Source organism: Rhinoderma darwinii, chromosome 11, assembly GCF_050947455.1.
Source record: "Rhinoderma darwinii isolate aRhiDar2 chromosome 11, aRhiDar2.hap1, whole genome shotgun sequence".
Classification (NCBI taxonomy): domain Eukaryota; kingdom Metazoa; phylum Chordata; class Amphibia; order Anura; family Rhinodermatidae; genus Rhinoderma; species Rhinoderma darwinii.
The window spans coordinates 56040012-57076684 of record NC_134697.1 but is presented as its reverse complement, the minus strand read 5'-3'; the positions used below and the strand labels follow the sequence as shown (position 1 = coordinate 57076684).

Here is a 1036673-nt window from a genome sequence, read left to right as displayed (position 1 = left end):
GACAGTGAATTGTGATTCCACTGTCCGCAGGCATGCCAGGAATGCTTCACACTGCCTGCTGACTCAGAAAAGATTAGAGAGAATGGTGCTGCCAGGTCATGTGCAAACATACTATTTTAAGGGAATCAGGTCCTCGCAGTGAGAAAATAACACCTTTATTTGCCACCATTCCGCGAACGTATGCCTGTAGCACTATATATTTGTTATAGAAGCTGTACAGAATATTGCTCATGGTGGGCAACATTAGAATAAAATATACGCATCATCTCTTTATGTCCTCTTAATGACGAAATAGTGGGGATATGAGGACAATACTGCAAATATCAGTCAGACGAAGAAGGAGGTTATTGCTTGCATAACCTCTGCCAAAGTAGAATACCATGTATTTCCTTAAGCCATTTTTACGTTAATATATACCATCAGTGAAATGAGTCTTATCTATAGCATTGAAAGGAAACAAGTGGTGAATAATGAATTTAAAATCTTAAAAGTGTGGTGTCATAATTGAACCCCTGTCAATACGTAAAATGCTGTGGCGATCCGCCCGTCCATGTATTACATGGCTGGTCAATCATTTCAATGGTTGGCATGTAAAGCTATAATTCCTTTGAAGCTGCCGCTGCGGGAAAATAAGGGACCACACAGAAGGTCCCCAAAGGGTTAGAGTAGTTATAATACTAATAATAATACTTATAATACAATTTGTTGTCACACAATCCTGTATATAGTCCCTCAATAGCCCCTCAAACATTTTCCCCACGATGGATGTTAAGCTTACTGGTCTATAATTACCCGGGGAAGACCTGGAGCCTTAGGCTTTGTTTTTAAACTGGGTTGTCTTGGTGAGACAACCCCATCTATCCAAAAATATAATAAAGCAGCCATTGTGAAACTGAATTAAAACAGAACATTTTTCATTCTTGCCTCTTTTTTTTTTTTCACAATTTCTTGCCTTTATTTTGCTTGGTTTGTGTTATAATAAAGTAGTTATCTGTAAAAACAGGGGCATTCACCATCTTAATCATGTGGCTCAAATATATCCCATAACCCCCCACACTTCAAATCATTGAATGGGCAAATTATTGTGTCCCCCTCCTCAGTATTCACTTTGCAGCTCTGTAGCACTGACTTATCATATGCTCCTTTAATGGATGCAGAGCACTGACTGCCTCAGAGATACAGTATACAGTCATGAATAAAGGCCAATACAGTCTTTATGGAACAGTCAAACAGTCCATGGCAAATATACTTTAGCCAGAGGGCAGTTGGGACATGCACCCTGGTAGAACCAATAGGCAAAAATGTAGGTAAGTGAAGCCAAAGAGAGAGGTTCACTTAAATGAACTGTACATTCCCCTACGTTAATAGTGGAGGACATAAGCTATGCATTTCTGGTGGGAGTCATGTATATACTTTCCACTCCATTCTGCATATTTGTATAGCCACTCTCACCATGTAACCTTTCACCACAAAATGTTCCTCGTCTTTAATTATATTACCATAGCCTCTTTTTTTAAGCGATACCTCCTTATGACTTCTCACGGCTCTAGGGCCTCACTCTACAGACCCTTTGGCAAAGGTCCTAGAATATTAGGAAGTGGTTTTATATCCTGCTATTTGAGATACCCTGTATAAGTAGACACAGTTAAGGATACCCACCGCAATCTAAAATACCCACTCATTTTCCAAGTAACTTCGAGGTGTGAACTATGCAGCTGAGCGTCTGTTCACAGGATAAGCAAAAGCAATTGATCCATATTAATGTTTTCATGAGAATTTTTTTGGGGTTTAAAAAAAATAAAAATAATTATATTTAAACAGATGTCAAAAGTTTACTAAATCCATTTGAGAATCCATATTTGGATTGTTCACTTGAACCATTACGGATTTATTTAAAGGGGTTGTCTAAGATTAGAACATTAAGCATCTTCATTATAGTTTATACCTAATAATTTTGGTTCCACTAACTTGTCTTGATAAAGTAATGTAAATAATTCAGTAAGGCTCTGTTCACATCTAATTTTATCCCTATATTTGACGTGGAAGTCAGGAAAACGTATGTGATATTTTAGTGGGATCCCCTTGAATTGAAAATTGTATTAAACTGCCCCAAAATATCCCAAAACACACACTTGTTATACATCATGCCCTTTATATCCAATGGTATTGGTATACCCAATATTGAGGACCGTGGACCAGGTCCTATTGAGGCGTGCACCCAGCTGTGGAATTATTCTCCTTTATACCCAATGGACATTTTGACTTATACATCTGAAACATTTTCCCACATATGTGCTTTGTGATGAACATAGGGTACAAAAAACTAGATGTGAACATAGCCTAAGCAATAACATGCATTATGTATACTTTACTTTTGCAGATATTTGGCAATTTAATATTTTGTTTATTTTCATTTTATATTATGAGATCTCATGTACAAGTTAGTGGTACATATTGTATTTTATTACTAAAATTTATATACCATGAAAATGCATATGTGATTATTTTGCAAAGGAAAATCTCTCTCATAAATGTGAATGAGGTTGTTTCTGCAGCATGTGCATGGGATTTTTACAAACCTGATTCAGATGTATGGAATAAACTTTTGCCACAAAAATCTGCCACTTGTGAATAAAACCCATGTAAACCATCCAACTGCTACCACCTAATTTTGGTCCACCACATACATATACACTGATCAGCCTCAGTTTTAAGAGTATGTGCACACTTGGCGGATTAGTTTCGGATTTTCTGCAACAGATTTCATTGCAGAAAATCGGCAGCATATTACAGTAGCAGCAAAGTGGATGAGATTTGAACAAATCTTATCCACACGCTGCAGAAAATATCCACTGAGAAAACGTGCATAAATTGACCTGCGGTGCATTTTTTAAATCCGCAGCATGTCAATTTATGCTGCGGAATCGTTGCACTTCTATTGCGGTTTTTCTCCATTGAGCTCAATGGCGAGGTAAAAACCTGCAACAAAATAGAAATTCTTGCAAATTTTTGTGGCGGAAAATCTGAAATGAAAACGTTTTCTTGTTTAAATTTTAAGTCTATACTCAGGGGCGTAGCTAAAGGCTCATGGGCCCCGATGCAAAAGTTCTTATTGGGCCCCCCCCGCAAACTTCTCATGGCCGACTGTCCGCAGCTTTCAGCTGCATCGCTGGGTCTTCTAAGTGACAACAATGCAGCACTAGAAGCCAGGGGCGTCACTAAGGGCTTATAATGTTAGGGGAATTAGCACCAATACATATGTGTCCGCCCCAAAAAATGTGTGTGTGTGTATAGGAGACAGCGTAGCATATCTATAGCACTACGACACTATAAACTATGGATAGGATTAGATACATTGGCTCAGCAGACAGTATCACACATGATAGGATTAGATACAGTGGCTCAGCAGACAGTATCACACATGATAGGGTTAGATACAGTAGCTCAGAAGACAGTATCACACATGATCGGATTAGATACAGGACTCCGCTCGCTGACATTACGGCTCCAGTGCTGGACCCAGGAAAGGTAAGAATAATAATTTTCCTTCTTTATGTGTTACTAATTATTTTTGTGTGTTTGTGTTTTTTTACAGGTTCGGTTGTTGGACTTCGGATACGAGGACTTCAATGACGGCGTTTTTTTTATTCTCAATAAAATGGTTAATGAGGGTTGTATTTTCTTATTTAAATAAAATATTTTTTCTATGTGCTTGTATCTTTTTAAACTTTATTATCACCGCCTTAGTAATGGCCGCTGGCTGATTGGCAACCTCCATTACTAAGGCGAGGCTTAATGTTAGCAGGTGCAGAGGCGAATACTAACCCCCATTATTACCCCGGTACCCACCGCCACCAGGGGTACTGGGAAGAGCTGGGTACGAACCAGTACCCGTCCATCTGTAGTGACGGGCAGGCACCGGGGCGGCCGCAGGCTGGAAGTATTAGGCTGGGGAAGGCCAAAAACAGTGGCACTTACCACCCTTGTAATGCTGCCTGCTGCTGCTGTGTTGTATCTGGCTGGTTATGAAAATTGGGGGGGACCCGACATCGTTCTTTCCAATTATTTTTTATTTTATTTTTTTAGAATGACGTGGGGTCCCCCCCATTTTTCATAACCAGCCAGATACAATAAAGCAGCAGCAGGCTAGCATTACCAGGGTGGGAAGGGCCACTGTTTTTGGCCTTTCCCCTCCTGATAATACCAGCCTGCGGCCACCCCAGTGGCCGACAAGCACTACATATGGTCAAGTACTGGATCGTACCCGGCTCTTCCCAGCACCCCTGGTGGCGGTGGGTACCGGGGTAATAAAGGGGGTTAGTGTTAGCCTCTGTACCGGCTAACACTAAGCCCCGCCTTAGCAATGGATGCTGTCAATCAGCCGGCGGCCATTACTAAGGCGGTAGTGATATAGTTTAAAAAAAAACAGACATAGAAAAAATATTTTATTGAAAACCCACACAACCCTCATTAACCATTTTATTGATAATAAAAAAAAAAAACGTCATCGAAGTAGTCCTGGAATCCGACGTGGTCCAACGACCGAACCTGTAAGAAAACACAAAAAAAACAATTAGTAACACATGTGTTAGGCTTAGATACAGGGCCCATGTGTGATACGGTCTGTGGGACCCTGTATCTAAGCCTACCACAACGTAGGCTTAGATACAGGGTCCAGCAGACAGTATCACACATGGGCCATGTATCTAAGCCTACCATGTGATTGGCTTAGATACAGGGCCCAGCAGACAGCATCACACAATCTGTGCTCCTATCTCATGGGCCCTCTAAGCCTGCTATATCGTAGGCTTAAAGGGGTTGTGCAGTCCCTAAACATTGATGGCCTATCCTCAGGATAGGCCATCAATAGCTGATGTGTCGGGGTCCGTCTCCCGGGACCTGCCAATCAGCTGTTTTGAAGGGGCCGCAGCACTCGTACGAGAGCTGCTTCCCCTTCATTTCACTACTCGCTCACACTGTGAATCGCTGACACCGATTCACAGTGTGACCGGAGTGAAGGGGAAGCACCTCTCGTACGAGTGCTGCGGCCCCTTCAAAACAGCTGATTGGCGGGTCCCGGGAGTCGGACCCCGCCAGTCAGGGCTACTAATCTTACCTTCCTCTTCAGGCACGGCGGAGGTCCTGTCCTCTCGATGTTGTGCGCGGCGCATAACGCTGTGACGTCATGCGCTGCGCACAGCGCTTGACGTCAGGACCTCCGCTGCGATCCGGAACCAGGACTTTTTATTGATGTGGTGCGGGGGACTGCGGGGACTTCAGGGCCCGGTCGCAATTGCGACTGCTGCGACCCCCTATAGCTACGCCAGTGTCTATACTTACTCCCTGGCTTTGTCATACTTACTGCTCCTTGTTCCCCTGCTGTTCTCTGTGCTGCTGGCCTCTTGTGCAGCATCGTCGCAGGTGGACATCTGCGAGGAGACCAGAGGGACGCAACGCTATGGCAATGTCAGTGAAGGGAAGTATTGGCTTTTTTTTTTCTCTGCTCTGTATTCCAGTGGCAATTCCAGCCGAAAATCTGCATCACAAATTGGTGCGGTCTTTCAGACAGAATTCCCTGTGAGTTCTAGGTCGGATACTCTTAACTTTTACACAGCGTATTTGACCTGTGTGAACATACCTAAAACCACTGACCGGTAATGTGATTATCTCGTTGTAAAGGCACCTGTAAAGGTGGGATATATTAGGCAGCAAGTTAAGTCAGTTCTTGAGTTTCATGTGTAGGAAGCAGGAAAAGTGGGCAAGCATAAGAATCTGATGGACTTTGACAAGGGCCAAATTGTGCTGGGTAGACGACTGGGTTAGAGAATCTCCAAAATGGCAGCTTGAAATGATTGGAATGCCAGTCACGATAGACGATCATTAAGGCCTCATGCCCATGACTGTTCGGTATTAGTATCAGTATAGGAGAACAGTCCGTTAATGCGAAAAATAGGACACCTACTTTTTGGGGGTCATTTCTATTGCCCGAACACACACACACGTAAATATACGTGAAGGTGCCTGTGGCCTATAGAACTTAATTGGTCAGTATTTTATTCGTAATTACGGATCCGTAACTTTCTGATATGCAGTGGTTAGTATCTACCAAAAGTAGTCCAAGGAAGGACAACTGGTAAAGTGGTGACAGGGTCATGGGTGCCAAGGCTCGATGATTTGCGTGAGGAGCAAACTCTAGCCCATCTGGCCTGATCTCAAAGAAAAATTACTGTAGCACGAATTGCTGAAAAAGTTAATGCTGGCTAAATTAGAAAGTTGTCAGAAGACACAGTGCATCGCAGCTTGTTGCGTTTGTGGCTGCGTAGCAACTAAATTGTCATAGTGCCCATGCTGACCCCTATCCACTGCCTAAAATGTGAGAATCAGAACTGGACAATGGAGCAATGGAAAAGGTGGTTTAGTCTGATGAATCATGTTTTTATTTACATCATGTGGATGGCCGGGTGCATTTGCGTCACTTGGAAAAAAGATAGCACCAGGATACATTATAGGAAGAAGGCAAGCCGGTGGAGGCAGTGTGATGGCAACAATATGGCAACAATATTCCCTAATGGATAATGCACCCTGCCGCACTGTAAAAATGGTTTAAGGAACGTGATATATCCTCTATGGGCTGGAAAAACAAGTTTAATTTCTGTAATTTGCGCGGTTACATGGATCAAAAGGGGATGTTCAGTTTAGAGCACCCACTTCCATATACTGTACCATATTAGGAAATTCAGAGTTTATATTGGGTATCCTCTGTTCTGGATCCTCATCTCTTGGCCAAAGTTGAGAGCAGTTACATGAGCATAATGTCCTTCAGTAGACAGACAACCCATCCATTTGAATAGGCCCTGAGTAATGCTTAATTTCCCCTGTGTTGGCATTGAACGGAAGTTGAACAATTGCTAGTTTTCCATACAGATTATTGTCAAGGGAACCTTCTAACTAGTAGGGATTGTCCAAAGTGGGGAACCCATTTAAGGGATCTTCTGCTAATGTCTGCGACCATAGGACTACTTCAAAGGTCCTGTAGGGTCCATGCCTCAAAGGGTCAGCTGTTTTGGCAACCCAAGCCGGACCTACACAATATTAGGACAGTAGATTTAATGTTCTAGCTGATCACTGTAATTCACTCACTGAAAGGCCCCTAGGCACTGTACTTACAATTTTTTGAATAAGGGTAAATAAAGGTTCAGACAACTACAGGAATCCCAATTTACTCTGCACCCATAAAGTTGCCCTGACCCATTTCGTTTTATATTATATGCAGAAACACGAGCACCTGAAACATTTACATTCAGTAAATTAATAATTACCAGGAATTTTACCATTGTTTTTAGTAATTTATTTTACATTTTGCATAGATTTATAAATATATTAGTAAAAAAAAATTAGGGACTATTCATGTGGATGGATCACCAAGGAAGTAATATTCCTAGTTTCCTCTGATAGAATTGACTCATTTATGGAAAGCAATGTGTATCTTTCCTCTGATAATAGTACCTTCTGATTTTGAAAGCAATAAATATGAACTAGCAATAGTGTATTATGTTTTTAATAATTACATAGACTGCTATTTCATAATTTTTTTTATTTATAAATTACTAACAAATTCCACAGTACTATACAGTGATACTTTCCTGGGTGCCAAAAATAACTTAACAAAAGCCTAGGTTGGATAGAACAGTTTTCTATAGTCAATTGAATTGATTTTGATAATACAGAATTCTGTACAAAGATATCTTTATAAGCAAATTATTTTCAAGATTCCATGTGTCTTGTTAGCAAAAATACAATTCAGGTTAAGTATGTATGAAAAAATATAGGCAAGAATACACTATTATTTTCTTATCCTTTCCAGGATAAGCTACAAAAATAAAGTTCTACATAAAATCAGTTGAAATAAGTTCTAGAAGGATCTGATAGTAAGAGCTTCATTTCCATTATAGCAAATAGGCAAGTTAAAAGTCCAAACTAGTAGTACAAATATAAAATGTGTTTTTGACACATTGGAACAGTGTATCTAAAGTTCTATAACAAATACCACATCTGTCGTTTCTGACGGCATGCTGATCAATTGGGTTAGGACAATCATAACTATACATAAGAGGTAATACTCTTTATACTAAATTACTACAAAACAAATATAAATTTGCTTAATAAATAGATTTTAAAATGACTACTTCTTGATTTTCCCTAAATGATAAAAAGAATAGAGCATTGTGTAGTATGTCTCTATAGTAAATGAATAGCACGTTCAATTCCATATCTAAGGACTATTTTTTCTTCTTTAAAGTTATGCAAAAAGTTATCTGAAATTATTGCATTTTTCTCCACTCAATATTTCTGCAAATAGTTTTTTGAAATTGTGTGGCAAATATATAGTCAATTTTATTAAAATCCTCAAAAGTTTATAAAAGTGGAAAATAATTTCCAAATTAAGTTTCATTCACATTACTGCATTTAGATTTTCATTCTATCAATCTCTTTCACAAAAAAAAAACAATCCCCTGGTTCCAACATTTTTGAATGGAGTCATGAATATGGCGTCAAAAGAAACAACGTGAACAAAGCCTTAGGGCTCATGTACACGGCCACATCACAGCTCGGTACAATAAAAATTGACTCATTGCAACCTGTGGGGTTCTGTAGATCTTGGACTTCATAGAGGCATAGGTTTTTCTTATAGAATCTGACAGAAAAAGATATCAGGCATGCTCCATTGGATGGAGGCCTTATGCGCATGACCATATTATGGATCCAAGTTATACAGATCCATAATATAGTGCCCGTACAAATTGTGTACCTCCAATGTCATATTGAGGTTCCATTCCATGGATTTATATGGAATTTCATGAGAAGAATTTGTGTCTTACTCCATTGCATGCCATATAATGGTGGTATTCTCTTGTAGAAGTATTTTTTCTAGAGAATACTGCACCTCACAGAGGTACTATATGGCAGCACACTGAGTGCAAGACTTCGTAGTACCTACTGTCCAATAAAATGAAATTGCAGATCAAGCTAAAACTTAAAGGAGAAGTCCTCATGTTTGGAGTAGTTAGATGCAAATGGTGCACTGAACATCTATATACTATGTCCTGTACTTAAATTGATGGCAGCTCATATGGTATTGATTTTGCATCTAGCAGATGTGTTTGGATTTTAAATATAGGCCGGTAAGTTTAACCTCTATTGTGGGTAAAATTCTTGAACAGATGCTATCCTGAGGATAGGCCATCAATTTCTTATGACTGGACAACCCCTTTAATGGGAATTGGTGGATTGCAGTACCAAGACAGGTTATCAGACTTCGGGTTATTTCGTTTATACAAAAAGACAACTTAGAGGCGATCTAACTACAATATCCAAATATATGAATAGACCATACAGAGATCTTTCTAATGATCTTTTTACACCCAGGAATGTAACATGACAAGGGGCCATCCTCTATGTCTAAAGGGAAGAAGGTTTAACCATCCTCACAGACAGAGATTCTTTACTGTGAGAGCAGTGAGACTATGGAACTCTCTGCCTCATCATGTTGTGATGGTTGTTTCAAGAAGGACCTGGATGCCTTTCTTGAACGTTAATATTACAAGTTCTGAACACTAGCTTCTGGAGATCAGATGTGGCAAACAGAATAAATCCTGGAATCAATTTTCTGAGTAACGAAGGAATTTTTTCACCCTAATATGGGGCAATTGACATCCACCTTACAGGGGTCTTGCCTTCCTCTGGATCAACACAATATAATTATTGGTTGGACTCTATTGTCTTTCTCCAACCTTATCAACTATGTAACTATGTAAGAATTTTATGACCGATCAAAGGAGAAGGGGAGTTGTCAAAAACATAAGGTGCCAAAGTATTTCTATTAACTAAAATATTTGGTCGGAGAAAGGGCTTCATCAACTTTGGGAAGTTTTAGGCGGCATGCATGGAGTCTGTATGGTGGCACACAAAGTTCCTACAGCTCCCTTCTACATTTGCTGCCACTGTATGGCTTCGTATTATGGATATATTCTCCCCTAGAAGCAATGCTGTTTTATAATATGGGATATGATGGAGCCACAATTTTCAGAAATGGATTCAGAGGCATACGGAGGTAAGGTATGGCCCGAACAAACTTCCATGGGAGCCATATTACGTCTCCATACAACTTAGACCTTATATTGAACCATCATTCGGCAGTATGCATTTGACTTTATGTATCCTCTTTATATGCCCACCATATATGCGTAATCTTGCTGACGTTAGACACTACTCCTGAGTATCTAGCAATTTTGTATGAGGTGGTATTTGCAAAGTAAACTTACCAATTAATTTATTGGTGCTGATATTTTATCAATTCTGATAAAGAGTTTATCATTTTGAAACCTTTGTACCAATGGGCCACAAAACAGCACAATATAAAATATAAACATAGAAATAATACCTTTACTCGAATACATATTGGAATGCTGAATAAAAACAAATGTGTTTTATTGGAAAAAAATAAACGCTGTCCTTTAACAAGTAAATTATTTTTATCTAAAATCAGAGTGACTTGTTAAAAAGTAAAATAAAATATAATATTTAAGAATTACAGTGACATGTGTCAAGCAGAATGGTCTGTCAAATACCTCTTTGAGGTAAAATATAATTCAGAAGGGAAACCGCATCTTATAATGTGACCAGTCAATTAACATTTAATTCCTCACACATTGATTCATACCCAAGTAGACTTGAGAAGACATTAATGTGCCCCCATTTGGAACCTTTCAGTCATTAAAGGGGTTTCCAAGAGTTTAAAAAAAAATTAGAAAGACAATAGGAAATGTGCTAACATTAAAAAAAAAAAAAATCAATAGTCACCTGTTAAATCCCTCACCGTTAATGCACGGTGGTCCCTGACATTTTATGTTTACATTTCTGCAGCGATCATGTGCTGTACATCGATCACTGCAGCCAATCACTGGCCTCAGTAATGCTTGCATGTACAGCACAGGATCGCTGAGGTCAGTGATTGGTGAGTATTGGTCTTTTTTTTTTATAATATCCTATTTCCTACTGTCACTTTAATTTTTTAAACTCAGAGAAAACCCCTTTAAATCTGGAGTGCACCAACCATGAGGAAAACTACCCTTCCCTGACTGTTACTGTTGGGCTTAGTGCTGAAATTCTAAAAATGCTACAGAGTAATACAACTGCCTGACCCCTCATAGTATGTTGCATGCATCACATTTACTTGTCTTTATCCCACATGTCTAATTGGGGGTAAGAAAGGCCATTTCAATTATTTCCTGATCAGGCAGCAGAAAGGTTAGAAACGTCTGTGCATTAAATATATATATTTCTATAGATCTACAAAAAAGATTTCCTTTTTTTAAAAAATAACTTTCCCCTATTTCTCCATCACCTATGCAGAGATTTGGTTTACTGCCCTAGCTTAATGCAATGGCAAAGGCTGTGTTGCCCCCGTCCCCCACAATATAGGTTACAGGCCCCAACAGCCCCTCTCTGGCTACACCCCAGCCCTACACAATAGTGAGAACAAATCAAATTGAATTCTAATTTGTTCACTTACTTTTAGAATGATTTTAGAAAGGCTGCCCTCAAGGTCCATAATATGCCACAAGCAAGATTTCTGTACAATACAGAAGAATACCATCTTAAAAAATATTAATAGCTTCCAAAAATAAATTTCAAACCGAAGATTCTAGATATTGTCATGTTCCTCAAATAATGCACCCTAATTATTTTCATAGATTTTTTTTAAACTTTTTTATTAGTATATATTTCTAAAATAATCTGAACTCATCACATATTCGACAATAAAAAACACCAACATTTGTACAAATCTTCTCTGGTCATATACAGTTTGGCAGTATTTGTGTCATATCTAGAACACATTTACGGTTTACTTTGGAAAGCCCATAGCAATTTTACGCTTTATGAAATATTAACACAATGGCAGTAATAATGGAAAGCTCCTGAGCATTAAGTATAGAAATTACACAGTCTCTCATGAGTAAAGCCAAGTATAGCCCTTTCATGCATATGAAACCATTGGATATACTGGTTGTAGGATAATTTACTCTGACGCAATAATAAAACAAACAATAACAACAATGGATGTATGGAGTGTGCGGTCATTCCGTGTCTACTGGGGTCAATGACAATACTGCTTTGTCACTTCCAATGGTATTTTTCATGCACAATTTTTAGGATTATTGTGACCACAAGAAAAAAAAATTTGCTTGTCTTTTTCAAGACCTTTTTCTAATGATCCATATAAAAGGGAGATCTATCAAGTAAAGATAGAGAAGGTCTCGCAGTCCTAAATAAACTCTCCTCGGAAGGGAAGCAAGTTGGAGTTTTGCTGTTGCCAACGATAGCGCAGCCGAGACAAAGGCTGATCATCCACATTCTCAAATTCACTGAAGCCCAGTTGATTGAGTACATCATAAACTCCAGCTTTGGATGCCACCTGCAAACAAACATACATTCTAGGATTAAATAGGACACTGTGTTTTTGTGCATCCGAAAATTTTCTTTTACATGTTTAAAACGATTTAATGTTTGACATATAAAAGCAAGGAAACACAGGACAGTGGGAACTGATGAAAACAAGTGAACTGTGGCATTTGCCACTTTTATCACGCGATAAAACATCATAAAAAGAAATATAGTTCATTAGTAACAAGTCTGAAGGTACAACAATAGCACAAGATATAACAGATCATTCATGAACGCAAAATTCAACCAGTTTTTTTTTCATTTTCATTGCTGATCATTTTGTGTATTTACGCTGGAGAATCATCCTCAAAACTCCCAATTATTGTTAAGATCCTGATAATTATGCGTTAAAAGGTCTTATGGAGTTGGCCTAAAGATAAGCTGATGACACGTTGTCCCCCTGTCGACACCTCCAGTGATCAGCTGAAATCTGCAGGCGGCAAGTGTTCCAATCCCTTTTAGCACCTCCACGGGAGAAACTAAAGAGGCTATGTCACTTTTTTTTTTTATAATTCCCTATCTCCTAACTAATCTAATAGGCCTATGATGCTGATAACTACAGTGTAATTTTTTCTCAAAAACTTTATTATTTGCAAAGTTATGAGCATTTTTCTAAATATGCCAATTTGGCTGTACTTGCCAAATGGGAGGTTACTCTTTCTTTTCATTCTGGGCGGTGTAATGTTTTCTGTATGACTCTGTCCCATCGTCATACAGCTTCTCCCCCTTCCTTGCCCAGCAACACAGTGATCATATAGTATACAGCTTCCATTCCTGACTGTGTTTTCAACTGTGGGTACCCTGCAGTTGTTTCACAACTGCGATATTGGTGCCATATGAAAGATTAGAATCTCATCTTTCATATGCCACCAGAACCGCTGTTCTGGGTGGTTCACAGCCAGAGATATGGCTATTTGAAGTGATCCCCCGTCCCTCCAGCCTGAGTCTCTCACACTGGGTGAAGCGGCTTCATGCCGATAGGACAATATCAGAGGCTGTGAGGCAGCTCCACCTCAGGAAAATTGCTGTGGTTGACACCCACTTGTCTAGTATAGCCTCACTTGCATATTTAAAAAAAAAGCTCATAACTTTTAAAATAATATTTTTTTTGGGACACAATTTTCACTAGCATTATCAGTGTGATAGTGCCTATTAGATTAGCTGGGAGATAGGGCATTACTAAACTAGTGACATATCCTCTTTAAGCATTACACAGTCCCCATTGAAATTAGTGGACTGTCTGTATAATACACAGACATTACGGTCCTCCAGAGCTGACTAATAGACATGACCCTGAATGGGTCTAAACCATACAACCCTTTTTAAGCAGATCTGATGGAAAGGAAACTACTGTAAATATTAGGGACACAAGGAGCCCTAGCAAGTTTTGCATTGGTTAATTTTTAACTTGTATCTTGTACGAATTTTCTTCATATGCCTTTTAAAAAACAACATATTTTCTCTCTCCTTGCATGCCAAGTGGATGAACTCTTTTTGGAGTGGAGTGATGTTCTGTCAGGATTAAGGCATAGATTCCACAATTGCAAATTTCTAATTAGAGTATCTTAAAATCCACTGTGGTTTTGCCTATGGCAAATCTGAACCATGGTCCCCCCTCCCCTCTTACAGCATGCAGTCTCACAGATAGGGGACAAAGCGGCAGTGTCTCCCCCTGTCTACAATCTTACTTTATAACTCTAGACAGATATTTTAGTCTGCGGAGGATTCTGAAAATTTACAGAAACCTGCAGACAGAGAAAGGGAAATTCTAGCTTGCTGGAAGGTGATGAATAGCAGTTCAACGAATATATTACAAAAGTTTAATTTGATCACATGTACTTCTGATCTAAAAAGAACTATAGCTATAGGTACACTATTAAGCTGGCCTTAAGACGACGGAATGTTAAGGATTCCGGGTGACTTTTTTATTTATGTGTATATCATTCTTGGGGTCCACTAATCATTATCGATTATATTATAATTTAGGGCTGATTTAGTAAAAGTCATATTTACGTAATTTATGTGCATTTTGCCTGACTTACTAGAAGATAAGGTAAAGTGGAATCCAATAACATTTTATACTTGGTCAGCTTGTAATATGAGGAAATGGCAGCAATATTTAGGATGCGTTGAGTTGAATCATCAACAGAGCTCTTGTTTTCAGAGACTTGTACTTCAGAAAAAGGGATTGTGAACTGTACGACCAGTCACTTTCGTACTGCAAGGCACAGGAGTCTGCATATTTGCTGCCAGCACATTCGCCCTCTGTTTCATGAATAAGATACACTGTTCCAGGTCCTGGGAGAGTAACAATTGGCATCTATAATCTGCACTGCTTTACTAATAAGTTTCACTGTAGATTTGGGGAGGCACTGGGGAAAGAGGGTGTAGAAATCTGGATTGTTTACGCAAAGGTTTTGGCAGCCATCCATAAAGAGTACTGGATCTCCCCTCCTTATATCAAGGTCTCTACGCTCCACAATTTGCTTTTCAATTTTTAATTTTACCTTTCAAATAATGATTAAGACATAACAGTATCTATGAGACTATTTTTAATCTTTTATTTGGTAATACTGCAAGCCCATATTACTTTACATAATACTTCTGGGCCACAAGTTACTATAGCCATGTAAACTTTCCCCTAAGCATAGCTTAATAGACGGTCTTGTACTAAACTGGTTTCTAATGCATGTACGTACGTACGTACGTACGTACGTACGTACGTACGTACGTACGTACGTACGTACGTACGTACGTACGTACGTACGTACGTACGTATGTATGTATGTACATACATTGTATATTTACACACACACACACACACACACACACAGACAGACTTTTTCATGTCGCTTGCCTATAGTTCATCTCTGAAAAGGTAATTATTGAGGACCTGACATGTCTGTTTTAGTACATACTTGTATTCCCCCTTAAAAAAAACTCTGGAGCTTTTCTTCTTAGAACTCTTTATTGTGCCATTCCTCTGTTATTCATCCTAGAAATTTATAAATAAATTGACCAATTCCCTTTGGTAAAGTTCTAAAAAAAGATGCCCCAGCATTGTTTGGCTACAGTTACACGACAGTGGAAAACAATGGCCATTAACCCCTAGTCGCCAAGGGGTTAAAAACTGATCAACTGTCCATTTTTCATGACTGTTTTGCATCAGTGTGTCTCCAAATTTTCTTCCATTTCCAGTCAGTCTGTCCATTTTTAATGGCTGTTTTTCATCCGTTTTCCATGGCCGGTATAAGAACTGATGGATTTAATTTGTATGGGTTGTTTTTTTTGTCCAAACCCCCTGAAAACACCACAGTGTCCATGAATATAGTGCTGCAATGCCCCCATAGACAGTGTCACAATGCCCACTGTTGATAGTGGCCACATAGATAGTGACACAGTGCCCATGTAGATAGCGTCACAGTGATCCCCCTTGAAGACAGACCCCACCCACAGATAGCACCACCCCCTGTAGATAGTGCCACACACACTAACCCCTCCCCTGTAGATAGTGCCATTGGGGCTCCCTTTAGGAGCGGAATCCCCAGCCAAAGCATTGCCAACTATGTGGTCTGGGATTCCGCTCCAGGAGGAACCCCTGATGTCACTGTCTATATATGGACATTGCCTTGAGGGGCGCCCTCTAGGAGCGGAATCCCTAGTTAGGGCGTTGCCCACTGACTGCATTAAAAAAGGCTGAATGAATACAGCCCTAGAACTACATTGTTCCGAAAACGGCCGTGTGAATGTAGCCTTATTTTGTGGGGAATTCATGTATTTACTACAGCTATGTGCATATCTTAATTGTCGCTTCCATTTAGAACCGCGCCTAAAACAGACTTGTCAGGAGAGCAGACAGGTCCTTTTTAAAGGATCAAGACCATTTATTAGATTATGGATTACACCCATAAAGGGAGTGCTGGTAATCAGTGTGCAGGCGTAGGAAGACCAGACTCTGGTCAAGCATTAAAAAAGTTTACCACTAAATATTAAAGAAGATGTCTGAGCCCAGTGCCCCTCCCCCTTCTGTCCTTTGGCGACCTCAGATAGGGCAGCACAGGAGATCTGACAGATACGCACACAAAAGGTTTATAGCGGATTTTTTAGCCGACAAGTAAATAGGTGTGCTCTTATTTTCCGCTCTGTGGTATTTTGGCATTTGGAAGGGTTTGTTATACTTTACACTGTGTGTTGTCTTTGGCACACTTCTGTACATGCTACAATGTTTCCTTGTTGTCAGTGAAAATACAGAAGTTTATTAAAAGGGCGAGACTGATAGGAGTTTAGTAAAAAAATACCTCCTTTCATAAAAAAATAAAAATAAATACATATTCTGTATGCAGGCTTCCTGAATGTTTCGCTTCTAACAACGATGGGTGCAAATAAGACATATTTTGAGTGGTGGGATATTTACAATATAATTTGTAAGGAAACTTTAGCTAATTTTATATATATATATATATATATATATATATATATATATATATATATATATATATATATATACACACACACACACACACACACACACACACATAGCTCAGTTCCCTACAGACCCCATACTTATGAAGACTACAGTATTTCCGATTGCATGTAGAAAACCACTTCCCCAGAGCTCATTCATGGGCTACTTCCTCAATTGTCCTATGATGATTCTCTACTTAAATTTATCTCTGAATATCCCAAGCTTAAATTTGTAACATAATTGACATATTATATTGCTATTCTATTTTATTTAATTACAGGACCCCTCTAAACTTTGTTGTTATAGCAGCTCTTCCAAACTGCACCAAAAGCATATATTTACCCTGGGCTGCAACTGAAGATCAGTATGTAATACAAGGTACATAATACAATGTACTTACAAATTTACCCAACTTTCTTTGTGTGTGTGTGGACGGGCTTGTTTCTTGCAGTTAAAAGTATTTATTGGCCCCATTTCAGAGTCCATATAATTTATTGATTAACTTTGAGCAATGGAAAAAAAAAAACCTGCAATTCCACCATTATTTTATTTTTTTCTCCCATGCGGTATATGAAAACTTTATTCTATGGTTCGTTAGGTTTACAACCATACCAAATGGAACTATTTTTTTTTTTTATGTTTTAGTACTTTACTGAATAAAAGCATATTTTATGGAAGGAAAAAAAAAACAGAATATTTTTATTTTTCCGTCGACATAAGCATATGAGGGCTGATTTTTGCGGGATGGGTATTTTTTATTTTAGGTACATATAAATTTAGTGTCTGACTTTTTTATGCGGTTTAAATAATGGGTTTATCTTTTTTCTATGGGTCGTTACAACTGTGGCAGTACCGCAGATTTTTTTTATACATTTTTTGATAAAAAAATAAAAATAAATTTTCTTGGGGGGGCTATCCTGTGGATAGGTGATAGTCTTTTATTCTGGGAATACCCCTTTAAAAGGGGTTTCCAATCTTAAACATTTATGGCATATCCACAGGATATGCCATAAAAGTCTGATAGATGTGGGTCAGCACTTATCTCTAGAACAGGGCCCGCTAAACCCTGGTCTAGCTTACTCGGCTCTAGCTGCCTCCCGGCCACATGCTGGTTAGGTGGTTGGGAGTTCTGTTAACACTCGAGCTCACTGAGCTTCGCTTTTCCATAACTCCCATAAAAGTGAATGGGAGTTATGGAAACAGCGTAGCACAACAAGCACTCTGCAGTTTCTGTAACTCCCGACCACCTAACCAGGAAGTGGCCAGGAGGCAGTGGAGCCAAGTAAGCTAGAACAGAGTTTAGGGGGCCCTGTTCTAGAGATAGGTGCGGGTCCCACATCTATCAGACTTTTATGGCATATCCTCTAGATATGCTATAAATCTCCAAGATTGGAAAACAAAACCCCTTTAACCCCTTCGACATTTGACGTATTCACATGCCAAACTCGGGTAGGGGAAGTATGGAACAGGTTCACGGAGTGAACCCGCTTCATACGATGCCGATGTTGAGCGGCATCGCGCTCGAGGGCAATCCCGCTAGTTTAACTTGTTAAATGCCGCGGTCAATAGCGACCGCAGCGTTTAAATTGTTAGAGGGGGTGAGCTTCTCTAAAAGCTCATCGCGCCCCCCGCAATGCAATCGCAGGGGGGGGGGGGGGGCAATGGTTGCTATGGCTGCCTGGGGGCCTAATGAAGGCCCCCAGGTCCGCCATCTTTGTGCTCCTATTAAGCGCTGCCTCAGGCAGGGCTTAATAGAAGCCTGTCAGAATCACGATATACTGCAATATATTAGTATTGCAGTATATCGTGCAAGCGATATAGGTTGAAGTCCCCTAGGGGGACTAATAAAAGAAAGTAAAAATTAGTAAAATAAAGTTGTTCTTTTATGTAAAAAAAATTAAAAGTTCAAAGAAAACCCCCCTTTTCCCATTTCCCCCCTAGAGCATAGTAAAAAAATAAATAAACAAACATAATTGGTATCACCGTGTCCGTAAAAGTCTGAACTATTACATTATATCATTTAACCCGCACGGTGAACGGCGTAAAAAATAATAATTTGTAAACGCCAGAATCTCTATTTTTTATTCACCTAATCTCCCACAAAAAATGAAATAAAAACTGATCAAACCGTCGCATGTACACCAAATTGGTATTATTAAAAACTACAGCTTATCCCGCAAAAAAATAAGCCCTCATATCACTTAATCGACGGAAAAATAAAAAAGTTATGGCAACTCGGAATTTGCTGACAAAATAAATTTGTATTTTTTACACTTAGGTTTTTACTTGTAAAAGTAGTAAAATATAGAAAAAACGATATATATTTGGTATCACCGTAATCGTAAAGAATACATTTAACATGTTGTTTTAATTGCACAGTGAATTCCGTAAAAACGACACGCAAAAAAGCATGGAGGAATGGCTGTTTTTTTAATTTTCTACCCCACAAATACATTTTTTTCCTGTTTCCTACTACATTATATCGCACAATAAATGGTGCTACGAAAACCTACAACTCGTCCTGCAAAAATCAAGCCCTCAGTCATAGGACTATATCGACGGAAAAATCAAAAAGTTACGGCTTTTTTAATGTGGGGAGGAAAAAACGAAAATGAAAATCTGAAAAAGGGCTGCGATGGGAAGGGGTTAAGTCAATGGGGCTGAACTGCAATACCTCACACAACCTGGGGACAGGTGTGGCAGTGTTTTTGAAAGAAAGCAGCCATGTTATTCGAATCCTGTACAACCCCTTTAAACTGAAAGATTAACCAAACTTTTACAACATAAAAGTAAAAAACAGTAGTCATTAAAACTAGTAAACTAGAAGCAAACAATATTGTCATGCTTCATTAACTTTGTAATGTGTTCAAAATTGTAAAGTGTCATCGAAAGGTCAGTCTGATAGACGATCTACATGAATTTCATAAGAAATATGTGAATATATATCAATGCCCAAAAGAAGCATCATGCACCTATTGAGAAACTGGGTTTAAGACAAGTGGGTTCCACTTCTACTGGGGCTAGTCTGCCCTGAATAACTGGAGTTGGCAGATGTGCCTTTCATCTCTCAGTTTAGAGATCAGTCTTGTCACTATGTATTAGTAAAACTAGCAGAGATGGAGGGCCAGGGGCTTTCCCACAACCCAAAATCAGCAAGTCTCCAATACAGCTCCAGCAGTATGAAACCAAAACCATAACTGCCGGCTGCTTGTTTCCTGCTGCATTGTTTCATTTGACAATTGATGTATCTTCATTTCAAACCGCATGAAAGATAAAGTGTTCAATTGATGAATAATGCAGGTGTTGATGGGCAAATCTAATTGGATACCCTGGAACAGTCCAGCAAAGATAAAAGTCGCTTAATGCCGGATCCCATCAGAACAGGCTTGCACTAGACCCACCACCAAACTCATTCAAAATGTGTTAAACCGTTTTTTTTTTTGTTTTTTTGAAAGACGGTCCCATAGCTAAATTCATAAAAACTGTAGATGGATAGCAGGAACTGGATTTACTTTATATATGTGTATAGTGGACTTGTGCTGTGTGCATTGGAGCTTTTTTAGGAAATGAGGATTGTATATATTTATGACCTTTAAACTATTTTAGATAGAGAGTCAAAGGGACTATATCATATGGGTATTTAGAAGGTTACAGTATTCCGGATAAAAGCTTTATTATAGGTCTAATAATATTTCCTGTTACTTGTAAAGTGCCAGCATGTTCAGCAGTCACATCCCCAATGGGGCCCGCAATCTAATTTTTCCATCTATGAAGCAACTTCGTAGGAAGCCGAAATACCAGTATTTTTGTAGTGTGGTAGAAAACCGGAGTACCAAGAGGAAAGCCATGTAAATATGGGGGATAATCCAAACTCCAGACAGATGTTTCCCTAGATTGGATCCGTATCCAGGACCACAGTGCAGTGAAGCGACAGTGCTAATAACTACTAGTGCTAAATACATATATATTAAGAAAAAAATACAAAACATAGTATGGGTAGTATTTTAGAGTAAAGACTTTTTTTTTTTTTACTTGAGTGATTCAGAGATGTTAAACTTCAGTAGAACACCATTTTCATATAGAGCCACAGACAGACAATCTCACCAAATTATTATTTTTTCTTTAATAGAGTGATTAAAGGGTTTTCCCACTATAGCTGGGATGGCTTTTTGCTAGGGTATGCCATCACTTCCTGATCGGTGGCGGTCCAACTTTAGGGAACTCCACTAATCCTCACAATAAAGGGGCCCTTTCACCATTTTTTTCCTGCACACTGGCACTCCTGTCCACTTGCTGTGCAGGGAACTACTACAACACCGCTTCATCTTCTTGAATGGAGTGTTGCAGTTCCATGTACAGAGGGTGAAGGGAAGAAGCAGGACTTCGGTCCATTTGAGATCTAGGAACCCCAGCGATCCTTAGAATTAACAGACTGTTAAAATATACAGTTGTATACTCTTATTTGCAAAGAAAACTATATATTAGTCATCAAGCCTAAATGAGATGTGAACTGGTTAGACAGAATGTTAGGGTGCATGGGTTTTACCACGAGGGACATTTATGACATATTCACAGGATATGCCATAAGTGTCAGATGCGGGTCCCACCTATCTCTAGAACGGGGTCCCCTAAATGGCCATCACACGGACTACATATACGCTCGTCTGTATGAGCCCTAAGAGTATACCGGAAACAAACATTCAACTTCTTCTTATATCACCCTAGTGGCCGCAAAAATCGCAACATTGACTATTTCTTGCGGGCTTTACCTCCCTATTGAATTCAATGGGGAAAACCCGCAACAGGAAAGAAGCGATTCCGAAGCAGAAATTGTCATGCTGCAGTAAAAAATAAAAAAAAACACACTCCATGTAGTGGAGAAAACTAATAACTTGTACTCAGACAGTTTTGACTGGGAATGAAATAAACAAAAGGTGTTCAATGTCTAATACGAATATATTACTACTGTAATCCCACCCATTGAAATACGGTGACCTGTATTAAACTCTGTATGACGTAGTATATAACACAAAATAACACAACCTCTATAATGTAACATTCCCGTTATGTAATACTATACTAAGCAAGTATTTCTTTTTTCAATTAATCTAGATAATCCTTAGGGTATGTTCACACGATGAGCCAAAAACGTCTGAAAATACGGAGCTGTTTTCAAGGGAAAACAGCACCTGATTTTCAGACGATTTTTGAGCAACTCACGTTTTTCGCAGCATTTTTCGCGCCGTTTTCTCAGCCGTTTTTGGAGCTGTTTTCAATAAAGTCTATGAGAAAACGGCTCCAAAAACGTCCCAAGAAGTGTCCTGCACTTCTTTTGACGAGGCTGTAATTTTACGCGTCGTCTTTTGACAGCGACGCGTAAAATGACAGGTCGTTGGCACAGTACGTCGGCAAACCCATTGAAAGCAATGGGCAGATGTTTGCAGACGTATTGGAGCTGTCTTTTCTGGCGTAATTCGAGGCGTAAAACGCCTCCATTACATCTGAAAATAGGTCGTGTGAACCCAGCCTTAAACTACAGCCCTCTGCAATATATCAGGGCTTTATAAAGAAGATCAATGACGACAATATTTTCCTGATTTTACTATAATTTACTTTGCGTCTTATGGTTAACGCGTGCCTTGTTCTAGACCGTTCGCTATATCATTTGTATTACATTAATATTGCTCAGACATCTTTCTTTTTACAGTCTCATGAAGTTAACTGGAAAAAGGAAACTAGCTGGAAACACGAGTACATTTGGGAATGAAACCGTTCCTGGCAAAAACTGATTTCTAATGAATGTACATAAATTCCATCTTCCTCTGTTTAAAACCAGCTGACCAAACGGTAGGGCCCAAAACAAATTTATCAACAAAAACAATCCACAAACCAAACATGTTAGAGTTCAGTATGTAGACAACGCTGAGACAATAGGAGACCTAGTCCGCTCACAGATTCTCCTTGAAGGATAGCAAGGAGAGTACTAAAAGTTAGTGTTCACGGATCACACAGCTGTACCAGAAACCATAAAACAGTCAAGAGCAAGCAATGGAGACGTTCTCATCACAGATTACATGGTATGTGTGCTCACTGAACTGTTTACATCGGACAGCAGCTGTCTACAACTGCCGGAATACCAATGGTCACTGCAAAGTAATGTGGAATCCAACACTCATTTACTTATCCAAACTAAGAGAGGCCTCCACACATTGTTTCATTTTGTGCCTCAGAATACCAAAGTGACAGGACATAAATTTGCCCTAACCCACATATTAACAACACAGGTAGAGAATAATATATATATATGACGAGATAAACACGAACTGCAGATTAGATAAGAAGGATTAGAGATCAAGTAAAATTCACAGCCTCATGAAGGCCCTTTTAACTGGGCCAATTAATCAGGCAAATGAGTGTTTACAGGAAGCTCATTCCTGATTATTGCTCTGTGTAAACACGGCAACGATCAGCCGATGAACGAGCAAACGCTCCTTCATTAGCCAATTGTATCATTTATGCAGCTGAAAATATTATCGTTGTCGGGACCACATCTCCCTGTGTGCTGCCGACATGATAGAAGTGTATGGGGAACGATCGTAGAAATGAACGCTCATCTCCACACATAGCTCATTGTGAAAGGAGCAAACGAGCGCCGACCAACGAGCTGTCTGGTTGATCGGCGCTCGTTTACATGGCCCAAGTCAGGCAGTGTAAAAAGACCCTTAGTTCAGATTTGGTTAGATTTCAACAAATAAAATCTGATAAGTAAAACAGATGTTCTTCATAATTTCACTTTATAAATGAACCCTTCAGAGACACAGCCAATTGTCATTTTTTCATTTTTGTTTTTCAATCGTTGCATTTCAAAAACCATACCTTATTATTTTCCCCTTCGACATAGCCATATGAGGGCTTGTTTTTTTGTGGGATGAGTTATACAGACAGATTGCCTCATTGTTTTTTGGGTTTAGTTTTTATGGTATTCACCGTGTTTTAAAAACAAAATGATAACTTTATTCTGCGGGGTAATACGATTACGGCGATTCTAACATTTATATAATTTCTTTATGTTTTACTACTTTTACAAACAATTTGTTAAAAAAAAATAAAAAAGGTTTTGTGTCGCCAAAAATTTCCTGGTATACGGCTGCGTTGACTCTGGACTTGATATAACACGGTGAACTAACACTGCTGCTCAGTGGTCCAAAGTCCTGTTTTCAGAGTCTGGAGGAAGAGTGGAGAGGCAGCAATCCAAGTTGCTTGCGGTCCAGTGTTAAGTTTCCAGTCAGTGATGGTTTGGTGGCCATGTCATCTGCTGGTGTCGCTCCACTGTGTTATATCAAGTCCAGAGTCAGCGCAGCCGTCTACCAGGAAATTTTCGAGCGCTTCACGCTTCCCTCTGCTGACTAGCTTTATGGAGATGCTGATTTCAATTTCCAGCAGGACTTGGCACCTGCCCACACTGCCGAAAGTGCCAATACCTGGTGTAATAACCACAGTATCACTGCGCTTGATTGGCCAGCAAACCCGCCTGACCTAAACCACATAGAGAATCTATAGGGTATTGTCAAGAGGAAGATGAGAGACACCAGACCCAACAATGCAGACGAGCTGAAGGCCGCTATCAAAGCAACCTGGGCTTCCATAACACCTCAGCAGTGCCACAGGCTGATCGCCTCCATGCCACGCCGCATTGATGCAGTAATTCATGCAAAAGGAGCCCCGACCAAGTATTGAGGGCATATACTGTACATACTTTTCAGTAGGCCAACATTTCAGTAATGAAAATCATTTTTGAGATTAGGTTTATATAATATTCTAATTTTCTGAGACACTAAATTTTGGGTTTTCATGAACAGTTTGCCATAATCATCAACATTAAAAGAAAAAAAATGCTGGAAAAAGATCACGGTGTGTAATTAATCTATTTCACTTTTTGAATTGAGTAATTAACTTTTTGATGATATTCTAATTCATTGAGTAGGACTAGTATACACACACACACACACACACACACACACACACACACACACACACACACACACACACACACACACACACACACACACACACACACAGTATACTTGTGCATGTGGAATCACAGAAGTTTGGGCATCCAGACAAAATGCATTAAGTGTTACCATTCATGATATAACCACATTCTCACAATTCAGATAAGTTCCTAGAAGTAGTTACGCTTTTCTCTAGAAATGAAAACATATGTGCCATGCTGTTCTGCTTCAGCACTGCAGGAGACCTGATATTTATTTAACAAATTCAGCTCTACTCCGATTCTAAATGGTTTGGTGTGTTGTGCCCTGCTGCTTATTTGATATACTTCAAAATTGATGGATGGAGAGAATAGGAGTATGTCCATAGCACAAGTAGGGTAATGGAACTGCACATCAGAACTAAATTACAAAAACTGTATAACTATAGAAAAATCCCTTTAATCCGGTCTTACCATTACCTTATATGTGCCAAATTATCAATAATTGCAAATAAAGATAGCTTGACTGAGGTAGGAGAAAAATGTATAAATTCAATTTAAAAACCCCCCCAAAAAACAGCACTTCTTGCCTATAGGCTGTGTCTGGTATTGCAAATCATTTAAATGGGGCTGATCTGGAATACCATACATCACCCCTGGAGTGGCGCTGTTTCTGGGGGGAAAAAAGTTATTTGTTTTTTATCTTGAACAACCCCTTTAAATAGTCCTTCAGGCGGACATGTATCCCAATGGCAATTACCATGCAGCTTGATTATATATATATATATATTTGTTTGATTTTAAATTAGTAGTCTTCAAAACTGACTGAGGTTTATCAGACAGTTGAGAGTTGAATGTACAAACAAGTGGCAGACTATTGGTATTGCCATAAAATGAAATGGCCAAGGCTATGTACACCTCCGTAAGCATTTTTTTTTTAAATCAATGTATTTTGTGTGTATTTTGCATACCTGATACAAAAAAGCTGTATCTTAAAAAAGTAAACTTTTTTTTTATAAAAGTGAATTTGAAAGTTGTTTAAAAATACATTAATTTAATAAAATAACATTTTCTTACAAAAGGTGCACATAGCCAGGCCTTTTTTATTAAAAATTATTTTAACTTTTTGAGATACAGCTGGTTTGTATCCAGTATATAGAGCAGCTGCATCTAGCGCTGCAGCCTGTATCCATCAGGTCAGCTGCACTGACGGGTTCAGGGACAGCGGGTTCTGCATGTCTCTAGACACGCAGGATCGAGCTGTTAACGATCACATCGAAGTTCATAACTTAGATATGATCGATTACAGGTGTATCCTGCGTGTCAGCCACATGCAGGACCCGCTGTCACTGCATCAGTCCCGCGGACCTGACGGATTCAGGACAAAGCGCAATATACAGCTGATCTGTATACAGGATACAAAGCAGCTGTATCTCAAAAAGTTAAAATAATTTTTTATAAAAAGTATTTAGAAAGTTGCACCAAACACACTGACAGACATTTTTATTTAGAAAAAAAAATAATCAAAAAAGGTGTACATAGCATAATAGTACATGGTAATTTAGGGTTCTGGCCTAGGGTCAGAATTTATTTGGAGCTATGGTCTGGGGTTTACATTTTTTTGGGATATGACCTGGGGTCTGAATTTATTTATGAGTTCTGGTCTGGGGTCTGAATTTATCTAGGTCGTCTAGTTTGGGGAATGAATTTATGTGCGGCTGTGGCGCCAGGAGCAGAACAGGAGCTGGGAGAAGTATATAGAGGGGTCTGGACAGGTCTCGGTTCTGATTATTTAATGTATCGGGTCTACAGTAATTTAGGTGTCTGGTTTGGGGTTGGAATTAAGGGGGCATGGTATGGGGTTGGAATTTATTTAGGGTGTCTGGTTTAGGGTCTGAATTTTTGGGGAGGTCTGGTGTTTATTTAGGGGTCTGCGGTCTCATTTATTTATCGGTCTGGTCTGCAATTGAAATTTTGGGGTCTAAATTTATTTATGGGTCTGTTCTGAGGTCAATTAATTTACTGGTCTGGTCTGGTGTGGTCTGGGCTCTGTAATAATTTAGGGGTCAGGTCTAAAATAGTTTAGAGGTTTGGCGTTTGAATGTATTTAGCGATCTGGTCTTCGGTCTGATTTAATTTAGGGGGTTAGTTCTGGTCTGAGCTCAGTGTTGCTATAGAGCAGGAGTGCACAACCTTTTATGGTCAAAGGGTCACTGTCATATTGTGCTGTTCCCAAGGGCCACAATAAGGGCTAGTTCAGAGGGCGGATTTTGTGTGGCGGGTCCAGCCGCAAAATCCACCACAGAACTGTTCCGGTCAACGGCAGGAAGATTCATCCCTCCCTAATGGGAGGATCGGGTGGAATCCACCCGAAGATCGAGCAGGACGCTTCTTTTTTGCACTAGCAGGAAAAAGAAGCATCCCACTCCCATTGAAATGAATGGGAGGCGGAATTTTGCGTTGAAATCTGCCAGCAAAATTCCACCGTGTGTACATACCCTAATACTTAGTTATATCCATCCGGGACATTTATGGGTTATCGACAGTACATGCCATAAATGTCTCACAATTGGTGGGGTACACTTTTTTTTACGCCCCCCTTCTAGATTTCTATCCTGATAACCCGCTAGTTCCTACTCTTATTGCTTAGTGTTGCGTGAATGAATGAGGCTAAAGGTTGCCTTATCTCAAACAACGAGTTTGTAGGCAAACTGATGGAAGTGCTCCTGCTAGCAAGCTGACCACCACACTACACTTAATGAATTATTGCACTGCAATGTCCATCTAGCTATTAACTCCTTCACGACTGACGCATGTCTATATACGTTCCAACTGCCGATGCTCCGTGCAGTGGTCACGTATATAAATGTTGACAGCGCGTAACCGGGTTTAATGAGTGCAGTGCTGCTTCAGTGTGAACAGCGCTGCACTCTCAGGTCTACCAGGGCTTTAAAATCCCCGGAGCACACCCTCCACTGTAGATAGCGCCACACACTGCCCCCGCAAAACCCCCTGTAGATCGCGCCACCTAAGCTCCCTCTAGGAGCAGAATCCCTGGCCAGCGCTCTGGCCGCATATTCCCCTCCTAGAGAGAGTCCCCGATGTCTCAACATCCCCACTGTAAATAGTGCCAACCCCCCCTGTAGATAGCAAGCGTCCCCGCTATAGATCGCATCGAACCCCCCTTCTCCACGCTACCTAAACTCCCACTAGGAGCGGAATCCCCGGTGTCAGATCGCTCTGTGCCAGGAATTCAGCTTCTAGAGAGAGCCCCTGACATCAGGGTCCAGTGTCAGGAGCGCTCTCTAGGAGCGGAATCACCGCCCAACACTCTGGCCGGGGATTGCGCTACTGGAGGAGAAGCCCCTGGCATCACTATTCATATATGGACAGTGACGTCAGGGCTCTCTCTTGGAGTGGAATCCCCGGCTGATATTCTGACCGGGGATTCCGCTACTGGAGAAGCCCCTGGCGTCACTATCCATATATGGACAATGACGTCAGGGGCTACTACTGGAGCGGAATCCTCTGTCACAGCGCTGCTATCTACAGGGGGAGTGGCACTATCTGCAGGGTGGGTGGCGCGATCTGCAGGGGGGGTGGCGCGATCTGCAGGGTGGGTGGCGCGATCTGCAGGGTGGGTGGCGCGATCTGCAGGGTGGGTGGCGCGATCTGCAGGGTGGGTGGCGCGATCTGCAGGGTGGGTGGCGCGATCTGCAGGGTGGGTGGCGCGATCTGCAGGGGGTAGTGCTGTCTGCAGGGGGTAGTGCTATCTGCAGGGGGTGGCGCTATCTGCAGGGGGGTGGCGCTATCTGCAGGGGGGTGGCGCTATCTGCAGGGGGGTGGCGCTATCTGCAGGGGGGTGGCGCTATCTGCAGGGGGGTGGCGCTATCTGCAGGGGGGTGGCGCTATCTGCAGGGGGGTGGCGCTATCTGCAGGGGGGTGGCGCTATCTGCAGGGGGGTGGCGCTATCTGCAGGGGTGTGGCGCTATCTGCAGGGGGGTGGCGCTATCTGCAGGGGGGTGGCGCTATCTACATGGGCACTGTGTGTGGAACTATGTGGGCACAATACACTGTGGTGTTTTCATGTGGCTGGGATAAAAAAAAAAATTTGTATAATTCATTCATTTTTTCATGAAAAACGGATGGCAGATGGCGATGAAAAATGGGCAGATGGCCGGAAAATGGACTAAAATTTTGAGACACATTGATGCAAAACAGCCATGAAAAACTGACAGTTGATCCGTTGTGAACTGCCCTTTTTTTCAAGGAGTCTAATAGCCTCTTCACTCTCCCCTAACAGCAAGCCAGGGTGACAGAGAGAAGACTACTAATTGTTAGAGCCGTACAGTGTGTGTATATATATGTGTATATATATATATATATATATATATATATATTAAAAAATTACGAAAAAAGTGTTTGTTCACACTTTTGTGATCTGTCTGCTCATAAAAACATGGAATTAAACTAGTCTGGAAAATGAAAGCCTCGTAAGTCTTGTAAAAGACAAAGTACAAATAGTTGTGATATTCAAAGCGGTTCCAAAGAGATTAATGATATTAATTGTATAAAGAAGTGCATATCAGAAACAGAAAATTTGACCTGGACACAGGGGCATCAATGACCCTTGGTCATGAAAGTGTTAAACTATCTAGCTTTACAAAAAAAAACAACAAAGAATATGAAGATTCTTGCTGGGGAGCCTATGAGTATCTAATACGGAGCCGGACTACAGAGGAAACTTTAGTCAGAATTCACTAATTAACCACAGAAATGTACCAGCAGCAAATAAACCCAAGAGTGAAGCAGGACTAACATGTAAATCAAGATAAATTACATTTATTTAGATCTTATAGCGATTGGCCCCAAATTGTTTAAAGGTGAACTCTCACTATAAAAGTTTACGTTTACGTTTATCTTTGTCGCTGGAAAAAAAAATTGTATTTAAAAGCGAAGTGCAACTTAAGTCTTGAATGTTCACAACATTGTTGTCCGTTTTTTGCTTCTTTCATTTTCAAGATCTGCTTTCTCTGAAGTGCTGGTTTGTGATGCTGCTAGCTCTGAGCTTAGTGGGTGTTTCCTATGAAGCATACTCTCTCCTCCTTTCTTCCGTGAATGCTCTAGCCTGTGTGCCTGTCTCCTCCTTCCCCTTGCATTACACTGAAATGGCTGTATAGGAGTTTGATGAGAAAATAAAGCTCAGAAGTCTTCTTAGGGATTTAATCTGCTGTGAACAACAATCTAATTTGCCCTGTCCAAAGAAGCACAGGACAGAAGGAAAGTAGTAATACACCCTATGTGTAGTTCTGATCCTGCAGTCGTGTGTTTGTATAGGAGCTGTATACAAAAAAAAAAAAAAGTCACTATTTGCAAAGTTGCTTCATTTTGTATTTTAGATTAATTGAAAAAAAAAAAAAAAAAAAAAAGAAAAAGTTGCAAATGTAGTCACACTTTTAAACAAAGTTAGTTAGATCACTAACCTAAAGAAAGGGTTGATAAGGTCTGACCTTTTCTTTATTACTAAAACCGTTCTCATTGTATTAGTGGGTCCACATGTGCAAATTTGAAATATTTCGCTATGCCAGTTTTCCAATTTGTTAAGCCCAACCCAATTTTAGGACATAACATAACTTTAGAAAGGATGAATATTAACCCCTTAGTGACCACCAATACGCCTTTTTACGTGATTCACTAATGGGCTTTAGGCTAGGCTGACGCCTTTTCACGTCAGCCTAGTCTAAGTCCTGCACGGGTCTCCCGTGCAGGTAGGAGCCGGGGCTCTGCTGTCTGATCACAGCTGAGCTCCTGCTCCAACGCCCGCGATCGAAGTTTACTTCGATCGCGGCCGTTTAACCCGTTAAATGCCGCCGTCAATAGCGACCGCAGCATTTTACTTTGTTTACAGAGGGAGTGAGCTCCCTCTGTCACCCATCGGCGGCCCGCGAATGAAATCGCGGGTCTCCGATGGGGTGTCATGGCAGCCGGGGGCCTGATAAAAGCCCCCAGGTCTGCCCTGGACATATTCCTGTTAGGACGCACCGGAGGCACGTCCTAACAGATTGCCTGTCAGATTTACACTGACAGGCAATAATGCTCTGGTATATGAAGTATACCAAAGCATTATAGCAGCGATCGGAACATCGCACAGTAAAGTCCCCTAGTGGGACTAATAAAATAAGTAATCAAAGTGAAATAAAGATTATTAATAAAAAGTACACATATATGGTATCGCCGCGACCGTAATGACTCCATTAATAAAGTTAATATGTAATTTAAACTGCAAAGTGAACACCGTAAAAAAAAAACGCAAAAAAACATGGCGAAATTGCAATTTTTTTCCATTGCCCCCCAAAAAAGTCATAATAAAAATGAATCAATAAGTCCCATGCACCCCAAAACAGTACCAATCAAAAGTACGTCTCGTCCCGCAAAAAACAAGCCCAAAAAATCACTACATTGATGGAAAAATAAAAAAATTACGGCTCTTGGAAAGCGACGATGCAAAAACAAATAATTTTAGTTCAAAAGTGTTTTTATTGTGCAAAAGTCGTAAAACATAAAAAAACCTCTACATATGTGGTATCGCCGTAATCGTACCGACCCATAGAATAAAGTTAACATGTTATTTACGTCGCATAGTGAACGGCGTCAATTTAAAAACGCATAGAACAATGGCGGAATTTCAGTTTTTTTTTATAATCCCCCCCAAAAAGGTTAATAAAAGTTAATATAAAAATTATATGTACCCAAAAATGGTGCCATTAAAAAGCACAACTAATCCCGCAAAAAACAAGTCCTCATACAGCTATGTAGACGAAAAAATAAAAACGTTATAGCTCTTTGAATGCGACTATAGAAAAATGAATAAAATAGCTTGGTCATTAGGGCCTAAAATGGGCTGGTCACTAAGGGGTTAACAGTAAAAAAAAAAAAAAAAGAAAAGACCTTCAACTATGACATTTGCAGAGCTGAAGTGTAAACCAATGTGAATTTATAAAATCAACCTCCATCTTTGAATCTCAGTTTTTACATACATGTCTTATTATGCAGCGTTATCGTATCCAGCATGACATGATTTCCAATAACGCTGGATTATGAGAAATGTTTTTTGTTTGAGTGTGTTTTTGAATGTTTTTATTATTCTGACCACACCTTCAGGCTACTTTCACAGAAAAAAGGCAGTCAAAAAGGACTGTTTTTAATGACCATTTGTCATCCGTTAGCCATCAGTTTCTCACAGCAGTTAAAAAAAAAGACGAATACATTTCTTTAGTCAGGGTTTTTTCTTTATCCCAAACCCTAGAAAACACTGGTGCCCATGTAGATAGTGCCACAATGCCCACTGTAGATAATGCCCACATAAAAAGCACCACAGTGTACCCTGTAGATAGTAACCACATAGTGCCACTGTGCCCATGTAGATAGTGCCACACCTCCCCTAAGAGAGAAATCCTAGGGCAGAGCATTGCCGAAGCTCTGTCACTGTCCATATATGGACAGTGACGTCAAGGGCTTTCCCAAGACAGAAGTCCCGGCCAGTGCCCTTGTGAGGTCCAGGATCAATTTTTAACGGCCGTGACATGGATGGCTTTCTGAAAAATGGCAGTTAAAAATAAACCTGATCCATTGACTTCTAGGAGGGCCATGATAAATCGCCAGAAATAGAACATGTGAATACAGCCATAGAATTTCATTGTTCTGAAATATCCGTCACACGGAAGTATTTAACTGCCGTGTGAATATAGCCTAAAGGTTTCTAAACGGCAGATATTAATTAAGGTGAAGACATAGTTGAAAGCTAAATGGTAAATGTGTTACGAGATCTGGACTTCGGAAAGGTTTGATTTTCCACGTACCTCATACATCCACTTGCTGAAAGGTCTCTGCCAGGTCTCCTTCTTCTCCAAGTGAAGGTAAGCATTAAAGAGGATCAGGTATATATACCGCTCCAAGTACTGAAGACTTCGTAGCTGAAGTAACTGCAATTCTTTCACATTTTTGGCTGTTTTAATCTGTCAAAACAAGGAAACTACAGTGTATTAACAACTTAAACCAATCTTTGGTGAATAATAATATTTAGGCCTGGTTTAGAAGGCAACATTTAATTGCACATTAGAAAACTACTACTCCCAATATTCGCTAACAGCAACTTGTCCACCAAAAATACAAAATGCATAATTTTTGTATGTTGTGCTATTATCTTCTTATTTCTACTGGATACCAGAGTTGCTATTTCATATTTTGATTTGGAATTTGATTAATATACCTGGTAAAACTAGCCCCAATCGACAATACAGAATGACGGTCAGCACTCGTTAACTCCATTTAAATGGAGCATTGATCGCAAGTATGGGGGACTAACTATTGTTAATATGATAATTTGCCCCCAAACATTTGCACCTTGTGCTTCCAAGAAGCGGCCATAAAAGATCCGATCAACCGCCCATAAAAGATCCGATCATACTTGATCTTACTTTACATTGTATAAACTGTACAAAACTAAGGCAGAAAAGAAAATTTGGTTGAGACGCAAATTGCTACATGTGTTAAAGAAATTAACGCTTATATGCAAGACTCTGATGAGGATGTTAGAGGCTTATTTTCTAATGAAATATATATTATGGTAAGCTGTGAAATGCATTCAGATCTGTTGGAAGGCTGCCATTCCAGCAACCAGGGTCTCATTAAACCTTACGACTCTAGTGCAGAGTGTTTATTTTGTTTAAAATTCTTTATTAACAGACTGCCATAGATTCTTGGAGGTAATCAGTTTCTGTGCTAAAAAGTTTTGCCCTTATGGAGAAAACGACATTATATGCTGTATAGTGGGTCTGCTAACTTAATGCTGACAAAGCTTATTGCCATGCAAGATAACAAACATACCGAAAAGAACTAGCAACTTACTGCAGCAATTCCCTTTTGTATTAGTGATTTACCCATGAAGTTGTATTTTTGGTTATATTGTAGGAGGAATTTTATTTTTCCTATATGACCTTTTTGTATAACACGAACATTGCACTCACAACAGCCTATCACCATTGGGGATCTATCCCTATGTCACACGAGTCGATTTAAAAAAAGAACAATTCAAACACAGGCAGGACAGCTGAAACATACAAATTCCAAACATGTTGCCCGGTTTAGAACCCATGATTCCAGTGGTAACCATTGATCCACAATTCCAACCACAAACGGACGTGAATTCTGGATTTTTCTTTTCCAATGAACGAAGTTCAAAAAATAATGGATATTCATGACTGGACTCTGTATCATAAGTTTCCATTCATAAACTAAAAATTGGGTATTTCACAGAAGACATTTAAAAAGGCTAAGGGTCAACCAGTTTGAGATCACTCTTGTAATAATATTTTCTCATAAAACCTGAGTGAACCAAAAAATGGCTACACATATTCCTATACCTACAATTTCTCTACTAAAGTCTTCCAATAGGCCCCTTGTATTAACAACATGAATCAATTATATAAGAAAGCAAATACATTCAGCATGTTATTTCCTAAACCCGCTTTATTTTCATAATATAAATCATAAGAAAAAGTGGATATATCAATGCAAATAGGATTATATAAAAAAGGTAGAAAAATCTTGTACCATCACTAGTCAAATGATTGTTAAGGGCTTAATTACATCTGCGTTGGAGGCTCCGTTAGGAACCTCAGTCACAGATCCAGTCCAAAAAAACAGAAACAATAGCCCAGCGTGCTGCGCTATTGTTTCTGGTAAAATGACAGACACCATAACCGAAAAACAAGACGGAACTCAGTCATTCAAGGTTCCGTTGGACGCCAGTGGTGCCTATCTTGCAATGAAACCGCTTCTTCCAGTATTTTCATTGTACTGCTACTCTGATGGAGCAGAGTAATGGAAACACCAAATGCAGATGTGAACAGGCCCTAATATAGCAATTAACACAATTTTGTCTTCTCCATAATGAGTCCAATGCAATTGTTTGAAACATAAAATTAAAGAATACATTTTGATAGAAATATCTACTTTCTTGGATAAAATGCAAGCTTCAGGATCCAACACTTGTATCATTATACCTCCGCAAATGTAATGCATTATTAGGTTAGTAAAATTATATTTCCTCACAATATTAATGTCACCTGATAAAATGGAAATTAACATGTGACTCTTGGCTCTATCACTAGTACCAGTTCACATTATTTGTCAAATGTTTTGCTTGACTATACTGGAAAAGCATGTGCATTTGGGAAAAAAAAATTCCTCACTATAGATGCCTACGAAATATATTAACCCCTTAAGGACATGGGCAATCTTAGTTTTTGCTCCCCGCCTTCCAAAAGCCACAATTTTTTATTTTTTTATCGGCAAAGCCATAGGAGGGTTTGTTTTTTGTGGGACAAGTTGTTGTTTTTCATGACACCATCTATCGTACTGTATAATGTACTGGGAAACTGAATAAAAAAATATTTATGGGGTGAAATGAGCAAAAAACAGCACATACGCCATATTGGGGGAGGGGGTTTGTTAAAAAAAATAAAGTGTTTAGCCACATTCTGAGAGCCATAACATTTTTTTACGTTAATTGAGCTATTGAGGGCTTATATTTTGAAGGGCGAGCTGTAGTTTTCATTGATACCGTTTTGGGGTACATGCGTCTTTTTGATCACTTTCCATTCCATTTTTATGGGCAGCTAAGGTGACCAAAAAATAGCAATTTGGGAGTTTTAAATATATTATTTTACGGTGTTCACCGTTAAACTATTTGTAATAGTTCGGACATTTAAGGACACGGCGATACCAGTTATGTAAACTATTTTTTTCTTTTTATATTTTTTCTTTAGGGAAATATGGGTATAGGTTTTTTTTTTTTTACATTTAATAAAGTTCCTTAAAGTCCCTAGGGGACTTGAACCAGCAATCACTTGCATGGTTATACTGCAATACTAATGTATTGCATTTTACCACTATACTGACAGTTTCCTTTGAAGGAGTACAAGGATGGCATACCTGGGGGGCCCCAGGCTGCCACGACTATGATAGTCACCCCGCTGAATCTTACATTCATAATAAGGGTATGTGCACACGACCAATTTTCAGGCGCAATGGAGACGTTTTACGTTTTACGCCTGAAAAGATGGCTCCAATACGTCGGCAAACATCTAACCATTGATTGCAATGGGTCTTACGATGTTCTGTGCAGACGAGCTGTCATTTTACGCGTCGCTGTCAAAATACGGCACGTAAAATGACGGCTCGTCAAAAGAAGTGCAGGACACTTCTTGGGACGTTTTTGGAGCCGTTTTCTCATAGACTATTGAAAACAGCTCCAAAAACAGACCAAAAAGCGCTGTGAAAACGTCGCGAAAAACGTGAATTGCTCAAAAACTTTTGAAAATCAGGTGCTGCTTTCCCTTCAAAACAGCTCCGTATTTTCAGAAGTTTTTTGTTAAGCGTGTGAACATACCCTCATGGTTTCAGAGTTTCCCACTGATGACTTTTCTACCCATCAGGGTGTCTATAGGGGGTGCAGAGGTAGCGGTCACAAAAAGGTTACTCTGCAACATAAGACACTGATATTAAAAATGGTGGCACATGATATGCGTATTAGGTTGGCGCCACATCCAGCGGTCAGCCGCTTTACAAGGCCTAGCGCTCACACAACAGTCCCCAGCACTGCTCATGTAAGAGTCAACTTGATCCACCATGTATTCAATTTACATCCATCTTATCCATACCATAATCCATTCACCTTCCCTTGGGATGCTAGTAAAAGGGACCATCTGGTACTATACCTTCCATGAATAATTATGTGTATAGGTTGTATATGGGGCAATGCTGCCCTATAACCTGGTTACCTATGTAGGATTCTGTAAAATCATGCATTAAATAGTAATATGTATATATTTATGGATAAAATTAATTAACTTTATTTATTAAAATATAAATTATCTAGTAAGATGTATACGAATGGAACTTATAGATGTTAGACTGTCAGGATACCATGCGATCCATTGTTTTCTGTTCCTTAACCACTATTTCCAGATATTTAAGTCTTCATAGGGGCGTCTCTTCCCCAGGTTGACACAATTTATAGAATTGAGAGAGGTTTACGTGATATACATATGTACCACTATTTCACCTACTATATGTGAACGCATAACACATAGATGGATATAACATACATTTCATCATCCCAAACATGTAATTAAAAATCTCCCCATAGGGAAATATATTAGAGCTAAACGGATATGTACAAACAATGACCACTATTTACGGGAGTGTGGTACCATAGACACGAGATTACGAGTGAGTACTCAAACACAAACCTGATCAGAGCCAAAACAATCACTGACATAAAAAATAGACATCAATACTTCTAAAATTCGAAATAAATCACAGTATAATAAATTAGTGTTTTATACGGTTTTCAATGCCGATTATAACCAAGTTACTAGTGTAATCAAGAAATATTTACCAAACCTGTATAGGGATGATTCCCTACGGAAAATCTTGACACTGGATGCAGTTTTGTGTCCAGAAATTCTATGCCAGTAGGGAAATTGATTTCCCCAAGTGATTTTTGCAAAATAAGTAATACAAATGATTCTACGTGTAGTTGGCGGTCAATACATAGTTCACAAAAATGTGCAGGTCAACGTTGTCCATTTATGTGCAATGTTAACATTTTTCCATCCTATGCTAATAATCAGCAAAATTATATACAAATATATTGGCTGCACAACGAGACATCTGAGAAAACGCATTTGTGAATATTTAACAGATATCTATCACCCAAAAAAAGTAACGTTTCCAGGGCATCAAAACATTTTATGGATACACACAAAGGGGACGGAATGTCACAAGCTTTTCCTTATAAAAAAAAGTATTCAAACCTAGTAGAGGGGGGGGGGGGGGGTTGGAGAAAAATATTGCTCAATGGGGAAGCAATGTAGATTTTGAAGATGGACACAAGATTCCCAGAAAGTTAAAATTATAGAGCGGATCTAATGTATATTTACTAACTACCTGTTCAACCCTTTTCCTCACCTAATATGTAGATCTCAGGAAAGCGAAAACTTAGTGTCCACTACTCTACTATGCGATTTGCATGCATATGTACCCCTGATATTGCATAGGTTGTGCACCCAGTCTCCTTTTTCCCGATCTGTGCCTGGTCTCACACCTGAAAATTTCAAATTTCAAATGGAGTTAAGGCAGTAGAGGAGTCTCCCAGGTTTTGGATAAACTCATGATTTGCATATTTATATTCGATTAATATTACCATGTACGAAATAGAATAGTATACAGAGTACGCGTAACTAATAAATGTTTAATTAATCTATACGTGTATTACCTGCCAGACGACCCTGAAGAGGTCAATTTATTCCTTATGGTCGCATGCTTTTCTAACACCCGATTTATAAATCAGACCTCACATCAGAAGAGTAGCTATGAGTAAGAACCAACAGGTTTGAAACCCGTAAGCGTTCTTTGCCCGGGATTTAAATTTATTTGTTTTAGGATGTGTTACTAATAAAGCCGCATTGAATTTTACTGCATCGAGATCCGGACCAACCTCTATTATTTCAGGATCCTTGCTTATCTCCGATGTAGATCTCTTGTCCGAGAGCACCGATCAATAATGGGCATGGTATCCAACTCTACATTTGTGGTGAGTGGACCAATTTTTTCATTTGTTCGTATTAACAATTTTTTTTTCCACTGTATGTGCCCAGCAATGAACTAAATCACTGTTCACAAATGGATTCAGACAGACCTCCTGTTCGGCGGTCAGTTTGCATTTTTTACTTCACTGTTTAATGGAAACCAGCAGCCATGTTAAAGAGGCTCTGTCACCACATTATAAGTGCCCTATCTCCTACATAATGTGATTGGTACTGTAATGTAGATAACAGCAGAGTTTTTTTATTTAGAAAAACAATCTATTTTCACCAAGTTATGACCTATTTTAGCTTTATGCTAATGACTTTCTTAATGCCCAACTGGGCGTGTTTTTACTTTTGACCAAGTGGGCGTTGTGGAGAGAAGTGTATGCCGCTGACCAATCAGTGACCAATCAGCGTCATACACTTCTCTCCATTCATTTACTCTGCACATAGTGACACTGTGTTGTTCACGATGTGCAGCCACATAAACACACATTAACGTTACTCAAGTGTCTTGACAGTAAATAGACATCACCTCCAGCCAGGACACGATGTCTATTCACAATCCCGACACTTCGCTAACGTTTGTGTGGGAGTTAAAGCACAGCAAGCGTAATCTCTCTGTAAACTGTCATTTACAGCGAGATCTCGCAAGATTATGCTTGCCTTGCTGTAAGTCCCACACAAACGTTAGCGAAGTGTCGGGATTGTTAATAGACATTGCGTCCTGGTTGGACGCGATGTCTATTTACTGTCAAGACACTTCAGTAACGTTAATGTGGGTGTATGTGACTGCACATAGTGAACAACGCAGGGTCACTATGTGCAGAGTAAATGAATGGAGAGAAGTGTATGACACTGATTGGTCACTGATTGGTCAGCGTCATACATTTCTCTCCACAACGCCCACTTGGTCAAAAAGTAAAAAACACGCCCAGTCGGGCATTAAGAAATCCATTAGCATAAAGCTAAAATAGGTCATAACCAGTGGCGTAGCAGCCGTAGCGGCTGTTACGGGGTCCGCGGCATGAGGGGGCCGGAGGCTCCGCTAGCTGCCGCTATGGCTGCTACAGCGTGACGCCACTGAACACTACGGCAGAGCAGGGAGGTATCTCCCCGCTCTGCCATTAAAGAGGTTGTTCCTACAAAAGACACGTATCCCCTATCCACAGGATAGGGGATACATGTGTGATCGCTGGCAGTGATAGGGAGAACGGGTGACCGAAAGTCCCCTGAAGTTCTCCATGAGAAACCTCAGACTTCTGGGGTCTGTGTCGGCAGCTCCGTAGAAATGAATGGAGCGCCGGTCGCGCTTGTGTGCATGCGTGACCAGCGCTCCTTTCATTTTTATTGAGCTGCGCAGACTCTGGAAGTCAGAGGTTAGTCATGGAGAACTTCGGGGGACTTTCGGTCCCCCGTTCGCCTTATCGCTGTGGATAGGGGATACATGTCTTTTATAGGACACACTATAGGTCAGATTTTTTTTGGGTGTTGGGGCTGTATGGCGTTACCTACAGGGGAGGCTGTATGGAGTTACCTACAGGGGGAGGCTGTATGGAGTTACCTACAGGGGAGGCTGTATGGCGTTACCTACAGGGGAGGCTGTATGGCGTTACCTACAGGGGAGGCTGTATAGCGTTACCTACAGGGGAGGCTGTATAGCGTTACCTACAGGGGGGGCTGTATGGCGTTACCTACAGGGGGGGCTGTATGGCGTTACCTACAGGGGGGGCTGTATGGCGTTACCTACAGGGGGGGCTGTATGGCATTACCTACAGGGGGGGCTGTATGGCGTTACCTACAGGGGGGGCTGTATGGCGTTACCTACAGGGGGGGCTGTATGGCGTTACCTACAGGGGGGCTGTATGGCGTTACCTACAGGGGGGCTGTATGGCGTTACCTACAGGGGGGCTGTATGGCGTTACCTACAGGGGGGCTGTATGGCGTTACCTACAGGGGGGCTGTATGGCGTTACCTACAGGGGGCTGTATGGCGTTACCTACAGGGGGGCTGTATGGCGTTACCTACAGGGGGGCTGTATGGCGTTACCTACAGGGGGGGCTGTATGGCGTTGCCTACGGGGGGCTGTATGGCGTTGCCTACGGGGGGGCTGTATGGCGTTGCCTACGGGGGGGCTGTATGGCGTTACCTACAGGGGGGGGCTGTATGGCGTTACCTACAGGGGGGGGCTGTATGGCGTTACCTACAGGGGGGCTGTATGGCGTTACCTACAGGGGGGCTGTATGGCGTTACCTACAGGGGGGGCTGTATGGCGTTACCTACAGGGGGGGCTGTATGGCGTTACCTACAGGGGGGGCTGTATGGCGTTACCTACAGGGGGGGCTTTATGGCGTTACCTACAGGGGGGGCTGTATGCCGTTATCTACAGGGGGCTGTATGGCGTTATTTACAGGGGGCTGTATGGCGTTATCTACAGGGGGGCTGTAAAAAAGGCACTATCTACAAGGGGGGGTTGTGTGACAGCCAGGGGAGGGGGGCCCCAGTCAAAAGTTTGCTATGGGGCCCAGTCTTTCCTAGTTACGCCCCTGGTAATAACTCCGTCAAAAATGATCATTTCGCTAAATAAAAAACACTGCTGTAATCTACATGACGGCGCCGATCACATTATGTAAAAGATAGGGCACTTATAATGTGGTGACAGAGCTTCTTTAAAAAAAAAAAGTTATACATACAAGCCTATCTTATAAGGTTCCTTGAAAGTAGTTTATCCATTGTATTTATTCAGTGATGTAACATAGAGGGTGCAGTTTATAGACCCCTCTACCATATGCAAGGACTGGTTGCAAGCAGTTCTATAAATGACAAGTGATGATTTGGATGGAAGGGTTGGCACATATTTTCTATTGGGTTCAGCAGCTTCAATCTAAATGTCTATATTTGTCATCTTCCGTCAGACGAACACTGGGTGAGGCTATTAAAACAATTTTTTTTGGTAATGCTCATTCATATTATCATTCATGGTCCTGTTTGCTCAAATACCTGCATGTATTGTATTTTTATAGGGTGACAAATCACAATGACGTCGGGCTAAAAAAACATTAATAGAGCCACTCTTTCCAAAATCTTGTCGTGCACGTATTAAAATAGAGGAAGTTATGGAAAAATTTTACCCTAAAGCACTGTGATCCATCAACTCCCTGTCAGCAGTACATTCCCCATAGGGGCACGTTCATTTCTGACATACAAAACAAACTCATTAAAATGGACTTGAAAACATGGAAAATTTTACCATTGCAATGTGTTTTCTTTGCTCTTGCCCAAAGAGCACAAATAAATATTTCTGCCAGGCAAAAAAAAGAAAGAAAGAAAAAACAACATGCCAAGGATATCACAGCGGTGGAAATAACATAACCTTCAGATGTCTCACTGTCCCCCAGTCATTCTGACCTCATTGTTTCTGAATCCTTAAAATAATAGGATTAATTCATGCACACAGCAGTAGAGGTACATGCGTCTTTTATTCTTTTACCTCTGCAATACCACAAGCATATATCGGTGGTAGGTAGATGGCTTTGTCAGGGCCGTAAGGCAAAACGTGTTGGACAAGCAGATTGGGCCAGACATTCAGACTGCTCTTCAAACACTGTCATGTGACACTACTAGTCCAATCAGCATAGCCAACATGTTTTTCCTTATGGCCCCTGACGAAAATCAACAGTCACACCACTTTACATGAACTGGGATTGCAGAGACCGGTAACTGGACTTTGCAGATGAATAGCGAGAAATGTATTAAGTAATTTTATTGCCATTAATTAGATCTGAAATCATTTTGATATGACTTTATATATTCCATATTTGTAGGGTATGTGATATAGGAGAGCGGAGGTTCACATATTTATTAATTAGGCAGTAAAATTAGCTGCACCCAATCCTGTTAAAGGAAACCTTCATACAGAGTACCTTTGCTTACATGCTATAATTGTTGGTAAAAATATTTTAATCAACAATAATCAAAATGGCCAATGCTTCCCCTGACATATCTTCAGCTCAGCCTCCAAAGGATTATGATCCATTATCAATATCTCAGAACTAAGAAGCACAAGAAGCTGCTTAAAAAACACAGTTCAGACTGGCAGGAATCCTGCTGGAAGAACAAACGTACCCCTCTAAAATGTGCAGGGAAATGAATCTGCAAAACTGATAGGAGTTAAGAAGGGTCAATTTCATGCATGCTCCTCTAGGTAGACCTCCTACCGAAGAGGCAGCAACTTTCGGCTTACTTTGTAAACAGAACATTGGCCATCCACAACAAGTCAACTCAACTTTTAGCATTTAATCATTCTAGTTTATAACCTGGCCAAGGCTTTGCAACTTGGTTGGTCCACTGCCAACACTGACATTATAAGACTGGCTCATACCTCTGCTGATGACCTACAAGTAATTGGCAGATGTTTTAGTCCCACCTGAGCTTTACTGTCACGCATTGTTGAACCTACTATTGCCAATGTTTTTTGTTACTATGGAAATCAAATGACATAATCAAGACTTCAAACCACAGGGACTAAAAGGCAATGAAGATGCCATTATAAATACTGAGTTTAGGAAGGACAAGGATGGATTAGTCTATATGACTGCCAAAAACTGTATCCATTTGGATTATAAGAAATTGCAGGAAGTGTAAAAATAGTCTTGGTCATTCCAATAATTTTCTGTACCACCCAAGTTACTTTCAGGCTAATGTTACATGAGTGGCATAAAGTCGATAAGAGGTGCTGCTGCACATAAAATTTATCCTGTGACATTTCTTAGTGACAATATGACCTTTATTATTATTTTTGTGTATGAAGAATTTCCAAACTAATAATAAAACAATTTAAAAAAAAAACCACAGAAAATGCATGCTGCGTGAAATTCACTGTCCAGATAACATTTAGATTCTGATTTCTGTCAGGTGCAATGCGGTCATGAAGACCTTGTGTGAATTAAAATGATACGTATTCATGCGTACACATTTACACCATTCAGCCATAACATTAAAACCACTGACAGGTGAAGTGAATAACATCGATTTTCTCATTGAAATGACACCTGTCAAGGGGTGGGATACATTAGGCAGCAATTGAACAGTCAGTACTTGAAGCTGATTTGTTGAAAGCAGGAATAATCGGAGCAACTTTGACAAGGGTGTTATTGTGATGGCTAGACTATTGGGTCAGAGCATCTCCAAAATGGTAGGTATGCAGTGGCTAGTACCAACCAAAAGTGGTCAAAGGAAAGGTAACCGTTGAACCAACAAGAGGGCTGTGGGAAGCCAAAACTCTCTGATAAACATGGGGAGCAAACGCTACCCCTTTTGCCACAATCCCACAGAAGCGCTACTGTAGCACAATTTGCCTAAAAAGTTAATACTGGCTATGATAATAAGGTGACCGAACACCAGTCATAGTGCCCTTGCGGACCCCTGTCCACCACCAAAAGCACCTACAATGGGCATGTAAGCATCAGAACTGGACCAATGAGCAATGGAAGAAGGTGGCCTGGTCTGATGAATTATGGTTTCTCTTAGAGTATGTTCACACGCAGTGACCAAAAACGGCTGAAAATACGGAGCTGTCTTCAGACGAAAACAGCTCACGATTTTCAGACATTTTTGTAGCAACTCGCGTTTTTCGTGACGTATTTTACGGAAGTTATTGAAGCTGTTTTTCAATGGAGTCAATGAAAAACGGCTGCAAAAACGTACCAAGAAGTGACATGAACTTATTTTTCGCGGGCGTCTTTTACGCGCCGTATTTTGACAGTGACGTGTAAAATTGGGAACAGAACACTGTAAAACCCATTGAAAGCAATGGGCAGATGTTTGTAGGCGTAATGGAGCCGTTTTTTCAGGCGTAATTCGAGGCATAAAACGCCCGAATTACGTCTGAAAACACTGCGTGTAAACATACTCTTACATTACATCACGTGGGCAGCCGAGTGCCTGTGCATTGACTCTCACATCACTAAGGAAAGCTGGCGGAGGCAGTGTGATGCTCATTGCAATGTTCTGCTGGGAAACCTTAGGCCCTGGCATTCATGTGGATGCCACTTTGTCACGTACCACCTACCTAAACACAGTTGCAGACCAAGTACACCCCTTCATGGTTACGGTATTACATAATAGCAGTGGCCTCATTTAGCAGGATACTGCTCCATGCCACACTGCAAAAATTGCTAAAGAATAATTTGAGGAACTTGACAAAAGAGTTCAAGGTATTGACTTGGTCTACAAATTCCCCAGATCTCAATCCGATCAAGAATCTGTGGGACATGCTGGATAAACTACGCTAATCCATGGAGGCCCCACCTTACAATTTACAGGAGAAGGATCTAATGCAAAGTCTTGGTGCCATATCCCACAGGACACCTTCAGAGGTCTTGTGGAGACTGTGCATCAACGGGTCAGAGTTGTTTTGGCGGCACGAGGGGGACCTACACAATATTAGTCTGGTGGTTTTAATGTTATGGCTACAAAGGAAGTAGATATTCTGTTTGGTGATTTGGATCCAGACAAGGTCTCCATGACGTTTTTGCATCTGACAGAAATCAGAACAAGACATGTCATCAGAATCTCTCAGCAGTGCAGCCTCTGGCTTTGGCTTGTAATTCTGAGTGAATGTATCTTAGGTATTATAAAAAAGATGTTATAAAGGTATTATAAAAATGATTTTAAAAAAAATGTAGATTCCTTTTATGGTTCAGTGGCCCTTTACAATAGTATCCTCATAAGCTCTAAGCTTAAGTTAAATAAAATGGTTTTGACCTAAGTGGTAACATTCATTAGTGCTATGACATCCCTAATGCCACAAGTATCATAGGCGTAGCTAGCTCAGGTGGAAGCAGGTGGGGGCAGCAGCCCCAGGCCCACTTACATGGTGTGGCCCATCCACGTGGCATGGCCATAGGGTTCCACAATTACAACCATGCCTGTAGGCCCTCCTAGCCACACTAAGGCTGACTGTACTCACTTCTTGAATAAGCTCCTTCCTTACACAACGCAACGCTCAGCTGCGTTTGTATCTTCAATTCTGCTCCTGTCTCCTACTCTGGTTCCTCAAGTGTTCTAAGGTGCTGGAATGGTAGGGTACAAGGGAGGAGAATTTAAAATACACACACTGCCAAATGTGGCACTGTGTAAAGGGGAGCTCATAAATGAAGCAAGTACAGTCAACCTACTGTACAAAGGGGAATTATTACTTAGGCATTATTACCTTGTAGGGGCACTAGTATCTTGTGGGGGCACAAAGGGTTACTATGGAAAGCACAAAGTGGGTATTATTACTGAAAATTGCACAAAGATGGGCACTATTACTAAAATGGGCGCCAAACATAAACAAAACTATATGAATTTGGTATCACCGTAATCGTATTTACCCGCAGAATAAAGTTAACATGTCGTGTTAACACTTTAACCACTTTTTTTTTTAAATTCTTCCACTGAAATAAATAAAAAAAAAGCAGCTTTGCAAATAGTCTTTATTAAAAATCCTCTACTGATTTTTTGTATACAGCTCCTATGCAGAGTTCTACATCTCCAGATCCTGCAGTCATGTGCTATTCCACTCTCTATCCCATTTTTTTGCTTTCCTACAGACAATATAAGAGAGAGAGCAGATCAAACTACGTTGGTGGACTAGAACCATAGAGGATCATTGGCCTGCATTGGAGCTGCATACACAACGCAGTAAGATTTTCTTTAACTAAGACCATTTCATTTTTTATTTTAGATACATTTGTTACCTATTTTTTTTTATTACACTAATGTAAGTTATCCTTTAATATTAGTGTTACTTATTAAACTGCTCCTCTTGTGATCTTTCATGGAGTTCAATTTTTCTGTTCATCAGTAAGTTATACAGTAAAGTTTAAAGGGGTATTCTGACCAAATACGTTTATGTAGGGCTGGGCAATTAATCGAAAAAATTAATCTAAAATCGACATTAAGCACAATTAATCGACATCTTGCGAATTTAGGTTTTATCAATTATTTTCTCCCGGTTTAAACTGTATCTTGAGGACGCAGATACATTTGAATTCAATGGTAGAACAGGGGACCATAAGGACGCTGTTCTACCATTCACTATGTATTGCCGGACACAAGGCAGTGACGTTATCACGGCTGTCTGCGCCGAGTTGCATAGACCAGAGACATCTCCTCCACTCATCACTAAAACGGTGTTAGGTTTGTATGTATATTATTATTTTTATCGGGCACTATTAGGGCTGTGTGGAGGCAGCTATGGGGACATGATACTGTGCGGAGGCAGTTATAGGGTCATTATACAGTGTGGGGAGCACTCATATACTCTGAGAACAGTGTCAGGGGGTTTATTATATACAGCAGGCATGCAAAAAGGGTTGTGGCCTAAATAATCGTTCAATAATCGCAATCGAGGTTACAAGTTCAATTAATCGTGATTTTGATTTAGGTCATAATTGCCCAGCCCTACATTTATGGCATATCCACAACTCTGGGAGCAAACTTATAGCAGGCAGGTTTGCTGGGAAAATTGAATGCCTAAACTTTTATAAACACATGGGTCATATGGTGTAACAATCTATTGCATACAATATAATGTATCTAACTAAAAATTGAGGAATCGCTGTTTTTTTTTCCTATTCCACCCCACAAATATTTTTTTTCCAATTTCCAACAACATTAAATGGTACAATAAATAGTGTCATACAGCAAGTTTGTTGGAAAGATAAAAAAAAGTTACGGCTTTTGGAAGGTGGGGAGAAAAAACGAATGTGAAAATCTGAAAAATGGCTGCGGCGAGAAATGGTTAATCCCCCCTGAGACAATGATCTAAGAGCAATACAAATTTTATTTTCCATTAGTAAAATAAAAATAAACTAATATGTTGAACTTGAAATGTAAGTAAGTCGACTAGGAGGTAAAAACATGCTAGCACGCTTTCCTAGACAGTCCATGGATAGAAGGAGAAAAGATACAGATGATGTGAACCTAAATCAGAGCCAGCAAGAGTAATGGCACATAGGCAGGAAAAAGTACCAGCTGGTACTGCTTCACATCTGTAGAATAGAACGAAAACTTTACACAAAACACTGAGCCGCTCTCTGGCAGATAAAGATATGTAAGTGGATAGAAACATTCAGAACTTAGAGAATAGGTTTGCATGCTTTTCTAGAGCTCGCATAAGCCTTTGCATACGCAGAAACTCAGGAATTTGCAAACAAGGGCAAAATTTAAGGGAGAATTTTGGATCCTCCCCCATGTGATCTTTGGCATTTGTTTCTGGTGGTATTTTTGTGTGATGTCCCACTAGACCACTTAGGATTCACTTGGATAGCAATAAGTGCGCTTTACAACTTTACTTCTACGCTGGACAAAAAAAAAAGCTAAACTCCAGGCAAAAGTGAAAAACCACATTGGGTTGTAGGTGTTCTCTAGCTGTAAATTGTTAACGTTTTTGCATTTACTCTTATAATATGGATTCTAAGTTGGGGCAGCCAGTTGGCAAGTGTAGCTGGAAATAATGCATTGTGTGACCATATTAATATAAAAAAATAGGGAGTTTCTACATTTCCATGGTAACATTTTCAAGGTTAATGATCAGTGGTTTAAAAAAAAAAAAAAAAGATATATGGTATGCCCTTTAGAAAGTTAAAAAATGTCTTGCTGAAATCAAGTTCTGTTCACATCTGCACTGTCGCTTTAAATTTAGAATGGTAGCCATGATGCTGGATCCATCATATTACAGATTCAAATAGCAACGTCAGACACCATTATAATGGGGTTTTCCGGGGATCTATGAGGTTTTTAAGTGATTTTGACTGTAAGAATAGTGCTGCATGCTGTGCTAGTCTCGCCATTAAGAGTGACGGAAACCTTGACATAACCTTGAACAGAGCCCTGAGAGCAGTTGTGAACATAGCCTTGGTGACCTCCAAAAGGAAAAAAAAAACAATACTTGAAATCAGGAACTAAAATATACGAAATTAATTTGGATCCACAATGCGCTGCCAAAGCAGGCGATAACCCACCCTGCTATAGGTCTTGTCTAAAATTTTCTGGGGAATACATTTGTGCGCTAATCACAGCCAAAAATAACCGCATTACTACAACTCTTCACATTTTCTTCTGTACTTTTTTTGCAGAGTGGATTTTTTTTTTTTGAGGAACATTTCTAGGAATTGTGAGGTACCACAGTTAACTGCACACACCCTCTCATTAGGCATCATGGAACCACACATAGTCCCTGCGTCTCTGTACATCAGAGCTGTGGAATCTTCATGTGCTGCAATATGGTGCCACCGTATGACACCATATTAAGGAAATATTCACCCCTTAAAGCAATGCTTCTAGGGGGAAATAGCTCTATTATACGGCACCAGATGGAATAGGCCATAAAAAATATTTGAAAAATCTGTAGGATTCATAAGGAATTTGAGAGAAAAAAAAAAACGCTTTTAAAAAGCAGTAGAATTGTACAGTCCTGCCACTTCCTTCACATTTTAGACTGGCCCGAGAACAAAGGCCCTGGAGGGAATGCATTTCAGAATGGGCTAAAAAGCAAACACATTATTACAGTCAATCAAACGGCACCCTCTGACGCAAATGGATCAAGAAAAACTGTAATAAATATTGCTTGCATTTTGTTTCTTATTTTTTCTAGCAGTCTAAAATTCCTTGAATACTTCCAAATAAGAAACTATTCTGTTTAATAGCAATGCTGATGAAGCAGTTTGAGAGATCCCGTCTGCATCTGTATTTAGGTTTCAGTGTCGGCCCATTATACTTCCTGACAATTAAGTAATTTGGGGCCCGACAGAGGGAAATTATTTTTCTTAGTATAAAAATGTTTTTCATGGCGCAGGATTGTAAGAATATTGCAACCCAGAACAGTGTGTGAGAGCCATGGTGGTAAGCCACAGTCCTGAGGTTCCTCGGTCTCAGGAATTATTGTGCTATAGAGCACCTACTATTCTTATAGATGTCTTTATAGTCGTTTTTTGTGTGTGGGGGGGGGGGGGTTAATAATACATAATGCACAACAGTCCAAAACAGTGGATTAGCACACAGATCTACACCTGGCACTGCAACATTTTGGTCAGATTTGGCAAACAATCGCATTTTTTAACCATTTTTTTTTTAATTGTTCAACTCAGTGGCGTAGCTCACGTGGAGGGGGGATGGACAGTGGCTCCCACCACGACCGGCGCGGCCATACTACAGTACTATTCAATCTAGTAAATGTGCCACATGCTAGGCACGTCTGCTAGAGTACGCCTCGGATGCTGCCTGTCAGGAGCAGAAGAAGCCTGCGTGTGAGGAGAGGGTAACCAAGCACCCCTCCCCCTATGTATAAAGTTATGATGGGGTTTATACACGGGGATAATGGCTGGTATATACAGGGATGATGGCTGGACTACCCATCATCCCTATACATAACAATCATCATCCCTGTATATACCAGCCATAATTCCTGTATATAACCCCCATCATCCCTGTATATACCTGTCAGGCAGGTATATACAGGGATGATGGGGTTTATATACAGGGATGATGGGGGTTATATATACGGGGACGATGGGGTTTACATACGGGGACGATGGGGATTATATATACGGTGATGATGGCTGGACCAGGCATCATCCACGTATATAACCCCCATCATAAGGATGATGGGGGTTATATACGTGGATGATGCCTGGTCCAGCCATCATCACCGTATATATAATCCCCATCGTCCCCGTATGTAAACCCCATCGTCCCCGTATATATAACCCCCATCATCCCTGTATATAAACCCCATCATACAAGGGTAAGCAGGGCCGCCATGAGGAATTTCTAGGCCCCATACAGCCAAAGAGATGGGCAACGGAAAGTATGGCGCTCATGTTTGTACGCTATAAGAAGTAACTGATTTTGGTACAGACTTCAATTACAGTGAACGAAACCATGGAGCAGTCAGTGACCGATTGATACCCTGGATTTTATTGAATTCAGCCAAAACGCATCCCACTGATGGCATATATCGCCTGGGGAATGGCCCAGGGGAAACTCCTGAAGTCACTATTCTTAAATGGACAGAGACGTCAGGAGCTTTCCCAGGGCCAAAGTCCACAGGCAGAGTGTTTATGATGCTCTGCCTGGGGACTCCAACATTTGGAAGCTCCTGACATCACTGTCCATATATAGTGTCGTCCGAGGCGGTATACGTTTCTATGAACTTAGATGTGATCGGTAACCGGCGGATTCTGAGAGTTCCGTGCACTGGGGGAGCACTGGGTTTGGTCCCACTCAGATACGTTTCACCCCCCCCCCCCGTGCGAAACCCCTAGCTACGCCTCTGCTTCCACTGAAATAAATGAAAATGCAACTTATCTATTGCAAATAGTCTTTATTAAAAATCTTGTACTTTTTTTTCCGTATACCGCTCCTATGCAGACTTGCGTCTTCATGGTTACAGACTACACAATTTTCCAGTGTGCAGTCAGATCCTGCAGTCATGTGCTATTCCACTATCTACCCCATATTTTTTTCCTTCCTTACAGACAATAGAAGAGGGAGCAGAGTGGGGAGAAACATATGACTGCACGATCATACTACGTTGGTGGACAAGAACCATAGAGGATCATTGACCTGCATTGGAGCTGCATACACTACGCAGTAGGATTTTCTTTAAGACCATTTCATTTTTTATTTTAGATTCATTTGTTACCTATTTTTTATTACACTAATGCAAGTTATCCTTTAATATTAGTGTTACTTATTAAACTGCTCTTCTTGTGATCTAAAATTTCATGGAGTTTAATTTTCCTGATCATTAGTAAGTTATACAGTGAAACCTAAAGGGGTATTCTGACCAAATACGTTCATGGCATATCCACAACCCTGGGAGCAAACTTAAGCGTACCGGTGTGCTTGGAAAATGTAATACCTAAACTTTTATAAACGCTTGGGTCATATGGTGTAACGCAATTTATTGCATACAATATAATGCATCTAACTAAAATAAACACATTGACGGTATGTTTTTGGACTGTAAAAATGATTCGGAGTACAGATGATATCAAGATCGCAACACTATACCACCATACTGTGTACTCATTCTTCATTACATTATGATTCTATCAGTGGCTTGGGGCAGGAAAATTGTAGTGTGTCATGTACTGCCCCCCTCATGGTCTGGATTTCACACAATGTAGATTGAGAGTAATAGGGTTATACCGTTGACTTCTGTTAATGGAAGTCTGAATCCCCATATGGGATGTGTAAAGGGGGGTGGTTCGTGATACTCTACCATGACATGGAGTAAGAGACTGGTTTGCTGTTGGGTGAATTGGGCCACTGAGACAGGTAGGAATTGGGCCTTGAGGGAGCACTAGCAGTCTAGGCAAAACTTCATTTGGAGTATGGTCTATAACGAATCTGTAATTTTTTTCATCTTTAGAATTGCTGTGTATTAAAGTGTATTTGCTTGAACCCATATAATCCCTTTAATAATAATTACTTCCTGGAAAGAAATAGATATTGGCAGTGAATTAATAAAATGTTTATTATCTCCCCACAAGCCAACGCAATCACAGCTAGTAGTCTAGCACAGTCGTTCTTAATTTAACGACATATGATACTGGAGACTAGAGATACCCTTCTCGAGAGATGAAGTCCAAACCAATACCACATACTGTTGACATGCTGACAGGGATTATTGCAAAATAATACAGTGCACTCTGCCAGTATAACCCAGAACTTAGCTGGTAGGGTCTACTTTGGGTAACTTTAAGAAGAGAGTGTAGATTTTACAATGAGGTACACCATGTTCTAAACACAGAGCTCATTTGAAATGCCAAAGTGGTCAATCCACAGAAATTACAATTCCAGAATAAAAGTGGTTAGTATCAAGTTACAATGTATTCAAGCCGCTGCGAAATGAAGTCCAACAATTCTAGATTTAAAAAAAAATTAGCTTTTTATTTTGTGGAAAAAGTAATTCAAGTGGCCAAAACAAGTACAAAATAAAGTGGGTTTCATAATAAAAACGTAGATGGCAATTACAGCTGGAATGAAGGCTTATCTCTTGGGACCTAAATGCTTCACTTTGTCTCCTTCTAAAGCTAAAACAATGAACATATTATACTTCTCTTTCCTTTAAGACACCAATTTTCTTTTAAAAACCAATCTCGTAAAGAAAAAAACTTGTATAACCTCAGTGTTGCCCTCTAGGAAAAAAAAAAAAAAGACACGTACCACTTGCAAGGATTGCGAGAATTCGGACCATGTAGGAATTCTTGCAATAGTCACACAACTTTTTTGTCCCATTAGGAAACATTCCGTTCGCAATAACCGGTGATTTTACTGGAACCAAAAGATGTCTTGAAGCTCTAGACTTATTTAGGGCCTGTTCACTTCATCGTTGCCCTTCTGTTGAGGAGTTCTGTCAGAGGTTCCGTCAGGTTAACCCCTCAACGGAAAGGCAAACCAAAACCTCAGCTTCCGTTTCCCTCACCATTGAACTCAATGGTGACGGAAACCTAGATAATGGTTTCCGTCTGTCACTGTTGTGACAGGGTTCCGTTGTTTTGACTGCACTATTGATTGTCAAAACGACCGAACCCTGTCACAACGGTGACAGACGGAAACCATTAGCTAGGTTTCCGTCACCATTGAGTTCAATGGTGAGCGAAACCGAAGCGGAGGTTTCCGTTTGCCTTTCCACTGAGGGGTTAACCCGATGGAAACCTCCTACGGAACACCTCAGCGGAAACGAACGGTGATGTGAACACACCCTGAATCGTTATGTAGAACAACCGTGACATTACTATGATGCAACTATTTAAATTTTAAAGTATTATAACACTGCAAAATGTAAGAGAATTAATAAAAAATAAATGAACTAAAAAAATGTTTCATGCAACATTTGCATTATTTGTAGATGCTAGTAGTGCGGACAAACGGTGTATTTTATGTAAGGTTTATTGGCACTCAAGAGTACGACCTTTGTTGTAACCTTTAGATGTGCAACATTTATAAAAAGGTTACAAAATATAAAATTAAAAAGAAGGGTCTGGGGGTGGAAAATGTCTGTAATATTACCTGACAGAACAACAGGTTGGATAGGGCCAAGGAAAAAAATAAATAAATAAAAAAAAATTATAGGCAGGTAAAAGTAGTCTTCCTTTAATAAATTAGGAAGCCGGTGGAGAATATTTGGAGGTTTTATATAAACAACTTTCTGCCCAAAACCACTCTTGACACCCCAAGAATGCAGTAAGCAAGTATTTTGCACGTGGGCCAGGACATATCAATGGATGAGTAGCTATAGGGGACAAATGAAAAACTTAAGAATAGCACAAATAGTCTATTTTCTTGCCCTCCCTTAGGTCTTTTCCTTGCTTGTTACCAGAATACGAATACAACATTCCCACCTCTAAAAAGTGCGCCGTCAGAAGGTGTTATCCAATGGGTCTACTTTATCATAGAAGAGACATTTCTTGTAAAGTAATTTTCCTATTGAATAACAAAGATGACCAGTCCAGTAATAAAGTTGTATACATTATTGCATATGGCAGTGGAGTGTGCATAAAGCTATACGGCAGTAAATGAGTCCATTATGGCTCCATACCATAGAGAAGTATACTATGGTGCTCCATGGGATGCCATATGTTTGAGATATTCTCCCCAAGAAGAAATTATTCCATATTAAATCGGGAGCGTACAGAGGTACAGGAGGGCCCCATAACAGCGTTCTACAACTGTTTGTATGGAGCCATAATGCCTGTGCATGAGGCTTAAAAGCTACTGTATATCCAGAACAAAACCTCTTGGATGACAGCACAGCTACTACCTGGGCAGCCAAAATTAAATCACTGTACATAATGGTCATGTGGTATAGATATATATACCTATTTTTTTTAATTAAAAAGAAAGAAAAACCATGTAAAATTCTAAAGGCAAAAATAGAGCATAAAATAATTGTTAGAAAGTATGTACATATATTCTAGTCTATTTTCCCAGACTATATCAAACTTCGACCAATTTTGGTTTTATTGTTATAGACAAGGAATGGGGCTTGAAATCTGTAGCATTTGCTAAATAAATCAATATAGATAATGGTTCAAGCACTCTAACCACGCAAATCAGATTCGCAAGAGTCAAGAGACGCTTCTCTGCTCAACATGTAGCTTTAATAGACTACATATTGGCTTTTATATGGTGCTGATCGGAGTGGAAAGCAATAACTAAGAGCAGGGGTGAATAGAGTTAAACATGCAACATCAGGAAGCACTTTTCTACTCGGGAATTGCAAATGTTTGGGAATGCCTACTGGGCATAATGAATGAGGCTGAAAACTGAAGGTAATTCAGGAATTAATTAGATGCTTTCCAAGAAGGGGAAGCATTAAAACTCAAGGGCAAGTTTAACCACTTGGATTGACCCTGTGCGTTTTCACAAATAATGAGATCGTCTCAAGTTCAGATGTTCCTGACAGGATGAGAAGCTTCATATATAGTCTCTCGTTGCTTCACCAATATTCAATATATTTACGGTTCGTCCCAACCACGTTATTATGTAACCTTGATTATTATCTTGAAAAATAGCCTTTCACTCCTACTAATTCACGTTTCACTCTTCGTATTCCACAGTAGCAGTCGGGGCTTACGTATTTTAAATTGAAATTTTAAATGTATTTGAAAAATACACAAGAAGGCCTGCTTCGACTTGTAGTTTTTTTTTTTTCATTCTGAAATGGTTTCATTAGTTGCATGATTGGTTTCGAACAAGGATTGCATGAAACTTTGTTATCACCTCCCTGAAAGGCAGTGACAGCAAAAAGCAACATGTTCACAGTAGGAATAGGGTAGAGGTAAAGGTTATTTTCACCCCCCCCCCCCCCCCCCCGGATAATGGTTGGAAATAGCTTATGTCGATCATTTTCTGTCATTGTTATAACATGACAGGGTCTTTAGAATTTGAGACACTGATCAGATTTACTGCTAGAGGAAATACTGTACACTATAGGGCACCTTAAAAGGCTACGTAAACCTTTGAACACTTTTTTTTTGTTTTTAATGAAACGATGTATCATGGTGTTTTAAGCAACTTTTCAATTGTTTTTTTATTAAAAAAATTTATAAAATAAAAAAAGTTTACTTTTTGAGATACTTGTGCTTTGTATCCTGGATACATATAAGCTGTATCTTGTGCGGGACTGACAGCTTCGGTGACCGTGGATTCACTTGTCAACGATCACATCTAAGTTGACAGCTTAGATGTAATCGATAACAGGTGGATTCTGCGTGTCAAACACGCAGGACCTGCTGTCACCGAAGCCGTCAGTCCCACTGACCTGACAGATTTAGACAACATCTTTCGTCTCCCTCCAGGCCGATGAGAAGTCCCAGTCGTCGGATCGGTAGTAGCAGCAGCCTGGAGGGAGACGAAAGATGTTGTCTTCAGACGCAGGGATGAAGGACCTGTGGGCAGAAGTGACGTCACAGTGCGGTCTCGCGAGACCGCGCTGCTCAGTGAATCTAGCTTGGGTGTAAGGCAGAGTGGTGCATGATGCGTATTGGCCAGCGTCATACACCTCTTTGTCATACGCCCACTTGGTTGAAAATTAAAAAACGCCCAGTTGGGCATTAAGGACCTCATTTGCATAAATGTTCTAAACGCCATAACTTTGTTAAAAAACATTGTTTTTAAAATAAAAACACATTGCTAGTAACTACATTCCAGCGCCGATAAACTGATGTAGGAGATAGAGCATTTTTATTCTGGTGACAGAGCCTCTTTAATAAAAAAAACAATTAAAAAGTTGCATTTCTTTCTTCTTTTTTTTATTAAACTGTGTTCAAAGGTGTACATGGCCTTTAAGGCACGGCTGTATTTGAGATCGAGGTCACACAGAACTCGAATAAGACACCAAGAAAAATATATTGACCCATACTGCACATGACCATCAGTGACAAATCTTGATCTGCTCCAATGTATGCCATATTATAAAGCTATTCTAATTTAAAAGCCTTAATGGAGGCACCATATTGCAGCACACATGGTGGATCTATATTATGGACAGGTAGTATAGCCCATGCCCCACTGTACGTGTCCGCTCAGACGGAATAAGTGTGCATAATCCCTTAGTGTTTTGATTTAAACATGTTCATCTAAAATACTAGAGAATTTAAAGAGAATGTATAGTCAGAAAATTTGTTTTTATATTAAACATGTTTTTCATATAACTACTAAGTCTGGTATCTATGGGTTACGGACATGGTACAACTCTATTACCACTGTTAAAAATAGGACACAGAAATGAGCAAAATGAGTCCACTATGCATAGTCCTCCCTGCACAGCGATCTCTGTATGTCACAGAGCATGCCCACAACACTCTCATAAAAGTCAATAGGTTGTTTTTCACTAGACACAAATAAATTAAAAGTACACGCCTATACATTCATTATCGTGTTGGGAAACCACCGTGCCAAGATTCCGTTTTGTATGTTAGATGTTTAGAATAATCTTAGCTTAATGTTCAAGTTGATGCTTGTGGGATTTCATGCTTCCATGGATCTAGGGAACAATTTTCCTATGGTTACAGAAAAGATTAGTAGGGTTTTTCTCTCTTTATATTAGGAAACCTTGTAGGGTGGTGGTGCCTGGCTAAAAGTTGATTAAGTCTCCATGCATTGCAAGAAATCCTTACAGAGCTGCCTATACTCTCTAACAATTCTGTGAATGTAATTACACACAAATAAAGAACCTTTTCATATAACCCAATATGATAATAGCCATTTTTAAACCCATTTCATATTAAATGAACCACAAAGCAGCTGCTATAACTTAGCTACTTTCTAAACGGACCTACAAGTGGAAGAAAAGGTTAGGACCTTTTACTGAAATTATTCCCTTTACGAGTGGGGAGAGTTTAGGATTATCAGAGAGAGTCCGGATAGGTAAGCAAACGCCTGAAACTGCTCCCTACCATCAACAGAACACATACAAAACAACTGCTAGGGAAACGTAATAATCGGGCCCCACAATGATAAATGTAATGGGGTCTCACTCTCCATAACGAGGAGTTCAAGAATTAAAAAAGGTTTATCTTGATCATAGTCTTCATTTTGTTTCTTGGGTTTTTGCTTCTTTCCTTGGCTTCTCAGCACATTGCATTTCATTATCCACTTCCTTAAGATCTGCCAACCATTTTTTCTCACCCCTCCATCATTCAGTGCTTACTTGCTCTCTCATCTCGAAGACTCCTCTTATAGAGCATGTGGACCTCCACAACAATTGGGCCCCATGACAGATGCCATGCCTGCTGTCCTGACAACAGCCTCTCCCTCTCTCAAAGCGCAGATTGCAGGAACATAAAAAGTACCTGTATTCTGCTGACAGTGGTGGGGAGAGCCGCTGCACTGTTTTTGATTTCCCTGCACCCGTCCCCTATTATTTCCCAATTGCTCCTGCTCGTAAAGCGAGCAAACGGTTCACCAGCGGAAGTATCTTCTCATAAGCATATGTTGAAATCTTACATGGCAACAATCTTACATGATAACAATAATAATTCTCAGTGAAACCCAGAATAATAGCAGCACTTGAAAAAAAATAAATCAAAACAATATGAGGATTTCCACCCAAAACATAACATTGCCCTTATATTAGTAAATCAGTAGCAATAGCTAAAGTTTGATGATTATATTTTATTTACGGGTGTTAACATTTTACAAATTTTCCTGTTTTGTTGTAGAGCCATTTTCTTGCAAAGTTGGCAACCATATGTGCAGGCCCTATTGGTTGTCAGCCTTGCGTTAGCTTCTCTGAACCTTCCGACAAACTGACAATTTACGATCTATCAGTAAGAGCCTGTTCACATCAGTGTTCGGGTTCCATTCAACCTTTCTGTCAGAGGAACAGATGAACGGAAAGCCAAATGGAAACTATTGCTTCCGTTTGTATTACCATTGATTTCAATGATCATGCTACCATTTCAGTATATTTCCGTTTCGTAAAGTTTTCGTTTTTTGCATGGAAACAATAGACAACTTCATGAACTGTTTGTTCTTTATGAAGGCTGGTTGAAGCACACCAGTGGAAGAGGGGTAGTTCTACAAACACAAATTTAGTAGCACTGGCCACACAGTATGAATGTTGGGCCAAGAATTAGCCACGTTGGAGATATTGGGTACTTCCAGTGGAAGGAGATTATCAAACGTCGAGAAATCTTAATACAAATAACCCAAGTCTTCCATTATGGATGGATTTGACACTGGACTTACTGCACAGTACTGTGGGACATCTGCCAATGTACTTCCGCCTATTCAGATGCAGGAGTTTACAACTGGTTTACTAAAGCTGCAGCACAATATAGTATAAATACAATGTATTGCCCTTGTTTAAATGTGCACCTCCAAATTTTGGCAAGTCATGATTTTAAATAAAAATTCCTTATCCCACAACAACACTTTAGCATTATTTTGGAATAACATTTGTCAAAATGATCATGTAACACCACAATCTACTTTGGAAATTGTTAATGGAAAGTTTTGTACCTGTGTTTCCTGCACACAAGGTTTGCATAATAATGTTTTGAGACATAGCGGGTTTAACACAGGAAGAGAACAGGATGCCCATAAATACACCCATATGGTGTCAATTACTGCCAGTGCCAACCAACAGACAAAAGAGTAAAAAGGTCATATCCATCAAACTTCCATTGTTCCCAGCTCCTACACATATTGAGAACCAAAGTATATTTAATGAATGGTCGTGTCCTTAACACCACATTATCATACTGAATGACAGGTATATTTTTATAATTGTAAATCACGAATGTGCTGTTCATGTAATAAATCATTGCACCATTATATCTGTTCACTAAATGATACCACATTGTGACATTTTAGAATTAACCAATATAAAGGCAAAACACACCTAAAGTAAGAAACATTAATATTACATAAGGACTCTACATATCATATCTGTATCCATAACATGGCTTTTTTTTTTTTATCTGAACACCTATAAGTAGCGGAGTTAAAGTTCTGAATGAACATGCTACAGAACTACAGAAACACTGCAGTATCACCCAGTGGAGAAGAGAAGAATTACCAATTATGATAAGATACATGAAAGTTACAAAGCATCAAGATGACCTTCTCTGTATGATCTACAGATTTTCTGTAGTAAAGTTATCGAATGTTATGACAAATGCCTAAACACATCCAAAATCAATGGATCTACTATGTATACTAAAGTTTTGGGGGGGCTTTTTCCCCTAAAATGTGATCCCATTTGATACACCCTCTAATCTTGGGCAAAGGAAAACATAAGGCTTTAAGGATCTGCCAGGCACAGCTTCTGTATCCACGCCCATAGGTAATCAGTCTGCACCTGCTTCTATGTCTGTGAGACTGACTCCATCTTCCACCACTCAGGATGGCAGGCTTAGGAGTGGGAGAGCCTATCACAGCCTGGCCAGACGGAGCTAGCTCCCGCCCTCTGTCTATTTATACCTGCCTTTCCTGTTCCTCCTGGCTTGTGATTCTTCTTGTTTTGTTTCCTGGCCCTGCTGCAGCTTCTTGAACCATTTGACCCTGCTTCATATGACCCTGGCTTACGGACTACTCTCCTGCTCTGCGTTTGGTACCTCGTACACTCCTGCTCTGACTCGGCTTGTTCACTACTCTCCTGCTCTGCGTTTGGTACCTCGTACACTCCTGCTCTGACTCGGCTTGTTCACTACTCTCCTGCTCTGCGTTTGGTACCTCGTACACTCCTGGTTTGACTCGGCTCGTTCACCACTCTTGTTGCTCACGGTGTTGCCGTGGGCAACTGCCCCTTTTCCCTTGCTTCTGTGTACCCTTGTCTGTTTGTCTGTCGTGCACTTATTGAGCGTAGAGACCGTCGCCCAGTTGTACCCCGTCGCCTAGGGCGGGTCGTTGCAAGTAGGCAGGGACTGAGTGGCGGGTAGATTAGGGCTCACTTGTCTTTTCCTTACCCCCATCATTACACTAAGGGCTCATTCAGACGAGCGTGTTCCTCGTACGTGGGCTGTGCATTGAAATAGCTCGCAGCACACGGACCAACTCATTTCAATGGGGCTATTCAGACATGCAAGAGTTTTCACGCAGCGTGTGTCCATTTCGTGAAACTCACTGCATGTCCAATATTGGTGCATTGAAGTCTATAGGTGTGTGAAAACCACGGACAGCACACGGACGACATCCGTGTGTGCTCCGTGTTTCACACATCAGTTACATAGAACAGTAGAATTTTTTTTTATTTTTTTTAAAAAGTGCTTGCATGGACGTGAAAAACGCATGCCACACACAAAGCACACTGATACCAATACGCAACGCACAGTGACATGGAATGTAGGAAAAACGCTGCGTTTATTACACGCGCAAATCGGACACTCGTCTAAATGCAGCCTAACACAGCGAGCATCTTCTAAATCAGCAAGAAATTGATGATGAGCTTCATTACACCTCCTATGTGAAGTAGTAGCTTAAAAAATGTGAAGCTGTTACTAGTATATTACATATATGTAATGACTAGACTATTTCACCCTACAGCTCAGTGACAGAGGATAGATAATCTGAGCATTGTTTGGGCAATGTTTGGTACCCCTGGTTCAGCCATTCATGCTCGTTGAATGCTATGGACCTATTTCGCCCATTAGCGAACCCATCTTCAGACCAGCTTGCATAGACAAGACATTTGTAAGCCAACAATTCTTCTCTTGCAGCTGCAGTCACCAGTCGATGACCTTCTCTTTAAACACCAAGTATTTTGGGAAGAACTAGAGATGAGCACATTAAAAAAAATACTACAAAACCGCTGTGTATGGAATGAAATGGCAGAATGAATAGACAGTAGGTGTGACTGGCAGAATGCCATACATGTACACAGAAGAAGACCGGAACGGAAAAGGGAGAAGATGTCCATGAATCTTTTTAAATGGAGGCACATTTTAAACCGTACGGCTATACCAAATATTGAAAGTGTCCTTTAAAAACGACACATTTTTACAATTTACTTTACTAGAAGTAAAAAAAAAAAAAGATGCTACCCGGAAGATACTGTCTGTGGAAAGAGATCCCAAACTATAATGCCAGATCTGCAATAACGCAGTTTGTTTTAACTATAAGGAAAGGAATGCTACAAGTTCCCCCTTTCTACATATCACTTCATCATTTCTAGCTCGCAGGGCTTGGAGATCATACATTTGCTTTAATTATTACTGAAGAACATAGTTCAACATCTCAGTTCATGAACAAAATAGCGAACACTTTTTGCTTATGAGGCCAATTCGACAATTCTACATAGAAATTATATTCATTTTACGCTTACTAGAAACCCAGATGTTATAAGCTCTAATATGAACGGCTACTGTTATCAGACATCTTGTCGATCTGTTTACGATTACGGTCCCGTGAGATTCCACCAGCCAGCGAGCAGCTGCCAGAGTTGCATAAGTTTATTTCTTTGGAAAGTGGGATCACGGAAGATAATAAAATAAAAAGCAATAACAGATCTGCACAAGTTTAAATACCACTTCGGAAACGGAGAAATAGTCACAACAAGAAATACTAATGAATTGTAATGCAAATATAAATATATACCATATGTACAGAAAGATGATGAATGATCAGCTTACAATAAATATATTACCAGAGTAAAACACATTGTCAGTTATGGAGAAAAGATCTACAAAATGTCCAAGCAAAGCCGAAAGTGGGCACTATGAGTGAGCCTTCTCTGATTATCCTCACTATATAAAGTTTTTCTAAGTGTTCAAAAGAGTTAAAATTTTCTTTAATATGAAAGATTTACTTAATAAAAAAAAAAATCAGAAATAAAATCCAGGCTTTACAACATCAACTTTTCAACGCAAAGGAAGGTAAACCTTCGTGAACCAAGGTGTTTTGGGGCGCAAAACAAAAGCCCCCAGAGAAAATAGCTGCCCCCAGAGGAGACCACGTGGCAAAACTCATGTCAGGGCTGTGGAGTAGCAGGTGTTTTACTTCCAAATACTTTGTTTGACGTGATCTTCAGAATGGGTCAATATGCAACTTTTGATTCATAACCCACTTGTATATAACTTTATATATGCTATTGATTGATGCGAGTCTCAATTAATGTTTAGAATGGAAGTTTAGGGCTACTATATGTCATCAGGAATTGTCTATAGGTATTGATTGGGTGTCACCTACTGCACCATTATATGTTTTCATTAGCAGGCTTTAGTCTTTAATATATTACAAAAAATCCTTTAAAAACAATTACCGTATATATCGGCGTACAAGACGACTTTTTACACCCTTAAAAAAATGTCAAAAGTGTGGGGTCGTCTTATATGCCGGATATTGTCTACATTAGGGATGCACGTTGCAGCCGCACAGCTCAGTATAGTGACACATGAATGTATGGGAGCGCGGCTGCGGCTGTGTAATTCAGCCACAGCCCCGCTCCTGAGTCATGATAAGTTCGCGGGGTCAGGATGATGCAATGCGGCCAGCGCTGCACTAATGAGCGGCGGCACTGGAGACAGAACATGGCGGGCGCGCTACAAAACACCCCCATGTTCTGTCTTCAGTGCCTGAACTGCCGCTCATTAGTGCAGCGCCGGCCGCATCACCTCATGCTGACCGCGCGCGCACTTCCTGTCAGGAGCGGGGCAATGGCTGTATTACACAGCCGCAGCCCCGCGCTATAACGGCGGAGATCAGAGAAACCTCTCATCTCCGCCGTTATTCCCCTGAATGCTGCGATCACAGCTGACTGCAGCATTCAGGGGAAAGTGAGAAGGGGGGATGCCCCTTGATCGCGTCACAGGGAATTCCTGTGACGCGATCGAGGGCCATACCATATATGGGCAGACAGCCCAGGGTCTATTGACGGACCCCAGGGCTGTCTTACCATATTTCATGTTGTTAGGACATACCCAAGTATGTCCTAACAACTGCCTGTGTATTATCCGTCCACAGGTTAATGTACTGGCACATATCTGATATATGTCAGTACATTAAAGTTTAAAAATAAAGTAAAAACAAAGTATTGTTAAATTTTAAAAAAAATACACCTTCACCTTTTTTACAATAAACATTAAAATAAAAAAATGAAATAAACACGGCTTTCATTCACTTATTAATGTGAGGCATGAGGTGCGATGAATTTACCCTCCATGTTCCTCACATTAATAGTAATTAACCCCATCATGTACCTCGCACATTAACCCAATATGACTGAGAAACATGATGGGATTAATTACTATTAATGTGAGGCGCGTTCAAAATTCATCACACGTCGCGCCTCACATCAGAAAACGGAAGAATTTTTTTTTATTACTGTTGGCAAAAGTATCGAAATTGGTATCGAAATCGCAATACTAAACGAAGTATCGGTATCGAAGTCCAAATTCTGGTATCGTGACATCCCTAGTCTACATATTGTCTACACACAGGTTGTGTGTTACCTTGTGAGCCTGCAGTCCGGTACACAGGCTCCCGGGATGCACGGAATCCGCCACGGAAATGAGGGAAGCCGGTATTAGCCGCCAGGGAACATCTCTGTAAGATGCTCTGGCCCGCCCTTTCCTCTCATTCCCTGCCTCTCAGATCTCGCGCGATGAAGCAGCCTATCTGCGCATGCGCGAGTTCAAAGAGACAGAGAGTCCTGGGTCCTGCCGCCGATGGCCATAGTGAAGCGCTCCTGCACGAAATGGTGAGTATATCTTAAATTCTATATTTTAAGGGTAAAAGTTGGGGGTCGTCTTATACGCCCAGTCGTCTTATACGCCGACATATACGGTATTGTAAATTATTGCATACAGGCTATATAGTGATCTATTTATGCCTTCTGTGCATTTGTCGAAGGCTACATTCACACATGATAGGGAAGAGTGGCCGTGTGACTGCAGTTTCTTTAATGGTCGTCACACGGCCGTTTTCAGAACGATGTAGTTCTATGGCTGTATTCACACGGCCGTTTTTTTAACGACCTAGGAATACTGGCCATCAAAAAAATAGGACGTCCTATCTTTGCAGTTTTTACAGTCCGAAGGCCCCTAAGAGCTTAATCGATCAGTTTTTAGCAGTCATTTTTCCGGAATCAATCCTTGTGACGGACATCAAAAACCGATCCTGGCCCTCACAAAAGGACCCCTGGGCACAGCACTACTTTAAGCGCGGAGTCTGGGGAAGCCCCTGTTGTCACATATATGAACAGTGATGTCAGGGGCTCCTCCAGGAGCAGAATCCCCTGAAACTCTCTGGCTGGGGATTCCGCACGTAGAGTGAGCACCAATGGTGCTGTCTACAAGGGGGGGGGGGGTGTAGCGCTATCTACATGGTGGGGTGTGTGTTTTTTTTTCGTTTTTTTTAACGACCATTAACAAAGGATGGCAAACGGATGACAAACGTCCATTAAAAACGGACAGACTGACTGGAAATGGATAAAAATTTTCAGACACACTGATGCAAAACGGCCATGAAAAACTGACAGTTGATCTGTTTTTAATGGCAATTTTTTTCCACTGTCATGTAAAAGTACCCTAAGGTGGGATCTATAGGTTTAGATAGCTTCTTTGTCTGTCTAAGGCTTAGTTCACACCGTCGGTTTGTTCCATTGTTCTCCGTCAGAGAAGCAGAATAAAGGAATAACGTAAGCAACGGTTCGGTTGCACAATGGACACTGCCGGCGGCCAACAGAACCCATTGACTTTAATAAGTTCCATCGGTTTTCTGTCGGGGGGCCCGTAATTTTACCGGAGACAATAGCGCAGCTGTGTCCAACTACTGTAACAGAGTGTGGAGTGGAATGTTTTTCAGTTCCGCTCTCAGGTTTATCCTAGGGGTCCATGGAGGTCCTATCTATGTTGGCTGCACAGGTAATCATGTCCCTGAGCAATTACCCCTAAAACCAGCCCTGTAGAAAGTATATTAAATAAATTCAGTAAGGACCTGATGACTGAAGAACTTTTCAGCAGAATACAGGCTGTCTTCCGGTAGCCCGTGCTGGCACTGTATTGACAGAATGCATGTGCCTCTAATGAAGGTTACAACAGTTCCAGTAAAGTGTTTTTAAATATCAGGGTTTCGTACGTGATCAGTTATAGCAGTTTATTCTCCTTTACCCTAATGTGATTTATACTTAGAAAAAAGTTTCAGTGCTATATTAACTACTTGCCAACCTTACAGACTTGGAACGTGTAAATCAACGAATGTCAGTCCAAACCCAATACCGTGCCAGACATCCTCTCATTTGCATAAAACAGCTGTCAATAACCCAGAGGCAGGAGGCCATTCACGAACTATATACTGGCAGCTACACTGGATATCTTTCCGCTGAATCATTCCAGACCACCTGCTCATTTTTCATATGGCAAAAATCAGGCAAGATATTGGACAGTTTTTAGGGCCAGTTAGGAGACATGACTCATACCAAATATTTTCAGCAGGTGTCTCAGCCTTGTATGCATTGGCCCGGATTACAGCGGTGCCAACAAGCAGCAGCTAATGAGTATAAGATCACGTTACTGGAGAGCAGTTTCGACACAATTAGGCCTATCACTGATACACGGAGCTGGGTTTTCGGAGATGTTGCGTATGTGTGAAATGAATAAAAATATGTTAATGCGCAAAAGAAACCAGAGACATAATTAGCATGTTTACATGTTAAATGAACTTGAGCCTAGTAAGAACTTTCTACGATGACCCTCTAACCTAGAAAGAGACAAATATAACCCATTTATTGCAATATTCATTTCTAACCTAGCTTCCGGCTATCGATCCGTAAACACTGTAAAAACCGCAACAGATTTACGGATCGGAATTTATGCTCCCTATTGAAGTCTGAGGGCCAAACATACAGCATCTCCGCAGAAAACCCGCAAGAGAAATTGACGTACTGCAGATTTGAAAGTCGCACCACAGAACACTTTCCACACGACTTTTCTGCATTTTTTTCCCCTGCAGCGCGGGCATGAGATTTTCGAAATCTTATTCACTTTGCAGCTACTGTAAACGCTGCAGAATTTCCACAGCACTCTGCTGCGGAAAATCTGCAGCGCTTACGCTAAGACTTCTCACAGCTGAGTGTTTGCTACAATATATACAGCCTAGACAACCTTTTAAAATTCTCGTCACATTGTAACACTACTTCTTTGCTAGGGGGGTTGCTGTGGCAAGTTATGTGTAATCCCTGCCTAAAAATGAAACTTGCCCTTTTGAGCTACTTTAAAGAAAATATTAGAGAATAATTTAAAAAAAAAAAGCAAATTACTTTGGAATCGCTTCCGCTAACCACTGGAGTAATCTGAATATATTGGAGGGCCACTGAGGGAAACTGAAATTCTCATCGATTTCCTCGGAAATCGATCAACTGGCTACAGACGGTGTATGCAATGAAAGGGTTCCAGACGGTCATAAACTAGTTGAAAGGCAACTAAGCCGTAGTGAATCAGATATTTCCCCTGAGGTTTTGCAGTACATCTGGATCAGTATGCAGATAAACAAAAAAACAATTCCAATAAAAAAAATGACATTGACCAAAACTCAAAGATACAACTATATGCATAACAAGTATATGACCAGAAGAAGGAAACCTGACTACTCACCTGCCTGTATGTACTAATGATGATCTCTCGCAAGTGATAATGCATGGGAGTCATGGTTTCACTAACAGCGTCAAGTGCCATGTCGACTTCTTTCTTCATTTTGTGTCCATCTGGCAGTAGCTGAACAATTTTCATCACTACCTAAAACATAAAATACACATAGAAATGTATTACTACACCAAAACGATTTCAAATGGACTAAGCAAATCACAAATTTGGGGAAAGTTCCACTGGATGTAACCTTTCCATCACAGGAACCGATGAGCGGAAACCTTTATTACCATAGATTTCACGGCTAATGCTTCCATTGCAGTTGGTTTCCGTTCCACAAGGTTTCCATAGTAGTCTACGCTATTGTTTTCGTGAAAAAAATGGAACGGACACAAATGTAAACTAACTGCAACGGAAGAATTACCATTGAAATCAATGGTAATGCAAACAGAACTATGGTTTCCATTTGGCTTTAGGTTAATCTGTTCCCCTGACGGAAAAGTCGAATGGAACCGATGAACGAAAGTCTAACGCTGATATCCCATGATCCCAACAGATGTAAATGTGTCAAAACAAATCATACAAAAGTAAAAACAGTACTAAAAAAAAGTGCACATTGTTGCCCTCTAGTGGCGGCTAATGTGAAGTGATGACCATACACCGCAACAGTCTGCGGAAAGCCATGAGGCTCATTTTGTATGAGCAAACTGGGCCAAAGTTTTAAGACAACCCCCTACTGTCTGTACTTACCAGTTGGGTTAAGAATACCACTTTGATTTTAAAAGGATAATCATTTGGTATGGGGTTATGATATTAAACATATTAAGATATTGCTCCAATTTTGGCCAATGTGTTTTATTGGCTGCACTATTGCAGTGTATACGGCCAACCAACCTACAAAATAAAAACCTTGTATGCTTCTTGATGTGCTCACAAAAATATAATTTGAAGGCAAACAGGTTATATTAGCTGCCAAAGAGATACAATCATATGGTCACTATATATAATCCATCCGTGTGCCTATCGCTGGTCTATCACTGGACAAAGTTGATCTCTGCAGTTACGTTTTTATGAACTTGTAGCATGTAAATGGTAAAAACGCCGATAATGCCCTATGCATGCGTTAGCCTTACAATTTCTTCTGGAAAAAAAAATATGATTTTACAATGAAAAATAATTAATGGAATTAGATAAGAAAAGTGGAGCTTCTACTTCCAGCTTTAGGTCAAATGGGAAAAAAAAAAAGGATAACATTTTAAAGGGTGTGTTAAATTTTACCCAATCTTTTATGGAAGGGCACATACATGTCATGGAACCAAGTGGTCAGGGAGCTGGAAACCGCTACTTCAGACATTAATGAAAACATTGGGGGAAGCCTAGAGGATGTTGGTGGACATCATTTCCCTTACATAAGCTAAAATACTTAAGCACATCTTGTGTGTTTAACTGCTACTTCCTGTAAAGAGTATGTGGGAGGTCCTGCTGCGGCGCGCCACACTTCTCCACGTGGGAGTATTCATACTGCAACAAATAGTACCTGGCAGTGGATCAAGCTAAATAATAGGAGATTGTGGATTAGACCCTACTGCAAACTGACATGGAAACCTCGACCGCACATTCTCCACCTAGTGGGTGGCATGAAGAGATTTGGCATGAATGAGAATAACGCATTAAAAAAAAGAAGGCATTAAAAAAAAGAAGGCAACGCCTTATTTGTCACGTAAAGTAACATAATACATATTATCATGCCTGCTCATGTTGTATTATTTATTGCACTCCTTTAAGGAGAGCCACAATGCGAAGACATAGATTTAGAACTAAAAATCAATCCTCTTAAATATAGAGAATATTCATTCCACTTACATGCACAGTGGTTATTAAGAAACATTAAGATTATACTAGATTAGATCCAAGAGTACGTGACTATCTTAAAGAGACGGTTCATTTTTATACATCGTGACATGATATGTAAGATGATGTCATCTGTGGGTCTGTGAGTAGGAACCCCCCCCCCCCCCAATTATTTCTAGAATGAAGGGGTTAATGGTTTGCCCCATTCAAATCAATGGGACTTTCTCATTCTTTGAATGGATTTCAGTGGTCTGAAGATTTCCAAGCTAAGAGTCGCTGGACCTCTGTGCCCAGAAGAGGATCACAGAGCCCTTCCTTCTAGCGATCAGAAGGGACCCAGCTCACAGATACCTTCATTACACTTTATTCTTTTGCTTGCAACACAAATCACAGCTAAGTGACTGGCATATTCTTCATTCTTTATAAATCAGGGGCGTCGCTAGCACCAGACATCCAGGTATATGCCCCAGATTTTTTTGCCTGGTGAGCTGCATCTCCGGGCAAGCACCACATTTATGTCCGGCACCTCAATACTGGAAGTGACATGCAACATGAATTTTTTAATTTTTTGGTCTGTGGTACACTCTGTTTTGGGACACAATTAACAATGAGGGCAGTCTGGGGAACCTTTATTACTAATGGGGGCACTCTGAACGAGGCACTATTACTATGGCAGCAATGTGCGGAGGCACTATTACTATAGAGTACTGCTTAGCACAATATTATTTTGGCTTGACAAATATTATATTTTTCTGGTCTCTTAGGGGCCCTTTTTACTCTCAGGGGTGAGGAGTCAAAGATTTCTGGTGGCAAACTCTGCAATATCATTCCCAGGAAAAGTAATCATGGAGATCTGGGACAGATAGAGAAGACTCCATTTAGAAAAGACGTTGTCACCTGTGAGTCACTGAATTTAAATGTTTATTCCTCCTCTGGCTGTGTGTGATTAGTATCTTCTAATATGTGTGATGGTCCCCAGTTGCCGGTATTAGTTGATGACTGTATTATCATATATAGATAAGTGTTTATGACAGGGCAAATTGTTTGGGGTCAGGTCTAATGCGGGACAAACATTTATAGATAGAGGTTCCAGGTCTCACAGCACTAAATTTAATTGCAAAGTAATATCCAGAAAAAGTGCACTTCTCAGGTGGTGTACCCAAAGTTTCCATAAGATTTTAAATAGTGATGTTGTCTTTGATAGAGATATACAGTATTTTTTTTTTTTGGGGGGGGGGGGGGGGGGGTTGCCTTGGGGCTTGTGCTCCTATCAATGCCCCGGTTTATAATTTACTTTCATTCTGAGATTGTAAGCTCTAGCAAACAGGTCCCTTTTTCGAAGTGTCTACAATGTTTCAGTATATACATATAAATGGAAAACGGCTGAAAAATATTTTGCCGTTTTCATTAACGTTTTTAAGCCGGCCATACATATAAAGGTAGCTGTCGGCTGAAGAGTAGTTTTGCTGACAGTTATCCTACCCAACTCCCACATAAAGACGCCTGTTCACCTTGGCCAAACGTGCATGTTGTTTTTGCATGAGAGTGAGAGATAAATGGCTGCTAGACAGCCCTGGCACTGCTTACATCCTAGGGAAAAAGGACCCTTGTTCCTCCAACAAGATACTTTAGGGATAGTCTGGGACTTTAAAGTTGGCCATATTTTTAAGAGGATCCTGCCAATTTTGACGGGATCCACATACATTCTAGTCTGTGCAGTGCAGAAATAAAATCTGTTGTTGCTATCTGGAAACTGCCAACAAGGTTTACATGTTAATCATATGGATGTCCTTGTGTTAATAAGCAGAGATGCGCTGTATAAGAGAGGTTTGATAATGCGATTATAATTTCTATTATATATTGTGTTCCAATTCCTCACCATTATAAAGATCTTGGTTTGCTATTGTGAATGGGACCATTCTATTTTACAGGCTGAAAACCTGTAAAGCCCTATTACCTTTAAGGCTCTGTTCACACTTGAGTCACAAGTTCTGTTTTAATATGGTCCATAAAAGATGATATGCATCCGTTTGGATCCATTTTGGAACCAATCCTTTAGGTTGCCTTTTCTTTTTTCCAGACAAAATAATGCACTAGACTCTCAGAAACGAGAAGCAATATTAGTTCAGGGTGGGGTATTGAGCCTCTGAATACAAGAATGTTTGTTTTTAATCGATGACTACAAGTAGTGATCTTGAAAATGGTGAGCTTTTATTAAGATTAGATTATGTAAAATTAGAGAGATGTTACAGGGGTTGCTCCAACCTTACAATCCGTATCTAGATGTCCTATTAAGGCATGTGGACATCGTGAGGAAGCTCAACTTGAAGTTATATGATGATAATCAGAATATTAGAATAAAGTCGCTGGTCTGCCAGGTAGTAATAGGTCTTCGTGAAGTAGTCCTATGTTCATTTCTACACATTTACGGAGTAGACGTAGTAACAAACTTGGAAAATAATGACATCACGACAGTAAACGCCTACAAAGAAAGATCAACGTGCCAATAATAACCACTATTTTAGGAGACCAACTCGCACTTGTCCCTGCCACAACAGCCAATATAGACAGAGTAGTATTAAAGATGCGGAGACTAAGAGAGGCGATGTACTGGAAGCGTCTTACCTCAAATTCTCCTTTGGTATATTTGGCATCTGGAACACTAACAATTTCATCCTCACTAATTTCAGGAATGCTCTGCAATAAAGATAGAGAAACGGTTTGTGAAATGGAGCGCACATTCTGTTGTCTGGATCCCTATTACACAACATTAATGCAAGTCCGCTTTAAATTATATTAAAATTATATTATCTGACATTGTGAACATGGTGGATATAGTGAGAGGCTGGAGAGAGAGATGAATCTTCAAAGGGTTCACCAACTCATTTTTATTTTTCCTTCACTTAAGTGGTAAAACTGCCATAAACTTAAGACCCCACAGTAATCTGAGACAGACTGCTTGCTGGGGAAAACCTCATTGAAAATACTGGTTCCTAGGAGGTGTGTTCCTAGCAACCAGATTGACAAACATGATTCACAGCTGTGGATACAGCAGCTGACAGGGAGGAGAAAGCCAGCGTTCCATTGGCCACATCATTCTGCCGTATGAATTAGAATTTTTTAAGAAGAATATAGGTGGAGTAAAAAAGTTTTACACACAGTGTATTATATACATTAGTTTAATATTTGCATAGGATATGTGGTGGTGTTTCCCAAGATTGTTTCAGGGGAAGTAATGGTGGGGGATATGCTCCACATATGGTGGGCAAACCCAGTTGTCCGCTCGCTCTTGCAGTCTCTTCTCAATCCCTTGGAAATCCTTCTCCATAAACTATTCTCATTTAACCAATTTGCCTTACTGTTAAGCAACAATTTTTCCATGTATACATTTTTTTTATTATGGTGGCCACTAAAATTCATGTTGGACTGAACTCTCTTCTTCTAGGTAGATCAAACCAGGATTAATAATATTCTTATGAAAAAACAGAAGCCACTGGTATGGCGGTTGGATTATGCATGTGATGACTATAACTCAATCTGCCTTAAAGGGGTTGTGTCATGACAGACATTTAGGACATATCCACAGGATATTCCATAAATGTCTGAGAGATGCGGGTCCCAGCCCTGGGACCTACACCTATGTTCCGAACATGGGTCCCCCAACGTCTTGCCTGGCGAGGTGACTGCTAGCTGCTGCATCAAGGCTGGAATCTGTGCACAGCAGGACGGGTTTCCAAAAACAGTCGAGCTCGCTTTGCTATGCAGTTTACTTAGCTCCAATCTTCTATGGGAGTTATGGAAACCACGTAGCTTGGCACACTCGGCTATTTTGAAAACCTATCCTCTTGTACACTGATGCTTGTCTGGATGTGGCAGCCGGCAGCCACCTCACCAGGCAGTATGGGGTTGAGAGACCTCCACTCGGGAAATATGTGCGGGTCCCAGAGCTGGAACTCACATCTATCAGACATTTATAAAATATCCTTTGTATATGCCATATATGTCTGTCATGACACAAACCCTTTAAGGCTACATGCACACGTTGCGTATTTTGCTGCGGAAAATATGCTCCTAAACCGCAGCAATACGCAGGAAATTGGCAGGTAAAAACCGCACCTAATCGTGCGTTTTTCTATGCGTTTTCCGGTGCAGTTTTCACGTTTTGATGCATTTTTCAGCGCGTTTTCATGTTACGGATTTTGATGCGATTTTCCACAGCACTAGGCAGATACAATTCGCAAGCGGAAATGCAAGGAAAATTGACAAGCTGCAGATTCTAAAATAGATCAATTTCCATCCCGAAAAACACTGCAGCGTGTACATGAGATTTCCTGGCATCTCATTGACTATACTGGTACTGTATTACGCTGCGGATTTGCCACAGGCAAAACCGCACGTAATACGCATCGTGTACATTGAGCCTAACGCTGTCATATTAGATGTGTTTACTTGCGGTATTACAATATATTACATTGTACCATAAATGTACTTTTCACTTACATGTGTGATATTGTGACACCTCCTGCAGCCCCCACTGGACATAACATCCACCATAGCTGTATACGGTTTTATCCTACCATGTTTTACCTATCTTAACACCCTGCCTTTCTGAACTACCCACTACGTGGGGACAATAGTGCATCCTTCATACATAAAAACTTTTTAAAATGAAAAAATGTGGGTGGAGAACCCCTGTATATAATAAGGATTTGGTTAATTGCAATAACTTTTGTCAGAATTGCAATTAAATCTTGGTTTCAGCTTGTGTTCCAATAAAGAATGATATTGTTTTCTGCTAGTCGAGTGTTGGAATCCCGGCTCCTTCTAAATCTCATAAATCAGAATTGCTCAGTATGTCCCCATACATGGCCAGTTCATTGCATGTAGTCATATATATTGAGCCACGCATGGTCATTAAACAAATAACTGAAGGAGTGGATGATTCTGAAGACGGATACCAGTAACTTTACATGAAAAAGACAACTTGTTTTCATACTTCACCTATTAATATACTTTACTTAATGACTTGATACGTACATTGAAGTGCCAAAGTGTTAGTAATGCAATGACCATTGCAGTCGTCGTCCTTCCTTTGCCACCATGACAGTTGAATACAAAAGCTGCATTGGAGTCCTCAGCAAGTACGTTCTTCATTGCCTGAAGAATCATGTCAAAGTCCTGCAAGACCGATAATATACTGTTCAGCATTATAATGGATTTTTATTAAATATAAATAAAATACAAAAACACAGAATAGGAGCGGTTAGCGTGAATTGAAGGAATCCAGGCTGCTGTGCATAGACAGATGAGGAGTTCTAGACTCCACTTCTAAAGGGGGAAATTCTGGGAATTCGAAAAATTTAATTCTCCATCTTCAGGTTGACTCTCATTCCAATACAAAATGCAATTTTATTTTCCATCTCTCAGAATTGTTCAGCTCCTACAGGTATATACTTATATGATCAATGCCTGGACAACACTATTAACAAAAGGGCGCAGAAAATTTGTGGCATTGGCTTGCTATATATATATATATATATATATATATATATATATATATATATATATATATATATATATATATATATAAAAAAAGAGAAATACAAATTGTAAAGTTTGTATCCCCCAACAGTGGTTACCGGAAGACACGAATTTGTATAGATGACATCATCCTCAAGGGGGGTTTCTCACCATGAAGACAGCCAGACACACAGCTGACCACTACGTATTCGTTAACCAGCTGTTATTTCTAGGGAAAGTCTCGTCCAGCCATACACATCTCCTGAATAAATGGCTGTCCATGTAATACATGGAGGAGCCGGTCGAGCAGATCTTTGCTGGCAGCTCCCGGTTCTAACTCTAAGAGGGAGGGGTCTGAAGCGGGGGACCCTGCTCCTAAGAATCCACTGCTGGAAAGTGAACTTTCAATATAATAAGAGAAGTAAATTCAGCAGCAATGTTTAACCATAAATGAATGATTAATGCAGAAGTTGTAGGAAAGCCCCAGCGTTAGGACAACGTGCCTCCTACCCCATGATTTATTTAATTATTGCCTCCTTGTTACCTGTTCCCTGGGAGCACAGAAGTCAGAAATGGGGATTCTTTTGTACACCAGTCCTGGGTATGTGCTTCTTTGCTGGCTAAAGATTTCTTGCATTGTCCGACACGTTTTGAACATCTTCATTTGCTTCTCCTGTTCAAGGAAAACCTCCAGCCACTTTTGGGACGTTAGGATATGATTTGCTATTGTGGCTTCTAATTTCTAACAAAAGAAATAAAAGGATATAAATACATTTGTTGAGTACAATTGTTTTCATTAAAAACAATACTGATATATGGTACTGTAATTAATACGGTATGGCAGTATGTAGTACCATGTCCAATTGTGACTAAGTTGTAAAAACATTTAAAAGGATTTAATATGCAGAAGTATAAATCCCTTTTTTCAATTTCTGGCAAAATGTTAAAAAAAATAATACATATATACAGTGAAGGAAATAAGTATTTGATCCCTTGCTGATTTTGTAAGTTTGCCCACTGTCAAAGACATGAACAGTCTAGAATTTTTAGGCTAGGTTAATTTTACCAGTGAGAGATAGATTATATAAAAAAAATTAAAAAAAATCACATTGTCAAAATTATATATATTTATTTGCATTGTGCACAGAGAAATAAGTATTTGATCCCTTTGGCAAACAAGACTTAATACTTGTTGGCAAGCACAGCAGTCAGATGTTTTTTGTAGTTGATGATGAGGTTTGCAGACATGTTAGATGGAATTTTGGCCCACTCCTCTTTGCAGATCATCTGTAAATCATTAAGATTTCGAGGCTGTCGCTTGGCAACTCGGATCTTCAGCTCCCTCCATAAGTTTTCGATGGGATTAAGGTCTGGAGACTGGCTAGGCCACTCCATGACCTTAATGTGCTTCTTTTTGAGCCACTCCTTTGTTGCCTTGGATGTATGTTTCGGGTAATTGTCGTGTTGGAAGACCCATCACGAGCCATTTTTAATGTCCTGGTGGAGGGAAGGAGGTTGTCACTCAGGATTTGACGGTACATGGCTCCATCCATTCTCCCATTGATGCAGTGAAGTAGTCCTGTGCCCTTAGCAGAGAAACACCCCCAAAACATAATGTTTCCACCTCCATGCTTGACAGTGGGGACGGTGTTCTTTGGGTCATAGGCAGCATTTCTCTTCCTCCAAAAACGGCGAGTTGAGTTAATGCCAAAGTGCTCAATTTTAGTCTCATCTGACCACAGCAACTTCTCCCAATCACTCTCAGAATCATCCAGATGTTCATTTGCAAACTTCAGATGGGCCTGTACATGTGCCTTCTTGAGCAGGGGGACCTTGCGGGCACTGCAGGATTTTAATCCATTACGGCGTAATGTGTTACCAATGGTTTTCTTGGTGACTGTGGTCCCAGCTGCCTTGAGATCATTAACAAGTTCCCCCCATGTAGTTTTCGGCTGAGCTCTCACCTTCCTCAGGATCAAGGATACCCCACGAGGTGAGCTTTTGCATGGAGCCCCAGATCGATGTCGATTGACAGTCATTTTGTATGTCTTCCATTTTCTTACTATTGCACCAACAGTTGTCTCCTTCTCACCCAGCGTCTTACTTATGGTTTTGTAGCCCATTCCAGCCTTGTGCAGGTCTATGATCTTGTCCCTGACATACTTAGAAAGCTCTTTGGTCTTGCCCATGTTGTAGAGGTTAGAGTCAGACTGATTAATTGAGTCTGTGGACAGGAGTCTTTTATACAGGTGACCATGTAAGACAGCGGTCTTTAATGCAGGCACCAAGTTGATTTGGAGCGTGTAACTGGTCTGGAGGAGGCTGAACTCTTAATGGTTGGTAGGGGATCAAATACTTATTTCTCTGTGCACAATGCAAATAAATATATATAATTTTGACAATGTGATTTTTTTTTTTTTTTTTTATATATATATATAATCTATCTCTCACTGGTAAAATTAACCTAGCCTAAAAATTCTAGACTGTTCATGACTGACAGTGGGCAAACTTACAAAATCAGCAAGGGATCAAATACTTATTTCCTCCACTGTATATATATATATATCTTTCAGCAGTTAGTTCATTATATCGGATTCAAGGGATGGCCAATATGACTCCTATTAAAACTCCCACAGGGGTTTCCGCCCAGCATTCCCACGGTACATAAATGGGGTGTCCCATTTGGATGACTCCTTCTCTAATTGAAGACCTGTTGACAACCATCTGATCATTGCGGGGCCAGCAACTGAAATCCTCGACGATTAGCTGTTATCATGAGCTGAAGTTTTGCATGGCTGCATATTTCTCATTCAGAAACGTAGTATTATCTGATGCCTGTTTAAATGAATGACCAACCATGTAATACTTGATCGTTATGAGTCCTCCAGAGCAGAAAATGCAATTTGCAGTGGCTCTTTACTCTGGCTAAGGCCCCCTGCACATGGCCATAGCGGTGTGCATGACCTGTGATTACAGGCTGTCAGCCACATTTGCGGGCCATGCTCCCATTATAAAGTATGGGAGCACGGTCTGTAAAAAAAATAAAAAAAATAGGACATGTACTATTTTTTTTACGCAACCTTTCTATGGCCCGGACACCTTCCCGTAAATATACGGGAAGGTGTCCGTATTATGATCCGCAATTATGGTCCGTAATTGCTGATCAAAACTGCGGTCATAGGTTCCCAAGAAGGAGACCACTCTCCATGATGTTCATATGCTGCAATAAGGTATATAGAGAGGGATTGCCCTATTAACCCCTTTAAGTGCAAATGCCTTTGCTAGTTAGGAGTCACTAAAATTTGATTGACAGACCCAGTGAAAGCTGTAATGGTGACCATATTGGTTGTCACCCAACATTTGCAAAAACACAACATCATTAACATTTAAAATCAGGGGGGAATGTTCTTTATAAGTCCCGGAATCATTCAAATGTGTTTAGTTGAACAGTTACAATTTGTATTAGCAGATTTATTCCGGTCTCAAAAACGTGAAATGATTACTCAACAGTCGCAAACAACTATATCCACATACACTATATAGACAAAAAGTATTGGGACACACCTCAGTCATTGAATTCAGGTGTTTCATTTAGTCCCATTGCCACAGGTGTATAATATCAAGCACCTCGCCATGCGGTCACCTTTACTAACATTTGTGGAAGAATGGGTCGTTCTAAAGAGATCACTGATCTCCAGCGTGGTCCTGTAATAGGACGTCACCACTGTAACAAGTCTGTTTCTGAAATTTCTTCCCTAACAGTTGTTGCAAACTGGAAGTGTTTAGGAACCACAGCAACTCAAACCTGAAGTGACAGACCACGTAAACTTACAGCGCAGGGTCGCCAAGGGCCGTGGCATCATTTGAGGCATTAAAGTCGCCAACGCTCTGCTGACTCAATAACTGCAGAGATCCAAACCTCCTCTGGAATTAACATCCGCACACAAACTGTGCGCCATCACGGATCAGCTGCATGTAAGCCTTACATCGCCAAGCACAATGCCAAGCATTGGATGGAGTGGTGTAAAGCTGCCGCCACTGGACTCTGGAGCAGTGGAAACGTGTTCTGTGGAGTGATGAATCGCGCTTCTCTATCTGGCAGTCTGATGGACGAGTCTGGTTTTACAAATTCCAGGAGAACATTACCTGTCTGACTACATTGTATCAACTGTAAAGTTTGGTGGAGGAGGGATAATGCTATTGGGTTGTCTTTCAGGGGTTGGCCTAGGCCCATTAGTTCCATTGAAGGGAAATCTTAATGCTTCAGCATACCAAGAAATTTTGGACAATTGTAGCTTCCAACTTAGTGGGAACAGTTTGGGGTTCAGCCCTTTTCTGTTTCAACATGACTGTGCTCCAGTGCACTATGCAAGGTCCATAAAGACATGGTTGAGTGAGTTTGGTGTGGAAGAACTTGACTGGTCCACACAGAGCCCTGACCTGAACCCCATCCAACACCTTTAGGATAAACTAGAACAGATATTGTGAGCCAGGCCATCTCCAACATCAGTGTCTGACCCCACAAATGATCTTCTGGATGAATGGGCAAAAGTTCCCACAGACACTCTCCAAAATCTTGTAGGAAGCCTTCCCAGGAAAGTGGAAGCAGTTTTACTGCAAAGGGGGGGACCAACTCCAAAATAATGCTTATGGATTTAAAATGTTACGTCATAAAAGCTCCTGTAGGGGTAATGTGTAGGTGTCCCAATACTTTTTCCCATATAGTGTTTCTCTATGTAATACCCTCAGCTTTTTACCAGTATGGTGAATGTTATCATGTACTACAAATATAGATTATTGCTCATAGCCTACAGACTGGACAATAAGCTACAATACATATTCATACACAATCTGACTGAAAAAACACAGTCTAAATACAAAATATTTAGGATCAAGGAATATATTACATTTCCAATAACGCCTAGTTCACACCGAGTTTTTTTTGCAGGCAGAAAATTCTGCCTGGAAAAATCAGATCAGTTTTTTTGGCACCACATGCATTTTTTGCAGCGTTTTTCTTTTTTACGTCATTCCTCTACAGGCAAAGGAGAAAAACGCGTCAAAAAACACTGCGGCCATTCGCTGCGTTTTTTTCAGTCTCCCATGGATTTTAATGGGGTTTTTGAGGCGGAAAACGCCTCAAGATAGGTCATGTCGCTTTTTTTCACTGCGAGTGGGAAAAAACGCCTCTGCCTCCAATTGAAATCAAAAGGAGGCGTTTTTGGATGTTTTTTGGTGCGGTTTTCGATGCGGTTTCCGCGTAAAAAAAACCCGGTGTAAACAGGGCCTAAGGAGGCCGTATTTTAATTGTTATTTATTGCTGTAATTAGTCATTGCCTTCAGACGTTCTGTTGTGGTCATATTTATACCTGAATGAATGCTCAGTTCATCAGTTTGTTAGGAACGAGTGGCATCACTGATACATTGTTTAGCGTTTGTGCAGTGGCAGAAACCAGTAATATCCACTTTGTTTATACTGCCCTCTGGTGTCTTTGATTTTAGTTCAGTCTCCTCTTTTCCTAATCTAATGTATCTTTAAAGACCCTATTTCCATGAATTATTTTTGAAAGAATCACAAACCCAAATAAAAAAAGTGGTTAAATAATCTGTCTTAGTTAGAACATAGTTTATACCTGTGGCATAATACTAGACAGACACAGCCTAATAATACAATACTTATTACAGAAACAAGCGGCAGTCCGGTCTCGCTTCAATTACTTATCTTAACCCCTTACAGTTCAAGCCATTTTTTCGTTTTCATTTTACACTTCTATGAGCCATAACTTTTTGATTTTTCCATCAATGGATTGGTGTGAAGGCTTGTTTTTTTCAGGAGGAGTTGTAGTTATAAACCATTTAAAGTACCATATAATGTACTGGGAAACTGAAAAAAAATTCTATGTGGGGTGAAATTGGAAAAAAAGTATTCCTCCATTTTCTTTTGGGTTTCGTTTTTTTTCACCGTGCGGTAAAAATTTACAAATTTACTTTATTCTGCTGGTCAATAAGATTACAGCGATACCAGATTTACATGTTTTTTTTTTAATGTTTTACTTCTTTCACAAAGAAAAAACTACTAGTTAGAAATTTGTTTATTTTTTTTCCATATTCTGAAAGCCATAACTTTTTTATTTTTTTGTCGATTGAGCGGTTATTTTTTGCGTCACGAGCTGTGTTTTTTTATTGGTTCCATTTCGTAGTGCAGACGACTTTTTGATCACTTTTTATTACATTTTTTTTCACCACTAAGTTGACCAAAAATGAGATTCTGGTGTTTTTATATATTTTTTTCTTTTTAGGGCATTTACCATGCGCATTAAATAATGCTATATTGTAGTAGTTCGGACTTCTATTGATGCAACTATACCAATTTTGTTTATTTTTTTACATTTCTTCAGAGGAAAAAAGATGGGAAAAGGTTTTTTGTCTTTTTTTAACTTTTCATTTAAAAAAACAACAACATTTTCACTACGAAAAACTTTGTTTAACTTTTTTTTTTTACACATTCGATTAGTTCCCATAGGGGACTTGAACCAGCGATCATTGAACCGCTGGTACAGTACACTGCCATACTAATAAATCGCAGTGTATGGTCAGTTTCACCGGCTTCTGTTAGACATGGCTTAACAGAGGCAGAGTGAAGGCAGCCTTCATTAGGCCCCTGGGCTGCCATGACAACCATTGGCACCCCATTATGGTGTTGTGGGTGCTCCGATGAGCATTTAGAGGAGGCCGCCCCCCCCCCCCATCTATAACCCCTCAAATACATTTGAGGGGTTAAACGGCCAGGAACAGCGCAATCGCTGTTCCTGCAAGTTAATACAATAATGTAATACACAGCTGACATCCGCAGTGCATGGAGAGCGCTCAGTGCGTGAGTGCGCCCCATACTTCTCCCCCTGCACCTTGACATGCACTTACGTCAAGGTGCGCTAAGGGGTTAAGAAGAACAACAGACCACAAGTGATATCATACCTGCCCCCTTACATTATATGATTGTCAAAATTAACAGAATCTATCAGATAATGTCCATGGGTAGCTTTACTGTGTAGTGCCACATTTGGGCAACTTTTGTCCCCATGTAAAAACTTCAAAAATGTTACCTGCAAGTCAGTCATTATCTGCAATATATTTTCTTGACAAATTCCCTTGTCACTAGGAAGCATTAACAACTAGGTATCATGCTTGCTAAAAAACAGAAAATCAGCTGCCATGCTTACTCACACACAGATCTATCTAAACATTCGCATTCTAGAAATAAAAGGTAACTGGATTACAATCGGAATATTAGAAAGGCCTATTTGGCATGAGGATGATGTACTGTAAATGGTGTATATCGTTCTATAAAGTTATCACCTCCAGCTGCTCCGGTGTATTGACAGGTACGGTAATATGTTGTTCCAAGTTGCCCTGCTCCCTTGGAGTATATATTTGTTCATTGCCTTCCAGCACAACATCTTCTCGAAGGTTCACCCATAGAACATTGGAATATTTCCTCTTTGCATCCGTCAAGTAGTTCAGAACACAACCCGTGGCCTGAATACAAAGCCAACATGAGTGTTTTAGCGCTTCTTAAGAAAAACGAGAACAGAAAAGTAGGAACAATACGTGTTACAGCTTCCTATACTCTGTATATATCGGAAATACGTCTGCACTCTAGCTGAAGTTTTAATAACTATCCTAAGGCCTCATGAGGTCTTATTGGGATCTGGATCATATGCCACCCATAGAATTCTATACGCTCATGTTATAGCTCTGATTTTACGCTGGGACACCCAGAAATAAAAAGAAAAAAAAATCAAAGCATATCCTACTTTATGGCCTATTATGAAGTTATTCTCATACGGTAATTCACAAATGCACCATATTGTGGCGCACTCCACATGCATCCATAAACCCTTAAAGTGATACTTTATGTATCAGATCTTGAAAAACATACCCTTTTAATCTAAAACGTAAAAGATTTTACTAGGACAAACAATCTCAGCAAACAAATTCTGTGGGAAATATATATATAAATTAAATAAAATAGCATAAATAAAATATCAAAATATATATTATATAAATTATCAAAATAATATAGAATAACATTTATTTCCATATGTAAGAAACTAAAAACTACTAAGAACACACAAATCCAAATACAACCAGACATGCATTTATATAAAAAAATAAAAATAACTTCTGGGTAAAAAATATTTCTGAACTGTGATGTCCCCTTGACTTTACCCCAAAATACTTACAGTCTGATTGTAAAATACCAAACAAGTTGTGAGATGGGTGAAACACATCACCCATAATGTCGCTATTCCTGCGCAGACAAGGGCGCTCGTAAATATGATCTACAGTGTACATATAAATATTCATGGTTTTTCCCTGCAGCAAAAAAATGATTTGAATTTTTGGTTTTCCTTTTGAGTTCCTTTGAACTTCATGAAAAGTTTTGTTAAATTGGACTGCACCTTTGAGTTTGGTTGAGCGGTGCCATAAATAGCCATCTTGGGTACCCTTCGAAAGTTAGCAACATTCATTTCCTTCACAGTGCTTAGAACATCAGGTGAAAACCGTTCATCCAATACCTGCAACAGAAAATAAATAAGGGTATTAGGTATAAGAGGATGGATGGATGACATGTATCCTAAGAGTGATGAAAAATGGCTACCATGAAAGTAATGGTAGAAATGAACGCAGCCATGTGTATAATGGTCATATCTTGGTAGACCAAGCTTCTCTCCCAGTGTTGCTCATTCACTTTAGATAAATGCCGTCTGACAATCTAATGTGTATTGGGGCATCCCGACTGTCCCCAAACAGACACTGGCGGAAAGGAGAAATGTGCATGTTGAAATCCATGCTTTGCTGTGCGAGGAGAATCTGCTGTCAGAAATGTCCGGCAACAGCTTATCTGCCTCTTCCTATTAGAAAACACATACATGCTTGGCCAATCCAAGCGTGCAGGTTTATAGAAAAGTCGTGGGAGATATTGGATGCCCAAACGAGCATTCAGTCAACAGCTTTGTTATGTGTAGCCTTTTCAGCTCAAAATGTATAAGCAGATTTTAATGTGTTTCGTAATGCAGGGTGTGAAGTACCGCATCTTTCTAAATACCCTACCGGTGTTAGTCCCGAGTAGGCCTCTGCACCTCAGGAGGAACTCGTATATAGCCAAATTATTAGAACCATGTACACTTTTGTTGTATATACGAATTCACAAACATTTAGCTATCTACCATGACTGAGGCATGCATAATTAGGCATCAGGCCACAAGGGGTTATTTTATCTTTGTTAGAAAGCCATTAAATATATGTGTACAATCACGGAGCAGAATAGAACTATAAACCATTTCAAGCATGACATACAAACACAGTTAAAAACACGGCATATATTAGTACACATCAGTACTTACCAATACCCGTGTTCCTTTGATTATTAGTTCCCCAGATAAAGTAAGTTCAGACAAATTCATGGTTGCCTGAAGTCTGTAAATCCAAGGATGCATACACATCCATCGAGTAAAACTCAGTGCAAAAGCCAAGGGATACTGAAACGAGGACATGAATGGATAGTTTGTTAAATGCATAGGTGGTAGGTAAAATTAAGTAGGGATATGTATTGCTTACAAAAAAACTTCAATGGGTGGTAGTCAATGTGCCTATTTTTGTCCAACTGGCCAAAGTTGTCATTTTTATAAAATAGAATTGGGGGGAAAAAAACAACAACACAACAACCTTGATACTAATGGCCAACTCAACTTTTAGGGGCACCTGCATTTACATAAAATATGGAACTTCAAATCTAGTAACTATCAATCCCTCCTGCAAAAAATAAAATTAAATATTAGGCAACTTTGCAGGATCTACTGCGGTTTCCTATTGGTTCAAAACAACCTCAGATTATGTTATGTCTATGGTAAGTTTGAAACACTTGGTCAGTCCAAAAAAATAGTACCTCTTCCAAATCCTTTAATATTTAGTAGCAAGTTTATATATTTACATAGATAATCAGGTATTCATGACACAATTCATTGGAGGGGTCATGAACCAAAGGCAACAGACAAGAAGAATCCCCAAACTATCTACATTGTGGGAATCCAGATAAGGTTTAAGGGGTGAGAGAATAATCCTAAAGGCCCTTTTACACGGGCCAACTATCAGGCAAACGAGTGTTCACAGATCATTGCCCTATGTAATCAAGGCAACGATTGTATCATTTATGCAGTGGAAAATATCGTTGTCGGCAGCACATCTCCCTGTGTAAACAGGAACACGTGCTGCCGACATGATAGAAATGTATGGGGACGAGAGATTGTAGTAACGAGCGCTCGTCCTCAAACATATTCCCTTGTAAAAGGAGCAAATCAGCGCTGATCAACGATCGTTGATCTGCGCTAGTTTGCAAGGCCCGTGTAAGAGGACTCTTACTCATGCAATTACACAAAATGTACCTTCAATTTTGCTTACCTGTTCATGAAGGTAGAAGTTGAAAGCTATTAGGTAAAAGTAGCGCTCAAGACTATTGAGGGTTCCTCTGAGGAAATATTCTTTGGTACTACTTCCCTGAAAGAACATAAGAGTAAGTCATTCTCTTCTCTCAAGTTATTAAAAATTCTAAACAGCAGTTTTTGTATACCTACTTGCTGGATAACAATTATTACGGCCCCTATTATGGCTCACACAGGTGTTGTCACTGAGCTTTTCCATAGAGAACTGGGTGACAACCTATACGAGAGCTATAATAATCCCCATACTGAAGAGATGAGCAAATAACTTTGGCTAATTTGCAGATTTGACAGTCCATACAATGAGAGAATTGAGTCACCTATTATTTTCCTAAAAAGTGAATCTCAAACCTGGTAAAATTGATACCTCAATGTATCCTAATGGTTGGTGAATTACAAAACATCTCGAGATAATAAAACAAAGCCAGATAAGTAGCATTAAGGTCCAAGGACCCGGATGTTTATTCTAGAACTAGGCCTATCACGTGATGTTACTGGCCATTGTAGATTAGGATATCACACTTCAGTGTGCAAATACACAATAATTTTATATAGTAAAAGATAAAGCCCACGGATGGCGCTGCTGTTCTCCTATGCTCATCGTCTGTGTGGAACCCCCAGGTAGCGGCGTAGCTATAGGAAATAGCAGTTGCACAAGGACCCTGCTGCATCAACCACTTCGGGGCAAAGCCATTTTTTTATTTTTCATTTTAGTTTTTCACTCCCCGCATTCCAAGAGCCATAACTTTTTTATTTTTCCATCAATAGAGTGGTGTGAGAGCTTATTTTTGCGGGAGGAGTTGTAATTTCTTTTGGTACCATTTATATTTCCATATAATGTACGGGGAAACTGGAAAAAATTCTTTGCGGGCTGAAGTTGGAAAAAACTGATTCCTCAATAGTTTTTGGGGTTTTGTTTTTACGGCTTTCACCGTGCGGTAAAAACAACAACTTATCTTTATTCTGTGGCTCAATACGATTACAGTGATACCAAATTTATATAGGTTTTTTTTTATACTTTACTACTTTTAATTATAAAAACTTTTTGTTAAAAAAAATAAATAAATGTTTTGTGTTGCCACATTCTGAGGGCCATAAAACTTATTTTTCACCAATTGAGCGGTGTGAGGGCTTATTTTTTGCGGGACGAGCTGTAGTTTTTATTGGCACCATTTTTTGGTACGTAGCGTAGAACTTTTTGATCCCTTTTTATTACATTTTGTTTGAGAGCCAAGTTGACCAAAAAACAGCGATTTTGGCATTTTATATTTTTACAGCGTTCACCATGCACATTAAATAACGCTATATTGTAATAGATCAGACTTTTAGAGCCGCAGCGATACCAATTTTAACTTTTTTATTTTTTACATTACTTTAGGGGGAAAATGGGAAAACATGTTTTTTTTTTGAACTTTTAATATATATTTACTTTTTTTTTTTACACAATTTATTAGCCCCTCTAGGGGACTTGAACCAGCGATCGTTAGATTGCAGGTACAATATACTAATAGTGTACTAATATACTACAATATATTATATACAATATACGACAATATACTAATATATGTATATCATAATTTTTACAGGCTTCTGTTAAGCACTGCCACAGAGGCAGAGTGAAGGCAGCCCTGGGGGCCTTCGTTAGGCCTCTGGGCTGCCATAACAACAGTCGTCACCCCACGATCTCACTGCGGGGAGGGGGGGTGATGTGCTGTTGGATGGTGGGGTTGCGTTTGACCGTAGCATTTGAGGGGTTAAACAGCTAGGAACTGCCCGATCGCTGCTCCCGGCTGTTAGTCCAGGGTGTCCGCTGTAAAATACAGCCAACACCTGCAGCATATGGAACGCGCTCAGCACGTGAGCGCACTCCAAACATCACCCCCCGCACCCGGACGTAATAGAACGCCTGGGTGCGCGAAGGGGTTAAGGGGCCCAAAGGCCTTCACCAGTTTTATAAATTGCACAAGGTAGGTGGGGGGTACAGTTACAGATGTTGCTTTGAGGCCCAGGAGCTTCAAGTTACTTCACTGTCCACAGGCATAGGAGACTTAATGGCTCCCTCTAAAACAGATCTGTTGTAGAACTGAGGACATAGACTGAAATCTAGCCAAAGAGACATTTGAATGAGTTTTCTTCATCCTCCCCTTCCCCATGTTGATAGGGTTTTCCTCCTACATGCATCTGTGTGTACTACGCTGCAGAATAAGTTGGTGCACTATAAAACTACAGATATTAAATAAAAGTAGAGGTATGCATATTGATATATCATTTGTCTGAAATGTTCCATTTTAACTATAATATTGAGTTATCACTGCAGACTCGTATTAAACTCCTAACATAACCAGTTTTAAATGCACACAAATACTTAATAAATCAGCATTACGGAATCACTCCAGACACCCAACCAGTGCTAAAACAGTTAAAGTGTTCAGTATGACGCCTGCTAGATCGCTGCGGCTTATAAAGTCTCATTCCTTCCTGATGTAAATCTTATGTGTTTAAAAATGTTATTACTAATGTGAGCTGTGAATAAACAGCTATGCAGATTCAATTTATGGTCAAGTCAAAAGTAATTTTCCATGGTCATCGACCTCATGCAATGTTCCCCCAATGGACCTCATCCCCACCGCTGAACTACATTGTAACTGCACTGGTCACTAAAGAGTTAAGACGAAAATACATCTATGGATGGAGGATTTCTTAGAGAACAGAAGTACTTAGTTACGAACAGTTCTAGGAAAACATCTAGCTCCTCATACTAACAATTCATTTTAAAATAACACAGGCAGACGACCCAGTGTGGTTCCATGGTGAACATTGTTGTTTTGTAACACTGGGTCCTTAGGGGGGGGGGGGGGGATCTGCTTTTCAAAAACTACGATATCTCAAAGAAAACTTATCCCCTTTAAAGGCTATGCATCCTTTTTGAAAGTAAATTTTTTTTAAAAAAATAAATAAAAAAGGTCAGTCAGTGCGATGACTGCAACATGCTAAACAGTTTTTATTAAAAATTAGTTTTACTTTTTCAGATACAGCTGCTCCGTATACTTTATAACTTAGATGTGATAGATTATAGATGGATCCTGCGTGTCAGAGACATGCTAGACCCGCTGATACTGAACCCATTAGGTCCGCAGGACTGGCTTATTTAGTTCATAGCGAACTATACAGCTGCTCTGTATAGAGAATACAGAACAGCTGCATCTCAAAAAGTAAAACAAATTTTAATAAAAACTATTTCGAAAGTTGTACTAATTACACGGATTGACCTTTTTATTAAAAATAAATAAATAAATTGCCTTTCAAAAGACGTCCATAGCCTTTAAAGAGGTTCTCGGTTTCTTGAAAAGTTGGGAATAGAGCAAAAATAGATAATAAACTTTGCAATATACTCGCCTTCTGAAATCTTCCTCTGTACCCTGAAACGGATTTCCATTGCTCTTGGGCTTTTGCTTTGCTTCAACAGTCACTTGGCCGCATCCTCCAATAGTAGCAAGATGTGGTGCCCTTTTTGTCTCTAAAAGCTTTGGAGGACTTGGCCATTTGATGTCACATGGAGGAAGCAACACGCAGAAGTGCCCAGGAGCAACGGAGACTAGTGGCAGGAGAAAGAGAAAAATGTCAGAAACTCCATATATTTCAGTTTATCATTTTTTAATTCCCAACAGGTTGTCATAAATTTGAAATAACCACTAATCTATAATCAACCAAGGGGGCCATGTCATCTACAAACAAGATGCGCTTAGTAACGTCTCTCCAAATGGGAGTTCAGGGTTGCACACCGCAGGTGCAATAGCACCCACATGCTTGTGTTTTTGCCTAGATGACAGATTAGCTTTAAATCAACTTTTTATGAAATTGGCCCTAGTGTGTATAGCCCTGATGTAGAGAAACTAGACCGTAAGCTCCATTTGGGGACAGAGACTGATCTGTGTACAGTGATATATAATGTATTCAAATGTTAGTATAAAAGAAGTCACCTATATACCAATACTCTTAGCTGCCCACTAACCATTAGGGCCCATTCACACGAACGTGAATAACGTCCACGTGCTGCACATGGAAATCACGCGCAGCACACGGACCCATTGATTTCAATGGGGCCGTTCACACATGCGTGAGTATTCACGCAGCGAGAATCCGTTGTGTGAAACTCACTGAATGTCCTATATTAGTGCCTTTTCACGCACCTAGGCGCCCATTGAAGTGAATGGGTGCGTGAAAACCACGCACTGCACACGGATGCACATCCGTGTGCGGTGCGTGATTTGCGCATCAATTCGATAAAAAAAAAAAAAAAGATGTGCTTTGTGAGTGCGTGAATAACGCATGCCACTCTCAAAGCACACTGATGCACTGTTCTAGGTGGTCCACAGCCCGAGACAAAGCGACTTTAAGTGATCTGCCTTCCCTCCAGCCTCAGTCTCTCACACTGTGTGAAGCAGCTTCATGCTGATAGGACAGCGTCCGAGGCTGTGAGGCAGCACCACCTCAGGAGAATCACAGGTGTTGACACCCACTTGTCTAGTATAGGCTCATTTGCATATTTAGAAAAAAGATCATAACTTTTAAAATAACAGAACTTTTTGGGACACAATTTTCACTAGCATTATCAGTGTGACCGCGCCTATTAGATTAGCTAGGAGGCAGGGCATTACTAAACTAGGGACAGATCCTCTTTAAGCAACATTGATATATTGAAGGACTCTTCTGGATTACATAGGTAAGCATTTTATCATTGTTGCTAATATAAACCTGATTAGCATTAGTCGTATCCGTTAATTATGGATTTGGATAATACAGATTATTGACAGGCTTATCAGAGATTTAAACCTGGATTTTATCAAAATTGATTTCCGCACGTGTAACTGGATAAGGGGTTTGCAATAAATAGGATAACAGGCAATTAAAGCTAAATTTCAAACAGTCCATTTCCACTTCACTTCATTTCTGGATTACTAAAATTAAATAACCCACATAGCCACTAATACAGCCATCATAGGGGTTGTCACTCAGGCCAAAATGGCCAATCTGAAGTCACTTATAAGAGATATAATGAACCATCATTATATTTCCTACAAGCGAATCAGGCTGTCACCTAGCCTCCCAAAAATAGGATGACTAAACAACTATCAACATCTGTAAAAATCTACTTATAGACTATATTAAAAATACAATGTTCTGTATATAAAACACTGAAAATACTCATATAAGAAAAAGAAATGTGAACCACATCGTATAAAAACTACCCAAGAGCACTAGGTGGCGCTATACTCAATCTAATAAAAAAAAAATACATAAATAAACCTATATATGGTATCTTCCTCCACCTTTTACAGTAATTAGTTTGTGTTGAATACATTGTTCAATATAAACACACAGAACAAGTTAAAAAAAACTAATTAAAATGGCGGGTGAAGAAATTCGGGCAAAACAGATAACATTTTAACAAAGACATCACATCAAAAATATGATAAATGTAAATGTGTGCAACATGTAAATCCTTTAAGTCTTGTAAGTTATGAGGTGAGGCCTCCATAGACCTCCGGTCTGGAGAATTTGGAGACCAAGTTAACATCTTGAACTCTGTCATATTCCTCAAACCGTTCCTGGACAATTTTTGTAGTGGCGCCCCGTGGATCCTGCATTTTCTTCTTTCTGTCGTTGGTATAATTTTTGCAGTGTGGCAGGGCGCATTATCCTGCGGAGACAGGCCACTGCGATTAGGGAATACCGTGGTCTAGCCTACTTCCCATGGTGCATCGTGGTGCCATCTCTTCTCCACATCGATGCACACACATATTCTCATGATGTAATAGAAAATGGAATTCATCAGCCCAGGCCACCTCCCATTGCTCCATGGTCCAGTTCTGATCCCCATGTGCCCATTGTAGGCACTTTATGCAGTGGACAGGGGTCAGCATGAGAACTCTGACTAGTTCGTGGCTATGCAGCTCCAAATGCAGCGAGCTGCGACACACTATGTGTTCTGACACCTTTCTATCATAACCAGCATTAACTTTTTCAGCAATTTGTGCTACAGTAGCTCTTCTGTGGGATCGGACCAGACAGGCTAGCCTTCGCTTTACCACACACATCATTCAGCCTAGGGCCATGACCCAGTCACCAGTTATCATTCCCCAGACATCTTTTGATAAGTACTAACCACTGCATACCGGGAAAATTCCACCAGCCTTGTGGTGATGCTGTAACCCAGTAGTCTAGCCATCACAACTTGACCCATGTCAAAGATTCTTATGCTGGCCATTTTTCCTGCTTTCAGTACATTAACTTCAAGAACTGACTGTTCACTTGCTGCCTGATATATCTCTCCCCTTGACAGTTGCCATTGTAGTGACATAAATCAACATAATTCACGTCACTGGTTATGGCTGAAACGTGTATATAGCGTTTGATTTTGCACCAAGAGCTTGACCGAGAACAGAATGAAATTCCCACAGCTCATTTGTTGCCCTCTCCAAATGCCACTGTAGCCCATGTAAAGGCGAGAAGGGCTTAACAGAATAACAAAACTATTAAAAAACATTTGACATGTTATAGTGACATATCAAAAGTTTTGATTGGTGGGGGTCCGAGCACTGAAACCCCCATCGATCGCTTCGTTTCTGATCGCAGCATTTCAATTTCTCTTGCGGATTTTCACAGCAGATTTCAACTCGTTTAATGAGGGATGAAATCCGCAGAAAATTCCACTCTAAAATCCACATAAAGATTTTGCAGAAGATTTGCGGTAAAATCCGCAGGCGGATTTGCAGCGGATTTTTTCGCTACGTGATCTACGCATCTAGTCTGATGGGATAACCGTTGAAATATAGGAAATGAAAAAAGTCTATGCTCCTTGTCCTTCTTTAGGCTGTGGCTAAAATAAATTTTTTAAAAGATTTTCAAGTGATTTTCACGTTACTTTATGAAGGAAAGAAGTAGCTACTACTTCCCTACACACATCAATTTATGATAGACTTTTTATCGCTCAATTAAATTTTTTTTAAAAAAGTAGACTTGTCAACCTAAGAGAATATTTTACCACGGAGCTGATAAATCTGGCACATTATGGAGACTTCAGAGTTGTCGCAGAAATTTCAGGAACTGTCCCATTCATCTGAATGAGATTTGCAGAAATCCCTGCACATCCTGTAGAAACAATCCCATTCATCTGTATGGTACGGATTTTCAGCCACAGACATTCGGCAACCAATCTGCCGCGTGTGAACATACCCTAACTTCATCAGAATGTTACAAATTACGTTTAGTCAGGTCCAAAACAATGGATAGGCAGCAGACTCAGACATATAGCAATCATTTATACAGCTATAGATCTGGTTTATGACAAATTTATGGGATGCCACAGGGCCCTCGGAGCGAAACCTTTGAAGCTGCCTTATTATGGTCCTAGGGTGACACATCAGACACACACGCACCACATGAGACCCCACAGGCTACCAGTTGGACATCTCTGCTTTATCATTTATTTTAAGAGTATGAGTATACAAACATTCGGCTGGTCTGAACAAGTACAACATGTTCTCATCAGATGACACTATCATACACAACATCATGCATACTGTGCTAATGACAAGTAGATCTCTTGATATCTGCTATCTAAAGATCCACTCTCCTAAATCAGAAGAAAGGATCAGGGTGATTGAGTAACAGAATATTTTATCAGTCCTCAGAAGATGCATATGCTGGGACCGTTAGAGGTTTTGACATCTTCCACAAGTTCTAATCTAGACATGCGTAGCATGAATACAGTATGTTCTAACCACACTGCTGTGACGGATACTCCTGAGCAGATGAAGATAGATTTCCTTGTGAGTGCACTCTTGGAACAGATTTGGAATTCCTGAAGCTTCCTGAATGATAAATATTATATGAGAGATGCGCTGCGATTCTTAGCATCTCCGAGGGAACTTGTCACCCAGACACTTGCTTTTGCTGAATACGCCTTCCTGACACTGTTTACATCGGTCTGTCCTGTTTATACTGCTCGCTTGGATTGTTATGTAGCAGAAAAGACACAACTTCCTTCCTTTCTTAAACTAACGGCCCCAGATCTGCTAGCAGAACCCGTGATGTGGACATTGCGGTTAGATAATGAGGAGGTGGATTTTCTGCTAGCGGCAGGGGAAAAGACACCTGTCTGAGCGCAAACAGCAAAGCGGTCACAGGAATAGTCCTGTACACGTTATGCTAGGGATGTAAGGAATAAACAGGTCGCTAATGAATATTAGACAGAACTACTTTTTGGCTTAGGGACATAGTACAACAAAGTAAATACGTTACAACAATACTGCATCTGTTCGAACAGATCGACTACATGGGAGACTCAATTTACCTGAATTTGGTAGTCTTCACCAATGCCCTCCAGCCTCTTCTTGCATTCATATATGGCTGACTTGATATCATGCATTTCCGAACATAAGGAAATCGCATGGTCCACCTAGATCAGAGAAAGCAAACTTGTCAGCAGGTATTGGTTACCAGCATGGTCTGTTAGAGAAGGAACACAAATACAATGAATATTATTATTATTTTACTAATAGTAAAGCTGGATATAGACATGGTGATCATTTCAGGAATCCTACAGAAAAGAAAATTTTGGAGATCAATTTTTACTTCTAAGCTAAAACGATCATATAAAATCTCATCATACCTACCAACATTAGAATCCCCATGGAATGCACAGAAATTTCCACAAAATATCCCCAAAACACCCACTTGTCTGAATTTGCATAAACACTACCACCTTTGAGGTTCGTTTGCTAGACTATCCCATGAATAATGGGATGGTTGGAAACTAGTGCAGACAAGAACTGGAAAGTGTGGCATACAGCAACAGAATTCACCTGATATTTTTCCAAAGCAGGTCAGAAGATTAAAGCAATGATCAAATTGTCCTATAGAACTGAATGCTGGTTATGGAAACAGCGTAGCTCGCATGCTAGGCGGCTGTTTCCGTAGTGGCCATTCACTACTATGGAATTTACAGAAACAGCGTAGCTCAGCGATTCATGGTCCGGAATCACACGCTTCAGCTGCAACACAGAGCAGTAGAACAGGGTTTAGGGAGCCCCATTCTAGAGATAGGTGCGGGTCCCAGAGGTGGGACCCACATCTGACATTTAGGACATATCCTGTGGATAGATCGTAAAGGAGTTTTCCCATCGGAGACATTTAAGTACTCCGGTTTCTTTCCATACTCCCAAAACATACTGATTGTGGACTTCCAGTAAAATCACCCGAGTCTGTAAAAGATGAGGAAATTTTAGGAACCCCACATGGGCAATACAAAAAGGAAACCGTACTAATTTTTCATCTAGAAAATATTTCCAATTGTTGGAAAACAGCTGAGCATGTACGTTCTATTAAGACCATCATATCCATTTAAAAAAGGTCATGAATTAATTACTTCTCGGACTCAGAATATATCTTTGTATACTATTTTACAACAACAAGGTTCATATGAAAAAAGCCATGCAAGCAATATTTAGGATGTATCGTGACCATGTCATGCACAACGACATAAAAGTAAATGTTATGCAACTAAATAACTAATTCAGATTATTTATTTTACAGGCGATTCAGCAGGAAATTATTTTCCCTAAAGAAACCAGAGATTAATCTTTGGGGATTAAATCACAGAAAATTGTGCAAGGTAGGACAGTTTTTAAGAGGGATTAATCTCCAGAGAATTCATTGCAGAGATTAAGCTGCCTGTGTTGTTCAGCCCGTAATTACATACATGCAGTTAGCCACACATTATATAGAACTATACATTATGTGGGAAAGACAAAAACGTAAGAAAAATAAGTTTTTCAAAGAACGCTTGTTTCTGAAAGTGTTGGGTATGTGCCAATGTCACACTATATGTATTATGTTTATGTCCAAGTGTCCTGCAACTTGTGTTTCTCCCCATACAAGTTAAATGAATGCAATTTTCCATTCTATGGGGTTTAATCATCATTATATCTATGACTTTTTGTACCATTCAGCTTCATGCAATCACATTTATCACACACACAATGCAACCCAATACATTCACATGCATCACACACAATGCGATCAAATGCATTCACACTTATCAAATACATGACACCCAATGGTGTTCACATGTATTAAACCCACAATGCATTTCATATGTATCACACACCATGCAAACCAATGCATTAACATATAACACACACACACACGCACACGCGCGCACACGCACTATATTCTCATATTTATCATGCAGCATGCAACCCAATGCATCATACACAATGCACATGTACAGTATAACACGTATCATGCAACACAGTAAGTATGTCACAAAGTGACCTCAGCGCAGACTTTAATCTTTGAATGTGTCGTACTTTTTTTTCTTCTTCGTTTTGTGGAAATTTGCATTATGGAAAAGTCCATCCATTATCAATCCAGATAAGATTATGTTTTACATAATGTTTTTGGTCTTACATTTAGCGTATTCACCCTGAAAAGCTCTCAACATAATTGTTACACGTAGGCTGCGACGGATGCCTTACAATGGCATCCATCACCCACAGACTACTATGGGATACTTTTAAGTTATACGTCATGAACTCTCATAATGTATACATTAAACTGTAGCCATAATTGCTTATGGATTACTAATGCCACTGTTCAGTATCTGTCACAGGCATCAGTCACCCATAGGCTATTATGGCATCCGTTTAATGTATACATCATGAAAAGCTATCGAAATGCTCATGTCATATACGTTTCATGGATACATGTGACGTATGCCATACGTCACCCATCGGCTCCCAAGTTAAAAAAAAGTTTAACTTTTTTTGCAGGATCCCGTTGTATGGGATAGTGTAGTCTACACAATATCATGCTTAAAAAAACAAAATGTTCAAAAAAAGTATACCAACATTTATCAGACTGACAAGGCCAAAAGGACACTTCTTTGGCCTTCGTTGGCTAATGGAGCCCATGGATATGTTTAGCATGTACGTCGGGGGCTTTACTGGCTAACACGCCAAAGGTAGGGCAAAAACGTGATGTTTATGGGGTCAAAGTCACATTGTGTAGGAGAATGCTAAAATAATGCAAATATTTTCACAACAAATATTTTGTTGTGAATCATATCAATACTTACCTCTTCAACTATTTGTTCTCCATTTGGTACCATATTGATGAAGTTTTGTATAATATGAAAACGACCCTTCGGCAAGGAATCGGTGCTCTGGGGGATGCTGAAATACAAACAGATTTTACTCAGAAAACAATTGAATAAAAATGAGTTTGAAATCAAATATTTAATGAATAAAAGAATTTAGCGCCAAGTACAACCCGAGAGACAGGTTTATCAATTCAACACATAAAATACCTCAGTTACTAGCCAGACATCCCAACTAAACAAGGCATATGGACCGTAGAGAAATAACTAGAACAAATCCAAGTCATTCCGTCTGCCGAATTACACTGGTATATTCAATCATAAGCTTCTACAAGACATTACCATAGAAACCAGCTCCTGTCTAGAAGCCTTAGGCTTCCTACACACACATTTTGCCTGGCGTTTTTTTGGCCGAAGTTTCTTAGTAAAATGATACACGCCAGTTTAATGGTGTTTTTGGTGGCGTTTTTTTGCAAAGAGTGTGTTTTACTATCTGTGTTTTTTTATAAGTAGCGTTGCATTACAAATCATGTGATTCAAAGACCATGTGATGCAATGATTCCACTTTGCAAAACATGATTTATTCTACAAAAAAAAAACGCCACTTACATAAACCCATACGTTCTGTTGAAGAGGTAAAAAAAAGGATGGAGTTCTATGGGAGAAATAAAGTCACTAAATGCTGGAAAAAGTCAAAGTCAAACAAAAAAAAAAACAAAAAAAAAAAAAACATACACCAATGAATAAATTGCCATGTTAATAGAGCATTTAATAATTGCCTATTAACTTCAAGCCAACATCTGACCGAAAAAGGACAAAAAGACAACTTGGCATTTCTCCTAAAATAGCTGTGTGTGAATCCTCTTTTAAGGTGGTTTTACACCGACAGGTAAGCTGCAGATAAAAGAATGGCAATCGACAATATAGCACGTTGAATGGCGCTCATTTAGCTCAGTTTACATGGAGCCATCATTGTACTTGATGGGTACAAATGAGATCGTTCTTCCCCATACAGTTTGCATCATTGTGGGCAGCACATCCCTTGTTTACACGAGGAGATGTGCTTCTGACCACAATTATTTTTTTGCCACATTAAAAGAGGTGATCAGTCGGGGAAATGAGCATTTGTTAGTTTGTCGGCTGATCGCTGGGCTTTTTTACACTGGCCGATGATTGGAAACAAGCGCTTTGTTCTTCCGATCAACAGCCCATCTGATTTATATTATCTTCAGGCTCCATAAGAATGTGGAACATTCAGGGTGAATGTTGTTGCTTATGTATTTACTAACAGTCATTAGTACAGTCGGGGTAAGTGCTATGTACGCACTATGAAGATTTATCAAAACTGGTACGGAGAAAAAAAAAAAAGGAGTAGTAGTTGCCCATAGCAGCCAATCAGATCACTGATTTATTTTCCAAAGGGCCTTTGAAAATGAGAGCTGGAATCCAGGAACCAGAAAATCTCCACTGTTCGGTATAGGTCTAGCGTGCCATAGACTTCTAGTAACCAAACAAAAGACAGAGCGTCCTTTTAGCAGAAGTTTGGCGGGTGTACCTAAAGCAACTATAGAACTTGCCATTTTGCAGCCTTTTATGCCCCAGACATATTGTTGCATTTGTCTGGGGCATACGTTCTCCGACACATCCAACCGATTGTAATGCCCGAACGCAGTGTGAATTAAGGCTAATTAGACTAACCAAAAACCAGCAAGTAAGACAGAAAGCAAATAGAAGACCCTGGTCCAAGAGCATGTGTCCTCTACTTGTGTTTGAAGACCACGGTGGCGAGTACTGAATTGTTTTTGTTCGGATTTGTATTATAGGTATTAAAATGAACGTCAGCCCAAATTGCTGCAGTCACATAAGGCTGGATTCACTCGCTACAGTGTAAATATTTCAGCATCCAGATTTACAGCATTATACTGCGCTCTCATGGATTCCAGAACAAAAGATCTGCAAAAAAAACCTCAACCAATAGGATCAATCCTGGAGAACTCACTTCTGTTTTTCAGTCGCACTCTTTCGGTGATACAGAATCAATGTTCCCAGAATCATGGCTAAGTTCGTCCTACCAACTCCTGTCTGGCAACTAAAAAGCAAAGCAGGTGGGGGGCAGCTGGCATCATGAAGCAGCAGGAGGCAAGGGTTTTCCTGAAATGCAGAAAGCATGCATTTAATTGGAGAACTAAATAAAATATTTCCATATTGGCATCAGTTCTATATTTTTACATGAATAAAGTGTCTAATTTAGGGTTCGTTCGCATCTGCGCTGGGACTCTGTTCATGGGTTCCATTGGAGCTTTCCATCAGGGGAACCCATGAACAGAATCCAAACTGAAACAAACAGAAACCATAGGTTTCCGTTTGCATCACCATTGATTTCAATGGTGACAAATCCGGTGCAAATGGTTTCCATTTGTCACTGTTGTGCAAGGGTTTCGTCGTTTTGATGTAATCAATACCATAGTCGACTGCGCTATTCAGTCCGTCAAAACAACGGAACACTTACACAATGGGGACAAAAGGAAAACCAATGGTGATGCAAACGGAAAGCTATGGTTTCAGTTTGGATTCCATTCAAGCTCAGACGGAATCCATGAACGGAGGCCCAATGCAGATGTGAACGAAGCCTTAACGGTACAGACTACACGCCAAAATGAGCCAGTGCACATCAAGAAACAAGGCTTAGAAATAATTCACGATACCAACATTTTTGAAGCAGTATTTTATTTTTTTAGTTTAAATGTTAAGTTCTAGCTTTCAGAATAAGCTCAGGGCATCACACCAATGCTGATATAATACAACATCTAAATGCTTTAAAACGGCTGTATTAACACAATAGAAGAAAAGACAAAGAAGAACATGGCAGGAATTGATGACTTCTCCTCCACAAGCAGAACAGGGTTTACCGTGAAGAAATATCACTATGCATGTATATGATGCCCCCTGTAATTAAAGCATACATAAAAGACTTTTGGCATTATATATTTTTAAAAAAGGAAGTGACCATTGACCATATCAATGAAATATGTGGTCAAATGAAACAACCATTTAATAGTTTAGTCCAATTAAAAAAGGCCTTACCCAAAAAGTTGACCACTTTGTAAAGCTTATGAAAAGGGTACCTAGAGTGTTTCTGAATTTTTGCCTCCCGACAGATGTCTAAATCTGACATTAGGAGACGCAGCCAGCAGATCAGGCGGTACTGTTGCCGAAGCAAGCGTATGACGCCCAAAGCCTCTCCCGCATAGGAGCTCTGCCAGCAGACAAGCAAAACTGTAGGTTACCTTTAACTGTAAAAGTCCTGTTTTAATTGGTAATATAAAGAAGCACCAAATATTTGTCTATGATCACACCATGCAATATTGGTAATGGACAATTTATTTATCTTTAAAGTTAATTCCTAGTAAAAATGGGTTTGAAAACAAAAACCTTAGGGGATTTTGTAGACAAGAACTACTTTGAAGAAGAGAAGAAGTTTAATTCGGGAGCAGATACACAGATTGGGCAAGTTCACATAAAAACACAGCTGTAACTCAGTGATATTTGCCAACTTCAAACAACTTCTGTAAGTGCAGTGATTCACCTCCTGGCATTGCTTGTATAACTATTATGGTATTGTGCCAGATTCAGTTCTGAAAGTATGCAGTGTAGGCTAAAGTTCAACCTAATATATTTGTATGTAAAGGACTACTCATACCGGTACGTGTTACAATTTGGTATTTAATAGACTTGAAAATCTGCTCCAAACGGTATACTTTTGGAGAGTTTCACCTTGTAGTCAAATGAAACAGCCTGATCTTCCTTGGATGCACCCAACATAGAAAGATCTGTACATAGGGAGAACAACAAAGTTTCCTGATACATCCGTATCATCATAGGGAATAAGGTACCTATGCAGGATGCATCCAAGAAAGACCAGGTTGTTCACTTGGGCTGCAGGTGCAAAAGCAGATGATAGTTTACGAAGGGTTGTGTACGGAGGGTACAAGGTCTAGTGAAAGTGAATGTTCACTTTGTGTCCGGTGCAGCACATGAAATACAAGAACTAGTTTCAAACTTCGTTCAGTAAAAATACAGGCAATCTGTAATTACTACTACTTTGCATCAAGTGTAGTTTACATGTGAGCAGTGCCAACAATCTACAAACTCAAGAATTAGGTCAACCAGAAAAGTAATTGGATGGTAATATAAACGTTTTACTCACCCTGAGAAAATTTACAAAAGCATCAAACTGTGATTCCAGTGGTGCACCATCTACTGGTAGGGGCAAGCGATGGTATCTGTGAATATGGATGTGAAGCCTCATTAATTTACGTTAAGAAAAATAAAAAGTTATATCTCAATAAAATTTATAAAGCCTATACAAAAAAACATCACAGCAACACAAACATGAGAATGTTATTGTAGATCCTTCTATATCTAAAGAAAATGTTTAATAAAAAATGGCATCAAATATAGAACAGGTGGAGCAATTTAAATGCCACTCTGGATACCCTATGTGTGAGTTTTAAAAATATCCTGATCTAACCCACTTATTTATTTGCAGGAGCATCTCCTTTATTCAACATTCTCTCTATGACATTGGATTCCATTACGTATTTGTTAAGCTAAGTTCACACTAGCATTGTCTCCCATTTAGGTGTCTTCCGTCAGAGGAAGAGATGACCGAAAATCCAAAACGGAAACGTTTTACAACACTTATCTAAGATACAATTGTGAAAACTTCTTTGATCAGTTAGGGCACAATGGTAAAAAATGGTAACGGTCTTCACTTTATATTATATATATATATTTATATTACACAAAAATTGGGAGAACCCAGCACTATAAAAAACAACTCAAAATCAGGCCATGTGCACGATTCCACAAGGGATGAATCAATTCCTTGACTGGAAAATAGAAATTAACGTTGACCAAGGTAACCGCACCAGGACTGCAAGTAAATGCAGAGGTGTCGGTTTTATTCACCACGAAGTGTCCAACGTTGCGATTCACATCTGAACCTTTCTCAAGCCTTGGCTTGAGAAAGGTTCAGATGTGAACCGAAACGTCGCACTCTTTGTGGTGAATAAATCCGACACCTCTGCATTTACTTGCAGTCCTGGTGCGGTTACCTTGGTCTACGTCCATCTGTCTCTATCTACATATACACACATATACTGTCATTCTTAAAAATTTCACAGCTTCTGAGACTTACCTGTAGGAGGGCTGTAAAAAGACAGGCCTGTTGTAAACTTCCTCTGTCACGTGTATATCTTCTTCACACTCAACCTTTACAGAGTGCGGCTCGTCCTTAAAATGTTCAATGTCGTTATATACATAATAACTGTTCCCGCTCAATTGCGCAAAGTCAAAAAGCTAGACAAAAAAGGATAGAAAAAATTACACAAGTAAGGCTTATTTCACATGCGTAATAAAAGTTGCATGCATTTTTTAAATCTTTTTGTCATATACGCCATGTAATTTTGTGTTTGTTCCCACTTAAAAAGAACAAACACAAGAAGGAAGTAGTAGCGAAGGACTGCAGTGTCTTCTGGCGCTAGTTGTGAGGGGCTTGGCGGGGGGGGGGGAGGCGCTGTTTTGTCACAATATCTGGGTAATTTCCCATATATGATTAAAAAAAAAAACTTATAGGTAGGCTTTACATTTTCATACGTCATCCATTTACTTCAATACAAATAAAAACATATATGTTTGTTTTTTTAAAGTACAGTACTGAAAAGCATAGTATACAACGCTTTTCAGGACTTTGAAAAAAAGAAAAGGATAGGACGTAAGCACACAAAACATATGCACAAACTACACTATTGGGGCATCCATCATGTCTGTAGGAATCAATGTACAGGCTGTGGCGCACATTTCCATAATTCTTTTTCATGTCAAAATGTGCACGTCAGACGTACAATAAAAACGAGATGTGAACGGAGCCTGAATCCGACATTAAGTTTCAGGCAAACATAGGGGTAGTACATACTGAGTATTTTGGCACTGTTTTTGACGCTGAAACCGCGCCAAAAATCACCCAAAATCGCATCCCATTGATTTCAATGACGAGACATGCCCTTTCTTTGGTCGTTTCCTTCTCTAACCTCCCATTGACATCCGTGTGCTGTCCATAGTTTTCACGCACCCATTGACTTCAATGGGCAGCTAGGTGTGTAAAACGCACCAAAATAGGACATGCAGGGAGTTTCACGCAACAGACTCTCGCTGCGTAAAAACTCCTGCATGTCTGAATAGCCCCATTGAAATCAATGGGGCTGTGGGCTGTGCGTTACTTCAACACAAAGCACACGGATGAGATTCATGTATTTGGCCTGTAAACCTCACATTAAAGAGGATCACCAGTCTTATGTAAATAACGCTCAAGGACAATTTAGGCAACTAACAAACAAATCTTTCAATTCCTCGCCATTTTCAAGAGTTATGCAGCTGCTGTGTTTATCTCTGTAGATTATTTAGAATGATTACATTGTAGCAAACCTTCAGCTGTGAGAAAACAGAGACCTTGAAAATAGGGAGGAATTGTAACAATACATATAGATATATATATATATATATATATTTTTTTTTTTTTTTCTGGAATGCCCTTTATGGCTTAAAAGTGATTGCAAAGGGGGGTGGGGGAGATCGTAGAACCAATAGAAATGTATAATCATGTACCAACCCAGTGTTTATATAGATAAATCAATTGTAAATAGAACAGAATACATTGCCATAGTTCAGTTGATCCATTTAGGGCTTGATGGCGATTCCACTTAAAGGGGTCCTATACTTTTTCTATGCTATCGAGTGGGTGCTCCAGGGCTTGCTCTTCTACAGCTCCAAAAGTCATGCAGCTCCACAATAAACCCCCCCCCCCCCCCAGTCCAGTTGACCCCATCACAGGTCCTGCAATCACTGCGGGGAGGCAGTATTAGGAAGAGGTGTATATGTGAAAGCTGTGAATATAATATGTGATTTAAAACTAGAATACCTCTTTCCGAATTGCGAGTTCCAAATTCTCTACTCGGAGTCCTTTCTCCAGATTGTGCAAATTTTCATGCAAATTCTCCTTCCTTCTGGGAGTATAAGGCACAAAGTCACTTTCCAATCTCAGGAACAGCACAGGTTCTTCACGGACACAGACAAACATGCATTCCTGCATTAAGATACAACAAGGATTCCAGGTCTTATTAAGGCTTGATGGATATAAAATTGACTTTAAGTGTAAACATAGGTTTCCGTAAAAAGCAGAATGTGATTTTCTGAAGGAACTTCAGACATTTTAATTGCATTTTTACATTTTAGGTCTACTCTGTACTGCAATTGAACAGAAATTCATATTAGTATTACACATATATGAATTCTTTAGAGGTTCTCCCACAAAAAAATTTTGCTGGAAAACCTGATTAAGACTGCAGCCTAAGATGACGGGCCGTTTTTCTTCTTCTCGTCTATCAACCAAAGTAATGGAACCAATATCGCACACTGTGAATGCTAGTGATACTCTGTCTAAAAAAACAATGGGGGGGGGTGGAAATATATGGTTACCGTCTTAAAAGATAGACCGTATAAAACTAGTCCAAACAGGCAGATATTGCACTATATGATTCATTTGGCACATCTTGCTAGACGTGTTAGACATTGTCCTCTTCCGTATGCCACCACTTGGCTTATTGACTTAACATCAATATTTTGCTACAAAAAATTGCGCAAACCATTAATAAAAGTGGTTCATTTTAAGACTCCTCTTTGCCCTTTTTTTTTCTAGAAACTTTTTGAAACAGTCTAGGAATGTGCAAAACATATAATAAATTTGTCACAGAGATTTCGCTCAGTAAATCGCCCTAGTGAGTACGTCCCAAGCAACCAGTCTGTCTCAGATAACGGAGGCCTTCAGCTTAAAACCAATCTGCAACTAAATGGAAAGAGGCATAGAAGCGATAAAGGAAGCTTGAAGAACTTAAACTACTTCTTTCTCTACGATCTTTTTGTTAAGGTGAAGAACCTCTTTTAAAAGGTTCTGTCATTAGAAAAACTTATCTTTATACAAAATAATAGTGATGGAACAGGATCAGCTCCCTCAGTGGTCGGGTTTTAGCGGCAGATATGCAGAAGATGTCTCTTTACATCCCCATGTTATAATGTAGACACCATACACGAGCAATAGAAAAAGTCCCAAAAACTTTTGGAAAGTTTCACCATTTTTTCTTTGCCGGAGCTAGTGTTCCCACTTTCAAGGAAACAACTTCATACAGGTCAGCATAAAGTCAGAAGTATTCATTGGGGTTTTTTTTCCCCCAGAAAAATAGTCGGTTGTCCTATGATAATTCATGCCCACCTTTACCAACATAGGAATAATGGACACTACTTTTATTTGGTACCTTGTGTCCATCATTCTGGAGCTTCTGCAGTACTTGTTTGAAGCCATTCAGGCTGGGCTGACCCATTCCATATACTTCATATCCTCCTTTTGCTTGGCGGAAATTTGGTGCACCGAAACTACTTGTAGTGTTTAGAACATCTAACTTGCTGTACACATCCCATACCATAAAAAATTTACCCTAAAAGAAAGAACAATTAACACATTTTTATAAATGTTTAACTACTAGTCACAGACATTCTAGGCACGTTCTCAAGGGGATAACTGAAAAATATGATCAATATTTCTATATTCTGCAGTTTTTTTTTAAACAAATTATATTCTACAGTATGCTCTACGGAAAGTAGTCCAACATCTCTTCTGCCAGACACCCTCACCCCATTTTGCCATAACATAATTACCCCCTGCCCACTCTTGCTAATAAGGCCTCATGCACATGTCCGTATCAGTTTTTTTGTCCGCAAATACAGATCCGACGGCAAGGAATACATATTCGTAGCGGTCTGCAATTGCGGAAGCGTCCATAGACTATGGGCGAGTCCGTGCCACAATCGTGGACAAGAATGGGACATATTCTATATATTGCGGATCATTTCTACGGCCCAGACACACATTCGTATATATACGTAAAGGGGTCTGTGGCCAATAGAAATGAATACGCCACAATTTACATCCTTGTTGCCGTGAGAACCAAACGAGGCTTTGCAAGGTTTTGTACATTTTACAGGAATAAAATGTGAACCGTTATTGGCTAGAGTGGGCAACTAGTGACCCAAACAAAATAACAACTACCGTAGCCAATAATCTCCCATACAAGACAATGCGAGTGTTTAAGTTGTTGCTCATAGTTGTTGACAATAATCATAATGATTTTTCATGGTAAATATAAGGCTGGATTCACACGAGTTCATTACGTCCGTAATTGACGGACGTATTTCGGCCGCAAGTCCCGGACCGAACACACTGCAGGGAGCCGGGCTCCTAGCATCATACTTATGTACGATGCTAGGAGTCCCTGCCTCGCTGCAGGACAACTGTCCTGTACTGAAAACATGATTACAGTACGGGACAGTTGTCCAGCAGCGAGGCAGGGATTCCTAGCATCGTACATAACTATGATGCTAGGAGCCCGGCTCCCTGCAGTGTGTTCGGTCCAGGACTTGCGGCCGAAATACGTCCGTCAATTACGGACGTAATGACCTCGTGTGAATTCAGCCTAAGAATCTTTGTTGAATCGGGGCTCTTTGCATCTGTTTAAGCTTTATTTATTAAAAGACAAACCTTTGCTTTGGTCATGTTGACTTTGACTGTTTCAGGTCATGGGTCATGCCGATTAAGCACGCACTATAAATCTCACCTGTACAAGATAGTGCTCCGGCATGGTCTCAGAAATTCTCCCAACAGAATAATTGGCTTTAAGCAAATCATCATGAATCTGGAACTCTTCTTTGCAATTGTATCTGGAAAACAACAGCTCATCCTTTAAATTTTGAGCTTCTATGGGCAGGTCCCTCTTCTTCTGTGTCTTGTTACTGGTATGTTTGAAACTGTATCCTTAAATAATAATTTTTATTTTCTTACCCATTTATACCACCACGAAGAGGGCTACAATTATATAAATGATATTGACATTTAACGGGGCCCTACGTTTAGTTATCTATATGGTGTGCAACAGTAGCAATTGCACCTGGGCCCTTGTGCCACACATGAAGACACTAGTATTAATATGGCACATGGTAGCTGGTGGTTACAGACTTTTCCTTTGGGGCCAAGGAGTTTCAAGTCACACCTCTGGTTGAAATCTAAAAGTGTAAATGAGCTACCATGAGAAGGTACAAGGTAAAAAATAGTAAAGATTACATTTTCTCCTATTCATGGATAATACCATTATTTGTATCCAATTTGGCTTTTCACCCTGTTGTAACAGTATAGTGTGTTATTATTGTAGGAGGTACATTACTGTTACTATATTGTTACGGAGGGAGAAAGTGGAAATTAACTTTGTTTCCACGGCAAGCTTTAAGAAATTCTCCAAGACTAAAACATTGATTCCTTACTTTAAGATAGGCCACCAATGTGTGATCGGTGGAGGTCCAACTCCCAGGACCCCTGCCACAGCTGGAGCACTGCTGCCCCTTTCATTTTATCCAGACAACAGCTCATCGCTATGTGCAGCAATGACACTGCAGCTCATCCCCATTCACTGGACGGACTTCATTATAATGACCGGCGGAGAGTCGGACCACCACCGACAAAACATTGATGGTCCTAAGGATAGGCCAACACGGTTTAGTCCTGGAAAACCCTTTTTATAGATGCATCTAAAGATTTTACATTAGTCATGTCCAGTTACGTATTTGAATCCACATGGTTTATTTTTGTTTAATTTTCTCAAAATAATTTGTAAAACAAGCTGCTATTTGGTGATTTTTAACATGCATTAGATACGCTTATGTTCCTTGTTAATTATTTTTTGGGGAATTACCCTCTACATGAAAAAAAATCATAGTTTATTACTGTGCACATCACTAATTCAAAGAACAGCAGTATACAGTACTCACGTTATAACAACTGGAGCCACCTTGTTGGTAATTATGGATTTGGCCTTGTTGTGAATGCTCACGGTCTGAAAAGAATGGATGCTAAGCGAGTTTCTGTCTTCTGCACCTGAACTTGTACTGCCATTTCCTTGGAGGCTGTCACTAGGGGGCACTATGGGGGCCGGCTGTTGAGCTGTGCTAGCAGTCGTACCCATACTCCACAAACGCCTTGAGGAAAATAAAAAAAATCATCATAAACAAAAGCTTGGAACGAATAACAAAAAGATACCATATTGTAGATTGACCTTTTTTTTTTTTTTTTTTTAATTACATGCCACTTCCAACAGCAGTTGTAAATCATTCATTTCCTACTAAGCAATGTTAGTCTAAGGGCTTATTTAGACGAACGTGTAATACGTACGTTCAATGCGCGGGATTTTCACGCGCCTCGCACTGACCTATGCTAGTCAATGGGGCCGTTCAGACAGTCCGTGCTTTTCACGCAGCGTGTGTCCGCTGCGTGAAACGCACGACATGTCCTATATTTCTGCGTTGTTCGCGCATCACGCACCCATTGAAGTCAATGGGTGCGTGAAAATCACGTGCAGCACACGGAAACACTTCCGTGTGACGTGCGTGATTCGCACAACAGTAGTAAAAAGTATGAATGAAAACAGAAAAGCACCACGTGCTTTTCTGTTTACAAACATACAGAGTGTCCTAATGATGGCGGCTGCGCGAAAAATCACGCAGCCACGCATCATATGGTGATGACACACTGAGCTGTTAAGTGCCTTTTGTGTGCACAAAACGCCGCATTTTTTTGCGAGCGCAAAACGCATATGCTCGTGTAAATCCGACCTAAAAGTTCTGAACATTCAGACAAGAGGTCCAAAACTTTGAACATTGCTCACACGTTACTTTTGTTTCCACATGAAATGCTACACAGACCATTCATCAGATTAGTTTCCTAACGAAGCACGGAAATCTCAGAGACTGCATAGAGCTAGATTTAATTTACAGATGTTCTAACTGAAGGCTGCAGTCAATGAATAGGTACATTTACCAGTCATCTAATAAATTGCAGTTTTGAAAATATAACGTGAGTGGGCAAGAGAGTTTGAGTTCATTTGCTTCAGATTGGCACACCATCGTGGTTGGAGTATGCTGGTAGTTGTAGTCCTCTCCTCTTATACCTCCTCTCTGTAATGTCCTCTGATATCCCATAATAACAGCCTGGACATGCTAGGAGTTGTAGTTCTCTCCTCATATACCTCCTCCCTGTAATGTCCTCTGATATCCCAGAATAACATCCTGGACATGCTGGTAGTTGTAGTCCTCTCCTCTTATACCTCCTCTCTGGAATGTCCTCTGATATCCCATAATAACAGCCTGGACATGCTGGTAGTTGTAGTTCTCTCCTCATATACCTCCTCCCTGTAATATCCTCTGATATCCCAGAATAACATCCTGGACATGCTGGTAGTTGTAGTCCTCTCCTCTTATACCTCCTCTCTGTAATGTCCTCTGATATCCCATAATAACAGCCTGGACATGCTGGTAGTTGTAGTTCTCTCCTCTTATACCTCCTCCCTGTAATGTCCTCTGATATCCCAGAATAACATCCTGGACATGCTGGAAGATGTAGTTCTCTCCACTTATACCTCCTCCCTGTAATGTCCTCTGATATCCCATAATTACAGTCTGGGCATGCTGGGAGTTGTAGCTCTCTCCTTATATCTCCTCCCTGTAATGTCCATTGATATCACATAATAGCCTGGACATGCTGGGAGTTGTTGTTCTTATACCTCCTTATTTATTCCTTCCCCAGGGGTAAGCACACTATCTCTCTGTGATGGTCACTTTACTAGAGGGGCAGATGGTCATTTTATAGGGGGGGGGGGGGGGGACTGAGGCTGATGGTGACTTTACTCGGGGGGGGGGGGGGGGCTTGGTGCTTCGAGAACTGAACCACCACTGCACTACAAAATAGCAAACACGTTTGTACATGACGGGGTGTTTTGCTGTAATTATGAGGGTTTTTTTTCCCAAGTCGAGACCAGGTTCTTATTTACAGTTGATCACTGTATAGATCTATGCTGGTTTTGTCACTGAACCGGGAGACTAACAATGTCCAAGGACATTCAGTGCTGGAACTATGGTTTTGGTAGTACTGTGGCCTATTATAAAGCCTTATGTACACAACCATATTATAACTCTTTTGTACGAAGCTATAAAACAAACCAAAAATAAATAAATCAGAGGAGGTGCTCCAATTTTTTTTATTTCTGTCGGATTCCATACCAATGTAACAAAAACAAATGGTGACATGAGCCGTCACATGCAGGACCGCCTAGACTGGATGCAATTGTAGCACACTAATAACTCATACAGAACTAATACTCAGACACTGGACGTAAGCAAGAAGGTTTCTCTTCAAACAGATCTTGAAAAAATGTTGAAGAATTTAAAACACAAAAGGGAGAGATATATCAAAACACAGGAAAAGCGGAGTAGTTTCCCATGGCAACCAATCAAGTTGCTGCTTTCATTTTCCAAAGAGCCTCTGAAAAATGAGAGCCAATATCGGATTGGTTGCCATGGGTAACTACTACAATTTTCCTTTGGACCAGTTTTAATATAACTCCTCCAGTGTATATTAGAAAGTTGCAGAACTTTTGACTTTACTATATTTAAACTTTATTTACATAGAACCGGAAACCCCTTCAAAGTTTTCAATGTTAGAAGGAAGAAATGTCCTAAGACATGGTTACACATAGAAACCAGTCTGCTCCCACATTAAAGTGGTGGTCAGTTAAAAAAAGAAAAGAAAAAAAAAAGAAAAACTTTTCTGAATACATTCATTCTGACTTAACAGAGGAGAATCCCCCCTTTCAGGACTACAGAGATAGTCTGTAAATCTGGAGGAGCTGGGATGCCCATACATTGATACGGCACCATTGACCTCAACAGTGTAATGCTGCAGGGAAATGAAACACCTGCTGCCAGATTCTCCCACAGATTACAGCTAATTGCTGGGTGTCCAAGCAGCAGGACATGTGATCCACTTATTGTCACAGGACATTTTAACAAAAAGGGATTTCCAAAGCAGAAGTTAAAAAAAAAACAAAACATCCTGCTCTAGTATCAATTTTGTCAATTCCAAAGAAATTAAATAATAATAATAATACATTAGGCCAAAATAAGAATGTACTCCCCATTATAATAAACTTCCAAAACGTATCAAGCAAAGACTAGGACCGGTTAGTCAAGCATTGGCATTAACAACATCACTGCTTGCTCCTAATGACTTTATTTTTGTTGTGTCCATATGAGGATGTCATTTGTCCGCTATTTCCTGCCCATGCTATCAATGTGCAGCACACTCGTAGACTGGTGATGAGTAGAATTGTGTTACATTGTCCTGTACTGCCAGTCTGTATCATTCGAGGAAGTCCCCTTTCCATAAATATGTTATCGTCGGGATTTCCTTTATCCATCTTAGAAAAGTCTACACAAATGAATGTGACAAATTACATAACTGGTCCTGCTGGTGTGCGCGCAAAGTGGAGTCCCTCAAAAATAATTTTCCATTGCAAAACATAAATATATGGAATGTCTGTTCCTATTAAACTTTACATTTGGGCTTGTATAAAAAAATGATCTGCATTTGTATTTGGACAGTTTTAGGTTTCGTATCTATCTCTCTCTGTTCACCGTAGCATCATGACTTCCATTCTGAACGGATCCTAACAGATCTCATTGACTTACTATAGGGTCAGCTATACATAGACGCTATTCTGAAGATAAAAATAACAGAACCCCTGAAAGACACAAATGCAAACAGAACCTTAAGCCCCATGCACACGAACGTGTTTTTGCGGCCGCAATTCCCCCGAAAAGCCACGGGAAAATTTCGACCCCATTTATTCCTATGGGCCCATGCACACCACCGTGGTTTCCACGGTCCGTGCATGGCCCAGGAGCCTGGACCGCAGAAAGAACGGACATGTCTTATTACAGCTGTGTTCTGCGGGCCAGGCTCATAGGAAATAATGCACGTGACCTACGATTTGTGGGCGGCTCGCGGGTTTCACTCCGCGGCCGTCCGACCCGAAAATCACGGCCGTGCACATGGCTACGGTCGTGTGCATGAGGCCTAACAGTATACATTAGAAAATCAAAAATATTTAAAACCTGTATTTAGAGGAGACGAAAATGTTGGGAAAAATGTTTCTAAAAATGAATCATTTTATTAAAATTAATTTAAATAGTAGGTTTGTCTTCAGAGCACATCATCAACTTAGTGGACGAAAGACGCCACCAAAACTCAAGTCATGTCCTTTCCTCATCTTGCACATTATAAAACAAGACAGTTTTATCTGCCCTCTGTACACTTGAACAATGCTCAGTAGTTCACATGGAAGATCAGATCTTTGTAATGCCAAGGCCTGGATCACAGCAACTCTCCACGGACAGAAATCTAGTTCTCATCAGAGGCCGCACCATAATAGGCAGCGTTTATGTTATCTGAAGAAAGCATTAATGAGGTCTGAGTCCCGGGAGAAAAAGTGATGGATTAGAAGCAGCAAGTGTCAAGTATGAACTTTCTTATTCATAATAACCCGAAAAATTGTCCTGTATATTATAAGTGTGTACACTTTCCATGGTTATAGAGACTCCCCTTTGTCACCATAAGGCCCTGTTTACACAGTTTTTTGCGGCAGCAACCATGCAAAGAATTGGCCAGAATTGCCTCCCCTTGATTTCAATGGGAGGCAGAGGCATTTCTTTCCTGCGAGCGGAAAAACCGCTCGCAGGAAAAAGAGGCTACATGCCCTTTCTGCAGCCAAAAGGCGGCAATGAAGAGTCAATCCACGGTAAATACAAGCGCACTATATTCATTAAGCGGATATGTAGTTATGCACAAGGCCCTGTTCACATAGTTTTTGCCCTACGTTTAGTGTATATGTCGGAAAAGCTACGAACTAACTTACACGCTAAACGTGTACATAGGGCTCCATTGGCCCGACGGAGTCTAAATGGTAACATTTTGGCCTCCATCGAGCTGGTACATGTTAGTACAACTTATTTTTGAAGGATGGGATGGTAATTTATGATATACCATCCCGCAAAAGAAAACGTATACCATAGACAGCAATTTTACTTTTTCCCTTTACTTTTGTGACCTCAGACACAACTATAAACAAATATTTGCATCCTATTAAAAACAAAATCTGCTAATAGGTTTGCATATAACCCAATAAATTAGTGAACCCCAGAAAAGTCTGCAACCCTGTACAAAGGATATGCTTCTAACCCTTTATGAAGATCAATGTAAGTGTTGGCTTCTCTCCCTAAGGCAAATAAATATCCGAAGGTAAAAAATAAAAAAATAATCTAGAAATCTCTCTCGTTACATAATAGTGACTAGAGAAAATACAAAGAAAAAAAGAAACCGTCCGGCGCTCATAGTGCATCAACTGTGGGTACGGAATAGACGGGACAAATAGGAGCACAACACCCCTTGATGTGTTTCTGTAAACCACGGGACTGCTGCTGATAATCTGTTCTGGGGCCAACAAGGACTCCGTAAATCGATATTTGTGAAAATAGGAGAAAAAAGTTGATTTTTCTATAGCTTAGCACTGTCTGCTCTGTCTAACTCTCCGTGCCCCGCAGATTGGAGAACCACTCCCCCGTCGGTAATTGTTTGGAGTTTTTTTCTGTTTAATAAAGTGGTGCTGAAGTGGTCAGCTCTCAATGTGTTTTATCAGCCGGAGGAAGGTGTTGGTCCGACCTTGAAACGTGTAGCTATACTGCCAGATCAGAAATAAACACATATTTTGCAAATAACACTCTGGTTCAAACCAATTTGTCCAAAAGTTTCCTCCTTCTAACCAGAGTGGTTCTCCAATCTACCGGGCACTGAGCCCTAGACAGAGCAGACAGCGCTGAGCTATAGAAAAATCTGCTTTTTCTCCTATTTGCACAAATAGTTACATAATAGTGAGAAGTTTCTATTTTTGTCAGGATCTGAAGATCCACCAGAAATCTTAGGGTTCGTTTACACAGCCAGATTTCCTATCCAGTAACTAGCGCAGATCGAAGAGTTCAGCTTATCGATCGATGCTCATTTACATGGAGCAATGATCACAATTATGGCGACGATCGACTGTTAATACGATCGTTCGTCCCCATAGATTTGCACTTTGTCGGCAGCACATCCCCTGTTTACAAAGGGAGTTGTGCTGCTGACAAGCGACCAAATAATTCTTGGCTGTATAAAAGATATGATCAGCCGAGGAAGAAACATTTGCTTGTTCGCTGATCGCTGCCCTGTTTACACAGGGCAATGATTAGGAACGAGAATTCGTACAAGCGCTCGTTCTCCCGATCTTTGTCCCCGTGTAAAATGGCCCTTAGCCCAACATCATTGAATAGGTTGGATGCTCTACTGTCAAATCCTTCCTTTCACGAGCCGATTTATTCTCATTAAAACGGAAAACGTCTTTGCTAACACAATTGTTTATTAATAAAATCGGTGTAGAATGTGCACACAGAATACAGAAATGCAGTCCAATGGAAAATAAACAGGTTGCTTTGGTTAACCAAACAATTGTTCCGTTGATTGAGCATTATTCCATTAATTATGATCTGTTGGGCTCAGAACTGTTTAGTGATATGAGAAGAGCTGTAGTTATTCATTAGACACAAGTCGTTAATTAGCAACGAACAAAAGAATAGTATAAATTAAAGCTGTACTGCAAGACAAAAGCTCAAGGGACTCCATGCCTAAAACAGGTTGTAGTCAATACGGCCATATTAATTTGTTATGGTTGCCATACACAGTCTAAAAAGTTAATCAAAATGGACGATTTCAACAAGAAACGATCATTCGTAAGAGTAATTTAACGACGAATGATTGTTATAGCCGACCGATGGCACAATCACCGTCTGGAAAATAAAGTCTGTGAAAAAACAATCCACACTAAAAGAACAATCATCCTTGATCCCAGTTTCACTAACCACGTATGACCAGTTTGGACAACTGTAATGGCCAATATGGACTAAAATGTGTATGGCTGCGTCGGCGTAACAATCGTTCACGAGATGATCATTCATTCAACGGTTCTTCAACCATCAACCTACTTCTATCTAATGAAGTCTTGCATTCCTGTAACAGACAGGTCTTATAACTATAGGCACTAACGAAGTATGTCGATTCTGCAACCTCAGGAAACCGGTCGCTAACTGAACCAGTGGAGCTACAAGTTAAAGCTCACTATGGAGCCCCATAAAATATTATCCCTCACTAACCAATAGAGCAAAAGATGATGAATGGTGTATACAGGATACATGCGAATTATGAAATTCTCACCTATGGTCAATTCATCTTCTAAACCAGACAGGGAAACGTATGGTATTAGGGTATGTTCACACCTAGTATATACGCTGTGGATTTTCCACTCCGGATTTGCAAGCAGAAATTCTGCAGAATAGTACAGTAGCAGCAACGTGGATGAGATTTTAACAAATCTCATCCACACGCCGCAAAAAAATAGTTACACGGAATGTATGCATTAAGTGACCGGTGGTGCAGATTATAACTCCACAGCACGTCGGTTTATGATGCATATTTGCTGTGCATTGTTTGCAGAATTCTCTATGGAGCTCAATGGGTAATCAAATCGTGCAACAACTACTATGGTTTGCGGAATTTGCTGCGATTATGCTGCATATTCGCAGCAAATTCTGCAGGTTAAACAATAAATAAAGCCTATACTTACCTCTTGCGGTGCTGCCACAGCAATGCGTCCTCGCTCTTCCTGACTGCTCTGTGTCTAGGCTGCCCCCTGGAATGACATTTCATTACATTACTCTTGCAGCCGATCACAGGCTGCAGCAGTCACATGTAATGAAACATCGTCACAGGAGACCACCACACAGCAGTCGAAAAAGAAGGAAGCGTTGCTATGGCAACGCTAGGATAAGTGTGTATAGGACTTTATTTCTGGAGCCCATTTTGCACATTGGTCAATCTGGCCGAATATATGCACCCAATTAAGCACCATTTGGTGTGAATATTAAACTGGATTTCCCTATATGTTTTGGGTTTGAATACACAGCAGACTTTTCTGCAGCGTATCTGACCCATGTGAATAGAGCCTAAGGGCTTCTTCAGACGACAGGGAAAGTCGGCCATGTGACAGACATTTTTTTTTCGGCCGTCACACCGCTGCATTAAAATGAATGCACGTCTACGGGGCTATTCACATGGTCGCTTTTCACCGTGGGAACGGCCGGGAAAAAAATAGGACATGTCCTATTTTTGCCCGTTTTCCTGGATCCCTCAATAGACGTAAGTCTATGAGAGATCTGTGAAAACGGTTCCCGCACGGGTGCAAATCGGTTTTTCAAGGTGGATTGGACACTCGGTCGTGTGAATAAAGCCTAAGGGTATATCTACAAGCGGAAGATTTGCTGAAGGAATTTTTACGACTGTCCCAATCACATGCTGCAGAAACAACCCCATTTACATGTATGAAATGGATTTTAAATTTAAAGAGGCTCTGTCACCAGATTTTCCAACCCCTATCTCCTATTGCAGCAGATCAGCGCTGCAATGTAGATAAGACTAACAGTTTTTTTTTTTCAAAAACGAGCATTTTTGGCCAAGTTATGACCATTTGTATATTTATGCAAATGAGGCTTTCCTAAGTACAACTGGGCGTGTTTACAGTAAAAGTACAAGTGGGCGTGTATTGTGTATGTACATCTGGGCGTTTTTACTTCTTTTACTAGCTGGGCGTTGTGAATGGAAGTGTATGATGCTGACGAATCGGCATCATCCACTTCTCTTCGTCAACACCCAGCTTCTGGCAGTGCACAGACACACAGCGTGTTCTCGAGAGATCACGCTGTGACGTCACTACCTGCCCCAGGTCCTGCATCGTGTCGGACGAGCAAGGACACATCGGCACCAGGCGACAGAGGCTACATCGACTTACCTGCAAACGCCGATGCTGCTGCAGAATCAACTGTAGCCTCTGGTGCCGATGTGTCCTCGCTCGTCCGACACGATGCAGGACCTGGGGCAGGAAGTGATGTCACAGCGTGATCTCTCGAGAACACGCTGTGTGTCTGTGCACTGCCAGAAGCTGGGTGTTGACGAAGAGAAGTGGATGATGCTGATTCGTCAGCATCATCCACTTCTATTCACAACGCCCAGCTAGTAAAACAAGTAAAAACGCCCAGATGTTACAAACACAATACACGCCCAGTTGTACTTTTACTTTAAACACGCCCAGTTGTACTTAAGGCTAATTTGCATAAATATAAAAATGGTCATAACTTGGCCAAAAATGCTCGTTTTTGAAAAAAAACAAAACAACATTACTCTTATCTACATTGCAGCGCCGATCTGCTGCAATACGAGAAGCAAAAATTCCTGGACAAAAATCTGCTGCGTGTAAATATACCCCAAATAGATGTAGTCTGAAAACATCGTAAGTAAAGAGCTATGACTGGATAGCTTCTCAGAGCTCCAGCCAAATCTTTGTGCATTAAATACTGTTTTAGGTTTCTGAAAAGCTTAAAATGAAAAAAAAATAAAATATGATGGATATTTCTGGGAGTAAATGGAACAACAATTGAAGATCAGGTATTATTTTAACTTCGTAGCACAAATGATATTTTCTGAAGTTCTGTATTGAAAGGGTTGTATGAAATTTAAAAAAAGGATCTGTATTTTTTTTCCCCACTCTTGTCCTTGAGCAGTGTTTGATATTACAGCTCAGCCACCTTCAAGCGTTCTTTCTGGGGGACTAGACTTTTTTTTTCTTCTAGTCTCATAACCCATTTAAAATACTTAAAAACGATGAACACATGTTTAGTCTACTCTCCAGACAACCTCATGGTAGTGAAATCACAAGATGTAAGTTGAGACAGAGGTATACGGTCACCTGACACAGGTTTTCTGACTATTATTTGCATTAGTAATTACTTTGTACTCCTTGGCATATAGCGTGCATTGTTCTCTACATAAAAAGTACATGACCTGCTCATAAACACATCACCAAAATATTTGCAAAGTTTCTTCTGTTTATAAGAGGATAAAATGAATCCACGTGGCTCAGCCACTAAAAGGACAAATCAAATAATGTTTTTCATACACCAGATAAGGTTTGTGTAATACATTCGGTTGGAAATGTCTTCCCCCAGAATTCCGGATTAATTCGGAGAGGCTCTAACATTGTGGCACACATTGCATTTTATGCCTATACGCCACTCTAAACTGAGGGGCAGATAAAAATCTCGCCGTGAATCATGGGCCGTCATGTTAATTCATGCTGGCGCTGGTTTGATTCATTCAAACGGAGCAATCGTTGCAAGTAGGGGGAGGAACAATCCTTAATACGATCTGTCGTTCCCATACATTTGCATCTCGTGAGCAGCATATTACCTGTTTACACAGGGAGACGTTCTGCCGACTAGCAAACGCTTTCTGACCACATTACAGATCCAGTCACTCGACTGCTGCCCTCGTTCACCCGCTCATTTGCCCATGTTAAAGGGCCTTCATTTTACATCAAGAAGCCTTATTCCACCTGCACACTTAGCAGATTTGTTGTGGATTTTCCATTCGGATTTGCAGGCAGAAAATCTGCAGCGGAAGACTGTTGTAGGCAAGTGTACGAGATTGAAAAATTCTTATCCACATGCTACTGAACATTTTCCGCACGGAAATGAAAGAAAGCTGCAGATTTTCACATTCTGTTCTACATGTTTACTGCGTATTTCGCCATTTTCACTATAGAAGGGGTGAAATCCTCAGCAGAGTTTGCACGTAACACACTATGGAAATGCTGCAACAAGTCCGCTACGTGTGTGGGTACTTCTTAGGCCTGTGCACAGAGCCTGTAAGGCGACACACAGTCCCTGCAGTTTCATACTACAGAGCCTCCCTGCAGCACCGTATTCTACATATAGAAGCAATGCTTTTCGTAATATGGCATGCAGTGGAACATACCACAGTTTTTTCCTCTGATTTCTAAAAATAAATAACGTATGCCTCTGTATGCAATTAAAAGCACATGGAGGTAAAGTATAAGCCTATGGATTTCTATGCATGCCATACTATGGCAATAGCATAAAGGCAGACCATGCAGAGAGTGAGGAGACCGGCCTTGGTTGGTGCCATACCTTTTGCTACTGAGAGGCAAGAACCTCTCCAGAGGGACTGTATTGTTAGCAAACAGGAGGATGTGAAATTGACAAAAAGTTCACAGAAAGGACATGCAAGGGCAAAGAAACCATAAAAAAACACCAGTCTGTTTAGTCCTGGATGGTAAAACCTGGCACCATAAACAGAGGGGGGGGGGGGAGAGAGCGGCGTATTAATGTTCGCTAAGTTGCCCTCTCTAAGACCATGTTCACACCTGCGTTGTTTTTGCGTTGTCATTCTGTTCTGCTCCATCAGAGGAGCAGAACAAGGGCATAACGGAAGCAACGTTCCGTTGCACAACTGCCCCCGGCAGCGCCCGACGGAACCCATTGACTTTAATGGGTTCCGTCGGGGTAGCTATTGTCTTCGGTAATCTCTGGTAATCCCTGCCGGATCTGCGACAGAGGCCCCTAACGGAGCCTTCAACGCAGATGCGAACGAAGCCAAAGTTATATACACCCCTGTTCACAAGCTTACAAAAGTTTGCCATTTATAAAATGCAGCTTCATAAAGTCATATTTTATTCCTTTTTTCTGCAGATGCCTCAGAACACATGTTCTAAAAAAAAAAATATATGCCTCATAGCACAACTATCCATTAAATATCATAATACAGGTTAAATCTAATGCACCACTATCATGTCATGTGGAAGTACTATGAGGAGCGGTAAACGTACCACTGAGCCACAAATGTCTGTGTGTGGCAACAATAGAAGCGTTCACCCGCACAGCACTCATCATCCCCTCCAAGGCATCACAAACGGCTTACTTCAGTTTATGGATGGATCCTGTAGTCTAGTAAAAGAAATAATGCAGCATTGGAATGGCACATCCTTCTGGGAACTAGAAAACCCTCAAAAGATAAAATGACTTCCATAATGAAAAGCTCTATTCATATCATTTATATGCAGAAATCCTCTAACATGCCTGGATGGAAGCACAAGAGAACGTCATACTCTAAAGTGCATCGACAATATTTTTTCATTTTGATAATGGACAGAGAGAATACATTGATTTATCAAAGAATGCAATCCAATATGGAATACATCCAGTAAAAGGATTTTATTCCTTATACTGTACTTTGTTATTGAGGTTAATCCAAGCAGAAACATAAGTCCCAAACCTTCTCTGCGCCATATTAAAGAGCATTTCCCTTTAAATCATAAAAAAAAATATTAAAACATGCTTTGAAATAAATTAATCCAGCAATATTCCAATCTGCCAGTTTGTTCTCAAACAATATGTCGCAATAGCAATGCAGCCCCATTTACTGCTAATATTTTAGTTTTTGAGCATGTCAATCCAAAACCTATATATTAGTCAGGAGTGGCAACGAAAGTTTGTTAATTTAGTGTGTGTTTGTTTTTTACTTAAAGGGGTTCTGTCACCAGATTATAAATGCCCTATCTCCTACATAATCTGATCGGCGCTGTAATATAGAGAACAGCAGTGGTTTTTATTTTGAAAAACGATCATTTTTGAGCAAGTTATGAGCAATTTTAGATTTATGCTAATTAGTTTCTTAATAGACAACTGGGCGTTTTTTTACTTTTTACCAACTGGGCGTTGTACAGAGGAGTGTATGAGGCTGACCAATCAGCGTCATACACTTCTCATTGTTCCAGCCCATTGTTACAGTGTGATTCTGCAGTGAAAGAAGCTGGGTTGGAACAATGAGAAGTGTATGACGCTGATTAGTCAAAAGTAAAAACACGCCCAGTTGTCTATTAAGAAACGAATTAGCATAAATCTAAATTGTTCATAACTTGCTCAAAAATGATAGTTTTTCTAAATAAAAACCACTGTTGTTATCTACATTACAGCGCCAATCACATTATGCAGGAGATAGGGCACTTATAATCTGGTGACAGAGCCTCTTTAAGAAGAGCCTCTTTAAGAAGGTGTTGTCTGGGCATGTGGTGGTTTTTCATACTGATGACCTATCCACAGTATAGGTCATTAGTATATGATTGGTGTGGGCACGACACCAGTACCCCGCACCGATCAGCTGTTCCAGCTACCTTCAGCACTGGAGGTTACGCAGTGGTCGATTACTCCGTATACTATATAGCGGCCATGCTGGGTTACTGCAGCTCTGCTTCTATTTCACATGAAAAGGAGCACAGCTGCAGTGTTGCAGCACGGCCGCCATACAATACACAGAGTCATCTTCTTCCGGCACCGACCACTGCATAACTTTCGGTGCTTGAGGCGGCTGGAACAGCTAATAGGTGTGGGGTCCGGGTTATGGGCCCCCACCAATCCTAAACTAAATGACCTATACTCTGAATATGTCAGTATGAAAAGCTGCCCCATGCCCAGACAACACCTTTAACGATATTGGTATTTTTCACTTTTGTTTTGCTGGCCTTTTTTTGCAAAAGTGACAACAGGATCCGACGCCACAATTGTTGTCACTTTTAATAAGCTTCTCAGACATGTATGACTTTCACATGGAGCAAATCTGATGCCGAAAAATCTGCAAAACGATGGAAATTTTGATGTGGATCTCGATCGGCATGGAGCACGCAAATAACATACACAATCCTGTGTGCCAGAAGATATACCCATGTCAAAAGTTTCTTTGTGTCTCATTTTGAATAAACACCTGCAAAAAAGTATAAGGGGGTTTGATAAATATTACAGGACTTCTTTTTAATTGAATTATGCCAGAAAACCGGCATTATCGCATCAAAATATCCCCATTGTGTGGCACATCACAATCCTTGAATAAGTAGAAAATCATTTTAATAAGTGGCGTCATCGCCTAACAATAAATGAGATAATATAAAATAATCTGGCACTGCCCCTACAGCAGCTGGAGCCACACAACACAAAGGAGATGGACTGTATTGGGAACACATAGGTGTGAATTTCAGCGGTGTGCCTGTGTACTATCTCATGAGAGAATCCACTGTATTTGTTCACCAAGATTCTCCTTAACCATCACGTGATATAAATTAACATAGATGTCAAAAGACTTTAACACCTTTGAGCTGTCAGGTTACAAAATAACTGTATACAAAGCAATGCCGACTAGACAGGGCACAGAATTGCTCCCTGCAGGTAAAAGGTGCCAAGGATTGTTTCCTTAATACAACACTAAACACCTGCTTTAATGAGATTAAAAAAAGCACTAAAACCCAAGTCCATACAATTAAAGGGGATCGGCTATTGTCCTTCACAAATATGTATCTACAAGGTGTCTGACGACGTAAGATCCAGTAGTGATCATGCCGACAGACATTTATTTTTTCAAATTCCTATCCGTAATCCCGTTGAAGAATACTACAGTAAACTTGTCCTTAAAAATTAAATGGCTGATAATGGGGAACAATAGCATTCAACTGCACTGCAAAGAGAGATAGGATAAACTGGCCATGGCCTAAAGTCCTTTTTACACTGGCCAATTTTTGGGTGAATGAGCCTTTCTGATCATTGCCCTGTGTAATCAGGTCAGCGAACAGATGATGAACGAGAAAGAGCTTGTTTGACAGCGGATCAGATCTTTTACGCGGCCAGAAAAATAGTCGCTTTTCGGCAGCACATCTCCACGTGTAAACAGGGAATGTGCTGCCAACAGGAGGAAAAAAGTATGGGAATGAACATAATCATTCATCCCCATACTTGCGATCATTGGGCCATGCAAATGGATAAACGAGCAGCGATCGACATGCTATATCGTTGATTGGTTCTCATTTAAGCGGCAGAATATCTGCCTGTGTAAAGGACTTTTAGGGTATTTTTACACACAAAAAAAAAAAACGGCTGAAAAGGTGGCGGAGCCGTTTTCAGGGGGAAAACGGCCTCTGATTTTCAGCCATTTTTACAGCCGAAAACGTTTTGAGGTGTTTTTGTAGCAGCTTTTGGAGTGGTTTGTCCATTGACACAATGACAAACCTCCAAAAACATCTCAAGACGTGACATGCTCCTTTTTACCCGCCGTTTGTTTAAAACAGCTGTGTAAAAAAACGCCCCGTCTGAACTAAACGCTGTTTTCCCATCAAATTCAATAGGCAGATGTTTGTAGGCAATCAGCTAGTTGTTTTTTTTTAAGGCGCATTTCGAATAGCTTACTCGCCGATATATATGCCTGAAAACGCTGCGCGTGAACATAACCTCAGGGTCCTTTTACACGGAGATAAATCTGTAAAATTGACTGCCGATGGAAAATATAGTGAGTGAGTCTATGTTCACACATTACCATTTGTTGCAGATTTTAATTCAGATCTTTCAGCCAAACCCAGAAGTGGTTTTAAAAGGAATGGGAAATATAAAGGAAGAATCAAAAATTCTTTTATCATGGCACCTGTTTGGAAAGTACACTTGGCTAAAGGTAGGGCAGGTTATCCTTTTCCCGGGCACATAGTTTCTAAACTATCCCGACTGTCGTTACGTGACTGCACGGTGACCAGCCAATTGCTGCAGCGTCTGCTGTGTGGACTGGAAGTCCCTTTCACTATGTATTCCTATGAGACGCCCAATGTGAGTCTGATATAAATATAAAGTGAAAAAGACTTCCAGGTCACAAAGCAGACGCTGCAGCAATCGGCCGGGGACAGTGCGGTCACGTGACATAACGACAGTCGGGATAGTTTAGAAACGAAGTGCCTGGTAAGAGGATGACCTGCTCTACCTTTAACCAAGTGTACTTTCCAAATGGGTGCCACAATAAAAGAATTCACCGGAGTGTCCCTTAAAGCAATACATTATATATCTAAGCTTTGCTATGCACTTCACTGCTGCCTGCCTCAGTAACCAAAATAATATTACACTTTTCTTCCCAAGACGCTGTATTACGAAAAAATTTCAATTCTTTTTGCAGGTTCTATAAAATGAGATGTGCAAGGACTTGAAATGTCGGTGTCAAATAGATTAGGACAATGGGTTAGCAATAAAGTTTCCTCTTGAGAGTAGATAAGTGGTACAGAAGTGGTACAGATATTAGTAGCCAGTTCCTAAATAGACTCCACTGGCTGTGTATCAGCTTCCTATAAAAGCCACATGAGTATTTGTTTCGACAGCAAGAACGAGCTTGAAATACAAGTAAACGTCTAGAAGCACAAATGTTGTAGCCCGCTGAGGAAACACTGCAGTGGAGGCGCATTTACACAAAGACCTTTTTGAAACCATCGACAAATAATCGTCTTACAGTGAAGGAAATAAGTATTTGATCCCTTGCTGATTTTGTAAGTTTGCCCACTGTCAAAGACATGAACAGTCTAGAATTTTTAGGCTAGGTTAATTTTACCAGTGAGAGATAGATTATATTTAAAAAAAAAACAGAAAATCACATAGTCAAAATTATATATATTTATTTGCATTGTGCACAGAGAAATAAGTATTTGATCCCTTTGGCAAACAAGACTTAATACTTGGTGGCAAAACCCTTGTTGGCAAGCACAGCAGTCAGATGTTTTTTGTAGTTGATGAGGTTTGCACACATGTTAGATGGAATTTTGGCCCACTCCTCTTTGCATATCATCTGTAAATCATTAAGATTTTGAGGCTGTCGCTTGGCAACTCGGATCTTCAGCTCCCTTCATAAGTTTTCGATGGGATTAAGGTCTGGAGACTGGCTAGGCCACTCCTTGACCTTAATGTGCTTCTTTTTGAGTCACTCCTTTGTTGCCTTGGCTGTATGTTTTGGGTCATTGTCGTGCTGGAAGACCCAGCCACGAGCCATTTTTAATGTCCTGGTGGAGGGAAGAAGGTTGTCACTCAGGATTTGACGGTACATGGCTCCATCCATTCTCCCATTGATGCGGTGAAGAAGTCCTGTGCCCTTAGCAGAGAAACACCCCCAAAACATAATGTTTCCACCTCCATGCTTGACAGTGGGGACGGTGTTCTTTGGGTCATAGGCAGCATTTCTCTTCCTCCAAACACGGCGAGTTGAGTTAATGCCAAAGAACTCAATTTTAGTCTCATCTGACCACAGCACCTTCTCCCAATCACTCTCAGAATCATCCAGATGTTCATTTGCAAACTTCAGACGGGCCTGTACATGTGCCTTCTTGAGCAGGGGGACCTTGCGGGCACTGCAGGATTTTAATCCATTACGGCGTAATGTGTTACCAATGGTTTTCTTGGTGACTGTGGTCCCAGCTGCCTTGAGATCATTAACAAGTTCCCCCCCCGTGTAGTTTTCGGCTGAGCTCTCACCTTCGTCAGGATCAAGGATACCCCACGAGGTGAGATTTTGCATGGAGCCCCAGATCGATGTCGATTGACAGTCATTTTGTATGTCTTCCATTTTCTTACTATTGCACCAACAGTTGTCTCCTTCTCACCCAGCGTCTTACTTATGGTTTTGTTGCCCATTCCAGACTTGTGCAGGTCTATGATCTTGTCCCTGACATTCTTAGAAAGCTCTTTGGTCTTGCCCATGTTGTAGAGGTTAGAGTCAGACTGATTAATGGAGTCTGTGGACAGGAGTCTTTTATACAGGTGACCATTTAAGACAACTGTCTTTAATGCAGGCACCAAGTTTATTTGGAGCGTGTAACTGGTCTGGAGGAGGCTGAACTCTTAATGGTTGGTAGGGGATCAAATACTTATTTCTCTGTGCACAATGCAAATAAATATATATAATTTTGACTATGTGATTTTCTGTTTTTTTTTAAATATAATCTATCTCTCACTGGTAAAATTAACCTAGCCTAAAAATTCTAGACTGTTCATGTCTTTGACAGTGGGCAAACTTACAAAATCAGCAAGGGATAAAATACTTATTTCCTTCACTGTATGTGTAAAGAGATCTCAACTAATGTATGGATGAAGCACGTAAAGACTCGGGAGGCAAGGATCTCCTCATAAGCCCCTAGAGAGAGTAATTGGTGGATGTCTTATGGTTGGTGAGGGTCCAAAAGGGACCACTAAGGGAGGGCCAACGGACCGAGAGGGAGTATAGTGAAATACTACAAAAGTGCTGCTTGCCATAAATAAGAGACAATCTAAAGCATCACCAATAAGGGTATGTGCACACGACAACGCCAAATACGTCTGAAATTACGGAGCTGTTTTCAGGAGAAAACAGCTCCTGAATTTCAGACGTTTTTACAAGTGCACGCGTTTTTCGCGGCGTCTTTTACGGACGTAATTGGAACTGGTTTTCATTGGAGTCAATGAAAAATGGCTCCACTTACATCCCAAGAAGTGTCCTGCACTTCTTTGACGCAGCTGTAATTTTACGCGCTGTCTGTTGACAGCGACACGTTAAATGACAGCTCGTCTGCACAGAGCATCGTAAGACCCATTGCAAGCTGACGTATTGGAGCCGTCTTTTCAGGCGTAAAACGCCTCCATTACGTCTGAAAAGAGGTCGTGTACACATACCCTAATTGTTCCAACCAACAAAACAGGTTTTTTTATCAATGAGAAAGGATTGTTTTATCAACAAAAACATAGCGGCAATGATCATCTGTTGGGTTAAAGTGTAGCTAAACTTTCGGCAAACTTCTGACATGTCATAGTGACATGCCAGAAGATTGGATTGGTCGGGATCCGAGCACTGAGACCCCCACCAATCGCTAGATCGAAGCAGCAGAAGCCTTCGTGTGAGCGTTCAGCTGCTTAGTTTGTTTGACTTTTTCCGGAAAGCCGATGTATCGGAGTACGGGCTCATAGACTTTGTATTGAGTCCGTACACCGATACATTTATTTCCAGAAAAAGCCGAACAGACACGAAGCAGCTGAGCGCTCACATGAACGCTTCAGCTGCTTCGTTCTAGCGATTGGTGGGGGTCTCAGTGCTCGGACCCCCACCAATCCAAACTTCTGACATGTCAGAAGTTTGCCGAACGTTTAGCTGCACTTTAAGTGTAAATAAATACGTGCATCTGTATGGCTTTCTTAAGATATCATATAATGCAATGAGCTTCTGAAGCTTTAAAATCTATCAGGGTGGACATACCATATGTGCAACCTGTGCAGCTACATAGACCCAGCTGCTAAGGGGGCCCTCTGCCATCTAAAGAGCTACAAGCGGCATCCTATTGTTTATTAGAAAGCACAGAAGGGACGGAGCGAATGATCTTTAAAGCTCACAATTACTGGTGCCTTGTTGGAGAGACATTAGGGAATACTCTAGGATAAGGGAGATGCTCTGTGACCCAAATTTTGTTCTTGCATAGGGGCCCTGTGCTGTCTATGCACGCCACAATAATATATATTTATTATGGGGAAGTATTTTAAAACATTGACCAGTGAAATACATTTAAGGCTATATTCACATCTTCGTCTGGACTTTCCGTTGTTCTGCTGTGTCAGAGGAGCAGAAGGGAAAACTGGAAATGACGGATCCGTCACACCACAGACTTCACTCGCAGCCGACGGAACACATTGACTTTAATGGGTTCCGTTGGCTTTCCATCGGGGTGTCTGTGGTTTTACCCCGAAACAATAGCGCAACATGCTTAATCTCGGCCGGATCTGTGACGGACGCCCCTAATGGTGTCTCCAACACAGATGGGAAGAGAGCTCAAACTACCCAATAACAAACACAAACTTATAAAGAACATTCTCATATGCCGGAAACACAAAGCTTTATTAAAATGGAACATATCAAAATATGAGAAGTAAAATAGCAACCAGTTGGGCATTGCAAGTAATGGAAAGATTGGCTCATGTTCATTTTGGCCAAATATGTAGGTAGTTTGCCTATAACAAGGTTCGAACGTTAAACCCTAATGGATCTACAAAAATGATAGCTAGATTATAAAGAGGAATATCTAGCAAATAGTCAATGATTAAACAAAACATTTAAAGCATAAACGTAATACCAAAATCAGGTCAGCAGGTGGCACATATCCAGATTCCATTTGAATGGTCTCGTCAAATTTTATTATTTTTTTTCTAATATTTTATAACTTTAAACGGACTATAAAACAGGGGCTACACACAGACTTTGTGTAGGGAGATTTTCTGATTTTAGTCAAGCTACAGCGGTCACTCAATAGTTAAATTGGAAATCTTACGTCTGTGTGTAGCCTTGGCTTTAAGAATAAACTACGAGTTCTCTACGGATTATACAGAACAGTCATATATAGATATAGCAGAGCTGAATTTATCACTTAACCATTTGGCCGGCTTCATTTCTGTAGCGTAATAACTCGCTTAGTTAAGATAATAAGGTTTCCCTACATGCAGTCCTATGTAAAATCACTGAAACACATTCAAGATTGTTAATTGTCAAACTCTGCTCTGCTTCATCTTCAACTATCAGTTATAGGGTTAAAGCAATAAAAAGGTATCCAGTTGCGGTGTTGCTACATACCATAGGGAACATGTGGTTCCATAGCAGCTGCAAATCCACATGTTGCCGGTCAATATCATTGAGCTAAACGTCTTTACAGTAATATCACACTGCATTAATGACCCGAACTCATGTAGATCAGAGCATGTACCAAACGTAAGGCGGAGAAGGTCATTAAAACTGCTTTTCTAGCACAATGCTACTAAATATAGGCATGTGTCTAATGGAATCAAAAATCTGAACAGCTGCAGGATACATCTGCCTTTACTTCATTGAAAAAGGAAGCAAAATTACAGATCTGACCTAGTTATTGTCATGTGTACAGTGTGTTCCAATACCCCCGGAGGCATTTCCTTTGTCTGTGAATATGGAAGCCAATGCTACAAAGCTGGAAAGGTAGATAGACCACTGCCTAAACATGCCTGGTTTTTCGGATTACCAAGCAGTATAGAAACCACAAATGGATACGAACAATTTAGGCGTTGCCCCAATTTCTAAACACAATTCCTGTATATTACATATTTTTATACATCCTACACCTGTACTGCCAACAAGTTCAGATTTATTAATGTAAGGCAACAGGGAATTTTCAATTTCTCAATGTTCCTTGCAAGTCTGTCAGCAGACATTGACCTGCTGACAGATTTGAAGGGGAACAATGAGGAATTTGAAAAATGGAATTCCTTGTAGCTCTGCATGAGTAAAACCAACTATTAAAAAGGAGCAAGTATAATGATATTATTATTACTTATAATACTAGATCATGGAATTGTTATTTGAGCACTTCTATAATATATTCTCGTAGGTTCACTAAATTGTTTACATTTGTTGCACTGGTATCTTGGTACTAAGATTGCCCATTAACAATTTACATTTCTTTTGTACGTATATTCTCCAGTTTGAGCAGTGGGCTACTGTACTCGACTACACAGTCAAGCAACACAGTAGGGGGTAATAAACTGGTGGCCTTTGCTGCTACTATGAAATTGGCTATATGTGGTAAATTGTGCTTCAGGAAGAGACTAAAACATGTTTTAAATTTAAAGAGGCTCTGTCACCAGATTTTGCAACCCCTATCTGCTATTGCAGCAGATAGGCGCTGCAATGTAGATTACAGTAACGTTTTTATTTTTAAAAAACGAGCATTTTTGGCCAAGTTATGACCATTTTTGTATTTATGCAAATGAGGCTTGTAAAAGTCCAAGTGGGCGTGTTTAAAGTAAAAGTCCAAGTGGGCGTGTATTATGTGCATACATCGGGGCGTTTTTACTTCTTTTACTAGCTGGGCGTTCTGACGAGAAGTATCATACACTTCTCTTCAGAACGCCCAGCTTCTGGCAGATCAGACACACAGCGTTTTCTCGAGAGATCACGCTGTGACGTCACTCACTTCCTGCCCCAGGTCCTGCATCGTGTCGGCCACATCGGCACCAGAGGCTACAGTTGATTCTGCAGCAGCATCAGCGTTTGCAGGTAAGTAGCTACATCGACTTACCTGCAAACGCCGATGCTGCTGCAGAATCATCTGTAGCCTCTGGTGCCGATGTGTCCTCGCTCGTCTGACACGATGCAGGACCTGTGAGTGACTACACAGCGTGATCTCTCGAGAACACGGCTGTGTCTGCACTGCCAGAAGCTGGGCGTTCTGAAGAGAAGTGGATGATACTTCTCGTCAGAACGCCCAGCTAGTAAAAGTAGTAAAAACGCCCCGATGTACGCACATAATACACGCCCACTTGTACTTTTACTTTAAACACGCCCACTTGGACTTTTGCAAGCCTCATTTGCATAAATACAAAACTGGTCATAACTTGGCCAAAAATGCTCGTTTTTTAAAAATAAAAAAACGTTACTGTAATCTACATTGCAGCGCCTATCTGCTGCAATAGCAGATAGGGGTTGCAAAATCTGGTGACAGAGCCTCTTTAAGACCATTTCATTTAACATTTTACAAAAACAAGATCTTCCGACTGCAAGCCTTCTAATATTAAAATAAACCAAAAACAAATATTCTGAGTGATGGGGCCATGGAAGAGAAGGTTTATGGAAGTGTCCAGCAACTCACCATTGTATGAGCAACGTGCTACAGAAGCATCAGGAAGTGACCTAATAACACTTTGCCATTTCCCCTTGTACATCCTGAAAAACCACATCTTATAGTAACAAAAACATCAAGCTCCGACAGAAACGATACAAGAACTTCCATGTATACTATCTAGAACTGAACTAATGACTATATATTACTAAATGAATCGCTCCATTGACCAACCAGAAATATACTCCAGTGTTTCCTTATAACGTGATTCACCAAAACTCTGCTGTCAGAATATATACAGTAACACAGTGATATATGATGTCACATCAAAGTGTAGCTTAGATTGACTACCCGCGTAAGAGAAAAATGTATCATCAAATCAATGCTGGATAAATCCGAAGCCAGGCTGACAACGAGCTTTTAAAGTTCTGCTGGTGCCGGACTTGTAATATACTCCTGTTAAAGGGGTATTACCACCATTAAAAGTGATTGTACAATGCTACGATATGCCATCACTTTATGATTGGTGGGTTTCTGACTGGCTCTGTCCACAGCGTCCACCCACTGCGCATGTGAATGGGTCTATGTTGGACAATTGGTACCAGCAACGGTGCATAGGGAAAATTTGTGACGCCTGCTTCATTTTGGAGATTGGTAGGGGTCCTAGAAGCAGTGGCGTCACTAGCACCGGGCATCTGAGGCCCAGACCCTGGATTTTTGTCCCAGTGCTCCGGATCCCCAGCAGTGCCCCCGATCCCCAGGTGACTGCCACATTCAATTGTACATGCAATTTTTTTGTCCCATCTCACAGGCCGCAGGACTGAGGGGGCTGTGAGACGTTGCAGCTCCGTTTGTCGTGGGAAAGGGGCTAGGTAAATATAACTTTGTTTGGAGGGCACTATCTGCAGGTGTCGATGATTAGAGCCACCAGACATAACTTTGCTTTGGGCCCCAGAAATGCCAAATTTGCCCCTGAGGGTAAGTACAAGGATACTTATAGCTGGGGATCTGAATCTAAGCCTATCACGTGTGATACTGTCTGCTCAGAAAAGGTATCCAATTCTATCCAGTGGAGTAGCTAAAGGGGCTATAATCTTGTGGATATGCTGTCTCCGATATAGATATATTATACATATACACACACTTCTCAACATTGAAATTGCAATACCAAGAAGGGCGAGCCGTAAGGTTATGCAAATTGAAGTAGCAGGTGTCACTAAGTTCTGCAAACGATCAAATTTCCAAGCTCCTAGCTCCAATGTGTGGCATGTGGAAGGGGCATACAAGTCAGATTGAAAGCAAAGTTTTTTTAGCCACATGAAACCTCAAAAATCAGATCAAGTGGTGTGGGATGATTGTGCGATGCCTCCTATTCGGCGATGTGCCAGTTATCACAAACAGAGGGACAGAACCCTTTAACTGAGAGACCTTGTTTTATCACTCCAGCAGATCGCTACATGCCTAAGCCGAGATGTCAGCACTGTTCAACGTTGGTCGTCCCGGAGGTTGGGAGAAAAACAAACGGAAATGACAGCAAGGAGTGTGCGGAGGTTAACCTCTGCATGGATGGATCATCTGATTGGAATAATGGCACATAGTGATCCATTCTGTACTGCAAATGAAATTGGACATCACATCCCAAGCCTAGGGGGGGCAACCAGTGTCGACGCAAACCATCAGAAGGCGTTTACGACATTGGGCTATGAGGCAGACGTCCAGCTACAGGTGTTCCACTGTTCACATGCCACCGATTTCAAAGGCTATCAAGGTGCACAGCAAGGCGGCAGGAATGGAGATCTATCCTCTTCAGCACTTTTGTCTCAGCCGCAATGATAGCCGCAGACTGGTCTGGACAATACGTGGGCAACGACATGAAGAGGCCTTCACGGGAATGTCACACCAGTCCTACTCCTGGGATTGTGTGGGGTGGCATAATGTACGGTAGTTGGACCCCTCTAGTCTTCATTTCAGGTACACCAACAGCTCGCTTTACATTGATTTTGTCATAAAACCAGTGTCCCGATCCGTGGGTACGTGGACCCACTGGGCCGCACCACCGTAGCGGAGTAGCAGCTGGCCAAACAACAGTCTACAAAAGTCTATGCAAAGTCCTAGCACAAGAGTACCTGTAATAGTCCAGACAGTAGCAGAGGCTTAGGCACAGATGGACTTGAAGCTAGAGGACGCCAAACGTGGTGGACGATACCAGGCGTGGCAGATGACACCAGGCGTGGTGTATGGCAACAGACATGGCAGATGACAACACTAGAAGCGGCTCAGGAACAAACACAGCACGGGATACAGGTAGCAGGGCACAGGAACACTGGGAACAGGATACGACTAAGGGACCATTTGCTAAGACTAACATGGGAATACACAACGCTCGGGCAAGGAGTGAAAGGGCAGAGCCCTTATATAGTCCAGGGTGATCTGAGGAGGATTTTGTAATTATATTCATGTGTGTGCACTGGCCTTTTAAGGTCGGGAACGAATGTGCGCAAACACCCTAGAGGCCAGTGCAGAGCCGGGCAGATGCGAGCGCTGGCGTCTCCTGGGAGGGAGACGCTGGCCCTGACACGGACGTTACAACCAGTGGTACGGCCATTTCTCCAAAGTGTTCCAGAAACTGTTTTTCAACAGGACAACGCCAGGCCGCATGTTGCTCGTGCTACTGTGTGCAGCCTGCGTGCCCTAAACGTGTTACCATGGCCTGCAGCGTCTCCGGACTGGTCTCCCATCGAGCACACCTGGGACGTCATCGGTCGGCAATTGCAAAGGGAGCTGCCAGAAACATTTCTCGGGACTTGTGCCCCTAATCTTTTAAGACCCTAGCAATGCCCCTGACTAGCAGTCAGACCCTACTAAATCAATCAGTAAGCAATGGCTATATAAGGATTTGCCTTTATTCTTATCATGGGAAAACCCCTTCAATGCCAATGAGGCGAAATATTACTTAAAGGGGTTGTCCAACAAAAAGAAATACAATTATTTTTCTTTTCTGAAATGAAGAAACTTTCTAATATACTTTCTATTTCAAACCTGCACAGACTGCAAATTTTCAATTCCTGTCGCGTGGACATGTAATTTCGGAGCTGCCTTTAGACCATGTGAAACACTTGGAAAGTGTCAGCAAGTTTTTGGAAAACTGTAAATGGACATCGTAATCCTACATTGTCAGACTGGAAACAGTGGCATATAAAAAAGGTATTTTACAACTGGACCAAAGAGAAAAGCAATGTTGACAATAACAACCGGATTCCGCATTGAAATTATAAGTGCATGTTAGAAAAACTAAAAGAACTATCTGATCAGTTGCTAAGTTTAATTTATTTTTTAATTTTTTTTTTTATATTGGATTAACAATTCGTAAACAAAATACAGACATAAAAAAGTTCAGAATCATTCAATAAGAGTACTAGACATTGAGAACAGGTAGGCTTCCACGATAGTTCCAATATAGTGACCGTCCAACATATCAATCAGGAGTAGGCAAATAAAACGGAGTAGAAAGTAGATATGGGAACTTTCAAACGTTACCAATGTAGAGTAAATGCTCGGCAGAGAGAAAAACACTGATGTTCGTTCCCTCCACAAGAGACTGCCTGCATCACCTTTTATGAAGGAGAAGAAAGACAATACAAGAGACAGAGGGGTAGGAGAAGGAAGGACGTGGCGAATCTGGACTCTGATTTTCAACGATAATATAAAGAAAAGGCAGAGGGTCATTTGGTAGCTGCAGGTCCAACAGAAGAAAAGAGTAAGACTGCCAGGGGAGTACTGCAAGGTAGAACAGATCTAGGGGAAAATCACTCCTCACAAAAAAGGTTAGTGCATTATGGGCAATATAAGCTTACCAATGTGTGGTATGTGGAAGATGAAAGGGACGTATTCCATTGGAGCCAAGTATTTATGTAACGGGTGGTTGCCTCTAGGGTTTGGGCAATAAGATCCTCCATCCTCCGCACCAATGCAACCTCCTGGAACCATTCATCCAGGATGGGGGGGCTCTGTTGATTTCCACTTATGTGGAAAAATTTATTTTGGTGCTTGTGATAAATGTCTGGTGAGTGATCGTTTATATGCGTACATGGTCATGGGGAACATAAACAACAGTGTCGCCTCAGGGGAATCAGGGACCAGAACCCCAGTGGTTTTATGAGCGACTTAATAACTGCCTTCCAAAAAGACCTCGGTGAGGGGCGACCCTACCATATGTGCATCATAGAGCCACCAGGTGCGCCACACCACCAGCAGCAATCAGGGACCGAGGGATACCACCTATGGAGTAACGTTGGGACACGTTACCATCTGGACACAATTTTAAAGCTGGTTTCTTGAGCACGAGTGGCTATAGAAGCCTTATGGGAAATATAGAAGCATCTATTCCACTGTGCGTTACTGAATAGTTTACGCAGTCACGTTTCCAGGCTTTGCAGTATGGGGGGTGGGCGCTGTTGTGTACGTTGGGTGAGAAGCAGATGATAGAGTGTGGAGATAGCATGTGTGCAGGGGGTGTGAGGGAGGTGCAGAGTCGCTCAAAGTCAGTCAGCGAGCGGTGGAGGTTTGCGTGTTTCTTCGTAGTAGCGTAGAGATGTTTCAACTGGTTGTATTCATAAAGTTGACGAGTGGAAGGCATGGCGTTCGGTAATATTGTGGTCAGTGGGTGCTAAGAGGAGTCAGAGAGGACATGTGTAAAATAGAGGGGACGGTGAAGGGAGCCATCGAGAAATAAGCGGTGGGCTTGGCCAGGGGAAATCTGGATTGTCAGTAATTGGAGTGAGTGGACCTAGAGCATCTATGAGGGATCCATCCAGTCCCGCTCAGTGTAATGCCATAAGGGTTTGTGAAATAGTGAAAGTACGGAGTGTATTTCCGTGACGTGAGTGTTGTATGAAGGGGAGGGTAGAGAAAGCATTAGGGCAAATGGCTTGAGCAAGGCACAGCCATGATTTAGAGTTCCGGTTGTGAAAGAGATAGAGGATGCGCGCGTGTGTTGCTGCCAAAAAATAGAGACGGCAATTCGGCAGACCCACCCCACCCGAAGCCTTAGGGCAAGTGAGAACAGCCCTACTTATCCGAGGGCGACCTGAGAACCAAATAAAAGATCCAAAACATCTTTGGATGCAGAGCCAAAAAGGATGAAGGAATGAGGATGGGGATGGTCTGTAGGAGATATAATAGTCTGGGAAGCAGTGTCATTTTCAAAATGTTTATTCTTCCAAACCAGGAGAGGGGGCTGTGGGAGTGTGGCAACATGACTGCAAGATCAGACTACACAAATGGTTTATATGGAGACATAAGTCTGTATAGGAGCTGTATACACAAAACAGAAGTCGATTTTCAAGAACTGCAAAGTTGCTTTGTTTTATATTTTGCATTGGAGCCAAATTACATGGTGTCTCTCAATTGGACTTAAATTTTAGCAGTGACCCAGAAAAGATGTCACACTTGCGTTGTAGAAGGCTCCTTTCACACTAGCATTAAGCTCCATTTAGCTCTCTTTCATCAGAGGAAGAGATGAACGAGAGTCCAAACAGAAAGCATCGCTGCCGTTAGAATTACCATGGATTTGAATAGTAATTATTTTGTTTTAGATGCATTCAGTTTGCCTCCAATCGCTAGGTTTCCGTTTTTTTTTTCATGGAAGCAAAAGTTCTGAAGACTGAAATTTTGCTTCTGTCAAAAGAAACGGAAACTTAGCGAACTGAGACGAACGGAAAGCAACTGAAACAAAAGAATTGCCATTGAAATCAATGGTAATTCTAACGGAACCATTGCTTTCCGTTTAACCTTTCTATCCTCTACTCTTTCGGTCAGAGGAAAACATAATAATGGTAGTTTGAACTTAGCCTAAAGTGTTTTTTTTTTTATCTTGGACCATCCTATACACACCAAGGGTAGGTATAGATCAGCATCTGTGAAAAATACTGCATATACGGTTTTGGTAGTGGCTGATTCATAGCCAAGGTTCAGCCACAAACAATAGGAAGAAAGAATCTGTGGATAGGTGTTAAGGAGGAATGATCTTGTAGTAAACTGCTGTCTGTGAAGAGCTACAAACTTTAGATTGCAGCCGCTGATCTCCACATAGATGATTAGAACATGAAGCCTACCACAAAGACCAGTGCTATCTGTCCTTGCCATCTTCCTGTTTATCCGCTGGGTGTAGAAATGTCTGCACAGTTATTAAAGCTACAAATCTAGCCAAGAGATACATCCTTTGCTGCCGGAAATTTATGCAATCTGTCACATTTTCCAGCCAAATTTTTTCCTGTGTTATTATGCCTATCATAATTAAAGTGAACCTGCTGGTCATAAATACTTCAAGACAGGTAAAAAAAAAAAAAGTCAATTCTACATAGCTCATAAACTAAAATTCCCATATCATTAATAACGCCACACTTTAAGAGTATGGACACATTTTTTTTCTAATATCTCGCAGACAATCACTACATTTTTTTACAATTACATGTCTTACTATTTATTATAGCTGTACCTGTTACTAAAATCAAGCTTTTTTTTGCCGTGGTCATTCCTAGTTCAGTGTAGGAATGCCTTGTTATGTGTAGAGCCAAGAAAGCACAAAAGCATCCATGGACTACGTGTGATCTAGGGACTGTGCTGGAGCAGACAAATTTAAACGCGTAGTTGGCCCCTACTTATTCTGGAGTTCAGGGGTTTCAAACCCACCCATTGCAAACCGGTACATAAAATCAAACACACAGCCATGTAATCTGGCTATGGTGAATGTCATGAGAACGTAACCTACCGCATAGTGCCTACTGTCAAATTTGGTGGAGGAGAGGTAATGGTCTGGGGCTGTCTTTCATGGTCTTGGCGAGACCACTTATTTCCAGGGGATTGTCCCAAGATTAAACGTTATCCTTTAACCACAGAATAGGCGATAACAGGCTAATCTGTGAGGGTCTGACCACTGGAACTCCCACCGATCACAAGAACTGGGTCCCGTCCCTCCGAATAAATGGAGCGGAAGGGCGCATGAGCCCCTGCTGCTCCATTCATTCTCTATGACACTACCAGAGATAGCCGTGCGCTGTACTCAGCTATCTCCGGCAGTTTTATAGAACGTGAATGGAGCGGCAGTGCTGCTCCATTAGTTTGGAGGAACAGGAAATCTTGTGATCTGTGTTAGTCCCAGCAGGTGGAAACCTCACCGATCAGCATATTATCACCTATTCCGTAGTTAGGGGATAACATTTAATCTTGGGACAACCTCTTTAATGCTACATCATACAAAGATATTTTAGGTCAAGATATGCTTCCAACTTTGTTGTAACAGTTTGGGGAAGACCCTTAACTGTTCCAGACTGTGCCACTGTGCACTAAGCAAGCTCCATAAAGACATGGTGTGCCGGGTTTGGTGTGGAGGCATTCAAGTGGCCTGCACCGAGTACTGAAAAGAATAATTTATATTTCAAACCATAAAAAAAAAATTATGTGGTTAGCAAGTAGTATTAGAACTTATTTTAGTTTAAGTGTTCTAGAATGGACAGACTAAGGGCTCATCCACACAGACGTATTACGGCTCCATTTATTATAGGGCATAGGACTGCAATTAGCACTCCAATGTACTTCTGTATACTTCTGATTTAACACGGAGGCATACTGACCTACAAATGGAGTCTGATGGAGCCTATATGGCAGCGCATGTAGGTTGTGTGGCTCCGTGCGCAGGGTTGTACCCGAGCCCTTAAGCACATACGATGAGTGTTCTGATTTTGTTGAACACTCTTCCAAAAACAAATACATTTCCCTAATCGATACTGGCGGTATCGCCAGAAATATCATGTCTTTGCATTGCCCCAGCCCCCAGGTATTTTTTCGGCTTTTATACTAGGAGAAAAGTTTAGCCTTTTACTGAAAGTAAAAAACAATATTCCAAAGTTACAGACAACCCCTTCACTCATTGACATAAATTTTTATTTTTTAGTAAAACATTATTTCCATTTAATAAGATACAAGAGAATAAACCTTTAATATTCTATACATAAATTTATGTCTCCATGAATCTCAAAACACAATAAATCACTTTAACCGTGTGTCTTTTATATTTTAGCTTTCCCGTCCCTCCTTCCCTTTTCTTAATGTATATAACTGTACATCATTTCAACATTTTAAAATCATATTTCAATTTAATTAAAACTATAAACATTGCAAATAGGACAATAAAAAAATAAATCTGTAATGCCAACGTGCTGTAGACAGATCTTTTTCACAAAATAAATATTCTGATGCAGTCGGAGCGGATTTGTACAAAGCCCTGAGTCATCACATAGAAGAAAACCTGTGGCTTTCATATTTTCTCACACACAAAATAATATGTGCAGGAAGTTTTTTATCATCATGTCTGGAATTGGGCATTTGGCATCGGTACAATCGTTCACATAAAATGCCAAAACACAGCCTTCCTAGGCGTTAGAGGAGATGTAGTTAGGAAATATGTGAATTGGCAACTATTAAACACTGATGTCCCATAATATGTAGTTCAGACTCAGAGTTTTCCAAGCTCAGATTTTGCTGCAGAATTGCACTGCAAATGGTAAAAAAAATTAAAAAAAATATACCCTGTACTTCCGCAAAATATCAGACATGCCCTGAATTCCACACAGATTTTTTTTTCCACTACATGCAAATGGCGTTTTGAACATGTATTGTACTGGAATTTGCCACAGATTTTAGGTGCGTAATCCAAGCCAAAAATCTGCAACACAATGGTAATGTCTAAACATGGCCTATAGATCTTTCTTACCAGAAGTGGATGGGATATGCCATCACTTCTTGCCGATTGGTAAAGGCTGACAACCGCATGGACCCATCGATCACCAGACTGAAATGGCTGACACATCACAAGGAGCTGTGGTACTTCACAGAGTGCCCTCATTCTAGTAGTTAATGGGCGTTCCAGGGGTTTAACCCAAACCGATCAGTAACGGCATAAACTAGCAATTTTCTGTCACTTGCTTAGGTGGGCAAATCCTTTTAAAGCTTTTTAGACGTAAATCCGGGAAACACATTTTAATTGCTTGGAGATATCCTTGAAAACAGAAACCTACCCCATTGTATAAATGAAAAATGTTACAATAAAGAGGACTCATTTATACAAGCTGGTCACACATGGACCAATATTTCTACCAATCCCACAATCGGACTGATGATTGGGACTATTGATTCTGATGAGAAAAGAGTCTGATGGACAGAAATCCAGATATTACCTGCCCCCTCATCACAATCATCAGTCTGATCGTGTGAATTGTATAAAAAATTGGTCAATGTGTTGCCAGCTTTACTGGCCCTCTGACATAAATAAATCTGTTCTGTTGACATGCTTCTTAATTGTACAATTTTTACTATATACAATGGGAAAGTCTTTTAGCAGAAGTACATTTAAAATGTCCCGGGCCAAATGCCCTATTTATGAAGCCTCTTACCCACTCTTTGCGATCTTTGAAGTTTTACCAGCATGTTTTGGAGTAGAAAACTGGTGGGAAACAATGCCAACTTGGCACCCATGTTTATTAATGAGGCATGCGCCCTGTTATTGTATAAGCTGCACGGGGAGAGACTGGCACACTGCTCGGATGGTGCACCAGTATTAACAATAATACCTCAACGTGTCTTTTACCCAATATTTTATTGTGTCAGGGCAAAACAGAAAACTCCTTGGAACTACAGAAAAGTCTGGTAGCACAATAGTTAAAAGAGCCCTGCATTATGTCACTTCTAAGGTTTGTCTGCAAAATAGCTTTCATCACGATCATTCAATAATCCACAACCAAACAAGTTTAAGCCAAACAATGATCATGTTTGTAATATTTAATAAGCAGACTTTCTTTGTAGATTCGAACTTTGTCAGGAGACATCTGAAATGCAAGAAACAGCCCCAGGCTGCTCAGCACACTGGAGAGAACAATGCAGGTCAGACTAAAACTTGCTCAAAAGCAATTAACTGATCCAAAAAAATGACAGCATAAAACATGGTATAACTTTAGAAAACATAATCCCATAAAATCAAACGTGAGAAACATTAAACATCACAAACCACAAGTCGATCATAACAAACCATAAAGGAAACTCGACAAGTTCTGCTGCATAATGACACTAAAGAGACTCCAGAATTAATTAGAGTACATGCTGTTGGTGGCAAAGTTTCTACAATTTCGTCCCATATAACTGTGCGTGGGCTTAACACAATTGTGAATCCTGATCTTATAAACATTAGTCATCACGTTGTGTATTGGTGAAAACAACATACGATCAGCAGTCCATGAATAAAGCAAGGCTGGCCATACACATTAGACAGCTGTCCCTCATGGTTCCCACAAAAAATACATGCTTGGCAAGTTTCTTTCAATGGGGAGGGGGGAGAAGCTGCTGCCAGACATCACTTATCTTTAGGCGGAACAAAGAATCGGGCATGTTATAGTCTGATGTCATGGCTGCCCCCATACACATGGGCTCAGCCAACTAATCTAAGGCTACATTCCCACGGACGTGACAGATTTACACGCATAAATCGGTCGATGTGCGTTGCGTTTTTGCATCAGTGTGCTTTGCGTGTGGCATGTGTTTTTCATGCACTTTTTTTTTTTTCCAATGTAATTGATGTGTGAAACATCCGTGTGCTATCCGTGGAAATGCACCAACATAGGACATGCCGTAAGTTTCACGCAACGGACACTTGCTGAGTGAAAACTCCTGCATGTGTGAATAGCCCCATTGAAATGAATGGGTCGGCGTGCTGTGCGTGGTTTCAACACACCGCACACGGACGAGAATCACGCTAGTCTGAATGAGCCCTAATACATATGGCTAACTAGCAAGGGATATTCTGTGCATTGCGACTAGATTTGATCGCTTCTAGCGACAATTCCTATTTGTAGGTTGTCAACCCAGGAATGAATGACCTCTCATTGTCCTGCTCAACGCCATGAAGGTATTGTTCTTTTGACAACTAAAAAAAATTATTATTTTTTTAAATAAAAAAAAAACGCATCACATGTGGGATTGTAGCATGTAAAGCAGTCTAAACTTTAAATGTTCTCACACTCATCCGAAGGCTGGATTCCCAGGAGCGTAAACGCTGCGGAATTTTAGCAATGGAATTCTGTGTGGAAATTTCTTCGGGGGAACAAATGAACGGAGAGACAAAACCGAAAGTATCGTTTGCGTTTGCAATACCATTTATTTAAATGGCTTATTTTTGATGTTAGTGTTTCAGTTTGCCTCCATTCCGCTAGTTTTTTTTTTTTTTTCACGCAGCACACTACGCTATTGTTTCCGTGAAAAAGACAGAAACTATACTTTCCGTTTGTCTTACCCTTCATCTATTCCTCTGACGGAACATATGAACAGAAAGATAAATGGAAGGTCAACGTTGATGTAAAAAGGCACTTTGAAAATTTCATGCAGAAAGAAACAAAACGCGGAAAAGTTGTAGATGTGGTGCGACTTTCAATTCCACAGCATGTCAATTTATGCTGCGGGTTATGTGCGAAGAGTCTGCGTGTTTGGCCTATACTTTAATGCGGAGAATAATGTCTGCAACATATTTGTTTTGTTGTGGATTTTACAGCACTTACACACCGGAAACGCAGTAAAAAACCGCTGAAAATCCCCAGATGCACATATCCGCAGGAAAAACCGCTGCGTTGCTGCACCAATATGCTCAGCAAAAACGCACTTTGCAGCAGATTTCTGTGACCGATTTATCCACGTTTTTCTTTAGATTCCGCTGCAGAAAATCCCCAGCGTATCTTGTGTGGGAACATACCCTAAGGGCGTAGTCACGTGGCGCACTTCCACTGAACTTCTGCAGCTTATCATTACTTTCCAATGAACATCAAAATATTCTGCAACGCAAAAACTAGAGAAATCTCTCTGCATTGCAGAATATTTTTCCCGTCGTTTTACGCAGCATATTTTTACACTGCGGAAATACATGCAAATACGCCACGTGCGAGTGCACCCGGATTGTTCATTTGTGCCACCGGCAGTGCCTTTATTGTCTGGATTAGTTAATAGTTCGCTGGGTTTAGGTGGAGCCCACATTCCGAGGCAGGCACGATAGTGCGGAAAGGCGTAATTCCTTTGCATTGTCAACTTTGTGCATGTCCCTCGCGTAGTCATGCCGTTTTTGCATTCGGTGACAAGTTAGATTAGTATACAAGGGAAGGGCGCTCAGACATGGAATTAGGACCCCCTACATGATGCCCACATGCACCCAAAGAGCTAAGAATGTAAGTTTCTCTTCCTTGTTTCATTTCCGAGAAAGGTAAAGACTGGCAGAAAACATATTATAGTTGTTTTATGTATTATACCCAATTTAAATGAAAATAAAGCATTTATCAGTGACAACCCCGAGGCAAATCTCTGCAAGAAAATATGAATAAAATATTACAATTGTGCCATCCAGCTAACCCTTGTGAACGATATGAAGTGTAAATTCTAAAATGTCCATAACAAAAGCATATTATAAAGTGGCGATGTTGTATTCCTTGCTGGTAGCGTACCTCATATTATCCTGGCCTTAGATAGATTATTCTCTTTGGATCCATCTTCAGAGACAGAAGAGAAGTACAGCACGAGCCTGCAGAGCATGACACTGTCCGACACGGTCTGACAAAGGAACTGCCTATTTTGAAAGTGAACGCTGCTATTTATTTCTATTCATAGAATGCCACCGCTGTCTGATTAGAAAGTTGAGAAACAACGCGGAGCTTCTTTTTTCCAGTACTATGTTTAGAAAAGACCTTGCAGGTCCAGTGTTACAAATGGCACACAAAGCCAGTCTCTTTTGCAGTGAAGCTTTCCTAGTACTTCTGAGCTGGGAGCAATACATCTGTCAGGGGCATAGCATTGGCAAACAGCAAGTTTCTATTTTCCTACATGCCTATAATAATGTTTTGAAAATTATATGGTACCAGTAAAGGTAAAACTGCATTACAGGATAAGGCCTCGTGTACATGGCAGTATTATGGTTCCGTGCTGTAGGGGCACCCACACCACCCTACGCCTCTGATTTCATGCCATCACAGAGCTATTCCGCCACATACCAACTCAACAGAGCTCTGCTTTGTGCTGTGTGCCGAAAATGGTTTCTATGGCTTTGTCCATGCATTTCTTATTAAATATCTCTTTTTCTATTTCTCAATATTTAAGCTACACTGCCAAAAAGGGACAGCTGTGATCTAATAGCACCTCGCGGGCCGTTCCCACAAACCAGCTTATTCTGACACCACAGAGATGGTGCGGGCTCAGGAGCTGTGAACGTACCATCACGTGGAATTTTTGTTTGTATTACAGAGCCAACACCCGCCCCAACGGCCGGGATCGGAGAGGACTCTGATCCCGACCGTTTAAACTCTCAGAGGCTTAGAGCAATAGTATAAATACGCTGAATACTATGTATTCCAAAGCAATATACAAGCAAACGAACTAAATGATAGTAAAGTATGAAAAAAAAAAAAATCATCATAATGACCTAAAGAATAAAGAAAACGCATTTATAAACACAAGGTGAATGTCCTTAAAGGGGTTTTCCGACCCGAATTATTTTTTTTTAAAAAGGTCTGGGCGCACTTAGTATCTTCCAATATCCCCACCCCCCCCCCCCCCCACCAATACCTTCTTCTTGTTTCTGATGTTTTCCTCACGATTCCTCTTCTTGTTAATTTTGCCGATTGTTTACATGCAGGAGTTCCGGTCCACGCTAGTTTCCGGTCCCGCCTAGACTACATTTACCACAATGCATAGAGCTGGTATTTCAGCCAGCTCCTTAGCACACCTCCTCTGTTTTCAGAAAGACCGCACATTGCACTGAGCATGCGTGGAGGAAAGAGTTAGTTCGAACCACGCATGCTCTTTGAATTATTGAACCTATCCGGCCCCCACCCTTGTACATGACGTCAGTAATGACGCTCCGTACATCGAGCAGGCCGGAAGGAAGTGTGGACAGTGAACGGACGGGAATTCACCGGAAGAGTGAATTTCAGATGGGGTTGGCGTCATGTGACCCCGCGATGCAATCGGGAAAACCGTGCAGATTCTCCAGCGTGAGTAAATTGAAAAGTCACTTGTATTGCCAGTTGTAGGAGATTGACCATCACGTCAGGTTCCAGAAAACCCCTTTAAGGCTATGTTCACACGGAGTATTTTGGGGGAGGAACATCTGCCTCAAAATTCCGTTTGGAACTTTGAGGCAGATTTTCCTCTCCCTGCACGCCGATTTTCGCGCCGTTTTTCGCCTGCGGCCATTGAGCGCCGCGGGCATAAAACAGCGCGAAATACGCTTTCTCTGCATCCCATTGAAGTCAATGGGAGGTCAGAGGCGGAAGCGCCCAAAGATAGGGCATGTCGCTTCTTTTTCCCGCGAGGCAGTTTTACTGCTCGCGGGAAAAAGACGCCGACGCCTCCCATTGAAATCAATGGGAGGCTTTCTCGGGCCTTTTTTGCCGAGTTTTGCGACGCGGTTTCTCGCGTCAAAAAACTCAGCAAAATACCCCGTGTGAACATAGCCTTAAAGAGAAGGAAAAAAACTTGTGATGGTGCGGGCAAAGCCCCTGAGCCCCCACCAGAACTGTGGCATAATTTGACGACCTCTGGCATGGGCTAATAGGCAGATACCGATGGAAGACCGGTATCGGCCTATTAGAAATAGGAATGATAAAAAAAAATTCAAATGGAACAAATACGCACATGTCAAATATCTAAACATGTGCTGGAAGGATGCGGCCTATTTTTACATTCAGGACCAAGCAAGTTTTTTTTTTTGTTTTCCCATTATCACATTCCGAGATAATATATATATATATATATAATTGTATTTTTTTTGGGGGGGGGGGGGCATGGGAAAAACAGCAATTATGCCGTATTAAATTGCCGTTGGCCTTGCAGCACAAATAACACGTTGCCTTTATTCTATGGGTAAGTTTGCTTACAGGGATACCAAATATATATTTTTATGTTTTACTACTTTTGCGCAATAAATAGCACTTTTCATGGAAAAAAATTGTTTTTATTTGGCCGCACTCCAATAGCCATAACCTTAATTTTACACCGCAGTATGTAGTCTAGTTTTTTGCAAGACAAGTCATATTTTTTCATACAACCATTAAGGGGCGACTAACTCGCAATTTTGTATTTGGGGGGGGGGGGGGGTGAAAAAAAATAGAATAAATTTCACAGTTAATTTACTTTTTTTTACGCTGTTCACCATCTGATTAAAATAATTGACCACTGCATCTAAGAGGTTAAACATCCAGGGTGCATCATAAAAAACGTACCGGACACAATATATCTATAGTAGATGATCCAGAACACTTCTGTTGCCAAAATAGTTTTAAAGGGATGAAATGTACGAACATTAACAGAATCAGCTCACTTGGGCCATACACCACCAAGAAAATATCTCTGGAATGTGCCGTCCTAGATACTGCAGTGTCTGCCTATGGTAAGGCGTTATACCTACTTTACGGTTTCATAATCATTATTAGATTCCATGGGTTTAGGTAAAGTTTCTCCCCAAATAACATGCCGCATTAGTTTACTTCTTTATCTTTCCTATCATTATTACCTTCCCCGGCCTCATGCTCACAGCAGAGTCGTGTTTGCAGAGGCTGACAGAAGCACATGGAGTCGTATGATGTCAAGTAGTGCTCCGTACAACGAGTGTTACAGAACTTTTCTCCGCTTTGCACAACTTGGTGGCCAATATGCATTTATTCATAAGGCCTTACTTGCAATACACATTCCATTTAAAGGGGTTGTCCAATTTCAAAAACTCATTTTCATAAACCATATTAGGGAGATAATTCAAGTGGGTTCCCTGTTTAGGATCCTCATCTCTCGTCCAGAGAAGAGAGCAGTTGCAAAGTAGGTCTCTCATTCAGATAGTTCATTGATTTGAATGGGCACGGTGTTCATTTGCCCTTTGGTGGCGCTGAAGTGATATTGAATGCTAACTGCTAGGTTTCCCCACTTGTGATAAGGGAACCTTCTAACAAGTAGGGATTGTCCAAAGCTGACGACCCCTTTAATAAAGAATAATTTTTTTTTATTACACAAAAAAAGTCCAGTAGTAGCCATAACATTGGCACGTTTATCAAATAACACACTAGAAAAAAAAATGGCGCAATTAACATGCACCATGTTAATAAAAGACGCGTGTCTGCTTCTGTGACAAATACGACAGATATGAAAAAAAAAAAAAAAAAAAAGACAAACACACGCCAGCGCTACCACCAACAGATGTACAGCTGCAAATAAATGTGTGAGCCTGCCAAACACATTAGGGTGGTCTAACATGCGTAGATATTCGCCCGTGTTTAACCACCTTTAACAAGTGATGATCAACGATACCATTTTTTGGCCGCATAAAAGTTGCGATAAGTCGATGAACCAGAGTTTTGCTCGTTCATCGGCTGATCGTCGCCCTGTTTACACGACTCGTTCACCCGATCATTGGCCGTGTAAAAGGGCCTTTAGCGAAGAACGATTGTATAGTTAGATACCTACTGTGCAAATACATCTGTTCATAGTCCTATCTAGATATGAAGAAAAAAAATATGATACAAAACATCAACCCTTTATTATTGACTGGCTCCATTTTATGACAGTAGAAATGGAGGCCAGGCATGCGGTAGCATTAGTGTAGTTCACACAAATTCAGACAGAAAAAACACAGAATGTTACAGTAGCAGCAAAGTGTATACAATTTTCACAAATCTCATTCACACGCTGCAGAAAATTTCCATGCGGAAATTGATCTGCGGTGCAGATTTTTAAATCCTCTGCATATAAATGTCTGTTGCAGATTTTATGAGGGGTAAAATGTTGTTATGGATTCTCCACAGATTTCCCTCTACATGTCTGTGGTTTAGTACGTCTCCAGTTACACCAAATGTATTTTACAGCGTGCGCGATTTTATATAAAACAGCTAATTTTTCTTTCTAGAATGTCACTCCTACAACGCTACTGATAAACGTGCCCCATTGTGTATGGTTTTAGTCGCTTTTTCTTCCTTATAATTAACCTTTGTTAAAACTAATACTTTAATAATACAAAAGCTGTGGAAGTAGCGTGTGATATCATTAATTTCATGTTATAACAATATAAACTACGTTCACACATTGCGTAAATATTACACTGTGGAAACGGCCTTTAAATATGTACTAAAATCCGCAATGAAATACGCATGTATTTCGTTGTTCATTTTGGTACGGAAGTTAGCCGGGGATTTTCATTGCAAGGAATGAAATCCACTGTGAAAATCTGCAACAGAGCATGTTTTGAATTTGAAAATTCGCAGCATGCCTACAATCCGCATGGATTTATTACGCTGTGAGTGAATGCGGTTTGGAAAAACCACATTCACTACCATTGTACTGTACTTTGTTGCGGAATTTCAGTGTGGATTCCGCAAAAGAAATTCTGCAACAAATAGAGCAGGTTCAAACACAGTTTCTTAACATTTACGTACATGTTGTGCAAAGAGAAATTAACCTGTATTGCACAAGTAAAAAACAAAAACAAAAATTAAATAGCACTGTCAGTTTCCCTGCAACTCAGGAAGTAGAACTGTCTAATAGAGAGGACCGAACTGAAAGAAACTCTTAGACCATATTGTACCGTACCTGAATGTATTTTCAGGTAAACTTTGAAGCTACCTGACCAATTTAAAACTTTTGTAGTTTGTAACATAGATCTGACTGAGTTTATGAGGAAGTACCACAAAACCTGCACTGATGAGGGATAACAAGACGGAAACAGTAATTTTGGCCTGTATACACCATTAGTTTGATAAGAGTGATTAGAAAGGCACGCTATACTAAAATTAAAATATAAACCCCTTGTTTTTGGGATTTATGATAGAAGTGACGACATGTAAATACCTTCTGTATTAAGAAGGCAGTGATGTCTTTCCATGGAGGGCGTTATGGTCCCTTTCATCCCACAACCTTACTGCTTTTCCTGTCTAAAAAAAAACAAAAAAAACTGCTTTTCAGAAATAATAAAACACAGATTTAATTTTATTATTTGGTAAATCAAATTGATTTTTTAAGCCTTTAAATCTGCAAAAATATCAGAAGTATCACTAAGGATCACCAGATTTAAAGGTTAATTAACAGTAAAGCCCTTAGAAGTTGTCTGGAGTTACCTTTACCTCAGTATGAAACAGGACTATTCTTTTTACTATCAGTATCTCAGACACGCAGGACCCCCTGACACTTAACCCGTCAGTGCCGCTTACCTGACGGATACAGGTTTCAGCGCTAGACACAGCCGCTCTGTATACAGTAGAGATCATTTTAAATAAAATGTAAATACAAAAGTTGCACCAATCACACTGATACGTTTTAAAAAAAAGTTTTCAAAAGGTCTACATAGCCTTGAAGCATGTAAACCAGGAAAGCTCCGATGTACACGCTAAACATGTACATACTTTAGGATTACATTAGCCCGATGAAGGCCTAAAGAGCGTCCTTCTGAGGCATCAGTTTAACGTAAACGTTGGAAGCTTTTCCAGGTGTAAACCGTGGTCATAAACGTGATGTGAACAGGACCTATTATGGCATAAGAGGTAACATTATCTTTTTCTTTTGGATTCTGAATGAATCCGAAAGAGAAAACGTTTCTGTATGAAATTGGAGGGATGGTCTCAAAGATTGCCAATACGGCTGTGTGCATGAACCCTCTCACATGACACACATACAGAAAACACTGCCCTCTTCAGCTCCTGTTCCCTAGGCTCCCTGCATACGGGACGTAAATGTTGTGGATTTTCTGTGCAGATTTGCGCACGGAAAACTTGCAGCAGAATATTTTCTGCATGGAAAGAAGGATATGCAGCAATATCCACACATAAGTCTGGGTTCCAACAGGTCTGATATGTTGCATAAAAGTATGCAGCGTATCTGACCTAGAACCCGCATGGAATTCTGACTGAAAAACCTCACCAAATTGTGGAATTTCCCCTGCGGAATCCATTGCTCGAAAAATAAAAATAAGTCTATACTTACCCAGGCCATGGTGATGGCGACACGTCCCTCTGTTCTCCGTGCAGTCCAGCCTCCCGGGATGACGCTGCAGCCCATGTGACCGCTGCAGACTGTGATTGGCGACAGCAGTCACATTGGATGAAACCTCATCCCAGGAGACCAGCATGGATGAAGAACAGAAGCAAGCATCGCTATGACGACAGCTGGGGGGGGGGGTATTGGCTTGTTTACTAAGTTGAATCCAGAAAAAGGGTGTTTTTTTTCTCATTTGCCTTTGCGCTGCAAAAGTCACAACACTTAGCTTTTTTGTGGGTTTAATATCTCATTGAATTCAAAAGGGGAAAATCCGAAACAAAAGAGGAATGAATCTGCAGCATAAATTTACATGTAAATGCTGCAGAATTTCCACACAGAACTCCATTGCGGAAATTCTGCAGCATTTACACTATGTGGAAACCCAGTCTAACACATACAGATTTTGCACAGATTTTTGTAAAGACGGGGTAGGGAGACAGACAGGTGAGCCCTAATCTAGCCGCCACTCTGTCCCTGCCTACTTGCACGGCCCGTCCTAGGCGACGGCGTACAACTGGGCGACGGTCCCTAAGCTCAATATGTGTAAGACAGACAAACAGACAAGGGTACACAGAAGCTAAGGGAAATGGGGCAGTTGCCCACGGCAACACCGTGAGCAACAAGAGTAGTGAACGAGCTGAGTCAAACCAGGAGTGTACGAGGTACCAAACGCAGAGCAGGAGCGTAGTCAGTAAAGCCAGGGTCAAAATGAAGCAAGGTCAATAATAATAGCAGGAGCAGCAGAGCCAGGAAACAGGAAAGAATCACAGGCACAGACAAGCAGGAAATGAGGGTATAAATAGACCGAGGGCGGGAGCTAGAACCGTCTGGCCTAGGCTGTGATAGGTTCTCCCACTCCTCAGCCTACCAGCCTGAGTAGTAGCAGATCGAGTCACTCTATCAGACTTAGGGGAGATTCACACGAGCGTTGCGTTTTTGCGCGCGCAAACAACGCGGCGTTTTGCGAGCGCAAAAACCATTTGACAGCTGCGTGTGTTATGCGTGTCTGATGCGCGGCTGCGTGATTTTCGCGCAGCCGGCATCATAGAGATGAGGCTTGTCGACGCCCGTCACTGTCCAAGGTGCTGAAAGAGCTAACTCTTTCAGCACCCTCGACAGTGAATGCCGAACACAACAGCGAAAAACATGTAAAAAAAAAAAAGATAAAGTTCCTACTTACCGAGAACTTCCCGGCCGTTGCCTTGGTGACGCGTCCTTGGTGACGCGCCTCTCTTGACATCGGGCCCCACCTCCCTGGATGACGCGGCAGTCCAAGTGACCGCTGCAGCCTGTGATTGGCTGCAGCCTGTGGTTGGCCTGTGATTGGCTGGAGCTGTCACTTGAACTGAAGTGTCATCCCGGGAGGTCGGACTGCAGGAAGGAGACAGGAGTAATCGGTAAGTTAGAACTTCGTTTTTTTTTACAGGTTCATGTATTTTGGGATCGCAAGTCACTGTCCATGGTGCTGAAACAGTTTAACTCTTTCAGCACCATGCACAGTGAATCTCTCCCGACGTCGCGGACCGGAAATTTTTTTGCCGGGTTCGGCCAAAACGAGTGCTTTTCTGTTTCCATTCATCCTTTTGACAGCTGTTGCGCAAACACGCAGTTCGCACGGAAGTGCTTCCGTGCGACATGCGTGGTTTTCACGCACCCATTGACTTCAATGGGTGCGTGATGCGCGAAATACGCAGAGTTATTGAACCTGTCGCGCTTTTTGCGCAGCAGACAAACGCTGCGCAAAAAGCACGGACTGTCTGTACTACCCCATAGACTTGTATTGGTCCATGCGTGCCGCGTGAAAACCACGCGGCCCGCACGGACCGAATACACGCTCGTGTGAATCCCCCCTTAGGAGCAGGTGCAGACTGATTAACAACGGGCGTCGACACAGAAGCGGTGTCTGGCAGATCCTTTACAATTTTGCTGCCGGTTTGCTGTAGGAAAATGTGCAACAAATCTGCTATGTGTGTGTGTGTACTCTAAGGCCTGATTTACACGAACGTGTGCGTTTTGCGTGCGCAAAAGGCACGTAACAGCTCCGTGTGTCATCAGCGTATGATGCGCGGCTGCGAGATTTTCTCGCAGCCGCCATCATTATGACACTCCGTTTGGATGTTTGTAAACAGAAAAGCACGTGGTGCTTTTCTGTTTACATTCAGAGTTTGACAGCTGTTGCGCGAATCACTCAGTTCGCACGGAAGTGCTTCCGTGCGGCATGCGTGGTTTACACGCACCCATTGACTTCAATGGGTGCGTGATGCGCGAACAAAGATAGGACATGTCGTGAGTTTTACGCAACGCACTCGCGTTGCGCAAAATTCACGCACTATCTGCACTGCCCCATAGACTAACATAGGTGCGTACGACACGCGTGAAAAGCACGCGCGTATATTACGCTTGTGTAAATGATGCCTAAGGGTATGTTTAAATGTTGCGGATAGCTCCCGTAAACTTCCACCAGATATCCGCATGCATGGCCGCCATCAGGGCAGTACTACTAGTACTGCCGTCAGGGGCCCTCACAATGCTCGCGGCCCCTCTGCATACCTGTTGCTTCACAAACAGAACGGGGAAGATGCAGCATGAGAAGCAGAAGCTCCGTGTGGAGATTCGGCACCCCAGCTTCTCTATACAGCCGATCGGACCTGTAGGCTGGTGAGTTTTTCACCTCCCCCCCCTCTCCATCCTGCTTCCCATTCCTCCTGACCCCACTTGTAGAATGTATAAAGTATGTTAAAATTTTTGTTTTGTTTTGGTTTTTTTCATTTTCCTAGTGGTTTTTTTTTTGCCACGATTTCCGCAATCGCAGCAAAAATGGCGCAGTTTTGCCGCGATTAGATAAAAATCGCAGTAAACCGCGTGATTTGTGCCCCGATTACGAAAATTGCATTTTAAAAAAAAGATACAAAACATGAAAAAATACTGCTGTTAGGCTATATTCTCACAGTAGATGACCTAGAAAAAATACACGCAAAACACAAAGAATAATGAAAATAGAAAAATACGTCATTGTAATACATGATAAAGAACAATGGACAATAGATTAAAAGGAGGAATCCATAAACCACAGTTAAAAACGGGACAAGAGACTGCTTAACTACTGAATAAATACAGAGTACAGGTTTGTATCCATAGCAGGCCTTCAGAAAAGTGCAAATGCAGCCCAAAAGAGGGCATGAAGGTAATGTGATGACCAAATATAAATGCAGCAAAGTGCTATATAAACACAAGTGTATATGATAATATTAGGTTTAGGCAAATATGTGGTCAATAAAGACTGAAGGAAAAAACAGTTGTCTGCAGAGTTTAACGCAACATATCAAGCAGGATATATCATACCCATGGCAGATACGGCAGGGAACACAGCCAAAGTCCACCCCAACGCGCGTTTCGGCGCAAATGCGAAGGCCAGACGAAGGCCAAAATGAAAAAGTTCTGTCTCTCAGAATATGGCGGAACAAGATATTTTTATGTTTTAAGTGGTAAAACATAAAACAAAACATTTGGTATCGCCGTAATCATATAAACCTGTAGAATAAGGTGAATATGTAGCTTTAACCGCCTGAAGGATGCCGTAAAAACAAAACCCCCAAAAAGTGGCGTAATCGCTGTTTTTTGCCCATTGCACCCCACAAATATTTTTTTTTTCAGCTTCCCAGTACATTATGCGGTACAATAAATGGTGCCTTGAAAAACGACAACTTGTCCCGCAGAAAACAAACCCTCATATGGCTATATAGACGGAAAAAGAAAAAAATTATAGCTGTTAGAAGGTGGGGAGGAAAAAACAAAAGTGAGAATCCGAAAAATGGCCCAGGAGGGAAGGGGATAAATCCGCTGCATGCCTATTATGTTACAGAATTGTAACGGATTTCATCCTTTCATCCTGGAAATCCCTAGCAAATTCTGTAACGCACACATTGAGGAATTTGGTGCACAAAATCTGCATCAAAACCGCAGGTACGTATTTAGGTGCGGTTTTTACATTTTGATGCGGAATTAGGTGCAGGTTTTATGCTGCAGATTTTTTATTATTTTTTAAACTAGTCAGAAACAATTCGCAAGTGGAAACGCAAGATAAATTAACGTATCATATTTTCAAATACGCACCGCAGGTAAATTTTTGTGCAGAAAATGCGACATGTAGATGAAATTTCTTGATCTCATTTACTTTGCTGGTCCTGTATTATATGGCGGATTTGCCGCATGTAAACATCTGCGACAACTTTGCATGTAGTAAATATTGTGTGCATTTGGCCTAACAGAGTTTTTTTTTTAGCTCACCCTAAGGCCCCATTCACACATGTTGGATTTGATACGGATTCCGATGACATGCCTATGATTCTGCATCCCATGCATATGAGGTTTCTGCAACCCAGTTCACATGCTGCAAAAAAATTTCCACATGTATTTTTGTCCGCACCATGAAAAGAAATCCACTGCAGCAATAAGCAGCATGATAATTATATTACATGGAAAAGCAGAGGATAATCAACTCTGAATAACAATGGGACCCAGGCCTTGTTCACACAGTTTTTTGCAGGCGTAAAAATCTGCCTCGAAATTCCTTCAGGCTTTCTCTGCCTCATATTAATGTCAATGGTAGGTCAGAGACGGAAATGCCCGAAGAAAGGGCATGTCGCTTCTTTTTCTTGCGAGCGGTTTTTTCCGCTTGCGGGAAAAAACGCCTTCGCCTCCTGTTGAAATCAATAGGAGGCGATTTCGGCTGTTTTCTGACGAAGTTTCCAACTAGGTTTCCGCTGCAAAAGATGCGGCAAAAAAACGCTGTATGAACAGGGCCTTATTCTTGTGCGGATCTGCTACACGCTTGTGTCACATCTGCGGCAGAAATCATAGGGAAAGCCTCCAATTTTTTCTGTTGAAAAACACATTGAACTTTAATGGCAACGTAAGAGCGGAGCATTAGTGCTCCTTACAGCCTCACAAGCGCTTCCCCCTCCCTTAACATCATGTTGTTTCCCTAAGTTTATGGTGTACGTCAGGAAATCTCCTAACGTACACTATAAACAATGTAGATGATAATTCACTGGGCTCCATTATGTCCTATTAGCCTCCGTCGGGCTGGTAGATGTCGGTTTACCTTATTTTTGAAGGATGGAATAGAGTAGTAGACTTTGCTATTCCGGAGTCCCCAAGCAGCATCACAAGTGCTCTACCCGTCGACTTTGTCCCTGGGAAAGCTCCTGACATCACTGTCCATATATGTAAAGTGACGTCAGGGGATTCTCCAGGGCCGGAATCCCTGGCGAGAGCGTTGTCGAAGCTCCGGCCGTGTACTCAGGCTTTGCAAAGCTACGGACGTCACTTTACATATATGGACATCAGGAACAGCGCCATAGTCCCTGGGCAGAGCGCTTTTAGAAGGCTCCAGCCCTGTTCATGGACAGTGACTTCAATAGTTTCCCCTGGGCTATTCCCCAGGCGATGTATCCTACTGTATGCCATACAGTCGGATACGTTTTGGCTAAATAGATCAAAATCCAGAGCATTAACCGGTCACTGCCTGCTCCAGGGTTTCCTTCACTGTAAATCGACAGCACCAAAATCAGTGCCACAATTTCCGTTGCCCACCCCCGGTAGTGGAGGGGGGGGGCAGACATCTTGGATGTATGGGGCCCAGAAATTCATGATGGCGGCCCTGTCCGCATGTGCTTGGAGATGCACATTCAGATTTCTCCCATTGAAATAAAATGGGTGAAATCTGCAAAAATCATCAACTGATAAGACACGCCGTGATTATTTTCACAGCATATAGAAATTCTATCCACATGCGTCCTGGTATGTTCAGTGGTGATTTTTGGAGCAGAATCTGCAGCGTCTACTTGACGACTACTTGGTCTCGCCTGGTTTACAAAAACAGAGAGAAGCTTTTTTCTTCAGGATACAAGATCAAATAAGATTTCCGTAAAGAACGCTTAGCACAGTTATTTGCGGTTGTAAATTTGTAGCAGGAGGCACACCAACTTGTTACGTCATTTTAAGTTGAACTTCACCATTTCTCCCCTGTACTTATGTTCCTTGCACATCGGTGCATTCTAATAAATAAGACAGTTTCTTATTTCCAACTTCCTTGTAACAAACACTTTCAATGCTTTGCAAAACAGAAAGCGGCTTGCATCATGCACTATTTCCTGAAAATGCACCTTTGAGGCAGCTTATCGAAACTATTCAGCGACTTCCTGCCTAGTTTATTCTGAAAAAAAAAAAACACAAAAAAACAAAACAATGAATGGCCCATTCTGATAAACACTGTGGCCAGATTTACTAATGAAAACCTATAGAGAAAAGATGCCATGAAAACATTTCATTTTGGGGGAAAAAGTAGAAAAAAACCTTTATTGAGTTACATAATAAAAACAAAAATGCATACCATAAAAAAATCCACAACCAACAGGATAAAAAAAAAAAGGACAATATATATGTCACAAGATAACCTCCACATAAGTGTATATAGACCAACGCAGTGTAAATACAGTAAGGGCTTATTCAGACGAACGGGATATACGTCCGTGCAACGCACGTGATTTTCACGCGCGTCGCACGGACCTATATTAGTCTATGGGGCCGTGCAGACATGTGCAGCGTTGATCCGCTGCGTAAAAGTCACGACATGTCCGTTCTTTGGGCGTTTTTCGCGCATCACGCACCCTTTGAAGTCAATGGGTGCGTGAAAACCACGCATGTCACACGGAAGCACTTCTGTGGGACCCGCGTGATTCGCGCAACAGCAGTGAAAAGGATGAATGAAAACAGAAAAGCACCACGTGCTTTTCTGTTTACAAACATCCAAACGGAGTGTCATAATGATGGCGGCTGCGCGAAAAGCACGCAGCCGCGCATCATATGCTGAGGCCACACGGAGCTGTTAAGTGCCTTTTGCGCAGGCAAAACGCCACGTTTTTTGCGTGCGCAAAAAGCACACGCTCGTGTGAATCCGGCCTAAGTATTAAATGCGTACAACAAATGCAGTAATGGCTAATAACATATACCAGGTCAACACAAACATAGAGGTAACATTGGTAGCAAAAAGTGATAGTAACTACCAAAGGTAACACGTACCCATGATAAGTGTTGGAGACCATACACCTCGAACGTCCGCCTCCTACTAATATGTCTGCGACTAGAATGAGTCGAAAAATACACAATATGTCACATTTTGGCGCATTTCATTTTAAAATGGATATTTGCACCTATTTAGACATTTTAAAAATGGGTGGGGCTTAACAGAAAGGGGGCATGGATTAAAATGTGCCAAAATTGTGGCGCAAATTAAGCCAAATCAAAAGTGGTATAAGGCCTTTTCCACATGGCAGTATTTAGGTTAGTATTTTGCATCACTATTAGCAAGCGAAAACCAATTGTGGAACCTACAAAGGGAAAAAGGATAATGAAATTATTTTCGCCTCTTTCATGTTTGGACCTACTCCTGGTTTTGGTTTTCAAATACTGAAACATACTAACCAAAATACTGCCATTCGAAAGAGGCCGGAGGCTACATTCACACGAGCGTATGGGTATGTGCACACGATGAGAGGCTTTTACGTCTGGAAAGACAGACTGTTTTCAGGAAAAAACAGCTGCCTCGTTTCAGACGTAAAAGCTCCTCCTCGCATTATGCGAGGCGTCTGTGACGCTCGTAAATCTTGAGCTGCTCTTCATTGACCTCAATGAAGAACGGCTCAAATTACGTTGCAAAGAAGTGCCCTGCACTTCTTTGCCGAGGCAGTCATTTTACGCGTCGTCGTTTGACAGCTGTCAAACGACGACGCGTAAATGACAGGTCGTCTGCACAGTACGTCGGCAAACCCATTCAAATGAATGGGCAGATGTTTGCCGACGTATTGGAGCCTTATTTTCAGACGTAAAACGAGGCATAATACGCCTCGTTTACGTCTGAAAATAGGTCGTGTGAACCCAGCCTATCAGATACACGCGCGTTAAAAACGCATGTGAATCTGGTCCGTGTGTGCTGCGTTATGCATCAGTGTGCTTTGCGAGTGGCGTGCGCTATTCACGCACTCGCAAAGCACATCTTTTTTTATTTTTATTTTCAATTGAATTGATGCGCAAATCATGCGCCACAAACAGATGTGCATCCATGTGCGGTGCGTGGTTTTCACGCATCCATTGACTTCAATGCGCACGTAGGTGCGTGGAAATGCACCAATATAGGACATGGAGTTTGTTTCACGCAGCAAACTCACGCATGTGTGAACGACCCCATTGAAACCCCATTTCCATGCGCAGCACACCGTCGTTATTCACGTTCGTGTGAATCGGCCCTAAGGAGGAGATAACGGTTTAGCTAGATGCACCAAGTTTAGTATGAAGCATGTACGACTGGGATTAAAAAAAAAAACCGTGACAAGAAAGCGCAGGCAGGGCAAAATCTGCCTCAAAATTCCTGAAGCAATTTTGAGGCAGATTTTTTCTGCCTGCAAAATCCTCTGTGTGAGTGAAAAGATTTGCACCTCTTCCGTTTCTTGGCTTCCAAATGCGGATGCAAAATACTGACGTTTGAAAGCGCCCTAAGCCCTAATGCACACAAACGTGCTTTTGCGGCCGCAATTCCCCCGAAAATCCACGGGAGAATTGCAGCCCCATTCATTTCTATGGGCCATGCACACGACCGTGGTTTTCATGGCCCAGAAAGAACGGGCAAGTCTTATTACGGCCGTGTTCTGCGGTCAGCGCTCATTGAAAAGAATGGCCACGGCCATGTGCACGGCCCGCGATTTGCGGGCGGCTCGCGGCCCGGAAATCACCGCCGTGCACATGGCTACGGTCGTGTGCATGAGGCCTAAAACGTAGTAAACACCAATATATTTTGCTCCTTCCCAATGACCTCACTGACCCATTCTGAGTTATTGAAATTGCCTGCACATCTCAGCCAGATACCAGCAGTTGTGGTGCATTTCATTTGCCCGCCCTTTTAAACAATATGGTGCTCCGTATGGCATTGTATTTTGGAGATAAATTATAGAACTGCAAACGTATAAAATCAGAGGCAAAGCAAGTTCTTATTCACACAAACGTGTCCTTTTTGCGTGAGTAAAAAATGCAATGTTTTGCGCGGGTTGCAGTTCCGTGTGACATCCGTCTGCGTTTCTTACATGCGTATGTCATGCGTTTTTTACATCAGCAAAAAAAAACAAACGAGGAAGGTGTTTTTCTTTTTATCATTATCTCTTTAGCAACTGTTGCGTGAATCACACACAGCACACGGATGACGTGGCTCTAATAGACAAATATGAGGTTACTTTTTATTTTCACTCTAGGCGGTGTAATGTTTTCTGTATGACGGTGTCCAATCAGCAAACAAGTCTTCTCTTCACAGCCCAGACTGATCTCCGCTTCAATCACAAGATCACGATGTGTTGCCACTTCCGGCCTCAGGTCCTTCACCACAACGACTCAGCGGTACTCCAAGAAGACGGTCCCTACATCGTCTCCAGCCATGACGGGCGACTCATCCACAGCAGCAGCACATCATTTGTAAAATCAACGTTTTTTGTTGTTTTTTTTAAAAAACAAATCACACTGTAGTTATCAGCATCAAAGGGTCTATTAGATTAGTTAGGAGATAGGGAATTAATAAATTAGTGACAGAGCCTCTTTAAATCCACTCATGGTCTTGGCTTCAAGAACTGGGAAAAAAAAAAAAAGGAAGGAGAAAACCCTGAATACAACCTGCACTTGTGGATACACCCCAATACGGTTATTTGAGGCCTCAGGCTAAGGCCCTGATTTTGATGCGGAAACCGCGTCGGAATCAATGGGAGGCAGAGACGTTTATTTCCCGGGTGGCTTTTAGGCACTTCTGGGGAAAAAAATCTGCCGCGCTCGTTTCCAAGTATTTTTAGCAGGGTTTTTTGCATGTGGTCCTTGCATTAGTTTATTGGCTGCGGGCGAAAAAACGCTGCAAAAAAAGGCCAAAATCTGCCACAAAATTCCTTAAGGAATTCTGAGTCAGATTTTTTTTCTGCCTGCAAAAAACTGTGTGAACAGGGCCTAAGGTTGGTTTTACTCAAGCATATTTTGGCAACATAGATCACTACGATGCGGTTAGTTCGGATCATTAAACTAGAGTTAGGATTTGTGCCGATTTAATGCTTTTGGAAATCCGACCTTAGGCCTCGTCACATGAAGTGAAATTTGTGCCGATTCTTAATCGTTTTCCACGTCCGATTGCTTTTAATGGGAAACCGTCCTGTTTTGACTGGGAGGAATTTTCAGCAAATCGCCCTGCTGAAAAAAATTACAAGTCACTCTTTGATGCAGTTTTCATGGCATATTCCATTGCGAAAACAGCGTTGGGTAGCCACACGCAGAATATCCCCAATTATCGCGGCTAATCTGCATGTAGAAACGTGGCTGTTTTTACTTAAAAACTGTGGTAGATATCCAAGGATCAGCCTTTGATTTCTGCCAGGGACTCTCGGCCAAATCCAGGCCTGATTTTTCCTCAGGAAAGATCTGTTGTGTGAACAAAGCCTGAGGCTGTAATGAAGCAGCATTTTAACCCCCTCGGTTCTACTGAACTAAACCAAGAACAGCATGGAACCCTTTGATGATCTAAGCTCTGTTAAGTAGAATCGCAGGGGGGTGCGTCTGTTACATTGTTGTGGCTGTCAGAAACCCTGTTAATGGACGCGCAGGTAAAACGTCCCTTTATCTGCAAAATAGTGTGGCCATTATTAATACAGCCTTTATGGCCGCACGATTTTGGAAGTAAAGGGGCATTTTACCCGCAATAACGCGCGGCCATTAACAGGGTATTTGACAGACGTGCCGAACATGATGCCAGCACGGTTGTTGGCCACATTGCGACCGTGTCAGGGGCCGCCGTGTGGCCTTACCCTTATAAGGACGCAAAAATGCCCCCTTTTCAAACCAGCCGAAGGCCAGGATCACACAAACAATTTGGATGTAGTTTTCGGCTAAGTATTTTGAGCCACAGAAAAGAGATTCATCAGTCTTTACTTTATACCTTTCCTTCCTTTTGGATCTACTTCATCTGGCTTTGGCTCAAAAAAACGGAGGCAAAACTGTGTGTGATCTTGACTTCGAGTCTATGGAGGAATGCTGGAAGGGCAAAAAAAAATAGGACATGACCTATTTTTTCACGGACCCTTCACACGCTCAGTTGAAACAACGGTCGTGTGAACGTCCCCATTGAAATACAGGAGTCCGTGTGACCACCATTGTTTTAATGGCCATCACACAGGCTACATATACACTCGACTGAATGAGCGCTCAGGTTGGATTTGCACACAGTGTTTTGTGCATTTTTCGAGATGTCTTTAATTGTGTTTACGTTTTTTAGTGCTGCCAGATGTTACAAGTCTATAGTGAAATATAAAACACACTACATACAACTGCGTTTTGGTTTGTGGCATTTGAGGCAATTTCGTTGTCAGTGGCTAGTTTTTCCAAGAGCTGTACTCTAGGTATATCATATTTTTGTGATTTTTTTTCCCATAGGCGTTTCAATGAAACTTCATAAATGGCAGACGATGCGTATTACATAAAGATTTGCTGCACTTATTTTCCTGTAGCAAATCCACCGCATAATACAGTACCAGCAAAGTAAATGAGATTTCAGGTAATCTTATCTACGCGTTGCAGATTATTTCCACAAGTAAATTGATCTGCGGTACATATTTAAAAATACGCAGCATGTGAATTTATATTGAGTTTCCATCTTAGAATTGTATCTGCCAATTTAGTAAAAAAAACACACACCAAAATCCGTAGAATTTAACCATATCTATTTCCGCATCAAACCGTAAAAACCGTAACTGAAAATGCATAAAAAATACACACCATTAGGTCTTATTCATACGAGCGTATTTCCCGTCCGTGTTACGTGCGTTAAACAACGGACATCACACGAATCTATGCAATTCAAGGGGGCCATTCAGACATTGTTTTTCATGCAGCGTGTCCACTGCGTGAAACTCACTGCACGTCCTATACGTGTGCGTTTTTTGCGCATCATGCACCCATTGAAGTATATGGGTGCGTGAACAAAACGGACACACACGCACAAAACGGACACGTTCGTGTGAATAAGGCTTTAAGTGCAGATGTCACCTGAGGAATTACCTATGTTAATCTGCGGTTTTGATTTTCTGCACCAAATTACGCAATGTGTGCACGTAGCCTAAATTTTTTTTTTCCACCATTGTGATTGATGGTATGGTAATAGGATATGCCGTCAACTTCTGAAGGGTTGAGGTCCGATACTGGAGCTCTTCTATTTTTATTTCATTTATTGCATGATCCCTTGTATGCTGACTACTCCCCAAAATAACTATAGAAGTTGTAGTTGATAAACTAGTCCTTGGCCCAAATCTCTTCTCCGCACAGTCTCCAGGATAAAAGGATGTGCAGTGAATAAAGGGTAGGGTGTAGAGTTTCAGCACAGGGAAGGGGCACAGAAGGAAATACAAAACCACAATAGCTAATGCAGGGGGTTGGGAGGGTTATAAAGGGGTTTGTAAGTAGTGGGCAGCAGTCAGTGTGGGAAAACTTTCAGCCTGACTTGTACAAGTATTCTGAATCATATGTTCCTGATCTCGCTGTGTACCCAGCTAAAGCAACCTGCAAAACGGACGTCATTAACACTGCATATCGTTTAACTCCTTCCTGCTGGCACCAAACATTGCACTAAAAAGTGGCAGTCAACAGTAAGGAGAGTGTTTCAAAATAACTAGTTCTTTAAATCAGGAGAAAACGTTGAAAAGAAGATGTTAAAATAGAAAATCGGACTTCTAGAATGGGAGCATTGAATTAACATTCTGCGTTTCCAAGTCATGACCCAAGTTCAAAAGAATAAATAGTGAGTGACATTTGTGTTTTGCTATTCCACAGAAGCTCCATAGAAAATGGAAACTTTAATAGGCCTGTGATGGATCGCTGGCCTGCCATGATGACTAGGGCAGGAATGAGAATTCCTCCTTCTGTGATAATTCAATTGCAGATAAACCCAAAATAAATTGAATTTAGGCTTTGTTCACATCTGCACTGGAGTTTCCGTTAGGGGCCTCCGTCACAGATCTGGTCAAAAATTCGGGACAAAATAGCGCAGCATGCTGTGCTATTTTGTCTAGTAAAACCACATACACCATGGCGGAAACCCTACAGAATCTCCGTTGGACGCCCACGGTGTCCGCCATGCTACGAATACACTGCTTCCGGTATTTTCGTTGCTCTGCTCCTATGATGGACCAGGGCACTGGGAATACGGAACGCAGATGTGAACGAGGCCTTATATCGTATACACACACCTGTTTTGCAATATGCAGTCTTGTAGGGCACACTAATATATATATATATATATATATATATATACACACACACACACACACACACACACACACACACACAGATGTAGCCAAGTTTATCGTGACTGATAACTTGCTGCAGCATTAAACATCACACAACAAAAGCCATTGAAAAAGTAATGTTAGAGTTTCTTGCCAATGTGCACTCAATGCGTCAAGATAAAGATGGACCTATAAGTACTTGGCATCATCTGATTGGTTAATGTGTGTTAAGTGAAGGCATGAACCTATAAATAAAGGCTCCGTCCACAGGCATTTTAGATTTCTGTACATCAAACCATTATATGTGCAATCTCTCCCGATCGGTCATTTTTGTAAATATGAATGAATCCTGGACAAATTCTGTTATGGAGAAAAGGAACTCAAGAGTGATGGAGTTTAATCTCACAATGGCTACATCTATATATCTATCAATCTATACACATACACTTGCCTAAACAAACTTTTCTCAGTGCATGTAGTTATGAACCACAATTGTCAAAAAAATAAATAAAAGGCAAGATAATAAGAACATAAAACAAACAACAAGATACAAAAATAGAACAAAATAAAAGACAACCGCTTTTAAAATAGATGGCGCTAGAGAATCAATATATGGGAACGCTCAGAGCGAGATGCGATTCCTTTCTACATGTACAGATGGCCTGGATAACAAACACATGTGCTCGGGATTGTAGAAATGCTGGTACTGTAGGTCACATTGCACACAGTGTATCAGATTGGGAGGATACAGCCCACACTTTATAAACTGCAGCTGTAAAACAACTGGTGGAGAATTATATATATATATATATATACATATATACACACACACACACACACATTGAGGGTCATACTGTGCTATTTATTGCTGGACTTTTCCAACATTGTGAGATGTTTGAAGATTTAGCAAAATATTTTATGCAATAGACACAATGAATGACAAGTCGAAAGCGTCAGAACATAAATGAACCAAACGAACTTTGTGCGTATGCCATGTATATGCGCCATTTTACGACATTGCCCATAATCTTTTTTTTTATATCCGATGACGAAACATTACAGACATTTCATATATGAATTTTGAACCAATTTAGTTGCTGGACGATATATCACCTATAGGGATCAAACTGCTAATCCGTACCGGTTTGCTACACTATAGCGCCCTGTATACTGCGCGCCATGTTACTCCAGATATAAAACAAATAAGTGAACAGATAGTTGCCAGCAATACCTGATATCCAGCTGCCCAGCTGTTCATTCAGCTTCCTCCCAGCTCTGCAAACAAGGCTGAAATGAGAGGTAAAAACCAGGAAATGGAAAGAAAATCTTCCTTTATCTCACAGGATTTCAAAGCCCCTCATGCCTGATCCATGCAGCAACTCCGCACCAATGTCCCAGTCCCAAGTGTCACACAAGTTTCCTTCAAAGGAGTTACTGGGGGCTGGGCAGGGAGGTAGCGAAGTGTTTCCCCTGCTCGGGGCTGCACACTGAATTAGAGAGCAGCTCTGCTGAAGCAGTGTATTTCCCTTCATAATAGCCTTGACTGTCTGTGTGCTGGAGGATGTGGGGGAGGGCTCACGGAGAAGAAGGTCTGCTCCATCTGCGAGATCTGGCCAATCAGAAGACTTGGCACTACTGGCTGTAGAAGCCGCACATACAAGTAGTGAATACACATGATGCTACCTACGCAGAAGAAACACAAACTGCTGCTCTTAGGCCGGGTCACCACGTAGCGTAAACACTGCGAAATCTCCGCAACGGATTTCTGTGCAGAAATTCTGCAACATTTACAGTAGCAGCAAAGTGGATTAAAAAATCTCATGCACAAGTTGCGTAAACATAACGCAGCGTAAACGTTAATAACTTTACCTGCGGTGCGGAATTTAAATCCGCAGCATGTCAATTTCTGCTGCGTTTTAATTGATTTTTTCATTGTTTTGGGTTTTGCCCATTTAATTCAATGGGGATGCTAAACCGGCAACAGAAATCCAAGTGTTGTGAAAAAAATAAAAAATAAATACTTACCCAGAAGTCTGTGTTTCTTCGTCCAGTCCGGCCTCCTGGGATGATGTTGCAGTGGGATGATGTCACAGGCTGCAGTGGTCACATGGGCTGCAGCGTCATCTAGGGAGGTCGAACCGGACTGCACAGGAGGGAGGCGTCGCCATAACAACAGACTAGGTGAGCATGAGCGTTTTTCAACCACTGCTTTCCACAGCAAAAAATCCATCACACAAAACGCACCACAATGTGTGGTTTTTCGGACGGTATTTATTGTGGGTTCCAGGTCGAATGCGCTGCGCAGTTTTTACGTAGCGTATCCAAATCGTGGGAACCCAGCCTAAAGCCGGGTTCCCAAACAGCGTAAGCACGGCAGAATTTCTGCAATGGAATTTGTGAGGAAATTCTGCAGCATTTACAGGAGCAGCAAAGTGGATGCAGCCACACGCTGCAGAAAAAAAATTGCAGAAAAGTCATGCGGAATGTGTTCTGCGGTGCGACTTTCAGATCCGCAGCATGTGAATTTATGCTGCGTATTGTATGCGGAGATGCTTGGCCAATGTGTTTGGGCCATAGACTTCAATGGGCAGCATAAATTCTGCACTAAAATACACAAGTTGAGTTGTGTTGCGGTTTTTACATTGATTCCACAGCGGAAGGCCAGTACAAAATGCAGTAAATCTGCAGGTGCATACATAGTTCGCTATAATCAATGTTTGACAATAATCCGCAGGTAAAACCACTGTGGAAAATCTGCGGTGTTTCCGCAGCAATATATGCCGTAAAAACTGAAGATTTATGTTACTGATTTACCTTACATTTTTTTTTTATTCTACTGCAGAATTTCTGTTGCAGAGCATCTGCAGCGTTTCCTGCCTGTGGGAACATACCCTAAGGCCTCATGCACACAACCGAAGCCATGTGCACGGCTGTGATTTCCGGGTCGGCCGGCCACGGAGTGACAGCCGCGAGCCGCCCCGCAAATCACGGGCTGTGCACATGGCTGCGGCCATTATTTTCAATGAGCCCGGACCGCAGAACACGGCCGTAATAAGACTTGCCCGTTCTTTCTTCGGTCCAGGCTCCAGGGCCATGCACGGACCGTGAAAACCACAGTCGTGTGCATGGCCCCATAGGAATGAATGGGGCCGCATTTCTCCTGTCGATTTTCGGGGGGGAATTGCGGCCGCAAAAGCACGTTCGAGTGCATGGGGCCTAAGGCCTTGATCACATAGTGCAGAAACCATGAATTCAAAACCAGAATTGGATCCAGAGTAGCAGACCTATTAGACCTTCCTTTTATATATTCTGTTTAAAGTGTAGCTAAACGACCAAATTTTGACATGTCATAGTGACATGCTAGAAGATTGGATTGGTCGGGGTCTGAGCACTGAGACCCCCACCAATCGCTAGAACGAAGCAGTTGAAGCGATCGTGTGAGCGCTCAGCTGCTTCGTTTCTGTTCGGCTTTTTCCGGAAAGCCAATGGATCAGAGTACGGGCTCATAGACTTTCTATTGAGTCCGTACACCGATACATTTATTTCCGGAAAAAGACGAACAGACACGAAGCGGCTAAGCACTCATACGATCGCTTCAGCTGCTTCGTTCTAGCGATTGGTGGGGATCTCAGTGCTCGGACCCCGACCAATCCAAACTTATGACATGTCACTATGACATGTCAGAAGTTTGTCGAATGTTTAGCTCCACTTTAAGTTCTGTTCCCTATATTTGGATTAAAAAATACATGTGAAATCTGCAGGAAATCTGCACTGTGTGAATATGGCCTAACTGGAACAAGATCAGTCAGCACTACATTGCCATGTAATTCTCAGCCTATGGTCTCCTTGACACGCCAGTATTTTGGTCAGTATTTTACATCAGTGTTTATGAAACCAGAACCAGGAGTGAAACAGAAAAAGAGAAAAAGTATTGTCAGAGTAATAAATCTAATGCCTATTACATTTATTTAGATTCCCCAATCTAATGGCCACTATACTAGGTTAGGGAGGGATAGGAGGATCCGAGTTTTCACCTTCAGAGGATATCGGTTCCCATAGGGATAGAATAGTTGGATGCAGTATTTTGTCAAAAAGAGGGGAACTGTCAGAGTATTAAATCTAATGCCTGTTAGATTTATTTATTGTATTAATATTAATACAAAATGACTGCATTATATTGTTTGAGATATGTATTAGATATGTTTTTAATCTTCTCTTAAATTAATGTATTGCCTATCATCTAAGATAGGGTAAAGATGACATCATCTGGTATTCCAAACTGATGAGTACCAGGATTTATATATATTAGGAAGAAAGTCATTACCTTATATGGAAGTATATTTGGGTGTATACCTATATGTACTTGGCATCATCTGATTGGTTAATGTGTGTTAAGTGAAAGTATGAACCTATAAATAAAGGCTCCGTCCACAGCCATTTTATATTTCTGTACATCAAACCATTGTATGTGCAATCTCTCCCGATCGGTCAGTTTTGTAAATATGAATGAATCCTGGACAAATTCTGTTATGGAGAAAAGGAACTCAAGAGTGATGGAGTTTAATTTGACAGTATAATGGAAAGAATTCTACCTCTTTGCGTATTTTGGTCCCACTCCTGGTTTTAGCTTCCAAATACTGACCAAAATACTGCCGTGTGACAGATGCCTAATAAGTTCTGATGGGGTGTGGGTAAGGCTGTGTTCACATCACGTTTGTTGACATGCCCATAGATTTTAATAGACAAATGTATGCAAAAGGAAAATTTGCATGCAATATTGAAAGCATAGTCAAGAAGGCAATCCTGCAAAAAAACACATACTGTCCTTTTTACAAGGGGAGTCAATGACAGACGTATGCAACTGCGGCTTCAAGCTAAGCATTATTTGGAAAAACGCCACTGCAGTTTTTGATGCAGTTTTTTGAGCCAAAGCCAGAAGTGGATTCAGCGACACAGAGAAGTTCTTCCTTTATGTTTGCAATTCCTTTTGAATCCCCTTCTGGCTTTGGCTAAAAAAAAAAACGGCATAAAAAGCCTGCCACAACCACGCATGTTTTGCACTAAAATTTGCCTTTCTACCCCGCTGTCTACACTTTTTAAAAAATGGGTAATGCTCAGTGGAAGGCGCAGGGCCAACAGCGGCCCAAAAAGATGTCTAGAATTTACATCAGAAACTGGTATAAATTATAGCGGAAATCTACGCCACAATCTGGCCCAAGATGCAACACATTTGTTAGAGGTGTGCACCTCTTGATAAATGTATTGCATCTTACTCCTGCGGGCTTTAGTTTAAGATTGGCGTATGAAATGACATTCTTAGTAAATCCGGGCCAAAGTCTCTTTAGGATAAACCTTTGTTACTAAGGAATTGGGACATACCTCTTAAAGCTGACCTGTCACTAGCCCCTACAAGGTGAGTTATTAGACTCACGTAATTGCCCCTGTGTCTGTGAGTCCAGCAGTGTTTGTTCCTTTCTTGTGCGACCCCCAGTTGTTGAGATATTGCCCCCTCTTTATTTATTAAACAATATGTAAATGAACCGCTGGCTAGCCAAGTGGGTTTGGCCGCCAGAGATTCTCAATGGCAGAGAGCCTCTGATGCTGACCTATCAACGTGAGGCTGTTTCCACTGTTGTCTTGCAGCCCGGCCTCCTGGGATGACGTTTCATCCCATGTGACCGCTGCAGCCTGTGATTACCTGCAGCAGTCACATGGGATGAAACATTATCCCAGGAGGTCAGCCTGGATAGAGAAGCAGAGAGATCTGGGTAAGTAAAATACTTTTTTTTTTTTTCTCTGAGTTGTGCTTTCGGACGTGTTTTACCTTCCCATTGAATTCAATGGGGAAAACCCGCATAAGAAAACCAGCGATTCCAAAGCCTAAAGTTACATATTGCAGATTAAAAAACGCACCGCAAGTCAATTTATGAACGTTTATTCGGCGTATTTTTTGACACAGCTTGTTCAAATCTCATCCACTCTGCTGCTACTGTATTATGCTGCGGATTTTCCCCAATGAAATCTGTTGCAGAAAATCTGCACTGTTTATGCTCTGTGCAGATATACCCTAAGAATGGGATCAAATCCCATTAGGACAGAGCAGTGAACCTTTCAACCTTCTGCCGTCACTTTTGGTGGGAAACGCAGTCGTACTCATAAATGGAGCTGCACTTAATTATTTTTTTTATCACAGACCATTGATGGCATGTTGATCTGAAATGCCATCAATGTCTAATTGGTTTGAGTCTGACCACCAGGATGCCCACATTTTCTAGAAAGCGAGGGTTGCAGTGCCAGGTGAAGCACAGAGGGCTTTTAGTTTTTTCTAGCATGATGCCACTCCTGACCAGATGGTGTACAGAGAATTGCAATACAGCCCCACTACAATTAATGGGGCTTTGTTGCAATTCCTACTAAGCACCTGTTTGGGAGTGGGGATCTGTCAGGGAAAAATAGATGGGGCCACTTTGCATTTTCTAGCATTGTGGCCCCTTTGTTAATGGGGAACCTCGCTGTCAGATACCCACCAATCAGACATTAAGAGGCATATCCTATCTATATGTTATAAATGTCCGTGGTGGGGAAAAAAAACCTTTAAAAAGATCCAATAAACATAAAATAAGTTTTTTTAGTATCAGCTTGACTTTAAGTTGTTCTGTGTTTGATGCAATGATGTGAAATAGACCTATGATGTAGAATAAACCTTTCTATATAAAGAATACAAGCTAAAACGGCTGATCCATGAAGCTGGGTGGATATTGTTTAATGCAAACAGGGGCTCCCCACCCAGCATTACAGACAGCTTAGGTGATTGTTTTAAAGCAGGACATAAAGGAAATGTGTCACCTAGACTACCCTTTTTGAAAGCGAAGCTGGTTCTGGTCTCTGTAACTGTCAGCAATCAAATGATATTGCCAGGGCATAGCCGCATTTCCCACTTATTGTAGCATTACTAGCCATCCACGTAATGCATGGATTGACTGGGTTTGAAATTGCAGGAGCTGCTTTACAGACCGTCTGTCCGTTCTGGCCTTTAAAGGCTATGTACACCGTTTGAAAGTATAATTATAATTATTTTTTATTAAAAATTATTTTTACTTTTTCTGATACAGCTGCTCTATATTCTGTAAACAGAGCAGCTGTATCGTGCACTAAGACATGAATCCGTCAGGTTAGCAGCACTGATAGGATTCAGTAAAGGATACAGCTGCTCTGTATACAGAATAATAAGCAGCAGTATCTCAAAAAGTTAAAATCCTTTTTAATAAAAACTAATTATACAGTTTCACAAAACACACTCATTGAAATTTTTATTAAAAAAAAATATTTCAAAGGTGTACATAGGATGTACTTATCGTAGCCTTTAATGACCCGCTAAATTTATTATTGATCATGATCTTCTTTACATTTGAAAATTTTAGTATGACCAATATTTTCCATGATCAGAAAACACATATTCACTCTAAAAAGATGGCTCTGGTTAGAAGCAAATGATGACAATGTAATGACAAAGACACGGCAGGATATGAGCATCAGACAAACACGCTGCAATACCCCAGGGTACAATATCCATTGTGTCAAAAGAAGGTGAACACTACATGCTTCCTACCCATTGCACTAAAAATATTTGTCTAGCCATGTAAGGGCACACAAACCCTAATGTTACAAAGCTTCTTTTCTTTAAAAATAGAAACAGCAAAAGGAAAAGTAGCTTGCAGAAGAGCAGCAAACTAACGCTGCAATTTGTCTCTTTCAACGTGGAAACCATTTATTGTTACAACATGTCTGCAATCATTGGATAAACTCAGCGCAGAACATCTGAAATGTGAGTAATGTCAGATTGGGGTACAACCAGAGGAAAATATTCTGTGGGCTCACCACCCTGGCTCACTAACTCTGCTGTGATCACTGCACACACAGATCAACATATTTTAGATGGTCGTACACATTAGATGAACATCGTCCGAAGCCGCCGATTTCAGCAGGACCAGCCAACTAGTAACAGGATCAGTGCCACAGGATTGGAGGACGGCTGATGTTGTACCAATATTTAAGAACGGTAAAAAGGTGGAACCGAGTAACTACCGTCCAGTAAGTTTGACATCTGTGGTATGTAAAGTATTTGAGGGTATTCTAAGAGATGAATTACATACGTATATAGCAGAGAAAAGTCTAATAACTGATAACCAGCATGGATTCATGAAAAACACGTCATGCCTAACCAACATGCTCCGTTTATATGAGGAGGTAAGTGCAAATCTGGATGTTGGTCATGCGGCTGATGGGATTTATTTGGATTTTGCAAAAGCATTTGATACTGTTCCATACAACAGTGTTGTTCTGAAGCTACAGATGCAGGGACTAGGGACAATGTATGCAAGTGGGTTAAGAATTGGTTAAGGGACAAAAAGCAAAGAATTGTTATAAATGGAACTTACTCAAAATGGGTTGAAGCCATCAGCGGGGTACCACAAGGATCGCTGTTAATCCCAATTCTTTTTAATCTCTTTATTAATGACCTTGTGGATGGGATTGATAGCAAGGTGTCAGTTTTCGCTGACGATACAAAACTTTGTAGGATACTTAAAACTCAGCTTGACTTTTATAACTATGACTGAAATATTACAGAAAGAGCTAGATAAGCTGGCAGCATGGGCAAAAACATGGCAGATGAAATGTAATGTTGATAAATGTAAAGTAATGCACTTCGGACGCCATAATAGAATTAATTCATATACATTAAATTGAATAAAACTGGGGATAACGGAACAAGAGGAGGACCTGGGTATTCCGGTAACAAATAAGCTAAGCGGCAGCACTCAATGTCAGGCAGCAGCTGCAAAAGCAAATAGGATTTTGGGGTGTATAAAAAGACAGCTAAAAACCCGTGATTCAAATGTAATATTAGCACTCTATAAAGCCCTTGTAAGGCCACATCTAGAATATGGAATTCAGTTTTGGGCCCCACTGTTAGGGATCTGCCAGGTACTTCCTCTAGCTATACTCCTGGGATTAATCAATCCACACCTGAGGCCAGACCTGTTCGACTGACACCATCTCCCACCAACCAGGGTGGCAGGCTCAGGAGTGGGAGAGCCTATCGCGGCCTGGTCTCTCTGAGTTAGCTCCGCCCCCTGCCCTTTATTACCTGCCCTGTGCTCTCCCTCAGTGCTTGTAATTCTTTTGGATTCCTGGCCCCACTGCTGCTTGCTCCAGCCTGCTTCTGCCGTGCTTCTGCCTTGCTGCAGTTCTGCTTGACCTGCCTTGCTTGCCCTGGCTTGCTTCTGTCTCCGTGCCCGCTCGGGTGTACTCACTTCGTCCTGGTCCTGACTGTTCGTTCGCCGCCCCGTTTCCTCGTGGCGTTCCGTGGCTACTGCCCCTTCCCTTGCGTGTTCCCTGTTTGTCTTCCTGTGCACTTAGCCAGCGTAGGGACCGCCGCCCAGTTGTACCTCGTCGCCTAGGGCGGGTCGTTGCAAGTAGGCAGGGACAGGGCGGTGGGTAGATTAGGGCTCACTTTCCCTTCACCTCCTTCCTGCCATTACATAATTACAAGCCCTTACCTAGTCTACCATTTCTCCTACGCTGACGCTATCATGGACCCCCTTGAGACCCTGACCCAGCAGATGCAGGGCCTCTCCCTACAGGTCCAGGCCCTGGCCCAAAGGGTCAATCAGGGTGACGCTGCTTTAGTAGTACCCCTCACCTCACCTCTAGAACCCGACCTCAAGTTACCTGACCGTTTTTCAGGGGACCGTAAGACGTTTCTCTCCTTCCGGGAGAGTTGCAGACTGTATTTCCGCCTAAAGCCCCACTCCTCAGGTTCCGAGAACCAGCGGGTGGGTATCATCATATCCCGACTCCAGGAAGGGCCCCAAGAGTGGGCCTTCTCCTTGGCTCCTGACGCCCCTGAACTTTCCTCTGTTGATCATTTACGACGAGACTGACAGGACTGCTTTAGCCGAGAGTCAGCTGGTGACCTTACGTCAGGGTAGGAGACCGGTTGAGGAATACTGTTCTGATTTTAGGAAGTGGTGCGTAGCTTCTCAGTGGAACGATCCGGCCCTAAGGTGCCAGTTTAGGTTAGGATTATCTGACGCCCTGAAGGATCTGCTGGTTAGCTACCCCTCGCCTGACTCCCTTGACCAGGTTATGGCCCTAGCAGTACGACTTGACCGACGTCTCAGGGAACGTCAGCTAGAACGCTTCAGTGTGCTCCCCTCTGACTTTTCTGCGATTCCCCCCGAGGTCCCGTCTCCTCGCCCCTCCACGGAGGACTCGGAGGTACCTATGCAACTCGGGGCCTCCATGTCCCCTCGACAACGTAGGGAGTTTCGCAGAATGAATGGTCTCTGCTTCTACTGTGGGGACGACAAGCATCTACTGAACACCTGTCCCAGACGCAAGAATAAGAAGCCGGAAAACTTCCGCGCCTAAGTGATCATCGGGGAGGTCACTTGGGCGCACAGGTATTTCCCGTTAATGTGAAACGCAATAAAATTTTGCTTCCCTTTCAGGTCTCGTTTGCTGGCCGGTCTGCCACGGGCAGTGCTTTCGTGGATTCTGGCTCATCTGCTAATATCATGTCTGTGGAATTTGCTATGTCTCTAAAGATGCCTTGTATTGATTTACCTTATCCTATCCCTGTAGTAGGAATCGACTCAACCCCCCTTGCTAATGGTTATTTTACTCAGCATACTCCTGTTTTTGAACTCCTGGTTGGCTCCATGCATTTGGAGCAGTGTTCTGCACTGGTGATGCAGGGATTATCGTCTGATCTGGTTTTAGGCCTTCCCTGGTTGCAGTTGCATAATCCCACATTTGATTGGAATACTGGGGATCTCACCAAATGGGGTAATGAATGTCTTATGTCATGTCTTTCTGTTAACTCTATTTCTCCCCGGGAGGAGGTAAACACGCTTCCTGAGTTTGTTCAGGACTTCGCCGATGTGTTTTCTAAGGAGGCCTCCGAGGTGTTGCCCCCCCATAGAGATTACGATTGCGCTATCGATTTGGTGCCTGGTGCCAAGCTTCCTAAGGGTAGGATATTTAATCTTTCATGTCCTGAACGTGAAGCGATGAGGGTGTATATCCAAGAATGCCTGGCCAAGGGTTTCATTCGCCCCTCGACTTCTCCTGTAGGTGCTGGCTTCTTCTTCGTGGGGAAGAAGGATGGTGGTCTTAGGCCGTGCATTGATTATCGTAACCTGAATAAGGTCACCGTAAGGAACCAGTACCCACTTCCTTTGATTCCGGATCTTTTTAATCAGGTTCAGGGAGCCCAATGGTTTTCTAAGTTCGATCTACGGGGGGCATATAACCTTATCCGCATCAAAGAGGGGGATGAGTGGAAAACTGCGTTCAACACACCCGAGGGTCATTTCGAATACCTGGTCATGCCCTTTGGGTTGTGTAATGCCCCTGCTGTCTTCCAGAATTTTATTAATGAAATCCTGAGAGAGTACCTGGGTAATTTTCTTGTTGTGTACCTTGATGACATACTGGTGTTTTCCAAGGACTGGTCCTCCCACGTGGAGCATGTCAGGAAGGTGCTCCAGGTCCTTCGGGAGAATAATCTGTTTGCTAAGACTGAAAAATGTGTCTTTGGGGTACAGGAGATACCATTTTTAGGGCAAATCCTCACTCCTCATGAATTCCGCATGGACCCTGCCAAGGTTCAAGCTGTGGCGGAATGGGTCCAACCTGCCTCCCTTAAGGCGTTACAGTGTTTTTTAGGGTTTGCCAACTATTACAGGAGATTTATTGCCAACTTCTCGGTCGTCGCTAAGCCTCTTACGGACCTTACCCGCAAGGGTGCCGATGTCCTCCATTGGCCCCCTGAGGCCGTCCAGGCCTTTGAGACTCTCAAGAAGTGCTTTATCTCGGCCCCCGTGCTGATTCAGCCCAACCAAGAGGAGCCATTTATTGTGGAGGTTGACGCTTCCGAGGTGGGAGTGGGGGCCGTCTTGTCCCAGGGTACCAGCTCCCTCACCCATCTCCGCCCCTGTGCTTACTTCTCTAGGAAGTTTTCGCCCACGGAGAGTAACTATGATATTGGCAACCGCGAACTTCTAGCCATTAAATGGGCTTTTGAGGAGTGGCGGCACTTCCTGGAGGGGGCCAGACACCAGGTAACGGTCCTTACGGATCACAAGAATCTGGTTTTCCTAGAATCGGCCCGGAGGCTTAATCCTAGACAAGCTCGGTGGGCACTATTCTTTACCAGATTTAATTTCTTGGTTACCTATAGTGCTGGGTCCAAGAATATTAAGGCTGACGCTCTGTCACGTAGTTTCATGGCCAATCCTCCTTCCGAGAAGGATCCCGCTTGTATTTTACCCCCTGGTATAATCGTCTCTGCCACGGATTCTGATTTAGCTTCTGATATCGCGGCTGATCAGGGTGCAGCTCCCGGGAACGTCCCTGGGGACAAACTGTTTGTTCCCCTGCAATACCGGCTGAGGGTACTCAGGGAAAACCATGACTCCGCTCTATCTGGTCATCCTGGCATCTTGGGCACCAAACACCTCATTACCAGAAACTATTGGTGGCCTGGGTTGCCTAAAGATGTTAGGGCTTACGTCGCCGCTTGTGAGGTTTGCGCTAGGTCCAAAACCCCTAGGTCCCGACCTGCGGGCCTACTACGTTCCTTGCCCATTCCCCAGAGACCTTGGACCCATATCTCCATGGATTTTATCACCGATTTGCCTCCATCTCAGGGCAAGTCGGTGGTGTGGGTGGTAGTCGACCGCTTCAGCAAGATGTGCCACTTTGTGCCCCTTAAGAAGCTACCTAACGCCAAGACGTTAGCTTCTTTGTTTGTGAAACACATCCTGCGTCTCCATGGGGCCCCAGTCAATATCGTTTCTGACAGAGGGGTAAAATTTGTTTCCTTATTTTGGAGAGCTTTTTGTAAAAAGTTGGAGATTGATCTGTCCTTCTCCTCCGCCTTCCATCCCGAAACTAATGGCCAAACGGAAAGGACCAACCAATCCCTGGAACAATATTTAAGGTGTTTCATCTCTGACTGTCAATTCGATTGGGTCTCATTCCTTCCCCTTGCTGAATTTTCCCTGAATAACCGGGTCAGTAACTCGTCAGGGGTCTCCCCGTTTTTCTGTAATTTCGGGTTTAACCCAAGGTTCTCCTCCGTCTCCCCTGGTTGTTCCAATAATCCTGAGGTAGAGGAGGTTCATCGGGAACTGTGCACTGTCTGGGCCCAGGTTCAGAAGAACCTAGAGGCGTCCCAGAGCGCACAAAAGATTCAGGCGGATAGTAGACGTTCTGCTAACCCCCGGTTTGTCGTCGGGGATTTGGTCTGGTTGTCGTCCAGGAACTTGCGCCTTAAGGTCCCGTCCAGGAAGTTTGCTCCCCGATTTATTGGACCTTATAAGATCATTGAAGTCCTCAACCCTGTATCCTTCCGTCTGGAGCTCCCCCCATCCTTTCGCATACATGACGTCTTCCATGCCTCCCTCCTTAAACGCTGCTCCCCGTCCTGGTCCCCCTCGAGGATACCTCCTGTTCCCGTTCTCACCCCTGAGGGGGTGGAATTCGAGGTGGCCAAGATTATGGACAGTAGGATGGTCCAGGGCTCCCTCCAGTACCTGGTCCATTGGAGAGGATACGGGCTGGAGGAGAGGACTTGGGTACCTGCCCGTGATGTTCACGCTGGGGTATTGATCAGGAGGTTCCACCTCCTCTTCCCCACTAAACCGGGTCCCCTTAGTAAGGGTCCGGTGGCCCCTCATAAAAGGGGGAGTACTGTTAGGGATCTGCCAGGTACTTCATCTAGCTATACTCCTGGGATTAATCAATCCACACCTGAGGCCAGACCTGTTCGACTGACACCATCTCCCACCAACCAGGGTGGCAGGCTCAGGAGTGGGAGAGCCTATCGCGGCCTGGTCTCTCGGAGTTAGCTCCGCCCCCTGCCCTTTATTACCTGCCCTGTGCTCTCCCTCAGTGCTTGTAATTCTTTTGGATTCCTGGCCCCACTGCTGCTTGCTCCAGCCTGCTTCTGCCGTGCTTCTGCCTTGCTGCAGTTCTGCTTGACCTGCCTTGCTTGCCCTGGCTTGCTTCTGTCTCCGTGCCCGCTCGGGTGTACTCACTTCGTCCTGGTCCTGACTGTTCGTTCGCCGCCCCGTTTCCTCGTGGCGTTCCGTGGCTACTGCCCCTTCCCTTGCGTGTTCCCTGTTTGTCTTCCTGTGCACTTAGCCAGCGTAGGGACCGCCGCCCAGTTGTACCTCGTCGCCTAGGGCGGGTCGTTGCAAGTAGGCAGGGACAGGGCGGTGGGTAGATTAGGGCTCACTTTCCCTTCACCTCCTTCCTGCCATTACACCCACATTGTAAAAAGGACATAGGAGAACTGGATAGGGTTCAAACGAGATTATTAAATGGGATGGGAGGTGTCGCTTACAATGAAAGGCTAGAAAAATTGGGCTTGTTCAGCTTGGAAAAAAGACGTCTTAGAGGGGATCTTATTAATATGTATAAGTATATGTGTGGTCAATATAGAGAACTAGCACATGATCTGTTCCTTCCAAGGACTCTACAAAGGACCAGGGGACACCCATTGCGTGTGGAAGAAAGACGTTTCAGACATCAATATAGAAAAGGGTTCTTTACAGTTAGAGTGGTAAGCTATGGAATGCCCCTCCCGAAAAGGTAGTGATGGCAGATACGTCAGCATTTAAAAAAAGGCTAGATGCCTATTGTTTTACGAATAGCATTGAGGGTTATAATAATCAAGCAATGAATGACGGGTAATTTATTGAGAAAGGTTGAACCTGATGGACCTATGTCTTTTTTCAACCTATGTAACTATGTAACCATCTAATTTGCCGCCCGCAGATGTTGGATGAAAAAAGGATGGTGCTTGTTGAATTTCAACATGCCCGATCCTTTGTTCTCATGGGAGATTAGTCGTCGCCTGAGGTGTCTGGACGCGGTTTATCCCCCTCTGCACATTGTGAACACATGCACGTTTGATCGAGCCGCACGTGCTGGGAAAGCTTTCAGATGAACAAGCTTATGGCAGATATTTATTTAAGGTGTATAGCCATCTTAATAGGGTATATGTGAAATAACCCTAAAACAGGAACTCCAGCAGTCGTGATCCTTCTCATTGTCCCAGTCATCTGGGGTTGTCTACTACTGGACTTTGATGACTCTGTTGTGGCTGGGTCCTATTATCTTGGGCCTGCTGGAGGAACCATACCAATTGGAAAAAAAAAATTGCCATTCCTATTTTGAGTAGATGCATCCTGGGTGAGATACCTGATACTTCTTCTAAAATCTTAATTAAAATACAAAAAACTCCATGCACTGATAAAATGTTTCACCAACTCTCCTGTTCAGAGTCCCCCTGGACTGTACCTATCATTGTTCTGTCTGATCAATCCAGTACAAGAATAGTATGCAGTAAAGACGTAGGGCTCATTAACACAGGGCACAGTAGCAATAAAGACCGGTAGGTACTCTGTGTCGTATCATGATGGACAGAGGCACTATATGCAATGCCTATAAGGTAAAAACACCTCTGTAATAAGGTATGCGTTGGAACATGGCACAAATTTTTTTTCTCACAGATTACATGTAATTTTGGAAGTAGACGGCAGTACAGTATGGGAGCATAAAATTCTGTGGGCGCTATATCCAAAATACAGCAACAAGTATCTAATGTGTATGGGCAGCACTTTACATTGGCAGAGCAGTAGTAAAGAGGGGCATGGTGATGTACTGCTGCATGCGATTTCAATGTTGTTTATAGCATGTAGAAAGCTGGTAACTTTCTGATTTTGGGAAGGTATATGGTTGCAAAATATGTGGTTCCGTTTAAAATAAAATGTCTTTAAAGTCATGCCAATATTCCTCAAGAGGCCTTATTACTTTTGCCATCTGAATCCATTTTGCCATCTGAATCCATCTGAAGCTGCTTAGGCCACATTGACCATGTGTGTAAAGGAAGCCTTAAAATACAACACCCAAAAGGCAAGATGACATAAAGAAGAGAAAGCTAGCAGTGTACTTAATGGAGAGAATATTTATTTAATATGCATCAAATAGTTATCTAATAATGAATGAGATACTTTATAGCAGATCTTCACAAGGCTGCCTGGGTGTCATACTATTGTGGAAGAAGAATGAAGGATCCCTGGTTTCCTGATTGTGGATGCCCGTTGAGTAAGATTTGGGGGTGGGAATTTGATCTAGCCGTTACATTTTAAAATAGTTTTCTCACTGAGACAACAAATTTTTAAATTGCATTTCCCCAGCGATAGGGTATGGGATCCTGCAAGACCAGCTGACATTGCCAGGAGAACCGCGGTACAATGAAACATAACATGATGACCAATAGATATAATAAAACAAATGCTCCAGAGCTGAAAGCTACATTTGACTTGTCTCTTCACCCTAGATCCTCCTGGTTGGATCCCAACCGGGGGAACGTCTATTTAAGTTGCACATGCCAGGGGCATAGTGAGTTTGATTGCACCAAGGCCCTAGAGTCTGATGGTCCCAAAAGGTCCCTCTGCCCCATATGAGGAGACCAATACTACTATTAAAGTGTGATAACTAGGGGGCCCTGTTAAAGATTTTGCATTTGGGCCTAGGAGCTTCAAGTTATGACTCAGATACAGACCCTAAAAGTACAATTGACAAAGGGGTTATTTAAAACAGACAGCACCTTTAAAAGACCTTGCTTTAAGGGAACCTGTCACCAGCATTTCTCCTATTGAACTCTACTCACCCCTTGCTGGCCGCTGCTGTCAAATGTTCATTGGCCTTATCCCCTCTCCTAAACTCCTCCTCTGACCGTAAATAAGGGTCTGCAAAGATTTTGCGCCTTTTATGGTAATAATCCGGCAGTCTGGTTTGTTCCTCTTCCTATGCCCGCCCACCGCTGAATACCGGCCTACCCTGAATGCCGAAATCTCGTCATGTATGGTCCGAAACCCTTCTCTGCTTCGTCTGGGCCTCAAATCTAGTTACTGCATATGTGCCACTATGGTGTCCCGTTGTGCGCATGCACTAGAACAGGACATCGATGCGCAAGCGTGGGGTTTTCTTGTGTGCTTGGGGTGGCCAGGATCTGTCAGTCAAAAGTAAGGAGGCGAGTTTAACTCGGTAAAGCTTGAAGAATGAAGATATGATTCTTTTCGAACTAAGATATGATTCTTTTATGCTCATTAGCATACGGTGCAGGAACACTAAAAAAACTGAATACTAAAGATACAGAGTTTACTCATAAAGTGGGTCCCTACACTACTGGTTGCAGCACCGCATGTCGGTCGCTGCCACTGCAACACCACTCCTGCAGAAGCAGCAGTCCAGAGGCCCAAAAGCACCCATGATGTCAGGCTACGCCAAGCCTCCTTTTGCGTAGCAGCTATAGATCAATATATTACAAGTGGATGTGCGATCCATGTCTAGTCTCACATACTGAGTCTATGTCTATGTTGCTTCAAAATTTTGTATTGTCTAATAAAAATAATAGAGCAAGAATAACTGATTGAAATGCAATAATGGGAAAATACAAAGTTAAATTATAAAGCTTGAACACCACCATTAGACTTCTGTCAAAATACAGTATACTATGTATTGAAAAATCATTGAGAACACAAAAAGCCGTAAAAAGATCAAATAAGATCTTCTGAATTTAGCTTTACTCCCACCTAATGGCAAAGACTAAAACAGCATGAAATAATATCTAACAAAAATCTTACGGTTTTAAAATGTTCAAATTTGCGAAAAGATTAAAAAAAGAATAGCGGTTCTATGGTTCAAAAAAATCTCCAAACTAATAAAGCACATGAGAGCTGTAACTTTATAATATCATCTCTATTGCATTTTAGTCCCTTAGCTGTAAAGTAAGGATCAGCCGCTGCAGAATCAGAGCAGTATTTGTGTACATCCATCTCATCCATATAGACGGGATATTTGCATAGATCTCTATTGAAGTTTTCATGAACAAGTCTGCAACGTAAAGGAATGAAATAAGGAGTCAGAATGAAGGATCCCTGGTTTCCTGATTGTGGATGCCCGTTGAGTAAGATTTGGGGGTGGGAATTTGATCTAGCCGTTACATTTTAAAATAGTTTTCTCACTGAGACAACAAATTTTTAAATTGCATTTCCCCAGCGATAGGGTATGGGATCCTGCAAGACCAGCTGACATTGCCAGGAGAACCGCGGTACAATGAAACATAACATGATGACCAATAGATATAATAAAACAAATGCTCCAGAGCTGAAAGCTACATTTGACTTGTCTCTTCACCCTAGATCCTCCTGGTTGGATCCCAACCGGGGGAACGTCTATTTAAGTTGCACATGCCAGGGGCATAGTGAGTTTGATTGCACCAAGGCCCTAGAGTCTGATGGTCCCAAAAGGTCCCTCTGCCCCATATGAGGAGACCAATACTACTATTAAAGTGTGATAACTAGGGGGCCCTGTTAAAGATTTTGCATTTGGGCCTAGGAGCTTCAAGTTATGACTCAGATACAGACCCTAAAAGTACAATTGACAAAGGGGTTATTTAAAACAGACAGCACCTTTAAAAGACCTTGCTTTAAGGGAACCTGTCACCAGCATTTCTCCTATTGAACTCTACTCACCCCTTGCTGGCCGCTGCTGTCAAATGTTCATTGGCCTTATCCCCTCTCCTAAACTCCTCCTCTGACCGTAAATAAGGGTCTGCAAAGATTTTGCGCCTTTTATGGTAATAATCCGGCAGTCTGGTTTGTTCCTCTTCCTATGCCCGCCCACCGCTGAATACCGGCCTACCCTGAATGCCGAAATCTCGTCATGTATGGTCCGAAACCCTTCTCTGCTTCGTCTGGGCCTCAAATCTAGTTACTGCATATGTGCCACTATGGTGTCCCGTTGTGCGCATGCACTAGAACAGGACATCGATGCGCAAGCGTGGGGTTTTCTTGTGTGCTTGGGGTGGCCAGGATCTGTCAGTCAAAAGTAAGGAGGCGAGTTTAACTCGGTAAAGCTTGAAGAATGAAGATATGATTCTTTTCGAACTAAGATATGATTCTTTTATGCTCATTAGCATACGGTGCAGGAACACTAAAAAAACTGAATACTAAAGATACAGAGTTTACTCATAAAGTGGGTCCCTACACTACTGGTTGCAGCACCGCATGTCGGTCGCTGCCACTGCAACACCACTCCTGCAGAAGCAGCAGTCCAGAGGCCCAAAAGCACCCATGATGTCAGGCTACGCCAAGCCTCCTTTTGCGTAGCAGCTATAGATCAATATATTACAAGTGGATGTGCGATCCATGTCTAGTCTCACATACTGAGTCTATGTCTATGTTGCTTCAAAATTTTGTATTGTCTAATAAAAATAATAGAGCAAGAATAACTGATTGAAATGCAATAATGGGAAAATACAAAGTTAAATTATAAAGCTTGAACACCACCATTAGACTTCTGTCAAAATACAGTATACTATGTATTGAAAAATCATTGAGAACACAAAAAGCCGTAAAAAGATCAAATAAGATCTTCTGAATTTAGCTTTACTCCCACCTAATGGCAAAGACTAAAACAGCATGAAATAATATCTAACAAAAATCTTACGGTTTTAAAATGTTCAAATTTGCGAAAAGATTAAAAAAAGAATAGCGGTTCTATGGTTCAAAAAAATCTCCAAACTAATAAAGCACATGAGAGCTGTAACTTTATAATATCATCTCTATTGCATTTTAGTCCCTTAGCTGTAAAGTAAGGATCAGCCGCTGCAGAATCAGAGCAGTATTTGTGTACATCCATCTCATCCATATAGACGGGATATTTGCATAGATCTCTATTGAAGTTTTCATGAACAAGTCTGCAACGTAAAGGAATGAAATAAGGAGTCAGTCTATCATACCGGACACAAACAAGTTTGTTTGCATTATCACTATTTCATATTGCGGTTCTCCTATGACAAGCTAATTTGGTGGTTCTCACAGCTGGAGCGCCCCGTCATCTGCTTCTGTCGATGCAGGGAGAATGAAGTATTACACTGCACCTATTGAGATCAATGAGTATTTGATTTGGTGCCAATGGTTCTCTAGAACGCAGAGCCGGGACATTTGGGATAGTTGTCCACTGCAGTTCTAGATCACATATGGTTACATTATAATAATAATAAAAATAATAATCTTTATTTATATAGCGCCAACATATTACGCAGCACTTTACAATTTAGAGGTAACATGAAACAAACAATATCAGACATTACATAGTGACAAAGTTCATTTGCAATTCAAACCTGAGGAGTGAGGACCCTGCTCGCAAGAGCTTACAATCTATGAGGAAAGAAGGGAGACACAAAGTGTAACAGTGTTTGTTCTGTACAATGGTCCGGCCATTTTTATACACATGGGGTGGTAACATAAAGCTGCATGAGCCGGTCACCAGCCAGTATCCGTGTATGACGGACATAAAGAGAAGGAGTGTGAGGGAATCTTATTCTGATGACTAATCTAAAAGGGGGGCCATGGAAAGGAGTCAGATTAGGGAATGTTATAGGCCTGTCTAAATTGATGTATTTTCAGGACACGTTTAAAACTGTGGATATTGGCAATTAATCTGATTGTCTGGGGTAGCGCATTCCAGAGGACGGGTGCAGCACAAGAAAAATCCTGGAGACGGGAGTGGGAGGTTCGGATTATGGAGGATTTTAATCTAAGGTCGTTGGCAGAACGTAGAGCCCGAGTAGGGTGGTGGACAGAGATGAGGGAGGAGATGTAAGGAGGTGCAGCACTGTGGAGAGCTTTCTGGGTGAGAGTAATAAGTTTGAATTTTATTCGGAAGGGGATGGGCAACCAGTGCAGTGACTGGCACAGGGTAGAGGCGTTGGTGTAGCGGTTGGTCATAAATATGAGCCTGGCTGCTGCATTGAGGATAGATTGGAGAGGGGAGAGTTTGGTGAGGGGAAGACCGACTAGTAATGAGTTACAGTAGTCAAGACGAGAGCGAATCAGAGCAACAATGAGAGTTTTTGCGGTTTCCTCCGTAAGAAAAGAGCGGATTCTGGAGATGTTTTTGAGGTGAAAATGACAGGAGCGTGAAAGTGATTGTATGTGAGGATTAAAGGAAATATCTGAGTCAAAAATAACCCCCGAGACAGCGGGCGTGCTGCTTTGGAGTTATGACAGTGCCACACACAGAGATGGAGACATCAGGTTTAGGGAGGTTAGTAGATGGAGCTCAGTTTTAGAAAGATTCAGTTTCAGATAGAGAGAGGACATGATGTTAGAGACAGCGGACAGACAATCACTGGTGTTCTGTATTAGAGCAGGGGTGATGTCACGGGAAGAGGTATATAATTGGGTGTCATCAGCATAGAGATGGTACTGGAAGCCAAATCTGCTGATGGTTTGTCCAATAGGCACTGTGTAGAGAGAGAAGAGGAGCGGACCTAGGACTGATCCCTGAGGAACCCCGATAGTAAGGGGAAGAGGAGAAGAAGTGGAACCAGCAAATGACACACTGAACGAGCGGTCAGAGAGATAGGAGGAAAACCAAGAGAGAACCGGGTCCTTAAGGCCAATACAGTGGAGCATGTTAAGTAGGAGTTTGTGGTCTACAGTGTCAAAGGCTGCAGAGAGATCCAGAAGAATCGGGAGAGAGGATTTACCGTCCGCTTTAGCCGCCAAGACATCATTTGAGACTTTAGTAAGGGCAGTTTCTGTGGAGTGTAGAGTGCATTGAATAAAGGCAGCTGGCCACACGTCTGAAGATATCTCAAACCTTGTCATTAAAGGGGAAACATTAGGATATAGGGGATTCACTGAAGTGATATATGAGTAAAATATAACATTTATTAATAACTCTCTAAAAACAGGGGTACAATCACCACTGTGAAAAAGCCCCACCGTGTGTATAAAAACGTATTAAACAATGAATACTGAGTTCTGATTCAATTTGTGAAACCTCTATAACTCAGTATTTGATAAGAATCTCAATACGGAATCAGCATTTGAAAAATGGGCATAACATTAGTCTTGACCCTAAATCACACTAGAGTCCGTGATAACCGCACCGGAATCTCCTAATGTTAAGGTATACAAACAATGCTACTGTTCCCTATGCTAAAAAATTCCTACTAACAACCGACCCTACGCGTTTCAATACTCATCATCAGGGGTCTGTAGCTTGGTCACTCTGGCCAGGATGCCAGCGATATTTAGTTCAGCAGCAGATATTCTGCTGTACACCATGGAAGCATGCTCACATAGATGTCAGCGGCATAGATCTGCTGAACTAAATATCGCTGGCATCCTGGCCAGAGTGACCAAGCTACAGACCCCTGATGATGAGTATTGAAACGCGTAGGGTCGGTTGTTAGTAGGAATTTTTTAGCATAGGGAACAGTAGCATTGTTTGTATACCTTAACATTAGGAGATTCCGGTGCGGTTATCACGGACTCTAGTGTGATTTAGGGTCAAGACTATTGTTATGCCCATTTTTCAAATGCTAATTCCGTATTGAGATTCTTATCAAATACTGAGTTATAGAGGTTTCACAAATTGAATCAGAACTCAGTATTCATTGTTTAATACGTTTTTATACACACGGTGGGGCTTTTTCACAGTGGTGATTGTACCCCTGTTTTTAGAGAGTTATTAATAAATGTTATATTTTACTCATATATCACTTCAGTGAATCCCTTAATTTTCCTATGTTGTGGGAGCACAATTGTATATATCGTTGAAATACAGTGAATGAAACATTAGGATATAGGAAGATAATTCTCCAATAGGCAAAAAAATATTTGCAATACTGAGCTCTTCTGGCAGAAGCGCTCAATATCTCCCGCAACATGGTCCGATTTTTATATAATTCTAGTTTAGATGGCAGGTAGGACTGTCTGTATTATAATAAGACATATGTTATGGTCGCCCCTCGAGACAGGAGCGGCCACTCACTGTGTCAATGTTAGATTTGGCTAGAGCTAAACCAGAGGGCGGAGTCTAAAGGATTTTACAAATTTCACCTTAAAATATCCCTCACGGATTTTGTGCAATGACTCCCCAGCTTGATTCTCCGAAGTAGATGGTGCTTTAAAAGCAAGGTACCAGTATTGATAAACAGAAGCGTAGTCAAACAAATCCGAGGTCAAGGCTGGTAGAGTTCATGTAACACGATAAGGGTGTGCGTATTTGCCATACGCCAAGTGGAAATTGGAAACGGAGTGTGAATTCAGCCTAAAGCTGGTATGACAGGGCCCAACGTGGGCCGTGTAAACGAGCGCGATCAACGAGACAGCTCGTTGATCGGCGCTCGTTTGCTCCTTTCACAAGGTGCTAGTATGGGGACGAGTGCTCATTACTCCGATCACTCGTCCCCATTCATTGTCATGTCGGCAGCACATCTCCCTGTTTAAACAGGGGGATGTGCTGCTGACAACAATAATAGTTTCAGTATTTGAAACAATACGATCAGCTGGTGAACAAGCGTTTGCTCATTCATTGGTTGATCGTTGCTCTATTTACACAGGGCAATTATCAGGAACGAGTGTTCGGTGAACGCTCGTTTGCCTGATACTTGGCCAGTGTAAAAGGGCCTTTACACAGATACAGAGAAGGGCAACAATGAAACAGTCCAGGCCAAATCTAGCAAATATTAAACACCCTCACAAATGGACAGAATCCAAAGAACTTTATTGCTCAGGCAAAGAGTGGCAGTCTGTGAAGGTTTAAATATTCAGAGGTGATCTTCAGCAGGGCTGTACCTTTAAGATGAAGGAGAGTGCGCGCACGTCGCTATGGAGAGATTGACGGGGCAGGGTGACAAGGAGCAGGACATCAAGTCGCGCAGGTAAGTGCAATGGTCGGCGTCACGTTATAACATGTAGCTGCTTTATAGAAATAACTTTTTCTGGGAGAGACTTGCTTTGTGTGATATGAAAAAAATATTTGACATATATAGAACTTCAACCACCATTGTATAAATTACTCCAAAAAGTTTTATAACTTTGCATATACTTTGTATTAACTATCTTGCACTGATAAGTTACAGCAATACTAAAGCTCACCACACACCTTATATAAAAATCGGCACGCAGATGAACAACCAGTCAGCCCTCCATCTTTACTGTAGGCTGACTTATCGCCAACACTACAGATGAATGGCAGTGAATGTAGCAGGAGTTAGGGTGCAGTCACACGTGGCATACTTGCTTTGTATTTACAAACTTTACAATGTAAGCCTATGGGAAAAATATTCTGCATGCAAGAACTAGAGAATTCTGTCTGAGTTGCCGAATATAATTTTTTTACTTAGGCATACATTTTCTGCAATGTATGTTTATGCCTCGGAAATACAAAGCAAGTAAGCCACGTGTAAGCCACGTGTTACGGCAATCTCTTCAGTGTCTGTTCAGAACTTGTCCTGGTAATTCCTGGTAATTTGTATTCTGGTAAATGTAGACTTAGTATATAGTACACCAGGCACTGTACAATAATCTTACAAATCCTAGGGAAATCTCTCTCCATAAAACTAGTTTTTCCTTTCTGCAACTTCCTTCCATCTATCCATTTCCTGTCCTTTACAAAAAAAATTAACATCCTCCTAATGAAACCTGTTGTCATCGAAAAGCATGAACAATGATAAAAGACAGGAAAATGGAGCATCCATGACCTAAACACTCACCAAGCAAAACAAACAACATCCATACAGATTTGGCTACTTTATGACGCCTCTCACATTTTGCTATTGAATTTATTGAATTTTAATCAGACCCAAGTGCAATGTAACACAAAATAGGAACCTACAGTCTAAGGCCTCGTTCACATCTGTGTCAGGCTTCCGCTCATGGGTTCCATTAGACCTTTCCGTCAGGGAGACCCATGAACAGAAACCAAACGGAAACCATAGCTTTCCGTTTGCATTACCATTGATTTCAATGGTATCGCTTCCGTTGCAAATGGTTTCCGTTTGTCTCCGTTCCGTAAGGTTTCCATTTTTTTGCTGGAAACAATAGTGCAGCCGACTATGCTATTGATTCCGCAAAAAAACAAACGGAAGGAGTGGATTGGGTAAAAAACAGCAATTCCACTTTTGTGTTTTGGGTTTTTCCACACAGAGGCATCCAGTACAAAAAAAAAAAAGTACACCTATACAGTGTCATATGTCAGAGACTCACGTCTGAGGTATACGTCTGGAAGTCTCCAAGACGTGACCAAGACGGGGAATTGCTCCTGATCAAGGAGACATGTGGTCAATACAGCACATCTCCATGCTTCTGGGCAGACAGAGGACCAGTGGGTGACACAAAAGATGTTCTTGCCATAAAATTAAACCATGCAAATATTGTTCCCTCATGGTATCATATAAAAGAAGGCACGCAAATATCATCAGTTATTACAATCCAAAATGACTATTTGTTTGTTTTACAATGCAAAACATCAGAGAAAATAATATAAAACAAATAAAGATCGTCTATATTTTCATAAACATTTTACCTACAGTACTCTAATGTCTAATATTGAAATATAAAGAACCAACAGTGCATTTCATTTGTTAAGCTGGCCATACACTATTTATACACTAATAAGAAACACCTCTTTTGGGATCTTTAAACTTCTTGTTTCATTATATTGCCCTGATGTACACCACCAATAGTAGAGATTAAATAAAGAAATGGGGATGTGGAAAAGAGAAAGAGGGCAAGAACTAAGAGATCACTAGATTCCCTAGGGTGTTCCAAAAGGGACCATTAACCCTATTTCTATATGGTAATCCATATTTACTATAGCCGTTTTTTTAATGGAGATCTGGTGATCTAATGCTTCTTGCCCTCTTTCTCTTTTTCACATCCCCTTTCCTTTATTTAAACTATTTATACACTATTATGTGCCAAAGCTAGCTGAACCTGTGGGGTCGACCAACAATTCAATGTTTATGGAAGTCTCCTGACAGTCCGCCAACAGCAGATGTTGTGAGGGAAAGAAGGATCGGGCATATAGGATTTCAACAAGCATGATCCTTTGTTTCCAATGGAGATACTAGTCCTTCTCAATGAATTAGAATATCATCAAACAGTTAATTTATTTCAGTAATTCAATTAAATAAGTGAAACTCCTATATTATATAGATTCATTTATTTCCAGCATTTTTTTTTTCTTTTAATGTTGATGATTAAGGCTAACAGTTAATGTAAACGAAAAATTTAGTCTCTCAGAAAATTAGAATATTGGGTAAAAGTTGAAGATTGTAGACTCATGGTGTCACACTCTAATCAGCTTATCAACACAAAACACCTGCAAAGGTTTCCTAAGTCTTTAAATGGTCCAACAGTCGGGTTCAGTAGGCTACACAATCATGGGGAAGACTGCTGACTTGACAGTTGTCCAGAAGACAGTCATTGACACAAGGAGGGTAAGCCACAAAAGGACATTGCTAAAGAAGCTGGCTGTTCACAGAGTGCTGTATCCAAGCATATTAATGGAAAGTTGAGAGGAAGGGAAAAGTTTGGTAGAAAAAGGTGCACAAGCAACACGGATAACCGCAGCCTTGAAAGGATTGTCAAGAAAAGGCCATTCAAGAATCAGGAGGAGATTCACAAGGAGTGGACTGCGGCTGGAGTCAGCTCTTCAAGAACCACCACAGACAGACGTATCCAGGACATGGGTTACATGTCGCATTCCTTGAGACAATGTCAGACGCGTCTTACCTGGGCTAAGGAGAAAAAGGACTGGTCTGTTGCGCAGTGGTCCAAAGTTCTGTTTTCAGATGAAAGTAAATTTTGCATTTCATTTGGATATCAAGGTCCCAGAGTCTGGAGGAAGAGTGGAGAGGCTCAATCCAAGTTGCTTGCGGTCCAGTCTGAAGTTCCCACAGTCAGTGATGGTTTGGGTAGTCATGTCATCTGCTGGTGTTGGTCCACTGTGTTACATCAAGTCCAGAGTCAGCGCAGCCGTCTACCAGGAAATTTTCGAGCACTTCATGCTTCCCTCTGCTGACAAGCTTTATGGAGGTGCTGATTTCATTTTCCAGCAGGACTTGGCACCTGCCCACACTGCCAAATGTACCAATACCTGGTTTACTAACCACAGTATCACTGCGCTTGATTGGCCAGCAAACTCACCTGACCAAAACCCCATCGAGAATCTATAGGGTATTGTCAAGAGGAAGATGAGACAAGAGACCCAACAATGCGGACGAGCTGAAGGCCGCTATCAAAGCAACCTGGGCTTCCATAACACCTCAGCAGTGCCACAGGCTGATCGCCTCCATGCTACGCCGCATTGATGCAGTAATTCATGCAGAGTCGGAGCCCCGACCAAGTATTGAGTGCATATACTGTAGAAACTTTTCAGTAGGCCAACTTTTCAGTATTAAAAATAATTTTTGAAATTTGGCTTATATAATATTCAAATTTTCTGAGACACTAAATTTTGGGTTTTCATTAACTGTTAGCCATAATCATCAACATTAAAAGAAAAAAATGCTGGAAATAGATCACTCTGTGTGTAATGAATCTGTATAATATATGAGTTTCACTTGTTGAATTGAATTCTTGAAATAAATTAACTTTTTGATAATATTCTCGTTCATTGAGAAGGACTAGTAAGCTGCTGCTAGAGGTGCCTAGAAGAAGCTTATTCCTCTCTCTTCAATAAAAGAAAGTTAATAAAGGGGTCAGAGTTAATTATTTTTGTCTGATCTGGGGTATGAATAATTTGGGGGTTTCATCAGAGGTCTAGAGACAGATTTAAGTGTCTGATCTGGGGTCTTATTTAGAGGTCTAATTTAGAGGTCTCGTCTACGGCCTGATTTAGGGGTCTGGTCTGGGGACTGATTTAGGGGTCTGGTCGGGTCTGATTTCGAGGTATGATATGGGGTCTGTTTAAAGGCTTCTGGTCTATGGTCTGAACAATTTAGGGGTGTGGTCTGGGATATGATTTAGGGATCCGGTTTTAGGTCTGATTAATTTAGGGGTCTGATTTAGGGTTCTGAATTAATTTAGGGGTCTAGTCGGGGGTCAGAGTTATTTTTTTTGTCCCAGTATTTTCTAGTTCCGCTCCTGCAGCAATCCAGTTGTAGTTAAAAATGTATCCTTTCGTTAACCAAATAAAAGCGATTACATTTTTAACTACCAGTGGAATTCTTTAGTTTATCTCTACAGTTGAAGGATCAGTTGTACTGTATACTTCTCTTGTTAATGCTAGCAGTGTATCAGGGGTCATAGCATAGTAGTTGGGGTCAAATATGTGAGTGCATTGCTTGAAAAATTCCTGAATTGTCCAGCAAGCACAACCTGCAAAATTATGGTAGACATGGTAAAATGAGACCCTCAGAGCATGCCACATGACATATTTCCCCTATGATCAGCTCTGACGGACTCATCTTACTACAGCCCCCAAAGCTGTGTGTTAGTAAATCTTTATTGGGGACCATCAGGCCTAGAGACGGGGCAGAAAGGACCTGCATTTACTTCAGGTGTAAATTTACGCAAGTCTTTTCTGCACTAAAAACCTCCAGCGGTTCAGCATGTGAGTCATGGGCCGCTGACATGAGTCAGGGTAGCAGGCTTACAAGTTTTGCTATGGGCCCCACAATTACAAGTTCTGCCCCTGATGAGGCATATGTCCCAGACATACGAACCTTATAAATTACCTTATATCAAGTCAAGTCTCTAATGCAGAAAGCCCCCACCTACTCTGCTACTTAGTATTACTGTGAGCAATCTATAGGTGACATCATACCATACATTGAACACACATTAAAGGAACATGTTATGGCTGGTTTAAACATGGACGTAGATTGAGGCGACTCCTCATTTCTGGGATTTCACATGCTAATTAATAAACAAGTATTAGAAGACATACCTGTAACTAATGGATTGAGAAGCTCTGATGTAAAAGAAAATGTGTTTTTTTTTAATGAATTGGGATTAACTGCTTATCCGCCAATTAACTGTTTGAAACTTTTCACCACTGACGTGAGCATTACAGTGGGGGAAATCTCACTTTAGACTAGGACTCTCGTTTCGCCTTAGCAAGTAAGATTAAAGGGATTTTCTAGGGATCTCATTGATGCGGCTGTTATCACCAGAGAAACTGCAATGTAAATGCGGTGATGATGGCAAAATCAAGTATTAAACCGTTTTCCATCTATCTATCTATCTATCTATCTATCTATCTATCTATCTATCTTCTATCTACCTATCTTCTATCTACCTATCTATCTATCTATCTATCTATCTATCTATCTATCTATCTATCTATCTATCTATCTATCTATCTATCTATCTATCTATCTATCTATCACAGTTTGCGATAAACTCAAATACTGGTAAAGTGAATAGTAACAACTACAACTAAGGTGAGAGTAGTTCCTACGCACAACCACTCTATATAGTTATGTTTTGTCGGTTATTTGTTGATCTTTATACACATGATTTATATGAAGGATGATATAATGATAAAAACTGTTTGTGATGTAAAAAAATACTTGTCTTTGTTTCTTCGGTTGTTCAATTTGTCTGCAGCTATTTCGTAGTTATGTCAGTTTGTGCAAATGTCAAACATTACAGCTCTAGTGGCAAAAAAACAACAACGTAAACATATAGGAGGATACAAAGTAGAGTAGTAAACAGCACCAGTAAATCACAAGCCACCAGAAGAACATCCTCTGCATCAGGGATGGGACGAGCTCTCTTGGTACCTAAGGCAGTGTTTATAGAATGTGCCCCCCCCCCCCAGTCCATGAATTTCAGTTTCAGCATGATCGCTGTCAGATAGACGATCAGTCATTAAACTGCTCCCTGGCCCACTCAGGGCTCATTCAGACGAGTGTATTCCTCGACCATCTGCTGCGCATTAAAATAATTCACAGCACACGGACCCATTCATTTCATTGGGGCTATTCACACATGCGTTGTTTTTCCGCGAGTGTCCGTTTCGTGATACTCACTGCATGTCCTATATTGGTGCCTATTGAAGTCTATAGGTGCGTGAAAACCATGGACATCACATGGACGACATCCATGTGCTGTTCTGGTTTCACGCATCAGTTACTAAAGAAATGTAGAGAAATAAAATAAAAAAGAAGTACTTGCAGAGACGTGAAAAACGCATGCCACACGCAAAGCACACTAATACCACTTCGCAGCGCACACGGACAAGAAATGTAGGAAAAACGCAGCATTTTTTACACATGCAAATCGGACACGCTCATCTGAATGTAGCCTAAGGGTAGCGCTCATTGGACCCCAGCGGCTATAGTATTATCAGCAGCTTGGTCACAGTGTCCAATTGACTATACAAAAAATTTAAAAGCAGAACATTTTTTTCATCTATATATTGTAACCCCCTTCCTCAAAGGTGCCCTAGGCAGCTGCCTACTAGGTGTCTCCCTCGTTCCAGACTGGCTTTTAAATCTTGCCAGTCAGCAGGGAATAGATGACTTTGAAAACAATTACTGTTGGAACAAATGCTTTTGGTAACGTTGGACCATGTATAAATATATGATGAGAAATGTTACACAGTGGGCTGTTCAGTCTACGCCATCCAGAAAAAAATCATACATAAACCATAGCACATTGGTTATCAGTTTTGACTCATTTCCTCCCCTGGGATTGTCTGCTTTCCACAAATCTTCCTTCTTATTAGGGATCTATGGCTTTCACCAAAGGCACAGAGTTTCTGGAGAATCCTGTGGCCTGGAGGAAGGATGCAAGTATTTCCTTTAGTAATGATAAGATTTTGGGCACCATGTATATAATACACGATAAGAAGTGGAGGGCGCTACTAAAAGGTAATGCACATGTACTGAAAGGACATTTTGCAAATGGAAGTATGTTTTAGAGTAGACAGTGGGGGGAACATTTTACCAGGGTCAGAAAACTGGCGTAAAAAAGTAGCAGATTTTGGCGCATGCCATAGTTGTGCTTAAGTTTACGGCTTTTTACTTTTTTCACCATTTTTCCAAGCTGCCGAGAAAATGGGGCAGGGCTTAGCTGAAGGGGACGGAAAGACAGATTTACTATAATTTACTCCAGAATTTTGGTGTAAATTATAGTATGAAATTTGAGCTGGCAAGCTCAGGTAGCAGGTGCCCCCTGTTTTAGTAACACCATGGATTCTTCTTAAATTGGTTTTATGTACATTAACCATATTCATTGTAAAACGAAAAATTCTACAACTTTCTAATAATCTTTATGTTTATATTTTTTGATGTCTGCTTGCAGTCAGTGAAATATATTTTTTTTATTAATTTACATTCAGAGGCTAAAGACCTGATAACACAGGCGTATTACGTTTTTACATAAATAATATTACAGTTTTCCTATCTCCAGAGCAGGTATAAAATTAAAGATCTGATTTGGTTTCTTAGTTTTTTTGTGTTAGAACAGGTTTTTTTTTTTATATAGCACTGACAGCAAACAGATGTCTTACAAATGAATTGATAAAGTATATAACAAAGTTCCATGACTTTTCATTAAACAGTCAATAAGCTTTATTTATATAAAACTGAAAAACCTCTTTTACGGCATTTATTCTACACGTGAAAGGAGCTGCCCTTGACTTTCCACTGAGGGCAGTAATGCAGAATAAAAAGATAAGACACGTTCAGGAATTAGAATCACAAATAGAATCCTGTGTTCTAAGTTGAGAAAGAATCATGCTGGGAAATAGTTCTATTGATACAACATTCGACTTTCGGTTCCATGTTATCTCCAATATGAAATATTTTCTCATATAATATACATAGAAAATGTGTTTCTTTAACACAGTTCTTAATTCTACTCTTGAGAATACTGTAAATGTCACCAGCTGTCATTTTGTACTTTAGTAGGAATTTATCGTAATCCTCTTTTATGCAATAAAAAAACAATTATTTCTCTAATGATGTCTTTATTCCTCCCACACATTTCTCTGCCTCTTACTCATATACTTCAGCATTATGTTGTTCTCTTGGCGTCTTTTTATGGCATGTCTTAGGAAATTCAGACAGTCTGAAAAGATCTCGAGAATACAACCCACACTCCACAGCAGAGGTGCACAGAGGGCCACATGGTCAGGTTGTACCACTCCCCAAGAGCATTCCCATCTGAGACATGTATGCCTAATAAGCAGTGCCAGCCACACAGTGCCCCCTTTAGTGCCAGCTACACAGTGCACCCCCATTAATGTCAGCCCCACAGTGCACCAATAACATGGCCAGCCACACAGTGTCCACCATTAGTGCCAGCCACACAGTGTCCACCATTAGTGCCAGCCACACAGTGTCCACCATTATTGCCAGCCGCAGTGTCCACCATTCATGCCAGCCACACAGTGTCCACCATTAGTGCCAGCCACACAGTGTCCACCATTAGTGCCAGCCACACAGTGCCCCCTTTAGTGCCAGCTACACAGTGCACCCCCATTAATGTCAGCCCCACAGTGCACCAATAACATGGCCAGCCACACAGTGTCCACCATTAGTGCCAGCCACACAGTGTCCACCATTAGTGCCAGCCACACAGTGTCCACCATTATTGCCAGCCGCAGTGTCCACCATTCATGCCAGCCACACAGTGTCCACCATTAGTGCCAGCCACACAGTGTCCACCATTAGTGCCAGCCACACAGTGCCCCCTTTAGTGCCAGCTACACAGTGCACCCCCATTAATGTCAGCCCCACAGTGCACCGATAACATGGCCAGCCACACAGTGTTCACCATTAGTGCCAGCCACACAGCGCACCATAAATACTCACCTGACTCTTCTCCCGTGCTGCATGCTGCTCCCTGCTGCTCTTCTCCTTAAGGGTATGTTCACACGCACAAGTAAAAACGTCTGAAATTTACGGAGCTGTTTTCAAGGGAAAATGGCCTCTGATTTTCAGCTGTTTTTTAATCAGATTTTGGAGCTGTTTTTCCATTGACACAATGAAAAACAGCTCCAAAAATGGCTCAATAAGTGACATGCTCCTTCTTTTTACAGGGCGTCTTTTTACTCGCCGTTTTTTAAACAGCGGCATAAAAAAAAACACCCCGTCCGAACGAAACAACATTTTTTTCATTGATTTGTCTGCGTTTAGCTACCGTTTTTCCAGGCTTATGTTGTGGCGTTAAACTCTGCATGTGAACATGACCTAAGGCCCCATGCACAGAAATGTGTTTTTGAGGTCACAATTCACATGCAAATCTGTGGGGGAATTGTGCTCCCATTCATTTCTATGGGCCCATGCACACGACCGTGGTTTCCACATTGCCCAGGAGCCTGGACCGAACAAAGATAGGTCTTATTACGGCCGTATTTTGCGCTCCAGGCTCATTGAAACGAATGCACACGACCATGTGCACAGCCCACGAATGACACTCCGCAGCCATCCGAGTCGCAAATCATGGGCCGTGCACACCACTACGGTCATGTGCATGAGCCCTAACATGGAAGATACAAGTGAGCAGCCACTAGAGGGCGGTCACATATAGCTTCCAAGACCTGCACTGATATTTATGATCAGCACAGGAAAGAGAAGACGGAGCTGCCATCTAATCAGGCACTCTATTCTCTGTTATGCGCATTTCCTAGTTATGCCCCTTCTTTCAACTCCCCAGGCACTAATATTTCGGTAGTATAGTATATTTTTTCCACCCACCAAGATTTCAATCCTGGATAGCGTCCGAGAGAACGCCACTGATGACTGGCCATAAAACAATATTTATTTCATATTTAAACAATCACTAAACTGTTCTACACACAAAAATAGTAAAAAGTGATTTGTGTTCACCATTATATGTACCCAGTCTCCAGAGATCAGGATGATGACAAGACACAGCTGGACCCTGAGTGACAAAGCCACATGAGACACAACATCCCCGAAAGACTGAATTAATGAGCAGCAGCAATACATGACCCTGCACCTCGGATCACCCCAGCAACTGTTCCAAAGGCATCTGGCCCATCAGTCAAAACCCTTCCCCCACCAACTCCATTGTATCAGGATGCAGCCATAAGGGTCACATCAAGACAATCGGAGAGACTGAGGGGAAGAAAAATAAAATGACCAATTACAGAAGAGGAATATTCTATGATTTGTATTTTCCCTCTAATATAACAAACAGCAAAGTATTTGTGTTGTGCACATTTATATCTAAAGCCCGTGAATAAATTGCATGTAAGGCAGTTTCTTGCTTCTTGTGCATTGTTTCAACGCTGAGAAAGTAGTTGAAATCCTTGTGTATGGTTTCATCTTTACATACATTAAAGGGATTATCTCATGAAGACAACCATCACCATTTGCCTTATTACGGCATACAGACATCATAAAAGAAGTCCCAGATCGTTCATGTATTACATGGTTGGTCATTAATATGAAAGGCCGGCATGTCATACTACATTTCCCCTACAGAGGTCACTGAAGGACAAATGTATGGCCTGCCAGGGCTTCCAATCCGCTATTACCGCCAGGGTTTCAAAAGCCGGACCAATGGCAGATTGCTGATTGCTGGGGCGGCTGTCTTAAGAGATGGGATTGTCTTGATGACACGCTAGGGGCTCTAGTGACATGTGGTCGCAGGCGAATCACTGTAAAATCAAGGTAGTACTTTAATGCAGCCTCGATGTTTCCTTAAGGGAGGGTTTAGTAAAAACTCTGCCGCCAATTTTAACTCCACAAATGACGCCAGTAAATATAATATAGCAATGAAAAACGTCTACAAAGGAAAATAAAAACAAACCAAAAAACAATAAACAGCTTTAAAAAGAAGCAAATATTTTACTATCCGAAATGAAAATGAGCTTTATTATGTGTTACATTTGAACAGTTCCATTACACAGGTAATACAAAAATAAAGTTTCTACAAATGTTGTCACTGTCCTAGTATGTTTTTATTACAATGATGCAAACATGCCACAACTGACTTGTACTGCCACCTGCTGGACGAAGGTGTAATGTACACAGTCCAAATAAGTGTGTAGTGTTTTATTGTAAGTGGATACAGTAACTCAGTGCTCCTTAAACTTTTTCTACTGTGGCCTTACCAACATGGTGATGACTGGGCCATTTGTGGTCGAAGTCCATGGCAAAATGAAACATATTAATTAATTTACTTTTCATTTGTCTCCTGAACCCTGGATAACATAAAAATAAGCACAAATCAGCAGGATTGTACCAAATTGTTAGTGCTAGGGGGAGATCTTAATACTGTAAGGTCGTCTAGGGAGGATAGGAGCGCATTGTCTATTTCGCATAGGCATAGGGATTTGATCCTGACAGAATTTTTGAGACGCACTGCCCTCACAGATGCTTGGAGGTGTTTACAACCTGATGCTAGGGAATTCACACATTATTCCCATGTCCATCAATCGTGGTCGCGTATCGATTATTTACTGGTGAGTGATACCTTTTCCCGCCGGTTACGTGACGCGACAATAGAGGACCTAGTCATTTCTGATCATTCCCCGGTTACAATTACACTGGCCGACACAGTAGCTAAGGGACTGGATTTTATATGGAGGTTCCCCTCCTTTCTGGCGAAGGATGAGGGCTTCTTACAGAAGCTAAGGGGATGGTGGATGGAATTTGATGGGGATAATGCGTCACATCGTTCGGACCCATCGTTGTATTGGCGTACAGCTAAAGCGGTGATTCGCGGGAAAATTATGCAATTTATGTCTATCCTTAAACGCAAGACTACCGAAGGGTATCAGAAGGCGAGCGAGAGATTGCGGTGTGCATAAACGGCATTCCTACAATCTCCGACAACGCCTCTGGGGGATGAATAGAGGGAAGCCAAGCGGCAATTTGATCAATGGTTAGATAAAAGAGAAAATATTTATCGGTCCCAATTTGACACTGATCTTATGCGGCACGCCTAGCGAGGGGGAGGTATACACCGTCACACATTTTAACCCTTAAAGATACCAACGGCATTCCTACATCGGATCGAAAAAAAATTAACACTATTTTGCGTACATATTACCAAGCCCTTTACTCAGATACGCCCATTGACTCCCAAAAAGGTAGGGAATTCTTGGAGAAGGTCAGTCTGCCTGGACTCACTCAGGAGCAGAATGATTTCTTGAGCGCAGAGGTCACATTGGAGGAAATCACGAGTACCATTCGGACCCTATCTAATGGAAAGGCCCCGGGGCCAGATGGGTTTACGGGAGAATTTTTTAAGTCACAGAGGAAGTTAGCCCCATCTTGATGGAATACTATAACGTTTTACTAACGACATACTTTTCCAGCTGAGGCCAAAACAGTGCATATAAAGGTGTTGCCCAAGAAAGGGAAGGATCCTCTTGACCCGGGGTTCTATCGCCCTATATCATTGATAGACCAAGACCAGAAGTTACTATCTAAAATTTTAGCAAATGGCTTGGCTCTATTTTTACCTACATTGGTGGGAAAATCCCAAGTGGGCTTTGTTAGGGGTAGGGCAGCAGTGACAAATCTGCGAATGGTGTTGACGGTGCTAGAAACAGTCAGGCACGATCCCCAGCCAGCTACCCGGCCGGCACTCTTGGCGTTAGACGCAGAGAAAGCTTTCGATAACATCTAGTGGGGATGGTGCTGGATAAGATGAATGTCCAGGGAGCCTTTAGGATCTTTCTGAAAGGTGTTTACGCTAATCCCCAAGCTCGCATTCATTCCTCTGGATTTCTTTTGGCTCCCTTTCAATTGTATAAAGGGACCCGTCTGGGCTATCCCTTGTCTCCACTATTATTTAATTTAGCACTGGAACCTATGGCTAGATTTCTGGAGGAGTCCGCAGTGTTCAGAGGTATTCAGATGGGGTCTTCGGAGGTTAAGATAGCCTTATTTGCTGACGATGTTATACTTTTTATGTCAAATCCTCAGGAGCACTTACTACCGGTTTTTCGTTTTTTGCATTACTTTGGGCAGTGCTCGGGGGAAAAAGTCAATGTAGCTAAAAGTGAATTGCTGGAGTTGGGTAAACCGTTACCTAGGACCTTTTGGCAATCCTTGGGATGTGGGATATCTCCGGTTAAACAGTGTATTACTTATCTAGGCATTAAGATAGGGAAGGTGCCTGAAACCCTGTATGGCCTGAATTATCCACCGCTATTTAAAAAAATACAGGCGGAACTCACAAGATGGCGTCAGTTGCCGTTATCCCTTCTGGGGAGGTGCCACTTGATTAAGATGGTTAGTTTCCCTAGACTTTTCCCTTTCAAACACTCCCGCTTTTGCTGAAGCATGTGGATGTATCCAAATTGAATTCTTCATTTACAAAATTCATATGGGCAGGAAAGAGGCCTCGCATTGCAGTCACTAAGCTTATGCTAGGTAAACATGAGGAGGGGCTGAAGTTCCCAAATGTCAGGGGTTATAACGTGATATGTCTCTTCCGCCATGTAGTGGCTCCATGAAACGAGTCATTATTCCAACTTAGACCTGGAAAGGGCGTATGCCTCACCCTGGAATTTGAAAGCCTTGTTACACTGTAGAGTTGCTTCTCTTCCGTGCCGTCTCAAAACCTCCATTGTTCTGAGGGACACAGTCCTAGCCTTGAAAGCGGTTCGTAAATTCTTTGACCTGCCTCACTTACTCTCTAAACATATGCCGTTGTGTGGACATCCGGAATTCTTACCGGGAGTAGACAGTGGGGATAGATTTACCTCCTGGGGGGATGCAGGCCTTCACTGCGCAGGTGACCTTATGCATGAAGAGGAAAGGAGATGGTTAACCGGGTCGGAAATCAAAGCCAAACTTAGGCCTTCAGAAGGTAATTTTAATTTTCTCCAAGTTCTCCAGGTGCATTCATTTTGTACATCTCGGCTAAGGGATTTGAATAAAGAAGCCACCACACATACTCTGGATGAGGTCATAGGTCCACCGTCTCTTCGGGAGACTATTTTGAGGTTGTATAGAGCACCTGGGGAATGTTTTGTTCGCCCACATCCACGATCTATGTTCAAAGTTTGGGAACGATGGACTCAAGATCCGGCTATAGGGGAGACCATATTGGAAGGTTGGGAGACGGTACGGAAGGTTATTGTGAGCGAGAGCTGGAGGGAAACCTATTTTTAGTTAATGCATTCAGCTATATATGGCTTTAATATTTTACCTTCACAGTCCTTCCCCGATCGCATCACTGGTTGCCCAAAATGCAGCACCCCTCTGACGAATTTGTGGCACGGAGTATGGGGTTGTGCTCATACTCAACGATACTGGGTGATGGTACACAACTATATTTCGGATCATTGGAAGGCAAAACTTCCAATGACGCCTCAGGCACTGCTGTTCCATCAGGCGAGACCGCCAGAGGACGATGGTACCCCCCTTGATACACACAATTTTACTGGTGGCCTTGAGATGCCTGCTCTGTAGATGGCTGGAAGCTGACACGCCGGGTCTTGACATGATCGTGTTACGTTTGAAACAGTTATTAGCTCTTGAAAGGGTGGAGGTGGAAAGGCAGAAAGAAACGGGAGCTAAGAAGCTATTTGCTAAATGGCGAATATTTATTGAATCGCAGTGCACAGCTGCCGAGGTGGCAGAAATTGTTACGCCTTGTAGGCACACAGCGTGGTATCATACGCAGCTTCTGGCAGGGAATTTAGGAGGCTTGCAACTTTAGCCTTGATAGGGGATGGTAGTTGGGAGATCTCGGGCTCTCGTTAGCACTGGTTTCTTACTATTATAGTCTAGGCGCTGTTAATGTTTGCTGACCTAAGTCGTGTTCAGGGGTAGAAGAAGTCCTGTTCTTTCATTTGATATGGGAATCGAGACATATGCCATGATTGTATGTTATTTTGCAGTTTCGTGTTGTTCACTTGTGACGCAACTTTTATGTGATATGTTTATAAGAAAATGTGAAAATTGTCAATAAAAATGATGTTTTAAAAAAAAATAAAAAATAAGCACAAAGAGACTCAATTGTGTTGCTTAACCAGAAATTGCTGCAGCAAGCGAAAGAACTGTTAGGGTATGTGCACACACACTAATTACGTCCGTAATTGACGGACGTATTTCGGCCGCAAGTAGTGGACCGAACACACTGCAGGGAGCCGGGCTCCTAGCATCATACTTATGTAAGATGCTAGGAGTCCCTGCCTCTCCGTGGAACTACTGTCCCGTACTGAAAACATGATTACAGTACGGGACAGTTGTCCGGCAGCGAGGCAGGGACTCCTAGCATCGTACATAAGTATGATGCTAGGAGCCCGGCTCCCTGCACTGTGTTCGGTCCGGGACTTGCGGCCGAAATACGTCCGTCAATTACGGACGTAATTAGTGTGTGTGCACATACCCTGAGGCTTATGATCATTTCTGTGAAACCTGCCTCACCAACAGCTAGGGGGCGCCTCACAGTTTGAGGAGCATTGGTATAGCTAACCCATACTGGATACAGTGTTATACTAAACTACCTTCACTATTCACATCAAACCATGACAAAAGTGAGAGCACAGAAAAGGCGACACAGGTTGACGTAAAATTGCAGCATTACCATGACGTGCATGCAACTTCAATGTTTCCCAATGGGAAAAGAAATTACAAGGAATTTTGCTATGTTTGGAGTTTTTCATGATTTTTGCAAGGTCGCTTGCAAATTTAATTGAAGTTGCATACAAATCGCAGTAATAATTTGCAGGCAACTGCATGTCAAATACTGAAGCCACATCAAAACCAGTACGTGATAGGCTGGGTTCACACCACCTATTTTCAGACGTAAACGAGGCGTATAATGCCTTCTTTTACGTCTGAAAATAAGGCTCCAATACGTCGGCAAACATCTGCCCATTCATTTGAATGGGTTTGCCGACGTACTGTGCAGACGACCTGTTATTTACGCATCGTCGTTTGACAGCTGTCAAAAGACGACGCGTAAAATTACAGCCTCGTCAAAAGAAGTGCAGGACACTTCTTGGGACGTTTTTGGAGCCGTTTTCTCATAGACTCTATTGAAAACAGCTCCAAAAACGGCCAAAAAAACGGCACGAAAACGGCGCGAAAAACGCAGCGAAAAACGTGAGTTGCTCAATAAGGGTATGTTCACACGTAGTCAACAAAAACGTCTGAAAATCCAGAGCTGTTTTCAAGGGAAAACAGACCCTGCTTTTCAGACGTTTTTTTACCAACTCGCATTTCTCGCGGCGTTTTCACGCCGTTTTCGCGGCGTTTTTTACGTCCGTTTTTGGAGCTGTTTTCATTGGAGTCTATGAGAAAACAGCTCCAAAAACGTCCAAAGAAGTGTCCTGCACTTCTTATTACGAGGCGTAATTTTACGCGTCGTAATTGCCGTACGACGCGTAAAATTACGCGTCGTGTGGACAATACAGCGTTACACCCATAGAAAGTAATGGGCAGATGTTTGACGACGTATTTGAGACGTATTTCCAGACGTAAAACGAGGCAAAATACGCCTCGTATACGTCTGAAATTTGGCCGTGTGAACATACCCTAAACGTCTGAAAATCAGGTGCTGTTTTCCCTTGAAAACAGCTCCGTATTTTCAGACGTTTTTGGCTTAGCGTGTGAACATACCCTAAATGTTTCCTTAGACGCCGGGTACTGCAGCAACCCAGAAGGAAGCGTGGAGAGGATGGGAGTAGTAGTGGTAGTAGTAAAATGCGGTGTTCACAGTGGCTAGGGTCGTCTCACAAATCTTCTCTCACTCCCAGGGCTGGCACAGTGAAGAGCTGGTGCACTATAGGATGGTGGTAGTAGTAGTAGTCCCCCGGGGCACACCCTAGGATATTTGTCTCCCAGCCTGGTGTATGTTGGGGTGCCCTTGATGGCGTAGTGCAATAACACTTTTACCTTTACTGAAGACTGTCAATTTTCAACAGTCACAGTTGTGGTTGTAGCAGATTTCATAGGAAACAGTGCAGGACTCACTTCTTTCCTTTCCCTCTTGATCATCTATTCTAGACATGCAGTTCCCAGTTGCAGTTTGCAGAATTTTTGCTTCTGTGAAAAAAAACTGAAACCTAGCGAACAGGGGCAAACATAATGCATCTGAAACAAAAGAATTACCATGGAAATCAATGGTAAATCTAACGGAAGCGATGCTTTCCGTTTGGACTCTCGTTCATTTCTTCCTCTGGCAGAAGAGAGCTAAGCGGAGCTTAACGCTAGTGTGAAAGGAGTCTTAAGTAGTGTAATTATTCCCATACACTACAGTACAACTCATTGACAAACTTGTTTACTCATATTATTACCATCATTTTAACATCAACAAGTAATATTTGAGTTACATCACATTTTGTAATGTCATAATTCCAATACTTGGTAACTGCCACAAGAGGGCGTACTGGGTTTCTCAAGAGACCTTTTCTGTATTTTTACATTTCTTTGGCTCTATTTCAATCCTATCATTCCATGTACTGTATATATGTTTTAGGTGGAAACGCTCTGTTATGATGTCATATCACTCACTATATGATACATTCATTTTACTATTAGGCTTAGGGACCACACAAGGCAATGCAATAAGATTCAAGTGAAATACTGAAGAAAATTCCTATCAGGTGTGAAATCGTGTCCAAAATATATCTATGCCACACATGCAGAATGATGACTACATAGCGCCACACATGCAGAATTATGACTACATAGCGGAGGAATACAGGACATAATTGTTTCCTTCATACAGTTCTCCGATAGTGTGAAGGTCTTTTTTTTAAATAAGAAATGTTTACGTTAAACTATAGTTTTTTTATTTTTTTATTGAAGTGAATGGCAGATGGATCCAAATTAATGGGTATGCATTTGCATACGTTTGTATCTGTCTGAAGAAGGAAAAGACAAAAATAAACTTTACTTCCTCTTTGAAAAAAAGAACAGATCTGTAGAACAGATACCAACTGCTTTTAGGGCCTTTTTATACCGGCCAAACGAGCGTTCACAGAGTTCACATTGTAAGGAGGGCAACGATCAGCCGATGAACGAGAAAATGCTCATCCATCCGCTGATTGTATCGTTTTAAATGCCAAAACTATTATCGCTGTCGGCAACAAATCTTCCTGTGTAAACAGGGAGACGTGCTGCCAACATGATAGAAATGTATGGGGATCGGTGAAAGGAGCAAACAAGTGCCGATCAATGAGCTGTCTCATTGATCGGCACTCGTTTACACGGCCCACGTCAGACCGTGTAAGACCACCCTTTGTTTCACAACTTTTCTTATAGTTCAGTGCAATAGTGGCATACAGTTTACTATATACAGGGGGGGTATGTGGCACTATCTACATGGGGTGCATGTGGCACTATCTACAGGGAGGTGTGTGGCATCATCTACAGGGGGTGTGTGTGGCATCATCTACAGGGGGGTGTGACATCATCTACAGGGGGTGTGTGTGGCATCATCTACAGGGGGTGTGTTTGGCATCATCTACAGGGGGTGTGTGTGGCATCATCTACAAAGGTGGTGTGTAGCATCATCTACATGGGGTCTGTGTGGCATCATCTACAGGGGGTATGTGTGGCATCATCTACAGGGGGGTTGTGTGGCATCATCTACAGTGGGGCAGCATGGCATCTACAGGGGGCTGCGTGGTACTATCTACAGAGGGCATTGCGGTATTATCTACAGGGGGCATGCGTAACAATCTACAGGGGGCACTGTGGCATCATCTACAGGGAGCCGTGTGTGGTATTATCTACAGGGAGCAGTGTGTGGCAATATCTACACGGAGCAGTGTGTGGCATCATCTACAGGGAGCAGTGTTTGGCAATATCTACAGGGAGCAGTATGTGGCAATATCTGCTGGGGCAGTGTGGAGCGCCATCTACAAGGGGCACTGAGTGTGGCACTATCTATGTTGGTTTTAACACTACCAGTAGTGGTCAGCACATATCGCCAAGCCCTAGCGATACAGGGAGACATCACCTGCCTGTAAACAACCGGAAAACCAGAGAGAGATACTGGCTACCAAAATAGTTGTCAGACAAACCAGTACAGAAGTTTTGTTGGTTTTTTTGTATGCAGAAATTTTGGAAAGCCACACCCACCAGATAAGCCACACCCCATAAGACACATCCACCAAAGACGCCACACCCTAAGTGTCCCTGGATAAAAATTCGAATGCTGGCAACTATGAAAGTCTATGCGGTGTATTTTTTTCATATTACACTCAGTGGCAAGCGTATGTGACAGTTTAGGCTATGTTCACACCTGCGTTGTGACTTTCCGTTGTTCTGCCCTGTCAGAGGAGCAGAACAAGGGAATAACGGAAGCAACGGTTCCATTGCACAACGGCCACCACTGGCGGCTAATTGAACCCATTGACTTTAATGGGTTCCGTCGACATTCCGACGGGGTGTCCGTGGTTTTACCAAGGTCTTAAGCAAGCAGTTGCGTACGTTCAGTGGAACAGTTTCACCAAAGTTACACCAAACACTGTGTAACAATAGCCTAATATTTTATGAGGGAACCCCGTGAACCATCTATTGTCAATATTTCTGTATTTTTCTAGAATACTGTATACATGAAAAGATAAAAAGCAGCCACGAGAGCTGTAAATGTCTAGTGAATATGGCGCCAGGATTTTGCTATGAGTCATGTTTACAAACCCTAATCTTTGCACCTGGATGAGTTCACCTCCACAGCTCTACATCCAGTCCTGCGGCCAAGAATTATGTTGTAACACAAAGGCGCAGCTGGGAAGGCAACAGGGATTGTAAATAAAGTTATCTTTTGAAGTAAACTCCTGCGTTATTGTTTTTAGTTTGGTATGTATTTTTATTATTTTATTTTTTATAAAATGAAAATGATGCATCTCGGGCATAAAGAATTGTTGTAGTGGTTTATTTGTGTTAGGGTATGTGCACACACACTAATTACGTCCGTAATGGACTGACGTATTTCGGCCGCAAGTACCGGACCGAACACAGTGCAGGGAGCCGGGCTCCTAGCATCATACTTATGTACGATGCTAGGAGTCCCTGCCTCGCTGCAGGACAACTGTCCCGTACTGTAATCATGTTTTCAGTACGGGACAGTGGTCCTGCAGAGAGGCAGGGACTCCTAGCATCGTACATAAGTATGATGCTAGGAGCCCGGCTCCCTGCACTGAGTTCGGTCCGGTACTTGCGGCCGAAATACGTCCGTCAATTACGGACGTAATTAGTGTGTGTGCACATACCCTTAGGGTATGTTCACGCAGCTTAGCAAAATACGTCTCAAAATACGGAGCTGTTTTCAGGCGAAAACAGCTCCTGATTTTCAGACGTTTTTGTAGCAACTCGCGTTTTTCACTGCGTATTTTACGGATGTTAGTGGAGCTGTTTTTCAATGGAGTCAATGAAAAACGGCTCCAAAAACGTCCCAAGAAGTGACATGCACTTCTTTTTCGCGGGCGTCTTTTTACACGACGTATTTTGACACCGACGCGTAAAATAACACCTTGTGGGAACAGAACACCGTAAAACCCATTGCAAGCAATGGGCAGATGTTTGTAGGCGTATTAGGGGCGTTTTTTCAAGCGTAATTTGAGGCGTCAAATGCCTGAATTACGTCTGAAAACAGTGTGTGTGAACATACCCTAAAAGTAAAAGGGGTTATCCCTAGTGGACAATATCTTTCTTAAAAGCAAGCTGCCCTAGTGATATCAGCTACAGATGGCCACATATTTCAATACGGGAACAGTGGTACTTTACATTGCTTATTCAAATGAATGAGTGACAATGAAGGACATGCTTCTTATCCGTCATCCATAGGCCCTAATAGGACATATGGTCAGGGGTTGTGATGTTGGGACAACGCCTTAAGGCCGGGTTCCCACGTAGTGTAAACGCTGAAACAGAATTCCGCAAAACATTTACAGTAGCAGCAAAGTGAATGAGATTTAGAAAATCTCATGCCCACGCTGCGGAAAAAAACCTGCAGTGTAAAAGTTCATAAATTGACCTCGTGCGGATATTAAATCTGCAGTATGTCAATTTATGCTGCGTTTTCGTTTCTTTTCTGTTGCAGGTTTTCCCCTTTGAATTTAGTGGGGATACAAAACATGAAACAGAAAGTCTAGTGTTGCGACTTTTGCTACAGAATCGCAGAGATTCCGCCGCAAAAATAGCAAGTAAGAATAAAAACGTTATACTTACCCAGAATTCCCTGCTTCTTCTCCAGTCCGGCCTCCTGGGATGACGTTTCATCCCATGTGACTGCTGCAGCCAATCCCAGGCTGCAGCGGTTACATGGCCTGCAACGTCATCTTAGGAGGACGGACTACGCACAGAAGAGAGGGAGGGGTTAAGCATAACTTATTTTTTTTAAGCACTTCTTTCCGCAGCGGAAATGTGGTGCGGTTTTTCGGACTGAATGTGCTGCGGGTTCCAGGTCGGATACGCTGCACAGTTTTTACGCAGCGTATCCGACCCATGGGCCTTAAAGACCTGGCCTTAAGGCTGGATTTACATGAGCATGTGCGTTTTGCGCGTGCAAAAAACGCGGCGTTATGCACGCGCAAAAGGTACTTAACAGCTCCGTGTGTCATCACAATATGATGCGAGGCTGCGTGATTTTCGCGCAGCCGCCATCATTATGACACTGTTGTATGTTTGTAAACAGAAAAGCACGTGGTGCTTGTCTGTTTTCATTCGTCCTTTTTACTGCTGTTGCGCGAATCACGCACGTCACACAGAAGTGCTTCCGTGTGCTGCGCGTGATTTACACGCACCCATTGACTTCAATGGGTGCGTGATGCGCGAACAACGCACAAATATCGGACATGTCGTTAGTTTTACGCAGCGGACTCACACTGCGTGAAACTCACGGACAGTCTGCACGGCCCCATAGACTAAAATAGGTCCGTGCGGGGCGCGTGAAAATCACACGCGGTGCACGGACGTATTACACGTTCGTCTAAATAAGCCCTAAAGATGATACATGATAAACATCAGACTCAACCAGTTCCCACAAATAACAATTTAAAAAAGTTTTTTTTCTTTTTCGGAAATATCTTATTAAAAACTAAGATGGCGGATGACATGGCTTAACTGATGACAAGTTGTTTTTTCCCTAGTGTACAGCTTAATAGTAATTTAAGACATCATGGTGACTTTCTAGCAATGAAAGAAGGGATACAGAGACATAAGAGTTCTTAAAGCACACGTTGCTCTTAATATTATATTAATATTCTTGTAAGAGCTTTACGCCAAGGCTGCCTGTCCCTGTACTGGATACGAAAGCCTTTATTTGGCTGGGAACATGAACATTTGGACAGTTATCACACAACCTGTAGCATGGACCCTGAGAGGTCTGGCTGCAATATTTAACATTTTTGCGTTTTGGGTATTTTTTATTTCTGTATAATTTTTTGGTACATAAAATGTAGCGTTTAATTCATATTTATTTTTATTTTAAAGCAGGATGTGCAAAACATTTATTCCACCATTGATTTTTCAGTGTTTTTGATTTAAATTAAGTTTGCAATTTATTATATACGTTGTAAGGGTTAAGGGTATATATTATATATGTATTTTTATGTACTATTTTTACTAAAAATAGTTGTTTATTGTTTTTTTTTTTTCATATGTGTGTTTTTTTTATAATAAATTATTTGTTTAAACTTAGTTCTTTTTTTGGCCCACAAGGACTTTTTTCATTATAATGCATTTAAATACCTATGTATTCCAATGCATTACTGCCTGTGCATGTGAAATGCTGTTAGGGCATACCTCAGAACTGCCCTGTTGGCTTTTGTTGGGCCCAGGGTTGTCCCTTAAAACCATCAGCCCTGGTGATCGCCATCGCTGACGATCAGATACAATAGATATACCCCTCCCTTCTGATTCCGCTGTTGATTGAGGCATCACAAGGGTTAACAGCCGGGATCAGAGTAGTCTCCAATTCCGGCCTTTGCCGCTGGGTCCATCACAGCCGATCCCAGCTCCCATTCCCCGCAGGGGGTCACACAGACAAACACTGTAACCTTTCGATCACAGCACTGTAGATGTACATCACTGGGCAACAAGATCTGGCTCCCTGCGCTGTAAATTTGCAGCGCATGTCACTAAGGGGTTAAGTCATGAGCATAACTACCAGTGTAGCAGCTGCTTATCGGCCCAGCAACTGAGGGAGCCACAATCACAGTTAAAGGAAGAAAGAATGAGAAGAAGGTAAAGGGGCTGTAAGAGATTAGGAAAAATGGTCCGCTTTTTGCCCAAAACAGCGCCACTCTTGTCCAGGTGCTTTGCCTGTTATTGCAGCTCAGTCCCATTAAAGACAGACGAAATGTAGGGCGATTAGAGGTCAGTGAAGAGAAGGGAAGATTTAAGGGCTGGAGAAAAGACTACTATTTAGCAACTGTCCATCATTAGCTGCTGAGGGTGGTTATAGTGGAATAAGGGCCCTTTTCCAAACTTTTCTCCTGTGGTCAGTCGCACCTATGCCTTAAATGCTAAACATTTTAGCCAAACCCGCCGATGTAGGTGGGATCAGTCATCTATTCAATGTATATGGCAGTCCCCTGACTTTCTCCAACAGTTGATTTCAGGGGAAAGAAAGTTTGGGTATGTTGGATTTCAACATGCCTTATCCTTTGTACCTGTGGGAGATAAGCCGCTGCCAGAAGTGTCTAGCTGCGGCTTAGTCCCCTCTCCATATTGAATTTAACATGCACATTTGTATGCTTATGGTGAAGTTGGGAGGAAAAGCTATCGGCTGAATGAGCATTCAGCTGGCAGCTATCTAAAGTGTATGGCTAGTTTAATACTTTAATATGACATAGTATCAGTATATATTAGAAGCTGGTTTCACACGTGCATTACATTTTAAAGACATATATTCCTTTTGTTTAAGTGTTACTGTATGGCTAGAGCTACATGGCGACTTTGGCTGCATCACAGGTCGCACAACTGAAGATCGCTGTGTCGCACTGCCAACATCGCAGGTAGTGAAAGTGAATACAGTCTTTGCGACCCACAAGTTGCAGCGACACGACAGTTGCAAAAAGTCCAGCGGGTTTGGATTTCTTGCGACAGGTGTCGCGGAAACTGGTGATTAGCAAAGCGACTTCATTCAGTTTCATTACCTGTGATTAAGCATGTCACAGCGATCTTTGTCCGTGCGAACCGTGTTGCGGCCAAAGTCACCATGTAGCCCTAGCCTATATGGTGTTATTTACTATACATGTCATTCAATGTAAACATTTTAACTGTTGCAGCAGATTTAGGGTTCATTCAGACGAGTGGGTATCACGTCCGTGTGACGGCCGTTAAAAACAAAGGCCGTCACATGGACTCATGTATTTTAATGGGGCCGTTCACACGGCCATTGTTTCAACGGAGCGTGTGAAGGGTCCGTGAAAAAATAGGACATGTCTTATATTACTGCGTGTCACACAGCCCTTTATAGACTCTATTCTTTGGGGGATCCGTGACAACGCTTCCCGCACGTCCATTTTTCACGTCCGAGTTTGCCGACGCTCGTCTGAATGTAGCCTTAGACTTTTTACCATTTATGCCTATATACAAACCCATCTTTGAGAAATCTTCATCCACAAGGCTGATACTAGATCCCACCCTTCAAGGAATTGTATTTTGAGTGGATTATCACACCAAGCTATTGTCAGAAGACTTTCACACCTTGCAGCTGTCCATAGACATTAGATATTTGTCTACCAACAATCTACTGTCTATGAAGTCTGGCTCTGCACGTGCACATTTGGCCAAACAAGGGTGTCTATAGACATTAGAGGAAGCTCTTCTAAACCCGCTGATATCAGCAGGACTGGCCGACTATCTAATGTATATGGGGATGTCTCCACCCACTCCTGATGGCAGATGTCGGTGAAAAGAAGAAACGGTATGTTGGATTTCCACATACTAATCCTTTGTTCACTCAAGAGATAAGAGGGGTCTGACAGAGACTTATTTCCCTCTCCCCATTGAATAGGGGATTCGGGGGGAATAGCTGTCAGTTGATCTTGAACTGCCGAGAAGCTGTTTTTATCAAATTATATACCGCATTACCACATAAAAGCCAGTTGCATCAGTGATGTAGACAGGGAAAGGTACCTAGTGCATGTAGATACCAATTATGTTCAGTAGACCCTCATACTCATTCTAGTTATTTTAGAGGGTATTAGATGGCAGTAGTACCCTACCACTACTATTATTAGTATACCATACACAGTGGAATGTAATATTTTTTTCAGCTGAAGCTTAGTCTTATGCAAATGAAAGGAAATAAGTGTGTCACCATGTCACCTAAGGGGACATATGGCTCATGCTTAACTAGATATACAGCGAGTGGGACAAACATAGAGTTTCCAGACATCAATTAGATTTCTGATATTACACAAGGTACCTACATTTTTTTCACTGCTAGAATATTTCTTGTTAAATTTGAGGTTTAAGGGTTTTAATACATTGACCATTGTAAAGGATCTGCCAGGCACAACTTCTGTGTATACTCCCATAGGTAATCAGTCTGCACCTGAGTCTATGTCTCTGAGACTGACTCCATCTTCCACCACTCAGGATGGCAGGCTTAGGAGTGGGAGAGCCTATCGCAGCCTGGCCAGACGGAGCTAGCTCCCGCCCTCTGTCTATTTATACCTGCCTTTCCTGTTCCTCCTTTGCTTGTGATTCTTCTCGTGTGGTTTTCTGGCCCAGCTACAGCTTCTAACTATTTGATCCTGCTCCATACTGACCCTGGCTTACTGACTACTCTCCTGCTCTGCGTTTGGTACCTCGTGCACTCCTGGTTTGACTCGGCTCGTTCACCACTCTTGTTGCTCACAGTGTTGCCATGGGCAACTGCCCCTTTCCCTTTGCTTTGTGTTCCCTTGTCTGTTTGTCTCGTGCACTTACTGAGCGTAGGGACCGCCGCCCAGTTGTACCCCGTCGCCTAGGGCGGGTCGTTGCAAGTAGGCAGGGACAGAGTGGCGGGTAGATTAGGGCTCACTTGTCCGTTTCCCTACCCCCGTCATTACAACCATACTAATCAATACCCAGAGGGCTGTAGATTACAAGGCTAACTGATATTAATGAGGATGTCCCACCATTAAATATCATATTCATTGAATAGATCATAAAAAATTAACAATGATTGCCATTTACATGCTGTTAGAAAAACCGATCCAATAAACCGTTACCACACTTACTTACATAGTATGTCACCACCAGGTGTTAAAAGTATATAGCAATGTGCACGTTCACCTACTGAGCTGAGTGCTGGAGGACACCCATGCTAAGTTATTATCCCCACAGGCAGGTTTCTTGCATAGTGATCCTTTGTTCACTTCGGAGTAGCCAATAGAAATAGCTTTCCTCCCTGCTTGTCAGGGAAGGAGCAGAGCCTCTACAGTAGCATGTCAGTATAGCTGAGAAAACGGCTTATTCTCAGCTTATTGGGATTGTAAAAATCTGCACTTTGATAGCACTTATGAACCTTGTACATGGCCACTCAGTCTTTATTGCTTTATTTCCTTATATTTGAATTTAATTTAATTTTAAAAAAATGTAATAGAATTTTTTAATTTAAAGACAGAAGGGACTATATGTCAGCTGCCAGAAGGGGGAAGGAGACTGATTCTGCTCAGAGCTCAAGAACCACAGATTTACGGCAGCACCAAGGGGGACACAGGGAAGCAAAAAAAAGATAAAGTGGTATTTTTAGATGCTAGAAAAACGGCAAATTACTTTAAAATCACTATTAACAGTATTTTTAGACTCTTAATAAAAAAAAAAAATCATGTGAGAATCTCGTTAAGTAACAAAGATGGAGTGGTAGGGAAATAAGATCACATAAAGCCAACAGGAAATTGTTCTGAACTACCAAGGCACGCGGCCTGTTATGAAGGGTAAATGTGCCTTCAAATCAGATCATTACACATCAAAGTCATCCACAGAAGTGATCTGTTGAAAGTGATTAATTTGCAGTAGAAATATTTATCATAACCATAAATTACATTAATATGTCAAATTACCAGGCTCTTCTTTTGCTTTTTGCGATATGGACACAGGATTTTGATATGATATAACAAATTGAAGGTGTTGCTTATAACAAAGTACGACCAGTGTAGTAATTAATAGCTCTAATTAATTAAATCAAAATTTACGAGTGGTCTTACTGAAACAACAGGACATGATTGTCATGATGTGGCATGGTGTAAAAATCACGCAAGGCCAGCCTTGGCATCCAGAGAATACATGTACATTGACATCCCCCCACTATGTCACCATACAGAACCTACACAGCACCCCAGTTGTGTGACAGTACCTTCTATCTCTCAAATCTTCCAATGGCAACAGAGCTTGTCTGTCTAAAATGGTAGGTCACCCCTTTATATTTTTCTTCTGGTGGTTGAAATTGTATGTAGGTGAAATGTATACTGTCTAAGATGGAAAGACAACTGTGTGCACTGCTAAAATCTGTCTCCAATGATGGTTCTGTTGAAATTATTAATAACATGTCTGGAAATCTTTTTTTCCCCAGATGTCTGACATTTTTTTCATATTTAAAGTGTATGACTATGTCATTGTGGATAAACCTTAGACAAAAGAATATAACCAGTTTAATGTTTGACATCTGTTGCTTACTTTATTTGCTCAAACTGTACATTTCTATTAGTATTACCAGTGGTAGTAGTTGTAGCAGCAGTTTAATGTACTAGTGAATGAGAATTGCTTTATACAATGCACCATTTCTATCTACTACGCATGGTATTTACATTTCATATCGCTGAGAATTACAGTAAAGTTCACTCAATACTTTTTATGTTTTGCAATTCTTATACACTTTTTCTTTTTCTTTTTTTTTTATGATAGAAATCGGCACAGATTTTAGACAGGTGAGACAGATATATCTTACTGTTCTTATTTTTCCTATCAAAAAGAAAACCGTAAGACTATAAAAGTTCAGTGGTAAATCCCTCCCTCCGTACTAAAAAGCATAGTACATAAATCAGATCTTTTGACTTTCTACACCAGAACCCGGCTACCACTCTTGACAAACAATAGTCTTGACTTCCATTGTATAAGTTAGTGAGTGTCATCTGTCAACATTACCAGAAAAATACAATAAAATCACTTTATTCTCAAATCTGGTCTTGTAAAGTTGCCCAGGTACATTAGATAAAATTCGGCCAAACCCTCTGTTTTCGACAGAATCGTCCTACAATCGAATGTGCATGGTTCTCTCCCGACCATCCCTTAATGGCAGATGTCGGGGAAAGAAGGTTTATTATTCCTCTCTCACCAATTTAATAAACATTATGCATATGGAGGAGCCCGAAGAAATAATGGACAGTTATTTAATGTATATGTCAACCTTATGACCCCAGATCATGTTCTGTGGCAGAAATAAGAGAGAGGCAAATACAATTTCAGAAGTCAGATTAAAGGAGTGTGTGTGTGTGTGTGTGTGTGTGTGTGTGTGTGTGTGTGTGTGTGTGTGTGCGCGTGTGTCAAAAGCACAACTCCTGTTTTTTGTTTTTTTACCAGGAACTGCATTTGAAAATAACCCATTTTAAAGAATCTATCTATCTATCTATCTATCTAATATCTATCTATCTCATATCTATCTATCTATCTACAGTATATCATGTATCTCATATCTATCTATCTACCTATCTCATATCTATCTATCTATCTCATATCTATCTATCATCTCATATCTATCTATCTATCTATCTAATATCTATCTATCTATCTAATATCTATCTATCTATCTATCTATCTATCTATCTATCTATCTATCTATCTATCTATCTATCTCATATCTATCTATCTATCTATCTATCTATCTATCTATCTATCTATCTATCTATCTATCTATCTATCTATCTATCTATCTACAGTATATCATGTATCTCATATCTATCTATCTACCTATCTATCTATCTATCTATCTATCTATCTATCTATCTATCTATCTATCTATCTATCTATCTATCTATCTATCTATCTATCTATCTATCTATCTATCATCATCTCATATCTACCTATCTCATATCTATCTATCTATCTATCTATCTATCTATCTATCTATCTATCTATCTATCTATCTATCTATCTATCTATCTATCTATCTATCTATCTATCTATCTCATATCTATATATCTCATATCTATCTATCTACCTATCTCATATCTATCTATCTATCTATCTATCTATCTATCTATCTATCTATCTATCTATCTATCTATCTATCTATCTATCTATCTATCTATCTATCTATCTATCTATCTCATATGTACCTATCTCATATCTATCTATCTATCTATCTATCTATCTATCTATCTATCTATCTATCTATCTATCTATCTATCTATCTATCTATCTATCTATCTATCTATCTATCTATCTATCTATCTATCTATCTATCGTATATCATGTATCTCATATCTATCTATCTATCTATCTATCTATCTATCTATCTATCTATCTATCTATCTATCTATCTATCTATCTATCTATCTATCTATCTATCTATCTCATATCTATTTATCTCATATCTATCTGTCTGTCTGTCTGTCTGTCTGTCTATCTACATTCTTCCCTTAAGAATTTGCCTATTTAATTTAACTACTTCTAAAAATAAAATTCACAAACTAACACACAGCTAGGATGGTCTTGGACGACATCTCAGGAAAGCATAAGTTCTTAGCCAAAAATATTTTCAGGAAATGTTACGTTCCCAGATATACTCAGATTTGCTGAGCATGTGCAGATTTTTCAGAGCCTCTCCAATTACCAAGAGCCACAGGAAAAACCCCAAAGAAATGAGGTAATGGTACAACGTCTCTAGGGAGAAAAGCTACGCTTCACACTAGTGCTGTTTTAAGCAACTTCTCAAAAAAGTAACAATAGCATCTCGATACAAATAACATATCTGTATGTGTCACATAAAAGAATGCATAATTTAGCATAGTTTATCCAACTGTAGACACTCTTTGGGTATGAGGACCCTTATTTCAATCAAATTCCTTTACATGCGTTGAATATAAATGAGCCAGCTTAGCAGTATACTATTGTCCTGAACTTTTATCTGAGCTTCCAATCTGCTTAAAAATCACTAATCAAGAGCATGACCAGTAAACATTCAATATTTGGCTCCTGAATTCCCACCCTAATTGGTGTCTGGAGGAAATCCCCCTATTAACACTGTCAGCAGAAGCATTTAAGATAATGGATGAGGAACTTGGAGTTGGCAAAGCTTTGAAAGGAGGTCATTATTTACAATTAAAAGGGATGGCGTAAAAGTTAGACGAGCTGGGAACACCAAGTCTCAAACTAATAGACTAGTATGGAAAATGATGTGTAAGTAGAGTCAGCTGGCTTAAGTATTATTACATGTTACACACATCTGTATCACCACCATATAGTCCACCATCCTAATACAACCAACTGGGTCAATAACACATGAACATCTGTGCTCACCGGCACTCATCCCGTGTACAATTCAATTATATATTAATGCACAGACTTTATTTAATTATGGATAATTAATAACTTAACCCAAAGAGCTGACAATCATCCATACAGAGAATGGCGGTACTTCTGAATATTAATAAGAGAGTACTGAGCAGTAATATTTTCTTACCTTGGTTGTGAATGCTGCATGGTTGAGACTTGTTTATGCAACCGATGATAATTTGCCCTTTTAAAAAAGACACCCTAAGATAGAAATGACGGCCATTAGATCAAAGCATATACAAAGTGAAAGGCAACAGGTTGAGTGTAAGTGCAGACATACTAAGAGGGTAGCACATAGGCATTAAAGGGAAGTTAGCAGTGCAGGAGACTGTCTGAGTAGTTTGGCAAAAAAGATCAGACAGACCCACTCAGATAACAGACTGGGGGAGGCACAAAGAGTGCAATGATATAGGAGTAAGAGACAGTTACTTGTATATGCAGGACTGAGACAGGGGATTTCAAGAGGGAATCAACTCACAGCTATACAAAATCCAGATTATGATGGGGTAAGGGTTTCCTCGCTCCTTGATTCGGGGCAGCTTCTCTCCTGACTCTCCCCTCCTCAATACTGGGGTACCCCTTACTTCTTGTATTGTCTTCTCTAGCTGAATACAGATGTGCACAGAGAGGCGGGATCCTTCTTGCAGTTCTCTGCTCTCAGTCTGTACACGCTCCTCCCAGGAACACCATCACACTGGAATTAGGAGGTGGGGGGGGGGGGTTAACTGTGAAACCCCGGCTTGCATAGACACCCAGTCTCACTTCAAATACTGAGCTTGTTCTGCACTATGAATGCCCAGCCCTGCTGATGTTATCTTCTTTACATTACACGTAGTTTTACATAGTAGCAATTCTGCGTCACACAGCAACGTTATCTTCTCAGGATCTTAAACATTTTGGGTGATGTAGGTAAATTTTTACAGCTATATCTTACTTCCAAAACGCCCTAGTAATAACCAGGTTCACATATCACTTGTAAAAATAATTTTCTCTTGCATTTTCTCTTTTTAGTGAAGGTGCAATCGAATCTTAGAGAAGAGAAACAGATGACGTAATGTAGCATGACTGTGACGGTGTTAAAATACAACGGACTAATTGAATTCCACCTTAAAGTGGTTTTCCCAACATTTATGGCATATCCACGGCATATACCATAACAGCACTTGGACCTGTACTTATCTCCAGAACGGCGGTCACCGCACGAGAATGAATATACAGGTGGCTATATGACTCTCTCCATTCATTTCGATGGGAGTTACAGAAATAGCCAAGCTAGTGGGTTCCGTTGTTTTCAGATCTTCCATGTAAATGAACCCATAAGAGACAGACAATTTTTGTTTTTTAATTTCCGTTTCTCCATCGTCACTTTCCAAGAGCCATAACAGTTTTAGTTTTCAGCTGTATGAGGGCTTGTTTTCGGCGGGACAAGTTGCATTTTTTAATGGTACCATGTAATGTACTGGGAAATGTAAAAAAAATATTTGGTAGCGCATATCCGGTATACATGTACAGCGCATGACACTAAGAAGTTAATGAAGAGTACTGTGCAGCCACCACTCTATTCATTTTTTACCTTGATGTGGTGACTGGTGACGGATGTCATGGAGAGAAGTGCGGCATTTATCAGGCATTAAATCTCCACCATACTTTGACTTCTGCCTCTTCCCTGTTTGCAGAGCCTTTTTTCTATCTCTCGTTAACTTGGCTGATCGGATCGTGACAGAGTGGCTAAGGTTTACGCTCCGTTAACGCTGTTTGGTGGTGAGTCCTCCCAGTTGACAATTTATTAATGTATTAGCATTTTAGCCGCAGAAAATAACGGGCTGATGGCAGGGGAAAAGAGTCACGAAGAAAGATTTCAAAAAAGGCTCTGCAATCAGGGGAATGGCGTAGATTACACTTTTTTGGGAACATAACAGGTTCTCTTTAAGAAATGTTCAGTTAGACATGTCAGAAGATAGCACAAGGTGATATTGGGTGAACCTCAACCAATTCCTAAAAAGAAGGGTTCGTATTAAAAGGCCTTTCTGAGCTTGTTGGAGATTCTCATAACTTGTCCTTCACAGGGCTTTTTCAGATGTGCCACTCAGGGGTGTAGCTAGAGGGGGCTGGTGGGGCATTTCTCCAAAGTGCTGGGTGCCAAGGGGGTGCGCCACCAAACCACTCTGCCTTGGCCAGAGTATGAGAGAACTTTTTTCCCCGGGTGAAGGAATGCCAAGCAGTGACACTGATGCCACTGATTTTGTGTCTGTGCAGAGAGTTTTATCAAGTATTAGGGTATGTTCACCAAGGCCAGCATAGGTGCGGAACTTTGTTGTGTCAATGACATGTCAGATTATAGCTTAAGGTGGGATTCATATATAACTGTTATGTTATGTCTCTTTTTGAAAAACGTAACTTATTAACGCATCTGGATGTACAGTACATGTACAGCCTGGTGATCTTACTCATATAGTTTTGGTATTGTGCCCACGCAATCATCCGTGGGCAGGCAGCTGTGATTGACAGCAGCGCTCCCTCATTAACAGCTGAGATCTGAGAAACCAGTGTGCTGCCTCACTGTGAACCTACAGTAGATATCCAAGATTTACATTAATGTACAGACAGCTTGGGTATTTTGAAAGGACCCTAGGAGTGTCCTGTGATAACACCTTAAGCTGGCCACAGATTTTAATACAAGTCACACACTCCAGTTTTTGGAGGATCAGGAGCCTGAGAGTACCACAATAATAAACATAGGTTGCCGCTTCATGTGTCTGACTGCGACTTATCCCTCTCTCCCCATTAACATATACATGCACACTAGAAATCCAACGGGTATGGCCGGTTCTAGGTTTGCCCCTAACATTTGCCTGTGCATATGATTATGCACGGCTATAAAACTTAAAGTTTCAATTTAAAAGAAAAAAGTCACAAATAAACACAATAGACATGAAAAAAAAAACTTATTTGCAATAATCACAGAGAAAAATAAAACACCACAAAACTGCAAAGCTGGCATATACCCTAATGGCTCCATCACTGATACATACAGCTGGCAGCGGTAATAGTCGTGGATATTTCATGAAAAAGGGATATCCATTTCCAAGGTCTACTGTATGTCTGCAAGTGTGCGACTATCAATAGGGAAAGCACATATATTATCCAGTTTTAATTATATGGTTACATGCAGTGTATACCAAAAAATAGGGAACAATAACAACAATACAATGGTAATAAGAACTATTCCCTCTGCTTTTGTTTTGGAGCACAGGGTCACATTTCACGGACAATAATGTGATTTTAACCTTTTGTTATGCAGAAGTGTGTCAGCTCCATTGTACAACACTGCAAGGGACTACTATAAAGCATATTGAATTGACTAAAAGCCCTTTTACACGAGCCAATAATCGGGAAAACAACCACTCATATGTGTAAACAGGGCAACGATCAGCTGATGAATGAGCAAACACTCATTCATCGGCTGATCGTTTTGTTTATGCAGCAGTAAATATTATCTTGTCGGCAGCACATCTCCCTGTGTAAGGCCCCATGCACGCGACCGTAAAAAAAACTCCGTAATTGCGGACCTCAATATGGTCCACAATTACGGTCCGGCCCGGTTCTATTGGACGCGGACACCTTTCCGTACCGCTACGGATAGGTGTCTGTGCCGTAGAACCATGTTAGGAATTATGGAGCATGTCCTACTTTTCGATTTTTACGGGCCGTGCTCCCATACTTTGTATGGGAGCACGGCACGAAAATGCGGCAGTCGGCGGTCGGCTGTGCTCACAATCGCGGGCCGTGATTATGGGCACGGCCGTGTGCATGAGGCTTAAATAGGGAGATGTGCTGCCAACATGATGGAAATGCATGAGGACGAGCGATCATAGTAACGAGCGCTCATCCTTATTCATTACTGATCATTGCTTCTTGTGAAAGGAGCAAACAAACGCAGATCAACGAGCTGTCTTGTTGAACGGCGCTCGTTTTTATGGCCCATATTGGCCGACATAAAAAGGCCCCTTATTACATGCATGTTTCCCAACACCTAACCTATTGTATAATGCTAGTGGCTTGAGAAACTGGCACATTGTATAAAGAGAAATTAAGCAATTACATTGTAGTTCCCATGATGATAATTGCTGATCATGTTGGGTTCCAGCAGAGATCTGCTTGTTTTGTTCTCCAAAGTAGACAACTGCTTTAGACAGGGTTGGACTGGCCTACTAGAGTACCAGAGTATTCTACAATGGGCCTAGGTTCTGACACAATTATGGGCTTCAAAGGTCCAGCAGAAGACAACCCCATTTAAAGCTGATTTGGAGCCCAACATTTTCTACTACTGACAATTTTTATGGGTTGATCCACAAATAAGTGTCACGAAGCGGGTTAGTGGACCCACTAGGCCGTACCGCCGTAGTGGCAAGGCAGCTGGCCAAACCACAGGAAACCCCAGAAATACAATGTCCCGCACAAGGGTACCTGAATAGTCCAGATGGTGGCCGCAGCTCTGGCACAGATGAGATGGGTGCAGCGGATGGCGCCATACGTGGCGGATTACACAGGAGCCACAAGTTGCGCCAGACGTGGCGGATTCCTCCGGACGTGGCAGATGACACAGGACGTGGCAGATTCCTCTGGACATGGCAGATGACACAGGACGTGGCAGATTCCTCTGGACGTGGCAGATGACACAGGACGTGTCAGATTCCTCTGGACGTGGCAGATGACACAGGACGTAGCAGATTCCTCTGGACGTGGCAGATGACACAGGACGTGGCAGATTCCTCTGGACATGGCAGATTCCTCTGGACGTGGCACGACTTGATACTAAGGCAAAGCATGGGAAAACAGGAACGGGGAACAAGGCACGGGTAACAACAGGAACGGGAAACACTAAGGGACCATTTGCAAGACAGACTGGGAAAACTAACAACGCTCAGGCAAGGATTAGAAGGCCAGGGGCCTTCTTATAGACCAGGAAATCGTGGCAGTTGATGATGATGACGATTTCCTTATTGCACGCACTGGCCCTTTAAGGCCGGGCGCGAGCGTGCGCGTGCACCCTACGGGACACAGCCGAATGGAGCAGAAGTGAGCGCTGGTGTCTCCTAGGAGGGAGACGGGGACCAGCGCTCACAGATGCATGCCTGCGGGCGTCGGGAGGTGAGTGAACCCGACGGCCCGCGGCCATGGACGCTACAATAAGTGATTGCAATGCATTAATGATATAGCCAGTGTGAGCAATGAAAAAAATTACGATGTAATTAAAAGTGGACATGCACATGTTCTATACGGATTAATGGTACTCCCTCAAAACTGTTCCTTTTCTGAGCCTGCGGTCCACTAAAGGAACGATTATGAAGGAGTACCGTAGTCGACTGTGCTATTCATTCTGTCAAAACGACGGAACCCTTAAACAACAGTGACAAACGGAAACTATTTGCACCGGATTCGTCACCATTGAAATCAATGGTGATGCAAACGGAAACCTACGGTTTTCGTTTATTTCAGTTTGGATTCCATTCATGGGTTCCCCAGATGGAAAGCTCTGATGGAACCAATAAACGGAGTCCGAACGGAGATGTGAACGAGGCCTTACATCTAATTTCACCTGTATATATTTACCTAAGATAAGGTAAATATATACAGACCCAGAACCAAGCTCAGTACATAAATATACAGCCCCAGAACCAAGCTCAGTACATATATACAGTGCCAGAACCAAGCTTAGTACATAAATTCAGCCCCAGAACAAAGCTCAGTATATATATACAGCCCCAGAATCAAGCTCAGTACATAAATATACAGCCCCAGAATCAAGCTCAGTACGTAAATATACAGCTCCAGAACCAAGCTCAGCGTATAAATACAGCATCAGAACCAAGCTCAGTACATAAATACAACACCAGAACCAAGCTCAGTACATGTATACAGAACCAAGCTCAATACATAAAAAGAACACCAGAACCAAGCTCAGTACATAAATACAACACCAGAACAAAGCTCAGTGCATAAATACGGCACCAAAAGAAATCTCAGTATATATATATATATATATATATATATACAACCCCAGAACCAAGCTCAGTACATACAGTATATACAGCCCTAGAACCAAGCTCAGTACATAAATACAGCCCCAGAACCAAGTTCAGTACATATATACAGTCCCAGAACCAAGCTCCGTACATAAATATAGACCCAGAACAAAGCTCATTACATATATACAATGCCAGAAGCAAGCCCAGTACATAAATACAGCACCAGAACAAAGCTCAGTACATATACACTACCGTTCAAAAGTTTGGGGTCACCCAGACAATTTTGTGTTTTCCATGAAAACTCACACTTATATTTATCAAATGAGTTGCAAAATTACTAGAAAATATAGTCCAGACATTGACAAGGTTAGAAATAATGATTTTTATTTGAAATAATAATTTTCTCCTTCAAACTTTGCTTTCGTCAAAGAATGCTCCATTTGCAGAAATTACAGCATTGCAGACCTTTGGCATTCTAGCTGTTAATTTGCTGAGGTAATCAAGAGAAATTTCAACCCATGCTTCCAGAAGCCCCTCCCACAAGTTGGATTGGCTTGATGAGCACTTCTTGCGTACCATACGGTCAAGCTGCTCCCACAACAGCTCTATGGGGTTGAGATCAGGTGACTGCGCTGGCCACTCCATTACAGATAGAATACCAGCTGCCTGCTTCTTCCCTAAATAGTTCTTGCATAATTTGGAGGTGTGCTTTGGGTCATTGTCCTGTTGTAGGATGAAATTAGCTCCAATCAAGCGCTGTCCACAGGGTGTGGCATGGCGTTGCAAAATGGAGTGATAGCCTTCCTTATTCAAAATCCCTTTTACCTTGTACAAATCTCCCACTTTACCAGCACCAAAGCAACCCCAGACCATCACATTACCTCCACCATGCTTGAGAGATCGCGACAGGCACTCTTCCAGCATCTTTTCAGTTGTTCTGCGTCTCACAAATGTTTTCTGTGTGATCCAAACACCTCAAACTTCGATTCGTCTGTCCATAACACTTTTTTCCAATCTTCCTCTGTCCAATGTCTGTGTGCTTTTGCCCATATTAATCTTTTCCTTTTATTAGCCAGCCTCAGCTATGGCTTTTTCTTTGCCACTCTACCCTGAAGGCCAGCATCCCGGAGTCGCCTCTTCACTGTAGACGTTGACACTGGCGTTTTGCGGGTACTATTTAATGAAGCTGCCAGTTGAGGACCTGTGAGGCATCTATTTCTCAAACTAGAGACTCTAATGTACTTGTCTTGTTGCTCAGTTGTGCAGCGGGGCCTCCCACTTCTCTTTCTACTCTGGTTAGAGCCTGTTTGTGCTGTCCTCTAAAGGGAGCAGTACACACCGTTGTAGGAAATCTTCCGTTTCTTGGCAATCTCTCGCATGGAATAGCCTTCATTTCTAAGAACAAGAATGGACTGTCGAGTTTCACATGACAGCTCTTTTTTTCTAGCCATTTTGAGAGTTTAATCGAACCCACAAGTGTAATGCTCCAGATTCTGAACTAGCTCAAAGGAAGGTCAGTTTTATAGCTCCTCTAAAGAGCAAAACTGTTTACAGCGGTGCTAACATAATTGCACAAGGGTTTTCAAGTGTTTTCTAATCATCCATTAGCCTTCTAACACAGTTAGCAAACCTAATGTACCATTAGAACACTGGAGTGATGGTTGCTGGAAATGGGCCTCTATACACCTATGTAGATATTGGATTAAAAACCAGACGTTTGCAGCTAGAATAGTCATTTAGCACATTAACAATGTATAGAGTGTATTTCTGATTAATTTAATGTTATCTTCATTGAAAAAAACTGTGCTTTTCTTTTAAAAATAAGGAAATTTCTAAGTGACCCTAAACTTTTGAACGGTAGTGTATACAATACCAGCACAATTACAGCTCAGTACAGAGATTATTTGCAAATTCAGTTTATTAACCCCTGCCAAATAACTTTTCACAACATAAAACGACAGCTCCCAGTATAGTCTGAACAATGGTAAGGATATGCTGGGAGTTGCTGTTTCACAAAAAATAATTACTACTGTTGTGTCCACGGTCGTTGACCGCCGGCACATCCAACCTACTGGAAGCCGCAACCGAAAATCACTCTTCATGCCGGCGTCTCCCTCCCCAGAGATGCAGGCACATGCGGCTGCAACCTCCACACTGTATACCTGTATGGTGCGCGTACGCACGCTCATTCCCGGCCTTAAAAGGCCAGTGGATGCACCAGTTTTTAGTTCCCCGGCCAATCCCTAATACATCCTGGACTATAAAAAGGGCTCTCCCCTTCCTCTCCTGGTCTGAGCGTTGTTGTGTCTACCTATGTTCATTAGCAAATGGTCCCTTAGTTGTTTCCTGTTCCCAGTGTTCCCGTATCCTGTTATTGTGATTGTTCCTGAGCGAAGTCTAGTGTTGGAGTCGACTTCATCCTCTGTGCCACGTCTCATCTGCCACGCCAAGTGTCATCTGCCATGCCAAGTGTCATCTCTGCCGTGTAGTCTGCTATGCCATAGTGTCTGCTACACAACGTGTCTGTCAGAAACTTCTATACATGTACTCCAGTTCTAAAGACTGTTATTGACTTTTGTATGGCCAGCTGCTACTCCGCAACGGCAGAGCGGCCTAGTGGGTCCACATACCCCAAAATCGTGACAACTACCATCCGTCATCTCGCTGCAGATCATACAGTGACTACAGTACTCATCAGTCACAGGGAGAATAAACATTTACATTGAATGACTCACAGGTGGCATCTCAGATTCTTTTTCGTTCTTTTTCTCTTTTCTTCTCCATCCAGTCCAGACCTCTATGATGACTTCTCCTGGCCATGGCTCATTTCTGCAGAGTTTGCCTCTCAGATGTCTCCAGCTCCTCACTTTTCTAACATTTCCGCACCTATAAACGAAGATAAAATTCTCATGGTGCCACACATTACGCCCCTAAATATAATAGTATCACACACTGCACCCCTGAATACAATAGTACTATACACTGTGCCCTGAATATAATAGCACCATACTCTGTCCCAATTAATTAAATTGTGTCAAACACTGTAAAGTAAAACACCACACACACACAGACAATGCCCCTATAGATAGTGCCAGTCACAACACCCTCAGTAGATAGCGCCAGTCACAATGCCCCCTGTAGATGGCGCCAGTCACAATGCCCCCTGTGGATAGCCCCAGTCACACTGCCCCCTGTAGATAGCCCCAGTCACAATGCCCCCTGTAGATAGCGCCACTCACAATGCCCCCTGTAGATAGCGCCAGTCACAATGTCCCCTGTAGATAGCGCCAGTCACAATGTGCCCTGTAGATAGCTCCAGTCATAATGAACACCCTCTACATATTGCCCAGTGTAGATAACACCCCCTGTATATAGCGCCCCCTGTAGATATTGGCCCCTGTAGCTATTGCTCCCTGTAGATAGCGTCCCCTTTAGGTATTGCCCCCCAACGCTGCCCAGAGAACAAAGAAAAAACATTATCACATGTCCCCGTTCCCGCGCCGTCCTCCAGCGACACAGGACTGGTCAGAGACCAGGCGGCATCATCCAGAATAATGGCGCAGTCGGTGTGATGACATTATCGCCTCAACTGCGTCATTAGTAAATTGCCGAATGGGAGGAAGGGAACGGATAGTTCCCTGTCTCGCCAGCGCTAAAGTAAGCAATTGTATCCTTGCTCTAAGGACGCAAACACAATTGGATGAGATGAGAGGTCCCACTTCACCTCGGTTCCCTGAACCGGATGTAATTTTAACAGCCGATACGGGAGAACCGGGGTAAACTGGGCCACCTTTCAGCCTCGGGCACTGGGCACTTGCCCAGATTGCCCTCATTATAATCCGCCCCTGGCATCCTGCAAAGTATGATGTACTTTTACAGCTGCTGAAACGATAGATTTCAGCTTTGGTAATTAAAAACATTGACTAGTAAATCTTAAATCCAGAGGATGACTTAATATAAAATCCATCTTGTGAAAAGAGCAGCTAATATCACCGACAAATATCAATATATATATATATGTTTCTGGAGTTTCTGAGAACTGGAGATAACTGAGATTAAGTAGTGATCATGAGACAGACATTGTTCTGGACTTCCTTTCAATAATCTTATTAAAGAAAATTACAGTCGGCCTAAAGACTGAAATAGCTGATAACGGAATAATAGATTGTAATTATCTGTACAGCATATGAAGATAATATTTATCTTAGATGGAGTGTAATGTATAGTGTAATGTTGAGTGTATAGGGTAAATTCCACAGTAAATCTACAGCACAATACCTGGCATGTAGATTCTGGTGCGGAATCATCACATATTAACTGCAGATTTGCAGCAGAATTCTGGCCAGATTTCTTCTGCCAAGTTTGAACTCTTAAGGGGGTTTTACACTGGGTGATTATCGTGTAGATGAGCCTTCATATAACGTTCGTTGCTGATAATTGTTCTGTGTAAACAGGGGCAGCGATCAGCAGATGAACGAGCAAACGCCCCATCATCTGCTGCTCGTATCAATTTAAAAAAGTTAAATATTATCGTTGTCGGCAGCACATCTCTCTGTGTAAATAGGGAGATGCACTGCCGACATGATAATAATGTATGGGGACGAGCGATCGGAGTAACGACCGCTCAACCCCATCCATAGATCCGTGTGACAGGAGCGAACGAGCGCGTCGATCGACGCTCGCTGCACCGGCCGAGTGTCGGCCGGTGTAAAATGCCCTTTAGATTGACTAGTGTAGGAACCCTATTCTTGTGACACCACAGCAGAGCAGAGAGTATATTTTTCTTTTCCTCAGTCAAATATAAAGTCTTTATTTGGGTGTCCTATTATGTATGCCAAAGTTACATGATTGAATGACCATATATAGTATAAGAAGATCACCATTTTATATGCTGAATTTAATAAGGTTGGTTCTTCTGAGGTTTCCCAGCTGTGGTAGCATCGCCCTTTTTATTGTGAGATACAGGTTGAGCATCTTCTGCAGACAGCTGGAAAGGGACAAATGACTGTAAATATCAGTGTCTGTTTTTTTGGCATTAGAATCTACACTAAGGAACACTCAAAACTGAATTGACTAGTTAAAAACTGACAAATTGGCATCCCAACTTGGCCCTTTAGTAATTTTTTTGTAGCCAGAGATCATATACCCCAACACAAGCAAATATATCTGACTTTAATTAACAGAAGTTGAGGAAATATATGTAGCAATATGTACTTCATGAATAAAAGTATGTGGTCACCTCTTGTAATTTGTGGGTTTGGTCATTTCAGTAACAGTTATTGCTAATAGTAAAATTACGAGTTACCGTGACCATTGCACATGTTCAATATTTCTTCATGAACAAGAAATTTCAGGCAAAATGTCAGAATTCTAATGATCATTGCATTACTTTGCCACTAGAAAGGCGTTCAGTGACATTCAATGTGGCACTCTCATAGGATGCCATCTTTGTAATAACTTAGTTTGTCAGATTATGTCAGGATTCAGAACTCCTGTGTTCCATTCAGTAGCTGTTCTCATTGTGCCATCAGGGATGATAGACAGCTCTACTGATGAATCTATTTTTCAGGTTTTCTTGATTCCTGCCTCTATTGATTTCTTGCTTTGAATGGTTTCACCCTTCTGGCTTACTATAAAAGCACTTCCTGATTGCCAGACTATTGAGCTACCTGCCTCTAGTCTGGTTCCTTGCTGCTTCCCTACAAACTGTTGGTGCTTATTTGTGTACCGAACTTGGATTGTTTCCTGACCACATCTCTGGCTCAAACTACAAACTGTTGCCGCTAATCGGTGTACCAAACTTAAATTGTTTCCATAACCACATCTCTGCCTCACGCTACAACCTGTTGCCACTTATCTGTGTACTGAACTTGGATTATTGCCTGACCACGTCTTTGCCTAAGGCTACATTCACACGAGAGTATCAGATTCACTTCGCGTGAAAAACCCGCGTGAATGTGGTCCGTTATGCGAGTGGCATGCGTTATTCATTCGTTATTCATTTTTAAAAAAAAATATTTTCAATTGAATTGATGTGTAAATCACGCACAGCACGCAGATCTGCATCCGTGTGCTGTGCGTGATTTTCATGCACCCATTGACTTCAGTGGGCGATAGGTGCGTGAAAAACAATATAGGACATGCAGTGAGTTTTACGCACAGCACACGGACGAGTTTTACGCTCGTCTAAATGAGCCATTACTCTACAAACTATTGCTTCTTATCTATGTACCGAACCCGGATTGCTTTCTGACCATGTCTCTGCCTCACACTACAAACTGTTGCCACTTATCTGTGTACCGAACTTAGATTACTTTCATAATTGGTCTTTGCCTTTATCTACAAACTATTGTCACTTATTTGTGTCCCGAACCCAGACTGTTATTTGACCACTCTTGCTATTATGACCCTCCTGCCTGATTGTTTTAGACACTGATCTCTGAATATGCTACAGAGCTTGTCCCGGTAGAGCTGTCCAAATTAACTATAATATTTGTGAAGTGGAAACCTCTTGTAGCAATGACAGTTCAGCCACAAAGTAGTAGGCCACACAATGTCATAGAATCTGTCAACAAGGGGTAAAGCACATAGAAAGGGAAAATCCTATGCCCCCATCTGCAACAACCACTACCAAGTTCAAATCTGCCTCTGAAAGCAGCATCTCCACAAGAATGTCAGGAACTCTTTGGACCAGGTTTCCATGGTTGAGCAGACACACACAGGCTTCATATATACAATTTCAGTGGTTTGGACAGTTTCTTAGAAAAACAAGGTCTATAAAAAAATTATCTGATTGTCCTGCACATCCCTGACTTTAGGCTATTTAAAAACCTTTGGGAAGAATTAGAATGTGACTCAAAAGCTTATAGAATGTGCCTGATCTCACTAACGATTTTGTTGCTGAATGGTCATGATCCCTCCCCATAGTCGTGTTGCATAACCCCAGTGTAAAGCTTTTCTAGAAAAGTGGAGCGTGTTACAGCAGCAATGGGGGGGACACAATTCTACTTTAATGTCCATGCTTTAGAAATGAGATATATAGCACAAGCACATATCAATGTGGTGTCTAGTCCCCATTCATTAGGTCATGTAGTGTATGTGTGGTTAGATTTTCTACCATGACCCCACTTTGTGAAAAACTGTACATAATAGAATTATTTGATTTAAAATGGTTAACACATTGCACCTTACATTTGAATCTTCAGTGGGAAGCACTGTAATTTGTAACAAATGTAATACAACTAATATAAGTGGCACATACTTCAATGATCTGATTCCTACGATAGCCAGAGAAAGAACTAACCGGACGGCACAATTTCACCAAGAACACCCCACCTTTGACTTCAGCAAAAAATTGAGTGTTTAACTGGCCCCAAAAATTAGGTGCCTCTAGCTAGTCCAGTGGATAATTCTCTGGATAATGTTTTAGCTGATTGGCAACAGCAAATAAAGTCTATTTAACCATACAGGGAAGGGTATAAAGTTGAAAAAATGAAGCAAGGTGCAGCAGTTCAGAAGTTGGCAATGGGAGTCAGGCAAAGACTGATGCAGGACAGGGCTGCGACATAACGTAGTCAGGAATCAAGGGGTCAGTAACGAAGACGTTGCAGAGCTGGGTATGCAGTTCAGTCGAGTCAGTTAGTAGAATAGTCAGACGAGCCAGAGTTCTGTAACGGACGATGTAGCAGAGTTGAGTATGAAGTACAATCAGGAGTCAAATTAAAAGTCAAACAAAATAAACAAGGTAAAAGAGCCCAGCTAGGCTATACACCTAAATAAATGGCACTGACACCAGTGTAGTAGGGATTTAAATATTGTGCTCTGTGTCCCTATTTGCTGGGCGACCAAGCTCTCAGCTGCATGGCATTGGTGCCTTCCCCACTGCAATACTTATTGCGGTTGAAGGGGAGAATTAGGTGATTTCTCACTGTCATGTGCGTATATTAATAGGTTTCTCCAGTTATAGAAAACTTCTGACATGTGATAAACATGTATTATATGTATAGAGAGCTGGACCCCTACCGATAGCTAGAACGAAAGGGCTTACATTACAGTCTTTGGCGTGTCTTCAAGTCTCCCAAATAAAGCCGACGTGGCACACTTCAATCCAGTGATCTGTGGGAACTTCTGACATGATTAAAATTATTTAGTAAAAAAACAAAACATAACTGTGGGTACATGCAAGAGACTTGACTAATTGACACACAAACACGCACGCACGCACACACACGCACACACACACACACACACACACACACAAAATTTACCATGCCAGAAGTATTTGGACAATGACACAATTTTCAGAATTTCGCCTTTGTACAACACTACAAGTTCATTTAAAACAAAGCATTGCAGATGTGATTTAAGTGGAGACTTTCAGCTTTAATTCAAGGGGATTGACAAAAATATTACATTACCGTTTAGGAATTACAGTTATTTTTTACATAGCGCCTCCATTTTCACAGGCTTAAAAGTAATTGGACTAACTAACATAATTATAAATATAAGGATTATTTTTAATAATCAATGACTGCCTGTAGTTTGGAACCCTTAGATATCACCAAATGCTGAGCTTCCTTCCTTGAGATACTTTGCTAGACCTTTGCTGCCGCCGCCTTTAGTTGCTTTGTGTTTGTGGATACTTCTGCCTTCAGTTATGTCTTCAGTAAGCGAAAAACATTCTCAAGCGGGTTTAGGTCACGTGACTGACTTGGCCATTGAAGAATATTCTTTTTTTTTTTTCCCTTGAGAAGCTCTTGGGTTGCTTTCGCGGTATGTCTTAGGTCCTTATCTATCTGTACTATGAAGTGCCTTCCTTTACATTTTTGCAGCATTTAAATAAAATTGAACAGAAAGTCTCGCTCTGTAAACTTCAGGATTTTCTCCTGCTACTTCTCTCTGCAGTAACATCATCAATAAACACCAGTAATCTAGTTCTAGTGGCAGCCATACATGCCCATGCCATAACACCGCCTCTACCATGCGTGACAGATGATGTGGTATGCTTCGGCATACTGTTCCCTATCCATCATTCTGGCACAAGTAAATCTTGGTTTTATCTGTCCCAAAAATCTTTTTCCATGACTGGGCGGCTTTTTTCCCTGATGTTTTCTAGCAAAGTTTAATCTGGCCTTTTAGGTTCTTGAGTGTTACCAGTGGTTTGCATCTTGAGGTAAAGTTTCTGCTATCTCTCTGATAGTTGTTCTGTTCTTTCAGCCTAATGATGGTCTCCTTCACGTGCATTGACAACTCTTTAAAGTGCATATTGAGAGTTCACATGAACAGCTACCTACTGCAAATTCAACACTTGGCATCAACTCTAGACCTTGTATCTCCTGAATGTGTCATGAAATAAGGTGGGAACCGACCACATCCGGCCATGAAACTTCTTATCAGTCAATTGTTCTATTACTTTTAAGCCTGTGAAAATGCAGGGACTATGTAAAATATGTTTGTAATTCCTAAACAGTTAATGCAATATTTTTGTTAAACCCCTTGAATTAAAGTTGAAAGTCTATACATCAATCTTGATGTCTTTGTTTCAGGTCCATTATGGTGATGTGCGGAGTAGAAATTAGGAAAATTGTGTCATTGTCCAAATATTTCTGGACTCTGAACTAATATATATAAACCAGCATTATTCTATGGGATTGGGTTCTTGCATTAACCCACATATATGTTTTGTGGGGTGACTTGTTGGATGGGACCATTTTTTGTGGTGTGTCCATGTTTTGAATGTATGTTATAAAGGATACATTATTCATCGTAATTTGGTTGTGTGTCTGTTGAATGTCTTCCCTCTATTCTTCTTTTTTCTAATCTATCTATAGTCATTTTTCATAACTGGAGATACACTTCAAGCAATAATTTTTGATTAAAAAAAATCAGAAAAAATTAGTAGGTTACGGAAAATCAGTGATTTATTAGGTGCAACAAAAACCGAGCAAGAGTTTTTAATGCTCCCACTTTCTGCCTTATGATAAAATGATCTAGTTTCTCTACCATCCAGCTTTACTCTCTTACCCCTTATTACATCTGGTAAAGTAAGTGCAAGGCAAGAATATAAAAAGGATGTTTACTGAATCTCATCCTTTTATTAGAGACGACTATGACTGATCCTGTCTTAATGTTCACAAAGATAACAATCGGAGCATGTCGCCAGTTATTGCAGATTTTTAAACACTGTTACCCAAATACAAAGACATTAAGTAATTAATGTTTATTGCACTAAGAAATGTAACATCGAATGTGTTTGGATGGAGACTCTGTGGTTTTAGTAGGTACTTGAATAAATAATATGATGGAAGTGACTGTGCGAAATAAGCTTGTATTTTACAGATCTATATTTACCACTTTTCACATTCCTTCCCTATCTGCAAACCACATACGTTTCCTTTCATCTTAAATGTAGTGTACCTTGAAGAATACAAGTCCGCAGACTGAAATTTTAACCCTTAAGTTTTCATGAAAATATATATGTATAAAAAGAGTCTGTACTGTGTACATAGGTTACAACTCTATATGAGTCACGTCACTAATTTTTAGTTCCCTGAACAATGAAGCTCAAATGTAACTGCAAGTCCGGTGACCATAAACAAAATTAAATCCATCGCAATATAATCAATATATTGAAATATTTTGCTGCATTGGATGTTTTAAAATGAACATGAACATATGAACAATATGGTACCATACGAACCTTTCTATGGATGCACAAACTCAAGTTCCATGTATATTTTATTCTGTATAATTCCATATGGTGTTCAGTACAGGTACTGTATGTTCCATATAATGGCACCTTAATGAGCAAGCCATTATTTTATGCACATGGACTACATAGAAAACTAAACCTGGGATATTTCTTTGGTATAACATGAGCACTGTATAAGGACCCATGCACACGACCGTGCCCTTAATTACGGTCCGTGATTACGGGCACAGCCGGCCGCGGACACAGCCGTCCACATTTGCGGGCTGTGCACCCATTATAAAGTATGGGAGCACCGTCCGTAAAAAAAAAAATAGGACATGTCCTATTTTTTACGGAAGGTGTCTACGGCACGGACACCTTCCCGTGTCAGCCATAGAAATGAATGCATCCGTAATTATGGACCATAATTACGGTCCGTAATTAAGGACAAAATCTATGGTCGTGTGCATGGAGTCTTATGGATCGTACCACGTGGAACTGGGACAGACCTGTAATGCAGTTGTGGCATGTGTCTTTAGATTGAATTTAGTGTTCAGGTGTTTGTGCAAGATCTCTCCATGAGAAATATTATATGAATTCCTTCAAGTAAAAACACTTTTCTACTAACTGAAGAAAAAACACTTCTGGTAGAATGTTAAATGTAGAACCCCATCCCCAAAATGTATATTCCTTGTAAAAGGAGTATTTACAGGATATGTCATAAATGCCTGATAGGTGCGGATGACGGTTTCTAACTCTGAGACCCTCACCTATCTGTGGAATGGAAGGCCCGTGACCCCCTTTACCAATTCTGTGTAGCTGCTTCCCCCTTTGCATGCAATGGAGTTGTATTTGTGTGTGCATGCAAGTTTATTCAATAGGGGAGAGGCTCTTTTTCCTTTGGAACTAAACCTGTTTTGGGCTAAAATCCGCACCTTGTGAACACACTTTTATATAGACTCTGTAGAGAATATATCAGGGACCACAACTATATGGACTACACATTTTGTTAACAAATATTGCATCTAAGAGCAGATATGTGTCCTCTTCATGAAAACCTGAATTTATGTTTTATTATAATCTCAAATTTAATCTATCCAACATTCCTATAGAATGTATTTTGGCCCTGGGTATCTATCACATAGGCTACGCATAGTTCACACATCGATGTAGACAATAATGGAGACAAAAACAGACATTACATTTTGCTGTAAATAACAATAAAATAGTGATGAACTGACAAAAGGAATTGAGGTAATCGAAGGAGACAATTATTTCACGGAGTGCACAAAAATCTTGCTTCATCTAGTTTGGGAGAAAGAATACTCTAAAAATAGTAGAAAAATACATATGGTGAATACAAATTCCTGGGCATTGCTAGTAGAGCTAAAGCTGGCCATACAATTTCTGATCGACTTGTCATTCACAGTTGAGCTATGAAGGTTGTTATTTTGGACGACAACGCCATAAGTTAAAACGACTGGTCTGGGTTATTGATGGGATGCCCCTGACAACAACCAAAAAAAATAAAAGCACAAAAAGGCTCTGACAGCAGAAAACTGCTTAAATCAGCCTTTTTGGCCATTCAAACTCAGTGTATGGTAAGCTTTAGGCCATAAATGTAACATATTATCATTAAAATATGTTCTTTTCAAATTTTGATTATTTAAATTTGAATTAAGGGAAAACTTGACACCTATTACAACCTTAAAATGGATTAACATAGACAGATTTTGTCTACCAGTCATGCCGATATCATGTGGAGGGTTGTTCAGAGCTGGTCATTGACACACACAAAGAGACTGAAGCAATAAAAAAACAATCCTATTCCATAATTGAGTCATCGGTCGGGTCACTATTGACATGCTACAGTTATTGTGATAATGACGATTGTCATACAAAAAATTAGTAAAGGGGGTTTTATACTGGCCAATTATTGGGCAGACAAGCGTTCATAAAACGCTCATTGCTGATACTTTCCCTGTGTAAACAAGGCAGCGATCAGCAGATGAACGAGTAAACGCTCTCTCATCTACTGATCGTATCGTTTTAAAATACTGAAATATTATCGTTGTCGGCAGCACATCTCCCTGTGTAAACAGGAAGACGCGCGGCCAACATGATAATAATGTATGGAGACGAGCGATCGGAGTAACGACCGCTCGTCCCCATCCATAGTTCCTTGTGACAGGAGCAAACGAGCGCCGATCAATGAGCTGTCTCGTTGATCGCCGCTCGTTGCACCTGCCAAAATTGGCCGCTGTAATAGGGCTCGAGTAGATCAGATACAATTTTCTGAGATAAGAAATATTTAAAATCAATCAATTATTTAAACAATAATTGATTAATATTGGTCTGAATGGTTCAATTGGAGCAAACGTTTGTAAACCCATTATTAGTTTTGGTCCCTGTATCACCATTTATTTCAGCGACCCCTAGAACAACAGAGAATTCTAACATTAGTTCCCAGCTTTTACAGCATTATTTTCTACCTGTCTCCCCATTGACTTCAAAATAAATAACAATGCATGATAAAACATACATCATTCCACTGAAAGCAATGGGGAAATGTATAAAAGCCTTGTAACCAATGACAACTAAAGCTGTTTTTCAAGAAGAAAAAAGAAACTGGATTGTCTACAAAGTTATAGTTTGTACACAACGTTAAAGAGACACTTGAGCATTTTTTTTTTTTTTTTTGGACATATAATGGTGTCTCACCAGCAATATTCTAGCAGTGTCATTTGCTTCTTCCCAGATCAATATCATCCAAACATTTTAAACCCTTTCATTATGGGCAGCTGTGCCATGTGATCCTTTGTCTCATCACCAGTCTAGAGCTTGCACCTCTATGTATACAGTGAGTCATTCTCACCTATGTGGAGGAGTTCCTGTGAATTAGAGGATTATATCAGCATCTGTCGAAACCCCCCCCCCTGACACCTCCCCTCCCCATCAAGCTTGCCATCCTTATTCCACTGTATCCCCCCCCCCCTCCCATGCGTAGAGTGCAGCTGAAGAGATAATTCCTGCCCTATCTAAGGGAGCAGGAGTGCAGTGATATAGTGAGTGAGTCCATACAATGATTCGCTGCAGAATTATAAAACTGACCCCTGACTCACGCTGTCAATATTATCTGTGAGTGCTGTGTGCAGAGACAAGTGTATTTCTATGACATGTTGCTTCAGCCTTTCTCCCCTGCCTCCTGCTTGTAAGAGCTGACAGGGAGAAACCAATCATAAGAAGAAGGCAAGGGAGACATGCTGAAGCTGCATCTCATAGGATAAACAGTAGACTCTGCAGTGTAATTTATGGGAGTTTTATATGACTGAGCTCCTTCCCTTGCTGTCCTTAGAGCAAGTGCAGTGTGATGAGACTCCGCCCCCTCTGCCTATGAAGAGCCAGAGGCAGAATGGGAAATGTAGGCTGCAGGGCTGCACAATAGACTGCATTAGGAGAAATGATTCAGAGGGGAAGAAGAAGTCAAAATGGTGGATGACCCATATATGGCACATTAACTAAAACCTGTATACACAAGGCATACAAAACTGCCTTTACTTTATTCTTTAATAATAGCCTATGCCGCACTATACAGGCAAAAAATAATTTACTGGAGTCATTCATTAAGTTGGACAAAGACTGAGAAACATGATATGAGTTACCTCCCCTCAGTCCACCATAAGCATATAACATCTATGGGGAGAACTGAAATGAGCGGCTGCCAGTCACATCTGGTGCTGCTTATTTCAGGTGAAATATTAGCTACAGTTAAATTTGAACTCAACCTGCCTGATCCCTGTTTTCCCCTATGGTCAGATCTGCTGACAAAAATCTGTCTATGGCCTGCTTAAAGATCTATTGCTGTTTTTCTCTGTTTTTGGAGCAATAATTATGGAATTATATGAGAAATATATTCTGCACTCTGTGACTTTTATTTTCTTTCAGTAATTTAGAAGCTGTCCTGAATTGTATCTATTTATATTAACAAAATGGATGCTGATGAATATTGATTATAAGGACCACCCTTGTCCAGCCCTCTTAGAATACAGGATTTAGATTTTGATTGGTCAATCATGTGATCTCACATACTTTGATTGGTAGTCATGATTGGTCAGAGCCCTTATTGCAGCTCCAGCCTTTAGACTAATTTAGACACAAGCCGCCCCTTCAGACTCATACACTTCAAAGTGAAAGTTGTTATATAATGGCACAAAAGAACACAAAAAAAAATAAAAGATATAATTTGCCTGAATATATCATAAACTAATACTGATTACACCCTAAAAATTAGTGAGTACTACACTTTAATAGGTTGACAAGGCCTCTGAGGGAGGGCGAATTTTAATGAGGGGGAATTGTAGGACTGAAAGTTGTATGGTCCGTGGATGCAGGGATTAAATCTATTGTCTATACGACACTGTGGAGTATGTAGTGCAAGATAAGTAAAGATGCCAAATAAATAGTGACCATAGGACTAAGTAAGTAAGTGGCAAATTTTAAATACATTTATACATATATATGGTAACTTTGCGGAATTCTTGTAAAATGTTTATGTTACAAAAGGAAAAAAGCTATAAATGGCTTAGTCCTTCAGTTTGGGGGAATTACTTTGTTCATTATTTAGCTACAAAAAAAACATGGTTGCTTGCCTCCACTTTATACCACAGGTTTTTTTTTTGTCCTACTTTTAGTTCCTTTGTTCCTTAATAATTGAATTCTGCACACCCCATATGTTATCCAAGAATATACATGTGTAAGAAATTGATGCACTGCTGGAATATGTCTGGAGCCAAGAGTAAGGAAACATCTAAACAAAAGAGTGACGAGGGCTGAGTCCAGTCTTATAAATATATACATTACAGAAGTATGAGAAATTCAGTGTCATTTATTTCCTTGCAATGGGATCTATCCAGGAAGCTAACGTCCATTGTTTTTGTTAGAGCAGACACATTTGAATTTACATTTTGTGATGGCTTATATTTAAAATAAAAGTGAATCAGAAAAGACAGTAATAACAAATACTTCCAAAACACATAGGGGGCGATTTATTAGGACTGGTGTTCCACACGCCAGTCTTAAACTGAAGTTAGTTAAAGTAAAATGCCCCAAATATATTAAAAGGCGCACACCTTCTTATAAATTTGGCAAATTCTTAGACTGTCCTAAAGACAGAAAATAAAATCTACGACAGCTATGAACAGGCGTAAAATTTGCGCCATTTTTGTCTCTAGTAATAATAAATCTGTCGTAAAGTTGTTGGACATGCCTCCTCCTGGTTAACCCCATCCACTTTTATGGCCAAAATGTGCAACTTCTTTACGCCACAAAACTGGCATATATCACTTGATAAAATTTGCAAATCTTATGCAAAAAAAGAATGTTTAAATGGGTTATCCAGGCTTTTCGAGTAAAGACCATCGATGCATGATCTGTCTTTGTCTGACCCCCGAGACCCATGCCCATGTCAGTGTTTATTTCTTATCAAGCCTATTCAGCCTGCTCACTTGAATGGGCTGAGCTGCAGTACTAGGCACAGCCGCTGTAAAGGATCTGCCAGGCACAACTTCTGTGTATACGCCCATAGGTAATCAGTCTGCACCTGAGTCTATGTCTCTGAGACTGATTCCATCTTCCACCACTCAGGATGGCAGGCTTAGGAGTGGGAGAGCCTATCGCAGCCTGGCCAGACGGAGCTAGCTCCCGCCCTCTGTCTATTTATACCTGCCTTTCCTGGTCCTCCTTTGCTTGTGATTCTTCTCGTGTGGTTTCCTGGCCCAGCTACAGCTTCCTACTGTTTGATCCTGCTCCATACTGACCCTGGCTTACTGACTACTCTCCTGCTCTGCGTTTGGTACCTTGTGCACTCCTGGTTTGACTCGGCTCGTTCACCACTCTTGTTGCTCGCAGTGTTGCCGTGGGCAACTGCCCCATTTCCCTTTGCTTTGTGTTCCCTTGTCTGTTTGTCTCGTGCACTTACTGAGCGTAGGGACCACCGCCCTGTTGTACCCTGTCGCCTAGGGCGGGTCGTTGCAAGTAGGCAGGGACAGAGTGGCGGGTAGATTAGGGCTCACTTGTCCGTTTCCCTACCCCCAATCATTACATAATCATAAGCCCATATACCTAGTCTACCCTGGTCCCTGACACTACTATGGACCCCCTTGAGACCCTGGCCCAGCAAATGCAGGGTCTCTCCCTACAGGTCCAGGCCCTGGCTCAGAGGGTCAACCAGCCTGACGCTACCATGGTAGTGCCCCTCACCTCACCTCTTGAACCCCACCTCAAGTTGCCTGACCGGTTCTCAGGGGACCGGAGGACTTTTCTCTCCTTTCGGGAGAGTTGTAGGCTCTACTTTCGATTAAAGCCTCACTCTTTAGGTTCTGAGAGCCAGCGGGTGGGTATAATTATGTCCCAGCTCCAGGAAGGGCCCCAAGAGTGGGCCTTCTCCTTGGCTCCTGACGCCCCTGAACTTTCCTCCGTTGATCGTTTCTTTTCTGCTCTCGGACTCATTTATGACGAGACTGACAGGACTGCCTTTACCGAGAGTCAGCTGGTGACCTTACGTCAGGGTAAGAGACCTGTTGAGGAGTATTGTTCTGACTTTAGGAAGTGGTGCGTAGCTTCTCGGTGGAATGACCCTGCCTTAAGGTGCCAGTTTAGGTTGGGTCTGTCGAACGCCCTGAAAGACCTGCTAGTTAGCTATCCCTCTTCTGACTCCCTAGACCAGGTTATGGCTTTAGCGGTACGACTTGACCGACGTCTCAAGGAACGACAACTTGAACGTTTTTGTGTTTTCCCCTCTGACTCCCCCATGATGCCTCCCGAGGTCCCGTTGCTTCGCTCTTCCACGGAAGACTCGGAAGTACCTATGCAACTCGGGGCTTCCGTGTCCCCCCGTCAACGTAGGGAGTTGCTCAGGAAGAATGGTCTCTGTTTCTATTGTGGGGATGACAAGCATCAAGTGAACACCTGTCCTAGGCGTAAGAATAAGCAGCCGGAAAACGTCCGTGCCTAAGTGATCATCAGGGAGGTCACTTGGGCGCACAGGTATTTCCCGTAAATATGAAACGCAATAAAATCTTGCTTCCCTTTCAGGTCTCTTTTGGTGGTAGGTCTGCTACCGGCAGTGCCTTCGTGGATTCAGGGTCTTCTACTAATATCATGTCTGTGGAATTTGCTATGTCTCTAGCTATGCCTTTGATTGATTTGCCTAAACCTGTCCCGGTAGTGGGTATCGACTCCACTCCTCTTGCTAATGGTTATTTTACACAGCATACCCCTGTTTTTGAACTCCTTGTTGGCTCCATGCATTTGGAGCAGTGCTCTGTACTGTTGATGCAGGGGTTATCGTCCGATTTGGTTTTGGGCCTTCCCTGGTTGCAGTTGCATAATCCCACATTTGACTGGAATACTGGGGAGCTTACCAAGTGGGGTAATGAATGCTTGACGTCATGTTTTTCTGTTAATTCTATTTCTCCCCCTGAGGAGGTGAACACGCTACCTGAGTTTGTTCAGGACTTCGCTGATGTTTTCTCTAAGGAGGCCTCCGAAGTGTTACCTCCTCATAGAGAATACGATTGCGCTATCGAATTGGTACCATGAGCTAAGCTCCCTAAGGGTAGGATATTTAATCTTTCTTGTCCCGAACGTGAAGCCATGAGAGAGTATATCCAGGAATGCCTGGCCAAGGGTTACATTCGCCCCTCTACTTCTCCGGTAGGTGCTGGCTTCTTCTTCATAGGGAAGAAGGATGGTGGTCTTAGGCCATGCATTGACTACCGTAACTTGAATAAGGTCACTGTAAGGAACCAGTATCCCCTTCCTTTGATTCCTGATCTCTTTAATCAGGTTCAGGGGGCCCAATGGTTCTCTAAGTTTGATCTACGGGGGGCGTATAACCTTATCCGCATCAAAGAGGGGGATGAGTGGAAGACTGCGTTTAACACGCCCGAAGGTCATTTCGAATACCTCACCATGCCCTTTGGGTTGTGTAATGCTCCTGCGGTCTTCCAGAATTTCATAAATGAGATTTTAAGAGATTACCTGGGGGTATTTCTTGTAGTGTACCTTGATGACATACTGGTGTTTTCCAAGGACTGGTCCTCTCACATTGAGCATGTCAGGAAGGTGCTCCAGGTCCTTCGGGAAAACAAACTGTTTGCGAAAACCGAAAAATTTGTGTTTGGGGTACAGGAGATACCATTTTTGGGTCAAATCCTCACTCCTCATGAATTCCGCATGGACCCCGCCAAGGTCCAGGCTGTGGCGGAATGGGTCCAACCTGCCTCTCTGAAGGCGTTACAGTGTTTCTTGGGGTTCGCTAATTATTACAGGAGATTTATTGCTAACTTCTCGGTCATCGCTAAGCCTCTTACGGACCTCACTCGCAAAGGTGCTGATCTCCTCCACTGGCCTCTTGAGGCTGTCCAGGCTTTTAAGGTCATTAAGAGGTGCTTTATCTCGGCCCCGGTGCTGGTTCAGCCCAACCAAATGGAGCCATTTATCGTGGAGGTTGACGCATCCGAGGTGGGAGTAGGGGCTGTCTTGTCCCAGGGTACGAGGTCCCTCACCCATCTCCGTCCCTGTGCCTACTTCTCCAGGAAGTTTTCGCCTACTGAGAGTAACTATGATATTGGCAACCGCGAACTCTTAGCCATTAAATGGGCATTTGAAGAGTGGCGCCACTTCCTGGAGGGGGCTAGGCACCAGGTAACGGTCCTTACCGACCACAAGAATCTGGTTTTCCTAGAATCTGCCCGGAGGCTAAACCCGAGACAAGCTCGATGGGCGCTATTTTTTACCAGATTCAAATTTTTGGTTACTTATAGGGCTGGGTCTAAAATATTAAGGCCGATGCACTGTCGCGTAGCTTCATGGCCAGCCCTCCTTCGGAGGAAGATCCTGCTTGTATTTTGCCTCCTGGTATAATCATTTCTTCTATTGATTCTGATTTAGTCTCTGAAATTGCGGCTGGTCAAGGTTCAGCTCCCGGGAACCTTCCTGAGCACAAGCTGTTTGTTCCCCTGCAATACCGGCTAAGGGTACTTAGGGAAACAAAGACTTTTTGTGAAATACAAGGATTTCCTATAATAAACATGTCAGGAGAGGTGACACATTCTCTATAAATCTAGTGACTCACAGGTGACGAAGTCTCAGATTCTAGTATTTTTTTTTCTTCTCCATCTGGTCCGGACTTCATGACAACTTCTCCCGGCCATGACCCATTTCTGCAGAATTTGCCACTCAGATGCCTTCAACTCTTCACTTTTCCAACATTTCCACACCTATAAACGAAGATAAATTTATCATGGTGCCACACACTGTGCCCCTAAATGTAATAGCACCATACACTGCGCCCCTGACTATAATTGTGTCAAACACTGTAAAATAAAGCACGACATACACACAGCCCCTGTAGATAGAGCCACACACAGCATCTTGTAGATAACGCCACATACAGCCCCGTGTAGATACCGCAACACACAGCCCCTGTAGATAGCATCACACAGTCTCCCCTTGTAGATAGCGACACACACCCCCCCCTGTAGATAGAATCCCACATAGCCCCCTATAGATAGGGGGACACTGCCCCCCTGGAGATAGCTCCACACATAGCCCCTGTAGATAGTGCCACACACAGCCTCTGTAAATAGCACCACACACAGCCCCTGTAGATAGTGCCACACACAGCCCCCTGTAGATAGGACCACACACAGCCCCCTGTAGATAGCGCCACCCACAGCCCCCTGTAGATAGTGCCACACACAGCCCCCTGTAGATAGTGCCACACACAGCCCCTATAGATAACGCCACACACCCCCTGTAGATAGCGCCGCAGACACCTCCTGTAGATAGCGCCACCCCCCTGTAGATAGCATCACACACAGCCCCCTGTAGACAGCGCCACACCCCCCTGTAGATAGCATCACACACAGCCCCTTGTAGATAACGCCACACACAGCCACCCATAGATAGCATCACACACATCCCCCTGTAGATAGCATCACACCCCCCCCTTAGACATCGTCACACACACACCCCGTAGATAGCGCCACACACAAACCCTGTAGATAGCGTCACACACAGCCCCCAGAAGATAGCGCTACACACAGCCCCCTGTAGATAGCATCACACACATCCCCCTGTAGATACTGCCACCCACAGCCCCCTGTAGATAGCAACACACACAGCCCCCCATAGATAGCATCACACACATCCCCCATAGATAGCATCACACACATACCCCTGTGGATAGTGTCACACACACAGCCCCCTGTAGATAGCATCAAACACCTCCCTCTGTAGATAGCTCCACACACGTCCCCCTGTAGATAGCGCGACACACAGACCCCTGTAGATATAATCACATGCAGCCCCTGTAGATAGCACCACACACAGCCCCTGTAGATAGCACCACACACAGCCCCCTGTAGATAGCGCCACACAAAGCCCCCCTGTAGTTAGCGCCACAAACCCCCTGTAGACAGCGCCACACACACCCCTGTAGATCGCGCCACACACCTTCTGTAGATAGTGCCACACACCCCCTGTAGATAGTGCCACACAGCCCCTTTTAGATAGTGCCACACCCCCCCTGTAGTTAGCGCCACACACACCCCTTGAAGATAGCGCCACACACACCTCCCTGTAGATAGCTCCACCCACACCTCCCTGTAGATAGCGCCAACCATACCTCCCTGTAGATAGCGCCACACACCCCTGTAGATAGTGCCACACACACCCCCTGTAGATAGCGCTACACCCAGCCCGCCGTAGATAGAATCACACACAGCCCCCTGTAGATAGTGCCACACCCATCCCACTCTAGATAGCGCCACACACCCCTCTGTAGATAGCGCCACACACACCCCCTGAATATAGCGCCACACACACCCCCCTGTAGATGGCGACGCAGCCCCCCCTGTAGATAGAATCACACGCAGCCCCTGTAGATAGTTCCACACACAGCACCCTGCCCTGTAGATAGCTCCACACACAGCCCCCTGTAGACAGCATCCCACACACCTCCTGTAGATAGCGCCACACAGGCCCCTGTATATAGCGCCACACACAGCCACTGTAGATAGCGCCACACACATACCCCTTAGATAGTGCCACACAGCGCCTCCTCCCCTTGTATATAGTGCCACACAGCGCCTCCCCCTTGCATATAGTACTACGCCGCACCTCCCTCCCTTGTATATAGTGCCACACAGCGCCTTCCCCCCTTGTATATAGTGCCATACAAGCGCTCCCCCCTTTATATAGTGCCATGTAGCGCTCCACCCTTGTATATAGTGTCGCACAGCGCTACCCCCCTTGTATATAGTGCTACACTGCGCTCCCCCCTTCTATTGTATAGTGTCACACAGCACCCCCCTTCTTGTATATAGTGCCACACAGCGCTTCCCCCTTTTTGTATAAAGTGTCACACAGCGCTCCCCCTTCTTCTTGTATATAGTGTCACACGGCACTCCCCCCTTCTTGTATATAGTGTCACACAGTGCTCCCCCTTCTTGTATATAGTGTCACACAGCGCTTCCCCCCTTCTTGTATATAGTGCTACAAAGCGCTCCCCCTTCTTGTATATATTGTCACAAAGCGCTTCCCCCCTTCTTGTATATAGTTCTACATCGCTCCCCCCTTCTTGTATATAGTGTTACACAGTGCTCCCCTCCCCCAAAAAAATTTATTAAAAAAAATAAAATAGAAAATATTTCACTTACCATGCCCCGTTCCCACGACGGACGGAGTGCTACACATCCTGGCCTTTAAGGATTTAAAGGAGACATCCACCCAAAAACGAAGAAAATTATTATTTCGATTGAGTTTTAGTGTTTTACCACCCAATAACACTGCACTAACCAGGTTTGATGAGAAGATCAACCCCACCCCCACAACCTGAGAAGATTGTTAGACCCTGCCTTTTTTTTATAGAAGGAATGACAGGTCTGCGGCATAATTTTGTTTCCTGTCACTTCTGGTCATTGAATAATGCTCCCAGAAGAAATGAAGAGAAGTACAGAAGAGCTCATAGAAGGGAAGTATACCCACATTTAGCTTCAAAACAGTAGCATTGTTTAAGGCCCATGTACACGGTCCAATAATTCTCAGAACAAGTGTTTTAACGAATGTTCGATCCTGATCATAGGCCCGAGTAAACAGGGCAGCGATCATCCAACAAATGGGCAAATGTTCATTCGTCGTCTAATGACATCACTAGTGCTGCCTATAAATCATTGTTCTCAGCAGCACATATCCCCATGTTAATTATTGTACATCCCCATAGAGTAAAGCATGGGCCAGTGTAAAAGGGCCTTTGAACAAACGCTGATTGATGATATAACATGATATCAAAAGTACAGTTTGGGGGTCACCTAGGTAATAGTGACCACTGCATAATAATTTTTCATGTATCCTTTAATAAGATGTTTTCTAGAGAACATACAAAAAACACTAAACTTCAAAAAGGCCAATTTTCATGGGATAAGGGATGACCTTGAGGGCATAAACTGGCTCGTCTTTTCCTTACTAGTGCGCATGCGCCATCTCTAACTATGGACCTCCTAGCTGGTATAATCTCTGATAGGTCAATTTACATGTTCATTAAGTTAGTAAGGGGCTCGACCGCCGCTTATAATTACGATTGGCTAACTATACGGACACACCCTTGTGTTCGTCATTGCAAGTTTATAAAATAAGGGGATGTTTGCAGTGCGCCATCATTATCCCTGGAAACCCCTGCAGATGCTACATATGTATTGAAACATGTCGAGCGGGCTTACTATTTTTAATACAATGCTCAGCCGCTAGATACAATTGCCTCTATTAGTTAGTGGAGATTCAGCGTTCTGCAACCGCTGACTCCAATTGAATATACTGGTCTAGATTAAAATGGGCTATTGATAGCTACCTCGCAGGGAACTTGCCCAGGAATTCACCTTCTAGCAGCAGGCATTGCTCATTTTAATAATTGTTGTTCATCTATTTGCTTATTATAGCATTTAAAGTTTTATTTTTATTTTATTTTTTATCGATCATAGGTAGTTGGCAAATTAGGGCTACTTTTGCCTTCGGGCATTGTTGTTAGCAATTGTTTATGTACCCACCAACTACCAGGGTCTTTTGTGTTGTTTTGTTAGTAAACTGGGACAATGTCCTCAAAAATAAAAATACACAAACTAAATGGGACATTTTTAAAAGCCTCTTAAATAGGTCCTGTGAAAAATATATACCATAGGGGAATAAACAAGCTAGAAACAGGATGAAACTGATGTGGTTCAATAAAATAGTAAGTGGGGGCAATAAATGATAAAAAGAAAGTGTTCAAACTACTAAAGCAAGATGGTAGTGACGAGGCATTAAATAATTATAAAGAAAAAAATAAGTTGTGTAAAAGACAAATAATGGCAGCAAAGATTGAAACAGAGAGACTTCGCCAAAGAAAGTAGAAAGATTTTCAAATACATAAATAATAAGAAACTGAAAACTGAAAGTTTTAGCCCTCTCAAAAATAATCTGGGTGTAATGGTCGAGGAGGATGTATTTACACATGAAAAGCCAATGTCAGATGACATGATTAGGGATAAAGTAAATTCTCCATTAAATGTCTCCTGCTTAACCCAGCAAGAAATGCAGAGCCGCCTTAAAAACGCTAAAATCGACATATCATCGGGTACAGATGGTATTAACCCCGTGTTCTGCAGGAATTAAGTACCGTGATAGACAGACCCTTATTTCTGATATTTAAGGATTCTATCATGACTGGGTCTGTTCCCCAGGACTGGCTCATAGCAAATGTGGCGCCAATATTCAAAAACGGGGTATAAAAGTGAGCCGAAAACTATAGAGCTGTAAGTTTAACTTCCATTATGGGTAAAATATTTGATGGTTTTCTAAAAGATGCTATTCTCGAGTATCTCAATGCAAATAAACTGTTAAAGCAGCATCGGCATGGGTTTATGAGGGATCGGTCCTGTCAAACCAATCTGATTAGATTCTATGAGGAGGTAAATTCTAGACTGGACCTGGGTAAGGCTGTGGATGTGGCGTATTAGACTTTTCAAAGGCGTTTGATACTGTGCCGCATAAAAGGTTGGTATATAAAATGAAAATGCTGGGACTGGGGGAAAATATGTGTAATTGGGTTAACATTGGGCTCAGTGATAGAAAACAGAGGGTGGTTATTAATGGTACATCCTCAGAGTGGGTCACAGTTACCAGTGGGGTTCCAAATGGGTCAGTATTGGGCCCTCTTTTTGTTTTATATGTTTATTAATGACCTTGTTGAGGGTTTACAGAGTATAATTTCAGTATTTGCAGATGATACTAGGCTCTGTAAATTTATCAACACAGAGGAGAATAATGTAATAATACAGAGGGATTTGGGGAAGCTGGAGGTTTGGGCAGAGAAATGGCAAATAAAGTTTAATGTGCATAAATGTAAGGTTATGCACTTGGCAGAGGAAACAAATGTTACAATTATGCATTAAATGGTAAATCACTGGGTAAAACTACCACTGAAAAAGATTTGGGGATATTGGTGGATAGTACATTTACCTTTAGCAACCAGTGCCAGGCAGCTGCTGTCAAGGCAAATAAAATCATGGGATGCATCAAAAGAGGCGTAGATGCTCGTGACAAGAACGTAGTTTTCCCTCTATGTAAATCACTAGTCAGACCACATATGGAATATTGTGTACAATTTTGGGAGCCTGTGTATAAGAAGGACATGGCTGAACTAGAACGGGTGCAAGGAAGGACGACCAAGGTAATTAAGGGAATGGGCGGATTGCAGTACCAAGAAAGGTTATCAAACCTGGGGCTATTCAGTTTAGAAAAAATACAGCTTAGGGGTGATCTAAAGACAAGGGGGCATTCTCTACGTCTAGAGGAAAAAAGGTTTCACCATCACCACAGGATGTTGTGATGGTTGATTCTTTGAACAATTTCAAGAAGGTTCTTGATGCCTTTCTTGAAAAATATAATATTACAGGTTATGAGTACTATATGCTGGAGATGGGATGTTGATCCAGGGATTTATTCTGGTTGCCATATTTGGAGTCAGGGAGGAATTTTCCCCTAATGAGGCAATTGGCATCAACCTCATGGGGGTTTTGCCTTCCTCTGGATTAACACGGTACGATTATTGGTTGGACTTGATGGAACTGTGTCTTTTTTTAACCCATTAGTGACCGCCCCATAGTGTTTTTACGGCGGCCACTAACGGGCTTTATTCCGATGCAGTAGCCTTTTTACGGCGCTGAATCGGAATAAGTAAACAGAGCAGGGAGCCGTTAAATCTCCCTGCTCTCAGCTACCAGAGGTAGCTGAGGGCTTGGGGCATCCCTGCTGTAACGGGTGAGATCGATATCAGTATCGATCTCACCCATTTAACCCTTCAGATGCGGCGCTAAATAGCAAGCGCCACATCTGAGTTGTTTTGGAGAGAGGGAGGGAGCTCCCTCTCATCCCATCAGCACCCAGCAATAACAGCACCGAGTGTCTGTGTCTCCGATGGCAGCCAGGGGCCTAATAAAGGCCCCCAGGTCTGCCTGTAGTGTATGCCTGCTAGGCCATGCCAGAGGCATGGCCTATCAGATACCTGTCCGTTTTACACGGACAGGCATAATACACTGCAATACAGAAGTATTGCAGTGTATTATAAATGTGATCGTAGGATCGCATAGTGAAGTCCCCTAGTGGGGCTAGTAAAAAAAAAAATGAAAAACCCACTTTTACCCCTGGCAAACTTTATTATTAAAAAACAAAATAAAGTTAAAAATTTACACATATTTGGTCCGTAACGACCCCAATTATAAAGTTATTACATCATTTAACCCGCTTGGTGAACATCGTAAAAAATAAAATAAAAATCAATGCAAAAATTGCTGTTTTCTTTGAATCCTGCCTTAAAAAATATTTGATAAAAAGTGATCAAAAAGTTGCATTTACTCCAAAATGGTACCAATAAAAACTACAAGTCGTCCCACAAAAAAAATCCCTCATACAACTGCATTGGCGAAAAAATATAAAAAGTTATGGCTCTTCAAATATGGAGACACAAAACAAATAATTTTGAAGAAAAAAAAAATGTTTTCACTGTGTAAAAGTAATAAAACATACAAAATCTATATAAATTTGGTATAGTTGCAATCGCAACAACCCGCTGAATAAAGTTATTGTGTTATTTATACCGCAGGAAAACGGCGTAAATTTAGGACGCAAAAAAGTGTGGCGAAATTGCAGGTTTTTTTCTATCCCCCCCCCAAAAAAAGTTAATAAAAGTTCATCACTAAATTCTATGTACCCCAAAATGCTGCTATTAAAAATTACAAATTGTCTTGCAAAAAACAAGACCATATACAGCTATGTCGACGCAAAAATAAAAAATAAAAAAGTTATAGCTCTTTGAATGAGATGATGGAAAAAACGTAAAAAAAATGGCTTGGTCGTTAAGGTCTAAAATAGGCTGGTCATAAAGGGGTTAAACCTTATCAACTATGATACTATAATCGGCTCTCTTTAATAGGCCCTTTTAGAAATCTGCCAGTGTAAACCAGACTTTAGATTTGGGATTATGAGTTTCCATAATCAAAAAACCCAGCTGTAGAGTTTAGCCCATGCTATGAGCATGGAATATCCTGGACTCATGTACTTCACAAATGGACAATGACTTGATATTGTTCAATACTACAAAAGAGAAAAACAGACACGGCGCCACATAGTGCAGATTATACAGGAGGTGTAAGAGCAACTATATTATTAATAAGTGCTCACCTTAGAGTGTTTAATACTGGCAGGTACAACACTACGAGAAAGATGTACTATGAAAAGAAGCTGCTGCCTGGTCCAAAGACGCAACAAACAAACAATACCTATTAGCCTGATGAAGACGGCGGTCCGGCGCCTTTTTGGTCCCTTTTCCTCTCCTTGCAATTATTATTGATATTGTTCAAGAAGTTTCAAAAAGTTTGACCAAAATATTTCTTTTTACATTTGTGGCATGGCTATAGAGGGTGCAGAGGTTGTAGTCGCTCCCAGGCCTTGATGCCTGAGGGGGCACGGAAAACATCAGTACTACACATTGACAGTTAAGAGATGTGATGGTGTTCCATGATCATTTCATGATAATGTAGTCATGTCTTATAATAATCTGTATCTATAGAGCCTATACAATGTAAAGTTATTCTATGAGACAGTTGGGCAGGCCCAGAAGTTTCATCTGTAATTTTTCTATGGAACTAAAGTACAGAACATCTGCTTTATGCAGGAAAATGTCTCCCTCCTTTCTATGCTGTCAACTATGAAAATAGGAGCGCTAAGTAATTCCAGTATCTGGTATTTATAGCATTTATTGCAACAATTTAATTTAGTAATTTAGAAAGAAAGCTTGTAGATATTATATTCGCATGAGCAACTGATATTCAAATATTATTCGTTTTCACCTTACTTTGAATGTTTATTTAACTTTACTTTGTTGAAAAAGTTTATGATTGTTTCCAGATGGGAGAGAGTTGTGGAGTTTTACAATATTTGTGCATTAAACTGAAATATCACAGTGTATGACGTTATGTACATATAAAGCGTCCTGTAAATCATGTGTGTTACAGCTGGGTTCTTATTAAGGAGACTACTAGTTTATTTGAGTTAGGCTTCATTCACACCTGCGTCGGGGTTCCGTTCATGGGTTCCGTGAGACCTTTCTGTCAGGGGAACCCATGAACGCAAACCATAGCTTTCCGTTTGCATTACCATCGATTTCAATGGTAACGCTTCCATTGCTAATGGTTTCTGTTTGTTTCCGCTCTGTAAGGTTTCTGTTCTTTTGGCAGAATCAATAGCATAGTCGTCTGCTCTATTGATTCCGCCGAAAAAACGGAAACCTTATGGAACGGAGACAAACGGAAACCATTACCAACGGAAGCGTTACCATTGAAATCAATGGTAATGCAAACGGAAAGCTATTGTTTCCGTTTGATTTTCGTTTATGGGTTCCCCTGACAGAAAGGTCTCATGGTACCCATGAATGGAACTGTGACACAGGTGTGAATGAAGCCTAAGGCGTTATTTTTATTAATCAACATATCCAATATGTACAAAATAGATATGTTTTATTATTAGAGAACAAACCATAAAAGGGGTAATGGTATAATCAGTATTGTTTCTGTAAAAACTACTATTTTTGCTATAAAAAATACCATAGCTGCATAGAAAAAAAGGGGGCAGAGGAGGACGAGTACTTTTGAAGGTAGTAATATAGGGGAAAGTATTATAATAATATTGTTCAGCACTACAACACAGTGAGTGTACACTCACCTGATTGAGTTGTGCTCCACATAGGCACAACTTTATGTAGCACTTCTCTATTTTATAGACCTGTCATTGGGACATCTGAGCCTCTTGTCACGCTGGTGCTAGCATATAATCCATCCATCTGGTCCCAAAGGTGCCTTTTTTCTTCAATCCTATATCTGAGTGAAAAATGGCATAGTCTATAACAGGCACTGCTCTTGATTCCCAAGGATCAAGCCAATCTTGTCAGTAGAGAAAACTATGTGTTTCAACCTGATGTGTGGGAGGGGATGAAACACAACATACAGCAAAAACAGAAAAAGATTGGATTTGCCTGATGATTGGAGATCAAGAACAGTGCTCATTGTAGGTGCTAAATTTCATGGACATATGATTGTAAAAAATACTGGAAAGTTTGCCGGAACTCCCAATGGAAATTTACAATGCATTTGTGAGCAGAGTCTTATCATAGTGAAGTTCATGCCTCTAGTGTGCACACACTGAATACCAGAGATGTAGGCATCAATTACAGACCATGGCATAAGATAATCAACTTGCATAAGTAACAGTTAAAGGGGTTTTCCAGTGAGAAGAAATTGATAGCCTATCTTTGGGATAGGGCGTCAATATCTGCTTCCCCCTTATTCCCTTTACTACTCTGTACTTTGAAACGCTGACACACTTGTAGCGGTGGTTCACAGTATTATAACCTTCTGCTATTCAGTTGAATAGGAAATGGATGTAATACTGTGAAATGCCCCTTCAAAACAGCTGATTGGCGCCGATGCCGAGAATCGGACCCCCGCCGATTAGATATCGATGGCCTATCCTAAGGATATGCCATTAATTTCTTCTCACTGGAAAACCCCTTCAAATGAATCACTTAATTAGTCCTTTAATGAATATTACTTGGCTATACAAGTAACTTCAAGAGTATGTTCACTTTAAGGGTATGTTCACACGCAGTAGCAAAATACGTCTGAAATTACGGAGCTGTTTTCGCCTGAAAACAGCTCCTGATTTTCAGACGTTTTTAACAACTCACGTTTTTCGCTGCGTATTTTACGGACATTATTGGAGCTGTTTTTCAATCGAGTCAATGAAAGACGGCTCCAAAAACGTCCCAAGAACTGACATGCACTTTTTTTACGCGAGTGTCTTTTTACGTGCCGTCTTTTTACAGCGATGCCTAAAATTACACCTCGTGGGAACAGAACATCGTAAGACCCATTGCAAGCAGTGGGCAGATTTTGTAGGCGTAAAACGCCCGAATTACGTCTGAAAACAGTGCGTGTGAACATACCCTAAAACGTAAACCTAAATTATTAAAATGTAAATGTTCCCCTATAACAGCTGCTAAGAGCTGGCATGAGGCGGTCCAGACTACACAACAAAGCTTCTATGGGGAGCTGTCCAGACTGGACAGCCAGATCACTGTTATAGGGGGTCCAGACTACACAACAAAGCTTCTATGGGGAGCTGTCCAGACTGGACAGCCAGATCACTGTTATAGGGAGTCCAGACTACAAAGTCAGGCTTCTATAGGGGGCACTCTAGATTACACAGCCAGACTGCTGTTGTAGGGGTGGTCCAGACTATACAGCCAGGCTTCTGTAGGACCTTCACCACACACAGCAGTTACCCTCAATATCCCATTCTTCAGGGTCTGCGATGTTGATATAAGTAATGTAGTTTAGCAGGGGCATCACATTTAAGAGTTGCTCTAACTGTCCCTATTCCTGACTATGACATTGAGTAAGTGGTCAAAAGTTGTTTTTTTTCCACAAATAGAGGCTTTGAAGTTCTAGCACTTGTGAAGCTATAATAACCTTCATTATTCATGGAGTTTGGTAGCTAAGCAAGGACATTACATGGGAGAGCTGCTATTAACTAGCCATAGATGTGAGAAAATATTTTCCGAAATGAACAATTTTAAATTTTCCCCCCAATTATCGGACATTGATTGGCCACATAGTAAGGCTGTGTTCACACGAGCACATTAACGTCCGTAATGGACGGACGTATTTCGGCCGGAAGTCCCGGACCGAACTCAGTGCAGGGAGCCGGGCTTCTAGCATCATAGTTATGTACGATGCTAGGAGTCCCTGCCTCTCTGCAGGACAACTGTCCCGTACTGTAATCATGTTTTCAGTATGGGACAGTTGTCCTGCAGCGAGGCAGGGACTCCTAGCATCGTACATAAGTATGATGCTAGGAGCCCGGCTCCCTGCACTGAGTTCGGTCCGGGACTTCCGGCCGAAATACGTCCGTCCATTACGGACGTTAATGTGCTCGTGTGAACCCAGCCTTAGGTTTCAATGACCGATGTCTAACAGACAATCGGTTAAAATTTTAATCTTTTGTGTTGAATTTTTTTCGCTGGTAGTTGGCCCTAATCTGTAATCTATGGGGCTGGTCAGGTCAATCGGAAGTTATATAAAGGTGTGCTTCCTCCCATCTTGCATGTCTATAGCCGGCTTTAGCTGTCCCTATGCCTGACTGAGGTCAATGTGTATTTGAGCAAAAAAGACTATTGTGAATTTATGACAATTATGTTATTATAACTACACCCTACAGCTTTAAATGATCTTGAATTGCTTGGTGAGAAATGACTTATAGCACTTTGTCCGGTGTCTTACATATTAATGAACACTTACTCTGCAGGGAGTAATTACCTTAAGGAGACAAGTGTCTGCCCGAAGCCATAGGTGTCTCCACCCAATATCATGCATTTACAGCCTTACAACTAGAATCAATGTATGCTCTGTAATTAAGAAAAAATAACAATACAGGAAATTACAAATTGGCCAATTTAGAGTCGGGATCTTGGTGTATTCTGTCAGTGTAGCTACTGTATAGTGCAATTAGAGAGCAAACAGAAATCATCTTAGTGGATCATGAATATGATTCTACAGTAGTAGTTTAAGAAAATAGTGTTTTCACAATGTGAACATACAAAGTATAGAGAATATATTTTGTTTTCATTTTGCTAGTCATTTTGCTAATACTTGCCCCTCTGAAGCTGATACCTCATGTTGCAAATTGGCAACAACTGTGTGAACAACTTGCAAGCTCTTCATACAAAGCATAGGGATCAAAACAAAGGTGCGCTAATGGATTTTTTTTCATTTAAGCTGCTCATTAACATTAGACAATCCTCGGCCAAACTCAATGAATTTGGCAGGATCGGCTGACGGTCTAATGTATATGGGGGCCACCTGACTTTCTCCCAATAGCAGATGTTTGGAGAAGGAAGGATCAGGCATGTTGGACTTCAACATGTCCGATCCATTTTTCCCACAGGAGATAAGGCCACTTATGCTGAGTGTGCATGTTAATGGGGAATTTGGAAGAAATTGCCCAATTCTTGTTCCTACCATAATGGAGAGTTGGGAGGCCCTCATACATATTAGATTGGCATCAACTAAAGAAAATTCAAGTTAGCTGATTGTTCCCCTTTGTTATTTAATGGTGCACATACATACTCAAAGACTGTAAATTAATTCTGCTAAAATTGGCCAGACTGGATGGAAAACCATCTAAACAATCATTTCCTAAGCACATTGCTAATAAAAAATAGATCAGCATTAGCAGTATGATGTGTCATCCTGAAGAGCTTGGAGTCTTCCAACAAGTTATGACCCTTTTACATGGGCCAGTGATCGGGTGTATAAGCGTTTGGACGAACACTCGTTCTTTATCATTGCCCTGTGTAAACATAGCAGCGATCAGGTGACAAACGAGCAAATGCTCATATGTTGGCTGATCAGATCTTTTTTGTGGCTCAAAAAATAGTCGCTTGTCGGTAGCGCATCTTCCCATGTAAATAAGATGTACTACCGACAAGATTCCATATGTACATTTCAATCATTGCTCCATTTAAATGGAGCAAACGAGTGCCAATTGACAGGCTGTATCGTCGACCAGCGCTCGTTTACCAGACGAGAAACTGCCTATGTAAATGCACCTTTAGTTGGTTGCATTTTTGCCCTAAGAAATGTCTAGGACAAGAGCTGCTCCACCATAAATGGTAGGCCGCTGTAGAGCATAAAGCAGGACCACTATGTGCTTTTCCTAGTGGCAAGATTTACTAACAATTTCCAAATTGACTCTGGAAGGAAAATCATGTCTCACATGGTTTTAGAATTTCACATTCAGTCCCATTTTAAAAATCGCTTTGTTTGCATAAACCAACCTTCCTGAGATGAAACTATACTAACCACTAGTTTTCCATGGTTCCGCTGGTCAAGCCTTGTGTATCCAAATTGCGTTTCTGTTGCTTATACCAACCAGAGTTCTGCTTTCACATAAGTCATACTCATATAGGTGCTCCAGATGTTGGCTTCAAAGATACACATGATGCTGTAATGTCCATGGCTGCGGGCCGTCAGCTCCAACCTCCCCCTGACAGCCGCAGCCACGAGTCGGCAAGCGCTGGCCCCAGCCTCCTCCTCAGGAGACGCCAGCGCTCGCGTCCACTCACCTCAGCCGGATCCCGTAAGGTGCACGCGAACGCTCATGCCCGCTCTTAAAGGGGCAGCGCGCACCGGACATTCTGATGACCCTTGACCTGTGAGTACCCTGGACTATGAGAGGGGTCCAGCCCCCTGCTTCTATGCCTGAGCATTGTTGTTGTTCCCTATTGTTTGTCTATGTGATGGCCTCCTAGTGTGTTCCAGTTCCAGTACGTGTTCCAGTTCCTGTTCCTTGCATTTTAATACCTCCCTGTCTAGCACTGTGTTGTGCCAAAGTCGTGTCGTGCTGTTCCACGTCTGACCTGCTTCACCTCGCCTGACGTCTACCTGCTGCCCAGTCCTAGCCGAGCCTGCCTTGCTACTGTCCGAGCTGCCACAGGTACCCTATACGAACTATAGACATTGTCCTGCACCCTGTTGGCCAGCTGCCTTACCGCCAAGGCGGTACGGCCCAGTGGGTCCACAGACCCTTCGTGACAGTTGCACCTACATAATATACTCTTTCTGCCGTACACACATTTATAATCCTATGGCTTATTTAATTATTTTCTGCAGAAGGTATAGATTTTTTGTCATCTATGCTAGCTAATACAATGATATTGTTTTGCTTACATAGTTATAAAATTAACAACTAGATTGGTTGCCAGTTTTCACAGCAGATGTATCTAACATCTAATGTCCTATTTATCAATGTACATAGCTGTAAGTACAATAGAAGTAGACCATGCAGCTGCTTAGGGGCTGATGGAAAAAGGTCTTATCAAGGCTCAGGTTAACCCATCTTTTTCCTAAATAGGTGATGAAAATCTAAACTGGCAGTGCAACCTTAGCAAACAGGGGGTAAGGTGTATCATACCTAGCATTTCTGTAACTGTTCCTATCCTAGCAAATTCAGACCTTCATGCAGATAATTATTTACCAAGCCGTCCATCTGATTTTAGAAACTGGCTAAAGTAAACCCAACTCTAGTCATATATTTGGTCTTAATTCCTATTGAAGTCAGTTGCACATGATCTAGTTGTCCAGATATTTTGTGCTTCAAGAAAAGAATCAAGGTTGACTCATATTGATCGGCTTGACTGTGTCTGTGATTTGCTGTTCACCATAAGGCTGGGTTCACACGAGCACATTAACGTCCGTAATGGACGTAAGTATTTCGGCCGGAAGTCCCGGACCGAACTCAGTGCAGGGAGCCGGGCTCCTAGCATCATAGTTATGTACGATGCTAGGAGTCCCTGCCTCTCTGCAGGACAACTGTCCCGTACTGTAATCATGTTTTCAGTACGGGACAGTAGTTCCACGGAGAGGCTGGGACTCCTAGCGTGGTACATAACTATGATGCTATGAGCCCGGCTCCCTGCACTGTGGTCGATCCGGGACTTCCGGCCGAAATACGTCCGTCCATTACGGACGTTAATGTGCTCGTGTGAACCCAGCCTAAGGATAAATAAGAAAGCAGCATATACATTACACATCACATTCCTGGTGAATACTAAACTGTCAGTAAGTACCTAATATTTTGTCTTTACAATTATAATAGTTTAAACATAAATTTGCAGATTTGAGTCAGTTTCCATTCTTGTTACCAAAACTCATTAAAATATGTCCCAATTCAATATACTATATTCCAAAATAACTATCGTAATGTAATTTTCCCATTAATAAGGACATTTGTTCAGATGCAGCTTTGCAGTTGGACACTATAAAGATTTATTATGTATAACAGAAAAAGAAAAACTTGATCCAGCGCTGGGTTTAAAAGGACGTAATATTCCAAATATATTAAAAAGTCCATATCACTGTTGCAACACGCCATGTGTAAAGACAAGTGATTTGTCTGAAACGCGTAGGCCTGCTATCTGATGCATCCACCCCTTTGTATATGGACTTTTTAATATATTTGGAATAAAGTTGGAATATTACTTCCTTTTAAACTGGATAAATTTTCTATTTTTCTGCTTTGATCTTTATCGTGTGCCGACACGAGGATTCGTGTGCTGTCTGGGCTCGGACATAGGATCGGTGAGCTGGAGGATTCCTCTCCCATTTACTTCTACTTGTTCTATACATCTAACTCATATATGAAGTCTATTATCTTCTCTAATCCATGTAAACAAACACAAAGAAATGGCCAGACGAAGGTGTTACTTTTTCTTTCGTTTCCAATAGGCTTAGGCAGAATGACCAGTTAATTGACTTGTGAATATGCATTAGCCATTCAAGTGAAGCCCAATAAAAGGCCAGGGCATGCTGTATGCTGTCAGAGAAGACCAACACACACACACATTCAGGGTGACAATGGCTCTCTCTTCCTATTGTATTATACTATTACTGCTCATACCTAGCGTAATCTCAGTAAAAAGCTACCTTAGATCAGATTCCGGTATAAAAAATGCTGTGAACAGGACGGACAGAGCAGACAGCAGGGTTGTTGACTCACCACATCCGCCCAAATTCATGCTCAGCCTCTTCCAAAGTTTTCATCGACTGGAGTCCATGCATGGCGTAGACCTGACTCCAGCGGCACCACGTGGATTTTCATCCAGTCCACAAGCTGATATTATAAGGAGCCTTGCAGCTAAAAGTAAGAATTACTCTATTTAGTCTGTCTTCAAACCTTAGATGTGTATTTCTTAGATCACAATAATTGTTTTATGTTACTCTAAGTAAGCAATAGCACAGGTGGAATTACAGTGGTGTTTTTTTGTTTTGTTGCATGACTTTAGAAATCTAACCTGAACATTATAATGTTTGCATACTAGATGCTAATACTGTTTGTGCCAATTGCCAATATTATAACCAGCCTTGTTATAATAATATCTGACCACTAATTTGCTATTCATTGCATTAATACTTGTATTAACCCTGTCTTAGAAGAATGGCAATTAATGGAGATATATTACTGAGCCGATGCACTAATTAACTTTATTGCTTTTAGGAGGCAATTTAATGTATCTAATTGTGTCTCGAAAATTGCAATGTATTGTATAACAATAGCTTTCATGAAGAAAGGCAAAATATCGGTTCAAGCATGTTTGTGGAAACCTAAAGGTGAAATCGACCTAAAGACATGTCAGAAGGCCATAACAGCGGATTTGGTGAACTCCAACCCCTGACAATTTCCTAAACTATAGAATTCCTGAGCAAATACTAATTAAAAACAATGGCAATATGCTTAGGATGTAAGAGAGCTCCAGTAATAAGACTTATGTTCTGCAAGTTGGTGTTGATGCACGATACTGGAACCCACTGATGTATTTATGACATGTCAGGAAACCCTTTTCTTTACTACTATTTGGGGGTGGGGGGGGCGCACATTACATAACATTTTAGAGAATTTAAAAAAAAACGGCAATACCCATATATATTGTTATTAAGTTATTAATAGAAATGCTCATGATAGTGTCAAGAACGAGTAGGCAAAAAAATGAAACATTTTTATTATAGGCTATTGCCTACTTCCCAAAAAAGAGACTATAAGACATAAACGGTGGCAATGCATAAAAATCTGCCATTTGAAGCACTATCCTATTTTTGATAGTTACCATTGCTAACGTAATCAATTCCTTGAATAACAATATATTAAGGATGTACTGTTCAGCCAGCTCCCTAAAATTGTATGTAATATGTTACCCAACCAAAGGTGCAATGTAATTCAAATACAACCCCTGTACTCCAAATATTAACAGACATACATGATACTAGATTATTTGGAGAGCGATTTTAATATTTAATGGAAAGTTATATCCAAGTTACCAAAATAATATTCTTCAGTCAAAATGAACAGCGTCTTGCATTTCTTATCTAAGCATTGAATAAATAAGAATTAGGATTTGGTGGGAACCTATTAACTAGAACTTTCAAGGTGTCTGATAGTCTGGGGTGATGATAGCAGTAATGACAATATGTGATAACAGATCTGTGTGATGCTGCTACTGTGTGTAGATATAATATTACATATGGCTATGTTCTTCAATATTTGCTTAGGAATAACACTGCAATGTTCTGAGCTTTATACTGAAGACCATATATTATAAAGTGCTGACGTATGCCTTTGTCTCTTTTGGGAATGCTTTATAAAATAGGATTTGCTCACAAAAGGAACCATAGGTTGTACATATTCCTGTTCTACTTTGATGTGTTTGGAGACCATCTAGTATAAATCTGCAAACCAGACACACTTTAGAGAAGTCCTAACACACAGCACTAATACACATCCTTTTCTTGGACATGTCTGAATGAGGTCTCATCAGAAGACTTCTGCCGACCTTGAGCCCCTCAGGAGTCCTCACCAGCATTGTTCTCTTACAGACTTAGAGCAGTCGATTGAGGCGCGGGCGGGTCAGACAGTCCTATAGAAAATCCACAAGTCCTGCACCTCTGCAATCCACATCTGAGGGCATTAAATTCAGCAAGGTCTTGATTGGATTACTTCAGCAAGAAGTCCCCTCTGCCCTGCCCTTGTCCACAGGCTCCCATAATGAATATTTTTACATGTTTATTTCTTAATATAAACTTCATGTTTTCCTGTCTATAATCTAATATATTTTAATTCAGCCCAAACTATTTAATATGTACTCCCTAAATATGCAAAGTTTTGGAGTGGACATAGTGTGGATATATTGGTGTATGGCAGTCTTTCAGTAATGTCTCTAATCTATATTTATATAAGTAGTTTAGTATATTGTGATCAGTAACATGAATTCTATATTACCAGTAATAATTGATTAAAGGGGTTGCCCACTTTTAAAATGTTTTATTAATTTATTTATAGAATAGGAAATTCATAAAGATTTCTAATATATACTTATTTAAAATTCTGTTCACATACCTTTCTTATATCAGGGCAGTTGCCTTTGACTAAGAAAAAAAAATGGTATAGCCTACAGATAGGATAACTGAATGGACTAAAGATGGTGGCAGTCATGTGACCCACATCATGTGACCCCTGGCTTTCAGGTAACACTGTGCAGGTATACGACAGGTGAATAATAGGTTATTGTGGAGCATAAATGATCAAGTATTCCTACATACAGTAGCATCTCCTCATCATGTCCGTGTCTGTGAGGAGCAGCTCTTACATTCTTCCCCCTGTCTCCTCTGTGTTTTTTTAAAAATATTTGACTTTATTAACAACATGACGTCCCATAAAGACAGGCAGCCATATTAAAAATCATCTAGAGACAGTGACTACACGCACAGTGAAGTAGCTGTTCATCATTATTCCACTATTAGTCCTATTCACTTATGATACTATTATATGGCCCGATATGGGCCGTGAAACGTGCACCAATCCACGAGACAGCTCGTTGATCAGCGCACATTTGCTCCTTTCACAAGGATCAATGATTTCTTATGTCTGGGGACGAGCGCTCGTTACTCTGATCCCTCATCCTCATACATTTTCATCATGTCGACGGCGCATTTCCCTGTTTACACAGGGAGGTGTGCTGCCGACAACCATGACTTTTAATGTTGCATAAAAGAGCAGATGAGCCGATGAATGAGCGTTTGTGTGTGTGTGTGTGTGTGTGTGTGTGTGTGTATAGGGGGGGTCATATGATGTGTGTGAGTGTGTGTAGAGGGGTCATATGACTAACGCCATGTTTAGTCATAGTCAGTTAGCCTGTGTATGCATTATAAAGGACTAATCTGTGGGCTATACCATTGTACTGTGACAGGGGCCTCATGCACTATAAGAAAAGTATGTGAGCAGAATTTCTAATACACGTATATTACAAAACTGTATGATTTCCGATTCTACAGATAAAAAAATAAAAAAAATAAAAAAACTGGACAATCCCTTTAAAACTAGGACTACTCAACAGGCTTAACTGTATGTAGTCCCGATGTCAGTCTAACAAAACAGACGGCTTGTGATTTTTCAGTGGTACCTGGACAGCCTATTATTGTTCTCATTTGTCTCAAGTGTGCAACATTTATGCAGTCCTTACTGCAGGTCAAATACCATAGAGGATGACCAGGCGGGTGCTGTGGGGCCCATGAAGAGATAGTAGGATTGTACAGGACTCCCGTTTGCAGAGGAAATGCCATGATAGCAAAGAAGGGGGCAGGGAATTGGCCCAAGAGTCATGGAAAGGATGTCTCTAGCTCTAGCTTATTTAATGCTGTGTAGCCAGACATTACCCAAATAGTATTCTATAAAGTTATACCAGAGGTGTAAAATGGGAGGGCTAACTGTGGAAAGTGCCGCATGTGTAGGGTGCCATGACAGGGACCAAGAAGCCATTTTGCTGTGGCTAGGGTATTTAGGTACAGGGCTAGACCAGTGAACTAAATCTTTCCCCCTAAAGCCTAGCTATAAGTCTGGATATGCAGTAAATTACCTATATATAAATAATTTACAAGTAGGTATTGGTTAAAAGACATAGCATATAACAATAAATAGTAGTCAAATTTACAGAGAAATAGGCCATTCAGCTGTGCTTCTATATATGCTGAACTGCATACACAGCACTTACAGCTTCTACATTTATTGTGTTTTCTGGAAGGATTAGTTAAGTGACAACCACTTTGTATGTTGTTTAAAACTTGTTTGCCACTTTTACAATTGCAAAGAAAGAAAGCGTGAAAACAAATCCTACAAGCATAAATTCACACATGGTCTAAATCAAATTAACAAAATCGAATCCCCCAACTACTAATACAAATAAGGTACACAAGGGGCGATGAAATGCGACAGGAGGTTGAAGTTGGTTGATGTAACAGGAAGATCCTTAAAGAAGATTCTTTGTTATAATATAGACTATGTAAAATAAATATAAAAAACTTTAAAACTATTTTTAATAATTCATTGAGCTGTATGGAAATACTTGTAGTTAGTGTCTCGGCAATGAATCAATTGCTTAACAGATATATAGTCAATGACAGCCAATGCCGAAGATAATGTTCTCCATTGTTATCATTCAGACTCACTAATGCAAAATGTTTTTGACTTTACTGCTTGCTGAACAGCAATGACAAAATACATATTCAGGCCATTGCTTAGTGAAGGACAGAACTGCCAGTGATTGATATGACTGAATCTCCATGCTCATTTGGAGATCAAACTTCCTATGGTGAAGAAGGACTTGGAGGGTTCTTTACAGTTAGAGTAGTCAAACTATGGAATGCCCTATCCCAAGAGGTAGTAATGGCAGATACTATGTCAGAATTTGAAAAAAGGCTAGATGATTATCTACTGACAAATAGCATTGAGGGTTATAATTTATCAAGCAATGAATGACGGGTAATTTATTGAGAAAAGTTGAATTTGATGGACCTGTGTCTTAATCGGCGATAACATAGTGGTCATCAATTCAGTGCTATATTAAGTATGATGATGGTATGCTGCATAGGGAAGACAAAAAAAACCCAGAAATTAGATAACACACTGGTCATATGACCATATTTGACTTATTATTAATATTATTATTAGTAGTAGTAGTAGTAATAGTATTAGACCGGATTCACACAAGCGTGTTCGGTCCGTGATATACAGACCGTATGCAAGCAGTATTTCCCGAACCGAACACACTGCAGGGGGACGAGCTCCTATCGTCATAGTTATCTATGACGCTAGAGGTCCCGGCCTCGCTGCGGAAACCTGTCTCGTACTGAAAACATGATTACAGTACAGGACAGTTTTCCCGCAGCGAGGCAGGGACTCCTAGCGTCATAAATAACTATGACGATAGGAGCCCGTCCCCCTGCAGTGTGTTCGGTTCGGGAAATACTGCTTGCATACGGTCTGTATATCACGGACCGAGCACGCTCGTGTGAATCCGGCCTTAATATTCTTAGTATTTTTGGTAATCTGTAGTGATGATGAATAGAATAAATGTAAAGTTGACACCTGTACAGATCCCTATGGCATGACATAGTCTAAAGAATCATATTGGGATGGTGCATACTTAAAGAATTAGAAAATATAGTATATTGATATGTTATTGAATTGCTGTTAGTTCCATTTTTATCAAATTGAATTTCGTTTTTATGTTCTTTCATTTAGGCATCGACAAAATGGAAGGAAGATGTGTCCTGGTGTTTGACTTTTCATCACTTGGCCATGATGAGGAGCTTCAGTTTGCAGAAGTCCGAATTAGAAAATCAGCAATAGAAAAGCCTTTAGGCGATGATACACAAGTGATTATGGATGTTTTTCATCACGATTCAGGATGCCAAAAGTCTGATGAGCTATGCAAAAACATTGTCAATTTGGGCAGGTTTAAAAGGGAACCTCGATCAAGAGCTTCAGAAAGTTGGATTGTGGTAGATGCTACGGAAATTGTCTCCAAGTGGTTTGACATTTCTAATAAATCTGGTATTCACCCTGCAAAATTTAAAGAAAGGTTCCTAGGACCAGACAGTGCCAAAAACAGATACAAAGAGCACACATCTGAAGATCAACAGGTGCTGATGTTTGTATATTCCAATACTTCCAAAAAGGAGAGGTCCTTGGTGACTGCCACGCTCCTACTAGATGCCACACAATCGAAATACCTTACTACAATGCAAGCCATGAAAAACAGCACAGTCTCCAGAAGACGTAGAAGAAGCCACATGATTAGAGACCACATGTTGGGCATGAAGCAAGCTCCACCTGTTGACAATCTAAGCAATCTTTGCAGACGAGTAGATTTTATTGTAGATTTCAAGATGATTGGTTGGGATGCCTGGATCATCCATCCAAAAAAATACAATGGCTATCGATGTGAAGGTACCTGCCCAAGTCCAGTGAATGAGAGTGTCAAGCCAAACAATCATTCATACCTGCAGGTAAGGAGATTTTATCAGTTAAACTAGTTGTAGGAATATATATATATATTCTATCAACTTTTATAAGCAACCTCAAGTTGAATTGGTTGCAGAGGAAAGATGCTGTCCACATAGTTATGCCTCATGCACACGACCATGTGTGCCGGCCGGGTCACATCAGTGATCCGTCGAAAGATGGGACATGTCCTATCTTTCCATGGATCGGAAAGTCGGGTCCGTTTTCACCTGCTAAAGTGAATGAGTCTGTGAAAACTATCGGGTGCCACTCGGATGCCGTGAGAAACGGCCCGTATGGCACTCGGTCGTGTGCAACGGGCATTAGATTACCTGCTTTGCTTATGGTCCTTATTGTACTATGTTAAATATTAGCTTTCAATTAGTACAAGTTAATTCTATTAATCAAGGTGCATTTATGGCCTCAGTAGTACGGTAGTTTGGGATTTTTCAAGGGTAGAAAGTAACCACTACAGCAAAGGAACTTTCATTTTGAACTTATAGGTAGAGTTTGACCTTCTTCAAGCTTGTTGTATCCTTGGCCACTTGCTGTGAGGAAAAGTGAGATAATCTCGCATTCTACACTCCTCAAGACAATCAGCAGGAAGTCCTGTACAATTAGCATATGGCAAGCTTCTTGTTTAAATTAAACAGATTAATGGCATCCTTTAGCAAAGTTTAATGTGGTGACAGAGCCTCTTTAAGGTTGAGATCACATGGCGCAGTCAAAATGCATTTGTTTGCTGTGAACTGTGGCAAAACCGCACCAATCTACTCAGATTTTAACAACATTGCAGCATACTGGGTGGTTTTGCTGCGATTTGCAGCAACAAAAAAACACATTTTGACTGCGACGTGTGAACCCAGCCTAAAGAATGTGTTGTAGAATAATTGTATTTAATCAACACAAAAAAATTATTATATTGATTTATGATGGTGAAGTAACTCATACATATACAGTGTTGGACTGGGGTTCGTTGGACCCACTTGAAGGGATGATTCTGAGGGCCCTTTATCTATAGAAAACATGTGCACGTCCACTTTTAATTTCATCATAGTCCATATTGTTATCATACACACTGGACATTTCATCAATTAAATCAAATAAGTTATTTGTGAATCATCCCATAAGAAATAGACCCTAGTGGAAATTGATTGGCTCCAAAACAGTTCTAAATGGGGTTTGTTTTCTGCGGGACCTTTAAAGGGTAACTAAACTGTCAAAAAACTTTTGACATGTCATAGTGATATGTCAGAAGTTTAGATCGGTGAAGGTCTGAGCACTGAGACCCCCACCGATGGCTAAAACGAAGCGGCAGAAGCGCTCGGGTAAGCGCTGAGACGCTTAATTTCTGATCAGCTTTTCTTGGAAAGCCGGGCAGTAGGCGTACAGGCTCATAGACTTTTTATTGTGCCCATACACCAATTGCTTGGCTTTCCAAGAAAAGCTGATCAAAAACTAAGCGGCTCAGCGCTCACCCCGAGCGCTCCTGACGCTTCGTTTTAGCGATCGGTGGGGTCTCAGTGTTTGGACCCTCAGCAATCAAAACTTCTGAGATGTCACTTTGAAATGTCAGACTTTTTTTAATGTTTAGTTACCCTTTAAGGCCCATTAATGTGTTAGAGCCTCGGCCCACCGGAGGATCGTCTGGTTCTCTGGTGGGCCAGTCTGATCCTGTACATATATTTATATTTTCCATAACTACCTCAGATCAAGAAAGGTCTTCTAATAAAACCTTCTATGCAAAGGGCTGGATTAAGGTTGGTGGAGGCCCCTGAGCAAAAAGTTCAGTCCACCTCCTGACCCCCATCTGACCCCCTAGTGACTCACTTTAGCACACACATTCGGCTCCACCTCTTCTCGGCTGGATAGAATTGCCGAATAGCCATCAGGAGATCCCTGTTTTCCAGAGAGGTGGATCTGCCAGAGGTGTACATTTTATAAACTAGCCATATAAATATTCAAACCAAAAACGAGAAAAAATGCAAAACTCAATTGTAATGTATCAAAATGTAAAATATATAATCTTTATTGAGAATACTAAAACAAAGCATATAAAAAGGTCCACGGACACACTAAAAGAAAGACGCACATCAAAAGACTCCTGCACATAAAGTGATAAACAATATCTACATGAGTCAGGAAATAAAGTATAGGATATAAATGCAGAAAAGAATGTACAAATGTTTATATATAGATATATATTCAATAATGAACTGCATCACAAACTGATTCTGAAGAAAAAATAACCATACTGACCCATAAGGTGCTGGAGCGATTGATAGACGTCCACCCCGATGCCTTCGTCTGGAGATGGTGTCATACTACTACATACTGCCTTTTAAAGATGGAACTAACCAATTGGATTTGTCAAGGGCCAGGTGTATATGTTCAAATATTTATAATGGTGCACTTAAAGGTATGTTTATCGGACGCACAAACACAGCGGCTCGCGTGCCCCGTGCACATGTTGTAATGCACTCACTTAAAGGGCCACCCATTTTACATATTGGGGCCCTTTTAAATTTATTCTAAATGTACTTACTTATAGTTTCATTGAATTTAAGAGATAGATAGATAAATAGATGATAGAAGCCTGGGCAAGCATTGTGGGAGGAGGAGGCTCCCTAGATCATCAAGGTGGTAGAGGACCTGAGACACGTGCCATTCCTATTTAGTCCCTCAAGCTTAGATCCAGCTTGTTTGGTTTTAAGGCTCTATGTTGTCCAAGAGACCCAGCAGAGTGACACTTGTTCTACAGTTCATATAAAACTCAAAATAATACTTATAATCTACATATGAAGACATCTACTATATTTCACCAGAAAATGATTAAAAATTATCTATAGTATCTTCTGGATTCATATGTATCCCTATCTATGTTTATATTGCAGAGCTTGGTAAACCTGTATAACAATAGAAAAGCCCCAGAAGTGTGCTGCGTTCCCACCAAGATGAGTTCCCTCAGTATGGCGTACTATGATAATATGGATATTGCTTTCCAAGTCCATGAAGCCATGATAGTAGAAGAATGTGGATGCCAGTAAAGTATAAAACAGCAAGTATTCACTATTTTCCACCTTGGCACAATTGATCTGACACTGCAGCAACATGGAAACGATGGATATATTGCCATGACGGTTTATTAAGATCGCTCTTGTGGACATCTTGTACATAAGCATCATAATAATGGGATCACTACATGATGATGACTGAACATACCGCACATGGACAGAACGGTTGGGATTCCCAAACCACTTTTTATCAATGTTATTATGTAAAAATGTATATAGATATAAATATATAGTTATTTATTTATTTTAAAGCAGTTTTATGTAATGTATATTTAAAATAAAGCAATATTTTAGATATTCTGTTCAACCTATTAAATAGACTTAAGAAACTTGGTAAAGTTAAAAATAATATATATATTATATGTTAGAGAACTTTCTATATTAAATGTACTGTGGGGCAATGGAAGCAAGCCCTCTAAGGGACACAAAATTGTAGTTGTCACTTTTAATTCCTGGAGACCATTACCCAGGAGCAGGGAGACCCACCTTACATTTAATAGTAACACATTTGTCTTTACTGGTACAAGGCAATATGGGGGCAAAATCCTAATCTAACCCCGACTAAAAGCCAAGACCTTAACATTTTGGATCATGTGAAGATTATGTCCCCCTAGGACATAAACTTCACTTGACACAAGTGTTGTTAAAGAGGCTCTGTCACCAGATTATAAGTGGCCTACCTTATACATGATGTGATCGGCGCTGTAATGTAGATTACAGCAGTGTTTTTTATTTAGAAAAACTATCATTTTTGACGGAGTTATGACCTATATTAGCTTTATGCTAATGAGTTTCTTAATGGACAACTGGGCGTGTTTTACTTTTAGGCCAAGTGGGCGTTGTACAGAGGAGTGTATGATGCTGACCAATCAGTGACCAATCAGTGTCATACACTTCTCTCCATTCATTTACACTGCAGATAGCAATATAGCTATATCGCTATGTGCTGCCACATAAACAAACTATAACGTTACTGCAGTGTCCTGACAATGAATATACATTACCTCCAGCCAGGACGTGATGTGTATTCAGAATCCTGACCACTTCTCTGCACTTCTCTGTGATTTACAGCATAGCAGGCATAGTCTCGCGAGATTACGCTGTAAACTGTCATTTACAACGAGATCTCGCTGTGGTGTGCAGTAAATCACAGAGAAGTGCAGAGAAGTGGTCAGGATTCTGAATACACATCACGTCCTGGCTGGAGGTAATGTATATTCATTGTCAGGACACTGCAGTAACGTTAGTGTTTGTGTATGTGGCTGCACATAGCGATATAGCTATATCGCTATGTGCAGAGTAAATGAATGGAGAGAAGTGTAGGACGCTGATTGGTCACTGATTGGTCAGCGTCATACACTCCTCTGTACAACACCCACTTGGCCAAAAAGTTAAACACGCCCAGTTGGTCATTGAGAAACTCATTAGCATAAAGCTAATATAAGTCATAACTCAGTAAAAAATTATTGTTTTTCTAAATAAAAACACTGCAGTAATCTACATTACAGCGCCGATCACATCATGTACAATATAGGGCACTTATAATGTGGTGACAGAGCCTCTTTAACACAAATGAAAGTAAAGATTATGTCCCTCACTAACCTTCATTTGACACAAATATATATAGACAGTGCCGTCAGGGGCTCCTCCAGGAGAGGAATCCCCGGCCAGAGCGTCGGCATGGCTCTGGCCAGGGATTACAGTCCAGGAGGAGCCCCTGACGTCACTGTCCATATATGGATAGTGATGTCAGGGGCTCCTCCAGGATAGGTATCCCCGGCTAGAGCGTCGGCAATGCTCTGGCTGAGGATTCCACTCCTAGAGGGAGCCCCAATGGAACTATCTTTGGGGGGGGGGTCACTATCTATAGGGGTGTGTGTCACTAATTGTAGGGGAGTGTATGTGTGGCACTACCTATGGAGGGTGTGACACTATCTAAAGGGGTGTGTGGCGCTATCTACAAAGGGATGTGTGGCACTATTTACCAGGGGGGGTGTGGCACTATCTCCAGAGGGCACTGTGGCACTATCTACAGAGGGCACTGTGGCACTATCTACAGAGGGCACTGTGGCACTATCTACAGAGGGCACTGTGGCACTATCTACAGTGGGCACTGTGGCATTATCTAGGGGTATGTGGCACTATCTACAGAGGTCACTGTGCCATGATCTACAGAGAACTCTGTGGCAGTATCTACAGAGGGCACTGTAGCACTATCTACAGAGGGCACTGTGGTGCTATATACAGAGGGCAATGGGGCATTGTCTACATAGGGCACTGTGGCATTATCTACATAGGGCACTGTCGCATTATCTACAGAGGGCACTGTGGAACCATCTACAGAGGGCACTGTGGCACCATCTACAGGGAGTACTGTGGCACCATCTACAGAGGGCACTGTGGCATTATCTACAGAGGGCACTGTGGCATTATCTTTGTGGGTGGGTGGGTGGCACTATCTACAGAGGGCACTGTGGCATTATCTACAGGGGTTGTGTGTCACTATCTACAGAGGGCACTGTGGCAATATCTCAAGAGGCAACTGTGGCATTATCTAGAGGGCACTGTAGTATTATCTACAGAGTGCATTGTGGCGCTACCAAAAAAGGGTCTCCCCAATCTTGACATCCTTGTGTCTGCCAAATGCTGCCAACTAAGCTGCCGGACTGTGACACTTAAGCTGGAAAACTGGATTGTTAAAATAGGCACGTGGAGTAAACTCACACATTTCCGGTAAGTTTAAACCTATCAGTATTATTATAGTAATGTAGTAGTGTTATTGTAATGTAGTAGTGTTATAGTAATGTAGTATTATGATAGTAATGTAATATTGTTATAGTAAAGTAATATTGTTATTGTAGTGTAGTAATATTATAGTAAGGTATTATTGTTATAGTAAGGTAATATTATAGTAATGTAATATTATTATAGTAATGTAGTATTGTTGTAGTAATGTAGTGTTATAGTAATGTAGTATTATTATAGTAATGTAATATTATTATAGTAATGTAGTATTGTTGTAGTAATGTAGTGTTATAGTAATGTAGTATTATTATAGTAATGTAGTATTGTTATTGTAACGTAGTATTATTATAGTAATGTAATATTGTTATAGTAATGTAGTAGTGTTATAGTGATGTAGTATTATTATAGTAATGTAGTATTGTTATTGTAATGTAGTAGTGTTATAGTAATGTAGTATTATTATAGTAATGTAGTATTGTTATTGTAATGTAGTATTATTATAGTAATGTAGTATTGTTATTGTAACATAGTATTATTATAGTAATGTAATATTGTTATAGTAATGTAGTATTATTATAGTAATGTAGTATTGTTATTGTAACGTAGTATTATTATAGTAATGTAATATTGTTATAGTAATGTAGTATTATTATAGTAATGTAGTATTGTTATTGTAACGTAGTATTATTATAGTAATGTAATATTGTTATAGTAATGTAGTAGTGTTATAGTGATGTAGTATTATTATAGTAATGTAGTATTGTTATTGTAATGTAGTAGTGTTATAGTAATGTAGTATTATTATAGTAATGTAGTATTGTTATTGTAATGTAGTATTATTATAGTAATGTAGTATTGTTATTGTAATGTAGTATTATTATAGTAATGTAATATTGTTATAGTAATGTAGTATTATTATAGTAATGTAGTATTGTTATTGTAACGTAGTATTATTATAGTAATGTAATATTGTTATAGTAATGTAGTAGTGTTATAGTGATGTAGTATTATTATAGTAATGTAGTATTGTTATTGTAATGTAGTAGTGTTATAGTAATGTAGTATTATTATAGTAATGTAGTATTGTTATTGTAATGTAGTATTATTATAGTAATGTAGTATTGTTATTGTAATGTAGTATTATTATAGTAATGTAATATTGTTATAGTAATGTAGTATTATTATAGTAATGTAGTATTGTTATTGTAACGTAGTATTATTATAGTAATGTAATATTGTTATAGTAATGTAGTGTTATCATAGTAATGTAGTAGTTATTGTAACGTAGTATTATTATAGTAATGTAATATTGTTATAGTAATGTAGTGTTATAGTGATGTAGTATTATTATAGTAATGTAGTATTGTTATTGTAATGTAGTAGTGTTATAGTAATGTAGTATTATTATAGTAATGTAGTATTGTTATTGTAATGTAGTATTATTATAGTAATGTAGTATTGTTATTGTAATGTAGTATTATTATAGTAATGTAATATTGTTATAGTAATGTAGTGTTATCATAGTAATGTAGTAGTTATTGTAACGTAGTATTATTATAGTAATGTAATATTGTTATAGTAATGTAGTGTTATAGTGATGTAGTATTATTATAGTAATGTAGTATTGTTATTGTAATGTAGTAGTGTTATAGTAATGTAGTATTATTATAGTAATGTAGTATTGTTATTGTAATGTAGTATTATAGTAATGTAGTATTGTTATAGTAATGTAGTATTATAGTAATGTAGTATTATTATAGTAATGTAGTATTGTTATAGTAATGTAGTATTATTATAGTAATGTAGTATTGTTATTGTAATGTAGTATTATTATAGTAATGTAGTATTATAGTAATGTAGTATTATTATAGTAATGTAGTATTGTTATTGTAACGTAGTATTATTATAGTAATGTAGTATTGTTATAGTAATGTAGTAGTGTTATAGTGATGTAGTATTATTATAGTAATGTAGTATTGTTATTGTAATGTAGTATTATAGTAATGTAGTATTGTTATAGTAATGTAGTATTATTATAGTAATATAGTATTGTCATACTAATGTAGCAATATTATAGTAATGTAGTATTGTTATTGTAATGTAGTATTGTTATAGTAATGTAGTATTATTATAATGTAGTATTATTATAGTAATGTAGTATTGTTATAGTAATGTAGTAGTGTTATAGTGATGTAGTATTATTATAGTAATGTAGTAGTGTTATAGTGATGTAGTATTATTATAGTAATGTAGTATTGTTATTGTAATGTAGTATTATAGTAATATAGTATTATTGTTATAGTAATGTAGTATTATTATAGTAATGTAGTATTGTTATAGTAATGTAGTATTATAGTAATGTAGTATTACTATAGTAGTGTAGTATTATTATAGTAATGTAGTATTGTTATAGTAATGTAGTATTAGTATAGTAATGTAGTATTGTTATAGTAATGTAGTATTAGTATAGTAATGTAGTATTATTGTTATAGTAATGTAGTGTTATAGTAATGTAGTATTGTTATAGTAATGTAGTATTATAGTAATGTAGTATTGTTATAGTAATGTAGTATTATAGTAATGTAGTATTATAGTAATGTAGTATTGTTATAGTAATGTAGTATTGTTATTGTAATGTAGTATTATTATAGTAATGTAGTATGATTATAGTAATGGAGTATTGTTATTGTAGTATTATTATAGTAATGTAGTATTGTTATTGTAGTATTGTTATTGTAATTTAGTATTATTATAGTAATATAGTATTATTAAAGTAATGTGGTATTGTTATAGTAATGTAGTATTGTTATTGTAGTATTGTGATTGTAATGTAGTTTTATTATAGTAATGTAGTATTGTTATTGTAATTAGTATTATTATAGTAGTGTAGTTTTATTATAGTATTGTAGTATTGTCATTGTAGTATTGTTATTGTAATGTAGTATTATTATAGTAATATAGTATTATTAAAGTAATGTAGTGTTGTTATAGTAATATAGTATTGTTATATTAGTTCAAATAACTAATTGATTAACAATAATTTTGTATTGTATCAAATTTGAAAGTAATCTGGCCTGTGAACTTCACATTTTTTCTGTGTGGCCCATTTACCCGACCGAGTTTGAAACCCCTGGTCTAGGACATAAGCTTCACTTGACAAAAATGTTGTTAACACAAATGAAGTATATGTTCCCTGTCAATATTTTTTTAGTGATAACAATTTATTTATTTATAAGTATAAACAAGCATAATCATACTGCATAATCCTAAACAGCAAACTGCTCTGAAATATGCTGAAGCTGAGTGTTAAATGCGTCTTTGCCGGACCGATCTCTCCACATGAATTCTGTAAGATTTGTAGGAAGCAAATCACGAAGAACACCCCTTTTCATCTTGATACAAGCCTTACATTTATTCCAGTAAGACTCTATATGTTGTGTGTGGGCACCAGTTAGAGAAACAAATAAAAAATTGGGATCACTGTGATTGACAGGACACGTTGATAACTCAAATTCAGTGCAGGTTGAGTATTGTTGTAGGCAGCCCAGAAATCACTGCACCGTCGAACCTGGGCGCACCACACGTCGAATAATAGGAAGGAGAGTTACAGCACTTCTATCAGGAACAACTTCCTTGTACCCAATAGCTAGCGTTGTTGCCGTGTCCACAATCCCAAAGACCCATATTTCGCGATCCGGGGTACAACCACAATGATATTTTATTTTATGACTAAAACAAGTCTCATCAACTTGAACATAATGACTGGGGCCACTAAGCAAAACTGGGTTAGTACAAAAATACACTCTCAATGCTTCAAGATAAAAGTTAAAAACGTCCGCTATGGTGCTGTAACGTCTGTGGTCGCTGACCACAAACTCCTTCCATCCAGTCGACGCCCTTCTCTCAAGAGATGTTTGCACATACGGCCGTCCTGCTCCACAGTGACCAAGAGGGTGCGGTCACGAGCTCAGTCCAGACTTGAGAAGCCAGAGCGCAAGCATGTTTGTGATTGAGCTAATTGGTCCAGAGTACCCTGGGCTATAAGAAGGTTCCAGCCCATCCTCCCATGCCTGAGCTTTATTGTGTATTCCTAGTCTGTCTTGCATATGGCCCCCTAGTGTTTCCTGCTCCCAGTGGTCCTGTTTCCTATACTTGTATCCTGATCTAGTGCCATGCTGAGCTGTAGTCGTGCTGTGCTGTATACCACGCCTGTCCTGCTTCTCCACGCCTGACGTCCACCTGCTGCCAAGCCTGCCTTGCTACTGTCCGAGCTGCCACAGGTACCCTATACGAACTATAGACATTGTCCTGCACCCTGTTGGCCAGCTGCCTTACCGCCAAGACGGTACGGCCCAGTGGGTCCACGAACCCTACGTGATAGGTGCGTACGTTATTCCAGTCAGTTGTGCACATTGTTTTGCAGAGGTTTTCCAAACACCGGAGGTCAGTAATGTGTAGACACTTTTTCAGAGAAATGTGTGATTTTTCAGAGAAAGCGCCCTTTCTGATGGATACACATGATGACACAGTTCTTATAAATACAATTCCAAGAATATCCATCAGAATATGGACGACGAGTGACCAACGTGGAGGTTGATGGCAGTTTTCGCAGTCCAGATTGTTTGCAAGTAAAGAGGTCCTCGAATTCATGAAACAGGAATCGGTTTTATTTGTACCTGCTATAATAGACTGGAGTGTCTTCTCAAAGAAATGTCCATCCATTTTAATTTATGGGCAACAAAAAATGGCAATTAATGGTGGAGATTTATCAAACTGTGTTAAAGTAAGAATGTCCTTTGTTGCCCATAGCAACCAATCAGAGCTCTGCTTTCATTTTACCTGAGCTCATTAATATATGAAAGCTGTGGGGTTGCTATGGGCAACAAAGGACATTCTTACTATAAGACAGCTTGATAAATCTTCCCTAATGTCATTGAGGAAGCGGGGGTCATAAACTTCACTTGTTCAATCAGGGAGGGGGACATAAACTTCACTTGTTCAATCAGGGAGGGGGTCCTAATCTTCACTTGATCCAACATTTTCCCTCAGAATATCTGGGCCTAGTTAGAAGATACTGAAGAATTTAAAGTTTTTGATGTGAAAGTGAAATCTTCTGCAGTGATTTCATGTCAGAAAGACTCCTATATACTATAGCTGTATATCAGAAAATGTTAATTCTATTTTCGTAGGGTCTAAATGAAGAAACTCCTGCCTTCTTAACCCCTTCCCAACATTTGACGTATCCATACGCCAAACTCGGGTAACGGAAGTATGGAACGGCCTCATGGAGTGAACCCGCTCCATACGATGCTGGTGTCGGCTGTTTGTTAGAGTTCAGAGTAACGTGCGGCATCGCGCTCGAGCGTGATCCCACTAGTTCAATTCAGTAAATGCTGCGGTCAATAGCGACCGCATTTAAACCGTTAGAAAGAGGGGGGCGACCCCCTCTAACAGCTCATCGCGCCCCCCGCAATGCAATCATAGGGGGCGATGGTTGCTATGGCTGCCTGGGGGACTAATGAAGGCCCCCAGGTCCGCCATCTTTGTGCAACCGAGGCAGGGCTTAATAGTTGCCTGTCAGAATCACGATATACTGCAATACATTAGTTTTGCAGTATATCGTGCAAGCGATCTAACGATCGCTGGTTGGAGTCCCTTAGGGTTCGTGAAAAATGAGTTTGCTTTTTTTTTTGTGTCAATTTTTTTTTAAAAGTTCAAAAAAACTCCCCATAGTAAAAAAAAAAAAAAAAATGAAACATAATTGGTATCGCCGTGTCCGGAAAAGTCTAAACTTTTACAATATATCATTATTTAGCCGGCATGGTGAACGCCGTAAATTTTTTTTATTGTAAACGCCAGAATCTCTATTTTTTTGGTCACCTAATCTCCCACAAAAAAATAAATAAAAAGTGATCAAACCGTCGCATGTACCCCAAAATGGTATTATTAAAAACTACAGCATATTCCGCAAAAAAATAAGCCCTCATACCACTTAATCGGCAGTTTTTACTTGCAAAAGTAGTAAAATATAGAAAAAAACTATATATATTTGGTATCGCCGTAATCGTATTGACCCACAGAATAAAATTAACATGTTGTTTTAATTGCACAGTGAATTCCGTACAAACGGCTCGCAAAAAAACATGGAGGAATCGCTGTTTTTTCATTTTCTACCCCACAAATTATTTATTTCCCGTTCCCTAGTACATTATATGGCAAAATAAATGGTGCTACGAAAAACTACAACTCGTCCCGCAAAAATCAAGCCCTCCCAGTACTACATCGACGGAAAAATAAAAAAGTTATGGCTTTTGGAAGGTGGGGAGGAAAAAAACGAAAATGAAAATCTGAAAAAGGGCTGCGGCGGGAAGGGGTTAAACTTATATAACAGGAGAAGGTTAACTACCAATTGTGAGCCAAAATACTGGCAAACTGGCATTCAGGAGCCTCAGTCATGGAAACATAGAAGCAGTTTTCAAATATAAACCCAATCCCTTATCACTATGGCAACAACTTCTATACCAACCCTGTTGTAATCTCAGAACATTACTATGCCCAGACCTAGTGACCGCAATGACGTTCCTAACTGTACTGCTACCAGCAGATTATCTCCATGCCAGGCTAGAGAACTTACACAATAGTGCAGCCTCAGATATTCCATACTGCAGTGCACTTACAGTAGTACAGTAAAATAGCAGTGTCCGCACCAGATAATGTCTTTTCCATGGTCCAAGTTACATTTTAACAGCAAGTCAGAAGCCATGTATCTATCTCTTCCTGTGCCAACCTCTTCTGTGGGATTGGCATTATGTGGGTGGGAGACTCTTAAAAAATTTAATGCATTTACCATCTCCATAATAGATCTGGGAGATATGGCGTCCGGCATTAGGGACGGATAACAGTATCTTTTTAATCTAGTGAAATCCAACCCATAGATTCTATAAGTAATGTATATGGTGATTTGAATTGGCCTATTATACTGGTGCCATCTGAATGATCTAATCTGATTACATATGGGCTATCTGCTAATGGAGGTATATATCTTTATGAGGCTTCTAAACACAAAATTCTCCTGAAGAACCAATGCAAAGTAGGCGAAATGCGCTGAGATACAAATAATCATTGTGTAAGGGCGGATTCACACGAACGTGTGCGTTTTGCGCACGCAAAAAACGTGGCGTTTTGCGTGCGCAAAAGGCACTTAACAGCTCCGTGTGTCAGCCTCGTATGATGCGCGGCTACGTGATTTTCGCGCAGCCGCCATCATTATGACACTCCGTTTGGATGTTTGTAAACGGAAAAGCACGTGGTGCCTTTCTGTTTAGTCATAGTTTGACAGCTGTTGCGCGAATCACGCTCGTCCCACGGAAGTGCTTGACTTCAATGGGTGCGTGATGCGCGAAATATGCACAAATATAGGACATGTCGTGAGTTTTTCACAGCGGACTCACGCTGCGTAAGAATCACGCAACTGTCTGCACAGCCCCATAGACTAATACAGGTCAGTGCGACGCACGTGAAAATCACGCACGTTGCACGGACGTATATCCCGTCCGTCCGAATAAGCCCTTAGGCTTATTTCTTTGTAGGTTTATCTATATGTTAATACTATCGCAAATATAGATGACCAAGTTGTGAGATTTATCTGAACATTGGTGTCATTTTTTCCGTTTATCAAAGGTGGTTTTAAACTAAAGATTATTACTAAAATATTATGTTTTGGTCTTTTTTGTTAGTGATTAGCACCAGCTGTGGTCCCAGTAATACAATAAGGGCGGATTCACACAAACGTGAATTGTGTCTGTGCAGGCCGCGTGGTTTTCACGCGGCACGCATGGACCAATAGAAGTATATGGGGCAGTACAGACAGTCTGTGCTTTTTGCGCAGCGTTTGTCCGCTGCGTAAAAAGCGCGACACGTTCAATATCTCGGCGTATTCCGCGCATCACGCACTCATTGACGTCAATGGGTGCGTGAAAACCACGCAGGTCGCACTTCCCTGCGAACTGCCTGTTTCGCGCAACAGCTGTCAAAAGGATGAATGTAAACCGAAAAGCACCACGTGATTTTCTGTTTACAAACATCCAAATGGCGTGTCATAATGATGACGGCTGCGCGAAAACCACGCAGCATATGATGCTGCCTCACAGAGCAAGTAAGTTGCATTTGCGCAGGCAAAACGCCGTGTGTTTTGCATGCACAAAAAACGCCACGTTCGTCTGAATCAGGCCTAAGGGTAAGACCACACGAAGCGGCTCAGACACGGTCGCGACGCGGCCAACAACCGCACCGGCACCATGGTCGGCGCGGCTGTCAAATACCGTTAATGGCCATGCGTTATTGCGGGTAAAACGGCCCTTTACCTGCAAAATGATGCGGCCATAAAGGGTGTATTAAGTACTGGCCGCACAATTTTGAAGACAAAATTTACCCGCAATATCGCACGGCCATTAAATAAGGTGTTTGACAGCTGCGCCAAATATGGTGGTGGCGCGATTGTTAACCGTGTCACATGTCCTTGTGGCCTTACCTCAATTGGCCCCCACCAGAGTGAGTATGCGTAATCATGTCTAACCATCTATTGGCAAGGGACTGCAGTTTGCATCAGGGAGCTCTCATGGCCAGAATTGGTCAGTTTCACTCCGAGTTTCTTATGAATCCCATATGCGTTTCTACCAATTTAACTTTTGAATGAAAGTTATATTTTAATACAAGGTTTATATTTGTACTGACTTTTTGTAGGACTACTAACTTACAACGTGGGCCCCGGGAACCTATAGTCACTCGGCACAATGAATGTGATCTCACTTAATGCTTGACATTGGTTTGGCATGGGTTTTGGGAATCAGGAGACAGTGAAAAAGTGGCCACAAGCAGAATGATTGGTAACTGGAAATGAACCATTCTTGTTTCTTCTAGGGTGTTGTCCAGCACGTCTGTTCTTTTTTTCTCTATATATCCATACCGTATGGCAACCTGAAAACTATGAAATTGCAGAAGGGAAATGTACCGATAACTACTTTACTATAGTCTGCATTTCATCACATCATAACTATAATTCAGCTGTGACATTTCACAGAGACCTTAGTGCAGGCCCGGAACCAGAGCTTAATAACAGAACTGAATATGCAATGATGAATGCTCTGGTTCCCCTTATCTAAACCCATTATGTAATACAGAGCAGGAACAGTCATCCCATTAGAAGCCACAATACAATGAGAAAATGATGCGCAGCACAGATGCATGCTGATCTAGACTAGGACACAAACTAGGTGAGCCTACATATAGACCACTCGCACTAATTTTTTTAAAAAAAAAATAGCTACCTGTTTAAACTATCCAGGCATATATATATATAGCCCTGATATCTTAGAAGAAATGAGCCATAGGTATGTTATTTGTCTCTTCACATACTCCGCTTTTTCTGCAGAATCAGACTCCATTAAGATTTACCTCCACCTTCAGAATAGAGCGGCGCCTGCTTCAAAAGGCTTCATAGAAGACCCTTAGTTGTTCCGAGCATAGCGCTTTCTGTCATATCCATAGCTTTGAGCAAGATGGCAATGCTCGAAACGTCTTCGTGTCTTTTGTTTGATGGCTGACTGGTAATAAGATGTGTTGTCACAATGCCGGTGGTTTCTCCAGTTGTCTACTACTTGCACAAGTCCCGTTTTTGACACCCCTGTTTCTCTTGCTTGACTTGTCTTTATTCAAACTTCGACTCCAAAAACCTACTGACAAGTTAATTTGCTTTTTATGAAACCGCCACTGGATTGTGTATGTGTGAGATCGATCGTAAGCCCCACTAGGGACAGAGACTGATGTTAATGGTAACAATCTATGTACAGTGCTGCAGAATATGTTGGTGCTACATAAGCAACAGAAAAGAAATAATAAAGAAAAATTTTTTAAAAAATCAGGAATCACCATTCTGACTAAAGGCCTATTTACACGGGCCATTTATTGTTACAATTGATTGCAACCGTAATTGGCCAGTGTAGAAAATGGACTAGATTGATCATAGTGAAATTTACATTGACTTTAGGCCTTGCTGTATAACGCACTGCTCTCCTGGCTGCCATTGATCGGCCACAATGACTCTACACGCGTATCTTTCCTTTTACTCAGATAAGTAAAATATTGTATATGTTAAAGCACAAGTATGAAGCCAGCCTTAAAGTGAATATGCACCCTTTATTACCAATGTACATAATGGAGCTCCAACCAATAAAAACATATATTAATAAATTAATTATCACAGAATGTTAAACCTATTTCTGTGTGTGTGTGTGTGTGTGTGTGTATATATATATATATATATATATATATATATATATATATATATATATATATATACACATACTAGTCCTTCTCAATTAATTAGAATATCATCAAAAAGTTAATTTATTTCAGTAATTCAATTCAAAAAGTGAAACTCCTATATTATACAGATTCATTACACACAGAGTGATCATGTTGATTATTATGGATAACCGTTAATGAAAACCCAAAATTTAGTCTCTCAGAAAATCAGAATATTAAATAAGCCCAATTTGAAAAATGATTTTTAATACCGAAATGTTGTCCTAGTGAAAAGTATGCACAGTATATGCCCTCAATACTTGGTCGGGGCTCCGACTCTGCATGGATTACTGCATCAATGCGGCGTGGCATGGAGGCGATCAGTCTGTGGCACTGCTGAGGTGTTATCAATGCGGCGTGGCATGGAGGCGATCAGCCTGTGGCACTGCTGAGGTGTTATGGAAGCCCAGGTTGCTTTGATAGCGGCCTTCAGCTCGTCTGCATTGTTGGGTCTGGTCTCATCTTCTTGACAATATCCCATAGATTCTCTATGGGGTTTAGGTTAGGCGAGTTTGCTGGCCAATCCAGCGCAGTGATACTGTGGTTATTACACCAGGTATTGGTACTTTTGGCAGCGTGGGCAGGCGCCAAGTCCTGCTGGAGAATGAAATCAGCATCTCCATGAAGCTGTCAGCAGAGGGAAGCATGAAGTGCTGGGAAATGTCCTGCTAGACGCTGCGCTGACTCTGGACTTGATATAACACAGTGGACCAACACTGTTGCTCAGTGGCCCAAAGTCCTGTTTTCAGATGAAAGTAAATTTTGCATTTCATTGGGAAATCTCGGTCCCAGAGTCCGGAGGAAGAGTGGAGAGGCGTCAATACAAGTTGCTTGCGGTCCAGTCTGAAGTTTCCACAGTCAGTGATGGTTTGGGGGCCATGTCATCTGCTGGTGTTGGTCCACTGGGTAATATCAAGTCCAGAGTCAGCGCAGCCGTCTAGCAGGAAATTTTCCAGCACTTCATGCTTCCCTCTGCTGACAAGCTTTATGGAGATGCGAATTTCATGTTCCAGCAGGACTTGGCACCTGCTCACACTGCCAAAGTACCAATACCTGATGTAATAACCACAGTATCACTGCGCTTAGTTGGCCAGAAAACTCGCCTGACCTAAACCCCATAGAGATTGATGCAGTAATTAATGTAAAAGGAGCCCCGACCAAGTATTGAGGGCATGTACTGGACATACTTTTCAGTAGGCCAACTTTTCGGTACTAAAAATCATTTTTGAAATTGGTCTTATATAATATTCTAATTTTCTGAGACTCTAAATTTTGGATTGTCTTTAACTGTTACCATAATCATCAACAGTAAAAGAAAAATATGCTGGAAATAGATCACTCTCTCTATGTGTAATGAATCTATATAATATATGAGTTTCACTTTTTGAATTGAATTACTGAAATGAATTAACTTTTTGATGATATTCTAATTCATTGAGACGGTCTAGTATATATACAGACAAATAAGAAGTTAATTAGTACAAAATGTTAAACCTAATATATCTTTTTTGCGGTTGGGGCTGTTTCTCCTGATCAAGAACTCCAACTGAATAGACATAAATGTAAAACTAAACTTGATGGCTGGCAGCTACCACTAGAGGGAGCTTCAGAGTTAACGGTATAGTGTTGAATTCAATGATAGAACTATATGGAGAATGCTCTCCTTTTGAATGTATGTATATGAAGGGGGGTGGGTGTGTTTTTCTCTCTTTAATCAGCACCAAATTTTGGAGATAAAATGGCATGATGATAAAAAGAAGCAGAATTAGGGCACGTTTACATTGCTTATTTTCAGCCATTTTTCAGATGAAAATACGGAAGCTGAACGCCTCCAAACATCATTCCGACGAGGCAATTCTTTATTTTTAAGCAGCCTTTTGAAAAAAACTAAGTGCATGTCCCTTCTTGAGCCGTTTTTGGAGCGGTTTTTCATTGGGTCAATAGAAAAACAGCTATAAAAACAGCTATAAAAAAACATAAAAAAAACACTTGATGCTTAAAAAGCGGCTGAAAATCGGTAGCTGTTTTCCCTTGAAAACAGTTCCATATTTTACAGCCGTTTTTGTTTACTTACTTTCAGCCTGGTTACACAAAGCGATTGCTAATGAATGATTGCAAAAATAGCAATTATCGTTCCATATTGACGTCTGTTTACACTGAATGAGAACATAAGTTTCTTGCGTTGGAAATCATCACTTCTAAGTCGTGCAAGAAGTAGGGGACACATTGATGGCAATATGACTGAAGGATCAGACTACAGTTTCTGTCATCTGTTACCATGGAAACATAGGTCAGCATAGGAGCTGTAGACACAAAATTATATCAGCTTTTCGATTAAAACGGCAAAGTTCCTTCAGTTTTCATTTTCGATGCATTGAGCGGGAGGTAGGAGGGGTTCCTATGGTGGATATTCCCTTTAAACCCAACTTGCGCATATGAAGTGTGACCTTCTAGAAGTAGAGACGGAAACTTCATCTTCATCAACTATCCTTGGGCGCATCTACAGCCTTCCTGCCAGCTGGAAATAGACATGAATCCATCCACATACGATATTGAAGTTTGCTTCACCTGACAGTGTCTCCTAATGCGGGCAGTCACCATCTTATTAACATTTTCACCTTATTTCAGTAGGGTGATTATTGGCACACCCTATCATATGACAGATGTCAAAATACATCTCACTAAGTCCTCTTTTTCATGGCAGCATTTAGATCGGTATTTTGCTTCAGTATTTGTAATCCAACACCTGGAGTCTCGGCTACACACAACAATAATTTGATTTGCACCTCTACCGTGTTTGGATCCACTCCTAGTTTTAGCTCATAAACATGAGAGCAAATCACTGTAGTGCTTTAGGATTTATTCACAGTTCTGTATATCAGGTCTGCATGAACTGTTTTTTCATTGATCAAACAGGGGCAACATATTTAAAAGGTTTTTCTATACATTTTTGCTATTTGCTTTTCTATGCGCATACCGTTTTTTCAAGTAGCGACATGCTTCATTGGATCTGTATTATTACCGCTTTTAGCCAATAGAAGAAAATAAGTTGATTTTAAAAACGCATGTTCCGTTTTTGCATAGTTCACATGCGTGTATTAGTTTTCTTTTTTTTCCATCCGTATCTCAGCAGCCTCGCCAAAAACCCTCAAAACTGAAAAAATACAGATGTAAAACGGACAAAAACTGATACAATTCGTAAATAAAAACAAAACAATTAAATAAAAATCTGTATTGCACATCTGTATTTTCATATGGGTGTGAAGGAACCCTTAAACAGACTTGTTCATCATGATTTGTATAGATCAGGGGAATTTCTACTTTCTTACAGAAATACAATGAAAAAAATTGTGTAGTACCGCGTTAGCCTGAACTTAAATGTTGTGCTCTTTTCTAAGGGCCTGTTCACATCAGCATCAGGCTTCCGTTCATCAGTTCCATTCAACATTTCCATCTCCGAAACCGATGAACGGAAAGCCAAACAGAAACCCTAGTTTGTTTGCATTACCATTGATTTCAATGGTAATACTTCCATTGCGGTTGGTTTCCGTTCCGTAAAACTTCAAATTTTTTCCATTGAAACAATAGCATACTCTACGGGATTGTTTCAGCAAAAAAATAAAAATAAATGAGGGATCCCGTAAATGTGTTATCAGCATCTGCTGCAAGGTCTTAACCACACACCTTCTGTATGTATTGAAGATACATTTCCTAGTTATTTCCACAAAACAAGGTTGGGCCGCTTCCTTTAGAAACAATGCTTCCAAGAACAGAAATGGATTTTCTGGAGTATGAACACTTAAGTAAGGCAAAGCTCATAATCTTGGGAGGTGTCCAGATCTCTGAACTGTGCAGATGGAAAATCAGAATTAAAAAGTTGAAGATGTCCCTTTAAAGTGTGTAAATAAATATATGAAATTACATTTAAAAAAAACAATGTTGAAAAACTAAACTAGTGGGTAGCTTGGAGACAAGTCAGAATTTTTTAATTCTATTTTGGAAAATAGTGTTTTATAGGCACATAATGTACATTAGTAGTATATACTCTGCAGTGGGGAAATTTGGTCTATCTAGTGTAAGTTTATTTTGCATGATTTTTTTTTTTTTTTAAAACCTACTTGAGTAGGTGACCCATTTCAGGTTTTGGCATTAGGCTATGTTCACACGCCCAAATTACGGCTTGAAAGGGTTTACAAACATCTGCCCATTGAAAGCAATGGGCTGACGTTTGTCCGTTCACACGAGGCGTATATTTACGCGTCGCTGTCAAAAGACGGCGCGTAAATAGACGCCCGCGTCAAAGCGTCGTCATGTCACTTCTTCAGACGTAAAATGGAGCCGGTTTCCATGGACTCCATGGAAAACCAGCTCCAGTTACGTCCGTAATGGACGCGGCGTTCGAGCGCCTGCACATGCCGTTACGGCTGAAATGACGGGGCTGTTTTCTCCTGAAAACAGCCCCGTAATTTCGGCCGTTACGGACGCTGCCGTGTGAACATACCCTTAAAACAGATGCAAAATACTGACCAAATCTGCACGGTGCAAGGAATGGAATACAAAATACAAAAAAGAGTTCACAGCTGGACAGACAGATGTTTTTCTGCAGGAGGTCTTCTTTAAATAAGCACAAAATGGCCTTTTAAGGAAGTCTTTTGTTGAGGTGGCCATGTACCGGCTCGCCCTCTAACGTGTATGGCAGTGTCCAGACTCCCACCAACGGCAGATGTCATGGTAAAGAAGCATCAGACATTTTGGAGTTCAATATGCGTGTATCTTCTTGCAAACACCCTGTGGATCCACCACTGGACAGCGATCAACCGACAAACAAGCAAATGCTCATTTTATCAGCGGATCAGATCTTTCATGCGACCCACAAAAAAAAATAAAAAAATGGATGCTTGTCGGAAGTCCATCTTCCCATGTACAGAGAATGTGCTGCCAACAAGATGCAAACATATCGACGATCATTCGTCCTCATACCTTCCGATCATTGCTGTTTAAATGGAGCAAACTAGTGTTGATCGACATGCTCTATTGGCGATCGGGGCTTATTTACCGGTCACAAAATCTGCCTGTGTAAAGAGAGCCCTCACTCCTTCTCCCTTCTGAGAACACATGCACGCTGAGCCTTGTATGTATGAGGAGTGGGGGGGGGGGGTGGTTAGGAGGAATGCTGTCAGCCAACAGCTGTCTAGAATGTATGACCAGCTATAGGTCTGCTTCAGTGTCCGTGCAGGAAACGCACCCATATATTTGATACCCATGCTGCTTAGTACATGGAGAAACTGGGGTGTTGCGTAATCATTTTACATGATCGAACTAATAAAAACATAGGAGCCCATAGAAGACCGCTCATATATATATATTTTTTTCATCATAGTACTTAACACAATATAAAATAAAGTGAGAAAAAAAAATTGTAAGACGGCAAACAAGACTTTAAAAAAAAAACGGACATAAATTTTTTTTTCTTCAGAACAATCCTGATTTTAATTTACATGGTTTGGTGGTAAAAGGTCAATTTTGCAATGAAGTGTGCACTAGCTTCTCATACATAAGAAAACATTCATTCTGTTCACTTGCTGACCCCTGCAGGCCATTTTATTAACTGCACAAGTCCGCTTGCAGTGTTATCAGCTGGTGCTATAAATTCATCTGCAGCATACAAACAATGATTTCAAGGCTTCTAAATAAAAAGGAGAACTTTTTTTTTTTTTTTTAACACAAAATTATTCCGTCCATTGTGTGAAAGTGACATGAACTCTTAGGCCCTGTTCACACGGAGTATATTGCAGGCAGAAAAAATAAAAAAATGTGCTCTAAATTCATTCAGGAATTTTGAGGCAGATTTAGACCTGCCTGCACTTTCTTGCCCTGGTTTTTGGCCAGCGACATTGAGCGCCGGACAAAACAATCGAAAAATTTATTTTATGCCTCCCGTTGATTTCAATGGGAGTTTAGAGGTGGAACCACGGCAAGAAAGGACATACCGCTTTTTTCCCCCTGCAAGCGGCTAAAAGTGCCAAAAAACCTGAGCCTTCTGATTTTCAGATTTAAAACCATGGCTTGTAATTATCGTAAATGCCATATGAACCTACTGACACAGCGGCACCAGCTAATAACTAAGACGTCAACCAGCAGCCACAGTGATGTGGATGGACATCGACCCTGTTTTTAACGTTATTAATGAGACTGGAGGAATTGCTTCTGTATTCAACTTTATTGAGCATTACTGTCAATTATTAATAGTTAATTAGTCCACATAGCCAAAGCTACCGGTTGTCATAATTACATGCTAACCAGATATACTATAAAGTGGGAGGCACCTTCTCCGAAAGATTTTTTAAGGCGCAGATCAGAGTACCCAAAATTAACCTTTTTTTAGTAATAATTCAGCTACTTAAAGGTAAACGGTCACGTTGAAAACGCACGCCAATCTGCGAGCAGCATGTTATAAAGCAGGTGGAGATTAGTGGATTTATATAAACTGTTGTGGGGAAAGATTCAGTACAATGTATATTTTCTTGGGAGTCCAGTGGGCGGTCCTACTCAGGGCTTGACAGTTATTTCTGTAGGAAAAGCTGTCAGGAGTAGGACCGCTCACTGGACTCCCAAGAATGGAGTAAGCAAGGAATTCAAATAATAAAAAACACAAGCTATACTGACCATTTCCCACAAAACTTTATATCAATCTTCGACTTCTACTCTATAACATGCTGGTCACAGGTTCAATGTGACGGGTTCCCTTTAAACAATAAAAATGCTCCCAAGCAAAGGAAAAGTGAAGCTATAATACTTTGTGACGCAGCGTCACATGATCACACACACTTGATATATCAGACATATTTTTAAGTCAGTTTTACAGTCCTTTACAATTCTGGGCCTGCATAAGAGCAGCGATGTACAAAAAACAAAGCATTTTAAAGATGATCTGTTATAGGAGAATAATTTTATTTAAAAAAGGGAACCGAAGTAAAAAAACTGGAGTTCCCCATTTTAATTATACACGAGTCCTAGCCACGCTGGTAAGTAAGCAGTCGTTTTAATATGAAAGGCCACTGCTTAGTAAGGCTCTGTTCACATCTGCGTTGGCGTTTCCATTTTTAACGGAACCTTTACATTTAACGGTAATGGGTGCAAAAAATAAAAAATAATCTGTGCATAACGCAACACACACGGACCCGATTCACACGCGTTTTTCAAGCACATGAATCTGATACACTCGTGTGAATGAGGCCTAAGGTTAAAGGCTATGGAAACCTTTGAAAGGCCAATTTTTATTTTATTTAAAAAAAAATTTAAAAAAAGTTCAGTGTTTGCAACTTTACAAATACTTAATTTTTTTTAACTTTTTCAGATACAGCTGCTATGTATTCCCTATACATAGCAGCAGTATCGGTTGCTATTCACGGAATCCATCAGTCCCACCGACTTGCTTTTCAAGGGTGTACATAAAGAAAAATCAATGGGTACTTTGAAAAATAAAATTGTCAGTTTTTCTATTCCTATGATGGAACAGAATAACATAAATACAGATGTGAACAGAGTCTAAACAGCAATGGGTGACAATACTGAACATGCAGACCAGGCTTTTTCTCTAGAATACAGATTAAGAACTGGAGTCAAGTAACTCCTGTACACCTGGCCCAATTTCTGAGTGAAAGGAAGATGGTGGCTTTCACCTTGCTCACGGATTCAAACATTTTAGAGAAGCCAAGAGAGAAACGAGTAGGCCCAGCGTTACAATGTAAGACTTTTTTTTTTTTCCCCCCCAAATAATGTAGCTCACACCAATACCAGTCCTGGATTTACAAGCAATCTAAACCTTTTGAAACTGGGGGTGTAAAGGTTTAACTCCCTAGGTCAGTTTTGCAAAGCATTAGGGTACTTTTACACAACCCAACGTGGGCCATGTAAACGAGCGCTGATCGATGACACAGCTAGTTGATTGGTGCTCATTTGCTCCTTTCACAAGAAGCTAGCATGGGGACGAGCGCTCCTTACTCAGATCGCTCGTCCCCATACATTTCTATCATGCCGGCAGTGCGTCTCCAGATGTGCTGCCCACAACGATCATATTTAAGGCATTTAAAACGATACGATCAGCCGATGAATGAGCGTTTGCTCGTTTATCGGCTGATCGTTGCCCTTTTTGCCCAGTACACGGATCCAAAAGAATCCATCAGGACAGATATAGAGAGTTACTCAATATTTTACCATCCAGATCTTGGGCTCCCAAGTCACAGTTAAATGTCCCTACATTAAATAGTTCTCCTATAGCAAACCCGCTTTATAATGGTCTGGTTGACCTGGGAGAACAAACTACTATTTTAATACCTGAGTTTTAAAAATAAAAAAACTGCATGGGGTCAGAATTAGCCTATGTGCCCTAGTAACGTCCAGCCCTTATGTTGCTTACAATGGCAAGAGGGCTACATTGACTGAAACTGAAATGTGATATCGCCCAATGCAAAATAGCAATTACATCAGATTGGTTTGCGCTCAGCAACTTAACAATCCCATAACCCATTTAGCATTTTTCTCTCTTATGTCTGGTTCCCTTTTCATATGGTCTACCATGTATTATTTCAGACACCCTCACTATAGTGGGGAAAACAAAGGATTTGTCACAAATTGATCAATGAAAAACATCACTGTAAAATTTCACATAAACAAAGTTATCCTATGAATTTTTTTGGCTAAAGTAATTCTTTAGATTCAACAGTGTACAGTAGCAAGAATTCTGTTGAAAAAAAGTTTAAAAAAGGCTGGCCATGGCCATAAAGCATCCCAACATGCTCCAGAAAAAGCACGAGGAAGGGACCAACCACCATTTGTCCCTTTACAATGACCATCTATAATATATATCTAGTATTAATTCAAGTTCATGCTTTTATCAGTCTGCATTTGTCTTTCATCATATGAAAAAACAAAATAAGCATATTCCAAAAATACTAAATTCACAAATAACCACATCCATTGGACATAATACATATCTTGATAATATTGTGGGCATAACCCCCATACTCCTTTCTGTCCTCCCATCCACTGTTCTGCTTTTCAGATTATTAAATTTGAAAGGCACTTTCTAAAGCAATGATTTCCAATCTTTTTACCATGATAGAACCCTTCAAAAATAGGTTTGCCATCCCAGGAAACTCTACTCCTAACTCAAGCAAGCTTAAAGAGGCTCTGTCTCCACATAAGTGGCCTATATTGTACATAATATGATCGGCGCTGTAATGTAGATCACAGCAGTGTTTTTTGGTTTTTTTAGAAAAACAATCATTTTTGACGGAGTTATGACCTATTTTAGCTTTATGCTAATGAGTTTCTTAATGGACAACTGAGCATGTTTTACTATATGACCAAGTGGGCATTGTACAGAGGAGTGTATGACGCTGACTAATCAGCATCATACACTTCTCTCTCCATACATTTACACAGCAGATAGCAATATAGCTATGTGCAGCCACATAAACACACTATAAAATTACTGCAGTGTCATGACAATGAATACACATTACCTCCAGCCAGGACGGGATGTGTATTCAGAATCCTGACCACTTCTGTAGCGTCTGTGATTTACACAATAGCAGGCGTAGTCTCGCGAGATTACGCTGTAAACTGTCATTCACAGCGAGATTTCGCTGTGCTGTAAATCAGAGACACTACAGACGTGGCCAGGAGAATGAATATACATCACGTCCTGGATGGAGGTAATGTATATTCATTGTCAGGACACTGCAGTAATGTAAGTGTGTGTGTGTATGAGGCTGCAGATAGCGATATATATAGACTCGCTTGCCCGATCATAGGCCAGTGTAAGGGCATTTACTGTCAAAAATACCAGTAGTTAAATGGGCCTCATTATAAGTCAATGGGGTTTATTAGGATTCTTCAGTAGCCATTCAAAAACCCATCCTGCATAGCAGTCATGAGTGTTAAAAACAAGAGCCATGATGCTTGCGGGAAAAGAGCCTTCTGAATAGCGCCAACAATAATATTTATGTATGCACAATCACTTCAGTTCAACAATAACCAATAGTCTTATCGTTTATCATTGACCTTTTTGCACATTTAGACTAGGCAATAATGGTTACAGAAGGGAAGGGAATCGTGCATGTAAAAGTAGCTTCATATATTTAATTGAACTGAGCACGTGTGCCCAAACCCATATCCAAAGGATAAAGAACGTGTATATATAAAAATCTATTCATCATCCATGCAGATGCACCATGTAAACAAATACAATAGCATCTACAGCCACATTTCCAAGACTCGCTTCTCAAGGACAGAGAGCACCAAGTATGAGAACGTCATGTACTCTGTGCAATAGACTTATTCCCAGAAAACTTCCATGATATGTCCTTGCATGTAAATAAGCTGGCTTCCCTTCCTTAAAGGGAACCGGTCATCCATATTATGCTGCCCTCACTGAGGGAGACATCTGTCAATCAGCAGAGTAGGTGTAGCTAGCAAGAAGTGGGTGGAGCTAGCAGCAGCCCATGAATACACCAGACTTCTTTTGGCAGCGCTGCCTGGGCTTTCAATGATAGTTCTCATAAAAGGGTTCACATAAATGACAGACCACTGAAATTAGTGCATCTGTCACTACATTATGCCGTCCTTAGTGTTTGATTTTTAGCTTGGTTCTGTCATTTTATCAACTTGAAATCGTCATCTTCAACCCAAGTCATTTTGCAGAAAACACAAAAAAAACGTTGCACGCAGCACTACTTTTTCCGTCAAATGTGATGGAAGCTGCGATGGAGGCTCCTAAATGCGCCTCTAACGCAAATGTGAACAAAGCCTAAGCCTCACTTCTGTTCCATTTAATTTTGCCTTATAAATCAAGACTTTCTATCAAAGTAGGAAAAATCTAAAAACTAAATTAAGAATGATCATTATAACATGGGAGTAATATTTTAATAAAATCTAGAAATGTATGCTCCTATAAAACAAAATAGGAGAAACCAGGCTAAATACACCAAGCATTGTTTGCTTGTTTTTAGAATTTTTTTTTTTATAAATTCCGCTGCTTTTAAAACATACCATGAAAAAAAGCGATCCAAAAAGGAAATCATGGGAAACATTTATTTTTTTTTTTATCAGGGGCAACATGTCAAAAGCCAACTAAAGAGCGTGGTCCTCAAGCTCTAATCCTATATAGAAGAACTCTTAGGGCTTGTCGACACGCTGCAGAATACAGTAGCAGCATAGTGAATTAGATTTAACCAATCTCATCCACATGCTGCGTAAAATTTCCGAGCCAAAACTGACCTGCGGTGCGTACTTTCCGGACGGCAACATGTCAATTCCTGCTGCGGAAAGTGTCCAGAATTGCTGCGTTTTTTTTTATAGGATATGTCTCCATATCCTAACATTGGGAAAAACACGGCAATTTACGCACCACTTTCTGACGTAAAAACCCCAGTAAATGGTGCGTTTTTGCCGCAGCGGAAAGCCTTTGACTTTCGACGGAATTGCTGCAGAAATTCTGGCCCTGAGAATTTCACTACAAATAGAACCCCAAATTCAGATGTAGATTGTTAAGGAAAACAAAAAAGGAAAAAAAAAAAAAATCTATAAAAAATAAAATTTCCCACGGCTTGGATTTTGTTCAGATTTTTCAGAGCAGAAACAGTAATCCAGAGAAGCACATAATGCAACGTTTATTAGCACCTAATAATCATTTCAGTCCTGAACATCAACTCAAACTTGATCATGTTTGGCCAATACATTTTACTTTTAATACCCCTCTATATCAAACAAGAAATATATTGTATGGTTTTGGACACTTAGGTGTTCAGTTTAGAAGTGGTTTGAGGGAATGCCAAACTGGTCATTGAAAATTGACTCTTATACAGACTGATATTAACGGTCACACTATCAAAATGCAACTCTCCCTTCACACTTCAGTTTTATTCTGAAAATGCACTTAGTGACCCTTTCAGAAATCTCTTCCTTCCTTTACAAGGGCAAACATCATACTTGATCTATTAAGTACTGTGCCAGAAAACGTGATAATCCTGAAGTACATAGATTGTAAGGCATAACCTTGAAATGGAGAAGTCATTATGGCAATACAAAGTTATCCACATTGTTGAGAAAGCAAAGGTGTTAAACCCTCTCTCAGGCTTAGCAGACTTCTTTGTTTACAAAATTGTAAGTAGGAATTAATTGAAATAAATTCAATCCCCATGTAATTAATTTAAGGACAAAGTCAAGCCCAACCAAACCAATGATGGACATGGATTGATAATGTCCAAAACAAATACATTTCTATAACAGGCAGCAGGGGACTAATGTAAGACTTCAAAAGGCGAAGATCTTCAGTGGCCCTATGAAAATAAAGCCAAGATCTAAGAAGAGCAACAGGGACAGGACTTTACGGTTCCTTGCTTACCAAGAGATTATTTTTTGTAGGTGAGATGGCTATATAGGGATTTAGGCCAAAATGTTACAAACCAATTTATCCACTATGGCCTGGGCATCTTTCCAAACCATGGGGCAAATCTTTAGTGGAATTTGACAAAAAAAAAAAAAAGTGGGGTGTGTAAAAAAAAAGTATTATTCATTTATGCCACCCATCGTTCACATGTATTTGCAAAGCTACAGTACAAATTTGCAAACTGTATTTATTCCCACTTGCCAATGTCAAGCCATTTAAATCAGAGTCACAAGTCCCTTCACCACCTCCACACTTTATGGGAGTGGGATCAATCTTGGGGTAGGAAAAATAAAAAAAAAAGGACGATAAAACAAAACAAAGGGAGCCTAGTTGCGTTGACCTTTGGCACCTGGAAGGACTGTTTGCTAAACGCATTACAGCGCTGTTGCCTGTTTTTCATCAAGTGATCCTATTGGCCTCGTCAGGTACACGCAAAATTTTGAGTGCTTGCCAAGCATCCGGGAGGTTAGATGTCCATTTCAAATTGAGCATCTTCACCTGAAGACAACAGGAAAAATTATGAAAAACAATTGTCAAAACACACTATATACACATACATACACCGAAAGGGGGCAATAACTGATCACTATTCTTAAAACTTATAGTGGTCAGATTTTCTATGATCAGCTGTTTTGAAGGGGGTGCAGCGCTCATGAGCGCCACTTCCCCTTTTCTACTTGCTCACTGTGAATCTTCGACACACATTTAGTGGTGATTCACAGGTATTGCAGCCTTCTTTTCCCATTAAAGTGAATTGAAGAGGGCTGCAAGACTGAATTGTCGACACAGATGTAGCAGCAATTCAGAGAGCAAGTAGAAATGAAGGGGTAGCAGTGCTCGTACGATGACTGCAGCCCCTTCAAAACAGCTAATCGGCGGGGGTCCCGGGAGTCGGACCCCGACCCATGAGCTATTAATGGCCATATTTTTAGGGACTGGACAACCCCTTTAAGTCTAACTTTACTGCTAAGTTGTTTGTTCAAAGATCTCAATTTGAGTAGACTAGAGGAAAGGGGAGACAGAAAGAAAGTGTTAATAAAAAAATAATAATTTTTTTTAACTAGTTGCCAACACAGGACGATAACACTCGTCCTGAGCGGCGGGTACTTCGCGCATTAGGATGAGCATTCGCGTACTGTGTGACAGCAATGTCCGCGCGAAATAAGGAGAGGGCAAAGGCTGTAATACACTACGGCCTACAAACTGTACCCCAAAGGCAGACGGTGGTGGTGGTGGGGGGAGAATTGTACAGGTTATATTTTAACGTGGTACCCACAGAAGATAAACATGCACCTTTGGGAGAGGCTTATAGTGCAGCCAGGAGAAATAGCTATCGGACAGCAGCCATCTTGTGCTCGGCCAGCTTAAAGACATGCTAAAAAGTACATCTTACCAACAGCAGCCTTTCTGTCATGATTGTTCAAATTGTTTGTTTCTACTTTAGGCTGTACTACAACGGCACTGGGGCTGGTCACTCCAGGAATATCTGGCAAGCGGCGGGGAGGGGTCTGAGCCAGGGGGGAATTGCGACGGTCCAAAAGAAACTTGCGATCATAGATGATCCTTGTACCTAGAGAGAAAATACGGGGAGGAGTTTAGAAAAAAAAATTACATATAAGACGAATAAAACCTAACAAAATACCAATTTGCATTTCTCATTATTGTTTGATTGTTCATAATGTAAACTTTATAGACAGTACTAATAAACTATTCAGTTTATATTTTGTATAGCATTCTAGTTCCAGCAAAAGAAAATTACTTTCTCTCAAGTTATAGTCAATCCTTTCCAAACCTATTAGCACAGCACCACAGAAGATAGCTCAGAGTAAAGCGGGCCATACACTAGAGATTTCGGATGGCTGACCAGGCCAATTTAGTCAATTTTCTGCCGACTTTTGGCACCTATTCATGACATGAGCGTGCCAGATGCCACCCAAACACAGATATCTGTGGAAAAGTCGGCGTCGGGTGCAGTCGTTGGAAAGTCACTCATGTCTAACAGATCTCCATCACATTAATAGAAGGCAAGACCAGGCCACCGATCATGCCTAAGATCAGTTAACTATTTGAATGTCATTCAGGAAAGAAATGTCTGAAGTCCCTAGCATATGGCCAGCTTAAAAGGGGTTGCCCAAGACATATGAAACAAGGGCAGCGGGCAGGGTATGAGCTAAAATAAGAAAAACAAGTTATACGCCCCTACTAAATCCCCCGCCGCACCAGTGGTCCCTGTTGGTCCATTTACCTTTACAGGAAGTGATGACCTCCCGTTCGGCTGCAGCCAACCACTGGCCTCCGGGATGATGCGCCATTCTTGCCAGAAACACCACTGAACCCAGTGATTGGCTGCAGCCGAACAGGACGTCATCGCTTCCTGTAAAAATGTACAGACTGGCGGAGACCACCGAAGCAACATCTCTGGATTTAGTTGGAGTAAAACTAGTTGGTTTTTTTCCGCCCATAATTTGCCCTCTGTCCTTGTTTTACATGTGCCATACAATCCCTTTACGGCAATATTATTAAGGCTTTTAAGAACAACTCTGGGTATTCTAAGCAGACAATTACTTCTAATAAAATCCGTTAACTTTTTACCTTTTAAACACACTGGCAGGATCAGAAAGTTACATGCATATCTGGAAATACTTATAAACTGAATTACGGACATAAGTTTGCTGCTCGAACTGTAAGTAACAGTACATAGTCCACATTGTAGATCAATAGAACCCGGTTATAAAGTAGTGTGGTCAGGAATAAAGTAAGTCATCATTGACATTGAAGAATCACACACAGCATAGAAAACTCATGAAAAGGGCTTTGAAAATGGCAAAGCTCTTATTTGGAAAAGGTCCAGCCTCGCTCTGCGGCTAGTGGAACAATACAAAGTCTGATCAGCAACTCTGCATGTCCTGATTTCACACACAAAACTCATCTTCGATAAGAAAAATATTCTTCATGTCCCTGCTACCAGGTAGGCAATATGGCTCAGTTTAAAATAAATGGTTGAGGGGGGGGGGGGATTGAAACACCTAAAAATTGGCCTCCATTTTTTTTAAATCTGACATGTGTCATTTTATGTAATAATAACTCTGAAATGCTTTTGCCTATCCAAGCGATTCGGAGATTGTTTTCTCGTGACATATTGTACTATGTTAGTGGAAAAATTTGCTCAATAAATGTATTGCTTATTTGTGAAAAACACAAATTAGCAAAAATGCTTTTTATATTTTTAAATGTATCTGCTTGTAAAACAGATCATACCACAAAGTAGTTACTATATTACACATTCCATATGTCTACTTTATATTTGCAGCGTTTTTTGAACATTTTATTTTTTTAGGATGTTACAAGACTTAGAACTTTAGCAGCAAATTCTCGCATTTTCAAGAAAATTTCAAAAGGCTATTTTTCAAGGACCAGTTTAGTTCTGAAGTGACTTTAAAGGGCCTTAAGTACTAGGTAGACCCCATAAGTCACCCCATTTTAAAAACTGCACCCCTCAAAGTATTCAAAACCGCATTCAGAAAGGAATTACTGCAACGTAGAGGGGAAATGTGCAAATTTTTTTTGCTGAAATTTGAATACATTTTTTTTCTTTAGCACAAAAGGTCTTACCAGGGAAATGCAATTCCATATTTATTGCCCAGATTCTGCAGTTTTTAGAAATATCCCACATGTAGCCCTTGTGCGGTAATGGACTGAAACACAGGCCTCAGAAGCAAAGGAGCACCTAGTGGATTTTGGGGCCTCCTTTTTATTAGAATATATTTTAGGCACCATGTCAGGTTTGAAGGGCTCTTGCGGTGCCAAAACAGTGGAAATCCCCCAAAGTGACACCGTTTTGGAAACTACACCCCTCGAGGAATTTATATAGGGGTATAGTTAGCATCTCGACCCCACAAGTCTTTTGCTATATTTATTGGGAGTTTGTCTGAAAATAAAAACCTTTTTTTTCAGCAAAACATGAATGGAGAGAAGTGTATGACGCTGATTTGTCAGCGTCATAACTTCTTTTTACAACACCCACTTGGTCAAAAGGTAAATAACGCCCAGTTGGTCATTATGAAACTAATTAGCATAATTATAACTTGCTCAAAAATTATAGTTTTTCAAAATAAAAACCACTGTTATCTACATTCCAGCGCCGATCAGATTATGTAGGGGATAGGGCATTTATAATCTGGTGATGGAGCCTCTTTAAGGTTGGAGAAGCAGGAGGTAAACTGTCCCTTTCTTTCCAGTAGGTTAAATTTTAGCCAAGCAAATGGAAGCATTAGTTGGCTAACTAATGGTCCGTTATAATGAAAGGTTAAAGGAACTGTGTCACCCCAAATTTTTTTTTAATATGTTAAAGATGTTAGTGCTTTATTAAAAACTTTTGGATTAATTTGTGTGTTTGTGTGTTACTTTTTTTTATTTTTACACTTTTTCTTCCCTATGGGGGCTGCCATTTTTTTTTCCATTTCTGTATGTGTACAGACATGGAATACGGCAGCTCCAGTCCCATAGGGACTGCGAACGGGGCCCGTTCCATCCACTATCGTGTACGCCGCTGTGTGGGAACGGCGCATGCGCCGCTCCCACACAGTTCAATTTGAAATGCGCGTTGTCCGGTGCCATTTTCCTGTGGACCGGAAGTCCCGGCCGGACAGTAAGATTACTACTTCCGGTCGCAGCTTCCGGACTTGTGCACATGGAGCACCGGCAGCAGACGGAGCGGATGGACCGGAGGGAGCGGCAGGTAAGTTATTTCTATGTATGTTCGTGTTTGTGTGTTTACTAAATGGTGACACACAGTGTAGGAGGTTAGACCGTTCAAACCCCTCGTTTCTCCCGGCACTAGCCAGGATAAAGGAGGGGGGGATTCTGAGAGCTCACTAGAGCGAGGGATTTTTACCCAATTTTGCAGCATAAAGCAATGTGGTTGCTTTACAACATGCAATGCTGAAATTTTGGGAATGGCTCCATCTAGTGACCAGTGCTGGGAAATATTATAAATTTAATCCAATTTATAATATTTCCTGACTCGTGAAAAAAAAAATAAAATAAAATTAGAACAATGTTTAATCACCTATACACTAACTGTTTAATTTAAAAAAAAAACAACATGTTTTGCTGGCAACACATTCCCTTTAACCCCTTCCCGCTCCTTGACGTACTATTACGTCATGGCAGCTCTATCGTTCGCGCTCCATGCCGTAATAGTACGTCTTGCAGTTAGAACAGCGGTGCGCGCGCCCGGCGCGTTCATGCGCTGTGATAGCTGCTGTTTCTGACAGCAGGCTATCACGGCATAATGGGACGGGACCATTTACTATGGTCCCGCCTCGCCGATCGCCGCTATTGGCTAGTCAGTGAGTAACTAGCCAATAGCAGCGATCGGTCTCATTCAGCACAGCAGTGCTCGAGCCCGGCGTTCCTGAGCTGTGAAAGCTGCTGTTTCTGACAGCATGCTATCACAGCATAATGTGCCGGGACCATTTACTATGGTCCCGCCTCGCCGATCGCCGCTATTGGCTAGTCAGTGAGTAACTAGCCAATATCAGCGATCGGTCTCATTGAGCACAGCGGTGCGCGCGCTCGGCGCGTTCATGAGCTGTGATAGCTGCTGTTTCTGACAGCAGGCTATCACAGCATAATGGGCCGGGACCATTTACTATGGTCCCGCCTCGCCGATCGCCGCTATTGGCTAGTCAGTGAGTAACTAGCCAATAGCAGCGATCATTCTCGTCACTTCCTCTCTCTGACCTCACATCCTGCTGCAACCGCCCTGAACGCCCTGTTGGAGTTAGCGAGGCGTTGAGATCGGTTGTGAGCAGAGAGTCAGAGAGAAAAGAAGTGAAAAAAAGTGAAAAAAAGTTTCTAAAACAACGTTTTTTTTGCTTCCCACCACCCCATCCACTACCCACTCCTGTTCCCTTCCTCTGAGTTCTACCCACGTTTTTTGGTCAGTGATCTCCTATCACTGACCACTTTTCAGTCTTCAGGACCACATTTCTTGGTCCCTGGGGATTTTTTTTTCATTTTTTTCTATATAAAACATAAAACAAAAAAAAAAATATAAAAAGAAAAAAAAGAAACAAAAAAAAATAGTTAGTTTAGCCAATTTTGAAAATTTAACTGGTTAGTTTAGTATTAGGGTTAGTTAGTGTCAGGGAACCGTCAAAAAGCGTAGTTAGGTATAGTGTCAGGGAATTTAGCGTCAGGAATCGGTCACCGTAGATAGGCTTAGCGTTAGGGATCCATCACCGTAGTTAGGTTTAGCGTCAGGGAAGCTCGGAATAATTAGATAGGTTTAGTGTCAGGCACCCGTCACCGTAGTTAGGTTTAGTGTCAGGGAAGCTTGAAATAATCTAGATAGGTTTAGTGTCAGGGAATCGTCGCCGTAGTTAGGTTTAGCGTTAGGGAAGTCCACATAAAATTTAGTTAGGTTTAGTGTTAGGAACCCTCGCCCTAGTTAGCTTTAGTGTCAGGGAAGTCCACTTGCTCTCTAAAAACAAAACACATTTGTGCTATCCTATTGCTCCCAGTTAGGGATTTATTTTTTTGCTGTATATAAATTTTGTCTTAGCACAACAAGCATGTCCCAACGGACATTTACTGCTGAAGAGGCGTATGCATTTCTGGCCTCCGACACAGACTCGTCGGATGGCGATACACTATTTTATTTGTCTACCTCCTCATCCAGCGATGAAGAGGAGGGACCCCCTAGGAGACGCCCCAGGACCACCACCATAGTAGAAATCCCTGAGAGAAGTGACCCCACAACAAGTGATACCCCTGAGCGAAGTGACCCCATTTGGACGCCCACACCAGACCATTATGAACCCCAAATCCCTGAGTACACGGGCAGCCCAGGGATAAAATTTAACACGGCAGGGTTCAGTGAGATGGACTTTTTCAAGTTCTTCTTCACTGATAACTTTATAGAGCTAATGGTCACCCAGACTAATTTATATGCCCAACAGTATATCACCAAGAACCCCAACTCATTTTATGCCCAATCCCAGAGGTGGACTCCTGTAGACGCAGCAGAGTTGGGCAAGTTCTGGGGACTGCTCTTGAACATGGGGCTTCTAAAAAAGCCATCCATTAGGACCTACTGGAGCACGGACATCCTATACCACACCCCGATGTACCGTATGGCCATGTCCAGGATGCGTTATGAGGCAATACTTCGCTTCCTACATTATGCCGATAATGAGCAGTGCCCACCCCGAGATGACCCCAGTTTTGACAGTTTATATAAACTGAGACCCTTATTAGACCATATCAGTGCCCGGTTTGCCCAAGCATACACCCCCGAGAAGTGTATTTCCATTGATGAGTCCCTGGTACATTTTAAAGGGAGGCTTCAATTCCGCCAGTACCTGCCAAGTAAGAGGGCAAGGTATGGCGTGAAGTTGTATAAGCTGTGCGAGAGTGCATCAGGGTATACATATAAATTCAGGATATATGAAGGGAAGGACAGCAGTATTCAGCCCCCAGAATGCCCCCCCTTACTGGGAATTAACGCAAAAATTGTGTGGGATTTGGTGCACCCACTGCTGGACCAGGGTTACCACCTCTACCTGGATAATTTTTGTACCAGCGTCCCGCTCTTCAAGTGCCTCGCTTCCAGAAGGACTGCGGCATGCGGCACTGCTAGAAAAAATCTTAGAGGCCTCCCTAAAACACTGCTTGGGCAAACACTCAGAAGGGGTGAGAGCAGGGCACATTCTAGTAGCAACATATTGTGTGTCAAGTACAAGGACAAGAGAGATGTCCTTGTATTGACAACAATACACGGCCACACCAGTACCCATGTACCTGTACGAGGTACCAGTACAGAGACCCCCAAACCAGATTGCATCCTGGACTACAATAGGTACATGGGAGGGGTGGACTTGTCAGATCAAGTCCTGAAGCCCTACAGCGCTACGCGGAAATCGAGGGTGTGGTATAAGAAGCTGGCCGTGCACATCATACAGATGGCATTGTACAATGCGTACGTGCTACGTCGATGTGCAGGCCAGAGGGGAACTTTCCTGGAATTTCAAGAGGTGGTTATAAAGAACCTAATTTTTGGCGACCAGGAAGGAGGGGCACCCAGTACTTCTGGAAGCGGGGCCACACGCATCGTACCAGGGCAACACTTTCCAGGAGAAGTTCCCCAAACTGGCAAGAAGGGAAAAAGTCAAAAGAGGTGCAAAGTGTGCTATAAGAGGGGGATAAGGAAGGACACAACATACCAATGCGACACGTGTCCCGAAAAACCAGGGCTCTGTATGAAAGATTGTTTTAAAATTTACCATACATCCCTTGATTTTTAATTTACCCTGATGCACTCCGCACAGCTTATCCCCCTCATCTTTCCCTTTTGAGCCCTGCCATGTGCCCAAGCAGCAAATAACAGCCACATGTAGGGTATTGCCGTACCCGGGAGAACCCACATTACAATTTATGGGGTGTATGTCTCCAGTGGCACATGCTGGGCACAATATATCAGACACTGAAATGGCATATATGCATAGGAAATTGCAAATCTCACTTTGCACCATCTGCTGCGCATTACCTTTTACACAATAACTGTGGGGTCAAAATGCTCACTACACCACTAGATGAATGTCTTAAGGGGTGTAGTTTTTAAAATGGGGTCACTTCTCGGGGGTTTCAACTGTACTGGTACCTCAGGGGTTCTGCCTACATGACTTAGCACCAGAAAAGCTCCAGTAGGCTAAATGGTGGTCCTTCCCTTCTGAGCCCTGTCGTGTGCCCAGGCAGCTAATAACAGCCACATGTAGGGTATTGCCGTACCCGGGAGAACCCACATTACAATTTATGGGGTGTATGTCTCCAGTGGCACATGCTGGGCACAATATATCAGACACTGAAATGGCATATATGTATAGGAAATTGCAAATCTCACTTTGCACCATCTGCTGCGCATTACCTTTTACACAATAACTGTGGGGTCAAAATGCTCACTACACCACTAGATGAATGTCTTAAGGGGTGTAGTTTTTAAAATGGGGTCACTTCTCGGGGGTTTCAACTGTACTGGTACCTCAGGGGCTTCTGCATACATGACTTAGCACAAGAAAAGCTCCAGTAGGCCAAATGGTGGTCCTTTCCTTCTGAGTCCTGCCATGGGCCCAAACATCAGTTTATCACCACAAATGGGGTATTGCCGCACTCAGGACAAATTGGGCAACAAAATGGGGTGTTTTATTCCTTGAGAAAATAAGAAATTTTGAACAAAAATTACATCTTAATGGAAAAAATATCATTTTTTTAATTTCACAGCCCAATTCAAATAGGTGCTGTGAAAAAACGGTGTGGTCAAAATGATAACAACAACCATAAATGAATTCCTTGAGGGGTCTAGTTTCCAAAATGGGGTCACTTTTGGTGGGTTTCCATTGCTTTCATACCTCTGGGGCTCTGCAAATGCGACATGGAACCCGAAAACCAATCCAGCAAAATCTGGACTCCAACAAACACATAGCGCTCCTTTCCTTCTGAGTCCTCCCATGGGCCCAAACGGCAGTTTATCACCACAAATGGGGTATTGCCGCACTCAGGACAAATTGGGCAACAAAATGGGGTGTTTTATTCCTTGTGAAAATAAGAAATTTTGAACAAAAATTACATCTTAATGGAAAAAATATCATTTTTTTAATTTCACAGCCCAATTCAAATAGGTGCTGTGAAAAAACGGTGTGGTCAAAATGATAACAACAACCATAAATGAATTCCTTGAGGGGTCTAGTTTCCAAAATGGGGTCACTTCTGGTGGGTTTCCATTGCTTTCATACCTCAACACCTCTTCAAACCTGGCATGCTGCCTAAAATATATTCTAATAAAAAAGAGGCCTCAAAATGCACTAGGTGCTTCTTTGCTTCTGGGGCTTGTGTTTTATTCCACGAGCGCACTAGAGCCACATGTGGGACATTTCTAAAAACTGCAGAATCTGGACAATACATATTTAGTAGTATTTCTCTGGTAAAACCTTCTGTGTTACAGAAAAAAATGGAATAATATTGAAATTCAGCAAGAAAAATGAAATTTGCAAATTTCACCTCCACTTTGCTTTAATTCCTGTGAAATGCCTGAAGGGTTAAAAAACTTTCTAAATGCTGTTTTGAATACTTTGAGGGGTCTAGTTTTTAAAATGGGGTGTTTTATGGGGGTTTCTAATACATAGGCCCCTCAAAGCCACTTCAGAACTCAAGAGGTACCTTAAAAAAAAGGCTTTTGAAATTTTCTTAAAAATATGAGAAATTGCTGTCTATGTTCTAAGCCTTGCAACGTCCAAGAAAAATAAAAGAATGTTCAAAAAACGATGCCAATCTAAAGTAGACATATGGGAAATGTGAACTAGTAACTATTTTGGGTGGTATAACCGTCTGTTTTACAAGCAGATGCATTTAAATTCTGAAAAATGCAATTTTTTCTAAATTTTCTCTAAATTTTGCAATTTTTCACCAATAAACACTGAATATATCGACCAAATTTTACCACGAACATGAAGCCCAAAGTGTCACGAGAAAACAATCTCAGAATCGCTTGGATAGGTTTAAGCATTCCGACGTTATTACCACATAAAGTGAAATATGTCAGATTTGAAAAATGGGCTCTGAGCCTTAAGGCCAAAACTAGGCTGCGTCCTTAAGGGGTTAAGGAGGTACTAATGTATAAGATTCCCCTACAAAAAGCTCAGTGGGTGCATCTGAATCCATTAAATGACCCCGACTTGATGTCCAAAAGTTTGTTTTCATGTTACTGCTAATGAGTGTCTGCGTCCTCTCAGCCAATCAGAAGTTCCTAAAGAGGCTATCAAGTCTCTTACGTGACCCATCTGAGGGCAGCATAGGATAAAGGTTGCAATACTGAGCTCTGTGATACATATTTCCTAATGGTCATATTCATCATTTACATAAGATTCCATTCACACTTTTTGCTGCAACTTTTGCTAAAAAAGAAATAAATATCGCAGGAAAACCCGTGATGTGACCGCAATGTGTAAGATTTTCAGACTGATGTTTATCCACTTACACCACTTTTATAGACCCTTCCCAACATAATAGGGTGACAGATACACATTAAAGAGGCTCTGTCACCAGATTATAAGTGGCCTATCTCCTACACAGTCTGATCGGCGCTGTAATGTAGAGAACAGCAGTGGTTTTTATTTTGAAAACGATCACTTTGAGCAAGTTATGAGCAATTTTAGATTTATGCTAATTCGTTTCTTAAAGACCAACTGGGCGTGTTTTTACTTTTAACCAAGTGGGCTTTGTACAGAGGAGTGTATGACGCTGACCAATCAGCTTCATACACTTCTCATTGTTCAAGCCCAGCTTCTTTCACTGCACAATCAATCACACTGTGCTGTGGATCATGCTGGGCTGGAACAATGAGAAGTGTATGTAACGGATTGGTCACTGATTGGTCAGCGTCATACACTCCTCTGTACAACACCCAGTTGGTAAAAAGTAAAAACACGCCCAGTTGGTCTTTAAGAAACTAATTAGCATAAATCTAAAATTGTTCATAACTTGCTCAAAAATGATCGTTTTTCAAAATAAAAACCACTGCTGTTATCTAAATTACAGCGCCAATCAGACTATGTAGGAGATAGGACACTTATAATGTGGTGACAGAGCCTCTTTAAACAAGGATATCCGAGATGCACACTGTGTTCTTACTGAACAGAGCATCACATGAGACCCAACAATAACTTGGCATGATGTAAAAGTTTTCTACCAAACCTTGTGACACTGAGAACATTGCTTGGAGAGCACCCAGTGAAGTAGAAACTATATGGAAGGTAAACATTACAATTCGAAAACGTACACCGAGCCAAACAAAAGTTGACTACATCTCATATCCGTAGTTTAAAAATATTTTCCATATTGTACAGTAATAAGAGCTTGGAAAACACAGAGCTTTGTATATACACTGTGTAAAAATAAAAGCCGGAGTCTGAAAAAGAAAATGTTATTTATAAGTCTGGGGCATAAACATGGTTAGCGACTGAAGATTAACTGCACGAACGTCTCAGGCTGGGTTCACACGACCTATTTTCAGACGTAAACGAGGCGTATTATGCCTCGTTTTACGTCTGAAAATAGGGCTGCAATACGTCGGCAAACATCTGCCCATTCATTTGAATGGGTTTGCCGACGTACTGTGCAGACAACCTGTAATTTACGCATCGTCGTTTGACAGCTGTCAAACGACGACGCGTAAATGGACTGCCTCGGAAAAGAAGTGCAGGGCACTTTGCCACGTAATTTGAGCTGTTCTTCATTGAACTCAATGAAGCACAGCTCAAGATTTACGAGCGTCTCAGACGGCTCGCAAAATGCGAGGAGCATTTACGTGTGAAACGAGGCAGCTGTTAACAGTCTGTCTTTTCATACGGAAATGCCTCTCATCGTGTGAACATACCCTAAAAGTTCATGCTGCTGCCGTCCCTCGCCCGTGCTTGGCATGGATTTTCTGCTTTTTGTATCAGCGCAAGCCTAGCATATTGAATATTTTTATAAACGTTTCCGCTCATTCCGGCTGAGAAACTCATGAAAAAACAGCACAGTGTGAACAAAGCCTATAGCAAGTTTGAGCATAAAGCCCTAAAACAGTGGTTCTCAACCAGTGGCTCGGGAGCCACATTTCTTCATGTGTGGAAGGTGGCTCTTGACCATCACTCCTAGTTTAATACGGCTCACAAGGTTGGGGTCCTCTGCCTTAGAATATATGGTACAACACAATCAGTAAAGCACCAGAAGAAAATTGTACAGAAACAACTAAAAGTTATCAGAATCATCGGGTTTAACAGTTTTTCTCTTTAAATAAAAACGAACAACTTCGACACACTCGACTGGCTTTATAGCAGTTTGTGGAGAGCTGGTCTTCAGCCTCAGGCCTGATTCAGACGAATGTGTCAGTTCTGCGTCCGCAAAAACGAACCAAAATAGGACATGCAGCGAGTTTCACGGAACGGACACACACTGCGTGTAAAACCACAGACGTGTGAATAGCCCTATTGCATAGTTCTCAGCACCCAGACCAAAACTTCTGAAATGTCTCTAACATATCAAAATGTTTTTGGAACGTGAAGTTACTTTTTAAATGCAACAATGAGCAGAATAGGAGAGAAAAGTCTCACACACAGTATTTTGGCTTCTTTCATAAGGCAGGTGAGATATTTACCTTGTGAACTACCAGGTGGCCGGACGTACATTAGCAGCTGATGTAACACTGCCGGTTTACTTTCTTAACTCGGTGCCCATGCAATCTATTAATCACCACAGAATGACCTTACTTTGCAGCATTTTATTACAACGGGAGTCCAGGTGCATTTTTTTTCTTCTAAATTTATAAGTAGACACTGGAGGAGATTTATCAAGTAGGGCAGAGAAAACATGGAGTAGTTGCCCATAGCAACCAGCTTCTATTTTCTAAACTGTCTATAGAAATAGCAGATTGGTTGGTCTGGGTAGCTACCCCACATTTCTTTTGCACTACTTTTGATAAATATCCCCCAGAGTATATTGTACAAATCTAAAGCGGGACATACACATGGTCCACAACGCTCTTCAGACTTCCAAGTGTGCATGTTTATAAGGATTGGCTTAGCATACATGTTTATTTGGGAGGTAGAGAAGCCTTTGCCAGACACTTCTGGCAGCACTTTATCTTCCGTGAGAATAAAGAATCGGCATATTGAAATCCAACAGCTCTAACCTTCATTTCCTTGATGGCAGAAATCGAATTTAGCCGAGACATATTTAATGTGTAAGGTCAGCTTCAGCAATAGACTGCTCCTAGGAAGAGATTATGGTTAGCTACTAGGTTAAAGGGGTTATCCGGGATGTAAAACAGGATTTTTTTTATTAAGTCCTGGAAATTAAATAAAACATCAAACATTTACCTCTCCTGCCTCCAGCTATTCAGTGCTGTTGCTCTGGTGACAATCCTTGTGGTTCTTTATATGCACGTGGCATGTGACCGCTGCAGTCAGAGACCTCAGCGGGGCTCACTGGTGAAGAATCGTTTTTCTGACATTATGCCAGAAATTTAACATATGGCCTCCGATTCATGCTACGTGCATGTGAACGACCGGGACTGCCACTGGAGCGACAGCACTGGATGGACGGGGGCAAGGTTAGGTAAGTATTTGTTTATTTATTTATTTCATTTCCAGCCCCTAATAAAAAAAAGAAAATCACATCCCAGATAAGGGCCTGTTCACATCAGCGTTGGCTTTCCGTTCCGGGGTACCGTCTGAGGTTTCCGTCGGGTGAACCCCGCAACGGAAAGTCAAACTGAAATCACAGCGTCCGTTTCAGTCACCATTGATTTCAATGGTGACTGAAACATTGCTAATGGATTCCGTCGTAAAAAACGAAATCTTCCGGAATGGTGACGAACGGAAACCATTAGCAATGTTTCCGTCACCATTGAAATCAATGGAAACGGAAGCTGTGGTTTCAGTTTAACTTTCCGTTGCGGGGTTCACCCGACGGAAACCTCAGACGGAACCCCGGAACGGAAAGCCAATGCGGATGTGAACAGGCCCCGACCTCTTTAAGGCCCATGGCAGTAAGCAAAAACTAAGAGTAGGTCCAAAACACAGAAGAGGTACAAATCCTTCTCTGTGTAGGTTTCACTACTAGTATTGGATTAAAACTACGGATACAAATAAGCAAGTGTGAATGAGGTCTAAGGGTCCTTTTATACCATCCAAAGCGAGTGCTGATCAATGGGAGGGCTCGTTGATCGGCACTCGTTTGCTATGTATGTGGACGAGCTCTCAAATCACTCGTCCCCATAAATTTCCATGATTTAGTCAGCAAATCATCCAGTTTACACAGGGAGATGTGCTGCCGACAGCTATAATATTTTGAGCTGCATAAACTATACAAATCGACAGCTTATCACAATCGAAAGCTGGCCACTGACAAAATGCAAACTGTTTGGGGACGAACGATCGTATTAACGATCAATCGTCTCATTTCCCAATCATTGCATGTAAATGGAGCAAACTATCTCCGATCGATATTCTGTTCTTGTCCATCGGCTCTAGTTACCAGGCAAAAAAAATCTGCCCGTGTAAAACCACCCGTAAAAGGCTGGATTCACACATTTTTTTTAAAACCAGGAATCGATACAAAAATGGGGATGGCTACAAGTCCATTCTTTATATTTTTCCTTCCTCTCTCACTTCTGGCTTTGGCCCAAGAAAAAACTGCATCATGGGCTACGTTCAAACAGGGCAGATAGGCTGCATAAGAGGTAGACAAGGAACTCTTGCCGATAAACCGCACCAAATTGTGGTGCAGTTTTTCAGCCGGTATGTTCGATATGAAAAACTGCATGTGCATATAACATAACATACCCTCGGACGTCCTGCAGGCAGGCCTCCTGGGACTACGTTTTATACCATGTGACCGCTGCAGCCTTTGATTGGCTTCAGCAGTCACGTGGGATAAAACATCAACCCAGGAGGCCGGCATGGACAGCACAGAATTCTGGATCAAATTTTTTCCTGAATTTTTTTTTGTGCCACGGAATCTGCCACAAAAACGCAACATCTGATATTTGTTGCAGGTTTTACATCTTCACAGAGACATCAATGTGGAAAACCCGCAAACACACACAGTGGTTACGTACATAAAATGGACATGCTGCGGATTAAAAAAATTAATAAAATGAAACGCAGGTCAATTTGAGCGTTTTTTTCCACTCATTTACGCAGCGTGTAGATGAGATTTGTTCAAATTTAATCAACTTTGCTGCTACTGTACTACTGTATTATGCTTCGAAATACGTTGCGGAAAAACCGCAGTATTTACGCATCATGTGAACTCTGCCATAATGTGAAGACAGGTTACATTCTAGAACGATAGATGCACAATAAAACATTGCAAACTGGGTTTCCACAAGTGATTGCATCAGGCAAAACCGAGAAAACCACAGTGTTTAGCAGTGCATAAATATATACTGCATACTGTAGGCAGCAGCCAAGGTTTGGGTGTCCGCCAAGTAACACAAAACACATTACCATTTGGCATTTACGACCCATCAAAATATTAGCTTTGCTCTAAATACACTTCAGTAGAAAACCTGAGTGCTGATAAAATGATTCTGCCATTGGCGTGTGCAACAGATTCTAAACCCAAACAATACATCTACGAAATCACCCTGTAAATGGCTCCAATTACAGCTATACAAAGCTCTATTAACCGCTTAACGACCGCCCATAGTCTTTTGATAACAGGCGGTGCAGGTGCTTAGTCTACAGCGACGTCTTTTGGCGTCGCTGTAGAAGAGGCTGATGAGTGCTCCTGTGAGTGCTCATCCTCTAAGCAGGAGCTATAACTAACAGCTCCTGATCTTAGAGCAGCCTGCTAAATACAGCCGGGGGTCGGAAAACATTCGGACCCCGGCTGTTTAAACCTTTGATTGCCACAGTCCGTGACTGGCAAGATCAAAGGGAACTCCTCTCTTTGATAGGGTCACTGGAAACCCGGTGATGTAATCAAAGAGAAGGGAATCCCTCTGCAGTCAGCCCTACAAAGGACCCCAGGGTGGTCTGTTCCGTAAGACTGCTGTTAGGGCAGCACATAGTGTACCCTAACAGCAGCCGGTGTCATAGTAACAGTGTAATGTATTAGCATACAGGAGGATGCTAATACATTAAGTACATAAAGTTATAAATAAAGTTATCCCTTAAATGGGAACAAAAAAAAAAAAAGTTATGGCTGATGAAAGTCAGAGGTAAAAACAAAAAAAAAGTAGCTGGTCATTAACGGCCCAGACATTAAGGGGTTAAGCCAAGGGCATACACGGCGGATTAGTAGCAAAATAGCTGTGGATTTTGTGTGTGGAATACACACAGAAAATCCACAATTAGGCCTCATGCAGATGGCAGTGTTTGGTCCGTGATATATACAGACGGCATCTCAGCCGCATTTCCCGGACCAAACAAAGTTCAGGGAGTCTGCATAGTTATGTATGACGCTAGGTGTCCCCGCCTCCGCAGGAATACTGTCCCGTACCGAAAACATGTTTCAGGACATAATTGGCGTGCACAATGGCAGACCTGAGTGCCTTCATTGGGCCCCCAGGCTGCCATGATGACCATTGGCACCCCCTCATTCTAAAGACTTGAGAAGACTCTAAAGAGATGCCGCTGTCGCTATTGACCATGGCATCTAAGGGGCTAAACGAGCAGGATCCCGTTGTTACACTGAAGTGTTGGCTGTTACATACAGCCAACACACTCGTTCTAGGGAAAGACGTCAGCCCGTGAACCCGCTCCATTCTCCCCCACCCAACCTACGCCTTATATATTCGTCAGATGTCAAAAAGGGGTTAAGGTGCCTTAACACAAGCAGTTAAGTATTTACACACAAAAACACCTATCATAAAAAAATGCATCATTTGGTCATAAATTGATCACTTCTCCTGTGGATCTATGAATAATTTTCTTATTGGGACCCCTTTCACAATGTCACATATCTGCTGTCAAACAATGCAGGTTTAAATACACAATGTCATAACGACCAATGATTATTTTTATGTTTGTAGAAACGATTATTTGTATGATCAATGAGAGCTTTAGGTTCAGTTGCTACACCCGTTTACAGTAAACTCACTCTTGTTGTAATGTGACCGATTGTGTAAATAGGCTTTTACAGCGCACTGATATAAGTCCTATCCCACCTCACCAACTCCAAAGCTGAAGAACACAGAACGGACTGCACTATAGAGATGGTAAGGGTCTGTTCTGCACATCACTAGCATCGCAAGCCCAGTGAATTGTTTAAAGAGGCTCTGTCACCACATTATAAGTACCCTATCGCCTACATAAGGAGATCGGCGCTATAATGTAGGTGACAGCAGTGCTTTTTATTTAGAAAAACTATTACTACGTTATGAGCAATTTTTGCTTTATGCTAATGAGTTTCTTAATGCCCAACTGGGTGTGTTTTTACTTTAGAGTAAGTGGGTGTCGTGGAGAAGTATATGATGCTGACCAATCAGCGTCATGCACTTCTCTCCATTCATTTAGTCAGCGCATAGTGACACTGCGTTGTTCACTACGTGCTGTCTTATACTGACACATTAACGTTACTGAAGTGTCTTGACAGTGAACAGACAATCCTCCCAGCCAGGACGGGATGTCTATTCACAATCCCGACACTTCGCTAACGTTTGTTACAGCAGAGCAAAGCGTAATCTCTCTGTAACCTGTTATTTACAGCGTGATCTCGCAAGATTACGCTTGCTCTGCTATAAGTCCCACACAAACGTTACCGAAGTGTTGGGAATGTGAATAGACATAGCGTCCTGGCTGGAAGGAATGTATATTCACCGTCAAGACACTTCAGTAACGTTAATATGTTAGTATAAGACAGCACATAGTGAACAATGCAGTATCACTATGCGCTGAGTAAATGAATGGAGAAGTGCATGACGCTGATTGGTCAGCGTCATACACTCCTCTGTACAACGCCCACTTGGTCTAAAGTAAAAAACACGTCTGCTACAAGCAAAAGCATATATATATATATATATATTTTTTTTAATGGCAGTGGATGAGCAATGGCGCGGCCCCCCTGGACGGTTCTCACGGCACCCCGGTTGGGAGCCACGGATTTAGAAAGTTGCACCAATTACACTGATTGACATTTTTATAAAACCAAACAAAAATTTAAGAAAAGGTGTACTTCGCCTTTAAAGAAGCACTCCCATGAAAATTTTTATTGCATCTTGTACATGCTATTTATTTACCGAGCATCTAGTTTTCAAAACACAGGCTCCATTCGGCTCCCCCGTGCGGTCACGTGATCTCTATTCTGGCTGGCCGATTCACAGTGTCTTGTGTGGACCGTAAGCCAGTTTCTCTACGCAAGTCTACGGAGCCTGCCTTTTGAAAACTAGACGCTCGGTGAGTAAATAAATAGAATATAAATGTACAAGATGCCTATTACAAAATCGGTAATGCAAAGATTTTCATGGGAGTTGTTCTTTAAAAGTATGAAAAGGATAATCATCTAATAATTTGCCTGTTGCTGGCATCGGCAGGTACGCAACGTTCTTAGTAATACAGATTTCAAAAACAGTAAGTCACAGCACGTCACCCACAACAGTCTGGTTAGTGTCTTTAGTGACATTTGTCTTCATTTAGCAATTATGAAAAGCCATTTCCTACTCTGGAAAAAAAACCACCATTTGAGACAATTGTAGTCAAGTGTCATTATTCAGACAGCGTTTTCTCACCTGGTAGAAAAAAAAATAATAAAAAAAGATATCGGCCTCAAAATTCCTTCAGAAATTTTGAGGCAGATTTTGAAATGTCATGTTTGTTTTAAGCTTCTATTTCCACTTCTTTTTTTTTTTTTTTTAGTCGAGTGGCCAAAAGCCACCTGGGGGAAAACGTAAGAAAGAAAAACCTCTGCCTCCAATTAAAATCAATAGGTGGTGATTTGGGGCGTTTCTTGGCGCCGATTCTGATGCGGTTACCCTTCTAGCGTGTAATTGACAAATAAAGTATGTTTCCTCGTGACTCGGCCGGGGTCTAAATATCTAGACTTCTGAACATTTACCCACCGTGCGTGCAACACACCAACTTGTTGTTGTGTAATGTCATGCTCATTTACAAACCGTGGGGGAAAAGATTTGGAGATACAAGTCTGTGGTCCCTGGTCTTTACCCACATTGGAAGCAGGAGCTCCAAAGTCATAAGGACATCATTTCTGTGAAGCTTCCCACAGTGATGGACAACTGAAAACTATTTGGGACCTTTGCCAGAAAACTGCACAGTGAGCAAAATACTTCTTCTCCACATGGTCCCATCCATTTCTATGGAGAGTGGCTACATACATGCCCTCTCCAGTACATTTACTGTGTACCCCTGGTGGTCACCATGAGGGGACTCCTCCGTTGCCTGGAAACATCGCAGAGAAGAGAGGCACAAGGGTCAGGATTGTGTTTTCAAATCCAGCCTTCATTATGGAAACGAGCGCACCAGGAGAACGACAGAGCTAATAAACCTAGAAACGTGCTACCGGCGAGTAAGTTCTATTTGCTCACTGTTCATTTCTATGAAAGGCTATTATTGTTTGTCACGGCCACTAACAAAAAAGAAAATAAAAAGTTAAAACCGGCTGCTGGATTACTGTGACTGGCATGTAAACTGCGTACAATTGCGGCATGTTACATTGGTTGGCATATTAGAGATATTTTTCTTCAAGATGCACTGTTCTCGTAGTCAAAGCCCGCGATTGCGGGCACGGCCGGCCACCTGCATTATCGGGCTGTGGTCCCAACAAAGTATGGGAGCACAGCCCGTAAAATGCAAAAGAACAGACTTTTCCATAATTTTCGGAACATTTCTACGGCACGTACACCTATCCATAGCGATACGGAAAAGGGTCTGCAGCCAATAGAACTGAATGGGTCCGTAATTGCGGACCGTATTATGGCCCGTAGTTACGGACAACTTTAACGGTCGTGTGCATGGGGCCTCAGTCTAGAACAGCGCCTTAATACGGGGCCACACGGATCTGCCATGAGGATGAGGCTAAAAATAAACTGGGCAGAACTAAAGTTCTTAATAAATACCTATTTATTTTTTTTAACACCATGTCATTTTTTATGTTAGTCAGTTAATATCTTTATAGCAGTGGAAACAGTGTTTCTGACAGAGCTCCAAATTGATCAAATTCTACCACCGTCTTAGTCCCCATGCACACGGCCATGCCCGTAAGCACGGCCCGTAAAACGCAAAAGAAAGGACATGTTCCATAATTTTCTGAACATTTCTACGACGCGGACACCCATCAATAGCTATATGGAAGGTGTCCGCAGCGAATAGAACTGATGGGAGCCGTAATTGCGACCGTATTACGGAGATTTTTTACGGTCGTGTGCATGGGGCCTTAGGATTCATATTTACTTTTTTCTTCCAACCACCACTAGAAGGAGCTTGGGAGCCAACAGGATACTTACTGATCAATCATCTCAAATGTATTATATTGTATTCAGAAAGCAGGCTACCCTAATTCTGTAGAACAGAGGACCCTAACCTTTTGTACCCTGTGAGCCACATTCAACTTTGAACGGTGGTCAGGAGCCAAAATAAATGTAAAAAAAATAATAATATAGGTAGACCTATTAAGAAATTATATTTTAATGTAAAATAGGTTTGAATATGTCTGCAATATTTGCAGTCTGGGTGTTGTATTGTATTCAGTGCATACGGCGATAACAGATCTCCTAGGACGAGTCACATGTGGCTCCTCAGCCACTGGTTGGGGACCACTGCTATAGAACAATGTCAGGGTAGACTATAGTTATTCAGCCCTGACACTATCAAAAGTGACTGTGCGACAAGACAGTTTCTTTAAGGAACAAACAAAGCCATGCAGCCGAATTGGAATCTGCAGTTAGAAAATTTTCTGTGCCGAAAACCAAGTGGCTCATAACAGTACTACTTGTAATGATTTCATGGTCAGTCTCAGCTGTAGCCTAAGGCTATGTTCACACGGCCTATTTTTGGCCGTTTTTCGGGCCGTAAACGCCCGAAAATAAATCGGAAGCAGAACGCCTCCAAACATCGGTGCAGGGCTCAGTGCATGAGCCTGCTCCATATACAACCCCCACACCACGACATGCTATTAAGTCGTGATGCGCGAAGATGTTAATGCACAGCGGATGGTGCAAAGCGAAAATGAAAATTTGCCACTGATATGCCATTTTAATGCACAATATGTTGTTCCCAGTTTGTGCCACTGAAAGACAAATACAGTCTCTATTGCCTCAGCGCTCACAAAAAAAGCAAGTAAATATATTGCAAGTTGAATCGATTTATTCACAAAGCTGTATATCATATATTACATCATATGTAATCAGCTTTTTTTATATGAATACAAGAATAGAAGCGACTTAATGAACTTTCGGCCAATGCACAGCCTTTATCACTGTCGCAGTGAGTCACAGGCCGGTTACCAGAGAGACACCTGCAAAAAACGCTCACAGACGCTGCAGTTATTCAGAGACTCTCATTTAGCGCCTGGAACAAGTTCGCTTTATTTTTTCACGGTTATTGATTCATTGCAACGCAGGGAGAAAAGTGATGAAAATTTGAGTTCAGGAAATACACAGACACTCGGACCGTTTTTCACGGCCCGAACTTTATCGTGTGCAAGGCGTGTGATAAGGAGGAGAGCAGCACGGACTGGTTAGGAGGTTATCGGATAACTTTAACACTTACTGCTTGAAGTCTGTGTACTCAGATGTAGAAGGAATATGTCTAGCCTTAAAGATATGCCTGTTCCTTTAAATGTATTGTACGGTGCATGCACATCTGACATTCTCTAGAATGACGTGCAGAGACCTATACATTTGAACACCAGGGGGGGCTATTACAAGTAGATGATCATATTTCTGTAAGGAAACTGTTTTAATAACACTTTACGAAGTTACTCTAAAATGTAGATCGAGTTTATATATTGCCATTTCTATTGATGGCACAACCGCTTTAATAAGTTTAAATAGAAAAAAACAGAACAAACGCATTTCAGTTTTTGCCTGGGTAGAAGAAAATATGCAGGGTGCAGGTTATGTGCACACGGACCTTCACGCTGTACCCTTCTGTAGAATTACTTACTGATAATGACAGGCTTTAAAAGCATATATAGGTTTTACTATTTATATTTACGTTTTTCTCCCACAATTACATGCACTACAGCATTTACCCATTTTTAGACCATTCAGGATTTTAGAATGCGGAGTGGCAACCCCTACATACCGTAGCTTTGGAGTGCCAGTATCAGTTTACAAAGATGACATAAGTTGAGCAGAACTTAAAAGGGGCTCTCTGGGACTTAAATATCCATGGGGTATCTTAGGCCATCAATGATTGATCAGGTGGTTTGTAATCAGAGACCCCCACAAATCAGCAGAACAAACAGGGCCGCATTGCTACTATGAACATAGTGGCTTGTCAGGACGGGCGGCTCTGCCTGCAGCTTGTCCCATGCCCTTTGGATAAGGTGCAGTACCAGGCACAGCCGCTCATATGGTCGGGCTGCTGTGCCTGTGTAAATAATAAAGGGGGACGCAGTGCTCAAAGAAGCGTTGTGGCCCCTTTGTGCTGATTGGTAGGGGTTCCAGATGTCGGACCCCACCAAATATTGATGATCCATCCTAAGTATAGCCCATAAATATTTAAGTCCCGGAGAGGTGGTCAAAAACACTGTGGCCAGACGTTAATAGTTTAGAGTCTATATGGAAATAGGTGAATGCCTACATACATAAGGCAGAATTTCTCTTCTATCTTCATTTAAAACAAACTTTAAAAACGCAGACCAAAAAAATTAAACTAAAAAATAAAATAAAATATTAAAGTGGTGTGTGAATGAGGCCTTAAGGCATCCTACAGGTTTATAAAAAGCTGCCAAATAGCAGCAATTGGAACTCTCTAAGGCCCTGTTCACACGGAGTTTTTTGACACGTTTTTTGACGCGGAAAACGCGTCGGAAAACGCGCCAAAAACGACCCAAAATGACTCCCATTGATTTCAATGGGAGACGGAGGCGTTTTTTTACCGCGAGTAAAAAAAACGCCTCGCGGCAAAAAGAAGGGACATGACCCTTCTTGATGCGGTTTCCGCATCCAAAACCGCATTGAAAGCAATGGGGACACGTCAAAAAACACCTCGAACTAGTGAGGTGTTTTCTGACGAGTATATTGCCGAGTGTTTTGGAGGAGTTTCTTGCAGGAGTCGTCTCCTGCTGCTAGTCCAGCCCAGCAAGGGGCTGTCATTTCCCGTCTGCTCGTGGAGCCTGAAAAACATCGTGGACAGAACTCAGGGATACAGAAAACCGAAGTCCTGCATCCAAATCGAATACAAGTAAGTGCAATTGCTCCTATGTTCCATACATGCTATACATGTATGGAGCTGTGCATTTTTTTTTTTAGAATTATTTTTTTTTTAGATTTTTTTATTTTTAATTTTTTAATTTTGTTATGCAGTTGTTCATGTATGTCATCTCTTTTTTATTTTGTTTTAACATTTCAGGAACAGAAATGACGACAGCAGAGGTGTACCACCGAATGGACATTGATGTTGGGAAATTGATTCAAGAAGTAAGTATACTTTTTTTTTTTAATGTGGGCCTGTTCACATCAGCGTGGTTTCCGCTGAGGGGTTCCGTCGGTGCTTTCAGTCAGGGGAACCCCTCAACGGAAAGGCAAGTGTGAAGTGGTGACAGATCCGTTGCTAATGGTTTCTGTTTGTCCCCGTTGTGCAAAGGGTTCTGTCGTTTCGACTGAACCAATACCGCAGTGTAGGGAATCCCATTAGCAACGGATCCATCAGCATTGAAGTCAATGATGATGCAAACAGAAAACAATGTTTTTTTTAATGTGGGCCTGTTCACATCAGCGTGGTTTCTGCTGAGGGGTTCCGTCGGTGCTTTCAGTCAGGGGAACCCCTCAACGGAAAGGCAAGTGTGAAGTAAGTTCCGTTTGCATCACCATTCATTTCAATGGTGACAGATCCGTTGACAGAAGGATGTCAGGCTGGGTTCACACGACCATGTTACGTCCGTAATGTACGGAACGTATTTCAGCCGGAAGACCCGGACCGAAGACAGTGCAGGGAGCCGGGCTCCTAGCATCATAGTGATGTACGATGCTAGGAGTCCCTGCCTCGCTGCAGGACAACTGTCCCGTACTGTAATCATGATTACAGTACGGGACAGTAGTTCCACGCAGAGGCAGGGACTCCTAGTGTCGTACATCACTATGATGCTAGGAGCCCGGCTCCCTGCACTGTCTTCGGTCCGGGTCTTGCGGCCGAAATACGTTCCGTACATTATGTACGTAACATGGTTGTGTGAACCCAGCCTCATGCGTGTGAAAACCTCGTCAAAAACAGCCTGAAAAACCGCCTGGAAAACCGCCTCAAAAACCACATCAAACATGAAAACCTCCAGGGTCAGTTTTTACAGGAGGAATTTTCCTCCTGCAAAAAACTCCGTGTGAACAGGGCCTAAGGCTATGTTCACACGGGTATTTTGCCGAGTTTTTTGACGCGGAAACCGCGTCGCAAAACTCGGCAGAAACGGCCCGAGAACGCCTCCCATTGATTTCAATGGGAGGCGTCGGCGTCTTTTTCCCGCGAGCAGTAAAACTGCCTCGCGGGAAAAAGAAGCGACATGCCCTATCTTCGGGCGCTTCCGCCTCCGACCTCCCATTGACTTCAATGGGAGGCAGGAGAAAGCGTATGTCTCGCTGTTTTATGCCCGCGGCGCTCAATGGCCGCGGGCGAAAAACGGCGCGATAATTGCCGCGAAAATCGGCGTGCAGGGAGAGGAATATCTGCCTCAAAGTTCCAAACTGAATTTTGAGGCAGATATTCCTCCCCCAAAATACTCCGTGTGAACATAGCCATATACACCTGGTCCTGACTGTTATACAGAGCAGGTTTTCATTAAAGGGGTTCCACACTCAGAATTTAGGGCAAAAAGTGTGAACATGTGAAGCCCTTAAAACTATTTTCTCCTGGGAGCGGTTAAAGAATGAATGGGGGGATGGCAGGAAGCTAAAATGCCAGCTGCAGGCTCATCCATGCAAGCGGCTGCACTGAGGAACCTGCTTACATTCTGCACCCTAAGGCCTTATTCACACGAACGTATAATACGTCAGAGCTACGCGCGTGGCAATCACGCGCGTCGCACGGACCTATGTTAGTGAATGGGGCCGTTCAGACTGTCAGTGAATTTCACGCAGCGTGTGTGCGCTGCGTGAAACACACGACATGTCCTATATTTGGCCGTGTTTCACGCAGCACACACCCATTGAAGTCAACGGGTGCGTGCAAGAAGCACTGTTTGTAAACATAAAACCAGAGTGTCCTTATGATGCCAGCTGCGCGAAAATCACGCAGCCGTGCATCATATGCTGATGCCACACGGACCTTTTGCGCGCGCAAAACGCAGCGTTTTTTGCACACGCAAAACGGACATGTTTGTGTGAAACCATTTGAGTACAAGACCTATTGAAAAGACTTTCAGACCCTCCTGGGATTTCAACTGCAGGTCTCTTTTGTGAATACCGGCAATGATGACAGTTCAAAACGAAGGCCTCATGCACGACCATAAGGGTTTTTACTGTCCGCAAATACAGATCCGTAGTCATCCACAAATACGTGATGGTATCCGTAATTATGGTCCATAGTGCATCCGTATTTACGGATCACCAAAAAAAAAACACAGGGAGAAATCTTGGGGAATCCCCTCACGTCGCATAGCAACGCTTCCGCAATTATAAGCACCTACGGCTCCACCTCCGTAGCGGTCTGCAATCGCGGAAGCATCCATAGACTATTATGGGGAGTTCGTGCCGCAATCGTGGACAAAAATAGGACATGTTCTGTATTTTGCGGATCATTTCTACAGCACGGACACACATCCGTAAATATACTGAAAGGAGTCTGACCAATAGAAATGAAAGGATCCGCAATTTTGGATGAACACTACGGTTGTGTAGATGGGGCCTCACTGTGTAACTTCATCATAGGGAATCTGTAGAGAATAAGTCATCACGGATGTATTCCAGTCTCATAAGAAAAGGGGAAATAAAACTGTGTTGCAGATGTCACAATTAGCCGCATCAATCTGCATTGTAAACGGTATTCCGGGCTCATGTAGTAAATGTTTATGAAATAAAGACATACACTTAGGCTATTATGATAAAAGCACTAACACTATATTGATACAATACTTTGCTATGTTCCTGTCTGTGTTCGGTATTTCCGTCGCTATGCTCCTTAAGAGGAGTAACGCAATGAAAATAATGGATACATTGACTTTAATGGGTTCTGTCGGGTTGTCCTGCGATGGAGGCCCCTAATGGAGCCTCCAACGCAGATGTGAACGAAGCCTTAAACCGTGTTCACACGGGGCAGATTCGCTGCGTAAAAGCACGCAGCGTATCTGGCCTGTGCGCCACAGGGAATTTTGGGCGAAAAAGCTCACCAAACTGTGGTGCAGTTTTACGCCCATAACTGCTGCATTAACCGGTCTATCAGGCCGGCCTCCTGGGATGACTTTTCATCCCAAGAGACCGGCTTGGAGGAAGAAACACAGACTCCCAGGTAAGTAAAGTGTATTTTTTTTTTATTCAGAGTTGCAATTTTTTGCGCCAGGTTCGCAGCAATTCCACCGCCTAAAAATGCAACAACTGCTATTTGTTGTGGGTTTTACCTCCCCATAGAATTCAATGGGGAAAACCCATAGCAAATATGCAGCGATTACGTATATACAATTGACATGCTACGGAATAAAATTCTGCACCACAAGTCCATTTCGGAGCGTTTTTTCCGCTTAGTATTTACACAGCGTGTGGATGAGATTTGTTCAATCTCATCCACTTCGCTGCTACTGTATTCTGCTGCGATTTTTCAATCTGCAATACCGGAAGGGAAAAAAAAAAAGCAACAATTCCGCTTAACTGGTTGCCGACACAGGACGAGTATGCTCGTCCTGAGCAGCGAGCACTTTGCGCATTAGGACGAGCATACTCGTCCTGTGTGACAGCAGTCTCTGCCGTCTCTGTGTGTGCGATCGAGAGCGGGGCAACGGCTGTAATACACAGCCACGGCCCCGCTCTGACAGCGGAGAGGAGAGAAACATCTTCTCTCCGCTGTTAACCCTTTGAACGCCGCGATGACAGCTGATTGCGGCGTTCAAGGAGAGGGGACTGCACATTGATCGCGTCACAGAATATAACTGTGACGCGATCAAAGCCAACAACTCGTATGGCCAGACAGCCCAGGGTCCAGTGAAGGACCCCAGGGCTGTCTGAACATATTTCCTGTTAGGGCATACTGAGGTATGCCCTAACAACTGCCTGTGTACGATCAGTAACAGGCTAATGTACTGGCATATAGATCTATGCCAGTACATTACAGTTACAAAATAAAAATCAAAATGATAAATCCCTTTATGGGATTAAAAAAAAAAGTTAAATGAATGTAAAAAAAAAAATAATGGTAAATAAATAAATAAAAAGTAATTAAAAAAAACAAACTTTTTTTATAATAAAACAACTTTTTAGAAAATAAGTCTCAAAACACAAAATAATATAGACATATTTGGTATCGCCACGACCGTAACAACCTGTACTACAAATGTATACCATTATTTATTATGATCGGTGTATGGTGTAAAAAAAAATATTAAAACTGCTGCACAACTGCATTTTAATCTAATTAAAAATTTATAGAAATTAAACGATAATGTATTTGTACCAAAAAATGGTACGTACATAAAGTACAACTCGTCCCGCAAAAAACAAAGTCTCATACAACTACGTCGTACAAAAAATAAAAGCGTTATGAGCGTCGGGATGCAAAGAGGGAAATTTACAAAAAATTGCTCTGTCCTCAAGGCTAAAATTGGCCGTGTCCTTAAGGGGTTAAAAGGGATTCTGCCACAGGCTGTGTTGACACCAGGCCTATGGTATACCTTCACTGTAGACACCGGGAATACTTCCAAAGTAGATGCTGAAAAAATAAAGAGCCAAAATATGCTCAAGAAAGTGTCCTTTTGATATACATTTGGTATTCCACATGGTAAACGTTTTGGTTTTTTTTTACAATGGGAGTCAATCGGTGACACACGAATCTCTAGATTCAGTTGCATACGTGGGGACATTCAGCGTATGCATCAAGTTATTTCCGCAGCATATTCATTGAATGTAAGGAGAAAACGAGGAGAGGGCGAGTGAGGGACATTTGTGACAACTAGAGGGAAAGGGGTGAACACTGCTGTAAATGGGGTTTTACACTGGGCAATCAGAACGCAAGTTGCCGACAATTGCCCTGTGTAAAAAGGGCAGTGATCAGCAGATGAACTAGTAAATTCTCGATCATCTGCTGATCAGTTTAAAAAAGGTAAACAACATCGTTGTTGGCAGCATATCTCCCTGTGTAAACCGGGAGACGTGCTGCCGACATGACAATAGTGTATGGGGACGAGCGATCGGAGAACCGACCACTCGTCCCCATACCTAGCTCTTTGTGACCGGAGCAAACAAGCGCAGATCAACGATGTCTAGTAGATCGGTGCTCGCTGCACCGGCCTATCGTTGTAATAGGGGCTTAAGAGCAGTTAGGGGAGCTTGATTCTGACTACGGGTGGGTTAAGATGTCGGATTGGTGGGGAGGGACCACATGGCTGTATCCACACCACTTTAGTTAGAATAGTGTTGTGTATTTACCTACATAATCACTGATAGCCAACTGGGCATTGTATGTTGTATTTAACACATTCACCACTCCGCAACCCAGACGGGAGGTCAGGGGACTGCTCAGAAGATAAAGCAGCATCCGTTGGAGTTTCGCTCTAAGGGTAGGTTAAAATGGATCTGTCACCGTGACAGATTCCCTTTAAAAAAAATTGCACCCTGGGACCCCACTCCCTAAACTTTGTGACCATATCTAAAAAAATATACAAGCAACAAGCCATCTGCAAAAAAAAAAAAAAATACAGCCACCATGCGAATCAATATTTAATTATTTTTTTGTGGTGTGGCTTTGTGCTGTACAGTGGCATGTATGTATGTATGTATGTATGTATGTATGTATGTATACACTTAGTCAACTCAGACTGCAGCACAACAGAAATCAGCCTAGTAACATGAGGTACAGATACAGGGCAGCTACCATTTGCCAACCACCTTACCCGTTCTCCAATACTTCTTAGAAGCCCAGGTATATTGCAGATGAAAACAAATTTTTCTAACATGATAGAAAAGCCGCACACGTGTATGTATTGCAGTCCTTCTATACTCAGGATTACAGCCACAGCATTCCTAGAGTGTAGAAATGATGCCAATAACCCTGCACAGAGAGGAGGGGGTCTAAGTGTACAGGCCAAGAATGTCATGACTTTGTACTAGAACAGCCATGTATTCTAAGAAAAACAGCCTAAGTCCAGCTCAGAGGAACAAGCCAGCCTTATGTTTCCAATGCAGCGGAGGGCTGTTTATTAGGCAGTTTCTGCAGTCATGCCACCCCTAGTCACCTCCCACTCACTATTGTGCAACAGTCATGGGGCTGGACTGGCTTCCCCAACCTTGTTTACAATTTCAAGTATTCTCGAGGGCACGGCAAACACTGCTGAGCATGATCAAGCCTTCCGCACATGTGGACTGCGGTGCAATGTTACTATTTCTAATCTGACTACATGAATAACAAATTTCTATCACCACAAAACTGAATTGGACACACTTTAAAATGTTGTGATGACATGTGGCGAGAAATAGTGGTCATCACATTCATGAGCAGTGGTAGGTGAAATATGCAGGGAAGACGTCAGTACACAGATGTACAGACACAGCTTCCATTGCGATTTGGGCGTTTCCCCTTTGTACCCCATGTCTTCAATGATGTATTTGTGGCTTGCAGCTTTGAAGCAATTCAATGTATTACTATGGGCTGCAGCTGTTGTCCAACAAAAAGGTTAAAGGGCATGTACAGAATTAGGCCTAACTCACACGAACATATGTCACGTCCGCGTGATGTCCGGTGAAATAACTGACAGCGCCCTGACCAGAGTAATTCAATGGGACTATTCACACATCCGTGTTTATTCATGGAGCGTGTGTGCGTTGCGTCACACTCACTGCGTGTCCTATTCTAGTCCGTTATTGCGGGTCACTGGACTAGGAGTGCGTGAAAAACAGACCACATCCGTGTGCGGTCCATTTTGCACACAGTTGTTGCAGGAAATTCTTGCAGAGGAGAAACATTGACAAGAAATACGAATGACAAACGGACAGTCATAAAAAACTGCATGCACATGTGAATAAGGCCTTAGAAAAACATGGCTGCTTTCTTCCACAAACAGTGCCACGCCTTTTCATGGGATGCGTGGTATTACAGCTCAGTGCCATTCACTTCTAGGATGCCAAGCTGCAATACTAGACAGAACCTGTGAACACCTGTGGCGCGGTTTCTGGAAGAGAGCGGCCATGTATTTCTAATCCAGAATAGCTGCTTTAACAGAAAAGTGGTAGAACCTGCATTGTCATTTTATTCCTGCTCTGTGACAGGAGGCAGATATTAAAAAAATAAAATTAAATGGTGTTTCCAGGTTTAAACAATAAATAAAAGGATCCCTAGACCTGAAATGGTAACATAACGGTTGTACTTGGCGCTTTCCATCACTGCCATAGACTTTGAATTAATCGGCAGCGTGCAGGCTCAACCACCAGTCCATTGAACGTCCTCCTCCTCACTGCAGTAGAGGAGTAAAGATGAACAGGGGGATTGGGACCCCCGTTCTCACAATCGGTGGCTATCCCAGCAATGGCCACCTGTCCTGTGGATAGATAATTTAGGATTCTGGGTAAACCACTTTTCCTACTCCCACGCTGCTCTGTTTACGATCCTACATGCTAATGATACAATCGCCATCCGCTATGATGACATCACTACAGACCAGACGTCAGCACATCAGCTCGTAAACCGTGACTGGAACGGTGTGGATAAGTATGATCGCACAATTCAGGGTCTGCCCCTGTTCAAACTTTTTTTTTTTTTAGGAACCCCACACCCATTCGCCTCCGGAGGACTTGGCGCGTCCATGCATTACGCAGTCAATACACGGATTTTAATTTTGTAATTCTTTATTTAACCTGCGAGGCCCTGAAGGAGTATTGACTCGCAGCCGGATTTTCTATAATTTACCGCAGCTGTAACATTTATGGGCTAGCGAAATTTTCTAAAATTATCTAGAAAATCCCTTTAACGGATGAGCCAAATTTATTATGGACTAGAAGCGTTTTCTGGCACAAAACACTGGCGTGCACGTGTGACCGCCATGAAACTGTGTACAGGGAAGTATGCAGAGAACTGCGCCAAATGTATTATGTAGCGAGCTTCACACTGATAAATATGGGGCAATTTTGCACCAAAACATAGGACTCCCATTCTAAAACTGCTGCCCCTCGGATACTACTGCTAAATGCGTGACACGTACTCTAGGATATCTTGTAGGACGCCATACGACAGACCAGACATTTTCGCCTTGAGTTAGTCACGCGTAAAATATTTTAGTTTCTTCACAACAAAAATACGCGCAGACAAATGGCAGCGTGTTGTGTCATGTGACATCCCAGGGCTGACAATGAAAGCGACAGCCATAAAGCATGCCCCAGTCACATGTGAACCTATTAGGTGGTAACTTTTCAGCACAAGCCCCCTCTCCCCAGCAGTGGCCCCCACACTACCTCCGGTTACCCCCTGGTTTATAACCTGCGGCTCTCAAGCCATAGCAACAGAGAGGATTTAAAGGGACAGTAGCTGCATTAGGCCCAGCACCTCCCTTATTTTGCAGCGAGCGGGGGACAGGGAGCTGGTGCGTCACATGTATCCGCTGCCCTCATCTCGCCATGTGCTCTGCAGACCAGCGGCTTCCATTACACGGAAGGCACGGCGCACGTCCTCTCCGCACAACATGTGCACGGCCTGCAAAGCGTGGGGCTAGAAGGCCTTCAGGCCGCGGCTTACCTCCAGGGGTGGTGGAGAAGAGGGTGCCCCCGGGGGTGGTGCAGTAGTCATGAGGTAGCTGAGAGGAGTCGCTGATTGGGATGGTCCTGGTGGGGATGGCCCGGCTCTGGCTGTGCTGGTGTCCGGTTGACATGGTTCTGGCCTGGAGTTATGTGAGTGTGGTGGTGAGGGGACAGAGAGCGCGGCGGGCTGGGAGGAGCCGGGGCTGAGGTAGAGGGCGCACGGTGCGGGAGGATTGGCTGCTGCTCCTCTATTATTTCCCTTCCTTCTCTCTCTCCCTTTCGCCTCCGCCCTTCAAGCTCGGTCCCTGCGCCAGGAAGCAGCAGCGGGGCCAGGAAATGAAGTCAGGAGCCGCCTGCTCTTAACCCTTCGTAGGCCGCGCTGTACTGTCTGCAGGCTGACGCAAGAAGCGGAGGGGCCGGGGTAATAACAGGGGGCGAGGGCCTCAGAGCAGTGTAATAACAGGGGGCGAGGGGCTCAGAGCAGGGTAATAACGGGGGGAGGGGCTCAGAGCAGGGTAATAACGGGGGGAGGGGCTCACAGCAGGGTAATAACAGGGGGCGAGGGGTTCACAGCAGGGTAATAACGGGGCGAGGGGCTCACAGCAGGGTAATAACGGGGCGAGGGGCTCAGAGCAGGGTAATAGGAGGCGAGGTGTTCACAGCAGGGTAATAACAGGGGGCGAGGGGTTCACAGCAGGGTAATAACGGGGCGAGGGGCGCACAGCAGGTTAATAACGGGGCGAGGGGCTCACAGCAGGGTAATAACGGGGCGAGGGGCACACAGCAGGGTAATAAGGGGCGAGGGGCTCACAGCAGGGTAATAACGGGGCGAGGGGTTCACAGCAGGGTAATAACGGGACGAGGGGCGCACAGCAGGGTAATAACGGGGCGAGGGGCTCACAGCAGGGTAATAACGGGGCGAGGGGCTCACAGCAGGGTAATAACAGGGGGCGAGGGGCTCACAGCAGGGTAATAACGGGGCGAGGGGCTCAGAAGGGTAATAACGGGGGGAGGGGCTCAGAGCATGTTAATAACAGCGAGGGGCTCAGAGCAGGGTAATAACGGGAGTAGCAGCTGAGTGCATGGTAATAACAGGATTGGGAGCGGAGTGTTGGGTAATAACAGGACTGGGACCTGATATCTGGGTAATAACAGGACTGGGGGCGGAGTACAGAGAGGTGAATGCAGGGTAATAAGAGGACTGGAAGCTGAGCGTAGGTTAATAACCGGACTAGAAGCTAAGTGCAGGGTAATAACAGGACTGGGAGGTGAGTACAGGGTAATAACAGGACTGGGAGGTGAGTGCAGGGTAATAACGGGACTGGGAGGGGAGTGCAGGGTAATAACGGGACTGGGAGGGGAGTGCAGGGTAATAGCGGGACTGGGAGGGGAGTGCAGGGTAATAGCGGGACTGGGAGGGGAGTGCAGGATAATAGCAATGGGAGCTGAATGCAGGGTAATAACAGAACTGGAAGCGGAGTGCTGGGCAATTCCTGGACAGGGGTCTCAGAGCAGGGTAATAATGGGACCAGAAATAATGGTAACCAATAATGGGATGAGAGCCTTAGGGTATTCAGGGCAGATACACTCCGTCAAGCTGCGCAGCGTATTCTCCCTGAACACCGCAGGGAATGCTGTCAGAAAACCCACACCACACTGTGGTGCGTGTTTTCGGGTGAAAATTATCGCACATACTTCCACACTCCTCTGACGTACACTGCAGCCTCCCTTGATGACGTTGCAGGCCGTGTGACTGCTGCAGCCTGTGATTGGCTGCAGCGGTCACATGGCCTGCTACGTCATCCATGGAAGCCGGACTGGAGAAGCAGGGAACTCTGGGTAAGTATAAGGCCTTAGACCTCATTCACACGACAGGGTCCGAGTGTCGGCTGATAAAATCCGTTCCGGGCCGTGTTGCCGTTTTTAACGTCCGATTTTGACCCGTTTTGCATCCGTTTTTTTCCCTGTTTGTTTTAAAATCTGATGAATTTAATTTAAATTTGTTGCCACACACAGCCCCCCTGGTAGGTAATGCCACCCAGCCCCCCTGGTAGGTAATGCCACCCAGCCCCCCTGGTAGGTAATGCCACCCAGCCCCCCTGGTGGGTAATGCCACCCAGCCCCCTGCAGGTAATGCCACACAGCTCCCTGCAGGTAATGCCACCCAGCCCCCTGCAGGTAATGCCACCCAGCCCCCTGTATGTAATGCCACCAAGTCTCCTGTAGGTAATTCCATACAGCCCGCTGTAAGTTGCACCCCCCCCCCCCCTTCCAGGAGAAGTCACTGACTTCAATGTCCATAGATGGACAGTGTAGTCACTGACTTCTGGAGCGGAAATCCAGGCCACAGGGTCGGGGATTCCGCTTCAGAAGTGAGTGACGTCACTGTGTCCATATATGGACAGTTTGGTCACTCACTTCCGTAGCGGAATCCCCGGCCACAGGGTTGGTGATTCCGCTTGAGAAGTGAGTGATGTCACTGTGTCCATATATGGACAGTGTAGGCACTCACTTCTCCTGTAGCGTAATCCCCGGCCACAGGGTTGGAGATTCCGCGTCAGAAGTGAGTGACGTCGCTGTGTCCATATATGGACAGTGTAGTCACTCACTTCTCCTGTAGCGGAATCCCAAATCCCCAGCCAGGGATTGGGGATTCAGACTCCTACAGGGAGCAAAAAAAAGACCCTCCTCCTCCTCACATGCACTCTGCACTGTGAGGAGGAGGAGAGAGAGCGCGAGCGACAGTAGATATGGCCGTCAGTCGGGACACATTCCGGTGATGGCCGTGTCTTACCCGGCCACATAGACTTCTATGGGAGTCGGGTGGCCGGGTAAACGGCCGAAAATAGGGCATGTCCCATTTTTTGATGGCCAGGTTTCCCGGGCCGTCAAAAAATCGGTCGTGGGAATATCCCCATTAGGGGTCTATTGTTCCTACTGCAGCCATGTGACGGCCGATTTTCGAACGGCCGTCACCCGGCCGGGAAACCCTGTCGTGTGAATAAGGGCTAACAATTTTTTTTTTCTCTTGGGATTTTTGCGACGGAATCACTGATTCCGCCGCAAATATCGCAACACACACCACTTTGTTGCGGGTTTAAGCACCCCATTGAATTCAATGGGAAATCCCGCAACTGATTAGCTGCAATTCCACAGCATCAATTGACATGCTGCGTTTAAAGAAACCGCACCACAGGTCAATTTCTGTGCGTTTTTTTCTACAGCATTTTTCCGCAGTGTGGGGACGAGATTTGCTGAAATCTCACCCACACTGCTGCTACTGTAAAGGCAAGCCTACACCTCTGAGGCTAGGTGACGGGACATTAATTATATAAGGAAGGACTACACCTCGAACGAAAGATGATGGGACATCCATTAGAGAAGGCAGTACTACACCTCTGACCATAGGTGACGGGTCATTCATTATATAAGGCAAGCCTTTACCTCTGACGATAGGTGACGGGACATTCATTATATAAGGTAGGACTACATCTCTATCGAAAGGTGACAGGTCATCCATTAGATAAGGCAGAACTACACCTCTGATGATAGGTGACGGGACATTCATTATATAAGGTAGGACTACATCTCTATCGAAAGGTGACAGGTCATCCATTAGATAAGGCAGAACTACACCTCTGATGATAGGTGACGGGACATTCATTATATAAGTCGGGCTTACACCTCTGACGATAGGTGACATGGGACATCCATTATATAAGGCAGGACTACACCTCTGACGATAGCTGATGGGATATTCATTATATAAGGCAGGACTGCACCTCTGACGAAAGGTAACACGAGACATCCATTCCATTAGATAAGGCAGGACTACACTTCTGACGATAGGTGATGGGACATCCATTAGATAAGGCAGATCTACACCTCTAACGAAAGGTAACGGGACATTCATTCGATTAGGCAGGACAGCACCTCTGACTATAGGTAACAGGACATTCATTATATAAGACAGGCCTACATCTCGGATGATAGGTGACAGGAGATATCCATTAGATTAGGCAGGACTACATCTCTATAACGAAATGTAACGGGACATCCATTAGATAAGGCAGGGCTACACCTCTGACGATAGGTGACGGGACATTTATTATATAAGGCAAGCCTACACCTCTGAGGATAGGTGACTGGACATTCAATAGATAAGGCAAGACTGCAACTCTGACGATAGGTGACGAGACAGGGAATGTGTCGCGAATGAAACCTTTTTTTTTTTTTAAGTAAGTTACTTATTTCTATTATATTTTTTACGTTTTGTGCTGTATTTTTTTTCTTCCACATTGTGGAAAGTATTAAAAATTAAATAATAATTTGACATGTTTTCCTACGTTGGCCACCAGAGGGAGCACTTCCCAGAATTACAGCAAGGTGAATAAGGCAAAGCAACCTGACACAGCTGCCGTAAATGTGGGAGGGAATCTCACCCCCCCCCCCCCTCCTACAAGCCAGGAAAAGGTGTCTTCAAATTGCTAAGCAGTGTCCGGCTGCCATTTTAGGTGTGATTGTACAAATGGCAGCTGGCAGAATCTATAGGACACACCAAAAGGCTAAGCGTATGTTCACACGCTTACTAAACATGGAAAACCGCTCCTGATTTTCAGCCATTTTTTAATCAAACTCGCGTTTTTCGCAGTGTTTTTTTCGGCCGTTTTTGGATCTGTTTTTCTATAGAGTCAATGAAAAACGTCCCAAGAAGCGATATGCACTTCTTTTTGGCGGGCGTCTTTTTACGTGCCATTTTTGGAAAACGGCCGCGTAAAAAACGCCCCGTCGGAACAGAACGCCGTATTTCCCATTGAAATCAATGGGCAGATGTTTGTAGGCATCTGCTTCCGATTTTTCAGCCGTTTTTCGGGACGTTTACGGCCCGAAAATAGGCTGAAAACACTGCGTGTGAACATACCCTTAGAATGATGAAAGTGCAGTGAATGACTTTTCAGTTGACAGGTTCACACGGCGTGTATTTGACACGTTTTTTTTTGCGCATTTTACGTGCCAAAAAACGCATAAAAAAACGCTTGATTGACATTCATTATATAAGGCAATCATACACCTCTGACGATAGGTGACGGGACATTCATTATATAATACATTACAATACATTACATTACAATACAGACTCTGCGGCTCTCTCACTGCACTGGCTGGAAGACGTGTCATGTGACCAGGAAGTGCCGGCTTCACGGCACAGAAAATGTATTTAACCAGCATGCTGTATGGCTACGCCACTGACTACATCTCTGATGATAGGTGACGGGACAACCATTAGATAAGGCAGGACTGCACCTCTAACAAATGTGACGGGACATCCATGATATAAGTGTAATGTCTGTGGCTGTGGGCTGTCAGCTTCAACCTCCCCCTGACAGCCGCAGCCACGAGTCGGCAAGCGCTGGCCCCAGCCTCCTCAGGGGACGCCAGTGCTCGTATCCACTCACCTCTGCTGGATCCCGTAGGGTTCACGCTCGTGCCCGCTCTTAAAGGGCAGCACGCGCACCAGACCTCATGGATGAACTTTGACCCGTGAGTACCCTGGACTAGGGTCCAGCCTCCTAGTTCTATGCCTGAGCGTTGTTATGTTCCCTAGTTTGTCTATGTGATGGCCTCCTAGTGTTTTCCCTGTTCCAGTCCCTGCACCTATACCTGTTACCAGTTCCTGTTCCTAGCAATCCATACGTTCCTGGTCTAGCACCGAGCTGTGCCAAAGTCGTGCCGTGCTGCATCCACGTCTGACCTGCTTCACCTCGCCTGACGTCCGCCTTATACCTAGTCCCAGCCAAGCCTGCCCTGCTGCTGTCTGAGCTGCCACAGGTACCTATAGAACTATAGACTCTCACCTGCTCCCTGTTGGCCAGCTGCCTTACCGCCAAGGCGGTACGGCCCAGTGGGTCCACAGACCCTTTGTGACAATAAGGCAGGACTACACCTCTGACAATGGGTGACAGGGGACATCCATTAGATTAGGCAGGACTGCACCTCTGACAATAGGTGACAGGACATTCATTAGATAAGGTAGGACTACACCTAATGAAAGGTGACATGGGACATTTAGTTCATAGTAGCTATAAAATAATGCACATTGTTTAAGCTGTAGTGAAAGGCATAACTAATGTGCTATGTTCATCAGTAATGCTTCCTGGCATCCATAGAGGACAATGTTAAATTAATAATGCAAGAACCACTTTTTAGCCCTTGCGTCTTATCAGAGAAGAATAATGCATAAATGTGAACATACCATTTAAAGTTAATAAAGATTCAGTATCAGTTGAGAGATCTGCGAAACAGTACAGTACAAAAGTCATGCTGAGAAAAACGTATTGGAATGAAAGGTTCAAGTGAATAGATTAACCCGTTAGTGACCACAAATACGCCTTTTCACGTCGGCCACTAACGGGCTTTATTCTGATGCATAAGCCTTTTCACGGCACTGCATCAGGATAAATAAAGAGCAGGGAGCTGTCAAATCTCCCTGCTCTCAGCTGCTAGATGTAGCTGAGGGCTGGGGGTGTCCCTGCTCAAACGTGTGAGATCGATATAAGTATCGATATCACCCGTTTAACCCTTCAGATGCGGTGCTCAATAACGTGCACCGCATCTGAGTGGTTTTGGAGGGAGCTCCCTCTCTCCGACACCCGGCGAGAAGATCGCCGAGTGTCTGTATCTCCGATGGCAGCCGGGGGCCTAATAAATGGACAGGCAGTAATACACTGCAATACAAAAGTATTGCAGTGTATTATAATAGCGATTGGAGAATCGCATATTAAAGGAACAGTGTCATCACAAATTATTTTTTTATATGTTAAAGATGTTAGTGCTTTATTAAAAACGTTTATATTCATTTGTGTGTTTGTGTTTTACTTTTTCTTATTTTTACACTTTTTCTTCCCTATGGGGGCTGCCATTTTTTGTTCCATTTCTGTCTGTGTCGATTAACGACACATACAGACATGGAATACGGCAGCCACAGTCCCATAGGGACTGCGAACGGCTCCCGTCCCATTGACTTCAGTGTACGGCGTCTGTGTGGGAACTGCGCATGCGCCGCTCCCACACAGTCCAATTCGAAATTGGCGCCGTCCGGCGCCATTTTCCTGTGGACCGGAAGTCGCGGCCGGACAGTAATATTACTACTTCCGGTCGCGGCTTCCGGATTTGTGCACTTGGACCAGCGGCAGCAAACGGAGCGGACGGGCCGGAGGGAGCCGCGGCGGCAGGAGCAGGTAAGAGATTTCAATGTATGTTCGTGTTTGTGTGTGTTTACTACTGTATGTAAACCTACTACACTGTGTGTTAGCTCAAAAAATGGCGACACACAGCGTAGGAGGTTACACCGTTCAAACCCCTCGTTTATGGCGGCACTAGCCTGGATAAAGGAGGGGGGGATGCTGAGAGCTCACTAGAGCGAGGGCTTTTAACCCATTGTTGCAATGCTGCAATTTTGGGAATAGCTCCATCTAGTGACCAAAAATGGGTAGTATTATAAATTAGAATTAATTTATAATATTTCCTGACTATTTCCTGACTCGTGAAAAAAATAAAAAAAATTTGAACAATGTTTAATCACCCACACACTAAATGTTTAATTTTTTAAAAAAAAACATGTTTTTCTGGCAACACATTCCCTTTAAAGTCCCCTAGTGGGACTAGTATAAAAGTTAAAAAAAAAGTTTCATAAAGTTAATAAAAAGAAAATGAAAAACCCACTTTTTCCCCTTACAAACTGCTTTACTATTAACCAAAATAAAGTAAAAAAGTTACACATATTTGGTATCGCCGCGTCCGTAACGACCCCGACTATAAATCTATTACATTATTTAACCCGCACGGTGAATGCCGTAAAAAAATTAAACAAAAAAACTATGGAAAAATTGCTGTTCTCTGTGAATCCTGACTTAAAAAAAATGTGATAAAAAGTGATCAAAAAGTCGCACCTACTCCAACATGGTACCAATAAAAACTACAAGTCTTCCCGCAAAAAAAAAAGTCCTCATACAACTGCATCGGCGGAACAATAAAAAAGTTATGGCTCTTCAAATATGGAGACACAAAAACAAATAATTTTGAAAAAAAAGCGTTTTTACTGTGTAAAAGTAGTAAAACATACAAATTTGGTATCGTTGCAATCGTAGCAACCCGCTGAATAAAGTTATTGTATTATTTATACCACACGTTAAACGGCATAGATTTAGGACGCGAAAATGAGTGGTGAAATATCAGTTTTTTTTCTATTCCCCAAAAAAAAGTTCATAAAAGTTAATCAATAAATAAGATGTACCTCAAAATGGTGCTATTAAAAAATGCAACTTGTCCCGCAAAAAACAAGACCTTATAAAAGCTATGTCGACGCAAAAATAAAAAAAAGTTTTAGCTCTTGGAATGCGACGATGGAAAAACGTAAAAAATGGCTTGGTCATTAAGGTTTAAAATAGGCTGGTCATTAAGGGGTTAATTTTGTAAAAGAAAGATCACCATTGACTGGCTGCTGGTACTAGAGATAATAGTGTAACTGCCAACAATACAGAACACAAGAGCTGATAAACGAATGGAACAACGAGGCCTGGGGAAGGGGCAGTCTACAGAATAGTAATTTATTCAAATACAGTTTTTAAAATTTAAAACTCACATAACGTGTTACTTGCTCTTAGTTCAAATGTTAGAGTAAAGGGGTTGTATGGGATTAGAACTATATGCCTGCTTGCTTCGACAAACAGCGCCACTTTTGTCCATAGGTTTTGTCTGGTATTGCAGCTTAGCCCTATGTAGTTGAATAGAACTGAGATGCAATACCAGACACGGGGCGTTTTACGGCCCGAAAAACGGCTGAAAATAGCCCGTGTGAACATACCCTAATGCTCTCAAATCTCATCCACATGGTTGGTAATCCGTTGCAGTTTTCCCGGGTGCAAATCCGCAGTATTTCTTTCCTGTGTGCGGGGACCTTAAACATAAAATGGCTGAAAGGGGTTTTCAAGTAAGATAAAAGGGTCTGATTTTTGTCCGGCCTATAAAGGACAGAAATTGCAGCTTCAGCGTCACTTACAGAAAGATTTCCATATTATGTTAAAGGGGTTTGCGCAAGATTGAAACTTATTATAATGCCTGATCGGTGGGGCTCTAACCACTGGGACCCTTATCAATTAGGAATTCTAAGTCCTGTGTTCCCAATTCGAATGTAGCGAAGGCTTAGCATTCACCCCGCCGCTCCATTCTGTCACGAGACGGGGTGTGGATCCACTGGTCCGTACCGCGTAGCGGGATGGCAGCTGGCCAAACAGGTATGGTACAGAGTCTATAGTCCAGAAAAGGGTACCTGAGGCAGTGTAGACAGTAGCAAGGCAGGCTCGGCTGGGACCAGGCAGCAGGTAGACATCAGGCGTGGAGTAGTAAAAAGGAGTGGAGATGCAGCACAACACTAAAACAGCTCAGCACGGCAGTAGCCCAGGATGGTACAGATAGCATGGGAAGCTGGAAGACACTTAGGAGACCATTTGCAAGACAGACTAAGGGAAACAACAACGGTCATGCGAGGATAAGAAGGGCGGTACCCTCTTATAGTCCAGGAGTTCATGAGTTGATGATGATGATTTTCAGGTGCGCACGCCCTTTAAGAGCGGGCACGAGCGCGCACCCTCCGGGAAACAGGCTCAATACCCGGAAGTGAGTGCCGGCACCTCACAGGCGGACGACGCAGCACAGCAGCAGGACGTCCATGGCCGCGGTCATCAAGGGGTAAGTTAGAACGACAGACCGCGGCCATAGACGTTACACATTCAAAGAAGAGGCATAGCTAGGGTTTTAGCACAGAGGGGGGGGGGAACATCTGAGTGGGCCCCCCAACACATGTTTAGAACTGAAGAGGCACATTATAATTATAGTGGAAATCATTCTGAATGAGCAAGGGTGCTGTATATGCTGCTATATTTCCCATTCTTACTAAAGTTTAATCTTTTCTCTGACAGAGGAGTTTGCATTAGAAAGTGTTGTAGACCTCACTGAAAGTAAATGTAAGAATATATACCCCCCAGCATCCCTGTATATACCAGCCATCACCCCTGTATATAACCCCCATCATCTGTTATAGAAATGCAAGTGGAGCGATACCTCAAGGCTGCTGGAGTCTGCAGGGAAAGCGCGTGCACGGAAACCCGCAAACTCAAATCCGTAACCACTCAGTGTCTAAGGCTACTCTAAGGTGTTCGCCAGAGCCGACCGCAAGGTGGGATGGACTTTGCTGCTTAGAACCCAGGTTCATAAGAGGTGCAGGCAAACCTGAGCTGGAAACCAGACAGCCAATAGGTTGGCTGAAAGTCCAGAAACGGAGTAGAGGTAATCGGACAAGCCACGGTCAAAACCAGTCGGGGGCGGATAATCAGAATCGGTAAGCAGAGGGTTAAGGAGAGATAGGTTAAAGGTAAAAGAAGAACCGCCCAGAAGCTAGACAGGTTGCCATAGCGACCTTAAGGTAACAGGTGTTTTCCTAAGAGTACCCCCCCCTCCCTTCTACGAGGGGCCTCCAGACCCTCAAGGCTTGGCCTAGGTTTCAAAGGAAGCTTCAAGTGAAAAATTTTAACCAAACGACTGGCGTGTACTGAATGGGCAGGAACCCAAGTACGTTCTTCTGGCCCATACCCCTTCCAGTGTACCAAGTATTGTAGTGTACCCCTGACCCTTCTAGAATACACAATTATCTGAACCTCCTCCAGTTCAGGTATGAGATATGGAGTTTGAGGTTTCCTGAGTGGACCAGATGATGGAAAAAAATATTTTAGGAGAGATTTGTGAAATACATTATGAATCCTAAAGGATGCAGGCAGAGGACGACGAAACGACACACGATAATTATTTCTACAATTTCATATGGACCAATAAACCTAGTGGCAAACCTACGAGAAGGCACTTTCAGTCGCAGATTTTTCGTAGAAAGATAAACTTTTTGACCCACACAAAATACAGGACCCACAGTACTTTTTTTTTTTTTATTAGCATTTTTCTTTTGAATAACTTGGTAGTTCCTCAGGTTCAACTGAACCTGAGCCCAAACTGTGCAAAGTTTATTTGATTCAACTTTCGCCTTAGGGTTATCACTAGAAGAGGTGGAAAATGAACCAAAACGAGGATGAAAACCATAATTACAGAAAAACGGTGAGGTATCAAGAGCAACATGGTGATTATTCATAGCAAATTCTGCTAAAGAAACATATGAGACCTATTCAGCCTGCTTATCAGCAATATAACACCTAAGATATTAAATCGCTTTGTTTGACCATTAGCTTCAGGGTGGAATGCAGAAGAGAAGGATTAGGGTATGTGCACACGACCTCTTTTCAGACGTAATGGAGGCGTTTTACGGCTCCAATACGTCGGCAAACATCTGCCCACTGCCTGCAATGGGTCTTACGATGTTCTGTGCAGACGAGCTGTCATTTTACGCGTCGCTGTCAAAAAAAGGCGCGTAAAATTACGGCCGCGTCATAGAAGTGCAGTCCATTGAAAACCAGCTCCAATTACGTCCGTAAAAGACGCCACGAAAAACGCGTGCACTTGTATAAACTTCTGAAATTCTGGAGCTGTTTTCTCCTGAAAACAGCTCCGTAATTTCAGACGTAATTGGCGTTGTCGTGTGAATATACCCTCATTGTACACCAAGTTTTTTACAGAAAGTTCTCCAGAAGCTAGCCACAAATTGTACACCTCTATCAGAGAAAATATTTTCTGGAGTACCATGCAGACGAACCACTAGATCAAGAAAGAGTTTGGACAAGGTTCTGGAATCAGGGAGCTGAGGCAATGGAATGAAATGACACATCTTACTAAACCTGTCCACCACAACCCAACTGACAGTTTTTCCTTCGGTGGGAGGCAAATCAGTGGTGAAATCCATGGACAGATGAGACCAAGGTTTCTGCGGAACAGGCAATTCACCTATAGTACAAGTTTGAGGAGTCTAAGGGTATGTTCACACGCTTAACCAAAAACGTATGAAATACAGAGCTGTTACGTTTTTCTCTGTGTTTTTTACGGCCGTTTTTGGAGCTGTTTTCAATAGTCTAATAACTGGATTATGTGTCTGCAACCATGGAATACTGTAACGTCCACTGCCGCGGACCATCGTTCCGACTTACCCCTCGAAGGCCACAGCCATGAACTTTTGAGTGCTGGCCGGCATCTTCTTTCTAGTAGACACCAGCACTCACTTCCGCTCCGCTCTGCTGTGTTCCATAGGGTGCGCGTGCGAGCTCGCGCCCGGCCTTAAAGGTAACATATTAGCAATTAGCCCATGATCACCCTGTACTATAAGAAGGGCTCTGCCCTTTCACTCCTTGCCTGAGTGTTGTCTATTCCCGTGTTAGTCTTAAAAAATGGTCTCTTAGTATTATCCTGTTCCTGTGCCTTGTATCCTGTATCCCGTGCTGTTTTTGTTCCTGAGCCTTAGAGTGTTGGAGTCGTGTTGTGCCGCCTGCTGTCATACACCACATCTGATGTCATCTGCCACGCCTGATATCCGCCACGTGTGGCTTCATCTACCTTCAAGTTTCATCTGTGCCTACGCCTCTACTATCGGGGCTATCAAAGGTACTCTTGTACTAGGACTTTGTATAGACTTGTTTGGCCGGCTGCTACTCCACCATGGTGGTGCGGCCTAGTGGGTCCACATACCCACGGATCGTGACAGTACGCTCAGGCCATGGACCCCAGAGGTCAACCCAAGACTATGATGACATCACAAGTCACGCATGCAGAAATGCGAGACCTTCGGTCGCGACAATACCAACTCCTCCTGGATGCGCAAGCTGCTGTCACAGCACCTGTTCCTGTTTCCCCTGCTGTTCCTCCTGCTACACCTCCTGTCAGTACCAGTGCCGACTCCCGATTCTCCCTGCCACTATCTCCTCGCTATGACGGAGACGCGAGGACCTGCAGGGGATTTCTGAACCAATGCCAGATCCACTTCAGACTGTATACAAAGGCTTTTCTTTCTGATGACGCAAGGATTGCCTTCATTATCTCTCTTTTTACTGGCAAGGCCCTGGCATGGGCAAACCCCATTTGGAAATGTCAGGAACCAGAGACCCGTGACTTACTCCGTTTCTTACAGACTTTCCGTACAGTATTTGAGGAACCTCGGAGAGCTTTTTCTGCTGCTGCATCTTTGCTGACCCTTCGCCAGGGAGACATCTCCGTGGGCGAGTACGCCACTCAGTTCCGTACCCTGACTGCAGAATTAACCTTGAACAAACTGGCATTGGTGGCTACATTCTGGCATTGACTGTCTTCTGAGATTAAAGACGAGCTTGCCGCTTGTCATCTACCACCTACAGTGGATGACCTCATTCTTCTATCCACCTGCATTGGCATGAGGATCCGCGAGCGATCCCAATCTGTTCGCCGGGAGAGAAGATTCCCGGCCTTTGTTCCGAGGGTGTGATCAATATTCGAATATAGGGAAGTGACATCTAAAGTTATTAGAATATAATTTTCTTTCCAGCTATATCCTTGTAACTCTCTGATAAGACTCGTAGAGTCCTTCAGATGGGATGGAAGTTTTGTTACTAGGTTTTGCAAATGTAAGTCTATGTAATGTGATAGCTGACTCGTAAGGGAGTTTATGCCAGATATTATTGGTCTTCCTGGGGGTCCGCGGCAAACTTCATCCAACAAGACCTAGTGGATCATCTCCAGTTTCCCACGGTTCCTCTGGAGACGTTTTTGGCTGTTGCCTCGGTGAATGGACTTCCTCTGTCCGATTCGATCGTGTCTGAGACCAGGCTACTGAAGCTCCAAGTTGGAGCCCTTCTTACTGAACTAATTACGTTTCTTGTTTTGCCTAAAACCGTCAATCCTGTTCTACTGGGTCTGCCTTGGCTACAGTTGCATGCACCAGTCCTAGACTGGAATTCCGGAGAAGCTCTCCAATGGGGTTCCAAATGTCTCCACCGCTGTCTGTTACAAATCCATCCTGTCTAGCCTTCTCTGCCTCAGTCATTAGCAGGCTTACCTCCTCAATTCTCTCAGTTTGCGGACGTCTATAGCAAGAAGGAGGCTGAGATGCTTCCCCCCACACCGGTCCTACTACTGTCTGATTGAACTGGTTCCAAATGCTTCTCCTCCCCTTGGACGGGTATATCATCTCTCCTTGCCAGAGACTCAGTCCTTGTCGGCCTTTATTTAAGAGAATCTGGAGAGGGGTTTCATATGCGAATCCTCCTCCCCGGTAGGGGCCAGGTTCTTCTATGTTAAAAAAAAAAAGACGGATCTCTTCGACCCTGCATTGACTACCGTGGTCTCAACCAGATAACAGTCAAGAACAAATACCCTTTGCCACTAATATCCGAACTATTTGACCGTATACGAAGAGCCAGGATTTTCACTAAACTAGACTTGTGTGGGGCTTACAATTTTATCAGAATCAGTCAAGGTGACGAGTGGAAGACATCATTCAACACTCGAGACCGGCACTACGAATACCTGGTGATGCCCTTCGGTCTGTGTAACGCTCCTGTGGTCTTCCAGGAATTCGTCAATAATATCTTCCGAGATCTCCTCTATGTCTGTGTTGTGGTCTATCTCGATGATATTTTGATCTTCTCTCCAGATCCGACGACTCATCGGATGCATGTCCGTCAAGTTCTGCTGAAATTAAGGGAGAATCGTCTGTATGCCAAGATGGAGAAGTGCATTTTTAACAAAAAACAAACCTCTGCCCTTCCTGGGCTACATCATCTCGGATAAAGGCCTCAAGATGGATCCTGAGAAAGTAAAGTCCGTACTGGAGTGGCCATGTCCTCAGGGTCTGCGGTCCATACAGCACTTTTTGGGATTCGGCAACTTCTACCGCCTAGTTTGTCCCAAACTTCTCATCACTGACGGCTCCCATCTCTACCCTTACCAAGAAATGTATGAACGCCAAGGTGTGGACTCCAGAGGCAGAATTAGCATTTAATATCCTTAAGAGTGCCTTCACTTCAGCCTCGATCCTCCATCATCCTGATGTGTCTCGACAGTTCTTGTTGGACACTTCCTCTGTTGGTGCAGGTGCACTTCTGTTCCGGAGAAGTTGCAAATGAAAGGCAATGGTATGTGGCTATTACTCTAGACTTTTTTTTTTCCCGCAGAGCCCAATTACTCTATTGGGGATCGGGAGGTACTGGCCATCAAATTGGCTCTGGAGGACTGGAGACATCTGCTAGAGTGTGCAGCTCACCCCATCCTGATATACACCGACCACAAGAACCTCACCTATCTCTTGTCGGCTCAATGGCTAAACCCCCGTCACGCCAGGTGGTTGCTGTTCTTCGCCTATTTCCAATTTTTGCCCGACTACTGTCCCACCGACAAAAAGGTGAGGGCCGATGCCCTGTCCAGGTCGTTGGAAACAGAAGACACTTTGGAGTCCCCTCGATATATCATAGAACCATCCTGCATTATTACTGCTAATCCCTTGCATGTTATATACATACCTTCAGGGAGGGCTTTTGTGAGGTTGACAGACAGGAGGAGAATCCTTCAATAGGGTCATAGTTCCAAACTGGCTGGGCACGCAGGTGTTCTTAAAGAGGCTCTGTCACCAGATTTTGCAACCCCTATCTCCTATTGCAGCAGATCGGCGCTGCAATGGAGATAAGAGTAACGTTTTTTGTTTTTTTTAAAAACGAGCATTTTTGGCCAAGTTATGACCATTTTTATATTTATGTAAATGAGGCTTTCTAAAGTACAACTGGGCGTGTATTGTGTATGTACATCTGGGCGTGTATTGTGTGTGTTACATCTGGGCGTGTTTACTTCTTTTACTAGCTGGGCGTTGTGACGAGAAGTATCATCCACTTGTCTTCACAACGCCCAGCTTCTGGCAGTGCAGACACACAGCGTGTTCTCGAGAGATCACGCTGTGACGTCACTCACTTCCTGCCTCAGGTCCTGCATCGTGTCGGACGAGTGAGGACACATCGGCACCAGAGGCTTCAGTTCACCTCAAAATTCTGGAGAGCCCTCTGTAAACTACTAGATGTGAAATTGGACTTTTCCTCAGCCTACCATCCCCAGTGCAATGGTCAAGTCGAGAGGATTAACAAAATCATGGAGAATTATCTTCGTCACTACATCTCCATGCAGCATGATGACTGGGTACAGCTTCTTCCATGGGCCGAGATCTCATATAACAACTACACAAGTCAGTCCACTGCTTCCACACTGTTCTTTATTGTCTACGGCCAACATCCACGAATCCCTCTTCCTGTTTCAGATACATCCCAGGTACCCGCAACTGACTCTGCATTTGGGGACTTTTTCAAATCTGGCAGCAGACCCGGTCCTCTATTCTGCTGGCAGTCGATCGCATGAAGCAAAAAGCTGATACTAGAAGAAGAGAGCCGCCTCAGTTTCTTCCGGGTACCAAAGTCTGGCTGTCATCAAGGAATATTCGCCTGAAGGTGCCTTCATACAAATTTGCTCCTAGGTTCCTTGGACCTTTTGAGATGCTGCAACAAATTAACCCTGTCTCTTATAAACTTTGGCTGCCTCCTACTCTCAAAATCCCCAAATCCTTTCATGTGCCTCTCCTGAAGCCTGTGTTTCTGAACCGCTACAGTAAGGGTATGTTCACACGTAGTCAACAAAAACGTCTGAAAATCCAGAGCTGTTTTCAAGGGAAAACAGACCCTGCTTTTCTGACGTTTTTTTTACCAACTCGCATTTTTCACGCCGTTTTCGCGGCGTTTTTTACGTCCGTTTTTGGAGCTGTTTTCATTGGAGTCTATGAGAAACCAGCTCCAAAAACGTCCAAAGAAGTGTCCTGCACTTCTTTTTACGAGGCGTAATTTTACGCGTCGTAATTGCCGTACGACGCGTAAAATGACGCGTCGTGTGGACAATACAGCGTTCTACCCATAGAAAGTAATGGGCAGATGTTTGACGACGTATTTGAGACGTATTTCCAGACGTAAAACGAGGCAAAATACGCCTCGTATACGTCTGAAATTTGGCCGTGTGAACATACCCTAAGACTCCTAGTCCTACAGTTGCCCCCAGCGGTTCTTCCGATGTGTTCGAAGTGAAGGAGAGTACAAGAGAGTAGGAGGAAGGACTTTTTATTTAGTGGATTGGAAGGCGTTTGGCCCAGAGGAGAGGTCCTGGGAGCCAGAAGAGAACCTCAATGTCCCTACCCTCATTAAGAAATTCCTCTCTCACTCTGGCCCCAAGAAGAGGGGGCGTAAGAGGGGGGATACTGTAACGTCCACAGCCGCGGACCATCGTTCTGACTTACTCCTAGACAGCCGCGGCCATGGACTTGTGAGTGCTGGCCGGCATCTCCCTCCTAGGAGACACCAGCACTCACTTCCGCTCCACACTTAAAGGGCCAGCGCGCGCACATGTAAAATATTACCAATTAACCCATGATCACCCTGGACTATAAAAAGGGCTCTGCCCTTTCACTCTGTAATATACAGGTATGATGGGGGTTATATACAGGAATGATGGCTTGTATATACAGGGATGATGGTTGACATATACAGGGAAGATAGGGTTATATACAGGGATGATGGTTAATCCAGCCATCATCCTTGTATTAACCCCCATCATCCCTTTTTAAAGCCGCCATTATCCCTGTATATTTTCAAAACTGGATCCATCAGGGAGGGGTGCATCTGGTGGCCAGCGTCAGAACCGTGCTCTAGCAGACGTGCCTAGCGTGCGGTACATCTGCTAGCTTGAATAATAATACAGCATGGCTGTGCAGAGTCATGGTGAGAGCGGAGGGAGTGAAGCGGAGGGCCCCACCATCTCAGTGGGCCTGGGGCCACCACCTACCCCCCGCTAGCTTCGCTCCTGATTCAAAGTCTATGGGACTGTTAAGGATAGCCGAGTACATCCCGCTGCAGTCCCATAGAGTTGAATGGAGTGGCAGCATGCATGCTCAACTGCTGCATCATTCAAACGGTTGACACAGGGACCCCCGTTCTTGTGATCGGTGGGAATCCCAGCGGTCAGACCCCCAACAAGCAAACACTTATCATCTCTCCTATGGATAGGTGGTAAGTTTCAATATGTCTGACTCCAGTTGTAGTAGTTCTAATTATAAACAGCAGGTGGCCATAGAGAGTCAAAAATCTCTTGCTTCTTCAGACTTCTTTCACACTACCGTTAGTATTCTTTTGTTTCAGCTGCTTTCCGTTTGTCTTCGTATGCTTCCGTTTTTTTGTTAATGGAAACAAAAGTTCTGCAGACTGCACTTTTGCTTCTGTCAAAAGAATCAAATCCTAGTGAACGGAGACAAACGGAAAGCAGCTGAAACAAAAGAATACTAACGGTAGTAATCATGATTACAGTACGGGACAGTTGTTCTGCAGCGAGGCAGGGACTCCTAGCATCGTACATCACTATGATGCTAGGAGCCCGGCTCCCTGCACTGTGTTCAGTCCGGGTCTTCCGGCCGAAATACGTTCCGTACTTTACGGACGTAACATCGTCGTGTGAACCCAGCCTTGCATACAAAGGTCCACAGTAAAAAAATGTTTTACGTTTTTTACAATAGGGTGATTTGGACATCGCATTCCACTGTATGCTGATATAGTGGTATACGTTGCAGCCTTTACGTATAAGGTATACATCAGTAAATCCTTGCAACTTATACCTCGGATGTAGACCTCTGATGTAATGTGAACCGAGCCTTATTCTTCTAAGATATCGAACATAAGAAGCAAGCACGGCCAATTCTTTTAATAGATATAAATATAGCATAAATTACTTTGTTCATGAAACAGCATCAGCATATAATATTATTATTTATTAGGATGATTCGTTTATGAGTCTGTTCTGATTTTCATTAATTAGATGGCTTTTATATTCTACTTCACAGAGGTTTTTTTTTGCCATCCTCTGGATAGCAGTGTTCATAGTGGCGAGGTGTTTTTTTTTTAATGTTCATTTACACCACTACACCAAACCACCATCAGAGCAGAAGTACTTGTATGACTGTACTTCCTTGTATCCCTTGTAGATAGAAGGGCCTTGTGACCCGTGTGCTTTTACTTCTTCCCTGTAATCCATTTTAACAGTGTTGCACCGAATACAAGCAAAGCCAAACGTGCAAGCAGTGGTGTAGCTATAGGGGTCACAGCGGTCACAGTTGCGACCGGGCCCACAAGCCTGGGGGGTCCGCAGGGCCCCCATTGCCACGCAGCACGCTAATACAAAGTTTGTATGTGCCGTGATGCCGGCACTTCCTGGTTACGGGCATGGTTTGTTTAGACGTCACAGTCACATGGCACACTCAGTGTACCATGTGACCGTGACGTCACGAGAGGGGGCATTACAGCCATTGTGGAAGAGCCGATGCGGAAGAGCATAGAAGACTTCAGGTGAGCAGCAGAGGGGGCCCGAAATGTATTGTATTGTACTGTCTGTGTTTGCGGTGGAGAGAGGGGCTTTAAATTACAGGCCCCCCTCTCCTCTCTCCACCGCAAACACAAACTGCCCGACACAATACATTACAAACTGTGGGTCCCACTCCCCCTGGGGGATCGTGTGAAGACCTCCGGGGGGGGGGTCGCAAACCACTCACCGAGGTCCTGCTTCCAAATGGATTCACGTGCTCAGGACGCAGATCCAGTTGAATTTAATCCTGGAGCAAGGAGCTCACGGCTCCTTCCTCCAGCATTCACTGCCGTGAGCTATTAGCGGCTCGGCGCAGACAGGCGCGATTTAGTGAAGTCATTGCGCCTGTCTGCGCCGAGTCACTCATAACACAGGGCAAAGGAGGAGAAGGATCTCCTCCTCCACCCGTCGTGGGAACGGGGATAGGTAAGTAACTTTATTATTTTTCTATTATGCACATATGGAGAAATTATACGGCATAAGGAGGGGGGCTGATATGGTGGCAGCTATGAGGGGCATTACTGTATGGGGGCTTTACACTGTAGTGAGACAGCTATGGGGGCTTTATACTGTGTGGGGGCAGCTAAAGGGTGCATTATACTGTATGGGGTATTATACTGTGTGGGGCAGCTAAGGAGGGCATTATACTGTGTGGGGGCAGCTATGAGGGGCATTATACTTTATGGGGCTGCTATGGGGGCATTATACTGTATGAGGGCATTTATGGGGGCATTATACTGTATGGGGCAGCTATGGAGGCATTATACTGTATGGCGCTGCTATGGGGGCATTATACTGTATGAGGGCATTTATGGGGGGCATTATACTGTATGGGGCAGCTATGGAGGCATTATACTGTATGGGGACGCTATGGGGGCATCCTACTTAATGGGGGCATTATACTGTGGGGGCAGCTATGGGGGCATTATACTGTATGGGGGAATTTATGAGGGGTATTATACTGTATGGGGTCTGCTTTGGGGGGCATTATACTGTATGGAGGCATTATACTGTGTGTGGGGGGGGGGGTAACTATGGGAGCATTATACTGTATGGGGATGCTATAGGGGCATTATACTGTATGGGGATGCTATGGGGGCATTATACTGTATGGGGATGCTATGGGGGCATTATACTGTGTGGGGATGCTATGGGGGCATTATACTGTATGGGGGAATTTATGAGGGGCATTATACTGTATGGGGTCTGCTATGGGGGCATTATACTGTATGGAGGCATTATACTGTGTGTGCGGGGGGTAACTATGGGAGCATTATACTGTGTGGGGGGCAGCTATGGGGAGCATTATACTGTATAGGGGCAGTTATGGGGAGCATTATACTGTATGGGGACAGCTACGGGGATCATTATACTGTATGGGGCAGCTACGGGGGGCATTATACTGTATGGGGCAGCTACGGGGGGCATTATACTGTATGGGGACAGCTACGGGGATCATTATACTGTATGGGGCAGCTACGGGGGGCATTATACTGTGTGGGGGAAGTATACTGGGGGGGGCTGTTGGGCAAGGCGGGTGCCATAGGCGCGGCATGGGGGAGCCCAAGCTGAATTCTTGAACCAGGGCCCATGAGCCTTTAGCTACGCCCCTGCGTGCAAGGAAGTTGAAGGACTCCAATGATAGGGGGAATGTGACAGGTGTTTCCTTTTTCAAGTTTTCAGGTTCATCCCAAAAACATTTTCTAGACTTGTTGAGCGGCTCTGGTTTCTTCAGTACAAGAGAGCTGCTGTCACTGCTGGATTCCCTCTTTTCATTCTCCCTTTTTGATGACATGTTGTCTGTTTGCAGAGAAAAAATAAACATTTGCATATTTATATTTTATTTATATTTTAATATAATGATTATCACTGAAATGCAATGAGATGTAGTCACATAATGGAAAATACATATAAAATGGCCCCCACAATATGCTTTATGTATGTAAAATGGCCCTTTACCCTCTGTATATAATATGGAGAACATATGTAAAAAAACATTTAAGACAGTTGTCAATCTTCCTAGGAGTGGAAGTCCGAGCAAATTCACCCAAAGGTCAATCTGTGCAGTGCTCAGAGAAATTGCAAAAATCGAAGAGGTACATCTCGGACTCTACAGGCCTCAGTTAGGCCTCATGCACACAACCGTATTTTTGTCCTCCCGTAAATACTGGCGTAAATACGGGTCCTTGGTCACACGTATTCGACCCGTATTGCACCAGTATTTACGGACCCGTGCCCGTAAATACAGGTCCGGTGTCACCCGTATTTACGGGCACGTTTTCGCTGCAAAATTGCACTGCAGTAATCGGCAGCCCCTTCTCTCTATCAGTGCAGGATAGAGAGAAGGGACAGCCCTTTCCGCAGAAAAAGTAAAAGAAATTCATACTTACCCAGCCGTTGCCTTGGTGACGCATCCCTCTCTTGACATCCAGTCGACCTCCCTCGATGACGCGGCCTGTGATTGGCTGCAGCGGTCACATGGGCTGTAACGTCATCCCAGGAGGCCGGACTGGAGGAAGAACCAGGGAGTTCTGGGTAAGTATGAACATCTTTTTTTTTTTTACAGGTTGCTCTATATTGTGATCGGAAGTCACTGTCCAGGGTGCTGAAACAGTGACTGCTGATCGTTTAACTCTTTCAACACCCTTTGACAGTGACTATTTACTGACGTCGCCTAGCAACGCTGCCGTAATGACGGGTGCACACACGTAGTCACCCGTAATTACGGGAGCCCCATAGACTTCTATGAGCCTGCCCGTGCTGTAATTACGGCCTGAAATAGGACATGTTCTATATTTTTCAACGGCGCGGGCACCTTCCCGTAATTACAGGCGTTTTTACGTTCGTGTACATAGGGCCTTAGCATGTTAAATGTTCAAGTTCATGACAGTACAATTAGAAAAAGACTGAACAAGTATGGCTTGTTTAGAAGGGTTGCCAGGAGAAAGCTTGAACATGGCAGCATGGCTTAAATTGACAATGTTGCATCTAAACAAACCACAACACATCTGGACCAATGTCCTTTCGAAAGACGAGACCAAAGTGAAGATGTTTGGTCATAATGCCCAAACCATGTTTGGAGAAAACCAAACACAGCATATCAGCACAAACGCCTCATACCAACTGTCAAGTACAGTGGTGGAGGTACGATGATTTGGGCTTGTTTTTCAGCCACAGGACCTGGGCACCTTGCAGTCATTGAGTCGACCACGAACTCCTCTGAATACCAAAGCATTCTCAAGTCAAATGTGAGGCCATCTAGCCAACAGCTAAATCTTGGCTGAAACTGGGTCATGCAGCAGGACAATGATTCCAAGCACACCAGTAAATCTACAACAGTATGGCTGAAAAATAAAAGAATCAAGACCTCAACCCAATTGAAATGCTGTGGCGGGACCTTAAGAGAGCTGTGCATAAACGAATGGCCACAAACCTGAATGAACTGAAGCAACGTTGTAAAGAAGAGTGGGCCAACATTCCCCCAGAACAATGTAAGAGACTAATAAAGTCATACAGAAAAAGTCATTCAGAAAACCATTAGGGTATGTGCACACACGCTAATTACGTCCGTAATTGACTGACGTATTTCGGCCGCAAGTCCCGGAGCGAACACAGTGCAGGGAGCCGGGCTCCTAGCATCATACTTATGTACGATGCTAGGAGTCCCTGCCTCTCCGTGGAACTACTGTCCCGTACTGAAAACATGATTACAGTACGGGACAGTTGTCCTGCAGAGAGGCAGGGACTCCTAGCATCGTATATAACTATGATGCTAGGAGCCCGGCTCCCTGCACTGTGTTCGGTCCGGTACTTGCGGCCGAAATACGTCCGTCAATTACGGACGTAATTAGTGTGTGTGCACATACCCTTACTTGAAGTTATTGCTGCTAAAGGTGGTTCTGTTAAAAATAAAACAAATTTGTGTTGCCATATTCTGAGAGCCATAAATTTTATATTTTTCCGTTGATTGAGCGGTATGAGGGATTATTTTTTTTCGGGGCGAGCTGTAGTTTCTGTGATATCCATGGCCACGCTGTGCTCGGGGAAGCCCTTGATGTCACTGACCTTATATGGACAGTGACGCCAGTGGCTACTGATTGAGCGGAATCCCCGTTGCCGATGATCTGGTCGGGGATTCCGCTCCTAGAGGAAAGCCCTGAGGTCACTGTCCATATATGGACATTGACGTCAGGGGATCCTCCTGGAGCGGAATCCCTGACCAGAGTCGGCAACGGGGATTCCGCTCAAGGAGTAGCCACTGATGTCACTGTCCTTATATGGACAGTGACATCAGAGCTCCCTCTAGGAGCGGAATCCCTGGCCTATGCTCTGGCTGGGGATTCCGCTCCCAGAGGGCGTCCCGAAGGCACTATCTACAGGGGGTGGTTAGCGCTATCTTCAAGGGGGGTGTGGCACTATCAACATGGACACTGTGGCACTATATATGGGCACTATCTACATGGGCACTGTGGCACTATCTACAAGGGCACTGGCACTTTATATGTGGGAACTGGCACTAAGGCAGCTTTGGGGGCATTATACTGTGTAAGGGCAGTTAGGAGGCATACTGTATGGAGGCAGCTATGGGGGAATTATGCTGTATGGGGGTAGCTATGGGGCATTATACTGTAAGGGGCAGTTATTGTGGCATTATACTGTATGCAGGCATATGTGTGGGCATTATACTGTATGGGGCAGCTATGGGGAATTATACTGTATGAGGCAGATATACGGGCATTATACTTTGTTGGGGCATCTGTCTGGGCATTATACTGTATGGGGCAGCTATGGGGACATTATGCTGCATGGGGCAGCTATGCAGCATTATGCTGCATGGGGGAATTTGTTTGGGCATTATACTGCATGGAGGCATCTGTGTGGGCATTATACTACATGGGAGAATCTGTGTGGGCATTATACTCTACAGGGGCATCTGTGTTGGGTTAATACTGTATGGTTGCATCTATGGGGGCATTATACTGTGTGGTGGCAGCTATCTGGCATTATACTGCGTGAGAGGCACTATCGGTGCATGATACTGTGTGGGCTAAACCGTGTGTGTGTAGGTGGGGATTGGGTGGGATTAAAAGAAAAAAAATTACGCGCTGCATCGGTTGTCCCTCTTTGTGATACTTAAAAGTTGGGAGGTATATATATATATGAGAAGTATATTCCAATAATGTTTATTACTAAATGCTGCTTTATTGTTCCCACGAGAAACCAACCTTATAATGGGTCCACAAGGACTTTTTCTTTTAGTGGCTAAGGCACTGTTCACACTGCATTCAGAGTGCACATTTACCATTGGACAAAATTTTTTATTGCGGTATACTTTTTTTGTGTGATGTCTTTGTATTTAACCCCTTAACGCACCATGACGTAACTGTACGTCATGGTGAGCAGTAAGTTCGCGCACCTTGACGTACAGTTACGGCAGTGCTTTGACAGTTAACCGCCGCGCGGCGCTACACCGCAGCGGCGGTTAACTGTGCAGGGTGTCAGCCCTGTTCTCCCCGTTGCCGATCAGCGGCCTGTCGCCGCTGATATCGGCAGTTAACCCCTTAATTGCGGCGCTCGATTTTGAACGCCACAATTAAGGTCTTTAGCGCCGATCGGCAGCCCCCATGTGAAATCACGGGGGCTGGCGATGGTACCCATGGCAACCGGACGCCAGACAATGGCTTCCGGGTTGCCATGTACAGAAGCCTATGAGGACCACCCCGAGGGTGGTCGTCGAAGCCTTCCAGTCAGTGTGACTGTCACGTCACAATGACAGTTGGAATGTATTACACTACGTGTGTAGTGTAATGTATTCCAGCAGCGATCAGAGCTGCAAGTCTAAGTGTCCCCTAGTGGGACAAGTGAAAAAAGTAAAAAAAAGAATAAAAATGTTTTAAAAAAAGTGTAAAAATAAAAGTTATAAGTGACATAAACAAGAACTGCTTTTTTTCCTATAATAAGTCTTTCATTATAGGAAAAAAAATGAACACGTAAAAAAAAAGTACACATATTTGGTATCACCGCGTTCGTAACGACCCCAACTATAAAACTATAATATTATTTTTCCCGCACAGTGAACGCCGCAAAAAAAATAAACGAAAAACAATGCCAGAATCACTATTTTTTGGTCACCACCCCTCACAAAATATGTAATAAAAAGTGATCAAAAAGTCGCATGTACGCCAAAATAGTACCGATACAAACTACAACCCGTCCCGCAAAAAACAAGCCCTTACACAGCTTTTTTGACTGAAAAATAAAAAAGTTATGGCTCTCAGAATATGGTGACACAGAAAATACATTATTTTCTAAATAAGTTATTTTATTGCTCAAACGCTGCAAAACATAAAAAAACGTATATACAAATGGTATCGCCGTAATCGTACTGACCCGCAGAATAAAGTATAATAGTCAGGGTAAACACCGTCAAAAATAAATAAAAATCATTGTCAGAATTGATGGTTTTTGGTCACCTGGCTTGCCGAAAAATTTAATAAAAAGTGATCAACAAAATCGCATGTACCCCAAAATGGTACCAATGAAAAATACAGATTGTCCTGCAACAAATAAGCCCTCACACGGCTCCGGTGGTGAAAAAATAAAAAAAGTTCCGGCTCCCAGATTATGGCGATGCAAAATGTGCAGAGTGTTCCAAAAGTGGATAAGATCGGGCACCATTTATCAGTGCGACACCGGCCACATATCTGTGGATTATTATTTATTTACCCCATTATTATACCCTCTTATTATGCCCCTGATGTACTCTGCCCAGCCTACATGTGCCCCAACATTATAAACTGAAATACCAGCAAAACGCCAGAGCTACTACCAAGCAAAATATGCGCTCCAAAAGCCAAATGGCGTCCCTCCCTTCTGAGCCCTACAGCGTGCCCAAACAGCCGTTTATGTCCACCGATATGGCATCGTACCAAAAAATGGTACCAATAAAAACGACAGCTCGTCCCGCAAAAAATAAGCCCCCACACCGCTCTATTGACAGAAAAATAAAAAAGTAGTGGCTCTTGGAAAGCGGGGAGGAAAAACGAAAAAGCAAAACATGAATCAGTTCATAAAGGGTTAATTACTTTCTAATGAAAAAACATTTATGACCACATGTGGGGTATTGCCGTACTCGTAAGAAATTGCTTTACAAACGTTGGGGTGCATTTTCTCGTTTATCCTTTGTGAAATTGAAAAAATTCAACATTTTAGTGGAAATAATGTTGATATTAATTTTCACGGCCTAATTCTAATAAATTCTGCAAAAGACGTGTGGGGCCTAAATGCTCACTATACCCCTAGATAGATTCCTTAAGTGGTGTAGTTTCCCAAATGGGGTTACTTTTGGGGGGCTTCCACTGTTTCTGTCTCTCAGGGGCTTTGCAAATTCGACATGACACCCAAAAACATTCCAGCTAAATTTGAGCTCCAAAAGCCAAATAGCGCTCCTTCCCTTCTAAGCCCCGGTGTGGGTCCAAACAGTAGTTTATTACCACATATGGGGTATTTACGTAATCAGGAGAAATTGTTTTACAAATGTTGGGGCGCTTTTTCTCCTTTATTCCTTGTAAAAATTAAAAATGGCTACCTTTTTTCAGAAAAAAAGTAGATTTTCATCTTCACATACTAATTCAAACAAATTTAGCAAAAAAACTGTGGGTTCAAAATGCTAACTATACCCATAGATAAATTCCTTGAGGGGTATAGTTTCCAAAATGGGGTCACTATTGGGGGGTTTCCACGGTTTTCTTCCCTCCAGTGCATTGCAAACGCGACACGGCACTGAAAACTATTCCAGCAAAATCAGAAATCCAAAATCCAAATGGTGCTCTTTCTCTTCTGAGGCCCGCTGTGCGTCCAAACAGCAATTTATTACCACATATGGGGTATTGCTATAATCGGAAGACATTGCTTTACATATGTTGGGGTGTTTTTTCTACTTTATTCCTTGTAAAAATTTAACATTTCCTAATTTTTTCACAAAAAAAGTAGATTTTCACCTTCACATACTAATTCAAATAAATTTAGCAAAAAAACTGTGGGTTCAAAATGCTAACTATACCCATAGATAAATTCCTTGAGGGGTATAGTTTCCAAAATGGGGTCACTTTTGGGGTGTTTCCACTGTTTTGGCAGCACAAGGCCTCCTCACACCTGACATGGTACCTAAAATATATTCTAATAAAATAGAGGCCCAAAATCCACTAGGTGCTCCTTTGCTTCTGAGGCCTGTGTTTCAGTCCATGACCGCGCTAGGGCCACATGTGGGGTATTTCTAAAAACTGCAGAATCTGGGCAATAAATATTGAGTTGCATTTCTTGGGTAAAACCTTCTGTGGTACAGAAAAAATTTATTACAAATGAATTTTTGAAGAAAAAAAATGAAATTTGTAAATTTCACCTCTACTTTGCTTTAATTCCTGTGAAACGCCTAAAGGGCTAAAATACTTTGTGAATGCTGTTTTGGATACTTTGATGGGTGCAGTTTTCAAAATGGGGTGATTTATGGGGACTTTCTAATATATAAGGCCCTCAAAGCCATTTCAGAACTGAACTGGTCCCTGAAAAAATAGCCTTTTGAAATTTTCTTGAAAATATGAGAAATTGCTGCTAAAGTTCTAAGCGTTGTAACGTCCTAGAAAAATAAAAGAATGTTAAAAAAACGACGCAAACATAAAGTAGACATATGGGAAATATAAACTAGTATGTATTTTGTGTGGTATTACTATCTGTTTTACAAGTAAATACATTAAAATTTAGAAAAATGCTAATTTTTGCTAATTTTCTCTAAATTTTGGCGTTTCTTACAAATAAATATTGAATTTAATGACAAAATTTTTTCTGTATCATAAAGTACAACATGTCACGAGAAAACAATCCCAGAATCGCTTGGATAGGTAAAAGCATTCTGGAGTTATTACCACATAAAGTGACACATGTCAGATTTGCAAAAATGGGGCTGGTCCTGAAGGCCAAAACAGGCTTAGACACTAAGGGGTTAATTGTGTAGTCAATACTGAAACATACTGCTCCGACATATGCCAAAAATAAACTATTTTGCTCATTTTTTTCTATCCATTGAAGACTATGTATACATTCTGGGTATACGCCAGGTGATTTTTTTTCCCGCATATATGTACTAAACGTCCACTTCAAACTGCATTGTGAATATAGCTTAAAATAGTGTGGAATGCTACACTATTCCAACTGTCAAACATCACAGAAAACCTGACCCAAGTGTGAACAGACCTGAAGACTGGTGTCTGTCTATTGTTCATAGTATACATAGGTTGTCCAGTCTTAAAAACCAACATATTACTGGACTATTTAGGAAGACGTTCAGAACACATGCTATCTAGGAAGTTACAATAGAGAAGTATACAATTACAGCAATGAAGCACATGCTCTTAGAAAAGAATGGAACTAGAACAGACATGACGAGAGATAACAATGTATAGACTACACTCTAATAATATGTTATACATGTCAAATGTAAAGTACGCGGAAGGCTATGACTGCACGGACACAGCACAAAATCGAGGTCCCGGCTCCACCCCGACCAGCGACACCTACAGGCCGCAATGTTTGTGTTCCCTATTAGGTCCGCCCCGGGAGCACCGGCCTGTGATTGGTGGGCGTGGGCGGCACCTGATGCTGCAGCTGTTCCTGCTCATTCAGTATAGAAGCGGAGAGTGTGCAGACTACCGGTAAGTACATGTATCTGCTGCCAGTGCCATGTGCTGAGCCTGGCATTGCGGGCACTATCCGTAACTATACAAGTGCTGTATACTCCATTCATTTATACACCTATTAGTTACGGGATGGAGAGGGCGCACAGGAAAGCCTTTGCTTCCTTTATAGTGCAAATGTAGAATACAGTACATGAATGTATGAGAAAGTACGTGACAACCTCCTGTATGACAAGACTGGGGGCAGAAAGCGCCCTCCGCTACTTTTAAGATGTGTTGGTAATTAGGCAGCATATAAGGATGTTCCTTTTGGAAGTGTTAGGCAGTAAATGGTTAATAAGTGTATTCCTCATGAGACATTTTGATGCCACAGCTGAGATCTTTTCATAGACAAATCTGACATCTAAATGATTTATACTCAATGGGTTTTATGCCAGATGTGCCCCCTTCCTTTATTTTTGGGTATAGTGGGAAGGTAATATTTTTGGTAAAGTTGTTCTTGTTTTGCTGCAAGTCATCGTGATGATAATGACCGGTATCAGAAAATCATCCCACGAATCATCCCACGACTCGTTATGCAAAAATGTTGACTAACTTGTATAATTAGGCCAGGGCTACACCTAGGCTTTGTGTAGGGACGTTTTCCAATATTGTTCGCAGAGTTTTTTGCAGGCAGAAATTCTGAAAATTCCGTATTTTTGCGCCGTTTTTCATGGCGTTTTTCGCCCGCGGCCGTTGAGCACTGTGGCAAAAAAACGCAACGAAATACGCTTTCTCTGCCTCCCATGTCAATGAGAGGTCAGAGACGTAAACGCCCGAAGATAGGGCATGTTGCTTCTTTTTTCCGGGAGACGGTTTTTCCGCTCGCTGGGAAAAAAAACTCCTCCACCTCCCATTGAAATCAATAGGAGGCATTTTCGGAAGTTTTTTGGCGCATTTTCAGACGCGGTTTCAGCGTCTAAAAAAATGTGTAAAAAAACCTCAAGTGCCACCGGCAAAAATACGCTGCAAAATACGCTTTTTCTGCCTTCCATTGATGTCAATGGGAGGTCAGAGACGTAAATGCCCAAAGATGGGGCATGTCGCTACTTTTTCCCACGAGACGGTTTTTCTGCTCGCGGCAAAAAAACTCCTCCGCCATCCATGGAAATCAATGGGGGGCATCTTTGGCCGTTTTTTGGCGTGTTTTCCGACATGGTTTTCGCGTCAAAAAAACGTATTGAAAAACTGTGAACTGGCCATAAAGTGACATAGAGTGACAGCTGCACAGGGGTGAAAATCTTGCTAAAAAAAGTGTAGGTGTAGCCCGGCATTAAAGTTTTTCAGAAGTGAGAGAGACCGAGCGGAGATTTGTGTGTTTAGTTCAGAGAATTGCGTAGACTGGATACAAGCGTTATTTCATCTGGCATTTTTTCCTGTAACTGTGATGGAGACTCCTAACAGGGCCTTTGACGCAGATGTGAACAGAGCCTAAGGCCCAATGCACATGGCTGTATTAGGCTGGATTCACACGACCATGTTACGTCCGTAATGGACGGAACGTATTTTGGCCGGAAGTCCCGGACCGAACACAGTGCAGGGAGCCGGGCTCCTAACATCATAGTTATGTACGATGCTAGCAGTCCCTGCCTTTCCATCGAACTACTGTCCCGTACTGAAAACATGATTACAGTATGGGACAGTTGTCCTGCAGCGAGGCAGAGACTCCTATCATCGTACATCACTATGATGCTAGGAGCCCGGCTCCCTGCAGTGTGTTCAGTCCGGGACTTCCGGCCGAAATACGTTCCGTTCATTACGGACGTAACATGGTCGTGTGAATCCAGCCTAACGGTACGTCTCTGTATAAGTTCCAAGTTACATGGAGACGTAATAGGTTACCCATAGACTTCTATAGGGTCCTACAGTACCTTTGTATGAAGTTGTCTCTGTCTGATTTGGCACATGCCATGTTCATCAGATACCGTATCATGGAGATATTCTCCCCTAGAAGCATTGCTTTTAGGGTATGTGCACACACACTAATTACGTCCGTAATTGACGGACGTATTTCGGCTGCAAGTCCCGGACCGAACACAGTGCAGGGAGCCGGGCTCTTAGCATCATACTTATGTACGATGCTAGGAGTAGCATCATACTTATGTACGATGCTAGGAGTCCCTGCCTCTCCGTGGAACTACTGTCCCGTACTGAAAACATGATTACAGTACGGGACAGTTGTCCTGCAGCGAGGCAGGTACTCCTAGCATCGTACATAAGTATGATGCTAGGAGCCCAGCTCCCTGCACTGTGGTCGGTCCGGCACTTGCGGCCGAATTACGTCCGTATATTACGGACGTAATTAGTGTGTGTGCACATACCCTCAGGCCTGATTCAGACGAACGTGTCTGTCTTGCATCTGCAAAAAACAGACCGTATTTAATGCATTTCAGTTCCGTGTGGCATCAGTTTTTAATGTAAGTTTTTCATAAATTGCGAGTGGCTTAAAAAACGTCTGAAAATCAGGAGCTGTTTTCCCTTGAAAACAGCTGCGTATTTAAACAGCTCCTGATTTTCAGAAGTTTTTTTAAGCCACTCGTGATTTTCGCGTATTTTTTTCGCAGCGTTTTTTTACCTCCGTTTTAAGAGCTGTTTTTCTATAGTCTATGAAAAAACGGCTGAAGAAGTGACATGCACTTCTTTGTCACAGCCGGTTTTTTTTTAAAATAATGGGCAGAAGTTTGGAGGCGTTCTGTTTCCGATTTTTTTCAGCCGTTTTTCGGAACATTTATGGCCCAAAAAACAGCTGAAAACACTCTGTGTGAACATCCCCCTAGGGTATGTTAACACAGAGTTTTTTTCAGGCAGAAAATTTTGCCTCAAAATTCCATTTGGAATTTTGAGGCAGATTTTGATCTACCTGCATGCCGTTTGCCGCATCTCTCGCAGCGTGTTTCGCTTGCAAACATTGAGCGCCGTGGGCAAAAACGCTGCGAAATACGCTTTCTCTGCCTCCCATTGATGTCCATGAGATGTCAGAGACGTAAACGCCCGAAGATAGGGCATGTCGCTTCTTTTTCCCGCAACACTGTTTTTCCGCTCGCGGGAAAAAAACTCCTCCGCCTCCCATTTAAATCAATAGGAGGCATTTTCTGACGTTTTTTGGTACGTTTTTTGGTACTCAGTGTGAACTGACCCTTGAATTAAGATAATCTGTGTGCAGAAATGTGGCAGAATTCCGAATGTTAGCCTACGGTTTCTGCCACGAATCTCAGCCAAATCTACTACAGATTTTTTCAGCAAAAGCCAGAGATCTTGAAAATGTTGAGAAACTGAAATACATAATAGGAGGTTTATCAATATTTATGAAGACTTTCCATCAATATTTCCAAAACAAGTTCAGATTTCTTTTGCAATATTATGACATCCGATGTGTTTCTTTCAAATAATTTCTTCTTTCCCAATGATGACTGGTGGACAGTCTGGAGAATAATCTTCTGATGGTAATCCATTTACAGCTGGAAGATTTGTCTTTTTGTCCAGGATTAACATTTTTCTAAATGTTCTTGTAAGGCCCGATTCACACGAATGTGTTAAACGTCCGTGGGACGTCCGTTGAAACAGCGGCTGTCCCACGGACCTATGTAATTCAATGTGGCTGTTCACACAGGCGTTGTTTCAATGGACCGTGTGAAAATAGGACATGTCCTATCTTTTCACGCATCCCTCCATAGACTCTCAACTATGGTGGATGCGTGACATCGTGTCCCGCAGCGCTGAGCACGGATAACCCCTCGGACGTGAAAAACTGCAGGTTTTCACGTCCAAGATGCGCAGCGTTCGTGTGAATCAGGCCTAATCGAAAATGAGGCCACTTACCAGCAGTGTTCCCTATAAGGTGCGCGGCCACGCACCTTCCACGGTCCGCCCGCTCACTAAAGTTTAAAGCCTGCACACTGTCACGACAGCCACATTCACTTGTATGTGCGTCCTCAGGACGCATGTACAAATGATTACAATAGGCTGCTGCTCACGTTAAGCCTGCAGCCTATAAAGCGATGGGCGTCGCACAGGCCGGTGTGATGACGTCCCATCACGCTGGTCTGTGCATGTGTCCCTCCTGCGAGGGAAGGGTAAGTACAATTTTTTTTGGGGGAGCGTGGGGGGGGGGGAGCTGTGTAGCACTATATACAAGGAGGAGTGGGGCTGTGTAGCGCTATATACAAGGGGAGGAGGGGGCTGTGTAGCACTATATACAAGGAGGAGTGGGGCTGCGTAGCGCTATATACAAGGGGAGGAGGGGGCTGTGTAGCACTATATACAAGGGGAGGAGGGCGGCTGTGTAGCACTATATACAAGGGGAGGAGGGCGGCTGTGTAGCACTATATACACAAGGGGAGGAGGGGGGCTGGGTAGCACTATATACACAAGGGGAGGAGGGGGGCTGGGTAGCACTATATACAAGGGGAGAGGTGGGCTGTGTAGCACTATATACAAGAGGAGAGGAGGGCTGTGTAGCACTATATACAAGGGGAGAGGAGGGCTGTGTAGTGCTATATACGGGGGGGATTGTTATGTAGCACTGTATACAAGGGGAGAGGGGGGCTGTGTAGCACTATATACAAGGGGAGAGGGAGGCTGTGTAGCACTATATACAAGGAGAGGGAGGCTGTGTAGCACTATATACAAGGGGAGAAGAAGACTGTGTAGCACTATATACAAGGGGAGAGGGGGCTGTGTGGCACTATCTACAGGGGGGATTGCTGTGTGGCACTATCTACAGGGGGGGATTGCTGTGTGGCACTGTCTACAGGGGGGATTGCTGTGTGGCACTATCTACAGGGGGGGATTGCTGTGTGGCACTATCTACAGGGGGGATTGCTGTGTGGCACTGTCTACAGGGGGGATTGCTGTGTGGCACTATCTACAGAGGGGATTGCTGTGTGGCACTATCTACAGGGTGGGATTGCTGTGTGGCGCTATCTACAGGGGGGTCTGTGTGGCGCTATCTACAGGGGGGTCTGTGTGGCGCTATCTACAGGGGGGTCTGTGTGGCACTATCTACCGGGGGGGTCTGTGTGGCGCTATCTACAGGGGGGATTGCTGTGTGGCACTATCTACAGGGGGGATTGCTGTGTGGCGCTATCTACAGGGGGGATTGCTGTGTGGCGCTATCTACAGGGGGGATTGCTGTGTGGCGCTATCTACAGGGGGGATTGCTGTGTGGCGCTATCGACTGGGGGGGTCTGTGTGGCGCTATTTACAGGGGAGTCTGTGGCACTATCTACAGTGGAGTCTGTGTGGCGCTATCTACAGGGGGGATTGCTGTGTGGCGCTATCTACAGGGGGGATTGCTGTGTGGCGCTATCTACTGGGGGGGGTCTGTGTGGCGCTATCTACAGGGGAGTCTGTGGCGCTATCTACAGGGGAGTCTGTGTGGCGCTATCTACAGGGGGGTTCTGTGTGGCGCTATCTACAGGGGGGTTCTGTGTGGCGCTATCTACAGGTGGGGCTGTGCGGCACTATCAACAAGGGGGCTGCGTGTGATTCTATCTACAGGGGGATGTGTGATGCTATCTACAGTGGGATATGTGTGACGTTATCTACAGGGGGGTTGTGTGGCAGTATCTACAGGAAGGGGGTGTGACGCTATATACAGGGGGTCTGTGTGGCGCTATCTACAGGGAGGAGTATGTTGCTATCTACAGGGGTCTGTATGGTACTATCTACAGGGACAGCGGTATAATGAGGGATTCTTTCATTGATGCCTATAATTGGTTTTTATAATGGTCTATTTTACTGCTGTACTTGTAAGATTATAGTATTTTAAAAAAGTAATTAAAACTAATATTTAAAATAAGTTTTCTTATTCTCTTATTTAGTCGCTATATTAGCGTTTACTGGGGGTATTACTTTTGGTCATCAGATCGCCCACCATTGATGGAGACTCGCCTTGCTCTCTAACCTGCCCTCTCAGGAGCTGTCAAGACTTACATGGAACATTGCTTACCAGTATAGTTATTTAAAAGTCATTTCCACCTTTCGTGTATGCCCACCTAATGCCATTTGCTGAGGTGCCGGAGCTATAATGCCTTATTTAGTTGGTTGTAATGTGACCCGGATCTCCCGCTGTTCATCGGAACTGAGCTTACAGCATCATAAGGTTCTATCATAGCTGTCATAGATTTCACTTCGTACATTCTTTTTTTAATGTATGTTTAGTGCGCTTAGACATTTTTCTAATAGACAATTATTGAAAATGTTATTTCTTTTAGTGGTGCAACTTCTAAGTATCCACTGTACATAGAATCTGCATAACGACACTGTAAAAAGAACCCATTAATCCGCTGGATTGACCGCTCGGCTAATAGCAGCTCCTGTGTTCCCTTGACAAACAATATAATCCTGAAGGTGCATTTAAAGAGGCTCTGTCACCAGATTTTGCAACCCCTATCTGCTATTGCAGCAGATAGGCGCTGCAATGAAGATTACAGTAACGTTTTTATTTTAAAAAAACGAGCATTTTTGGCCAAGTTATGACCATTTTTGTAGTTCTGCAAATGAGGCTTGCAAAAGTCCAAGTGGGTGTGTTTAAAAGTAAAAGTCCAAGTGGGCGTGTATTATGTGCGTACATCGGGGCGTTTTTAATACTTTTACTAGCTGGGCGCTCTGACGAGAAGTAACATCCTCTTCTCTTCAGAACGCCCAGCTTCTGACAGTGCAGATCTGTGACGTCACTCACAGGTCCTGCATCGTGTCAGACGAGCGAGGACACATCGGCACCAGAGGCTTCAGTTGATTCTGCAGCAGCATCAGCGTTAGCAGGTAAGTCGATGTAGCTACTTACCTGCAAACGCCGATGCTGCTGCAGAATCAACTGTAGCCTCTGGTGCCGATGTGTCCGACACGATGCAGGACCTGTGAGTGATGTCACAGATCTGCACTGCCAGAAGCTGGGCGTTCTGAAGAGAAGTGGATGATACTTCTCATCAGAGCGCCCAGCTAGTAAAAGTATTAAAAACGCCCCGATGTACGCACATAATACACGCCCACTTGGACTTTTACTTTTAAACACACCCACTTGGACTTTTGCAAGCCTCATTTGCATAACTACAAAAATGGTCATAACTTGGCCAAAAATGCTTGTTTTTAAAAAAATAAAAACGTTACTGTAATCTACATTGCAGCGCCTATCTGCTGCAATAGCAGATAGGGGCTGCAAAATCTGGTGACAGAGCCTCTTTAAATTAGATCTTTTTGGCTTTTCGGTACAAAAAAAAGCATAAAATTTCACCTCAAACCAAACCCAGTTTTACCACGATTTGCTGCGGTTTTCGATGCGTTTTTTGCCTGTTCGGTTTTCACAGGTCAAACTTGTAAAATAAATGTGTTTCACCTGTAAAAACTGCACAGGTGAATACCACAGCAATTCACAGTAAAATCCAGAAAGTTTTTGCCGTTTATGCATTTCTTACCGCTCGGCCAAAAACGTCTCATCTCAATGCACAATATTACCAATCAGCTCTAAGTTAACTTAGATTTGATCGGTTTTGGGGTTATATTGTATTTCAGAGGCACTAAGCATTCGTAGTCCAGCTGACTGACTGATTTGACCTTCAGCTGCGTTATGCAGCTTCTATGTATAGTGGATACATAGAAGCTGCTGCGTTAAAATGATATTCAATTTTTAATAAATGTCTATTAGAAAAATATTTCTAAACACTAAACAAGTACATTAAATATGGCAGCAGGAGGAAGGAGCAGAGAAAAAAAAAAAAAAAGAGGAAGCAGGCATGCTTCCCTTACAAGTCTATGGAGAGGGGAGGGGGGAAGGAGGAGAGTCAAAAAGACACAGACAGGGGTGCTCCTCATTACTGCTGTATAATGTCCTCCATCCTGCTGCAGCTTCTATATACATGTGATAGAGGAGAGGAGAATACTGCTCTCTCATCTCTGCGTTCAGTATATAGAAGACGTGATAGCAGTTAGGCTTTGGCCACTAGCTCAGAGAAAACTTAGAATTAAAGATACAGCCTGCTGCGGTGAAATCTGCTAATAAAGTCAGAAAACAAATCCTACAATGGCAAGAAATAGTGTTATTTATCATGTACACTCATACAAGAGCTTATTCTGAAAAGTCATATAAAAAGTTAGGTATGCTTTAATCTTCATTGTAGAATTTTCCTCTGTTCAGATGCTTTTGGTGTATGCCGCGGTCTGCATAACAAGTGGCAGTGGTGCCAGTCTTCTTTCATCACATATAAATGGAAGTTCTTTTACAGATTCTCTAAAACCATATCGCTGTTTGATGTTTTTATTATGTGTTTGTTCCGCACCACACATTTACTTTATTAATAAATGCTCAACCCTCATGCTATTTGCGTAAAGTTTTCTTTTTCTTTTGAGAAATAGAAGGCCAAGCCCATTATGTCATCGCTTGAGCTTTTAAATGCATCAATTAGGCATTGTGTATATATGACAAGCAAACTTTTTTCCATCTAATAATAGGACTTAGTGATATAGAGTCATCATTGGGCCGCATAGAAGGGATGAGTCTCAGTTCACATTAATTTACAGGTAGAAATCCCTCTGTTTCTTAAGTTTAGAGGCCATTTGTATAAGTTTCCCCCTAATAGTGGCCTTATGGGCTTCACAGTTTGAGAAGGATGTATCCTCCGGTTTATTCTGAGCAAAATCTAGTTTAAGTTCCGAGGTTAAAGTGTAGCTAAACGTTTGACAAACTTCTGACATGTCATAGTGAGACACGAAGCAGCTGAGCGCTCACATGAGCACTTCAGCTGCTGCGTTCTAGAGATTGGTGGGGGTCTCAGTGCTCGGACCCCCACCAATCCAAACTTCTGACCTGATACTATGACATGTCAGAAGTTTGTCAAACGTTTAGCTACACTTTAATTCCTTTAGTAAAGTAGGGTCGTTCAATTTAGATTCATTCAAGCACTATGGGACTTGTATTGGTTTTAGCCAAAAACAATCCATAGTTATACAGACCGGGCCGTGATCTGACCATGGAACTGAAGGAATGGAAGCTTTTTCGACACTATATAACCATCTAGATGTAAAAAATAAATGGTCTATTGTTGGATCGATCGAATGCCAAGCAACCACCATGTCATGAGAACGACGTAGTTTAGCCAATTGTAAGCCACGTGTAGTTTAGCCAATTGTAAGCCACGTGTAGTGGGAGGGATGTTAAGGGGGATATGCCATCAGTGGATCTATTTAAAGTATGGTCTAATGGGAGCTTGAGATCGTCACCAAAAATGACCCTACCTACAAGGTGCGGGGCCAAAGTCTGAAATAAGCGTTTCAAGAAAGGAACCTGTTTAGTATTAGGGGCATAATAAGTGACAAAGGTGATCTGTTCATCATGAGTTGTTCCAGATATCAAGAGGTACCCGCACTCTGGGTCTGCAACTGTGTTCTGATGCACAAAATGCGTACGATTAGCAAAAAAAAAAATGCCCACTCCTCTCTTCCTCTCATCTGCCAAGGCCATTTAGTAAGTTGGAAATCGAGGATGCATAAATCTAGGACTAGATCTAGAAGAAAAATGCAATTCTTGGAAAAACACTATCACAATGCATAGAATAATAACAAAAGGCTTCTCTTCAGTGGATTATTGAAGCCCTGAACATTATGCATGATCATCTTAAATGACAGAATTGTGTTAGCCATCATATGAAATGTAGAAACAGATGAAATAATGAAACATCATCGAACAGATGACACATTTATAATGTAGGGTAAAGCGAAAAAACAAACGGGGAGAAGAAAAAAGGGGAAAAACGGAAGGGATACAAAAAGCCATACTTCCGAGTCTAGCATTTAAATCAATGAGGCAAGTGGCTGAAGAGCCAAATTAAAAAAATCATTTTAAAATCCAATAGGGTAAAGGAAGAGTGTGCCTAATCTAATCTAGACAAATATACTTGAACTCTCAAGTCAAACATTACACACTCCTATAGGAGGGTACATGTCCGGCTCCTCTGAGCTGGCGGCAGCCACTGTGTTAGACAAAAATAACAGAAGAAATTATCCTCCACAATAAAACCGGTTACACTAAACCAAATTTGACCTTCGAATGCGAGAGATCTCCACAGGATCAAAAGAACTTTGAAAGTAGATCAGTCTATGACCATCAGGTTTCCGGACGTTTAGGTGAACCATTCTTAGACTTTAGGGTCCACAGAGATTTAATCTTCTCCGTTGTAGTATTATCTCGTAGGGAAGACTGCGGCTTTGAGGTGAATCGACTCTCCTTGGCAAGAAATCCCAGAGATTCCAGCAAGTCCTCTCCATCTTCGAGGGTAGAGAAGCTGTTCATGCGGTTGTGGTGTGAAAACACCAGATGAAATGGAAACGCCCATCTATACTATATGTCCCTGGACAGTAGTAGTTGAAGCAGGGGTTTGAAGCTTCGTCTTTTTTGACTTGTATGAGGAGAAATATCCGCATAAATCTGAATCCTATCATCTCGCAGTAATATTGTAATGACGGGGGTGGGGAGACAGACAAGTGAGCCCTAATCTACCCGCCACTCAGTCCCTGCCTACTTGCAACGACCCGCCCTAGGCGATGGGCTACAACTGGGCGACGGTCCCTATGCTCAATAAGTGCACGACAGACAAACAGACAAGGGTACACAGAGCTAGGGGGAGAAAGGGGCAGTTGCCCACGGCAACACCGTGAGCAACAAGAGAAGTGAACAAGCCTAGTCAAACCAGGAGAGTGCGAGGTGCCAAACGCAGAGCAGGAGAGTAGTGAACAAGCCGAGTCAAACCAGGAGTGTACGAGGTACCAAACGCAGAGCAGGAGAGTAGTCACCAAGCCGGGGTCAATATGAAGCAAGGAAAATAGTACAAGAAGCTGCAGCAGGGCCAGGAAACCAAACGAGAAGAATCACAAGCAAAGGAGGAATAGGAAAGGCAGGTATAAATAGACAGAGGGCGGGAGCTAGCTCCGTCTGGCCAGGCTGTGATAGGTTCTCCCACTCCTAATCCTGCCATCCTGAGTGGTGGAAGATGGAGTTAGTCTCACAGACATAGAAGCAGGTGCAGACTGATTATCTATGGGCGTTAACCCCGAAGCTGTGCCTGGCAGATCCTTTACAAATATGGTTTCCTTCTCCGGAGCAGCTTTCGTTATCTTTTCTTTTACTGTATAGTAGTGTGGTTTCACCACAATGTCGGTAGTCCATCAGCCCTAGGTGCAGTGACCGCTCTATGGACCCTGTCGATCTCATAATAGCGCTGGGGAAGGTCTGGGAGAAGTCTTAAATAGATCATCTACTACTGCTTCCAAGTCCGAAACCTTTTCAGGGAGGCCTCTAATCCTAAAGTTTTCCCTGCGGGACCTGTTCACTAGGTCCTCTATTTTACAATGAGCGTCTTCCAATTGTGTATATATATCTTAAATCCTAGAGGTATGCTGATTCACTGTGGTAACCGTGTCATCCATTTTAGTCTCTATGGCTTCAATCCTGTCCCCAAGTTCTTTAAAGTCGGATTTCAAGTCAGATGTAATTTTGATACAAGCTTTCTCCAGTTCTTGTTGGAGCAATTGTGAAAAATCTAACAATGAGATCTTTGTCACCTCAATATACTGTGGAGCCCTCTGCCAACAATGGAGGGGAAGCGTGTGAGCCTCCGGCGTCCTCTGAGTCCATCAGACTCATCTGTACCCCTGTCGCATTCCTCCCTATTGAGGAGCCGTCTGAGGAGTCCTCTCCAAATAGATCCAGGACAGTGCCAGGACTTTTGATCTGTGGAGTACCGGCACTGGAAGCCAGGAGCTGTTCCATTAGCTGGGGGGAGTGTAACTCTGTGATGCTGGCGAAGTGGGGCGGAGGCCGGAATTTGTAATGGCGGCTCCACGAGGTCCGGAGTGGTGAACGCATCAGAGGCTCTGGTGGTTATGCCTCCTCTTTTGGCGTTACCTTTTGCCATCAAGTAAATCCAGGAGAAGTCCGGAGGTATTTCCGATAGGAACTGTAAGTGTCCCGCTGGTGTTAGCTTATTTTAACCGCTCTGGTGTTCAGGGAAGTGCGGAGCTCTAGTGAGAAGCGTCCACCATCAGCTCCACGTGCATGCGCCTCCCGAGACAACCACTTTGATTGCATAACTTTTTACCCCATTACACTGATGAACTGGAACAACCAATTAAAGTACACAGCGTAAACCTTAGGGAATTAAGCCCCAAAAACCGCACCAAATTATGGTGCAGTTTTTTGGGCGCAATGTCCGCTGCAAAATAGTGGTTGAAAGAGTTTATAATTATCCCGTTCTCCGTTGTCATGGCAACATGTCTCTCTGTTGTCTGTGCAGCCTCCTAGGATAAAGCTGTGATTGGCTGCAGCAGTCACATGGGAGGAAATGTCTTCCTAGGAGGCCAGCCTGGATGGAAAACAAAAGAAAGCATTGCTATGACAACACCGGGGTGGTAAGTATACATGTCTTTATTAATTTTAAACCAAAAAAGCTCTGCGACTTTTGCGGTGGAACCGCAGTCTTTTCGCCACAAAAATCACAACATTTGCTATTTGTTACAGGTTTTACCTCCCATTGAATTCAATAAGAAAAACCTGCAACAGAAAAGCAGCAATTCAGAAGCATAAATTGACATGCTGCGGATTACAAGCCGCACCGCAAGTCAATTTCTGAACGTTTTTTCAGCTGAATTTTTACGCGTGTGGATTAGAGTTGTTCAAATCTCATCCACTCTGCTGCTGCTGCTGTAATAAGCTGTGGATTTTCCACAGTGAAATCAGTTGTTGAAAATACGCGGTGTTTACGCAACGTGTGGACCTACCCTTTGGGTAGGAACACACTAGGGGGAAGCACTGCAGATTTTCCACAATGGAATTAATTGCGGAAAATCTATGTCCATTTATGCTGTGGAATTGCTGCTCTTCTATTGTGGTTTTTCCCATTAAATTCAATAGGGAGGTAAAATCCACAACAAAGAGCTGTGTGTTGCGACTTTTGCGGCGGAAATGCTGCGGATTCCGCCACAAAAATTGCCAATGAAAAAAAAGCTTTTTTTAACATTTTTAAATAAATAAAAAAAGTTCATATTTATCCCCCTGCTGTAGTCTTAGCTATGCATCTCCATCCACACGACAAGCTTCTTCTCTACTTCAAGCAGATAAGACATTTTCTTTTGGCTCGTGACCGTTTGAGAGTAGAACTGAACATGTTCGTCCTCCTTCAATCAACTCTGTATGATGCTTGGACGTTACTGTACAGATTGAACACCAGGGGGCGCCATTATTATGAAGTAAAGCGAATATCTCGCAACTAGAGCATTTTTGTAAAATGAGTTAAGTTAAGTGTAGCTAAAAGTTCGATAAACTTCTGACATGTCTGTGACATGTCAGAAGTTTGTATTAGTGGGGGTCTGAGCACTTAGACCCCCACCAATCTCTAGAATGAAGCAGCTGAAGTGTTCGTGTGAGCGCTCAGCTGCTTCGTGTCTGTTCGGCTTTTTCCGGAAATAAATGTATCGGTGTACGGACTCAATAGAAAGTCTATGAGCCCGTACTCCGATACATTTATTTCCGTAAAAAGACTAACAGAAACGAAGCAGCTGAGCGCTCACACGAACGCTTCAGCTTGGGGGTCTCCGTGCTCGGACCCCCACCAATAAAAACTTCTGACATGTCAGAAGTTTGTCAAACATTTAGCTACACTTCAAATTACAAAGTTGCTCAATTTTTACTGCTAAATTATATTGTTCTAACATTTAATACTGGGACAGTCCCTCTGAGGGGTTAATAACTGAAAAAAAGATCAAAACTAGAAACCGTTGTCCGCAAACCCATTTGTATTTCTAGGCACATTTTCATTTGTGTACTGTGTTTGTAGGTGTTTGTTACAAATCAATCGTCCGATTAATGAAGTTTTGGTCTATTATTCCTCCATTGCCATTTAGCATGCATCTGTCCCTAATGGCCTCACATAGTGACTTTTTCTATTGAGGTAGTGAATGCTCCACTGTTGGTGTGTGATCACGTTTTGTTGGGTAGGCATTCATTCCTTTTGTTCAAAAACACAGAGGCTGAGTGCTACAGGAGTAGTGTTAATGGTTTTTGCAAGATGAACAAAGTTTCATGACATTAAAACAACATGGAGAAAGACCAATAACAAGATATTCTTTTGATGTTTAAAGGGTTTTTTTCCGGAGCGAACACTTTTATGTGTCAGTGCTTTTAACCTCGGAATGTGATTACATTTGTGATGCACCTACTTATCAAAATTGGCCCCGTTTCCCGATGCTGCCATGGGGCTCATGACTGGTGACGTCACTAACTTTGCCCGCTCTGTTTACCAGCCGTATACCTATCACGTGGTCAAACTGTTACGTTTATGCCTGGTATACGCCACGTAACTATTGACGTGTCGTGTATGGGCCGTTCTGTTTTACAGCGAGGAAAGAGCATGTGCGGTCCCCGCTGTTCTACCACTCGTCCGCATGCGCATTCCTGGCTGTATAACAGAACAGCCCATACATGGCACTAGTGACGTGACGTCTACCAGGCAGAAACTTTTAACTGTTTGACCACGTGATGGGTATATGGCTGGTAAACAGCGAGCAGAAAGGGTGACGTCATCAGTCATGTGCCCCATGGCAGCATCGGGAAACAGGGCCAATTTTGTATCACAAAATGTAATCACATTCCGAGGTTAAAAGCACTGACACATAAAAGTGTTTACTCGGAAACCCCCTTTAAAGATGACAGTGACTTAAATAGTTTTGTAATAATAATTAGATACAGGTTGCATTGTGGCATTTTTCCATTCTCTGTACTTAAATCGGTTTATGGCTGTATTCACACTTTGCATGTGATGTATTCTACTGGTTGCCTAAACTAGAATTGGAAACTCTTAAGCGTTAAATTATACCTCACTTCCCTGTACATCCAACTCCTTCGTCTGGCTAAGGAAAGTGTGAACTGGACCAAAATGTTTAGCAATTTTCAACCTACACTTTATTGAACATGGGTACAATTGGTGACATCTAAAACACAAGAACTAGCTTTTGATTTGACAAAAGTCACTTAAAACTGATCAGTCCCCTTGAGTTGAAAGTCTTTGGGACTTTCTAAAAAAAAATGTATGTCATTATTATTTTTGTGCTGCTCAATAAAAATCTAAATACTTACCTAATAACGTACTGGGTCTCCTGTCTCTGGTGCTGCAAACTGGAGCAGACCGGCAGGAATTGGTGAGTTATGTCATCAACCTCTGCCCTCTCACACCATAGAAGAGACTGTGCCAAAGGCTAGGATTAGGCACCAGCATAGTCTTGAGGATGACTTGAGTTCAGACTACTACTTACCCCAGTGACCAATGCACATGGGCAGTCGTCTGCAGCAGCATCTTTTTACTGTTAGCAGAATTTTGGTAAAGTAATAAATGTGAGCCTCCACATCTGAGTATTGTTTTACAACTCCTGCTCACAAAAGAGCCATATGACGGCATCTGTACACTTACATGGGGCCCTACTGTATTTTCGTATATGCGTGGATTTTTACGGACGAATACAGAAGATACTGTGAAGAATCTACTAGAAAAAATATTGCGGCATGCTCCAGCGGGTGCCGCATTCCTAAACTCTTCTCTCCTAGAAGCATTGCTTCCAGTGGCGAATAACTCAATAATGTGCTGCTGTACGGAGTACCATTTGGTGCCACGTGGAGTGCCGCAGGGGCTTTATGTGCCTCTGTACAGCCACCTTCAGAAGGCTCTGCTGTACAACAGTGAAGGTTTACCATTGGGATCAGCTTTTGATTTACTAATCTTGACTTTTTTTGACTTGTAAACTTGTTAGTAAATATTGTTCTCATACTGACTATATTCATGCAGTGGAATTAATGCCGTCAAGGAGATGAGGATGATCATCTGTGCGCCAGAGCCTACGGACAATGCAGGGCAGATTTCGTAGATGAACTATATTGATAAGTTTATTATTATTATTTTATGTTCATTTCTGCAGAAAAGAACAGATCGTCTGTCACATATTTCTCTCTCCTACTAATAATCTATTGAGGTGAATCTACAAAGAAGGATTATGTGATCTTGTTGGGCCTCACCCTTTAATATACAATAATATCAGGTGTTACTGGTTTAACAGCTACTGTCAGTAATGCTACACAATTACATCATTTTTTTTTCATGGCTCCATATATTTTGTTGTACATACATACTTGTTTCCGCTCCGCTACTGATTTATCAACTGTTCTAAACCATAGAAAAGTGATTTTTAGGCATTTTACGGCATACTCGCCTTAGGAGGCGTGGCTTATTAAAAGGGGCAGGGCCACCATAGCCCAACTAGCTTATTATAGCGTAAATTATAGAGGAAAACTATCTCCGTTTCTAACTGGCATAGATTTCACTCAGTGCGGCGTAGCAAGGTAGAGGCCCTTACCAGGCCCCGTACCCAGATAAGACTACCCCACCCCTGTGAACATGTATTCTCACCTCCCCACTCCCCTTCGCTTCTCTCCGGGTTCCCTCAGCATGTTGTGACTCCTTCATGATACTAGCGCCGGCCAGCCTCCGGACGTTGTTTTTGACGCAGCACTCACGACGTTGAGTGCTGCATCGCATACAAGGCCCCGACGCTGCTCAGTGTCAGGACCTTGTATGAGCCGTGGCCTGTAGGGGAGAAGTGAGGAGCTGAGAATACATATATATTTTTTTTAAATTCTATGTCTGATGCGAGTGGGAGACTGGTGTATGAAATGTCAGTCTTCGTACATCTGCCCCACTGTCATTTGGTAATACTTGAAACTCACAAAATACCAGATTGGCAATTCTGGATTTACATGGCTAGACATTTTAGGCAGTGTGTAAATGTTTGAGCTATAAATATGACACGTTATGTTCCCTGCCGAGTCGCACTCCTCTAAATGTGTATGAAAGAGATTTTCGAGTTAAAAAAAAAAAAAAAAAGTGTTCAAGGGGGATGCAATAAAATAAAACACCTGACAGATTCCATTCCAGCACACTCTTTTTATTTTATTTCCTGTAGTCTCAAGGGCGCTTGAGGGTTAAGAGTGGAATAATTAACGGCCCTGGTATTTAAAAGGGGTATTCCCATCTCAGAATTTTTTATAGGACATCCACAGGATATGCAAAAAACATCCAATTAGATGCTGCCTCTTGCCTATCTCTAAAACGCGGACCCCATCCTGCCGCTGTTGCTGGGCTCCGGCCACTGACTGATGTGATGTGGCCGGGTTTTACTGAAATAGCCAAACATGTTTTCCTACGCTGTCTCTGTAACTCCCATAGAAGTGAATCTAAGTTACGTAGACAACTTAGCACAGCTTATTTACACATTCTCAGATCTAACCAGTATTCAATTATTATAGGTAAGCACTGGAAGAACAGCTACGACTGAATACAAAAAGAATGGCAGAAGCTGTAGCCAAAGTAGCAAGAAAGGTCAATGAGTTGGTGGAAAGTGGAGGACACCATCTAGGTAAGTTAAGTATTTTATGTTTAAAAAGTCTTATGACTACCAGTCAGCTCTTTGGCATTCCACATAAAAAACAATTCTGAAGCATATTTTCTTATAACTCTGCCTTGTGCTGTTCCTCTGTTACTCCTCTTGGAAATATGTTAATAAATTTCCAACTGTGTGTTACCATTTCCCTTTTCAGTAGCGAATGCCTCTACACATTCTCATATTATCCAATAAATGCTAACCGTGTCAGTCTGTGAAGGGATAATCCCTGTTGAAGAGGGGAATGGTAAGGCCCAGTTGTTCATTTATTAATACGTTACCAGTAAGAATAAAAGAAAAATGGCACAATGTGAGGTGCATCAGCATTGTTATTTTATGGGAAGAGAGGTATCCCGAGTCAGGAGAGCTGAGATGTTTTCTTTAAGGCTATGTGCACACGGTGAGAGGCTTTTACGTCTGAAATGACAGCCTGTTTTCAGGAGAAAACAGCTGCCTCGTTTCAGCCGTAATTGCTCCTCCTCGTATTATGCGAGGCTTCTCTGACAGCCGTAAATTTTGAGCTGTGCTTCATTGACTTCAATGAAGAACGGCTCAAATTACGTCTGAAAGAAGTGTCCTGTAAGAACAAGCAACATTTTCTGGACCAACGACCTGCAGGCTTCCCTGAGCTCTTAGGGTGTGTTCACATAAGCGTCAGGCTTCTGTTCGTTGGTTTTGTTAGACCTTTCCGTCGGAGGAGCCCATGAATTGAAACCTTAGCTTCCGTTTGCAATACCATTGATTTTAATGATAATTATTCCGTTGGTTTTGTTCCGTAAAGTCTCCGTTTTCTTAGTGGAAACGATAGTGCACTCGACTGCTCTATTGTTCCGCAGAAAAAACGTGAAACTTTATGGAGCGGAAACCAACTCCAATGGAAGCAACCAAGGACGACAAAAGGACTGAATAGCCAATCTCCACTGATGAGTTTGGGCCAAAAAGAAATGTTAGGAGAGAGAATAATTACTCTATATTAAAGAGCGGTTTCCCAGTCCCCGTGTTTGAGGAGTGGAATCAAGCACACCTTACATCAGAATGGGTAGGAGGTTTGATCATTATTATATGCAAGGGGACGTGTGGGGGGAAAAATAAATGTATAAAAAATGGAAAACTTATTTTTTAAAGGGACAGCGCAAATAGCTGTTCTTTTTTGTACATGCATAAGCTTGTAAGATGTTTTGAAATGTACTACTTGATGTCTTCCTATGTATACACGTGACATGGGAGAAGAAACCAGCTCCTTATGAAAATTTGATACGTGTTCAAAGTCCTTTACATGTAAACATTGTTTCATACACTTTTAAAAGGAATTAACAGTAAAAGTTAAGCCTTAGAATTCTATTTTATTTCCAGTAATGTTTTTGATAATTGCAAAGGATTCCATTAAGATACATCTTCAGTGCAAGATTGGTGAATTTCACTGCTTTTCTATTTACTAATAGCTATAAATGATGTATTCTCTGGCAGAAGGAATTCACTCCATACCAGTCCTGATTTATAATTCTCGCTAATGCATTCCTGGGGGTTGTCTTATGCCTAAGACGTCGTCCTTTATTCTGCATTTACAAGTTAAAAGCTTGTCTTTTATATTATATTGGTTATACACATTTCCTATTACTGTCCAGCAGGGGGCAGTGCATTCTAGTTATCCAGATATATTATTCAAGCTATAAATTATACCCAAGATTTGCTGTATTAATGCAGCTTAACTGTATAATGTAAAGTTTAAAGGCTCATTCTTGTAGATCGCTCATTGTGAAAATTTCAACACCTGTCTCAATATTTTAAGTAATTTAAAATTAGAATAAATATTATATTACGTTTGCAGTCAGAGGACTAACTTGCAGTAGCATGGTGGCAAAAAAACTATTTAAAATAGGCCACTAAGCGAGTGTGGGGGCTTGGGAGAATGCATTGGTCTAAAGTGTGCAGTGTCTTAAGGGGTTGTCAAGTTGTAGCAATTTTTTTTTTTTTGTATAATTAAAAGTTATATAATTTTCCAAATGACATTCTGTATTAATTCATCATGGTTTTCAAGATTTCTGCTTGTTGACATTCATTAGGAATATTCATTGGGGGGGAATCTATTAACAACATTTCTACGCCAGTTTTTTGGTATAAAAAGTTGCAAACAGCACAAAAATTGCAATTTGCTGTGAAGGTTTTTAAAAAAACGTTGTTAGCGGAAGGGGGCCAAGCCACCCGTAACCCAACAAATATATAATAAGTTATGCCAGAATGTGGCGTAATTTATCATGCAAATCTATGCCAGCTCATCTATAGCAACCAGTGTCAGGCAGCTGCTGCCAAGACAAATAAAATCATGAGATGCCTAAAAAGAGGCAAAGCTGCTAATGAAAAGAATATAGTTTGACCTCTATACAAATCACTAGTCAGACCACAGATGGAAGATTGTATACAATTTTGGGCACCTGTGTATAAGAAGGACATGGCTGAACTAGAACAGGTGCAAAGAAGGGCGATCAAGGTAATTAAGGGAACGGGTGGATTGCGTTACCAAGAATGCTTCGCAAATTTGGCACTATTCAGTTTAGAAAAAACACGGCTTGGGCTTTGTTCACATCTGCATCAGTGTCCCATTCTGATGTTCCGTCGGAGTGGTATTGATTCCGTCAAAACGACTGAATCTTTGGACAACTGAGATGGAAGCCATTGGCACCGCATCCATCACCATTGCAATCAATAGTGATGCAAAAGGAAACCTATGGTTTCCGTTTTTCATTTAGGGTCCCTCCCGTTCTAACGGGAAGCTCCAATGAAATGTGAGAACGAAACCCTGACGCAGATTTCAACGAAGCCTTAGGGACAGTACGGAGATCTTTCTACACCTAGGCCTGTAACAATAACAATGGGGCATCCTCTACGTCTAGAGGAGGAAAGGTTTCACCACCGTTACAGACGGAGATTCTTTACAGTGAGAGCAGTGACACTATGGAACTCTCTGCCACAGGATGTTGTGATGGTTGATTTATTGAGCAAGTTGAAGAAAGGTCTTGATGCCTTTCTTGAAAAATATAATATGACATGTTATCAGTACTAGATTCTGGAGATGAGACGTTGATCCAGGGATTTACTCTGACCTTTCTTTTCTTCAACAGGATCAACAGATTTTTTTTTCTTCAGGTTTTCTTTTCAGCTTCTAATTATAAATCAGATTGTTTCCATGCACTGAATGCAAGCAGGGCTCTTGAATATGATGAGGACACTCGAGACTCGTTTCAACACTGAAGTGCTTTGGGTCAGTCACGTGGTGCTATTTGGGCAATAAAGCACTCTAAATTGGATGAAATGTACACTTTAAGTTGGCCCCCCGAATGGGAGTAGAGTAGCACTTGCTAATCGGATTTAGGAAGGGGTCAGTTTGGTGACCGATACCCTTTTAAAGTCACAACAGACAAAGCAGACCGCACCACTTAAACAATAATTTGTGCACTATTTGCTACACACCCAAAAACAAACATAAGAATAGAAGATAAGAAAGCGAGCGGTGTGTGAAAAGAACAGAAATGCGCACTGTTCTACTTCTAAAGTACTCTCACAAAGAAAAACAGACAATATTGTATTAAAAACAATTGAAAAGTACCAGCGACCAAGGAATTAGACCATGATAAGCTGATCCCTCCTTAACCATTCCCCAAACCAGAGTAGCGCTTCCCCCTATGAACTTGGGTTGTATAATAGGAGGAGGAGGGCATAAACTCTCAAGCAATGACAAAGTTACGATATATACACTGTCCAAATTCATATAATAAAAGAACAATTTACAAAGAAATTATAAATCCTTTGTACTATTAACACGTTATAGTTAAAGAAGAAACATCTGCCCGAACAAAAAACAAAGTGCAAAAAACCATCAGAAATTACCTGATTTTTTTTTTTAGTAATAGCGAAGTATCACCAATAAAAAATGGAGAAGCAGGAGGCATGGTACCTGGAAGCCCTACCGTATTACCACTGACTGTAGGTACCTCAGGATTCCCTTTTTAAAATGTGTAAACTTATGTATCCAAATGGATTTTTAAATCTAGAAAGTATGCAGGAACCAGAAATCACTAACAATATAAAAGCATAGGGCAGGTATATGCCTTCGGCTGACGCTATTTTGTGGCATGAAACGTGTCGGCAGAAAATGGACTAAGGCTACCTTTTCAGCCATTCAAAATCTTTGGTGTATGGTTGACAGGATAAGTAGTGGTGTCAGTGCAGAAACACGATATTGAAGCCTGTTTGATAAGACCACATCATTTTATATGAACTGTGGCACCCTCTGGCGGCGTAGTTTGGAAAACACCAGTCATTACAATTCTGTATTACCACCCGCTATTTAAAGGGGTTTTCCAGTCCATAAAACTTGATGGCCTATCCTCAGAATAGGCCATCAATAGCTGATCGGTCGGGGTCCGACTCCTGGGACCCCCACCGATGAGCTGTTTTGAGGGGGGGGAACGCTCGTGTTAACGCTGCTTCCCCTTCATTTCTACTTGCTCACTGTGAATCGTCGACGCGTGTAGCGGCGATTCACGGTATTGCCTGCAGCCATCTCCCATTGAAGTGAATGGGAGAAGAAGGCTGCAATACCTGTGAATCGCCGCTAAATGTGTGTTGACGATTTACAGTGCGCAAGTAGAAATGAAGTGGATGGAGCGCTCGTACGGATAGACCATCAATTTCTGGGGACTGGAAAACCCAAGTTTCTAAAACTAAAAATGTAGACCCCAAAAATAACATATAACTAATCTGCATACGTGTTAGGGTACATTTTTAAGACTGGCATTTTATACACCAGTCTTAATCTGAAAAGTGCTGCAGTAAAATTCACCTGATTTATTAAGAGGCGCATAATAGGTTTTAGGTTTTGCACGAATTGAGACTTTTCTAACTGGCGTAGAGCGTTTAATAAATTCACTCCATTGTACTTACCCATCATGATATGACATGATTTTGCCCAGTAGGTGGCAGTCTGTCACTTTCTAACAATACTTTTTTTTATTGGTGTGTAAACCAAAACGTTACTGGTAAGAGATACCTGATCTGGATTATTTCATGTTAGTCTGTTACATAAATGGCGATTTTGAGCTCAAAGCCATAATTTTCTGTCCAGAATAAGATTACCCCTGGATGCCAATATGTAAAATGACAACATTATATTAAGCGAGAATCATTTTCCCTTTCACATTATAGGGTGTTTCCACATAAGTCCTTGTTGTACATTACCACAGATTTCTTCACAAAAATTGTCGCAGTTAAAATGTCTGCCGTTGATAAATGATAGAATACTTCAATGAAAAGTTCAACATAGAGCGATTTCAAGACAGGAATAGTTCACTCAGACAGGTTGATTCGAGGTTAATTTTTGTTATATTTGGGGAGAAAAGCCGGCAAAGATTCCAAAGTAAACAGAAGACCTTGGATTCTGGACCAGACATAACACACCTACCAGCAAAGTCCCTTCACTGGCTCCCCATTGCCTAGCAAATTGATATTAAAATACTCACCATGTCCGTGACCCATAAGGCAGACCACAATCTGTCTCCTGCTTATACACTCTATGGAAAAAAGTATCAGGACACACCTCTTAGGGCTCGTCCACACCTAACGGCATTGCTGCATATTTTCAGTCTGGAATTGCAGATGGAAAATACACAGCAGAATACAGTAGCAGCAAAGTGGGTGAGATTTAACAAATCTCATCCACACGCTGCGTAAAATTTCCATCCAGAAATTAGCCTGCGGTGCGTATTTTTCGTACCATAGCATGTCAATTCCTGCTGTGGAAAGTGGACAGAATTGCTGCGTTTTTCAGAGGAAATATCCGCATCTCCCAGCATTGGAATAAACGCTGCAAAATCCGCACCATTTTCTGCAGTAAAAAATGTAGAAAATGGTGCGTTTTTTTTCGCAGCGGATTGTCTGCTAATTTTAACAGAAACGGTGCAGAAATGTTCTGCAGCAGTTCCGTTACATGTGGACAAGCCTTTAGGCTAAATGCATGTGTTGTGGAATTTATTGCAGAAAATCTGCATCAAAACCGCAGGTAGTTCCACAGGTAATAGCCACACCTAATAGTGCAATTTTTGATTTTTGGTGCGTTTATTTTTAAAATTAGCCAGATAACGCAAGATAAATTGGCATGATAAGGATTTAAAGAGGCTCTGTCACCAGATTTTGCAACCCCTATCTGCTATTGCAGCAGATAGGCGCTGCAATGTAGATTACAGTAACGTTTTTATTTTTAAAAAACGAGCATTTTTGGCCAAGTTATGACCATTTTTGTAGTTATGCAAATGAGGCTTGCAAAAGTCCAAGTGGGTGTGTTTAAAAGTAAAAGTCCAAGTGGGTGTGTATTATGTGCGTACATCGGGGCGTTTTTACTACTATTACTAGCTGGGCGCTGTGAAGAGAAGTATCATCCTCTTCTCTTCAGAACGCCCAGCTTCTGACAGTGCAGATCTGTGACGTCACTCACAGGTCCTGCATCGTGACGTCCACATCGGCACCAGAGGCTACAGTTGATTCTGCAGCAGCATCAGCGTTTGCAGGTAAGTCAACAGAGCCTCTTTAAGAATACCCACTGCAGGTCAAATTATGTGCAGAAAAAACCCGCAACATGTAGATGAGATCTCTTGAAGTCTCATTTACTTTGCTGGTACTGTATTACGCTGCGGGTTTGCCATCCAAAAATATGCGCGGCAAATCTGCACGTAACACGCATCATGTGCATTTGGCCTTAATTATTGAATTCAGGTGTTTCATTCAGTCCCATTGCCACAGGTGTATAAAATCCAGCACTCGCCATGTTAACTAACATTTGTGAATGAATGGGTCGTTCTAAAGAGCTCACTGATCTCCCACGTGGTCCTGTAATCGGATGTCACTGTTGTAACAAGACAGTTCCGGAAATTTCTTCCCTCCTACATAGCCCACCATCAATTGTGAGTGGTTTTATTGCAAAGTGGAAGCGTACAGGAACAACAGCTACTCAGCTACTAAGTGCAAGCCACGTAAAGCTACAGAGCAGGGTCACCGAGTGCTGATGTGCATAAAAGTCACCAAAGCACTTCAGTTATTCAAAACCTCCTCTGGCATTAACATCCGCACAAAAACCAAGCTCAAATTCAGCAGACTTTTTAGAACGACCCATTCTTCCACAAATGTTTCTAGAGGCAGACTGCATGGCGAGGCGCTGGATTTTATACACCTGTGGCAATGGGACTGAATGAAACACCTGAATTCCATGATTAACCCATTAGTGACCGACCATTCGTGTTTTTACGGCAGCCACTAACGGGCTTTATTCCGATTCAATAGCCTTTTATGGCGCTGTATCAGAATAAATAAACCGCGCCAAGAGCAGTTAAATCTCCCTTTTCTCAGCTACCAGAGGTAGCTGAGGACTGAAGGCAGACCTGCTCGAACAGGCGAGATCGAAATTAGCATCGATCTCGCCCATGTAACCTCACCAAAAAAGTCAATAAATTATATGTACCCCAAAATGGTGCTATTTAAAATACAAATTGTCCCGCAATAAAAAAAAGTCCTTATACAGCTATGTCGACTGAAAAAGAAAAGTTATTGCTACTTGAAGGCAACGATGGAAAAAAAAAATTGCTCGGCCATTAAAGTTTAAAATACCTTCGGTATTAAGGGGTTAAGAGGTCGATGAACGAGCATTGGCTCTTTCATCGGCTGGTTGTATCGTTTTAAATGCCCAAAATATTATCGTTGTCGGCAGCACATCTCCCTGTATCCATATCATTCTGCCGACATGATAGATATGTATCGGGACGAGCGATCAGAGTAACGGGCGCTCGTCCCTGTACTGGCTCCTTGTCAAAGGAGCAAACGAGCGCCGATCAACGAGTTGTCTCTTTGATCGGCGCTTGTTTACATGGCCCTCGTCGGGCCGGGTGATACTGCCTTTAAACTCCAGCAACCTATACCTTTTTTGTAATTTTTTCACATACTTGAGAAAGGACACATTCTCTATAAAAATACCTACTGATCATCACACTATGATACCAAATCCTGTCTCTCAGTAGCTGCACTACTACACAACGTACTTGTAAAATGCAAATGTTATGTAAATATTCCCCAAAAGTATAAGATCTCGCCCGTTTAACCCCTCAGATTCGGGGCTCAACTGTCTGAAAATTGACAACCCCTCTAAGTTACAAATTTAATTCTGAAAGTTTATTTTTTTTTTTTACCTATAATTGCACCTCAGTAGGAATTGACATTTTGTTTGTCAACCTTCATTAAGAAGATCTTACATTACTAATTACATTGAATTAGGAATTTATTTTCAGGAGTAATACAAGTAATCTGAAGATGAGTTTCCATCTAATACATGCAGAAATTAACTTGAGGATTAGGAAATATATTACAATTTCTAAAAAGAATTAATTTAGAATATAAATGGGAATTTGTGTGACCAGATACTCCTCAGACATTTGTATGTTACAGTGAGAAGGAGCAGGGGTTTGCTGTAGAAATAATAATTATTGCTTTTACGTCTAGCAACAGGGCTTTAGTCCCTACAGAGCTAATTAAAATGTATGTCATAGTCTAGTACTTAACACCTGACACTTAAATAATCCTCTATCTAGTCCTTGTGTTTGCTATGCAAATAAAACAAGCTTTATAATTCTTGCAATTTTCAATTCCATTTGGACAAAATAAAAAAAGGTTTGATCCAAGATTGTTTAAACCTGGTCAGAATTGTGAGTCTTCAAATACACTTTTGGGTTTGTGCATTTTAAGTATGTGACTGACAATTAGCCTCTGTATGGTCCCTGTGAGTGTGTACAAGTAACCAGCCAAACTGCATAAAATTGCAGTCGACAATGATAAACACTTAAAGGGGTTGTCCACGACAGGATAGGTCATCAGTATATGATCGGTGCGGGTCCGACACCCAGACCCCGCACCGATCAGCTGATCCGGCTGCATCCAGGCGCTCTGACCACTGCATTGCGGCCGTTCTGCAGAACTACAGCTCTGCTCCTATTCACTTGAATTAGAGCAGAGCTGCAGTACTGCAGCTCGGCCGCTATTCCGTGACCAGAGCCATCTGCTTCTGGCATGGACACCTGGTGCCCAGAGGCAGCCGGAGCAGCTGATCGGTGCGGAGTCCGGGTGTCGGCCCCCATCGATCATATACTGATGGCCTATCCTGTGGATGGGTCATCAGTTGTCCGCTCGTGGACGACCCCTTTAATGATTCATCATGTCTGCAACCGTTCAGCAATATATTTTTTACTGGCATGATAATCTTCATTTAAACAAGACCAGCACCATAAGACTTAGAAGAGAGAACTAATCCGAAGTCTCCTCTGAGGGTATGGACATCTTTGCAGAATTTTTTTTTATTGCATTGTGTGTATTTTATTAAATAAAACATATTTGCAATTGGTTTCAAATAACATTTAGGACCGTTTGTCTTCTGTAGCTTGAATGTCCTACAGTACGATACAAGCTGCTGGATGCCATTCAGTTCTCATTCCGTCAGACGAACTTACTGTCGGCTCACTCCCTCTCTCTCCTCTCCTCTCCTAAACACTAATATAAATTGACATCTTCACAATTAACCCCTTCCCGACATTTGTCGTAAGTATACGTCATGGAAAGCCAGAGCTTCCCACAAATTGTCCTATACTTATGACAAATGGATGGCACCGCCTCAGAAGCGGAGTCGGTGCCATCATCCCTGGATCTCAGCTGTATCTTACAGCTGACACCCTGCTGTAATGGCGGGGACTGAAGTTAGCTACGATCCCCGCCATTAACCTCTTAAATGCAGCGGTCAAAAGCGATCGCTGCATTTAAGGGTACGTTCACACGGCTTATTTTTGGCCGTTTTTCAGGCCATAAACAGCCGGAAAACGGCCGAAAAATCAGAAGCAGAACGCCTCCAAACATCTGCCTATTGATTTCAATGGAAAAACGGCGTTCTGTTCCGACGGACCGTTTTTTTACGCGGCCATTTTGAAAAAACGGCTACGTAAAAAAACGTCCACGAAAAAGAAGTCCCTTCTTGAGCCGTTTTTGGAGCTGTTTTTCATTGACTCTATAGAAAAACAGCTCATAAAACGGCCGCTAAAAACGCAGTGAAAAACGCGACTGACTAACAAATGTCTGAAAATCAGGAGCTGTTTTCCCTTTGGAGACGTTTTTGATTTTGTGTGTGCACATACCCTAAGGTTTTTGCAGCTCGTCGGCACCCCAGTAATGAAATTTCCGGCGGGCGGTGGCTGCAATGGCAACCGGAGGCCTAATAGTGGCCTCCTGGTCAGTCTAATATGGAAACCTGCCAGGCCCTGCTTGGAGGCATGGCCTAAAGGCTTCCGTAGCCGTCTGAAAATTTTTATTTGATAAAATGTATACAATGCAATGAAAAAATAATTCTCTAAAGGAAACTGATATTGACATATTTTGTTTAATTCCATTAATTGTTATTTAACTCTCAATGACTGCTCAACAATGCAGAATGTTTGATGATCTGGTACCCAAGATCCCTTTAATGGCAGATTAATGTTCTTTTAAATTTTTATTCTACAAATTTGCAATATACTAATATACCCTGATCTACTACATCCATAGTGTGGTTTCACCAATTTCCACCCTGCGCTATAATATTACGATGTGGTAAGCCACCGTACTATGACAACTCAGTTGTGGTGCGGGTACTATAGCTGAGCCTGCGCCATCACTTGCGGTTGTCGACTGTAGTGTACTCCAAACCCAGCCGTTTAACCCCCTAACAATGGCACCCAGGTCTGTCATGTACAAAAGCATGTTACTGTGAAACCAGAGATTTCACTTGCAGCATCTACTGCAAGGGGCCAAGATGGGGCTGTAAATCGTGTGGAGACTGTCTGAGTTGTCTCAATATCGAACACTCAGATTATTTTGTTGACTCCAGTGGCCATAACAATTTTAAAATCTGTTGGCCTATTACCTGTAACACTAAAGGTGTCATTTACTACGCTACATGCCCGTGTCCGAAAATTTACACAGGTATGACTACACGGGAGCTAAAACTGACATGGAAAAGGACTTTGACGTTTTAATTGACCATAAACTAGACCGTAGCAACCAGTGTCAGGTAGCTGCTGCCAAGTCAAATAAGAGCATGAGGTGCATCAAAAGGGGCATAGATGCAGATGAGGAGAACATAGTTCTGTCACTATAAATCTCTAGAAAGACCGCATATTGAATATTGTCTTCAGTTTTTGGCAGCAGTACACAAAAAATACATAGTAGGGCTTGAGCAGGTTCAAAGCCTGGCATCATAATTATAATAAATGGAATGGGTGGACTACGGTACCCAGTAAAATGATCAAAATTAGGATTATTGCGTTTAGAAAAATGACGGCTGAGAGGTGACCCTATAACTATGTATTAATATATCAAAGGTCAGTACAGAGATCTCTCTCATGATCTATACCCAGGACTGTAGATATAACAAGGGGGCATCATCTACGTCTAGAGGAAAGAAGGTTTCTACAGAAATATAGAAGGGGATTTTTTTTTTTTACTGTGATCGCAGTAAGACTATGGAACTTCCTGCTAGAGGAAGTTGTTATGGTGAATTCACTGAAAGACATCAAAATAGACCTGGATGCAGTGCCGGATTAAGTAGGCTATAGGCCCTGGGCTGTTACACAAACTTGGGCCCGCCTTCTCCACTGCTGCCCTGCCAACCAACACTGACCGTATCACACTGTGCAGGGACACATCCTCCTCACAAGGGGAATGGTAACATCCATTTGTCTATCAGTTCTGGACTGCACAAAGACATTATGTGGAATACAAGGATTTCCTATAATAAACATGTCAGGAGAGGTGACAGATTCACTATAAATCAAGTGACGCCACACACAGCCCCCTGTAGATGGCACCACACGCACCGCCCCTGTAGATGGCGCCACACGCACCGCCCCTGTAGATGGCGCCACACGCACCTCCCCTGTAGATGGCGCCACACGCACCCCCCCGTAGACGGCGCCACATACACAGCCCCCCTGTAGATGGTGCGGCACTGCCCCCCTTGTGTTTAGTGCCACACAGCCCCCTGTAGATAGTGCCACACGCATCGCCCCTGTAGATGGCGCCACACGCATCGCCCCTGTAGATGGCGCCACACGCATCGCCCCTGTCGATGGCGCCACACGCACCGCCCCCCCTGCAGATGGCGCCACACGCACCGCCCCCCCTGCAGATGGCGCCACATGCACCGCCCCCTGCAGATGGCGCCACACGCACCGCCCCCCTGTAGATGGTGCGGCACTGCCCCCCCTTGTGTATGGTGCCTCGCGGCCTCCCCTTGTGTATAGTGCCGCACGGCCACTCCGCTGCTAGCCAATCTACCGGGCATGAGGAGGCCTGTCATGGCGCGGGGTGTGGACCCACTGGGCTGTACCGCGTAGCGGGATAACAGCTGGCCAAACAGGTACAATCTAATATATAACCTAGAAGAAAAAGATGCTGAGAAACAAGGAAATATGCAAAAATAGCGAAATACTTTATTGAAATTACATAATGACATACAATAAATAAAAGAATCCATAAACCAACAGGTTAAAAAAGGACAATGGGCCATGCATCTCACAGATAAGTGAATAGTACAAAAAATTGTGCCTATGGCACACCTTTCAATGAGTTATATAGCTGTGGACTATAGTGAAGACAATATATATGACAATGTGCTACATAAGCATATTTAATAAGATGGTAATAAGATGGTAATAAGAGAAAATTGTAAAGTCCAATCTAAGGTGAGGTTTGTTACTACATTTAATTCACGCTGGGCAGAAATGCGTGATACATTGAGCAAATTTTGGCCAATTTTGTTGACTGATCCTACTCTGCAAAAAGTGCTTCCGAACTATCCTGCTATGGCACCGCGCAGAGCACACAATCTGCGCGATGCCATAGTACATAGTTACCTTACACCGATTAAACCTGGAAAGGTTTTTGGTACAAAGGGGCCAAGATGGGGCTGTAAATCGTGTGGAGACTGTCTGAGTTGTCTCAATATCGAACGCTCAGATTATTTTGTTGACTCCAGTGGCCATAACAATTTTAAAATCTGTTGGCCTATTACCTGTAACACTAAAGGTGTTATTTACTACGCTACATGCCCGTGTCCGAAAATTTACACAGGTATGACTACACGGGAGCTGCGGATGCGTGTGAGAGAACATGTTAGGTACATAGAGAATGCTAAGGCAGTATAAAACAATTCCCAGGCATTTCCGACTTCATCGTTCGTGCAATTCAAGAATGTTGAAGGTGAAGGGTATTGATCACATCAACACCGATATGCGAGGAGGTGATCTTAAAAAACTTCACTTACAGAGACAATGTAAGTGGATTTGGAGGCTTCAAACTGTACATCCCAAAGGCCTCAATGAGACCACTGGGTTCTCTTCATGTCTCTGATTGCCAGTACATTTTAGTGGTGTTGGATATATTGGTTTTTATCTTTTTGTGATTTTAACTTTATAAAATTTGTTTTTTTCATATAGACAGGATTCATATTGTACAATTCCATTGTTACATCTGGAGTTCCCATTCTCCCTCTTTGGGGTTTTTGAATAATCTTTCGCCAATGGCCCTCCCTTATGCTCGTCGACTGATTTTGATGAAATTCATGCAACTCCTGAAGAAATTCTTCTTCTTTTGATAAAAGAACCAGAGATATATGTTCATATTTCTGGTTTGACATATGCATTGTTGGTTAAGTGTATGATTTTTTTCACTTATATGTTGTTTATACACCAGGTATATATTTTTACGCTGCACTTTACTTATGCATTTGGTCACTTCCATCTCACTTCAAATATATTTTTTTCATCGATTTTCAATAGGTTCCTTGAAACACACATCCTCATAGATTTAATATCTATGCTTACTTATTTTTCAAATTTTTTCATGAATTTTTTTTATTACATTCACTTTGTATGTTCATATAGTGTTTTTCACCGTGATCTTCAATTTTGTATATTTATATATTCATCTCTATTCATATATACAATAATTTTTAAATTTTATTTTTATTTTATTTTATTTAATTCACATACCTTTTCTACTGCATTAATTTTTTGTTATTTCATTTATTCTGTACATTAATGTACTGAGCAGCTCTGATCACTTATACCCTTGATGCTCATCAATATTGCTTTGCATAAATATACTGTGAAATCTCGATCGGGCCAGATTACCTTTGCTGCGTTCTGGGATGCTCTCCTCTCACTGTGTCGCTTCGTGATTGATGCACCGGTGACCAGCCTCCGTTCCGTCACTCATGACGTGTCGGACTCTGGACTCCGTGACCGTGTCTGCTGACGCGGTGACGTGTATCCGGCTCCGACCCCTCGTGACCGACGTTTCCGGCGGCACGGCCATCTTGTTCGCCTCGATGAAGCGATCGGTAATCACACAGTGAGGGAAATATAGAACTAATGGAGTATTTTCCACCTGATCCATGCAGTTGTAATAGGCTAGCCCCCTCTTAAAAATGGTGAGTCTATTGTCTAACGCCACCCCCAGACGAAGGCATTAGCGCCGAAATGCGTGTTGGGGCGGACGTTCGCTGTGCTCTCCACTTTTGCATCCATCATGGCTATGTTATATCCCTGTAACTTGCTTTAGCACTCTCCTGTGTACCATTACCTTCCCTTATGTTTATATGGACTTTACAATTTACTCTTATTACCATCTTATTAAATACGCTTATGTAGCACATTGTCATATATATATATGGTCTTCACTATAGTCCACAGCTACACTCATTTAAAGGTGTGCCATAGGCACAATTTTTTGTGCTATTCGCTTATCTGTGAGATGCATGGCCCATTGTCCTTTTTTAACCTGTTGGTTTATGGATTCTTTTATTTATTGTATGTCATTACGTAATTTCAATAAAGTATTTCGCTATTTTTGCATATTTCCTTGTTTCTCAGCATCTTTATATATATACATTTCTTGATGCTTCTGGGTATACGCCCTAGGATTTAGCCCAGACTAGTTACATATATACTGATTGTTGCTTTACATGTGTCGGGCTGTCAGATCCATGCTGTATTTTTGGTTGGGTACAATCTAATGTTTATAGTCCAGAAAGGGTACCTGAGGCAATGTAGACAGTAGCGGTGGATTCAGGCTAAGATGAGGCTCTGACAGCAGACATACACCCGGCGGGGTGCGACACAATAGATGCAGCGGAAGACACAACACGACTCCAACACTTGACGGCACGGTAGCACGGGATGCAGGGTACAAGCAGCAGGAACGTGTAACACTGGGAACTGGAAAACACTATGAGACCATTTGCTTGCAATGACAAACTTTAGGTAACACAACAACGCTCAGGCAATGATCAAGAGGGCAGATCCAGCAGCATTCTGGGCTAATTGCAGATATTCTGCAACTGCATGCACTGGCCCTTTGGGAGACAGTGTCCGAAACAGGAAGTGAGTGCCGGCGTCTCTCAGGAGGGAGATGCCGCCGAGAACTCACTTGTCCATGGCCGCAGCCATCAGAGGGTAAGTTAGGACGACGGTCTGCGGCCGTAGACGCTACAGGGCCCGTGATGCCAACGTTCTGCTAACTCAATAACTGCAGTGTGCCGGGAGCTTTGAGGCATAATTTTCAATGGTCGAGCTCATGCATGCAAATCTTACATACCTAAGCACAATGCCAAGTGTCGGATGGAGTGGTGTAAAGCACGCCGCCACTGGACTCTGGAGCAGTGGAAACGTGTTCTGTGCGGTGACGATTCACGCTTCTCTATCTGGCAGTCTGATAAATGAGTCTGGGTTTGGAGAATGCCCGGAGATCGTTACCTGCCTGACTGCATTGTGCCAACAGTAAAGTTTGGTGGAGGAGAGATAATGTTATTGGGTTGTCGTTCAGAGGTTGGCTTAGCCCCTTAGTTCCAGTGAAGGCAAATTATAATGCTTCAGCATAACAAGACATTTTGGACAATTCTAGCTTCCAACTTTGTGGGAACAGTTTGGGGCTCACCCCTTTTCTGTTCCAGCATGACTGTGTCTCATTGCACAAAGCAAGGTCCATAAAGGCATGGTTGGGTGAGTTTTATGTAGAAGAACTTGACTGTCCCACATAGAGCCATGAGCTCATTGAACACCTTTTGGATGAACTAGAACAGATATTGTGAGCGAGGCCCCCTGCTCCAACATCAGTGTCTGACCTCACAAAAGCTTTTCTGGATGAATGGGCAAAATTTCCCACAGACACAATCCAAAATCATGTAGGAAGCCTTCCTGGAAGAGTGGTAGCTGTTTTCGCTGCAAAGGGGGACAAACGCCATATGGATTTAGAATGGGGTGTCATAAAAGTTCCTGTGGGTGTAATGTGTAGGTGTCCCAATACTTTTGTCCATATAGTGAATGTCTTTTTCGGCCTTCTAAAATATGATACTATGAAGGCAGGGCCTAATATGCTGCCTTTCAGTGTAACACTGACAGGCATATTACATTGCAATACATCAGTATTGCAATTGATTATAAAACTGATCAGGAGATCACTAAAAGAGGAACAAAATATTTTTTTTTTACAAAAGTTCAATAAAGTTTATAAAAAATTAAAATAACAAGGAAAGAACAAAATTCAAAATACTTTTTTTTACCCTACAAATTGTTTTATTATGGGAGAAAATTAGATAAAAATAAAAACGCTACACATAATACGCTGCATCAATGACGACCGGTAGTATATTTATCTAGCAAGCTGAAAGTCGTAAAAAAAAAAATATATCTATAAAACAATGGCATAATTTTTTGGTCATACCTGCAAAAAGCGCAATAAAACGAGCAATAAAAAATTGTGTGTATTCCAAAATGGTTCCAATGAAAACCACAATTTGTCCCTCAAAAAGAAAGCCCTCAGGCACTGCCTGGAAACAAGTTATGGCTCCAAGAAAGTGGTAAAACAAAAAGCTAATAATTTTTTGGTATTTCCATAATCGTAATGACCTGCAGAATGAAAAACACATGTCATATATAGCACATTCTGAAAGTGGTAAAAACAAATCGCAATAAAAAATGGAAGACTTGTTGTTTAATAAGTTATATTTACCCCCCCCAAAAAAATCCAACTCTTACTGCAACAAACAAGCCCCTATGTGCCTATGTCAGTTGAAAAATAAACCGGAATTCACAGGCCAGTAGCAAATCCCTCCTAAGAAATAGGGACAAGCCTCTGGCAATCAAATAATTATTATTCATGGGCCCACACTAAAGCGGACTTGTCTGATATTTATGCTGCCCTGACTGAGGGCATCATAAGTATTGGCAGACACGCTGTCTATCGCTTAGTAATGTGCCGTAGTTTAGGAGAATTTACATTATGTACATTTTCGTCGATGCAGGACTTGAGTTCAATGACATACACGTTCCCTCCGCCTACCAGACACTGATCGGCCTTTTTTAATCCTATTAGGGTATATTCACATGTTGAGATGTGGAAGAACTTGCATCCCAAAAATGTTTTTTACCGCGATGTTGTGGTTGTTGTTGTGTTTTTTTTGTTTTGTTTTTTTTGTTTTTTTATTTTATTACAACCGCATTGAAAACCGAACCAATTCACGGTGAAAATGCATGCAGTGTTTGGATGCGTTTTTTAGGCGGTTTTAACTGCATATCAACCTCAAAGTCTGAATACAGCCTTACTATGCATGGTTAGTTTGACAAACATGCAAATAATGGAGGTATCTGGAAACTTTTTTCCGTGTGACTTTAGTCTTTGACCATTCAAGCTTCAATGTATTATTTTCTTTAGTTATGACTGTAATTATTTTAAAGAATGCTATTATATATATATATTATGCTAATGTATGCAGTGCTGTAAAAAAGCATTTGCCACTGATTCGATTTCTTCTGTTTTTGCTTATTTGTCACATTTCAATGTTTCAGATCATCCAACTAAATTTTAATATAAGATGAAGACAACACGACTAAACACAAAATGCAGCTTTTAAATGATAATTTATTTTATTGAGGATAAGGATCCATTCAAAACCTATGTCACCCATGTGAAAAAGTAATTGCCCCCTGAACCTAATGATGGGTTGTGCCACCCTTGGCAATAACAACTGCAATTAAACATTTGTGATAACTTGCATTGAGTCCAGGGGCGTAGCTAAAGGCTCATGGGCCCTGATGTAAAAGTTCTTATTGCCCCCCCCGCAAACTTCTCATGGCCGACAGTCCGCAGCTTTGTCAGGGGAAATAGCCCCAATACATATGTGTCCGCCCCCCAAAAAATGCGTGTGTGTGTGTGTATAGGAGATAGGGTTGTATTGCTATAGATATGCTATCAACTATGGATAGGATTAGATACATTGGCTCAGCAGACAGTATCACACATGATAGGATTAGATACAGTGGCTCAGCAGACAGTATCACACATGATTGGATTAGAGATAGGGCCCAGCAGACAGTATCACACATGATAGGATTAGATACAGTAGCTCAGCAGTCCGTATTACACATGATAGGATTAGAGATAGGGCCCAGCAGACAATATCACACATGATAGGATTAGCTACAGTGGCTCAGCAGACTGTATCACACATGATAGGATTAGATAGAGTAGCTCAGCAGTCCGTATTACACATGATAGGATTAGAGATAGGGCCCAGCAGACCGTATCACACATGATAGGATTAGATACACAGCTCAGCAGACAGTATCACACATGATGGGATTAGATACAGTAGCTCAGCAGACAGTATCACACATCATAGGATTAGATACAGTGGCTCAGCAGACAGTGTCACACATGATTGGATTAGATATAGGGCCCAGCTCGCTGACATTGCGGCTCCAGCGCTAGACCCAGGAAAGGTAAGAATAATAATTGTTTTGCTTCTTTATGTGTTACTAATTATTTTTGTGTGTTTGTGTTTTTTTACAGGTTTGGTTGTTGGACTACTTCGGATTTGAGGACTACTTCGATGGTTGTGTTTTTTTATTTCAATAAAATATTTTTTCTATGTGCTTGTATTTTTTTAAACTTTATTATTACCGCCTTAGTAATGGCCACTGGCTGATTGACAACCTCCATTACTAAGGCAGGGCTTAATGTTAGCAGGTGCAGAGGCTAACACTAACCCCCATTATTACCCCGGTACCCACCGCCACCAGGGGTACTGGGAATAGCTGGGTACGAACCAGTACCCGACCATCTGTAGTGACGGTCAGGCATCGGGGCGGCCGCAGGCTGGTAGTATTAGGCTGGGGAAGGCCAAAAACAGTGGCCCTTCCCACCTTGGTAATGCTAGGCTGCTGTGTTGTATCTGGCTGGTTATGAAAATTGGGGGGGACCCCACATCGTTCTTTCCAATTATTTTTTTTATTTTTTTTTTAAATGACGTGGGCCCCCCCCCCATTTTTCATAACCAGCCAGATACAATAAAGCAGCAGCCTAGCATTACCAGGGTGGGAAGGGCTACTGTTTCTGGCCTTTCCCTGCCTGATAATACCAGCCTGCGGCCGCCCGGATGCCTCACCGTCACTACAGATGGTCAAGTACTGGATCGTACCCGGCTCTTCAAGCATCCCTGGTGGCGGTGGGTACCGGGGTAATAATGGGAGTTAGTTTTAGACTCTGCATGGGCTAACACTAAGCCCTGCCTTAGCAATGAACGCTGTCAATCAGCCGGCGGCCATTACTAAGGCGGTAGTAATATAGTTTAAAAAAAACAGACATAGAAAATATATTTTATTGAAATAAAAAAACCTCACACAGCCCTCATTAACCATTTTAATGATAATAAAAAAAAACGGCATCGAAGTAGTCCTCGAATTCGACGTAGTCCAACGACCGAACCTGTAAGAAAACGCACAAAAAAGGATTAGTAACACGTGTTAGGCTTAGATACAGGGCCCATGTGTGATACTGTCTGTGGGACCCTGTATCTAAGCCTACCATTTATTTAGGCTTAGATACAGAGTCCAGCAGACAGTAATCTTATACAGTATAAGATTACTGTGTGCTGGGGCCCTGTATCTAAACCTACCGTGTGGTAGGCTTATATACAGGGCACATCAGACAGGATCACAAATGGGCCATGTATCTAAGCCTACCATGTGATTGGCTTAGATACAGGGCCCAGCAGACAGCATCACACAATCTGTGATCCTGTCTCATGGGCCCTCTAAGCCTTCTACATCGTAGGCTTAAAGGGGTTTTCCAGTCCCTAAACATTGATGGCCTATCCTCAGGATAGGCCATCAATAGCTGATGTGTCGGGGTCCGTCTCCTGGGTGCCAGCCAATCAGCTGTTTTGAAGGGGCCGCAGCACTCGTACGACAGCTGCTTCCCCCTTCATTTCCCTTACTCGCTCACATGGATTCACAGTGTGAGCAAGTGACCGGAATGAAGGGGAAGCAGCTGTCATACGAGTGCTGCGGCCCCTTCAAAACAGCTGATTGGCCGGCTCACAGGAGTCAGACCCCGCCAATTAGCTTCAGCAGGCAGGGTTATTAATCTTACCCTCCTCTTCAGCTGCGGCGGAAGTTCTGTCCTGACTCTATCCGGGATCACGATGTTGTGCACGGACCAGGAAGGTAAGTACTGTCAGTTACTATAGTAACAGGGGTCCGCGGCCCGAGTAATTGCGACCGCTGCGATCCCTATAGCTACGCCACTGGTTGAGTCTTTTACATCACTGTGGAAGAATTTTTTCCAACTCTTTGTAGAATTGTTTTATTTGGCTACATTGGAAGGTTTTGAAGCATCTCAATGGGATTCAATTCAGGATTTTGGCTCACCCACTCTAAAACCTTAATTTTGTTTTTTTTGAGCCAATCAGAGGTAGATTGCTTGTGTGCTTCGGATCATTTTATCTCTGCATTCCACAACTGCACTTGAGCTTTAGGTCACGAACTGACAGGCGGACATTCTTCTTGAGGAGAGAGAGCAGCATTCATGGTTTCATCAGTTATAACAAGTTGTCGAGCAGCTGCACCCAGTCATCATGTCGTCTTGAGACAAAGTGCCGCAGATAGTTCTCCATGATTTGGTTAATCCTCTCTGGACTGAGGGTGGTAAGCTGAGGAGAAGTCCAACTTTACACCAAGTAGGCCACAGAGTGCTCTCCAGAACTTTGAGGTGAATTGGACACCTCGATCTGAGACAATATGCAGGGGTAATCCGTGCAGACGGAAGATGTGTTGCATGAAGAGATCAGCCAGTGGAGCGGCAGAAGGCAGGCCAGTCAGAGGATCAAAATGAGCCATTTTAGAAAAACTATCCACCATCCACCCAGATCACACTGCATCCCGCAGAGAGAGGCAGATCTGTGCCGAAGTCCATAGCAATATGCCGCCAGGGGGAATCGGGCACAGGCAGTGGTTAGAGCACACCGGCTGGTCTGGAGTGGGTAACTTTGTTTGCTGCACACACCGTACAGGAGGAGACAAAGTCCATGACGTCTTTGGGCAGCGTGGGCCACCAGAACTGACGGGCAATTAGGTCTCGGGTCTAACGGGCACCCGCGTGACCTGCCAGCTTGGAACTGTGACCCCAGCGAAGGATTCTTCTTCTGTCTGCCAGCCGTACAAAAGTCTTTCCCGGAGGAATGTCTCTAACCTGCAGAGGGTTAACAGAGTAGATGACGGGCTCTTGACTTGTCCAGCAGGGTCCATGGCCCGAGCGTACTGTCACGACACGGGGTGTGAACCCACTGGGCCGTACCGCGTAGCGGAGTAGCAGCTGGCCAACAAGGTACAAAACAATGTCTATAGTTCAGAACGGGTACCTGAGGCAATGAAGACCGTAGCGGGAGCACGACTTGACTTTCACAGCAGGTGACTCCGTGGGTGCAGCGGAAGACACAACTTGACTTTCACTTGTAGATACGATAGCACAGGATACAGGGTACAGGCAGCAGAAACGGTTAACACTGGGAACTGGAAAACACTGGGAGACCATTTGCAAACTTAGGTATACAACAACACTCAAGGAACGCAAGAAACCAGTGGGCAGAGCCCATATTTATAGTCCGCATCCATTTGGGCTAATAATTGATGGGTGACAGCTGGACGCGTACTGGGCTTTTAAGGCCGTGCACGCGCGGGCCCTACGGGAATCAGTACGAGGACCCGGAAGTGAGGGAGCAGACGCCGTGAAGAGAGATGTCCATGGCCGGGGCCATCAAGAGGTAAGTCTCAGCGACGACCCCCGGCCATAGACGTAACATATTATAAGTGCCCTATCTTCTACATATAGATAACAGCAGTTTTTTTTATTTAGAAAAACACTCAATTTTGACGGAGTTATGACCTATATTAGCTTTCTGCTAATGACTTTCTTAATAGACAACTAGGCGTGTTTTTACTTTTTGACCAAGTGGGCATTGTGGAGATAAGTGTATGACGCTGACCAATCCACGTCATAGACTTCTCTCCATTCATTTATTCAGCACATCGTCATCTTGCTAGATCATAATGTGCAGTCACATACTCACACATTATCGTTACTGAAGTGTCTTGAGAGTTAATAAACATAGATTCCGCCCAGGACGCGATGTCTATTCACAATCCCGACACTTCGGTAATGTTCGTGTGGGACTTAAAGCACAGCAAGAGATCACGCTGTAAGCTGTCATTTAACGTTACCGATGTGTCGGGATTGTGAATAGCTATCGCGTCCTGGCTGGAAGCGATGTCTCTTAACTCTCACGACACTTCAGTAACCTTAATGTGTGAGTATGTGACTACACATCATGATCTAGCCGATCACATTATGTAGAAGATAGGGCACTTATAATGTGGTGACGAGCCTCTTTAAAGGGGTTTTCCCATTAGGGACATTTATGAAATATCCACAGGATATGCAATAAATGTCAGATAGATGCGGGTCCCACCTCTGGCATCAAACCCCCTTAAATGATGATAAGATTCAACAGGTCTGGCAGTAATCGTGCTTGGGTGTGGCTAGTGAAATTAAACCCAACCGCATTTGAATAAACTGGTTGATTTAGTAGCTAATGAGGCAATTACTTCACATAGGGCCAGGTTGGGCTGAACAGCATTTTTCCTTCAATAAATTGTTCACATTGGTTATCTTTGTCTAACGTTACAAGTAGTTTGACATTAAAGTGTCCATCCTTGAACTGATTAATTTCTTGATATACCTTTATAATAGCTGGAGCTATAGGTCCTCTTCACACAGAGTATTTTGCAGGCAGAAAAAAAAAATTGGCCTCAAAGTTCCTTCAGGAATTTTGAGGCAGATTTTGACCTGCCTGCACTTTCTTGCCGCAGTTTTTTTTTTTCCAATTCAAAATTTTTATTGGTTTTGATACAAACACTTGCAAAAACCTACAGAGAGATTGTGTCCCCATAATAAAAAATGCATGACAAATAGGGCGCAGCCCAAACAGAAGGGTAAATATCACAACCCACGAAGAGCACACGCTATGACAGCTATCTGGGCAGTCATAACGGGAAGGAGTATTGCTTAAAAGGAAATGGAAAGAAAAGCAAAACAGAATACGATAAGTCATCTTCCTATACATCCTAAAACACAATGGCCATAGCATGTGAGCACAGTCACAGGAAGCAAATAACCCCTCAGAATAGACGAAAGAAAGGGAAAAGTAGAATGGGAGACCAACAAGGCAGGGAAGAGACCAGGGAAGTTCGTGGTGAACCTGGACTCCAGCTCCGGAAAATCATGGGTACATAAAAATAAGAAAAGGCAGCTATGCACCTAATTAATACCTGAGTGGGGCGAGCAAGCCAGCAGACCCCTTCACACTTGCATGTAGTCCCCTGACAGACGGACTCTCATGGAGAAGGATGGGCACTGGGCCTCAAGCCACTACAGTACGGTAAGAGGGAGAGGAGAGAAACTGAAGCCATGGAGACCAAGTATCTGTATATCGTGCAGAATCAGCCGGGGATTGAGCCAAGAGGTGTTCCATACGCTGTATCAAGGCAACTTCCTGAAACCATTCATCCAACAGGGGGGGGGGGAACTGCCGTTTTCCACTTGCGGGGAATAACCGATTTAGCAGCCTGAAGGAGGTGCCTAATTAAGGAGCGTTTGTAGATGGGTAGTGGCATATGGAACATAAATAAAAGGGCCGCCTCGGGAGAACTAGGGACCGAGACCCCAGAGACCTCCAGTATGATTTTAAGAATCGCCTCACAAAAATTTCGTAGGGAGGGGCAACTCCACCAAATAGGAGACATGGATCCCCCCCAATACCCCACAGCGCCAACATGTGTCAGGTACAGACGGGTACCATTTATGTAGGGCAGAGGGGACCCGGTACCACCTAGAGATGATTTTGTAGCTAGTTTCCTGGGCTCGTATGGCAATCGAGGCTTTCTGGGACAGGTGGAAAGATTGCCTCCACTGTGCGTCAGTAAATGTCTTGTTCAATTCAGTCTCCCAAGCCTTGCAGAAGGATGGGAGATGAGGAGATTGCTGGATTAGGAGTCGTTTGTAGAGTGTGGAGATGGCATGTGCAGGAGACAGGGTGGAAACACATAAACTTTCAAAGTCTGTAAGTGGTCGGTGAAGGTGAGCCTGGTGTTTAGTAGCACTATAGAAATGTTGTAACTGGGAGTATTGAAATATGTGTCGCGGTGAAGGCGTTTCAGCTGGGCAGATAGTGGTTAATGGGAGCAGAGAAGAGTTGGATAGGACCTGAGTAAAGTACATGGGATTAGTGAAAGACCTGCCTAAGAAGGAGAGATGCGCTTCCCCAGCAGGAAATGCTGGGTTGTCAGTAATAGGGGTCAGTGGCCCCAGTGGGTCCACGAGTGAGCCCCCTATTCCAGAGGAACGTAACGGCAGGAGGGTATGAAAAACAACAAAGGAGTCGGGTCTCTGTCTATTCCCAGGCAGGGTCCATGGCAAGGTAGATAGGGTACGGGTACAGAGCCGTTGGGCTAATTGAACCCAGAATTTAGAATCATGATTATGAAAAAAGTCGAGAACACGAGCATGAGTCTACGACAAATAATAAAGACGACAGTCCGGCACACCAACCCCACCCGTGTCCCTGGAGCGAGTAAGAATTGTCCTACTCAGGCAGGGACCAACCGTTGGCCAGATGAAGGATCCAAAACACTGTTGGATACGCAGCCAATAAGAGGAGGGAATGGAGATGGGGATCGTCTGCAGGAGGTACAACAACTTGGGGAGGAGTGATATTTTTAATGATATTAATACGGCCAAACCAGGAGAATTCCTTTTTATGCCGTGAGGCGAGATCAGTGTGGAATTTGCCTAGTAAAGGGGCAAAGTTATTAGTAAACAGTTGGGGAGGTCAGAGCTTATGCGCACCCCTAAATATGTTATACCCCGAGAAGGCCAGGAAAAAGGGAAGTTACTTTTGAGGAGTGATGGTGCCGAGGGCGGAAGGGATACATTCAAAGCCTCGGACTTGGAGAATTTGATCTTAAAGTTGGACCATGATCCAAAGGGGACAGCTCGGGCATCAACGATGGAAGAGATATATGCGGGTTCGTAAAATAGACCAAAAGGTCATCGGCGAATGCAGAGCAATTATATTCCGTCCCACCTATGAGAATACCCTTAATATTCGAGCTGTTCCGGATGGAGGCCTTGCGGTGTTCCATGACGAGGACGTATAGCAAAGAGGCACAGAGTGGGAGCCGTTTATTTTTATTTGGGCAGATGGGGATTGATAAAGGGCCATAATTTTACCTATAAGGGAAGGTCCAAGGCCTATTTGTTGGAGAGTCTGGTGAAGGGCGGGCCAGGATATTCTATCGAACGCCTTTTTGGCATCCAGAGACAGGATCATGAGAGGGATGTGATGGGACTGGGCTTGATGAATAATATCTAGGGTTTTCAGGGTATTATCGCGCGCCTCCCGGCCAGGCACAAAGCCCACCTGATCTGCGTTAATTAAATGGGGAAGGCGGTTATTTAGTCTGTTAGCAAGCAATTTGGCATAGATTTTTAAATCCACGTTGAGCAAGGAAATAGGGCGACAGCTGGAACAGAGCTGAGGGTCCTTACCCGGTTTAGGAATGACCGTGATATGTGCCAAGGTGGAGCCCGTGGGGAACAAGACCGCAGGGGAAATAGAATTAAAGGCGTGGAGAAGAAGTGGCGCCAAACCGTCTGTTAGGGTCTTATAGAATTTGGCAGCATATCCATCCGGTCCTGGACTCTCTCCCCCCCCCCCCTACCGGAAGATCCGCAATAACTGCAAGGAGCTCCAGCAAGGTAAAATCAGCATCCATCTCCTCAGCCACCGCACCAGATAATGGCGTGAAGGGAGAGGAGAGAGATGAAGTAAAAGGTATGAAAACAATCCGCAATCTCGGGGGTCGCGTGGACTACATGGCCAGAAGGGGATTTAATGTTTAATATATGGGATTGGGCCAATTGAGCCTTTAACGCCCTGGCCAACATGCGTCGGCTTTTGTTACCAAATTCCTAAAACTTACTCCTACAAACTTGGAGGGCACGCTGCTGGGCCGAGTTTAACAGAGTCTAGCCTCTTGGCATGCACTCTAACTCCCGTAAGAGTGGGAGAGAAAGCGCACGTTTGTGGGCCAATTCGACGGAGCTGATTTTTTTGGAGGGCAAGTTTCAGAGTGTGGGCCATGTTTAATGAGGAGCACACACTTGAGCGCCTCCCACTGTATCATGGGAGAAGTGGTATCATGGGGGCGTGATCAGACGTGAAGTGTTCAACCATTTGCAACAGCTCAGCACCACAGACCCCATCAAGAAGCAGGGACACGTTAAGTCTCCATGACCAGGGACCTTTAGTGAGAAAAGGGAGGTGTAAGGTACAAAACACTGGGGCATGATCCGACCATAATATGTTGCCTATGATGTTGGAGGAAGATGTAGTCTAAGCGACTGTAGGTGCCAAGCGGATTAGAGTAAAAGCTAAAGTCTTTATCAGGGGGATGTTGTAGACGCCAAGCATCACATAGCTGTGCGCGTAGCACCCGTCTGATCGCTCCATAGGCGACACTGGAGCGACCAGTAGAATTATCTAGTCTGGTCCAAGGTAACATTAAAATCACTGCAGAACACCACAGTCCCCCCGTACAACCGGTATGGCAGTGTCTATGAGCTGAAGGAGGAAAGGGACCTGACCAGTATTATGGGCGTAGGCATTGATCACTGTGAACTCACGTCCACCAATGTTCAAGACTAGAATGCTATATCTAGCGTCCGTGTCGGTGACCATATTGATGACCTGATGGGTGAGGGATTTTTGCAGAGCTATGGCAACTCCACAGGATCTGGAATGTGAATTGTTACTGAAATACCAGTGTGTATAAAATTTGTGTCTAATAGGAGGGGAGTGACCCTCCTTAAAGTGTGTTTCCTGGAAGCAAGCAATATGTACCTTAAGCTTATGGAGGTGGTGCAGGATTTGCGCTCTCTTCTCAGGCGTATTCAGCCCCTTCACATTGAAGGAGGCTACAATGAGGTCAGCCATGGACGTGTGCAGAACCGCATTCTGAAACGTCCCGGACAGAACAGAAGAGGAAGGAGTCCAGGATCACCACAAGGAATAGGATGAGAAGAGGGGGAACAATCTAGGTAAATAAAACACTGCATGAGAGAAAAACAAAAACAACAAAAAAAAAAGGCAGCAACACAAAGAGTGACCAGCTCTCCCAGCATATAATAACGTAAAAATAAATAGAAACAGCTATTATTATAGATACATTGAAAATAGAGGGGAAGGCATATGGCAGCAGTAATGAATACAGTTTCTAAGGTAGAGAACAAACTAGGCATCTCACAGTAAACAAGAACAAAAGAGGACTTCCAGGAACATAAAGAATCTCGTAAGGCAAACTAAGTCCCGGAGTGGACACACAGGGCTTCTATCAGCACAGGTCGTCATGCTGAAGGGGCAATCTCATGAGACTGTGCATGTTCCCAGCCGCGACCGGGCAGTCTTCTGGGACCCCTCGGGGGCCGTCCCCCAATAGAATCTTAGCGTGACGAAAGAGGGCGTCCTAATTGGGATCCTCTGCCCGCAGAAGACAACAACGAGGGCCACTCTTGGAAGGAGACGGAAGGGAGGTCGAGCTCTCTGAGCAAGTCAGGCAAGTCATTGGGAGATCTCAGTGTATAGGTGTGACCATCGCGCCTGACCATTAAGGCAAAGGGGAAGCCCCATCTATAGACGATGCCTTGATTCCGAAGAACCTCCAGAAGGGGCTTAAGAGCTGCTCTTTGTGCAAAGGTATGTCTGGACAGATCCGGCAATATACGTATCTGCGTCCCGTGATGAGAAATGGAGGGTTGTTGTCTGACTTTTTGCAGAATAGCATCTTTAATGGCATAGAAATGTATCCGGCAAATAACATCTCTGGGCCGCTGGTCATCCAGGCTCAGTGGACGTAGGGCTCTATGAGCACGATCAAGTTCAATATGGGTATTTGGCGGGCGACCCAATAAGTTGTTGAAGATGGTGGACAATGTGGAGAAAAGATCGGATGCTGGAATAGATTCAAGTAGCCCCCGGATACGTATGTTGTTCCTCCGATTACGATTCTCAATGTCGTCCAGATGTTGTTGCAGAGTAAATAATTGAGCAGAATGATGCTGCAGGGTGGATTGCACAGTGGCCAATGTTGCGTTGTCAGTGGCCCGGTCTTAAGCGAGGGTATCCACCCTAGTGGAGAGTGAGGAAAGTTCCGCTCGAAACGGGGAAAACTCCAGTTTACATTCTTCCACAATCTATTTGGCAAAGGAAGTCATATCCGCCCTAGTGGGTAGCATTTGGACCATCTGACGAATGTCCAGGAGAGTTGCCGGTCTATTTTCACAAACCGGTACAGGTGAGGAGTCTGTATGACTTAATCTGAAAACAACCGGAATATCATCCGGGTTGCGAGCAGAGTCCTGAACATGGTTGCTGGAAGAGAGGCTGGTGGAGCCCTGGCTGTGGGCAAGGGAAGGGGGTAAGGGCTGATGAGGCGGGGTAGACTCCTGGAGCATTGACGATGAGGGAGTCGGCTGGGCATGAGGTGGGCTACCTGACTTGCCGCAATTTTTGCACCGCTTTTCGCCTGTGGCCATTGAGCGCTGTGGACAAAAAACGCTGCGAAAAATGCTTTCTCTGCCTCCCATTGATTTCAATGGGAGTTCAGAGACGAAACCGCAGGAAGAAAGAGCATGTCGATATCATTGATATCAATGGGAAGCTGTTTCAAGCAGTGTTTGGCGCTGATTCCGACACTGTTTCCAATGTCAAAATCCGCGCCTAAAAGTCTCTGCGGGCACAGGGCCTTATTTTCTGTTACAGAGCTTCAAATCCCCAGCATAGACTTGTATTTAAAAGATAACATTCTTGCTGCCTGCAGCCACCCGTAGGGGGAATCTAGCAGTTATTTTACTGCTCTGACGGTCGTATAGAAGACAGTTCCACAGTCTGATATGTATCTTTGAAGGGTATACAATCCCCCAGCCTATATGCAAGAAGGCAATTCCTTAGTCCAAATCGTGTGCTTTTTGGATTTTTCTTCAACTTGCAGTTCCACACAGGGATGCAGAAACGCTACGATCCAGGCGAGCCCAGTCGAACACCACACTATATCTCCAAAGCAGGAACAAGGAAACAAATCATGCAACACTTTTTGGACTTGTTCACTTCACGCTTTTTATTCATTTAAAACATAGCATAATACATAGCATATGGCACACCAAACTCTATAGCCCAACTGTGGGTTTCGCCCTTCCAACTTCCTCTGGGGCAGGGAGGGAGCTTAAGAGCTTACTGCATAATGTCATACGTTAACCCATGAAGCCTTTAGTATAAATGAGGCATCTATAACGTACAGGTGGTGACAGATTGCCTTATATAATAAATTCTTGTTCATGGGAAAAAATTGTTTGTTTAGGCCACTAATTTAAGGGGTTTCCGGTGTGGCAACTGTTCTTCTGAACCTGCAATATCCTCACAAGAGTTGTTACTGCTTATTGTTGAAGTTCATTGTATAATGGATGATTCTACATTACTTAATCATTATGTATATATCATTGACTAGAATGCTTGCATTTGTATTCTTGTTAAAAAAAAAAAACAATTTCCATAGTTATGTATCATTTGTATAATATGTCTTTTCTATTATATGTTTATCGGTCATAATTAAAGGATTTGTCTCTTTAATTATCACTTTAAAAGGTCAAACAGGACCCACAACAAATGCTGACATTGTAGTAGCAAATAAACTTCTGTGCTTCAAAATGCAGCAGCCAACTTCTTTACTACACCTGCTGCTTTTGTCCACTAGATGTCACTAACAAGTCCCTTATCTTCTTGTACATGAAACTATTTTGATCTGTTTATGATTACTTGGTTTAGGAACTTATCTTTGCAAGAGATCGTTCGCTGGGCATGAAATCCAGAGCATATCTTACAAGTGCAATGTGTTCACCAGGTGTAAGTGCAGAGAAAGAAACATATTTTATTTCTCTGATGGTTGATGGTTAGAACCTGAGACAGCTGTGGGTGAGTTTATGAATCACTCAGCAGAGTTTTAGATTATAATTTCAAACGCTGAGATTCCACAAGGCGTTTTATTGCGTTTTGTAGCGATTTTTCTCGTGCTTCTTGAAGTGCCATGAAAAACACACGCGGTTTTTGGCCGTGTGGTTATTACAAGTGATGCACCTGGTTTTAGAACATCCCAAAACGGACTACAACACTGTATATATATTTTATTCTACAAGTTACTTTAAGGCTGGGTTCACACGAGCATGTTACGTCCGTAATGGACGGAACGTATTTCGGCCGCAAGTCCCGGACCGAACACACTGCGGGGAGCCGGGCTCCTAGCATCATGGTTATGTATGATACTAGGAGCCCGCCTCCCTGCAGTGTGTTCGGTCCGGGACTTGCGGCCGAAATACGTTCCGTCCATTACGGACGTAACATGTTCGTGTGAACCCAGCCTTACCCTGAAAAAGGGCTCAAATACACAACCGTATTGCTTATCCACGTTGTACGGGCTCAAAATACAACACCTATAGAAATCTATAGCCCATACTGTATCTATGCATGCCTCTGATTTTATACTGAAGATTTTTTTTTTTTAACAGGTTCATACGTAGAGAGGCCTTGTTTAAAGCTAGGGAGGGAGATTCATATAAAAATAAAATAGGGTTTTTGTTCTCAGCACTATAGAAATGTGGCATTGCTGTGCATGGGAGAATTAGATAATTAAGTTTTGGGGTAAATATAATTATTTATTGAACAAACTGCCTTGACTCGTTCCCACATTTGGACGTCACTTTACGTCCAGTTTAGTGGGGCCTTCCCGCAAATTGACTCACAGTTACGTCCGCTGGATGGCGCGGTCACAGCTCCTAATATACAGGTGATATCTTTCAATGGTCGAGATCGGTGTCCCCTCCATTCCTGACTGTTTAACCCCATAAATTGTGCAGTTAATAGTGACTCTGGCATCTAGGTGGTTAGACAAAGGGAGTGGGCTGCCATAGCTGAGGGAACTGACCGGCAATTATTCTTTGGTATATTAAGTAAACCAAAGCATTATATCAAAGAATCGCAATGTGAAGTTCCTTAGTGGGACTATAAAATAAATAAAATACAATTTAATTAAAAACGGTGTTCATAGTGTAAAAAAATAAATAATACACATTTATATTATTTGAACAGCACGGTGAACGGCGTGAAAAAACCCAGCTAAAAACAAGGGCAGATTTGCTTTTTTTTTTTTTTTATTGTTCCCCCAAAAATATAATAAAAGGGAATCAATAATTTATACGTATGCCAAAGTGGTTCTAATAAAAATGACTAGTCTTGCAAAAAACAAGCCTTTATATGGCTACATCGACGAAAAAATAAAAAAAGTTATCGATTTTGGAATGCAGTGACTCAAAAAACATAATTTTTTTTCATGAAATGTGCTTTTATTGTGCAAAAGTAGGAAAACATAAAACAAATTATACATGTTTGGTATCGTCGTAATCGTACTGACTCAGAATAAAAGGTAACATGTTATTTATCCTGCGTGGTAAACAGCTCAAAATTTGTAACGCATAAAATAATTGCGGAATTGGAGTTACATGGTTACATAGTTTGTACGGTTGAAAAAAGACACATGTCCATTAAGTTCAACCAAGGGATGGGAAAGGGGAAGGTAAAAATTTCTACACATAGGAGCTAATGTTTTTTTGTTATAGGAAATTATCTAAGCCTTTTTTTAAAGCTGCAGAATACAGTTGTCTTTTTTTCAAGGCTAAATAAGTTTAATTCTTTTAATCTTTCCTCTTAACTTAGTTGCTCTTCTTTGTATTTTTTCCAACTCCAGGGCGTCCTTTCTATGAACTGGAGCCCAGAACTGAACTGCATATTCTAGATGAGGCCTCACTAATGCTTTGTAAAGTGGTAATATTACATCCCTGTCCCGCGAGTCCATGCCTCTTTTAATGCACGACAATATCTTGCTGGCCTTTGAAGCAGCTGATTGACACTGCATGCTGTTATTTAGTTTATGATTTACAAGTACACCCAGATCCTTCTCAACAAGTGAATCCCCCAGTGTAGATCCCCCTAAGACATATGATGCATGCAGATTGTTGGTACCCAGATGCATAACTTTACATTTATCTACATTAAACTTAATTTGCCAAGTGGATGCCCAAACATTTAGTTTATTTACATCCACTTGCAATTCACGAATATCTTCCATAGACTGAACATTACTACATAGCTTGGTGTCTTCTGCAAAAATAGAAATAGTGCTATTAATCCCATCCTCTATATCATTAATAAATAAGTTTAATAATAGTGGTCCCAGAACGGAACCCTGCGGTACACCACTTATTACCGGGGACCATTCAGAGTAGGAATTATTTACCACAACTCTCTGGATACGGTCCTTGAGCCAATTCTCAATCCAATTACAAACTATACTTTCTAAACCTATAGTCCTTAATTTACCCATTAGACGAGTATGTGGGACAGTGTCAAATGCCTTTGCAAAGTCCAAAAACACTATATCCACAGCGGCCCCTCTGTCTAGGCTTCTGCTCACCTCTTCATAAAAACAAATCCGGTTGGTTTGACAACTTCTGTAATTAGTAAAACCGCGCTGGCTGTCAGTTATAATACTATTTTTTGTCAGATAATCCTGTATATAGTCCCTCAAACGTTTTCCCCACGATGGATGTTAAGCTTACTGGTCTATAATTACCCGGGGAAGACCTAGAGCCCTTTTTGAAAATAGGCACCACATTTGCCCTGCGCCAGTCCCTTGGCACTATTCCAGTCACTAGAGATTCTCTGAGGGGGACAGAAAATAACTGAACTAAGCTCTTTAAGAACTCTAGGGTGTAACCCATCTGGTCCAGGCCTTGTGTGCATTTATTTTATTAAAATGAGCTTGGACCATATCTACATTCATTCAATTCAGTATGTCAACTGATATACTAACAGCACTGGCACCGGCTACATCAGCTGCTCTTTCTTCTGTTGTATATACAGAGCTAAGGAACCCATTTAGTAACTCTGCCTTCTCTTGATCCCCTGTTACCAACTCTCCATTACCACTATCTAGGGGTCCTACATGCTCAGACCTTGGCTTTTTTGCATTTACATACATGAATAATTTTTTGGCATTTATTTTACTATCCTTGGCCACCTGTCTTTCATTTTGTATTTTTGCTGATTTTATTACCTTTTTACAGATTTTATTAAGCTCTTTATTATTTAAAAAGGCTACAGTTGTACCCTCAGATTTGTATTTTTCTAATGCCCTTTTTTTGTCATGTATTGCCCTTTTTACAGAAGGTGTAAGTCATGTGGGGTTTAATTTTAGTCGCTTATACTTGTTACCTATAGGAATAAATTTTGCACTATATTTACCCAAAGTAGATTTGAAAATCTCCCATTTATCGTTTGTACCATTATTTGACATCAGTTCTTCCCAGTCTCTGTCCAGAATTGCAGCCCTCATCCTGGGGAAATTGGCCACCTTCAAATTAAGTGTGTTTGCCCTCCCAGCAAGTGTTTGTTTTTTACAGTATAGGTAAAATGTAACTGTATCGTGATCACTGTTACCGAGGTTTTCACGAACATCGACATTCCCAACAAGCTCTGCATTATTATAAATGACCAGATCCAACAGAGCTTCACCTCTAGTCGGGTCTTCCACAAACTGGCGCATAACATTTTCCTGCAACAGGTTGAGGAAATGTCTCCCCTTTGCAGTTGAAGCCGAACGATGACGCCAATTAATATCCCGGTAATTAAAATTTCCCATTATCACTACAGTACCCGCCTGTGCAGCCCGCTCCATCTGTTTATATAGCTGAACTTACATCTCCTCAGTTATATTGGGGGGTCTATAGATTACACCAAAAGTAATTATTTCAGTGTTTACCTCCCTTTGTAATTCCACCCACAAGGTTTCAACCTCCTCACAATCTTCACCCTCTAATGTCTGATTCACACTCTCCTTCATATCACTTCTCACATACAGACATACACCACCACCTTTCCTATTCGCCTTGTCTTTCCGAAACAGTGTAAAACCCTGTAGATTTACAGCCCAATCATGTGAAGAGTCCAGCCATGTTTCAGCAACACCAACTTTATCTATATTTTCTTCCAGTACCAAGGCCTCCAGCTCCCCCATTTTGTTTGCTAAACTTCTGGCATTTGTGAACATACACTTTAACTTGAATTTAATTTTTTCACTTTCAGTTTCAGAAATGTTATTTATTTGACATTATTTGGGCATTTTTATTTTCATTGCTGTTTTGTAACAAAAGGATCTCCCTATCCTGTTGTCTAGTCCTCTTCCCACAGTCTATTTCAACCCCCACCAATATAGTCTGACCCCTCTCTAACCTTACTACCCCTTTATTTTCTACATTGACCTCCCTCCTCAGCCCTAGTTTAAATACTCCGCCACCCCAGCTAGAATTCTCTCCCCCAGCACAGCAGACCCCCTTCGATATAGGTGCAAATCATCTGCAGAATACAGTTTGTACCCCAACGAAAAGTCAGCCCAGTGCTCTAGGAACCCAAAGCCTTCTCCTCTACACCAAAACTCCCTGAGCTCCCATTATCTTTCCTGTGATGTGCATGGCATAGGCAGTATTCCTGAGAATACAACCTTGGAGGTCCTTCCCTTCAGCTTGTAGCCTAGTTCTTTAAAATTATTCTTAAGGCTTCTCCACCTACCATTTATTCTGTCGTTGGTACCTACATGGACCACGACAGTTGGGTCATCACCAGCCCCTCCCAGTAATTTATCCACCACATGCCGAACCCTGGCACCAGGGAGACCGCAATCCATTCGGTTGAGGCAGTCTTGGCGACAAATTATTCTATCCGTCTTCCTGATTATAGAATGCCCTACAACTACTAATTGTCTTGCCTTACCTGCATTACCATCCCGCCGACTACAACTAGGCTGTTCTCCCGGCTGTTAGGGAGATCAGTATCCACTACGGCTGCCATTTCTGAGACCGACACCCTCGCATCATCACCCAACTTGGCAATTTTGCTTGGAATATCAGAAACCGGATTGGCCTTCCTTTTCTTGGACCCCTTTCTGCTGCCCCTAACTACATTAACCCAGCTACTTGCCTGATCCTGCTGACCCATGTCTTCACCCTCCAGTTATACCCCACTAACTGTTTGCTCAGTGAGCAGCATGCTCCGCTCAAGATTGTCTATCGCCCTCAGTGTTGCATTTTGTTCCTCCAGATCTCTAATGCAAAGCTTCCAGGTGAACAACATGCCCACATCTGCCACAGAGGTAGTCACCCTGGAACTCCTGCTCCAGTCGTGCATACATATGGCAAACTGTGCACTGAAGAAAACCTCCAATCTAGCTGTCCATTATCCCAGTTACAAAAAAACAGTGAACAATTGTTAAAGTAAAAGAAAAGAACAGTACTTACAGGGGCTTTGACTCCTCTTTTTAACTCTGGTTTAGTAACTCCACTTGATTTAGCAAGCCAAAACAGAGTAAGCTCAATAGAGACCTGAGGGCTAATTTATACCACCTAAGAGCAGTTAACCCCTCCCCCTAGTCAGCTGCACAGCAGGACAGAAGCCAAGAAGGAAAAAAGGGTTTTAAATTGTTAGTTTTGCAAACTTCTATTAGCAAGCACTCAATTCATATATCACACACCGTATCCCACAGAGTATCCCACACAAGAACACAGCAAGTCAATCCGTTTTAGTAACTCCACTTGATATACAAACCACTTGATTTAGCAAGCCAAAACAAAGCATTTTTCATTTTACCCAGAAAGAGTTAAAAGTTAATAAATTAGTTCTATGTACCCCAAAATGCTGCCATTAAAAAAATACAGCTTATCCTGCAAAAAAACAAGCCTTCATAAAACTACATCGACAGAGAAACCAAAAACGTAAGGCTCTCAGAAGGTGGCGAAACAAAAACTGAAAAACTCCTGTGGTCCTTAAGGCCAAAATATTACATAAAGCACGGTACTCTATTTTTTCTGAGGTGCAGGTAGTGGATTCCCAACCCCGAAATACAATGTATAGAAATGCTCCTTTGATGCAATATTAGTAGATTTATTAATTGATCGCACAGTTATTCTGCTGGCAGGTCAGAATAGTGATATCCTCACGCTCCTCTGCATTGTATAGGCATCGAGCATGCGATGAAGAGAAAACGCTTGAACCACTGATAAATGATTGCATGTAAAAGTAAATCCTACACACCGGGGATGAATCATTGCACCGGCAAAGAGCTGCAGGGCTGATAGAAAATGTATTTTCCCATTTGTAAAACAGCAGTCGTGATGAAATTACCACCAGTCTGCGGAACAAACAGGGCTAGAAGAACAGGGCAACCGGACTCGCAAAACAGAGAAGGGAAGTACATAGTAAGATTATGAGTGCATGGGTGATTGTGTTTTCATAACTCTGGGAGGAACTGGGCTTTTCAGAAAAACATAGGTTTCTGGTCCAACCCATTAAAGATCCAAGTGATCCAGCATCTATATCACCAATGTGAAAAACTAACTGGCTCTTAAATGTAATACTTGGTTGGATCACTTTTAGCAGAAATATTGAAACCAAACATTTCCTATAATTTGAGTGTTTCCATCACATTGCCATTAATTAATTTCTATCAAACACATTATTAGCTTTTTGTTTGTGAACTGCTCTTTTTAGGTCCTTCCGCAGAAACTTTGACACTTTATTTTGTTTCATTTCAAGCATATGGTTTTTATTTTGCTGCGTAAGCAATTTACACTACCAAACAATTCTCAATCTTTTTGTATGGAGCAGAATTTATGGTTCCTCCAATAATGTCTTAAGCAGGAAAGCATCCCCACACCATTGCACTACCACAACCATATTTGACTATTGGTATGAGGTTGGAGAGGCTTGGATGTTCCCCTGGTATGGGACTTCCTTGATGGCAGGCTTTGAATTATTTTGGCAAGCCTTGTTATATTTCATGCGTTTTAATTTCTTCTGGAGCCAAAACAATCCTTATATACAGAAAAACCTACCACTGTTTCCAAATTAAATGAGTGTATATTTGCATTGATGGCGCCAGTAAGGATAAAAAGGATAAAGACTGAAATGTGCAAAAACGTACGTCTTCAAATGTCTCTTGCATGCTTGACTAAATATTGTATTGAAGCCTTGCAGTCGCCTGTGAGCATGACGATGAGTTTTCCCCACTACTTGGAATTGGTGACTTAATTTTATGTTGTGGTCATCTCCATACTGCCTTAAGAAATGAAAACAAAGTTTAGTCACTGTCATCCTGGAATAAATAACTGATAGGGGAATAAATAACTAATGTCATATAAACGTTCATAAATACACTTGTATTTGTAGGACCTAAAAATAGATAGATACTTCATTTACTTTGGGTTTGGCATAACAACAAGCAATTTTTTTTTAAATGAATCTGCAGCTGTCTTCATATGGAGTGAACTGCTAGCTCAGGAATCCAATGTAATGCTATTATGTTATAACAACGTGCAATTATTGTCTGCATCTCATTATATGTTCAGAACTGATGTAGACTATTCATACCTGTCGGCAGGGAATCTGTTTTCTTTACCTTTCAAAGGAAAAAGTCTGACTGGATGGGAATGACGGCCTTAGATCGCTCTCATCCATCCATCCGCAATTGTCAAAGGCCTTTGCCCTTTCAGACAGGGAAACATTGCAGTCAAAGAGCTGGAGGGAACTGACAGTAAGGCTTTAAGGTATAAACTAGCTAATACTCCAGCTACCAAAGCAAGATCAGTTTTGACTATCTCTTTCACTATGTCTATCTTTGTCCACTTTGTAGCGGTATCCCTCTGATCTTTTTTTAACCCCTTAATGACCAGCCTATTTTGGACCTTAATGACCAAGCTATTTTTTACGTTTTTCAATCGTCGCATTCCAAGAGCTATAACGTTTTTATTTTTGCGTCGACATAGCTGTATAAGGTCTTGTTTTTTGCGGGACAAGTTGTATTTTTTAATAGCACCATTTTTAGGTACATATTATTTATTGATTAGCTTTTATTAACTTTTTTTGGGGGGGGAATAGAAAAAAATCTGAAATTTCGCCCCTCTTTTTTGCGTCCTAAATCTACGCCGTTTACCGTGTGGTATAAATAACACAATAACTTTATTCAGCGGGTTGTTACGATTGCAACGATACCAAATTTGTATAGTTTTTGTATGTTTTACTACTTTTACACAGTAAAAACGCTTTTTTTTCAAAATTATTTGTTTTTGTGTCTCCATATTTGAAGAGCCGTAACGTTTTTATTTTTTCGCCGATGTGCGAGGGCTTTTTTTTTGCGGGAAGACTTGTAGTTTTTATTGGTACCATTTTGGAGTAGATGCAACTTTTTGATCACTTTTTATCAAATTTTTTTAAAGTCAGTATTAACAGAAAACAGCAATTTTTCCATAGTTTTTTATTACATTTTTTACGCCGTTCACCGTGCAGGTTAAATAATGTAATAGATTTATAGTCGGGGTCGTTACGGACGCGGCGATACCAAATATGTGTAACTTTTTAACTTTATATTGTTTTTTTAATAGTAAAGCATTTTGTAAGGGGAAAAGCTGGGTTTTTCATTTTTTTTCACATTTTTTTTTTTATTAACTTTATTAAACTTTTTTTTCACTTTTTTACTAGTCCCTCTAGGGGACTATAATATGCGATTCTTCGATCGCATTTATAATACACTGCAATACTTTTGTATTGCAGTGTATTACTGCCTGGCCGTTTAACACGGACAGGCATCTGCTAGGTCATGCCTGCGGCATGATCTAGCAGTCATTCACTCCAGGCAGACCTGGGGGCCTTTATTAGACCCCCGGCTGCCATTAGAGACACAGACACTCGGCGATCGTATCGCCGGGTGTCGGTGGGGGAGAGAGAGAGCTCCCTTCCTCTCTCCAAAACCACTCAGATGCGGTGCTCGCTATTGAGCACCGCATCTTAGGGGTTAAACGTGTGAGATCGATACTTATATCGATCTCACACGGCAGAGCAGGGACGCTCCCAGCCCTCAGCTACCTCTAGCAGCTGAGAGCAGGGAGATTTGACATCTCCCTGCTCTGCAAACTTATTCCGATGCCGCGACGTAAAAAGTCTATGGCATCGGAATAAGGCCCGTTAGTGACCGACGTAGAAACACGATGGGCCGGTCACTAACGGGTTAAAGGGATACCAGCGAATCCTGATTGTTTTTGTTTACTAATGGGGTCTGTGGTTTCCGTTTGGGCTGCAGAATTTTTGACAGCAAGAATAGCTTAGCCTCCAGCACTATTTTTGCAGTCAAAAATATTGGATTCTGTGATGGAAAGTGAAAAACACCTGTGTGAACCGAGCCCCTAACCACTATCCGCACCTTGACGTGATGCTATGTTAAGAGCCTGAGGTATTTCCCACAACTTAAAGTACTGTTACATCAGGTGATTGCATGGGCGCTGTTATTGTGCTCAAGCAATCACCATCAGGAGTTGTCGTAGAGAGCCGCACTCCAGCCACAACAATCCATGACAGTGCACCCCATGTATTGGAATCACTATGGTGAGATGCTGGGACTTGGCAAACCAGTGGTGTGCCTAGCAGGTGCCCAAATACAATATGCAGGCACACATAAGTATAAGAGCATAATGCAAGTACAAATTCTGCATATTTTTGATTGTATTAGATATTTGTTATGAAGCAAATGAGAGAGGTTGTTTCTGTAGATGTAAAAAAACAAAAATGAAATGTTTTCCAGATTAGCGTGTTGATCCAGGCATCAGTATAATCGCTATTATGAAGTTGCAGAGAGATTGTCTACGCTTAGGGGAATGGCTCTATGCTTGTAAGATTAATTTTGCCTGCCTGTGGATGATATTGAATTTTTGAGGGTAAAGGATTAAATAAACTGACTGTAAAGGATCTGCCAGGCACAACTTCTGTGTATACTCCCATAGGTAATCAGTCTGCACCTGAGTCTATGTCTCGTCATAAAGGAGTCCGAGAGCAGAAAAGAAACGATCAATGGAGGAAAGTTCAGGGGCGTCAGGAGCCAAGGAGAAGGCCCACTCTTGGGGCCCTTCCTGGAGCCGGGACATAATTATACCCACCCGCTGGCTCTCAGAACCTGAGGAATGAGGCTTTAAGCGAAAGTAGAGCCTACAACTCTCCCGAAAGGAGAGAAAAGTCCTCCGGTCCCCTGAGAACCGGTCAGGCAACTTGAGGTGGGGTTCAAGAGGTGAGGTGAGGGGCACTACCATGGTAGCGTCAGGCTGGTTGACCCTCTGAGCCAGGGCCTGGACCTGTAGGGAGAGACCCTGCATTTTCTGGGCCAGGGTCTCAAGGGGGTCCATAGTAGTGTCAGGGAGCAGGGTAGACTAGGTATATGGGCTTGTGATTAGATAAGTCTTGTGATTATGTAATGACGGGGGTAGGGAAACGGACAAGTGAGCCCTAATCTACCCGCCACTCTGTCCCTGCCTACTTGCAACGACCCGCCCTAGGCGACGGGGTACAACTGGGCGGCGGTCCCTACGCTCAGTAAGTGCACGAGACAAACAGACAAGGGAACACAAAGCAAAGGGAAAGGGGCAGTTGCCCACGGCAACACCGTGAGCAACAAGAGTGGTGAACGAGCCAAGTCAAACCAGGAGTGCACGAGGTACCAAACGCAGAGCAGGAGAGTAGTCAGTAAGCCAGGGTCAGTATGGAGCAGGATCAAATAGTTAGAAGCTGTAGCTGGGCCAGGAAACCACACGAGAAGAATCACAAGCAAAGGAGGAACAGGAAAGGCAGGTATAAATAGAGGGCGGGAGCTAGCTCCGTCTGGCCAGGCTGCGATAGGCTCTCCCACTTCTAAGCCTGCCATCCTGAGTGGTGGAAGATGGAGTCCGTCTCAGAGACATAGACTCAGGTGCAGACTGATTACCTATGGGAGTATACACAGAAGTTGTGCCTGGCAGATCCTTTACACTGACATTGCTTTTTATTTAACCTTGCTATACATGGCACATACTGTTTGCTTTTTTAATAATTCTTTAGATGGTATGTGTTGCAGACTAAACATTATCAAAGTAGTATTTCCAGTTTATCCACTGGATATGCCATAAATGTCACCTGATCCCTGTCCCGCCTGGTGTGCGGAGAATCAATGGAAAGGTTAGTGCACATTCTCAGCGGTTTCCGTAACTTCCATAGGAATGAATGGAGAGAGCTGCACACATACGCAGCCACCTCTCCACTCATTCCTAATCTGGATGAGTTGGGTAACCCCTGTTCTGAAAAAAGGTGAAGGTCCCAGAGCTGGGACCCACATTTATAAGTCTTTTATGGTATATCCCGTGGATATACCATAAATGTTTAAATAGGGAATACCCTTTTAAAAATAGGCTGTCAGTTCTCCTGACATGTCTGTTTTTAGTAGATATGTGTATTAATCATGAAATAAAAATGCCGGAGCATCGGTTCGTAAGTCTCGGATTTGTGCCATTCCTTTGTTATCAGTCTTGGAAATGTATAAAGAAATTGACACTTGGGTGTTTTCATTTTTCTTGCCACTACAGCGTGTCCCTACACAGTCTAACACTTTCCAATACAAACAAACAGGAGTACAGATGCCGAATACAAAATTGCAATATTAAGCTTCAACGAGTTCAACATCCTGTTTCACTTAGGCAGATATCAGTTACTGTCCATTCTGTAAATAAAAAGACTCTGAACTATAAGGTGTCTTTCCTCCGATACCGCACATTAATAGTTTGAAAAAATGGTTCTGTGAAACTGTCACCACTCCATGTGGGTTCGCAGGCTTATAGTTCTCCTTCCTTCTCCTTGTTCCTGTCGTTTCCAAAGGGAAAAACTTTCTTTGTCTTAGTCATTGCCTCTATGAATGCCCGCAGGGATCAAACTCCAGTTTTCTTCTGTGATTCGTCGCAACAGAAGCATCAGATCTTGCTGCTGCTCCTACGCCTTCTGTTCGATATTCTTTTTTGCAATCCTATGCAGAGAATGTAAGGGGGACGAAAAATTGAAGACTGCGGGGAACCAGATAAGACTGCATCTCCCTCACTTTAATGTTAGACTTACAAGATAAAATATTGCATAAAAGCATATAAAATCATCACATAGCGTCTGGATGGTACTTGACTAGTTTCGCCTGCCGGCTTCCTCAAGGGTCATAATTCCAGGAATGCAATGGTCACACTTCAGGAAGCCGGCAGGCGAAACTAGTCAAGTAGCATCCAGACGCTATGTGATGATTTTATATGCTTTTATGCAAGGTTCTATGTAAGTCTAACATTAAAGACGATCTGTCACTTGTTTAGTAATGCCCAGTCTCCTTACTAATCTAATAGGGGATGTCACACTAATAATGCTAGTGAAGATTGTGTCCCAAAACATTTATTATTTTAAAAGTTATGAGCTTTTTTCTAAATATTCAAAGGAGCCTATACTTGATAAATGGGCGTCAAGTGGAGCTACCTCACCGCCTCTGACGCTGTCCTATCAGCATGAAGCTGCTTCACACCGTGTGAGACCGTTTAGAGGGAAGGGGGATCACTTCAAATAGCCATATCTCGGGCTGTGGACCACCTAGAACAGCGGTTCTGGTGGCATATGAGAGGAGATTCTAATCTTTCATATGACACCAGGTTTGCAGTTCGTGTGAAACAACCGGAGATATCACTAGTTGAAAACAGTCAGGAATGGAAGCTGTATACTATATGTTCAGGCTGTGTTGTTGGGCAGGGAAGGGGTAGAAGCTGTTTGCTGATTGGACAGTGTCATACAGAAAACATTACACCGCCCAGAATGAAAAGATTGCCAAATGGGAGGTTACTCTATTATAGCCAAATTAGCATATTTAGAAAAATGCTCATAACTTTGCAAATAATAAAAGTTTTTGAAACACAAATTACACTGTAGTTATCCGCATCATAGCGCCTATTAGATTAGTTAGAAGATAGGGAATTAATAAAGTAGTGACAGATCCTCCTTAAAGTGAGGAAGACGTTTTTCTTATCTGGTTCCATGCAGTCTTCTATTTTTGTTCCCCCTGACAATCTCTGTATAGTATTTCAAGAATGAATCCCGAACAGGAGAAGTGGGCGTAGTTGCAATAGTGCTCGTTGCGATGAACCACAGAGGGAAACTGGAGTTTGATCCCTGAGGGTATTTGTAGAAACAACCACGGAGACCAAGAGCATTTTTCCCTTTGTAAACCACAGAAACGTGGAAAAGGAAGGAGGACTAGAAGTCTGTGAACCCTCGAGAAGTGGTATCAGAGTAGAGAGGTCTCATAGCTCCGAGTCCGCTGACTTACTGAAATAACACTGTTGAAGTAATGGCCCATTGACAAAAGAAATCAATTAATTCATATATTTTCAGGAATAACCGAAGAATGACACCGCGCATTGTTGTTAGTTCATGAGGAAGTCTTTACTAAAACGGACATGTCAGGACAGCCAACAGGTCCTCTTCAAAGGAGTTTTCTGGAGTGTGAAAATATATGAATTTGGGCTCAAAATCAATGCTACAGCATATAATGATATTTTATTGCCTACAGTTTTATTTACTTTAAGGCTTCGTTCACATCTGCGTCATGGTTTCCGTTCAGACGTTCCGTCTGAGCTTTCTGTCAGAACGGAACCCTGACTGAAACAAACGGAAACCATAGGTTTCCATTTGCATCACCATTGAATTTAATGGTGACTGAGCCGGTGCAAATGGTTTCCGTTTGTCTCCGTTGTACAAGGGTTCCGTCGTTTTGAGTCAATACTGTGGTCGACTACGGTATTCATTCCATCAAAATGACGGAACCCTTCCACAACTGAGACAGACGGTAACCATTTGCAGCGGATCTGTCACCATTGAATTCAGTGGTGATGCAAACAGAAGCCTATGGTTTCCGTTTGTTTCAGTCATGGTTCCGTTCATGGGTTCTCCTGACGGAAAGCCCCGATGGTCCCTTACAGGACACTGTAAGAGCAGCTCCCATCATGGTGGACCTGGTGTGTTCATGTATTACAATGCCGGCAATTGATTTAAATAACTGGCATGAAATGCTACATTGCAGCTGCAGAAAAAATGTGTGGCTGGCTGTGGGTTTCTCTGGTGTGAACTGCTGATCACCGGTGGTTAGAGAAGTCGGACCCACAACGATCAGTAGATTTCCGCACCGGATTTTTAAAAAGGTTTTGACTTTGAGACAACCCCTTTAAGGCTGTGTTCGCATAATGTTTTTTTTTAAAGTTTAGCGCATACTACTGCAAAGCTCTCGACATATACTTTAAACGCTTCGATAGGGCTCTATTGTAAGATGAAGCCTAAAAGAGTGTCCTATTTGCCGCAGTCTGGCTGTTATATGTCAGTTTTACAAAATAATTTTTTTATGGAATAGCGTAGTAGATTATGCTATTCCATCCCTTGGAGTCCAGTAAAAAACATATATATGTTTAACGGGTGCCATAACAGCCTATGGGTGACTGATGCCACTGTATGGCAACTGTCACTGGCCTCCATTATACGCATGTATCGGGAGGCAAGATTAACTTTACTGTCCATATCTGGACAGTTATCACTGGAGCTTCTCTGTGGCAGACAGCACTGGGAGTCTAGATAGCTGCCCTGTCCACACACTCATTACCTCTGGGACCCTGAGCCAGAGGGGGCTCCTCTATCCTTGCTTCTGTCCCCTCTGTCTCTTATTCCCATGGCCTTTGTGCCACCCCATCTCTAGCCCAACAACGAGGCAACATGCTCCAGCCGACAGCCCTGCGCTACTCAGAAAAGCTCCACACATAGAGTACCCTTCACCCACTCAGCCTAGTTCATAGTAACCACACGTAGCCACCTGCACATCGACGTGACTATTCCGCCTCTGTGTTACGGCAAGACCTTCAAAGCGGGTCCCATTGGGACAACGCTGCAATACCATTCTCAGTGGCTACAAAAGTAACAGTGTGTTCAAGTATGAACCAGCCTGAAACATGCTGTAAAAATTAAGCTGCAGCGCATGCACGAGCACCTCTGCCACTTAAAACAGCTGATCGGCGGGTGTGCCAAGAGTCAGACAACCACCGATCTAATATATAATATTGGACAACAAAATTGTTTTCTATTGTTAATAAAAGTTATGATATTGTTTTTTATTTACTGTTCGGTATCATCCCCAACTGACAAAGGATTGGGTATATTTGTAGGAGAAATCTTTTTATAGCAACGTTTTTGGTAAGGGCTTGAAAAACAGAATCCAGCTGAATTCTGGAGAGAAATAATCCCTTCTTTTCTGTTTTTTAGATATATTCTTTTTTTGTATAACTTTTAAAGTCTTGAGTTTTTTATGTTGAAGACAAGCTGCTTTTCTAGGATTGAAAGTTTTACTTCATTCTTTAAAAGTACTAGGAACCAGAGCATGCAAGCTTTTTCCTCTTCATGTTTATGTGGATCCCCTATATCGCTGTAAACGGCTACATTTTCAACTAATGCCGAAGAGTTTGATCCTCCCGAGGAGGAATTTTAACATGTAAAGGGATGATTGGGACTAATCCGGTTGATTTTGACCCTGGGGAGCATAAACTCAAATATAAAGAAAACACTTGACCTACAGTTCTCCAACAGATCACAGCAGGAATCGTGGGCATCAAACAACTCTACTGCAATTCAGCTCTTCATCTACAGAGAATTTGATGGGTTCGCTTATGGTAAATCTGCAGAGCTGTCAAGCTAACGATTGACCTTGAAGATATGTTATGATGTTTATGAAAAATAAAACCTCCCTGCTGGTTGATATCTGATTGTAGCTGCTCAACGGCAGAGGGGAAGCAATGCTGGCATAAAACTTGCTGTATGAAGAGCATCTTTGAGGAACATTGAATCAAATTGTTGTAGATGTGTAGTTTTCTGAGCAGAACACTCACCTAGCATTTATAGTTCAATATGATTTAATTAAAGAGTATTGGCACCTTTTGACATCCCAATTTTTTTTTTTTTACATATGTTAATGGGGAGCTTGAGTTGAACAATGTTGCACTAAGTTTCAGGTTGCAATCTCCTACCTTCATTCAATATTCCTTTATACATTTTCAGACCCACCTGAAATTCAGTTTGCAAACTGCTCCACCCTCCCTGTCATATTTCAGGATGATGCTGCCTTCACTAGCTCTCATGCACTAGCAGAGCTTCATTCCAGTACTGCTTTCTACTTCTACTGCCCACTGGAAACAAAAAATAAGACAAATATGGCGCTCCCCTAGGGTGATTACGTTTGGACCATGGGTGCAGTGGTGTATAGGTGATAAAAAAAAAAAGGCTCACCTGGTGTAGTTGTGCTGGATGGTCGGCACAACTCAACTTTTTTGCATCTCCGGTCCCAAATTACCTCAGTCCACCGTGGTATGCTGGCCTCTGGAGCTGACTCTGGGCATCGGTTCCCTGGATATAGGGATCCTCCCAGCGTCCAATGAACGTAGAAAGTAATAGAAAATAAAGCTGCTATATGGGGCGCTCTCGTTTGCTGGTATATGCGCACGTTTTCAATGACGGAAATAAAGTTCTTTTTTTCTGTTTCATTTATTTTAAATGACATTAAAAAACAACAACAAACAAAGGTACCTAGGTCTTCATCAGGCTCATTCCATGTGACACAGCATTCACTGTTTTCTGTGATATTGAAATTGTGCTCCCACAAAATATCAAAAGGTTAGAATTCACTGAAGTAATTAATAAGTAAAATTTGTAATTTTTATTAGATAACTCTCTAAAAACAGGGGTGCAGTCACCACTGTGAAAAAAGCCCCACCGTGTTTGTTTAAAATCGTATTAAATTGTAAATAACAATCTCCAGTTCATTTGTGAACCCTACTCTGATTGTACTTGTAAGATATAGATTGGATCAGCGTTTAACATTGGTGTGTCAGTGTATGGGAACCTGCAAAAACACTGGAGCCTGCTGTTACCGCTCCTAAATCCCCCAGTGCTGGGGTTACCCAACGATACCACTGTCACCTACGCTATAATCCCTTCTCCACTGACCCAGTGGGTCAGTGGAGAAGGAATTATAGCGTAGGTGACAGTGGTATCGTTGGGTAACCCATACACTGACACACCAATGTTAAACGCTGATCCAATCTATATCTTACAAGTACAATCAGAGTAGGGTTCACAAATGAACTGGGGATTGTTATTTACAATTTAATACGATTTTAAACAAACACAGTGGGGCTTTTTTTCACAGTGGTGACTGTACCCCTGTTTTTAGAGAGTTATCTAATAAAAATTAAACATTTTACTTATTAATTACTTCAGTGAATTCATTACATGTGACCGCTGCAGAATGAAGAAGCACAGAATTGTGGGTAAGTAGAATTTTTTTTTTTACCAACCATGCGATTTTTGCGGCAGAATCGCAGCTTTTCCCCCGCACAAAATTGTAACATCTATTTGCTGCTGGTTTTACCTCTTCATTGTATTTAAAACCATCAACAGAAAAGCAGCAATTTATGCAAATACATTTGACATGTTGCGGATTAAAAAACGTGCCGCAGGTCCGTTTCTAAGCAAATTTTCCACTCATCATTTATGGAGCGTGTGGATGAGATTCAAATCTCACCCACTCTGCTGCTACTGTATTATGCTACGGATTTTCTGCAACTAAATCTGTTGCGGAACATCCGTAGTATTTACGCTACGTGTGAACCTGGCCTAAAAATGTACTATGCACGGCAGCAGTGGCGGAACTACCGCGGTAGCAGCCGTAGCAGTTGCTACGGGGCCCGGGGCTTGAGGGGGCCCGTGCCGCCAGCCGACACGCCCACCCAAATGCCCGGTGGCGCCGCTAGCAGTCGTTATGGCTGCTACAGCGGTAGCGCCGCTACTGTGGGGCCCGCGCCGCCGAGCCTTACACAGGCCCTCTCATGCCTGTAGGTGTCGCTAGCACCAGAGGGGGCCCCAGTGCTAGCGGCAGCCAAATACATGTATTAGCACTGAATGGCCGGGCATGTTCCGTGCCTGACCATCCAGTGCCTTACAATGACACTGGCTAGCGGCGCGATGACATCATGCTTGGAAGGTGCTGATTGGCGGGGCAAGTCATTCTGCCCCGCCAATCAGCGTCATTGGAGGACGCTCGTTCAGCTCCTGCAGACATGCTCAGAAGAGAGCATGTCTGCATCGCCAGTGAACAGCGTGGGAACGGGATCATGTGAGTATGTCAAGTTTATATATTTTTTTCCTCATACAAATGTGAATGGCATTATCTATAGTGGGGGGGGGTCTATCTACAGGGGAGGGGGTCGTCTTTATGTGGGCTATTATATATAGGGGGGTCTATATGTGGGGCAGTAGCTACAGGGGGGTCTATATATTGGGGTGTGGGCCACTTTATACAGGGGGCTCTATATGTGGGCCATTATATACAGGGGGGGGTCTATATGTGGGGCAGTAGCTACAGGGGGGTCTATATGTGGGGCAGTAGCTACAGGGGGCTCTATGTGGGCAATTATATACAGGGGGTCTATATGTGGGGCACTATATACAGGGGGGGTCTATATGTGGGGCACTAGCTACAGGGGAGGTCTGTATATGGGGATGTGGGCCACTATCTACAGGGGGGTCTATATGTAGTGCACAGTCTACAGGGGTGGGCTATATGTGGGACACTATATACAGAGGTGGGCTATACGTGGAGCACTAACTATAGGGGAAGCTATATGTAGGGCAGCACGGTGGCTCAGTGGTTAGCACTATTGCCTTGAAGCTCTGGAGTCCATATGTGGGCACTATCTACAGGGGCTTCTATGTAGGTCACTATCTACAGGGGGCACTATCTACAGGGGGCACGGTGTGTGTGTGTGTGTGTGTGTGTGTGTGTGACAGTTATATTTAGATGTGTTGAGAATTTTAACTTTGTTTATAGGTGCAGAAATGTTTTAAAAGTGAGAAGCTGAAGACATCTAAACGGAAAACTGCAGAAATGGGTCATGGCCAGGAGAAATCCATCATAGATGTCTGAACCGGAGGGAGAAGAAAAGAACTAGAATCTGAGACGTCACCGGTGAGTCACTTAATGTAAATGTTTATTCTGCTTCTAATCAGTATTGTAGTCACTGTATGATCTGCAGCGAGATTATGGTGGTATGATTTTTTTTGTGAAACCGCATCTCCCAGCATATCCTTACCATTCTTCCGGCCATGCTGGGAGCTGTAGTTTTACGCCGTACAAACCTATACGCAGTGGCGTAACTACCGCTATAGCAGCCGTAGCGACTTCTAAGGGGCCTGCAGCATGAGGGGGCCCGTGCCACCCGCCGGCACGGCCCCATCCCATGGCCGCAGGCTCCGCTAGCAGCCGCTATGGCTGCTACAGCGCGAAGCCACTGAAGGGGTTATTCCAACAAAACACATGCATCCCCTATCCACAGGATTGGGGATACATGTGGGATCGCTGGGACGCCCAGTGATGAGGAGAACGGGGGACCGAAAGTCCCCCCTAAGTCCTCCATGACAAACCTCGGACTTCCGGGGTCTGTGTCGGCAGCTCCATGGAAATTAATTGTGCACCGGTCGTGCTTGTGCGCATGCGTGACCAGCGCTCCTTTCATTTTTATTGAACTGCGCAGACGCCGGAAGTCCGAGGTTCATCATGGAGAACTTCGGCGGACTTTCGGTCCCCCGTTCTCCTTATCGCTGCCAGCGATCACACATGTATCCCCTATCCTGTGGAGAGGGGATACATGTCTTTTGTAGGACACACTATAGGCCGTTTTTTTGTGTGGGGGGGGGCTATATGGCGTTATCTACAGAGGGGGTCTGTATGGTGTTATCTACAGAGGGGGCTGTATGGCGTTATCTACAGAGGGGGCTGTATGGCGTTATCTACAGGGGGCTGTGTATGGTGCTATCTATAGGGGGCACTGTGTGGTGGAATCTATAGGGAGGAACTATCTACAAGGGGGGGGGGTGATACCCAGCAGAGGGGTGGCCCCAGTCAAAAGTTTGCTATGGGGCCCAGTCTTTGCTAGTTACGCCCCTGCACGGCAGCATATGCATGTATAAGGCCAGATTCACACGAGTATGTTCTGTCCGTGATATACGGACCGTATGTCAGCAGTACTTCCCGGACTGAACATACTGTTGGGGTGCTTTTTCTCTTTGTTGAGAAAATGAAATTTTTTTTAACTAATTCTACGTGTTATTGGAAAATAATGTAATTTTTCATTTTCACTGCACATTTGTAATAAAATCTATGAGACACCTGTGGGGTCAAAATGCTCACTACCCCCCTAGATGAATTCCTCAATGGGTGTAGTTTGCCAAATGGAGTCACTTTTGGGTAGTTTCCACTGTACTGGTACCTAAGGGGCTTTGCAAAAGCGACATGGTGCAGAAAAACCAATCCAGCAAAATCTGCTCGCCAAATGGCGCTCCTTCCCTTCTGAGCCCTGATGTGTATTCATACAGTGGTTTATTACCACATATGGGGTATTTCCGTACTCTGGAGAAGTTGCTTTACAAATGTTATGGTGCTTTTTCTCCTTTATTTGATGAGAAAATGAAAAATTTTGAGGTAAAGCTACATCTTAGTGGAAAAAAATTACATTTTAAATTTTTACTGCACAATTCTAATGAAACCTATGAAACACCTGTGGGGTCAAACTAGACCCCTAGTTGAATTCCTCTAGGGGTGTAGTTTCCAAAATGGAGTCACTTTGGGGGGTTTCCACTGTACTGGTACCTTTAGGAGCTTTACAAATGAGACATGGTGCAGAGAAATTAATCCAGCAAAATCTGTACTCAAAGCTAAATGGCGCTCCTTCCCTTCTGAGACCTGATGTGTTATTCATACAGTGGTTTATTACCACATATGGGGTATTTCCGTACTCAAGACCTCTTCTAACCTTCTAACCTGACATGGTGCCTGAAATATAATTTAAGAAAAGGAAGGCTGAAAAATCCACTAGGTGCTCTTTTGCTTCTGGGGCTTTTGTTTCAGTCCAGTTGCACACTAGGGCCACATGTGGGATATTTCTAAAAACTGCAGAATCAGGGCAATAAATATTCAGTTGTGTTTCTCTTGTAAAAACCTTCAGTATTACAGGAAAAAATGGATTCAAATGGAATTTCTTCCAAAAAAATGACATTTGCAAATTTCCCTTCCACTTTGCTTTAATTCCTGTGACACGCATATAGGGTTAAGAAACGTTTTAAATGCTGTTTTGAATACTTTAAGGGGTGCAGTTTTTAAAATGGCATGATTTGTGGGGGTTCCTAATACATAAGGCCCTCAAAGCCACTTCAGAACGGAACTGGTGCTTGACAAAATAGCCTTTTGAAATTTTCTTGAAAATATGAGAAATTGCTGCTAAACTTATAAGCCTTGTAACGTCCTAGAAAAATAAAAGGATGTTCAAAAAATGATACAAACATAAAGTAGGCATATGGGAAATGTTAACTAGTAACTATTTTGTGTTTTATTACTATCTGTCTTACAAGCAGATACATTTGAATTTAGAAAAATGCTAATTTTTGCACATTTTCGTTAAATTTTGGTGTTTTTCACAAATATTGAATTTATCGACCAAATTTTTTCACTAACATAAAGTACAATATGTCACGAGAAAACAGTCTCAGAATCGCTCGGATAGGTAAAAGAATTCTGGAGTTATTACCACATAAAGTGACACGTCAGATTTAAAAAATGAGGCTGTGTCATATGGTCCAAAAGTGGCTGGGTCCTTAACCCCTTAAAGGAACAGTGTCATCACAAATTATTTTTTTATATGTTAAAGATGTTAGTGCTTTATTAAAAACGTTTATATTTATTTGTGTGTTTGTGTTTTACTTTTTCTTATTTTTACACTTTTTCTTCCCTATGGGGGCTGCCATTTTTTGTTCCATTTCTGTGTGTGTCGATTAACGACACATACAGACATGGAATACGGCAGCCACAGTCCCATAGGGACTGCGAACGGCTCCCGTCCCATTCACTTGTGTGTACGGCGTCTGTGTGGGAACTGCGCATGCGCCGCTCCCACACAGTCCAATTTGAAATTGGCGCCGTCCGGCGCCATTTTCCTGTGGACCGAAAGTCGCGGCCGGACAGTAATATTACTACTTCCGGTCGCGGCTTCCGGACTTGTGCACTTGGACCAGCGGCAGCAGACGGAGCGGACGGGCCGGAGGGAGCCGCGGCGGCAGGAGCAGGTAAGAGATTTATATGTATGTTCGTGTTTGTGTACGTTTACTACTGTATGTAAACCTACTACACTGTGTGTTAGCTCAAAAAATGGCGACACACAGTGTAGGAGGTTACACCGTTCAAACCCCTCGTTTATCCCGGCACTAGCCAGGATAAAGGAGGGGGGGGGGGATGCTGAGAGCTCACTAGAGCGAGGGCTTTTTACCCAATTTTGCAATGCTGCAATTTTGGGAATAGCTCCATCTAGTGACCAGAATTGGGTAATATTATAAATTAGAATTAATTTATAATATTTCCTGACTCGTGAAAAAAATAAAAAAAATTTGAACAATGTTTAATCACCCACACACTAAATGTTTAATTAAAAAAAAAACAACATGTTTTTCTGGCAACACATTCCCTTTAAGGACGCAGCCTAGTTTGGGCCTTAAGGCTCAGAGCCCATTTTTCAAATCTGACATATTTCACTTTATGTGGTAATAACGTCGGAATGCTTAAACCTATCCAAGCGATTCTGAGATTGTTTTCTCATGACACTTTGGGCTTCATGTTTGTGGTAAAATTTGGTCGATATATTCAGTCGTTATTTGTGAAAAATTGCAAAATTTAGAGAAAATTTAGAAAAAATAGCATTTTTCAGAATTTTAATGCATCTGCTTGAAAAACAGACGGTTATACCACCCAAAATAGTTACTAGTTCACATTTCCCATATGTCTACTTTAGATTGGCATCGTTTTTTGAACATTATTTTATTTTTCTTGGACGTTACACGGCTTAGAACATAAACAGCAATTTCTCATATTCTTAAGAAAATTTCAAAAGCCTTTTTTTTAAGGTACCAGTTCAGTTCTGAAGTGGATTTGAGGGGCCTATGTATTAGAAACCCCCATAAAACACCCCATTTTAAAAACTAGACCCCTCAAAGTATTCAAAACAGCATTTAGAAAGTTTTTTAACCCTTCAGGCATTTCACAGGAATTAAAGCAAAGTGGAGGTGAAATTTGCAAATTTCATTTTTTCTGCTGAATTTCAATTTTATTCAATTTTTTTCTGTAACAGAGAAGGTTTTACCAGAGAAACACTACTAAATATGTATTGTCCAGATTCTGCAGTTTTTAGAAATGTCCCACATGTGGCTCTAGTGTTCTCGTAGACTAAAACACAAGCCCTAGAAGCAAAGAAGCACCTAGTGCATTTTGAGGCCTCTTTTTTATTAGAATATATTTTAGGCAGCATGCCAGGTTTGAAGAGGTGTTGAGGTATCAAAGCAATGGAAACCCACCAGAAGTGACCCCATTTTGGAAACTACACCCCTCAAGGAATTCATTTATGGTTTTTGTTATCATTTTGACCGCACAGTTTTTTCACAGCACCTATTTGAATTGGGCTGTGAAATGAAAAAAATGATATTTTTTCCAAAAAGATGTCATTTTTGATCAAAATTTCTTATTTTCACAGGGAACAACATACCCCATTTTGTTGCCCAATTTGTCCTGAGTGCGGCAATACCCCATTTGTGGTGATAAACTGCCGTTTGGGCCCATGGGAGGGCTCAGTTGGAAAGGAGCGCTATGTGTTTGTTGGAGTCCAGATTTTGCTGGATTGGTTTTCGGTTGACATGTCGCATTTGCAGAGCCCCAGAGGTATCAAAGCAATGGAAACCCACCAGAAGTGACCCCATTTTGGAAACTACACCCCTCAAGGAATTCATTTATGGTTTTTGTTATCATTTTGACAGCACAGTTTTTTCACAGCACCTATTTGAATTGGGCTGTGAAATGAAAAAAATGATATTTTTTCCAAAAAGATGTCATTTTTGATCAAAATTTCTTATTTTCACAGGGAACAACATACCCCATTTTGTTGCCCAATTTGTCCTGAGTGCGGCAATACCCCATTTGTGGTGGTGATAAACTGCCGTTTGGGCCCATGGGAGGGCTCAGAAGGAAAGGACCACCATTTGGCCTACTGAAGCTTTTCTGGTGCTAAGTCATATATGCAGAAGCCCCTGAGGTACCAGTACAGTTGAAACCCCCGAGAAGTGACCCCATTTTAAAAACTACACCCCTTAAGACATTCATCTAGAGGTGTAGTGAGCATTTTGACCCCACAGGTACTGTGTAAAAGATAATGCGCAGCAGATGGTGCAGTGTGAGGTTTGCAATTTTATATATATATATATATGGCATGTCAGTGTCCGATATAGTGTGCCCAGCATGCGCCACCAGAGATATACAACCCTTAAATTGTAATGTGGGTTCTCCTGGGTACGGCAATACCCTACATGTGGCTGTTATCAGCTGCCTGGGCACACGGCAGGGCTTAGAAGGGAAGGACCACCATTTGGCCTACTGGAGCTTTTCTGGTGCTAAGTCATGTATGCAGAAGCCCCTGAGGTACCAGTACAGTTGAAACCCCCGAGAAGTGACCCCATTTTAAAAACGACACCCCTTAAGACATTCATCTAGAGGTGTAGTGAGCATTTTGACCCCACAGGTACTGTGTAAAAGATAATGCGCAGCAGATGGTGCAGTGTGAGATTTGCAATTTTATATATATATATATATATATGGCATGTCAGTGTCCGATATAGTGTGCCCAGCATGCGCCACCGGAGATATACACCCCTTAAATTGTAATGTGGGTTCTCCTGGGTTCGGCAATATCCTACATGTGGCTGTTATCAGCTGCCTGGGCACACGGCAGGGCTTAGAAGGGAAGGACCACCATTTGGCCTACTGGAGCTTTTCTGGTGCTAAGTCATGTATGCAGAAGCCCCTGAGGTACCAGTACAGTTGAAACCCCCGAGAAGTGACCCCATTTTAAAAACTACACCCCTTAAGACATTCATCTAGAGGTGTAGTGAGCATTTTGACCCCACAGGTACTGTGTAAAAGATAATGCGCAGCAGATGGTGCAGTGTGAGATTTGCAATTTTATATATATATATATGGCATTTCAGATTCCGATATAGTGTGCCCAGCATGCGCCACCGGAGATATACACCCCTTAAATTGTAATGTGGGTTCTCCTGGGTACGGCAATACCCTACATGTGGCTGTTATCAGCTGCCTGGGCATACGGCAGGGCTCAGAAGGGAAAGATGAGGGGGATAAGCTGTGCGGAGTGCATCAGGGTAAATTAAAAATCAAGGGATGTATGATACATTTTAAAACAATCTTTTATACAGAGCCCTGGTTTTTCGGGACACGTGTCACATTGGTATATTGTGTTCTTCCTTATCCCGCTCTTATAGCAGACTCTGCACCTCTTTTGACTCTTTCCCTTTCCACCGGTTTGGGGAACTTCTCCTGGAAAGTGTTGCCCTGGTACGATGCGTGTGGCCTCGCTTCCAGAAGTACTGGGTGCCCCCCCTTCCTGGTCCCTAAAGATTAGATTTTTTATAACCACCTCTTGAAATTCCAGGAAAGTTCCCCTCTGGCCTGCACATCGATGTAGCACGTACGCATTGTACAATGCCATCTGTATGATGTGCACGGCCATTTTCTTATAGCACACCCGCGATTTGCGCATGGCGCTGTAGGGCTTCAGGACTTGATCTGACAAGTCCACCCCTCCCATGTACCTATTGTAGTCCAGGATGCAGTCTGGTTTGGGGGTCTCTGTACTGGTACCTCGTACAGGTACATGGGTGCTGGTGTGGCCATGTATTGTTGTCAATACAAGGACATCTCTCTTGTCCTTGTACTTGACACACAATATGTTGCTGCTAGAATGTGCCCTGCTCTCACCCCTTCTGAGTGTTTGCCCAAGCAGTGTTTTAGGGAGGCCTCTCATATTTTTTCTAGCAGTGCCGCATGCCACAGTATTTCTGGAAGCGAGGCACTTGAAGAGTGGGACGCTGGTATAAAAATTATCCAGGTAGAGGTGGTAACCCTGGTCCAGCAGTGGGTGCACCAAATCCCACACAATTTTTCCATTAATTCCCAGTAAGGGGGGGCATTCTGGGGGCTGAATACTGCTGTCCTTCCCTTCATATATCCTGAATTTATATGTATACCCTGACGCACTCTCGCACAGCTTATACATCTTCACGCCATACCTTGCCCTCTTACTCGGCAGGTACTGGCGGAATTGAAGCCTCCCTTTAAAATGTACCAGGGACTCATCTATAGAAATACACTTCTCGGGGGTGTATGCTTGGGCAAACCGGGCACTGAAATGGTCTAACAGGGGTCTCAGTTTGTACAAACCGTCAAAACTGGGGTCATCTCGCGGTGGGCACTGCTCATTATCCGTATAATGCAAGAAGCGAAGTATTGCCTCATAACGCATCCTGGACATGGCCATACGGTACATCGGGGTGTGGTATAGGATGTCCGTGCTCCAGTAGGTCCTAATGGACGGCTTTTTCAGAAGCCCCATGTTCAAATGAAGTCCCCAGAACTTGCCCAACTCTGCTGCATCTACAGGGGTCCACCTGTGGGACTGGGCATAAAACGATGTGGGGTTCTTTGTTATATACTGTTGGGCATATAAATTAGTCTGGGAGACCATTTTCTCTATAAAGTCATCAGTGAAGAACTTCTTGAAAAAGTCCATCTCACTGAGCCCTGCCGTATTAAATTTGATCCCCGGGTTGCCCGTGTACTCGGGGATTTGGGGCTCATAAATATCTGGTGTGGGTGTCCAAATTGGGTCACTTCGCTCAGGGGTTACAACTTCGGAGGGGTCACTTCGCTCGGGTGCTACAACTGCAGTGGTGGTCCTGGAGCGTCTCCTAGGGGGTTCCTCCTCCTCTTCATCACTGGATGAGGAGGTGGATAAATAGAACAGAGTCTCACCACCCGACGACTCTGTGTCGGAGGCAAGAAATGAATATGCCTCTTCGGCACTAAATTTCCGTTGGGACATGGTTGTTTGAGCAATAGGCTGCTACCTAAACTAGCCCAAAAATTTTTTTTTATAGAACAAGTGGGCTTCCCTGACACTAAACTTAACTGGGGCGAGGGTACCTAACACTAAACCTAACTAGATTTTATTTGAACTTCCCTGAGACTAAACCTAACTACGGCGACTTTTCCCTGACACTAAATCTAACTAGAGTATTCCGAGCTTCCCTAACACTAAACCTAACTACGGTGACGGGTACCTGACACTAAACCTATCTAAATTATTCCAAGCTTCCCTGACGCTAAACCTAACTACGGTGATGGATCCCTAACGCTAGATCTACCTACGGTGACGGATTCCTGACGCTAAATTCCCTGACGCTATACCTAACTACGCTTTGGGATGGTTCCCTGACACTAACTAACCCTAATACTGAACTAACTAACAGTTAAATTGTCAAAATTTTCTAAACTGGCCTTTTTTTTTTTTTTTTTTTTTGAATTTTTATATTTTTGTTTGTTTTATATTGTTTTATAAAGAAAAAAAAAATAAAAAAAAATCCCCAGGGACCAGAAATGTGGTCCTGAAGACTAACAAGTGGTCAGTGATAGGAGATCACTGACCAAAAATGTGGGGGGAACACAAGGACGAAGGGTACAGGTTTGGGTAGTTTGGGTAGTGGATTGGGGAGGTGGGAAGCAGAAAAAAGTTTGTTTTTTAACTTTTTTTTTACTTTTTAGCACTCTTTATCTTCTCTCCTCTCTTTCACAACCGCTCCGAACGCCTCGCTAACTCCAACAGAGGCGTTCAGGGCAGGTGCGGCAGGATGTGAGGTCAGAAGAGGAAGTGAAGGGAGAGATCACCGTTATTGGTCAGTTAGTCACTGACTGACCAATAGCGGCGATCGGCGAGGTGGGACCATCGTAACGGGTCCCGGCACATTGAGCTGTGATAGTCTGCTGTCGGAAACAGCAGCTGTCACAGCTCGTGAACGCGCGCCGCGCGAACGGCGCCGTGTTTACTCCATGACCTACTATTAGGTCACTGAGCGCGAACGCTATAGTTAGCATGACCTAATAGTAGGTCATGGAGCGTTAAGGGGTTAAGGGGTTTAAGGGCTTAGTTCAGTTATTTCTGTCCCCCTCTTCATAATATTTAGAGATTCTCTAGTGACTGGTATAGTGCCAAGGGACTGGTGCAGGGCAAATGTGGTGCCTATTTTCAAAAAGGGCTCTAGCTCTTCCCCGGGTAATTATAGACCAGTAAGCGTAACATCCATCGTGGGGAAAATGTTTGAGTGGCTATTGAGGGACTATATACAGGATTATGTGAAAAAAAATAGTATTAGGGTCAGCTCACACTGAGTTTTTTGACGCGGAAAACGCACCAAAAAACTTACGGAAATGCCTCCAATTGATTTCAATGGGAGGCAGAGGCGTTTTTTTTTCCCACGAGCGGAAAAACGGTCATGTGGGAAAAAGATGCGACATGCCCTATCTTTGGGTGTTTACGTGTCTGACATCCCATTGACATCTATGGGAGGTAGAGAAAGCGTATTTCACTGAGTTTTTGCCCAAGTGCAAAAAAATGTTTTGCGTAAAAAAGAACAGTGGGGGTGTTTTGTGTGGCGCAGTTGCATGTTTGGAGGGATTTGTGTGTGGGGGTGCTCGCCGCTGATTCTTCAAAACAGCTGATAAGCAGCTATGAAGGATCAGTGGTGCCCGTGCATACTCCGCTGCACAAAAATAGGACACAGCTCTTCTGCGCACACTACACACACAGCTATGCTGCGCGCATACACACGCAGCTCTGCTACACACACAGCTCTGCTACACACACACAGCTCTGCTACACACACACAGCTCTGCTACACACACACAGCTCCGCTACACACACAGCTCTGCTACACACACACAGCTCTGCTACACACACACAGCTCTGCTACACACACACAGCTCCGCTACACACACAGCTCTGCTACACACACACACACACACGCAGCTCTGCTACACACACACACAGCCACACACACAGCTCTGCCACACACACAGCTTTGCCACACACATACACACACACACACACACACACACACACACAGCTCTGCCACACACACACACAGCTCTGCCACACACACACACTCTCACACACACACAAAAACACAGTTACAGCAGGTATGGGGGGGGCCGCGAGAGTGGGGGGGCTGTGAGAATGGGGGGGGGGCTGTGAGAAAGAGGCAGAGACACACACCTTAAATGCAGTGCGACCGGTCTTCATAATGGCACCGGCTTTTCCCCTACAAACCAGCCTCTATGCTGTGTCGCTCTGAACTGCACCTGGGCAGTACAGAGTGAGCTAGCAGAAGCAGAGGATACAATGAACGAGAGACGTTCATTATGTCCTATGCACTGTAGCTGCCGTATTCTTTCTGTGTATGTGTCGTTAAGAGACACATACACAGATATAAAACATGGCAGCCCCCAGTAAAGTAAAAAAGTGTTAATTAAAAAAAATTGTGTGTGAAAAAATAAAGTCAATATAATATTTTATTAAAGGGAATGTGTCGCTAGAAAATATATATATTTTTTTTAGTTAAACTGTTCGTATATAAATGATTAAACATTGTTCTAATTTTTTTAGTTTTTTCACGAGTCAGGAAATATTATAAATTAGATTAGAATTTATAACATTTCCCTGTGCTGGTCACTAGAGGGAGCAATTCCCAAAATTGCTGCATTGGCCTGTGGTAAAGCAACCACATTGCTTTATGCTGCAAAATTTGAGAAGACACACTCGCTCTAGCGTCCTCAAACAATCCCCCCACCTTTATCCTGGCTAGTGCCAGGAGAAAGGAGGGGATTGAATGTACAAACCTCCTACACTGTGTGTCGCCATTTTTTGAGCGAATACACAGTGTAGTAGGCTTGCATACAGTGGTAATCACACAGTAAAACACGAACAAACACAGACATAACTTACCTGCTCCTGCCCCCGCCGCTCCCTCCGGTCCATCCGCTCCGTCTGCTCCCTCCGCTCCTAGTGCTTGCTTCAGAACACATGTTCGGAAGCCGCGACCGAAGTAGTAATCTTACTGTCCGGCCGCGGCTTCCGGTCCACAAGAAAATGGCGCCGGATGTCGCTCGGCCGAAGACCTTTCATTTGGACTGTGTGGGAGCGGCGCATGCACCGTTCCCACACAGACGGTGTACACCAACGGCTCCCGTTTGCATTCTCTATGGGGATGTATGTGCCGTATTCCATCTCTGTATGTGTCGTTAATTGACACATACAGAAATGAAAAAAAAAAAAATGGCAGCCCCCATAGAGAAGAAAAAGTTAGAAAATAAAAAAAAGTAAAACACAAATACAGAAATAAATATATTTTTTTTAATAAAACACTAAAAGCAAATTGATATAAAATATTTTTTTTTCGCTAAACCCTTCCTTTAAATAAAAACACATAAATTAATTTTAAAACAAATCATGACACTGTCCCTTTAAACACCAGAGTGGTGTTTTTTTGGGCACCTCATCTCCCACAAAAAGAGGAATAAAAAAATAAGAAAAAGTCTTACGTACCCCAAAATGGTACTATTAAAAACTACAGCTCACCTATCAAAAACAAGCCGTCACACAGCTCAATTGACGAAAAAATAATCTCTGAATATGTGGCAACACCAAACAAATTTGTTTTTTCATATTTTTTTCCTTGTAAAAGTAATTAAAAATAACTATATAAATTTTGTATTGCCATTATTGTATCGACCCGCAGAATAAAGTTAAGATGTCTATTTTAACCGCACGGTTATCGCTGCAAAAACAAAACCCAAAGAACAATGGAGGAATCGCTATTTTTTTCTTCCTCTCCACAAATAATTTTTTTCCAGTTTCCCAGTACATAGTATGGTACAATAAATGGTGCCGTGAAAAATTACAACTCGTTCTGCAAAAGCAAGCACTCGTATGGCTATATCGACGAACAAATAAAAAAACTTTTATCTTTTGAAATGTGGGGAGGAAAAAGCGAAAATGAAAAACAGAAAATTGACTGCTTCAGTAAGATATTAAAGTAGGGATTCCCTGTGATAGGAAAACATTTTAGTTGATACTCCCATTGTTGACCATCACTGTTCTATGAACAAGTCATCATATACGTAATCTATACTCGTAGACGTTGGTGTGTGTTTTTAATTTTGTTTAGGAACTAAATTTTACTTGCTTGTGATTTTATACTCGTGTAGTTACATTTATGTCCCTTTCATGTGCACATACACTTAGGCGGACTTACTTACGTGGTGTATATCCCTCTATTATGAACTTATGCTTGTTATGGGATTGTATGAAGATTGTTTTAATTGCAGTAACACTGTTTCATTCAAAGTGTTCGAAATGTCTCACTCACTAGATAGCTGTATCAAAAGAGTTAATCCAGAAAAAAAATGTGTGTTTGATTTCCTGCTTACAAAAAACAACTATTTGTCCAAATGCACAATTACAAAGGAAAATCATTAAAAATGAGATGTTGGATGCTGGAGAGCAGCCACAAGAAAATAATTGAAAGTGAATTGTGGGAAGCCTTTAAATGTATAATAAAATCTGCAGCACCAATTCTTTTATACCTTCGCATTCTTTTACTGAAAAGCAAAGTGGGAAATAATTGCAAGAATGTAATGGATGTTCATTTCAATTGCCCATGTTTGATCCTTAGTATGACTATTGTGATGCAGTCAATTAATTATGGCACTATAATAGGATGACAAATGAGTATAGTCACCTCCTATTCTTAGACAGATTTATCACTCCTCCAAGTATAAGTAATGCAGGGGTAGAAGGATAACAATGTGGTAGAACATTACAACTTTCTGAAGGAACAAGTTACATTCAATAATGGTTATAAGTAGTACACACGTTTATGTGATCGATTCCATTTGTCGGAATATAGGTTGCAAGCAACTGCAAATACGAGTACAGGAAAAAAGCATACATGTTAGGGGCTTCCGTCGGAGGTATACGTCTGGAAGACCCCCGATGTATACCTTCGACAAAAGGCCCAAACGTATTCCACTGTATGATATACATTCATGGACAGTGACGTCAGGAGGAGTGCCGGAGTCCTCGGGCAGAGCATCAGCTGATTCTCTGCTCAGGGAATCCAGCAATAGGGAACTCCTGAAGTCACTGTCCATATATGGACAGTGACTTCAGGAGTTTTCACGGGGCCGAAGTCCCTGGACAGAGCCAGCGCTCTGCCCAGGGACTCCAACGCTGTGGAAGCTCCTGACTTCACTGTCCATATATGGACAGTGATGTCGGGGGCTCCCCGAGGTATACATTTAACGTATACCTGTGGCGGCTGCCATACATTGGCATCCGTCACCCATATTCTTCCGTGTTAAAAAACATACTGTGTGGTATAATTTTTTCTGCGGGATCCCTCAGGATGGAATAGTGTAGTCGACTACGCTATTCCATCCTTCAAAAAAAAAAGGTATAGCGACGTGTACCAGCCTGACAGAGGCTAAAAGGACACTCTTTTGGTCTCCGTCGGGATGATGGAGCCCTATGGACACGTTTATCTTGTACGTCGGGAGCTTTGCTGATGTACAAGCTAAACTCTAACGCGATGTGAATGGGGCCTTAGTCTGTTTGATTTATCTATCTGAGATTTCAACATAATGATCATGTTTCTCTTTCATATTCCATCTGATTCTTTCACAGGAACTTATTGCATTAAAGGGACATTCTGGCCAAAACTAAACTTTCCCATGTGTACCATTAAGGTATTCAATGAGTCAGTCTCTCACCTGTTGTTTTTCTTGCTGCTTCTATCTCTATATACCAGACTGGGATGGTTGCTTAGCAGCGGTGTGAATCCGGCTCGGTGACACGCTTTCTCTGCTTGAGTCTATGGAGATCTATGTGTCACCCATCACAGGCTTCAGCAGTTTCTGTATCACATTAGTTTTGCACAGGGGGACAGAAACTTCTATCATCAGCTATCACTGATACTTAGGCACACAGGCATTATGTAGAAGGATATAGTGCAACCTCCCTGTCTGTATACTTATGGTTTCTCAGCGTATTTAGGAGAATATAGAGAGAATAGTAATCAGTGTGTCACCCAGAATGGAGAAATGGTATGGTCTTTAGCTGTTCATGTGATGCTGTGCTGAAGCATCATGGGATTGATCGCAAAGCAGAGAGGAAGAGAAAGCTGGAGGAATCTAAGAATCAAGATGGAGGCCTTTTTAAAGCACAGACAAGGCATCAATTCAAAAAGTAAATACACGATACATAAAAGAAGTGTAGAGTATGGTATACTGTCAGGTGGAAATTCAGACATGGAAAGTTGTGTTTCCACTGGAGGTCTTCTTTAACTTAAATGAGACCGTGCTGCAATACCATGCACAGCCACTTCAAAAGTAACGAGATATAAACGTACGAACCGGAATGAAACCTATGCAAACAATGAAGAAGCTGCAGGGCTTGTACGATCACTGAGGCCGCTTAAAACATCTGATCGGCGGTGGTGCCAAGAGTCGGACCCCCACCAATTTAATATTGACGGACTATCCTAAGGATAGGCCATGAATTTAAAAATCCCAGTTAATCCCTATAATGGATGGTACTGCATTCTCTTTCCAATATTGCAATGTTCTGCTGGTAAACTTTGGGTCCTTGCTTTCATGTGGATGTTATCTAAACATTGTTGCAGAGCAAGTGCACCCCTTCATGGCAATTGTATTTCCTAATGGCAATGACTCCTCTCTGCAGGTTAATACACCCTGCGACACTGCAAAAAATATTCAGGAATGGTGTGAGGAGCATAACAACAAAGAGTTCAAGGTGTTGAATTTACCTCCAAATTTCCAAGATCTCAATCCAATTGAGCATCTGTGGGTTTTGCTGGAGAAACAAGTCCATTCCATGGAGGCCCCACCTCACAACTTACAGGACTTAAATAAGCACTCCAGCAAATTATTATTTTTTACCTTTTTTAGTTAATGTGCCATTTATGGTTTGTCTGCTATCTTGGTTACTTTTTTAAGCTATGATATGGTTCCCCTAATGCAGCCTACATTTACTATGATGTTTTCACGGCTGCTTAAAACTGTAAATCTTAGGAACTAATCTGATTGTCTTGGATAGCACATTCCAGAGAACTAGTGCAGCACGAAAAAAATCTTAGACGGGACTGGGAGGTTCGGATTATGGAGGATGAGAATCTGAGTTTGTTGACAGAACATACGGGCAGGGTGGTAGACACAGATGAGGGAAGAGATGTAAGAAGGTTCAGCAGTATGGAGAGCTTTGTGGGAGAGAGTAACGAGTTCAAATTTTATTCTAAACTGAATGGGCAACCAGTGCAGTGACTGGCACAAGGTAGAGGCATTGGTTTAGCAGCTGGTCAGAAAGATGTGCCTGGCTGCTGCATTAAGGACAGATTGGGGAGGGGAGAGTTTAGTGTTGGAAAGACCAATTCGTAATTTGTAGTCAAGAAAAGATTGAATTAGAGCGACAATAAGAGTTTTAGCGGTTTCCACAGTAAGAAGAGGGCGGATGTTTTTGAGGTGAAAGTGACACGGACGTGCAAATTATTGAATGTGAGGAGTAAAAGGAAAGATCTGCGTCCAACATAACCCCGAGACAGCGGGCACGCTGCCTAGGAATTATGGTAGTACCGCAGACTAATATGGAGATATCAGGTTTAGGAAGGTTAGTAGATTGTGGAAGGAACTTAGTGTTTGAAAGATTTAGTTTCTGATAGAGAGAGAACTTGATGTTAGAGACAATCACTGGTGTTTTGTTTTAGAGCGGGGGTAATGTCTCGGGAAGAGGTATGTAATTGTGTGTCATCAGCATAGAGATGATACTGTGTCACGATCTGTGGGTATGTGGACCCACTGGGTTGTACCACCATAGTAGGATAGTAGCTTGCCAAACAGTGTACCAAATTCAATGTATAGATATAGCCCAAGCACAAGGGTACCTGTAGCAGTTCATAAAGTAATGGAGGCTCGGCACAGATGGGCCCTTGGCAGCAGACGCCAGGCGTGGTGTAACACAGCAGGCGTGACCAGGGGGTACAATACGACTCCAACTTTCTAAGGCACAGGAACAAAGGTAGCACGGGATACAGGTAGCACGACAGGGGAACACTGGGAACAGGATAACACTAAGGGACCATTTGCAAGACTAACACGGGTAAACACAAAGCTCAGGCAATGAATGAAAGGGCAGAGTCCTTTTTATAGTCCAAGGTGATCATGGGCTAATTACAGATTTTACTCGTGTGTGCACTGGCCCTTTAAGGCCGGGCACAAGCGCACGCACACCCTACGGAAACTAGTGCAGCGATTTGAAAGGGAGTGTCGGCATCTCTCAGGAGGGAGAATGCTGCCTGGCACTCACTTGTCCATGACCGCGGCCGTCTGGGGGCAGGTAAGCACGACTGTCCACGGCTGTGGACATTACATACTGGAAGCCACAACTGCTGATAGTTTGTCCAATAGGCGCTGTGTAGAGAGAAATGAGGAGAGGACCTAGGACTGAACCCTGAGGAACCCCGATAGCAAGAGGAGAAGAAGTAGAACCAGCAAATGACACACTGAACGAGCGGTCCGAGAGAGAGGAATCAAACCAAGAGAGTATAGTGTCCTTAAGGCCAATAGAGTAAAGTAGAGCATATGATCTTATTTAGAGCTTTTGTATGCTTTCACCAGCTAATTCTAAACCAACTACTATCATCTTAGCAATGGAATTCCTGGTTCTTTAGAAATATTCCAAAGTTTTCCAGAGTTGCAAGAATCTATGTCACAGCTAATTTTTTTTTTATTTTGATACATTCTTTCTCACTGCTAAATTGTCCTTGATCTAATGACTTGAGTTACCAGAGCCCGACTACAAGGGACTTGCTTCCCGATAACCACTATTAAAGGGTTGCAACTGTTCATACTTCATGCTTCCTGAGCAATGTGACATTTGCGTGTTTTACTATAGGGGCCAAGACTATTCTGCCTTTATCAGTTTATGTTCCAAAACAAGGAGAGCGAAAAAAAGTCAAGCTGCTATTAAGGGTTAAAACACACAGAAGACCAAATCTAAAGTCACAAAAGCTACGGCAAATTTGTTAGGTTTTGCAACTTTTTCTTGTTTGTTCTTCATTGTGCTGTTTACTAAGCAGTAACCCAAATATCTGTGGCTGCTTTATAATGGCAGATGTGGTATGACGGGGACAGCCTAATGGTGACTTTACACACTGCAATAAAGTGTAAAGTTCTAGTAATTACGATTGTGGTTTAAAACGTGGCAGCATGTAAACATTCCCATACTACTAATTCAAGTAGCCAATATTGCGATTGCAAATCTTTCATGCCAAAAAGTTAGATAGTAAGATTGTAAAATTGCGGCGTCTTAATTCCATCAGTCTTTGCAAGGATCCAGCGTTGCAACACATTAATCCATTCCTGCCGCTGCTTACTGACTCAGCCCCAATGATCAAATCTGACCTGTATCACTTTGTGGAAATACATTTTTAATGCTTTTACTCATCCAAGTACTTCTCAGATTGTTGTTTTTTTTTTTTTTTATTGTTTTTTTTTTATTGACACAATATAGATTTTAGGCTGCGTTCACATCTGCGTCAGGGCTCTGTTTCGACGTTCCGTCGGAGCTTTCCATCGGAACAGAGCCCTGACCGGCACAGAAATCATAGGTTTCCGTTTCCATCACCATTGATTTAAATGGTAATGGATCCGGTGCAAATGGTTTCCGTTTCTCTCCGTTATGCAAGGGTTATATTACATTTTAATCCAGCAGAAATTAATAGAGAAATGCAACTTAATATTTATTATCCTGGTTCTGCAGTTTTAAAAAATATCCCAGTTGTAACCCTACTTTACTACTTGATTCAAACCAGGCCTCAGAAATAAAGGAACACCTTGTGCAATTTGTGGCCTCCTATTTATTAAGGTGTTTTCCAGGCACCATTAGTTTTCAGAGGAATTGGGGTGCCAAAACATAACCCCGAAAAAAACTACACCCCTCAAGGAATTCATCCAGTGGTGCAGTGAGCATTTTGACCCCACAGGTGTGTCATAGCATTTATTAGATTTGGGCAGTAAAAAATAAATAAATTTAGTTTTTCACAATAATATGTAGTATTAATTAAACTTTTTTAATTTTCACAAGGAATATAGGAGGAAAAAACACCCCACAATTTGTCACACATTTCTTCGGAGTACAGTAATTCCCTATATGTAGTCAGAAACTGCTATTTTGGCACATGGCAGGTCTCAGAAGGGAAGTAGTGCCATATGGCATGGCCATAGACTTTGGTGGGGTTTTTTTAGGCGCCATGTCGCATTTGCAGAGCCCCTAGGTACCAGTACAAGGGAAACCCCCAAGAGGTGATCACATTTTTTAAACTACACCCCTCAAGGTATTCCACTAGGGGTGTAGTGAGCATTTTGACCCCACAAGTGTTTTCCAGAAATTAGTGTTCAGTGGATGTTGCAGAGTTATCATGGCAAATTCTCTTTAGATATGCAATTTCAGTGGCCAATATGTTGTGCCCAGCTTGTGCCACTGTGAAAAAACAGCTCTCTAATTATTGTGCTGCTTTTTCTGGTTTTAGAAACTCTCTACATGTGGCCCTAAACACTTTCCTGGACATACAATGCTTTTCAGGCCTAATTTGGTGATTTACACAGTATTGGTCCACAATTGCAAAGGGTCTGAGGTCAAATAAAAACCCCAAGAAGGATATCCCTCTTGTTGGTACACGTGACCAACCTCATTTTTTCATTTCATAGTGCCCTGCTTTGGCCTCTTCTGTGTGTTTGCCAAATCCGTGACCTAGGGAGGTCTCTCACTTATTTATTTATTTAAAGTTTTTTTCCCGCTCATGGTGAGCATGCTGCTGTATTTCTGGAAGCAAGGCACTTAAAGAGTGGGATGCTGGCATAGAAGTTACCCACTTGGAAGTTGTAACTCTGGTACAGCAGTAAGTGCAGCAAATCGAACACTATTTTCTCACCACTAAGGTGGGCATTTTGGGGGTTCAATCCTGGAGTCTTTCCCTTTCTAAACCCTTAACCTGTGGGTATACAATAAAGTGCTCTCGTAAAGCTTGTGCATTTAACTCCACAACTTGTCCTCTTACTGGGCAGGTGTTTGCAGGAATTGAAACCGATATTAAAATGTATCGGGGTCTAGTCTATGGAAATGCACTACTCGGGGGTGTATGTTTGGGCAAACGTGGCGCTAAAATGAGCAATCACTGTCCTGATTCGACAGCCTATTTTTGCCATCTGCTTGTGGTGATTTTTTTTTTTTTTTTTTATCCTTGCCTTCTGAGAGCCATAACATTTTTGTAGTTGTATGAGAGCTTGTTTTTTGCGGAACAAGTTGTGTTTTTTAATGGCACCATTTTATGGTGCATACAATGTCTTTACAAACTTTATTTATTTTTATTTGTTGGATTTAGTTTTTATGGTGTTGACCTTCCTGTATAAATGACATGCTTTATTTTGTGGGTTGATTCAGGTTATATAGTTTTTTGTTTTTTATGTAGTACAACTTTTGTTCAATAAAACCCTTTTATTAACAAAAATCGTCTGGTTTTGTCTCGCAATATTCAGAGAACCATAACGTTTTATTTTTCAGTTGACGGAGCGGTTTGAGGGCTTGTTAGTTGCGGGACAAGCTGTACCAATAAAAACTACATTTTGCTCCATTATTTAGGAGGCGAGATGAACACAAAATAACAATTCTGGCATTGTTTATTCTTTTTTCCAGTGTTCATCGTGCGGGATAAATAACATAATCGTTTTATAGCCTGGGTTGTTAGACATGGCAATACCAATTATGTGTTGAATTTCCAATGTTTGGATCACTTGTATAATACACTGCAATGTTTCTGTATTATTATATTATGTCCATCAGTTGCAGGGCCTGGTAGACTTTTTTACATGGCATACCTGAAGGCTATTGTTAGACCTACAGCCACCATAGCAAACCATCGGCACCCGGCAATCGTGTTGCTCGGGGAATCGATGGGGTTCTAACCTCTTAGGAGCTGTGGTTGTCTAAAGGTTTAAACTACCAGGATTGGAGCCAGCTCTGATTGTCATCTTTAGTATATATGTGCCCCGGTTTGCGGAAAGCCCTCTCCCACTGAGCCATATATTTATGTATATGGTGGATGTCAGAAAGGGTTTAGACAGCATTGTGAAGAAAACACATCGCAGATCCGTACACAATACCGTAGCTTGTAAAAGCACTCTTAGATCTGTACGCTTTTTTATTTTTTTTTAAATTTACATATTACTTGGAGGGAACCATGGAGATGGACCAATAGGAGACTCTATTTTCACCTGCCAGAGTTTCTTCTTAACCATTTCCCAACATCCACCGTGTATATATATATATATATATATATATATATATATATATATATACACGGCGGAGGTCACAAGGGAATATATGGAGTGAGTTAAGGAGCTTGTATATTACTTGATAACGCTGATCCTGGCTGTTTAACCACATAGATGGCACGGTCAATAGCATTCGCTGCATCTAAGTGATTTGACAGTGGTGTTATTATATTGTCCCCAACATAATCGTGGGGTGCCAATGGATTGTCATGGCAGCTGGGAACCTTAGTACCTTGTTAGGCCCTTCCAGAGGCAGGGTTACAAGTATAATGATAACAGTAAAATACAGAAGCATAGCAGTGTATAATACAAGAATTGAAGTATATTATATTATATTGCAGTGTACTATACAAGCTATCAAATTCCCTTGTGAAACAAAAAAAAACTTTTTATGCAATATATTACCCAAAAAATTCTGTTAAAAAAAACACACTTTTCTCACTTATGTAAAATAATGTAAACAATAAAAAGAAAACATAATTGGTATTGCCACATCTGTAATGATCTGAACTATTAAAATATCACATTATTTCTCTTGCAAAAGGAATGCCATAAAAGTACAACTCTAAAACGGTCTGTGGCCTGAAGAGTGGAAGTCATATGGTTTGCCATGTGGTCCCATAATACCAGTTCTCAGAATATTTGCTAGAACCTCTTTAGAAAAAAGAACAATGTCATCTTGTTTTCTTTTTGCCGCAATGCTCATTTATTTTCCTTTCTCTTCACATAATAACAATTGTGTTTGTCTTCAATGATTCATAAAGCATAGCACATTTCCAGAATATAAAGTCATATAGTTCTTTATAGCATGGTTTTCAGGATTACTGGAATCTGTTGACATTTTTCACTTTGACATTTATTCTTGTTCTGTTGATTGTAAAAATATTAGATACAGTGTATGTGTGTGTGCGTGTATATATATATATATATTTATTTATTTCACAATTCTAGAAACCGGGACGGGAGAAACTGGTGCTATTGAGGTTAGGGCAATGTGAAGCACCCAGAAGAAACCGCAGAATTTCCAGAAACTCTGGCTGGAAATAACCAATTTATCAGTGACCATAGATCCATGGAAGTTTGCTTTCACACAAAAATGTACCAAGCAAAGCGCGTGTATAAACACATTTAAAAGGGAATTTCAAGTAAAAGAAAAATAATGGCAGATTATTTGCTATGCACTAGCCTGAATATTTGGGACGCTGCTTTGTAACAGCAGATGTATCTGGAGAGTGACTGCACTAGATCTGCACTGTTACTCACAGGCGAAGGGCTGCGGGAACGTAGTCAACTACTAGTTTTGACTTTAAAGACTGCATCAAAAACGGCATCAAAACCTTCACGTGTTAATATATCCTATATATAGTCCAATATACACCGATCAGCCATAACGTGAAAACCACCAGCCTAATATTGTGTAGGTCCCCCCAAAACAGCTCTGACCTGTCGAGGCATGGACTCCACAAGACCTCTGAATCTGTCCTGTTTTATCGAACACCAAGATATTAGCAGCAGAAACGTTTAAATCCTGTAAATTACAAGTTGGGGCCTCCATAGATCAGACTTGTTTTTCCAGCACATCCCACAGATGCTCGATCTGATTGGGATCTGACGAATTTGAAGGCAAAGTTAACACCTTGAACTTTTTGTCATGTCCCTCAAACCATTTATGACCAATTTTTTACAGTGTGGCAGGGCGCAATAGCCTGTTAAAAGAGACCACTGTCATTAGGAAACCGCACCCGGCCTTCCATATGATGTAGAAGAAAACATGATTCATCAGACCAGGCCACTTTTCGCCATTACTCCATGGTCCAGTTCTGATGCTCATGTGCCCGTTGTAGGTTCTTCTGGTGGTAGTAAGCAGTGAGAATGGGTACTTTTGATAAGTTTTCAGATACGTAGTCCCAAATGCAGCAAGTTGCTATGCACTGTATGTTCTTACACCTTTCTATCATAGCCAGCATTCATCTTTTGGGCAATTCGTGCTACAGTAGCTTTTCTGTGGGGTCGAACCAGGCAGGCTAGCCACCGCTCCCCATTATCATGATTGAGCCTTGGGTGCCGATGATTGTCACGGTTTACCAGTTGTCCTTCCTTGGACCATTTTTTGGTAGGTACTAACCACTGCATTCCAGGAACACCCCACAAGATCTGCCGTTTGAGATGCACTGACCCAGTCGTCTACCCAGCACAATTTGGCCCTTGTCAAAGTCTCTCAGATCCTTACACTTGCCCATTTTTTCTGCTTCCAACACATCAACTTCAAGAACTGTTGCTGCCTAATAAATCCCACCCCTTGAGAGGGTGCCATTGTAAAAACATAATCAATGTTATTCACTGTACTGTCAGTAGCTTTAATGTTATGGCTGATTGGTGTATAGACAAATAAAAAAGCATTTTCGGTAATTTGTCAGTGGTTTAGCGCAGATAGTGCTGGTTTATTAAATTAAAGGGGGTGTATCCAGTTTTATGTAAATAAAGCTTAATCATTTTATAATAAAGTTAGGCAACTTTCAAATATACTGTTTTTGAGTTCCTCACCATTTTCCAGACCTCTGCTGGCTGTCAGTGGATGTGAGCATTCTTGTTTATATCCAGAGGTTGAAACCCATACATTTATTTATAAAACGGGTATTTCTTCAACTTAAACTGCTGCCGACATTGTGCATTGACATTTGCTTGTTAACATGGATTTTATATAAGTAATTAAATAAAGTAAGATATTTGCTTTACACATATTACCAGCTCTTGACTAAGTCTATTCTAGTGTGTGTGAATATGACATTTTGAGATTAAACTATGGGGCAGCTCAGTGGCATATCGTAAACTTTTCATTCTTTTAAGAGTCTTGTATTTAACAAGAGTTAAAGGGTAACTAACCCTTCATAAAACTTCTGACATGTCATAGTTGTCATGGCTATGTGGTATGTGGACCGACTGTGCCGCCCCGCCATAGTGGAGTAGCAGCTGGTCAAACAAAATGTCAAAGACCGTCACTAGGGAGAGAGTACCTCGATTGCAGGCTTGTGCCGGATAATCAGAAGCAAGCTTGTGCCGGAGTATTGGAAGTTGGCTTGTGCTGAATAACGGGACTTGTCTCGGATACAGGACACAGGAACTGTAGTCGTCTCAGACACTGGACTTGAACACAGAAGTGGTCTCGGACACTTAAGTTGACCCGAGCACCGTATACATATACGGGATACAGGATACAGCTAAGGAATCATTTGCATGACCAACACTGGGAAGACACAAAATTGCTCAGGCACTGAAGAAAGGGGCAAGATTCCTTTTAAGGGCCAGGGTGTTCAGGGATAGGTTGGGGATAATTTACTGGTGCACGTGCTGGCCCTTTAAGGCTTTGGCACGAGCGCACCTTATGGGACAGCTGGGGAGAGAAACAGGGAGCACAGTGTACCGGCGTCCCCGGGAATGGGGATGCTGGTGAGGGACACAGTCCTGCGGCCGCTGGTAAGTGGTGGATGCCTATATGAGAAGTTTCTGTTGGTAGGGGTCCGAGCACAGAGACTCCCAACGATCGCAATAACGAATCGGCAGAAGCGCTCGGGTGAGTGCTGAGCCACCTGGTTTCTTTTCTCGGAAAGCCGAGCAGTTGGTGTATGAATAGAAAGTCTATGGGCCCGTACACCAACTGCTCGGCTTTCAGAGAAAAGCCGATCAGAAACGAAGCTGCTCAACTCTCACCCAAGCATTTCTGACTTTCTTCACTTTAGCGATCGGTGGAGGTCTCAGTGATCGGACCCTCACCGATCAAAACTTCTGAGATGTCACTATGACATGTCAGAAGTTTTCTGAAAGTTGAGTTACCCTTTAACAACACACAAACAGTCCCTCAGCATGGCAGATATTCCTTTTATACTTCCTAAAATTCATAATAAAATGTTACCTTTTGCTTAGGGTTGACTGTAGTCTGTGAAATAAATATTCAAATGTTCCTAAAATAGAATAATAAGTATATGTTCCCAAAGCCTAACTCTGCTTCCCTGACCAAACTCCAGTAATTTTAAAGCAATTACCATTATTGCAATTCTTGAGTAGTACTCGCAAGGCTTTTAACATCATCGACTACTGTTTTCTTAGGTTACAATATATGAGGAACTTACGCTGTTGGGTAATGACTTACTGCTTCTGAGAAACTACTGAGTAAAGACATGTTGTACCAGGAGTTCCATGTGGTAGTAATCAGTTGCACACTGTGATTAGAAAGGCATGATCCCTTAACCCGACACAAACTAAAAGGACCTCTGTGTCACAAAAAAAGGGGCATATATGACTAACTTTAATATTTTTTATTATTTTTAGAGCAATTACACCAATAATTATAGTAATGGATCTTCCCCCACCTACATCCCAGTCTTCCACACTGGAGAGTGAGCAATGCTCATGGAGATGTGCTGGAACCAGAGGGGCATCAGAAGAAGTGGCCATGATTTGGAGTGTAGTAGGGGCATGTAGTTTGTGTGACAATCAAAATGATGTATGGGATGAATAATGCCATTATTATGAATTATTTTACAGCATAAAATAACTTCGGAGCGTTTTTATGACATGACATGTAACCTTAAAATATAGTACGTTTTGATATTCTGTGAAAACCGATACCGCTCTCCCTTTTGTTCTCTGACATGGAAAACGGCTTCTATTTCTTATCTTGTCACTTCATAGTCACTTCATAGTGTGGGATAAGCAGGGCCCTCGAGACATGGATACCCAAAGGGACTTTTTGAAAACTATCCATCTTTATTAAGTTCAGGTCTCCCCAATGCCATCTTATAACTTTAAGCCACTCCAAACTAAAGTCTCCCCAGTCATTGGAACATTTTCTCTTTGTAGTCTGAATTTGTGATTAAAGAATATGATTTCTCAGCTTTCATAATTGTTTGATTTTCCTATCTTCAAAAGATAAAGATATTTTCCTGTAGGAAAATCATGACATCGTATAGTTTAGACTGTTTCAGAATTTACTTTTAAGTTGCATTTGCAATTCATTTAATGCATATTTCAAAGTGTTACTGGTGTATTTCAATTACCTTTCAATGAAGCGTTGAGATTGTTACTTATATATATGGGACAGTGCTTTTTCATCTCTGTATAATGGATAGAGGGATAAGTAGACTAACTATTTTGTTCTTGTTTCAAAGTACCATCTATAAATAGATATTCTATGATTAGAATTTCTATAGTTCAAATTAGAGTAAACCGTTTCTCAATTGTAGTTGAAGGGGAAAAATGTTTTAGGTCTGTGACTGCCGATCCCATTTCCAAAACTAAGTGCCAAAGAGCTTGTAGATTAGCCAACCCATTATTATAAATAGTATTCCTTGTTTCTGTATATACAGATGTAGCAGTCTTTAAAGGGAATGTGTTGGCAGAAAAACATGTTTTTTTAAAAAAAATTAAACATTTAGTGTGTGGGTGATTAAACATTGTTCAAATTTTTTTTATTTTTTTGCACGAGTCCAGGAAATATTATAAATTATTTCTAATTTATAATACTACCCATTTTTGGTCACTAGATGGAGCTCTTCCCAAAATTGCAGCATTGCAACGTTGGGTTAAAAGCCCTCGCTCTAGTGAGCTCTCAGCATTCCCCCCTCCTTTATCCTGGCTAGTGCCGGGATAAACGAGGGGTTTGAACGATGTAACCTCCTACACTGTGTGCCGCCATTTTTTGAGCTAATCCACAGTGTAGTAGGTTTACATACAGTAGTAAACACACACAAACACGAACATACATTGAAATCTCTTACCTGCTCCTGCCGCCGCGGCTCCCTCCGGCCCGTCCGCTCCGTTTGCTGCCGCTGGTGCAAGTGCAAAAATCCGGAAGCCGCGACCGGAAGTAGTAATATTACTGTCCGGCCGCGACTTCCGGTCCACAGGAAAATGGCGCCGGACGGCGCCAATTTCGAATAGGACTGTGTGGGAGCGGCGCATGCGCAGTTCCCACACAGACGCCGTACACTGCAGTCAATGGGACGGGAGCCGTTCGCAGTCCCTATGGGACTGTGGCTGCCGTATTCCATGTCTGTATGTGTCGTTAATCGACACACACAGAAATGGAACACAAAATGGCAGCCCCCATAGGGAAGAAAAAGTGTAAAAATAAGAAAAAGTAAAACACAAACACACAAATAAATATAAACGTTTTTAATAAAGCACTAACATCTTGAACATATGAAATTTTTTTTGGGTGATGACACTGTTCCTTTAATTTTACACTTAATGTGTTAAATACACAGTGGCAAGAAACTTTATCTTGACACTCTCAATGTCTTTTGTTGTGTTAAGTGATAAGTTATCACGTCGCAAGTTATCGGTATCAAGTTAGTTTGCTACATCTGTACTTTCTCTGTTTGCTCATTCTTTCGTTCCCTTTTCAAACACTCAGAGAATGTCTGACTGCCCAGGGACCAAGATTGTTTAAAAGTAGCCATAAGGGAAAGAAAAGCTTTCTTTTGAATTTGACTTTTACCCTGCAGAATGGTCCTTTAGTTATAGATAACTCCTGCAACTAAACAAAACGTACCTGGTAGTTGCCTAAAGCAATTAATTTCTATTGATCTCATCCACGGTCTTATTTACAGTAGATCCCTGTGGCCATATAAGAATAGGAAGTTTATATTTTTTCAATTTCCTTCTCAGGTCCTTTTCCACCTTATTGGAAACCTGTCATATAAGCCTAAGGCTCTATTTACTCAATATGCTGAACATATTCATAGGCTAATGCGAAAAGCGTGTCCTTTTGACATCCATTGGGCCGTTTTACGTTGGTATATATTTTTTCGACTGCACTGATTGGCGTAGTCAATTACTCGATCTCATGCAGAGGAGTCCAGTAGGAAAAAAAAAGTATACCGCGCAGAATGTTTTTTGTTTGTTTTAAAAAAAAGCCTACAATGGAAGCCTATTGGCGACATATGACACTAAGTCTATACAGTGACCTACATCAGCGGTATATGTCAGGAAATCCTCCCAAGTTATTTTTCAAAAGTATACTGTGAATGCTGTGTAAATAGAGCCTAACTAAATAAGTGGTGACAATTGGCTGGATTTGCATTAAACTGTGGAAGTGGCTTACATGCCATATGGAATACTATTAATTAAAAAGGAAATCATTATAAAACAGTGGGTTTTGAGAACCAAGATGAACCTAGGCTGGTACAAAGACAGCAACAAATCCATGTGCACCTATATAATAAATAGTCATACCTGTCACATGCTTTTACACACATGGGTGTTTTTGGTTGTTAAAGTAACTGCTTATATGGGACCACACTTAATTGGAAAGAAAAAAAGGTGACACCCAAGAGGTCTTCTGCAATGACGAAAATAAACTGTTTGAACCATTGCAATACTCAACAAGGTGACATACTGGCATATTCCGCTTTTGTTATTAAGTTATTGGTTATTTGGTCTAATGTCTATTAAGTTGGGCAGAAGGTGGAAATTCCATATTTGTGTTGCCATATGACACCCACGTATGCTATGCTAATTTGCAAACTGATTCCCCACGATTTTTGATTGTTTTTTTTCAATTAAACTGAAAGCCTCCAGTAGAAACATTTTTCTCTTAATTTGAATTGCGTTTTTTCCTTATATTCACCGTTCTTTACAATTATTTAGAATGAACTATTGTGCTAACTGAGGTTTCAGCAAGTTGTTTCATTTCATCCCTGCTCTGGTAAGACGAAAACTGTAATTTGATTACATGTCACAGATGCCCACACTAATATTCCTTGTAGTAGTCGTAATACCCGCGGTCGCAGACCGCAGAATCCTATCATCCTGCAGACATCTTCCTCATAATCCTCAACATTAAAAGAAAAAAATGCTGGAAATAGATCACTCTGTGTAATGAATCTATAGAATGAGTTTCACTTTTTGATTGAATTACTGAAATAAATTTACTTTTTGATATTCTAATTCATTGAGAAGGACTAGTATACGTTGAATGGATACTATAATAGTCTTTTGGTTGACAAATTCCTGTGACAGATGCCTAAGGGTCAGTTCACATGTCGGATTTTGCGTGGCTGGTCTCGCCATAAAATCCGCAGCTGAATTATTCCTGCCATCGGCAGGAAGATTCCTCCTCCTATTGACTTTAATGGGAAGCTCGGGCAGAATCCGCCCGAAGATCTTGCAGGACGCTTCTTTTAAAGAAGCGTCCGACTCCAATTGAAATGAATGGGAAGCAAAATTTTGTGGCGGTTCCGCCGCAAAACTTATGTGGTCTAGACAGGGCCTAACAGTGGTACAGCAGCGTATATATCCTTTTTAATGTGTATGTGATGAAAAGGGTTAAAGTTCATAATGTATACGTTTAATGTATACCATTGTAGTCTATGGGTGACGGATGGCAATACCATTATAGTTTATGGGTGACAGATGCCACCGTTAGGCATTTGCAATAGCCTACGTTTATTCACATTTAATCACCGCTGAAGCCATTGTTTGTGCAAATTGCTCAGCATGAATTGTCTGAAGGGTTTAGAACAGATGAGCTTTATAAAGTCTTTAAATTTGGACTTCAAATTCCAGGGATATTTACACTCGCTTCTTTTTCAGTTGAGTTTTATCATGAAGTTTCAGACTAGTGCATAGTGACATGTCAGAAGTTTTGATTGGTGGGGGTCTGAGCACTGAGACCCCCACCGATCACTAAAACGAAGCTGCAGAAGCGCTTAGGTGAGCGCTGAGCCGCTTGGTTTCTGATCGGCTTTTCTCAGACAGCCGAGCAGCTGGTGTATGAACTCAATAGAAAGTCTATTGGCCTGTACACCAACTGCTGGGCTTTCCAAGAAAAGACGATCAGAAAGTAAGCTGCACAGCGCTCACCCGAGCACTTCTGCCGCTTTGTTTTAGCGATCGGTGGGGGTTTCAGTGCTTGGACCCCCACCGATCAAAACTTCTGACATGTCACTATGACATGTCAGAAGTTTTCTGTAAGTTTAGTTACCCTTTAACAACACACAAACAGTCCTACAGCATGGTAGATATTCCTTTATACTTAGTAAAATTCATAATAAAAATTTACCTTTTGCTTAGGGTTGACTGTAGTCTGTTTGTAAAATAAATATTCAAATATTCCTAAAATAGAATAATAAGTATATGTTCCCAAAGCCTAACTCTGCTTCCCTGACCAAACCCCAGTCATTTTAAAGCAATTACCATTATTGCAAATCTTGAGTAGTACTCGCAAGGCTTTTGACATTAGTGACTACTGTTTTCTTAGGTTACATTATTTTGGGAACTTACGCTGTTGGAAAAAAATCAGTCATCGGGGAAAAAGAAGCATCTGACTCTCATTGAAATTAATGGGAGGCGGAATCCGCGGTGGGTTCCGCCGCAAAAATTAAGTTGTGTAAACAGGGCCTAACAGTGGTACAGCAGCGTATATATCCTTTTAATTTGTATGTGATGAAAAGGGTTAAAGTTCATGATGTACACGTTTAACGTATACCATTGTAGTGTATGGGTGACGGATGCCACCGTTAGCCATTTGCAATAGCCTACGTTTATTCACATTTAATCACCACTGAAGCCATTGTTTGCTCAAATTTCTCTGCATGAATTGTCTGAAGGGTTTTGGACAGATGAGCTCTATAAAGTCTTTACATTTGGACAGCACATTCCAGGGATATTCACACTCTCTTCTTTTTCAGTTGAGTTTGATCATAAATTTTCAGACTTATGCTTTTGTAGTTATGCAGATTTTATACTTCTGTTCCTGTAAAATTCAGTCTGAAATCCTCAGCGAAAGGTTTAAGGCTGTCAAAATGAGAATAAAAATGCTACTTATGATCTGGTCTTGTTCTGGTATTTCTTTTGTAACACAAAGAAAATACTTTAGGTATTTTTTTTTCAGCTTGTTGAGTAAGACAACTATTTTATGAGAATACAGGATATTATGAAAAATAGGAACAATGTAAAGACAAGGTGTCCCTTGACGTTGGGTTGCGGGCCTGCGTATTTTGGCCAAAATAACAACTAATAACTCATGTTTTTCATGGATACGTTTACTGTATAAACTTTTTTCAGAATGCAGCCAGGTCTTATAATGTTGGGAGAGTTTAGTGTGCCATTGTTTGGTGTGGCGTGCAGGGCAGCCCACCTGATAATAGTATGGGCATGACTAATAGGCTGTGATCCGGCAGCATACGCTGCACCTTGCACCTGGCAGGTTATTGGAAGCTTTGGTTGTGTGCAGTAATAACACTGAGCAGCCACTCCCCTCAAGAGTAGTGGGATCGGATATTATTATTTAATGCACCTCTCCCTCTGTAGCATTTTTGACTCGTCTGCGTCCTGTTGGGAACTGGTGTCTACCAACCCGTTTAGTAAGTATATGGCCTTTTTTTTGTGTTTTTTTTAAAATATTACATGATCAACTGTGAGTGGTATTATGCGAAGTTAAAGCATTTAGGAACCACAGAAACTCTGCCACGAAGTGTATAACCACGTAAAGTTACAGAGCAGGGTCGCGGAGTGCTGAGGCGCATAGTGCATAAAAGTCGCCAGTGGTCTGCTGTCTGAATGACTGTAGAGTTCAAAATGTACTCTGCCATTACTATATCCATACAAACTGCGCACAGTTTGGGGGAAAGCCCTTTTCTGTTCCAGCATGACTGTGCCTAAGTGCACAAAACCATGTCCATGATTGGGTACGTGTTTGGTGTGGAAGAACTTGACTGGCCCACACAGAGCCCTGACCTCAAGTTCATCGAATGCCTATGGGATGAAGTACAACGGACATTGTGAGCCAGGCCCTCTGGTGCAACATTGGTGTTTAACCTCACAAATGCTCTTCTGGGTGAATGGGCAAAAATTCAGACAGACACACTCCAAAATCTTAAGCCTTCCCAGATGAGTGGAAACTGTTTTAGCTGCATTGGGGAACCAACTTTATATTATTTCCTATGGATTTAGAATGGGATGTACTAAAAACTCCTGTTGGTGTAATGTGTATGTGTCCCAATACATTTGTCCATTTATCGTATCCTAGAGACCTGTCAGAAGTTTTGATCAGTGATGGTCCGAGCGATGAGACCCATGCTAATCACTAAAACGAAGGTGCAAAAGTTCTTAAATGAGCACTGTGCCCCCTACATTTTTGATAGTCTGTTCTCAGCTCTTCTCAGAAAGCCAAGCGAGCAGTGTACGGGCTTAACAGTCTATAAATCCATACACTGCTCACATGACTTTCCGAGCCAATCAGAAACAAAGGGGCACAGCGCTCACCCGAGAGCTTCTGCCCCATCGTTTTAGCAATTGGTGGGGGGGTCTCAGAACTCGAACCCCCACTAATCTAAACTTTTGATGTCACTATGACATGTCAAAGATTTTATATACACTTTTAAATAAGATATGCATTTTCCCTTTCTTACATTTATATAATTAGTAATTTCCTTCATTGAAGTGTTCATGTGATCCGATTTTAATGCTTTATATTTTTATGACTCTTTTAATCTGTAAAATGCAATATTTTAGTTTGAAGTACTGGGGAAACTTAATTCTTCCATGTATCTACAATATTTTGAGGTAGTAGATACTTTAATTAAATTAAATACAAAGAGTAGATTTACATTTGAAGGTAACAACCACATAAATGGACCAAAGATTTCCTTCAGAACATTGCCCGGAGCATCACACGGCATCTGTTGGCTTTGTTTCTTTCGATGTTGCATCCTGTTGCAATTTCTTCCACCGGCAATGCACATGCACCCAGTGTTCCCCATGATGAAAAGGAAAACATTATTTATCAGACCAGGCCACCTTTCTCGATGATCACGTTTTTGATGTTCACATGTCCATCGTGGGCGCTTTTGGCGGTGGACAGGTGGGAGCAAGTTATGATGCACTGTGTTCTGACACCTTGCTATCATAGCCAGCATTAACTTTTTCAGCAATTTGTAATATAATAGCTCTTCTGTGTGATCGGACCAGATAGGCTAGCCTTCGCTTCCTACGTGCACAATGAGCCTTTGGCGCCCATGACCTGGTCACCAGTTTACCGGCTGTCTTGCCTTGCACCACTTTGGTAGGTACTAACCACTGCATACCGGGAACACCCCACAAGACCTGCCGTTTTGGAAACGCTCTGAACCAGTCATCTACCAATCACATTTTGACCCTTATCAAGCTCGCACACATCCTTTCTTTTTCCATTTTCTTTCTGCTTCCAACACCTCAACTTCAAGAACTGACCGATCTCTTGCTGCCTAATATATCCTACCCCATTGACAGGCGCCAATGTAACAAGATAATGAATGTTATTCACTTTACCTGTGACTGGTTTCTATGGTATGGATGAACGATGTATACCTGTCCAGCAGTAGACACAGGATGTCTTCCAATTGTGACTAGTTTTCATTTTTCTGGCGGATTCACAGGGCAGTGGCAGAGAATTCTCATTCCCTTTTGTCTTGCAAGTTTATTTTCAGAATAGTACCTTTTGTAATAGAGGTAATTAGCAAAAATCTATAAATTGGAGAATGTTCTGCAGCTTTTGTGGTGAATCTGCAGCAAAATGCAGCAATTCTGTAACGTACCTGCCATTTTTGGTGCAGATGCTCTGAACAGGGCCTTACAATTTTTAGTTCCAGAAATGTGATATAAAACTCTTCACAGTCAAACTGCTAAATTTGCTAAAAATTATACTAATGAGAGAAAGATGATAATATGGGGGGGGGGGATGATATTGGTGGGTGAGATGATACCTGGGGTTGGAGAATAGAGGCAGGATAGATAATACCTCGGGAAGATTTGGAGAGTTGATACCTGAGAGAGGAGGGAGAAGTCATACCTTGGGGAAAGGAGAAAAATTATACCTGGTGAGGGAAGTGAGATGATATCTAGGAGGGAGTTAAAACAATCTGGGAAGAGATGGAGACCTTGAGGGGATGATATTTGGGGGGGGGGATTCCTAAGAGTGGATTAAACGTGGGGAGAGGAGGTAGATGAGGTAAGGTGATATCTTTGTGGTGGGAGATGATACCTGGGCAGGAGGGGAAAAGATGAAAATGGGCGGGTTAGAAAAGGAGAGACAATTTGGAGGGGGAGATTATCATTAGAGAAATGAGGGAGGGAATGGTCCCGAGAGGGAGATACACTATTCATTCGGTAGGCTATCAAGAAGAATCAGACTCTACAGAGTTTTCTTGTAGTCTGTTACCATGGAGATGTATAGGTCTTTATAGGAACTGTATATAAGAAAAAAACTGGAGAAAGTAGGAAAACTATTTTCAATTTGCTTGATTTTTCATTTTGAATGATTTGGGATAATGAAAAAAACAAACCATTGTTTGGGATAATAGACGTAGCCTTTAATTTTTTTAAAGATTGTTTGTTGAATTTAAATCTGCATAGCGCTGTAATGGCTGGGGTAGGGAGACAGACAGGTGAGCCCTAATCTACCCGCCACTCAGTCCCTGCCTACTTGCACGACCCGTCCTAGGCGACGGCGTACAACTGGGCGACGGTCCGTACGCTCAATACGTGCACAACAGACAAATAGACAAGGGTACACAGAAGCTAAGGGAAATGGGGCAGTTGTCCACGGCAACACCGTGAGCAACAAGAGTAGTGAACAAGCCGAGTCAAACCAGGAGTGTACGAGGTACCAAACGCAGAGTAGGAGCGTAGTCAGTAAAGCCAGGGTCAAATGGAAGCAGAGGTCAATAGTGCTAGCAGGAACAGCAGAGCCAGGAAACAAGACAGAATCACAGGCAAAGGAGGAGCAGGAAATGAAGGTATAAATAGACAGAGGGCGGGAGCTAGCTCCGTCTGGCCAGGCTGCGATAGGTTCCCCCACTCCTCAGCCTCCCAGCCTGAGTGGTAGCAGATCGAGTCACTCTATCAGACCTAGGAGCAGATGCAAACTGATTAACCACGTGCGTCGACACAGAAGCTGTGTCTGGCAAATCCTTTACAAGCGCACTATCTAACCAAATGTGAGGCACTTTACTCCCTTACAAAACGCTTCTAAGGGAGAATAGCACTGTAATATTCCACATTTGGTTCCTGACATGTAAAATTGGAGGTACAGTATGGGTCCAGAGAATTCTATGTTTGGGATCTGTGTGACACTAACTAAATACTACCAGGGAGTGTATGGGAGTCAGATTATTATTGTAATGCTTTTAGAAGAATCGAAGGATAAAGAGAGAACATTTAACAATCAGAGGTTCCCGTTAATTTGCTAGTTACAAATTAGTTATATTTAATAAGTTATATCACCATTATATTTTAAAGGTTGGTGGATACATACTGAATAAATTACCTTTTTGCTTATTGTTATAGTGGAGGCTAGTGAAGTCTAACAGCTGTTTAGTGTCAGAACAATTTTCATACGTTGTTCGTTGCCTACTGCTATATTTATGTTAAAGTCTATCCTTCAGCATATTATTTTAAATAGGATTAATAAATTTACTGAAAAGCGGACCATGGATAAATCCAGAATTATCTGGATATGACCGATTGTTGAAGCTGGGGCTAATGCAGATTTTTCTTTTTTAATTCTACTTTTCCCTTATTAATTTCTGTACTCGCATAAGTGAAGCTTATGGCCATTCAGAAGAAACTATAGCACAGTCAATTAGTAAAAGGTCAGCCTATTTATCATAAAAATTTGGGCCCTGAGCAGTAGTTTATATATGACACCACGATCAACGTAAACCCCTTAGGAACATTGGAGACCAAGCGCCTTGGCCAGTGTATTGTTGCCTTTCATACGCATGTTTTTCAACCAGCTAAAAGCAAATATTTTAGTAAAACAAATTTTATATTAATTATATTACAAGCCGTGGTGCAGCCAGGGGACAGAATCTTGCAGCATTCATTTGTCTCTGTCAGTAGAACCAATACATTAAGTTCATATACACGTTACCTTATGAAATCTCATTTTTGTACCTCTCGTGCACTCAATGAAATATGTTTTGAAAGCTAATTCACTCATTTATATGCTTGTATATGGAAGACTGTGTATTTTGATGGCTCTCCCCCAGGTTTCTAAAGCTTCTGTTACATGTTAATGATTGGTAAGCAAATTTCTATTGAATTTGCTTCACAAGTTTAATGAGTTTATTGCCACCTATTAAATGATGATGAAAGTTGTGCATTTCCTAATGTGACAATATATTATTGTAACCTTTTCATTTTTTATTTCCTAGTAATCATTCAGTTGATAATGTAATACATGTAAGCTTGCCTAACAGAAGTGAATTAACATTTTGCCTTTTTTCTAATTGGTTATAGTGGTCTGTCTGTGGTCTCTGACAGATTGACTTTGATACCTTTATTTTCTTTAAGGAGGATCTGTCACCAGATTTCACAATACCAATTGAGTACATTATTAAAGAAGCACTCCGGCAAAAATGTTTTTGCACATATTCTACTTCACCAGCTCAGTTACAACTATACGTTTTGAACCCTTTCATTATGGGCATCTGTGTCATGTGATCTTCGTCTAGCTACCAAAATACACCATACTCTCATGTGTAGAGACAGGTGGTCACTCTCTCCTGTGTGGCGGACTTTCTGTGAACTACAGGATCACTTCAGGAATCCATCCTAGCAGCTCTGAGACACCTTTTCTCCCCACCCTCCTTGTTTCTCTGTATGTCCCACCCCCCCCCCATGCATACAGTGCTACTGCAGAGATGTTCTGCCCTATCTAAAGGAGCAGTAGTGCAATGATATAATAGGTGTGTCCATAATATGTTTAGTTGCATAGTTATAACCCCCCCGTGACTCACACTGCCTGCCTATATCATCTGTGTGTAGTGTGTGCAGAGAGTCCAGTTTATTTCTATGAGATGCTGCTTCTCATCGTCTCCTGTGTAAAACTGACACAAGCTGGAGATAGGCTGAGCTGCATCACATAGAATACACTGAGACTCTACAGTGTGAGTACAGAAATTATATGTCACTGATCTATCACTTGATGCATTCAGATAGGACTCAGAGCAGAGCAAGTGCAGTGTGATGAGACTCTGTCCCCTCTGGCTCTGCGTAGACAGAAGCATCATGGGAAATGTAAGCTGCATTAGGGGAAACATATCAGAGCTGAAGCAGCAACCAAGATGAGACAACCCATTAATGGCACATCAACTAAAACATGAATACACAAGAGCCTCTAAATTATTCTTTAAGAATAGCCTATGCTACACTATATAGGAAATAAAATTTCTGGAGTGCTTCTTTCATAAAAGCCTCATCAAATTAAGGTTGCTTAGAAACCCAACTTTCCTGGATTTCTTATCTTACCCATCTTAACCAGCCAGGTGAAAAATAAAACATCCCCAGTACTTGATTTTTCCTTTGCATAAATCAGTACAGGTGAAGCTACTGGGCCTTTTACTGAGCCATAAAAACTCTGCAGTTAGTTCAAAGAGGGACAGAGCCTGAGAATCCACACAAGGATAGTGTGAAAAGCCTAATCCAAGGAACAAAGTACTCATAGTCTATAATAGGTGAGGAAGCCAGTGCCCAGACAGGAAAGTTGTTTTGTTTGTACGCTAGCAAGACTTGTATGCTGGATTATCATTTGTTTTATTTTGGGACTGCGATAAAGCGAAGCACGGACTTTAAACTTAAAGAGTCTCTGTCACCAGATTATAAATGCCCTATCTCCTACATAATCTGATTGGCGCTGGAATGTAGATAACAGCAGTGGTTTTTATTTTGAAAAACGATCATTTTTTAGCAAGTTATGAGCAATTTTAGATTTATGCTAATTAGTTTCTTAAAGACCAACTGGGCGTGTTTTTACTTTTGACCAAGATCCACAGCACAGTGTGATTGTGCAGTGAAAGAAGCTGGGCTGGAACAATGAGAAGTGTATGACGCTAATTAGTCACTGATTGGTCAGCCTCATACACTTCTTTACAACACCCACTTGGTCAAAAGTAAAAACACACGCCCATTTTTTTTGTCCTTTTTACATTAAAGCTCCTCTTTCTTATCCAAGCCGATATGATAGAGCGGAGGATGCAGAGCTCTGTAATATATAGTTCACTTTGATATTTAATATTTTTATGTAAAAAGCTGTTTAAATGATGCCAGGACTCAAAGATAAAACATGTGAGTCCTACTTCCCCACCCACACACAGTGATTGACTGCTTTTATTGTATGAGTTTGTATACAGGAAGAATATTCAATCACTGTGTGGTCGGGGATGTATAACTCGCTTGCTTTTTCTATTAGTCGTTGCAGCATTTAAACATCTTTGAACTTGAAAATATTGAATCGGATCATAGTAAAATATATATCTCCAAGCTCAGCATCTACCCCTCTATCCTGTGCTACCCTCAGATAAGGAAGCAAAGAAGACCTGTCAGACCTGCTTTAACCCATTCCTGCAAATGGGCGTTATTGTACGTCCTTTTTAGCGGTGCATTCCTGCAAATAGGCGTACAGTAACGTCCTGAGGATGAAGCTGGCACAGGAGCTGTGCTTGCTTCATTTTCAGCGGGTGTCGGCTGTAATATACAACCAACATCACAGTGCAACGGCGGCGATCACAGTTATCTGTGATCGCCGCTGTTTAACCCCTTAAATGCCACTGCCAATAGTGACAGCAGCATTTAAGTGATTGACACAAAGGGAGGGGGCTCCCTCTGTACCCTATTGTCCCCCCGCAAAAAATTGCGGGGTGCCTATGATTGCTATGGCAACCAGGCAGCCTAGCGACGGCTTCCTGGTCTGCCAGGTACAGAAGCCTATTAGGTCCTGCCAAAGGCAGGACCTAATAGACTGTCTGTTGTAAAATGACAGTTACAATACACAGAGCTACATAAGTAGTACAGTCTATTGTACCAGGGATCAGAAAATCAGGTCTTCAAGACCCCAAGTAATTGTAAAAAAAAAAGTTTTAGAAAAATTAAATCAAGAAGTTTTATGGAATGAAAACGATAATCACCCTGTTTCGCTGATCAAGTCCTTTATAATTAGAAAAAATATATACATAATAGGTATCGCTGCGTTTGTATCGGCCTGAGCTATAAAAAAATCATATTATTTATCCCGCACGGTGAACGGCGTAAAAAAATAAAATTAAAAAACAATGGCAGAATTTCCTTTTTTCGGCACGTTGTTTCCAAAAAAATGGAACAAAAAATGATCAAAAAGTCGCAAGTACCCCAAAATGGTACCAATAAAAACTACAATTTGTCACACAAAAAACAAGCAATTGTGTAAAAGTAGTAAAACATATAAAAACTATATAAATTTGATATTGCCATAAACTTATCGAACTGCAGAATAAAGTAAACATGTTGTTTATACTGCACAGAGAACGGCGTTAAAAATGTAAAAAAAGTTAACATTTTTGGTCTCTTCACCTCCCTAAAAATTGAATAAAGACTGATCAAAAAATCGCATGTACCCCAAAATGACTACAGCTCGTCCCATGAAAATCAAGCACTCACACAGCTCGTCAACGGAAAGATAAAAAGTTATGATTCTTGGAACGCAATAATGCAAAACGACGGCCAAGACTAATTTTATATGTGCAGCAGTTCTTCACGTAAAACCCCACGTCATAATTTGCCAGACCCCACTGGTAGACCCTGTAAATGCAGCGGAAACTATGAAATTTTGGGGTCTGTGCTACATATGGGGCTAGTGAAGAAGTCAAAGATTAGGTAATACTGGAGTGTGGATGTTTTGTACAACACCACAGACACCCTTTAGAAGTGCGACTCCTGCACCCAAAAAACTGGCCTGTGCATAAAGGATTGGTTCAAAGGGGACGTCACTATTCATGGATAAATAATGTTATTATTAATTTACCCCATTAGTACATCATCCTATTATGCCCTGATGTACTCCGCTCAGCTTACATATACCCTGATGTACTCCGCCCAGCTTGCATATACCCTGGTGCACTCCGGCCCAGCTTACATATACCCTGATGTACTCCACTCACATTACATATACCCTGATGTACTCCACTCACATTACATATACCCTGATGTACTCCACTCACATTACATAAACCCTAATGTAATCCACTCACATTACATATACCCTGATGTACTCCACACACATTACATATACTCCGAACAGATTACATATGCTCCTACATTCTAACCCCAAACAAAACTACTACCAAGCAAAACCTGCTCTCCAAAGCCAAATGGCGATGCACCTGAGCCTGACAGTGCGCCCAAACAGTAGTTTGACAACTTATGGGGAATTACTGTACTATGGAGAACCCGCTTAACAATTTATGGGATGTGTGTCTAAAGTGGCACAATTTGAGCGCAACATATTGGGCACTGAAATCGCATACCTGTAGAAAAATGTCAATTTTCAATCTGCAACATCTATTGTGTACTAATTTCTGCAAAACGTGTGGGGTCAAAATGCTCACTGCACCTCATTATAAATGGATGTAGTTTCCCAAATGGGGTCACTTCTCGGGGGTTTTCACTGTACTGGTACCTCAGCGCCATGCAACATGGCATCACATTTTTGGGCATCAATTTTGTAAAATCTCCACTCCAAAAACTAAATTGTGCTTTTTCACTTCAGACCCTTGCTGTGTGTCCAAATAGCAGTTTACAACCACATTTGGGGTATTTCCATACTCAGGAGAAATTGTGCTAACTATACCCCTAAATAAATTCCCTGAGGGGTGTGGTTTCCAAAATGGCATCACTTTTGGGGGGTTTCCACTGTTTTGGCACCACAAGACCTCTTCAAACCTGACATGGTGCCTAAAATATATTCTAATAAAAAGGAGGCCACAAAATCCTCTAGCTTCTCCTTTGCTTCTGAGGCCTGTGCTTCAGTCCATTACCACACTAGGGCCGCATGCGGGATATTTCTAAAACTGCAGAATCTGGGCAATAAATATTGAGTAGCATTTCTCGGGTAATAAATTAATTACAATTAAATTTTGGCAAAAAAAATGACATTTGCTTCAATTCCTGTGAAATGTCTAAAGGGTTAAAACACTTTCTGAATACTGTTTGAATACTTTGAGGGGTGCAGTTTTCAAAATGGGGTGATTTATGGGGGTTTCTAATATATAAGGCCCTCAAAGCCACTTCAGAACTGAAGTCGTCCCAGAAAATATAACCTTTTGAAATTTTCTTGAAAATGTGAGAAATCGCTGCTAAGTTCTAAGCCTTGTAACGTCCTAGAAAAATAAAAGGATGTTCAAAAACTATGCCAACATAAAGTAGACATATGGAATATGTGAAATAGTTACTATTTTGTGTGGTATTACTATCTGTTTTACAAGGAGATACATTTAAAATGAGAAAAATCATAATTTTTGCAAATTTTCTCAAATTGTTGGTGTTTTTTCGCAAATAGCCAATGAATTTATCGACCAATTTTTCCCAATAACATAAAGTACAATATGTCACGAGAAAACAATCTCAGAATCTCTTGGATAGGCAAAAGCATTCCAGAGTTACTGCATAAAGTGACAAATGTCAGATTTGAAAAATTGAGCTTAGTCCTGAAGGGGTTAAAGTGTCAGTCCAGTTATACTCTCATGCCCAAACTAAGATCACGCGCGGAGAGGCGGTACTGTTGCCATGGCAACCGTACAACGCCCGGGGAGTATATTGCACATGTCTATTTTAATGTCGTGTAAATTTGTGCACGGAAAATCCACAGCGGATTACAGTAACAGCCATGTGAATGAGATTTGAATAAATCTCATCCACATGCTGTGGAACGTTTTACGCAAGGAATTTAGAGCATGCTGCAGATTCTCAAAATTTTATTTTATTTATTGGGTATTTTTGTAAACCGTACAGATGTAGCAATCTTTAAAGGGGTATTCCGGTTACAACAACTTCACCCATATGCGTAGGATAGGGGTTAACTTGCTGGTCTGTGGGTGTGTGACAGCTGGGACCCCCACCGTTTAAGAGAATGGGGGTCCCGTACCCCAGTTTTAACAGAGCAGCATGTCACTCATGCACACTGCCGCTCCATTCATTCTCTATGGCAGTGCCGGAAGTAGCTGAACATTATACTTGTAAAGGTGGGGGTCCCAGCTGTATGACACCCACCGATCAGAACGTTACCCTTTATCCTATGGATAAGGGGTAACTTGTTGTAACCGGAATACCCCTTTAACTTGACTGTTAAATACACAGTGGCATGAAACTTTAACTTGACTTTTTTTTAATGGCTTTTCAATTACTTTTATTGTATTGCTGCAGCAATTTATCAGAGCCAAGTTGAACTTTGCTACATCTGTATTTGCAATTTGCCATTATCATTACAATAGTTTGGAAGTATAATGAAAATTCTCAGTGTTAATGGGCCTTAATGTAGCTAAACATTTGACAAACTTCTGACATGTCATAGTGACATGTCAGAAGTTTAGATTGGTGGGGGTCCGAGCACTGAGACCCCCACCAATCACTAGAACAAAGCAGCTGAAGTGCTGGGTGTACGGACTCAATAGAAAGTCCATGATCCTGTACTCTGATACATCGGCTGTCCGGAAAAAGCCGAACAGACACTAAGCGGCTGAGCGCTCACACTAGCACTTCAGCTGCTTCGTTCTAGCGATTGGTGGGGGTCTCAGTGCTCGGATCCCCACCAATCTAAACTTCTGACATGTCACTATGACATGTCAGAAGTTTGTCAAACGTTTAGCTACACTTTAAGTGCTGTGAAGTATGTGCAGTAATACCTCGCTTTACAATCTCCTCACTTTTATTGTAAAGTGAGTGTATGTAATTCACTCTTTTTGGTCCTGTGTAGAGCAGACAATCCGAACCTGTCCGTGTTTAATTACTGTTGTGTTTGCTATGTTTCTGTTTATGATGTTAATCTTTATTCTATGTTTAGGCTATGTTCACACGTAGTATTTTGGAGGAGGAATATCTGCCTCAAAATTTTGTTTGGAACTTTGAGGCAGATTTTCCTCTCCCTGCACGCTGATTTTCGCAGCGATTTTCGCGCCGTTTTTCGCCCACGGCCATTGAGCGCCACGGGCATAAAACAGCGCGAAATACGCTTTTTCTGATTCCCATTGAAGTCAATGGGAGGTCAGAGGCGGAAGCGCCCGAAGATAGGGCATGTCGCTTCTTTTTCCCGCGAGGCAGTTTTACTGCTCGCGGGAAAAAGACGCCGACGCATCCCATTGAAATCAATGGGAGGCGTTTTCGGGCCGTTTTTGCAGAGTTTTGCGACGCGGTTTCCGCGTCAAAAAACTCGGGAAAATACTCCGTGTGAACATAGCCTTACATTGGATTAACATTTTGGAGATTTCAGAAAGATGCAGCATTTACTAGGGTCATTGTCTCACTTTATAATGATGGCTCCAGAATAAAATAGTTCAGTAAAAGTGAAGAATTACTGTTTATTTATTCGGATATTGAACTTTGAGGGCGCACTGGCACTTGTGATATGATGCCACATGAGTGTTTCTACTGCAGCATTAAAATGTTTCATGGTAGTGTGCAAGATTTTTCCAAAATCTCATTTATAATACACCAAAGAAAGAAACTTGTGTGGTGCACCACTCCCTCAGGCCCTGTACTACGTATAAGAGCGTGTATCCGTCACGTTTTTTATAGCATGCTGCGGTTCATTTAATTTAATTACTATTCCCTCATTGACAAACCTTATGCCTAGAAAACCGCATCTAAGGCCACATTCACACAAACGTGTTTTTGCGGCCGCAATTCCCCAGAAAATCCACGGGAGAATTGCGGCCCCATTCATTTCTATGGGGCCATGCACACGACCGTAGGTGCATGGCCCGGGAACCCGCACCGCAGAAAGAACGGGCATGTCCTATTACGGCCGTCTTCTGCGGTCCGGGCTCATTGAAAACAATGACAGCGGCCATGTGCATGTCCTACGATTTGCGGGCGGCCCGCGGCTGACAGTCCGCAGCCGGCCGACCTGAAAATCACGGCCGTGCACACGGCTACGGTCGTGTGCATGAGGCCTAACACTAATATCACCGATTTTCCAAGTAGTAGCATAATGTGGTTTTCTATAGAAGCCGTTTTGGGAAAATTTTCAAGAACTGCTTATGTAAAACTGTACGTGTGAAAATTAGGACTTTGTCTGTCCGGGTTTTTTGGTGCATAAGTGTTATAGTTCTCGGTTCATAAAAAGCTTGTCAATTCTCAGTAATATGGGAAAGGAAGTCCACCAGATGAATTATTCCTCAGCAGAGCAGTATAATTTCCACCTATATACACCACACACTAGCTTTACATGCAGAAGGAATAGTCCATAGTCTTTACATTTATGGAACTCTAGGAATCTATTTTCTCATGAATATTGTATAGACTTGGCTCCTGACAGAGAGATCAAAAATCATAAATTCCTTTAAAACTGCAAATAAAATGTAACAGCTCTAAGAAATATAAAGCGAACAGGTACTAGAACGAATTTTATGGTGTCTGCTAATCTTGACAAGAGCTAATAAATTAAACTTGTATTGCTTCATTGCTTTTCAATGTTTCCTTCGTTTACTTTGATTGTCTCCTTCATTGCCTGCACAGTAGAGGCGCAGACCAGTACTGAGTCCGCCTGAACTGTGCCAAATCATATCTCATAAATATGGTGAACAGCTGGTTCAAATGGAAAATAATACAATCAGGTTTTATATATATTCATTTTCTGTTACTAATTTCATAATTTTTTCTTTCCTGCAGATCTATCGGACTGTGCTTTAAACTGTTTCCCAACCGGGCTGTATTTAGTTATGAGTACGGTTGCTGACAAAATCTTCTCAATTTCACTGGCTAATAATGAGTTAAAAAACTTGTCTGGAAAATTCTTTACTACTTTTGAACGACTACAAGGTATGTGCAAATATTACATGGTTTACAGCTAAAAATTGTGACAATGGTCTCTTGAGTTTTGAGGGGAACCTGATACGAATGGTCCAGGCCGAGCACCTGTGTACCATTCACACTGTATGGATTAAACTCTTTAATATTAGTGATGATATTCTCCTTTGTGCAATTCTCATTAATGGGTACTGGAGATAGGGAACAGGCATGTTCTCTCCTGACACGTCCGTGCATTACATGGCCATCTTATTTATTTCACTGAGAACTATGTAATACTTAATTCCCCCTGTAGTGGTGCTACAGGGAAATTGATTTCACTCCGATTACAGCTGATCACTACGGGTTCTAGCAGTGGGATATCCTTCGATCTTCTTATCGTCAAGGAACCCTTCTAACAAAAAGGATTTGTCAAAGCATACAACCACTTTAAGGACCTATTGAGCACAGGCTTATAAAAAATTGCCCAAAATGTAATTTTAGGCATACACCAATGCATTCTTAAAACCGAAGGTATTCACATGCTCATTTTCATCAGATATCTACATAACAAAGAAATGAATCCTCGTTCTGGGATATTGGGTGGAAACCGGCATATCATTCCTATCTGCCCCTAGTGGGCCACTATGCTTCTGTAACTATAGGTGTATAACACAGATACAGCCTAATAACAGAGACATTTATTCCAACTTCTTGTATACAACCTTCATCAGTGCAATATTTGAAAACCATGGCACTGATGAAGGTAGGGCTTGGAGAGGGGTAATCGAATTTAGGTAACAACATTAAGGTGAAAAGGGCTAAAATAACTTTTCGGTAGGGGACATTTTTATCATCTTTTGCGTAGATCATGAGTCCTGAGAAGTGACATTGATTTAAAACAAGTGAAGCTGAACATTTAATTATCAACATTTTATTAGCGAATAGTTGGCATTGATCAGTAGCGTAACAGTTTGCAGTTCACGGGCCACATAGGTCTGATAGTGCCAGATGTCCGTTACAGCAGCCCCATTCTACCAGCATGTTTATCTGTCAAGTGGCATTTTAAAAGCTGTCATGCTGTTGACCTGCCTTGTTAAAATCATAGATTGTCCTACACAATTTCTAAGTACTAACAATTCCTAACTGCTCTCCAAATCAATATCCACATATTAGGAAACAGTCCGCCTGTTACTTGCTATTTAGTTGTTAAATGACGTAGGTTTCTTTTGCTTGAATGCCCATTTAACATTTTACTATTGAATAATGAAGTCTTAGATCTTTCATTTCAATTTAAATTGCATTTACTGTGTTAATTATATCACGTTTGCCATATAATTGGCCATATAAATAACAGTAGTAGCCGTCACAGATGGCTGGACAAAAAGGTTTGAGAGAGGCTAGGAGAACCACTTTCAATAATAGGGCTGGAGTTTAGCAGGGTGTTAACTGAGCGATGGTATGAGACTATATAACTAGTTTTAATGGACTATATAACTACATTATTGTTAATTATAATTTAACGTCTCTCTTTCATGTTATATTCTCATGACTCCAGTCAATCCGTTCAATTTTATGTAATATGAAACGCCAGTTTTAATAAATCTCCTCCATAGCATATGATCTGACAAAGTTATTAAGAGGTGCACACAACCTAATAACTTTGTCATATCCTAGGCTGTCCGTGCACTAGTTATTTCCGCAATAATTCACGCCAGTTTTTGCAAATTTTACACCAATTTCGCCAACTTTTGGGGATTTACAACTTTTCTATTCCTAAAACTAGCGTAGAAACCATGTTAAATCCCCCTATATATGTAGAATATTATAATCTTGAAAATAATTGTATACTTTCTGTACATTTCTAGCCCATAGCTTTATTTTATTTAGTTGAATGAGGTTTTGGAGTCACCGTGTACAATAAAATACATACAGTATATAGGGTCAAACATGCAGGATAAGGTTATTTTATTTACATAATGCTGCCTATAGTTCTCAAAATCCGAAGCCTACAGTAGCAAAGCTTATAACCAAGAGAAGTGTAGAGGATGAGCATTTGGTTATTTTACTTGCAAGTAAATAAACGAAGAAAAGTTAACCGTTGTATCGTTCTTTCTGATCACAGGCATTTGCTTCGTGTATAAGTGTATATTCACGTACGCCAGCAAAAAAAGTGTATATTTACATTCCGTTATTGTTGTGGTTTTTGCAGTGTTGTAATAGTCCGTCGACCTCTTGCATTTGAATATACGTTTATACTGCTAAGACTTTGTTTAGCATAGGAGTTGAGAACTAGCATTAGTTTGAGCCTCTTCTAGAGAAATATAGAGTTTCTTTATGTTACTTTTTCATTACCAATCGGCTTTATGCAAAAGAGCTACTGATTGTTGTTCAAAGTCGATTTGGGGGCCTCCTATGCCATATATGTGGACGTAAACTGGTGTTTGGGCACGCTGTAGGGTTCAGAAGGGAGGGAGTGCTATTTGGCTTTTGCAGGTTTTGCTTGGTAGTTTTTCTGTTTGGGATTTTACTGGTATTTCAGTTTATAATGTGGGGGCATATGTAAGCTGTGCAGAGAACATCAGAGAATAATATCCACTTTTGGAACGCTCCCCACATTTTTCGTCGCCATATTCTGAGAGCCAGAACTTTTTTATTTTTTCTCCACCGGATTTTATTTGTTGCGGGACAAAACAGTAGTTTTCATTGGTACCATTTTGGGGTACACACAATTTTTTGATAACTTTTTATTCCATTTTTTAAGCAAGCTGACCAAAAACCAGCAATTCCGACAATGTGTTTTTTTGTTTTTTTTTACAGTGTTCATCCTGATGTAATAAAATACATTTTACTTTATTCTGCGGGTCATTACGATTATGGCGATACCGTATGTATATAGTTTTTTTTTATGTTTTGCAGAATTTGCACACAAAAAAAAATCACTTTTATTGTTTTTAAATTTATTTTTTGTGTCACCATATTCTGAGAGCCATAACTTTTTTTATTTTTGCGTTGACAAGGCTGTGTAAGGGCTTGTTTTTTTGCGGGACGGGTTGTCGTTTTTATTGGTACTATTTTGGGGTACATGCGACTTTTTGATCATTTTTTATTCTATACTTTAGAAGGGATGGTGACCACAAAAATAGCGATTCTGTCATTGTTTGTTTTTCTTTTTTCTTTTTTTCCCTGCGGGAAAAATAACATTATAGTTTTATAGTTTGGGTTGTTGGGGACGTGGTGATAGCAAACGTGTACTTTTTTTAACGGTTTAAATTTTTTCCTATAATAAAAGCCTTATTATAGTAAAAAAGGCAGTTTTTAATTTTTTAACTTAGAACTTTCATTTTTACACTTTTGCTTAACATTTTTATAACTTTTTGTTCTCCCACTAGGGCACTTGAAGACCTGCACCTCTCATCTTGATTCTAATACATTGCACTACCCACGTAATGCAATGCATTAGAGCTGTCAACTATTCACTGACAGCAAGCCTATTAGGTTCCGCCTCCGGGCGGGGCCTAATATGCTTCCGTATGTGCCAGACCAGGAGGCCATAGCAACGATATATACAATGATTGGCATCCCTGCGACCACATCGCAGCGATGCTGATCTCCTGGAAACCACTAAGATTCCGCGATTGCTTTTGATCGCGGCATGTAAGGGTTTAAAGGCAGGGAGCGGAGCAAGCTGCATTACCTGCCGTTGCAGCAGGATGTCAGCTATAACATACAGCTGACGCCATCTTTGATCTGCGGCCGGAAGCCTTTTAAGCCCTGCCTCCCGTTGGGGCCTAACAGGCCGCCGTACTTGGCAGACAGGAGGCCATTGTTAGGCCTCCTGTTGTCAACAGCCGATCGGCTAGCATGGCTACCCGGCTCTTTTAGCCGGGTAGCCATGCTGTAATTGGTCAGTCACTACTGACTGACCAATCACAGCGATAGCAGGCGGCGACGCGCCGCGATTGTTCCCCCGACAAGTGCCAGTGACTATCGGCTTTTTGTGACAGCCGATGTCACTGTTCTGTCACCATGTCTTTTGACCTAGTGACAGAAAAGCATCATGACGTAACTGTACTTCATGGTGCCTTAATGCTGGGCAAACCATGACGTACAGTTGCGTCATGGTGCGTTAAAGGGTTATGGCTGGATTCACACGTTTTGGTGTTTTTGTTGTTTTGGTAGTTAAATTCCCATGTCTCTCAATGGGAGTTCATCAACCAATAGAAAAACTGCATGTTAAAAAGGGCAAAAAAAAACTTAGTGTGAACTCAGTCTCACTTATGTTTTATTTTTTACTCCACCTTACCTATCTGTAAAATTATTATAGTGCTAGTGGCAAAAGTCATTTTATTAATAGTTTATTATTATTGTTGGTTTTTTTTAACCAAAGACACATGGATAGAACATTCTGATCAGTTCATTACAGTACAAGGGGCATTGCTTAGGGTACGGTCCCATGTAGCTGCAGCCGAAACTACACCAACATGCGGTGGCGAATGGGCACATGATTTTGCAGGATATTACCGTCAAAATCATGCAGCCATACGCCACTGCATGTGGGCGAGGTTTCAGCCGCATCTGGCCTCTGTTAGGTGGGGCTGTACCCTTAGAAAATTGCTCAGAATACAATTATTTAGTTAGTTTTTTCTCTTTTATGTTTGTTTTTGTGACTTCTAAGTTATTTGTTTTAATATATTAGGTTTAAAGGATATTCATCTAGAAATATACTTTATTATGAACGAGAACCTTCAAGATTTTCTGTATAAACAGCTGTGCCCAGAAATTGATACTTTAGTGCTTCAAGTAAAGCTGAGATTTTTGGCACTTTGCTGACTGAGAAGATAATGAGCGCTTAAGCTCTTTTTGAATTACATGTAAATTAGAACGGAAGTGGAGACTTTTTTGAAGTGTTAAACCGAATTAGTTGCTCTCCTAATTGCTGCAGACATCAAGTTCTTAATGTGTGGATTAAAGAAAAGGTGAAATCTTTATAAACTCATCTATGTGTGGTGAATGCTGTTCTGTCTCGCAATTGATGTGCTTTTCATGTTATAATCCATTATTAGAGTCTATAGAAATATACCTAAACTTTTTGCATACAATAGGCAACTCATGTATAAAATAATTAAAACCCTAACTCAAGTCCCTTTTGTAATTCATAACAGATTAATAAGAATCGGACTATTTTGGGCCGATAAATTGAGTCGGTACAGAGGCACAGGGTGCAATACTCTTGCACAATGAAGGGTGCACTGACTTCACAACAGCTGCCACCAGCTTCCATTGCTCTCCCATTCCCCTACTACTTCTCCTAGGTAAGCTGCACTAAATTTGGCTACACAGAACTCCCAGAGGCAACACAAACATGCATAAAACACCCCCTGCTTAGAAAACATTGAACCTTCTCTCCTCTTTACCTTTCATCTGTGTCCTGAGAAAGCAGATGATTTATGACACCCCCCTCCAACTCAGACAGTAGCACCGGGCAGCCGGGGGCCCCTGGTGACTGCCACGTTAAATTGTATCTGCGTCCTTAGGATGAGGATACAATTGAACACTATTGCAGAGCAGGGAGCTAGCTCCCTGCTCTGCCGTTTACTAGGCTACAGGCCATGTTAGGCCCACAGCCTATAAGGCGCAGGGACAGGATCCCTCCGCAGGCCAGCGTAGTGACTTGATCATTAAGCCGGCCTATGCAAGGGTCCCGTCTCAGGCTGCTGAGGAGCTGAACATTCGTCGCGGGAACAGGGCTAAGCATACGTTTTTTTTATTTGTTTGGGGTGGCACTATCTACAAGTGGGGGCTCCTTGGGCTACGCGGCACTATCTACAAGGGGGGCTGTGTGGCACTATCTACAGGGGTGTGTCCCTGTGCTTTAAGTTTCGGGTCAGGTTTTTTCAGCTATTATGATTATGAAAGAACATAATTACGTGATAACAGATGTTATAGTATCAGTGCTAAACTGTTTGTTACAATTTTTGTAACCCTGTAACTAAATAATAAGAGTACACTAGTGGCCTAGCTGTATTTTTACATTGCACACAAAACTGATAAATGTTCATTGTCGGGGGGGGGGGGGGGGGAGGGTGTGGAAGATGGGGGAGGGGGGCCCAGTCAAAAGTTTGCTATGGGGCCCAGTCTTTCCTAGTTACGCCCCTGTGTGTGTGTGTGTGTGTGTGCGTGTGTGTGTGTGTGTGTGTGTGTGTGTGTGTGTGTGTGTGTGTGTATATATATATATATATATATATAGCACCCCAAGATTTGTAAAGCAATTTCTCCTGATTACGGCATTACCCCATATGTGGTAATAAACGGCTGTTTGGACTCACGGCAGGGCTCAGAAGGGAAGGAGCGCTATTTGACTTTTGAAGCTCAAGATTGCTGGATTGCTTTTTGGGTGTCATGTCGCATTTGCAAAGCCCCTGCGGGACCAAATCAGTGGACATCCCCCAGAAGTGGCCCTGTTTGGGAAACTACAGCCCTAAAAGAATTTATCTAGGGGTATAGTGAGCATTTTGATCCCATAGGTTTTTTTGCTGAATTTAGTGGAATTAGGCCGTGAAAACTTATATTATTTTTTTATTCTTTTTTGTTACGGCGTTCACCGTGCGCTATAAATGACATATTTATTCTACGGATTGATGCGATTATGGCGATACCATATGTATATAGTTTTTTTTTCTTATATTTTACGGTGTTTGCATGATAAAATCACGGTTTTAAAAAAAAATATTTTGTTTTTGTGTCTCCATATTCTAAGAGCCACAACTTTTTTATATCAAGAAAGATGTGTGTGGGATTGTTTTTTGCGGAACAAACTGTCGTTTTTATTGGTACCATTTTTGAGTATTTGCGACTTTTTGATCCCTATTTTATTAATTTTTTTGGGAGCTGAAGTGACATAATTGAAGTGGTATAATTTTTTAATTATTTTTTTTATTGCGGTCACCGTGCGAGATAAATTACATTATATGTTTATAGTACAGGCCGTTACGGACGCGGCGATGCCAATTATGCATAGTTTTGTTTTTCGGATTTTTTCTAATAATAAAGGACTTTATATGGGAAAAAGGGCGAATATTTTTTTTATTGTTTTTATTTTATTTAGAAATTTAACTTTTTTACTTTTGTACATTTTTTTTGGAGCTTTTTTTTTTTTCCTTTTTCTAAACTTAAAGATCCAATTGTTGGATCATTGTTATAATACCCTGCAGTACTTATGTATTGCAGGGTATTCTACCTGTCAGTACCTAATTGCCCTCCATAGATGGCAGACCGGAAGCCTTTGTTAAGCTTTTGGTTGACATAGCAACAATCGGCCACCGCAATCACGTAGCGGGTGCCGATATTGTTGTAACAACTTAAATGTGGCGGTCGCTATTGACCCCCACATTTAAAGGGTTAATCGGTTCGGATCACCGCTGTGATCCAACCAAATGTTTTCCCCCAGTACTAAGGCTGCTAGTAGCAGCCTGTACTGGGAGATGCCGGGCTGCGGGTAGCGCATGTGTGCTCTGTTAGGAGCACACGTAGATTAACGGGCTGCAGGCACAAGGACCAGTGCTGCAGCCCGTTAATCTACGTGGGCTGGTTGGGAAGGGGTTAAGCAAGATGGCAATACTTGTGCTTAATGTTTTTTAATTCAGATTTGGTACGCCTTTGTGCTGCTTAATGGTTGATATTGTAAGTCTCTGAGGGTATATTCAGACCTTGTGTTCAAGTTGTGTTTTTTTTCTACTCTGACTGGTGAAAAACTGGACAAAATTACCGTTCTGCCAGGATTTTGTGGAAACTGCTGAATTTTGCTGCATTTTTGTGACCGTTGTGGTAAGAAAAAGGGACTAAATCACACTGTCTGAACATACCCTGACCATGTTTGAGGCAGAGCAGGCATTAAAATTAATTTAGACACAGGTGAGCCAAATAGGCAAAAGCGTCCCATATAGAACATGTCCTATCTTTTTGCGGTCCACGCACCCGAGCAATGCACGGACCGTGGAAACCACGGTCGTGTGCATGGGCCCATAGAAATGATTGGGACCGCAATTTACTCGCAGATTTGCGGGAGAATTGTGGCCGCAAAACCCTTTCGTGTGCATGAGGCCTTATATTGCATGAGTTGTATATTCGTATAAAGCAGTATTGTTTGGGGACAGACTTTAAATATCATCTTTCACCTTCTGTCTAATATGCTATTAACCTTTACACACGACTGACCTATCTACATTTCCTCAGTCAATTTCTTGTCTGTAATGGATTCATGTCTTTATTGCTACTGGGCATCAGACGGCATTTAATAGCTATATGCTTGGTGGCCTGTTTCATCAAGCAGTAAACAAGGTGCTCATTCAAAATTTGTACTTGTTCATTTATCTCCTAATCTGTTTAAAGGGAAAGTTCACATTCACAACAATTTTTTCAAGTTTTTAATTTCATGACAAATTAAGCATCTTTGAAAATATGTCTAATTGAAAATCTTGCATTGTTTAGTAGTGTATACAGATCCTATACAGACCTATGAATTTTCATGATTATAGACTACAAACAAACCCTGTTTAGTCTGAACCTGCAGTCGTACTCTCTTCTATCTGCCCTTTATTTCTTACCAATTTACATTAGGTAGGTTAGCAAAAAGTGGAAATTCTATGGAAAGCCTTCCCAGAAGAGTAGAGGCTGTTTTAGCCGCAAACGGGGGCCTAACTCCATATCAACACCCATGGTTTTGGGATGGAATGGACAACAAACTCATAAAAGTATAATGGTGTCCACATACTTTTGGCCAAAAAGTGTAGGTCTGTTCAGGAGCTGTAGACGATAGTAGATTGTTAACCCCTTAAGAAACAAAACTAATTTTGGGCTTTAAGATTGCAGGAATATTGTTTATTTACCTCCCTATATTCTCTCAGCCATAACTTGTTCTATTTTTCAATTTACTTTGATATTTTAAGTTTTGTTTTTTGTGGGACAAGTTGGAGACTTTTTAGACCTCTTTTGTGGTACGTATAAGTTAGTTAAATATTTATGATTTTTTTATCATTAAAAAAATTCATTTAAATGCATTTTTCCATAGTTTTTTATTTTATTTTTTTACATTGTTTACCATTCAACGTAATTGACCTGACATATTTTTTGAAGGGATTATTAGAAATATGGATATCAAATATGTCAGGTTATTTTTGACTCTTTTTTTTTTTTTTTTCTTTTTTTTTCCTCTTGCGTAATTTATCTTTTAATGTAAACTTGAATTATTTTAAATATTTATAACGAGATTTAAGCCTGATGGATAAGACAGAATTATTGTTTCACAGGAAGAATAAAACGGTACCGCCATTTTTGAGGATGTCTTCTTCAAGTTCACAAAGGCCTGAAGACAGCCCAGAGCTGCAGGGTTTTCTCAAAAAAAAAAATTGTCTGACGTTATTTGAAGTCTATGACCTGATGGGTTTGAGGGCATTGTATAAGTGACCCTCTATCCATCCTATTCCTGAATACAGTCAAAATGTCCTTCATACAGACCTGCAAAGTTATTTGGAACAGAACATTCTATAGGCATTTGCTAGCAGGAGGCTCAGAAGGCCTCGTAAGAATATGGGAGACTGCTGAGGCCCATGTGACACAGGAGCTCCATCATATATTTTCCACAGGAGGATGTTGCTGGGGCCGAGAAGTTGTCAAGACAATATAAGAAAAAGGGTGAAGGAATACAGCATCCTGTGTGAATGCAGATGAAGAAATGTATAGCCCATGTGGCTACTGTTGAGGTGCGAGGAGGCAGAGGCATTGGCCATATTAAACTCCACTTCAAATATCTACATACACTATATGGGCAGAAGTAGTGGGACACGCCTTTTAATCATTGAACTCAGGTGTTTCATGCAGTACCATTGCCACAGGTGTATAATATCCAGCACCTCGCCATGCAGTCGACTTTACAAACATTAGGGAAAGAATGGGTCATTCCAAAGAGCTCACTGAATTCCAGTATTGTATTGCAAAAGAAAGCCACTGTTGCAACAAGTTAGTTTGTGAAATTTCTTCTTTCGTAGATATTCCACAATCAACTGTGAGCGTTATTATTTCAAAGTGTTTAGGCCTGCGAGCCTTACATCACCAAGCACAATGCCAAGCATGGAATGGAGTGGTGTAAAACACCCCGCAACTGGATTCTAGAGTAGTGAAACATGTTCTGTGGAGTGATGAATCGCGCTTCTCTATCTGGCAGTCTGATGGATGAGTCTGGGTTTGGCGAATTCCAGGGGAGTGTTACTTGCCTGACTACATTGTGCCAACTGTAAAGATTGGTGGTTGAGGAATAATACTGTAGGGTTGTTTTTCAGGGGTTGGCCTAGGCCCCATACCTCCAGTGAATGGAAATGCTAATGTTTCAGCATACCAAGACATTTTGTACAATTGTGTGCTTCCAATTTTAGGGAAACAGTTTGGGGAAGGCCCATTTCTGTTCCAGCATGACTGTGTGCCCCAGTGCACAAAGCAAGGACCATAAAGGAATGGTTGGGTGAGTTTGGTGTACAAGAACTTGATTGGTCCACACAGAGCCCTGATGTCAACCCCTTCCAACACATTTAGGATGAACTGGAATGTAGGATTACAAGCCAGGCCCCCACGTCCAACATCAGTGTCTGACCTCACAAATGCTCTTCTGGATAAATGGGCAAAAATTTACACAGACACACTCCAAAATCTTGTAGAAAGCCTTCCCAGGAGAGTGGAAGCTTTTTTACCTGCAAAGGGAGGGCCGAATTCATATTAATGCCTGTGAATTTAGAATGGGATGTCGTAAAAGCTCTTGTTGGTGTAATGTTTAGGTGTAACAATACGTTTGTCCATTTACTCCATGTTGTGTAGGCTCCGTGGATCTTTCTCTTCTTTTTCTGTACCAAGCCACAGCAAGGCTCAGTCAAACCATGCCCCATCTGTGAATGCTTCCTGTTAGTTTAAAGAGGCTCTGTCACCAGTTTATAACAGCCCTATCTTCTACATAATCTAATAGGCGCTGTAATGTAGATGACAACAGTTCTTTTGTTTTTTTAAAAACGTTTATTTTATGATCATTTTTAGTTTTATGCTAATCTGTTCTAAATGCCCAACTGGGCATGTTCTTTCTTTTCACCAAGTGGGCGTTGTAAAGAGAAGTGTATGATGCTTACCATTCAGCGTCATACTCTTCTCTTCATTCATACCCAGCTTGTTTCACTGCACAGCGTGATCTTGCAAGATCACGCTGTGACGGGACTTCCTCCCACAGGTCCTTAACCGGAGCGATGGAAGACTGAACAGACATCGACTCCAGCCGCTGCAGATTCAGATAAACATCCTGGCACGGCTAGAGGTGGTCTGTTGATTTTTCAGTCGCTCCAGTGAAGGATCTGCGGGAGGAAGCCCCGTCACAGCGTGATCTCGCGAGATCACGCTGTGCTGTGAAACAAGCTGGGCATGAATGAAGAGAAGTGCACACTTTAAAAAAAACGCCCAGTTGGACACTTAGAACAAATTAGCATAAAACTAAAAATTATCATAACTTGGTCAAAAATAAACGTTTAAAAAAAACCAACTGTTGTTTTCTACATGAAAGCACCTATTAGATTAGGTAGGAGATAGGGCACTTATAAACAGGCGACAGTGGCAAGTGTATGCCTAAGTTTACCATACCTATAAGTTCATTGTTGGCTATTTCTGTTACGTATTTTCTATTGTCTATTTTTTATATGATATTGTTGCCGTTTTAAATTAAGTAACAACAATTGATTCCAGATGGTGTAAAGTACTGTGCCGTTATAGGGCATGTCTTTTTTAATAATACCGTTGTCGTGGAAATCCATCGCTCAAAATATATTAGACTGAAATTTATACGAGTCCCAACAGACTCTCAAGGCCAGACTCCATTAGTCAGAATCCTAATTAGGATATTTCACCGATATATATCGAGAGACGAGAAGAAAACACACAGACACGCTGAAATGTTCAAAATTCTCATCTGAAGGATTTATTACCAAACTGTTAAACTGAAATTCAGAAGGGGTGTAGGCTTGAGGTAAACCAATCAGAGACAATGTAACAATATTTGTTATTCAGTAAAAAGCATACAATAAAATACATCATTATAATTCTTCACACATTATGTTTACAGGTTTCTTATCTCTCTTTTGGACAGAATGTCCTCGTGGAGATGGGGGGAGACCTTCCCTCACGCATACTTGCCATCCCCCCATCTCACTCCCATCTCACTCCCTGTCCATCTTCTCATGGGAACCAAGGTCAAAGATAAAACATACGAAATCAACATTACTTGTATTAAAGGAACAATGACTTTTCTATTCACTACAAAAGAACCAAGATGGGAACTCCAGACAAGATGGCTGCTGCACGAAACTAAATCATTTAAACATTATCATCACTTTCACATAATACATATCTTAGTAATTCGGCCTCCTGCTTGATAATTCACAATGTAATTTCATGCAGAGAATATAAGCAAATAAATCATCCTTCACAAACCTCCCTTTTTCTCATATTAAATTACAGAAATTATATATATTATGATTATGAAACTCAAACAATATATCAATAGGGCCACAACTAATATGATGCCATCACCAATGTCCGGTTAGGGTGTGGGGTCGAACCAGTGTATTGACAAGTCATGTACATCATCGTCCTCTTCTTCTCCTGTCTTCTGATTAGAACACTTGATACTGCTGATGGATTCACTCAGGTCTTTGGTCCTTACTTTGATCTTTGCTGATGTCATCAGGACTTGATTTGGTCTTTTTCATCTGTCAGACCCCGTCTCTTTTAGTTTACGTCACCGGGCTATACACAACACCTCATGCTGTGAGCGTGGTGTGAGATCCCACGTAGGCGGATTAGTGGGGTGTTATTGTGACCCCACAAACCCTCCGCTCATCTGTCTTCTTATCTTGTCTGGGCGGCTGCTTGGAATTGTGACACTGCCGTCAGTTCATGACAAACGCGTTGTACTGGCTCCGGCTGCGCCTGCCGCACCTCAGTAATCGAGTTCATCGTATCAAAAATCTTTTAGTTCATGTTTACTGGCACTTTCTGGGGAACCCCAAACCTTGTCAATTGTTACTAATCTGGTGATAACATCTACGTACTATAAAAGTTGTTCTAAGTACATACAATAACAATGTCAGGCCCTTAAACTAAATCAAACAAACAAACACCTTTTATATAAGAAAAACTTCTCTGTTCCAATGGACAGGGCACCTAGAAGATGTGTAATTATTGGGTACATTTCATATGCACTTGGTGTCACGCTTTCCAGCAGGATTTGTACGTTGATCTGAGCTGATTGCCTGGAACATTTCCAGCTCACCAAAATATACACAGATTCCACATGTTTATCTGACAAATGTCACAAACCAATTTTCCTTACTCTAATTTGTATTGCATGGGGAGGCCTCTCAAGGTCTGTTCTCTTTGTGGGAGGCGGGTATGATAAGGTTGGCACCGGTCTACCAGGACTGTTCTGTAGGCAAATCAAACAGCTCTAACAGAATTTAGCAGCAACAGCTGTAAAGCCTGGGACATACCAATTAGATCTTACCAAATCGATCCTTGCAGTCTTGGGGCATATGTGAGGTCATACACCATCAATGCAAAAGCCATCAAGAGTGCCTTGGGTCTTACCGGTTCACGTTCCCTTATCCGTCCACATTCTGTTAGAATCTGGTTCTCACGCCTTCCGCTCCCAGTTGGACTCGTCCTATGGAGAACAAGCTTTTTCATTGTATAGACATTAATTGATCTTAATCAAATAATTAATTTGAAGAAAAACATTAACAAATAACATCTTTACATCAAACGTTCACATTGAGCAATAACTAGAGATGATACATGCAAACTCATTTTTCTTCTTTATATATATATATATATATATATATATATATACACACACACACACACACACAAACACTGCACAGAATTTTCCTTTCACAATAACAACGACAAAAAACAAATAACTAAAAATATTTTCAAATGGGAATATTCCACTTCTGTACCTTTTATCTGACGCATGACTCTAATAGTCCAATGCTAAAGCTGGTCCAGAACTTTACATAAAACTTAACTTCAGTATTTAATATTCCCACAACACTTCTTAAATACAATTATTAAACAAACTAACTTTGGAATAACATCTGAAGAACTGCTGATATCGTATTGTACAAACATCAGGTCAATACTTGGGATAACACTATTCCCCTGTCACTTACACACAACGTCTGCAGTGGGGAAAATACAGGCCGGGCTTCAGCCCCCCCTGAGAACAGATCTACACACACGAGCACCGCGTCATACACTTCTACCTCGGGTAGTTGTATGTTCTGCAGTCGCTGGGACTGTTAATCTGGCCGGGCTGCACTTTTCACAGGTACCTTTGCTGTTTTACCTATGTCATGCCGTGCGCACATCATGCTGGCTGCTACAAACCTAGTGGTGGCATTATTGTATCCAGGGACAAGCCAATTTACTGACACCTGGCTGCATATACCCTTGTTGTCAGTTCTGTTTTCTCTTGCTCTCTCAATTGGCTTACCCAATGATCCAATAAAGTTCCTACTACCAATGGGCCCATAATTGTGGGCGATGCCAAAAGCGTACCTAGAGTCAGTGTAAATGTCGGCCGTCTTACCTTCTGCCAGGTTACAGCCTCAGCGAGCACCTCCAGCTCCGCTCCTTGAGATGAACAAGAAGGTGAGAGTGGTTTCTGGGTAATTTACCTGGTGCCTCGTATCCTGTTCTACACATGCTGTATATGATAAAGTATGTCTACATTACAAATTTACATTGGAAACCCATGTCACATATAGATAGAACATTTCAAAAGGGTGGAGTTTTATTGTTCCACATTTATCTGATGATCCAGAACACTTGTAAATCCCACCCACCAGGTCCTGTAAATACCTGATTAATACAAAAACAAACAAAATATGTTACTGAAATCTGGCATAAAATAAACAATATTCAAACAATTTTTTTTTTTGTTTTGCCTTCTCCCCATCTAAATCTGTAAAGACTCATCTGTGAGTGACGTCACCTCACCTCCTGTGTAAATTGGCTGGAGGGGGATCTGGAACCATCTACACAGAAAAACCTCAAAATATAAGTTACTGTCATACACATTTAATCTGGGTTACTCCTTGAAACTCATACACATTTTGTAGATCTCCTAGAACCAAATTCATTAATTCAAAACAAAATAAAACACAAAACAAAACTACCTGATCAGTCCCTTCACCATTGGGAAATCTTCAACCCTTTCTCAGCCACTGGGATAGGGCAGTGCTTGGCATAGCTCCCTCTGGCTGTGAAGGGGTCATAAAATTGCCTGTAAAAAGGAGAACAAAAAACAAAAACTAAAACTACCTGATCAGTCCCTTCAACATTCCCTCCTATTTGGACTCTGCGAAAGTAATGTAGCAGGGTTCAAAACTACATATTTAACATAATGAGATTAGGCACTCTATCGGGGGAGCACTAGTTTAACCCCCTGTAATACACAACAGCCTGGAACAAAAAAGATTACTTTCTCCTGACAAAAATACATTTTATCTTTAAAATGACCTGCAACCATTTACCTGTAAAACATCTCACATTTTTAAAAAATAACATTTAGGCAACACTATAGCACGTGCCTCATGTGTGAAAACAAAAACAAAACAATTGTAATTAGTTATTCAATAACACAGAAAATAATATATCTGGTAATATTAATTACTGCAAACCAATAAGCTGTACATAAGAATAGGGAACAGAGGGGGCACATACATGTTCAAGACCCCGTGTCTCACAATATCTGTAGTTTAATACATTTGAATTAACATTAAAACATTCCAACAATAAATCTTATCACATTATAACACATTAATCTGCAGTGTAGCTTTTATCTTTCTACAAACAGATCCAGCCGGCTGTAATATTTTTCTCGCTTGGTGTAGTTACAGACGACTGCGCTGCGCGAAAATAAAACACGTTCCATAAAAAAATGAAAAAAAAAGTAGAACTGATTTTAAACCCATACACAAAACACTAACATTTTTAGGCATTACTGCTGTTAAAAATAGGAAACATACAATATAGTTCTGCTTTTATTGTGGCCATTAGTTTCAAACTTCAGACATGTTACATTACACACATCACACAGATGTCTCATCACATCACACATGTTACATTACACACATCACACAGATGTTTCATCACATCACACATGTTCACATTGCACTCCCCCCGTTCTGACCCACGTTAGTCACTGCAATGTACCTGGCTGCTCCATTTTCTTCACTCTTCCAATGAAAATTTACACCTGTATTTAAATTGTTCTTTCTCACATGCAAACATCCTTCTTACGGCTGCCAGCCTTTTCAACAATTTTTTTCAGTGTGTTATTTTGCCTTCACATACTTTATAATTAAAGCCCCAGCTCCTTTTGCTCATTCTAATGTTGGCCGGGACCAGTGCCCCAAAGCATCTTTGTCCAACTTCCTCCTGACCCCATGGTCGGAGAGCAGTAGGGTGATTTCCGGTAAATCCCCCACCTCCAGGCAAACAGGCCACGTTTGCCGACAGATATCTCAGACCAGTCTATCTCCTAGACTGTCTTACCAATACGATATCACAAGTCGTTCCTCCAGACATTCTAGCAGTAGGATCCTCTGATCCCTCACTGGATTGAACATCAAGAACAGACAAAATGCTGCCAATCAACAATTACAAGAGCAAATTCTTCAACACAATCGACATTCATGAACCTCCATTGATTCAAGCAGGAGTTGGTCACTTCACTTATGCAGAACACTTGCTGCCGGGGTGTGTCTTTCAGTTCATAGAGCCCATGATGTAACATATATCCCAAACTCTTTCCTCTAGCACTTTGCAATGGTTTCACATGCAAATTATATTTGGTAACATATATATATTATCCTCCCCGCTCAGCCGTTCACTCTGTGGGTTGTAGTTTAGGGGGTTGTTATCTATGTTGGTGATAATTTCTTTACGGGCTATGGGTCTGAGCCAATACCAATGTCCTTCACTGTAATTACTACTACGACACAGGTGGCACCTGGGATAAGTGTCAGGGTCATTCAATGAATACAGGATGTTATATTACAACGGTATTCAATCCAGCGGTCTGATGTTATACTACTACAGACTTAATTACTTGGATGTTATTTTACATCAAAGTGTATATGCCGGATTATCACATGTGCTAGAAATCAGTCTGTACTGATTCCCACCTTATGCCAGTCTGGCAATGCATACAACTGGTTTATGGACCCTTACACACAATATCACTGTCTGGCAATGCGTTAGGAAAATATAAATGATTTTCTAATACAGTATTCAAAGTTTTTCCCTATTGTACTGGGTAATGGTATTGAGTGCAAATTCAATATAGACACAATTGCTTCTCCTTGCACTGGATTCTACATTATCAGGACTTAACCATTGAAGCCCCTGTGGTACTACATGATATTACTCATAACTATCCAACTTTCTATGGGTCTGAGCCAATACCAGTCAATACCTCCCAACTACAATCCCAGACAAACGGGTAACAGAACAACTATTAATCCTCAACAATTTTACACAACTAAATAACAAATAACGCTACAACAAAGCAGCAAGCAGAAGTTTTGTTTTTTCCTCACAGTCCAAAACAACTCTTTGCATTTCAAATACTTCACATGTGAGTTACGACTTCTCTCTGCCATGCGCTACGTCACTGCATTCCAAAGGCTTCTCACAATTTTTCCTGGTTAACTATGTATTTGCTGGCAAAAATTCTCTCATGTCTTTCATATCAACAGTTTAAGATCACGTACACACCTGCAATCCTTCATCACACAAAAAGCTTCAACATACCTTTTTGGATCCATCTTGCAACCCACTGACTAAGGAGTCTCGTCCATAGAAGTGACGTTCTGACAGCTGGATTCCAAGGCTTACGCAATACATGTGTGAATGGTGTAAGAATAAGCTCCTTACCTACCGCGGTTTTTTGTAATTCACAGATGCAAAGCCAGACCTCTCCAGTGACAGCTTATCAGACGTGCAATCTTCCTGGGTTTTATCGGCACCATTACTGTCGTGGAAATCCATCGCTCAAAATATATTAGACTGAAATTTATACGAGTCCCAACAGACTCTCAAGGCCAGACTCCATTAGTCAGAATCCTAATTAGGATATTTCACCGATATATATCGAGAGACGAGAAGAAAACACACAGACACGCTGAAATGTTCAAAATTCTCATCTGAAGGATTTATTACCAAACTCAAACTGTTAAACTGAAATTCAGAAGGGGTGTAGGCTTGAGGTAAACCAATCAGAGACAATGTAACAATATTTGTTATTCAGTAAAAAGCATACAATAAAATACATCATTATAATTCTTCACACATTATGTTTACAGGTTTCTTATCTCTCTTTTGGACAGAATGTCCTCGTGGAGATGGGGGGAGACCTTCCCTCACGCATACTTGCCATCCCCCCATCTCACTCCCATCTCACTCCCTGTCCATCTTCTCATGGGAACCAAGGTCAAAGATAAAACATACGAAATCAACATTACTTGTATTAAAGGAACAATGACTTTTCTATTCACTACAAAAGAACCAAGATGGGAACTCCAGACAAGATGGCTGCTGCACGAAACTAAATCATTTAAACATTATCATCACTTTCACATATTACATATCTTAGTAATTCGGCCTCCTGCTTGATAATTCACAATGTAATTTCATACAGAGAATATAAGCAAATAAATCATCCTTCACACCGTACATCTATAATTCATTTTATTTTTAACTGAAGATTAGTACAAAACAAACAAAGTATATATGCTGAATTAAAACGGCAAGTAAAATGTTGCCACTAGAACATATTTTAGAACTGTGAAGCAGTGATTGAGGTAGTGCAATCTACCATGGTTTTCAATTTAAAAAAAAAGAGGAAGAATATCAATGTTCAACCAACCATGACTAAATCTATAGATGTGAGATGACTTTTTGTATTTGTTTTTTGTGCAGTTTGAGGCCAGTGCAGCATGACGCTGTAACTGTGTATCTATCACCGACTGCTACATCTGTCAGATTGATCCAGAGCTCCTTTTAGAACTTTAAGACCTTTAGCTTCCCAGTATGTGGTCGTATCTGATGCTTAATATTACAGAAAGACCTACCATTTGTTTCATTTGTCTTCCACAGTTTGTCTTATATGTACTTAACTTTACTGGAAATTCTTTATCTTCATCTCGCCAAAACCGCAGTAAACAGTGTCAAAACATAGATTGCTCAATTATACGTCGTGTCTGTCTGAGAGTTGGGTCACAGGGAAATTGATCCATCAGTTTAAGATATCAGATGTATCTTTTATTTTCTCGCAAATAGTTTTTCCGCAGGAAATCATTATATTTGTAGACATTGCACGCTTAACTCCTTAATGACCAGAGGGTTTTGGCCCTAATTAATCAGACGCTTTTTAGAGATTTTGCACACATGATGGCTTAACGACCTTAACTTTATATGTTGGGATACCAAAATAGTTCTTGTGCTGATTTTTTTTTTGGGTGATACATAGGGCTTATATATACCTTTTCTAATTGTACAGAAGTGACGTTATTGTCGGGTCATTGAGCACTGTGTATGGTGAAATAGAGAAGACAGAAGTGATAATAAACCTATTCTGGCATTTTTTTTTATGATGTCCGTCTGTCTCTTGCGCAGGTTTGAATCCCAGGACCAAGCTCCAAACATTTACACTGCATGGTTCTTAATGGATTTTCATAAATGTTTTTTGTAAAAAAAAAAAAAAAATAGAAGCACTGTAAGTTTTACATATTAGATTCAGTTAAACTAAGCAATGAATTTGTTCAACTCTGTAAAGATTTGCGTCAGGGGCTCCATCAGGTACATCCGTCCAGATTCCGTCATATACAATGCATTCGGAAAGTCTTCAGACCCTTTACATTTTTTCATGTTTTGTTATTTTGAGGCCTTATCTATGATGAAAAAAAATGTAATGTTTTTCCCCATCATTCTGCACTTAATACCCCATAATGACAAAGTGAAAACAGAATGTTAGTTATCTTTGCTAATTTATTGAAAAGGAAAAACTAAAACTAAAATATTGCATTCACATACGTATTCAGACCCTTTACTCAGTACTTAGATGAAGCACGTTTGGCAGAGATAACAGCCTCCAGTCTTCTTGGGTATGATGCCACAAGGTTTGCACACTGGGATTTGGGGATTTTCTGCCATTCTTCTCTGCAGGTCCTCTCAAGCTCTGTCAGGTTGGATGTGGACCATCAGTGGACAGCCATTTTTAGGTCTTTTCAGAAATGTTCGATTGGGTTCAAGTCAGGGCTCTGGCTGGGCAACTCAAGGGCAATCACAGAGTTGTCCCTAAGTCACTCCTGTGTTGTCTTGGCTTTGTGCTTGGGGTCATTGTCTTGTTGGAAGGTGAACCTTCAGCCCAGTCTGAAGTCCCGAGCACTCTGGATCAGGTTTTCATTAAGAATATCTCTGTACTTTGCTCTATTCATCTTTCCCTCAAGCCTGATTAGTCTCCCAGTCCCAGCTGCTCAAAAACACCCCCACATCATGATGCTGCCACCACCATGCTTCACTGTAAGGATTGTATTGAGCAGGTGATGAGCAGTGCCTGGTTTCCTCCAGACATGATGCTTAGAATTGAAGCTAAAAAGTAAAATCTTGGTTTTATCAGACCACAGAATCTTGTTCTTCACAGTCCGAGTCCTTTAGGTGCCCTTTTGCAAACTCAAGGAGGGCTTTCATGTCTTTTTTTTTTAATGAGGAGAGGCTTCTTTCTGGCCACTCTGCCATAAAGCCAAGATTGGTCGAGTGCTGCAGTGATGGTTGACCTTCTGGATATTTCTCCCATTTGAACACAGGATCTTTGGAACTCAGCCAGAGTGACCATTAGATTCTTGGTCACCTCTCTACCAAGGCCCTTCTCCCCGATTACTTAGTTTGGTCGGGCGCCGGCTCTAGGAAGATTCCTGGTTGTTCCAAACTATTTTCATTTACGAATTATGGAGGCTCTTGGGAACTTTCGGTGCAGCAGAAATCTTTTTGTACCCTTCTCCAGATCTGTGCCTCCACACAATCCTGTCTTTAAGCTCTACAGGCGGTTCTTTCTTCCTCATGGCTTGGCTTTTGCTCTGATATGAGACCTTATATAGACAGGGGAGTGTCTTTCTAGATCATGTCCAATCAAATAAATTTACCACAGGTGGACTCCAATCAAGGGGTAAAAACATTTCAAAGATGATCTAGAGAAATGGGAAGGCCCTAGAACTGTCATAGCAAAGGGACTGAATACTTATTTTCATGCGAAATTTGAGTTTTTCATTGTTAATAAATTTGTAAAAATCCCTAAAATTTTGTTTTCACTTTGTCATTATGGGGTTTTGAGTGCAGAATTATGGGGAAAAGCTAGAATTATTTTTTTATTTTAGCACGAGGCTTCAACCTAACATTTTGTGAAAAAAGTGAAGGGATCTGAAGATTTTCCGAAAGCACTGCATGCCGGACAGAGTAGCGCAGCCTGCGGGGCTATTTTGTCCTGCAAAATGATGGAAGCTATGACGGAAGCTATTAATCTTAATTGGTTCTGCCGGGCCACGTTGGTTTGCATCGTGCAGCGGATCCGACGCCTACATTTTCTTTTGTTTCTCTGTTCTTATAATGGAACCTAAAAATGGAAAAGCGAGCGCAGATGTGAATGGCGTATGGTATATGTAGAAATTGAATCCAATAATTGCAGATCTCGTAAGAGGAGGTTGTTAAAATTTAAGTAAATAGTTTATTGATTTTTAGAAATAACAAACCAATATTACACAGCAAACAATGGATGTGACTAATAGTTGCGTTTTACTCACATAAAATTGTATTTAAAGGAAATTTAAAATAAAGTTTCTACTCCCTCACATGGCATCGCTAATCTCTGCAGGGGGCTAGAAAGAAGGCAAAAGGGAAAGAAAAGAGATAAAAAAAGAACAGAACAAAGGAAGTATGGGGAGAAAGGGAGTGCAAATGCATCATCCCCAGGGATTGGAACTGATCCATATCTTTATGTAAGTGCACCCCCTAGGTCTAGCAAGGTTTGACTAGTACAACGGGAAAAAATTCTTAACATAAGATTATATAATTTAGGCTCAAATTCTTTGGCAGCGTCGAGTGAGAGAATTGCCCTTTTACCCGCAGTTCCACAGGGATCTTTTAATTTAAAGAGGCTCTGTCACCAGATTCTCAAATCCCTATCTCCTATTGCATGTGATCGGCGCTGAAATGTAGATAACAGTAACGTTTTGTTTTTTTAAAAACGTTCATTTTTGACCAAGTTATGAGCTATTTTATATATATATATATGCAAATGAGGTTTGAAATGGACAATTGGGCGTTTTTTTTTCATTATGTCCAACTGGGCGTGTATTGTGTTTTTAACTGGGCATGTTTACGTGTATGACGCTGACCAATCAGTGACCAGTCAGCATCATACACCAGTCAGCCACATACACAGACATTAACGTTAATCAAGTGTCCTGATAATGAATACACATGAAATCCAGCCTGGACGTCATGTGTACTCAGAATCCTGACACTTCTGAATCTTTTCTGTGAGATTCCAGCAAGCCACGCGTAATCTCACGAGATTACGAGGTAAGCGTGATTTCGTTTCCCTTGCTGGAAATCTCACAGAAAAGATTCAAAAGTGTCAGGATTCTGAATACACATGACGTCCAGGCTGGATTTCATGTGTATTCATTATCAGGACACTGCAGTAACGTTAATCTCTGTGTATGTGGCTGCACATCGCTGCTGTGTAAATGAATGGAGAGGAGTGTATGACACTGACTGGTCACTGATTGGTCAGCGTCATACACGTAAACCAGTTAAAAACACAATACACGCCCAGTTGGACATAACGAAGAAAAAAAACGCCCAGTTGTCCATTTCAAAGCTCATTTGCATATATATAAAATAGCTCATAACTTGGCCAAAAATGAACGTTTTAAAAAAAAACAAAAAACGTTACTGTTCTCTACATTGCAGCGCAGATCACATGCAATAGGAGGTAGGGATTTGAGAATCTGGTGACAGAGCCTCTTTAAGTATAAACGCCTAATGTTATGGGAAATAAAATGAGAAGGAATACATTTAAACCGATCTACATGTATACTTGATCTTATAACCCTGGCCAGTCTACTATCTAGTTCCTTAGCCAGAAGCTTAATGTTTACTGTTAATAGAGAGATCGGTCTGTAAGATTCTGGTAGTAAAATATCTTTGCCTGGTTTAGACCAAATAAGGATCACAGCATTAAACTTTCAACCCATAGAACAAGGGAGACCCCTTCCCTCAAAAGATCCATTAAATACTTCTAAAAGCTTAGGTAATAAAATTTCAAGATAATCCTTGTATAGTTTAGCCGGTGGTCCATCTTCCCCAGGGGATTCACAATAAGGCATATCTCTTAGTGGTAACGCCAATTCGTCCTGTGTTAATGGGGCATTTAAAGTGTAACTAAACTTTCAAGAAACTTCTGACATGTCATAGTGACATGTCAGGAGTTTCAATTTTAAAAACCCGGATAACTCCTTTAACAGCTATTTCTGTGTTTACACTTATACGAGAACGGATGGCAATTACTGTTCAGGACCATCCACAAAAGCCTTTAGCCCAGAGGTATTTAAATGAATAAATTACAGGTTATCCTGGATCTTAATGTATAAAACAATATCTCATTGTCTTTTAATATGATAAAACATTTGTTATGATAGGCCGCACTATGTGTGTTTTTCTTTAATACAATTCCTGTTATGAAGCACAGAAAATAAAGAATGTATACCATTTGCTACCAGTGAGTGTCAGGATCTATTCTTTAAGATATTTGTTGGGTTATGTTTTGCATGTTACATTAAATAACACATAGTACATATATTAACTTACCACATTGCACCTATAGAAAATACTCAAGGAAGCATTTTAAATCTCTGGAAATTCTTCCCCCACCAGCTAGTCTTTTACCTATAGGTTGCTAAACAATTAGGCTAAGTTCACACAACCGTTATAGTACGTTTAGCTCTCTTCCGTCGGAGAAGGAGATTAACGAGAGTCCAAACGGAAAGCATTGCTTCCGCTCGAATTACTATTGATTTCAATGGTTATTCTTTCGTTTTAGATGCTTTCCGTTTGCCTCCGTACTCTAGGTTTGCATTTTTTTTTTACGGTAACAAAAGTGCAGTTTGTAGCACAGACGTATGATAATGGTTTTTTACATTTTTTTTTACTTAAAAGAGTTTTCCCATGATATATCATAAATGTCAGATAGATGCGGGTCTCACCTATGAGACCCGAATCTATCTCTAGAACAGGCCCACCTAATCCCTGTTCTAGCTTTTTTGCTGCAGCTGCTTCCCAGCCTGCTGCTTCCTGACTATATGGTAAGGAGTACAAAAACCATGTATCTCGCTGAGCTGCCCTGTTTGCATAACTCCCATAGTAGTGAATGATCGTTACAGCATGGTTGCTACGCTGTTTCCGTAACTACCCTTCAGTTCTATTGGGCTTACTGTAATCATGTTTTCAGTACGGGACAGTAGTTCCGCAGAGAGGCAGGGACACCTAGCGTCATAGATAACTATATAAATAACTGTATAACTGTATAAATAGATACACAATAAATTGTCAGCCAATACCTTCGAAACGGACAGGTTTAGCCAACTTTCATCTTATAATGTTATGATATATAATAAGCATTTGCTATAACATGACCGATGATGGTCCGACCACTGGGACGCCTCTGATCCGAGAATGAAGTAACTGCAAGTAAATGGGGATGTGTTGCATTTCACTGCACATCTGGTGGTCAGAAGCCCTGCTGTGCAGAGAAAAAACCTGAAATAGCATCAGTTCTAGATTAGGCCTGCAACTTCATTCTAAAGGCCCTTTTACACTGGCCAATAATCGGAAGGTGCAGCGAGCGGTCGTTACTCAGATCACTCGTCCCTATAGTTATCATTTGTCGGCAGCGCGTCTCCCTGTATAAACAGGGAGATGTGCTGCCAACAACAATATTATTTAACATTTTAAAAATGATACGACCAGCAGATGGTTGAGTATTTGCTTGTTCTTCTGCTGTTTGCTGCCCTGTTTACACAGGGCAATTATCTGCAACGAGCGTTCTAAGAACGCTTATCTGCCCAATAATCGCCCAGTGTAAAACCCCCTTAAGAATCCAGTGGGATTCCGGCAATTGGACTCCTACCGATCAGGCAGTGGTGGCATATCCTATCAATATTACATCACTTCTAGTAGTGGAAATACCCCTTTACATCCATATTAAAACACTACATGTTCTATGTTAGTTAAAAAGACTTTCCATTCACTTTTTAGAATAATTACCCACAGCACTTGATATTTATTATTATCCTTTTTCTTTGAATAATTCAGCAAAGGCCTCTATTTTAAATACATTGTTGGTATGAAGGATCTACACAAAAAGCACTTTCCTACTGGTTTCTTCTCTAGTATGCTTCCAGTAGGTACAGGCAGAGAATAACACAAGATAGCCAACATTCTATTTTAAAACTTTTTGTAAATGTTTTGGAAGGTGAAAAAAGCTGCTGACTTTGTGTCTCTTGAATCTGAGGCCTGAGAGAGACTCACTTGTATGGGGCGATATGTTTTTTTCCACGAGTTGTTGACCTGAATAAATAACATTTGCATTAAAGATGCTGTCTTCTATTCCACATGTTTCCGATTCTGTGACTGGGAAAGAAACTTCATCACTTTGCACATCAGCCATCGCCAACTATCAATGTTCCTAATCCTTATTTTTCTTGAATCTGAGACACACTCATCTGTGTAAAAATAGAACGTTTTATCCTTATTTTTAAATAATGTAAATTACATAGTTTCATACAAATTCAAACAGGGAGGGTGGCCACACACAATGTGGCCCAGCCACGGTAATTGAAGTATCTCAAAGCTGGCATTTGGTTCACCGCAAATTGCAGCAGTTTCATGACTAGTACAGATGAAGCACATGGGTGTTGGTAATACATGTTTTAATTAAGTCCTCCAGAGTGGAAGTTGCTGCTTGGGCTAATGGAGAAGGCTCCTGAGTGGTGGACCCCACTTTATGATGTCCTTATGCTCTAATACGGCATATCGATTAGTGGTTCTCCTAATGGGACAACTCCTTAAACTTAAAAAGGACCTGTCAACTCTCCAGACATCTGTGTTTTAGTTAATACAATGGCAAGAAAAAGTAAGTGAACCCTTTGGCATTACCTGGATTTCTGCATGGTTACTAATAAATTGTGGTCTGATTGTTATCGAAGTCACACTAATAGACAAACACAATCTAGCTAAACCAATAACACACAACCAGTTGTACTGTTCATGTCTTTTATTGAGCACATTGAGTAAACATCCACATTTAATAACCTGTAGATTTCCCTTTAGCAGCAATCACCTCCATCAAAACTGTCCTGCAAATAAGATTTTGCACAACGTTGAGGAGACATTTTGGACCTTTTCTCCCTGTAAATATTTCAGTTCATCAACATTTCTGATTTGCCTTGCGTACACAGCCCTCTTCAGGTCATGCCACAGCACCTCGATATGGTTAAAAAGAGGATCTGTCACCACAATACAAGTTCCCTATCTTGTACATAATGTGATCGGCGCTGTAATGTAGATCACATCAGTGGTTTTTATTTAGAAAACTATAAATTTTGACGGAGTTATGACCTATTTTAGATTTATGCTAATGACTTTCTTAAATAGACAACTGGGCGTGTTTTTACTTTTTGACAAAGTGGTCGTTGTAAAGAAGTCTATGACGCTGACCAATCGGCGTCATACACTTCTCTCCATTCATGTACTCCGACATCGTGATCTCGCGAGTTCATGATGTGCTGTCACTTACTCACACATTAACTTTACTGAAGTGTCTTGAGATTGAATAGACTTCGCTTCCAGCCACGACGCGATGTCCATTCACAATCCTGTCACTTCGGTAATGTTTTTGTGGGACTTAATGACAGCAATGATAGCACTTCATGATCTTGATGTGCTGTGCTCCGATCATATTTAAACCCTCAGATGCGGCACTCAATAGCGAGCGCTGCGTCTGAGTGGTTTTAGAGGGAGGGGGCTCCCTCTCTCACCCCACTGGCATCCCACGTGCATCGCAGGGTGTCAATGGTTTCTATGGCAGCCGGGGGCCTAACAAAGTCCCCCAGGTCTGCCTTTAGTGATTGCCTGTTAGGCCATGCCAGAGACATGACCTAACAGGTGCCTGTCAGTTTTACACTGACAGGCAGTAATACAATGCAATACAGAAGTATTGCAGTGTATTATAAAAGCGATCAAAAGATCGCACAGTAACGTCCCCTAGTGGGATTAAAAAAAGTAAAATAAAGTTTGAAATAAATAAATAAAAGTCCCAAGTAAAAAAAATTAAAAACCCACTTTTCCCCCTTACAAAATACTTTATTATGAAAAAAAGTAAAAATGTACTCATATTTGGTATAGCCGCGTCTGTAACAAACCCAACTATAAAGCGATTACATTATTTAACCCGCATGGGGAACGCCGTAAAAAATAAAATAAAAGACAATGCCAGAATTGCGGTTTTCTCTTCATCCTACCTGCAAAAATATTTGATAAAATGTGATCAAAAAGTCGCATTTACTCCAAAATGGTACCAATAAAAACGACAAGTCGTCCCGCAAAAAAAAAAAAAGCCCTCATACAGCTGCATCGGTCGAAAAATAAAAGAGTTATGGATCTTAACCCCTTCAGGACTGAGCCTGTTTTGGCCTTCAGGACGAAGCCGATTTTTCAAATCTGACATGTGTCACTTTATGTGGTAATAACTCCGGAATGCTTTTACCTATCCAAGCGATTCTGAGATTGTTTTCTCGTGACATATTGTACTTTATGTTAGTGAAAAAATTTGGTTGATAAATTCAATATTTATTTGTAAAAAACACCAAGATTTGGAGAAAATTTGCAAAAATTTGCATTTTTCTCAATTTAAATGTATCTGCTTGTGAAACAGATAGTAATACCACACAAAATAGTCACTAGTTAACATCACCCATATGTCTACTTTATGTTTGCATCGTTTTTTGAACATTGTTTTATTTTTCTAGGACGTTACAAGACTTAGAACTTTAGCAGCGATTTCTCATATTTTCAAGAAAATTTCAAAAGGTGATTTTTACAAGGACCAGTTCAGTTCTGAAGTGGCTTTGAGGACCTTATATATTAGAAAGTCCCCATAAATCACCCCATTTTGAAAACTGGACCCCTCAAAGTATTCAAAACAGCATTCAGAAAGTGTATTAACCCTTTAGGCGTTTCACAGGAATTAAAGCAAAGTAGAGGTGAAAGTTACAAATTTCATTTTTTTTTTACAAAATTCATTTGTAATAAAAAAATTTCTATACCACAGGAGGTTTTACCCGAGAAATTTAACTTATTATTTATTGCCCAGATTCTGCAGTTTTTAGAAATACCCCACATGTGGCCCTAGTGCGGTCATGGACTGAAACACCGGCCTCAGAAGCAAAGGAGCACCTAGTGGATTTTGGGGCCTCCTTTTTTCTAGCATATATTTTAGGTACCATGTCAGGTTTGAAGAGGTCTTGTGGGGCCAAAACAATAAAGACCCCCAAAAGTGACCTCATTTTGGAAACTACACCCCTCAGGGAATTTATCTAGGGGTATAATTAGCATTTTGAACCCACAGTTTTTTTTGCTAAATTTATTTGAATTAGTTTGTGAAGGTGAAAATCTACTTTTTTTCTGAAAAAACGTAGAAATTTGTAATTTTTTCAAGGAATAAAAGAGAAAAAACACCCCAACATATGTAAAGCAATTTCTCCTGATTATAGCAATACCCCATATGTGGTAATAAACTGCTGTTTGGACCCACAGCAGGACTCAGAAGGGAAGGAGCACCATTTGGATTTTGAAATTCTGATTTTGCTGGTATAGTTTTCAGTGCCATGTCGCGTTTGAATTGCACTGGAGGGAACAAAATAGTGGAATCCCCCGGAAAGTGACCCCATTTTGGAAACTACACTCATCAAGGAATTTTTCTAGGGGTAAAGTTAGCATTTTGACCACACGGTTGTTTTGCTGAATTCATTGGAATTATTCTGTAAAGGTAAAAATCGACTTTTTTTCTGAAAAAAGGTAGTCATTTTTAATTTTTACAAGGAATAAAGGCGAAAAAGCACCCCAACATTTGTAAAACCATTTCTCCCGATTACGTAAATACGCCATATGTGGTAATAAAGTGCTGTTTGGACCCACAGCGGGGCTTAGAAGGGAAGGAGCGCTATTTGGCTTTGGGAGCTCAAATTTAGCTGAAATGGTTTTTGGGTGCCATGTCGCATTTGCAAAGCCCCTGAGAGGCCAAAACAGTGGAAACCCACCAAAAGTGGAAATTACACCACTTAAAGAATCTATCTAGGGGTATAGTGGGCATTTAGACCCCACAAGTCTTTTGCAGGATTTATTAGAATTGGGCCATGAAAATGAATATCAACATTTCTTCCACTAAAATGTTGCATTTTTTTAAATTTTACAAAGGATAAAGGGGGTAAAAGCTGCCCAACATTTGTAAAGCAATTTCTCCCGAGTACGGCAATACCCCACGTGTGGTCATAAATGGTTTTTCATTAGAAAGTAATTAACCCTTTCTGGACTGATCCATTTTTTTCTTTTCCTTTTTAGTTTTTTCCTCCCCGCGTTCGAAGAGCCACAACTTTTTTATTTTTCAGTCAATAGAGCGGTATGAGGGCTTATTTATTGAGGGACGAGCGGTCGTTTTTATTGGTACCATTTTTTGGTACATACAACTGTTTGAGCACTTTTTATTACATTTTTAGCTAGAGCGAAGGTGACCAAAAAAACAGCGATTTTGCCGTTTTAAATTCTTTATTTTTCACGTGAGACGCTCCATACATCACCCCCCACACTAAGACATGCTATGTTGTGGTGCGCGAAGGGGTTAATGCGCAGCGCATGGTGCGGAGTGAAAATTAAAATTTTCCACTCATATGCCACTTTAGTGCACTATATGTTATGCCCAGTTTGTGCCACTGAAGACAAATACCTCATAAAATATTAACCGGGTTCTCCCGGGTATGGCGATGCCATATCTGTTGACGTAAACTGGTGTTTGGGCACGCTGCAGGGCTCAGAAGGGAGGGAGCGTCATTTGGCTTTTGGGGCGCAGATGTAGCTTGGTAGTTGTTCTGTTTGGGGTTTTACTGGTGTTTCAGTTTGTAATGTGGGGGCATATGTAATCTGTGCGGGGTACATCAGGGTACATGTTATCTGTGCGGGGTACATCAGGGTACATGTTATCTGTGCGGGGTACATCAGGGTATAATAAGAGGGTATAATAATGCAGTAAATAAATAATAATCCGCAGATGTGTGGCCGGTGTCGCACTGGTAAATGGCGCCCAATCTTATCTGCTTTTGGAACACTCCGCACATTTTGCATCGCCATATTCTGAGAGCCAGAACGGTTTTATTTTTTCTCCACCGGAGCTGTGTGAGGGTTTATTCTTTGCGGGACAATCTGTAGTTTTCATTGGTACCATTTTGGGGTACCAGAAATTTTTTTGATCACGTTTTATTCCATTTTTTGGCAAGCAAGGTGACCAAAAACCATCAATTCTGACAATGTTTTTTATTCGTTTTTTTATGGCCTTCACCCTGGGCTATAAATGACCATTATACTTTATTCTGCGGGTCGATACGATTACAGCGATACCAGATGTATATAATTTTATGTTTTGCAGCGTTTGTGCAATAAAATCACTTATTTATAAAATAAATACATTTTTGTGTCACCCTATTCTGAGAGCCATAACGTTTTTATTTTTCAGTCAAAAAAGCGATGTAAGGGCTTGTTTTTTGCGGGACGGGATGTAGTTTGTATTGGTACCATTTTGGCGTACGTGCGACTTTTTGATCACTTTTTATTGTATATTTTGGGAGGGTTGGTAACCAAAAAATTGTGATTCGGGCACTGTTTTTTGTTTATTTTTTTTGCGGTGTTCACCGTGCGGGAAAAATAATATTACAGTTTTATAGTTGGGGTCGTTACGAACGCGGCGATACCAAATATGTGTACTTTTTTTAACGTGTTAATTTTTTTCCTATAATAAAAGACTTATTATAGGAAAAAAAGCATTCTTTGTTTATGTCACTTCTAACTTTTATTTTTACACTTTTTAAAAACATTTTTATTATCTTTTTTTTACTTTTTTTACTTGTCCCACTAGGGGACACTTAGACTGGCAGCTCTGATCGCTGCTGGAATACATTACACTACACACGTAGTGTAATGTGTTCTAACTGTCATTGTGACGTGACAGTCACACTGACAGGAAGCATCGGAGGACCGGCCGGGGGCTGATCCTCCGAGGCTTCCGTACATGGCAACCCGGAGGTCATTATCTGACCTCCGATTGCCGTGATAAGGATCGCCAGCCCCCGCAAATACATGTGGGGGGCTGCCGATCCGCTGTAAACCTCTTCGATGTGGTGATCGCAATCGACCACCGCATCGAAGGGGTTAATTGCCGATTTCAGCGGCGACAGGCTGCTGATCGGCAACGGGGAGAGCAGGGCTGACACCCTGCACAGTTAACCGCCGCTGCGGTGTAGCGCCGCGCGGCGGTTAACTGTTAAAGCGCGGACGTAACTGTACGCCAAGGTGCGCAAAGTTACTGCTCACCTGGACGTACAGTTACGTCCAGGTGCGGGAAGGGGTTAAAATCTAGCGACACAAAAATAAATAATTTTGAAAAAAAAATTGTTTTTACTGTGTAAAAGTAGGAAAACATAAAAAAAACTATATAAATTTGGTATCACCGCAATCGTAACGACCCGCTGAATAAAGTTATGTTATTTATACCACACGGTAAACGGTGTAAAATTAAGACGCAAAAAAGAAATTTCTGGGTTTTTACTAGTACCCCACTAAAAAAGTTAAGAAAAACGTAATCAATAAATTATATGTACCCCAAAATGGTGCTATACAAAAATTCAACTTGTCCCGCAAATAAAAAGTTCTTATACAGCTATGTCGATGGAAAAATAAAAAAGTTATAGCTCTTTGAATACGACGATGGAAAAACGCAAAAAATTTAATGGGCATTAAGGTTTAAAATACCTTCGGTATTAAGGGGTTAATAGCAATCAATGCAGAAATCCAGGGGATTCCAAAGGGTTCACATAATTTTTCTTGCAACTGTACTTATATTCCCTATAAAATAACAATTCTTAACCATCATTGCCTAGAACTCTGTGTCGTTACTTTGTTAATACTTCTGGAAATGTATAAATAAATTGACAGCTGAGCTTTACCATTCCCCTTGTTAATAGGGTGTGTCCTTACACAGTCAGGTACATCTCATTGTCAGTTTTTTGGGATATTTTAGCAAATCAGTAGTTTAATCAGAAATCTTTAACTAGCAGGAAGCAGAGGAGACAAGCTGAAGCAGCATCACATAGGAATAAACTGAGACTCTGCAGTGTGAGTACAGAAGTTCTATGTCACTGATCTATTATTTGATGCACTTAGATAGGACTCAGAGCAAGCGCAGTGTGATGAGACTTCGCTCCTCTACAAAGCCAGAGGTATCATGGGAAATGTAGTCTGCTGTAGGGGAACCATGTCAGAGGGGGAAGACGGAACCAAGATGGCAGACAACCCATAAATGGCACATTAACTGAACAGGCCAAAAAATTATTTGCCGGACTTCTTATTCAAAATGAAGCTCATAAAAACTCCTTTTTTGTTCTCTTTTAAAATCTTTTTTTTAAATAATTTTTTTGTAACCGAAAAATGAACAATGTGATTATTCATATGCCGTCGGCAATGAAAGTATACATCTCTCTTATGCTTCTTTCACATCTGTGTCAGGACTCCGTTCGTGGGTTTCGTCAGACCATACCGTCAGGGGAACCCATAAACAGAAACCAAACGGAAACCATAGCTTTCCGTTAGCATTAACATAGATTTCAATGGTAACACTTGCATTGCTAATGGTTTCCACTTGTCTCGGTTCCGTAAGGTTTCAGTTTTTTTTTTACTGAATCAATAGTGTAGTCGCCTGAGCTATTGATTACGTCACAAAAACTGAAACCTTACGGTACGGAGACAAACGGAAACCATTAGCAACGGAAGCGCTACCATTAAAATCAATGGTAATGTTAACGGAAAGCTATGGTTTCCGTTCGTGGGTTCCCGACTAAAAGGTCTGACGGAACCCACGAACGAAACCCTGACGCAGATGTGAACGAAGCCTTAAACATAAGTTTCAATATCAGGAAAATATTAATATTAGCAAGCGAAGAGAGAGCTTCCTGAGTCCAGATGATTTTAAATGACGTCTAGTATAGAAAACGAAACATAACAGAAAATATATAGTGCCATCAAGTGAATCGACGATAAGACAAGTTCAGAACTTATGGATAGTATAGGAAGATGAACATAATTACAATAAGCTGAAAACTAAGGCCAGGTTCACACACAGTCTTGATGCAGTTTGTGGTGCAGTTTTTGTCAGTTTTTTTTTTTAGCTAAAGCCAGAAGTGGTTTCAAAAAAAGGAAAATTATATAAAGAAAAGACTGAAGCATCTCCTTTCCTTTCTTTTCTTTTGTGTCCACTACTGTGTTTGTCTCAAAAAAACATATTAAAAAAACTGACACAAAAACGGCATCAAAGGGGGGCGTGGCTTGGCTGTTGATCCTAATGGCTGCGTGAGTACCGAGCTCCGGCACCATCTCCACTTTATAAGCGTCGTAAGCCTCATAAACAGACCCGCCACTTACCGACATTTGCAGCACGGGACTCAGTACCATCCAGGATGCCGAGGAGGAAAAGACCGGTGACGAGACCAGCTCGGCTCACCGACTTCTACCCCTCCCGCCTTGTGGAGGAAAAACAAGATGGCGGAGAGACACGCTCGCAGAGAGGATCTCTTACCTCAGAACCTGCAGCTCTGTCACCTACAAAACCTTCTCTGGAAGGACGTGAACACAGGAGAAGTGCCTCGGTACCGGGATTGAGTCCAGCATACATAAGATCACAGGAGGAGACCGCGACAAGCAGCAGGAGAGTTACAGCAGAAACACGTGGGAGTCTGCAGACAAATACAGCCCCAGGCACTGCATCCTCCTCGCAGACATCGTTAGGCTCAAAGAGCCCAGAACGGCAGAGACAACGCAGGACCTCCAGAGATGAAACCAGCGACCAGGTAGGGGTTATAGACCAACATGAACCCCTTGTTGTGGAATTGGGAGTGGAATTGGGTGACCTGCCCTCCTCAGACACCCCTGTCACTGAAATAGCTATGAAAGTAATGCTACAAGCTCTGAGTACCTCTCTTCAGGCTGGTTTTGCTAAAATGCTTCACCCCTTATCTGTAGCAGTGCAAGATGTGGAACAGAGAGTACATCATACGGAGACTAAGCTAAGCGAGTTTGTTACCTCACACAACGAACTAATTGATGCACATTATGAGCTAGAAGATGAAGTATTGCAGATGAAAGCGAAAATGGCAGATCTAGAGGACAGATCCCGTAGAAACAACATAAAATTAAGAGGGGTCCCAGAAGATGTTGGCTCTAAAGACCTATGCATATATGTTCAAGATTTTATTAAAGCCATGTTACCAAAGTGCTCGCCAAGAGATGTGATCATAGACCGGGTGCACAGACTCCCGAAGCCTGGCAACCAGACGGATGAGTCTCCGCGTGATGTGATAGCACGCATCCACTTCTATCACATAAAGGAGCAGTGGATGGCGTCTCTCAAAAATAAAGATATGATACCATCCCCATACAATAAGATAGCCGTCTTTGCAGATTTATCAGCGACTACACTGCAGCTCAGAAGACAACTGGCTCCAATTACAAGCGCTCTGCGAGACAAGCAGATTTTATACCGATGGGGCTTTCCGGTCCGACTGTTGATTCATCGTAATGGATCCCTCCACATAATACGAAATCTACATGAAGGGGTGGCCATATTAAAAACATGGAACATTCAGGTTATTTTTCAAGACCAACCTCCTAATCGCCCTCCTGCAAGAATGAAAGATGACTGGCGGCAAACTACGCATCGCAAGCAAAGGAAACGTTGAAGGGTCACTTCTTCACTTTATGCCTTTTATATTTATCCACGTTGGATATGACAGAAAGAAGTTCGTTGACTGTCCTATATGGAGGCCTAACTACATAGGTGCAGTAGTGGCCATTGGGATTTGACTTCAAGCTGACTGAATTTTTCTTCCCCCCCAAAGAGCGGAACAGCAAGATCTGTCCCGGCGTTCTACAGTTTCTTTTGTCTACTATGTATGTTCTGTGTTTATATTACTTTTGTTTCAGCAGCAAGTATGACAAGACTACAAAACAGCAGACAGGCTTGTATAATAGTATTTACTATACTGAGGGATTAACTAGAGATATAGAGGAGTCTGAAGTGAGAAAACTGTCATCTGATATTTTACATATTACAAAATGGCTTTAAAGTTAGCTTCTATGAATGTTAATGGCCTGAATAGCCCCCATAAAAGGGCCCATATGTGGAGAGAATCACAATCGCTAGCCTGTGATGTTTTCTGTATACAGGAGACGCATCTTCTGGCTAAAGATGCATCTCGAATACATCATCAAGCTTTTCCACATATATTTCAGTCACACTTTGATAGTAAATCCAGAGGGGTATTGATTGCAGTGAGAAACACGGTGTCGTTCCAAATGATCCACAACCACATTGATACACAAGGAAGATTTGTTATATTGGCTTGCATAATTAATAATGTTAAGTATACCCTGGTGAATGTATATGCCCCCAATAGACATCAAAGTCGCTTCTTCCATAAAATATTTAGGCTTATAAACAAATTCAGGCAGGGGAAAATAATTATGTGCGGAGACTTTAATTCTATAATAGACACCTCCTTAGACACTTCGAACCCAATAAGACAGTCAAAGTCACAGCTGGGAGACCTACTTTGGCAACATGAACTTTATGATGTATGGAGGGCACAACACAGCACAGAAAGAGACTACTCTTATTATTCCTCAGTCCACAATAGTTACTCCCGCATTGATCTATTTGTCATAGAGAAAGAATTGCTCTTTAATGCAAAGAGCACAAATATTGAGGTCATAAAATGGTCAGACCATGCAGCAATCACTTTGACATTGGCAGATAAAAACACGAGCTCTCCAACATATATTTGGAGATGTAACCCCTTTCTATTATCCCATTCAGATCATAAGCAAGTAATAACAAAAAAACTCAGAGAGTACTTCCATAACAATGATACCCCTCAAATCAATGACTTCACACTATGGAATGCCCACAAAGCATTCATTAGAGGCACTCTAATCCGACTAGGCCATAAAGTAAAGAAACAAAGGATGGAAGCCATTTCCTCTATCACATCCGAAATTCATAAATTGGAGTCACTGAACAAAACCAAACCGACTCCACAACAAGCGAAAAGCCTTAATACCCTAAGACAGCAACTTAGATATAACTTACTTTCTGAATATGAAAAAAACCTACAAAAAACAAAAGCTAGGTACTACTCACAGAATAATAAAGCAGGTAAACTGTTAGCATCTAGTCTTAAATCACAATACCAGAAGTCCAGGATTCCATTCCTAATAGACCCCCAGACAAAAGCGAAACGCATACACCCCACGGATATAGCAAACCAATTCAAAGAATATTATTCGTCCCTATACAATTTGAAAAATGATCCCTTTTCACCTCACCCGTCCGAGGAAGATATCCAGTCCTTTCTCCGTAATATACACCTACCACAGCTTTCTGAGAGTCAGATGCAATCTCTAAACTCCCCAATAGAGGATGAGGAAATATTAACAGCAATACAATCAATGCCAGTGGGAAAGTCCCCGGGCCCAGATGGCCTCACCAATATGTACTTCAAATCAATGAAGGAAATATTACTTCCTTTTATGAGTAGATTCTTCCAGTCAGCTATGGACTCAGGATCTTTTCCTGCAGAAAACCAAACGGCGTTAATCGTCACCATCCCAAAGCCAGGGAAATCCATGGATACGCCCCAAAACTTCCGCCCTATATCTCTACTGAATGTAGATGTTAAAATATATGCCAAGATTCTGGCTCTGAGGCTTTCCCCCATACTGTCATCACTCATAGGTGAAGACCAGGTTGGGTTCATAAAGGGGAGACAAGGTTCAGATAACACTCGTAGAGTCCTGGGATTATTACATGTTATCGAACAAAACCACACACCTGCAGTCATGCTAGCGCTTGATGCGGAAAAGGCATTCGACCGCATCCACTGGAAATATGCCTTTGCCACATTAGAGAAAATGGGATTTAAAGAAGGAATCCTTGCAGCTATTAGAGCATTATATTCAAATCCCTCGGCAAAAGTATTCACTAATGGAGTCCTCTCGGACAGCTTTCACATATCAAACGGCACCAGACAGGGATGTCCTCTTTCCCCCCTGGTGTTTATTTTATCAATGGAACCTCTGGCACAACTACTTAGAACACATCCTGATATACATGGAATAAGGGTAGGGAATAGAACCCACACGATCTCTCTCTACGCGGATGACATTATCCTTTCGTTATCCTCCCCGGAAGATTCCTTGGAAGCAGTTATGGAATGTATTCGTAATTTTGGTCAGATCTCCCTATACAAACTTAACACACAGAAGTCCCAGATTCTTCCACTGAACATCTCAACCTCAACAATACATTTCCTCCAAACTAAACACCCGTTTGACTGGCAGGAGCGTTGTATTAAATACCTAGGTATTTCTTTGACACCATCCCACAAATCCTTATACCAAGCCAACTATGAACCCCTCCTACAAAGTTTGCAAGTAGAAATGACCAGACTACACAAAGTAGAAGTCTCATGGATAGGTAGAATTGCAGCTTTCAAAATGCTACTATTACCCAAACTTTTATACCTGTTCAGGACGGTTCCAATTATGATCCCAAAGAGTTTTTTCAAAGGTATTCAGAAAGCCATGTTAGATTATATATGGGCATATAATAAACCTTGTATATCATCACATATTCTAATCAGAGATAGAGGAATAGGAGGTCTGGGGATTCCGGATATTTACAACTACTACGCATCCACACTGATATCTCTTCTGAGTCCAAGTTGGAAGGAAGACCTCAGGAATCATTGGGTGCAGATAGAGACGTCATACGTTTACCCCTCCAATCTAAAAGCCCTTTTATTTCTGGAGTTTTGGAATATGAACATACCTTCCAATATTTCTCCTCTAACTAAAGCGGCTTTGGCTTGTTGGTCTTATATCCATAAAAACGCGGGGGACTGCTGTCCTCTCCCAAAGGCACATATCCCTATTGACATTCTAGAACTAGCTATTCCTGAACTGAGTTTAATAAATTGGAAGATAGGAGGATTATCTAATGTTTCGCAGTTGTATGGTAGACTGGGCCTTGATTCCTTTGAATATTTAAAAAATACTTTTGGTCTCCCACAATCTGACTTCTTCAAATATCTTCAGATTAGACATTTTCTAGCTACGATTCGGAAGATACATCCAATGTGCAACCCTACACTGTTTGTTGTGATGAACAAATCTGCTAAATTGCTTAAAGGGGTACTAAACACACTGAGAGTGAATACAGAATTTTGCAAAACTCGTAACATGCGAATATGGGAAAGATCTTTAGATATAACCTTCAGCGAATCAGAATGGAAAAAAGCGTATAAATTAATTCATAGTACCTTACAGTGTAGCTCACAGGTGGAAGCCGCCATTAAGACTAACTTGCAATGGTATTACACCCCTGACAAGTTACACATAATGTTCCCGAATGTACTAGATAAATGCTGGAGAGGATGTGATAATAAAGGTACACTTCTACATATACTATGGGATTGCCCTAGAATAACAAACTATTGGCAAGGTGTATTTAACCTGCTGGAATCATTGACTGATAGTAGGATTCCACAATCCCCTCACCTAGCTCTATTATTTCTCCGAATGGATATTGTGCCTGCAAAATTTAGAGGGCTGATTTGCAAAATCTTAGCCATGGCTAAATTGGTAATAACCAGACATTGGAAAAATGCAGATTCACCTAGCCTAGAAGAATTAATAACTTTAATAAATACCTCTTATACATTTGAAAAGATCATAGCATATGGGAATTTCTCGTATCCTAAGTTCTCTGAAGTCTGGAAGTGTTGGTCGGAAAATTCCTCATGTATTAAAGTATAATCCCAACGAATAAAAAGAAAATACAAATTATATCTTTGGCAATAAATATATTTATTAGTAAAGCAAGTCTGTGATAAAAGATTCAAACTGTTGTACTGCTGTATTTTTGTTCTGTAATGTTTCTTCTGTAATGTTCTTGTCAAGTTGTATTGATGATACAAATTCTTGTTTTCATTTACCTTTGAAAAACAATAAAAAATGATTAAACCGAAAAACGGCATCAAAACTGCATGTGTGATCTTGGCCTTAAAGAAAAAAAGGAAAGCTGCTTAAAGTGCACCTCTAAAGCTTCTAGGAAAGAGATAGTGTCCAATCACAGGGTTGCGGTTGAGGTGTGGTTAAAAACGCATTGAAAAAAACGAATTTGAAAATTACATTGGTTTTTACCACAATTTACTTCCTTCTCTGATGCGGTTGACATAAAAAACGCAACCACATAAAAAAACACACCAGAGAACGCAATAAAAATGCATGCGGTTTTCATGTGCGTTTTTTTTCTATGCGTCTCTAACCGCACCTTAATTGCAACGTATGAATAAACCCTGAGGCTGGGTTCACACGACCACATTAACGTCCGTAATGGACGGACGTATTTCGGCCGGAAGTCCCGGACCGAACACAGTGCAGGGAGCCGGGCTCCTAGCATCATAGTTATATACGATGCTAGGAGTCCCTGCCTCTCCGTGGAACTACTGTCCCGTACTGAAAACATGATTACAGTACGGGACAGTTGTCCTGCAGAAAGGCAGGGACTCCTAGCATTCATACATAACTATGATGCTAGGAGCCCGGCTCCCTGCACTGAGTTCGGTCCGGAACTTCCGGCCGAAATATGTCCGTCCATTACGGACGTTAATATGGTCGTGTGAACCCAGCCTCATAGTGAAACAATAAAATAAAATGGCCTATTAAAGCATATTGTGAATTTGATCCAAGGGGACCAGATTTTCAGGAATTGAACTCCCCTTTTTCTCAATGCTACTATAATCAGTGTAGAAATTTAAATTTAAGACTGAAAAACCCTGCAGAAAGGTGTAAGTGCTATTGGGCTTGTTAACCTCAGTAGAATGATGTTTTAACTCTTTCCTTTCTAAAGCGCACAGCTTAGAGGGCCACTTAGAGGAACACTGTATCTGACATAAATCTGTTAAATGGCTCTTAAAGTCTGTGGACTTGTAAAGTTGACGAAACATCTTAGTAGTCTTGATTTACATAAGAAAAACAATTTTTACAGCAAATCTGAACAATTGAAGCTTTAAAATGCGTGGTAATTATCACTCCCTGCTTTTTGTGTGCTCCGTGTAAATGACTTTCAAAATATGTTATCGTGTTCTAGCTTTCGCTTGTCATTTTGTAATCTGCTAGGTAGCAGCATGTATAAACAGTAATTTTGGATGAACTTGAGGTAACTGGTGTATAAAACAAAGAGCTGCACAGAGGATTGCAGACTGCTTGTTAACTTTTCTCTAAGGATAGGTTCACACACAGCATAAAGAGTACGCTGTGTAACCAGCCTAAAAATCCTCACCAAAATCCGCAGTAAAATACTAATGTGTTACAGACATGAATTTCACTCTTTGCATAGCAATGAATGTAATCCACTGTGAAAATCTGCAGCATTTCACCAATAGATAGGACATGCTGTAGATTTGAAAATCCGCAGCATTCCTATAACTCGCTGCAGATTTCTTAGGGTATGTTCACACGCGGTAGCAAAATACGTCTGAAATTACGGAGCTGTTTTCACCTGAAAACAGCTCCTGATTTTCAGACGTTTTTTAACAACTCGCGTTTTTTGCGGCGTATTTTACAGACGTTATTGGAGCTGTTTTTCAATGGAGTCAATGAAAAATGGCTCCAAAAACGTCCCACGAAGTGACATGCACTTATTTGATGGGGGCGTCTTTTTACGCGCCGTCTTTTGACAGCGACGCGTAAAATTACACCTCGTGGGATCAGAACATCGTAAAACCCATTGAAATCAATTGCAGATGTTTGTAGGCGTAATGGAGCCGTTTTTTCAGGCGTAATTCGAGGCGTAAAATGCCCGAATTATGTCTGAAAACAGTGCGTGCGAACATACCCTTACTCCGTGAATGATTGGGGTTTCTTAAAACCCCAAACACTTACATTGTACTGCAACCGAAATTCCGTAATGTTCCACGATGTCTGAATCCACCCTACTCTCTCACATTTAGGAGCAGGAGAAGGGAGACGGAGGCAAGTATGGCGGCAGTCTAAGTGAGGTTGATGCGTGCCGACCCAAGAGTGGACTAGTCCATTCACCTGACCTAAGTCAGTGACGTGAGGTCAGGCGACTGGACCGTGCCGGCTCGGTAGTGGACCAGTCCGTTCACCTGACTTGAGTCACCTGACCTTGCGTCAGTGACCGAAGCTTAGGTACTGGACTGGTGCACGCCCTGATCTCACTCTGACCGCCACTGCCGCCATGTCATTCCCTCCTTGGCTCCGTCCGCCCACCCTACTCACTCACATTTAGGAACAGGAGAAGGGCGGATGGAGCCAAGTGTGGTGGCGGCGATGATCTAAGTGAGATCGGTGCGTGCCGGCCCAGGATTGGACCAGTCCGGTCACCTGACCGGAGTCAGTGATGTGAGGTCAGGTGACTGGATTAGTCCACTCCCGTCACAGCACGCCTCGACATCACCCTGACCGCCACTGTGTTATGCCCTCCTTGGCTCCGTCCGCCCGCCCTACTCACTCACATTTAGGAATAGGAGGAGGGCAGCGGTCTGAGCCAAGCATAGCGGCAGTCTGAGTGAGGCCTGTGCGTGCCGGCCCTGGAGTGGACCAGTCCAGTCACCTGACCTGAGTTACCGGACGTGAAGTCAGGTGACTGGACTGGTCCACTCCTGGGCCGGCATGCTCTGACCTCCTCACTCAGACCGCCGCATCTTCATTCACTAGTAGTGAATGACAGTACTTGGCTCCATATTCCCTTCTCCTGACCTAAAATTGAGAAACTTAGCTAATGCCGAAATGTTGCTGTAGTGTAGACATAGGACCTGTCCTAAACGCATGAATCAAGGTCAGGTGACTTAGGCCTAATTCACACGAGCGTATTTCACGTCCGTGTTACGCGTGTGAAAATAACGCACGTCACATGGACCTATGCAAGTCAACGGTGCCATTCATTCATTCAGTGTTTTTCACGCAGCGGAAACTTACCTCATGTCCTATACTTGTGCGTTTTTTGCGCATCACGCACCGATTAAAGTCAATGGGTGCGTGAAAATCACGGACAGCACACGGACGCACGTCCGTGTGCTTTGCGTGATTCATGCAACAGTTGCTAAAGGAATGATTTGGAAAAACACCTCCCTCAGTTTATTTTGCGGACGTGAAACGCGTGCCATACGCCCATAAAAAACGCAGACTGATGTCACAGATACACTGATGTCACACGGACAGCAACGCAGGAAAAACGCTGCGTTTTTTACCCGCGTAAAACGGACACGTTAATGTGAATAAGGCCTTACATTTTTTTTCCCTCAAAGACCTTTATGATATATCCACAGGATATGTCATAAATGTCAGATAGATGCGGGTCTCACCTCTGGGACCCGCACCTAACTCTAGAACGGGGTCCACTAAACCCCGTTTTACCTCTGCGTTGTGGCTGACTCGTGTGATTTCCGACCATGAAGAAGAAAACAGCGTAGCTCGCTGAGCTACGCTGTTTCTGGAACTCCCATTGAACTGAATGGTAGTTACAGAAACAACGTAACTCGCATGCTACGCTGCTTCCGTAACTACCATTCACTACTGTGGGAGTTACGAAAACAGCGCAGCTCAGCAGGCTACGCTGTTTTCTTCTTCATGGACGAAAATCAGCCGGAACACAGAGAGGTAGAACAGGGTTTAGGAGCCCCGTTCTAGAGATAGGTGCGGGTCCCAGAGGTGAGACCAGCATCTATCTGACATTTATGACATATACTGCTGCGAGTTCTTTTCAAAACTTACCATTGTAAAGAATCGATTGCGCTCCAGACTGACCAACGCAGTAGCAACATCATCAATACTGGCGAACAACACGCGCCTCACCAAAGAGAAGCAGTTCCAGCCATCACATTAGGGGTGAGTTAAATAAATGTTTGACCAAATATAGCAGGCTCATTTTTAAGTTGATAATTTTGTATGGCCCGCGTATGATGTTATAAATATCCAAATGGCCCTTGACAGAAAAAAGGTTACCTACCCCTGGCTTTAAAAAAATCGCTAGCAATTCACATGTTGGAGCAATTTTAAAGAGATTGTCAAGCGATTTTCATAGTGACTTTTTTTTTATGTAGTAAGTGATAGCGTAATTCTTCTTAATTCATCTTTTTGGATTGATAGGCAACGGCTTTCGGGCCTAGTCCTCGTACAAAGTCCTAATTATCAAGAGCTCTTCAGAGAATCAGAGAACACACAGACACAAGTGTATGTGTGTAAATCAAGCTGGTTCTGTTTATTGTCTCTGCATTCAGGGTTTGTATAGCCTAGAACAAGGCAGTAAATCGTACATGCCTTTTATGCTCACATGTGCTCTTTTATACAATCACAGAAGTACAACTCTCTGCTAAGGCCGTGGGTACTTGTTTACTGATAAACCTATGCCACATAAACAGGTATTTACATTCACCTACATGGGTGTACCTCTAGGCAAAGAGAAATGTAACCATTTACAAGAAACCAAAATATTCTTCTTGATGAACATAAAATGGTGGTTTGTCCTGCTCTTTCAATTCCCTCCTTTTGTTCATCAAAACACACCTCCAAGGTACTTCTGTTAATTCATTCAGCAAACATACAGTTAGCATAACAATATTACACATATTTCACAATCTATAATCTAAACTTAAATCTTCCTATGGAGATTTCAATTTCAATGTCAATTTCTCTTGCGAATAACACTGCAGAATTTCCGCACTGAAAATCTGGTCGGAAATTCTGCAGTGTTTACACGGTGTGTGGCCATATCCTAAAATATAACGTTTTGGCTACCTGTAGACACCACTAGAGGGAGCTTACTGCTCTCTGTTATACATTGTACTCAATAATAACACCGTATGCAATAAGCTCCTATGCTGCCCTAGAGGCGGCAGCAGATAGCCAGCATGTAATATTTTAAATCTTTGAAACTCATAGGAGTAATACATAACCTAAGAATAAACTTAATTCCAATTAAAAAATAATTGTATTGGTTCATGGTTGAAACAATCGCTAAAAATTACATGTAAGCACAAAGAAAATTATTAAATCATGACAGTGGAGAATCAAGGCAGGTACAGACGCCTTACAATTCATATGTACGTATTACATAAACAAATGTAGAAATATGGCTGGCAATAAGATTAAAAATGTCTAAATACAGACACCACATATGCTGTATACAATATCCATATAGGATGTACCTATAGGTACAACACGCATATTCAATTTTAAATATCTATACAGAGTGTACCGATATCAATACAACGGCAAAATCAAATGCAATGTGTAACGAATCTCACACTGTCCTCCACCTCACACTCCAATGCACACTTTTGCTACATGCTTCCTCTGGGAGTTCATTTTATTGCTAGCATTAAGTCTATATTTTTTTGGAATATATACAGTATGAGTCCGTGCATATCAGAATTCTCCACTCTCTTGTGTGATTTTAATTGTCGTTTGAGTTTGCAGCATGTCTTTTTTAGGAGACGTTTCAGTCATGTATCAATAAAATAAATTTTGTACCACATGGAATTAAGTTTATTCTTATGGCATTATAGGTTATGTATTTGAAATCTAAAGGTCCTTTTACACAGCCCGACGAGGGCCGTGTAAACGAGTGCTGATCAAGGAGTGAGCTCGTTGATCGGCGCTCGTTTGCGCCTTTCACAATGAGCTAGTATGGGGACGAGCGCTCTTAACTCCGATCACTTGTCCCCATACATTTCTATCATGTCAGCAGCACGTCTCCCTGCCGACAACGATGTTAGTTTTGGCATTTAAAACGTTGCAATCAGCCGATGAAGGAGCGTTAGCTCGTTCATCGGCTGATCGTTGCCCTGTTTACACGAGCAATTATCGGGAACGAGCTTTTTGTGAACGCTTACGAAGTCTGTGCAGGGGATCTGGTCCTCAGTATCTCGGAGATAAAGCTCTAACCACTTTAAAGATATAGTAAGAAATTAGCACAGAATTTGTAACTTAAAAATGACGTGATAAATCGGGACATTCACTTTTTGGATAGGCTATCGAGGTACAGTCCTTGTTAACCTATTTAAATAATTATTTATCTGTCTGTCTGTCTAGTGTGCATTTCAGGACTGGGAACAACTTACACTTTTACAAATGACTCTTGTAACGTCTTTTAACTTATTTTAACACCATTTGGAACATCAGAGGATTTTTATTTTTGAACTGATGTACTGGGGAAAGTGGTACTTGAAATTACTTCTAGGAAGAGATCAAACAGAATTAATAAACCAACTGTTTATATGAGCGAAAACCATAAACCTTTGCAGAATAATTGTAGGTTTCTTTGGAGAACAAAGTCACTCATTTAAGTGGCCGGATATGTCTTTTTAGTGAGCAGTGGGTGTTTAAAACACTTTACAGCAAAAGTGATTAGTGCAAAATGGATTCATTCACATAATAACAAATCTCATACATTTTATATCTTCAATGCACAGTGGAGGAAATGACATAGATTTCAGGAGCCAGATCATCACATTTAGGCAACTGAACGAAGAAACGTAGAAATATGGAGAAGTTATATATTTTATGTTCTAAAAGGGCATGATAAAGAAGAGCTGTACATTGGGCAAAATTCATTGAAGACATACTCCATGTTTTTAACAAAAGGCTTTGGTAAGATTTCAGTGTAACAGGAACTTGGTGCAAGGCAATGGTGGATTGCATATGAAATATAAAAAAACATTTGCGAATTGACGTATGTAACTTAATACTAGTTTTAGCTTATTCCCATAAAAAAAAGGCAGCTGTTAGAATGAGGAAAAATGAGAAATAGTCCGCTTTGTAAGTAAGTGGTACTATGATGGTAATTTGCAGCTTTCTACTCTCATTATCAAAAATAAAGGAATCTAAAGACCTTTATGAAGGAGGTGAAAAAACACTGAAAAGCTGAGATTTTTTGAGTTTCTAACTGCAGGAAGTACAGCTATCTTTAGAGTTTATGGTTAAGAAATACAAGTAATTGATAGTATTTTTTTGCTTTAGTCAATTAATAACAACAGTATCTCTTAATAATGTCACTTAAAGACTGGCAATCCGTTGAAAATTTAAAATAAAAAAACTATTCATATGGTGACGATAAGTAATCGTCCAAGCATGGTAATGGAAGTGAAATAAAAAAGGAATCTGCAATGTTATGAATGCCTGCCAACAAGGGTGAAGCTACAGATGTAGCCGTCTTTACCTTGACTTTTAACGCATTAAATATACAGTGGCTAGGGCCTTTATCTTGACTTTTTTTAATGCCGTTTTAATGGCTTTTGTTGTGTGATATCACGCTGCAGCAAGTTATCAGCGTCAAGATAAAGATGGCTACATCCATAGTAAGTTAGTGAGGCATGTGCCCCCTCCCCCGCACTAGGTCCCAGGAACATTGCATTGGCCGTGTTTTTTTTAGATACAAGGCTAGGGCAGCAGACTGAATATTAACCCCAGATAAAGGAAAGATCTACTGTATATCTGCCTGCCAAAAATTACTACTGTTTTTATCTCAGTCCTAACACCTCTCTATAACATATCACTCAGGGCCGGCTCCAGGTTTATGTGGGCCCTTGGGCGACACAGAACTAATGGCCGCAACCATTACACCCATCCTTAAAAAGCATCCCTCAAGGCTCTGTCCTGGTAGCCCTACTACTCTCCATCTACACTTTTGGCCTGGGACAGCTCATAGAATCCCATGACTTTCAGTACCTTTTTTATGTTGACGCACATCCAAGCCCTTACCAACTTCTGCTGCCTCCACCTCAAAAACATTTCTCAAATGTGCTCTTTCCTTAACCTCGAGTCAACAAAAATACTACTACATGACCTCATCATCTCCCGCCTAGACTACTGCAACAGCCTTCTCTGTATAACAATTTACAAACTTCAAACACACAGTTACCCGGCTGGGAAAATATAACAAAAATATTACTGTCCCCCCATATTAATCACATGAAACACATAGCAACTTCATCATATGCCTCCCCTAAAAAAAAAAAGTAATTATCACCTTAAAGAGGCTTTGTCACCAGTTTATCACTGCCCTAACTTCTACCTAATCTAATAGGCGCTTTAATTTAGTTAAGTAATGTGTTGTTTTTTTTTAAAAAACTTTTATTTTTGACAAAGTTACAAGCATTTTAAGTGTTATGAAAATTTGTTGTTAATGCCCAAGTGGGCGTTATTTTTACTTTTCACCAAGTGGGAGTTGTAAGACAAGTGTATGACGCTGACCAATCAGCGTTATACACTTCTCTACATTCATGTTCACCTGTACTCACAGCACAGCGTGATCTCGCGAGATCACGCTGTGCTGTCACCTACTCCCACATTAACTTTACCAGAATGTCGGGAGAATGAAAAGATATCGCCTCCTGGCCTTCGGTCGTTCTGTTGTAGTACACTGTTCGATTCATTTTTCACTATAATTAATCTATATGTTCCCCCGTATATGGACCCTGCATTGCTGGATTTGGTGGCCCAGAGGTTGTCAGAATTTCTGGTGGGCCCAGTTTTATGTGTTGGAGACTTTAATGCAGTACCTGATGCCTCGGTGGACCATACGGGAGGTTCTGACCCAGCCTTCGCCCACCTTAACTCTTGGTCCTCAGCGCTTCATCTTACAGATGTGTGGCGTTGGAAATTTCTCATGGATAAGTTGTACTCTTACTACTCCTCCACTCATAAAACATTCTCTAGGATCGACCTTGCTATGGCATCCCGAGACCTCTTACCTGCAGTCACCTCTATTACTTTTACTCCCATGGATATCTCAGACCATTCGACCCTTCTCTTGACGTTCTTAAGTGGACCTCCAACTGACTCTAAAGTCTGGAGGCTTCATCAGGCATGGCTGACCTCTCCTGAGATCACCTCTGCGGTCTCGAAATTTCATGACACATACTGGGAGAATAACTCTTCCTACCCTGATTCCCTAGTTGCGTGGGATATAAAGCCACTATTAGAGGAGCATTTGTAGCCGGGGTGGCAAAACATAGAAAGGTGTCCAGGGAGAAGGTGGGCGAGGTTCAGAGGGCTGAACAAGAATATATTGCAAATCCTCAGCTCAATACTAAAAGTCAATGGGTGAGGACCCAAAGGGAATTGCTCACTGTGAATATTGAACTGACTAAAAAATATATGCAGTCCACCGAGGCTTCCATATTTGAATTTGCTGATAAGAATGGTAAACTCTTGGCATATGTGACGCGGTCGGAGAGCCCTTGTTCTTCTTTCCCGTCTATTGTCTCCATGGAGGGTCTATTATATACTGCCCCAAAAGATATAAACAAAGTGTTTAGTGATTTTTATGCTGCATTGTATGGCTCAAGGTGTTGTTCCCCCAGGAGAAATAGAACAATTTTTAAACTCGCTCCGCTTATGGCGCCTACATGTTGCGCAAGCGACTGGATTTCATAGCCTGCTTACAGACTGTGATATAGAAAATGCTATTCAGCTGTTACCTTCCGGCAAAACCCCTGGACATGATGGTTTAGGGGGCAATTGGTTTAAAGCTAATTGCGATACTCTGGTACCTAGGCTCCAGAACATATACTCCAATGCCTCCATGCATGAGACTGTTATTGTGGTGTTGTTGAAGCCAGGGAATTACCCTAGTTTTCCGGATTCCTATCGTCCTATCTCACTTATTAACTCAGATTTTAAAATCTTTGGCAAAATTCTAGCCACTAGATTAAATAGGGTAATTTTGTCCTTAATTCACCCTGATTAAACTGGCTTCATGCCTGGAAAGGGCACAGATATCAATATTTACAAGCTGTTTCTAAATATCGCTGCTGCGCAGCATGAGATTTCCCTGGGATTCGTTCTCTCTCTGGACACATATAAAGCCATTGACTTCGTTGAGTGGCGGGATCTTTTTTTTTTTTTTAAATTTTATTAACACCTCATAGGAAAACAATGGTACAAATCAGAAGTGTAAATTTCAGAGCATTGCACATAGCAAGTAATACATTAGTTCCAAGTGTACAAGGTCAGTTATTGACATAAAAAAAACACACGGATACTTGTCTCACATATTGATATGCATAGAAGTTAATATACAAAATCAAGACTCTAACAAACAGCCTTTCCTTATCAGTAATATATAAAAGAAAATCTAGTGAGGACTAGTCAAAGGGAGAGGTTCGGTGGAGGAATGGGGGACCAAACAGAGACGTCAGCACCTCTAGGTCCAGTAAAGAGTGGCGGTATCTGTGGATACTCCTTTCCCGCTTTAAACTTTGGTTCAAAATTTATTGCTCTTGTTCGCCTATTATATGAAGGTCCCAGTGCTAGGGTGTGAACGAATCTGGATATTTCCAAATCCTTCTCTTTGGGACGGGGCACCCGTCAAGGATGCCCACTCTTCCCACTGTTGTTTGCCCTTGCAATAGAACCCCAGGCATTGGCCATATGCCAATCTTCCTCCATACAGGGTATCCCTCGAGGCCCCATACTCAAAACAATATCCTTATTGATACTCTGGAATTATCTGGCGGATGATGGTCCTTCGCTGCCTTCTCTTTTACGATTAATTGACACATTTGGGGCCTTCTCTGGCTTATCGGTGAATTGGTCTAAATCAACTATGTTTCCCCTTTCTCCTCGGTACCGCTCTCGGCAGAGCCTCCCTTTTCCATTACAAATCGTTTCTCAATTTACATACCATGGGGTTCCCCTAATTTACTACGCTACAGTAAGCTTAACCTAACCCCCTTGGTGGCCCCTATTGAAAGGCAGCTAAACACCTGGAAAATCCTTATATAGCAGAATTAATATCTTTAAGATGATATTTCTACCTAAGTTTCTTTACTTATTCCATGCCTGCTCAATTTTACTGCCTAAACAGTTTTTTAGACAGCTCAATAGTATTCTGCGGTCATTTTATTGGCAGGGTAGCACACCTAGGTTTAGCCTTAGTCTACTACAGGCCCCTAAACATTTGTGGGGGATAGCAGCACCTAATCTTTATCTGTACTACTTGGCATCACAGCTGGTACTTGCACACTGATAAATCGACATAGACTTAAGTAATGCAGCCACTGCACTAGCAGGCGCGCTTATGACTTCCTACGAGAGTCTCACGTATTTGCTTTATAGGTTTAAAGACCCGAGTTACAGTCTGAAGTGGGAGAAGTGCAGGACACAGGGATGTGTCCTGCAGTACTCCCACTTCAGACTGTAGCTTGGGTCTGGAAGGCAGCACAATTTCTTTTGATGGTCAATTCAGTTCCATTATGGAACAATTCCTGGTTGTCCCGCCTCGTGTCTCTGCCGGGCGCAGTGTTGTGGGCAGGGGCCAAGTGTTTGTGTCAATTATACTCTACAGATACTGGCTTTGTATCCTTCTCTGAACTTGGAGATCGTTATGGAATCTCGAGAAAAGCCTTCTATCACGATCTCCAATTATGTCACGCTTGTATGGCCCAATTTGGTCCTATGATGCCTCAGCTGGGTTTCTCTAGACTGGAGGACCTTCTTGGTGCTTCAGACCTCCCAAAAGCCCTCACCCAAACTTATTCCCTACTGTTTTCCTCTAGGCAGAGACCTTTTGATAGGACATTTGCGGGGTGGAAGAGGGATATCCCTGATCTGATGGAGGAGGATTGGAGGGAAGTATAACCTTCATTCTTTGATTCTGTTATATGTGCAAGGGATTTCTTGATATAATCTAATTTTCTGCACGGGATCTACGATACACGGGTCAGACTCCAAAGAATTGGTGTCTCGGGATTTTGCCTGCATACCCGTAGATACGGGTCCGGTGTCATCAGTATTTCACCCGTATTTACGGACCCGTTTTATCTGCACTAATCGGCAGCCCCTTCTCTTTATCAGTTCTGAATAGAGAGAAGGGGCAGCCCTTTCGGGGAGAGTTTCCGCAGCGATTGAAAGTAAAAGAAGTAAAGTAAAAGAAGTTCATACGTACCCCGGCCGTTGTCTTGGTGACGTGTCCCTCTTTTGACATCCAGTCCGACCTCCCTAGGTGACGCGGCAGTCCATGTGACCGCTGCAGCCTGTGATTTAAGAGGCGTGGTAACTAAAAAACAGCAATTCTACAATTGTTTTATTTATTTTCTTTTTTTTTTTACAGCATTCACCATGCGATGTAAATTATATATTCACTTTATTCTGCGGGGTGATACAATTACGGCGATACCAGATGTTTATAGTTTTTTAGTGTAAAATGTTTCTGTTACATTTGCAATAAAGTTAAAAAAGGGAAGGAAGTCACATTAACGGCCAACGTGTCGTCTTAGTGACACAAATAAAAGGGATCACAGTAAAAAAAGGGAAAATTCAATAATATGACAGCGCAAAAGTACAAAATTTTCATTTGCAAATTCTCATTTCAAGCATGTAGAATGCACAGCTTGAACCATTATACACCGTGTTACAAATTATTATGCACATTGGATTTAAGTGTCATAAACATTTAATTATTAGTTTTTCAATTAAACTCATGGATGGTATTGTGTCTTAGGGCTTTTTGGATCATTGTAATCAATCTCAGACACCTGTGATAATTAGTTTGCCAGGTGTGCCCAATCAAAGGAAAACTACTTAAGAAGGACGTTCCACATTATTAAGCAGGCCAAAGGTTTCAAGCAATATGGGGAAAAAAAAGGATCTCTCTGCTGCCGAAAAGCGTGAAATAGTGCAATACCTTGGACAAGGTACGAAAACATTGGATATTTCAAGAAAACGTAAGCGTGATCATCGTACTGTGAAAAGATTTGTGGCTGATTCAGAGCACAGACGGGTTCGTTCAGATAAAGGCATAATGAGGAAGGTTTCTGCCAGACAAATTAATAAGATTAGGAGAGCAGCTGCTAAAATGCCATTGCAAAGCAGCAAACAGGTATTTGAAGCCACTGGTGCCTCTGGAGTCCCGCAAACCTCAAGGTGTAGGATCCTCCAGAGGTTTGCAAGTGTGCATAAAGCTATTATTCGGCCACCCCTAAACAATGCTCACAAGCAGAAACGGTTGCAGTGGGCTCAGAAATACATGAAGACAAATTTTCAAACCGTGTTGTTTACTGATGAGTGCCGTGCAACCCTGGATGGTCCAGATGGATGGAGTAGTGGATGGTTGGTGAATGGCCACCATGTCCCAACAAGGCTGCGACGTCAGCAAGGAGGTGGCGGAGTCTTGTTTTGTGCTGGAATCATGGGGAGAGAGCTGGTAGGCCCCTTTAGGGTCCCTGCCGGTGTGAAAATGACCTCTGCAAAGTACGTAGAGTTTATGACTGACCACTTTTTCCGTGGTACAAAAAGAACCGTGCCTTCCGCAGCAAAATTATCTTCAAGCATGACAATGCACCATCTCATGCTGCAAAGAATACCTCTGTGTCATTGGCTGCTATGGGCATAAAAGGAGAGAAACTCATGGTGTGGCCCCCATGTTCCCCTGACCTCAACCCTATTGAGAACCTTTGGAGCATCCTCAAGCAAAATATCTATGAAGGTAGGAGGCAGTTCACATCAAAACATAAGCTCTGGGAGGCTATTCTGACATCCTGCAAAGATATCCAAGCAGAAACTGTCCAAATACTCACAAATTCAATGGATGCAAGAATTGTGAAGGTGATATCAAAGAAGGGGTCCCATGTTAACATGTAACTTGGCCTATTAAGTTTTTTTTGATTGAAAGAGCTTTTGATTTCTGTAAATATGACCTCCTGATGCTGCAAATTCAACAAATTACCATTTTAGTTCTCTTTACAACCTTTAGAATGTTTTGATCTCTGTTGTGCATAATAATTTGAAACAGTGCATTTTGAGTTTTTTACTTCTAAAAAAAAAATCTGTTATCATTAGGAGATTTATTCAATAAAATTCACATTATACTTCAAGGGTTGATGGCTTGAAGATTATACTGACTGTCATTTGCATCGACTATTTAGGAAAATCAGCGAAAAATAACATTTGCTTAATAATTTGGAACGCGGTGTATTGTCAGGAACATCAATAAGCTCAAAATAAAGCTATACATAACTATATGTGTACCTTTTCTCTAAACAAAATAATAATTTAATAGTAGAAGAGAAGAGGAAGAAAAAAGGGAGGGAGTTGGAGGAGAAGGGTATGTTAATAGTTTTTTTTATGTCTTATGGCAGGTGCACAATACAATACTTTTTATAAAAAAATCATTAACTTTTTGTGTTGCCTTGTTCTAAGAGACATAACTTTTTTATATTTTTCCATCAATAAAGCCGTGCGAGGACTTGTTTTTTGTGTGACAAACTGTAGTTTCGATCAGTTCCATTTTAGGTTACATGCGACTTTTTGATTTCTATTTATTCAATTTTTTGGGAGGTGAAGTGACCAAAAATTTGTGATTTGGTATGGCTTGTTATTATTTTCTTTTATGACGTTCACCGCGTGAGATAAATAACAAAATCCTTTTGTAGTTCAGGCCACTACAGACGTGGCGATACCAATTATGTATAGTTTATCTATGTATTTTTTTTTAATAATAAAGGACTGATCAGGGAAAAAAGGAGATTTTTAACTTTAATTACTTTCAAACTTTTTATTTTTAGACAACTTTTTTAACTTTTTTATTTTGTCCCACTAGTGGACTTGAGGTAAGGAGGCCCTGATCGCAATTCTAATACACTGCACTACATGGGTAGTGCAGTATATTAGAGCTGTCAGCTACTCGCTGACAGCAAGCATATTGGGTCCTCCTATCCTTCCCCTTTCCGTAGACTTCTGTGGACAGCATGCCTATTCTTAAAGGGAATGTGTCGCTAGCTAATTTTTTTTTTTTTTTAGTTTAACAGTTAGTGTATAGGTGATTAAACATTGTTCTAATTTTTTTTATTTTTTCACGAGCCAGGAAATATTATAAATTAGATTCTAATTTATAACATTTCCCAGCGCTGGTCACTAGATGGAGCAATTCCCAAAATTGCAGCATTGCATGTGGTAAAGCAACCACATTGCTTTATGCTGCAAAATTTGAGAAAACTCACTCGCTCTAGTGAGCTCTCAGAATCCCCCCTCCTTTATCCCGGCTAGTGCCGGGAGAAACGAGGGGATTGAACGGTCAAACCTCCTACACTGTGTGTCGCCATTTTTTGAGCTAACACACAGTGTAGTAGGTTAACATACAGTAGTAAACACACAGTAAAACACGTACATACACAGACCTAATTTACCTGCTCCTGCCGCTGCCGCCGATCCGTTCGCTCCGTCTGCTCCCTCCGCTCCAAGTGCACAAGTACGGAAGCCGCGACCGGAAGTAGTAATCTTACTGTCCGGCCGCGACTTCCGGTCCACAAGAAAATGGCGCCGGACGTCACACAGTTCAATTTGGACTGTGTAGGAGCGGCGCATGCACCGTTCCCACACAGACGGCGTACAGCATAGTGGATGGAACGGGCCCCGTTCGCATTCACTATGGGACTGTATGTGCCGTATTCCATGTCTGTATGTGTCGTTAATCGACACATACAGAGATGGAAAAAAAAATGGCAGCCCCCATGGACAAGAAAAAGTGAAAAAATAGAAAAAAGTAAAACACAAACACACAAATAAATATATTTTTTTTAAAATAAAACACTAAAAGCAAATTGATATAAAAATTTTGTTTTTCGTGGACTGGTCATTTAAGTGAGCTGATAATCTGTCTCATCTCTCAAGACTAATTTTAGCAGTAAATTGAAAGAGAATGGTAAGTTCAGGAACAGGCCATTTTTCGCTAATAAGATATCTTAGATGGGATGTAAGTCTCAGGTGGCGCAAGCTGGCCACAACATATTGGAAATGGAAAATTTGTGGAAAAATTAACATTTTTAATTTGCACCATCTGATGTACATTAATTTCTGAAAAACACCTCTATGATTAAAAAGCTCACTACACCCATTAATAAGTGCCATGAGGGGCGTAGTTTCCAAAATGGATTCACTTCTTTGGGTTTCTTCTATTATTTCACTAGGTCTCAATTTCGCATGGTGCAATTTCACTCCTGAGCCCTGTCATATGTCCAGGCACAGCATGTTAAGCAATGAAATCGCATATCCATGGAAAAACTGCTATTTTCACTCTGCAACTTCCTCTACATGAATTCCTTGCGATTTAAGTTTCCAAAATAGGGTCACTTCTTTTGGGTTTCTACTGTAGTAGTATCTCAGGGGCTCTACAAATGCAACATGGCACATGAAAAACGATTTCTGCAAAATCTGCGCCCCAAATGGTGCTCCTTCCTTTCTGAGCCCTATGGTGTGCCCAAATAGCAGTTTAGGACCATGTATGGGATATTTACGTACTCTGTAGAAAAAGCAACCCACATGGTTTTCTGCAATTTCTCCAATGCGCAGAAAATGTGCCTAATTCCCACAGCATGCGTTTTTTACGCGTTTTTCGGCGCGTCAAATACACACCATGTGAACAAGACATTAGCCTTCTAACCTCTTTAATAAATAAAAGGATGTTCAAAAAATTATGCAGACATAAAGTAGACATGGTAAATACTAATTATCTACTATTTTTTTTTGGTATGACTATCTGTCTTAAAAGCAGAGAAATTAAAACTTTCAAAACTGCCATATTTTTCAAAATTTCTGATACATTTTGGTGTTTTTCAGAAATAAACACAGAATGTATTGGCCAAAATTTACCATTAACATAAAATACAATGTGTCATGAGAAAACAATCTCAGAATCACTTGGTTGAGAATTTTTTTTGTTTAAAGTTATTACCACAAGTGACTCATGTTTACATATTTGTTAAATATGACTGAAGCCAAAATTGTCTGTGGTGCCTAGGGGTTAAAAGCCATCAGATAGTAATAATTTATTGTATATTGATATCTTTAGAAATGTCATTGCATAAAGCAAGAAAAAAAATTGTAATTCCTACATGACTCACTTGCTAATTACCCCCAACAAAAATAGACAGATGAGTTAGAAAGCGTTTCTAAAAAGCTGTGCATTACAATAAATTCTTGTGGAAAGAATTATAAGAAACATTAGCCGGTTTTAAGCTTTGAAAAAAAGAAAACTTATATCTGTTCAAAAGGATATTTATTTTTGTTTTATAGAAAAAGTAAGGTCGTGTCATTTTGAAATGCTTTATTTGAGCAAAAATTTCATAATAGAACTGTAATTATAGTATCGAGGGAATGTAAAAATATTAAAGGATGTATTTCTACACACTGAATTGTGGAATTTGTTAGACTTCCAGCATGGTTGGGCTTATTTTACACCTTCTCAAAACGTTCTGAAAGTGATTCAACAGAAAAAAAAAAAAACACTGCAGCACCGCATAAATTTTGATAAAATTTATGTAAATACATTTTTGAGGTGACTTTGCCTCACTCTGTAGCTGCAGTTCTTAAAGAAGTTCTTAAGGAAAATGTTTCTATGGTGGTTTTTCATTTGAACCCTTATTTGTATAGTCCTTAACCCCTTAAGGACTGAGCCTGTTTTGGCCTTAAGGACACAGCCTATTTTTTCAAATCTGACATGTGTCACTTTATGTGGTAATAACTCCGGAATGCTTTTACCTATCCAAGCGATTCTGAGATTGTTTTCTCGTGACACATTGGACTTTATGTTACTGGCAAAATTTGCTCGATACATTAAGTATTTAATTGTGAAAAACACCAAAATTTAGCGAAAAATTGCAAAAATTAGCATTTTTCTAAATTTATATGTATCTGCTTGTAAGACAGATAGTAATACCACACAAAATTGTTGCTAATTAACATCACCCATATGTCTACTTTAGATTGGCATCGTTTTTTTAACATTCTTTTATTTTTCTATGACATCACAAGGCTTAGAACTTTAGCAGCAATTTCTCACATTTTCAAGAAAATTTCAAAAGGCTATTTTTACAGGGGCCAGTTCAGTTGTGAAGTGGATTTTAGGGCCTTATATATTAGAAACCCTCGATAAGTCACCCCATTTTAAATACTTCACCCCTCAAAGTATTCAAAACAGCATTTAGAAAGTTTCTTAACCCTTTAGATGTTCCACAGGAATTAAGGCAAAGTAGATGTGAAATGTTCAAATTTCTTTTTTTTTTTTGCAGAAATTCATTTTTCATCTATTTTTTTTGTAACACAGAATGTTTTACCAGAGAAACGCAACTCAATATCTATTGCCCAGATTCTGCAGGTTTTAGAAATACCCCACATGTGGCCCTAGTGAACTTATTGACTGAAGCACAGGCCTCAGAAACAAAGGAGCACCTAGAGGATTTTGGGGCCTCCTTTTTTATTAGAAAATATTTTAGGCACCATGTCGGGTCTGAAAGGCTCTTGCGGCACCAAAACAGTGGAAATCCCCCAAAAGTGACCCAATTTTGGAAACTATACCCCTTGAGGAAATTATCTAGGGGTATAGTTAGCATTTTGACCCCGCAAGTTTTTTGCAGAAATTACTGGAAGTAGGCCGTGAAAATGAAAATCTACATTCTTTCAAAGAAAATGTAGGATTAGCTAATTTTTTCTAATTTCCACAAGGACTAAAAGGAGAAAATGCACCACTACTTTTGTAAAGCAATTTCTCCCGAGTAAAACAATACCCCACATGTGGTCATAAACGGCTGTTTGGACACACGGCGGAGCTTAGAAGGGAAAGAGAGCCATTTGTCTTTTGGAGCTCAAATTTAGCAGGAATGGTTTGCGGAGACCACGTCGCATTTGCAAAGCCCCTAAGGGACCAAAACAGTGAAAACACCAAAAAAGTGACTCCATTTAGGAAACTACACCCCTTGAAGAATCCATCTAGGGGTGTAGTGAGCATTTTGAACCCACAGGGGTTTCATAGATTTTATTAGAATTGGGCAGTGACATTTTTTTCCAATAAGACGTAGCTTTAGCTCCAAATTTTTCATTTTCTCAACAAATAAAGGAATAAAAGAACCACAACATTTGTAAAGCAACTTCTCTGGAGTACGGCAATACCCAATTTGTGGTCATAAACGGCTGTTTGGGCATACGGCAAGGATCAGAAGAGAAGGAGTGCCATTTGGCTTTTCGAGCACAGATTTTGCTGGATTGGTTTCTTGACACCATGTCACTTTTGCAAAGCTCCTAAGGTGCCAGTACAGTGGAAACTCCCCAAAAGTGACTCGATTCACAAAACTACACCCCTTGAGGAATTCATCTAGGGGTGTAGTGAGCATTTTGACCCCACAGGTGTTTCATAGATTTTATTAGAATTGGGCAGTGAAAATAAAAAAAATCCTTTTTCTTCAATAAGATGTAGTTTTAGCTGAAAATGTTTCATATTCTCAACAAATAAATGAAAAAAAGCACCCCAACACTTGTAAAGCAACTTCTCCTGTGTACAGCAATACCACATATGTGATCATAAACTGCTGTTTGGGCACAGAGTAGGGCTCAGAAGGGAAGGAGCGCCATTTGGCTTTTGGAGTACAGATTTTGCTGGATTGGTTTCTGGGCGCTATGTCGCATTTGCAAAAGAGTGGAAACCCCCCAGAAGTGACCCCATTTTGGAAACTACACCCCTCAAGGTATTCACCTAGGGGTGTAGTGAGCATATTAACCCCACAGGTGATTGGCAGAAATTGGTGTGCACTCGATGTTGCAGAGTGAAAATGGTTTTTCAATAGATATGCCAATATGTGGCGCCCAGCTTGTGCCACTGGAGACACACACCCCAAAAATTGTTAAAAGGGTTCTCCCGGGTATGGCGATGCCATATATGTGGAAGTAAACTGCTGTTTGGGCACACTGTAGGGTTCAGAAGGGAGGTAGCGCCATTTGGCTTTGGAGCGTGGATTTTGCTTGTAGTAGTTTTGTTTTGAGTCTTACTGGTGTTTCCATTTATAATGTGGGGGTACATGTAAGGCGGGCGGAGTATATAAGGGGCATAGTCAGGTGGTATAGTGGGGTAAAAAAAAACATTAAAATAATCCATAGATGTGTGTTATGCTGGGGAGCAATCCTTTCTGCACAGGCCGGTGTCGCACTAATAAATGGTCTTTACTTATTCCCCTTTTGGTCCACACTCCGCGCCTTTGCAGTTTGGGGAATTTTGCTGAGAAAGTGTTGTCCTGGTATAATACGGGCACCGTCACTTCCAGCAGATATGTTTGGCCCTCCCCTTCCTGGTTCCCTAATTTTAGGGGCCTTGATAATTTGCCACTTGAAACAGAAGAAACGTTCCCCTCGGGCCGGCACAACTGCATATTTTTATTTCCTGGCTTATTGGTGCCTTGACTAATTTTATTTTTTCATAGATGTAGAGGTATGACGGCTGGTTTGTTGTGGGACGAGCTGTAGTTTTTATTGGTACCATATTGGGGTACATGCGACTTTTTGATCACTTGTTATCCTTTTTTTTTTGGGAGGCAAGGTGACCAAAAAACAGCAATTCTCGCATATTTTTTTATACGGCGTTCACCACGCATTATAAATTACATGTTAGCTTTATTCTGCGGGTCAGTCCGATTCCGGTAATACCTAATTTATAGCACTTTTTATGTTTTACAACTTTTTGCACAATAAAATAACTTTTGTAAAGAGAATGGATTTTTTCTGTTGCCAAGTTGTGAGAGCCATAACGGTTTTACATTTTTCGTCAACGGAGCTGTATGAGGGCTTGTTTTTAGCGAGACGAGTTATAGTTTTTATAGGTACCATTTTTAGGTACATGCGACTTTTTGATCACTTTTTATTTCAATTTTTGGAAGACAAAGTGCCCAAAAAATAGCAATTATGTCAGTCTTTTTTTAGTTTTTTTTTTACGCCGTTCATTGCGTGGGATAAATAACATAATATTTTTATAGTTCAGGTCGTTACGGTCGCAGCGATACCAAATATGTATGGCTTTATTATTTTTTTCAATAATAAATGACTTGATAAGGGAAAAAGGGCGATTGTGTTTTGTGTTATTATTTGAAACTTTTATTGTATTTTTTACAACTTTTATGTTTACTTTTTTTACACTTTTCTTTAGTACCACTAGGGGACTTGAAGGTCCAACTGTTTGTTTGATGTTCTAATACATTGCACTACCTATGTAGTGCAATGTATTAGAACTGTCAGTTGTTCACTGACAGCAAGCCGATCAGGCTCCACCTCTGGGCGGGGCCTAATCGGCTAACGAAATGGCAGATAGGAAGTCATTGTTAGGCATCCTGTTGCCATAGTAGCAGTCGCCAGCCTTGCCATCGCATGGCAAGGCTGCCGATTGCATACAAACCACTTTGATGCAGCGATTGCATTGAATCGCTGCATTGAAGGGGTTAATGGCAGGAATCGGAGCTAGCTCCGGTTCCTGCCGATAGATCGGGGTGTCCGCTGTAACATACAGCGGACACCCACTGCTGATGACGCCGGCTCAGCTTCTGAGCCGGAAGCTGAGGCGGCGCCATCTTGCCGATGGTACCGGAAGCCTCCTGGGCCCCGCCGACGATGGGGCATAGGAGGATTCCGTTACAGGCTGATCGGGAGGTAAGCTTTAGCCCTCCGATCGCCTTTGCAGCCACCGGCAACCCAGCGATCACGTTGCTGGGGCGCCGGTGGCTATAAACTCCTCACATGCTGCGATCTCTATTGAACGCAGCATGTGAGGGGTTAATCGGTCGGATCGGAGGCTAGCTCCGGTCCTGGCCGATACCTCAGGGTGCCAGCTGTAACATACAGCTGTCACCCGGCGGTGATGTCGCTGGCTCAGCTCCTGAGCCAGCTTCATCTCCATGACGTACAGTTACGTGGAGATGCGCGAAAAGGCCATCTCCCATGACGTAACTGTACGTGAAATGGCGCGAAGGGGTTAAAGTAGCACTCTAGTGGAAAAGGAATCCATTGAGAGTAAAAACATGGTTGCTGGGTTCAGAAATTAAAAGATTAATATTTCAGTATGAGGATTTTAAGTAAGTAGAGGGGATTGTATATTGATATGTATCTGTTAAATTACTATATTTTGGAAAATTTTTGTGATGCGTGGACACACAGAATTTATGTGACCGAAGAAATATTGTGCGCAGCGCACTGTGTTCATTTGTCACCTGTGTGTCATTTCTAAAACAAACCTTATTCATTTAAATATTTTATAAATTGTATTAAACGTAAAATTAAGTAACGTATTTTTTGGACTATAAGAGGTTTTAGACAAAAGAAAATAGGAAACAATTTCATATTTTACTACTTTTACAAAGAAAAAAATTATTTGCTAAAAAAAATAATTTGTTCTGTTTCATCGCTTTCTGAGAGCCATAACTTTTATATTTTTTCATCGTTTGAGCGGTGTGAGGGCTTTCTTTTTTGCAGGACGAGCTGTAGTTTTTATTAGCACCATTTTTTGGTACATACAAATTTTTTTTTATCACTAATTTCATTCTTTTTAGCGCTATGGTGACCATAAAAACAAAGATTCTGATTTCTTTTTATTTTTTATTTTTTATGTCGTTCGCCGTGCGAGTCAATTAATGCTATATTGTCATCGTTTCGGACTTCTACGGATGCAACAATATAAATTTTTTTATTTTTACATTGTGCTTGGGGAAAAATGGGAAAACGTTTTTTGTTTTTTAAACTTTTAATATTTTTTTACACTCCTGAAAATATATCTCTTTTTTTTTTTTTACACATTTTATTAATTCCCCTAGGGGACTTGAACCAGCGATCATTTGATCACTGGTACAACACACTGCAATGCATGGATGATTTATGGAAACAGCATAACTCGCTGAGCTACGCTGTTTCCTATTGATGCGTTTTTGCGCACCATACAGCCCATTGAAGTCAATGGGTGCATGAAAAAAATGGACAGCACACACACGTCATCCATGTGCAGTCCGTGACTCACGCAGCGGTTGCTAAAGAAATGGAAAAGAAAACCTTCGGGTTTTTTTTGCTGACGTAAAAAACATGTGACATACGGATGACAGAGGCACGTAAAAAATGCAGACGCGCACCGTACACGGATGTCACCCGAAACTGCAACACAAGAAAAACGCTGCCCTTTTTACCGCGCAAAATGTACACATTCTTGTGAATAAGGCCTAAGGCTGTGTTCACATGTCAAATTGACCGCTGCTCAGCAGCTGCTTAGCCCAATTTCCCATGTAGAGTAAACACTGCAGAACTTCTGCAATGGAATTCTGTGCGGAAACTTTGCAGTATTTAAAGTAGCAGCAAAGTGTATGAGATGTGAAAAAATCTCATGCCCACACTGCAGAAAACATCTGCAGCAAAAACATTCATAAATTGACCAGCGGTGCGGTTTTTAAATCCGCAGCATGTAAATTTATGCTGCAGAAAGACCTATTTTTTGGTTTTCCCCATTGAATTCAAATGCTGCTATTCCGCCGCGAAAATCGCAAATCTGGAAAAAAATATATACTTTTTTTTATTCTTTTATTAAAATAATAAAAAAGCAAATTCTTACCTCTGAGCACTGTCATGACACGCGTTCCTCTGTTCTGAGTGCAACCCGGCCTCCTGGGACATTTCATCTAATGCGACTTCTGCAGCCAATCACAGACTGCAGCGGTCACATGGGCTGCAGCATCAAATAGGAGGCCGGGCTGCTTGGAGAACAGAGGGACGAGTCGCTATGGCAACAGCCGGGGGTAAGTATTAGCTTTTTTTTTTTAATTCAAGCACTGCTTTCCCGGAAATCTGCACTATAATTTGGTGCATTTTTTGGGCTGAGCTCTCTGCGGGCTCTAGGTTGGATACGCTGCATGTGTTTATGCAGCGTATCTGACCCTTGGGAACTCAGCCTTAGATGGAGCATTACGGACAGGTACAGCTTATGTCACTCACTAGTCTATGCCCATCCGCTTGTTTCTGAGCCGAAAGAAGACCGCAGGGGATAAAAGAGGTGAACGTTTCTTTTTTGGCTTTTTTGTTTTTTAGTGCCCCTACTCCCTAATATAAAGCACAGGAACCCAGACTGGACAGTCACTTTTAGATGTATTGAACGGTAAATAGGTTTTTGGAATTCTATTTCAATGTAGCCAGCTACCAAAATCATGTCCGCTCCAGCTGGCAATTATGTTCTCTAAGAAATTATAAATCAAATACTGAAATGAGAGAACCTGCTATAGCAATGTTTTGAATAATGGCACCACATCTGTTTTTTTGCCAATGTATAGGCAGCTGGCCAAGCATAAGAGCATCTATTATCAAGTTAAGCTCCAGTGGATGCATGCCAGGGAGCCCAGGTGCTGTATTGATGTTTCAATTGGTTATGCACTCTTGTGTCATACTTGTCCTTATTTATACCAATACATTATCAATTTGCATTCAATTGTTATTGAATGCTGATTGCATCCATGTATAAATGTATATACAATATCCATGTCCTATGTTTGAAAGGCGTAGCTTCATATAAAGCCATATTTTAGGCATGGTGTATAATACTCGCACTAGTGGGGAGAAAACAGAACAATCACCCGGGCTAGAGGATACTCCAATTAGGCTAGGGCTCAGAGTGACTTTTAGTCATGTGACTGTCGCGATAACATTTTCTGTCACCGTCTCGATGTTTCCTTTTGGTGGGAAAAGGTTGTGTGGCAATAACAAGAATTCTGATATTGTCCACATTTTTTTGATCACCACAGATCATCCATGACTTTTTGGATTTATAAATTGTGTGAGCTCATTGGTAATTTCATAGCTGTATTTTTTAACCTCTTTAGTTGGTGCCGTTTTTCCATTTAGATCTCCATGGAGCTCTGTACCTGCCTCCGTTACATTTACACTAGGTATTCTTGATCATCTTGCCTAAGAGCATTTTGTGCCTTCTGAAATGTGAATGTAGCACTACCTATAATGCATATATAATTTGACCCAGTCAGCCAATATGGTGTACTACTTTCCGACACAGGCAGTTTCTGCATCTGGACCAGCATACATATACTTTGTCCCCCGTTTAATAAGTTTTAACAAAAAGAAGTCTCCCAGAATAAAAGTCTCCCTTTTCAAATTAGTTTTTTTTTGTTAACCCCACAAAAAAATTATAAAAATTAGTCAATATTTTATATGTACCACGAAATGGCAACAAGAAAAAATAAGAACCATCCCACAAATTACAGGCCATCGTACGGCTCTGTCAACGGAAAAATAAAATTGTAAAGTTAAGATACTTAGAATGCGGCGAAACAAAACTAACTTTTTTTCAGAAAACAAGTTTTTATTGTGCAAAAGTTTTAAAACGTAAGGAAAACTATACATATTTGGTATCGCCGTATTCGTATTGACCTGTAGAATAAAGTCGTTTATTTGTTATTGTAAAGTTAGCATTTTTACTACTCGGTAAACGGCGGGAGAAAAAAACAACAAAATACAATGGCATATTTGCTGTTTATTTTGCATTCTACCCCCAAAAAAATGCTAATCAGTAACCAATATGTAGGTCAAAATGGTGCCATTGAAATATACATCCCGTCCCACAAAAAATAGGCTCTCATACAGCTACATCAACTGAAAAATAAAAAAAATTTATGACCCTTCATATGCGATGATTGAAAAAAGAATTGCTTGATCCTAAAGGCCCAAAATAGGACAGACCTGATTGACCAATATTCGCTTTCTAAAGGTGTTTTTACATGGACTAATGGTCGAACGAACACTCGTACAAATGCTAGTTTCTGATCATTGCCCTTTGTAAACAAGGCAGCAATCAGCTGATCGCATCTTTAATGCGGCCACTAAAAAAGGTCGCTTGTCGGCGGCACATCTCGCTGTGTAAGCAGGTGATTTTCTGCTGTTCAGATTCAAATGCATGAGGATGAACGATTGTATGAACGATCGTTCGTCCCCATATATTCCGATCAATGCTTCATGTGAATATAGTTAAATGACCACCGATCCAAGTGCTATATCGTCAATCGGCGCTTGTTAGCGGACAGGAATTCTGGCTGTGTAAGACTACTTTAAGAAAATGCTCTGTGAACTTTGATAAATAGTCTCCTGTATTACTTATTGTTCATCTTGCTTTAGAAATTTTAAATATAATTATATGTGCAAAATACTATTATTATTATTATTATTATTATTGTTATTATTATTATTATTATTATTATTATTATTATTATTATTATTATTATATGCCATAAAGCCATTAGCATTTTTCAGTATGTCCTGTTTAATGGTTGGCCCTGTATGATCTTTAATGTTGTATTTGATATTTTTCTTTACAGTTCTTATGTAAGTTATTTTTGTGTGCTTCATATGGAGACAGAAATATGTGCCTTTTTTATTATTTATTGAACTTGTGTTTTCTTTCATCACATTTATTCTATTCTTGTGGCTGGAATGTCCTTTCACCTATGGACTTTACTATGTCTACAAAACCAGATTATGCCATATTGGTAGATTCTATCAGATCCATTTTAAATACCCCAGAGATTCTTCTTTTGTTTATTTTCTCTATAGGAGTCTCAACTTTTGGGAATCCCCTAGTTCAACACCTTCTTCAAGTGTGAACTAAAATTTATAAGATAAATCTGTTCTGCTCAGAAACTGGAATATCCAGGATTCCAGGAACATCCAAGTTGGAGTAGTGTCTGGAGGAAGTTGTATTCGCATGGAGAAGCTTATCACGTTGGGATATATGCTAAATGTCAAAAAAACTCTCTGCTAAATATAACACTACTAGCCTGCCTTCATTTTCATCCAGGTAGATTAGGTTTTATTAAAAGGGTTAGCGCAGAATCAAGCTTTATTATTATTTATTTTTTTCTAGAAAGCCGTGCACCTGAGTAACTATACAATACACACTGTCATGTCGAAAAATAAGCCTACCATTCCTTTTGCTTCTTGTTCATTTTACTCTACTTCCTCCGTTCGCCTGTCTATCTGCATGGAGGACAGTGGGTGGTCCGGCATTGCCCCACATGTGACTACCGTTTTACGTTACCCAGAAGTGCTCTGTGTCCTTCTAGCGGTGCCTACTGAAAGCAGTGGGCTAGGGTGCAGTGTGTGGTTTACACAGCACATGCTTGCCCTGTGCATGCATGGTTTTCTGGCACAGGGAGAGCCAGCACTTCAATAGTAATAAAGCGGGATGCTCAATCGCCGAATGAAGAACTACTGGAGGACGTGTCGCTAGCAACGAAGAATAAATAATGGGTTGCCATTGGTTAGTTAACTGGGTCAGTACTCCGAAAATGGTACATTTTAGAAAATTCATTGTATTTGGAAACATCAATGATATTCCAAATATAACACAATGAGCCATTAATGCGATCTTGGAAATATCCCTTTCACATTTTCTATGATGTTAATCTGCAGATACAGTATGTATTCTATGTCGGCCCACTTACACCTCTGCAATTGTAAATTTGCCTCAGATGAAGAAACCTTGATTATGTTTTTGATTAGCTCTAATCTTGCACGTCGGCATTTCAGCCCTCCTAGATTGTTCCATTGATGATAAATGCTTTTATCTACTCTAATAATGTTTCAACTAATCACATGGGCAATCAACTCCATCTAGAGACACTGTTGATGAAAAATACTCCATGACTGACGAAATATATACATTGTTCTAGCAAACCATTGCCTGAAGAATGAACGGATCACCCACATGCATTTCAAGTAACAGATTGTAGAGTATAATCTGCACTATTGCTATTACCGTAGGGAACCGGCGACTGAATCTTTGCCATTGAGAAAGTTCCCTGGGATGTGGCACTTGAATGAAACATTGGTTTAAAAATTCGATAGGTTTGTATTGCGATGCAATCTCCTTGTTTTCCTCATCATTCCTTATCTTTTTCATGAGAGGAAACGAAAAACACGGCGCCACATAGTGCAGGTTACCCAAGTTGAAGTGGATAGATGAGAAGAGTGATGCTCACCTTAAAACGATGTAAAATAAGCGATGGAGAGATAAAGTGCTGCTGCTGCCAGGACTCAAGGCCGGTGATTCAAGATGAAAGACCGCAAAGAATATGCTGGGTGAGCTGGGAAAAAGAGTCTGCGAGGGCGCTGCTGCACACGGATAAGACCGAAGAAACAAAACTTCGGAGTGATGATAATAAATGAATGATTGAATGATAAATAAATAAAATTTATTGGTAATATGACTACGCGTTTCAATGCCGTACCGGCATCTTCATCAGGTCATGAAGGAAAGCACACAAATCACTGTTTAAATAGAATGTTAAAGTTGGAAAAAACCCGCCAATGTGAACGAGGACAGGGCGTTCTAATGACGTCAGAGTTCAAAGGTTAAAACATGACAAATAACAATGCTAATGAGATACGAACATATAATAAACATAGTTGCAATGATAAAAATGGAAAGATAAAATACATAAACTGGGAAGCGATATGAGAACAATGAAAGTAATAGCACGGAATGAACCGCAAAGGATGCCGAACCCGATGAATGGCTGTCCGTGAAATAAACAGATAAAAATATAGATATAAAACACATACGGATATGTGGTATGGGAATACCATTTTTTGGTGCAGAAAATGACGTTTGAATGAAAAACAAATAGTCGGCAACAATTCTAAAACCCCAAGAAACGAATAAAAGAGCTATAAAAAGAAAATAAAAGGGGTGACAACGTCAATGGATAGAACTTTGGGCAAAGTGAGCAAGCCAATACCGTAAAGTATGATCTGCAAACCTATGTACATAATGTAGTGTAATAACTAAATAAAAAAATATAAAAAGTAGGACCGAGTAGCAGATAGTGAGAGTGATTAAAATATAAATAAAAAAATAAAAAAAAATATATATATATATATATATATAATATATAAAAATATATAAATGATCCACATACTAGCACAATTATCAGGAGTGTCAGAGAGGTAGTAAGAACTATCCTTATATACTCTAAAGAACTAAGTCGGCAAAAGCCGGTAAAACATAATTGATGGCTCAACGAAATTGGAAGACTGTGATGTCTCATGTATAAAATTAGAATGCAAAAACATAACTGTGAACATTACTAAGAGACTGAGAGTAACAATAATGTATATGAAGCTAGTGAACAAATATATATGGTATGGTATAGTAATACGCTATGTAGCCGATTGTAAAGTCGGCAGCCGGTAAATGATAATTAGTAACAGAACGAAATAATAAAGAGCAATAAGATTATGGGAGAGAATGTCAAATTAAGGGGGGGAGGGGGGGGGGGTAACAAAAAGGCTAAGTAATGAAATGTACGATTGGAGAGGACGGTAAGTGGTAATTAACAGTGGGTACTATTAATATTAATAATGGCCAAAGGAAGGCCATATGACATGAATATATTCAATAGGAAACATAAACGTGCATATATCAGAAAAATAAGACCACTAATAATATAAGAGAAACGATGAGAAACTTAAAATGAGCAAAGATCTGAAAAGAGAAACACTAATGATACATAACAAAAAATGGCACAAAATGTATTGAACCAACAATATATGGTCTCGGGTCGGAAAACAATACAGCAATGATATAATATAATGTAATGTAATATAATGTAATGAATCATAAATCAATTAACAAAAAGAATAAGAATATATTATATTAACAATTAAGGCATTTGCTAATCAAGAGTGGACTCTGATACATCATTGAGGCCATCAGGTTGGAGAGTTTTCATTTTAAAAATCCAGTAATTTTCACGTTGTTTGAGTTTGCTGAATCGATTGGTGATGTTGAGCGGAATTTGCTCTATAGGTGTAATGAGCAAACTACTAAACTGACTATTGTGTGTAGTGGAGAAAACAGTATTTATGTTAAATCTGTGATTATTAATCCTGGTCCGCAAACATTGCGTAGTACGGCCAATATATTGGAGATGACATGGACATTCCAACAAATATATAACAAAAGAGCTTCCACAGTTCAGAAAGCTATTGATATTAAAGGATTCTTTAGTTATTGTGGATGTGTAGGTGGAGGCTTTGTGAGTAATGTTGGTACAGCACATGCATCGCTGTCGGCCACATTTGTATGAACCTAAAATCCTAGGAAGCAAAGTGGAACAAGGTACCATGGGATTTTTCAGTTTGCTGGGTGCTAAAATATTTTTAAGAGATTTTGATCGTCTATAGGTGATAGTAGGTCTATCAGGTAATTCAGTTTTTAAAAAAGGATAATTTCTCAAGATGTACCAATGTTTATCAAGGACCTCTCGGATTTTTTTGTTTCCACTGTTAAAAGTTGTAATAAAATTATTATTAAAATTCTGTTTATTTTTAATTGCTATATCTTGCTTAATGCACGAAACTTGTGATAATAGAGAAGCTTTGTGACGTGCCCCTTTGATAAGACTCAAAGGAAAATGCTTTTCCCTGAACCTTTTTTCTAATAGGTTACATTCCTCTGTGAAATCAGTCAGTTGTGCAATTTTTTCTCACTCTTCTAAACTGTCCAAAGGGAACATTTTTTATCCATGGGGGGTAGTGGGCACTGTTGAAATTTAAGTAGCTATTTACATCAACAGATTTGAAATGTGTCTTTGTTGTAAATTTATTAATTCTGGTATCAAATGAAATGGTCAGGTCCAAAAAGTCGATAGACAGAGTGGAAAAAGTGTGTGTGAAAGACAGTCCTAAGCTATTCAAATTTAAATGCTCAATGAAAGATGAAGCCTCAGTCTCATTGCCCAACCAGATGAAGAGGAGGTCGTCAATGTAACGTTTATAAAATAAAATTTTGCTTTTAAAGGGGTGATCATGATATATATACTGATCTTCAAAATGTCCCATATATAAATTAGCATAAGATGGTGCGAACCTTGAGCCCATGGCGCATCCTTTGATTTGGTTATAAAATTTATTATCAAAAGTGAAAGAATTGTGATTTAAAATAAAGTCAACACATTTAATTAAAAATTCAGTTTGATTCTCTGGCATACAGGTTTTGGTAGATAATGCAGAACTAATGACCTTTAGACCTTTGGAGTGGGGAATATTACTATAAAGGGCAGTTACGTCAGCTGTAAGGAAATTGATGGGGTACATAGAATTGGTGACATTTAATGAGTGGAGTTCTCTAATCACTTGGGTAGAGTCCCTAAGATATGACGGAAGGCTAACTACTAAAGGTTGAAGGTGAGTGTCAATGAAATGTGAAAGGTTACTAGTTAGGGACCCAATCCCCGATATGGATATAGCTACTTAAATTTCAACAGTGCCCACTACCCCCCATGGATAAAAAATGTTCCCTTTGGACAGTTTAGAAGAGTGAGAAAAAATTGCACAACTGACTCTGATTTCACAGAGGAATGTAACCTATTAGAAAAAAGGTTCAGGGAAAAGCATTTTCCTTTGAGTCTTATCAAAGGGGCACGTCACAAAGCTTCTCTATTATCACAAGTTTCGTGCATTAAGCAAGATATAGCAATTAAAAATAAACAGAATTTTAATAATAATTTTATTACAACTTTTAACAGTGGAAACAAAAAAATCCGAGAGGTCCTTGATAAACATTGGTACATCTTGAGAAATTATCCTTTTTTTTAAACTGAATTACCTGATAGACCTACTATCACCTATAGACGATCAAAATCTCTTAAAAATATTTTAGCACCCAGCAAACTGAAAAATCCCATGGTACCTTGTTCCACTTTGCTTCCTAGGATTTTAGGTTCTTACAAATGTGGCCGACAGCGATGCATGTGCTGTACCAACATTACTCACAAAGCCTCCACCTACACATCCACAATAACTAAAGAATCCTTTAATATCAATAGCTTTCTGAACTGTGGAAGCTCTTTTGTTATATATTTGTTGGAATGTCCATATCATCTCCAATATATTGGCCGTACTACGCAATGTTTGCGGACCAGGATTAATAATCACAGATTTAACATAAATACTGGTTTTTTAAAACATAGTGTCTCTCGACATTTCTCCACTACACACAATAGTCAGTTTAGTAGTTTGCTCATTACACCTATAGAGCAAATTCCGCTCAACATCACCAATCGATTCAGCAAACTCAAACAACGTGAAAATTACTGGATTTTTAAAATGAAAACTCTCCAACCTGATGGCCTCAATGATGTATCAGAGTCCACTCTTGATTAGCAAATGCCTTAATTGTTAATATAATATATTCTTATTCTTTTTGTTAATTGATTTATGATTCATTACATTATATTACATTACATTATATTATATCATTGCTGTATTGTTTTCCGACCCGAGACCATATATTGTTGGTTCAATACATTTTGTGCCATTTTTTGTTATGTATCATTAGTGTTTCTCTTTTCAGATCTTTGCTCATTTTAAGTTTCTCATCGTTTCTCTTATATTATTAGTGGTCTTATTTTTCTGATATATGCACGTTTATGTTTCCTATTGAATATATTCATGTCATATGGCCTTCCTTTGGCCATTATTAATATTAATAGTACCCACTGTTAATTACCACTTACCGTCCTCTCCAATCGTACATTTCATTACTTAGCCTTTTTGTTACCCCCCCCTCCCCCCCTTAATTTGACATTCTCTCCCATAATCTTATTGCTCTTTATTATTTCGTTCTGTTACTAATTATCATTTACCGGCTGCCGACTTTACAATCGGCTACATAGCGTATTACTATACCATACCATATATATTTGTTCACTAGCTTCATATACATTATTGTTACTCTCAGTCTCTTAGTAATGTTCACAGTTATGTTTTTGCATTCTAATTTTATACATGAGACATCACAGTCTTCCAATTTCGTTGAGCCATCAATTATGTTTTACCGGCTTTTGCCGACTTAGTTCTTTAGAGTATATAAGGATAGTTCTTACTACCTCTCTGACACTCCTGATAATTGTGCTAGTATGTGGATCATTTATATATTTTTATATATTATATATATATATATATTTATTTATTTATTTTTTTTTTAATTTATATTTTAATCACTCTCACTATCTGCTACTCGGTCCTATTTTTTTATTTAGTTATTACACTACATTATGTACATAGGTTTGCAGATCATACTTTACGGTATTGGCTTGCTCACTTTGCCCAAAGTTCTATCCATTGACGTTGTCACCCCTTTTATTTTCTTTTTATAGCTCTTTTATTAGTTTCTTGGGGTTTTAGAATTGTTGCCGACTATTTGTTTTTCATTCAAACGTCATTTTCTGCACCAAAAAATGGTATTCCCATACCACATATCCGTATGTGTTTTATATCTATATTTTTATCTGTTTATTTCACGGACAGCCATTCATCGGGTTCGGCATCCTTTGCGGTTCATTCCGTGCTATTACTTTCATTGTTCTCATATCGCTTCCCAGTTTATGTATTTTATCTTTCCATTTTTATCATTGCAACTATGTTTATTATATGTTCGTATCTCATTAGCATTGTTATTTGTCATGTTTTAACCTTTGAACTCTGACGTCATTAGAACGCCCTGTCCTCGTTCACATTGGCGGGTTTTTTCCAACTTTAACATTCTATTTAAACAGTGATTTGTGTGCTTTCCTTCATGACCTGAAGAAGATGCCGGTACGGCATTGAAACGCGTAGTCATATTACCAATAAATTTTATTTATTTATCATTCAATCATTCATTTATTATCATCACTCCGAAGTTTTGTTTCTTCGGTCTTATCCGTGTGCAGCAGTGCCCTCGCAGACTCTTTTTCCCAGCTCACCCAGCATTATCTTTTTCATAAAATGTTGAACGATTCATTACTTGTACATGCGGATACTGTATACTTTCTTACCTTTTTTTATTTATTATAGACTGTGTGAGATGAGGATTCCTTTCTTTGTTCAAATGTAAATAAGTTGCTGCCCTTGTATTGTTCTTATTAATGTCCTTCAGAAAATGTTATAAATGGTTGGAGCCATGGTGTATTCTCCAGCTGAAACTTGATTGTGTAGACAATGCTACAGCTCTGTTTACATCTGCATCGATGTACGTATTTTTTTCTTTCAAATTTGACAATCTGAGATGGAGGCTCACAAAGCTTTAAAATTTAAGTTAAGAAAGTTTTCGTAGCGTATATTTGCTTGCTTGTTTAACTTCTTGAAGTCAAAGCCATTTTTAATGTTTTCGTTTTTTCTCTCCCTACCTTCAAAGAGCCATAAAGTTTTTATTTTTCCGTCAGTAGAGTGGTGTGAAGGCTTATTTTTTGTGGGACGAGTTGTAGTTTCTATTGGCACCATTTAAAGTTTCATATAATGTATTGGGAAAAAGTTATTTGTGGGCTAGAATTGGAAAAAATTCCTCCATTGTTTTTTGGGTTCTGTTTTTACAGCGGTAAAAACCACAACTTTACTTTATTTTGCTGGTCAATACGGTTACAGCGATACCAAATTTATATAGTTCTTTTTTTATGTTTTTCTACTTTTACAATGAGAAAATTATTTGAGAGCTTATTTTTTCCGTGCTAAGATGTAGTTTTTAGTGGTACCATTTTTTGTTACATACGACTTTTTGATCACTTTTTATTCAATTTTTTTTTAGCGCCGAGTTGACCAAAAAACTAAGATTACGGCAATTTTTTTTTATTTTTTTTTACAGCGTTCACCCTTCAGGTTAAATATTATTATATTGTAATAGTTCTGAATTTTAAGGATGCGGCAAAACCAATTATGTTTCTTTTTTTGTGTTTTACATTACCTCAGAGGAAAAATGGGAAAAGAGTTTTTTCAATTTTTAATATTTTTTTTAGTTTTTGTTGTAATGCCCATGGCCGCGGGCCGTGAGGTTTACTCACCTCCTGACGGCCGCAGCCATGGATCACTTCCGTTTCACTCGGCCGTGTCCCGTAGGGTGCACGTGAACGCTCGTTCCCGCTCTTAAAGGACCAGCACGTTCACCTGAATTAAAGACCAAATTAGCCCTAGAGCACCCTGGATTATAAGAAGGGCCTTGCCCCTTCCTGCATTGCCTGAGCGTTGTTGTCTTTTACCACTGTTCATCTCTGCAAATGGTCCCTTAGTGTTTGCTAGTTCCCAGTGTTCCTGTTCCTGCTACCTGTGTCCCGTGCTATCCAGAAGCAAGTGCTGTATAGAGTTGGAGTCGTGCTGCGCTGAGTACTATGCCTGTCTTGTTACACCACGCCTGGAGTCTGCCTGCTGCCAAAGTCCCATCCGAGCCTGTCTTGCTACTGTCTGAAGTTACCACAGGTACACCTATTTGAACTATAGACTTTGACCTGTGTCCTGTTGGCCAGCTGCCATACCGTTAAGGCGGTATGGCCCAGTGGGTCCACGCACCCAACAGGACATTTGTACACTACTAAAAAGTTATTAGAGCTTTTTTCTTAACATTTTTTATTACTCCTCTCAGGGGACCTAATACACTAGTAGTGTTTTGCCATTTTTACTGGCTCATATGAAGCTCTGCCTCTGGCAAGGCTTAATAGGAGCAGAATGATGGCAGACATAGCGGTACCCTGCGATCGAGTCGCGGGAGGGCCAATGGGCTGTTGGAGGGGGCCACCCCCCTCTTTCGAACAGCTTAAAAGCCACGGTTGCTATGCACGAGACATCTAAGTGGTTAAACCTCTGACGCTGGCCGAGGTGTTAGCTGTAATACACAGCTGACACCAGCACTTCAACCCTCGCACCACAACATACAGTGTAGTCATTGTGCGTCAAGGGGTTAAACATTCCACTGAGCCCACAGTGGGTCACTGCAAGAACCTCACGTGACAGTGTGAGCTTTATTTTCAGCTGTTTGCTCAGATTTAGGGAAATGTATATATAAAATATTACTGCTTCACAATTTAACAGTAAAACTGAATTTCTTCGGAGCCCAAAATAATTAATAAGGCCTCTGAAACAGATTTTTTTTCATGGTAAATTCAAAGTTCACAAGTTGTGCAGGGTGTAATAGAATTATAGTTAATACATCCACCTATCCTATATTAATGATTTGGAACATATATTATGTAGTTGACCTTTTAAACATTGGGTCCTCTTGGGGTGCGATAGAGAAAATATTGCAGTTCAAACCAAGCTAAGACAGAATAGAAAATCAAGTTCAGTGTTAGGAAGGTGGAATTCTCTTTGAAATAGTATGCCGGGGAAAAATTGGTGTGAGTATAGCGAAGCATCCCCGAGGACATTGTTACTTGTGGCCTAGGGCCTAGCATCTTACAAAGAAAGTTTACTTCACAACTTTCTCACCTGGTTGAGTAGTTGGATTGGTATAGACTGCAAAAAGCTTGTATTTCTGTGTTGTCTAAATTTAAAAGAACAATTAACAGTGATTGAAAAAGAAAAGAAAATAGTACATTAGACATTGATCTTTAAATAATCATATCCTTGATGGAAAGTAGAAAGTGTATGTTTAAGTCATTGACCACCTGTCCACCTACTTTCAGCTGAAGCTTGAACGATTTCTCTGTTTCGGTTAGTGGGATGCCATGGATCCATTTCAAATGTGTAGGAAATGTAAGAATGATCACTACTTCCGCCTCATTAAGTCAGTAAATGAAGTGCAAAATATAATTTTGTATAGGTAAAACTGGAAATCATTCACCTAGAATCAACATTCCTTCTAATCACCGTTGCCCTCTAAATTGTGAGACAGAAATGCATCACAAAATTGACATTTGCTCACAAATGTGTTTAGTATGGTCAGCATTGCCATTGTTATTGATGAGTAGGAGAGGGGTAGAAGTCGGGGGAACGATGATAAGGAAAAATTATTTGTAATGTCTGGGATAGCATACGGGTTGAATGGTGAGGGGTTAGAATTTTTATTTTTTTTCTCTCACACCTCAAATGCTTTTCCTTCCCGCACGGAGGATTTTTTTACGGTTATAAAGAATGGTAAAGGATCTGAAAATTTTATCTAGAATGTTATGGATTTAGGAAAGAAAATTAAAGAGAATTGCCACATTTAATGTTATCAAAACGTATCTTCCAGCTATAGTATGCCTTTTAGAAACACACATAATACAGGATTCTGTGGGGTCAGTAATGAAGGGATGGGTGGTCCAATCTTTTCACTTCTGCTTCTCTACACATTCAATAGGTTCACGGTGTTAATACATAAACAAATAGATTTTCAGGTAATAGAACATGAATGTGATAAATATGGAAGGGGTACTGTGGAAAATAGCCGCAGTATACATACCCCAACTTTCTTGTTCGAAGTGTTAAGTAGGTTAAATAAGTTTCTCAATAATAAAAAAAGAAGCTACACAATTGGTATTAGGAGACTTTAATGCTATGTTAGATCCAAGATAGATAGAATTAGTAAGAGTCCTCGCAGAGGTAGGGGTTCCAAAAGTAATAATTTTTATGCAAAATATGGGGTTACAGGATTTATGGCGGATAAATACCTGTAGCCCCATATTTGGGGTTCATATGTTCACCCAATCTGATGTGTTTGGCTGAACATGTGGAGCCCGAAAATATACCAGTAAAAGGAGGGAAAACCTTTAAATATTTTGGTGTTCAAATTTCTCACAAGATCGAAGAATATATAAAATATAATGTATTTCCCTTGGTTTCATCCCTCTGGTTTAGGATAAAAGGATGGAAAAAAATTAATCTAAATATGGGTGACAGGATAGCACTGTTGAAAATAGTTGTTCTCCCCTCCCTACTTTATATTCTGAAAAATAGTCCAGTATGGATTCAAGAAAAAAAAAATCAGATTAGTTGAGAGCTTAATGAAGGATTTGGTATGGAGGGGATAACAACCAAGATTTAAGAGGGAAGAGACGCTGATAGAGGAGAAGCAAGGGGGATTGGCCATTCCGAACATTAAATTAAATTTTTTGTCTGGACAGAGTAAATACTTTGTAATTTTCGGAAATAGTGATGTTATGTAAACATGCTATATCTATATGGAGCACACCAAAAAAAAAAAAGTTTTTATTCAATCATAATCCCCAAGAATATGTATAATAAGTATATGTCCATATTGGTATATAATATCTGGAGGGGAAAGGGCATACAAGCCCATAAAAAGCATGGTAGTAACGGTGGAACATCCGCTAAACTAAACAAAAACATAAAGATCGGAGTCTGACACGCCGGAGATCAATTAAAAAGGTATAAATTTATTGAATCAAATATACAAAAAATGACATAAAACACATTCAAAACTTAGAGATGATTGCCACAGTGTGGATGGACACTAGACAGGGATGTGCACAGATATGATGCCTTCGTCTGGGGTTTCTGGGCCGAAACGCACATCGGGGTTGATTCCAGACAGTGTGGATCGTGATATGGGTAAGGAGTTCTAATGCACTATGCAAAGATAAGATTATATGATATAGGCACTATTGCATTCATCATTTAAACATTACCATGTTCAATCAATCATTTGCATACATCCGGTTGCTGTGACTACACTCTTTATGTCTAGTTTCAATCAATACTTGGGGAGCAGGCTCTCCTGGTCTTCTGTGATCCAAATCACACACATGTAGATGTAATGTGTTATGTATTACAGTCCTGCCCCTCCATTATTCATACAGTACCATCTTTATATATATATTGTGCATCATATCTGTGCACATCACTGTCTGGTGTCCATCCACACTGTGGCAATCATCACTAAGTTTTTAATGTGTTTTATGTAATTTTTTGTATATTTGATTCAATAAATTTATACCTTTTTAATTGATCTCCGGTGTGTCAGACTCCGATCTTTAGGTTTTTGTTATGTTATGTAAACAGTATATTGTATCCAAGATTGCCCTTTACAGTAAATTCACAATGATCGAGATATTGGAAACGATGGCATTTGGAGATGTCCCTTTTAAACAAAATTTAATATTTGCTTTAATGCACAATGTATGGGTTGGTATTAAGGAGATTTTCGATATTCCAGGCTTTATAGCTCAAACTCCACTATGGGAAAATAAGACGTTAACCCAAAAATATTTTCCCAATGAAGGAACTATTGGTTGAATAAGGGTTTATATAAAGTGGTGCATTTTTTCCATGGTAACCAATTTAAAACATTACCAGAGTTAAAAAGGAAATAGCCCTTCGGTGAAGAGAGATGGTTCTATTGTACTCCATTTAAGAGCGCATATAAAGAAGAAAATAAGATTACTTAATTTCAAATGTAATAACTTAGCACTGGTAAGTAATCTTGAAAGATTTGCTAATAGAAAGGGATTCCTCTCGAAAGTCGACAGGGGGATTAAACTTGAAAAATAAATGATTAAGACCTCTCCTTCCTTGAATGCTTTGGAAAAAGAGAGAGGTTTTATTCAGATAGGAAATAGGAAAGAATATATAAAGCAAAGGCTGTGTTGTCTCCATGCTCGGCATCTAGAATCTCACAATTTTACATAAACCACTGATTTTATTTTTCTCTGCTTAAACTTTTTACATTTGATAAATAGAGTAAAGATACGTAACTGCCCAAAATGCATGGAAGAAAAAGCTGTAGTCTAATACAGGGCTTCTGGAATACGGTTTTGGATAATATTAAGAGTTTATGTTAACCCCTTCCAAACGTATGACGTATATCTGCGTCACACGGGCTAAGCCTGCTCCATACAATGCAGGTGTCGGCTGTATGTTACAGCTGACACTTCACAGTAACGAGCAGGATCGCGCTAGTTTAACCCATTAAATTCTACGGTCAATAGCGACCTCAGCATTTAAATTAGAAAGAGGGGGCGACCCCCTCTAACAGCTCATCGCCCCCACCGTGGTGAAGTCCCCCAGGTCCGCCATCTTTGTGCTCCTATTAAGCCCTGCCAATGGCAAGGCTTAATAGAATCCTGTCAGAAAGACGACATACTGCAATACCTTAGAATTGCAGTATATAGTGCAAGCAATCCAATGATCGCTGGTACAAGCCCCCTAGGGACTACAAAAAAGTAAAAATAAAAAATAAAAATTATGTACAAAAAAATTACAAGTTAAAAAAAAAACCTTTTCCCATTTTCCCTCTAAAACATTGTACATTTTTTTTCAAATAAAATGGTATTGCCACGTCCGTAAAAGTCTGAACTATTACAATATATCATTATTTCACCCGCATGGTGTGTGCCATTAAAAAAAATCAAAAATGCCAGAATCCTATTTTCCCTCTAAAGCATTGTAAATTTTTTTTTTAAATAAACATAACTGGTATCGCCACGTCCATAAAAGTCTGAACTATTACAATATATCATTATTTAACCCGCATGGTGTGTGCCATAAAAAAAAAATTTAAAATGCCAGAATCGCTGTTTTTTGGTCACTTCATCTCCCACAAATAAATTTAATAAAAAGTGATCTAAACCTCGCATGTATCCCAAATTGGTACAATTAAAAACTACCGCTTATCCTGCAAAAAATATGCCCTCATGCCGCTTAATCGACGGAAAAATAAAAAAGTTATGGCTTTCATAATTCGGCGATACAAAATACATTTTATTTTTCACAGTTCGTTATTTCCATGTAAAAGTAGAAAAATATGGAAAATACTATATCAATTTGGTATTACTGTAATCGTATTGACCCGCAGAATAAAGTTAACATGTCGTTTTAACTACACCCTGAATTCCGTAAAAACTAAGCACAAAAAACGATGGAGTACAATCCTAGTGCATTATATGGTACAATAAATTTGTGCCATGAAAAACTACAACCTGTTCCACAAAAATCAAGCCCTCATAGAAGTATATAGACGGAAAAATAAAAAAGTTATGGCTTTTGTAAGGTGGGGAGGAAAAAACGAAATTGAAAATCTGAAAAATGGCTTTGGCAGGAAGGGGTTAAGGTAACTCGAAACCCTATAGTTTGTATTCTGGGGGACATAGAAATAAAGCATAACAAAGGTAACTTCACTCATAAAAATCTAAGATGTACAGTTAGAAAACGTTTTTTTTTTCGCAAGGAAATCTATAACCGCCAAATGGATAACGTCAGATGTACCTAACAAGTCGCATTGGATACAATATTGTAATAAACAATAAAAATAAAGGAGTACAAAAAATAAAGACCACGTATATTTACGTTCCAATGTAAATATACGTATTCTACACATCTAGGGGTTTCTTAAAAGGACATTGTAGTGCATAGAATTCTTTTTTTCCCTGAATTTTTAATGGTGGTTTAATCATTTTAAAATGAATTAATGTTGTATAATGATGCGCCTTCCCTACCTCTACAGCGGAGTCAACAGAGTACGTGAATTGCAGATGGATAACAAAATTATCAGACCTCCCGAGAGAATTACACTCTTTCGTTCTGCTTCAGCTACCTTTGCTAACGTCAGTGTGAGTATTAGACTGTGTTCACATCAGCGTTGGTTTCCATTGAGGGGTTCCGTCTGAGCTTTCCATTAGGGCAACCCCTCAACAGAACGGAATGGAAAACGGAAACGATAGCTTCCGTTTGCATCACCATTGATCTCAATGGTGGTAGATATTTTTTAATGGTTTCAGTTTGTCACCGTTGTGACAGGGTTTAGTTTTTTTGATGGAATGAATAAAGCAGTCGATTCCGTCAAAAAAAAGGAAACCTTAACCAACGGTGACAAATGGAAACCATTTGCACCAGATCCGTGACCATTGAAATCAATGGTGATGCATACGGAAATCTACGGTTTGCGTTTGCCTCAGTCAGGGTTCCGTTCTGAAGGGAAGCTCCAATGGAACATCAGAATGGAACCCTGACGCAGATGTGAATGAAGCCTAACTTATCTTGTTTTAAGCAATAAAATAGACATGTTCTTCTTTCATTAATCCATACCCCCCTTGTCTACAAGTCCTAATGTTAATAACTTTTTAATTACAATGATCCTTTAATCCTGAGAGAATTTTGAGTAGTTTGATGTGTTCTAAATTACTCTTTAGAATCAGATACTTTGCAGCTTGTCAATGAACAGAAACTTAACAAGGAAGACAATAAGTATTCTCAAGTTAAAAAAAAAGGAAAGATATAAAAATAATTCAGTAAAGATACAGTCGATAATGATTTTTTTTTATAAAATGCCTCAGCTTGCACTTAATAATGGCGTTGTTGACTTGCATGTGTGACTTAATAATTTATATTAGTATTGTAGTATTACATCTGTTGCCAGGCGCTGTTCCCTTCTGGTTCAGTCCTTTCTCTTATTCTCAGTGTTACGCATTCAAGAACAACACTAGAGTCATCCGTATAGTAGATCCTTTAATTGAAGTGACGCAGGCAACTGTTTTCGGAGCCGAACTGGCTCCTTCCTCAGGCAATGTCACAGGAATAAAAAGTAGTGGCAGTGCAGACATTTATGCTAAACAAAAACAGGAAGAAAAGAGGGTAATGAGGCAGAGGTCAGGGGTTAATTTTGTGCGCTTGTTGCATAATCATTGCATAGGAAACAAAGGAAGACACGTAGATTCACACGAACAAGGGCAAACTCAGATTTTGGAATTTTGCCACTGAAAAATCGGTGTACAGAAAGCGAAATTATTAATAAATGTGTGTGTGAACATAGTATCATTAAAACATCGGAAATACAAAAAAACGTATTTCCTATTACAGGTATATAAAAAAAATACAATAAAAAATATACACAGTATGCCTTTATAAAAGATACATAAAATTATATATAAAAAAGCCAAAGTGGATGTTTGTAATTGATTTGGCCTATATTAATGGTGGACCATATCGTAGTGGTATAGTTAACATCTTATAGCTTTGATATGGCATTTATATATGACGGTGCCTGATTAGGTAATAGCCTGTTCTAATGTAAAGAAGCATGTTGCTGTTGTAATATATCTGATGGGTATGGGAAATTTGGATGGGGAGGGGTAAAATGTAGTGAAGGGGAAAGGGGGCGGGAAACTGGTGGAGGGTATGCATTTCTTACCATGCGAGGTTGTATTTATGATTGTGGTAGGGGTATGAATGGACAACTCTTGAGTTCAGGTTGTCGATGTTATATTATGGTTTTGGTGATTTCATTCAGACCAAGGGGAACAAGGGTGCTCAATCTATAAATCCAATACACGTCTCATCAGCCTAAGTCTTCAAATCTATCGGCGTTTTGTATATCAATATGTTGATGGCCATAATCGTATAGCATTTGAAGTCTCATTCATGTGCCAAAGTGCAATGCTTGGAAATGCTGTGTGCTCATTTTTTCTTGCAGTTAGTTTGAACGATGTTTGTTTAGGCTCCGAAACGCGTTGCCTATGTCACTTCAATTAAAGGATCTACTATACGGATGGCTCTAGTATTGCTTTTGAATGCATAACACTGAGCATAATAAAAAGGACTGAACTAGAAGGGAACAGCATCTAACAAAGGGCTGTTTTTAGCTATTTACATCTGGCGACAGGTGTAATACTACAATACCACGGTCATTTGAATCCAGACAAGCACCTTGTATCCGGTCACACCTGTGGCTTGCAGTTCCCTGGATTTCCACATTATTAGACCGTGTCTACAGGGGTGCTCCTAGCTTGACATCACCAGGTGAGCGCTGCTTGACACCTTCCATTCTCTGATTTTTAAATGTGGGATAATGCCCTATGTCTGCGCTGCACAAAATGTACATGGCTTAGCATGCTGCAACAAATGTTTCAGGCACCACAGTGACTACAACAGAACCAGTCAAGGTGCCATTATAACAGAGCCAACCATAGTACCCTCACAACAGGGTCCCTATAATAGTGCTTACCACAGTATTCCTATATTTCCGGCCACAGTACCCAGATGCATAAGTAGAGGTTCCTCGGCCCCAATGCAAAATCTGCAACAGGACCCCTCAACTTTACATGTAGTTTATTTTCCTTGTATTTATTAATGTGGCAGATGAACTGTTGGGCCACCACTAGCACCAGTTCCCAAGTGCTACTGCAAACTCGGCACCTAAAATTCTTGCACCTTTGAAAAAGCACACAGTAATATTTCTTACAGTTATATCACATAACCTGGATAATTTCTGTGATATCACAATACAAAGGTAATAAACGGTGATAAGTCTTCACAGGCATAATAAATATAGTCATGTCACTGCACCAGGGTGAAATTATAGTACAGGAATAGTTCTAGTGATGTCACAGCGTTCTTGTTTTCAGTGAGTTAATTTACAATGAAAATGCACGAAGTGATGTCACAAAACAAGAATAACAAATACAGTGATGCCACAGTAAATGGATAATAACCAATATGAAGTCATAGGAAAATGTTATTGCATATAGTGCATAATAAAGAGGTAAGGGATAATAAACACTGTGGTCAATAGAGCGGGTTATTGCACAATATCACACTATGGGAATAATCACACGGTGATGTCACAAAACCGTTTTAATAAATATTGACAGGCGTATTAGGGAGAGAAGGTCAGAGAGGGAGGCTGCTTTGTGTCATTCTGTTGACGTCTCTTATCCTATTGTGGCTGAGGAGGAACCAATTCAACTGGGTCCTTTGAGACTCTAAAGCTGAGAAGGATAGGAGGAGATGTTTAGGTCTTTGCTTGTATTGCGGTAATGAGGGACATTTTGCCCAAAAGTGTTCACTCAAGTTGTGAAAACATCAGAGCCTAGAATTCTGTGGGGAGGTTTTTCTGAACGTTCTTAATTTTTCTCCCAAGAATATTGTGTTGTTGTCCTTTTAAATTGAATGGGAGGGTATATCTTTGCATATGCAGGCCTTGGTTGCTTCTGGTGCTGCAGCAGATTTTCTGGATTTTTTATTTGGCCAAGAAGTGGGGTATCATCCCTGTACCTCTAGAGAAACCCATTGACATTTGTTTGTTGGATAGTACACCTGTGTCTAGAAGATCGGTAAGATACCGGACTCCTGGTCTTAAGTTGTCAGTAGGAAATATCCACTCTGAGTCTATACTTATTTTCTGTTAGTTTGCCCTACCTCCTGTCCAATTTGGGGTATCCTTTGATTGTTCGTCCATAATACTGTGTTTCATTGGACTTAAGGAGAATTAGTGTAGTGGCGAAAGTTTTGTTCAGGGAGTTGTTTTAGTTCCCCTAGTCTAGTCACAGTCACCAGTCCCTGCCTGTTGAGTATCAAGAATCTGTGGGCCTTCTTTCATGATTCCTCCTGATAAAATTGTGACAGAGCTAACACAGGATATTTCTGATTTACTTTTGCATGCTCGATCTTGGGCACCTCCAGAGAAACCCGCCCAACAGTTTTGTCCTTAGTAACCTTAGACCTGCTGCTCTTTTAGAGTGTCATGGTAGTAAGTTGGTGGGTTATTCAGGTATCACTAAGAAGTGTAAGGTCTTGTCTCTGTCACATTCCCTGTTCCCAGAGTTGGTCTGAGAGGTAGATGAGGGTTAAAATCTGTGTGGTTTGCTTGCCGTCACTCTCAATCATCCAATTTAACCTCATACACAACACCCCTGGTGCTAGACCTCTTTGCCTGAGATTAACTTCCTGTGGCTCATTTGTTCTTTGGCTACTGTGCGATCTGTTTGTTGTTTCCTTGTTGTCTGACCCCGGCTCCTCTGTTCATTTGATTATTTTTTTGTTGTGTTTTCAACCTCATACTGCAGAACTTATCTTGTGTTTCACTGCGTTACCGATCTGTTATTACCTCTGCTTGTCTGACTACTCTACCTGCCCTCTTCACCTGTCTGCTCCACCTACCAGCAGCTGCCAGGCGAAAGCAATTTTCCCTTTCAACTGCAGGACCGCTCATGATTTGTTAGCAGGTTCCAGATAGTGGATTCAATCTGCTGCAGGCAGGGCCCCAGTCGTCAGGGACGTCGCAGGTTGAGTTCGCCACCACTTGCCTAGTCTGACAGCTTCCACCAAGTCTGGTTGTGGGTGCGCTTTTTGCTGAACTGGTATTCTGTCAGTATTGTTACAGTCTCGATCTGTTTGATGGGCAGATATGAGGAGAGATGTGGAAAGGTTTGTTTGGGAATGTGATATATGTACTCACAATAAGACATCTCGAGCATTACCTTTTGGTCAGTTAAAACCTTTGCCCACTCCCAGGAAATTATGGACACACACATCCATGGACTTTATTGTCGAGTTTCCCAGATCCAGGGGGAGAGATACCATTTGGTTGGTTTTAGACAGATTCAGTAAAATGGCCCATTTTATACGCTTGTGTGGCTTGCCCCCTCTGCTGAAAAGCTGGCTACTCACTTTGTTCAACAAGTTGTGTGACTCCGGGCCGGTTATACGCAAAGTGTGGCCCTGGGCAAAATTAAAAGAGGAGCCCTAAATTTTGAAATAAGGTACCAACTACATAGTTACATTCAGTCAATTCGGTAAATTAAAACAAATATAAATTTGGTATCGCTGTAACCGTATTGACCCACAGAATAAAGTTAAAATGTTTTTTTTACCACACGGTTAACGCCGTAAAAACAACCCCCCCCCCAAATATGCAGGAATCTGTTTTTTTCACATTTCACCCCATAAAGATTATTTTTTCAGTTTCCCAGTACATTATATGGTACAATAAATGGTGCCATGAAAATCGACAACTCATTCTTCAAAAAACAAACCCTCATACGGCTATATCGATGGAAAAATAAAATAGTTATAGCATTTGGAAGGTGTGGATGAAAAAACAAAAGTGAAATTCTTCTTTTCCTTTACTTTACTCTGGCTGCATAGTATTATTGCAGCAATATTTATTCAGACCACAGACAATATATGTCACAATAACAGATTTTCAGACCCCAGACCAGACAACTGCTGTAGCCAGGCCATATAGTACTTAAAGAGGGTTGTTCCGGCACGGAAACTAATGACTTATCCACAGGATAGGTCATCAGTATATGATTGTGGGGGTCCAACACCCAAACCCCGCACCAATCAATTGTTCCGGCTGCCTCCGGGCACCGGATATTATGCAGTGTACGGAGCTGAAAGCAGATGGCTCTGTACACTGCATAGGGGCCGTGCTGCAGAACTGCCTATCTGCTCCTATTCACTTAAATAGGAGCAGATCTGCAGTACTGCAGCTTGACCACTATTCTGTGTCCAGAGCCATCTACTGGGCCTGGAGGTAGTCAGAGCAACTAATCGGTGCAGGGTCCGGGTGTCAGGCCCCCAGAATCATATACTTATGACCTATCCTGTGGCCGGACAAACCCTTTAAGGCCTCGTTCACATCAGCGTCAGGCTTCGGTTAGACCTTTCTGTCAGAGGAACCGATTAGCGGAAAGCCAAACGGAAATCATAGCTTCCATTTGCATTACCATTTATTTCAATGGTAAATCTGTCATTGCAAATGGTTTCCATTTGTCTCCATTCTGTAAGGTTTGCAGGTTTTTTTTCGACTGCGCTATGATTTCTGCTAAAAAAAAACCTGATACTTTCCCCTGACAGAAAGGTTTAGGGCGGGTTCACACATAGCGGAATTTCACTTAAATTCCGCTGCGGACACTCCGCAGCGTTAATCCGCAGCGGAGCCGTTTCTCCATTGACTTTCACTTTAATTTAGCAGTGTTCGTTTACACGATGCGTACAATTCCGCTGCGGAGCATAGGCTGCGGAGCGGAATTTGGTGTCCGCAGCATGCTCTGTCTGTTGCGGAGCAGTGGCGGACTGGTTGCGGACTCATGGCGGAATTTCTCCATTGACTTCAATGGAGAGTCAAAATTCCGCAATGAAGTCCGCAGATCTTATGTGTGCTGCGGAGCGTATTGTTTTTACTACCATGACATTTCTTCATTCTGGCTGGACCTATGTATTTCTAGGTCTACAGCCAGACTGAGGAAGTCAATGGGGCTCCCGTAATGACGGGAGCGTTGCTAGGAGACGTCTGTAAATAGTCACTGTCCAGGGTGCTGAAAGAGTTACGCGATCGGCAGTAACTGTTTCTGCACCCGGGACAGTGACTACCGATCTCAATATACATGTATCTGTAAAAAAATAGATAAGTTCATACTTACCGAGAACTCCCTGCGTCTGTCTCCAGTCCGGCCTCCCAGGATGACGTTTCAGTGTAAGTGACGGCTGCAGCCAATCACAGGCCAAGCACAGGCTGCAGCGGTCACATGGACTGGAGCGTCATCCAGGGAGGTCCGGCCGGATGCCGAAAGAGGGACGCGTCACCAAGACAACGGGCGGTAAGTATGAATTTCTTTGACTTTCACTAGGGAAAGTGCTGTCCCTTCTCTCTATCCTGCACTGAATAGGGAGAAGAGAAGCACTTTTCCTGCAGTCCGCAGCGGCCAGTCCGCATCAATTTTCTGCACATTTTGTGCAGATCCGCTGCAGAATCTGCAACGCAGATTCTGTGCGGCATTGATGCGGACAGTTGCGGAGGAATTCCGCCATGTGTGGTCATGCCCTTAACGGAACCCATGAATGGAAGCCCAACGCAGATGTGAACGAGACCTAAGAGTACGGTATATATGCAGCTCTCATATACAGTCTTTAGCAATATATGGCCTGGCTTCATAGAATTATTACAAAAAACTTGTATTTAGACAGTGTATAAATGCAGCAAACTGCCATGGAATATTATCGCTAGGGTCTGATTTATGTATTTATTTTATTTTGTGTTCAAAGTGACTTAAATCTGGGGTTTGATTTTGAGCAAGGAGGAGGTACATATATGTGTGTATGATATGTGTATGATACACACATATTATATGTACATCCTCCTTACTCAGAATCAAACCCCAGATTTAAGTCACTTTGGCCACAAAATAAAATAAATACATCAGACCTTGGGGATAATATTCTATGGCAGTGTGCTGCCTACCTATAAATGTACCTCCTCCACTCCTGCCTGCTATACTCCTGCTGGGTACTAGTTTACGGTGTCCTGACGCTGCCCAGCGTACACGACGTCATGATACTGACAGCATCAAGAAGACGCCGTACGCGTGCCAGGACGCGGAGGAGATAGTCAGGTAGAGAGTCTTTACCATAAAATCAACATGAAGGAGAGACACGCCGCCGGATTGCCGATATTATCAGTGATAATATAGGCGATTTTGCTGCGCTCCTCCATGCTGATTCTTTGGTAGAGGCTCTACCTGAGTGTTACTGCTTTCACGGACGGGCAGCTCAACAGCAATGCTGAAGGAGGGGGCCCTGGGCAATTGCCTAGTTTGCCCCCCCCCCCCCCTATCGCCGGCCCTGGTGAGACTTCATGGTATTCCTGAAAATATTGTATTTCACAGGGGTTTAAAGTTTGGGGCTAGAATTGGAATGCCTTTTATACAAATTTAGGTATTGATTTATGAAAATTGTGATCTGCTAGATCTACACTGGTCAACTGTAAGTGCTATTATTGTGAAGTAGAATCATCTAGGATAATAACAGCTCAGCTACAAAGCGGTCGACCACAGAAACTCACAGAACGGGGCCACTGAGTGTTGGAAGTGTTTGGTGTGTAAAAGTTGCCTATCCTCTGTTGCATGAGTTCCAGACTGCCTCTGGAAGTGACATCAGCACAAGAACTATGCATTTAAAGCTTCATGAAATGTGTTTACATTGAAGGATAATGTTAATTCTACCAGTGAAATTTGCTGCCGGGGCCACCACCGAAAATAAAAATAAGAATGAAGGGGCCACTGTGCTGGATTAGTCCCCTTTAAAGTTTTTCCCTTCACACTGGCACTCCGAGCCATCGGCTCTGTGGGTGTCGACTCTATTACACATCCAACATTACACATCCAACATCACACTCTAACGGTTGGTATTGGGGAAAAAAATAGTTAATTCTATTTTCCATTGGTATGTCAAGGGACATGTTTATAGCTCAGCTGTAAGGCCACATTCAGCCGTTACGGATCTGTTGCTGACTTTCGCACCGGAAAACCGCAACGCAGTACTATACACTATATGTTTTTTTTATCAAATCTGTTTTTATTAATTAATAACAGGTACAAGGTACAGCAACTCCAAAATACAAAAGTACACAAATAGATAGAAACACATGTCATTTCCGTACTGCAGTACTAGGTAGGGTAGCATTAAACATGACAGCCATTTTTGCATTCAATGATTGTACTAAGTTGTAATACGATTTTACTGAATTTGAATAACTCTGCGGTCTCAGACATTTGGTTTGATAACATAATACCAATTCATTCTTGGTAAATATCTGTTACCCCAACTCTTACAGTTCACTATTCCGCCCTCTTTAATGAACAGTGCCCCTTTGGAGAACCTGTACCCACCAAAACAGGGTCAAAATGATAATAATACAAAAACTTGGCTCTAGGAGCCGGGTAAATCGAGAAACAGGGGATGGTAAGATGACAGAAGAGCAGGAAGAAAAGAAAGCAGTAAGGGGGGGGAGGGGATACCTCTTAAGTTAAGTCAATGAATTGGCGTTAACAGCTCTGCATGATACTTCAAGTTACTGTGAAGCTCTAAGTAAGTCAATACCGGTGTTGTGTCCAGGGAGCCCATATCTTTATAAACGAGTCGTATGTGCCCTCAACTCTATTGGTCAATTCTTCTAACCGATAAATTTGATTCACCTTATCAATCCACTGGTTCATTGTGGGAGGTTCAATTTGCAGCCAGTGTAAAGGTATTAATGTTTTTGCCGCAGCCAGCAAATGAGTGAATACGTTTTTCTTAGATAGAACTATATCTGATGAAGGGAGTGACAGAACAATAAGCGCTGCATTCAACTTAACCTGTGTGTCGCATACTGTGTTGGCAGCTACCTCAATTTGTTTCCAGAACTTTGTTATCAGTGAGCACTGCCACCAAATGTGCGAGTAAGATCCTTGCTGAGATTTGCATCTCCAACAGATATCCGAATCTGCCAAACCCATTTTATAGAGAGCTACTGGTGTTTTATACCATCTAGTAAGCAACTTATAATGATTTTCTTGTAGTTTTACGCACCTTGAAAATCCATGAGAATGAGCTAGGATGAAACCTCTCTCCCGTTCTGACAGCTGCAGCCCAAGCTCCATCTCCCACGAAGAGACAAAGGATGGCAGATCCGCCACATCGGGTGTCAACAAATGGGCATAGATACTCTAAAGTTTATGTTTCTTCAACTTATGTGTAGCTAGGTATTTTTCAAACCAGGTAAGTTCTCTATTTGCCTTATGTGTTACTAAAAATTTTGAGCAAGTTACTTGTATATTATGCAATTGGAGAAAGTTAAGCTTTCGGGCCGAGGACGACATCAGAGACTGGAGCTCCCCTGCCTTTGGAATCTGATTCTCCGGCATCAGCTCCGCAATCTGAACTCCGGAGAAGTGTGTCCATATATCTGACCTATAATGCACTGGAGTGGAAAGTAGTTTTGGCAATGCTACCGCTGGTGTCAAAGGTGACGGTTGAGAGACCCCTTTATCCGTTAAACCATATCTTGCCCAGACTTCTAACGTCCCCTTTAATAAAGGGTTTGACAATGAGCTAAGGTCTTGATGTGTGGGCACCCATAATGTGGAATGAAAACTCTCTACGGAGTATAAGGAAGATTGATCAGCTCCTCCTGGACCGCCTATCGCTGAGGCCATATCCAGCCATCTCTGTAGATGAATAGCTTTATAATAAGTTTCTATGCTAGGGAGGCCAAGGCCTCCGTACCGCTTCCCCCTGGCTAGGAGTCTATATGAGATGCGTGGCCTTCTTTGTTTCCACAAAAATGTGGAAAAAAGGGACTGAACTTTCTGAAAGAACGTTTTCGGTAGGTGAATGGGTACCATAATCATAGTGTATAGGAGCACTGGAAGTATATATGTTTGAAGCAGATTTTTTCGTCCTATCCATGAGAGATATGGGATATCATAAGATACCAGCAGACCCTTAATTTTTTGCAGCAGAGGTATATAATTAAGAGCATACAAGGAGTCAAGATCTTTAGGAAGTCTAATCCCAAGATATTTTACCGAATGAGTGGGCCATGTAAAATCGGAGGTAGTATCCAACCCTCTCGCCTGGGCCGATGTTAATGATATATTGAGGATTTCAGATTTAGTATAGTTTATTTTAAAATTTGAAATAAAGCCATATTTACTGAAAATTTGTAGGATAAATGGAAACGCCGACACTGGGTTCGTGATGGTTAGTAGCAAGTCATCCGCGAAGGCGTGCACCAGATGTTGTCGAGAGTTTTCCTCTATACCCGCAATCCGCGCATCCTGTCGCAGTGTCTGCAAAAGGGGTTCTAAAGTTAATATGAACAAAGTGGGTGACAGGGGGCATCCGTGCCTAGTTCCATTACCAATAGAGAAAGAGGGGGACAGAGTCCCATTTACCCTGATCCTGGCTGAGGGTTTACTATACAACGTAAAAATTGCTTTTATGAGACCTTCTGGGAATTTAAACTTGGCCAGTGTAGCCGCCATGAAGTCCCATGCAACTCGGTCAAAAGCTTTTTCAGCATCCGTACTCATTAGGACCATAGGTATCTTAGAATCTCTAGCCTTTTGAATATAATTCATCAAGTGGATGGAATTCTGTCTCCCCTCTCTCCCCGGGACAAATCCCTGTTGGTCCGGGTTTACTAGGTTTGCTAGGTATTTATTAATTCGCGTCGAGAGTAATTTAGCCCAAATTTTTAAATCTAGGTTTAAAAGCGATTTAGGTCTGTAGCTTGAACACAAGGTAGGGTCTTTACCCTCTTTAGGCAGTATGGTAATGTAAGCCTCTAGAGATTGTGCTGTGAAGTCCCTGCCCTGGAGTAATTCATTAAAGGAACAGTGTCATCGCAAATAATTTTTTTATATGTTAAAGATGTTAGTGCTGTAATAAAAACGTTTATATTCATTTGTGTGTTTGTGTTTTACTGTTTCTTATTTTTACACTTTTTCTTCCCTATGGGGGCTGCCATTTTTTGTTCCATTTCTGTGTGTGTCGATTAACGACACACACAGACATGGAATACGGCAGCCACAGTCCCATAGGGACTGCGAACGGCTCCCGTCCCATTGACTGCCGTGTACGGCGTCTGTGTGGGAACTGCGCATGCGCCGCTCCCACACAGTCCTATTCGAAATTGGCGCCGTCCGGCGCCATTTTCCTGTGGACCGGAAGTCGCGGCCAGACAGTAATATTACTACTTCCGGTCGCGGCTTCCGGACTTGTGCACATGGAACAGCGGCAGCAAACGGAGCGGACGGGCCGGAGGGAGCCGCGGCGGCAGGAGCAGGTAAGAGATTTCAATGTATGTTAGTGTTTGTGTGTGTTTACTACTGTATGTAAACCTACTACACTGTGGGTTACCTCAAAAAATGGCGACACACAGTGTAGGAGGTTAAACCTTTCAAACCCCTCGTTTATCCCGGCACTAGCCAGGATAAAGGAGGGGTGGATGCTGAGAGCTCACTAGAGCGAGGGCTTTTAACCCAATGTTGCAATGCTGCAAATTGGGAACAGCCCCATCTAGTGGCCAAAAATGGGTAGTATTATAAATTAGAAATAATTTATAATATTTCCTGGCTCGTGCCAAAAAAAAAAAAAAAATTTGAACAATGTTTAATCACCCACACACTAAATGTTTAAATTTTAAAAAAAAAACATGTTTTTCGGGCAACACCATGCCTTTAAATGTGTCAACTAAGTGAGGTAACAGTATGTCTTTAAATTTCCTATAATATTTAATCGTTAGGCCGTCCGGGCCTGGGCTCTTCCCTGAAGGAAAGGATCTTAGAATGTTAACCACTTCGTCAGGTGTAATCTGTTTCATAAGATCCCCTGCTTCTTCGTCTGAAAGTGACGGCAACATTAATGGGTCTAAAAAATCCTGTATTTGTTGCTGTCGGGAATCGTCTGCAATGTTTGGAGGTGTTGAAATGTTGTACAATTCCGAATAATATGCACTAAACGCTTCTGCAATATCTGCGGTATTTTTGCACTTATTGCCCGCTGAGTTTTTAATTACTTTAATGAAAGATTTTTCCTTTTTCTTTTTGATAAGTGCCGACATAAGTTTTCCTCCTTTGTCACCATGTGCGTAAAGCTTCTGACGATAATACATTAAGTTAGTCGCATCTTTCTTATTTAATAAATCTTTTAATTTAGTTCTAAGGATTGTTAACTCTGTTTGAGTGGCTTTAGTGGAAGAACATTTATGTACTTTTTCGGATGCTGCAATTTGCGAAAGATCTGAGTTCCTGTTCTCTTTCTTTTTTCACTCTTGTGCCCAATGATATCAGCATACCCCTCATGTATGTTTTATGTGCTTCCCACACTATAGTAGCTGATACATCCTCTGTAACATTCGTTTCAAAATACTTCTGCAACGAATCAGTTAAATACTTAATGTGCTCCGGGTGGTCCAGAAGGGTCTCATTCAACCTCCATGTCCATTCTCTAGCGGGCAAAGCGGATATAACCAGAGTGGTGAACACTGGTGCATGGTCTGATACTGTCATCGGGCTAATACTAGCCGATTGCAGAGTCTGTACTAAGTGAGTATGTACAAGAAGGTAATCCAGTCTCTGATGCGATCCATGAGGATGAGAATAAAATGTATAATCATATATCTGGGGATGTAGTAGTCTCCAGGTATCGATCAAGTTAAGTTCCTGTAACTTGTTCAAAAATTTTCTACGGCCTGCTTTTGGTAAAGAAGATTTATGTGTTGAGGAATCAATCTCTGGGTGAAGCGTGAGATTTAGGTCTCCTCCCAAAATTATGGGGCCTTCCGCAAAAGCTCGCAACTCCTCCATAATATGTAGGAGCCATGAGATCTGCGATTTGTTAGGTACATATAAATTCGCTAGTGTGCATGTCAATGACCCCAGTTTACCTTTTATGAATAGCGCTCTGCCATCCCTTGAATCATGACTAGCTGTCCCGATGAATGGTAAGTCCTTGTGGATTGCAATTGATACTCCTCGCGAAGCAGAGCTCGAGCTGCAGCTATGATACCAGGAGGAAAATAAATTAGTGGGTAATTTTGGCACTCTATCTACTTTAAAATGAGTTTCCTGTAAAAAGGCTATAGACACTTGTTCCTTTTTTAACAATGTAAATACCTGGCTCCGCTTCTGAGGAGAACCTAAGCCATTAGCGTTATAAGTTACTATCTTCATAGTCGCCATTTTTTGTCAGTTTGCGGTTTCGTCTGATTTCTGATAAAGACATAGGGGTAGGGATAAAGAAGAGGAACTAAAGGGAAAAAGGGGGAAAAGGGGGGACAGAAACATGTGGAATAAAGAATCAACATATAGCTGCAGCTAATCTGTGTTCCGGTTGGCATCCAGAACTCCCTTATACGAGATCTAAAGCCAACACACTGTTGCATCTGGGGGAGGGGAAATAACTTCCTGAGCCGAGGCCCAGCTCAGATCCTTCATGAGTTAAGAATAAACTTTAAAAATCAAGTAAATTAAAATTGTCTAACAGAGGCAAAATATATCCTAGAGTACACTTGGTTGCAAGATGACCCGACACTTTTGGTCGAGTATAGTACGCCAATCTGAGGATGAGAGTTAAGTCATATCAGTGAAAGCAAATTGTACCGCTCCCTGTTACCTCCACAGAAGAACGCGCAATATGGCTCCATCTCTATCCTCATGCATTGGCAACCACGTGACTCTACGTCATAGACCCGGATACTTCTCCTTGGTCTATTGCAATGATAATAATAATATTAACCATGGTACATTTGGCGGCAAGCGGTTTGTGAAGTGAGAAACAAAATGAACAATATGAACAATCTCAATACCGCTAGTAAAATCACCAGTATTCATCTAGTAGCACAATATGGAGAAAATACGTAATAAAGAAACACATAGCGTTATATATATATATATATATATATATATATATATAAAAAGGATTCAAGTGGTGGCATCTTCTGATGCTGTAGCACGCAATTTCTTCCCCTTCGAGGATCGTTGCTTGGAGTACACCGACCACGCTTCCATTCTTGGTAGTGCAGGTAGAGATATGTCCGTTTGGGCCGGCAGCCATGATGGCAATTGTAATGGCGGAATTCCCAGACGCTCCCATGCCTCCTCCAGGTCAGCAGGTGTATGGATCAAGATCCTCCTTCCATCCTTCAGTATGGCCAACCCAAAAGGAAATAGCCAAGTATAGGGTAGCTTGAGATCTCGCAATTTTGCAAGTAGTGGACGCATTATACGTCGTTTCGCCAACGTGGAAGCTGCGATATCCTGGTATAATTGTAAGGGCGCTTCTTCGAACACTAGATGTTGTTGCTCTCTGTTTGCAGCCAGAATAGCCGCCGTGTCCACAAAGCTTAATAGGCCACATATGACATCTCTAGGCGGGTCAGCAGGTTTCGGTTTGGGACGTAGCGCTCTGTGGATACGTTCTATCACCACTCTACTGGCCCTGTCTTCTCCCAAGAGTGAGGTAAAAATTTGCTTCGCTACTGCAGGTAAGACTTCATTAGCGTAGGATTCTGGGAGCCCCTTCAGCCTAACATTCTTTCTATGGCTTCTATTCTCCATATCTTCCAACAGGGTAAAAGCTCTATTGAGCTGTGTTTCTTGCACTTGTAACTTATGCTCCACTGAGTCTGAGTGATTTACAACCTCCGACACCACATTCTCTAAATGCTCAAGTCTCTTCCCCATGAGTTTGAAATCTGACCTGAAGTCGGTGAGTTCCTTCAGCACCGGTGTGATAGCCTGCTGCAGGTTTTTTTTGAAGAAAGCCTTCGTTATCATACCAGAGTCTGTGGCTGAGTTGTACGCCGTCGCTCCACACATGCTGTCTGCATCAGAGTCCTCTGAAGCAGGATACGGCGCCATCTTGGCTGCTCCAGCACCGGACGGCATGTCCTTCTTTTGAAGGAATTTTCCCAGGTCTGCTTGATGCTTTTGCATTCCTGGAGTGCCTGAGGAGTCTCTCATCTTGTCCTTTCCAATCTTGACCATGGTTAAGCTGTTATGCCTCGATAATATGAAGGATCCAAGCTGGTTTGTGAGTAGCTCAAGTTTTATGCATCCATCACGTTCAGCGGTCAGGCTCCGCCCCCTATACACTATATGTTCATGCAATACACGTAGAGGATTTTTCTGCTGCAGATTTAAAAATTTGCAGCCTGCCTATTATTTCTCACATTTGCCACTGATTTTCATTCTGGATTTTACCTTTTGCATGCAAAGGCTTAAATCTGGGGAAAATGAGTCTCAGAGCATACCTTAATTGTTTATTTTAGGCACTACTCACATTGCGATAAAGCTCTTAGTTCGGCAACACATATTTATAGACTCCAATTCACCCAGTGTATGCCAAATGTACTTTTGGCATAAGCCGGGCTGGTATACATTGGCAAAACTCTTCTTTTTTTTTTTGTTGCTGTCCATGATAGCGAAGTAAAGGAAGTTATTACATACATAAGGAATACTGTAACAAAATGTATATCTCAGTGCTATGCCACGGTATCACTATAAAGTGGCATATGTTGCAGCCTTCCATATACAAACAGAAATTCTCCCAATTTATGCCTCCAAATGAAGGCTGTAACGCTATGTGACCAGAGAAGGAGCCATCCGGTCCACACATCAGACACTGTATAAATCGGCCGGTCACGTGACTGCATTGCGGCTAGGATATTTATAGAACAAAGCGCCCGGAAAGAGAATGGCCTGCCCATCCTTTTACCAGGTGTATTGTACAAACAGTAGCAATAATTTAAAATAAATCGCTGGAGTGTCTCTTTAAACTTGGATGTAGTGATAGCAACCAAAATGCAAACATAATTTTTTACATTTTATGCTGCAATTAGATAACTGAAGAAGTTACTACTTTATTACTTGTAGCTTTATTTATAGGAAGAAAGGTATGTTCTTTTTATCAAAGCTACAGTTCCAATTTTGTATGATATGAATCTCTGATGTTAGGGTTGCAAGCATCATGGTAGAACTAAAAAAGAAATAACTAATCATTTATGGAAAGTGGATTCCTTTTAAGGCCTTATTTACACGAACATATTTAACGTCCGTGATACGCGCGTCGCTCGGACCTATGTAAGACAATAGGGCCGTTCAGACATTCCGTGATTTTCACGCAACGTGTGTCCGCTGTGATATTTTGGTTTAGGCAGGGCCTAATAGACTTCTGTACACGGCAGACCTAGAGACCATTGTTAGCCCACAGGTTTCTATAGCAACCATATGCACGTCCATGATTGTGTCATGGGGTACCGATGGGATACAAACCACTTAAGGGGTTAATTGGTCGGGATCGGAGCTATCTCCGGTCCTGGCCGTTACAGCAGAGTGTCAGCTGTAATGTATAGCTAACACACGGGCTCAGCTTCTGAGCCTGCACCATCATTGTCGTAACTGTACGACAAATTGCGGCAGCCACTTAGGTTATTAATGTTTTGTGATGACAAAAAGACTCTGACACAATAATTGGTCCATAAGGCCCTGTTCACACGTTCTGGATTTTGTGCCAAAATATGTATGAAATCTGCCTCTCATTGACTTTAATGGGAAATCCGAGTCCCTGTGCAGATATTGAGGAAATTTTCACACACGTGGATTAGCCACACATTACATTGCACATCTGTTGCAGAAATCCGAGATAAACTTCAGCTTTCTATAGTAAAACCGGCAGTAAATTTGTGAGGCAAATCTGACACATCTGTACCTGTGGTAATACAACAGGGCCTCAAATGTCCAGCAAAAGACCATCCTATTTAGGGCTTACTTTGGAGCCAGTCAGTTGTCTATAGGGTCTTTTTCTTATGGGATGATTTACATATAACCTATTAGATCTTATTGAGTATATGTTCTGTATACTGAAAGCATTGTAATCTTTGTTGCTATTATTGCACACAGATTGAAATGGACCCAAGGAACCCCAGTCCGACACTACACCCAAACAAGGTCAAGTGTGTATTTGAAGTGTCAAATGTGCAGAACTAGTAAAGGCCTATTTACATAGGCCAATAATCGGGAATAAGAGTTCTTAAGATCTCTCATTTGGCTGATTATTGGGCAATGTAAACAGGGCAACCACCAGCTAGAAAAATGCTCGTTCGTTGGCTGATCACTGAGTTTATGCAGGCTATAAAATATTCGTTGTCGCCAGCACATCTCCCCGGGTAAAAATGCAGACAATGATGCAAACTGATGGCAATGATCGTTCATCCCCATGCAGTTTAGCATTGGCCCATGTAAAAGGGCCAGCTAACAAGCGCCACTTAACATGTTATATTGTTCATCGGCGCTTGTTATGGGCAGAAATCTACCCATGTAAACACACTTTTAGGGTGAGATCATTAAGTAGATGCTGTGTTGCAGATTAACTGCAACTTCTATTTAGTGGTGTAATGTTAGCAACTTTAAGAGCCTGTGCGCAGCCCGTTTTTTCCCTATGTTTTGCGTGTACGTCGGGAAAGCTGCAGATGCACACGCTAAAAGTGTCTATAGGGCTTCATTAGTCCGACGGATGCAAAAAGTGTATCCTATGTGAGGGAAGCCTATTACATCTAGAAGTCCAAACTCCTAGTAGCCGAAGTCTTCAGGCCAATGATTTACAGGTTGCTGTGCACACTTGTATACACAGCAGCTTGTGGTAACCGCAGACATGGGCGGGCAGGGGCAGATGGAGTACTCCCCTCGTGAATGTGTCCGTCTCATAACTGTCAATCCATTGTAATCTTCCAAGACTCCTGTTAGCCAATTGGCACAAATAGTTTTCTTGTGATGTTTTGCCTACTAGGAGTACGGACCTTTACTGTAATATGCTGCCCTTATATAAGACCGCATATTCAACTGACAGATTCACTTTAATAACATAAATGACATAAACCAGTGGTATGCTAACGGTTATTAGGCAGCCAGAAGCAATACTCCTCCAGTATTTTACCCTAGACTAATCCACACTATGAGCAGAATATTTTATTATAGGATGAAAGACACATCAACTTTTCTGACATATATAAAAGTGAGCAAAGGCTTTGCACTTGTGTCCATATTCTCCTGGCAGTATGACAGGATACATAAATATTTCATAAAGAAATAACCAACCTTATGTTTTGGCTGCCTTTTTTTTAAATCCGGAGTAATATAAAACGATCACCCCAGGCTACTTAAACTGTAGTTTATCACTGCAACAGCATCACATGTCTTCACTGAGAGAAAAAAAATAAATATATATATTATAGTTTATTTTAATTTATATAATACAGCTTCTTTGTGTGTATGTATGTGTGTGTGTGTATATGTGTATATATATATAGCAACGAAGAGAAAGGATCCAGCGATGTATAGTGTAGATAAGGGCTTCATTCTTTGCCATCTTTCCACCTTGTTACCCTCCTGGTGTTTCCGTTACTTCGTGTCACTGTTCGTGGATTCTTTTTCAATAAAGTGGGAACTCAGTTTTTCCCTTATCTACACTATACATCGCTGGATCCTTTCTCTTCGTTGCTATTGCTACCTGCCGCGAGCCGTGGCGGCTGATCCAGGCGATACTCGACACAGGAGTGAGAAGCTGGTGAGCTGGAGGTTTCCTCCCTTTTCCTTTTTCCCTGCTATTACCACTGTGTATATATATATATATATATATATATATGTTTGGTTTAATGTCGAGTTTCTAATAGTCTCAGCAATATTAATGTGTCAGGCGCCTGGACGCAATCTTGACAGGACACCACGGCTCCGTTCTGCTAGCGATGCGCGGTTCCAGCGGCTGGTTCAAGACAGGGCACAGCGTGTGACGTCACTCTCCCAGGCCATTAAAGGGCAATCACTTCGATCTTCCAGTGTTTGATTGCCAACCCTGGTGGCAATTGTTCTTGTTGTCCCCAGTGTTTGATTCAGCTTTAATCTCGACTTGGCTTCATCTGACTTATCTGTAACGGCCCTCTGCCTAACCCTGACCTTGTTTCCTGATACTGATTAGTGGACCTGACGTTGCCTACCTGTTGCTGATCCATCTCTTTGCTTGACCACAAGGCATTTCATGCCCGCCATCTGCAGGCTGATCGTCTATCGTGGACTGTCCTGGGTACCGTAACCTTGGAATTTTTCCGGGAAAAATCCATACCTTCTTGCAGGGGTTAATGGAGTTTAGAAGACCAGGGGATTCCTTAGAATTATTCTAGCCATGTACTGGCATTTCGGTATGCCTGTGGGCTTGTAGTATAATACAGAGCGTTACACAATGATAATATTTCCCCATATATGTCCTGATTCTCTATCAAAAAGTGAATCAACATTCATCAGTAATGTTTTTGGAATCTATGCGGATTTAGAAAAAATAAGATATTATATAAAGAAGGTATATTGTTATCCTCACTTGTCTTTTTTTCCTTACACTGTGCAAAAACGTAAACAAAAAAAAAAAAAGATGGGACAAAATAGAATGACCGCTATTATTTCATGTCTCTTGGTCCCAGAGAGATCCAGAACCCTACCAGGTTGCACATTTCACCTACATGATCCACTTTTCACTTGACTTAATTTTGGTCTTGGTACTTTACTGGCCCCCGGACTTTGTTGCAACGTGGTTCTCGGGGAGTGAATTGTCAGAATAAATGTATTTGGGACCGAGAAAGGAGAACACATTAGAGCAAGTTGTTGCTGATCGTAACGTAATAACTCTGTCGTCTAGCTTAGTTATTTAAAGGGGCTGTCTGGGATTTCAAACATGTTTTCTAAAGGCTGCAGGAAGGTTAACAATAAAAAATTTCCCACCTGTTCATTCCCCCGCCACTCCAACACCACTGCTTCGGTGATCCCGGAAAGCCTTTGTTGTATCCTTTGCAGCGATGACGAGCTGTACATGCACATGACTCCTGCAGCTACGTTCATACACCCATTGGTAAGTATGCATGGGCATCAGTGGTGGTGCTAACCTGCTTAGGACATTGGTCTGCTGCAGTGGTCACTTTCTTGAATGGCATGTCATCACTGCATGACGAGTCGTCAAAGACCACCGGAGCAGCAGAGGATTGAACAGATAAGTATTGTTTCGTTTTTAAAAAAAACAGCTCAATTTAGTGCAACCCCTGCCGTATAGGTTTGTACGGCGTAAAACAACAGCTCCCAGCATGGCCCGAACAATGGTGAGGATTTGCTGGGAGATGCCGTTTCACAAAAAATAAATCCTATCATAATCATTCCACCCATCATCTCGCTGCAGATCATACAGTGACTACATTACTGATTAGAGGCAGAGTGAACATTTACATTGAGTGACTCACCGGTAACGTCTCAGATTCTAGTTATTTTTCTCCATTTGGTCCAGACCTCTATGATGACTTCTCCCGGTCCATTTCTGCAGTTTGCCCCTCACATGTCTTCAGCTTCTCACTTTTCCAACATTTCTGCACCTATAAATAAATATAAAGTTATCATTATACCACACACTACGCCCCTAAATATAATAGCGCCAAACACTGCACCTCTAATTATAATAGCACCATACACCGTGTCCCCCCCCCCACACACACACACACACACACACACACTGTGCCCCCTGTAGATAGTGCCCCCATATAGACCACCCCTGTATATAGTGTCCCACAAATAACTCCCCCTATAGTGCTCTACAGATAGCCCACCCCTGTATATAGCCCCCTGTAGATATAGCCCACCCCTGTATATAGAGCTCTACAGACAGCCCAACCATGTATGTAGCCCCCTTGTAGATATAGGCCACCCCTGTATATAGTGTTCCACATATAGTCCACCCCTGTATATAGTGTTTCACAGATAGCCCACCCCTGTATATAGCCCCCCTTGTACATATAGTCCACCCCTGTATATAGTGCTCCACTAGATAGTCCACCCCTGTATATAGTGCTCCACAGATAGCCGACCCCTGTATATACTATATACAAGGGTGGGCTATCTGTGGAGCACTATATACAGGTGTGGACTATATGTACAAGGGGGCTATATACAGGGGTGGGCTTTCTGTGGAGCACTATAGGGGGAGCTATTTGTGGGATACTATATACAGGGGTGGGCTATATCTACAGGGGGACTATATACAGGGGTGGGCTATATCTACAAGGGGACTATATCTACAGGGGGACCATATCTACAGGGGGACCATATCTACAGGGGGACCATATCTACAGGGGGACCATATCTACAGGGCTGGGCTATACACAGGGGGGCTATATCTACAGGGGGGGCTATATCTACAGGGGGGCTATATCTACAGGGATGGGCTATACACAGGGGGGCTATATCTACAGGGGTGTACTATACATAGGGGGGCTATATACAGGGATGGGCTATATACAGGGGGAATATATCTACAGGGGGCTATATCTACAGGGCTGGGCTATATCTACAGGGCTGGGCTATATACAGGGCGACTATATATACAGGGGGGGCTATATACTGGGGTGGGCTATCTATGGAGCACCATATACAGGGGGCTATATACTATATAGCCCACCCCTGTATATGGTGCTCTATAGACAGCCCACTCCAGTATATAGCGCCCCTGTAGATATAGTCCCCCTGTATATAGCCCCCCTGTAGATATAGTCCCTCTGTAGATATAGTCCCCCTGTATATAGCCCAGCAGATATAGTCCCCCTGTATATAGCCCAGCCCTGTAGATATAGTCCCCCTGTATATAGCCCCCCTATAGATATAGTCCCCCTGTATATAGCCCCCCTGTAGATATAGTCCCCCTGTATATAGCCCAGCAGATATAGTCCCCCTGTATATAGCCCAGCCCTGTAGATATAGTCCCCCTGTATATATCCCAGCCCTGTAGATATAGTCCCCCTGTATATAGCCCAGCCCTGTAGATATAGTCCCCCTGTATATAGCCCAGCCCTGTAGATATAGTCCCCCTGTAGATAGACAGCCCCCCCGTAGACAAAGTCCCCCCCATGTAGACAAAGTCCCCCCCGTGTAGACAAAGTCCCCCCCCCCCCGTAGATACAGCCACACTTCTATTACAATAAAAAAAAAAAAAATATTCAAACTCACCTTATTCCCGCTCCCACGCCGTCCGGCAGCCATGGAGACCTGCTCTCTTCTGCGCAGGTCTCCAGGGGGTTGAACGCGGCGTCTATGAAAGGCGCTGATTTGCTGGGCAGGATGACTTTCCCTGTCAGTCAGTCAGCGCCTTTCATCGACGGAAGCTTCACTGGTACAAAAGGTACCAGTCGCTTCATTCGGGGGAAGGCGCTGAATGGCCGGGCACGGAACGTGCCCGGTCATTCATTGCTTCTGATTGTACCTGTGTCCTTGCGACACAGGTACAATTATAGTGCAGGAGGAAGTGGCGCTGGCGCCCCCCTCTAAACTGCGCCCGGGGCACATGCCCCGCTTGCCCCCCCTAGTTACTCCCCTGCTTTAACAGTCGATCATAGACCAACAGAATTGTAGAATCATGGTTAGACAGGCTGTGATCAGTAATGGTAATATGAACACCAAACGTAGTACTGAGGACTCACACAGAAAAGTAAAGTCAAGGCAGGTCGCAACAAGTCATCACCAGTTAGCAGCTAGTATAAGCAAACATGGTGTGGTATGTCTTTTACAGTTTTAAATCTTCTGTGCAATATTTTTAAATAGTCACATTTACAGGGTAACATAAGATGAACAGTGTCCACTCAATTTTTTTTCCTTTAAATTACTTTTCAATATTTTCTTATACAGTGCCCACCAAAATAAAAACACCCCCACCGCCTTGGGGGCAGTGGGGTGGCCAGAAAAATCTTAAATGGCATGGGGGGTTGAGTGGGGGCTCTTTTCAATACAAAAACGATGCTGCAAACAATTTTGAGATAGGATTTTTTTTCGCTGATATATTTATTGTCAAAGTTATCTTCATTATGGGCTACCGCCGGTGTTCGCGTTACACAAAATGTACCGCGCTGAGGTCGCATGGTCGGATTTACATCTCATCGGGTTGCTAGATTAATGTGAGTCCCCTTGCCTCTCGTGTGTGTGTGTGTGTGTGTGTGTACACAGCCCGAGATAAGGACCCCGGGGTTCATCGCTCCCCCCCCGGAATTTAACGACTCCAAAACCTCTCTGCGCTGTGTGTGTTGTCGAGGCCAACCAAAGCAAGACCAAGGACATGTATTATGTGTATTAGTACAAACATAACAATTACTGTATTAAATCAAATGTTCGAACTGATGTCCTTCAACAACTTGACAGTGTCCTAAGCGAACATAACATTATTCATAACATCTGGTGTGATTGAATTCAAAATGTTCACTATTCTTTCCCACAGCTCGCCTAAGTTTGCGATCCTAGTCTCATAGACTTTACTTTTTAATACCCCCAGTAAAAAAAAAAAGTCTAATGTGGTCAGATCTGGTGATCTCGGTGGCCATTCTATCGGGCCTCTTCTACCAATCCATTGATCAGGAAAATTATCGTTCAGAAGATTTCGAGCTTGCAGAAAAAAAATTAGCCGGAGCTCCATCTTGCTGGTACCAAACATTGCGGAAAGCTTCTCCAGCAATATTTTGAATAGCCGGTATCACTTGGTTTCTTAGCAAATTGCATTAATTTTCTGCATTCATGTTTCCTTCAATGAAAAACGGTCCTACAATACTACAATGTGATTGAGCAATATTCCGGCCCAAACGTTAACCGTCTGAGGATACTGGGTATGACTGTCTCTCATCCAATGTGGATTTTCGTCTGCCCAATACCTCATGTTCTGTCGATTTACAGAACTGTTTAGTTCAAACGTATCTTCATCCGAAAAACAGGTCCAGTTGAAAATCTGATGATTATCATCAAATCGTGTCATCATTGTATCACAAAATTCCACTCTTCTGTCACAATCATCTTCGGATATCTCCGGAACTAGACGTACTTTATAAGGATGATAATGACGCCTCTTCAAAATTCGACAGACTGATGTGGCGCTGATATCATTTTGTTGTGCTCCACTCGAGACAGATGTATGAGGATTATCATGTACAGTGAGCAGAACATCTAAAGCTTTTTCATCATTACTTGCATGTTTGGGTCTTCCGGATCTTGGTGCGTCTTTAATTGAACCAGTTATTTCGAAACGATGAACAGTTCTTTTAACAGTTGACAATGAAATTGGATCACGGATAGGATAAGTGGCATTGAATAAAGCCGCTACTTCTCGATAGGATCTTATTTTTTCTTCGCCATGCCCTCTCATCATTAATAAAGTGATCCTTTTTCGTTTCGGTCAAATGCATTTTGTGATATGACAATAGAAATGTACAAAAATGAAAATTACTCTCCGAATTAGCGCTCTCTGAAATTCACAAGCGACTACCGAAATGTGTACACATGAAATCATGTTACAATCGTAGACCAGGTCCATTTTGTATCGCCGAGGTGGATTGTAATAATACGTAATTTAAAGTCACCTTGATGTGACATTCCCAAGCTCACACACACACACGCACACGCGCCTCCACACATTTAGGATTTTACCCACGCGGTACATTTTGGGTAATGCTAACACCGGCGGTAGCCGATAATGAAGATGATAACTTTTAAGTTACAGTGAAGGAAATAAGTATTTGATCCCTTGCTGATTTTGTAAGTTTGCCCACTGTCAAAGACATGAACAGTCTAGAATTTTTAGGCTAGGTTAATTTTACCAGTGAGAGATAGATTATATATATAAAAAAAAAAAGAAAATCACATTGTCAAAATGATATATATTTATTTGCATTGTGCACAGAGAAATAAGTATTTGATCCCTTTGGCAAACAAGACTTAATAATTGGTGGCAAAACCCTTGTTGGCAAGCAAAGCAGTCAGACGTTTTTTGTAGTTGATGATGAGGTTTGCACACATGTTAGATGGAATTTTGGCCCACTCCTCTTTGCAGATCATCTGTAAATCATTAAGATTTCGAGGCTGTCGCTTGCCAACTCGGATCTTCAGCTCCCTCCATACGTTTTCGATGGGATTAAGGTCTGGAGACTGGCTAGGCCACTCCATGACCTTAATGTGCTTCTTTTTGAGCCACTCCTTTGTTGCCTTGGCTGTATGTTTCGGGTCATTGTCGTGCTGGAAGACCCAGCCACGAGCCATTTTTAATGTCCTGGTGGAGGGAAGGAGGTTGTCACTCAGGATTTGACGGTACATGGCTCCATCCATTCTCCCATTGATGCGGTGAAGTAGTCCTGTGCCCTTAGCAGAGAAGCACCCCCAAAACATAATGTTTCCACCTCCATGCTTGACAGTGGGGACGGTGTTCTTTGGGTCATAGGCAGCATTTCTCTTCCTCCAAACACGTCGCGTTGAGTGAATGCCAAAGAGCTCAATTTTAGTCTCATCTGACCACAGCACCTTCTCCCAATCACTCTCAGAATCATCCAGATGTTCATTTGCAAACTTCAGACGGGCCTGTACATGTGCCTTCTTGAGCAGGGGGACCTTGCGGGCACTGCAGGATTTTAATCCATTACGGCATAATGTGTTACCAATGGTTTTCTTGGTGACTGTGGTCCCAGCTGCCTTGAGATCATTAACAAGTTCCCCCCATGTAGTTTTCGGCTGAGCTCTCACCTTCCTCAGGATCAAGGATACCCCACGAGGTGAGATTTTGCATGGAGCCCCAGATCGATGTCGATTGACAGTCATTTTGTATGTCTTCCATTTTCTTACTATTGCACCAACAGTTGTCTCCTTCTCACCCAGTGTCTTACTTATGGTTTTGTAGCCAATTCCAGCCTTGTGGAGGTCTATGATCTTGTCCCTGACATCCTTAGAAAGCTCTTTGGTCTTGCCCATGTTGTAGAGGTTAGAGTCAGACTGATTAATTGAGTCTGTGGACAGGAGTCTTTTATACAGGTGACCATTTAAGACAGCTGTCTTTAATGCAGGCACCAAGTTGATTTGGAGCGTGTAACTGGTCTGGAGAGGGCTGAACTCTTAATGGTTGGTAGGGGATCAAATACTTATTTCTCTGTGCACAATGCAAATAAATATATATAATTTTGACTATGTGATTTTCTTTTTTTTATTTTTATATAATCTATCTCTCACTGGTAAAATTAACCTAGCCTAAAAATTCTAGACTGTCCATGTCTTTGACAGTGGGCAAACTTACAAAATCAGCAAGGGATCAAACACTTATTTCCTTCACTGTAAATATCCCACGAAAAAAAATCCTATCTCAAAATCGATTGCGGCATTGTTTTAGTATTGAAAATAGCTTTCTAATGACCACTCGACCCCCTGTGCGATCTAAGATTTTGCTGCCCCTCCAAGGGGGTGGGGGTGGTCTTTTTGGTGTTAACTGGTAGATTTTATGACCCCATTAAATCCCACCAAATTTCAACCCTCTACCTCGAGCCGTTCAAAAGTTATGAGGGTGTTCTGTCTTCTGTAGCCGCGTGTAGTTGCCTGGACTCCAGAGATGCTTACTGGCGTCGCCTGTGCTACTTAGCAACCAGCGGCACACTTCTAGTTAGTTTCTTATTATAACGAAAAAAAATTGTTTCTCATTCATGGCTAATGTAGTTTTTTTCCCACTTCCATTTTCCCTCTCCGATCCCGACTGTTTAACCAGTTATATGCCATGGTCAATAGTCAATGGCATCTAAGCCTCTGTCAGACCATCATCCCCCCTCCCTGCTACGCGATGGTGGGGTGCCGATGGTAGTCATGGAAGCCTGTGGGCCTCCTTCTGTTCCTATTCAGCAACATAATTGACTCTTTTTGCTCTTATTTTAATGTTAGACTGGGTTTTTGGAGGAAAATAAAGAAAAATATTAGTAAATTTGTCATGCACATTGACAACTGTGGTGAAGCCCAGTCATCAACATGTTCTTTCTGTTGAGGCCTTAGTAGAAAAGCATGAGAAACTGTGCCTTAAGTTACACTAATAGGTCAATTCTCACTACTTAAAGAAATAAGTTGCCTGGACAAACGGTCTATAAGATTCTGGATGTGAATATCTACTATTTACCAGGGTTCTTAAAAAAGACTCTGCTCCATTGTAGTATATAATGGCAAGTGACACCCTGGGCTATGAAATGTTAAACTTGTGAGATGCAGCTGGTGTGTGCCAGGTAATTAAATTCAGGGTACACTGGCTTCTTAGACATGACAGATTTTGTGACTACAGCAACAGTTTTCGCTAATCCCAATTACGCCTTGGATGGAGAGTTGGCACGTGCAGTTCATGGGAAACTTCTTAAATATTATTTATGTGGCGCATTAAATTCCTGCTTAAGAAAGTCTAAAATAGCCTATTAATTTGTCTTGGTTAGGTCTAAAGAAAGGGAAATGTTTAAAGATGATCTGTAAGCTCTTGTGACATGTATTTTTATTGATAACTTGTACTCCCAATAAAATCTCAATTCTGTAGCATCTTTTCTTAAAACCGCGTTGTGCTGTTCCTTTGTTATTCCTCCTAGAAATGTATGATTAAATTAATAGGTGTACCCCCCCCCAACTGGTAACACCTAGTTGTAATTTATTCATAAATTTGTAACCGGAACGACCGACCAACAGTACAACACACCTTTCTAAAAAAAAAAAGATACTCCAGAATCGTTATTTAACCCCTTAATACCTACCGCATGTGTCTTGGTCCTTAAAGGGATTTTCCACTTTGGAAAATTCCTTTGTGGTAGAATTGTCCCTCGAAGATAAGAAGATTACAGGAAGTCCCTCAGCAATCGGCTATAATCTGTCGGGGAACTCAGCAGCAAGTGTTCCTTTTTTTTTTTAGCCCCACCACAGAAGAAATGAAGCATTACACCATTCCAATTTAAATCAATAGGTTGGCTGTGCAATGCACAAAGAATAGCAGAATTTCAGAAAACAATGTAACCCAATGTACCATAGAGCGAGAGGTGCTTTTTTATCCCAATCAATGTTTTTGTTAGCCTTAAATAGAAACTATACTTTCATCAAACTTTTGATAGTCCTAGAGACATATCAAAAGTTTGGATCGGTGGGGATACGTGTTCTGAGATCTCCATCGTATCTGAAACAAAGGTGCAGAAGTGCTCAACTGAGCGCTTTGCTCCTTGGGCTGTGATCAGCGCTCATCGACGGGCAGAAGACGGCTCTCATAGAATGTCTATGGGAGCCGTCTTCAGCCTGATGATGAGCGCTGATCACAGCCGAAGTTGAAGGGCGCTCCACGTGCATCAGCCACTGATCTTGAGTTTGCGCAGTGTTTAGTTCCGGACACTACTCGTGGCATTTCGAGTAGCAATTATTATGGATTTTAGGAGGAGGTAACCGGGTAATGAATTATCATGGGTTTAGACTTATATTAATTACATATTTATTTAGCTATTTATATAAATAGGAGATACATTTAGTTTATAGCTCTACTCCTTATAAAGCTGCACTAGGAGGCAGCGATACGCGTGGGGAGGTTCTTCATGCTGCAGCCTTTACTTGGTCATGAATATTATTTCATATACTGTTGGTCTTCTGGTCTTCCTATATTTTATGGTATTATGATGTCATATTGCACAAACACGTGCACCCCATCTCTATTGTGAGGGGGGGGGGTCACCGCAGTTGCGCTTTATCTTGCACTTAAACTATTTCTATCTTCTTTTAGGATAAGCGTACTTTGGGACATATATTTAGTTCTTTTCTCTGCTTATCTTACCAGCTTAATTATTGTCACTTGTTCTTATCTCACTGGTGTTAGCCTTATATTGTCATTGTGCCATATACACAGATTTGTTACTTTAGTATTAGTGTAACCATATTAATGTATTTTGTTTCATTATCTTCATGTGTGTTACTTGCATTAGATAGATATTAGAATAATATACTTGACCCCTTTTCTGTATACATTTTCCACACCTTATCATGGGTGATTGCTGCAGTTGGCCCTGTGTCATATTGCACATGGACCGGTTCCTTGTCTGGTTTTAGATGTTTTTTTTGTTTTTTGTATCGCATAAATAAATATTGTATTTTATTGGGGTGTGCTCTTGTTCATAATGTGTTTCTCGAATCTTAGTGGTGTTTCATTAGAACGGCACCAGACCAGCATCACCTCCTCGGTCAATGATTCATCACGGACTATCACTTTCATCTAGTTACCCACACTCCATGATTGCTTCTACTTAGTCTACTGTAACCTTAAAGGACATGTGTTGCCAGCAAAACATGTTTGTTTTTTTTTAAACAGTTAGTGTATAGGTGATTAAAGAGGCTCTGTCACCAGATTTTGCAACCCCTATCTGCTATTGCAGCAGATAGGCGCTGCAATGTAGATTACAGTAACGTTTTTATTTTTAAAAAACGAGCATTTTTGGCCAAGTTATGACCATTTTTGTAGTTATGCAAATGAGGCTTGCAAAAGTCCAAGTGGGTGTGTTTAAAAGTAAAAGTCCAAGTGGGCATGTATTATGTGCGTACATCGGGGCGTTTTTAATACTTTTACTAGCTGGGCGCTCTGAAGAGAAGTATCATCCACTTCTCTTCAGAACGCCCAGCTTCTGACAGTGCAGATCTGTGACGTCACTCACAGGTCCTGCATCGTGTCGGCCACATCGGCACCAGAGGCTACAGTTGATTCTGCAGCAGCATCAGCGTTTGCAGGTAAGTCGATTAAAAACAGGTAAGTATTAAAAACGCCCCGATGTACGCACACAATACACGCCCACTTGGACTTTTACTTTTAAACGCACCCACTTGGACTTTTGCAAGCCTCACTTGCATAACTACAAAAATGGTCATAACTTGGCCAAAAATACTCGTTTTTAAAAAATAAAAACGTTACTGTAATCTACATTGCAGCGCCGATCTGCTGCAATAGCAGATAGGGGTTGCAAAATCTGGTGACAGAGCCTCTTTAAACATTGTTCTAATTTTTTATTTTTTTTCACGAGTCAGGAAATATTATAAATTGGATTCAATTTATAATATTTCCCAGCACTGGTCACTAGATGGAGCCATTCCCAAAATTGCAGCATTGCATGTGGTAAAGCAACCACATTGCTTTATGCTGCAAAATTGGGTAAAAATCCCTCGCTCTAGTGAGCTCTCAGAATCCCCCCCTCCTTTATCCTGGCTAGTGCCGGGAGAAACGAGGGGTTTGAACGGTGTAACCTCCTACACTGTGTGTCGCCATTTTTTGAGCTAACACACAGTGTAGAAGGTTTACATACAGTAGTAAACACACTGAAACACGAACATACATAGAAATAACTTACCTGCTCCAGTCGCCGCCGCTCCCTCTGGTCCATCCGCTCCGTCTGCTGCCGCTGCTCCATGTGCACAAGTCCGGAAGCCCCGACCGGAAGTAGTAATCTTACTGTCCGGCCGCGACATCCGGTGCACAGGAAAATGGCGCCGCACGGCGCGCATTTCAAATTGAACTGTGTGGGAGCGGCGCATGCGCCGTTCCCACGCAGCGGCGTACACGATAGTGGATGGAACGGGCCCCGTTCGCAGTCCCTATGGGACTGGAGCTGCCGTATTCCATGTCTGTATGTGTCGTTAATCGACACATACAGAAATGGAAAAAAAAATGGCAGCCCCCATAGGGAAGAAAAAGTGTAAAAATAAAAAAAAGTAACACACAAATTAATCCAAACGCTTTTAATAAAGCACTAACATCTTTAACATATTAAAAAAAAAATTTTGGTGACACTGTTCCTTAACTGTCAGTGTTGGTTTTCGTTTAGCTTTTATATATGTTAATCCAATTTCACTATGTTGATTTCTTACGGTTCTGTCACAAACATTGACTCCGGCTGTCTGCCTATTGTTTTTTTGTTGTGTTGTGCATTTTCTATTTCCGTAGATTATTGCTTTGAGTTTTCTTTCCTGGCACTTTGACGTCTTCCTTTTTCTATTCATATGTTTGCATTTTATAACCTTCCCGTTTTTGTTTATACTTGCATCAAATTTTACACACATCTGACTGGGAACAAATAACATCTTTTACCACACGCTGTTAGATTTCCACCTTGAAGGAGTTTTATGATCCTTTCCATTGTTTCAATTGACAACTCTCCTTGTTGGGGCCATTTTGGTTTTCAATGAGCCAATGTCAACATCTCGTTCAGGTCTGTAAGAGCTCCCTTTTAACTTCAGACTAATTAGCATTTTTCAAATTGTGCTGTTCTTTATTTTAGAGATGCAAGAAAGTGATTCCATATTTTTTTTTCCTCTACTTGATCTGGAACAAAATATGGCATTCATTAAAATAGTTTTATTTAATTTATTTGAGGTATGTTTTTATAAATTAAAAATATTCAGCTACTAAATAAACATAGTTTTGTGTCATATTTGTGATTTGTGTCATATCTGTGATTTGTGTATTTGCTATAAGGTAAATTGTAATGATTCCATCATTTGCCTGAGGTTGCGAAGATTAAATGTGTGGGCAAAAGACGCAAATAAAGACTGGTTAATGAACTGGTTTGAAACAACGGGACACCCACTACCATGGCAATTCACCTGTTAGTGAAGGAGCTTATGGGCATATTCTATAGTCCGCCCCCTAGCACCCTTAAGCCTTTTTAAGGTAAGTGTAGAGCTCTAATTGGTGCCTTGTTAGGCTCGGAATCCTCTTAAAATCATGCAGATTTATATTCACTTCTCACCATAGAGTATGTGGAATCCACAGCAAATCCAGACAATATCTGCAACAGAACAGAGCATGGAGAGGGTCTTAAACTCTCTAGCATCCCATCAAATCCGTGCAGAGTTTTTGTGCTGCATGTGAATGGGATTTTCTAATAAATATATGGAATTCACTAGCTGAGACTACATATAATTATGAACTCTAGAACGGAATGATCAAAATATGTATTCTATGGCAATGAGATATAGTTAGTACACAAACTGCTTGTAGGGTCTTGTTCACACTAACTTTATAGTAATACTTATATTATATGATCTATTGAGTATAAAGAATATATATTGCTAAATATATCTTGTACAGTATAACGGCTTCAAGAATGTTTTTGTATTTATCTTTACAAATCTTGCGCACATCTTTATCATGCTGGTCAATATTGGCAAGAACTTTTATTTTTGCTGCACACTTACAAGGCTTGTCGTGCCACCATCATTTCAGGTCCTGCTGCGATTGTACATCAGATTGTGTAATATTGTGTCACCATCTAGGCAATATTGAGGAAACATTTGATCTTTCGTGATTAAAAGATGCCTTTGGTTTTTCATTATATGTTGACCTAATATCCTTTTTGTTCTGTGTCACAGAGCTCAATCTTGAAGGAAATTCTCTTGAAAAGCTCCCTCATGAAGTCTGTCTTCTACTTAACCTCAAAATGATCAACGTAGCAAGAAATAAGCTTGTCACATTCCCAGATGAACTGACAAAAATTCAGTGTATAAAGAACATCAACCTGGAAGGCAATCAGATCAAAGGTAGGTGAAATGAGTTTCTCATGTTTATTTTTGTAATACCACTAACAAAAAAATATGTAACAGAAGACCACATTTGTTGAGATTATTTTAACAGTGGACTTGCATCCTCATTGAATGACATCCAAAAAAGTCCAAATGGTCACATGGGTTTATTAAAGGATTCTTTTTTTGTCTCATCTGTTTTTGTCTAAAGCCTAGAATAAGAATTAGGGCATTACCGGGTGGGCTCGTTCACATCTGTGCTAGGGCTCCGTTCCGACATTCCACCTGAGCTTTCCGTCGGAACGGAGCCCTGACAGACACAAACGGAAACCATAGGTTTCAGTTTCCATTACCATTGATTTCAATGGTGACGGATCCGGTGCCAATGGTTTCCGTTTGTCTCTGTTGTGCAAGGATTCTGTCGTTTTGATAGAATCAATAGTGTAGTCGACTATGTATGGGGCGATGTATCAAAGCCTATCATGTATAATACTGTCTGATAGGGCCATGTATCTAAACCTACCATATATAATACTGTCTGATGGGGCCATGTATCTAATATTATCATGTGTGATACTGACTCTTGAGCCGATGCACCTAAGCCTATTATGTGTGATACTGACTGCTGAGACAATGTATCTTATCCTATCATGTGTGACACGGTCTTCTGTGATCCAATGGCATAGCTATAGGGGTCATATAAATATGCTGTCTCCAATATAGAGAGATAATATTGTTTTATTTTTTTTATTTTTTGGGGGGGGGGGGGGGCAGACATGTCTTGAGGCTTGTGCCCCTGATCTTTTTGGACCCTAGTAGTGCCCCTGACTGCTAGTTCTGCATTGGTGGGTCACTTAAGAGACCCAGCGATGCAGCTGAAAGTTACGGGCTGGCCGCGACCCAAGAAGAACTTTTGCAACGAGGCCCATTAATCATTAGCTACGCCCCTGCACATGTGGCTCAGATATTTACCATAGTGCAACTATGCTCTAGTGCAAAACATTTTTTTGGGACAAAAGAACACAGAGACTTGTAGACGAAAGTTGCTTAATTTTTACTGTAGTACAAAATCCAGAACACTTAGTAAGGATTTTTGGGAGTAATGCATGCAATGCTGCTACTCAATCCTCCAACCATCTGCGACAGTCCAGTAGAATTTTTTTGGAACAGGCTGATTAAGGAGCGTTGCTTTACTATTTTTTTTATTTCATAAAAATCTTCTCACACAATGCGTTTCAACACCTGACGGCTGTCTCCTTCATGTGGACTTACCGTGGTTTGAAAGTTTTTTCCTCTCACTATTAAAATAAATATGTACGCCAATCGCAGTGTGCATGTTTACTAAAGAGTTGGCAGGGATAGCTGTCAGGCATACACGTGTTCAGACGACTGCTATCTCATTTGTATGACAAACGTAAACATTTTTTTCTTTATTTTCCTTTTATAAAATGTAAATACTATATACAATATATTTCTCACAAAGAAAAACATATAACTTATTGCCCCCACCTCCCCACCCAATGGATCCTAAAAGAGAGAGGGCAAAAAAAGAAATCTATCCTGCACAAAAGTTAGGGTATGTTCACACAGAGTTTCTTCGCCACATTTTTCGGCCGCAGCATTGAGCGCCGTGGGCAAAAATGACAGCGAAAAACGCTTTCTCTGCCAGCCATTGATTTCAATGGGAGGTCAGAGACGGAACCACGGGAAAAAAAAAAGCAAAAACCGTGCCCAAAAACTCTGTGTGAACTAGCCCTAAGGCCGAGTACCCATGTATCGTAAATACTGCACAATTTCTGCAATAGAAATCTGTGCGGAAACGCAGAACAGTCACGTGGAATGTGCCCTGTGGTGCAACCTTCAATTTTGCAGCATGTCAATTTATGCTGCATGTTCTGTGTGGAGATGCCGAATTTTTGGCCCATAGAACTGAATGGGGAGCATAAATTCCACACTTAAAGTTCAGTTTTGAACAGTGTTTACACAGCGGAAACGCAGAAATAACACTCAAAATTCACCGGTGCACATATAGTTTGCCATAATCAATGCTTGACACTATCACCTTTCCTTGGAGGTAAAATTGCTGCGATAAAAAAAGACAGCATTTACGCAGCAATATGTGCAGAAAATATTCACTATTTGATGTGATTTCTGTGACAGATTTACCAGCGTTTTTTTTAGATTCTGCCACGGATTTTCTGTTGCAGAAAATCTGCAGTGTATTATGTGTGTGTAGGAATACCCTGAAAGTAGCTCTTTTGAGAATTGTACTGACCCCTTAACTTTAAAGGAGCTCATAGTTATAAATATGTGTATATATAATATATATATATGTTATGCATTTTTTGTGCAATCTTTCACCAATAAACCTTAAATCTGGAACGAGTCCAGATTGTGTGGCCAACTTTACATTGCACGTATCAGAATAGCATAATAACAAAAACATTGGAGCTCCATCGTCCGAAGACATCATCTTCTTTTGTTGTTCAGCTGCTGAATTAGCCCAATAGAACAGTTAACACAAAACCGCAAGGAGCAGATAACTTTGTGATTATAGATAGGCAACACACTTCCCATCATTTAACATGGCCCAACAAGGGTACCAAATACAGCTGACAATAGAATAAGTTAACTGTTGGACAGATAATTATTTGACGAACAGTTATCATGCCCAACTCCATTGCTGTTCTGCTTCTTTTTTTTTTAAACTTGTTTTATTGAACTCAAGGCTTGCAGTAGAATAACACATTAGTACAGTATATCATACATTGATATATAGAGAACAAAGTTATATTCCATTCACAGTATATACAATGCAAAACATCTTTCAAACAAATGTACCAAGGAATATCTCCGCAAATTAGCTAATTGACATAAATACATAGGAAAATAGTCGACGTCCGTTTCCCATGAGATCTAGCCCACTCTATCTTCCTCTGTCAGCCTTGCCAATAATGAGCGCACAATATTTTCCGAATCTAAGGTCAAGAAGTAAGAGATCCAACCATCCCAGATCTTTACAAATTTGAGGGGGCATTTTCTATTACGGTATGCTACTCTTCAAAATAGAATGATTTTATTAACCAAGGATTTTCATTGTGTGATAGAGGGGGATCTATCCGCCATCCATCTCAGGACAATCGCTTTTCTAGCCATAAATAAAGTTTCTCTAAGGAAGATTTGTGTGTGATACGGCCAGCAGTCTTCCTGCAGCAAACCCAACAGACATACCTCCGGAGTCTTCGGTAAAGGCACTGAGGTCATACTGTTCAAAACATCAATCACCTCTTCCCTAAAGGAACTAATATACGTGCAATCCCATATAAGATTAATGAAATTTGCCCCAGGGGAATGACATCTGTGACATTCTGAGTGTGGCAAATGACCCATGTGATGTAATAGAGGTGGAGTTAGATAACGTTGATGGGTTATATACAATTGGGATAGTCTATTATTCACAGAGGGAGAAACAAATAAATGTGACTCCAGTGCCTCTGTCCAATCTTTCTCAGATAAGGTAGGAATCAAGCAGCTTGTACAGAGAGCGTGTAAGATTAGTTTTTTTGCGTTCAGAAGGTGTGTGTAGATTGCCGAGATAATGCCCTTGGGTCCCTGTGTCTGCAGAATTCCAATCAAAGGAAATTTCGAAAGAGACAGGGGCTCTGCATGAAATAGCGATGATAATGCGTGTCTTAATTGCAAGTATGGAAAAAACTGAGTACCGTTTAAATTATAGCAGTCCATCATCTAGGGGAATGATAAAAACACATTACCCCGATATACGTTGCCTAAGCAGAAAACTCCATTAGATTTCCAAAATTCAGACCCTTCCAGCATTTGAAGGTGAGGAAACTTTGGATTGTCCCACATCGGAGTCTCCACCTCCAAATCCCTAGAGCCACACAACCACCTTCCACACCTGATGCGCAAGTCTGTGAAGCAATAATAATTTTCCCCTAAACAGTGCTGGACTTTCCAGAACAGACCACAGGACAGACTGTTCCAGCACATGCCCTAAAGAATATTCTGAAAAGGGCTCTTGAATCAAGGCAAGCCAGTTCTCTAAATAGTGGATTTGGCCACTCAGGAAATAAAAATAAAAATCACAGGAGCGCCAAGCCGAACAGGCATCTTAAGTTTATAGAGGGAGGCTCCTATGGCATTGTTTTTCTGAGAAACCGCTCTGCTTGTGGAGATCCAAGCTGGTATAGGGAGTCTTACAGGCAATGCTCTTCCTTCTGGATAGGCAAATGTCCAACCTATTCTATCCCTGTCAGATATTACATGTTTCTCATACCTTGTTGAAATCCGCATCATCTAGCAACATTTCTTGTACATCCTGTTTCCATTAATTGTGACTTTTATCATGCATAGAAAATGGCAAAGAAAAATGGGGTGCTACCAACAGATACCCATATCAACCCCCAGTAAATCTTTCTTGAGCAGGTTATCCTTGCCGTACCATGCATTGCAGGCTTTGGCCCTTCACCCTCTACTTTTTTATAGATCTTAATAAAACTACCATAAATATGGGTATGTATATTCTTTAGGATTTATAATTGTCAGTGCTATGAAAATGGCTTAGTCCTTGATGGAGTGTTAGGATTTTAAGGAGAACCTTTCACCTGCCTATACATGTTTAGCTGAGTGCAGCATGTCATCGGCAGAGCTGTACAAACCCTGTCTCACTATAAAAAAAAATCTTATCTTTCTCAGTTATTTAGATATCGGTGCTGTTATATTTGTCACCCGATATTTAAATAACGCCCAATGGGGCGTGTAATTGGCACGAGGGCGTATAACATCACTGTGACACTGTCCAATCAGCTACGGACAGTGTCACAGCAAGAGCTGAAGAGTGAGAGCGTGTGCGCACGAGTATCTTCGGCAGCGGCATTGGAGCTGTGTGCGCATGCCGGCGGGCGCGCACACACACTCTCACTCACTCTTCAGATCTCGGCAGCCAAGGACAAGACTGTGTGATCTCTCACAAGAGATCACACAGTCTCGTTCAGCTTGTCTGCCGAGAGCTAAAGAGTGAGAGCGTGCGCGCGCATTCTCGCACAGCTCCGAGCCCTTGCTGTGACACGGTAGCTGATTGGACAGTGTCACAGCAATGTTACATGCCCCCTTGCCAATTATACACCCCATTGACTGTTCAGGGGGTTATTTAAATATTGGGCGCCAAATATAACGGCACTGATATTGTAATGACGGGGTAAGGAGACAGACAGGTGAGCCCTAATCTACCCGCCACTCAGTCCCTGCCTACTTGCACGACCCATCCTAGGCGACGGCGTACAACTGGGCGACGGTCCCTACGCTCAATACGTGCACGAGAGACAAACAGACAAGGGTACACAGAAGCTAAGGGAAATGGGGCAGTTGCCCACAGAAACACCGTGAGCAACAAGAGTAGTGAACGGGCCGAGTCAAACCAGGAGTGTACGAGGTACCAAACGCAGAGCAGGAGCATAGTCCGTAAAGCCAGGGTCAAAATGAAGCTGAGGTCAAATAGTAATAGCTGGAACAGCAGAGCCAGGAAACAGAGAGAATCACAGGCAAAGACAAGAAGCAAATGAAGGTATACATAGACCGAGGGCGGGAGCTAGAACCGTCCGGCCAGGCTGTGATAGGTTCTCCCACTCCTCAGCCTACCAGCCTGAGTGGTAGCAGATCGAGTCACTCTAACAGACCTAGGAGCAGATGCAGACTCATTAACCACGGGCGTCGACACAGAAGCTGGGTCTGGTAGATCCTTTACAGATATCTTAATAACGGAGGAGGATAGGAAACAGTTTTTAAAGTGCCCCAGGGTTTGTGCAGCCCTGCCGATTACATGCTGCACTCATCTGCACATGTATGGGCAGGTGAAAGGTTCTCTTTAAGGCTCACATTAAATTCTACAATTGCCACACACATGTTTTAAATAGTCCATAGCCCTCCATAAAATATAATATGTTCTTTTATTGTAACTGCTTAATTATGTTGGACATTTCCTTTGCACATATATTATGGTAACTAAAAAATAAAGTACATATTGCCCTTGAAGTCTGTGTTTGAATATTTCTTTAGGTTTTCTATGTTATGACTAATCACAATTTCTTTCCATATTTTTTTTGTGATCTGCAGGAAGCCTAAGCTGACAATTAACTTCAAATATAATTGAACAAAAATACTATTCAATGTGTTTACTGAAAGTTTTAACAATGGTTCCTTTATGTGTGAGGACAAGCTGTGTGTTAATAGAAGCAGGACAGGGAATCAGTACAATGCCTGCCTTTTATTTTTATTTTCAAATTAATTCAACTCTCAATTTCTAGCCGATTACCTTTGAAAATCTAATGGTGAAACAGGAAAACAATGGAGAAAAACAAATTCACAAAATATAGGTTTGCTCTGCAATTGCTTCTTTAAAGTGTACTGAACCTTTTAAGTGACTTTTCAGAATTAAGCCGTTGTGTGTGTGTTTACATGAGGAATGCCGCTATCTCACCATTATATGAATTAAAAGGAACCTGTCATGTTGAAAATGTTGACCAATCTGTAGGCAGCATGTTATAGAGCAGGTGGAGCTGAGCAGACTAATGTATATATTTATGTAGCAAAAAGGCTCAGGAGTCCAGCGGGCGGTCCTAATCACTAGTTAACAGCTATCTCTGTATTCACACTCATACCGGGAAGGCTGTCAATCACTGTGTAGGACCGCCTACTGGACTCCTTAGCCAATAATTAGAAGAGGTTTAAATGAAAACATTACAAGTTATACTGAATCTCTTGCTACAAAAATATACATAAACCTGCTGAGCTACTCCTGATCTATATATAACATGCTGCCCGTAGATTGGACTGCATTTTCAACATGACATGTCCCCTTTAACATAGAAAAAGATCAAACCAGCTCACCAATCCAGGTGTTTAAGATTCAATACGCTAAAAGGAGTTGTCCGACAACAGAAAATTTTCCTAATTGATTCGGAAATGTAAAATGGAGACACTTTATACTATACTTTCACTTTCGAAACTGCAAGGATGTACAGATTTGGTCCTGGAGTTGGAGCTTCTCCCCTTAGCTGTGACATGCTGGCAACAGCTGGATGCAGGGAGCCCTAACCCTCTGTGTGTCGGTGACGTGATGAAGTGTCTGGCTGCCTGGCTCAGTTTATTAGCGAAGACTGACCCTTCTCTGTTAAGGCTAATACACAGAAGCTTTATGTCTAGTTTGCAATTGATCCTTATCCTCCTGCTTTCCTTATTTGTAGCTCCCTTCCTCCCCTTGATGGTCAGCACAGAGTTCACTGCTTTCAGTGTGAGCCGTATACAGCAATAATATTATAGGCGGCTCACACTGAAAACAGATAGCTCCATGCTGACAGTCAAGGAGACAGTCTCCGGCTATGCAGGACTCCAGTTTCTGAGCAAGAGCCTGGAGAACTTGAACATTTGCCAGATAAGTATGGAAGCAGAGGTAGCAGATCTGCATACTGCTGATATGCACACATAGACATAACATAAAGCAAGGGAGACAAGCTCGTAAAGAATGGCAATATAATGATTGACTGAAAATTTGGGAATAACCAGCAAGTTAAAAGAAGTCAGGAGGTGTTGACGAAATACCAGAATATTATTTTATTCAACTCTTAAAAAATTTAATCTAAAAAATCATAAAAATAAGATACAATAGCAAAACTATGACCACCAACAACTATCTGACCTGGGAAAGCAATAGTGTTGCACTCTGTGTGTTGTATATGAATCACTTAATATTCTGGTAGTATAAAAGCAAATATTTGGCAAGACTTAGACTGGAGAAGTTAATTGTAAATTCAATATTTGGAACTGTTTAAACACTTTAAACCAAGGTCTTTAAACTACTTTATTTGATGCTAGCAGAAAGGATTAAAGTATGTTCCACATACCGTTCCCAAGCTTTTCTCTATTTGCGTATAGATGAATTTATCCGCTATTGTTACATCTAAGGCTTCATGCAGAGGACCGTAGTTTTCATGACGGATGAAATTGCGGACCCATTCGTTTCTACTGGCCACAGACGCCTTTCAATATATTTACATATGTGTGTCCGGGCTGTAGAAATGAACCGCAAAATATAGAACATGTCCTATTCTTGTCCGCAATTGCGGCATAGACTTGCCCATAGACGTCTATAGGCGCTTTCGCAATTGCGGACGGCTACAGATATGTAGCTGTCGGATCCATATTTGTGGACAGTAAAGACCCTTACGGTTGTGTGCATGGGGCCTAAATGTAGAAGATAAAATTCTGAAAAATGTTTGTTGTGAGTTGTATGTGCTTTTACACATGAAAATTAATTTCTAAAAATGATATAGCGAGTCATTAACGTTCGAAAGGCGTACATTTATATGTAACAATAATTGTATGGGCTTTTTTTTTTCAGTTTTTTAAATCACTTTTGATATCACTTGTCTTTGGTCCTTTGAGCATTCAACACACCTCGGCAAACATTTACATACCTATTGTCTCATCTGCTAGTGACTAGGAGATGTCTGTTTACACATGGGAATGTAGCGCTGAGAAACCTTCATTTTTAGGTCATCATAAAAGATTTGATCAACGACAAACGGGCAATTTTTCTCTGATAGTACAATCGCTGCACATGTTAACACTGGCTAATAATTGCAAACTGTTAGTAATGTGCCATCTTGGAGAAGCGGTCCACCACGACCCAGAGCTTAGTACATCCAGAAGAAGGAGGGAGGTCAGTAATAAAATCCATGGTGATGTGTTACCAGGGGGCATCAGGAACTGATGGCATTCCTAGTGATCTCATATTAGAGCTGGGGTATGCTAGTGATCTCATAGTAAGGAGCCATGGAGACAGAACTCTGTGTGCTGCCATATGGTGCCCCTGAGCAATGCTTCTAAGGGGAGAATACCTGCATACTACTACAAGAGTTGGAGCATGCCACCATTTTTTATATTTTCGTATGTATCCGTGAGAAAAAAACCTCTGTGTTCCTCTGTTTAAAATTGGAGGCAGACCCAGGTGCAGATAGTACTATAAGAACTAAATTCTGTATATATAGCAGAGGTCCCTATTACAAACATTAAACTTTAAGATAAAGTCTGGAGCGCGAGTATTCTTTATTATCTAATTGTCCAGCAATGGTTTCTGTTATCCCCTGTGGCCTAGAATGGTAAATTTAATTTGGTGGTCATGAAGTTTGAGTCTGTAATCCTTAAAGGTTTGGAGCTGAAGTTACCTGGTTACTTTTTGTGTGGGGATAGCTGGGGGTTCTTTAGGTAATGGTTACAATATGTATAAGGGTGTATGGGGGGTATCTGAAACCACTGGTTCTTCTGTATGGGATGGGTTAAGTCCGTAATCGTTGGTTGTTTTATTTTCCATGGACATCTACGAGGCACTTCAGCTCATGGTAATAGAGGGACTTGTGCAGGATAATTTTCTTATTATGTCAGTGATCTGTATATTATAATACATGGCCTTGTGTATAAAGAGTAGACAAAAAGAAGATTATTTGCCATTCAGGCCCACAAGTGTTCTTGGGACCACAAACAGTACTGAAAAAGCAAATAAAAAGCAGCATTAGGTTTGAAAGCAGTTTGATGTAAAATGCCCATTGTAAAAACATTCACATTTACTGTAAAGAAAAAAACTGAATAATAGAGTCTCTGAATACAGACAGTACTCCGAAAGACAAAGGCCGTACATTTCAAATGAATAGATGTCAGGGGATGAGTTGCTGCATGGCAGGCATAGAGCTGATCTTTAAAAACAGAGTGAATCATCTGGGTATTTTCTGCAATAACATTTTCTTTCTTTTTGGCTTTACATAAAACACTTGCATGTTCTTACATATAACCAGTGGCGTAACTACCGCCGTAGCAGCAGTAGCGGCTGCTACGGGGCCCGCGGCATGAGGGGGCCCGTGTCGCCCGCCGGCACGGGCCCCCACCATGGCCGGAGGCTCCGCTAGCAGCCGCTATGGCTGCTACAGCGGGACGCCACTGAACACTACGGCAGAGCAGGGAGGTATCTCCCCGCTCTGCCATTAACTGGTTCCCGACCGCTGGCTGTATTTTTACGGCCAGCGGTCAGGGACTGGTCCTTAAAACCCGAGCCATAGACTTTCTACGGCTCGGGTTTTAACTTGCTGCCCGCGCGATCGGGCAGCTGAATGTCGGGTCTCCGGCTGTCAGTGACTGCCGGGGACCCTGAGGAGAGGATAGAAGCAGCTTTCGCTGCTTCTGTCTTCTCTGATCACTTGTACACAGCGCTGAATGCGCGCTGTGTACAGGAATAGAGACAGCAGCAGCGGTGCTGTCTCTATTGCTCCCGGTGATCATGTGACTGGTCACATGATCGCCGGGTGCCGTTAGTGGCAGGCTGCTGCTGGGTCTTACTAGACCCAGCACAGCCTTATTAGTGACAATCGTCACTATGAGAGGGCTGATTTCCCCTGTAACTGGGGCTGCTGTGCAACCCCAGTTACAGTGGAAAAACATGGTGTAAAATAAAGAAAAAAAATATATAAAGTTCCCCAAAGGTCTTCTTTGACCTTTGGGGGACAGACCATAGTAATAAGAAAAGAATAAAGTAAAGTGCAAAAAAATGTAAATAATAAATACACATAAAATACCCACCCCCCAAAAAATACCGTTCCCCCCCGCCAATCATTGTTGTAACGCTAACGCTGACCCAATTACCCTAATATAGACATGTAATATATAAAAATTTACGGTAGACAATGACGATCACAAATAAAAGGTCTATTTTAGGGTAAGACTATGTTATTACCAAAAAAAATAGCTGAAATGTAAAAAAGCTTATTTTTTTACTATTATTTTCAAACTTTATGAATAAAAATTCTAAAATAGCAAAAAAGGTGCGTATAAAAACGATAAAAAATTAAACCTGCATTGTCTATGGAAAAAACGTCGCAAAAATCACGTCGTTAGCCCAACAAATAAAAAAGTTAGAGCCATTTAACTAACACGTGCTAAAAATGGCTAAACGGTGTCTGGTCCTGAAGGCGCAAAATAGAGCAAAAGACATGTATCCCCCCCCCCTCTCCACAGGACATGTATCCCCCCCCCCTCTCCACAGGACATGTATCCCCTCTCCACAGGACATGTATCCCCTCTCCACAGGACATGTATAGGGGATAGTCAGAGGTTTGTCATGGAGAAGTTCAGGGGACTTTCAGTCCCCCGTTCTCCCTATCGCTGCCAGAGATCACACATGTATCCCCTGTCCTGTGGAGAGGGGATACATGTATTTTGTAGGACACACTGTAGGTCGCATTTTTTTGGGAGGGGGGACGCTGTATGGCGTTCCCTACAGGGGGGCTGTATGGCGTTCTCTACAGGGGGGGGCTGTATGGCGTTCCCTACAGGGGGGGGCTGTATGGCGTTCTCTACAGGGGGGCTGTATGGCGTTCTCTACAGGGGGGCTGTATGGCGTTCTCTACAGGGGGGGGCTGTAAAAAAGGCACTATCTACAAGGGGGGGGGGGTTGTGTGACACCCAGGGGAAGGGGGGCCCCAGTCAAAAGTTTGCTATGGGGCCCAGTCTTTCCTAGTTACGACCCTGCATATAACATAAGGGCTTAGGGTTTTTTTCTTCTGTTTTTGTTACTAAAGAAATACACATAAAAAGCAGAAGTTCTCTGAAGTTTATCATGTACAAAAAAAGGAAGTTAAACAAAATGCCTATCCTGTAGCATCCTTTTCCCATAGACATGCATGCGTACAAGAAAACGGATCCATCAAGATCCAGTTAAAAAAAAATTTAAATGGATCCTTACGGAAAATTGGCAAATGGACTTGAATTAGCATGTTAAACCATGACGGAAGACTCATTGAAAACCTGAGGATCCGTTAACAAAATGTTCACACTTTCTTATGCACAATATTTTGTGAACAGATTTTTGCATTGTCCCTTATAAACCTGTTCCCTCTTATGGGGTAGACATTTATACCCACACCCTAGTGATTGCGCAGGAACAACAACTTTAACTTCATACTCTACAGAGTAAGAACAGCAGTGACTGATAGTCACAGCCCCGTACTGACAAACGAGAGCAGAGAAACCTCCAATCTCTGCTATTTAGCGCTTAGAACACTGAGAATTAGTAATGATTGCACGGTTATCAAATAAAAGGGGCCCATTTGTGCCATTTTCAGTGAACCCTGGCACCGCAATTGCCAGGGTTGAGTTTTTTACGAACATATACTGTGATAATGCCTTTTAGAGCATACTACAGGTTTACAATAAAAGTCTATGAATTTATTAAATGGTAACGCTACAAGGTAAAATAAAAAATAGCAAAAATTTTCGCTACTATTTTGTCCACCACATTTTTTGTCGACCACATTTATATCCAGTTCAACCGAGAATATTAGGTTTCCCATGAAAGTGTACTTTAAAGTGAATGTTAGAATTATAAGAACATTTAGGTTCAAAATTCTGTGCTGATTAATCGCCCACTGAGCTCAATAATAAATATGAGGTAGCTGCATGTAGCCATTATTTTATCATTTAAAGGGTTAGCCAGGATTTCAAAATTGATGGCCTTCTCTTAAGAGAGGCTATCTATATACGATCTGTGGGTGTCCCCCATACGATCATTTCATCCTCTTCATTGTTTATATGGGTTTCATTCCTGTTCGTACTTTCACACGCTATTGCTTTTGAAGTGGCCTTGCAAGAAGTTGCAGCGCTGTCCGATTCACTTGCATGGGACAGCGATGCAATACATTGAACACAGGGACATAAATAGTGATCATGGGGCCCTATACCAAAATTTGAAATAGGCGCCCCAATGCTAAAGATTTACACATAATTTTACGCATATAACCAGGGCCAGCCTTAGAGGTATGCTACCTGTGCAAGTGCACATGGCGCTGCAGCTTCCCCACATGTGGGGGCACCACTGGGCAGGCCGTTTGAGCTCTGTTATCTGCACCTTCTTACACACCCGGGGGAAACAAGAGCAGAGGAGGAAGCTCCACCCATAGCCCGACCCTGAAAGAAGCCTGTGAGCAAGTAGAGATGGTAATTGCCTGTGTGTGTCTATATGTCTCTGTGTGTATATGTTCCAATATGTGTGCCTATGTGTCTGCATGTGTATATATGCCTCGGTGTATGTATATATTTTTCTGTGTGTGTGTGTGTGTATATATCTATCTATCTATATATATATATATATATATATATATATATATATATATATATATATATATGTGTGTGGGTATAGTCATCATTGTGTGTTGTGTGGTGTTACATAGGACTGCAGGTAACATCTACTACATTATCTGTGCTCAGAGCGTTGTCACTGTCTTATCTGTGATGTTACATAGGACTGCTGGTAAGACTTCGTTCACATCTGCATCTGGGTTCCATTCATGGGTTCCGTCGGACCTTTCCGTCAGGGGATCCCATGAACGGAAATCATAGCTTTCTGTTAGCATTACCATTGATAGCAATGAAAGTGTTACCATTGAAAATTGTTTCCGTTTGTCTCTGATCCATAAGGTTTCCGTATTTTGGTCGGAATAAAAAAAACAAACATTATTTATATATGTATATGTGTGCATGAAGTGCTCTAAAATGTCCCGGTAGATGGTTGCGCTGATTCTGGACTTGATATAACACAGTGGACCAACACCAGCAGATAACATGGCTCCCCAAACCATCACTGACTGTAGAAACCTCAGACTGGACCGCAAGCAATTTGGATTGACGCCTCTCCACTCTTCCTCCAGACTCTGGGACCTTGATTTCCAAATGAAATGCAAAATTTCAGTCAGTGTTGTTCTCGGCTTCTCCCCCTCCCTTAACACAGTCAATAGATATTGATTAGTAATCAGCGAGAGAGCAGACCCCATAGCAGTGATGTGGTCTGCCACTATTGGAGGTACGCCACTGCTTGCACAGCAGTTAGGAAAGCAATTACATGTGCAAGTACGAACAGGTATAAAAACCGAGGTAAACAATAAAATGGCTGCATTGCTTGTACGAGCCCTGCGGCCCCTTCATGATAGGCCATCAATTTTGAAATCCTGGATAACCCATTTAACTATATTACAGTGCGAAGGAGGGACAGCGAGATTTGGAGCTCTGTAACCGAAAACCTGTCAGTTTATTGCATGGCAGCGGGGACACAGAGAGTGAGAGAGGAGAGGTCACTTACAAACCTGCGTGCTACTGTAACTTTTACATGCAGCGGCGCTCAGGTCAGTGGGTGCTATAGGGAGGTAGTACATTATTTTTAAACCATTAATTGTAAACCGCCTTATTCCACATAAAATAGGAATTCATCCCATAAATTATGCTATTACAGTTCAAAAAATACGGTTATGCCCACAACTGTCTTGAGCTGGCCATACACTTTTAGATGGCTGTCAGCCGAACAAGCATTTCTTCTTGTCTCCGACATAGACATGCATGCTCAACTGGTCCGAGCATGCGTGTTTTTTTTAATGGGAGATGGAAAAGGCTGCTACCAAACACCTCTGGCAGTGGCTAATCTCCAGCAGTAAAAGGATTGTGCATGTTGAAATACAAAATGGCCTTTTTATAATGCAGGGAGCGTAGGGATTGGATAGGGAACTTTTTACAGGTGTGCACGATGGCCCTCTAAGGCCAGAAAAGAGCATGTGTGCACCCTAAACAGGGCAGTGGAGCAGTGCGGCCGTGTGCTGGCACCTCCGAGGAGGGAGACACCCGCTGGAACTCATCAGTCTACGGTTGTGGCGCGGCCGCTTGCGGGTAAGTGATGCCGGCGGTCCGTGACCACGACCATTACTGTACCCCCCTTATGCCACCTCTTAGGTCCAGAATGCGAGAGGAATCTTCTCATGAGAGCTGGAACGTCCACATTCTCTTTAGGCTCCCATGACCTCTGCTTAGGACCAAACCCTTTCCAGTCTACCATGTAGCAGGTCCTCCCTCCTACCCTCTTGTAACACACAATCTCTTCAAAGATGTGAGAAAAACCGCAGAGAGCAACTGTAGAACCAGGGCTTTTGCTGAACCAGTTAAGGACCACAGGCTTTAGGAGTAACACATGGAATGAGTTGGGGATTTTGAGGGTAGGAGGTAGCCGAAGCTTATAGAATACAGGGTTTATCTGTTGCAAAATTTTGAAGGGACCGAGGAATCTGGGAGCGAATTTGTGGGAAGGGATCTTCAGAAGAATGTTGGGGGACCTCTCCGGAATTCCAATCAAGAACTGGAGCGTGCTGGCGAAGCTATGGCAATCCCAGCAGGAGGGGGTTTATTGCTTTGGATAGGACATAGAAAGTTATTAGTTCCGAGTGAAGGACTCCTATCTGTAGTCTCAGCAGTTTGCTGATAGACCGGATAGGGTCCAGCATAGGTTGTCCATCAACAGAAGCGAACGCCAGAGGTTTTTCTAGGGGAACAGTAGCTAATTGGTGACGGTCTACTGAGTCCTGCTGTATGAAGTTTGTAGCTGCTCCAGAATCCAAGTAAGCAGGTACAGAGTGCGATCCTTCATCGGTGCTGATAGACTATGGCATAAAAAGTCTGGGGGAGAATTTTGTTTTAGATTCACCTAGGATTGTCTCTCCAATCAAACCTAGGTGCTGGAGTTTCACCGGCTTTTGCGAGCATTGGCGCTTGAAATGTCCCTTGTGGCCACAACACAGATTCAATAACCTAGTCAAACATCTGCGCTGCCATACCTGGTCAGACAGTCGGAGTCGGTCTACCTGCATAGGCTTCTCTGGAGGTGCAGCAGGACAGCGCAGTAGAGGCCTTTGAAATTTGAGTGCCAGTCGACAAAACCTCTTCTCCCGGCGAACTTCCAAAGTGCGCTCTCGGATCCTCATATCGATCCGTGTTGCCAGAAGTACTAGGGTATCCAAGGTAGCCGGAAGCTCTCGAGCTGCCAGTTCATCCTTTATATGAGAGGCCAGGCCCTGCCAGAAAGTTGCCACTAAGGCCTCATTATTCCAAGCCAGCTCCGCTGCCAGCATACTGAAGGAGATGGTGTACTTCCCTACAGTTGACTCCACTTGATTGTGTGTCAGCAGTGAGGCAGAGGATGTTCAACCCGGTTCCTCGAACACTGTATGGAAAGTCTCAAGAAATATTGGCAGATCTGAGAATTCTGGGGCCTCTCATTCAAAGATGGGGTTCGCCCATGCCAGGGCTTTGCCAGAGAGGAGAGAAATAATAAAAGTGACCTTGGCCTCATTAGAGAGAGGGGCACGTAACTTGAAGTGGATCGTACACTGGTTAATGAAGCCTCTACAGGTGTTAGGGTCCCCGTCGTAGCGAGGCGGTAGAAGCAACGAATTTGCAGACCCAGGACAGGCAGGAGTGATAGCAGGTGGTGGAGCAGCGGAAGCAGCCAGAAGAGGTACAGAAGGAAGATCCAAACGAGAAATTATGGTGTTTACATGCCCAGAGGTCACGCATGTCCGCTTGTATCATCTGGACCGCGGTTTTAGATTGACCAGTGGGATCCATGGCCTGAGCGTACGGTCGTGGCTATGGGGTATGCGGACCCATTAGGCCGCTCCCCCGTAGCGGAGTAGCATCTTGCCAAACATTCAATGATCATCTTTGGGACAATAGTACCTGGGTAGAACGTTTGTCAGACACTTGGCGTAGCAGATGACTCTTGGCACAGATGACTAACTCTACTCCGACATTCGACTTTGCACTGGAACAAACACAATTACTGGACACTGGGTACAGGATACGGAAACAAAGGTACAACTAAGGGACCATTTGCCATAATGAACATGGGCAACAGAACAACATTCAGGCAAGGAGGAAGAGGGCAGAGTCTTTTTTATAATGCAGTGAGCAGAGGGATTAAATAGGGAAAGTTTTACAGGTGCGCGTGCTGGCCCTTTAAGGCCGAAAACAAGCGCGGGCACACCCTAAACAGGACAATGGAGCGGCCGCGTGTGCTGGCGTCTCCGAGGAGAGTAACGGCGGCTGGAACTTATCGGTCTACTGTCGCTGGCGGGTAAGTAATGCCGGCGGTCAGCGACCACGGCCATCACATGGCAGATAAGCGATGAACAATGTATAGAGTGTATTTCTGATTAATTTAATGTTATCTTCATTGAAAAAAGACTGTGCTTTTCTTGCAAAAATAAGGAAATTTCTAAGTAACCGTAAACTTTTGAACGGTAGTGTGTGTGTGTATATATATATATATATATATATATATATATAGTTCCCTGATAGTGGTATTAATGTTATGGCTGAAAGGTGCGGGTGTGTATGTATGTGCATATATACAAACGCAAATGAGCAGCACTCAATGTCCAAAATCCACCATGTGATAGGCTGCCAGCGGGTAATCCTGATCCACGGATTATAAATATAAAATAGAAGAAATCCCACAGCACACCGGAGTAAACAAAAAGAGTGGTTTATTCAGCCAACACAGCCGCAACGTTTCTGTCCTACTATGGGACCTTGATGGTTGTTTACTCCGGTGTGCTGTGGGATTTCTTCTATTATATATATATATATATATATATATGCAATCAAATAGATGTTTTTTATGCTAGACTCCTGTGCATGTATGGCGCAGCGCAGAGGGCCTTAACGCACAGCGCCATACATTTAAGGCATTGTGATGCCGCTCATGCCATTAACAGCGGGGCTTGATTGTAATAAACTGTTCTAATCCCAGCCGTTTAACTCCTTAGATGCTGTGGTCAATAGCTACCACGGCATCTAAGAGGTTTGACATAGGAAGGGAGCTCCCTCCATCATTCAATCAGTGCCCCTGTGGGAATCAAGGGGTGCCAATGAATTGCCATGATAACAGGGATCCTAACAAAGTAAAATACTGACAGACAGGCATAAGTAATGCAGTGTATTCTCTAAGCGATTAAAGGATCACATCTTCAAGTTTCATTTGTGGAACTAAGAAATATTGTACAGTGTTCACAAATACAAAAAAAATAAACGTAAAGAAAGAAACAAACACAAAAAGACTCAGTTTTTACATGAAATATTCTTTATTATGTGAAATAAATGATTCAAAAAACATAAAAATGTGGTATTGCCCTGTCTGTAATGACCCATTACGATAAAATGATGATGTTATTTATCCCACGCAGTGAAAACCGTAAAAAAAAAGAAACTGTGCCAGAATTGCTGTTATTTTTATTATCCCACCACCGCCTCGTATGGATCTTAAAATAGTACCAATGATACCATTAATAAAAGCTATACATCAAATTCTGATACAATATATGTATCACAAAATGGTGCCATTAAAAAAATATAATTTGCCCTGCAAAAAACATGCTCTCAAGCAGCTTTGATAACGGAAACTTTTTTTTTTTATTGCTCATAGAATGCGACGATGAAAAACATAAATGCCACATTTTTAAAGGGATATTAAGACCCCATGCTCTTCAGTAGTTTTTACCTGGTTGCTTCTAGAGACGTCTACCAGTAGTTCTGGCTTTCACAGGACGAGCATGCACAGTTGGACACCTCTGTTTTGTGGTTTTTCTTCTCTCCCTGTGAGTCCGCGCGTGAGCGGTTTTCCCTGACTGCACGGGACGAGCATGCATAGTATATAGTACACTGCCGGGAGCAGATCCAGGATGCTTGTGGGAAATGTAGTCTATGGATATGCCATAAATGTCTGAGATGGAAATGGCAGTTTAAACTACAAGTGCATCAGTGGGAAAACAGCTTAAAAAATAGACTTTCTCTTATTTGTTATATGTGTAGGGCTTTACGCATAGTGTTGTAATACCACAACTACTGGAAAACCACAGATTTGTGGAGCAGCACATCATTTATCAATCCTTCGGCTCCATAATCCTTTACTGATCAGTCCAAGGAAAGCCTGGCCTCGTCTAAGGTTTTTGCATCCAGTGAATAAATAATTTTCTTAACAAGTTAGTAAAGATGAGGGCTCCCTACCATCACTTTCAGTTATGACTTTTCTGTTTTGTTTGGCTTCTTTCTTATGTCACTGATGTCACAGAATAGACAGTTACATGAATGCTACCGCTCCACTTTTTACCCAATCAAAGCAGCTTTGATTCTCAGATAAACTCCTTTTAGATTGATGTGAAGGTTGTTACATTTCCCTTGTTTTTGTGAGACAAGTTGAAATAATAGTCTCAGGCAGTTATAAATCGCAGCCTCAGACTGGAGACACAGTGTACTCTCCCTAACTGTGTTCCAATTTTCTCTAATTAAATTTATTATAGTTTTATTTTCCCGTTCGATTCATCAATTTCAAAATCTGACTTTGCGTACAGACTGCTAGAGAGGAACTGTCTGTTCTACTATTATTCCTCATGAAATAATAATTCTCGAGCACTTTCTTAGAACTTTATCCCTCCTGGAAATGCAGAAATAAATAGACAACTCAGTGTTAGGGCTTATTTAGGCGAACGTGATATACGTCCGTGCAACGCGCGTGATTTACACGCGCCTCGCACATACCTATGTTAGTCTATGGGGCCGTGCAAACTGTCTGTGAGTTTCACGCAGCGTGTGTCCGCTTCGTAAAACTCACGACATGTCCGTTATTTGTGCGTTGTTCGCGCATCATGCACCCATTGTGTGACGCGCGTGATTCGCGCAACAGCAGTAAAAAGTATGAATGAGAACAGAAAAGCACCACGTGCTTTTCTGAAAATCACGCAGCCACGCATCATTCGCGGCTGACACACGGAGCTGTTAAGCACATTTTGCGCGCGCAAAACGCACACGCTCGTGTAAATCCGGCCTTAAGTCCCTTCTACACAGGTGAGTGATCGGGCAAGCAGACACTCGTTTCCAATCATTGTCTCTTCTAAACATGGCAACGATCAGCCAACGAACGAGCAGGTCATTGGCTGATAGAATTTTTTATGGCGCCAATAAAATGGTCGTTAGTCATCAACACATCTTCCCATGTAAACAGTGGATGTGCTTCTGACAGTCTGCAAATTGTATTGGGATGAACGATTGTATTACTCCTGATAATTGCTCTATGTATATTGCGCAAACGAGCGTCGACCTGGGATCATTACCAGGGAAGAAATCTGCCTGGGTAATGATTCCTCTTCTCAATAGGGTTAAGGTGTGTTCCTAAAGTTCAGATTTGCTGCAGATTTTTCATACATTTCTTTTTAAGCCAAAACCAGAATTAGATCCAGGAGAGCAGACTTATAAGGCTTTCCTTTATATATTGCTTCTGTTTCGGTTCCGTTCCTGATTTTGGCATAAAAAATACATGCAAAATCGGCAGCAAATCTGCACTGTAGGAACAAGGGCTTACAATGTACAATTAGTACTGATAGTATTTAGAGTGTGCAGGGACAGAGACACTACTGCCAAGGGAATGGTAACACCAGGTTGTCAATTTATTCATACATTTCCAGGAGGAATAGCAGGGAAATGGCACAATGCAGAGTTCTCAGAAAACGTGCCCCAGTATTGTTATCCACAGGATATGTGATCAATATCAGATCGGTGGGAATCTGACCACTGGGACCCTACCAACCACGAGAATAGACTTACCTTGCCATTCCTGGTAGCCCCATGTGAATTGTGCAGTACTGCGTATGCTCTGCCACTGCTCCATTAATTTCTACGGGGCTGCCGAGCGCTTCCTTCGGCAGCCCCATAGAAATGAATTGAGCGGTGGCCGAGCATTCACAATACTACTCCATTTATATGGGGCTCCCAGGGACGTCAAGGTAAGCCTGTTCTTATAAATTCTTTAAGTAAAATATTAGAGAAGTGTGATAACCGTTCACACCGTACTAAACGTAACTAACACATAATCTTTGTTTATATTATATTGGATTAACTCATGAGGACAACCTCTGTCCTTATGTCCTATTAGGGGATATGAATGTCATAGAGGGGTGACATAGAGGGGTGTCCCAGATCAGAAAGCAGCTAATTAAGAATGGCTCCCACTCTTCTAGACCCATCCCATCCTTTTTTATATGGCGTACTATTTATTTAAATAACTGGCATGTAATAGTACATTTCCCCTTAAGCAGATTCGGTAAGGCGAACATATGGCCATATGAAACTTTTTTTAGGCAATGCCAGACGTTCCAGAAGCCAGACCTGCATCATCACCCATCCCCAAAGTTTTACTTGTCTAATCTGAGTCAATATGGAGATACACCATGGTGGTCTTGCAGGTTGTTCCTTTTGTCATGACATGCTTTGTGCAGGAAAAAACTTTGTAACGGATTGTAAGAGGACCATGGTGGATCCCCGAAGTACCGCAAATTCGGTACGTATAACTTTGGGGGTGGAATGGGCACTTCCACATCAGGTAAAATCTGAATTTTGCCTGGAGTTTCATTTTAGACAATAATTTCCTGACAGTACATAACTTTTGAAGCTGGTTTCTCCTCCACAAAGATTTTTGTTTGATTGTATAAGCATATTTAAAGTGAATCTTCTTTGTTCTTTCAGCTAATCAAGCTCTTTTAGGAATCCTCTTTACACACATGCACGGGAAAGCCTTAGGTTGGCTCCTTTGTTTAGATACTTTACTTTTCATACTGTATATTGCTTTTATTGCTTGAAGACTGATCTTGGCTGTTCCATCCCTTATAACTTTCCCTATACTTTCCTTGCTGACTTTTTTGTGACATTTCTAAATGTTGCTGTTTTGGTCGATCATAGAACCCTTCCATTATCTATGGCTTTTAGCACGCTTTGTTAAACTGCCCAGATTCAGTTTGTTATTTAGAATTATTATTTATAAGATTGTAAAAGTTACTTTTGAAAAGGCAAGTTAATAATAGATCACTGCTCCCCTTATGTACATAATTACAGATTGTATTTGCCGTTTAGAAAACATATATATATTTTTTCTTGCCTATTTATAGGAAGATTTTTGATTGACATGTTTATATTATAGTTTACTGTCCCTTTGCTGACAGTCACTTCATACATTGACAGATTGTCTGAAACATAAATGGCAAAACTTGATTGACTATAGAAATCAAATACTAACAATTTGTAAACATTCCTTTATAAGCTTGAATCGCTGCTAGTGATGATTGTAAAGTAGACTCATGTTCATGTAAATGGCAATTTATTTTCAGTGTTGAATGTAATTTCATAAATTAGCACGGTGCGTTAAACATTGGCATGACCTTGCAACTATCTTTATTTATTGCACTTTTAATTTAATGTTATTCCATCCATTATGAATGTTGTTACCTAGAGCATGAGAGATTTTTCAGCATGGAGAAAAATGCATTTTACTTTAAAGCGTAGGTATTGTGCTGTCCAAATTTCTGCTAAGATTAATGCAGTATGGTATTTTTAAAGGGTTTAGAGTTCCATTTTTCTGTTAGAGACCAAAATTCCCTGTTTCCGTTTACACAAGCCATAATTAAAAAATACAATTCTGACTTCCTGCAGTTACCAGTAGGGGAAGGTTCCCTCATGGAGACAACTTTGTTCCATATTCCCTATTTGGGCTTATGGACATCATAGAGGGGGGGGGTTCCCTGCTCGGGATCCCCCACTATGACCAAGTACAGAGTTCCGCTATGTAATAGCCGCTCCTGCTCTGGCACACCCGGCTTGTTCATGTCTTACATGTAATGCTACATTTCCCTGCAGATTAGAGAAAAAGTATGGCTGCTCATAACTTCACCAAACTATTACAGCTGATCATGGGGGAACCATGACGATCGGCTGATTGCTGGGCAGACTTCTTTTAAATAAGGGGTAGTCACAGTAAGATAAGCCCTTAAACTCCGTATAATTACCTCACACATAGGGGATAGGGGGCATAATATATAAGGCGGTAAGGGCATAACATATACAAGGTGATATAGAGAGATAGGGGAGGAGAGAGCAGGGAAGTGTTTATATATATATATATATATATATATATAAATATATATATATTTGTTTCTTTTAATATTGATGATTATGGCGAATAGTTAATGAAAACCCAAAATTTAGTGTCTCAGAAAATTTGAACTCAATACTTGGTCAGTGCTCCTTTTGCATGAATTACTGAATCATTGTGGCGTGGCATGGAGGCGATCACTCTGTGGCACTGCTGAGGTGTTATGGAAGCCCAGGTTACTTTGATAGCGGCCTTCAGCTCATCTGCATTGTTGGGTCTGGTGTCTCATCTTCCTCTTGACAATACCTCATAGATTCTCTATGGGGTTCAGGTCAGGCGAGTATGCTGGCCAATCAAGCGCAGTGATACTGTAGTTATTAAACCAGGTATTGGTACTTTTGGCAGTGTGGGCAGGTGCCAAGTCCTGCTGGAAAATGAAATCACATCTCGATAAAGCTTGTCAGCAGAGGGAAGCATGAAGTGCTCGAAAATTTCCTGGTAGACGGCTGCGTTGACTCTGGACTTGATATAGCACAGTGGACCATCACGAGCAGGTGACATGGCTCCCCAAACCATAACTTACTGTGGAAACTTCACACTGGACCGCAAGCAACTTGAATTGACACCTCTCCACTCTTCCTCCAGACTCTGGGACCTTGATTTCCAACTGAAATGCAAATGTTACTTTTATCTGAAAACAGGACTTGGACCACTGAGCAACAGTGTTGGTCCACTGTTATATTAAGTCCAGAGTCCACGCAGCCGTCTACCAGGAAGTTTTAGAAAAAAAATGCTGGAAATAGATCACTCTCTGTGTAATGAATCTATATAACATATGAGTTTCACTTTTTGAATTGAATTACTGAAATAAATTAACTTTTTGATGATACACTAATTAATTGAGAAGGACTAGTATATGTATATTTCTATATATATATATATATATATATATATATATATATATATGTGTGTGTGTGTGTGTGTGTGTGTGTGTGTACTGTAGTTATGGATTAAGTAGACCATAGGCCCTGGGCTGTTACCCAGACTTGGGCTGTGTCCCTGCATACTGACAGTCTCAAACCATCGCTGACAGTATCACACTGTGTAGGGACACATGCTCCTGACAAGGGGAATGGTAACACCCATTTGTCTATAAGTCCTGGACTTCACAAAGACTTTTTGTGAAATACAATGATTTCCTATAATAAACATGTCAGGAGAGATGATAGATTCTATATAAATCCAGTGACTCACAGGTGACGTCTTCTCAGATTCTAGAAGTTTTTTCCTCTTTTCTTCCCCATCTGGTCAAGACCTTATAACGACTTCTCCTGGCCACAACCCATTTCTGCAGAATTGGCCACCCCTTTGCGGCTCCTCACTTTTCCAACATTTCACACTTATAAATGACGATAAAATTGCCATGGTGCCACACACTGTGCCCCTAAATATAATCGCACCATACACTGTGCCCCTGAATAAAATAATACCAAACAATGTGCCCCTGAATATAATTGTGTCGAACACTGTAAAGTATAGGACCACATACACAGTGCCCCCTGTAGAAAGTGCCACACACAGCCCCCTGTATGTAGGGCCACACACAGCCCCCTGTAGATAGGGCCACACACAGCCCCCTGTAGATAGGACCACACACAGCCCACTGTAGATAGGGCCACACACAGCACCCTGTAGATAGCACCACACACAGCCCCCTGTAGATAGTGCCACACATAACCCCTGTAGATAGTGCCACACATAACCCCTGTAGATAGCGCCACACATAACCCCTGTAGATAGCGCCACACACAGCTCCTGTAGATAGTGCCACACACAGCCCCTGTAGATAGCGCTACACACACCCCACCTGTGGATAGCATCACACACACACACACACACACACACACACACACACACACACACACCACTTGTAGAAAGTGCCACACACACCACTGTAGATAGCATAGTAGATAGATACACATCACACACAATGACCCTTCAATGTAGATAGAGGAAAGTAAGGCAGCACAACCAAATGAGTGAAAATAGTGATACTGTTTAATTCCACATGCAACTTTTTATCTCAGTGTGAGCATTTCTCAAGCATAACAGTGTAACAAAGTGAGCACATATTTATGCACTTCACAATTATAAATCTGATTAAAAACATTCCATACAAAATAGTGAAAAAGAGTACAAAAATCACACATTAATATTATATCAGTAGAATCCTGTGAAAAATATGATAATACATATATAGGAATATATTAACAAAATGGTAAATTGGTAAGTGTATACAGTGTAATACTGATATTAATAGGGTCAATCAACAGGATTGGCAACATAGTTTTTACTGCAATATTTTTTAATTCGGCTGCATTGGAGGGTTTTCGAGCATGAACTGGTCTTTCCACAGTATCTCCGTGGGATTTAAGTCAGAACTCTATAACCTTTTGTTACTTTTGAGCCAATCAGAGGTGGACTTGCTTGTGTACTTCAGATCATTGTTCTGCTGCATAACACAACTGCGCTCGAGCTTTAGGTCACAAACTGACAGGATTTTCTGATAAAGAACAGAATTCATGGGTCCACCAATTACAAGTCATCCAGGTTCTGCAGAAGCATAGCAGCCCCATACCATCACACTACTGCTAACACTATGTCTGACTGTGGATATGATGTTCCACTGGACTGCAGTATTAGCTTTACACCAGATGTAAAGAGACCCATGTCTTCCGAAAAGCTCCACTTTTGACTCATCAGTCCACAGAATATTATCCCAAGAGTCATCTAAATGTTTTTTGGCAAATGCGAGATTAGCCTTTCCGTTCTCTTTCGTCAACAGTGGTTTGTGCCTTGCAACTCTATAACGGATTACATTTTTGCTGTGTTTTTCTTAATGTGGAATTGTGTACATTGACCTTGACTGAGGCAAGCGAGGCCTCCAGTTCTTTAGATGTTCGTCTGGGTTCTTTTGTGACCACCTATAGAAGTCGTTGATGTGCTCTTGGTGAAATTTTGGTAAGCCGGTCACTCCTGGGGAGGTTCACAACTGTTCCAATCTTTTATCTATTTGTGGATAATGGCTTTCAGTGGGGTTTCTCTAGAGTCCAGAGCCTTAGAAATGGCTTTGTAACCCTTTCCAGACTGGTAGATTTCAGTGACTGTATTTGGCATCTGGATTTCAATCTCTTTAGAACGTGGCATCATGTGATGCTTTTTGAGACCTTCTAGCCGGCTTCACGTTGCCAGAAAGGTTGTATTTAAGTGGTGTTTAGGTTCAACAGGTCTGGCAGTAATCCTTCCTGGGTGTAACTAGTGAAATTAAACCCAATTGTCAATAGAATGTGGTTAACTGATTAGTAGTTAAGGAGGAAATTACTTTTTCACATAGGGCCATTTAGAGCTAAACAGCATTTTTCCTTCAATAAAGAAATCATCATTTAAAAACAGCATTTTGTGTTTACTTGGGTTATCTTTATCTAATATTAAAAATAGCTTGATGATCTGAAACATTTAAATGTGATAAATATGCAAAAATAGAAGGAATACTTTTTCACAGCACTGTTTATGGAATGGGTGAATTACTTACTAAGGCCTCATGCACACGGACGTAAAAACGCCCATAATTACGGCCCGTGATTACGGGCCCATAGACTTTTATTGGCCACTGGTACCTTCCCGTATGCTTACGGGGAGGTGCCCGTGCCATTGAAAAATATAGAACATGTCCTATATCAGTCCATAATAAGGGCACGGGCAGGCCCATAGGAGTCTATGAGGCTCCCGTAATTACGGGTAGCTACGTGTGTGTGCACCCGTAATTACGGGAGCGTTACTAGGCTTCGTCAGGGGATAGTCACTGTCCAGGGTGCTGAAAGAGTTAACTGATCGGCATTAAACGTTAACTTACCCAGAACTCTTCTTCTTCTTCGCCCAGTCCGGCCTCCCAGGATGACGTTTCATCCCATGTGACCGCTGCAGCCAATCACAGGCCAATCACAGGCTGCAATGGTCACATGGACTGCCGTGTCATCCAGGGAGGTTGGAATGGATGTCAAAAGACGGACGTGTCACCAAGACAACGGCCGTGGTACGTTTGAACTTTTTTTTACTTTCAAACGCTGCGGAAACTCTGCCCGAAAGGGCTGCCCCTTCTCTCTATCCTGATAGAGAGAAGGGGCTGCCAATTAGTGCAGAGAAAACGTGTCCGTAAACACGTGTGGAATACTTGTGACACCGGACCCGTATTTACGGGCACGGGTCCGTAAATACTGGTGGAATACGGGTCGAATACGTGTGACAATGGTCCCCTATTTACGCCAGTATTTACGGGAGGAAAAAAATACGTTCGTGTGCATTAGGATGTTCCCAGTGGTTGCAACTTTAAGTTTACAGAGGGAAGAAAAGCTTTGGAGCGTACACTACTTCTGTGTAAAGGTTCCTTAGAAAATCCCTCTAAATCGTCTTGTGAGTACAATTATGTAGATGAAACCGATAGTCTCTGAAGTTCCCCTATGACTGTTCTGTATTAGCCTTAGCCCTATTGACAGTTAATCTCTCACCCTTTGCATACATTACATTTTCTTTAAAAAAAACTCTGAAGGTTGAGTATTGACGCAAATACGGTTGCCATTTAGAGGTAAAAAAACTCTAGGCTGACCCCTGTTAGTTATAAAATGGGTTGGATGCTCTGAGATAGATCAATACGGAGAGGTGAGCTGCCTGACAGTGCACGAGATAAGATGTTTTATACCTTTTGACTAGAAATTAACCCTTTAATACAGAATGTACCTTTTCATTGTGTGTAATATTATTCTATTAACCTAGGTATATCTCTGAGTCTATATTCAAGCTACACCAGCACAAGATCATGTAAATTACACAAATCACATTTCTTTGACGTCAGTTTGAATGTCGGTGTCTTGAAAATATGCGCGTGGTTAACCTAGATTAAATGAATTGACTTTAATATAAACAATAGGAAATACTCATCCAGGTCTCTGATCACAGGTAGCATTTCTTTCTTGCTATAGCACTTGAGGATATTGCTATTCCCAGCAATTAGAACTATAACATCTGCTCCTTTAATGGATTCTATATATATATTTCTATTCATATATATCCAACAAACAATAACAGCCCATCAGAACCAAGTGAATAGAGGAATTTGAATCTAGGCATTCTAAAAAAAAAAAAAGGGGGTATCTTGGCAGAAAGTCAGACCCCACCATTCAGGAGCTTTCTGTGATGACCAAATTAATTTTAACCCCTTGATGACCACCCATACATGCTTTAACGGTGGCCATTAAAGAGGCTCTGTCACCAGAATATATGTGCCCTATCTCCTACGTAATCTGATCGGCGCTGGAATGTAGATAACAACAGTGGTTTTTATTTTGAAAAACAATCAATTTTGAGCAAGTTATGAACAATTTTAGATTTATGCTAATTAGTTTAATAGATAACTGGGCGTTCTTTAACTTTTTACCAACTGGGCGTTGTAAAGAGAAGTGTGTGACGCTGACCAATCATGGACCCCCACTAGTGTCCCTGAGCTAAAACAAATTGTAGGCTTAACTCCAAACATGGGGTTGGTCGAAAAAACAACTATCCGCTCCTACTGGGCATCAAGAGCTGTCCACTCTACCCCTGTATACATAATGCAATTCATGCATGGAATTCGGACATAGCACACAACAAGCAGACGGAAAGCTGAGGAGGTGTGCACTCCTGTACTCCTATTCGGAGTTAAAATCCCGTTGCTCTTTGAGCTGGACGAAAGGATAATTTGTCTTGGTGTAAGTTACACAAGCTATTAAAAACCGGGAAACGCACTATGATCACTTACCCTGCTGTGGAGGACGTGGGTTTGCTCTGCTACTGCTCCGTTCGCTAACCCCGGGAGGGTATCCAGTTCTGTGATCTTCGCTTGCTGGAGTTTCGACACACCCGTTGTAAAATCAATTTCCCCTGTGCTGGAAGGCTCCGGTGGACGGCACGGAGTGAATGGAATCAGTCTGCCGTCATTTCATGCCGAAGTCTTGAAAGGATATGAGAACTCTGTTGGCTCACGGAATAATCTAATCGCCTTCATTTACAGAGACCCTTTATGGACTTCTATACACACAACCTACTGATAAGTATACCTCTCTGCATACATTTATATGTCTTATGGGCTTATTACATGCTCACTACAACAAGCAGCTTATTATTATTTATCGCTATTTAACCTGCATGATCGCTTATGTCCGTGTATAGTATGTAATTTGACATTACTTCAGCCAGTATGTTTCCTCCAGTTTATGGTATTGTACCTTATTGATCATTTTTGTGTGGCTTAATTTTGAAGTAATTTATCTCTCTATACAATTTGTTATATGGCCACCTTAAATGGGATTTCTTGTTAAATCCGATTGACCATGTCGTTTATTACCCGGCCGGGTTTGTAATGTCTGTCTGTCTCGCAAATAAATTGAGACCTTTAATTATCCTCCTACAGCAATCTTTTCTTAATATCTTCAGGACACATCATATTTGCGGTTTTCGAAATTTAAATGTATCTGCTTGTAAAACAGTAATAGCACAAAAATTGTTACTAGTTAACATTTCCCATGTCTACTTTGTTTGCATAATTTTTTGAACATTCTTTTATTTTTCTAGGACATTACAAGGCTTAGAACAATGCCAAAATGTGTGTGTGTGTGTGTGGGGGGGTATTTTTACGAAGTCATTTTAAATTTATATTTTCATTTTAGTTTGTGGACTTTCCAAATGGGAAGGAATTCTTTTGGGCGAGGTAATAGAGGCTATGGGTTTTTTTTTCAGACCGTGAAACAAATTTTACCCCTTACATATTTTTGATCATTTTGTTTCTTTTGACTGTTCTTATGACTATTTCCTGCCACACAAAAATTTTATTTTTATTCATGTTTCTGTATGGTGATATGGGCATGATCTGTTTTTTTTTTTATTTGGAGGATCACTAATAATCGAGCTGTTGCTTATCAATACACTATTGACTTTTATACATTCGGGTTTTTGCAGGACTTCCTGCATCCGGCATTGCTTCTATAAATACTGATGTTATTTTGGGGACTAGCGATCCTTTACTGTTCCTATAAATGGTTTTGGACACTGTTCCAGTATATATCCAGTAGGTGAATCGTTGTTTTGTGCACATAGCGGTTCTTACCTTGCCGGGCAGGGGCCTTTTATGGTGAACCACGTCGCTTGGCATGTTTGTCCCTTATATATTAATGTTGCTAAACAGACCTTGTATGACCAGTCAGTATAAAAAATAACTTGTCATTCTAACCCTATAGGCGTTTTTCATCTTGTGAACAAATTTAAGTTTGCCACATAGATACAATTTCCTCCATTTTTTTATATATTGCTCTTTACTCCAGTGTAGTTTATTTTTTTCCGCTATAATTTATTATATATAAGACCAGAATGCTGTTCACAACGGCATCAGAATGACACAAATGTGGAACAACTGCTTTGTTAGCAAGACGTAGTCATATGGATAGTCAAATGCATTTTTAGGCACAGTCCTCCCTTATGAGAACATAGCGTCACTTTTCTTCTGTATGTCCCCCCTAAAGATAAGAATGAAACATTTTCTAATATAGTAGCCAATTTACAGATATTTATTTCTCCCGTTTAATGTGAAAATATACAAAAAATTTGAAAAAATACAATACCGGTATATAGAGTGTCGGAAGTGCCAGGAGCAGTGCTCGGGTGAGCGGTATTTGTCTGTCATCCAGTAAGGTTGCCGCGTTGAGAGAGTAGTAGGCAGAGAACAAGAGAGCCAGACCATGGTAAGGGCTGCTGCGTTGAGAGAGGAAGAGGTGTGAATGCCCTCAACAGTAGAGAGCGGGAGGCTACAGCCCAGACCAAGAGTGTGCCGGAGGTGGTGCTAGTGTCTGAAGTAGTCCCGTTGGCAGAAAGTAGGTCCTAGAAAGAGTGGAAGATGGAGGTATGGTCCTGGAGAGTGGGGATGGGAGAGAGCAGCTGGTCATGCTAACGGTGCAGGAGGCTGGGTGGAGGAAAACACAAGCCTTCGTGCAGGGATCTCTGATGTCAACTATGCCTGTCCTACCAATACTGCCAACACAGACCTTGCCAAGGAAAGTAGTGCAAATGAGGATTGAGGTATTGGGAGGACTGCTAATGCCAATGCTGATTCACATGTTTTTCTTGTTGCCCCTATTAAAGTTGCCACCTGGGGGGTTTGATCCTTTATTTTGCCATTTGGAACTGGGAAACACGTTGGATGGAATAGATACTAAGGTCGTTGAATGTCCGAAGGGACATCTGCTATGGAAGGACGTAGGAGAAGGCTGATTTTGATTTTATACCTGAAGCACAGACTTAGTATGGTCAGAAATATTGTGATTAGATCTTCTAGGAGAGCGTTATTGGGGATAGGAAATGATATGCTAAAGTCTGTTATTCAGTTGAAAAAGGTTCCTAGGGAAGTATGGCGGCCTTCTAGGGATTGTAGGGCAGGGCGTAAGGTGAGGGAAAAAAGGAGGCGACATAAACCAGCGGTTCCCTCGAAATTAATGGGGGATGTAAGATCCATAGGTAACAAAATGGATGAGCTTGTTGCAATGGAGTTGTTTGTCCATGATGTTAGGGAATGTTGTTGTCTTGCTTTTATGGAGACGTGGCTGCACAGTGCTATCCGGGACGCAAGTATTGGAGTCCCCGGGATTGAAGTTGTACGAATGCATAGAGATGTTACTGGGGAGAAGAAAGGGGGGTGGTGCGATATTATATATTAATAGTGAATGATGTCATCCGGGGCATATACACTGTATCTGTGAAAGAAATACATTGCAGCGCTGATGTTGAATTGTTTGTCGTTGGAATAAGACCGTATTATTCTTATTATTTGCCACGGGAATTTAATGTTATTATGGTGGGTGTGGTGTATCGGCTGATGTTAGTGCGGCATGCAAGGTTTTGTCATCTGTAGTGGCACGTATCATGACTAAATATCCCGACAGTTTTTTTTGTACTGACGGGATTTTCATTATGCTACTATGAGTAGGGTTCTACCAAACTTTACTCAGTACATGGAATCTGAAACAAAGGGGGATAATACATTGGTTTATTATATGCAAATGTACAGAATGCTATTAGTATTGGTATATTGCCGCCATTAGGTCGCTCGGACCATAATTGAGTCTTATGTAAGCCAATATATTGCCCAAAGGTGAGAGTGAAACCGGTTGAGGTTAAAATGGTAAGGAAATGGTCTAAGTTGAGAACTTGTTTTGAAATTACTGATTCGGGAGTTTTTGGATTAGAGACAGATGAAAGTGATATAAATGAAGTTACGGAATGTATTGCTGATTGTATTACAGATCTAATTATACAAAAGGTGCAGGTAAAATGCTTTGAAAATCACAAACCGTGGATGGGAAAAGATCTTAAATAGGTATTAAACAGGAAGAAAAAAGGCGTACAGAGACATGGATGGTGAGGAGATTAGAATAGTGCAAAGGGAACTGAAGAGCAAAATAAGGGAAAGTAAGAAGAAAATTGGAATTGAAACTGGCACAAAACAACGTAAGGGAGGTTTGGTCGGGAATGAAAACTATAAATGGATTGAGGGAGCGACCAAGGGTTATTGATGAGGATGAAGGGAAAGTAAATTTATTTAAAAACGATTTCAATAGATTTTCTAATTTGACCGAACAAGTGAAGGGAAGATGTAGAATATACAACGTAAAGAGGAATGCTACAGAGGAGGGTGTTTTGTGGTAACAAAGGAGGCCGTTAGAGATCATTTAAAAAAAAAAATAATGTAAGGAAAGCATCAGGACCGGATGAGATCAATACCAAATTTCTGAGATTTTGTGCTGATGCACTGTGTGGCCCATTGTCAGATCTGTTTCATTCAAGTTTAACTCAGCAAAGAGTACCGAAGGTGTGGAAAACTTCTCACATAGTTCCTATATACCAAAGGTCGCAGAAACTGTCGCTAGTAAATGATTATCGTCCGGGGGTCTTAACCTGTCACATTATGAAGGCCTTTGAAAGGGTGATGTTAGTGTACCTTAAATCGGCTGTAGTAAAATACGAGGATCCTTTGCTGTTTGCCTATAAACCAAGGATTAGAGCAGAGGATGCGGTTTTATATTTGTTGCATAGGGCATACTCTTTTTTTTGTTTTTTTTAGAAATTAATGGGGTGGTAATTAGAGTAATGTGTTTGATTTTTCTAGTGCGTTTAATCTAATAAGACCTGAACTGATGAGAAATAAAATGGAGAGCATCCGCATTAATAGAGGAGTATCAATTTGGCTATTTGATTATTTATGGGGGCGCCTGCAGTATGTGCGTAGTAGTGCTTGTATTTCATGAATGGAGATAAGTGATATTGGGGCACCTTAGGGAATGGTACTATCGCCATTTTTATTTGCGTTATATATGGCAGATTTTAGGTATTGTGCAGAAGTTCTCTAATAACACTAGTTATGGGGGCCATAAAAGAAGGTTCTGAAAAAGAGTATATGGATTTGATAACGGATTTTGTTACTTGGAGTAATAGGAATGGATTCAAATTGAATATTGGCTAGACTAAATAAATGATTATTGACCTACGTAGGAAACCGGAGATGGTGGTGCCGATGTCTATTTTTCATCAGGAAGTGGAATGGGTGACGTCATATAAATATTTAGCAATATATCTAGCTCAAAAGCGAAATTGGATAGAGAATAAAGAAAAGGTTTCTAGAAAGGCAATGAGTCGGTTGTTTTTCTTATGGAACTTGCGCTCATTTAACCCCTTCCCGTCGTAAACAATTTTCAGATTTTCATTTTCATTTTCTGCTCCCCAACTTCCAAAAAGCCATAACTTTTTTAATTTTTCCGTCGATATAGTCCTAAGAGGGCTTGACTTTTGCGGGACGAGTTGTAGTTCTTCATAGCACCATTTATTGTGCCATATAATGTACTAGGAAACGGAAACAAAATTATTTGTGGGGTAGAAAATTTAAAAAACAGCGATTCCTCCATCGTTTTTACGGAATTCACCATGCAATTAAAACAACATGTTATCTTTATTCTGTGGGTCAATACAATTACGGCGATACCAAATATATATAGTATTTTCTAAGCTGTCGTTTTTAATTCTACCATTTTGGGGTACATGCGAGGTTTTGATCACTTTTTATTCCATTTTTTGTTGGAGACGAGGTGACCAAAAAATAGCGATTCTGGCATTTACATTTTCTTTTCTTTTTTTACGGTGTACACCGTGCATGTTAAATAATTATATATTGTAATAGTCCATTTATGGATGTGGCGATACCAATTATGTTTATTTATTTTTTACAATGCTTTAGGGAGACAATGGTAAAAGGACTTTTGATTAACTTTAAAAGTTTGGCAAATTTTTTTTCATTTTTTTTATTCGTCCCCCTAGGGGACTTCAACCAGCGATCTTTGGATCGCTTGCACTACATACTGCAATACTAATGTATTGCAGTATATCTTCTTTTTAACAGGCTTCTATTAAGCCCTGCCAGAGGCAGGGCTTAGTAGGAGCATGAAGATGGCAGACCTGGGGGCCTTCATTAGGCCCCGAGACTGCCATAGCATCCATCACCACCCTGTGATTGCCTTGCGGTGGGAGCAATGAGCTGCTAGAGTGGGTCGTCCCCCTCTTTCTAATGATTTAAATGCAGCAATCACTATTGACCGCGGAATTTAACGGGTTAACTCGTTACTGTGAAGTGTTGGCTGTAACATACAGCCAACATCCACATCATATGCAGTGGGTTCACAGAGTGAGCCCGCTCCATACTTCCCCTACCCAGCTTTGACGTAGCCATACGTCAAATGTCGGGAAGGGGTTAGGCCTCATGCAGACGAACGTATTTTTTCCTCCCGTAAATACTGGCGTAAATACGGGTCCTTGGCCACACGTATTCGACCCGTATTGCACCAGTATTTACGGACCCGTGCCCGTAAATACGGGTCCGGTGTCACCAGTACTCCACCCGTATTTACGGGCACGTTTTCGCTCCAAAATTGCACTGCACTAATTGGCAGCCCTTCTCTCTATCAGTGCAGGATAGAGAGAAGGGTCAGCCCTTTCCGCAGTAAAAGTAAAAGAAATTCATACTTACCCGGCCGTTGTCTTGGTGACGCGTCCCTCTTTCGACATCCAGCCCGACCTCCCTGGATGACGCGGCAGTCCATGAGACCGCTGCAGCCTGTGGTTGGCCTGTGATTGGCTACAGCGGTCACATGGGCTGAAACGTCATCCCAGGAGGCCGGACTGGAGGAAGAAGCAGGGAGTTCTGGGTAAGTATAAACGTTGATCTATATTGTGATCGGAAGTCACTGTCCAGGGTGCTGAAACAGTTACTGCCGATCAGTTAACTCTTTCAGCACCCTGGACAGTGACTATTTACTGACGTCGCCTAGTAACGCTCCCGTAATTACGGGAGCCCCATAGACTTCTATGGGCCTGCCCGTGCCGTAATTACGGCCTAAAATAGGACATGTTCTATATTTTTCAACGGCACGGGCACCTTCCCGTAAGCATACGGGGAGTTACCCGTGGCCAATAGAAGTCCATGGGCCCGTAAAAACGTGCCGTAATTACGGCCCGTAATTACGGGCGTTTTTAAGTTCGTGTACATGGGGCCTTAGTGTGTGTAACAAACTTTTGGTAATGTTTGCTTAAAAACACTTTTTTCTTTTTTTTCAAAAGTGCAAAATAAAGATATGAAAATATATATTTAATAAAAAAAAATGTGTACAGTATGTATGTACATATGTGATATATTGCAGTTCAAAATAGGGAAAAATTAAAATTTTTACAAAATGTAAGCGATTTTTTGTATTTTTTAATTAATTTATGCAAATCGTATCAGTCTACTTTTACCACCTAAATAATGTACAACATGTGACAAAAAACTGTGTCAGAATTACTTGGATATACAAAACTATTGCAGTTATTCTCTATTCCAGATTTGAAAAATCTGGCTTGTCATTAAACTCCAAACAAGCTTGGTTATTAGGGGTTAATACAATAGCTTACACTATGAAGCGATTTAACTGCTAATTGAAATATTTTAATAAGCTATACATTGCAAAATGTTGTGTGTGTTTACATTCTAAGGGCTTATTCAGACAAGCGTATTATACGTCCGTGTGCTGTTCGTTAAGAAAACGGACTGCACACGAACCCATGCAATTCAATAGGGCTGTATACACTGCCGTTGTTTTAACGGACCGTGTAAAGGGCTTGGGAAAAAATAGGACATGTCCTATTTTCTTCCGTTTTCACGGATCCCTCAATAGACAAGTCTGAGGGATACATGAAAACGGGTCCCGCACAGGTGTGACTCGGATGTGAAACACTGCAGTTTTTCACGTCCGAGTTTACACTCGTTCATCTGACTAAGCGCTAAACACCATCTAATTTTTTTAACCCCCTGTTTTAAGGTTGAATTATTCATTTGTCTGGGTCCCAAAAGCCCACTTCTCAATGTTGTGAGAAACAATATTATGGTATGGCTGCACCAATCCCGAGAACGAGGGGACTGAGGTTGGAAAACCTGTGACAGTACCACATCACTTAACTGGCATGGGTCTCTTCATTCAGAGGATCGTGTGGATCACGGCAGCTGGACCCCCAACGATCAGGAAGTAATAGCATAGCCTAGCAATATGCCTTCACTTCACTTTAAAACCCCTTAAAACGTTGTTTGTAGTAGGCAAAGAGACATTCCTGCACAAACAGCTTATTTTTTTTTTGTAAAACCGATAAAGGTTATCCTCAACACAAACAGCTTCTTAATAAAATCATTCTATAATAAAATTTCTTCCTTAACATGCTATTTTTTATTGTTCTGGAGGTGAACAAGTGCCACTGATGCTAGTATCTTGATTAACTTCTACCGCCTTCAGCTTTCTCCAGGATACTGATTTTCATTCATTATTCCAGCCTCACGTTTGGATTCTCAGTGAAGTCAGATACCTTAATCAGTCCGTCCAGGCCAACCCTGTTGGGAGAAAAAAGGCATTCTACTTAGCCTGTTTGTTTTTTCTGGTGTTCAGCATACAGTGCCACACAGAAAATGCATTTAATAAGAGAAGTAAATACCCTATTTGTCCTCCTTTAGAAAATGTATCTGCATTTGAAGGGGAACTAGCACTTTGTGGGAAACTTCATGAAATAATAGGACACCAAAATATAAAACTTTTCTCAAACACTGTATATATAATAAGGGAAATGTAAAAAAAATGTCCTCTGTAATCTAATAAAGAAGGGCAACTTCAGCTTAAGGGTTTACTAAACTTTCAAAAAACTTCCGACATGTCATAGTAACATGTCAAAAGTTTTAATCGGTGGGGGTCCAAGCACTAAGACCCCCATAGATCGCTAAAACGAAGTGGCAGAAGCGCTCGGGTGAGCGCTGAGCCGCTTAGTTCCTGATCAGGTTTTCTCGGAAAGCCAAACAATTTGTGTACAGGTTCAATAGAAATTCTATAAGTCCGTACATCAATTGCTCGGCTTTCCGAGAAAAGCCAATCAGAAACGAAGCGGCTCAGCTCCAACCCGAGCGCTTCTGCCGCTTCATTTTAGCGATCTGTGGGGGTCTCAGTACTCAGACCCCCACTGATCAAAACTTCTCACATCATAGATCATTTACAAGCTGTTAAAAAAGGTTCCAGTGAAGAGATTATATTTACTTACATAGTATTGCGCCACCTGGTGTTCAAAGTGTATAGCAATGTGAGCTGAGTGCTGATGGACATGCATGTTCAGTCACTTTTTCCACATACAGTTCTCTGCATAATGATTATCTATTCACTGTAGAGCAACCAATAGAAATCACTTTCTTCCCTGCTTGTCAGGGAAGGAGCAGACCCTCTGCAGTACCATGGCAGTATAACTGAGGAGACTCCTTCATCCTTTATTTACAGTAATTATATTTTTATTGGTTTCTAGGGGCGGGAAACTGTGGATGTCACTTAGTATATATTTTCACTACCCTGGACCCTATATCACTGGTCTGCGGAAAGTAAGAAGGGACTATATTGTCAGCTACCAAAGGGGGAAGAAGATTGATTCTGCTCAGAGCCACTACCCGAGCAGAACCAAGTGGGACAGAGTAATAGCAAAAAAGAGGAGAGGTTTTATTTTATGCTAGAAACACATTAAATTACTCGTAAACAGCTATTAACAGCATTTCTGGACTTTTGGTATGGAAATGATTCATAGGATAACTCTTAAGTCGGTAGCAGTGAGCAGTCAAGTCCTTTTTTATACTCCTATACAACATCTTTGATTTTGCACAATTATTATCTTCAACTACATCACAATATCTGCCATATAATGAATACATCCCTAATACAAAATGTCTTTATCAGAGCAGATGCTTGACAGTCAAAATGTTCACACATAGTCCCCTAATATACCTCACTTAGCGATGCCTGTGCGTAATACGTTAAAATGTTTTTGATCTTTTAGTAAATTATTTGCATAAATTTTTTTATGCATTGTTGTGATTCACATACTTTCAATCTTAAATGTTTTCTTTAGCAGTCTATAAATTCATTCTTTTTACCAAACCACGTTGAAAGTAATTCTCAAACACATTAGCATCAAAGAGAAGAAAACCACAGATGCTATTAAACCAATTTCATCGAAGAGAAAAAAAAACTGCTTTATGGTTTTTATAGTTCAGACTAGGAAAAATATTTTCGCTATACGGTAAGAGTGTGACCCCCCCCAGGTAGTGCCACACAGCCCCCCCAGGTAGTTAAACATAGCCCCCCTTCTCCCTGGTAGTGCCACACAGCCCCCTCCCTGGTAGTGCCACACAACCCCCTCCCTGGTAGAGCCACACAGCGCCTTTGCTAGGTAGTGCCACACAGCCCCCACCTCCCAGGTAGTGCCACACAGCCCCCACCTCCCAGGTATTGCCACACAGCCCCCCTCCTTGGTAGTACCACACAGCCTCCCTCCCTGTAGGTAGCATCTTTGGGGTTCCCTCTAGGAGTGGAATCCCAAGCCAAAGCATTGCCGATGCTCTAGCTGGGGATTCCGCTTCAGGAGAAACCCCTGGCATCACTGTCCATATATGGACAGTGTTGTCAGGAGCAGCCCCAGAGCCATAGTCCCGGGCAGAGCACTACTAGCACTCTGCCTGGGACTCATGCTCTGCTCCTGAAATCACTGTCCATATATGGCTAGTGATGTCAGGGGCAACCCCAGAGCCAAAGTCCCGGGCAGAGCGCTACTAGCACACTGCCTGGGACACTGCTCTGCTCCTGACAACACTGTCCATATATGAACAGTGATGTCAGGGGCTTCCCCAGAGACGGAGTCCCGGAGCAGAGCCGCCACTAGCGCTCTGCCTGGGACTCCTTCTCTCCCTCTGATTTCACTGTCCACATATGGAGAGTGATGCCGTGACTAAGACCGTGACAGCACCCGGTAGCCGAGTGGGCCCCCCCCAAGGGTAGTGGGCCCCGGCACTTGCCCGGGTTTGCCGGGTGCTGACGCTGGCCCTGGTGCAACTATTTGACTGGGCCAAGGCTAGGATAGTGCAACTACGAAAGGGTGCTATTCTAACCTGCAACACGGCAAAGGCTTTTCATAGCCTGACTATGACTGACTCAGAAAATGCAGATTTGTCGCTGCGGTTAGAGTGGTGTATTAGAAACCCAACGCACAGGTTAACATTTTGGAATAGTTGCCTACACAATTTGACGGTATGTGCCAAGACTGTCCTTTATCACCTCTTTTATTCAATTTAGTTTTGGAGCCATTTTCTAGAGCATTGCTGCAGTCCAGTTTGATAAAGAGATTGATATAAAAGGAATGGTAGTGCATCTGGCATTATTTGCCAATGATCTTATAATGTTTTTAGACAATGTTGGGAAATATATTGACATGTGAACATGATTTTGAAAACTGTTCTGAATACAAGATTAATAAAGGCAAATGTAAAGTATTTTGTTGGATAGAAAAGAGGGATGTGAGTGGAACAGTAAGTATGATTTAGGTTTATGGATCTCAGGATCTTTTTATCTCATGATCTGAATAGTTTGTACTATTTTCTGTGGTGATTGGGTGATGGAACCCAATAAGTATATTAGTTTGGAACTGGAGAAGACACCGATGGTCCTTTAGCAGGTATATATATATATATATATATATATATATATATATATATGTATTCCTTGTGGCAATCTACAGAAGCACTTTAAAGCAAAACTGAAGGGAACGCGAACAACATTTGGACACTATGGAGAGAATTTATTAAGACTGGCATTCCATATGCCAGTAATAATCTAAGCGCTTAAATAAGATTCGCCTAATTTTGTAGAGACGCACTACTCTTAATAAATTAGGCGCATCTCTGGCCATCCGTGTGCCTCAAAGGGAAATCTACGCCGGCTACGAGCTGTCATAGATTACCGCTATAAGCCATGCAAGTCTCTGGCGTAAATTATAGTGATTTTGCCAAGCAATGGGGGTCCTGTCCCTTATGCTAAACCCCATCCACTTTCTTTTTAAAGTGGTGGGTACAGCAAAAAGTTGCAAATCATTGCTTTTTAATGCCATAGTATAGCTATTGATAACATTCCTCTTATGTGCCTTATTCTTTCCAAATAAAATGTGAATGAAAATGAAATATTGTATATATTAGGTACATTAAGAGAAATATTTGAGACTTACACTTGTTCTAAATAAGTCAGCATTTGATGCACTTGGGGCTCTGATACTTCCCCGTCCACGGCTGCTAGAAATCTGTAGAGGAACTGGAATGTGCTGAATGGAATACTAGGAGGTTCACTCTCTTCGTCTGACAAGACCTCACATGCAATTTTCAGGGTTCTAGCAATGGTCTGTTTAAATAAAATACATAATTATGAGATCTTTTATGGAGCATTGCAAATAGTCACATTAGGCAGACCATGCTGGACAAGTTGTTAAAAAGGCTTTTCAGAGATTAAAACATTGATGGCTTATACTTAGGATAGGCCATCAATGTTGGATTGGTGGGGGTCCAATCCTGAAATCATGTTTTTCCATAGGTTCTTAATAGCGTTCCTGACGTTTCAGGTGATTTTTCAGAATAAGCGTCATATATGTGTACATGAGGAGTAGCACTATTTGTGGCCATTGTATGACTTGTATCCTGCATTTCTTAGCAATTTTTCCTCTCCAAGCACTCTCTAATTCTCAGTTTTCGCTGAGCTAGTAGGGGGAACCATACACAGCACACACAAGAGAACATCCTGCTCTCCAATCTCTTTGTAGCACGCATATAGAAGCAGCAGCAACATGGTAGACAACATACAGCAGTAAGGAGCAGTATAGCTGTGAATCCAGCACTGGGGTGAAATATACAGTAACACTAGGAAGCTGCAGCAGCATCTGTGTCTCTCTGTCTCTCTCTCACTCTGCTCCCGCTCCCTCCTCCCTCTCACCATAGACTTATGTGGGCAACTGTAACCTGATTCCTTAGTGACCTTTTCTTAACGAGACGGATTTAAAAGTAATTTCAGAGTGAGTAAACAGTTAGAGGGGAGGTAAGGAGCCTAATAAGTGGGAAAAGAGGCATATTTCTCTTATAAGATATATTACAAAGTTTCTTATGTTCACTTGTATTATTGATTGATGCAAAGTTTGTTTAAAGTTCAACAAAGTTTGTTCAAAGCCCTTTGAGACCATACTGTGGTAAATATGGTTACAATCGGACAGGATCTTATATATTTATACTCCTAGAAAAAGTGTCCTTTTTGGACATAGCAGCTTATGGGAGTGGAGCTATTATTCTTTAAAGTGCACTGGCAATTAAAATTTGGTCTCTGAATGCTTGCTATAGTCAACAAGAACTCTTTATTTCTGATGCATGAGGCTTAATTTATTATAAATATATTTTAAATAACTAGAATGAGGACTACACTAGGGATGCACGATGCATCAAAACTTCGATACTGTGCATCCCCAAACGGTTCGATACCGTTGTTTCATGTATTTCGATACTTAGCTGTGCAGCCGCACAGCTCAGTATTGTAAGACATGAATGTATGAGAGCGGGGCTGCGGCTGTGTAATACAGTCATTGCCCCTCTCCGGAGTCCTGACAAGTGCGCACTATCAGCATGATGTGATGCGGCCAGCGCTGCACTAATGACCGGCAGCACTGAAGACAGAACATGGCGGGTGCACTGCAAAACACCCCCATGTTCTGTCCTCAGTACTTGAACCGCCGCTCATTAGAGCAGCGCCGGACGCATCACCTCATGCTGACCGCGCACGTACTTAATGTCAGGAGTGGGGCAATGGCTGTATTACACAACAGCAGCCCCGCTCTATAACGGTGGAGATCAGAGAAACCTAATCTGCGCCGCTATTCTCCTGAATGCTGCGATCAAAGCTGACTGCAGCATTCAGGAGAAAATGAGAAGGTGGGTTGCCCCTTGGATCGCATCACAGGAATTCCTGTAACGAGATTGAGGGACATACCATATATGGGCAGACAGCCCAGGGTCCATTGAAGGACCCCAGAGCTGTCTGACCATATTTCCTGTTAGGGAATACTTAGGTATGTCCTAACAACTGTCTGTGTACTATTCGTACACAGGATAATGTGCTGGCATATAGAAATATGCCAGTACATTAAAGTTTAAAAACAAAGTAATATTAAATAAAAACAATACACATACACATTTTTTTACAATAAACATTAAAATAAGTCTCAATACATAAAATATACACATATTCGGTATTGGCGTGGCCGCAATAACCTGCGCAACTTTTTTTTGTGTCATTTATGATGTGTACGCTGTAAAAAAATAAAATAAAAACTGCTTTCTTTCACTTATTGTGGGGCACGAGGTGTGATGAATTTAACCTCCATGTGCCTCACATTAATAGTAATTAACCCCATCATGTACCTCACACATTAACCCATTATGACTGAGAAACATGATGGGGTTAATTACTATTAATGTGAGGCACATTCAAAATTGATCACACCTCGCGCCTCACATCAGAAAATGGAAGAACTTTTTTTTTATTACTGTTGGTAAAGTATCGTTTTTGTATCGAAATCGCAATACTACAAAGTATCGGTATCAAAGTCCAAATTCTGGTCTCGTGACATCCCTAGACTACATACCATTGGTTGACTTACCACTCCAAGACCGCTACACGCCAGGGCTAAGAATTTTAACCATTCAATTTGTTCGGATAGGCTTCCCACAAGCATTATGCTGCTGTATAGGTCCGGGGGTAAACCTAGATCATTCCATAGTTGTATTAGCTCACTGGATGTTATCGTCAGTCTTGCACCTAACTAGAAAAATTATATGTTTTCTGTTAGCATATTTCTATAAATAAATCTTAATCATTGTATAATATATTTAGCAACATTCCAATATAATTTGCGTTTCGATACTTTATCATTTTCAAGATGTCTGCTTGCTGCCAGTAATGGGAATAGTTTTTTTTTTTTTTTTTTTTTTTTTTTTACATTCAGAGGCTTAAATATTCCTATAAAATCACAATGTTGGAGCACTTTTTCTTAGAACTCTGCATCATGCAGTTCCTCTGTTATTACTTCTGGAAATTTATGAATAAACTGACAACTAGGTGTTGCCTTTTACATGGTCTATAGGTTGTGCCTCTATACATTCTGACACTGTCAGCACTGATTGTACAGTGTTATTATGTTGGGGCACTGCCCATAGACAATTTGGTGTTACTATTCCACTTGTCAATTAATCTATACATTTCCAGGAGGAATAACGGAGGAAAGTCAAAACACAGACTTCTACAAAATAATTATGTTCCAGAATAATTTAATGGGGAACACAAGTGTTTACCAAAACAGATCTAACAGGAGAGCCGACAGGTCCTCTTTAAAACCTATGCAGATCCAGCATTTCTTACTGATGAAGGATTGCTACAACTCTATGCAGTGTAAGGCCTCCTGCACATTGCCGTAGCAGTGTGCACGGCCCTTGATTACGACACGGACGAGCAGCAGAGTGTCATCCGCGGGCCGTCCGCAATCACGGACCGTGCACACACAAGATCTGCATTCAATTCACGGTCGTGTGCATTGGCTCATAGTTTAGCATGTGTTTTATACTATCCGGAATTGCGTATAGTACAGGGCCGCAAAACTGCGGTGGTGTGCATGACTCCTGATCCACACAGTAAACTAAACACAACCGCAGCACAGATCTCTTTCATGTCTTCGATTCCAGGCTTGTCTACACTGATGCATTGCAGAAGTCTGGACAGGATTTGTTCTGCTTTAATATTTACCTTACAGGGGATGCCTGTCAGATGGCTTTCTGCACCATGCAATTTTTTACTGCGGTTTGGGTCTTTACAATATAACTGAAAATCGGAAAGGACATGCATAGTTGTTTTTTTTTTTGTTTTATCCCATTGACATGAATGGAGGAAACTGCAACCCCAGAGGAAACTTCATTGTTTTTAAATATTTTTCTCTGCGATTCTGCAAGATGCTTGGTTAAGGAATATTAAATCAATAATGTTTAGACATCTTGCTGACTAAAAATGTATAAAATAGTAGAAGAAGCGCAGGGAAACTGAACTACATTACAATGGTCCTGACTGTTGGGAAAAATGAACGACATCCTGTATCATACCTGTGGGTTTTCATGTCTGGACAAACCTAACATTTACCTAATTTAAAATACCAATCTCGCATAAAAGAACGGTAATAAATTATGTATGGATAAGTAATTGCACCCCATTAATCAGTAGCCTATAAAACAATTGGCAGCAATTACTTGACATAATTGATTTAGATCTGGTGTATTTGGGCCTCTATCTCCAAGCAATTTTGCTTCAGTTCAAGGATTCTCGAAACATAAAATTACTGTACTCCACTATCTCTGCCAATCCCATAGACATGGAATAGAGCAATGATCACGCATACGTACTACTTCTCCATTCATACAAGGGACTCTGGTGCCCTCATTCTCGTCATCGCTGAGGGTCCCAGCTGTCAGACCCAAGCCATCAGACATTTATAACCTTTCTTGTGGATGCTTGTGGGAAAATCCCTGTAATATTTGACATCTACCATGAGTCTTATTTACAAGGTATGTGGTTGACATAAAGCATTGTAATTTGATTAGTAGATGCTTCATTGAAGAGGATCTCTCCTGACATGTCTGTTGTAGTAAATACATGTATTCCCCTTATAAAACAATTCTGGAACATCTTTTCTTAGAACTTTAAGTTCTGCCGTTCCTCAAGAAAATGTATGAATAAATTGGCAGGGTATTAGCATTTCCATAGTCCCCCATGTGACGTGTCCAGATGCCTACAAAATATCAAATATCAAATCATCATTACCAAACATAGAGTTTTTTTGGAGGTATAGCAAATGTCTTGATTAAAAAGGGCCAGTACATAGCGAATAGTGTATAGGAATGTGCAAGTACACCTAATGACGTGCTGGTGAGCGCGCATGCTGAGTTACTCTTCCTACAGCCGGTTCAATATAAACAGCTTTCTGCTCTGCTTGTCAGGGAAGGAGCAGAGCCCTCCAGTATCATGGCAGTATAGCTGAGGAGACTTCTTCTCAGCTTGTTAGGATTGTAGAGCTTCATCCTTACAGCTTATATGAACCCTGCACATGCCTACTCAGTCTTTATTGTTTTATTTCATTGTATATTCATTGGTTTCTAAGGGAGTGCATACTATAGATGTCACCCAGTATATACCTTCACTACAATGGATACCACATTATCTATCTGCAGGGAATGTAAAAATGGACTATATTGTCATCTGTCAGAGGGGGAAGGAGACTGATTCTGTTCAGAGCCCGACGCGAACAGCACAGTGTATATACTGTATGTATGTGTATATATATATATATATATATGTGTGTGTGTGTTTGTCTGTGTGTGCGTGTGTGTGTGTGTGTGTGTGTGTGTGTGTGTGTGTTTTATTTACTTTTTTTTTTATAGACTATATACTTGAATTGGGAATGCAACACTAGGCATAAAAGTCAGCAACTTGTTTATACTTTCCTCATCCAAACCATTTTGTTAGTCACCATTTTGAAGTCCGTGAATTAGACACATTTAGGAAAAAACATTTGGATCCTTCAGGATCGACTGATAAAAGCTATCGTTAGGGAAAGATTTTAGTAAAGGCTAGAAAACTGTGAGGGTAGTAGTTTTACCATATATTAAAAAGTTATCCTTCTCTTTTGAGTTTTACTTATTCAAGAATTTTGGTCCTTCTATCATGTTGTTGCTTTACACATAACAGGTTTTCTGTAGTGGCTACACTGTAATATGCTGGGGTTTTCTTTTCTTTTTTCTTAAATTCTCTATAGCTAACACACTAGAGATATCTTCTGCAAATATGTGTGTCATTTTGTTAAGGAATATCGAAAGCTAAGCATCAGCAGTATTCGGATTTATCCTCCATAAGGTCTAATAGTTGAAATTTTACATTTTAACGACCCTCGCGTGGGGGGAGCACAGTCACCATGAGTTTAACCCAGTTGGATTACATCTTTCGGTTGACATTCATATTCTTTTTTGAGAAGGGACCTCTCTACCATTCTGTACATTTTTTAGTCTGCTTTGGCTGTCTCATCTACCAAGCTGTATAGTAATTTGTCGGAGCTGCTGGGTGCTGTATTATACATCAAATATCACTTGCGATTCTGTGTAGACATGGTTTTATGTGTGCTCGTGATCTAGCAGATATTAGCAGCTATTCCAGCTTTCCTTGGAATTTGAAAGTATAGATTTTCATTGCACAGTTATTCCTCCAGAGAACATGTAGATAAACTTGAATTTATGAAGAGATTTTCAATGAATTCTACTCTTTCTTGGGATGTAACATCCTATAATGAGGGATGCAGTAAAGTTGCTAGGATACCTATTACTTCCTGCATTGAACACAACAAACCCAATAATTATTTAATCAACGGCATCAGTGAAATAAGATACAAATCCTCCCCGCTGAGAGGACACGCTTCCCCAATGTCCTCTTAAATATGTGCTGTTTGTACGGAATTAGCAACCTATAATTTGTAACGGCTATCTACAGTTTTGGATTTTTGTGCAGGGTTGTTAACATTATTGTGAAGTTGATTATATCCATTTTTTTATGTCAACTACTATAGCTAATTTCCATTTGTGGCATTTATATGAATTTGCAGACTAAAATTCTGAAAGTTCTGTCATTCATAGAGCAGTTGTGTACTGTAACATAGTGTATTTGTCAGGATAATAAGACACAATCATGTTCAAATATCTTAGACTTAGTGTTATGAATTATTCTTTTTTTACCTTCCAATTTGGAAGGTGCACCTTTCTAGATATTTAGAACATATAAAGGGCTAATATAGTGGTCACTGAAAAGACCCATTGAATATCTCAGGGTGCTGCATCTATCATCCAGCTGCATAGAATGCCTGGACAGGGTAGTAGAAACAATGTACGTTAGTGGCTCCAGGCCAACCAGCATCTCCAAGAGCCCTTTTAACTATGATGATTGGGTGAGAGCAGCTGACCGAGACAACGTCCTCCACCACAGCAAACACAGTGGGGTAGATTTACTAATGCTATCTAATATTTTGACAGTGTAAACTTATGACACACGGTGTACAATATTTGGCACATCTTGCTAGACATGTTAGACACTTTTCTCTTCCTTATACCACCTCAGTTAACACCAAATTTCTCCTAGAAACCGCACCCTGTTCAGAGTGCGGCACAAATTGTCTTAAACAGTTGATAAATGTGACGTGCGGAAGGTGCGCCAGAATTCTGCATCAAATTGATTTGAATAATTAAATCTGCTCCATTGTATAGAAACATGACACTCTTCAGGGGCTGTAAAGTAGTAACTTTCTGCACTCTCAACTAAGTTAAACGGGCTGCCCAGGATCTGAAAAACATGGCTGTTTTTTTTTTTAAAAAAAAAAGTGCCACACCTGTCCTCAGGTTGTGTGTGGTATTGCAGCTCAGCTCCATTCAGTTCAATGTAACTGAACCACAATACCAGACACAACCTATGTAAAGGTGTGGAAGAAATCTGCCATGTTTATCTAATTTTGTACAACCTCTTTAACTTGGTTTTAAAGTGCCCCTTCCCTAATGAGAGGAGCACTGGTTTTGTTGGGGCAGCAGCATCTAAGTGTGTTTTTGTGAGTGACTGACCACTGCCACCAATAGAATTACAGTTCAGGTTAGGAGGATGATGAGAAGTTGGAGACATAGGGTGGGCACAGGCACGGCCGAATAAAAGAACCGCCTAGCACAGTGTCCGCAGCGCGTTCCAGAATTGTCTGTGCCCATCTTTGTCTCTACGTGCAATGCACTAGATGTGGCTATTTTAAAGGTAATTTTTTTTTTTATAAAATGAGATTACAAATGTGAGGCACATGGGTTTACGTAGTACCTCCATGTGTCTTACATTAGCAATCCCATATGCCTCACATTCGTAACACTACTTGGGATTACTAATATGAGATTATTCATTTGAGGTAATTCATTTAGTAACCCTAACCCTAATGTGCCTCACTTTAGTAACTGTATGTGCCTCACATAATCCCAATTTGCCTCACATTATCCCCATGTGCATTTACCCTTTCAGGACCAAAGGTCATCGATGCCTCAATGACCAGGCATAAATTGAAAGTTTTGGCATACATTTTTTTTTTACAGTCATAACTTTTGAACTATTTTGGTTAACTTAACCATTTTTTTCTATTTTATTTTTCAGAACAAATCACACTTTCAAAAATATTTTTACTACATATTCAACACATATTTTATATTACAAACAAACAAGTAATCAAAAAAGGGAATGTTTTTTTATTTTGGCCATGTTTTTTTGCCTTTAAATTTGTAGAAAATTTGAACTAACCAATAATTTATTATCAAGCTAATTAACCTACTTTTCCTGCTTGCCTATTCTAACACTAAGGGGCACAGGGAATACAACATATATACTTTCTATATACTTTGTAAATGTGTATGTTTATAAAATATACAATTTGTTTGCAATGTTCATTGTGGCAGAGTGAAGGAGGCTGAGAGGAGAGGACAAGCGTGACAAGTTTGTTTTACAATCTCTTCAGAGAATACCTACGAATCGTTAATCATGGTGATCACATGCTCAGAAGCCGAACCAATTGGTTTGGCTATCAGTGAGTAGATGGCTGGGGTGACGGGCACGCTGAAAGTGCCGGTGTCAGAGCGCTCTCCTCTGCGCTATGCCATCACAAACATGGGACTGTTGATTCACGCCCTGGCTGCACGGGGCATATGCGGCTGGGACGTGAATCTACATGTTAGTGGTGGGAAGGGGTTAAGCACATTTGGGGTTACTAATGGGGGAGGTACAAGGGGTTTGTTTCTATTATAATGTGAGACATATGAGGTTCTTAATTTAGTAACTCCATTTGCCTCACATTAATAGTAAGTAACCCCATGTATTGCAAGTAACCCCTTGCACCTTGTTTAATCAGAAAACTATACACCGTTTTTTTTTTGCTGCACAAAATAAAAATAAACTAAAGAATTAGTGGAAACGGCAAATAAGGTATTGAAGATATATTATAAATGTTAGTTTACATTTTGCTATATAGCAGATGTTAATCACAGATGGAGCTGAGAAAGTACCATCAATACTACGGTTTACTGGTCACCTTTGAACAGCTTGAAAAGACAGATGGTTTCTTTATCGAAACACTTCTCATTTCTTGCTAAAATCTCTGTAATCGCTACATGCAGTGTTACATACAGTAAATTAACAACAGCATACTTACTTTTTTGTGCAATTCCTTCAGAATTTCTAGAGATAGCACTGCCCATTTAGACATGCTTAGTCTTTTTTGACATTCTTCTGTTGGTAATTTTGTCCCTGTCTTCAAAGCATTGAAATACCTGCAATAAGTAGTAATAATTATAATCCAAATGATAGGGTACCTAAACATTGAGCGGAGTTTAAGGCGCATAGGTCAGATATTTATGCTGCCCTGTCCGAGAAAGAACTGACAGACACGATGATTTCAGCCAGCTGTCACTTAGTAGGTAATGGTAATCAGGGGAATTTAGACGCAAGGATGAGTCCAAGTATATTCATATTTGGCACTCCTCCCTCCAATCTCCAGCCGCTGATTCTGGTGGGCGGAAAGAGCGTGAATGTACATGGACTCATACCTGGCCGTTCTGCAAGTATAAGTTCTAAACTCTCCTAAACTACTTAAAGGCTATGTACATAGCGTGTGTTATATCAACTCCAGAGTCAGCGCAGCGTCTACCAGGAAATTTTCGAGCGCTTCATGCTTCCCTCTGCTGACAAGCTTTATGGAGAGGCTGATTTCATTTTCCGGCAGGACTTGGCACCTGCCCACACTGCCAAAAGTACCAATACCTGGTTTACTAACCACAGTATCACTGCGCTTGATTGGCCAGCAAACTCGCCTGACCTAAACCCCATAGAGAATCTACAGTATGGGGTATTGTCAAGAGGAAGATGAGAGACACCAGACCCAACAATGCAGACGAGCTGAAGGCCGCTATCAAATCAACCTGGACTTCCATAACACCTCAGCAGTGCCACAGGCTGATTGTCTCCATGCCACGCCGCATTGATAACACCTCAGCAGTGCCACAGGCTGATCGTCTCCATGCCACGCCGCATTGATAACACCTCAGCAGTGCCACAGGCTGATCGCCTCCATGCCACGCCGCATTGATAACACCTCAGCAGTGCCACAGGCTGATCGCCTCCATGCCACACCGCATTGATAACACCTCAGCAGTGCCACAGGCTGATCGTCTCCATGCCACGCCGCATTGATAACACATCAGCAGTGCCACAGGCTGATCGCCTCCATGCCACACCGCATTGATAACACCTCAGCAGTGCCACAGGCTGATCATCTCCATGCCACGCCGCATTGATGCAATAATTCATGCAAAAGGAGCCCGACCAAGTATTGAGGGCAGATACTGTACATACTTTTCAGTAGGACAACATTTCAGTATTAAAAATCATTTTTGAAATTGGGCTTATATAATAATCAAATTTTCTGAGACACAAAATTTTGTGTTTTCATTAACTGTTACTATAATCATCAACAGTAAAAGAAAAAAAAAATGCTGGAAATAGATCAGTCTCTCTGTGTGTAATGAATCTATATAATATATGAGTTTCACTTTTTGAATTTAATTACTGAAATAACTTTTTGATGATATTCTGATTCATTGAGTAGGACTAGTACATCCCTGTGTTTTGACGTGGCGGCACCTGCAGTCTACTACTCTTATGTGAGATATTTCACTTGATTCGCAGGTTTAATGTTCACTGACAGAGAGATGAGTCATTCTCATTCCTATGTGATATAATTGAAATCTAGAAAGCTAGAACATAAATCCATCAGCTCAATACAATCCAAATTGTGCACAGGTAATTCATCTTTAGAGAGGTATAGGTATGTATAACATTTGGATTTCGGCTGCCCCTGTGACTGTAGTTATTTTGTGTAGGATGTTCACGGTCATAAACCAATTAATGATTCTTCATGTACACATTATAGAATATTGTTTAATGTTTTTGGTTAATAATTCTTAATCACTACATAAAAGGCTGTGTTCACACTTCACATATTTGCCATATGCAAATCCAGCGTGGATTTTTCTGAGGATCCGCAGCTGGTACTGTAATTCAATGGAGCTAATCAGCCTCTTTTTGAGTGTGGAAACCTCAGCAATGATGAACATGCTGCAGATGCTAAAATCTGCAGCACATTTATTATTCTGTGCAGATATTTTCCTGAGTGCGAGAATGGGGTATAAAATACCCCAATCACATGCATTGCTGGCAGAATGTGGGCAGATTGTCAGGGTTTAGGTGCTTGATTTCTAATATACTTTGCATTTCAATTTTGCACCATTTTCAAGATATTAGTTTGCTGTCAGTGGATGAGAACATTTTTGATTACATTCAGAGGCAGCAAACCTCCTTGCTTTCAACTGAGAAGTGGATATAACTGAGAATTAAAGGGGTTGTCCAGTCCCTAAAAATTGATGGCTTATCCTCAGGATAGGCCATCAATATCTAATTGGTCGGAGTCTGATTCCTGGCACCCCCGCTGATCAGCTGTTTTGAAGGGGCAGCTGCTTTGAAGGGGCCACAGTGCTTGTACAAGCGCTGCTTCCCCTTTATTCCTTACCTACTCGTTCTGTGACTCGCCAACGCAGTTGTAGCGGCAGTTCACAACTTCAGGAGTTTTGAGGCAGATTTGGATCTGCTTGCACTCTCTTTGCCGTGAAAACCGCTTTCTCTGCCACCTATTGATGTCAATGGAAGGCCACAGACGGACCCGCCTGAAGAAAGTGCATGACACGTCTTTTTCCCGCAAGCGGTTTTTTCAACTTGAGAGAAGAAAAAAACCTCCGCCACCCATTGAAATAAATGAGGCGTTTTTAGTAGAATATTGGCGCGGTTTCTGCAACAAAAACAGCACCAAAAAAACTTGGTGTGAACAGGGCCAAGGTGTGATCTATTTCAAATTACAAATAGGTGACAGTGCACACAAGCGCTCACAAGAAATGCTTACTGGACAAGGATCCAGGTTATACTATTTCTCTTTGTTCAGTCACTGGCCATAAACATTTATGTTTTAATCTTTAATTTACACCGTGAAAACATTCTGCAATGACTGTAGACTTGCCTTTGGCATTGCAAAGTTGCTATATTTTTATATAACAGTTCCGTCATAGGTATGCCAAAAAATGTGAGCTGAGTGGTTGCTATTGCCCAGACTTTTGCTTGTCTATAGTAGTATTATAGGCTGTTTCCAGGATGTTCTCCCCAGTCCCATGACGGGAACTGTCCTCCGCTTGAACACTTTAATTTATTTTCCCTAGTATATTTTCTTTACTCGGCCATACATGGGAATATTTGGTCCCAATCAAACAAAAGTTCTGATATATTCCTCATTGGAAAAGGAAATATCCGAAAAGATAAATCCCAGAATATGAATTATTTTACACAGGAAAAAAAAAAATCCCGTCTATGGTATGATATTGGTATGCTGATATTTTATCCCTGCATTTCCTTACACATATTGTTCTTGAATAATAGTGAATTAAACGAAATATTTGTACAATTCACAACAAATAGCCAAAAATTGTTTAAAAAGCATGCCAGTAAATATATAAGAAGGATTTTCAGTATCCAACAGGGACTTATAAAGGTTGTAGAGGATTAAAGTAAAGTAGGGTCAGTTCACACGTAGCGTAAATACTGCAGATTTTCCGCAATGTATTTTGTTGCGGAAAATCTGCAGCATAATACCGTAGCCACAGAGTGGATGAGAGTTGAACGAATCTCATCCACATGCTGAGTAAATGCTGAGCACAAAAAACTTTCAGAAATTGACTTGTGGTGCAGAGTTTTATTCCGCAGCATGTCAATTGTATTTGCGTAAACGCTGCTTATTTGTTGCAGGATTTCCTCATTTAATTCAATGGAGAGGTAAAACGGCAACAAATAGCGATTCCGCCGCAAAAAACGCAACTCAGAAAAAACAAAAGTCTTGTACTTACCCAGAATTCTCTCCTTCTTCTTGCAGTCCGGCCCCCTTGGGATGATGTTCGATCCCAAGTGACCGCTGCAGCCAATCAAAGTATCCTTTTTTTTTTTCTATGCGGTTTTTCACAATGGACATTCTGGCCTTCACTACAATTTGGTGCGATTTTTCGGCTGGAGTTCCCTGCGGCACACAGAGAGGATACGCTGCGTGCTTTAACGCAGCGTATATCCTCCCTGTGTGAACATAGCCTTAATGTTTATTTGAAGGGGGATTTTTTTTTGAGGGGGGGGGGGGGTTGTGAAAGAAACACTATGCTGCATCCCACAGAATAGAAGCGCCAGCTCCCCCAGATCAAGAGCTGCTCTTTGCGTAGGCTGTCCTATCTGGCTTAAAGTAGTATCCCGACTGGGGAACCCTGCTGTAGTACCTCAAAATGCCCTAAAAGGGTTGTCTGATCCAGGTATGACGCATATGCATCACAGAGCCGGCTCATCTCATTGCAATGGGCCCTCTGAAGGAGCAGTTCTCATGTATGATGTGTGCGGGGTTCCCCCAGGATTATGATCCTGCTACATATTACTCACATAGCCGTGTCATTGTATAATAGTTAGCTATGTATAAAATGGAAATCCTATCCAATGCAGTTGACAATAGACGCAGCTATTTTATAGCAGTATATATTTAAGCGTTATTGGTTCTGTAAAATACTATGCTGGAAGATTTTCAGGAGTTCTTTGAAGACGCCATACATTACAATGAATAATAATGTTTTATCTTGCTTTGTCTGCTTATATTACTGTGAAAGTTCCTTATCCCCGGCACCATGCTTGCTGTACTCTTATAGTAAATGTACCGAGATAATAACATACGTGTAAGACCACTCCAGCAGGTCGGGTGGCTGTGTGATAATGGCATCTCTTGTGAACTGCTTTAACATTTCTGGTAATTCTGACGGAATTGTCATCTGGTCTTCTGCTATTGGCATTGTTGGTTCTGTAAGGACATGACATGACATATTCCATTGATCCATATGTCCAATAAGACTTTATAAAGTCTAGCAAGATGTAAAACATTGGTAAACTACAAATAATTCAGGTACATAGACAATATAATCTTAGTCATATTAGGTACAGTAAGTGAGGGGTTGGCCAGTGTCTCCATCAAAGGGGTTAATAAAAGTTCAGGTACGTTGTTGTCACCCATCTTTGTGTGCAAATCTGGTAGAAAAATCCTTGAACCTGTATGATGTAACCTAAGCCCTGCATATATTGAGTCTATAGTTTAAGTTTTATACCACTAGCTAACCTTCAAGTAGATCTTAATGAGGTTAGGGTGACCACTTGGCACCAGTAGATCAACATCACCCTGGGTCAGCACAATGTTCTTGGTATCCTAGCGACAAGCAAATGTCATAATTGCAGTTGTAATATTTAAGGAATTCCAAGCAAAACATGATCATATAAATGTTGCTAGCACCATTTGCAAGCGTAAAGACTGTACAGTTTTTAACCTATTCTACATAACCTGCTCCATGTGCCATGTAATGTTTACATATTAGTCGATTATTTTTTTTGTTTATTATTTTTTTTTTAGTACATTCTGTTCCTTTTTACTATTGTTAAGGTATATTCACACGTAGCGGTTGAGATGCAGTTAAAAACCACATTAAAAAAACGCATGCTTTTATACGACGATTTGGGGCATTTATTTATGCGTTTATGTTTTTAACAGCAACCGCATTTTGATGCGGTTTTTAAGTGCACCTCTACCTTTGAATACACCTTTAGTTATTTCATCTGTTTTATGTCACTGTTTAGCCAGGTATTAGTTTGTTTTTCTCTGAAAAACCTATTTTTATTCTTTTTGTTGTTGTTTTCTCTTTCCTCTTGGCTCTAATATATTTAATATATATAAATTTAATATATTAAAATTGGCACAGAAAAAAGGGGGAGGGGTTTCTTGTAGCATTCAATCGGATTCCAGCTGATATTTTTTTTCTCTGCAGGTAAGGCTTTGTTCACATCTGCGTCTGGGTTCCGTTCATTGGTTCCGTCACACCTAGTCGACTATGCTATTAAATCTGCAAAAAAAAACGGAAACCTTACAGAACAGAGACAAACGGAAATCATTAGCAAAGGAAGTGTTACCATTGAAATCAATGGTAATGCCAACGGAAAGCTATGGTTTCCGTTCTTGGATTCCCTTGATGGAAAGGTCTGACTGAACCCATGAACGGAAACCCTGATGCAGATGTGAACGAAGCCTAAGAAAATTATCTACTTAGATTAGTTTTATTGGGTAATTGTTTTTCCCAGGGTCATACTGGCCCACTTGAGTAACAAAGCATTCAGACACTGACTCACTAATGTGTCCAAAAAGTTCAAAAGAAAACAACCCTCTTTTTGGAGGTAAAAATATGGTTCCTTTTATTATGGTTTGTTTTACTAAAAAACGATCTGACCCTTTTGATGATATGTCCTGTGTCTGCAATGATAACAAGGTGTATGATGCAGTGGATGAAGTGGACATGCTCTGTATAGATGGAGAGTGGGTCCTAAGAATCCGTCCTTAAAGTGGGTCCAGTCTGAAATTGGTTCCTTGTTTTTTTGTTTTTTTTTTTGCTCTTATCATACACAAGTCTGTATTTGACTATTTCTGTCAGTCCCATAGAGAATGAATGGAGCGGTAGTGCACACGCGTGACTGCCAGCTTCATTCAAACGGGGGACACGGGATCCACATTCCCCAAATTGCCGTGGGTCCAAGCAGTCAGACACGCAGTAATCATAAATTTATCCCCTATACTGTGGGTGGTCTTTACTGAGGAAGTATTGTTTGGGGAATTGTTTATATTTGAGAGCAGCTTATTGGCCTTAATGCTGAAATCTATGCTCTATTGGGCTTAGTTGAGTTTATCGTTCATTAATTTTTTTTATTCCATAAATCAATAATATAAGAAAAGATTAGAAACTTTGTAATATATTTTACTACAGAACTCTGTTACAAAAACAGAGAAACCGCTAACAAGACCCAGAATGGCCCCACCTCTATATTATAGTGGGGATACTATCATGTTGTTTCTAGAGTTTTCTGACCACTGCAGTCAGCCACATTTGATAACATGTCATTGCTCAAGTCCAGATGTACAGAGACCGGCGGAGAACCAGGGAAGCTTTGCCATACTAGCGCCAGGGGAGGTGAGCATAGCTTTTGTTTTTTATTTTAAATTTACTTTACTGTTTGGAATTTGAGATTTTGCTGCAGATCCGCAGATACTCCACAGCAAAATCTGAAACAATTAGGTCTTGCTGCGTAGTTTGACTTCCCCATTGAACACAATTGGAAAAATCCAAGACCAATCCATGACATGAATTGACCTACTGCGGATTTAAGATTCTGCACTGCAGGTCAATTTTTGCATTTAGAATTTTCCACAGGGTTTAGATGAGATTTGTTTAAATCTCATCCACTTTGCTTCTACTGTATTCTGCTGCTTATTTTTCATCTGCTACGTTGCATAATGGTGGCAAAAATAGTGAAGTATCAAAACTGAATGTCAGACTAAGGCCCACATCTATGGGCATGGTCAGGGGTGCACCTAGCCGTTCTGCTCCCTGAGGTCAACAATGAAGTTGCGCTCCCATACACACTATACTACCGAGTCTCTACGACTGAGGACTGGAGCCAGGAGAAACACGCTACCCAGCAACAATGGAACGATCTCGCTGCGCAGCTACAGCCCAGGATATGCTGTGATCAGTGCTTTTGAATAGCGTTACTTCAGTTAGTGTACTTTGCGCCTGTGCTGCAAATACTTTTTTTGCTGGCCAAGTCTGCCTCTACTACAACAGGGAAGGAGGTAGTTGCTTAGTGAGGAGTTGTGGGTGGCACATAAACATATCTAAAGAACAAGCCCAGAAATTTCCAGCCTGAGCTCATGCTGTAGTGCTGTCTGCACCTCCACCCAGTCGGCCTCTCCTCCTCTACCATCACAAGAGAACCACCCCATGACATGCTACTCTCAGCGCTCCTGAGAAGCAGCACATCCTGGGCTGGTTCATTACCTCAAATTATGCAAACACTGGCGTCGCTCCCCCTTCCTACTAGTCTGTGGCAGAAGGCTCAATTCCCCTCATGGCAAATGCATCCATGGGCATGGTACAGGAAAATGACTCAAACATTTAAAACTAGTCTATTGTAATAAAAAAAAAAGCGATGACGAAGTTCTACTCAATTAGCTATCTTAATTGAAGGTCTTTTCTGATTTATTTATTTTCTTTCTTTTCTGGAAAGCCATTTGGTAAGGGTGGAAGGTTTTTTTTCCCCTTTGTTGAACGTATATATATATTTGGTATATCTATGATTATTTGAATTGGAAACGTTGAATTAATGCTCATGAGTTAATGCAGAACACTAATGCATAAAAGCTCCATTGGTGCATTCCTTATGAAGAAAAATGAAATAACTTGTGCCAGGAGATATCCTAAATTAACGTCTCTGGCTGACTTGTAAGAGGACGTCTCTACAGTGGACCTATAAATACATTTTCCAGTGCTCTGCTTTTGCCAGTCAGAGTTGTTCTATGGGATATTGTGTAGATTTGTCCATATTAATGTTTGTAACAAAAGTTAAGCAGTTAAGAATTGTCCATTAATATATCATGATTTCGATGAATAACATAGTAACACACAACAAATGTACGGTAACTCATCATTTTGCTCAAATACTAGGAAGAATTATAGCCATTCTCCCCAGGCCTATTCTAGTCCAACGGCCATTATGACTTTGCGACACAAACTTAGTTCAGTAGTATTTGTTTACCATTGGGCAATCTTTCAACTTTTACATTCTAAATATATGTCTGATCATTTTTTACGTGTTTCATCCCCCAGAGTGGTGCTATAGGGGATATATAGTTTATTTGAAATGGTGTGGCATTCCGTTTTATTAAAGTGCATAAGGTTAAAAAGAAAAACAGAAAATAAATCCTTGACAGCGTGATCCTCAACTAATAATACTTAGACATTCTCGTCTGATAGTTGTGGTTCCCGACGTCCCACTTTGCATCAGTCTTATTCATTCAGGCTTGTCATTTTTCGCAGAGTGACAGAATTTCCTGGCTGCCCAGCATGAGACTAGGTTAACTTAAAGCCTCCTATAAAGACCTGTCAGCAGGTGTAATTCTAAAGATTGCGACAGATTCTCCTGTTCTACTGTCAACATAAAATGATAGTTCATTTGATCAGACGCTTATACCGTAATTTATTCTCTGACATTAAAAGCAAACAACCCTTTTACTTTTACTGTAGTCAATGCGAATTGTATGGAAACGTTCCACTGCTTGAAAGGGAATGTATCACCGTAAAAACTATATACTGACATTTGTATTTCTAATCTGTTTTTAATTTTTCATTGTAGATTTTATATTTTTTATTAAGGCAGGAGGAGGAGCTGAGCTTTCTCTATAGCTTATTGCCAATGGTGTCCTCCTGTGATATCTTACTCCAACTTTATAGTAGAGGGATTCTCTTTCATTGCGTTCTTGCCTTCTGATCATATTGAAGCCAGCGCTCTCCCCAGTTTACTTCACAAGCTGAAAGTGATCTCTACAAAACAGGACGTATTAAACCATAATGAGGGCCACTAAGACAGTGTTCAAATGATATAGAGAGTGACATTGAAAGAAAAACAATATTAAAAAAAAGTTAAAGGGTAACTAAATGTTAAACAAACTTCTGACATGTCATAGTGACGTGTCAAAAGTTTTGATTGGTGGGGGTCCGAGCACTGAGACCCCCACCAATCGCTAAAACGAATCAGCAGAAGCGCTCGGGTGAGCGCTCAGCCGCTTAGTTTCTGTGCAGCTTTTTCCGGAAAGCCGATATCTCGGAGTACGGGCTCATAGACTTTTTATTGAGCCCGTACTCGAATACAAGTTTGTTGAACGTTTAGTTACCCTTTCAACTTAAAAATCCTAATTTCATTAAAAGGGAATCTATCACCAGAGAATTCCTTTTGAAGGCTATGTACACCTTTGACAATGTGTGTGTTTTTTTTCTTTAAGAAAAAATGTCCATAACTGTGTTTGGTTCAACTTTTTAATTGTTTTTTATTAAAAGTAATTTTTACTTTTTAGACATAGCTGTTTTGTATTCTGTATACAGAGCAGCACTGAGACCTGAATCCGTGAGTCCATTGGATCTGATGGGTTCGGTGTCAGCAGGTCCTGCGCGTCTCTGACATACAGAATCCACCTGTTATCGATCATACCTATTAATGAACTTAGATGTGATCGGTAACAGCTCAATCCTGCCTGTCAGAGACACGCAGGATCCGCTGACACTGAACATGTCAACCCGCTGGCCTGACAAATACAGGTTTCAGCGCTATATACAGCTGCTCTGTATACAGGATACAAAGCAGCTGTATCTCATAAAGTAAAAATAATTTTTAATAAAAAGTAATTTAGAAAGTTGCAAACACACTAATAGACATTTGTATTATCAAAAAAAAATAAACTGTTTTCAAAGGTGTTCATCGCCTTTAATGTTCTGTTAAAAACAACATAGGACATGCTGACAAAAGGCCAGTTGATCATCAGTTTCTGAAAAGCACATTCAAAAGTGACAACCAATTTGGATGTACTTCCCATTGTTATCTACTAAAAAAGGGCTGTGGAAAATAAATAGAAAAGTGCCAACATCTCTCCCGCCTTCTATGGCTACTTCTGTTCATTTTAGTTCATTAGTATTTTAGGTTTATTATAGTAAAATAAATCACTATTTTTCCCCAGGAAAAGAAAAAATTATAATTTGGTGATAAGTATTTCCTAAATGTTACCAGTACTCCCTAAACGTTACTATTCATCTTGGTCATGATAGGCGGTTAGCCTAGAGAGGTCAGTAAGTTCTTATTACTGTTCAGCAATGCAAGTAACAGAGAGGAGCTACTACCTTTTATGTTTTTTCATTAAAATGTATGGTTGCCAACAATAAGGAGCACCCAAAATCCTTCGGACATAATCGTAGGTTTACTTGACTGGAAATGTACACAATTTTCACACCACAACGCCCACAAATATCTTTCTCAGATATCTCAAAGCATATTTTAAAAACATTTTCCCTTTACGCTATGTTTGGGTATTTATTTTTTTTTATTCTTTTTAAGTCTAGTCTTATTAATCGGCAGTAACAAAAATTGCTCCTCATTTACCATTTTCTGAATGTTACTGTCTGGATATTTCTATTCTATGGGTCAGCCTAAAGAAGACCTTGACATTATATTTTAGAAAATAATTTTCCAGTGTACAATATTCATGTAATCCCAATAAAACAAGCACGGTTGAGTGGATACCATTGTGAATGTAAAATAACAACATATAAGTGCACCTATGACCTTTTTCTCAAGGATGTTTTTTTCTGGGGGGGTTTTTTGGCGGCCACATTTTTTGCCCTGAGTATCCTGCTGTTGATTTTTCCTTCTACTTGCTGCACATAACTTTTGATTTAACAAGGGCAGAGCACATAAATTTCTGATGTGTGGACCATGATATTCTGCGTTGTTCCCTATACACTCTTGGGCCAGAGAAATAAGGTTGACTGTGTTTCTGGCTTCTTTACAATGGTATACGATCCCGGACCATGTATGCTGTTCTGTTACTCACTCGGCTTGTTTCTTGACCTTTCTGCTCATTTGCCCCTGCCTTGACATGTTCCTGTTTTTCATGACTGTCAACTAACTCTCCGTGCCTCAATCTGTTTCTTTCTATAACTACAATCCTGTTTTCGGATTGTGTCCTGTGCTTCTGGCTTTCCACCCTATTCTCCATTAGTTGTTACTGAAAGCATCCAGAAAAGTTAATACCTCTTTGCAGTGGCTCAGGCAGCATAACGGGTATTTCTTTGCTATTGGATTTGGTTTGGGGCTAGAAATGTAACTACCCCCTGGTTTATAAAAAAAACAAAACAGAAATATGCAATGGAAGTATCTGGTATCTCAGACTATTTGAATATTTATGTGGAAACTAAAGATCACCATTCCCTGTTTTTAGAATACAGTGAAAGTTTTTTCGCAATATATTCATAGCGGACGTTTCAATCTAATGAGGGCTATTCATTTTTTGTGTCCTTGTGAGCAGTTTTCTCAGCAGAAGAATCTGCTGAAATGTGTATTTTAAGTGGACTGAACGGCGGGTCTCATAGTAAATATTCCAAAGCGGTTATTTTAATTAAGATATACAGTTGACATGCAGAAGAATCAGAATGTAATGTTATAAAGAAAAAAAGCCCTCATATTTTTTTATATTCTAATATAATTGGTCTCAATACATAGAAAATAAGCATTTTGGTGACAGATACTCTTAAAACATGTTAATTTTTAGATGATAATTATATATAGAAAACCAAAAGACAATTCTTGCAGGAAAAAGAAACAATTTTAAAAAAAAAATAAGCCCAACGTAAGTTTCATATTTTAATTTTAAGGGGCTATTATGATTTTAAAGGAGTTTTCCGAACTTATATAGTTACTTTTGTGTATTTTTTATGTGTCTGAATACTCACCCAGTAATTCCACCATAACTTAGTAGTTTTTCCTTATCATTATCTTAACCAGATCTTTCAGAATCTCTGTTTTTTGCTTTCTGTGGGCTGTATTACCATGTAAACGGCTACAGTTTCGATGATTCCTCCCAAAGAAATTGGCTATAAAAGAAACAGTGAAGGAGCCGCAGTGCCAAACCAGCGATGCGCCCCTTTCATTCTGAGTATTGATGGGGTTCCTAGAGGGGCACTACTGATATGCCATCACTTTTAGGGATTCAAGAAACCCTTTAGGCTGGATTTACACGAGCATGTTCGGTCCGTGATATACGGACCGTATGTCGGCAGTATTTCCCGGACCAAACACACTTCAGGGTGTCGTGCTCCTATCGTCATAGTTATCTATGACGTTAGGAGTCCCTGCCTCGCTGTGGGAAAATTGTCCCTTACTGAAAACATGATTATAGTACGGGACAGTTTTCCGCAGCGGGGCAGGGACTCCTAGCGTCATAGATAACTATGACGATAGGAGCACGGCTCCTTGAAGTGTGTTCGGTCCGGGATATACTGCCGACATACGGTCCGTATATCATGGACCGAACACACTTGTGTGAATCCGGCCTTAAGATCTTATCTGAATTACCTAATCCCAAAAATTCTAACTTCTCAAGAGAAGAAAAAAAACCTTTCTGATCATCAAGTAGTTAACATGATATTTTAATGTCAAAAGATCATCTCATTTCTAAAATCAGTGATAAATGATGTTGTTTGATTAGGTGTTTTTTTCATCACCGCGTAGCAGTATTTATTTCAGTAAATCCTTTTCTAATCTACTGCTTTTACTAAACTGCACGTGTTTTATAGCACAAAACAAAACATTTTCTAGTTCATTCATCTAGTTGGGTTTAATAAAATGGTTTTCTTTGTTTGGTTTCTGCAGCTGGCAAGTATATACATCACATAGCAAGTTGCAGAAAGCAGTGGCCTAGCAAATCTGTCAGACTAGTTGTCTGACGGCTTATTCTCCAGTCCCTTTCTCTTAACTCCTGAACGATCTTCTAAAGTGATTTATGACCAAAGCAAATTTTAACTTTGATTTGGTTTAGCAGAATGTGATGTTGCTATTTTACAACCTGCCATGTAGCCCCAATCTGGAAAACTTGCAAGCATATCGACCATCAAGGCATGAGTCATAAAAAGAGCTGCAACAAGAGCGACGATCCATAGACTAGTACAGCACTGCATGAAAAGGTACAATAAATTATTATTTTAAGAGTGTCCGTTAAATTATTTACAGCTGTAACGGTGTATTCAAGTTCTCTACAATTGCTGCTCCACCTCATTTCAGGGATGAATATATATATATATATATATATATATATATATATATATATATATATATATATATATATATATTCGAGAACCACTCATTTAAAATGAAGTATCCACGACAAAAAGAATTAGAAAAATTTACTACTGCAGCACCCATCAAAAATACTTCATCATTGTCTTTGTAGACAAAGTTTATAAAAAGTACAAACATGTCGAGGTGGACAGAGCTCTTATCATATGAATGTGGAGTAATTATAAATGATAATGCTTTGTATAGTTTTTCACTGATGATAAAGCACGCGGTGGATTTTTTATTTTTTATATAATATTACTTCCCTATTTATTGTTGTGCAAGTAATTTCTTTTTTTCTTTTGCTAAAGCAGAAAAAAAAAACAAAGCATAGACACGCAAATACAATGTACGCTCGTAGAAAAATTTATGTAATTACTAATTGTTACCATAATGTTCTATCTTTCTGACCCGTGCCTGGCAGCTCTTGTACCCAACTTGCAATCAGCCAGTTAGAGCACCTAATTGATCCAATTAGTAGTATAAATGAAAGCAATGGTACCATGGCATTAGCATAAAACTACACTTTTACTTAGACTTGGTGACCCCTCTAACAAGCATTGACAATGTATTCCATACAGAAATCTGCAAGCCCACTGAAACATGAATGCGGACAAGGTAGAAAAGTTATTGTTGTAATTGTTCACATAATACAGACTGAAAGCTATAAATTGCATAAGTCGGAGATTGCACTGAAAAGTATGCTCTTTGATAACAAAGCACATTTGATTTTAAATGGTGCATGAAAAATGTAACCTACTGTAACTGTCGAACCATCTTGAAAACTCAAATTTGAGTAATAGCCTGGTGAGAAATCATCAAGTGAGCCTAGCCGCCTAGGACAACTGCAGGTTATAATAACAGAAGAGTGAAACCTTAAAAATGTCACTTTGTGGGTGATTTTGGGAATGAAGACATCTCAATTGCGCAAGTAGGGGGGGTTCATGGTAATGACAATATTTTTGCTGTTGTTTCAAAATGTGTTGCCCACTTGGCAATGGGGGAAAGCCCTGCTACTTGATGCATGTCTGCAGCACATTCAGTATGTGGGTTCTCTCCCTCAGGCTAATGAGTTGCAGCCACATCATGTTATTGCCTGACAATGCACACATGATAAGATGGTAAGGAGAAAGCAACAGAAAATGTCCGGGTTGCTGTTAGGACTGGGGGGAAATAAAGAACAAAAAAAGCACGTCATAATTATTCTGCTAAACAATCTGCGGCAGTTTCACTTGTACTTGAGGCTCAACTGACATTTACCGATAAGCTGATCTCTTTCCATACTTACTGCTCTAGATGTCACAGGTGGTGTCCACATGGACAACTTGCAGAAGGCCTCAGAACCTACCAGCTGGGATAAAAAGAACTACTCCATCAACATCACAGCCAGTTAAGGGGATGTTCACACAGAGTATTTTGCCGAGTTTTTTGACGCGGAAACTGCGTCGCAAAACTCGGCAAAAACGGCCCGAGAACGCCTCCCATTGATTTCAATGCAGTAAAACTGCATTTTCCTCGCGGGAAAAAGAAGCGACATGCCCTATCTTCGGGCGCTTCCGCCTCTGACCTCCCATTGACTTCAATGGGAGGCAGAGAAAGCGTATTTCGCGCTGTTTTATGCCCGCGGCGCTCAATGGCCGCGGGCGAAAAACGGCACGAAAATCGCCGCAAAAATCGGCGTGCAGGGAGAGGAGAATCTGCCTCAAAGTTCCAAACTGAATTTTGAGGCAGATATTCCTCCCCCAAAATACTCCGTGTGAACATAGCCTAAGCGTTCAGTTGAGAGGCAAGCAGATGGATGGGAGCACCCTTTTGTTTCCACTCCAAAAAATCCTGCGGAGATTGCTGGTGGCATCTAGTGGGAATTCACTCAGATGAAGTAGAAAACACCACCCGTTTTCCACACATTTCTCTTAAATAGGTGCGACCACTGCCTCGACTGTCTATGCTATTGCCATCTTTATTTCTGGCTACCACTTCTGCAATAATAGTTTCACTCTTCTCATTCTTCTCACAAAGTGGTCGTGGCAGTACTCCTTTCTCATCATGACTTGTTTCTAACTGTTGACTAAGAGTTACTTTTTCCTTTAAATTGAGTGTGGGTCTTCTTCTACCACAGTATCACCTCTTCCTAAACCTCTGCCTTATTGGTTGCCAGCGCTAGAAGTAATATTGATTCTTCAGGATTTGGAGACAAGTGATGTTGTTAAAAAATGAACTCCATGGTGTAGTTGTAAGAATCACAATCCACTTCTGCCTGGCAGTGCCCCAAACCAGTGATCCACTCCACTGTTCTTTGGGCAGGCCTATAAATATTACCGCCACTGACTACTATTTCGAACTAGGATTTGATGCTGGTTCTGCTTTCATTTTCTTGGTTCAACTGTTCTCTCAGCAATAGATTTTGTTGAGAAAATTTAGTAAGCATGTTGTGCCCAGGTGAAAATAATAAGAAAAGAAGAATGCTGCTTTTACACAATCACAAAATTACAATAATTTTTATGTGAAAAATTAAACACACGACTGTGGCAATTTCAGACCCAACTACAGAAGAAATGTATATTATAAAAAAAATAATGTAAAAAAATTAAACCTTCGAAAGTTTTTATTAAAATGATTTTTACTTTTTGACATACACTTGCTTTGTATTCTGTATACAGAGCAGCTGTGTTGTGCACTAAGACCTGAATCGGTCACGTCCGCCGTGGCTGACAAGTTCAGTGTCAGCGGGTCTTGCGTGTCTTTGACACGCAGGACCAACTTGTAATTGACCAAATCTAAGTTATGACCTTAGATGTGATGGATAACAGGTGGATCTTGCGTGTCACAGACATGCAGGACCCGCTGTCACTGAACCCAGCAATCCCGCAGACCTGACGGATACAGGATTTAGCATAAGATACAGCTGCTCTGTATACAGGATACAAAGAAGCTGTATCTCAAAAAGTAAAAATAATTTTTAATAAAAACGAATTATAAAGTTGCACAAAACACACTGATTGACCTTTTTATTTAAAAAAATAAATAGCTTTCAAAGGTTTACATAACCTTTAAGGTCTTTTGTGACCTAATGTCTTTGCCTGATTGGTTGCTGGTGCGGGAGGTAGCACTGGCACTTCAGACTTTGAAGACAAGTGATGATATTTAAAAAATTAACTTCAAGATGTACTTGGAAAAGATGTATTTCAGAAGGGGAACACTAATAATAAAACATCAAAGTAAAAAATATTATAATAACTAATAAAAATAAATGCTGTTATTAAAAACTGCCCCACCAATCATTGCTATAGTGGTAGCTCCACTTTAGTTACCTTAAATAAGCATATGTCAAAATTAAAAGCAGAATATGTTGGAGGTTGAAGTCTGAAAATCCACTGTTTACTTCCAGTGGCTATAATTCTGTCCATGGTCATGTGATGGACACACAGGTGTGGGAAACATTAGAAGACACAGCTCTGATACACATACTGTAACTGTAACTGTAACTGTAACGAGCCGTGCACCTGTGCGTCCATCACATGACCAAGGACAGAATTGTATCCACTGGAAGTAAACAAGCAGAGATCTTGGAAACCGTGAGGAATAAATACAGAAAGTTTATTGGAAAATGTTATAACTTTTAATTATACAAATAAATAAAATTTAATTTGCTAAAACCAGACAACCTTTTAAATGGCAACACATGAATTTCTGTAGGAATAACAACTGAAAGCATAGTGCAGAGTTCTAAGAAATGATGATCCAGAATTATGGGATATGATTATTTAATAAAACAGACATGTCAGGAGAGGTGACCGTTCCTATTTAACCCCTTTCCAACATTTGACGTATGGCTACGTCACAGCCGGGTAGGGGAAATATGAAACGGAGTGAGCCCGCTTTATACAATGCGGGTGTCGGCTGTATGTTACAGCCAACACTTCATAGTAACCAGTGGGATTGCACATGAGTGCGATCCCGCTCGTTTAACCAGTTAAATGCCAGGTCAATAGCTGCAGCGGCATTTAAATCGTTAGAAGGGGGGGACAATCCCCTCTAGAAGCTCATCGTTCCCCCCACAATGCAATTGCAATGAAGGCCCCATGTCTGCCATCTTTGTGCTCCTGTTAAGCCCTGCCTCTGGGCTTAATAGAAGCCTGCCAGAAAGACGATAGTGCAAGGGATCCAATGATCGCTGGTGGAAGTCCCCTAGGGGGACTAATAAAAAAAAGTAAAAATTTGTAAAATAAAGTTTTTATAAGTTAAAAAAAAAAAGCTTTTCCCATTTTCCCCCTAAAGCATTGTAAAAAAAATAAATAAATTAAACATAATGGCTATCTGTAAAAAGCTGAACTATTACAATATATCATTATTTAACCTGCACGGTGTACGCCGTAAAAAGAACAACAAAAATGCAAACGCCATAATCGCTGTTTTTGGGTCACCTCATCTCCCACAAAAAATTTAATAAAAGGTGATCAAAACCTCGCATGTACCCCAAAATGGTAGCTTTACAACTACAGCTTATCTTGCAAAAATAAACTCTCATACAACTTAATAGATGGAAAAAAAACAAACTTATGGCTCTCAGAATTTGTCGACACAAAATAAATTTTATTTTTTACACTTAATATTTTTACAAGGAAAAAACTAAAACATAGAAAAAACGATATATATTTGGTATCGCTGTAATCGTATTGACCCGCAGATTAAAGTTAACATGTTATTTTAATTGCGCGGAGAATTCCGTAAAAACGAATCACAAAAAACAATGGAGGAATCGCTGTTTTTTTCATTTTCTACCCCACAAATAATTTTGTTCCCATTTCCTAGTACATTATATGGCACAGTAGATGGCGCTACGAAAAACTACAACTCGTTCCGCAAGAATCAAGCCCTCATAGGACTAGATCAATGGAAAAATGAAAAAGTTATGGCTTTTGGAAAGTGGGAAGGAAAAAAAGAAAATTAAAATCTGAAAATTGTTTACGACGCTAAGGGGTTAATAGCTCATGGCAAAATGCACAATATTTTGTAAAAATAGTAGGTAAGTTTGGTTTTGCCATAATTGTATTGACATGCAGAATAAGGTTAACATGTCATTTTTACTGCATGGTAAACGCTGTGAAAACTTATCCCAAATAACAATGGAGAAATTGTTGTATTCCACCCCACAAAATATTTTTTTCTTACGTTTTTCAGTACGGTATATTATATGGTGCATTATTTGGGCCATTAAATTGTCCTTAAAAAAAATAAAAATCAGTTGTAACATGTAACAATGTTGATCTTGACTGATAACTTGCTGCAGCGTGATATCACACAACAAAAGCCATTGAAAAAGTTGAAGTTTCTTGCCACTGTGGATTTAACGCAAGAGTTGAGTTAAAGATTGCTACATCGGTATAGTCCAGAAAATTAGAATAAAAGTCATCAGAATCAGATCAGAAGTTATACTTTTATACTTTTAATTATATAAACTATAAAACGATCAGCAATAACATTGAAACCACTGGCAGGTGAAATTAATCACATTAAAGGCTATGTACCAAACACACTGACTGACATTTTTATAAAAAAAAAAAAAAGAAAACCACTTTTTAAGGTTTACATAGCTTTAACTGACTTGTGACAATGGAACCTGTGGAGGGGTGAAATATATTAGTCAGCAAGTGAACATTGGAACAATGAGAAGTGTATGACGCTGATTGGTCACTCATTGGTCAGCCTCATACACTCCTCTGTACAACGCCCAGTTGGTAAAAAGTAAAAACACGCCCAGTTGTCTATTAAGAAACTAATTAGCATAAATCTAAAATTGCTCATAACTTGCCCAAAAATGATTGTTTTTCAAAATAAAAATCACTGTCACCTACATTACAGCGCCGATCAGATTATGTAGGAGACAGGGCACTTATGATGTGGTGACAGAGTCTCTTTAAAGACAGCAGTATTTTCTAATAGCAGCGGTCTCTTTATTGCACCGTGCAAAAGTTGTTCAGGAATAGTTTGAGAGTTTAACGTGTTGATTTGGCCTCCAAATTCCCCAAATATCAATTTGATCAAGGGCCCACCATTCAATTTACCAGACTTGAAAGCTATGTACACTTTTGCAGCCTATTTTTTCTAATTCAAAATGAGAAATCAAGAAACTTTGCAAACAAATCTTAAATTTGGTACGTTTTATGTCTATAGCATCTATGAAGACCTATGCGTCTCCATGGTAACAGACATCAAACCCAATGTAGTCTGATCCTGCAGTTAAACTTTTTTCTTTATGTCCATTACTTCTTGCTAATATACCAAATGTATGTTAGGAAGAAGTAGATGACAAATGACTACAGAATCAGAATATATTAGGTTTGTTTGTTATCTGTTACCATGGACATACATTGTTCTTCATAGTTGCTGTAGACTTCAAGGAGTTTTCCCACGAGGGCAATTTAGAACATATCCACAGGATATGTCCTAAATGTCAGCTAGATGCGGGTCCCACCTCTGGGACCCGCACCTATCTCTAGAACGGGGTGCCTAAACCCCGTTAAGCTTTGTTTGCTATCACTGACTCCCAGCCACTTCCTGACTTTATGGTCGGGAGTTACAAAAACAGCGTAGTCCGCTACGCTGTTTCCGTAACAACCATTCAGTTCTATGGGGCTTCCGAAAACAGTGTAGCTCAGTGAGCTACGCTGTTTTCACCTTCATGGTTGGAAATCAGCCGACGAGCGGTAGAACAGGGTTTAGGGTCTCCATTCTAGAGATAGGTGTTAGTCCCAGAGGTGAGACCCGCATCTATCTGACATTTAGGACATATCCTGTGGATATGTCATAATTGTTCCTCGTGGAAAAACTCCTTTAATACAGTAAGAAATAAAAAAATTAATTTCGATGTATTGGAGTAATAAAAAAAAAAGGTATACATAGCCTTTAAAGAATCTGCTGCTAATGTCTTGATGGCATATATGACAAGACAACTTCAGAGGTCTTGTGGAGTCCATGCCTTAATGGGTCATAGCTGTTTTGGCAGCATGAGGGGGACCTACAGGACACAAGTAGGCAGGTGGTTTGATGATGTGGCTGATCGGTGTATAGACCATACTTATAGCTATATATTTGGGCTCTTCTCATCGCACTTTCTTATGTAAACATATATGCGGTCTGTGTTTACATATTCTTTTTCAATTTCTTTCCAAAAAGGGCAATGATCACAATAGAGGAAGTAGAACATTTCCCACAGAAAAGTGCAAAGTGTCGAGTAATTTTCATTTACGATATTAATATTACCATGCAATGCCCAAATAAGTTTTATAAAGTAGCTTAAAGAGGCTCTGTCACCAGATTTTGCAGCCCCTATCTGCTATTGCAGCAGATAGGCGCTGCAATGTAGATTACAGTAACGTTTTTATTTTTAAAAAACGAGCATTTTTGGCCAAGTTATGACCATTTTCGTATTTATGCAAATGAGGCTTGCAAAAGTACAACTGGGCGTGTTGAAAAGTAAAAGTACAACTGGGCGTGTATTATGTGCGTACATCGGGGCGTGTTTACTACTATTACTAGCTGGGCGTTGTGTATAGAAGTATCATCCACTTCTCTTCACAACGCCCAGCTTCTGGCAGTGCAGCACTGTGACGTCACTCACAGGTCCTGCATCGTGTCGGCACCAGAGGCTACACTTGATTCTGCAGCAGCATCAGCATTTGCAGGTAAGTAGCTACATCGACTTACCTGCAAACGCCGATGCTGCTGCAGAATCATCTGTAGCCTCTGGTGCCGACACGATGCAGGACCTGTGAGTGACGTCACAGATCTGCACTGCCAGAAGCTGGGCGTTGTGAAGAGAAGTGGATGACACTTCTATACACAACGCCCAGCTAGTAAAAGTAGTAAACACGCCCCGATGTACGCACATAATACACGCCCAGTTGTACTTTTACTTTTCAACACGCCCAGTTGTACTTTTGCAAGCCTCATTTGCATAAATACGAAAATGGTCATAACTTGGCCAAAAATGCTCGTTTTTTAAAAATAAAAACGTTACTGTAATCTACATTGCAGCGCCTATCTGCTGCAATAGCAGATAGGGGTTGCAAAATCTGGTGACAGAGCCTCTTTAACATTACTTCTATGCAGTTTCTGAACCATATAATTATGACAGCGACATGTGTGATATGATATGATATGCTGCAAGGGACGAAGTTTAGAGCAGGGCCATGCATAGTGGGATCTGGGTGTAAGAGGCCCGTAAATGTAAGGTTTCCTGAAAAATTGCCCTTAACTACAAGCAGTGATCTGTCTAAAGCAGCTTGCACAAATTTGCCAACAAGAATATCATGATAAAATTATCATTTATGTGTTTGTAGCGACAATTCCAATTTTAATATTTTGATCAGTTTTATAGAAGTCATAAAGATGTTGTATCTAAAATCTTCTATGGTAGATTATTCTTGAAAACTAAGCAGTGGAGGGGGGTGGTATGTCTTCAGTACAGCTTTATCAGGCAACAAAGCAATAGTGCACGCAGATCATCCCACCCTGGAGACATTTACATAGAGTAGTGCTGAAAAAAATAAGATTAACACTGCCAATTCGAGAAATGAAAATCTGAGACCACACTGGAGAGTGACTCATAGTGTTTTCAGTGCCAGGAGGTAAAAAAACAATTAAAGCCCCAGCTTTTCTGCTCATAATCCTTATTCATACCAAGCGCTGCCTCATCCTCACAGGTGTTTATTTGGCCTTGATCATCATCTAATGCAATCAGAGGTACTAAATTACTGATCGATCCAAAACTTATCTGTGTATAATTCTAGTTGTTTGATTATATATTTTTTCTACCCACAGAAATAATGTCACTTTATCTTTCTTAGAAACGTCACATTTCCTGCACGTACTCATTCTTCTGTTCTACAAAATGAAGCCCAGCTCATGTTATTAACTGAATAATACCAATGCTGTCAAACTTTGCATGTAATAACCAAAACTGGGATTGAATACGAAAACCACCAGTAGAGGTACTGTATAAGGAAGAATGTATGTGAGGCTCTGTTCAAATCCACGTCGGATCCTCCATCAGGGGTCTTGGACGCAGATCTGGTGTAAAACTCAGAAATAGTGCAGCTTGCGGCGCTATTTCTTCCGGTAAAATGACAGACACTCCCTCCGAACCCAATAGAACCTATTAAAAAAACGCACCACAGGTGAATTTCTGAGCAATTTTTTGGCGGATTCTTTACGCAGCATGTTAATGAGATTTGTTCAAATCTCATCCACTTTGCTGCTACTGTATTGCGCTGCGGATTTTCCGCAATGAAATCTGTGTTTACGCTACGTGTGAACCCGGCCTTCAAGTGAATAGGACTAAGCTGCAACATCAGACACAGCCCGTGAGCAAAAATGGGGGCTGTCTCTGGAAAATTAGCAGACCCATTTTTTTCTAAGCCTGGTTAACCCCCTTTTAATTTTTATTTGTTTTGACACATGCATCGGAATATTGCAGGTGTTTGCTGAGAATTTCTTTGTGTATGGTTGCATAAATCTGAGAAGCTGAGAGCGATGAAGGTGAGCAGAAGAACAGAGCTATTCTTAACCTCAACCGCCATATTTTTGGATGGTTGCCTGCTTACTAGTTATTTATATGCTAGCGTTTTTATTATATATTTTATTATATAATTATACTGTTGTTTTGACAGCTCAGTTTGATTTATTAAAATTCTGAAGATACAAAAAAAAAACCATAATAAGAAATGAAAATGGTGTCAAGTTCTCAATTTTATATCTTAATCTTTTTAGGAGGACATCTATCAAATGAGATTGAAATCTAGACTTCTTGCTGTTTTTAATGCATTTTAATGAACTGTCCCAGGAAGTCTGGAAGTCCAAACAAACGAATGATTTGTAGTTATTTTTGACCCATCCAAATACATGTGCATCAATCTATAAAGCAAGGAATTATTTGGGATTAAAGAAATCCAAGAATGATAGCTCCAGCATTATTCTAAAATGTTAGCAGTTTAAATCTCTTAACATTTCCTGGGGATAGTTTAGTGTTAGGCAACAGTTCTACACAATTGTTTGTATACAGAATATCTGTCTATGTATTGGGTCGTTTTGAAACAACATCCTACAGGTTGTTGCTCTCATGTAGTTGTTTACTGCAGTAGTCTGCAACCTGTGGCTCACCAACTGTTGGGAAACTACAACTCTCAGCATACTTGGAGTTGTCATTTTCCAGCAGCTGGAGAGCTAATGGTTACAGTATACTGTCTTCTGGATATCACCAGCCCTTGGTTTTAAAGGTTGTAAAAAACCCAAACGGACGTGTAATTATTACTATCCCCGCCATTGTTGATGTAAATGCGCTCATATCGAACACTCTGGTCTAGAGGCTTAAGGCCCTTTTACACTGGGCAATTATCGGGCAGACAAGCATTCATAGAACACTCGTTACCGGTAACTGCCCTGTATACAGGGCAGAGATAAGCAGATGATTGAGCAAACGCTCATTCATCTGCTGATCGTATGGTTTTAAAAAAGTAGAATATTATTGTTGTCGGCAGCACATCTAACTATGTAAACAGGGAGATGTGCTGCCGACATGATAATGTATGGGGACGAGCGATCGGAGTAACAACCGCTCATCCCCATCCATAGCTCCGTGTGAAAGGAGCAAACGAGCGCCCATCATTGAGCTGTTTTGTTGATCAGCGCACGTTGCATCGGCCGAAATTAGCCGGTGTAGTAGGGCCTTATACTAACAAAACATATAGATATCCATATATACACAAAACGGAGTCTTTCTCTTTCGTTGTTCAAATGCATCGTGTCACTGTCATAAGCAGGAACAATCACCAAGTTGTTAGAACTGATCATCTGCGTTTCTCTTTTGACTAGTAATAGGCTAATTTTCCTGCTACATTTCACGTCAATGCTTTCACTATGCGAAAATTTACAGTAATTATAACAGAATAATTCTGTTATGCAATTATCAGCTAGACCTCTATTCTTCGTGTGCAATGCGACATTCTCCGAGATCTTAGTCTGAATTATCAAAAGACATACTGCATTTTTTGGATAAGGCGCACCAGACTAAATGCAAGTTTAGACAACAGAAAATAATTTAAAACTAATAATACAATTTTGTAACCTTCCCTGGTGGTCTAGTCTAGTGAAGGGGTTAATGGCTGCTTCACTGGTGGTCAAGGGGAAAAGAGAGGAGTCAATGCCTGCTTTTTTTCTTGGTCTAGTGTAATGGAGGACTTTACTGGTGTTCTATGATAGTGGAGGAGTAAATGCTTGCTGTCCAGTGGTTTACCCGATGGCTGCTCTGTCCTGTCTTTCTGACAGGAAACTTAACACTGTGCTCGTCGCATATGGCTTCCCTTTCCTGCCTTGCACTGATCATACAGATCAGTTCCAAGAAGGGACAGAGAGGACTTTGCATCTGTGATAACAGTCATACAGTTCACTCTATGATCGGGCAAAGTGCTTCATGAGCTCTCGGTCTTATAGTTAAAGGGGTTGTCGGTGAATAGGCCATCAATTTTATCTCACCGGACAACCCCTTTAAAGAAAATAGTCAGAGCATTCTGGTGCCGCAGTGACAGTCACCAATAGTTGCAGCAGACCACAACCTTTGTGTAATCCAATGATTTTTATGGAAAGAAAACCAAGTTGTGCAAATTAATTAGTAAAGAAGGTGCATCACGCAGCTTGAGTCGAATGACGCCTAGACTAAGACGAACATTTAGGTTCTGTCCACATCAAGTTTTTTGCATCATGTTAAGAGGTGTTTTTTGGGAAAATTTATCTTTAAAGCCTAGTTCACATCACGTTTATTTGCATAATTTTGACTAATACGCCTGGAAAAGCTCCCGACGTATACGATAAATAAAGGCTCTGACAGATTCAATAACCTATAATGGTATACGTTAGATGACTAATTTGTTAAATGGACACCATTATAGTATATGGGTAACGGAAGCCCCTATTAGGCATCTGTCACCTATAGACTCATATGGTATCTGTATAACGTATACATTATAAACGGCTATTGAAAACTCTTTATACGTTAAATGCTTGTGACGTATGCTATACAACACCCATAGGCTCCCATGCTAAAAAAAATGTGCGGGAATGAAGTGTAGTACACGCTGTTCCATGCCTCAAAAAAAATTATACCCAATGCATGCCAGCCCGACAGAGGCCAAAATAACTCTCTAATTGTAGGGAATAAAGGTGATGTGAATGGGGCCTAAAGTAGGATGCAACATGGCCCAAAAATTATGATCATGATATTTTTATAATAGGAGTCGATAGCAACATGACGCATTAGGGTCCATTCACACATTGCGGTTCAGGTGCGGTTAGGACCGCATCCAAAACCGCATGTGTTTTACCACGATTTGATGCATTTTTCAATGTGATTGTGGTAAAAAAAAATGCAACCGCATCGAAAACGGCACCAAATTACTATAAAAATGCATGCAGTTTTCGGATACAGCTTAAACCGCACCTCAACTGTAACTGTGAATGGATCCTTAGACCAGGTTTACACTGGGAATTTTTGTATAACTGCTCATTGATTTTAACTATTGAGTGACCGCTACAGTCCATAAGATTCCACGCAACTCAATTTATTTAATTGGACTGTAGCTCAATAGTTAAAATGAATCTGTAGCACTACACAACGTTTCAGTGTTTTAGGGTAGGAATCAAGGTTGCTTTTTTAATTCTCTTAACACTAACCAAAATAAATGTGTGCACTTTTACAGTAGCCAGCAAGACAATACAAGAATATTTTACATCGTGCAATTTTTATTTTTGAGCCCTGATTTAATCATAATTTCCTAATGAATATTAAGCAGAAAAAGGAGATTAAACCAAGTTATTTGTGCAGCCTCATATTAGCACTTAGCAACTGCCAGGGAAAAGGCTTATCTTTTATTATATATGCATCACTGTTGTTAGGTTCTGCAATCTTTTTCCTTTTTTATCCATCTCGTGTCTGCAAAATAATTAAATTTATGTTTCACTCCAACAAACTCCTGAGGCAGTTTGTATACTGCAGATGTGGCAGTGAAATCATTGCCTGCAGATAAATACAGTGTCTTTCAATGTGGTGATCTGTTTCCACTAATATGCACATTTTTAACCCCTTAACGACATGCCACGTACGTGACAGACGTTAAGCGGTAGTATGGAGCGCGCTCACGGTCTTAGCTCACTCTATAATTAGCCGCGGACGCCTGTGTAATATAACCGACACACCACTGCACTGGGCGAAATCAAAGATCACTTTGATTTTTTCTGTTTAACCCCTTAGATGCGGTGGTCAACTGCAACATATAAAGAATCAGGGGGCGGCTCCCACCGACGTGATATCTGCCCCCCCAGTGACATGATCATGGGGTGCCGATGATTGTCATGGCAGCTTGGGGGCCTAATGAAGGTCCCAGGACTGCCATCTTTGTAGTCCGTTGAAGCCCTGGCAGGGCTTCAAAGGACACTGTCCATATACATCAGATATAAGTGTTGCAGTATATCATGCAAGTGATCCAATGATCGCTTTAAAGTCCCCTTGGGGGACTAATAAAAAAAATTTAAAAAATAGTTAAAGTTTTTTTAAGGTTCCAAAAAAGAAGTATTAAAAGTTCAAAAAACCCCTTTTTCCAATTTTTTCCCTAAAGCAATGATAAAAAAAGTAAAAGTTAACATAACTCCTATCGCCGCATCTGTAATAGTCAGAAATATAACAATATAGCACTAAAACACAAAACCCCCCAAAAAATGGCGTAATCTGTGTTTTTTGCCCATTTCACCCCACAAATATATATTTTCAGTTTTCCAGTACATAATGCAGTATAATAAATGGTGCCATGAAAAAATACAACTTGTCCCCCAAAAAACAAGCCCTCATACGACTATGTCAACAAAAGAATAAAAAGGTTATGGCTTTTGGAAGGCGGTGAGGAAAAAACAAAAACGAAATAACTAAAATTGGCCATATCCTTAAGTGGTTAATGAATCCCATCTGACATTTTCACATTGGGATTTTTATTTTATTTTTTAATAAAAGCAACATAGTGGTACAATAGTATATATAACAGACTTTTTTTTATAGCGTATATAGCTTCATTGCAGCATTTCTTATCATTGTCCCCTTGTACAGGGTGTACTTGGCTGAACATAGTGTTTTCCATTAAGATGCGAGCTGTCATTTGGAATCTTGTTAGACCCCTTTCAGGGCATAGTGGCTTCCATTTTGCCCATTATCCGATTTGCAGTGAAAGCTGGTTAGCTTTCATCATTGACCACAGCTAAGTGCTCTGGTGGAATATAAAGACGTGAAGTTACATCATCGGACTTGTCACTAAGACTCCAGATACCAGCAGTGGGGGACTGCTCAGAGGAGTACTGTACCCCTTTGTTTGTCTGACTCAGAGGTCTGATGATTTTGTCACTGCAATGAGACAGTAACACGATTGGTGGGGGTCACAGGGCACAGAGTCCCAATGATGACATTTTTGACATGTTACATTGACATCACTCATACTGGTTATCCCGAGCTGTGCTTGTTCAGCAGGAAAAGGACAATACTGAACTAGTTAAACTAGCACAGCTTGGGGCAGCACTGTAACTGCAGAGGGAGTCTACTAAAGACTCTAGCTCAGGTGTGATCACAACTAGAGCCGCGGTCTTTGTCTTGTTTTTAAGCCAGGAATCTCGCCACGATTTAGATGAGGTAGAGCAGCTCTCACTTCTGCCTGTGTTAAGAGCAAAATGGTGGCGGGGTGGTAGTGGGAAATGTATGATGTTTATCGTGTCCCTAGATAGCTTCAGATGACCCCAGGCGAGATGTAACATGAACTTTTTTTTCATGTTGTCACACCCTTATCAATCAGAGAGCACATTTTTTTTAAATCACTCCCGTCCACCTTATTTGGCTGTTAACCCCACAACCTAGCCAAATAAGTCAAATAAGGTGTGTTTAAAAAAATTTGTAGTAAAAAAAAAAAAAGTTTTTCATTGAAAAATAAAAAGAATAAAAGAAGACACATAATAGATATCGCTGAATTAGTAATGACCTGTACTGTAAAATTAAAATGTTAACTATCTCACGTGGTAAACACTATAACAAAAATACTACAAGAACAATGCCACAGAATAGCTGTTTTTTCTTTCTCTCGTCTCCCGAAAAATCAGGAATACAAAGTAATCGAAAAGTCATGTGTACCCCAAAATGGTACCAATGAAAACCACAAGCCATCCCTCAAAAAACAAGCCCAACAGAAACATTTAAATGGTATGGATTTTAAAATGTGGTGACACAAAAACAAATTATTCTGTAAAAAAAAGTTTGTTAATTGTCCAAAAGTCAATTTTTTCAGGATGTTTTTTCCAATTATAATGACTGTTAGGGGATTCACAGTGATAAGCTGATTACTCTGTTGATATTGCTCAACACACGTTTTCTGGGGACAGGAGGACCCTTTTTCCTCAATATATGAAATGGCAGAAAGCATGTTGTTTTTTTTATTTTGCAGAAATGTGTTCTTTTTGGACTTTTCAACAGAGTTTTCAGGAATCTATATTTAAAAAATTCTAGGAAAAGGATAGCCATCTAGAAACCGTTAGTTTCAGACTGCAAGCTTCCTAAATGCCGACAGAAATGTGATTGCTTAAACAAGAACTGTCATGTTGTACATGCTGCTCTATCTGGAGGAGATATGCTACAGAGCAGGAGCAACCGAGCAACCTGATAGCCTGCTCTGTATGAACACTTGTACAGCAAAGTCTGTCATTATTGAGTGAGACCACCCTCCAGTCTCCTACACCCAATTTAAGCTGGGATTTAAATCAATAAGTTACACATTATAATATTTTTTGGGTGAAACTAAATCAATCTGTTCAACTACTTCTATTTCATAGTGTGCTTCCAGCAGGGCAGTATGTCCAACATGTTACAGCCGCATTAGAAACAACGTAACACATAAGTAAGGTAAGACTAATCTTAACTCTGTAAGAGTATGTGCAATTCTTAATTTAGGAGGGATAGGTGCGTTTACAAGGTGGCTATCCTCTCCATAAAATTTCCATAAACTCTTCTGGTTTTCGAAGCATAGACTTTGAGATGTCTCACACACTGGAGTTCATAGCTATATAATTAGAAGACAAGAATTGAGAGATCTTAGAATGCTGCATTTATTTAAAGGGTAACTAAACGTTCAACAAACTTCTGACATGTCATAGTGACATGTCCGAAGTTTTGATTGGTGGGTGTCTGAGCGCTGAGACCCCCACCAATCTCTAAAACGAAGCGTCGGAAGCGCTCGTATGAACGCTGAGCCGCTTACTCTCTGTTCGGCTTTTTCCGGAAAGCAGATATAGCGGTGTACGGGCCCATAGACTTTCTATTGAGTCTACATGGCTGCGTCGATTTCTGGAAAAAGCTGAACAGAAACTAAGCGGCTCCGCGCTCACACTAGCGCTTCTGACGCTTCGTTTTAGTGATTGGTGGGGGTCTCAGTGCTCAGACCCCCCACAATCAAAACTTCTGACATGTCACTATGACGTGTCAGAAGTTTGTTGAACTTTTAGTTACCCTTTAATCTTTGTTTCATTAATTTGATGTATGTAGAAGAGAAATAATGGTTTGTTTCTTTTTAATGTTGTAGCTATTTATTTATTTTTAACTTTCCGTATGGCGTCCATACACACTATCTTCTTGCATTGTCTGTATAGACAGTGCAGCAAGAGGTGCGTGCTTTATGGCAGCTGAAATGAATGGGATCTAATTGATGGAAAAATTAGATTATTACAGGCTCCAGGAAGTGATGAGGGACCAGGAAGTGACAGGGGATTCCGATACCGTGCCTTATCTAATGAAGGTCTAGCTAGGCCTCCGGCGGTACAAGCTGACAAGTGTGCTATAGAAAACAGGAAACTTCAGCCTATTGTGTCTGCCCTAGTAGCCAGTGTAAAAATTTGAATATTTCAACATTTTTGTTTTGTTATATGGATAGTCACATGAAACATAAAAAAAGGGTAAAAGAAATATGTTTATAATAAAAACCTTTCTTAAATAATGTCATGTTCCGATGACATATCCCCTTTAAATAAGTATCATACATTCTTAGTAAGAGTTGGAACATTTATTTGTTACATAGCTATTTTAGGCTAGTTGTTTTTTTTACCACACATATACATTTAACTGTTTGAACCTAATAGCCATATGTGTAGTTACATTTACCTTATCTTGAAGAGTAGCATAAATTTCTGGGCTGCCACCCATACATTTCATAGACGTATCTAGACTATGCTTAACGGCCCATTTACACGAACGGATAATCGGTTAGATTCCAAAGCTAACGAAAAATCGTGCACGATAATCACTTAATGTAAATGGATGTAAAAACTGAACGACTAGCCATAAACGCTCTTTGATCATAAAATTCTTTATGTGAACATAAAACTAATTATTTGTCGTTCTGACGTAGTACGTAAACCTGAATCATTTCATAAAAGTAAATAGGCGACCGAACAATCATTTTTTTTTTAGGATTTTTGAGAGGATAGCATTGTGTCTAAATGTTTATCTGTAATCGCAAATTGATTTACTAATATAAATATCTTCTTATGCAAGTTAACCTTTAATGACATACTATAATAAAAGTTTGTATCATTAAAAAGGGTTGTTACATTTGGACCCGTTAGTGATCAGCTGATTTCTGTGGGTCCAGCAGCTCAAATCCCTTGTGATCTGTCGCCAAGGGGTAGCTGTAGACCGTGAAATGTGGTATTACATGAACACCTCTCTATTATGTCCATTTTTCCTAATAGGGCATATAGACAGGAATTGTCCTAATGGGACCCTCCTTTCAGGCTTTGGTTAAGCTAATATGGCTACTTTGTGGCAAAGTATCAGTTTGTTAAGAACATTCAGCTGGAGTCCTGAATATGAGAAATTTGCTTTCGTTGTGTATAGCTCACAGACAATGGCCATGAAAGACCCTTCTGTGAGAAATATTAGGTGTTTACAGGTTTTTACCCTCTAAATGTAGACAAGAATGTTTCCATGACTGTCCTTAGGCTGGTTGGTGCCCTGTGCATTACCGTCTATTGACGCCATCCTTATGGTGTACCTAACAGTAGCCAAATACTGCAATTCTTCAGTGCCAATTAACATTGCCGCAAAAAGCCCAAATATTGCTTCCAGAGAGTTACCTAAATAACACTGTCCAATTAATAATCTACGCAATGTAGCCACATCCTGTACAGATGTCTTTCCATAAATTTGTGCGCCAAATGTAGAATTAGGGGTGCAAGTTCTGGATGCCCAAGCCATCAAGGCTAGTCGTGGCCCCTTTAGTAGTGACAGGTGGCCCCTAAGACTGGCCCTGAAAGTTTCTATTCAGTAACAGGAAAAATATATATTTTTAAAAATGTTTAGGAAACACAAAGTATTAGTAAAGACTTTATAACTGATCTGAAAATTATAAATTCTGTAAAGAATTTGCTTGGGAAAAGCCAATATTATAAGAGCCCAAACATTGTTGTAAAGGGCATGGAGTAAATAAAGACCGATAATGTTGTTGTCTATCACCTTTTATGAAGGATTGTATGGAGTCCGGACCATCTCTGTTATTCTGGCGCTGTTCTACATACATCAGCTATCAATATTGTTCTAAATATTTTTTATTGGGAACCTGTAACCTGTCATACAGCTTTGTACGGTATAAAAACTCTCAGATCATGTTACTTGCATAAATTTGACATCATTTTCACTTCACTGCATTTCATCAAAGCTCTTAAAGAGGCTCTGTCACCACATTATAAGTGCCCTGTCTCCTACATAAGGAGATCGGCGCTGTAATGTAGGTGACAGTAATGCTTTTTATTTAAAAAACCGATCTTTTTTTCACAACGTTAGGAGCGATTTTAGTTTATGCTAATGAGCTTACTTAATGCCCAAGTGGGCGTACTTTTACTTTCGACCAAGTGGCCGTTGTACAGAGGAGTGCATGACGCTGACCAATCGGCATCATGCACTCCTCTCCATTCATTTACACTGCACTAGCAATATAGTTATATCACTATGTGCATCTACATACACAAACCCTAACATTACTACAGTGTCCTGATAATGAATACACATGACCATCCAGCCTGGACGTCATGTGTACTCAGAATCCTGACACTTCTGACTCTTTTTTGTGAGATTTACAGCAACGGATACGAAATCTCGTTTACCTCGTAATCTCGCGAGATTTCGTATCCGTTGCTGGAATCTCACAAAAAAGATTCAGAAGTGTCAGGATTCTGAGTACACATGACGTCCAGGCTGGATGGTCATGTGTATTCATTATCAGGACACTGTAGTAATGTTAGGGTTTGTGTATGAGGCTGCACATAGTGATATATCTATATCGCTAGTGCAGTGTAAATGAATGGAGAGGAGTGCATGATGCTGATTGGTCAGCGTCATGCACTCCTCTGTACAACGCCCACTTGGTCGAAAGTAAAAGTACGCCCACTTGGGCATTAAGAAAGCTCATTAGCATAAACTAAAATCGCTCCTAACGTTGTGAAAAAAGATCGTTTTTTTTAAATAAAAAGCATTAATGTCACCTACATTACAGCGCCGATCTCCTTATGTAGGAGATAGGGCACTTATAATGTGGTGACAGAGCCTCTTTAATTCCAGTTCTGCCATGAAAGTAAAAATTGTTTCTACCACCAAATTTAAAGTATAATTCATTGTTATTCTTTTCAGCTTTATGGAGAATAAATCATTTAGAATTCTGTCAGTATACAAAAGAATTGTATTGTAATTCATCTATTAAGATGGCATATCAGAGATTAAACTGTGTTTCTGAGCACTCCTTTAAGACAAGTCTGAAGACAAAGACCACCAACAGCTCAGGTGTTGCTCACTGTACCGTGTAATAAGTTTATAGTGAACTGAAAGCTAAAACTTTATGATGTACGCATGTAAGAGCTGTCAAGTTGTTTCATTGTGTAGATTTAGGAATTTATAGATTAGCAGATAATTACTATTGCTCTTTAAAATCTGTTAGGCGCTATTCACAAGACCGGGTCCGAGTGTCGACTGATAAAAACTGCCATTTTGGTCTGTTTTTCTTGGCCGTTTTGCTTCCGTTCCGGGTCGTGTTTCTGTTTTTAACGGCTTGTTTTGCATCTATTTTATTCCCTGTAAGGTGTTAGTGGTATATTTGAAGCCTTCCACCGCAGGACTTGATATTTTGTATACTCTACAATAATTAATAATTGAATCACTGGAATAGGACTAGAGTTTCGTTTAAAATGTAACTTTTACTTGCAACATATTTAAAAAGTGTGTAAAACAAATGACACACCAGGACAAGACTGCTTACAAAAAAATCTTCCTTATAGTACAGGAGATATAGTGCTCAATGCAAAAAAAAGTCAATTCAATATTGGTGATATCATCATTTCTTTGCAGAGTTAAAGAAAAATGCTCCAAATTGTTGCAAAAACATGTAAGTGATCTATTTCCCAGGAGGATATATATAAAACTCTGTGGGGTAATGACCCCTCCTACCCGTTCCGTAGTGTGTTAAAGTCCTGTTCCGTTCTTATGGCTGGGGACTGGGAAGCCTCACTTGTTTCTTTTATATGATTTTAGGCAATCAATCATTATTTTCTCCCGACGCGTTTCCTTATGGCCAGAATTCCTCAGGGGAGATAAGGCCAGATAACCTCCTTGACAGGGGGCACAAATGAAGTTGGAGCTGTATTGAAGTTTCAATCTTCTGCAGTGGCAGAGATTCCTCAGAGCACTTGTTTCCTCGTGTTGGAGTAAACGCTGGTTCCGGCGTGTGACGTCCTCACCCACATGTGTTTTCTATTGCTCTTTATACAGGTTGTTCCCTCCCTCATTGTGCACTCCTCCAGTGACGTATCCAGGGGAGTGCCCCATAGTTGAAGCTGATACAGAACGGAATCCAGAGCACCTCCCATTGGGTAGTGTCTGTCAGTGACTCCGTGTTGTCCAGCTTCTTCTACCACAATCACGGACCACTGCCTCTGTGATTGCTGCTGCTGGACATGAACAACTGTCAAAGACAGTTAAATCACCCTCAGCAAACAGCAAGTCAGCTTGCGTTACCGCATGCATTCACAATGTGAATCAGACCCAGTGCTGCCCGAGATTGGGAGAGAGGGGAGGGTGTGTCTGGCTTATCTACTAGTGTAGATGTAGTGTCTGTGGAAACAAATACAGAGAACTGCATACCATTAACCCCTACAAACCTGTTTATAAATTCCAAATTTGAGCTACTAGAGTGGGTTTTTATTCTTATATTTAGATATATTATTATTTAGATATTTTTGGCAGTAAACCATCTGTTTTTTAACATGGTATCTTTTACTTCATACATAAATACTATTTCTTGTGTCAAGAGTTTTATATATTTTTTTCGCAAAGGTGATCGATAACAATGTATTAGATGACTATTTAAGTTGTTAATAGCCCGTTGATGTGTGTAAATTATTTTATGGGGTTTTCGGATTTATTAAAATATTCATGAACTGTTAGAAAGACTTTGAAGATTTTAAATGAAACAAGAGAAATCTAATTTCTCATTTAATCCATGGGGTGCAGAGCTATCCAATTTAAATATCCATTTAGATTCCCTTTGGAGAACTACTGTGTCTATATCTCCTCCTCTAACTGATGGGTGAATTAATTCAATGGCTGTGAATTTAAGACATTTTGCATCCCCCCCATGGTTTGAATGTACATGTCTAGCCACCGGTTTGTCTCTATCATTTTTAATGTCACCTAGATGTTCCAGGATCCTCCTTCCCTTGTGGTCTTTCCTATATAGTCCCGGGGACAACTGCATGTAATTTTGTAGACTACATTTTTAGAACTACAATTTATGAAGTCCTTGATTTTATAATTTTTTCCTGTGTATGAACTCTTAAAATCTTTGGTATTTTGTACAGCCGCGCAAGCCTTACAGTGTCCGCATTTATAGCACCCACTCGTTTTCCCTCGATCTAACCAACATGGGTCAGGTCTAGAGCTTTTCAAATGACTATGTGTGACTCTGTCTCCTATACTCCTTCCTCGTCTATATGTGACCTGTGCCCAGGGGGATATGACTTCTTTGAGGTCTGGGTCCATTTGTAGGATACCCCAGTGTTTTCTGAGTATTCCTTTAATTTTTTGGTCTGATCTATCATAGGTACCAATTAGGCGTATAGGTTGATTAGTCAATTCTCTTCTTTTTGGGATAAGGAGTTCTTCCCTTTTCTTTTGTATTGCGTGCTGATAAGCTTTTTTAAGGGTTCTCAAAGGATACCCCCTTTCAAGGAATCGAGCTTTAAGATCCCTTGCTTGTTCTATGAATTCTTGTTCATTAGAGCAATTGCGTCTTAGTCTGAGGTACTGTCCTTTTGGTATTCCCTGTTTCAATGGGATGGGGTGGTGACTTTCCCATCTTAAAAGACTATTTGTGGAGGTTGGTTTTCTATATATAGTTGAAATAAGTCCTCCTTTGTCATCTTTGGAGATATATACATCCAAAAATGGCAGATTTTGATTGTCGGATTCAGATGTAAATCTCAAACCGATAATATTTTCATTCAATTCTTTGCTATATTGAATGAAGTCCCTTTCTAGTCCCCCCCAAAGGACAAACACGTCGTCTATAAAACGTGCCCACATCAGGATCGGGCTGTTTAGATGTTGGCGCTCATCTGTAAATACCATGGTTTCCTCCCACCAACCCAGGAGCAAGTTTGCGTATGTCGGTGCACATGAGTTACCCATGGCTGTTCCCCTGAGTTGGTGGTAGATACGACCATTGAAGAGAAAATTATTGTTTGTCAATACAAATCTTAATAGATCTAAAACGAAGGTATTGTGTCGCTGTAGGTGGGTCCCCCTTGTATTCAGGAAATATTCTACCGCTTTTAGACCCATTGTGTGGGGGATTGAGGAGTACAATGCCTCCACATCAATGCTGGCCAGAATGGTGTCATCATCCACCGTGACCTCATTGATTTTTTGTAGAAGATTTGTGGTATCTTTGGTATAAGAGGGTAAAGCCTCTACGAAGTTTCTCAAGACCTTGTCTATATAGATGCCCACATTTTGTGTTAATCCCCCTATCCCTGATACTATTGGTCGCCCCTTTAATGGGGTGGTCCCCTTGTGGATTTTGGGGAGGGCATAAAATGTGGGGGTCTGTGGTTTATCAATGGCCATGAATTTGAATTCATTTAAATCAATGAGGTTTTCGTTTTTTGCACGGTTTAAAATCTTAAAGAGTTCCTCTTTATCCTTTTGTATGGGATTCTCCTTGAGGATTTCATAACTCTCCTTGTCATTTAGGATGGTTTGACACATATCCATATAATCTTTTCTTGTAAGAACAACTGTGTTCCCCCCCTTATCGGAGGCCTTGATGATTATATTTTCATCCTTTTCCAGCGACAACAGTGCTTCATGTTCTTTTTTATTAAGGTTGGATGGTTTTCTCGAGGTTTCAATTTCTATTAGGTCTTTGACTACCAAGTCCTGGAAGACATCTATAATCGAGACATCACTTGTTGGAGGCATTTTTTTACTTTTCAGTTTGCATTGGGTAAAGGGACCCTCACCCCTTGGTTTTTCATTTTGGGATAATAGAGACGCCAGATTCCTTGCATGCGGTAATTCTGATAATGTTAGTCCCAATTCCATGCATTCTTTTTTATCCTTTATTTTATATAGTTTGTGCCACTTGAGTTTCCTCGTAAATAAGTTGATATCCTTTACCCAATTGAAAACCTCATAGGTGGTTGTAGGTACAAACGAAAGGCCTTTATTAAGTACCTGTATTTCTGTGTCAGAAAGGGCTCTATTGGATAAGTTGATAATTCTGTGGTTAGTTTTGTTTATCTCGGATTGTTTGCTCTGTTTCTTAATTGATAGGGTGTCCTCTGCCCTTCTTTCTCTAAAAAAGATGAAGACTCTGTATTCGTATACATCATTTGATTCTGGTAAGGTAAGGTGCTTGGATTCATTTGAGAGGTTTCCCATGTTTGTAGTGGGCTCCTCCCTCTAGAGAAGCCCCGTCCCCTGAACTGTCTTGAGTAATTTCTTCCTCTCGATATTCTACTCCTACTATTGAGATTTTGTTCAGATTCTGTGAAATCCGTATCTGACGAGGATTGGTCCGTTTCAGGTTTATTCTTCCCTTTCCTTTCTTCAAAGCAATATGCCTTATTTTCCCTGAAATCTTGCAAATCCCGGGTAAATTGGTGATGTTTCCTTTCTATAAGGTTGTATTGGAATTTTTCAAATGCGTTTTGTAGATGTATTTCCTTCCCAATGTACTCCGAGTCAGATTTGAATTTCAGGGTCACCTCTATTTGTTCTTTAAGTTTTTTTGTTGCTATTTCCAGAATACGTTTTTCTTCGTCCAGTATAATTTGCATGAATTTCAGGGAGCTAGTTGTTGCTTCCGTTTCCCACCTACGCATCAGTTCTGGACTTTGTAATCTGGTAGCTGGTATTAGTGTTATTCTTAGTCCTCTGGGGACTATACTGTGTTTTATGTAATTTTCAAATGCTTGCACCTCCCACCAAGATATTGCTTGTTCTTTGTAACATTTATTAAGCTCATTGAATGCCGTTTTGAGTGACGGTGTATACTTTTTCTGTAAAAATTCTTTTTCCGAAAATACTTCCTTTGCCTGGTTTATCCAGGTTTCTAAATTTGACGTATTTGTGATGAAGCCTGCCATATCCCAAGTATTTCAGTGTAAGGTGTTAGTGGTATATTTGAAGCCTTCCACCGCAGGACTTGATATTTTGTATACTCTACAATAATTAATAATTGAATCACTGGAATAGGACTAGAGTTTCGTTTAAAATGTAACTTTTACTTGTAACATATTTAAAAAGTGTGTAAAACAAATGACACACCAGGACAAGACTGTTTACAAAAAAATCTTCCTTATAGTACAGGAGATATAGTGCTCAATGCAAAAAAAAGTCAATTCAATATTGGTGATATCATCATTTCTTTGCAGAGTTAAAGAAAAATGCTCCAAATTGTTGCAAAAACATGTAAGTGATCTATTTCCCAGGAGGATATATATAAAACTCTGTGGGGTAATGACCCCTCCTACCCGTTCCGTAGTGTGTTAAAGTCCTGTTCCGTTCTTATGGCTGGGGACTGGGAAGCCTCACTTGTTTCTTTTATATGATTTTAGGCAATCAATCATTATTTTCTCCCGACGCGTTTCCTTATGGCCAGAATTCCTCAGGGGAGATAAGGCCAGATAACCTCCTTGACAGGGGGCACAAATGAAGTTGGAGCTGTATTGAAGTTTTAATCTTCTGCAGTGGCAGAGATTCCTCAGAGCACTTGTTTCCTCGTGTTGGAGTAAACGCTGGTTCCGGCGTGTGACGTCCTCACCCACATGTGTTTTCTATTGCTCTTTATACAGGTTGTTCCCTCCCTCATTGTGCACTCCTCCAGTGACGTATCCAGGGGAGTGCCCCATAGTTGAAGCTGATACAGAACGGAATCCAGAGCACCTCCCATTGGGTAGTGTCTGTCAGTGACTCCGTGTTGTCCAGCTTCTTCTACCACAATCACGGACCACTGCCTCTGTGATTGCTGCTGCTGGACATGAACAACTGTCAAAGACAGTTAAATCACCCTCAGCAAACAGCAAGTCAGCTTGCGTTACCGCATGCATTCACAATGTGAATCAGACCCAGTGCTGCCCGAGATTGTGAATGCAATGCCCCACAGCCCCCTGTAGGTAGTTCTACACAGGACACTTTTACACAGCACCCCCATAGATGGCACCCCCCCCCTACCTTTCTGTAGAAAGCGCCACAGTTCCAGGAGAAGTCCCTGACTTCAATGTCCATATATGGACAGTGAAGTCAGCGACTTCTCCTGGAGCGGAAACACAGCGCCTGGGATCCCGCTTCAGAAGTCCCTGATGTCACTGTGTCCATATATGGACAATGACTTTTCTCCTGGAGCGGAATCCCCAATCCCCGGCCACACCGTTGTCAAAGCAGTGGCCGGGGATTCGGGATTCCGTTCCTATAGGGAGCAAAAAAATATCCTCCTCACATGCACTTCGCACTGAGGAGAGAGCGAGCGACGGAAGACACGGCCGTCACTCGGAACACATTCGAGTGATGGCCATGTATTACCCGGCTCCATAGACTTCTATGGGGGCCGGGAGAACCCGCTGAAAATAGGGCATGTCCCATTTTTTGACGGCCCGGCCATGTTTTCGTTTTTGACGGACGATTTTGACCCGTTTTGCATCCGTTTTTCCCTGTCCATTTTAAAGACGGATGAATTTAATTCCACACACTGCCCTCTGTAGATAATGCCACACACTGCCCTCTGTAGATAGTGCCACATACTGCCCCCTGTAGATAATGCCCCACACCGCCCCCCTGTAGATAGTGCCACATAGCCCCCTGTAGGTGGTGTCACACAGACCCCTAGTAGGTAGTTTATAGGGTCCTCAGGTAGTGGTCATTTGGTGCTGCAACTTTGACATATGATAGGTCAGTTTACTAGTGCCTCATATGTTATTTAAATTTATTTCACCAAGTACCTATGGTTTGTATCTTATCTTGTGAAACACTTTTTTATGACATATACATTTTGCCTTGTGTGTGGGTTTTCTCCCAAAAGATATATTCTCCCACTTGGGAATATTGGCATTTTTCTGTGGGGTTTCCCTTACTAAACTGAGTTGTGATATTTCTTCGCACTGTATAACTATATATATTGGATTTTTTATATTCTTGACCACCACTGCAGCTTGTTGTTTTAGATTTTTTAAATTGTTTTTATGAGATAGCCTTGATATGTATTGTTTTTACTAATAAAGATCTTTTGTATATTTACAACATGTGGTTCTACTATATGGCTGTGTGGTATACATTTGTAGTTGTTTTTTGCCCTGTAGGTAGGGCCACTGCCCCCTTGTAGCCAGAACCACCTGTAGATGGCACCCCCTGTAGATAGCGCCACTCTAGCTCCATGTAGGAGTGGAATCCCTCTGGCCGGGTATTCCACTTCAGGAGTTGCCCCTGATGTCATTGTCCATATATGGATAGTGACATCAATGGCCCCACCTAGGAGCGGAATCCCTGGCCAGAGGCATTCCGCTCCTACAGGGAGATACAGTGGTGCTATCTACAGGGGGGGTGCAATCTACAGGGGGTGCTATCTCCAAGTCACACTGTGAGGAACAGGAGAGAAAGAGCGGTGGAAGTCACGGTCGTCACTCGGAGCATATTGAAGTGGCGGCCGTGTTTTACATGGCTCCATAGACTTCTATGGGAACTGCGCGGCTGTGAGAACAGCCCAAATTAGGGCATGTTCCGGGCTATTCACACGGCCATCAAAGAATTTGAATAGCCCCATTCTGGGTCTACTCTTTTTACTGCGGCCGTGTTATTAACGTTAAATAAACTGCCGTCACAATGCCGAGTGAATAGGGCCTTAGGCTGTTATGTTGCTTGACTATATTTGACAACCATTTGAAGTGAATTGAAATGAATTAAAGGGGTTGTCCTAGAATTAAGAAAAGAAACAAAAAAAAACAGACATAATATAGTCTAGATTTTCTTCAGCCTGGCAGCTCAGGGGGCGTGTTCTTTATGCTGCAGCTCCTCCCCTTCTTGTCATAGCTTGTATAAGCAGAACGTACTGTTTCTCTGCCTCCTTCCTAAAGAGACATGTAATGGGGGCATTTGTAAAGCTTCTCCTAGAGGGAGAGCTCAGCCCTGTATAACTGAAGAAGAGGGAAAGCCTGCAGCTTACACACAGTTAGAAGAGGAGCTGGTGAGGGGAGAGCTCAATGTTGTATACAGGCTCTCTCTATCTAAATAAATTGCTGTCTCTCCTGTGTGTTTCTTACTCTGTGAGTCTCCATCCACACTACGATCTATGTTTCAAATAAAAGCTTATTCTCTGCTTCATTATAAGCTTCTTCTCTGCTTCATTACTGACAAGCAGATTAGATATTTTCTATTGGCTGGTGACAGTTTGAGAGTGGAACTGAACATGTGTGTCCTCCCTCATTCAGCTCAGTAGGAGGACGCGCACATTACTATACACATTGAACACCAGGGGGCGCCATTATAATTAAGTAAAGGGTTGTTTCGCAACTGGAGCATTTTTGTTACATAAGGTTAATTACAAAACAAATTCATTTCTAATGCTGAATTGTATTGTTATAACTTTCAATACAGGGACAACTCCCTTTAAGTTTAATCACACTTAAATAACCAAAAACGGAAAAATGCTACTGGTAGCTATATAGTAAAAAAGTAGAACTACATTTTTGCCCTTTACAACACCAACCAACATATCACAGAGACTTTCTCACTTTTTCTCACAAACTTTGCATTGTGTAGCACTGCTGTCCCGTTATAACACAGGGAGTGTAGTCATGCAGAATCATGTATCTTTGTGGTTCCACATATTGTAATGATTTGGTAGCAAGCAGTAACACCTACTATGAGATGCAGATCAAGAAGTCAGCCCCAGTAATATGTAGTTTCATCAAAATTTTTATTAAAATTCTGAACTAGGCTAAATGTAATGGATAGAGACCATTGCTTTGTTTCAATTGCTTTTAGATTTTTTTTGCATTTAAACCCAGTATATTGTCTTCAAGTATAATATTCCGTCTATTGATGCAAACTGAATGCTTTCTTATACTTAAGGTGGAGCCTATACACGAGTTTGCCACCTCTCACATTTATTAAATATTCCTAGACCATGCAATAAGAAGAGTTGGTAGTCAAAATCCCCTTAAAAGAGGTTGTCCTGTCTGTACAACCTCTTCTTTAAATTAACCTGTCTGTGATCAGCTGATCACTGGGGAGAAGCGGAGGGCAAAGAAATGTGGTATTTCATGGCATTCCAATGCATGGGTGGTCATGTATTTTGTTTATGTCACAATGAATGAGGAAAACTGTAGCGTAAAGGAGATGCCAGATTTTATCTTTAACCAACATCAGTTACTATATAAAACTCTATGAAACACTAAATATGCAGGTCCACAATTTTACAGTATTGTACTGAGGTCGGAGAAAGCTCTCTGTATGCAATCACCCCCTTCATAAGATGCACAGAACTGTTTCTTGAATTACAACATATCATCTTTTATAATTGTATCTTCATGTTTTACTCATGTCTGATGTTTTATTCAGGTCTAAAGTATGTAAAAAAAAGACCTTGATAAGGTTGTCAGCCATTAAAAGGGATATGTTAGAATTTATATGTGAATCGTACGTGTATGACTTATTTATACAATTTGCTCTTTAGTAAATAAAACAAATTTATGATGGGCAAAGACTATAATGTAATTGCAATATACTCAAATCCATTGGGAATGTGTCAATATCACTGGCATAGAAGACCAAGGATTTTGTTAATTTTTGTTTATCTCTAAATATCAGGAATATCAGGAATGTAAATCCACATTGTTGGAATGTGTGAAGAGTGACAAAAAGATAGTAGTCCTACATGCACTGCGTAACCTTACATAATCCAAACGGTGTCATTTGTTTAATAAGATAGGAGCAAGCACTAGGACAAACAAATTAACTGAGCAGCCCATGACCATGACTTATACATTTCTGCTTCGTTGCTAGCTAAAAAGTTGACAGTTCTCTAAATACTGTAATGGACCGACTTGAAGGACAAATTTTCATTTCACACGTTGTCTGTGATCTTTTTACATGGAGTCTTTGAATGTACAGGACATTTTTATCTCCTAACAGCTTATCCTGTGACCGGGCTGCAGGAAAAGGTCCTTACAGTTTAGCCAGAGCGTAGAAGCAGCTGCCACTCTAAAGGAGCCTAGAGAAGGTTGAAGTGAGAGCTGAATTTATTATACTAGCAGCTCTCACTTCAGCCTGTATGGAGGAGGAGAGAGGGGCAGCGGGGGCATGCTGACATCCTGAAGGGAGAGGAGGATAATCTGTTTCCCCTCTTCTTCTGTCCCTTTATGACCTCCGATGACCCCAGGGAGTGATAACATGTTTTTTTTTCTTCATGATATCACCCTCTCATTAATCAGAGAGCATACTTGCTCTCTAATTGTCACACATTGGGGTATTTTTTCACTCCACGACCCATCTGACCGCGGCACCTAAAAAATTTTACAAAAAAAAAAATGTTTTCCCTTACAAAATGCTTTATTATTGTAAAGAATAGAAAAACTACACATAGTTGGTATTGCCACATTCGTAACAATCCGTACTATAAAATGAATGTTATTTATCCCGCAGGGAAAACTCCATAAAGGAAAACTAAAAAAACAATGGCTGAATAGATTTTCCAATTTTAGTGTGACTGTCAGGGGGGTTAAAATAGTTTTCCTTCTAGAACAACTCCTGTCCATATGTCCTATCAGGTTATATGGATCACATACTAGTGTGTCTTCTGTTCCAAACCCCCACCCCTATGAGTCAACCACTGCAACAGTGGCTCTCGCTCTAGAGGACTCAGCGTACAATTTATTACATGGTTACCCATTGATTTGAATAGGAGTATGTAATATCACATTACGCCTGCAATGGCCTTGAGGATTTCGTCTGCCAAACCTATGGTAGTCAGCAGGTGAGTTTCAGCTACTGGACCAGTAGTGATCAGCTGATTGCTGGTCTGTTCTCATTTAGGGATGTCCTAACAGGACAGCCCCTTCAATTAGGTTACATCTTTACATTTAATTGATCCATATTTACTGTTTAGAGAATTGGACCAACATTTTGAAAAAGTTTTATTTTACACAAAGATTATTAGTTTACCATAAAATAAGGGGGGGGGGGGGGGTTACAAAAGCAGATCTTAATAGTTCTGTTGTTCTTTAATTCACTATATTGTAAACTTTCTCATGACATTTGCAGTTGTTTTTTATACCCACTAGGCTTTTTTTTTCATCCATTATTATGTTGACCAGAATTGCATTGAGAATTGTTCTCCTGCCTATGAACATTCAGCCCTTTCCCTACTTGAGGTCATAGCACAGGCACAGGTTTAAGATCTCAGGCCTGGGGGAATTAAATAATGGGCCCACTGGGTATACATTCTATGGAAGATTCCAATCGGTTTGACAAACAAGCTATTTTTCTTTAAGGTCTTCCCTTGAGGTACAGAATTATTATGGGCATGGTGCATTCCATTATCGTGGTGTCAATCTGACATATGCTTTTCACGGCTATTATATTTGACAATTGCTTACTGTGCAGTTTACATGCTTGGCTGTTGAATGACTACTGTATGTAACAAAGGTGCATTTTGTCTTTAGCAATAATATAGTTGAGGCATTTGATTCGAGCAAATTGTGTAGTTTTATTAAGTTTGATATTTTCTTTACTTATTATTAGTTTCTCTTATGCTACATACTTAGGCTGTATTCGCACTGCCGCATTAAATCTCAGTGTTGTGCAGAGCCACAATAGGGCACACATGGATGTGCATAAAGCCTTACTATATACCTACATGTGCTTACAAATTACTATGGAGACATACAAATGTTTTTTTCTTGGGGAAACATCTAAAAAACGTGGCATTCTCAATTGTATGCTGGTATACAGAGGTGTCTCCCCAAAAAGCATTACAGTGGACTTGTATGGAGGATATCTCTGATATACTACACCTGATGGAGTCCACTAAAAGTCCCTATGGCCTGATTATGGGGTGGTTAACTGTTTGTACCATGTCATGCCACCTCTAATTTATAGGTGCAAAAACTTTTAGACAACAGTTATTAGTATTTCCAGTATGTGTGCATGCTATTATTTCCACAGCGGTGCATACATTTACAAAGCTTATTTTCTTTGACAGTCGCCTTAAGTGTTGCATTTGATCCCTTTTACCTAATCCCAAAATTTGGACTAAACTTAATATACTCAAGTTAAGTCTTATGTGACTCAAAATATTCATGTCACAGCAGATTTAAAGCACAAAAAGTCAATAAAGGTTGGATTACATACTGAGAATATAATCAAATTTCTTGAGGAAAAAGGTAGATTTGAAAATCTGTTTTTTAGAAATGTTGTATCATTCACATAGCAAATAGTTACCACTTGTTGCACATAGTGCCAGCAGTTTCTACAAAATTGATACCAGGAGCACTAACATATCTTCTTGTAAAACCTGCTCTTCCATGCAGTTTGTGATTGTACAGAAAAATCAATAAACTATTCCTTTGGGGTCCTTAACACAGATGAACTGTGGCTCTGAATAATATGGATATACCATCCGCATTTAAAGGGCTGGAAGTAATATCACTATATTTTATATTGAGTTCTGGTTAGACCATGTCTGGGCACTTAAACTGGTGGCAACCTGGCTCACGTAATTGTGTTAAACTTTTTATCTCTGTATATGCAGCACTTTTACGTGATAGCCAAAAACAACGTGCAGTCCTAGAAAAACCAATGATAATCTTTTAGCTAGAATATAAATCTGAGCAGTGCTATTATAAGAAGCATTGGTTTGTGTCCCTTTTTCCCCACCGTGACTCTAGATCTTAGGGTGTAAGCATTTGAAGTCCATTTCAAGTCCTTATACCCATCCTTGGTATTTTGCAAAAAATAATGATGAGCCCTTATTATCCCCTGTAATCTAATATAACTATTGCTATTACTTGGAAATCTAAAAAGATGTCTTACAGACATTTGCATCGTGTATGTTTGGATCCATCTTGGCAAATCATATGCCTGAAAATTGCTGATGTTTAAGGATATTTTGCAGTTTATAGATCCTTCTAGACTAGATTTCCTCTTAAAGTGATACTCTAAGGCTTGCGAGGCGGTGCATAACACAGGAATACAAAGAACACCAAAGATTGAGTTATTGTGTCAGCCACTGCTCCCTCAAATTCCACTCCTTAAAGAGGTTATACATGATTAGAAATTCTTTCTTCAAAAAACCGCATTACACATGTGTTGCCTCTGGTATTGTAACTTAGCACTATTGAAGTGAATGGAGCTGAGCTGCAGTACCACACAGAACCTGAGGACAGGTGTGGCACTGTTTTTGGAAGAACACAATAATATTTTCCTAATCCTGCATAACCCCTTTAATCTTAGTACAGTGTATTAATTTTACCCCGGAGTGTTCCTTAAACTGCATCCAATTTAAGGAAGGCCGACCCCGAGTTAACCAGCCAGCATCGCAAAATTGCTATTTGTGGCTCACATTTCCAGGCTAATCAGCCAGTTTGCTTTGCAACAACCATTTATTTTTATTTTTTTAATTTCAGTTCTCATTCATTGCAGGATAGAAATAAAGGTCAAAGGCTAATGTTAAATAACAAAAGCAGGGAAAAGAGTATTAAATATAAAAAAAAAGCAGACTTGAAAAAGGCATTTTTCGATGTTACATGCTTATTTATCCTATTGGTAACACAAATCACTATAGCAGAGCAGTTTTGTTGGGAATTTTGCTGACAGGACAAACTTAAAAAAATGTGCCCCTCCCCCCAAATCATCAAGTAAGGTTGTATTCACATGTGACTGTCCGGTACAAGCATACACTAATATAACCAATAATACCACCATACAGTGACCATATAGAGGTCAGATACCAGTTCTATACAGGTGATCTGTAAAGTGTAATCACGCTGCAGACCATATAAGAGAATCCAGTACTGATCGGAAACATTTACAGGCAGAATACATAACTAATAAATCCAACGACTCGCAGGTGACATCGTCTCTGATTGGAGTCGTTCACTTTTCGTTCACTTTCCTTTTCTCTTCCATCCGGGCCCAAACTGCCTTGACAACTTTGCCTGGTGACTAAAGGGTTTGCGGCCCAGACATCATTAGCCCCTCGCTTCTTCAGCCTTATTCCCACTCCATACAGCAGGACAAATTCAGAAACTAGACTCCTAAATTAAACCAGTACTCCTAAATAAATTCAGATACCAGACACCTAAAAAAAATTCAGACCTCATACCAGATCCCCTTTTTATTCAGATCTCTAAATTAATCAGACTCCACACCACTTCATTAGTTCAGACCCTTAAATGAATCAGACCCTAGACCAGACCCCCTAAATTTATCAGACCCCAGATCAGACCAAATTTTTTTTATCAGACCCCATACCAGACCTCTTCATTTACTTATCCTCCTGGCTTCTCTTCAGCTCTGGGTGCTGCCATACTGGTATCTGACACGTCCAGAGACGGGACATTGTGTGTGCTGCAGTACATTACATCCTAACGCTGGACAGCATCAGGACCCAGTGCAGAAGCACTCAGAGCTGAAGAGGAGCCAGGAGGGTAAAGGGGGTTTTACACTGGGCGATTATCGGGCAGACAAGCTTTCATAGAACGCTCGTTATCGATAATTTCCCTGTGTAAAAAGGGCAGCGATCAGTTGATGAACGAGCAAACACTCGATAATCTGCTGATCGTATAGTTTTAAAACGGTAAAATATTATCATTGTCGGCAGCACATCTCCCTGTGTAAACAGGGAGACGCGCTGCCGACATGATAATAATGTATGGGGACGAGCGATCGGAGTAACGACCGCTCGTTCCCATCCATAGATCCTTGTGACAGGAGCAACCAAACGCCGATCAACGATGTCTCGTTCATCGATGCTCGCTGCACCGGCCAATTATCGGCCGGTGTAATAGGGCCTTAAGTATGCCAGACCCCCATAAATTAATTAGACCTGAGTCCAGATGATAAAAGAATAATGAGACCACATATGAGGCTCCTTCACAGTGACAGAACCCATTGCGGTGGCACCTGGAGCAGAAGATGAGCCAGGAGCGTAAGTATTCCTTTCCAGCTCCCCTGGGCTCATTTGACCTGTCAATGCTGTTCAGATGCCCACCCACTTGTCTGCTTCTTTTAAAAAATGAACAGCTGAACAGTAGTGACAAGTTCTAGGAGCTTTTTGCACCCCCTACCCTCACAATATGAGCTGGCGCCCAGAGGCGGACGCGCTCTCCGACTTGTAGTAGATATAGCCCTGCACTATAGTGTCTAATTCTAAATTAGGCAGACATGCATATATTTTTAATTTTTTGATGTTTAACAAACAAAATAAAGTACATACAAAGTTTGGAAATGCAGTCCCGTGAAATAGATTACAATGTAAAGAAGGACATTGTTGTACTTAGTTCTTGCTCACAATCTGCATTGCAGAACATCAGGTCCATACTTCAGCGGTCAAGAATATTCGGAAAGTAGTCGAGGCAAAACAATCAAGAACTTTCATTAATTTAGATCCCAATTTGACCCAAATGTCTTAGGCTTTGCCACCCTAACAAGTCTCTTAGTTTCTCTGTAGTATATGTGTGCATTGGAATGGTATAACAAGGTCTATGATTTCCTGTCTAGTGAGATGTGTTCCAGTAAAGATATTACACATTTGGAAGAATTTTCGTGCCTCCCTTTCTTTGTGTCTCATGGATTCTGTCCATTCTCCTATTATGTCAGAACAGGCAGTTTTGAAAACACTTGTGCTTTTGTTCAGTCATTGATTTTTTTCTGTTTATTTTGACACATATTTATTACTGAGAAGATGCTTTTTATGATGCTTTGTGGGGTTTTAATTTTATTATTTTATATTTTTAATATTTTCTCTCTCTAACAAAGTGTTGATTGCATTTTTTGAGGAGTCCAACTGTTTGAACACGTTTGCTTTTTAATTTTTTTGATGTGTAAGGATAAGCTTTCAGTTCTAGTTTTTGAAAGCAGAGTAATGATAGGCTCAAGTGAATCATTGAATAAATTTTTTAAGTAAAAAAAAAACCAATACATTCGAAGCCAACATACATTCTCTTGGCTCATCAGTGATTTCTTTATTTTTCTGCCATCCAATATAGGGTGTCAGGTTAAGTAGAGAGAAAATTACAGGGTTTACTGAATGTATGCCCCAGCTGACTGCGCCTTTCAATACATTTGGGGCAAAGGCATAGCTAGGGGCTGACACAAACAACTGAGGACCCTGTGCAAAAATATCATGTGAGGCCCATTTTGCCAGCAAATCTGCAATTTATATTTTCTAATTTTTAAAAACATACCTGGTAGTCTAGGGTAGTGAAGCAATTATTGGTAAGATCCCTGGTGGTCTAGAGCAGTTAAGCTGTCAATAATAACAGCCTTGGTGGTCTGGGGCAGTGAAGGGGTTATTGTTAACCTCCCTGGTGATCCAGGGTAGTGAAGGAGTTAACTCCCCATGATAACTACCTATACTGAAGGCTGCAGGTCTTTTTCCTCTTGCTACGCCATCTGCAGTTGGAGACTGCACAGACACACAGAATCTGCACCATCAGCTATCAGCCTATCACAACGCAGCTCAGACGTTCATGGGCTTTGTGAATGGCTAACTGCGGTTATGAATAGTCTTTGTAAGTTATGATAAACAGTGGAGATTGTGAGCAGGGGGAAAAGGCGAGAGAAGCAGGATACTAAAGAGCAGGGTTTCCCAAACTGGGGGTTCTGACCCCCTGGAAGATCGTGTGAATACCTCCAGTGGGTCGCGAGCCACTCACCGATGTCCCGGTTCCAACTCTATCTGCATCCTCAGGATGCAGATACAGTTAAATTAAATGCTTTCGCAATAAGCTGACGGTTCCTTGCACCAGCATTCACTATGCGGTGAGTCGTGAGTGGCTCGGCGCAGACAGGCGTAATGTAGTGGTGTTATTGCGCCTGTCTGCCCTGAGTCACTCATAACACAGACCAAAGTACGAGATGGATCTCCTCCACTCGTTGTGGGAATAGGTAAGTAATTATTTTACTATTTTGCTATTATACTGGGTATGGGGAAAGGGGCCAATATGGGCCAATATACTGAATTGGGGCAGCTGTGGGGGCATTATACTGTGTGGGGGTAGTTATGGGGGCATTATGCTGTATAGGGGCAGCTATGGGGGTATTATACTGTGGGGTAGCTATGGGTGCATTATCCTGTGTTGGGCCAGCTATGGGGGCACTATTCTGTGTACGGGCAGATTTTGGGGCAATATACTGTGTAGGGAGGCACTCTAGGGGCATTGCACTTTGTAGGGGCAGCTTTAGGTGTATTATACTGTGTAGGGATGCACTATAGGGGCATTACACTGTGTAGGGGCAGCTTTAGGTGCATTATACTGTGTAGGGATGCACTATAGGGGTATTATACTGTGTGGGAGCAGTTATAAGGGCATTATACTGTGTGGGGGCGACTAGGGACATTATACTGTGTTGGGAGCACACTCAGATGTGTTTCACCGCCCTGTGCTAAATCCCTAGCTATGCCTCTGATGGCCACTGATGGATGGGTCGGGTCACATGACCCCCATCAGCAGCTATAGTCAGGCTTCAGCAACGCACAGCAGCAGGATAACTTGAGACTGCCCCATCCCCAGCCCGCACAATTATCGTTGTTTTCAATGTTGCAGAGACTTATTTTTCTAATAAGGGGTTTTGGGCTCTGTATCTTAAAATGGGCCTCTGACCAATACAACAATATTATGTAATTAGTCAGCACATAGTTTTGTGCCTATTTATATTAAAAACTAACAAAATAGCATTCAAGGGTAGATATTCACTTTTAGTGGTTTAATACCATATGCCCATTGAAAGTCACTGTCTTTCTTGGTAGTGCATTGTTGATTATATAAATTTAAGGAATAATAGTAAAACGTAGAAAAAAATCCACGGCACTCACCATTCAGTGGAATTTTCATTTAATGTTACGACAGGCAAACAAAGACCGTATGAATGTGGAGCACAAGCCTATGGCCGTTTCGCATGTACCCACACTTTGTCAAGGCCTTTGTGTATTTTTTCTACTTTTTATTATTATTATACCTGTACTTGTCTAATCACACCACTGAACACCACCTATTGTGGATTCAATTGAACCCGTTTAGACCTATGTGATTGTCTGATTATTGAGACTTGTAGTGCTCGAAGAGCCAAAGCAGTGCCGATCTTTTCTCACTTTGAACATTTGCTTAATTTAAGGAATGTCTGACTTTTTTCATGTACATTTCCCAAGCGTGTATTTTAAGTCCGAGCGGAAATAAAAAAAAGAATGCGGAAAATTGCAATGCCAGCTTTTCACGATGATGATTGGCCAGTAAAGTCCAAATTTATATTTTCCTCTACAAAAGCTGGCTAGTGGTGTCTGACTGCACTATAGTAAGGATGATTGTTACCGGATTCCAAACCTCCCAACTCTGAAGTATTGTGTGACAATTTTTTCCCGGTTAAGCCACATCTATAACCACGCCCATACACACCCAGTTCAGCCCACTCAGTATTATGCTTCCATAATGCCACCACACAGTATAATGCCTCCATAGCTGCCCCAACACACAGCAAAATGCTCCTATTGTTACGACTATGGCCACGGCCCGTCGTTCTGACTTACCCCTCCATGGCCGTGGCCACGGACATGTGTGCTCCCTGCTTTGTCATCCCCCAGTGTGGCATCGGCACTCACTTCCTGGTATCGAGCCTGTCGCCCGGAGGGTGCGCACACCCACGCATGCACGGTTTTAAAGGGCCAGTGCGCGCATAATTGCAGGAAGTCTGCAATCAAGCCCAGTATGCTACTGGGCTATAAAAAGGGCCCAGCCCTCTTGTTCTTTGCCTGAGCATTGTTCATTACCCAAAGTTTGTCTTGCTAATGGTCCCCTAGTGTCTTCCAGTTTCCAAGTGTTCCCTGTTACTGTATCCTTTTTCCCGTGCTATCCAGATCTAGTACCGTGCTGAGCTGTTGTCGCGTTGTGCTGCATACCACGCCTGTTCTGCCATGCAAAACCTGAAGTCTACCTGCCGCCTGGTCCCAACCGAGCCTGCCTTGCTGCTGTCCAAGTTGCCACAGGTACCCTCTCTGGACTATAGACTCTGTACTTACCTGTTTGGTCAGCTGCCGTTCCGCTACGCGGTATGGTCCAGTGGGTCCACACCCTGCATCGTGACACCTATAGTGCCTTTCCATACAGTATAATGCCCCCAGACAGTATAATGCCTGCACAGCTGTCCCCCTCCAGTATAATGCTCCATAGTGCCTAATAAAAATAATACCTAATCATTTCCACAACGAGTGGAGGAGATCCCTCTGCTCCTCCGGTCTGTGCTCCGTGTGGCTCGACGCAGTAAGACGTGATGACGTCACTGCATCGAGCCTGTCTGTACCGAGCCACTAATGGGCTACACTGCTCAGAATCCGGTACTGTCCAGTTGGATCTGGGACAGTTGGGAGGTATGCGATTCTACTAAACATATCCTCTGTCTATGCAGGTTTTTTTTGGGTGGTGTTTAATTTATTTTACATTTAAAACAACATACAGCAGAATTTTACATATAAGTGAATGTGATTAATGAATTATAAAATTGGCCATACACTAATAATTAGGTGGCACGTGAATGATTTTGTGTTCATAGTTGGTTCGAAAAAGTGTTGAGTCTGACCATGTATCTCTACGAAAAAGATCTATCTCTGCCTTGCTGTGGGATCTGTTAGGAAGTAGTGAATGCCCACTAGAGCCAGTCTGTTGCTTGTCATAAACAACTTTTCAATAATACCAACAAAGGCACATGATGATTGAAAGAAATCACAGTCACTTCAGCACACAGCAGGGCTGGGCAGGTGCTGGGCTCACTGAAGGAGTGTACGCCCATGTCAGAGTAGCCTGGGTTTGGGAGAGCTAAAGGTACTCTAAGAATCCAGCCTCAGAGGTCAAATCAGGATATCGATGCATCGGAGAGAAGACACAGACAAGTGCTTCAATATCTCATTTGGCGCACTCTGTAAAATCATGGTATGTTTGGTTTATATATACAGGACAAGATGCCAAAGAGACATAACATACAAGAGCCAATAGAAGACACACACACGATTACAAGTATAGCTACATTGCAGAGGTAGCATAACCAATTAGGTTTAAGATTACTTATTGTACATACATACATGTTAAACAAAGACAGAACCTGTCAGACACGCCTTAGGCCCCCACATTTCGAAAAAAAACATGTTAAACTGAACTTTGAAATTTCCTGGGGGGTTTACAGACCACGTAAACATAACCAACTGTTAACTCTTTATCTATGTTTATTCTAACAGACCGAATAATATATATTACATAAATATATATATATATATATTACATAAATTTACATGCTGTGAATTTGAAAGTCGCACCACAGGACATAACATTTCTGCATTTTTTTTCCGCAGCAAATGGCTGAGATTTGCAAAATCTCGTTAACTTTGCTGCTACTGCAAATCCGGAATTTTTGCACAGAAATCAGTTGCAGAAATTCTGCAGTGTTTATGCTGTTTGGGAACCTGGCCTTAGGTTATGTTCATGTTTTATTTTCACCGCGGTTTTTGAAGAGCTTTGTTAAAAATAACAGGAATCATGTTAGTTTCATTTAAAAAAAACAAAAATCTGCTAAAAAAAACTTGGTGAAAACATCACATTTGAACAATAAACTGGCGCCATTAGTAGCAGGTAAAAGAAGCTGACATATAAGGGTAAGTTCACACACGATAGTTTTGTTGCAATTTTTTTGCGACAGTCTCTGAGACTTGCAGACATCCATGCACATGCTGTAAAAACAACTTCATTCAGTTGTTTGGAATGAATTTTTCAGTCGCAGAAATGACTGCAACGGATCTGCTACCTGTGAATATACCCTAAGTGGGCTCACTGTGATTTTATTTCCCAAGAACCCACATAAACCGGGTGCCGACCCTGGAAAAATCCAGTGTCTGTCACACTTTTGAGTTATGAAAACATGCTGACAGACAGGAGCAAATAGTTATACTTCATAAGAAAACGAATAGTAAATGCACAACTACCGCACCAAAAAATTGGGTTTTGGTGAGTTTTTCAATGCAATACTTGGTGCGTTAATTAAATAGGTTATCCAGGATTTTACAAAATTAGCAGCGGGGCAGGGGATGGAATTGCATAGTAAACTAACGGATACCCACCCCCTGAAGTGCCCACTGCTCTATCGCTGTGATCATGTTCTTCGCTGTTTCAGTTCCATAAGATCCTGCAGTAGTCACATGCCGTTCATCTATCATGTGCCTCTGAACCAATCACTGGCCTAAGTGGTCACGTGCCGCTCATAGCATCACCACTGAGGCCAGTGATGAGCTGCAATGGGACGTGATTGCTGCAGGATTTTCCGTGTTTGAAGCGGCGGAGAACGGTATGTCAGCGCTGGAGCAGAGGGCACTTAAGGGAGTGAGTATCCGTTAGCTTACTATGTAATTCCATCACCTGCCCTGCCAATTTCGTAAAATCCCGGATAATCCCTATAACCATCCTCTACATCGCTGGGCAATCCAGAATAGTTTTGTGTTTACCGTATTCAAAAATGTATATCTGGCATTCAGTTTTATGCTCTTTAACCAGAGATATGCATAGACCTGTCCCTGTAAATTTAATTACAGTAACATGGAATGGATATTAATGAAGGGAAGATGGATAAAATTGTTTTCTAAGGTATTTCAAATCTTACCGCTGATGTGATACTGACCCTAAAAATTAATCTGATTACCACATAAAGAATTAACATGGAAGGTTAAAATTCTTACTGACGGATTTGCCTTTCTCTGCAGCAAAGCTGGTAGAACTAGAAAAAATTATACCATAACAGACATCTTTCCCAGTCTAATGAAACCCTTCATTTTAGAGATATTATGGATATGAATGATCAGACAAATTTTAGTATGGCCGGGATTAACAGTCTATTTTTTTTTTTTTTATTAGGCTACCAAGTCAAATGTGCATTCTCTTGACATTTAATGGCTTTTTGTCTGTGTAATTTGTTTCTATATAGTCTTTGCATTTTAGAGTTATTAGGCTAATAGCTGTTATCATTTATCATGTAAGGTGGTTCTAAAATAGTATTAGTATTATGATATGCTTGTGAGTGTTGGCACGTGTAGTATTAGTGTACTTAGTACATATTAAGTTATTATATGTATTGGGATACACTGATACTAAACGGTGAATATTTACTCTGTTCTGTGTGTGGTGTTTTATATTAAAGTGTGATTACTGTTTGTATTAATACTATAAAGTTGTATACACTTAGCAGCAAAGCGATTAGATTTACGTCAATACAAGAGAAAGGTAGGGGAACTATGTATAACCCTAGTGACCCTGATATAAACGCGGTAGTAAGATTGGGCGACACTAGCAGTGAACCCCACTATTATACCATCCCCTATAACACTCACCATCTGAACTTCACTCACAGAAGTTAAAGGGTAACTAAACTTTCAGAAAACTTCTGACATATCATATTGACATGTCAGAACTTTTGATCGGTGGGGATCTGAGCACCGAGGCCCCCACCCGTCGCTAAAACGAAGCGGCACTATGACATGTCAAAAGTTTTCTAAAAGTTTAGTTACCCTTTAATTCCTTCCCTCACAGTAAGCACACAATAAGGCAGCTGCAATCACATCATAGAGATGTGATTGTTACGGCTCAAAAGTGTGCTTACTGTGGGGGGCACATATTATGGCGCCCAGGAACGCAGTGTTAATGGTGCCCACACTTCTCGCCGTCAGGCTGTTCTGACGGGAAGCGTCGGGGGGCAAGACTTTTAGCAGACGTGCGTGCGTCACGTCTGCTACAAGCATAGGAAGGAACTAACAGGATTTGTTTTTTATTTGATTCTGGGGCAGTGGATTAGAAGAGTGCCCCGGTTTGGAATCACTGGCATAAACAGAGTTTCGCAAAAGCATGTTTTTTTTAAAGCTGGTCATTTCATGACACACAACTCAGGATATGTTGAGATAAGAGAAAAGGTGACACATTTGTAGGTGTATAACTTACTAGAGGTTGTCCGGGCTTAATATTTTTTTTATAGTCTTGGCTATATGTCACCGTATTAATACAAATAAATAAAAAAAAATATTTCTTTGTATAAAAAAAATCTTCTTACTTTATCATAAATGCAGCCTGCTCTAGCTGGCTAAAAATAATGCATCCGCTGCTCAGCCTGTGTATTGCCCCTTTCTCTTATAGATCTGGATGAATATTAATTTATTGGCTAAACAAAAATATATAGAAAAAGAAAAGACAAAAGTTCCCCATAGCAACAACTTCTGAAAAATTACAGCTACAATCTGATTTATTGTATTCGTTTTAATAAATGTCACAGAGTACTATTTAGAGAATGAAAAGAAAAGCGCTGTAAAGATGACAGCCCCCCCCCCCCCCAAATACTACATCCTTAAAGCGTGCCTAGACTTTCAGGAGACTTTTCAGAATAAGCTTTAATGTGTGTACATTACATAGCTTGTATTCTGAATTATTTTTTAACTGTTCTCCCCTCAGCGGGCTCTGTCTTTAATTCTGAGTTTTCTCTCAGCTAGTGGGTGTATCCTCACTGCTATCATGTCTTTTATACACTGCACACATAGAGAAGAGAATGTCTTGCTCCCCTGTCTCTATCACTTATATAGAAACAGTACTAACATGGAGGACATGATAGAGCAGTAATGAGCAGTGTAGATGTGAATTCAGCACTGAGGTGAGATAGATCTCTTACTAGGAGTATCTGCAGCGTCTGTAGCGGTCTGTCACACCTCCTGTTCCCCCCTTTCCTATCCATAGATTTCTATGGGCAGTTGTAACCTGATCTTTCAGTGAGCTTATAGTATGTCTTGTTCATCTAGGAAGCAGTAAATTCAGAGTGAGTGTAAGCTTAGAATGAGCCTTATAACTTGAGAAAGAGGCATTTTTCTCTAATAAGATATATTACAAGGTTTATATTTTCTTATACACAGTCGAGTCACATTATTATGACCACCAACTGATATCCAGAGTAACCACCATGTGCAGCACGGACAGCAGCTAGACGGGCTGGGAATGACTGGAATGACTCAATAATGTGCTGGTAAGTTGTCTCAGGTATCTGGAGCCATGCTGACTGCGGTGCATGACACATTTGCTGGCGGGTGCGTAGGGGAGGGTCCATAGAGCGAACAAGGTGATCGATGTGGTCCCACAGATGCTCAATTGGGTTCAAGTCTGCCAAATTGGGGGCCAAGGGAAGTACTTGGAAGTCTTGGTCGTGCTCTTCCAACCACTGTCGGGCATTTCTAGCAGTGTGACATGTCGCATTGTCTTTCTGGAACATTCCATCTGCTCCAGGGAAGACATACAGTATGTAAGGGTGGATGTGATCTGTAACGATGGATTCATACCCAAATCGGTTCAGAGTGCCTTCCAGAAGGATGCCATGACAAAATTCCACAGACCATAATGCTGACGCCACCAGCTTGTGTTCTTCCAGCAATGGTTGCAGGGTGTTTTTTCTCTGATGTTTCTCACCTGACACGCCAACATCCATCCGTTTGATGAAGCAGAAAACATGACTAATCTGAGAAGGCAACTCTTTGCCAATCATCGGTGGTCCAATTCCGATACTGCCGTGCAAATTGAAGCCTCCTTTTCCGATGCACCTTTGTTAGCATAGGAGCAGCGACCATCTGTCTGTTTCAATTCCCTATTTGCAATAGGGTTCGCCGAACTGTTTTAGACACACATCTGGTAGACCCCTGGTTGATTTTCACGGTAAGCTGCTCCAATGTAGCGTGCCCCCCCCGCAGTTTCCACGTCGGTTATTTCCAGTGGTGCCATTTATCCACTCACGATACACTTTCACCACAGTAGCACGCGAATACTTCACATATTGCGCTGTTCAAGAAATACTGCCACCCTTGGCTTGAAAGTCAATAATCATCCCTTTTTGCAACTCTAATAAATCGCCCCTTTTACCCACGGCAACAACAAGTGATATGTGTTCAGACAGCCTATCGCACACCTTATATACCCACCAAGCCAGCCCACGACACATCACTTCCTTCATGGGCTACGTGCTGCCGACGTCGAAAGTAAGAGGTGATCATAATAATGTGACTCGACTGTGTACAATTAAATTATGCAAAGTTTGTTCAAAGTGCAATGCCTGTCTTTCAATGGAAATGTCTGCTGCTTGTGAACATAACTTTATGCTTCTAATTTTTTTTGATCCATGCCCAGTTTTCATTAAAAGAGCAGTCAAAACTGTAAGGGTATATTCCCACGCGACCGATTTGCAGAAATTTCTGCGGCTAAAAACCAGTTCCATTTTTCCAGCAAGCACATGGAACTGGTCATTGCTTTCCATTGTTCTGCTCTATCATAGAAGCACAACAATAAAAAAAACAATGGTGCCCGACAGAACCCTATGAATTTAATGGGTTCCGTCCAGTTTTCATCATGGTGTTCGTCATTTTACTGGACAAAATAGAGCAGCATTCTGGGCTATTTGTTTAGGCAAAATGACGAAATCTGGAACGGAAGTGTGAACAAGCTCTTAGATGAATAAGACAGTCGGAAAAAAAAAATCTGCAACAAATCTACTGCATGTGAATTCACCCTAAAGTTTTCCGTTATACTTTTCCCCTTTAAGCTCCATTTCTACCTATGAATAGAAGAAACATACATGAAACACTGCACCACAAATATAAAGTGTGATCACAGATTAGTTGAGAGCCTGATTTACTCTCTTTTGTATCTTCACTGTTACAGGAGTGACACGCACACGATAATTAGCATCATAATGCAAGCATTAATTTCTGTTTTCAATTAACCTTCCTTGTGTTTACTTATTCTAGGCAGCAGATTCCTTCTTCTCTCTGCTTAGAAAATCAGTCCTCATTGTACCATCTTTGACACTCATTGCAAGACCTTGATACCTAACTCTATTGTGTATTCATCCTCCATTCTATTGGGAAAGACAATAAATATGCAGGTTTATTCTATTTGTGCCATTACCGATATTTTTTACATCTCTCCACATATCTCTGCAGTGACATTTTGATTACTAAAGGCATGTTTTAACCGATAAAATTTATCACCCATCCCCCAACTGTTTCCGTACTGTCTACAGAGTTATATAAAGTGGCAGCACTCACGCTCAACCACTGCTCCATAAAATTCCTCCTTAATATAAACTTGGCAGTGGGACGGGACGGGGACTAGAGTGCCCTGTTCTAGTGAACGATGGGAATTGCAGCAATAGGGGCCCACCCGATCTAACATTTATCACTTATCCAATAAATAGGTGATAACCGTTATCTACTGGAATACCCCATCAACAGTCAGAGATGAACTTAAAAATGTTCTTTCTAATGATGATGGTCAAGTGTTTTTTCTGTATTCTTTTTTTTTTTGGTAAAAATTTCACATATTACTCCATAAATACCTTACAACAGCATTCTATACCAAAAAAATTATATCCAAATAGATGTTACCCATTTAAAATGACTGTATCCCATGGCCAACTTCATATAATGTGACCTACTGTAATGGCAGGGGGTAGGGAGACGGACAAGTGAGCCCTAATCTACCCGCCACTCTGTCCCTGCCTACTTGCAACGACCCGCCCTAGGCGACGGGGTACAACTGGGCGGCGGTCCCTGCGCTCAGTAAGTGCACGACAAACACGACAAACATACAAAGGAACACAAGCAAGGAAAAGGGGCAGTTGCCCACGGCAACACCGTGAGCAACCAGAGTGGTGAACGAGCCGAGTCAAGCCAGGAGTGTGCGAGGTACAAAACGAAAAGCAGAAGAGTAGTCGGTAAGCCAGGGTCTGTATGGAGCAGGATCAAAAATAGCAGGAGCTGTAACTGGGCCAGGAAACCACAAGGAAAGAATCACAGGCACCGAGGGACAGGAAGGGCAGGCTTAAATAGACCGAGGGCGGGAGCTAGCTGAGTCTGGCCAGGTTACGATAGGCTCTCCCACTCCTAAGCCTGCCAGCCTGAATGGTGGAAGCAGGAGTCAGTCTCAGGGATGTATTCTCAGGTGCTGACTGATTAGTTCTGGGAGTTAACCCCGAAGCTGTGCCTGGCAGATCCTTTACAGTACCCCCCCTTTTATGAGGGGCCACCGGACCCTTTCTAAGTGGACCTGGCTTACTGGGAAAACGAAGGTGGAACCTCCTGACCAATACCCCAGCGTGAACATCCCGGGCACGTACCCAAGTCCTCTCCTCGGGCCCGTATCCTCTCCAATGGACCAGGTACTGGAGGGAGCCTTGGACCATCTTGCTGTCCACAATCCTGGCCACCTCGAATTCCACCCCCTCAGGGGTGAGGACGGGAACAGGAGGTCTCCTCGAGGGAGCCAAGGACGGGGAGCAGCGTTTGAGGAGGGAGGCATGAAACACATCGTGTATCCGAAAAGACGGGGGCAACTCCAGCCGGAATGAGACAGGATTGAGGACCTCAATGACCTTATACGGCCCAATAAACCGGGGAGCAAACTTCTTGGACGGAACCCTGAGACGCAAGTTCCTAGATGATAACCACACCAGATCCCCGACCATAAACAGGGGGTTTTTTGTACGCTCTGGGACACCTCTAGGTTTTTCTGAACCTGGGCCCAGACTGTGCACAGTTCCCGATGAACGACCTCTACCTCGGGATTGTTGGAACTACCAGGTGAAACGGAGGAGAACCGTGGATTAAACCCAAAATTACAAAAAAAAGGAGAGACCCCTGACGAGTTACTGACCCGGTTATTAAGGGAATCCTAAGCCTGCCAGCCTGAATGGTGGAAGCAGGAGTCAGTCTCAGGGATGTATTCTCAGGTGCTGACTGATTAGTTCTGGGAGTTAACCCCGAAGCTGTGCCTGGCAGATCCTTTACACCTACAGTATGCACAAATCTCACTTTCGAAAAAAAAATGATGTAAACGATATAATTGCTATCTTTTTAAAGGTTGGCATCACAGTAGTTGGTCTGACAATTTATGTCTATGATCACCTTCAGGGTAAATCCACACTAGTGTTTTTGTTTTGCTTCCTCCCTCCCACCTCCACTGCTAATGTGCTTGTTTTTTTGTTTTGTTTAAACAACCAGACATGGATTTTAGAGTATGCACAGACTCTTTATGCTTCATTCACATCTGCGCCAGGGCTCTGTTCCGATATTCCGTCTGAGCTTTCTGTCGGAACGGAGCCCTGACCGTCACAAACGGAAACCATAAGTTTCCGTTTCCATCACCATTGATTTCAATGGGAACGGATCCGATGCCAATGGTTTCCGTTTGTCTCCATTGTGCAAGGGTTCCGTCGTTTTGACGGAATCAATAGCATAGTCAAATACAGTATTGATTCAGCCAAAAAGATGGCACCCTTGCACATCGGAGACAAACGGAAAACATTGGCACCGGATCCGTCATCATTGAAATCAGTGGTGATGGAAACCCTATGGTCTCCGTTTGTATCTGTCAGGGCTCTGTTCCGACGGAAAGCTCAGATGGAACGTCGGAATGGAGCCCTAGCGCAGATGTGAATGATGCCTTAATCTGCAAGAGGCCACCAAACGTAATTTTTTTTTTTGGGACATTGATGGCACATCTGGGATCCCCGCTGAACAACACAATCAAGGGGCATCGGCACCAGATTTCCTTTTATTGTTTACATAGGCACAGTGGCTCGTCTGTAGAAGTGTCAGGGTCTATTGCTGCAGCTTATGCCATTCTGGTGAATGGGACAAGCTGTAGTAGCAGGCACAGCCGCCGGTACAGATAAGGCTTCGTTCACATCTGATTTGGGGACCCGTTCTGACGTTCCGTCTGAGGTTTCTGTCAGAACTGGACCCTGAACAGACACAAACTGACACGAATGGAAACCAGAGGTTTCGACTACGCTATTGCTTCTGGCAAAACAACGGGTCCGGTGCACAATAGACACAAACGGAAACCATGGGCACTGGATCCGTCACCATTAAAATCAATCTCTGGTTTCCGTTCATGTCAGTTTGTGTCTGTTCAGGGTCCCATTCTGATGGAACCTCCGACGGAACGTCAGAACGGGACCCGAAAGCAGATGTGAACGAAACCTAGGCCACTGTGCATATGTAAAACAGTGAAGGAGATATGGTGCTCACTGTAGCACAGCCACCGGTGCACATTAGCCACTGTTTCTTTGTAAACAATGTTCTTTCAAGCGAGAGGCCACTCAATCGTGTTAATCCGGGGGGGGGGGGGTGCCGGAGGTCAGACCCCCATCGCTCAAACAATTAATGGCACATGGTGTAGGCGGATAGCTGGACACAGACTGTAGGCGGAAAGCTCGAAACAGGCTGTAGGCTTATAGCTGGACACAGGCTGTAGGCAGATAGCTGACTACAGGCTGATAACAGATAGCAATAGCTGACGAATCCACTGCAAACAGGAGCCTTTAAAGGACACAACTACATTGCACCAATGTTTCTCAGGCACCAGGTGATTTGTGGATGTTGCTTAAATAGTCCAGGACCAAACAGGGATTGGTAGATGAGATTTTGTATACAGCCACAAGCAGGGGAGAACAGCGGGGGCAGGACCAGGCCGCTGGCGGGGACAGACGGCAGAAGGGGCACTTGCCGTCGGCATTACACCTATATATTCTAGTTAAAAATGTAAAGCCCCTTAGTAGGATTAAAAAAATAAAAAAATGATAATGTATATCAGAAATGAAAATTCTATTTAGTTCAAACACAAACAAAGCATTTCACTCTGGGTGCATCTAACAAATATTAGATATTTCTGTAAAGAGTTTTTTTGACAATGTTCCATCATTGCATACTAACCCATGCTCCACAATTTCGTTAAATGGCTGCCTTTGATCTAGCTTTCCTGTATGTAGTTGTACATGCCAAGGAAGCCCATTATCCTATTTACTTTTTAATCTGGTTTTAGACCCACTTTCTTTTTTCAAGAGGTTAAAGTAGGCTCTCAGAAAACAAAGGTCTTTTGCAGATTATCCTTTATTGCTCATTGCAAATCCAAAATCTGATGATCAAAAGATTATGCAGATACTAAAATCCTTTGGCATGATCTCAGGCTTTATGATCAATTATATTCAATCCATATAATTACCCATTTTAAAAACAGCAAAAACTGGATGGGGCCGTAACTTTCCTTTTAAATGACATACAACATCGACTAATTTCTGCATACAATTGCCGGCAAATCTACAACAATTATATAAACTAAACATTTTATCAACTCTGGCTAATATTTCATTGTTACTGTCAGAATGGAAACATTTTCAACTCTCGTACTCACGGTGCAGTCATTTGATTAAGATGATAATCTTTCCTAAACTACTTTTATGTCCTTCAGAATATTCCTGAATTACCTTTCAATGATAAATTGATCTCAAAACTGTTGAGACCTTTTATTTGGAAAAGAAGATGGGCCAACGGGATTAGTATTTTTAAACTTCAGCAATTTAAGGCTGATAAAGGCCTTAACCTTCCTAACATTACATTTTAATCATTAGCAGCACACCTGAGATATAGCGTGGAGTTAATCCGCTATATATCTTATTTCACAAATGTGACACAAGAAAAAAACACTTTACAGGTTAGAATTTCTCAAACATATTTCAATAGAAATTAGAGAAAACCTTTTTGAGTTTAGTGTCAGATTGGAACGCTATATAATCGGACTATGCAAATATCAATATTCTTAAATTTTACAAATAATCTGCTAAAAGGTAAAAAGGACACCAATTTATAATATCTTGAATGCCAAGGCATGTAACCTGTTGATTGATTAGATTGACTAGGAATCTAGCTCTTTCCTTTAATGCATCATGTGATGAATTTCCAATATTACGAAACAGACAATTCAAGTTTCTTCAACTACGTAGCTATGTTAACCTCTTACCAACATTTGATATAAATGTGCGTCATAGTCGGTGGGGGGAGTATGGATCTGTTTCACAGACTGAGCCAGCTCGATACACCTCCATTGGCAGCTATGCATTACATCTGACACTGAGCACTAAGGCCTGGGATCAGAGTTTCTCTGTCATCCAATACCCCCCCATGACATGATTACGGGGTGTCGATGGGTTTTCATGGCAGCCTGGGGGCCTAATGAAGCAGCCTGAAAAAAAGCACAATACATCATAATATATGTGTTGCCTTGCAAACAATCACAAGTTTAAGTCCCCTAGTGGGCTTAATTTTTTTGAAAAAATGACATAATGTCACATTAAATGGTGCCATTAAAAACTACAATTTTGTCCTGCAAAAAAAAGCCCTTATACAGCTATGTCAACAGAAAAATATACATATTGGAAATTTTGTAAGGCGGAAGGAAAAAAACAAAAGAATCTCAAACTGGCTGCGGCAGGAAATGGTTAATCAGTTATTATCCCAACCTCCTCAAGACATAGGAGAGCATAAACTAGGTCCCATTTTTGAAAAAGCACTTTTATACCAGACATCAAAGAGCATGAATAATAGAGTCATTAGACCATTCATAGATTGGTCAGAAACCCATTCGAGACCTTCTAGAGATGACCATTGCAGATATCAACACTAGATATTAAAACTATACTATAGGCTACTATGAAACTGAATACAGTCATACCAGTGAGCAGTTGCCAAGATATGTCATTATTAATCTTTCATAGAACCTACATAACTGACAGTGCAAGATGTGTAGTTCCAAAACACATTCTTGTGCCCAATGTCAACAGATATTTTTCATTACTTTTGGGCAGGGCCGGACTATTCACACTGATTGTTTGATCATGGTTATCTGTAAGCAGCCATGGATCAGACACAAAGGGAGAAGAGGCATGACGTGCTGCCTCTGTGTAATCGAGCAACAATAAAGTGGCAGCACTGCTTCCTCTCACCAGGTGGAAAGAGTCCGTCCACCAGCCCAGCATTGGTTATTTTACTTTGGTGCGTGGAGGTGGAGCCGCATCGGCAGATTTCACAGACCTCATTCGATAAGAGAAATAGAAAAGGCACGACTGAGCGGCGTCTGTATTCTGAGCCAATAAGCATCCATTGGACCTGGCATACAGCAAATGTTCAGCAGTGCCACTCTATCTACTAGTTTACAAGTAACCAACTTCCCATGTAGCTGCAGAGAAGTTAAGTTCTGTTAACATCTGTACTGGAGCCTCTGTCGCAGTTTCCATTAAATTTGATGGGAAAAATAGTGATAGATGCTGTAATTTTTGTAGTCCGAGACGTACAACATGCCCTTTCCCGATAAACCCCATTGCAGGTTATTGTTCTAGGTTGTAGTGGCACGTGTGTGGAATGTGTTCTAGATGTGAATGGCACATGTGCAGCATGTGTCCCAGGTTATTCATGTGCACAGAATATATGGCAGCATTATTTATGTGTATCGTGTGATAAGCATCATTCATGTGTACAGCATATAGTGGAGTTTTTCATGTGTACAGTATATATGGTGTCATTATTCATGTTTTTAGTATATATAGCAGCATTATTCATGTGTACAATTTATATTGGTGATATTTATATGACCAGTGCACAGTGGATATAAAAAGTCTACACACCCCTGTTAAAATGCCAGTTTTTGTCATGTCAAAAAATCAGTACAAGATGAATAATTTCAGAACTTTTTCCACCTTTAATGTGACCCATAATCTGTACAATTCCATTGAAAAACAAACTGAAATAATTTAGTGGGGAAAAATAACAAAACTACAATAATGTGGTTGCATAAGTGGGAACACCCTCTTATAATTGGGGATGTGGTTGTGTTCAGAATTGGCCAATCACATTAAAACTCATGTTAAATAGTAGTCAGTACACAGCTGCCAATATTTAAAGTATTTCTGAGTAACCCCATATAAAGTTCAGCTGTTCTATTAGGATTTTCCTGACATTTTCTTTGTTGCATGTGACCGCAAAAGCCATGGTCTGTAAAGAGCTTACAACACATCAAAGAGATCTGATTGTTGAAAGGCATCAGTCAGGAGAAGGGTACCAAAGAATTTCCATGGAACACAGTGAAAACGGTTATCAAGAAGTGGATTACATTTGGCACAACAGTGACATTATCAAGAACTGGACGTCCCTCAAAGCTTGATGAAAAGACCAGACGAAAATTGGTCTGGGAGGCTACCAAGATGCCTACAGCAACATTAAAGGAGTTGCAGGATTTTCTGGCAGGTACTGGTTGTGTAGTGCATGTGACAACAATCTCCCGTATTCTTCATATGTCTGGGCTGTGGGGTAGGGTGGCAAGCCGGAATCCTTTTCTAACAAAGAAAAGCATCCAAGCCTGGCAGTGTTTTGCAAAGACCTACATCAAGGCTGCCAAAAGCGTGTGGGAAAACGTGTTATGGTCTGATGAGACGAATGTTGAACTTCTTGGCCTTCATTCCAAAAGGTACGTTTGACGCAAAGCCAACATCGCACTCCAAAAGAATACCATACCCACAGTGAAGCATGGTGGAGGCAGGATTATGCTTTGGGGCTGTTTTTCTGCAGCTGGAACTGGGGTTTTAGTCAAGGTGCAGAGAATTATGAACAGTTCCAAATATCAGGCAATATTGGCACAAAACCTGCAGGCCTCTGCTAGAAAGCTGAAGAGGAATTTCACCTTCCACCTCGAAAACGACTCAAAGCAAAACCTCCAAATCCACAAAAGAATGGCTTCACCAGAAGAAGATCACAGTTTTGGAATGGCCCAGCCAGAGCCGAGAAGTGAATCCCATTGAAAATCTGTGGGGTGACCTCAAGAGGGCTGTACACAGGAGATGCCCTCGCAATCTGACATGTTTGGAGCGCTTTTTCAAGGAAGAGTGGGCAACAATTGCCAAGTCAAGATGTGCCATGCTCATAGACTTCTACCCAAAAAGACTGACTGCTGTCATAAAGTGAAAGTGTAATTCAACAAAGTATTACTTTAAGGGTGTGCATATTTATGCAACCACATCATTTTTATTCTTTATTTTTTTTCCACACCCTAAAAGATTTTAGTTTGTTTGTCAATACAATTGTACAGATTATGGGTCACATTAAAGGTGGAGAAAGTTAACAGGGGTGTGTAGACTTTTTATATTCACTGTATATGGTGCATTTTTTGTGTGTATAGTATATATAGCATCATTATTCATTTGTACAATATATACAATGGTATTGTTAGTATACACAATATATGCCATATGGACACATTATATATCCTGGTGGTGTATGATGTATTATATTTACTGCACACACATTTTTTATATTTCTGTAATATTTTATTTATTTCTTTAATTTTAAATATGATTGGGGAGAGTCCATTTCCAGGCATTGTCCCCATCTCCAGTAGGTCCCCAATCCTTATGTGCTCCTCAAACATTTTATAGTGGATAATCAGACACCATTCCTGTATGAGCGTTTTGACTGGTGTATACATTCAGCTCATCACATGCTGCTCATATTTAGCGGTTTTGTGGTATTTATTGATTTATAAAATATTTGAGTAGCACAAAAGAAAGGCAGCATTTCAAGGAGCATCAGAAACAATGTACAATGTTCTTATAAAGCTGACGGGTGCGCTCGCAACCGAGCAAACATTGCATAGACAACAGGTGGGCCTGTGTGCTTTAAAATGCCAGGGTTGATTTTAAGTCCCAGTCTGCCCCTGCTTTTGGGAATGCCCTCAAACACAGATACTATGGAGTATGGTTAGAAACCATCTATTACATACATCCAAGATTTCTGTTTAACACCTAAATGGGCAATATTTAAAGGGATCCTGTCATTAACATCTTACCTGTTAAACTCACCTGACCGCTCAATGGCCGCAGCTGTCCAGAGTTCGTTCCTGTTCTCTTCTTTCCTGAAGTCCTCCTCTATCAGTAAATATAGTCGTTTAAACTTTTCCCGCCTTTTATGGTAATTATTTTTCCCTCTGGGATGCAGCTTCTTAACCACGCCCACTGCCACCACCTGTCCAGCCCTGACTGGCTGAGGAGCTGTCAATCAAAAAGAAGGAGGTGGAGTCCACTCTGAGACGCTGGAGGAATGAAAACCTGACTCTTTTCAGATGAAGATTTGACTCTTTTCTGCTCATTTGCATATGGTGTGGGACCACTGAAAAACGGAATACTAAAGTTACAGAGCTTACTTAGAACATATTTATAGCTTAGATGACAATGATTTTTCACCCACTTTCACCAGGTATTGCTGGCTTTATAGCTAAAATGCTGATGACAGGTTCCCTTTAATATACTTTGTGGCTCTGATAATGATGATATGAGTAAGTCTGCTAGATGCCTTCTTTATATCTGGTGCAGTGCCACTAGAAAAAGTATTTTTCAACACAGGGCAAACCAAACAACGGTTTTCTTTTCTCTCATATTGTAATGCCGGCATCGGGTGCCGCACCTACTGATGTTCCCCGCTGTCTGGTCTCATACCTTCCTTGTCGGTGGCCTGATCCTGCTGCCTTGCGTGGCCACCGGCACCTTCTGCCTGCCTCTCCCTCTGTTCACAGCCGTGTTCTCCTTAACACTCTCTGACCGCCTCTCAATCAGGTCTGGATTCAAAATCCCCTAATCTAACCTGTTGCTCCTGGACTATATAAGGCACCTCCTCAGATCACCTGGTGCCTGAGCAACTTTAGTGCAACCTAGTTGTGTCCTGTAAAGTTTCCTGGCTTCTTTCTGATTCTATTCTGCACCTACTATCCGTTATCAGCTTGTATCTGCCTCTCTGTTATCAGCCTGTATCCAGTTATCCGCCATCAGTCTGTATCCAGCTAGCCACCACCAGCCTATAAGCAGCGTTCCGCTACCAGCCTGTATCAAAGGTATCGCTGCCAGTCTGCATCCTACTATCTGCTACCAGTCCATATCCTGTTACCCACCATCAGTATGCATTCCGCTTGCTACTGCCAGTTTGTATCCGACTACCTGAGATGAGCCTGAGGCTTTCTACCTGTTGTAAAATGTGACTTCTGTTCCTCACGCATCTTCTAAGGTATTATCTGCCAGTGCCTGTGGCCTCCGTGTTCTACACCGTTGTATCCTGTTCTGCTGGGCCAGCCGCTACTCACCCTGGGACCACCTCAAGAGGTAGCAATTTGGTAGTCTCCCCGGAGCGAAGTCCAGATCCGCGTATGGTGGTTAAAGGGTGAAGACCCGGGAGGCTACTTAGATAACGCCCTTAGAGGTGACCCTAATTCAAACCGGTGGAGTAGCACAGTGGGTCCACAACCTGCTGGTCAGAACACATATCTATAAAAGTAAAATATCTCTTTCATATGGACTGGCTTAATGCCACACACCACAGAAAGAAAAATTTACTAAATGTGTCCTTTTAACATGGCAACAATTTATTAAAACTCTTTTATTACAAGTCCGTCACTTCATACATACTAACTTTAAATATACGTAGTTTGGTATTCTTTGGAGCTTTTACATGGCTGAACACCGATTTCTCTATCTTGATAATAGTCTTTGTAAGCAGGTAGCGACAGAGGTGGAATTGGGGGGGGGGGGGGAGTGGCTCTTTATTACTTTTATTTTCCTCTGTAGTTTTGGTATAATTCTTGAGTAGAAACGGTCTTTCCTTGTGATTTTTTTAACGTCTGAAGATGAATAAAGCAAAAAAATAAAAAAAATGGTTAAACTAAAACCCAAAATAAACAAAAATGTTATAGACATCATGAAACTGTAAATAGCATATTCTATACATATTTCTTTTTATTCCTATAGCTATAACAATACGTACACTATTTAAAGGTATTGAAAATGAATCAAAATGGTGAAATGGCTTTTTTCATCCTTTTGTTTTTATAGAAATCAAGCCTTAACTTGTTTGTTTCCTTAAATGACAGCTAAAAATACTACAACTTCTTTAGCAAAAATTGCCTCATACAGCTATATAAACATAAAATTAAAAAGTTATGGCTCAGAATTTTTAGGAGGCCCTTAAGGCATTAAAACATCAACATTTTTTAACTTGATAAATCTGATACATATTCGGAAGGCACACAGAAAATGGGCTATTTGGGTATAAATCTAAAGAAAATCACAAATCAGTCATCCTTATTCCTTGGTGACACAGGTAACATTTCTTTGACGAAGTCAGATCAATACCTTAGCCAGCAGTCATCTGCAGTACGTCAGTAAATTCCATATTGTCTCCCATATACTGTAGGAAGAATATGGCTGTAATATGGCCTTCACTAGAGCTGCATATTTAGAAATATGTGAATATTTCCTTTGGCTAACACTCAGAGCTGGATATACCTGATTCTGAAGGGAAAATATTCATTTGCATAAAATGAACAGTGTGTAGTCATATGTAATATATACATATTTATATATTATTTAGATACTCACATTGCTGTAGGAATAAGGACGATACCCAAGGAGGGGCCACGGGGAGGCTGCTAGATCTTGTGAGAAGTGCATTCCAATGTTCTGCTTTATCCTGGAAGGTCAAACAAAAAATGTAGTCATTGACTTAAAGGGGTTTTTCTATCAGAGACAATTATGACATATCCACAGATTATGTCATAAATGTGAGATAGATGCGGGTCCCACCTCTGGGACCTGCACCTATCTCTAGGACGCCTCCCCCATTCTACTGCTCTGTGTTGTGGTTGAAGCGCGTGATTCCGTACCATGAATTCTGTAAGTCCCATCGAACTGAATGACACTTACGGAAACAGCCAAGCTCGCATGGTACGCTGCTTCTGTAATTCACTACTATGGGAGCTACGGAAACAGCATAGCTCAGCGAGCTACGCTGTTTCCGTAATTCATGGTTGGAATTCACATGCTTCAAACACAACACAGAGCAGTAGAATGGGGTTTAGGGGGCCCCGTTCTAGAGATAGATACAGGTCCCAGAGGATATTTTATAAATGTCTCTGATGGGGAAACCCCTTTAATATGTGACCTACTAGATGGGCAGAATCTAAGGCATCAGAAAATGTGTCCCTACAAGCTCCTGAGTTATAAATCCAGCACTGCTAACATAAGATCATTTTTGAAGACCATGTGCAGAGGTAATACGGAGTGTGGTCTAAATTTTTTTTGCTACAGGGGCAATCTTGAGGAATACAGCAATTTTTTTTTACGATTACAGAACATTATATAATTTCCATACTCCGCTAACTTATTAATATGTTTATGTGAATAATTTGTATTGTTCTGCTCTGTTAACTATCCTGTTAAAGGGAACCTTTCACCAGCATTTTAGCTATAAAGCCAGCAATACCTGGTGAAAGTGGGTGAAAAATCATTGTCATCTAAGCTATAAATATGTTCTAAGTAAGCTCTGTACCTTTAGTATTCCGTTTTTCAGTGGTCCCACGCCGTATGCAAATGAGCAGAAAAGAGTCAAATCTTCATCTGAAAAGAGTCAGATTTTTATTCCTCCAGCGTCTCAGAGTGGACTCCACCTCCTTCTTTTTGATTGACAGCTCCTTAGCCAGTCAGGGCCGGACAGGTGGCGGTGGTGGGCGGGGTTAAGAAGCTTGTCCCAGAGGGAAAAATAATTACCATAAAAGGTGGGAAGAGTTTAAACGACTACATTTACCGACAGAGGAGGACTTCAGGAAAGAAGAGAACAGGAACGAACTCTGGACAGCTACGGCCATTGAGGGGTCAGGTGAGTTTAACAGGTAAGATGTTGATGACAGGATCCCTTTAAATGTTACACGTGTCCACGGGGATGACCTTCTCTGCAGCAACATGAATTTAGTGGTTTCATCCTTCACATAAGAGACATGAAAGCAAATGAGAGCGGTCACACTAATTACGGTATGCTGAAGAAAGCAAAACAATGATATGTGAATTTATATTATGTCTCGCTAATCTACAGTTTTGAGTTCCAACAGTGGTTGGCCAAGCTTTTCCTGCCTTCTGAATCATAGTTTTTCTTAGTTATGCAGTGGTATGGGCGAGAGGCATGTATTACATTATAACTAGTAAGATTTACCTTAAAAGAGGATCTGTCACAAGTTTAGTAATACCCAATCTCCTAGCTAATCTAATAGGCGCTGTCACACTGATGATAGTGAAAATTGTGTCCCAAAACATTTATTTTAAAACTTATGAGCTTTTTTTTTTCTAAATATGCAAATGAGGCTATACTAGACAAATGGGTGTCAACACCAGCGATTCTCCTGAGGTGGAGCCTCCTCACAGCCTCTAACCCTGTCCTATCAGCATGAAGCTGCTTGACACAGTGTGAGAGAGTGAGGCTGGAGGGAAGGGGGAACACTTCAAACAGCCATATCTTGGGCTGTGGACCACCTAGAACAGAGGTTCTGGTGGCATATGAAAGATGACATTCTAATCTATGACACCAGGAATGCAGTTCTAGCTGTGACACAACCGGAGATATCGCCAGTTGAATACACAGTTGGGAATGAAAGCTGTATACTATATGATCACACTGTGTTGCTGGGCAGGGATGGGGGAGAAGCTGATTGGACAGCGTCATACAAAAAGATTTACCTTCCATTTGGCTATCAAAGACTCATTAGCATATTTAGAAAAATGCTCATAACTTAGCAAATAATAAACATTTAAAAAAATAAAATAAATCACACCGTAGTTATCAGCATCATAGCGCCTATTAGATTACTTAGGAGAAGTTCTTTAAATAGTACAAACTGATGAAGTTCTTACCGTTTGTCATAGAAATCCTTTGAAAATGTGCTCCTCAAAAGATCTTGGCTCCGGAGGGATTAGTGTTTGTTTACATGTCACATCTGTACACATATGGTGTAATCAGTGAAGGAAATAAGTATTTGATCCCTTGCTGATTTTGTAAGTTTGCCCACTGTCAAAGACATGAACAGTCTAGAATTTTTAGGCTAGGTTAATTTTACCAGTGAGAGATATATATTTTAAAAAAAAACAGAAAATCACATTGTCAAAATTATATATATTTATTTGCATTGTGCACAGAGAAATAAGTATTTGATCCCTTTGGCAAACAAGACTTAATACTTGGTGGCAAAACTCTTGTTGGCAAGCACAGCAGTCAGACGTTTTTTGTAGTTGATGATGAGGTTTGCACACATGTTAGATGGAATTTTGGCCCACTCCTCTTTGCAGATCATCTGTAAATCATTAAGATTTCGAGGCTGTCTCTTGGCAACTCGGATCTTCAGCTCCCTCCACAAGTTTTCGAGGGGATTAAGGTCTGGAGACTGGCTAGACCACTCCATGACCTTAATGTGCTTCTTTTTGAGCCACTCCTTTGTTGCCTTGGCTGTATGTTTCGGGTCATTGTCGTGCTGGAAGACCCAGCCACGAGCCATTTTTAATGTCCTGGTGGAGGGAAGGAGGTTGTCACTCAGGATTTGACGGTACATGGCTCCATCCATTCTCCCATTGATGCGGTGAAGTAGTCCTGTGCCCTTAGCAGAGAAACACCCCCAAAACATAATGTTTCCACCTCCATGCTTGACTGTGGGGACGGTGATCTTTGGGTCATAGGCAGCATTTCTCTTCCTCCAAACACGGTGAGTTGAGTTAATGCCAAAGAGCTAAATTTTAGTCTCATCTGACCACAGCACCTTCTCCCAATCACTCTCAGAATCATCCAGATGTTCATTTGCAAACTTCAGACGGGCCTGTATGTGTGCCTTCTTGAGCAGGGGGACCTTGCGGGCACTGCAGGATTTTAATCCATTACGGCGTAATGTGTTACCAATGGTTTTCTTGGTGACTGTGGTCCCAGCTGCCTTGAGATCATTAACAAGTTCCCCCCATGTAGTTTTCGGCTGAGCTCTCACCTTCCTCAGGATCAAGGATACCCCACGAGGTGAGATTTTGCATGGAGCCCCGGATCGATGTCGATTGACAGTCATTTTGTATGTCTTCCATTTTCTTACTATTGCACCAACAGTTGTCTCCTTCTCACCCAGCGTCTTACTTATGGTTTTGTAGCCCATTCCAGCATTGTGCAGGTCTATGATCTTGTCCCTGACATCCTTAGAAAGCTCTTTGGTCTTGCCCATGTTGTAGAGGTTAGAGTCAGACTGATTAATTGAGTCTGTGGACAGGAGTCTTTTATACAGGTGACCATTTCAGGCCTCATGCACACGACCGTAAAAACACCCGTTATTGCGGGTCGTTATTACGACCCGCAATAACGGGCTCATAGGCTTCTGTTAGCCACGGGTACCTTCCCGTTTACTCACGGGAAGGTACCCGTGCCGTTAAAAAAGATAGAACATGCCCTATTTCATGCCGTAATAACGGCACGGGCATCCCATAGAAGTCTATGGGGCTCCCGTAATCATGGGTGGCTCCGTGTGTTCACCCGTGATTACGGGAGCGTTGCGAGGTGAGGCGAGGTCAGGGGACTACCCGGTCTGCAGGCCACAGCCCAGTGGCGTAACTACCGCCGGGACTACAATGAAAACTATGGCAGAGCGGGGAGGTATCTCCCCGCTCTGCCATAAACAAAAGACATGTATCCCCTATCCTGTAAAAAATAAAAATAAAAGACGTTCATACTTACCGACAACTTCCTGCTTCTCCAGTCCGGTCTCCCGCCCGTTGCCTTGGTGACGCGTCCCTCTCGACATCCGGGCCGACGTCCTGGATGACGTTTCAGGCCATGTGACCGCTGCAGCCAATCACAGGTCAATCACAGGCTGCAGCGGTCACATGGACTGCCGCGTCATCCAGGGATGTCGGGCTGGATGTGAAGAGAGGGACGCGTCACCAAGACAACGGCCGGGTAAGTATGAATTTCTTTAACTTTTATTACAGAAAAGGCTGTCCCTTCTCTCTATCCTGCACTGATAGAGAGAAGGGGCTGCCGATTAGTGCAGTGCTATTTTGCCGCCAAAAACGTGCTCGTAAATACGGGTGGAATACGTGTGACACCGGACCCATATTTACGAGCACGGGTTCGTAAATACTGGTGCAAAACGGGTGGAATACGTGTGACACCGGACCCGTATTTACGCCAGTATTTACGGGTGTGAAAAAATACGGTCGTGTGCATGAGGCCTAAGACAGCTGTCTTTAATGCAGGCACCAAGTTGATTTGGAGCGTGTAAATGGTCTGTAGGAGGCTGAACTCTTAATGGTTGGTAGGGGATCAAATACTTATTTCTCTGTGCACAATGCAAATAAATATATATAATTTTGACTATATGATTTTATTTTTTTTATTTTTATATAATCTATCTCTCACTGGTAAAATTAACCTAGCCTAAAAATTCTAGACTGTTCATGTCTTTGACAGTGGGCAAACTTACAAAATCAGCAAGGGATCAAATACTTATTTCCTTCACTGTATATGCTAAGCGCATGGATGTAGCATATAAACTAGCCACTCTCCAAGGACAAGCTACTTAAAAAGGAAATAGCCCTCTATGCCGCTAATAAATAACCTGAAGTGAAAATACTTTGAAAATTTGTCCCATTCATCTTTTCTTTAGAAGTGTTAAAAAGTGTGTAAAATCATCTCAGAATGGCTAAATATTGCTGCTATACACCCGTCTACCTGGCACTTCGTGGGCATAGTGGTAATGACCTACAGTCATGTGCTATGTACTACTTTATCACCTCTGTAACTATATAAAGCAGCTCTGGAAGATCCAGTGCAGAAAGAATAAACCTTGAATTGTAATTTCACAGAATTTGTGTTTATTAAGTAGGCAATTAAACCTACAGAGGATTATACTTGACAAATAATGTTCTAAAGGAGGAAATTAAATATTAAGCCATACTACCAACCTACACTTATTATTTTCATGTCCACAATGTTCCCTTTACCGTCTTTATTGTGCACACAGAGCAGTTCTGTTGGTAACAGCAGGCAGGCTCATATCTATGTGTAGGAGGAAGCATGATGGTAAATACAATCTGAATCTATTGTGTGGATAAAAAGGAATGGAATGTATCGCAGGCATGTCACTCCGTGGGTGAAGATCACAATTTTTTCGTTGATTTTTCTACTAATAAGCATGAACATTGCTTTGGTTTATACAATACAGTAAAATAATCCAGCATAAATGGGGCCTGATTGTTACCAGATTATCAAGCATTCTGGATTATCGGATAGACAGAGCCTCCAGAAAAATACCAGCTACAGCACCACCTCCCAACAGTGCCAGCCACACAGCTCTCAGAAAAGTGCCTCCTCCATGCAGCTCCCCAGTCTGCCGCCATTCATAGTAACTCCCTCTCCTTGTGCCAGTGAGCAGGAATTTAGTCATGCAAAGGGATCTGTGATAAATTGCTTTTACAGGGAAAGTGGCAATGCCTCGTCCCTCAGGTGGGCACCACTAATATGTAATACATTTACAATAAAACATTTTAGGTTTTCTATTGCAATAGAGATACCATAAAGTATTCACGATTACTCCAGTTACATTCTCGAATTGTGCTTGCAAATTATATGAAAGTCAAATGCTGGAAATTATTTGTCATTGCATTATTTTGAGAAAATTACGTTCTTAGGGTTAATACAGGACTATATTAGGAGGTTTAGGGTTTATTTCACACATAATCACCTCCATATAAATAACCTTCAGTCCTATTTTTAAAGGAATTTTCCCTAATTTGACACAAATGCCAATTCGATATACACATGTATTACACACATTGCAGTCATGTCCTGGAGGTCAGTTGACCTTTTTGCTCTTGCAACTTGTTGCTGTACAAATAAGTTATTGCAACAACAATTGTATACGTATTAGGGTATGTTCACACGGCCTATTTTCGGCTGTTTTTTGGGCCGTAAATTGACGAAAAATCAGAAGCAGAACACCTCCAAACATCTGCCCATTGATTTCAATGGGAAAAACGGCTTTCTGTTCCAAAGGGCCGTGTTTTTAAGCGGCTGTTATGAATAACGGCTGCGTAAAAAAACGGCTTTGAAAAAGAAGTGCATGCCACTTCTTTCGATGTTTTTGGAGCGGTTTTTCATTGACTCTATTAAAATCAGCTCCAAAAACAGCCGTAAAAAACGCAGCGAAAATCACGAGTGCCTTAAAAACGTCTGAAAATCATGAGTGGTTTTCCCTTGAAAACAGCTCCGTATTTTCAGACGTTTTTGAGTTTGTGTGTGAACATACCTTTATGCTCCTGTCATGCATCACATTGTATAGAGTCAAGGAACCAATGCACTATATAAATAAATAATGGTAAAGGCATTTTATTTTGGCTGGTCAAATGTTGTAGTTAATCTGCATCAACAGAACTGAACAGAGATTTCTGCCATTCTGTCCCCAGGAGGTTTAGGCTATGTTCACACGGGGTCTTTTGCCGAGTTTTTTGACGCGGAAACCGCGTCGCAAAACTCGGCAGAAACGGCCCGAGAACGCCTCCCATTGATTTCAATGGGAGGCGTCGGCGTCTTTTTCCCGCGAGCAGTAAAACTGCCTCGCGGGAAAAAGAAGCGACATGCCCTATCTTCGGGCGCTTCCGCCTCCGACCTCCCATTGACTTCAATGGGAGGCAGGAGAAAGCGTATATCTCGCTGTTTTATGGCCGCGGGCGAAAAACGGCGCGATAATTGCTGTTCACACGGAGTATTTTGGGGGAGGAATATCTGCCTCAAAATTCCGTTTGGAACTTTGAGGCAGATATTCCTCCCCCAAAATACTCCGTGTGAACATAGCCTTAGAACCCGAGATATACAAATATAAGATACTAACATTTTATAGGGTCTCTTTGCAAGGAAAGTATTTGGAAAACTTTTACTATAAAATGACACTTGGTAACAAAATATGTAAACCCTCTGAAAAAATTATTGTAAATTATCAGCTTGGAAATTTAGAAACTTTACAGCGCAATTTCCCTTGGCTGAAGGCCAAGAATTCTTAGAAAAAACTGAAGTAGGGGGTCCACATAAAAGACTGACAGCAGAACTAGACGGTTACAACAGGTTGAGTTTTTAAATCTCATTAAACATAATAATAAGAGGACTCATTCCTGTGTTAACCAATCGATTATTTCAAAGCGTTTGACAAATAAAAAGGACTCATTGACATCAATACAAAAGACAGATTAGAACTTATGCAACAAAAAATATATATTTTATACAATTTGTGCTAACAAAAAATTCAGACTAACAGAGGAATAACAATGCAGATTTATAAGAAAAGATGCTCCAGCATTGTTCTCTATGGGGAATGCAAGTATTGACAGGTCCTCTTTATGGCATAAATATAGAAATCAGTGGTAAGTAATGAATCTGTTTACCTTCATTCTGAACATGTAATCACGGCAGAATTCTAGATGTTTTATTCATCAAATTGTCTTCTAATACTGGCGTTCATCGTTTACGTTCAGCATTATGATGACACATTATACAATCTAATCACAGTGAATCACGTGTGTTTTGGAAAGGACAAAATGTAAATGAGCACTAAAGTAATTTACTACTTCTACCTAAATAAAAGCAAATTGTTCTCTATGTGGCTTATTGGCATTCGGAATCTGTCACAAGAACCGAGGCTTTTAAAGTAAGAGTAAAAAAAAGAAGTCAACATCACTTTTTCTTTTTTTCGAAGGGCTTTGTGTTAATCTGAAGGTATCACGAGTCCTCCTGCTGCATGTGACTACTCTAGAGAGAACACGAAGATTTAAGGGTGATCTATTTGCATAGAAAGTGCAACCCACCCAATCTGTGCTCCAAAAGCCATTTGATTTTGCAAGCAAAGCATGTCAGTGGTTTTACATTTACTAATGTGAATACATGAAACCTTGTAATATATAATATCAGGGGAAAGTGGCATCTTCCTGCAGCCTGTCGTTGTTTTCCTTTCCGGCAGGTTGTCTGTAAATGTTTAGAAACGTCTTCAGTCCCCAAGAATGTGAGGAGGGGGGCGCTGCTGCAGTATCTCTCTCTCCGTGTCTGCACTACTTTTAATATACATCTATAGATGTCTAAGGAGGAATTGGGATTTTGTATTTGTAACAATAGGTACACCTTCGGATTACACTGCATAGAGACTTTTTGTAGCACAACTCTCAAATTTTGTCTTTCAAGTGACAGAAGAATACATTTATAGTTTGTGCAACTCCGTATATTCCTCTAGACTACAACAGGCACTTGACAATTAAACTTGGAATGTTGCACTACAAAAAAGTCTCCAAGTAGTCATAGACTAAATTACAAAAAATGGCGGCATCTCAAAGAGTTTCAAATGTGAGTATGCTACGTCTGTATAAATTAAGGATAATATTACATTTAACGAGGCTTAACCCCTTAATTGCTAGGCCTATTTTGGCCTTAAGGATCAAGCATTATTTTTAATATTTTCATTGCCGCATTCCAAGAGCCATAACTTTTTTATTTCTCCATCGATGTAGCTGTAGGAGTGCTTGTTTTTTTGCGGGATAAGTTGTATTTTTCTTTATTTCTTTTTTTTAAAACATATGATTTTTATTGAGAAAAACATAAAGGCATCGCATACATTTATACATATAAATGAAAAGTGGGACATCCCCCACTGACAACTATAAAAATAGACAGTGCAAGACCTAAGTGAGTCACGGTGTGCAAAAGTCGCAAACCCCAAATGTTCAAAAAACAAAAATGCACATATGCTATCCCTGAGTAGGAAGACAATAAATCAGGAATTAAGAATAAAGTCAAAATAAGGAAAAACAAAACGGTACTAAGCTTAACAGAACGAAGCATAACTCACATGGTCATAGAAAATGATGTCAAAAGGATTAGGAATAGAGAGAATCTACATAATAGCGAGAAGAGATCCATTTATCCCAAGGAAGACATTGTGACATAAGGGTTCTTTGCAGGTAAATCGTTCGTTCCATGATACAATTAAGGTTAACATACTGAATCACCTCAGTCAATGTAGGAGTGGAGGTCTTCTTCCAATACTTAGCTATAAGAATTCTTGCAGAGCATAATACGTGGAAGATAATCGTCTTATCATGAGAGTGGAAATCATCTAACCCTACATTAAGCAGGGCCAATGCCGGATTACATTCTAATGGGTATTGTACGACATTCGATAATAATTTATCTATTTTACCCCAAAAAGGTTTTAGAGCTGGACAGTACCAAAAAATGTGTTTAAGAGTCCACACCTCCGAACAACATCTCCAACATACATTGGAAGAATTAGGATAAATAATAAAGAGGTGGTGAGGCGTCAGGTACCATCTATATTGTACCTTTCTAGTAGCTTCTAAAGGGTGAGTACATTTGGACAACTGAGAGGCCAGGGAAAAAGTGGCCTGCCAATCGACACTGCCAGGAGGTAAAGATAAATCTATTTCCCACCTTTCAACACATTGGAGGGTAGTGTGCTGTAAACTTTCCAGGACAGCCACATATGCCTTAAACACTCCTTTCGCAGTTTTTGCATACTGAAAAAAAAATTATTCGTAGAGTCTTAGAAGAAAGGGAACTACTACCTAGACCCAGTAAGAAGTGACGAATCTGGACATATTTATAAAAGTCAGTTGTTGGCAAATAAAACTTCGTAGTTAGCTCTGCACAAGTAGAAAGAACACCTCCACTCCAAACATCCCCCACAGTTTTAATACCTTTTGTCTCCCAAAGAGACAGATTCATATTCGTCAAAATAAAGATTTTGCTGATACCCTCACTTATTTATATATACAAAGTGAGTTATAGGGAACCACAAGGTGTACACCACCAATTATTGTTATTTATTTTACTTTGGAAATAGGGAGAGAGGAAAAGAATTGTGGTTCCTATTATAAATTGAAAATAATAAATTTTATTAATTGTATTTATATTAAAATATTTTAATATTTCTATAATTCTCAATGTAGGTCAATTATTCAGTAGTGCAGAAGACCCCTTGTCCTGCATTTAAAGAAAAGAATTTGTCTTTTATATGCTACTATCATATAACATTGAAGTTGGACTTGCTAAGGTGAGTATAGATCTAATGACATAGATATATTACATGTACTGTGTGAATCAGTGTTAGCTGTCAATCATTAAAACATTGTATCAGTTTTGTATGTACTGATATTTCCAATGTTTTCTGTTTGTAAATAGACAAGTATTAGTTATACATTGTGTCTATTCATTTTGTACTGAAATCAGACAGACACTTTATCTATTTGTTTGTGCTTTGTACTGATGTTGTTAGATCATATTCTCAGGATAAATTGCAACAATCATTGCTGAGATTTGGTTTTTATTTTTTATATATTATTTATTTATTGTCTCTTATATAATTATTTGCAGTCCAAATTATGTTATGTTACACTGGCTACCTCAAGTAGTGCCAGTGCAGTAACTTGTAAAAGGTGAGCACTATAGGGTATAATATCGTTGTAGTGTGCTCTGAACTGGTTCCCTCCTTAATTATGTAGGAGGCTATTCACATTGGTGCTATGCGGTTTTTAGGCTGGGTAGTTTGTGTGTTATATGCTGCTTGTCTCTCCGATCCTCAATTGGGATCAGTAGCAAGATGCGACGTGCTAAGTTATGACCAGGCCACTTGTATATATCATCGTGTCAATCTAAGCGCTGTATATTCAGTTAGGATTGCGCTTGGAAGTATGTTTTCTTAAAGAGCTGCTAGCTATAAATTTTCTTATATCTCCGTTTTTGCGGAGACGGCCGTAGCTAACAGCACTGTGTGTGGTCTAATGGACTTGCTCTGCAAGTCAGCTGGCTTTGTATGCGCTGTCAGGGATAATCACCCTGCAGCATATGTCAAGATTCACGTCCCGCTCTCCTGTAAGGAGCAGTGCTTTTGCAAGTAAGTCTTTGTAGACTATTTGTTAATTTTTATATCATTGGTAGTAGCATTGATATTGGGCTAAGACCTGTAGCTAACAGCACTGTGTGTGGTCTAATTGACTTGCTCTGCAAGTCAGCTGGTTTTGTATGCGCTGTCAGGGATAATCGCCCTGCAGCATTTGTCAAAATTCACGTCCCGCTCTCCTGCAGGGAGCAGTGCTTTTACAAGTAAGTCTTTGCAGACTGTTTGTTAATTTTTATATCATTGGTAGTAGCATTCAAATTGGGCTAAGACCTTGTACATTGAGTTCATAATATGACTGGACACCCGACGCGCGTTTCGCCGGCATTCCGGCTTCCTCTTGGGCCCAAGAGGAAGCCGGAATGCCGGCGAAACGCGCGTCGGGTGTCCAGTCATATTATGAACTCAATGTACAAGGTCTTAGCCCAATTTGAATGCTACTACCAATGATATAAAAATTAACAAACAGTCTGCAAAGACTTACTTGTAAAAGCACTGCTCCCTGCAGGAGAGCGGGACGTGAATTTTGACAAATGCTGCAGGGCGATTATCCCTGACAGCGCATACAAAACCAGCTGACTTGCAGAGCAAGTCAATTAGACCACACACAGTGCTGTTAGCTACAGGTCTTAGCCCAATATCAATGCTACTACCAATGATATAAAAATTAACAAATAGTCTACAAAGACTTACTTGCAAAAGCACTGCTCCTTACAGGAGAGCGGGACGTGAATCTTGACATATGCTGCAGGGTGATTATCCCTGACAGCGCATACAAAGCCAGCTGACTTGCAGAGCAAGTCCATTAGACCACACACAGTGCTGTTAGCTACGGCCGTCTCCGCAAAAACGGAGATATAAGAAAATTTATAGCTAGCAGCTCTTTAAGAAAACATACTTCCAAGCGCAATCCTAACTGAATATACAGCGCTTAGATTGACACGATGATATATACAAGTGGCCTGGTCATAACTTAGCACGTCGCATCTTGCTACTGATCCCAATTGAGGATCGGAGAGACAAGCAGCATATAACACACAAACTACCCAGCCTAAAAACCGCATAGCACCAATGTGAATAGCCTCCTACATAATTAAGGAGGGAACCAGTTCAGAGCACACTACAACGATATTATACCCTATAGTGCTCACCTTTTACAAGTTACTGCACTGGCACTACTTGAGGTAGCCAGTGTAACATAACATAATTTGGACTGCAAATAATTATATAAGAGACAATAAATAAATAATATATAAAAAATAAAAACCAAATCTCAGCAATGATTGTTGCAATTTATCCTGAGAATATGATCTAACAACATCAGTACAAAGCACAAACAAATAGATAAAGTGTCTGTCTGATTTCAGTACAAAATGAATAGACACAATGTATAACTAATACTTGTCTATTTACAAACAGAAAACATTGGAAATATCAGTACATACAAAACTGATACAATGTTTTAATGATTGACAGCTAACACTGATTCACACAGTACATGTAATATATCTATGTCATTAGATCTATACTCACCTTAGCAAGTCCAACTTCAATGTTATATGATAGTAGCATATAAAAGACAAATTCTTTTCTTTAAATGCAGGACAAGGGGTCTTCTGCACTACTGAATAATTGACCTACATTGAGAATTATAGAAATATTAAAATATTTTAATATAAATACAATTAATAAAATTTATTATTTTCAATTTATAATAGGAACCACAATTCTTTTCCTCTCTCCCTATTTCCAAAGTAAAATACAGATTCATATTCGGAATCAGTTGCGAGAGAGTCCGAATAGACATCTCAGACACCCTCAGAGGAAAGAGAGCTTTTTTGACCACCATAAATTTCCACGAAGACAGAGCAGCCTTAATGGTCAACATAGATGGAGTAGGGATGAACATTTTGAGCGCAGCAGCCCATAAATAGGAGTTAAGAGAATCAAAATGCCCACAGGACCTTTCAATTACAACCCAGTGCTTCAACTGTGTGGGGTTCAACCACTGTCGCAATTGATCCAAAATGCAAGCATGGTAATACACTGCGACATGGGGGAAATCCCAAACCACCATCAGTTATAGGAAGATACAGGACCTGAATAGCAACCCTAGCTTTATGGCGATACCAATTATGTGTAGAATTTTTTTTTTGTTTTACTTTTTTTACGCAATAAAAACATTAAAATGTTTGTTTTTGTGTCGCTGCGTTCTAATAGCAATACTGTAACTTTTTTATTTTCCTGTCAATGAAGCTGTATGAGGGTTTGTTTTCTGTTGGACGAGATGTAGTTTTCTTTGGTACCATTTTGGGGTACATGAGACTTACTGATTAACATGTACGTCAACACATGTATGTCATGCTGCGTTAAGGGGTTAAATTGAATGTCCGAACTTCTGTGGTGATTACCTTTTTCTGATACAGAGCTCCAAATCCACTGCTTAGACAGAATTAAATGATACATTTCTGGCTGCCTGCAGTCGCCACTAGGGGGAGCTTAGGAGCCTACTGCATTCTGTTTTATTATTGCGTTCAATGTATAGGGTGGGCCATTTATATGGATACACCTAAATAAAATGGGAATGGTTGGTGATATTAACTTCCTGTTTGTGGCACATTAGTATATGGGAGGGGGGAAACTTTTCAAGCTGGGTGTTGACCATGGCGGCCATTTTGAAGTCGCCCATTTTGTATCCAACTTTAGTTTTTTCAATGGGAAGAGGGTCATGTGACACATCAAACTTATCGAGAATTTCACAAGAAAAACAATGGTGTGCTTGGTTTTAACGTTACTTTATTCTTTCATGAGTTATTTACAAGTTTCTGACCACTTATAAAATGTGTTCAAAGTGCCATTCTTCATCAATGGAAACCTCAAGGCCACGGGATATCTGAAATTACTACATGATGATGTGTTTCCCTCTTTATGCACTGAAGCTGGCACGTTCCCTGAGTTTTTCCAGCAAGATGGTGCACCACCACATTATGGGTGTCAGGTCCGAGCATTCCTAGATGAACAGTTTCCTGGAAAGTGGATTGGTCGTCGTGGGCCAGTTGAATGGCCCCCTAAGTCTCCTGATCTGACCCCCTTAGAATTTTGTCTTTGGGGTCATCTGAAGGAAATTGTCTATGCTGTGAAGATACGAGATGTGCAGCAACTGAAACTACGGATACTGGAAGCCTGTGCTAGCATTTCTTCTGCAGTGTTGCTATCAGTGTGTGAAGAGTGGGAGAAGAGGGTTGCATTGACAATCCAACACAATCGGCAGCACTTTGAACACATTTTATAAGTGGTCAGAAACTTGTAAATAACTCATGAAAGAATAAAGTAACGTTAAAACCAAGCACACCATTGTTTTTCTTGTGAAATTCTCGATAAGTTTGATGTGTCACATGACCCTCTTCCCATTGAAAAAACAAAAGTTGGATACAAAATGGCCGACTTCAAAATGGCCGCCATGGTCAACACCCAGCTTGAAAAGTTTCCCCCCTCCCATATACTAATGTGCCACAAACAGGAAGTTAATATCACCAACCATTCCCATTTTATTTAGGTATATCCATATAAATGGCCCACCCTGTATAATCGATATGCAGTAAGCTCCCTCTAGTGGTGGCTGTATGCAGAAAAAATGTTTTCATTTAATTATGTGTACGTAGGGAATTTGGGATTTTTTTGTCAGAATAACATAACTCTAATTATAATACAGCTCAGAATTTGGGTCCTATAAAGGACATAATGGTAAAATGTAAATAATAGGTAGCTTTTTATTTTTTGTTGTATACCATTTTTTTTTAGATAAATATGTATTGGAGGAAACTAGGACAGACATTTGGCAGTACACTGGAAGTCGAATCTTTTATCTTAAGTTTTGCTTTGTTTAACTTAACTTCACATAGTGTAAGTAATTAATTTTCTGAAAATGCAATCAATTAGCAATTACACATTAATTAGCATTATTTATAGTTTTATAATAATGTCCACAAAGTGACTTTGGATACAATTGACCTAATGTAGTTTGCAAGAAATTTTTTATTCAAGGCTGACTTCCATAACTGGTCGCACATAGAGCTTTATTGGAAAAATTTGTGTGTTACCTTTTTATGACTAAGGGTCAGTTCACACGCTGCGTAAATGCTGAGCAGAAAAAACGCTCAGAAATTAACATTCTGTGCGTTTTTTTAAATCGGCAGCATGTCAATTGTATTTGCGTAAACGCTGCTTATTTGTTGCGGGATTCCTGTAGCAAAAAACGCAACTCAAAAAAAAAAACCTTATACATAATTAGAAGTCTGAGCTTCTTTATCCAGGCCGGCCTCCTGGAATGACGTTACAGTTAGGAAACGTCCGTCTCTTTAAGATTGTCATGACTAGTAGCCTAGCTTCTGGGTGGCTCTGGTTTGAGTTGCAGAGTCGGTCTCATTTCTCTGTTTTCCGATCAGGTTCTAGAGTGGAGTATTTAAGTCTGGTCAGTACTTTCATTGTTGCTTGTGAATTTTTTTGTGTATGCAAGTATTTGATCAAGCTCCTGACTACACCCTGTATCATCTGACTATTTGGATTATTTAAACTGGACCTCGGCTTTGTCTTTAGATTAACCCTTTTGCTCACTGATATGGACATTCTGCTATGGGCTGGTTTTGACTTCTCCTGGTATTCTTCTGCTTTCTGATTTGGACTCTCCTGATTGTGTACTCAGTTTGCGGTTTACCCTCTGTCTGTCTGGTTTCCGTTCTAGTATTGCCTGCTTTGCTCCTCCTCTCCAACACTGTATTCAGTTAATGCAGCCTGGGTTCTGTGCAGCTAAATCCAAACTGCCTTGCAGTGGGCTCTGGTGAAGACCATAGAGTGGACTTAGACTCTGCTGATAAGAGTAGTGATGGACTTGAGGTAGCGGATTACTTGCACGCTTTATCCAGCTAGTCTCCAGCTGCCTTTGGGGAATTGCTTACAAAGCAATTCCATAGCTTGAACTCTGGGGAATTGCTCAACTAGTGATTCCATTACAGTTTCATCCCATTTGACCGCTGTAGCCAATCACAGGCTGCAGAGGTCACATGGGATGAAATTTCATCCTAGGAGGCCGGGCTGCAGGACGGCGGAGGGGCGTGTCACCATGGCTATGTAAATATGAACGTTTTTTTTTTTTTCAGGTGCATTTTTCCGCAGCGGACCATTCAGTTGAAAAACTGCACCACAATTTGGTACGGTTATTCAGTTGAAAATTCCCTGTAGCACCCAGGGTGGATACACTGTGCTTTTACGCAGTGTTTCTGACCTGTGTGAACATAGCCTAAAAGGTTTGTAAGGGATAATATTTAAAAAAAACAAAATAAAATACAACAGCTCCACTCTTGTCTATGGGCTGTGTTTGGTTGGTTGGTTTGCAGCAAGGCACCATTGACTTGACATCATTGAGAGTGTGAGTCTGGCCAGGGCCCTCAGTAAAATTGTGGCAACCTTTTTGGCAATGTGGAAAATGTGGTATATCAAGTTACAAATGTAGCAATCTTTAACGTGATATTGTGGCAAGAAACTTTGCCTTGAGATTTTCAATGGTTTTTCAATTACTTTTGTTGTGTTAAGTGATTTGTTATCACACTGCAACTACTTCTGTATATCAATGTTTTGTTATCTCTGTATTTCTTATCTGTTACTTTCTATATCCTACAGTAGTTTCAAGTTCTATTAACCTTGAGTTAAATGCCAATTTCATCCTTGTTTTGTTCTCCGCTGAGATCTTCTGATCTTCTGCTCGGACTTGCTCTTAATTGGCGAGTACTGTACATGTAGTTTTATTTCTATCACCACTTTTTGACCTATATTTCTGCAATTACTGAATGCATCGTTTGCTACATTTCACAACCATCCTATTACAACTAAGTTCGATACACCTATTATTCTACCTCTGGGGGAAAAAAAAATGAACTATTGTAATGTGATCTTGCTAAAGGTTGTCTTCATACATGTCCACGGGGCAGCTCTTGGCTTATTTCCTAGTTGCAATGTGCTTGTGTTCTAGGTTACAGCTGTTAGGCTCGGATTTTATGACCTTTAGATGACAGCTGCTCACAAATAAGTTGCTGAAAAGCAAACTGCAAATATATTAGCATTTTTCAGTTTACAGTTCACCAAAACAATATTAACACTGCCGATAGATTACACTTTACACAGTCTCATTAAAATCCATGTGTAATGACAATAGTTTAATAGCAGGATTGTGTATCAGAACAAAATAGGTTTTTGCAAATATAAATTTTATTGTTTAAAAACAAAGAAACAAAAAACTAAAATTAAAATAATAAAATAAACAAACGTGCAATTTTCTAAATAAATAAACTTTATTAAATTGAAGTCCCAAGACATAAAAAAATATTGACACATTTAAAATCTCGCAACTGTAATAGGCTGTTTCAATATGATTTATGATAACCGGTGTAGGGTGTAAAAAAATAAAATAAAAACTGCATTACTTTTTTCTGCATTGTTGCCAAAATAAAAATGAATAGAAATTAAACGCTAATGCATATGTACTAAAAAATAGCACATAAATAAAGTACAACTAGTACCGGAAAAAACAAAGTCCCACACTGCTAATACGAACATAAAATAAAAAAGGGCAGGTTTTAAATTTGTGTATTTAAATTTTAATAGTAGAGTCGACTACGGTATTGATTCTGTCAAATCGACGGAACTCTTTCAGTTTGTTTGTTTGGATTCCGTTCATTGGTTCCACTGATGGAAAGGTGAGACAGAACCCATGAACGGAGTCCCGACGCAGATGTGAACAAAGCCTAAGACAGGGCGGCCAGAGTCTGTGTGCAGTGCAGCCTCTGGTACGTTCGGAAACTCCAGTGCTAACTGTCCATATATGGACAGTTATGTCATTGGAGCTTCCCGACGTATCCGTTAAATGGAGGCTAATGACGGATGCCTAACTGAGGCATCCGTCACCAATAGGCTATAATTGTATCTGTTTAACGTATACGTCATAAACACAGTCATGAGAGTTCATGATGTATCCGTTAAACAGATGCCATTATAGTCTACTGGTGATGGATTTCACTGGTAGGCGTTCATCACAGTCTACGTTTAACGTATTCAGCTTGGAGTACGGAGGATGTCTTAGAGAACATGCATGCTTACATGCAGGGCCGCCATCAGGGCAGTACTAGTAGTTCTCCCGTCAGGGGCCTGGCCACATGGATGAAGAAAAGGGGCCCGCCGTGCTGTTGTCGCCCCTCCCGGACTGTCGGCCCCCTTCGCAATGCTCGCGGGCCCCCCAGCAACGCTCATGGCCCCCTTAGCTACGCTTGTGGCCCCCCCTCGCAACGTTCGCGCCCTCCCCTCACAACGCTCTCACCCTCCCCCTTGCAGACCTGTTGTAACTTCACGAACTGGACGGGGAAGAGGCTGCATGTGCAGAAGCTCCGTGTGGAGATCCCGCCCCCAGCCAGCTCCTTCTCTACACCATCGACTGGACCTGCAAGCTGGTGAGTGTTTCCCCCTCTGCATCCTGCTTTCCATCCCTTCTGACACCATTCGTAGAATATATAATGTATGTTAAAATTTCCTAGCGTTTTTCATGTAAAAAATGGCTGTTTTGCGTCGATTTATATAAAAATCATGGCAAAACCACGTGATTTGTGCCGCGATTATGAAAATTGCATAAAAAAAAGGATGGAAAACATGAAAAAATAGTGCTGTTAGGCTATATTCTCACAGTGTGGTCAAATCACGTTTTTGCCGCGATTTTGCAAAAATTGTGGCAAAAAAATAGGATTTGACCGCACTGTGTAATTAGACTAAGGCCTTATTCAGACAGCCGTGTTTGGTCCGTGATATACGGAGCGTGTATCGGCCGTATTTCCCAGGCCGACCACAATTCATGGAGCCAGACTCCTAGCATCACAGTTATCAATGCTGCTAGGAATCTAGGAATCCCTGCCTCTCCGCGGGAATACTGCCCCATACTGTAATCATGTATTCAGTACGGGACCGGGGACAGTATTTCAACGGGAAGGAAGGGACTCCTATGATTATAGATAACTGTGGTGCTAGAAACCCGGCTCCCTGAACTGCGGTCGGTCTGGGAAATATGGCAGATACGTGGTCCGGATATCACAGACCGAACATGGACATCTGAATAAGGCCACTTACTTGTCTCTTGTTTTTGGTGTGAATTGAGCACTGAAAATTCACTTCAAATTACAATTTAAGGTGATATTCAGACGAATGTGTGTGAAATCAGCAGTGAATAACGGCCATTTTTCATGGCCGATTTGCACCCGTGTGGGACCTGTTTTCACGCAGTACATTATGCGCTACAATAAATGAAAAACTACAACTTGTCCCTCAAAAAACAAGCCCTCATATGGCTATATAGACAGAAAAATAAAAAAAATTATGGCTTTTGGAAGGTGGGGAGGAAAAAACAAAAGTGAAAATCCGAAAAATTGCTGAGGAGGGAAGGGGTTAAATCAGCTTCATGTCTATTAGGGTATGTCCACACGCTTAGCAAAAACCATCTTAAAATAGGGAGCTGTTTTCAAGGGAAAACAGCTCCTGATTTTCCGAAGTTTTTTAAGCAAACTCGCTTTTTCTGTGGCATTTTTTTACGGCCGTTTTTGGAGCTGTTTTTCTATAGAGTCAATGAAAAATGGCTCCAGAAATGTCTGAAGAAGTGACATTTTCGCGGCTGTTTTTTTACGCGGCCGTTTTGAATAAATGGCCCGTCGGGACACAACGCCGTTTTTCCCATTGAAATCAATGGGCGTTCTGCTTCCGATATTTTGGCCATCTTTCCACCGTTTACGGCCCAAAAAACGGCCGAAAATAAGCCGTGTGAACATACCCTAATGTTGCAGAATTGTAATGTATTTCATCCTTTACAATATAAAGGGTTAATTTGCTGTAAATCCCTAGCACAATCTGTAAGGCTACACGCACACATTGAGGAATTTGGTGCACAAAATCCGCATCAAAACCACAGGTAATGCCGCAGGTAAAATCTGCACCTAATAGTGCGTTTTTTGATACGTTTTTAGGTGCGGTTTTTACATTTTGATGCAGAAATTGGTGCAGATTTTGTGCTGTAGATTTTTTTTTTTATTCTAGTCAGAAAAAAGACAAATTGACATGTATCATATCTTCAAATACGCACCGTAGGTAAATTTTTGTGCAGAAAATGCGACATGTAGATGAGATTTCTTGATCTCATTTACTTTGCTGGTACTGTATTATACTGCGGATTTGCTGCACTAAATTACCCACAACAAAATTGCACGTAATAAGTATCGTGTGCATTTGGCCTAACAGAGGTTTTTTTTTTAACTCACTCTAAGGCCCCGTTCACACATGTTTGATTTGATACAGATTCTGATGACATACAGATGATTCTGCATCCAATGCATATGAGGTTTACGCAACCCAGTTCACATGCTGCGAAAAATTTTCCACATGTATTTTTGTCCGCACCATGAAAATAAATCCACCACAGCAATAAGTAGCGTGCTACTTATTTTGCATGGAAAAGCCGAGGATAAGCAACTCTGAATGACAATGGGACTTAGGCCTTGTTCACACAGTTTTTTGGGCTCTCTCTCCTCTCCTCCCCTCTCTGCTCTCTCTCTCCTTTCTCTCTCCTCTCTGCTCTCTTCTCTCTCTGCTCTCTCTCTGCTCTCTCTCTGCTCTCTCTCCTCTCTGCTCTCCTCTCTCCTTTCTTCTCTCTCGTTCTTCTCTCTCGCTCTCTTTCTTCTCTCTCTTCTCCCTCTCTGTTTCTTCTCTCTCTTTCTTCTCCCTCTCCTCTCTCTTTCTTCCTCTCTCTCTCCTCTCTCTCCTCTCTCTCCCCCTCCATTCTCTCTCTCCCTCCCCCCTCTCTCCCCTCCCCTCCCCTCTCCTCTCTCTCCTCTCCTCTCTCCCCTCTCCTCTCCTCTCCTCTCTCCCCTCTCCTCTCTCCCCTCTCTTCACTCTCCTCTCTTCACTCTCCTCTCTTCACTCTCCTCTCTTCACTCTCCTCTCCTCTCTTCTCCTTTCTCTCTCTCTTCTCCCGTCTCCTCTCCCCTCTCTCTCCTCTCCTCCCTCTCCTCTCTCTCCTCTCTCTCTCCTTTTCTCTCTCCTCTCCTCTCCTCTCTCCTCTCCTCTCTCCTCTCCTCTCTCTCTCCTCTCTCCCTTTTCTCTCCTCTCTCTTCTCCTCTCCTCTCCTGTCTCTCCTCTCTCCTCTCCTCTCCCCTCTCTCTCCCCTCCCCTCTCTCTCCCCTCTCTCTTTCTCCTCTCTCTTCGGAGAGAGAGGAGAAAGGAGAGAGAGGAGAATAAGAGAAGAGAGAGCGTGTGGAAAGAGAGAAATATATATGAGAGAGATATTTGAAAATAAAATAAAATAAAATGTTTTTTATCATTACAATTCTCCCTCTCCTGAAAATCTGCCAGAGGAGGGTGAAATTACAACAGGGCGCCCTCGACGAGGGGGGGGGGTGCCCCCCCATGCACCCCCACCAAAGACATGCAGAAAACACATACACACCTTACCTGCAGTGCGGGCGGTCTCAAAAATGGTGCCAGCTTTTCCCCCTGTAAACCAGCTTCTATGCTGGTCACTCTGAACTGCGCATGTGCAGTACAGAGCTAGACGGCAGAGGCACAGGACATGTGAACGGGAGCCGTTCGTATGTCCTATGGCCTGTAGCAGCCGTATTTCATCGTCGTGAACAGACACATGCACAGATTAAATAAAAAATGTCAGCCCCCAGTTAAGTAAAAAAATGTATAAAAAAAATAAATTTTTGGACAAAAAATAAATAGTAAATATAGCATTTTATTGACTAAAAACACAAATTAATTAAAATATAAAATCATGACACCTTTCCTTTATCGAGTATTACATATAATATAGACTTTAAATAAAGCTTTACACTTATAAATCTAGAACATGGTCAAGTAGCAATAAAATTATCAAGATTGTAGGGGGTCTGTTCATACATCGTAGTCCTATGGCGAATAGTGTTTGCAATTCCAAACATAAAAGGAGGGCTATACAATCTCCATATCTAAGCTAGAATTATTTATCAAGTATATAAATATTTGAAAAAAATATATAAGACCCCAAGACAGAACAGTGGAGGAATATAATGAAAAAGCTGATCTCTTCATTTCTTCAAGATAAATGAAATTCAATATGTATAATAATGAGCCACACACAGTCAAACATGAATTGCTTAGCACAGGGAGACGTGTAGAACATCTGAACAAAAAAATTATAGATAGACCTCAATTTCTAATGTTCGCTGGCCTACTTATAACAGGGCCTATATCTCATAACATAAGCCATATGTGGCAGTAAGATGGAAAAGTCTTCAAATATTGTTCAGATTTGTCCACTAAAAGCAAACCTATAGCATAACGTGCATAAACTCTGCATCTGTCAATGTTTTATAAGTTACAAGTATATTTTCATGGGAGGATTAAATTAAATGATGTCTTTGACTTTTTTATTGTCCTGTTGAGCGATTTGTCAGAATAAGTACGCTGCAAAAAAGAAACAGCGGGCACCACATAGCCGTTTGCAATGTAAAAAAAAGTGCCAGTCAACTAGCATATGGAAAACGACAGGAAGCTAAAGGAGAAGAAAACAAAGGAGAAGAAAACATGTTTACTAGACTGTACCTCTCCTACAAATACGCGCTCTATTATAGCATCCTAAAATACAAAAAGTACAGACAATAAAAAAAATAATAAAAATATACAAACATGTGCCGGACCCAAGTCCTAACCCCTGGTTGGGCTAAAGGATAATTCACTCATGGAGGGTAGTAAAAGCAGCTGAGGACCCCTGTGCAAGAACAGTATATAGGCTCAATCACCCTCTTATCTCTCTCTTACAATCTATGAGTAATTGTTAGCCATACAATTCATTATCTCAGGCATTTACATGTGATCTAATAGACAGTGGGCCCTCTAACTACTGGCTACATTAATGGTATGTCCACCCCATGGTGGTTGGATAGATGGATCGCAATACAATATTTAAAAAGCCATGTTAGTGGAAAATATAAGATCTTACAATGACCATCACGAGGAGTATGATGAAGCCGGTGACCTTGCAATAAGTGTGGGGTACTCGCATCTACAGGCGAAAAACTTTTTTGATGGTCATTGTAAGATCTTATATTCTAATTCTAGATCAAAATACCTCACAATTCTAGAAGTACCTACAGCCTACATAGCACTGATTGGTCATATTGGGTCCTTCCGAAAGGTAATTCATCTAGGTGGATAACATATAACTAGGATTACGTGAATTCATCTAAAGTAGCAGCTAGCCAGATATGTCTTTCTATTTACAAATATACCTTTACAGAAAAGTTCAGTAGTAAGTATTATATGTATTAATAAGTTCTGCATAATAAGCTTTACTATTTTTTCTCCTTTTCAGCAGCATTGCTGAATGTGTAATTTGACAAACCCTATGGATTTGTTGTCTTTACATATGATAGGACGAGTATTTTATGGTATGTACAGGGGGTTGTGTTAAGAACTATAATCGAATTTGTAACTATTAGACCATACATATTTTGGCAGTTTGTACCTTTTGCCTTAAAACTTGTGTACTGTACCTATATAATATGTAACTGATGCGAAATCTAGCATGATTGCCTTATACATACAGAGTATTTCTGTCTACATAACACCATCATGCCCTATTCATAAGGACGTCTATGAGCCAGAAAGGAGAGCCGCTCCGGCATACTCTAACCTTCCATGTAATTAATCTGAATGGCCAAGATTTCTCAAGCATTGGCCGCAATATCTGGCTTGCCGCAGTTTCCCCACAGCAAAATTAGCTTTAATGAAACCATGGACAACTTCAACTTAAAGGCCCTGTTCACACTGGGTTTTTTTAGCACATTTTTTTGATGCGGAAACCGTTCGTGGGAAAATAGGGTCATCCACTTTCTTCGGGCCTCTCCGTTACTGACCTCCGATTGACATGGGAGGTCACATATATTGTCCAGGAGCTGCTTTTTTTCTAAGACCTGTTTCATCAAATTGTCGATTTTGTTCTATTGGTAAATCGCCATTTCACACTGTGCCAGACATACTCCTCAATGTTACATTGTGTCACAATATAAGGAAACTTGTAAAGGGGGCTGGTGGGCATTCACAAAACTAACATTTTATACGACAGCATCAAGACCACCTCAGCGAAGTTGCTTCTGGAGTGCCAGATACTGGTATGAGGGTCACTATGGATAGGTTCAGTAAGATAACATTAATAATGGAGGCACTTTGAAGGCATTACTGAAGAAAAATAAAAAACCTCTTACAAAGGAGGCGCAATTGGCTTGCAGGGTACATTAATGCAATTTGTGGCCTAACGACATACATTTTAGCACTTTATTATTTCCTTTATCGTATTCTTCAATATTATTTCAGTAGTTCTTCACCTCTCCAAGGATGCCTACGCTGTGTCTAAGGAGAAGTGAACATAAAGCAGATTGTGTATACAGTTGTACAAAAAATGTTCATTCATGCACGTTCATACAATGACTTTTGTCTCTGGGACATACATTAATTTAAAACCATTGCTGTTAAAAATGTGAAATGAAAAAATGTTTCTTTTTTTTCCCTTCTTCACTGTCTCTGTATTTACCCTTTGGGGGGTGGGTTAGGGGGAAAATTTGTTCTATTGTTTGTATTATGATTTATTAACGCGTGAAGCAAATTTATAGATAAATGTTGTATTGGAAAATATATTAATAAAATACATATTTAAAAAAATAAAATGAAAATTAATTTTAAACTATTGTTACTCCAACAAACTGTAAAATAAATTAGTATAAATTTATGGATTCCTATGTTTACTTTATACTGAAAATAGAGAAATAATATCAGAGGAAAGTCTCGCTTGCACAGCATTTGTAGTACATATTAATAGGCTCCCTCCTGTACAGCTCTGCAGGCTATCGGTATGGGGTACCACTTATGAACAGTGTAATGCTTACGAATAAGTACATCAAAGCAATAAATGAAAGCACAGCATGTAGTCTCATATCTTTGGAAAATGTGTTTTTGCTCAGGGTCATATTTGCCATACTCTCCTTAAGACTTTGAGCAGCCCTCTGGCTCAGTACAAAAAACAGAATGAGGATGAATTTAGTGTTGCTGTTGGGACAATGTACAGTAAGGGCGGATTTACACGAACGTGTAATACGTCCGTGCAACGCGCGTGATTTTCACGCGCGTCGCACGGACCTATGTTAGTTTATGGGGTCAGACAGTCCGTGATTTTTGCACCGCGTGAGTCCGCTGCGTAAAACTTATGACATGTCCTATATTTGTGCGTTTTTCGCTCATCACGCACCCATTGAAGTCAATGGGTGCGTGAAAATCATGCGCACCACACGGAAGCACTTGCAACAGCAGTCAAACAACTTTTCCCGTGCTTTTCTGTTTACAAACATACAAACCTAGTGTCATAATGCTCGTGTAAATCCGCCATCAGTGTAAGGGGGGGATTCACACGAACGTGTATTGGGTCCGTGCGGGCCGCGTGGTTTTCACGCGCCACGCACAGACCAATACAAGTCTATGGGGCAGTACAGAGAGTCCGTGCTTTTTGCGCAGCGTTTGTGCGCTGCGCAAAAAGCGCGACATGCTCAATATCTCCGCGTATTTCGCGCATCACGCACCCATTGAAGTCATTGGGTGCGTGAAAACCATGCAGGTCGCACGGAAGCACTTCCGTGCGAACCGACTGAAACAGCGCACCAGCTGTCAAAAGGATGAATGTAAACAGAAAAGCACCACGTGCTTTTCTGTTTCCAGACATCCAAACGGAGTGTCTTTGAGATGAGCGAACCCGGACAGCCGAACCGAACTTCACCAAAATTTTCCGGTACGCGACGTCAGGAGATAGTCACTGTCCAGGGTGCTGAAAGAGTTAAACTGTTTCAGCACCCTGGACAGTGACTTCCGATCCCAATATACATGAACGTGTAAAAAAAAAAAGAATTTCTGACTTACCGATAACTCCCGGCTTCTTCCTCCAGTCTGACCTCCCGGGATGACAATTCAGTCCAAGTGACAGCTCCAGCCAATCACAGGCCAAGCACAGGCTGCAGCGGTCACATGGACTGCGGCGTCATATAGGGAGGTGGGGCCCGATGTCGAGAGGCGCGTCACCAAGGACGCGTCACCAAGGCAACGGCCGGGAGGGAAGTTCTCGGTAAGTACGAACTTTTTTTTTAACAGGTTTCTCGATATTGTGATCGGCATTCACTGTCGAGGGTGCTGAAAGAGTTACTGCCGATCAGTTAACTCTTTCAGCACCCTGGACAGTGACTGACGTCGACTAGACTCATCTCTATGATGGCGGCTGCGCGAAAATCACGCAGCCGCGCATCATACACGGATGACACACGCAGCTGTCAAGTGTTTTTTGCGCATGCAAAACGCCGCGTTTTTTGCGCGCGCAAAAACGCAACGTTCGTCTGAATCAGCCCTAAGGATCAGCCTAGACTAGAAAGCACGAGAGCAAATTTAATTCACATTAGAACTAGTTAAGAAGACTTTTTATTACCATTTAACTGCCACTGTATATCTGTAGCTTACTGCCTAAATTATGGAAAACAAAGACCTGTTCTTTGTAACATGAATAATTTCAATGTTTCATAGAAATAAGCCTGTTATGTTTCATGAGAAATGAAGTTTAAACATTATTTCGATGGTAAATAAGATTATTTCATATTACAGCATGACGGACGCAAAAACAGTAGCATCTGCAGCAAATGCAGCAAATGTTAAGGAACAAACACCGATAATTGCAGATATAGATAATACCTTCACTCGCTTAAATGGGTTGCCTGCTTTAGGGTATGTTCACATGGGCGTAAATGCCCGAAAAATCGGAAGCAGAACGCCTCCAAACATCTGCCCATTGATTTCAATGGGAAAAACGGCGTTCTGTTCCGACAGGCCGCGAAAAAGAAGTGCATGTCTCTTCTTGGGACGTTTTTGGAGCTGTTTTTCATAGACTCTATTGAAAACAGCTCCAAAAACGGCTGTAAAAAAAAACGCTGCGAAAAACGCCACGAAAATCACGAGTAGCTCCAAAAAACGTCTGAAAAGCAATAGCTGTTTACCCTTGAAAACAGCTTCGTATTTTCAGAAATTTTTGAGTTTGTGTGTGAACATACCCTCAGATAACCCCTATACTTCTGCCCTTTTAGCATATATGAATGTAAGTATAGGGGGTTTGTTTGCTCTGGTCCCACCCCGCATTCATTAGCCATAGCGGCGAACTACAGCAATTAGGAGGAACCATCTCATCCATTAATTACACGGAAGGCTCATTGATTTCATTGGGCACCTGTATAGCTTTAAGAATACTAATTTCCCCCAGGAATAACCGCTGATCACGTGGATTTCTTCAAATGGTTAGGGATTGTCCATACCATATAAGTCAACTTAGAGGAGCCCACTCTGTTAGTGAAAGCCAATATGCCGCAAAAAAGGAGGCTCCACCAGTATTACATTGTGTTATATTCCCATTCAAAAGCACTAAAATCTGAAGCATTAATCAGTTGTCCGTTTTCCCTGATAAGGCCGCGGGTTCATCTGGTACATAGGGAAGGTGGAAGGGAGTCAGGACATTGATAAATTAGAAGGCAACATGTGCTACCTGCATTATTGAGCATAGGCTGAAGACCCACTCAATCTAGTAATGGTTAGACTTCAGCACTGTTCTCAGCAAGGTCCACAATGCATTTTCCACTCACTATTATTAATGGATAGACATGGTGATTCATTTTGAGACCAAAAAATAAGCCAACAATGACCTCTACGTTGGGAGACATACAAATTAGATAGATGGAAATAGTGGGGTTATTCAAAGCAACTAATATTTTGTTTAATAACATGGAATACAATCAGATTTTGTGAGCAACAGTAACTCTTCTACTAAAGACTCCTCTTTTTATAACCATATTCAGTTTTCACATTGTAAGGATCCTAGTGTCTTGTATAATGTCGTAAAGCAATGAAACCTTCCAGAATACTCTAGTGAATGAATGGAGGGAAAAGCACGAATACGTAATTGCCAACCAGTAAAAGTAAGTCCTGACATACAGGAAATCCGCTTTACTTACCACATTAGGGAATATGCAAAACGTTTGTCTTAACCCAAAACCACTTTAATGTGCAATGTTTCTATTGCAAGTGCTGAGGGTGCGGATTTTCCAAGACGAACAATAAAAATAGACAGTTAAGTTTACAATTTTCTTCAAAAAAGCTCTCCATCTAATGATCATTCATTTTCTATAAATCCCACTGCCTAAATTGATAGAAATGCAGGGCTCTAATTGGTGTTGTTCCATATTGTCACTGCGGCATTTGTATAAGGCTGGATTCACACTTTCAGTTTTGATGCAGTCTTTTCAGCCAAAGCCAGGAGTGGGTGCAAAAGTAAAGGAAATACTTCTGTATCTACTCTCTCTTGTATCCACTCCTGCCTCTGGCTAGAAAACTCAATCACCGACTGCAACAAAACTGAATGTATGAATCCAGCCTAAAACGTTTTTTTTTAGGGCTCGGTACCCAACAGAACTGAGGGTGAAACCATCACTCACTTTCACAGTGCTACAAATGCTTATTGCAAGACTACTATGCCATCTAGTCAGCTTTACTGATACGTCTCCAAAGATGAAGATTGGGGCAGATTAATACGGTCTTAAATTTAGACTGCTTAGAGGTAGACTGGATGCCCCAAATTTATCTCAAGGGCTTATGCTGAAAGATAAATTTAGTCCATCTTTAACTCAACGCACCTTGTCGTAAGTGCACATCATGGTGCAGGGGGAGAAGTATGGAACTTGCTCCATAAGCTGCAGGTGTCAGCTGTGTATTACAGCTGACACCTGGCACTAACAGCCAGGAACAGTGATCGTGCTGGTCCTCACCATTTAACCCCTAAAATGCTGTGGTCAATCGTGACCACAGCATCTGAGGCCTTATAGAGAGGGGGCGGAAAAAATGACTACAATTCAATACATTAGTATTGCAGTGTATTGTGCTTGTGATCGGATGATTGCTGGTTCAAGTCCCCTAGGGGTACCAATAGATTGTGTAAAAAAAAAGTTAAATAAAGATTTTAGTAGTGAAAAAAAATGTCAAGTTAAAAAAAAAAACTTTTCCCATTTTTCCTCTGAACTATTACAATATAGCATTATTAATGTGCACGGTGAACGCAGTAAAAATAAAAAATATAAAAAGCCAGAATCGCTGTTTTTTGGTCAACTTAGCGGTGACAATTTTTTTATAAAAAGTGATAAAAAAGTCCTAAATGTACTAAAAAAAAATGGTACCAATAAAGAACACAGCTTGTGCCGCAATAAGATAAGCCTTCACACCGCTCAATCGACGAAAAAATAAAAAAAGTTATGGCTTTCAAAATATAGAATTCTTTTTTTCTAACATCGTTTTTTCTTTGTAAAAGGAGTCAAACATTAAAAAAAACCTATATAAATCTGGTATTGCCGTAATTGTCTTGACCATTATGGTACTATAAATGGTGCCAATAGAAACTACAACTCCTCCCGCAAAAAACAAGCCTTCACACCACTCAATTGACGGCAAATAAAAAAGTTATGGCTCATAGAAGGCGAGGAGTGTAAACGAAAAAAATAAAAAAATGACTTGGACTGTAAGGGGTTAAACACCTGTCTAGATTTAGGCCATTTCTTAATTTGCTCACTCTAGACTCATTTATTGCGACAAAAAAAAGTGGCGCATTTAAGGCACATGCTTTTGCTAGGCCATTACCCCATTTCCTACAAGCCATGCCCCCTTGTTGGGCGCAAAAGTGCCTAAAACAGTTAATAAATGTGGCAAACCTATATTTTGGTAAAGTGAATGTCAGTTTATTCTTTATCATTTTCAATAAATGCAGCGAGCCTAGTTCTTTTACATTCCCACAATGTTTGACAGTCTGCAGGAGTTTCTTCATGCTCCTAAAACATACTTGCAGAAATCTTTCAGAGAAGACCGCTGTTAATTTTCTACTGATCTCTTCAATTTTCAGCTCTAAAACATGTATTTTATAGCTTTGGATACATATGGTATATGGATTTTATAAAGGGGCTGTCTTGGGACTTCTAGTCTCCTATAGCAGGCAGAACAGTGGGAGAGGGCTTCTGATGTAGCCAGTTGCTTTACAGCCAGATACAGATCTGATCTGACATTTGTGAAAAGGAGAGAAAACGACTGATCTCCTAGGACCCATCGAGAAATTTTCTTTATATATTTCTCCATTTTGATTACAATATGAGACATGATAGACTCAAAGAAGAAGATCTTAATGGGTTTGAGGTCGCTTTATGTATGTTTTTTACAAATATGTTGGAAACGGGAATAGAACTTATTAATATGAATTACTACTTCATAGTTACTCATATACACTCATTAGATGTCCTGCCTTGTTTTATCACACGTCCTGCCTTTGTTAGCAAAGCTTTCTTCCCCGACAGTACGTTGCTCCTGTCCAGAAAATGGCTGGTGATGGAGGATCATTGTTGAACATTTGTAATCATTCAAATCTGAAGGATAATAACTTTTTATTCTGAGCACGAAATACGTTAGCAGCTGCACAAATCTCTGCTACTTTAAATTGCTACAATGTTAATTAATGTACAATGCTTGCTAAATATATTAGTATGGATTTCATGGTGTTTAGCTCACAGAGGATTGTCTATACTGGCTACAATTATATCTACTGTTCAGCTGAGAGCAGGACTATATATGTGTGGGCCTGTAATTAAAAATGTTTTCATCTACTGACAGCAAAAATCGTGTAATTGAAAGCCCGAAAAAAAATACACAAATACAATCTATATTAAAAATTGTATAACTTTTCATTGTAAGGGGTTTTCCACCTTCTGAAAACTGATGACCTATCCCCCGTGCTTGATCTGTGGGGGTCCAACACCCGGATCCCACACAGATCAGCTGGTCCGGTGCCTCTGTGCATTGGACGTACATGCTGGAAGCAGTTGGCTCCAACCGAGCTGCAGTACTGCAGCTCTGCTCCATAACCAGTGTTCCCTATAAGGTGCGTGGCCACGCACCTTCCACAGTCCGCCCACTCACTAAACTTTAAAGCCTGTACACGGTCACAGGTGACGGGCGGATGCAGGGAGCTCCGGTGCTAGCCATATTCACTTGTATGTGCATCCTCAGGACGCAGATACAAATGAATACTATAGGCTGCAGGCCACGTTAGGCCTGCAGCCTATAAGGCGCTGGGAAGACTCCCTGCGCAGGCTGGAGTGATGACGTCACATCATCACGCCGGTCTGTGAATGCGTCCCGCCCGAGAGGCAGTGTAGCGCTCCGTCCGTTGCAGGAGCGGGGCAAGGTAAGTACAATATTTTGTTTTTTTAGGGGGCTGTGTGGTAATATACAGGGGGGGAATTGCTGGGTGACAACCCCATTTTAAACCCATTATCATCATTTTGTATGGTCTTTAATATGAATGTAAAACTTGTTTTATTTTTTTAAAATGAATAACTTTTATACTTCATTGCCGTACCTTGCTTACACGATTGACCTTTTCACCTATAACCTAACCCGATAGCCATCTCGACTACCGATCTCTAAACCAGCTATATAACCACAGACATCGTGAATAGACTAATCACTTGTACCTAACCTGACGAAGGGGCCGGTACGGCCTTGAAACACATTGTTGTTGTTACTGTACAATAATAAAAGCAATTTTCAGTACGGCTGCGCCCTCGGATATTCAATTTTTTACCTGCTTATCTCCTGCCAGTACAACCTTGACACACAGACGGATGTCATACATTACATAAACTTCAATGACTCTGATGCATTAGATGATGAGCAGCCGCTAACTGCATGGCTTCATTACTACATAATTGTTCTCATACTTAAACTACGATATACAGTATCTTCCATTTATAAATGCTAATAATGAAGGTTAGTTCACATAATTAGAGACCGGAAGGCAGTATTTATGTACTCTTTGTATCATATATCCCATTAGTTTAAGAGGACCTGTCACTGACTCATAAATACTCCTATCACAATAATACAGGCAGGATAGCCAGTATAATGCAAAATACAATGTCTTTATTAGATACAAAATAAAATACAGAATATAAAATGGAACGACAAACCCATGATGCAAGATTCCCCATATGTAAATACTAAAAACCTCCTATAGAAAGAAATGCATGGGTAAGTACAGCAAAGTGCAAGTGCCTGAACAATAAACGCAGCAGCCTTATACTGACAAGTGTCGAGTTAGGAAAAACAATTAAACTAGACAGGCACAAAAAGGAGGACAGAATACAGACCAAAAGAGGGGGAGTCTGATCCCCAACACGTTTTTTGCCACCTGCTTCGTCCGGAAGCAGGTGGCGAAAGAATAAAACCACATCACAGTTTTGTCGTGTTTTATGCCGCAAATCGCATAAAAAAAATGCAACAAAACTGCTTTGTGTATGGGGCAGAGCTCCCCCAGTGACCAGGGTTGGAAGGCCCTCACATAGTACACAATTGTATCTGCATCCTTTGGATGCGGATACAATTGAAAGTGCTTGCAAGGCAAGAGGACCATGGGTTCCCTTCCCTGTCATTCGGCATGTTTTTTGTGATGTGGACAGCGTGATGACGTCACCTGCGTCGCTCTGCTCGGGGAGGCCTGGTTATGAGGGACCAGGCCTGCATCGTTGGAGATGGGGACGGCATGGGAACGAGGACAGGTGAGTGTGGCGCTATCTTTAGGGGGGCTGTGTGGCACTATCTACAGGAGGGTGCGTGTCACTATTTACAGGGGGCTCTAAGGGACATTATATACAGCCGGCATTGTAAATGGCACTATCTACAGGGGGCACATGTGTGGTACTTTGTACAGGGGCATTGTTAGTGGCATTTCCCTGTATAATTTGATGAAAATCTAATTGTGCTCGCACAATATGAAAAAATTAATTATATGGTTCACTGAAGTGACAACTGAGTAAAATATACCTTTTAATAGTAACTTGTTCTAAAAACAGGGGTAACACACCACTGTGACATAAGCCCCACCGTGAAAATTAAAAATGTATTAAACAAAAAACACTGAGTCATTATGATACATATATCTCAGTGTTTTGTAACGATATTTGTCTGGAATCAGCATAAATCCTGGGCACAACAGTAGTACAATCCCCAATTGAAGCACCGGTGTCCGAAAGAAAATCGGATCTCCTAGCGCTGGGTGTAACACAATATGACTGTCCCCTATGCAGACATTCCATAAACAATAAACAACCCTACGCGTTTCAGATACTCATCCTCAGGGGTCCGTATCTTGGTAACTCTGGCCTCATCACCAGCGATAGTAGTATTCAACAGCAGATATTCTGCTGTGCGTCACGGGAAGATGCACGTATCGATGTCAACGGCATACTTCATTACAGGCGCTGGGTTACTATAAACACCTAAACTCCACCCCTCGTATTAGGCGGCAACACATGAACTGACCAATCACAACACCCTCTCGATTCGTGACACCTGCCCATGTGACCCCCCGCCGTCAGCTGACAGCCAGGGGTCATCATCGACCGCATCATACCGAACGCGCAGGCGCAGTGGAAGCCAAGGACGTGTCGCCCGGACTACCATACACGAGGAAGGTAAGCGCTACACGATAATATATTTTATAAGTATATCTTGCGGGACAGTTAAACACCGCAAGTGGACTACCTTACAAAGCAACTCTAAAGTAAATAAACACATGTAAGGTGGACAAGATTACTAAGTCCCTCACATTTAGAAAAACTGACAAACGATCTCTTTATGTGTCGGCTGACCAGTATGGCCATCTCAAACCTAGTACACTATGCAAATGAGACTCACCCACCCTAGAGGTAACCCAATTACGGGTTGACCACCTAAAGGGGAATGATATTGCATATTAAATAAAACATGTATAATTAGTCTGCTCGTTTAAACCTGCTGGTTGTATACATGCCAATCTATGGATCCATTGGGCTTCTTTACGTAAAATCAGGTTGTCCCAGTCCCCTCCTCTTTTAGGGGGTCTAATAAGTTCAATTGCTTGAAACTTTAAACATGCTGCCTGGCCTTGGTGTTTAGCATGCACGTGCTTAGATATTGGGGTGTCCCTAACATGGATAATATCTCCAACATGCTCCCTAATCCGGCGACGAAATTGTCGTGCTGTTTTACCCACATAATTTAGGGGGCATGGGCATGTAATTAGGTAAACGACTCCCGCTGTCTTACAATTGACAAAATCCCGAATATTGTATTTTTTCTGTGTAGCAACACTGGTGAAGCTATTCCCTTTGAAAATGAAATCACAAGCTTTGCAGCTACCACATCTAAAAGTGCCTGGTATTTGTCTATCCAGCCACGTACCCCTAGGTGAAATGGGGTCAAAACAACTGTGCATGACTCTGTCCCTAATATTTTTCCCTCTCCGATACGTGACAGACGGCCACTGTGTGATCTGGTCTACTAAATCTGTATCAGAACTGAGAATACGCCAATACCTTTTCAGGATCTGCATAATATCATTTTGTTTGGAATCATAAGTGCCTATGAGTCTCGTAACCTGTTCTTCTTTACGTTTTTTAGGGACCAGAAGACATTGCCTGTCTGCATCCCTTGCTCCCTCATAGGCCTTCCTAATAACACTCTTGGGGAAACCTCTATCCTTCAATCTTGTTTTGAGTTCCTGGGCTTGGCACTCAAAATCACCCATAGAGCTACAATTCCTACGTACTCTCATAAATTGGCCTTTCGGAATGCCACGTTTGAGGGGATAAGGATGACAACTATTCCATTGCAAGAAACTATTGGTTGCTGTTTCTTTCCGATGTACCTTGGTACGGATTGTGCCTTCTTCCGTTTTTATAATTTTCAAATCTAGAAAAGACAATTCTTTTTCACTGATCTCGCATGTGAACTTTAGCCCTACATCATTATTGTTGAGGGCTGCTACAAAACCATGGAACTCATCCACTGTAGAGTTCCAGAGAATCAGCACGTCATCAATATATCTTATCCATAATCCAACGGATGAAGTCCATTTGGCAAATTTGTCCCCAAAAACAATTGTCTCCTCCCACCAGCCAAGAAATAAATTTGCATAGGTGGGAGCAGCAGGACTCCCCATTGCAGTACCACATTGCTGATGAAAGATCTTGTCTTCAAAAATAAATATATTTTTTTCAAGAACAAACTGTAGTAACTGCAAAACAAAATGGTTATGGGCTGCAAACTGAGTGCCTCTTGATCCCAGATAATACTCAAGCAATTGAACTTATTAGACCCCCTAAAAGAGGAGGGGACTGGGACAACCTGATTTTACGTAAAGAAGCCCAATGGATCCATAGATTGGCATGTATACAACCAGCAGGTTTAAACGAGCAGACTAATTATACATGTTTTATTTAATATGCAATATCATTCCCCTTTAGGTGGTCAACCCGTAATTGGGTTACCTCTAGGGTGGGTGAGTCTCATTTGCATAGTGTACTAGGTTTGAGATGGCCATACTGGTCAGCCGACACATAAAGAGATCGTTTGTCAGTTTTTCTAAATGTGAGGGACTTAGTAATCTTGTCCACCTTACATGTGTTTATTTACTTTAGAGTTGCTTTGTAAGGTAGTCCACTTGCGGTGTTTAACTGTCCCGCAAGATATACTTATAAAATATATTATCGTGTAGCGCTTACCTTCCTCGTGTATGGTAGTCCGGGCGACACGTCCTTGGCTTCCACTGCGCCTGCGCGTTCGGTATGATGCGGTCGATGATGACCCCTGGCTGTCAGCTGACGGCGAGGGGTCACATGGGCAGGTGTCACGAATCGAGAGGGTGTTGTGATTGGTCAGTTCATGTGTTGCCGCCTAATACGAGGGGTGGAGTTTAGGTGTTTATAGTAACCCAGCGCCTGTAATGAAGTATGCCGTTGACATCGATACGTGCATCTTCCCGTGACGCACAGCAGAATATCTGCTGTTGAATACTACTATCGCTGGTGATGAGGCCAGAGTTACCAAGATACGGACCCCTGAGGATGAGTATCTGAAACGCGTAGGGTTGTTTATTGTTTATGGAATGTCTGCATAGGGGACAGTCATATTGTGTTACACCCAGCGCTAGGAGATCCGATTTTCTTTCGGACACCGGTGCTTCAATTGGGGATTGTACTACTGTTGTGCCCAGGATTTATGCTGATTCCAGACAAATATCGTTACAAAACACTGAGATATATGTATCATAATGACTCAGTGTTTTTTGTTTAATACATTTTTAATTTTCACGGTGGGGCTTATGTCACAGTGGTGTGTTACCCCTGTTTTTAGAACAAGTTACTATTAAAAGGTATATTTTACTCAGTTGTCACTTCAGTTAACCGCATTGTTAGTGGCACTTTCGACAGGGGGCACTGTGTTTGTGCGTGTGTGGAGCTTCACTTTACAATGTTTGACAATGGTATTCAGGGCCGCAGCGTATGGTGCTATTATATTTACGGGCGGAATGTATGGTGCTCTTATTTTCAGGGGCTCCGTGTATGGTGCTATTATATTTAGGGGCGTATTGTGTGGCACCATGAGAATTTTTTCTTTGTTTATAGATGTGTAAATGTTGGAAAAGTGAGGAGCTGAAGACATTCAAGTGGCAAATTCTGCAGAAATGTGTCGTGGCCGGGAAAAGTCGTCATATGGTCTGGACCAGATGAAGAAGAAAAGAGAAAAATAATGACTAGAATCTGAGAAAATGTCACCTGTGAGTCACTGGATTTATAGAGAATCTACCATCTTTCCTGACGTGTTCTAGGGAATCCATGTTTTCCACAAAAAGTCTTTGTGTAGTCCAGGACTAATAGACAAATAGCTGTTACCATTCCACTTGTCAGGAGGATGTGTCCCTGCACAGTGTGATGCTGTCAGTGATGGTTGGAGACTGTCAGTATGCAGGGACACAGCCCTTTGACTAGCGGAATCATAACACTTATTTTTCAATGCTAGCACACGGTGCTGCGGTAGTAAAGGGGGCCCAAGTTTGGGGAACAGCCCAGGGCCTATGGTCTACTCAATCCACCACTGCTTATGATAATTTTCTGTAGTTAGCCAACAAGGTGTGAACTACCCTCAAGCTACCTCACACTAATTGGTCAGCATTAGAGGTAGGGAAGCTAGCTCAACCCCATTAGCTAACTACAGTAAGTTAGCGCATAGGGCAGAGGCGTAGTTAGGTTCTCCTGCACCAGGGGCAAAGATTCAGTTTGGCGCCCCCCCAAACTCTTTCCCGACATCTCCTTCCCACTCACCATTTTTGTTTTCACTACCAATCAATGAGGTATAACTTTTTTTTCCACTTTTTTTTAATGTAACTGAAGCATAAAGCCATTTTTACATTTTACAAGCAATATAGTTCTATGTGCGGTGCTTGTTTCGCGGATCCGTGATATGCAGCCGTATAAATGGCAACGGATGTATGCTTGATTCCTTAGACCTCATGCCCACTTCAGTTTTTTTCATCAGGGTGCTATCCGTTGTTTGAACTGATAGCACCCTGACACATTCATTTCAATGGGGCCATGCACACTTCCGTTGTTTTAACGGAACGGTGCGGCCGTTCCCTCAAAATAGGGCAGGTCCTACTCTTGCCCGTTTTTGACGGAATAGTCTCCGCTTTTGCATTGATTTGGTCTGGGAAACAACGGACTGCACACGGAAGCCATCCGTGTGCGGTCCCTCATTCACGGAACCGTCATTATCAGCCGTTCAATGGCCTACGCAAGTGTGCATGAGGCCATACAGTCAAATCCTTCCTCCCCACTAAAACAATTTATACAGAATCCCCTCACCCCACACATAATATTTACAGTCAAGTCCCCCCTCACACACAAGAACGATTTATAAAGAACCCCCCCACACACACACACACATAACACGGACAGCTCCCCCTACTTGCACATATCCAGCTGTACTTATCAGATTGGAACTCCGTGGAGGGATCTTGATGTTGTCAGCAGTCACACGTTGCAGGCAGGAGGAGAGCTGTGTGTAAGACTGCTTCTCCCCAGCACTCTCTTCCTCACTGCCTGCCTGCTAGGTAAATAGCTGGGGCCGAACACTTCAATGGTGTTCTCCCCACAGGCAGAGTGTATGGCCGGCTGCATTATATGATGTCACATGTGATGTATAAAGCAGTCGCCCGGAGCACACACGCTCTGCCTGTGCAGGAGAACATCGTGCATTACATTACACAGCTACCGCTCCTGTCCCCAGCGCTGCCCCAGCTATTAAATAAATTTAACAGCAATGGGTGGCCATGGCCCTAAACGTCTATGGGGGTACTGGCCCGGAGGGCACATGCCTACACTCCCCTGGTCGGCACCCCCCTTCCTTCCCTTGTTGTTGCACCCGAAGCACATGCCCCACCTGCGCCTCCCCCTAGCTACTCCCCTGCATAGGGAGCCAACACAACAGTGGGCCATATCTCTGGAAAGAGGGGGGGTCCAGGAAGAAAAAAAAACATCGATAGAATCAATGGGAGATAAGATATTCAAGACAGAAACTCATATGGCCAAGTAAAAGGTCATCTTTAAGTTATACCATGGTACTTAATAGACGTATTTATACTATTACTATTTTCTGTATATTTGTACTATTAATAAAACAAGCACGAAAATATATTGTACTGCAGTTGGTATGATAAAGAGATATTACTTTTGACCTCAGGCAGCTCCAATTGGTATTTCATAAAGCACTTTATACAGAAATGAAAAAAAAAAGTGAAATTAAATTATTGATTAAAATACGATAAGAAATGGGGACCTATTTTTGTTTAATGTAATCAGAATGCAATTAAACTGAGCACTGCTCCATAATCTGAACATGGATCACTGATCATAAAAGTATGATTTATTCTGGGTTGACACAATCCACAGTAAATGTCGCACTAAATAACTTAATCTATTTCTTAATGTTCTTATAAAGTTATGTTCACCTTTGCAAACATAATAAATGAAAAAATGAAGCAACATTGCAAAAGGTCTTGATGAACCCTTTCATGTACGGGTCTGTTTGGGACCGTCATGCCTGGAGCAAAATTTCACCCTTTAAAATAGTACCCCAATTTTTTGGGTTACCATGTTTACAGGGCACAGTATTTTAATTTTTTTTAAATTGGAGCAGATGTCCGTGTATTTTTTAGGTCTTATTTAAGTAACAATAATGAGAAAAAGTTTTCACTCATTTTTTTTATGCACTTTTTGAAAGTAGTTTATTCAATGAATAATATTTACCTGAAAATGAATCCTCTAATTCATATGTGTATATTGTGTATCCTATGATGTTGCTATAGTGCCAAGAACAAATACACTATTTTAGTTTTAAATGTAACTCCCCTAAGCTTTAACAAAGAAAAGGCACTTGCCCACCAGCTTCACTAGTAGTAAGATCACACAGGTGCACGGATACAGGACGGTGGGGTTCAAAGTGATATATCCAAGTAAAAGAGAGGAATATCCAGCAACCCCTTTCTATGAGGGCACAGGTTAGCAAAGAACTCAATTCCTGCTGCCCCTATATGCAGATCACTGATATCAGTAATCTAATGGTAATAGTCCATTAGATCACTGTTACCAGTGATCTGTATACAGAGACATGCAAAGAAAACTGAGATCTCTTCTTTTCTGCATGTCTCCAAGGCCTCTCCACACAGGGAATCCATGTGACATCATTAATGACATTACGGGGGTTCCTTAGCAACCGCCCCCGAATGCAAAAGCAGTGCTTTTGCATTTGGGAACATAGCACTCAATGTAAGTGGTGTGTTCAGCGGGATTTTGTGACACAGTACTGATTATTTCAGTTCCCTGTCACAGTGTCCACTCGATCCTGCCGATGGGGCTGCATGCAGGAGCACATAGTGCCATCAAAAACAGCATGTACAGTGAAGGAAATAAGTATTTGATCCCTTGCTGATTTTGTAAGTTTGCCCACTGTCAAAGACATGAACAGTCTAGAATTTTTAGGCAAGGTTAATTTTACCAGTGAGAGATAGATTATATTTAAAAAAAAACAGTAAATCACATTGTCAAAATTATATATATTTATTTGCATTGTGCACAGAGAAATAAGTATTTGATCCCTTTGGCAAACAAGACTTAATACTGGGTGGCAAAACCCTTGTTGGCAAGCACAGCAGTCAGACGTTTTTTGTAGTTGATGATGAGGTTTGCACACATGTTAGATGGAATTTTGGCCCACTCCTCTTGGCAGATCATCTGTAAATCATTAAGATTTCGAGGCTGTCGCTTGGCAACTCGAATCTTCAGCTACCTCCATAAGATTTCGATGGGATTAAGGTCTGGAGACTGGCTAGGCCACTCCATGACCTTAATGTGCTTCTTTTTGAGCCACTCCTTTGTTGCCTTGGCTGTATGTTTCGGGTCATTGTCGTGCTGGAAGACCCAGCCACGAGCCATTTTTAATGTCCTGGTGGAAGGAAGGAGGTTGTCACTCAGGATTTGACGGTACATGGCTCCATCCATTCTCCCATTGATGCGGTGAAGTAGTCCTGTGCCCTTAGCAGAGAAACACCCCCAAAGCATAATGCTTCCACCTCCATGCTTGACAGTGGGGACGGTGTTCTTTGGGTCATAGGCAGCATTTCTCTTCCTCCAAACACGGCGAGTTGAGTTAATGCCAAAGAGCTCAATTTTAGTCTCATCTGACCACAGCACCTTCTCCCAATCACTCTCAGAATCATCCAGATGTTCATTTGCAAACTTCAGACGGGCCTGTACGTGTGCCTTCTTGAGCAGGGGGACCTTGCGGGCACTGCAGGATTTTAATCCATTACGGCGTAATGTGTTACCAATGGTTTTCTTGGTGACTGTGGTCCCAGCTGCCTTGAGATCATTAACAAGTTCCCCCCGTGTAGTTTTCGGCTGAGCTCTCACCTTCCTCAGGATCAAGGATACCCCACGAGGGGAGATTTTGCATGGAGCCCCAGATCAATGTCGATTGACAGTCATTTTGTATGTCTTCCATTTTCTTACTATTGCACCAACAGTTGTCTCCTTCTCACCCAGCATCTTACTTATGGTTTTGTAGCCCATTCCAGCCTTGTGCAGGTCTATGATCTTGTCCCTGACATCCTTAGAAAGCTCTTTGGTGTTGCCCATGTTGTAGAGGTTAGAGTCAGACTGATTAATTGAGTCTGTGGACAGGAGTCTTTTATACAGGTGACCATGTAAGACAGCTGTCTTTAATGCAGGCACCAAATTGATTTGTAGCATGTAACTGGTCTGGAGGAGGCTGAACTCTTAATGGTTGGTAGGGGATAAAATACTTATTTCTCTGTGCACAATGCAAATAAATATATATAATTTTGACTATGTGATTTTCTTTTTTTATATATAATTTAGCTCTCACTGGTAAAATTAACCTTTCCTAAAAATTCTAGACTGTTCATGACTTTGACAGTGGGCAAACTTACAAAATCAGCAAGGGATCAAATACTTATTTCCTTCACTGTAAATGAATGGGCTTCTGGCACAGCGGCCATCCCATTAGCCCGTTAATTTACATGGGGTGGCCAGGAAAGGGTTCCAAATTTCCTATTTGTTTTGTTTTTACAGCTCCAGTTCATACTTGTGTGTCTCCATGGTAAAATACAACAAACAAATTATGTAAAAAAACAAAAAGAGAAACAAGTCACAACCAAATGATAGAAAAAGTAACAAAGCCTTTATTAAAGTAAATTTAGACACAGAAAAACACATAGACACAACTAGACATGATAAAATGAGCCCTCATACAAAGATGGAATCAGAACATAAAAACAGCATGGCCCCCAGGTGGAAAACCGTTCAAAAGATCGCCCAGGAAGAAAGTGCTTGAATCATGAGTTTAAAACAAGTATCAGGTATGGTACATTTTGCACAGATTGGTATAATGAAGTAAGAAAGATATGAATTCAATCACAGAAATATGTATCACACAAACGGCAATGTGCCTATACCTACAAAGTACAACGCTGGCCAGGAGATCAGGACCAGAATGAGGGGGGACCACTGCTGCACCCGACGCGCGTTTCGCTGATGTTTCGTTATGTAGTCTGATCCTGCAGTCATACCCCCTTCTATCTGTCCCCTAATTTTTTCTTATGTAGATTTTCAAGCAGAAGAAAGATAAGTGACTGCAAAATGACACTACAAAGAGTTTGTCATTTATAGGGATGAAGAGCTTTTTTCTGCTTTAAATGGATATGATTAAAGTATTATTTTGAAAAGTTCAGGAGACTAGAGATAGATTATAAATATTGGTTTTAAAAGATAATACCTGCAATTGTTTGTTCAATCAAATTTTCATGGGATTTTCATTCATTTTCTTCATCTTACTCTAGGTGTTGTCTATTTTTATTCACAGAGAAAAATATTTCAACCTCTCTCATAGAATAATTGATAGGGGCAGTAGATTTATATTCCTCTTTGGCTCACTATATAGGAAAAATATTATTATTGGATATATTTATATTCGCTTGCCATTTAAACTAGATATCTTGATAAAATTAATACAAATAATTTAATGCAAATGCTGTGATCTGCTATGTGTAGATTTCAGCCTGGTGGTTGATCCGAGATTAGATTGGATGGGTTAAAGATAAAATGACAGAATGAGTGGATCATTTTTATTAAAATGCTTAGAGTACAATGGATTGTTTGATTTGTGGAGACAAAAATTCCCGGAGATTAACCAGAGCTATTGTTATTTTAAATCACACGGGACCCTTTGCTGAATCGATCTTTCCTCTGGCAAAAGCCTGATGGCTGCGGCGGCTCGCAAGATCGAACATAAAAGATAGGGGATGCTAGCAACATTTAAAATTTGTGGTGACTTTAAAGAAGTATTCCAGGCAATAAAAATTGATGGCCTATCTTCAGGATAGGTCATCAATAGCTGATGAGTTAATATATCTTTATTACATAAAATACATCAATGCTTAAATGGTAACTAAACGTTTGACAAACTTCTGACATGTCATAGTAACATGTCAGAAGTTTTGATTGGTAGGGGTCCGAGCACTGACACCCCCCACCAATCGCTAAACTACTGTTACTTTACAGCTAAAGGAAAGTAAAAATACATTTCTTATCAAATCATATAGCCCTATATCGTTGATGAATGTAGATGTCAAAATACTAGCTAAGATACTGACTACACATCTTGGCAGAGTGATGAGTGACTTAGAACATACGAATGAGTCAGGCTTTATGCCTGGAATGTCACTACTATTAATCTGTGCACGGTGTTTGTTAATATTCAAATCTTGTGTCTGAATGATGAGGATTGCTCATTGTCTCACCCGAGTCGAGCGGGACTTTATTTATGAGATCTTGTTACGTTTTCGTCTAGGTCCAGGTTTTATTAAATGGATTAGAATTCTGTATAGGTCTCCGTCAGTGGGGGCATGGGACCCATGCATGGGACATCATCTTTGATCCCACAATAGGGGTTAGTTTATAAACATATCGGAGAAGCATCATTAACCCCTTCCCCCCTTTGGCCGCTTTTGACCTTCCTGACCAAGCCTCATTTTTCAAATCGGACATGTTTCACTTTATGTGGTAATAACTTCGGAATGCTTTTACCTATCCAAGCGATTCTGAGATTTTCTCTTGCCACATTGGACTTTATGTCACTGGCAAAATTTGCTCGGTACATTCAGTATTTAATTGTGAAAAAAACAAAAATGTAGCGAAAAATTTAAAAAATTGCATTTATCGAAATTTAAATGTATCTGCTTGTAAGACAGGCAGTTATACCACACAAAATTGTTGCTAATTAACATCCCCCATATTTCTACTTTAGATTGGCATTGTTTTTTGAACATCCTTTTATTTTTCTAGGACGTTACAAGGCTTAGAACTTTAGCAGCAATTTCTCACATTTTCAAGAAAATTTCAAAAGGCTATTTGTCAGGGACCAGTTCAGTTGTGAAGTGGCTTTTAGGGCCTTATATATTAGAAACACCCAATAAGTCACCCCATTTGAAAAAAATCACTCCTCAATGTATTCAAAACAGCATTTAGAACGTTTCTTAACCCTTAAGATGTTTCACAGGAATTTAAGCAAATTGGAGGTGATATTTACAAATTATTTTTTTTTTTTAGAAATGTATTTTTAATCAATTTTGTAACACAGAAAATGTTACCAGAGAAAAGCAACTCAATATTTTATTGCCCAGATTATTCCGTTTTTAGAAATATCCCACATGTGGCCGTAGTGTGCTAATGGACTGAAGCACAGGCCTCAAAAGCAAAGGAGCACCTAGTGAATTTTGGGCCTCCTTATCAAAATATGTTTTAGGCACCATGTCAGGTTTGAAGGGCTCTTGCGATGCCAAAATGATGGAAAGCCCCCCCACAATTGACCCCATTTTGGAAATGACACCCCTTAAGGAAATTATCTAGGGGTATAGTGAGCATTTTAACCCCCACAGGTTTTTTGCAGAAATTATTGGAAGTAGGCCGTGAAAATTATAATGTACATTCTTTGAAAGAAAATGTAGGTTTAGCTAATTTTTTCTCAGTTCTACAAGGACTAAAGAAGAAAAATCACCACAACCCTTGTAAAGAAATTTCTCCTGAGTAAAACAATACCTCACGTGTGGTCATAAACGGCTTTTTGGACACACGGCAGGGCTTAGAAGGGAAAAATAGCCATTTGGCTTTTGGAGCTCAAATTTAGCAAGAATGGTTTGCGGAGGCCATGTCGCATTTGCAAAGCCCCTGAAGGACCAAAACAGAGAAAACGCCCAAAAAGTGACTCCATTTAGGAAACTACACCCCTTGAGGAATTTATCTAGGTGTGTAGTGAGTGTTTTGACCCCACAGGTGTTTCATTGATTTTATTAGAATTGGGCAGTGAAAATAAAAACAATCCCTTTTCTTCAATAAAATGTAGCTTTAGCTCAAAACTTTTCATTTTCTCAACAAATAAAGGGGAAAAAAGAACCCCAACATTTGTAAAAAAAAAAACTTCTCTGGAGTACGGAAATACCCCATATGTGGTGTGAGGGTTTAGCATCAGGAGAGGTTGGTACAGCGGTTTCTTTGTAGCCAGAGACAGGGACACCGTGCATTATAAGTCATAACAGGGCTTTGCCTGTGTTTTTATTCTTGTCAAAGAAACAGCCTCTTGTACAACAAGGCAAAATACAAAATAAATCCTGCTCGTCTGAGCACTAACTAAACAAGATATTATCTAACTATACCAAGTGCCTTCCTACCAGGCACTGGACACAAAGTAACACAGGTCTTTACTCACATAGCATACAGGCTACTCCAGCCTTAGTAGTCTCCAGTCTGAGTCAGGGGTGAGACTCCCACACACTGTGTCTGCACCTTTTTATACACCGGCTACAGGTGCAGCTAATTGAGCAGCAACCTTGTCCTACAAACAGAGATGGACTAGGGATTGGGGAACCCGCCCTGCTCTTCTCCAATCCAACTCCAGGCCCTTTTTTCTGGCTTTTCCTTAAGCCAAGATTGGAAAACTAGAGTTTTCTATTGCAAGAACTACTCATTCCCTGGAGCCTAGGATACATATGACAGGATTCTAGGGGAAATATACCTTCCCTCAATGACTTTACCTGTCACTGTCTCACAGTGGTCATAAACTACTGTTTGGGCACACAGCAAAGATCAGAAGAGAAGGAGCGCCATTTGGCTTTTGGAGTACAGATTTTGCTGGATTGGTTTCTGGTCGCAATGTCGCATTTTTTTCCATAGATATGCTAATATGTGGTGCCCATTTTGTGCCACCATAACAAGACCGCTCTCTAATTATTATGCTGTTTCCCGGTTTTAGAAACACCCTACATGTGGCCCTAATCTTTTGCCTGGACATTCGACCAGGCTCAGGAGTGAAAGATCTGGAACAGATGGATAATGGAAATATCCCCCCGAACAGAAAATGACCATAGGGCTGATTTAAAATTAAGGCCCCATGCACACGACCGTAAAAATGGCCATAATTACGTCCTGTAATTGCGGGCCCATAGACATCTATTGGCCACGGGTACCTTCCCGTTTGCTTACGGGAAGGTGCCCGTGCCGTTGAAAAATATAGAACAAGTCCTATTTCAGGCCATAATAACGGCACGGGCAGGCCCATAGAAGTCTATGAGGCTCCCGTCATTATGGGTGGCTACGTGTGTGCACCTGTAATTGCGAGAGCGTTTCTAGGCGACGTCAGGGGATAATCACTGTCCAGGGTGCTGAAAGAGTTAACTGATAGGCAGTAACTCTTTCAGCACCCGGGACAGTGACTACCGCTGGGGTTAATAGTATTAAAAGTTATCTCACCCAGAACTCTTCTTCTTCCTCCAGCCTTCCGCAATGATGTTTCATCCCATGTGACAGCTGCAGCCAATCACAGGCTGCAGCGGTCACATGGAATGCCGCATCATCCAGGGAGGTCGGACTAGATGTCAAAAGAGGGACGCGTCACCAAGACCACAGCCGGGGTATGTATGAACTTTTTTTTACTTTCAAACACTGCGGAAACTCTGCCCGAAAGGGCTGCCCCATCTCTCTATCCTGATAGAGAGAAGGGGCTGTCGATTAGTGCAGAGAAAACGGGTTTGTAAATACGGGTGGACCACTGGTGACACCGGACCCGTATTTACGGGCACGTGTCCGTAAATACTGGTGGAATACGGGTCGAATACGTGTGACAATGGACCCGTATTGATGCCAGAATTTACGGGAGGAAAAAAATACGTTAGTGTGCATGAGGCCAAAGTAGTTGTTTGAGGAGTCGTGTTTCTCTCTCTCTCTCTCTCTCTCTCTCTCTCGCTCACTCTCTCTCCCCTCCCGATGTGATATTTTCCAGGGTTTTAGGGGATGACTTGATTTTCCAGCATTGACTTTTGGGATAGTGTCTGAACTGCATAATATTTTGTTGTATATAATGTAAACTCTAAACTTTTTCTTAGTTTTCTTGTTTTGTAGTATGGAATATTATGTTGTTTTAAATCAACAGCAATAAAAAAATATTATAAAACAAATCTTTGATCCTACAAATGGGGACAAGGCAGGGATATTCCCTATCCCCTTTAATTTTTACTTTAGTTATTTTACTGTTAGCAATATTAATTCAGCAGGACCCAAGAACTGTTGATTTTCATTTGAAGTGATATCCCGAAATGTTGTTGTTATATGCTGATGACTTACTTCTATTCATGGGTGACATCTCCGGATCCCTGAAGAGAGTATTTGACATTATTTAGAGAATTATTTTTTTTAGTCGTTTTGGCATCAATTGGAAGAAATCTAATATTCTGATTTGATACATTTGATTTGAATATTGTGTCCTCCTTTACCTATGTGGGTTAGTTATATATTCTAATCTTACAAATCATGATACAGTACCTTTCATTAGTAAACTTAAACACGTGAGTTATTGGAAAATAATCGTGCTGCCACAATTACTTACTCTTTACAACTCCCTGAGTTGGTTTAACAGGAACCTGTCTGCAGTTTTGAGCAGTTATATAGGCGTTCAAGGCCTGAGGTCCATACAGCGTTTCCTGGGATTCGCCAATTTCTACCAGCAGTTTATCTCAAACTTCTCATCACTGACAGTACCCATCTCTACCCTTACCAAGAAGGGTGTGAACGCCAAGGTGTGGACTCCAGAGGCAGAGTCCGCATTTATTAGTCTCAAGAAAGCCTTCACTTCAGCCTCGATCCTCCATCATCCTGACGTGTCTCGGCAGTTTACATTGGAGGTGGACGCTTCTTCTGTTGGTGCAGGTGCACTTCTGTTCCAGAAGAGCTCCAAAGGAAAGGCAGTAGTATGTGGCTACTACTCGAGACTTTTCTCTTCTGCAGAGTGCAATTACTCTATTGGGGATAAGGAGCTACTAGCCATCAAATTGGCTCTGGAGGAGTGGAGACATCTGCTAGAGGGCGCAGCTCACCCCATCCTGGTCTACACCGACCACAAGAACCTCACCTACCTTCAGTCCGCTCAACGACTAAATCCCCGTCAAGCCAGGTGGTCGCTGTTCTTCACCTGTTTCCAATTTGTGCTCCACTACCGTCCCGCTGACAAGAATGTGAGGGCCGATGCCCTGTCCAGGTCATTTGAGACGGATAACACGGTGGAGTCCCCTCAAAGTATCATAGACCTTTTCTGCATTATTACTGCTAATCCTTTGCAGGTTAGAGACATCCCTCCAGGGAGGACGTTTGTTCGGTTGGCAGACAGAAGAAGAATTCTCATCTGGGGACACAGTTCTAAACTGGCTGGGCATGCTGGTGTTTTCTTAAAAATCGAGACCTGATTGCTCGTCACTTCTGGTGGCCCACGCTACCTAAAGATGTTGTGGACTTTGTCTCTTCTTGCACGGTGTGTGTTTCTAAAAAAGTTACCCACTCCAAGCCTGCCGGCCTGCTTCAACCTCTGCCTGCACACAATGCCCCCTGGCAGCACATTGCAATGGACTTTGTCACAGACCTTCCTCCCACAGCAGGATGCAACACTATCTGGGTGGTGGTGGACCGGTTCTCAAAGACGGCACATTTTATCCTGCTGACCGGACTACCTTCTTTTCCCCGACTGGCGAGTCTCTTCATTTTGCAAATCTTCCACTTGCATGGCTTGCCCTTTCACATTGTGTCCAATCAGGGGGTTCAGTTTACCTCGAAGTTCTGGAGAGCCCTCTATAAACTCTTGGATGTGAGATTGGACTTCTCCTCAGCCTATCACTCCCAGTCCAATGGGCAAGTCGAGAGGATCAACCAGATCATGGAGAATTATCTCCACCACTTCATCTCCTTACTGCATGATGACTTCTTGCAAATCTGGCAACAAAACTGGTCCTCTATTTTGCTGGCAGTCGATCGCATGAAGCGAAAAGCGGATACAAAGAGAAGAGAGCCGCCTCTGTATCTTTCAGGTACCAAAGTCTGGCTGTCCTCACGGAACATTCATTTGAAGGTGCCTTCATACATGTTTTCTCCCAGGTTCCTCGGTCCTTTCGAGATTCTGCAACAGATAAACCCTGTCTCCTATAAGCTGCGGCTGCCTCCTACCCTCAGAATCCCCAACTCCTTTCATGTGTCTTTCCTGAAACCAGTGGTCCTGAACCGCTACAGCAAGACTTCCGGTTCCACAGTTGCTCCCAGCGGTTCTTCTAATGTGTTCGAGGTGAGGGAGATCCTGGACTGCAAAAGGGTAGGAGGAAGGACTTTCTATTTGGTGGACTGGAGAGGGTTTGGTCCTGAGGAGAGGTACTGGGAGCCAGAGGAGAACCTCGATGCCCCTGCTCTTGTTAAGAAGTTCCTCTCTTGCTCTGGCCCCAAGAAGAGGGGGCGTAAGAGGGGGGCTACTGTAGCGTCCATGGCCGCGGGCCGTCGGGTTTACTCACCCAACGCCCAAGGCCATGGATCCATGAGCGCTGGTCCGCTGTGTCCCGTTGTTAAAGGGCCAGCGCGCGCACATAAAAACAATCCTCATCAACTCACATTATTTCCTGGATTATAAGAGGGCCCCTGCCCTTCTGATCCTTGCCTGAGCATTGTTAGTTTATACCAAGTCTGTCTTGCAAATGGTCCCTTAGTGTTTCCCGTTCCAGTTGTTACCCGTGCCCTGTTACCTGTTCCTGTATCCCGTGCTGTGTTCTTGTTCCTGTGCCTACTAGTGTTGGAGTCGTGTCTGCTGCCCCTGCTGTTGTTTGCCACATCCTGTGTCATCTGCCACGTCCTGTGTCATCTGCCACATCCAGTATCATCTTCCACGTCCGGAGTGAATCGCCATGTTTGGCGCAACCTGCGGCACCTGCTGTCATCCGCCACGTCTGGCGTTACCTGCTGCACCCACTTCCATCCGTGCAAGAGCTGTGGCCACTGTCTGGACTATCCAGATACCCTAGTGCGGGACTTTGTATTTCTAGGGTGCTCTGTTGTTTGGCCAGCTTCCTCCCCGCTACGGCGGTACGGCCTAGTGGGTCCACAAACACACCAACCGTGACACCCTGTATATAGATAGCGCTGTCAGCAGTTCTAAGGATTAAAAACTGCTAACAGGTTGGGAATCTTGGTTTTAATAACAAAGGCCCTATTCACACGACAGGGATTCCCGGCCGTGTGACGGCCATAGTAGGAACAATAGACGCCAAATGAGGCTATTCACACGGTCGATCTTTTGACGGCCCCGTAAACCGTGAATTGGGACATGCTCCCATAGAAGTCTATGGGGTCGGTTAAAGAACGGCTATCACTCGGATGTGATCCGACTGACGGCCGAGCTTTCTGCTGCTTGTTTGCTATCTTCTCCTCCTCACAGTGCGAAGTGTATGTGAGGAGGAGGACGGTGTTTTTTGCTCCCTGTAGAAGCGGAATCCCCAATTCAGCGTTGCCGAAGCTGTGGCCTGGGATTCCGTTCCAGGAGAAGTCCCGGACTTCACTGTCTATATATCGACAGTGACGGCAGAGACTTCTCTTGACCCGGTCCCCTACTCCTGAAACAGAATCCCCGACGGTGTGGCCGGTGTTTCTGCTCCAGGAGAGGTTTGGTCCTGAGGAGAGGTCCTGGGAGCCAGAAGAGAACCTCAGTGCCCCTGCTCTTATTAAAAAGTTCCTCTCTCACTCTGGCCCCAAGAAGAGGGGGCGTAAGAGGGGGGATACTGTAGCGTCCATGGCCGCGGGCCGTCGGGTTCACTCACCTCCCGACGCCCGCAGCCATGGATCTGTGAGCACTGGTCCTCGTCTCCCTCCTAGGAGACGCCAGCGCTCACTTCCGCTCCGTTCGGCTGTGTCTGTCCTGAAGGATGCGCGTGCACGCTCGCGCCCGGTCTTAAAGGGCCAGTGCGCGCAATAAGGAAATCGTCATCATCATCAACTGCCTTGATTTCCTGGTCTATAAGAAGGCCCCTGGCCTTCTAATCCTTGCCTGAGCGTTGTTAGTTTTCCCAGTCTGTCTTGCAAATGGTCCCTTAGTGTTTCCCGTTCCTGTTGTTACCCGTGCCTTGTTCCCCGTTCCGGTTTCCCGTGCTTTGCCTTAGTATCTAGTCGTGCCACGTCCTGTGTCATCTGCCACGTCCAGAGGAATCTGCCACGTCCTGTGTCCTCTGCCACATCCAGAGGAATCTGCCACGTCCTGTGTCATCTGCCACGTCCTGTGTCATCTGCCACGTCCAGAGGAATCTGCCTCGTCCAGAGGAATCTTCCACGTCCTGTGTCATCTGCCACGTCCAGAGGAATCTGCCACGTCCTGTGTAATCTGCCACGTCCGGAGTAATCCGCCACGTCTGGCGCAACTTGCGGCTCCTGTGTCATCCGCCACGTTTGGCACCATCCGCTGCACACATCTCATCTGTGCCAGAGCTGCGGCCACCATCTGGACTATTCAGGTACCCTTGTGCGGGACTTTGTATTTCTGGGGTTTCCTGTGGTTTGTCCAGCTTCCTTCCCGCTACGGCGGTACGGCCTAGTGGGTCCACTAACCCGCTTCGTGACATGAACATACCTTCTAAGACATTCCTCTCTAGTGGTAATCCATATGACTTTAGCGTGTAATGGGTATTGCTAGAGAAGCAGTCAGCAGATTTAAGCTAATGATCGGATATGGACAGGATAGGGACAGTGTAAATTGCATAAAACTTTAATGATGTTTGTGTGTGTGTGGTGCGAGTGTTTGGTGCAACTTATCTTGGGCTGTGATCCGGACAAGACCAGGTTGTGGAGACAAGAAAAGGCTAATTAATTGCAGAGGGGGTGATTAGATGAAGACAGCACCTTCTCACACTTTTTCTGTAAAAAAAAAGCCCCCTATATGTGACAATGAAAGAGCATGTATGCTCTCTGATTGATAAAGGGGCCAATATGATTGTTACCCTTCTCCCTGTGGTCTTTTGAAGCCATATAGGGACGGGAGAAGTATCACTAATCTGACCCCTCTCCCTGCACGCTGCTACATGTGCTCCGCTGGCCCCCTCTCCTCAATCCACCAAGGCCGAAGTGGGAGAAGCAAGTGTAGTAATTCTTATTTTGACTCTTGCTTGCAGCGTGATAACTCATCACTTAGGCACCATGCACATGACCGTAATTACGGGCACGGACGGCCTCTGACAGCCGTCTGTATTTACGGGCCATGCTCCCATTATAAAGTATGGGAGCACGGTCCGTAAAATAAAAAAATAGGACATGTCCTATTTTTTTCGGAAAGTTTCTACGGCACCTTCACGTAAGTATAATTACGGTCCATAAATACGGGCGATTTTACGGTCGTGAGCCTGGGGCCTAAATCCATTAAAAATCCATTGAAAAAGTCAAGTGAAAGTTTGTTGCCACAGAGTCAAGGTAAAGACTGCTACATCTGTACATTTTCCATTTCTGGTGGCTTCAGAGGAACATAGCTTGTAGTTTGGTACATATGGCCTCCCACTATACAAATTTGCAATTGGAAGTTCGGTAATAATGGCAGAATAGCCTGTCACTCATCTAGAAAGGCCTGGAAAATATATTAATTTGTTGCCATATGAAGGTACAGTAATATCAAATTAATTATTCACACAGCATCATTATAGTAATGTGTTATATAAATATTTTAAGCGTAATGACTTTTCAAGGCCATCAGATAATGTGCATGTGTGCTGCATTCAGAGTCAACTACTAAAAGGTTATTGCTAGGTTATGTTCACATCACAAAAACGTATGCCCATAGATTTTAAATCTGTATCACGCTGTATATGGTGTTTTTTTGTTACCCATTGCTTGTATCAATGGGCAGTTAGGGTTAAAGTCTCCCTCAGCAACTGTGGGTTTAAAGGCTAAGCATTAGACTCATTTGTCCCCATATTGTTACTAGGATTTTGGTCCATGAGGTTTGGGAACCAACATGCAATAGACTACATTTCTCTAGCATGTGGACTACTAGCTCTTTAAAGGGAGTCTGTCACCGGAAATTTACCTATCAAACTAGTAACAGGGTAAAGGGCTAACCTGAATCTGACGTTTATTACCTTTTTCACATGAGTGCCTCCTTTGCAGAGAAAATCATTTTATTCAGTATATGCAAATTTGCATTCTGGAGCAATGAGGGCGTCACCGTTACTCCAAAATGCTGTCTTCATTCCTCAGTCCAACCCTCCCTCCTTTCATTGATTGACAGGGGTCAGGCAGTGTAATAGGCGAGTTCACGCCTGACCGTGTTGTCTCCTGAACGTGTGCAGCTCTGCTTCATAATCGGCACATGCGCAGTACACCCTCTACGTTTCACCAGTCTAATCGGCTGTACTGCACATGCACTGATTGCATCAGACTACAATCGGAAGAGACAGACCCCGGCATTGGACAGCAGAAGAGGCTGAGTGTGAAGCAGAGCCGCGCGCGGGTTTAGGAGACAGGGGTCAGGCATGAACTGCCTGGCCCCTGCCAATCAATGAACGGAGGGAGGGATGTACTAGGGAAAGAAGACATAGCATTTTGGAGCAACGGTGACGCCCTCGTTGCTTCAAAATTCTAATTTGCATATACTGAATAAAACTATTTTCTCTGCAATGGAGGCACTCAAGTGGAAAAAGTCATTAACGTTAGATTCATGTTATCCTACTCTACATTACCCGGTTGCTAGTTTCCTGGGGACAGACTCCCTTTAAACCTTACCTATTGTTATCACTTGATTTCTTATTTCGGTAGTACATGTGTAATGGCAGGAAGGAGGTGAAGGGAAAGTGAGCCCTAATCTACCCACCGCCCTGTCCCTGCCTACTTGCAACGACCCGCCCTAGGCGACGAGGTACAACTGGGCGGCGGTCCCTACGCTGTCTAAGTGCACAGGAAAACAAACAGGGAACACGCAAGGGAAGGGGCAGTAGCCACGGAACGCCACGAGGAAACGGAGCGGCGAACCAACAGTCAGGACCAGGACGAAGTGAGTACACCCGAGCGGGCACGGAGACAGAAGCAAGCCAGGGGCAAAGCAAAGCAGGTAAAGCAGAACTGCAGCAAGGCAGAAGCACGGCAGAAGCAGGCTGGAGCAAGCAGCAGAGGGCCAGGAATCCAAAAGAATTACAAGCACTGAGGGAGAGAACAGGGCAGGTAATAAAGGACAGGGGGCGGAGCTAACTCCGACAGACCAGGCCGCGATAGGCTCTCCCACTCCTGAGCCTGCCACCCTGGTTGGTGGGAGATGGTGTCAGTCGAACAGGTCTGGCCTCAGGTGTGGATTGATTAATCCCAGGAGTATACCTAGATGAAGTACCTGGCAGATCCCTAACAACATGTCAATGAATTAAACTTTGTAATACTTTGTATTTTTAATACTTCTTGCCATGTAAAATACGTACACTACAGGCGGCCTTGTGTCTCTGCCAAGGAAAGGATCTAAGGATCTTTATGTATAATATGGTGATTTATTTACTGTATTTTTTGGACTAGAAGACGCAGTTTTTAGCAAGAATAAATCTTGCTAAAAATTCCCTGCATCTTATAGTCGGCAGTTAAGGGACCCGGCAGCGCCGGGCCCCCTGACCGCTTCTTACTTAACCCCTTCTTAACCCATTCCCGATCCATGATGTGCCGGCACATCATGGAGCGGAGAAGGGATGATGTTTGGAGCGGGCTCATGTGCTGAGCCTGCTCCATACACTGCAGGTGTTTGCTGTGTTTTACAGCTGACACGCTCCTCTAACGGCCAGGAAGAGCGATGGCGCTGTTCCTGGTTGTTTAAGTAGTTAAATGCCGTGGTCAATAGCGACCGTGGCATTTATTAGGGGTCTTCCCATAAATGTCAGATAGATGCGGGTCCCACCTCTGGGACCTGCACCTATCTCTAGAACGGGGCCCCCCAAACCCCATTCTAGCTTACTCGCTCCGCTGTCTCCCAGCCACTTCCTGGTTATGTGGTCGGGAGTTACGGAAACAGCCGAGGGCTCACTGAGCTACACTGTTTCCGTAACTCCCATAGAAGTGAATGGGAGTTACGTTAATAGCGTAGCACTGGAGCTATGCTGTTCCCGGAACTCGGTAGCTCCGAAAACAGCGTACATGGTCAAGTTACGGAAACAGCGTAACTCACTGAGCTACGCTGTTTCCGTAACTCCCATAGAACTGAATAGTAGTTACGGAAATAGCTTAGCTCACATGCTACTCTGCTTCTGTAACTGTCATTCACTACTATGGGAGTTACGGAAACAGCGTAGCTCAGCGATTCTGTAACTCATCCATGTATTGCAGTGTATTGTACCAGCGATCTAATGATCACTGGTTCAAGTCCCCTAGGGTAACTAATAAGATGTATATAAAAAAAAAGTTCGATACATTTTCAGAAGCGTAAAAAAAATATTAAAAGTTAAATGAAAAACCTTTTCACATTTTTCCCTAAGCACAAAATTAAAAAAAAAAGGAATGAAATAAAAAGTGATAAAAAATATCGTATCTACCAAAAAATGTCTCTTAGAATGTGGTGAAACAGAACAAATTATTTTTTTTAACAAATAGTTTTTGCTTTGTAAAAGTAGTAAAATATGTCATTTTTTCCTATTTTCTCTTGTTTAAAACCTGGGTGCGTCTTATAGTCAGGGGCGTCTTATAGTCTGAAAAATATGGTAATCAATGAGGGATATGTCTGAGAATGCTCTCAACAAATATCTCTATTATTTCTCAGCTTAGTTCACCTAAAGACTCTTCTTAGGATGTATACTAGAAGCATGGATGCTTTCATCTATTTAAAAAAAAAAAAAAAAAAAGTATTTTATTACAGGTTTATTATGGTATCTTCAAATATAAATTATTCATTCAATTGATCTTATTCATGCTTTGATATTAAACAGAGGTTAAACTTTTAGCTGTAATAATATCTAACCTACAGAAAAGCGCCAGTCTAGGATTTTGAATGCCTTCCTAATCGGAGGCAACGTCTGATCACACATATAATGACTGATCACACTAATTTACAAAAATGAGGTGCAAAACAAAATGAAAACATTGAAATTATTAGCAAAATAAATAATTTTTCTTTGATTTTATGGCAGTAATATTCCTTGTATGACTAAGCACCATATAGAGGAGCTCAACCATTTTTCATTTTCTATAGGATCTCTGAAACATAAGCACTAATTACAATATGGAGCTGCATTGTTTTGCATTCATAGTAATTTTGCAGTGATTAACTTTTCATGTAAAAGCAATCACATTTTCATCTAAAATCCATTACTTGATGGCACAAATATAAACAGAATTCAGCTAAAACATGAGTAGGTTCGTTAATGGGCAAGAATTGAAGCATGGAATGGAATAAAGGCAAAACTGTTAATTTATTGTTGCAAATATTCTGCACTAGATTACAACAGTGAACCAGTGGGCATATAATGTCCCGACTGAAGATTTCCAGCACACTGTTCCACTCAGTCACCGTGTGAGGAGACAGGTCTATTTTAAACAGGACCATTTACAAGATGGTTCAGAGATGTATACGTGGTACATACCTCCCAACTTTCAAGTATCGCAAAGAGGCACAACTTTTTTCCTTCTAAGCCATGCCTCTAACCCCACCCATACACACCTGCTTCAGCCCACACAGTGTCATGCTCCCATAGTGCCTCTCCACACAGTATAATGCCCCTATATCTGACCCCACACAGTATTATAGCAAATAGCTGCCCCATACAGTATAATGCCCCCATAGATGCACCCATACAGAATAAAGCCAGCACAGATGCACCATACAGTATAATGCCCACACAGATGCCCTCATACAGTATAATGCCCACAGTTGCCCCCATACAGTATATGGTGCCCCCATAGCTGCACCATACAGTATAATGCCCCCTTAGCTGCCACCATAAAGCATAATGCCCCGTGGTATTGGCTAAAATAATAAAATAAATACATGGACCACATACACATGATAGTGAAAAAAATAATGGTCATTAATAACTGATCAACTGTTAGTTTTTCATGGCCGGGGACTCCACTCCAGGAGGAGTCCCTGACGTCACTGTCCATATATGGACAGTAGCTTCAAGGGTTCCCTCTAGGAGCGGAATCCCCGGCTGCTCCAGGAGTGACGTCACTGTCTATATATGCACAAGGAAAAAAACAAGGAAAAAGGCAGCACTACAAATAAAGTATAAAGATGTTATTATTCATGCAGTGTGTAGGCTACACACTGGGTGAATAAAAACACACACATATATATATATATATATATATATATATATATATATATATAGAGAAAAATGTAGAGCGTAGTAACGGCACCAGGACTTCAAGATGGATGAAAGCAAAAGTGGATTTATTTCACCTCAATACAGCAACGTTTCGGTTCAACAGGAACCTTTCTCAAGCCATAGTAAACTGAATAAAGTGTCAAACATTTATAGGAGGAGCATACAGCAATTGGTAATAAAACAATTACATGTGTAAATCCATCAAAACATGTACAAAACATATACCAATATTAAATGAAAACATTTCATAAAGTGCAGGTCACTTTTCCACTGTGAAATATATAAAAGCAATGGAATATACATACAAAATGTAGTGATAATTACAAGAAACACTATAAATGAGGGCAATTTCCGATAATTGGAAGCAGGCAGAAGCTAATTGTAATATAGCACCAATGTACTCACTGTAAATCATTCCATCTGTGAAGAGATGACAAGTGCGTCCGACACACACATGTGTGCGTCTAGTACGCATGTCCAAAGATGGCGCCCAAACCGGATGTTTGCATCCGGTGGAACGCATCAAATAGCAGGTTCCTACTGCGCACGCGCCACGACGGAGCTTGCGCTCCACCGCTCCTGCGCATGCGCCAGCCGGGACTAAGCTATTCATAACCTAAAGATGTCCAAAAATAACACAATATCCATAGTTAGACCATAATCGACACAATGCATTGGACTCAATTGTCCATCCATAATGAATTTATGCAGATATTAAATCGCCTATACAGATAGTAAGGCTAGAGCAAATACAAATGTGTACAAGATGCAAAGCTGCTAATGTAATATACGACCCCCTGGTGGTAGAGAACTGAATCTACATGTCATATTGACTAAATATGATATGATTGTAAATATCAATGGGAATATTACGAATATTCTATTAAAGGGAAATTTAAACACTCCAAACAAGGATATCAGATAGTCCCAATAAATAGCAAGGCAGAGAGAAACACATCTGCCAAAAATCGCGTAATATGAATGAAGATCAACGCTAAACCCATATTTAAGTGGAGAAATAGAGTAACATTTATTAAAAATACCAGGGAGGAAATACAAACATCAACAGCATTGCAACTATGTGGTCAGGATAAATAATAATTTTAGGTTTAAATTAGCTATCTCAATAGAGCTCTGCTAGTGTGTATTCCAAGTGTGGCGTTGGTGCTTTTAAAGGGAAGACTTCTGCTGCTATCCAATGTCTCTCAAAATTGTTTAACAAGCAGTTATGTATCTAAAACGTGGAAAAAAAAAACGTGGAAAAAGAAAAAAGTATATTAGTATACAAAATATGCCAATTAAAAACAAATGTATAAAATATATGTATATTCAATGAAGGTCAAAATAAGACCTCAGTTGAACTATACATTACAGACACAAATTATACCTTGGAGGACGACAACCAATCATATCTCTAAAGAACCACGGGAGAGAATAGATATCAGTCACTATCTCAAATATGTGGGCCACAAGAATATTCTATGTTCAACCCCTTAGGAGACATGGTTTCCAATCTAAAAATCCACTCAAGCTCTTTCCTTTTGAGTACCAGACCCCTGTCACCGCCACGTCTCAGCTGGGGCACTGAGTCAATGACTCTAAATCTCAACTGTGATAAACTATGCTTCTTCTCAACAAAGTGTCTCGATACTGGTAGATCTTGTCTCTTAGTCTTAATGTTTGATTTGTGATTTCCAATGTGGCCCCCACGTATGCCAATATTTTCATGCGGCGCATTGAGGAGGGCCTTGTTTATGTGTCCCACCACTTCAGTTCAGTGCTGCGGTGGTGGCGATACATAGACGATGTCTTCCTCATATGGACCGGCTCAATGCTTCAACTACAGGAGTTTGTCACATTTCTTAACGATTTGAATCCCACAATTATATTTACAATGTCTTTCTCTACAAGTTCTATTGAATTTTTGGATACCCGAATTTCTATTGTCAACAATGGATTGGTTTCTGACCTGTTTTCTAAAAAAACGGACAGAAATAATCTCTTACATTTTACAAGTGGTCATCCAAGTATGTTGCTGAAGTCATTACCTTATAGTCAGCTTATTCGAGTTAAAAGGGTGGTGAGTCAGGAAGATAAAGTGTCCTTAAGACTTAACCAAATGTGTAAAAAATTTTCAGATCGGGGGTATCCAGACTATGTGCTGGATTCTAACAGACGGAAGGTGGATCTGCTGGACAGACAGGACCTTCTCAGTGGTCAGATTGCTATTAAGAAGAATGTACGGTTGCCATTTATCTCCACTTTCTCCTCATTAAGCCCACAGATTGGTGGGATTCTGAGGAGGGATTGGAAGATGTTGGAAAGAGCTCTTCCTGGGGTTACTGAATTCCAGGAGAGGCCTATGATGGCATATAGGAGAGGTAAAACACTTAAAAACTCTCTGGTCAAGGCAGACATCGGGTCACATCGGAAAAATCAGATGTTTCTGGCCCCCCCTAAACATGGGTGTTTCCCATGTCTTGGTTGTAACATCTGTGATATGATGATCAAGGGTAGTACCTTTAGTCACCCACAAAATGGCCAGTCAATAAAGATTAAAGGTTTTTTCACGTGCCAATCATCTTATGTGATTTATCTGCTGAGCTGCCCATGTGGTCTTCACTATGTTGGTGAGACCACTACGGAGGTACGTCTCAGGATGAGAAATCACAAATCAAACATTAAGACTAAGAGACAAGATCTACCAGTATCGAGACACTTTGTTGAGAAGAAGCATAGTTTATCACAGTTGAGATTTAGAGTCATTGACTCAGTGCCCCAGCTGAGACGTGGCGGTGACAGGGGTCTGGTACTCAAAAGGAAAGAGCTTGAGTGGATTTTTAGATTGGAAACCATGTCTCCTAAGGGGTTGAACATAGAATATTCTTGTGGCCCACATATTTGAGATAGTGACTGATATCTATTCTCTCCCGTGGTTCTTTAGAGATATGATTGGTTGTCGTCCTCCAAGGTATAATTTGTGTCTGTAATGTATAGTTCAACTGAGGTCTTATTTTGACCTTCATTGAATATACATATATTTTACACATTTGTTTTTAATTGGCATATTTTGTATACTAATATACTTTTTTCTTTTTCCACGTTTTTTTTCCACGTTTTAGATACATAACTGCTTGTTAAACAATTTTGAGAGACATTGGATAGCAGCAGAAGTCTTCCCTTTAAAAGCACCAACGCCACACTTGGAATACACACTAGCAGAGCTCTATTGAGATAGCTAATTTAAACCTAAAATTATTATTTATCCTGACCACATAGTTGCAATGCTGTTGATGTTTGTATTTCCTCCCTGGTATTTTTAATAAATGTTACTCTATTTCTCTACTTAAATATGGGTTTAGCGTTGATCTTCATTCATATTACGCGATTTTTGGCAGATGTGTTTCTCTCTGCCTTGCTATTTATTGGGACTATCTGATATCCTTGTTTGGAGTGTTTAAATTTCCCTTTAATAGAATATTCGTAATATTCCCATTGATATTTACAATCATATCATATTTAGTCAATATGACATGTAGATTCAGTTCTCTACCACCAGGGGGTCGTATATTACATTAGCAGCTTTGCATCTTGTACACATTTGTATTTGCTCTAGCCTTACTATCTGTATAGGCGATTTAATATCTGCATAAATTCATTATGGATGGACAATTGAGTCCAATGCATTGTGTCGATTATGGTCTAACTATGGATATTGTGTTATTTTTGGACATCTTTAGGTTATGAATAGCTTAGTCCCGGCTGGCGCATGCGCAGGAGCGGTGGAGCGCAAGCTCCGTCGTGGCGCGTGCGCAGTAGGAACCTGCTATTTGATGCGTTCCACCGGATGCAAACATCCGGTTTGGGCGCCATCTTTGGACATGCGTACTAGACGCACACATGTGTGTGTCGGACGCACTTGTCATCTCTTCACAGATTGAATGATTTACAGTGAGTACATTGGTGCTATATTACAATTAGCTTCTGCCTGCTTCCAATTATCGGAAATTGCCCTCATTTATAGTGTTTCTTGTAATTATCACTACATTTTGTATGTATATTCCATTGCTTTTATATATTTCACAGTGGAAAAGTGACCTGCACTTTATGAAATGTTTTCATTTAATATTGGTATATGTTTTGTACATGTTTTGATGGATTTACACATGTAATTGTTTTATTACCAATTGCTGTATGCTCCTCCTATAAATGTTTGACACTTTATTCAGTTTACTATGGCTTGAGAAAGGTTCCTGTTGAACCGAAACGTTGCTGTATTGAGGTGAAATAAATCCACTTTTGCTTTCATCCATCTTGAAGTCCTGGTGCCGTTACTACGCTCTACATTTTTCTCTATTTGGATATTGGGGAATTGATTCACCCCCAGGTAACGAGCACATGGCCTGATTTGTTGCATTTGGAGTGCTGTGTTCATCCACCCTGGACTGTGTTTGTTTGAATCGAACACGTGCACCCTGCTTACATTATTGCTTTGATGATGTCTACTGAGGATGAGCTGGATATAGGTGTGATTACGCCTCAAGTTTTTACTTATACCAGAGAGGACGCCGACCGTATCCTACAAGGTCTATCGGGAGATGTCACCTTTCTAAGTGTTCCCACCGTTGAAAACGTACGGAGAAAATGGGAGGCAGATTCCAAGAGGTCAATTTCCCTTGAGCTACATTTATCAACACTTGGCGAGTATTACAGATGTCTCCGTATACCGCGTGGCATGCGCTCGCATTTGAGACCCAATCTCTTCCCTGCCAATACAGCATTTAAGGAGAGGTTTGAAGCTATCTCAAATAAATACTCCCAAGACCTTCTGTTGTTGAACCTGGAGTTCTTACAGAAGGAAATCGATCTGGTGAAAGTACGTGTGAGCGAGAAAGAGGTTCAGCTGAGAGAGATGATGCCCACACAAGATTTCTCTAACCTGAGAGATAAAGTTGCCTTATATTTACAGAAGTTCCGCAGCGACATTGAGAAGACCAAACGCCAGAAATGGCAGCGAGATCTAGATGATTACGCCACTGGCAAAATCTATTGCTGGCAGGGTGAAGAGGCTGACCCAAGGGGTCCCAGGAGGATCGAAAGAGGACCCAGAAGAAGATACAGGGGAGCTGAGCCATACGTCACGGATTCAGAATTCTCTGATGACCAGTATAATGTTCCTTTTTTAGGGGACAACATGGACACCCCTATTTTAGGAGAAAGCGAACCCGCCGTGGCGGGAGGAAACATAGGAGGAAGAGCGAGTACCAACAGAACCAGAGGCAGGTCGACTCCAGCACGGGGGATACGGCAATACCAGACCAGAAAGAAAAACCCCCAGATCTAGTGGTGAATATCTCGTCATGTATATTAACCGATTCACAGGTTAAAGTGCTTAATCGTGGCCTATCTTTTTGTCCAAATAACCCCATTGATTGGTTTAGATTAAATTTAGACCTTGAATGTTTTTTTAGATCATTGAGACTTAAAGCATATTTTTCTGAACAGTCTCAATCTGCTGACGAAATTTCCATGACTTCAGCTAGTGAGATACTCCATCTGAGGGATTATGGGTTATTCAATAAGAGTAAATTTCAACCTCCTCAAAATAACCATGCTGTTGAAACGTATATTTTACTTGTTAGAGAACAGATAAATTCATTGAGGAAAGTGCAGAGTGGTCAGTTTACTCAGAGAAATTTGACATACACAGAAAATTTGGCACTTAAAGAATTGATAGATAGTAGGGATCTTACCATCAAACCGGCAGATAAGGGGGGTGCCATAGTTGTTATGGACACCTCCCTTTATCTGGAAGAAATGACCAGACAACTGAATGATAGTAATGTCTATGCTGTTCTTTTGGGTGATCCTAAGTTCATGTATCTTCGTGAGTTAGATACCCTGATTGGCAATGCATTCAAGAGCAAAATTATTGACAGGAATCTATATGATTTTTTACAGGTGAAATTCCCTGTGACCCCCGTTCTTTATTTACTGCCCAAAATTCACAAGGATTCCACTCGGCCCCCTGGACGTCCTATTGTCTCGGGGAGTGATTCCTTATTTGTCCCAGCTGCTACATTTCTGGATAAAATTCTTAGGCAGTTTGCCATTGGTGCAGACTCCTACATCAGGGACACCTCGGACTTCCTGGTCAGGATTCAGGATCTGGTGATTCCTGACCGGTCGGTTCTGGTTACCCTTGATGTGGGTAGTCTGTATACCTCAATTACCCATCAGGAGGGTATTGATGCCTCGCTTTTCTATCTAGAGAGGTCTGGCTTTTCTGAGAATAAAATTGGGTTTATTCGATCATTATTGGAATTTATTCTTGTGAAAAATTATTTTCTAGTAGGAGACACTTTTTATTTACAGAAAAGAGGAACGGCAATGGGGTCCAATGTGGCCCCCACGTATGCCAATATTTTCATGCGGCGCATTGAGGAGGGCCTTGTTTATGTGTCCCACCACTTCAGTTCAGTGCTGCGGTGGTGGCGATACATAGACGATGTCTTCCTCATATGGACCGGCTCAATGCTTCAACTACAGGAGTTTGTCACATTTCTTAACGATTTGAATCCCACAATTATATTTACAATGTCTTTCTCTACAAGTTCTATTGAATTTTTGGATACCCGAATTTCTATTGTCAACAATGGATTGGTTTCTGACCTGTTTTCTAAAAAAACGGACAGAAATAATCTCTTACATTTTACAAGTGGTCATCCAAGTATGTTGCTGAAGTCATTACCTTATAGTCAGCTTATTCGAGTTAAAAGGGTGGTGAGTCAGGAAGATAAAGTGTCCTTAAGACTTAACCAAATGTGTAAAAAAATTTCAGATCGGGGGTATCCAGACTATGTGCTGGATTCTAACAGACGGAAGGTGGATCTGCTGGACAGACAGGACCTTCTCAGTGGTCAGATTGCTATTAAGAAGAATGTACGGTTGCCATTTATCTCCACTTTCTCCTCATTAAGCCCACAGATTGGTGGGATTCTGAGGAGGGATTGGAAGATGTTGGAAAGAGCTCTTCCTGGGGTTACTGAATTCCAGGAGAGGCCTATGATGGCATATAGGAGAGGTAAAACACTTAAAAACTCTCTGGTCAAGGCAGACATCGGGTCACATCGGAAAAATCAGATGTTTCTGGCCCCCCCTAAACATGGGTGTTTCCCATGTCTTGGTTGTAACATCTGTGATATGATGATCAAGGGTAGTACCTTTAGTCACCCACAAAATGGCCAGTCAATAAAGATTAAAGGTTTTTTCACGTGCCAATCATCTTATGTGATTTATCTGCTGAGCTGCCCATGTGGTCTTCACTATGTTGGTGAGACCACTACGGAGGTACGTCTCAGGATGAGAAATCACAAATCAAACATTAAGACTAAGAGACAAGATCTACCAGTATCGAGACACTTTGTTGAGAAGAAGCATAGTTTATCACAGTTGAGATTTAGAGTCATTGACTCAGTGCCCCAGCTGAGACGTGGCGGTGACAGGGGTCTGGTACTCAAAAGGAAAGAGCTTGAGTGGATTTTTAGATTGGAAACCATGTCTCCTAAGGGGTTGAACATAGAATATTCTTGTGGCCCACATATTTGAGATAGTGACTGATATCTATTCTCTCCCGTGGTTCTTTAGAGATATGATTGGTTGTCGTCCTCCAAGGTATAATTTGTGTCTGTAATGTATAGTTCAACTGAGGTCTTATTTTGACCTTCATTGAATATACATATATTTTATACATTTGTTTTTAATTGGCATATTTTGTATACTAATATACTTTTTTCTTTTTCCACGTTTTTTTTCCACGTTTTAGATACATAACTGCTTGTTAAACAATTTTGAGAGACATTGGATAGCAGCAGAAGTCTTCCCTTTAAAAGCACCAACGCCACACTTGGAATACACACTAGCAGAGCTCTATTGAGATAGCTAATTTAAACCTAAAATTATTATTTATCCTGACCACATAGTTGCAATGCTGTTGATGTTTGTATTTCCTCCCTGGTATTTTTAATAAATGTTACTCTATTTCTCCACTTAAATATGGGTTTAGCGTTGATCTTCATTCATATTACGCGATTTTTGGCAGATGTGTTTCTCTCTGCCTTGCTATTTATTGGGACTATCTGATATCCTTGTTTGGAGTGTTTAAATTTCCCTTTAATAGAATATTCGTAATATTCCCATTGATATTTACAATCATATCATATTTAGTCAATATGACATGTAGATTCAGTTCTCTACCACCAGGGGGTCGTATATTACATTAGCAGCTTTGCATCTTGTACACATTTGTATTTGCTCTAGCCTTACTATCTGTATAGGCGATTTAATATCTGCATAAATTCATTATGGATGGACAATTGAGTCCAATGCATTGTGTCGATTATGGTCTAACTATGGATATTGTGTTATTTTTGGACATCTTTAGGTTATGAATAGCTTAGTCCCGGCTGGCGCATGCGCAGGAGCGGTGGAGCGCAAGCTCCGTCGTGGCGCGTGCGCAGTAGGAACCTGCTATTTGATGCGTTCCACCGGATGCAAACATCCGGTTTGGGCGCCATTTTTGGACATGCGTACTAGACGCACACATGTGTGTGTCGGACGCACTTGTCATCTCTTCACAGATTGAATGATTTACAGTGAGTACATTGGTGCTATATTACAATTAGCTTCTGCCTGCTTCCAATTATCGGAAATTGCCCTCATTTATAGTGTTTCTTGTAATTATCACTACATTTTGTATGTATATTCCATTGCTTTTATATATTTCACAGTGGAAAAGTGACCTGCACTTTATGAAATGTTTTCATTTAATATTGGTATATGTTTTGTACATGTTTTGATGGATTTACACATGTAATTGTTTTATTACCAATTGCTGTATGCTCCTCCTATAAATGTTTGACACTTTATTCAGTTTACTATGGCTTGAGAAAGGTTCCTGTTGAACCGAAACGTTGCTGTATTGAGGTGAAATAAATCCACTTTTGCTTTCATCCATCTTGAAGTCCTGGTGCCGTTACTACGCTCTACATTTTTCTCTATTTGGATATTGGGGAATTGATTCACCCCCAGGTAACGAGCACATGGCCTGATTTGTTGCATTTGGAGTGCTGTGTTCATCCACCCTGGACTGTATATATATATATATATACATATATATATATATATATATATATATATATATATATATATATATATATATATATATATACTTTATTTGGAGTGCTGTCTTTATCCTTGTGTTTTTTCCTTGGACTTGTGCATTGATCTACTGGAGGAGTTTATGTTCAGATCTCTGAGGCTTAGCACCCGTCAATTTTTTTTTTCATTCCTATTACTGTGCAGCTCCTATACATCATTTGTATTTTTGACTGTCGATACAATTGATGTAAAAAGTTTACACACTCGTTAAAATGCCAGGTTGTTGTCATGTCATGTCAGTACAAGACGAATCATTTCAGAACTTTTTCCACCTTTAATATGACTCATAATCTGTACAATTCCATTGAAAAACAAACTGAAATAATTTAAAAGGTAAAAATAACAAAACTACAATAATGTGGTTGCATAGGTGTAAACACTCCTATAATTGGGTATGTGGTTGTGTTCAGAATTAGGCAATCACATTTAAACTCAGGTTAAATAGTAGTCAGTACACAGCTGCCATTATTTAAAGTGATTCGGAGTAACCCCATATAAAGTTCAGCTGTTCTATTAGGATTTTCCTGACATTTTCTTTGTTGCATGTGACAGCAAAAGCCATGGTCCGCAAAGAGCTTACAACACATCAAAGGGATCTGATTGTTGAAAGGCATCAGTCAGGAGAAGGGTATCAAAGAGTTCCAAGGTATTAGATATTCCATGGAACATAGTGAAGACGTCATCAAGAAATGGATTACATTTAGCACAACAGTGACATTATCAAGAACTGGACATCCCTCAAAACTTGATGAAAAGACAAGACGAAAATTGGTCCGGGAGGCTACCAAGAGGCCTACAGCAACCTTAAAGGAGCTGCGGGACTTTCTGGCAGGTACTGATTGTGTAGTGTTGTGTAGACAACAATCTCCCACATTCTTCATATGTCTGTTCTGTGGGGTAGGGTGGCAAGACGGAAGCCTTTTCTAACAAAGAAAAAGATACAAGCCTGGCTATGTTTTGCAAAGTCTGCCAAAAGCATGTGGGAAAACGTCTTATGGTCTGATGAGACCAAGACTGAACCTTTTGGCCATAATTCCAAAAGGTATGTTTGGTGCAAAGTCAACACTGCACAACACCAAAAGAACACCATACCCACAGTGCAGCGTGGTGTTGTTTTTCTGCAGCTGGAAATGGGGCTTTAGTCAAAGTGGAGGGAATTATGAACAGTTCCAAATATCAGACAATATTGGCACAAAACCTGCAGGCCTCTGCTAAAAAGCTTAAGATGAAGAGGAATTTCACCTTTCAGCGCGACAACGACCCAAAGCATACCTCCAAATCATCAAAAGAATGGCTTCACCAGAAGAATAGCAAAGTTTTGGAATGGCCCAGCCAGAGCCCAGACCTGAGTCCCATTGAAAATCTGTGGGGTGACCTGAAGAGGGCTGTACACGAGGGATGCCATCACAATCTGACAGATTTGGAGCGCTTTTGCAAGGAAGATTGTGCAACAATTGCCAAGTCAAGATGTGCCATGCTCATAGACTTCTACCCAAAAAGACTGAATGCTGTCATAAAGTCAAAAGGTAATTCTACAAAGTATTAGTTTAAGGCTGTGAATATTTATTCAACCACATTATTTTTGTTCTTTATTTTTATTTTTCGACTCCTAAAGATTTTAGTTTTTTTCCCAATGGAATTGTACAGATTATCTGTCACATTAAAAGTTCTGAAATTATTCATCCTGGACTGATTTTCTAACATAACAAAAACCTGGCATTTTAACAGGGGTGTGTAGACTTTTTATATCCGCTGTGTGTGGATAGTGATGCCAGGGGAATTTCCAGGAGCGGAATCCCTGGCCAGAGCGCCGGTACATAAATACAGCACCAGAACCAAGCTCAGTACATATATATCAGAACAACCAAGCTCAAAACAAATTCAATTCAAAAAGGGAAACTCATATATTCTATAGATTCATTACACACAGGGGGATCTATTTCCAGCATTTTTTTCTTTTAAAGAGGCCCTATCTTGTACATAATGTGATCGGCGCTGTAATATAGATTACAGCAGTGTTTTTTATTTAGAAAAACTATCTATTTTCACCAAGTTATGACCTATTTTAGCTTTATGCTAATGACTTTCTTAATAGACAACTGGGCGTGTTTTTACTTTTGACCAAGTGGGCGTTGTGGAGAGAAGTGTATGACGCTGACAATCAGTGAACAATCAGCGTCATACACTTCTCTCCATTCATTTATTCTGCACATAGGGATCCTGCGTTGTTCACTATGTGTAGCCACATACACACACATTAACGTTACTGAAGTGTCTTGACAGTAAATAGACATCGTGTCCAACCAGGACAGGATGTCTATTCACAATCCCGACACTTCTGTAACGTTTGTGTGTGACTTACTCACACAGCACACAGAGATCACGCTGTGTCGTTTACAGCGTGATCTTGCGAGATTACGTTTGCTGTGCTGTAAGTCCGACACAAACGTCACCGAAGTGTTGGGATTGTGAATAGACATCGCGTCCTGGCTGGAAGTGATGTCTATTCACTGTCCAGACACTTCAGTAACGTTAACGTTAAGGCTCACTTGGTCAAAAGTAATAACACGCCCAGTTGTCTATTAAGAAAATCATTAGCCTAAAGATAAAATAGGTCATAACTTGGTGAAAATAGATAGTTTTTCTATATAAAAAACACTGCTGTAATCTCCATTACGGCGCCGATCACATTATGTGCAAGATAGGGCACTTATAATGTGGTGACAGAGCCTCTTTAATGTTGATGATTTTGGGAACAGTTAATGAAAACCCAAAATTTTGGGTCTCAGAAAATTGGAATATTATATAAGCCCAATTTCAAAAATGATTTTTAATACCAAAATGTCATCCTACTGAAAAGTATGTACAGTATCTGCGCTCAATACTTGGTCAGGGCTTTGACTCTGCATGAATTACTGCATTAATGCGGCGTGGCATGGGGGCGATCTGCCTGTGGCACTGCTGAGCTGTTATTGAAGCCCAGGTTGCTTCATCACTGACTGTGGAAACTTCACAAAGTAAATTTTGCATTTCCTTTGGAAATCTCGGTCCCAGACTCTGGAGGAAGAGTGGAGAGGCGTCAATCCAAGTGTCTTGCGGTCCACTGTGAAGTTTCCACAGTCAGTGATAGTTTGGGGGTGATGTCATCTGCTGTTGTTGGTCCACTGTGTTATATCAAGTCCAGAGTTAGCGCAGCCATCTAGCAGGACTTTTCCCAGCACTTCATGCTTCCCTCTGCTGACAAGCTTTATGGAGATGCTGATTTAATTTTCCAGCAGGACTCGGCAACCTGCCCACCCTGCCAAAACTACCAATACCTGGTGTAATAACTCCAGTATCACTGTGTTTGATTGGCCAGCAAAACTCGCCTGACCTAATCTCCACAGAGAACACCGCAGCGGCGATTAACTGTGCATGGTGTCTGCCCTGCATTCCCCATTGCCGTTCAGCGGCCCATCGTCGCTGATTTTGGCAGTTAACCCCTTAATTGCGGCATTCGATTGCGATCACCACATTTAAGGTGTTTATCGCAGATCGGCAGCCCCCACGTGAAATCACGGGGGCTGTCGATGGTACCCATGGCAACCGGACGCCAGACAATGGCTTCCGGGCTGCCACGTACAGAAGATTATGGGGACCAGTCAGAGAACACATATTTGGTATCACCGCGTTCGTAACGACCCCACCTATAATATTATTTTTCCCGCACGGTGAACACCGCAAATAAAATAAATGAAAAACAATGCCAGAATCACAATTTTTTGGTCACCACCCCTCCCAAAATATACAATAAAACGTGATCAAAAAGTCGCATGTACGCCAAAATAGTACCAAAACAAACTACAACCCGTCCTGCAAAAAACAAGCCCTTACACAGCTTTTTTGACGGAAAAATAAAAAAGTTATGGCTCTCAGAATATGGTGACACAGAAAATAATATATTTTATAAATAAGTTATTTTATTGCGCAAACACTGCAAAATGTAAAAAATAATGATATACATATGGCCGTAATCATATCGCCGTAATCGTACCAACCCGCAGAATAAAATATAATGGTCATTTATAGCCCTGGGTGAACGCCGTAAAAAATAAATAAAAATCATTGTCAGAATTTATGGTTTTTGGTCAACTTGATTGCTGAAAAATGAAATAAAAAGTGATCAAAAAAATCGCATGTACCCCAAAATGGTACCAATGAAAACTACAGCTCGTCCCGCAAAAAATAAGCCCTCACACCGATCTATTGACGGGAAAATAAAAAAGTTGTCGCTCTCTGAAAGCGGGGAGGAAAAACGAAAAAGAAAAAGCAAAACATGGATCAGTTCGGAGAGGACCACATGTGGGGTATAGCCGTACTCGGGAGAAATTGCTTTACAAATGTTGGGGTGCTTTTTCCTCCTTTAATCTTTGTGAAATTGAAAAAATGCTACTTTTTAGTGGAAATAATGTTGATATTAATTTTCACGGCCTAATTCTAATCAATTCTTCAAACGACGTGTGGGGTCTACATGCTCACTATACCCCAAAATAGATTCCTTAAGTGGTGTAGTTTCCCAAATGGGGTTCATTTTGGGGGGCATCCACTGTTTTGATCCCTCGGCGGCTTTGCAAATTCGGCATGACATCCAAAAACTATTCCAGCTAAATTTGAGCTCCAAAAGCCAAATAGCGCTACTTCGCTTCTAAGCACCGGTGTGGGTCCAAACAGCACTTTATTACCACATATGGCATATTTACGTAATCGGGAGAAATTGTTTGACAAATGTTGAGGTGCTTTTTCTCCTTTATTCCTTGTAGAAATTTAAAATGTCTTAAGTTTTTACAGAAAAAAAGTAGATTTTTACCTTTACAGACTAATTCCAATGAATCCAGCAAAACAACTGTGGGGTCAAAATGCTAACTTTACCCCTAGAAAAATTCCTTGAGGGGTGTAGGTTCCAAAATGGGATCACATTTGGGGGGGTTTCCACTGTTTTCATCCCTCCAGTGCATTGTAAACGCGACACGGCACTGAAAACTATTCCAGCAAAATCAGAAATCCAAATGATGCTCCTTCTCTTCTGAGCCCTGCTGTAGGTCCAAACAGCAGTTTATTACCACATATGGGGTATTGCTTTAATCGGAAGAAATTGCTTTACATATGTTCGGGTGTTTTTTCTACTTTATTTCTTGTAAAAATTAAAATGTTCTACGTTTTTTTTTCACAAAAAATGTAGATTTTCATCTTCACATACTAATTCAAATAAATGTAGCAAAAAAACTGTGGGTTCAAAATGCTAACTATAACCGTAGATAAATTCCTTGAGGGGTGTAGTTTCCAAAATGGGGTAACTTTTGGGGGGTCTTTACTGTTTTGGTACCACAAGACCTATTCAAACCTAAAAAATTGAGGCCCCAAAATCCTCTAGGTGCTCTTTTGCTTCTGAGGCCAGTGTTTCAGTCCATTACCATACTAGGACCACATGTGGGATATTTCTAAAAACTGCAGAATCTGGGCAATAAATATTGAATTGCGTTTCTTGGGTAAAACCTTCTGTGGTACAGAATTTTTTTTATTACAAATGAATTTTGGCAAAAAAAAAATTAAATGTGTCAATTTCACCTCTACTTTGCTTTAATTCCTGTGAAACGCCTAAAGGGTGAAAACACTTTCTGAATTCTGTTTTGAATACTTTAAGGGGTGCAGTTTTCAAAATGAGGTGATTTATGGAGACTTTCTATTATATAAGGCCCTCAAAGCCACTTCAGAACTGAACTGGTTCCTGAAAAAATAGGCTTTTGAATTTTTTTTGAAAATATGAGAAATTGCTGCTAAAGTTCTAAGCCTTGTAACGTTCTAGAAAAATAAAAGAATGTTCAAAAAACAATGCAAACATAAAGTAGACATATGGGAAATATAAACTAGCAAGTATTTTGTGTGGTATTATTATCTGTTTTACAAGTAGATACATTTAAATTTAGAAAAATTCTAATTTTTGCTCATTTTCTCTAAATCTTGGTGTTTTTTACAAATAAGTATTGAATTTATCGACCAAATTTTTTCCCTAACATAAAGTACAATATGTCACGAGAAAACAATCTCAAAATCACTTGGATAGGTAAAAGCATTCCAGAGTTATTACCACATAAAGTGACACATGTCAGATTTTAAAAATCGGCTTAGTCCTGAAGGCCAAAACAGGCTGAGTCGTGAAGGGGTTAAGAGAGCTTCCGTATGGAGGGATGCATTGGCATCTAACACAGAAAAATGTGTCAGTTGTAGACATTTATTGTCCAGGTCTAATTCTCAGAAATGTACTCATCATAGGTTTCCGGTAATTTATACGGCTAATGCTGATAAGAAAAAAGTAGGAGTGTTAATAGCCTTTAAAGATACGTTGTCCTTCCAAATGCATTCTTCTATTGTTGATGAGTGGGGGAGATATTTAATCCTGGTAGGTTTGCTTAACAATTGTCCCGTTACGATCACTAACATTTATGCTCCAAATACGTCCCAAATACGATTTTTAAACAAAACATTGCGCAAGATTCGCAAGGTTATGAAAGGGAAGCTTATCATTTGTGGAGATTTCAATATTATACCTGACGCTCAGTGGGACACTACTAATCAAGAAAGAAGGTCTCCCCCGACTTTGTCCCCATGGTTACGTAAGGAAGATTTATATGATACGTTTCGCTGTATGAATTCTTCTTCTAGGGAATTTACTTTCTATGCCACGAGACATCGTTCCTTTTCCAGAATAGATTTATTTTTGGTGGATAGGGGCTCTATTCAGGGAATTAAATCTTCTGAGATAGGACAAATAACATGGTCAGATCATGCTCCCACATATCTCCTGTTTTCTTTAGGCCATGTCCCTTCTCCTGGTTTTTCATGGCGTGTCAATAATTTTCTCCTTGGTCTTCCCAAATATAAGGAAAAGATTTCCTCCCAATTGCAGGAGTATTTTCTGCTGAATGGTTCCCCAGATGTGTGTCCCTTTACTTTATGGAATGCCCATAAGGCAGTCATGAGGGTTTTTTTGATACAACAAGGGGCGCAGTATAAAAAATTTAAATTGGCCAATATGGGGTCTTTATTAACTGACATGCGTTCTGTGGAACAAGAACTTCAACAAAATAAGTTACCTTCCCTGCATGATAAACTTATGATCTTAAGACGTAATTTAAAGGCCCTCCTTCTAGATGAATTTGATAAAAAGCTTACTGCCTTATGGCTGAATTTTTATACCTCCTACAATAAAGCCAGTAAACTGATGGTGCGTAGAATTAAACAACGTCAGCTAAAATCTAAAAAAAACTCCTTTAGAATCTCTAGATTATTATTAACCCCCAGGCAATAGCGGATCAATTTAGCTCCTATTATTCTAAAATTTTATAATTTGCAGTCAGACCCTACTATGGATATAGATACAAAGACTTTTTGGACTCGGTTCAATTACCTTCGATCTCTCAGGAACAATTATCTCTTTTGAATGCCCCCATTTCTCACTAGGAAGTTTCCAAAATAATTAATCTATCCAAAGCTAATAAATCCCCTAGGCCTGACGGCTTTTCTAACGAATACTATCGTGCCTTCGATTCAATTCTCTCACCCCACCTAACCTCAGTCTTTAATAAGGCGATGTCCGAGGGTAGTATGCCCCAAGAGATGCTTCAAGCCACGATAGTGACAATCCCTAAACCAGGAAAATCCCCTACCACCCCAGCTAACTTTAGGCCTATTTCCCTTCTTAATTGTGATACTAAACTTTATGCCAAACTTCTTGCTATCCGTTTATTAGATATCCTGCCTACTATAGTACACTCCGATCAGGTTGGTTTCATAAAGGGGAGGCAGGCTTCTGATGGTACACGACGCATAATTGATCTCATAGCTAGGGTGGGACAGACTCGAGCGCCTTCTCTCCTCCTTACTCTGGATGCAGAGAAGGCGTTCGATAGAATCCACTTTGGTTTTGCTTTCTCAACCTTGACTAAGTTTGGATTTATGGGAAATATGTTTAAAGCCATACAAGCTCTATATACATCGCCTACTGCTAAGGTCCCTTCTAATGTTTTCTTTTCTACTCCTTTCCATATTGCCAATAGGACTAGACAAGGGGTGTCCGCTTTCTCCCCTTCTATTACGTTAGTGATGGAACCCATTGCAGAATCTATATACTCTAATTTACTTATACGAGGTATTCCTGTGGGGTTTAGACAACATAAGATTGGGTTATTTGCAGATGATATTATTTTAACTATTACTGATCCTTTGCCGTCTTTGAGAGAAATATCTCATATTATTTCAAGTTTTGGTTTAATTTCTTATTATAAGGTGAACTCCTCCAAGTCTCAGATGCTTGGGCTCTTTATTAACTCTGCTTTAACACAGTCTATACAAAATGAATTTCCATTTAAGTGGGAAAGCTCCTCCATTCCTTACCTGGGGATTCAAATTGGTTATCCTCTGTCCAAGCTTCCTAAACTTAATCTTGAGCCTCTTTTGGTTTCTTTACAAGGAGAACTGGACCAAATTTCTAAGCATGAACCATCTTGGTTAGGTTGCAATGTTTGTTATAAAATGTTCATATTGCCCAAGATTCTGTATTTTTTGCGGACATTGACAATCCCAATCCCGTTTTCACGGCTCTTTAAATCCAAAAACAACTCAGGATCTTCTTGTGGGGGGGGGGGGGAGGTCGGAAACATAGGGTGGCGGTGTCTATTCTCATGATACAGAAATATAGAGGAGGTATGGGAGTCCCTAATCTGTTGAAATATCATAGAACGTTAGTGATAAAGCAATCTGAGAAGTGGTTTACCCCCTCTAATGGTTCTAGTTGGCCTTCAATTGAAAACGACCTAATGGGAGGTCAGCCACTGTGTAATGTCTTATTAGCCTATGCCTTAAAACCTGGTCTTCCTCTTCCCAGTTTTCCCACTGTAAAGGTTTCCTTGCAGATCTGGCTTTATTTTCTTTCACAGCCCTCTAGGGTTCCTTGGAGTAGCTTGGTCCAGATACCGGTCTGAGTTTTGGAAGTGTTGATTCCTAATCTGGGCATTAGACATTGGTCTGTAGCAGGTATTCATTTTGTTTCTGATTTATTTTCTGGGAAGAGTATCAGGTCCTTCTCAGGACTACTGGAGAAGTTTCATATCTCGGATAGAGATATCTATAAATATACTCCGATAAAGTCTTATTTGGCTAGTTCGCCTTTGTTGGACTTCCATTTGCCTTTATCCATTAGTAATCTCCTTTCTGGGTCTGGTTGGGGAGTTGTGAACCTTGCAGGTCGAATTTATGACACTTTGAATGGGGACGTGGAGATTTCCGGGCGAGCTCATTTTTTGAATTGGGAAAGAGATTTTGATAAACATTTACCCTGGCACAATGGGAAACGGCGCTTAAGTGGACTTTGAAATCTTATGTTTGCATAAATCTTTTGGAAGTTTTTCATAAGGTTTTATTGAGGTGGTATTATACTCCCTCTCCCTTTAAATTGGCTAGGAGCTATCCTAAGTCATCTGATTTATGTTGGCGCCTTTGCGGCCAGGTGGGTACGATTTACCATTTATTTTGGGGCTGTCCCCTTATTTCCACTTTTTGGAACAAAGTTTTCCAATTACCTTCGGCTGTTACAGGGATACCCATAGCTAAGGATCCCGCCCTAGCTCTTCTGTCTTTGGAGATAGAGAAGGTACCACCTGGTTGTCGATGCTTAATGTGCCATGTTCTACTCACATCCAAACTTTTGATAGCTAAAGCCTGGAAGTCCTCGACATCCCCTACGTGCAGAGAAGTCATTGCCAAAGTGTCAACACATTGCATATATGAACGTTTCTTCTATCTTCGGCAAAATAGATATGCTTCCTTTATTGCCTTCTGGAATCATTGGATACTGTATAATAAAGTGGCAGTCGATGTTGCTCCTGTACGCTCAGTTCCCCCTTCTTCCCCTTCCCTTCCCCTTCCTTCACTCTACTGATCCCTCCTTCTTGGTTACTTGTTCAGTTATCTGGATATGATTGGTCTTTGCTATCAGAATAAATGTGACTTAGGTTTTCCATTGCACCGATTACATGTTACAATTTTTTTTATATTTGAGAAATTTCAATAAAAATTTAAGGTTGAAAAAAGAAAAAGCTGAAGATGAGACCCCAGACCCAACAATGCAGACGAGCTGAAGGCTGCTATCGTACAACCTGGGCTTCCATAACACCTCAGCAGTGCCACAGGCTGATCGTCTCCATGCCATGCCGCATTGATGCAGTAATTCATGCAAAAGGCGCACCGACCAAGTATTGAGGGCATATACTCTACATACTTTTTAGTAGGACAATATTTCGGTATTAAAAATCATTTTTTGAAATTGGGCTTATATAATACTCTAATTTTCTGAGTGACTTAAATTTTGGGTTTTCATTAACTGTTACCATAATCATCAACGTTACAAGAAACAATGCTGGAAATAGATCTCTCTGTGTGTAATGAATCTATAGAATATATGAGAGACACTTTTTGAATTTAATTACTGAAATCAATTAACTTTTGATGATATTCTAATACATTGAGAAGGACTAGTATATATATACTGAGCTTTGTTCTGGTGTTCTATATATGTACTAAGCTTGGTTCTGGTGTTCTATATATGTACTAAGCTTGGTTCTGGTGTTGTATTTATGTACTGAGCTTGGTTCTGGTGTTGTATTTATGTACTGAGCTTTGTTCTGGTGTTGTATACATGTACTGCGCTTCGTTCTGGTGCTGTATATATGTACTGAGCTTTGTTCTGGTGCTGTATATATATTTTGTAATTGTTTTATTTTATTATTAGAATAATTTTCAATGGCGCGATACACTGCAGAGAAGTCATTGCCAAAGTGTCAACACATTGCATATATGAACGTTTCTTCTATCTTCGGCAAATTAGATATGCTTCCTTTATTGCCTTCTGGAATCATTGGATACTGTATAATAAAGTGGCAGTCGATGTTGCTCCTGTACGCTCAGTTCCCCCTTCTTCCCCTTCCCTTCCCCTTCCTTCACTCTACTGATCCCTCCTTCTTGGTTACTTGTTCAGTTATCTGGATATGATTGGTCTTTGCTATCAGAATAAATGTGACTTAGGTTTTCCATTGCACCGATTACATGTTACAATTTTTTTTATATTTGAGAAATTTCAATAAAAATTTAAGGTTGAAAAAAGAAAAAGCTGAAGATGAGACCCCAGACCCAACAATGCAGACGAGCTGAAGGCTGCTATCGTACAACCTGGGCTTCCATAACACCTCAGCAGTGCCACAGGCTGATCGTCTCCATGCCATGCCGCATTGATGCAGTAATTCATGCAAAAGGCGCACCGACCAAGTATTGAGGGCATATACTCTACATACTTTTTAGTAGGACAATATTTCGGTATTAAAAATCATTTTTTGAAATTGGGCTTATATAATACTCTAATTTTCTGAGTGACTTAAATTTTGGGTTTTCATTAACTGTTACCATAATCATCAACGTTACAAGAAACAATGCTGGAAATAGATCTCTCTGTGTGTAATGAATCTATAGAATATATGAGAGACACTTTTTGAATTTAATTACTGAAATCAATTAACTTTTGATGATATTCTAATACATTGAGAAGGACTAGTATATATATACTGAGCTTTGTTCTGGTGTTCTATATATGTACTAAGCTTGGTTCTGGTGTTCTATATATGTACTAAGCTTGGTTCTGGTGTTGTATTTATGTACTGAGCTTGGTTCTGGTGTTGTATTTATGTACTGAGCTTTGTTCTGGTGTTGTATACATGTACTGCGCTTTGTTCTGGTGCTGTATATATGTACTGAGCTTTGTTCTGGTGCTGTATATATATTTTGTAATTGTTTTATTTTATTATTAGAATAATTTTCAATGGCGCGATACACTGCAGAGAAGTCATTGCCAAAGTGTCAACACATTGCATATATGAACGTTTCTTCTATCTTCGGCAAATTAGATATGCTTCCTTTATTGCCTTCTGGAATCATTGGATACTGTATAATAAAGTGGCAGTCGATGTTGCTCCTGTACGCTCAGTTCCCCCTTCTTCCCCTTCCCTTCCCCTTCCTTCACTCTACTGATCCCTCCTTCTTGGTTACTTGTTCAGTTATCTGGATATGATTGGTCTTTGCTATCAGAATAAATGTGACTTAGGTTTTCCATTGCACCGATTACATGTTACAATTTTTTTTATATTTGAGAAATTTCAATAAAAATTTAAGGTTGAAAAAAGAAAAAGCTGAAGATGAGACCCCAGACCCAACAATGCAGACGAGCTGAAGGCTGCTATCGTACAACCTGGGCTTCCATAACACCTCAGCAGTGCCACAGGCTGATCGTCTCCATGCCATGCCGCATTGATGCAGTAATTCATGCAAAAGGCGCACCGACCAAGTATTGAGGGCATATACTCTACATACTTTTTAGTAGGACAATATTTCGGTATTAAAAATCATTTTTTGAAATTGGGCTTATATAATACTCTAATTTTCTGAGTGACTTAAATTTTGGGTTTTCATTAACTGTTACCATAATCATCAACGTTACAAGAAACAATGCTGGAAATAGATCTCTCTGTGTGTAATGAATCTATAGAATATATGAGAGACACTTTTTGAATTTAATTACTGAAATCAATTAACTTTTGATGATATTCTAATACATTGAGAAGGACTAGTATATATATACTGAGCTTTGTTCTGGTGTTCTATATATGTACTAAGCTTGGTTCTGGTGTTCTATATATGTACTAAGCTTGGTTCTGGTGTTGTATTTATGTACTGAGCTTGGTTCTGGTGTTGTATTTATGTACTGAGCTTTGTTCTGGTGTTGTATACATGTACTGCGCTTTGTTCTGGTGCTGTATATATGTACTGAGCTTTGTTCTGGTGCTGTATATATATATATATATATATATATATATATATACACTGAACTTGATTCTGGTGTTGTATTTAGGTACTAAGCTTGGTTTTGGTGTTGTATATATGTACTGAGCTTGGTTCTGGTGCTGTATATATGTACTAATCTTTGTTCTGGTGCTGTATTTATGTACTGAGCTTGGTTTTGGTGCTGTATTTTTGTACTGAGCTTGGTTTTGGTGTTGTATATATGTACTGAGCTTGGTTCTGTTGTTGTATATATGTACTGAGCATGGTTCTGTTGTTGTATTTATGTGCTGAGCTTGGTTCTGGTGTTGTATTTATGTACTGAGATTTGTTCTGGTGCTGTATTTATGTACTGAGCTTGATTCTGGTGCTGTATATATGTACTGAACTTTGTTCTGGTGCTGTATATATGTACTGAGCTTTGTTCTGGTGCTGTATATAAGTTCCTAGCTTAGTTCTGGTGCTGTATATGTATATATATATATATATAATATATGTATATATATATATATATATATATATATATATATATATATATATATATATATATATACTGAACTTGGTTCTGGTGTTGTATTTCGGTACTAAGCTTGGTTTTGGTGTTGTATATATGTACTGAGCTTTGTTCTGGTGCTATATATATGTACTAATCTCTGTTCTGGTGCTGTATTTATGTACTGAGCTTGGTTCTGGTGCTGTATTTATGTACTGAGCTTGGTTTTGGTGTTGTATATATGTACTGAGCTTGGTTTTGGTGTTGTATATATGTACTGAGCTTGGTTCTGGTGTTGTATATATGTACTGAGCATGGTTCTGGTGTTGTATTTATGTACTGAGATTTGTTCTGGTGCTGTATTTATGTACTGAGCTTGATTCTGGTGCTGTATATATGTACTGAACTTTGTTCTGGTGCTGTATATATGTACTGAGCTTGCTCCTGGCATCGTATCTGTGCATTAGCCGGGAGAGTTGTCGTGGCTTACTGCGCACTCTGCACTGTCCTCCACCATTCTCATGTGCACAGTCTAACTAAATGGGCTGAGCATGCTTAGGATATTGAATGTGCGCCTATAGGCCTATACGTAATGGGTGACTTTAATATAATGTGTGGGTAGGTGTCACGAAGGGTCTGTGGACCCACTGGGCCATACCGCCTTAGCAGTAAGGCAGCTGGCCAACAGGGAGCAGGTGAGAGTCTATAGTTCATATAGATACCTGTGGCAGCTCAGACAGCAGCAGGGCATGCTTGGCTGGGACTGGGTAGCAGGTAGACATCTGGCGAGATGAAGCAGGTCAGACGTGGATGCAGCACGGCACGACTTTGGTACAGCTAAGTACTAGACCAGGAATGTATGGATTGCTAGGAACAGGAACTGGAACAGGTATAGGTATAGGTACAGGTACTGGAACAGGTAACACACTAGGAGGCCATCACATAGACAAACTGGGGAACACAACAACGCTCAAGCATCAAACTAGGGGGCTGGACCCCTCTTATAGTCCAGGGTACTCACGGGTCAAAGGCAATCAACAATGTCCGGTGCGCGCGCTGCCACTTTAAGAGCGGACACGAGCGTGCGCTCGCACCCTACGGGATCCGGCTGAGGTAAGTGGACGCGAGTGCTGGCGTCTCCTGAGGAGGAGGCTGGGGCCAACGCTTGCCGACTCTCGGCTGTCAGGAGGGGAACGGAGCTGACGGCCCGCAGCCGCAGACATTACAGTAGGTCTGTACGCTTATGTAATTATATACATAGTGTGGCACTCCACTCTAAAGAATTCTGGATAGGGAATTTCTTTATTTAGCGTCCACTTTAATGTAGGGGGTATTTGGAATTTTGTAATTGTTTTATTTTATTATTAGAATAATTTTCAATGGCGCGATACACTGCAAAACACAGTGAGCCCCCCCCCCTCCGCACTCCGCGTATGTCTTCATCCGAAAAAAAGGGAATCTGTTGTTAAAAATTTGAATCCCACCCCTGGGAAAGTCTCTTCAGCGGCTGCATCCCTGCCTTCCCTTCGCCAAAGAGACACCTCCGTGGGCGAGTACGCCATTCATTGTCTATGGGATTAACGGAAACAGCTGAGTGCAGCGCTTGGCTCTTTCAGACAGTCTCGTAGTCAGTATATTGAGTTGTGTGCGCCTGTTAGACTGCCGCTCCATTCAAGTTCCTCACAGCAGGGGTGCAGTGAGGAGGTTATGGTGGTTCAGAACATTTGTTCTCGCGATGGGTGGTTTGTCCTAGTGATCAGAATATTATTTCCTATCCTAGGGATAGGTGATCATTTATGATTTTCGGAAAAGCCCTTTAATTATAGCTGTGGACTGGGTGTCTGACCAACCTTATGTGTAAGCGGCCGCTAATACTCCGAAAGATACCAAGGGGATGAAGTTTGCCACCTCTATATAATAGAGCAGCAATTAAATGGCAAAGAGGAAGCAGTGCCCAGAATGGAAGAGTCTGCGCATCAGCCCAGCATTGGTTACTCCACTGCTTGGTCCATGGGGGTGGAGTCGCATCGGTAGATGTATAAGCAGACACTGGAACTGGCATACAGCAGCCGCTCAGCAGTGCCACTCTCTTTTATTACTGTCTACAGTAAACCAGCACCCCCAGTAGCTGCAGAGAAGTTAAGTTCTGTTCTCATCTGCATCAGAGCCGCTGTTGCAGTTTCGGTCAGATTTGATGGGAAAAATAGTGCTACATGTTGCACCACGTTCTGGCCCGATACACCCCATTGTAAGTTAATGTCCTAAGTTTCAGTGGTGTGTGTGTGTGTGTGTGTGTGTGTGTGTGTGCGGCATGTGTTCTTTGTGTGAGCGGCACATGTGCAGCATGTGTTCTATGTGTGAGTGGTACATGTGCGGCATGTGTTCTATGTGTGAGTGACACATGTGCGGCATGTGTCCCAGGTTATTCTTGTCTGCAGTCCTGGCCGAAAGCTTTTAAGCTGACACAAATTTTCGTTGTCACAGTTTGCTCCTTCCGTTTTCATAGGGGTGATTTGCATTAACTCTGGATTGTTAAGAAGAGTGATCAGATGAATTGTAATTAACTATAAAGTCGTTCCTTGCCATGAAAATTATCCTAGTCACAAAAACCCTATTTACACTGCATTTCAGCCGTGCCACAAAAAAATTACCTGCTGACCTCATTTCCGTGATCTTCTCATTATCTCAGGAGAAAGTGTTAATGAGGATAAGGCGGCTGATGAGTTAGTACAGCAAAAAGGTGAGGGGATGGCGGCGCTCCTCCGAGACTATTATGAGGTGGTAAAGTGTAGATCGCCGGCTGCCACCCACTGCAGTCCCTTGGTGCTAAATCCTTAGTACCTGGGACAAGGTGAGAGTCAGAAGGTGAAGACAAAAAAATGCAGTGTAATTACGGGTATCGGCGCCAGGCTGAAGAGGATCAGGAACGGAGTCAAGTGCATAGGATCTAGGAGATCTTTTATTGAGAAGACAACGCGTTTCTGGACGGGACTGGTCCCTTCGTCAGGTCAGTATGCAATAGTTGCACGTGTAGTGTGCACATATATATGCAGTAAAAAGACCGGGAACACACCGGTGCACAACACTTCAATTTACATACAAATTATCAAGAGCCGTTACATGATAACAGATCCTTCGTGGCTTCAAAGTTTAAAACATCATGGTTTATACAGTTAATATATGTTATTCACACATATTCACATGTGTTCTTATACATTTATTCATGATTGTGTACATTCTGTCCTAGCATCATGTTTTTCACATAGATTCTCATGCACCTTTTTCTCAAAGCCGTTTTTGAGCTCTTATACTTTAATGTGCAGATCACGTACAAATAAACAAAATGTTTTTATTTGTTAAAAATACTTTTTGGTCACATTTGTGAATGAATATAAACATCATGATACTATGGCAACACTTTAAAGCATTAAAGTATAACAGCTCAAAAACGGCTTTGAGAAAAAAGTGCATGAGAATCTATGATAAAAACATGATGCTAGGACAGAATGTACACAATCATGAATAAATGTATAAAAACACATGTGAATAACATATATTATCTGTATAAACCATGATGTTTTAAACTTTGAAGCCACGAAGGATCTGTTATCCTGTAACAGCTCTTGATAATTTGTATGTAAATTGAAGTGTTGTGCACCGGTGTGTTCCCGGTCTTTTTACTGCATATATATGTGCAAACTACACGTGCATGGCGGCTGATAACACTCTGCTCTTATAATTCAATCAGCATGACAGACTTGTTAATTTAAAAGGGGGAGGGTGCTTGAAATTATTGTCTTCTTCTGTTTACCATGGTTACCTCCAAGGAAACACGTGTAGTCAAAAGTGCTTTACAGGCAAGGACGTTGCTGCTTGTAAGATTGCCCCTAAATCAACTATTTATCTGATCATCAAGAACTTCAAGGAGAGAGGTTTCAGGGTGCTCAAAAAATGTCTAGTAAGTGCCAGAACCGTCTTCTAAACAGGATTCAGCTACGGGATTGGTTCAACACCAGTGCAGATCTTGCTCTGGAATGACAGCAGGCAGGTGTCAGTGCATCTGCATGCACAGTGAGGTGAAGGCTTTTGGAGGCCGGCCTGGTGTCAAGAAGGGCAGCAAAGAAGCCACTTCTCTCCAAGAAAAACATCAAGGACAGACTGACATTCTGCAGGAAGTACAGGGACTGCAGAGGACTGGGGTTAAGTTATTTCCTCTGATGAAGCCCCTTCAGGCTGTTTGGGAAATCTGTAACAATGAGTGTCCTGAGAAGAAAAGGTGAGCGCTATAAGTAGTCCTATGTCATGTCACCAGTAAAGCATCCTGAGACCATTCATGTGTAAAGTTGCTTTTCGTCTAGGGAAAGGGCTCATTTGGACCTAAGAAAACGTCCATGAATAAAGAATGGTATCTAAACATCCTCCAAGAGCAACTTCTCCCAACCATCCAGGAGCAGTTCGGTGATGCCAATGCATTTTCCAGCATGATGGACCTTGTCACAAGGCAAAAGCGGTAACTAAGAAGCTTGAAGAACAAACCATTGACATTTTGGGTCCCTGGCCAGGAAACTCCCTGGATCTCAATCCCATACAGAACTTCATCCTCGTCAATCCTCAAAAAGCGATGGACAAAAAAAAAAGAGAAATTGTGATAAACTCCTCACACTGATTAGTAAGAATGGGCCATTAGTCAGGATTTGGGCCAGAGGCTGCTATCCAGCATGCCAGGGAGAAATATAGAATTCTTGAAGATGACCTGTTCTTATTCATGCTGGAAGTGACGTTGACACTTGGTCTTATGGGGACAGTAAGAAAGCTCATAAATGTGTGACTTTGTCCAAAAGGGTGCTTTGCTGGATGGTGGTTATAGTGGTGTGGAGATAGTGCAAGAAGTATGTTGCTGCATAAGAAAGACACTTATGCAGCTGTCTCCTTCTAGAGAGCTGTATTTATATAGTAGATTATTGCATATTTCGGCAATATACTCATCATCCAAACAGGTAGCATGATCTCATTCCATAGGTGACACTTTGGGAAAGGGGGAAGCAGCTCAAGGTCACGAGAAGAACAACATGGGGATTAGAACCCACATTGTACAGAAGTGATCCCTCCACTCAACTCAGATCAGATCATGTAAGCTGTGAGCTAGCTGGACAGCAGCTACAGGTCAATGCATTTTTCACCTCTTTAAAAGAAAAAGGGGTTATTGGACTTTCAACAAAATAAACTTTAGATCACCTTGTGGTATGACAGCGTGGTGGCTTGGGGTGTAAGTGGTTGGGTGAGGTTTGTTATAGAGTTAGTGCATGTTCCCTGGTTCGAAGCTTGTGTGGTAGTTATGGTATTCCTTACTTATGTGATGAAAAGTGGCAATGTTTTCCCAACAGTTTTGTCAAGCTTCTGTATTTCTCTTTTAAAAGAATACCTCGCCTTGTGAAGCTACACTGGTGAAAGGCTGGGGACACAAGGAGGAGATTCTGGGGATAGAACCTGCATGTTCCTGACTCCTCTAATTTATCAGCAGAGAACTTTACCAGTGCACTACCTCTGCTGTCAAGAGCTGGCTACAAATTCTTCCAGAGATTACCTGTTCTTCTTCATGCTGGAAATGACATTTACATTTGGCCTTATGGGGATGATAAGAAAGTTTAGAGAGTAACCTGAGCTGTTGGTCTGGTCCTTAAGCAGGGACTGATGAGTGAGTGTCTTCAGTGCAGACCCTGGTTCAAGTCCTGATGTGTGTTCTTGTCCAAAGGGTACTATCCTGTGATGTGGGGTAGCTGAATAAGTATATTGCTGCAAAAGTAAGTTACTTAGATGAAGAAAGTCACTTATGCAGATGTCTCTTTTGAGACAGCTGTATTTCTATAGTAGATTATTACAGATTTCAGCAATATACCCATCCCTTAAACAGGTATCATAATCCATCACTCCATAGGTGGCACTTTGGGAAAGGGGGATGCAGCCCAAGGTCACCAGGAGAACAAAAAGGGGATCAGAACCCACATTGTGCAGAAGTGATCCCTGCGCTCAACTCCAATCACACAAGCTGTGAGCCAGCTGGACAGCAGTTACCCAACGACACATTTATCACCTCTTTAAAAAAAATAAAAAAAAGTGGTAATCAGACTTTCAACAAGAGAAACTTTAGATTACATTGGGGCATGGCAGTGTGGTGGCTTGGGGTGGAAGTGCTCAGGCCAGGCTTGTTATGGAGTTAGTGCATGTTCCTGGGTTCAAAGCTTGTGTGGTAGTAATTCCTTACTTGTGTGATTAAAGGTGAAAATGGTTTTCCAACAATTTTGTCACGCTTCTGACACCCAACAGGACAATGCATGTCTATTCTAAAAGAAACCCTCACCTTGTGAACCTATGCTGGTGAAAGGCTGGAGACACGAGGAAGAGATCCTGGGGATAGACCACACATGTCCCTGACGCTAATTTATCAGCAGAAAACTTTACCAGTGTGCTGTCGCATGCTGGCCAAAGATTCGGCCAAAGATTCCGCCAAAGATGACATATTCTTCATGTTGGAAGTGATGTTTACATTTGGTCTTATGGGGATGATAGGAAGGCTCAGGGAGTAACCTGAGCTGGTGGACTGGTTCTTAAGCAGTGTCTAAACAGTGAGTGTTTTCTGTGCAGATACTGGTTCAAGTCCTGATGTGTGGCATTGTCCAAAAGAGTGTGTTGTTCTTATAGTAGTTTTGAGGCGGCACAATAAGTATGTTGCTGCCTTAGAAAGATATTTATGCAGCTGTCTCTTTTGTGACAGCTGTATTTATATAGTAGATTGTTGCATATTTCAGCAATATACTCATTACTCAAACACGCATCATAATACACAGTTGGCACTTTGGGAAAGCAGCCCAAGGTCACCAGGAGAACAACATGGGGATTGGAACCCACATTGTACAGAGGTGATTCCTACACTCAACTCAGATCATGCAAGCTGTGAGCTAGCTGGACACCAGCTACACAATTGGACGTTTATCACAACTTTAAAAGAATAAAAAGAGCTTTCGATCCTACAATAAGAGAAACTTTAAACCCCATGGATGCATGATAGAGCAGTGGCTTGGGGCTTAAGTCAGGTTTGCTTTGTAGTTAGCCCACCTTCCTGGGTTTGAGTCTTAATGCGTGCCGCTTGTGTGGTAGATGGTGTTCTCACTTATACAATCTTGCTGCCTGTGCTTAAAGGTGACTTTGTTTTTCCAATTATTTTGTCATGCAGCTGACGCTCGACAGGACAATGTATTTCTCTTGTAAAAGAAGCCTTCACCTTGTGAACGTACACTGGTGAAAGGCTGGAGACACAAGGAAACAAACCTAGGGATAGAACCCATATGTTCCTGATTCTAATTTATCAGCAGACAACTTTACTAGTGCTCTACAACTGCTGTTGAGACCCAGCTGCAAATTCTTCCAAAGATGACCTGTTCTTCTTCATGCTGGAAGTGACGTTTACATTTAGTCTTATGGGGACAATAAGACAGCTCAGAGATCAACCTGAGCTGGTGGTCTGGTGCTTAAGTAGTATCTTAACAGTAAGCATCTTCTGTGTAGACTCTGGTTCAAATCCTGCTGTGTGGCCTTCTCCAAAAGGAAACTTGCTGAGTGGTGTGGAGGTGGCTCCAGTTGATTATATATTGTTGCATAAGAAAGATATTTATACAGCTGTCTCTTTTAAGACAGCTGTATTTATATAGTAGATTATTGCAGATTTCAGCAATATACTCATCTCTCAAACAGGTATAATAATCCATTACTCCATAGGTGGCAATTTGGGAAAGGGGGAAGCAGCCCAAGGTCACCAGGAGAATAACATGGGGAACCCACATTGTACAGAAGTGATCCCTGCGCTCTACTCAGATCACGCAAGCTGCCGCACCACCACCAAACACATTTTACACCGCTTTTTTTCAAAACAATAAAAAACTTTGTCAAATGCTTGACACTCAACAGGGAAATGGATTTCTCCTTTATAATAATCCCTCGCCTTGTGAACCCACACTGTAGGAAGGCTGGAAACACAAGGAGCCCCTGGGAATCAAACCTGCGCATTGCAGACTCCTCCAATTTATCAGCATTGAACGTTACCAGTGTACTACCTCTGCTGTTGAGAGCCCAAGTTCTTCCATAGATGACATGTTCTTCGTAAAGCTGGAAGCGACATTTAGGGACAATAAGAAAGCCTAGAGATCAACTTGAGCTGTTGGCCTGGGGCTTAAGCAGTGTGTAAATGTTGAGCACCTTCTGTGCAGACCCTGGTTCAAATCCTGATGTGTGACCTTATCTAAAAGATACATTTCTGGGTGGTGTTTATAGCAGTGTGGAGGCAGGACAAGAAGTATGCAGTTGCATAAGAAAGTTAATTATATGAGGAATGTTAGCTGTACAGCAATCATTTTTTCGAGAAAGCTGTACTTAGCCGAAAATTTTAACCAATATTCTCATCACTCAACCCACTATCATAAGCCATTACTCCATAGGTGGCACCTTGGGAAAGGGGGAAGCACCACAAGGTCACCAGGAGGACAACATGGGGATTAGAACCCACATTGTATAGAAGTGATCCCTGCTCTCAACTCAGATCACACAAGCTGTGAGCCAGTTGGACAGCAGATACAGAGCACCACATTTATCACCTCTTTAGGGCAATCGGACTTTCAACAGGAGAAGCTTTATATCACATTGGGGCTCAACAGTACTGTGACTGGAGTGGCTTGGAGCTTAAGCACTGAGTACAAAAACCCTAGAGTATTCTGTGCGCCCAGGTTTGAAGCTTGATGCTGGTGTGGTAGATGTCATTCTTCTTACTTATACAAGCTTGCTGCCTGTGCCAAAAATTTTTGTTCAAGTTCTTGACACTCAACAGGGCGAGGGATTTATCTTTAAAGAGAATCCCTCACCTTGTGAACCTGCACTGGTGAAAGGCTGGAGACACAAGGAGGAGATCCGGGGAATAGAACCTGCATGTTCCTGACTCCTCTAATTGATCGGCAGAGAACTTTACCAGTGCGCTACCTCTGCTGTTGGGAGCCAGCTGCAAATTCTTCCAAAGATTACTTTTTCTTCGTAAAGCTGGAAGTGACATTTAGGGACAATAAGAAAGCCTAGAGATCAACTTGAGCTGTTGGCCTGAGGCTTAACCAGTGTGTAAATGTTGAGCACCTTCTGTGCAGACCATGGTTCAAATCCTGATGTGTGACCTTATCTAAAAGATACATTGCTGGGTGGTGTTTATAGCAGTGTTTATAGCAGTGTGGAGGCAGAACAAGAAGTATGCAGCTGCATAAGAAAGTTAATTATATGAGGAATGTTAGCTGTACAGCAATCATTTTTCGAGAAAGCTGTACTTAGCCAAAACTTTTAACCAATATTCTCATCACTTAACCCGCTATCATAAGCCATTACTCCATAGGTGGCACCTTTGGAAAAGGGGAAGCACCCCAAGGTCACCAGGTGGACAACATGGGGATTAGAACCCACATTGTATAGAAGTGATCCCTGCTCTCAACTCAGATCACACAAGCTGTGAGCCAGTTGGACAGCAGATACAGAGCACCACATTTATCACCTCTTTAGGGCAATCAGACTTTCAACAGGAGAAACTTTATATCACATTGGGGCTCAACAGCACTGTGACTGGAGTGGCCTGGAGCTTAAGCACAGAGTGCAACAACCCTAGAGTATTCTGTGCACCCGGGTTCAAAGCTTGCTGCTGGTGTGGTAGATGTCATTCTTCTTACTTATACAAGCTTGATGCCTGTACCAAAGAAAGTTTGTCAAGTACTTGACACTAAACAGGGCAAGGGATTTTGCTTTTAAGTGAACCCACACTGGTGAAAGGCTTGAGACACAAGGAGGAGATCCTGGGGACAGAACCTGCATGTTCCTGACTCCTCTAATTTATCAGAGAACTTTACCAGTGCACTACCTCTACTGTTGAGAGCTAGCTGAAAATTCTTCCAAAGATGAAATGTTCTTATTCCTGCCAGAAGTGATGATTACATTTGGTCTTATGAGGCCAATAAGAAAGCCCAGCCATCAACCTGAGCTGGTGGGTTGGTGCTTAACCCCTTAGTGACCAGCCCATTTTAGGCCCAATGACCAAGCTATTTTATTCATTTTTCTATAGTCGCATTCAAAGAGCTATAACGTTTTTATTTTTTCGTCTACATAGCTGTATGAGGACTTGTTTTTTGCGGGATTAGTTGTGCTTTTTAATGGCACCATTTTTGGGTACATATAATTTTTATATTAACTTTTATTAACCTTTTTGGGGGGATTATAAAAAAAAACTGAAATTCCACCATTGTTCTATGCGTTTTTAAATTGACGCCGTTCACTATGCGACGTAAATAACATGTTACCTTTATTCTATGGGTCGGTACGATTACGGCGATACCACATATGTAGAGGTTTTTTTATGTTTTACGACTTTTGCACAATAAAAACACTTTTGAACTAAAATTATTTGCTTTTGCATCGTCGCTTTCCAAGAGCCGTAATTTTTTTATTTTTCCATCAATGCAGTGATTTTTTGGGCTTGTTTTCTGCGGGACAAGACGTAGTTTTGAATGGTACTGTTTTGGGGTGCATGGGACTTATTGATTAATTTTTATTATGACTTTTTTGGGGGGCAATGGAAAAAAATTGCAATTTCGCCACGGTTTTTTGCGTTTTTTTTTTTTTACGGTGTTCACTTTGCGGTTTAAATTACATATTAACTTTATTAATGGAGTCATTACGGTCGCGGCGATACCACATATGTGTACTTTTTTTTTTTTTTTAACACTTTTACTAAATAAAACCACTTTTTATGGAAAAAAATGTTTTTATTTATTTTTTTACTGTACTTTTTATTAATAATCTTTATTTCACTTTGATGACTTATTTTATTAGTCCCACTAGGGGACTTTACTGTGCGATATTCCGATCACTGCTATAATGCTCTGGTATACTTCGTATACCAGAGCATTATTGCCTGTCAGTGTAAATCTGACAGGCAATCTGTTAGGACGTGCCTCCGGCGCGTCCTAACAGGTATATGTCCAGGGCAGACCTGGGGGCTTTTATCAAGCCCCCGGCTGCCATGACACCCCATCGGAGACCCGCGATTGCATTCGCGGGCCGCCGATGGGTGACAGAGGGAGCGCACTCCCTCTGTAAACAAAGTTAAATGCCGCGGTCGCTATTAACGGCGGCATTTAACGGGTTAAACGGCCGCGATCGAAGTAAACTTCGATCGCGGGCGTTGGAGCAGGAGCTCAGCTGTCATCAGACAGCAGAGCCCCGGCTCCTGCCTGCACGGGAGACCCGTGCAGGACTTAGACTAGGCTGACGTGAAAAGGCGTCAGCCTAGCCTAAAGCCCATTAGTGACCGATGTAAAAAGGCGTATTAGTGGTCACTAAGGGGTTAAGCAGTGTGTAAGCAGTGAGTGTCTTCTGTGCAGACCCTGGTTCAATTCCTGAAGTGGCCTTGTCCAAAAGAGTGGTGTGGTGTGGTGTGGAGGCAGAGCAGTTAGGTATTTGCTGCATAAGAAAGTTACTTAGAAGATTGATACTTTGCAGCTGTCTCTTTTGAAACCGCTTTATTTATATAGTAGATTATTGCAGATTTCAGCAATATTCTCATCACTCAAACAGATATCATAACCCATTACTCCATAGGTGGCACCTTGGGAAAGGACCCCAAGGTCACCAAGAGAGCAACAAAGGGGATTAGAACCCATATTGTGCAGAAGTGATCCCGGCACTCAACTCAGATCACACAAGCTGGGATCTAGCTGGACAGCAGCTTTACTAGAACACATTTTTCACCACTTTAAGGCTGGGTTCACACGACCTATTTTCAGACGTAAACGAGGCGTATTATGCCTCGTTTTACGTCTGAAAATAGGGCTACAATACGTCGGCAAACATCTGCCCATTCATTTGAATGGGTTTGCCGACGTACTGTGCAGACGACCTGTTATTTACGCGTCGTCGTTTGACAGCTGTCAAACGACGACACGTAAAAATACAGCCTCGTCAAAAGAAGTGCAGGACACTTCTTTGGACGTTTTTGAAGCTGTTTTCTCATAGACTCCAATGAAAACAGCTCCAAAAACGGACGTAAAAAACGCCGCGAAAACGGCACGAAAAACGCCGCGAAAAATGCGAGTTGGTCAAAAAGCGTCTGAAAAGCAGGGTCTGTTTTCCCTTTAAAACAGCTCTGGATTTTCAGACGTTTTTGGTCACTACGTGTGCACATACCCTTAAAGAGAAAAAGGGGTAATCAGACTTTAAACAAGAGAAACTTTAGATAACATTGGGGTATGACAGCATGGTGGCTTGGGCTGTAAGTGCTTAGGCCTGTCTTGTTATAGAGTTAGTGCATGTTGCTGGTTTCAAAGCTGTTGTGGTATTCCTTACTTATGTGATTAAAGGTGATGATGATTTTGCCACGCTTCTGACGCCCAGCAGGGCAATGCATTTCTCTGTTAAAAGAACTCCTCACCATGTGAACCTACACTGGTGAAAAGCAGAAGACCCTGTGGATAGAACCTGCATGTTCTTGACTCCTCTAATTTATCAGCAGGAAACTGCACCAGTGCGCTACCTCTGTTCTTGACAGCTGGCTGCAAATTCTTCCAAAGATGAAATGTTCTTATTCCTGCCGGAAGTGACAATTACAACTGGTCTTATGAGGCCAATACGAAAGTGAAGAGATCAACCTTAAGCAGTGTGTAAGCATCAAGTGTCTCCTGTGCAGATCTTGGTTCAATTCCTGATGTGGCCTTGCCCAAAAGAGTACTGTGGTGTGGTGTGGAGGCAGAGCAATTAGATATTTGCTGCATAAGAAAGTTACTTGTAAGACAAATGTGTTTTATGCTGCTGTCTCTTATGAGACAGCTGTATTTATATAGTAGATTATTGCATATTTCAGCAATATACTCATCACTCAAACAGGTAATCAAGGTGGAAGCAGCCCAAGGTCACCAGGAGAACAACATGGGGATTAGAACCCACACTGCATAGAAGTTCTCCCTGATCTTGTTCGGGTACTAATCAGTCTCAACCGGCAGGGATAATACGCTGAGTTCGTACGAAAGGAATCACACCACACAGAGTCTGGTACAAAGCTCCTTACTCAGCATCAGGAGAGGCGTCACTGCTTTATTACACACATTTGTTCTATATCTCCTTTCTCCTGGGGGTGGGTACATGTTATCACACTTTTATAAAAGCACGTATCACTATAAGCCTCTTGTTACTTGTGTCATCCTTGGATAGGTTCACCCTTATCTGGTCCTTTAGATATGTCTTCATAGTTCATAGTTCGTTCATACCAGGAAGTGACTTGTTATTTTATTAGTGCGTAGTCCCTGTTCAGGGGCCATCTTGCCACGTATACTTATCTAATCCTACTATTGCTTCATCACAATTATGTACACAACTCTATAGTCTATATTTTATTAAAGAAAGAAAATTATTATAAACATTAACTTCTGTCCACTCCATCCTTCACAGTCCCCCCTTTTATCATTATTTTCTTCATTTCTTAACCTAAGTGTGTCCGTGCTCTGGGAAAGGGGAGTAAAAGGATTTTTTCACCAGTTTGAGACGAGCCTCCCCTATTAGGAGACCCCCCTTTGTAGCTGGACTTAAAGAGTCGGTGCACACCCTACACTATCTATTCATCTTCAGAACAATAGTCTCGATAAAGGGTGGTTGTTTTCATGGATGGAGTTGGTAAAAGTCCTTCAATTTTTTAGTGGCGGAATATTTCATCCATTCCAACCATAGATTTGTATCCCCAAATCCAGTTTCCATAGCCATAGTGTCTTCGAATCCTGGGTTCGCGATGCAACTATTTGTGAGATGGTTCGGATCCTAGGGGCAACGGGGTTTGGCTGTTCAATAATCAATTTTTCCCATTCTGTGGAATTTACCATATCCATAATTCTAAATGGACCCTCAGGTCCCACATAGCCGAGATTCCCTGTATAAGACGACAGCCAATACTGTCCATTTTACAAAAGTTGATACATTCTGTAATGTTCTATATTCGGTTAGCATACTTTCATTAAAAACATTTAGAAACAGTTCATCTATAGCTAACCCTTTTTGCTGTAAGTGAAAGGTAGTAGGTAACCATGAGGCACCTATCCTTAATGCAGTAGATGTGTCGTCTCCCACTGAGTTTCATTTGTTCATAACTGTTTCTAACTGTATACCATTCAATACTCCTAATCCCGTTCCTACCCCTCCTAATAGCGTGTCATACCATTCTCTTTTTTGTCTATGACAGCTGGGGGATTCAGGGAAGGAAATATTGAAGTGTACATTCTTTTTCTGCTGTTGGGTTACAGCGCTCTTACAAGTGTGTGGGATTCTTTCCAGACTTTGTGCTGTTATATGTGGCTTAAAACTATCTCTTAAAATTGTTATCAAAAAATACAAAATATATTCTATTTCTTATTTGGCTATTATTCATACATAATATCATCCCATCAGTTTCTTTTATTACAATCGTAGAGTTGAGCCTCTCCTTGTTGCATCTTTCATAAGTCTTATTTATCATTTCGTTTCTATTTTTACTGGTTGTATATTTCTGTAGATACTGTAAATCTGGTTCATAACAACAAAGCAACAGCCCCGGCGTCTCTTCTTGTATGCTAATATTGGCTGTTTTGTCTATGTGAAGGTACACAGTCCCTCCATGTGGTCCTTTTTTCCAAGTCCCTTCGGTCGTAGTCACATTTGTAGTATAACACGGGGCATTGGCCTTACAGGTGTAGTTACCCTGCTTTCTATCACTGTGGCATTCGCCCACCCTGTCCTGAACTGTTCCAGTGATTCTGTACTGATTACGTGTACAGGAGTAGCAGTTCTGCCTTTTTGTATAAGAGCACACGCAACAACCGCCGCAACAACCGCAAAGATCTTCATTCTTCTGGCTGAAGAACCTTTTTACAATGACTGGCGTGAATCCAGCTTGCCTTTCCTTCGAGCTTCACTGAGGTGCTTGTAACGAGCAAAACTTGAAAAGGACCATCAAACCGTGGCTCAAGGCTCTTCCTCACGTGTCTTTTGACAACGACCCAATCTCCTGGTTCTAGCTTATACGTCCCTTCAACTGAATCAGGACCTGGAATGGAAGCAAAAACTTGTGCATGCACCTTGGTCAATTGTTTGTTCAGCGTTGATACATAATACCATACTGCATTTGGAGCACCTGTGGAAAATAACATCCTAATCTGGGAGCCGACCCAAATAAGATCTCATATGGGCTGAGACCTGTTCTTTTTGTGGGCGTGTATCTTACTGAGAACAAGGCTAATGGTAGACACTCGGTCCATGGTTTCCCGGTTTCTACCATTGCTTTTTGGATTTTCAATTTGAGAGTCCCATTTAGTCTCTCAACCTTCCCACTACTTTGTGGATGGTATGGTGTATGTAGGGCTTGACTTATGCCTAGAGCTGACAACACATGGTTCATGATTTCACCCGTAAAATGAGTTCCTCTGTCGCTCTCGATCATCTCTGGAACTCCATATCTGCACACCACCTCGTTGATCAGTTTCTTTGCTGTGGCTACGGCTGTAGCTTTGCTTACTGGAAAAGCTTCTGGCCATCCTGAAAAGAGATCAATACAAACAAGCACATACTCATAGGTACCAACTTTGGGTAGTTGAATATAGTCTATCTGCAGTCTCTGGAACGGATATATAGGTCTGGGTGTGTGCTTCTGTGGTACTTTTACAGTTCTTCCAATATTATGTGTTGCACAGATCATGCATCCTTGTGTAAAACTGCTGGCCATCACACTAAACCCTGGAGCATACCACACCTTGTTTACCAAGTCCATCATTGCCGTTTTTGATTGGTGAGTCGCTCCATGTGTTATTTGGGCCATCATTGGGAACATTGTCTTAGGAAGGCACAGTTTATTCTGGCATTGCCAGAGGCCATCTTTTCGTAGCGTTGCTCCTTGGGCCGTCCACTTGTCTTTTTCTTCTTTTGTTGCTTGTCCTTGAAGTTTTTGCAGTAGTTCCGGGCTTACAGCTGGTCTTGTTTCCTCTGGATCTTTTATCTGACATACGGCTGCTAACACGGGTAGCTTCTGTGCTGCTTGCTTTTGCGGCTTGGTCTGCCAAAGCATTTCCTTTTGTCTCTGGTGAACTCACCTTAGTGTGAGCTTTTAATGTTTACTACTGCTACTTCTGTGGGTAACATCAGGGTCTCCATCAAGTATTTTACAAAGTCTGCATTCTTTACAGGTGTACCTGCAGAGGTCAAAAATTGTCTTGCCCTCCATATGGGGCCATAATCGTGTGCAATCCCAAAAGCATATCGAGAGTCAGTGTATATATTTGCTGTCTTTCCTTCTGCATGTTGGCATGCTGCTGCCAGGGCCTTAAGCTCCGCTTCTTGTGCTGAGCGGGACGCTGGTAAGGAGGCTGCTTCTAGGACTACATCTTCGGTGGTTACTGCATATCCTGTAAGAAAAGATCCTTCTACAAAATACCTTGAACCATCCACAAAGAGTATTTAGGTCTGGGTTTTGGAGTGGGTTATCTTTTACATGTGCGAACCCCACTGTTTCCTGGGCCATAAGGGCCATACAATCATGTTCATCAGTTTCAGACAAAAATTGTGACCATACTTTACCTACGTCTTCTCCCCCTTGCTCCAAAGGCAGTAAGGTAGCTGGGTTCAATGTAGTACAGCGGTGTAAAGTAACCTGCTCAGGAAAAAGAAGTGCACAAATTAATCTCAAATATCTTGCTGTTGACAAGTGCTTTAGCTGTACTTGAGTAAGAATAGCAGTAATATCATGTGGTACAAAAACTTGGACTGGAAATGCCAGGACCAAATCTGAGTCCTTGTTTAACATTGAATTTACAGCAATGATAGCTCTCACACATGATGGGGAACCTCGGGCCACAGGGTCTAGTCTAGCTGAATAATATGCTACCGGGCGCTGCTGTGGTCCGTGACTTTGTGTGAGAACTGCAGTGGCATGTCCATTTTGTTCAGTACAGTACAAAGTATATGCTTGCGTAGAGGTACTCCATGGATTGGTGTCACAAGCCGCTACCAAACACAACTCCTCCTCATTCAGCTGATAATCCAGAATACTTTGAGAATCTCACTTTTATCAGGTTCTGAAAATACTTGATTAATACAAAAACAAATAAAAATAAAACATCCCTAAAAACTTTACATCAAATTAACAATGTCCAGACAAGTTTTGTTTTGCCTTCTCCCTCATCTAAATCCATAAAGACTCGTGTGAGTGATGTCACATCGCCTCCTGTGTAACTTTGCTGGAGGGGGATGGTCTCTTACACATAAACCAAAATTGTACCTGATCAGTTCCTTCACCCTTCCCCCCTTTGTGGACTCTGCGAGAGTGATGTAGCAGAGTTCAAAACTACATCTCAACATAACACTAATTTAACCCCCTGTAATGTACAACAGCCTGAAACAAAAATGACTTTTTCCTGATAAACATTTGATCTTTACCACGACATAATTTCTATGTGAAATCAAAAATAGAACAATTGTAGTTAGTTATTCAATAAAACAGAAAATATTATCTCTGATAACATTAATTACTGCAAACCAATAAACAGTATAACGGTGGGGGCACATACATTTTCAAAACCCCGTGTCTCACAGTATCTGTAGTTTAATACATCTGAATTATCAAAACACATGAAATCTGATCACATCATAACACATAAATATCGGAACTTTTATAACCAACAGCGCTTGCGCAAAAGAGAAGAAATGTATTTAGGTTTGTAGACATTACTGATATATATATATCTCTCAGCAGTGCATATTGAAATCCCTTTGTCTCATCAGCCCTGCAGACTGCACCCAGTCAGCCCCCCTCCTCCTCCTCCTCCTCCTCCTCCTCCCAAACACAGCACACTTTAGGGGGGAGGGAGGGAGGTCACAAACTCATTTCTCACAACTTCTCACAATCTTAACACTTTCAATGCCGGCAAAACAACATACGTATCTGCAATCATTTATCACACCATTGTACAGGAATTATCTACGTTAATGTTTAACAGTACAATCTGACGGCCACCATCTCTATATTATGATGACGTGTTGTTTCATCAGTGAACTAGACTGGAACTTCTGTAAATAGAAAAAACACTACAAATGACATAATTAACAAGGTGATTATTTCATACTGATTTGGTTGGGCCGGGCGTGGCCACATCCTCCGGAGGGGGCTTATAAAATCCACCTTCTTGTGTGAGTACCGGATATAACGGAACAACAGGTTTAGGTGTACCAAGATGGCCTCCTGGGGCGGGGAGTGGTGCCGAAGGCGTGGCATATATGGGAGGATCGGGGCGTGGAAAGTGACATGATACACAATATTCAACTTGGGGCGGGTTCTGTTGACCACAACTGGGACACTCCCACGCAGTTAGAATTCCACCGTCGCCATTATAGGGCGGTGGCTGGACACGTTCTTTGTAATACACATATTTGATGATTTTACCCTTTCTGTCTCGTATTTCTTGCTCAGTAAACTTGTCTTTAGTTATGGCTATGGCTGTTCTTTGCCAAGCTAATGCTTCATCTAACTTTCCTTCGTCACTTAATCTTCCCTTGTTTTCCCTAAGAGCTGCAGCCCATTCTCCTGGTTGTAACCTTCCATCTATAAATATGCCACATATGTGCATAACTTTCTTACTATTTTCTACATTCTTCTTGCCTTCTCTTTTTTTTTTTTTTTTTTTTTTTTTTTTTTTTAACACATTAACCATACTGTTCTATATCTAACACCGTCCTGAGAATGAAACCTTATTCTCGATGTTTCTGAACACAATTATAACTGACTGTCTGTCTCTGTCGTCTTAATGGTATCAAACTATACCCTGCGACTAATTGAATTATTACACTTATACCTGTCGTCTTAATGGTATCAAACTATACCCTGCGACTAATTGAATTATTACACTTATACCTGTCGTCTTAATGGTATCAAACTATACCCTGCGACTAATTGAATTATTACACTTATACTTATCACCTATGCCGGCGAGACGCGACTATCTATACTATGATTCTTGGAGCCACACAGCGGGTTAACTCTCTGTCGCTGAGAGTGTGGCCGGGATCGACTCCAAATACCTCGGTACCTTATCACCTGCTCACTCTCCCACACGAATAAGAGCCAATATTCATAAACATGAACTTAACCTTACCGTGTTTTATTTGAAGCTGATCAGACTTCCTGGGAGCGTGGCTGGCGATTCGATGTTGAGGCGTCTGGGGGTCGTCGATCACGGACACGGCTTGTCCCTCGAGTGTGGCCCCACGTTGGGCGCCAAAATGTTCGGGTACTAATCAGTCTCAACCGGCAGGGATAATACGCTGAGTTCGTACGAAAGGAATCACACCACACAGAGTCTGGTACAAAGCTCCTTACTCAGCATCAGGAGAGGCGTCACTGCTTTATTACACACATTTGTTCTATATCTCCTTTCTCCTGGTGGTGGGTACATGTTATCACACTTTTATAAAAGCACGTATCACTATAAGCCTCTTGTTACTTGTGTCATCCTTGGATAGGTTCACCCTTATCTGGTCCTTTAGATATGTCTTCATAGTTCATAGTTCGTTCATACCAGGAAGTGACTTGTTATTTTATTAGTGCGTAGTCCCAGGGGCCATCTTGCCACGTATACTTATCTAATCCTACTATTGCTTCATCACAATTATGTACACAACTCTATAGTCTATATTTTATTAAAGAAAGAAAATTATTATAAACATTAACTTCTGTCCACTCCATCCTTCACAATCTCAACTCAGACCACGCAAGCCGTGAGCCAGCTGGACAGCAGCTATACAATAGGACATTTTTCACCACTTTAGAAAAAAACAACAACAAAAAAAACCAACACATAATAAAAAGGATAATCAGACTTTCATCAAGAAAAACTTTAGATTACATTGGGGCATGATAGTGCTGTGGCTTGGGGCTTAAGTGCTTAAGTGCTTAGGACAGGTTTTCTATGGAGTTATCCCACGCGCCTGGGTTCAAAGCTGGTTGTGTGATAGATGGCATTCTCCTTGCTTGTCGGTGATGTTTTTCCAACAATTTTGTCAAGGGAAGTTAGTTATCAAAATGTATTAATATATATATAAATTTTAAAATTATGCAATGTTGCACAAAAAACACACACAAACAGACATCACAAACCCAGCCGGGTAATAAATGACATGGTTAGTCGGATTTAACAAAAAATCCCATTCAAGGTGGCCATATAGCAGATAATCTAGAATAAATAAATTGCTTCACAGTTGGGCCATACAAAGTGATCAATTAGGTAAAATACCATGAACTAGAGATAAAGTACTGACTGAAATAGTATCAAATTAAATACTGTACATGGACATGAGCGATCATACAGGTTATAGGAGTAGATACTAATAAACTGTTTTGTTGCAATGTGCCTATAATAAGCCCATAAGACATATAGCTATGTGCAGAGAGGTATACTTATCAGTGAGTTGTATATATGGAAGTCCATAGAGGGTCTCTGTTAATGAAGGCGGTTGAATTATTCCGTCAACCAACAGGATTCTCATGTCCTTTCAAGACTTAAATATGGAATGGCAGCAGATCAAGCATATCCGCTCCATGCTGTTCACAGGAGTTTCCCAAACACAGGGAAATTAATTTGCAACAGGTGTGGCGATACTCCTATAGGCGAAAGTCAAGGAACTAGATCCCTTCCCGGGACCAACAAACAAAACGGCAGTAGGGCAAACCCACATCCTCCGCAGCAGGGTAAGTAGTCGTAGTGTGTTTTCTAGTTTGCGTAACTTGCACCAAAAGTATAATATCCTTTGTCCAGCTCAAAGAGCAGTAGGGTTTGGCTCCAAACAAGAGTACAGGAGTACACACCTTCTCAGATTTCTATCTGCTGTTATGCGCTATGTCCGACTTCCATGCATGATATTCATGCATGTCAGTTGCCTCCGGGTCAAACCATAGCCATTCACCGGTGTGTCACGTCACATAGAGTGCCAACGCATTTAGTCACTGACGTGACTTCCTCAGGGCGTGTATTCTATATTATATAGTACAGAGTACAAAATACTAAATGTGCTCAAGACCAGACCACTTAATAAAACATAATGAAGAGAAAGGGAAGCAAAATAAAAAGACGGGGGGTGACCTCCAATCAAGGTGTCGTCTGTTTTGGAAGATTATTAGAAGTAGCAGGAAGGTAAATATGTAGAGGCACTAACCATAGAATTAGAATACACAAGCTTTTAGGCCAGAGATATCATCATATGTCGTTATATGAGTAGGTGAGAAGGGCGGCATACAGGTTATAAAACAATCAGTCTAGACAGCGAGAGGAGTATGAGGAGTCCCATTCTGTACATTTTTATACTTAATCTACCTGTCCCATGTGCGGAGGAACTTTTGTCTATTACCAGACTCCCACCCGAAAAACTCCTAAGAATCTCTATAACTAATGGACCTTTTCCTGCCAATGTTGGATAGAAGGAGGTTCTGTGTACCTCCAGTGTAAGGAAATAAGAAGTTTAGCTGCTTGTACCAGCCAGGTGGCCGAACAATGCTTGGACGGTTTTTTGTCCGGGGAGGGCACCCAGAGGAGGATCGTTTCAGGACTAAAAGAAAAGCTAACATCACAGATCCCATCTATCTCCTCCTTAACTGCTTCCCAGAAAGGCACTATTCCAAGGCTGCTCAACCAAATGTGAGATAATGGACCTGGTGCAGAAAAACATCATCAGCAGAAATTAGAGTCACAAAGCCTAATCTTGTGCAAACATACCGGCATTCTATACCAGCGAACTCTCTTGAGTCTTAACTCACCTCGAGAAACTGTGTAGAATTAGGCAGGATGATTTTAAGTTCAAGCTCTGTGAACGTCTTATCCAGCTCATTCTCCTATTCCCTTATATTGCGTGGTTTTGGGCCAGAGTTCTGTAATAGCAATAGCAGTAAATATGGGACATAGATTTGGCTCGAGGTGGAGAATCATCAAGGAGTTTCTCCAACCAATTCAAATGTCTAAGTGGAGACAGTATAAGACGCAGGAACCACCTAGAAGTTTGTCTAAAAGATAAACCATGAAAAAACATCTGTTCCATATGGTCACTTCCAGGTAACAAAGAAGAGATGTCTGGAAGAACCTTGGGAACAAATGTCTTTAATAGGGGAACTGAGAAGTTGATACCAGGGTGCCGTGATGTCCAATAATTCATTCGTACACCAAGAGGGGATAATTCCAATTTGCATTAAAGGTGATGGCATATCACTCGTGCTTAAAGATTTTGTCAGGTCTAAGTTGACCTTAATCTTGCCCTAGTAATAGCACAGAGTGCATCCCGTTTACGGGGTATTAATTTTGAGTTACACAGAAAGGGGATGGCTCGTGATCCTAAGAGCTCTATTTCTATATCTACATGTATGGGAACAGGAAATGGAGAGACCAAATCCATCCATTGGGAAGTATGATTTGCTTTATAATACATATAAATATCAGGGATCAGAAAGCCACCGTGTCTCTTGTTCCGTGTTAGTAAGCGGGAGTAAGCGAGTCTGGGACACCTGGTATTCCATAGGAGGAGGAAAATAAAGATGGCTGAAGAGGGATTTAGGAAGTTCAATAGGTACAGTTTGCAGTATGGAAAATTTTGGGCAGGATATAGGTTAATATATTCTTCCGACCAATTTAGGACGTAAAAGGAAGTGTCAAATTTACGATTTAATAATAGATGTAAACTAAATATAGTTAAGAGAATATAAAAGGTTGAGGTTAGCTGAAATCTGTACGCCCAAAACCTTAATAGACTTATGAGGCCACATGAAGGGAGTGATGGGTTGCAATGGTCTAATAGCAGAGGAGGGAGCTGAAAGATTTAACATTTCGGATTTACCCAAGTTGACTTTAAAGTTAGAAACTTTTCCAAACAGATTAAACAATTGTAGGATCGAGGGAAACGCTTTGACAGGGTTAGTAATAAAAATAAGTAGATCATTCGTGAAGGCTTCAGGGTTATGGGTGTAATTATCTACTGTCTGACCCTGTATATCAGGGGTTTTCCTAATCTTCTGGAGGAACGTTTCCATAATCAGGATGAGTAGTGCTGGGGAGAGGGGGCATCCCTGCCGAGTAACATTTCTGATATGAAATAGATCAGAAAGTGTACCATTAACCCTAACATGAGCGGCTGGCGTAGAGTATTATCAAAACACATCTGAGATGAAACTAGATGGGAAACCAAACTTCAAAAGAGTAGCACGCATAAAATCCCAGTTGACACGGTCAAAAGCCTTTCCGACATCCGTACTGAGAACAATCAATGGTACCCTACCTGGAATAAATCCCGTTTGTTCGGGACCGATCAGCTCTTTCTGACATCCTGGCTGCCAAAAGTTTAGACTCCCATTTTAAATCAGTATTAAGAAGAGAAATCGGGCAGCGACTAGAGCAATGTTCTGGATCTATCCCTTCTCTTGGGATAATGGAAATATAAGCCTCCAAAGCCTGAGTAGGCCAAAAAGCACCCACCAAGAGGGAGTTACAAACCTGGGAACCAGGATGTCAGAGAATCTCCTGTAATAAGCAATCAGAAACCCATCTGGACCCGGGCTCTTACCCGTTGGGATGGTAGAAAGCATTGTCAAGGCCTCAGCATCTGTAACTGGGGCCGAAAGTTTGGTTTTAGCTTCCTCTGATAGAAAGGGGAGATTAACAGTGTCTATAAAGAGGTTGTGCAGACCTGTCTAGACGGGAACCCTGCCGTCAGGAGTCGTGGTGATATTATAAAGGGATTGGTAGTAGAAATTGAATTCAGCAATACTGTCCATGTCTGTCTAAAGAAGAGGACCTCACTGCATGGACCTTTCTTTTTGCTTCTTAAGCAGTGATGATGTGATTTTGGATCCCCTGTCAAAATGGACATAGTGCTTATATTTACATAAATGAAATGCCCTAGCAGCGATCCTGTCTGAGGAGTGAAAGGTCCTCTTGAGTATTTTCTAAGTAGCATGTTTACTCAAGTTCTCAATGGTAGATATCTGAGAAAGAATAGAATTAATATACTTCTCCCTCTGCTTTTTTAATCTAGAACCTAGACTTATGAACATTCTCCGAAGGACAGCCATATGGGATTATCACTGTTATCATGTCTATGATGTTATCAGAGACATCTGGAGTGCTATTAAGGGAGAAAAACTCCATTAGAGAGTGGCGTATACTTTGAGTGAGTTTAGAATCTTGAATCAAAGTTTCATTCAGATTCCAAGTGAACGCTCTCAGGTAATCAGGCAGGATTATGATAGAAACAAGTGCTTGTTCAGAGACCAATTTCACAGCTATATCCGTATCCACTAACGCAGGTCACATACGTTCACAGAGGAACAAGTAGTCCAGTCTGTGATATGTTTAATGTCTACCGGAAAAAAGTTATAATCTCTCATGTCCGCGTGTAAGCGTCTCCAAACATCTCTAATGTGTAAAGAAAACAAAGACAATTTCATCTTCCGTAATGGTTTATAGGGGGGAGGACGGGCAATATTGGAAGAGTCCAAGGTGGGGTCTAAGGGAGTATTCAAATCTTCACCTAATATCACTGAAAAGGGACACTTTGTCTTAAGGCCCTATTACACGGGCCAATGATCGGGCAAACAAGCACTTTTATGCAGCATTAAAAATCATCCTTGTCGGCAGCACATCTTGGTGTGTTAACAGGGAGATGTGCTGCCCACATGATGAAAACATGGGGATTACCGATCAGCATAACGTTCGCTCATCTCTATACATAAGCAATCATTGCTCCGTGTGAAATGAGCAAATGAGCACCGATCAACGAGCTGTCTCGTTGATCGGCACTCGTTTACATGGCCCATGTCGGGCAGTGTAATAGGACCGTAAGACTGCAATTAGACAAGAAATTGGCTTAATATTAGGGGCATATAAATTAACAAAAGTAAACTTTTGATTCGCTATATTCCCTTTAAAGAACAAATAACGCTACTCAGGGTCTTGTTGAATTTATAGTAGTTTAAGGCGTTGAGGGAACAGCCTGTTTTGGCCTTGTGGACTAGGCAAATTTTTTTCAAATCTGACGGGACACTTTATGTGGTTATAACTTTGGAATGCTTTTAGTTGTTCAAGCGATTCTATTTTCTTGTGATACACTGTACTTTGTATTAGTTGTAAAATTTGGTTGATACATTCAGTATTTATTTATAAAAAAATACCAACATTCAGAGAAAATTTGCAAAAATGTGTGTTTTTCTAAATGTAAATGTATCTGCTTGTAAGACAGATAGTAATACCACACAAAATAGTTACTAGTTCACATTTCCCATACGTCTACTTTATGTTTGTATCGTTTTTTTGAATGCCTTTTTATTTTTCTAGGATGTTAGGAGGCTTAGAACTTTAGCAGAAATTATTCCTGTTAATAAAATTTCCAAAACCAATTTTTTTAGGGACCAGTTCAGTTCTGAAGTGTCTTTGGAGGGTCCTATATATTAGAAATTCCCATAAATCCCCTAAAAAAAATGGCAGTCCTCAAAGTATTCAAAACAGGATTTAGAACGTTTCTTAACCCTTTAGGTGTTTCACAGGAATTAAAGCAACGTAGAGGTGAAATTTACAAATTAATTTTTTTTTGCAGAAATTCCATTTTAATCTATTATTTTCTGTAACACTGAAGGATTTACCAGAGAAACACAACTCAATATTTATTGCCCGGATTCTGCAGTTTTTTTTAAATATCCCACATGTGGCTTAAAGAGGCTCTGTCACCAGATTTTGCAACCCCTATCTGCTATTGCAGCAGATAGGCGCTGCAATGTAGATTACAGTAACGTTTTTATTTTTAAAAAACGAGCATTTTTGGCCAAGTTATGACCATTTTTGTAATTATGCAAATGAGGCTTGCAAAAGTCCAAGTGGGTGTGTTTAAAAGTAAAAGTCCAAGTGGGTGTGTATTAGGTGTGTACATCGGGGCGTTTTTAATACTTTTACTAGCTGGGCGCTCTGATGAGAAGTAACATCCTCTTCTCTTCAGAACGCCCAGCTTGTGACAGTGCAGATCTGTGACGTCACTCACAGGTCCTGCATCGTGACGGCCACATCGGCAGCAGAGGCTACAGTTGATTCTGCAGCAGCATCAGCGTTTGCAGGTAAGATCGACTTACCTGCAAACGCTGATGCTGCTGCAGAATCAACTGTAGCCTCTGGTGCCGATGTGGCCGTCACGATGCAGGACCTGTGAGTGACGTCACAGATCTGCACTGTCACAAGCTGGGCGTTCTGAAGAGAAGAGGATGTTACTTCTCATCAGAGCGCCCAGCTAGTGAAAGTATTAAAAACGCCCCGATGTACGCACACAATACACGCCCACTTGGACTTTTACTTTTAAACACACCCACTTGGACTTTTGCAAGCCTCATTTGCATAACTACAAAAATGGTCATAACTTGGCCAAAAATGCTCGTTTTTTTAAAATAAAAACGTTACTGTAATCTACATTGCAGCGCCTATCTGCTGCAATAGCAGATAGGGGTTGCAAAATCTGGTGACAGAGCCTCTTTAAGTGTGTTAATGGACTGAAGCACCAGCCTCAGAAGCACAGGAGCAACTAGAGGATTTTGGGGACTCCTTTTTATTAGAATATATTTTAGCCACAATGTCAGGTTTAGAGAGGTCGTGTGGTGCCAAAACAGTGGAAACACTGCAAAAATACACAATTGGGCAAACTAAACCCCTCAAAGAATTGATCAAATATTTTTTTTGCTGAATTTAGTGGAATTTGGCCGTAAAAATAAAAATCTGATTTTTTTCCAAAGAAACGTAGAAATCTAACATTTTTACATGGCATAAAGGAGAATAAGCACCCCAACATTTGAAAAGCAATTTATCCAGGGAAATTCATGTAGGGGTGTAGTGAGGATTTTTACCCCACAGGTGTTTCATAGATTTTTTTCAGAAATAGGCAGTGAAAAATAAAATGTTATATTTTCCAAAAATATGTCGTTTTAGCTCCCAATTATTATTATTTTTCACAAGGGGTAAAAGGAGAAAACACTACACAAATTGTTACTCAATTTCTTCCGAGTAAGACAATATCCCATATGTGACCCTAAACTGCTGTTTGGGCAGATGGCGGGGCCCAAATTGGAAGGAGCGCCATTTAGCTTTTGGAACGAAGATTTTGCTGGCTTGTTGTTCGGGTGCCATGTCGCATTTACAAAGCCTCTTGAGTTACCAGAGTAGAGTGGAAAGCCCTTAACGCATTTATCATTTGCCTTGACATATGACAGGGTTTCGGAGTGAAAGAGCACCATGCGCATTTAAAGCCTATTTTAATTGGCCCACAATTGCAGAGCTCTGAGGTCAAATAGTGAAAGAAAATCCAAACAAGCGACTCGCATTCCTGAAATTACCCACCTTAAAGACATTTTAAGGGTGTAGTGAGCATGTTGACCCCACATGTCTTATTTCATTAGGAATTAATGTGCAGTGGATGGTGCAAATTGCAATTTTCAACTTATATGCCATTTTAGTGCACAATATGTTATGCACAGTTTGTGCCACTGCAGACAAATACCTCTTAAAATGTTAAGAAGGTTCTCCCGGGTATGGCGATACCATATATGTGGATGTAAACTGCTGTTTGGCCACACTGTAGGGCTCAGAAGGGACAGAGCATCATTTGGCTTTTGAAACGTGGCAGTTCTGTTTGGGGTATTACTTGTATTTCAGTTTATAATGTGGGAGCATATGTAATCTGTGAGGAGTACATCCGGGTATATGTAATCTGTGTGGAGTACATCAGGGTATATGCAATATGTGTGGAGTACATCAGGGTATATGTCATATGTGTGGAGTACATCAAGATATATGTAATATGTGAGGAGTACATCAGGGTATATGTAATCTGTGAGGAGTACATCAAGATATATGTAATATGTGTGGAGTACATCAGGATATATATAACATTTGGGAAGTACATCAGGGTATATGTAATCTGTGAGGAGTACATCCGGGTAAATGTAATATGTGGGGAGTACATCAGGGTATATGTAATCTGTGAGGAGTACATCTGGGTATATGTAATGTGTGGAGTACATCAGTGTATATGTAATATGTGTGGAATACATCAGGGTATATGTAATATGTGAGGAGTACATCAGGATATATGTAATCTGTAAGGAGTACTTCAGGGTATATGTAATATGTTAGGAGTACATCAGGATATATGTAAGCTGTGAGGAGTACTTCAGGATATATGTAAGCTGTGCGGAGTACATCAGGGTATATGTAATCAGAGTACATCAGGGCAGGGGTGGGATCTGGCCGGTTCACCCATGTTCTCCCGAACCGGTTGTTAAAATGACAGCCGGTTCGCAGAAGCGGGAAGCCGGAACCGGTCCCCTGCACTCAGATGTATCCGCGTCCTTAGGACGCGGATACAATTGAGTTGACTAGCGCTGCCCTGTTGAGGCACAATGCCTCGCCATTCGACGCTTTAGTGATGATGCAGTCGGCGCGATGGCGATGACGTCATCGCGACGCTGCATCGTTCCGATGGAGGAGGACTGACGTTGCTGGAGGATGACGCGGCAATGGAACAGGTAAGAAAATGTGTTTTTTTCCTTCTACTGTGGGCACTATAGGGCACTACATAGGGGACTATACAGGGAACGAGAACTACAGAAGACTATATAGGGAACTAACTACAGGGGACAATATAGGGGCCCTTATCTACAGGGAACTCCACAGGGGGCCCTATCTACAGGGTAACGCCACATAGGGCCCATGTGGCATTTCCTGTAGATAGAGCCCCTTGTGGCGTTCCCTGTAGATAGAGACCCCTGTGGCGTTCCCTGTAGATAGAACCCCCTGTGCCCCTGTGGCGGTCCCTGTAGATAGGGCCCCATGTGATGGGAATGCCACATGGGGCCCCATCTACAGGGAACGCCACAAGGGGCCCTATCTACAGGGAATGGAATGCCACAAGGGGCCCTACCTACAGGAAATGCCACAGGGGGCCCTATCTACAGGGACCGCCACAGGGGGCTCTATCTACAGGAAACACCACAGGGGGCTCTATCTACAGGGAACGCCACAGGGGGCTCTATCTACAGGGAACGCCACAGGAGGCTCTATCTACAGGGCACGCCGAAGGGGGGCCTATCTACAGGGGGCACTATACATGGAACGCTACAGGGGGCACTATACAGGGAACCCTATAGTAAATGCCACAGGGGGCCCTGTCTGCAGGGAATGCTACTACCTACAGAGGGCTCTAAGGGGGTAACTATCTATAGAGGGCTCTACTGGGAGCATTATATACAGGGGGCTCCACTGGGAGCACTATCTACAGAGGGCTCTATGAGGGGCACTATCTACAGGGGGCACGGTGTGCGGTGCATTACTTTACAGTGTTTGACACAATTTTATTCAGGAGCACAGTGTATGTTACTATTATATTCAGGGGCACAGTGTGTGGCACTATTATATTCGGGGACACAGTGTATGATACAATTATATTTGGGGGCATAGAGTGTGGTACCATAAGAATTTGCTCTTCGTTTATAGGTGCAGATATATTGAAAAAGTGAGCTTCCGAACACATCTGAGCAGCAAAATTACCCATTTCCGCAGAAATGGGTCATGGCCAGGAGGCATCATAGAGTTCTGGACCAGATGGAAAAGTAAAGAGAACGACTAGAATCTGAGAAGTCGTCACCGGTGAGTCACTAAATGTAAAGGTTTATTCTCCCTGTGACTGCTCAGTACTGTAGTCACTGTATGATCTGCAGCGAGATGATGTGTGTATCGTTCTTTTTTGTGACACAGCAACTCCCAGCATATCCTTACCATCGTTCTGGCTATACTGGGAGCTGTAGTTTTATGCCGTACAAACTTATGTGGCAGGGGTTAAATTACAATTCATTACGGGTCCCGGGCCCCGCTGCGGCTCACCAGGTGGTGTTGTTTCAACTTCCAGGCTCTCTCCCTCCGTCTGCATCTCTTCCCGAATGGCTGGAACGCCCCTCACATGATGTCACGTGTCCTGTCAATTGTGCCTCGGACACCACGTCCTTGCCGATTATATATACGATTAATCATATATTCATTCTGGATGGATTAGTTGCTGCTGCTCTGATTCTGATTCAAAGTTAGAGAGGTGTTGGAGAGGGGTAGTAGTACTGTACTACCACCCCTCCTTTAATGCTCTCTAACTAATTGAGACAAAGCAGGAAAAGTTTGTCTACATATAAAGTTTATATAAATATATAATACTTTTAATAGGGCTGCAACCCTCCCCTCCTCGACCCTCTCAGCCAGACAGAGACTCACACAGCCATCATCCGTGGTCAATTCTCCTTTTACTGTTGTCTAATAAGACATGGAGAAGCCCGAGGACGGAAATGAGACACAGCCAAGCACACAGCCTGTTGCCGCTACACACTCCACTGCTACTGATGGTCTGAGTCTGACTGGTCCAGTCTGCGCTAGTGGGGCCCCACTTTCTACTTGCCGCCCCCTCCTAAATGCAGAAACGAGGAGGTTAGGAGGATGTGGCAGTGCTTTATTTGATCACTATGCTGGTGCCAATTCCGGTCCCTGCGATCATATGCAGCAGTAGCGCGGGTGCAGAGATAAATAAAGAGTCCCATACAGACCTCCCAAAACCCTCTACCACCTTGGCAGTGCCCAACATAGTGACTGACTCTGCGACCATTCTTACTTAAAGGGAGTCTGTCACAAGGTATTTGCTGCCCTGAGGGCAGCATAAATTAGTGACAGGGACCCCGATTCCATTGCTGCTTTACTTACTTTTCAACGATCAATAGTTTTTATAAAATTAATTTTATCTCTTGCAGCACGTATTGTGGCTAGCCACAGCTCATGGATATCGAGCAATACATAGAGGCATTTTCTTTGATAATATATATTACAAAGTTTCATATATTTGCTTGTACTATTGATTTATGCACAGTTTGTTGAAAACGTAGTGACCATTTAAGTGAAGAATGATTTTAGCTGCCCCAGCAGCTGCTTGGAGGAACCGTGCTCTGCTTCTTGTTCAAGTCGTCATCAACTCGGAGCACTGCCTCCTCTGAGCAGCATTTAAAAAGGAGTCAAAATCAGTTTACTGCGCCCGCCAGGTGGTCGCACCCCACCCAGTGGTAGAGAAGTTCCCTGCATATAGTTTACTGCTATATAAACCAAAAATAGATAAATAAATGAAAAAAATTAATTTATATATATATATATATATATATAAGGTAGAGAAAAAGCAGCACTTCGCAAATCTAGTTGCTGGTGCTATGCGGTCATGACCTTGATCCAAACGGTCCTATAGATATATGCAAAATGATCGCAGCACTCCTAAAGTTGATTTCAAATAAAGATGTGGTTTATTATTCCATGTTCAATAACAAGCTACGTTTCATTCCTCTCACAGGACCTTTCTCAAACTTTTAGCTTTTAGCTTGAGAAAGGTCCCGTGAGAGGACTGGAATGTAGCTTGTTATTGAACATGGAATAATAAACCACATCTTAATTTGAAATCAACTTTTGGAGTGCTGCGATCATTTTGCATATATATATATATATATATATATATATATATATATATACACACACACACACACACACACACACACACACACACACACATACACATACATATATATGTTGCTGAATTTACTGTAGTCTTCAAGTTACCCAAAGATTATAATAGGAGCCTCCCAGCATGGCTTCCTGCTTGGAATAGATTCCCGAGAGACACAGTGCGTGCCCCTGTCTCCCGCTGCCAGCAGGCTGCTGGGGCATGACAAAGTTGCAGGACAGCGCCACATGGGAGTCTGTTCTGCAATATCAAAGTAAGAATGGTCATTTCCTTACACATTTAATGAATAGCTTTGAATATTACAGTAAATTCAGCAGTATCTTTTTCCAGTTACAATTGGAGGTACATTTTAAGTTTACATCTTATGCATTGGCATTTAGAACCGTAACAATATATTTTGCCAACATAATGTTATAGCTCCAAATGACTTCTTGAAAGAAACAAACAGCATTTTACAGATTCACCACATTTATCTTTTTAATCCACAGTAAAGGAATAAAGCCATACAAATGTAATTGAATTTAAAATATTGGCATTTCAAATGATTTATTTTTTACATTCATCTAGAATCTGTCTGTTTTTTTTTATATATCTTCAGTTAAAATATGAGCACTACTCCAAAAACATTTGCAAAAACAGATCCAGGGTGCTCCTTCAACTGCTTCCTGTAGAAAAATGTCTTATTGCACTTCACTGGAAGCAAAACTCACCCCCTTCTACTCATGACTTAGGCCCCATGCACACGACCGTGCCCGCAATCACGGCCCGCGATTGCGGGCAAGGCCGGCCGCCGACTGACAGCCACATTTTCGGGCCGTGCTCCCATACAAAGTATGGGAGCACGGCCCGCAAAATGCAAAAGAACGGACATGTTCCATAATTCCCGGAACATTTCCACGGCACGGATACCCTTCCGTAGTTCTACGGAAAGGTGTCCGCATTCAATGAAAGTGAATGGGTCCGATTTTGCGGACCGCAATTGCGGTCCGCCAAAACGGAGGTTTTTTTACGGTCGTGTGCATGGGGCCTTAGACTTTAGGATTCTAAAAGTTTGTAACATTGAATATCTAACTGATGGACTTACTGATTTTATAGGTCGGTTCGAAAGCACCTGGTCCCCCTGGGACGATCATTTCTTCATACAGCCTTGACTCAATTCTAGATTTTGATTGATGCTAAGCTTCTCTACTGTCAAGCTGGTGGGCCCCAGCACACCTATCCACAACGCCAATCTGCCATTTCTAGTTTATTGGTTAACTATTTGTGGTGCCAGGACTTTGCATTTCAGGCTAATGCCACTCTGAACAGAAGAGATTCATATACAAGCTGATAATTCAAGGAGTATCCTTCCTAACATTCAACCAAATATGAACATTTACCTCACTGTATATTTTGTGATTTGGATCATCCTATTTTCTCTCTAACCTGATCCTGTTTTTATACTGGCATCATTTGCTATGTTTCATTAATCTAATAAAAAACATATATGAGCACCAGTGATATAAAAGCAAGCGTGGTCATCTAGGGTCAGGATTGGTGAAGGCCGTTTTGCAAAATATACATGGAAGCTCCCTCCATTTTTTAGTCAGGTGAAAATAATGAGTAAAAGTTCTATAAGCCTACATAATAATAATGAAATACAGTACAGTGAACACATAACAGTGCCCAAAAATTAGAACGACTGGCAATTTGGCTTAAAGGGCATCGGTCGTTTCATTTGTCTCTTCAGGATAATCTACCATGTGTGTGTACATGAGGAGCAGCACTATTTCTGGCCATTATATGATTTAGATTCTTCAATTTTTTTAAGCAGTTTTCCTCTTTGCATGCCATATCTGTAGTTTGCATTTCTCTCTGAGCTGGGGCTGGGTCGGGGGGGGGGGGGGGTTGGAGACTGGCAGCCATACACTACACACGGTAAGAGGAGGAGAATTTGCTCCATAACCTTCTTTCCCACTCATGCCCCAGGATCATGCAGGACATGTATAGAGAAGTGCTGTGCGGATGTGAATAAGGGTCTGTTCAAATCAGCGTTGCTTTCCGTTGAGGGGTTCTGTCTGAGGTTTCCGTCGGGGCAACCTCAACGGAAAGGCAATCTCAAACCTTAGCTTCCGTTTACATCACCATCGATCTCAATGGTGACGGAAACTTTGCTAATGGTTTCCACTTTGCTGCTACTGTAATACGCTGTAATGAAATCCGTTATGGAAAATCCGCAGTATTTACGCTACGGGTGAACCCGGCCTAATGGTGTGTTTAAACATTGTGGTCATATTGCATTTTTTGCTGAGACTTGTTTCTCCCAATATACATCATGCTGTCCGGGATGTTCTAGCTGACCAGGTTTTACCCCTTAAAATACCCAAATTATATTATATATGTGCATGTATGTATATATATATGTGTGTGTATTTCTATATTATTGTTGTACTTAAAAGCAAATTAATAAGTGGACTTAAATTATTGTGCGGTGGTAGTATGTGTACACTGCATGGCAGTGTCATTTTAACTCTGTATGGAATTCCGGGTTATGACATCTATGTATTATCGGGTTACTGTACAGCGGTGTTAATTTGAGAACGCTATAGTGATATTGTTTGGAACAACAATATCCTTGAAAATGTTTTGGCTGGTGGATAATGCTCCACATCTTTGGACATTGTCATTTTGAAACAGGAAAATGTCTATTTCAAACAGCTAAAATCATGCAGTTGTCTTGAATGTCACTTTATACTGTTCCATTAACATTGCCTTTCTCTGAAATTAGGGAGCTCTGCACAAACCATGAAAAGATGTCTTAGTTGGCGCCATACAGTACACAGAGGCGTAGCTAGGTTCTCCTGCAACCGGGGCAAAGATTCAGATTGGCGCCCTCCCTCCCAGCTTATTTCCCAACATCTCCTTCCCCCTCGCCATGTTTGCTTTCTCTACCAATCAATGAGGTGTAAGTTTTTTTTTCACAATTTTTTTAATGTAGCTCAAAAATAAAAGTATTTCTACATTTTACATACAATATAGTTCTATAAGGGTGTTACCATATCAAGAAATAAAAATAAAAAAATTATAGAGGCCATACACTGCCCCCTGTAGATGGCGCCACACACAGCCCTCGTCTTGTATATAACGTTACACAGCCCCCCCATAGATAGCTCCACACACAGCCCCCCTTGTAGTTAGTGCCAAACAGCCCCCCTCTTGTATATAACGCTACACAGCCCCCTGTAGATAACTATAAGGGGGGCTGTGTGTGGAGCTATCTACAGGGGGCTATCTATAGCGACACACACACACACACCCTTGTAGATAGTGCGACACACAGCCCCTCTCTTGTAGATAGCTCCACACAAAGCCCCCCTTGTAAAAAGCGCCACCCCCCCTTTGTAGATTGTGCCACACACAGCCCTCCTCTTGTAGATAGCTCCACACAGCCCCCCCTTGTAGATAGCTCCACACAGTCCCCCTTGTATATAGCTCCACACAGCCTCCCTTGTAAACAGCGCCACACTGTCCCCCATTGTAAATAGTGCCACACTACCCCCTCTTGTAAACAACGCCACACGGCCCCCCTTGTAAATCACGCCACACTGCCCCCCCTTGTAAACAGTGACACACAGCCCCCCTTGTAGATAGCGCCACACACAGCCCCCCTTGTAAATAGTGCCACAAGAGCCTGCTGCCCTCCTTGTAGATAGCGGCACACTCCCCCCCTTATACATAGCGGCACACTCCCCTCCTTGTAAATAGCACCACACCCCCATGTAAATAGCGCCACATCCCCCCCCCTTGTAATTAGCGCCACACTGTAAACAGAGCAGATTGGTAGCCTGACGTCACTCACCGGAGTAGCCGAGGAGGTCATGCGGTGCAGGCAGTGGTAGAGTCCCTTCTGACTAGGGTCAGTGACAGCCCGAGAGTGGATCAGTCCAGTCACCTGAACAAAGTCATCTGACCTCATGTCACTGATGTGAGGTCAGGTGACTAGACTGGTCCACTCCCGGGGTGATACAGACCCATCATAACACCACCGCATGAACTCATGGCTCTTCCTAGCGCTGATCACTGCTGCAGGTGTCCGACATACAGGGCGCCTATCAGCAGTGAACAGCTGCTCTGCGGCGACCCCCCTTCCCTACCGCCTAGTTACGCCCGGGGCACATGCCCTGCCTCCCCCCATAGCTACGCCGCTGCAGTACATTCTGGCTAAGCTCTGTATAGAGATTTCATATTTGTATGCTTGATCTTAACCACCCGAATAAGTGTGGCTAGAATGGCTAAACCATTGATAATATAGGGTGATTACATACTTTTGACCATGTAGGGTACATTGCAGCCAGCACCTCCCTACAGAAAGGCACCTAAATTCTGTTCAAACAGTTGCAGCTTATTTATCTTCTGGGGTCAACAATAATAGGAATTCTTTTTTTCACCCTACAGATGGTCTCTACATTTATCTTATAAGTGCTCCTACTTTCTCCTAAGTCTTTAAATACTATAAGAGGAAGTGCACTTGAGGCAGATTTGATGCAGACATTTCTACAACTGTCCCATTAATGTGACTAGTCAATAACACTGACTAAGACAGGAATCCAAGTTTAAGTGGGAACTAGTACTAAGTGGGAAACAGTACTATGCGTTTCGTGATCAATATGACACTTTCTTCAGGTGCATCTTCAGTGTATCTTAGGCCCCATGCACACGACCGTAAAAACACCTGTAATTACAGGCCCATAGACTTATATTGGCCACGGGTACCTTCCCGTTTGCATACGGGAAGGTTCCCGGGCTGTTGAAAAATATAGAACATGTCCTATTTAGACAAAGTGGGCGTTGTAAAGAGAATTGGGTGATGCTGACCAATCAGCGTCATACACTTCTCTCCATTCATGTCCATTTGTACTCAGCACAGCATGATCTTGCTGTGCTGTCACATACACCCATATTAACATTACTGAAATTTCTTGAGAGTGAATAGACATTGCCTCCAGCAAGGACGCGATGTCTATTCACGCTCCCGAACCTTCGGTAAAGTAGCTATTAAGTCCCACACAAACTTTACCAAAGTGTCGGGAGTGGGAATAGTCATCGCGTCCTGCCTGGAGGTGATGTCTATTCACTCTCAAAACACTTGAGCGAGATCACGCTGTGCTGAGTACAAATGGACATGAATGGAGAGAAGTGTATGACGCTGATTGGTCAGCGTCATACAATTCTCTTTACAACACCCACTTGGTCAAAAGTAAAAAAACGCCCAGTTGGGCATTAAGAAAGTAATAGGCATAAATCGAAAATTGCTCATAACGTGGTCAAAAATTATTGTTTTTTCAAAATAAAAAACACTGTTGTTACCTACACTACAGCCCCTATCAGATTATGTAGGCGATAGGGCACTTATAATATGGGGATAGAGCCTCTTTAAGGTGTTTGGACATGATTGTGACATTTCCAGCCCCTCTTTTTTTACGGGACCATAAATACGGGTGGTATACGGATGACAACGGACCCGTATTTACGGGCACGGGTCCGTAAATACGCGTTAAATATGGGTTAAAAACGCGTGACAAAGGACCCGTATTTATGGCCAGTATTTACGGGAGGGAAAATATACGGTCGTGTGCATGGGGCCTTAAAGGGGTTTCCCATCAAGGACATTTAGGACATATCCACAGGATATCAGGATCTCACTACTGGGACCTGCACCTATCTACCTAAACTCCATTCTACCTTTTTCTGCTCTCGCTAGGAAAACCCCTTTAAGAAGTGATGGGCTCGAATTATCCTTAAAACATGTAGTATGGTTTAAATAAAGAGGTTTTACATATCTTTGCATTCCCACTTTTAAACTGGATATTAGCAGCGCCAGTTGGATTCTTAAATTTTCCTATATCGTTGAATAGTTTGTTTGGTTTCTTTGCTGGAGAGATCTACAGGTTGGAGCAATCGCCACATACACCAGGGAAGACATTCTCCAGGATACGCTGTTCTTTGTACAACCGCGTTTGGTGAGCATATATTTACATCGTACTAACTATAAGGCCAGTTTCCCACGGGTTGGATACGCTGCGTAAAAATCATCCAGCGTATCCGACCTGGTACCCGCAGCACTTTCCGTTTGAAGAATCACACCACTTACCCTCTGCACCGGCCTCCTACGATGACGTTGCGGGCCATGTGATTGGCTGCAGCAGTCACATGGGATGAAACGTCATCCCAGGGGGATGGACTGCAGGGAGGAGGAGAACGTTCTGGGTAAGTATGATTTCTTTTTTCTTGCGGAATCGGTGTGATTACGCCGCAAAAGTCACAACACTTGGCTTTCTGTTTCGTGTTTTGGATCCCCATTGAATTCAAAGAGGAAAACCCGCAACAGAAAATCAACAAAAACTCATCATAAATTGACATGCTGCAAAATTAAATTCCGCACCACAGGTCAACTTATTAACTTTTACGCTGCCTTTTGTTTCCGCAGCGTGGGCATGAGATTTACTAAATCGCATCCACTTTGCTGCTTCTGTAAATGCTTCGTAATTTCCGCACACAATTCCGTTGCAGAAATTCTGCAGCACTTACGCTACGTAAGAACCTGGCCTAAATACTGAGTCTACTGCACTATGGATCAATTTCTGTTCTATTTGCTAATTAATTTGGCTGGGGTTTGCAGAAATTAATGCCCATGCTGAAGAAACAACCCTATCAGATGTATGGCTCTTTTGCAACAAATCTGCCATGTGTGAACATGCCCTAAGTGTAAATCCACGCGCGACAGGTTCACTGCAGGTTATTACCGCAAAGAAATCTGCAAGACAAATCCGCACAGAATCTTGCGGATTATGTTTTGGATTTGCTTTCTGCTGTTGAAAACAGTGCACACTTGCAGCTGCAGATTTTATTTGGGAGCTGAAAAAAAGCAGAAGTAAATAAAAAAATATTATCCCCAGTTATTTAAAATCTGAAGCTGAAAATTTTGCTGTGGAAACACAGCAGCAAATTTTGCTGTGGAATCTGCAGCAAAATAAGCAACACTAGATTACTTGCGCATTTTATTTCAGACTTTTACTTCATAATTGATGTCAATGGGGAAAATACACAATAAATCCATGCACAATCTACAACAAAATTTTACTGCCATTTTACTGCCGCCGTGAGTTCCCCCGCAAAGGGGCCTACTATGTCTGTGTCACCCAAGGGCCTACATAAACCTGGAGCCGGCCTTGATGATATGTCTGGCATGTATTCTACTTGCAGAGAAGGAACAATAAACAGTATCATGTCCAGGGCTGTATACATATAAAGGTAGACTGAAAAATATGAAACATTACAGAGGTTGCCCTGGGTTCTTTTCACTAAAAGATAAAATATACATAAGAAAAAAAGGGATACTGTTACTTAACTATATATTATTCCTAAATTCAATACAGCCACACAAAATTACCAGGCAATTTTGCTCCCAGCACAGACACTGATAGACATTTGAAGGTAGTTTTGTGAAATACCCAATTATGCTGCTTTTCTAAAGGTTTATAAATCATAATGACCAGGGGTGAACCTAGCCCCTCTGCTGCCTGAGGCGAACTATAAAAAGGCGCCCCCCCCCCCCCAATCTATCGGAGTTTTCTCATTACTACCTTTACACATCAAACACGCAATATATAAAAATTTATTTGTAAAGTGCTGTTTAATGTATAGAGAAGATTTAAAGAACTCTTTTTACTGTATTACTTTAGTATCATAGATCAGCAATGCAGCATTAACACTGAAAATGGTTTAACGTCTTCTATGCCCCCTTTTTATTACCTAATTGATTTATGATTTTTAACCGAGTTCAGTGGCCCAGCGTGGACGGCATGATGCAGTGACGTCATCGTGCCGGGCAGTTGACGTCATCAGCGTGCTCCCGATCTCTTGTAGGCCTCAGGCCCAAACCAGGCTGTGGCCTACAAGAGCAAACCGCGGAGCAGGGGTTTCTATTGTGGCAAATTAATTATTTTTTTTACATTTTATACTGCTAACTTTTTTTTGGTAGGTTCCGCTGGACCGTTTGGACTACGTCGTAGATTCATTGGACTACTTCAATGATCTACTTTAAAAAAAAAAAAAAATTGTGAAAGAGGGTTGCATGGGGGAGTTTTGATTTCAATAAAAAAAAAATCTTATGTCTATTTTTTTTTAATACTTTATTATGGCCTTAGTAATGGCAGATGTCTGATTGACAGCGTTCAATTACTAAGGCTGGGGCTTAGCATTAGCCAGTAAAAAGGCTATCACTACCCCCTATTATTACCCCGGTTCCCACTGCCGCCAGGGATACCGGGAAGAGTCGAGTACGATTCAGTACCTGGCCATCTGAAACGACTGTTAGGCCGCAGGCTGGTATTATCAGGCTGGGAAGGGCCAAAAAAGTGGCCCTTCCCACCCTGGGGATGCTAGGCTGCAGCTGCTTTATTGTATCTGGCTGGTTATGAAAAATTGGGGAAACCCCTCGTCATTTTTTTAAAAAAAATTGAAAAAAAAATTACGTGAGATTCCCTCCATTTTTCATAGCCAGCCAGATACAATAAAGCAGCAGCAGCAGCCTAGCATCACCAGGGTGGGAAGGGCCATGGTTTTTGTCCCTTCCTAGCCTGATAGTACCAGCCTGCGGCCACCCAAGTGCCCTTCTCTTCAGACGGTCGGGTGCTGGATCGTACCCAGCTCTTCCCGGTACTCCTGGTGGCGGTGGGTACCGGGGTAATAATAGGGGTTAGTGATAGCCTTATTACTGGCTAACACTAAGCCCCTTCTTAGTAATGGACGCTCTCGATCAGACAGCAGCCATAACTAAGGCGGTAATGAAGTATTAAAAAACAGAGACATAAAGTAATTTATTTTATTGAAATGACAACTCTTCCACACAATCCACTTTAACCATTTTATTAAAAAAAAAAAAAAGAAAAAAAGCTTACATCAGCGAAGTAGTCCAACGAATCTACGATGTAGTCCAAATGGTCCAGCGGAACCTACAAAACAAAAATTAGCGGTATGAAAAATAAAAATAAAGTTGGCTGCCCCCACAGACGTACAAACATATGAATAAATAGCTACCTTCGGGAACATATTAAAATAATAAGAAAAATTAGGCCCATAAAATAAAACATATCAAATAAAAAAAAATAATTATAACACCTTTCTTTTAAAGAGAACCTTTCATCTCCCCATCCATGTACAGCTGAGTGCAGCATGTAATGGGGAGGGCCGCACAAACTCTGGGGCACTTTCCATTTTTTTCCTAGCCTCCTTCATTATTTAGATATCGGTGCTGTAATATTTGGTGCCCGATATTTAAATAACCCCCTGAACTGTCAATGGGGAGGTAATTGGCAAGGGGGCGTGTAACATCGCTGTGACACTGTCCAATCAGCTACAGACAGTTTCAGAGCAAGAGCTGGATAGAGAGCGCGTGCGCGCGAGAGCGCAGCTCCGCCACCACTAAGGAACAGAAGAAGAGTGTGAATTCTTCTTCTTCTGTTTCATGGCATCGGAGCTGTGCGCGCACGCACGCTCTCACTCTTTAGCTCTCGGCAGACAAGGACGACAAGACTGATCTCTCACCTGAGATCACAGTCTTGTACTTGCCTGCCGAGAGCTGAAGAGTGAGAGCGTGCGCGCGCACATGCTCTCCTCTCTCCAGCTCTTGCTGTTGACATTGTCCGTAGCTGATTGGACAGTGTCACAGCGATGTTACACGCCCCCTTGCCAATTACCGCCCCATTGGCAGTTCATGGGGTTATTTAAATATCGGCGCCAAACATTACGGCACCGATATCTAAGTAAGGAAAGGAAAAAAATGTAAAGTGCCCCAGAGTTTGTGCAGCCCTGACCATTACATGCTGCACTCAAATGCAAATCTGTGGGGAGGTGAAAGATTCTCTTTAAAGTGTAACAACTTTTTAAAAAACTTTTGACATGTCAGAAATTTTGATCAGTGGGGTCCGAACACTGAGACCCCCCCACTAGTCGCTAAAACGAAGCAACAGAAGTGCTCGGGTGAGCGGTGTGCCGCTTCAATTCTGTTTGGCTTTCCTTGGAGCAGTGTACGGGCTCAATAGAAAGTCTAGGAGTCCGTACACCGCTCACTCGGCTGAAAGTCGATCATAAATGAAGCGGCACAGCGCTCACCCGAGCACTTCTGCTGCTTAGTTTTAGCATTCGGTGGGGGCCTCAGTGCTCGGTCCCCCACCGATGAAAACTTTGGACATGTCACTATGATATATAAAGATATCTATTACTGCGATTGATGCAAGTTTTAATTACTTTTTATTGAAAATGATTTGTACTTTTTGAGATACAGCTGCTTTGTATCCTGTATACAGAGCAGCTGTATATTGCGCTGAGACCTGAATCCATTAGGTCGCCTATTACCGATCACATCTAAGTTATGAACTTAGATGTGATTGGTAACAGCTCGATCCTGCAGGACCCGCTGACCTGACGGATACAGGATACAGCGCTATATACATTATATAATATATTTATTTTAATTAGCGGGGGCAGGTTTATGGGGAAGGATTAGGGCCTGTTCACATCAGCGTTGGCTTTCCGTTCCGGGGTTCCGTGGGAGGTTTCCGTCGGGTGAACCTCGCAACGGAAAGTCAAACTGAAACCACAGCTTCCGTTTCAGTCACCATTGAAATCAATGGTGACGGAAACATTGCTAATGGTTTCCGTTTTTGTGACGGAATCAATAGCGCAGTCGACTGCGCTAATGGTGACGGAAACGGAAGCTGTGGTTTCAGTTTGACTTTCCGTTGCAGGGTTACCTCCAACGGAACCCCAGAACGGAAAGCCAACGCTGATGTGAACAGGCCCTAAGGCTTCTTTCACACTAGCATTAATATACGTTTACCTCTCCTCCGTCAGAGGAAGAGAGGATCGATACGTTAAACGGAAAGCAACGGTTCCATTAGAATTACCATTGCTTTCAATGGTAATTCTTTTGTATCAGTTGCTTTCCGTTTGTCTCCGTTCGCTAAGTTTCCGTTTTTTTAAAGGAAACAAAAGTGCAGTCTGCAGAACTTTTATTTCCGTTCAAAAGAACGGAAACCTAGTGAACGGAGACAAACGGAAAGCAACTGATACAAAAGAATTACCATTGAAAGCAATGGTAATTCTAATGGAACCGTTGCTTTCCGTTTAACGTATCGATCCTCTCTGCCTCTGACGGAAGAGAGGTAAACGTATATTAATGCTAGTGTGAACAAAGCCCAATACAAGATATTAATATAAAAAAACAAAAAACCCCAGCTGGGATTTGAACCAGCAACCTTCCATGTGTATGGCAGACAAGCTAACCACTACACTATAGAAGCGGTCATAGACAATCCCTGTGAAACTGTAGTAGTTGAGGGTTTACTATTAGTCTTTCCTGTCTCTGCTGCGTGTGGGTGGTGACTGGTCAGAGACTCACAGTCAGGCTGGCTGCCGCATTCAGTGTGCACTGTGAGTGACTGTGAGACTCACCAGTCACAGCCCTATTTGTAGCTTTCCCACGCTAATTAAGCACAGGAAAGCTACAAAGCCAGGAGTATACTTCAAGGGGGGGGGGGGGCGTTTTACTGACAGCAGAGGGCTCTATAGGGGGGAATTATCCCCCCACCATAGAGCCCTGACTAGTTACTATACTGAAAGGTTAGGGGGGTCTGAGCATCTGACTGACTGCTCTAAAGGGGGGGGGCAGAATCCCCCCCTATAGAGCTCTCTGCAGTAAGTCAGACAGTCAGACCCTCCCCCACCCACACTAATCGTTGCATTATAGTGATGTGAGGGCTCTATGGGGTGGATTATTCCAGCCCCACAGAGCCCTCTGCTGTCGGTAAAATGCCCAAACCCCCCCCTTGCAGTATACTCACGTCACGGGTCCCGGTCCCAGCAAGGCAGGAACTTACCTCTGCTGCTCGTCGCTCCTCCTGCAGACTTGCTCCTCCTGCAGACTTGCTCCTCTCTGGCTGCATGTGCTGTGTGCAGCGTCAGAGAGGAGGAGGAGTATTACAGACGTTCGGCACGTCTCTCCCCGGTCCAGTCCGTCCCGGGCTGAAAATGCCGCCCCCCCTGTTTGGGTAGGTGGTGCCGCCTGAGGCCGTCGGCTCACCTGGCCTCATGGCAGATGCGGCACTGATAATGACACAATAGAAATGTGCTCCTGGCCACATCTACAATATGACTTGAAATTGCCCCTGTCCAGAACAGCCTTGACAGGAATATTGGCTCTGATATTTACTCATCAGAGTTGTTCTTTTCCATGGCTACACTGCTTGCTGCATTAAATTCAAAGCACATATTCTTTTGTCCACAATAATAATGTTACATATTAAGTGTTTACAGACTTTTACAATCAATAGGACATGATGTGCTGATAATTTTAGCAAGAAAATGTGCTCCCTATAATGAAAAAAACCGATCAATATTTAAGTAGTTAGGCTATGGGCAAAAAGTTAATTCTATATTTTTACCTTGTAAAATAATTGTTATATATTTTATATATTATATAAATGTATAATTAATGCTGTATTACAAGAAAGGCTCAATGTCTGGTACGCTATAATGAAAACTGCCTTGCATTTTGTTTGCCGGATTTATAGCTCTATGTCAGGGGTCAGCAACCTATGTCACGTGTGCCACAGCTGGCATGCAGGGCATGTTTGTTTGGCACGCGGATTCATAAGCCTTGCAAGTGCTCTCCAGCCTAAACCTAGACGAATGTAAGGTCTGTGTTCAGCTCAGTCACCTCATATGCACCACAGAGGTATCATCTATGCAAAGAAAGTCAGGGACAAGGGTCACACTGAAATGCAAGTTTAATTAACTGATTAATTAGTTTATGATACATACATAGTAACAGTCTGTTATATGACTTTCATATTTGCATGGCACACAGTACTTCATCTTTGATTTTTTTTTTTTTTTTTAAATCCGCACAAAAAAAGTGTCCGACCTCTGCTCTATGTGATCTTAGTCATTTATCAGTAATAACATTCGGCTGTAATGGCGGGGACCAAAATTAGCTTAGATCGCCGCCATTAACCGTTTAAATGCCATGGTCAAAAGTGATCGCTGCATTTAAGGAGTTTGCAGATCATCGTCACCCCAGCAATGAAATTGCCGGGGTTCCGGCGGCTGCAATGGCAATCGGAGGCCTAATACTGGCCTCCCGGTCTGTCTAGCATGGAAGCCGTTCAGGCTCCACCTAGAGGCAGGGCCTAAAAGGCTTCCGTAACCGACGGCAAGATGGCGCCGGCTCAGGAGCTGAGCTGGCGTCATCAGCGGTGGATGTCCGCTGTATGTTACAAAAAAAAATAATCCAAAAGCCAAATGGCGATCCCTCCCCTCTGAACCCTACAGTGTACCCAAACAGAAGTTTACTTCCACATATATGGCATCACCATACCCTGGAGCACCCTTATAACAATTTTTGGGGTGTGTGTCTCCAGTGGCACAAGCTGGGCACAACATATTTGTCACTGAAATGGCGTATATACAGGGAAAAATTGAAATGTTTACTTTGCGCTATACGCAGCGTAATCATTTATGAAAAAGATCTGTGGGGTGAAAATGCTCACTACACCCCTCAATAAATACCTTGAGGGGTTTACTTCCAAAACAGGGTCACTTCTGGGAGGTTTACACTATATTGGTCCAACAGGGGCATTGCAAATGCGACATAGGGACCAGAAACCAATCCAGCAAAATTAAAAGCCAAATGCTGCTCCCTTCCCTTCCGAGCCCTACTTTGTGAGCAAACAGCAGCTTATGACCACAAATGCGGTATTGCCGTATGCGGGAGAAATTGCTTTACAAATGTAGGGGTTCTTTTTTTCCTTTCTTTGTTGAGAAAATGAAAAATTGAGCTAAAGCTACGTCTTATTGAAGAAAAGGGATTGTTTTTATTTTCACTGCCCAATTCTAATAAATTATATGAAACACATGTGGGGTCAAAATGCTCACTACACCACTAGACGAATTCTAGAGTTGTCGTTTCCTAAACGGAGTCACTTTTTTTTGGATGTTTTCAATGTTTTGGTCTCATGGCCTCCGCAAACCATTCCTGCTAAATTTGAGCTCCAAAAGCCAAATGGTGCTCTTTCCATTCTAAGCCCTGCTGTGTGTCCAAACAGCCATTTATGATCACATGTGGGGTATTGTTTTACTTGTGAGAAATTGATTTACAAATCTTGCGGTGCGATTTTAATTTTCACTGCCTACTTCCAATAATTTCTGCAATAAACCTGTGGGGTTAAAATACTCACTATACCCCTAGATGATTTCCTTGAGGGGTGCAGTTTCCCAAATGGGGTTACTTTTGGGAATTTCCACTGTTTTGGCACCACAAGTGTCCTTCAAACCGGGCATGGTGCCTAAAATATATTCTAATAAAAAGAAGGCCCCAAAATCCACTAGGTGCTTCTTTGCTTCTGTCCATTAGCACGCTAGGGCCACATGTGAGATATTTCCTAAAACTGCAGAACCTGGGCAATAAATATTGAGTTGCATTTCTCTGGTAAAACTTTGTTTTACTACAAAAAAAGAGGATTAAAAATGAATTTCTGCAAAATATATTTTGCTTTAATATTGGTGAAACGTATGAAGGGTTAAGAAACTTTCTTAATGCTGTTTTGAATACTTTGAGTGGTGAAGTTTTTAAAATGGGGTGACTTATTGGGGGTTTCTAATATATAAGGCCCTCCCAGCCACTTCACAACTGAGCTGGCCCCTGTAAAAATAGCCTTTTGAAATTTTCTTGAAAATGTGAGAAATTGCTGCTGAAGTTCTAAGCCTTGTAACGTCCTAGAAAAATAAAAGGATGTTCAGAAAAACGATGCCAATCGAAACTAGACATAAGGGGGATACTAATTTGCAACAATTTTGTGTGGAATAACTGCCTGTCTTACAAGCAGATACATTTTAATTTTGAAAATTGCTAATTTTTGAAATTTTTCACTAGAATTTGGTGTTTTTCACAATTAAATACTGAATGTATCGAGCACATTTTGCCATTAACAAAGTCCAATATGTCACGAGAAAACAGTCTCAGAATCACTTGGATATGTAAAAGCATTCCGAAGTTATTACCACATAAAGCTAAACATGTCAGATTTGAAGAATGAGGCTCTGTCAGGAAGGTCAAAGTGGCCAAAGCGTGAAGGGGTTAAATATGTTCATAAAGTTTAGTCACTGAATAATGGATAGACATTTCTGTTACAATCCTTTTCATCTCTACTTGTGGTTAATACCTTTCTAGTTTACCAACAGAAATTGTGAAAACGGTGAGGCATTGAAGCAAAGGATTTTTGTAAGTTTCATAGATTTCCACTGTACAATATTTATTAAGCTTTTGTAATGAATCGGGGTAGGCAGACAGACAGGTGAGCCCTAATCTACCCACAACTCAGTCCCTGCCTACTTGCACGGCCCGTCCTATGTGACGGCGTACAACTGGGCGATGGTCCCTACGCTAAATAAGTGCAAGACAGACAACACAAGACAAGGGCACACAGAAGCAAGGGGAAGTAGGGGCGGTTGCCCACGGAACACCGTGAGCAACAGGCAGTAGTGAACGAGCCGAGTCAAACCAGGAGAGTACGTAGTAGCAAAATCAGAGCAGGGGAATAGTCAGTCAAGCCAGGGTCAATAAGTAACAGCGGTCAATCAGGTAAATAGTAGGAATCGCAGAGCCAGGAAACCAGACAATCACAGGCAAGGAACATGCTGCAAGTGAGGGTATAAATAGACCAAGGGCGGGAGCTAGAACAGTCATGCCAAGTGATAGTTTCTCCCTCTCCTCAGCCTGCCAGCCTGAGTGGTAACAGATCGCGTCACTCTAGCAAGCCTTGGAGCTGATGAAGGCTGATTAACCACGGGCGTCGACACAGAACCTGTGTCTGGCAAGCCCTTTACAACTTTACATAAAGCTTGACATTCCCTTTAACATTTAGGAATAAACACCACTTGAATAATTTAGAATATTGCTAAGCTGTCTACAATTTAAATGGGTTTTCAGTGACTTAACCCCTTAGCGCATCAGGGAGCACCAGTACGTCCTGCATTCCAGTGCTTTAAGGCACTGGGATGTGCCAATGCGTCCTGGCTAACAACTGTCACCCTGTCAAAGGACAAGGTGACAGAACTGTGCCATCAACTGTTTATGACAGTTGATTGGCACAGTAAGATGGCAGGGCACCAATTACAGCCTGTCCTCTGACGGCGATCGCTGTGATTGGTCAGTCACATCAGACTGACCAATCACAGCTCCTTGAGATTGTGTATGTGATGGAGCTGACTCAGAAGTTGAGCCAGCGCCATCACCGCCGGGTGTCGGCTGTATATTACAGCCGACACCCCGCTGTAACGGCCAGGACCAGAGCTAGCCTCCGATCTGGCTGATTAATCCCTTAGATGCAGTGTTCGCTGCTTCTAGGTGGTTAGATAGCACACGATGGTTGCTATGGCAACCAGAGGCCTAACAATGGCCTCCTAGTACGGAAGATTATTAGGCCCCGTCGGGAGACGAAGCGGAATAGGCTTGCTGTTAGTGAATAGCTGACCACTCTAATACACTGCACTATGTAGGTAGTGCAGTGTATTAGAATAGCGATCAGGGCTTCATGCCTTCAAGTCCCATAGCGGGACCAAAAATTTTTTGTTAAAAAGTAAAAAAATAAAAGGGAGCTGTGCAAATGTGACATGGCGTCCGTACACCAGTCCAGCAAAATCTGCGCTCTAATAGCCAAATGGCACTCTCTCCATTTTGATCTCTGCCATGTGCCTAAACAGCAGTTTAGGGCCACACGTGGGGTATTGCTGTACTTGGGAGAAATTGAGTAACAAATTGTGTGGTGCTTTTTTTCTCCTATTACCCCTTGCGAAAATAAAAAATTGGGAGCAAAAACGATATATTTTTGAGAAATATGTAATTTCATTTTCACTGCCTAATTCTAATAAAATGTATGAAAGACCTGTGGGATCAAAATGCTCACTACACCCCTAGATGATTACCCTGAGGGGTATCGTTTCCAAAATGGAGTCACTTCTCCGGGGTTTCTACTGTACTGGTACCTCAGGGGCTCTGCAAATGTGGCATGTCGTCCAAAAACCAATCAAGCAAAATCTGCATGCCAAATAGCACTCCTACCATTCTGAGCCCTGCCGTGTGTCCAAACAGCAGTTTATGACCACATATGGGGCATTGCTGTACTCGTGAGGAATTGCTTTACAAATGTTGGAATGGTTTGAAAAAAATCAACATTTTAGTGGAAAGAATGTAGATTTTCATTTTCACTGTCTAATTCCAATAAATTCAGCAAAAAAAGTGGGGTCAAAATGCTCACTATACCGCTAGATAAGTTCCATGAGGGGTGTAGTTTCCTAAATAGGGTCACTTTTGCGGGGTTTGCACTGTTTTGGCACCTCAGGGAGTTTGCAAATGTGACATGGCACCGCAAACCATTCCAGCAAAACTTGAGCTCTAAAAGTCAAATGGAGCAGTCAGTTTATTACCACATATGAGGTATTGTGTGTTCAGGAGAGTTTGCTTTACAAATATTGTGAAAATGAAAAAATATGAGCTAAAACTACATTTTATTAGAAAAAATTTAGATTTTACATTTTACGGCATAATTCTAATAAATTCTGCAAAAAAACGTGGCGTCGATATGCTAGCTATATGCCTAGAAATATTCCTTGAGGGGTGTAGTTTCCAAAATGGGGTCACTTTTGGGGGTTTCCACTGTTTTGGTCCCTCCAGGGTGTTGCAAACACGACAGGGCACTGAAAATTATTCCAGCAAGATCTGCTCTCCAAAACCCAAATGGTGCTCCTTCCCTTGTGAGCCCTGCCGTGGATCCAAACAGCAATTTATTACCACATATGGGGCATTGCTGTAATCGGGAGAAGATGCTTTACAAGTGTTGGGGTGCTTTTTCTCATTTATTCCTTGTAAAAATTTCAATTTTCTAGATTTTAATTTTTACAGACTAATTCCAATAAGTTTCGCAAAAAAACTGTGTCGTCAAAATGCTTACTATACCACTAGATAAATTTTTTGAGGGGTGTAGTTTAAAAAATGGGGTCACTTTTGGGGGGTTTCCACTGTTTTGGCACCACAAGACCTCTCCAAACCTGACATGGTGCCTAAAATATATTTTTTAAAAAAGGAGGCCCCAAAATCCTCTTGGTGCTTCATTGATTCTGAGGCCTGTGTTTCAGTCCATTAGGAAACTAGGGCCACATGTGGGATATTTCTAAAAACAGCAGAATCTGGGCAATAAATATTTATTTGCATTTCCCTGGTAAGACTTTCTGTGTTAAAGAATTTTTTTTATTACCAATGAATTTTGGCAAAAAAAATGAAAATTTTAAATTTCACCTTTAGGGCGGATTTACACGAACGTGAGCATTTCCCGAGCGCAAAAAATGCTATGTATATATTTTACCACTAACATAAAGTACAATATGTCACGAGAAAATATCAGAATCGCTTGATTACATAAAAGCATTCCAAAGTTATTACCACATAAAGTGACATGTCAGATTTGAAAAAAATTGGCTGTGTCCTTAAGGGATTAAATATTGATGGCCTATCCGTAAGTTAAGCCATCAATGTTTAATCGGTGGTGGCACTGCAGCTCCTTCATTGTGCTTCTCGGTTGGGTTCCTGGATATTGAACCCCCACGAACCAAACATTGATAGCCTATTCTAAGGCTATCCTAGATCAAACACTGCATTGCAATCAGTCTAAAACGTCTAGAAAGCTTCTCGGATACACAAACTTTTAGCCGCTAAAAATCTCTGCTATTGTAAACTACGTCCTTGTTCCAGCGACAAGAGGAAGAAAACATCAGAAGCAAAACTGAGTCACACAGGAAAAATTCAGGACAAATCTAAAATAAGAAAAGTTCTCAGTTAGCACATTAAGGTTTTGAGCAAAAGGTCTTGATAGGTAAAATATAATTTGCCTAAATGACTTCCTAAAAACAAAATGTGGTACTGCTCATTTTTAGTTTCAAAGGTTTTATTGAGAAATTCCAAAAGCAAGATTTACAGAAGCGAAACGTGACAGGAAAACACCCAAATCAAGGTTGTTAATTGAAGATCGAATAAAATTGCATGCATATATCAAATGAGGGATCAATAATCAGGTCTGTGAGAAACATGGGATATTCACCTATTAAACTATAGGCCAAGAATATGTCTCATGATGAGATGAGGGGTAGGAAATCCAAGGATCTAACCTAAGGAATCACTTGCAGCATCTACTGCAGATAAGTGTGAATAAGTGCTTTAAGTGAATCTGAGAAAGAGTGTGGGAGCGTGCAAGAGTGTTTTGAACTAAAGTTTGTTTGGTCTAAAGTGTGTGACTTGAGATTAAGTGACTTTATTAAAAGGGAATTACTGGTATCTATTCACTGTTTGTCTCCATTTACTTGTATAAATTACTTTCACGTCCACATTAGTAACAATGTTCTCCATACTTAAGAACGCTGTCCAGTGTGTCTCCTGTGCAATATATGCAGTCATTGAAAAGCCATTTGGGGGTGCATACTTCTGTCGAAAATTTGTGCATTCTGCATGTTTGGAAGCCTAGATCCTGGATCTATATGAGCAACTTACAATGAAACCCATTGATAACAGAAAGGATTTTGCTTCGCACTGAGCAGGCAATCGCTGGGGCAGATGCAGAAGAAGATGGTAGCATGGAGGTTCAGGCTAATGAGGCTGCTAGATGGGTGACAGTTAAGGTATGTGCACACAGTAGCAGGCTTTTACGTCTGAAATGACAGACTGTTTTCAGGAGAAAACAGCTGCCTCGTTTCAGACGTAAACGCTCCTCCTCGCATTTTGCGAGGCTTCTCTGACAGCCGCAAATTTTGAGTTGTGCTTCATTGAGTTCAATGAAGAACGGCTCAAATTACGTCTGAAAGAAGTGTCCTGCACTTCTTTTGACGAGGCTGTATTTTTACGCGTCGTCGTTTGACAGCTGTCAAACGACGACGTGTAAATGACAGGTTGTCTGCACAGTACGTCTGCAAACCCATTTAAATGAATGGGCAGATGTTTGCCGACGTATTGTAGCCCTATTTTCAGACGTAAAACGAGGCATAATACGCCTCGTTTACGTCTGAAAATAGGTCGTATGATCCCAGCCTTAGAAGGTGGGGTAGAGGGAGGCTAGTGGTTATCTGGCACACTTCAAAAAGATTACAAAGTTGGGGGATGTCAGTAGCACTGCTGCAGCAAGACACGTACTGTGACAGCCAGGGGAATGTACGCTCTAGTAAGCAGGGGAATAGGATTATATGGCAGGCTAAGGGTAGTAAGGGATTCAATTATTAGGGCAACAGAAAGGGCAATCAGTCACAAAAACCGGTGTCGTCAAACAGTGTTAGTCTTCTGGGCACTCGAGATAGACATATCACAGATCGGCTTGACTGATTACTGGGGGGGGGGGGCTGGTGAGGACCCAGCTTTCTAATTTGGCACCAGTGACAAAGTTAGAGGTAGGTGAAAGGTCCTTAATTATTTTTTTTTTTAGGAGATTAAGCCGTAAGCTTAGACCTTTTTTTCTGAAATACTACCTGTACCACACTAGAGAGGCAACGGAACATTAAGGTGGTAAACAAGTGGCTCAAGAACTGGAATAGGAAGGAAAGGTTTGGTTTCTCGGAGAACGGGGTTGACTTGTTGGCTACAGGCTCTTTGGTAGGGATGGAATGCTCCTGAATGGGGAGGGTGCAGCTCTGTCAGGGAGAGGATAACCAGGAGGTTGGAGGACCCGGATGGGAGGTCAACTTCACACGAAGATGGCAAGATAGCATAGATAGACAACCAGGGCTTATTAACAAAACTGGGTTCGGAACAGAGGGAGAGGTTAGAAAAGTTATTACAGTCTAAGGCCCTGTTCACACTGAGTTTTTTTGCTTGCAGAAACATCTGCCTCAATATTCCGTCTGGAATTTTGGGGCAGATTTTGATCTGCCTGCACGCCGTTTGAGCGCCGCGGGAAAAAAAACACTTCCTCTGCCTCCCATTGATGTCAATAGGAGTTCAGAGACGTAAACGCCCGAAGATAGAGCATGTCGCTTCTTCACACCACGAGCGCTTTTTACCGCTCGCGCGAAAAAACCGACTTCGCCTCCCATTGAATTCAATGGGAGGTGTTTTCGGGTGTTTTTTTTGGCGCGTTTTCCAATGTGGTTTCCGCGCCAAAAACATGTCAGAAAACTCTGTGTGAACTCCCCCAAAATGAAGAAATTACTAAATTGGATGGTAACCAACGCTAGAAGCCTGACAAATACAAATTGATTAAGGCCCCATGCACACAAACGTATTTTTGCGGCCGCAATTCACCTGCGATTCGTGCGGGTGAATTGCGGCCCCATTAATTTCAATGGGCCCATGCACACGGTCCGTGCATTGCCCAGGAGCCTGGACCACAAAAAGATAGGACATGTCTTATTACGGCCGTGTTTTGTGGTCCAGGCTCATAGAAATAAATGCACGCGGCCATGTGCACAGCCCGCGATTTGTGGGCGGCCACGGGTGACACTCCACGGCCGTCCGAGCCGAAAATCACGGCCCGTGCACACCACTACGTTCGTGTGCATGAGGCCTAACTGGAATTAATAAGTCAGAGGAAAAGTATGACATAATGGGGAAAACTGAGACATAGCTGGATGATAGCTATGATTGGGCGGCTACTTACAAGGTTACAGTTTGTCCAGAAAGGATCGTAAAAACAGGAAGGAGAGGAGGGGTTTGCCACTGTGTAAAGTCATGCATAAAGCCCACTCTATGTGAGGGAAATAATAATGTGGCGTTACATGGAGGAAAAATCCATCATAAAATACTGTTAGGGGTTTGCGTTAAGCCACCAAATATACAAAAATCAACAAAAAAATTCTTCTGGTAAGGCAAATAGATGAGGCATCAGATCACAATGATGTTGTTATTATGGGTGACTTCTATTACCCAGATATAAATTATGGATCTTATAAAGGAAACTGGTGTCTGTCAATAACTAAAGATAATTACCTTTCCCAACGGGTGCAGGATCCAACATGAAGGAGGGCTCTTTTGGACTCAAGATTAACTAATGGACCTAACAGAATAATAGAGGTGCAGATTTGGGGGGGCACCTAGGAAAGAGTGACCATAATAATTAACTTTCACTTATCTTTTAATAGCATGTTTTGTCGAGCAGCCACAAAAACACAAAACTTCAGAAAGGTAAAGTTTGATCAGCTTAGAGATGTCCTCTAAATACTAAATGGGACAATGTCCTCAAAAATAAGATACTACATTTTTAAAAGCATCTTACATTTTTATTGTGAGAGGAACATACATACATCTTATGGGAATAAAAGGGTTAGGAACAGGAGAAAACCGATGTGGATAAATAAAAGTGTAAAGGGGCAATAAATGATACAAAGGAAGCATTTAAACTGCTAAAACAGGAAGGCAGTGAAGGAGCGCTAAAAAGCTATAGGAAAAAAATAATTATGTAAATAACAGGTAAAGACAGCAAAGCTGGAGACGGAGAGACTCATTGCCAAAGAGAGTAAAGTGAACCCTAAAATGTTCTTTAGCTGCATAAAAAAGAAAAAGGTTAAAACTGAAAGTGTTGGGCCTTTAAAAATTAATAAGGGAGAAATTGTGGGGGTTGATGAGGAAAAAGCCAATTAAAGGGTTAAGTGGGGACCGAAAAGTATTAGCAGTGTATTCACTGCAGTATGTGAGTACACTCGCTAATATACATTCCGGTCCCCCGTCGTGCTGATTGAGATTTTGCTAGATTTTTTATAGCGCGTGCGGGGGACCGTAAGTTTAGTGGCACAGTCTTACTTCATATTGACATGACTTTCCCTCATGTGACCGGCTCTGCTGTATTCCGATTACATAGAGTACCGGGGGGCGGTCACATGATGAAGAGTCATGTTGTCATGAACGTCATAAATGTTGAAATTAAATATCAAGTGAAATGCAGAGGAATAAAGTATATTCTACATTAAATGTCAGCTTGAAGAAGTGCAGAGCTGCCTTTAAAAAGATTGCAATAAATAAATCACCGTGTCCAGGTGGCAAACACCCCTGAGTTATAAGGGAATTAAGTACAGTGATAGACAGTCCATATCTGATATTTAAGGATTCTATAATGAAATGGTCTGCTCCACAGGACTGGTGCTTGGCAAATGACATGCTGATATTCAAAAAAGAGGTCAAAAGGTGAGCCCAGAATTCATAAGCCTGTAATTTTGACCTCTATTGTATGTAAAATGCTTGAAGGTTTTCTAAGAGAATCTATCCTGAAGTATCTCATTGAGAATAAAGGTATATTTCCATATCAGCATGGGTTTATGAGGGATCGGTCCTATCAAATTAATCTGACCAGCTTTTGTGAGGAGGTAAGATCTAGACTGGACTGGACGAGTCATTGGATCTCATACATTTTGATTTTTCCAAAACATTTGATACTGTGCTGAATAAAAGGTTGCTACATAAAATGAGATTGCTGGCACTGGGGGAAAATGTGTGTAAGGGGGTAAGTAACTGGCTCAGTGATAGAAAATAGGGGGTGGTTATTAATGGTCCATATTTAGATTGGGTCAACGTTACTAATGGGGACCACAGGTGTCCGTATTGGGTCCGATGCTGTTTAATATATTTGTTAATCACCTTGTAGAGGGATTGCACAGAGGCCTGGATGTCTTTCTTGAGTGTGATGGTATTACAAGTCATGTTTGATAGATTACTGGAGATGGGTCGTTGATCCAGGCATTTATTCTGTTTGCCATATTAAAGTCGGGAAGGAATTTTTCCCTAAGATGAGGAAAATTGTCTTTTGCCTTATGAGGTTTTGCCTTCCTCTGGATCAACATTGCACAATAATGGGCTGATCTAGATGGTCATAGGTCTTTTTTCGGCCTTACAAACTATGATCATAAACGCCCATATATCTGTTTGTAGTATCAGTCCTACTGGCCTCAATTTTTTGAACAGCAAAATCAAATAACTCTATTTAAAACTGTAGGAAAAGGGTGACAGAGTTCTCCAATGTGTTTTGCTAATTTTTATAGGTATTAGTAATTTGGTTGTAATAGTAACATTTTTATCGTGTCCAATATACACTGAAATAAACACTGAATATAATTGTACAAGGTAAAAATAATTACATTTGAAAAGAGTTTAAAAATGTAAAAAATATTGAAAAGGCTGTAAAAAATATATATATACAGATTTTCCAAATGTTAATATTAGACCTTCTAACTGAAAATAAATGTGCTTGTTATTGTTTCAACTTTTAATTATTGATTGGGTATCCATAATAAAAAAAAAAAACTAGGGAGAGAAAACACAAATTAACAATAAAATTATACAATTTACTTCCTGAATTCCAAAATGAGGTACTACTTATTTACATAGTTAGGTGCATACATAGTTTAGACTTTTCACGGATTAATTACTCATATATAATACATTCAGATAGTAAGTACACTATCATTTCTCCCGACTTTCATATAAAATTCTTATTTTTTGAGCTTATGCACACAATAAAAAAGCGGATGTGTATTACATACGTGCAAAGTACTGCAGTTTCCTTTTAACATATATTACATTTTTAGTCCAAAAATATGAGCATAGTATAGCACAAGATCTAGTTTTTATAACAAATTAAATTGTTTCATTATGTGGCGACCACAAACGAATCCTATCATTAAATTCACTGCTGAATGTACAAGTAATACTAGGAAGCATATATTACTTCTGATTTATTGCCAAACACCACTGATGTAAATTATTTACTAAGATGTTGATTATTAATTCACCTAAAAGCTAATTGCTCCTATGCGTTCTCAATGTTCTGCATTACCAATCTAGTGACTTGTCATGGCATGGTGGTATAAAAATTAATAGACTATGCAAAGTCAACAGAAATTGGGGGAAAAAAAACTGGTATCAAAAATTCCTTTGTGCAAATCGTGATGGGCATCATAATTATCCTGCAAAACAAGGAGAAGAATGACTTTGGTCTAAGGGTATGTGCACACGGTAGCAGGCATTTACGTCTGAAAAGACAGACTGTTTTCAGGAGAAAACAGCTGCCTCGTTTCACACGTAAATGCTCCTCCTCGCATTTTGCGAGGCTTCTCTGACAGCCGTAAATTTTGAGCTGTGCTTCATTGAGTTCAATGAAGTACGGCTCAAATTACGTCTGAAAGAAGTGTCCTGCACTACTTTTGCCGAAGCTGTATTTTTACACGTCGTCGTTTGACAGCTGTCAAACGACGACGCGTAAATGACAGGTTGTCTGCACAGTACGTCGGCAAACCCATTCAAATGAATGGGCAGATGTTTGCCGACGTATTGTAGCCCTATTTTCAGACGTAAAACGAAGCATTATACGCCTCGTTTACGTCTGAAAATAGGTCGTGTGAACCCAGCCTCAATCATAAGACATTAGTAAATCCATTCAAATTTTAAGTAGACTTGTCAGGAGAGCGGACAGATCCTGTTATTTCATGAGGAATACAAGTATTCACAAAACAATACTGAAACATCTGTTCTGAGAACTCTGCATTGTTATTCCTCTGTTATTCCTCCTGAAAATGTATGAATAAATTGATAACTGGGTGTTACCACTTCCCTTATCAAAGCGGCGTGTCCCTGTGACCCTGTACAGTGGCCTACAGAGTCCCTGCAGGTCCAGGTTACTCCGTCTACTGCCATATGGAGCCTTGATTAGTCACCATATTCTTCCCTAGTGGAGAATATCTATGTAATAGGGCAGTAAATGGACATTGGCTATGTACACTGTATTATGGATCCATAATAAAGCAGTATGCATTAGGTCTAAATCGGAGAATAGATTGGTAAGACTCCTCTATTGCTCCTCTTTAGACACTACAGGTAAGATATGGGCTGTGACAAGAGAAGTTATAGAAACAATGTCGTTTGCTGTACTTTTATATAAAAAACAAAAAATTACACTTTTCTATTGTCTGTGCAGTTTTCCTTCTTCTAATTTATCTCCATTCTTCCTTTACGAGCTTTTTTTTATAACACATTAGTAATGTAGGATTAAATATCAGATGAGAACCTAATTCTAGACTATTGCTTTGTTAGACATAGGTGGACCGTGACTAATGGTGATTGCATATGAAATGATACTTTTCAGTACTTGTATTTGCAATTTAAAGCACCACCGTGATCTGGATAACTCAAGTGCTGTACATTTTTCATATTTATGAATCCCCACGCCCATGCACTAGAATTCGCCACGCCAGCTCAGCTCACATTGTTATAGCCTCCCCTTGTGTATTTTAATTATTAAGTCCTGATATGACCTTAACTGCGGCCCTTTTATAATTAATGCCGGGTCCTGATTATTTGAAAGACAGCAGTATATATCTTACAAGATGCCACTTCAAGTGCCAATTATCAGATAGTTAACAATTAAGGATGTGCCGTAAACATCCTTAATCCAGACCCCAGGTGATTGCCAAAGGAACAGATTTTACACCGTCCTCATATGCAGGAATTGTCTGTCCCTTAGCTCTTATTGGCAGATGGAACATTTCATATGCTAGGATACACAAATTAGTTGTAAACTGGCATAGTTCTTTACCAGGGTTCAAATGAGGACCCTGAGATTTAGTTGTGTAAGGGGGAGGGGGAGCCTTAGAGCGAAACGTCTAAGTAAAATGTATTCATAAAACATTTGTATGGTGTTGCCAATATGAAACCAACATTTCATTAGCATAGAACACATCCATTACTTGAATAGTTGCATGGGGTATATTAGCTTCTAATAAATGGCAGAAGTACGGATGACTGGATCCTACCTGTAATTTTTTCACACCTTATTAAAGGAAACGTGGAATATTCATTTAAAAATATCCCTTTAGTGTCAATTGACCTATTGGTATGCAGATTGGCAAAAAAAAAAGACACAATATTTTTGCGCAAATTGCAACTTTTGAACGCCAGAAAAGTTTATAAATACCACCCAGTGTGTTTAGTTACTGGCGATTAAGTAGTAGGACATACTAGTTCATGGTGTCATAGGGGGCATCTCCAGACTATTACCTCTTTATTCTCAATTTCCGTTATTGAAAACGAAAATTCCCTATCAACATTTGCATTTCTATTAACTACAACGAAGGACATGTGCCGCCGCGGTGCTGCACGGTGTGGTAACTATGCAGAAAAACTGCACATGACTTAACAGTAAATTGCTGCAATGCAGTTTTTAGCTGTAGAGCTTGTACAGGTGAAGCATAGACAATCGCAGCACAGCCGGTGCATGTACAGGCACAGTCACTCGTCTTACTTGCTTGTTAAGGTTAATATTTCCAATGTATGCATTATTCTCTTACCCACTTGATTATATAAATAGAACCCAAGTCAGTTCATCCTGAGTGTACCCATGATCCTTTCATACATGCAGTTTGAAGGGGTTGTATGAAATTAGAAAAAAATGACTGCTTCCTTCCAGAAACAGCGCCACTCTTTTCCATGGGATGTGTCTGGTAATGCAGCTCGAGTTAATAGGGCTGAGCAGTAAGACCAGACACAGGCTAAGCGCAAGAATGGATATGTTTCTAGAACAAGACCGCCATGTTTTTCTTTTTCATTTCCTAAAACCCTTTAATTTGAAAAATACAATTCTGATACAAACTGTAATATTTTATTTTTTTTGCCATTTATCTATTTGCAATGACTATTATATATAATGTAAATGCATTTACAAACGAGATGTTCTTATGTTTTCTCTCTGTTACAACGCTCTCATAAATACTGTTGAAGGACCTTCGATTTATCAACCGTTTTGGAAAAGTTTGAGAAAATGCTTTAGCTATAAGTTGATATTTAAGTCACAATATTTGTTGGTGCAATTGTCTATTGTTACAATGTCACCATGTACATAATTGTGGGTTCACTGTGTAATGCACCTCAACAATAACCGAAAGTGAAGTTATAAGGCTTAGTAACAAAAGCGCTTTTCATTCCATGATAATGATCCTTGTAATTATGCCTCGGTGCAGACGCTTCACATCTCATCAACACTTTATTGAATACATTTCTTTGCTTTTTCCATTTACTGTACTTTGGATAGCACGTCTCACAAAAGAAGGTCAGATAAGAGGGCACAAATATATAGGTCTTTCTATATTCATAACACGTCCAAAACAAGAAAAAATAAGACTTAGATTAAAAGTCGTACAGATCATTCCACAAAGACACTTCATCATACACTAGGAACACTATCCAGGCTTTTATTTATTTTCTTTTTTTTCCCCTCTGATTCAATATTTACCACATCAAATCATCAAGAAACAGAAGGAAACTCACCTTCTGAAAGCAATGAAACCTAATCGGAAGACATTAAAGGGGAAGTCTGGTAGCTCTTGGGTAATAAATCATTCAGCTGACACACTAAGAACATGAGTGTATCATCCGTTAAAGGCAGTCTATATATAAATTGATCCGCCAATGATGTTACAGTGACTACTTCACTAAAATATTTCCCCTGAGCGCTTATATATTTTATTATGTAACAACATTAAAGTTGTGGTTTCAACAAATAAATGTTATTCTTGAAATAATAAAAATTAAAAAAAAAGCTAAAAAAATAAAACATAACATACACATACATGTTAAATCACCGGTGGCATCGTTGGTCGCAAGGTACAAGCACGTAACCTCTGTATTATTTTTTTGGGCTAGAGTAGGCATTGCTTTAAATGTAGAAAACCTCTGTACTCACAGAGTCCCACCGAGTATGTATGGCAGTGCATGGAGGTTGTATAGCTTCGTATTAGGGACACCATAGAGCGGTGGCAAGTATTTTTCCGTCATCTAAAGCGTGCCAAACTCTGGGTGTTAGGGCTCTGTGCTAAGACACTGCTGTGCGCATGAGTCTCTTAGGCTTGTACGGAGGCAGTTAGCGGCACTCTGTAAAAGGCCGTATAACCGGTATTTTTACCCTTTTCCCCCTTAAAATGTACCTCAAAATGCCCTCTTTTAAAAACAGCAACTTTTCCCAAAAATCATACAGCTACATAAAAAGTCATCTCTACATTTTAATAATCAGTATAAGGCTATGTTCACACCGCCAGAGGAACAGAACAGGGGAATAACGGAAGCAACGGTTCTGCTGCACAACGGACAGTGCCGGCAGCCGACGAAGCCCATTGACTTCAATGGGTTTCGTCTGCTTTCCGTCAGGGTGTCCATGATTTAACTGGACACAATAGCTAAGCATGCTGCGCTATTGTCTCCGGTAATCCCTGCCGGATCTGCGACTGAGGCCTCTAACGGAGCCTTCAACGCGGATGCGAACGAAGCCTAAGACTGGTGTAGAATGGCACCATAACCTGTAGCTGTACCACAAAGAATCATGGCAGCCTATCCCGCAGCTTGAGATATTGCTGCAGCAAAGCAGGAGAACCTCTTAGGTTCAGTCCTGTGGCGGATTTGCCTTGTATTTCCGCTGCGTAAAAATATTCTGCAGAAAACTGTTCAATGTCCAATGGGAGAAATGTTCAGCAAATCAGACAGATTTCTTCATTTTTTACGTTGTGGAATATTTTTCCTATAGGCTTACATTATAAAGTAAAATACGCTGCGGAAATACAAAGCAAGCAGGCCACAAGTGACTAGATTTGGGTATGCTCACAGGAAGGATACACATTTTCACAACAAAGTTCTATACGGAAATTCTGCAGCATTTACAGTAGCAGAAAAGTGAATACGAAATCTCAGGCACAATCTCTGGAAAAAGTACGCAGAAAAGAAGTGCGAAAAGTGTTCTGTGGCGCAGCTTTTAAATCCGTAGCATGTCAATTTATGCTATTCTAAGTGGAGATACTGCATGTTTGGGCCGTAGAATTGAATGGGGAGCAGAAATTCCACACTAAATGCACAAATTTGCTATTTAAACCACTGCGGAAAATCTGCAATGATTTCTGCAGCAATATGTACAACAAAAACTCACTATTTGCTGTGAATTTCTGTCATTTAGCTGCGTTTTATTTTTAGATTTCGCTGCAAATTTTCTGTTGAAGATAATCTGCAGCACAACTTGCCTATGGAAACATACCATTAGGCCTGATCCGGACGAGCGTTGTATACGTCCGTGTGCTGCCCGTTGAAAAAACGGACAGCACACGGACCTATGTAATTCAATGGGGCTATTCAGACGTCTGTGATTTTTCACGCAGCGTGTTTCCGTTGTGTGAAACTCACTGCATGTCCTATTCTTGTCAGTCTTTGCGGCCCATGTCGCCCATTGAAGTCTATGGTTATGTAAAAATCAAGGACAGCACACGGACGTAATCTGCGTGCTGTACGTGTTTCATGCACCAGTTGCTAAAAGAATGCAGAGAAAAAAAATAATAATTATGTGCACCAACGCAGACATTAATAACGGAACGCACACAGACGGCACACTGAACTGAAATGAATTAAATATGGACCATTTTTTTGCGGATGCAAAACGGACACGCTCATCTGAATCAGGGTTTATGGTTGCAAAAAGCATGTGGTCGCAACGGTACCACTACACCTTGATTTCTGTGGGTTCCAAATTAGAAGAAGGTATATATATAAATATATATATATATATATATATATATATATATATATATATATATATATATCAATAGAAAGCAGCAGCACTCACTAGAAACAAATGTGTAGGTGCCAAGCAAGTCGTCCAGATCCAAGGACAAGGCAGTATATAAAAATGCTTGATAAAGGTCCTTTATGCTTGATAAAGGTCCTATTGTAGGACAGAAACGTCGCTATTTGTTGGCTGAATAAACCACTTATTTTTCACACTTTTGGAGTGCTGCAAGATTTCTATTTTTATATATATATATATATATATATATATATATATATATATATATATCAGACAAAAAATGGCGACAGCACCCTGCAACACTAATGCCACCTAAACCACTAAATATAAATAAATATGCACTAAAGCTAAATCTACTTACAAATACGGAGGTTCTTAGTGCACATTTTGATCAAAAAGTGTTAGCCCACCTGCCACGACAAGGCGACCTCTGTAAGGTGGGAACCTACGCTGCACATACACCCAGAACTGGGACTAAGCCTACATATATACCTGGGGATGGTAGGATCCAGCATTGAACTGATTAAAATCACACAGGGCAGAATGGGAGGAGTGCAAGAACAACAAGTGGAGGCAGTCACTAACCCCACATATATGGATACCATAAACACAACAAAAATTGAACAGCACATTCCAACTAAATGATACAAAATGTATGCAGGTGCAAGAACACCTGTGACTGCAGAAATACAGCAGACAAAAAATGGCGACAGCACCCTGCAACACTAATGCCACCTAAACCACTAAATATAAATAAATATGCACTAAAGCTAAATCTACTTACAAATAGGGAGGTTCTTAGTGCACATTTTGATCAAAAAGTGTTAGCCCACCTGCCACGACAATATATATACACGAGCTTGATAAGTCAGTCAGTCTGAGTCCATGTTCTCAGAAAGAAAGAGTTCAATTTATTATGATATACAGCGTATATTTATAAGACACATGGAACAAAGAGCATAACTCATAGGGGGTAGTCTGCAAAAGGAGAAACCCTCCCTCTGATGAATACAGAAAAGAGTGAATTCCTTTGTACTAAGCACGTGATCACTAAATGTTACTTGCATAAACTGTTTTACTGCCAAAAAAAAATAGCTTAGTAATCTACAGAGCATCTGCAGATTATTACAAGGCAAACTAAAAGACAAAAATGAATATCACACTGTGCAGTGTATACTGACACAAAATACAAAACAAGGAATTTTGAAATTATTCCTTCACAAATCCCATCTTTTGTGATAAATTAGGTTACTGAATTACCCATAAACGGAACTTTGGCTATTTCCTTCAGCGAAGGCAGGGCTCACGGAAGTGGTTTTCTTAACCTGATTCACCATAGATCGTGGCCTAATATGTCACAAAACTCTTTCATTATAGGGTAGAGGTCTTCTACCAAAAGCCGTCCTTATTTTACAAAAAGCATAACAATTAAAACATGTTAGTATCACAAACAAAATCATCAAACATATAAGTGGTTGAAAGAGGTAACTTATAATTTTTGAGGCCGTGGGTGAGAACCCTGTAAAGACGTCATATCAATGATGTGTAGTGACATCCTGGAGTTGCAATGCCAAATGTGTTAAATGGCCTCCAGTAATAGTGGCTGCCATTTTCACCGTTTGTAAAGTCACATTGTGCGCTGTCACCATTCTCCTCACCTGGTCAGACCCTTGTAATATTTTCCTAAGTTTATTCAAGGGAAAAATAAGATTTTGGTAGGGTAAAGGTTCTGGTATCCATACTGTACTAAGTTTCTTCTATATTAGGAAGAAACACAATGGTTTGGTTGTGCCACTCTATGTGTGTAATATTATACATATATCCTGAAAAGGCACCGGTTTTACGGATGGGTGTTAGAGTTTCTGGTGTGTTAGTTATTATACATATATGCTGTGGACTGATTTCAACATATACATGTAGGTATTCACTAGGTATTATTGTGAATGCACATACGTTGTCTACGTGTTCCATTAAACAGGGTTCATACATAGAAGATTGTTGGTTCCATACATACCCTTGGTCTGTTAACTGACAAATCTATATTATGTGTCTTGTTGTTGGTGTCAATATGGGTGCCCATAAATATTTGTATGGTCCCATTCAATAACATGGGACTTGGTATAGAGGGATTCAGACACACCTGCGTTCGTTCAGCAAATTTCAATGCTGAAGTGACTTTCAACTGTGCGATCGTTTGTCTATAGGTGAAATCACAACAAGTCATATTAACATTCATGGTATAAGTTAAATTAACTACTCCTTGGTCTATTTTGACAAAGACCACTCCTTGCCTGTCTCTTCTCCCAATGTACCAGGGGCAATCAGATCTTGAACGCGTTATATTGAAGACATTGTACTTGTAAGTAAATAAACAATTTCATAATTTTAGAGTTCTTCCGTGTCCTTCTCCTCGGGATGTAGAACCTTTTTACAGTGGCTGGCGTGAATCCTGTTGGGTTTTCCTTCAAGTTTCACCGAAGTACTTGTGGTTAGCAACACTTGGAAAGGACCATCGTATCTGGGGTCAAGACTTTTCCTCACATGTCTCTTCAGCACAACCCACTCTCCAGGCTGAAGCTTATGAAGTCTTCACAATTGTCTGGATCTGGAATGAAAGAGAAAACTGGAGAATGTATTTTAGTAAGGTGCCCATGTAAAGCTCATACATAATCATTTAACCTACCATACTGCATTTGGAGCAACTGTGGAAGAAAATGACCTCCTAGCCGAGGAACCGAGCCAAATAAAACTTCATAGGGACTCAACCCTGTCCTTTTGTTGGGTGTATCTCTCACCGAAAAGAGGGCTAATGGTAAACACTCGGTCCATGGTTTCCCGGTTTCAACCATTGCCTTTTTGATTTTTAATTTTAGAGTCCCATTTAACCTCTCGACCTTCCCACTCCTGTGTGGCTGATATGGTGTATGGAATGCTTGATCTATTCCTAAATCTGTCATGATCTGAGTCATTACCTCTCCTGTGAAGTGAGAACCTCTGTCACTCTCCATTACCTCAGGTACTCCATACCGGCATACCACTTCAGCCATTATTTTCTTGGCAGTGGATACTGCAGTCACTTTGGCCATTGGGAAAGCTTCTGGCCAACCTGAAAACAAGTCAATACATAAAAGTACGCATTCATAAATTCCCACCTTTGGTAATTGGATGTAATCGATCTGTAGTCTCTGAAAAGGATACAAAGTTCTTGGGGTATGTATCTGAGGTACTTTTACAGTTCTTCCCACATTATTGTGAGCACATATCATACATCCCTGGGTGTATTTTGAGGCCATCAAGCTCAAATCAGGGGCAAACCAATGTCTATTTACCAAGTCACTCATGGCTGTTTTTGACTGTTGTGTCTTACCGTGAGTTACCTGGGCCATCATAGGATGTAACGTTCTAGGTAGGCAGAGCCTTCCTTTCAATGTCCATAACCCATCTCCTCTTTGGATGGCACCTTTTTCCTGCCATGTGCGCTGTTCCTCTGGGCTGGCTTGTTTCTGTAGAACTTGTAAGATTTTAGGGTTAACAAAGTCACGCACATCCTCCGGGTGTAGTACAGTCATTGTGGCAGCAGGGGGGGGGGCAGATGTTTTGGCTGATTCTTTTGCTGCTCTATCTGCTAAGTCATTACCCTTGGTTTCCATGGTGGTCAGCTTGGTGTGTGCTTTTATTTTTATAATGGCTACCTGAGTAGGTTTCATTAGGGCTTCCATTAAGACTTTTACCAGCTCTGAGTTTTTGATAGGTGTGCCTGCTGACGTGAGGAATGTTCTAGCTTTCCATATAGGGCCATAATCATGAGCAATCCCAAAAGCATACCTTGAGTCCGTATATACAGTGAAGGAAATAAGTATTTGATCCCTTGCTGATTTTGTAAGTTTGCCCACTTTCAAAGACATGAACAGTCTAGAATTTTTAGGCTAGGTTAATTTTACCAGTGAGAGATAGATTATATAAAAAAAAAAAAAGAAAATCACATTGTCAAAATGATATATATTTATTTGCATTGTGCACAGAGAAATAAGTATTTGATCCCTTTGGCAAACAAGACTTAATACTTGGTGGCAAAACCCTTGGTTGGCAAGCACAGTAGTCAGACGTTTTCTGTAGTTGATGATGAGGTTTGCACACATGTTAGATTGAATTTTGGCCCACTCCTCTTTGCAGATCATCTGTAAATCATTAAGATTTCGAGGCTGTCGCTTGGCAACTCGGATCTTCAGCTCCCTCCATAAGTTTTCAATGGGATTAAGGTCTGGAGACTGGCTAGGCCACTCCATGACCTTAATGTGCTTCTTTTTGAGCCACTCCTTTGTTGCCTTGGCTGTATGTTTCAGGTCATTGTCGTGCTGGAAGACCCAGCCACGAGCCATTTTTAATGTCCTGGTGGAGGGAAGGAGGTTGTCACTCAGGATTTGACGGTACATGGCTCCATCCATTCTCCCATTGAAGTAGTCCTGTGCCCTTAGCAGAGAAACACCCCCAAAACATAATGTTTCCACCTCCATGCTTGACAGTGGGGACGGTGTTCTTTGGGTCATAGGCAGCATTTCTCTTCCTCCAAACACGGCAAGTAGAGTTAATGCCAAAGAGCTCAATTTTAGTCTCATCTGACCACAGCACCTTTTGCCAATCACTCTCAGAATCATCCAAATGTTCATTTGCAAACTTCAGATGGGCCTGTACATGTGCCTTCTTGAGCAGGGGGACCTTGCGGGCACTGCAGGATTTTAATCCATTACGGCGTAATGTGTTACCAATGGTTTTATTGGTGACTGTGGTCCCAGCTGCCTTGAGATCATTAACAAGTTCCCCCCTTGTAGTTTTCGGCTGAGCTCTCACTTTCCTCAGGATCAAGGATACCCCACGACGTGAGATTTTGCATGGAGCCCCAGATCGATGTCGATTGACAGTCATTTTGTAGGTCTTCCATTTTCGTACTATTGCACCAACAGTTGTCTCCTTCTCACCCAGCGTCTTACTTATGGTTTTGTAGCCCATTCCAGCCTTGTGCAGGTCTATGATCTTGTCCCTGACATCCTTAGAAAGCTCTTTGGTCTTGCCCATGTTGTAGAGGTTAGAGTCAGACTGATTAATTGAGTCTGTGGACAGGAGTCTTTTATACAGGTGACCATTTAAGACAGCTGTCTTTACTGCAGGCACCAAGTTGATTTGGAGCGTGTAACTGGTCTGGAGGAGGCTGAACTCTTAATGGTTGGTAGCGCATCTGCAGATTATTACAAGGCAAACTATAAGACAAAAATGAATATCACACTGTGCCGTGTATACTGACACAAAATAAAAAAACATGGAATTTTGAAATGATTCCTTCACAAATCGTCAGCCCTTCATGGTTACTGTTACACACTCCGGCAACAGATGCACGGCAACACAATGTCTATAGGCTGCAAAACAAAGCCCCAAAACTTTGTAGCCATAGTAGATGGTAATGACTATGCTAAAGTTAAGCCGTTCATAGCTTGTATACCAGACTTTTATAAACAAATCGATTATTACAGGTTTAACGAGAGAACATTTGTATATTTGCCACTTAAGATTTAGATCATAAAAATTTAATTTTTGGTATCTGAATTATTATTATGAGAAAGCGCATACTTTATTTAAGAGCTGGTTAGAATTGTAAGCATTTTGCTGAACTTTGAGACCATTTGCTGCTTAAAATTCTGATCATCTCTCTGGAAATTACCCGTTCTCATGATTGAGAAATCTCAAAGGCACAAAGCTGATGAAAGAAACAATGGAATATTATTTAGTATTGGTGCAGATTGGTGTGTGTTTTGCTGATCTATGGCCCATAAAAGTGATAGCATATTTTATAGCTTCTTAGTAGCCCTGTAGTCGAACCCAGTGATATTTATGAGAACCTGCTATTTCATTTATATTGTATTGCTTTCGTAAATTATTTTTACATTTTGTGTCTTTTTTTTTTTTTTTTAAACTCGAGAAAGGGCAGGATTGCTCATTACAGTAGACCAGCGCTTTTTAACTTCTGTAATCATGAATCATGAATTGACGATATTCCATAGAGAGAACATGTGTGACCTTTTTGAGGGTACTTGAGAACTGAAGTTGAGAAACACCCTGGTGGGACAATCACTTATAATAATAAAGCTGAGAAGCTTAATTCAGTCCTGAATTCTTCTTCCCCATGGACTGCGTTAGCGGCTGTTAGCTATCATAATCCTAGCAGTGGTCATGGCGGAAGTCGTTCTACCGTTTCCCTCCAGTGACATCATGCTCGAGAAAGGGGAAGTTACCCCGAAATGTCACACAGGTTGTCAAATGCTCCTTCCCCCTTACTAGCATCTCCACTTTGATTTTTCTATGAGCATTACGGACTGTTGCAAAACCACCATGTAATGCTGTTTCATCATGGGAAAAGTTTGTGGCTACTGTTTATGGACTATTTCTGCTGTTGTATGGTGAAATTATTACAATTTATATATAAAGAAGATAAGCATGTACCTATTTTGGCATGCCGTGCATTGTTTTACTGAGGACCTGAATAAGAGGTGACAGGGAGATCTCTGCTTAAGCATAGGCACAAGGTGGTTTTTCCTATTCGTTGGCTTCCTATTTATTTGATACAAATATGGAAGGATGTAGTGGTCTAAGATTGTGCTGGCGCCTGTAATAATCGTTAGCATAGTCTAAATGAATGGAGCAGAAAGTCACAGCTAGTGAATTCACTCACCAGCTTCTGCCCGCACACTCTATATTGAAGCATATAGATGAAAGAGAAGACGTGAGGGGACAGAGGTTAGGTGAGCATTTTTTTTAGCCCCCTCCAGTGCTTGGTATACTTCACCTAAAGCCATAATAACCGTCCAGTGAGGAGCCAAAAACTGTGAGATATAGGTGGATATATGTAATCGATATGCCCAATGTTTTTCTTCATAAAGTGCAAATTTACTGTATATGAGTTTGAATTCCCATACATGCACATATCATAATGCTCTGTTACTTTTTTTTTTTTACAGATATCCCTATCGAGGCTTTGAATCATTTGCAAAATCTCTCAAGTGTGAACATCAAGCTTAATCCCATAAACAAAGAAAACTTGAACCTTTCCGATGTTAAATTTGAACTGGTTCTGTAAAGCACAGAAGATGAATTATTGGCCTCACCTTGGATTCATGCCTTCCAGTCCCAAGGATAATAGAGAATCATTGTGAAATTAATGAATTAATCATTTAAAATTATGGGTGTGCTGTTTCCGCAACATTGCTGTATGAATATGTGGGTTCTTAAATTAAAAAGCTGCTTTAACTAAGGCATTTAAAAATCAATTATTTTATGTGCTCCTCTTTTTTTTTGCTACAGAGAGAGTGCTCTCCTGTTATAGCCAAAGTGGTTTCATTTTCTTCCTTCATGGGGTATAGCAGGAAATTTTAGACCCATAAGTTAAACTTACAAATGTTTTAAGGTTTTATAAAAGGATTCTATCCAGGAATAGCTCAATAAAAATAAACTTAAAGCACAAAATCAGCATTAGTTTGCGAGGGGATGAACTAAGAAGATTTTCTCTGCATAAGAAACGAGTATTCAATATGAGAGTGCCGGGACTTAAAGGGTTTTTCACCCAGACCCATGCATCCCCAATCCACAGGATAAGGGATACATTTGTGATGTCTGGGGGACACACGGAAATGAGAACATGGGACCGAAATTCCCCCGAAATGCTCCATGAGAATGGAGCGTTGGTGCGCATGCTTGACTAGCGCTCCATTATTTTCTATAGAACTGGTGGAGACCGCGGTCCCAGAAGAGCCATAGAAATGAATCACTGGCTGAGCATGCGCACCAGCGCTCCATTCTCATGGAGCACTTCGTAGGACTTTCAGGCACCCGTTGCACTCATCGCTGATCTGACCCATATCAATCCCACATGCATCCCCTATCCTTTGGACTGGGGATGCAGGTGTTTTGTGGGATAATCCCTTTAAGGCCGGATTCACACGAGCGTGTGCAAAAAATGCAGTGTTTTGTGCGCGCAAAAGCTCCGTGTGTCATCAGCATATGATGCGTGGCTGCGTGATTTTCGCGCAGCCGCCATCATTATGACACTCTGTATTTATGTTTGTAAACAGAAGAGCACGTGGTGCTTTTCTGTTTTCATTCATTAATTTTACTACTGTTGCGCGAATCACGAGCGGCACCCGGAAGTGCTTCTGTGTGCCGAGCGCGATTTGCACGCACCCATTGACTTCAATGGGTGCATGCTGCGCGAAACACAGCCAAACATAGGACATGACATGAGTTTCACGCAGCGCACATGCGTGAAATTCACAGACTGTCTGAACGGTCCCATTCATTAACACAGGTCCGTGCCACGCACGTGCAAATCACCCGCGTAGCACGGACGTATTATACCTTCATCTGAATAAGCCCTAAGTAAAAGGTGTGTGAAGGGGTCAATAATTAGCCTGAATGGAGCTTTTTGATTTTAGCAATAAAGTTTATTCATTGTGTAATTAAAAGGACTTTAAAGGGGTTATCCAGGATTTTTAAATTGATGGCCTATCCTCAGAATAGGCCAACAAAATTAGATTGGTGGGGACCTGACTCTCGGCACCCCCCGCGATCAACTTATGTTTGAAGGGGCCGCGATGCTTGTGACTTACACTGGACATTTGTTTTTTCAGAGCAGCAAATCTAAATATGTGGGGAAGGAGAGAACAGCAACCAGGAGCAATAAAGACAGGGGGTACATTTCACTTTTCACCTAAGACTCCCTGTAGGCATTGTAACGCAACTGTTGTCACAGATCACAGCTCTGCCCTAATAGAGCTGAGCAAACAAAGCAGCGAGCACTGTGAAAAATAAACAGCATCTATGCATCTCGGTACTGAATTATATATGAATTTTATAATAGGACCTGTCACTAGGTCATAGAGCTGTTCAGGTCAGTTAACCAGTTCAACCCATGACTCCCGGACTCCAGCGTGGTCTTTTTTTTTTGCCTAGACACCCCCCCCTCCTCCCCGTTCCAGACATATGGCCCACTAGCTACACTGCTGACCAATCAGAATAATTACAATCAGCTTGAGGGTAGTTCACACCCTGTTGGCTAATAGGTATGGACCTATTCTCTGCGAGTGGCCTACATCTTGCAAACTTTGGTGTGGTTTTGTCTGCGCTGTTCCTCTAAGTCAAACTATTAGGCTTTGGTACTGTTTATGGAATGTTTATTATTTTTTATTTTTTTTAAATATTCAATAAAAATTATTGAAACACAAACTATTAGGCCATGTTCACAAGTAGCAAACTTGTTGCTAACTTTCAGTGTAAAATCCATACTAAGGTGCAGTATAATGCATGTAAATGGGATTTTAAAAACTCTATTCACATGCTGCAGAAACAATCCATGCAGATTTAAAGATATGCTGCCGATTTTCAAATCTGAATTTTCCTGCTGTGGATTTTAGCCATTGCATTTTAACCCCGTAACAATCACATTAAAATTGGAAAAACCCTCCACGAAAATGTGACTATTTTATTTTATTATGTCTCAAGTAAATATAATTGGTGCAGGGCTCAGGCACCATAAGTGCATTTTACCATTTAGTGATGTTATTTTAGCCTTAAAGAGGCTCTGTCACCAGATTTTGCAACCCCTATCTGCTATTGCAGCAGATAGGCGCTGCAATGTAGATTACAGTAACGTTTTTATTTTAAAAAAACGAGCATTTTTGGCCAAGTTATGACCATTTTTGTAGTTATGCAAATGAGGCTTGCAAAAGTCCAAGTGGGTGTGTTTAAAAGTAAAAGTCCAAGTGGGTGTGTATTATGTGCGTACATCGGGGCGTTTTTAATACTTTCACTAGCTGGGCGCTCTGATGAGAAGTAACATCCTCTTCTCTTCAGAACGCCCAGCTTGTGACAGTGCAGATCTGTGACGTCACTCACAGGTCCTGCATCGTGACGGCCACATCGGCACCAGAGGCTACAGTTGATTCTGCAGCAGCATCAGCGTTTGCAGGTAAGATCGACTTACCTGCAAACGCTGATGCTGCTGCAGAATCAACTGTAGCCTCTGGTGCCGATGTGGCCGTCACGATGCAGGACCTGTGAGTGACGTCACAGATCTGCACTGTCACAAGCTGGGCATTCTGAAGAGAAGAGGATGTTACTTCTCTTCACAGCGCCCAGCTAGTAAAAGTATTAAAAACGCCCCGATGTACGCACCTAATACACGCCCACTTGGACTTTTACTTTTAAACACACCCACTTGGACTTTTGCAAGCCTCATTTGCATAATTACAAAAATGGTCATAACTTGGCCAAAAATGCTCGTTTTTTAAAAATAAAAACGTTACTGTAATCTACATTGCAGCGCCTATCTGCTGCAATAGCAGATAGGGGTTGCAAAATCTGGTGACAGAGCCTCTTTAAGGACCAGTACATTTATTTCCCTGCTCTCTTCCAGCGGAAATAACTTTTTTATTTTTCTGGAATATAGCTGTATTAGGCATTGTATTTTGTGGAACGAGTTATAGTTTTTATACGAACCATTTAATTTTATAGCACAGGGTATTATGGATTCAGTGATACCAATAATGTGTAGTTAGTTTTTTTGTTTTTTTTTCCAGTAATAAAACATTATGTAAGGGAAAAAAGTATAAATATATTTATTTTTTCTGTAAAATCACTCCGCATTGACTGCAACATCTGAGGATGTTAACCGGCCAGGTCGTGGAAGAAAACCCAAACATATGTGACTATCAGAGAGCAAATATTATGTCGGCAGAACCTCTCCCTGTACACAGGGAGACGTGCTGCCGATAACTATATGTTCTGTTGCATAAACTATACGATCAACCGATGAACGAGCTCGTTCAACGGCTGATCGTTGCCCTCTTTACACACGGCAATGATAAGGAACGAGCGGTCATATGAACGCTTGTTTTCTCGATGATCGGCCTGCGTTAAAGAGCCTTAGGGTATGTGCACACACACTAATTACGTCCGTAATTTACGGACGTATTTCGGCCGCAAGTACCGGACCGAACATAGTGCAGGGAGCCGGGCTCCTAGCATCATAGTTATGTACGATGCTAGGAGTCCCTGCCTCTCTGCAGGACAACTGTCCCGTACTGTAATCATGTTTTCAGTACGGGACAGTAGTTCCACGGAGAGGCAGGGGCTCCTAGCATCGTACATATGTATGATGCTAGGAGCCCGGCTCCCTGCACTGAGTTCGGTCCGGGACTTGCGGCCGAAATACGTCCGTCAATTACGGACGTAATTAGTGTGTGTGCACATACCCTTAAAGTGTAGCTAAATGTTCGACAAACTTCTGACTCGTGTGAGTGCTCAGCTGCTTCGTTTCTATTCGGCTGTTTCCGGAAAGCCGATGTATCGGGGTACGGGCTCATAGAATTTCTATTGAGTCCGTACATGATACATTTATTTCCGGTAAATGCAGAACAGACATGAAGCGGCTGAGTGCTCAGCTGCTTCGTTCTAAACCCAGCATTCTTGAGGGTAGCATTTTTTTCTTGTGTTTTTTCCATAAGTTCTATAGGACTTCAAAAAAGGCCAGGAAATACCAAATGCCTGCAAAATGTCCCAAAATAAAAAAGGTCAAGAAACAAAAAAAGTGTGAAAAGGTCTTTAAGAGAAGGAGTTATTCATCATTTCAATCACAAATCTATTCCTAATTTTAGGTTAGTGGCGGCTAACCCTGTGCCAACTTGCATCCATAACTGCTGGTGTATAAATACAATCTGAATAATGCTTTTAATTTTTTACATACAGATGTTTCAAGCTGGTTAGTCCTGATCAATGCAAGTTATTAAAACTATGGCTCTATGGTGTACAAACCCTGGCAAAAATGATGGAATCAGCACAAATAGGCTGGATTCACACATGGAAACAAAAAAAATAATAATTTTAATTATTGGCATATTTTTTTAGATCAAGCATAGGATTCAACTGTTGAATAGTTTAAGGTTGAGGGAAAAAAATCAGGAATAAATCAACCCAAAAAAAATAAATCACATTTAGTACTTTGATGCTCCTCCTCTGTTTTCTTTTTTTATAACATATTTTTATTACATTTTTCCCAAAAAAACACAAATCATACAGTAATGCATTGCCATAATAATAAACATTACAAAAAAAATGTACAAATGAACATGAGATAGTAAATGCTTCCTAATAAAATAGGTTTAATCGTGGATGGTATTCCCCAGAGGCTATCAACCCTCTTTCATCTCCTCTGTCCTTCCCATCCTTTAACCCCACGTCGGGTAGTCCTGTAAACATAGTTACATAAACTCACGTAACTGCCTAACTAACACATCAAAACAATACAAAAAACAAATAAGTAATGAGAGCATACATAACATCTGGAGCTTCGTGAAGCAGTTCACCCACTCAGGCAGCTAGTCCGCAAGAAGAAAGAAATCCAAGAGGAGATATACGCTTTACTCCCGTGGTATTTTCAGTGCCCCTAAAGTGCCCTTGAGATCCTCAATCAAGTACCATGGCGTTCCTGTGAATGGGCCTATAATGTCCCTTCGTTCTGTACTGGTGAAATATTTTGTGAGGAAAAGCTTCCATTTCTCAAATAATTTTTTACTCTGCGTGTCTTTATTCTGTAATATACCAATGCGGTCTAGATAAAACAGTTTCCTCAACCCCTGGACCACCATATTCTGAGTCGGTACTTCAGCTACCAGCCAGTTTTGGAGTATGCATCTCTTTGCCACTATCAGTGTGGCATGAGCCATGGGGGATAAATGTGTAGTTTCTGTCTCTTCTAATTCTCCATCATGTTGTATATGGAATAAGACCTCCATTGGCCCTACATTCCCGTGGAACCTGCCCACCTGCTGCATTAAGGATGTTATCTCCCCCCAGAATGGCTGAATATGTGCACACGCCCAAAGGCCATGATACATGTCCGTCTTTGAGATACTACATCTAGGGCATGACGTTTTCCTATCTGGTTGTGAGGCGGAGGGGGCCAGGGTAAGTGCATATATTGCTTGGTGTATAATCTTCAATTGAGTTTCCCTCCAGTTTTCGTTGTGTACGTGCGCCCTGAAATCCACCAGCCCTTTTTCAATATGCCTTTCAATGCCTGGTAAATTAAACAGTTTTTCCCATCTCCCAAAGGCCTGCCCCGGGGACATCTTCAGTAGTAATGGTCTGAGTGTACTATATAATTGGGAAATGGAGTGTCTGTGATTATCCGTGAACCATGAGTCAAATAGGTTGGGGGGGGGACCTCATCCTCTACATCCTCAAGTTTAGTTTTACAGTGATTAACTATTTGCATGTACTGTAAGTGCTGATGCCGTGCAAAAACGTATTTCTTCTGGAGCTCTTGCAAGGTTAACCACCTCTTATCCTGTGCGTGAAACATATCCGCCAGTGTCGCTACCCCTTTCTCCCTCCATTCTGACATTAGTTTGTTAGATCTTCCTGCTGCAAACTCTGGGTGCTGCCATAAGGGAATATGTTTTGAAATGCGATAAGAAAGATTATAATGTTTGCACAGTACCTTCCAGGCAATGATGGTATCTCGTAACAGAGATGATTTCTTGACGATCTTTGGGAGACAAGTGAACGTTGTGTGTACCAGAGCCATGAGATCCCAAGGTTTTGCTAGCTGTCTCTCCAATCTAGTGTTGGAGTGGAACTCTGTGTTGTGTTTCCAGTCTAGCAGGTGTCTACTCAGACAGGCCAGGTTATAACCCCGGATGTTAGGGAAATTGACACCTCCTTCCGCCTTCCGCATCATGAGTTTCGTGAGCGCTATTCTCGGTTTCTTTCCCCCCCATATGAATTTGGTAAATGATGAGTTGAGTATATTGATATCTGAGTGCTTGACCAGAAGAGGAATAGTCTGGAGCGGGTAGAGTAATTTCGCAAATCCTGCCATTTTGACCAAACAGCTCCTTCCCATAAGTGATAGAGGTAGACTGTGCCATCTCAGAAGATCTGCTTGGATATCCTGTATAAGGGGAGGATAATTTAGATCATATAGGGAGTTGGGTGCTCGACCCACCTTAATACCCAGATAAGTAATGTTTGGCTTTGCCATCTCAACATCCAGGGTGGCTAGGGACCGCCTATATGCTGGGTCATCTGTTCCCAAATCTAATAGCTGGCATTTTAACGTGTTAACTTTGTACCCTGAATAGCTCCCAAAGTCGTTCAATGCCTGGAAGATACGCGGAACATCTTTAAGGGGGTTTGCGAGAAATAACAGGATGTCATCTGCAAACAACGTTTCCTTGACCTCCATCTCCCCCACCCTTATGCCCGTATATAGATTGGATGATGCCAAATAACGTGCCAGCGGCTCCAAAGCCAGATTGAACAATAGTGGCGATAGCGGACACCCCTGCCTTGTACCTTTACACAGACGGAATGGTTTAGATAGAAAGCCCGGTGTGGAGATTCTAGCCTTAGGGTCTTTGTAAATGTGGTGTAATAAGATCCTGAATGCCCCCGTTATTTCCATCCTATCCAGGACTGCATTCAACCATTTCCATCGGACATTGTCAAAAGCTTTCTCCGCGTCTAGTAGAAGTAAAGCCGAATGTTCCTCCGGAAATGAGTTATGCTGTACTCTATCTAACACTGCCAGAACCGTCCTAATGTTAGTGACCGCCGACCTACCTTTAATAAAACCTACTTGTTCTGGGGCTATGAGGAACGACATTATATTCGCTAACTTATCAGCTATGATTTTGGAAAGGAGTTTTGCGTCCACGTTTATGAGCGATATGGGCCTGTATGACCCTGGTAGTAGGGGATCCTTTCCAGGTTTTAGCAATAATTTCACATAAGATGTGTCTGCTGATGGTGGTAGTCCCTCCTCTCCCAGAGCATTGTTAAACAAGGAGACCAAAGTCTCAGTAATCTGTTCCCGCATTACTTTAAAAAATTCGCCGGTCAGCCCATCTGGGCCAGGTGCCTTACTATTTTTTAGGTTTCTTATTGCCTCATCTACCTCCTCCCTTGTGACCCTGGCATTTAGAAGTTGCAACTGTTCCGCGGAAATGACCGGTAAAGTGACCTTGTCTAACAGTGTGTCTGTCAGCGGAAGGGAAGATGTATCAGAGTACAGCTCCTCATAGAATTTGGCCAGGATGGTGTTAATACTAGATGGATCGCATGTTTCTCGCCCATTATGATCCCTCAATTTTGCTATGTGTTGCACTGAGCGTTTTCCTCGAGCCATATTGGCCAAAAGTTTACCCGCCTTATTTCCAAACGTATGTAAAGTAGCTTCAAAGTCTCGAGTATGCAGTGTTTCTTTCTGAGCTGCCCACTCATCAAAAGATTGTTTTGCCTGAATCCAGGCCTGTCTAGCATCCAATGTAGGGTGTGCCAAGTATGCTGTATAAGTTGCCCTCAGTGTAGCACTAGAGGCATTAAATTTTTGCGTTATTTCCCGTTTTTTGCTGACGGTATATGCCATTATCCTCCCCCTCAGCACTGCCTTGGCCGTATCCCAGAACAGTGAGGGGTCATCTCTGTGTCCTGAATACGTCGACGTGTATTCTAACCACCACCCTCTTAGCTGTCTCACAAAGGTATCATCAGTTGCTAAATGAGCCGGGAATCTCCATATGAAGTCTGATCCTCTGGGATATATTTCCTGGAAATCTATCCGTACCGGGGCGTGATCTGAGATCACTAGGTCCCCTATCTCGGCGACCCCCAGCCTCGGTTGTAATGTTGGAGATATTAAAAGGTAGTCTATCCTGGACCAGGACTGTTGAGCGTGGGAGTAATGCGTACATTCCCGGGCATCCGGGTTACCCCTTCTCCAGGGATCTGTTAAGTGTGTTCTTTCCATCAGGGGTCCTAACACTCGGTCCTGTTTTCTGGGGGTCCTTGTAGGAATGGATTCCGTGCTTTGTGAATTGTGTGTGCGTCTATCCTCCTTGTGATCAGAAACTGAATTAAAATCACCTCCCACTATTTTGTGCTGGACATTATCTGACAGAAGGGCCCTCTCCAAGCCATTGAAGAACGAAATATTATCACTGTTAGGTCCATACACGTTGTAAATGCTTAATACCCCGCATGGTGTGCTTAGAGTAATATGGAGCAGTCGCCCTTCCTTATCTGCATCAGTCTGAATTACCTCATGTACCAGGTTTTTATTTATTAAAATAAGTACCCCCGCTTTACGGCCACAAGCTGAAGAGCCGTATACTTGGCACACCCACAATTTTTTCATGCGGTGGAAGTCGCTCTCCTCCAAATGTGTCTCCTGAAGAAGAGCGATGTCTGTATGGAGTTTTTTTCAGTGACTGAGTACCATCATTCTCTTGTTAGGGGACCTGAGCCCCTTTACATTCCATGAGGTCAGCTGCATAAATTGGGCATTCCGAAAAGGTTCACTATTGACTGGTCATATATATCTATTTCTAGGCAAGAGTGCTTTGCTGCCTTGGTAGCCGCTCGGCGGCGTCTGCTCCAGATTGCTCCGAACATTACAATAACAACATTTACATTTGGAGCCAGAGAATTGGCACAACCTTTAACAACAAAATGCCCATTCAGGAATGTCACCAGCATTTCCTGTGAGACAAACTTTAAATTGGCATACATAACTTCACTTTTTTCTGGTCTGTGACCCCTCCCCCCTCCCCTTCCAGCCATCTTTTCGTGACATACTGGATCTTCATATTTCAAATTTTAAAATATTAAAATAAGTTGGACTTCCTATACATCACGGGTACAAGTGCTTATGCCTATTATAGCAGGAATTTTGTCGAAATAACATCCCACCAGAACCAATTGCCACATGAATATATAAGGCACAATCAAATGCGCTCATGGAGCCCCTATGAGATACTTATCAGTCCGGGATGGTTGCAAGCCGGTTTTCTGAGTGTTGTCGGTGTGGCGTCTTAGACGATTCTGCCCGTTGTGTCTTGGGTGAGAAAGTGGAATTGCGGGCGATATCTGACCATGTACAGTCCCTCGGTGGAGAAACTGGTGCACGGGGTCCTTCCCCTCCTCTACCTTGACTCGCCGTCTCCTCTCCCGATTTTCTAGGGCCCCGAAGTCCAGGGATCTTGTCTACATATAATGCCGCCTCCTCAGGATTGTGGAATACCTTGGTGGCGCCATCCGTCTGCCTGATCCTCAAGGTAGCCGGATATTGTAGTTGGAATTTGATTTTGCGTTTGTAAAGGGAGGTGCAGACCCCTCCAAATGCTCTCCGACGCCTTGTGACTTCTGCCGAATAATCTGCAAATAGGATGATTTTTGCACCCCTTATATGCAAAGTGGTATTACGGTTCCGGAAAGTGCGCAGAAGTTCCTCTTTATCATTGTAATCCAAGTAACGCATGATCACCTGGCGCGGTCTGATTTGCGGCTCTCATTTGGCGTTGGCGCTCGGACCAGGGTGGCCCACTCGGTGCGCCCTTTCCACTCTGCAAGATCTGGTCAGGCCTAGCGCTTCTGGTAACTCCGTCTCGCAGATGCCCTGGAGAAGCTGCGGTCTAATATGTTCAGGCAGTCCTACTATCCGTAGATTATTCCTTCTGGAACGATTCTCAAGATCTTCTAAGCGGTCCCTGAGTTTTGTGTCATCTCGCATTAGGTCTCTAATGCAGGTATGTGCCCCTGCGGATTCATCTTCCATGAGACCAACCCGCTGTTCCAATTCATCTAGTCGATTGCCATGAGATGTCACCTCATTTTGGAGTTTTTGGAGCGTTGTTGTGACTGTGGCTATTAGGGAGTCTCTGATGTCGGGGGCCAGTTGGGTAGCCACCTCAATTGCCAGCTTCCGATAATCAATCTGAGAGTCAGTCATTACCGACGGCGATAACATTTCCCTCTGTATTTCTGGGCTCTGAGACCGGCTCTGTGAAAGTGATGGCTGCAGAGGCGCCGCCATCTTGGATGGCGCCTCACCTCGTGTGCTGTGTTCGGCCGGGCAGGAGATCTCTCTGCTGACGCTCCGGAGGAGATATCTCTCCATAAACCGCCCGGTTCTTGTCACCCAACTCTCCTCCAAACGCCGGGGTGGTTATATCCTGCGGGTGAGTGGCGTCGATGGGTTAGGGGATCAGGGCTTCAGGAGCTCATGCAGCTCCGTCCTCACATCCCAGCGCCGGAACCGGAAGTTCTCCTCTGGTTTTTATGAATTCTTTGAGGCATGGACTTTTCTAATGATAAACAATATTCTACATCAAGCTGGTTCCTAGTTTCTTGACGTTTCAACGGACCGTGTGAAGGGTCCATGGGAAAATAGGACATGTCCGTTCTTTCCGCGCATCACGCATCCCTCCATAGACTCTCAACTATGGGGGATGCGTGACATCCTGTCCCGCAGAGCATGGAAGCACCTCACGTCCGAGATGCTCAGCGTTCGTGTAAATCAGGCCTAAGTGTAGTGATTCCAGATTTTTTTTGCCAGGGTTTGTAGGCCTTGGGTATCTGACAGATAAAATAACCAGTAAACATATGGGCAGTATCATTTTATAGTGGACAGAAATAATCTTTTAAAAAATATATACATTGAATGTTCATTAACACAAAAGAAGTAAAGTTAGACATATGGAGGTCCAACCATTGATACCACCAAAAATCGCTATTTGGACAGGCAATGCCCTGTTCCAACTTACTCCTACTGTAGACGGCCTCGGTGGGGAGGAGTTGTTTTGAGGGATGTCCGAACAAGCCCATGGCCCGCTCCATGCAAATCTATAGGAGAACCAGAAAAGCCAACTGCACGCATCTGACAGTTTCTGCATCTCCTATGTTGTGGGCATGCTCAGTCATTGCACTATACAATTCCTCCCCACTGAAGACGTCAGTAGCTCTACCTATTTAGCACCTATACTGTGGAAAACCCCTTTATGGAAACTGAAATAGCCAGTTGGTGCTGATTAAAGTTTATTGCCCAATATCCCACCAAACCTTTTTTTTTGGCTACTTTGTAGATTTACTAGTCTAAATAAAATTAAGGGCTTATTACGATGAACGGGATATACGTCCGTGCAACGAGCGTGATTTACACACGCGTCGCACGGACCTATATTAGTGTATGGGCCGTGCAGACAGGTGCGTGATTTTTACGCTGCGTCAGTCCGCAGTGAAAAAGTCACGACATGTCCGTTCTTTTGGCGTATTTCGCGCATCACGCACCCATTGAAGTCAATGGGTGCGTGAAAATCACGCATGCCATACGGAAGCACTTCCGTGGGACGCGCGTGATTCCTGCAACAGCTGTGAAAAGAATGAATGAAAACAGAAGAGCACCACGTGCTTTTCTGTTTACAAACATCCAAACGGAGTGTCATAATGATGGCGACTGCGCCAAAAGCACGCAGCCGTGTGTCAGCCCCATCATACGGGGCTGACACACGGAGGTGTGGAGTGCCTTTTGCGCGCGCAAACGCACACGCTCGTGTGTATCCGGCCTAAAACTCAATCCTCCAGCTTTCAGATCTTATTGGAGTTCCTTATATTATTGTCTGTTAAGAAACCATACAATTATTTTTCAAGTATGATAGCTCAGGTTATACATTTTCACTGCTGCGAGCAGTAGAAAATGACAATAGAATTTCTGCCTAAATTGCCCTTATCAATCTCCCTCTTAAATCCATTTACATCAAAATGTATCTTTCAGCTAGTGGATAGAAGTTACAAATAAAACCTTTCATATTGTTTGAAAGCCTATTAGGCAGTGAGGCAAGACATTTCCTTACAGGCTACATAGCAAAAAAAGAATAAAAATGAATATATATTTTGCTTTGAATTACGCTGAATAATTTTTTTCTTTCATTTGAGGAATCACATTCTACTACACTGTACATTACTCCACTTGATCCACTCATTTGTTGTACAAAAGCAATTGAAATCAATAATTTTGTTGTGTTATGTATAAATAAACGTGTGAGAAGAAAAATCCACGCCACTTACCATTTTGCAAACATACTTTTATTTTCTTTATTTGGCATGAAGCAGTAGCGGGATGTGGAATGTTAGCCTAACGCTCCTCGTCCCACTACTGCTTCATGCCAAATAAAGAAGATAAATGGATTGTACGTTCTCACAGATTTATTTCAAGGATCTGCTCATGCATAACACAGCGCACCACCTGTTGTCTATTATCACAGCGGAGTCAAATGGGAACGCAAGCATTATGCTGGGACTTCTGTTAAAGTGGGACAAAGCTGTGCGGCTCAGAAGTTCTTCTTCAATTTTTGCATTATTTATGAATAAACCGCACTAAGAAAACATGATGACATCATTATTTTTGGTGCACAATTATGTTATCATTACAATTTTAGGGAAAAAAAAAGAGATCTGCAGGGCGAAGACGATTTTAGAAAACGAGTCTGATCTTTTATTGTTGAATTTTGGTTACAGGGATTGTCCAAGATTAGAAAAACTTGGCTGCATTCTTCCAACAATTGTGACACACCTGTCCACAGGTTGTGTGTGGTATTGCCACAATCTCCTCAATGGCGCTCAACTACAATACTAGACACAACCCATGGACAGGCTTGGTGCTATTTCTGGTAGTAGAAAGCAGCCATATTTTTTTTAAGACCCAAGTTTTAGTTTGCAATGTTCACTTTTTACATCTACTATACGGATTATTTATGAGGATATTTTCATTTTTCTAATAGGAGATTAGTCATGTGCCTAGGGCTTTTTTTTTTTTACTTTAGCAACATTAGGATTGGATACATTTAATTTTTGTACAATTTTTTCATCCAAGATTGCAAATCTTCTCTTGGGAATGGGTTTATAGGCACAGAAATGCATCTCATAAAGTACCTATGTCTCATATGCTTAAAGAGACTCTGTCACCACATTATAAGTGCCCTATCTCCTACATAAGGAGATTGGCGCTGTAACTAGACATGTAACTTGTGACTAGACATTCCTTCCAGCCAGGACGAGATGTCTATTCACAATCCCGACACTTCATTAACGTTTGTTTGGTACTTACAGCAGAGCAAGCATAATCTCGCAAGATCTTGCTGTAAATGACAGGTTACAGCGAGATTACGCTTTGCTCTGCTGTAAGTACCAAACAAACTTTAACGAAGTGCAGGGATTGTGAATAGACATCCCGTCCTGTCTGGAAGGAATGTCTAGTCACTGTCTAAACACTTCAGTAACGTTAATATGTCAGTATAAGACAGCACATAGTGAACAACGCAGAGTCACTATGCGCTGTCTAAATGAATGGAGAGAAGTGCATGACGCTGATTGGTCAGCCTCATACACTCCTCTGTACAACGCCCACTTGGTCTAAAGAAAAAACACGCCCACTTGGGAATTAAAAAGGTAATTAGCATAAAGCTAAAATCGCTCCTAATGTGGTGAAAATAGATCGTTTTTCTAAATACAAAGCACTGCTGGTCACCTACATTATAGCGCCGATCTCCTTATGTAGGAGATAGAGCACTTATAATGTGGTGAAAAAGTCTCTTTAAAGAGGCTCTGTCACCACATTATAAGTGCCCTATCTTGTACATGATGTGATCGGTGCTGTAATGTAGATTACAGCTGTGTTTTTTTTATTTAGAAAAACTATAATTTTTGACAGAGTTATGACCTATTTTAGCTTTATGCTAATGACTTTCTTAATGGACAACTGGGCGTGTTCTACTTTTTGGCCAAGTGGGCGTTATGGAAAGAAGTGTATGACGCTGTCCAATCAGTGTTATACACTTCTCTCCATTCATTTACACAGCACATAGTGTTCTTACTAGATCACAATGTGCAGCCACATACACACACTTTAACGTTACTCAAGTGTCCTGACAGTGAATAGACATTACCTCCAGCCAGGACGGGATGTCTATTCAGAATCCTGACACTTCGGTAACGTTTGTGTGAGATTTACAGCAAGGCAAACATAATCTCACGAGATTACACTCTAAACTGTCATTTAAAACGAGATTGCGCTTGCCTTGCTGTAAATCTCACACAAACGTTACCGAAGTGTCAGGATTCTGAATACACATCCCGTCCTGGCTGGAGGTAATGTCTATTCACTGTCAGGACACTTGAGTAATGTTAAAGTGTGTGTATCACTATGTGCTGTGTAAATGAATGGAGAGAAATATATGACGCTGATTGGTCAGAGTCATACACTTCTCTGCACAATGCCCAGTGTCCATTAAGAAAGTCATTAGCATAAAGCTAATATAGGTCATAACTCCGTAAAAAATGATCGTATGTCTAAATAAAAAACACTGCTGCAATCTACATTACAGCGCCGATCACATTATGTAGACGATAGGGCATTTATAATGTGGTGACAGAGCCTCTTTAAGCCCTTAAAGCATACCTAAACTTTCAGATGACTTTTCAGAATAAGCGGTCATATACGTATACATGAGAAATAACACTATATCTGGCCATTATATGACTTATATCCTGCATTTTTATTAGTTTTCCCATCTGCAGACTTTCTCTAATTCTGTTTTCTCTGCACCAGTTGGTGGAATCTAACTGCTATTATGTCTCCCACATATTGCACACATAGATAGAGATAAGAGAGCAGGATTCTCCTCTTCCCTATCACATATATAGAAACATGGGGGACATCATACAGCAGTAATGAGCAGTGTAGCTGTGAATCCAGCACAGGTGTGAGATATAGCTCTTACCAGCAGCACATCTGTGTCTCTCACTCTGCTTCCTTTTTTCCTCTATACTTAGATAGGCAGCTGTCACCTGGTCCTGAGTCCTATGGATCTAGCAGTAAATTCAGAGTAGGTAAACCGTTAGATGGCAGGGGGGGGGGGGTAGAAAAGAGCCTAATAAGTGGAGAAAGAGGCAATGTATGATCCAGCCTTGATTTTTTTCGTCAACGTAGCAATATGAGGGTTTGTTTTTTGCAAAGTGAGCTGTAGTATTCATTGGTACCATTTTGGGGTGAATTGAAGTTACTGAATTACTTATTTCTTTTTTTGCAAGGCGTGAACAAAACACCTCAATGTCTGCATTTATTTTAGGGCATGTTCCACGTGGGATTAATATGGCATTCTTTTTATAGTACAGGTTGCATAGGTTGTGGCAATACCAATTGCGATTGTTTGACCATTTATATAAAACACTGCAACGCTTCTCTATTGCAGAGTATTATTCCGGTCAGTGTAAAACGGACAGGCAGCCTATTAGGTCTGACCTCTGGCAGGGCCTAACAGCCATCCACATATGGCATATCTAGGGGTCATCTTCAGGCCTCCAGCTGCCATGTCAACCCATCGGCACCCCACAATCCTGGCTGTTGCAGCAGAGTGTGAAGTGTAATATGCAGCAGGAGCCCACCAACCACTGAGGCGGTGCACAGCTCCTGCTCTGATAGCACCCGGCTTCTTGCTCAGAATACATTTTTAAAGTATTACCAGCAATAAATATTTACATATCCATAGAACCGTATACTGCAATCTGTGGCACCCCAGCTGTGGTGAAACTATAACTCCCAGCATACCCTGATAGTCACGCAATAGGATGGAGATACTTTAAATTCTTGTTGTGTCAGGTTTTTATTTCAGTTAGAATACATTATCTATAAAGTGAACCTTCACAGATTTACAGACCTAACTATTAATGTTCCTTGACTGAATGTACCAAGCTTTAGCATAAGACATCCCTTAAGCAAAAGAACACCCTGTATCTAGACAGCAGCAGGAATTTTTCAATTTTAAAAGGGTTTTATTTTTTGTTATAATTGAACAAAGTTTCCACTTTTAATCGTACTTAAAATGTCACGGAAAGCTATAAAGTAGATTCAGCAAAATCTACAAAATTGAGAAAAATTATCTCCCACCAAAATGAATCATTTAGTAGTCATCATTCAACTTCTCTATCATCTATTTAGCACCGATCAAAAAGACGCCAAAAGCATAAGGGTATGTGCACACGCAGAGTCAAAAACGTCTGAAAATACGGAGCTGTTTTCAAGGGAAAACAGCCCCTGATTTTCAGACGTTTTTTGAGCAACTCGCGTTTTTCCCCGCGTTTTTTACGGCCGTTTTTGGAGCTGTTTTCATTGGAGACTATGAGAAAACGGCTCCAAAAACGTCCCAAGAAGTGTGCTGCACTTCTTTTGATGAGGCTGTAATATTACACGCCGTCTTTTGACAGCGACGCGTAAAATGACAGGTCGTCGGCACAGTACATTGTAAAGCCCATTGAAAGTAATGGTCAGATGTTTGCCGACGTATTGGAGCCGTTTTTTCAGACGTAATTCGAGGCGTAAAACGCTTCCATTACGTCTGAAAATAGGTAGTGTGAACCCAGCCTAATAACAATTTACTCACCTCCAGGTAATGTGTATTAAAGATCCCTAATGGCACCTAGCCATTATTGAGGTAAATGCCTTTAGAATCTTATACAAATATTTGCACACCTTGTTAAATTACACGTTTTGTTGATTTTCTAAGTGAAAATAAGTGAACACAGCATTTGGATGGAATTAACAAATATTACATGACTGATTATTTGCTGAATTTATCATAATGGACAAAGAATTGGCTTGTGCAAAGATTTGGGTGTTTGGTCAGTCAATACCTTAGAACACACTCTCTCACAAAAATTGTAACCTCCAAACATCTCTTATAGCCAGCTACCTGTCTTTGTATATGTTCCTGAGAAATAGGCTCCCAATGTGGTCATCTTGCACGCACAGAGTGGTTGAGATCTACCCACAGATATTCAATAATATTGAATTCCCTGGACTGGCAGGACTCTCCGCATACTGAATATGAAGCTTCCTCCCACTATTATAACAAAAGATTACATATAGCAACATTTTGTTGCATGGTATGGTACAATAGTTGTGTGATTCTAACTCACCATGTGATATTTATGGAAATCCAGCCTTAGATAGACACTCTCCATTTTGGATTTTAAAGCCGTTTTTCTAAAAACTTTTTAATTAAATTACATTTCCGAGGAGGTCTCTGGGTAAGTTACATTAAAGGAGTTGTGATGAAGATAGCCTCTTTGATCCTTTCCATATGTCCTAGGACATATGGACTAAATAATGGGGTGGTCTAGGAAAGATTGGCTCCCACTCAGACAGGCTCGGCCAAGGCATGTATTAAACTCATTCACTTGAAATGAAATGTATGTCCATCTGCAACTTTCCCATGCGATATTAGCAGTTAACATGGGTTTCAGAAGCTGGACCTACAGTATTTTATGGACTGCTGGCAGCCTTCATTTGAAAAAGGTGCTGTCATGGTGAGAAAGCCTCTGTAAAACCTCTGCAGCGTAACTACATTGCTCTTTTTAAAGAGTAGAATTTGTCGATAATACTACTCTCTGTAGAAGTTACAGAGTGGTTTGCGTTAATTGGAGCCTTGAGTAGAGAAGTGGTAAATTTTATTTAGTTTAAAGTCAAATTTCAACACTGCTGTACACATTAAAGCAAAACGCTTGTCAAAACAAACATGGTAAAGGACTTAGGGGTATAAGTGGACAGCAATCAGTGCCAAGCAGCTGCTGCCAAGGCAAATACAATCAAGGGAGACAGTAAAGGCGAATAGATGCACATAATAAGAACACAGATTTGCCCTTATATAAATCACTTGTAAAACTACACATGGAATATTGCGTAAAGTTTTCTTATACACAGCATCTCAACACAGTCAGATATGTGCCCATAACCAGCGCCGAACGGCAATAATCACAGGTCGATCGGTGCCCATTTTAAGGCACTTTGCACAGGCCAATATAAACTGTATGGGGACGAACTATTGTTAATACGTTCAGTCCCCGTACAGTTTACATAATGTTGGCAGCACATCCCCTGTTTACACAAGGAAATGTGCTGCCTACTACGATGATTTTCAGGGCACTATAAAAGATTAAATCAGACGATGAACGAGTGTTTGCATTTAGTGACATATTTTTATGAGACGTTTTGGCCATCCCGGGCCTTTCTCACTGTCGCTATAAAAATAGATCTATCCCTACCAATTCCATTGTATGTTCATGCTGTATCAAGGTTATATAATACTAGATATTTATTTGACAATTATTTGATTTTTATGTAGAATTATTTTCTTTGAACTTCTTGTGAGTGTCATAGAATTGGCGTACTTCTTTTTCTTTCTTGTTTCTGTAGTTACAGTGAGATATGCCCAGGAGCATCAAAATGTCCTATAAACCTACAGTATATCACTAACTGTAATATAACTTACTGCAATTATTGGTATATGAATAATCTGATGAAATTCACAGTTTGAAACAAATAACATTTAAGAACATATATTGTATTTTGGATCTATGTGTGAGTACATACCCTTGCTCCGTAGTACCTCTACTTACTAACCCATTTCTACCTTTTATGTTTAAAGCCTATCACAGTCAATAGTTAGACTGTATACTTTATTTTGACATTCACTGTGTATGCAGGCAAATACACATTGCCCGTCAATCAATGGTGAGTGGATGGGGAGAGGTGGGGGAGCACTTTCCTCATGATTACATCGGACTCATAACTACGAGTCCTCTGTATTCTGTCTGAGCTGCTATCAAACAACGGGATAATAATACAGCATATTACGGTAAAAGATTTGCGTTAAAATGGGCCTGGATATCGTTCTAGAAAATTATCATCTGTAGTAGATTGTGGATATGAGTTATCCAGCCGCGGATTTATTCTGACTGCTATATTTGGAGTTGGCAAGAATTTTTCTCCCCTAAAATGAGGATATATGGGGTTGTTTTGCATTCCTCTAAAGCAACACTGCAGGGAAAAAAAGGTTAAACTAGATGGACTTGTGTCCATCGAACACGTGACAGGCAGGTAGTAAAAACAATTATTTTATGAGTATTTGTATGTTGCAAGATCTTTTCTCAGTTGAACTTCTTTAGTTAAAAAAGTAAGTCTGCTCGTTTAAATGGACCTGGGAGACAATTAGATGAACATATAGAAAAATAACAACGTTTTTATAAAACAACTAAGAAAATGCTTATGAATTATTCAAGCTTCAGAACAAGAGGCGGCTCACAACAGTGGATAGAAGTCTCAGCAAAGTTTAGAAGCATCTCAGCTTGAAAGCATTACATCCCAAATCGAGGGAACGTGACCTTGCTTATGCATCGTGGCTTAACTGAAGACAGAATGTCCATTAAGTTTAACCTGCTGTGCTTGTTTACTATGCTCGCAGATCCCAGTTTCCTGTGTCCTCGGACCTCCTGTGGTATATAACCAGCGAATTCGCCCATTAATTAACATGTCTTCACCACTTACAATATTTAAGATGTATGGAAAATGTAAATCGTAATAATCTCATAATCAAAACTGTGAGGGAAATGTATCAATATTGTCATACGATGTATACATTTAGGAGAAAATGGCATAAATTCCAGAAAATGTATCGTTCCTTTCCTATGCTTCGTGTATACCTCGAAAAAGCTATATATCTTTGTAGTAGGCCTTACATCAGGCAGTCCCAGGCCACCAGGGTTCTTTTTTTGAATGGGCAGTATATGATTTCCTCTGTGTCCACAGGAACCTGGGGAAAATACTGCACTTGGATTTAAAGGAGCAGAGGAGTTGGCAGGGGCGTTGCTAGGGTCTTAAAAGATCAGGGGCGACTTCCGGTTCCGGCGCTGGTATGTGAAGACGCGTGTAACATCGCTCCCGCTCCTCCAGACCTAACAAAGCTGTTTGCTCTTACAAATCTCTCCTCAAGATACACTGGGGTGGAGAAGAAGTAACATCTAAACGACTGGCGTTACCTATATGGAGCGTTACTTGCTGAGGAGCAGCAGAAAACCGGATTTGGAAGGCATGGGGGACGACGCTATGGAGGAACAGCCGCCCAAGATGGCGCCGTTAGAGGATAGACGGGACAGTGCTGACTTGCCGACTCAGCTTCCTCCCACGCAACTTCATACCTTGCAAGAAACTTTGGATTACAAATTATTGGCTAAAGCAGTGGCCGACCTTATAGCTCCGGATCTGTCCAGCACTCTGGTATCGACGGTGCAATCCACCTTAAACCGCCTACAAGAGAGCATTACCCAGCATGAGGGCCGCATAAACAAAGCTGAACAGAGGATTTCTAATGCTGAGGACGAGTTGATTGCAGTGGTGTCCCAGACAAGTGATCTGCATCAGACCGTTAAACAGCTTTACGACCGCATTGAAGACCTTGAAAATCGGTCCCGCCGGAACAACTTGAGACTGGTCGGTTTGCCGGAGTCCATACCAGTTAAGGCTCTTAGAAAGCTGTGTGAGTGTGATTTACCACAGGCCCTGTCCTTATCAGGGATCCGACGGGTGGAGTGAGCTCACAGGGTGGGCCCACCCCCCACCCAAACCGCCTGCCTCTGACCATAATGTTGGCAATACTGAGCGGCCCCGACAAGTCATAATACGATACTTGGATTTTGTGGATAAAGAAGACATCCTTCATGCTTACCGTACCCGAAAGGAACCACTTACCTTTCAAGGGGCACGTATACTCCTATTCGGAGACTACTCAGCAGATGTGACAAGACAACGACGAGCTTTCAGTGCCACGTGCTCCTTGCTGTTTCGGAAGAACATTCGATTTCAACTCCTGTATCCTGCTATTCTTCGCATTAAACACCCAGATGGAACTTTCCAGACGTTCAGAGATCCGGCGGCAGCGGACCGATTCATAGCTTCTGAATCTTCGCCTACTACATCGGTGATCTCGGAGGCAGGGACATCCATCTCTTCACCTAGACGCAGGCCACCCTTGTCGGCCCAGTCGACGCGAAGCTCTCCTTCTTTGACCGAAGCAAAGGGGTCCCCATCTAGTCCGAAGGCACAGCACACTACACACCGAGGATGTCAAAGCGGATTGCGACTGCCAGACTGAGGACTGTACCTGAGCGGGATGGTCTCGTGTCGCAACACTGGGACTTACTTGAGTATACCTAGTTAATTGTCAATATGGGTTACACTGCTGCGGGAGGGAAGGGTATGAGTCTGGTCCCCCAAAAAGTCAGGTCTTGGGGTTTGCCCTCTGAGGTCGTTCCCTCTTGTTCTTAACCATACAATAGGGAGGGGAGTAGATGTGTAACGTTAAGTACCAGAATAATGGGAGTCCTAGACATATATTGTGGGATATACTTGTTACTTGTTTCTATGCACTGTTGCACTTTGTTTAATGTGCCTTTTATTGCATTAGTTCCCATTGGAATTTACTGTTGCACTCTTAGGCTGCAGTTACTCACTCGGGAGATATATTTTAGCTGTCACCATCTTGGCCTCTCAATAGGGATTAACGCCCGCGTATTAATGATCTATCCAGTTGCTCATATTTATAGTACACCTGTGACGTGAAAATCGTAACTTGGAATGTTAAAGGGCTTAGGTCCCCAGCCAAACGTATGATGGTCTTGCGCCATTTGAAAAGACTTCAGGTAGATGTCGCCCTACTGCAGGAGACCCATCTCCTTAAAGAATATTTCCCGCGCATGCTCAAATTATGGGTTGGGGAGGTATATGGGTCCCCTGCAGTGGAGCGGAAAGCAGGGGTTTTAGTACTGATTCGTAGGGCATTTCCTCATACAGTCACTGATGTAGTTGCAGATGACGAAGGCAGGATGATACGCCTCCAACTCAACAGTCCTCAGGGTGCGATGAGGTTATATAATGTGTATGTTCCGAATAGCTCACAGAAACCCTTTTATGATAAATTTCGTGCCACCTTACTCCTTGATTCATCCCCTGAAATAGTGGTGGGAGGGGATTTCAATGGGGTAGTGTCGCAGCAGGAGGATAGATCATCCAGACTAGCTACAGATCTGACGACCCCTGTCGCGGGCTCTAATTTGGCGGGTCTTTTGTCGGTTGCATCATTGATTGATGGTTGGAGACATGTTCATCCTGGTGACTGGGAGTATACTCATTTTTCTCACCCCCACTCTTCTTGGTCGCATATTGACTATGTATTACTTAGTCGGGCATTAATTACCAAGGTCAAAGAGGTCTCAATTACAGACCTAGTTATTTCAGATCACGCACCTGTCTTAATAGACCTGCTTGATAGTCATCCTAAGGGAGACGCTTATTTGTGGCGCTTTCCATCCTTTTTGGCCAAAGATGAAAGTTTCCTGACGCTTCTGAAGGGTTGGTGGCTTGAATACGGGGCTACGAATGAGCAACATGTATCCGATCCTCAGCTATTTTGGAACACGGCAAAAGCAGTTTTGAGGGGACGCATTATAGCACATGTTAGTAAACTTAAAAAGGTGGTACGGTCACAATACGAGAAGACTAGTGCAGCATTGAGACAGGCATATACCGATTTTTTAGTAAAGCAGACCCCACTCTCTAAAGCCTTATGGATATCAGCCAGGGGAGAATTTGATACATGGGCTGAGCGTCGGGAGGATTTCATTAGGACCCAACAGGAAGTAAGCTATAGACGTTTTGGAGATAAACCTGGGAAATTGTTAGCAAACCTGGCTAGGGGAAAGAGACCTTTTCACTGTATCCAACGCCTGAGATCCCCGGGAGGCAGGGTTACAGAAGACCCAAAGTCCATTAACACATCACTGGGGAATTATTATGCTTTGCTGTACCGGGACGACCCGGGGGAGCTGCCGGAGGGTGAGACCTTTTTGCAAAACCTCTCTTTACCTCAAATTTCTGAGCAACAATTACAAGCGCTTAACGCGCCGATAACCGCGGAGGAGGTGCAAAGTGTAATTATGGCCTTGCCCTCGGGCAAGTCTCCTGGGCCTGATGGATACTCAGGTGAATTTTATAAGGTTTTGGGGACACAAGTGGCGCCCATCTTGACTAGCCTGTTTAACAACGTATTGTCAGGACAGGATCGGGCTTTCCGAACTAATCTAGCCTACATCAAGCTAATACCTAAAGAGGGTCGAGATCTTGAATGTCCCTCCTCTTACCGGCCGATTTCGCTGATTGATCAGGACCTCAAGATATTGGCTAAGCTCATGGCCAACAGTTTGGCTTTGATATTGCCCTCACTGATAGGCCCATCGCAGGTGGGTTTTGTAAAGGGCCGTTCAGCTGTAACGAACATCCGAAGAGTTTTATTGGCAATGGATAAGGTTGGAGATGGCCGAGGGGGAGAACCGCCTGCCCTGATCACCCTAGATGCAGAAAAGGCATTTGACAACTTGAGATGGGGGTGGTTGGGTCAGGTGCTGGATGCCATGGGTTTTCAGGGGGCTTTTAGACGATTTCTGAGAGTTCTTTACACACAACCTAAAGCTAGTGTACACACGCCTGGATTTATCTCCCCGTCCTTTCCTTTGCTAAAGGGGACGAGACAGGGATGTCCGTTGTCCCCTTTACTATTTGATCTGGCTTTAGAGCCCTTGGCCCGGTCCTTGGATACAGACCGGACCTTTCAGGGTATTTCGATCGGAGGGGCGACTCTGAAGCTGGCTCTTTTTGCGGATGATATCCTCTTATTTATGGCTCACCCGGATACAGAGCTGCCCAAAGTACTGGAGGTCATATCGGATTTTGGCGTTTTTTCGGGATTCAAACTGAATGTGTCAAAATGTGAGGCTCACAGCCGACTCCCATTATCGTTTGAACTATCTCCCCTTATTTACGAAGATCTTACATGACTTGAAAAGGTGGCATGGTTTACCACTCTCTCTATTGGGTAGGAATCACCTTCTTAAGATGATGAGCTTCTCAAAGCTATTGTACCCTTTACAAACCCTGCCACTTCTTTTAAAGCATACAGATGTCTCAAGACTACAGTCGGCTTTTGGTCACTTTCTATGGAAAGGGAGGAGGCCTCGAATCCGTATAGACAAGCTCATGGCCACTAAGGAGAGGGGGGTATTAACTTACCTAACATACGGGGGTACAATTTGGCCTGTCTAGCAAGACATGTTATAGACTTGGTGGCGTCTACTAGTTTTCATTCAGATCACACGCTTGAATCACATTTTTGTGCCCCATGGGACCTCTGCACGCTCCTACATTCGTCCCTATCAGCCATGCCTGGGTACATAAAGCAATCGGTGATCTGTAAAGATACTTTCATGACGTGGAGGGCGATGAGACGAAGTTATGGTTTATCTTTTCGAGTTTCCAAATATCTTCCCCTATGGAATCATCCGGAATTCGCTCAAGGAAGACAGAGTAGTCTTTTTTCAGAATGGAGGGCGAGGGGCATTCTAAGGGTGGAACATCTACTCCATGACACGGATCCGAGATGGCTTACGGGTCAAGAATTAATAGACAAATTTGGGTTGAGACCTTTCCAAAGTATCCAATATGCTCAAGTCCAGCATTTCTTTAGGAATGCGCTAAGGGAGGTGGGTCGAGAGGTGATCGCAAATAAAATGGATAAAGCAATTTTTCAACATACGGGAATGCTGTCTGTATCACATATCTACTGCAAAATTAGGGATAGTTTGATTCTTACTCCGCCGGAACAATTTTTTATAAAATGGGAAGAACAATTAGGAGACGGGGACCTCAGGGACAAAATTCTGATAGGATGGGGTTCAGTTCGGAAACATGTGATGAGAGAGGTGTGGAGAGATACTCAGTTTCGCATAATGCAGAGGGCAATCTTAGGTTTTAATATACCGCCGAGCACTGCTATGCCGGACCGCCTGGTGGCCTGTCCTAAATGTCATGTCCAAAAAACAGATCTGTTCCATGGTTTATGGCAGTGCTCGGCAATTCAGCCCTTATGGTCTCAGGTCCGTGACATGATGGATACACTATGGGGATTGACCCTGCCAATGTCGCATGTCATTTTCCTTTTCCACTATTGGGAAGAGGAGACGGAAGGTGGCAGAGCGGAAGGGAAACACCTGCCCCAACTGTTTCACCTGATCTGTTTGGTAGTTAAACGACTACTGCTACAACAATGGTTGGTATCAACAATACCAACTATGCAAAATGTAGTGAACCAACTAAAGCAATGTTCGCACATAGAACGATTAGATGCGGAACGTATGAAAACCAAACGCACTAAAAGATTTTTCATAAAATGGAAGGCATTCATGATACGGCATTTAACTGAATCGGAACTTAAACAGGCGGTGTCTCCCTTCACTCTCACCAAATGGTACTTGTTGGAAGTCTTAAAAGGTACGCTGGGTCGTCTGCATTTGTGGGACAGCTGAATTTCTTACCAAACTAAACTAGGATTATCTCTTCCCGAGAAGGTGGGAGGGATTGGTTCCCCTTTTTCCTTATTACTGCTTCATGAATATTCTTATTTTTAAAAAAAAAAATTTTTTGATACAAACTAATGTGCAATCTCTTTATTTGTTATATTACGCTTTGTGGTAATACTGTTCAATATGTTTGAGCCTGCGTGCTCTTATTTGTTGTATGGTTTTGTATAACTTGCAGAAAATAAAAAAAATTTAAATAAAAAAAAAAAAGATCAGGGGCACAAGCACCAAGACATATCCCCCCCCCCCCAAAAAAAAGTATATATATTTTTTACATACATATCGGAGATAGCATATCTATAAAAGATTAAGGCTCCTATAGCTACACCGCTGGATAGAATTGGATGCATTGTCTCAGTAGACATTATCATACATGATAGGCTGAGATACATGGCCCCAGCAGACAGTATCATACATGATAGGCTTAGATATATGGCCCCAGCAGACAGTATCATACATGATAGGCTTATATAAATGTCCCCAGCAGACAGTATAACACATGAAAGGCTTAGGGCTCATTCAGACCAGTATGATTCTTGAAACAACGCACAGCACATGGACACATTGATTTCAATGGGGCTATTCACACATGCATGAGTTTTCACACAGCGAGTGTCCGTTGCGTGAAACTCACTGTATGTCCTATATTGGTGAATTTCATGCACCTAGCGACCCATTGAAGTCAATGATTGCGCGAAAACCATGGACAGCACATGGACGACATCCGTATGCTGTCCATGTTTCACGCATCAATTACACTGAAAAAAGAAGTGCTTGCAAGTGCGTGAAAAACACATGCCACATACTACCAGATTTACGCGCAATTTTTACGCACGTAAATCTGTCACGCTAGTGTGAATGTAGTCTTAGATACAGACCCCAGCAGTAAGTATCCTTGTACTAATACTCAAGGGCAAATTTGGCATTTCTGGGGTTATGTCTCAGAGGCTCGAATCAAAGACACCTGTAGAGCGTTCCCCACACAATGCCCCATGTATATGTCACAACCCCCTGTATGGTTCCACACACAGTCCCTCTGCCATACATCCCCCTTGTAGACAGCGCCATGCAGTCCCTTGTAGGTAGTCCCACATACCCACCTTGTATCTAAGCCTATCAGGTATGATACGGTCTACTGAGACATGTCCCCAGCAGACAGTCTCACACATGATAGGCTTAGATACATGGCCCAGCAGACAGTATCACACGTGATAGACTTGGATAAAGGGCCCCAGCAGTAAGTATCCTTGTACTAACATATGTTCACTCCCCAAAAAATTATATTTATATATGAGACAGCATATCTATAGCACTATGACCCTATAGCTATGCATAGTATTAGATACATTGGCTCAGCAGACAGTATCACACTATAGGATTAGATATAGGGCCCAGCTCGCTGACACTGCGGCTCAATTTGTTTTTTTTAACAGGTTTGGTTGATAGACTACGTCAGGTTCGAGGATTACTTTGATTACGGCTTTTTTATTCTCAATACTATGGTTAATGAGGATTGTGTGTTTTGTTTTTTTTTCAGTAAAATATTTTTTTATGTCCTTGTATTTTTTTTCAACTTTATTACTACCACCTTAGCAATGGCCGCTGGCTGTTTGACAACGTCCATTACTAAAACGAGGCTTAGTGTTAGCTGGTGAATAGGCTAACACTAACCCCCATTATTACCCCGATACCCACCGGGAAGAACTGGGTACGATCCAGTACCCGACCATCTGTAGTGATGGTTGGCTACTAGGAGCAGCCACAGGCTGGTGTTATTAGGCTGGTAAAGGCCAAAAACAGTGACCCTTCCAACCCAGGTAATGTAGACTGCTGCTTCTATGTTGTATCTGGCTGGTTATGAAAAATGGGGGGGGAGGGCAACGATTTTTATTGCATTAAAAACAAAAAATTATGTGGGGTCCCCCCCATTTTTGATAACCAGCCAGATACAACACGGCAGCAGCAGCCTAGCATTACCAGGGTGGGAAGGGCCACTGTTTTCGGCTTTCCCAACCTAATAATAGCAGCCTGTGGCCGCCCCAGTTCCTTGCCATCACCACAGATGGTCGGGTACTGGATCGTACCCAGCTCTTTCCGGTACCCCTGGTGGCGGTGGTTATCAGGGTAATAATGGGGGTTAGTGTTAGCCTCTGCACCAGCTAACACTAAGCCCTGCCTTAGTAATGGACGCTGTCAATCAGCCAGTGGCCAAAAATACAAAGACATAGAAAAAATATATTTTATTGAAATAAAAAAAACTCACACAACCCTCATTAACCATTTTATTAAAAATAAAATAGCAGTCATCGAAGTAGTCCTCGAATCTAAAGTAGTCCAATGGCCGAACCTGTAAAAAACACAAACACAAAAAAAAACATTAGTAACACAGGTGGTAGGCTTAGATACAATGCCCATGTGTGATACGGTCTGTTAGACCATGTTACTAAGCCTACCACAAGGCTACAATGTGGTAAGCTTAGATACATGGTCCAACAGATAGTATCACACATGGGCCCTGTATCTGAGCCCACATGTGATGCTGTCTGTTGGATTCTGTATCTAAGTCTATTACAAGACATGCTTAGATACGAGACCCCAGCAGGCAGTTATGATGCTACACTTACCCAGCCCTTTGGTGCGGCGGATGTCCTGACACCATCCAGCGTCGTGATGTCATGTGTGGCGCACAGCATCGTGACATCATGACGCGAGAAGACGTTAGGACTTCCGCTGTGCTCAGGAAGGTGGGTCGGTATAGTGGTATCACTATAGTAACAGGGGCCCGTGTATTTTATGACATAGGCCCCAGTTATTGTAGTACATTTCTATAGACGCGGTGCGGGGGCCGAGGCCCAGTCGCAATTGCGACTGCTGCCTGGTCGCAATTGCGACCTCTGTAGCGGCAGTCGCCCAGGGATCCGGGGCACCGGGCCAAAACCTGGGGCTTGGGCCCCTAGGTCCAGTGCTAGTGAGGTGGAAAGGGGCCATCTGTAGAACATAGAGTATCAGGAGGATTAAATATGATCTCAGGAGATTCTTCCACTCAATCAAAAAGACCAAGGGAAGATCATAGGACTTAAAAAAAAAAAGGGGTGCGTAATACATACAAAGGAAAGGATAAGCAAACAATCACATAGTACTAAATAGTCAAGGAGCGAGGCTTGCCTGAAAGCCTATGCTATATTACACTGACTCTCACCAACCAACACCTCAAGTGGGAGCCCCATGTATAGGGACAACAGCAGAGTATCTCAGTCGAGCTGAAGGGTAGTGGAAAAGATAAAGTTGGGGAAGAAGGTATGGTCCTGATTGGTCAAGTGCCGAGAGAGACTGCTCGCTAAAATCCAATGTAGAACAAACAATGAAAATATGTCAACAGATCAGGTAAACTGATATAATAATAAATGTACCAATCTGCTACTTGTTAATATGGGTGCACAGTAGCCAGTTGGTACATTTTAAACTTTCCCATTAAAAAGCACGGAAGGATTAAATCAGGATCTCTTGATTCTCCTGAATCACCTGAAATCAGGATAGCTATGCAGCAAAGAGTCTCTATACAGGTTCTTTTTGGTCTTCTGATACTTAGACCTGTGCACCACTGTCCATGGTTCAAACTTGAGAAGAGATGGTAGTGCTTCCAACTCTGGTGTTGGCATCCAAGAGGTGACTGCTACAGGTGTAATCCCCTAGATGGGCCAAATTTTCTCCTGGTCAGCAGAGGTATGAACAGTTAATCTCTGGCCATTTTGTGGTATAGCTAGTCCAAATGGGAAAAGCCAGGAATACTGCACATTGTTGGCTCTTAGGACATCCAAAAGGGGCCTCAGTTGGTGCCGCACCACTAATTTTTAAATTGATGCATTATGCGTGGTGGACCTACAGATCTTTTTTTTCTATTAACCCCTTAATGACCGCCAATACGCCTTTTCACATCGGCCGCTAATGGGCTTTATTCTGATGCATAGGCATTTTCACGGCGCTGCATCAGGATAAATAAACAGAGCAGGGAGCCATTAAATGTCCCTGGGGGCATCCCGGCTTGAATGTGTGAGATCGATATTAGTATCACTCCCACCTGTTTAACCCCTCAGATGCGGCGCTCAATAGCGAGCGCCGCATCTGAGTGGATTTGGAGAGAGGAAGGGAACTCCCTCTCATCCCACTGACACCCGGCCATACTAATAAAGGCCCCAGGTCTGCCTGTAGTGAATGCCTGCTAGGTCATGCCAGAGGCATGGCCTAGCAGATGCCTGTCCGTTTTAAACAGACAGGCAGTAATACACTGCAATACAAAAGTATTGCAGTGTATTATAAATGCGATCGGAGGATCACATAGTGAAGTCCACTAGTGGGACTAGTAAAAAAGTTTAATAAAGTCAATAAAATAATGTGAAAATATATATGAAAAACCCACTTTTTTCCCTTACAAAATGCTTTACTATTAAAAAAGGAAGCAAAAAGTTACACATATTTGGTATCGCCGCGTCCATAATGACCCCTACTATCAAGCTATTACATTATTAAACCCGCACGGTGAACGCCGTAAAAAAATAAAATACAAAACAATGGAAAAATTGTTGTTTTCTGTGAATCCTGACTTTAAAAAAATGTGATAAAAAGTGATAAAAAAGTTGCATCTACTCTAAAATGGTGCTATTAAAAAACTTTCATCATGTCGGTAGCACATATCCCTATTTACACAGGCAGACAGTGGCGTAACTACCGCCATAGCAGCCGTAGCGACTGCTACGGGGCCCGCGGCATGAGGGGGCCCGTGTCGCCCACCGGCACAGGCCCCCACCATGGCCGCAGGCTCCGCTAGCAGCCGCTATGGCTGCTACAGCGGGACGCCACTGAACACTACGGCAGAGCAGCGAGGTATCTCCCCGCTTTGCCATTAAACAAAAGACATGTATCCCCTATCCACAGGATAGAGGATACATGTGTGATCGCTGGCATTGATAGGGAGAACGGGGGACCGAAAGTCCCCTGAAGTTCTCCATCACAAACCTCGGACTTCCGGGGTCTGTGTCGGCAGGTCCGTAGAAATGAATGGAGCGCCGGTCGCGCTTGTGCGCATGCGTGACCAGCGCTCCTTTCATTTTTATTGAGCTGCCGACACAGACGCCGGAAGTCAGAGGTTTGTCATGGAGAACTTCAGGGGACTTTCAGTCCCCCGTTCTCCCTATCAATGCCAGCGATCACACATGTATCCCCTATCCTGTGGCGTTCCCTGCAGGGGGGGGGGCGCTGTATGGCGTTCCCTGCAGGGGGGGGGCGCTGTATGGCTTTCCCTGCAGGGGGGCGCTGTATGGCGTTCCCTGCAGGGGGGGGGGGCGCTGTATGGCGTTCCCTGCAGGGGGGGGCGCTGTATGGCGTTCCCTGCAGGGGGGGGCGCTGTATGGCGTTCCCTGCAGGGGGGGGCGCTGTATGACTTTCCCTGCAGGGGGGGGTGCTGTATGACTTTCCCTGCAGGGGGGGGGCGCTGTATGACTTTCCCTGCAGGGGAGGGCGCTGTATGGTGTTCCCTCCAGGGGGGGCGCTGTATGGCGTTCCCTGCAGGGGGGGCGCTGTATGGCATTCCCTGCAGGGGGGCGCTGTATGGCGTTCACTACAGTGGGGGCTGTATGGCGTTAGCGCCATACAGCCCCTTCTGTAGATAACGCCATACAGTCCCCCTGTAGATAAGGCCACACAGTCCCCCCTGTAGATAACGCCACACAGTCCCCCTCTGTAGATAACGCCACACAGTCCCCCCTGTAGATAACGCCACACAGTCCCCCTGTAGATAACGCCACACAGTACCCCTCTGTAGATAACGCCACACAGTACCCCTCTGTAGATAACGCCACACAGTCCCCCTCTGTAGATAACGCCACACAGTCCCCCCGTCGAAAATGCCATACAGTCCCCCTCTGTAGATAACGCCATACAGTCCCCCCTGTAGATAACGCCATACAGTCCCCCCTGTAGATAACGCCATACAGTCCCCCCTGTAGATAACGCCATACAGTCCCCCCTGTAGATAATGCCACACAGTCCCCCTGTAGATAATGCCACACAGTCCCCCTGTAGATAACGCCACACAGTACCCCTCTGTAGATAACGCCACACAGTCCCCCTCTGTAGATAATGCCACACAGTCCCCCCGTCGAAAATGCCATACAGTCCCCCTCTGTAGATAACGCCATACAGTCCCCCCTGTAGATAACGCCATACAGTCCCCCCTGTAGATAACGCCATACAGTCCCCCCTGTAGATAACGCCATACAGTCCCCCTCTGTAGATAACGCCATACAGTCTACAGGGGGGGGGGCTGTATGGTGTTATCTACAGGGGGGGGCTGTATGGTGTTATCTACAGGGGGGGGCGCTGTATGGCGTTATCTACAGGGGGGACTGTATGGCGTTATCTACAGGGGGGCTGTAAAAAAGGCGCTATCTACAAGGGGGGGTGACACCCAGGGGAGGGGGGGCCCCAGTCAAAAGTTTGCTATGGGGCCCAGTCTTTCCTAGTTATGCCCCTGCAGGCAGATGTACTACCGACTACGGTAATAGTTTTGTTATATAAACGATGCAATCAGCCAATGAATGAGCGCTTGCTCGTTCATCTGCTGATCATTGCCCTGTTTACACAGGGCAATTATAGTGAACGAGCGTTTGTTTGCCCCGTAAATGGCTGGTGTAAAAGGGCCTTTAGAGAAGTATAGATGTACCGCTATATGCAACTTATTCATGCAGTTAAATGGGTCTCAGGCATGCAGTTCAATGGGTGTGACCCACTAGCAGAGGGAGGTGGGAGAATTGACAGAATTCAAATGGCTAAGGATACTTGGAATCGTCTCGAAAACTGCACCAAATCCAACTATCACTCTATCTCAGTTTTTCCTATTGCATAGACTTTATTTTACACCAGTGAAATTTTACAAATTTGATAAAAGTAGAAGTGAGCAGGGGCGTAGCTAATGGCTCATGGGCCCCGATGCAAAGATTCTTACTGGGCCCCCCCCCCCCCCGCAAACTTCTCATGGCCGATGGTCCGCAGCTTTCAGCTGCATCGCTGGGTCTCCTAAGTGACCCAACAATGCAGCACTAGCAGCCGGGGCATCACTACGGCTGGGTTCACACACCCTATTTACGGACGTAATTCGGGCGTTTTAGCATTGAATTACGTCCGAAAATGCGGCTCAAAAGCGTTGGCAAACATCTGCCCATTCATTTGAATGGGTCTTACGATGTTCTGTGCCGACGGTCATTTTTTTTTACGCGCCGCTGTCAAAAGGCTGGACCCAGGATAGGTAAGAATAATAATTTTGCTTCTTTATGTGTTACTGATTATTTTTGTGTGTTTGTGTTTTTTTACAGGTTCGGTTGTTGGACTTCGGATACGAGGACTTCAATGACGGCGTTTTTTTTATTCTCAATAAAATGATTAATGAGGGTTGTGTTTTTTTTTATTTCAATAAAATATTTTTTCTATGTGCTTGTATCTTTTTAAACTTTATTATCAACGCCTTAGTAATGGCCGCTGGCTGATTGACAACCTCCATTACTAAGGTGGGGCTTAATGTTAGCCGGTGCAGAGGCTACACTAACCCCCATTATTACCCCGGTACCCACCGCCACCAGGGGTGCTGGGAAGAGCCGGGTACGAACCAGTACCCGTCCATCTGTAGTGACGGGCAGGCACCGGGGTGGCCGCAGGCTGGTAGTATTAGGCTGGGGAAGGCCAAAATCAGTGGCCCTTCCCACCCTTGTAATGCTGCCTGCTGCTGCTGCTGTGTTGTATCCGGCTGGTTATGAAAATTGGGGGGGACCCCACATCGTTCTTTCCAATTATTTTTTTTTAAATGAAGTGGGGTCCCCCCCATTTTTCATAACCAGCCAGATACAATAAAGCAGCAGCAGCCTAGCATCACAGCATCACCAGGGTAGGAAGGGCCACTGTTTTTGGCCTTTCCCCTCCTGATAATACCAGCCTGCGGCCACCCCAGTGGCCGACCATCACTACAGATGGTCAGGTACTGGATCGTACCCGGCTCCTCCCAGCACCCCTGGTGGCGGTGGGTACCGGGGTAATAAAGGGGGTTAGTGTTAGCCTCGGCATCGGCTAACACTAAGCCCCGCCTTAGCAATGGATGCTGTCAATCAGCCGGCGGCCATTACTAAGGCGGTAGTAATATAGTTTAAAAAAAAACACAGACATAGAAAAAATATTTTATTGAAATAAAAAAAAAACCCACACAGCCCTCATTAACCATTTTATTGATAATAAAAAAAAAAAGCTGTCATCGAAGTAGTCCTGGAATCCGACGTAGTCCAACGACCGAACCTGTAAGAAAACACACAAAAAAATGATTAGTAACACGTGTTAGGCTTAGATACAGGGCCCATGTGTGATACTGTCTGTGGGACCCTGTATCTAAGCCTACCACAACGTAGGCTTAGATACAGGGTCCAGCAGACAGTAATCTTATACAGTATAAGATTACTATGTGCTGGGGCCCTGTATCTAAACCTACAGTGTGGTAGGCTTATATACAGGGCCCAGCAGACAGGATCACACATGGGCCATGTATCTAAGCCTACCATGTGATTGGCTTAGATACAGGGCCCAGCAGACAGGATCACGCATGGGCCATGTATCTAAGCCTACCATGTGATTGGCTTAGATACAGGGCCCAGCAGACAGGATCACACAATCTGTGATCCTGTCTCATGGGCCCCCTAAGCCTGCTACATCGTAGGCTTAGGGGTTGTGCAGTCCCTAAACATTGATGGCCTATCCTCAGGATAGGCCATCAATAGCTGATGTGTCTCCCGGGACCTGCAAATGAGCTGTTTTGAAGGGGCCGCAGCACTGGTACGACAGCTGCTTCCCCTTCATTTCACTACTCGCTCACAGTGTGAATCGCCGACACCGATTCACAGTGTGACCGGAATGAAGGGGAGCAGCTCTCGTACGAGTGCTGCGGCCCCTTCAAAACAGCTGATTGGCGGGTCCCGGGAGTCAGACGCCGCCAGTCAGGGCTAAGCTTACCTTCCTCTTCGGCCGCGGCGGGAGTTCTGTCGTCTCGATGCTGTGCGCGGCACATAGCGCTGTGACGTCATGCGCTGCGCACAGCGCTTGATGTCAGGACCTCCGCTGCGATCCGGAACCAGGAAGGTAAGTAAAGTATGTTACTATAGTAACAGGGGCCCGCGGCCCGAGTTACTATAGTAAGTTTTTATTGATGTGGTGCGGGGGGCCGTGGGCCCCCCTGGCTTCGGGGCCCGGTCGCAATTGCGACCGCTGCGACCCCTATAGCTACGCCAGTGGAAGTGAGGAAGGTTCAAATGTATTAGTATGAAGGGTGACTATATGCATGGGATTATCCATGCCTCCAAAATTTCCGGAACGAAACCCTGAATAGGATACATCAGATCTTTAATTGAAATATCCAGTTTATCTATAGTCTGTTTATTAGGGGATCCGGATTTAGATAATTCAGTTTATTGCAGGACATAGACAATGTAGTTCTGTCTCGACAAAACGGCAATGTGCTGTGGGTGGCCATGGGCCCCCACGGGATCCGGGCGGCTGACCAAATGCCCCTATTATGATCCGCTATTGGGAACAGGATTTAGCAAATTATACCATAATGAGGAATCATTAACATAGTGCACAGACAAAATATTGTACCAGATATAAGTAATCATATAAAAAACATATGCTACAATTGTAAAGTGTGTGTACAGTGATAAAATCCAGTGTAAATATAAACAAATATTTAAAAACAAGCTTATTATAACCTGATGATCATATTAATCAAAAATGTAACCATATGTGTAGGGGCTGAGCTATATATATATTTTGTCTCTGCACTATGTTAATGATTCCTCATTATGGTAATGAGGCACATGTCTTATATACCGGCATGTATTGCTGTGTCACTATGCTTGAAAAGGTTCTATAGCAGGACGGAAACGTTGCAGCTGTTGACTGAATAAATCACATACTTTCTGGAACCATCGGAGTGCTGTGGTTTTCTTTCATTTATGCCTTATAATCCACGGATCTGGATTACCTGCTTGCACCCATTACCGTGTTAGAATCTCACGCAGAGTGCTGCTTATTTCTATCTATATATATATATATATATATAAATAAAAAAACTTTCAAAGATTTACAGGGCCTTTAACATTTTAAAAGTCACATCAAAATTGGAAAACTGTAGTTCTTTCAATGTATATATTGAATTTTAGTGGGTGCATCATTTAGGTTTCTTTAAGTGCATATCAATCCTTTTATGACGTGGCAGATTTTGGCCCTAAAAAACAGAAAAATTGGTTGCCCCTGTGCATTTGGTTGGACTTAACCTTCTTAACCAGACATTAAAGCAAAAACAAAACAATCTGGAGGGCTCCAAACACTCCGAGACCACCAGAGACATGTAAAATATAGGAGTATAATAATAAAAAAAAATACACAATCATAGATTGTGCCATCTATGAGGTAAAATGAAAGGGAAACCTTAAATAGTTCAGGAAACTAGAAATCACGACATCACAAAATTATGAGAAATATTGATAGCACATCCAGGGCTGCCATGCCTTTAATGCACTTTGGTATGAGATAATAGTTTGTGAAAGCAGAGTTTCATGATGTTATTATTTACTCTTTTGATTACTTCCAGTATGGACGGGGAGATGGGACATTTCCAAGATTTGGCTATAGATGATCTCATAGCTATGAGGATGTGGTGTACGACCAATCTGAAAGCCTGGGGAATATCCTCCAGGGGGGTATATTGTTTTTTTTAATCACTTTTTCTGTATCTCTTTTTTTTTTTTACTCTTTATATTTTATTTTATATTTATTTTTATTATATTTTATTTCAGTAGAGTAGCAGAAGTTTAAGCTTAGTAACAGTAGGTGAAAGGCTATGGAGGAGCAAGACACATGGAAAGGGGGATCAAAAGATCAAGAGACACGAATTGGGGACCTGAGGTGAAGAAGGGGACAGAGTACACAACGGGGGAAGATGAGTAGAGCATAGGAGACTTTAATATCTTCTGTTTTAGTTGTGTTTTTTGCAGCGATTTAACCACAATTTTGAGCCAATTTTCTGCGTAAACGTCTCTTTTAGGTCTTGCTGCAGAATCTTTGCAACACCTATTTAAAAAAAATCTAGATTTTGTGTTTTAGGCTCTGTTCACATCTGCGTTGGGGTCCCGTTTTGACATTCCGTCAGAGCTTTTAGGGAAGTTCAGATAAAATGTAGTTAGGTTCAGCATCAGGCACCCGTCACCGCAGTTAGCTTTAGGCCTCATTTACACGAACGTGATATACGTCCGTGCTACTCGCGTGCTTTTCACGCGGGTCGCACGGACCTATACAAGTCTATGGGGGCATGCAGACAGTCCGTGAGTTTTGCTCAGCGTGAGTGCGCTGAAAAAAACTCACGACATTTTCTAAAATTCTGCGTTTTTCGCGCATCACGCACCCATTGAAGTCAATGGGTGCGTGAAAACCACGAAGGTCGCACGGAAGCACTTCCGTGCGAACTGCGTGATTCGCGCAAGAGCTGTCAAACTGAATGTAAACAGAAAAGCACCACGTGCTTTTCTGTTTACAAACATCCGAACGGAGTGTCTTCACCGGGTTCGGCCAAACTCGTTTTGACCGAACCCGGCAGGAGACAGTCACTGTCCAGGGTGCTGAAAGAGTTAAACTGGTTCAGCACCCTGGACAGTGACTTCCGATCCCAATATACGTGAACGTGTAAAAAAAAAAAAAGTTCTGACTTACCGATAACTCCCGGCTTCTTCCTCCAGTCTGACCTCCCGGGATGACAATTCAGTCCAAGTGACAGCTGCAGCCAATCACAAGCCAAGCACAGGCTGCAGCGGTCACATGGACTGCCGCGTCATCCAGGGAGGTGGGGCCAGATGTCAAGAGAGGCGCGTCACCAAGGACGCGTCACCAAGGACGCGTCACCAAGGCAACGGCCGGAAGTTCTCGGTAAGTACGAACCTCTTTTTTTTTTAAACAGGTTACTCGATATGGTGATCGGAATTCACTGTCGAGGGTGCTGAAAGAGTTACTGCCGAACAGTTAACTCTTTCAGCACCCTGGACAGTGACTGACGTCGACTAGCCTCATCTCTATGATGGCGGCTGCGCGAAAATCACGCAGCCGCGCATCATACACTGATGACACACGGAGCTGTCAAGTGCCATTTGCGCACGCAAAACGCTGCGTTTTTTTGCGTGCGCAAAACGCACATGCTCGTGTAGATGAGGCCTTAGTGTCAGGGAAGCTCGGAATAATCTAGATAGGTTTAGTGTCAGGGAATTGTCGTCGTAGTTAGGCTTAGCGTTAGGGAAGTTCACATAAAATCTAGTTCGGTTTAGTGTTAGGAACACTTGCCCTAGTTAGTTTTAGTGTCAGTGAAATCCACTTGTTCTCTAAAAACAAAACACGCTTTTGTGTAGTTTAGGTAGCAGCCTATTGCTCTCAATTAGGGAATTTTTTATTTATTTTATTTTTGCTGTATATACATTTTGTACGTGTCTAAGAACAACAAACATGTCCCAACGGACATTTACTGCCGAAGAGGCGTATTAATTTCTTGCCTCCGACACAGACTCGTCGGATGGTGAGACTGTTTTATTTCATCCAGTGATGAAGAGGAGGGACCTCCTAGGAGACGCCCCAGGACCACCACCATAGTTGAAATCTCTGAGAGAAGTGACCCCGCAACAATTGATACCCCCCGAGCAAAGTGACCCCATTTGGATGCCCACACCAGACAATTATGAACCCCAAATCCTCGAGTACACGGGCAGCCCAGGGATCAAATTTACACGGCAGGGCTCAGTGAGATGGACTTTTCCAAGTTCCTTTTTACTGATGAGTTTATAGAGCTTATGGTGTCCCAGACAAATTTATATGCCCAACAGTATGTAACCAAGAACTCCACATAATTTTATGCTCAATCCCACAGGTGGACTCCTGTAGACGCAGTAGAGTTGGGCAAGTTCTGGGGACTGCTTTTGAACGTGGGGCTTCTGAAAAAAAGCCATCCATTAGGACCTACTGGAGCACGGACATCTTATACCACACCCCGATGTACCGCATGGCCATGTCCAGGATTCGTTAGGAGGCAATACTTCGCTTCCTACATTATACTGATAATGAGCAGTGCACACCACGAGATGACCCCAGTTTTGACTGTTTATATAAATGGAGACCCCTATTAGACCATTTCAGTGCCTAGTTTGCCCAAGCATACACCCCCGAGAAGTGTATTTCTGTTGAGGAGTCCCTGGTACATTTTAAAGGGAGGCTTCAATTACGCCAGTACCTGCCAAGTAAGAGGGGAAGGTATGGAGCGAAAATGTATAAGTTGTGCGATACTTACAAATATAGGATATATGAAGGGAAGAGCACCAGTATTCAGCCCCCAGAATGCCCCCCCTTACTGGGAGTTAAGGCAAAAATTGTGTGGGATTTTGTGCACCCACTGCTGGACCAGGGTTACCACCTCTACCTGGATAATTTTTATACCAGCGTCCCACTCTTCAAGTGCCTCGCTTCCAGAAGTATTGTGGCATGCGGCACTGCTAGAAAAAACCTGAGAGGCCTCCCTAAGACACTGCTTGGGCAAACACTCAGAATGGGTGAGAGCAGGGCACATTCTAGCAGCAACATATTGTGTGTCAAGTACAAGGACAAGAGAGATGTTCGTGTATTGACAACAATACATGGCCACACCAGTACCCATGTACCTGTGCGAGGTACCAGTACAGAGACCCCCAAACCAGACTGCATCCTGGACTAGATTAGGTACATGGGAGGGGTGGACTTGTCAGATCAAGTCCTGAAGTCCTACAGTGCCATGCAGAAATCGAGGGTGTGGTATAAGAAGCTGGCCGTGCACATCGTGCAGATGGCATTGTACAATGCGTACATGCTACGTCGATGTGCAGGCCAGAGGGGAACTTTCCTAGAATTTGAAGAGGTGGTTATCAAGAATCTAATTTTTAGGGACCAGGAAGGGGGCACCCAATACTTCTTGAAGCCAGGCCACACGCATAGTACCAGGGCAAAACTTTCCAGGAGAAGTTCCCCAAACTGGTGGGAAGGGAAAGAGTCAAAAGAGGTGCAGACTCTGCTATAAGAGGGGGATAAGGAAGGACACAACACATCAATCTGACACGTGTCCTGAAAAACCAGGGCTCTGTATAAAAGATTGTTTTCAATTTTACATCCCATACATCCCATACATTTTACACCCCATACATCCCTTGATTTTTAATTTACCCTGATGCACTCCACACATCTTATCCCCCTGATCTTTCCCTTCTGAGCCCTGCTGTGTGCCCAAGTAGCAGATAACAGCCACATGTAAGGTATTGCCATATCCGGTGAGAACCCACGTTACAATTTATGGGGTGTGTGTTTCCGGTGGCACAATATATCGGACACTGAAATGGCATATATGTATAGAAAATTGCAAACCTCACTCTGCACCATCTGCTGCGCATTACCTTTTACACAATGACTGTGGGATCAAAATACTCACTACACCTCTAGATGAATGTCTTAAGGGGTTTAGGTTTTAGAATTGGGTCACTTCTTGGGGGTTTCAACTGTACTGGTGCCTCAGGGGTTCTGCATACATGACTTAGCACCGGATGGGCTCCAGTAGGCCAAATGGTGGTCCTTCCCTTCTGAGTCCTCCCATGGGCCCAAACAGCAATTTATCACCACAAATGGGGTATTGCCCCACTCAGGAGAAATTGGGCAACAAAATGGGGTATTTTGTTCCCTGTGAAAATAAGAAATTTTGTTCAAAAATTATATCTTATTGGAAAAAAAATTAATTTTCTTAATTTCACAGCCCAATTCAAGTACGTGCTGTGAAAAAAACTGTGGGGTGAAAATGGTCATAACAACCATAAATTAATTCCTTGTGGGTGTAGTTTCCAAAATGGGGTCACTTTTTGGGGATTCCTACTGTTTTGGCACCAGAACAGCTCTTCAAACCTGGCATGCCATCTAAAATATATTCTAATAAAAAAGAGGCTCCAAAATGCACTAGGTGCTTCTTTGCTTCTGAGGACTGTGTTTTAGTCCATGAGCGCACTAGAGCCTCATGAGGAGATTTTTAAAAACTGCAGAATCTGGACAATACATATTTAGTAGTGTTTCTCTGGTATAAACCTTCTGTGTTACAGAAAAAAAATGGAATAAAATTGAATTTCTGCAAGAAAAATGAAATTTGCAAATGTCACCTCTACATTTCTTTAATTCCTGTGAAACGCCTAAAGAGTTAATAAACTTTCTAAATGCTGTTTTGAATACTTTGAGGGGTCTAGGTTTTAGAATGTGGTGTTTTATGGGGGTTTCTAATACATAGGCCCCTCAAAGTCACTTCAGAACTGAACAGGTACCTTAAAAAAAAAGGCTTTTGACATTTTCTTAAAAATATGAGAAATTGCTGTTTATGTTCTAAGCCTTGTAACGTCCAAGAAAAACAAAAGAGTGTTCAAAAACGATGCCAATCTAAAGTAGACTTATGGGAAATGTGAACTAGTAACTATTTTGGGTGGTTTAACCACCTGCCTTACAAGCAGATACATTTAAATTCAGGAAAATGTAAATTTTTCCTAATTTTTTGTACATTTTTCACAGATAAACACTGAATGTATCGTCCAAATTGTACCACTACCATAAAGCCCAATGTGTCACGAGACAACAATCTCAGAATCGCTTGGATAGGTAAAGGCATTCCGAAGTTATTACCACATAAACTGACACGTCAGATTTGAAAAATGGTCTCTGAGCCTTAAAGAGGCTCTGTCACCAGATTTTGCAACCCCTATCTGCTATTGCAGCAGATAGGCGCTGCAATGTAGATTACAGTAACGTTTTTATTTTTAAAAAACGAGCATTTTTGGCCAAGTTATGACCATTTTTGTATTTATGCAAATGAGGCTTGCAAAAGTCCAAGTGGGCGTGTTTAAAGTAAAAGTCCAAGTGGGCGTGTATTATGTGCGTACATCGGGGCGTTTTTACTACTTTTACTAGCTGGGCGTTCTGACGAGAAGTATCATCCACTTCTCTTCAGAACGCCCAGCTTCTGGCAGTGCAGACACGGCCGTGTTCTCGAGAGATCACGCTGTGTCGTCACTCACAGGTCCTGCATCGTGTCAGACAAGCGAGGACACATCGGCACCAGAGGCTACAGTTGATTCTGCAGCAGCATCGGCGTTTGCAGGTAAGTCTATGTAGCTACTTACCTGCAAACGCTGATGCTGCTGCAGAATCAACTGTAGCCTCTGGTGCTGATGTGGCCGACACGATGCAGGACCTGTGAGTGACGACACAGCGTGATCTCTCGAGAACACGGCTGTGTCTGCACTGCCAGAAGCTGGGCGTTCTGAAGAGAAGTGGATGATACTTCTCGTCAGAACGCCCAGCTAGTAAAAGTAGTAAAAACGCCCCGATGTACGCACATAATACACGCCCACTTGGACTTTTACTATAAACACACCCACTTGGACTTTTGCAAGCCTCATTTGCATAAATACAAAAATGGTCATAACTTGGCCAAAAATGCTCGTTTAAAAAAAATAAAAACGTTACTGTAATCTACATTGCAGCGCCTATCTGCTGCAATAGCAGATAGGGGTTGCAAAATCTGGTGACAGAGCCTCTTTAAAGCCAAAACTAGGCTGCGTCCTTAAGGGTGTGCATATTTATGCAACCATATTATTTGTGTTCTTTATTTTTCCACCCTAAATGATTTCAATTTGTTTTTCGTATTGTACATATCATACTTGACATTAAAAGGTGGAAAAAGTTCTGAAATGATTGATCTTGGACTGATTTTGTAACATGACGAAAACCTGGCATTTTTACAGGGATGTGTAGACTTTTTAAATCCACTCTATACAGATCATGTACATGTCCGCTTTTCATTATTTTCTTTTTTTCAAATGGTTTTTGTTAGTATTGCAAAGAAAGACAAAGCTACCATCACTGTAAATACAAATGTAGAAACATAGAGTGGCAATGCCAGGTTAGGCGGATATGTCCACTTGTAATTTTATCATTGTCCTTGTTATTAGCACTCCGGGCATATCATCAATAAGGTCTTATAGGTCATTTATGTATCATCCCAGAAGAAATAGGCTCTAGAGGCAAGTAATTGGCTCCAAAGTCCCATCCAAATGGGGATGTCTTTTGCTGAACCTTTAAGGCCCATTAATGTGTCAGAGTCTGGGTCCACCGGAGGATCCTCTCAAAGCTCAAACATACATACAGCACCAGAACAAAGCTCAGTACACATATACAGCACCAGAACAAAGCTCAGTACATAAATACAGCACCAGAACAAAGCTCAATACATGTGCCCGATTATAATAGTTCTATACACTGTTCTCCTGAATATAATAGTACTGTACACTGTGCCCCTGAATATAATAGTACTATAGACTGTGCTCCTGAATATAATAGTACTATACACCTTGCCCCTGAATATAATAGTACTATACACTGCGACCCTGAATATAATCGTACTATACACTGTACTCCTAAATATAATAGTACTAAACACTGTGCTCCTGAATATAATAGTACCATATATTGTGCCCCTGAATATACGAGTACTATACACTGTGCTCCTGAATATACTATTACTAAACACTGTGCTCCTAAATATACTAGTACTATAAACTTTGCCCGATTATAATAGTATTATACACTGTGCCCCTGAATATAATAGTACTATACACCGTGTTCCTGAATATAATAGTACTATACACTGTGCTCCTGAATATAATAGTATCACACACTGCACCTCTAAAAACAATAGTACTATACACTGGCCCCATGAATATAATAGCACCATACTCTGTCCCCACACACACTCACAATGCCCCCTGTAGATAGCACCAGTCACAATGCCCCCTGTAGATAGCGCTAGTCACAATGTCCTCTTTAGATAATGCCAGTCACAATGCCCCTTGTAGATAATGCCAGTCACAATGCCCTTTGTAGATAGCACCAGTCACAATGCCCTCTGTAGATAGTGCCACTCACAATGCCCTCTGTAGATAATGCCAGTCACAATGCCCCCTGTAGCTATTGCCCAGTGTAGATATTGCCCCCATTGCTGCCCACAGAAAAAAAAAAGGAATAACCCACTATCAACTGTCCTTGTTCCCGTGCAGTCCTCCATCGGGGGGTAAAAGCACAGGGTGATATCATCGCGCAATATCATTGTTAAAGTGCCGAATGGCGAGGCGGGAGCTATTGGTTCCCGTTTCGCCAGCGCAATAGTAATAATTTGTATCCGCATTCTAAGGACGCGGGTACAATAGGGTGAGAGGTCCCGCTTCAACACGGTTCTCTGAACCGGCTGTAATTTTAACAACCGGTTTGGGAGAACTGGGCCCCCTTTCAGCCTCGGCCCCTGGACCCTTGCCCAGATTTCCCTCATTATAATCCACCCCTGATTACGTTTATCCCTTTCCTTCCACAGCCATTTTTTGGATTTTCAGTTAGGTTTTTTGTCCCTCACAAGCCATAACTTTTTTTTGCCGTCGATATAGCCGTATGAGGGCTTGAGTTTTTTGCAGGACGAGTTGTAGTTTTTCACTGCCCTATTTATAGCACCATATAACGTACTGGAAAACTAGAAAAACTTTCTTTGTTGAGTGGAATGGTCAAAAACAGTGATTCCTCCATATTTTTTTGGGTTTAATTTTTACAGCGTTTACCGTGCAGTAAAATTGACATGTTAAATTTATTCTGGGAGTCAATACAATTACGGCAATTCCAAACATATTAACAGATTGTTAAAAATACAATTTGTTTTGCATCGCCACATTCTGAGAGCCATACGTTTTTTATTTTTCTGTTGATTGAGTGGTGTGAAGGCTTATTTTTTGCGGGGTGAGCTATAGTTTTTATTCATTCCAGTTTGGGGTACGGTACATGAGACATTTTATTCCATTTTTTGTGTGAGATGGGGGGGCTAAAAAACTGTTTCTGACGTTTTAATTGTTATTTTTTTACAGCGTTCACGTGCGAGTTAAATAATGTTATATTGTAATAGTTTGAACATTTATGAATGCGGCAGTACAATGTTACAAAAATTTGACATTGCTTTTGGGGGAAAATGGGAGAAAAGGTCTCTCTCATTTATTATGTATATTAAAAAAAACTTTATTTAACTGTTTTTAAATGACCCCAGTTCATGACATATCTGTTTATCGGATACAAATACAGTCTATGGGTGATGCATGCCACTGTTAGAGCATCCGTCACAGGCTATGTTTAATGGATATTTAGTGTCAAGTATATGGTAATAAAAGTGTTGTGGAGGGGGTTCCCTACGCATGTCACACATTTCTCTTCCTTACGCGGCCTCATGGCTGGCATTCATTTACACCAATATTTTGCTCTAGACCTAATGAATAAATTTCACTCTGCATACCCTGCACCTAGTCACGGTTAAGATATGACGACCACGCCATTTCATAAAACTTAGAATAGTTGCCATCACATAGTTGTGAAGAGAAATTATCTCTTCGTTCTTTGATACAAAGCACTATAATAATGATGGACCGATTAACAAGAAAAAGGCATTTAGGGGCTAATATATGTGACGTAGTAGACATGTACTCCGCAGAATTTCTCTTTAGTGTGTGGTACGCTATTGACGTCCTGCTGTGACTTCTCTTTCCTTTAGAAACATCCATAGCAACTGGTCACTACAAGACTTTTCATACAACTTCATACTATTGCAACTGGTGACTACAAGACTTTTCATACAACTTCATACTATTGCAACTGGTATAAGATCAACAGGGAAAAATAAGGAATAAACGAAAGTTTTTTTTCAAACATAAATATAATTTTATTACTTCTTATAACACTGGGAGTAAGTCTATTATGTTGATTCTTCATAAACATTGGCACATTCTTTTAGATGATCCTTTTATGAAAGAGATATTACCTACTAAACCCAAAGTTATCTTCAGAAGAGCAAAAACTCTGAGAAGCATAGTAGCACCAAGTAAACTACGTACCAGAAAACATTCTGTACCTAAAATTTTCCCACCGCTCCTTGGATCCATTCGGTGTTGACTTCCAAGGTGTCTGTGTTGTTCCAATATTACATCCAAAATTAATATTTTTTCTTCTATTGTTACTCTAGAAACTTTCCCCATCAAAATTTTCCTTAATTGTGGGAGTGAAAATGTGATATACCTTTTGCAATGTACATGATCTCCAATATATAGGACGTACTACACTATCACTCCGAAATAGGATCAACAAGCATCGTTCAAATGTCAACAAAGGCTTTCCCAAACAGAGTGTCTCCCGTCATTGTTTATAGAAACACAACTGTAAATTTGATTGTATAAAGGTCACTCCCATTGAACAAATTCGATTGGATAATACTAATAGATTTTTAAAACTCAAACAAAGGGAAAATTTCGGGATCTATAAACTTTCTACCTTGTATCCTAAGGGCTTGAACGACATCACTGAGACCAGTTTAGAACGATTGTTCCTAAAAATCCTGCGTCTAATTATTCACATCAGAATACCAATTATTTTATGTATATTTATAATATCTTATATGATATCCTTTTTTAGTATGTATTACTGTTCCATATTAACTTGCATTTTATTTTATGTATACATATATATTTTATCTCTACTTTTTATGTTTATAAGGGTATGTTCACACGGCGGGGGTCCGTAACGGCTGAAATTACGGGGATGTTTCAGCCTGAAAACATCCCCGTAATTTCAGCCGTACCGGCATGTGCAGGCGCTTGAACGCCGCGTCAATTGCGGCCGTAATTAGCGCTGCTATTCATTGGAGTCAATGAATAGCGGCTCCAATTACGGCCAAAGAAGTGACAGGTCACTTCTTCTATGCGGGCGTCAATTTACGCGCCGTCATTTGACAGCGGCGCGTAAATATACGCCTCGTGTGAACAGACAAACGTCTGCCCATTGCTTTCAATGGGCAGATGTTTGTCAGCGCTATTGAGGCGCTATTTTCGGGCGTAATTCGGGGCAAAAACGCCCGATTTACGTCCGTAAATAGGCCGTGTGAACATACCCTAAGAATGATTTTAGATGTACTCATAATATGGTGTTTTTTTATTCTGTTTATATTTAGATATGTAAATTGGGACTATTATTCCCTATGTATCTTGTATATTGTCTATTGCAAAGTTTAACAACAAAATGTATTATGTATACTTGTCTTCCCATGATGTGTCACAGTGCGCATCAGGATGTTTAGAAACATCCATAGCAACTGGTCACTACAAGACTCTTCACACAACTTCATACTATTGCAACTGGTATGAGATCAACAAGGAACAATAAGGGTATGTTCACACACACTAATTACGGACGTAAATCGGGCGTATTAACCCCCGAATTACGTCCGAAATTACGGCTTGAATACGTTGACAAACATCTGCCCATTGAAACAATGGGCTGACGTTTGTCTGTTCACACGAGGCGTATATTTACACGCCGCTGTCAAAAGACGGCGCGTAAATAGACGCCCGCATCAAAGAAGTGACCTGTCACTTCTTGGGGCGTAATTGGAGCCGTTATTCATTGACTCCAATGAAAAGCAGCGCCAATTACGTCCGTAATGGACGCGGCCGTTCAAGCGTCTGCACATGCCGTTACGGCTGAAATGACGGGGCTGGTTTCACCTGAAAACAGCCCCGTAATTTCGGCCGTTACCGTTGCTGCCGTGTAGAGATGAGCGAACTTATGAAAAGTTCGGTTCGGCAAGTTCGCCGAATTTCGTGCAAAAGTTCGATTCGGACCGAACTAGTTCTGACCGAACCTGTAATACAAGAAAGCCCCTAAAAATCGTGTATAACACTGTTTTAAAGCCCTAGAAGCCCTGTATAACACTCTTAGGTCACCCATGAGTGTATCCAAGTACTTTTGAGCTGTCTTTAATGCAAAGTTGGTGTCAAAGTTACGCCAACATGTATGGCTCTAGGAAAACGGATGGGACACGGAGATAACTAACAGAAACCACTGCACTTGTGCATGTTGTATGCTTAATGCATTGTTAAAAAAGGTACAAAAATTTACCATTTTAGGCGGCTGATGCCTGCCAGGGTTCATACATATAAGGTGGTAAAAGAAGAAGCAATGGCTTTTGACAAGCCCTCCAAAAATTGACCCTTTTTATTGGCAGATGCCTGCCGGGGTTCATCCATACATGGATGTAAAAGCAACAAGCAATGGCTTTTCACAAGCCCTCCAAAAATTGACCCTTTTTATTGGCAGATGCCTGCCGAGGTTCTTCCATACATGGATGTAAAAGCAACAAGCAATGGCTTTTCACAAGCCCTCCAAAAATTGACCCTTTTTATTGGCAGATGCCTGCCGGGGTTCTTCCATACATTGATGTAAAAGCAACAAGCAATGGCTTTTGACAAGCCCTCCAAAAATTGACCCTTTTTATTGGCAGATGCCTGCCGGGGTTCTTCCATACATGGATGTAAAAGCATTAAAGCAACAAGCAATGGCTTTTCACAAGCCCTCCAAAAATTGACCCTTTTTATTGGCAGATGCCTGCCGGGGTTCTTCCATACATGGATGTAATAGCATTAAAGCAACAAGCAATGGCTTTTCACAAGCCCTCCAAAAATTGACCCTTTTTATTGGCAGATGCCTGCCGGGGTTCTTCCATACATGGATGTAAAAGCATTAAAGCAACAAGCAATGGCTTTTCACAAGCCCTCCAAAAATTGACCCTTTTTATTGGCAGATGCCTGCCGGGGTTCTTCCATACATGGATGTAAAAGCATTAAAGCAACAAGCAATGGCTTTTCACAAGCCCTCCAAAAATTGACCCTTTTTATTGGCAGATGCCTGCCGGGGTTCTTCCATACATTGATGTAAAAGCATTAAAGCAACAAGCAATGGCTTTTCACAAGCCCTCCAAAAATTGACCCTTTTTATTGGCAGATGCCTGCCGGGGTTCTTCCATACATGGATGTAAAAGCATTAAAGCAACAAGCAATGGCTTTTCACAAGCCCTCCAAAAATTGACCCTTTTTATTGGCAGATGCCTGCCGGGGTTCTTCCATACATGGATGTAAAAGCAACAAGCAATGGCTTTTCACAAGCCCTCCAAAAATTGACCCTTTTTATTGGCAAGGGTGAGTAGTAGCAGCACATTAAAAGACACTGGACGACAGTCACAGGACAAAGCCCTGTGGTGGGGCAGGCCTGCTTGTAGCAGACGGGCGGCAGTGGAGGTTTATTGGTGGTAGTAGTCGAGGTAGCCAACACAGACAGCAAGGGTGCAAGCAGTAGTAGCAGTAGTAGCAGCACATTAAAAAAAGAGACTGGACAGTCAGAGGAGGACAAAGCCCTGTGGTGGGGCAGGCCTCAGGCCTGCTTGTAGCAGACGGGCGGCAGTGGAGGTGTATTGGTGGTAGTAGTCGAGGTAGCCAACACAGACAGCAAGGGTGCAAGCAGTAGTAGCAGTAGTAGCAGCACATTAAAAAAAGAGACTGGACAGTCAGAGGAGGGCAAAGCCCTGTGGTGGGGCAGGCCTCAGGCCTGCTTGTAGCAGACGGCAGTGGAGGTGTATTGGTGGTAGTAGAGGTAGACTAGCCAACACAGACAGCAAGGGTGGTAGGACTGGTAGTAGCAGCAGCACATTAAAAAAAGAGACTGGACGACAGTCACAGGACATAGCCCTGTGGTGGGGTAGGCCTGCTTGTAGCAGACGGGCGGCAGTGTAGGTGTATTGGTGGTATTAGAGGTAGCCAACACAGACAGCAAGGGTGCAAGCAGTAGTAGCAGTAGTAGCAGCACATTAAAAAAAAGAGAGACTGGACAGTCACAGGAGGACAAAGCCCTGTGGTGGGGCAGGCCTCAGGCCTGCTTGTAGCAGACGGGCGGCAGTGGAGGTGTATTGGTGGTAGACTGGTAGTAGCCGAGGTAGCCAACACAGACAGCAAGGGTGCAAGCAGTAGTAGCAGTAGTAGCAGCACATTAAAAAAAGAGACTGGACAGTCAGAGGAGGGCAAAGCCCTGTGGTGGGGCAGGCCTCAGGCCTGCTTGTAGCAGACGGGCGGCAGTGGAGGTGTATTGGTGGTAGTAGTCGAGGTAGCCAACACAGACAGCAAGGGTGCAAGCAGTAGTAGCAGTAGTAGCAGCACATTAAAAAAAGAGACTGGACAGTCAGAGGAGGGCAAAGCCCTGTGGTGGGGCAGGCCTCAGGCCTGCTTGTAGCAGACGGGCGGCAGTGGAGGTGTATTGGTGGTAGTAGTCGAGGTAGCCAACACAGACAGCAAGGGTGCAAGCAGTAGTAGCAGTAGTAGCAGCACATTAAAAAAAGAGACTGGACAGTCAGAGGAGGGCAAAGCCCTGTGGTGGGGCAGGCCTCAGGCCTGCTTGTAGCAGACGGGCGGCAGTGGAGGTGTATTGGTGGTAGTAGTCGAGGTAGCCAACACAGACAGCAAGGGTGCAAGCAGTAGTAGCAGTAGTAGCAGCACATTAAAAAAAGAGACTGGACAGTCAGAGGAGGACAAAGCCCTGTGGTGGGGCAGGCCTCAGGCCTGCTTGTAGCAGACGGGCGGCAGTGGAGGTGTATTGGTGGTAGTAGTCGAGGTAGCCAACACAGACAGCAAGGGTGCAAGCAGTAGTAGCAGTAGTAGCAGCACATTAAAAAAAGAGACTGGACAGTCAGAGGAGGGCAAAGCCCTGTGGTGGGGCAGGCCTCAGGCCTGCTTGTAGCAGACGGCAGTGGAGGTGTATTGGTGGTAGTAGAGGTAGACTAGCCAACACAGACAGCAAGGGTGGTAGGACTGGTAGTAGCAGCAGCACATTAAAAAAAGAGACTGGACGACAGTCACAGGACATAGCCCTGTGGTGGGGTAGGCCTGCTTGTAGCAGACGGGCGGCAGTGTAGGTGTATTGGTGGTATTAGAGGTAGCCAACACAGACAGCAAGGGTGCAAGCAGTAGTAGCAGTAGTAGCAGCACATTAAAAAAAAGAGAGACTGGACAGTCACAGGAGGACAAAGCCCTGTGGTGGGGCAGGCCTCAGGCCTGCTTGTAGCAGACGGGCGGCAGTGGAGGTGTATTGGTGGTAGTAGTCGAGGTAGCCAACACAGACAGCAAGGGTGCAAGCAGTAGTAGCAGTAGTAGCAGCACATTAAAAAAAGAGACTGGACAGTCACAGGAGGACAAAGCCCTGTAGTGGGGCAGGCCTCAGGCCTGCTTGTAGCAGATGGCAGTGTAGGTGTATTGGTGGTAGTAGAGGTACTAGCCAACACAGACAGCAAGGGTGCAAGCAGTAGTAGCAGTAGTAGCAGCACATTAAAAAAAGAGACTGGAGAGTCACAGGACAAAGCCCTCTGGTGGGGCAGGCCTGCTTGTAGCAGACGGCACTGGGGTGGATTGGTGGTAGAAGTAGTAGCAGCTGCAGCACCAACAGCGGCACATTAAAAAAAGAGTGGACAGGACAGAATCCCATAGTAGCAGGCGGCAGTAGCAGGCGGCAGCAGCAGCAGCAATGTAAGATCTAATCAGTGGCATCAGGCACAGGGGTTTTAAAATCCTCACCGATCCACGCTTGATTCATTTTCAGAAACGTGAGATTTTCCAAGCTGTTGGCGGACAATCTTGTTCGCTTAGGGGTGACGAAGCCCCCTGCTGCGCTGAATACCCTCTCTGACGCTACACTGGAGGGTGGACAAGACAGTACACCCATGGCAAACTGGGCCAGTTCTTGCCAATGATCCAATCTGCTGACCCAGAAGTCCATGGGGTCTGGGATCAGCATTTCTGACGGAGAAAGGGCACAGTCCAAGTACGAGTGAACCTGGTTGTTTAGGTGCTGCACCTGGAGATGGTGAACATCCCTTTGGTGACTAGTGCTACGATGTGTGTCAGGTCGGGGTATTGGATGTAAAAATGTTGTCATCATATTTTCCAAACTGAATTGGCTGCTGCTGCTGCTGCTGCTGCCGCTGCTGCCACGGCTGCCGCCTATTGCAGAGGTAGCTCTGCCAGAGGCGGTGGAACGATGAGACAGTGGGGAGCGGAGAGTGGCCCCCCGGTCAGACATGCTTGCAGCGGGTGTCTGCCGTTTGAAAGCCATGACAAGCTGGCTGCATAGCTTCTCTCTATAATAAGCCAATTTTGCCTCCCTCTCGGAAGGCGCAAAAAACTCCCCCATTCTGGCTTTATACCGAGGGTCTAAAAGTGTGGCTATCCAGTAGTCATCTCTTTGCTTCATGCTAACAATACGACAGTCAGCGCGCAAGTAACGAAGCATACAGCTCGCCATCCTGGCCAGCGTTTCAGAGGGCCCGGTTGGTTCCATCTCCGCCCCATACTGCCATGGTTGTCCATCATCAAGGTCGTCGTCAGACTCGTCATCACCACCATCACTGTCATGTTGTGCGGCTGCCTCGTCCCCTATCCCTTCCTGTGATTCCATCTCCAAATCCAGCTCCTCTTCAGGTCCTGTTTCCTCATCCTCCTCCTCCTCCTCAACATCCATAGCCAGATGTGATCCTTCCTCCATCCTTTGCTGAATCATCGCTGTGAGCGTTTGCTCCATAATGAATATCAGCGGCATAACATCGTTCATTCCGCTAGCGTCACGGCTCACAAATCGTGTGGCCTCTTCAAAGGGCCTCAAAACGCGACATGCGTCTCTAACCAGCTGCCAGTGCCTGAGCTCGAAATTACACTGGCTCCAAACGCTGCCCGTCTGCTGCATCAGGAAATCATTCACGGCTTTCCGCTGTTCGTACAGACGGTCCAACATGTGCAGGGTGGAATTCCATCGTGTTGGAACGTCGCAAATCAGGCTGTGTTCTGGGAGATTGTTTTGACGCTGCAAGTCCAGGAGGGCGTGCTTAAATGCATACGAACGTCTAAAGCGAACGCAAACCCTCCTGGACATGGCCAGCACACCCTTCAAACCAACATATGACTTTAAGAAGCGTGTTATGACCAGATTGATCACATGTGCCATGCAAGGAGCGTGTGTCAGGTGACCTAGACGCAGTGCAGCCACAACGTTCTTGCCGTTATCAGAGACAACATTGCCCAGTGTGAGTTTCAGAGGAGACAGCCAGCGTGCGATTTCCTCCTTGATGCACAGCAGCAGCTCCTGCCCTGTGTGGCTTTTCTCGCCCAGGCTCAGCAGGTGTAAGACAGCGTTGTGGCGCTTCACCTTGCACCTATGAAAAGAGGAGGGAGGAGGAGTGGAAGATACGCTGTGTCCTGTCGGGGACGGGAAGACCTCCAAGGAGGAAGGCAAGGAGGAGGAGGAGGAGTAGGAGGAGAAGGATGGTAGGCGCCTGGTGTCCGGAGTTGAACTAGAAACATACAAGCGTGGAGGTGGTAATGCCTGGCATTGCTGCGGTGGTGCATCGGACTGCAAAATATTGACCCAGTGGGCCGTGAAAGACATGTACTGTCCCTGCCCATAGTTGCTGCTCCACGTGTCGACGGTGGCATGTACCCTGCTGCACACGGATAATTGCAAGGACTTGGACACCTTTTCCTCCACATGCTTGTGCAAGGCAGGGACAGCTGTTTTGGAGAAGTAATGTCGGCTAGGTATTCGCCACCTAGGCTGAGCGCACGCCATCAATTGCTTGAAGCCGGCGGAGTCGACCAGGTGGTATGGCAGCGACTGCACCACCAACAACTTTGCCAGGTGTGAATTAAGCCGCACGACAAGTGGATGACTGGGTATATATTGTTGCTTATTGGACAACGATTCCGTAATGGATAACTGACGGGACATAGGAGGAGCACTAGATGACAGTGATGATGATGATGACAACGACATGGTGGATAAGGCCTGGCTACTACTTAGATGACAGGGACTCGGAGCAGCAGCAGCAGCGGAAGAGGGGTCTTCATTAGATGTACATGATGGTGGGGCATGTTGATTGTCCCACATGGCCTTGTGATGCCGTTCCATGTGTTTACGTAGAGCAGTAGTTCCTACATTGCTGCCCTGCCCACGCCTTACTTTCTGCTTGCAGATACGGCACTGTGCCATGTTTTCCTCCTCTGGGAAGGTACAGAAAAATTGCCACACGGCAGAGTACCGTAAAGAGGTAGTACCACGTCCACCACCACCACCACCACCACAACCACCCGAGCTTGCCCCTTGTCTGGCAGGCTTTTTTCGGGAACCTACACCAGCATCTGTGTCGCCGTCACCGGCTCCTGAGCTGACCCTACCGCTGCAACGTTTTGCAGATTGACTTCTGCCCCTACCTCGGCTTGGCTGTTTATCACATCCAGTGCCGCCACTACTACCCTCCTCCTCTGACGCCGTCATCACCTCGTCACCTGGTTCCCACGTCCTGTCTAAAACAACATCATCATCATAGCCTTCCTCATCATCCCCGCCACTTCTGTCACTGTGTTGTGAATGTGATGTGACATCATGGCGGGCTCCATGCCCCCCCTCATTACTGCGTCTGCCACCACGGCTACCACCACCAACACCCCCACTACCGCAGCTATGCGTCTCGGTCACCGCTTCCACCTCCACCACCGCCGCAACACACTCCGTTGGCTGACTCGCGGAAAACAAATCATCATCATCACTATGTTGTTCAGTATCTTCCTTCGCACCCGAGGAGATGTCTCTTAGGACTCTCAGGAAAGATGGCTTCCCGCTAGGAAGGGGGAGCGAAGACATAGATGATGGAATGGAAACGCTAGAAATACCTATATTACTACTGTCACCGTGCCAAGGAACTGTAGAGGATCTGGAATCCAACGAAACCTGGCTTGAAGCCAGATCGTCAGAGTCTTCCTGCTGAGATGACCGCGAGCCAGCCAACCAGTCCACAATGGCCGTATTGTCTAAAGTAACCCGCCCACCGGAGGAGATGGACAAGTCTGGCTTGCTGATACTACTACTAGCAGGCACATGGCAGCTGCTACTAGTGGAACTGGGCACATGTCTTGTGCCACAAATGCTGCTACTGGGTCTGGCACCAACAGATCCAACATTTGGACTGGAAGAGGAGACGGCATGGGTGTTTCTTCCTCTACCCCGTCCTTTCACAACCTTTTTTTTCCCAGACATTTCAGAGCCCCTTTTAAAAGCGTATTCACACACGGACACTGGCTTGGCAAATGGCAATGAATGAGAATTTCAATCAGCCTCGCTGCAGTGCACTCAGGGAATGCTGGGCCTTGTAGTACTACTAGGCTGCCTGTATGGCAAGTTGGATTGTTATTCCAGGGATGAGCCCCTTTTAAAAGCGTATTCACACACGGACACTGGCTTGGCAAATGGCAATGAATGAGAATTTCAATCAGCCTCGCTGCAGTGCACTCAGGGAATGCTGGGCGTTGTAGTACTTCTAGGCTGCCTGTATGGCAAGTTGGATTGTTATCCTGTTAATAACGGCCAGGGATGAGCCCCTTTTAAAAGCGTATTCACACACGGACACTGGCTTGGCAAATGGCAATGAATGAGAATTTCAATCAGCCTCGCTGCAGTGCACTCAGGGAATGCTGGGCCTTGTAGTACTACTACTACCACTACTACAAAGGCTGCCTGTATTGCAAGTTGGATGCAATGGGGATGAGCCCCTTCTAAAAGCGTATTCACACACGGACACTGGCTTGGCAAATGGCAATGAATGAGAATTTCAATCAGCCTCGCTGCAGTGCACTCAGGGAATGCTGGGCCTTGTAGTACTACTACTACCACTACTACAAAGGCTGCCTGTATTGCAAGTTGGATGCAATGGGGATGAGCCCCTTCTAAAAGCGTATTCACACACGGACACTGGCTTGGCAAATGGCAATGAATGAGAATTTCAATCAGCCTCGCTGCAGTGCACTCAGGGAATGCTGGGCCTTGTAGTACTACTAGGCTGCCTGTATGGCAAGTTGGATTGTTATTCCAGGGATGAGCCCCTTTTAAAAGCGTATTCACACACGGACACTGGCTTGGCAAATGGCAATGAATGAGAATTTCAATCAGCCTCGCTGCAGTGCACTCAGGGAATGCTGGGCCTTGTAGTACTACTAGGCTGCCTGTATGGCAAGTTGGATTGTTATTCCAGGGATGAGCCCCTTTTAAAAGCGTATTCACACACGGACACTGGCTTGGCAAATGGCAATGAATGAGAATTTCAATCAGCCTCGCTGCAGTGCACTCAGGGAATGCTGGGCGTTGTAGTACTTCTAGGCTGCCTGTATGGCAAGTTGGATTGTTATCCTGTTAATAACGGCCAGGGATGAGCCCCTTTTAAAAGCGTATTCACACACGGACACTGGCTTGGCAAATGGCAATGAATGAGAATTTCAATCAGCCTCGCTGCAGTGCACTCAGGGAATGCTGGGCCTTGTAGTACTACTACTACCACTACTACAAAGGCTGCCTGTATTGCAAGTTGGATGCAATGGGGATGAGCCCCTTCTAAAAGCGTATTCACACACGGACACTGGCTTGGCAAATGGCAATGAATGAGAATTTCAATCAGCCTCGCTGCAGTGCACTCAGGGAATGCTGGGCCTTGTAGTACTACTAGGCTGCCTGTATGGCAAGTTGGATTGTTATTCCAGGGATGAGCCCCTTTTAAAAGCGTATTCACACACGGACACTGGCTTGGCAAATGGCAATGAATGAGAATTTCAATCAGCCTCGCTGCAGTGCACTCAGGGAATGCTGGGCCTTGTAGTACTACTACTACCACTACTACAAAGGCTGCCTGTATTGCAAGTTGGATGCAATGGGGATGAGCCCCTTCTAAAAGCGTATTCACACACGGACACTGGCTTGGCAAATGGCAATGAATGAGAATTTCAATCAGCCTCGCTGCAGTGCACTCAGGGAATGCTGGGCCTTGTAGTACTACTAGGCTGCCTGTATGGCAAGTTGGATTGTTATTCCAGGGATGAGCCCCTTTTAAAAGCGTATTCACACACGGACACTGGCTTGGCAAATGGCAATGAATGAGAATTTCAATCAGCCTCGCTGCAGTGCACTCAGGGAATGCTGGGCCTTGTAGTACTACTACTACCACTACTACAAAGGCTGCCTGTATTGCAAGTTGGATGCAATGGGGATGAGCCCCTTCTAAAAGCGTATTCACACACGGACACTGGCTTGGCAAATGGCAATGAATGAGAATTTCAATCAGCCTCGCTGCAGTGCACTCAGGGAATGCTGGGCCTTGTAGTACTACTACCACTACTACAAAGGCTGCCTGTATTGCAAGTTGGATGCAATGGGGATGAGCCCCTTCTAAAAGCGTATTCACACACGGACACTGGCTTGGCAAATGGCAATGAATGAGAATTTCAATCAGCCTCGCTGCAGTGCACTCAGGGAATGCTGGGCCTTGTAGTACTACTAGGCTGCCTGTATGGCAAGTTGGATTGTTATTCCAGGGATGAGCCCCTTTTAAAAGCGTATTCACACACGGACACTGGCTTGGCAAATGGCAATGAATGAGAATTTCAATCAGCCTCGCTGCAGTGCACTCAGGGAATGCTGGGCCTTGTAGTACTACTAGGCTGCCTGTATGGCAAGTTGGATTGTTATTCCAGGGATGAGCCCCTTTTAAAAGCGTATTCACACACGGACACTGGCTTGGCAAATGGCAATGAATGAGAATTTCAATCAGCCTCGCTGCAGTGCACTCAGGGAATGCTGGGCCTTGTAGTACTACTACTACCACTACTACAAAGGCTGCCTGTATTGCAAGTTGGATGCAATGGGGATGAGCCCCTTCTAAAAGCGTATTCACACACGGACACTGGCTTGGCAAATGGCAATGAATGAGAATTTCAATCAGCCTCGCTGCAGTGCACTCAGGGAATGCTGGGCGTTGTAGTACTTCTAGGCTGCCTGTATGGCAAGTTGGATTGTTATCCTGTTAATAACGGCCAGGGATGAGCCCCTTTTAAAAGCGTATTCACACACGGACACTGGCTTGGCAAATGGCAATGAATGAGAATTTCAATCAGCCTCGCTGCAGTGCACTCAGGGAATGCTGGGCCTTGTAGTACTACTACTACCACTACTACAAAGGCTGCCTGTATTGCAAGTTGGATGCAATGGGGATGAGCCCCTTCTAAAAGCGTATTCACACACGGACACTGGCTTGGCAAATGGCAATGAATGAGAATTTCAATCAGCCTCGCTGCAGTGCACTCAGGGAATGCTGGGCCTTGTAGTACTACTAGGCTGCCTGTATGGCAAGTTGGATTGTTATTCCAGGGATGAGCCCCTTTTAAAAGCGTATTCACACACGGACACTGGCTTGGCAAATGGCAATGAATGAGAATTTCAATCAGCCTCGCTGCAGTGCACTCAGGGAATGCTGGGCGTTGTAGTACTTCTAGGCTGCCTGTATGGCAAGTTGGATTGTTATTCCAGGGATGAGCCCCTTTTAAAAGCGTATTCACACACGGACACTGGCTTGGCAAATGGCAATGAATGAGAATTTCAATCAGCCTCGCTGCAGTGCACTCAGGGAATGCTGGGCGTTGTAGTACTTCTAGGCTGCCTGTATGGCAAGTTGGATTGTTATCCTGTTAATAACGGCCAGGGATGAGCCCCTTTTAAAAGCGTATTCACACACGGACACTGGCTTGGCAAATGGCAATGAATGAGAATTTCAATCAGCCTCGCTGCAGTGCACTCAGGGAATGCTGGGCCTTGTAGTACTACTACTACCACTACTACAAAGGCTGCCTGTATTGCAAGTTGGATGCAATGGGGATGAGCCCCTTCTAAAAGCGTATTCACACACGGACACTGGCTTGGCAAATGGCAATGAATGAGAATTTCAATCAGCCTCGCTGCAGTGCACTCAGGGAATGCTGGGCGTTGTAGTACTTCTAGGCTGCCTGTATGGCAAGTTGGATTGTTATTCCAGGGATGAGCCCCTTTTAAAAGCGTATTCACACACGGACACTGGCTTGGCAAATGGCAATGAATGAGAATTTCAATCAGCCTCGCTGCAGTGCACTCAGGGAATGCTGGGCCTTATAGTACTACTAGGCTGCCTGTATTGCAAGTTGGATGCAACGGGGATGAGCCCCTTATAAAAGCGTATTCACACACTGGCTGAGTAGTGAGTAGTGGATGAGCCCCTTCGATTTCTGAATTCCTGCCTTTTAGATTCCTAAAGCTTTCCCTTACTGCACAGAGATGCTATTCCTACAGCTCCTGTCTGTAAAATGGCCGCTGAGCTCCGTGCATAGACTTTTATTGCAGGCTTGAGCCCGCCCCTATGCTGCCTCCCGATAGGCTGGGAGAGCCGTTTGCAAGGCATTATGGGGTAGCCTGATGTCAGGTGATCTTCTGTAATCCTCCATTTTAGATGTAACATGTGGCAGGCGCCAAAATGTAGCCGGGTTCGGTCAAAACGGGTTCGGCCGAACCCGGTAAAGTTCGGATTCGCTGCGAACCGAACTTTTCCTGAAGTTCGGACCGAAACCGGGTTCGGTTGTCCCGGTTCGCTCATCTCTACTGCCGTGTGAACATACCCTCAGGAATAAATTAAGTTTTTTTTTATGTTTTATACCTGACCCTCCTAGTATATCCTGACCATTCTGTGAAGTAGAGAAACCTCTCCACCTTTGATCTAGACAATTGAGGATTATTTTGTGACAGATTTTTAATTCCTTCATATCCTATATATTTTATATTGGCTACTGTAGGTAGCAAGCATGTTACGTTTGAAATCTTTATATAGTAAGGCGATGTGGCGCTCTGTAAAAAAAAAAAAGGAAACATAAAAAATCTAAACTGACTGCTATGAATATATTTAGAAATTAATGAAATCGCAGAATTTTCAACATGTTTAGAGTTAAAATACTAGCAAAATGGGATTCAAGGGTGGACCTTCACTTCAAGACAGCTTGGCAAATTGGTGGGCTGGTCGAGCAAGGTGGGTGTAAAGGGAAGTGTTTTATATATTTCTATGTATATACATGTGAGTGTAGAAATATATAGATTTGTCCCTCCAGAAAGGTGTATACCCATCCCCCTATTAGATAATGGTATTCCATGTGGCCCAGGCCCCTCCCTTTCACGTGCATGAGCCTGTGAGGTCACACAGGTGTGCACGGGGAGGTTTAAAAGGACAATCTTTCCCAAAGCTCACTCTCTTGTTCCTGCTCCCCAACTCCACTAAGGGTCTCCTCTTCCCTCCTGGCCTGCTCATGGCCCTTGCTGAGAGACCACACCAACTTGTACCACATGGACTGCTAAGTGTCCACGTGTAGCAGCAGCTACACGTTATGTTCCTTACTTTAACCCTTTCCTAAGTTAACCCTTTACCCTTGCTATTAACCCTTAGAGTATAGGGAAAGCTATATTAGGAGGGAGTGATACAGAAATAGTGAGCGTGTATTGGATTGTAACTTAACTGTATTCATGTGTATGTTTAGGTATGTGGGTGGAGGCATAACATAGGATACCGTGTTTATACTGTACTACGTATAGTGTGAGTATACTCAGTATATATTAACGTGTTATGTGTATTCGGGTATACTGATACTATACTGTGATCAGTTACTGTGTTCTGTGTTTAGTTTGGTGTATTTTATATGTAAGTGTGATTATTGTTAGTAATAAATATTACCCTTTATTTACTATACAATTGTATTTATTGTACGGTCATATTCCGTTGAGCAAAGCAAAGCAAGTAGACGTTAGTATAAGGAAAAGGTAGGGGAACTAGGCATAACCCTAGTGACCCTGATTATAAAGGGGGTAGTAATAGTGGGCGACCAAGTAGGTGAAACCCAGCTATTATACCAGCCCTTGTACACACGTGAGTGTGTAGTAAGTAAGTGAGCATATATATATATATTATATTTATATATTATATGTATATAGCCCTTTTACATTTGGCGAGCCAAGGCCCGAACTGGTTTCAATTTATTTCTGTGTTTTGTACAATAAAATTGTGTTATAACGTGAACTAAGATAGGCGGAGAGGCATGTACTGATAACATACTTACACAGTGAAGTGTTATGTTATGCTGTGCGCCCAGACCTTGAAGTTTGGACGAGTAACACAATTTTATTTAAGGCTTAATACAGGATACAACTGAGAACAGCGAACCTATTGTTTTTTGTTTTGTTTTTCTAAGGTATTAACGTTTTTATTTTGCTTTGCGGTGTGCTGATCTACGGCGACAAATCGTCGGGCGATCGAGCAATACATTAGAGTCTTATGCAGTAACCAAGAGGACTTCTGATAGAGTAAGTATGGATATCTCCACACTTAAAAAACTTTCTAAACATAGATCATTCAACCCAGTAACCCCCTCTACATACAAGTCAGCAGGAATACTGTGGTCCACTCTGCTGGATGAGGCTTATGCGCATGATAAGATGTGCATAAGCAAGAGGAGTGTTTTTAACAAAACCTCCAAAAGGCTCCACATGCTCGCTAAACTAATATGTGTTTATGAAGAGACGTGGAAGCCTGATCACTCAGAAATGAAGAGTGATTCCCCAAATCTTCACTGCCAGTGTTGTGTCAACAATGTGAAGCAGGTTTGTGCTTTGCAGACACAACTGGCAGAGAATTCTCAATGTAACATTGATAGAGATAAGCAAATTTACATGCTGGAATCGCAGGTGATAGTTTTGAAAAATCGTGGTGATGATATTGATGCACAGCTGACTGGGTCTTATGCTGTGATCAATGCGTTTAAGGATAAGGCGGCATATATGGATGCGATCATTGCCAAGTTGAATGATGAGCTTGCTGCTAGGTCACAATTGGTTGCCAGTATGCAAAACATCATAAAAGATTTCTCAAAAATGTTACCGGCCTTGTCTTTTTCAAGGCCTGATTCTGCTGTAAGTTTGCCCTCTACAGGGCAAAAAGGGGGGAGTAGAAAGAGTGATGGATCAGATGTCCCAAATCGTGATCCCATCCGGAATCCTGAAGGTAACATTGTTACGAAAGTGTTACGCAAATGTAAGCGTACGATAGTCAGAAGTGCGTCCCTAGCCATGCAGAACTTTAAGAGATCATGCACTGCTGACTGCCCTAAGTCCAGCAGAGCATGTACTGTTAAATGTTTTGCATGTGCCGGCTCAGGCCATATTGCAAAGTACTGCAAGTCTTTGGGTACTAAGCAATGTGGTCCTGTTAAATGTTTTAAATGTGGTCAGATGGGACATATTGCTAGAAACTGCCATGGTATGAGCAACCATGGAAAGCCTAGTAATGAAACAATAGAAAATGGCCACATTACATCAAATTGTGACTATAGGAAAGGACAAAATGGCTACATGAGTATCTCCCCCACACATTTGCTAAACCATGTGTTCAAAGAACTGAATAACGAACCACAACTGGTTTGGAATTCAGCTGTGAATTTTAAGTAGGCCATAATTGACAGAGCCTCTTTGAGTGTTATCTCTTTGTCTGTAAGGTGTGTTTATGGTCTCCCTTTTCCTGTATGCTCTCACAGTTCTTTTGTTGTCGTTGTGTTTTCTTTTGTGGCTCCTTTACAGATTCTATTGTGGTATATCCCTAGTTATCAGTAATATGTATTTATACTATATGGGTGTTGCCTGTATTTATAATGCATAATTAGAAAACCACTCCAGGAATACAACTGAAGAACCAGCCAATGAATTACATCTATAAATCGCAAAATGTTTTAATTGCTCTCTATTAGGATAACGTTGAAGTTGTTATTATACTGTGAACTCAGGTTGAGCAGTGCGAACAGATAATATAAATTATTCTGTGCACCTAGACCTGGGGGGTTCAGACAGGTATCACAACTCCATCTGAGGCCTAATGCGAGTGCAATTAAAAACAGCGAACAAATGGCTGATTCCTTTGTGTTTAACTGCAGTGGTCCTTTAGGAAAGGTTGACAGGGGGAGGTTACCCTGGCAATACACCCATATCTTGATTTTAAGATAATGGGTTTGGTAAGATGGGAATATAGTTCCACAAATATGAGAATTGTGAAGATCCACAAAATGGTACATCATCTACAGCTCCCCTCAGATATCCTAACCTGTAAGGGCAGCCATCCATATCTGTCTGTACAGATGGATGTTGGAAGGAGGAGGATACGATCCTCTGCCAAGGTAGTTAGGACCGGGTGCTTAGACACCAGTGTTGAGATACTGAGGGGACCTGTGAGATGAAGGTCAACCCAATACCCTCTTCAAGCTTAAGATACATGGGTCAAGGGTATTGGGGTTGGTACCGAGTGCAATATGTTTACCACACCATCTGTGCGACTAATTGCACCGGAAGAGGAATACTCCTCCAAGGAGCATTGTACCTTTTTGATTTATCACAGGTATCGATGTAGCAGAACAGAAGAACTCCAGTCACCCCTGAGTAGAGGCTTGATATCCGCTCAGATGCTCCTATAAGACTCCAGATAATCCTGAGTTCAGTGAGGAAGAGGATATCGTGGAGGAGCTTAAAGAGTCTGAGAATCGAGCCTCCATCCCATTCCCTGAAAAGAGACTCAGAGGTGTCCTGATGGGAGAGCCTGTTTGGCTACAACCCCAAAGCAATTTTCTTCTTCAACCTGCTCATCCACCCTGTGATAGTACTGATGGGTGAAAGGACTTGCCGACCAAGTAAATTAGGTCAGGCGTAAAAGCATGAACTTGGACTAAGGACATAACAGCAATACTGTCCTGCGACCCGTAATCGTGAAGTTTATGTATATATATATATATTTTTATAATGTAATATGTATCAATGTATCGTACAAAAACTTTCAAGGTGTACATATAGACATTCTAGGTGTAGATATGTGTCCGCAACATAGGTATACTCAGTGAGGACGTGCCCGTCCCACAGCGAGTGAGTATGTACGTGTAGGTGGTCATATATTTACAGCCTGTAGTCACCCCATTTGCATGTGTACCTTTCACGTGTTTATGGAGGAGTAGTGAGAGATGCTGGTTGAGCATGAATCTCTATATGTACATATACCTATGGTTTGGGGCGGAATATTTTTGTATGTTTGATTATTTTACATTTTGTATGTATGAGTGGGTAGTGTGTAGGAACCATTAGGGACAGGTAAGGTACACACACACCCTGGTAGGTATTTGCTACCTCAACCTGAGAACTGGTATGGTCAATACGATGATGGATTGAATGTTAGAGGGGAAATGGAAGGCGATGCTCCACCCCACAGTAGATTCCTAGGTACTAAGACATCATCTCCTCCTCGGGGATGTTAACCTGCCATGATAGAGACATGGATATCGGCCCACAAAGATTGTTTTGTCTTCAATCAAGATACTGAAAAGATTTGGACAAAGGTTGTCGGAAGGCGGGCTAAGCCATTCCAAGGCTGACCGTGTGAGTGCACAAGTAGCCTTACACGGGTTGGCATGCTCAAATGGGATCGGCCGCTAAAAGACCTGCTGACGCCTCTAAAGTGGAAAAGATTTATAAGACACTAGACTCCAGAGTCGGAGGACTGGCGGGAAGGTGTCCTTGAGGAGATAGCTGATGTCACGTATCTAGGTCCAATAGTATACTTCATTCCATCTCCGACCATTACCAGTAACAAGGTTGAGGGGGAAATACAGAACAAACACTTCCACAAATTTCATTGTCGTGTTCCCGACAACAGGGGGATTGTAAAGGGAAGTGTTTTATATATTTCTATCTATATACATGTGAGTGTAGAAATATATAGATTTGTCCCTCCAGAAAGGTGTATACCCATCCCCCTATTAGATAATGGTATTCCATGTGGCCCAGGCCCCTCCCTTTCACGTGCATGAGCCTGTGAGGTCACACAGGTGTGCACGGGGAGGTTTAAAAGGACAATCTTTCCCAAAGCTCACTGTCTTGTTCCTGCTCCCCAACTCCACTAAGGGTCTCCTCTTCCCTCCTGGCCTGCTCATGGCCCTTGCTGAGAGACCACACCAACTTGTACCACATGGACTGCTAAGTATCCACGTGTAGCAGCAGCTACACATTATGTTCCTTACTTTAACCCTTTCCTAAGTTAACCCTTTACCCTTGCTATTAACCCTTAGAGTATAGGGAAAGCTATATTAGGAGGGAGTGATACAGAAATAGTGAGCGTGTATTGGATTGTAACTTAACTGTATTCATGTGTATGTTTAGGTATGTGGGTGGAGGCATAACATAGGATACCGTGTTTATACTGTACTACGTATAGTGTGAGTATACTCAGTATATATTAACGTGTTATGTGTATTCGGGTATACTGATACTATACTGTGATCAGTTACTGTGTTCTGTGTTTAGTTTGGTGTATTTTATATGTAAGTGTGATTATTGTTAGTAATAAATATTACCCTTTATTTACTATACAATTGTATTTATTGTACGGTCATATTCCGTTGAGCAAAGCAAAGCAAGTAGACGTTAGTATAAGGAAAAGGTAGGGGAACTAGGCATAACCCTAGTGACCCTGATTATAAAGGGGGTAGTAATAGTGGGCGACCAAGTAGGTGAAACCCAGCTATTATACCAGCCCTTGTACACACGTGAGTGTGTAGTAAGTAAGTGAGCATATATATATATATATTATATTTATATATTATATGTATATAGCCCTTTTACAGTGGGCCTTACTTCCATAGCACCATCCAAAACTCCAGGAAGGAATCAACCTAATGTAAGTCATTATGTTGACAAGTGTGGTAAAAAAAAATAAAAAAAAATCAACACACCCAGTAGGGCTAACAAATCAAATGCTATAATTATAATGCCAGTCAATCCAAGTTTATAGTGTTTATAGCTCTATAATACTGTCATTTTACAATATATCACACACCTTAAAAGGGGTTTTCCAGTCCTAAGAAATTGATGACCTATCCTCAGGTTAGGCCATCAATATCTCATCGGTCGGGGCCCAACTCCCAGCACTCCTGCCGATCAGCTGTTTCGAAGGGGTTCCAGCACTCATACGGGCATTGCTTCCTCTTGATTTCCTTTACCGCTTACACTGTCGATCGCCAACATACTTGTAGCGGCGGTTCACAGTATTACACTCTCCATCTTCTGGGAATCCCACAGATCAAAAAGTGATTGTTTATCTTAATGTGCCCATACACAGACGATGGTAGGAAAAAACGCCTGCTTTCGGCAGGAGTGGTCAACTATCTAATGTGTATAGTGTTATCCTGATTCTCCTCCGATGACAGATGTCAGGAGAAAGAAGGTTCGGTCATGTTGGATTTAAACATTTCCAAACCTAAATTCTCACAGGAGATCAAGACGCCCTCGGTTGCCATGATAATGTGACTCGACCATCCCAAACAGAGTGCCGGGAAGTGATAGCAGGGTAACTCGGTAACGCTTACTTTGAAGGTGTATTTTACAGGTCATTGAGCGCATAATTCATTTCCATCTTCTACCATTATTTTTTATGCTATGTTAGATTGGACTGTTGTGGATTATTACACTTTACACATTAAAGTACCTTAAAAGTTACACTACAGCCTTGAGAATTGTACAACATTTACTTGATATTCTTCACTGTTAAACCTTATAATGTATAATGTTAGGATTTCTTCATTGAGATTGCATTTCTATTGTTTTGCATTGTACGGTTTAGTCTTGAGGAATTGAATTAAACTCTTGGAACAAAAATTTGGAGTGACTATTTTCCCTCCACTAGTACATAGCGATTTTGCGGCAATGCCTGTTCACCATGTTCCCAAGCAATTACTCAGGCTGCTCACCCTGCAACTGTGTAATAATATGATGAATTGTACCAAATGACAAACTCAGCTCTGTGGCATCTGCAATACATAGATTCTGATACTGACACACAGCATGTATTTTAGTTCATTCCCATAAATAGCTGCATTCACAATTCTGTTGGCTTCTGGAGTGACATATCTCACCATTCCTTGCCTGTTCATTGTGTGTACAGAAATTGCATTATCAGAAGCGAAATCTAAAGGCACTGCACAATTATCTATAAAAAAAACTACAGCAGCCCATACGCTTCAGAAAGCGGTGTGCTGAATCCTCATTTGGCCAACAACTATTCTGCACATTCCTCGATAAACATGCAAACTTGGATTGGCTGAGTATACGTGTTTGTTGTCGAACTAATAGGGGATAAATGTCGGCCAGGTTTATCCACCAGCAAACAGATGATCAGCCTGTTGGAATCCAACATTCCCTAGCTTTATTGTTCCCATGAAAGACATCTGGGCTAACCCAATACACATTAGATAATTATCAGCAGATCTTGCAAATTTTTATGGGATTGTGCGGCCATTGTCCGTCTCGTATGGGCATGGTTTCAGAAACTGCTACTTGGGACTGTATCCTTACTTTTCCAAAGTGCAGTCCAGAACACAGCTGAGCTCTTATACTGTGATGTTATCAGTTCTGGGCTTTAATACACGTTACAACTGAAGGTCAATATTACGTAAGTGATGCAATGAATTCTTGAAATTACTCATCTTTTCTTATCTAGGTTATATCAAAATGTAAACTGATAAATTATGTTGAATCTATGTTTTAAAATGTGTATTTTTTTATACATAAATTGGAGTTAATTCTACATAGGTACATAGGTACATTAATTTCTTAATAAAGCTTCATGGGTTGGGAGATCTGTTTTAATGATACAGACCTCCAAATGTGCAGACATTGGGGCAGATTTAACGAAGACTGGCATTTCACATGCCAGTCTTAGCCATCTGCTCCGCTGGAGTAAGATGCAACAGGTTTATTAAGAGGCACATACAGTCCTGCGCCATACATTCCCTCACCCAGTCAAACATAATAAAAAATAAAAAAATAACCTCCCCGCTCCTCCCCTCCCCTTGGGGTCCCTTCAACAGTCCAATGCAGCTCAAACAAGGTCCTGATGTCGGGCAGCCTCATGCTAAGGGGACAATGACGGGAGCAGAGAAGTGGAGCTGCGAGGTGAGCATACAATTTTAATTCATTTCATTACTAGTCCAAAGGGGGAAAGGGGGGTAGTCTGATTGGCAGGGCAGGGTACGAGGCCAAACTTGGACCACTGCCTCGCTACGCCCAACGGAGTGAAATTCTATAATTTCCACTATAATTTACAACACTTTTTAAAGGGGGTCTTCTGTACTTTTATCAGCTGTTTGAAGGGGCCATGGCGTTCATCATAGTTTTACCAGGCACAGTCTTGTATACATCCATAGTATATAAGGGGCAGCATGGTATATAGGGGGCAGCATGGTATATAGGGGCAGTATAGTATATAGGGGGCAGCATAGTATATAGGGGCAGCGTAGTATATGGGGGCAACGTAGCATATAGGGGGCAACGTAGCATATAGGGGCAGCACAGATATCTTCATTTTATCTGTTCTACTTTAATATTGAACGCACACACTTACAAAGAGACATACACACACACACACACACACACACACACACGCAAACAGAAACTCATATATACACACATTTATTCTTGAAAAACCATGGCACTTGAAACAAGAGGTTCTCAGATAGGGTTCAAATCCGTAAGATATACGAGAAGATCCGGCACTCAACAATTCTTTCTTGAATCAAAAATATTTTTATTTGCAATCCACAGACATAAAGATGACGTTTCGGTCAAAACGAGGTGACTGGGCTCAAAAAAACTGCGCTAACTGCGACGTCCACCGCCAGAAGGGAAAAGAACGCTCTATTTCCTTCTGGCGGTGAACGTCGCAGTTAGCACAGTTTACTTACTTTCTACGAACGCAATCTGACGATTTCAGAAAGGTCATATTGTTTTGACTGAAACGCCATCTTTATGTCTGTAGATTGCAAATAAAAATATTTTTGATTCAAGAAATTATTGTTGAGTGCCGAATCTTCTTGTATACACACATTTATTCACAGACATATATATACACACACTTAGGCACTTACCACTTCTCCTTGCTGACAGGATTACAGGCTTCTTGCAGGACGGGCTGTGGGCAGACCTTCCTCCTCTGCTCTTGCTCATCGGCACTTGTTTACTCTGTATGTGTAACTTAGAGCAGAGGACAGAGCAGAGGAGGAGCCCACTGGCGCCCCCTACATGCTGGGAGGGTGCAGCGCCCTGTGCGATCACACACCCCTAAGGCCAGCCATGGTGGCAAAAAATGCAAACTTTATTTTTTTCATTGGTTTTCATGGCTTAAGTGATTCGTTATTACGCTGCAGCAAGTTATCAGACAAGGATTTCTACATATGTGCATACTTTGTTTGGCTATTGTTCCTCTTGATATTGGACATGGTTTCTGAACTTGGCCTGGTTTCTAGATTACGGTCCTGTTTCACTCTTTGGATTTGTTTCCTGGTTCTTGTAATTCTACTCCTGGTATCGACTCCTGGCCTGACTCTTAACTATGGTTCTGTCTCTATCTGTTCCATTAGTTGACAACCACTGGCTATGTTCCAGACTCCATTACAGTGTAACTACCGCCTATTGACTATTTTGGGGGACTGTGACCTGGGGATTCAACCGAGAAAGTCGATACCTCCTTGCGGGGGTTAAGGGAAAGAAATGGCGATATTCCTTAGACTGCACACCCCAGGCTACCCAGCGTTGAACAGATTGAGTATCCACATCTCTGGTGAGAAACGTAACAGTTAATTGTGTCACAAAGATACAGAAGACGTGATCTGAATGTTGCTTAACTACTTAAGCTTAAAAAGTTAATCTCAGGATATCCATGGATGTTCTTGCTTTGTATAATTTCCATATTGCAGGTTTCCTGGACACTAATTACAGGGGTGCCCCTGCTATGAATTCACTGATCTGCTATCACAAGGAGAACTACAACGAAAATAATTATTTTCCCTGCAGCAGTGGATAAACAATTACATAATGAACTCATACAATAAAAATGAAATGTATTATTCTAGTGTCATTAAAACATAAGAATCATCATAAGCCGACGCAAAAGAGACGTATTCTAGAGAATTTCACTTATTAGCGTCATTATATGTCCTTTCAACAATTCTAGTTTTGCAGCAGTAATGGATTTTTACACTTAATTGAAAATGTCAGTAATTACAGTATGTTGCTTTATGCTTCAGTTCTACATGAAGTTCTTGTCTGTCATTATTCTATAGTCATGCAAGCAGGGGTGGGATTCAAATTTTTAACAACAGGTTCCATGTTTTTCGGACGAAGACATGCAGGGGGGGATGGGTTCACGGTGTTTTGCGGGGTATCATGCCATTGAAGATGATTCTAATAATAAAATAAAACAATTATGATATTCCAAATACCCCCTACATTAAAGAGGACTCTAAATAAAGAAATTCCCTGTCCAGAATGTTTTAGTGTGTATTGCCACACTATTTATATAATTACATAAGCGTACAGACCTACCCACGTATATTAAAATCATCCATTACATATAGGCCTATATACGCACATTTAATAACCTAAGCATGCTCAGCTTTAGTTAGGCTGTGCACACGAGAAGGGTGGAGGACTGTGCGGCGTACGCAGTAAGCCATGACAACTATCCCGGCTAATTCACAGATATGGCACCAGGAGCAAGCTCAGTACATTTATACAGCACCAGAACAAAGCTCAGTACATATATACAGCACCAGAACAAAGCTCAGTACATATATACAACAACAGAACCAAGCTCAGTACATATATACAACACCAGAACCAAGCTCAGTACATATATACAGTACCAGAACCAACTTTGTTCTGGTGCTGTATATATGTACTGAGCTTTGTTCTGGTGCTGTATATATGTACTGAGCTTTTCTCTGGTGCTGTATATATGTACTGAGCTTGGTTCTGGGGCTGTATTTATGTACTGAGCTTGGTTCTGGTGCTGTATATATGTACTAAGTGTCACGGTCACAGTGTATGTGGACCCACTAGGCTGCTCCGCTGTGGCGGAGAGGCAGCTGACCAGGTCTCAGTCTATACAAAATTCTGAACTAGTCCAGACAGTGGCTGTGGCTTTGGCACGGATGGTGGTCGGTGAAGCAGGTAGCGTCAGACGTGGCAGGCAGTACAAGATGTGGCAGAAGACACTGGACATGGCAGAAGACACTGGATGTGGCAAATGACACTGGACGTGGCAGACGACACAGGACGTGGCAAACGGCAGCAGGTGCAGTAGGACACGACTCCAACACTAGTAGGCACAGGAAAAAAAACAAGCACTGGATATAGGAACAGGTAACAGGGCACGGGTAACAACTGGAACGGGAAACACTAAGGGACCTGTAAAGGATCTGCCAGGCACAGCTTCTGTGTCAACGCCCATAGGTAATCAGTCTGCACCTGCTTCTATGTCTGTGAGACTGACTCCATCTTCCACCACTCAGGATGGCAGGCTTAGGAGTAGGAGAGCCTATCACAGCCTGGCCAGACAGAGCTAGCTCCCGCCCTCTGTCTATTTATACCTGCCTTTCCTGTTCCTCTTTGCTTGTGATTCTTCTCGTTTGGTTTCCTGGCCATGCTGCAGCTTCTTGTACTACTTATCCTCTGCTCGTGATTGACCTTGGCTTTTCTGACCACTCTTCTGCTCTGCGTTTTTGTACCTCGCTCATCTCCTGGTTTGACTCGGCTCGTTCACCTCGCTTGTTGCTCACGGTGTTCCGTGGGCAACTTCCCCATTTCCCTTGCTTCTTTGTTCCCTTGTCTGTTTGTCTGTCGTGCACCTATTGAGTGTAGGGACCGTCGCCCAGTTGTACCCCGTCGCCTAGGGCGGGTCGTTGCAAGTAGGCAGGGACTGAGTTGCGGGTAGATTAGGGCTCACTTGTCTGTTTCCCTATCCCCATCATTACAGGACCATTTGCAAGACAGACTTGGGATAAACTAACAATGCTCAGGCAAGGATCAAAAGGACTGGGGCCTTCTTATAGGCCAGGAAATCATGTGGATTGATGATGATGATTGTTTTCATGTGCGGGACACAGCGGGCCGGAGCAGAAGTGAGCGCTGGCGTCTCCTAGGAAGGAGATGGGGACCAGCGCTCACAGATCCATGGCTGCGGGTGTCAGGAGGTGAGTAAAGCCGACGGCCCGCGGTCATGGACGCTACAGTATCCCCCCTCTTACGCCCCCTCTTCTTGGGGCCAGAGTGAGAGAGGAATTTCTTAATGAGAGCAGGAGCACTGAGGTTCTCTTCTGGCTCCCAGGACCTCTCCTCAGGACCAAACCCTCTCCAGTCCACCAAATAGAAAGTCCTTCCTCCTACCCTTTTGCAGTCCAGTATCTCCCTCACCTCGAACACATCAGAAGAACCACTGGGAGCAACTGTGGAACTTGAAGTCTTGCTGTAGTGGTTCAGGAACACTGGTTTCAGGAGGAACAAATGAAAGGAGTTGGGGATTCTGAGGGTAGGAGGCAGCCGCAGCTTATAGGAGACAGGGTTTATTTGTTGCAGAAATTCAAAAGGTCCAAGGAACCTGGGAGCAAACTTGTATAAATGCACCTTCAAATGAATGTTCCGAGAGGATAGCCACACTTTGGTACCCGGAAGATACTGAGGCGGCTCTTTTCTCTTTGTATCCGCTTTTCGCTTCATACGATCGACTGCCAGCAAAATAGAGGACTGGGTCTGTTGCTAGATTTGCAGAAAGTCCCCAAATGCAGAGTCAGCAGCGGGTACCTGAGATGTAGTCGACACAGGAAGAAGGACTGTAGGATGTTGACTGTACACAATGTAAAACGGAGTGGAGGTGGTGGACTCACTTGTGTGGTTGATGTACGAGAACTCGGCCCATGGAAGAAGCTGTACCCAGTTATCGTGCTGTAAAGAGATGAAGTGGCGGAGATAATTCTCCATGATCTGGTTGATCCTCTCGACTTGCCCATTGGACTGGGGGTGATAGGCTGAGGAAAAGTCCAATCTCCCATACAGAGGGCTCTCCAGAATTTTGTGGGAAATTGAACCCCCCGGTTGGGCACAATGTGAAGAGGCAAGCCATGAAACGAAAGATGTGCTGAATGAAGAGATTCACCAGTCGGGGAGCAGAAGGTAGGCCAGTCAGCAGGATAAAATGTCTTCGAGAACCGGTCCACCACCACCCAGACAGCGTTGCATCCTGCTGAGGGGGGAAGGTCTGTGACAAAGTCCATTGCAATGTGCTGCCAGGGGGCATTGGGTACAGGCAGAGCTTAAAGTAGGCCGGCAGGCTTGAAGTGAGTAACTTTGTTAGAAGCACACACCGTGCAAGAAGAGACAAAGTCCAGAACATCTTTAGGTAGCGTGGGCCACCAGAAGTGATTAGCAATCAGGTCTTGGGTTTTACGGACATCAGCGTGCCCAGCCAGTTTAGAATTGTGTCCCCAGCTGAAAATTCTTCTCCTGTCTGCCGACCGAACAAAAGTCCTCCCCGGAGGAATGTCTCTAACCTGCAAAGGATTAGCAGTGACAATGCAGGATGGGTCTATAATAGTTTGAAGGGACTCCACCGTGTCATCCGTCTCAAATGACCTGGACAGGGTATCGGCCCTCACATTCTTGTCAGCGGGACGGTATTGGAAATTGGAAACGGGTGAAGAACCGCGATCACCTGGCTTGACAGGGATCTAGTCGTTGAGCAGACTGAAGATAGGTAAGGTTCTTGCGGTCAGTGTAGACCAAAATGGGGTGATCTGCGCCCTCTAGAAGATGTCTCCACTCCTCCAGAGCCAATTTGATGGCCAGTAGCTCCCGATTTCCAATAGAGTAATTGCGCTCTGCAGAAGAAAAAAGTCTTGAGTAATAGCCACATATCACTGCTTTTGGTTTGTAGCTCCTCTGGAACAGAAGTGCACCTGTACCAACAGAGGAAGCGTCCACCTCCAATGAGAACTGCCGAGATACGTCAGGATGATGGAGGATCGAGGCTGAATTGAAGGCTTTCTTGAGGCTAATAAATGCGGACTCTGCCTCTGGAGTCCAGACCTTGGCGTTCACACCTTTATTGGTAAGGGTAAAGATGGCAGCCGTCAGGGATGAGAAGTTTGGAATAAACTGACGGTAGAAATTGGCGAATCCCAGGAACCACTGTATGCCACTCAGGCCTTGAGAACGTGGCCATTCCAAGACAGACTTTAGTTTCTCAGGATCCATCTTAAGACCTTGATCTGAGATGATGTAGCCCAGGAAGGGCAAAGACCTCTTTTCAAAGACGCACTTGTCCAACTTGGCATCTAAGCGATTCTCCCTTAGTCGCAGAAGAACCAGAATGCCTCCGATTGGTCACCAGATCTGGGGAGAAAATGAAAATATCATCGATAAACTACAACACACATATAGAGGAGATCTTGGAAGATATCATTCAAGAATTCCTGAAACACTGCGGGAGCGTTACACAGTACGAAGGGCATCACTAGGTATTTGTAGTGCCCATCACTGGTGTTAAATGCCGTCTTCCATTCATCACCCCGTATTAGGTTATAAGCCCCCCGCAGGTCTAGCTTAGAAATTTTTTTGGCTCCTTGTATGCGATCAAACAGCTCGGATATAAGTGGCAACGGGTATTTGTTCTTGACCATGATAGACCACGGTAGTCAATGCAGGGTTGAAGATATCCGTCTCTCTTCTTAATGATGAAGAAGCCGACCCCAGCCGGGGAGGAATATTTTTGTATAAAACCCCTCTCCAAATTCTCTTTGATATAGGCTGACATAGATAAAGTCTCAGGCAAGGAGAAAGGATATACCCATCCACGGGGAAGAGAAGCATTTGGAACCAGTTCAATGGGACAGTCATAATTCCGATGTGGAGGCAGCGTCTCAGCCTCTCGCTTGCAGAAGACATCCGCAAATCTGGCATACTGAGATGGTAGATTGGAGACTGACTGAGGCAGAGGGGGTATAACAGGACAGACTTGTGACAGGCAATGGCTATGGCATCTGGAACCCCATTGAAGAATTTCTCCGGAACTCCAGTCAAGAACCGGGGCCTGTAGGCGAAGCTATGGCAGACCCAGCAGGATAGGATTCATAGCCTTAGGTAGTACAAGGAAGGCGATCTGCTCCGAGTGAAGAGCTCCGACCTGTAGCGTCAACGGCTCTGTGATGAACACAATCGGATCGGGTTCTGGTGCTGTATATATGTACTAAGCTTTGTTGTGGTGCTGTATTTAAATGCAGAGCTTAGTTCTGGAGTTGATATATGTTTTGAGCTTCTTTTTGGTGCTGTATATATGTATTGAGCTTGGTTGTTATGATGAATATAACTGCAGAACCAAGCTCAGTACATATATATATACAGCACGAGAACAAATTCGGTAAATATATACAGCACCAGTACAAATACAGCTCAGTAGAGAGATAATTTGCAAATTTAGCTTAGCCCCTGCCATATACATTTTTACGGCATAAAACTGCATCTCCCAGTATAGCCAGAACGATGGTAAGGATATACTGGGAGTTGCTGTTTCACAAAAAATAACGATACACACATCATCTCGATGCAGATCATACAGTGACTACAGTACGGAGCAATCACAGGGAGAATAAACAAACATTTACATTTAGTTGTTCTCTTTACTTTTCCATCTGGTCCAGAACTCTATGATGCCTCGTGGCCATGACCCATTTCTGCGGAAATGGGTAAATTTGCTGCTCAGATATCTTCGGAAGCTCACTTTTTTCAACATTTCTGCACCTATAAAGGAAGAGCAAATTCTTATGGTACCACACTCTATGCCCCAAAATATAATTGTATCATACACGGTGTCCCCAAATATAATAGCGCTACACACTGTGCCCCTGAATCTAATAGTAACATACACTGTGCCCCTGAATAAAATTGTGTCAAACACTGTAAAGTAATGCAACACACACGGTGCCCCCTGTAGATAGTGCCCCTCATAGAGCCCTCTGTAGATAGTGCTCCCAGTAGAGCCCTCTATAGATAGTTCTCCCCATAGAGCCCTCTGTAGGTAGTAGCGTTCCCTATAGTGCCCCCTGTAGCGTTCCCTGTAGATAGTGCCCCCTGTGGTAGTCATTGTAGCATTCCCTGTATAGTGCCCCCTGTAGCGTTCCCTGTATAGTGCCCCCTGTGGATAGAGCCCCCTGTGGCATTCCCTGTAAATAGAGCCCCCTGTGGCATTCCCTGTAGATAGAGCCCCCTGTGGCGTTCCCTATAGATAGAGCCCCCTGTGGCGTTGCCTGTAGATAGAGCCCCCTGTGGCGTTCCCTGTAGATAGAGCCCCCTGTGGCAGCCCCTGGAGGTAGGGCCCCATGTGGCGGTCCCTGGAGGTAGGGCCCCATGTGGCGGTCCCTGGAGATAGGGCCCCCTGTGGTGGTCCCTCTAGATAGGGCCCCCTGTGGCGTTCCCTGTAGATAGAGCCCCTTGTGGCATTTCCTGTAGATAGAGCCCCCTGTGGTGTTCCCTGTAGATAGAGCCCCCTGTGGCGTTCCCTGTAGATAGAGCCCCCTGTGGCGTTCCCTGTAGATAGATCCCCCTGCGCCCCTGTGGCGGTCCCTGTAGATGGGGCTCCATGTGGCGTTCCCTGTAGATGGGGCCGTATCTACAGGGAATGCAACATGGGGCCCTAGCTACAGGGAACACCACATGGGGCCCTATTTACAGGGAACCCCACATTTGAGTGCAGGGGATCGGATTGGTTCCGGCTTCCCGCTTCACCCGGTTCTATGAAGCGACTGTCATTTTAACAACTGGTTCGGGAGAAACGGGGCGAACCGGCCGGATCCCACCCCTGCTTGCAAGGATTTAGTAAGAATATTTCTGTTATATAATTATTCAAAGGGGTTTTAAAATATGAATTAAGACTGGATGCGAATAATGGGAAAGGAAATAGCATGAGTATGAAATATAATATATATAATATATAATGAATATATATAATAATATATAATATAATATGAAAAATGTAGTAATGGTGAATAACGGAGCACAAAGTCTTTAAAATATAAATGTCAGGAACATATATAAACACAATAAAATAGCTGATTTTTCATTTTTGGATGTAGTGTTCCTTTAAATGAACACCAACTTTTCAAACAACTTATTTGTAATGGCAGGAAGGAGGTGAAGGGAAAGTGAGCCCTAATCTACCCACCGCCCTGTCCCTGCCTACTTGCAACAACCCGCCCTAGGCGACGGGGTACAACTGGGCGGCGGTCCCTACGCTGTCTAAGTGCACGGGAGAACAAACAGGGAACACGCAAGGGAAGGGGCTGTAGCCCACGGAACGCCGCGAGGAAACGGAGCGGTGAATGAGTAGTCAGGACCAGGATGAAGTGGAGTATACCAACGTGAGCACGGAGAAGGAAGCAAGCCAGGGGCAAAGCGAAGCAGGATAAGCGGAACTGCAGCAAGGCAGAAGCACGGCAGAAGCAGGCTGGAGCAAGCAGCAGTGGGGCCAGGAATTCAGAAGAATTACAAGCACTGAGGAAGAGAACACGGCAGGTAATAAAGGACAGGGGGCGGAGCTAACTCAGACTGACCAGGCCGCGATAGGCTCTCCCACTCCAGAGCCTGCCACCCTGGTTGGTGGGAGACGGTGTCAGTCTAACAGGTCTGGCCTCAGGTGTGGATTGATTAATCCCAGGAGTATACCTAGACGTAGTACCTGGCAGATCCCTAACATTATTCTAACCTAATAGTATACCTAATATATATTAACTTTGTATTAATTTTGTTTTATCCATGCAAATTCTATGTGAAGTTACTGCCAGTAGGTATTTCCCTTCTGCTGTCCACCCCCTGTAGTCAAGCAAAATCTGTCCCTAGTTCTAGAACGGAGGAGAAAGACTGCAGGAAGTTGTGGAAGTTGTGGTATGCCTGCCCATAGAAGATTATGGAGAGTGGAGGGTGGAGAATAAGGAGGGAGCAGGAGCAAAGAGAGACACAGATGCTGCCCATAAAATTCTATTGGGGAGGAGTATGGGGTGAGAGGGAAAGAGAAAGAGAGAGAGAGGGCACGGATGCTGTTGCCCAGAGAAGTCTATGTTGAAGAGAGGGGGGAGCGGAGAGAGCAAAGTGAGAGCGAAAGAGGCTGTCTCTCTTTCATGGCACACTCAATTGTCTTCACAGCCTGCCTAAAGAAGTCTATGAAGAGGGGAGGGGGAGCAGGAGGAAGGAGAATGGAGAGAAATACACAGATGCTGCCCATAAAAGTCTATGGAGAGGGAAGCGGGAAGGAGGGAGGAGCAGAGAGAGATACATACGTTGCTGCCCATAGAAGTCTATGGCGAGAGAGGAAGGGGGAGGAGTAGCAGAGAGACAGACACAGACGGATGCCCATAGAAGTATATAGAGAGGGGAGGGGCAAGAAGGAGTGTGGATCAGAGTGAGAGAGACAGATGCTGTGTCTCTGCCAAAGCACACTATAGTGTCATCACAGCCTGTCCATAGAAGTCTATTGTGAGGGAAGAAGAGCAGAAACAGAGAGAGGAGATTGAGGCTGCTGGTAAGAATTATGGTTCACACCAGTGCTGGATTCTCAGCTGGACTGCTCCTTACTGCTGTATAATGTCCTCCATGCTGCTTCAACTCTACATACAGTATATGGACAAAAGTATTGGATCACCTACAGGAGATTTTATGAAATCTCATTCTAAATCCATAGGCATTAATATGGAGTTGGTTCAAAAAGCTTCTGGGAAGGCTTTCTACAAGAATTTGGAGTGTGTCTGTGGGGATTGTTGAACATTTATTCAGAAGAGCATTTGTGAGGTCAGGCACTGATGTTGGATATGATGGCCTGGATCGCAATTTCTGTTCTAGTTAATTCTAAAGGTGTTCGATGGGGTTGTGCCCAGAACTCTGTGTGGGACAGTCAAGCTCTTCCACACCAAACTTATCCAACCTTCTGGACCTTGCTTTGTGCACTGGGACACAATTACGCTGAAACAGCCTTCCCCCCACTGTTCCCACAAATTGAAAGCATACAATTACAAAAAAACTCTTGGTATGCTGAAGCACTAAGACTTATCTTCTCTGGAACTAAGAAGGCCTAGGTCAACCCCTGAAAAACAACCCCATAGCCTTATCCTTCCTCCACCAAACTTTACAGTTGGCACAATGTAGTCAGGCTCGTAACTATATCCGTGCACAGTACAATAAAGGTGAGGGATCAGCGGCGCTCTTCCGAGAGCATACGTGGAGTGAAGTGATGTTTTGTACCGGCTGCCACCCACTGCGGTCCCTCGGTAGTAGAGTCCTTCTTACCGGGGACAAAACATATAGAGGAATGATGAGCAGCAAAGTAACAGTATCGTATCGGGTATTGGACTTTACTACTAGAACGACAACGCGTTTCTGGACCGGACCGGTCCCTTCGTCAGGTCTGTGTCCAGAAACGAGTTGTCGTTCTAATAAAAGAGTACCTTGATCAATATAACCAGAGAATTCGTTCTTTATCTTCCGAGACTGGCGCCGATACCAGATACGACACTGCTACTTTTCTGCTCATCATTCCTCTGTAACTATATCCGGGCATTCGCCAAACCCAAACTCGTTGATCAGTCTGCCAGATAGAGAAGTGCTCAGAGAGCAGTGGCGGCATGCTTTACACCACCACATCCGACGCTTGGCATTGTGCTTGGTGATGTAAGGCTTGCATGCAGCTGCTCGGCCATGGCAACCCATGCAATGAAGCTCCCGGTGCAGTTTTTGTGGGGATGTTAATGCCAGTGAAGGTTTTGAACTTTTATGCGCCTCAGCCCTCGGGGACCTGACTCTGTATCTTTACATGGTCTGCCACTTCGTGGCTGAGTTGCAGTGGCTCCTAAATACTTTCACTTTGAAATAATACCACTCACAATTGATTGTGGAATATCTAGGAGGAAAGAAATTTCATGAACTGACTTATTGCAACAGTGTAATGATATTACAGTACCACGCTGTAATTCAGTGAGCTCTTTAGAACAACCCATTCTTTCACAAATGTTTGTAAAGGCGACTGCATGGCTGGGTGCTTGATATTATACACCTATGGCAATGGGACTGAATGAAACACCTGAATTCAATGATTAAGAGGTGTGTCCCAATACTTTTGTCCGTATAGTGTATATGCGATAGATGGAGACAGGGGAGCAGGACGTTCTCTGCTCTGTGTGTGCGGAGTATAGAAGACATGATAGCCGTTAGGCTCCACCCACTAGCTGAGGGAAGACAGGGGGCCTGCAGAGGGGAAAAAAGGATGAAAAAAACCTGAGGGATACAAGTCATATAATGGCCAGAAATAATGTTATTATTCATGTACACACATATGGCAGCTTATTCTGAAAAACTACCTAAGAAGTTCGGTACGCTTTAAGTCACATCAGTTAAAGAAACACTCAGAAAAACTTAAAGGTAGTTAAATTGGCAAGATTTTAGCCTGTCAAGTCAGACATGTGGGAGTGCTTTTGCTGCTTAGGGTCAATGCACACGATGCATATTACGTGCAGTTTTGCCACGTGTATTTGCGTGCGGCAAAACCGCAGCGTAATACAGTACCAGCATAGTGATGTAAATTGATCCGTGGTGCATATTTTCAAACTGGAGCATGTCAATTTATCTCGCAATTCCGCTTGTCAAAACCTGCATCATGAAAATGGAGCGATTTATGCAGCAAAAAGTAAAAACCGCACCGAAAAATCCATAAAAAAACGCACCTTCAAATGTGTTTTCTTCCTGCAAATTTCTTGCGGTTTCCTCAACGTGTGCATGTAGCCGAACAGTCAAGAAAAAGGTCTGATCTGAGGTTTGTGAGACAGAGAAAGGGAAAAATGTATGATCTTCTGGAATACATTTAGGTCTCATGCACACAACCATTGTGCCACTCGGGCCGTTTTTGATGGCACCCGATAATCTTCACGGACCCATTCACTTTAGCGGGTGAATCGGGTCAAGGAAATATGGTCCGAGTCTCCGATCCGAGAAAAGATAGAACATGCCCTATCTTTCCTCGGATCACTGACGGGACTCAGACGGCACACTCGGTCGTGTGCAGGCGGCGTTACTCTTAGTTTAGATGACAATATAAGAAAGAATTGAATGAACAGTGAGCGTTATATTGAGAGAGGAATTGCTGGGATTCTTTTTACTTTTTTTAATGTATTTTTTAATAATAGTGCTTATTTACGCAAATATTTGCTTATTTCTAGGTGGGGAATCATTTCTTCTGTTTCTATTTTGACATTTTTATTAGCGTGTTCTCTCAGATTGTTCAACAATTTTAAAAAAAAGGCACTATGGGGAGCAGTTTGTATTTCTTTATACATGTGGGCTGTTATGTGGCTGCTCCTCAGTGTATTTCCCTTGTTTGCTAATCCAAATCAGCTTAGAAGTGAAATTATTATACATGGAGAGAGAGGCAGAAATAATTAGAGTCTGTATATAAAGTATATAAGTTATATAAAAGTTGTTGACTGGGTGACTCTGGTAACTTCCTGTTCCCATTGATAAAACAGATGTAGTCATCTTTACCTCGACTCCTAACGCATTAAATACACAGTGGGAAGAAACTTTAACTTGACTTTTGCAATGACTTTTGTTGTGTGATCTAACACTGCAGCAAGTTATCAGAGTCAAAAATAACTTTGCTACATCTGTAGGTAGAACATGTACTGACTAAAAGAAGAGGAACATTTATGGGCATATGCAGTTTTATTATTAGGTGGAGAGGAGGTTTAATATATACAACCTTTTAAATATTTTCATTTAATTTATAAAACCCGGTTTTAATATATTCCAGATTTCATGTATTCATACCCTAGAGTGGACTTACTTGCTTATGATGTCTGATATTTCCTGTAGTGACTCTCCTCAGGTTATAAATGAAATAAATAATTCATAACTACAAACTCTCAGTCACTTTATATACACATTTACTTCTCGCTACATGCTGAATAAAATATCAATAAACAGCTATTTGCATCCAGAGGAAAAAACTTGTTAAAAGTTAAAATCTTTAATCATTCATAAGTAGCAAGAGGTAAAGAAAACGTTACACAAAATTCAAACTCATCTACCATTCCCCAGGCCGTTCTTCTGTGCTTGTAAGTGCTTTCTACTGGTAACCTCATCTGTAAAATCAACAGACTCCTTCTAGTCAAAGCAAAACTGTAAAATAAGGATGATCTAAAGGCATATGCAGACCTGGGGAAATTTGGAAAGCAAACGTTCATAGAAGTTAAGAATGTGTAGCAATCCAACCGTGGTAAATGTGCCTTGGCATCCAAGAGTTGTCAGATAGGTTTCCAGATTATGCAGTTGCATGTGAACATTAAAAATTTCAATTTACCAGCAGATTGCTCATAAAATGTTCAAGATTGATAAGGAGTGGTGGGCCTGGATTAATCATGAGATTCCAAGAACTGATACACACTTATGAGAAGAGTGGAGGCACAGGAGACCTTCACAGATTTGGACTACGTTGCAAAAACTCCCACCTGGGCTCTGTTTGGTTCCACTAAGAGGCTTTGATACTGTAGACAAATCTTTTCAACTGAAAAATAAAACTCAGGACATCTCTCGGTAGCTGGTAATCATGGACTTTTGCTCTTCTATTAGATTTCTATGTGTTGTCCATGGATTAATATTTTAGGAAAACTTTCAAACCTAAGAATTCCATATTGTACATTGAAGGAAAAGGGACCCCAATTGTTACCAAAAGATAAGTTGTCATACTATAGGTCAAACCACAATACTATAAAAACATCATTTTGGGAAACAAAACCAAAAAACTGTAATGAAACATTTTCTGTTGGTCTGTTCTAGCATTAGGAAACCATGGTTTTTATGTTATTGCTTTTTTTTTTTATAATTTCAGTTTGCTATTACTTTGGAAAATATTGAAGGATAACTAAACTTTCAAAAAAGTTCTGACATAGAGTGACATATCAGACATTTTGATCGTTGGGGGTCTGAGCACTGAGACCCACACCGATCGCTACAACAAAGCGGCAGAAGCGCTCGGGTAAATGCAGAGCCGCTTAGTTTCCGATCAGCTTTTCTCAGAAAGCCAAGCAATTGGTGTACTGGCTCATAGACTTTCTATTGAGCCTGTAGACCAATTGCTCGGTTTTCCAAAAAAAGTGGATCAGATCAGAAGTGGATCAGCGATCACCCGAGTGCTTCTGCTGCTTCGTTTTAGCAATCGGTGGGGGTCTCAGTGCTCAGGTCCTCAACAATCAAAACTTCTGACATGTCACAATGACATGTCAGAAGTTTTTGAAAGTTTAGTTACCCTTTAAACATTTGCTGTAATTTAGAAATAAAGCTTTTGTGAAGGTATTGGTTAAATACCAGTTTTCTCTTTTGTAATAAAACAAAGTTGCTTTAAAGAATAAAAAATAAATAAATACATAAATATGAAAATAACTGACTACCTGATTTGAGAAATTATCAAATATACAGTATGTATAAAAATACATGTATAAAATCCTTCCATATTCTAGAAAAATCCAAAATAAGGGGTGTATAAATCAAGTGAATAATGTATATCAAAATCTCATTTCATATATAGACAAAGTTTTTCTACAAGATGTTTATGTTAATAGTGATCAGTTAACCCTATGTGAAAGTACACATATATAATGAATATATTACTTTAAAAGAATAAATTCAAATAAATAGTAAATCTCACCCCTATGGAGCTTATAACAGTGGCAGGGTGACAACACCCATGTTTCTGTCCAAACTTCCACTTAGATTAGATAACTGAACAGCATTAATCCGAAAGGATGAACATCCGTAGGGACGCGGTTACTGGGAAAATGAAACAGTCAAAAAAATAAAGATTTGCACTGGGAGGTGAAGTAAGATTTTATGGAACAATCAGTCCTGAATTAAGGCCTTTGAAAGTAACAGAAAGAAGTAAACCACCGATGAAAGACTATGAACGAGGTCAGATTTCACTGGGAGAAAAACAGTAAAAAATAGTGTAGTACCGTGTTAGCCAGAGACAATATGAAATGTTAAATACTTTTGTGTCAAAAAAGACAAAAGTATAATAGGTATGCACCTCACCAAGGGCTTTAAAAGATTTTCCACCCAGAAATATTCTCGGTTAAAGTCCCAACACCTGAAATGATTGGTCTCCCTGGACCCACATCACATCCCCCATCAGACTGACTCCAGATGCCTGAACTCCTAAGTGATCACCCCTATAACCTCAGTTTTATTGCCCCGGCTTATCTTAATGATATATCACTTCATGTACTAATTGTCTTTGTGTAACATCAAAATGTTGTATGTAATGATCTTGGTTCTGGAGCTGTATTTATGTACTGAGCTTTGTTCTGGTACTGTATATACGTAATGAGCTGGGTTCTGGTGCTGTATTTATGTACTGAGCTTTGTTCTGGTGATGTATATATGTAATGATCTTTGTTCTGGAGCTGTATTTATGTACTGAGCTTTGTTCTGGTACTGTATATACGTAATTAGCTGGGTTCTGGTGCTGTATATATGTAATGAGCATTGTTCTGGTGCTGTATATATGTAATGAGCTTGGTTCTGGTGTTGTGTATAGAACTATATTGCTTGTAAAATGTACAAATGTTTTTATGCTCGAATTACATAAAAAAATTGTGGAAAAGAAATGACACATCATTGATTCGTAGGGAAAACAAACATTGCGAAGGGGAAGGAGATGTAGAGAAAGAGGTTGGGGGGGGCGCCAAACTAAATCTTTGCCCCGGGTGCTGGAGAACCTAGCTATGCCTCTGCATGAGGGCACTGTACTATAAGATGAACAGGCAGCCATGGCTTGATAGGTAGGATGTAAAGACAATAGAGGACTTGTTTTGCAAGCACCAGGGCCGCATCTACCATGAGGCGAATTTAGATACTCGCATTAGGTGGCAGCCTGAGGCTTCTCAGAGGGGATGGCAATACAGTTAAGAGCGCTGCATGATGTGCTGCTACTTTAATAAACCTCCCTTGTGCTTCCTTAACACTCCCATCCCCACACTCCTCTTTACTTTCCTGTCAGCATAATTACAAACGCTTCTTGCACTATTATAAAATGATCCAGGACAGCAGTCTGGATGTAGAGGGAGGTGGGAGGGTGCCATCACTTCACTGCCCGAGCAGAGGGGGCTGAGGGGTATTCCTGCCATATAATCACCACCCTAGCTACCACCACTCTGAAGTTTCCCTGCACATCATGAGAAGGATCATCTAACCTGCGCAAAAGGTAAGTGTGTAATATGTGTGTATGTGTATATATATATATATATATATGTATATATATATATATATATATATATATATATATATATATATATAGAAAGCAGCAGCACTCACAGTATCAAGAGCGAATGGGTGCCAAGCAAGTAGTCCTGATCCATGGACTGTATAATATAGAAAAATAAAATTTTGCAGTACTCCAGTGGAAAGTAGAAAAAGCGGCAATTTATTCAACCAACATCAAGCAGTGCAATGTTTCAGTCCTGCAATAGGACTCATATTGAGAAAGGTCCTATTGCAGGACTGAAACGTTACACTGTTGGATGTTGGTTGAACAAATCACGGCTTTTTCTACTTTCCACTGGAGTGCTGCAAAATTTTATTTTATATGTATATATATATATATATATATATATATATATATATATATAAATAAATACACACACACACACACACACACACACACACACACACACTTAAGGATTTAGTGGGGGGCACTGTAAAAATAGTTATGTTGACTTACTACAGCGCCGCGCAAATCTTTTACAAAACCCTTTATGACACTGTCCTTTATTTTCTCAATTTTGCTAGAGGAATTCTTGGGGTGGGTCCACACACTGCAGGACATGCGGTTTTGCTGCAAATCGTGTGGTTTCCAAATTGATTGTTTATCGCCATGTGGTTTGCGGTTTGTTGCTGTGGCCGCAACGTGAGAACCCACCCTCAAATAGCAAGAGTTTCATGAAGTTATTCTGTAATCTAGCCCTTTTGAAATCACAGTATATTACTGCGATCACTGCAAAATCACAGCAAAACACTGCTGTCTTTCTATTGATAAAGCAAAATAATCATAGTTTTTGCTAATAATTAATTGCCATTATTATATGCTTATGCTATGTCTATTTTGCCTCTAAAATGTATTTTATATAATCTTGCAAGCTAAGGTTTGTTTGTAAACAGTATTCTCTGAATATCGGACTGTTGGCCTCCTTACCAGGACTTCAAGGCCGTTCGGATATAAGACTGCCAAGTTTACTGAAGACAGACAAGATATTCTAGACAAAATAAAGCTTGTACATAGAATGATGTGTTATTAATACACATTTTTTGTGTGGCCAATAACTTGTAAGGCAGTTCCTTGATGGCAGTTATCTAGAAAAGACCTTTAAAAGATTAATCTAAAAGTCGATCTTTAGGTCTTCTATTACTCTTGAGGGGATCTCCATGGCCATGTTTTTCTTATTTCTTACTTCTCTATATCTCTTATTGTAACATTTCTATCTTAATAAGGCCCCATGCACACGACCGTAAAATCACCCGTAATTACGGGCCCATTAATTTCTATGGCCGACGGACACCTTCCCGTATGTCTACAGGAGGGTTTCCATTGCGTAGAAACCTGCTGAAAAATAGGACATGTCCTATATTTATTATTTTACGGACCGTGCTCCTATACTTTATAATGGGATATCACTTATAGGTACCTCCAGGAGAGAAATCTTTTGACTATCAGTCAAAAAAGACTAAACATAAAACCAAGTAAGGACTTGGTGCATTGACCTATTATATGCAAGATATAGCCTATATATAAGGTCAATTAACACATGATAGTTTGAGAAAATACAAAATATCCTTTATTATTAACATATATGAGACAAAACAGGTTAAAAATGAAATATGCAGTGCAAAGTAAAGGGGTCCTACAGAGCAGGAAGCATATGGGCATGACACAATATATAAAAGTATTCAATGTAAGATACAAAAAAATAATGGCCTAATATACGCTGCTTAATAGTAGGCAAAAAAATCCCCATGCATGTAATTTAGAGCTGGTTGTAAGATAGGTGTAAGAGTGCGCGTTAGTAATAGCGACATGAATTAATGTAATGTGACAAAACCGCTAATACAAATAAATATTCAACCAGACATTAATCAGTGGCACAGTTACCAAAGTTGCATACCCATGTTGTTGCTCCTGCACTGTAGAGACACCAGCCCGACGCGCGTTTCGGACGAAGCCATTTCGCCGAAACGCGCGTCGGCATGATATGCAGGTATATCCAACAAGTAAACTTTTCCAATCAGCATAAACATTGGCCAATATGCTGCACACTTTTAATTATAATTCCAAATGAATTCAGTGAAACATTTAAAGTGGTTTTCTGGGTTATTATAAATAAAGCTATGTGGAATTAGAAATTCTCATTATTTTAATATATACCATTAACTAATTTGTTCCCCAAGAGCGGATTTTAGGAATTGTACATTTGCTGATATGCATTTTTATCCAGGGATGTGATTTACATTTAGAAAACTCTACATATGAATAAATTGTTCCTAGAATAACGTTAAAAAAAGTAAATATTGGCAAACATGTATTACATTGATAGAGGACATTGTATTTAAAATAAGGGACAGGGATACAATGTCAAAGGCTTAAAAGACAAAATATACCCCAACACACCCCACAATGCTCATGTGTAGAATCTATTACATCCCAAATACCATTCACATTTACTGTACATTCCTTATACACTTTATTACAAGTTTACATTGGACTAGCACAGTGAAAACGCAAAACGGTCAGTGACATGAATTCAGATCAATAAATTATTCTAAGGCTCTGTTCAAACTAATGTCATGGAGGCATATGACAGATGGATTATAATTCATGTTTTGATAGATCCCAAGGGCTTCTATATGATGAAAATAAATATATCTGTTGGTTATAGGTATTGGGAAGGATGGCGTTCATCGCTCATGTGCAGCCACCATGAGATCTCATCAGCGTTGTGTATGTAGACAGGAAAAATTATAATCAACCACTGAGACATCTCGCTGTCTATGCTACTTTAAAAAAACAACAAAAAAAACCATACATTTCATGACTATCCCAATTTAAAGACATTTAGCTGAGGAAAATGGAGGGGCTCTTAAGTAAATTGGGGGCTTCTCAACAACATTCAATCAGCCCAGAACAAATACAAGAAAGCATAGCCCCAAGCTATGATACCAAAAAACAAGGTAGCAGATGATTCAGGGGTCATAAAATGCAGTTCCCCGATTTCTACAAGTAGGTTTAAGTCTCTGTCTATAAGAAAAAATATATATATTTCCATCCTTATTAGCAACAATACATTGGAGAACTTTAGGAATTACAGATGATAGAAAGGGGAGACCAGGATTTTTTAACTTACAAAAGACAGATTCTTACTGCATGTTTGACTATTCTATTAAGAAAATAATTCTAGAAGAAGCCATCTCATTGTGGAGCCAAAATGAGGGCTGGGATTATGATCACTTTGTTCAGGGAAATACGTAACCAAATTTTGTGATATGCCATTATTTGATGGAAAGAAAAACCTTTCATGCACTTGAGTCAGATTATACAGATATAAAGGCTCAGGATGTAGACCATCATTAGTTAGCCATCTTTCGAAATACCCTTTGCTCACCATCCCTTTATCATGTCTTTTTATAACTATGACACCATTACAACAATGTCTCTGGGCTACATTTCATAATAATAACCACTTAAAATGATATAAAAAATTACTTGGTTAGCCATCAATCAACGCAACCAAGATTTACTACATGCCATACAATAATAAACACTGGACAATTCCTTTGGAAATGCCATGTCAGGTCAATCTGCAGTTCAGATGACCTTCGTGATCACCTGTTATTTTATGAAAGCTAAATCAATTTACACAACATTATAACATCTACCATATATTTATGCTTTCATCTGTCTGCTTTGTATGCTTGTTTTTTCTAAATTAAAAAAATCATCAATTCTTTATTCCATAACTAGGTTCACTTAAACAGCTTTTCCTTAATTTCTCAATGATATATTCTTAGACATTATGATTTAATGATGATAATATATTGTAGAATGAGAGCTGGGTGCGGACCTTAATTATAGAACAATAATGTATCATAAAAATACAACTTAAAAGTCTCATTAGCAATTAATGTATGACTAAGACTTGAATGTTTACAAATTGATATTTACTGTATTTAATTTCAATTGTGTATTGCATCTATTAGAATAATAACTCAATCTTGCAATTTGGGATCAATGTACACGCTAAACAAAATATTAACTACATTAACAATTGTAATACTATTTGTTCTTTATATGTGTATAAAGTAGATGAGCATGGGTTTTACTCATTAGTAACAAATATCTGTGAGGCCACAAATATCCAAATCAATCCCTAATTGTTAAGATAAATGAGTTACATTTACAACAAGGTACAAGTATAGTTAGATATGAGTTTATTGCAACATTATTACAGGTGTGCGCCGTCCGAGTCCCGTCAGTGATCCGAGGAAAGATGTTCTATCATGCTCTATCTTTCCTCGGATCGGAGACTCGGATCATTTTTCATGGACCTGATTTACCCACTAAAGTGAATGAATCCGTGAAGACTATCGGGTGCCACTCGGATGCCATCAAAAACGGCCCGGGTGGCACAACGGTTGTGTGAATGAGGCATTAATCAGAAGGTAAAAGGTAGCAGAGGTCCAAACCTGGGCTTCAAGTTTGATGAATTCACCATTTGACGGTCAGTTCTTCATTTTGAAGCCAAACTTTGGACCTCTGCTACCTATTATGATCAAATACTTTATTTGTTCTCAGCTTTATGTATTACCTATAAGCTTACTAGGAAATTTTGTAACAAAATTGGAGAACAAGGGTTTAATACAAATCAATATACTGTAGCTTGCAGCCTAGGACATAATTGAATAAGAAATTAGGTAACTGTTGCAGTTTTAGTATACGCCCCAAAGGGTCCCATGCACATTAAATGAAAGTCATCTGAACCTGCCGGTGGGAGTGGTCAACCATCTAATTTGTATGAAGGTGCCCCAACTCTCCCCCGTTGGAAGATGTTGGGAGAAAGAATGATCTCATCATGCCCGATCCTTTGTTCCTGCGGGAAATAAGCCCTTGTGAGTGTCCTTTCCCTATTGATAATGAGCTGAGCGGGCATGTATGTGAGGGAGCCAGAAGGTATAGCTGTCGACCAACAACTGTCTAAAGTGTACGGGCAGCTTCTTAATGGTTCACAATGGGCTGACTTGGCAACATACTGTAGGTATGTTTGAAAATATATCATCCTTCCCTGTATAGCGGTATTAGTGGTTTAGGACGCGAAAATGAGATGACAGACTCCCTTAAAGTTTACCTCCAATTATAACCCTTTTCTCACTAATCAATTGGTCTCGTCTGGTTGAATAACTTTCCCTAATACTTCAATTCCCTTAGCCCCTTAAGGACGCAGCCTAGTTTTGGCCTTAAGGCTCAGAGCCCATTTTTCAAATCTGACATATTTCACTTTATGTGGTAATAACGTCGGAATGCTTAAACCTATCCAAGCGATTCTGAGATTGTTTTCTCGTGACACTTTGGGCTTCATGTTCGTGGTAAAATTTGGTCGATATATTCAGTCTTTATTTGTGAAAAATTGCAAAATTTAGAGAAAATTTACAAAAAATAGCATTTTTCAGAATTTAAATGCATCTGCTTGAAAAACAGACGGTTATACCACCCAAAATAGTTACTAGTTCACATTTCCCATATGTCTACTTTAGATTGGCATCGTTTTTTGAACATTATTTTATTTTTCTTGGACGTTACAAGGTTTAGAACATAAACAGCAATTTCTCATATTCTTAAGAAAATTTCAAAAGCCTTTTTTTGAAGGTGCCAGTTCAGTTCTGAAGTGGATTTGAGGGGCCTATGTATTAGAAACCCCCATAAAACACCCCATTTTAAAAACTAGACCCCTCAAAGTATTCAAAACAGCATATAGAAAGTTTTTTAACCCTTCAGGCATTTCACAGGAATTAAAGCAAAGTGGAAATGAAATTTGCAAATTTCATTTTTCCTGCTGAATTTCAATTTTATTCAATTTTTTTTTAGTAACAGAGAAGGTTTTACCAGAGAAACACTACTAAATATGTATTGTCCAGATTCTGCAGTTTTTAGAAATGTCCCACATGTGGCTCTAGTGCGCTCGTGGACTAAAACACAAGCCCTAGAAGCAAAGAAGCACCTAGTGCATTTTGAGGCCTCTTTTTTATTAGAATATATTTTAGGCAGCATGCCAGGTTTGAAGAGGCGTTGAGGTATCAAAACAATGGAAACCCACCAGAAGTGACCCCATTTTGGAAATTACACCCCTCAAGGAATTCATTTATGGTTTTTGTTATCATTTTGACCGCACAGTTTTTTCACAGCACCTATTTGAATTGGGCTGTGAAATGAAAAAAATGATATTTTTTCCAATAAGATGTCATTTTTGATCAAATTTTCTTATTTTCACAGGGAACAACATACCCCATTTTGTTGCCCAATTTGTCCTTAGTGCGGCAATATCCCATTTGTGGTGATAAACTGCCGTTTGGGCCCATGGGAGGGCTCAGAAGGAAAGGAGCGCTATGTGTTTGTTGGAGTCCAGATTTTGCTGGATTGGTTTTCGGGTGCCATGTCGCATTTGCAGAGCCCCAGAGGTATCAAAGCAATGGAAACCCACCCGAAGTGACCCCATTTTGGAAACTACACCCCTCAAGGAATTCATTTATGGTTTTTGTTATCATTTTGACCGCACAGGTTTTTCACAGCATCTATTTGAATTGGGCTGTGAAATGAAAAAAATTATATTTTTTTCCAATAAGATGTCATTTTTGATCAAAATTTCTTATTTTCACAGGGAACAACATACCCCATTTTGTTGCCCAATTTGTCCTTAGTGCGGCAATACCCCATTTGTGGTGATAAACTGCCGTTTGGGCCCATGGGAGGGCTCAGACGGAAAGGAGCGCTATGTGTTTGTTGGAGTCCAGATTTTGCTGGATTGGTTTTCGGGTGCCATGTTGCATTTGCAGAGCCCCAGAGGTATCAAAGCAATGGAAACCCACCAGAATTGACCCCATTTTGGAAACTACACCCCTCAAGGAATTCATTTATGGTTTTTGTTATCATTTTGACCGCACAGTTTTTTCACAGCACCTATTTGAATTGGGCTGTGAAATGAAAAAAATGATATTTTTTCCAATAAGATGTCATTTTTGATCAAAATTTCTTATTTTCACAAGGAACAACATACCCCATTTTGTTGCCCAATTTGTCCTTAGTGCGGCAATACCCCATTTGTGGTGATAAACTGCCCTTTGGGCCCATGGGAGGGCTCAGAAGGAAAGGACCACCATTTGGCCTACTGGAGCTTTTCTGGTGCTAAGTCATGTGTGCAGAAGCCCCTGAGGTACCAGTACAGTTGAAACCCCCGAGAAGTGACCCCATTTTAAAAACTACACCCCTTAAGACATTCATCTAGAGGTGTAGTGAGCATTTTGACCCCACAGGTACTGTGTAAAAGATAATGCGCAGCAGATGGTGCAGTGTGAGATTTGCAATTTTATATATGTATATGCCATTTCAGTGTCCAATATAGTGTGCCCAGCATGCGCCACCGGAGATATACACCCCTTAAATTGTAATGTCGGTTCTCCTGGGTACGACAATACCCTACATGTGGCTGTTATCAGCTGCCTGGGCATACGGCAGGGCTCAGAAGGGAAAGATGAGGGGGGTAAGCTGTGCGGAGTGCATCAGGGTAAATTAAAAATCAAGGGATGTATGATACATTTTAGAACAATCTTTTATACAGAGCCCTGGTTTTTCGGGACACGTGTCACATTGGTATATTGTGTTCTTCCTTATCCCCCTCTTATAGCAGACTCTGCACCTCTTTTGACTCTTTCCCTTTCCACCGGTTTGGGGACCTTCTCCTGGAAAGTGTTGCCCTGGTACGATGCGTGTGGCCTCGCTTCCAGAAGTACTGGGTGCCCCCCCTTCCTGGTCCCTAAAGATTAGATCTTGAAATTCCAGGAAAGTTCCCCTCTGGCCTGCACATCGACGTAGCACATACGCATTGTACAAAGCCATCTGTATGATGTGCCCGGCCAGCTTCTTATACCACACCGCATGGCGCTGTAGGGCTTCAGGACTTGATTTGACAAGTCCATCCCTCCCATGTACCTATTGTAGTCCAGGATGCAGTCTGGTATGGGGGTGGCCTTTCCTTCATATATCCTAAACCTGTAGGTATACCCTGATGCACTCTCGCACAGCTTATACATCTTCACGCCATACCTTGCCCTCTTACCCGGCAGGTACTGGCGGAATTGAACCCTCCCTTTAAAATGTACCAGGGACTCATCAATAGAAAAACACTTCTCGGGGGTGTATGCTTGGGAAAACCGGGCACTGGAACGGTCTAATAGGGGTCTCCGTTTATACAAACGGTCAAAACTGGGGTCATCTCGGAGTGGGCACGGCTCATTATCAGTATAATGTAAGAAGCGAAGTATTGCCTCATTTATTTATTTTTTTAGGTTCCAGTTCATTTCTGAAGTTGCTTTGAGGGGCCCATATATTAGAAACCCCTATCAAACACCCCATTTTAGAAACTAGACCCCTCAAAGTATTCACAACAGCATTTAGAAAGTTTATGAACCCTTTAGGTGTTTCACAGAAATTTAGAGCAAAGTAGAGGTGAAATTTACTCTTTTTATACCATTTTTTTTATAACACAAAAGGATTTATCAGAGAAACGCAACTCAATACTTATTGCCCAGATTCTGCAGTTTAGAGAAATATCCCACATGTGGCCCTCGGGCGGTAATGGACTGAAGCACCGGCCTCCGAAGCAAAGGAGCACCTAGCGGATTTTGAGCCCTCTTTTTTATTAGGCACCATGTCCGGTTTGAAGAAGTCTTGTGGTGCCAAAACATTGGAAACCCCCCAAAAGTGACCCCAATTTGGAAACTAGACCCCTTGAGGAATCCATTGTAGTTTTCATGGGGTGCATGCAGCTTTTTGATCAGTTTTTATTCCATTTTTAGGTGGCGTGGTGACTAATAAACAGCAATTCTACTATTGTTTTTGTATACTTTTTTTTTTACAGCGTTCACCGTGCGCTATAAATGACATATTCACTTTATTGTGCGGGGCGATACGATCACGGCGATACCAGATGTTTATAGTTTTTTTTTATGTCTTATGGCGTTTGCACAATAAAATACGTTTTGTAAACAATCATTCACTTTTTGTGTTACCTTATTCTAAGAGCCAGAACGTTTTTATTTTTCAATCAATAAAGGCGTGCGAGGACTTATTTTTTGCGTAACGAACTGTAGTTTCCATCAGTACCATTTTTAGGTACATGCGACTTTTTGATCTCTTTTTATTCCATTTTTTGGGAGGTGAAGTGACCAAACAATTGTGATTGTGGTACGGTTTATTAATATTTTTTTTTACGGCGTTCACCGTGCGGGATAAATAACAAAATAATTTTGTAGCTCAGGCCGTTACGGACGCGGCGATACCAATTATGTATAGTTTATTTGTTTGTTTATATATTTTTATTAATAATAAAGGACTGATAAGGGAAAAAGTGGGACTTTTACTTTTATTACTTTTAAAACTTTTATTTTCTTATTTTTACACATCTTTTTTTAACTTTTTTTTTACTTTATTACTTTGTCCCACTAGGGGACATGACGGCAGGAGGCCCTGATCGCTATTCTAATACACTGCACTACATGCGTAGTGCAGTGTATTAGAACTGTCAGCTACTCACTGACAGCAAGCATAGTGGGTCCTGACGTTGTCAGGACCCACTAGGCTTCCGTCTATGGCATAGCCGGACGCCATTGTTTGGTGTCCGGTTGCCATAGTCACCATCGCCGGCCGCTATCGCGTAGCAGGCCGGCGATGGCAGCTTAACCCCTAAAAAGCCGCGATCTCTATAGAACGCGGCTTTTAAGGGGTTAATCAGCGGGGACACAGCGATCGGTCCCCGCTGTAGGAGCTGTGACAGCTGCTGAACAAGACAGCAGCGTCACAGCTCCTGTATGTGTCGGGAGGACGGCCGAAACGGCCGTTACTCCCGAGACGTACTATTACGGCATGGAGCGCGAACGATACAGCTGCCATGACGTAATAGTACGTCAAGGAGCGGGAAGGGGTTAATCTCCATTTTGATTATTGAGCATTTCGTATCCAGCCCTGTGAGACACTGGATACGGTTTCTATATAATTAGCAGTTGGAAGGGAAGGGCATCTCCTCCCTGCTCACTCTGATTGGCTAGATACAGTAACAGCAGTGTGCTCTCTCTCTCTCTATTCCTAATGTTAGGGTAAGTTAATATGGAGTTTTTCGTCAGGCAGAAAAAAAAATCTACCTAAATTCTTTCAGGATTTTTGAGGCAGCTCTTGAAATGCCACTGTTTTCTTATGCGTTTTTTTTTCATGCATTTGATGCTTTTTTTTGGCGTTTTGTAAAATAAATCCAAGCAAAAAACATGGGCGTGCTGCTTTTGTTTCCATGAGCGGTAAAAAGACACCCAAGAAAAAAATGCTTCTGCTTCCTATTGAAATCAAAGGGGGCGATTTGGGGCATTCTTTATTGCTTATTCCAATGCGGTTTCCGCATCAAAATCAGTAACAAAAAAATGCTGTGTGAGCTGACCCTTACTGTGTTATGTGGGAATAGGTACTATGAAGAGAGCATGCTGTATTCACAGAGAGAGAGAGAGAGAGAGAGAGACTGTGCGCTCTCTCCCTCTCTAAGGGAACTAAGAACTGGACACTGATCAGTTCCCTTAGTGTACATCATCATCAGGGAGCGTCCGCCTACATTCAGATCCATGATGCAGATTTTTTAAATGTAATGTGTGGCAGTAAAAGAAGAGATGGCTCCACAAAGGGAACAAGTAAGAAACACAAGATGGGCATCAATTCAATTGTTTTTTTCCTGGGGGATGCTGAGACATACTGTATGTTTTATTTTTTGGCTGTTTAAATGAAGGTACACTTTAAAGCAGTGGCATAACTATAGGGGTCGCAGTGGTCACAATTGCGACCTGGCCCAGAAGCCTGGGGGCCCGTGGACCCTCGCACCACATCGATAAAAAGTTACTATAGTAACTGGGGCCTATGTAATAAACTACACGGGCACCTGTTACTATAGTAACTGACGGTACTTACTCTCCTCGTTCTGGAGCGCAGCGGAGGTCCTGAAATCACAACTCCATGCGCAACATTCTGACGCTGGATGGCGTCAGAACCTCTGCTGTGGCCGAAGAGGAGGGTAATTTTAATATTACTGTCTGCTAAAGCTGATAGGTCGGGGTCAGACTCTTGTACCCCCGCCAATCAGCTGTATTGAGGGGGCCGCAGCGCTCGTAGGAGCGCCACGTCCCCTTCATTCTGGTCACTTGCTCTAACTGTGAATCGCCGTCACGAACGTGTTTGCGATTTACAGTGTGGCAAGTAAGGGAAATGAATGGGAAGCTGTGCTCGTACGAACGCTGCATCCCCTTCAAAATAGCTAATTAGCGAGAATCCCGGGAGTCGGACCCCGACCCATCATCTATTGATGGCCTATCCTGAGGCTAAGTCATCAATGTTTAGGGACTGGACAATCCCTTTAAGCCTACCACATGGTAGGCCTAGATACAGGGCCCATGAGACAGGGTCACACATTGTGTGATCCTGAATACTCAATGACCAGCCCCATTTTTTCAAAGATACGAGATACGAGATGTGCAGCAACTGAAACTACGGATACTGGAAGTCTGTGCTAGCATTTCTTCTGTGGTGTTGCTATCAGTGTGTGAAGAGTGAGAGAAGAGGGTTGCATTGACAATCCAACACAATGGGCAGCACTTTGAACACATTTTATAAGTGGTCAGAAACTTGTAAATAACTCATGAAAGAATAAAGCAACGTTAAAACCAAGCACACCATTGTTTTTCTTGTGAAATTCTCGATAAGTTTGATGTGTCACATGACCCTCTTCCCATTGAAAAAACTAAAGTTGGATACAAAATGGCCGACTTCAAAATGGCCGCCATGGTCAACACCCAGCTTGAAAAGTTTCCCCCCTCCCATATACTAATGTGCCACAAACAGGAAGTTAATATCACCAACCATTCCCATTTTATTTAGGTGTATCCATATAAATGGCCCACCCTGTACTTTATTATTCAATGTATAAACCATAGTCATTAAGCTCTAAAGCTCCCTCTAGTGGTGGCTGCAGGCAGACATAATACTATATTTTATCTCTATGGGGTATAAGTATTAAGACTGTGCAAGTTCTAATAAAAAGCATGCTGGAATAAGATACGTATTAAGGAGACACATTAATAAATGTGTTGGAAATTCGTCTGTCTGTGCGCCACGGAATCAAAACTACGCTATCCAGGAGCTTGCATAGATTTCCATTATAATTTATGCCAATGGAAATCTTTATTACAGCTTTATTACTTTGCTGTAAGGTCCATGTTCTCGCTCAGAATTTTTAACACAAAAATCCATAAACCATTTTCAATTGCATTTTAAGAAATACACCATCATCAGGCGCATGTATCATTCTTGTTTTGCAAATCAGTACTTCAGCTTATATGTGATTATTCTAACACTAAAAGCTATAATTATACAGACAATAACAAATATATTATATTAGCCTATCACAAGGAGAATAGTTAAACTCCATGGGAGTTAAAATCCATGTCAACTAGTTTAGATTTAAAGAAACCAGACATGTGGAATAATAGTTTAAATGCATGGACTCTGTTGTGAATTAATTGTACATAATTCTAATATCTTGCATTAAATGTTTCTTAAAGGGAACCTGTCACATTGAACACGCAGTTTGATCTGGGGGTAGCATGTTATAGAGCGGATGCTGAGCAGATTGATATATGTTGTTGTGGGAAAAGATTCAGTTTTATCCATTTAAATCCTTGCTCAGGTTTCAGTTTGCCGTTCCGTTGAGGGGTTACCCGACAGAAACCTCAGACGGAACCCCTCAACAGAAGGGCAACGCTGATGTGAACACAGCTGAACACATAAGGTAGGCTTTGATACAGGGCCCAAGTGCATGTGCAATATATTGTTGAATAGTTTTGAACTCCAGAATCGATCAAAATAAGCTGCAGTATTTGATCTAGTAAAAAGAGTATGGCTCTTGCACTGGGACCCGCACCTATCTCTACAGCGGGGCCCCCTAAACTCCGTTCTAGCTTTGTCTGCTATCATTGACTCCTGACTTTATGGTCGGGAGTTCCAAAAACACCGTAGCCCGCTGAGCTACGCCGTTTCTGTAACTCCCATAGTAGTGAATAGAAGTTACGGAACCAGCGTAGCATGCAAGCTACGCGGTTTCCATAACAACCTTTCAGTTCTATGCGGCTTACGAAAATAGTATAGAAAGGGAGGAAACCTCCAGCTCACCAGTCTGATGCGTCTCCGGACTTGCCGCTCGGATCCCCGCTACGGCTGGCGGTACGTAATAGAGAAAAAGAGAAATGATCCAGCGCTGAGTCGTACTTTGATTTAAAAAGGAAGAAGTGTTCCCACCTTTATTGGGGAAATAAGGTTAAAAATTACGGGAGACGCAGTCCCAAGATGTATGGTAGTTCTGGGTGATTACCCTGGCCTACACGTCTCAAGCACGTATCGTGCTCTTAATAATTTCTTTGCCATGATTAAGAGCACGATACGTGCTTGAAACGCGTAGGTCAGGGTAATCACCCAGAACTACCATACATCTTGGGACTGCGTCTCCCGTCATTTTTAACCTTATTTCCCCAATAAAGGTGGGAACACTTCTTCCTTTTTAAATCAAAGTACGACTCAGCACTGGATCATTTCTCTTCGGCTTACGAAAACCTTCATGGTCGGAAATCAGCCGACACACAATGAGATAGAACGGGGTTTAGGGGCCCCATTCTAGAGATGGGACCCACATCTATCTGACATTTGTGACATATCCTGTGGATATCAGAAAAAAGGAGATTTTTGAAGCAGCACTAGTCCCGAGTATGGTGCGGTGCACGCTGTCAAGCCAGGCAAACCCACTCCAGCACGATGTATATCCAAAGAAGTAGTAGGACAACAGCACACGTCTTCAAATCAGCAAAGTGGTTTTATTGTCAAGACATCCACAAACGACAAGCAACGTTTCGACCCATAGTGAGTGAAGGGTCTTTGTCAAGCCTAACATTATGTCTAAAAACATCGTTATAAATGGGTGAATACAAATGATCACATGGCCCATTCCAACCAGTGAACATCGTGAATCTGGTCTCCCAGGTGAAGCATACATTAGTCTTAATGACATACATCAAATAGTTATATAATCTTCAAAAACGTGCAAAACTACAATGTGTAATACATCTTTAATACATCATCATCAATAATATATCAATCATTGTTATTACATTAGAAAAGTGAAGGCGGAAAGTTCACCACACTCCAGGTTCCAGCTACGATCACAGAGTTCTACTGTGCATGCTCAGCAATCAATCAACTCTACTGTGCAAAAAAATAAAGACCAGCGTTCGATCAAAAATAGTGATCAAAGTATGTATAAATGTAAGACATCCTCAGTCATAACAGGAATCCATCATACTGCAGCTCCATATCTGTATATTTTGAGGCAAAATTAATTCAATAATTAAAAACGTCTTCACTCTGTATAAGTCACATGTGAACAGGGCAGACGGAGGGAGAAGGGATCAGGTTCATATTACTACATGATATCAATCACTAAAAGTTAGTGTCATCAAATACTATTTAGTGTTAAACCGCCTACATAAATCGGATCACCGAAGTGATTCAAAAACTTTCTAGGGAATGCTTGTAACTTCTGTCCATATTACTCATGATATCAATCACTAGAAGTTAAATATAAGACATCCTCAGTCATAACAAGAATCCATCATACTGCAGCTCCATATCTGTATATTTTGAGGCAAAATTAATTCAATAATTAAAAACGCCTTCACTCTGTTTAAGTCACATGTGAACAGGGCAGACGGAGGGAGAAGGGATCAGGTTCATATTACTACATGATATCAATCCCTAGGAGTTAATGTCATCAAATACTATTTAGTGTTAAACCGCCTACATAAATCGGATCACCGAAGTGATTCAAAAACTTTCTAGGGAATGCTTGTAACTTCTGTCCGACAAATCATGTTGGACAATAATACCGCACGAAACACGAGATTTATATAATGATGATAAAAAAACCTTCATTCCGTGATGTTAAGTCACATGTGAACAGGGCAGACGGAAGGAGAAGGGATCAGGTTCATATTACTACATGATATCAATCACTAAAAGTTAGTGTCATCAAATACTCTTTAGTGTTAATTCGCCTACATAAATCGAATCACTCAAAGTGATTAAAAGACTTTCTAGGGAATGCTCGTAATATCTGTCCAACAAAACATGTCGGACACCTATACCGCACAGAACACGAGATTTATATAATGATGATAGAGCATCAACCATAGCCCACCCAATCAAAAAACCACTATACTCAAAAACATTGCATAAAAAATACAGATGGATGCCAACATGAAAGGAACCGCTATAATCTTCGTTCTGATCATAAATCCGCTGGCGTGTGGTGAATAAACCTCCATCACGAACATGCTCAAATCTGTAAGAAATATTCCAAAAATATCAAGACCCTCAGGAATACAAGACGATGCAAAAAATAGATGCTACACAATGTGTCAGAAATCACCCATCAAGTGTACAATATTAAAATTAATATTGTACACTTGATGGGTGATTTCTGACACATTGTGTAGCATCTATTTTTTGCATCGTCTTGTATTCCTGAGGGTCTTGATATTTTTGGAATATTTCTTACAGATTTGAGCATGTTCGTGATGGAGGTTTATTCACCACACGCCAGCGGATTTATGATCAGAACGAAGATTATAGCGGTTCCTTTCATGTTGGCATCCATCTGTATTTTTTATGCAATGTTTTTGAGTATAGTGGTTTTTTGATTGGGTGGGCTATGGTTGATGCTCTATCATCATTATATAAATCTCGTGTTCTGTGCGGTATAGGTGTCCGACATGTTTTGTTGGACAGATATTACGAGCATTCCCTAGAAAGTCTTTTAATCACTTTGAGTGATTCGATTTATGTAGGCGAATTAACACTAAAGAGTATTTGATGACACTAACTTTTAGTGATTGATATCATGTAGTAATATGAACCTGATCCCTTCTCCTTCCGTCTGCCCTGTTCACATGTGACTTAACATCACGGAATGAAGGTTTTTTTATCATCATTATATAAATCTCGTGTTTCGTGCGGTATTATTGTCCAACATGATTTGTCGGACAGAAGTTACAAGCATTCCCTAGAAAGTTTTTGAATCACTTCGGTGATCCGATTTATGTAGGCGGTTTAACACTAAATAGTATTTGATGACATTAACTCCTAGGGATTGATATCATGTAGTAATATGAACCTGATCCCTTCTCCCTCCGTCTGCCCTGTTCACATGTGACTTAAACAGAGTGAAGGCGTTTTTAATTATTGAATTAATTTTGCCTCAAAATATACAGATATGGAGCTGCAGTATGATGGATTCTTGTTATGACTGAGGATGTCTTATATTTAACTTCTAGTGATTGATATCATGAGTAATATGGACAGAAGTTACAAGCATTCCCTAGAAAGTTTTTGAATCACTTCGGTGATCCGATTTATGTAGGCGGTTTAACACTAAATAGTATTTGATGACACTAACTTTTAGTGATTGATATCATGTAGTAATATGAACCTGATCCCTTCTCCCTCCGTCTGCCCTGTTCACATGTGACTTATACAGAGTGAAGACGTTTTTAATTATTGAATTAATTTTGCCTCAAAATATACAGATATGGAGCTGCAGTATGATGGATTCCTGTTATGACTGAGGATGTCTTACATTTATACATACTTTGATCACTATTTTTGATCGAACGCTGGTCTTTATTTTTTTGCACAGCAGAGTTGATTGATTGCTGAGCATGCACAGTAGAACTCTGTGATCGTAGCTGGAACCTGGAGTGTGGTGAACTTTCCTCCTTCACTTTTCTAATGTAATAACAATGATTGATATATTATTGATGATGATGTATTAAAGATGTATTACACATTGTAGTTTTGCACGTTTTTGAAGATTATATAACTATTTGATGTATGTCATTAAGACTAATGTATGCTTCACCTGGGAGACCAGATTCACGATGTTCACTGGTTGGAATGGGCCATGTGATCATTTGTATTCACCCATTTATAACGATGTTTTTAGACATAATGTTAGGCTTGACAAAGACCCTTCACTCACTATGGGTCGAAACGTTGCTTGTCGTTTGTGGATGTCTTGACAATAAAACCACTTTGCTGATTTGAAGACGTGTGCTGTTGTCCTACTACTTCTTTGGATATCCTGTGGATATGTCATAATTGTCCCTCGTGGGAAAACCCCATTTTCACCCCACAGGTCTTTTCCATAAATTAATGTGGATGGTGTAAAGTAAAAATTGCAATTTTTCCCCAGTTATGTCATTTCAGTGGCAAATATGTTGTGCCTAGCTTGGGCCACTTGAGACACAACCCCCAAAAACTGTTAAAAACGTTCTCCCAGGTATGGCGATGCCATATATGTGGAAGTAAACAGCTGTTTGGGCATGCTGTAGGGTTCAGGATAGAAGGAGCGCTTTTGGCTTTTGGAGCATGGATTTTGCTTGGTAGTAGTTTTGTTGAGTATTACTCGTGTTTCGGTTTATAACGTGGGGGCATATTTAATCTGTGCAGACTACATCAGGGCATAATGAGGTTGTATAATAATGGGGTGAAAAACCAATAAAATAATCCATAGATCTGTGTTACGCTGTGAAACAATCCTTTCTGCACAGACCAGTGTCGCACTGATAAATGGTGTCCTTTCTTATCTTGTCACCTTTTTGCAGTTTGGGGAATATTGCTGGGAAAGTGTTGCCCTGGTATAATATAGGCACCCACGCTTCCAGCAGATATGTTTGGGTCCTACCCTTCCTGGTTCCCTAATTTTAGGGCCTTGATAAATCGCCTTTTGAAACAGAAGAAATGTTGGGGGGTACATGCGACTTTTTGAACAGTTTTTATCCTATTTTTGGGAGGCAAGGTGGACAGAGACGACAGGGGCTTCACCTGGAGTTGGATCCCTGACGCTGTGACCGGGGATTCAGCTCCAGGAGAAGCCAGTGACGTCAATGTCCATAAATGGACACAGACGACAAGGGGCTTCTCCTGGAGTGGAATCCCCGGTCACAGCGTCGGCAACGCTGTGGACGGAAATACTGCTTCAGGAGTTGCCCCTGATGTCACTGTCCATATATGGACAGAAACATCAAGTGGAGTGCTCCAGGAGCGGAATACCTGGCCACAGATGGATTCCACTCCTTCAGGGAGCTACAGTGACGCTATCTACAGGAAGGGGGGACTGCTATCTACAAGGGGCTGTGGGCTTTGTTGCACTATCTTCAAGGGGACTGTGTGGCACTACCTACCAGGGGGCAGTGTGGCACAACTTACTAGGGGGCAGTGTGGCACAACTTACCAGGGGGCAGTGTGGCACAACCTACCAGGGGGCAGTGTGGCACAACCTACCAGGGGGCAGTGTGGCACTACCTACCAGGGGGCAGTGTGGCACTACATACCAGGTGGCAGTGTGGCACTACCTACCAGGGGGCAGTGTGGCACTACCTACCAGGGGGCAGTGTGGCACTACCGACCAAGGGGCTGTGTGGCACTACCTACCAGGGGGCTGTGTGGCACTACCTACAAGGGGGCTGTGTGGCACTACCTACAATGGGGCTGTGTGGCACTACCTACAAGGGGGCTGTGTGGCACTACCTACAAGGGGGCTGTGTGGCACTACCTACAAGGGGGCTGTGTGGCACTACCTACAAGGGGGCTGTTTGGCACTACATACAAGGGGGCTATGTGGCACTATCTACAGGGGGAATCTGTGAGTGGCAGGCTGATGGTTATTTTACTGTGAGTGGGGGGCTGATGGTTATTTTACTGTGAGTGGGGGGCTGATGGTCATTTTACTGTGAGTGGGGGGCTGATGGTCATTTTACTGTGTGTGGGGGGCTGATGGTCATTTTACTGTGAGTGGGGGGCTGATGGTCATTTTACTGTGAGTGGGGGGCTGATGATCATTTTACTGTGAGTGGGGGGCTGATGGTCATTTTACTGTGAGTGGGGGCTGATAGTCTTCAAGTGGTTTCCACTTCTGAGCTCCAATTGAAATTAATAGAAGGCAGAAAATACCTGCAGCGCTCGTTTGGGGCTTTTTTGCCTGCGTCTTTTGCATTAGCTTCAATGGCTTAAAAAAAAACGCACACAAAAAAAAAAAGATCAAACAACGCTGTCAATTCAAAATCTGCTTCAAAATTTCTGAAGGATTTTTTTTTGCTTTACAGAAAACGCTGTGTGAACATACCCTAAGGCCCCATGCACACAAACGTGTTTTTGCGGCCGCAATTCCCCCGAAAATCCACGGGAGAATTGCGGCCCCATTCTTTTCTATGGGGCCATGCACACGACCGTAGTTTTTATGGTCCGTGCATGGCCCGGGAACCCGCACCGCAGAAAGAACGGGCATGTCCTATTACGGACATCTTCTGCGGTCCGGGCTCATTGAAAACAATGACGGCGACCATGTGCATGTCGTACGATTTGCGGGCGGCCCACAGCTGACAGTCCGCTGACAGTCCGCAGCCGCCCGACCCGAAAATCACGGCCGTGCACACGGCTACGGTCGTGTGCATGAGGCCTAAGAGTGTAGTTCTTGTTTTTAGCCTTTTTCTGTCTCTCTCGAAATTTGGTAGGGGTGCTCTGAGGAAATTTTATTTTTCAAGGGGTGCCTCGAGTCTGAAAAGGTTGGGAAACTCTGTAGTAGGCTACAGGATCACACCGGCCTACACAAGGACCCCGTCATGGAGCAACTCAGTTCGTCGTGGGAACGGGGCCTAGGTGAGTACAATTTTTTGTTTTGTTTTGGGGCACTGTCTACAAGAGGGAGGTGGGGGGCTGTATGGCACTGTCTACAAGGGGGAGGTGGGGGATTATGGCACTGTCTACAGGGAGGCTGTATGGCACAATCTACAGGGGGCACTGTCTACAATGGGGGGGCTGTGTGTGTCAGTCAGGGGAGGGGGCATTATACTGTGTGGGGGCCACTAAGTGGACATTATTCTGTGTAGGGGTACTACAGGGGGCATACTACTGTGTGGGCACTATTAGAGGACAAAATACTGTGTTCTTGAAGGTGTTATAATATATTATATTATTAAATATTATTATACTGTATGGGGGCATTAAAAGGGCATTATACTGTGTAGGGGCACTATATAGGGCATTTTACGGGACATTTTTTTTATGATGGGGTGGGGCGCCAAAAGATAATTTTGCACAGGGCTCCATCTATCCTAAGCCCAGCCCTGGATAAGCTACTGCATCTTCTCACTCTTTCTGAAAAAAAAAAGACCCCCGTTATGTGACAGAAAACAAGTATGCTCTTTTGTTGATAAGGAGGTTGTAATAACATGAGCAAAATTTCATGTTATTCCCTGGGGTCATATACAGCCATACAGGGACAGGAGGAGGATCGCAGCTAGAATGTTCCTCATTCCCCTGTCTCTACACAGGCTGAAGTGAGAGCTGCAAATATATGCAGCTCCCACTTGTAATGACGGGGGAGGGAGACAGACAGGTGAGCCCTAATCTACCCGCCACACAGTCCCTGCCTACTTGCACGACCCATCCTAGGCGACGGCATACAACTGGGCGACGGTCCCTATGCTCAACACGTGCACGACAGACAAACAGACAAGGGTACACAGAAGCTAAGGGAGATGGGGAAGTTGCCCACGGCAACACCGTGAGCAACAAAAGTAGTGAATGAGACGAGTCAAACCAGGAGTGTACGAGGTACCAAACGCAGAGCAGGAGCGTAGTCAGTAAAGCCAGGTTCAATATGAAGCAGAGGTCAATAGTAATAGCTGGAACAGCAGAGCCAGGAAACAAGAGAGAATCACAGGCAAAGACAAGAAGCAAATTAAGGTATAAATAGACCAAGGGCGGAAGCTAGAACCGTCTGGCCAGGCTGTGATAGGTTCTCCCACTCCTCAGCCTACCAGCCTGAGTGGTAGCAGATCGAGGCACTCTATCAGACCTAGGAGCAGATGCAGACTGATTAACCACAGGCGTCGACACAGAAGCTGTGTCTGGCAGATCCTTTACACCACTTCAACCTGCTCTAACTCAGATTCTAGCACTAGCTGCAACCTAGCCCAAGTCTCGTTTTAAAGCTAAAATTCTTGGCTTTAAAATAAGAGACTCTTACTGCGACCTAGCCTAAGTTAGAGAAGTTAGTAGAAAGGACGTATCAGTTACATCCTTGAATATTGAAGTGCCTTTCTGCCAGGACATATGAGATACCTTACCTAATGTAACCAGCATCTATATACAATTAGCTTGCTTTTGATTTTTTTTAAACGTAATCTAGCATAATGACAGCTATGTGTTTGCAGACCAATCTTAATGTTGTATGTTTGCTCCTAGATACAAAGTTTCAAACTTTCTTAATATCCTCCTTGTATAATACAGCCCACATGGGCATTCAACCATATAGATTACTTTTGACATTTCATAGGATTTGAGATCCTTTATTATTGATTCTTCCCCTTCACAGGAAATTGAAATACACGGTTTTACTTTTTTTCTTTAGAAGTTTGTGTCTTTAATGTAACCAAACTAGTTTATCTCAAAAATTGGGAATTCTTTTAAATATTACCACTGGTTTTGAAGAAAGATCTTTACCTAATATAGGGTCATACAATAAATTTCTCAGGTTCTTAGTCATAACATTTTAATTATATTGGGTAATAAATGCCCATTCTAAGTGTTTGTTGTCATGCGTTTTTGCTATTTTGTTTCAGTTTTTTTTGTATAGTAAATACTTTTTCTAATTATATTTTTTCCAGAAATCTCCCGTTTAGTATATTGCATCAGTGTTGATAATCGTTATTTTACAACAATTCCTCCTAACACGTTTGAATTGTTCCTTAGAAATATTATCAATCCCTCTGGGATGATGTGTAACACTGAGGTCTCTTAATGATCCTAATGCACAAATAAATGCCTCAAAGCCAAGTCAAAGAATAAGATAAATAATTTGTTTATTGTAGAAAAAGAAGAGCCAATAAGATAAAAAGATAAATAGGATAAAAACTATAAAGTATAAAATCACAAGTAAAACAAAACATTACTTAATTCACATCTGCTTTGGAGGCTCCATTAGTCGCAGATCCTGCCAAGAGTACCGGAAACAATGGGCTATTGTTTCCGGTAAAACCACGGACACCCAGAAGAAAACCTGACAGAACCCATTAAAGTCAATAATTTGTCGGCTGCCAGTGAGGTCAGTCGTACATTGTTCTGCTCCTCTGAGGGAGCACAACAACAGAAAGAGCAGTGCAGGTGTGAACCCAGCCTTAACTTGATTCCAATCCCGGAGGAGCATCAGGTCCGGGGGACAGGAAGATAAGATGTCAAAGCTGGTGATCGTCTGCACAAATACTCCTGAGGGACTTTGCAGTATTTGTCTCCTATAGTTAAAATAATACCATGATTGAGCAGAATAGACTCCCCCAATAAATTCCCCTTTCAGTACCTACATAACTCTATTCCTAAGAATTGTTTATATCACACACTGACACTGACTAAATCTAGCCAGTGATAAGAAGCATGGTTTGTTTGGCCTTGCAGTTACAGAGAACATGTCAGATAAAAGATAATGAAATGCAGTCTAGTTTCACAAGAAATGGAAAAGGATATACTATATAGTCCACTATACTACATGATGACAATTGGAATCCTCTATAAATGAATTATGGTCTGTGGTTTAAAATAGTTTTTAATATATAGTGTATTGTTTTCTAGAAAAATTCACATTCATCGCTGTCCTGACATGCTGTAAATAGTATTTTTATTGTCATACCAAAAATAGTTATGACTAAGTACATACATAACCTATTACAATAAAGAGAAAATTAGTATCGGGTAAGACATTTTCCTTATTCATAAAGAACCTAACCGTTTCAACCGTATACAATGATGTACAGTCGTGTCCTTCCTAACTTTTCCTGACATATTAACATATCGTCGGATGTGTGGCACGAGATGACCAGCTTTAAAAAAAAAAAAAAAAAAACTGATTTTGCGATACTCTGTAACGAGATGTCTATGCTATATGTGTCTGTGTGGCCACCCTGTGGTTGTGATGTGGATTGTAATAGTTGTGAGGGTTTTGGTAGCATGTCAGAAAATGTTATTGAATTATTTTCATGAAAAATTTGAGTCCCTAAGAAAATTTAGACAAAGTTAAGGTTGGACACATCTGTAACATCACACGTTACTAACACGTTCTATGATAATGTCATTTTTTTCTAATGAATCAATTACTTGTTTTGTATCTTTTATATAGGACAGAGTTTTTGTTTCTTCATCTTGGAGAAGTATGTATTAACAAAAATGTTAATGAGGATGTGCCTGACACTATAGGGCGTCCGGGCAGGTTGGTACTATTCTTATAGTACTTTAGAAAGGTAATAAATAACAGGGATTATTGGATTTTCACATCTAGGAATTTATATTCCTTCTTGCCCCTATCGACTAAGTTATTTAATTTTTTTTGAAAATTATTTGGATCACTTTTTTAATAATGTATGTGGTAGTATCCGGTGGAAAGCAGTGCATATCCTGATCATAGTCCAATAAGGCCCCATGCATTACGAACGTGCTTTTGCGGCCACAATTCCCCCGAAAATCCATGGGAGAATTGCAGCCCCATTCATTCCTATGGGGCCATGCACATGACCGTGGTTTGCACGGTCGGTGCATGGCCCCGGAGCCCGCACCGCAGAAAGAACGGGCAAGCCTTATTACGTGTTCTGCGGTCCGGGCTCATTGAAAATAATGGCCGCGGATATGTGCACAGCCCGCGATTTGCGGGCGGCTCGCGGCTGACACTCCGTGGCCAGCCGCCCTGAAAATCACGGCTGTGCACATGGCTATGGTCATGTGCATGAGGCCTAAGTATTACAACCCCACTTCTTTATTCGCCGGCTTTATAACTATATTTGTTATTTTTTAATTCTTTAAGAGCTGTTCTTTTTTAAATTTATAAGTTTATAAATTATGTCCGTATCTGCGAAGGCATTTGTTGAATCGCACGTTGAGTCTGGTGTCTCTCTAGTGCAGGGGCTGCAATATGGGTAGGTTTCCACCTACATCATTTCCGATGTGTTGGGTATTTTTTTTAGTAACCTGTCATGTAACCTTTCAGGGATTCTTACTCTTCAAGATACAGTGTTACCTTTTGAAATACGTATACCACTTATCCCTGTGTTCTTTTCTATACATGGGCATTTGCCCAGTGTTACTTGTATGTATAGTGACATTTTACGGCATTATCTACATTGTTGGTTCCGATATCATCGCTATACTTTTCTGTGCATATGGTCCCTGCACAGATAGACAGACGCCTGTTCTATTCATTGCATAACTCATTTTTTATCTGCTTGCATGTGTTTATTCAATTAAGTAACTTTTGTATTTTTCTGAACTTTATGACTTTTCCTAGTAGGCTATATATGTTAAAATGTATCTCTGTTATAATTCCTCATAGGCGCTGCATTTGTAAGCATAGATTTTTTGACGTTTAGTTCCTGAATATATTTATTACTCTTAGTATCGGATTCTTTTTTTTTTGCCATTGATCCCCCACCCCCTGAATTTTTTCTCTGGATTTTTCCTCCAAATTTCTCTTTCTTAGGGCATTTTTGTTTAGTATGCCTAATGTTGGTAAATTCTTTATTACCCAATATGGAAAATGTGGGGGTTCCGAACCTTTTAAACGATAACATATAGTACAGTTTGGTGTAGCAAGAGCAATTATTGATTGCATGATGTAAAAAGACTCATGGACAGTCTTATATCTCTTGTTGAGTCTTGGATGGGAAAAAGAAAAACCTATTAAAAACAAAACCTATTAAACTCCGAGCACCCAAAGAGCAAAAAGCAATTAAAGTGGAGCTTTCATAAACTGCCCTATCAGAGGGCAGCATGGGATAGACAAGAGCTCCTGAGGAGATCACTATGACCTTTATTACAAACTGTGGAAAATAAGTATTTCATTACCTTGGCTTCCTGATTCACTTCTAAGTTATAGTGAGTCCAGATTGTGTTCTTCTTGACCAGGCACAGTGATTGACCGTTTACTCTGTGTATAAAAGGGAAAACTGTCAGTCAATTTGTGTGGGAGGTGCAGCTTGCCTTCTGGACTCAATGAAACTGATATGTGTGAGTCTCGATTTTAGGGATTACGTAGGATTAGAAAAAAAAATAATCTTAATTGAATGGAGATGAGCTGCAATTCCAGACACACCCCAAGTTTGGCGCGGTTTCAGGAAAAAAGCAGAAAACAGGCCCTTGGTTTCCAATTAGGGACAACCCCTTTAAATGAGTAATTAAAATCTTATACTCTAAAGCTTGTAATAAAATAAAAAGTGTAAGTTGCCCTCATACAGGTCCACTGTAAAGATTATACATTCTTCTTTATCCCTGCTGATGATACACGTTATAAAATATTAGGGAAATTTGGAAAATTCGCTAAGGCTGCGTTAAGCCTACGGACAAATTTCTTTCATATATGACAATAAAAGCTGTAATACTTAAATACAGATTCCTATTTTATCCTCCATTGTCTTATATAAGGCAAATATGGTTTAGTATTTGGAAATTATTCAGTGAAACAGCAGAAAACCTGCTTTTTGTTTTTTCACTATTCAGTTGTAGGGTTGGTTGCCTGTAATGACTAGTACTGGTGTCCTTCATGTGTTTTTACTTTCTTTATGGTGCAAAAAATATATATTCAGCAACCACCTAATACAACCGGCTTATATGCCTACTCTGCATGACTACTTTGTGAGATTTGGAACCCCTTTGAACGACGGACCCTGTAGAGGTGCTCATAAAAGGAGCACTCCCAACTTCAAACAATATACGTGCCTATTACAATGGGATACACAACTTTACTTTTACACAGATGCTTGGTTTAAGATAATGTATTGCTTTTATGAAAAATATCAGAGGTTATCAAGACTACACTTAATTGGCTAAATCTAATCATGATGTATTGCAGTCACAATAAAAGTTTAGTATAAATCACAGCCCCTTATAAGTATAACAAACCAAACCTTGGAAACACCACTTCAGAGATAATGGAAAACTGAAGAGAAATTGTAATCTGACAAACGCAGAGCTATGGACTCTTCATACATCTCAAAGCAAATCCACCCATAGTTCTTGAATTATTTCAATGAACTAGAATAGGCTGTAAACAGTGATGATTGAAACATGCGGTTACAACAGGGATAACCAATGATTTAGTACCACTAGTTCTTCAGTAACCGGGTGCTGCTCCCAATATTCTGTATTTCTTTCAGTTGTAGTACTTAAATCAATGATACATATGGTGTTTTAATAACCTGCAGTATATAAACTTTCATGTTCAGTTTCTCCAGTGACATGCATAGAAAAGAGGGGGTCCCATAGTTGAATCAAAATGGGCCTCCCATTACGGTGCTGCATTTTAGCACCTGGGACAGAAGGACCCAATGTTTGTTTTCTGCTTCACGCTCTTTCCATGACACATGGACCATTCCCTTATCTTCATTTGTTTGCTAATAATGCAGATCCTCTGGAGAGTCCTGCACAGGTTCTTGCCACCCAGCAGTAAAGGGTATGGGGCCAACCAGAGCTGGGCCACTCTCTCCGAGTACACTATAGCACTTGCATGATCTGTCTCTATAGTTTGTACATCACTGGATTTTTTTCACCAATATTAAATATGTCCAGTTTCTTTGTCTTTTACGTAAGAGGTAATGTACTCCACACTTTAAGTAAAAGCTATCTATTTTTGACAGCCTGTTGTATTATATCTGCAAGTCAAAGTCTCTCTGAACAGCTATTTCCTAAACAGGAGTTTATCTACCTTCGGCAGGCTGGACTGTCAGATCTGTATAAATATATTTCTTTTAAGTAGTGGTGACAACACTGACACATTTAGCAACAATTTTCATATACCGGAATTTATCTACTTTAGGCAGCTTGGTCTAATAAAACTGAAGATGGACAGTCTTTGAAAGGTTAATAGACTTTTTTTTTTAATAAACAATTTATCTAATTTTAACAGGCTGGCCTAATAATAGAATTGGAGATCCTCTGTAGCCCATAGCAAAAAGTTGTGTTTCAAAAGCTAACTATTTAAAAGCACTTGGTGCTTCCTACCGAATTTTAAAAGTGGCGTAATTATAAGAGCTTTACGTTAGAGGCTTCTGGTATTGTACGCTTGCCAAGGGTACAGGACCACCTATTCTATTGGTGGCACTTTTAAAACACTTAAAGTGTAGCTCAAGTTCCACAGCTGTAAGGCCATGACAGACGTGATCACTTTAGGCGTGGGAAATACACATTTAAAAAACGCTTGGATTAAGCTCCACATTGACTTCAATGGGAAAACGTGCTATTAGTCCACACAGCGCAGTTTTTTTTACGTGTGTAATTAAATGACATGTCAAGTAAAGAAAGCATCATGTCAACTCTTTGCGTGTTTTACATGTCGTTTGTTCCTTTGATTTCAATGGGAGGCAAAAAACACATGAAAGAAAAAAAGGCTCTAAAAACGCTTCAAATACATGCGTGTGTTTTTGGAGGGTATTACATGTTTTTTTTCAGCCTTCAAATTACACCGTGCATACCTAATGTATAAGGCTAGTTTTGCTGTTCTGTTTGTTTTTCACTTTGCTTTTTTTTCCCAACTGATCTAAACTGAAGACAAATTTCCATAAGTATCGGTTTGGATCAATTTCCAGCAGTTTTTTTCAATCTGTCATGCATTGATCTCAATGATAAAAGAAATTGTCAAACTGGATCCTAACTAAACTAACCCTGTGGGACTTGCTGAAAATGGCCATTTTGCATCAGAGTGTCAAATAGTACCACAGTGCCCACATAGTGCCACAGTGCCCACTTTAGATAGTGGCATAGTGCCCACATATAAAGTGCCAGTGCCCACATAGTACCAGTGCCAACTATAGATGATGCCACAGTGCCAACATAGTACCACAGTGCCCACATATAAAGTGCCATAGTGCCCACATATGAAGTGCCAGTGCCCACATAATGCCACAGTGCCAATTGTAGATGGTGCCACAGAGCCCACACAGTGCCTGTGTAGGTAGCGCCATTGTGTCCCCTGTAGATAGCGCCACAGCCCCCATATAGCACCCCCTGTAGATAGCTCCCCCTGTAGATAGCACCGCCCCCTGGTAGATACCAAACCCCTCCCCTGTAGATAGCGCCAATATAGGAGTGGAATCCCTCTGGCCGGGGATTCCTCATAGATGGAGCCCCTGACGTCTCTGTCCATATATGGATAGGGATACTGGGCGCTTCCCCAGGAGCGTAATCCCCTGCCAGAGCGGGCCGGGGATTCCGCTCATAGATGGAGCCCCTGACGTCTCTGTCTATATATGGATAGTGACGCCGGGGGCTTCCCCAGGAGTGGAATCCCCTGCCAGAGCGTGCTGGGGATTCCGCTCCAGGAGTAACACCTTGACGTTACTATCCATATATGGATAGTGACAACGGGGGGTTCTCCAAGAGCGGAATCCCCTGCCAGAGCGGGGTCTGGCCGCCATGGATTCCGTTCCTACAGGGAGTTACAGTGGCGCTATCTATGGGGGATGGGGGGTTTGCTATCTTCAGGCAGGGGGGTGCTATCTACATGGAGAGGTGCAAGACTGGATCTTACGATGCTCTGTCCGGGGATTCCATTGTTGAAATCATTGTCCTTATATGGACAGTAATGTCAAGGGCTTCCCCGAGCTCACCGCTCAAAGTAGCGATGTGTGCGGGGAGTCCTCGGCCAGGATCGGTTTTTACCGCCCGTTACAAGGATTGTTTCCTAAAAAACGGCCAGTAAAAACTGATCCATTGACTTCTATAGGAGCCATCTGGTCATGAAAACTGACAAAAACTCAATGGGTATAATTGTTTCCACAAAAAAAAAAAAAAAGAAGGGGACAATGTTTGCCATTATTGTTACAAGTTTTAATATTATAGCAACTTTCTAATAAATGGTTACAATATTTTGTTTCCATTGGCACTGAAATTATGGACAGAAAAGCTTATTATCAGTTTACCTACAAAGCTATGGTTAACATGACCCCTTCAAGACAAACGGTTTACTGTTTAGAAGGTAATGACTTTACTTTTTGTATACACTAAAGGGTCATTAATAAAATCTTTACACTTTAAAAGCATTTGTCAGCTTTGGTTCCCCCAAAGATTAGCTGATCAAAGGATGCCCTGCTATTGAGAGCTCTACCGATATATATACTATTTGGGAACCTGGAAAGCATAAGCTCAATTGCACTGCAGCGCCATCACAGGACATATGCAGCATTACACAGTGCTCTTTGAAATTAATAGGCTGTCTGTGTAATGCTCGGATATACCGTGTCCTCCAGAGCGAGAGACGTTTTTTGCAACTGCTCTTCACTTTGGCTAATAGACGAGGACCCTGAACGTGTGACCCCTATCTATTTACCCTAATTGCTCTAATAGCGATTTGAAAATGTAATTGTCTACACCAGATAACCCCTTTAACGTTATAAAATTATTCTTCATTAGATCATTTAGAGGAAAAGACAGTTCATGATAATGTATGATTTTCAATAATCTAACACTATGTAATATAATCTGAAAAATCAATAGTATTTGCATGTATTCACCATGTTGTAAAGGAGTCCTGGAGATTGCCATTTAAAAATAAATGTAATATCAGAGCATATCTCATTCTTAACACCTTCCCGTCACAGCCATTTTTCAGATTTTCACTTTCGATTTTTCCTCCCCACCTTCCAAAAGCCGGAACTTTTTTATTTTTATATCAATATTGCTGTATAAGTGCTTGTTTTTTGGAGGACGAGTTGTAGATTTTCAAAGCAACATTTATTGCACCATATAATGTAGTGGGAAATTGGGAAAAATATATTTGTGTGGTGGAATAGGAAAAAAACAGCGATTCCTCAATATTTTGGGTGGTTTTGTTTTTACAGCGGTTACGGTGTGGTAAAAACAGCAAATTAACTTTATTCTGCGGGTCAATACAATTACAGCAATACTAAATTTATATATTTTTTAATGTTGTACTACTTCTACAAGGAAAAAACTGATTGTTAAAAATAACATTTGAGTTTTGTCTGCATATTCCGAGAGCCATCACTTTTTTATTTATTTTTCCGTTGATTTAGCAGTATGAGGGCTTTATTTTTGCAGAGCAAGCTTTAGTTTCTATTGGTACCATGTTGGGGAACATGGGACTTTTTGATCATTTTATTAAATTTTTTTGTGGGAGATGAAGTGACCACAAAAAAGCAATTCTGACCGTTTTAATTTTTTTCGGCGTTCACCGTGTGGACAAAATAATGATATATTGTAATATTTCAGACTTTCACGGATGCGTCGATACCAGTTATATTAATTTTTAATTTGTTTTACATTGTGCTTGAGGGAAAATGGGAAAAGGATTTTTTTTTTAACTTTTAATTTATATTATTTATTGAAAAAAAAACTTAATTTGACTATTTTTTTCTTTTTATTTACTTGTCCCCCTAGGAACTTTAACCAGCGATCACTGGATCGCTTGCACGATATACCACAATACTAATGTATCGCAGTATATCGTGATACTGACAGTCACCTATGAAGCCTTGCAGGAGGCAGGGCTTTCTAAGTGTACAAAGATGGTGAACCTGAGGGCCTTCATCAGGCCGCCATGCCAACCAACAGCATCCCATGATCACACCACGGGGGGTGGCATTGAAACGTTACAGTGGGTCGTCCCCCTGTTTTTATTAATTTAAATGCAGCGGTCGCTATGAACGGGTTAAACGAGTGGGATCTTGCTCGTTACCGGGACGTGTCGACTGTAACACGCAATCTACACGTTCGTTCTATGGAGCAGGCTCAGCCCGTGACCCCACTCCATACTCCCCCACCCGACGTGCGCCGTATATATGGCTAGGGGCGGATTATAATGAGGGAAATCTGGGCAAGTGCCCGGGGCCGAGGCTGGAAGGGGGCCCTGTTCGACCCGATTCTCCCGTACCGGCTGTTAAAATTACAGCCGGTTCAGAGATTCGGCGTGAAGTGGGACCTCTCACCCAATTGTATCCGTGTCAATAGGATGCAGATACAATTGGTTTGTTTAGCGCTGGCGAGACAGGGAACTATCCGTTTCCTTCCTCCCATTCGGCACTTTACTAATGACATAGTCAGCGCTATGATGTCATCACGCCAACTGCGCCGTTATGCTGGATGACGCCGTCTGGTCTCTGACTACTCCTGCGTCGCTGGAGGACGGCACAGGAACGGGGACAGGTGAGAATGTTTTTTATTTTTCTGGGCAGCGTTGGGGGCAATAGCTACAGGGGGCATTATCTACAGAGGGTCTTGTAACTGGCCCTATCTACAGGGGACATTATCTACAGAATGCATTGTAACTGGCGCTATCTACTGGGGGCATTGTGACTGGGGCTATCTACAGGTGGCAGTATCTACTGAGTGGAATGTAACTGCCAATATCTACAGGGGACAAGGTGACTGGCCCCATCTACAAGGGACATTATCTACAGAGTGCATTGTAACTGGTGCTATCTGCAGGGGGCATTGTTAGTGCAGGGTCTTTTACGTTACAGTGTTTGACACAATTTAATTCATGGGCACAGTGTATAATAAGTGTATAATAAGCCAGAGTCAATTTGAAGCAGAGGACAATAGTACAAGCAGGAGCAGCAGAGCCAGGAAACTAGACAGAATCACAGGCAAAGGAGGAGCAGGAAATGAAGGTATACATAGACAGAGGGCGGGAGCTAGCTCCGTCTGGCCAGGCTGTGATAGGTTCTCCCACTCCTCAGCCTCCCAGCCTGAGTGGTAGCAGATCGAGTCACTCTACCAGACCTAGGCACAGATGCAGGCTGATTAACCACGGGCGTCGACAAGGAAGCTGTGTTAGGCAAATCCATTACAGTGGCATCATGAGAATTTTATCTTCGTTTATAGGTGCGAAAATGTTGGAAAAGTGAGGAGCCGAAGACATCTGAGCTGCAATCTCCAGAAAAGGGCTGTGACCGGGAGAAGTCATCATAGAGGTCTGGACTGAATGGGAAAGAAAAGAAAAAAAGAATGAAAAATAATCTGAGACGTCATTCAATGTAAATGTTTATTCTACCTGTGACTGATCAGTACTGTAGTCACTGTATGATCTGCAGCGAGATGACGGATGGTAGCATTCTTTTTTTTTAAACAGCAGCTCCCAGCATATCCTAACCATTGTTCAGGCTATACTACGAGCTGTCGTTTTATGTCGTACAAATTTATACAGCAGGGGTTAAACTGAATTTGCAAATGATCTCTGTACTGAACTGTATTTGTTCTGGGGCTGTATTTATGTACTGAGCTCGGTTCTGGGGCTGTATATATATATATATATATATATATATATATATATATATGTACTGAGCTCAGTAGATGTTAAAATCTTAAGAGAAGGTAAATATATACAGTAAAAACTAAACCCAAAAAGCCATGGAGGAATCTCAGTTTTTTCCAATTCACCATTATATGGTACTTTAAATGGTGGCAATAAAAACTACAACTCCTCCCGCAAAAAAATAATCTCTCACGCACCACTCCATTGACGTAAAAATGAAAAAGTTATAAAGAATAATCCCTCACGCACCACTCCATTGACGTAAAAATGAAAAAGTTATAAAGCTCCTGACCACTTTAGTGTCTCAAAGTATTCTGCTATTTCTGTTCTGTATGGCTCATTCTGCTTTTACAGCGAATTCAAAACCGTGCCAGATCTGTGGCCACCTAAACAGAAACCTGCAAATATATACAGTACAGCGTCTTCAAAGTTCGGGGGGGGGGGGGGCCCAGACTTGAAAAAGTGCCCGGGGCCCATAGTGCCCTTAATCTGCCCCTGTATACGGTGGATGTCGGGAAGGGGTTAAACTTCCTGGTGTGAATCTTGTAAACATTCGGTCCCAAATGCTGATGTCAGGGGAAAACTGCTTCTGCAGGAAGGGGGGTGGGGGTAATGGTTTATTTACACATCCATCTTTGTATGAATAGGATATATAGATAAATATCTATGGATGTAAGCAGAATATTGAGACCATAGAGAAAACAATGTGTATTGATATTATACTTCCCTTGGTGCAAAAAACCTATTAAATTTGATGTAAATCAAATAAAGACAGAACAATGTACCTTGAAGACAGTCAAAGAAAGGATAAATTACACAGAATATCAGCTTATCACAAAGACAGAGTCGTAGCTAGACTTTCCTTAACTGGGAGAAAATATTCAGTTTTATGCCCTAACTCTTTATCTAAATACCCTGGTCAAGGTAGAATGGCTTGTTGGCGCCTTCCTTAGTAATCAGCATCAGTAGCGCATGGACCACCCGACCCCTAAAATAATTTTTATCTATTAATACTTTAATAGCCTTACATAGTCTAGCTCCAGGCCAAATAAATATTATCACCTAAAACCCAGCCCCTGATTTAATTGTAAAATATATATATCAATCTGACATTTATCCCTGAGGAAGAAAACACACTCCTCTTAATAGTTAAAGGAGTATTCCCAGAATCACAAACGATCATCTATGCACAGGACAGGTGATAATTATCTGATCACTGGGGGGCCCCACCACTGGCACCCCCACCAATCATGAGAACAGATATCTCCAACCACAGTGAGTATGACATTGAATATAGCGGTGGTCGAGCATGTGCCTGCCACTCCATTTAGGCTTCTTTTCAGTGGTCCAGTCAGGAGAAACAGGGGGCTCAGAAACCCCATTCTCTCAATCAGTGGGTGTCCCAGCGGTCAGGCCCCCACATATCAGACAATTATCCCCTATCCTGTGGGTAGGTGATCATATTTGATTCTGGGACACCCCTTTTAGTTTACACATATCAAATTCATGCAGTTATTATAAATCAAGAAATATTTTGATTGTGTTATACCAGTAGCCACTTTTATATAATATTACTGACAAACATGGGAAATAGAAAAGGGGAAGCGCCTTACATAAAATGAAAAAGTCAGTGAGCAAGAAAAAATAAGACTAATTTCGCTAGAAATGCATAGAGAAACCGGCTAGGGAGAAGAATAAAGAATGTATGTTCTTCATAACATACGTCATTTCCAATTTTGAATTTGTTTGATACTAGTTAGATGCACTGAAGGGTTGCAGCCTCCACACAACCAAATAACATGTGATTCTAGTTTAAACAGAGTTTCTATTTAAAAGCTAGATTATTAAATAAATATGTTGCTATAAAAAAAAAATTCAACCATAAACGACATATATATATTTTTTAAACTTTATTTTATTCAAAGCACGTCATACTTGAAGCAATCACATTAAAAAGCGATACGCAGAGATGGGGAAATGGTACTTTCATGGCTTGGGCGATGCACGGCACAAAAAGGAATGTACTTCAGCGGGTACCAGTGTCAGACTGAAGTACCCTCGGTCAACCAGAGGAAATGTTTATTGGGGTCAACCCGTCAGCTATATGGAAATAATGTGATTACTCTTGATTGTGTAGTAAAACATTTGTAGTAAACCAAAGACAAATATTACCACCACATAGTGACCAAGAGTTTTCCCATATTAGACATTTATGGCACATCCACAGGAAATGCCAAAAATGTCTGAAAGATGTGGGTCCCAGCTATGGGACCTGCACCTATATCAAGAACTGGCCGCAGAATCCAGGCGGAGAACAAGGAAGGAGGGTCACGCATGCACACTGCTCTCTCCATTCCATTTAATGGCAGTTACAGAAACAGCCAAGCAAGTGCTGCTCGGCTGTTTCCTTAGCAACCATACAACAGAATAGGAAGAGAGCTGCACACGACCATCTCTCCACTAGTCTCCGCCTGGATTCTGCAGGCAGTTCTCAATAAATGTGCGGGTCCCAAACCCACATCTATCAGACATTTTTGGTATTTTCTGTGGATATGCCAGAAAATGTCTAAGATGGGAAAACACCTTTAATACAGTACAGTGAAATCCAGTGACTCACCAGTGAGGTCTTTGCAGATTGGAGTCTTTTCCTTTTTATCCTGCCCAGAACACCATGACAACTTCTCCCAGCTACAAATCACCTCTGTAGAATTTGCAACACAAACATCTTTGGCTCCTCGCTTTTCTAGTACCTCCCCACATATTCCCCACCATCTACAAATGCCTCATCATTTATAGTGCCCCAAATAGAAATGCCACCCCCTCTTGCTGTTACACAATAATAGTGCCACACACAGCCCCCCTCCCTGTAGATTGTGACACACACAGCCCCCACCCCCTGTAGATGGTGACACACACACACAGGGCCGGCCTTAGGTTGGAAGGCACCCTGTACGGGATTCTCTATTGTCGCCCCCTACACAAACCAAAAATTAACCACATATATAGACATATACATAAAGACAGATATTTAGACACAGGCAAATATACATACATACATACACATTCTGGAATATATACATACAGCTAAATATATAGACGTACAGACACATACACACACACACACACACACACACACACACACACACACACACACCCCGGCAGATAAACACACAGACAGGAACATATACAAATACATAAAAGGCACATATATACAAGCACATATATACAAGCATATATACAATTCACAAACAGACCCATATATACCCAGTACAGATAATGTCGTAGATTTCACGTGCAGCCCTATGTAACAACACTAGAGATAACACACAGTAAGAACGGAGTACAGATTATGTAGTAGATGTTACCTGCAGTCCTATGTAACTCCACAGATAACACAATGATAACTCTCTGAGAACAGATAATGTCGTAGATGATAACTATACCCACAGGACACATATAAACACACACACATGCATATATATAAGGGGCAGCAGAGTATATAAGGGGCAGCAGGGTTTATAAGGGGCATCACGGTATATATAAGGGGCATCAGGGTATATAGGAGGGAGCAGGATACATAGGGGCAGCAGGGTACATAGGAGCAGCAGGGTACATAGGGGCAGCAGGGTGTATAGGGGATGCAGGGTATATAGGGGCAGCAGGGTATATAGGGCAGCAGGGTATATATGTGGCAGCAGGGTATATAGGGGCAGCAGGGTATATAGGGGCAGCAGGGTATATGGGGGCAGCAGGTATATAGGGGCAGCAGGGTAAATAGGAGGCAGCAGGGTATATAGGGGCAGCAGGGTATATAGGGCCAGCAGGGTATATTGGGCCAGCAGGGTATATAGGGGCAGCAGGGTACATAGGGGCAGCAGGGTACATAGGGGCAGCAGTGTACATAGGAGCAGCAGGGTATATAGGAGGCAGCACAGATATATCTTACTTTTATCTCTTCTACTTTAATATTGAATACACACTTTTACAAAGAGACAAACACACACGTGTTGTGGGCAGAGCTCCCTCCGCGGCCCTTATTTACTCCATGTGTAACTAAGAGCAGAGCACAAAGTAGAGGCAAAGCCCAGTGGCGCCCCACCTGTAGATGGTGCCACACAGAGCCCCCCCTGTAGGTGGTGACACACACAGCCCCCCTGTAGATGGTGCCACACATAGTCCCCCCTGTAGGTGGTGACACACACAGCCCCCCTGTAGATGGTGACACACACAGCCCCCTGTAGATGGTGACACACACAGCCCCCCCATGTAGATGGTGACACACACAGTCACCTGTAGATGGTGCCACACACAGTCACCTGTAGATGGTGCCACACACAGCCCCCTGTAGATGGTGCCACACACAGCCCCCACCCATTGTAGATGGTGCCACGAACAGCCCCCGGTAGATGGTGCCACACACAGCCCCCACCACTTGTAGAAAGTGCCACACACAGTCATCTGTATAGAGTGCCCATTAACGAAATAAAAAAACTTGTACTCACCTAGCCCCAATTCTGCGATGAACAGAGCTCCAGCCACATTAAGCCTGCAGCCAATGAGATACTGAGGCCAAGATGGATCCCTTGCGTAGGCCGGCATGATGCAGTGACCTCATCGTGCCAGTCTACGCAGGGATCCTGTCCCAGGGTCTGATAGGCTAGTGAAAGGCAGAGCAGAGATCATTGGAGCTCAGCTAGAGTGACAATTGAGTTCTTGGTCACCTCTTTCACCAAAGCCCTTCTTCCCCGATTACTTAGTTTGGTGGGGCGGCCAGCTCTAGGAAGAGTCCTCGTTGTTCCAAACTTGTTCCATTTAAGAATTATGGAGCTGTTGGAAACTTGCAGGCAGCAGAATTTTTTGTGTACCCTTCTCCAGATCTGTGCCTCCACACAATCCTGTCTCCGAGCTCTACAGGCAGTCTTCTTTCCACCTCATGGCTTGGTTTTTGCTCTGATATGCATTGTCAGCTGTGAGACCTTATATAGACAGGGTTTTGTCTTTCCAAATCATGTCCAATCGAATGAACTTACCACAGTTGGACACCAATCAAGGTGTAGAAACATTTCAAAGCTGATCTAGAGAAATGGGAGGCCCCATTTGTTATTATGGGGTATTGCGTGCAGAATGATAGGGACAAAACTTGATTTTTTTTTTTATTTTAGCACAAGGCCTAAACATAACAAAATATACAAATGTGAAAAAGTGAAAGGGTTTGAAGACTTTCCGAATACACTGTAGAAGTAATTTTCAAGAAATGTAGAAGAACATGGATTTTTAAAGAAATGCAGCTCTGGGGGGAGTGGCATGGATAACAAGGGGTCTATTTTTTGTGTGTGTTATTTTTAATGTTGGTGATGCAAAGTTTCCCCTATTTATGGAATAGCAGTAGAGGAAAACAGTACCAAGATAAAAAGAAGGGCATCTTAATAAGTGATTGTTGAATTAACTCATTGGGGACATCCAACATACTATTACATTGAATGTACACCAAACGGCGCAGGCTCAGAAGCTGAGACACACCATAAGCGGTAGGGGTTGGCTGTTTCAAACAGCTAACATCAGCTTGCAATGGCTGGGATTAAAGATAACTCAGATCCCACCAATGTTTAAAAAAAAAAAGATAACTGTCTTCTCCGATGTCTTTTTACACAGCACTCAATGAACGCTGTGTATAGGAATAGAGGCAGCGGCCGCGCCGCTGTCTCTATTCCTCCCGGTGATCATGTGACTGGTCACATGATCGCCGGGTGCCGTTTCTTACAGACTGCTGCTGGGTCTTACTAGACCCAGCACAGCCCTATTAGTTACAATCGTCACTATGAGAGGGCTGATTTCCCCTGTAACTGGGGCTGCTGTGCAGCTCCAGTTGCAGTGGAAAAACATGGTGTAAAAGAAAAAATATATATATATAAAGTTCCCCAAAGGTCTTTTTTGACCTTTGGGGGACAGACCATAGTAATAAAAAAATAATAAAATAAAGTGCAAAAAAAAATTAAATAATAAATACACATAAAATACCCACCCCCAAAAAAACAGTCGTCCCCCCGCCAATCATTGTTGTAACGCTAGCGCTGACCCAATTACCCTAATATAGACATGTAATATATAAAAATTTACGGTAGACAATGACGATCACAAATAAAAGGTCTATTTTAGGGTAAAATTATGTTATTACCCAAAAAAAAAAGCTGAAACGTAAAAAAGCTTATTTTTTTACTATTATTTTCAAACTTTATGAATAAAAATTCTAAAATAGCAAAAAAGGTGTGTAAAAAACGATAAAAAATGAAACCTGCATTGTCTACGGAAAAAAACGTCGCAAAAATCATGTCGTTAGCCCAACAAATAAAAAAGTTAGAGCCATTTAACTAACGCGTGCTAAAAAGGGCTAAACGATGTCAGGTCCTGAAGGCGCAAAATAGCCCGGTCCTGAACTGGTTAATATATCCATATATCCAAATATACTATTAATGTATCAGGTTAATTAATTCTTTGGTGTGAATGCCATAGGAAAAAAAAATGCTGCTGTTTTATGGTCACCTCACTTCCCAAAATAAATGGAATAAAAAGTGATCAAAAAGTCGATAGAAAAATAAAAAAAGTTATGGCTCTTAGAATGTGGCGAGACAAACTACTTTTTTAATAAATAGTTTTTCTCTCTAAAAGTGGTGAAAAAAACAAACTATATACATTTGGTATCACTGTAATAATATTGACCCATAGATTAAAGTTAACATGTTGTTTTTACCGCATAGTGAATGTCGTAAAAACGAAACCCAAAAAACAATGACGGAATCACGTTTTTTGTTCCCATTCTACCCCACAAAGAATTTTTTTCAGTTTCCCTGTATATATTAGTGTATATTAAATAGTGTCATTAAAAACTACAACTTGTCCCACAAAAAACAAACCCTCATATGTCTATGTTGATGGAAAGGATATGGCTCTTGGAAAGGGACAATGGAAAAACGAAGATGAAAAAAGAAACAAAAATGTGTGATTTTTTTTTAACCTAAGATAGATCATATGTTTTGATGGGAATGATGGTTTGAAAAGAAATTGGAATGTGATTGCTTCAAGTATGACCTGCTCGGAGTAAAATAAAGAGATTGAAAAAATATATATGTACCGTAGTTTATGGTTGAAACAAATTTTCTATAGCAACATATTTAATCATTTCGATTTTGAATTTAATTTTGATATACGGTGGAATCACATTTTACTTGGTTGTGTGGAGGCTGCAACCCTTCAGTGATCTAACTAGTATCAAACAAATTCAAAATTGGAAATGACGTATGTTATGAAGAACATACATTCTTTATTCTTCTCCCTCGCCAGTTTCTCTATGTGTTTCTCTATCTTATTTTTCTTGCTCATGAACTACTATCTCCTACATAATCTGATTGGCGCTGGAATGTAGATAACAGCAGTGGTTTTTATTTAGAAAAACGATCATTTTTGAGCAAGTTATGAGCAATTTTAGATTTAGTTTCTTAATGCCCAACTGGGCGTGTTTTTACTTTTGACCAAGTAGGTGTTGTAAAGAAGTGTATGAGGCTGACCAATCAGTGACCAATCAGCATCATACACTTCACATTGTTCCAGCCCAGCTTCTTTCACTGCACAATCACACTGTGCTGTGGATCATGCTGGGCTGGAACAATGAGAAGTGTATGACGCTGATTGGTCACTGATTGGTCAGCCTCATACACTTCTTTACAACACCCACTTGGTTAAAAGTAAAAACACACCCAGTTGGGCACTAAGAAACTAAATCTAAAATTGCTCGTAACTTGCTCAAAAATGATTGTTTTTCAATATAAAAACCACTGCTGTTATCTACATTCCAGCGCCGATCAGATTATGTAGGAGATAGGGCATTTATAATCTGGTGACAGAGCCTCCTTAAGGAACTAGCTTGGTAAAATATTTAACAATTATGTATGCTCCCCTTGTCTACTGCCCATGTTTGTCAGTAGTATTATATATATATATATATATATATATATACATACATACATACATGTAGCTACTGGCATAACACAATGAAAATATATCTTGATTTATAATTACTGCATGAATTTCATATCTAAACTATAAGGGGTGTCCTAGAATGAAAAACTATCACCTATTTACAGAAAAGGTAATCATTGTCTGATTGGTGGGGGCCCAACCACTGGGACCCCCACTGAATGCAAGAATGCGGCTTCCGAACCCCCATTTCTCCTCACTGCACCCCCTGCTGAAAAAGGAAATGAAATAGAGGGCCAGGTTCATGCTCGACCACTTCTCTATTCAATGTCATCCCGAATGCGGTCGAGCAGAAAGGAAAACATGGTGTTTGGGATCCCCATTCTTACAATTGGTGGAGGTGCCAGTAGTGGGGCCCCCAGCGATCAGACAATTATATCCCATCTTGTTGCATAGATGATAAAGGGGTATTCCCAGAATCAAAAAATAACTAAGAATTACAATGGAGTGTGTTTTCTTCTTCAGGGAGAATTGTCAGATAGATATATTTTTCAATTAATTCAGAGGTTGAGTTTTAGGAGATAATATTTATTTGGCCTGGAGCTATACTTTGTAAGGCCATTAATAGATAAAAGCGCTTTTAGGGGGTCGGTCGGTCCATGTGCTACTGATGCTGCCTACAAAGGAAGGTGCCATCAAGCCACTTTACCTTGACCAGGGTGTTTAGATAAAGAGCTAGGGCACAAACTGCACATTTTCTCCAGGTGAAGCAAAATCTAGCTACGACTCCGTGCTTCGGATAAACTTGATATTCAGTATTACTTCTCCTTTATTTTTCTATTTCAAGGTACATTGTCTCACCACAATTGTTCTCTCTTTATTTGATCTACATTGAATTAATAGGTTTCTTGCACCAAGGGAAGTATAATATCAAAACACATTGCCTTCTTTATGGGCTGGATACTCTGCCATAGATATTTATCTATACATCCCATCCATACAAAAAATGGCTCTCCCCATTCAGCAGCAGTTCCCTGAGCTCAGCACTTGAAGTCAAATGCTTACAAAATTCACCACAAAGTTAAACAAGTTTTATCCATTTACTTAACTCATTTTGAATAGATTTGTGGTGGTATCTGCAGGTGCATTTCTGATTCATGTTGGTATCTACCGGTAATAAGAATTTTCCAGTGCTCAAGGAGAACATTGATTTTACAATGGTCTAATGCTCTAAAATATACAGAAAGGCAACATCAGCATTATCTAAATTGTATATGAATAAACTATGTTAAAGACCGATTATATTCTGGCACATTTTAATAAAACTAGATACAAGTTAAATGCATTTCACTCTACAACTGTAGGCAGTCAGCAGTAGATTTATAGAATTTAATTTTACATTTATATATATTAATCTAATTTGTCAATCACAGTAAATTAAGGAACAGGAACAGAAACGACAACACAGCCATAGAGATGATGTGCCACAGAAATTCCTTACGATTTGTGTAACTGTTTGGCTATTATATTTAATTAATTTGCAGATAATCAACTCCCGAGTGTTTTTTTATGCTGAGAACAGTTCATTCGAGCGTAGCCGAAAAAGAGGTGGTGAGAACAATAAAAACGATGTGATAGACAGGCAAAGTGGAAAATACATAATATCCTAATGAGAAGCTTTCTGTACGAAATCATGTTCCATTTTCCCTAAGGAGCCGTATGCCTCCATGCACAGCCATACAGGCTCCATCGGACTCTGTATGTATAGAGGTATTCTACCCCGGACGCATTGCTTCTTCAGGAGAATATCATGCATACATACAGAGTTCGATGCAATATGCCATGATAATTTTAGAATAATGTAGGTAGAGGTACAGTAGAGCCTCATACACCTCTAGGACAGCCCTATTAAGGCTCTGAACAAAACAGAGCCATAGTACGGCCATGTGCACGACCCCTAAGAGACAAAATCAATAAGCAGAAAATAGAATAAATAGGCAAAAATAAAAGGGGTAAAATGGTCTGCCCTGGTTACTGTGAAGATTTGCTATTTTTCTAAGTGTTTTTTAAAATTGTATCTTTTTATAAAAGGGGTTATTATATTTTTAGTTAGCCCTCTTATCCATTATTGTGGTTATTAGTGTTATTTTTCATGTACCTTCTCCCTGTAGATTCCGGTTACATTTGAAACATTTTCTTTGAAATAGAGGCTTTACAGATATAAACTAGGTCACACATGGGCCACATTACTGTAATTGTCAATTTAGAACACGTGGTTTAATGACGAACACTACATGATATACATCTGACTTGCGCTCATGACGGAACTTCCTCGAACTGCTCGTGCTCTAGTTGAAGCACAGAGAACATTACAAGGATTCCATCTCTATTACAAAGGCAGTTGCAATTTATTTGCTTCTAGGGCATGTAGCTTAATTAATAAAAGAGCTGTGTTTGACAAACTTTCTTCAAACTTTTGTAGTCATACTAATAAAGTTTTGAAAGGAAGCTATGGTATGAATATTTTGCCGTTATTTATTATAAATTTGGGTCGAATCTCCCCAAAAAGTTGGTAACATGATGATGAATTTCTAAAGAAGCATATCGATGTAGCGTGATAATCGACTAGTGGTAGAGTTGATTCTAGAAATAATAGGGCGGCCTGGAGAGTTGGTTGGATTTTTATGTTTTTGATAGAAAAGTGATAATTAGGGATCAAAGGTCATTAAGAATTCCTTCTTCGTAGGGCGGAGTGACCTGTTCCGTCAGTTAACTCATAGTTTCTATAGTTGGATCCATCAAAAGAATGTCATAATATTGTGTGTCTGATAAAATATTAAGACATTCTATAATATATTTTTGCTTTAAAATAAGTGATGCCCCCCCCCCCCTCTTATCAGCCAGTTTGATCACTCTGTCTAAGTTTTCAGGCAGGCTAATTAGAGCCACCGTTTCTTTTCTGGTGAGTTTATATTTGGGGTCGGTTTTCTTGTTTTTATTATTTCTATTTTTATTGTTCTTTTTAGTAAGCTTAGAAAATTATATAGAGACAAGGGAAGAAAATGCTTCGATAAAAGGAACCTTTATGGCGAGAAGGATTAATGTTGGATGTTTTTGTCTGATGTTTAAATTTCATTTTTGTTTCTAATTTTCCATCCTCGCTTTCCCCTGGTCTTTCTTTTTGACCACATAGTGTTGAAATAATGGAGTATAGTGTTAGAGTGTGGATATTACAGATGAGAGTGTGCTATTGCTTGGCAGTGTGTAATATCCTCTCCAGGATTAATGCTAGCCCTCAGTAAGATTCTCTGAGTTTTTCCATTATGAATAGTAAACAGAGCCTATTTCTTCCAGATTAATGGTAAAATCCTCAGATTGTACAGCAATCATGGGGATATTGGGTTAGGAGTTTTTCTAGAAGCCTTTGATCTGTTGGCGGTCGTACAAGGTGAGATTACATGGTGAACCAGCATTGTATCTAATGTAGTGTGTGATGGATAGTTAAGTGTCACTAGTAGGAGGGGGGTAGGGACTTTTTCGGTACCTGTATCTCTTTAATTTTATAGTTCTGATTTGTGTAGACGTGTGCAAACAACAATAGGCTGATCTTACATGAATGTTTTACTTCCCTGTTGGCCGAAAACATGCTAATTTATTACGATAATTTTTTAGCTATCACATCATTGTTACCATCATTGAGCCCCCTGACACAGCCCTCAGATTTCCTGATGTTCCACTAGCTACCTACAGAACGATCCATAATGTTATGATAGCTCCAGTCCACTTTATAGTGTATATAATTCTTATGCTTGCCATGAATCCCGATAACCATGGTGGCCAGAAGAAATGAAGAAAAGTAGATGGTCCAGCACAGTCAAGTTTAAAATAGAACGTAGTTCCAATTTTATTTGGATGATTAAAACAAGATCATTCCGGAATGCACAGGTGAAAATGTAGGTAAGGTGCCTACACATTTCAGACATATACCACGTCCTTCCTCATGGCTTTTTTTGCTAACAACTATATGTCAGAACGAGGTTTATATCCGGTTACCAACAGGTGGAAATTAGTGTTTTCACAGCAAGGTGGTGCTGTCCAGCAGAATAGTGTTAAACTAGGGAGATGTCTATAGAACATCGGCAGTCTATGAATAAAAGCTATCCAGCACAGTGGAGCTGTCCAACAAAAGTGGTGCTGAAACAGAAAGCCGGTAATAGAACATCACTGCTCTAATAGTAAGTTGTATACTTACAACATTGTTAGATAAATAGTTACCAATGATAACATTAGGGATAAAGATGGTCCAATTTTATCCTTGAGTGGTGGATAGAATACTAATACTTATTTTTATTTGTTAGGCTGTCGGATATGAACCTCTACATTACTCACATCGAGATATAAAAACATAGATAAACGCTAAAAAATACATAATTTAAACAGTTTAAGACAATACATGAACTGGAAAAAAGGATTATATATTGGTCTTTAAAGGTAATTGGTGTTGATAAAAGTCTTTATAGACTACAACGCCATTTGATTGACAAGGAGTGTAATGAGGGAGGGACCCGTTAGTATGGACCATTAAGTGTCATCTGTAAAAGCTGTGAACATTGTCAAATATTATTAATTATTAAACCATATTATATTCTGCCGATAATTTCATAGATTCTTTTATTAATAATGAAACATTAATTCTTTTTTTAGGTTCAGACCTTTGGGAAACCTGGTTTTTAGTGTAAATATCCAATATGCTTCTCGTGATAAGATTTTATGTTTAATGTTCCCCCCTCTGGTTGGAGTTTTGAGCTTTTCTATGGCATAGCATCTCAGACTTATGATTGATCTATTATGGAAAGTTATAAAATGTTTTGCAACATTAGAGATGTTTGTGAGGTTAGGATTTCTTATATAGCCCAAATGTTCTAATATTCTAGCTTTAAATTTGCGGCTGGTGCAACCTACATACATTAGATTGCATTCGATGCACTGCCTCACTGTTGCAATTAATGTAAGTTTGAATTGAAAAATTTGTATTGTTATCTGAATCTCTGAAGGTCTTAGTAGGCTTTGCATGGTGGCCATCAGAAGTAGGGTAAGGGGATTTTTGTAATATGTGGGCCGCTATGAAGGGATGGAATTGGAGATAATATGAGCTTTATGTATTCTTTATGCCTTATACAACCTATTTTGTGAAACTAATATACTTCGACTGGTGGGTGACCTTCGACAGGAGGATTCAGGCCCCTTTTTAGACTAACTAGACCAGGCCCCTAGCATTAGTACCACTTGTAGTATCCTGCTGGTGGCCCTGTGCCCTGTCATTATTTCCATCCAATAAAAGTTATCAAACACTTATCAGTGTTTATGTCTGTTTTGCTTTGGTTCACCATTGGTACTTCCATTAGAGTCTATGGAAGCTTGGTGTGTGAAATGTGTACTGTTGCATGAAGTGTATCAGGCTCAAATGACAGCAGGTTTAGAGATGCAGTCTGTAAGAGTAAATAGGTATTACAGTACAGAGGATGGGGTTAAGGATGGTTACATGTGGGACACAATGGAAAGGAGGAGGACATGTGGGGCACAAATAAGGATACACTAAGAGGCAGGTTACGTGACATTTTAGAGCACCCAGTACTATTTACCACCTAGTAACCAGAGGTATCATCCTAAAAAAAATAATTCAAAAATGGCAGTGGCAATGGCAGTTTGAAGCAGTGGAAACGGATCTAGCAGCAGAGCAGTGCGATATTTGTGGGTGTGTTCATTGAAATATAGGGCGAGATTTTGCAAATAGGGACTGTGGTAAGGTATTGCATGAATTCTAAGCTGTGTGCTCATGCAAACAGGTTTTGCAGGTTGAACTTGTACATTTAAAAGGGTTTGCAGCAGCAGCTGCTTTAGAAGGGGTATTAGGAGAGAAACAGCTAATCTGCCACCTTACAGTATGCATTAAACAGTTAAAATAAAATGTTCCTTATTTACAATAAAAACTATATGAAGACGACAGTGATCATTCCAGAACAAAATTTGCTGGTCGAATTCTTTCTCGCAGATGGACAATTATTCTCACTACAATTTGTAATTTGTAGTTTCCAGTCAAATACTGTAGTAAAGCCAACATTAGGGTATGTGCACACGTAGTGACCAAAAACGTCTGAAAATACGGAGCTGTTTTCAAGGGAAAACAGCCCCTGATTTTCAGACGTTTTTTGAGCAACTCGCGTTTTTCGCAGCGTTTTTCGTGGCGTTTTTTGCGCCGTTTTCGCTGCGTTTTTTAAGTCCATTTTTGGAGCTGTTTTCATTGGAGTCTATGAGAAAACGGCTTCAAAAACGTCCAAAGAAGTGTCCTGCATATAATGTATATGTGCCCTGCACTTCTTTTGATGAGGCTGTATTTTTACGCGTCGTCGTTTGACAGCTGTCAGACGACGACTCGTAAATGACAGGTTGTCTGCACAGTACGTCGGCAAACCCATTCAAATGAATGGGCAGATGTTTGCCGACGTATTGTAGCCCTATTTTCAGACGTAAAACCAGGCATAATACGCCTCAATTACGTCTGAAAATAGGTCGTGTGAACCCAGCCTCACGTGAAAGATTAGCCACACACTAAATATATTGGTATACTGCGAATAAAGCCTGTGAACAACAGCTTAGCTTCTATAAGCAGCACCAACAAAGCTGCTGCAGAAAATCTTGGAAAGAAGATGTAAACTTATACCTTCAATAGGTTCTTCAGCAACGGCACTAGGGCTAAAGGCAAATTATTAGTGTTATAGCAAGGGCAACTATTCTCACTCTGGGCATTAAATATACGTGAGATCATAGTGCATTCTGCATAAACCCCCTGCAGTGCATCTTATGGCCATATTATAATGACCCTGAATAAATGGAGACATTTTGAAGAATTTTTGCAGCAGCTAAGTTACTGAGCAGATGAGTGACTATAGGCAATATTATTGCACACTCAAGGCTACATAGGCTATATAAATGGGCATCAATCTAACTGGGCAAACTGTTTACAAAGGCTACACAAGTAAGGGGATGGCAATGAACTGTATTCTAGAGTGTGGAGAGTAGAAACAAAATTACTGGGATAGGCGCAAATCCTAATCACCCTGATGAACTTTATTTGGTCACACCCCTCACTATCCTTTAATTATGTCAGTGACTCCATCCACACAAGAAGGAAAATTAAAGTGGAAAATAGAAACATCTAATCAAAAGGTCAAGGACAGGCATCACTTTTTCAGTCAGGGACAACAGTAGCTACCACTATACAAGCACCAATATATCCAATAATACTGCCATGCAGTGACTATATAGTGGTCAGATACCCGTTTTTCACTGGCGGTATGCAGAGAATCATCATGCTGCACAACATATTTGTAGAATACAGTACAGATCAGATGGAGTTACAGGCAGTATACATACTGTAACGAATAAAGAGGACCTATCAGCTCTCAGGACATATTTGTTTTAGTAAATACCCGTATTAACACTGAAATAACAATTCTGGAGCATCTTTTCTTAGAACTTTACATTGTGCCGTTCCTCTGTTATTCCTTCTGAAAATTGATAACTGGTTGTTACCATACTCCTAGGGCGGATGCACTCTGACACTGCCCGTATCAAAGATTGTAACACTTCGTTATGTCTAGCCAATTTGGCTGGGACTACACAGAGATTTTTTATATCACGAGTGACAGCTGCAGTGTTAAAGATCGAATGCAACTCAGTGTATTGCTTTTTACTGAAGCTGTAGCGCTATAGTTCAAATTACTTAGATGCATTACAAAAAGTCTCTATGTAGGCCAGGCCTTATTAATACATTTCCAGAAGGAATAACAGAGGAACGTGACAATACAGAGTTCTAAGTAAAGATGCCCCAGACTTGTTATCTCATGGGGAATAAAAATTTTTTTTATAACAAGTTCATATGAAAGCAAATAAATGGTTCAGATATGGAGTTTCTGACCTTAATAATGAACAAACCTGTGGTGAGGTAGTGTAATAATGGGTACTTTCAACATTTCAGATATAGTGTATAAGGAAATAAGCACTAGTTCAGACAGAAATGTCAAAAAGTAAAAAATTGTGCTTTATATCTTTTCAATGCTAATTGACAGAAAACAAATGCAATACAATTGCCAAATGTGATTCAAATATATCACCCATCTGAAGGTTAGGGTCCTGGAAATGTCTTGGTTAGAAAACTGTGAAGGAACTCTAACCAGGATATTTCCAGGACTCTAACCTTCAGATGGGTGATATATTTGAATCACATTTGGCAATTGTATTGAATTTGTTTTCTGTCAATTGACACATGAAAAGACATAAAGCACAATTTTATACTTCTTGACATTTATGTCTGAACTAGTGCTTATTTCCTTAAACGGAATACAAAAATTTACCATAACAGACCTGTCAAGAGAGCCGACATGTCCTCTATACATCCAGTAACTCACAGGTGACATCTCTATTTGTAGACATTCTTTTTTCTTCTCTATCCAGCCCAGACCTTTATGACGACTTCTCCTGCCGATTGAAGAGTTTGCTGTCCAGAAATCTTTGGCCACTTGCCTCTGCAGCCATCCTCAGCCTCTATAGCAACACAAATAGATTCAGACCCTAGATCAGACCCCCTAGAATAATCAGACCCCAGATCAGACCCCCTTAAATTAATCAGATCACAGATCAGACCTTCCTTAATTTAGCAGACCCCAGAACAGACCCCTCCTAAATGAATAAGACCCCAGATCAGACCTCTCAATAGGGTTATCCCGCTCAAACAACTTATCTATCCACAGGATAGGTTGATAAGTGTTTGATTTATTGGGTCCCCACTACTGAGTCCTGAGTCCCCTGTATGAACGGAGCAGCAATCACGATTGTGATCCTGTGGATAGGTGATAAGTTGTTTTGGTGGGATAACCCCTTTAAATTTATTAGACCACAGATCAGACCGGACAAATTAATCAAACCCCCTAAATCAAATCAGACCCCAGATCAAACCCCCTAAATTAGAGCCTAGAACACAGAAAAAAAATACACTCAGACCCCCAGATCTGACACCTCCCTTTTTTCCTTTTTTTTTTTAGAGTGACCTTTTCCATCCTGACAGCCAAAGAAAAGCGCGCTTGGGCTTTGCCCGGGCACCATGATGCACCTGTAAGGTAACTGCATGCACAAAGCATTTTCAGGTAAAATGTCACAGAGAGCAGGACAGCACTCTATTCATTATTACAACAAAATATTTTTCTATCAGCACAGATCAACATTTTATGTATATACATTAAGTATGGAATGGAGACTACTGTATCATCTGCAACCGCATACACTATAATATAGCACTGTCCCTGAGCAGAAAGCACTCTTACTCTTTCCAACTTCAACGCCCCTTACAGCAACACCACTGGAAGCTCACATCTACGGAAATACCAATTACAATGTTTGTCAAACAGCAAGGTTATACATCAGGTATATACATCACCAAAATAGCCATTTTATCAGTATACAGCTCAATGCTAAATTATCAATGGTGCAGAGGTTCACTTAATTATGACCACCTCTGATCATAGCAGTAGTAGCAGCATTAGGACCAAGTCCCCTATAAAATAAGTATGCGTTTCAGAACCATGGTCCCACTAATTGAGACTTGAAGACTGACTGCAGATGAATATACATGATCATATACCAATGTTACACCTTGCTAACATTTTATTTACCACTAAGAGCCTATTTGGCTTCTTATTGTAGTAGAATAAACATACTAAAGATGATGGCTTTCTATTCTTAAAGGAAACTTACCAAAGGGAGTCCAAGTTAGGAGTCCAGCGGCATCGGGTACATGCGCTTTGCGCACACGAAGCACGGTACGGTACACTGCCCTTGGCTCAATGTGCACAATGTGCATGGCTTTTGATGCGACTCCCTTTCTCATCTCGTTAAGTAGTATTTACTATACTAACTATTCCCTAAACGTCCATTTTTGTTGAGGGCAGGTTTAGAACCCTGAAGCCCAGCTGAATAACAGCATACTGGTGGTTTAGCACTTCTCTTTCCCTGTACCATTGCTACCTGCACAATAAGGAGTCTGCTCTTTTATATGTAGAACTGAAAGGGGAATCGATGTGTTTACGTCCATCTGTATATCGGCTGCTTAGAGCAGTTGAAAAAAGAACGGTCACTTGAGAATAAAGCATTTGCATGGATCTTGTTTATCACTACCTTGGAAATGAAAATCCACCTTAGAATAAATAAAAAAAGACTTCATTTTGCCAAAGGCACTGTCAGCGACCTCTGGTGTATTTAAAATGTAAATGTGATGTGTATTTCTATCAAATGCATTTCAAAGTTCAATCAATGGTATAGACAAGTCTACTTTAAACTAAAGAGACTCTTGGGAACTTCCATCTCAAATATTAATATTTGTAGAGATTGGTTCTGCGTGAGGATTGCTATATTCCTGGTGTCATAGAAGGCAATGAACTGATGTGATGCAATTTAGCACGGTTTACAGTTACACATTTTTACTTAAAATCTTGTTTGTTTGCCTGGGAACAAATAATCCATGGAGGCAAACGCTGACAAATACATCAAGCGGATTTTATTTCCCTAAGCATCTACTGGTATTTCATAGACTCAGGTGCCTTCTTTGCAGTATTTGCTGTGTAGATCAGACTCATTTATTCTTTGTGTACTAATTGTGTTCCAAAAGTTTTCCAGTATTAGAAAAAAGGGTTTGCATTTTTCCAGAAACAGCACAACATCTGTCTATGGGCTATGTGTGGTTTTTCAGCTCATCCCCATTCAAGTGAATTGGGCTAAACTGCAATACCAGACACATCCCATAGATAGATGTGGTGCCGTTTCTGGGGGGGGGGGCAAATCCTTTTTTCTAATCCCAGGCCAAAAAATGTCCGAAAGGTGTTTTTTTCCGTGGCGACTTTTAGTCCCCTCGCGGGGAATAAAAACGCCATGTCCTTTCTTGCCGCAGTTCCGCCTCTGACCTCCCATTGAAATCAATGGGAGGCAGAGAAAGCATTTTTCGCTGCATTTTTTGCTCGTGGCCCTCAATTCCTGAAGGAATTTTGAGGCAAATTCCGCTGTGTAAACTAGGCTTATTACGGACTATGGCTACTGAGGAAAACCATAGGGCTATGTGTATTTTGTGTGGCATTTTCCTTTTATTTGTCAAGTTTTCTTTTCCTTTGCCTTTTTTTGCTCGAGTCGGATTGAGGTTTTCTGTTATTACTGAAAATTTCTGGAAGTGTCATTTAATACAGGTCTATCACACTGGTTATATCTATAAGGCTTCAAATCCACAAGATTAAATAATCCAGTCTTTGCAGGCAGCTAGGTATTTATGGTGATAGAAACTCTGTTGGCCTATTCATGTCTCCTAACAATTGATATATTAAACCATGTTGTTGACATTTACATGTATAGTAAGAGGCATGCTGAGTTTGCACATTAACTGATATGTAATAATTTGAAGGAAATAACCACGAATACAGCAATGTCACGTACAGGAAATTAAAGTTAAAGGTTAGCAGCCTGTAGGATCGATCACATATGCTTTTATCATAGGTATATAATGCTTTTTCAATTTGTGTGTCTAATGAACAGAAAGACAGCAGGAACTATTGGGCAGATAAACTAGATTGAGCCAGATATTGTAGAATAGTGAACAGACATTCCAGAAAGAATGGCTTCTGAAATTAGGGATAAAATATATAATCTTCACGGACACATACTCTACTAACAGTGGAAACATTTTTGTTGCTGCCATTTGAAATGGAATTTATTTAAGAGACACGACATGCACACGACCGTAGTGGTGTGCACAGCCTGTGAGTTGCGGCTTGGACGGCCGTGGAGTGTCATCTGTGGGCTGCCCGCAAATCACAAGCCGTGCACATGGCCGTGTACATTCATTTCAAGGAGCCTGGACCGCAAAATGTGGCCGTAATAAGGCCCCATGCACACGAACATGTTTTTAAAGCCGCAATTCACCCGCAAATCTGCAGGTGAATTACGGTCCCATTCATTTTTATGGGCCAATGCACACGACCGTAGTTTAAAAGGTCCGTGCATTGCCGGTAGCCTGGACCACAAAAAGATAGGACATGTCTTATTGCGGTCCAGGCTCATTGAAGTGGATGTATACGGCCATGTGCATGGCCCGTGATTTGCGGGCGGTCCGCGGGTGACGCACCGCGGCCGTACACACCACTACGGTCGAGTGCATGAGCCCTAAGACATGTCCTATCTTTTTGCGGTCCAGGCTCCCAGGCAATGCACGGACCGTGGAAACAACAGCCGTGTGCGGAGCCCATAAATGAATGGCCGCAAAAACATGTTCATGTGCATGGGCCCTAATACTAAATAAAAAAGTGTAACTGAACAGGCTACACCTGTAGTAGTGACTTTACACTAAAGAGATACATTTATACAGTGCACATATTATACGTCAGAAACTAATAATTTTCCCTGTAAAATATACCAAAAATTCAGACATGGTAAAAACTATTATATATTTTTGATAGTGGTATGTTTGACCTGAGCAGAGAATGTGGAAAATGACAGTCAACTTTTTTCCAACAAGCTCATCCAGCCTCAGCTCTTGGATTTGGGGTTTTCGGAGAACCTGTGTGATCAGTGGTGTAATAGTATATTTAGTGTGTTTCTATTGTATTCCCATATACCTAGTGTATTTCTGATGTATACATATGTACAATATATATCTATTGCATTCATGAGTAAATATTAGCCTGAACTTTGTTTCACCTCAATGGTCATGAGGCACAAGATATTGGGTAAGACCAGTCCAGGCTGGCTCTATCTTAAGAAGAGTGTATTTTTTTGGGTTGAAAGCATTAATAGTATATGACATACATAGTGTGACCTTCTAAAGAGAAGAACATATAAGGAATGCACCCGCTTCATCACATAACTAATATATACATACGTCAGCAGTAGTATTTATGAGAATCAACTGAATCCTATACGTGACACAAGATGATTGGCTATGTTCATCCACTTGCTTTCATACTAGTAAAACCGTTCTAGCAAACAACCCTCAGAAGGAAATTGACTTCAACACCAACTTGTGTGTATGTGTCTCCTTTCCCAACGGCCGTTGTGTTTGTTTAATTAGAATCACAGAGTGAACTGAACCAGACAGTCTTTGTCTACCATCTAAAAGCAAGGTTACTCAAACATTGTGGCCCCTTCAAAGTTTATCCAGAGATAGAAGCATTATGCCAGGATAACCATTGAACTTTGTGTTTCGCTGATCAGTAAGGTCCCGGAGGTTAGACCTCCAACTGTAATGGGGCCAAGCAAGAAGGCAAGTGTATGCTAAACCAGCAAGGATATTTATTTACGACTCTCTTCATCTGTGTTGGGAACAGTTCACTAGTCAACAGTCATGTGACTACAGTACAATTCCCAAAGTGTTGGTCAATATCCAAGGTTGGCAAACCTCTACCATGCAAGAGTTCCCCCAGCTTCAGTGGTGCAGGTTAACAGTTAGTATTGCAACCAACCTTCCGTGCCTTTGTGGGTCACCATGCAGTCATGCTCTGGACTGACATCTCGGAGTCGGCACAGCAGTGTGTAGACCTTGCCCTGGTCCAGCTCCTCTCTCCCCACCTGCTTTCCCGCTATCACGAGACCAGGAAGAGCTGTCACAGCCATCCCCAGGCAAAGTGACGCGGTACCGCTGCCAACGACGACTCTCTACCAGCCGCACCAGAACTGGCCTCCTTGCTTCACAGGGAAGATAGGCACATGGAGGAACACACAAAAGGACAGACAGGGTTTCCCCCTTTTACACGGCAATCACACATTGAAGGCCATTACTGTTGCTTTTTAAAAAAAAATAAAAAAACTATCCTGTCAAAAGGAATATATTTGTATGCCTATAGTTAGAGATGAGCGAACTTATGATAAGTTCGGTTCGGCTGGTACGCCGAATTTCTTGAAAAAGTTTGATTCGGACCGAACCTGTAATTCAAGAAAGACCATAAAAATCATGTATGGAGCTCCCGTAATGACGGGTGGCTACATGTGTGCACCCGGCATTACAGCAGCGTTGCTAGGCGACGTCAGTAAATAGTCACTGTCCAGGGTGCTGAAAGAGTTAAAGAGAATGTGTCGCTAGAATTTTTTTATTTTTTTTTAGTTAAACAGTTAATGTATAAGTGATTAAACATTGTTCTAATTTTTTAAATTTTATATTCGATTCTAATTTATAACATTTCCCAGTGCTGGTCACTAGATGGAGCAATTCCCAAAATTGCAGCATTGGCATGTGGTAAAGCAACCACATTGCTTTATGCTGAAAAATTTGAGAAAACTCACTCGCTCTAGTGAGCTCACAGAATCCCCCCTCCTTTATCCTGGCTAGTGCCAGGAGAAAGGAGGGGATTGAACGGTCAAACCTCCTACACTGTGTGTCGCCATTTTTTGAGCTAACACACAGTGTAGTAGGTTAACATACAGTAGTAAACACACAGTAAAACACGTACATACACAGAAATAACTTACCTGCTCCTGCCGCCGCCGCTCCCTCCGGTCCGTCCGCTCCGTCTGCTACCTCCGCTCCAAGTGCACAAGTCCGGAAGCCGCGACCGGAAGTAGTGATCTTACTGTCTGGCCGCGGCTTCCGGTCCACAAGAAAATGGCGCCGGACGTCGCTCGGCCGAAGACCTTCAATTTGGACTGTGGGAGCGGCGCATGCGCTGTTCCCACACAGACGGCGTACAGCATAGTGGATGGAACGGGCCCCGTTCGCATTCACTATGGGACTGTATGTGCCGTATTCCATCTCTGTATGTGTCGTTAATCGACACATACAGAGATGGAAAAAAAAATGGCAGACCCCATGGACAAGAAAAAGTGAAAAAATAAAAAAAAGTAAAACACAAACACACAAATAAATAAAAATGTTTATAATAAAACACTAAAAGCAAATGGATATAAAAAAAATTTTTTTCGCGACACTGGTCCTTTAACTGATCGGCAGTAACTCTTTCAGCACCCTGGACAGTGAATTCCGATCACAATATAGAGCAAATGAAAAAAAAAAAAAAAAAGAAAAAGACGTTCGTACTTACCGAGAACTTCCTGCTTCTTCCTCCAGTCCTGTCTCCCGGCCGTTGCCTTGGTGACGTGTCCCTCTCGACATCCCTGGATGATGTTTCAGCCAATGTGACCGCTGCAGCCAATCACAGGCCAATCACATGCTGCAGCGGTCACATGGACTGTCGCGTCATCCAGGGATGTCGGGCTGGATGTCAATAGAGGGACGCGTCACCGTTGCCTTGGTGACGCGTCCCTCTTTCGGCATCCAGCCCGACCTCCCTGGATGACGCGGCAGTCCATGTGACCGCTGCAGCATGGGATTGGCCTGTGATTGGCTGCAGCGGTCACTTGGACTGAATCGTCATCCCGGGAGGTCGGACTGGAGGAAGAAGCACGGAGTTATCAGTAAGTAGGAACTTCTATTTTTTTTTACACGTTGATGTATCTTGTGATCGGAAGTCACTGTCCAGGGTGCTGAAACAGTTACTGCCGATCGCTTAACTCTTTCAGCACCCTGGACAGTGACTATCTCCTGATGTCGCGTACCGGAAAATCAGTGACTCATAAGCCGGGTTCGGTCAAAGCGTGTTCGGCCGAACCTGGCGAAGTTCGGATTCGCTGCGAACCGAACTTTTTACGATGTTCGGACCGAAACCGGGTTCAGTTGTCCCGGTTCGCTCATCTCTACCTATAGTATGTCTGTCATTTACTTTAATTGTAACATTTTTAGAATTTATGTTTTTCTGTACTGTAAAAAAGGAAAGTATCCAGATGTAAAACTGCCAAATACTCAAGTCTGCACAACGAAATTATATGGGAATATAGTATAAATTATCTACAGGGGGAGGGCTATATGACCTTATCGACATTGGGAGGGCTGTATGACGTTATCTACAGGGGGAGGGCTGTATGACGTTATCTACAGGGGGCTGCATGATATCTACAGGGGGCTGTATGGTGCTATCTATAGGGGGCGCTGTGTGGCGGAATCTATAGGGAGGCACTATCTACAAGGGGGGGGGTTGTGTGATCCCCAGGGGAGGGGGGCCCCAGTCAAAAGTTTTCTATGGAGCCCAGTCTTTCCTAGTTACGCCCCTGTTGTTAACGTAGACACTGGCCGGCCAGGAATCAAGACAATCAACCAAGTAGCACCCCTCCCCACATTTCCAAGAAATTTCGAGACCACCACCACCTAATTGATACACCACAAGAATACATATTGAGGAGAGAGGAAAAGACAAGGCATAGGATGGGATGAACACGGCGAAGAAAGAAAATATGCAGCATGATGCAGGTATCGTCGTATTATGGAACTTAGCATTGACAATGACATTTCACAGATCCTTCAGACTTGAGTCTATTGCGGTATCAGTGAAAACTGACAAAAATAGGCCCTTCACACGGTCCGTTAAAGCAATGACTGTGTGAATAGCCCCATAGAAACACATGCAGCCATGTGACGGCCAATAAAAAAACGTCCTTCACACGGACGATTAACACCTTCATCTGAATAAGGCGTTATTTACACGCGCGTCGCATGGACCTATGTAAGTCAATGGGGCCATTCAGACATTCCGTGTTTTTCACACAGCCTGTATCAGCTGCGTAAAACTCACGACATGTCCTATACTTGAGTTTTTTTCGTGCATCACGCACCCATTGAAGTCAATGGGTGCATGAGAATCGCGCACAGCACACGGACGCACTTCCGTGTGCCGCGCGTGATTCGCGCTACAGTGGTTGACAAAATGAAGGAAATAATAAAACTACCTCCTTCATTTAGGTTTCTAAACATTAAAACCACATGTCATAACGAGGCCATATGCGCAAAAACACGCAGCCACGCACATAACACTGATGCCACACGAAACTGCAACGTGGGCAAAATGCTGCATTTTTTGCGCGCGCAAAACGCACACGTACGTGTGAATTTCACCTAAACCGTAACTCATGTAAATGAGATTATCAAAACCCCATGCTCTTGCAGCAGAAAAAAAATCTCCATGGAATTTAGGACATGCTGCTGATTTTTAAATCAGCTGCATGCCTATTATGTTGCAGAATTGTAACGTATTTCATCCTTTATAATGTAAAGGGTTAATTTGCTGTAACACCTGCAACAAATTTGGACATAATAAGTATCGTGTGCATTTGGCCTAACAGAGTTTTTTTCACCCTAAGGCCCCGTTTCCGCAACCCAGTTCACAGGGTACGAAACATTTTCCACGTGTATTTTTGTCCGCACCATGAAAAGAAAACCACCACAGCAATAAGTAACATGTGACTTATATTACATGGAAAAGCCGAGGATAAGCAACTTTGAATGACAATGTGACTAATTCTCGTGGGGATCTGCTACACACTCGTGGCACATCTGCATCAGATTTTTGCTGTTGAAAAACACATTGAACTTTAATGGCAACGTAAGAGCGGAGCATTAGTGCTCCTTACATCCTCACAAGCGCTTCCCCCTCCCTTAAGCCCCCTTCACATCATGTTGTTGCCCTAAGTTTATCGTGTACGTCAGGAAATCTCCTAACGTACACTATAAACAACGTAGATGATAATTCATAGATCTCCGTTATGTCCTTTTAGCCTACATCGGGCTGGCATATGTCGGTATACCTTATTTTTGAAGGATGGAATAGCGTAGTAGACATGGCTATTCCATCCTGAGAGATTCCACAAAAAACGTATACCGCTCTTGAAATTACTATATGGACAGTGACGTCAGAAGCTTCCCAATGCCGGAGTACCCAGACAGAGCATCACAAGTGCTCTGCCCGTAGATTTTGTCCCTGGGAAAGCTCCTGACATTACTGTCCATATATGTAAAGTGACATTAGGGGATTCTCCAGGGCCAGAATCCCTGGCCAGAGCGTTGCCGACGCTCCGGCCGTGGACACAGGCTTTGCCATGCTTATGACGTCACTTTATCTATATGGACATATAGGAGCAGCACCAGAGTCCCTGGGCAGAGCGCTAGTAGAAGGCTCCAGCCCTGGGAAAGCTCCAGACGTCACTGCCATTTATGGACCGTGACTTCAGGAGTTTCCCCCGGGCGATGTATCCCACTGTATGCCAAACAGTCAGATACGTTTTGGCTAAATAGATCAAAGTCCTTGGCATTAACCGGTCACTGCCTGCTCCATGTTTTTTTTCACTGTAAGGGTATGTTCACACGGCAGCGTCCGATACGGTTGAAATTACGGAGCTGTTTTCAGGAGAAAACAGCTCCAGAATTTCAGATGTAATGGCATGTGCAGGCGTTTTCGCAGCGTCCATTATGGACGTAATTGGAGCTGTTTTTCCATGGAGTCAATGGAAAATGGCTCCAATTACGTCTCAAGAAGTGATATGCACTTCTTTGACGCGGGCGTCTTTTTTACGCGCCGTCTTTTGACAGCGGCGCGTAAAAAAAATGACCGTCGGCACAGAACATCGTAAAACCCATTCATATGAATGGGCAGATGTTTGCCGACGCTTTGGAGCCTTATTTTCGGACGTAAATCGCAGCTAAAACCCCCGAATTACGTCCATGATTAGGGTGTGTGAACTCTGCCTAATTTACATCAGCACACTTTCCGTTGCTCACTCCCAGTAAAGGGGGGGGGGAGGCGGACATCTTGGCTGTATGGGGCCCAGAAATTACTGATGGCAGCCCTGTGGACACTGATGTTAGAAGGAGAGAAGGAGTTCCAGGCAGAGTGCTAGCGGCTCTGCTCCAGGTTTACGTCTCTGGGGAAGGCCCTGACATCACTGTTCATATATGGACAGTGATGTTATGAGCAGAGCAGGAATCCCAGGCAGAGTGCTAGTAGTGCTAGTAGTGCTCTGAAGCGGAATCCCCAGACAGAGCGTTTGCAATGCTCTGGCTGGGGATTCCACTCGTAAAGGGAACCCCAAAGGTGCTACCTACAGGGAGGGTGGCTGTGTGGCACTACCAGAGAGGGTGGCTGTGGCACTACCTGGCAGGAGAGGGGCTGTGTGGCACTACCTGGGAGGAGGGGGGCTGTGTGGCACTACCTGGGAGGAGGGGGCTGTGTGGCACTACCTGGGAGGAGGGGGCTGTGTGGCACTACCTGAGATGAGGGGTCCGTGTGGCACTACCTGGGAGGAGGGTGCTATGTGGCACTACCTGGGTGGGGGTCTGTGTGGCACTATCTACAGAGGGCACTAAATTTATGGGGGTACAAACTGGGGGCCTAACTTCTATATGGGGGGGCATAAACGGGGCCTAACGTCTATATGGGGCACAGTGACATTTCTGCCATTTTACTGCTGCTGTGAGTTCCCTCGCAAAGGGGCCTGCTAAGTCTGTGTTGCCCAAGGACCCACAAAAATCTGGAGCTGGCCATGGTCCCGCCCATGCTTATAGTAGTAATTATACATTCTAACAGAGGGAAGCCATTGCTGGTAAATATAACAACTGCATTTAGGTTGTTTAGGGTATAAGTTTTCAAAGACAATTTAAAATTAACACCTAAAAACACAAGTTTTCTCACATAAACAACATTGGACAAAGTTGTTTTTATACTGCATGCGCCAAAAGGTTAAGGACACAATTAGCTTAATATCTGAGGTATCACTTCCCAAATAGGCAATTATAGTCTATGTGAGTCGTACATTGCTACAAACTGTGAAACACTCAGCATTTAATAACGGTCTGCACAGAGAAGGCACAGACGTGGAAATTAAATAAGCTCCATACCAGTTTTACGTACTCTAATAGGTCTTGACCAATTTGAGCTGCAATTTAAAGTTGTGTACAATTCCGTAGGTGGTAAATGAAAAGAGAAAATGGCAATACACAAAACACTGTTAATATGCAAGTGCTTCAGCAAGCTCGTCATAGAAAACATGCCCAATCCACTGTGTTTAAGTTCTGCCATTGCCGTTGCATTTGCCTCTTGCTAAACTGGATGATTAGCATATTGAGACATTAAACGTTAGATTTTAATAAAAACAAAAACAAAAAACAAAGCATACAGTTTTTTTTTCAGTCTGCAAGACTCTCTGCAAGTCAGTGTTGGACTGGTCAGTCAGAGGATCCTTCGGAGGGCTCAGGCTCTGACACAATAATGGGCCCCAAAAGTCCAGCAGAAAGATCCATTTGGAACCAGTTGCTTGCCAATATGGTCTATTTCTTATGGATTCATTGCGAAATTACCTATGACACTTATTGGTGATATGTCCTGTGTGTGCACGGATAACACCACTATAAGCAAATTAACCCCTTCCCGCCACATTCATTATTCAGGTTTTCATTTTAGTTTTATCCTACACATTTACCCATATGAGGGCTTGTGTTTTTTTGCAGGATGAGTTGTAGTTTTTATTAGCACCATTTATTGTACCATATAATGTACTGAGAAACTGGAACAATTTTCTTTGTGGGGTGGAATAACGAGAAATAAGTGATTCCTCCACTGTTTTTTGGGCGTTCACCGTGCAGAAAAAAATTACATGTTAACTTTTTATTCTGTGGGTCAATACTATGAGGCCGGGTCCACACGAGCATGTTACGTCCGTAATGGACGGAACGTATTTCGGTTGCAAGTCCTGGACCGAACACACTGCAGGGAGCCGGGCTCCTAGCATCATAGTTATGTACGATGCTAGGAGTCCCTGCTTTGCTGCAGGACAACTGTCCCGTACTGTAATTATGATTACAGTACGGGACAGTAGTTCCAGAGAGAGGCAGTGACTCCTAGCATCGTACATAACTATGATGCTAGGAGCCCGGCTCCCTGCAGTGTGTTTGGTCCGGCACTCGCGGCCGAAATACGTTCCGTCCATTACGGACGTAACATGCTCGTGTGAACTCGGCCTTAAGGCAATACCAAATTTATATATATATATTTTTTAAATGTTTTACTATTTTTATGTTAACTAATTGTTGAGAAAGAATTGTTTCATGTTGCCATATTCTGAGAGGCGTAACTTTTTCCATCATTTAAGTGATGTGAGGGCTTGTTTTTTGCAGGGGAAATTAAAAGGTTTATTGATAGACTTTTAGGGTATGTAACCATGAAAATTTTACGGACGCAGTGATACCAGTTATGTTTATTCATTTATTTTACATTGCTTTTGGGGGGAAATGAGAAAAGTGTATTTTTTTACTTTTAATATATATATATATATATATATATATATATATATATATATATATATATATATATATATATATATATATATATATATATATATATATATATATATATATAAATAAAACAACTTTTTTTTAAATTGATTTTTCCTTTTTTTTTTTTATTAGTCCCCCTAGGGTATTTGAACCAACTATCTGAATTGCAGTATACTGTGTTTTTTTACCGGCTCCTATTGGTAGCTTTGGCCTCCAGCAGGGCTTAAGAGGAGCACAAAGATTAGGCACCCTGGTGCCATGATAACCATCGGCACACTGCAAGAACGTCGCGCAGGCCATCCCCCTCTTTTGAAAAGCTTAGACCTTAATCTGAAGCAAGGGGGCACAGTTGAGCAGGCTAACATGGCGAGAACAGGAGCAGTTGCAGGGAAATAGATCGCTCGTGTGGCACTTGCAGAGTCATTTGCATATCGCAATAAAGTCGTTAATCTGGACAAACAAGGTAATACAAAGCTTTCAAAAGCTATGTAGGCACATAGTATTACAAGACCTACCAAACACTGGGACCAGTTTGGTAGGCAAATTGGAACTTACAGGTTCCACTTAAAGGCTATAGAAACCTTTGAAAACTATTTTTAAGTTTTGAGCAACTTTGTAATGTATTTTTATTGAATATTTTATAGTTTTTCAGATACAGCTGCTACGTATCCTGTATACAGAGCAGCAGTAACTAGCACTGAAACCTGTATCCACCAGGTCATCGGGACTGGCAAATTTAGTGTCAGCGAGTCCTCCGTGTCTCTGACACATAGGATCGAGCGATTACCGATCACGTCTAAATTCATAACTTAGATGTGATCGATAACGGGTGGATCCAGCGTGTCAGACATACAGGTACCGCTGTCAACGAACCAGTCAGTCCTGATGACCCAACGGATACATGTCTCAGCGCTAGATACATATGCTCTGTATACAGGATACATAGCAGCTGTATATGAAAAAACTATGAATAATTTTCAATAAAAACATTACAAAGTTGCTCAAAACACTCACACAGGGTTTTATTTGAGAAAAAGTAAATAAAAAGTCTTCAAAAGGTTTCTATAGCCTTTAAAAAAAAAACAAAAAACAGTTATTCCCAACTCAGATTTTTATGTCATATTGACAGGATAGTGTGCCTTATAGCAAAGCGGTGGTGAAATATTTCCTTAACTTTCTATTGCCACCAGCAGGATGACAAAAGTGTCATGATGGAAAGTCATGCAGGCAAGAAAAATCTAAGAATGCAGGCACCCGTATTAATAAGAAAACCCTGACCCTGAATATAAACCAGCCTATCTGCTTCTGTACAGCACATCTGAAATGCTGCCTTTCTAGCCATGCCTGTGCAGTTACTGAGCCCTCTCCCTCAGAAGAAAACAACTTGCCACAGAGAAATGTCAGATGTCATCGTCAATAATTCCTAAAACTAACGTGACACTGATGGCTCACCATGATATCGGACATCTCTAAATGGACAAAATATGGGGCATAAGTGTTAAACTACTAAATATATCACTGTTGAAATGTTACAATATACTATAAAAGGACATTGCGAAGACCGTGTATGCTCATAATATGATAGAACATGAATGTTTTTCCATTTCCATTGTTTAGGTTATAACACATTAAAATAGCATTTTTAAAGGAAACAAATTAGAGTTATGTTCTGTTCTCTTTACTTTTTGTCATATATTTTATATTTATTACTGGAATGTATTATCTAGAATTGTTCGCATAGTGCACATGCAATTCAGAAACACAGATGATATTATTTATAGCCTGTTTTTTGTAATAGAAGATCTATTGTTTGAAGTTTTTTTTTCTTTTTACTTTTGTTACAGAGGAAACAAAATTTGACATTATAAGCTCATGACATGGCCGTACTATGGCTCCATGCACAAATTGTATATTCAGCCCTAAGGATGGGAAAGTATCTCGTCCTGGGAACTCAGAAAGGCCTTTCCCAGAGCCTACTTTTGAGAAAGGTTTTCTGATCTCCCAGGATGGGATTGGATTTTAACCTTGGCATTAAGTATATACGGTAACTCGTGCATGAAGCCATAATGCGGCCATATGCCTGATCCACCACTTTCAAGACCTTCTAAAAATGCAATCGATTTTTAGTTCGGATTGGACTATTGTAGAATCTAATGACAAAATTACAGACCAGACCAAAATAACTTTAGGCTGCATTCACACATTTTTAGCAGAGTTTTGTCCAGCCATTTGTGGTAGCTAAGAACACAGCTGACAGAGAATTTCTAGTAGTCAATAGGAGAAAATTAAGTTCTTTACACACAATGGCCAACAATTGTTAGGCAGTGTACTCCAGGTTTGCTGTAATATGTCTTAAGTGGTGACATTGACACTGTAGCGGTAAAATGTCCTACTTTTCTTGATGCTCCTCAGAGTAATTAAGTAGAATAGGAATAAATGGAGATAATGTTAGTGAAAATCTACACCTGCTCACAGGGGCTTAACAGCTTCCGTGTCTGCCATGGACGTTAGACTATTAGAAAGGGCCTAATAGGCTGCCGGTCAGAACACTGGTAGGCAGGCCTAATTTACTGCATTACATTAGTAATGCAGTATATTATGCAAAAGATCAGACAACTGAATATTCAATTCTCCTTTTCGAACCAAGTATGATAAAAACTTGGTCAACGGAAAAAAAATAATTATGGGTCTATGAATGTGATGACAAACATTTTTTTTCCAAATGGTCACTAACTTTTCAACAAACTTTGCAACAATCAATAGTATTAGTAAATAAGAAACTTTACAATATATCTTATTAGAGAAAATGCCTCTTTCTCCAATTATAAGGCTCCTTTCCTCCTCCTCCCCCCACTTCCCTCCCAACTGTTCACCAACTTTGAATTTACTGCTAAATCCATCTCCTCAAGATAAGATGAACTATCAGCTCTCTGAGGTATCAGTTAACCGCTGCCCAGAGAACTCTATGGAGGGGTGAGGAGGAAGCAAGAACAGAGTGAGAGTTGCAGCTTCTAGTAAGTATGAGATTTCACCCTCGTGCTGGATCCGCAGCTACACTGCTCATTACTGCTGTATAAACTCCTGCTGCTGCACCTACATATGTGAGTGATAGAGATAGGAGAGCAGGATTCTCCTCTTCTATGTGTGCAGTGTATAGAAGACATGATAGCAGTTAGATTTCTCCCACTAGTTTAGAGAAAACTGAGAATTAGAGAGAGACTGCAGAGGAAAAAACTTCTGAAAAAAATAATAGAAAAATTCTAATTTGTACAGTACGCATATATGACTGTCACATAAAAGGTAAGGTTTGCTTTAAACTGTATGTAAAAGTAGTAATATATGAAAAAATATTAATTTGGTAACGCCATAATTGTACTGACCCGCAGAAAAAAATAAAAATGACATTTGTGCCGCACGAACGCTTTAAAAACAAAACCCAAAAAATGATGGTGAAATTGCTGTTTATTTCCACACCCCTCAAAATAAATGAATAAAATTAATTCAATACATTATGCACTGAGCAGGCATAACATTAAGGCTGGTTTCACACACAGCATTTTGCTGCATTTTCATGCATTTTTTGTGGCACTTATACTTGCGGTTTTGTGCTGCGTTTTTTTGCAGCCAGATGTTACATTAACCCCTTTAAGATGAAGGACGGATATATCCTTCCTGATCGCGTGGGTGCTGCCAGTGTACCCACACGATCAGCGGCAGGAGCATGGCTATTATACACAGCCTGGCTCCTGTCCCAACTGCCGGAATCTAAGCGCTCTTCGATTCCAGCAGTTTAACCAATTAGCGACAGTGGCATCTAACCTGTTTGACAGAGGGAGGGAGCTCCCTCTGTCACTTCATCGGCGCCCCCACAAGGAAATCGCAGGGCACCGTTGAGTTTCCATGGCAGCTGGGGAACTAACAAAGACCCCCAGGTCTGCCTTCAGCAACTTTCTATTAGGTAAAACTATTTTCTTTTTTCTCCAAAAAGCTGTTTTATTTAGTAAAAGTGTCAAAACAAATAACACATACACATATATGGTAGCGCTGCGATCGCAACGTCTCAAGCAATAAAATGAACACATTAATTATACCGACTTTAAAATTTAAAAAATCAACGGAAAAATTATTTTTCTCCCCTTCCTCCCATAAAAAATAAAATAAAAATGAATAAGTCCCATGCACCCCAAAATAGTACTAATGAAAACTACACCTTGCCCCGCAAAAATCAAGCCCACATACGGCCACATTGACAGAAAATGTTTAAAGTTATGGCTCTTGGAATGCGGCGATGCAAAAATAAGTAAATTTTTTCTAAAAGGGTTTTCGATTGTACAAACGTAGGAAAACATATGAAACCTTTACATATTTGGTATTCCCGTAATCGTGCCCACCCATAGAATAAAGGTGACGTTATTTACGCTGCATAGTAAACGGTGTAAATTTATAACGTGAAAATCAATGCTGGAAAAGCTGCTTATTTTCAGTTCTCTCCTAAAATAAAGTTAATACAAATTAATCTATATATTATATGCATCCAAAAGTGGTGCAATAGAAAAACACAACTCATCCCGCAAAATACAAGCCCTTATACGGCTATGTCGACGGAATAAAAAAAGTTAAGACTCTTGGAATGCGACCGTGAGAAAACAAAAAATAATCCTTGGTCATTGACGTGCAAAATGACCTGGTAATTAAGGTGTTAACTTTTTCCTGCTGTGGCCACTTTTGACCTTCCTGACAGTCTCATTTTTCAAATCTGACATGTTTCACTTTATGTGGTAATAACGTTGAAATGCTTTTACCTATCCAATTGATTCTAAGAATGTTTGGACTTTATGTTGCTGGCAAAATTTGGTCGATACATTCAGTATTTAATTGTGAAAAACACCAAAATTTAGTCAAACATTGCAAAAACGTGCATTTTCCTAAATTTAAATGGATCTGCTTGTAAGGGCATGACCACACGTGGCGGATTTCCTCCGCAACTGTCCGCATCAATGCCGCACAGAATCTGCGTTGCAGATTCTGCTGCGGATCTGCACAAAATGTGCAGTAAATTGATGCGGACTAGCTGCTGCGGACTGCGGTAAAAGTGCTTCCCTTCTCCCTATCAGTGCAGGATAGAGAGAAGGGACAGCACTTTCCCTAGTCAAAGTAAAAGAAATTCATACTTACCGGCCGTTGTCTTGGTGACGCCTCCCTCCTTCGGCATCCAGCCCGACCTCCCTGGATGACGCGGCAGTCCATGTGACCGCTGCAGCCTGTTATTGGCCTGTGATTGGCTGCAGCCGTCACTTAGACTGAAACGTCATCCTGGGAGGCCGGACTGGAGACAGAAGCAGGGAGTTCTCGGTAAGTACGAACTTCATTTTTTTTTACAGATACATGTATATTGGGATCGGTAGTCACTGTCCCGGGTGCAGAAACAGTTACTGCCGATCGCTTAACTCTTTCAGCACCCTGGACAGTGACTATTTACTGACGTCTCCTAGCAACGCTCCCGTCATTACGGGAGCCCCATTGACTTCCTCAGTCTGGCTGTAGACCTAGAAATACATAGGGCCAGCCAGAATGAAGAAATGTCATGGCAAAAAAGCAAGACGCATCCGCAGCACACATGACATGTGCATGACAGCTGCGGACTTCATTGCGGAACTTAGAATCTCCATTGAAGTCAATGGAGAAATTCCGCCATGAGTCCGCCACTGTTCCGCAACAGACAGAGCATGCTGCGGACACCAAATTCCGCTCCGCAGCCTATGCTCCGCAGCGGAATTTTACGCCTCGTCTAAACGAACACTTCTAAATTAAAGTGTAAGTCAATGGACAAACGGCTCCGCTGCGGATTAACGCTGCGGAGTGTCCGCAGCGGAATTTAAGTGAAATTCCGCCACGTGTGGTCATGCCCTAAGACAGGCAGCTATACCTCACAAAATAGTTGTTAATTAACATCCCCCATATGTCTACTTTAGTTTGGCATCATTTTTTGAACATCCTTTTATTTTTCTAGGACGTTACAAGGCTCTGAACTTTAGCAGCAATTTCTCACATTTCCAAGAAAATTTCAAAAGCCTGTTTTTACAGGGGCCAGTTCAGTTGTGAAGCGGCTTTGAGGGACTTATATATTAGAAACCCCCAATAAGTCACTCCATTTTAAAAACTGCACCCCTCAAAGTATTCAAAACAGAATTTAGAAAGTTTCTTAATCCTTTAGATGTTTCACAGGAATTAAAGTAAAGTAGGGGTGAAATTTACAAATTTCATTTTTATTTGCAGAAATTCATTTTTAATCCATTATCTTTTTTTTTTGTAACACAGAAGGCTTTACCAGAGAAATGCAACTCAATATTTATTGTTCAGATTCTGCAGTTTTAGAAATATCCCACATGTGGTCCTAGTGTGCTTGTAGACTTCAACACAGGCCTCAGAAGCAAAGGAGCCCCTAGTGGATTTTGGGGCCTCCTTTTTTTAGAATATGTTTTAGGCACCATGTCAGGTTTGAAGGGCTATTGCGGTGCCAAAACAGTGGAAATCCCCCAAAAATGACCCCATTTGGAAAACTATACCCCTCAAGGAAATTATCTAGGGTATTGTGAGCATTTTGACACCACAGGTTTTTTGCAGAAATTATTGGAATTAGGCCGTGAAAATAAAAATCTAAATTTTTTTTTTCAAAGAAAATATAGGTTTAGCTAATTTTTTTAAATTTCCACAAGGACTAAAAGAGAAAAAGAACAACATTTGTAAAGCAATTTCTCCCGAGTAAAACAATACCCCATATGAGGTCATAAACGGCTGTTTGAACACACGGCAGGGCTGAGAAGGGAAAGAGCGGCATTTGGCTTTTGGAGCTCAAATTTAGTAGAATGATTTGTGGAGGCCATGTCACATTTGCAAGGCCCCTGAGGGGACAAAACAGTGAAAACCCCCCACAAGTGACCCGATTTTGGAAGCTACACCACTTGAGGAAATTATCTAAGGGTATAGTTAGCATTTTGACCCCACAGGTTTTGTGCATAAATTATTGGAATTAGGCAGTGAAAATGAAAATCTACATTTGTTTCAAAGAAAATATAGGCTTAGCTAATTTTTTTTTCATTTCAACAAGGACTAAATCACCTCCCAACAGGACGCAGACAAAACACAATGCTACATAGAGGGAGATTACACAGGTGCAATATACTGATGAGCACCCACTCACACGCCTACTATTCATGAGGGGGGTGGCTGCTTAGTATTATCATTGCACACCAAATGTAGCTTTTATAAGAATGTTAGTACACCATGTTATCTTACAGCCTGTTAGTCCTGCCCATAATATTAGACAAGGAGGGCTGCCCAACACCTTCCAATATACTGTCATACCATTCTGCCCCAGCACAACTCGAGCTTGCGGATTTTGGCCAAAATAGTACCAATACCTAATGTTTATCATTGATATTTATCGTGTATCATGGATATATTTTCAGGATGTAGCCAGGTCTAGTGCTGGGACTGTTTTGCAGGGTGTAATAAGGGCGCCCTCGCTTTAAGCAGATGTGCTATGTCCCTTCCCTTATGTGGCGGAATGGGAGTGGTGTTCTGGCACCAAGTGTCAGATCATGTCAATCTTTCCCACACTAACTACCTTTAAACAGTTCTTCTTAAATGAAGCCCGGTGATCGGCCCCTGTATCGTCCCTTTATTCTCTTCTATTTCCCCTCCTGGACTCTCCCCTTATTCCCCTCTATCTCCCCTCATAGAATTTCCTCTTTTGGACTGTTCTTGTTATGGCCGGAAGAAGGGGAAGGGGATAAGTGAGCCCTAATCTACCCACCGCCCTGTCCCTGCCTACTTGCAACGACCCGCCCCAGGCGACGGGGTACAACTGGGCGGCGGTCCCTACGCTGACTAAGTGCAAGGTAATACAAACAGGGAACAAGCAAGGGAAGGGGCAGTAGCCCACGGAACACCGTGAGGAAACCAGAGTGGTCAACGAGCCAGTCAGAATAGGATGTCACGAAGTATACAAAAGCGGAGCAAGGAGCAGAAAGCAAGCCGGGGTCAGAGCGAAGCAGGATATGTGGAAGCTGTAGCAAGGCTGGAGCAAGGCAGTAGCAGGCTGGAGCAAGGCTGTAGCAAGGCCAGGAAACCAGGAAGAATCACAAGCAATGAGGGAGAGAAAACGGCAGGAGTAAATGGACAGGGGGCGGAGCTAACTCCGACTGACCAGGCCGCGATAGGCTCTCCCACTACTGAGCCTGCCACCCTGATTGGTGGGAGCCGGAGTCAGTCTAAGAGGTCCGGCCTCAGGTGTCGATTGATTAATCCTGGGAGTATCCACAGAAGTAGTGCCTGGCAGATCCTTTACAGTACCCCCCCCCTTTTATGAGGGGCCACCGGACCCTTACTAAGAGGACCTGGTTTAGTGGGGAAGAGAAGGTGGAACCTCCTGACCAATGCCCCAGCGTGAACATCTCGAGCAGGTACCCAAGTCCTCTCCTCCGGCCCGTATCCTCTCCAATGGACCAGGTACTGGAGGGAGCCCTGGATCATCCTACTGTCCACAATCTTGGCCACCTCGAATTCCACCCCCTCAGGGGTGAGAATGGGAACAGGAGGTTTCCTCGAGGGGGACCAGGACGGGGAGCAGCGTTTAAGGAGGGAGGCATGAAAGACGTCGTGTATGCGAAAGGATGGGGGCAGCTCCAGACGGAAGGATACAGGGTTGAGGACTTCAATGACCTTATAAGGCCCAATAAATCGGGGAGCAAATTTCTTGGACGGGACCTTAAGGCGCAAGTTCCTAGATGATAACCATACCAGATCCCCGACGATAAACCGGGGGTTAGCAGAACGTCTTCAATCAGCCTGAATTTTCTGTACGCTCTGGGACGCCTCTAGGTTCTTCTGAACCTGGGCCCAGACTGTGCACAGTTCCCGATGAACGACCTCTACCTCGGGATTATTGGAACTACCAGGAGAAACGGAGGAGAACCGTGCATTAAACCCGAAATTACAGAAAAACGGGGAGACCCCTGACGAGTTACTGACCCGGTTATTCAGGGAAAATTCGGCGAGGGGAATGAATGAGACCCAATCAAATTGACAGTCAGAGATGAAACACCTTAAATATTGTTCCAGGGATTGATTAGTCCTCTCCGTTTGGCCATTAGTTTCGGGATGGAAGGCGGAGGAGAAGGACAGATCAATCTCCAACTTTTTACAAACAAATTGTACCCCTCTGTCAGAAACGATATTGACTGGGACCCCATGGAGACGCAGAATGTGTTTAACAAACAAAGAAGCTAACGTCTTGGCGTTAGGTAGTTTCTTAAGGGGCACAAAGTGGCACATCTTGCTGAAGCGGTCTACTACCACCCACACCACCGACTTGCCTTGAGATGGAGGCAAATCGGTGATAAAATCCATGGAGATATGGGTCCAAGGTCTCTGGGGAATGGGCAAAGAACGTAGTAAGCCCGCAGGTCGGGACCTGGGGGTCTTAGACCTAGCACAAACCTCACAAGCGGCGACGTAGGCCCTAACGTCTTTAGGCAACCCAGGCCACCAATAGTTTCTGGTAATGAGGTGTTTGGTACCCAGGATGCCAGGATGACCAGATAGTGCGGAGTCATGGTTTTCCCTAAGTACCCTTAGCCGGTATTGCAGGGGGACAAACAGCTTGTCCCCAGGGAGGTTCCCGGGAGCTGAACCTTGATCAGCCGCAATATCAGAGACTAAATCCGAATCAGTGGCAGAAACGATTATACCAGGGGGTAAAATACAAGCAGGATCCTTCTCCGAAGGGGGATTGGCCATGAAACTACGCGACAGTGCATCAGCCTTAATATTTTTGGACCCAGCCCTATAGGTAACCAAAAAGTTAAATCTGGTAAAAAATAGCGCCCATCGAGCTTGTCTCGGATTAAGCCTCCGGGCAGATTCTAGGAAAACCAGATTCTTGTGGTCAGTAAGGACCGTTACCTGGTGTCTGGCCCCTTCCAGGAAGTGACGCCACTCTTCAAAAGCCCATTTAATGGCTAAAAGTTCGCGGTTGCCAATATCATAGTTACTCTCCGTGGGCGAAAACTTCCTGGAGAAGTAAGCACAGGGGCGGAGATGGGTGAGGGACCTGGTACCCTGGGACAAGACAGCCCCCACTCCCACCTCGGACACGTCAACCTCCACGATAAATGGCTCCCTTTGGTTGGGCTGAACCAGCACCGGGGCCGAGATAAAGCACTTCTTGATGGTCTGAAAAGCCTGGACGGCCTCAGGAGGCCAGTGGAGGACATCAGCACCCTTGCGAGTGAGGTCCGTAAGAGGTTTAGCGACGACCGAGAAGTTGGCAATAAATCTCCTGTAATAGTTAGCGAACCCCAAAAAACACTGTAGCGCCTTCAGGGAGGCAGGTTGGACCCATTCCGCCACAGCCTGAACCTTGGCAGGGTCCATGAGGAATTCATGAGTGAGGATTTGACCCAAAAATGGTATCTCCTGTACCCCAAACACACATTTTTCGGTTTTCGCAAACAGATTATTTTCCCGGAGGACCTGGAGCACCTTCCTGACATGCTCCACGTGGGAGGACCAGTCCTTGGAAAACACCAGTATGTCATCAAGGTACACTACAAGAAAAATTCCCAGGTAATCTCTCAGAATTTCATTAATAAAATTCTGGAAGACAGCAGGGGCATTACACAACCCAAAGGGCATGACCAGGTATTCGAAATGACCTTCGGGCGTGTTGAACGCAGTCTTCCACTCATCCCCCTCATTGATGAGGATAAGGTTATACGCCCCCCGTAGATCAAACTTAGAGAACCATTGGGCCCCCTGAACCTGATTAAAAGGATCCGGAATCAAAGGAAGGGGATACTGGTTCCTTACAGTGACCTTATTCAAGTTACGATAGTCAATGCACGGCCTAAGACCACCATCCTTCTTCCCCACGAAGAAGAAGCCAGCACCTACAGGAGAAGTAGAGGGGCGAATGTAACCCTTGGCCAGGCATTCTTGGATATATTCCCTCATGGCTTCACGTTCAGGACATGAAAGATGAAATATCCTACCCTTAGGAAGTTTAGCACCTGGTACCAAATCGATAGCGCAATCGTAATCTCTATGAGGGGGCAACACCTCGGAGGCCTCCTTAGAGAAAACATCAGCGAAGTCCTGAACAAACTCAGGTAGCGTGTTTACCTGCTCACGGGGAGAAATAGAGTTAACCGAAAGACATGACGTCAGGCATTCATTACCCCATTTGGTGAGATGCCCAGTATTCCAATCAAACGTGGGATTATGCAACTGCAACCAGGGAAGACCTAATACCAGATCGGACGATAATCCCTGCATCAACAGTACAGAGCACTGCTCCAAATGCATGGAGCCAACACGGAGTTAAAAAACAGGAGTATGCTGAGTAAAATAACCATTAGCAAGAGGAGTGGAGTCGATACCCACTACCGGGACAGGATTAGGCAAATCAATAAAAGGCATTTTTAGAGACATAGCAAATTCCACAGACATGATATTAGCAGATGACCCTGAATCCACGAAGGCACTGCCGGTGGCAGACCGACCACCAAACGAGACCTGAAAGGGAAGCAAAATTTAATTGCGTTTCATATTAACGGGAAATACCTGTGCGCCCAAGTGACCTCCCCGATGATCACTTAGGCGCGGAAGTTTTCCGGCTGCTTATTCTTGCGCCTGGGACAGGTGTTCAGTTGATGCTTGTCATCCCCACAATAGAAGCAGAGACCATTCTTCCTGCGGAACTCTCTACGTTGTCGGGGGGACACGGAGGCCCGGAGTTGCATAGGTACCTCCGAGTCTTCCGTGGAAGAGCGAGGAGACGGGACCTCGGGGGGAATCGCAGGGAAGTCAGAGGGGAAAACACTGAAACGTTCAAGCTGTCGTTCCCTGAGACGTCGGTCAAGTCGTACTGCTAAGGCCATAACCTGGTCTAGGGAGTCAGAAGAGGGGTAGCTAACAAGCAGATCCTTCAGGGCGTTAGATAAGCCTAACCTAAACTGGCACCTTAGGGCAGGGTCATTCCACCGAGAAGCTACGCACCACTTTCTAAAGTCAGAACAGTATTCCTCAACAGGTCTCCTACCCTGACGTAAGGTCACCAGCTGACTCTCGGCCAAGGCAGTCCTGTCAGTCTCGTCATAAATAAGTCCGAGAGCAGAGAAAAAACGATCAACGGAGGAAAGTTCAGGGGCGTCAGGAGCCAAGGAGAAGGCCCACTCTTGGGGCCCTTCCTGGAGTCGGGATATAATGATTCCCACCCGCTGGTTCTCGGAACCTGAGGAGTGAGGTTTTAGACGGAAGTAAAGTCTGCAACTCTCCCGAAAGGAGAGAAAGGTCTTACGGTCCCCTGAGAACCGGTCAGGTAACTTGAGGTCAGGTTCTAGAGGTGAGGCGAGGGGTACTCCTATGGCAGCGTCAGGCTGGTTGACCCTCTGAGCCAGGGCCTGGACCTGTAGGGAGAGGCCCTGCATCTGCTGGGTCAGGGTCTCAAGGGGGTCCATGATAGAGAAAGAGAAGGGGTAGACTAGGTATAGGCTTGTGATTATGTTATGGCCGGAAGAAGGGGAAGGGGATAAGTGAAACCTAATCTACCCACCGCCCTGTCCCTGCCTACTTGCAACGACCCGCCCTAGGCGACGGGGTACAACTGGGCGGCGGTCCCTACGCTGACTAAGTGCAAGGTAATACAAACAGGGAACAAGCAAGGGAAGGGGCAGTAGCCCACGGAACACCGTGAGGAAACCAGAGTGGTCAACGAGCCAGTCAGAATAGGATGTCACGAAGTATACAAAAGTGGAGCAAGGAGCAGAAAGCAAGCCGGGGTCAGAGCAAAGCAGGATATGCGGAAGCTGTAGCAAGGCTGGAGAAAGGCAGTAGCAGGCTGGAGCAAGGCTGTAGCAAGGCCAGGAAACCAGGAAGAATCACAAGCAATGAGGAAAAGAAAACGGCAGGAGTAAATGGACAGGGGGCGGAGCTAACTCCGACTGACCAGGCCGCGATAGGCTCTCCCACTCCTGAGCCTGCCACCCTCATTGGTGGGAGCCGGAGTCAGTCTAAGAGGTCCGGCCTCAGGTGTCGATTGATTAATCCTGGGAGTATCCACAGAAGTAGTGCCTGGCAGATCCTTTACAGTTCTGTGCACAGGAGACGTGGCTGGTGTGGCATGACAGTTGGTACCATCCAGCAGTTGGAGGTTGGAGTCAGCCATTTATAGATGGGGTATCCAGGGTCCAGAGTAAAGAAAGAAAGCAGAGTATTTACCATCAACCAATAGACTTTATCACAGGAAGTGGTATGTGTACTGTCCTCCTCTGTGTCTCCCTCAAATAAGCACGCTGTTTTAACTGTTAAACTATTTTCTGTGTCCGCCCGGATTATTTCACCCACAACGGCGACACCAAACACCCGGTATCACCACATTTGGTGGCAGCAGTGGGATATCATGGGCCAGGGAGAGCAAGTGGGAACAGTAGCGCAAGGGCACCATCAGTTGCTTAGTGGCGGTCCATGGGGCCTCGGGTGATGTCATAGGTTTTATGCAATATAATAATTAATTCTCCCATTTGTACTGCTCTTGGGCGCCTTCTACAGGGGCTTGATCTGCAGCGCTACGGGCTGGGGCTAAGGAGGGGTCAGTCACCTGGGCAGTCCGGAACTCTGCTCTATCCACCTCCCCAAGTCTACCTGACAGTCAGTCTCATCTGTTGTGTTTGAAATGTCAGAGGTTGGTTCGCTTACCACCGGTGGTTCTGGGAGCGGGATTGCTGAGACCGGAGCTTGGCTGCGGGTAACTGCAGCCACGAACTGGCTGAACGAGGTAACCGTTACGGATGCCTATCTCATTCCCCGGATCGACTAGCTGCTTGTCCATGTCCAAAAATGCATGTAGGGTAAACTATTCAGCAATTAAGGAGATGGATTTCAAAACACATCAGCTCAATTAATAATCAAGCTTATCAGCTTATCAGCGTGCGACGCACGCTGTATGATAAATTCAGCACATCTTGCTAGACAGGTGAGACACTTTTTAAATCCATATACCAATATGGAATTAAAGAGTGTCTAACATGTGTAGCAAGATGTGCTGAATGTATCATACAGCGTGCGCCACTGTGATACATATGTCACCTCTTCTGCCTGCCTGGTCTAAGTTTATGCTGTCTAGATCTTAGACAGCATGAGTAAATCTGCCCCATTATTTATTATATCTACACAACAATACGATTGACCATTAGGATCTGAGCCCCACACTACAATTGCAAAGTCTGAATAAAGCCATAGTGATTCTGACTCTTACCTACTAATTATATTATAGGTGAGCTACTAATTATATCACCAGTGTAAAATGAAATATGCAAAGAGCAAATACTTTGTTACCATAGTATTGTACATTGGAGATATTGTAACGCATAACTGCTGAAATGAAAGGCCTGTCTAACCACTGTGTCCATTGACTTACACTTACAGTATATGTAATCTCTCTCTGTATACTGTTTGAGTGTGTATCTGGAATACATGATTTCAATGCTTTCCCTCTGGCACCAGAGAAGGAACAGTATGGTTGCCACTGCTGTAAATGTTTTGATTTAGATTTTTTTAGCAATCTTTTAATGTCTACATTAAACTATATTACAAAAGTATAAGAAGTGACAATTCAGCTGTCATATCCGCATTCACAGTATATGATTTTACAGTACATTCCTGGATACAGGTGCCTTAGGTCTAACTTAAAGCTCCTGGGCCCCACTGCAACATTTATAATAGGTTCTCCACCTATCATGTGCAATTTATAATACTTGTGGCTTCATTTGTAAAAATGAGGAGGAAAGGGAGTTCGGGACCCATGTTCTCACAATTGGTGGGCCCTCAGCAATCAGAAAATTATTACTTTTTCCTGTGGATAGATGACAATTTAGGATTCTGGGAAAACACCTTTAAGACTCCAACGATTCCCAGGTCACAGTCCCAAGGATAGTCCCTAATAAAAGATAGGTAGCAGATGGCTGATATGAAGGGTATCATAGGCAAACAGATCCTGGTCAGTAACAGGCAGGCAACCTTAGGTTCAGTATCAGAAGGAAAGGTCCGGGTCAGGCTAGAGATTGGTACCCGGACAAATCGGATCATGCAGCGTCCAGACTAAAGCCACTTCAACAACAGGGCTGAGAACCAAGTCCAGTAGCCATTCACTTTAAGGACTCCAACTGATTACATCATCCCCCCTCCATACCCCTTTCTTTTTTTTTTTTTTCTTTAGTTGCTCCCACCTCTGGATAATATATAAGGGTCCGGAACGGGGACACCCTCAAGTAACTCAATATTCCATCACAGAACAGTTAAAAATAGGTTTTCTAAACCAGATAACCCTTTTATCGTTATTCTTCATTCTATAAATAAGGTTTGGTTTTGGTTGCATTGTCTATATAATTTATAAATGTAACTCAGAGTTTAGTAGAGTTCTGAGATAAAGCGGTAAAATAAGTGTTGAGCAAGTTTTGTATGTTTAGATAACACTGCCAGATAACAGTACTGGAGAAAGCATGGCTATCTATTCTGTTTGACAGGGCATACAGTTATGAATAGACACTTCCAGAAGCCCAGGACCCATATACTGACACTCAAGTTGAATAAGTTATAATATGTAGCATTAAAAGGGTTTTCCAGACAATAAAAATTGATGGCCTATCACGTCGCACGGGTGATTAAAAAGCTGACATATTTTGGAAGTGCTGTCTCCTCGTCTACTTTGTCTATCCTCAGGATAGGCCATCAATAGCTGATGAGTCGGGGTCCGACTCCCAGGACCCCAACAAATCCGCTGTTTTGAAGGGGTCGCAGCGCTCGTATGAGCTCTGCTTCCCTTCATTTCTTCTTGCTCACTGTGAATCTTCGACGCACATTTAGCGGCGATTCACAGGTATTGCAGCCTTTTCTACCATTCACTTCATTGGGAGAAAAGGCTGCAATACCTGTGAATTGCAGATATTGAGGATCGTCCATCAAGTTTTATTGGCTGGAACTATATGAATGATAAATCAAAGTATACATACAGTTGCAATAATGCACAGACTCTAGTATATAATAAAAAAAAATCACAGATAAATGGGTCCACTTATACAATAATGGCTACAGAAAAAAATAAACATCAAATTGCCTGTCCTTGTTCAGAATAACAAAAGGAAAAAGTTACACGAAATAAACATACATTAATGTTTTAGATCTCTCCTCATCGCAACAGATAAATTCACTTGATATTGCCGTAAGATAAAAATAACGTTTGTTTTTTGATTATCACTGGATAATTTATTTATACAAAAAATGCATTAACAACATACATGTAATGTTAATGTAGCGAATGTTATTTATTTGGAACATTTAAAAAAAATATTGATTATTATATGAAGGCAGAAAATGTAAAGTGTAGCTAAACGTTCGGCAAACTTCTGACATGTCATAGTGACATGTCAGAAGTTTGTATTGGTGGGGGTCTGAGCACTGAGACCCCCACCAATCGCTAGAACGAAGCAGCTGAGGCGTTCACGTGAGCGCTCAGCTGCTTCGTGTCTGTTCGGCTTTTTCCGGAAATAAATGTATCGGAGTACGGACTCAATACAAAGTCTATGAGCCTGTACTCCGATACATCGGCTTTCCGGAAAAAGCCGAACAGACACGAAGCAGATGAACGCTCACACGAGCACTTCAGCTGCTTTGTTCTAGCAATTGGTGGGGGGGTCTCTGTGCTCGGACCCCCACCAATACAAACTTCTGACATGTCACTATGACATGTCAGAAGTTTGCCATACATTTAGCGACACTTTAAAGATTTTGTAAAGTACATTTGGACTTCATTTCCGGTCGAGATTTCCCTGTCTGGGGTCTAAATTCTTCTGACATATCCCCCAAAATTTTAAGACTTTGTGGTCGCCATTGTGTACAAATCTGACATGTCGAGACAGGGGTGTATTTATTACAAGAATGTGCCAAAAGTGTTCTTGCTTGTCTTAATTTACGACAACTTGTTAAGCCAAATTTGCGCATGTTGGAGCATCTTAAACCCCATCCCCTTTTTGCTAAGCCATGCCTCTTTTTATACACTTTTGTCGCATTCTTGCAATAAATACATCTAAAACTTTTACATTGTGGGACAAAAATGCAATACATTTGTAATCAGAATAAATCCCTGGATCAACAATCCATCTCCAGTAATCTAGTAACCAGAACTTGTAATATTATTACTAAAAAGGCATCCAGGCCTCTTTTAAATTCTTTCAGTGATTTAACAACTTCCCCAGACAAAGGCCCCATGCACACAACCGTGTTTTTGCGACCGCAATTCCCCCGAAAATCCACGGGAGAATTGCGGCCCCATTCTTTTCTATGGGGATATGCACACGACCGTAGTTTTTGCGGTCCTTGCACGGCGGCCATGTCCCGCGATTTTCGGGGGGCCTTCGGCTGACAGTCCGCAGCCGGCCGACCCGAAAATCACGGCCGTGCACACGGCTACGGTCGTGTGCATGAGGCCAAAGAGTTTCAGAGTTCCATGATTATGTAGAAACCTTTTTTTCTCTAGATGTAGTGGATGCCCCTTTGTTATCTTTGCAGTTCTGGGTATAAACAGATCATTAAACAGATTTCTCTACTGACCTTTGATATATTTATACATAGTTACTAGGTAAACCAAATAACACCAATTTTGCTACCCACCCCTGAACTTGCTCCAGCCCTGCTATATCTTTCTTGTACAGTGGTGCCCAAAACTGTACACAATACTCCATATGCAGTCTGACTAGTAATGCACTGGAATTATGTTCTCATCATATCAATTTATGCCCTTTATGATGTGTCCTATGGTCTTATTTGCCTTGGCAGCAGCTGCCTGACACTAGTTGCTGCATTTCAGCTTGCTATCCACTAATATGCCCAAGTCCTTTACCATGTAAATTTTACTAAATTTTTTCCATTTAGTAAAACATAGATCTGCAGAACCGCTCCAAAAAAACTCTGTGACAATGACAGTTTTTAGCAATCTGCTGGAGGTCTACACCTGGCCTTAAACATTGCAAAGGTAAATAATGATACGAATGCAATGAAATGCTGACACTAATGTATGCTTTCTTTGGAGGACTGTGAAAGAGTCAATTAGAGATTATAATGTAGGATGATTAAGTACAGTTATTTTTCAGGAATGTTCATGAGCAATATTTGCTTTAATAACATCGTCTCAAACAACTCAGTTAGGCAGTGCTGACAAATAGGAACCAGTTTCTATGACAGTAGCATTTCTCTAAGCTATTTGTTAAAGACTTTACAATTCATAGGGAAACAGAGGACTATTCTGTAGACATCAATTATAAATAAAAAATACACTCCTTGGGACCAGTTTGCTAAACAGATATGTTTGTTGAGCCTGTTCATTTTAACAAAGAAAAAAAAGCCAATGGATGATTTTAATAAAAAACTAGAAGAATAAAAAGGATTTTGCCCTTATACACAAACTTACAAAGAAGAATTATAACATTTTAATAATAACATCAACAACATGGTCATTTGTGCTAAAGCCTTTAAAATGTTAACTTATTCTAAGAAAAAAACTAGCGATAAAATTAAACATAATGCAAATAGCAAGTATTTACAAGCCAGTAACACCTAGAAGTTGCATGTCTATTATGCACACTAATACAAATCACATTAAATAAAACACGTGTTCTATAAAATATATAGGATAATACCATGTACATAGTGCATTAAAATTACCAAAAAGGCAGTGCTAAAAAATTATTGCAGCTAAACCCAATTACAACCACAGTGTGTGGCTGAGGTAATTTTTACAGAGTGCTTCAGCTACAGACTTCTGCCAGATGGAAAAAGCTTTGCTTGAGTGCCCGCTAATTGGCCAGTCACATGTAGGGGCTCTGTAACAGGCTTAGTCAGAAGTACAGCCTGCCCCCTCACAGACAGCTATGGGGACTGGTTCGTAGGAACTGATATGGGGGCAACTTGGCATTCTCTGGTATCGGGAAACAACCTATACTCTTATGAGGGCAATATTGTAGAATCAGTCATGGAAAAACTTGCTCTCAGAATTTTTGAAACCGCGTGGTAAGCTCTGTTATTGGAAAGTGTGACAGCAACTGCAACCTCTGCACCCCCAATAGTTGTGCCCCTTGCTAACATTCCTTGCTGGTTAATCACAAATATTTAAAATGCATCTATTGTGTTGGGAAAACTCTATACTTTTCTGCATATAGCAAATTAAAGAGGATCTGTCACTGGTTTATTAATTCCCTGTCTCCGAACTAATCTAATAGGCGCTATGATGCTGATAACTACAGTGTGATTTGTTTTTTTCAAAAACATTTCTTATTTGCAAAGTTATGAGCATTTTTCTAAATATGCTAATTTGGCTATATTTGCCAAATGGGAGGTGACTTTCTTTTCTCTCTGGGCAGTGTAATGTTTTCTGTATGACTCTGTCCAATCAGCTCCATACAGTTCTCCTCTTCCCAGCCTAGCAACACAGCCTGATCATATAGTATACAGCTTCCATTCCCGACTGTGTTTTTAACTGGTGATAACTCCGGTTGTTTAACTGCGATCTTGGTGCCACATGAAAGATTATAATCTCATCTTTCATTTGCCACCAGAACCACTGTTCTAGGTGGTACACAACCAGAGATATAGCTATTGGAAGTGATCCCCTTCCCTCCAGCCTCAGTCTCTCACATTGTGTGAAGCAGCTTCATGCTGATAGGACAGCGTCAGATGCTGTGAGGTAGCTCCACCTCAGGAGAATCGCTGGTGGTGACACCCACTTGTCTAGTGTAGGCTCATTTGCCTCTTTGGAAAAAAAGCTCATAACTTTTAAAATAATAAACTTTTTGGGACACAATTTTCACTGGCATTATCAGTGTGACAGTGCCTATTAGATTAGCTAGGAGATTGGACATGAAAATAAATAAATAAAAATAAAGTGGCATGCAGTTTGACCATTATGTTGACTTAAAGCACACTTGCTGGTAATGAAAAAGGTTCCATACTATTTATTTTGGTGAGATTTAGCTTTTTTTCTCATAAAGCATCCAATTTTCTATAGAATGTAATAGTTTATGTAACAAAAGCACAATGTCTGTATGAGCAACTGTAGACAAATCACATTTTCTTCATTGTACATGACACAATGTGTAATGTGACTGTGACACGATGAGATACTGTCGCTTGCATCAATGCCCATGCAGACGCAGTACAAGTAGATTGCTGTGGCTGTGTATGTTTTGTATGCTGCAGAAGTAATTCTACCAGAGGAGATGCAGGCCAAAGTGGCTTCCCTAATCTTATTTATTCGGTCTCTGCCCACCTGCTAGGTCTTTGTAATGGAACCTCATTGACTTTTTTTTTTTAACAAAAAAAGAATAGTGTTAACGTGCAATGGCCTGCACTTGCCAAACAGGCGACTTTGTAGCTACCTTAAGTAGCCTGTGTGGGCTACTTAAGCATAAACATAATCTAAAATAAATTATTATAAAATGATTGAATTGAAGAATAAAATACATTAGTAGCACTTGAATCCCTTATATAAACTGGAATACATTTTGGCGGTAGTCCCCCTTTAATCTGATTCACTGACCGTGTATCTTTATATCTTTACATTTTAAAGACCCTCTCTGGAAGGTCAGCAATGCTGCCTCAGCAGGCTTGTCACTCAAAGCGCAAAATGTGTCTGTCCCGTATTGCCACTGCCTAGTAGAGATGTGGCAGTGCCATGATTTTAAAATACTGTGGCGTATAGCTTTGTTCATTTTACTCCAAAGATAACTGTAACCAGGTTGACAAAAGTTTTTTTTTTGTGCCGAGAGTTTTAGTGCTCCTATACTTAGAAACTACACTAACCACTGCTTTACTTAAATGGGTATTAAACGTTAAAAAACAAATGTTTGTGCACAGATTTTTGAATGTATAATCGGTTTAAACAAAGTTCTTATATAGAAGCCTATAAAATACATGTAAAAGAAAGGCTTACCTTATAGTGTCCTTCTATTGTTCCACTAGATGCATTGTTCTTAGGCAGAAGAATCACAAGGCAGGAAAAATGCTGAAGGGTTCCCTGGTCCCTTGGTCCTCATGATTGTTGTGGGTCCCTATGGAAAAGTAAAGCAGAATATTTCCAAAATTTCTCTATAATCTTTAAAATGCTGTTCTACAGAGAACATATGATTTTACCAATTTCCGCCTCCACAGTAAATGTACTTAACACCCAGAATTGTATATTTCTGGCACTTTAATCTTGTGGGCACAGCAGTCGCATCTGCGCTATCACTCACAGAGTGCTCCCATTTTCTTTCCATCGCCAGCGGATGTTTTGAGGAACAGCATTGGGCCTGACAAAAGTGTTATTAAATATAAGTTCAAAAAATAATAATAATTTATATGAAAGGAAAAAATAAAGCCGCTTTCTTTCAAAGAAACACTCCTGAGAAAATGCATACACCGTGTTATACTTAGTTCATGGCATGAGGGGGTGGTGCATGACTCAGGGATTTAAAGGATAAAACAGTGAAAAAGCAAGGACAACCCGCTTCATAGGGTAGTATGTCAATTCAAAGATGGCTTATACCAATGCATGTGAGTCTCCTGCACAGGCTTAAAATCTTCATAACCACCATAAAAACTACAGCTCAGCTTTCTCACATTTGCAACACCATTAAAGCGAAGGTTCAATTTTAAGGTCTTTCAGTAAAAAGACAAACACAAAGTCTTTTCCTAACTTAAGGGGGCAACACACCTGTTTTTACCAGGCTCACTATCGAAGAGCTAAATTCAATTTCACCCGTCTGCCACATCCACCTGGAGTGCCCCAGGACCTTTATACCTTCTCGGACCGGCTTAAACATAGGGAAGAGAATGTTAGCTAGTTGTCTCCTCATGCCTCAGTATCCTGCACCGTCCATGCTCCAAGCCCACACAGACGATCCCTTGTACTACCAGTACGTTCCCACACCCCCTAGACAATCACCAATCTAAGCATAGTCAAATCACCAAAGAGGCTGCAAGTCACCAAAAACTTCCAAGCTTGCCAGTAATAACATCTTCTAATATGTTGACGTTCAAGACAGTAATGCTGTGAATTAATGTTCATGGTTTAAATGTGTTTCTTGCTGTGAATTGCTTGGGAAGATGCACCATTTTGCCACAATTTTACGAAAATCCTGGTAAAAGGTCATTATTTTGCGGCAAAAAAAATATTTGAACCGCAAAGTGAATTCTTAGCCTAAGGGATGCAGGAAACAACTTTCAAATTAGGGGCATCTCGAAAATAATCCTGCTTGAATCTAGTCCAGACGCAACTAAACACAACTTTAGAAAGATTGCATAGAGTCCTCAGAACTAAGCCCACTGTTCCGCCCAGAGATGTGATATGCAAACTGCTACACTTTAGAGTCAAAGATGCCATATTACGTGATACCAGAGAATAAGGCCCATACACCTTTGAGGGCCACACAATATCTATCTTCAAGGATCTGACCCCAGCCACCCTGACAAAAAAAAGAGACTTCTCAAAACAATAAAAGATATCTTGCACTCCAAAAAAAAAACAACATCTTAAATGTGGCTTTTTCATTTTGGCTTGGCCACTGCTCTAAATGAGAAATGGTACACAATCCAAGCCCATGAAGATCTAGACGACCGCCTGGGTCACCTGTACGCCAATCACTTAACGATTCAGGACTGGTCCACTGTACAAGACCTTTCAACCATCTCGACAATACACTCGCAGCAAGTGTGATCCAAAGTCCATGAAGCAGAGGAAAAGATCAGAAAACTCACATCCAAGCAGATTCTTCCAGATGCTACCTGGCCTTCCCATCTCAGAGATGCAGAATATCCAATAACATCCTTTAAATTGTTACCGATAATTGCTGTCATTATTTGTCTGTTCTCTTATAATTTTTTCCTTTTAAATGTTAAGACAATCTTGACTATCAATGTTCTATCTTTATACAGTGAAACCTCCCCTGAAAACCTTCCCTTTGAGAAGAACCCCCATCCAGACCAAATTTTTCTCTTACCATATTTCTATGGAAGCAGTCACTCTTTTAGCAGACCACCATCTTATCAGACCAAAAATGAATTTCATAGCAAATTTTTCAGTTGGAACCCCTTTGAATAGACCACAAATTGGACATAGAACAGGAGAAGGAGACTTGTTGTCACATCAGGGTAGAGAAGCTGCCAGCATTGTGCTGCATCATTGAGGCAGCGAGCAGGAGGTGGAGCATTTCTAGCACCACAGAGCATCATAGGAAAGGAGAGTGGAGGGTACAGCACAAAGCTGGCTACTCAGAACAGCCCGTTGGATTGCTGAGCAAGGAAGCCGTCAGACTGCCACTGGGGTGTCAAGGTTAGCAGCAAAGGGAAATATGGAGAGCAGAGCCTTACTGGGCTCTAAGAATGAGGGAGCCATACGGGTGCACTTTACTGTATACGAATGAGAGGAGGAGCTGGGGACTAGGAATGAGAGGGAAGCCATGCTGGAGACTATGAATGAGAGGGGGAGCCATGCTGGGGACTAAGAATGAGAGGACTATTTATTTGTGTGCTATACTTGTTTCCTTACTGCATTTCCCACTTTAACCTGAATTTTGTGTACTTTTTTCTTTGAGAGGACCACCCCCATAAAATACCATATTTGTGTGCAATTTTGGGTGGTCAGCTCAAATAGGTTTCACTGTATGTTAAGACTATGCGACTTATGCATTCTAATATATCTCTTGGTTAAATTTGAGAAGGGTGGTGATATTTTGAGAACGGATCCTCTAGGAGAATGTGACTGGCTCTATGTGCTTATAATTTTTTTTTCCATATTTACAGTGTATCTTACTTAACTTTTTTGGTTTGGATTGGACACATTCTCTTTGACTCAGTTGATTAGCCTTTAAAGAGGCTCTGTCACCAGATTTTGCAGCCCCTATCTGCTATTGCAGCAGATCGGCGCTGCAATGTAGATTACAGTAACGTTTTTATTTTTAAAAAACGAGCATTTTTGGCCAAGTTATGACCATTTTCGTATTTATGCAAATGAGGCTTGCAAAAGTCCAAGTGGGCGTGTTGAAAAGTAAAAGTCAAAGTGGGCGTGTATTATGTGCGTACATCGGGGCTTGTTTACTACTTTTACTAGCTGGGCGTTGTGTATAGAAGTGTCATCCACTTCTCTTCACAACGCCCAGCTTCTGACAGTGCAGATCTGTGACGTCACTCACAGGTCCTGCATCGTGACGGCCACATCGGCACCAGAGGCTACAGTTGATTCTGCAGCAGCATCAGCGTTTGCAGGTAAGTAGCTACATCGATTTACCTGCAAACGCCGATGCTGCTGCAGAATCATCTGTAGCCTCTGGTGCCGGCTCGTCTGACACGATGCAGGACCTGTGAGTGACGTCACAGCGTGATCTCTGGAGAACACGGCTGTGTCTGCACTGCCAGAAGCTGGGCGTTGTGTAGAGAAGTGGATGATACTTCTCGTCAGAAAGCCCAGCTAGTAAAAGAAGTAAACACGCCCCGATGTACGCACATAATACACGCCCAGTTGTACTTTTACTTTTCAACACGCCCACTTGTACTTTTGCAAGCCTCATTTGCATAAATACAAAAATGGCCATAACTTGGCCAAAAATGCTCGTTTTTTAAAAATAAAAACGTTACTGTAATCTACATTGCAGCGCCGATCACATGCAATAGCAGATAGGGGCTGCAAAATCTGGTGACAGAGCCTCTTTAAGGAGGCATTTTCTATTATTTGTTTTGGGTAAAGTCAGTGGTATAGTTTCTGCAAATTCTTCTTAAGTGGCCAAAGGGTACAGACTAACCAAATGTCTTTTCTAATTCTTGGACACCGGGGCTACACTTCTCTGCAGCCAGTCCATATTAGATCCTATTCTCTAGTCTAAACCACGCATGCAAAGATTCTCATATCACAGACACAGATTGTGTCTTTAGACGTAAACTCAGACGCTACCTGCTGAGTTCCTCGGGCCACCGGCACCCAACAGACTCCCACTAGATTTAGTTTGAATTACACATCTTCTAGGATTTTTATGAATGTACTTATTGTTCTAATTCGGTATGCCACATTTTTTTATATACATTTTTCACTGTGTGCTTTGCCCTATGTCCTGAACATTGACTCCTGACCCTTTTTGTCGCTATTTCTTTTATATAGTGACAATATTATCTTAGTTTTTTCATATCTGCATTATCTAAAGAAGGGGTTGATCTCAGTAATGCAAAACAAATAAAAATAAAAAAATCGCCTTTAAAATTACATTCACTTGGATTATTTTTGATGTGAAGAGCAGCCCAAAAAGATGTATTTTATCTACTTTTATTTCTTGTCAGGGATTCAAAGATCATCAGAGGGGGAAGTCATTCACCGCCGTCTTTGAATAAGTAAATTTTTTGCGACAAAAATGTAGCATTTTAAGCCATGTCCACTTCCCCCCATAGATCGCACCTATTTTCGGCTAAGCCACGCCCCCTAATCGAGCGCGGCAAAAAAAATTGTATGAAACAGTTAATATGGCACACAGCATGTATGCCAGAATTCTGGCTCATTTTGAAAAGTAAACCTGCCCAGTTTTAGGGCGGATTTACACGAACGTGATTTACGTCCATGCAACCCGCGTGATTTTCACGCGGCTCGCACGGACCTATGCAAGTCTATGGGGCAGTGCAGACTGTCCGTGATTTTCTGCATTTTTTGCGCATCACGCACCCATTGAAGTCAATGGGTGCGTGAAAATCACGCGCACCACAGGGAAGCACTTCCGTGGGACGCGCGTTATTCACGCAACAGCAGTAAAAGAATGAATGTAAACAGAAAAGAACCACATGCTTTTCTGTTCACAAACATCCAAACGGAGTGTCATTAATGATGTCGGCTGCGTGAAAAGCACGCAGCCGCGCACCATATGAACATGACACACGGAGCTGTTAAGTGCCTTTAAATCCGCTCGTGTAAATCCGCCCCTACTAGAAATGTTCGCTTTAACCAACATTTGTCGTATGGATACTTCATGGAAAGCCAGTACTTCCCGCAAATTGCAGTATCCATATGACAAATACATGGCACGGGCTCAGAAGCGGAGTCTGTGCCACCATCCCCCGGTGTCAGCTGTATGTTACAGCTGACACCCTGCAGTAATGGCAGAGACCAAAGTTAGCTCCAATCCCCGCCATTAATACCTTTAAATGCAGTTGTCAAAAGTGATCACTGCATTTAAGGTGTTTGCAGCTAATCACCACCCCAGCGACAAAAGGCAACCAGAGGCCTAACACTGGCCTCCCAGTTTGCCTAGTACAGAAGCCTCCTAGGCCACACCCAGAGGCAGGGCCTAAAAGGCTTCAGATACCGACGGCAATATGACGCAAGCTCAAAAGCTGAGTCTGCGTCATCAGCGGCGGGTGTCAGTTGTATGTTACAGCGGACATTCTGCTATAACGGCAGGGACCGGAGCTGGCACCGATCCCTGCCATTAACCCCTTAGATGCAGCGATCGATTAGATTGGATTAACCCTTTGGCTTTTAACTTATATTAATTTAAATTTTGTGAAATGCAGAAAATCAATTCCACCAGTTATTTTTTTCTTACAACGTAAATCATAAATGTTTTACATTTATTGTACAGGTCATTACTGTTGTGCTGATATCAATATGTCTTTTTTTTTGTCTTTTTAGACTTTAGAAATATTTAATACATTTATTAAAGTTATAAAGATATTTTTTGCAAATTTTTTTATCATTACTTTTTTTTTATTACTTTATTTTATTTAAACAAACAATAAACCATTCTCAGACAATAAAAGAGAATAAATGTTATTTAATCATGTGACTTGTGTAGAGTATTTGCCAATTTTTTTTACAAATGAGTGTTTTGCGGAGATTGTGTGGATAATATACTCTACTGAGAGGGTGAGTGCTTTTAATGGCTGTTGCAATTTTAGCGGCTAAAAGCCTTTATGTCTATGAACATCAAGACCATTGATAGGGTAGGTGTTACTAAAGCATTTATGATCGTACTCAAGAGGAATTTTCCCTTTTTTTTTACTATAATGTACTAGAAAATACTCATATTTAAAGGGGTTAAGTGCACAAAAACTAGTTTCCAAATAGCACACAATGCTGTACAAACATTAACTCACTTCACAGATTCCCTGCACTCTCGTTTCGCCAACTCTACTTTATGCTGCAGCGATGATGTGTTGAAACAGGGATATGTGACCGTTGCAGCGAATCACTAACAACAGGTAATATGGGAATACAAGACCTGGAATCTTTTAATAGACCCTTGGCAGCCTCTTGTCTGGCTACCAATCAAGTCACAGGAACTCCCTATGACACGATCAAAGGGGAGTCCTCCCTCAGTCTCTACCGTTGTATAATGTGATCAATGTTGATCACAGCATACAAAAGGTTAGGGAATGTTCACACGGCTTATTTTCAGGCTGATTTTGGAGCAGAAAAAGCCTTGCTTTACGCTGCAAAATACACTTGAAATAAGCATGCAAACAGTTTCCCATTGATTTCAATGAGAAATACATAGTGCTGTTCACATGAGGTGTATTTTTTATGCTGCTCCAATTTTTGTAGCCGATTTTCAATTGATGCTAGTAAAAATGCCTCAAACAAAGCCTCAAAAGAAGCATCGAATGAAAAAAAACTTCATTATCAGCTTCAAAAAAATGCCTTGAAATTAGGGGGCGGAGCTAACTGCGCATCTCGATGGCAGCTTAACTCTGGAGCTCCTCACTTCACCTCTGGTAACACACATTCAGGGCAAGCGGAGAACCCAAGATAGTGAAATCTTCTAGAGAAAAGTTCAGAGACGCACCCTCTGAACAGGGAAAAAAATCAATTCGAAATTGATAAATTGCTCAAGAGAAAACCTGTATCTCTGTCCAGCCGAGACGAAATGGTGCTGGAAAGGCGATCTGACGGAGCACGAGGAGGACTCGGACGAAGATAGCTCCACGGCCTACTCGGATACCGCTGGGAGCAGAGACACTATCACGCTCCTACTTTAAGAAGGTCTTGACTCAGGCCATCTCCCCAGTATTAAAGGAACTAGCTGAAATTAAGGAGATATTAAGCAAATTGGCAACAGAGTTGACTCGTTAGAAGGTGCGCAATCCTAAATTTTTGTATACAGTGAGGCAGTTTATAATACTTCAACGGCACACCAACACCACCTCAACAATACTCACCTGTTGATAGAAGATCAAGAGAATATCAGACTCGGTGGACTGCCAGAATCTGTGGCAGCGGAGGGTCTACCGCAGGTGAAGTCTCAAATATTTGAAACACTGATAGGCCAAGAAAGGGCTGGGAAAAGTGTTGATGGAGTGTGTGCAGAGAGCACTCAGACCGAAGCCAACACAAAATTAACCCCCAAGAGATGTTATTTGTGGACTTTTACGTTTTGTAGATAGCTCTGTATTGTTGAAAGCGACGAGAGAACTTCCAGAATTTCATTTTGAAGGATCTAAGCTTTAATTTTTTCAAGATCTAGCTGCGATTCCACAATTTCTGTCACTTTGTAATGCGTTACTAAATGGATCTTATTTCCCTACCCAAGCATTAGCAGCCAATATCACAATCCTCCCTAAACCCGGAAAGGATCTGGAAAGGTGCAGCAGTTACATGCCCATTTCGCTTTTAAATTCGGATTTGAAATGGTGGGTTAAAATAATATCCACACGGATTAACGCCTTCTTGCCACAATTGATGGGAATAGAATAAGTGGGGGTTTATTTCGGGGAGAGAGGGCAATTTTAATACCACTAGAACTATACATTCCATCTGGGCGTGTTTTTACTTTTTTACCAACTGAGCATTGTAAAGAGAAGTGTATGACGCTGACCAATCAGCGTCATACTCTTCTCTCCATTTATTTTTAGCAGTACTCGCAACACAGCGTAATGTTGCGAGATTACGCTGTACTGTCACATACTCCCACAGTAACTTTACCGAAGTGTCTTGAGAGTGAACAGACATTGTCTCCAGCCAGGATGCGATGTCTATTTACACTCCCGACACTTCGGTAAAGTTTCTGTGAATGACAGCACATCGTGATGTCGCGAGATCACGCCGTGCTGTGTGAGTAAGTCCCCAAGAAACTTTACCGAAGTGTCCGGAGTGTGAATAGACATCGCGTCCTGCCTGGAGGCTATGTCTATTCACTCTCAAGACACTTCGGTAAAGTTAATGTGGGAGTATCTGACAGTACAGTGTGATCTCGTGATATCACACTGTGTTGCGAGTACTGCTAAAAATGAATGGAGAGAAGTGTATGACGCGGATTGGTTAGCGTCATACACTTCTCTTTACAACGCCCAGTTGGTAAAAAAGTAAAAACATGCCCAGTTGTCAATTAAAAAAGTAATTAGCATAAATCTAAAATTGTGCATAACTTGCTCAAAATTGATCATTTTTCAAAATAAAAAAACACTGCTGTTATCTACATTACAGCGCCAATCAAATTATGTAGGAGATAGGGCACTTATAATCTGGTGACAGAGCCTCTTTAAACATTAACCTACCCCTAGAAGTGGTCGGGATGATTAAATCTACATCTCCATTCATTGGCCAGCAACTGAATTGCAATATCTGGGTCTGAAAATTACTTCAGATACCAAACTTGATTTTATGCCTACTTTATGCTTGCCTTCAATTGGGAACTCGTCTCTCACCTGCTACATTTTGTATCTGACTATCATCGCATATGGTTCCATATTATCTTTATCACGTTTTTCCCAAATAGTGACCACTATAGTTAAATAGTATTTTGTGTTTTAGTTTTCTGTCTGTTAATCAGCTGAGGAGATGATGTGCGATAACAGTTTATGCATTCTAATGAAGAATGGAGACCTGAAAATGTATTCTATTTCATCTGTCCATGTATGGCTGGCTACACGATAGATCACCCTACTTATCTTTGTAGAGGGAACATTGCTCTCAAGCTTATCATTACTGACTGTCTAGTATTATACGCTTTGTGATGTTTGACAGATGTCATAATTATTCTCCACTGAATTGACTTGATTTGGCTTTGTACATCATCTCTTATGTTACATTGTATGAATAAAAAGAGTTCATACAAAAAAAGAAAAAGAAAAGAAAAAAAATGCCTTCAAATCGAGGCGGTTTTCCCTTGAAAGCAGCTTGGTCATTTTCAGCCACTTCTTTGTGTATGTGTGAACAGGCATTTAAACAGTGAGATTAGGGGCTTGTCTGATCTCCGCCATAAGAGTAGGGTTGTCGTTGGTTGTTACAGCCATTCCTCCGCATGATCGGCATGATGAATATGCTTTTTATGACGTGCCCACGACGAGCATACAGTTGTTGTCTTCCGTTGGCAGCCAACTAATTGAACATTTTGAAACGGTGACGTTTATCATCAAATAAAGGTCCCAAAATAGTCATTCCTTTTAATTACTAGAAGCAAAAAAACAAAATAATTCGACATCAATACCTTATTTTGTGATGGGTATGTCCGATTTTCTATTTCAGAAAATATATATCCTTAAATTATAAAGACATGATATTTATCTACAGTAGTCGTTTCTATTCATGCTCTTTCAGTCAAGTAATTATTACTGCAAAACTGCATCTGTAAATTCATATGGGAGATAATTATTTTCTTCCATCCATCCCTATAATTAGGATGTCCATTTGCTACCATAACCATACAGTGTTAAGTCAACATTAGCGGGAATTCTTGAAGATGCAAATTTATGCGTTTGATCACTGAATTTCTGTTCCCGTTTCCTAATTAGAAACGTATTGAATTGAATTCAGACTAACATTTATTACTAGCAATTGAGCAACATTGTCTAATACCAATCCAGGAGTCTAATTCTCACAACTTTATCAATATATAGGCTCCAATCGCATTTATATTTGGGGCTAGGTAATGTTTAGAGGAATACCTCCAGAATAGATAAATAGACTACTCCGAACATATTCAAATCAGACTCTAGTAAGTGGTATAGCAGGGTGGACTAGTCAAATGCTGATCACCAAATAATTCAGAATCCACGATGTAGAATAGTGTCCACTCATGGAAAATATTGTGCAGTATATGGTTGACTATATACATAAAGCAACCCTTAGAAACCTCTCTAAGAAAATGATCCCAACCCTAGTTTCATCAAAACTGTTGGGTAAAATGGAATTTAGAAAAGCTAAGACAGTAGAAAAATAGCAAACGTTATTGATGAACTGACACATGGCTACCTATGTGTAGACACCAATGGTCTGTAGATTTATTATGCGTTACATATGTACACTATATATTAACAGGTTTACCTTGCGATATTACTTCCAGCTGATATAAACACATGAAGTTTTGTGACAGCATGCTACACAAGCAGAGTGGGATAGCCTCTCTAAACAATGTACTGGCGTCCCATACATTGCACAGACTTAGAAGGAGCGGCACATACAGACTTGAGTGACGATGCAAAGTTCACATGCAGTGCTGCTCAATTCTGAAAGGGTTCCTTTTTTTTCCCCATATTAGTGTTTTTAAGCCGGAGAGAAGTTATTTGACAGTTAACACATTGCGTAAATACTGCAGATTTTCCGCAACAGAACTAGTTGCAGAAAATCCGCAGGAAATACAGTAGCAGCAAAGTGGATGAGACAAAACAAATCTCATCCACACGCTGCATAAATACAGAGCGGAAAAAATGCTCAGAAATTGACCTGCGGTACAGAATTTTATTCCGCAGCATGTCAGTTTTATTTGCGTAAACACTGCTTTTTTGTTTCGGGTTTCCCCCATTGAATTCAATGGGGAGGTAAAACCCGCAACAAACAGCAGTTGTTGCGTTTTTTTGCGGCGGGCTCGGAGTGATTCCGCCGCAAAAAACTCAGATTAAATACATAAAATCTCATACTTATCCAGAAGTCTGTGTTCCCCCCTCCAGTGTGGCCTCCTGGGATGACGTTTCACCCCATGTAACCGCAGCAGCGAATCACAGACTGTAGCGGCGGTCACATGGGATCAAACATCATCCCAGGAGGCCAGCCTGGATGAAGTCAGAGGACCGGCCTCCTGGGATGATGCTTTATCCCATGTGACTGCCGCTGCAGCCAATCACGGGTTGCAGCAGTCTCCTGGGATGAAAGTCACCCCAGGAGGCCAACCTGCTAGCAGGCCGGCTAAGTGCTGCAGTATTCCGCAGCAGGCATTCCAGGTGAAAAACGGCACCATAGTTTGGTGCAGTTTTCTTGCCCGGAATTCCCTCGGCTCACAGGGTAGGTATGCTGCGTGCTTTTACGCAGCGTATCCGCCCCATTTTAACTCAGCCTAATGGTATTATATGTCAACTATGTATTCCATAAACGTGTGATTTGATGCGGTCTGATATTTAACTTTCAATAAACTTAGCTTGTAAGAAACTGCAAACTATTATAATTTTAATGTGGCAGTCAGCACTCTGCGTGCAACACAACATTAAACATGAGCAGGAATGCTGCAGCAGTACAAATAGACCAAGACTAAAGGGAAGGTGGCATAAAGTTGACTTTTAGAATATAGTGAACGGTTACAAACTTTTCACTTTAATTTGGCAAGCAGTGTGCTTGCGCCATAAAATGACAAAAAAATAGTACATTGTGTAATAAAACAGACGAGGGGAAAATTGCACCTCATTTTTAGTGTTGGGGTGTACAGTGATATGTGATACTGTGATTTGCCTTCAGTGTGAAAAAATAAATAAAAAAAAGAGCTGGGGTATGGTAAATGTGCAAACAAGACATTTGTTTTCACCTATTTCTAGTACCTTTAATATAGGAATTGGTGTATAATTTCTTAGGTTTCTATACACATACGTATTTATGCAGGTTAAGACATTTACAGCTCTGCTTCATTTACAATACTGTATGTTATTTCTGCTGTCAAACATGCCAAACACATCCTTTTACTTCACTAATTAAATTTTTTCCACCAGGATACCTATACACCCTGGAAATAATGAATGTTGGCTGGTGAATATAGCGGAGAGAGAAAGAGAACAAAAAAAAGTAATTTATCAAACACTCCAGTTTACTGTCATTCAACATGACAACAGACAAATGTGGAACCATGTTTAATCACATGTATAAAAAAAAACAAAGATTTAAACGCATGATGATGAATATGTTTTACTTTCAGCCTTAGACTTAATTCAATTCTACTCTTTCTTTGTGAATTTTCTGGATGGTCAATTTATATTATATATTTATTCCTTTCTCAATAATCAAATGTTCCCAAGTAAAAAATAAGCCAGGCTGTCTAGGTAATTTATTATTTAGAAATCATATGTATTTAAGAGGAAAAAGCACCACCACATGGTACAGTAAACTGATAAGGCCATTTTCAGCATACTCTCCGCATAGTTAATAGCCAACATTTAATAGACACTTGCCATTAATTAATTTTAGCTGTAGAAATAAAAATCTAATACTAAACAAGCCAATAAAATATACAATGATCTAACCATTATGTCTATACCCTTGCCATTTCCAATCTCAATGCTGAGAGACAATTCAGAGAGGTGCACTTTAACTACCAAGAAGTAGTTATGCAGGGCCAGATTATAGGGTGGGTACAAGGGGTACGAGCCTGGGCCCTCTACTACCCACACCGATGGTCATTTGCTGATCCTATACAGTCAAGAAGAGAAGGTCAAACATGAATGTGGCTATTTTTGAGTCTAAGGGCATTGCTGGCTCCGTTATCTACAAAATGCCAATAATTCCAATAGACTTCAGTAGAGAGGGTCATGTACATGCGTGGGTACCTCTACTATATGTGGCTGCCATACGAAGCCAGGTAGGGTATACCTATAGTATAGGTGCAAATTTTCTGAATGTTGGGACCCCCACTGATCATTTGAATGGGGGTCCCAAACATTCTGCTCCTCCTTACTCCTCGACTGCAGTGAGGAAGATATTGAATGGAGTGGCGGTTGAGCATGTGCGAGCCTCTACATTCATAGTCTATGGGAATGACGGAAACAGCCGAGTACAGTGCTCAGTTGCTCCCATCATTTTCATAGACATTGAATGGGGAGGCTCGCATATGCTCAACCGCTGCTCCATTCAAGTTCCTTCTCATTGAGTAGGGTGCAGAAAGGAGGAACGAGAGGGTTCGCGACCCCTGTTCTCGTGATCGGACGGGGTCCCAGCGATCAGACAATTATCACCTATCCTGTGGATCGGTGATTATTCTTGATTCTTGGAAAACCCTGTTAATAAATCGGAGTTTAAATATTAGACACAACCCACGGACAAGGGTGGTGCAGTTTATGAAAGAAAGCAGCCTTTTTTTTCTAATCCTAGACAACTCCCTGACTGTCTGCACTCTTCTGTACTCTAAATTATTACTGTACAAGCATTAATTCTAACAGTAATTATAAAACTATGCAAAACTACTAAAACAATTACCTTCTCTATCAGTCAAGTAGCAATTCAACAGGGATATACTATCCATGAGGGGAGGTGAGAACTTTGCCTCAGGCAGCACACTTCCCGGCCTGTAGGAAAGAACCATTTTTGGCAGATCATCCCTGCCCTTGCCCATCAACAATTGGCAGATGGATGGAGTTTCATTTCAGTTTTTTGCTTGAGGCAGGAAGGATGGACGCACCCATGCATATCAAGATTCTTCGTATTTGTCCCTGTGACATCTGAAATGTTTTTGTGTCCGTCTCGTAAGGTGGAACGCATACCAATGAGGAAAACATTTAATTCCATCTTTAGAACTAGCAAATTGGTCTCTTGCTGTGACAATTACATTCTAATGTAAGTGATTGCAACACTGCAGCTTTTAATTTCTGTTTGTGAAGGAACATTTTGAAATTGCCTAAACACCTAAATGAGACAACAAGAGAAATTCTTGAGCAACTTTTTGCATTCGGTTTAATGACGAACAAGTTCATCTATATTACATAGTTAGATCAGGTTGAAAAAAGACATATGTCCATCAATTTCAACCAAGGGATGGAAGAAATTATAGAACTTTGTTTTACCCCTATTAACTCCGAGGAAGGTTTAATCCGACTAGTTCAACATTCAAACAAGAATTCTACACATTGACATAGGAGCTGATATTTTTTAATTCTAGGAAATTATCGAAGCCTTTTTTTAAAGTCATCTACTGTCCCTGCTGTGACCAGTTCCTGCAGTGACTATTCCATAGATTCACAGTTCTCACAGTAAAGAAGGCTTGAAGTCTCTGGAGATTGAACCTTTTTTTTCCCAGATAGAGGGAGTGCCCCCTTGTCTTTCGATATGTAAGAACGTGAGGTCCTTAGTAAATATTTTGATCAAACTGTATAACTAACTTGCCACTTATATAAATGTATAAATGGCACATACAAAAAATATGGTGAAATCCTGTTCCATGTAAAACACCCTAAAAAAACAAAAGGGGGCACTCCCTCCGTTTGGAGAAAAAGAAAGGTTCAACCTGCAGAGGCGACAAGCCTTCTTTACTGTGAGAACGATGAATTTATGGAATAGTCACCGCAGGAGCTGGTCACGCCAGGGACAGTAGATGGCTTTAAAAAAGGCTTAGATAATTTCCTAGAACAAAAAAATATCAGCTCCTATGTGTAGAATATATTTTTACTTCCATTTTCCCATCCCTTGGTTGAAATTGATGGACATGTGTCTTTTTCAACCGTACAAACTATGGAACTATGTAACTTCACGGCGACCTCTTTCAAGTGAGTCCCTACTCTACCAAGTGTAGTATCCCATGGCAACCAATGCTGCTGCAACACAGGACCTGCAGAGCAGACAGACAGAGCTTAGCAGACAGTGGATGACCACCTGAAGCCCAATGTATTTACTAATATTTATGCCAGAAACTGACATACATTATAACTGATGGCTGGCATAGAATTCATTCAGTAGCGGACAGAAATCCAGTGATGCAACAAAGATTTTAAGAGGCATGCACATCCCAATAACTTTGTTGCATCTTACTCCTGCTCGTTTCTTATTAAGACTGGTGTATTAAAACCCAGTCTTACTAAATGTCCCCCAAAGTCTTTAAGCACTGGGTGGAAAAACCCAGCACAATAACGAGGAGCCCATTTTAATCTTTGCTTTAGGACAACCTCTCTTTTATGCATGCCACTGCAGAGGATTCAGTAGTCCATGCTACATTTAGAAGCCTAATGGTCAGGAGACCTGATGGTTCAATTGTTAAAGATATATAATTCTAATTGTTAAGATTAGAAAAAGAGCACAGAAAATTAATAACCGGTTCATAAATAATTTTGTGTATGTTAATGACTACATATTCACTTTTTTTTGGTACAAAAGGGCTATTTAGTCATTGTTTCTATGTTGAAACAAGCTGGTAGCTGCCAAACATTTGATGTCATTGGAGCATTGTTCTTTACTGCTTTGTCTAATAATTCTTTTCTGAAAGAAAGTAATTATCTTAAACCAAACATACAAACTTAATGCAAAGCTCTGCTATTTCAACAAGCACCTAAGGCTATATTCACACAGAGTTTTTTGACGTGAAAACCGTGCCGCAAAACTCGTCAAACGGCCCAAAAATGCCTCCCATTGATTTCAATGGGAGGCGGGGGCGGTCTTCTCCGCGAGCGGTAAAACCGCCTCGCGGGAGAAAAAAGGGACATGCCCTATCTTCGGGTGTTTATGCCTCTGACCTCCCATTGACTTCAATGGGAGGCAGAGAAAGCGTATTTCGCGGCGTTTTATGCCCGGGGCGCTCAATGGCTACGGGCGAAAAACGCCACGAAGATCGGCGTGCAGGGAGAGGAATATCTGCCTCAAACTTCCAAACGGAATTTTGAGGCAGAAATTCCACCTGCAAAAAACTCAGTGTGAACATAGCCTAAGCACTTTTCCTAAGCAAAACAGTCTTTGGTGCATAAATCTCCTCTAACATCTAAATATTATAGTCTGTATGATGTGGTCCAAATAAGTACCAAGCAGGAATCACATTTTTTTTTTTCCTAATTTATTGTTGTTCACAAAGAGCGATTTAAAAAGTTTATCTTATTAACCCTTTCATGACCAAGGGTCATTAATGCCTGTGTCCAGCTCAAATTTTCCATTTCTATATGCACTTCTTTAAACAATAATATCTTTGCAACAGCTTTGAATACACAACTATTTTTACTTTGGGTTTTTTTACAAGACTTACGAGGTTTTCATTTTCTAGATTAGTATAATTAATTCTGTGTTTTAATTTTTGTTATGAGCAGACTAAATCACAAAAAATGCGAACAAACACTTTTTTGTAAATTTTTATATATATTTATCTATCTATAGCGCTATCTATCATTATATACATATATATATATATATATATATATACACATATATATATATATATAGTATAGCTCTGTAACAATTCTTCTTCTTCTCTCTCCGTCACACTGGATCGCTGTGAACGGAGAGTGTAGAGGGCTATAAGGCTATATATACACGAAAGTGAAAAAAATGAAAGTCAACAACGGATCAACGGTCACTTTTTCATGGCTGTTTTGCATCAATGTGTCTTAAAATTTTAATCCATTTCCCGGCCGTCTGACCGTTTTTAACTGCCATTTGCCATCCGCTTTTCAAGGACAATAAAAAAATAAATTGATGAATTTTAATCGTTAGAGGTTTTTTGTCCCAACCCCCTGAAAACACCACAGTGCCCATGTAGATAGTGACACAATACTACTGTAGATAGTGCCACATTGCCTACATAGATAGTGCCAGTGCCCACATAGATAGCGCCACAGTGCCAGAGTTCTCCCGGTAGATAGTGCCCACATAGTGCCACACACAGTGCCCATGTAGATAGTGCCAGTGTCCCCTGTAGGTTGTGCCAATATAATGCCAATAATTAAGGCACTTATGGGAAGGAGGAATGGAGAAACATTTACCAGGTTTCTTTTAAACAGAGAAACAGACTGTCTTTTCAGACAACTAACAATAGTAACGGTAGATATCTGAAGTTCATGAGTTTACTAACATAACAAACTACTCCGTTAATTACACAATCGCAGTCAACCTCTTAACAACCAGGCCTATTTTGGTCTTAATGACCAGTCATTCTTTTTTTTTCTTCTTTGTAGCATACCAAGATTCTCAACTTTTTTGTTTTTCAATCGACATTGGCGTATGGAGGCTTGTTTTTTACATAGCGAACTGAATTTTTCAATGTCCCAAATTTTGGGTACATATAATATATTGATTAACTTTTTTTTTGGGAGGTAATTGAAAAAACCCTCCAAAAAAACAGCAATTCCAGCAATGTTTTTTGCGTTTTCACCATTACATAGAAACTAGAGATCAGCAAATTTCCTGAAATTCGTGTCTATCAAATAGGCAGTCTAATTTGATTTGGTCTGAATACATTTGCCGCGAACAGGGCAATCGGAGCATTTGTGATTCCACTCCTATAATAAAAAAAATAACTTACCCTGGCGGTCTCTTTAGATGACGCTGTTTTGTCCAATTTGACCGCTGCATCATACAATAGTCTGCAGCGGTCACATGGGACAAAAAAACGTAATCTCAGGGAGGTCAGGAGGGACGTGCGGCTACGGTAAACCAGGTGAGTATGGTATGGTTTTTGTTTTATCTCCTATTCTAACCGCTTTCTTCTTATCCGTAAAATGGTGGCTGGGAATTTGGAACTGAATTAGATTAGCTCATCTCTAGTAGAAACAGTACAATCATATCTGAAAAATACTACTGAAGATGGAGGGAATACTGGACGATGATATGCTTTTCATAACTTATGACATGGAGTTGTTGCAAAGTCAATACGACATGAAGATGAACTGGAAGCCACTTTCTATCCATGTCCAATCTGAAGAAGAATCAGTGTTCGTTCATTTTGGAAATTTTACAATTCATACTCACACATTACTTATTTTTAACTCAGGGAGACCCTCTACCTACAGCTTCAAGGGACTGCAATGGGTCAACCTGTACACCCTCATATTATTATTTTTTCCTGGGCTGTAGGAGAGGAGGATCTTTCTAGACTAACTGGCCCCAATAATTGATAGAAAAAGTACAATCTTGGGACCAGTACATAGAGATTGTTACGAAGTCCCTCAATACCAATGAGTGGAATATCAGGCTCACATACAAAACAGGTCAAATTAATATGGACTTTTTGTACATCCTATTTCAGGTGGACGACCAAGGATACATCCACTCGGATGTCTTCAGGAAGAGTACAACGATCAACTCCCTTCTTCATGCCAAATCCTTCGCCTGAAAGCATATGATTGACAACATTACAGTGGGCCAATTTCTGTGAATCAGAAGGATCTGTTCAGAACAAGATTCTTTTGAAAAACCGGCACAAGATATGCATCAACGATTCAGAGAACT

General features: G+C 41.6%; 5 protein-coding genes across 12 annotated transcripts; 2 read left to right on the top strand and 3 right to left on the bottom strand.

The window, feature by feature from the left end:
- Positions 1 to 7614: 7614 nt before the first annotated feature.
- On the bottom strand, positions 7615 to 217105 carry PALD1 (phosphatase domain containing paladin 1). Of its 3 annotated transcripts, XM_075841572.1 has the most exons (21): positions 216919 to 217105; positions 216568 to 216641; positions 107158 to 107364; positions 105954 to 106056; positions 104598 to 104777; positions 103208 to 103372; positions 101429 to 101589; positions 100436 to 100511; positions 98228 to 98379; positions 96208 to 96304; positions 93424 to 93528; positions 85030 to 85125; positions 83976 to 84110; positions 83031 to 83147; positions 81925 to 82104; positions 75113 to 75310; positions 74086 to 74226; positions 71674 to 71745; positions 67207 to 67347; positions 32819 to 32974; positions 7615 to 12475 (listed from the first exon to the last, which is right to left on the bottom strand). In XM_075841572.1, the coding sequence occupies exons 2-21, from the start codon at positions 216585 to 216587 to the stop codon at positions 12326 to 12328; spliced, it is 2652 nt and encodes an 883-aa protein (XP_075697687.1). In that variant the 5' UTR covers positions 216588 to 216641; positions 216919 to 217105; the 3' UTR covers positions 7615 to 12325. The 3 variants fall into 3 exon arrangements, with proteins under 3 accessions (XP_075697687.1, XP_075697689.1, XP_075697688.1); XM_075841574.1 differs by lacking the exons at positions 216568 to 216641; positions 216919 to 217105 and adding an exon at positions 163332 to 163631; XM_075841573.1 differs by lacking the exons at positions 216568 to 216641; positions 216919 to 217105 and adding an exon at positions 142184 to 142272.
- A 29578-nt stretch (positions 217106 to 246683) lies between these two features.
- On the top strand, positions 246684 to 267925 carry NODAL (nodal growth differentiation factor). Its single transcript, XM_075841254.1, has 3 exons — positions 246684 to 246840; positions 263937 to 264703; positions 267593 to 267925. Exons 1-3 carry the CDS (start codon positions 246684 to 246686, stop codon positions 267743 to 267745), a joined length of 1077 nt encoding a protein of 358 aa, XP_075697369.1. The 3' UTR covers positions 267746 to 267925.
- A 24604-nt stretch (positions 267926 to 292529) lies between these two features.
- Positions 292530 to 326405, bottom strand: EIF4EBP2 (eukaryotic translation initiation factor 4E binding protein 2). The gene is made up of 3 exons (XM_075841571.1): positions 325913 to 326405; positions 294727 to 294903; positions 292530 to 293831 (listed from the first exon to the last, which is right to left on the bottom strand). The coding sequence occupies exons 1-3, from the start codon at positions 326043 to 326045 to the stop codon at positions 293800 to 293802; spliced, it is 342 nt and encodes a 113-aa protein (XP_075697686.1). The 5' UTR covers positions 326046 to 326405; the 3' UTR covers positions 292530 to 293799.
- A 28417-nt stretch (positions 326406 to 354822) lies between these two features.
- LRRC20 (leucine rich repeat containing 20) lies at positions 354823 to 850470 on the top strand. 2 transcript variants are annotated; one of them, XM_075841568.1, is made up of 5 exons: positions 354823 to 355010; positions 372370 to 372479; positions 466199 to 466348; positions 579778 to 579945; positions 850162 to 850470. In XM_075841568.1, the coding sequence occupies exons 2-5, from the start codon at positions 372410 to 372412 to the stop codon at positions 850278 to 850280; spliced, it is 507 nt and encodes a 168-aa protein (XP_075697683.1). In that variant the 5' UTR covers positions 354823 to 355010; positions 372370 to 372409; the 3' UTR covers positions 850281 to 850470. The 2 variants fall into 2 exon arrangements, with proteins under 2 accessions (XP_075697683.1, XP_075697684.1); XM_075841569.1 differs by lacking the exon at positions 354823 to 355010 and adding an exon at positions 367345 to 367430.
- On the bottom strand, positions 615703 to 664164 carry LOC142663888 (ropporin-1-like). 5 transcript variants are annotated; one of them, XM_075842723.1, is made up of 6 exons: positions 641955 to 642286; positions 634264 to 634387; positions 629618 to 629735; positions 622955 to 623131; positions 620504 to 620673; positions 615703 to 616814 (listed from the first exon to the last, which is right to left on the bottom strand). In XM_075842723.1, exons 1-6 carry the CDS (start codon positions 641968 to 641970, stop codon positions 616748 to 616750), a joined length of 672 nt encoding a protein of 223 aa, XP_075698838.1. In that variant the 5' UTR covers positions 641971 to 642286; the 3' UTR covers positions 615703 to 616747. The 5 variants fall into 5 exon arrangements, with proteins under 5 accessions (XP_075698838.1, XP_075698841.1, XP_075698842.1 ...); XM_075842726.1 differs by lacking the exon at positions 641955 to 642286 and adding an exon at positions 663899 to 664164 and having other exon boundaries at positions 615704 to 616814; XM_075842727.1 differs by lacking the exon at positions 641955 to 642286 and adding an exon at positions 634583 to 634666 and having other exon boundaries at positions 615704 to 616814.
- Positions 850471 to 1036673: the final 186203 nt, after the last annotated feature.

What these genes read in the sequence shown, in the direction of transcription:
- PALD1 (XM_075841572.1), bottom strand. Translation starts at nt 216,587, where the DNA reads ATGCAGCATTCACAACCAAG. An exon ending in AGTGCGACTGAAAAACAGAA is followed by an intron (nt 96,305 to 98,227) that starts GTGAGTTCTCCA and finishes TTTGTATTTCAG; the next exon opens with CATCCCCCAGAGCACCGATT. An exon ending in GAGAACAAATAGTTGAAGAG is followed by an intron (nt 93,529 to 96,207) that starts GTAAGTATTGAT and finishes TCTCTGATCTAG; the next exon opens with GTGGACCATGCGATTTCCTT.
- NODAL (XM_075841254.1), top strand. Translation starts at nt 246,684, where the DNA reads ATGGTCGAGGAGGATGTATTTACACATGAAAAGCCAATGTCAGATGAC. An exon ending in CATATCATCGGGTACAGATG is followed by an intron (nt 246,841 to 263,936) that starts GTATTAACCCCG and finishes TCTTTCATTTAG; the next exon opens with GCATCGACAAAATGGAAGGA. An exon ending in ACAATCATTCATACCTGCAG is followed by an intron (nt 264,704 to 267,592) that starts GTAAGGAGATTT and finishes TTTATATTGCAG; the next exon opens with AGCTTGGTAAACCTGTATAA.
- EIF4EBP2 (XM_075841571.1), bottom strand. Translation starts at nt 326,045, where the DNA reads ATGTCAACCGGACACCAGCACAGCCAGAGCCGGGCCATCCCCACCAGG. An exon ending in CTTCTCCACCACCCCTGGAG is followed by an intron (nt 294,904 to 325,912) that starts GTAAGCCGCGGC and finishes TTTTCTCTCTAG; the next exon opens with GTACAAGGATCATCTATGAT. An exon ending in TGACAGAAAGGCTGCTGTTG is followed by an intron (nt 293,832 to 294,726) that starts GTAAGATGTACT and finishes TGTTGTCTTCAG; the next exon opens with GTGAAGATGCTCAATTTGAA.
- LRRC20 (XM_075841568.1), top strand. Translation starts at nt 372,410, where the DNA reads ATGGCAGAAGCTGTAGCCAAAGTAGCAAGAAAGGTCAATGAGTTGGTG. An exon ending in TACTTTTGAACGACTACAAG is followed by an intron (nt 466,349 to 579,777) that starts GTATGTGCAAAT and finishes TCTGTGTCACAG; the next exon opens with AGCTCAATCTTGAAGGAAAT. An exon ending in GGAAGGCAATCAGATCAAAG is followed by an intron (nt 579,946 to 850,161) that starts GTAGGTGAAATG and finishes TTTTTTTTACAG; the next exon opens with ATATCCCTATCGAGGCTTTG.
- LOC142663888 (XM_075842723.1), bottom strand. An exon ending in TGAAGGAATTGCACAAAAAA is followed by an intron (nt 623,132 to 629,617) that starts GTAAGTATGCTG and finishes TAATTTTTCTAG; the next exon opens with TTAGGTGCAAGACTGACGAT. An exon ending in GAGTGGTAAGTCAACCAATG is followed by an intron (nt 620,674 to 622,954) that starts GTATGTAGTCTA and finishes TTATTTAAACAG; the next exon opens with ACCATTGCTAGAACCCTGAA.